We start from the raw sequence: 1153433 nt of genomic DNA, 5'->3' as shown, positions 1-1153433 counted from the left end.
CAAGTTTGATGGAGAGAGAGAGAAAATGGGGCAATCTACCTTGTTCAGGAAACAGAAAATCGTTGCTCCCCATCTCCAGGTGACAGTTATGATGGGCTGCAAAGGGTTGCTTGCCCTTTCCCTGTGAGTACTACTAGCATTCAGCCTGTCCTGGAGGAAACACACAGCACTGTATAATTAAATAAGTTCTAAGTCGCTGTATGTTATAAAGATGTTAACCATAACTGCAAATAATGATAATAATAATAATCTGAATTGTTTTTCTATTTAATCATTAGTGGTAGGATACATACAGCTGTAAGTTTAAACATGCATGATCAATTAAATATACATACATATGATTTATATGTGTATGTACATCAGAGTTGATATTTTAACATTTAGTGAATGTTAATGTTTAATGAGAAATTAAAATATACAAATTATATATTCATTGATGTTTATTCTTGAAGAAGATTACGGCAACAACATTTAATGGTTTTTCATTTAATTCAGTTTTTGTTCATCCTTTTATTGAGAACCATTTTGCCATGTTTATTTCATTGGATGACGTCATCCTGATTACAGTGGTACCTTAAGTACCTCATTTAAATTCAGTGTTTCCAATTTTGCCTTCCCACCAAAGTCAGCTTTAACTGTCAAATAAGACCAGACTCCTTGTACATGACACTTAGCCTTAGGTTACTACTGTTAGTCTAAGCATCTATCCCACTAACAGCTATAAAGCATGTATGGAACCTTGTTTCCTTGTCATGAAATATTTTGGCTAGAAGTTCCTGTGATTTTCTGGTTAATTCTAAAGTTAATGATCACCCAACAATTAACAACACATCTCAGCTGGTGTCAGTTACTGCTCACTCAATTTTGCTTTACAAAAGAATGAAAAGAAATAAATATGCAGAAATAGAAAATACGCCCCACGTTTCTTATTTCTCTCTTTTTTTAAGCAAACAATCAATATTCCTGCTGGGTCCCTACGAAGCGTATTTTCTTGTTCTGTTTTTGTGTGAGCTTCAAATAGTTATCATCTGCACTACATATCACTGTCAGTTTTAAGTAAATATGTCAATGTTGTTAATTTCAACATGTCATAATCTTTTAGAGACATATGTGGGAATATTAGCATGAACAGTATTGTATGATATTAATTATGTATAACTGATGTAAATGTAACCTTTTTTGTTCCAGGGCACTGTTCAAACAAGTCTATGCCAGTTTTAGGAAACCTTTGTCTTTTTTAGGACATGTTATTTTAATTATTCAAGACAATATTGTAATAGTACCAGTATAATGTTTCATTTATTTTTTTAGAGGAACTGTATCCTGCTGGTGGAAGTGAGTAAAATTCAGAGTAATCATAGGTGTATTGGGTTCCCTCAATTTGTGATTATATATTTCTAAAATTCCTAGAGCTAAGAGGAAATAAGAAGTTTGGCTCAAAAATAGCAATGCCAACATTCTGAAAGGTGGCATTGGGTAAGTAATAAAATTGCAGATGTGTGAATTGTAAATAGGTATTTCAAGCAGAATAAAATGAGTTTATTGCAGATTCTAAACTGAGATTTTTCATAGTGATCCAGGGACTGAAAACACACCTTAAACGTGTGTTTTCAATCCATTAGACACCAAAGAGCCTACATTTCTGTTGGAGTTCCCTGATTCTGATGTTTTAAAGAGGCTTTAATTTACCTGAAATCTTACATTACTGGAGACTTAGATGCAGGGATGGAAAGGAAGAAACAGCATCCCAATTAATCTATCTCTTTTTCAGTTCATATTCTTCTCCCATTCAGTTAATGAATTCTCCCAGCTCTTTTAATACTACTTTGAATCTCCGATTTGGCCTGGCTAGCCTGCAAGGTCACTCAAAAGAGATAACTGGACAGCAAATCTGTTACTACAAGCACAGGTAAAGATTAAAGTAGACATTTAAAACCTAAGGAATGGAAAACCAAAATGAGATTTTGCCTCACCTTCTATTTTTATTTATTTTATTTTTTTTTCTAATTAAGAACCACTTCTGCAACTTACTGGTAATGCCTCTCTGCAATTATTAAATGCTTTATTTTGTTGTAATTTTCAGCTTCATAAACCTATTCCTTTTGTAGTGTTTCCAATCTGTATAACTTGACCAGTCGGTTCCTGAGAAGTATGCACTGAGACATGACAGTTTTGTTGCTCTTGACCTATCAAACTTTGTTATTCTAGAGATCTCATACTTCTAGCCTTTTAAAGAAGCCATTACTGTACAACTATTCCATTGATCATGCATATTATTATTATTTCTCATATACAGTGGTATAGCTGAGCAAAATACATAGGTATTAGGAGCTGACACTGACAGTGACTATGTAAAAAAGTAAAAATTTCTAAAACTGAAAAGAAAGATCTTGTGGTCTTGCCTCTTAGTCCTGTTTTGTTTCTTCATCACTATGTAGAAAATGCACAATAGAAAAGGAAGCAAAACACACAATGTATGATGAATGTGAGTTATGCAGGCAAAATTGGCTCATTTGAATATAATTAATAAATAATATACTAACAAAATAATGCATTCATAAAATTTTATTTAAGTTGTTGTCATCAGTGTCACATGGCAAACAGGATACAATACAGGCAACCTCTCTCTTCACATAGAGAATCAGAGCACATAAAACATGTGCAAGTTAGGAAAAAATTCTACTTGTCACTTTGAAGTAGCCTGATAGATATGGTGTTCTGGAGACACGGTCACCTTACAGACAACTGTATTCAGGCATGACCAATACAGTCAACAAATGAAACATTAATACTGTTGAAAGGCCCTAAGTGTTTTCAAGTATCTATGCCTAAAAAATCATTTCCTCTGGAAACTGGAGTCACTAGGGAGTAATCAAATAACTCTTGCAAGTAGTAAATCTACGGAAGTATCGCCTCCGCTGAGATCCAGGGGATAACACATCACAGTCAGTTCTGGTTAAAAAGCAGAAAAACAGAATGGCTACTATGTATGATGAGATAGACCTGATCAGGAGGGAAAGACACTCTTATTTTGAACAAACAATGTAAAATTGTTTGTCCAATTGGATAGAAAGTACTGAGAATCTCTATAGCTGTAAAGTGCAACTTATAATCCTTATGTTTCCCTCTGTGATTTTTCTTCATAGATTTTAATTCTTACAATTTTTTTCCCTTCATAAAAGTTGGCTGATCAACTATTAACTGATATACTATCTGTGAGCAAAAACAAAACTGCTCTAGTCACTGAACTTAGACTCTAGTAAAACCTTGGCACCACAAAGCTTGAAAGCAAGCTGTTCTACATACAGTCCTGGGCAAAGTATTCTGGTTGCAGAAAGGATATTTAACAGACTTTCTACTAGAAAAGTCTCATCAGAAAATGTTCAGTCTAGTAAAGTGCTCTCCAAAAGTTCCACATCTTTCCTTGTTGTGGCACAGAACGTAGACATAGTACTCCAGATGGGGACTCAAGAGGGTAGAGAGGGATGATCACCTCCATGTTGGCCACCCCTCTTTTCATGGAACCCAGGATACCACTGGCCTTCTGGACTGCAAGAACAAGCTGCAAGCTCATGTCTCCCAGTCTGTATATGCATCTAAGATTACCCCAAGATCGTGGGACCCAAAGCCTTGATCATTATACCATCCTCACAGCAATTTAGGTGACCTATTCTCTTTCTTTCCAGATCCCAGCCACCAGCTGGGAAGACAGAGAACACTATGTATGCTGCCAATCACTTCAATGTCTTTCCAAAGGATTTAAAGTCTTTTCTAACATTCTGCAGTTTCCTTGTTGCAGCCTCCTGCACATCAGCTTGAATGAGAACAATTGAATAGCAGCCATTCTGTTTAATGAGATACAGCAGCCTCTTCCAAACATCTCTAACACACACCCCTGGCAGACAGCAAATCTCTCTGGAAAGAAGGCTGAGAGATGGAGGGGCTGCAGGCAGGCGTTGCCAGGATGGGAACTCACAAGGGGCTGGAACTTATTCCCCAAAGTTTGTGCAACATAAATGCTACTTGGATGAGCTGGAGCTGTGGTCTGTCCACAGCTTCTCCTCCAGCAGCATCAGCTCCTCCTTCAGGAAGGGACTGGAGCTAAGAACAGGACTCACAGTGATCAATAAGGGTACCAGGAGAGGCAGAGTGGGATTTTCTGGACATAGTTCCCCTTGATTTGTGTTAGCATGCCATTCAACTCCTAAAGAGACTGTGAGCTCTCTAATTACTCTATTTTTGTTAGCAGTACGCTGTATCAGACTGTGGAAGTAAACACGTATTGTCTGCTCCACACAAAGCAATACACTTTTTCAAACATCAAAATAATACAGAATCTAAACACCCCTTTAATACTTCCAGTCTGAAATCTTACTTATTTTCATCTCCAATATTTTGATTTATCTTATGTCCAGTCCTTTCTAACGTTGAAATTATTTGTATATATATATGTATATTTTATCGCATACTTGCACGTGTATATTTTAAAGTTCAGGGAAGTGCCTCATCCACAAATAACTCCTGAAAACCATAATTCTTTCTACTGTTAACTACAACAAAGTCTATCTGAACACAATTCAGTCTGATATTCACACGTCCACCCACTGTACACATTCGTTGAAAGCTGTAACAAATATTGTTGAGGCTGGGGCTGCCTCGCTCTCTCTGCTCTCTATGGCATTGTTTTGAAGTGTTCTAGTAACAGAACTTGCTTTGGAACTTGTTCACTGGAATCTCAGATAATTTGTATTCTTTACAGACAATTTTTTATGAAGCACTTTAATGTTAGAGGAGCAATTTCTGATTTTGAGCTTAAATACCCTGAATAAATTCAGAATAAGTTAACCGACTTTTGTCCTCACAAACAGAAATGATAGTAGCCATGGAAATAATAAAAAAGTTTTAAAAGTGGATTCGAGAAAAAGAAAAATAAAATAGATACAAATCGTGGAGTACCCATGTAACAGAAAATAGAATGGCTCTTCTTCCTGTTCTTGACTGTAGTGCCTTAGTGGAGATGTTACGGGTGTGAAATATGATATGTTAAAGGAAATGAAAGTATCCAAAGCCTGATAGGTGTAAATTTTGCTCCCCAGGGAAACAGGAAAGTTGCTAATTTAGAGACAAAAGTGAAAATGACAATACCAAAAGTGCTTCCAAATGTACAAAGTGAATAACCTGAAATTAGAAAAGAGATTTTTTTTTTTAAATTATCTTTTCAAGTATAGTAATTTCACAAATTATTACTGTTACTATTACTTGTAACAGCAGATGTCGCTGACACTCATCCATTTTCCCCTAGGGAAAAAGCAAAACAAAACAAAACAAAACAAAACCATACTGCTTTTGATATGTACATTACATGTTGCACCTGAAAGAACCTACTGCATGAACACTGTTGGTCCTTTTCTTTTCCATCCTTGTTTCTATCAGTTGATACCTGGATGGAACTCCACAGCTGATCAGACAAAGTTCTTCCTATTTCTCTATATACTAGGTGGGACTCAGTTTGGTCCATCTCATATTCCTGTAGCCTAAGTCAGTTTATGCTTTCTGTGTAAGACAGAGAAAGAGAGAAAGGTCAAGAAAGTGTGATGACAATGAAAAAATTAAATAAGAACTCTCTTAAACATCTGACATAGTATATGCTGAGGTGCTCTTTGAAGAAACTACTCTAGCAGTGATGACAGAGGGCAGTGAGTTGCCAGGAGATGAGCTGACTGAGGTAAGATGCTTTTACTGCTGTTCTGTATATGGGAAAAAATCCTGAATAAATAAGGGTGGGGTATTTTTATTTTTTTTTCTTATAAAGGCAGAAAGACTGTGCAGAAGTATGTACATTATTGTCTTAGGCAATAGCATAGAAAAGAGCTCTAAAGTCATCTAGTCCAACCATCATAGTACACAAGTATGTGACTGTTCTAGACAATATCACTCAGTGCTACATCTACCCTTTTATTGGAAACCTCCAGGGATGATGACTCCACAACTTCCCTTCCCCTTATATATTCTCCAGTGCCCCCTGTTACAATATGGAACTTGGGCATATTGGTAAATGATATTTGTGAGACTCCTGAACAGGTTTAATAGTTTGTTTGCTGTAATTCTTTATTGCAGCTTTAGAAGAAAATAGTTTTATGTATGTTTTGGCTAAAGATTAGCATTTAACATCAGCGTTCTGCGTGAAGTAAAGCTCACTTGTAAGTAGTGAATCACCGTTCTTAGTGCAGGAATAGACGTATTTAAATGAGATCATAACAATCTCAAGTTTAATAGTTACTCATTCGCTTTAAATGTAATGTTTGTATATACTTTGTTTTAGGTAAAAATAAATAAATCAAGTCATGCCTTGATGGCCTCTTTTTATGCAGTTACAGCACCAGTGGATGTAGGAAGAGCGACTGATAAAATCAACCTGGACATATGCAAATTGTTTGACACTGTCCTGGATGGCATTCTGGTCACCAAATTGGAGAAAATGAATTTGATGGATGGACCACTCACTGGATAAGGAGAAACTTCCTATGCTTCAGCTTATGTCCATTTCCCCTTGTCCTATCTCCACGATACGGTGTGGTGACAAGTGGCATTCCTCAGGGATCTGTGCAGGAATTGATGTTATTTTACGTATTTGTAGGCAGCATGGGCAGTGGGATTGAGTGCACCCTCAGCAAGTTTGCAGACAACACCAAATTGAGAGTTGCAGTTGACACCTATAGAGAGGAAAGAGATGCCATCCAGAGAGCTGGACAGGTTTGAGAATTGAGCCTCTCAAGAGGTGATTCTGCACCTCTACTCTGCTCTCATGAGACCATACCTGCAATATCATGTCCAGTTTTGGGGCTCTCAACAGAAGAAGGACGTGGAGATGTTAGAGTGGGTCCAAAGGAGGGCCATGAAGATGACCAGAAGTCTGGAGCACTTCCCTACAAGGACAGGCTGAGAGAGTTGGAACATTTCTTCCTGGAGAAGAGAAAGCTCTGGGACATCTTATAGCAGCCTTCCAGTACCTGAAGAGAATCTACAGGAAAGCTAGGACGGGATATTTTATAAGGGCATATAGTGACAGAATGAGGGGAAATGCCTTTATACTGGAAGAGGGTGGATTTAGTCTAGATATTAAGAAGAAATTCTTTACTATGAGGGTGGTGAGACTGGAACAAGTTGCACAGTGAGGCTGTGGATGCCCCCTCCCTGTTGGCATTCAAGGTCAGGCTGGCTGGGCTTTGAGTAACCTGGTCTAGAGGGAGGTGTCCCTGCTATAGGCAGGGGGGTTGGAACTAGATGATCTTTAAGGTCCCCCCCAACCCAAACCAGTCTATGATTCTATGACATAGCATTCCGCTTTTCTACCTTATTGAACATCCATAAAGTTATTTTAAGTTATTTTTTAGTTTTCTGCTACTACAGGTCTTTTAGGTCAATTTATTTTTTTTATTTTTATTTTACTGTCATTCATACATCATTATCCTCTTTTTTCTTTATGATAGTAACCACAGGACCCTCACTTAAAATAGAAAAAAAAAATAAAAAATGTTGTGCAAAAATAATGGGTTACAGAAGAAAAATATTTATTGCCAAAATTCTCTCTCAATTTTAAAGTTCTTTACATCTCTTATCTAGTCATTCTTCATGTCATGGTCCATTCAGTCAACTTTATCAACTTGCTGTTGCTGAGAGCAAGTGATAGCTTTTACATTTCACAAATGCTATGGCTTTAAAGATGAGCACAGCTGGAGTGGATATAATGAAACAGCGTTCTTCTGTGTCAAAGCAGTCTTGTTGCTGATGAGAAGGAAAAAAAAAACACCACACGCACAACAATATGGTTTATATTTATACCACTTTAATGAGGCTCTATTCAAAAATCCAGCTGTGAAAATATGATGTAGCTATATACATAGTCTTTGAGCACTAGAAAGTAATTTCTCCACAGTAAGGAGTGATTTTTGCACATTGTAGATTTTATCTTGTCATTTATCATTTCCTGCAAACCATTCACATGCATGTAAGTACACTTCGTTGTTTGAATAAGTTGCATGGGAAGCACAGCAGCTATTAATAAACAGCATTTCATCAGTAGAGGGCTGAGCATCCATTTAATTCTATTTACTTGAGTTCGTTGTGTTGTCACAAATTTTGTTTTGAATCCTCCTCATTTCTCTTCCATTATTACTTTCTTTTTTTCCACAGAAAATTAAAAAAATAAAGCTAATGCTGATTTACTTCTCTAGGTGGTGCCAGAGATGTTTTCACATTTTGGCTTGCTTAGATTTAGCTGTGTTCTTTTTATACGTGAAAGTTTGGCTTGATTTCATACACTGTGGTTAAGATTCTCTTATTGGAATCTCTGTGATTTTCTGTCAGAAGATTAAAAAAACAAACAAACTTATCCCATCTGGATATGATAGTGGGCTGTCATTCATGTCCTCTGCACTGCAGTTGGTATAGCTCACTTACAGATAAGATTTTATGAATCCTTAAGCAACTGTATGCCATCTTTTAAATAAGGTTCTAATATTCCATGCCATCAAATTCTGTGTGTTTTTTGTTGTTGTTTGGTTTTGTGGTGGTGTTTTGTTTGTTTTTATCAAAGTTAAATAAATACTTATAAATGTAGTAATAGCACTTAATCCAAAGCATTTTCTTGGTTAGAGGACAATACTGTGTTTTTCTCAAAATTCTATAATCAGACACTGAAGAATCTTAAGTACAAGACTAGATACTGACAGTAAATGTTACTGTTATTTATTTGTATTCTAACACAATTGCTTGGGGTACCAGACATTGAGATAAAAGGTAAACAAAGAACAAATTAGTGCCACTGCATTACTGATGGTCAGCATGAACCAGATTATGATGTAAGGAGAAGAGAGAAGGAAAACACTGGATCCAGCAAATTGAGGAGAAACAGGGTCATGTGCATTAAAAATGCCTCATCTAATGGATTGGTCCCATCTCAACCAAGCCTACCCTGAAGTTGGGTGCCTGAGCTCCATACTTAGCAAGGCTTATTCATTACACTCTTGAGCACAGAAACTCAGTTGTGCATTTCATGATCCTCTAGCAGTACTTTATAAACAGCTACATATCTTCCAGAGGAGATGTGAATTGTACCTGCATTTCTGTTTAGATCTCTATGGTATTAACTGTAATTTCTCAACTAAGGCTGTCCCTGGAAGAGTAGATGCTGATATCTCTTCATTGGCTTGCACATCTGACTTCCACCTCAGGCACCTTTCTTATTTGGGGGGATCTAAATCTCACTTCATAGAGTCAATGGCTTTTCTTGAAAGGAACCTTAAAGATCATTTATGTTCAGTCTCCCTGCCAGGGGCAGGGTTGCCAGCCACCAGATTTGTGCCTCATCCAGCCTGGACTTAAGCACCTCCAGAGATGGGGTTTTCATAGGTTTTCTGAGCAAACTGTTCCAGTGCCCCACTGAAGGAATTCCCTCCTTTGAGGGAATAATTTCTTCCTAAAAACTAATCTAACTTTCCCATCTTTTAGTTTAAAGCCATTTCCCCTTGTCCTATCACAGTCAGACCGTGTAATATAAGCTCTCTTTAAGTGCTAGAAAGCTGCAGAGAAGTCTCCCATACCCTTCCTATGCTGAACAAGCCCAGCTCCCTCAGCCATTAATTGCAGGAGAGGTTCATCAGCCTTATGATCATTTTAGTGGCCCTCCTCTAAACCCACTCCAACAGCTCCAGATTCCTTCTGTGCTGGGGGCCACAGGTCTGGATTTAGTACTTCAGATGGGGCCTCACAAGGGCAGAGTAGAGGGCCAGAAAAGTAAAATAGGAGAAGAGCAGAAAAGAAGAATAGATTATAGGAATCCTTTTCATCAAAGGGGGAAAATAAATAAATAAATAAATAAACAAACAAACAAATAGATAGATAGATAGATAGATAGATAGATAGATAGATAGATAGATAGATAGATAAATGAATAAATGAATAAATAAATAAAGGGTGAGTGGGGAATAATTCAGCAAATGAGGGGAACTTACATCACTTTCCATCCGTGGGAAAACCAGCTAATAATTTAAGAGTTTTGTTTTTCTTTTTGAGGTAGGAAATATGAAATGTTTAGATTATTGTTTCTTCCGCACATTTGAACTGAAACAACAAAGTCCTAAGATACTAGAAGGCCCTATGAATCTTTTTTATCTGGGGATGTCCTTTCCCTTTGAGTACAGGAATGAAGATTGAGGTAGCATTTAATATGGATGCTTGTTGTATATTTATTTTAATATTTTATAGTTCAACTAGTTATCTACTTGACTGAATTATCTTTGGGGACAGTCAAGCGGCACATCAATCTCAGCAATTTTATACACATATTGCCTGTGATTAGATGGAAATAAATAATAAATAACCACAGTAATGCTAAACACAGACTAGCAGATTGATTGTTCCACAATGAATCTTTATCACCCAGAGCATGTAAGTACACTAACAGTTTGTTCCAAGACACACCAGTGGAATAAGATACAAATGAAATGAAAGAATTACAGCAACAGCAGTTAAGCAAGAATAAGGAAATAGTCATCTGTACGTTTGTTCATTGTGTCATTGACATCAAACTTCGTGAATGTGACTGTTTAAAAATAAGGAATTCGGAGTCTTGAAGGAAGGTGAGAAGCTAGTTACACATCACTAGCGATTTGTCCCTTCTGTGACAGTGTTTAGAAGAAAATGGAAGCAGTTATGCTCATGAAATAGACTACAAAAATGTAGGTCGGATTAATTGCTGTGAACACAAAATTATTCAGGAATTAGTTACTTTAAATTCAAAGGTAAAATTTGCATTGCAAGACTTAGGAGCTGCAGCTTGGACTGTAACTCTGTCTTGCAGCAAAAAGCTATCACCTCATTAACCCCTCGTTTGACATATAAGCAAGGGCATATTGTTTTCATTCCTAACTGGTTCTGATTGTAAAAGTTAGGGCAATAGGCAGCAGTGTGTGACCTCAAAGTGCATAGAATCACTGAACCATTTGGAGAACTCCTGTGGTCATCCATGCTGTCCTAGTTAGAGAAAATCTGAACTGGAATTACTCAGGGTTTTGTCCATCAGGGTCTCAAAAGTCCCCCAGGATGGAGAATACAGCCTATTCCAGAGCTTCATTAGCACCTGGATGGCACTGGGTAATGATCTAGAATAACTAAAAAATAAAGAGGATTTTTGAACTGTATCTAATTAACTAACAATACTCATAGTTTTCTTTTCCCACTTCCTAATCACAGCGCACAGGATTTAACATATCACAGTTTGAGATTGTGTGAAGCTTGTTGGCAGGGCCATATCTGTTGCATGAATTTGTGTTAATCCTCTGTTCTGGTAGCTGTGATTTGAAATAAATAATCCTTATGAGTGTTTGACTGTAACTGTCAAAAAGAAGTTCCACTTCCTGCTAATTCAGAAACTGAGGGAATAGATGCTTCTGTGTACATTGGTACGCATTATTGTGCAATGTCTTGGTTTGTCATGCCATTATATGTTTGCATAGTATTTTGTAGGGCCACTAGAAATGACATCCTAGAATGTCATGAACTGATCCGTGGCTCCTTACTATGTCCTCCTATGACTGCACATCAAGAGGCTGTTTCCTTCTGAAAGATGCAAATGACAGCTGTTTCTTGTTCCACAGTCTCGTCATGGTTAGTAAAGTACGTGGATCTTCCTTTACTTTGGAGGGGTTGTTAGTTTTTATAATACATGGAAATTATATTTCTATTAAACTATAGGCATTCAATTTTAGTACAAATATTTACTACCTTTCTGTCCCTGATAAACAATACTGTACAGATATTTTTCATGCATATGTGAAGATTTTCCAAAAGAACAGTGCAAGACAAACATTTCCTTGGATAATACATATTTTGCATGTGATCCCAATAGTATCCCAAGGATTGCATATCATTAGGTTTTAAAATGTCCTCTAAGTCACATCTGTTTTGATCTAATGCTAATTGTTTTTGCATAAAATTATACTGAGTGTTAAAAAGTCTAGCAGCATTAATGATGGCATTACTATGGCTTTCCTATTAAAAGATACTGTGTAAAAATGAAATATTGCAGCTTTAGTTTATCCTTGAAAGAATATAAGTGTTAATCAGCCTCACTAGTTAGCTTTGCTTATGGCAGTAAATGGAGTTTGCAAATAGTATGTAAAACACAACAGTAAACTTTTGCTTTATTCTTTTGCTTTCTTATCTGGAGTATTTGTGATAAACTAGGTGACTGTAGTGACAACAGGAAAACAGGAATGTGCCTATTTATGACTTTTATTGTGTAATGCAGACTTTATATTCTGGGTGTCTGTAAGGCTGTGAAGCAATACCATTCACACAGTTCCCTAAATAATTCTCTGTTGTGATGAGCTGACAGACTTAGAAGAGTGCATTACTTGAAAGAGTAAACACCAAGTAGCCTCCAGGGGTTCTTTCACTTCATTCATTTTGCAGTATCCCATTTAGCAATTGTAGTTACATCCCTGCATCCCTAATAACTGTTCGAGTGAAGTAATGTTATAGTTCTAAAAGTTACAAACTCACTGGGCCAAACATAATCATAAGCAAGTTCCAGTGATGGACACGCAGAGTAAAATGTGTGTAATAGCAAGGGGATACGTGCTTGCCAAATAATCAAAGCAGAGTAAAACTGACTCACTTCCTGAAGCAAGCAGCTAAGACCTGCATTTTTTAAAAAGGCATTTTGTATGAAGATATAAATAATTACAAAGCATATTAATGAATCCCTGCCTCCACACCCTCCCTGCTCTTTCCCCCTCTGGCCCCCCCAAAAAAGACTCATGCACTACTTAGGAAAGTTTTCCTTTAAAACAACATATTCTTGTCTTTGTTGTTTTCTCACAATCTGAAAGTGCTATTTTTCATCTGGTGCCAGGAAAAGAAGAGCTGTGATGAATTCATGTTTGTCAGTAGAAGCTCAAGCACAAGCCACAAGCCTTTGCAAAGCGCACGAACAGGAACCAGAGTAATCCCATCCCTGTAACTCTGTGCCCACTCTGAACATTGCTGCTGTGCTCAAACAGAACAAGAGCTGCTACAGTAAGAGCAGGTTTGTGGGTTTTAAGTGTACATTTACAAAAAAAGCTCAAATCAAGGCTGGCACAAGATCAACTAATAAATCATAGAATCATAGAATCACAAGGTTAGAAAGGACCTATAAGATCATCTAGTCCAACCATCCTCCCTTTACCATACCTACAGGAAACCCCTAAACCATATCTCCTAGCTACCTATATAGGTGCTTCTTGAACACTGCCAGGGATGGCGACTCCACCACTACCCTGGGCAGGCTATTCCAGTGCCTGACCACTCTCTGAGGAAAAATAAAGAGTGCTGGGTGTGCTAACAGGAAGTTTACACGCGTAGAAATTCTTTCTATTTCAGGCATTGCTTCTTTGGCTGAATAAACTCTTCCTGTAGACTTTTTTTTAAAAAAATACACACTAACATTCCATAAGAACAGAGCAGTGAAATCTTTCCTTTGCTTCATTTGTGTTTAATCACGCTCAGACAATGCAATAAGAAAGGCTAAACAGTGGAACATGTGAAACTAAGTAACCCTAGCACAAAAGCAAAGCTTCCTATAGTGGAGAAAGAATTCAAGTGCCCTCTGAGGCGAGAGGAAGGAAAGAAGCACTGAGCCTGCAGAGATGTATAAATAAGTTTCTGTAAATGTTGGCACATTTAAATAGCACAAGAAAGATTTCGGTTCAGTTTGAACAACAGCTTACTCCATTTACTTCTCATCTCATGTTTGAAAATTTGTCATTCAGATCCTTTATGAGACTGTGTTAGCTATAGGATCTGGTCCCACCTACCCTACACATCAGTGCAGATAGACACTATGTGCCGTATGGTTCTTACAGATCTGGGCTAAAGCACTGTGGGTTGAATTTTGTACTCTTACTTGTTCTTTGCCTTCCTCATTGAGAATGATCACAATTGAAATTAATGGAGTGAAACTGCACAAGTCATGACAGTAATTTTAATGGATTGAAACTAATAAGTTCATTTAAATTCAATTTCTTATGGTGGGGTTTATTGGGACTATCTGCTGACGCACCAGTAGTATTTCATAATATAAAATAAAATGTATTTTTCTTTCTAAGGCCTTGCATGTGCCTTTAAGGCCAATTGTGTGTAAAGATGTTCTACTAAGAATAAAAACAAATCAAAAGGTAGGTTTCAGAAGCTTGCATTCAGATCAAAGCTACAGTGCTTCTCTGTGTCATTTATCACAGCTGTCACATGGCTAATCAGTAAGCATAGCGCTGAAGAAGTTTTACAAATTAATAAAACACCTGTCACACAGGAGAACACTACATTAGATAAAAGCTAGGAATTGTAGGACACATGTATGTGTAGTCTGCAGCTAAATGATCAAACCCCAGAAATGTCAGCTTTGTTTCAAGCAGTAACGTATGCATGCAGAAAGGATAAACTCAAGCTTTTTGACAAAGCTTCTAAGATGTACAGCTTCTGCATGAATAAATAAAGGTAAGCCAAATGCTTATTTAGAAGCTATGGACGTGGAATCCTGGGAAAAAAATATATTCAAATGAGTGAGAAATATGCAAATATTTGAGTCTAATCCGATAAACACTTTTCATTGACTGATATGATCTTTGCCATTCTTGTTTGGATGGAAATAGCTCATTGCAAATTTTGTTTCCTTTTAACTAATGGATGTACTTTTAGAGCATGTAAGATTTAATTAGTAAATAAATATCCATCTGATTACATGTACTTCAACTCGAAGGAAAATTGCTATATTAAAATACCTTCTTTTTCTTATGGCTGCTTATATTTTACTGATACAATAACGTGGAGTTACAAAACATGTTTTCTGAGCACTTTTACATCTTTTGGGAATATTGTAGTACAGGAAGATAAAGAAAATAGTCCCTCATGGACCTAAATTAGAAGATGAGTTTTTCTATCTCTCTTTTCTGACTCAGCTCTTTGACAGAGACAGTTTAGAAACAGCCTTCAACCCTAGAGACCTGTAACTAGTGGTGCTCCCCTGGGTCCAGTCTTGTTTAACATCTTCATCAGTGACCTTGACGAGGGGATAGTGGCCACCCTCAGCATGTTTGCTAGTGATACGAAGTTGGGAGGATTGGCTGACACACCCAAAGGCTGTGCTGCCATTCAATGAAACCTGGACAGGAGAGCTGTGCAGTAAGAAACCAATTGAGGTTTAACAAAAGCAAGTGTAGAGTCTTGCACCTGGGTAGAAATAATTGCATTCACCACTACAGGCTGGGGGAAGACCTGCTGGAGAGGGGCTCTGCTGAGAGGGACCTGGGCATCCTGGTGGACGACAGGTTGGCCATGAGCCAGCAGTGTGTCTTTGTAGCCAAAAAGGCCAATGGCATACTGGGGTGTATTAAAAGAAGCATGTCCAGCAGGTTGAGGGAGGTGATCCTCCCCTCTACTCTGCCCTGGTGAGGCCTCATCTGGAATATTGTGTCCAGTTCTGGGCTCCCCAGTACAAAAAAGACAGGGATCTCTTGGAAAGAGTCCAGTGGAGGGCCACTAAGATGGTGAAGGGCCTGGAGCATCTCCCCTATGAAGAAAGGCTGAGTGAACTTGGTCTGTTTAGCATCGAGAAAAGAAGACAGAAAGGGGACCTGATCCAGGTCTATAAATATCTGAGGGGTGGGGGGCAAAGTGGCAAGGCCAGGCTCTATTCAGCAGTATGTGGAGAAAGGACAAGGGGAAACAGCCAGAAACTGGAGCATAGGGAGTTCTGCAAGAATGTATGCAAGAACTTCTTTATGGTGAGGGTGATGGAGCACTGGAACAGGCTGCCCAGGGGGATTGTGGAGTCTCCTTCTCTGGAGATATTCAAGACCCGCCTGGACACCTACCTGTGTGACGTGGTGTAGGGAACCTGCTTTGGCAGGGGGGTTGGACTTGATGATCTCTAGAGGTCCCTTCCAACCCCTACAGTTCTGTGATTCTATGCAAGGTTTATGACCACAGTAAGTGATACCCCAGGATCGAAAGGCTAAATGAATGTTTGTAAAGTTTTTAAAGTACATTAATTCATTTTCAATTATTATAATAAAATGCACTGATAAATTGGTTGTAAAGTAATGAAAAAGAATAGTCCTGTAGGAGATTGCTGAGTTATATATTGCTTGTCAGGTTGACCACAGTGCAGGGTCCCATATGGTGGTCAGTTAGGGAAACATTTTACCTTTTACTAAATTGATAAAACAATATGATCAACAGAAGAATAATGCAAAGTGTAGATAAAGGTGATGTAAGGACTTCTATAGAATGGAATAGGATATAAAAGAACAGGGAATTCCTATTAAAAATGCACCAGCCGGGCTCTCTGCCTTATGTTCGTTTGCTCATATGCAGTTTCGTATACTCCATTTTTTAATGTCCTTTGGGTAATTACTTATTTATCTCATACAAATCATCTAAGTAAACACAGGTTTCATATAAGTAGTTACTGAAGTTTATATATCTCTTGGGCTTTTAGTGTTGTCTGATTAGATTAAGGAGAAAAAAAACATACTAAAAAATTGTAGTTTTCTCAAGTTTTGCCTAACTTCTATAACTAGTCAGTATTATACATATTTAATTACACTTTGATCTTGTCTGCATTTAACTATAGTTGAGCAGTATTACTGGATGTGTGTTTTCATTACACTAAAATCAGAGAAAATGTAGATGTACAGTGCATGTATTGAAATCATTCTGTGTAGACTGACATAAGAATGTCTGTTATGCAGTAAAGGATAAGTAAGTCTGGCTTTTTATAGTAACTCAGCTTTGAACATTTATCCCGTATACACAATTGAACTGAATTCCCTCTTTTGACCAGAACATCACAAATCATAGCTGAGGTTATTCTCTGAGGATATGTGTATCACCAGTGCTGTCTGTGTCATGGTGCACATGGAATAAACAGGTTGTCAGAAACATGAATCATGACAAACACATATAATCCATTATCCTCAGTCACGATGTACCGAAGCTTGCAGTCTTAGTCAGTAGACGAATGTACCTGATCTGATTTCTCACTCTTTTTGTCAATACCATATATATAAAAGGAATGTTCTCTTTATTTAAACAATGAGAACAATGTCATTTTCTGGATCAAGTGATTACTCAGAAGACTAAATGAACAATGTCATAATATTACAATGTTGGTGATATGGAAATAATAATAATGTAATATGGAAGCCTTTATATCACTTACGGATAGTAAGTAGCATCATAATAAATAATATTTATTTATTCACAGTTCTGTTGAACTTTGATTTCCAGTATAATTATTGGTAGTATTTCTGTGGTGAAGAAAGGAAAATATGTATATGGTTTTCTGTGCAATTTGATGGAAGAGAAGCGTAAGAACAAACTATACTTACACCCTTTTGTTTTTGGAAGAAGAATACTACCATAACTTTTAGGGACACTGTTTCAGTCTTCCACTTTTTCCCACCTGAACATCACAAAGAAAAATATCAAGGGAGTAAACTGCAAAAGAAAACCCTTTTTTTTCTTTTTTTTTTTTTTTTTTTTTTCCCCCATAAATATATGTAGCAACTTCATTTCAAGATGAAACAAAAAAACATTCATCAAATCCTCTTTCATTAAACTCTCAGCTCAAACTTAGAGCTGCTAAAACTTAATCTTTGAATCTGTGGGTGGGTGCATGATTCAAAGGATCAAGTGCTAGTAAATCAAGTGTTCTTTCCACACAGTTTGGGAACTTCTATTGCATCTCTTCTTACTTTGTGTGAAGTTCAATATCTCAGACTTTCTGAATGAGTGTTACAAACACATGAAAACAAAAAACATTTCCTTTCAAGGTTTAAATACTGCAGTGTAAAACTCACAACAGTTTTCAACATCAATTAGGCCTCTGATAAATGAGAAAAAATATTATTTTAACAGTATGTTTTATAAAACCACTTTAAAAGTTCATAGTGATATTGATATATGAACTGCCATTACGTGGAAAAAAATAAACACATGAGTTAAACACCTAACTGGAGGAAACTTGTATTTCTTGGACACAATATAAACCTTTTATTTTAACTGATAATTATACCATTGAGAATTTGTTCCAATAAGCAGACTTGCTCGCATCTTAGCTTCAGGCTGCTAAACACTTATTACCTCTTTGATTGAATTTTATTTTGTTTACTAGGTTAAGCTTTCTAATAAGAGTTAGCCGTGAAAGTGGACAAAAGTAAACAAATCATTATGCTCATGAGATTGTAAGAGACAAACATATTTGTCATTTAAAGGATACACAATGCTTCTGTGTACCGTGTGTTCCTCAGACACTATAGGAAACAGCTGCTGATAAAGTTCACAAACATATAGACTCCCAACTTCTTACCCAGCTCCTAGTTAGGATTTTGAAATTGTACTGCATTAATTTGCTGTTAATGCCTCTATTAAGGCACACTTTGCTGGTATCTGACAGTCAGTTAGAATCACCTCAACTCTTCACTTCTGCTACATTTCCTGGGGACTCACTCTGCTCCTTATACAGACATTAAGACATACAAATCTTATATTCAGCCACTAATGTACCTCTGTCTAATTGAAGTGATGGAACTGATGGAAAGAGTCAAATGAATAACTGCATGAAAACACAGGTTCATAGGAAACAGAGACTGGAAATGTCCTCAGGAAACCACTTATTCCACATTCCTGCTGTCAAAAAGCATTAACTCTATCTACACATGTTCCACGTGCACCCCACAAAATACTTCCATAGAGGTCTGGTTCCCTGTATTGCAAATATGGTCTTACTTTTCATAGTTTCTGTTTTATAGAGGCTCCATAAACACTTCACAACCCCAGAGAACCTAAATTATGTGTCATAAACCTATGACAGTAATCCATTCCTGACAGATGTATGCTCAAGCTGAAAATGCAATTCCAATCTTGATGTAATGGCACAGCACTATAAGCCACTAGTATTTCAGAGAAAAAACCTTGAAAAGCAAGGAAGCATTCAGCTTCCAGGTCTACTAAATCCACAGCCTCCCAGCATAGATATTGAGGAGGGATACATTGTTCTGTTGCGTTTCAGATTCAAACACACAGTAGCAGAAACTGTGTTTTCTCTGAAAGTAATGCCTCCTATTTATTTCCACGGAAACTAAATCTGACTTAACACTATATGACAGAGTAAATTGTCATCTACAAGACATTATTTTTCAGCATAGTCACCATAACAAGCTATGCATTTTCACCAGTGATGAACAAGAGCCTGCATACCATAGCTGTAAAATCTGTACCAGTGGAGGTAACCCACTGTCACCACTGCTGAAACACACCACCCACTGCCTCGCTGTGCTCACATTCATTATTTGATCTCCACAACATGCAGCAAGCATCGATGGATATCAAGGGATGCTGATTTTTCCACATGGAGGAATCCAACACCACACCTTTGCTTCATATGCACTTCTATGTCAGATGCCATTTTGTCAGACAATCACTCTGCTGCCATCTTTTGCATTGCAATAAAGTGTAATGGAATACTGGTTCAACATCTATCATCATCTGCCTCTCTCATCATGGGCCAATGTCATAAAACAGATGCATCATAGTATCTCAGAACTGGAAGAGACTCTAAAGACAGCCGAGTTCCAAGCCTCATGACATGTGCAGGATTGTCACCTACCAGATTAGGCTGCCCAGGTTCCCATCCAACCTGGTCTTGAGTACCTTCAGGGATGGGGCATCCACAACTTCCAGTGCCTCACCACCCTCTGAGGAAATGATTTCCTCCTAATATCCAACCTAAATCTCCTCTCTTTTACTTTAAAATCATTCTCCCTCATCCTATCACTGTCTATCCATGTAAAAACTTGGTCTCCCTCCTGTCTACAAGCTCCCTTTGAGTACTAAGAGGCCACAATGAGGTCTTCCTTGAGGCTCCTCTTCAAGCTAAGCAAGCCTAGCTCCTTCAGCCTGACTTCATAGGAGAGGTGCACCAGTCCTCTGATCATCTTTGTGGCCCTCCTCTGGACCCCCTGCAACAGCTCCAAATTCATCTCATTCGGGGGCTCAGCACTAATCCAGATGGGGCATATGAGGGCAGAGCAGAGGAGGACAATCACCTCCCTCCCTCAGCTGGCCACCCCTCATCTGATGCAGCTAAGGATACTATTGTTTACAGATATCGCCTGAAGTGAATAATTAGCTTTCAGACTGTTTATATTTGTCATTTTAAAATATGAGTACATACATTTCATGATTAAAATTCATACTGTAAATGGTTCAAGAAGTTTATAAGTTGCTTTTAAAGTACAGTGTATTGTGTTCAAGATCAGCAGTCACTTCAGGGTCACTGGTAATAATATTTGACCTCAATACTCTCACTAAACTGCTGATACTGATGGTCAGATCATAAGACCATACTCCCATGCTTAACTGGAATTCAGTATGGTATGGTTATTTGATATGAAAACCTCTTATTTTTGTTGCTGAAACAGTATAGATTACAATATAGGATTTAATGCTAGCCAGCAGCAATCACAGTTTTGACTCCATCCAAATAACTGGATAAACACTATTGGTTTTTGTGAGGGTTTTAGTGAGGGTTTTGGCATCATAGTAAAGGCATAGCCCTTTACTATGAGGGCTTTCATAGGAATTGAGAGCATCACTGTCAACACTTTTTTTCAACAGGGATGTTTCAGAGATGCCCAGAAAGGGGTACAGTAGAGGATTTATTGAAATTCAGTGGGAAATGGTGAAATTCTGAGAGGCTTCTTTGCAGATTCTTTTCTCTTTTAGGTAACTGAACTACTGAAGCAAACAGTTGCCTTTATCCATTCTTTCCTGCCCTAGCAGCATGTGACAATCCAAGATAGATGATTGACCTGGAGCAGTAGCAGCACACAAGTCTCTCATTCCTAAAGAAGGATTAAAATGATTCATCTTGGCTAAAAAACAGGGATTTTTTCATACAGATCAGTACATTTAAAACCCAAAGGTTCTGCTATTATTTTTCACTGAATGCTGGAGTGAAAGTTAAATTCCTCCAAAGGGAAAAAGGAGAGGCAGCTGCAGGCCAACATGGTAATGCATTCTCCTTTACTTCAAATATGACCACCACACTCAGGGGTACTGGGTTTTCTCTAGAGAGGTTTTCTTTATCTTCTTCCTTCTTACAAGCTGAATTTGAAAATTATCCAGGATGAAAGCTTTGCTGAGATGGACTTGTACTTTTAAAGCTGTATGAATTCAAGGAATTATCATTTTCCAATATGAAAATCACAGAATAATTTCCCTAAAGTCCCAAATAGCTTGAATTAGTCTGTCTGTCATATTAAGTGTTGTACATATGGGTTGCTTAGAGGTAGAAGATTTAAGAAGCTGGGTCTACTCACAGAATTTAAAGACTAATATAATTCTTTCCAATATATTACATATGTAAATAGACTCAGAAACAAAACATTTTTCACAAGTGCTCTTACAGCTATAGTTTCGTCATCTAGTTTTAAGTTTTCTTCAGACTGATTAAAACTGCTTCTCATAAAACTATACATCCCTTTTAGAAGGTATGCATCTCATGATTATGAACTCCTGGGAACAAGCTCTGACCATATGTACAGGAAGACGCAGTCTCTCCAGGCTGGATGCAGCCCCAGTGGTGATAGCAGATCTGCATATGATGCTGAGCATATGCCCTCTCTGTAGAAGGGACTGTTATTCCCTCCCTGTCCTGCTAACCCCATTGCTATGTTTAAGCCATTGTATTTCCTGAAGGTGGCCCACACTGCCCTCAGATGTTTCACAACAAGCACAAACAGTTTTTTGCTGCTGGAAAAGAAAATGAATGTTCAGGCATTTATGAGAACTCCATTTCCTGACATTTTAATCCTACATTTTCAGTGGCAACAGTTTGCTCAGACCTGACTGCAAAATTCAGTAGTTCTGCTGAATTATCTTTACAGAAATTGGCCTTATGTCTACCTCCACACTACTAGATAAAATGGGTCAAACTCTGATTCTGAGGACAAGTTGTGTGACTTGCATCTATGCAATTAAACTGCCTTCTTCTCCATACCTGGGCAGCACTGTGTGTACAGTCCAATGGAGCAGTCCCAGTCTATACTTGAGCTAAGCCCACCCGCTGTCTGGGAAAACTATCCCTATTATGAGCCAAAATGGTATTGAGTAGTTCACTAATAAGAAATCTATGTGTTTAGATACCCACAGGACCAGAAAATGAGCTTATAATCTGTCTCTGTCTAGTTCTCAAGCAGAGTCAAAGCCCAGGAAGACCCAAATGTTGGAAAATGTTGTCTGTGAAATCAAGTCTAAAGGAACTGCTCATATCAGTTTACTTTACACACCCATGCAGATTTGTTAGTAAGCTCCAGATGCATTCAGCTGAAGCTAAAAGCTAATTATGTGTGTGTTTATATAAAAGTTATATGTGACATTGAAGAAATTAAATATTCATAATGACAGTATGAACAAATTTCATTTATGCCTAAATGAAATGTTTAAAAATAAATGAACTATGTATTCTAAAAGTTAAATACCTGTTTTCTCCAACCATGCTCGATAGCTTAGTTAAACAATTGAGAATGCTTCATTTTAATTTTGTGCATTGATTTCAGATGGCATTAATAAAATATGTCCTTCTATTGTAAATTATTAATAGAATTTGTAAACAGTATAAAGCGTCTGAAACCTCACAACCATTCAATGTATCACCACATCAAGAAATGAGCAGGTTGACAGTCACTCCTGCTAAAATCTGCATTGTTACTTATACAACAGATTCTAAGTTCTTCCTGAACAGTCCTCTCTGCTCAGAACCAGCCCAGTCACATGTATTTCCTTGACAGATGAAGTTTCTGTGTTTCATCGTATTAAATAACGCTTGCAGGAAGGAACACCAACCTGAAGACAATAGCTGTGGCTGTTCTTTTATTTCACTTATCCTGCAATACTTTCATTCATAAGCGTTAAATTGGAATTGCCAATATTGACTTACTGAAGAGCTGGCGGAAATGCTTTATATTCTATTTATCCTCAAGGGTCTGATTCAATCACAACCCTGCAAAATGTCACTGACCCACTTCATCAATTACTGAGGGCAGGCGTGGGAGCTTTACAGTTCTTACTGTATCAGCCAAAGGTTTCTATTTTCTTTTCTTTTCTTTTCTTTTCTTTTCTTTTCTTTTCTTTTCTTTTCTTTTCTTTTCTTTTCTTTTCTTTTCTTTTCTTTTCTTTTCTTTTCTTTTCTTTTCTTTTCTTTTCTTTTCTTTTCTTTTCTTTTCTTTTCTTTTCTTTTTCTCTTTTCTTCTCTTTTCCTTTCTTTTTTCTTTTCTTTTTTTTCTTTTTTTATCTTTTTCTTTTCTTTTTCTTTTCTTTTTTTTTCTTGTATTTTCTTGTCTTTTTTTTTTTAATTTATGTGATAATCAGGCTTCTCAAAAAATTGTGCAAGCTCTTTTGCATTGTAACACTTAAAACTTCCTTTCAATTGCATTTAACTTCAGCCTTGTAGATCAATTATATTCTGATAAACTTGTTAATAGAAAAGCATATACGATGTTAGAAGAGTTTCAGCTACAGTTACAAAATACAGCTGAGTAGCTTCAGAAGAGTCATAGAAGTTTTTGTTTCAGATGATGTTGCAAGATATTTTAAGATGAAAGTTACATATATATTTTCTAGTCAGATAATCAGGCACTTCATAAAGCATAGATGCTTCTCAGATATTCTGTGAAGTATTTGTATTCCAGAAGTTAATGCTGTTTCATGGAGTTTTGTCATATATTATGGAGTAACATTATATCATATACTGATTTTTTGCTTCTTATTTTCAAAATGCATATAAAATCTGAAGGCAATGGATGCGTGTCAAATGCTGGTTACACTGAGTGAAAATTACAAAACTTGAGATATACTTTAGATAATTAAAAATTTCTTGGGTCTGCCTGGAGAATGTATTTTCTGAGGAAGCTACAGAAAACTAAAGAAACAATCTTCTGATCTTCTGTAGCTTAAAAAAAATAAAGAAAGAAAAAGAAAAAGAAAAAGAAAAAGAAAAAGAAAAAGAAAAAGAAAAAGAAAAAGAAAAAGAAAAAGAAAAAGAAAAAGAAAAAGAAAAAGAAAAAGAAAAAGAAAAAGAAAAAGAAAAAGAAAAAGAAAAAGAAAAAGAAAAAGAAAAAGAAAAAGAAAAACTATCTATCTTCTCTTGCCAGCCAGAAAGCAGGAGATATTTTCTTATATGTATTCTAACACTTTTCATTGAGAAGGTTTACAGTTAGATGGGATTCATCTTCTGTAATTTTCACAACTTATAGTAAGATGTTGATAGTTCATAGGACAAAGGGAAATGATTTAAAACAAAAAGATGGGAGATTTAGATTGGGTGTAAGGAAGAAGTAAGGAGGCACTGGAGCAGGCTGCCCAGAGAGGTGGTGGATGCCCCATCCCTGGAGACACACAAGGTCAGGCTGGATGGGGCTGTGAGCACCTGATCTGGGTGTCTGTTTGTGTTCATTGCAGAGGGGTGGATTGGTTGGCCTTTAAAGGTTCCTTCCAATTCAAATTCTATAATTCGTTGTGTACTTCAAGTTAATTACTGACACTCAAAAGAAAAATAAATAAATAAATAAAAAGCATCTCTATAAAGCAATTCATCCTATGATAGGTGTCATTTCTTCATTCAGTGTCTATTTTCTCATCTTGGTTATCTATTGCAGACATTACCTTGCAGACACGATGGATGCCATCTTCTCCGTGCTCAGGTTTTCCTTTCATATATGAGCTTCCCAAAGTGCATAAGTTTCTGAGCCTGCAGCCACCCACTTTCCTGCATCACACTGGGTGTCTAACAGGTGATTCAAACCAGCAGTTCAAAAGGTCTACTTCGTTTTAACCAGTAAGCAAAGTTGCCTGTAAGAAACAGAAACAAACTTCCTGGCATAGTGCAAAAAGGCAAGAAGTAGTACAGCTGATGGAGCTGTTCAGGGCAGGGTCAGGGCTCTGTGCTTTTGTTTCATGGGACCCAGATGAAAAGATAGTTTAGTCTAATGATGGTATAAGATGACAACTAAAATGACAAACCTGGAATAGGTTTATTTAATTAAAATATCATCTTCCGAAGGAAAGTAAATGCTGGGGGTGGGCGTTTAAAAGAAAAAAGAAAAAATAATTATTTGTAATGGACACTGATAAAATGGTAGGTTTTACTCATCAGATGTTATGTAGGATGTCCAAGAGCAAATACTACAGTAGAATTACTTTTCATTAGTGGGATGAATGTTTTCACTGATTTGTCTTTAAGTAATGATGTGTCATATTAATTAGTAAATAAGACTTGGACATGAAATCTGGCTGAAAGGACTGTAAGTCAAACAAAAATTATGATTTTCCTGCACATGTAAAGAGTACTGTGGCACATGTTTTAAATTTAAGTTGGATGAACAGATGTTAATGGATTTCTTTGGCCTTGCAGTAATATTTAACTTAGAAAATGTTTGTTGTATCTCCAAAATGTCCATATTTTATTGGCATAAATATTTCAATGCCTATTTGAGTTCCTGTAATTATCAAATCCCAACAAAAGTGCTTAGAATATGCTACATAATTTATTGATTCTTTGCAATTATCAAAAGCAAACTATGGTAGAAAAATAGATTTTTTTTCTCTATAATTAATTGTTAATATTTCTAATCACGTTTTAGATACTACCACAATTATGTGAATCGTAGTAACTGATACATTTTGAATGTTCCAAATCTTGGCATATAAAATAATTAGAATAAATCTTTTCTAAAGGTCACTGAAAACAAATCTGCTCGAGCTATAAAAAAGTATGTCTTCAGAAACCATGTAAAGAAGACCTATCTTGGAAGTGAGTGCTAATAACAACACTGAAAGAAACAGTGGGCCATTAAAGAGTAGGATCTATTCTGAATGATTCTGAGTAAATGCAAAAAGTATACTTAAGAATAAACTGGTGATTGGTAGCTGAAACAAAGACAAGTGACAAAATGCAGGTCTTATTTATCTTACTTCCTTCTAGAATGAAAAATGCATGGTAAGCAGGGATAGCTTACTTGCCTAAATGGGAAATCATCTTGGCCATTCAAGTGAACAGAAGGGTGGTAAATGGAACTCCATCTCCAATTACCTGTCCTTCAACTTCTTTTTTCATTCATCATTAACAAGAAGTACTGTTCTCAAAGCTGTTTCTGCTTTTGAATATCTTGTTTTTCTGCAAAGGGATCATGGTTATGAAACATCCACCTCATGTCAGAGACAAACTCTATCCTCACTACACTTTCAGGGACACCATTCCTCCATAATAAGTACAATGGTTTTATGGGCTCTTGCACCTGCTCAAGTTCAAGCCCACCAAGACACCATCTGGCTTGTGTCCCTTTGCCTGTGAATTGAGCCCTGGGCATAGAACTGTGAGGAGCTGTGAGGAGGTGTGAGCTATCCACAGAAAAGCTTGGAAAAAGAAGCAATAATTTGTAGGTGCTCAGCTAGCAGATATGCTCATTTCCCTTGTTAAACAAAGCTGCAATATATCCAAATTGCTTTATGTCCGCTGGTTCAGCACTCAGTTGAGTGGGCTTGTTAAGAAGGCAATGAAAATTCCAAACATGACAAAAAATTATTTTGTTCTGAACATCAGCTTGTATTTAAATAAGAATCAGTACTAGAAAGCAATACTTTTCAAAATTCTTCTGTTCATTGCTAAGATCCAAGATATATATATATATATGTATATATATATATATATATATATATAATGAATTCTGGCCTTGCTTTCACCAGATGTACTATACAGGCAATATAAATTGGCAGATTAAAAAAAAAAAAAAAAAGCAAACAAAACTACACTGAAAACTGAAGAGGACATTTCTCCAAGGAGAGATAAAAACTGACCAGTACAATTTTAAATGACATTACTGACATTATCTCTGATTTATGCAGATGGTTGGTACTCTGTAAGGGTAGGGAGGCAGTGGAACAGGTTGCCTAGAGAGGGTGAATGCCCTGGAGATATCCAAGGTGACGCACTAGTTCTCACAACTGAACTAGTTCTGAACTGCTTTTAGGCTGATTAGACCAACCTTTGAGATGATGAGTTTGGGTGTAAGATTATTCTGACACACTTCTACACCTTTTAGTATCAGTCCAAGCTTTTTCAGAACGAAGAAATGGACATCTGATTGATATACTAACGCATTTCAGTCTTCCATCATGAGCTCATTTTGAGTGGTATAGCTGAGACTGAACATCAATGGAATATGATATGGCATACTCCCTGCAGCATCATACCACTATCTGTTCCCATTTATTTTATATTTTTAATGCTGGAAACATATATCCACTAAATCTGAAGGATGGATTTTCTGACTTAAAACATTGTTTTATTTATTCTAATTCATGTTATGACATAAAAAGACTTGAGTAAAATGTATTACTGAGTAATGTAAATATGTAAACTGCATACTGTATTGAGGGCTCACAAGCTCTTTTCCAACTGATCTCAGGCCCTTAGGGTGCCCGAGTTCCTTACTGGAGTTTTCCATCAACTGGAATGTGAAACAAACATTTGCAATTTTTTTTGCGTGCTTAGCTCTGACTAAGCATTTGCTTTTATTGATCCCAAAGATCTAGCAGCAGGAAATCAACAAACAAATAAAAAGAAGAATCATTTCTGAGTGTGTTTCCAGACACCTGATGAATCAACATTGTTATATGTGCAGTGTCCTAGGAGTACACAGTGTTTTACCGTGCTAACAGCATTGGCTCTGACTTTGCCCACAGAATCTGCCTGATGGTGTAAAGTGATTTATAACCTATTGGCATCAGATAACCCACAGAAATGGAAGACACTTAATGTGCAAAAAATACAGTACAGCTACTTTACTAAAAGTTTATATCTCCTATTTGAATGCTTTTAAAATTATTTCAGTGAATTACATCAAGCATTTGAAATAGCATAGAATACAAATTAATGTAACAAAGGAAATTTAAAGAGAAAAAAACAACGTTTACCACTTATTCCTGACAGGCAATCATACAAGATTATAATTTATTTGCATTATTTGATTAAATGCATGAAACTGATCTTTGGAAGAATCCAGTGAGAAGCTGAGATTTTGTCCTATTCCATTTTATTAACCTATGACATCCAGTGTAAAACATCAGTTGGAACTTTCAGGATTCCCTGAATCCAAATACCAAATCCATTCATTCATTCAATTGATTCTAGGAATAATTCATTTCTTACATTTCAGACAGAACAGTTGAACAAACCAAAAGTCACTGTAGATAGCAGGAGGGAGGTGATTGTTCCCATCTACTTTGTCCTCATGAGGCCTCATCCAGATGGAGTACTGTGACCAGGCCTAGGGCCCCAGTATAGTAAAGATGAGGAACTGTTGGAGCAGATTCAGATGATGGCCATGGAGATGGTCAGAAGGCTGGAGCACCTCTCATAGGAAGAAAGGTTGAAGGAGATGGGCTCAGAGGAGACCTCATTGCAACCTTCCAGTACCTGAAGTATTAGATAGATGAAGCCTCTTTATCAAGGACTGTAGTGATGGGAAAAAGACTAACATTTTAAAAATAAAAATGTGTAGATCTAGATTAGATATGAGTAAGAAATACTTCCATATCAGAGCAGCGAGACCCAGGCACAGGGTGACCAGAGAAGCTGTGGATGCATTAAAGCCCTGGAGGCATTAAAACCAGGTTGGATGGGGCCCTGGACAGCCTCATCAAGTGCGTTACAACCCTGACCACGACAAGGGGATTGGAACTAGCTGATCTTTTGTGTCTCTTCCATCCCAAAGCATTCTATGATACTACGATAGCCTGTTTTCAAAAGAGACAGAGATGACAGCAGAGAGGTCTCACTCAGTACTTTGAAATGCTGTTCTTGTCAATGGAAGCTCACCACTTCCTCTGAGTACACTGCAGGCTTACAGCCACACTGGCACCTACAATCCTACTTTACATAATCAGGTGTTCAGGAGAATTCTTATTCCCTTCTTTCACCACCTCTTCTCAAAGGACAAAAACCATTTCCGTTCTCTGTCACAAGTTAGATATTTTCCTCCTGAGGTGCCTAATAAATATTCCGAAGTCCCACATACACTACACACTGAGACCTCCTTTTCTTCCTTGTTTAGAACAATTATTTTAACTTCTAGGTTTCTTGCACACAGTAAAAATTGCCAGCAGATCTTCCTGAAAATGAATATAGACAATATATGTTACTCAGAACTTAGTTACATATTCATTTGGATTAATTTCAACTTAGGAAGAGCAATCTGTTGTAAACCATTAACCACACATCATATTTTTCTCTGCTATTGGTCTAAATTGGAGGTGTCAACCTCCAACCAGTTCAATCTACTTTCAAAGCTGCAAGCAATTTTCATAATACATTTCCTACATTAATCCAACTCAGTATCAGACATGAATCATGGATGGATTAAACTAATCTGTCACAAGTTCTTAGTAATGACAGAGAAGGGAGGTTGAGGAGGGGGCTTGGGGGAAGGTGAGAAGTTCAGTGGTTGGATATATAGAAATACAAGGCTAAGAAGTTAGATGAAACTACTTGCATCAGAAATGACAGAAAAAGACAAAATAAATAAAAAATGAATACTGGGAAATAAAAGACAAAGAAACTCAGAACAGAAACTTATGGGAAACAGTGTTAAAAAGAGATATGGGGGAAAAAAAGAAAAAAGAGGAGTCTAAAAAGATTCTAGAGGAATAGTCAGAGTGTCAGGACAACGTCATGAAAAGAACAGAAGCTTAAAAAATGTGAGTAGAGAAGAGGAAGGAAGGGATGTAACCAAAAGAAGAAAAGAAGGTTAAAATGGAAAGCTCTGTCTTCTCTGGCATAATTTAAAACTATTGTCAAAATGATTAAATAAGAGCTTGGGGAACCTCCATCAATGCAGTGGAATAAATCTAGAAGTAAAAAGAAAGCAGCAAAAAAGAAAATCAAAGGTTCCAAAAAAGTATAAAAGGAGTAATATAGAGTAGTGTTAAGGAGGCACTGTGGGACTTTATATGCAGTAGTTACATCCAGCCCATGAAAGCAAGATTTAAAAACAACAACAAAAGAAACAAGAACAAAAATAAAACAAGAAAACAAACAAACAAACAAAAATAAGGAATTATGTTAAGAAACTCACTGTAGGCAATTCTCAGTACCTCTGTTTTCTTATCAATACTACTTGTCAACACTAAATTTGCTCTTTGACTTTGAAGCAGATTTCTCTGTGTTTTACTATAGTAAGAATATGGGATACTATAAGAATAATATAGTAAGAAATAATTCCATAATAATGAAAAATTTTCTGAAGTGATATTGGAAAAAATCTGAGAAGAACCAAAAGATTACCAACAGTTTCACAAAATATGTTTTCAACAATGAAAATGGAAATGGAAAATGGAAAATTGTTGATTTTGGCTTAGATTTCTTTTTGTAGACATTGTTTGCATTTGTATGCAAATGAACACAATATAATCTAGACCTTTCCATCTGTTAAGTCGTTCACAATATAAAAAATATTCTTAATAATATGATATAGCTTGATTAGCAAAACTAATACATTATTTGCCTTATACTGATCCCTGCCCCTCTCCCCCCCTCCAGCATCCCTTCCACATCTCAAACTAAGGTCTTTTAAAAGGTATTCACTACTGTTTTTAAATATACGTCTAACAATCAGTCTGTAGCTAGGACCACCAAGTATTCGAATACCCATAATCTTGAAAACGGTGATTGCATTACAGTATCTGGAATCTCTTTGTGATATTTTACATAGTTTTTATGCCACCTGGTGGTCAAATGTCTAATAGACTTAATGGTTGAAATTCACCTGCAGCAGTAACGAACTGTCTCGGATGTAAGACAGATACTTCAGTTGTGCCTTGCAAAAGATGGTTTTCCAGGACAGATCTTCCCAAGGGACAGATGGCATCTGCATAAACTCTCTCCAAATTATAGGAAAAAAGGTTGAGGAGAGTGTAACACAGCTGTGGGAGGATGGAATTCAAACTTCCTAGTCAAGGTATTAAATAGTCAATACAGTGTCTGCAATTACATTTGTGGTAAATTATTATTCATTCTGCTTTGCCTTTATTCTCATTTGTGACCAGAGCTTCATTTCTATGAGTTAACCATATGTCAACTTCATGCAGCTTCTTCTTGAAGTGAGTGAGAAGACTAAACAGTTGATGGTATCTTAGAGCGTAACAAGTACATAATAATTGCTGCATTGAGTCCAAACAAAAAGCTACTTGGTTTAATACCCAGATAGTGGTACAAGGTAGCACCATGAGTCATGCAGTTGAGTTTCTGTTCCTACATATTAGGAGCAAACACCAACTACCTAAATCCCTCCATTGACTATTCCGGATTCCTCATTTTATGCACAGGATTTGCTCTTGTTTTTTAAATTTGTTGTTTTCCAAATTTGTTTGGCTCACATATTTATTTCTGCTCTCAACTCTTGGAGATCTTTTAGCTTCAGCTAGCACAGCTTTTTAATATAGACCAACATGTGAAATGCTCAACAAAAAAAGCTTTGAAAGGAAACAGAGTAAGTATAGATTGATTTTTCATTGATATATCTCCTAGGTTTAGAAACTTCCCAACTGGGGAGGAATGTGTATATATCTAAATGACTACATCAAAAATAAATTATTAAAAACAGAATTTAATTTACTTTATATCAGTAGACTATCCAGGCTAGCAAGGTTATATTTTTTACTATTCCATGGAGCTCTAGGAGAAGGATTTTCCACAAATGTTCTTATGAGATCATAAAATTATTTCCAGTCTTTGCTCCTTGAGCTCACCTCGAGGAGTAGTGAAGGAGTATTCTTTAACACTGGAAATCTAACAATATCAGTAAGTATGGCTTGGCAGGATGCAAAAGAGTGGAGCATGCAAAAATACTTCATAGCTCTAATGATTTTCTGTTTGTGGAATTATAGTAATACACTACATTTAACTTTTGCAACTCAATCTTCTTTACCAATATTGGTTTAACCTCCTGTCAGTCCTGCTTGTATTAGAGTATTTTTTCTCATGTCATAAATGAGAAAACAAGCCCAAGGAGAGTATAAAGTCTCCCTTTAACTATTACGGTGAACATAAGAGAGGATGAAAATTAATCCATTGCCTCAGTCCCAGTTCTGTGCCTTATAGACAGAGCAATATTCCAGCCAAGGATAAAAATAAAATGAAATAAAATAAAAAATCCCATTTTGCCATTTTGAACTCTATTACAACTTGTAAATCTTGGTAACTGAAGCACTGGTGTCAGCTATGCAGGTCATTTTCTGGTGATGGCAAATTAATGTAGTATGTATTATATAATGTCTTCATACTGCGTTCTTTGCCACGTTGGTTGCTGCTAATACATCTCAAACACCATCTTCATCTTCTGTTTGAAAAGTTAATTAAGTCCTCAACATCAGCATTTTTCTTTCAAAAGATATCCTGTTATTTGGCTAAATGCTGGAAAATCGGCCAAAAAAACCAAACCAAACCAAACCAAACCAAAAAAAAAACCAACAGTAATTTAGAAGTGCCTTCAAATTTAACTAATCAGTATGAACAAGCAGATATTTCATTGATTGAGGATTCCATTCGTTTTTCTGCCTTGTGAGAAGGTTATGAACTTTAAAAATACAGTTTTGTCCCTGAGCTTTCTCAGTTAAGCATCTTTGACTTTTTGGTCTGTGTCACGGGTACATTCTTGACAATGTGATAGATGACAAACAATACGGTAACAGTTTATTGGGATCAGTTCCTTATGTACGCATTAAAATTAATAACAAATACCTATTTTAATATTTTAATTTTAGTACTGAAGTGTCATTATCAGATCCATCTTTGACCCTGCGCTCTAACTCTACAAACAAGACAGATGTCCAAGTGTCAGTTTACTCAACCATTTGGTATCCTTATGTCTGTAATAGGAGTCTATTTTGTCGTCTGTTGCAGTGAGTTCATTTTACCAACTATTCATAGAACTGCTGATAGATGTTTCCTCATAAACTTATGACTGTTTAAATATTATTGGAAAGTCAGGAAACTACTAAAATTTGTGATTTACATTATTTCTAATCTTTGCTTGGGAGACATGCAACACCAGCTACCTCTTCATCTTCATCAATGCTTGTGAACGTTTATGGAGTCCAAACAGTGGATGTGAGTACAGTGAGACAGTGGGTGGTGCATTTCAGCAGTGGTGACAGTAATGTGAATGACAAGCTACATTCTGGACAGCCATGCAGATTTTTACAAGCTAAAAATACAGACTTTTGTTCATGGCAGCCAAATATGTACAACTAATGGTGACTGTGTTGAAAAGTAGTGTGCTGCAGCTGAGAATTTGCTCTATCAAATAGTATTATTGTGCTCTTAGCATCTGTTGTAAATAAATATCTGTGTAAATAGGAGGCATTACTTTCCCGGTGGACCTACCTGCTGTGGATCTGACAACAAAGCCAATATACTGAGAAACTGAGGAAGCTGCATCAACTCATCTCTCATTATGTATCTCTCATTATGACTTATATCTATCTGTAACAGCAGTTACAAAACAAATCAGCGGATTTTAGAGAGGCTTCATTCATGCCTTCGGTTCTTCCTGCACAGTTTACTTTGCTTTGATTTTTCTAATAAATTGAAATAGGAATTCTGTTGCCATTTAATTTATTTGAAAGTTAGCTGCATAGACTGATCTGTTTGGATGGAAATGAATGTCATCCAGTATCAGTAAGGTAACATAAATCCTGGCAGTAGTTCTCTGGGATCAAAATTAAACTCCTGATTTTGTATTTCATTCCACCACTTGTACAATGAAGAATACCTGAGGCAAAGAAGTATTCTCTAGATTTTGCACACACATGTGGTATGTTCTTAATTACATCTTGGATCAGATGTTTCTTTCTCTCCATAATTTAGTGGAAGTCCCATAAGGGTTGGTGAGTAACATCTACAAGAGAACAGTTTAGCATTAGTGTCAGTTGAAAAACTGAAGCTTAATGTACTATTCTGTGCTTTGTTGAGAGTGATTATGGCATTTTGGTATAGTGCCTCCTTTGCTAAACAGGTAAGCAGCATTCTGTTACAGAAAAGGCTGGAACTCTGGAACTTAGTCTGAAATTTAGAAGATGTATCTGTTGCAGTGGCTAATCCAGGTAAAACTAGTATAAAATGACATAGATTTTTTCAAATATCTGAAGTGCCATTGAATTCTCTGTTGTAACAAATGAGACAGTTGCATGTCCAGTCATGCACTGCTCTCTTGCTGCACAAATTTATGATGAGCTTCTGCTTAGTCCAATTGAATGCAAATCAATCCCATGACCTTTAAATCCCTTGGTTTCAGTTTCCAATGTCTGCAGTGACATCTTTAATATATACTTGCAGGAGTTATCGAAGGGAGCAGAGAAATCAGTGAAAAATCTGTAAATGACTGATGTCCATGCCAAGCCCCTACAGAGTATCACTGTCTGTTCTCTTTTGACTTATGTGACTGTCAAGATGGACTTTAACTGTCTGTTGCAGAGCATTTTTATCAGATTAAGATGACAGTGGTAATTTGAGTCATTAGCACCTAGTGTAATAGACATCAAAGAGTTATCAGATGTAGCTGTTTCCTCAAAGTGCATCTTGAAAGCTACAAAAGGAAATTGGTGGGGATTGCTAGTTCATTTTAGACTTATTTTTCATCTTAAAAATAGCTATAATTTTCCAACATTTATAAAATGTCAAAAACATTTAGTACCAAAATCAAAAAATTAAGAGTAGATCAAAGGGCAAAGACAGGCTTGAAATGAAGCTTTTACAAGAAGATTCACAAGTATAAGAGATGACTGATCTCTGACTGGCACATTCCAGCCTGAAATTCCTCCCAATTCTCAATTCTCCGTTGTTTAGCTGAAGTTGAGGAGATCATATTGAATGATCCTTCCCAATATCCCTCCCAAAGTCCAGGATTTTGCATTTGTCTTTGCTGAACTTCACTGACTTATTTGTTTGTCCTGCCTAAGACCCTCTGAATGGAGGCACAAACCTCTGGTGTATCAGTCACCATCCAACTGGATTTCATGATCGTAATCACAGTTCAATGAGCTTCTAGTCTCACCTATTCATTTATTTTCCATGATGGTATTAAGAGAGACCATGACAAAAAGTGTTTGAAAGTTGTATGACTGCACTAAATATAAGAAGGAATCTCATTCATTCCAGCAGCTATGAAATCATAAGATCAATACTTAATCTAGCTGTAGTGAATAATTCATACTTTAGACCCCAAAAGAGAGATACTAGAGAAGTGCAAGTAATGCACTAAAGTTGTCTCAGGTGCCATAAAACTTCCTCCTATCTAAGGGAGTCCAATATTTGATCAGGTATTTCCCTCAGCTAGCAGCAGCCCTATGAGTCCACCTGACAGCAATTGCAGTTTTGTCTTGGGTGTCATGATCAGAACAAGTCTGGTTAATTGTCCTTGTCTAGACTGCAGTGAACAGTTGTTCACTTCCTGCCTGGAAGGTAATACTAAACAGAAACTATCACAAGATATATATGTTATCTCTCTTGTTTCTTGATCTCCCTTTTTGCCATTCTACCTTTGTTTCCTCTGTCCCAGTTTCCTCTCAAATACTATTTCTATTTTCTACTACTCACTAGTCCCAGTTTAGCTACATTCCTGATAAAATAATACTTTATATAGCTTAAGTGATGTGTATCAGGTACCTCTGGCCTTGCAAGAGTCTGCTCCTCTGAAGCTGACCAATACTTTCCCTCAATTGTTTGTGAGACTTTGCTTTTTTTTTTTTTTTTTTTTTTCACATAAACCCATTAATCCATGTGGAATCCTGCCACCATCATGGTGCTCTGTAAGGTCAGCATCCCACATTATTATCTTTCATGACAAAAGACATCTCATTTCATGGCTAGTAGATATCCACGTCCTTTTTATTTGGTTTAACATCAGTTGAGGAGCCTGTTGGAGGCCTCAGCATCTGCTGGCCCCTCTAAGATATTCCAGGGAGACATTTCTATTATTTTATAGTAAGAAATGCGAGCTGAATTTTGTAAGAGTGAGCAATGATCTTTCTGTGTCTGAAAGACACCACCTGAAAACTACACAAATCCAGCTCTTTAATTCAACTACATTCTACATTCCTCTTCTCAAGCCACAATTATGAGGAAAAGGTACCTTGTTTCAAAAAGCTCAGCTGAAAAGTATCAGGGAGTTCTACACTGCTCTGTTCTGTTAAAATCACAATGTGATGACACAGGGCTATAGGGATTTCTCTGCTTGGGAGATGTACTTTTATGTGCAACCTACTGAACTTGCATGCAGTCTCAAAGGGCACATCTTACTCCATATTTTCTGCTTCTGTGTTTCTGTGATTGTTCTTCTCATTTTGTCTGCTTGTTAATTAAATATAAGCATTTTTCTTAGCCGGATTGAAAACATTTCCAATAAAAAGACAGGATGAATAAGTTTTATTTACCAGAATTTGCTGAATAAGAAGGATGGAAGGAGGACTGAGAGACACAGGAAACATGATCATATCTGCCTTACTTTCTTACAAAATACAAACAAAAATGACAAAATATATTGCCATTGCAACTGCCTTTTCCCATTGTTCCTATATCACTATTATTTAAATCAAGTGCCCTGTTACCCAAACCACTCCTGACACTAAAATACATGCTATTCACATATTATCTTAGCCAGAAGTGGGACTGAATGAATCATTCCTGTGACTCATCATAGCTCTTCTTTGCACACCATGGTATAATACACTGAAGGATTTAACATAAAATTGGACTTCTGTTCTGACAAAATCTTTTTGCATAAGTTTCAAATTACTGTCTTTCAAATTATTTTAACTTACTCTCTTCCTTGGATTTGGCAGATTGCCCTGATGAAAAAGACAAATTTCCTATACACAGAATTATATTTTATTAAAAATTGTCAATAATTATCAGATTGTTCTTATATGGTTCTAGTATCCAAACTAATGCTTTTATTTCATACTGTCAATTGAGCAATGCTCCTTAACACAGTTCTCCAGGCACCAGGAACTGCTAGAAACACTACAATGCCACACATAAAGGTCATGAATATGCCATCTTATCCTGATGAAAGACTATGTTGTTTATCTGCCACCCTTAGTAGTGCAGAACTTGCATTCTGGTCTTTTGCAGATGCTCAGAAAAGTAAGAAAATAAATCTTTTCAATCACCTGAATAGCTGCAGAAGATCTACCCAAATCAGGTCTCAGATCTCTCATTTTCCCCACCATTTCATGTGGAATGTTATTACACCCAGTTACTTATTTGGATGGATATTTAACAGGAATTGCCCTGAGAGCAACTGTTCATGACAGGGTGTGAGACAGAAGATATCTGAAGACTGAAGCAGTTGTGATGGATGTACTGTATGAGAAAATGGAAGTGCTGGAAAGAAACTTAGGGAAATCGTAAAATCGTAGGAGGTGGTTAGACAAGTTCATTTCTTTCCTCAGTGCATGCATTTCTAAGGCCAGTCACAGGAAAAAGATTTGCTTAGGTAAGGGAACACTCAAGGTATTCAGAAGCTCAAGCTGTTCAAGAACAGTGGGTTGTAATGTTAAAATGGAACAATGAAAATAACCATGTTAAGAAAAATAATACCTCAATGTACTGTGTTGTTGCATTTTTTGACAACAGGTGTAAAATTCATTTTTCTGTCTTGATGTGAAGAACTAACCTGATAAGAGCTGAGTACTTTTAATATTAAGGAGATATTCAGTGTATTCTGTCCCATCAGCATAATCTTTCTGTAACATGCCTAACTGAATGCAAAAAGGTTATTAAGTGAGCTCACATAAATTGATCTAAAGAAATTCAGTTCTAAATAAAGTTCACATAAATAAATCTAAATAAACACAGCTGTAAAATTTCAGAGAGTAACGTCCTTCCTGTCCTTAATGTATAAGAATTAGACTTTAACCTTGTCCTGCTGGAAGACTGCAGTTAAACAAAAAGTCTGACAATTTTTTAAACAAATTTGCCAATCCCATAATGCCCCCTCTTCACTGATAGATCTACATATCTGCTATGAACACAAATTAATTTGTCCACTGACTGCTTCTAATAGGAACATTTCTACGGTGCAAGTTTCTGCTGTCAGTGCTCCAAGCCCAACTGTGACCACATTGCTGCAGCTGGTGCTGGGCTGGATGTGATCTTTCCAACGCTTCAGAGAAACAGAGTCCATTTAGAGGGGGCTTTCAGCTGCAGTTACAGTGCTGAGGAAATGCCTGCTTCTAAAGACATAAAGATATCTTTACAGTTTGATAATACCATTTATTGTGGCATTCTCATCTCTTCAGTTGCACTGTATAGTGGGCCACTGAACTTGGTGAAACAATTAACCATTGCAGTCACACCATCTGTAAATGTTTCTCTGGTGTAATTAATTTTATTATTGGAATGAAATGCTCCAAAATAATAATATTACTGATAGTTTTAAATGTCACCAGAATATCTATAACCTCTTGGAACTAGTGCTATTCAACATCTTTTCTTATTAAATAGACAGTGGCACGAGATGAAGAATTGGTTCGATGGTTACACTCAAAGGGTTGGTTTGATGTCCAAGTGCTAAGTAACATTCCTCAGGGGTCAGGATTGAGACTGGTGCTATTCAACATCTTTTTTCTACCTGCACTCTCAGCAAGTTTGCCAGCAACGCCAAACTACGTGGTGCAGCTAACATGATGGAAGGAAGGAAGGACATCCAGAGGAACCCTGACAGGATGGTTGACCCATGCAAAACTCATGAAATTCAGTGAGTCAGCGAGCAGTGAGCAGTGCAAGTTTCTGAAGCTGCGTTGGGTCAATAGCAAACAAATATACAGGCAAGGACTTGGAGGTGTAAGTGGATGAGAAATTCAGTATGAGCCCTCAGTGTGCACTTGCATTCCCAGAAAGCCAGCTGTCTCTTTGGTTGCATCAAAGGAAGTGTAGGTAGCAAGTTGAGGGAGGCGATTCTCCTCTTCTGCTCTGCTCTCATGAGACCTCACCTGGAGTACTGCACTCAGCTCTGGGATTACTAGCACAAAAAAGACATGGAGCTGTTAGAGCAGGTCAAGATGAGGGCCATGTGAATGATCAGAAGGCTGGAGCACCTCTTTTACAAATGAAGGCTGAGAGAGCTGGGGTTGTTCACTCCAGACAAGAAAAGGCTCTGGGGAGACCTTATATTGGTCTTTCAGTACCTAAAGGGGGATCTACATAAAAGTTGGAGAGGAACTCTTTATCAGGGATTGTAGTGATAGGATAACAAGAAAGCTATATCAAACTTCCTGTATAATGTTGATGTTCAGCAGAAGATTCACTGTATAGCTTAATGTTTCTCTCATATGTATAAAAAACAAACCAATAAACAAAAAATAAAGAATAATACAGAAATCTGCTTAGAAATACAGTCTGTTGTTGGAAAGATTTCTCCCTGGAACTATTTAATGGTGGATAATATTAATACAGTTGCGTCCTGCTCTGGGGACAGAATGGTCAGTTTTGAATGAAGTCTTTCTGTTTTCTCTCTAAGGTATTAATATAGTATTAATTTACATTAAAACACAGCTCCAGTGCAGTGAATGCACTGCAAATTTCCACAGACCAAAATAGCTGTGTGATTTCCTTTAATTCCCATAACTTTCAGAAAAGGTCATGGTTACTTGACACTGCAGCTCAGTTGAAAGTAGTAGTTCAAATAGGTCATCCAAGTAAGTATGTTAAAGGAAGAAAGTGCCCTGATCATTTATAAGAAACTTGCCAACACCGTTTCTATATATTTTTGTCAAGTATTCCAGTACACAGGCAGAATTAGCCATAACAATAACACACCACCATCTCTCTTAGATTATAGCCAAATGAGCTGAAAATGTGTGTTTGGTTTCAGTAACATGGATCTCTTTCCAATTAAAGAAATGAAAACATACTGACTTCAGAATAATTAAAATCATGTCATTTTAAAACCCACAATGCTTTCCAGAGACCTCTTGTTCTTTGGCACCCATCTTGCTTTAGTTGTTTCTCAAGCTCAGTAATGTACTTAGAGGTTTCTTACACAAACAGCTAAGAACATAAGATGCTGTGATGGAATTTCAGAGACGAGAATCATTTCTTTTGTGACTTATTATGGACACAAGAAAACTCCAGTGAGAGAAAAACAAATGATGTAGAGTTTGAAGATATCCTGAAGGCAGAGAGTATTTGCCCCACAATTTCATGATCTGTGAGTCCTGTGGGTAAAGTTTCCTAGATGCTTTTGCCTACTGGGTAACTAAATGTCATAAATTGCCATTATGGACAAAAGTACTATCTTCCACATCTGCAGCTCCTATGTACTGAAGTAAAAATGTGCCAGCAGAGGTGTAAGACTATTAGAATGTGAGATGTAATCAGTGCATTAGGGATGGGTCCCATGAAACCCACCATCCGCCAAGAATACCATGACCCAAACATTTGATATTCCCTTATCTCCTTATCCAGTTTTCCAGAGAGAGGATCATGTTGTGTGCTATATATTTAAATTTCATCTTTCAGTTATAAATTTCATATTTTCATGGAGTAGAAACAAGGACAAAAATTAAATTAGACAAGAGAAGGATATATGACATCTGAAGGGTAAATGCTTGAAGGAACTTAGCTGGTTTCCTTGATTTATTAGATAAATCAGCTGGTGTTCCTTATCTAAGCTCTAAGTTTGCTATGCTTCCTCTGTCTCATATACAGGGGTTCACTGATTATTCTTGAAATACCCCTCTGAAGGTTCAGGAAGACTACAGGGAAATAAATCAATGACAACATGCCAAAGTCCATCATAATGGGAATCACTTGACTCAGGTCAGCTCAAATGATGCAGTTCAAAAGTTGATTTAATTAGCTGCAGTACAGAATAATGATTTAAAAGGAGACATTCTTTCCATGTTTTACATATACATTCTGTGGCATATCCTAAATAAAACTTGCAGTTGGAGTATTGAAAGGGAATACTGCAAAAGTGGCTCACAATAAGAAGCACCTACTTGGTTAGTTTTATTCAAGAAAGAGAGGTAGAAAATCAGGCAGTAGTAGCGAAGTGACTGGGATTCATTTCAGACATAAAATGTGTAAAGTAGAATACCAAAGAGCTTAGCTTTGTGATGCTCATCTGGACTTGAAACACCCACATTCTTCACTTATTTTAACATTGCTCAGCTGATGGATAGGTAGGTTTGTATCCTCTACTTCTTACTAAGCAGTAAGAAGTAATCAAACATCAGGAGTGAAAACAGACCAAAGATTTGTGTTGAGGAGATTCTTCCCCTAACCTTCATTCTAGTCCTAGTATTCTTTACATGACACTGTGAGAATCTGAGGACTATTCTGATGGGGGATTCCCTTTTTGTTTGACAAAGTGAGTGAGCTAGCCTCAGGCTCAGATTTTTTCAACACCTGTAAAATATTTTCTTTCCTTGTTCTTCCTCTAAGCTAAAAATCAGGAATGTTATTCCCAGTGTCCCTTGGGCTCACTCACTATTAGGCAGGAAAACATCATGGACAATTACAGAGAAAAGACTTAAGAAGCACAGAATGTTTAGTCTTTTCCACAAAGATTGCTCTGAGATCAAATAATTTACAACCAAAAAGAAAAATAAAGCTTACAGTACTATTTTCACACCTAATGTCCTGAAGATACTTGCTTTTATTTATTTTTTTTTTTCATTTTCCTCTTGTGAGGCTTTGTAACCTTAAAATAAAGGAAGTACCCAAAGCAACATGTACAGCAGAAGGAAAAGAAATTCATGGCAAAAAAAGGTAAAAGCATGAAATCAAACTTAACCAAAAGAAGAAAGCAAATGACACACTACTTTTTTACTGGGGAAATATGAGGCAATTGTTTTTCAGTCACCTTCTTTTATCTGCATAAACACATGACACACACACTCTCATACAGAGAGTAGACCAGCATCTACTAAAAATATATATTGGCATAAGTTTTATTTTTTAAGTCAGCCTTAACGCAGTTTAACACTAATGAGATAGGAAACAAAGTAAACATTGGAAATGCTTAAAGTCTTCTTGAACTTGATTCTGGTCTCACACACACAACTTCAGGTCCAGACTTGTTGGTAGAGATTTATTCCAGAGTTATACCATTTAAATGGCTCTTTTAGGACTGATGATTACTGCAGCTAATTACACAGATTGGAGCAATCAGGATGCACTAAACTCAGCAGCGTGAAGCAGTCCAGTCTTGGCTCTGCTAGACACTGAGCTCAGGAGTGGAAGTAAAATAAACAAAAACCATTCTGATTTAAATTGTTTTTGTTATGTAACTTGTCCGTGTTCTCACTGAATAGAAGCCATTTGAAGTAAACGAGGAGGAATGAGTGACTGACTGAATTTTTGGGAGGAATAGCAGATATATACACAAAACAAAACAAAGAAAAAAGAAGTTTTGTCCAAATAATTACTTTGTTGTCAGTTTGGAACTACTATTATTGACTCTAGAAAATGTCTCAAGGTTCTTTTAAGCCAATACATAACAATCAGTACTTGGCAAAGATTTACAGACTGGCAGAACAATGAATCGGCTTCACGGAAGTTAAATTACAAAGGCTGTAAAATTAATGTGTTTGAGAAATACATGTTCAGGCTTCATGATATGAACGGAATAACTGAACCACTGCCTAAATGAACAGCATCAAATAGAGGTTTTTTTATCAGATTTATGATGTTTTGGAAGAAAAGGAGCTGAAAAACCACATGGTGGGGATTTCTTATTTCTTTGTTCTCATAATGCGAAGACATTAGAGAACAAAACAGAATCTCAAGCCAATCTGAATCTTTCTGGCTTTCTGAGGGCATTTAAAATAGAAGAAACACCTCCTGCTGGTACATGGGATGCAGTAGCAGCAGACAAGTTGCCAGAGAGCACAAACTCTTCCATTTTCTGTCTCTGGGTATAGGAGACCCTCCACAGTTTCTCTTTTTGATCTTTATCCAGGTAGATAGAGCCTCAGAAAAATCACAGAACCACAGAATCACAGAATTGCAGGGGTTGGAAGGCACCTCAAGAGATCATCAAGTCCAACACCCAACTCACAATGCTCAGATTATGAGACTGATGCAGTGACAAGAACCACAGTTTTAGGGACGTCGTTAGGGTTGTTTTCATTTTTGTTAATTATTTTTAATTAACAAATTAATTAATCTTATTTTGCAAATAAGAAGGGTATTTGAACATTTCTGTCCTATCCTTAATCATTCGGTGAAAAAATACTATATTTATTACACAGGATTTTGTTTCCAAAGCCCAGCTGAAAGTTTGCACAATCTCCGTACATAACAAAAAATAAATAAATAAAATAAAAGTAAAAACAACCAGAAAAAAGCGCAGTACAAGATACTTAACCAGTTTTGTCTGTTTGTTTGTTTCTCCTGTGTTCCTTAAGCCAAATCATTTATCCCTTTGCTTACTTTTCTGTGAATACAAAACCCTCTATTTGGAACTTAAGTAATCACATGGAACTGTCACTTGACCAGCCTAATATTAGGAAGAAGTTAGGTCTGAAGAGTTTTCAAGTAATTCAGTTCTTTACAAGAAAACATAAAAATGCTTTTGCCTATGGAAGTTAACCATGATTGCATTTTGTGAAAAAATGAAACAAGATATTAATCTTTTCATATTCAAAAATCAGGTGGTATATAGGATCACTGAACAATTCCTAGTTACTTTAATCAAAGTAACCTGTATCAGATTACCAACTAACTGAAGGTTTACATTTGTACTGGCACACTCCACCTATTGAGCAGTTTTACTAGCTCTTTGAGTCAAGGGAAGAAACAGCATTGTTATCTTCTTGATGTCTTCTTTCTTTGGTAAATTTTTTGATGGGTGTTACAAGAGATAAGAGATGCTCCTCCATCTGCACAGGGGTGGCAGTGGGAGAACTGCCCTCATTCATAGGCAGTGGTAGGAGGAATGCTGAACTAATGTGAGCAAGCAAGGCTAGTTCTTACCTCTGCTATAGCAGTGAACGTGCTGGCACTTGCACCCTCTTGCTAACATGGTGCAGAGAGAACACTGTGCAGCTAGTCTCTTCTACACAAGTCGTAGCTGCTTTTAATAGGAAAAGTTCTCTGACACAAACTGCTGCCTTTGTTGGCACAGTTCAGTGTACAGAAAGTGAACTGGAATGTATCTTGTAACATGGAATATGAAACTGCCTCTGGTAATTCCGAATCCTCTTACATTGTGGGAAAGTTCAAAGAGCATCTGCAACCACTATGAAGTCAAATTGCTAAGAAACCTATAACAGAATTAAGGGAAACAAATGTAAATGATGTTATTTAAAGGAAAAGAATAAGAGGAAAATATCCAAAGGGCTTTTTTAGGGCATTTGGATATAGGTGATCTGAGAAGATGATGATAAAAGAAGCAGCCACATTTGTAACTAAGGACAGAGTTTAAAAGTTCCTTTTAAAATATTGTCAAATTTCAGCTACAGTTTGAAAAAGGTGTAAGGATCTGAGTGAAATTGTTGAGCTCCAGCTGACTTTATAAGAACAGCTCAAGTGAGGAAAGTGATCAGGACTTGGCCATACAACAGAAAGGCCTCTGGCCTTGTTTTCATTGCCAAATATTTTGTAATTGATACTGCATGTAAACTCTGCTCTCTGCAAAAGTACTAAATAATCAATGCTATCCAAGCCCACATCTCCTTTACTGCCCAAGATATGATTCTGTTTGTATTTCTGCCAGTATAATGGTGAAGGGCCGAGCAAGGGTTGTGCAAACAAACTTCTCCTTTCTCAGGTAATGCTGCATTTGTATTATCTCTCTTGCTAATGGAGAGGTCACAGTCCTCCAAGCTGTAGTCCCCACCCATCTATAAGCCCCTGCACCTTGAAGACGGCATTCTTCTGCTTTCTCCAAATTCTCCATTATGTCCCTGCAGATACCAGCCAGCGTTAAAGTCAGATTGATTTTCCATATCCTTACAAACTGCATGCGAACTTTGGAAAGCTACCAAATCAGGGAGAACGTATTCCAGTGCTAGAAAATGCATAATGTCCTCAAAGAAATGAGGAATATTTGGGTCACCTCAGTTAATTTTTTGTCCTTCTCTGGACATGTTTCAGGGCTTTGATGTCTTTCATGTGGTGAGGGGCCCAAAACTAAACACAGTACTCAAGGTGCAGCCTCACCAGTGCTGAGTACTGGGGAATGATTACCTCTCTGTTCCTGATGGCCACATTATTTCTAGTGTAGGCCAGGATTGCATTGGCCTTCTTGGTCATCTGTGCATACTGTTGGCTCATGTTCAGCCCAGCATCAACCAACACCCCCAGATCCCTTTCATCTTCACAGTCATGCAGCCACTCAGCCCCAATCCTATAGTGCTGTATCACCCCCACCAACTCTCTCAGCACCCTAGGATGGAGCCCATCCGGTCCCATGGACTTGTAATAGTCCAGATGGGGGAGGAGCTCTTTAGCTGTCTCCACCATAATCACTGGGGGTGCATTCTGAATAGTATCTCAGACTTCCAGATCAGGGCATAAAGTGCCCTGAGGATAACTGATCTGTCTATTAAAGGCAGACATAAAGAAGGTGTTGAGGACCTGTCTTCTCCTAATCCTCTGTGGTCACATTTGCTGCTGCATCAACTAAAGGATGGAAATTCTCCTTGATTCTTTTCTTACCACTAATATATTTGTAAAAGGATGTCTTATTCTCTTTTACTGCAGTGGTGAATCTGAGATCAAGTTGAGCTGACGTGTCCGCCTATTAACTTATCCTGGGACCTCGACTGTCTGGGGGAGAGACACAAACATGGATGCCATCATGTCTTCTATCAATTTATTGCTGCATCACACTCCTTATATACCATCCTAAATCCCACGCAGACGCGTACACCCACTACGCAAAACCCAATGCATGCAAGAGAACATGTACACACACCTACCTAAACCCCCCGCCCACTAACTCTTAACCTACAGGCCTAGTTCAGCTATTCTAGAACACTCCATCTACTCAGAACTACTGTATGCACTCATAAATCCTTACAACGACAACTTAGTACCCCAACATTGGGCTTTTGTCTTCCTAACTTCCACCTTGCATACATTAGCAACTTCCCTGTAATCTCTACAAGTAGCCTATCCCTGCTTTCAGAGGAGATAGACTCTTTTTCTTCCAGAGTTTCAACAATAATTCCCAGTTCATCCAAACTAGTTTACTTCCCTTACGGCTGGCCTTACGGCATTCAGGGACAGCCTGTTCTCATGCCCTTAAGATTTCCATCTTGAAGAGATGATAAAGATAGCCTATTGCCTATAGTCTGACAGTATTCCTACTTGCTATGAAATGGATGTATGAAAAATGTACCCCTTTACACACACATCTCAGAAGCTGTCCAGTTCCTGGTGGTGGACCTTGGAGCTGACTCCATATTGAACATTTTGTGCTTAGAAATTAGCAATGGTACTGAAGATACTTACAGTAGCAGTTACTGATTGGACATATTGACTCATAGAAATAAAATACCTTTCTGCTAAGGCTTTCATCGCTAGTTTTCTGAAACTACTGCTTAATTTTGTAATGTTTACAATGGTTTCATAAATTTTCGTAAATGTTTACAATGGTTTCATAAATTGATTAAAAATTTAAGGAATTGTTTCAGAGTTACTTGTAAAGCTAACACAATATCCTAAACACCAGAACCAGTAGTATTCCTAAAATACTTTTGAATTAATTCTAGATTTAAGTGCGGAAGATCTTAAAACACTCCAAATCATGCAATATTGGTGACAAATAAGACCAACAGAAAAACAATCCCCCACCTTCCCTCACACAGAAAGCAAATACAGAGAATACTGATGCATTTTTCTAAGCAGTAAGTCATCCTTGTGTCTAAAAATACACCCCTCATCTTTTGAGACTTTCAGAAATTACAGTTCCATTACTTTTTATCTTGCTACATTAAAAACATTTTTTGCCCCCACCTTGTGTATCTCTATGATAATTGAAGCATTCTGAACACTTTGAGTGCCACACAATATCATCAGGTCTTTTGTTTCCTAATTTTACTTCCATGAACATTTTAAAGTGATAAATGGCATTTGAGGACCACACACTCCAAAGCAGGATGGAGTGAGTGGGATTCCTCTTACTTAAATTAGGACCCAGACTCTCCCTGCAAGGTAGTCACACTAAGCTCTCTTTACAGTAAATAAGAAGAAAGAGATTTTCCTCATGTGTGATTCACTGAGTACATTGTGTATTGAAGCTGAGCTGAGATGAATAATACCCTAGAAGTGTCTATTTGTAGATAACTGCATCATTTCAATGAATTGCAGAAGTGGCAGCAAAACCTCTGGAGCAGTAAAACTACATATGTAGTGTTCTTGGACCTACTCAGTTTTCCCATCTTATTTACTTAGAAGTTGTATGCGCCTAGAGTATGTGGACAGAATATCACCTCTGCATTCTTCTGCTCAATTTCCATAAACCAAAGTCAGGTTGCAATTCCTCATCCATATATATGTATTAAGAGTCTCCTATAACTCTTACTGTAATGTATGCATCTTCATAATACGCATATATGAAATGAAGTATATTTAATACGGTTTGCACGACTTAATGTATTTAAAATATTTTTAGCTTGTCTCAAGTAAATAAGTGAGCAAAGTAGTTCCATCCCAATGACTTCCACTTCACTGTTACAATTCTAATATGTACAATTCAAGGAGAGGATAGAAGTTGCACTGAGTGACATGATCTCGACATGGGCTGATGGTTGGGCTAGATCTATAATTTCTATATATTCTATAATCCTATGAATCCATCTGATAATTTTAGGGTTTTTTTTTTTGTGAGTCATTGATGAAAGCAATCCACATCTACAGATTAGTAGCTGAACAGAGACTCCACATGTAGCATAAAACAAGAGTTTGTCTGACAGATCTCAAAACATAATTCTATATAATATACTACACATATGTTACTTCTAGCTTGTGAATAGTAAATCCAGCATTTATACATTAATTAATAGATCAGTTGTAAAGATACTACAGCAATGGTACTACTATAAGAAAATCTACCAAGTTACAAATAAAATAAAATAAAATAAAATAAAAAAGGCAGCAGAAATATTGAATGAGAATGCTGTCTCTTAATGGCACGAATAGCATCACAGTAGCTCTGTGATTTTCATAAAATCATGGAAGGATTTGTGTTTTTTACTGTTAAAAAAATTGGAATGAGTGTAGGGTGTAACCAATATCCCTCAAGAAAGTTCTTCTGACTGGAAAGAGCCATTGCAGGATATAACTACTTGCCACAGTGAAATATTTTGTCACATATAATGCATAGACAAAATAATTGATACAGATAGACAAGCATACTGATGTTTCACATACATTCGCTTTCTTTAATATCTCATGAGAACCATTTAATAAACCTAGATTACCCTTTTCTTCCATAACATTATCTTGGTTTTTGAACTAATTTTTCAACGCTAACTATCTTCTACAACATGTTATACTAAAACACTTCAAACTGTAGCGACGTGTTTTCTTCCACCTTTCCACCTTCAAGCTTTATCCCATGCTCTCTGCTCTTCTTTTTGTTGAAGTAATGAACAATTGCCTATCTAGCTTCTTGGCAGCCCACATACATGTTTTTCTGAGTCTGAAAATCCCTTTAAAACCCTATTTATTGTTTCTCATATATAATCTGTTCCTTATCTTTTCATTTCATTACTTAATCACTTTTGACGGTCTAATTTTTCATCTTGGTTTACTCTGGGAAAAAAATGTTTGAAATCTAAAAAATTATTTGAGGATGGGAAAATCATTTTCTGTCCAGCTCTAACTTTCTGCATCTAACTTTCCATTCCCTTTTTCCTATCGAGAACAAAGAGTACAAAACCCACAAAAATGTATAACAGATCTGGAACCAGGTACTTCAACAAAAGCGAAGGGCTTGGACAAGGAAATAAATTTACTCTCTCTGACTTCCTTGGATGATTTGCTATCACATAAGCTTCTTCTATTTTATTATCATAAAATGCATTTCCCATTAATAATTATTCCCATCTGTTCATGTTGAGCTCTGATTTATAGCACTATAGATTAGAAATAGTTTTGCAGAAATCAATATCATTTTTTCTTTAGAAGAGAAACTTGGCGATATTCTGTTGTTCTCATTCATACTTCTTGGAATTTTACAAACAGTAAAGTCTGTAGAAAAAAAAAATGGGATAACCTCAGAAATGTAGTCACTAGCAGGAGTTACAGCTTCCAAAAGACATAAACATTTATGGATACCCAAATTAAAATCTGTTATTTTATAAAATATTTAGCACACCTTCAGAAAACGAGGTCATTTTCAAATGGTTTATCAAATAAAACAATAAACATTTCAAATAAAACCAATACGTTTTTCTGAAAATCAAATTTGATGTATTGATCTGGTAAGTTTACTGTTCTGGTTAGCAAAGCCTCTAATTCTAGCAACCAACATAATCCTGGATGTGCTATGCACCATCTGCTAAAAACACAAAGTAAAGTTTGTTTCCATGTAAGTACTCCTTAAAAGAGGAAGAATTTCACCTGCATGCTGTCAATTATAAGGAAATTTCTTCAGTGTCAGTAGAAGAAAAAGCATAATAGCCTATAGCTGAAGTAAAAACATTTTTAGAGTCATTTACTTATGGATGTAGTAAAATAAATTAGGTATCATGTGAAGCCAATGGTAGAGTAGGAAATGCATGAACAAAAATAACTATTAAAGAAGGCAGTGGGTTTGCTTTCTCCTGGTACCTACAAACGAAGGATATGTTCTTCTCCAGAAGCTGTGTTTCAGCAATGACAAATAATAAGAGATCGATATAGCAGTAAGTAGGTAATGCGTCATGATCTGTGATATATGACATTAAACAGGAAGAGACATGACCCCTTTTACCTTAGCTATTTTTGTAACTTTGAGGGCTTATCCACTGGATAAGTCATCATAAGTCAACATTAGTCTTCACAGAATATGATAGATTCAGGTGGCCAAATATGTAGCTCAGATACAGGGCAACAGAATAACTGATAAATAAACTAATAAATAATTAAAAATTGAATTAAATGCACAATAAAACTGGGAAATAACAGTTAATACATGGGAGTTAGTAACTACTTTTTAATTAAGTTCAAATTATCCATAGGTTACTTAAGAATATATTTATTCCTTTGTGCTGTTAATTTAGGTCTGCTAGATAATTATGATCTAATAGATGCTACCTAGAAAATTTAGTATTATGATACATTATCAGAGATGTTAGTGATGTTAGGTCAGCCTTGCTAGATTTTGTGTATCCAATATTCACGGCAAAGACCAGTGTTGTAGTTGTTAAGACTGCCCAGCATACTAGAAGACAAATTGTGCTAGTTTATATACTGACTTCCTTCTACAAGACAAAGAATTTTATTTTTGGTAGTCCCCTTAATCATCTGTCAAAAATCTTCCTATATACTCCAAAGGTAGTATATATAGCAGATAAATAAATATATACATATAATCAACTAGGCAGTTTAACACTGGGATTTTGCTGAATTATCTACCAAAAGAGCCCATTATTTTTATTTATTTTTTTTACTGTGAAGTTCCAGAGCAAACAGAAGAAATAGCTTGTCAAAATACCGGGGAAAAGTTTTGCTTAAAACTAATACATAAGGAAGTTTCTCAGTCTGTCTAGAATTTCCATCACTACTGCAATGTTCCATTTTCACTCAGCCATAGAATTTGTGTGTGTTTTTTTTTTTTTAAGTTAGTGGGAATCACACTTTCCCTTTGTAAAGCTTGGAATAATATAAAAATATCTAAATAATAATAAAAAGAGAGCCTAGAAAGACTGCCAGCTTTCCAAGCTGGGACTTATTTGATTGATATCAACCCTCTAGGATACTGCCTATCTTTTCTTTACTACATATTTCATGCTTTGGTTCAACTTCTCATGTTTTCCTGCCTCAGTTCCTGAAAGCTTCTTTCTGCTCTTGCCAAATTGATTAGTTTTGTATTTATTTCTGACCATGGAAGAAACATAAGAGAAAGCATCATGGTGCTAGTTAAGAGTCAAGAGAAGAGAAAACTGTGAAGTGCCATGAATGCAAAGAGAAATATCTTAGATATCTTATGTTCAGTAGACAGGAGGTATGAAGAAATGCATACTCAGAAACTGAACAGTGGCCTTGTCTTCCTGTCTAGAAGGGAAAAAAACCTTGCAGTGCTGCCTTGCTTGATCCATTGCTGTCTTTGATGTCTCCTGATTTTTCACACCTGAAAATCACTGGGATATTTAAAGAAAAAATGCAGATCATTCCCTGTTATGCAAAATGGCCAGATTTTATGATGATCCCTTTTTAGGTGTATACAACCAGGAAAAAAAGTTCATAGTTTGGGTTCCTTGGTACTACAGTTATGCAAATCATATTACTACGATTAATAATTATATTCGTGTTGTTGTTAATCTTAATAATAACAATATAAGTTGCAAATACCAGTATCATAAAATATGCTTTGGCACATTAAAATCTGTCAGTGCAAAATGTACATACCAAATAACATTCCTAGCGATCTCAGGACTTAAAGTTGCTACTAGAAACATATTTCAGGACTTCACACTTCCATTTTCTCATGCAGAAAAATTATTTATTATTTCATAAATTCAAGAAATGTTTGCTCTGATAGACATTTACATACATTCATTTCTACATCAGTCTTTGTTTGTATTAGCACATACATATTTATTTAAAAACTGTAATGCACTGAGTGCTAGCACATGGTCATGAAATACATTGCTTTTTTAGTATAAAATATCACCAAAATGTTCGATAGAATCCTAAAATTACTAAAAGGTCAACTGGAATGGATGTCTATCAGAGGCATTTCAGAGGAGTGGAGAACAAAATATTCAGATCCCTATTTTGAGTTAAACTCAAGTGATACTCTTACTCATTCTCAGATGTAGAAACCTTTTCCGCAGCCTGAGAAACTCAGGTTCTGCTCTCATTTGAAGTTGTTCACATTTCCAAAAGACACTCTTCTCTGGAGCAGTGAACCACACTAAAACTATGAAATCCTGAAGGCTTCCATAAAAGGGTTGCTTTTCTCTGGTTGGCTGCACCTGAAAAACATACATAGGAGAAAAATTCACAAAGGCACAAAAGAGAAAGGATACGTTATGCCACTGCAAGTCTTTCTACTAACTGTAAAACCATTTTGTGGTATTTTGCATTTGGGAAATTAAAATGTTTATAAGTCAATGGAATGAGAATTATTTTACTCTAGTTTTTAGAAGGTGGAACTTTTAGCAGTGGCGTAGTCTGGACAGCAAACCAGCAGCATGAAATGCATCTATATTTGAGAGTTTCCTTCTAGGTAAAAATAGGCCTACTTGTAAGACATCTCCCTTTTCTGAGCAGCTGTTATGTGTACCTATTTAGCACAGTGGTGCACGTCAATAGAGACTGATGAATTAATGCTGAGCAATCTAAAGCAACTATCTGTGTTGAGTGAAAAGCTCAGTTCCCATCAGCAGGTTACTGTGTCCCTCTTCTCACAGCAACACACTGGGGACTGCAACACAGCCATACCCCTCCCAGCAGCCGTGAGAAGCTCTGTCATGTGGGCTGGAGCCAAGCTTTGAAGGCAGCAAATTTCATTTCACACATTTCCTCTGCTCCTGTACAACAGCAATACTTTTTTTCTAAAAACTGGGTGAGGGTGACATCATTTGGTATTATTGATTAGTTAAATTCTTTAAAGGACTTCTCACACTTCTGTAACTTACTGAAAATTACTGAAGGGGTGAGGTGAGGACATTGGAGGAAGGGTAAGATGGGCAGATTCCTTAATTCAGTTTCATGTCAAAGTCTTTCTAAACAGCAGCAGTGGTTTACATAAGCCATTGCATAGACTGTGCAGCTGCTGCACTCATTCTACTTTTTGACTAGCTGTCTTAGCCCTCCTCTGACAAGGCTGCATTCAAGCATCTGCCTATTCTCAACTGCTCAAGAAATATAAGAACTTCAAAGAATTTCATCAGGATAATGTGCTGCATTGCTCCTCTGCATGTAATATCACTTAGTAGCCTGATAATAGTTTCATTAATAGACTTGTTTCTCGATTCTCTCGTACACTGATGAGAGAAAAATGGAGAGATATTTTAATAAATAAAAGAGGGAAAAAATGTGAAAGTCTGAGAGCAGAGTATAGTGCAAGAATGTATGAAGGACCAGGAGTTATTTTCTATCATCAAATTTATTTATTTGTTTTGTTTATTTATTTTTCTGGCAGTCACAGCCTGAGGGTATGCGGATCCATTTTGCTGAAGGAGTATGTGGTATATTAAGACACAAACTCAGTCTGAAGAATGAAGATATTTAATTTGACTAACATTTATGGGAAGTCAAATCTTTCCCAGAGCTGGATTCACTGCTACAATCCAGACTGTACTGCTGAATCTAGAAGTTTGGGTAACAGCCCACGCTGTTTAATTCTGAATGTTCCGGTCCATGAAAAGATATGCTGGAAGCAAACTCACAGAATCACAAAATCACAGAGGTTGGAAAGGACCTCAGGAGATCATCAAATCCAACCCCCCTGCTAAAGCAGGTTCTCTAAAATGACCAGAATCACTCTTAATTGCAGTCCATACCCTGGAACACAGGAGGTTTTCTAAGCACTTCATGTGTGTATGTGTGACATAAATGTACAATATTCCAAAACAGTACTAGATACCCAAATAACTGACAATCTGCTGCTGAAAATATGAAGTCTAGGCTTCTCCTCAGGGCAAGAGAGATATTATTCAATGAATGAATGAATAATGAAAATGAAAGCAGCATGTCAGAATGTGGAGGAGTAAAGCTTAATTCAAAATTCATAAGACTAACACTCTTAAAGCAATACCTTTTAACACTGTGTTTCTAAAGCGAAACAGCTATTTGCAAGGTCCCACCAAAATATTTTCTTCAGCAGCTGTTATGGAAGACTCCACAAGTGTACCACATACACCCCCACAGAGTCTGCAGCTATTTAAATAAATAAATAAGTCATAAAAGTCATAAATAACCGTGAAAACTAGAAAATCCCTGACAATAATATTTCCATTTAAAAATAATAAAAAAATAATTTTTAAAGAGCTGTTTATTAATCTTCCAATATACAGCCATTATGGCCAAAGAACCAAGGAGTATGGGCACAAGTCTGATGCATATCTCAGTATCCCAAGGAGTTACCTGTGGCCTCGCCTTGGCTGTTGTGTGCATTTCTGGTCTGGAGATCACCTTATAATCTTAGCAAAAGGAAACTATCTTATCTGCAATGAGTAAACTTCAAAAAGAACAGAGTGGAAACTGATGAATATCTAATCTGTTTAGTTTGTGATGTATATGTTTTTATTTGAGTTACAATGCCAAGTCAATGGGATTTGGACATCTAAAGCTTTCAAGGCCTCATGAAAATCCCATGTAGACAGTATACTACATTAGTAGTGGTCAACAAATAGTGTTTGAGGTGAAGTGCACAGACGTGCCCTCTGGAGATGTCCAAAGCCCTCCACCTTTGGCTGCAAGGGGATCACAAAACTATGTCCCTCATTACTTAGAGACATGCACAAACAAAATACTCAAATTAGATGGGTCGTGTCACACCTATAAATAGCATCATCATGGATGCCAGTTTTCAAAGTTATTCCATTGACTGTTCACACACAATAAATATCCAACAGAAAGTTGAGAAGAGTGTAATGAAAATATTTGAGAAGTCATTTGAAATGAAGAATCCCTATCTCATCACAAGTTCATCTGCCACAGGAAGGCTAACCTTTGAAGAAACATTTATAAGAGTGAGCTATTTGATCAGGTGTAGCTTGGAGGTGGATTTCCTTTCAGGTAACTGCCTCAAAGTGATGACAACGACCTGTGCCTTATTTGCCTGTCTAACCTTCTTCAGTCTGCAGACAATAAACCATCTTGAAAAGAGACGCTGACACACTTGCTGTACTTCCTGCACTTATCAGGGGTGATTCATGTTTTGAGCACACTTGTATGTTAGATCTACTTCCACTAAATCTATTCAGTCATTCAAATTTATATTTGTCTCTGTTACTCAGTGTGACAGGAATATGTATAACATGTAGTCCTGAAATACACTGCCTCATTTCCCTCTACATTTCTCCTTCAGCTTTTCCTTTTGCCCTTTCTACTTAATGGCCTTTTTCCCTTTGCTTTCTACTCTTATTTACAGTACTTGACACTTTGACTAATTTTTTTGCTTACGGTTCTTAGTGGAAACTTCTCTTCCTTGTCTTCTTTCCCAAACTTAGTAAGCTCACTCACTTACTGTGTATTCCTTTTTAAAATTAACTTTTATTTTGCCACAACACAGCTGCCTAACCATCTCTTTCCCCTTTCAGATTCCCTCCATGACATTTCCTTTCACATCATTCACCCTTCTGCTTCCTCTTGGACCTAATCCTACTTAAAACTACGTTATTGTTGTTTTCTCCTGATTATTTCAGCAAGTGAAGAAATAACATAATATTTGGGCAACATAGAAAATAAATGCCTTTCTCCTGTCTGTTCCATTATTTATAAAGGATATCACCCTTTGTGTTGGGAGATGAAACACAAAGCTGGGAATAATTTACAAAATATATTATTATTACCATGTTTTAATATTAGCATGTTTTTTATTATTACAATGTCTCAACCTACTAGAAGAAAGATAGTACTGTTTATCTGGTGGGAATTTTGTTGGGTAACATCTTCATACTGTGGGACTTTTTATTGGATAAGCTATATAGCCAGGTAGGAGAAAACCCTAACACAAGATGTCCTGCTGAATGTATTTTAGAGGAATCAGACTGTGAGGTAAGCAGTTGTATGATGAGGCTGAGAGAGAAAGGACAGTGATTAAGACTGATTGATAAATGGGTCTCGGCTGAGTAATTATACAGAAGAGTTGCTGGAGCTCCTTTATGTCATTCTTGCTGCTCAAGTCCTTGGTATGAATAGTTGGATGTCCTGATAGTCACTTATTTTACTTCCTGCTAACTTAGTGATCAAAATGAAAGAGATCTGAATTTTGAAGTGAAACTGAAACACCCAAATGCCCTGCAAATAATTGGCACTTTGGCACTCTGGCAGCATCTTTGTCACTTCATCTCCAGACAGGGAAGGCAGATCAGGAACTAGAACACGTTGATGTTCACATCAGCGTTGCATATGAGCCAGAAATTTATTTTTCTGTTCATTCATCTCTCCACTGAGGTTCAGGCAAAGTACAGTATAATGAAAAACTGGCTAGTAACAGCTGTAAAGTACAAAATCTTCTAAACAAAAAAAAGCATATATAAACACATGGCATATGTTGCCTTCTGTGCAGACTTTACTGAGACACAGGAGAACAAAATCTTCTTGGCCCTAAGACTAAGTGTTTTGTTTGTTTTAAACAAGTTAATTCTAGATTTTCAATCCATCAAATTTTAATAGTCACAACAGTGACAAGAGTTTGGTAGGGAATAAGACTCTCTTCAAGCACTCTGGTAATGTCCTTGTTGAAAAGTAGCTGTGCTTAGGGGTGAGGCCTAAACTTAGAAAAAGCAAGAACCTCACCCCTGGAAACAAACAAAAATGAAAGACATAGAAATAGAATAAAAGTATTTTTGCTATTTAACAAACTAATCCTTCAGAAAAGAAAAAAGTCTTGAAAGTTTACTCACTCTGTGTATAAAGGAAAATCAGGTTTACATATTACCAGAGAAAAGAAACTGGGATAATTCCTATCCAAACTATAAGTTTGATTGGTTGTTTGCACCGTAGGTTGTCACAGAGGTCAAGACTGAGGCCCTGGAGGGAGGAAAGGAAGACAAGGTGCTCTAATAACATGCAGACACCAAGGCACAATAGAAGTTTGAGTTGAACTGCTTCCTTGAAGAAAGTTGATAGACTTGTGCCATGACTGATTAACCAGCAGTTTCTCTAATAATTATCACAGTTATCCAGATAATCATTAAGCTTGATCTCAAACTATTTTGTGGTGACAGCTTTCAATTCTTTTTCCAGAAATTCACTACAGTACCTCCCTTGTAAGTTTAACTTTTGCTCCCCTGTATGTCCAAAAGCATTCAGTTACACATTGTCTTAACATAAAATTTAACAGTACTGGAAAGAACAGAAGTGAAAACGTTGCCCACAAAACTATCAAAACCACAGATTATGATCATTTTGCCATGGCCTTGAGAAACCTTTCACAGAGTGAAATCCTGATTTTTCTCTTTTGCTTTTCTATGCGAAAAGCATGCGCCTTCAATTCACAGAAAGGTAATTTCCATCTACTTTGTTTTTTGACTTTGTCTTTCTTCCACCAAAACAAATTTTATAGTTAGGATAGAGAAGCTGTGGCAATAATCAAAGTCCTTAATATGAGTATTGGTTCTTTGTTGTTCCTTTACTCTTTGTGGACATGTGCCTATTTGGAACTTTTAGGAAAAAGTTAGATGATACCAAACATTTTGACCATTTCACATGGTAGGGTATTTTAATGGATATTTACTGCCATAGCTACAAACTCAGCATCTTTAGTTCTAATCAGAAGTCTCATAATTTAGGGAGTCACCTTTGCTCCCTTTATCATTTCTTCATGTTGAACCAGAGTGCCTCCCATCATCACATTTCTGCTCAATGTTCAAACACGTATAAATTGAGGGCAAGCCATTCTGTATCATTTCCTTCAGCAAACTAAACAGGCTGAACTTTTGAATTCTTTTACTACAAGACACATTTTCCAATTGGTGGTCATTCTCATTACTTTCTTTAGAATACTCTTCTGTTGCCAAAATCTTATCCAAACACTCAGCTACAGAATGCTCCAAAGCCAATATGTTAGAGAAAGATTACCTTTATTCATACACATGTGGATTGTTTAGATAATGGGATACATGTTTTTTGCAGTATACCTCTGCAAAACTGTGCAGGGAATGAAGCCAATTAAACATTTTATTCTAAATACTAGAGTCACAGTGGAAGGAAGGAACATGGGTAGATTCCTTGGAAGCTTCTTGGAAACCGTGTACAAAAAGCAACAAGACAAACATGCTTATGTGGGAAAAATCCAAGAAGCTCTGACATGACTTTAAGGTAGTCGTTAAACTGAAACACTAAAACAGCATGATGGGGCACTAATTCCTACACTGTGTTGCCTCTGATTGATTCTGCCTGGTTAATTCTCCATAGTGCACAAAAAAACAAAAAAAAACCAAAAGACAGTACCCACATATGGAGATAACAGAATCTGCTCTAGGTTAGATGAAGTGTTGAGACTGACAGCTTTCACACTGCATTTTATAAAGTTAATTGGGAAGGTTCAGATTTTCCAACAGTTTTCTCTATCCTGGAGAATGATGATAGTCTGATTTTAAATCAACTACATTTTGAAAACCTTGAGGAGGTCACAAATCTATTAAAAAGGAGAAAGAAAAAATTCTGAGACATGAAAAGAGTCTATTGCTGAACAAGTATCTGACCGTGGGAGTCCTTAAAGAAAAGAAGTTTATGCCTACCATGACTGAGTTGCTAGGAAAGCTTTTAATGGCTTACAACCTAAAGGGTTTTAGCATAACAAATCAGAAGGATGGAACTTATTTACTGATTGAATTCTGTGGGAAAATACTGCAGAAATGTTATCCTTGGATGTGAAAGGTTACCATTTGTACAGGATACCCAGAAAACATGGAGGGAATTCCAGCAGAGGGAATACAAGCTATCTTACTGACAATTTGGACTGGAAAAGTGAAAGGGCACTTTTGCCTGTGCATCTAAACAGAGAAAAAAGAAAAAAGGAAAAAAAAAAAAAAAAAAAAAAGAAAGAAAGAAAGAAAGAAAGAAAGAAAGAAAGAAAGAAAGAAAGAAAGAAAGAAAGAAAGAAAGAAAGAAAGAAAGAAAGAAAGAAAGAAAGAAAGAAAGAAAGAAAGAAAGAAAGAAAGAAAGAAAGAAAGAAAGAAAGAAAGAAAGAAAAAAAGCTCAGCAGCACTGACACTAAATACATTCATTCAAGGTAGTGACACTTGTTGCCTTCCATCTAGCCATACTTCTCAGCTAGCCATTATATGCAAACCCCACAATGTTCCCAGTCTCAAAGCCTCAGTTCATTATGATTTGTTCATATTCATCAGTTTTTAAACAAGTCTAGTTCATGGATAGGGAGTGCAAGCTATCAAATTTGGTTCTGAAGTGAGTTTGTAAACAGATCAGATACTGGCTTACACCAGTTTTCAAGCAACTGTGTGTTTAGATGATCGAATGGTAGTTTTGTGTCTTCTCATGACTCTGAAATCAATATTTACACTTGCACTGAAACCTTTAGGTTTCAGAAAAATTTTGGGTGACTTTTGAAGACCATGAGCGGATCTGAGGTGCTGTCAAGGTCAGATTTCCAATAAAAAATAATTGATGATTTGTAGAAGTTATTTCTTATGGATTATTTTCTCCACAATATTTGACAGAAGTTATCTGTTCAGAAGTTAACTTCTCTTGAGATACGTTCAATGAGAGTGATAACACACCAAAACAACATTCAAGCCACACAGAATCATGTCGCTATCTTAACTGTAATGTATTAATTACTTCAAGCAAGAGATTTCTGTGCAAATTCAGAAGTCCGGTGAGAGACAACAGACAAACTACACCCCAGAGTGACCTAAAATGGAAAAAAAAATAATAAAAAAGCTCTACATCTCAGGTGAAGTTATACCCTATGCAATTTTATGTGTTTATCTTATGATAACAAGAATTGCTAGTGGAAGTGGGATATTTTGGAATACAAAAACTTAATTCCAAAAGGTGTTTTTAGGATTTAGATCAAAATCAATGTCTGAAATGCACATAGAAGTGGCTAACATCAAATTACTATGGAAACAAATCCAGAGGGAAATGACTGCATATTTCTTTTATGTATCAGTCATTTCTTAGATAACTTTAACTAGTCCTCAGTTAGCAAAACATTGCTTGCAATATTTTTAATCTGATGCCATGTTCAGAATGTCTGGCCATTTTATTCAAGGAAATGTCTGTATGTATACAGATACATATTCTAAATATAGCATGGATTATCCTTGTATCGACATGACTGATGATAAAACAGAAAAATACAAACACTGAGACAGAACTAAACACTTAATTTGGTATCATTTTATTATTCACCTTCTGTTAGTTCCTGATTTTTTGTGAAATAATTTAATAACAGTTGACTATATCTTTTCTTAAAGTGAATTTTTTATTTAACTACATAGACACTTGCTTCTATATACAAAAGACATACTACTCTTGAAAAGTGTTAAAATCTAGTAACAAATCTAACAGATTATTTTACCATACTTTCCCAACTCACTCCTATATTCTAATGAGTTTCCTATTTATTTTTCTTGTTGATCCTTTTAAATCTAGATCTTCGTCAATAGTTGGCAGTCTCATGGCAAATCACCAGTGAGCTGTATTCCCATTCTCAGTTTGTGAGAGATCAGTTTTTCTCTTTGATAAACAGAAGATAGAATTAGTATAAACTTTTGACTTCTTTCATAGATCTATGCTTTATATGTTTGCTTACAAATTCAGTGAAATAATACTGAAATAAGAAAGTTCAGATGGTTCATAATTTTCTCCTGGAAGGGAAGGGAAGGGAAGGGAAGGGAAGGGAAGGGAAGGGAAGGGAAGGGAAGGGAAGGGAAGGGAAGGGAAGGGAAGGGAAGGGAAGGGAAGGGAAGGGAAGGGAAGGGAAGGGAAGGGAAGGGAAGGGAAGGGAAGGGAAGGGAAGGGAAGGGAAGGGAAGGGAAGGGAAGTGCTAACAAAGATGCAAATTTATAATAGAAAAAGCTTGTTTAGTGATGAGAAAGAGAACATGACCAAATTGAATAAATTAGCAATAACACATAGCATGGTGGTAAATATTCACTAATATTTGTGGAAGAAATATTTAAATTCAGATGAAGCTATTGTTCTCAGAGGATAAACTCATTTTTAGAGCTTTTGTTTTAGTCAAAATAATAAACAATGGGTTATTATAAATCCACAGCATTACTTGCAAGGGTATTATATCAAAAACACCAAAGCAAAAAGAAAAAGCAGTTTGGACAGTTTTCCAAAGGAAGGTAGAATTGTAAGATATCTTTGTACTATATCAAAACATTGTACCTGGTAATTCATTAAAAAAATATTGCAGAACAGTCTATTCTTACTATATCCGGGAGTAGCTGCAGAGCATCTGTATCAGTGACGTCCATTTCAATAAGCATTTTCCTTGGGGAGAGCAGAGCACAGAAAAACAGTGCTGTGAAAGCTACAATATTTTCCCATTGCGCTGCTAAGGCTTGTTTGTCCTCTTGTATTTAATACAGTTGCAGTAATTTCTTCAATTTTGTGTGGAATCTCACAGACTGTTAGCAGCAGATATAATATTATCTCATAAGTAAGCCAGTCTTGTTCTTTAACTTTCATGGAAGAAATTCACAGAAATTTTGTGGTAAAAAATATATGCTCTTAAAAGAAAAGTTTGCTTAGAAGATAGTATTTGATTGAATTTAATTTCATCTGTAAAGACACATACCTTCACTGTGCAGAGTTTGGAGCATTGATTCACAACATACTTCAATAATCACCTGAATCTACTCAGATTTCACACTGTTCCCTTATGAGAAAGCATCTACTTGTGAAACCACTGCCTAAACTGTTTTTGTTTTTTTTTTTTAATGTAACTGAAGTGCTTTCATAATATACGCTTATAAATCTAAAAAGTCCGATTGGTTTTATAAAATAACTGCAAAGTGCTGGTAGACCTCCTTGCCAGAGGAAAAGGCAGATGTAAATTCTAAAAGTTCTGCCTCTATTAGAGGAAGCATCTAATTCATCAGAATATGTGTGGCTGCAGACAGGCCACAGAGTTATTGGATATAGTTTCCGAAAAGAGATGGCAAATATCAATCTGAAATTGCACTGACACAGCATGGAGTTGCTAGACTTGAGATACCCCGTAAGAGACCTCTCAGGCTAAATTTTCCTTTCCATTAGCAAGCACATGTTCGTGCCTAGGAAGCAGTCTTCTGAAATCAGGTAAGAATGTCACCTTTTATCTTCAGAGCAGATAAACGTTTCGACTAAAAAATTAAGTCAAGTTTAAATAGAAGTTGATGAACTTAGTGTTCATGAGAGCTGCCTGGGCTAGCTGCCAGACCCCCACCCAGCCACTATTTCATTCACTGTCCTCAGCAGGACAAGAGGAAGAAGTGTGATGGAAAAGCTTGTGGATCGAGATAGGTGGGGAAATTATCTACCAATTGCCTATATGAGCAAACTAGACTTGGGTGAAAATGAGTTTAAGTTATTGCCAATTAAAATAGATTCAGGTCAGGTGGTAGAAAGACAAAAGCTAAAATACCTTTCCCTACTACTCCCTTCTTCCCAGATTCAACTTCAAACCATGTTTCCTGACTTCTCTACTTCACAACCACGTTGAGAGCTGTGCAGGAGGATGGGGAATAGGGGTTCTGGTCAACCCACAACAGTTCCTCTCTGATGCTCCTTCCTCCTCATGTCTTTCTCCTGCCCCAGATCCTCTCAAGGAATTCAGCCCTTCTCCAGTGTGGACTCTCTCTATAGGCAACCGATCCTTGAAGAAATATTAATCTGTCCCAGTGTGAGGTCTTCCATATGATGCAGTGTGGACATTTGCTCCACTATGATTCCCTCTACAGATGTAGGGAAATACCTGCTTCACCATGGTCTTCTTCATGAGCTTCTGGGGAATCTCTGCTCCGGCATCTGCAGCTCCTTGTCACTGTCTTTTTCTGACCATGTTGCTAACAGAGTTGTTTCTCTAACCCTATTTCTTATTGTTGTGTAGAGATTTCAGCCCTTTCCTAAATGCATTCCCTAGAGGTACCACCATCTTGGTTGCTGTGCCCTACTGTGGGGCTAATGAAGTAGACTGGAGATGTCAGAGCAGAGCCCCAAATCCCTCCTCCCAGAGGAGCCTGCAGCCCCTACCACCAAACTCTGATCGCCTACAATGAATGCAGTATTATTTAGTATAGAAAACTGTACTTAATCCACACAATGTGTGGTCCATGATAGTCAGTCCGTGAAGCTGAGGGGCAATATTTTTCAACACAGTTTATTTAGCCTTTAACCTCTCACTTAATATGACCAACGGCGATGTCAAATGCTGTGTGGCTATTTCAGAAGAGTAATGCTGGGACATGACTGAATTTAAATGATCAGCTGCTTCCACAGAAGCCCACAGACATCCACAGGGGAGTAATGAGGTTCTCTTACTGCCATCCTGCACCATTTCAGTCACTGAGAGGCTGAAGTCTCCCTCTTCTGCATACCAATCCACTGAGTCATCCTGTGAGCCCAGTACTGCTATTTTAAGACTCCATTGAGCATACAGCATGGCCATAAATAGAAAGATGTCTGAAGACAAATAAATACAAAATAAATTGCTCATTTTAGCTCATCGAAAAAACTGTAGAAAATGTGTCCTTCCGACATGAAAGTCAAGGCAGTTTTTTCCATTTTTAGTTAGCAGTTCATCTATTTCCTTTGAATTCAGGAATATTTCTGTACTTCGAAAGCTCTGTAATCTGAATAAATTAGAATCTATTTAGGAACTTTCCAGTATCTTAACAACTTTCCTCTTCTTTATTGATTTCAAATCATTTCCATTTAGGTTCAAAACAAAAAGTGCTGTCCAGCTGATAACATTCAAGTTTTCAATTTCTGTAAAAATTATTCATCCTGTTTGGTTTCTGACATGAGGAACTGATGAAGTACACAACCAGAGCTTGTTTGCTTCAGGTTTCAGTCTCTGCTTTACTCCATTTCAAAGCTGTTTCTAATGCTATGTGAATACAGTTCTGGCAGGAGAAAGCTGAGGCACAATGACGTTCAAGACAGATATCTAGTCTGCTGAGGCCTACTTTCAGAAAATATCCATTGGTATAATTCAAAGATACCGCTTTATTTAAATGCAGGGATAATTTCAGGCCTTTAAGAACAAGGAAAGATTGTGTGAATGTACAGGAATAGATACTCAGATGCTGTAAGCATTTGCAGCTCCACTTTGTACGTACAGCAGTTTATGAGAGCTTAGGCTCTTTTCCACAAAGAAAAGCAAAAGGACCACACTGCGTGTTAAAAACAGTGAAAATTAAGTCAGGCAAAATACAAGATAGAAATAAAACATTGTAGGGAATGTGAAGGGCAATACTAAAGCTATACAAGCAGAATATTGAAAGAATAGCAGCAAAGGAGCAAGTTAAACCCTTCAGAAATCTATGTCAGAAATCTAATCATCCTTGCCTTGGTATCCCAATATGCTGGTTAACTAAACCTATTATCATCTTCAAGTCTTCCAGTTATTTTTGTGTCATTATGATGAAGAATCTATAGGAAAACACTTCTCTTAGTGTGCTTGCAGCAGATCTAATGAGTACTCTATATACATAGTTTGCTCCGAAAGTAATGACTCCTGTTTATTTCCATGGAAAAATGGTCAATTAAGCTCCATCCTTATATTATCAAAAATAAGTGTTTTTAACATCTAGAAGTCTAGAAGCACAGGCTCAGTCATCCTCCTTCCAAAAAGAAGAGCTCTTTTCCTTCTCAATAGGCTGATGACTTCTTTAAAGATGAATGAAGAACTATGTATTCCAGTAAGAAACTTTGTTTGCGGTCTGACCAGGAGATGATTCACTCTAACTCAGGGACACCAACATTGTCAGCATCAGGTAAGGGCCATCCTTCATCCTTTGGGAAAAGTATTAAACTTAGAAATGCAGAATTAATTTTTGAATTGCACAAAAACTTTAGGAAAATTGGGGTAGAGAGATGAACAACATGAAAAAGTAAAGAGCACAAAAGGGAATAATTTTTATTCTTTAATTGCATTTGTCTTAGTTGAAAGTGACACACAGAATGGATATCACATGGAGCTGAGGCATTGCTGTAAACGGAAACACTGAAAGAGACATTTGAGTAACTAAATGACAAATTAATATTGCAGCACACAGCATCATAGCATAACATGCCAGTTCACACCCGCAAGTTTTGAAAGAAGTCAACAGGGAAATAGTTGAGCTATGTACACCAGGTACAAAAATCAGCAACAAGTTGGAAACATTAGATCAGTGACAATCTTTAATGTGTCATCAGAAATGGACACAGGTAGCCCGAAAACAACTGGAATTAAAGTTATATATATATATTTAATATCGTGTAGCATTATAAAGAGCAATAAAGCTAATAGTGTTTCAGCTTATCAGCCAGTGAAGGATATGTGACTAATTCATTTGGACTTCAGAAAATGTTTCAAACAACTCCCTAATTAGGCACTTTGGGTCTAGAGACTCACAAGACAGAAGAAAATGAACCTCAAAGGTGAGAAAATGGCAAAATTCTAGAAACAAAGTATACTAGAACATGATCTGTTAGAGTGCGCTTCTTAAATAATGCCATGCTCTAACAAGAAAGTCTATCCTAGTCATTTTGAATAAATTAATGAGTAGTATTACAGTGAAGGTTTAAGTGGATGCACATGGTAAAAATAACAAATCATAGAAAACCCTCTAGTAGAGGAGAAACTGAAAAACTAGTATACATATATTAAAAAAATAAGATTAACAACATATTCCATTTTTACTTACCTCAGCACATGAGGAGGTGTAATTGCATGGGAAGGAACACAAAGAAGCATTTGTTTACTAACTGTGTAAATAACCTATGCGAGAAATTGCCACGTGATATGCAACAGGATAGCAGTATTAAAAGTGTGTTTATATAAAGTCACCATAGATAAAATCACTTACAAGGGGAACAGCTATTGTGCTTCAGGGCATAATCAAATAAGGAAACAATGGAAATAGAAGGAAAGTTGGTGTGGGGGAAATAATACTTACGTCTGCTAAGTATATCTGGGCTTCCTGCTTCACACATTTATAAGCTCTTGTGTTATAATGCTGCATGTCCTCTCACATCATAAGCCAAGAATCACTGTGCCTGGATAGGTTTACTGCCTGTTCTGCTCCCAAGTGAAACATTTCTTTTTGTAACTCTTTAGTTTCCTACATTATTTTAACAGCTAGAGTGGGCCCAGGAGATCTTACATCCTGCATCTGAGAACACCATGAGAGCTGTACAAAATTGGCCACCTTTTGTAGAAATTACCTGACTTCACAGGATTTCCTCCTTTTTATTTCTCTCTCTCTCTCTCTCTCTCTCTCTCTCTCTTTTTAAATTATTGCTTCATGTTTAGTATGTCATTGCTTTTATTTGTCACTGTAAATCTGTCAGTCGTAATCTCTAACTTGAAGTCATCTTATCTCATTATTCTCTTCATCGCTGCTATTAGAGATCTTGTTCTACAGGCAGTGACGAAAAAAGTGTCACTGATATGAAGAGTGGCATATATGCCAGAGGGCTACGCTGCCATCTGTAAGGACCTCACAAGGCTGGAGAAATGGGCTGAGAGAAACATCATGAAGTTCAGGACAAAGTAATAAGCCCTGCACTGGAGAGGAACAACCCCAGCTGCCCTGTTGCAGTTCTTCAGAAAAGGACCTGGGAGATCTGCTGGGCACCAAACTGTTTGTGAGCCAGCAGTGGTCTCTGGCTGATCTGAGTGTCTCTGCGTGAACCAGAGGGGCTGGACCAGATGACTGTCAGACTTCTCTGCTAACCCCAAGAACAGCTTTCTCAGTGTCAGTGCCACTGATGAACTGGTTGCTTGCCCAAGGTCAGCTACACAAGTATATGGAATCTGGGCAAGCAGTAATAAAGGGACTACAGAGACCATAAACAAACTGCTTTAAAGTTGTTCAGTCTTTTCTTGTGATTAGCTGAGAATGAGTTATCTGATAACTTGACACTTTATTTTGTAAGGTAATTTATACCAATGATTCTTTTTATTTGAGGATTTTAGCAAGCAAACGACACAGACTATAAAGAAAGACAACTGTTTTATTAATAGCCAAGGACAGATGATACTGAATTGAAAAATCTTGATTAGGTGCAGTACGGTACACTCCTTGAGGTCAAGTAATACATGCAAGTAAAGCACACACTTGCATCTACTGAGGTAAAGTGCTATGCGCATCATTTATTCCTCAGTGGGCAATGGTCTTCTTGAAAATCTATTATAGAATAGTCCTCATAGGAGCCAGGCATTTATTTATTTAGCTTCCTTTGTCAGAAAGAGGCTTTTTGTTGTTTTGTTTTGTTTTTTTCCTAAGTCTGAGGAGCAGATACATCTTTTGGCTTATTACACAGTCCTCATTGGACACCCCCCTTCCACAATTATACATACAGCTCTTCTGTAAACTCCTACCTATTGATAACTTCAGTAGTGATTGCTCTGTGATATTTGAACTTGTCCAACTGAAGTACCATGGCAATGAGTGCACACGTCTCTCTTGAGGTCCTCTTGACAGTTTTTCTAACCATACTGAAATGATGTAGGATGTGGAAAAGTGCAATGCAAACATGAATTTTTTCTTGAAATTCTCAGGCCAAAGCCTAAGTGTTGATCATGAACTGCTGACTAGTTTCAGTTTCATTAGAAAAAACAAATTCTGAACTTTCACCTGAACTATTTAGAAACTGAAAATATCTCTATAATGCCAGAGGTCTTTGGAGTTAGTTTTCTTTTGGATGTGAATATTGTTCACTATCTTTTTTCATCAAAGCAAATAACATGAAAAGGGAATGATAATGACCATTTTTACCTATATACACCCTGTCTTTTTATCTGTCACTGTACTAAACTAGCAATATTTTTTTTCTTAATTAGGACTGTAGGATCACAGGATAGCTAAGGGCGTAAGGGACCACAAGAGACTTCTATTCCAACCTCTTGCTTAAATTAAGGTCATCTGTGAGACTAGACTAGGCTGTTCAGACCTATATCCAGTCAGATCTTGCAAATCTCCAAGATGGAGACTGTACATCCTGTTCCACTGCTGGATTTTCTCATGAAGGAAATGCTCCTATTCAGTCTGATAGTGCAGATATCTCCCTGTCTCACATGCTGATGACGGCTGTCCCTGCTGCCAAGCCTCACTGCTGGCTGAGACCCAGTTTGCTGCCCACCAGGACCCCCGGGCAAGAGGGTCTTAAGCATGGATCACAGCATAGATCACAAGTGAATTCTTTTCATTTCTATTACTTATTGGAGGAGTTGTTCTTATTGTGAAAAAAGGATGTTAGCAATTTACTGACTCACCGTAACAGCATTATCCATGACACTGTAGCCCGCAGAGATTAATCCATCTTCCCACATTTCACTAGCCTGTGAATGCATATCTTAGTAGTTGCCTCAATGTATGTGGTGATAAATGGATTCGTGTTTCAGCTCAATCTTTTCCAAAAGGATTGCAGATCAATTTATTACTGCCTTCACTGTTACTTTAACAGCTAACATTCTGCAGTAAATCTTGTATCCAACTCTGACACACATTTTACCACTCACCAGCAGGTAAGACTTCTATATTTTGTAACATTATCACTGAGATGAATACACATTTTTTTTCTTTTTATTTTTTTTTCTTTCATTTGCCATGACAATTTCACATTCAGTCCACCTTTCTGTCAAATTCTATCACAAAGTACTGTTAGTGCTACTGCTACCATGAAGTCTTGCTTGTTGTAAATTAGTTATCTACTGGAAAACTTTAGTTACCTGTAGCTTTGACTTGTATCCAGAGCTGTATCTGAACATTCTCCCAGCTGGACATTTGCAAATGACGCTCTGGATGTTGTTTTGATTAACGTCTTTGCATATTTACCAGACCTGCTATAGCACTCTTGCTTTACCTGATCACAGTTCTCCCGTGTATTAGTAATGACTGCCCTTGCACCTAACCACTATGGATTACTGGCAGGCATGTTGCAGGGGTCAAATCCTTCAGCTCAATTCTCACTTGCAGCTTTTGAAGAAAATCTAGTAATTTCTTTACCATTCTTATCTACAGTTCATTATAATTTGGGAAATAAATATTCCCTGGACTTGCTATTTCTTCAAGAGCAGATCACTTCCATCCATGTTATCAATTTGCTTCTTTTTTTCCTTTCTTTTTTTCTTTTTTTATTTTTTCTTTTGGTCCATCAGAGGAGTTAATTATTTTGCTTTGGTAATTTATTTTACTTCATGGTGCTAATATTTAGTTTCTTTCTCTTTATAAACAGATTGTACCATGTTTACTAAAAGTGGCCTTAAGCACTTTTACATTTCCTAATTTTATTTATTTTATTTTTTTACCTCTTGCTACATATTTATGCCATAGGCAAAGTTCACTTTTTCCAAAAAACAAAGGCTCTTTTTATACACTTAAATCTTTTACAAATGGTTTTGTGTCAGCTATAATGTCCTCATGGTGCATATGAGAAAAGCAGAGAAGCAGAAAAGTATAACAGAAACAACTGACCCAGATATTTTGGATCAAAGTACAGGTTCCTTATTCTGTCATAGAAACCTAATCTTTTCTTGGAAGCCAGGGGTCATATCAGAAAATCTGGCGCAGTTCTTTTTTAAATGGAGTTGGATGACTTTTGTTCATAATAATACAAGCCCATGTTACTTGTTTTAGCAATGAGAGAACATGCCTCTACCCAGTTTAGATTTTCCGGTCTTGACTCTGAATCTTCACTAAACTGAATTGCCAGGTTCTAAATATTCTGAACCCCTGCCTAGCACTTCCATTTGCAGTGGGCTATACTAATTCACTGTCCATAAACTTTGTTCTGTACAGTTCTCCTGTCACTTACGATCATCCTATCACTCTTGTACTCTGCAAAATAGTAAAATTCTTCTCCTTACCAAGGCCCACACTTTATAAGATGCATTTTTTATATGAACTATGTCTGAGTATGATGATCTAGATTGAAAAGCCTGGATATTTTTTAACCTTCATAGCAACAGATTCAGACTGGGATGACACTGGTATTTCAGCTTTCTCAAATATTCCTTCTTTCTCAAATATTCCTTCTTTCTCTCATCATGCAGATGCATGTTCATCATGCATATACTGTAACTGTGATTTGCTTTTGTCATTCTCCAAAGCATGACTATAAATAGTTATTCAACAAAATTATTCCAGCCTTTCTCTGTTCTTGGTTTTAATGTACTTCTAACTCTAATCCCTCTGTCCCAATGAGCTGATTTTAGATTGTTCTATTTTCTCCTTACCTTCACTTTTTCCTTCCTCCACCCTTACTACGAATGTCTTTGCTTCTCTTTTTACCTGTTGAAGGCCCTGTGTTTCAAGCCCTAGGTTCTAGACACAAACTTATCCTGTTTTTTTGTTTAAAAATGAATTTGAGTTGGTTCTTGTTCCTTTGTAGACCTAATTTTGAAGATGAAATGAAAAGAAAGGAGCTCAGGGAAAGGAATTAGAGATACGTGAAAATCTTTTTTTATTATTATTTGCTATATTTCCCTGTAGAAATGAACCGGAAAATGGCAAAACATGGAAATACATTTTCTGAAGTGGAGGACAGCAAAACGCTATAAGAAATGTGCATGCTGTATACAGAACATTCTTCTATTTTGATCCTTCCTTGACATCTACTACATGAAAGAATAAAACAGGGAACTAGGCAGTTGGTATCATCAATTTATAGTTTACCATGGGATCAGAAAAACAAATAAACAAAAACATACAAACAAAAAACCAAATCAACCAATATAAAAACAATGCAAGTGTATAGAAACTATAAAAAAATCTTGGAAAAAAGACTGTATATCTAAATGCAAGGCTGAAAGGAAAGTGCTGGTTCTAAATAAAGGAATAGAAGCCCCTCACAAACTCAAAGCAGAGCAAAACCATTAGAAAGCCAGGGCAAAACTCGCATTACCTAACTGACTCTCAGTACCTAGAGCCCAGATCTTGCGTCCTGTTTAACATCAGCTGAGGAAAATAAGTTGTATGATCATTTCTAGCAGGCTAGAAATACTGTACATTAAGGACCTTGCACAACTCATTGGACCACACAGATTTGAAGTAGCTACCTGTATTGAAGGTTCTTTACACAATTGCCCTGAAGTTTGCTTACGATTGTCATGGATGGGGACAGTTGGCTGGCTTCCCTGGAGATTAGCTATGCACTGTGGCTCCTATCTAGTAAATACTTAAATTTCTTAGGTGGTATGTTCCTGCAATCAACCTGAAAATGCTTTTGTCATGTATTCATTCCCTTTCTGTTTTTCCCTTTTTTTTTTTCCTAGACATTTTGTGTTTTCCTGAGCATGAGACAGTAAAATTCTCAAGTTGATGGATCTGACATTATATTCTAGATTGTCTAAACTGAAAAAAAAAAAAAAAAAAAAAAAAAAGTAAAATTTTGATATATCAGAGTTAAATATATTGTGGCAAACTAATCAGAGTAGAGAGCTGGCTGGAGATCCCTGACTCCAGCCAAAGTAGAAGGATATTTAGTCATAGTAAGAACTCAGATCTGAGCTATTATACTAGTTTAAAACATCTATATTACTGGAACATACCTCAGGTCATTGATTCACACTGTTAAATGGAACAGAAGTCGCTTAATTTGGACAGGTGTGATAGAGCATTGCAGTGAAAAGAGTACAGGAGGAAATTAAAAAGTGTCAGGTTCCTTCTCCAGGTATATATGTTTAGCTCTTTTGTAGTCTTGAGCAAGTTTGCTAGCTTTTATCACTGTAAAAGAACGAGGAATAAGAATATGATTAATAAGGAGGAGAGTTGTGATATCAAGCATGTATAGGTGAAAGGAAGGGCCCCACAGGGAGCTACAAACACTCACTTTTACCAAACAGAGAGCTGATGAACAATTTTTATTTTGGAGATTGGTTTTTGGTGCTTTGCCAGTTCCCAACTGAAGGAGCAACAAATTTCAGTGTGATGGGAGGGAAAATTCTTCAATTAACTTCATCAATAAAATAACTCTTTCTAGTTAACAATGTCTTCATCTTAGTTTCTCAGTGTTGGATATTAGTGGCTAAGTCTTCTGAGAGATCAACTGTAAATTAATACCTGTGGTCTGCCACAGCAGTATTTCAGCTTTTGCAGAAATCTAGAAACAGTTGAAATGATTTTTCTCCATCATTTGCCCATAGCATGGGGCTAAAGAGCAGCTTACATTCCTGGTATACATATATACATATATAAACATATATATAGATTTTCTTTAAACAACAAAAGTTAAGTAAATGTCAAAATATTAGCATCTGTATAAATAATTGTCTTGGTAATGAATATGTTGCTTTATGTTTAGAAGATTTGCATGAGAACAGGAAAAGAAATTTTATTTTGTAGCACAACACACAGATGTTGACTGTTTTGTGTTTTTTTCTTTCAAAAAAAAATATAATGAGAAAGTAAAATAAGTATTTTATGAGAGTGATGATTTTTCTAAGGGCAAAAATCATAGAATCATAGAATCAGCAAGGTTGGAAAAGACCTACAAGATCATCCAGCCCAACTGTAAAATGTTCTCACTTTCTAATACACATTTTAAATAAAGAAAATCCTATGGTAAAGTTGTATATTACAGGAATTCTACTAGCAACTCCAAAGCAGGGGGTTGAACCTGATGACCATTAAGGGTCCCTCTCAACTCTATGATTCTATGAGATATGTCTTATCTCCTCTAGGCATTGAAAATGCATCTTTGTGCCTTAAAAAGTGGCAGTATTGATACTCATGTTCAATTTAATAAAAGCAGTACCATATTGGTATCCAGAACACATAAGGTTACAGTATTCTGGGACTCAGAAATCTCCTTTCACATAACTCAAGTGACAATCTAGGCTTCAGACCAATGATTCTCCAGATCTTATTATTTTTTCTGATTTGCATTAAAATGACACACCTTTGCAAGCCCCTTAGGGATGCAGAACACATACAGAGTGAAAATGCTAGGAGTTGCAAGGTATCCTCCTGGCAATAAGAGCTTTATTATAACACTTCATGCTCTTCCAGGTTATACACCAGTGTTATAAAATGTTTGTCCAGATAGAGTGTTTTTAGAGTAAATTGCTAATGAGAAATAATGAAATGCTAATACTTTTCCTTCCTTCCTCAATTTCTTATTTAAGACACCAAACTCCCAATATTAACTTATTCCCTTCAGAGTCATAGGACAGACTCTGGCTTACTAACTTCCTGCCTAATGGATCCTTCTGAACAAATTGGGCTTATAGGGTTTATTCTTCCCTGGAGAGAAGATAGCTGGATTATGATTTTTGTTGTTGTTGTTCTTTATCTATTATTTACATAGCAAAATCATTCCTGTTTTTTCTTGCTGAAAATGCACAGTTATTCCTGGCACCAGTGAAAGAGTTTTTGTTAGTGTAATAAATGACCTATTACTGTATTTTTTTTCTAATTATATATTACAGAAATACTTGTTCAGTGTATTGCACATCCAATTTGGACAGGTATAATTGATATACTCACTATGATTGAGACACTGCATTACAAAATATAAAATACTTTTACGCAGTTGCCCAAATGTTGGAGACAACACATATACACTTGCATCTGCAAAAACTCTTTGACTCTCCTTTCAAGTTTCCAACATCATGCTCAGCATTAAAATACAGGTATTTCTTAAAAGGAATTAATATATATTTACAAAAGAAAATGCATTTCAGTGCAGCTATAAGTATATTAATGTTACTTTGTTTAAGTATTAAAGGATGCCTTCATAGAGATTCCATATCATTACTAATCTGAAGAATTTTTAGATATTATTGTTTGAAAAGCAGGCTCCATTAGGCCCAAGGAATTTTCTCTGCTGACATTTAGCTGTTAGCAAGGGTGACCTCAGTCTCTGACTAATGTGAATATCATGATTAATGGAGGTATTCAGTCACGTGCCTGAGGAGATGACGTGCTTCAGGTAAGGCTGTGTCACAAGAAATCACTAGACACAGAAATCTGTCAGTCTAATAGCTAGCCACACACAGAATCCACAACTCTAAAGAGAGCTATTTAAAGGTAGCAGCTTTCTCTAGAGGAAGTGGAAACTTAATTGGGCATAGTAACAACTGTGTGAAAGAGGTAAGAATGTAGTAATCATTGAAAAAGCATACGGAATAAGGTATCAAGCTTTGTTATTCAGTAAGTATTACACAATGAGTGAAAGACTCTGGGATAAAGTCTGGTCCCACTAAAATAAAATGAAATATTCTATTAGACTCAAAGGAGTTAAAGTTTTACCTATATTAGTAGAAAATCGAGAGATCATTCCTTCTCTATAATGTCATTCTATTTCCACCTTAGTTAATGACACATACAGGAATATTTTATATATTTCTAAAAGTCATAGCATCTACATTTATATACAAATGAAAATAATTTAGACACAAAAGTAATACTGGGACACAAAAGTAGACATATTCAGTATGGTCTTTTCAAGTATAGGTTAAATGATCCAATCAGAGTATACTAAAATCCACTAGGTTTTATTACTATAGTTGCTGGTCCAGATTCCAACTTTCTGGAGTATTTGTATTAAGGATATACAATGAAAATCAAAGGTTTATCTATGGTTCATAACCAACATGCAGAACAGTGCTGGTTTATGTAGCTGGCAGGGAAACTTGTACCTTGGAAGTAGGAGAAGTGTGGAAATCATTAAAGACAGCTCATTTTTAATAGCTATTAATAGCCACTAATTGTTTGTACAAACACTTCTGTTTCTCCCCCTTTAGCATCTATATATATCAGTTAAAAACATAGCAGAACACATCCTTAATACTGCATCACAGTTGCTGACTTTGTAGTTGTAGAAGTGTCTTACAGAATATGATGTTGCATTTTTTGTAATATTTTCCCTAAATTTTTAAGAAAATATATCTTAAGACTTAATAACATGGAAGGGTTTGATTTTTGGATGCCAAATTAACATAGTTTTATACATATCTATTAGTTTGAACTTTTTTTTTTTTTTTTTTAAATATATGATTTCTTATGAAGTTTCCAAGAAGAGTTTTTCAGAAAAGAAATAGTGATTAAGTGATTTAGCATATCACGTTAATTCTTGAAAGTGGCAGTCGTTCCTTAAGGAAAGGCTGAATGTCTTGCAGCTTCATAACAAGGTTCTGACAGATGAAAATCACAAATATAATTTCTAAAAGGGTAATACACATTGCCAGTACCACAGTATGTATTGTTTCATTATATATTAACCATTTCTCTTACAGACAAATGCATGGTATACATTTATATTCTCTGTATTTTTCCCATGTTTACCAGTCTACCAGCAGGAGAGTTCTCCAGTTTCATGAAAGTTCAGGTAAATAAGTGACTAAATTTTGGTAAAATATTTGACAATGAAACTATCTACAGATAGCAAGTTAACTCTAATCATTAAAATTTCGTATAATCATTGGCTTTTGACATCATCAACACAGTAGTCATGTTGTTAAAGTTGTACCAAGAAAGGTCGAGACAGTCCATCAGTTACCATCCCAAAAAAGAAAATATTTGAATACTTTGGAGATATTTTGATTATTTTTAAGAGAAAATATTTTGATATTATTTTTAAATATTATTGCATCCTCTTAGATACTTTTTTGCTTCTCTGTTTTTTAATATTGGCCCTTAGTTGCTGTGGATAAACCTACAGTTGTGTGGTAAATAAGCAGGATTTAGACTCTTCCAGTAAACATAATTCTTCCAGAAGCAAAATAAACTCTTCCTATAATATAAACTCTATAAGAGACTAATTTGTCTCCGCTATTTAATAGCAGCTATTTAACCTGACCATAGTACACTAATTTTATCTTTACACGTGGCTGTGATGGTAAATGAGTACATGTTCTTTAAAATAATAATAATAATAATAATAATAATAATAATAATAATAATAATAATAATAATAATAATAATAATAATAATAATAATAATAATAAAATAAATAAAAATAAAATAAAATAAAATAGTACCTTTGCTTAGAACACATGAAATTTCAGAGGACCCTCCCAGACAGTAACTTGCAATGTCATAGATTGGTACCAATGAGGTCAGTGATTTTTCATCCACTACAAAATGTAACTAGAGAAAGCAAATCCTTACAAGTAGTACAGCAATCCACATCTATGGCATTTCTAAAGGAAAAAGGAAGTAAAAAACATGTTAGGGTTTTGAAATTACTGCATCAGGTATATATGGAGCATGTGCTATGATAAAAAGATCCTTGACTTTTAAGTTCTGAAAGTAGTGTAACTGGGACAATTCACATGCACTGAAAATTAAATAGCTTAAGATTTGCTTTGTTGAAGTGGGCAGAATTCTGATGGAGTTAAGCTAGCTGATGCAGTAAAGATCAAATCACACTCACTGTCAAAAACTTACACAGATCTTTCTAGTGGCAATCTCAAATCCTCAGAAACACTTTAAAATAAAAGGCACGCTCAGACAGGATTTGGGGACCTTAGCTTTAATCCCTTGTGATGTAATTCTTATTCTCTCACTGTAGATATTTCAGTGACAAGTAATATTATTAAATAAAACAATTTTCAATTGAAAAGATAAAAATGCAAGACTATTTAAAAAATAAAAAGGCATTCATTACTTTAAAAATATGAAAAAATTAAAAGCTTAATTGCATTTATACTAGTATTGGCTTCTTGACCAAATGCAACTTCTTAATGAAGTTTATGTTACTCTGAAATGTAATGCTTTTCAAGTGTTACCTGTTGTTGTCTAAAATGACTTGACATTGGCTTTCCTACTGTTTGTGTTTGCTTAATCATTTCTTACAGGAACCCACTGAATGATTTACGCTGCTGCCTTTCGAACTTGATAAAATTAATTCCAATCCTTGATGTGAATTACTACATATATGGATTATTCAAATTTTTCTGATATTCGACCATTTTTGAAGAATAGCTTTTGAACGTAGCAATTATCCTATGGCCTAGAGCTAGTTACTTGGGAACTAATAGAGCATCCTATGCTTTGGACCATAAAATGATGTTTTCCACAAAGTAAGTACCTAACATCCATCTGGATGTCCAGCCGGAAAATAAAAGGAAAGGACCATGTGGAATTCCCTCAGACTCATGAAGAAAGCTGGTAAAACAGCCCTTTATTTAGTGCTGGGCAGTATCCTTACAAAAGTATCTGCTGCTAGACCAAGAACACTCCCTGGAATTGTGTGCCAGTTGATTGCTATTTTGTTTATATTTTTCATTTCAATTTATTTATTTATTTATTTTCCCAAAAAGTAAATGACACAAAAAAGAAGGCATTTGGGGAAGCTTTCACAATGATTCCTGTTAAAAATTAATGACCATGACATTTTCCCACATGGAGTTTTTCTACTTTGCAAGAAAATTGCCTCCTTTTATTTACAGGAAGAAGTGTGGCCCTGGGTTCTGTTGCACTCCCAGTTCATATTAAAGAAATAGAAAATATTGTCATTTGGAAAAAAAAAACAAAAAAAAACCCTAATTTTCTAATTTTCCCTTTTTTCCCATAAGGAAAATATCTGTACGAACACCTGTTGAACTGTAACTAGTGAGATTCTTTGCCTGCCAAGGCAGTTCCTACCATAGCTAGCCCTGAAGTACATAGTTCCCTAACAACATAAGGTCCATTGGTGTTGAACTCCTAGTGACATTTCTCATTTAGAAGTATGTATATATTATTAAAACATATGGTTGTCACATTAAAAATGTCAAATATGACGTTATCTGATGAAGTGTATGTTTCTTTTCTTAAAAGCCTGAAGTAACTTTTCTTAAGAAATAATTTTAAATAATATGGCATGAGATAATGAATTTTTATTAATAAACACAGTCTTGACTTAGTACCAAGTGAACTAAATCCTAATTTTGTAATTGAAATTCTTTTTAAAGTATGTCTATAGCTGAAGAGATGGTTAAACTATCTGCAATTGTAATATTCTACTTTTATTAGAAGTTACAGTAAAAAATGTGTATCACAGAACCATATCATCAAAGAATGTTTTGGAATGGAAGGGATCATAAGGATCATCTTATTCCAACCCCCTGCCATGGGAAGAGACATCTTCCACTAGATCTGGTTGCTAAAATCCCCATCCAGCCTGGCCTTGAACACTTCCAGGAATGGGGCATCCACTAATTCCCTGGGCAGCCTGTTCTAGTGCCTCATCCCCCTCAGAGCAAAAAGCTTCCTCTTAATATCCAATTTAAGTCTCCCCTTTTTTAGTTTTAAACCATTCCCCTTTTTCCTGTCCCCAATAAAGTCTCTTGTGTTTGTATTTCAATCTTTTTCCTACAGGCATTTTTGACTTTTTGTTTTTTGATCAGTGGTAACAAAATTAATTCACTAATTACCAGGTCACTCCAAAAGTAAAATAAATGAATAAATAAAATTGGTACTGGTATTTAGCTCTATGTTATGGGAAAAGATACGGAAATTGCATAACTTTGGTATATTATCAATCCTCTATTAAAAAAGAATAAAATTGTTCTCTAATGCTTAGTAATGTGGAACCCCACTCTCTCCTCCTCCTCCTGCTCACTCACGCAGGCCACAACTTGTTCCCAACTTTGTGACTAAAACCGAGGAACTGTACTTATAAATGCATTCTGCCATTTCTATTCTCAGAATTTCCTTGCAGGAATATCATCCTTTCTGTCCAATTGAAACTGAGGCCTTACAAGCACTTTTTAATGTTTTCTATGCCGCTGTTTAATTTGATCTCAAGACTATCATTTCTGATAGAAGGAACTAATAGAACATTTCTAGTAGTTCAGTGAGGGGGAATGCTATCTTTCCTTTCTAAAGCTTTAGCCAAAAATCACCTCTAACTCCTGTTATGGTATTTATTTCTATTTTTTTGTTTGAAAAGCTTTTACAAGGTAAGAAAAATCTACACAATTCAGAAGTCCTTTACTTATTCCAGTTTGCTTACAGGTTAGAGCATTACACAGAAACCTCACCATCTGCACTTGATCTTTTTGAACGATACACTAAAACCGTCACCCAGTTTTATTAGGTAGTGCACCTGCTGAGTTCTTGACTCACCTACTATCTGTGGGAGCTGTTGCCCAGTGACTGCATTAGTTACTGGTAGAATAAAGACACCTGGGACAAAGGCACTTCCTTTTCCACTCTAAGGTTCCACACTGTGATGCCTTGGGAAGGCTAGTGCAAGGTTATTTTGATTCTGAATCTGGCAATTGCATTAGTCCCTACACAAAAGAGACAAGGAGCTGAGACCATAGTACATATGAGTGACAGCAAGTGTAATGTTCAGTGTAAAAGCTATTCTCCTTATTTCACTCTTAAAACTTCATCATTTGTCCATGGCTTTCTTAATAGTGTACGTTTTTTTGAGTAACTGACATACTGTTGGAAAGTTTTTCAAGACTGAGTGAACTAAACCAACTAAAATGAATCCTATCTTATGAAGGCTTCCCTAAGATTGTAAGAGTATTCATGTTCTGAAAATTATCAAAAGTTAAGAAGTAAACCAATTCTAGCTCATACAAATTAATGCCATGTTAAAGCCTATGTTCAACACTAAGGCCATACTGACAACAGATGGGTCAAATTTTCAGCTGATTTTAATCAGTGAAATTCTCTGGGTTCCAATAGAGTTTTTCTGATTAAAAGCAGCTGAAAATCTGGACCAATTATTTCCAAATAAATTATTCATGAAATAATGGGGAAAATTACAAACAAATAATTTTATTTATATGGCCTGTATATCTAATTTTACAAAAAACATTATTTGATAATTAATTGACGAAAAAAAAAAATCAGTTGTCATTACTCTTCATCCCATGTAAAAAGAACTCGGTGTACTGCAATAAAGTGATAACAGTGACTGTAGAATTGTTTATTGGATAATTGCAAGATATAGGAGGGGAAAGCTTGAGTATAGCTTACTCTGAGAAGCTCTTTTGTCAATTATATTGCTATTACAAGTCTACTAATCACGCTAATATGAAACAGATCAGTTTGACTCCAGATATCCAAATAAAGTATTTCACAGTAGATTACGGAATAAATCTTGACAGATCTTGCAAGTGGTGAAACCATGACCATACGTGCCTTTCAAAGACATCACTTGTTTATACCTCAGAATAGTGAGCGAAAACAGAGAGGAATCACAGTATTTGATACATAAGCTATTACTGGGCTCCAAAAACAACACAGTACACTATTCCTAACATCAGGCTGAGCATCAACAGAGGAAATAAGAAGAAAATTTGAAATTAATTAAACTTGCCATGATTCGACTGCATCCTGGATAAGTCCCAAGTAAGTATAAACAAATTTAAATACACTGAATAAACATCTGGACCATTAATATTGTCATATACAATCAAATGAGAAAACCATTGCTTAGACTCAGTCAGCTTTCCCAGGTACTAGGAACACTAGAAAAAACAGTCTTAGTTGTGCAAGGCAACATATGTCAAGCATTACCATATCGCCAAATTATTTAACATAGCAATTAAAAATTCTCCCAGAGAAAATCAGTATTAAAAACAAGGAGCTCAGTTTCCATAGCTATCTGTGCTTGGTATTTATTTTTAGCTTCTGAATACATCAACAACTTTACTACTATAAAAGTCTCACAGAGCATTATGCCCTGAAGTTTGTGTTCAGTTCAATATTCAGCCAAAATAGACAAGTTGAAGTCTCATATTTTCTGCTAATGTAGTAATAAGGGTAGCTGTGTCCCAGCATTAGCAGGATCCAACATTTTTAATACTTTCTTCATATCTGACAGTAGTGACTGTTTTCACTTGGTACATCACTGGGTACCCCTTCCCTCTTTCCTCTTTTACTCCATGTCTATTCTCTTCTTCTCATTGCATGCCATAGACCGGCACAAGTCAGACTGTAACAACCGGCTTGTGTTGCATGCCAACAAAGTTCTCATGTGCTTGTGAACCATAGTTCTAGGAGAAAACAGCCTGGGGAAAAAAAACCTTGCATTTTCCTTCCATTTCTGGCCTACATTTATAACATCCTTCTATCACTCTCTGTAAAACTGTCAACAAAACCAAACTGGAGGCATTATCTTTCCTGCTTAAGCTGATAAATTCTTTCCTGCTCTCAATAGTTTTCAAAAGTCTGCACCGACATAGTAAGATGTTAGTGCACATCTTGGGCTCAGGTCTCATGGACAAGTCTGAAAAAAGAGCAAGTAATTTTGTTTTAAATCATCGCCCTTATTTCTTCTGTTTGTATTACAATTTAGTATTGTATTGTATACAATTTTTGTTTTGTCTTTAAATTGCAAGAAGGATACTTGAAGACATTTTTTGTGAAAGGGAAACAATTCCTCTGCGAGTTCTGTCTTTCTCCTTCACTTCTATTATATATACGTGAGTGCAGAATTTAGTCAACTAACCCTGACTACAGAAATGGTGAAGTGTAACTACTGTTTCTTTTGTATCCTGTCAAATACTGAATGCTAAAACTGTGGCAGTCTGGGGACCACAACATCATCCTTTGTGTTATATGTCAACCCACATAATAAAAAATCTGAGCATAACTTCTTTCATTTCAGCAGAATTACGTTTTGTCTTCACTGGTGCAAATAGCATTGCAGTCCAGGGTAGGACTAGAAAGGTGCTTATCCACTGAATAAGCTTGCTGTCTCTTTGGCATTATCTAATTCTAAGTCTCTCAGAAATCACTTTCAGTTAAGTGGGGGGAAAACATGCATCACTGTATTTCAGCCCTTGCTCAAATTGGCTGCAGTGCAAATCAGAGGAACCAACTGCAGAGTAGTTACATGAAATGTAGAGACAATATGGAATCTTAAAAAAGAACACAAGCATAACTTGAAGACTGCTAGGTTAAAAATCAGAATGATAAAATCCTAACAAGCTCTCAGACACCTAATGGTCCACAGGGCTTGAGTTTTCCCCAGAAAACATGCTAAGGCTAATTTCTCTGCAGTTATGGAGCTGCCACCTTGAAGTAAAATCTGGTAAGCATATGATAACAGTGTCTATCGAATACATGCACTGTCAGTTTTATTTGCAAACATGCATGGAAGAGACAACAATGCCCACTTGTGGTATCTGAGTTCAGAGGGCTGACTGTCCTCAGTGGGGTCTACAGATCGTTGGGAGTCTATAGAGGTCAGGTAGAGAAAAAAGAGAAAAAAGTTTAAAAAATGAAAAAAGAGTTGTATACCACTTGCTGAATCTAGCATTTATGTATTAAAGGCTGACAAATTTCAAGGTAAAGGAGTGACAAGAACAAAGCTCTGCAAGTGTGCCTGGCTTCCTAACACAGTGATGTGTAGCTGCTTATCCAAGAAGGGGGATTTCAGGGCATCGCTCTCTGCAAACATGCTCATGCCTTTTATTTTGAGTGTAAAGGTAATTATATAAAATGTTGCTGAAATAAAACAATCCCAGTAAAGTCTTTTAAGTATGAGTGTGTGTGTTCACTCCACTGCCCATAGTTAAAGCTGACAAATCAGGGGCCTCTGTAAGGAAAAGCATTTCTCTGCCACATTCTGTATACGGACAGCAGCTCCTGAGCCGCAGTTTTTTCCTTCCAAACACCAACTATGATTTTACCAGGGAGACTGTTTTGTGTTTTCTCAGCTGCTTTGCTTATTTCACACTTTTCTTTTTTTCATAGCGAATTCTGCCCAACTGAGGGAGCAGAGTCTGGCTTGTGGCCTTTCTCAGTGCTCCAACAAATCAAACTGCTATGACCACTGCTAAGAATAGAGGTCTTAGGTAGTCAAGAAACTGTGATGACAGAGAACCAAACATAAGATTCATGTCCTTTTAGTTTGGACTGGAAGTGACATTAGAGAGCTGTTCCCAGGGCTTGCAAAGAAAGTTACTCACGCAGAAAGGCTGTGTTTATGTTCAGTGTGGTCAAAATCTTTAAGACAGCTAACTTTATACCTCCAAAAACTACAAAAACTAATCTGTATTCTTTTAGCATGACTTACACTTTAAAAATCTCTGCTGTGGTGTGTTTGTCCTCTTTTTCAAGACATGATATCATTCCATGTTTGTTGTCACTACAAAGTTTAGAACGGGATAGTGTTTGAGAGGAACCAACATAGTCTTGTGTTCAGAAAAAGAGAACTCTAAGGCTTATAAGATTTCTGATATCATACAGGGATGTATCTCCATTCTCTATATCGTCAATGCAAATTATATTCTTATTACTTTTTAATGGAAGTTAAGTTTTCCAATAAGCTTGATTATTTTTTGTTGTTGTTGTTTTAACTTACATTGTCATGCTCATTCACTGAATGGTATTTTTTCATTTATGAGCAATCCATACACAATATTCATCAGGTCTTTTTTTAGGTATCCAAATGAAGAAAAGCTGAGCCCCTCTGAGAGAAGTTCAAATGATACTCTCAAGGTCATTTTATCCAAATGACAATCTTCTTTTTACTCTCCTAATCTGGCTGCAAATGCATTACACATGTTAGTCATAAAGTCAAACCCACTGTTTACATGAGAAAGTAGAAGCTGGAGTAATGCTGTTTTGCACCTGTTGTTATTCTTGTCCAGTAAGAAAAAGTATGTGTGAAATACATTGCTGCGTTTTCCTAATGATTTGCAGGAGAGTAAGAACATTGCTTAACAATGGCCGTTTTTTTTCTTCTAAGCAAGGCTTCTGACATCATCCTAAGGCATCTACAGGCATAAATTTTTAAGAACATAAAAAGTTTATGAGGATGTAGAGTCATGGAGAAAGAATCCATGGATTTTTGTGAAAGTAGCAGAAAAAAAATGTAAAAAGCTAAGTTACAGCACATACCAGAGGCTGAAGGCTGACTAACATAAATCCCATACATATGTAGTAGGAAGTAATACCAAGAGGAAACTGGAAGGCCTAATTAAATGAAGTTCATACCTGATGAATGTTCCTGATGGTACTGGAACAATGCAGCAGAAAAGAACCAGTACACAACATGGATCTTGATTTTAAAAAGGCTTCCTATACTGAACAAACAAGTCAAATTCCATAATCTAGCTGCTGAGGTAATAGTGTGCAGCTGCCAACAGGAGACTGCTCATTTTTATTTTTAATTAATCTGATTGGAATAAGGTAAAAATCCAGACAGGTATAAAGATTCATCACTAAAATTTAGGTGAATCATTTCTATACAAATTTAAATTCAGAAGACTAAGAAATGTGCAATTAATTAGTTCTCTGGATATTGGTTTCTGGTTGAACCATACTTGGGGTAAAACTCAATACCTGGTAGCAGCAGCCCCTTGAACTTTTTCCACTGTTTCAGCCTTGCAAATCTGGATTACAGCTGTTTGATTTATAAGAAAACATTCTATTTGAACAGGATAATTTTCAAACAAAAGAAGAAAGTAGTAAGTTTCTCAGTAAAAAAAAATTCTGATAGGATCAATATAGCAAAGATGAAAGTAGCTTAGTTCACATTTAGGCATTTAGCTTAATCTGAAGAGTTTTTAATCTTAGTAAACCCATCTACTCACCTGTTCGCTTATCTAAAAGTCTGCTAGGGTGTCTGTGCATCTATTGGCATATTCATATAAGGGTAGCAAACATAATAGCAGAATCCTAGCACCCTACTCAAAAACAGGGTAAGAAAACTCTAAGAAAAGATAAAATCCTGCTGAAAACCAGCCATTGAGAAAACTCCATATATCACAGCCAATATTACACCCCTGACTACAAAATTCAGAGACCTATGCATTTTAACCTGTATGTAATCACAACCCTCAATCACAAGCCATCTCATGTTCTTTAAGATTCCTTTCAAGGCTCCTTGATGCTGTAAGAAACACCTGCAAGCAATCAGGTTGTGCAATGGAGAATGCTTTCAGTTTTAGGACAGAAAATGTAAAGAAACCTGAACACTACATGAAGAGCTTATGTGAATATTTTATATATTTGTAGTTATCTGCCTCTCCTCCCAACACCTTCAGAAGCTGTACTGCCTAGTGGAAGGGTAGTAGGGAAAGGCCCTGCAAACCATCATGTGTTTTTCACTTGCCAGCTGATTCACTCAGAAAGGAGACACCATCACTCAGAGCCTTCCTCAGTTTCCTCAATTTGTGAGTCACCCTCTCCTCTCCCACCAGGCAGCTGGGATCAGCAGACATTAGTTAATTAGCAATGTTGTCAGAAAACCTGCTGATGCTCGACCACCATGCTGTAGTTTCTCAGAGAAATAATTATTCCTTAACTCTGTAACAGGATGAAATGAAAATTCTCTGGAGAAGATACTGGGAGCAGCACTTGTCTTTTTGCATTAGGAAGCACTTGAACAAAATGTTGTGACAGCCAGGCCTAGTTCCTAAGATTTATTTTTTTTCTGAGAACTGCCTGTCTGCACTGGTTTCTGGAGAGGCTCATTTCATCGCCATCAGGGAGGATAGAAGAGTGCTCAAGTACTCCAGTCTGGCTCGATGCAACTAAGACTCCAAACTCACACTTGGGTTTCAGCCTCAGAGGTTGGAGCCAAAAACATCTGAGAATCCAGATCTTCAACTTCCCAACATAACAGCACATTTCTCCTCCCCAGGATGCTGGCTAATCTGTTTGTGATCATGGAGCTGGCAAGCCATCAGCATCAGTCAGCCTTATCAGCATCTTTTAGGCTACCCTGAGCACGTGAAGCAGTAAAGGGCCATTCAGGAAGAGCTGCAGAGATTTCTATGTTGTGACTCCTAAACTGCCCTGGTCTCCCAGCCCAGTCAAAATGGTGATGCACAGAATTTTAAATGCCAAATATACTGAGGAGCATAGGCATGAAGGACACACTTTGTTATTTTCTTAACAGTAAGTGTTTTAAGTATGCCTAAAGTAGTCCTAAGATGTTTGTGGTCTTGTATTGTTACTTCAAAATATAGTGAAAATAACAAGCAAAGAAATATACACCTGGGATTGATCAAACATTCCAGGTGAAATTCTGTGCTCTTGGTCAATTTACTAATAGTTCATATCTCTTGCAATTCTTTAATTTATCCCTTCATGATATATGTCAGCAGAACTATGTGGAGGTTTTGTTCTGCTCTTTATTACTCTAAGGTCAAAATCTATGAAGTAAGATAAATAATTTAGTAATCTTGCCCTTTATACTAGGAGATGTTAACAGGTCCAGTGCAGCCAGGAATTTCTTCAATTATTTAATTCACACAGTCAAATGAAAGGAACACTGATGAAACACTTGCCTAAATTATATCTTTTGCCATCAAGCAGCATTAAGAGCAGTATGAGTCTAATTAAAACAACTACTTTTATCTTGGCAGTCTTCCTTCCCTGCCAACACTCTTTAATCGTTTATTGAAGGGTTTCCCATATCAGATTAAAAAAAAATAAAAAAAAATATCCGGAAGTTACCCTTTTTGCTGTCCGTATTTTCATCATCCATATTAAATAATGCAATCACCACAAGCATCATGAATTGTAAGAATCAGTGCTGAGCAGAAATGGTAGTCCAGCCCTAAAGCCAAGGCTGTACTCCAACAGTTTCAGGATGACACTTCTGGCTTGGGCACAGATGTTCATTTTCATGCTGTGATCTTCATTCTCTTACTCCCCTTCACCCAGTGGTGGTTGGCACTGCATACACATTACTGTAACTTTGTACTTGTGTGGATTGCTTTAACAAGTATTGACAAGTTGAGTATAAGACAGTCATAAATACAGCAGTAAATAAAAGGCCTTATGTAACCCTTTCACTTTCTCTGGGGTTTATTATATATTGCTTTGATATAGGTAGGATTAATACCTATACCCGTATCATCTTTGTAACATGCTGCCACGAATATTTTAGGGACGATCATTTCATCTAGCTGAAATATCTGCAGACATTATGCCCCAGGGCAGTCATCACTACTACATACATACTATGAGCTGTTTGTCTGCTAGAGCTGTGTCTTGGTGCTCTCCATACAGATTCTGCAGTGCTGGGCCGCATATGACATCTGAGCACTCTGGTGGTGACAGAGGACAGGTCTACCAACTCTGTGCCTCCTGCTGAAATGGACACCCCAGAAAGAAAACTGCAAGATTCCAAAAGACAGAGAATTGAAGAAAGGAGAACCAACTCTAGAGCCAAATGAATAACACATCTCTCTAAAGGATGGGGAATGTGGGGACTGCTCCCTGCTACAGAAATGGCTCCAGATGAGTTATTGACCTGAATTACAAAAGCAGTCCTGGAAAGTGGACCCAAAACCTCAGTGTTCTGGGTGTTCTGGTAAGGTTTTCTGACCACCAAGGTACAAAGTCCACCTTTCTCATGTTTGCTGGCTCTAGGCCTTTGACTTAAAGAAACAGGAGCAACTTCTTCATCAGCTATAGATTAAAAGATGAAAGCTGTCCTAATCTCTGATTTCTTTGATCATTTATCTAACAAGAACCTGCCACCTGCAAGGATCTTTTAATGGCAGTGCAAACAGCTCCTAAAGCTGTTGAGGAATGCTGTGTTTGCTCCACACCTGTGGAAATGGAAAGAATTTGTCAGGAAAAAACACAAAGACAAGAAACTTTCTGCATTTCAAAGCTGCTTGAATTTTATACTGTTCTCTTTTTACTTTAAAAGAACCCTTTAGATATTTTTGTGGGATCTTTTGTTTTCTTTTAATAGAAGCAGTCTCCACACAATATTAATCATTGTATATTAATAAATAAATAAATAAATAGAAATCAATAAGCCAAAAACATCCAGCTCTGTAATATACGTGTTATCCCTTTCAGAATGAAGAAAGAAATGATACTGTTTCTGACACATTTTGACACAAATTGCCCAGTTTGGCATTTAGAAACTGAATGTTTGTATGGGTGCAAAAGGGAAACTATATTCTTCCTAATGTCCAGCTACTTTATCAGAAGAGCACTTTATATCTTTTAAGAAGCTAGCAGGCTATTACATATGACTAATATATCAAATTCCAATACAGCTTTTATTCAAAGTTTAATAGAGATAATTGTAATATAAAAGCTACCCTCTGGATCTTATAATTAAAAGGACAAGAGCCTTAGAGTCATAAGGAAGGTAAAGTTAATTACATACTTGTGTGCAGAATAAGTCCATAATCTTAAGTAGCAGCCAATTTATAGGTTTCAATTCCTGAATGCTAAGGTATTAGGAGAGTCATTTCAACTTCTTATGATAATTTCTTCATATGATTATGATTAGACCATTAGTTATCATTTAATTTACTATGCCACTTCCCAACACGGCCCTTTCTCCATGGTTTTATTTACCAGAGCAAAGATTTCAGGCACTAATATTGTCTGAAAGCTTACAGTAAATCTAAACAACAGAGATCTTTTACAGTCAGTGGTAGCAGAAAACAAAAAGTGCGAGTACTGAGATACTTTTTAGTAAATACAAAATTTGGCAAAGAATTTTTCTTTTATTCTGCAATATTAGCTTTATTCTGCATATACTTTATTGGTAAAGGTAGAATTGAAATTAAAAATAAATATGTGTGGTTTTGACAGAAACTGAATCACAAGCCAGATATGGAAAAACTACCTATCTGTAGCAGATTTCTTGAGCATGATAAAAATTGGTGTAATGCACCAAATCCAGAGGGTTAAAAATTTAATTGAAAATATATATTAGTAATACATCAACAGAACAAATTGATGGTACCACATGGTCAAACTGAGAAAGTAAATAAACTGTCTGAACAGTCATAATACAAGCAGACTGAGATGCTAACATTCACGCTGACCAAGTATTTGTCACTTTTGGTTAAGCCAACAGCAGCAGTACTTTCTGCATCTATGCGGAACACAAAGAGAAAGAGGACAGGAAAAAGATGACCTTAATGGATAGGCATCAGGCCTAAATAAACCTACCCCTAAATAAAGGGTAGGCCAGGCAGGATCAGAAAATGATTTTAATATTTTGTGCCTGTATTTCTATATTCAGAACGGATTTCATCTAATACATACTTACTTATCCATGATGGTTACTGATTTTAGTGACACTTACAAAATCAGCATATAAAGTATGAATGGTACCTTGAATTACTAGGAAATAGGACTTCATAATTTGTGAATCAGTTAATATGTCGGTTCCCTGTTTCAATTTAATCCACAGGAATTTAGGGTTTAAAATTAAATAATGAGTAATGTTTAAGATATTCCTCCATTTTCACACTATGTATTGTACTTTAAAAAAAAATAAATAAAAATAAATATGCATTATCTGATTATGTCTACTCATGTAATACATCTATTCAGCCACTTTCACTTTCATTGCCATTTATTTTGTATTCATAATACTAATTAGATTATTCTCTGTGCCTTCAAAAACAAAGTATTGCCAGAATATGTAGTTCAAGCTAAAACGCTAAAACAATTAAATCCGTATGATATCTTGGATGACAGTCAAATTAAATAAAATCTTTTCCCAGAAGTGATATAATGCTTTGATGGACTGGAACATGATTATGATTGCATGATGCATAACATGCAGAGAAGATCCACATGATGGTGTGAAAATCCCATTAATGAAATAATATTTTCTTTCTTTGAAAAATACTAAGTTGTTATATTTTAACATATACAAGTTCAAGTTATATTTTATTAAAAAATAAACAGGTTACTTTATTTTCAAATATGTCCAGAATTTATGTTATATTTATGCATGGATTTACCAACCATTACCCACTTATGCAAAATTAGGTATTTGCGTAAGTGCTTTCAAGGTTCACTTTGGATGAGGGAAGAGTACAGTGAATGCAATGAAGCAACTGAAGCCTTATTAATATATCCTGTTTAAAACAGTAAAACTTCCATGTCATGAAACAAAAAAGTTCTTGATCATGATTTTATTTTATAATATATATTAATAGTCTACATGAAACTATCAAATAATCTAAATAATTTTAACTAATGGCCGAAGAGTTAGAATTAAGACTAGAAGGAATGGCCTCAAATTGTGGCGGGGGCAGGGTATGTGGGGGGGGGGGGGGTTCAGGTTGGACATTAAGAAAAATTTATTCTCCAAAAGAGTAGTCAGGCACTGGAATGGGCACCATCCCATGAGGTGTTCAAGTAATGTATAAATGTTGCACTAAGGAACATGGTTTAGTAGGAAATATTGTTGGTAGGTATATGGTTGGACTGGATGATCTTAGAAGTCTTTTCCAGCCTCTGTCATTCTATGATTCAGTGTTTTTCATGTCAGTGTGGCTTAACCATGCAGAAAGGGAAATTTGTTCTTCTATTAATGATATACATTAGATATAAGTTTATAATAGAATTGTAATAATTACAAATATGTCAACTATGCTTTCATATTTCTGTTTAATACAGATCACAGCCAGGGGATAGGTTGTATTCTTTCAGCAAAATAACTGCATTTAATAGATAATTTTGTAAAAATTTATCCATTAGATTAACATTAGATATTTTCATGTAGAGTTTTTAAAGACACTAGATCAAAGAACATCAACAGTTCTTCTTGATTTATATCCCATTTTGGAATGCAAAATGGTATAATGCAGACATAACCGTCACATAGTAATTATTAACTTTCAGGTTAAAGGAAGGTTTTTCTTTGGAGAAACATGAACATAGAAACACTCTTTCCTATGCTCTATCATAAATAATAATAATAAATAAAGATTTTGTTCTTAAAATTGCATGTATAAAAACAAACAATTAAAATTCACATAAATGTGAATGATTACACTGTATTGCATCATCAAAAATATTTTAGAATGACTTGCAATGGGACGTTTTGGTAGCACTGCATCAAAAGATTACTCATACTAATTGTGTCTAAATGAAACTCTGTAGCACTTTATATGTTCAGCTATATGATGTTAACCTAACAAATATCCTTCTGCAGTGAGTTAACTGATTAGTAGACAAGGGGATAGCAGTGAAGGTTGTTCTCTTTAACTTTCAGAAAACTTTTCACATTCCCTTGTTTCACATGGACAAACTAACGAAGCCTGGACTAAATGAATGAATTGAGCTGACACTGCTGAGCTTACATTAGTAGGAAGTCTAGCTGTAGGCCATTCATTAGTAATGCGGCCCAAGAGTTGATAAAGATACCAACAGTGTTCAGTATGGTCACATTGCCTAGGGATACTGTAGAGTCTACATTGTTGGAAATGTTCAAAACTCAACTATGCACAGTCTTAGGCTTCCTGTTGTATCTGACTGACAATACTTGAGCAAGTGGGGTTGGATGTGATGGTTTTAAGAGAACCCTTTCCATGTAAATGGTCTTCCAATTCTCTGATTCCACCTTTCTATGACAATTCTATCACATCTTTTCACAGTTGGTTTAGTTTTTGTTGTTGTTGTTGTTGTTGTTGTTTGTTTTTTTTTTTGTTTTGGCTTGAAATTTTGACTTGGTTTATTGGCTTGAAAGTTTATTCACACAGACAGAATCATAGAATCATAGAATCACCAAGGTTGAAAAAGACCTAAAAGATCATCCAGTCCAACCGTTCACCTACCAATAGCTCCCACTAAAGATGTCCATTACAAGTAGATTCATTTTAGTACGTTGTCACTGTGCTCAGAAGCAGTTTAAGGAATTCTAGACTAAATCCAGTTCTGAAATTTAAATGCAAAATACATATGTTAGAAAGTGGCACATACACAGATGAGGGAATAAAGTGCCCCAAGAACTGTACATTATTTATGACTGAGTTCTACAGCTTTTTGTATTTCATTTCCACTTTTGTTGTTTAAACCAGGGTGCTACTACTTCAAACAAAGGAAAATGTATTCAGTATAAGATCAGGAAAGGGATTTTTTTTAGGCTCATGGAAGGAAAAAAAAAAATAAAAAAAAAATAGTTTTATGCTGTGGGAATTCATTTCCCATGTCCTTCAAAATATAGTACTGAGATGGGTTATAATGGATCTGGTTTATCTGGAGCAAATACCGTAAGATATGATTTCCCTTTCAGCTAACAAGAATTTGCTAATTATTAGCATGGAAGATTAAGTGTTTTGAAAGAACAGTGAGAAGGAAATTGCAGTGAAAAAAAATCGTATTACAAACTTGCAGCAACACTTATTATTCCCATTAAATATGAATCATTTATTAAGAAAAGTGACTGTAAGTGATACACATGCATTCACAGATAACTCAGTGTGAGGCTTATGAAATTAATGGGAAATAGAGCAATCTTTGTAATGTCTTGTTTAATGGTTTGTCCCTGCTAACATAGCATGAAGCATTTCTAAGGGTCACAGCCTTATATCCTTGCCTCACTTTTCGTTATTGTACTGCAAACCTGGTACCACGAGTTGGGCAGAAGAACTCAGGATGTGTGTCTTCTCCTTGATTAGGAGACTAGAAAAAGCACTGTCAGATCTGTTTAAGAATTAAAGGTGTTGGTATAAGTAAAAATTAAATCAGTAACTGCTAGAAACATTATAAATGTTAATGGCTAAAGTTCAGATCACATCAAACATTTGAGTCCACTACATTTTATTTAAGGAAATGGGTGTAAAGAACTTGACTGGGAAAAATTTATTCAAATTCTTTTTTACTACCATTATTTAGTGAGAAGCTGTGCAATGGTGATTGTACATATAGAGATTTTAAAAAGGAACTGGTGTCAAACTACTCTGCCTGCATCTCATTTAGGTTGGCAACACATCTACGATATTGAGGCTGTAAGTTTTAAGAGGATTATGTACTTTTTTGAAGAAATTATAAAGGAGATGTTTGCTTAAGTTTCCAACTTCAATTCTTTCTATTACTTGTTCAGAAAGAGTAGATGAACATTATGTTACCTGGTGATTCTTTGGAGGGAAACCCTCTATATGTTGAAAAAAATCAAATATGTTCTTGCCTTGAGACTTCTATTGTGTATTATTCTGGAGTAGACCCAAAGAACATAAACAGAACCTCATTTTCTCAAGAAGTATTTCTAGGTTTCTCTGTGGTACCTCTCAACCAAGATGGCGGCGCCTCTGGGAGGAGCAGCAGAGAGGAACCAGTATCATTCCCCACCTTTCAGCAGAGTGGTAGAGGTGTTGGGATAGAGAAGAGGAAGGATATTGGCATATATTTATTTCTCACTCACTACCTGAATCTATTTTGATTGGAAATAAATTAATTTTCCCCAAGCCAACTTTGTTTTCCCCATGGCAATCACTGGTAAGTTATCGAACAAAATAATTCTCTCATCCTATTTTCTCACTCTCCCACTGAGGATGGGGAATGACTGAGCAGCTGGATAGGAACCTTGCTGTTAGCCAAGGCATGGTATATGAGTTTTACATGTCTTAATACTTAGGTGATGTATTGGAAGTCTTATAATAAATAATATTCCCTTAAAATTTCTCTGAGAGATCATCAAAGTTCACAAATGCTTTTTTACACAAAACTTAGGCCATTTTCTGCAATACAATTTGTTTCAGATTTCATTAGCATATCTTAAAGTTTAATAAAAAATTGAGTTGAGGTTCTGGCCCTTCTATATTAAATAAGTAAAGTTTGGGTTGTGTATTAGCAAGAAGTTCTTGACTGAAAAGGTGGTCAAGCACTGGAACTGGCTCTCCAGGCCAGAGGTCAAAGCCACAGGCTTCCGGAATTCAAGAAATATTTGGGCAGTGCCCTCTGACATGGAGACTGAATTTTGAGTGGCCCTGTGCAGAGCCAGGAGTTGGACTTGATGATCCTTGTGGGTCCTTTCCAACTTGCAATATTCTGTGTTTCTAGGTCCAAGTTAACAGCTGGAAATTTCTCTATGATAATGTCAGGAAGAGACTTCTGTTTCCAGTAAACCAAAGACACTTTTTTATTTACTTAGGGGGAAAAAAGCGCACAGAAGTATAATGCAACTTGTTGGAGCTATAGGACTAAATGAAAAATGTTGAGGTATGTTCAGTTTTCCAGCTTCTAAAAGTCACTTGAAAATTGAATTGCTGTCCTGTATATTACATCAATTGGTTCTTCAAGACCCCACCGAGGCCTTCAGTAGACTTAATTGTAAAACTATTTTTTTAAAGAAGTTTATTGTAAACTGTGTTTCTTTAGGAAATGCAAATAGTATTGGATTGCCTTCTAAAAATGCTGGTAACAAATTACATTCCATAACAACTTTTTATGAAGTCCTTCCTCATTCATATTCTAAATCGTGCACATAATTTGCAACAAACAAAATAAAACAACTGGAGCTTCCTCACTGGATAAAGCAAAGCAAGAAGCATGATTTTTACTGCTCCTCCTGGATGCAAGAAGATCACCATACTCCCAGTAAAATGTTTGATTCTACCTTTCCTTCAGATAAAAACAGTACTGTTTTTCTTTAAGTCTGTGACAAATCTATATTATGAGTCACTCTCTGTAAGGTCAGTGTAGGTGCATTACATCACAGGGAGAGGCACAACTCAGCGTAGCATTTCTGTATTATATCACTAGTCCACTTCTGCCAAGTTATGTCAGCAGCAGAAAGGGTCAGATTCAAAATCTATGACTTCTTTGTAAAATTATAAAATAAAACCAGATGAGTATTTATTCAGGCACTGGGAAAACAAAACCTTTCCTCCAAAGGCCAAACATAGTCAATACTTTCCTGTCTCAAGGAGCACATAATCCTGTGCATATAATGAAACAACAAAAAACCTTATATTAAGGTGAAAGAACACAAACTTCAAGGAAGAAGGAAAATGTAAATAGCATATAAAACATATAGCCCAAAATTGATTTTGACAATTATATTTTTTTCTTTGTTTTCTTATGTGTTGATGCAAGTACTCATTGGAGAAACATTCCTTTGACATGCAAATTTTTTGCAACATTATTAAATTTTAGTGAGCTACATTTATTTTCTTTCTGTTAGAGAAGGTTCAGACTCAGGAGTCCACGTAGATGAATCCATTTCTAGCAGCCTGAGTAGGAATATTCAGTGACTTCCTTGGTCATTCACACACAGACTCTTCTGCTCCCATTAGCAATGGTTTAGTACTGAAGTACCTACTTTATTATCAGATCAGATCCATCTTGTACATGGCATGTTCAGAAAATAGACAAGTACTCACCATGTAAGCTGAGTATACCCATTAAATGACCTCTTGAAGGCAACTTCAAACATCTCTGCAACAGCCTTTGAGCTAGTGAGTCATGAATATTTGCCTTCATCTCTGCAGCTGCCATGAAGAAAAGTCTTTGTATTATTTCCCAGATCAGTTGTTGGAGAAAATAATCTGTATCATTCTACAACACAGAAGTGTTTTTAATGCCAGGCTCATCTGTTGCATTCTCCAAAGCTACTCTGATTTCAACTCTGTGGCTATGTGAGGGTGGACTATCACAGTATACACAATAATACAGCTCTTGACTGAACTTACAGCTTCAGTAGGAAGCTTCCATCATCTTTCAGGAAGACCTTGGGCTTTTGTCCTCACCAGTAATATGAACAGATCCAAAATCATTAAACACAACACAATTAGAATTAGAAACAGAGAAATCATCAGTTTAAGCTTCCACTGAGCCATAATTCACATAATGTGTGATACTAGAAATGTGTACTACAGCTTTCCATCAAAGAAGATTGTCCAACAAAACTCCTGTTGATTTCAGTGGTAGAAGACCAGACCATATACGTATAAATCTGAAGTTCTTCTCTTTCTGTTTGGCCTCCTAGGAGGCCTTAGTTTACAGATGATTTGAAACAGATGAAGGAGAAAGGAAAACAACTATACCACCTACAACTAAAGTTTGAGAAGGATATCAGTTTTTTGTCCATATGTTCTTCAGGACGTAAAGGCGAGTTTGCTGGACTGATGAATCAGCAAATTTGTCCTAACTGGTGGATAGCTTATTTCTCCACCATTACTTGCGTTCATTGCGTTCAATTTGGTGGCATTGTTTCTAGTGTATTTTTCTTTAATTTGTGTACGATAATGTATGATAGGGGGAAAAATAAATTAAGAGAACTATAATGAAATTATTTCTTTAAAAGTTTTTTGTGTTTTTTTGTGTGTGTGTTTTTGGTTTGTTGTTGTTGTTGTTTTGCCATTTTATAACTCAAGGTTGATCAAGAGAAGAGCAGGTGAGTGCCATCTTAGACAAGATCGTTCATAATGCTCTCATTCAAAAATCATATAAAGCTGACTCTTCTGTTTAGAACTAATAGGAAACATATTTCCAGTGGACAACAAATAGTATAAGTTCCCTCATTGCTGGTAATATCAAGGAGCCTGCCTGCTGTACTCTTGCTCTTTTTCTGCAGCGTACTATGTTGCATTATTTAGTAGGATTCCATTCTACTTCCCACCCTACTAAACAGAAAGATTATTAGTAATGTAGAAGGAGGAATTCAAAACATATTTGGCATATTTAGTTATATCTCTTCTGTCAGATCTATTCATAACTCTTGAGCAGGTCATTCAGAAGGTGGATGAGTGGAAATTTGTGATACCTATTTAACAAGGGATCATCTGTATGAAACACCAGAAAACTGAAACAACTGAAGCATTTTATCTTGTCACCTGAGTTATTTTGCTTGCAGGTTTTCTGATGCTCAAGCACACCATCGCTTCAGCTCCTGTTGGATGAGGTTTACTAACCAGGTGGACATAACCATGATTTTTTAATTGCATAAAGTGGCATGAGATTTTTTCTTTGCTTTGGTGGGGTTTTTTGTTTGTTTGCTGTTCTTGTTTTTTGGTTTTTTTTGCTTTGTTTTTAAACTTTAATCTACTTTTAAACATTTAAATTAAGTTTAATACTCATGGCTAATAAGATTTTCCATGGTTAGCTGATTTAATAGGATACTAATAATGGATTTAATATGTCTTACAATTTTAACCATCTTAAAGCTAGATACATAGTCTGATCAAGTTAGAAGGGACTGAGACATCTCCCACACGAGGAAAGGTTTAGACAGCTGGGATTATTCAGCCTAGAGATCATAAAATTGTAGAATCATAGAATACCAAAGCTGGAAGAGACCCACAAGGATTATCAAATCCGGTTCCTGGTTCCACACAGGACCACCCAAAATTCAAACCTCATATCTGAAAGCATTGTCTAAACTCTCCTTGAACTCCAGCAGCTTGGAGCCATGACCACTGCCCTGAGGAACTTGTTCCAGTGCCCATCCACCTTCTGGTGAAGAACCTGTTCCTAACACTCAACCAAACTCTCCCCTAACACAGCTCCATGTTGGTCCCTTGTGTCCTGCCACTGTCACCAGAGAGCAGAGATCATACAATCATAGAATGGTTTAGGTTGACAGGAATCTTAAAGGTGACACAGTTTCAAGCCCTCTGCCATGGGCAGGGCTGTCACCTACTAGATGAGGCTGGTACTTTTGGCTACCATGGCACACTATGACTCAGATTCACCTTGCAGTCAACCAGAACCCCCAGATCTCATTCCACAAGGCTCCTCTTTAGCCTCTCATCCCCCAGTCTGTACCCATAGCCAGGGTTACCCCATCCAAGGTACAGAATTTGGAACTTGCTCTTGTTAAGGAAACTTAATGTAGTTGGTGATTGCCCAGTCTTCCAGCTAGTTGAGATCCCTCTGCAAGGGCTCTCTACCCTCAAGATATGCTCAGAGGGCATATTACTTATCTGTACAGGTACCTGAAGCAAGATGAAAAGATGGAGTAGTTCTTCTCAGGGTGTCCAGGAACGTAAACACAGAATGTTCCTCCTGAACATCAGGAAACACTTTTTTACTCTATTGATGACTCAGCAATGACTCTGGTTGTCCAGAGAGGTTACTCAGTTCCCTACCTTGCTGATCTTCAGCAGTCATCTGGATATGATCCTGGACAAATTCCTCAAGTTAACCCGTGTACATTATGTAGAGAGATGGGTACATAGAGATAGTGATTCATCCAAGCCATGTTAGGCATCAGTCCCAGGAAATGGCCCTTGGAGGCACCGTTTTCTCCACATTAATTACACTGATCCTAGATGACCATTTTACCTCATTGCCTGACTAAGGGAAGGTGACAAAAACCTAATAAATCTGGTTGGTCTTTTCTGTAGATTTAAGCATCTAAAAACCCTTGAAAAACTTCAGCTACAAAAACCTGAAGGAACCTGTCCCGTACTGAACTGTGATAGCTAATTTTATTTAATAAATTGATTGCATATGAAAGCATTACACTGGTAAAATAAACTTAGTACTTTAGATAGTGGGACATGTATGATCAATTTTTCTAGAAGTTTCAAGACGCTGTGTTGGTATATGTTTTATTGCATTAGAGTTCCCATGCAAATACAGTGTAATCTAAAACTCAGATGGAAAATTATCATCAAGTATTCATCACAAGTGAATTTAAATTAAACAAGTTGCTGGGCAAAATAAGTGTTAGTAACCACACCAAAGGCCTCTTTGAATAAAACTATTCTATAAGAACACAGACGTGCAGTATTTAAAATCATTTTGAATGGGAGAGGACTGTTAAACCAAATAGGATGTCTCCTGCACTTTTCTACCTTCATATTTTCTTTACAGATGACAGAAGGCTAAATTTTAAAAGGTTTATTAGCTTTCTGCAGCAAGACTTCAAGAAATATTTCAAATTCCTAACTATTCTGTAAAGATTACTGAAAGACATGTACAAGCATTTCAATCAGTAATTTTTACTTCGAAGATTATTTTGACTTACTACATGAGTTAAAGCTGTAGTTTATATTACCTATCTATCTTGTATCTCACTATGTACTTTTATCCCTAGTTTCAGCTAATTAAACAGATATTCAGATCTTACATTTATTTTGGTTATCTGGCTGACAGCACAGTTCTCCAATAACATGTTACAGAACTAAAAATGTGGAAGTCTGGTCTAAATTTACAAGATTGGATATTGACTTAGGAATGTTAAACCAGCCAGGCATCAAGGATGTGACATTTTATGGAAACAAGAGCTAGCTTCCACTTAGTGAATTGGTGAAAGCTTTCTGGAAATGCTTTCTGAAAAGCAACACAGGAACTGAGTCATTCAAATGATGCATCATTCAAATGATGCACTAGTGAATTCTGAAATGCAACTGAACTAACCTTTTATGCTCTTTATTCTTATCCTGAATTGCTGTGCAGTTAAAATTTACCTTACTGATAGTACTAACAATATCTGGATATAAGTAGTACAACAGTGGGTTTCATATTTGTCTTGAAAGTACCAACAGTAAAAATTAGACATCTGTATAGTTAGTGGAAGGGAGCAAATTTGTAGCTGTTTGGTTTGAAACCCCTTCCAGATTTTAAATGTAAGCAAGTTAGATTATTATTATTGTTATTATTATTAAGCACAAAACAAAATAGGAAGTATAGGCTGGACATTAGGAAGTATTAGTTCTCAGAAAGGGTAGTCAGGCATTGGAATGCACTGCCCAGGGAGGTGGTGGAGTCACCAACCATGGGATTGTTCAAGAAACGTTTGGATGTTGTGTTGATGAATATGATTTAGCCAGGAAGTATTGGTAATGGTTGGACTAGATGATCTTCTAGGTCTTTTCCAACCTTGATAATTCTGTGATTTGGTGATTCTGTGAAAATGACCCATGAAAATCAGGAAAACAACATTTCAATTGACAAGGTACTGATTCTCCTTGGGTATATATTAAGTGAAAATTTGAGGATCTGTAATTTGTAAAAGAATTATTTCTATTTTCCCACCATGGAAAAAACAAACAAACAAACAAACAAACAAAAAAAAAAAAAAAAACCACAAAAAAGCAAAAACAAAAAATGCCTACCAACCTAGAAAAAAAAATAGTGGCATTTTATCAGTGCAGAAAAAGTCAAAGTGCTATATCTGTTCTTAGGGTCCATGGAGAAAGCACTGTATTTCTAGACACTAGATCAGGTATGCCCAGCCTGCAGCCCAAAGGCACCTGCACTTCACTATACAACCTATCTTGACTAAAACCAGGGCGCAATCAGGGCACAGTGCAGTGCTGACTTAAGTTATGGCAAATACGTCTATGGATTTTGACATACTGACTAAACACAGTCCTGTGAAGTCAGAGAAATATACAACTGTGCTTTCCATTGTGATAAACAAACAAACAAACAAAACCATTGAGAACAGGTTTCAAGATTTCAATAAAATAATCAATTAGTTGGTTTATTTGTGACTCCATTTTTAGTCAACATAAATACATCACTTGTGAATTTTCAAATGGAATGTAAAGAATTGCAGTTTAAAATAGGATTATGTCTCTTTACCCGACATTTACAAGCCCTCTCTTCCCAGTGGCAAATAACCCTTGCTTCACAATCATAGTTTATTCATGTCATCACTTTTTGAAAGAACATACATTTCTGAACAATTATTTTCAAGGATGAATTATAGCAAAGGTAAAATTTCATCAAAAGTCGCATAGCTAATGGTGATGACTGTTGAAAAAATAGTGTTTTTGGTCTGAGAATTTGCTCTACTAAATAGTTTTTATTGTTTTCTTTGAATTTGTTGTAGTTTCCATGGAAATAATTTGGAGGAATTACGTTCACAGCAACCTACGTAGATACAGCCTTAGATATTTCCTCTTCACTCACTAAAGCCCAGGTAAGCCAGAAGATTGGACACCCACACTCTACATGGAATTAAAACTGATCTACTGTTGGTAGATCTTTCCAGACACCTCTCTTAAACAAGTTTGGTGGAAGTAATGATTTAGAGGTGTGACTACGCCCCTTTTCTAGACCCACCGAAATATGCCTCTCAACGATGTGTGCATAACCCTGAACCTTCACTGATAGAATTTGAGGAACACTTTGTTAAAATTCAGGTCCACAACTAAGCCAAATACGTAAGTAAATATTTTATAATCAAATAATCAACTAAGATGCCTAAGTTATCTAATCAACCATCACTTTCCTTCTCAGTGACAAAGAACAACAGGTATCTTCAGTAATTCAAACCATCTTGGAACTTGAATAGAGGTGAATTACTTTTTGGAAATACATATACCATTTCCTCTCTTTATTAAAAAGCACAGCTTCTCATGTAAGCAACTAAAATTAAGAGACACAAATCTGGGACATCTCTCACTCCACAGTAGGATCACCCCACACCTTAAATACTGCTAAGGATATGCTTTAATGTCCTGCTGAAATCGTGTATGCTGCACTGCCGAACAAGTACCAGTTTTACTATTCTTTTTGAGCACATTTATATCACTTCTCTTCGTGCTTCTCTTTATGATAAATACTACTCTGGTCTGCCCTGATTTGGAACTATTTTTATCTAATCGTAGCAGCTTATGGATGGCAATAATTGAGTAAGTGGTGAGAATGCATTTAATTCACAGTATCAAAGAATCTCATAACAAAAAAGCCTTCATATGTGGGCAAGTGACATACTGTCTGTTGTTCAATCAAACTTTGTCAAATAATTCAAAGATGAAAAAAGAATTTTTTTCACTCAGACATCTGCAGCCTATTAAAAATGCAATCAATACAAATCTTTATCATTCTCAAAAAAAAAACTGTGCAGGTGACTTAAGGTTGTTAAAGCATTTTAACAATTTTACAGCTGAACTGAATAGAACCACAAAAGGGCTAAGGTTGAATAGCACTTCAGGAAGTAATCTAGTCCAAGTCTCTGCTCAGAGCAAGGTCAAAAAGAGCACTTTGCTCAGGACAGTTATTTGGTTTCAAAAAATTCCAAGGATGAATACTCCACAACACCTCTGGGCAACCTGTTCTTTTCTGTTGGTTGACCACCCTCTCAGTGAAAAGGTTATCCTCTTGTTTAAAAATTATTTGCTGTGTTTCAGTTTGTGCCCTTTGTCTCTTGACCTGGAGGGGGACATTACTGAGAAAAGTTTGTCTCTTTTCTTCATTACTGTCCCTCATCAAGTGTAAGTCTTGCTTGGCCTAGTCTTCCTGACTCCTCTCAGGGCCCTAAGGTTGCTGAAGATGAAAGACAAGAAGCACATCATTCACCTTCTTTTCCTTTCTCAGAATTCTGTTGTGTTGTTTTCTTTTTTCCCTGAGTTTATTGTCTAGGTTTGATCCAACATTTACCAAAATCACTTGAAAAATTACACTCATCTTACTGAGTTTTTTAGTCAAAAATAAGAGATAAAATATGTTAGTAACAATATGTCATTAAGTTGTAGTGCTGGCTGGGAGTACAGAAGCAATTAATTTAACCTAACTACGTCTAAAAAGTTAGGTGTCTAAGTCTGACCCACTCGCTCCTTTTACATGCAATGGATTATAAGAGGCATAATCATGAAATGATTCATAGCATCATGAAATAGGTGTCCAAGTTGAGTTAGTTAACTGAGTCACCATATGTAAGTATGTTCTTTCCACTGAATATAAAAATAATAATTACTCTAGATTTAGAAGGATAGATTTTAGATATATTACAAGTGATTCAAATGTCTATACAGAGAAGCATAAGAGTAGCGTAAGAGAGATGATCCAGCTGAAGACCAGGGCTCATACAATAGTTTTGAATGACACAGAAATTCAGCTCTCAACAGTTACTCTTGTTCCGGACTCGGTCCTGTTACTGAGTTAACTAAGCATTGAACTGGTTGCTGCCTTAGGCTTCCTAAAAAATATGAGCACATTTAGACATCTCACTAAGGAGCCCTTGGAAGAAGAATGTACCTGTGAGTCTAGTCAATCCCAAAGTTGGAATGCTGGGATGCTGTTAATAGCAGAACTTGGGATATCTAAGGCAATAAATTGTCAAAGCTTAATCCCGAAGAAGTCCTGAAGTGTTTTAGCAATAGGTGTTAGCTTTCTTACTTTACAAATCACTGGGCTAGACTTTGATGTCTGTATTCCCTTTGGAAATGTCTTTGACCAAATTCGTAACCTTCCTGTCTTCCACATCAATTTTTCAACTTGGCTTCTATCATAGAAACAGTAAGATGTGGGTCCAAAAATGATGATAAAACAAATGCTAAAGCAATAGCATAACCTGAAAGATGCTCATAGAGAAGAAATAATATCTATGAAAAATTGCACTTCATACAAAATTTCCCCTGAGCTGATAAGGAGAAAACTATGTGAAACACTATGAAACAGATGCAGTCACTGGACCAAATTTTGTAAAACCCAGAGGTGCTACTGAAGACAGTCTAGTTATCCATAGAGGTTATTCCTCTTTCTGGTCAGAATTAAAATTAATTTCTTGTCTTACTGATATGATAGATTAATATCCATTTATTGAACTCCTCTATTTTTTTTTTTTTCCTTTTCTTTGTATTTTTCTTTCTCTGTATTTTCCTGTATTTAAAGTACCCATACTTTCAAATAGCATGCTACATCTGACCTGTTACATCTATATATAATAACAAAAATTAAACATCAGAAAAAAATGTTGGAGTTCCTCAGAAGTGGGTGCAGAAAACCCTACTGGAAAATATTTCCAAGCACAGAGTGGACAAGAATGTGACTGGGAGTAGTCATCATGAATTTGCCAATGAGAAATAATATCTGTCCAAAGTCATAGCCATTCATATTTGTATAACTGACTCAGTAGATACAGGCAGGACACTGACAGTTTACTTTGACTCTGGGAAGGCTTACACTGTCCCAGTAACATCCTCATATGCAGACAGTTAAGACATTGTCTAGTTGGAGGCCAGACACTAGTAGTGTAAGCCTATGGTGTGATATTAGTTTCAGTAATTACATTCAGGTCATTAATGTTCTCAATGATGCGACAGTGCACCCTCAGGAAATCTGGAGCAAACGCAAATCTGGGAAGAGTTACTGGTGCACAAGGTAGTTGTGCTGCCCTTCATAAGAACATCAGCATGCCAGAAAATTCATCCTCCCAGAATATTATGATTGCTGGAGAAGAAATTGATCATAAGCCATTATCACAAAGGTCAAAAGAATGCTGTGCTGCATTGATAAAAGCATTACAAGCAGGTCAAGGGAGGTGGTCCTTCTCCACTCATTACTCATGAGAATACATCTGTAACACTCCCCAGTACAAGACACATGAATATACCGAAGTGAGTCCAGTGAAAAGCCTTGATGATTAAGGACTTGGAGCACCTGACATACAAAAAGGTGAGACTGAGAGAACTGTGACTCTTCAGAGGAGGTAAGAAAGCTCAGAGGCATCTTATAGATGTATAAATACCAAACGGGGGGGAACAAAGAGTAACACTGACTCTTTTCAGTTGTGCCCACTAGAATTACAAGAGGCAACGGGAAGATACTGAAACGCACACACACATGTTTAAAAGTAAGAAAAAAAATTACACTCAGCCAAGTTGATGGCTTCATTTTTGTGGGTATTTGAGACTGGACGCAGCTCTGATCTGTCTGCACTAGTTGTAGTTGATCCTACTTTGAGCTGAGAATTGGGCTACATATTCTCCACAGGTCCTTTCCAATGTCATCCTTTAATTCTGTGATTCTGATAATTATTTTTATCCTTTGTCAAATGATTAAAAACAAATTTAAGGTATGAGGTGTAAATGGGATGTCCTGCTGACAGAAGATGCTTGAGATAAAGGTTTGGTGCATACAGTGATACTCTATCTCAATATATCAAAGTGATTATACGCATAAAGATTTTATAGATTTATGAAATTTTGAGAAAATGAAATGCAGAATGTTGTTGTACATGTATAACATACTACATTCATAAAGTTAGCTACCCTTCATAGATCTTTATAGACTACTACTGAAATCTGAGAAGTAATTATAGAATTAATTATGTATGATTGCCCACATTTTTCTATTTTCACATATAGAAACTGATGCAAATGTGTTGTATGTGTATTCAGCTGCTTTTGACAGTGTGCCTGATTTTACTGGGGAAGTTTTGTTGGTAATAGATATCTTCACAGTCACTTACCTTAGTCAGATGACTTGTGGACAAAATTTTGAACATACCTCTTTCAAGCAGAACTTCTACAATAAAATAACTTTCCATAATTTCTTTGTTCCCTCCATGAGTAAGCAGTTCCCAATTTAATGTAATTAATGTTTACTGCATTGCATTTTGAAATCCTTTTCATTAAAGGCAAATGAATTTTGCCCTAATTGCCCTAGATAGGCAATTACGCATACCAGCTATGTTCTAGGTGCTTCTGCATAGTCCAGAAGAGTTTAGTGTTTTAACTTAGGACAAATCTTTCCCTGACTTTTTAAGATAGCATCAGATTCCAGAGAATGATTCTGATGCACAGTATTGATATTCATACAGCAAGAGCACTGTTAACTAATTACTAAAGAATAATATTTTGAAGATGAAAGACCATTTTGATGTCCACATAAATGGAAAGACATGGGTAGCCTGAAGGACAAAGTGTTAGGTGTACACCCTGGAAAGACAGTTCAACATCAACCATCAGATGGCAACTAAGGTTGGACTGAGACTAGATAGTATCAGAATGTCTGGATCCTGAAATACTGGCCTATATCTAGAGGTGGTTATGCCAGTAGGCAGATGCCATAATAATAACAATTATTTATATTTGTATTGTTGCTCAAATACATTTTGAAAGACAATAGGACCCATCACAGTGCTATAAATATAGAAACTCATATAGTTACATCAGTCCTAACTTCTGAGTTAGTTTTATTTATTGTCAGTCATGCAGTATCTCATACATGACCAGAAGTCTTCCTGGAAATACCTCATATATTCTTGACCTCTTCTACAAAGAAAACATTTTAGTTTTTCAGCCTCCTTAAATGGGAAGATATCTATGAAGATAACATTTGTGTCTTTAATAAATGTATTCATAAGATAAACATGTATTCTTACATACAGTTCTGGAACTTGATCATGATTCCTGTGGAGTTGTGGAAACGTCAGTCTCTAGTCACTTGTTGAATGAATTTAAATTGTATTTACTGTAATACCAAGAAAGACATTTCACATTCTATTCATGAAAGACTCAAGGTAATAAAGCTCTGTTAATATCTTGTAATAACACTATCTGTATCTACGTTCTCTGTATATTTAATTTATTGTAAGACTGCTCTATCAGGCTCTTTAACCAAACACTTAAAAAAAAAAATCCAACAATGAGCAAAAAGAACTGAGGAGTTTTTGCTTCTATCTAAAGAAATATGATCAAGTTTCTGGCTAACACAATAAGTTGAACTGAAATAATTGCTTAATCTTCCCAGCACCCTCTACAGCTGTCATTTTTTGGGTGGCTGAGTTCCATAGGGTTCTGTGTGACAGGAGTTGTGAATGTGGGCATGAAAATGCTTGACATGGTATGTATGTATTTGGATCTGTGGTAATTATTTGTGCTCTTTAATTTTTGGCTATGCCTCCACTTGCCCTATATTTAATCAGACCCTTTCCAACAGTGAAAACACAACCTCGTGTCATCTCAAAACAAAATGTGTTGATTCCAGGTCTGTCAAATTTTGAGAAAAGGATCAAGAGTTCATATTTTTCCCAACTCAGTATCTTAAGGCACATTTCTCAACAGAGCACTTTGGAAGGACTACATTTTGTATAACTTGCTATTTTAATTTAGAAAACAATGCAAAATAAAACAAGAGCTAATCTGAGGGTTGCGTGACATAAGGGCAGTTCTAAAAAAATCAGGGCCAATGTGCTGCAGTTTGCAGAAGAAAGTGGTGGGAGTTACAATGTAAGAAACCCAACAAAACAGGAGAAAGAAGCCTTATTTTTAGTTTTTGTTTCAGAGTTCTGAAAGTTAATCCTCATTCTTATTTGGAGGACATTCATACAATAACATAATGTCCCATAGTCGTTGGGGAAGTGCCACAGACAGTACTTCTTCCCATTACATCAGAGACTGAGATGTCTGTACACTGTAATCAATACAGCCAAGAGGATTATTTGGTACATTCCCTTTCTCGGCTGTGATTCATTATTACGAGTCATTTTGCTTTAAGATTTTTTTCCCAAGTCTTACTCTCCTGAGCAACCAAAAAAGGCAGTCTTTAGGGTAACTGCACTTCATCTAATTATTTTGCCATTGAGAAACCGAGGCCTGTTTACCTTTTACTTCCTGTAAAAAAAAATCTACAGAAAAATCAGAAAAACTTGATCAGAATAAGTCCCCATCTATTTTTTTTTTTCCAAATATTGTTAAAAATGTTAGCAGAGAATTCAAATGTACCAGGAAAATTTTCAGAAATAATGGCCACTGCATAAATATGTGAGGGAAAGAGAGATCAAAGCTTGTAGTAAAACTGGTTAGACTGATTTCACCTAATTCTAGATGCACAAAAATTACACTTCTGGGCTAATTTACTTGTCTAGGCTCTTTCTGGAGTCCAGAAAAAATAATGTTATGGAAATGGTTTATTTCATGATAATTAGTAAGGGCAATGTAGGGAACCTGCTTTAGCACTGGGGTTGGACTTGATCTCCTGAGGTCCCTTCCAACCCCTGCAATTCTGTTTTTCTATGATTCTGTGTATTCAATGACTTGTGATAGGACCAGATATTTATTTTATGGTGAACTCAATCACTTTTATTTTTTTTTAGCTACGCTGAACAGTAGTTTAATGATAATAAGGAAAGTTTAAAAAACAGCACAACTAGCGATACCGATCGGTTGACACCAGCATTTAAGATTGCGTATTAATATACAGTCTTAATTCAAAACTGAATCCCATTACAGTGGGGCACCAGGTGGACTGAATTGCTTACAGAGATCTCCACAGACAATTGAACTGCTGCGCCTTGCCACATCCATACTCTTAATCTTTCACAAATGCAAGACAATTGTATTCTCTGAAGTTTCAGAGAATGAAGTTTAATCTAATACACTCTAATCACATTTGAGACAGGCTAGTAACACAGAGCATTGTACACTGGGTGTACAACACAACAGATTTACTCTGATCCATGAACCCACATTAACTCTGCCTGACTGTGAACAACAATGATGACTTTGCGTTGTTTTTCATACATGAAAACTCATACTCATGAATTTACATACCTAAACCAGAGTAGAGCTTCCCTGAGAGTGGAGACAGCAACATGGCCATTTAAACACCTTCTCCTTGTTAAAAGGAATATTAATATTATCTACATTCAGTTTTCATGTTTGCTTTTGGACAAACATTTCCCTTCTACCTTTCTACTTCCTTAGCAGTAATGAAAAGAATTGTGTCAAAAGTGAGTTACATCACCAGCTTCATTTCTAAGCTAAACTGTTCTTCTGATGCACTAGAAATGTTAACCTCTGTGGATTCATACATTTCAAGAATTCAGGAAAGGTCTGAACTCTGACAGAAAACCAAGCGGAAAAAAGTATTTCATGAGTTCTAGGAGCATAGAAAAACCACAACAGACTAAATAAATAAATAAATAAATAAATAAATAAATAAATATACGAGGTCACAATATTGAAAGTATAATCAATTACTAATACCGCAGGTCAAGAAGTAGGTAGTAGCAGAAAATTACGTAATGCTGACATAATGGCTGACAGAGTGCATTTTGTGCAGCATCTCCTTTTCCAGAGAGAAACCTTCTCATCCTCAGTTTTGTCACTTTCAGCATCATACTTTTAATATAATTATAATATCGTTGTTTTTGTCACTTGAAAATTTAACTTGGGCAAGTAATGGGCATTACAATTTCATTCAGTAACTAGTGTTGAGTTCTTTAAATGTGCATTAGGTGCTTATTTGCAATGAAATATTTTGTTGGCTGCATAGATTTTGTTAGGTTGTGTTTGTGGCACAATTTTAATTGCCTAATTTCACAGGTCATAAAGAATTAAAGGAAATGGGGGAGGGGAGGAAATGCTTGAATATCAAAACTGTTAAAAACAAGATCTTCAGTTAATTTTAAACGGAAAGGTGCAAATGCAGGAAAGTTCACGGTAAAACTAAAATTCAAATTACCCATTGTTCATTCTTCTTTTTCCCCTAGTATTACCTGTTAAGTACATAAAAAGTACTCCGTATCAAGCACAAATCACACTCATCCTGAAGTCAGTAACATCTTCTTTTTTCGCTCAAAATAGGCTTTAATTTTCCTTCTCTTAAACCAAACTGATATCTGTTTTTACTCCTAATTCAGTTCAAATGGCCTTTCCCTGTTTCATTCCCTGCCCTCTAAGTATCATATGGCACCCTGCCATCAGCAGTGGATCTCAGTAACTACTTACTAGATGCCACATGCCATTACATCCCGGATATCTGACCTTTGCATTATTGTTGTTGTGTATAGTATCCTTTGACTGTTTCTGAAGATATCTTTAAGTATACACACATATATATATATATATTTAACCCTATGAGATGTTTGAACAGTCAGGATAACTAATCGCTATGTATCTCCATTACATTATTCCCCAGTTCTATTTTGCAGTCTATGGTAGAGGAGTCCATGTTCTGGCAAGGCTGGTCTCTTAACTCAGTTGTGATCACATCGTCACTACCTCTGTCTTTACTGCTGCACTTCTGCTTTGTTCACCTCTTGCAGCAAACTCAGCAAGGTTTCATTTCTTGCAGTAAAACCTGAGGGTCTTAACTTTATCCTTTTCTCTGATATGTCAGGGAAAAGAAACTTAATTGTAACCTTGCACAGATTTTAGCTGAGGTAAAATGAATCTTTTTATTTGTGGCTAAATCAGAGTTGATAACACGCCAGCATTCTGATTATTGCTTGCACAATATCAAGGCTTTCTGTTCACTTTCAAGTAGTCTGGAGGTTAAACAGGAAATCTGGGAGCAGTTGAACTAAACTGACCAAAAGCATATTCCATATCGTATGATATGGTCATGGCTCAGTAATAAAAGCTGGGGAGGGAGAACAGTTAGAATTACAGTGTTTATCTTCCCAAGTCACATTACACATGATGAAGCTTTCCTTTCCTGGAAATGGCTAAACATCTGCCTGCTGATGGTAAGTGGTGAAATAATTCATTATTTTGTTTTGATTGCACATGCAGCTTTTTCACTACCTATTAAACATCCTTTATCTCTGAACTGCTTTTATCTGCGCAGGTGACTGAGTACTGGGACAGGTTGCTCAGGGGGCTGTGGGGTCTCTTCCTTGGAGATCTCTAAAAGCCACCTGGATGTGGTCCTCAGAATTTTGCTCTGGGTGTGCCCTGATTGAGCCAGGGTTGGACCAGATGGACCCAGAGGTCCTTGTCAACTTCAGCCAGTCTGTGACTCTGTGATTCTGTCATTGAATCCATGAGTTTTCTCACTTTTGCCCTTCCAATTCTCTCCCCCATTCTAGCATCATGTGTTCTGTGTTGGACTCTGGGCTAGGGTTATATGTTAAACATGGAATTTTCCTACTGTGGAGATAAAGACAGCCGACCCTAACAGTTGGTTCAGTTCGGTCAAGATAGGACAAGTAAGAAAATTACTGGGAAACTATTCTTCCTTATACTTTTTACCTCCTTGCTACTTCCTCGTTTAGAGGCATTAAAGGATTATGAATTTCATGATGAACTCTTTCTTTTCCTTCCAGTGAAATATCAAGGAAAATTTACAGTTTTGGCATCAGCTATATTTATATGTATTTACTACAATATGAGCTGTGATCACTATTTCTGCATTTAAAACATTTTAGCTGACAGATAATACAACTGAACCAAGTGGAAAGACAGTGTGCCCTGCACTGAGATTTCTGCTATAAAATGATACATTAACCAAGCTAAACACTATTTTTTGACCTGATGTTTTTGCACAGTTTTATATTTTTCCCACTATTGTTAGCTAAGCAGCCTTCACAGTATATCATTACACTCATGCAATATCTTCGATAGTAGCACCAGAGAGCAGATGTCAGGCAGGATGAACCTTGCCTTGTAACAAAAGCCTCTAGTTTATTATACACATATAAAAAGAGATGTTCTTAAGAAGGCTGTCAGGTCCTTGCCCTTCTGGAGTCTGACAGCCATGTGGCACCCAGTGGAGACAATGGAAAGCTTTTCATTAACTCTAGTGAGCTTTAGTAGTTCTGATCAGCCACTGCACAAGTATTAATGAGATGAGCTGAACAGTGCCCTTAGAAGCTAAAAAGACAGAAGATATCCATTCATTTCTGAAAAGGGTGAAGGGCCATGATGGAAGGATGTAAAGAGATACCACACAGTGTCTCAAGATGGGAAATGAAAATGCTCGTTAAACTCTTTAAAAATCTAGAGGGATTTAGAGGGGTGAGTTTCTATTGGCTCCCTAATAATTCTTCTTATGGATTTGTCCTTAAGAGGAATTAGAAGGTAGATAATGGCTGAGGTTAATATACATTTGCTGAAACTCTTTTCCTGTCTGTCAGAACCATGCCTATAGGCTTTTAAGTATTTCACTGCCACTCCTTAAGTAGAAAACCACCAATGAATACTTAAAAGTACCTTGAATATTAATCACAGCTGATCTCTTTAAAGTCTAAAATATAACTATTTTTTCACAATGCTAACATGTTGCCACAGCAAGCAGGTAGCAAAGAAATAAAAATGGGTTCAAAAAGTAGTAATGCATATTTCTTGGAAGAAAGATACCTCCTTCCAAATTTGTAATACTGCCAGGCAATATTATAAACAATGGTAGGGATAAATCATGAAGTTTCTGTTGCGCATGTCCCTGGGACAAATTACTTGGAAAGCATCAGTCTGTACTTTTTCATTGTTAATGTCATTTTCTAAGCACCTACTGTTAGCCACTAGCATAGATAGTGTCTTAGGTAAGTTAGATGTATCGAGTTTAAGTGGGACACCCGTTCTTAGGCAGCTACTAGGCCAAGTAGCTCATTTGGATTCTGTCAAGCAGGCAGAGAGAAACCCTATTTTTCACTATAGTCACCACCATTTGTTATACATTTTCACCAGTAATGAAGGAGAATCTGCATGCCATACTCATAAAAATCTGTACCAGAAGAGGTGACCCACTGTCATGGTTGCTACTGCTGAAACATACCATCATGCCTCACTGTTGACACCCACTGTTTGGTCTCTATATATGTTCAGAAAGCATCAGTGAATGTCAGTGGATGCAGTTTTTTCCACATGAAAGAATTCAGTGCCACATCTTTGCTTCATCTGCACTCCCATGTCAAACTCCATACTGTCAGAATGAGCTTCTGCCGCCATTTGTCACATGGCAAAAGAATGGAGTGTTTACAGGAATGTTCAACCTCTACTGCCATATCACCATCATCCACCTCTGATGTCATGGGCCAACATAGTAAAATATGAGGAACTACTTTCAGAGCAGCTCTCATAGATTATATTTATCTTGGAAAGATTACAAAATACCATGTCTGCCCTCCCACTAGAAAAGCTCTCTGGTTAAAATTTTCTATCTAAAAGTATAAAAATGTTGTACTTACTAACTTCATGAACCTTTGAATCATTACTATAGAGAGAAAGAGATGAGAACTTTTGAGAAAACACAAAAACCTTCAGAATACAATTATTACATGAAGTACTGATGATACAGAAATCTTTCACGTTTGTTTATCTGGACACGCAAAAGTTGTTTTTTTCCCCCAATATGTTGTATATTTTATATTGTATATTATACAAACAGTAAGAAAATGGAACAATCTCTACTATAATTTTGAGCAGGTGAACTTCAATATTGTATTTTTGCACCAGATGTGATCAAGAAACCTTAATTTAACATAAGAATGACTGGATGAAATTCTGTCATCTTTATTACGTTTAATATCAGACTGGACTGATTCCAGAATCCGTTTATTTCTCTAAAATGTATTGCTTGATTAAATTTCATTCTTTAGTTTTAGATGGAATATGACAAATTTCACAGATGAAAATGAATTTGGAAATTTAAACATAGACTATTAAAAATCATTAAAGCTGTACGAAGGACTTAAGAGAGTTATTTTAGCTATAAACAGTCCCTTGATTCCTTGACAAGTTATAAGAAATGGAATTCCTACTAGGTGGAAAACTAACATTCTAGTGCAGCCTGAATCCCACTGTATTTGTTGGACTTAATTGTGAAATTATTTCCTTTTTTTATAAAACGGTCCTACTTCTGTTTTGTCTTTCCTCACCTTCTAATAGTTTGCACAGAAAGTTCAGTTGCATCTTTTAGGCCACTTCTTCCCTGAAAACACAAAGGACACTGTAAGCTTACAAATAAAATATTATCCCAAACTCCTGGTTAGTGTCAGCACTGAAAGACATGTAATCAAGAAACAGGAAATATTTTTCCCAAAAGCAATTTATTGTCCACCTTAATATATATTCAAAATTACAAACAAAACTCCTTAGGTGTTTCGCTCAATATTTATCTCTCTGTGCACCAATCTGTCTTCATTTTTGTGTCATATCATCAAGGTTTTTGCTATCATTCAAAATTAAATTATTTTCATAGCCATATGATTTATTCTTGATCTTCTAGTGCCCATGAAAATTTGCCTATAAGTCTCAAAATAAATTGTCCTTTACATTAATGGTAACCCAGTTGTTTGGGACGCTCCCTTTACAACCCCCTAATCAGAGCTTCTGGTGGTCATATGTTTACAAATTCCATTCAGAACAACAAGAACAAAATGATGTACTGGACACTGATGTTGGGGTAATGATGAAATGCATGGGGGCCTGTGGCTTTTTCTCTTTATTCTTTCTGACATGGGGAAGAGATCAAGGAAGTGTGGATGGATCCCATGGGTAAGCAGCTGTTTGCACAGATGGTATTGGCAAGACAGATTATGCTTTTACAATCATTTCTGAAGATTTGAGGATTGCTCGGAAGAGTCATGACCACCTCAGCAAGTAGAACTAAAGCATTCTTGCCAACCTGCTTAGGAAAACTTAAACTTAGGAAGTATGGAGGGGAGCGATTAAGATCAGCAATCAGAAGAGGTAGACAGGATGGCAAGAAGTGGATGCAGGGTGATATGGGCAGGATAGATATTGTAATTGTCAAAGTAGTGCTAAAGAGTCATTGAAGTATATGCACACAAATAAAGGAGTGATGAAAGGGCAGCTCTTTGGGAGAGTTTTTCACACTTCTGGGAAATCAGCACAACTAGGGACCTCCCTGAAGTGCCTGCACACTAATGTATGCAGAATGGGGAACAAACAGGAAGATTTAAAGGCCTGTATGTGGTCTCACTGGGATCAGGAAAATGTGGTGGAAGAAATCCCACAGGTAGAGTGCTGCCATGTGTGGATACTGGTGCTCTAGGAAAGACAAAGCAAGAAAAGTCACCCATTATGTAAGAGAGCAGCAGGAACGCTACAGAAAATATTATCTTCAGAAAACTGAAAGTAGTTTTACATTCACAGCCCAAGTTCTTCATGGAAGTCTATAATCTTCACTGTATCATCCTGAAATGGCAATACAATAATCCAGATTTCTGGAGAGCATTTTGACAGATTCCCTATGGTAGATTGCACAGGAAAGTGTCTAGGCAGGTCTTGAATATCTTCACAGAGAAGATTCCACAACCCCTTTGTCAGCCTGGTTCAGTACTATGTCACCCTCACAGTAAAGAAATTTTTCCTCATATATGGAACTATTCTGTGTTACTGCTTTTTTACCATTGCCCCTTGTTCTACTGCAGTACATCACTGAAAAGAGCCTAGCTCCATTCATTCAACTCCTACACTGTAGATATTTACAAATATTGATAAGCTCCCCTCTCAGTCTTCTCCAGACTGAACAGTCCCAGGGCTCTCAACCTTTCCTCATGTGGGAGATGCTCCAGACCTCTAACCATCTTTATATCCATCCACTGGACTCTCTAGAATTTCCCTGTATTTTTGGAACTGAGGAGCCCAGAATGGGACACAGATGTGGCCTCACTAGGGCAAGGTAGACAGGGAGAATCACTTCTTTTGACCTGCTGGTTAGGCTGTTTTTAATGTCCTTCTTGGCCACCAGGGCACACTGCTGGCTCTTGGCCAGCCTGTTATCCACCATGATCCCTAGGTCATTCTTTGCAGGGCTCCTTTCCAGCAGGTCATACCATAACCTCTACTAATGCATGCTGTTATTCCCAGTGTGGGAGAGATAAGGATAAAGTGGACCATCAATGCATGGAACATCACCACTATAAGTAGCCTTCTCATAAAAAAATGAAGTTCAAAATCTCTTTCCCTCTGTTACCTTACGTTTCCCTAACTAACTATACCCCATTGCAGTGCTGCTTGATGACTTCTCTCATGCTTTAGTTTTCTTTCTTAAACAAACTTTGTGACTATGGTTAATAAAGCTTTAATTAATTTTAATTTAAAATTAATTAATTGTAAAATTTAAAGCTCATGACTTTCAGTTAGCATATGCCTTCCTATTTAAACTGTCTGTTTCGTCCTTCATATATCAGACATCCAGACTGTTGACACGTTGGCCACATTTGACTCTGCTGACCACTAAAGATTCCTAACACTGACTTACAGTCTTCCACAAGTCATGCATCAGAAGAAAGCTTCGCATTTCATGAGTTGTGTCAATTCTCTAACCTTAGTTAGAGATACTTAGAAACTACATATGAGAGAATTCAACATGTATTAGTAAAGGACACATAGGCAGAGCAAGGTATCTTCCTCTGATCTGCTGCAAGGGTTTATGTTTCTATCTCCAGTTGTTACAAGGTTTTCTTTATTACACTACTGAAAGATTCAGATGACATGATTCAAATTTGGTATGGGCAAATCATGCCATTTAAAGCTTAATTAATCTTGTCTCAGATGTAATGGAAACAATAACAAACCTATAAATGGCAAATGTGTGATCTCGACAAACCCAGAGAAAGTGCTGAAATCTTTTACTCAGAAGACTCAGCTTTCAAGCAGCAGCCTTGAGAAAGACAAATTAATGAGTTTTAATTCTGATTCAATCCCATTATTTATCTCTACTTACATAAGTAAGTTCAGCCTTATGCCTTCTTTTCAGACCATTATAACTTGGCCTCTAAACCACCCATTAAAAGGAAACACTCAATCTGATGATTCAGATGTACTTTATAACTTTGTCTAACCTGTGATGGTGTTGCTTTAAAGAGACCTAAATGATAAAGTGGTGCTAAACTGAACAGTTGCAACTTCTCACACTGTGATCTAGTTTCTTTTGTTCTCTGGTTTTCTGAACTACTTGTCTGTGGCTACTGCAAAGGATGAGCTGTACAAGTGTTGTTAAGTACGGTGAAAAAAAAGATAATGGAAAAGAACAGATGTTCTTACAGCATCCATTCAAACTTAAGAGAACTACAACTGGTATAAATGAAAGCTTAAGTCACAAGAGCCTTCCTTCAAATTTAAATTAGAATCTTTAAGCAAAACATTCCATTTATACAGTGAAATACACCTAAAACTATCTTGTGACAAAGCTCATTTTCAAGACAGAGATCACATCTGTAAAAACTAGAGTTTTCACAGATTAGATCCATATTTTGAGGCAGGGCTTTTTAATGCAGTTCCTGCTTTACCAGACAGCTCTCAGATTCATTCTACACCTTTTATTATTATTATTACTTTAAATAAATGCAGCTTTGGATTCCATGCTTCAATCTAATGTTGCACACAAAGATATGATTTCTAGTTCTTCACTTCTGCATTCGTTTTCCAAAAGACAGCCTGAGGAAAAACACTGGAAGGCAGAAGTTTTAAAAGTTGCCCTTGGTTCTTTTAAATGCTGTGCTTCAAATTCTCTATTAATATCTCTGTTTCATAACTGAAGTTGTTTTTGGCTTTGACAACTATGTTTTCCATTGATTTTTCTGAATATGTAATTTAACAATAATTTTAAAAGTAAAGAATTGAGCAAATAGTATTATATTCTGGAAGGAAAAATGGTGATAAGAGTTGCTGAACTATTGTTTATCTCAGTTGAGTGTCATCTGCAGACCTGCAGAAGGTACAGCCTACCCCTTGATCCAGATCAGTATTGAGATGTTTAATGGCATTGGGCCCAGTATCGATCCCTGGAGTACACCACTATTTACTGGTCTCCATGTAGACTCTGTGCCACTGATAACCACCTCTAGGCCCAGCAATTCAGCCAGTTTTCATTCCACAAATCTGAGTGTTTTAGCACATGTTCTTATCATCTTTTTTTGAGTTGAGTAAGTATGTGGCCTCAGTAAGATAATTTGAACAAACTTCTTCCATGAGAACTACGATTGTTCAAATTAATTCTCATTACATATATAACAGATTATTTACAAAGTCTTACAAAGCTTAGCTAAGTCTTTAAGCCCTTACTTGTGACCTTTTATGATAAGACTTGCTTTCAAAAGTGTCGTGTAAACTTCAACGCCTCAAAAAGAACACAGTAGGGACCAGCCTCCTTCGGTGCACCATTAAAGCACACCAGACGTAGAAGAAAAGACAGCATTGGAGAGTTCTCATTGGTTCTGCTTGGTCTTCAGTATTTTGTGGGTGTTCCTTCTGCAGGCATTCAAGGCCAGTCTGGATGGGGCTGTGAGCAACCTGGTGTAGTCAGAGGTGTCCCTGCCTATAGCAGGGGGTTGGAACTAGAGGATCTTAAAAGTCCCTTCCACCCCAAAGCATTCTATGATCCAATGATATATGCCAATAATGTGAGATGGAAAATAAAAGACTTTTTCAAGTCTGGTCATCTGGTAACAAGGCAACTCTACTATTTCCACCTGTAACCCGAAACAGCGGAGATAATTGCATGGAATATTTTGGCAACATAGATAACAAAACTGCAGACCAAGAAATCTTGAGGTGCTAAATTATGTACAGTTCTCACATCTGTGTTTTGTCTTTTTTCTGCCAGTAAAAATTCTAAAGAGAAATAAAACAATTTAAATAAAAAGCAGCTAAAAACCTTTACTTCCTGAAGAAAATTAGATCACATACTGTGAGGAATTTAGAGAAAACAGTCCAGATATATTCTTGCATTTTCAATTGCCAAGGGGCTTTTGCCATACTTTTTTGTACTAAATAAAGAAGAAACTCCTGCTAGCCTCATGGAGTCCTGCTCCCCGTAACACATTCAACAGATGTCTTATATTAAGAAGAAAATGCCTGTAGGGTATAAGTTCTGTCCAGTCAGACTTCTTTAAACATTAACATATAAGGGATGCAGATATTTGCCAGGATTATCTTTCTTTATTATGGTGGAACTTCACGGAGAATTTACATATGAATAAGGGAAACAAATTCGCAAACATTTCTTTCAGAAGGAGTTAGATATGGAATATGATAAATATTTCCCTTTAGGGAACTTTCCCTTTGTGTCAGGTAACTTGATTAAATACATTAATTTAGTAAATTCTCAAAACAAAATTTCTGTTATAACACTTAGGCCCCTGAAACGTAAACTCATATCTAGCCTCCAAGTAGTAGCTGGGATCACCAGACACATCAGAACAGAACCCAAAACACACAACATGAAACAGCTCAAAGCAGCTATTAAAAAAAAAACAAACTATGAGGAGAAAAACATATGTTTGAACATCTCCATTGCCTAAATTGTCTCTGACATGATTATTTCCTTTCCATCAAAGGGCTAGGAGAGAGTTCATGTCTTCTTTCAGAGAATTAGTAAGAATGCAATCATTCCATCTTTTCCTGATTAATGCACACATGTGCGTATACACTCAGACACTCCCTGTGAAGTGCAGGTACGCCTCGCTGTTCTTCAGTCTGAAGGGGACTCAAATACACACAGACACACTCATTAGACTGACTTGGGTACTTCACTAGAGTTGTTATTCCTAGAACAGTGACAAAACTTCTGAAGTGATAAAGCTGCTCAAAACCACACAAAGCAGCCTGTAAAGTAACATTCTTGAGGGAATGTATTCACATGGAGTGCCTGATCACCCTCTGGGCTGCCTATTTCATACAACTAAGGTTCTCTGATATCTGGATGGATGCTCTATTTACACGCTGCTAAACAGACGGGAAGAGGGATTGGATTGAGCTTGAAATGAGCTCAGCATAAAACTGTACCACACTTGCAAAGGCTCAGTTTATAAAATGAGACCTTGTAATGGCTCAACACCAACCCCAGTTACACAGTAGAAGTAAAAGATTTGTGCTCAGAGTTCTCCACACTTTGTACGGATTTAGTAAGTAACAAATGGACAAAGTTTAGGCAAAAGGAGATTGCTTCTTAATTTAGCATTTAGGGAGGGAAATTCCGCCTTTCTTAAATGAAGAAAGACAATGATGTGGAAATATTTCATCTGTAAAAGCAATTTTATTGTCATGCTACAGACTGCAAAACTGAGGTCAAAACAAAAAATGTTGATGCACACAATGTGGGGAGCAACATTGGCAATATGGACATAGGAGAGTTGATAGAGACAGTACAATTATTTTACGAGGGAAGACAAAAATGATAGTTGTTACCATTCATAACAGAGGGCTCTTTACATGTAGGCTGCAGTAGCTTTAAGAACTCCCTCGCATTTGAATACAATTGAAAAAGCACATTTATTCAGTAAATTAAATGCATAAATTTGTATTTATATGTTTATATTTATACTTTTATTTATTAAAATGAATGTGGGATAAATATTCAGAAAATGCATTTCTATCTTCCTATTTCAAAAGATGAACTTGTAAATCTAAGGGATTTTGAAAGCTGAAAAGACATGTTATAATTGGTCTTGATAGGAAAAGTTATATATATTACACTGAGTGGGGCTACACGTTTTACTAAATGCTTTTGAAAGCAGAGGCAGTAGTAAGGGTTGAAAAGACTCCAACTGTAACCAAACAGCATTATGTTCAGAGGCAAAAGGACATAAAAAAGCACTCACTGTGTCTTAGGAGGGCTGAAGTAAACATCAGAACTGCACCTCCTGATGTACAAGAATTTGATTCTGCTTGAAGATTTCAGGAGATATTATAAAAAGAAATAATGTGCTCTCGGGGAAAAAAAATGAGATTTTCAGGTACGTAAAAAGAACTTCAGGGAAAAAAAAAAAAAACAACTTTACTTTGGTTTCAAATTCATACAACCAAAATGGGAAATATCAAAATGAAGGCTTCCTGTGTTATCCTAGTTTTACATCTTCATGTTTATTAAATGATCGTCCGCATTTTTCCTAAATTTATTCAGCTCTGAGCAGAGCATGCAAAGATACATTCAATTATTACTAAGTACAAAATCAATGCATATTGATACTAATCTTCTTTTATTTGTTTGTCAATGCTGAAATTGTGAATAGAATATCAATCTCAGGATGATTTTCTCTTCAGCGTATGTTAATAAGCTTCATCCATTTATAGTTAATATATGGAATAGATCATTCTTACAGCTACGTTCTGTGGTTTGGATTCTTTTTAAGGAAAATAGGGAAGCATTATAACTAAAATAATTGCAAAAAAAACAAACCAAAACAAAACAAAACAAAAAAAACAAACTAAGAATTAAATGCTAATAAAGAATTGTAATTATTCATGTGGTCTAGAATCAATAGTATTTCATTTTAAGTTCAACTCACCATGAAGTCGTCATTTTAAATGTTGGGTACACTGGTAACACAAGTCAGCATTTCAGAATCTAAAGCTTTATCTCTCAGTTATCCAAAAATCAATGTTTTTAACAGAGAGATAAGAAATGAGTATGTTACACCACTAAAGAACTCACTCATGAACAGAAAACACAACAAAGCATTTGTGAAAAGACACAAACATGATTCTGATATGGAAAACATAATCTGATTTGAAGTAAGCTTGGCAACTGAGTACTGAATTATTAGCAGTCCTGTTTATGTGCTGAACTGGGCACTGAATTTTATTGGGAATGCATTTGAGGAGTTTCAACTAAGTTTCTTTTGGACCACGGAATATTTTAAGACAATCCTCACAGTATAATAAAAAATCCAGACTCATGTACTGTGTCGGATTTGTATAAGGATGTCTATATAATATAAACCCCACTTCATACAGCTTTTTCTTTTATTTACAGGAGTGGGAGGAAACATCCCTCCCACTTCACAAGTAAACTTACCTTGGATCATATATCAAGCAAGTCATACAGCTGAGAAACAGAAACCTGGTTCAGAGCTGCATTCCTTGCAGCAATAGTGGCAAATTCCTACTGCAAGAAAGGCAGATCTGGAAATTAGGGAAAAACATTCTCTCATGGCTGATCCCCTGTCTTAAAAAAGAAAAAGAAAAAAAAAAAATCAAAACAAACTACTTGTAATATATAACCTGCTTTTACCAACAATCTGTGCCCACATTAGTATTAGATATTAGGCTTTCCAAAACTATCCTTCATCTCAGCTCAGAAGATAATGATGATGAGAGAACTGGAGCACATCTCCTATGAACAAAGTTTGAGGGAACTGGGCTTGTTTAGCTTGGAGAAGAGTAGGCTCCAGGGAGACCTCGTTGTGGCCTTCCAATACTTGAAGGAAGCATTTAAACAGGAGGGGGAATGGCTGTTCACAAGGGTGGACAGTGATAGAAGGGGAATTATTTTAAACTGAGACAGGGGTGGTTTAGGTTGGATATTAGAAGGAAGTTTTTCGCACAGAGGGTGGTGGTACACTGGAACAGGTTGCCCAAGGAGGTCGTGGATGCCCCATCCCTGGAGGCATTTAAGGCCAGGCTGGATGTGGCTCTGGGCAGCCTGGTCTGGTGGTTGGTGACCCTGCACATAGCAGGGGGTTTGAAACTAGATGATCAGTGTGGTTCTTTTCAATGCAGGCCATTCTGTGATTCTACGACAATCATATCCTGAATTATACTGTGACCAGTGAAGATCTAGAGGTCCTGCTTTACAGTGCCTAATCCATAACACAATCTTCAAGTACGGATCTGCAACCTAAATCTCCCTCAAATCAACTGAAAACCCATTCATATTTACTATTAAACTCATAGCTCTGTAATAATTGTGTTTTCGTTTCCGGTATTAACACAGATTTTTGGCATCATCTGTTTCAGCCTCTAACCAAAAGAACCAGCCATTACTCCTGTGTTTACCACAGTTTTTCTCTAAATGCCAGGCTATGTGTTAATCCAGGCAGGATGCAGCAGTTAAATTTTGCGAGTCACTTTTAAACTGTTACAGCCGTTTATAATCATTGTGGTATCGATCCTAGATTTACGTGAAGCATTTTCAAATGAAAAATACAACTAAGCTATGGGACACTCTAATTCTGCAGGCATTATGAAATGCAATATTCTTAAAACTTTTCAGCACCTCTTGTGTAGAAACCACATTGAATTGACTAGTTTCCTAGTCTCGTTTCTAATCTTTCCCTTGCATAGACTTTAAGGTCCTGTAAACTCATTCACATATCCTCCTGGCCCTGTATGTTCTTCTTAGTTTAAGAGTAAACCCAATTTCTTAATCTACTTCTATCACCTTAAGCTTCTTTTATGTGAACACCTCATTAGAACAGTAAATCTAAAAATGTTTAAAAGACTTGAGTCCTTGCTGTTTTTAATATTGGTCCATTCCATAAAATTAGCCGAGACATTTTCCATAGAACTTGTTTTGTGTAGAAATTAAATTTTAAACAGTAGTTTAATCCATATAAAGAAGTTTATAAGTGTAATCTAGGAAACATTTTATGGGCTATTCCAGCACAGTATTGTGCTCTTAAGGAAAAGGCTGAAGTTAAACCCAAATGACAACTTGCTGCACTATACTGTCAATGCACGCTACTTGGAAAACTGGGATTTGGGTTTGAGCTGGCAATGTCTAGAACCTTACAGTCAATTCCTGGGTTACTGTAGGCTGAGAATAAACCTGAGGGTAAAAACTGGGTTTGCTGTTGGTAATACCAGTGGGGAGAAGAAGTGATGGAAATGTAGGGTAATTGCTGTATTTTGCATTGTGTTCTTACCTCCTTTCCTACCCACCCCCACCCGTACATTTTGTGGTTCAGTTTAAGAATGGAAATCTTATTTCTTAATGTTACTGGTGGACATGCAGAAATTGGATGAAAGCTGGGTCTGGAATGCCTTTAATGTTTTTCTTCTTAACCCGAATCTGAAGTCAAAGTGCACATCTACATTTATACACAAACAAAAATGAAGCATTTGTCCTGAGGTTTCAATTCTCACTTTAGCTCTGTGTGGCTTGCAGGATGCCTGCAAATCAAGTTCTTCAGTGTCTATTCTGTCAGCATTAACTGCATCACTATTCCTAATCTTTACTCTCAATTTGCATCTACTAGTCATAACTGTCACAGAACACACCATGATTCCCCCACTCTTGTTAGCACCAGCTTTTATTCCAATACCATGAGATTTTTTTTCTAAGACTGTATTATTAGCTACTTGGTCTCACTTTATAATGCTATGAAACAGATGGGGAGTAATATCTAACCAAAGGATTCAGGGAAGTGAGAAATATCCTGGCCATAGCTAAGTACTTAGGCTTTTGAAACGATGAGAGGTAAGACACAGTAAAAACTTAATACTGAGTTCTAAAGGGTCAGCAAAAGCAATGTGTGAAGTGACAGAGGTAGATACATTTAATTTAGTTATTTCCAGTGTATAATTCTGATCTACTGAATTCTTGGGATCATTGATTTATTGACAATTATAAGCTTACTCTTTGAACAAAGGTTCCACTTACAGGCATAACAGACATAAATTCAATATCAGACAGGTGTGGAATCTGGTGCAAGTAAATGATTTACAGCTGTTCCTCTAGCCACTGCAGGTACCCTTCAACATGGTAGAGATGAGTTTGGGCTGAATGTTGGGGTTTGTCCAAAATCCACTGAATAAGAAAATTATTGGGAAGAAATAACAAAATCAAGTTAGCTTTGTGCTAAATATGGGTTAGCTGCTTATGCTTATTTATATATAAGCATTATATATATATATATATATATAAGCATTATATATATATAAATATATTAATCATAGCAGATAACAGCAAAGACTCAAGAACAGGTAACTGTCACATTCCAATAGCAGTTCAACAGAACAAATTATGTTTCTGCCACAGATCCCTGTAAAGAAGTCTACTGCTGGATGCTAGAAAAAACAAACATCTAAGCCAAGGTCTTTACTGAAGATGACCAAAAGTAGGCTACTGTGTTATTAGTGCAGAAAAACCAGGGCTGGATTCAAGGTATGCTTGTAAATCAAGACATATCGGTTATATTTATGGACCACAGCAACTTCTCAGGGTTTTCACAAACCATCTCAATGAATTGTTTACAAAGCAATACATTGGATGATATAAGATTAACATCTCTACAGACAAAAAGAAAAAAAAAAAAGTTCTGCTTAGGGGTACAGGGGAATTAGTTTTCTTGCAAGAACATGGAGCAGGAAAAGTGGGCTGCTCTGCAGAGGGTAAGCTAGAAGGAAAGCAAATGGAGCGGGAACTTAACTGAAAAGACTGAGAGTTCCACAGTACCCCAGAGCAGAAAAACAATCCAATGACAGTAACTAGAGTCAACCAGTGTCTATAAACTCGTCCTTAACACGAAAACAAACATCTGAAAATTTTCCAAACAGCTACATATATTCCTGTGATATTCTGAGAACAGTATCCCTGTTACCCTGTCTGAGCCCTGCAAATAAGGAATCATTTGAAATTATCAGGCTCTTGCTAAATACAATAGATCCAGGCAGTGTATATCACAGCCATTCCTCACAACATGTCACCGAATCCCATAAACACCATCACATCCCTTCAACAAATTCACTCATAACTTGCCTTCTCTTCATGAAGAAAAACTGGTTTAGAAATGCTCTAATAGGTCCTGAGAATCCTTTTCAAATCATGCACTCCTTAGCAATACCCAGTAACAATATCCATCCTTTCAGTTTTACTGCATTTTAGAACACATTTGGACTTATGATCTTCTTTTCCTACTCAAATTCCTACAACTGGTCAGACCTTTCTACTCTGTCTTCCATAAACTGGATGGTTTGTCCGCTGAATGGTGTCTGGGTCTTAGTCAGCCACCTGGAAACTCCAGCAACACTTCCAAGTTGCATTGCCAGGCTGACGTTTTGGGGAATCAAGGCTACTTAGTGAATTTCAAAAGCATTATTCTTTCCCAGTATGTTAATTTTTCTTTCTAACACAGTTTATTGAACACAACAACAGCTTTCAGTTGGTTCTGGATTCTCTTGCATTTAGTGTTATTCTTGTAGCTGCAACTCTTATTGTGCCACTCATCCAACTGTTCTCAAGTTGCTCTTGAAGCCTCCAGTAGTACTGCTGCTTCCATCTTTTTAACCATGGCTATAGGTGCATTTGTTGCTGATGGTTTGCAGCTAACCTTACATTGTCTTTTTTTCTCAGGAACTCGAAATCTGTATTTTCTTTTGTCATCATCCTTGTAGAACATTCTCCATCATGGGTGAACTGGCTTTGCCTGCAGCCATTACAGGACTTCTGGTTTCACTCCACTAGACAACTCTTGATCACAGTTTCAAAATTAAGCTAATGCAGCAGTTCTACCCAGGACAACAACAACTACAAAACCTTCTTATTCAGGTAAACAAGAAGTTTTTTTCAGTTATTGTAAAAAGAATCACAACACACACAATGACAGACCCAAATTTTCAAAATCCACATATACTTGAAAAATTTATATGCAAGCTTTTGTGCTCCTTCCAGTCTGGCCCTTAATTCACTGAGGTAGGAATTAGCCTCCTGGGCTTATTGCAAGCATGTATCATTTTATTACAGAGCAAAATCAGTCTATTTGCTAGATTCAAAAAAGACACATGAACCATATTTGAAGGAGCTAACAAAATTAGTTCTTGTGAGTCATCACTGCAATGCTGGTAAAGTGAAACTATTTGGAACAGGAAGAATAGATATTTTAGTTTTAAACTTGAAGCCTGCAAAGCTGACATGGCTAGGATAAAACAAGGAACAAGAAGGAACATAATGACTTCTTAAAATTATTTTCTGGCAAGTTTTGATAGATGGTTTATAAAGACAACAGAGTTAAGGATCATAACATACCACTCCATAGATTTATAATGAAGGTCAGAGATCACAATAGTCACAGCTCTTTGGCCTACATTAGAATTAATTCTCCAAATAAGTCTTCTCTACAGAAACTGATGAAAAAAAGAGCATGCATGTTTTTACTTCTCTTTAGATTTTGTAGGATCTGCAGGAATGGTTGGAGGTCTGGAGCTGTCACATTGACATTGATAGCAGAAGCAGGTAGGATCACATTGTATAAGAATTTAATTGGCTTTCAGCAAATGAGTTTATAAAGTATGTGATGGTAACCATTAAGCAAATGGTTTGGTCTGGAGATGGACAAGAGCTCAGGACATGCAAAGAACAAGGAAAGGTGCTGCATAATTCTAGAAAGAGCCCTTTGAAAGATAAACGTTAGAATATTAGTCAATGCAGCAAGAGCAGTCACTGAGGGTGAAGAAAAGGAAACATGAAAAAAAAAAAAAAAAAGGTGAAAATAACATATACATATATATTTTTGTAAGTGATGAACACTTTGAACTCAAAGCACCTGAATCTGCATGGACCTCCAAAACGATTAGACTGGATAATCTTTTAAGTCTTTTCCAACCTTGGTGTTTCTATGATTCTATGAAAACATTTTCATTTACCAAGGAGTGTCCTCAAATAGCTGGCCCATCAATCACAATCACATCTTGTCAATGGAGGCTAATTATTACTACAAGTATTTCTGCAGCAAATACATGTTGAAGAACAAATTATGTAACTTCCATTGCTGACCACTCAGCTGCCTTCTATTCACATCAAACACTCCCACAGATCTGTTGCTTTGTAGGCTTTTAACAAAGATTTACGTGAGAGGTGGAATTATGGTGACAGTTTAGAGCAGCATTAGTGAGTAGCCAAACCCCAGCATCCAGGAAGTGTGTTGGTGCTGGTAGGAGCGAACCTATTTTGACTGTATGTTCCCCTGTTATCACTAAAACGAGGGCTGTGTTACGGCTTGGTTGCACAGGTATTCCAGGTTATGTCAGGCACTCAAAGGTGTGCTGGGTTAGAGGGAGGACTGGGTGAGGGGAAACAGTAGAGAAAAGCTGGTTCACTCATTTTTTAAGATTTAACACACACACAGAATCACAGAATCACAGAATTACCCGGGTTGGAAGGGACCTCAAGGATCATGTAGTTCCAACCCCCCTGCCTGGCAGGGCCACCAAACATACACATTTACTAGATCAGGTTGCCCAGGGCCCTGTCCAACCTGGTCTTGAACACCTCCAAGGACGGGGCATCCACAACCTCATTGGGCAGCCTGTTCCAGGACCTAACCACCCTTCTAGTAAAGAACTTGACAACTTAACAATTAAACATGGCTGGGTTTTAGAGAACACTACAGTTGGGAAAAATAAGGACTGAAGATGTTTAAGGCTGCTTTACGGTATCCTCAGGGTTAGGAGAAAAGTTAGAGCCAGTGAAGCAGTTTGTAGTTGATTTTGAGGTAATTGAAGGTAAGCAGGCTCTATACAGGCTTAAAATGTAGCAGCAAGCTATCGTCAAATATGCAAAATACAATTTGGACTGCAGATCTGGACTGCAATGTGTCTTCTGTTTCAAATTAAATTCAACTGCTTTAAGTTTCTTATTACCATATGCCATATTATTCGCTATCCCCCGTAACACTCCTCAAGAATGGTCATACCTGTTGAAATCAACATTGCATCTAGACAAACATGAAGAGTCTGACAAGAAAACTCATAGGGAATAGCCTCATCGTTTTATAGGCCTCTGTCATGTCTAGATACACCCCTTTTGTCATATAATTTCACGTTGAAGATTCATAATCTACTTAGCTGTTCCCTGTAAAGAATCTATTTCAAGTGTGTGGTTACCTCTTTGCAACTCTTCTGAACCTTCTTCATATTTGCGATGAAGAGGGAGGATGCAACACGGCTGCAGGCAAATCAACACCTCCATGAAGACGGAAGGAATAGTTTCCATTTTGTTGTCTGCTCTTTTCTCAAACATTTCTTAATATTTTGATTTGGAGCACTGGGATGACATTTTTGACAGAACTATTACAATTCCAAGATGTTGTTCCATAATGGTGATCAGCTCAGAGATCAATCTACTCTCCATGTAAAATTTAGATCCATTTCCCCACATTTTTTACTTAACTCCGGATGTAACTGTACTGAAATTAATCTGCCATTATAGTGACCACACATTTGATCTCAAAGAGCTCCTTTCCTGATTTTTCATAGTCAGGGTTTCCTAAATAGCTTATTGTCAGTAAACACTGTCACATTTTCCAAAGAACATCTCATTAATGAATACCCTGGAAATAATCAGTCATAGCTCAGTTCCCTAAAGGGTTCTACTGATAAGCTACTTGCACCGCGAAAAATGACTCCTCACTTAAAATTAGTGGGTTTTTTTGTTTGTTTGTTTTTTGGTTTTTTGTTTGTTTGTTTGTTTTTTGTTTGTTTTTTTTTTTTTGTATTCTAGATAGTTATTTACCTATGCAAAGACGTTGATTCTTATTCCATGGACATTTTAACTATGTAGGAGCACTGTGAGAGGCGTTTTCGACAGTATCAGCCAGATTTCCCTAAAACTTGTTGATTCTTCCATAAAAAGCACAACAGATTTGTAAGGTGTGACTTTTCTTTAAGAAACTTGTGTAAATAATATTAAAACAAAATGGTAGGCAGCTAAAACCACCTGAATGACAGAAAAGCTGATAACAGTGGGAAAAAAAATCTATTTGTGGCACAGATAAAAATGAGGAATTCTAATGCACTGCAAAAGAAATGAATCATAGCAATGAAACGAGCCTTTTAACTAGACATGAATTGTTAAATTATTAATAGGGCAGAAAAGGAACATTTATTCAATTAATACTTCTGTCTTTAGAAGGAAGCTGGAAAAGCTACAGGGATCACACAGAAATAAAAGGAAAGATTCTTACTTCACTAGTAACTGAAAAAGATGTTAGACAACCTCAAAAACTGATAAACATCTTACAGGCTCATAAGATGTTTCCAGTAACACTTAATTGTTTGCTGAGGAAATATCTGGCCTCCTGATTTAATTTTATTTATTTGTTACAGTGGCAATGAAACTGTAGGAGACTGAAAATACCTTTCTTTTTTTTTTTTCTTTTTCTTTTGGTCACCATTCAGGATGAGGAAATGGAGTGATATGGATGATAATTGATTAGCATGATTCCAGTCAGAGGTAAATTAATAGAAAATTATTTAAAAGTCAATATATAAAGAATTAAAAGATGGAATTCTACTTAATTTCAGACAGTGTTTGCTTTATAAGAAAACAGATTTTATCAAACAAGATGAGATGGATTGCTGAGAAAAGCCACACAGATATCATACCATTTAACGTGCTAAATATGTGTTACTATGAGAACCTGTAGCAAAATGATAGAATGAGTTGGCACTTCAGTGTATGAGAAGGATATAAAGATACACTGTAAGTCTAGGCACAGTATCACTGTGACTGTTAGCGGCATGCTATGATCTCTCCAGATTTTGCCTATCCCAAAAGGATTTGGAAAAAATAAAGTGAAAGAACCACAGAAATGAATATAAAAATATTTTAAGGGCTGTATAAATCGTCAAAGGAAATAACTGAATATGAATTGAAGCAAGACTCGTAGTCAGATGTTCTTGCCTTGAATAACATGAAAATATGTTAAAATGGGCAAGTAAAAAAAATAATTTATCTATTTTATCTTCTGTTAAGCTATGATCAATTCGCTACTATCTGAGTAGTTAACTGGGACTGGCTTTAGTAAGACCCTTCTATGAAGTACATGGATATTTCATCAACAATGCACCCCAACAGCTGGTAAGCAAACACTCACATATGCTAGCACTTACTTGTTGAACATAGCGTGTTTTACCTTCTCTATCAGGAAAACAAAACAAAACACCAAAAAGTAGTAACAAAGACCAAAAAAGTAGTAACATGTTGCGTTTTTCTACTAAGAAATACCCAAGACAGGTTGCGCGCCTTTAATTTCTACTCCTTCATCCAGTTTCTCAGACTGAGAACTTCCTACTACACAAAGAAAACTAGTAAGACATTTTCTAATATGGCAATATTTCATTAGCATATCCTTCCTTTGTTAAAAACAAAGTTCTGCTAAAAGATTTTACTTTCTGTCAACTTCTGACAAATTGCAAACACGGCTTCCTAGTAGGTCACACCAAACAGATTGTTTCAGTCAGGCAACTGGGGATTTAACAGCCAATCTCAGGATCAAGTTTCTTGGCACAGTCAGGAGTTGTAGGACATCATGAAGCCAAGAACATAGTAGTAGCCTTGGGAAATCTAGTTAGACCCCAGCTTTAAAGACCCTGGAAGGCCTTTCAAGATTTGATTCATTAAACATCCTGTTCTACGTGTTCTTTGTGCTAGTCATCATTCCAGGGAACTCCCAAGAGAGCTCCCACTTCTTAATTAGCAGGGTGCCTCATTTAAATTTAGAAAAAATCATAGGATATGCTGTGATTTCTTGAAATTCTCTTAAGGACTGCTTTCCACCACTGATATTCTTGAAGGGTTTTGTTTATGAGACTGCCTTAAGAAGAAAGATATTTTGAAATGTTGAACTTTTCCAAACAATGGAAGTTCTAGGTTTCATTTAGCTTCTAAGCACAAAAACCACCATCAAAAGCTTTTTCTTTTGGATACTGTCCTCTTGCTCCTGTAACATACAGAGCAAGAAACCAACAAAGAAAAGGAGACAAATATCTCCATATGATTTTTGTTTTTGTTTTTTGTTTTTTTGTTGTTTTTTTTTTTACTTCAGGTCATGTGTTTTCAAAAGGAATAATTGCAAAGATCACAGCTGCAGTGGTCAAAGCTGACCAAGGAGCACTCTCATTATTTAACAGCTCCTAACAGTATGATAGCCCTAATAGAAACATCTGACTGCAACTTCTGACTTAACTGGAAATATCAAAGTGGTATTTCCACTAAATTTGCACTGCAAAACAAGTAAGAAGAAAGTGTAAACATATGTATATGTAATACCTGATGGCAGTGATAGGAGTCTATCTGCATTTCTTTCCTTACAGACCAAATTCTTTGGTATACCAGAATTTGCATACGTGAGAAATAACCTCTGCAATGTTTTAATTGGAAATTAACATTTTAAGACAAATGCCTTGCCCTCGAGGTACCTTTTTCTTCTAATTCATTACAAAAAATACATTACAAAATGCATAAAGACTTCCCCTGATAAGAGTGCCAACTGGAAAATGTGAAAATGGATGTTTTTATTATGTAGGCTGAGCCCCATGAAAAACCTGAATGAGTAACATCAACAGTGAATCGTCAATTAGATCTTTACCTTTGAGGGCAGCAAACAGGTGATAATTCAGCAATGAAGTCTTTTCATGGTTACATGGCTGTTTTTTCTTTCCTTCATCTATCTGTGTTTCCAAAATAGTGATAATTAAAATTACCATTAGATTCAAAATGTTAGAAAAGATCTTTATAACGTGATTTTTGGAACATAAGAAATTTACAGAAAAAAAGCAAACCAAACCAAAACAACAACAAAAACCAAACACATGTAAATAGATTTTCTCTACTTTGCTATGAATGTTAAATATAGACAACTGTCAGTTTTAGAACCATTTAGCGTGGTTCTAAGTTTTTGGAGGGAAATGAGATGAAAGAGTCAGAAGAGAGCAATTGCATTAGTAAAGAATTCAGTAAGTACAGTATAGATTGTTAAAAATAATGAAATGTGAGGCAAAGTCATTTTCTGTCTTAGTAGAAAGACCATCTTGCCAAGGTCTTACAATATTGCTTTTTAAACGCTTCTTTTCCCTCAGGCTAAAACTAAAAATATTGGCTGTTTTTTTTTTTTTTCATTGCAATATAGGATCTACTCAAAAGAAAATGTACACAAGAGGAAAAAAAAAAAAAGAAAAAAAAATTATATTTTTAGCCCCTTTTTATTCCATTTTGCTGCTAACATGATTTCACTGTGAATGTTCCTGATTTACATAGACCCTTTGCTGCCTCCGGTGGAGGATCTGTACAGTAAAAAGACACAAAACTATTTTCAAAGCTGCTTATGAATTCTCAGATTTTGATGTTAGTTTTACACCAGTTTAGGCCATGATGCAAAAATGCCCCTGTAAGTTCTTCCAACTGGTAGCAGTCCTCAAAGGATGGCCCGTGATCACTGAAATAAAGGCAGAAATCACAGGCTGCACCTACTAATGCTGCTAGGGAGGATTCCAGGCACTGGAATCCAGCCACGTACTCTGTTAAACTGCTAGAGCAAACCCTGACACGTGGTTGTGACAACTCTCCCCACTGATTCTGTGGTACTGTTGGGAAGGTAGGAAGCATAGGAAGTAATCAGTAGTTCGCGTAAGGCTGTCCTCTCACAGGGAATAAGGAGGATGGACAGAATGAATGTGGCCTATCCTGTGCCAGCTGGCTTAAGTAACTCAGTCTTTAGCAATGGTCTTGAGCACATTACATTTACTCCTAGAAACATAGCCTGTGTGTGCCAGGCCCTGGATTTCCCGCAGTTTGTCTGACTCAAGATGCTTTCTCTCCTCTAAAGAATGGCAGCCTTCCGTACAAGAAGAGACAGTAAGGCCTTTCAAACAGTATGCTTACTTACAAGCAGTCTCTGGACCATGATCTTTCTGCTTAAAGGTGTGCTCTACACTTGAACTGTTAAAAGTCAGCCCATTGTCCACCAGATAGTCACAGAGCCTGCTTAATAGATGAGCAGCCTATGGATCCATGTAAGGAAAGATGTATTACTTCTTTTCAAGTTCTAGCTGTTGGTGCTTACCATTCAGATGCTGTTAACAATCTGTATGTGAGATATCCCTATGTATGTTGCCTGAGGTGACTTTTGGTTTTTAGCATAAATCTTTAAAGAAATGGAGCAAACACACAGTGAGTTAACATTCTGAAACTTAGGCTGTACTATCAAAATACGTCATTTGTCAGCAATGGCTCTACAAAACACGTGTGACTTGTTCATCTCTTCAAGGTAAGAAGCACTGCTGGGAAGAGGAAGCTACTCTGCCTCTACTGAGTTCTTAGGTACACTGAAACTATCCTCTTTCCTTTTGCACAGAGATCAGAGCATTCCAGCAAACATAATGCATTCTATCAGCTAATGGGACATCAGCTTCTACTCACACTCTTACTTTGTTATGGTAAGGCAGTCTCTGCAGCTGTACAACGGTAAGTGAACAAATAAGAGTCAACAGAGAACACACATACAGTAGGCTTCCTGCTGTACAGTAGCTATAGATTTTCCTATGGCCTGAAAGCATCTTAAAATAGAATTAACCTCCTCAGCTGCTTAAATGTTAAGGTTCTGGTTTATGTTAGCATCCCCCTGAGGTCAACTGTCAAGAAAGGTTTGATTAGTTCTCAGGGGCATTTATCCTTACTCTGAAAAATAATATAGAGAATAATTCAGCGCGGTGGTCTCTGGACTTTGAGATTTCAGAGGATACTTTGAACACAACGCAACGAGGCTAAAAAAGGCGAGACAACTCTTGGAACACATAAATTTCCTTGCGGTGCTGGTTCAGGACAGCAGCTCTGCATGGATCCAGCACTGCAAAACTGATAGAGGATATTATTGAAGCTGCTCAATGACTGATGCGTTGGCCAATACAGAGCTACCTTTAGCCTTGAATTTACACATACAGGAAAACCGTAGCCAGAAATCTGTTTTGTGGTATTTTTTAAGCTTTCTACCAAACATCACGCTGGCCCTGACCATAATACCAATAAAATATTTAGGAACTGTATCAAAGTTCATCACTTTTGGTTTTAGGGATGATTGATGGGATTTTAATCTTGTTGGCATTTGCATCAGGTAGGAAGTTGGGGAAAGCCCTTAAAATGCTCAATTGGCTTTAATACCCCGAACATCTGTTGAAGTTTTTGTTCAAGTTATATATATTCTCTGGCTGATTTCAGTGCTGCAGGAATTCTTAATGCCTCATCATTACTCTCCCCAGCAGCTGTCACTGGGCATTGCCTCTGAGAGCTGGAGGCTCACAGAGATGACTGAGCCAGGTGCATAAATATTATTATACAGCAATGTACAATACATTATATTGAAAACATATTACTCATTTTCATAACTTGGAGGAGATATTTTGGAAAGCATTGTCTGTTGGATGCAATATGTATATCTTTTCTGCATAGATTGTTAACCTATATTTGTAATTCCAAAGTAATGCTTACCTATGTATTATATTGAATGAAAAGCAGTACAAAGACAATGGCCAGGTAAAAAAGCACCAGCTTGCCACCTGCCTGTGCAATTATTCTTTAAACATCAGGTGGGATAAAAGCTCCTCAGTAGAAATTCCTAACTTTTATTGGGATCAGAAGCTTAAATTATGAAACTATCTGTGGCTATTAAATCCTTATAACAGACTTTCAGTATTTTGGAAGTCCAGTTACCATGTTGACAAGCCAATATCCACTCAATTCAGAACTACCAGCCCCACCTTAATTCATCACATTTATCAGGAGGAATGAAAAGTTTCTTTTGACCAAATGGTGTAGCTTCTGTTTTAAGATTGCTGTAAGCAGTTGTGATGTTTAAGGGGGAAAAGATAATGTATGTTGAAATCCTGCTTTGAGGTTCTGAGGACAATAAAGAACAACGCAAGGAGCATTTTTATAGTCATGTCGTAAGAACATGCATCAGAATTTTCTCCTAAGCATGCACTGTATTGGACATGAGACTGATTTACACAATCAGCTCTGCTCTGCAATCACTTGAGAAAATGTTGCACTTACTTCTATTAAATATAGATAGGAACCTTTATGTCTGTTATAATCAGCCGAAACAAGAGCATGCTTGAAACCGTAGGGCTCTTAGCATGAAAATTTCACCACTCTTAGATGACAGAACCGAGGAGTACATATTTTCTTGTTTTCACATACACCACGTAAGTAAAAAAAGTCAAGACATCTTTCCTTTTTACTGTCTTTACATGGCATAATAGAGCAGAACTGGTAAAAAAAAAAATGTGAATAATGTGCGTTATTTAACAAAGCTAAAATTCTGCTTGGCTTTTGCTCCATGTTCCAAATGTAGTGCCCCTGTTTCATAACCCACCAAGGGAACGTGGGAAAAGTACAGTGGTTAAATCCATCCACCGAATACAGAGTGTGGTCCTTTAATGCAGACGTGCTCACTTCATAAGCTCCTTATTCCAAAGATCACAATGAGTATTTTAATGGCAAGTCATTCAATACTGCTGTAGGTAGATCTAATCATGGATTTTGATTGCAGACAAGTTCACTCGCTTTACATCCTGTAAAAATAAGCCAATAGAATCACACCAGGTATTTTAAAATGAAATCTACCATTGCAGGACAAGCCAAAATACTGCTTGAATAGCATTGCTTCTGTGATCTACTTACTCTTCCTGGTTCAGGTTGCACTTTCAGACTTGGGTTATTATCTCCACAACCTTCTTTCACAGGAAGAAAGCTGGTTTTTGTCCTGGCCGCGAAGCTGTGTTCATCTTTCATCTCTACCTGAAGAGATTAAGCTTACATGCTGTAAATCCTGGAAGAATGCTTTCTGCAGCAGCCTGGCTGCTTAGCGTTGACAAGAGTCAGGTGCTTCCTAATATCTAGGGATGAAATCCAAGATCTTTAATGGCAAACAGTGCATCTACTCACATCAGAAGCCTCAGGAGTCAGACTGAGGGTGGGTGGAAGTCCTGGGGGTCAGTTTTGGCAATGTATACGTTGAAGAGCAGTTGGCAGCACTTAACTGGTTAGCATTTAGGTAGCTGGCTTAGATCAAACCCTAAGAAAATGTAACCTGGTGGAACATTTTCATTCCAAATCAATCAGTGTAAATTTCACTTAACTGCACCAAAGCCAGGGGAGTTTTTTACACTAAGTGTGGTGAGGCACTGGAGAAGGTTGCTCAGAGAGGTGGTGGACACCCTGGCCCTGGAGACACTCACAGTTAGGCTGGATGGAGCTGTGAGCACCAGATCTGTCGGTGTCCCTGTTCACTGCAGGAGCATCGGACTGGATGGCTTTTAAGGGTCCCTTCCAAATCACAGAATCACACAGAATCACAGAATCACAGAATGACCCGGGTTGGAAGGGACCTCAAGGATCACGTAGTTCCAACCCCCCTGCCTGGCAGGGCCACCAAACATACACATTTACTAGATCAGGTTGCCCAGGGCCCCGTCCAACCTGGTCTTGAACACCTCCAAGGACAGGGCATCCACAACCTCCCTGGGCAGCCTGTTCCAGGGCCTAACCACTCTCCTAGTGAAGAACTTCCCCCTAATATCCAACCTAAAATTCCGTGATGCTAAGATTCTGTGAACACCAGGCTGTACCTGACTGGTTCTCCATCCTGCCCGCGTCTACCAGGTGACCCCAGCACATAACCAGAGCGTCAATATTTGGCATGACTAACTTGTAAATACACCACATCAAGTTATGTCATGCCAGGTGCCATGCTTTGTCGCTGCCGAGCTACTCTCCCAATTCATTCTTTTCCCAGAGCCTCGAGGTAAAGCCAAAGAGAAGGTGGGATTCTGGACTCGGTAAAGCCCTTCCTGCTCGGTCTTGTACCCGACTGTCCCTCTCACTCACGGTGCCGTCGGGGCACCTCTCCTCCCGGCGGCGGGCAGCGCCTGAGCGGCCACTGCGGGTCACTGTTGGCCGCCGTCTCACCTGCCCCACGGCCGCTGCGAGGCCGGTCCTTCCCCGCCCCCGTTTACATTGAGGCTTTGGAAAGCGCTACCGCCACGCGGTCCAACTTTGTATTTGCCTGTTGGGGTTTTATTTTGTTGTGTGGTTTTTTTTTTGTTTTTTTTTTTTTTTTATTTCCCCGTCTGCCAAGGGAGAGGTTAATACACACAATAAAAGTAAATAAAAAAGTTCAGTCGGATCGTGTTTCAGCCGCGCTTCCCTCCAGCTCCACGCGTTCCGAGGGGCTCAGCCGGGCGCTGCCCCCCAGCCCGTACCGAGCCCTCGTCCCGTCCCCGCCGTCCTCCCGCTCCCCGTGCGGAGCTTCCAGGCAGCGCTGACCCAGGAAGGAGCCCCGCCGGCCGGCACTGCCCGTGCCAAGGATACACCCGGACCCCGCTCCACCACCTCTGCTCGGGCTTCCCGGCCGGCGGGAGCACAAATAGGTTTCCTCTTCCCCGTAGGCGCCCCACCGCCTCCCCTTCCCCGGGCCGAAGTTCCTGGTAAACACGCGGCTTCTCCGCCCGCCCCCGACGGGCGGCCCCCGGAGGGTGACGGCGGGCAGCGGCCCCGTGCTCGGGGAGCGCCGGGCGGGAGCCGCGCCAGGGCCATGAATATTGCAGAGGCTGCTCCGCGCGTTTCTAATTAAAGGCCGGGGCGAGGCGCTCCCCCCCTCCCCAACTCCCCGCCGCCGCCCCCTCGCACCGCACACTCCCGCTGGGGACCGTCTCCTTACGTCGGAGAGCGGTGACTGAGCTCTGCCCGAGCGCGGAGCCGGGGGAGGGACGGGGGGACCGGGCGGGAGCGGAGAGGGCAGGGCTGGGGGGTGGGGGGGGGGGGGGAAGCAGTGCGGCGGCGACGCTCCCGAGGTTGCCAAGTGGACTTTTATTGTTTTCCACCCACTTCCAAGTCGATACTATCTGCCGTCTCATGGCCATCCTATAGCCTATATAAGCGGTGCGCCGGGGCTGGCGGCGATGGAGTAAGGTGTTGGATGCGGAGGGAGCAGAGGGCCGGCAGGGGGGCGGCGAGCCGCCGGCAAACAGGACTCCCCGCCGCTGCCCGGGTGCACGCAGCTCGAATCGGCGCGGACACGCAGGTAACGCAGTGCGGGGCAGCCGCTCTTCTTTCCCCGTCCTGCTGCCCAGCGGGCAGCGCACACGCAGCCGGAGCGAAGGGCGGCGGGGCGGCGGGCAGGGTCGGGCTGCGGGCAGGTGCTGCCAACTTGTGAAAGTTGGGCTCCCCGCGTTATGCGACCTGCGGAGCGACATCCCCGCTCCCCCCGGTTTCACAACCCCGTGTGCCGCCCGCCTCCGACCCGCTCCCGCTGTTGTTCTCTCGCAGTGAAACAGGGAAGCTCCCGTTCCGTTCCGCCGGCGCGCTCAGCCCGCAGGACAGCCGGCGATGAGCGGACTGAGGTCTCCTGGGCTGCTGGGGCTGGTGCTCTTGGTGCTCTCGGCAGGATACTGCAAAGAGAAAACCGACGGCGCGGATCTGAAGGACAGGCAAAGTCTCTTAAATCTCATCATGGAGATCATTCAGGAATTGAAGAGGTACCGCCTGGAGAAGGACAGTGGGGTGCAATACTTCTCCAAGCACGACTACAGCTTGGATCGGAGGGAAGTGGCTGACTACGGAGGATACCAGGATGAGCAGAGAGTTGGTAAGTCCCAACCCGTGGCTTAGATCTCTGTGGTTCCGCGGGGCGTCGGGGAATCAGACATCAGGTTACCAATTTTAGACCGAGGATTCACCACCCAAAATACCTGCAGCCTCGCTTTGGTATCAGAAACTGATGCAGGCAGCACATTTGGAATAGAAAAAAACTCCATTCGCATCTGAGTCTCATACCCTGTGGATAACGTACTCATCTGAGTCTGACTTCCTGTGTGTGGGCTTTGAACAAAACCTGCTAACGAGGGAAAAGACTGCAATGTGTGAGTGAGATCAAAGAAGCTACCAAAATGCTCTTTCTCTTCTTAGTTTACATTGTGTTTTAAGCGTGCCTGGTTTAAGTGATTCTTGGAAATCCCTCTAGTAGTGATTCCCCCTGCAGGATTCTATGCCCATGCAGTGATAGATACCAGGAACTCTGTCATTTCATTGAACTTTTTGCCCAGCTTTAATGAGTCCCGTTTGTACTCTGAAGGGAACACGTAAGCGGTAGGGAGCTGCAGCAGAGTACTCCTCTGCCACCACAAAAGCTCTGAATGCTTTGAGTCACTCCTTGGGTCTGTTCTGCTCAGCTGAGTGGCTCCTCTGTGACCTCCATGAGTTTCCATCTGTCCATAAGACACCCATCCAGGGCTGGATGTCCGGAGCAATCCGGAAGCAGTCATAGCAAACACAGAGGGGTGGGTGGAGGTCTACAGCTCAGATTCATGGTGTGCTTCCGTGCATCCAGCTGCAAGCTGATGTGACTTCTGCTGCCGTGTCCCATTTACTGTTCACTCCCAAACCCCTGGAGCACTGCTGCTTATCTTACCCCTCCTACTGAAAGTGACTTCCTGAATACTATCCAGCAGTTGTCTGCTCATTTTTTTCCCCAGTCTGTCTTTTACTTTGCTAGTATGTTATTGATTTTGCCTTTATTGATGACATAGAGCTCCTTTGTACCTTTTCTTTACTCACTCATATTCAAATATCCTCATGATTTGCATTTGTTGGTGACTGGCATGAAAATGTCACTTCCCTGTCTGGATGATTAACCAAGATGCAAAGGAAAAGGATTTTGTTCCATTTCAGATCAGCACAGTGAATAGATGAATGTCGAAAAGTTAGACCAGGCTGAGCAGTGAACCCCCACATGCACAACTCAACTCAGAACTCAACTCAGTTTTTGGCCATCCTACATCAGCATAAACATGTGGTGCTCAGGGATATGATTTAGTGTAGGGTTTTTAGAGTTAGGGTACTGGTTAGGCTGCGGTTGGACTTGATGATCTTCAAGGTCTTTTCCAACCTGGGTAATTCTATGATCTGGCTTGTACTGATCAGTTATCTGTGTAGATGTAAAACCAAAACAGAACAGAAATGTTGGTACTGGTGTTACTGACTCCTTCATCCTGTCATAACGGAGTTATTCCCAGCAAGTCAGAAAAGGAACTTCTGCTTAAGAGTTCTTCATTGCAGTTTTGGCATCACTTTCCCAGTGAGTCTGTCCCCCGGGAAATTTCTGAGTGAAGCATGTGTGGTTTTGATGCTTTTTGAGACATAATTAGGTCAAATATGATAAGGTCAATTTTACTTACACTGACTAAATTTAGAAGTAAATGAAGAATGACTTTCGAGAAGTGTCTAACCTCACAAGTGAATCAGATCTGGATGGAAGTGTTCTCTGCTTGATATCTGATAAGAGGTGGCAGGGGAATGAAAAAGGCTGCTCAAGCATTTATGGTCAAATAAATAAAGCACCACGTAGGGTATCATACACAAGCAGCACTCTGCTATCGGCACTGAGTTTGTAACGGAAAGCAATCAAAGATAGCTGTAAATCAGGAAGACACAGGGAAGCGTTAGGGCTAAAATGGATTTCAGTAAACCAGTTTCATTTTGCCATCTGCTGAACACAATATGCAAGGTGGTAAACCACAAGTACAGAGAGCCAGAAGAGAGCAATTTGCTTGGAATCATTTCCTGTGAATTTTATTTACAGCTTGAGGGGGAAGAAAAAAAAATTTCCTGTAAGTAGATCAATCCACTTTCATGATTACAGCAGGACGGTGCTCATACAAACACACCTCTAACAAAAGAAATGGTGTTTGCATAAGAAAACTGGAAGCCAAGGCATGGAACCAAACCTGAATTTACCTTTGGATCCTTACCAGTATTGGAATAAGCCATTTCTCAGTAACCGTGAATAAAAATTCTGTAGAGGTTTTAAAGCAGGTAAACAGGAAAATGCAATTTATGGAGAGCTGAACTCTGATTGTGAGTTATCTGTCAACACCAATGACTGCACATCTAACAGACATTACCTGTTTCATATCACAGCGTGTTTCACAGTGGCTTCAAAGGCAAAACAAGTGTTTGGCATTTGGCCTATTGTGTGCACATGAGACTGACTCCTGTACATCTGACAGGAGGTGGTGGTGGTGGCTGCTGGTCAGGATTTATTCCTTTTTCCCATGCTTGCCAAGAACCATCCCCCTACAGAAGTGACTGTGTTGTTTTCTTTCTCTCCATCAGAAATAGTTCCCAGAGATCTGAGGATGAAAGACAAGTTTTTAAAGCACTTAACAGGTATGTCTTAATTTTGCATTGGTATCCATTTATTCATTATTTTTGCATACGTCTCATAAGCTGTGCTGTTCCACCTGTGAGCTATGGTGAGTCTTAAGTTATCTTTTCCTTCTGTTTTAGGTCCACTCTACTTCAGCCCAAAATGCAGTAAACACTTTCATCGGCTCTACCACAATACAAGGGACTGCACCATCCCAGCCTGTAAGTGCTAAAAACAAAGGCTAATTTTCATAAAACAACAGAGGACTCTAAAGTAGAATAAGTCTATGGAACAGCAGTTGTGACAGTGTTAGAGTATATGTCTTGCAGCACTCTTCAGCATTAACATTACAGGGAGGGGAAATGGCAAGACAGCTTTTTAACTGTGAATAGATTGTGTAGAAGGACTGTAAGTACTGCTTCCTCAGCTATCTATGCACATACCTTTTTCATTTGAAATCAAAGGTGTTTGTCTTTCATAGGAACACATGACTCATATGTCATGATATATCATATATGATATATATGATCTCTAAGGTCCCTTCCAACCCACATGAGACTATGATACTATGATGATGATATATACATATATGTAACTTCTAGTGATGCAAATTCAAAATAGGAACAGGAATCCAGCTGGGGCTATTTCCTTTTCATTAATTATCTATGTAGAACATGTAATGTCAGCGCCACAGGTTGCCCAGAGGGTGCAGGATCTCCTCTATGGAGATCTTCAAAAGCCATTGGAATGTAGTCTCAGGGGCTGGGGTAGATGGACCCAGGGAGCCCTGCCAACCTCAGCTGCTATGTGATTCTATAACATGCTTTAAAGGCATTACATATTTTCAAAGTTCAGTCACAAGTCTATCAGTCATGTTGACTTTGCAGCCTTTCTCTTCAGTAAATTACAAAAACAAAAGTTCCTAAGCCTTAGTGAAAAGAAAACATTCAAAACAACCCAAAACAGCTGACGGGTGCAAAGAAGCAAATTCAATTTATGATTATCTCATCAGTGTTGGCAGCACAGAGAATTTAAAATAAATCAGAAATGAACATTTATCATTCAGTAGACATGACTCCAGATTCATACCAAGATGGACCTATTGAACAAGATGCTGTTTTAGCACAGCCTTTTCAGAATGGAAGCACACTTTATTTTACTTGTCTGAGGTCAACCAGTTGGGTCAGTTGCAGAGCTGGGAATAGAAACAGGAGTTCCTGAGTCCAAGTTTCAAGTATTAATAAATATTTCAGCTAAATATATTTTAAATAAATATTGGGTAGGACCTGTGGACTTTCTCCTTATTCATAAGGCCTTACACTAAGGAAGCCTTGGAAATACAGATATTTACAGATAATGCAATGGTTTATATCGACAGATGGAATTGTTCATAACTAGTGAGTTTTAAATACTACCTTTTTCATAAGGATCACATCTCAAATATCATTTGACTCTGTACTAACAAGTACTTCAAGCTGTGAAGCTAGAAACTAGTTGGCTTTTATGTCTGAATTAGCCTTTTCCTTCTGACAGGTGATATAACTACCAACATAGTGTCTGGATAATGGAGGATAATTTGTACAAATGGTAATTATAGCATATCTGCGCTGTGTGATAGAAGACTGTTAACATAGCATCTCTAGGAGTGTAGGATGTTAGTTACCCACTAATGAAAATAATGCTGAATGAAAATCAACATCAGTCACTGAACTGGACTGACCAGCATCTTCTTAAAGTAACTGTCTTCTACAAACCTGAAATAAACAACTTTAATGCTTCACACACAGTGTAATATTACTTTCTGATAATATCTAATAACTTCTGATTTCAGGTTAAGCTTACTGTTCGTTCTGTGTTGTTAATTTGGGTTTGAAAGACAACTTGAAAGAATCTGTGATGCTGCAACGATGTGGGAGCCAGCACAAAACTATTTTGTTGTCATAACTTTTAGTATTTTGGGTAGCTTAGTAGCATTAACAACTTAGAGTCATTTTATTCTGCTGTTGTGATCAACTTCCAGTTACAAAGTTTTTACACGCTAGCTTTTTAAGTCCAAGGAAAATATTTCTATACTGTTTCAAACTAAGTTGTTCATTAAACTTAATTACAACAGTAAGCTGCACACCTTTATTGACTTGGATTTTTAAAAGCAAAACCGGTTACTTTACTAATGACTGTATGTATGCTCTTTTTTTTCATGACAGACTATAAAAGATGTGCCAGGCTTCTTACTCGGTTGGCAGTAAGCCCAATGTGCATGGAGGGATAAGGTAAGCTTTTCTAAGAGCAGTAATGACATTCCACTGAACAGCAAAGCTGTGGATTCTGTTTCATACGTGAAAACTCATAATACCTTTCTTTGGATAAGATATTCCTCTTTCAGGATATCTGGAGTTACTAGCTTAATCTGGCAAACAGTGGCAATAAATAAAGGCTACCCCCTACTGGAAGTCATTATATAATAAGTCCACGTGCATCAGCTGTGAATTATTTATAGCATTATACAGTTAGCAAATACTAAGTTTGTTGTTATAGAACAAAAGACAGCTGTAGCTTATTTTTCAAGAGTTAATTCAGCATACAATCACTCATATTGGTAGCGGCAGCCCTTTTATGCGTGCAGCTGTAGATCTACGGGGCACATTTTAGCATAAGCTAATATATAAGTAGCTACACACAAGACAGCTTTATAAATGCAGATAAGTACCGTAAAAGCACCTGCAACCTGTAATGTATTAGTAGCATTGATGAACATTGATGCCCAGATTTCTTGGGATTTTCATGCCTATGGTTATTCTTTCCCTTTTTGCTTCGATGTATGACTAACTCCTAGGAGTACTTTGAGGGATCACAGCATGCTTCAGAAAACAGTTCTTCCAAATGATCTGTGACTTTTGACAAAGGAATAAGTAACAACCCATATGGATTTGTCAGTAACAAACATTATCAGGTGCTTTATGAGAAGATACATATCTTACAGTGTCACTGACAAAAGTATCTTAGTTTATTTCTTTGAAGCACAGAAACTGTTTTGCATGGCATTCTCAAAAGCAAGTAAAGGAGATGTTATTAAAAAAAAGAATATGGAAAATTGGTTGGAAAACCAATCACATTATTAGTGCTTCAGTGTCAAACTGGAAGACTATCGAACAGTTACACAGCTACATCATAGATATGTCAGTGGTCAGAAGAAGTTTATTGATGACAGTGGTGTAGCAGACACAACCAGCAGAAAATACTGAAATTGAAAATAATCTTCAAAGCGTGAGTCAACTGTGTCACGCTTGAAAAAAAGGCATAGGACAAGATGGAATTCATACATAGAAACACTGTTTGTAAAACACCTGAAATAATCACTGCATCTAATTGAGGACCCCACACTTGAAGACATACAGGTGCTTCTTGGTCAGTCTGAAAAAGAGCAACATGCATGACCAAAGAAAACATAATTTACAAGAACAGCTAAAAGGAATTGGGAAGAAAAGATGAGTATGAGAAAACATAATTGAGCTATTCAGTTTCATAAAAGGTTTCATAAGCCATTCTCTTTACCCAGTGTGGTTAAATAAGATGTAATTTGCTTACATTTGCAAGAAAGGATTCCAACTAGATTTTAAAAAATACTCTTTTAATGGCAAGTGCAGAGATAATATACTAAGTAATTAGATGTAATTCAGCATTCTGACTTTATGCTAACCTTAACATTCCTGTTAGTATTTTCTGCCTGACTTCCTAAAGCAGCCCAGCTTCAAAGCAGGTTTCTAAGTTCTAATGACTGTTATATGACTTGATGTCACTGTTTGTTAGTATCAATTCTAATTCTAAAGCTCAGACTAATTCCTAAGTAGTAGAGAACATTTTCTTCATCTCATTTATCCTACATATATGTTACTAGGCTTCCTTTCCTGTCTACTTTTTAGAGTATGCTCTCAAAGTCTGCTTGTTGCAAATATTTGAGCAACACAGGGCCCCAGTTAGATTCCTTTTACTTGTTTAGAGAGCATCAGTCAATCCAGAGCAGCACATCTACATTAACACATCATTCAGTAGTCCCATTTCTGATAAGTAACCCAGTCTGTACTCCTTGCTTGCCACTAGTTCCACCTCTGACTAGTTTTATTCTGCAACACCTTTCCCTTGTGCTCAGCAGAACTATGCTGGACTCCTGTACTCAATATTCCGCATTCTCTCCTTAAGCCTCATTCTTCTCTGACTTTGCTAACAGCTTCCGCATGTAATGTTTGCCCTACCATACAGGTATAACCAACTATTACATTGTCCATAATGAAAATTAGTGAGCATCAGGAACAAGATTCCTGAAGCATTCACTTGAAGTTCCCAATAAGGAACGTGTATATTTGTAGCAACAGACAAGGATGAGTCTGAAAATTTAGCCTACCTGGCAGCATTTGTCACAATCACTTTGGCTCAGTCACTCTTTTTTTTTCCCTTAAGTTTCTAGAGTTGCTTCTAGTGAGCAAGATAAAACTAGTTACACAGTTTTAAACTACTAAACACAAGACTGAAGGATGAGAAAGGAAACTGTAATACAAAAAGTACGTGAAAAATCTACTTGTTGTTTATTCCCCAGAAAAGCAGATAAAACAAGCAATATTTTAAAAAGCAACAGAGACAACGTTTCTTGCTTAATAATGTACATTACAGGGCAAGGATAAATATTACATGGGAAGGTCAAGTGTTTTTTAACCATGGGACAGTAGTCTCAGCTTTCTTACAGTTTTTTATTCAGACTAAGACCAAGTGCACTGCAGAAACATCACAGACACTTCCATTTCTTTAAGGAAGTGAAGCTGAAATTCAGATGTGAGTTTCGCATATTGTTCAGTGAAAACAAACCCTCTTTTCTTAGAAAGTGTATGTTGATCCACCATATGCAACTTCTTATGACATATTAAATCACTTCTGCTTGGTGGCAGGAAATAATTCTCAAGGAAACTAATATAAGACTTCATCAGAACCACTGCTTTAACTAAGTAGGTAGCCCGCACACCTGGTTACCACTGTGATATGCTACAAGTTTAGAAATGTACTGAGATTTACCTGAGCACTGAGAATCTAAGACCCACAGACTTTGATCAGGTATCTGTGCAAGAGCAAGTGTAGTTCAAATAAGTTAATCAGTTCTAGTCTTTCCAGTCTTGGTAAGCTGCATTTTCCCATTAGTAATGAACAGACTATTTATTAAATTCTGTGTTTAACTTGTCAGTTGTATCACACCCTAATCAGACTAAAAGCACATCAATTTGTTTTCAGACACCATTTCTCATTTTCAATAGAGCACGGTATGGACACACATGTGGAAAGCAGATCAAAATGCAAGACAAAATTTACATCACTTTCCCCTCCAAGGCAGGACATAAAATAAATATTTCTTCTATCCACAAAGCCAGAGGAAAACTAAATTGTATTAAGCTTGTCTGTAACATTATTACATTTCCTCACAGTTTCAAAAACACTGCAGAATTAAATACATGCTTAAATAATACTAACGAGTATTTCTGTATGCATCAATGGCTTGATTTTCAATGGGTTACATCAAGTCTGACTTTGCATTCAAATGATACCATTTCAGATTACACTTAAGCAGTAGAAACTGTAGACAAACTCGAAGTATCAGAGTTCACACTGATCGTGACAGAGATACGTATGTTCAGATACAAAATATGAACATTACAACTATAAAAAGTGGCATCAGCAGAACTCCAGTATCAGAGGACCCACTCCTGTTTTGTTCTTATTTTCCACATCTGACATCCATAAGACATATTTATACCTTTTTTCTTTAGCTAAGGTATTTTCCTTCAATAAGGGCATTAACTGGTGGTCTCAGAAACATGTGAAGTTGTGGAGACACTACTTGCAGCATTTTATGGTGGCATCACTAGAAAATACAGTTGTGGAAAACATCAGTATAGAAGTTAGAAGTTCCAGGAGCAATGGCTATATGATTGAATCTCAAGAAATTACTTGCAAGTAACAGGCCTTTACTAACAGGCCCAATGAACACTGAGGCCTTCCTAAATCCTTCAAACTTGACTTGTTTTACTAAAAATTGTACTAACAGCTTCATGATAGTAAGGCATTAGGAAGGAAATTTGCAATCTATTAATGCTATCCTTGTTTATTCACTTTTTGACCTCACTGCTGCAGATGTAGGTGGAGGCTAAACTTACCTATGAGCGCATTATCAGCTGGTAGAACTGTAGTGTTTTCCAGTCTCTTATGTCTACCTGAAATGAAACAGCACAAAAACAAGCATGATTTCCAGAACTCAGCCTTGACTAACAAAACAAAACAATATAGTACAGCTACACACATGATTAGATCTTTGTGAATATTTATTATTGAATCCTCCAGCATTATTTACTTATTACTTTAGCTATGCTAACAACATTCTTAAACACTTTTATTTAAATATAAAAATGATTACAGACATTTTTTTTTCTTTCTTTTTTTTTAATCCACCAGGTACCGTTACCATTAAAAGAAACATCAAGAACCAAGAGAAGTGCCTTGGAAACCAACAGGGAAATAGAACTTATTACCTTTATAACATATTCCATTGTGAACAAGAGATTTATTTTTGCAGATTGACAGACTACTTCCCATAATTCTTTTAACATGTATTTTGTATGTTGTCAAGTTTGCAGATTGACATTCTCTTTACAGTAGCATAACTGCCAGTAATACATAATGTTCCATACTTTAAAAACACACCACAACTGATGTGTAATGCTGCCAAAAATTACATAAACACAAATATTTCACCAAGAAAATTGATGTTCTACTGCTTAATTCTACAGTTTTAAGGAATGTTTGTTAGCACATCTAGAACTACTAAAGATCTTCTCCACAGTAGTTGTGGTCACTTAATATCCTTTATGCTTATGCAAATTTTTTAAAGTTTGGTTAAAACAAACTTGCATTGGGGTCACATTGTACCCTGGGAGTACTAACTGCATGACAACCAGAAATGTAATTCCAAGTAGAAATATTTTTGGGGACAGTGGAGCATGGATTTTGTACACAAACACAAGCTGCCATTAATTTACTTTCTATAATAAATGTATAAAACATTCCAGCTAATGTGCAATATGTAAATAATGTAAATAACAGGCGTAAGTAATAAAGTGTTTGGTATGAAGTTGTCCTCCCTTTTCCTTTCTGTTCACTGAATCTGATGATTAGATGCTATCTTCAGGCAGTTACATTTATCCACATGTAAGTCTCTTTCCAATGAGAATTTGCTTCATTAAGAAAGAAACACCCACCTTGGAGAAGTTCAGTACTTTGGACTGTGGACTTTTGAGGACTGCCAGATCTTTGCATTAAAATCTCACAAAAAGCTCAGACCATGAGGCTGCTCCAATTTCATACAGAATCCTGAGTTTCTTTTTCATGACAAATGGTTGTTTCAAACAAAATCCCTGCAATCAGACTGTTCACATAATGCTCATAATAGGAATTTTAAATTAGTATGATTATTTTGGTTTGTAGTAGGACTGAGATATGGTTAAATTAGAATTTTCTAGAAAAACAAAGTACCGTAAAAGAAAAATGGTAATTATTTAGTGGCTTAAATTAATATAAATAGGTAAATTCTGTGGAAGTTATTTTTTTTTCTAGATTTAGCAGAAATCATAGGCTCTAACAGAAGATAGAAACCATAGAGTAGCAGATTTTGCTTAGTCTTGGGCTCAGGTTTATTAAGCTCAATATAAGCTCAATAAGTCCAGGGGTCAGAGGAGGAGTCAGTTCTAGATTTCTTTTTCCACTCAGTATTAAAATATAACATAAAAAATGTAAATGTGTACAGTGATTAATACACAAATTGTATATCATATGTTTAGTGTTTCTCTTGGAAGCCAAATAATGGTACTGTGTGGAATGTCCTTCCTGAAGGCAATTCCTATCCCATGTTCTCACATTCTACAGACGCCTTTACCATACTATGCTCTCCTCCTCATCCTCCAAAAGAAACCAATGAGGACTAAAGAAATTAATGAATGAGCTTTTACGTTCTAGCATAACTGATGAATTATGTAGCCAATAATGTACTGGCTGGAAACACAACTTGGGTCAAACCTCTAACTGCTCTCTGAACCTGAATTTAACACAAATAGTTTTGATTTCTTATCACGTTAAAGAAAAGTCCCTAACCCTAGCAAAGACAAACAACCATATCTTTGCATCTCCTTTCTGTTACCCCAGCAGACCAAAGATACAGAGTTAAAAAACTTCTAAATCTTAACTTCAATATGTAGGAAACTGTTGGTTCTATTTCTACTCAGTCACAAATGGGAAAGCACAACCCATCAGGCTCTTAATTGTCTGAGGTATATTCCTGTCACTGGCATATTTTAAATGGTCTTTTTGGCAGAAAGTAACAGTAGTTGTGCCTAAATACTTCCACTTCTGAGGCTACTGCATAAAAAATTCATTTAGATGTTATGTCCCTAACTGCCCATCACTTCCCCATATTTAAGTACTCATAAAATAAATGGAAGGTGATCTTTTTCAGAGCCCACGTTTGACCTGTCCTGAAAGATTGCATATATTATCCTTCGTCCTGGAATGAAACAGCTATTAATGCACCAAGTCCTAACAAGTCTGTCAAAAAATCAAAATCACTGGTAATCCAGTAATACACACAGATCCTAGTTACTGTACCCAAGTGTTCCATCTACCACTTCCCTTAGCGTAAACAGGTTCTTAAGTTTTACGCCCTACTGAAAGCTTAGCAAAAATCAGAGCCTTCATTAACTTGTTTTCTAGCTGCTTTACAGCAAAAAATCCCAGAAAAGTTCCCAAGCAGACAGTAACAGGACAAGGGGCAACAGCTTCAATCTAGAAGAGGGGAGAAGTAGACTGGTTGTTAGGAGGATTTTTTTACTCAGGGTGGTGAGGCATTGGCACAGCTGCCCAGAGAGGCTGTGGATGCCCCATCCCTGGAGATGTTCAAAGCCAGGCTGGATGGGGCCCTGGGCCTGACCCAGTGGGTGGCAATCCTGCCATGGCACGGGGGGCTGAACTGAATCTTTGAGGTCTCTTCCAAGATAAGTCATTCTATGATTCTATGAAATATAATCCCAATTGTAAAGGCTGCCATTAAATGCATAGTGACATTAAGATTTCTTCATCCCTAAAGGTAACAGGCTTCTCTATCCAAGTGCATCTCTCTCCCAGAAGGAAAGCAGATGACATAAAGAGGCTGCTCCTATTGGTTTGGGAGACAAATAGAAGAATAAATGCAACACAGGTAAATAAAAAAGCAAATTTTACAGATCATGTGGTATTCCTTGTTCATATCAACATTACTATTATTCAGAATAAGAAAAGATGGTATCAGTTACATTATCGATCTAATTACATTTCACAGTCACCTTTCTGCCTAAGGCAGAAACTGAGGGTGATGTTCAGACAAATCAGAACAGATTTTCATAATACATTCTATTTCTTTTTGTGCAAGAGCAAAACTTCTTACTTACTGACCTTCATATAGCTTAAAATTATATTACATGTAGACTGTCTTCGAACTGAACTATATTCTTAAAGAACATTTTTGACATGCTATCCATTCTCCTAAGTAAATATAAAAATATCATCTGCCGCTCATATAGGAACTATGATTACAGCGTGTATTTGAATATTTTACTTCTAGATATAAAATATACACTTCACATTTACACTTTTAAACTGTTCTAATGTGAAAGCAAGTGCTATATTACTTGTATGTATATCAGTGTGCTACAAATTGGCACCAAGACCAAAGGAAGATGAACCAGAGAAGTCTTAGTGACCATCATCGATGACTACCTCTGAACTGACTTCATTTTAGCGAGTATAAAAATCTATCAGCACAAAATGTTTTCCTCTTTGCTAAATGAAGATTTAAACCTAAATAACAAACAATTTTCACAGAAACCTGATAACAGGTTCTGCTTTCTTGAACTCTGAAACAGGGCTAAGAACAATGCCAGGAAGGCACTGTTAGGAAGGCAGATTCCTTAGTTCACCAGACTCAGTATGAAAAAGTTTCATTCTGAAAGTTGTCTAATGATACTGGGATGACAAGCCTACATTAAAACACGTGAACTGTTATTTCACATACAGCCTTGGCAGCTTGGCTTCAACTAACAGCACAACTTCAGTTAACTCTGTATAGCGCATAAAGAAGCAAGACTTTTTTTTAAGTGCTTCTGAGAAAGCACTATAAGAGTTTACAGATTAAATTTATTCTCAACAAGTACTTTATTATTACATTGATACGTGAGAAAATGGTTGATCTACAACATCTGTTTTTCCAATGAGATGACAAAAACTACATTAAAAAACTGAAAAAGTTCTGAATCTTCTAAGGAAGCACAATTTTACAATTTAAATACATCAATCAAGGAAAGCTTACATATTTCAGGAGAAGCTAATTATTTGCTATTAGAAACAGAATTATTAAACATTAATGAGGCTTCTCCAAAAACGCTTTACAGCATCTAACACACTGCTCGTAAACAGTTTCAAAGTCCTTTTCACTCCCCTAGAAAAAAAAAAGAGGAAAAAGAAGGTAAGAATAGTAATAATGGCTCATTTTGCAAATGTGTTTTCTACTGTCAATAATGGCAAATAAAACAACAAAAATAGTACAAAGACATGGCGACAGTTTTTGCACATTTCCTCCCCAATTTGAAGTAGCAGATTTTGTACTCAGCAGTCCTGGGTGAACTTTGATTCATCATTAGTTTTGTTATTTGGTGTTGGTTTTCTTCATTCAGTTTACAAGGGGGGGAGTTTTCCACACTATTTTGTCATGTTGTTTCACTGTTTAACAAAGCACTGTGTGGAAACAAATATTCTGTTTTGAATCCACCCCTATAATCTATTTGATGCTCTCTATTTCTTATGTAATGTATAGCAATTCCTGATACTTCCCCATGATATTAACATCTTATAGAACCCCACGACATCCTCATCCACTTCTCTTTCCTAAACTGAAGAATCTTAATTTAACTGGTTGCTCTTAGCTGATTTTTTTATCTTTGGCCATTTCCTTGTCTTTGTCTCTATTTTTGCTACTACATTCTTTTTGCATGGAAACTGACTACAGAGGGCTTCACTGAACAGCCGAAATATAGGTGTATTATCAACTCAGATTACTTAAACAATAATAGATAGAATGAATAAAGACTTGTTTTCATTTCCTATTCCAATAGTTTATATTATATATCATCAGACAGACACAGGATATACATATATACATCTCATAAGTTATACCATTACTGTGGAATCTGGCAAGATTATATACTACACATACACAGCTTTTAATCAAGCTACCAAAATAATTTCTTACATAGTATGGATCTTCAATAATAAGTTGTTTCTGTGGATCATATGACCCAAGCAGTTCAATTTTGGCCTTGCAGTCTTTAACCTGGTTGCTTTTCCTTTTCAGATCTCTTAAGAAAAAGAAAAAAGAAAAATAAGAAGATTAAAAAAATACCAACAAACAACAACAGAACAAAGCAAACTCACATCAATTTCTCTTCAGAATTTTTTAACATCAGTATTAGATGCTCATGATAGTTTCTAGAGAACACAGAAAAACAGTAAGTTTCTGAACTCAGTCAATTCGGTGGACTCTGTGCTGCTCCTTCTCTTGTTTGTTGTTACCTGCTTTGTTTTTCAATTGAATATCAATGGCATACGTAAACTTACTGCTGACTAGTAAAAAAACCAGAACAGACACTTGACTTAAGGCTTAACAGAACTTTGCGATAGTGAGTTTACCTTCATCCCCAGATCATTCACTATTTTCAATGGCCATCTTTAACTTGGATTAAACAAAAATAACAACTACCTACTTTTTTATTCAGAATTATGTGCTCATGAGCTACAAAACAGTGTTTAAATGGGCATGTTGCAAGACCTCTCAATTACGCCTCTATCTCATATGAAGTGCTTCTTGTTGCAGTGAATAGTAGATTCTTAAGATCTGCCTTGATTTTGACATATTGCAATATTTTAGCAATCATCTTCTACCTCACCTCCCTCTGGTAAAGCACACTGGTTCTGAAACAGTATTTTCCTTGTCAACTTGCAGGTGGCCTCTATTATCCCAAATGCAGTCAAAATGCACCTTTCACTACCTTCAGATTAAATGCTCGTTACACAATGGAACATATTCCGTATTTTATAATATTAGATCTTCCCATACCAAATCAGAATTTAACTTGTCCAATGCGTAAAAAGCTTATAGTGGTTTGCAATTGGTCATAAGTAGCAGAGTATTCTTTCAAATAGTTGTTAAGTAGGGCCTTTGAAGGCACAGATTTGAAGGCACATTCAACAAATGATAGTTGCTTCAGATAAGAGGTGCTGGTCTGAAAGTAGTTATATGTTAATAATAACAGTAAATAAATAAAAACGTGTTATGCTACATGTTACTGTCTTTAAAAACATTCTGGCATTTCTGAGTTCTTAAAGCTAACCCTCGATCATATTTACATAATATTCAGAGATTTTTCTAAAGATATCCATACTATCATACTACGCGGTTATTTCAACAAGTCTTTCTTAAGCTCAAACCATCTCATAGACACACAATTAAAAACATAGGAAGCAGAAGCAAACAACAAACTTTCCCCAGCTAATGACTAAAATAATTTCTGTTTCTAAAAAAGAGGTGTGGGAAGCAACACATTTAATTCTTTCAAAGTTTTCAATGAATATTTCAGATCCTACATGATCAGAAAAACAGTTTGATCTTAAGGCAGTATTTCCTTATTTATAACTATACAGGCATCAGTCACACCTGTATAACACATACAAAGCTTCCTTTAATTCAGAGTAGCACATAGTATACAAATAAAACACGGAATTCTAACTCATTAAACATATAAGAAGTGCAAAATCCTTCTATCATTTACACATATACACACACAAACAAAAATACCAAGACAAGCTCAGCAATAAAATGTGACTTCTGTCTTCAAAGTGACTCACAAGCTAGCACTAGTGCAATCTACATGAACTTGTTCAGAATTTTTTCATCCATTACCTTAGATTGCTTTCATCCATACAAAGTATATAATCAAAGGTCTGGAAATCATCTTTAGTAACCTAGAATTAAAAACATGTACTTTAGCCAACAATCATTGCTTGATTACAAAGGAAAAAAAAAAGAGGGAAAAAGAAGAAAAAAAAAATAAGTGAAGCGAGGGGATTGTTTTCATGTTTTCTAGTTCTAATTTCTTTAAAAAAAAAAAAAACAGGTGGAAAGAAAAAAAAAACTGCTTATCTTCATCAACTCTTACAACTATTTAGGGGATTTTAAATATACTTTGCCATAATTATTTATCCACTTCTACAAAGTTCCCCATGTAAAAGTTAGCTTTTTTTATTATTAATACTTCCATAATGAAACTCTTTGAAAGTGTAGATAATGGCAGGACAAGGGGAAATGGTTAAGTTGCAGGAATGAAGATTTAGGTTGGGTATCAGGGGAAGTTCTTCAGTGGGAGCGATGAGGAGGTGGCAAAGACTGCCCAGAGAAGCTGTGGATGCCCCATCCCTAGAGGTGTTCAAGGTCAGGTTAGATGGGGCCCTGGGCAACCTGGTCTGTTATTAAACTGCTTGAGGTTGGGGCGGCTTGGAGATTCATGATCCATGAGGTCCCTTCCAACCTAAGCCATTCTATGATTCTTTGATAATCAGAAAGAATAAATCAAAAATTTATAGTGAGTTCACATTATTTATGAAAGATAAAATTGGTGGAACTAGATGATCTTTAAGGTCCCTTCCAACTTAAGGGATTCTATGATTAAATTTGAAAGGTTTCTTCTGTTTTGTCTAACAGGTGTCTTTAGGAATGATCTCCTAGAAAAAGGAGTAAGAGAACAGGTGCATCGCCCTGGAAACCAGAGTTCTAACCTCCAAAAAAAATATACAGCAGAAAAAAACCACAGGAAGTAACAAAAAACCTACAGGAATTATCACTAGATTAAGATCATAAAGGAAGCATTTCACTTGGGGTGGGGGGGTGCAAGAGGGGGAAACTTTTGAAAATAAAGAGTTAATGATGAAAACTAATGCAGACTTGTTTATTTTTACTGTAAAAATATTTGCTGTATTCATGCAGTGCCTTTGACCTACAAAAATATTTTTACAGTGGAAATAGCTCTGTTTTCCTGGCAACTCTACCAGATCCTCTACAAGCTTCTTCTGCTTGCTCCACAGAGCCAACATTGGCCCCTGTGAAAATAAGTAGGCATAGATTTCCTTATTGTGCAGACAGGGAAAACTTAAAAATCAAAGTGGAAACAAAAAAAACCCACACCTGCTACACTTCCCACGACCTCTCTGTGCTTTGACAAAGTGACAGTTATTACCATACGAACCAGCATCAACACAAATCCAAATGCACCCCTGAACACAGGATTACTGCTTAGATTGTGCTCGAGTAGATATCAGACTAAGAAAACTACTATTTCAGGAGAAGAATCTAAAGGATATAAAAATTACTGTGCATTCTGAGGAGTGATGAAGAGCTCAAGCAGTCAGCTATACAGAAGAATTTTACATTAAAAAGTATACAACCATTATTAAAGACTATCAATAGGGAAACACATCATCATTACGATTCCTGTTAAGCATTTGCCTTCACTTACAGCAGGGTAGTAATCTCCTTTACTCTATCTAAACCAGAGATGTAGCAGTCCTCAAATTTATCCTGTTGTGAAACAATGTTTAATGCAACTTTCCTCTAATCTCAATTTCACATTTAAGACAAACGCTCGATATGAGTCATACTGAAATCAATTTTGGCCTCAGCATGAACAGAAGTTAAACTGATTAATGCATTTCTGTTCTGTGCATGAAGGCTTAGAGAATTTCAATGGGTGCATAAACCTACAGCAAGCTATCTAAAAGTAAGACATTAGCAAACATTTTTAGCCGGACATATTTCTATGTATTTTAATGCATATATTTACCCTTCCATTTAAAATTCACTTGAACAGTCACTGTATATGATTGTAGGATGCATCCGAATTAACATTCAATCTTCTGAATTTAAATTCTTGTAGCACATATGTGAGTTTAGTATAGAAGAAGATAAAATCCTTGATTATCATAATTATGCACAGGAATTGCTTTCCACAGGCTATGAGTTTTCCAGAGGAATGAAGGAGATAACTCAATGAGGTCATCATCTTATGACAGTATTTATGAGACAACAAAAGAAAAATCCCTCCTTTCTATTTCTGCAGCTCCCTGATTAAATCTTTCTCAATCTGCTCTAAAGCTACGAAATCATACAGAACCTCTATTCTTGAGTTTGTTCCCACCAGAGAACAAATACACTTCTGCTTGTACTAGCCCAATCGCTCTGCAAAGTCATACTGCTTAGTCCCACTCTGGATGTACTATGAGACCATGTCAGGTCCACGTAGTTTGCAGTATCAGCAGAGACCATTTGACATGCAGTTTAAGAACTTCTTTCACTTAAAATAAAATCAAGTTGCTTGTGCTTGGATGATTTTGTTTTCATCCTGTTATTCTTTCAATTTATTGTCTCATTCTTTTTAATTCCCTCTCCCTATGCATTTTAACATTTTAGACTCTCCTACTTCAGAAATGTTTTCATTAGCCAGATATACGTATTATCAATTATCTTCACTAAGGTGCTTTCATTCTCTCTGCCAAAGAAGGGCATATAGAGTTGCTTCAAGGCAAATGATCAGATGCTTTGCTTAAGTATTCAATTCTCAAGTTTCCAAGGCTCATCTTTTAAGAAAACAAACAAGTTATGCTACAGTGACTGAAACAGTGATTAGCCTGAGTACCATTTAGCTTGCATAATGATAAATAATGCTATTTGTAAGCACTAATAAATAGCAAAGGCAGAACCACCAGAAGATCACAACAACAGACTTTTCCTAGTAATTTCTTTAATAATAAAGCCTTAAATATCTGGAGCTGGACTGTGCTCATTCCTGTTTGCATTGTTATGTAATAGAGATTAGCATCAGGAAAGGTCAGCAGAAAGCAATGGACTAATTGAGGGAATTTACTTTTAAAAAGTTAAAGAACGTGCAGTATTCACTTTGTTCATTTTCAAAACCTTACAAAGTCTGGTAAAATTCTTCAGGGATCAGAAACAAAAGACAATGACAAAATTATTTGATCTTTTCATCAGGAAAACAACCAGTCGCATAATCTCAAACTAACCAAAGGTCAGGCCCTAAAGGAATATCCCACGTCCAGAGAGCAGTTAACTGAACTAAGTTATGCGCATTTATTTTAGCACCTGAATGATTTACATACATGCAGCCACGTTTATTTCTGATCCCTCCAGAATCATAATGGAAATACGCTTTTTTGGTTTTTGCTAAGTGAAAACTGAGATGAGCTTTGGTAAGGTAGAGTATTTCACTAAGAAACTTGTCTCTGACTTCAGAATGTTTCAAGGGTATGTTTATCACTGGAGATATCGCCAACAGTATTATTTATTAATTTTGGGTCTGAGTGCCTTAGTCCCAATTTGGGACTCTACAGATTTTAATTCAAGAATAGAATCTTTTATTAATGGTAAACAGATATTCTACATCTTTTTGGACCTGCTAAATAAAAATGTAACTCCTTGCAAAATAAAGCATCACAGATTACTACATTAAATCCATTTAAAAAGACTATTGAACAAATGTTTCGAACAATGCCCCAAATACTAAACACCTGAAGGGAGGAATTTTAACAGAAGTGTTCCAGTGCTTCCCAGTTATACTTCCAATCAAACTTAATAAATTAACTAACCTCAACTGGAAGAGTTAGGCATTTTTAGAGTCCTTTGGAAAAACTGCATATAGCACTTATTATTTGATGCTTAGCTATGCACTAGTCAAATTACTTTTGTGAATATAACGGTAGGGCTAAACAAAACATGGGGATGAACAAGAAAGAAAATACACTCTCTTCTACCTGTCGTGCTTTATGTGCTGTCTCAATGCCATGATTTCTTAGACAGCTTAAAGCCCTTGTATCTGGGGAGCGCCCCACGTTCCAGTCTGAAACAGCAGCACTGTCTGTCATCCACTGTAAGAACAAAACAAATACATACACATATTTAAAGAAAATTAAAGTACAGTACCTGCCTGGCAATATGATTCATGGTAATGCCATGCTTCTTCATGCAAGTCTGTCCTCGATAGTCAGGAGGGTTTCCTATTTCATAGGCAGATGTCGCTGCACTGTCTATCCTCCACTACAGAAAAACAAATTTATGTTTTTATGTTTCCTTTCTCACTTCTTAGGTTTGTACTAACTAGATAGAATACTGTTGTTTCATAGGCAGGAAAGAAATAAACAGCTTACCTTATTTTCAAGTTTTTCATCAGTTACAAGTTTTCTAAAAACTGCCTCCGCTATTGGAGAGCGGCATATGTTTCCTATAGAAACAGGAGATCAAAGTTAACAACAATTTCAGTTCAAAAAAGAACAAAATACAATTGCATAGACTTGTCAGCACAGCTCAGACTTTTATTTATTTGGATAGAACGTGGATTGCTCACTGCAACCCAGAAGATTCTGCAGAATTGAAAACAATATCCATCTCTGTCCCAAAATACATATTATTAAATGAGAAGGTACAATTTGCTAAAGTAAGTAGGAAAGCAACTCCTCCCGTACAAAGTCTCTCTGATCAGAAAAGATAAATTACAAATGTTAAATGGCAGCAAATAATCTTCCTACATGCTAGTAAATTTCAACTAATGCTTTGCTATTGACTCTGAATATTTGCCTCAAGTATTTACATTATTACCCACCTATTAACAGAAAACTTCGGGACGATTCCAAAACACAAATGCCATTACTACAGAACTTAGAGAAAAGGCTGAACAACGTGCATCAGTACTTCTGATTGCTGAAGGGAGGTCACTCTATGTCAAACTCAACCCTTATCACGAGTACCTTCAAACAGCACACCCACTCCCCAGCCTCAAAGGAGAGCTCAATTACATAGGCTCTGAATCACAGAACTGTAGGGGTTGGAAGGGACCTCCAGAAATCGAGTCCAAACCTGCTGCCAAAGCAGGCCCCCCTGTAGAAGTCTGTACATGTAGGTTTTGAATGACTCCAAAGAAGGGGACTCCACAACCCCCCTGGGCAGCCCATTTCAGTGCTCCATCACCCTCACTGTGAAGAAGTTCCTTTGCATATTGGTGTGGAACTCTCTATGCTCCAGTTTATGGCCATTTCCCCCTGTTCTGTCCCCACAGACCACTGAAAAGAGGTTGGCCATGTCTCTTTGTGTCCCACACTTCAATTTACAAACATTAATAAGATCCCCATGTTTACAAACACTCAAGAAATTAATTACTTCAGATGTTTGTGGGTTTTTTGGCCCAAAATATGGAGGATTAGTAATGAAAAGTAACTGACAGCAAAGCTGAAGTGCTGTCATCAGCCAACAGTCAAGGTTGTTCACTGCATAAATACATAATGAGTTTTGCCTTCAAACGGCCTCAGATTGCGCTCGCCACTTGATCTGACCTTATTTTCAGCAAGATCTATTACGACAATGAAATAGTGCCCAATTAAAAACTAGAAATAATAGGTCTGTAGTATTTCTGCTCCACAGCTAAACCTGTATATAACTAGGTCAAGCACTTAAGGTAGATCTTCTGGTCCTGCACATAAAAACATATTCTCTATGGGAAAAAACACCAAAAAACAACAAAACCATATCTCAACAGCAAATACATAAATCTACTCAACTGTTATTCAAACTGTCAGCATCTTTTCATCCTGTATCTATTCTCCTTTAGTGTGAGAAATGAGACATTTATAGCTGGCACGTTACCTACATGCAGAATAAACCATACAAACCCCCACTTTCCATCAAACAGAATGTATGACTTTATTCACTTCTGATTTTTGAGTAGGTAAGCATAACATACCACAAATGGTATAAGTCAATTCCGCATATTTAAAAAACAAAAAAAAAAAAATAATAAAGATCACCATTCATGCTACAAATAAAATTCTTTCCAAATTTCAAACAATAATGAAATGCCCACAAATAGAAGTACATTGCTGGCAGCAAGACATTCACAGATCAAGTACTTAGCAAAATATCAAGGTGGATATTTCACCACTGAAGAGGAAGAAGCTGCTATGGTCTGAGCATTTAATAAGTTGCTGTCAATCATGCCAACTACTGAAAAAAACAAGTGGGAAACAAGCCACTTAGGTACAAATTTCAGAGATCAAATCACTCAATGGGCAAAAGCAACTGGGTAACCACTGGGAAAACAACTGTGCTGAATCATAAAATGAATTTTGATGGCAGCAGATCTTTTCCCAGGGAAAAACATTCAATTTCCTTTACTTGAAACAAGTTTACTCAAAGAAAGTAAAAATTAGGTCTTAGAAGAATAAATAAAAGAGGAAAAAGATTTTTATTCATAAGATATTCATATTTGTTACAAAAATTGTTAAAGAACATAGTAAGTTCTTTATTATGACTTCTTTAATTGAATGAATTAAACAGTATCATTTTAATGGGAAATAAATAGAACATGGTAATATACATCGTAAGACAGTAAAGAACCTCCAAAGCCAGTGAGCCCAGTTCTCTGATATCACAGGCATATACAGCATCACTTTTCTTATAAACACATCAGGCTCTCTTTTAAAAGCATCGTCTATCTTAAAGGATACTCCAGAAACTCATTTCCTGCAAGTAGCCAGAAATTCCCACTTAGTATTTTTTCATGGAAGCCAATGCTCATCTGATCTTGGTTACAATCACTCAGTAGCTTAAAAAACATCATTTTCTTCAACAGATACAGAACCCCTGTCAAGCACAGTTACACTAAACTAAACAAGCTTCTGGTTTCCTAATGAAATGAATTTAACTTTACCTAATCATCCCAGTTAAGCCAACTCAAATTCAATAAATTTGAATTCTGAATTCCTGAATTCTCAGAAATAAAACCAAAGAATATATTCCAGGAAAAAATTTCACACACACATAAAAAAAGTTCTAAAATATTTACACAGCTCTTCTGAAAATAACCTCAGTATTAAGTTTATGATTGCAATCTATACTTCTAATTTGCCCCTCTTATACCTCTTCCTTCAAACAGACTACCTTTATGTCTTCTTTCTAAACTTGAATTCTGTCTCCACTACACCAACTGTTGAGATCATTCACTTCTTGTACATTATTCTCTGTGTGAACAATACTACACAACTCTGAACGGTAAGCTTCATTATAACAATACTTCATTAATAATAATTGACATAACATTACTAGTCCTAATTAATTAATTAGATAACTAACTACAATTACATAATCAGTATCGGAACCTTTTGTTGAACAACTTTATAGAGTCATGCTTTCTCAATCACTGTCTAGAAAGAAGAGTTGTACTGATGGTTATCAAAGCCAATGTTGGGTATCTGAGTTCTTAATCCAAACCATGCATTTATATTTGATTTACTCCTGAACAGAAACCTAAGTGTCAGTTATCTCAACATGAAAGACAACTTGATTGCCTTTCAGGCTCAGGTCCACAGCTCATCTCTACATATTGCTGATCTTGTCATCCTCTCACACTTTCAATCTGTTTTGTATTTTCATTGTTCCTTATTCAGATCTCTAACTCTTTCACACCCTTTATCTTCCCAAATGACAACAGATGCTCCTCTCTTCTGTTGGAAACAGAAGAGGGAATAACAAAGGAGAAAGTTTTACTAGCTTTCACTCTCTCACATTTAAAAACACACTCCCTGCATGGTCAGTTCACATAAGTCACTATAATACTGCTTCCTACTGTAATTTGAATCATTCATTAACTTATCAGCAAGTATCTAAAACTGAACTACTCTATGCCATTAGATATTCAAATTCCTGTATGAATTTCACAGTTCCCAGCATTTTTTTTGTGCTCAAGTCTACCTGAAGACACTTCACATTCAATTGGATATGTAAATATGCAGCTACCCTGTCACGTTCCATCTATGGGGAGAGGAGAGTGACTAAGAACAGCAAAACCCCTCAGGATGGATTAAGGTGAAATAACAGTCAAGAACCATAGTCAGCTTTCATGGGAGATCTCTATCAATCAGTTACTCGGCAATGCTCACGATTATGTCTGACTAAGCTGTGCAGTGTTCTGGGAATGACTGCAAGGCCCACCATTAGAACCAAAAATCCATGCATTGTAAGACTGGTATTTATGAGACATCTTTCTCTCCCCATGAGTCCAAAAGATTTCAGCAGCAACACCACCCACAGTCTGGGGCTAAGTCCATCAAGTCAGACTTCTGGCTGAATGACCTGGAACAGCTCACCTGTCTGCGTGGTGATCTCCTTCATTTTCTGACAGGCCTCCGCTATGGCAGCAGTGGCACATGGTGATACAACATTCCCTGTCTGTTACATTCAACATTCCACATACCCCGTGCTCCTTTAATAATAACATGTCTAAGGCTAACTGGTTTTGCAAAGTCACCTTTGATGCTTGTTGAACCTGTAAATTAAGCTCTCCAGATGTGCATTCAGTCCAATTCCTCGGTGCATGAGCCTGCCAAGTGACATTCTCTGGAACATTCTGGTGCCATTTGATAACTCCACTTGGTACAAAGAATGCCTCTAGCTGTAGACTGACCCTTTGTCTTCATGTATAACAGCCAGGAACACAGACCCCTTTAATCCATTCCTGAGCATCTCTAGGACTGCTGTTATGACGAAACATATAACTAAACATTCTAGAAGGGCACATGGTTGTGTGGAATGACTTCACAGTATCCTGTCTTCCTTTCCCAAGAAGCAGGAATGGGGCATTAAGGCAGAACGCAGCAAGTCACAGACAGCCATTAACCCCACAAAGGCTGTTCACCTTTGTTACTGTGTTGATCACCTGTTGTACCCACCTAGGCTCAAGGGACCTCAGGAAGCCACTGGTACATTCAACAATACCGTTGTGTATGGCTGGGGATAGCATGGAGTACAGAAAATCCACTGGATCCCTTCATCCTGGCCCTGCTTTTGAACCACTGTAGCAGTAAAGATGCTTCTGTTATCCAACTGAATGGACTTGGGTTTAGGCAAATAGCTAAACCACAATTTCAGACTCTTGATAGTATTATCTCCTGGTGCCTGCCAGACTGCCTGAGCCTGGGATAGTTCTGAACTAACTGATTTTAACACCGTAGAAAGTCTTCTAAAAATGACTGGCAATACAATCTTCCCACTTTTGTGAGTTATTTGTGCAAGTTTTTGTGATAATGCATACTGAGCAATGGTTCACAAATGGCAATACCCCTGAAGGAGATGTAAATTGCCTTCCCAGGTGAAGGCAAGATGCTCTCTATCTGCTTCCCATAAGGAGAACAAAAAAACCATGTCTTTCATACCAATGGTTGCTAGAGGCTGATGAGCTTGCTCATGTATGGTTACAACCAGCTCGGCCATGCTAAGTACCATGGCAGCTAAGGGGCCTGTATTAGCATCCAGCCACCATTAATCAATGGCCAGTCACTATTTCCCATTACACTTAGGGACCAGCCATACCAGTGAACTGTAGGCAGTGTACACTGGTACAATTACTTCCTTTTCCCTTAATTCTGATGTCACTGAGGCAACTCCTCCTTGTGCTCTCAGAGGAAGGAGGTATGGCTGTACATTCACTATCTTAGAGGAGAGCAATTTAGGTGCAGTTTGGAGAAGTCGCACAGACGCTGTGGAGAGATCAAATATCTGCTGCTTTTCTCCCATTCTAACCACACAAGCCCCAGGATGTTTCTCAGCAAGGCTCCTAATATCATAATGGTGTCGGTTGCGGTTTCATCTCCAAGCAACCAACACTTAACCTGAGCAGTCAATTGAGGTTCAGAATTCACAAATACATCTGTAACTCAGATCTGTTTTTTATGAGCAACTATGCTGTTGCAGTTAACGACATCAATCCTAAATGCTAATACTTGATAATCCCTGCCTACTAGAAAAATTAACTGGGGATATGAGAGGACCAAGGGGGAAAGTAATTAGCAAGTCTCTCTCATCCCTTTCCATGAGGCTTCATAAGTGAATTCAGCAGCCATCCCCCAGTTCACTTATTGGAGACAGCAGTTTCCCATCCTAAAATCAAGTCCTTTTCCCATGCAGTAGGCATCTCAAAGGCAGTTACTGTCACATCATTTAGTCAGGGCTCCTTCCTTCTACCTTCCACATCGGTTTCTGCTCACTGCTAGGGTGCACAGTCATTTACCTTGCCATACTCAGATAAGGCTTTCTAATGCTGCTGTAGACAGACATCCATGAAATCTTGAGGGAGCCCTTTCTCCATTCTTTCAACTCAAGTTTTCAAAATTCCAGCCACTGTGAATGGCATCATTCAGGTAATAACTTGCAGAGGTCTCCTACTTTGGCCATTATCAGTAGTCTCCATTTTAACTAATGGCCTCATTACATGCCTGCTAACTTCCACATACTCCCCTCACTATCAAAACACAGTAGAATTCCTGTCAGAATTTGAATACCAGCATACAGCTGTACCAGTCTAAGTAGAACTCAATTTTAGCTTAGGATATCCAAAAGATGTTTATAGGAGAGTTAGGTCTCAAAGCCCATAGACAAAAATGGTTTAGGCAGTTTAACCAAGTTCAATAATGATAACACCTGCCTGGATTCGTGGTCATCAGGCCATCAGGTAACTAATTGAGTGTCCACATTTTAAACACCTTTACCAGTAGCAAGATTAATTATTCTCAGTTATCACCTACAGGGTCATTATGCCTTTCTCATCAAGCTTAAAACTTCCCATTCTCTTTTTCTCCAAAAATATCTTTAGTTCTTGTTGTCAGCTTGCCCCTGTTATTGTCAGAACCCCCATTACAGCAGCTGTTTATGATGAACACTTCAATGTCTTACCAAAGCTACTGCTTTCCTTTTGGCCACATTTAAAAGCAAATACTGTGGGTTGTGAAAACTGAACCAGAAAGCTTAAATCTCTCCAACTATAGCATAGTTTTCTCATAGCCAATAAATTTACTGTCATTTTAGAAAAGATTTTATGCAATCTCTGATGGCAACATTCACACTCAGTGATTCACAGCAAGCATAACTTCTTGAGGACACTGCCAAAATTGCTTTGCTTAGCTGTTTACACAGCAACTGTTCTTCCCCACATGGAGATCAGTAAGCCAGTTCCTCGTTTAAGATGCCCATACAGCTTTTTACATTACAGCAGGCAAGACATGAAAGAGGCTTACTTACATAACAAGGCATCATCCTGAGTTCATTTCTAGAGCTCGAGCATTAATTAGGTGAGTTGCATAAGTGTAAAAACAGAAAAGTGATTTCTGGTTCAACTCCAATTTGAATCATTTCTTGCTTTAAATGAATAAATAATATTTCCTGGTGTCTCTTCATATAATGTAATTCAACACACTCCTGGATGTTCGGCTTATTTCTTAGTGATAAGGGACTCTTATCATTCATCTAATTATCTACATTAAGTAGATTATATTTTAGCATGTAATGAATAACTACTTATATCACCACAAAGAAAAAAAAACAACCAACACGGTAAACAGATACTTCAGCAATCGGCTTCTTTAAAAATAATGGAGAAGGAAAATGTGTTTCTTCATGAAGGCTCAATGTTTTGGGGATCAGATCTCCCTGAACGTGGGAGAACACCTGAATTAAAACGCTTCATTAAAAAGCAAAGAACAGTACAGGTAAACGCAATCCCAGATATCTATTTCATAGTACTCTTTTCAGCAACAACAGCAGGTTATTCCAATCAAAAGTTGGAAGGGAAAAAAATATATTAAGATATATCAGTTTTCAATAATAATTAAAAAATATTAAGCAAACAAACAGTGGAAGAAGGTACAAATTACCTTCAGACATATACTTGACCAGAAAAAGGAAGTGCTTTTCATGTTTAGTAGCTCTTACATCATGTGCCACATACCATTAGGTTTTTTTTCTTTTAATAAGCTGGGAGATGGAAGAAGAAATTTCAAATATATGTATTTTAAAAAAATCAGCATCAGAAATATCAGTCCTTTGTGATTTGTTGATCCTTACTTCAAATTCAATACCACAGTTCAATCCACACCTAAACTACCTTTCACTAGTAATCCTCAGCTGGAGGAACTTGATACAGTGCAAATCACCATCGTGGATGTAAAGATTCATACACAGATACATGATGAACACCATTGCCTTCCTATTACAAGACAAAAACGTCCTATCAACCAGTGGTTTTGTAGCAAGACTATCAAAACGCCAAGGACTAACAGGGATCACCTCTCACCACGTCAGACTAAAACAACCAGCAAACAGACAAGGTTAAAACTGCATGAGATCAGTGAGGCATGCAGCTTGTCATCCCCACCAGGGAGTAGAAGCTTTGTGAATACACCAAACGGAGCACAGCCATACAGTCAGGTTAGCAATCGGCTGGCTGTGGGGGAGCAGAAATAACCACAGAATCACAGAATGACCCGGGTTGGAAGGATCATGCAGTTCCAACCCCCCTACCTGGCAGGGCCACCAAACATACACATTTACTAGATCAGGTTGCCCAGGGCCCCGTCCAACCTGGTCTTGAACACCTCCAAGGACGGGTCATCCACAACCTCCCTGGGCAGCCTGTTCCAGGGCCTAACCACTCTCCTAGTGAAGAACTTCCCCCTAACATCCAACCTAAATCTTCCCTCTTTTAACTTAAAACCATTTTCCCATGTCCTGCTGTTGTCAGCCCTTTCGAAGAGTTTACTCCCCTCCTGGGTGTAAGTTCCCTACAGATATTAAAACCTGGAAACCAACCAAACTCTTTCTAATCCTGATTTCTAAGTGAAAACGCTTCCGTTTTCCTAACTTCTCATGAGGTGTAATCCACAACTTAAAAGCACGTGTATTTATTCACTTTAAAAGCGTGCTGCCTTCAGTTCTCCATGTGGGCAGCTCTCCAGATGCCGGTCAGGCCCGCACCGCACAACCCCGGGCTGCTCTTCTTCCCCGATCTGCTCGCAGCACTGAGCACTCACACAGCTCAATTTCCACACCAACTTCACACTTACCGACACCGCGTTTCACCCCTTATTCCCTACCGATGGTCCCTACCTACAGAGGCAGCGGCGTGCCCGTGGCAAGGGGCGGATGGCACCCGCTCCCAGCCAGGTTCAGCGACCGCTGCAGAGCCACGGCCGGGCGGCACAGGGACGGCATACCCCGCTCTCTGCCTGCTCCCCGGGGCCACCCCACCGGGCTCCTGCTGCCCCTGGTGCTGCTCACCCAGGCACACGAAGAGCACGGACTTTGCTTCCCCCGCCGCCATCTTCGCTCAGCCACGATAGCGCGACGCGGGCCTAATGCGCAGCCGCGCCGCCTGGCTTTACGGCTATAGGCGACCACGGGTTTTGCCTGTTTTAAGAAAACACAGCTGAGGCGAATAAAAAAAAATATTAATAACAATAAAATAAATCAATGTTTATTGTTTTTTAAAGGTAAACCCTGAAAAACTACGCGGTGGTGATCACTGCGGGTAGGCAGGCGGTGGATGGCCGTCTCAGCCCCGCCCGCCTCACCTGGCGCAGGTGTGTGCCGCTCCGAGGGGCCGCCCCGGTGCTGGGCAGAGCGGGGCGAGGCCGGGCCGGCAGCAGTGAGTATCCGTGGGGTCGGTGCCCATAGAGAGCCCATGGGATGGGTGCGGGGTCGGGAGGTGCCGGGTGGCCCTCAGGGTTGTGGCCGTCGATTGGGTGTCGAGGAGTTGGTGGTGTTTTTTGTTACGATTAAAGTGGTGAGGGATTGGAGCTGGCTGTCCAGAGGTGTCATTGTAGGTCTTCTATGTCTGAACTGCTCCCAAAGGTTTGACCTATTAGAGAAGGTACTGGGGAATCAGAATCACGACCTTCCATTATATAAAGGAGGGCTGTAAGAAAGAGGGGGTGAGGCTCTTTAGCAGGCTCTGTTGGGGTAGGACAAGGGGAAATGGTCTCAAACTAAAAGAGAGCAGATTTAGACTGGATGTAAGGAAAAAGAGTTTTACTGTAAGTGGTGAAGCACTGGAGCAGGTTGCACAGAGAGGTGGTGGATGCCTTGTCTCTGGACACATCCACAATCAGGATGGACAGGGCTGTGAACAGCCTCACCTGGCTGTCGGTGTCCCCATTCACTGCAGGGGAGTTGGACTAGATTACTTTTATTGGGTCCCTTCTGATGTGAACTATGATTCTGTGCTTATAGGGAACAGAGATATATACAGAAAGGTGAAACAAGGGATAGGATGATCATAGGATGGCCTGGGTTGAAAAGGACCACAATGGTCATCTAGTTTCAACCCTCCTGCTATGTGCAGGGTCACCAGGCTGCCTAGGGCCAAATATAGATGCTGTCCAGTTTGACTGTCAGTAGTGCCTTCTGCAGGAAATATCTGGAATGTATATTTTGTTAAGGTACCCAAATATATATATATTTTTCTCCTGGATTGCTACTGTAGCACATGGGGCAGTTGTGCAGTGCACATCCTGGGGGAAGGTGAGGGGCAGCTGTAGGCTACCAGGTGTTTGTTCCCTCTGTTCTTCTGTCCCTGGTGAGAAGTTAAACAGGATGGGGCTTGGGATTTTGTTCTTAAAAGCAACACTTTGTTTTAGTTAAAACTTTGTTGTGTAAAAGTTAGTGTGCTTGCTTAGCACCTTAGATTGCCTTGAAGTTTATTCTTAATTATTTAAAATAGGATTTGCAAAACTAAACTGCTATTCAGTTTAGGCCTTTCCTTTCTAGCATAGTGTGCAAAGTCTTGTGTTTAACATGAAGAGAAAAATGGCAGAGCTGAATTCCTAGCTCTGCTTTAGCTTTGGTTATGCTACTTACCTTGCTTGGTGGGCAGTGCCCAACCCCTCTGGTACTGACTGTTGACACATCAAACGTATTACAATAAGCGTGTTTGAAAGACTTGCAAACAGGGTTTCTGCTAGGCAGTTTCCTAAGGCTTGGATGGCACGGTGGATAAGCGTGGTGACGTTCCGCACAAAAGCCTGTGATTCTTGTTGCATTAATTCTTGGAAGATTTCACTTTTTAGTCTCAGACAGCCCCCAAAGTAACTCTACCTTTGGCACTTGTTGTGTCAAATATATATATATATATATGTTGTGTCAATATAGCATTCCACTGTCTATATTCTTGAAAATGCAGATTTTTTACTGTCTTTGTATAAACTATCATTTCTTCATCACCTAAAAGGTGAATCTATTCATGTCTTGGGCTGCTTTAGCTTCATTTGAGGACAGTAGAATTGTTTTGTATATGTATGACTGGCCTTTAAGTTGGTGTTTAACACTTGGAACATAATTCTTTTTCTGGCCTTTTCCAGTGCCTGATTCTTCTGGATATTCTAAACTGAAAAGCTTGTTTTTGACTTGGTGTTGTAGTGCTCATGCAATGTCTCCAACTTTAGTGGCTAAAACTGATGATTTATTGATGCTAACTTTGCATGAGTACAACGTGTTCAGTGATGCTATGAAGGGTGGGTTTTCTACTGTTGACGGATAATTTATTAGCCTCACATCAATCCTAAACTATATTATTGAGACATACCACTATGTGCACAGGTGTTTTATAGAAGATGATAATTTATACAAACTTATTACTATCCACATACTGTGCATTTTCTTTCTATTCCAATGGTATATCTGTCTGGATGGCATTGCCTCATATTTCACATCTAAGCATTTACTCTGCTAAAACCACGTTATGAAACATAAACTCCCCTAGCAGCTTAGCTTTCTTCTGCTCCTGAGATGAGGAATAGATCTCATTCATTGTTGTTTTTAAACACCTTGACAGACCTGATGAGCAGTTGTCATGCTAATACATTTTGTTGCTTTTGCTTTCATTTTCCCTCTTGTATTTCTTGTCTGTTTGCCTTGAACGATTATTTGAAACATTAAATCTGTTTTGTTTTTAAAATGCTGGTCCAAGATCATCATGCATCTCAAATCTACAAACTTGAAGTAGCTTACTGTAACTGGTCACCCCATGCTGCGGGGTGACCTCATTGCAACCTTTCAATACCTGAAGGGAACTTACTCCCAGGAGGGGAGTAAACTCTTCGAAAGGGCTAATAATACCAGGACAAGGGGCAATGGATTTAAGTTGAAAGAGGGAAGATTTAGGTTGGATGTTAGGGGGAAGTTCTTTACTAGGAGAGTGGTTAGGCCCTGGAACAGGCTGCCCAGGGAGGTTGTGGATGCCCCGTCCTTGGAGGTGTTCAAGACCAGGTTGGACGGGGCCCTGGGCAACCTGATCTAGTAAATGTGTATGTTTGGTGGCCCTGCCAGGCAGGGGGGTTGGAACTACATGATCCTTGAGGTCCCTTCCAACCTGGGTCATTCTATGATTCTATGATCTTTGTTCCAATTACGCACTTTTAGGAACACACTGAATACCATCTAGCAAATTAGAAAGCTTTTGTATTGACTGTGTTTACTGTAAATAGCTTTTTCAAATGCAGCGAGACCTGTATTACTTGTGATATAATCATACATTGAGTTTATTGGTAGGTGTGTTGATTTCTTCCCCCTGCCCTTTGCAGTTATGCTTTCTCCTGGTGCCAAGATTACAACTCAGCTGAAGTTAGAGTTTTAGCGTCCTTGCCATTTCTAAGGGGGATTTTTGAAGGCTTTAGCTCCAGCTATTCCTTTGCTGTGCCTCCCATGCAGGTGACCAGATGTTTTGTATGCTTCTCAGAAGAGATCATCTGACTCACCTGTGCCTCTGGCAGTTGGTGACTGTATTCACATACCTCAGTTCCTTAAAGGAACCTTAATCTAAGTAAAACATCTTGTATACGCAGAGTAAACACATCTTTCTTTAAAGCGCCTTATTCAGCTATGTCGGTATCTTTGTATTAATCACATAAATCCCAGCATGCAGGAGAAAGTTCATCCCTGTGGAGATAAATTAGGAATACTCCGAAGTGTATTCAGTAAAAAGAAAATTCTGGGGACCAAACTCATCAAATGCTTTTGATAAATGCATGATGCTGCGTGTCTTTTTTTTCCCCCTAAGTTGTTCAACCTCATAGACTTTCTCAAGGAAATAGGTAATTTAAAATGAGGTTGAGGACTGAGAACCCATAAAATTACCAACTGTTACAGTTCCTGTTTGGATCAGTTAAGTCCTTTTTGCTTTGAGAGCAGTCATAAAAAATATGCACACTGTGAAAGTGAATCTTTCATTTATGTGTTCGCATTTTTCTAGCATTAACAAGGTGGAGATTCCATATGAAAAAACCATTGGTCTCCTGTGCTGTGGGAGTATGTACATAATTGATAGCAAAGTCAGAAAAGACAGACAAGATTGTCTGTGCTAGCAGGGATTTCTAACTGAAAACCTTGTATTTTGGGCTCCCTACATGACAGTCATCATACTGATGTAACTAACAGGTATAAATATTTCCAGCTATCCCATATGGGGAGGAAAGAAAGATTATTTACATTAAATTAGATAGTGCAAAACCTCTCACGGCTGTGAAGGTGCACATTAGAGTCCAGTTTTAGTGCAGCTCAGCTGCTGCTCTGCAAGGCCACCTAGTTCCTGCTGCTATACGGGTACCCTGCCAGAGTGCAAAGCGCTTGTACCAGGCTTGGTGAGGAACAGCACTGTATGAAACTTGGTAAAATTTCAGGAATCCAAATGGTAAAGTGATACAGTTGCATGGGATCAGTAGAAAGGCTTCATTGTGCAGACAACTTGTTTTCTCCTCTTCAACTTTGTTTTCATCACCATACATGATGTGTTTTCTGTTGTATTTTGTCTCCTTTACTGTTCTGTCAGAAGCTTCTGGAAAATCATGCAACATACTCAATTGGTATGGTCTTCACTGTTAATGATTGCTACTTTCTGGGACTGCTTCCTTAGAATCCTTCTGCCATACCAGCAGTGCTTTGCAATAGGATATGTAAGTTCTCTAGCATTCCTCTCTCATGAGCTTTGATGTCTTATGGAAGCAGTGACTGCCTGTCCTTGGCTCACAGAATCACAGAATGACCTGGGTTGGAAGGGACCTCAAGGATCATGTAGTTCCAACCCCCCTGCCTGGCAGGGCCACCAAACATACACATTTACTAGATCAGGTTGCCCAGGGCCCCGTCCAACCTGGTCTTGAACACCTCCAAGGACGGGGCATCCACAACCTCCCTGGGCAGCCTGTTCCAGGGCCTAACCACTCTCCTAGTGAAGAACTTCCCCCTAACATCCAACCTAAATCTACCCTCTTTCAACTTAAATCCATTGCCCCTTGTCCTGCTATTGTCAGCCCTTTCGAAGAGTTTACTCCCCTCCTGGATATAGGTTCCCTTCAGGTACTGAAAGGCTGCAATGAGGTCACCCCGCAATCTTCTCTTCTCTAGGCTGAGATATATACCTTTATTGTATTAAATCTTTTGCCTACAGGTTCTTTTTCAGCTTCTAGCAACACTTCCTTGGACTTCTCAGATATTTTTTTTGTCATCTATCTAATCTTTGCTGTCAATTGTTGGCTTTCAGTGCTGCAAGTATTAAATAGAGGGAGGTTGGACAGAGATGCACTTTATAGTCTGATGATTAAAACTTGCTGATTGGCTGCTGCTCTAAGTCTACCTCACTTCTTCTTGGGTTAGGCAAAATGCACACAGTGCATGTCTTGCACGTTGCTGAAGGATTTCCACTACCAGATGGATCCCACAAGCCTTGAGCAGGCTGCCACAGTAACATGATGTTTCGTGTTTATGAAACCAAAATTACATCTTTCTAATTGTAATGCTGAGTTGAAAGCTCTTGTTTAGGCTCTTCTCCAGCACTGGAGAAAGTCACTGGTCTTGCTTTTCAGGTTCTTCAATCCCATAAAGCGTTTGTCTTTAACCATTCTTGACTATGTTAACTCTCCTGTTTATGGATGCTTTTAATCATTCTTTGTTCATACTTGCTTTTGGAAGTTGATGCTACTGCTGTAACAGTGTTGTTTGCAAATTAGCTGTGCTTTAATGTTTTGCTGTTTCTGAACTTCTTAGTGAAGCAAAAGGAAAGACTGAATTGCTGCCCTAGACTTGTGCAAGGTGTTGCCATTATTTCTTCCTTGTTGTAACAAAAAATTAAAAACTACTTCTGTAAAAGTACTTCAAAGCTCATGTATACACGCACAATATATACATGAAATATGCATGCTAGTCATTGTCTCCATTTTGTCATCAGTCTTCTCTGAAACTGTATTTTTGATGTTCGGCTTCTTATAATGCCTCCAAGCTTTATTTCATCTTCATATTCAGCAGAATTTTCATTATACCAGAATTAGTTCCAGCTTTTAAGTAAAAAGACTTTATTTATTCTTTATTACACCTTGCTCAGATAATTTCACCAAACGTTCAGCCAACACATTTATTACTGTTAGTCAGAATGTAAATTAGAGGCTGACGCACTTGCCTCATCAGCTTACAAATTAAGCAGTTAATCAATTTTGGTGCGATATTCCCCCATGAGGTTTGTGTTGCTGACTCACATATGCTCAGTATCTTCTCCCCTCAACAACACGCAGCAGTGGAAATGAAGCTTGCTCCCAGCTGAACATTTGCTGGTCACGGCATTCCGAACCCATCAGTCAGTATATCCTCCTGATAGATATTACTGTCTTATTGCTTCTCGTTACCTCTTTCCTGAGCATTGGATGAATACAAAGCAGACAATTATATATGCATACTTAAAAGCTAATAGTTAAGACAGCGGTACAATATTATTCCTTACGTTACTGTGGGATGAACTGAGCATGGAGCTTCTGCTTGGTTCTAAATATTTCATACAGCACTTGTAATAAAGAGCAGATATTTCTATAACTTCTGTCTTCCAACAAAGTATTGCAGTGTATAGGCTTTTAGGAAATAATTGTACTATTCAAATCACAGTGTAAGCTTGAGAAAGAGGGCAACATGATAAGTGAAGAGGAATTTTAACTATTTTTGATGTCACAAAAATCCCAGTTATGGTTCTGACTGTTCACACAGCAATTAAAATCAGTGGAATGATGATTTTATTCCAAACTTTCACTGTAGTCTTTAGTCATTGTATTTCTATTATATTTGGGGGCAAACAAAGTATCCTGTAGTACAAACTGCCACAGACTTTTAGCTAGTGAAGAGCTATCTTTGGATCATCTATGTGTGATTTTCCCCCTTTTTTGTTGAAATGCTTAATGTTCTTTGGCCTTGGACAAATTGTAATGAAACTAATAGACTGTAAGAGTGAGGCCTCATCTACACTATATATTTACCCTACAAACACAATGTTTTGTAAGTTAATAGTTGTCCGTGCCTTTATTTTATCTTGTATCTGTCAACAAAATTTTGAGCATGGCATAGGCTAAGAGGAAGAGCCAGTTCTTCTTCTTCTCCCAGTGATAAGATACCAGATTTCTTTGGCTGTGGCACTGGCATCCAGCCACACTTCATCAGGCATCATATTATCCACAGTTGAGGTCAGGGTGTGGATTTATTGGTCGTCTTTTTAAGGAAGTCATCATTTCCTTACGACCCAGGAGTCACTCTGACTAACTCTCGGTTTTCAGCACTGAAAGTGTTTAATCAGTTGACTTATTGATTAAAACCTTTCTATGCTTTGCTTCCTTGCCAAAAGAAAACTCCTTTAAATTTTGCATCTCCTGTTGTCTAAATTGAAGTCTGGATATAAATCAATCTCATTTGTAGCCCTCCTCTGTAAGCACCAGCTCTTCAGCAGGCATATTCAGCCTTTTCCTTTCTTCCCCTCCCTGTTTCTAGTGTGATCTAGGAGTCTCAGCCCACTTCTAACAGTGCATTATTCCAGCTCCATGGGCACACTTCTGGCTGAACATTTTCAAACCCTCCTGATATTTTTATGTCCAGAAAAATAATCCTGTATTACTCCAGACTGTAGCAAGGCAGGGAAAAGCAAAGAACAATGCATGCTTGAATTCTTGTAGATACTCGGAGGATGCAGAAGCAATAGTGATGTATGCAACAAATGTACAGGGGGATAGTGGTGGTCATGGGTCATGGTCATGGGTTTTTGAGATTGGGAATAGCTTACTGTTATAGGATGTGACTGGATGAATTGAAGAGACTGTGAGGTAGTAGCAGTATTACTTTTGCTGGCTCATGAAGTTAAGCTTCAGATTGTCTTCAATTAAATAATAACTAATAGTAACTCCTATAGGAACATGATCATGCTCACTTTTTTTTTCTGGTAACCATATCTTTCTGAAGCAATTCTGAATCTGAAACATTGTGTGGAAAACTGGAAGTGATTTTTTTTTTCTTCTTTTTTAAACTTCTGTTTGCAGAATTTTAGATCTGAGAACACTATTTTTTGTCAGTGGAGATGCATGAGGGAGGATTAAAGAGAATTGTTTCTCTTCTAATATGCTTGAAATATGAGTGTGGTTGGTTTGTTTTTTTTTCCCTCTGTGGAAACAGACTGGGAATGTACCTACAAAATCTAAGTCAGAGAGAAACAAGGTGACAGAGGGAATGCTTATAAATATAAAGAACTGTAAAGGGAGCAAAGAAGTGACTTTTATTTCTCTATTATTTCACTACAGTCTAAAAGCTAGATATTGCTTGCTTTTGCTCCATTAGGTTTTTCTTTTCCAGTTGTCAGTACACATGTTAGTTTCATAAAAGCTTGATGACTTTGCTAAGAGTCCTTCAGGGCCAGACACGCGACTGTCCATTTTACCACTGTTAAAATGAACCATATCTTCCATTTAGTTCTTATTGTTGAATAAGATTAAAATACCATGGAATGTGCATCTTGTGAAGATTAAGTAAAATCACTTAAAAAATACACCACATGTAGAAGTATTCGCCTGATTATGCAAATAGATATGCATTGTATTGCAACATTACTCACAAATTATAACTTATACTATGTGAAAATTGTAATTTTTTATTTCATAGGAGGAATGGTGGTGTAATATGCTTTTCGTGACTGACTCAGTGTTTTCTCCCTACAAAATCAAAAATCCTGTTTTTCTTTTACAACATGCTTGTACTGTTTCCACCTCTGCCCTTGAAATGGTAATGTCAGGTGCAAACAGCAGAAGTAATGGAGACATTTGCTTTAATCTAGTTTGTTGATCTACCAAAAGCAATTATCCTTTTACGTTTTGCTGGGGCTGAGCTGCCCTCTCTTGCTGTGATTAGTGCAGCCTGTTCCAGCCAAGCAAGCCAGGGAAGACACAATTGTGCTCAACTCTTGCAAACTGGCATAGGATTTTAGTGCCATAGCATCCTGAGGGAGCTGCACGTGCCTATCACTTTTCTCTGAAAGGCTCTTAGAGTTTAGACCTTCACTTTGTGTGGAGACAAGTGAGGACTGCACCATTGTCCTAACTTTCTGAATGCAAACAAGGGATTTGAAGTCCAGATTTGCATGTCTTCCATCTGCCCTCTCAGTGCAGGTTAGTCTGTTGCATTCCACGCATCTGATTCCCTGTCTTTCCAGAGAGTGCTATTTTTTGCTCAACATTGTGGTGATTTCTGTCCATAAAACTCTCCTGCGTTGTACCTGCTGCATTTTTACAAAACCAGGTGCCACTACAAGGTTTTGCAGTGCAGGTTACTTCAGAATCTCAGCTGTCAAGCTCTTACTTTGAGAGTCTCTTTCCTTGCTTGGACAATGTACTGAAGCATGAGTTACCTGGGCTGCACTGAGTAAAGAGGAGTTACCTTGGGCCACATATAAAACATATATTTAACATGTGTAAGTAACAAACTTATTTTATGTGTAAATATTAAAATATTTCTAAAGAGAGTGCAACAAACCCATAAAACTGGTAGAATATTTGACCTTGGATTTGTGAAACTCATGCATCAGTCTGGTTCAGTGGAAATGGCTGCAATTCTTTGTGAGTTTCAAGGTGCTTGTCTGAGATTTTTCATGAAACTTTGCCCTCCCTGCACTTCATCCTTGAAAACAGTTGTTCACGTGTGAATTTATGTATTACCAAGACCCAATGACATGAATAACATGTGATTGTGAACCAAGAGATATTTTTCTGTGGTGAAAGAGGGCTTGTAAAAGTCTATTAAAGTGACATGATCCAGTTTTTGAGTTGAATGTCTGATTGCAGCTCTGCACATTCCATTTGAAAATTTGCAGGGGAACATATGAACTGAAAATGGAGCTACAGATATACACAAAAAATGGATGTATTTTTTTTGGCAGTCTCAAAGTTAGCACAGCGGAAGTGCTATTTAGAAACATATTGCAAAACTAAATCAAAACATATTGCAAATAATTATTATCATCATTATAGTACATCTGTAATTCCTGTACTAGTCAGGAAAGACTACCAACTTGCCATTGAGTGCTTCACTTATTAGGAGCAGACTTGTTCTCCAGGCTTCATTGACTGAATCTCAAAACGTATTTAGTCTTTTCACTTCTATAGCTTTGAGTGGGAATGTTGCCCAGAGTGTGGAGGTGAGTGAATGGTGGGGAATACCAACTGAAAAAAACCTAGGTCACTCTTGACTGCAGAATTCTCTACAGAATTTAGTTTTCTTTTTTATGCTTTTCTGAATTGAAGAACAGTGACATTTTGGACATTTTGTTGGACTGTTCTAGTGAGTTCTTTTCAGAGGTGAAACATGAGGATAGATGGATCTTTGGTCTGACACTAAATGCATATATTACTTGAAAACTTTGTTGCTGATAAGCTTGCAAACAGTGGGTGTTGATACCTCCAGACATGAAAACACTTTGACAGAAAGTAGATTGCTAAAGGAAGTCTTCTGGTCTGAAAAGGGCCAAATTTTCCATAGAGTCAAACTGGTTTATTTTTGCGCTGTCCTGAGCTGATAATAGTTCTTTCTTTTGTGTTTTACAGTGAATAACCCTATACCTTCCAACTTGAAGTCAGAAGCTAAAAAGGCAGCTAAAATATTACGAGAGTTTACAGAAATAACTTCCAGAAATGGACCTGATAAAATCATACCTCGTGAGTAAAGAAAATGTTATGATTCAACTCAAACCTCCACTTCTCCCCTCTGTTGAAATCCATCTCTTTATTGATGCCCTCTGTTTTCACTGAGCGTTAACTCAGAGAGTAAAGAACTGGACTGTTGTAACTTCTCTGAAAATATTTTGGAAGTGAAGGTGTTCAGTTTGCTGGGTTCTAGGCAGACATTGCTTACTGAGAGAAACCTTTTGCATGTTTATAGCCAGCCACAGGAAGTTGTCTGCACAGGAAGGCCTCTCTTTGGGCTGTCTCACGTTCACCATGTGAATGTCCATTATTAAGGAGAACCTTGAATAGTAGCTGTAGTTTTCCAACATCTGTGTTTATTTACTTGAAGGAAGGAGATCAGAGTACGTTTCTACTTTGATAATGGTTAAATACATTTATGTACTTCTGTCCTCCTTATTTTTGCAATTGTTATTCTCTGTTTTGCCTAGGTATTGCTAGTTGTGGCTTTGAATTTATATCTATTATGTTCCAGAAGGCCTGTAATAAGACTTTAAGAATGATGACATTTTACTTGACAAAAACACTGTCTAATGATGTAAACTGATTAGACTGATGTGTGTCACTGTGATTTAAATTCAGACTTCACTTCTCCAAAACTCAGTAGAGCCATGAATATCAACTATTTACTGCCTTATTGCCTTGCTAAGGGTCCTCACACATAGTGTTCATGGCAATAAGCATGCTAATTCTGTATGAGCTAATCAGCGCACCCAGTTTTGTAGTTGACTGTGGAATGGAGGTGTCGTGATTAGTTCAGTTTTCTTTAAGGTTTTGCTTTAATTATTTGACTTCTGTGTATTCAAAATTGTTAAATGTAGAATTTTATTTTCCCTTACCTTTGAATTGTGACAAGGTTTTGAATAAATAATTTTGCTATTTCAGCCCATGTGATAGCTAAAGCCAAAGGCCTTGCAGTCTTGTCTGTTATCAAAGCTGGATTTTTGGTGACTGCTCGAGGTGGAAGTGGAATTGTATTAGCTCGTCTTCCTAATGGCAGTAAGTGGATATTTTTCTTCTTGTACTTTGTGGGAGAATTAAAAGCTTTAAAATACACACACACACGTATACACACACATGTATGCATGTGAAAATGTCCGACTAGAAAGCTGTTTTTGGAATGTTATACCTGCTTTTGACTGAATGCATTCAGTATCTTTGTAGAAAAGGATGAAATATGAAAACATATAGTTTGAAACTCATTAGGAAAATGAATTATGCTTAGTAATGCACAGCTGTATGCCAAATAATTTGTAACATATATGTTTGTTTAAATGAGGATTTGTGCGTCTTGGATTCTTTTTACAGGGATAAACTAGTGTCTTATGTGATTGCATTCTAGTTGTTATGAACATGGTTTTAAGTAGTTGTTAGTGATTTTGAACTGTAATAATTAGATGAGCATTTCTTGTAATGTGTGGTAATGCTTCTGTAATTTTTGTTTTGTTTGACAGCCTGGTCTGCTCCTTCTGCAATAGGAATTGCTGGCCTTGGTGGTGGATTTGAAATTGGAATTGAGGTATAATTTTGCATTTGAAGTACTTGTTTGATGACTTTTTTTTTTATTTGAAAAAGATGTAAATGTTGGTGAGATAGTGAGATCTGTTTTTCTGAGAAGATGAAAAAAAAAATCAACACTTTTTTAAGGTCCGCATATACAATCCAAATTGAATGTGGGGTTTTAATTCTATGAATTTAGTTGTTTGGAGAGATTTTAATGAAAATAAGTGATTTAATAGCTGTTTCCTTGATTTGTTAGAGCAGACAGATCTTCTCTCGTGGAGAAAATTCGAGTCAGTTAGAATTAACTGAAAGTATACTGTATTTAGCAGCTTATCAAATGCTTTGCTAAGGAGCACAAGGACTCCATCTAGCAATAAACAGTGAAAGTAATTGAAGGTATAGAATGCCAATACACATCATGCATTCCTTACTCAAACCATGATTCTTGACTTCACTCTTCAGTGTTAAAGCACCAAAACTGATGGTACTTACTCTGGAAGCTTCCTACAGAAAATAAATGATTTTCCATCCCGCAGAAACAGTTAAATGAGGAACTTTCAGCACGTCCAAGGAGGAGTCCTGTTGATCTGAACTCTGATTATCTGCTGCTACTACTTTTGTCTTATTCATCACAGCTTCTTCACCATTAGTTGTTGATACGTCTTCCTCTTTCCTTCCCTGCTTTCCTTCTATTTTCTCTGTTTAGCTTCTCTTCCACTGATTCCTAAATAAAATCAAATTTAACAGTGTGCTGCCAACAAGATCTTTTGCCATGGGAATTTTGCTTTCCATTAGAAGAATCCATGCAAAACTTGTCTGGGTGTAGATATGAGCCCCCATTATGTGCCACACAAGTAGCCAGCTCCTGTCAACTGGTCAGCTGGTATTCACACAATGAGTAACGGATAAGTATTTTTTTAATATCCAGATAGTTCAGTATGTGATCTTGGGTATTATTACTGTGCACTTTTTAAAAGATGCTGTGAATAAAAAATTAATAATTTTTGCAAGGGTTTTTCTGACTACAAGATCTAAACACATTGCAAAATACTGTTTGATGTGCCCAAGGGGGTTTTATTTTGTGTTTTCTCCTTTAGTGAAAATGAAACAGACTCATTAGATGTCTTGATTAATCTGTGGAAGTTTTCCTGTAATCATCTCCATCTGATATATGAGATAATATAGCCATTTACTGCTGATATTTACTAAAATTATTTAAATATACAAGATATTTCCAAGAAGACTTTTTTTCTTTTTTTTTTTTTTCCCTGAGTATTATGTGCTTCATTTGAAATTGTAGTCACTCCATTTAAAAATAGTTTCCTTATTTCTATTATGTAAAGTTAGAGGAGAAATTTAGAAGATAAATAGCTGAGCTGCTTAGGAGCCCAGATTCCAATTTCAGCAATGTTTTAGCAGTTTGTTCTTAAACCTTGCAGAAATTATTTGCATTTTATTCATACATCGTCGCGTTTGTACTTATGGGTGGTTTTAAACAACAAGAAATCACAGATTTCTCTAGTTGTTACATTAGCATAATGGTTTTCCAGGTGAAAATATTTGGTACTTCAAATTGAAGATCTATTTTAAAATTCTTGAAATTCTTTCCTTAAAGGTCTTCTCACAATAAATTCATTTAGCTTTAGCTGAATTCATGCTCTTTGTGGGTAAAAAGTGATAGCATCCTGATTCATCTTCAGTCTACATCGCTGGATGATTAAGAAACTGTTAATGTCAGACCTTTTGGGGTGGAGGTTATGAGAGGCTAATAACAAAGGCCTCCCTTACACTGTGTGTAATACTCATGGCTAACACTGTTTTGTAAATAATCTGATATTTCCTCTTGTATTCCCTGCTGTCACTGTTTGGAATTTGGGGTAAGTTGAAAAAAGTAAACAGAGCAGTCTACTTTGTTGAAATCTGAAACAGTCTGCTGTACTGGCTTTAACATCAAATTCACCTCTTTTTTTTTCTCTTTTTGTTTTAATACATATGTGTTTGACAAGCTTTCAGTTATGATACCATGATCTTTGAAGGAAAAGACTTGAAAGACTTTTTTTTTTTTCCTCTTCTAAAAAAATTATAGGATTGTTGTATTGTAACTTACAAAGAGAGTTATAGTTTTATGGTACTGATGACGAAAGTCATTACTGGGTTGTAGTTGAAGTTCTTCTGTCTCTACATTCTGTATCATAATCCAGATGGTGTTTAAAAAACTCTCATATTTTTCTCTTATATTTTGCATTTGTGTCTTTCAAAAATACCTTCTCTCTCCAACTATTTCCCTCAATAGTTTCTTGAAGAAACTGGCTACATCTCATAAATTGAAGTCTTACAGAATCCTGATTTTCTGTCAAGAAAAAACAGTTTTGTCGATTATAGGAAAAGCAGTATCCTTTCTGTTGTTCTCTTGTTTTTTTGTTCTATATTTCGGCAGATAAATAAGTAATTTTTGTTTATTATTTTTTCTTGCTGTTACTCAGTTACGAATTTTCTTAATCTGAGGTCTCTTCAGTTCTGAAAATGCCTTCAAAGTTATTTGCAAAAGCTTTATAAAATTAAAAGTCGTTAATAAGGAAATTTTGAATCAAAATCATGTTTCTAGTATAACCGTGTTTATTGCATTGAGTAAAAAATTGTGTAACAGGATTTTTCGCTTCCAAATATCTTGTAGAAAAAGAATTAATTTCATTCAGAAAATAATTTCTAAAGGATTATTTGCAAGAACGCAAGTAATTATCTGAGATGATGACAGATTCTAGATTGAATTAAAACCTTGATACATTTGGAGGTAGCTTTTCATATGGGGTAATAAATATTTTCACTGCTACTATCTACTTTCCCACTGAACAGATTTTGCTCCCATGCAGTTCAGACTTTCTTCTTAAAAAGCATGGTACTTTTGTTTGATGTTTTTATAGGTTTCAGACTTAGTAATAATATTGAATCATGAGAGAGCAGTAGAAGCTTTTGCCAAAGGAGGGAATCTTACACTGGGAGGAAATCTTACTGTGGCAATTGGACCTCTGGGGAGGTGAGAGTAAAATCTTTTCATAATATGGATGGATTCTAAATAGGGAAGACATTCTTTTCTTAAGCTATAAAAACATTTGCTTGGGTTTCTCTAATATCTCAAAAACAGTCTTTGCAAACCTCAGTGTTGACAGGTCCTTATTGTTTCTATAGTGTTATATAGTGGTACACTGTTTTAGTTATTTATTGCTTTTTAATGGTTGGGTTTTGTTGGTTTTTTGGTTTTTTTTGTTGGTTTTTTTTTTTGGTTTGGTTGTTTTTTTTTTGGTTTTTTTTTTTTTTTTTTTGCCTTCCATGATAAAGGCATTTATTGGTGGGAGGAAGGTTTACTCTTACTTTATAAGACATTGCTTGACTAGGCTCAATAAGGAGCAGATGTACTATAGCAAACTATTATTTTCACTTATCTATGGGCCTGTGCTTTGTTACCAGAGATCTGCCTGGCAGTAAGTAAAAAAAAAAAAAATACACCAAGTAATTACTTTTAAAGCTTAAGTGATTAAGCTAGCCTACTATGAAGGATGAGTTGATATAATCACAGAATAATTTAATTTGGAAGGGACCTCCGGAGATCTCTAGTCCAGCCTCCTGCTCAAAGCAAGGTTTGTTATGACTGCAGATCAGGTTGCTCATGATCATGAAAACCTCTGCTTAGCCTCTCTGGGCCATATGTTCCACTACTCAGTGAAAAGTTATGTTATACATCCAGTCAAAGCATTTCTTGCTTCAGTTGACGACCATTACATCTTGTCCCTCCACCGTGCACCACTTGAAGAGCCTGGCATCATATTCATAATTGCCTTAATTGGAAGGGTGCTGATAGGTCCCCTTTTAAGATTTTTCATTCACTGTCTCACCAAGCCCAGTTGCCTCAGCTTCTTCTCTTGGAATATGTCCCTCCTTATACCTTTGTTTTTATGATAAAAGTTTTGCTGATGTTTTGTCATTTTGTCTAACAAAATAAACGGATGATGCTTGCTCCTCTGATGACCAAGGGAGGCCTGTGAATGTCATCTGTGTTGCCGGGTGTTTGGTATGCTGTCCTGCATACAAAGTGATGGACCTAGACTGTATAGAGAAAAGTTACATCATGAAACCTCATGAAATTAAACAAGGACAAGGGTTGAGTCCTGCACCTTGGGTAGGTGAGTCCTCAGCAATTGTATAGACGGGGCCTGCCAGACTGAGTAGCCAACCTACTGGAAAGGCGCTGGCATCCTGATGGACAGTAGGTTTAGTCAATAGTGCGTCATGACAGCAAAGATGTCTAACAGCGTGGGAGATGCATAAACTGAATTGTAATCAGAAGATGAGGAAAGTGATTATTTCCCTTTCAGTTGGTTGTTCATAGCTTGTGCCTAGAATATCATGTCTAATTTTGGCCCTACAGCACAAGAAAGATCTGTGTAACCTTGAGTGCTTCCAATGAAGAGATACTAAGATGGTAAGAGACGTGGAGCATGTGAACTGTGAGGCTAAGGAAGCTTGACATATTCAGCCTGGAGGAAAGAAGCCTTTGGGACACCTAGCTGCAGCCTTCCAATACTTCTGATGCTTTGTGCATCTTAAAATCAAGGAAGATAGATTTCCTGGTTACGACAAATGCAATCACGACTTTTTAAACATAATCTGTGTGCAATGATTAAAGTACTGACTAAAGAAGAAAACAGTGAGGTGATTCTGTCTCTGAATGCATAAATGGCCACAAGAAAAAGGGAAGGAATTAAAAAGTTCCTTCTGCAAGTTGTAGATGAGGCAAAAACTAGTTAGATTATTGTGATATAAAGGATTTCTTTAGAGCTAAGAAAAAAATTTAAGCAGTATCAAATCTGTCTATGGAAAATTTGGAATTTGCTATTGGAAGAATATTTCAGAAAAGCAACTAGCAGGAGTTTTGTATCTATATTATTGTTCTGGCTTGGAAATTTTGAATCATCTTCTGAAACCATTGTGTTTGGTTTAGTTAGTTTTTTCAGACTTCTGAATGCAAGAGGAGGTCTAATATAGAGTATTCATATGAGATGACATTATTCTGTGCTTCAGAGGAAACCTTATTACCAAAAATAATTACTTTGTCCTGGCTTCTGTCTGAAATGAAAACTGAAGGTGAATTTTAAGTTTGACTTAGTTAAGCATATTCAGTAGAGCATTTATGAACAGAAAAAAAAAAATAAAAAAAATGTGATACTTAAAGACCTTTACTGTTCATAGAATCATAGAATGGCCTGGGTTGAAAGGAACCACATCTAGTTTCAACCCCCTGCTGTGTGCAGGGTCATCAACCACCAGACCAGGCTGCCCAGAGCCACATCCAGCCCTGCCTTGAATGCCTCCAAGGATGGGGCATTCACAACCTCCTTGGGCAACCTGTTCCAGTGTGTCACCACCCTCTGGGTGAAAAACTTCCTCCTAATGTCTAACCTAAACCTCTGTCTTAATGTGAAACCATTTCCCCTTGTCCTGTCACACTCCACATATGCTAACAGTTGTTATGTTGTAAAGCCGAATTGAAGACTATGAAGTTTTTTTTTCTTTCCAGAAATTTAGAAGGGGATGTTGCACTGAGAAGCTCTGCTGCTGTGTATACGTATTGCAAATCTCGAGGACTGTTTGCAGGCGTATCTCTGGAAGGAACCTGTTTAATCGAAAGGAAAGAAACCAATCGCAAGTAAGTTCTCCCTGAATCTAGAGGATTCAATAAAGGAATAGTGATGTGATGAAATGGGATAATTTCAATTGTAGAAAAAGAGCTTGTTGTGGAGAACGTTCCATACTGAATTCAGGGTTTTTTCAATGGCAAGTGTTTCTTCAATTTAGATGACAGGTATTATCTAAGTACATATTTAGAAGCTAAGTGTTAAAAGACTTGGTGTTCTAGAATATAGTTATAGAGATATTTGCTATATAATAAGAAATATCCTTTAAGATCACTTGAAACAAACCAAGTAAACAACAAAAAAGTATGTTTTAGATATTACTGAACTTGAGAGAACAGTTTTTGAAGTGCTACTTTTGATGTGCAGCTTATTAAATTTAAAGTACTTAAGGTGCCTCTGAGTAGGAGGATATATTTGAAATGCTTTTACTATGCTACAGACCCTAACATGTCAACCAAATAATTCTAAGAATTAAAATACAGTAATTGTGAGATTTCTATTGCACTGTATATTCTATATTTATAAAAACTTCAATTCTGCTTATAGGAACAGAACTACTAAGATTTTTACTGACAGCAAATCAGTTACTTCCAGCTATCTCCTGTCATAAAATTGCCATTCCATTGCATCATTAAGGAATCTCTTAAAACATTTTTGTCACAGTTTTGTAATTTTTTAATTTTGCTATCAGTATTCCACATCATAACATCATACAAAACCATGACAATTTTGTAGAATTAATGTGTATTTCTTCAGTCTATTGTGTGATAGGCTTTCAAATGGTCTGGCTGATGCACACTATGTGACAAGTAACAAAATATAACTGGTGAAGAACATTTTGAAATGAAGTGGTGGTCGGCATCTAAGGTGGTTGCAGTTATTCACCATTCAAAATTTATCACTGGTTATGACACTTGAAAATTGCTGGTCAGTAGGAAAACTCTAGAGAGGAAACACTTTCACAAGCTGGACTTACCTAGACACTGAAATATAATGTTGATCAAATGCCTGACATCTTTTCTTTGATATCAGGTTTTATGGGCAAGATATACGTGCTAGTGCCATCTTGTTGGGTGATGTGCCTTTTCCTGCTCAAGCAGAAGATCTTTATGAAACTCTAGCATCCTTCACTGAAGTATATGAAAATGAAGAGCAAAGAAATAATCCAGGAAAAACTGTAAGGGGACAAGGAAGGTTTTGTGCAACTCTTTCTCACAGACTTTTTCCTCTTTGTAAACTGTTTACAGTCAAAGGTAATGGTAATCTTGGTGTTGTGGCATTCACAAGATCTCTGTTGGATGCTTATAAACGTAGCACATAGCTGATAACTCGCAGAATCATCACAGAACCATAGAACGGTTTGGGTAGAAAGGGGCTTTAAAGATCATCTTGTTCCAACTACCCTGCTATGGGCAGGAATGCCTTCCTGTGTTTGATGTATCCATTCAAACTTTTCTGTGTTCCACTGGTGAGATTTTCTGGACAAGAATGATGCAGGTTTGGCTTTGTATCATCTAGAAAAACAACACATGGCTGCCTTTATGAACAACACATAATCAGATCTGGAGATGATGTTGAAGTTTCTTCAAGCTATTCGTAATCAAGTAAATAATGGGCATATTAGATTTGATGTGAATTTTATTTATTTATTTATTTATTTTTACTTCCATTCAGTCACATTTAAAATAATATTGAGAACTATGGAAGATTTTTATTCAGCTGTTATATTTATATAATTTAGTTTCATCTTTTTAAAACCCACAGTGAATTTCTCTGTAGTCATGTGTATGTCACTAGTTCTTTAGTGTTCTTGTTGTGTTAATACAATTTCAGAGGAGATGATAATTTTCAGTGTAACTTGGCACACTTTTAGACTATGAAGTTAAAATCTATTTCCATTTTGATGAAACTTGTTTTAAAAATGTGTACATCTTAGGTAAATGACCCACCTGGTAGACCATCGAGACCCGAACCACATAAACCTTCTGTTAGGCCAACACCACCAGGTTAGAGAATATTTTGATAATGATTAATTTACTTCTATATAGAAGTAGAAAGTTAAGACTAATCAGCATTACGCAGTTATCATAATAGTAACTCTATATATAATAATGTGTTTTGTATTTGTTTCAATTGCCCTGAGCAATGAAGAGTAAAGGGGTTTTTATTTCTTTGTGTTATATTAACAAATTTTTCTCTGTGTCATATTTTCTGTAGAAGTTTGTTTAGTTACAAAAACAAATAGTTGTTCACAGAAAGCATACTTAATTATTAGATGTGTAGAGTGTCCGTGGCTCAATGGTGTTTCTTAAGTAAAAAGTCCTGGTTCTAACAGAAACAATTAGTCCTGCTTCTAGAAATTTCTGGCTTCTAAAATATTAGTTCTCCTTTATGTTGTCACGTCTTTAAGTAAGCAGTTCTTACAGTTGAATGGGGAAAGTTTTGACTCTATTAACAGTTTGTCTACCAATATATTCACATTGAATACAAGTCAGTATGCAGTTTTGTTGCTAACTTGATTTATTCCAGTGGATGTAAGACAGGATTTAAGACAAATTCCTCATTTCTTTGTCCTGTGTATAGATAGATCCTTAGATAACTGCAGTAATTTCTGAGCATGTCTTAGAGAACTTGTGTATGAAGTATAGCAATATATGTTGATGTATCATATAACTTGCTGCTTAAATTTCTCTTTCAGCTAAAAAGAACTCAAACAAGCTTTATCCTGAACTTCCAAGTGATTATGCCTCTCTGAGTAAGTACTGAGCTACACATTTTATTAGTGTGTATTGGCAGTATATATATATAGTCTATATTAGCAATATGAAGTCTGAAATGTCCTGAAAGTACTTTGGAAGACATCTATCAACGTTTGCCCATTTCTTTATTATCCATGAGTTAAAATGATATTTCGTTGCATATGGTCTAATGAAAATATTTCATTAACGTGTATCTTATTCCTTGGCTTTATATTCCAACAAAAATAAGTCTTACAGAAAAAGTTAGTTTGTTTTATTCAATGACACTGAAAAATACATTGAAAATAGCAAAGCTATTTTACACTGCCACCTAACTGAAGTGATAAAGAAAGCTGATATAACAAGTTTGTGCCTAAACTCTTATGCAAGGTAATATAACTCCTGTTTTAATTAAGATGCACTTCCACAGGTCATGTATGATTATGCTTGCATAAACATAATTTCTCTTGCAGTTATAGTCCTTGAGGTTTTGTGAGATATCTCTGTATTATACCAAAGAGCTATTACTTGTTCATTGTTGTGTTTTAGCTCTCTTAACTTTAAAGCAGGAACAGTCTGAGCTCTAACAGAGAATCTTACTCTGTAGTATTTGCGGTGTAACTCTTTTGGTGCCCATCAACTGGAAACTTGTGATTCATTAGGAAAAATGTTATGACTGAACTGGTTATGTTCATGTAGATGCCATAGTGGTCTCTCACATCAAAAATCCCATCTTGCTTGGAGAGAAGACTATTAACCATTTGAAAGTCCATGAGACAATTGCTTGATAGAATATATTGTCCTGTTAATAAATAAATGTTTTTGGTTTTGTGCTGGGATAAAAACCAAGGCTGAGACATTCAGTATTACAACTATGTGTGTGTGTGTGTGTATGTGGGTATGTACATGTTTTCACATATTTCATACACCAACAGAAAATAAAGTGAAACAATTTCCTTTTTACTTAATTAAACTGGATAATTGATCACAGAAGATTCTAAGTCAGGCAGTGTTGTCACTTAACACAGTGCTTATCCTTTCTTGTCTGAAGGCCAAAATCTAGATTGTATTATTTAATCCCTCAATTCATGTAATTACAGATCTTTCATTAAAAATGAGGTCAATTATGTGTTACTGTCTTCATAATCTTCCCTCCTATATATTCTCCATACATGCTATTGGAGTATGTATGTGTTGATGGGACTGACATAGCAGGAACTTAGGCTGAGCCATTGATTTATTTCTGCAAATCCTTAAAATCCTTCAGAGAACAAAAATTTTCTATCATGCTGTAAAACTTTTCCTAGGGAAAAAAAAAAAAAGATGTTTTTCCTAGGAAAAGAATACTCAGTTGCTGACATCCAGATGAAAAGAAAAAATGGTCTTCTGGCCAACAAAATGGAAGAGTTCATAGAACTAATCTTTAGGAAGCTTCACTGTAGGTATATTAGCTAGTTCAGGGTTAGGTTTTGATAATGAGCAACAGACTTCTCTGTGTTGTGATATAGTAAGGGAGGTGCCTTCTCATTTTTCCTTTTTGGGGTTAGGGAAGAGGGTGGCGATGTAGGGTGTGCTGGTGAGAAATTTTGTCTTTTCAACAGTTACGAAAGTGGAAGAAAGGCTGAAACATTCATCCATCTCATTAAATTTAAGAGGAGCTAGACTTTCAGCTCAGACATTTTTAATTATATTTTATGTAGTTCTGAATTATCTAAAAAGGTTGTATTACATTGCTTATTTCAAATGCAAGAAGAATGTTAGATGAAAAACATGTTTTTTCTAAACTGATAGTGTGATACTTGACTGAGATGCAAGTAGAATGTTTTCATGTAACTTAATAACACTTAAGTTAATGCATTTAGTTGGAAAATGAGATTCAGAAACTCTTTAAAATTTTCTGTGCACTTGGAAATATCATACATTTTATTTTAAAAGGAATAATAATTTGCAGAAACCTCTTGCAGTTCTGGAAAAAGCCACGGCTGAGATTGTGATTCAGTGGATTAAAGTTTTTACAGAAGTTGAAGAATAGAGACGTGGCTTTTATTTTGTTTTTATTGTTTGGGGTGTGTTTGGGTTTGTTGTTTTTCTTTTAAACTGTTCTACTAAATTAGATTTGGTCATGTCTATGAAAGAAAGTTCATTACTCCTACCCTTACAGCATAAGGAACTTCTAACTTAAGTTACTGCTTGTCCCACGTTTGTTACATACGAATAGTAAAAGGTCTGACTGGTCCATCCACCTTTTATAAGCATGATGTAGCTTAGGTTATCTGGTTATGAATGGATAGAAGATTTCTGTAGAGTTCTGTACCATGTCTGTAATCTAAGTGACTCATGGCACTTGTGTGTTGTAGAATCAGGATACAAATTATTTTACAATGACTTTATTTTTTATTTTTTTAAGAAACTTAAGGTTGTTAGCTTGTCACACTTGAATGATATCTAATACTAGATGTTAGATTCTTTTTATAGTGCATTGTTTGTTCATTATTTCTATTTGGCTTTATGCCACGTAACAGCAGGCAATCAAAACTGTAAATGGTTTCTTACTTTATCTGGCTGTCATCCAAAAGGGTTGCTGAATACTATACAATTCTGAAAACTTTGCAGCCATTTCCAACTGAACTGGTAGAAGCAGGAAATTTTGGCGAGAACTAAATAATTAACAGGCAATTTGTTCAGGATCAGAAGTCAGTATTTTTTGTCACTTTTTCTTCATCTCGGCTAATCTGAAACAAAGACTGATTCACATGTATGGAAGAAAATCACTTAAATTGGCCAAGATGCTGAAACAATCAGGAAACTATTGAGAAACTATAGGACTCAGAAATGAGAGCATTAGTTCATTTTCCTTAAGACAACAACAAAAACCTTCTAAACACCATTCCTTCACTGTTCTTTTGTAGTATATAAGTTAGTATGAAACAGTTCAGAGGGTGAATTCTCTGACCTTCAGAATGCATACTTGCTTAGCATTTTGTTCTGCCTGTTCTCAGTAACGTGTTCCCTTTCAGGAATGTTTATGAACAGTGGGTTTCTTGTTGCAGTGCTTTAAGAATATAGATTTTTTTTCTACTAACAAAAGTGCATCTATTTTTAACAGAATAATTATTTCACCATAATTAGGGAAAAGCAATTATACAGTTTACATCTTTCAAGTAGTCGTGATTTGCTTAAAAAAAAATCATGAAAGCTTGTGCTCATATATCCTAAGTGATTTGGTTCATTGGTGGTTTTGTTTGTTTTGTTTGGTTGATGGTACTTTTGTTGCTGTTCTTTAACATTTCTCTCAGACACACTGGCTTTCTTACCTGTCAAGTGAGAATTCTAAGAAAGACTTTTATGCTCCATTAAGCATATTTTGTCAGGGAAACTGCAAACATCAAGGAATTTACGAATTTATTTGTTTTATTTGCCTATTGTGGCCTTTTCTGTGGCCAGTTACACATATGGTCATTAAGCCAAATGAGTTCAGAGTTAACAGAATGCCTCTGAGATACAAAGCTTCGCAAAATCTGTTCTGCAGCTCTCTGAGCACAATATCATTTTTTTTCATGTGATCTCCTGTTTTACCTGCTGTACTTGGATGCATGCTCTACAGTTCAGTTTCTGTCTCACTTAAAATCTTGTCATTTTGTGTGCGTCCTGCTCTGTAGGATGATGTTAAAATGCAGGAAGGAGATAATACAGTGGAACTGTGACAACATTCTAGACGTGTCTACATTAGTACCTCTATTTATGTGTATTGCTGAGTTCTGTATAGTGTAGAGAAACAATTTAGAGCTTCTGAAAGAGAGCATCACTGTCACCATGTTTGCAACTTCAAAACAGGCTTACTTTGCTGATTGTGTATTGAAGCAATGTCTTTTTTTTATGTGATAGTCTTCTCTTTGAATTAACAAAACTAGCAGCAGCTCACATACAACTAGAAATCTGTCATGTAACTATTTATATCAGTTACAAACTTCCACACTTAAAAATCCACAGATTTAAAAACAAACAGACAAACAAAGAAAAAACCTGACAGCTACAACACAAGAAAAATGTGTGACCAAGTCCTTTGGCTTGGATGATTTTATTGTAAAACTAAATACCTCAAAGTGAAAGTGGTATCTCCAGTTTTGATGATAATAAAATTCAAGTATCTCTCTTGTCTCCAGTTCATTTTTCTATGTGTAATATCTGAATTTGTTATTTTCTTGTACTGCTGGAAGAGCTCAGAGTAACAGATATTTGTTTCAGACATTTTTTTGCATAGTGGAATATGTAATATCTGTCATAAGTTCATGTTTACTAGGTCAGTAGACAATGTCATGAAGGCCCAACCCACTGGAAATTATCTGTGGTAATCTTTTCTTTTTCTTTTTCACTCTTAAGACATTTAGCTAAACTTGGTCTATTTTTTTCTCTTTTCCTCATGGCAAGGCTTGTGACATGTTTATATTTAGTTACTGGAATAATAAAACATCCATCTGGTGGTCTCCACGGTATTAACTTCCTTGCTATTATGAGCTCTTTCTTAATACTAACCAAAAACCAGGAAATCCCAGGAAATTATTTTTTAGACTATTTTTATCTCTGAATCACTTTTCTAGGATCATACTATTGTGAATGTAATAAGTCAGATAATCAAGCTGCTTATGGCTTATGTTGTGGCAAGCTGAGAGGAAAACGCAGTGCACAGGAATTTTCTGGTTATACTGAAGTAAATAACTCACTGTGTATAATCAACTAACTCAAAATACAGCAGAGGACAAGAGATTGAGGTCTTAAGTGCTGGGATGAAATTGGTGTCTTCCTGATATGTGTGCATGCGTTGGTGGATAACTGCTAAATGTGACCGGAATGGGGAGCAGTATTTTTTTTCATGGCACTTATTTAATGAATAGAAATAAAAATCAGAGCAAAAATTACAGGAAAGTCTCAGTGCAGCTTATGCTTTATTTATTTTTATTTATTTATTTATTTATTTGTTTGTTTGTTTGTTTATTTTAATGCTGCCAGCAGCATTAGGGTCATCCTTTGGATGCAGTTAAAATGCGAAGTTGTTCATATGAACTTAAAGATACTAAATGGTATAGTTTGAAGCCTTTTGTCTGAAGCCCTACTGAACCAAGCAAGCTGATGTTTTAGCATGCTTGTGATATATATGCTTAATTTTTGTTCTGTTGTAGTAGTAGTATAAACAAATTTAAATTACTAATCTTTCTATTTATGTATAAAAACCCTCTGGGAGTATGGGAGCTTCTACTTCATTAATTCTAATGGAAGCCAAGCAGGATTTTTAAGTACCTCTAGGAACTGATAGCTACAGTCTTGAAAAACTACTACTACAAAAAAAATGTCTCTATGTCAGATTAGCAAAAAAGTCAGTGTTTTAGAGATAACTACCATAGAATCTGTGTAGAAACTGCACAGAATGAGATAGGGCTTGCTGTTGGTTTTGTTTTCAAGTTGTGAGTTGTTTTCCAGAGTAAGGTTGAAGATAATCTTTATATCAGGTGTGAACAAGTGCTAATGTTAATGTGTTAATAACTCAGTGGCGGAATTTTTGAATCTAACAGAGTAGATTTCATAAGCAAAATGAAGAGACACTGTATACAGATTGAGATATTAACACTCAGCATGTGTAGCAGAAATGTGGGAAATATTGTCAACAAAATAAAAGATGTGCATATCATTCCTTAACAGTCAAACTGACCTGAATAAAACATTCATCAGTTCTCTTTATATCTTTTCAGAATATGAATGTTATATCTAGCATTGCGTCTCATCACATAACTGTTGATAAATATCTAAGGTGCAGGAGTCAATTCAATGGGAGCAGACTCTTTTCAGAGGCAAACAACAACAGAACAAGGGTCAACGGGCAGAAACTGAAACTCAGGAAATTCCAGACTAATACAAAGAGGATCTTTACTGATCAGAGAGGTAGTGGAGTCTCTTTGGAGATATTCATGACCCATCTGCATGCTTTCCTGTATGACCTACTGTAGGGAACCTGCTTTAGCAAGGAGTTGAATTTGATGTTATCTAGAGGTCCCTTCCAACCACTACAGTTCTGTGATTCTGTGATCTTTTGCTGTATGATTTCAGCAAAGGTGTCATTTGCATTAATGTAATCTTGAACATAGTAAAAGCCCTTGACATTGATATCGTTTATTTTATCATTTTAGTTTGAATGAAAATTTGAATTTTTTTTGAAAAGGCAGAAAAAAATCTAAGAAGTAATCAGCAAAAATACTGTTATGGAATTGACTCTTATAAGCAGGAGATTTTTTTTTTATATCCTAAATATTAAATATATCCACAGATGCTTGACAAAAAAGGCACTTCTTTAATGCAAAAGCTGAGTGTGCTGAAACAAAGATAGAAACATTCCATCAGCAGAGGAAGATGATGAGCCAGCATGTTCCCTAGCAGGCCAGAAACTCAAAAACAGTGAACTGTGTTTCATATTGAATGAGCTTAATTTGCATAGTGACTTAAACTTTAAATATAGTCAGGTTTTCTTCAACTACCAATGAAACCATTGATTTTATTTGTTACGTGTGGCACAGACTGGTGTTATTACAGAAGCTGATGCTTTGAGATAGTCTGTTTCCAGCTGATGTGGAAGAGATCAAAGTGTTTGAGTGCTTTTTTTTTTTTTGGTGTTTGCTGGAATATAATACATCGATTCATTGTGCAGGTAGCCTGCTTCGGCATGGGGGTTGGACTCGATGATCTCTAGAGGTCCCTTCCAGCTCCTACAATTCTATGATCCTGTGATTCCATGTATACAGATTTTCATCTCTTGCTGAATTTCTATTCCTTGAGTCTCTGGAGCAAAACTGAGTATAGCGTATCTTGTAGGTTATGTCTATCTAGCTTTGCCTTGTGCTCTCTTTAACACATAATATTAAGCCTGGATGATTTTTTTCCAGTCATCATTTTGTTGTTGTTGTTGTGCTGATGGAGATCATACTTAAATTATTCCTTAAATCAACTAGACAGCTTTGTAACCAGAAAGAGTACCAGAAAGAAAAAGCCCAGTCAAAGTACCTACTTGATCATATAGGTAATGTCTGGCTCTGTAAGTAATTCGGAAAATAAGGTTTGCTCAGACAAGTTTTGTGAAAGTGGATGAGGGCTTCAGGCTTAGTTTTGCCATCCTTTCCAGGACTGAAGTGTACTTTTAGTCATGAGGGATACTAGAGAAATTCTCCTTGCTGTTATCTAAGCTACCTTGAACTTCTTGAAATTGCCTTAAATCTACAGCTGCTATAATAAAACAGATGTTGTATCTTCTAGATAGGAGTAATTTCTTTGTCTACAAGTACTAGAACAAGGCAGAGAAATGCCCGCCTTCCCTCTTCAGAAAGTATTTGTGTAACTGATGGCACAAATAAATGCTTGTGTGGCCATGAAAGGTTTTCAAATTTCAGCATTGAATTAAAATACTTTGAGAATCTTAAGTTTGTTTTTTTTTTTATTAAAGCATAGAGAAAGGTAACTATTCTTGTTTACGTAAAGGAGGGGTCACAGTTTGAGGTAAAACAACAGCTAAGACAAGAGAATATTTGTTCTGAGAGTGATTTGCTGAATATCATGTCTCCTGACCTTTCATCAGATGAGCGTTGTTGGAAATTAATTGGATCAATGGTGGCATATGACATACTTCAAGTATCTGTATGGGAAGACTTATGCTTATATCTGATTATAGCAGCTTAGTACCTGTAGATATAAAATGTCAGTTCTACTGCGCATATTTAGGCCTTCTCAAGCATCTGTTTAGTGAGATCTGAAGATCTGAGGTTCTTGTTTTGTGTGTGCTGAGGGTTTTTGTGGTGACTTTACATCTAAGAAAATTAAAACAAATAAAAAAATCCAAAACAAACAACTTTAATGTAGATTGGACACTTGAAATTTCATTTGTAAGATTCCCGACTTCCAGCATTTAGCTCCTATCTATGCCTGGAACAAATGCTCGATTATAATTTGTCAAGAAACATTTTTTTCTGTGTATGTTCTGCTCTAGAAGATCACCTGAAACCTTTTCTTCTCATGTTAAAGGCTTAGAGAGGTGGTCTAAATGCAGAAAATTGCAGTAAGTTGAAAAAGAAACTAATGTGTACTGGTATGTTTCAATAACTGAAATAATCATTTTCTTCATCTGTTGCATTTAAGATACAGTTGAGCTACAGTTTTGCTTTGCGAATGAGTGTTTCGCAGAGACACTCTTGTAAGTGGACATTGACACATGGAATGCTTTGGCACCAGACAGATTCTGAAAATTTAATTTCTTCAGAGAATCCTCATGTGCAACATACTACGGTATGTTTTTCACACAGAAGGCAGTGACATATTGGAACAGGTTGCCCAAAGAAGTTGTGGATGCCCCATCTCTGGAGGCATTCAAGGCCAGGCTGGATGTGGCTCTGGGTAGCCTGGTGTGGTGACTAGCGACCCTGCACATAGCAGGGGGGTTGAAACTAGAGGATTTTTGAGGTCCTTTTCAACACAGGCCAATCATGATCTTGTGATTCAATGCTTCTGCTTTACTCTCTTTTGCTGCCTCGCAATTTGATACTTCATTTTGTCTTGCAAGAAGAAAGCTGTGACATCTAGTTGTCATGGCTCAAAGTCAGGACAAAGGAGTCTCAAAGGTCCTCTTTAACGCTGTGCAGCAACTTGTATTGCACTTCGTTATATCTCCCCTTTCAGTATTTTTTACTTTGTTTCCATTTTGTCTTTAAGCATAGAGGAATTCTCACATTTCAAGATGCTTCTGCATTCAACCTATCACCTATCATTCACTGTGCTTTGTATTAAATCCAGAGAATGATCATTGTCTGATATAGTGAAACTTAAGATAAGTGCTTCCTTTCTTCTAACCGTGATATTCTAAGCTAGATACCTCAGGAAGCTGACTTAGCTTTTGTGCTACCTAGCCATGAACATAAACCAAACATCACTTATAGATTTGGGTGACATTACTTAAACAGTAGTTGTTATAAATAGCAAAACCTTGGAGTTCTATTATCAAAGGATGGACTGTTAGCTGCACCAAACTTCTACATCCATAAAACGTTATGAAGCATATACATCCAGTCAACTATACTTAAAAATTTCTTAATTCAAGATGACACTTTTCCAAAAGTCATGGGAAATAATATACTGTATCTGTCATGCTTTTATTATTGCGTGTGATTATAAAGTAAATATTATGACGCAGTGGTGCTTCAGTCTTCTGTAACCTCACTATGGCGATATTTTATTTCTCTTCATTTACATTCTAGCAACCAAATGAGCCAATCCTTCTCCTTTATTTCTCTCCTTTAAAAAAGGAATTATGAAAGATTATTTTTTTAAAAATATGAGGTAATACTCAAACTGTTAGACTGTAAACTATCCATTTTCTTTTTCCATAAAAGAATACTGTTTTCTGTTGCAGCTTTCATATTTTTGATTGTTTTGTAAACTCTGAGTGAAAAAAATGCACTGTAACAACAGACTGTTGTGTGCACAGTAATAAACATACAATTACATACTTCTGTAGCTTTGCTTCTTTGCATGCTAGAGTGTCTTCTGTGTTTTCAGACATATTCCATGCATTTTTTTATTATTTTCCTAGAATAAACAAGTTGTTTCCATTGTTTTGTTTCTAGGGGGACACGTAGCAGTATGCATGCATGCATTTTAGGCAATCAAATGGTATATAAGACTGTCTTTTTGAGTGCCATCAAAGTCTGTATTTAATTATTTCTTTCTTCTAATACTAATAAGCTGTCTTTGTTGCTAATGCTTCTCCCATTCTTGTCTCAGTGTCTCAGCTGTTTGTGGCTTCCAGTTCCTTCAGTTCTCTCTGCTGTCCATGCCTTTCCTCTTTTTGTTTTGCTGATTTCTTCATTCATAACTCTATCCCTTAATCAGAAGATCTGTTCTGACAGTCTTCTGTGCTGATTCATCTCTCTTTTTTTCTTTTTTTCTTTTTTTTTACTTTTACATTCAAAAATAAATCTGTGGTCTCCACAAAATCTTGATGTGTTCATTCAGTTCTGTCATTGCTGTGCTCGTAATGGTAGAACAGTCAGTTACCTACAGGCATCTTACTATGGAGGTAGGGAAATGACATTTACATTTGGAATTCACTTTATCTGGAATATTCTATTTACTCATTGTCTTGAAGCATTAAGGTAAATTGAACAGGTGCAGAGAAAAGTACAGTGACAGGAGCAAGAAGTCAGAGATATAAGGTTGCTAAATTATTTTTACTGTAACAGTTTGGAGATATGTAAAAAACAACAACAACAAAGCATTAAAAAATAATTTAAAAACAAATAAATTAAAGAAAAAAATAATTAAAAAAAAATAATTAAAAGAAAAAAGTTTTCTTTCTTTAACAAGAAAGAAAACTTTTAGCCAAAGTCTAATGTTGGCAAAAAAAGTATGTAACCAGTAGTGAATTATTTGAAGCTGAACATGAGGAAGTTCTTACCCACTGGGGGTAAGCAGGGCTCTGAAATAGCCTCTCTGAGGAGTTACTGGGGGCAAAAAGAGAGGCCAAAAGGAGATTTAACGTCTGGCAACACTAGCCTGAGCCTCAGAAACTGGGAGCATGCAGCTAAATTAATCTCATCCTTCTGGATCTCTAATAAGATGCATTACTGACTGTACTGTTGTTACCTAATCTTCTTTTATGTTTCTGTTTGGAATTCTTCAGTATTATGCTGGACTCTCTTTAAGAAAGTAGTTTCTCTTGCACCCAGCTGAAACTATTGACACCAGTTATGCTGCTAATTGAAAATGATAGTGAGTGTGCTTTTTGCACTGAAATCCAATCACTTATCCTGATGTTAGCAGGTACCCGGTATGATTTTGACCTGGGAAGGATAAGAGGTCCCAAGTGACTCCTTGGTATTTCAGAAGTGCTTGGTACCGTCTGTTCGCTGCTGTAAATATAACTGCTACTTACAAGTCTCCAGTGACCCCTTTATAAGCATGTATTAGAAATCGACATGATTGCATGTTTTCTTTGTAATGTCGGTGCTCTTTATATTCTGTTGTATGACTGTCACTGTACTTGCCTTTACATCGATAGTTCCAGTGTCTGAGAATTTCTGACAATTCTGAGAATTGTCTCCTTACAATTTCCCAACCAGTTACCTACTCTGTCCATTTTCAATTATTAGATACTGTTTTGTGCAAAAAGCCTTTTCCAGATCCCTTTCTTTTTGCCTTAATGTATCGTTTATTTGTTAACTAGTTACAAATTCAAGCTGAAAATTTTAATATAGAATTTGAAACCGTCTGTTGCTGGTTGCTACAGAGCATGTGATTGCCGAGCTGTTCTCACCCTCCTATAGGTTGTTCTCTGAATACCATTTCAAAGATGCAGCCTTTTCTTTCCATCTCCACTTTTCTCCATGCTTTTGTACTATTATGATTCAATTGTTGCAATATCCTTCTCTCTGACCTTTGCAAATTCAATATTCCTTTACTCTCATCTAGATTGAGTTCTTACTTCAAAGTTAATTTCCTTCCCTGTCACTTTTCCTGTATCATCCTCCTTTAAGTTAAGAATGTCTTTGAGCTCAAACAGCAGTGAAAGAACACCCCTGTCAGATCCAGCTTTGATCTTGTTCTTGTGTACACTACAGACTGAACTTAGTGGTTCACCTGCTAATTCAAACTTAAGTCATTTATCTGTCTGTCTTCACACCTCATCATAGCCCAGTGTTGCTGCATTTCTTAGGTCAAAATTTTAGGTCTTTAGTTTCTACTGACCTGAGCCCTAACTCTAATTTAAAAGTTATCCCTGTCATTAGCAGTGACTGTGTTGCCCTCAGAATTTACTATGGGATATTTCTTTTTCCACACCATGCTGTCTACATTCTAAAGGAATGTGCTGGATGCAACAGAAAATGTGTCTCTGATGCTTGTTGTTCCTAACTCCTATCCAAAATATTGCTTAGTATGTCTTAATTCTCAAAATATGAAGAAGGGGCAGCAATAATCACTGTAAGAATTAGTCCTATTAAGCCCTTATTAACAATTAATGTGAAAATATAATAACTGTTGATAACCAGGTCCTGTAACTGAATTCAAATTCCTCCTTTAAAGCTTTGACTATGATGCTGTAACATATTTAACTCAGATTAAAAAAAGCAATTAATTTGCTGCTCCTACTCTCTATTTATGTAAGGATCCAGATCTTGTTCTAAGTGTTATGAGCTCATCAAAACCAGACATATGACGCCTCATCTCATTCTTGATGTTGCTTATCCACTAGTGCACCCTTACTTTATTGGCTCTGACTTTATTCAATTCTGACCTAATCTTAGCTCTACCAGTAGCCTAGTCACCCTTTCAGTCCTAGGTAAATTGATTTATTTCTGCAGAAAGAATAACCATCCTGGCTTCTCACAGGACTTTTAGTGAGCTTAGCATTTTAATTAGAATTACACTCTCTACCTAGCTTTATTACCACAGTGCATACTTGTCCGCCTTACTAGGCCAGCAGTTAAATCAAGTTATTTAATTAAAGTTATTAGTTAAAGCTCAGCAATGGCCATGAGCCATTCAGTTTGAACATTAATCTTCATTGTGAGAACAGTCACATGCAAGAACTGTCACAGAGAAAGACTGCTCAGTTAATATAGCTCAAATCAAAACCACAATCAAAGAGGTCTATTAATTCATTAATGACAGATTGCTGGTAATACATGATCAGTGTTAGCTTTACAGCGGCATTGTAGCAAGTGAACTACAACATTATACAACCGCAGCGTATTAATGAACACCTCAAAGACCTAAATGCTCTTTTATGACTAACCCTCCAAATTCTTAATTGCACTTACAGGAGTGCATGCACATAAAGTACACAAGTGCATGTTTCCCTACACCTCCTGTTGGAGATGTGAGTATTCCAGTTGTGTGTTTGTGCAGGCCCCTACTACCTACTGATACGTAAGTCAGCAAGAAAGCCCCGCCACAAGGCCAAGTGTGCACAGAGTGATGCACCTTTACTAGTTGCAGCCTATGCTGTCACTCCCATGGATGAATGCAGGATAGTCACATTATCAATGACAAGGCTGCTTAATAATGGCCTGAATAGAGTTGATGCCAACAAGGTGGCTTCTACTGGAATCAAGTTGGATTTTGACTACTGCAGTTTCCAGTCCAAACTCTTTTCATATTATTGCAAATTTTCTTGTTGCTTTTATACTTCTCAGGGTGACTTCTTTGTTTTAAAAGTATTTGTGGAGATTTTCTGTTGCTGTTGAATCAAATTAATGATCATTTTACTCTTTAACATATCCATCTGGGGACTGTTGATGGTCTTCCTTTTTAATATGGTAGTTTGGGCAAGCATCATACAGGCAGTTTGGTGTGTTCACTCTATGTATACACACCCTGTCTACACTTAAAATTATATCTTAGCAGATGTTGTTCTCTAAGTCATTTGCTAAAGATGGCCACTAAAACCACTTAAATCTTCATTGCTGCTGGCACCAGTTTTGATTTTTTACTCAAACATTTGCAGGACCAAAAAATTAACCTGGTTCTTCAGCCTACTTTGTATTTTTTCATGAACTTTAATTATAAACTCAATAATAATCCTTTCTTATAAAATCCCAGTGTGTTCCATAATAGGTAGACCATTAAAATTTGCATCTGTTCACTGTTAAAGCTCTCATCCTAAATTCACGAGCAATAACTGAGGCTTTCAGTCCCTGTGAACACTGTATACTAGTGGTAACAAATATTTGTGAGTCTCAATATAGTTGGTTTTCAAAGCATAGCTGTTTGCATTTGCCTAGATCCTTTAATTGTTTTCTGTCATTTTGTCTGTCAGTTTTTGGTTGTTTGTTTTTAATTTCTACAGAACAAGCGGAGTTTGTGTGGTTGCTTAATTATCTAGGAGTCCATTTAACCAACAGGTTAAAGCTTGAGTTAAAGAAATTTGAGCTTCTCTGTAAGATGATTCTTTTTGGCAGAGCTTTAATGTCAGCAGCATACAACTTCTGTCATCTCTAATGCTGGAGACCCATCCAACCTCAGCATTCTGTGTGGCAGACCCAGTCACTCCTCCCTATTTCTTTACATAATGTAAAGGAAGTAGAAGTTAGTATGTTGAATGTGTTATTCATTCAGTTTGGTTTTTAAGTGACAGAAGCTTTAGCTTTGCATTATACTAGTTGTAAAAAATTCTGAGTGAAGTAAAAAGACTTTTCACTTTCAAGGGAAAATCATAGCATCATAGACTCATAGAATTCACTGGTTGGAAAATACCTTAAAGATCAAGTCCAACCACAACCTAACCATACAACCCTAACTCTTAACAACCCTCCACTAAATCATGTCACTGAGCACCACATCCAAATGGTTTTGAACACATTCAGGGATGGTGACTCAACCATCTCCCTGGGCAGTCTATTACAGTGCTTAACAACCCTTTCTGTAAAGAAGTTTTTTTCTGATATCCAACCTAAACTTACCCTGGTACAACTTGAGGCCTTTTCCTCTCATCCTATCACCAGTGAGAAGAGACCAATTCCACTCTCGCTGTAAGCACCTTTCAGATACTGGAAGAGAGCAATGAGGTCTCCCCTCAGCCTCCTTTTCCCCAGATTAATCAGCCCGAGTTAGTAGCAAGACTATCTCCAAGGTAGTAAAACTACCTAGGCTATTGCACGTTCATATGGTACGTTGTCTACCAATGAAAACAATTTTACCATTTTTCAGATTCAAAAAAACCAAAACAAACAGACCCACATTTCATTTATCAAATCATAGAATCTTACAGTGCCTTGGATTGGAAGGTACCTTAAAGATCATCTGCTTTCAGCTCCTAAAAGGAAAATGCATAACAGATGGACAATCCCTGATTACCCTCTCAGTCAGTACTCTCTCAGTCATCAGTATGCTTGATCAGTTGACTGGTCTGGAATTTTTAGTATAATTCTGCAAATTTTTCAGCATCAGACATTCAGACATGTAATAACATATAAATTATAATGTGAAATTAATATCTGTACCTAACAGTAAATTGAACAGTGCTGGTACAAGCACTATAACTCAATTACCAATACGGTTATGTTCTTTGAAAGTTCCTTCACATTATCCTCACCTAGCACTTTCCCAGAGAATTAATGGATGCCATTGAGGAGTTACGTTAGTCTAGAAGACTGTAGATTAGATGTGGCTCTAGCATTTACTGTTATGTGTGTGCCTGGTCTATGATAGCTGGCCTCGGTGTCAAATGCTCTTGCACTCTTTAGCTAATTAGTATAAACCTAGCCCATGTCCCGGTCCTATAAAAACAATAGATATCTGTGCTGGCTACTGCAGTAACAGATCTTCAACCAAAAATTCTGTAGTTCCATTTTGACCACTGTGCTTGTAGAAGGGTGCTGTGTGTACTCAGATACTGTTAATTAAGGAATTTCCACAATGTAATCCATTATGCGTACTCATAAATCTCGGTGATTTCAGGATCATACTCTGTGTGTAGCACTGTAGCACCATCTTGTGTGAGCTGCAAATGTGATTTCAGTATTTGTATCCTTCAAGTGTGTCTGTAACAATTTCATTTAAAACAATTCAGATTTTGACAGTATGCTCTAAAAATCAATTACAGTGGAGTCTGAAAAGGCCATACTTTCTCATCCATAGGATATAGCATCTATTATAATACGGTATACTAAATATCCACCAGAGATTATGTAAAACTTCAGTGTGGAGACAAGAACATGAAACAGCTCCCCCATATAACATGTGGTAAATTTCATAATACTGCATTAATTGAAGATATCCCTTTGTCAGAATGCCCCACATAAATATGAGGTACAAGATGCCACAATCCAAAGACAGTAAGTATGTATTATATGTGGTTTACACTACTGACATGCAGAAATAAAGCACAGAGATTAAAATCTTGGTGAGAAAAATGAGAAAGAGCTGGTAGGGAATATTATAAAAGAGCTGACAGTAATAAAGCTTAATAATGCTTTTAATGATAGTAGGTAGCAAATGGGGCAAGGACTTGAAAATCAATGTTCATAAAGAGTTGTGGTGCTTTCAGGTTTCTGCATGTATGAAAGGATACACATGTGGAGGCATTACTTTCAAAGCAGCTCTTGTATATCAGCAAAATGGAAAAAATAGCTATGCTCTTTGCACATACATTTGTTATCCTCATCTTCTCTTATTCTTTCTCACTTTTTTGAGTGAGGTTTGTGTTTGAAGTGGGGATTTTTCTGCTTCCTTTAGAATTGGTAAAAGCAACTAGAAAAACAGTTGTGGGTGTATTGATTGCTGAGGACAGACTGACAAAAAAGAAATTTAGTGGTACAGCTCTCATAGTCTCTTCCAACTCTATACTTGAAATGTGTAAACTAAGAGGAGCATGGGTTTCTGCTTTTGCAGTAGAGTTTTGTCAAGAAACATTACATGCAGAGACAGCTAATGATAAATACCTTTAATTTTGTGTTTGACCATTTCTACAGCCACCATGTCCATATAAGCAGTATGTCCTGCATTATTTTCACATGGCTGTATAGAGGTCTTCATTATTTCCTCTTAACTAGTCTTCCATTATACCCCTTGGGTACTTATTTTCACTTTGGGATATGATAAGGCCAGGGATTAAAGTAAGTTAATATTAAACCAATGTTACTGTCTCCTACAGTTCATGCAGGAATTGAGGAGCAAACAAATATTACCAAATTGTTCACTTTTACTACAGGTTCAATAGTATGAAATGATGAGAAATTGCCTAAAAATTTTAAACTGAATGGAGACTGGATAATGATAGATGACTTCCAAACTAGATCAAAAGTTTCATGACATGATTCCAACGCCAAGAACTGAAGGAGTTACAGGAAAATAAAAACCATGTGTATAATTGGTCTAAAATACCACTGTGAAAGCCAATTCACTTCCAGGACATCCATTCTTTCTGCTAGCATATTTTGTGGTTTTTTTTACAACATACTAGATATACTAAAATCCTAAATACTGTGTGGAAGGAGAAGAGATGTGCTGTGAATACTTTGAGTTTTACTGTTCTGTATCCTGAACATTGATTTAAAAAGTCCGTGCTTTAAGACTGCACTTTTTGTCAAGAAACTGTCACAGGGAACACATACTAAAACTAAACAAAAACCTGAAGTTGTTACCCTGAGCACATTTTCAGGAATTATTTGAACTTTTTCCAGCACACCACTTTTATTCCCACTGTCTCTTTTCTCTTTGTTTGAATCACGCAGAGAAAACTGCTAATTTTATTTAGTGCATAATGCTGTTTCATGAACTAAGTTGTGCTGATAGACTGGAATCCAATTTTCCCTTACTAAGAAGAGGGGTAACCAAGGGTTTTTTTCATGTGCAGCTTATACATTTTAGATAAATTATTCTGATATCTTTGTTACTGTTTTTTACTGCCTTTGAAGAATATTTTATTCAAGGATTTACTGTCTGTGCAATTTAGTAATTTTTCTTTGATTTTATTTCTTTCACTTCAGGTAACTCTACAAGCAATCCAGTAGAAGTAACAGCACTTTATTCATTTGAAGGACAACAGCCAGGTGACTTGACTTTCAAAGCTGGAGACAAAATCATAGTCACAACCAAAACAAGTTCACAGTTTGATTGGTGGGAAGGAAGAATAGGAGGACAAACAGGCATCTTTCCAGCCAATTATGTTGCCATAAGTAATGACTAAATCTACATAGAAGAAAGTGTTGAAGCAACAACAAATCTACACTGAAACATATGTTTTAACTTTTCAGATTTTAGATAAATGAGGTTCTTGATCAAGACTATTCCAGCATAACACTGAAATGCATTTAATGGCCTTAGCTTTCTTTTAAGCTTATTTCTTAAATAAACATTAGGTGATGGTCAATTTATGGTGAAGTTTCAATTTTGAGTCAAGTTGCTTTATAAAAAGTACTCCCATTTGTGTCTAGTTTCAATTCTGTTGTGCTATATACTTTTATTTTTCAAATGAGGGAAAAGTTATATTTTAAAAATGGATATGTATCTATGTATCTTTCTGTAATAAATATTCTGAAATCTGCATCAACTTGTCTTAGTTGGCATTCTTCACTTTTACTAAACATGCAGATCCTTTTTTGCAGGTAAAGCATAGGTTTACTTGATATTAAAAGTACTTCTAGCATTTCAGTTTTCCATAGTAACTACTTTAGCTCTGATTCCCGGTGTCTGCCATTTAATAAAATGCAGGAATAGTACCTGCCAGAAAAAGATGCAGCTTTATGATGTCTATTGATTCCTACAGGAACTTGTTTTGCAGATGGAAAACACAACAAAGAACACCCTTCTGGTTCAGAAATGAACTTATATAATTCTTCCTGCTTCTTCTTATTTAAGGTTGTTTTGTTTTGTTTTTTATATTTGATATTTGATCTTGTTTATCTTTCAGGAAGCAGTAACATAGGATAGATTATGAACAAATTACTGGTAAGAAGATATTTTCATAGAATGTATGTAGTATTTCTAATGTATGTAGCACTGTAGCTCTCAGATTTCAACTTCATTCTGAATACAGACCCCAAAACTAGATATTCCACATGGAAAAAATTACATTTCAATTATCCAGTGGAAGCCGAAGCATCCAGTAGCAGAATTGTGCTGTAGTACTTCAGTAGTTATTTCCAGAATGCTAGCTGTTTTTTCAGCCAGCGCAGTTGCCTTTGTATAGGATTGTTACAGGTTGTTAAATCGTCTGAAGTGTCTGCTCCCATGAAACTGTCAATGAACTTGCAAATAAAAAGATTTTATGTGTACATTTTATGTATAAAATCTTATTGTTTATGTAAATTCAGTTTCCTGGACTGACTTTGCTTCAGGAAAAATAAGGATAGTCTAATCTAAGTGCTCATGATAGTCTGTAGCCTCTGGAATATAGCACTGATTAATTACTGAATCCAGTGTGAAAGGGAAATATTAAATGGGAAGCGCATCTTATACTTCAAAAATTCTTTTATTCCTCTAAATCATAGAATCATAGAATTACCCAGGTTGGAAAAGACCTTGAAGATCATCAAGTCCAACCACAGCCTAACCATTGTACCCTAACTCTTAACAACCCTCTGCTAAATCATGTCCCTGAGCACCACATCCAAACGACTCTTAAACACATCCAGGGACAGTGATTCAACCACCTCCCTGGGAGCCTGTTCCAGTGTTTAACTACCCTTTCTGTAAAGAAGCGTTTCCTAATACAATATAGGAGAGAAAAAATAGTGATTAGTCTAATGCAAGGAATTGATTTGTTATCAAAAAAATAAAAAAAAAAAAAAATTTGATTTGTTATCAAAAAGAAAACTCGAAGCAATACAAAAGTATACTGCCTGATTCTATATGCATTTGACATAAACTAGATCAACCTGTGTCAGCAGACTAAGATTTAATCCCAAAAGTGGTTGGACTTACTTACCATCAGGAATCCTGAAGAAAATCATCAGTATTTAGTACTAAAATCTTGAAAAATGACTTACTTTATTTTAAAAGCTCTATAAATTTCACAGTGGCTCTAACCTTGCTTGTACCAGATTTTCACCAATTATATCAATCTTCATAGTCTTAAAACCATTCTACCTACATTTCTACCAATTCCATAACAGCTCATGTCTATGTGATCATCTGATCTAAAGGGAGCAGAAGTACATCTTCATACATTGATTTGCTGCAGACACATGGATCCACAGAACTTCTGAAATGTGGAACTGTAGAACTTCCTTCAGTGTTTTCTGATACAGACAAAGCATCCATTTCTAAAAAACTTTGTCACAACATTTTGAAGTCAATTTTTTTTTTCCAAGAATCTAAATTTATCCAAGTCTTCAGTCCAAAAGTTCATGGGAAACCATTTGTGAGGTTTTAATTGGTTCTTGCTCTCAATTGAGTTAGAAATATTGCAAATTAAAATTCTTGGGTTTTTCCCATGCCGTAAGAAATGTAAGAAAACAAAATAGAAAGCTGCAGTCTTCGGAAAGGGTTTTAGTTCATTTCATCCAAAATTAAGTGCAAATACTTGCCTAAATGTCAGGAGTGTATGAACTAGTGCATGCTAACTTTAATGCTAATTTTGTATCCAGGTGTTCTTTTATATCGGCAGTCCTTACTGTAATTCTTTCACTAGGTCTAACTTTTAAGAGCAGAAATAGTAATTCCTGTAGCTGTAGACTTCAGAGGAATTTTGCCGTCTGCCTCACTAAGATGGGTCTTGGAATCTACCTTGTAAAAACTTACTGACTTTGATTACTTGTCAGTGGTATTTGAACCTTGGCAAAATTCACCTTCCATTTAACCTTCTGGAAAAGCCAAATTCTCTTTGCATATTTCTAGCCTTCATCTTGAGAATTTGTTTTATCCAAAAACCTGCAAGAGCTTGAGAAAGAGTCCAGGCGCTGCATAGGTGAGATAAACACAGCTATCTACAACAGGGAAGATCTACCTGCCTGAAGAACCAGGAATTAAGCCCAACCTTCCTGTGACTTCCCTCTAAATGTTTGAGTAAATCTAAAAAGTTAATTAGGTGGAGAGGAGAATGAGAAAAGAAAGAAAGACATGCATAGCTGGATTTGGCAGCCTGTGTTCCCACATCATTCCTGAAAATGAATCTTGTTCTGTAACATCAGTCATAGGCTCCTGTAACAAAGACTATTAGAATTCTGAGTTTCTGAACATACGGATTTGACAATATTTGCAGTGATTTTTATGCCTTCAGTCATTTTTATTTTATTTTCCCAATGAAAATGGTAGTCAATTTCCCGCCAGAGTTTTAAATCATTTTAGACTCTATTTTTTTTTTCTTTTTTTTTTTTTCTGTTTAATGTGTTGTCATGGTTTAATAATTTTGTAATTTTTGCTATCTTAACTTAAGATAAGGACTTAACTATGGACGCTATTGCTCAAGTTATTCATGACTGTGAAACATGCGCCATAATTAAACAAGCCAAGAGGATGAAACCTTTTTGGGGGGAAGGGCGATGGCAAAAGTATAAATATGGAGAGGCATGGCAGGTTGATTATATCACCTTGCCACGATCTCGCAATGGTAAGCGTTATGTACTCACCATGGTGGAAGCAACCACTGGGTGGCTTGAAACATACGCAGTACCCCATGCTACCGCCCGAAGCACCATATTAGGGTTGGAAAAGCAAATCCTGTGGCGGCATGGCACTCCGGAAAGAATTGAATCAGATAATGGGACTCATTTCAAAAATTCTCTTGTAACCACTTGGGCCAAAAATCATGGCATTGAGTGGATTTACCATATTCCCTATCATGCACCAGCTTCTGGTAAGATTGAACGATTCAATGGGTTGTTGAAAACTATGTTGAAAGCAATGGGTGGTGGAACGTACAAAAACTGGGAGAACCATTTAGCAGAAGCCACCTGGTTGGTCAACACTCGAGGATCTAGTAATCGTAATGGTCCTAACCAATCCAGCTCCCTACGTACCGTGGAGGGAGATAAGGTTCCTGTAGTACACATAAAAAGTGTGTTGGGAAAAACAGTTTGGGTCCTTCCAGCGTCTGGAAAGGGCAAACCTCTCCGGGGTACTGTCTTTGCCCAGGGACCTGGGTGCACGTGGTGGGTGATGGACAAAAATGTGAATGTCCAATGTGTACCACAAGGGAATTTGATGTTGGGGGAGTGCAGCCAATGATTTTTTCCTGTAGATATATAGGTAGAGTCTCAGAAAATATTTCAATTAGTAGGTACAGAATAGTTCAATTAGGCATTCTGTAAGCAAGTTTTCCATCTGGACTCTATATCCTGCACTGGCCATGCATGTGTAGAGCACACATGGAAAGAAGTATAAGTCAAAAGGGAATCTGCTGTGGTGGCTGGGAAGGGATGAGTGCACCTTGATGTGGGGGACGCCCTACTAGCACTGCCTTTCCCCTCTACCGCTGATGTGTTTTCCTTTTCTGGCAGTTTTGCCATTTTCTCAAAATTAATAAATAGTAGGTTAGGTTATAGAGTTTTGTTCTCAACTTAGGGATTTGTATGGAATAAATATAAATTGTTGAGGAAAATAAGGTTGCTGATTATTCACAATTATACATATGAGTGTGTATGTATGTATAAACATAATGTAATGATGTAGAATAAGGGGTGGAATGTCATGGTTTAATAATTTTGTAATTTTTGCTATCAGTATTCCACATCATAACATCATTTAAAGCATGAATAATTTTACTGAATCTGCAACTTACAGAAGAAGACTACATCTCCCAGAGAGCAACACGATGGGTCACGGGACCTGGACTCTATATTAACTCTGTCGCAGAACAGACTGACGTCTTTCGAGTTCTGGCGTTCAGGGGAGTGTGTGGGAGCCTTCACCGTCTCGCCTAAATTTCACAGTAGGCCTCTCGGTTACGGGACTCATTCTCTCTCCTATTTTGCTTGATTCGTTAGCCCAATTTTCAATTTTCAATTATATTGTATTATATTGTGTTATCCGGTATTTCGATATAGTATTTAGTAAATAAGTGTGCCTCCTTAGATCGTTGCCGCTGTTTTCTTTTCCTAATTAACTTTTTCCTTTCGGCCCAGGGCCCCTCCGGGGCCCACGGCCCCTGTCACGGACGCAGGTGGATTTTTAGTTCAAACCGTGACATGTGTTATCTCTCCTAATAAATTGAGTCTATTGAGGGAAAGAAATAAAGCACCTGCATGCAAAGTTATCATCACAAGCTGACAGTTCCATCTGCTTCAGGACATCTTTGATGAATTAATTGCCAAATCTCTTCAGTAGACGCAATTCCTTAAAATTTTTATTTCATACAGATATTTTGGGGCAAAATGAACTTGTCTCAAGCAGAGATTATGGCTGTTAAAGTAGTGGTTTTAATTTGAGGTATACATTCTCTGGTGGTCGTTTTTGGAAACTAGATCTGCCCCATTACATTTTGAAACCTGTCTCAGGCTATTACTTCCTCTCAGCTTGGCATTCACTTTAATATGTCTCTTATATTTTCATGTTCTCAATTTGTTTCTTTCATATTTTATGTCAAAACTTATGGCACATCTAAGCCAGAAATTCAGAACACCTATTGTTATTTGTCAATCATTAGAGTGAACCAGGCCTTAAGATTTCTCAGCCTAAAATTGTATTTGTAGTGTCTTTTTGCATATCTGATTACATATTTATCAGGCTAAACCTTTGTCCTGCTATGGCAATGCTGAAACTACTTGGGCATGTCCCAGCTGATCCAAAATCATTTGGATTCTGATAGCTTGAACTAGTCTTTAAACATTAAACAGTGCTGCATCTACTGAAAATCTGATGTATTTATGTGCTTCTGAGTACCATCCAAACAATATTTTCTCTCTCCATCATGCACACAAGCCTGTGTCTTAATTCACTTTCCATTGACTAACACTAGCAGATGCAAACCTATTTTGCATCAGTCCATGCTAATTATTTTCATCTGTGTTATCATCTATGATATGGATTCAGCACCAACCAACAGGTCATCTAGAGAGTATTTTTATTTTGGGTTTGTGCCATCTAGTTTCAGGTACCTGTAGGCTTAGGAATGTTTCCTAGACAGATCTCTGTTTTTCCAAAGCAATCAGTCAATAGAGAGAACTCATGTGAAAAGCCGTCTAAAGTGCATTCTAGAGTCTACAGGAGAGAAGATTGACTTGTTCCTTGAAACTATTATCGTTATGTCATTTTCTTGCAAGTTTTCCAAATGATCACTATATATGAATGTTCTCATCTTGCATTTCAGTAGTTAGTGTGTGTTTTTTTTTCTCCATGCCCTACTAAATTGAGCAAGAAGACAAAATTTCAAATCCTATTAGTGAGAGTTTCTAAACTGGAACATAAACTGAAACCGTGGATCACTGCCACTATGAATTAAGAATGGAAAATCTAAGAAAGGGAAAGATCTGATTAAAAGCAACATCAGTTCATATCTACATCAAATACGGGAATTAACATGAGGGTACTATGGTTAGGCTGCGGTTGGATGTGATGATCTTCAAGGTCTTTTCCAACCTGGGTAATTCTATGATTTTATGATTCTATATTTGTTGCTGGTTTCAACAAATCCAATATATCATCTTTGCCTCTTTTGGTACTAATATAAGTTATAGATAAAATATATATATATATAATTGATGGCTCTCCATAGAGACAATTGTGTCCAAACCTTTCTTTTAGATTAAAAGACACCATTCAGGTTATTCTTTCAATCGGTTTAGAAATATTGTTGTCAAAACAAAGAGGTAGAAAATATTAAGCTGAAAAAAAGAACTGCCTGAAGAAAATAAGATCTCATGAAAAGTTGTTATTTCTTAAAACTGTTCAAATCATAGGCTGCTATATGGACTGTCTTAGTCTAGGGCCCTTAATTTAACACCTAACAACAGTGGTCATACTAAGACTGAAGAACTCAGTCTGGAATTTCTTTCTTTTACCTCTTATAATATTAAAAACTATATTTATATTCCTCTTCCGAGGGCGATGTCGGAATAAAAAGCCTAAACAGTATTCACTTACATTTTTAAAAAGCCAGTTTTTTAAACACAAAGAGGTTTCTGTTAACAGTTGGGACCTAAAATCCAAATGAACAAAATGTATAACATGAAACTCAGCAGTTTTGCATTAATGGATCCTGGCTGACAGTATGAAACTCGGACATTATTGATTACAGTTCCAGTGAGATGTACTAACTTTAATACAGCGTACAAGCAACACGTGCAAGCGAGCCAGATGCAAAACTGAAACATTATCTAAACAGAGTTGATTTCAAATGTTTCAAATGTAAATAACCCACTGGGTGGTCTTTGAGACTGTCAGCAGTCATTATTTTCTGTAGCGTAAACAGGGCTGTCAACTAGGATTTCTGTCACATAGATAAAGACTCATTCTTCCCCAGTGAAGCCCGGGCAGTTGTTCTTAAAGAAAGTCATGTACCTTCATTAGAGACACAGAGTTCCTTGCTGGATTATAATGAAAGGTCATCTAGTCCAACTCCTCCACAATATCCTGTCAAATCTACAGAACCATTGTCATGTGCTTCAATGGGAGCACAATTTTGCACAGTAGAACATCATGACTTATATCTTTATCTCTAAAGACTTCCAATTGATTTTCTGGAAGAAAATAAAATGTTCAGGTTCTCCTCAAGACACCTTTCAGATTTCTTTCTGGAAATGGATTTTCAGTTCTCTGCGTCTCTCTTCTACAACTGTCCTGTGCTTTAATGAATGACAAAGATGTGTTCTACCTATACAGATATTTTCCTTGTGCCTAAAGAACTGAATATAGATTGCAGATTCCATTACGAAGTAATCCTTTTTGATCTGTGTTCTTGTCTATTTGCATGGTGCAGTGAAAGACGAGTCTTACCAATGGAAAGCATTAATGATGTGATGAATTCCTCTTGGTGCCTTGGCTCGGGATTAGTATTACATCCCTTAGTAATTTTTTGAATGAGGAAGGAAAAGGGAATTCTTCTTCTGGAGTGTGACCTGAAACCTGAAAGTCTAAAGAAAGAATGTGCATTTCAGTGTGATAAATGAAAACAGTGGGAAGCATTTGTCGGTGCTCCAGAGTAAGCCTGCTCTCTCATCCTTCTGTAACTGAGGATATCATTACAGTTTGTTTAATCTTAAACTGCACTCATGGTTGCACTTCTTTATTTCCAGATGGAAAGACAATACAAACAAAGCTCAGTTTGACACAGTAGAAAATCTCTCTTCATCCAAGGACCTATGACCAGTGATGCAGAATTACTTTTCTTCAAAGCCTCCTGCTCATTTGGAGAAAGGTTAAAAAGACAAGAAATCTCTACTCATCTCTCTTCACCCTTTGCTTACATGTTCTGTATATTCAATGTAGCATTGTCTTTGTGATTGTCAGAGTGCCTGGCTACACTTTTTCCTTTTCCCCTCTCTTTCAATATCCTCTCCAGCAGCCACAAAGTATTCACTTCATTTTTCTTTCTCCAGGGAATTTTATGCCATCATTTCTACCCTTGCTTTTCTGTCCTGGAGAAACAGCTGTATAACACAGCTGGCATCCTGCAACAGCATCTTTCTATTTAAATCTAGCATTCGTGCTTTTGTCTGAGGTCGTTTATAGCAGGTTATCTTATTTTTATGCCTTTTTCTTTCTACAAAAAGTTTGGATTTGCATCACAGTATAAAATAATTCTGTGTGTAGCTCAGTACTTTACTTCTGAAAAGAACTCAATGGCCAACTCCTAAAAAGAGCAGTGAGTCAGAGATAGATAAAATACTACAGAAATATTACACGTTTCATTCCTGTCAAAATTAACTTGAGCAGTAATGACAGCGTATTTTAAACAGATCTTTAGTTCAGCAGATCAGGTCAGTACATACTCAGCAGACAAGGAAGCTGTGAGAGCCCCATGCATGTTTTGTAAGTTGGAAAGAAGACAGCCTGAAATGCGATGAGATGAAACCTTCCCAAGTTCCACTCAAATAAAAGCCAAACTCAACTACAAAGAATCTGTTGCAAAAAGTTGTGCTGGAACAAGGTGACCTCAAGTGATACGTTCCACACACTGCAGTAGACATTAAAGCACTCACATTAGCCATTCACAGATTTTTTTCCTGGCATCACATTTTCACTTGAGCCCTGTCCCAGACTTACAGCTATTTGCATACCATGGGCAGACCTAAATAACTGAAACAACAAGAGATGTGCCCTTGCATAAATATTAAGAAGATTATGGAGGCCAGCATCATGTGTATCAGGTGGTCGAACTCCTTGAGACTTCTACTGTTCAGCAACATTTTACAGCTTAACTTCTCACCTACGAAGTAGTTCTGTCATCCTGGTATTTCAATAATAGCAGCCTAATAATTGCTTATGGTCAAGAAAATGCAGACTTTCCCTATGCTCTACTGTTCTGATGTGTCAGGCTTGAACGTGAAGTCAGCTGAAACTGCTGGTGCTCAGAAGACTCTTTCAAATCCTGTTCTTTGGTATCTTTATTGTAAGTATTCATTGAGTTACTGAATTATTGCTAGGAGGCTTTATTGCATGTACTGCATATGCAGGCAATAAAGTGGAGGGACTGGACAGCTAAGGGTATATTCTATATAGCAGTTTTTATTAGTGCCTCTATATGTGTGTGTATTTATATGCAGTTGGTAACAAAGAGATAAAGCTCAACTGAACCTCTTTGAACTCTACTGAATCTTGCCCTTTCCATCATTATTACATTATTAGTTGATATTTATTTTTGTAACAGTGCTTTTGCTATATCTGTTAAAAAAAAAAAAAAAAAAAAAAAAGAAAGAGCCTGCTTTGAAGTTTGGGATTTTATTATGCTGAAAATATTGCTTAGAAATTGGCTGAAATATAGCAACAGAGGGAAGGGATTGAACATGGAAATTCAAAAGCCATAGGTACACTGAAGCCCTGGTCCCATGACCTGCGGTAACACAACTTCTTTTCCACTCCACGACCATGATTTACTTGCATGAATAAGATTTAAAGGATCAAAACTCTAACTTGATGCTGTCGGACGTACTGGCATAATTTGGTGTTGTCTGTTCTAATTTTGCTCTGATGTAAAAAAGAAAGATTATAAGACCAAACTCCTCACACAGTCACTGGAGAGAGGTAAGTGCTTCCAGGGGGGCCACTTAGGTAGTGTAAGTAAAATGGCTAAAGCAGACAGGGTAGATAATGTGCTTGTGAAATATAACCATGACATGAGGTTCTTGGAAACTTAACCAGAGACTTAGGTGCATGTTAAGATTACTCAAAGAAAGATAAACTCATGGTGGAGTTCTTGCTACTTTCATTTGGAATGTTAATAGCCCAAATTAAACAGTGTAGAGTACTCCAAATACCAGAGCAACGAAATAGTTTACAGCAGTGATATCAACATTTGGGATATCCATGTTTTTTCAAGGTCTGTTCATTTCCCGTGACTTTCAAAATACTTGATCGCTGCCAGATAAAACTCAGGGTGCAGATACGATGTGGGCCTGACTTTAATTTGAGTGCCTGGGTAATTCCTTCTAGGAATTATAAGACCTAAACAAAGTAGTTTTATATAAAAGAAGTAGACTTTTCTAGTCTTGTAGGTTTTTCAGCCTTTGAAAAGGCAAAGCAAAGTAACACGTGAGCTCCCTGTGGTCTCAGTATGATTGGCAAAAGTGAAAATAAATTTGTGTCTTCTAAGCTTTCCTCTTCAGTCAGCTCCTGGAAATAACTTTGACAGTGACATTAAAAACCACAGGGACATATACTGAATGTGGCGCAGGAGCACCACTCGTACTGCTGCAGAGCACATACTTGCAGACCAGAATTTCACAGGAAGTTAATGCTGAAGTTGGAAAAGATGTAACATTACTCTGCACCCACGGAATAACTGGAACTGTATCCTTGAGAATACTTGCCATCTTGGGGAAACCCCAGCTGCCCTGGGCATCCATTATTCCAAAAGCAACCCTTTGGCCCCTTTATATTTTTTATAATTAAATGAATGCTATCAGAAAGAAAAAAGAACATGGGAAAGAGGGGGGGAAATAGTTTAAAATAAGCATGAGAACTGTGGGAACATGGTGGGGGAAGAGTAGTGAAGGCAGTAGCTCTTCTCTCTAGCAGAATGAAGCCCTGTGCAAAGCTGTGCCATGTACATGATGATGTTCTTTGGAAAGTCATTACCCGGCTTGCCTGAAAGATGACAGGAGCTGTGAAAATATGTCATTGATACTCTAAAAATGACCAGAGTTTAGTGCTTACTGGGTCCAAGGACAGCAGGGCACAAGTTGAGCAAACACACCTCATAGTTGGCAAAGTTTGGGTGCTGGTTGTTTGCTAGAGGGAGCAATTTTATGGTGCACAGATGCTAAATGAAAGCATCCTATCTTTGGTCCTAGAGAGATCTAACCTGAAACATCTGTGGAAGTGGCTGCAGAACATGTATGTGCAACCTGGGTAGGGAGTTTTCATCACAAAAAGAAATAAAAAACTTTAAAAAATGCAGAAAATAAAATGATTATTTTTGCTCTCCTCCCATGGTGGCCCTTGGAAGTAAATGATGAAATACTTAAATGCAAGAGAAGTGGAAACTAAACTAGAATATCTCATATAATGAAAAGGTTTGACCCGATTGCTCTTGAAATCATTAAGAATTTGTTAACTTTATACTGAATGCCTAATGACATTCTTCTTTTAGTAAATGAGCTGCCTCATTGAGTGTATCTGAAGAGCTCGTGGTAAAAGTTATTTAATTTACTGAGCTATTGGCTGATGTGTCAACACCCATAGAGTAAGAACAATCACAGCTCCAGGCAAACCACAGATGAAGATACCATCAATGTCAGCAAGAACAACTGTGCATTCTGTTAAGTGAAGAATGTAGGTTTTGCCCTTGTTTACCATTCTCTTACATTCTGTTTTGTTTTGTTTTCTAATTCTTTAAATGTTCTGAATTACATTAATATCATTGGGGCAATATGAGAAGCCAAGCAAGACACTACTTCCCAGAATACCAGTTTCCTGATGTACATCAGGCAGGAGTCAAAGCCAAAATTGTGTGGTACAAAGGGAAAGGGATGAGGCATTACTGGAAGAAGATCTTGTGAATCCAGATAAATAGAGAAGACAAATAAGTCTGGGAGTAGCTAACATTAGCAGTCTTATTAGTCTGCTTCAGTAAAAAGGAGCAGCTCCGTCATTGTCAAGTAATGCTGGAATGTGTGAGAAAATATGGAGTTGGACCAGACAGGAAGGGATACATTTGGGAAGCAAACATAGAACAGAGATTGTGAAAAAGGATTGTATCAAAAGGCTTATACCAGAAATTAATTTCTTCCAGTGTTTGCATTGGGTGTATTAACCTCATTTTATTTTGAGTGTTATTTAGGAGAAGATAGATAGCAAAAGATCTGAAGAGTCCACCTGCTCCCATAAACTAAGAATAAACTGTAAGATAAATCTGTTGATCTATAGAGTTCCTAATGACATTAAACATTATCTTACTTCTCCTCATCCCTTTCCCTTGAAGACAGAAGGATAGATGCTAAAATTGGTGCAACCCGGAGATTAGCGAGGCCCCCACAAAAGGATTACATAGAAATCTGTGAAGTGTTCTGTGAAGCCAGAAATCCAGTCACAACTTGGAAGCTTCCTCAAGAAAAATGACACTTAAGTGAGAGTGTTTGTAATTTTTGATAGCAAAATTATCCCTCTTGTAGATTATTAGCGGGTGCTCAAATGGTGGTTAGAGTGAGGCTAAGGTGGAAATGGAACAAACTGCAAGTAGAAAGAATTCAGGTGTGAGAAAGCATGAGCAACAGACCATACAAATGTAAATGAGTCAATTCTCCTTTTGGCCTTTAAAATCTGCCCTTAGTGAGTGTGTTTTCCAGGCTCTGTCAGAACTAAATAAAAGACTGATGTCTTCACTGTTCACTGTCTTGGAATATTCTTTCCCTTGTTTTTGGTGCACTAGCTTTCTTCCTTGTATTATCAAAGCAAATGGGGCTTTTAAACTCATAGTGCATGAGAGAGAAAGAGACAGTTATTGCCACTTCTCTTGTGAGATTGTTCTGCAGCAAAAGACAACTTTGATTAGAAGAGCCATTGCTCACTAAGCAGGTATTTTTTGGAAGGAGAAGCACAAATAATCGTGACATTGCAGGTGATCTTTTTAGCCATGGAAAACTGACACAAATCATTTCAGTGCATGACCTGATTGTTCTTTTGGCAAATTTACGTGATGTCAAAATGGTGAGGTTAGTCTGAACTTCGTAGATTTTAATGTGTTTTTAAATTTTGATATTTACCTGGTCATCAACCGAATGTGGGCTTCATGTTATGGAATAAGATGTACAAAGGAAATAACATACCAAGGGAGCAGAGTCTCCATAAAAGAAGCAAATATCGAGAATAGTTCGGCTGCTGTTCAAAAACACAAAATTCTGATGGGCTGATTAATGTTAGTAGAAGTTTCATTCTCAGACAATCTAAACTTTGTGTTCAGTGGCAGACAGCAGAGCAATAGCTAACTTGTCTTTTGATAGATGGAGCTTCTCGTTAGCCAGCTGGGTTAATAAACAGTTTGGAATGGATTTTTTTTTTTTAATCCCCTGTTATATTGACAAAACTTGCAGTCATTGGAAAGTTTGAATTGAGAAGTAATTTTACATCTTTGTGACTGCTTTCATACACTGCATTTAGGACGGAGTATTTTGTTTTAGATTCCTTTCACTTTCTTTGAACAAACACTTATAACTTTATTTTTTCACATATCATTTATAAATGTTATTTTTAAGAAGGCGAATAATTGTTGAGCTGTTGCTTTTTGTCACAAAAGCAAATAGGTGCCAATTAGAAAGGTTTACAAGTCAACGACCTCTCCTGATCTTTGGATTATGTCCTGATTTCTAACAGCTAACACCTGGCACAGAGAAAAAGCTAAACAAGTGTCAAAAGAACTGAGTTGACAGTAGGAGAACCCAGACTGAATGCTGCTGAACGCTGACAGTGTCAATCAAAAACACACAGTCTGGTTATTTGTAGGTGAAAGATATGCAGATATGTGCCATTTCTCAGGAAAAAGTCTTCAGCCTTTATTTTAGACTCCTCTACTGCCATTGCAGTATGAACCTAAAGAAAGTACTGGTTTCCTTCACATTATGTTTTATAAATGTTTTTTTCTACAGGTGGAATAATTTCAGCTTGATCATACGTAGTGTTTATGTATGGAAATGTTTGCAAGGAGGAAAAACAACTTTAGCAGGCTACTTTTCATAGAGGTTTTTTTTCTGCAGATCTACTAGGAATTTGTAGGTGCTTGGCACCGCTGAGAGATTCTAGGGTGAAATTGTGGCCAATGGGAATTTTGCCATCAGCTTCAAAAGAGTAAGATTTCACCCTAGATCTTATTTGACTAGTTAGAAACAGCTTATTTTTCTGTTCTTTTTCTGTGCACAAACTGTCAGAATTGCATGAAACAAACCATCCTGATTTCCAGAGGGCCTTTCAAAAGCAGAGTGATTGCCAAAATTGCAAATCCAATTTGTTCACAGATTGACCAGTGTGTGATCATTCCAATTATATTTGGCACATGTCAAGAGGAAGAATCAAACCCCCCTCTTTTTGGAGCACTTATAAACACTTCAAAAAATAAACTCCCGATATAATTAGCTGCTGAAATGCTTGGCAGGTTGCCCTCAAAAAATTCCCCAACAGAAGAAAACACATCCCCTGGATTCTTCCCGGGCACGTTCATCAATAAGCTGCTCAGACCTTGTCCCCTGCACCTGCACTGATTAGCGTAAGCCTCCTGACTGCCTGTGGGTACCCCAAAAAAGCAGCTTTCCCACAAGTGAGGTACAGGAGCTGTTTCACAAGATCTGGACAATGTGGCAAAATCATTCCCCCTCCCCGGTCTCACTCTGCCCAAGCTGCTGCTGAAGCCCAGCTGAAAGCTGAAGGGATCCAACAGCTCCCATTGGCACCCTTATCTTTCAATAGCCCTTTAACTGAGGATGCTGAAGTTTTTGGACATAAGTAAAAGTGTGATCGACCTTATGCATCTGAAACCTTGCACAGGAGCTATCTTTTCTGACAAATGTCTGCCTTTTCCCTCTTAAAAAATCCTTCACTTCTGCCTTTTGCATACTCCTGCCAAAACAGAAACGTAAAGTTGATAAGTGGGCAGGTTATTCATTTCTGCTGCTATCTTACATGTTTTCAGTGTCCTTCCAAGTCATTGTAAAGACAATGTTAGAAGCTGAGAAACAGTAAAATACACTGCTGCAAATGGAAAGTAGGAGAGCTGGTAGATATGTGTCACGAAAAGCAGCTTATTCAGGAAAACCACATTTCTGAGAACAGTTTGGCAAGAAAGATGTGCCTATGGACTTTTTAAAGTTGTTTTTTATCTCATAGTTAGAACAGTGAAGACCTTCCAGTGCTTAAAAGAGATAAGTTCTGAAAGTAACTCACAGTCTCCTGGCTCTCCAGCTTCCACTCTGTGCTGTTTACTCTCTCTCTGTTTCTTTAAATCAGGTCTCAGAGTCACCCAAATCTTCACCCTGCTCCCACAGCACTTGTAATGCTTCTCAATGTTCTGCTTTATTAGCAAAGTTCATAAATACCTATTCTGCATGCCAAGACCATCAATAAAAATATTTAAGCAGACCTATCTCATGACCAGTCTGCCAAAAAAGCCCTTTTCAACTCCATAGATACCCTCTCAGAGAAGCAGAACACATTCCCCATTAGGTATTTTCTTCCTGATTATCGCTTTCCATTTCCTCATCTCCCCTGTCCCAGTTTAGTTTTTGTGTAGGAAATGATCAAAGGCTACAACAAGTGTTCTAGACAAGTCCAGATAGACTCCCTCTGCTTCATATCCTTCCCCAGAAATAGCTATCACAAAAGCAGACAGATAAGTCTCGTATAATCCTTATTTGGTAAATACTATTGCACTTCTTTCTACATCTTTGCTTATGTTTTTCTTCAGAACTGTTTTAAAATCATGAATACTGACAAATGGGCTGGCTGTTGCCAGGTTCCTGTTATTCTTTCATAAAATATAGTGCGTTAGTTTATTATTTTATTACTAGTTTATTATTCTCTGGTCAAAAGCTACCACAATCAGTGTGATGGATATATTTAAACATTTCAGCTTCATGTGCCAGTTTTCTAACTGTACTGGGATCATGTGATCCCTCCTTGTTTTCTCTACAGTCTTCCCATTGAAAACTGGTGAGCCACTTCATCTCAGAAGTATCTCAACAAAGAAAAAATAGACTTTCAGCTTAAGTTAATATCATTAAATTTTACACCTGTAAGGATATGAAAACTCTGCCACTGGTTTTATCGTTTAAAAGGGGTAGTCTTTGTACCTAGTAAGATAGGATCTCCCTCATTCCTGTTCATATAAACAACTGCTTTAAAGATAACAGACTGAAAACTGGTCAGGAATCTCCTCCAGAAGACTTAGATTTTTTTATATATGTTTCTGCTTTACAAGACAGAGCAGCAATCCCTACTTGTATGAATGGCACTGAGACACTGTTCCTCCTTTACAAACCTGTATTTCTGGATATCTGTACATCAGCCCCTCAAATTGTTCCAGGCAGAAACTTGGCTTCCATGCTCTCAGTGCAGATGGGAAGGGTTTTCTTCCTCCACCTGACAAAAGTAGATTTGATACCACACTGTTGGAATGCAGTAAATAAATAAGCATTTCAATGAGATATTAGCAGCCTCAGTTAGTTTGTTTACCTTGCTTTAACTCAAACGTTCTCAGCTTAAGGCGTAGTGCAGTTATTTTGCTGTGCTAGGTTCCTGTATTTGTTCTGTCACATAGGATAAGGAATGTGAACAAAGAGCTTTGTAACATTCAGGAGAAGGCAGGGACAACAGAGAAGCACCAAAACATCATAATCATGCATAAGAACTTATTGTAAGTGCACAGATCCCACATATTTCTGGGATTCTTTACCAATAGCTCCTGAAAGTGCTGGTACTTTAAGCACTGCTTACGCCTACACAAAGTGTGAGATTCTGGGCAAGAAGACACAAATCTCCCCATTCCAGAAGGTAAGCCACTGCTGTGCCATTTTCTGATCATTTCCATAAGTTGAGGGAAATGCAAGACACAGAAAAAAACAAATATTCCAGAATTTCCCAATCATTCACTCCTTTCAGTAGGTTATGGCATCAACACTGGATTTCTTGCCATAAAGTTCTCTGATTGCCATACCCCAGCTGCAGGGTGTATCTCCTGTCCAAGTCCCTCCTGGGGTCACTGCTATGAATATCCCCTCCAGCAGTGCAAGCTGAGGCAGGCAGAGCCACGTCTGGCATTTGACTTGGAGAACATCAGGTTACATGAACATCAGCTTTCACAATCTGATTCACAGCCTGAGAAAAGGCTGCAAGTTTTCAGGGTGATAAGCAAACAGATTCAATGGCAGATTGAGGCCTTAATAGTTTTATTTAATCGGAAAAGATTCAAGTTACAACGAACATAAAAAGCCTTAAGAATCCCTATTCCACTTAAATTTCATCCCTTCCTCCCTACTCACTGTTTTTTTCTCAGAAGGGACTCCAACTTTTAGAAAGATGGAGAAAGGAGAATCAATAGTTGCCAATCTGTTGTACATTTGTGGCCCCCTGAAATTAATTATTTTAATTATGGAAGGACAGTGCTGTCTGCTACAGACTACAGAGGTAATCAAGAGTCTCAAAGGACAAGTTTTGTTATAAAAGAAGTTAAAAAATATCCAACTTCTGTCCTTTCTCTCTCTCCAACTTTAATGGTAAGCCAGTGACATCCGGCTTTGCTTGGGCTTGTACTGAGACATCTACGTACTCTCTATGGCCACACAAGGAGATGGACATCTCTAGAGGGAAACCCTAGCAGCCTCACAGCATCTCAAAAACCATCATCTTTTTAGTTCCACTAGTGGTCTAGAATGAATTGAAAGCACAGTTTGAAGGAATTTAATCAAAAATCCACATAGTAAAGGCATAAGTAATTAAAAATAATGAAAGAAATTTGGTAGGCAAAACATCTGCTCTGATTTAGAATCATAGAATCACAAGGTTGGAAAGGACCTACAAGATCATCCAGTCCAACCATCCTCCTATTACCATTGCTACCACAAGCCACTAAACCAGATCTCGTAGCTCCTCATCCAGACGCCTCTTGAACACTGCCGGGGATGGCGACTCCACCACCTCCCTGGGCAGCCATTCCAGTGCATGACCACTCTGAGAGAAAAAGTTCCTTCTTATATCTAGTCTAAACTTCTTCTGGTACAACTTGCAGCCATTTCCTCAGGTCCTGTTTGTTACCTGGGAGAAGAGGCCAAGCCCCTCCTCATCACAAGCTCCCTTCAGGAAGTTGTAGAGTGCAATGAGGTCTCCCCCGAGCCTCCCCTTCTCCAGACTAAACAATCCCAGCTCCCTCAGCCATTCTTCATAAGACTTGTGCTCCAGACCCCTCACCAGTTTTGTTGTCCTTCTCTGGGCACCTTACAGAGAACAGCAAAGAGACTTCTCAGAAGGTCAGAAAGGAGAAATAAGCAGTTTTTCCCCACTGGATCACACCTAAAGCATTTTTCTGAGCTTTAATGACCACCAGCGTTGCAGCCTCTTTGAGCAATTTTCCAAGCTGCGCTGCTTCTATTGATAACAATGCTAATGCTGCATGGGGAGAAAGTCTGCAAGAGCATTTTAAGCTGAAAAGCAAACCAGAAAGCTCCCACAGTTCCATGCAACTATGGAGAAGGCTGACGAAGTCTGAATAAAAATGGAATCACAATTTGTTGTGCCTCTGCTAGGCAGAAGAACAGAAAGGTTGTGGCTTTATCTTCAAAACACAACACTAATATCTTCTTTTTTTTCCTTGTACTGTTACAGATGTAGCAGTCTGATGATACAGGAAATGCAAGATCTGTAGGAAAAGATGATAGATTTTTCAAACAACATCTGAAAGTGCTAAAAGCAGTCAGCACCACTCTGCAGCCATCACAGTCAGCATCCATTGCCAACAGAGCTGGATAACTCCATCTTCTTTTCAGTGGTGCTTTTCTGAATCCAGTGCACTTCATCCAGGTATCAAATGGTGGCTGTCACTATGAGGACAAAACTCAATGAGCTGTATGTACCAGGGTGAACACACCTTCACTAATGCACATAAGAATCAGGTTACCAGTAGGAGAATGCTTTTCATCAGACAATGTGACTATGAGCTCTCACTGCTGTTTCCTTTCAAAAGGTGACCTGAAATTAAAATTCATAGTTCTATCTGTTATAGACTATAGAAAACTTGTTCCTTATACGTTCTCTGTTCCACAAATGTTAAACTCTTGTCTCTCTCCTGCCATTCCACTGGGACTTAAGTCATTGCCATATTTCTTCTTTGAAATTCACCAGCTCTTCACTCTTTCTTTCTGTCTAATTTGTTAAAATAACAACTCCAACTTCTGCTCGCAGGACGTTTGGAGAAGTTGTTATCCTAGGACTTGAATGAATGTACTTCTATGCACATTCAGCCCCAAATCCTTAGTTCTTCTGTTGCTTATCTTCAGTACCTTTTACAAGATACAAAGAATAGAAGTTGTTTGATTAAAGCTTCATTAGCATAAGAGATTTTTAAGCTTGTTAATAAAGATATTTTCCCCCTTAGTTTTGTACTTGTCCTTTTTCATCATGTTTTTCTGTAATAACCATCTAGTTAAGACAGTTGTTTCTTATGATTTACTCTTCTTTTCCTAAAAACTTCATGATGAATCCCTCTTCATTTTTCTTTCTTTAAATTCTAATTACTTTGTCACTATTTTAGAATCCAAGAATTATGTCTATGTGCATAATTCATAACTTGGTTCAGTGGTTGACCTCGAAAATATGGGCTGGTGAAAGTTTATGGCCAGCCTAAAGGGATTATTGGAAATGCTGGCATGCTTCTTAAATAACGCTCTTGCTCAAACTAAGCATTAGTCCAACCCAAAGCAATTTAATTTGTTTCAAACTATCCAGGTTTTATCATAATCACTTTTCATTTGGAGTCAAATTTTAATTCATCAAAGTGCACCGAGCTCGTATTCTAGGTGTCATCTTACTGGAGCTATGCTGCAAAGATAGCATTTTTTTTAAAGGCATAGATTTGTGCTGCCATCTGAGCAGGATGTCATAAGACCAACACTGTTAGCTGAGAAGAAAGCCAAGGGCAGGAGTTATCTTCCATGTCCTGGGTCAACAGAAGCGTCTACTTCTGCAACATGGCATTTTCCATCTGATTTGTAGCTGAAGATTTTACCTAGGACTCAATTGGGTGGAATAGAGTCTGTAAGGATTGAGATCACTCACTTCCAGACTCCTGGAATCACTTTGATAGGGGCATATTTACAGGAGCTAAGAAGAAATACAGTGTCTTTACAGGACAGACTAAAACTCCAGTATGTGGTATTATAGCTCTGGGTTGTGTATGTCAAAGAGATTCATAGGTGTAATCAGGCATCCTGTGTTTTAGCAGGTCATGCTGTTCTGATATCAAAAATATATCCTTGAACACAAAGACTCTATCACAACTGTTAACATATCTGAAACAACGTGAACTGCAGGCAGGATTTTCAAAAGCATTCACTATTTGTTTAACCATGACTTGGGAAATTAAAATTATTCCCCACTACCAGCAGTGATTTCAGTGAATCTGTGTTTAAAAAACCCTTAATTTTTTTCAGGATACTGGCATTATTCCATGGACCTGAAGTTAAAATTATGCTCACATTATTCTACCAGACAGAAACCAGTCTAAGCATTTTTTGAAATCAATAATTTTCCTATCTTTTCCACATACGAAGTGGTTCTGTTTTCTCTTAACTTCTCCATAAATCTTTAGATACTGTCAGAATGCAACATGATTTATATTCATTGTGCTTCATAGATGTTTCCCAGAGGTGCCAAAACAATAAACCGTGGATAACAGATAAGTTATTGCTGATAACTCAACCAAGAAATATATGACAACTGTGATAGCATGATATGTTCACAGCAATTATTTGTATTCTCTTGGAGACAGAAACTATTCCAGAGCTTGGGAGCTCAAAGCTTCTAATCCAGCTGTTAGGAACAGAAGATACAGCCAGGCTGCAGAGATTGCTCATCTCCTTGTCATCACGTGGAAGAACAGGCAATAATTTCTGTTGAGCCTGGGCATGGGTTTCTCTCTGAAGGAACCTCAGACTGGTAGCACTTAATTTCTCCAGAGAGAAATATAATTTATCCTATTCATAAGCAAATAACTAGGTTAGCAATTAGCATGAGAATAGCCTGTATGAAGCAGATGGTGGAAGGCAGAAGAGCTGGAACCTCCAGTGGCTACCAAAAAACATGTCGAGGGCAGATGGGATGATGAGAGTGTTGTGTGCCCTCACTGCCTCTGTCCAAGGTCAACCAGGCAGAAGGGCTTTGCCAGGCAGGGGACAGGAGACGTGGGGAGCCCAGGCATTATTCAGCCATTCTTAGACAATGGTCCACAGTGCAACTGACCACTGGAATTTGGAGAAACCCTGTGGAGATCTGAGATATCATAGGATCATAGAATGGCTTTATTTGGAAGGGACCCCAAAGATCTTCCAGCTGCAGTCTCCCTGCTGTGGGCAGGGTTGCCAGCAACTAAATTACACACTGGATCAGGCTGCCCAAGGGCCCCATTAGACCTAGCCTTGAACACCTCCAATATGATATGAAATTAAAATGGAACACAAGCATCTTATCAGCAATATATTTGTAGCATGAGTGGATTTCATATCATAATCACATACAATAAATGCTCTCTGGAGACCAGCAAATAATCACGGACCTGAAAATCTCATGGAATGAAAGGCACTCTGTTCCCTCCCAGCAGCATAGCATTACAGGCAACATTCAGAAAGCACCAGTGAGTTTAAAAATAAAACAAATAAACAAGTAAGCACATCACCCTCCACCACTCCCCAGCACAGAATCTCTTCCTAAAAAATGAGCTGGCAGCAAAGCTGGTTCCTCTGACTTTCACACCTGAGATGTAGGGCAAAATTGATGCTTTTTTAATCTTTTTTCTTCTGTGTGTGTACATGGAGATTGAGATGCCAGAGCTACACTTCATCTCAAATGAGTTCCTTGGATACTCAGAAGCAAAGCTGGCCACCAAGCATCCAAACATCCAAATCATGTTCTGGAGGAGACTCTTCAACTGCTGAAGGAAAATCATTGAATCTTTTGAGAAGGGACCTTTTGAGGTCATCTGGTCCAGCTCCCCTACAATGAACAGGGATAACTACAGCTAGATCTGGGTACGCAGAGTCCCATCCAGCCTGACTTTGGATGTCTCAAAGACAAGGCCACCTCTCTGGGCAACTTGTTCCAGTGCTTCACCACCCTTATTGTAAAAAAATAATAATAATCTTTATATTCAGTCTATTCAGTCTCCCCTCTTTTAGCTTGAAGCCATTTCCTTTGTTCTATCACCACAGACCTTCTAAAGAGTCTCTCCCCTTCTTTCTCATAGCCCCCCTTTAGATACTGAAAAGCCACTATCTGTTCTCCCCAGAGCCTTCTCCAGAAGTAGTTAACAATCTCTGAAATGCTCTGAATTCACCAATAAATTTGGAAGGGGGATTGACACAAGCTCTACTGCTTATATTGTAAGGTTCTTTCATGCCTCTTGTCATCCTTTCTAACTAACTTGTAAACTTCCTAGCAGGAGCTGGCTCTTGCATGATTGCTGGGGATTGCAGATGCTGGCAATACAGTGGGCAATTACTCTGACAGTGCAAGATCCCACCATGCCAGCACAGTTTCTACTGATACTTAATCCCCCCTCATCTTCCTCCTTACAAGCAGGAGACAGGATCAGCCTCTGCATATGGGCACGTTTGCAGTTACCAGCTTCTTAGCCAGGTAATCCTGATTTTGAAGGAACATCATCAGTCTGCAGCCAGAGCTGCTGCGTGGGAGCAGCTGGAGGTTTTGTTCTTCTCTGTGCTTCACCCAGCTGGTGCTGGTTCATTCACACCGGGGTCAATATGAGCAGCATCAGGCAAAAACAGTTGATACGGACATACAGCAAAATCACTGATAGTGCCAAGGTTAGATCTGAGAGTTACTGACCTTTGTTTGGTCAGCAGAAACAGGCTGCTGCTTTTAAAAGCATTATGTTGTTTGACTTAAGAAATAAAACATATCAGCACTGTGTAGGTTTAATATGGATTGAATGATGAATCCTTGCAATCTTCTTCTACCAACAGTGTCTATAGAGCAAGGATTTCCCAATGTCTAACAAATCGTTTGTATTATTTGTAATTATTATTACTACAGGAGCCATTGGAAATGTAATTTCTGTATAAAAGCAAGGTGTTTGTGGTGTTGGCTATCTGAAATGTAATTTCTTTATAGAGGTGAGGTGTTTGTAGTGGTGGCTACCTGCCTGGAGGCACCATATGCAGACGCTGGGGTATTTGCAGCCCAGCAGCAGGCACACGCAGAGCCAAATCTTTCCTGTAGCTGGAAATAGGAAGTAAATCAATTAGTCACACAGTCGTGGCGTTTCCCGAGAAGCGCTTTAATTCTGTATTCCATGAAAACCACTTCCAGTGGTCCAGACTTTGTCAGAATGCCCTAAAACTATCAAGGCTCTTTTAGGAGAAGAAACCACCGATGGCGAGAGACAGGCGGTTCCACGGAAGGAAAGCAGTGTGAGCGGAGCCGTAAGAGCTGCAGCTCCCCAAGGCAGTCCCTAGGTGTCACTGAACACCGCGGCTGGCTGAGCGCGTTCTGTGCTTGTAGATCTGAAGATGTGATGTATAAGATCCTTCCCTTTCTATTTTACTTTACAGAATAGCTTTATCCCCATAGTCTGCCCACAGCTTGCACACAGTTCCTTTTTTCTGCCTGAGGCATCTGATACCGTCAGAGTCCCCAGTTCTCCATCACAGAATCATTAAGGTTGGAAAAGACCTCTGGGATCATCTAGTCCAACTGTTATCCCATCACCACTATGCCCATTGAACTATGTCACTCAGTTGTAGTAGGTGGCATTTGTCTGCCTTTACATTGCAATACAGTGAGCTGTGCAGTATAGGCATATGGTCTGCACTGAGGGACGTCCAGGATTTCCCTGGACTCCCAAAGCAGCCCAGAAAGGACCAGTGTTTTAGCACGAAACTTATCCCAAAGCAGCCCAGAAAGGAGTGATCTTACAGCATGAAAGTTGTTAGTCGAGTGGTACCGTTCCCTTACGAAAAGGAAAAATACTTGCTAACAGTAAAAACACTCTCAGCAGGAAAGGAGACTCTGCTAAAAGTGGGAAGAAAGTGGTTCTCTTTGAAACTGAAAAAGGTATTATATCTAAAGTGAGAAGGAAAGGTAACACATGGTTTGTGCTTGCAGAACTGAGGCTGTAAAGCAGAAACATGTCCCACCAGCAGGTCTAGACAGGTGTTGCTGCAAATAACACTAGACAAATAGCACTGCCTTGGACAGGAAAAACACCCAATTCTGAGGATTTATTCTCTTGGTCAGAACATCTGGCAACTTTCTGTATGGTGCATTAAATCGTACCCAAAGTTATGCTATCTTGAATTCTTAAGTGCTCTGTTCAGTGTAGTGGGATGGCACAAGCTCTACTTAGACTTTGCTTCTTTATCTTTTATCAGTATTTCAGTTCTCTTATTGTGCTTATTTGGCACAACTGAAGTAAAGCCTTTAGTTTTTCTGTTAAGTCTGGGTCCAGGTGGACAAAATTAGAGCAGTTTAATGTAGTTCTTCTATTATTTCTGTATCAAGTGGAAAGACAATAAAACAAATCACTGGAAGAAGCAGGTACCTGTTGTACCATAGGAACGCAATGCTACTAACATACATAGTTGTGGGCTTGTTGTAAACATCAATACTTTAATAGTATATGCAAGGCATGACCCTGCTGAACTGGTGTCAGGCCCTCACTCCTTGGCACACACTCTTATTAATAACACTATTTGTGATTTGTAATGTAGTGGTACCTAAGAACCAAGTCACAAAACTAAACTCAGCTACTCCATGCTCTGCAAAGACAGGACAAAAAGCCAGTCTGACCCAATTGAGCTTCAAGGTCTTCCCAGTGGGGAGGAGAAGGGTAGGTGAGCAGGCCAGGAGACACTGCTTAGCACCTTAGGTATCAACACTGCAGCTGCTATTAACATTAACAGTACACTGCTGTCACCTGCTTGGCCTTGGGACAGGGCTCATTAAGCATCATAGGAACAGCATCTGAAGACAAGTGTGAGGGTGCTCATAAAGAGACATGCTAAGGTGCGATGGTGAATTCACAAGAGACACTGAATTGGTGTTTGCTTTGAAAGTATTTAAATCAGGTGTAACTTTTGTCCGAGTAGAAAGACTTTGGAAGAGCCAGTGGATCAGAGATGAGGTTGTTGCAGTAACTGAGATACAGTAGGTGGGGATCTGAATGAAAATCTTACCTGAGTGCATGGGCAAAAAGCACATCTTATGGATGTGGAGTCAGAAAACTTCAGGGAGAAGCTCAGTATAAGCATATAGGTGTGAAGAGGAGAAAGAAAGCCACTGTCATGGGCATGAATAATCAGGAAGATGAGATGTTTCTAAGTGAGTGACGGGGAAGGCGGAAGGCATGCATAGGGGATCCTGTGGGATGAGACGCCCCAATTTTGACACCTATATGTTACCAGCAGAACTGAGAAGATCTGAGTTCTGAGTTTGAACAGCCAAGGGAACTTGCTCTTTCATTCTGTCTCTTTCTGTTATCATCTGCATGTAACTCAGGATGTTAAAAATCAATAAACATGTCCCAAAATGCATTTTTCTATGAGATAATACATAAAAATTATTGTATTTCATACTTAAAATATGTTACAGTGGCAAAATAAGCAGCAGTGCTTATTTTTAGCTATGGTATATTACATTCATAGAATATAGTTATAAAAATATGCAGTCGATTATGGTATTGGTATTTAATGAAAGGAAGTATAAGGGTAAGAAGAAAGATAATTTTTAAAAAGTTAAAGGTTATTTTAATGAAGTGCTATTAGGGCAGAAGATCTTACCTCACTTAGGTAACTTTATGGCTTTTAGCATCTACAGGTAGGAATAAGTGTATGAACAAAGTTGCAAAGTCAGCAATGGACCTTCTTTTTACTGTCTTATGGGGTAATATAAAATTATCTTAGTCTATGTAGTGTAAGTGGATTTGATAATGAAGTTGTGAATTAGTCCAAAGAAGGAGGAATTGCTTGGCTCTTCAACAGACAACTTGTTTTACTGACTTGCTCATGAAAGGCCTCATCTCATTTCTGCCTCTTACTTACAGAGAGTTCAAAGGGGCACCTCACTTCCTATCCACCCAACTAAAGCTGAGGTGGCACAATATCCTTAGAGTGGTTGCCATAGTACCTAAATTACTGCTCAAACTGTTACCTAATTTTAGCACTAACATGGTTTCCTCTGTTACCATAGACAAATCTGAAGATAAGGTCATGAGCTGATGCAGAAGTTACCAGCTCCACAAATACAGGTGTAGTAGCAAATTGCAATGTAGCAGTCATGCAACTGCAAAAACACTGCAGAGGTTCCAGCAGCTCATAGACCCAAGGCAGAGGTGCATTGCCATTGTAGGAAGAGCAAGCTCCCGCTTGGACAGAAGGTTTACCTCCAGAAGATTCCTCACTTGGAAAAAGGATGGGCTGTTTGGGATGAGAGAATGGAAAAAAAAACAATGAAAAAGTGAAGAATCTTCTCTTCACACTAGTAGTGAGCAGTGCACTACCACTGCCAGCATCTTACACCATTGTAGCTTTATTTAGTTAATAAGAAGTGAGATGCTATGAGAACTCTGTTCCAAAGTAGGGATCTGGGTCTTTCCATGAGCAAACATGCTAATAGTAGACTAATTGCAGCAAGAAATAATCAAGAATATCATTAGGATTTTTTTCCTCATTATCACAGTAACAAAGCACAGATCGCTGAGGAAATTTATGGAGCCTGCAGGTTAGAGATGAGTTGTTGCAGATGTCCATGAAGAGTCAAGGATAGACTACACTCCAGTCCCTTTCTGTGATTCCATGATTTAATGAATTATGTCAAAGAATTGGAAGTTTACAATGTGTAATACTGTAAATCTCTTAACAATCTCATCGCCACCTGCATATTCAAAAACTTCTATCCAAAGAAAATCCATCTTCACTAAAGTTTGCTTCCATTTAAAGTGGCTGTTTTTCATTTCAGATTGAAGTCTATAACACTAGAATATTATTAGTTCATCACTTTGAAGCACTGTTCAAAGAATTCAAAATAGAATCATAAAATCATTGAATGGTTTGGGTTGGAAGGGACCTTTAAGATCATCTAGTTCCAACTCCCTGCAGGGGCACCTCTCTCTAGACCGGGTTGCTCACAGCCCCATCCAGCCTGGCCTTGAATGCCATCAGGGAGGAGACACCCACAGCCTCTCAGGGGTCCTGTTCCAGTGTCTCACCACCCTCATAGTAAAGAATTTCTTCCTAATATCTAGTCTAAATCTGTCCTCTTCCAGTTTAAAGCCATTTCCCCTCATCCTGTTGTTACAAGCCCTTATAAGGGCTTATATTAAGGGCTTATATTATTTATAATTATATTAAGTCCTTCCCCATCTTTCTATGGACTTCCTATAGCCCCTTCATTAACAAAATAAAAATAAAAAAAAAAGACCCCCCCCAAACAACAACAAAAACTAGCAGAAAGTCTCCAACCCCACACCATACCCTTAACAAGTATTATCTTTCCTCTCTTTCTCCAACCTGCTACTATCTGTGCAATACCTTCTGTGCATATGCGGCAGTGCATTTAATGCTGGACTCCAAGCCCTCAAATCACAACTTTCTATGGGCAAGATCAACCGTGCCACTTTAAGCCTGCTGACTCTCTGGGATCAAAGGCACAGCAATGTGCTGCTTTTATACCTGATTGCTAGAGCGACAAATCAGATTTGCCTTTCAGTCCCAAATTCACCATGCAAAGAGCACCGACATAATAAAAAATTCATTAAGCAGCTTTATTTTTTCCACATAACAAACTTCAAAGGAAATGAGAACTTGGAGGAAATTTGTATGAAGTAGGGAAAAATACAACTCCAAATAAAGGATACTGTGGAGTATTGGGAGGTTCCTCTGCAGAAGTGTTAACTGTTTGCAGCTGAATATCACTCCACAGCATTGAAAATCAGGTTGGTGTTTTTTAAGCAAGCTGAGCCATTCCCCACATATTATTTATCAACACTAATCTGTGTGAACCTTACCAAACAGTAACTAAGTGCAGAGTTTGGCCTTAAATATTCCATTGAAAAAAAAAAGAAAAAAAAAAGTGTCTTCTTTTTTTTCTGTGGAGAGTGTGTGTTTTCCTTCATGATATAAATGTCAGGACACACTGAGTCCTAATTCCTAAAGAGACTGAATGATGGTGCAGATCAATTTAAATGGAGACCATCTCGGAGCACTGCCAAGAATGACTGAATTTTTCTGTTTTGCTTTGAGGACATGCTAGCACCCTTTGGTTTCCTGTTAGCATTTGGTGTAGAGCGGAGGCATCCTAAGAACCGCTCAGCTTTCATCAGGCCCTCCAGAGGAAAGCAGCTCAGTCCCTGTGGCCGTATAGGCAGAACATTTACACTGATATGTGCAATCCTCTTAACTCATGTAATGGAAGACTGATTGCAGCAAGTAATTAAGTATCAGCATATTCCAAAATGACAGAGGGCTCAAAATTGGAAATCCTGTTTAATTCCATAGCAATAGCACATACTCTGTGTTCTAGGGATTTTACTTTGCTTCATTTTATTTTGTTTTTTTCCCATATGCCAAGCTCAGTTATTTTTGATCACTGACACGCAAAGTAAATCATAGCTTGCATACTGTGCTATCTTTGGTTTAAGAGATGTTTGGTTTTTTTGTTTGGTTGGTTTTTTTTTGGTTTTTTTTTTTTTTGCATTTCAAGAACGTGCAATGGTTTGTTCTTTACATAATTTCCAGTGTATTTGTTCCACGCTATTTCATGCCTATTGAACAATGCAAAGCCCTCATTGTTAGTGGTAAAAAGAAGAAAACAAAACAAAGATGAAGAAAAAATACAAGGTCAGAAGGAAAACAAGAAACAAAACAAAACAAACTGAAGGCAATATTAATAAGCATCCTCTTAAAATACAGTGGCTAGTGAATATTGGAACATAAAATTACCTAAATCCCATGTTTTTTGTCAGAAATGGCTTCTATTAAAAGAAAATTCCATTAAGCTGTTTCACATTCTTATATTTTCAAATATAATAAATCAGTATAAATCAGTAATAAATCAGTAGAGAAAGTTTCATTTGCATGTTTGCACTTCACTACTATTGTCTATACTCTTTACAAGTCCACAGATTACCCATGTAAAGTTCATAACCACTGATCTTACACCAAACCCGTGGCATTTTGATTTCTGATTTCCATCTGCAAAAACATACACCTGATACCAAATAATAAATAAATAAATAAATAAAATATGACATAGAAAACCCTGTGATGCTTTGGCCTGAATCCAATCCATGCCTTCGGTTTACAATGCATGTGACTACACTCTTCTTTTGTATTCTTACTGGATAAACATTTGTGTTTAATGTTTGTCCTAAAAGCAAGTTTGAAAGGTCTAGTTAGTAATTGGCAAGGACAAGTTTTCCCAACCTGAATAGATTATTTTCTATGAATACCTTATCTTCTATTTTAGAAATCCCAGTAAAAATAAAATAAAATAAAATTAATAGAGCTTGTGTATCAAACAGAGGCTATCCAAAATACATCTGATCACAAGATGGAAGAGATAGAATCCTAGAGCCAAGGGTTGCATTATAGTCATATCTGTTTGCACTGCATCTTGAGACAGTATTCATATTGCCCTGGCCAGTGCAAGAGCTCTCTGCAGTGAAATCACCTCTCCCTCTTCACATTTAAAGTTGGCACTTTGGAGGTAAAGGTTCTTTTGTACTTATAAAATAGAAGGCATACACTGCATATAATACAGATGGATAGTAGTAGTTACGTTTTATTTCATTTAGTATTCCTGGTTAACCTAAATCACCAATATTGTGATTATATGGGTTTAAAGAATTCTGACCAAGGGTGAATATTTTTCATTCAACTTATTTTGAACATTGTAAACAGTAGCTTGTGCATTCTAATAGTATGGAGAGATTTGCACCACTTCAGCCAGGAGGTGGTGATACTTAAATTAAGTTTGGCCCAACTGCTATTAGGAAATCTGATGTTCATTCAGTAGCTTTTCCCTAGGCATTACTCTGACACATGTAATACATCTTCTGTCACACAGTTCATGCGTCCAGTACAAAATAAAGAATCAGTTACACACAAATTGGTTCAGTTTCTGCCAGTCAATCAGGTAAGCTTGTTTTTTGTTCAGATGTTATTCTCTTGACAACTGCCAGCCCCCAGAGCTTCAAATGTAAAGCCAGATACCAAAAATAATATGATCAATTCAACTAGAAGACTTTTGTCAAGCAAGGGGTTGTAGATTTGGGTTAGGGTTTTGTTGTTTTAATGCTATTTTTAGAGGTCGTTTTGGCCTTATTTTCTTGCTTTTCTTGTAAGGCATGTTGAACATTTCTGGGTTTAATGCATGTTGTTTTTTTCATACTAACTTCTGAAGTTCAGAGTTAAGAAAGCTATCATGTATCAGGAAACCCAAGATAAAATTACAAGAGTTGTTACCACTTAAACTGCATGTACAAAGGGGACGTGCTTACCTTAGATGACTGACTTCCCAGTCATTCTAAAAACATATTCCAGATTGACATTATGTTTTCCCCTTGAAACTTTTTCAAAGGAATTATTCAGTATGGTCAATTACCTGTAAGAACCATGCTTGTTATGAGAGCAATTAGTAGACTACTCGTGTTATCCTGAGATTGGTAAGAGGAAAGAGTAATTTGGAATTTCTCTTTTACGGATACTTTTATATTATTTCACCTGCAAACTACACAGTTCTATGTCTTCATATGGGCTTCTAGATTCAGGTTACCCATGCTTGTCATTATTTCATTTTAGATAGTTCATTTTTCTCTGTACAGTAAGTGCTGACCTTGTCATTTTCAATCTTAAATGTACATCTGACTTTCTGGAGTTGTTTTTTGTCTGTTTGGTTGGTTGATATTGACATTTATAATTGATTGTTTGATATTGTTTGTTTTTTTTTTAAAAAAAGACTTTGAAGTTCTTGAATATACTTTGCAGTTATTACTATCGCTTTACTGTATAGGCTGGGATTTACTTGACTTCAGTATCAGAATTGATATAACTACCAAAACTAGAATTAAGGAAGTAAAAGACTAGAAATTATATTGTCCCTTTTGTGTGGATTGCTTCTTTTACAGATATGCTTATATTAGTAATTCACTGTAGAGCAATCCCTGTACCCAGCAGAAATTGTCTCACTGCTTGGCTTTGAAGGGATTTATGGAGGAATAGTACCCTTCTCAGCTTCCTAGGAAGGAGAAATGTGCTGAGGCTGGGGAGAGGTCACTGGTGGTATGAGGAGGAGAGATCCCTTTTCGCTGAGAGGAGTATGGCCATCGGGATCTCAGTGCTGTGTTGTGCTGAAGTCATTTCAAAGGCATTCACATGCTGTCATTGCTGTGGCCAGCCTCAAGTCATTTGCATTCTTCAGAGAGAGATTTATGACTGCAAGACAGTTAAATTACCTCACTACTAAATGAGTGGCAAGGGGTGGCAAAGAAGAAAACAGAACAGATGCCTTTGGCTAGAGCAAGAATAAGACTCCTACATGACTATCCCTCGTCCTAACCAGCAGAGCAAACAATTCATTCAAGCAGTACAAACCTCACTGCTTACATTTAGTACTAGAAGCTCTGATACCTCATTACACGCTGAGGAAATCTCTTCTTGTTGTTAATACAACTTCCCAAACTCTGGGTGGACTTCCCTCTTCAAGCTTCCAATTTTACTACAGCTGAGAAACAAGGTGGAGTGGCTTCCTCTCCTCCAGTCCAGGCAGTGATGGAGGGACTAATATCTGTCTGCATCAGGGAAGAAGTAATTTCCCAAATATTGAGACACTTTTAATGTTCACAACAAATGAATGGTAAAGTGCACCTAGAGGGTAGACAAGTCTGATTCTGCCATATTCTTCCTGAAATGACATGATAAGAAATGTGTGAAAAATTCAAGATGGGAATTGACATGATTAAGTTTACTGTTATTTTTTTTCTAACAGTGTCTAATACGCAGTGTGCCCTTGCAATCACAGCTAAGCAGTGAGCCAAAGTCTCATGGGAAATAGCTCCAAAATTTCCTTTTCTGAGAAGTAGAAGCTTATTCAGAATCCATCACTATGCATGTCTATTTATTGATAGTATTCCCCATGTGAATTCTTTTGCATTTATTCATGTTTAATTTCATCTGTCATTTTGTCATGTAATATTGTGAGCTTCTTTGGTAGCATTCTGCATTCAGTTTTTATTTTGAGTCCTCTGAATAATTTTCTATCCATTGCAAACATTCACCTACCTAGGAATGTTTTTATTCCAGGCTGATTCTAAATGTGTTGAACAGTATAAAATCCAACAGTAATCCTCATAAAATTCTTCTCAGAGATGTGGTCGTGAACATTTATTCTTATCCTTAGTTAGTCCAAACCCTGATCTTCTCTCTAAGCCAGTAAGAGCCTGCTATTTCAAACAGCAAATTGAGAGAAATACCATCAGAAGGCTTTGAAAGTTAAATGACATCATAAAGATCAGTTTGTCCATTTCCTCAGGACATTTATCCATTTAAGCTTTTAAAAGTCGGACTTCCATATGCCAGACATCCAAAAAAAAAAAAAAAAAAAAAAAATCCCTAAAACAACAACAAAGGATGGGGATAGAAACAGGAGAGAGAAACATTTTGGTAGTTTTTATCTTTGTTCAGCACTGGTATTGCTGTATTGTACAGCATCCCTTGTTCCCTCCCCAGCTCTGCTAAGACCTTCTTACCTCATCCTAAATCCCAAGATCCTAGCCTAAAAGCACCCAGCTCCCCAGTCCCCTTGTCAGAATTTATCATCTCTTTGCTTCCCAGTCTCTCCCACCAAAGAGGATCCCTTCCATACTTAGAGGGCAGCTCCCTCACAACAGGTAGCTTATTTGAAGATGCCTGAGATCATTTGGTGTTGAAGAATGAAGTCTTATGGCTTGGGTGTGGTGACAAAAATCTTACTGTGCTTTGCCTCCATCAGCTCCTCCAGGCATAGCCGGAACTAGTTGGCTGCTGGTCCTCACCACCAGCAGCCTCCACTTCAGAACAGCTGAGCTTCAGTAAAGCCAGAATTACTTTCATTGCCCACCTTACTACCTGGGTACTTACCTTGGAGAAAATTTACTCTTCAGTGCTGTTGTAGTAGCAACAGCTGCAGTGCACAGATCTTGAGCTACATAGTAATGATCTTCAATGAGAAGTTAATTGATTAAGCCAGGAATCATTGTTTCATTTACAACATCTTGTGCCATTATTCTAGTACGCTCTACTTTACTAGCACATAGTGGAGTAACTATTCTGCTTCCTAAACATGCAGTTTCAATGCTTTCAATCCCAAACCTCAATGTAATTATTTCTTAGAAAACCATGATTTCTCTTCTGGGACAGGAAAATATTTTAAAAGAGCTGATTAAGTGCTATTAACAGTAATTAGCATAGGTTGGTAATTTGGAATTTTGTATAACTGAAGTGTTAGTCTCTCCATTTTTATTTTTATTTTCCACTACAACTGGATAGAGAATTGCCTGCTAATCTTTCCCTAAACACTGCACTTTTCAGAGGTCCTAGGGGCAAAAACAAACAGTTGATGCTTTCTCATGCCACTGGCCAGTTTTTCCAAAGCTTGTTGTTTTGGTCAGCCAGCAGAAACATCTCTCGCTTGATGTGATGAAGAGAGAAGACAAGTGGGGGGACTGTTTAAAGGATTTCAAATTACGATCTCAATCTACTGTTATTAGAAGAAAAATTACTACAATTCTGTGATTACAATTTCTAGGTGTATACTTCATAACATTTTTCATGAAAATCTCACCCAGACTACAAATAGATTATATAGGCTTGTGATTATCATCACTGATATATATATATTTAATTCCTGTGGTAGTTATAAGAAGAAGCCCACATATAAACAACCTAAACCTAATCTGAAGAGGCTGAAAAATGCTCTTGCAAAAGTCTGTCTTTTAGAAAGGCTGCTAAAGCTTCGGCAGTCCCCATGTAGGTCATGACCATCAAAGACAAGCTTTTAAAAGTACAGGCTTCTGATTTCGTTCTTCTTTCTGAATCTGGAAATAGACTAAAAGTCATATTTAGCTCAATGGCATAGTGTACTGAGTAAACATGAAGATGTTCTAAACATTTTCTGCTGGTTCCCATGTTAGGTATTTGTAGATGTCTTTGCTAGGTAGTTATGTTTTTCATGATTGCAGGAGAGCCTCCTTTGCAATGCTATTTATGAAATTCTTTTGCCTTAAATTTTGTCACTTCTCAAAAACCTTCATAAAAGTATCATTAAGAAAAAATAATTGTCCTTGGGTTGGGAAGTTGTGCATCAAGTTTGACCCCCTGGTATATTTTTGATGCTACATTTTAAAAAATAGACTAATGCTGGTGCTGATAGAACTTTCACTGTTGCAGCGGTAGAGAAGGCTGCTATGGGATAATACATGCACCATCTTCGTCAGATAAATAAAAGATTAACCTTTCTATGTGAGATCTGTAGAATACAGATAAATGAACTAATAAGGAAGAACTGAACCTGAAACACATTTTTATTCCTCCAACTTGTCTGATACAAGGAAAACACTAAGGATCAAAAGATCAGTGTGATTAGTTTCAAGAATTCTGCAGCGTGTTTTTGATAAACCTCCCATAGAAATTATTACTTTTTCACTCCTTTCCTACTAAACTTTTCCTCCCACTTGGTGCCATTTAGCTCTGCTGATCCAATACTGCTTGCCTTACTTGCAGGTGTACTCTAAACAGCCCTTTCAAATGATGCCCCAATGGATTATCTGAACAATTTCCCACTGAAGGCTGTGAGTAACCATTGAGTGAGGTAATGTAATTTCAATGAATCAGTTCTATCTGAAATGTCAGATAATGGCCAAAGTAGATAATGGAAAATGGAATCCAGCCATATCCCTTTGTGAAACACCAGTTTAATGGGAAATAAAAGCCATTCATCCTTCCCACTCCCTGAATCACATCAGTTGAAACAAAGCAGAAATTTGTCAATGCTGAAATTGAAGTGAAGGCATAGATTCAAGGAAGGACATGAGTAACAGCAGGTTGAGTGGTGTGATACCAGAAACCTGAAGGGAATACAGATTGCCTTTTTTCTAGACATAGCATGTGGGCACCGCTCAGTAGTCTGAAAGAAGTTGGCCACCCTGTTTAAGTATTGGTTTAATGGTTGAAACCATAACCAGTGAATTACCTCCCTTTTTTACTATGAGTGGAGGTCAAATAAATGAGGTCAAACTCTGAACTCCAAAGGGAGTACCATAAATATCCAGTTCCAGTGCAAGACAACTTCCTGACAACTGCTGTCACTTCCTAGTGAAGGGCACAAATTGCACGAGGTGTGGGAGAGAGTTAGAAGAAGACTCTTTAACACGGGGCTGTGATTAGGGTACAGCTCAGGAACTGATGGATGCTGAAATGAGCCATCTCAGGTGTTGGAAAAGAGTATGCATCCCCATCTGCTATCCAAGGCAAGAAACTGGGTCATAAACTGCAACTGAACATGAGTGAGTTTGTGGCAGAAAAGTTTGCTAAGAGGATACTAAGATGATGCTTCAATATGATAGATCCACTCTCCCCATCATCCAGTGTGTGACCCCCCTGCCAGTGAGGGATCTCCCAAAGAAATAATGTATGTCTACCTTGGAGGGTATGCTAAAGAGAGTTGAGAACCTGCTGAGATGGGACAATTCAGGGTCCCTGCAGAGCTTAAAAAGAATAAGTGCTATGAGTGCTGAGTGCTATGGTCATCTTAAATGTCTTCAGGAGTAGGGGTTTTGAGTAGAGGCAATGGATAGCTAGAAAAGGAGATTCATGGTTCATACTAGAGATCTGAAAACCACCCAAATGCTGGATCTGAAAGCTGCCTAAGTGCTGGTTTGTCTCCCAGTTCAAGCTATGATCTGAATAACAATCAGGTCAGAAAGCTTGACACAGAACATTGAGACCCGAGATGGCAAGAATTGAGCTCTGTGGAGGCTGGAAGCCAGAGCAGCATTTCAAGGCAAGAGTGTTAGAGGTGACAAGAATGAAGATTTTGATGGTACTCAGGAGGCAGGAACTATAAGGAAGAGTCTGTGTTGTGCAAGCTGAGAGCTCCATTTTGGCAGTAGGGATAAATGAAAAGAAACAATTTTCAAGCTGATGTTGGAAAAACATTAACAATGTTTTGTAAAAGCTTTACTCTGGTAGGGAAGAAGAGAGAACTGACTTGTAACAGCGATAACATCATTGCTAGCTAATATGATCTGTCTGCTATGAAAGCAGAATGCACTGAAAAGAACACAGACAAGAAATACAACCAGTGTTTCCTAAGAGCCATTAAAACCTACTCAGGTAAAAGAAAGAAAAATTATTTTAATTAGATTAAAACAAAAATATGCCTAACATTAAAATGAACATGCATTCAAATATCTTTGTATGTGTGTAAGATGAGGAAAGATTTGGTCTTGCAAGTTGATATTGCCTGGAAAACTGATGACTCAGATAATATTGTATATAATAGTACAGAGTGAGCAAGGGACCAGCAGGGGGTTAAGTGATAAATTCAAAGGCACTAACCCTCTGCCCTCAAAACATCTTTAAGCACACAGAAACCCCATTTGGCCAACTCACTGCATGATTACAGACCTTTGTACCATCTTACAGCCGACTGATTGAGCTGGGATGCTGCATGTCCACTGCAGCAGCATTAGCTGCAGGAGCTTAAGGGATTCAATCAGGGAGGACATTATTGATTTGAAGACAAACACGAATACATGGGTTAGACTGGAACAGTAAAACAGGAGTTTCAATATGCACAGAATGAAACTGCTCCCTCTGTAATAGCTCTGTGAGGAAGGCTTCAACAGAATAGAGGAAATTTCTGAAGCAGAAGAGCAAGTGGAAGGAAGGTTCCTACAGCAACATCCCAAATTTCCATTCCAATGCTTTTTCTTTGCACTGTGGTGCAGAGGCTAATTGCTGTGTCAGATTCTGCAGCTTGAGTCAAACAGGTACCTAACTAGAGCCAGAGTCTTGAAATGAGTATTAAAAAGATTGCAGAGTGTGATGAATGAGAGCAGAATTTGATTCTACATCAGAGCTTTGTGCACACTGTTCTTTAATTCTTGTTTATTCTTAGCAAACTAATTGTTATTAGCTGAGAAAGCAGGAAGTTCAGAAAATGAGAAAGCTAATCACAATACATTGATTTTAAAGCATCTAAAAATAAAGGGCATAGTAGTGCACTCAGACATAGCATCAGAGATGCTGATTCATTGCACTTAATGTAAAGTTAATATTCTGAATTAACTTTCAAGTGATGGAGATAGGGAGGGGCAGAATGAGCACAACCATCCCCACTTAAGGATGGCTGGGATAACTGGGCTCCTGCAGCACTGGAGTCCTGCAATGAGTTGTGCTCTGTGTGTTGCTGAAATATTTTGTTGAAATTTCTACCTTCGTGTTCCCCCAACACGGATAATTAATCAAGATATTTCCCTTTTCCTTTCTGATAAAAGAGACAAAAAAGAGGCATCAAGTTTATTGCATCCTTAACTTCTATGACATTCAATTACTTAATAATATTACTGCAAGATTCTCAGAAACCTTGCCAGCTCAAGGCACCAATGAAACAATAAAAAAAGGCTGATTAATTCAATGCTGTCTGATTTTGTTCTCCTACTTAAATCTCACATACCAGCACGTTAATTCTCATAAGTCACTCCGAACAGCCAAGAATGAGGTTTTGCAAAAGGTACATGAAAATCCTTAAGATGTCAAGTTAATCGCTCAATAATTAATAGATTCCAGATTTAAGATTATCTGAGTGACTTTATGCAATATGACACAGTGTTCAGTAATATGGCTATTTCCTTCCTTTCCCCTCTTTCAGAAGAATCCTACATTTGGACTATAAAATAAAAAACAGATTTATAGAAAAAAAAATTTGGAGTGGACCTCTGGATGTCATCTCCTCCCATCCTCCACTCAAGGCAGGTTTGAGTTCAAAGTTAAGTGAGGCTACTCAAGGACTTCATTGGAAATCAGTTGACCCTGTTTCTTCCCCTAGGCCTTCGGAATCGAAGGGGGATCTCTGAAGCACTGATGTCAGACTGGATAAAATCTGTAGAGATGTTCCAAAAGAATGGAAGACAACCAGTGCAGGTGAAGCCATAAGATAAGTCACTTTGGGGTCTATCAACAAATGATTATAACAACAAATACAATTCAGAATATTCAGAATGGCTTTGCAGAAGGTAAATCCAATGAAAGAGTCCTGCCTTTTATTGGTGCTGTAGGCTGCTAAGGAGGAGACAACTCGTTTTCACAACATAACACAGTATTTTAACCAAGAACTTGCATTATGTGTAATTCACAGCACACACATCACATAAATATGGAGTGTGCTTGGTGACAGACCTCAGAAAATAAACTGATGGAGATGTTAGCCAGATAGTTACTAACAGGATATCAATTCCCTATCTAAAGCTGTTTATGTGACTGAGATGATATAAAATCATTGCTGGTGTGCTTGCAAATGACACAAAAATTGGCAAGGTAGTAAATAATAAGAAAAAAATATATCTGTTATATAATGGTGAGAACTGTAGGGAAAAATATTTCAAATTCCACAAAATGCTTTTCAATTCAGTTATATGCAACATAATGTCAAGAACATCTACAATTTGGAAGATTGATTCGGAAAGTATTGTTTCAGAAAATGATTGGATGTCACCTCAGATAACTGATCAGGGACAGAAGCAATCTTACCTCACACGCAGTAAAGATATTCCTAGAATATTTCTTCCTCGTTTTCTGTCTGTGCTTTAAGGAGGAAGTGGAAATAATGGAAGGATTTCAAAGGAAACCTTTAAAATGATTCCGGGGTGCAAAAACTGAGGGGGAGAAAAACACACTACCTTTATCAGGAAAAAAAAAAAAAGAAAAAAAAAAAAAGATTTAATGGACAGTAATGCAGATACAAAATATCAGACTGAGCGAAAGAGCTTTTTAATCTGAAAAGCAGAGGCAGAGTGAAATTAATTTTTGGCTGTTGAAATTAAATTAATCCCCAGTGCTCCTAGCTCAGAAAGTCTTTAAGTACTGCAGTACCTTCGCTGGAGGTTTGGTTAGACTCTTTGGAGTTTGCAGAGGACCACAGCCACCTCTGTCCCCAGGGATGAATGACAGCCAGGAAGACTCAGATTTGTCCTTGCCACGCTGGCAAAACAGAAAGGTTTTCATTACGAGTTGTTGTTTCATTAGACGTTGGGGTTGTTGGAGCAGGTCCTGGAGTTGTTGGAGCAGGTCTACAGGGGGCCACAAAGATCATTGTAGGGCTGGAGCACCTCCCCTAGGAGGACAGTCTGAGAGGGCTGGGGCTCTTCAGCCTAGAGAAGAGAAGGCTACAAGGAGACCTTATAGACACCTTCCAGTACCTGAAGGGGGACCCTGCAGGGTACCCTACAGGAAAGCTGGGAAGGGACTTCATATAAGGGCAAGTAGAAACAGGATGAGGGGAAATGGCTTTAAACTGGAAGAGGGCAGATTTAGACTAGATAACAGGAAAAAATCTTTACTGTGAGGGTGGTGAGACACTGGAACAAGTTGCCCAGTGAGGCTGTGAATGATCCATCCCTGGAGGCATTCAAGGTCAGGTTGGATGGGGCTGTGAGCAACCAGGTCTAGACAGAGATGTCCCTGCCTATAGCAGGGGGTTGGAACTGGATGATCTTAAAGGTCCCTTCTGACTCAAACCATTCTGTGATCCAGTCCTATGGTTCCATATGTTAATGTGTTCTACTTACTAGGAATGTAGGGATGGTGCTCTGAAAATGCTCTGTATCTAGACAAAGTAAAAGTAACTTTCCCTTCTCCCTGAAGAAGGTCCAGCTCTTGCATGTGTCAGGGAGATAGATAACAGAGCAATCCTTTCCCTCTCCCCTGTAAGCTTGCTTCCTTGGTGCGCTAGCAGGAGAGCTGAATGTCATGATCCTGGTGGACATGCTGGTCTCCCCTGTCTTTTCTGTTTCTGTCATCCCCTTCTGCTACTGCTGCTTCCATCTTTTTTTCTTATAAGAGACTACTAGAGCACTGCTGTCTCTGGTTTCTTTCTGAAATCACAGGGTTTCTCACAATCCTTTCCCCAAGCATCTTCTGCTCTCTGTCCTTTGGGAGATCCTAGCATAAAGACAGGACAGTCTTTTGTAGAAGCATCAACTGAAGAAGCAATCCTGAAGTTCTCAAAACAGCTTTGAGCCTACTCTGATTCCTCCTGGTACGTGCTGTAGTTATATTTGCCCTTTGTGTTCTGTCTGTGACAGCCTCATAAAACTAACCGGGGTTTAATGCTGGCTTAAAAATGAGATCCCTTCTCTGCCTTACTGAACACTGAAATTGGGTATAGGACAATACCTGTAAATCTATGGACATTAAACAAATGCAGAAGTTATATAAGAACTCATAACTTAGAAGGATTCTGTTTCCTTAGAAAACTGCTACTTTACCATCATCTCTGGTAACTGACTGAAAGCATAAAAACATATGCCTGTGGTACATAAAGTGGTACAGAGGTAGGAGTTACTGCAGGTGAAATCCTGATAGCAATGAAGCCCTGATCACATTAGATGTGTTGATAAAAACAGATCAAAATGCAGCATCAAAATCCACATTTCTTTACTGTTCTGACCTTTGCAGTTTTTGTTTATTTGTGGAACGCATGGAATGCCATCATCTATTTCCCTTCCTTTTGACAATAACATTCTTCGGTATCTAAGAAAAGTAAATTAGAACAAATTGCAGTTTGAAGTGTCTTTCAATAACCATAACTTCACGATTTTTCAGTTAAAATCTATTATTTCCCATGGCCTTCCTCTGCTTCTTGTTGCTGCAAAAGAATATCAGATCTTCTTGTCTTTAAATGAAGTGGGATTTGGATAGCTCATATCCAAGTTTGTTGGTACTATATGGATGGTTATTTTATATTTTGGCCCCTTGCTCCAGAGCACTTATTCACATTCAGGGAAACATTTCAAACCAAGCAGCTGTTCATATTTGCCACATAGGAAACCCAATCCCTTCACTTTCTCTCACCATCCTGCTGGATAATGCTTTGCTAGTGATAGTAGTATGAGAAAATGCAGGTGTATTTTTTTAAGTTCAGTTTTATATACAGCAGGTTTAATGTCCTGTCCACAAATCAATTTTGATTTATTCTAAGCATCCATGGTATGAGATAAATGGCTTCCACCTCAGTACCACAAGTTTAAATAAGCCATAAATCACGTTTTGTTGGGGTTCGGATGCACAATAGGTCAAACTGTCTTAATGTTTGTGTCAGTCATAAAAGCACTTGCAGAAATCTGGAATACGCATTCTCCCCATCCAAAATCTATATTTACCCAACAATCTTTTGTTCTTCTATTTCTTACTGGTTCTTGAGACAAAACATCCACAACTTCTGTTTTTAGTTCAGCCTTTGACAGAGCACGATTTAAATCTGACATGTTTAAAGCGAGTCATGATGTCTGTAGAAAGACTTAAATGCAAAGTGAATCCAAGGGACTTTCAGTATTGAGTGAAAGAATTATTTGAACTTTTACAGTATCAGGCAGTGTGAAGCCATATTGGCTTAGTCCATTGAAATGCACATACACTTGTTCCAGAATTATGTTGCCTTATGATCTTTTGGAGATTAACTGGGTTGGGCGCCTGTGGAGTCAAAATAAATGCATGGAATCAGTGGTATTAATTTTGCTGTAAAACATTTTCAACTGTATTCAACTTTACTTTCAAAATACTTTTGGTTAAGAGTTTGGTAGTTGATCTTTCAAACAAAAAACCACAAACACAAGCATCCTGTGAAGGATCATTGTGCGGGGACGGACTGAACCCTCCAGGAGCTGGGGGAAAAACCTTGCATCTGCCCAGACCCCACCAGCTCATGAGTGCTCTGAATATGAACAGATACACGTAATAAGAAAGGGAGAAAGAAAAAGAGAGAATCTATGGGGAAAAAAAAAAGACATAAACTTCAGTAAACTTCCAATCAACAGATATATCCTTTCCATATAACTTGATGAACTTGCAGTAAGTGCTAAACCTAATAAGTCTACATGTTTGTGACCCTGTGAGGTACGGGGTTGTCTGAGTTCGTCTTTCAAAACAAGCGCCCAGCCCCTTGGACGGCTTTGAGGCATAATGAAAGAAGAAAAAAGAAAGAAAGATGAGTCAATTTTTCTCAAGCCAGTTTTCTCAGCAGGAAAATATTCCTCCAGGTGACCCGTCAGTGAGTACTTACTTGCCCAGTAAATGCTATGGCGGTAAGATTTATGACCATGTCGTTAATAACACTGATTGACCAAGAACTTCCTCGGAACTCTTTGATCTCCAGACAAACGTGATACCCATGTAACACAGTGCATTATAAGTTTAGAGCCAAACAAACATGTGCATTTGGGTCGGGGTTGTGTTTTGTTTTTTTTTTTATCCCTGTGATCAGTATTTGAGGCTGACCTATGGTTGCTTTGAGTGGTGGCTTACTTCCTGAGTGCCCTTTTTATCTCTTTCAGGATGGAATGGAAGGGGACCCCTCTTTGGAAAGCCAGGGTGACTCCCTAAGCTAGAATTTGCTGAAGGTAAATCCATTATTTTGTCTATACTGAACAAATTAGATCATAATTCTGACTGGCTTTGCTTAGGGACCATCATCATCATTTTCCCTGTTGTCTGAAGGCTTCACAACTGCCCTGCAGGAACTGTGAAGGAGAGAGGGTGGGAGGCCTCGATGGGCATAAACGCAGTGCTTCAATGTTCCCTTTTATTGAGGCTATTTTGTATCTCAGGACTCCTTGCTGTTTGTGCCCTGCAGCAGCTGCAGGAGTTTGTATTTATTGGAACCAACTACAATTAGTCTTCTTTTATTCCCAGTTAATTTGAGGGGGAAAAAAAACCTAAAGCAAAAAAATGGCCTATCAAACCTATCCCTTCCCTTTTGGTCATCTACCTTTATTTCTATTAATTTTCCATTATAAATAGGTTTCCCACACACTGTATTTCATGCAGCATCAGTATTTCATGTAATTTATTTCTGACATCAATGAAATATTAGCAGGCAAAATAATCCTGTCAATTGACAGATAACTTTCATTCTGAGAAGACATTTCTTCTAAGTTCTAAAAAACATGGTTTGTAGCATTTTATGGCTATCTCTCATCCCTGATTTTGTTACCATTGTCTGCAGCTGCTGCACCTAATAGATATTTGCAGAGAGAGAGGAAATCTCTCTTATGGGACCAACTCCAGAGGCATTCAGAAACACAGGCATTCCTCAATTGCTTACGCAGGGAACTTATTTTTTCCTGCAGAGGTGAATTGCTTCATTAAGCATGTACAGTTGAAGTACAAAATGAATTAAACAGCCAAGTCCCAGCCGGTGACTGCAGTGAAAACCTTGAAAGCACGTTCTGAACGTGCAGAAGAAAGAAAGAGAATAAGGCAGAATCGGTTTCAGGAACAAATCCCAGGGCTGCGCCAACTACGTGACTTGGAGGGTCTGGCTCCTGCTGTTTGAATGCACGCATTTGACGATGCAGCAATCAGCCCCATGTTTGCTTCTTGCAAGTTATCTGGATTTCCTTCAGCTTTGCTTTTAGCAAACCCTGACCTCCACAGCTGCAAATACGCTGGGGAAGCTCTTGACAAAGAACAACGTTCAGCACACTGCAGATCTTGCTGGTGTCCAATAGGAGAAGTCACATGCAGCTCTGCTTGGTGGATTGGGTGCCCATCCCATAGGTCAGTGGTGGGGCACAGTGGCACAAGGGGTTCACATGGGGACCGGTGCACTACAGGTGTGCTCCTCATCTGGAAGAACAATTTTTCACTCTGTGCTCATGCTGGAGGCTTTGCAGATGATTGGGGTGATGCCGGTGTATGGAAGGAGGCAACACAGTGATGTGAGAAGGGGAAATGGATCTCTACTAAAAGAGGGAAAATATAGACTGGATGTTAGGGAGAAATTTTTTTGCTCAGAGGGTTGTGAGGCATTGGCATAGAGACTGTGAGAGCCCCATCCTGAGGAAGCTCAGGATGAGGCTGGAAAGATCCCTGAGCATACTGGTCTGGTGGGTGACAAACCACCACGGGGGTTGGAACTGAATGTTCCCTTCTAACCTAAGCCATTTCTATGAAAACCAGCCCCGATAGCCCCGGAACTGTCAGACAGCGCCTGGAGAGGGGAGATGGACGAGGGAGGTGGGACGGGGAGCAGAAGTGCGAGGGAGGCGTGCGGCTGCAGTGCGGCTGTAGGACGCTATGGGGAGCTGCGGCGCCGGGCTGCGGGAGGAGCGGGGAGCCGGCATGTCCTCATGGCTCCGGGAGGGGGCAGTGCTGCTGAACGGGAGATAAAGCTCTTCGGAATCAGCCTGACCTTCGCATCGCGGCAATGACAGCGAGCAACGCGCTGGCTGGGGTCCTATAATAATGTGAGGTCACACTCATCGGCTCACCAGGGCTCGTAGTGCTGCAGGAGGCATCGCTGTGCTCCCAGGGGAGAGCGAAACACCAAGAAATAAACGATAGAAAAGCAATGTCTCCGTCCTAACGTAATGAGGCTTTTTCTGGATGCAGATGAGGAATTCATCTAAACGAGAAAGCTAATGTCAACTCCTGAATGTTTAAATCATCTCAATGGTTGCGTGAGAAGGGCTGCCCGGCTGCGTGCCGCCTCGGGCAATAGGTCAGAGCACAGCTAACATCCATCCACTGAGCGACAGCAGTGTGCACCCACTGCCACATGCACAGGGCTGCCCCATGGACAAAGCATTCTGCTTGCAGAGAGCTGGGGATGAGAAGTAAAGGGTATTGCCCGGGGCTTGTGGCAGCCTCTTGCACTCTGTAAAGGGAGGCACTCGCTATTCATATTCTCCATTTATTTTCCAGTGTGTTATGAAGTTAGTGGAGCAGGTTTACCCTGCAGCGCTCTCCCAGCATCTGAAAAGCAGCAGAAAAGAATGTCCAGAGGGGGATAAAAAAATAAAGTCATTGGCTGGCTGTAATGTCTTACAGATAAGAGAGGGAACAAAGAAGCGGGGCTGCCTGCAGGCTGTGGTGTGCTTGGGAGAAATGGAGTATTTGGAGAGGCAGAGAGTAAAGAAAATTGGTAATTTTCAAAGGAAGACAAATGTCAGATCCAACAGATAACAATGAAGCATCAAACTAAAATGCAATTCAAGTAGAACCTGATAAATAACTGCTGAAGGACACTGTGCAGTTTCCTTGTTCCTAGTAATACCCAAAGTGACATAAACATCTGCCAGCTGGACTCCGGCCAGAAGCAGGTCTGAGCACTGCCCACAGATCACCTGCAGCGTTTAACCCACTACCAGGCACAGCTTTGGCATGTACCAGATAAGCTCCCCAGTCCTGCCCAGGCCAGTTCCCAGCAGGCAGCATGGATGAGACTACATCGCTCTGGCACCCTGCACTCTATCTTCCAATTGGCGCTGGGGCTTTGCACCATAAACACCTCCACACCAGGCTGTGGGGCTTGCAAAACCTACCACCATCTTCTTACCGCCTTCATGGCAAGGATTGGTTTTCAAATCCATTTTAATTTTAATATGCACTGTAAGCAGAGCCTTAGATCCCCATGAAGGTATGTATTGCTGCTCTGTAAATGCTTTGAGGGAAATAAAACGGTGCATGTGACAAAACTGAGCATTGTGTCACAAAGCTTATGAGAGAGAGATTCAGTAGGAAACATCACTGTGTCTTGGGATGGAGTCAACAACACCAACAACAGCTGCCTGGCTGCAGTGTATTCATGGGGTGGAAACCCTTCCTGGAGCCTCTGCTGAAGCTCTGCATGAAGGGTGGTGGTTGGCTGGGAGGAATGAACAGCAAAAGTCAGTTGAGGCTTTTCCTCATTAGGTGATTTTGGCAAGAGTGACTTCTTCCACCAAACAAAACTCTTTCCAAGACAATAATAAGATTTTTCCTGTCTTGTGAAAGCACTGAAATGCTTGTTTTTTTCACCTAATAGTTTGCCACACCAGTACCAAAATAGGTACTAACATGCTTACATGCTGAATTCTCAGTCTCTGATAGATCGATGCGAAAGACATTAAGAAATACTATGACAACATCTTCCCAAAAAAGCCAAAAAGTAATAACTGTGATTAATGGCGAGTTAAGAGAAATCAGAGAACATAATTCATGTTGAAACGTTTGGAATTTTAACTTCTCAAACTTCAGCTCTGGTTTTTGACCAGCACTCAGAACCGCTCTCAGGAGTCATCCACGTGCTCAGTGGTTGCTGCTCTCTTCAGAGATTATAATCTCCTTCAAGCAGAGACTCATCTTCTTGCACAACTCTGAATGCCACTGAAGTCAGAAACTGCACAGCCATCAACACCGAGATAATGCAGAAGGTATGAAGGAAAAAGAATCTGTCTTTGGTCTGCATGTGAGTGAAAATACCTTTCCAAAATCTGAGATGACCCAGAGCCCTTGCTGTGGTGCTCACACTACTGGGGCTCTATAGTTCTAAGTCACAACGCTGCCTGTGGTTTATTCCCTGCAACAAAATAAAGGCTGTTGCCGCTGTGTTGCGCTTAGCAGGGTTTTGACCTGTGTGTGAACTGCATGAGGAGAGCAAGGGAAGGACATTCACAGGCACAAAACCTACATCTGTGACATTTCCAAGGTTGTCTGTGCCTTTCCCAGAATGTTGAAGGGGCCTAAGAGTAAGAAAGATGAGAATCACCCATAGCAGGATACATGTATATGGCTCAGTGCTGTATCAAGTCAAAGTGCCAAAGAACCAGCTGCTATGCACTGACACTGTGTTAATGTCACATTTGCACAAACTCACCCAGCACTGCATGGAGGCTGGAAGCCACTCCAGCATACTTTGTACTCTGCAATAACCCACCAGGTAGCCATATACATAGGGAAGGGCTGAAGGAAGGAAGAAGAGTGGTTTGTTTGGGTCTGGAAAAGGACCTGTGACACCACCAGTCTCCTAAATGTCATCCTGATGACCCATGCACATCCTGATGACCCAAACCTCTGTGCAGCATGCAGAAGAAGGATGGGTCAGCAAAGCACCCAGCAGAGGTGGAGGATATCTGCCCCAGGAATAGAAAAGTGGATACTAGAAAGCAGTATCCATACTTTGGTGATGGTCTGCTCACTGATCTGAACTTCTTCACAGACACTGTATTCAACGAGACCTCTTAAATATGGTGATGAACGTGTAGGACAACACAATTTATTACCTTTTGCTAATGTGATCCAGCACATGCAGATCTGGGGAAAACAAACAAACAAACAAACAAACAAACAGAAAAACCCTACGCTTCTAGATCATGTCAGATATTACAAAATCATAGAATGGTCTGAGTTGAAAGGGACCTTCAAAGGTCATCTCCTCCAACCTCTCTGCAAAGAACACGGACACCCAGCTTACATTGCTCATAGCTCTGTCCAGAGTGACCTTGAGTGTTTCTGAGGATGGGTCACTCTGGGCAACCTGCTCCAGTGCTTCATTACTTTTATGGCAAAAAACTTTTTCCTTATATCCAGTCTATATCTCCCCTCTTAGTTTGAAACCATTTCCCCTTGTCCTGTGTCTATACTGAGAGCAGAAAAAACATCAATGTAATAACAGGTTTCCTTACTGTCCAGGGACAGCCACCCACATGTTCTCACTGCTCACACTTTAGAGAAACACTTCCCAGTGTATTTCTTCCTCATGATGAATGCCACAGCCTTCTAACACCAGAAGCCTCGCTACAACACACAGTGTCACAGGAGCATTCACACTTCTGGGCTCAGGAAGCTGACAGGAACAACCTGTCTTTGGGCTGTTCTGGAAATTTCCCAGTGCTCCTCTGAGTGTGGCTGCTATTCAAATGCAGTAACGATAAAAGGACTGGATTATATCCACTGCATCCTGCCACTGCTAAATGCAATTGACCTCTTCCACTCACTCCAGCTCCAAAACACATGTCCTATTATTCGGTATTAAATATCTTTTGGCACGCAATGTTTAACAGAAATGGTGTATAGATTAAAAGTGCAGGCATTCAGCTTTTCCTGGAGATGTTTCACATGTGGTGAGGCTGCCACGTGTCAGTTATTTAAAACAAACCCAACCAACTAATGCTGAGGTAGAAGAAAAATGACTTGATACGATTCATGGCTGAAACCTGTAGCTCTTGCAGAGGTTCTAGCCTGGCTCTGGAGGAGATGCTGTTTCAACACACTTTCAGCTGACTGATACACAGGCAGATAGAGGCTCACAGCACCCAGCCCTCCCCAGGAGCACCTGGACCTTCCCTCACTACCTCTGTTGTTGTTGCCTTTCTTCTATCTTCCCTGATGTGGATCCATCCTCACTCTACATGCTTTCCTGCTTGATTTATCTATGCTCTCCTTTACGGTGTCTCCTTTCCCATTTCCTTCTGTATGTTGCTCAGAGAAGACAGATGGTGGGAAAACCCTAAAAGCAGAAGGAATGGCTATGGACTGGCAGCTACAGGAACCTGCTGAAGCTACCAACTTTCGCAAGCTGCCTCCCTAAGTCAGCCTTGGCCATTTAATGGGAACTTGGGGCCAAAACTGGACATTCCCAAATCACATTCTTTAGTGAGAGCCATAGTTTGTGTCCAAGATGGTGTTTTGCTGAGTCATCCGGCATCCTGAGCAAGGAAACACTCTACTGGAGGCACTGGGAACAGCATCCTGAGACCCACCACAGTTAGTCACCAACGTGGTAGGAACCACTAGGAACCACCATCACCACAAAATCCATTACCAGAACAAATAACCCCTTGAAATGTTGCTCATGTTGCTCAAGAGGACTGAGAACACACTTCTGGATGCGAAGAAAAAATAAACATTGTCATTCCTCTGCCAAAAACTCCAGCATGTACTGTTTAATGTGCGTGTATGTTTTCCTTTGGACAGACATGGACATAAGTTCCTTACAACATTCCTGCATAAAATGGAAGCATGATTTGCAATACAGCATGTGGCAGATGCACTGAAGGTATATTCAATGTTCTCCTTATTTAGACAGTGTTTGTTTAACCCATCATCACTCATGGCAATTAACTGTTGCTGTTATTTTTTTTAGCATCAATTAAAAGCTGTTCTGCACTTCTTTGCCCATAGAGCTTTGGCCAGCTCAGTGCTTAACACTAGGCTGTAACCTGCAGGCTCGAGCCCTGTGGAAGCTTGTGCACATGAATAATTTATAAACCAAAGAATGGCTGCCATTAACCTAAGTAAAACTACTGAAAAGAGCAAAGTAGCTCATGCTTGAGTTCTTGGAGGGAATTAACCTCAACTTGCTCTTCAGATCTAGGCTGCCCTATTAAAAAGCTTGCTTGTCTGGTTTTTATGTGTTTTGTACAAGCTGGAAACACAGATTAAAAAAATTGCCTCTAAACTTGAAGTTAGACTGAACTTCCATAAAGACTGTAATATTGCAGACAGCATCATGAACCAAAGGGTTCCTCTGTTCCCTGGGTAACTTGACTTGGCACTTGGTCTTGTGTCAATGGTTTATGTTGAACTTCATCCCATTGGCCACAGCCCAGTGATCCAGCCAGTACAGATCACTTCGAAGAGCCTTCTTACCCTCAGGCAGATCAACATTTCCTGCCAACTTGGTGCCATCTACAAACTCAGTGAAGGTGCACTCAATCCCTTTGTCCAGGTAATCAATAAAGATATTAAACAGGACAGGCCCCTGTACTGACCCCTGAGGAGCACCACTTGTGACCAGATGCCCTCTGGATTTAACTCCATTCACCACCACTCTCTAGGTGAGATTCAGCCAGTCATTTACCTGCTCTGTGTGAAATAAGCAGTATCTGTTACCTATGTTGAACTAACAGACCCAAATAACTTATTTTCTCTGTAGTCTCTGGGAACATTTGTAAACATTGCAGAAGACAGAAATGTAGCCTGACTTTCATCTGTACCTTGTTGAGGTGTCCTGGACACTAAACTGTTGTGATGGCTTCCCTGCTGTTTACTGTCTCACATTTCTGACTGCACAGTTGTCTCCACTCAACAGGACAGGTGAAGGCAGGATAATCTCACCCTCAGGCCAGCAGGCATTACATGAGTCTGTAGCCATGTCTCAGTTTTTCATAGAGATCTACACAACATATTTTCAGCTCTTCCAGTGTAGACCCAACCTCTTGAAGCTTCTCCCTCCCTTTGTGCTCACTTGTACTTCATTCTGCACTGCTGCAATGCAGGGAACAGGCAGGGAGGCCTTGTAAAGCAAAAAAGACTGGAGCATAGGTAACTTGAATAAATAAGCCACAAGGAGGGAAATGAATCTGGACTGACTTCTTGCATCCCTTGATGAAAGCAGTGTGCCCTGGCAGCCTGCCATACCACAGCTCCAAAGGGATTAGCATGATGTTTACCTGCTCTTTCCCAGGCTGGGTAAACTCTTGATCTTGCTCATGTGTACAAGAGCTTTTGACAGTTGCCCTGGCACAATGGGAACCTTCCCATCTCCGTCACCATTTGTAACCTTTCAGGATTAACCAGCAGAGCCTTCTTATGGCACACACACACACACACACACACACACACACACACACACACACACACAGAGTTTATTTTATATTAACTTCCAGGGCAGAAAGAGCTGCTTACAAATGCAGTTTGGTCAGCAGCTAATTGAGTCAGATGCTCTGTCAGCATGTTTCAGCCTTCTCCCAAAGGGAGGACAAGGCTATTTCTGTTCCCAGAGCACAGGGAGTGGGCTGGATCGTGGGTAGTTCCATGGAAGAGGAAGGAGCAGTGGCACACAGGTGCATGTGCCCACCCAGAAGGGCATGGTAAATACTTCCTTCTCATGTGGTTACCTGTTCGGGTACGAATTCACTATTGTTTTTTTTTGTGCATAATTCTTAATACTTGCCTCCTGGTACTGACTAATATCCCATTGTGCCCCTGGACACTTTGTATAACGCTAAACTTGACATGACCAGAAAAAAAAGAGAGATGCTGCCAAGAACTCTCAGAAGCAGTTTGTAGGGCACAATTACAGCACCAAGCAATGCATTGTGGCATGTTGCAACAAGGTCTACATTCTTCTACACATGTGCCCATGGCTTGCAAAATCATTATTTTTATTCTCCATTTTGTCTTCATCATAGCCACTTTCCTTCATATACATGAACAGGCATACATTAAATAGGATTTCTGTTGTTTGGGTAGGAGAACTGGTATCAGCAGTTGTGGTGGTTTGGCAGTGAGGTATGTATTGTTGCTGAGTGCCTTCCTGTAGTTCACACCACCAGCAGTGTCCCAAGCCTGCAGTGTATGGATAGAAAGTTCACCAAGTGACAGCAGGAAGCAGCCTGGGAAGTCCTCCAGGACTTTGTGGTGCTCCTCCTGTCATTGTGTTAAGGGACCTCTATAGTCACGAGCAGTAATAGTCCAAACTTTAAATGGCTCCACTTGCCCGTATCTTATTTTGACTTGGCCCTGTTGTTGTTGCTGTACTTCTCAAGCACTAGTATCAGTGCTTAAAGTTGTCAGGCTCCAAGGACTGTCTGTTGAGATAGACTCAAGCTTCCCAAAGCAGCAACATTAACAGCATGGATGGAGCCTTAAATAGAACTGGCAACTAAATAAAGTAACAAAAGATAATTCACACCATGTCTTGTCACTCCAAATGCAAACAAACCAAACTCTCATGCAGGCCCAAAAAGATTTGGTAAATGTAAATAGAAAAATCCATTCCTTTTCTGTCACAACTAACAGTGATGTCATGTCTTAATGAACACCACAATGTCACCATTCCCTTAAAAATTCTGGCATTCGTTTTCTTAATGTTGGAAGGAAAAAAATGAGAGGGAGCAGAGATAAGGATTGCTTCTGTTCTGCCTTTAATTTACTCAGTTTGTTTCTCCCTGAATTGGCAGAGTGAGATTAAATCCCTAAGTAAGAAGGAAATCAAATAGTTAATCTGCAGTTCATCCAGAGACACAAACTGAGATTAAGAGCATCCCAACTGCCTAAGCTGCCTAGTCATGTGCCATAGAAACATAGAAATATTTGAGTTGAAAGGGACCCATAGAATCATCTAGTCCAACTCCCCTGCAAGGAAAATATATGTCTGCAGCTAGATTAGGTTGTTCACAGCCCTTCCAGCCTGACTTTGAATGTCTGCAAGGATGGGGCATCCACCACCTCTCTGGGCAACCTGCTCCAGTGCCTCACTGCTCTTACTGTAAAGAACTTTCTCCTTATATCCAGTCTAAATCTCCACTCTTTTAGTTTGTAATCATTACCCCTAGTCCTATCACAACAATCCTTCCAAAGTTTGTCTCCTTTCTTTCCAGAGCATCTCCCACATGAGGAATGGCTAAGTAATCTGTCTGTTCAGTCTGGAGAAAAAAAACACCAAGAGGGGGTCTGATAAATGTTTATAAATATCTAATGGGAGGTGGGAGGCAAATGGATGAGGCCAGGCTCTTCTCAGTGGTGCATAGTGATAGGACAAAGAGTAATGGTTTAATACACGAACGCAGGAAGTTACATACAAACATGCAAAAGACTTCTTTACAGTAAGAGTGACAGAGCACTGGAACAGATTGCCTAGAGAGGTGGTGGAGTCTCCTTCTATGGAGATATTCAAGACCTGTCTGGATGCCTACCCTTGTGACCTACTGTAGAGTACCTGCTTGAGCAAGGGGGTTGTATGCAATGATTTTGAGGTCCCTCCCAAGCCCTGGAATTTTACGGTTCTTACAGCCCCCCTTTAGATACTAAAAGGCTGCTATCAGGTCTCCGTGGACCCTTCTCTTGTTCAGGATGAACAGCTCCAGCTCTCTCAACCTGTCCTTGTAGGACAGGTGTTCCATCCCTTGGACCATTTTTGTGTCCCTTCTCTGGACACACTCCAACAGGTCTAAGTTTGTCCTGTATTGAGGACTCCACATTTGGATGCAGTACTAAAGGTGAGGCCTCACCAGTGCAGCAGATGGGAAGGATCACCTCTCTTGACCTGCTGGCCATGCTTCTTTTGATGCAGCCCAGGTAACAGTTGGCTTTCTGGGCTGCAAAGGCACATTGCTGGCTCATGTCCAGCTTGCCATCTGCCAGTACTCCCAAGTCTTTTTGATAGCGCTGTACTCAATTCCCTTGTCTTCCAGATTGGACTGATAGTGGAGATTGCTGTAATCCAGGTGCAAGACATTCCACTTGAATTTCTTGAACCTCATGAGGTTCACGGGGCCCGCTAGGCTGTCTCAGTCTTTAGAAATAGCATTCCATTCCTTGGGCGTATCAACCATACCACACAGCTTGGTGTCATCCACAAACTTGCCGAGGGTGCGCTCAATCAATCTTGTCAATGATCTTAGCACGGCACTCAAGCTATCTTGGTATCAGCCTGTGGGCCTGATACTGAAACAAATGGATTAATGATTTAAACAGCACAAGGATTTTGCAAACGCTGACTAGCAAGTTGTTGCTATGTATTTGGATTCATATTCTTCAAGATGGTTCTGTATTTCTGCCCTGGCTTAAAACTGGAACTGATCATTTAATCTATTTTCTATAGCACTTGATTAAATTAGTCTCTTTTCTTGTTTGTGAGACATTCACAAAGGACTTGGTTTTCTCTCAGTCTGACTTTTGTCTAAGTGCCAGATAGCTTACACAAACTAACCTGTCCACGTACTGTTGATTTAGATTGGCAAACAAAGCCGCATGGCTGAGTTCCAAGCTGCTGATTGGAAACTTCTTATACAAGTCTTCTGTGGCAAACAATAAATAGCAAACTGCAGTTCATGTGCGTACTCACAGACAATGACCAACATCTCACTTCATGACTGCAGAATGAACCTGTCACTTGGCCCTTCCTACACTAGGCAGGCTGTGCCAGTGCGACCATTGTAGAAGTACAGCTTGTACTTTGCAATTGATTTTATAGCTGACTTCTACAGCTCGTTCTAAAATAAACTACAAGCATGAAACCTGAATGCTTTTTCTGACTTTTGCCTTTTTGTCTATCGCCAGCATAATTTTTTGGAACTAACAGATCATAATCTCTAAGAGACAGAAATGAATCACCACTTTTACTAGAGACAGAATTAGATACACATTTTTACCTTGACTAGCTTTAATTAAATGGCCTCCAAAGACAAGAAATATTAAAAGATAACAATATTGATGGTAGAAAAAAGTTTTTTTTTTTTCATAAGCAATCATTAGAAAGCATTCATAGAGAAGGGACTCTTCTTGAACTATCTAAAAGTGTGTGTATGTGGGGGTCTCTCTGCATGACTATGAATTTTAATTTCTTAACTAATGGGAAGAGATTGGCAGAACCTCTTTGAGATCCCTGTTATTCATCAGGAAGGCAGGAAAATAAAGACACTGTAGTAGTTAGTAAAACAGCAGAAAGAATGATTCTCGTAAAAGTAATCAGATAGAAAGTAGTACATTTAATAATGAGTTTCCACATGGGAGGCTAGAAGATACCAGTGAAAAGCAACTGAGAAATGAATCTGTTCAAGAACAAGTAGTCCAGGCAGCAAAATATAGGAATTTAAATTACAGAGCAGAATGTAAAAATAAATGTTGTAGGGAAAATGGAAACACAGTGGAACAGCAATCAAATTTTAGTTTCTGATAGTGAAGCTTTTATGCTGACAAGAAAAGAGAAATAAATAGGAGAGTGCTGTATCATCAGTCTCTTCAGTACTGATGACTGTGTATGTAAAGATTTCCTTAAAATTACTAGACAATGTATTAACAATGCAGGAAGATGCATACTATGAAAGACAATATTGTTAAGGGAGGCTTTCAGCTCCAAGATATCAATCAGAGATAAAATTCAACTATAATAGTCAGGCCCATATATCTGGTTTGATAGCCAAGACATTGACTCATCAGTTTCTGAACTGAAAGACAAACTCCTGGAGAAAGAAAGGATTTGTGTTTGGTTTTGTTAAAAAATGAGGCTATTGTAAAAGTGTTGGCCACAGAAGTCAACCTTGTTTCATGTGGATTTAAAATCACCTGGAGGGATTCACAAACAATGCTTGAACCAAAGATTTTCCACTTTCAGAAAAGGAGTCTTTCAAAATCAGGAAGACCTAATTAGCAGAATTAAAGGCACTATGCAGTTCAGAAAATAGAATTATTTGGATATCAAAGAGAAATTAAGGAATACGATGTAGAATTTTATACCATGTAAATGAGAAAATTTTGAAGAAAGGTTCTAAACTTGTTTAGGAAAATAGCTACCTGAAAACTACATTGGAAGTAAGTGAAAAAATAAAAACATGAGTAAAAAAGAGCTTCACCAAAATAAATGTTACTTATAAAGCAAATCTAAAATCATTACCTGTAGCTCTCTCCACGTAACTACTTTTTGCTGTGATCATGACATGACATCTAAAGGCACCTTATAATTTCATTGTGATCTTTAATTAATTTAATGGATTTTCTGTTGTTTTTTTTTGTTTGTTGTTTGTTTCCTTGAGTGACAGAAAATTTTACTGGCTAATTAATTACATTTCAGGCTAATTTTCCTCATAGAACTCTTATTCACAGTGTTTGAGATGTTTCTAGTATCTGTAATTTCACCTCTTTCATCCCATGGATCTTGGACAAAGCTCACATTCACAGCCAAATACAATGGCAGAGCAGGCTATTGATTACGGCTTGGCTCTGCCATCTTTAACAAGATATGTTGGCCTTCTCCACTCCAGCAAAACAGGAGGAAGGCAGACAGTTAAAAAGATGTAAGAACCAAGCCCAGAAACAAGCTCAGGTGGGACTAACTGGAACATTTCACATTCCCTTTAAGTCTTGTCTTTGATCTGTTGCCTTCTTCCGGCTTTACTATGTAATAAGAATCCTACTGTCTTTAGTATTATGGGTTTACGCTGCTCTTGTAAATAGCAATTTACACAGTCTGTGGATGTCCAAACTGCAGCCTCCATTTTCTTTCATTTTCATCCATTGTTCAATAATTCATCCATACTCAAGATTTCAAATTACTTTCAAGTTCTGTGACTAATAGGGTGTGGAGCTGTAATTTACTTTCATGAATGTTTCATAACTTCCTTTCCAGACAATTTGGAGAAGGTATCTCAAAACCTCAAGTCCTTATCATTTTGACAGGGATTCAGTAGTTTAGCTGAAATTTTATCCAAATTTAACACGTAAGTTCTGCCCATCTGCAAAGGTAAGGAGATTGTGTTGCCATTTCACTTATCATTACCTTCCACTTACAAGTAGTGCTTAAGATGCATTTGGATAGACTCCCAGTGCAGAAAAGGACAAAATATAAGATGTGAAACATCAATTATTTAAACCAATATTCATTACAATGGATATAGTCACTAAGAAAGGCTAATGTTCTCAGAGATACATATTGGTCTTGATTTATAGATATTAACTCATGTACTGATATTTAGACAGAATAAGTATTAGGTAGACAAGGAGGAGGATAAAAAAAGCCAGCACCAAGGCTTGATGAAAAAGAAAAAGAAAAAAAAAAAGGAAAAAAAGAGATTCTTAATATTTTATTTTCTTCCTCTTGAGCTGCATGGTTGAAAATCCACTACTTAGGATCCGTCAGAAAGTCTTAGCACTTTTGTCTATCTTTACCATCTTAAAAATGTGGATCCTTTCCAGTGTTTCTTTCCCTCCTTCTCTCTGGAGCTCCTAATACTCCCACAACACGTGCCTAGAGTGGCTCTCCCCTTCTCAGCAACACCCTTCTCTGATAATGTTGTGTTACCACTTCTCTGGCTTGTGCTTTCCCACAGCAACATCAGCCCTGCTCTCAAGGTGCAACAGAGACCTCACAACTCTTACCATAAGGTTACTGGGGCACATTGTGCATGTGCAACAACCTCATCATTCATGCACGCATCTCACACTCACCTTTCACCAGATGACATGAAACCCCCCTCATTGCTCTTACCCCAAAAACATAGAAGCACCGTGAAAGGAAGCAACACATGCAATGTGTTTGTGTAGCTTTCCCACAGTTAGGCATATGTCAACATGTGAATGGCATTTCCCCAGAGCTATAACAACATCAGGCATATGCAGCCCAGTTCTCAGAAGGATTGCCTAAGGAAGTGAGGGAATAGTCAGTATTGTTTTTGTAAGAACGGGTTGTCAGATGACTAACAGGAGTGGCAGGAGCAGAGACAAATAAACCTGCCTTTGGGCAGAGGGAGGGATTTGAAGACACAGTGCACTTCCTTTCTGCTCTGCTTTCTATCATTTGTCTAGATACACTGATTTGGGCACTTTTCCTAAGGCTTCTGTCCCTGCCCACTCTAATTTGGGTGATGGAACAAGCAGAGAGGTGCTGGGACAGGAATCGGGGTGTGTAGGGCTTGTTTTATCTTTCCGTATTGCCTTGTTCAGCGAGCTTCTCACATCTTCCTTTGATAGCCAAGACTCAGCATTTGTAAATAGATGCCATGGCAACTTATCTGCTTTGTTGTTTAGTTGGTTGGTCAGTTGGTTTGGTTGTTTTTTTGTTTGTTTGTTTGTTTTTGTTTGTTTGTTTGTTTTTTAGCATAATAAAAGTCAATATGCAAAAAAAAAAAACCCACAACTTTTTTTTCAAATGATTGATCACATAAAATAAGAGGAAAATAAATTCTAATTTTTGTGAATATTTACTACAGTAAAATGTGAAGAGCAACAATAGAAATGTATGATTAGACAGTTTAAAATTAGTCTGGGCTTGGCAGTGATTTTCATATTTTCTAACTGAGACACCAGCATTTTGCCCCATCTGTTTTACTGGTGTTGCTGTAATCCACTAAATTCCTTCTTGAATCTGTTGGAAGACTCAGAGTCATCATTTCCATGAAATCCTCCTCAAGTCACAGTTATCACATTTGAAAAGCAACCTCAAAAGAAAGCCTGGGTTAGTTAACAAATTAGAATGAGATAATAATTTCAGAAGTTTGAGCAAAGTTGATCCCACTCTCATGTTTTGTACTGTTTGTCATTCCCAGGTTGACCTGCAGAGACTGTGACATCTCCTCCTTTCACAAGTATTTCATTTAGTCTTAACTCCTGAGCATCAAGGCTATGTGAAATGGGGAATCTTGATAACACAGCGATTGACTTTTCCGCATTGACTTCTCAAGATAAAGACTAAAATATCTTTGAAGTTAATGTGCTTCCCAGAGAGGGAGAATTTCTTATTCTGCAAGATAAAATATTTGAAGAACTTGGAGGAGTGAAAAATAAATAAATAAATAAATAAAAAATCAACAAATAAAGAAAAACACATATAAATCACTCCTGGATGAAAATTCAGCTATTGGCAGCCCTGGTAAAAAGCAGGACTAGCAATCAGTAAGCAGAAATGTAAATTCAATAAACATGCCTTTGTGTACAAGCTGATAAAGAACTGCTGTAACTTGGCTGTAAACAACAAGATTGTGCTTCAGGCTGTGTTAAGGGCAGAAACAACTTATTTGCAGTACTTCCTTAATGTACAAGCACACATAACCTTTCCATGTTCAAAAAACTACAGCCTTACAGGCTGAAATATATGTACCAATTCCAAAAAACTGCAAGGAGAAAATGTTGGTATAGATTTGAGGAGAACAGAACTTACCTGAAGTAATTTTGTTTATCAATTCTCCCCTACACAGATGAATCCATCCAAGACACCCCCAACCTCCCTAGCACAGACCCAGTGTATTGCTGCCCATCGCTGGCCTCCAAACCCTTTGTCTCCCTCTCCTTCTTTTGTATTGGGAAGGATCTCACTCCATTGCAGAAATATTACAGTAAGAGTGTTTCCAAGGAGAAATCATGTGACCATAAGACCCATGAGGACTAGACCCATTTCTCTTCATTCATATCAGCTGTGGACCTCTTCACAGGGAAGCTCCTACCAAAGTCAGATTAGGAAGCATATTTCTATTGTAATGTCATATTCTAAGGGTGAAACTTGGCTTGATTTTTTTCTGGAGATCCAAATTATTTTGTGATAATTACTTCAGACTCACTATCATTTCCCAGCAGGGCCGAACAGAGGACAATAACATTTTCTGTGTCACATTAGTATCTTGGTGATATATTAAGTGGGAATGAAAATGATGATAAGCAGTGTGAACACCATTCACTCCAAAAGTCAGTATTTAAAGTAAGTACCTTCTGCTCTTGATCAGTAACTCAGACACCCATTACTAGCAAGGGTAAAAGTCAGATACAGAGTTTATTTACTTTATCAGCTGCGGTTGAGGCACATAGCTCCAACAGCATAAGAATTTATGAAGCCTGAAAAGTTTCCTTCTGAAATAGAATAAAGATACCAATTTAATTTGATTTGTCGAAGTTGTGGACTAGAAAGAGGCGCCACAAAATATCTGATTTACATATTTTCTCTTCCTGAGAAAATGTCCGTCTCATTTAAAACCTTTGCTTAAAGCAAAACCTTAATAGTCCTGACCATATTGCACACGGTATGCCCAACTGAAAGCGAACCACTTAAAAAAAAGATACAACAAAATCTTCTGCCAGAAAGCAAGATGTTGGATGTTGACATCTGTAGTTTTAATCCAGCAACACATTGCACTGTGGGCAGCTACTCCTCTTTAAGTGAGGCAACTCATAATAGAACGTATAATTATTAAATACACACAGGAACAAAGAAACATCCTGACTTTTTTTTCCAAGTGCTTGTATGTAGGTATAATCCTACTATTGATGTTTCTTTGCCCATGCACTAATAGGCGAAGAAAATTTCATATTTGCAAGAGCTGTTGGAGGACATCCAGTTCCTACTCCATTCACTTGGGTCGCCTAAAAGCATTAGAGAGATGTCTGGTCCTGGGATGGTTCTCAGACTGAAGCATGCCTGCTTATCTGTGGTAATGGCTTTCCCACTGATTGCGGGAGTTCTATTAAAAGACCATTGGGCAAATAGAACAAAGATTCAAATGGGTGTAAATCTAGTAAAAGCTTCTTTTAGAGCATCGTTGCCTCATCACAGGCATCGACCTACTTCTTACAGCTGAAGGAAACACCTATCTACACACTAAATGATTCTTTTTTTTCCCAGCATTCTCTCATCTTACTGTGCTGTGACTCAGCTCAAGAGAGTTTTCAGCTTTTCCCTTTCCATCTGGAAGCTGACTCCCTAGCAGGACTTAAGTTCACTGATCATACCTTTCATTTCCAAGGGTTTTGAATCTGCACATCCAGTTCTTTTCTTTAGTTACGACACAACAAAGCCTTTTTGATGGAGCAGTTTTCTGGGGAAGGAGCTAAGACTCACAGAGTGACCCACAGTGTGGATGTATGTGTAGATAGTCACATGAAAGAGAAAAGAGAGCTTGATTCCTGCAGCAGTTATCCTTGATGTGCTCATGCTTCTACTCCATTTTTTTTCAGATCCTAATGAATTTTGCAATTCTGTATCTGAAAGAACAGCTAGGACGGCCATGATCTGCCCCTTTGCCAGCCATGGGAGTTAAATATAGAGAAGACAACCTCGGGCATGGATCTGCAGTCACTGCCAGGTACAAAATTCTCCAATTCACAATGCCATGTGAAAGATCTCCTGCTGTTTGAGTGCACATGTGGCCAGCCCATCTCAGAGTAGATTAAGTAACCCTTCTTTGATGGACAATTTTGCTCAACTTTCTTCATCAAAGACTAAAGTATGTGAGAAGGTATTATCAGCATCTGTAAATAAACTTGCTTTAATGAGATTAATATGGTTGTTTGATTACATTCAGTCATCATTTTCTAACCTTGATTGTAATTTCTCTCCACGTTTTCAGTTCCTGCTATATAAAATCACATTTACTTTCTTATGCTCCTTACTACATTCAGTTTTCCAAGTTGCTTTCTAATTTGCTTTAATCTTCATGCTGGTGTCTCCTGCCAGAAATAACTTTTGGGTACTGGTGCATTTTATTGAATCATGTTCTTCATGACAGTTACTGATGACCCTAGTTAAGCTCAGAAGTGATTTACAATCAGGAGGGTGTTTTATGTGACAGAGAGATAGCTTTAAGCTCCATGACAGCTTTGGAAGGTTCTAGTGAATACAATTTAAGAACCAATCAACTTGGGAAAAAGCGTGTAATGAAAATATTATGAGGCTCTTCAATGTCACTTGTACTCACTGGGTATTTACGGGCTTGGTATCAGTCAATGGTGGCTTGTACTCCTATTCCAGTGGTGAGTACTGTGCCAGCTGATTCCAGCTGGGGCTAGTTCAAAAGCTATAGCTCCTGCCAAGTAGCTTGTGAATAAAAGGTTGGCTTGGATCAGTCCAAACATCACTGGAAAGTTCTGTGCAGGATGGACACTGGAGAAAATTGCAGGAATAACACAAGTAATAGTCTTTTTATGTTTTTACCCTTTTACTGTTGAACTCTTCTCTTCCAGTGATCATTTAAGTACACTATTCTCACACAGAAGAAGCAGCAGAGAGAAACAGATTGTGACTGGGCTTTTCTCAGAACCAGGTCTAATTCACACAGAAAGATCGTGTGGACCAGAACTACCCATGCTGGCCATGAAATTGATGTCCTTCAACTGATGCCCAAGCAGTCTTAAGTGATGTCAAGCTGCTTGAAGATTCCTCCTTGTGATCCTACACTCATGCAGCCTATTCTCTGGAGAAGAGTGCTCAGCTTGGGATGGTTTGGACAATAAACAAATTGAACCGATCAGTGGGTTTTTCTCCAGATGGGAGCAGATAAGGCATAATTCAGTGCTTTAGATGTGGGAGCATGGTTCTGCTGGGTGTAAGAGTTATTGGGCAAGCCTTCCTAGACTCACAGTGTGTAAGGGTACAGAGCAGGTTTTCTCAGTAGACATAAAATTCTTCGACACTATAGTTAATCTAAAGATCTCAGAATATGAAATTCCTCTTGCTCTTCCTGTTGGATCCATAGCAGTTCTTTAACTCATTCTAGATGGCTCTCATTACTATAAAATAGTCCTGAGAGAATGAAAAGCATGAAAACTTTTCCTTTTTCTCTGAAGTTCCCTTTAGACTATTATTCTACATTTGAGTGAGTTACAAATCACGTTTCTATTAATTTTACTCATTACCTCTGCCACTAGTAATTTAACTAGGCACTCATTGTAGTTACAAATTATGCATCCAAGATATGGTAAAAAGCCAGGTCCGTGTGAATCAGTGGGTCTGGACTAGTCCCCCTGTTCTGGAGAGCTCTCTATACACCGGACATTATTGCCCTCCAGTTCTCATGCTGACAGAAAGACTCAACCAGTCACCTCAGGTGCACCTGAAGCAGGAGCAGCATTTAAAAGTTTTCTTGGAACAACAGTGAATTATTTCATGTTATTGTGCTGTAAGCTGTAAAAAGCTTCTGTGCTTTTTTACAAATGTCAGAACACAAAGAGTAATGCAATAGTCTTCCTATAGAGAAGTGGGTTATAAATAAAGCTGTGAAAAAGTGTGGCTTCATACAGCTTTTACTTACCATCAGAAGATAATCTACAGAATGGATTGTGACAAGAATTTCTACAGTGTTGTAACTAGCAAAATCATTCCAAGGATCACACGCTTGAAACTTTATCAAGATAGGATGATCCTGTACCTGTTTCAGAAGCTTGCAGAGAAGAAAGAATGTAACAACACCATAAAGCTTTTTGGAAGTACTGGTGTATCTATAACATACAGTTATTATGGTATAAAATGCACAGTGTGCTACAATGAACAAGCTGTCTTGGTGTTTACCTCCCTTCGAGGCTCCCTGCAATAATTGCTTCTTGGTAAATTGCATCTCCATAATCCTTATTATTACTGTTATCGTATAAAGAATTCTCCTACCTTCCCCTCTTGGCTGTTCTAGGAAATTCCACTTTAGGAACGTGCATGTAATGTAATATAACAACTCTGCAAGAAGTTTTTGTAACTATGGAAATCACTGTGTTGCACCATGTCCTTCAGCTGACCAACTTTGGAGTTGATTCTTTGTTAAAAAACAGCTTCTTCCAGTACCAAACTTTTCATTTTTCCAGTAATGTTTTGCCACTACTTTTCAGGCATTTCATCCACATTTTTCACTCCTGCCTGTAAGTAGCATGACTTTCCAACCATACATGAGCAAAGAAAGAAGTAGTATGTTTCCTTTTGTTTCCTTACTTTGTTTTCTCTAACTTTCTTTAATAAATACACAGAACACTTTCAAAAGATGAGGCTAAGAACAGAAATTCATGAAGTCGTGCATCAACAGAGGGCTGTTTTTAACAGCACACTGTGATATCTCTCCTCTGGCTCCCATTAACCTTCCCCTCTTCCTTAGGCAATACATTAACTGTTGTCTTTTTCTTTCAGTGAGTGATAATCACCCTCTTATCTAACATCCTCCATGCTATTCCAGAGGTTCAAACTACTCAACTACTCTCAGCTGTCTGAAATGATTTACATATCTAATTAAATACAGAGAAGTTAGGATTTAGCTCTGAAGTTTGCTGCTCCTGTTTTATATCCAAAGGACTTGTTTGCCTGAAAGCTTATCTATCTCTTTAAAATACAGAAGTTGTTCTACTAAAAGATTACCAAACTTGTCATGTTAAATGTTTAGAGTTGTAGCAGGATGTAGAGGACAGAGATGGGAGCCAGAAGGAAGGTTCACAGAAAGCAAAAGGCAAATGTTGTTTCTGACATGATGGGATACTGCAGTGGCAGTGCTTTTGCTCACAATTTGTTTGATTATCTGGTTAGAATTAGCTCTGATAAAATTACTTGCCTAGTCTGTGTGGGATCATGAAGTGTCAACAGTGAAGAATAACAAACAAGAAGCTGAGCCCGGGATTATTCTCCTTACACATTTTTATCTGATGTTAGCAGCACTTTAAAAACTCCAAGTTTATGAACTTTCCTCAACAGAAAAGAGTATATTTTTATAATGTTGACATCAAAATTCCTTTTTTAAGTGACTTAATTCCTATGTCTGGAGTTTGAGTGAGATAAACAAAACCTTCCTGTGCAAATGGTGATTTGGTATGTTTAAAGGGCTTCTGTTTTCTTTACACTTTGGTAAGAAAATATTCATATTCCATGGTAGAATAAGATAAACATTTCAAAGTGAATATTATTAATAAACATGCATAAAACAATGATTGTAGGCAGAGATCCTTTAAAAAAAGTCACACTTTTCATCCAGTGTGCTCATGTAATAAATAATATGTGCTTTTCCTTTTAGAAGTTGAACATCTGTGGTAGTCATTGACTTTCTTTGGAATATGCAGCAAAAAGAATCAGATTTGCTTTTGCTGCATTAAATGGTGGGTTGACTGACCACGACTACTAAAAATCCCTGCAAACTCAAGGCCAAACACACACAAAAAGAGCTTTAAAAGCTTGTTCTGACAAACTAGCAATCAAAATGTCTATCTGAAGATGGCTTTTTTTTATGTTTCTATACTGTAAAAGTAATTGTGTGGGACCAATGTCTTTTCACAGAGAAGAAAATGGGCTGGAAGATACATGAAAACCTAATGATGTAATCAACAAATCTTTATCCATTAAACACACAGTCTTTCAGGTGCAGTAACATTTCAAGCACACCAGAGAGTGGCCATAGTGTGAGGGGCAAAAGGGACAAAAATATTTGCAATCCTGCAAACCAAAACATCTCTAGTTAAGAACAGATGATTACACATTTTATGGAAAGATTTTAAGATGATGGATGCAATAGGAAAAGAGTGCATACTCCCTTCCTTAGAGCTAATGGTGAAACTGACATGAGCAAATAAATAATTTGTTCCCTGAAACAGAGTGAATCAAGCCAGTGCTGGCTCTTACATTAAACCTCCACTGCTGCTCAGCACTCTGCATTCAGCAGGAGCTCCGTGATGTGTAAGCAAAGCATAACAGGGTAATTGAGAGTCTCTTTCCTCTGCCAGAAAATAAATAGCTCACTGCTCATGTTTAAAGCTTCATATTGCCTCCTTCCAGAAGCTGTGATATCTTCTTAAATGCCTTGGTACAGGTAAAATTAAAGCACCAGAGATTAAAATAATCATTAGCTCCATATTTATTTTCAGTGTTTGATTCACTGTATCCTGGGGCTGCTCACTCAGCTGTCAAAGAAAATTTGTGTGTGTCTATTCCCCTACCTCCTCTTCTCCCTTCCTTTGCAATACTTTGTTGCCTCTCTGATTCTTCTTATAACCAGTTCAAAAGACTTGTTCCTTTGTTCCTGGTTTTTAAGGTCAGTTGTTGGCTAGTATGCGAATATACCAACAGTGATATTTTTTCATGTATGATGTCCCAGAATTTTGCTTCCTGCTGCCAGAACTCCCTCTGAAGCAGGCTCTTGCATCTCACCTCCTTCCACTATAATCCCATCTCATCTATTTCCTCCTCACTTCTCTTTTTTTTCAGTCCCACACAATTCATCCTCTTCAACAAAGTGCTCAGCTCCCCAGACACCAGCATGGCAAAAGGCAGAGCTCATGTCATGCCTTGCTCTGAGCCCAGTGGGTGCACACTGGTTGATTGGTCCGTACATGGCAGTGGTGACCAGGGAGCAAACCACCAGCTCCCATTTCTCCCTCCTACATGGGGTACAGCTCAGCATCCCTCTGTTGTTCCAGGTCACTCACCCCTCAGTCATGCAGGGAAACAATATCTTGAGATTTCTCACCCTCTGCTTTAGTTTAGCGGACAGACAGCAGTAAAAATTGGCATTTTCTTTGATTTATTTTCCTTTAGAAATCAACCAAGAGGCAGGTTATGATTTAAGCAGACTCAAATAGAAATGTAAGAAAATAAGCTGTGCAGAAACTGTTCATAGTATTGAAATTAAAATGGCTGACATCAATTTCCAGGCACCACAATAGATGCTAGAGGTGCCATCTTGCAGTGACTGTTTATAGATTCTTTACATTTACATTCTGCAGCCTTCAGATGTCCTGCTCACTATCATGCATTTATCATGCTTTATATACTTCCTTACTGCAAAAAATGCTCGGAAAGATGAGGAACGGTTTTTCTTGATTATGAGCTCCATGCAAACATAAAAGGCTCCAGGAGAGCTGTCTGGGACACTGAACTTTGAATTTCAGGAAAAAATAAAATCAGCAAGCTGGGGACTGGTATTTTATCTCTTGGTGCAAAATAATTTCATGCAAAAGTAATTTTTGTATGCTCATAATTAGATGGAAATGTATTTCTGATGTAGAGCCATCTGAAAGATGAAGGTCTACACTGAATTAGAAAAATGTTCATTATTTTGGAATAAGAAAATCTGGAGGAAAAAAAACAGTAATGTGGCTGTATGTTTGTTTCTATATGATTCGTGTTTCTGCATTAAGCATTTGAAAGCCTCACTCAGTTTCTATCTTCCCTTGTCTAAATATTATGCAACCCCAACCCCCGGAAAATTCAAAGGCAAGAAGACTGATGATATAAGATGGTGAGCGCACATAATGCTGTGAATGTCTCTTTCATTTCCCAAATGAAATATCAGGTTTCACAGGTAAGTAAATTATTACTATGTTTTAATCCATCAAAGCAATGCTAGCTTGAAAGCTGCAGAAGAGCAGAAGAGCTGCAGGAACTGGGTGGTTGCAAGGCAGGACAACACCTTGTTCTTTTCCTAGGACCTGGCAATTGAATTACAACAAGGCTCTGACTGGCAAGCCTGGGGATTATCCAGGGGATATCCTGTGCTCTGGTGCCAAGAGGAGACTGAAGACAAGGCATGCTACTTCTGTGAATACTTTTCTCTATAATTCATGATGACTGTTTTGGCTTTACTGGCACAGGTGTGGATCGTGGGTGATATATCCCAGCATAGATCTAGATCTCTGTTTCTTTTAACCTCTGGCAGAAAATGGAAGAGGCATAGAGAGTGGCAGTCTCTTAGATCAGTGGTAGCTTGTAAATTTGATGCTGAAAAGGCAGTGAGATCTATGGAAGTCTTGTGCTATTTAACGTTTGATGATCCTGGGACCTTTCTTCTAGGTCCACCAGGGTCTGTTGCATCACTTGGAGTGAATTTCTTCTATTTCTCCTCCATTTACCTCATTTTATGAACTCTTCAGAGTGCTTATTGTCTGTCACTGAATAGAGCCAAAAACAGGTCCCCAAACATCCTCCTGTCCTGTCTCAGCCATCACCTGCAGGTACCAGCAGGACATCCACACAATTCCCCCACTGCCTTTACTTCTCCTCCAGTCCCACAATGGAGATTATACACTTGCGATCTGCTCAGGCAGAAAAGGATTCATTCATATATGAAAAAACTTTAATAGGCCTAAGTCCACACAAATGCAAAGCACACAAAAAACAACCCCTGCAAACACAAAGTCCTTTTGGATTCCATAACATGGAAATACAAACAATAGTTATGTTAGCATAAAATCTTTTTTCAACGTTTTCAGAAGTGAATCCTTCAACCGTGTGTGCCATGTACAGCCATTTATTAACATCTGCTGGAAATCTGTAGGGAAACATGAAATTAAAAGTCACTTGGACTGGTATGCACTGATGAGCAAAGAAGGTTTTGAATTTTGAATAAAGCTTGTAGGACTACAAAAGGCTCTCAGTAGTTCTATATTAGAGGGCATCTTCCGGGAAAGCAATTAACATTCTACCTCCTTTATCACCACCACTGGAGATTTTAGATGGTGACAACTGTTGATATCTGCCCACTTACTTCATTTCCCCCTTGCAAATTTGGCTCCCAAACATGAGAGCTGTTTTCTTAATTCCAACCCATTTATTAGTTATTATAACAGTGCTTCAGTAAGAGCAATTACAAAGGAACCCCTTGAGAGACTTGGCAGTCATTTCCCCTTATGCTAAATACATGGGGATCTGCGTCACTGGCAGTTTGACCAAAAAGTAGCCTAAAAACTTTCCCACTGAGATATATTGCTCCGTCTCTATCAATTACAAGTCATCAGGGCAGTGAAGATGCTGAACACTACCAGATTTTCTGCTGTAGGCCACCTAACTAAAACCACTGCTGTCCCTAACCACAACTCACATCACAAGCGTGACTCATTTTCCTACCTTCATTGAATGACACAGTTCTTGTCTAATGTGTAGGAAAACATCTACCTTCAGGAAAAAGGGAAGAGGGAAACTTCCAGAGTCCTCTTCCATGGGGAACTCTTATCCAACAGATCTCAAAATCATTTATATAAAGTTATTGAAAGACAGGAGAGGGTCATACATCATTGTATTATGGCACAGTGTTGGCTGGGGAAGGCTGTGGGGTGGCCCATGTTGGGCCAACTCCAATGGTCACACTCTACAGCATGGGTGGGCCCAGAAACCAAATAGCACCTGAAGGGAAACACACTTAAGAAAAAGTAGCTGTGAGAGAAAGGAGTGAGAAATGGGAGACAAGCAGCCATGCAGGCACAGAGGTCAGCGCATAAGGGGCACAAGGAGCTCCATGCACTGAGCAACAGTTCCCTGCAGCCCAGCAGAGGCCCATGGAGGAGCAGGCTGTTCTCCCGCAGCCCACAGGCACCACACAGAGCAGATCTCCCCGTGCAACCATGGAGGAGCCCACAGTGCAGCAGTGTGCAAGGCCTGAAGGCTGCAGCCCATGAATACCCCGCAGAAGCAGCTCAGGACAGTGGTGCAGCCCAAGGAGAGCAGCCTGCAGCAGGAGGGCTTGAGGGAGCTGCCAAATAAATCTTTCCAAATAAACAAACCCAATGACTATTGAAAAGTACAATTGTGGTTAGCTTAAGTGGAATCTTATACATTCTAGTTACGTTTTTGCTTTGCTAGATTCTTAAAAAGAGCTCTGGAAACACTCTCTCAATAATTTATTTCAGTAAGAAAAGGATTTAATTCTGAAATCCTAGGATATGTTGCAGATTTATGGGGATACTTGACCAAGACATAGCTATTATTTTGAGAACAAGATTCATCTTCTACAGTACTTACCCTTCATGTACTTGTCCTCTGCTTCCTTCTCTGTACACAGTTTCTTCCCTTAAAACATCACCAATCATTTTAATTAAGTTGCCAAGGTTTTTCCACTTCCTTTCTCTAAATTCTGCTAGGTTCTTGAGCTCACACAGGATTAGATTAAGCAGCAGAATATATTTTAGTAAACAGAATTTAATCTTGACCTTCAGCTCCACATCCACTGCTACAAACCAATTCTTCATTCCCTTAAGGCAGCATCTGAGGAAAAAGCCTCTGTACAAAAGGCTTTCAACTCACACACGCTCCAAGGGATAAGCTGTCAAAACAATGCATTGAAGGGGCTACATCCCATAATATTTGTGTCTATTCACAGCAAGGTTTGTATTATACACACTGCTCAAATGCCAGTTCTGAATCTTGGTGAGTTGTATTTTATTTCTTTTCTTTAAAATAATAAAATTTAGCTATTTTAACTCATTAGTTGTTAACTCATCAAGGTATAATTTTAGCTACCTGGAAAATAAAATGGTAGAATCACCCATAAATTTGAATCAGAGGTTTGGAGATGCCTGTGACAACCTTTATCCTTCTTAACTGATCAAACAGTTTCTTCTGCGCTGAACTCTGTCTGCTTTGCACTTCAAAGATCAAAAGGTCTGTCTAGCCTGTGTTGAACAAAAATTTTGTCTTGTTCTCTTATTATCACGACAATGCTTTGCATTACCTTGTATGTTCTATCATACTTAGGACAAATTGTCAAAAAATGGACCCAGGTTAACTGATAGTAATTTTGTAAGCTAGTGTAGCTGTGTTTTGCCCTGATTTCATATGTATCTATGGATTTCCATGAAGACAGAATGAGAAGTTATTCTTTTCTGTCCATATTTATTCCAGTACAATTTAATATATGAGATTATGTTATAACAGTTCAGTTCCTTTCTGCTCATTTGAACAATTCCAGTGTCTCTCTTCCAGGTAGAGGTTAGGTCATGTTCCTAGGAAGCTGCATGCTGAAAGCTTCTTAGCCTAAGCCAATAAAATATTCTGATGTGGGGTTAGTTACAGAATTATAGAAAAGCTTGAGTTGGAAGGGACCTTAAAGATCATAGAGTTGCAACCCCCTACCATCAGTAGGGATGTCAACCACTGGATGAGGCTGCCCAGAGCACCAGCCAACTTGGCTTTGAATACTTCCAGGGATGGGGCATCTGTAATCTCTTTGGGTAACCTGTTCCAGTGTCTCGTCACCCTTTGAGTGAAAAATTTCTCCCTGGCTCTCTTTGGTTATGAGTGTCCTACCCATCTGCTGAACTGCCTCATCACACTAAGCACTGTGACCAGAAACATGGGCTGTTCTTTGGAGGACCTGCTGAAACAGAGCTGGACTAGTAACTCCCTAGTACCCTCACTGCTCATTTTGCATGACATGGCATCCTCACTGGAACTGGCAAATCTGATTCCTGTCATGTCAATCTTCTTTCACAGCTCTTCAAAAACTTTTTTTTTTTAAAATTATTATTTTAATCATGAAGTTTCTATTTATTTATACAAAAGAAAGATGATCTCATTGAGCTGTAGTGTTCCTGAGGGCATATAATGACATACTGGTGACTGTTAAAAGTGCCTATTCTTGCTTAATTTTAACCACATGAATTGTCCTGCTGAAGCCAATGGGATGTCAGTGTAGGTAAATTTAAGTGCATCTGTTACTGTCTTCATATACTACCAAGATTTGGTACTCTATCCAAGGTCTTAGAAACACTGGAGTAAGATACAGTGGTACTTTCGTCATATACATTTGCTCACATCTACTGTGTGTCATGCAGATACAATTTGACTTATCCATTCCAGCTTTTCATCTAAATGGTGTAGAAATTGAATATTGTAGGCTTTTCATAAAGTGGCAAGAGTAAAATGACAGCATCTCTGCTAAACACTGTTATTGCTCCACTTACCATCCCCAAAATGATTTCCAGTCTTACAGAACCATTCAAGTTTTATGACCTTGCTGTCATTGTAAAAGTAACACACTGGTATTTTCTCTTATGTATTATTTCTAGCAATGTGAAATAAGCAGCAGTTAGGAGATCCTTTTACTGTGTTGCTCATCTCTTATAAATTGTTTTTAAGCTTCTACAGTAAAAAAAAAAAAACAAAAAAACATGTCAAATATTTAGTCACATCCCAGAAAATAGTTTTGTTCTAGTTAAGGGTTCTACAACCTCAGAAGTGTTAGTAATAGACAACAGTCAGTAAACACAGATGCTATTTTGCTGTAGGAATTTCATGCTCTACTAATACATATTTCATTAAAGCCCACAGCTAAACATTCATGACTTAAGTGCCAAATTATTGTGGAATTCTAAAGCAGTTTCAAATCCCTGCCATCCTGTGCTCTACAGCATGAAGACTTGCTTGCCTTCTGCAATCTTAATGTGTATTCTCTAAAACTTTCTTTTAAATCTGTATTTAAGAAGGCATTACAAACATTTCTCATTTGTACTTACAGTGGTTTGGTGGTTTATATATATATCTATACTAAAAAAATACATTATTTTCTCCTCTCTGATTAAAAATAGCAGTGCCCAGAAGAATTTCTGAAAGTTTCATTAAACACCAGATAAGCTGAAGAAAGCTTTATGGTCAACAAGGGTTGGACCAATTAAATAAAGTACAGTGTGGGCAATCTATAAGTTGATGAAAACAGGAGTGCTTATACCAAAGGGAGTCAGACACACTGCAGCATTCCTGCCAGGTTCCTGCATGTGCTTTCTAAGTATCCACCACTGGCCCCTGCCAGTAGAAGGACACTGGACTACCTGGAGCATTGGTCTCATCAAGTACTGTCCTTCATGTGATTTTATTACACCCATATCCAGATGCTGTTTCTCCTATACCCTATTCTTTTGCATTCATTAAATTCAGCCTAACATTTTAATGTAGACAATCACTTATGTGAAACTTATATACCATTATACAGTTGTATATGTTCCCCATAAACCTGGCTGAGAAAGGAGCCTTTTTTCCATCCTTCTTAATTATCGGATATATTACACCTTCATAAATATATGACAGCATGGTATGATTTATATGTGTCTGAACCCGATTTAAAGGTGTATTTTGACTGTGTATGCAAGCAAAGAATAAATGGATTCTTGGTGGTCATATCATCTAGTTAGGCTTCAGCTAAAGAGAAGCAAGAAATTAACTATCCAAAGAATGTAATTAATAATGCTGCTCAAATAAACCATGATTAGCAAACTGACAGCTCCTGGCATTCTTCTTTACCTTCTTGTAGTGTATATTCACTCAAAATGTCTTTAAAGATATTAATTGCCTGGGCCTCTTACCACTCAAATATAAATTCAAGGATTTACAAAGCAGATGTAAAGAAAAGGGCACCTCGCCAACAGCATTTTAGGATTGTCATTGCAAACCCAGCCAAACACTAATGATCAGATATACTGTTAAGAAATATAACTTCTCAGGAAAAGCAAAATATAGAGAAAAAAATGTGAAGATGATAAAACTGCATTTTACATAATGTACCACATATTGTAGTCTTCATAATGCAGGCTTCTGAACGAGTATTGCATTATGAGGAATTGAGGATCACATTAGCCTGGAGAGATGCAAAAGGCACAGTTCTCATCGACCATCCAAGCACTCAGTGTATCCAGGCAGCTATAATCTGTACTGCATTAAAGAGCAGAACTGCTTTAGATATACGAGCAAACTTAAAAGAATAAAAAAATTGCTTCAACAAGGGTAAATTGCAATACTCATTGCTCAGTAATGACAGCCGCAGTATTTTGCTTTCTTCTGATTCATTTACAATGTGCTATTAGCACTCACTGTTATGAATATCCTGTTTCTCAGCTAAGTTACTAATAATTAGTACAAGAGAAATCCAGTACTGTACTGCACTCCCGAACATCAGACCTTTAATAGCTAATGGTGAGTACTATCATCCACACAGAGAAGACAAAGAACCTGACTCTTGAAAACATAATTATCTCATGTGTGAAAGCCTGAGTTACAAAGCAGGCCAATCTACCCCTAAATTCCCAAACACAGGATTTTTTTCTCTGATTTGTTCTGCAGTAACGACTAAGCAGAATGATGAGTTATCTGCCAGAGACTCAAAGCCTGAAGATCTTCCCTTAAGATGTCCCTTTATGAGGAGGTGATCTAGAGTGCCATATTCGTGCAGATTCTCAGGCAGATGGTTTGCTTGAAAAGTCCTTTGACTCATTCAGCTTAGTGAGTTTTGGAAAAGAATGAATGTGTGCAAAGCTTGTAAGGCATTTCCACAAGACTGGCACCTTTGCTCAAACCCAGTACCTCAATAACAGGCTCACACAGCATCCAGAGTAGAGCTGGTAAATTTGTTAATTTTTTAGCATAATACTCATTGGTTTCAGACCAATGTTCTGAAGGCTGGCTGGAACACAATGGAGACAGAGACTAAATCATGTATTTTTCCCCTCAGTTTACATGAGATTTTGCAGATCTGTGGTCAAACATGCATCTGCTGTTCAGAAAGAGCTAGTTTACACATCTGGCTTGACAGCATAATGTATCTTAAGTTGGCCTCACACCAGTCCATCACTTATTATTTCTGCTGCTCTCATTCCAGGGGAGCAATTTATTATGAATAAATATCTCAAAGAAAGCACTTCACAATTTTCAGCACCTTCTATGATCTTTAACTACTTTGATACAGTTAAGTGATAAAAAGATTAAAGCCAATTGCAGTAGTTTAACATAAAAAAACAACACTAAGTGATGGCAGAGTTCTCCCTCTTCTACACTTAGTATTTTCCAACCCACACACTTGGGAGAACTCCCTGTACTTGTCAAAAATTCTTTTTTTCCTGCTGGCTTGTGAGTAAGCTGGGATCAGGACCTAATTAGCACTATCATATGCTATATAAATAGTGCATTAAAGGCCAAAGATGACCAACTTAAATATACTCAGCTCTCAAGAAAAACATAACTTCAGCAACTTCTTATAGTGAAGTTTAAATTTCCCACATCATGTTTTTAATGAAATCTATTCCCTGGAATGAACAATGCAACAGAAACACAGTAAGGAAACCATCCTAAGGATAAATTGCATTGCAGCTGTACAAGATATTCCTGGCAGCATCCTGCCTCCAGGAGCAGAGCTGGAGTGAAGCTGCTGTGGCCCCTGGGAAAGATGTGAAGATGTTCTCCCTTTGGCACAACATGTGCCTATCACACACTCTCACAAGCTCATATTTGGAGAAAGAAGGCCAGATCTGACAGGAGTCCTGAAATGAGAGGCTGAAGTTCAGTTTCTTGCTGCCATCTTGGGGGATGTCAGGCCAGAACCGACTGGTAAAGGTGCTCTGCACTCACTCAGCCTCACCTCGAGCACCACGTACAGTTTGGGCACTACAATATAAGAAGGAGCTTAAACTGTTAGAGTGTCGAAAGGAGGGCTACAAAGATGGGGAACGGTCTGGAGGGGAAGATGTATGAGGAGCAGCTGAAGTTCTTGGGTTTGTTCAGCTCAGAGTAGGGCAGGCTGAGGGAAGAGCAGGTGGTGGCTGCAGCTCCTCACGGGGAGTGGAGGAGCAGCGTTGAGCTCTTCTTGCTGTGACAGTGATGGGACCAGATGGAACAGCAATAGAATGGCAGGGGAGGACCAGGTTGGAGACTAGTAAAAGATTCTGCAGCAGAGGGTGTTTGGATACTGGCACAGGCTCCCAAGGTCATGGCCCCAAGCTGCCAGAGCTCAAGAAGTGTTTGGATAATGCTCTCAGACATAGGGTTTGAATTTGAGTGGCCCTGTGTGGAGCCAAGAACTGGACTCAATGTTCCTTGTAGGTTTCACAGGAAATATTCAGCTCAGGATATTCTATGATTTGATGATAAAAGGGCCTGCTATCCTTGCAGGACTGCATGCCATAAATTCCCCATTATACCTGGGACATACTGTGCTCAGGAATAGTTTTATCAAAAAAAAAGATACAGTTAGAAAACCTGAGATTACTCTAAGATTCAAATCAATGTGCAATAAAAGGAGAAGATCTGACTGAAGAAAAATCACACATGAACTCCATTAAAACTGATGTAGACAGAGCAGAGTTAGCACTATAACTGAGTTGCATGCACATGCAAGGACCTTTCTTGCACCTAGAAGGAGGATATGGCTCTTTTCAGTCTCCACATTACTACTTGAAAATGAGTCTTTGCACTATTCTGTGTGTATTTTTTCAATGTGACTATTATCTGTTCTTGGAGGGTTCCTGTTTTCTCTTTAAGAGATAAAGCGCTCATGTTCACTGCAGGATGAGTATTTCCCTATGGAGAAGAATCCAGGTCAAGGACTCTAAGCATCCCAGCTGGCTGGCATTGAGCACGGAGCGGGTCCATGACATGGCAGAGGGATCAGCCGGCCGTCTCCACAGGGAACAGAGTGAACATCTGCTCCGTTCCGGGAAAGAGCAGAGAGACATTGAGCTGGGGAGTGAGCCAGAGACCCAGCTGGGCAGCCACACGCTGCAGGAAACATGGAGGGGAAAGCAAATGCCTCTCATCAAGCCCCAATTAGCACGCGCATGATGAGGGAGGCTGCTGGCCTGCAGGCTGCTGAAGGTTTGGCAATAGCCAGCAGAGAGGCAGTGACAAGGTAAGGGTAATGGAAGTGGTAATAGAGAGCAGGAGTTGAAACAGGGAAGGGAGTGGGAAAGATGGACAGGGTTATATTCTTTGACAGAAATAACATCACAAACGGTGGTAAAAGCACTTCCGCCTTCCCTGGTGCAAAGCTGTCACCCAGTGACTGCCAGTGATCTAAAAGTACTTACCGCTGTCTCCAGCCACACAAGGCAAACTCAGGGATGAACAGCATTGTGCTCCTATATTTTAACTTGGCTGAAGCAGCAGTCTCAAAAAGGAAGAAGAAGAAAACCCGGAACATTTTGGTCTTGCAGACAACTTCAGTGTTCTCAACAAGTCTGTGCAAGTGTCAAGTGATTCACATATGGTTCAGCAAATGTTGGCTCTGCTGCAAGCAGATCAGAGGGCAGTTCCAAGCACCACAAGGAAGCACACAAAGTCAGTCTGGGGCTGCAGCTGAATCTGCAGAGTTCTTTCCTCCTCCTCTCTATGCCTTGCTGACACAGACCCCAAAAGTTGTCACTTTCCCCTCCTTGAGAGCTGGTCATCTCCAGGAAAACACATGCAAACTGTTGGACTTTGCTATTCCATCCTCAGAGGGAGTTAGCTCAAGAAAAGAGATTCTGTTAATCTGAGCACTGCACCCTACATCAGGAGCTACAGCAGGAGATGCAAGGGAACATACACATTTTGCATGATCAGTGGTGCTGGCACCCATCTATAAACCATCCTTTCCCTTTGGGAAAGTGCTTTAGTTCATGGGATGCTCACTGCTGTAAAATGCAAAGGATCCAATTTGCTCTGTGAGTTGAGGTCATTGCGAAAATCCCACACGAGGTACACAAAACTCTATTACTTACTAGTAGTCTTAAACCAAAGATTTTAGCTAACCTTGTTTTCTGTAACATACTGCATCAGTTGAGTTGTGCATTAATTTCTATTTTCTTCAGCTCCCAAAGAAGATGGACACAGATCCTAAACAAGTGACTGGAATAACTGAACTATTTTCTTACTATGTGAAAGAAAAAATACAATTAGATCATTAAAATATTTTTAGCATGAGGGGATTAGAAAATGTCATTACAGAAGCTATTTTTGTTGAATAAATTTAAAGTCATTTTGTAATTACTATCTGCAGTTTTAACTTTTAATAACAAGAAACGAGTCCTACTCAGCCTACATTACAATTCTCCTTCTTAAGTTCAGTCAGTACTAAAATAACTGAGATTTTCTATTGAAGCCCAAAGAACAACAAGCAGAGGCTATTTTTTCCCTCCAGTGAAGGTTGACTTTCATCATGGATGAATAATTACTTCAGATTACGAAAACAGCATATTGCATTTCTTTGTGAATCAATTGATATTAACACTGTAATCATTTCCTCATTTTATGCCCAAAGATATTTTAGGTACTTTACAAACCAATTTAATATGTGAAGCAGAAATTTAAAAATTAAGTACAGTAAAATCTAGGAAGAAAGGGACCTTAGTGAAAATGAAATAGGTATCTCATTTTATCAGGGTTTTTTGTTTGGTTGGTTTTGCTCTTTATTGAGCCTCAGCATGTTATAGGCTCTGCATATACCACCAAATCCCTCAGTCTGTGAGGTTATCTGCAGCTCCCAAGGCAGAGATGTGCACTGCCCAGTGCAAAGTAGATCTCCTGCCCCCACACTACTGCCCACACCATGTTCTCAGCTCCAGCTTCTCTTGCTGCCCCTGAGACAGAATTTGTGTGAGCAGAAGAGGGGTCATTTCGCCCAAAATACCTGAAAAGTGAGGGTTAACCTGTAGTCCTCCAGGGTGAACTACCCATGCTAGGGAGCACATCTCTGAGGGAGTGACATGTAGGTTACAGGTGACAAAGGTTAGGAGCCAGACGTGATGCCTGTGTACCCTCCAGAGAAGCTGTGGAATTAAATCTCCAACAGCACCCAGTAGAAATTCTGGTCCTGGATAAGAGCAACTGGAGGCCTCTAAGGTGAAGCCAATGTGGGATGAGGCTTGAGCCAGCAGGTCACAGCACATGCCTTGTTCTGTTTCACCACTGACAGCATCTAAAGCCAGCTCATCATGCTGTTAGGCACATGCATGCCTACAGCTCTTCCACCTCCACAGCAGCCTTCACAGAAATCACTCTCCAGATCTGAGGCTTGATGCAAATCCCAGAGAGTCCATCGGTAAAATTGTACCAATTCTCAGACAAAGAAACTGGACAGACTTCCCTTCACCCCGTTCCCTCTCTATCATGCAGCTCAGCCTCTAGGAAGACCCCAAAAGCCTTGGGCATCTACTTTAGAAAACCAGAAAGAATTTTCATTTCAATTCTTTTTTTAATAGTAATTTCTGTGAATGCCTTACACATCTAGTTTGTGTCATTGGGATGCTGTATGGCTCCCATTCCAATAAAACTTGCAAAGATAGAATAAAATACATAAATAAAAGTCTGACTGGTAAATTCCTGATTGGATACTGAATGGTCATATGGGATAAATGATTTAAATCTATAGTGTTTCTAGTTCTGTTCTTCCTGTTAAATCTTCTTTCTTGGGAAAGAGATAAGATCCGTGTATGAATGCCCACAGTTCAGCAGTTCCCAGCCTTGCAGGAACTGCACTTTGCATGAACTTTGGTCGCTGCCATTCATACTTACAAGGCACCATGAGAGCATTACAGGAGGAAGTAGCAGCAAGGTGTTTGCTTAACTTTCCCAGAGAATTGCTTTCCTTTTGTTCCTGTCATAAATCTGAAGTGGACATACCCCAGCTCAAGCCAGGGTTGAACATCTTAATACTACATGAGTTAATGTTTACAGGGCAGGGGTGGATCTGTTTGCTAAAGAAATTTGGACCAGTTTTTTCCCAGAAATACACTGCAGTGTGAATAACTGTGAGCCTGTCCAGAGCAGCTGCTTCAACACCAGCAGGATAAGATCTGACTGAATCTGTAATTTTGTTTAATGTAGCTGTTGCAACATAAACCTAACGAGGCTTGAATACTGGGGCTTATGTTTATTTGTTTTGTATAGCTTTGGAATTAATATAATTATACAGAACAGCTAAGCCATTTTACTCTCATTATCCAAGATGTTATTTAATCTTTAGAGTCAATCAGATTAGAAGAAATAGGTTACCACTTTCAAGATAAATCCTGTAAATCAAGATTCTGTAGTCAGGTCACCCTAAGAGTACTGGGAATGCTCTACTGTTACCATGCAGCACTCAGGAGATGCTGGAGTGTATTTAGGACTCTGAAATGCAAAGGGAAGGGCATTCATGAGCTTTGTTGCACATAACCTTATTTCACAATGTAAAAAACTGTGTCACTCAGTTACAACACAGACTATCTCAGGTTTTGTCAAAACAAAACTCCCCAATTCAAAATTGAAATTTATCAAATATTCTCAGTCAAACTTAGAATTAGTATATGTATACAATTGTTGCACATTATAGGGAATATCTAGAGAAGGTCAAGCATTCATAAATTCAGTTTATACTGACGGCTCACTCTATGGGCTCAGATTTACCCTCTGACCACAAGACTAAAGTAGACATGATTTGCCCACTGTTTAACTCTCTTGTTAGCCAAACAAGATAGCTGGGAATGGTAAATATCCTGTGTTAACTCCCAAAGTTAGGCAAAGGAAACAAAGCCTATATATCCCCTCTGTACATACATAGAGATCAGACTGCAGGCTCCCTTTTAAGCTTGGAAGATATTTGCCTTTTATGTCAGAACTGAACAAAAATCCTCAGGAAGTGAAAGGACAAACCAGCACACCTTCAGACATTGTGACTGATGGCCATTCAGTGTAAAAGTTTGTCCTTGCCTGGGGAACTCTCCTGATGATTTAGTTCATTTTTTCCCATCTAAACTCCAGAAGGAGCTCTTAAGTCAGAGAACTTGAGGAGCCCAGACAAATTGCAGAAATGCATACAAACACATTTATCTGCTCTCCTAGATTTGAATACTTCTCATTCCTACCACAGTAAAAAGCAGTTATCCACTGGAGCCTGTAGGTAGCCTGTACTTGAGCAGTCTCCTTTTAACCATAACACGTCCATCAAGAACTGAACTGCATACCTATATGTTAAGAAAGACTTCCAGCTCTTGAAAAACATAAAAATCACTAGGCATCATAGCAATGGGTGGTAACTCTGCTACAGAGATATTTAGATCTCTTCCAGATCTAAATTAATGCAGTGAAAGTACAGGCAAATGGTTCTTCATAGATTACACCTTTGCAACCAGACTGATCTTGAGAAACTGCCAAGCTCAAAGCACTGCTGGAGCTTATTAGACAATGAAAATGTGCTGTGTGTCTGCTGAATTCTCAGAGATCAGCGTGGTTACTCATGGGTCTCTCCCACTAGAGTAAGGAAGGGGACCTATACTCAACTGTGGTATGGAATGATGCAGTGCCAGAACTCCTATGACTACTTTCTTAAATATTGGCTTTGATGTATTTTTGCATTAGTGAGCCACCACTTACTATAAAACATTTAATATATCCTATGGAAAATGAATGAGAAAAATATGGCATGTAATGGGAGCGCCTTCAGTCAGTGTCTGAATGAATGTGTCAGAGGTGCAGTAATCATGCCATGTGCTTCCTAGTCTGATAGATACTGAGAGACAGTCATGTGAGACAATAAGCAGAGGAATCCATGAGATGCAAGTGTGTTCTATGTCTTTCAACTTCTTGGCCACAGTAAGAGATGTGTGATGGTGTGTGTGTCCACTGGTAGACACATGATGTCATGGCATGGTTACAACAAAAATTTTGCAAAGATTTTAGGCATCTACAAGGCAAGAAAATAACAGAGGTAGTTCTGAGTATCCAGTGATACGTAAATGATGGAAGTTCCCCACAACAACAGGGATCTGTACAGTGTTGAAACCTGTGTGGGGTTTAGCCTTAGGTTGCACAAAAGGGATTCTCCATGACCAGTCTAACAGTGCTTCCCTATGGGAAAACTGTATGGATAAATATGCTGATGGGTGAGAGAGACTGCAGGAATGCTGCCTGTAAATGTAAAGTCCTTAAAGAAGTGCCCAACCCCATCCCTGTGCTGGGTGAAGTAACTGTGTAGGAGCTTTGTTGGTTTGTGAAGTGTTTGTGACTGCTCAGGGGTGCAGTTTCAGAACTGCAAGCTATGGCTGTGGTTACAAAAGACTGTGAGAACATTTATCCAACTTACATGTGACAGAAGCAACAGTAGAGACTTCTACTGAGCACATTTTATTTTAATGCAAGCATTTCATAAAGGATTTCAACACTGTAGCTGTATTTTACTGCAGACATTCTGGCTCTACCTCATCCTTTTATAAGGCGTTCAGTGATTTTGATTCCTCAAAACAATATGTTGAATTGGTCAACATTTTAACACACACATAAATATGTTAGGTACCAAAATTGAGGTTGGACTTTTTGTCTTAGGCATGACAGATGTGTCTGAAAAAAAGGAGCTTGGGTACATCACAGAGTTAAAAGGGCAGGACTGGGGATGGGAGAGTGTCATGGCTTGCATCCTTCTCGTCAGTAGTGCCTGGTGTAATAATACATCTTGTAATACATGTTGCCTCTCATTCTGCTATTCCATCACTTTTCTTCTTGTTTTAATAAGCCCCTCTGTACAATGACATGAATCAATGTGGTATAAATTGAATCAGTGAAGATCTGTGACATTTCTTCAACCTGGAAAGTGTTACACATGGAGTTTCTGTAATAATTTTATATAAATATAGAAGCCACTAGTAACAGCAAACAAGCTTGATTGATTTTACGATGATGTTGTTTTCTGACTGGGGTGTTAAACTGTTTAATGATCCAAAGAACCTGGATTATGAGATTTGGAAAAGATTCTAAGTGAGTTGGCAGTGCTAAAACACAGAATGTAGGATTGATTCAGGGCTGCCTCTACCAAAATCTTTGCTGAACAAATGCCAAGTCCTGGTTCTCCAGTTTCCGACTGAAGATGTACAAACAAGCATCTCTCTTCCATTGTATGAAAACGAGGGTGAATTGTCACCCTCAGTGATTTAATCTTGAAAAAGTTGACATTTCCCCACTGGAGACAGATGAATTATACTATTAGTTTCTGCCTCTTGGCTGCTTTACTTTTCCCAAACACAGCAGACAGGACAATCAGTGACACCACATTCTGTGTCACACTGGGGAGCCACCACCCTGCTGGGCTGTCCTGCTCCTGACTTTCCAACCACTGTGTGCTCAGGGCACATCTCTTATTAATGCAAACAAATAAGTGGTTTACATTAACTTTCACAAAAAGACAAATTCAACTGCCTTGTGTTTAGCCATAACTTTAAATGCTGGCCAGTGTCACTTCCATTGAGTGGGAAAACTGCTGGCAGCTAAGGCTTAGGGAGTACATGATTCGCTTTGCTTATCTTTCTTAGTGCATCACTGCCAAAGAGAGATCGGGTGGAAGCTGCCAGGCTGAGGGGACAGTGCTGCTGTCACTATCTCCATTTTGGGGTCTGTATGACTCCACTGGACCAGGGTCAAAGCCAATTGGATTGAGGCTCTTATAACACTCGGTATCTCACCCTGCTCTCTAAAAAGAAGAACCACAATGGCTCTCTCTCCTGAGTGCTGTAAGAGTATATCCTTAAGTGTAAGAGTAATTCCAAGATTCCTAAATATAAATACACCAAATAATGCAAAATTTAAATATCATAAATACCTTGCCTAAACATATAAAATAAAACCAGTTGTCTAACTGCTATATTATTGTACCTTACCACAGGGCAGACAAGCCTGAACAGTTTTGTTGCTCAAAATACTTTCTGGCCATGGGAAGATTCTTCTCCCGTTTTAAATGTCATTGTCATCATAGCACGTGGAAAGAAGTATGTCACATAGGAAGAAAGTCGGGTGAAAAAAAGCAGAAGAAATCACAGTAATGTGCACTTTGTGGAGAATCAAAACTCACAGTTTCAATCATTTTCAGTGAGAAGGAGAGGAAATTTTTCTTAAAGCTCAGAGATAGAAGGTACAAGAAACTGGGGGAAAAAGTTGAGATTCATGTATAAATGTGAATAGATGCTGTCATAGAACTTCAAACTGTTGAAGGAAAAAACTGTCACTATGAGGTCAGGAATGAAACCTTAATGTCATTAATCTCGTTAATAAATTCATCACATCTATTGGCTTAGATTGCCAAGATTTATTGCAATTAATTGCAGATTTATTTGCTAAGATTCATTGTCAGAAGAAATTATCCTTCTCCATAAGCCCAGCCTTCCATGAAGCACTGAAACATGTAACAATATTAACTACACTTTCACATACTTGTGCATGATCTGCCTTAATAGTGAGGGACTCCTTAGGCATCAACTGCACTTATACGTTTATTACTGTCTCTGAGAACATTAATTTTTAGGTAAGCTGGTACGTGAGCCAGCTTTACCTTTTTGTGCTAATTCAATATGTACATAAGAACTGCAGTCAAAGGGAAGTCAAAGTACGACATGGGTTTCAGTCGTAGAATCATAGAATCATAGAATTACCCAGGTTGGAAAAGATCTTGAAGATCATCAAGTCCAACCACAACCAGAACCCTAACTCTAAAAACCCTCCACTAAATCATATCCCTGAGTATCGCATCCAAACGGCTCTTAAAAACACAACCAGGAATGGTGACTCAACCACCTCCCTGGGGAGCCTATTCCAGTACCTAACTACCCTTTCTGTAAAGAAGTTCTTCCTAATATCCAACCTAAACTTGCCCTGGCGCAACTTGAGGCCATGATTAAGGATAGCATGTCTTCTGGTATTGCTGCTAGGAATAGGCAGTAGTACGTGTTGTAGGGCTTCTTCAGTTCAGACCTACAAGCTGAGGGGCAAAAAGGATGTAAAATTAAGGATGAAGCTAGATGGTGAACCATGTTGGAAAGCAAATTTTCTGCCTATTGGTATTTCAAGTGGGTCTTCACTGAAGGGTTCACTTCTTAACCCTTCCCTTTACACAGTGAGAACACCTCACCCAAATCTGCTGGGCTCATCTAGAACAGTGGGCTAAAATATGATCTATACCTTCAGAATATTGGGAGACCCCTGGCTTTGCACTGAGGGCACTGGTGAAACCACCCCACTCATAACAGCCAAATATAACCACATATTTCCTGCACCATACTTCCTACCCTATGCTTAAGTGGTGCCCAGACTGCCACCATCCGCTCACATATGATGGGGGGTAGAATCCATACCCAGCACTTGACCTATGCTTTCTTGGCACAAATGATGCTTGATATATGTTTTTGTGTGTATTCCATCTTTCTCTTTGTAAACATGTTTGCCACAATTCAGTGTCTGTAAATATTGACTAAGTCGATCACCACAAAAGTATTCTATTATTACAACCCCACTGAAATTGCAGACATGTCGGAAAACAAACAGAATGAAAGAGCTAAGAGGGAAAAAAACCTCACAGATATAAGCTGGCTTTTGTTTTCTCCGTTCGGAATATAAAGCTCTTCACTTTGCTCTTAGTGACCACAAGGCAGATGCATCTCCCAAGAGATGACGTGAGTAAACGTTGGGTACAACACTGCGTGCCCGGACCTCCCCAGGTGTCGGCTGTGACTCAAGTGTTTAATGTTGGGCATTTGAATCACGGGAAGTGGCTGTTTGCAGGGCTGCTCACAACTCCAGCCCCACAGGAGCCCTGCCCCTTTGGAAGCGTGCCCTGCCACTCTGAAGGGCAAAGATTTACCCAGTGCAGCTCGATTTGAAGCCATTCTGTGATGTTTTGCAAGTGCACATCCACTGCACAGCTGTTGGCAATGAGCAGACACCTTGCTAGTGCTGTTGGTGCCTCAAGAAGGGCATGAAGGTCTCTCACGCTCTTTTTAAGCTAGATGGTGGTCGGGCTCGAGCACAGGCTCCGCAGGACAGTGACACGGCCCCAAGCTGCCGGAGTTCAAGCAGTTTGGACACGGCGTTCAGACATAGGGTTTGAATTGGGGTGGTCCGAAGCGGAGCGGTGTGATCGCTGTGGGCTCGGCTCAGGGCACGGGACCGCCCGGGGCCGTGACGGGTGCGGGGCGGGGCGGGCCGGGCTGCGGGGCCGGGCTCAGCGCGAGTGGGTGCGCGGCGGCGTGGGGCGGGCACGCAAGACACGGGCACAGACACGGGCACGGCTCCCCGCCGCCTTAGGATTGCGGGCTGCGTTTGGGGCTGTTTATTCGCTTTTTTGTTGTTTTTTTCTTTTTTTTTTTTTTTTTAATCGCCCAGGACTGGAAGCGGGAGCCGCGGAGCTGAAGCTGCTATGCCCACTGAAATCAGCCGGGCTGTGAAAATGCACGCGATCCCCGACCTGCACTCGTCTCTCAGCGTGCGGCTGCTCAACAAGGGGCCGGAGTACCTCCGACGGCAGCTGGGGGCCGGCAACCCCGGCCGGAGGAGCGCGGCGGAGCGGCTGGCGGCCGATAAGGCCAAGTATGTGAAAAGTCAGCAGGTAATCAGCACCAAGCAGGAGCCCGTCATCGTGCTCAGCTCGGCCTCGGAGTGCAGCAGCGAGAGCTGCTCTGTGGAGAGCACCAAAACCAGCAGGGACTTGGGCAGAGGGAAGGTTACGAAGCCGCTGGAGCGGGCGAAGGCGGGGTGCGCCTGGAGGGGCCCCCTGCAGCACGGCCCCCCCATCGCCCGGCGCAGCACCCCCAGGAGGCAGGGCCGGCCCGACTCCCTGGTGATCTACCGCCAGAAGTGCGAGCTGGGTAGAGGGCAGAGCCAGGACGGCTCGCGAGGCAGCTTGGTCAGGAGGTTCTTCCAAGGGCCTGCTGGCAAGGAGAAGCAGTTGGCTTCCCCTGGGGTGCCCAGAGTCATCATGGAGGACAGCACGGCCGCCGAGAGCAAAGAGCCTCACCCGGATGAACTCCCTGTCCGTGAGCCCGGCGGCTGTGAAGCTGAGCAAGCCATCACAGCGAGCACCAAAGAACTGGACGTTTGTACAACAGAGCCTGAGAAGCCCTCTACATTGCCTGCACCTCCTGAAGAGGTCAAGGAGGTGAAGAGGAGAGGTCTCCATCGCTCCCAGTCGGACATCAGCTCTCGCTACTCCAAGTCTTTCTCTGAGTTTGACACGTTCTTCAAGTTCTGTGGCCTGGAGCAGGACGTCATCGAGGACTTGGGGAGAGAGAACTTCTCGGTGGTATCCGACAACGTCTCCTTCAAGATCCGCAGCATCAGTGTGGCCACGTCCGAGAGCGATTTCACGCGGCACAGTGGGGACGAGGGGCTGCTGGAGGATGAGCTCTCAGAGCAGGTTCCCAGCAGCACCTCGGTGATCGAGCGCAACGCCCGCATCATCAAGTGGCTGTACACCTGTAAGAAAGCCAAGGAGAGCAGCAAGACGATCCAGGAACTGGCGTGAAGGCTTCCTGCAGTGTGTGCTGCAGCCTGGCAAATGCAAGGTGCGTGCAGAGACTCGCCCTGCTGATTTATGTATTTCTCTTTCCTCTTTAGCAAGCAGTAGACTTTGCGTAGTTTCTTTAAGTCTTTTAATGAAAGGTGACGGGAGCCTTTATTTTATATGGTGGTTGTCATAGCACTGCATTTTTCAAAGCAGAAATCTGGGCACTGCAAAGAACAAAGTGCAAACAAACAAATGAGTGCAGCTTGCCAGAGTGCCCCCTACAAGAAATCAAAGTGTTGGTGTCTACAGGGGATGTCTGCTCACTGCCCACTTTGTAAATAGCCTGATTTCTGCAGTTTCTGCTATACTAAGTGCTGAGAAAAAAACTTAGAAAAGTATTCAGTCCATAATTACAGTGGCTTAGATGACAGACTGAACTGAAACTTAATAATTAGGAGTACATGGTATTTATACAATACTTCCGCAGCTTTCTCCTTCCTTTCTCTCCTCCTCTCCCTGTTCCCTTCTGTTACTTAAATATGGGCACCCCCAGTTATCAAGTATCAAAGCTGAGCCATAAGCACTGCTACCAGCCTTGTTTCTCCCACCAGGGAAATAAGGGACCATAAAAGTTTGTTCCATGTGATCCCCTAGCATGTGTTACCTGTTCCTTTTTTCTGAACTGGGTTTTGCTATCCAGCGTGGTCCCAGTGGCTAGAAATTACTTGTGTGGTTTGCCTTGTACAGAGAGATAACTCACAGTGTTATACCGAGATAAATGATACAAATGTGCAGCATCTACTTACAAAATCAATCCCTTCACATGCAGGAGAAGAAATTTAGTACTGGTGAAATCTGATATTCTGCTTTAACAAAAGCTGCGCCTATTTTGTATCTGATCTCCTCAAAAGGACTATTCCTGAGGCCTTTGGTACTGATGGTTTCATAGATACAGTGTTTTGTTGAAGAGGTTAGTGTGTAAGTACCACAGCTCACAGTGAGGTCTTTAAAACTTGCATGAACGGTTCCTGATATGAAGGATTACGTATATATGTTCTGACAGTTTGGAATTGGTGCGTGAGAAGAACATCATTTGGTGTAGGTGCAGCGGTTGATAGCGGGCCCTGTGAATGTGGAGAAATGTAATACCCGAGCCTCCTTTTTATGTGGGTGTGGGGCTGTCGCTCCCGATACCTTTTATCTCTGTAATGCAAAAATCAATTCACTTGCTTAAAATTGTTTTAATTGTGTGAAATTTGGATAATTTTAAAAATGACTCTCCACAAGACATTTATGTCTTACAGGTAGAAGGAGGAGGAAGGGAAAGAGAAACATTTTCACACAAATATTTCAAGCCATTATAGATCATAGTGCTGTTATGTGACAGATCCATTCCCAAATTACACCAGAGAGAAAAGACTCAGCTGGCCATTTCTCCATATCCCTCTATAATAAAAGGCAAGGGAGATACACACCAAAAAAAATGATACAGGTGGCCAGATGAGAACTTTGCTGAGGATGGAAGACAGAGCTTGTTCCCTTCCACCGCAAGCAGGAACCTCATAAAAAACAAACAAACCAAAAAAAAACAACAAAAAACCAAAAAATACCAACCCATCCACATTTCACAGAATCACAGAATTGTAGGGGTTGGAAGGGACCTCTAGAGATCATCGAGTCCAACCCCCCTGCCAAAGCAGGCTCCCTACACCACATCGCACAGGTAGGCATCCAGGCAGGTCTTGAATATCTCCAGAGAAGGAGACTCCACCACCTCCCTGGGCAGCCTGTTCCAGTGCTCCATCACTCTCACTGTAAAGAAGTTCTTGCACACATTCGTGCAGAACTTCCTATGCTGTACTTTCATCCCATTACCCCTAGTCCTATCCCCACGCACTACTGAAAAGAGACCAGCCTCACCACTATGGCTCCCACACCTCAGGTATTTATAAACCTGGATCAAGTCCCCTCTCAGCCTTCTTTTCTCAAGGCTAAACAGACCCAGTTCCCTAAGTCTCTCCTCACAGGGGAGATGCTCCAGGCCCTTCATCATCTTAGTGGCCCTCCTCTGGACTCTTTCCAAGAGATCCCTGTCTTCTGTTCCATGAAGTGAAGCAAAATAGAAGCCAGTCAGTTCCTATGTGAGTTGGCCAGGGATAGGTTGCAGGGCCGAGGCAGCATTTGTCATGGCAGGACATGAGAGCCTGCTGAGGAAGGTGTAGTTGGGCCTTCTGCCATCCACATGCATGGTGCTGAGTGCGTTCAGTGCTGCTGACATGGTGATGCTGGGGACTGCTCCAAAGAACATGCAGACTGTGGAGGCCAAGGGCTTTAGTGGCAGGTGCTTCATGGGAGCTAAGGCAGGGCAAGGAGGGAAAAGCTCTTCTGCAGGAGTTCACACGGGCTCAGTCAGTGTGTTTCTGAACATCAAGGATAAAATGTCTATTCGGAAAGGATGCTACCTGTAGCCCATAGCCTAGAAATATGGTGAAAAGACTCCATGAAATTCATGTGGCATATGTGGTCATTCTACAGTAACTATTATCTAAAAACGACGTGTTAGGATTGTTTTTCCTTTAGCTCTTCTGTACCCATAGAAATAGTGCAGTCTCCCACTTAAATTGAAGAGTAGAGCACAAGGGAATGCTTTGCACTGGCAGCAATTTTCTTTGGCGTGAGAATTTGGCAGTCTAGGAAACACTTATTCACAATGTTCATATTATAAACTTGATTTCACACATACTCACTCTCAGCTGTTACACCTCAGTAGTGGGGTTATGATTGTTTCCAGGGTAATTTCTAAAAACAGAGAAAGTGATTCAATTTAGGTCACAGCGCAGAAGTTTAGAGAAGTCAGCTGAAAGTGCCAATGCACAACACCCAGAATAAAGGACAGAAGGCATCAAGTAAGTTAAATATTATGGTCACCCGGCAGAATTTAAGCTGAAAGTGGTTATCGCCACATGCTCTCATGTTCAATTCTGTAATTATGGTATATATGTTAATGTATACCCAAATGTTCATCTTTTCCATCAGCTCTACACTTTCTCTGGCAAAACAGCATCAAGTTGGACAGCTTAAATCTTTTCATTATGTTCATAATATTTGACTTTGTAGGACTGAGACACATTCTTGAAGGCACCTTGTTTTACACAGAGACTTGAAAATTGTTTCACCTTCTTTGGAAATGGAAGCAAAAGCCTCTTTTTATTACATGTAAAATACCTTCTGAGAAGAAGAACATAGCTTTTATGGGCTGGTGATCATCTCTTTCATATTTTACGTTCTTTTTAATTTTTCATGAGCTCTCTGGGGCCTGGTGGGGATGCTGTGTAAATAAAACAGCTACTTGAAGGATCAGGTTACCTGACACATCTCATCAGAGTGATGAGTGTGAAAACTAAGTGTGGGCTTCAAAACACAGAAGTCCTCTGTGAGATGGGCATTGCTATTTCATGGTAGAATGTCGCCTGAATTCACCTCTGCAGTTCAGTATTGCTGGCTCCTCTTGCTGTCATTCCTGCCCAACTCCAGGAAGGGGATTTACTTGTCATTCTCCTTCCTGGCTTCAATCAGGGTTATTTGTTCATGTGTTTCAGCAGTATTCTTATAAGAATGTTCATTGTTCAAGTGGAGATCCCATGGAAGCAGAACTTACTGCATTGGCAATAGATATAAGCAGCTGAGTCAAAGCCTTAAAATATCACCTAATACAATAAATACAGATATTATATATTATTATAGATACAATATATTATAGATACAATAAAAAATAAGTTACTCTTTTTTTTCCTCTTTCATCAGAATCCTTTGCTTGGAAATTGAACAAGACCAGACACAGAAAGAAACTCTTCCCTCATCTGGCTCGTGACTACTTCAAGTTCAGTATTCTTGCCTTTTTACCTTGTCCTCATCCCCTGGCAGCCTCACTCATGTCACAAGTACAGAGATATCCAAGAGAGTGATGACAATTGGAGATCGTGAACTGTACTGCATCAAGGCAGCAGAAAATGAAAAGTCCTGGACATGCAAAGCGTGCCATTACGGGGATATCCAGCATCAGGTCACTGCCCCAGGATGTCACTCCAGGCTGTGGCCGAAGGTCCATGTCATGCGCCCATCTCTTTCCAGTAATGTTTGTGAGTAAGGATGGGAAGAGAAAGTAGGAACGAAGTGGCAATGACCCCTGGACAAGGCATCACCCTGCAGGCAAGCTGGCTCCACCCAGCTTTTTAAAGGCCCAGTCCCATGAGGGCTGTTTGACAGAGGCTCATCATGGCACTGATAAATGTTTGCCTGGCTGGTGAGGACTGGCTGGAGAGGACCATTTGTGGAGGCTTTATCTGGGAGGTTATGTAAACACACTGTAAGCTAAATCTCTGTCAAGCCTCTCTTTCTCTAATGGTGTTCAAGCCACATTGTACTGTCTTGTGTCTGTCTAGCTTGCTCTGTCTTACACTGTGCTCTACCAGTGGGGAGGAATAGTTTTAAAAACACTGTCCAAAATCTTTTCAACAGCACAATTCCAAGGAACAGGTAATAAAAAAATAGGGTTGCCTTGCTGCAGGGTGCTCTAATTCACATTTATGCAGTCTCCTCCATTGTGCTTGCAACATCTCTGACTACCAGAGAGGATTTCATTACAGTGTTTTGCACTTCATGGCTCCACACCTTGCATTTTATGCACCATGAGCAGATGTTATTGGGAAATTGTATACCAGGCTATGCAAGATCAGACTTCCCTAGTGTGGGTCTGGAGAAATGTTATTGTTGGGATGGACAGGCTGGCATCCCTGCACCATGGGCCAAAGAACCTGTTAGGGGCTATGCCAGGTAGATATCTTAGTGGGATGAAATCCAGTGTACGCAGCACCTTGCTCAATATTATCAGTAGAATGCTTCATTTAAACTGGTTAAATGAAACATGCTTCAGAAGTACTTTGGATAACTAGTGTAGTGAGTGGGGCCTATACAATAACTTATGGGCCTAGCTGGCCATGCCCCAAGTACCTCAGTCTGTCATTACTTACTAGAAAGTGTCTGAGACCAAAGAATATCTTTGGATGTTAAAAAATACACACAAAGATGTGAAATAAAAACCAATCAAAGACATTCCCCCTTTGGCCATATTAAGGCCAATCAGTGACAGCTGTGCATCTAGGATTCCAGCTGGGCCTCCTGCAGAGGTTAGGCATGAGCTCTGTGTTGCCATGGGCTTGGCTTCATTTTCAGGGCCCTCAGACCTGGGGTGTGGGAAGTCCAGAAGAAGGAGCTTTAATTCTCCACTTTCATTCTCTGCTTGGTAGCGCAGGCCTCTTTGGGTCTCTTCTGGTTCAAAACAGCCTCCAGAGCAACCAGGTGGAAGCAGAGCTCCAATGAGCACTTGGGCTGCATTTTTAAAGTGTTTGTTGCTCTTGATAAATAAAAGCTGTTGGAGTGGAAAGGGCAAAAGAGAGTAGTGGCACTCCTAGAAAACACCTTTTCTAGGAAGGCTCAATTTCCCATTTGAACTTACACAAACAATGGGGAATGCTGACAGAGTTGCCCTTGAAGAACTATTGACTGCTGCAGTTGTCAGCTGTTAAACTCATGGCAAAATGGCCAGGTTGCATTTCCATATGTCTAAAATATGCTTGACAGTCACTTGGAGAATAGTTTGCAATTACAGCAACTGTTTGAGAATGCAGGGCATTTGCCTTCATTTTCTAGTGTCACATACTAAGGTCTACGTGTCTGAAATTGTCTAGGTAGATAACACTTCCTGATAAAGTAATTGTTGAACCTGCTTCCAAGTTAAGAGAAAACCAAATAGTTTGCATGAGTGAACCTCTGCCAATTTAAGAGGGAAGTTTGTATGTGGAGATATCTTTGTCAAATAATGAAAATTCCATGTGCATTTGTTACATTATTTCCATAGGATGGTTCTTAGAAAACTACAACTCAAGATGCTGCTAATATGATTTATGCAATTAAGGTGCAGTTTTTAAAGGTACAAAGACTTGATTTCTTAGTCAGGAACACAACCTACTGTATCTGTTGTTTTCATGCTCACTGTGTGAGGTAGTGTACTATACAAGTATTTAAGTGCTCTTGTCAGAGGCTGGTGACTACTTTTCTTTGCAAATATGAATTGCCTGCAGACAGTTCAGAGTCCAGGAGGAGTCGTTTGTGTTACCAGTCAGTGCCCCGCTATGATACCAGAGTTGCTTTGCATCTGGGGAAGATCTTTTGTTTCGTTTTCAAACTTCCATTTGTTTTGGCTTTTTAAGTTGAGCAGCTCTCAACTTTCAAGATAAGATGATAATGCTAGGGGGGGGGTGGGGGGGGGGGGGGGAAGGAAGATGTGTTGGCAGTGTGTTTTCAGTGGTTGGAAGGAATACGTTTAATTGACCTGAAGGTAATGAAAGCCAGCCTTTGATAAAAACAAAAAAGATTTTATGACAGAGATCACTGAAACCAGAACTGGAATATTTTTAATTCCCTCTTAGTATCTTTTTCAACAGTTTAACATGATTATGGTGACATTCTGCACTGATGTATAGCAAAATTTCCTTGGCTTTGTTCAAGTTTTGATAGGAGCCCTGAGTGCTCAAGGTATCACCAAGATGTGGACCTAAGATCATCCCCTGATGAGCTTTAAATTCATTTGTTCAAAAATACCTTCTGGGTAAGCTGATATATAATAATATACTACTACTACTACTACTACTAATACTTTTCCCAGTATGCCTGGAAAGGCAATAGATGGACAATCCTTTTTCTGTACCTCTAGAGGATGGATGATTTGGTGCTTAATCCAAAGCTCAGTACTTCACTCAGCTCCTGTTATTGTTACATGCTCTGGCTTTTCCTTTCTTCTGATGGGTGCTTCAGTCATATCTCAAAATCAGAAAAGTTTACTAGTGTTAGTCACTGCCTGTCTTTCCCCAAAAGGTGCTTTTACTACTTCATTATAAAAGACTTGGAAAGGTTGGTTTTACTCAGCTTTAGTGCTAAACTGAGGTAGAGCAGGCTGTTGAGGTAAAGCAGACACTTCAGCAATGGAAATGGATTGCTGTTCTTTTGGGAAACCTCAGACTGAGGCAGAGGGCAAAGAGAAGTCATAAATTGAATGGTTGTGTTGAACTGTGTAAACTAAGATAGTCGGACGGAGTTTTACACCCAAGTGTTTCAAAGTGCTTCAACACTGTGACAGGGGGCAATGTCTGTGGGTGTAACATAACATGTGAAAGGTACAAAGTCCAATTTTTATTGCCTAGAAGCTATTATTTGCAATAAAGACAAAGAGACTGTAACCCTTGCAACATATTGTAAATATTACTGTACAGAAATCTATAAGTTACAAATAAAGATTGTTCTATGATACATGTATTACTTTTCTAAAGGAGGTAAATCGTCATGTTTGGTGAAGTGGGACATACATCAATGGGCTTTAAGCCCACACTGAGAGTTAATGCTTTTTTTCTTGAAAAAGTACCCTTATACTTTTCTGTTTCCATTACTGTCATTTAAAGCTTGAACCCCACTGCCCAATTACTTTCTCTCAGTAAAGCTGCAATACACTGGCCTTACCCAGACCCCTGGATGAGAGGTTTTAGTGAATTGTCCCGTTTTGGAATGGTCTAACCTGCTCATAGGAAGAGTTACACACAGCTTGAAAGCCCAGGAGGGGATAGCAGTCATCTGGCTCTATCATATCTGATATCCTCTTCTTGATGTCCTGAATGCAGGCCCCAGTGCAGGCCCTGGGCAGCCTGATCTAGTAGAAGGTGTCTCTTCTACTAGATCTACCACTCAAGGTGTGGGGGTTGAATTGTCTTGAAGATCCCTTCCAACCCAATCTATTCTATGATTTCTGTGCTATTCATGGGCTATGACAGCTCCGTTCTCTCAAGGGCAGCAATACTGGTGAAAACTTGCTAATTACCTTCCTTGCCCTGCTGGCTTCCCCGCTTTTGTTGCAGTTCAGGATATGTTTTGTTTTTGAGGCTGCAAACAGATGCTGCTGGCTCATGTATCCACTTTTTTATCCACGAGAACTGGTATCCTTGTGATACAGACCAGATTAGCATTTAAGGTCATTACTACATTGAGACCCCTCCTACAGTTCGTTTTGTATATATTTTATGAAGCCCAGCAGATTTCTTCCAGAAACAAGGACATTCAAACTCTTCTTCTTGGTCTAGTTGGTATAAGCAGCCTTTTAAACTCCACAGTTCACTGACTCACTGCTTCTCATCTCTCAATAGTAATCAAGTGTTAGAAAGAAACTCTCAAAACAGACACACAGTGATTGCAAAAAGGCCTTTCTATGTGGTTTGTAGATATTTCTGCATTCAGACCAAAGAACTGTAGAAGTGTCAAAAAGCTTTTGGCAAAGACCTGTCAATGTCAGTGACAGCCAAGCAAGTAAATATAGTGCACAGCATTACTCTTAAAGAGACACCTCTAAATACTGGTGATTTTTGGTGACTGGGTCATATTTATTGTAGATTTTTCCTGATGGGCTAAAGGGGAATAGACCAACCGACCTAAGTAGAACATGGTAAAAAAGAATTAGGGCCATCCTGCTTGTTCACAGGCAACAGTATAACAGTGTAGTCCAGGGAGTTCTCTATGAAAAAGGATATTGTTGCCAGTAAAACTGGTGATATACCACAATAACAGCGTCAGAAACAAAATAGCCTCTGGATGAAAGTGACTCATAAATATCCATATCCAGAAATCAGTTCCTCAAGGAACATAAATTCCTGCGAAATTAGCTTGCACAATTGTGGAGGAGTTTGATTGCCTAAGCACTTCATTTGATTTGAAAACTAAGAGCTTTGATTGTTTGGATTTCACAGCTTGATCCCCAGTCAACAGCCCCACAGGAGTACCAGTTTCATCCTCCTTTTCATTGGCTGCAGTAAGAAGTGGAAGGCAGTAATCACTGACAGTTACCTATGAAAACATGGGATTATTCATTAGATGAACTGACCAGAGGCAAGACGTAGTCTCACATGTGAAGCAGCAGGCACAACTGAGCAAGCTGATGGGAATGTTTGCATTGCTCCTTTCTGTTAGCCCAGCCTCTTCTTGCATCACTATTTTTCTTACTGATGAGAAGGAGTCTGAGCCACTTCCACTGTTACTCATCAGTTTGAATTGCTCATCGTGTGTCCTCCGTGACAGTACTCTCCTGTGTTTACCTCTGTAGTGAGCTCATTTATGTGCTGATTAGGTTACACAAGGCACTGCTCATTCCTGTAGTCATTTTTTCCCCCCTGAATAATGTTTCCAAATACATCTTCCTGTTCAATCTTTACCTGCCTCCACCCCAAGGAAACTAAAAACTAAACATGCAAACAGACAGAAATGAAAGAGGTGCGCAGTTAAGCAGGAGCTTACTATATATATTAGAGACCAACCGTGCAGTTCATGTTCATGTACACAGCTGTTTCAGCATAACTTAGCATGTCCTTTTTCATTATTTGCTCTCTCACCATCTTTGATATCTATAACATCATCCTTGGTTTGTCTTCGGCTCACTTAAATTACAAGTTTCTCAGAGCTATTGTGCATCATTTTACTTCTCTGCAAAGAGCTCGGAGTGTAACTTGTGGAAAAGCAAATGGCAAATTACAGATCTTAAAATACAATTTAAACCTTCAAGGAACCTCAGTGTGGCCAAAGAAAAAGAACTTTAGTCCAGTTCTGTCTGACTGGGCAGGCACTGCAGGATCAGGACTGAAAAAATAAACACACTTGGAGTGGTTCAATGTGGGACCCAGCTGTAAGATACCTCCTGAGGTTGCTGGAAAGATGCAGCCTGCTGCTCATCTCTTTGGGACAAGTCCCCAATCAATATACAGTTTTTGCATGAAAATTTTAAGTATTGGAGATTTTATCACGCACATAGTCAGTAAACATTAAACAGTAACATTTGTCTCTTAGGTTCATCAGCAAACATGGACTGAAATGGCTTTCCAGGTACACACAGGTCTTCAGAGAGGCGATCTCACATGCAAGGAGCCTCATTTACCTGACTTTATTGCATTCTAGTTTTGTCTGCTTACCTATTAGGAATACTTGTTTTCTTTTACTTTCACATTTTGATGTACAATTCCTAAATTCCTACTTCCAGGTCAAAAACAACCAAATATTTAGGATTGATGGGGTACTGAATTTTGACATGAAACACAAGGACCCTATAAAGTCCTGCACTTCATATTTTCCTTCACGCATGTCCTTCATCCAAGCTCATGTTTCAGTAGAGGAGGCAGGAGTACTTCTATGGACTTGGGGTACACAATGTGCCTGGCCATGGGCAAGTGCTGTGTTTTGTTGTAGGTGTATACAGTACATAGTACGATAAGGTCCTGGGTATGACTGCAAGACATAAACATTGCCCAGTACAAGTATTTCTTATTACTAAGAATCTGTGATGTTTATTTCCTGAAGCCATCATGGCTTTCCCTTGTGCTTCTGCTTGTTGTGACTGAACTCAAAGACATAGCTGGTGACAAACTGATGGTGGATGAGCAATCAGGCTTACAACTTCACCTGTATGATCAGGAATGAAACATAAAGTGAAGAAAAATTTAATCACCAGAACAGGAAGTAAACACAGACAGTTCTGAGTGAAATCAAATGGAGAGGAAGAAGACAAACAGGAAGCAAAATATTTAATCAAATGGCTGCAATACATTGGGAGAAGAAGTGTTCTGCATAGGAATAAATCCATCAGAATCAAGAGATAAGCCATTGTAGCTGCACAAGGAAGTGAAAAAGAAAACAGTTCAAAAGCATTGTCAAACAATTAAAAACACAAAGAATGAGATGAACTAGAAAGCTCACAGACTGTAGAAAGAATAAGGTGTAGCTGTGGTGATGGGATTTTCACTTGTGTGGTGATACAAGAAAAATGCATCAGGGATAAAGTGAAAGATCACCTGGACTCCTTGAATTCATTATAGATAGTCAGAATGGGTCCAGTATTGTGTGTGCTGGGAAGATATTGCCTTTATATGTTTGGCTTTTCAGGCCACATGATACTGTGGCCAAGAGGAGGGCTGCTAAGATATTTGGTAATAACTCAAGCTATTTGAAATGGTGTAACATTTCAAAAGCATTCACAACCTTGCAGAGCCATAACTCTCTTTATCAGAAGTATCTCAAAGACAGTTTTACAAACAGATGCTGATTCTATGGGTTCAGCCGCATAATAAGGCTGTAGCAGTGCAACGTGCCAGCTCTTGTCCTTGAGCTGCTTTGTGACTATCCAGGTGCATGCTCTCACCCTGCTACCATTAAGAAGTGATGCAGCCCAGCCTTTAGGCAGTTTACAGCCAAGGCGTGTTGCTTTATTACCAGGACAGGTCATATCCATATCCAAACCATACACATACAGCACAACACATCTCACCTGACTTTAACCCCCATCCCGGGCTTGATGTCCCAGTCAATGACCTATGCAGTCTTTAGACAGATTTGGGTAAGAGGTATGAATTACTACTGGATCTAGATGTCTAGATTAAGCTGGACTACTAACCTCTGGCAAGTTAAAGGTAGGCAAGAGGAATCCTACCCTCCAGTGACATTCATGACACAATAAGTAATCATGAATTCAGTGTCTGAAGCCATAACACCATGAGTGTTTTTAGGAAGGGACTGTGATTTTTTTCAGTCCTTAATTGAGACTACTATTTCAAAAAATCCCCATTACTGCATTATTAGAAAGAGCTTTGGTTTGTTAAGACCAAAATATTTAAAATTCAGAGTTCCCCCAAGCAAACACCACAGAACAAATACAGTCATTGATGGAATATTCCTGTGTGGAGAAGAGTCTGAGTATCCCCAGGCTAGATGAAGCTAAGGAAATGTGGTGTAACAGTGGTACGCTGGCATAGAGACAAGGTGTGAAACACATACATTACACTTCTTTAGGAACAGACAGGTTAGTTAAAGATAAACTGAACATTTGACGTGTTAATTAACTTATGGTGAGAGTGGCTGACTAGAACAAGTTCTTCATTGTCTGCTGTTTTCATTCATCTTTCTTAAGGTTATTATAAAATCCCAACCTGCAGTCTGAAGCAGCACTAACTGAGCTGTGGTGACATGTGGTATATATCCCTTTGATAGGGTGCAACATAGGAGACAAATCTGAAAGATCAAAGAGTTTGCTACTATCTCAGAAAAGACTTGGGCCTTAAGCCAAAAAATAATAATAAAAAATGAAGCAATTGTTGGAAAGGCGAGGATTGATTACAACCACCTTTGTAGTTTTGAGACCGAAAAGGAAAGAGGTGTTTCTAAAAACAATAGTGAATGTGTTGAACGGGGAAGGACATGTGAGTCATTAGTGTACATAAACCCAGATAGCTAAACTGTAGAACTGGTCAAAGAAAATTCCAACCAATGTATCTCGCAGGAAAACACGGATTTCATTGACTTTGTGTTTTTACAAAAGTTCCAAATAAATTTTCTCACTACAGCTTTTGTCTCTGCACCCAATTCACAGATTATTTATGCAAATCAATGGATCTTTACTCCAGAGAACAACCACATGTCAAAGCAAAACATCACAGCACATGGCAGAGGAAGCCATACATCCAGAGCATGAGGCCCACAGACAAATAGGCTCAGTTTCAGTTTAAAGCAAACATATAAAAATTCCATGAAAAAGCTGAATATAATAATTACTTGTTGAAGCAAACAGTAAAGATGGAGAAATATTTTGAAAAGACATCCAGGGCACAGCAATTTTTTTCTTATGTGTACAGGCCAGAACTGCTGTGAGAAGGGTTTTGGAGAGCTCTCATTTTACCATTAGAGCACAGCATTCTGTACTACTGCGTGAAGGCACTGTATCCCCTTACTCTTAAAGCCTCAGCATATGAATATACTTTCTGTAGTCTAATCATATTAAAATTTAATATCTGTTAGCATTCCAGTCAAAGAAATACTTTATACGCTATTACAGTGCTATAAAAAGATTCATTGATTTTTCTCCTGGAAAGTTGTGTACTGGTAATTTCAGTGGAAATGCACTGAAAAGGAAGCTTTCATATTAAGTCTAAGATTGGATAATATCTTACTATGTGAATGTACAACTAGGCAGCTGTTAATGTGTGACTCAGTGAAAGACACTTTGGAACAACCATTTGTTTACAGTTTTCAAAATCATACTATGGTCAAAAAAAAAGGGGGGGGGGGGGGGGGGAGGAAAGGACAGGCCTTAGAATTTACACGTACCATGATAGAACACATTTAAAACAGTTTGCATCATACAAGGAAGTAAAGAGCATTACATCTATAGATATACATTTCTTTTAAACAGGTATACATTCTCTCCCCAGATACTGCTTTATTCCTGCTTTTCCAAAATACAAGTCTGTCTTGAGACACTATGAAGTAACCCAGGAACTTTTCACATCCCCCGCATTGCTAAGAAATGCTATCTTCATTTCCAAATAGAAAGATGAGACAAAAAGAATCTGAAACTACATCAAAATGGAGAGATCACATACTGATGCTAAAGGGCAAATCTTTGTCTCTTAAAGCAAACTGTAAGAAAGAAAACAGGTAGAAAGAAACAAACAAAAAAAAGGGGGGTGGGGGGAAAGTGGATCAATATAGAAATTCCATTCAATATCAGTCTGAAATAAAGTTGTATAGGAAATAAAAATCTGCAACGTACTTTAGGATCCTGAAGGAGTAGTTTGATGTGGTTTCCAGGCGCTTTCCATTGTATTTGAAAAGTTGTGGCCATCAGACACATTCTATGGTGACTGGAAAAAGGAAATATCATTCCCATTTTTAGGAATGGGAGAAAGAATATCCAGAGAACTACAGTCTAGTGAGCCTCACTTCTGTGCCTGGAAAGATCATGGAATGGATCCTCCTGGAGGAGATATTAAGGCACATGTGCAATGAGGAGGTGATCTGAGAAAACCAGCATGGCTTCACCAACAGCAGATGCTGCCTGACCAATCTGGTGGCCTTCTATGATGGAGTGATGACATCAGTGGACAAAGGGAAAGTAACTGATGTCATCTAGCTGGGAGTCTGCAAGGCCTTTGACATGGTTCCCCACCACTTCCTTATCTCTAAATTGGAAAGAGATGGATTTGAAGAGTGCACTATTTGATGGAAAAGGAATGGTTGGAAGATTACAACCAGGGGGTTGTAGTCAATGGCTCTATGTGCGAGTGGAGGCCAGTGATGAGTGATGTCCTCCAGGGGTCCATCTTGGGACTGGTGCTCTGCAACGTTTTTAACGATAACATGGACATTAGGACTGAGAGTGCTCTCTGCAAGCTAGCTGATGACACCAAGCTGAGCGGTGTAGTTGATATGACAAAAGGAAGAGATGCCATCCGGGGGGACTGAAACAGGCTTGAAAAATGGGCCCACACAAATCTACTGAGGTTCAACAGGTCAGAGTGCAAGATATTGCTCTTGGGTTGAGAAGGACCTGGGGACTTTGTGGATGAAAAGCTGAACATAAGCCAGCATTTGCAGCCCATGTCCAACTTAACTTAAGCAATTATTTGATTCTATGATTCTGTGGTCCTGATTTTACGATTCTGTGTTTCTGTGACTCAAAATAAAGCCCTTAACTTGTTGATTAATCAGGGTTACAGGGCTACTGAACTTTCTTGGCAGATAGTACCCCTCTGTTAAGGTTTCTTAGAGTCTTACTTACATGATTTTCATAAACTGCTCATGAATAAGTAATTTTATACTCTGCTCCTGAATTTGTCCTTCCCCAGCAATCTTCCCCCTTGGAGTTTTCACTGGGCTTATGAAAATAAAGCTGTTTGCATTATTATGCAATGCTCCCCATGGCATATGCTGGGCGCACCTGAAAGTCACGCACTGTATTTGCCTGAGGTATTAGCTGCTCCTCCCATAAAGGAAAAGAGATTGTATCTGTTTGCAGATGAAATCTGTATTATTGATTTCTAGCCATCAAGGTTTATGGAGAAGCTGTTTGTTGAAACCTCAAGGTAAAGTATAAATTGCAGCACCAGAGAGTCACCAGACAATTTTCCTTACTTCTGCCACTTCCTTGCACTAGCATATATATCATTTTATTTGACTTTCTGCTCTGGAGATACATCTATGTTGTACTTCAGATAAATATGTTTTGTATCCTGAGATTTCTCTTGCTCTTTTCCATGCACTAGCCCTCCTTACTGTAGCATTCTGTCAAAGATGATCAAAGACAGAGCTGAGAGGAGATATTTTAAAAGGGAATTGCTGATCAAAGGAGTAGAAAAAACATTTTGACCGAAGATATGTGATGTTATGCCATGTAAAAAATTATAGGGACAGAATAAGTCTATTTTTTTATAGAAACAAAGGTTTGTAATAATAAAGGTTATTTAAAAAGACTCTTATTAATGTCTAATAAAAATTAAGCAAAGTCCTTCTGAGAGTTGTTCAGCTCCTTTCTTCAGCTCTTTGACCCAAGAGCTCTTCTCTTTTTAGTATGAATTTAATTCTTTTTCTGAAGTCTCATGAACTGGTTACATTTGAAGATAAGATGCTGGGATAAATGGATCAGTAGTTTTATTTTATTGGCTTTAGAAAATCCACATGCTTTCTAAGGAAGAAAGATCAACAATTATTTAGTTGATTTTCTTTTCTCTAGGCAAAGACCTGAAGCTGTGAAGGGCATAACTTGTAACTGGAACAAATTTTAATCCTTGTGGGAATCAAGCAGGCAGCTGTTATGTTGTGCAGTAAACACATCCAGGAAGCTCAGATCCCACCCAAAGCTGTAGGACGGTGCTTTCCATACCCGTGGGCATCGTGTCCCAAGTGCCCACGCTGTCTGGCACCACATGAACATGAACCAAAAATACTTCCACAGTGAAAAAGCAGCTTGCATTCTACAAGATACAAAGAAATGACAGATAGCTGTGGAAAAGCCAAAAAGTGCAAACATTTAGAGGAAGTCAACATTCTCAAAATACTGCTAGATAACTTAATCTCTAATTGGGCAACATTATTACTCAACCACAGGCCTCATTAAAGACACGAGCAGTTGTGAAAGTTCTTCCAGTTCTGCAAAAAGGGAGGAGGAGCCACATTTCAGTGCCAACAAGAGTAGGAACAACATTTGCAAAAGCAAGAAAGTATTTAAATAGATGCAATAGGAAAGTTTTGGGTTTGGATTTCTGATTTTAAACACCATATTTGAAAATATAAGCTCAACATTCCTTCAGTATTTTATATTCTGAGCAGGCTTTCACTATTCTTTTAATGCTTCTGTATGAGCAGTGCTGGAGGGAAAGTACGTTAGATCACCAAATGATCGTCTGCATTTGAAGCTGGCTTTAAAAAAAAAAATCAATAGGAGCACAGTTCACAAAGACAAATATTTCCATTCTCCTTTTGGTAAGAGTCACTCTCTCCAAACATGCAGCAGGATTACAAAGTGCCGTGCATCAACATTGCTCCTTTTTTTATTACCTTTTGTTTATTTTTGTTATTTATGTATTATTAATCATTTTTTTTGCAAGCCCATATGAAAACACATATCCCTCATCCAGTTTGTGATCTAAGAACCAACAGAAAGTTCATGCAGTCTAAAAGTACCATTCATTAAGAGCCCTGAACACAAAGCACAGCCACATGCAAACTCTCTTCCCTTTTACAGCGTTAGAAAACCCTGGCACTTTTCTGCAAAACTATACAGACCTGTGAAAGAACATGTGGGTACACAGAGATGGAGACAGACATTACTAAAACTTGACACATCTTCTATATCATTAAATGATGATTTTATAATGACTTTACCATATCTCTATCCACTCTGTTGTATGTTTATCCCATCGGGAGCAATTTATCTTCAGAATTCCTCAGTAACTTTCCTAGGAGATTTTCACCACCATGGGAGAAAAGCAGACAGAGAGTTGCTGTATTGTGGACTTCCCTTCATTAACACTGCTAAGTTGGCAATTCAAATGAATACTGTGAACACAAATAGCTGTAGGGTTTGCAGAAATGAATGGTTTAATAACCACTGTGATATGTATAACCACTTCCACGTGTTTACATAACAGAAGCACCAAAGCCTGTTGATGTAGAAAAAGATCAGAAGCATGTTCCTAATTAGGCAATGAGCCAAAGAGAAAGGTCACACTGATAAACTCTTCACAGTATTTGGATTCCTCTTAAATAGTAAATAATCACAGAATTGCTAACTATTGACATGGAATACATCACACTGGCAAAACAGTCAAAACTTATTTCAGAACTATCAGAAAATGACACATTCATCTCAGGAAAACTTTCAGCATGGAAATTCAGGCAGTCCTGAATATAAACGGATTTCATTTTATTTATGTACAAAGTCGAAACTAGAAATGCTGAAATGCTCAGTGTCACTGAGTTTGGAAAATTTTACCACTATCTGCAGCTTGATTTTTTTTCCAAGAGGAATAGAAACAAGCGTAAAAACCATTCTTTCTAAGGGATAAGAACAACCACAGTTAGGAAACAGAATATTGGATCTGACATTGCAGGGACCCCTCATTGTTCCATGAATCCAAATGAATGTTACACATTCATAGAACATTTTCTGTGTCCTGATCCGAGCTCCCTAGTTCAAAGAAGACAGGGATCTCATAGAAGAAATCCAGTTCAGGGCCACAAACATGATAAAGGACCTGCAGCATCTCATGTATGAAGAAAGGATGAGTAACTGGGGTCTGCTCAGCCTGAGGAAAAGAAGACAGAGGGGTTCTAGTCAATGTTTATAAATATCTGAAGGGATGTGGGAGGCAAATGAATGAGGCCAGGCTCTTCTCTGTGGTGCATAGAGATAGGACAAGGAGTAATGGCCTAAAATGTGCAGAAGAACTTCTTTTTGGTGAAGGTGATGGAACACTGGAACAGACTTCTCAGAGAGGTAATGGAGTCCCCTTCTATGGAGATATTCAAGACCCATATGAATGCCTACCTGTGCTACCTACTGTAGGGTACCTTCTTTAGCAGGGCAGTTGGACTCAATGATCTCTTGAGGTCCCTTCCAACTCCTGCAGCCCTGTGATTCTGTGATAAGCCAAGGTGTAGGGAAAAAAAATGTTTGTAATTCTTCTCTTGAGTCACACACATCATTGGCCTGAGTGGACTGCTCTTCTGAGGACAACTGGTTTTGCTACAGTTGAACTTAGTTAGCAATACAAATGGATGCTGTCTCAAAAATAAATTAATTAAATTTGGTAAGAAATGAACCTTTTATTTCATCCCTCCATTAGCTCCATGATTCCCAAAATGAAGAGTTTATCCAGCCCTTAATCTTTGCTTAAGGCAGGAAATGTGAAATGGGGATACAGCCTATTAACTCCATGGTTATTCGGTTGACAACTTCCCTGATCACTGGAATATGATGGGCTCTGGGATTTGACATACCCTTATCATAGTAAAAAATGGTAATTCCCCAGCATAATAGGAAAAATTACTAAATATATCTGAGAATTTTGGTTTTACTTTCTCTGGTACATTCTAAAATCTCTTCTTCTCTCCCTTCAGTATCTCAAAATGATGCTTTGAAAGTTCCCTTTGCTCCCTGGTACTTTGCTTAACCAATTAAGGTCCTTGTATGTACATTACTGTGAAAAAGAAAAACAAGTGCTGTAAAAAACCTTGGTGCAAAGTTATGCAGAACTTGCTTAGTATGTTAGATGCAATCTTCTTTTTTATTTCTGAGGTATTATACACTGATCTTATTGGAAGTCACTAATTGGCATCCCTTGGGCACAGAAAATACTTCTAAAAATCTGAAATATGCTGATCCATCATATTGTCAGTAAAATTCAGGATGCCCAAAGCTTTTCTGGCTGTTCTTTCAGTGCAGCTGCTCTGCTCACAGCAGAACATCTGTGGCTGGTATACCTGGACTAGGTGGCAACAGTCATTGCAAGTCCTTCAGTATGAAACCATTGAGAAAATATCCATTGGCAGAGGGGAAACAAGACAAGGAAACATTTCCTTCAGCAGGATGATGGAGTTCTTGCACAATCCCAGTCCTCTTATTATTCAGTGAAGTAGCCATTCAGAGAAAGAAATCTATTTCCACTGCACAAATATGTAACTCACCACACCCCAGGTCAAACCTGGTGTCTGAATTGTTTGGCTAGAGCCATTTTTAGCTACCGTAAGGGAAAGCATGGTTGCATAATACCATCACTTATTCACTCTCTCTTAGCAGCCAAAGCTCATTGGATGATTTAGGTCACCCAGATAACTACACTCAGATCTCTCTACCAGCAGCAGCAGGGCTGGCTTTTGAGAACTGCTTGCTGTTAATTGTGCTACGATACTGGTATCTGTGTGTTACAGTGCAGTTAGTGCAGTAAACAAACATGTTCAAACTAACCATGGCAAATTAATCAGAGACAAGTGAAGTAGTTAAGCGATAAAATGCAAGGTATTCAAGGGAGATCAGTGACATTTTGGGGTGTTTTGTAGCATTTGGGAAATGAGCCTTGAATAAAACGTAGAGTGCAAAACTATGCACAGATTGCATAGATAAGTCACCTTCCATATCTTTGTCAGAAAAGGTTGGATATGTGTAAAAATCACTGCCATGGTAATACAGCTGTAGTGACCTTAGCTGAGCCCCCCCAAATCACCTGAGACACATAGGGACCCTGTGCTGCTGGGCCTGCAGGTAGCCCATGTGACATGAACATTGCACCAGGTCCCTAGGCAAGAAAACACACCTGCCCTAAGGACACCTCTGTGAGGCTACAAGGAGCACAATCCACCCAGCTCAGTGAGGATCTAAAGCTTTGTTCTCCACACAGTCCAAAGCCTGAGAACGGGGCAGAACATCTCATATTACCACCCCTGTGCCACACCAGTCTGCAGAAAGCACGTCACTTGGTGTGGTGGCACGCACACACAGATGAGGATGAATCACTTCATCCAGGGCTCAAAGGACATCCCCAAGACACATACGACTCAGCAGGGCATGCAGGCCTGTGAGAAGAAGGGCAAACTTGTGAGAACAAGCGCCCCTGTAAAAACCATGGTGCAGCAGCATTGGTTCACCAAGGACCTGGCACTTGAGCTCAGTTCTGGAATCCAGGCTAAGCAAACTACACAATCAGAAACTTGTTTCCACATAGGTAAAGGCTGAAAAATATGTCCAGTCAATGTTATGGCATTAGGTGAGGAAATCAACTGTTTTTGGATATGAAGAGAGGACAGAGAAGTTGAGAACTTCTGGACAGATAAGAAAAATGATTTGAAAGAAATTGGAAAAGGAAGGTAAGAAGGAAGTACTGAGTCTCGAGACCATCCAGCAATACTGGTGTTAACAGGTTGAACTCAGTGTCTTTTGTCTTGGATGTGAAGGAAGCAAGGTGACTTCTGTGATAAGTATAGCACTGGTTGTAACTCATAGTAGACCATTTTATGTCCATCTCTTGCAGCAGTCAGTTTGGAAAACCTCCCTGGTGTCCTGAGAGGGATTTCAATTGCAGAGCATGATTTACATGCTCTATGCTAGGCAGAAAACCTGCTGTACATCTGCATCTTCTTCCACAGACAATTCCAGCATCCAATATGAGCTTATATTTGGAAATTTGCCTTTTTTTAGGTTCTCATGCAGATCGCACACAGGGCTACATAGCATGATTAAGTTGATCCCACAAGGAAGAGCCTCCAGAATTTCCAATGTGCTTTCAGTGTACTGGTATTTGTCTCTGACATAAGGACTGTAATATTCCTGAGATAACAGATTTGTCTGTTCCTTACCTAAGGGTCTTCAGGACACCTGTGCCATGTCTCACCCTTTGCCAGCCTTGCCAAGTTCCTACCACGTAGGGCACTTTGTGAAGCAAACAGCTGGGGCAAAAGGCCAGTGCCAGAACTATCTGCTGGGAGTGCCACAGTGGCTTTGGGAGAAAGGTGGGGGAAAGTCCTGCCAGTCCTCAATAAACTCAAGTGTAACAAGAAAGTGAATAGGAGGTGGAAGAAGGGGCAGGTAGCTTAAAGATGCCTCTTGAGCATGCAGAGGTCTTAGGAAAGCCAAAGCCCACCGAGATCTGATCTTTTGGGTGATATACAAGGCAACAAAGTATCCTACAGGCAAATCAGCAGCAATGGTATGTAAAATTCGGGCTGCTTGCTGAATGGGGCAGAGAATCAAGTGAAGGGACAAGATAGTCAATAAGACGAGGTACTGAATCCAGTCTCTTTGGTCTTTACTGGTATTACCTTTAAGCAATCCCAGGGCCAGAGACTGGAGGGAAATACTAGAACAAGAAAGACTTTTCCTTGAAGGGAGAGGATCATTCAGGAAGCATGTAAACACACTAAATAGATACAACTCCATGGGCTCTGATAGGATGCACACATGAGGAAACTTGCCAGTGTCCATTTTCAAATCTTTCAAATGTCATGGCAGGACTGAAAGAGGACAAATGTCACTGCCTTCAAGAGGAATGATGTGGGGAACTACAGCCCAGTAAAGTCTGGATGGTGATGGAGTAAATAATCAATGAAAACATTTCCAAATACATGAAGACCATGAAAGTGACTGGGATAATCCACATGGATTTGCAAAGGGTTTGAGTGTTTGTCCTCAGATTCAGGCATAAAGCTCAGAAGAATGTGTTTGGATCACAGTTCTCAGCGAAGTAATGCCTATCACTTCAGCTTTCTCGGGTCTTCCATCTGCTGTAATGAGAATGACACCATGAAGTGGGTGTGGCTATAAAACATGATGTTGTGGTGTTCTGCATGGAAGAAAACAGAATTTTGAAATATAATCTTGCTGAAAAGGTGCTATAATAATTTTGAAGATCCTTTAATAAGAAAGATGTTTGTAGAGAATGCCAAAGAATAGCTAAAAATGCTCAAGTAGAGACACATTGTCCCACTCTGGTAGTTATCACCTTTGTCATCAGGTGCGTTATTTTACACTCTGAAGGTCAGACTTCAAAGTCTTGCTCTAAGTTCTTTCATTGGCTCGAAAGTGCCTGGTCTCTGTGTCCACTACAGATGTTTCATCAAGCATTCATGAAACAGATATTTGTACTGTGATGTTTCTTTTTAAAGCTGGAAGAGATATGAAACTTATCCAGTTTTAATTAGTACTTTAAAATGGGTCATATCTGAAATATCTGAATGAGGTTGTTGCAGCTGGCACATCTCAGAGGGTGGTGTATTCAGCCTTACATAACGTGGTTACAATGGTTGCAAGAGGTGCAGCACGGAATGCTGCTTTATATGAGAACTCCCTGGGAAGACCTTACAGAGAAAGTGCCTGTCACATCCACACATTACAAAATGCTTATGTTTCTTTGCTAAGTGTACAGGGTGTCAATGAACGGTAAATAAATATGTGGGCAGAGTCTTGGACTGGTGCCTCACAACAGAGGCTGGAATGGAGCTTCATTGCCCTCCTCTGCACCCAGTGGGCAAGGAGAAGCAGAGACTCCCCAACCTGATGGTGACACACACCCAAACCCCAGTCACCGCCTTGCAACTCACTGGCAGGCAGTAGCAGTCAGCTGTGAGGAAAGCCTAAAGCAAGCAGCCCTAACAGCCTTTTCATGTTCCTCCTGCACATCTACATGTGGTTTTCCTCTACTCCTTTTGGCCTTTTCACGGTGTTTGGTCTTTTTCTCCTTCCTGCTTTGTATAGAGGAGTAATGTTTGATGTCGGCCTTTGCTGAGAATTGGACTCTTTAATAACTCTTTAATAACACCAAAGATTAAACAAGCAGCATTAAGTCAGATGATTATGCTTTCCTGTCATATCCTGCACTGTCCTTTTTGAGAGCTAGATCCTGGCACTTTTATTTTTTCACCAACACAGGATCCCAGCTTTGCAGTCAAAAGGTTAAAAAGGAAGTGGAGTGCTCAGAAATGGAGCAGAAAATCTGCTGCTGCTTGACTTCTGCCAGGCCAATTGACTAAATGAACTGCATATGATCCCCTAATAGTCTTACAATATTCTTCAAAGAACAAATAATTTTTACCCATGAGAACTTATCTAATGTTTAGTTACTGGGTGGCCACCTCCAATATAATAAGTAAGTTGCCCCTGATAACACAGGCCAGCAAGGCTGCCTACAGACAAGAGTAAATAGCCTGCTTAGAACAGTCCCCTGCAGCTCTCTGATAAAAGGAAATGTGAGCAGAGCTGCACCTTGACCAGCTGGAAGCTCACAATGTGTTTACAGGAGCTCAGGTTGCAGCCAGTATAAAAGCTTTTCTTGTGTGGTAGTTAGATCAAGCACCACTGGCTGCTGTTCACTGGTGCATGGGAAATTAGAGCTAGTGACAGGTTAAAAAAAGAGAGAGAGAGAGAGAGGGAAGAAGAGAAAACACATGGGACAGAGCAAGGAACAAGGGGTCTGTTGATGTTATCACTCAGCTGGCAAATAGCAGGACTGGGAGGGGAGGTGCTTGTCCTGGTTGATTCAAAGAGTCTGCTTTCATTTTAACTCCAGTTCCCAGAACAGAGAAACAAGGAAGAAAAACAAGTGGAAGAAAATTAGAGGTGAGCAAGACAAATAAAACACAGCAATGGCAGAGCGCACTAAGTGAGCAAGGAGAACCAGAAAAGCTGTTTTTACTCAAAACAGATGGTTCGTTTTCTGTCCTGAACACCAATTATGTGTTTCTTTCAAAGCAAGTTTAGTAGCATTCATGTTAGGGTTGGTATTACCTTTAGCTTTTGCTATATTTACCTGCTTTAGAACATAAAAAACTAAGTAGTAATTAAGATTTCTGTCCTGAATAGAGCAAAACACTGAAAGACAGTGTGAAGCTGAGGTGTGTGTTAGTCCCATGGCAACCTACAAGCAATTGATTTGATTAAAATTTAACAGGTATGTGAATGCACTGGACTGAGACCTCCCAGACACTTTTATTTACTAATTCCCCAAAGTGCTTAACAACGCCTGCACCGTGTCTTCCTCCCAGGCAATGTCTGCCTGCTGATCCGTGTCCGGGCTCACATAACCTGCACACGTCATCACTGAAACACGTCTTCACCTGTGGGCTATTGCCCTCTCCCATCATGCTCATGAGAGCTCTTCTCTACCTATCACAGCTAAAATGAGCCAGGGTTGAGCCAAATGGCTTAAACACAGCAGAGACTTTGCTAAACCAGCGCATTTTGACTGATGGAGGTCGAGGAGTCTGCACTACTGGGGAGGATGTCAGCTTCTGTCTTGGCAAAGGTGCTTGAAGTGGCAGCATCCTCATCGCATGGGGCTGAGCCAGCAGAGAGGAGCCCCAGGGAGGGGCATGTGAGCTGCCAAACTGAAACATCTCCAGAAAGCTTTAACGCATGTTTGATCTGAAGGTCATGGGAATAAAACACAGATCATTCTTTCTCGAGGGCTGAGAGTGCTTTCACTCCACTCTATAATTTGCTTTGTGTCAAAAATTGGCAGTAGCTCCTAAAAGGCAGAGAGAGGATGTGGGCACCCGCATCTGCAGGTATAAATGCAGGGAAAGATCTTCCCTGTCAGAAGCCTCCCCTTTGGAACTGAGCCATGAAACTGAGCCATTCTTCCTCTCTTTCTGAGGTATTTCAATGCTCACATGTACTCCAAAAAAGGAATATTTCTCAACCACAAGAAAACTGTTGTAGGTGTGGACAGAGCCCATAAGCCCCATTAATTCCCAAGACTGATTATATAAAACTAATAAAGTTGTACAATCCCCTTAAGCTATGGGTGTCCTGAGCTTCAAAGCACATACAAGATGCACACCTACAAAAAAAAGCACACGGATTTCTGAAGCCTCAGGTTAAATATGTATTACATGGCTTATTGACTTGGCTTATTATGCTCAGTCTAGTAATTCTGCACCATGCTGTGCAATTAAAAATGTCAAGCTGATGGGGGAAGTTTCAACTATCCTCAAAGAAGTACTCACACTGTGACTCAGAATTGGCTTTGGGCACTGGTAAAGTAGGAGAGAAAATTGCTGGGGAGGCAGATTAGTCGTAGTTTAGCTGTGTCTATACCATAGCCTTGAAAAATCCTTAAACAAGGGCCGACTTTAAATTGTTTGGCTAGGATGGATGAATCCCATCTCACAGCAGATGTTGTAATTACACGTCTCCAGGGACTGTAATGGAGCTGGAGTCTGGCACTCCGGGCAAATCTCTCAGTCTCTGCAGAACTCAGGCACTACAAATTGCACTGCCCAAGCCTGTCTTGTAGACTGTGAAAATGGCTGTTGTGAGTGTGAGGCTGCGGTAAGTCATTTTAGTAACTCTTTTTACAAGCTAGCAATCAAATGGGGAAAAAAAATCTGTGGTTTGCTAGAGAACTGTTGAGAAAAGCTGAATTGTTTCTTTTTTTAGCCATTAAACTTGAGTAGTATGGTTAAGCAGAAGGAAATACAGCAGTAAAGTGTTTAAAAAGTACTGTTCTTCTCTGTAATTTTCCAAATTGCTTTCTTCCTTTCTGACTGTACCACTCTTTAGACTGTGTTTCAGAGACCACCAATCAGTCTAAGTGCCTGCGGTTTGCCAGGAGGGGAGCAGTTCAGGGAGCACACATTGCACGGTCCCATGTTAACAATGAGATGAGGGATGTTCCAGGTGGGAGCACCTCCAGAGCTCCCTGATGGAAAAGTGCACACATTTCTTGACACACTCATTTCAGTGCACTCACACCAGGCTCTCTGGTAGGCAGGAAAGGCAGCCCTGGAGCTGCATTTCATCTCTCATGGCTGTTACATCATAAATCAGGCATGGCTAGGATTAGAGGTGGAATTAAGGAAAGAAAAAAAGGGAAGCATCTTTGCCCACCAACCCCCTGTCTTCTAACCTCCCTGTTGCTGTCATACCGTAGTAGAGATGGATCAAAGCTGTACAGAAGTGCAAATAATGACAGCTTCTTTAGTTTTATCTTGCAAGTCACATCATGATCCAAATTATTTCAAAGCAAACGTACATAGAAAGAAGGGTGACCTTCAGCCAGATGCTGCTTAGCCCTGTGTTTGCAGAAACAAATGCAATGAGGGCTGGCTCGATGCTAGTCGAGGAGCTATACAGGAGCTGTCAAGAACTGTTTGGATTGCCCTGTCCTATTGAAGTAGCCGTGTGCCCTGCGGGGTGAAATAATATTAATCTTCAGCACTTCTTGGGTGTTTAACGTTTTACTGGGGCTTCACAAATTTGAACTGAGCTGCCGTCATAACACTGAGATGTGAAGCAGTGAGGTAAGATAGCCAGTGCTGCCTTCCCCTTTATACAGATTGATAGCACACACTCCCTCAGAAACGACAGTGTCAGAACAAGTCTCCCTGATCGTAAATCTTCACAGTGGTCTGAATGGAGTGCAGCGATGCTTTTCCATTGGTAAAAGTCCCTTGGGAAGAACAACAGAAACGTGACTTTCTGTGGGTAAGATGACCTTGAAAAACAGAAGACCAATGGATGCAGAGGAATATATCTCTCAAAGTGCTTGCAGGAACAAATCAGCCACAGAGCGGCAACAAATGAAAGAGAATGGAACAGCAGAGAGGGTCGTAATGGTAGAGTTACACTGAGAGGTTCAGTTCTGCAAAGATATACAGGTGCAAAACTCTGCAAAGGGGGCTACAGATGGCATTTACCAGCCCCTGTATGCCCTGTGTGGCAGTCCGCCTATTGGGTACAGCTGTCAAAGCAGGCACAGAGGTGGATCTGAATAGGAAGCTGGACATGTACATGGCAAAGGTTGAAAGATTAGGTGAAAGAAACTCCCTTCTGGAGGGGTTAATTGGGACAGACAGTGTAAGCTGGGTCCTTCAGCCCTCTCTCTGTACTTTCACACCTACAGAAAAAGCATGTCCCAACATTCACACTGGTGATAATTGTTGGTTAAGTGTATTGGTAAAATGTCTCAAAACCTGTAGAAAACAGTGATAACTCTCTGGGGTGAGAGAGTTTCTGCTTTTCTGATCTAGTCCATAGTAGTTATGCCCAGGAGCAACCTATCGGATGTAAAGGCACAGACAAATAAAGTTTGATTACAAATATAGCTATTCAATCATTGCCATAAAATTGAATTCTCATTCTTACAATCCTTGTCCTAATTTTAAGGGTCTACAGTCTTCAAAGCATTGCTGTGAGATCATCTGAATAAGGTATTTCCAGCAGCTCTGAAGAACCCACAGTAGATGTGTGAATGTTACTGAAGCACATAGTTAAAATCATCCTTTCCATAGCTGTGATAGTGAACATTGCTTCAAGAACATAGTATTTAACTGTTGCTGAGCATAAGAAAAGTGATGCTGGTCAGTAACACAGGCTGCCTATCCATCAGCGATTGGAAAGGGAGCATTTACATTTTGCTAGAATGGAAGTTCGATCTCGCTTCTCTCAGAACATCCAACTCAGATCCTTTTAACTTGTTTGCACTGAAAATGGAATATTCCTGTTTCTATTCAATTAATCCTTCTATAAGTAAATTTAGGATTCAACAAGAATTCACCAGGATCTGGGAGCCATCAGGTCCCATATCAGGCTCCTTAGGAAATTAATCCCTGGTTCCTGAGGAGTTTCCAGTCAGGAGTTTGCTTCTGTTTTCTTTCACAGCAAAGCTGGGCTGATAGGGAGCAGACAGACACGAGTTCTTTATCTAAATCACATTACTGCTGCACAAGCATGCAAGGGACCACCATTTGCTCCCATCAGACAAGTGGACCAATTAAACTGGCAGATTTTCCTGTTTGGAAAAAGTTGTTACCAAAATTGTTTCTCTAAGGCTATGTGCTAAATGAGATAAGTCCATAAAGGCAGTGGGACTGGTGCCTTGTTGAGATATCGATACGTTGCTGCTGTGAGACCATGGGACCCTTTTTAGCTCATTTGTCCCCTTTCTAGTCCCCTTGCACATAAGGCCACTTCACTTTGCTTGCTGGAGCATGCACTAGCTCTCTTGTGAAGGAGACAGCGTTATCAGATAGCATAAGCTGTACCATTATATTTAATGCTGTGCTTAAAAACCTGATTCTCAAGTTAAGTGACTGTGTGGAAATCTCAGCCCACTTATAACTATTAGCTTTATCAGCCTTCACTGTTGTGAAGAAAGGCTCAAAAAAGCCCCAAAACTCACAAACCAAGAAAGAAGCCAAAATAACTCCATCTGCTCCTGTTTGTGTTTTCTGAAAGAATCCAAAACAATATCCAAATGTCCATAATGAAGTGGCATGCTCTAATTTTGTTTGTGCTTCCTTTCATTTTTGAATGAATTTTTGAGGTGACTGAAATCTGTGCCTGAAAAGTGGTAGCACTCTTCTCTTTTAATTGCAAACTAGTAAGATTGTCATGTTTTCTTACACTAATAATGCTACTCTTTATGAAGGGATGAAGTGTTGCACCTAGTAAAAACAAATATCCATCAACACTTTGAACATTTTATTTTTCATTTTCAGACTTTAAAAAATCAGTTTTATTTCTGCATATCTATAGCTTTTGTTTTTACAATATTCAGTAAATTATCTCTTTTTATTCTGTAAAGGCATTTTGCTATTTAGGACTATTTTAAGATAATCAGAGGTCTGGAGCACCTCCCCTAGGAGGACAGGATGAGAGAGCTGGGGCTCTTCAGCCTAGGGAAGAGAAGGCTCTGGGAAACCTTGTAGCAGCAATCCAGTACCTGAAGGCAGGGAGGGATTTTTTGCAAGGACATGTAGCAACAGCATAAGAGGAAATGGTTTTAAAATGGTAGAGAGTAGATTTAGACTAGATGCTAAGAAGAAATTCTTTATTGTGAGGGCGTGGGACACTGGAACAGGTTGCCCAATGAGGCTGTGGATGGGCCCACATTGCAGGCCTTCAACACCAGGCTGTATGGGGCTTTGAGCAATCTGGTCTAGAGGGAGGGAGGTGTACCTGCCTATAGCAGGGGGTTAGATCTAGGTGATCTTCAGTGTTCCTTCCAATGCAAACCATTCTATGAATCTATGATTCTTTTTGCTGTGCTACATTTTTCTCCAGTCTCTACCTGACTTAACTCTGTAAACCTTCACATTTGTTTCCCTTTGTGTCTTCCAGCTCACTCACCCAGCACTTTTCACGTTTGCATCTCCCAGCCACAGCTATCATCTCAGTTCATTGGGCCCATTATGAGACGTTAATTTACCATGGCCAAACTAGCTTCTTTGTGACTTACTGTAGCCTGAGGAGCTCTCATTTGCTGGTGCCTGGGACATGTGGAGAAGGAAGCAGCAATCTTCTACTTGTGTTAAACCCTTGATTAGCAACTTAGCCAGTTATTTGTGTGTAAAGAGCCTGGGATGTATCTTGCCATCAGTCTTCCACAGCTACTTCTCAGATGAATCAAGCCCATTTGGTATATGCTGTACTGAAACCTGCAGATATTTCTATCAAGAAATCCATATGTTACAGCAGGCCCTGAAATGACCTTTCCCAAAAGACAGTGTCTAAAAACAGATGAATTTTTTGCTACCTTCCTAAGAGTATGTATGAAGAGACATAAGGTATGAATAATAGAATCATAGAATGGCCTGGGTTGAGAAGGACCACAGTGACCATCTAGTTTCAACCCCCCTGCTATGTGCAGGGTCACCAACCACCAGACCAGGCTGCCCAGAGCCACATCCAGCCTGGCCTTGAATGCCTCCAGGGATGGGGCATCCACAGCCTCCATGGGCAACCTGTTCCAGTGCGTCACCACCCTCTGCATGAAAAACTTCCTCCTGATAGCTAACCTAGACCTCCCCTGTCTTGGTTTAAAACCATTCCCCCTTGTCCTATCACTACCCACCTTTGTAAACATCTGTAATCCCTCCTGTTTATATGCTCCTTTCAAGTACTGAATGGCCACAATGAGAGCCTTAAATGAAGCTCAATTGAATCCCAAATGCATCATCATCTGCACCTGCTAATTTTCCTCCATCTCAGATCTGGTTAGAGAAATTAACTGCTGGAGAATTAAGCTTGCTTTCTTCATCCTCTCTCCCCTGTGCTCCCTGTTTGCCCTGCCATACAGTGAGCATATTGCCACAGCAGAGCAATGTGTGAAACTGGTTCCTTTCTTTTTCAAGAACAGTCCTGCTTGACATGAGATAGTATTTCTTGCCTTTATCATTAGAAATTACACAGTACACATTATCACCAATCAGATTTTTGCTAGCAGGTGGCCAACCGTTTCTAATTTGCAAAGTATCCAAGAATGTTTTGACTACAAAATCTATTTCAAGTTTTCATACTCAAACTCCATCACTTCTAGAGATTTTAAGGGCAGAGAAAACATCTGGCAGGCTCAGGGCTGAATAAAGACTTTGCCACATCCTGATTCATTCCTGTGTGCTTTCCCCAAGGGTGGGAAGGATTATCATGATAGAGTTGTCTGTTTTCACTCCATTTGACTCCCAGTGGTCCCAATAAACCTCATAAGCTGGGCTCATTTCCTTGTCACCATTTCACAGAGACAAGGCTAAAGATCTGTAACACCATGGCCCTTCTCCCTCTCCTGGTCCATGTGCTCAGTAGAGGTGGACACCAGTGAACAAACAGCTTCATGGGGTTACACAGGGTAGGTACCACATTCAAGCTACTCCAACCAGAAGACATGTTTCCAAGCCTTGCATCACAACACTTTCCCTGGCACAGCACACTTTCTCACCTGAGGTCTCACCTGAAGTCAGAAGAAAAGTCACCTGAGAAAGCTGCCTATGTGGGAAGAGATGCTCCAGGATTCATCATGAAGCTTAATACCAGTACACACTGAGAGGTGAGCAGTTCTCCATAGGTCACATTGTCCCAGCAGCATTCAGCAAACATGCACAGTTGGACAAAGGAAAAAAAGCAGTTTTATTCAGATACCCTCCTGAACAGCTTCATGAGATGCTGTGTCATTTTTTCATCCAAGGGCTGGAACACCTCTCCATGAGGACAGGCTGAGAGAGCTGGAGCTGTACAGCCTGGAGAAGAGAAGGATTCAGGAAGACCTGAGAGTGGACTTTCAGTATCTAAAGGGGAGCTGTAAGAAAGAAGAAGACAGACTATTTAGCAGGATGTGTTGTGATAGAACAAAGGGAAATGGTGTCAAACAAAAATAAGGGTGATTTAAACTGGATGTAAGAAAGAAGTTTTTTACGATAAGGATAGTGACACACTGTCACAAGTCACCCAGGGAGGTGGTGGATGTCCCATCCCTGGAGACATTCAAAAACAGGCTAGATGGGGTCTCTGAGCACCTGATCTGGCTGTAGGTGTCCCTGTTTGTTGCAGGGAGGCTGTATTGGGTGGCCTTTGAGAGTCCCTTCTCAACTGTATGATTCTATGATTCTGTGATTTTTAGCTGCCAAAGCAAACCCAGCTAACCACAGTGAGGTCTCTGTAAAGATAAAAAAAGAAGAGCAGACAAACACCCTTGGTCCTGGAGAGGTGATTAAATTGCATGCACTGTAAGCTCATATTGTTATAAGAACTTTTGATGTTCTGTGAAGCACTTATATGCCTTTCATCCCTACCTCTGTCTGTTATTCGTAGTTGAAGAGCAAGTGACATTTATTGTAGGCTAAAAGACAGCTTTGTTCCAGACCAGGTGTCTCATTCACTGTCCACATGTCATCCTCCAGGTGCTACAGTAGACTCAAGAAACATCAAGTTCTGTGGCAGTTTTCAAATAACAAGTTAATGCCAAGACATTACGTAGACAAAACACTTTCTGTACTTCAATCATAGCATTTCTTTTTTTTTTTCCCAGACACTGGGTTAGATTGTATTTTGTCTCGCGTTGCTATAACTGAGAACAGCTCCCCTGACTTCCAAAGACAGTTTCCTGTCCACGGTAGTACGAGCGAAATTTCAAACCAGTATATAGATATGCTGTGTGTCTGCAGGGCTTGGCTGGTTTAACGCTTTGATTCCACAGCCACTTGGCTTCAGACTTGCCTATCTCTGTTATAGTGAAAACAAACCCAGGCTTTCAGTGAATAATTTATTGATTTCAGTATCTAGAGGACAAAGTTTACTCCAAGGCTTCATTTAAACACTATATTAGCTAGATGTAAGCAGCAGAAAGTGTCCTTCCATGGTTAATCCAGTTATTAAACCTCATTAAAAAGTTGCATCTCCTAAATATCTGTAACAGAACCAAAAGATAAAAGAAATTCTCAGACAACACCACACACCCTTAAAATTATAAAAGCTCAAAAACAAAACTAAACAAAAAAACCAACCGTGTAGAAGATAAAATATATATATATAGTATTATCCTTTCTAAGAGGTCCTCTGCTTGGTACAGAAGAGTAAACTTCTAGTACTGGGTAATAAATCCCGCTCACAAACAACTTTTATGAGTTTTTCTTTGGTTTCCAATGTTTCCACAGTACATATGTGAAAGAAGCAGATAAAACATTTTTAAGAAAGCACAAAAAATATTGCCTCTGTTCTTTAAGCCTTTAAGAAACAAATGGACCTCATGTTTTGCTTCTGTGTGTGCTTATGTTTCATTTCTTTTATTTCACTCTGCTTTATCTTTGCCAAACAGTTTCAGTGTTTGAAATGTTAAGCCAAAAGAAATTCATGATGTGATGCCCAGCACGCAAATTCATGAACCCAAGAAGAGTCTACAGACCAGGCTGAAGGAGAGTTCATTTTTGATTTTGTACAAATAGGTTTACTTCATACATTAAAATGAGCAGAAAAGTTGAAGTTTGAGTACAAGCATGTAATTTGTAAGTGGTTCGCTTTCCCAAAATACACGTGTTGAGCTGGGATCTGCTGCCAGAGTGTGGCAGATCTTTCTGCCTCTGGTTTCCACTGGAAAGAAAGAACATGTTCAGCTATACAACTTTGTCCATAACTTTGAGCTTTGACACATGAAAGAGAAGCTATTTGCCACAGTGCAGACATACTTGTGTTTCCTTTATGCTAGATAACAGAGGAAGACAGCAATACAGCCATCAAAAGAATTAAGGATCAAAGTATGTCATGTTCAGTGCCCGTGGATGGCTTACAATCTGCTTGCTAATCCGTATCACGTTTTTACAGGTATCTTTTTTTCTGCTAGTGGGATAACTTCGGTGTAGATTCTTGTAATCTTGACTGTCACTTTCATGTGCTATCTGATAGCTATAGCATATAAAGGCACGTGCAGAATTAAGTCTTTGCTGAATTAACACATCTTGCCATGCATCCACTGGTCTGAGTGGATGACACTAACTGAGTGTCTGTCTATTCTTGCTGTATGCTACATGTTGGCATTTTTGTCTTAAAACTCTGACTTTAAATTTATAAGGTTTTGGTGTTGTTTTTTGTTTTTAAGACAGGAACAATTTGAGAAGCTTGTGACTGCTATTTAGAGAAAAGCAGCAAAGGCTTTGAGTTACCTCTAGGTAGTGTAAAGGAGACTTTCTATGCACCACTGTGGGTTAATAGATTACATAATTCAAGAAATAAATACACACAGTTTGAGGTATTCTAGTCATTCCCCATATTCTCAGTATTATGCACAGTCTGATAATCAGACTATTTCTTATTTCCAGGATTCTGTTTACAGTGACACTTGCTCAAAAATGGATGTAAGATAGTTCATAAAGGATAACAGCCTTATATTTTGGAGACCAAATGCTTTTCAGTAAATTTCTTCCTGCTTTTAGGTACTTTATTTTCTTTTTCTCGGGAAACCAATAGAAAATTGCAAAGATTCAGAATGGATGGGTAAGCATTCAAAATGATGCAGGAATGTTAAGAAAACATGACCTTCTATTAACAATCTAGGATACCCAACTCTCTGTTGTCCACGCACTGGTATAGATGAGCATCAGTTGGACTACTGGTCTCATCCCCAACCTTGTCATGCTATCCTTTGGTGCATCTCTAGAGAGCCTGGTTTTTACCCCTAACTCCTTCAAACCTAGTTTAAAGCCCTCTCAATGAACCCTGCCAATTACTGGACTAGAATCATTTTCCTCCTTTGAGATAGGTGAATCTGTCACCAGCAAGCCTGGCGCCATACAAACTGCTCTGTGACTTAAAAAAAAAATTAGTTCCACTGATGGTTCCAGTCTCTTAGCCATGTGCTGATCAGGTGAGTTTTCCTGTTCCTTTCAGTATTTTTACCTGCTACTCAAGGGATTGAGGAGCTCTTTGCTCCTTCAACAAATGGATCCAAATAATTAGTGGGACTTTACTAGGAGAGAAAGTGAGCATTGGAGTACACTGATGAAAACTGACATACAGTTTTTTATCTTTTCAACTTGGTAATGCACATAGTGGGTTTACACCCACAGAGTATCAGCAATAATACTGTAAGTGAATAGAACACAACTGAGACTGTGTCAGAATCACATCTGGAGCATCTTCCACTTTGAACTGGAGGTTGGACTCAATGATCCCTAGAGGTCCCTTCCAACCCCTACAATTCTGTGATTCTGTGAATTTCACTACTGAATTCCCTCATTCACCTGTGCCTGAGTTTGCTGCTCTCTTCTGTACTCTCTGGCTTCTGGACCACAAATCATGAAACCAGGATGAAAATGGACTCAAGTTTCTTCACATATAACCAAAGAATCCCTTCAGGATCATTTAACATTTAACAGAATGCGTTTTACAGAAAATTAATTAACTTCTGCGAGGACTGCTTTCATCAGCTGTGTTACTAATAATCACCTGGAGTACTGAGATGCAAAGAAGTTATTTTGATTTCTCCTTTATGAAGAAGATACTTCAGGGGTTGTTTCACCACGCTTTGCTTTCATCTCCTCTGGATCTTTTCAAAAGTTGCAACCATAGCTGATTTGAAAATGCTTAAGTGTAAAGACTTCTAATTGTTGTTCTGACCACAGAATAATTTCATCCATTCTGAGTTAGACACTACCTCGTTGCTGGTTATTACTCATCATCATGAAACAATATTAACATTTCAAAACCAGGGCTCAATATAACGTTGGTTAGGTGGCAGTTATACTATGCTCTAATGTTCCTGTCAGAATAATTCTGGAGAGATGAAGAAAAAAGATTAGAATATAAGAGAAACTCCTTAATCTTTGGAGAGCAAGCTGGAAAAACAGGTGCAGGAAGGCTTTGAAAGCATTTCAAGTGCTGGAGAGCTTTAATGATGCCAGTATTTCTAAAACCATGGTACGGCATGGCACCGTTTCATTTGGATGCAGCATAAATATTTGAGAGTGCTTATGTTCTTGGAAAAGGAATAAGATGTACTGCACCCATTTTATTAACACAATCCCACCAGTGTCTGAATAGGGTTTTTTAGACATCTAACCAGGCAACTATCTCGGTCAGCTGAGGTACCTCTTGACTCTTAGAGAAATAAAGTCTTGCAGTGGTGGAAGGAGACAAGTACTCATCCACCACCAATGCTAGGTAAGATGAGATCACCGTTGTCTGAAGATTCTTATTCTTCCTTGCTCACTTTAAGGAGCGCTTGATTTTCCAGAGTACATAATTCTCTCCAATGACTGTAAATGGAGCTTAGCTGGCCAGCCAAGGTAGAGAATGGTTGCATGGTGTGAAGTTTCATCTTTTTGTTCAAATCCAGACTTCTGCACCCCATAGAGCTACATGACTGAGCTATCTGATCATGACCTGATGATATTCTTCACCTACTGCCCAATCCATTTCCTGAGAAGTGTTGCTGTACCATAGAAATTCTTACCAGTATTGGCCCAAGTCATTCTTTCTGCTGTAATTTTCAGTGCTGATTCCCAAATACTATTTCTGCTGCAATATCTAGCCCTAGGGAAAATTTTCCTGTGACTGTCTCATCTGTACCACATCCAGGCTTGCAGCCATTATAAGAGCAACAGTCCAAGTCTTGCCAGAATTGTTCAAGGAGAGTGAGAGTTTGTGAAAAATTTCAGAGAGTTCATCAAAGAGTTTACAGTCAAATATTTGATTGTGTTTAAATGCTTTAAAACAACCAGCTTTGTATTTTTTCTTCTGCATTACCAGATCCAAAGTATTTTCTCAATGCACTCTTTCCAGAGGTCTCTCATTAGATCATTTGGATAAGTTTCATTCTGTATGTTCAACTTTGAGCAGGCAACAGCTGTTCTTTTGTTTAATTTTCATCAAACTTGGCTTTTTATCTGTATGAGAAGGACAGATTGACTGTATCATAAAATATTATTGTGATCACAAATTTCATTATTTCAATCTGTGCATATATTGCTGAATTTATAGTTAAATGTCCTTGACAAACAATTAATTACCATATATCCAACTGCAAAAATCAAGCCATCAACGTAAAACAATCTGTACTATTACAGTTAAATTGTGCAGCAGCTGGAAATGAAGGCAATTTAGGTCGCTTAACAAATGGGCAAATGTAATTAGTGCAATCGCAGTAGAGTAGGTCTTCAAAAAAAAAACAAAGGCAACAACTGCAACAACAAAGCAGTTGTAACTCTTTCCATAAACAATTCACAATAAAGACAGTCTACTCAGAAGTTTAGCTTTTCTTTTATAGCCTTTTGTTCATTGCAGGTGGACAGTGCCGGCTATAAGGTTTAGATTTGTGAAGCACCAAGCTTCCCCAGATTTCAGTGAAGCCTGTACAGGGCTCATGAAGTAGGGCAGCTTAAATTTCCTCTTAACTGCAACACACACAGGCACTTGGTCTGCTGTGGAGAAGAGGCAGAACATATTTCACTCTCCAGTAACCAAGAAGAACAGAATAATATCTGCTGGGTTGTGCATTCACAGTCTGGGGGAGAAACCACAGCAGGACAAATTGCAAAACATTTCAGTGCACAGACAGGACGTAGCAATGGCAGCATGAAATGCAGCATGTGGAGACGTAGCTGAAAGCCAGCCAGGCTGATTTATATAGCACGACAAATCAGCACCATTCAAATCTACAAGTGAAGGGACAGGGGGCAAAAGAAAGACTAAAACCAGTTTACCCTTTTGCTTAAAAGATCAAACACAAGAATCAGTTCTCTAATTTGTACACAGAGCAAAGTCAGGCCGTGGGCTTTTGGTTTTTTCTGACCTTGTTCTGCTGATGTCAGTGGTTACTGAAGGGATTGATTCATGAAGAGGCTTTAGCTAAGTTTGGACCCCTTGAAAGCAGCTCATTAGCTGTGCTCATCCCTCACTGTGAATTCCCAAGGCACAAAGAAAACCATTCTGCTAAATTTCAAAGGAGTTAAGGATAATCCAGCCAGCCTAAGAGGTATTTTCTTTCCAATGGATAAAACAGTGCCATATAGCTTTTGTTGCTGTGTAATTTATGGCAAAGCTACAGACTGACTCTGACTGCAAGGGAGGTCCTGTTGTGGTACTTTTTTGTAGCCATTATTGCTTTACCCAGGAAGTGCTGTACCTGCAGCACTCAAAGCAAGATAGCAGTTCCTTAGAAAGGGTGTTGGCTTTCCACAGAGCTTCTGGAAGAGAAGGCAGCACCCAGTTCCAGAGTAAAACAGCACATAGCCCAAGCATTTGTTACAAGAGGGACCTCTAAAATCTGAAGCTACAAAATCTCTTGGGCAGCAATGTTGCTGGAGTACCAAGGCTAAGGAATCATACCAATGCATTTACTTCTCAGGCTGTATGAAGGGATCATATATTCAGCTTATCCAGCATCAGAGAGTGAGTTAGATGGGCCCTGAGGCTAACTGGCAGGGTGCACCCTGCATCCTTCACTCATACTGTTTTTAGGAGCAGTCCTTGGCAGATGCTGTCCTTCAGACGGTGCCTTGGCATTCCCTGGGGGAGTGCTAGTTGTTACATGCCAAAGCCATGCCATGAATTATGCAAACAGCAAGTTTGGGCAGCCTTATGCCACTGCTGGAACCTATGCCCTGGCCCTGTTTAATTTACTGTTAAAATCTTCTTCTGTGTTTCTCACTGCCAACTCTGTAACTGTCAGTGCCCTTCCCCCCTCTAAAAGGGATGAACACTTCAGCAGATGGAAGACAGAGGTTGTAGGGTACTATGCCAGTCCTGTGACTAAATAAAACTAATAGCAGATCTCACATAAGTGCCAGGGAAGAGAGGGCATGATCTCCAAATGCAGAAGGAGGCCTCTGTGTCCTTGGCTATAACACAAGCATGGAAGGGCCAAGCTTAAGCTTAGCTGTCTACTTCCAAGTCTGCTCTTCAGAAAGGGCCAGTCATAACTTTCTAGAAGCAATTGCAAAGCTCTCTCCCTATCAGAGGTTTAATTTCTGCAGACACTTAGGCAGAGGAGTGACAGTGAAGGAGTCAGGGCAGTGGGACTCTGTGGGGCTGGTAGCTGCCAGGGCAATGCAAACAAAAGGCAACTGTTGTACCACTGAATTGTCACTTCTCCAAATCAGATCTTTCAGTGGAAAAAAACCCTTTCTTTGAAATCAGAATAGCACCTCTCAAACAAGTCCCCGGCTACCGACACTTGAATACTCTTTTGTGAATAAGAAATCTCTTTATTGTCCAAATAAAACCACGGCTCAGTTGTTCCTTTTTGAACATCCAAGAACATAAGCTGAAGCAAGTTAGAACAGCTCACTGACTGAGGTTTAATCACTTTAGTCTGCAATTACTTAAATGAGGGGATCACACCGCTCTCCTCCTCACAGCAGCATGTCACAGCAATTAGTTCAGAGCTCAGAAAGGCTGGGACTGCTGTTACTGTTACCCCAGGGTTCTCAGCATTTTACAGTGCTGCCATCTGAGGGCCAGATCCCACATAGAACCCCAAGTCTAGTTTATTGCAGGCCGGAATGGATTCAGCCATACCCTGCTTGGCAGATTTCATCCCATTCACTGACAAAGAGGATAATTCTGAGGTCTTCAGGTCTAATGATGTTTAATCCTGCAGGCTGCCTCATTCTGCTAAATAGAAGACCTAGCCTGAGGGCAGCAACCATGCAGATGTTAGGAGCAGAGCTCAGATACTCCTTCCCCATCAGCAGAGCATTGAGGACCCACAGAGAGAAATTGTTTGCCACGTGATCAACATCTTGGAGCATATTATCCTTCACTAGGAAACTTCACCACTCTGTCATTCAAAGGCTTGACCTTCAGGGCTGTGCAGTGGCCACATGTGCTATCCAAAGCCAGAGTTCATCTTCCCAGCTGAAAATCTCCCATTGCAACATCTTGAACCTCTGATTTTCTTAGCATCTACCTGTATGTTACTGCTGTGTCAGCCCTGTCCTGCAGCTGAGCCATTTCATAATCATAGAATCATAAAATCATTAAAGTTGGAAAAGACTCTAAGACCATCTAGTCCAACCATTGACCCATCAGTACCATGGCTCTAAGTACCACATCTCCTCTTTGCTTGAAAACCTCCAGAAATGGTGACTCCTCCACCTTGCTGGGCAGCCTGCTCCAATGCTTCACCACGAAAGCAGTTCTGTCCATTTGGCTTGTGAAGTATTACCTTTGCATCCTTTCTGGCACAATACAAGCATTTGGAGCATGCTCTAGTAACAAAGCAGCAATCAATCTTCAGAAAATCCCATTGCTAATATTTCTGTATGCCTGATTTAAGTTGCTGCAAACATATATAGGCAATAAAAAGAAATAGCCTGCTTTTCAGGGTTGCTCAGTTCAATTATGGAAGTGCCTTTGCAAGATATGATTTACAAGGCTGTGCTGTAAAGCTTGTTAGCTGATGGCTCTGAAGTCTAGAAGAATGATCTAACCTTACAGGAATAGAAGTTTTGCAGAAACACCACCTCAGAGGAGAAATATTTTATATGAGCATACACTGAAATTATATAGAGAAATGTAATTGGACTATGAGCCATGGTTTGGAGTCCTATATAATGTTTCTACTGACCAGACAGATTGATAAAGATGTCAGGCACTTGTATGTGGTCCCATTTGTTCTCAACAACAACAAAAATGCAGGCAGCCTTCACAACCCTGGAACTAGAAGAGAAACTGACAGACATGTAGTTCTGTTTCCAGCAGCCCCTTATAGTAAAACATGACCTCTCCCCCTGAGCTTTTCATCTACCTTGGAGCCCCATGTGTGAGGACAGAAAAGCTTCTTTCTCCTGGGCACCAACCCCTTTTCCTGCCCTCTTCATGCAACCCCTTTTTTCTTAGCACCCTGCAGCATATGCCTATTTCTTGCCTTTTCTCTTTTTGCTGGATCTCCCGCTTTTGTCTCATGCAAATATGCCCTGGCATGTACCTTTTTTTTTTCTTCTTTTTCTGGAGACCAGTTGTTTCCACTCACTCTGCCCTTAGTGCAGAATTATTTGCTGTCTGAAATGAGTGGTGCCTGTTCTGTCTTTAATTGTGCCCTCAGAAATAAATTGAAAGGTTCTCATAGGCTTCACTGTGACCTCTACCCAGATTCTTCTTTTTGAGATGCTCTTCTCCTATAGAATTGGGAAAAATAGAGAAATCATTCATAACTTCCACTTTGGGCCAACTCTCTAAAAGAGTAGGTTACAAAAATTATGTCTTGAGTTGGACATTTATTTCTTCTTAATAACAAGGTGCAGAGACTGATGCTTGTTTTTTGATAAGGGAAGCTCAACAAAATAACAAAGTGATGAATAATTGTTCACTACTGTATTTGCACGCATTTCAAATTCTTGTTTATTCCAGTGAGTAGGTAGAATATAATTTACTCTTCCCATGAGATGGAAGATGAGCAAAGACAGCCAGCAAGCTCTGTTCTTTTAATTCATTAATCTAGTAATCTATATTCCATGTTTTTGCAAATCAAATTTATCCTGCATAGTAAATACATCCTGGCAAGACTTCACTTGAGTGTATGTGCTTTTACTAATCCCCTTTCAGAAATCCTTGACCACTGTGCTTTTTTGCAGACATCAAAGCAGAGCTCATGGAAATTGTCTTTTTTCTTTTATTAGGTTGGAACCGAAACCTCTCGTGAGTATAAACTCTGAAATAGAGATACCGATTTTACAGATTCTGAGATCTTGTAGCCAATGGAAATCTGGCAGCTCATGCTGGATCGGTACTTCAGATCTCTCTCAAAGCCTCCTTTTTGGGTGTAAAATGAGCAAATGCTCTGTACATATCCTGTATTAATTTGGTCTTTTTAAAACTATCTTTACTTCCTTCAAGTCCCCTCTATGGTCATGCCACATAAAAGTGCTTCTATTTCAGGTGAAAACTCCACTTTTCTGGGTGCGCACTGAAAGTGCTGCATGTTTTCATATGTAGTCACTTATCTTCGTGTAGATCGGTAGATGATTATAATTAACTAGCTATTTCTAATATGTTGCACTCAGTTCTTTCATCTTACATATTGCACCTATGTTCAGATTAGTAGCAAACATAGAGAATAACTTATTTTGTAAGCCAAGATGACTTCTCAATCAATTAAGGCATTTCACAGAGTTCACTCATACAGTCAGAAGAAGCTGTTCACAATGTCAAAAGCTGAAATCAACATGGGCTGTGACACTTGTCTACAGTCAATAATTAATTCAAACTTCAGGGAGAAGAACTCCTTGAGAGTAGCCCTGCTAAAGACTGAAGGGTTCTGGATGATGAAAAACTGAACATGAGCCAGCAGTGTGCACTTGCAGCCCTGAAGGCCAGTGGTATCCTGGGTTCCATCAGAAGAGGGGTGGTCAGCAGGGACAGGGAGGTGATTGTCCCCTCTATTCTGTGCAAATGTCGTGTCTTTTTATTTCAGATCCTGATCTGCATTCAGCTTATTCCTAATCATATGTATAGAAATTTAAAGGCTTTCAAGGACTGGCCTTTTTCAGACCTTACAGCAGATTGATGAAGGCAGTGCATGCATGTAAATAGATAAAGAGTAACTCAAAATACCTGGGCTGGAACATGTTGTCTTTACTGTGTCCCACACTGAGGCGCCACAGAAGCAGGCTCTTCCTGTAGGTCAAACTGGATAACAAACTGGGATAGAATACATTCAAAAGATTAAGGAAGAACTGGATGAAAGAAAGGAAAAATTAAAAAGCCTAAAAAAGAAACCATGGTAACTTGGGCAAGGCAGGTACCTGAGGTATTTCTGGCTTTTTTCATATGGATGTGGAGATCAAAATAAGTCTCAGTTGATAGATTATTCCAGATGATTTTGTGAAGTAGTCAGAACACTTCAAATCTTGCAGAGAAGCTGAACTTCTTAAAGGTCCTCCTGTCTTTCCCTCTTTTATATCTGTTATTCCTTTTCTTTCTCATTCCACATCATATTCAGCTTGAGGTATAGATTAAGGCCCCAGTTAACTTCTGTTCATCAAATAAAGAAAATGAGCAAATGTGTGCCCATTATTAGTCCCCATTTGTATGAGGATACCTGCCTGATTTAGGAGTGCAAATCCCTTGTGGAAAGAGCTATGCTCATGAAAAGCCACCTCAGGAAGAATTAGCATTAGCTACATTGGTATAAGCAGTTTTAAATGAGGTCGGTCTTTATTTGGACAAAATTACTGCAGTGGTACAGAACTAAGGTGAGGAAGTCTATTTATTTCAATGGTATCATTTACGCAAATAAGCTGCTAAATGTGAAAACAGTTGAGCTATCTGTTGTTCCAAGTTGAACTTCTTCCTTTTGCATAAAAAGAGATGGCTGTGAGTAACAGAGTAATTGTATTCTCAAGCTGTCCTAATTTTTAAGATCTCATCAAAGAGTCTTTAAAAATAATATAGTGTTTCAAAGAAAATCTGCCAGTGCTCCTTCTTCACAACTGGACAAACATCTGGTTCTCTGTCGTGCTCTTACCACTCGTAGTTCTAAATTAATACAGTAATAGCCTACACAACAGCTATGTTTTCTGTGTTCCTAGAAGTCAGCACAATTTGCTCAGAAACTGTGTGACTGAAGAGAGTAAGAATATTTATGGAGGGGGGGATCGAATTTAACTGTACTTCCAATGTTCTAAGAAATATTTGTATTTCCAGAAGTATTGTAAGTGGTAGCTTATAACAAAAAAAAACCCACAATAGCTGTATGATGGACAATGCCACTGTGTATAAAACAGGCCAAAGAGGAGGTACTGGCAGATTTCATGCCACTAATGAAAGAAATTTCTAGTTTATCTTCTGCTAATTTGGGATGTAAGATATTTTGATCTAGTGAATACAAAACTGTGTAATGTTACACACAAGCAGATACAGAGCTATATATCAAGTTTCAGTATGCAAAGCTCGTTAAAATCATAGAACAATTTGGGCTGGAAGAGACCTTGAACATCATCTAGCTCCAACACATGTCCCTTGAGGACATTTATCATACAGAGTGCCCATCCTGTTTAGGTTAGGAATCTGGTGTTTGATTTTTGAAAGATAATTTCAACAGAGTCGTAAAAGCTCCCTACCATTTGTTTTCATAACATTTTGCTTCTTGCCCGCAAATCCTGGGATCTTTCTTTATAGGTAAGAGGACTCTGGATTATTGCACAGGAAAGAGAGAGTTCTTCATCTGTGCATAATTTATTCTAGTCCCACTGCTAGCTTTGGCAGTTCAGCTGTTAGACACAGTCAGGCAATAAAAGCTCACAGCACGGTGCGTATCTGTAGAGTTTTGCTCTGTTTTTGCAATCTAGGCAACAATATTTTTTGTTAAGTAGGGGCAAAATTCTGCTCACCGTGAAACATTGTTTTAAATCAGCTATGTGCATCACTCACTGTGGAGACAAATGTAAGCCATATATAAGCAATGACAATCTGTTTTACCTCCAAAGATATTCATTCTTACTTGTCTTCAGAATGCTGTTCAGATAATAAGCAAAACAAAATGCAGATTTTAGAGGATGAAAGATCTTCTCCTATATTTTATCCCTTTATCCTTGTAATTGTAGCTACAAGCCCAGAAAAAAATAACTTTGTTAACAGGCACACTGACTAGAAGTTGACAGAGGTTATTGGTTAACAGACATTAGCACATCTGCACAGAGGTTAATATCACTCTGTGGTTGTGTATTCTCTGCTTCTCTGGTTCCTTTTATAGCAGATAATTTACTGGAAAGTTTTAACAGTTTGACCACATATGCTCTTCTGCGTAGGCAGCTTTCCCAGTTCCTTCACTGACAAACACTGTATGTGACTCCTGGAACCACCCAGCCTGACATGACCACGAGACTTTGGAGACCTTGATACATCCATCTCATTGATGGATGACAATATTTATCATATTTATCATATATCTCATTGATGACAAGATTTGTTCTGGGTGTGTGCAGCCTTGTGTCTGGGGACTACCCATTATCCTTGAAAGATACAAAGCGCTTTAAACAATAAATGGGAAACATAACTTCTCTTCAGTTTTTGGACATAAATAAAAGTGCTCTAGAAATGCAGAATGCACAGACAAGCTTGCAAAATGCACTGGACACTCATATGTTACTTTTCCCAAAGGGAAAGAGTTATCATTTTTGTTGGGATTTCTGTTAAGCAAGGTTAATCCCGCTGTGATGAACTGAAATATCAGGGAGAAAAAATCAATTTAGGCATTAGAGAAAACTCATTAATGGCAGGTGTATTGAAGCACTGGTTGTATTGTCCAGAGACATTGCCTATCCATGCCTGGGAACCTCTGAAAAACAAATAAAGCTATTTCTAAGGCTAATGATTCCTTGGGGCAGGCAACTATCATAGGCAATCTTTTAAGGTTTTTGAGATCTTCTGTCTCTCAGCTTACTATGAGGACTATCAGTAGAACAGGTTTTCTCAACCTGGCTTAAGCACATCTGTTACATCTGACAATGTGCAGTGGGCAGCAGCACAAAACAGACTGTAGTGGCAATTGAGGTGACCCACAGGACCCTGAAATTGTGATGCAGAAGGAGCTGCACCCAAATGAGCATGAGGCACAAAGTAGAGGGACGCACACAGTTAAAAGTAGGATAATTATGGGACAGTCTTTCTCCTTTCTCAGTATCAAAAGAGGAATGATAGACTGTAGGTTTTGTAGGAAAGCCACTTACATATTGTTATTAAACATACTTGTCCTGCATGTTCTTCAAAACGGTGTTCAGAAAATGCTTATTACATTCAAATATGAGAGTGAGGTTTTTAATTCAACAACTTTAGATAAACTACAGGTGACAAGTGGCCATTCTCAACTAGTTGAGAATATTTGGTCCTCTTTATGAATTGAAAAACTGTGCACAGTTCTTGCTATCTATGTATTCACAGCCTGAATAGATACATTCCTTACCAGTCCAATTGGTAATCTCAGCCAGAAGGGAAAGATATGAAAGAACTGTGAAAAATGAAATACTATGCCAAGTGAATACTACTGGAGGTTTTTTTTCATTTCTGCTCTAAGTATAATAATATGGGATGAAAAAGCTGGAGTATATATCAAAGGGAATGAAAAAGAGAGAAAAAGCAATAATGTCTTTTCCACTTACTGCTGCAAAAGAGAAACAGACAGGGAGAAATAGCAAATTTACATCAGAATCATAGAATTAAAGAATCAGAGAATTTCTCGTGTTGGACAAGGCCTTCAAGATCAAGTCCAACCTCAACCTAATCATACCACCCTGACTCTAAAAACACACTGAGAAATCATGTCTCTGAGCACCACATCCATCATTATAAAGACAAATAAATACTTTAGCAAACCATGTGATGCAGAACTCAAAATGTTCTAATCCCATTTAGGCATCTAGTGTCTAAAAGGATTACATATAAACACATTCAGTTTTGAATAGTGTTTGGTTCAGTGTATGTCAGGCACAGAAAGGATTTTCCAATTTCTTTTCCAAGGCAGGATTTCTGACCTGTCCAATGGCTGATCCCAGGATAAAGGACTAGTGGAAGGAGGATCAGAGTTACATTCCATGAAAGGTGAGGGAATTCTCAACACCAACATCTTTAGTGACCAGAGCAGCAATACAGATGCCCATTGAAAGGCTCAATAGTGTATAAATAGCCAAGAAATGTGTCTTTTCCTTTTGCTACTTGTACCAGTAATTGAGCTTTAAAAATGCAGAAAATAAACATCTTTCAGTGTAATATATTCACCTTGGGAGGCCGGTAACCTTCCTATCTTCAAGGTCAGCAGTCTCATTAGCTTTGCAGTGGCTGAGCTGTAGTGAATAGTTGATTTCACAAAGCCCTCTGAAACAGGAGCTGGTTGCAGTACTTCAACACCCCCCCAAAAAAAAAGAAAGAAGAAAAAAAACACGTTGATAGAAGTTGATCAATAATGACTCCTCCCACAGTAAGAGTGCTGAAGTAAAGAGTTATTTTAGATTGGAGTACACTCAAAAGAAACACTTAGTTTTCCTGTGCTCCTTCTGAAGTTCCTATATCTTGGGTACCTCTTTTGCTATAATTTGATCTTGCAATCTGTATGGGTGTGAATTTCACGACTGCACATCTATGAAATTCTTACTAGAATACTTTTTTTTACATCACAATTTTCTGTCATCATTTTCATCTTGTTTTGGTTTTTTGTTTTGTTTTGTATTTTTAATGTTCATTATTAATAACCATAGCCAGATAACTTTCTGAACTTACACTCCAAACTTATTATTCACATAAATTTTTATGTCCCTCTACTAATATTCAAGCAAAAAAAAGGCAGCTTTAGCCACCTTATCTTATGCTTTCTCCTTTTTCTCCCATCCCGGTTAGGTCTGCCTCCAAGATTTCTCTTTGCCTGCATCAGGGCTGAGCATGAACTCCAACTCCATGGCAGAGTGAGTTGGAAGAGCGCTTGCTTTTCTCTGCAGGCCCTCTGCACTGCACTTGCACTTATGCTGATTCAGCAGAGATTTCTGCATGGCTAGGCTACAAGAATTAAAATTCAAAAAGAATATATTAATTCACAACAACATTTAATGAGTTTTAGAACTAGGCTAATAAACCAAGCTCCTAATAAAATGGATAGAGATGAGAGGACAAAACTACAATAATCAGAAGTTATATTTAAAGTCACCATTTAAATCCGTGATCATTTATCTGATGTGATAATATATTAGATCTTTCCTGTTCTTATTTCGTGTATTTTCTCCATGGCAGTGATTATTGTCTGTCAATTTATGTGTACATAGAAATGAACAGAGAAGTAGGCATTTTCTCCTTTTTTCATTTTGAGTCTTACAGATTGCAGAGCCCACAGTATTCCCAAGACAATTTTTGCCACCTCTAACAGTAAGCATTCCTATCAGAAAAATCTCAGAAATTGGGGGATGGAGTTACCTCTTAAAGTCAGACCAACTTTTACAGGTAGAACCCATTAGTCTGGGACATTAGAATTGCTATTTAACACTCACAGACGGGAATGCAGGTCAAATTTTTAAACACAATTCCATCAAGAAGTGGAGGAGGAGGAGGAAGAATGGCTTAGAAGACAAGGAGCAGTTCTACGGAAGACACCTGAGTGTGCCTCCCAGAAGCTAGCTGCATGTTGTCAGACTGTATCTCCATATCAGCCAGGAAGAGTTGCAATATCCTGCTAGAACTGAAGAGAGATTCTCTGAGAGTCAGGAATTTCCTCCTTGCTGAGTCCCACGGGTTTAGTGGAAAGGTCAGCTGTGGGCACTAAAAGTGGTGCAAGAGCATTACATTCTTAAAGTATCATAGAGAATTTGTTCGAGCTTCTACCAAGAAAAAATTTCCCTTCTTTCCATTCTCCACCCTCAGCATGAGATCATTGGATGCATGGCACAGAATCCTGATAAAATCTCATTGATTTCTTGTGTGCTAAGTTTTGCCAAACACTAACCTGCAAATGTGGGACAGATTTCATTACTTCTGCCAAAACACTGAGTCTAAGTGCTGTTATAATTTAAAGAAGAAAATGTGAATTTGAATGTTGCCTAGAAAAAGGATACCTATAAATATTTATTCCATTAATCAGAGAGATAACAATATGACAAAATTATTCCAATAAAAACCTGCCAGTTGTGCAACCATATTTTCCTGTCATGGAATAAGAAGAAAAATCCTCCCAGCAGAAAGTGGAACATCGTGTTAGAAAATATGAAATATTTAATTATGAAATTCCTCCTCTAGTGGTTGGCTGAAATTATTTAGGGACTTTTTTGAACTTCAGTTGTTTTCTTTGGCATGTAACCTGGATCTGGAGGTTTTATACTCCCTGATAAAAGTCGCTGTTGAAAACAGGGCAGAAGTAATGAGGACTCAAGCACACGAGCTGTGGCAGGCTTTTTATTATTCTAGTGAAAACTGAAAGGGAGAGGAAGGGAATATTTTATGAGTAATCTGCTTCTCACGTTTTGGAATTTAAAAAACACTAGAAATGTGGTAGAAAACACTATGAAGGATCACATCAGAACTGTGAAAGTTACACAGTGTTCTGTGCTGCCACACAAATGAAAAAATTCAACTCGAAAGAAAGAAAACACTGAAAAATTTGGGTCCAAAAACACAACACAGAATGTCTGCTTGTAGTAGCAGACAATACCTGGTTTCTGAAGCCTGAGGGGCGCATGCAGCTCCCCAGGGCTATGCACACTTTTTCAGTGCCACTCAGTGTTCCATGAGCATTTTCAGAAGCTGTGAGATAAATGCATCTCTACTCCTGCAAGGACTCTGGATTTGCCCTGGTCACAGTGTTTCTGATTCCTGCTTTATTTCTGATGTACTGACTGTGATCCTGCCCATACTCTGCCTCCGTCATAAGGATGGAAGATACTCACCCTCTCCTTTTGCTTGGCCAAGTTCACATGCCCTTGTTTGAGAATAAGGAAATCATTAACTGAGTGCACACCCTGACAGCGCTTGTAAGGAACAGAAATATCACCCAGAGATGGATGGGGAGTCTAGCCCACACACCCAACTATAGCCAGGGAAGGAGACGCTCAGTGGTCCATGCCTTCTGCAAAGCATCTCTTCACAGTCATGGAGATGAGCACGTGGAAAGAGAATAAGAAATAGGGGGAGAATGGAGCACTAGCAGGTCCTGGTACCCTGTGAGGACATCCAGTGTTATTTTCACACTGCCTGTACTGGCTGCCACAAGAATCCCTCAGAAACACAAGTTTAGCAATCTCCACCAAGACTAAGTACAATAAAGAGACTTTCTGCTGTTTTCCACTCTGTTAACCAATCCTGTACAAAATAAAGCTGTAAACAAATAGCTGTGTATTCTCCTCCTTGAACGTCAGCTTCTACCATAATTGCTCTTGCTACAAAGTCTGCAATTTTAAGAGTCTCTATTCACTGTGCAGTGTAGAGGTCAAGTCTGACCCCAAATGATTTTCTTACCACTTTGTCAAAACCACTACTCTTCAATTCCCTTTACAGACTTGTGCTTTTATTGAAGACAAAGAAAACTCTCATTTTTAGAGTGACAACAGAACAATTTTTCACCCATTTTTTGTAGTACTAACCTGGAGAAACTATTGACATCAATAATACTGAACATCAAAACAGTAGAAAATCAAGCCCCAGTGGTTCGCAAAGGGTTTAAAAGGATCACTGGTTCAGAAAATGAACAACGCAGCTTTCTTCATGCCAGCAAGGCAAGATTCTTTTTCAAGTCTGTTTTTCAAAACGTCTATAAAAGGTCAGTATGCTCAATGCTCAGCCATCTCCTAGTGAGGGCAAGCTAGCACGTAGTGTGGGTCAATCAAACGATGCAAGAGGAATTATTTTGTCTTCTTATCTTCAACGCGAAGAAAGGCCATCCAATTAAAATCCAACATGTGAGGTTCTGAGCAATCTGTGGACCACCAAACATGCAATTCTTTAGTCTCATTTTTTTGTGAGAAATCCTAGCAATGGATTTCTCGTACTTAAGCCAAACCAGTTTGCTGGAATGTTGTTTTAACTACTGTTCACACATAGAGGTATTTTAAGAGAAATAAAAGTGAGTTTTCTGGTTCACAGAGTGCATTTGAACTCTGTACTGAACTGCAGATTTCTCAATAAAAACTGCCCAGAAACAGAAAAAAATCCCAACAGGTCCAGTGTGAGCAAGAGGATGAAACAAAACCAGAATTTCAAGAGCTGACTTTACTTGTGTGTACTGTGAAAGAACTGTCAGATGAATCATTCCAAATCTTTGGTCTTTAATCCCACATTTTGTTCCTTTCCAGTTAATACTTCTGTCCACTGTTTAAATTCCCTATAATTAAATCATACAAACACATCTTCTGCGTTGTCAAAGCCAGTAAATTTCATGGCCTCTTGCTTCACATCTCAGTTGCCATGTCAGCACTTCATTTAACTTGTTTCATCCAATATTATTCTGCATAAGAAATTTATGACTGTTAAAGTTGTCTTAAGTTTTCTGTTGGAAGTGATACATTAACTATGCGCCAAAAAAATCTTATCACAATTTTTTACCAATTAAAAAAACACACATTTATTTTTTGTAAGGAAGTCTGCAGTAAGGCTTCCACAACAGTCATTAAGGCCAGTGGACTCCAGCAAGCACTCCAAACTGGGCAGCCTCTAAGACTGTATTTGTAATACCCTACAGCATCGCAGATCCGCACATATGGTGGACATGACACAGGTTTTGCATATGATCTGTGCATCTCTGGGGCAATAACGAATGCTCAGCCAGGACACAACATAACTTTTAAGATAAGACCAATTGCACTTCCACAAAATTCATACAAAATTCTGCATGAACTGTTTTGAGGTTAGACAAGCCATCCATTGGGCTCTGTTGACTGCATTAACTTGATCTGTGCAGCCTATACTGTAAATGATAGAGACTTTGTGATTTTGTGCATATCTACAGATAGATAGATTCTTTTATGCATATGCCGTACAATCTGAACCAAATCCCAGTGTGAAATCCTAGGTATAAAGTTCTGAGGCAAAGTAACCCCTTTATTAATTCAATTTATACCAACGAGTCCACTGGCAGAATTAGAACTTACCTTAAATTACTTTGAAAGTGTATAAAGAAATGCAGAACACTTCTTGCTTTAATTGTTGGAGAAAAAAAAGATACAAACCTAAGGAAAGAAATGAAGATCCATGTCAAAAGTAAAGAATTCACCCCACCTTTCTAAGGCATCCGTGTTAAGATAATAAACCATGGTGTGTTTTTTGTTCAAGAACAGTTATTAGAAAATGGACAGACTTCCTATCTTCTGTGTCTGTGCTGTAAGAAGTTACCTGTGTATACTGAGCTCATTCCCTGAAACAGAGGGGCTGTTGTTTGTCATTGCTCCAACTGCTTGAGGACTGTAACCTCTCTTGTCCCTCCCTTCCAAATGGTGCCTGAGATGGTGATGACAAGTCAGGCTGCATCTTGCATACTCTCTGCCTTACACCTTTCCTGACAAATCCAATTAAAGACCAAGCCCCAGCTTGTCTGTGAAACTCAAAATGAAAAGCTTCACTCTATTTGGGCAGGAACTGCAGCTGCTGTTTATTAGGGAGCAAATCAGCCAAGGGAGATAGCTTTTAGACCTGGTGCTGTTTGTGTTTACATGTGAAGTCTAGTGGGTGACACCAGTGAAGCCAGTCCTTGCCTGCTGCATATATATGCCTAGTGAGAGCCCAGGCATTCAGATCTGATCCATCTGGCAGAAAGCATCCCATAAGAGGATCATTTTCTTCTGGGAATTTGCATTTCCTTTCCTTACACAAGTTGATCAAAGGAAACATGATCCACATAAGATTTGTTCCACTGTAAATAGAACCAAAGTCACAAACACATTTGCTGTTTAGCAGAATGTAACTTATAAACCTGCTTTTCCTGCTTAATGTATCATTGGAATAATGTATATTTTCATTGCCACAAGGTTTATGAAAATACAAGTGCTGGAACATGACCTGCATGGTACACAAGGTTTTCTGGTTGTCTTACAAGATGTCAAAGGATCAGCTTACATTTGTAGAAGATGTAGGCCTAATAAGCGGAAATACAATTGTATAAGTGTTGGTGGCTGGTGTTGGCATGCTCTCATTTCATTACAAGCACTTCTTGTACTTCCATCTCATGAAAGTAAACATTTCCCCTCTTCTGTTTGAAGGACAGCTTTAAGCAGCGAAGTATCTAAGCAAAAAAGAAACAAAGAAAGTTGTTACCACATCAGCATTCCATAAATCAGACTGATTTATAAGCAGGCCTTACATTTCAATCACAGAACACAAGCTGCGAAGTGGAAAATACTGCCAGGCAGAGGCTCCAGCTCTATGCCTACAGCCATGGCTACTACTGCTGCCACTTTCTTATGTGATATAGGAGCAGCAGGGAAGCACTTGTTGACCATACGGAGAAGATAATGTCCATGGCCATGTCCATAGCCATGTCCATGGCCCTGTAGAAATCCATTGGTTGAAGTGGTAATTGAGTTGTAGGGAGGACATCTTGATTTTGGAAGTTATTCCAACCAGGCATCAAGTAATACAGCTTCCATTCTCTTTTTTTACTTAGATCTAATCATTATTAATTCTTTAGAAAAAAAGGAATGCCACGATTAATCAGTATGCTAATTAACTGAAAAGACACAATTAAGCAAAGCCTTTAGAGTATCAACAAGAAATGCAGGAAAGTATCTCAGTGAGTTTTAGACAAAATAAAGGCTATGGTAAAGTCTTCTAAAGTGTGCAAGCCTAACAGATATGTACAGGAGATATAGGGGCATACAGCAATTGTAAGTGCAGTTCCTAAAGTTATAAATGGCATCTTCCCATCCTCAAAGAGATATGATGCAACATCAAGTCACTATGCTGGTCTTTAGCAAAGGACAAATGAAAATAGGTTAGAATTCAGCACTTCAGGGATCATTTCAACAAGTACTGTAATTTATTGCTTCGCTGTAGGAAACCACAATTTATGAAATTATGATCTATAAAAAACTAAGAATTGATTCAAAAAGAATGTCTTAAAATAAAATCTTGAGTTATTTCAAAAGCAATCTGAATGGATGCAATTGGAAAGAGGCAGAATGGTATACATGTGAAGAACCGGAGTACTTTCTCCACTTTTTGTTACCAAGAGTGTCTATGAGGGACAAACACTAAAATCATCAGACTTCATCAGTCTATCCATCTAGAATATCATCATCTTCTTATCTGCAATGATTAAAAAGAAAGTCAACAAGACAAACTTTGCAAACATAGGTTTGGTGTTGACAATGATGAAGACAGATCAATTTAGGCAGCTACCTGGGGCAGCATTTAATTAATTCACTCTGCAAGGGGGAAAAATGATCTGTCTGAATCTCATCACACATATGTAAGTTTGTCATGGTGCTTCTACTCCCTGAAAACCAAATCTGAGAGAGGGATCTCATCCCAAACATACAATCAGTCCTAACCTGCTTGGTTGTCATCACTTTCAGACTCTGTCAATAGCTAGTAATAAGAAGATTTCATAATTCTTCTTTCCATGTTTATACAAAACATATTTCTGATGTACATTATATAAAGGTTTATGCACTGAGGTTTATACCACAGTCTGCAAAGAACATTTAATTATCAACAGGTAAATGATGTGTTTATTGTCAATTATCAAGCTACTGATTAGATGTTGCCTCTAACAAATGTTTTGTCTGGCTAAATGCTTCCTCTGTCTGATATGCCCTTGGGAAATCAACATTTCTAACTTGCCCTGAAATCTACAGCTTTGTGGAAGGTGGCTTAGAACTGTTGATCTGCTTGTTAGAAGACAGCGGTGGGAATACATTCAGTTTTGAATGGGTTCCCAAGAGAAAAGTGTGAAAACAAAAAGGAATGATATCAGACAGCATTCTGATACAGCAAATGTGATCACAATGCTAGATGATGAAAAATGTCTGTGCCCCGATGGCAGAGCTGTGTGACCATCAGTTGCTTTCTGTCTAATGGACTAGAGAATACCTTCAAGTTGCTAATCAATGCATCAGTAGTTGGAAACACACCAGGTGGTCTTCTGTACTCCTAATTCAAATACAGTAGGCACTTTAAGAAATGATATATTTTAGCATGATAATCAGTACATTTTGCTCTTTCTTAAGTTTCAATACATTATCTATAGGGCACCTGATAGGTCACAAAGATTGTACTTGCAGTAGAGACTGAGAAATGGGAATGGCCTTTCCCATGTAACAGTTCTTACTCATACTCTCTGCGTGTTGGTAACAACTTGATGACAGAAAAAAAAAATGTTGATATCCTTTAAATTCCAACAGGCAAAAAAAATCTGATGTTTGGACATTTATCCCCAGCTATTCAGAGTCATAAGAACTATGATGCAGTACTTGGGTGAGGAACTTAAATGTGACATTTTCTAAATAGTAGTTTGTTTCTCATTTTGTTGCATTTGCTGTCTGCATTTTGAAACGTGAGACAAGTAATTCAAGCATTTGAAACATTTTCCCTGCAAAACCTAGAAACGTGCTCCCTTCGGTGTCACGTAATCATGTAAATACAAGTTGTGAGCTGATGATTTAAAGGACAAACGATAAAACAGAAATAGCAAGGTCTGGGTTTTCTTTGTTTTTGGTTGATTTTTTGGTTCTGTTTTTGAAAGCTTCCAGCAGATTCTCTATGAAAAACCTTCTCCCTGCTCCAAATCTTCTCACTGAATGGACGTCTGCCTAAAATTAGTATTGTTCAGTGGTGCCATAAAATATTTGGAGTATTGTTCAGTGGTGCCATAAAATATTTGGAGTGTTCTGAGAACTTTCAACCCTTCCTTTTTTCGAAGTTTTTATGTATAGCATAAATATAAGAAAAGCTTAACACATCTTTTCCACCTCCAAAGTGCTGTTTCTTCCTTTGTACCAAGCTTTGTTTTCTGCTGCATGTAATAAAAGAGATGTTCTTGCTACAGTCTTTGGTAGAGCTTTTGTTTTCTTTCTTGTTTCTTTTCTTAATTGAAATTAAAGAAGACGTAACCTGCAAGAGGATGATTTGTTCTTGGTGCAACAAAACATCATGCCCTTCTAGATTATCTCAGTGGGGAGCACTATGACTGCAATGCACCAAAAACATTCTGAAAGTAAAAGTAAATAAACCAGCTGGTTTCATGTTAAACAAAACAATGGAAAATTCCCATTAATGTAAAATAGAGAGCTTGTAGAAAATGTATGTTCTTTGTTCTTTGCCAGACTCCCCACTTGGTTTTCTGCTGCTGGGCAAGAAAAGTAGTACTGTGCTCCTTTTTCCTAATCAGTTACCATGTTATCAAAATGATCCTTTCCTACCATCAAAAAATGTTACAAACAAACAACTTAGAAAATTGGTAATATTACAGCTGCTCCTTGCCATTGCCTTCATATCAGAGCACATCTCCATTAACCACATAAGAGCCTCATTGCTACAGAATACATTGCACTAGCCTGAAATTATTACAATTTGTTCCCTGCTAAAAGAGATAATTTCATCTCCCACATCTGAAATCATTGTGATCACTGACTGTGGCCATTGAAATGATCATCAATCATTTCAAATTCAGCTATAAACCTTTGGTAACATTAATAAGCTGGTATATTCTATTTGCCTTCCAAGTGCCCACATGGACATCACAAACATAATTCAGGATATTTTTTACAGAAATGATTATCTCTATCTCTTCCTCTAAATTCCCGTTTTGAGTATAGATAATACTTAGTCACAACTAATTACTGGATGTCTATCTGTGCACTGCATTTGACTCTCTCTATATTGTGTAATTATACAACTGTGGCAGCAAGCTACACCCGTCTGGAAGAGGAAGCACGTAAGGTAGAAGTTTAAAGGTTTCAAGATTTTATTTGAATTCCTACCATTCGACTGCTGGTTGCTTAGTATCATAGAGCCATAAAATCATAGAATATCCCAAGTCGGAAGAGACCCATATGGACAATCAAGTCCAACTCTACACAGAGCTACCTATAAATCAGAACATATGTCTGAGAGTGCTGTCCAGATGCTTCTTTAACTCTGTCAGCTTGGGGCAGAGACCATTCCCCGGGGGAACCTGTTCCATTGACTGACCATGCTCTGGTGGAGAACATTTTCCTGATATCCAATCTGAACCTGCCCTGTCACAGTTTCATGTCACTCCCTCAGGTTCTATTACTGGTCATCAGAGAGAGCACTTCCTTTTGTTAGTGCAAGAAATAGTGCAAACATGCACTGTTCCTGGAAGCATTAGAGGTCAGCTTGGATGGAGCCCTGGGCTGGAAATGTGTGAGAGCTTTGAGGTTCTTTGCAATTGAAACCATTCTATGATTCTACATGAAGCTTGTTCACTAAGAACCTGGTCTTGAATTGTCCAGCCTATGCACTGTCTTCAACAGGATAAGACTAGAGATTATAGTAAAGCAGACTGCAAAATTGTTTTCTCTAGCTCAGAAATCTCAAATTCTCAAGAAACATCCATTAGAACAATCAATATTAACTCATTTTACATTGTACATTACATTGTACTCAGCTGAACTGAATGTCCACCTTAATTTTTTATGTTCCACTGGTAGTCATATTAAAAACAGCAATAAATAAATAAATAATGAAGTTCCTTTGAATTCTATTTCTGACACGAAGCAGCTTTCTTTATCATTCTGCTTCCTGAATGAGCAGACTTCTGACGGCTTTTCTTTGTTCTGGACTTTGAATCACCCTTGATACCTGGGACAGGGATAAGAGGCTCCACGTTATTACCTTTTGTTGTGTGGACCTTTGGCAGCTTACAGAGAGAATTAGCAACAAAGAAGTGTCAGAGCACTGATTGTCTCTCTCCACTGTACCGTCTTGAGCAAGCCCATTCACTTCTCCATGCTGCAATGTACAGATTTGAACAAAGAAGAGAACCATACCATATTGTTACATGAGTGCACATATCACTGGCTTCAAATCTTCAGTAATGTCATAGATTTAATTCAGCAGCCAGCTAGTTCAGTACAGGCCAACTTAGCTACTAAAAAGGAAACACATCTACAGTGTGTTTGAGATGGAAATGCAGAGAGGTATCAAGCTCTTTTCATGTGAAGAGGAATTGCCTGTGCTGCTTTCTCTTTGTTGGGAGTTTATGGATGCTCAGCATTTTCCATTTTTTCCTTCATTAATATCATGAAATGTATAAGTACATTTCAGCATCATGCACATATCTTCTATGCTTTGAGGCTGAACACTGCATGCAATGAAACCAGTGAACCCTCTGAATAAAGTATGGTGCCATATATACTCATTTTTCCTTTTCCTCTTCTTTGATATTTAAATTGGCATAATAAAAGGGCAGGTTCTCCCTGTGCACTGTTACTTTTGTTAAAACATTAGTAGTTACAGACTCAGAATAGTTGTTCTTTTATCTCCATACATTTTTACAGGAAAATGATTATTTTTTTTTAAAGAAAAAAATTCTGCCCTAAAATTCTCCAAAGCCACTCTGTTCCTATCTGTCTTTTTAAAAAGATGCACTTGGCACTATGCTCTGGAGGCCAAAACTCTTGGGTACTTTGGACCAAGAAGCTTTTCTGTTCGCAAGATCCTGATGTATCTGGTAGTGCAATGACCTGAATGTTCCTACTGATGTTGGCCAGACCCTCACCACTGTCTTATATAAATTGTGCCCACCTGAGTTAGAGGAATCAGTTACTAAACAATAGTTATTTTAAACCCCTAGCAAAGAAGGGTATTTAACAGAAAGATTATAATCCTTTAAGCTTGCAAGTACATGATGGCCATCATTTGTTTTTTCTTTGGAATGATGAATGTGAAGGTAACGGTTTCAAAGTAGTAAGCAGAAAGGCTCATACCCTCCCTATTTCTTAATGTATCTGTATACGTGTATTGGCAGATAAATGGATATGCTGCAAAGCTGCAGCCTTGCCCACACACAAATTAGATACCTTATTGCCTGCTCAGTGAATCCCCATGCTCAGTCACACAAGGGAATTACTAGAATGCCTTTCAGAATGCCTGAGCTTAATTGTGTCCACATTCAGCCTTGAATTATTTCCACTCCTGCATACATAAATCAAATTCAGCCACATACTGGACTATATTAGCAGGAGTATGGTCAGCAGGTCAAGGGAAGTGGTTATTCTCTTACACTCAGCACATGTGCAGCTGCCTCTGGAGTACTGTGTTTTTTGCTTTGGTCCCCAACAGCAATAAGGACAACTTGAAGTTCACCAGCAGTCTACTAAAAGGTTAAAGATCTAGAACATGTGATGTGCAGGGGTATGCTGAAGGAACGGCATTTATTTTGCTTGGAGAGAAGGCTTCAGGGTGACAGGTAGTAACAGTCCTCCATTTCTTCCACGTCTGAAAGGGAGTTTTCAGAGAAAATGGAACTAGACTCTTCTCAGAGATGCAGAGTGGAAGGACAAGAAGAGGTGTAAACTGAAGTAAGGGAAATTCATATTAGATATGGAACAAAGAATGCATACAGTGTCCACTAAACCATGTCACTAAGTACTACCTCCATCCTTTCCTTAAACACCTCCAGGGACAGTGACTTCACCTCTATCCAGGGCAGTCTGTTCCAATCTGTTAGTATCATGTCTTCTGTGTCAGTAGAGACATCTCACAAGTCAAACATTCTCACTATAATATTAGAAACTGTTTGACATCCTGACTTTATTTTTTTCCATTCCAGTTTGTACATTGCAGTCACATCTGGATAGAAGCTGTAAATTCTGTCTGAGCAAGATTGATTTCAGGGAAGTACAGATAGGATAAATCTGACCAGAATTTTCAACTTATTTTAGAATAACATCAATAATATTAAATAAGCTCCCTCAGAAATCGGAAGCCAATTTTTATAGTTAATAGCAACAGACTAAATGCTGAACACCAGCCTTGGAACTGCTTGGAAATATGACTCTTAGTGTATTCCCTACAAATGCCAGGAGAAATGTCACCTATATTAAAGGCATCATTCCTAGTTGTACAGATTTCCTCCTGCCCCTCCATACAATACATAGATTTTCATAATAACTGGGTACTTGAATCCAATCTTCCAATGTGCAAAGCACTCCTCACTTTTCATTGACACCCCTGAAGTTTGTGCATGCTACGAATTTCCATCAAATAGGCCTAAACTTCTATCTTTATGGATGCTTCCTTGGATCATCTTCGCATGATGTCCTGAAAAAAAATGAAAATGTGTTTGAGACTATGCAGAACTCTTGCCATGAAAATAAAGAAATGCTCCCCATCATAAGATCAAGTTATTGCCAATACAGATGAACATATGGGTAACAAGCTCAGAGCTGCTTGAAGTCTCTGCTTGCATTTTAGCAACAGCTTTTGTATCATTTTCTTTTAGCAAAGCTCACAAGGTGAGCCGAGTCTTCCACGATCTCAACAAATAGGAAAACCAGTTTGTCTCTTCCGACCTCCTCAGAGCTCCACTCCGCTGACTGCCGTTATTGTTGTTATTAGCGCCCCGCGGAGCTGCATGACACACCGCTGTTTTCCATCTCAAAGGCAGTTATAGTGCTGCTCTAGGGAGAGGAGAAGCCTACATTCACAGTGCGAGCCGGTGTTCCTGCTGGGATTCCTCAGGTACTGCAGAGTGCAGCGGTTCCAGAGCCCGTGTGTCACCACTGCATGAGATCATTCATCAGCTGTCCGAAGTGCTGTGCCTCCATGCAGGGCAGGAGATTGCTGATGGCGATGCAGAGCTTCCAGCCCCATGGATCTCAGCATCTGGCTGCAGTTGTGGCAGAAGCTCTGCCTCCATACAGAGTACTGTGTGCTGGTGCCCCTGCTGCTTTTCCTTCTGGGCTTCCAGTACATCGATGTGATATTTGTTCACTAAAACACAGACAGCTGGCAGCAGTGCTGCACAAGTCAAGCCAGCCTTTAATCTTTACATTTCTTGTGGACTGAAATCATCATCTTTTATCACTCATGCTCCCTTCAGGGCATATACCAGCGTCTGGCTGTTTTAAGGTACTGATATCCTCAATTATTGATACGTATACGTACTTGCAAGAACCCTTACAATTTCCTAAATTTCCTAATTTACAATTTCAGAATCCAAAGATAAATTACCAGTGAGTGAATCACTGTCCTCTGTAACCTGGTTTAAACAAGACAGCTCTTTCCAAATGGAGATTTGTCCCTCTGTGGAGGTGCTGTATTCCTGTGTTCAGGCCTTTTACCCTACATTCAAAGGTAGGAGCTACTATTTGATTTAATTCCATACAAAATACACAGTTATCTCAGTGTTATACAATCTTCTGAGTTTCTGTCCTGGTTCCTTAGAAACAGCTTTGTGAAATGTAAGTATTTTTGCCATAACCTTAAAAGTTTTTGCATATCCCTTAAGAATTTTCTGTTGTTAGTATCAGGAACTGCCTGAAAAACACAGTTAAAATCCATAAAAATCAAATTAAAGCATTATTATTTTTACTGTTCTCATAGTTTCACAGAAACTACAGAAGATCCTAAGTTCATTTTTTCCATCATCCCAAACCATAGCACATCTACCTGTATTGTTCATAATAGGCAACTCTTTAACCTGTTCTTGAAGTTCTTTCATAGCTTCATATCATAGATAATCTTGGAATCATAGAATCATAGAATCCTTACAGTTGGAAGGGACCTCTAAAGGTTGTCTAGTCCAGCTCCCTTGCATTAACAGGGATACCTACAGCCAGATCAGGGTACTGAGAACCCCACCCTGTCTGACCCATCCAGGGATGGAGCTTCCACCACATCTCTTGGAAACATGTTCTAGTACCTCACCACTCTTACTGTAAAAAATTTATTCCTTATATCCAACCTAAATCTCCCCACTTCAAATTTGAAACAACTTCCCTTTGTTAAAGAGCAAATAATGAGATATCAAAACACTCCAATGGTTTTCTTTAATTAGTTCTTTCTTAGTCACAGGTTTTTCCAACATTCCTTTGTTTGAATTATGAAAGAAAAACAGAGTGATGCCTTGGACAAATTCCAGTAAATATAAGACAAATTGTAGCAGTTGTTGTTAATATAGTTGTCAACAATTATTCTAAAGCCAATGTTAAGGAGATATGAAGAAGTCTGAGTTACAAAGATACATCCATAACTACAGTTTTTGGTTTGAAAATGTATGAAATTAAAGTTTCAATGGTACCTGTTTTCTTTGGTGCCTCTTCTCTTCTGGCTCTGTGAGAGCTGCATGCATGCAGATCTGTTGGGAAGGTACTGAATCACTGCAGCTCCAAACAAAATTTAGTGGACTCTGCACCTGGCCTAGGCCCTTCATTGCAGTTCATAAGAAGAGTTACCTGAACACATCACTCTCATGTGACTAGAAAAATAACACTTAGGACCAGAAGAAATATTACTAATGGGACTAAATAACCAACAGTAATGACAAGAATTTTGGCAGTAGTTGAATGCAATTTGCAAAATGAATGTTACAGAAAGACATGTCCTCTTCTACTTTTGCCAACTTTTTAATTAAAAATATGAGTAATACTTCATGTAAACATACATTCTAGTTTTACTGACTGATTGGATTCAGTGTGAAAGAAAAGAAACCCGTTATCTTAAAGGCTCACAGACTTTCACTCACTGAACTAAGGGCTATGGGCAAGACTTGACAATGGATACTCCAACAATACACAACAATATGTATTGTTTGTCAGTGTCAATTTACAATCATTAATTTAATGTAGCTCAGGCCCTGTTTGTCTGAACACAAACTGGTCCAACAATTAATCTAAGAGATTAAGATTAATCTAAGAAATTGTTGTGATTTAGATTATAAATCGCTTTGACTTTTCATCAAAGGTGAAGGACATGTACTTTGTGTTCTGGAATCAAAGAGATTTACCATGACATAGGCAGCTACATGATATCTTTCTACTGCTCTGAAAAACTTCCAGCTAATTGTCATCCATAAATGCTGCTCCATCTTTCAAGTTATTTGTTAGAGGATTTTAAATGCCAAACCTAAAACAGAATTCAAGGAACTTTGATTTAGACTTAAATCTGAGTACTGGGGGTAGTCCTCAGTTATCCTATGCAGGAAAAGGGAACTGGTGCTTTTCTCAGCATACAGAATCAAAAGTGGCACTGAGAGATGCTTTTACAGAGACCTTCCAATGAAAAGGTAAAGATTTTTTCCTGGGATACTGAAGCATGATAATCATCTGATGTTATTGCATCTGTCTCCTTCCTAAGTGCAAAAATGTCAGTAAAGGTTATAATTTTTTTAGAATAAGAAACTAAAATATTACATTCATGGCTGGAATGCAAAATGTGTTCTGGTAAACGTGTGTTTGCCCCCACATATTTCCAAAAGAAAATAATCTCAGGTAAAAATAACAAATATATCTATTACAGTATTAGTTCTGATTTTAACTGTGATCTCCTTTTATGAAGATCACTGTCTTTTTATGGTGGAAAAATAGATTATAAACCAATATGCAATCACCAGAAATACAGCTTAAATAATTGGCTAAAATACTGAAATTGTGAGAAAATGTTATAGTACAGAGGAAGCAAAACTGGCTACGGGATGGCAAATATGGTGATAACGAACTGCATAGAGACTCTAGAAATTAATATTTTGAAGTTAGCTTTGTTATTGCCTTGGTGTAACTTTCAGCAAGTCATTTAATTTTTCTGGTAATATTACATTGTTAAAAAATGATAATAAAGTTTCCTTACTTCATAGGAGTATTAGTGAGGATTGCATGCTGGTGAATAAGGCTATTATATTAAAGAGAGATATGGAAAATTCTTGAGGTAATTAAAAGAGAATTTGCATTTATTTTCTTCCTTTCAACTAATACTTAATAGTTCAGTTGTCAGCAACTGAATATTTATCAACACAGGAGATAAGGAACTAAGAACCAGACAAGAGAAAAAGCTTTTGCATACTTTAAACTCTATAGTGTCTTGGCCAAGTAAACATGGCCAAGTAAATTTATGATTGGCAACTGATACATTATGTAGCCAGTGATATTTTATTGAATGTCTAAATTAAAAGCTGACAGGCATTCACTGTGACTCCTAGGAATGAACTCACCAGAAACTTGGATGCTGGACCACCACATTCTCTAAGAAGTACCACTTGGTTTTTGCTTTGCCCATCTTTATTAGTAATGGCAGGAAGCCCTCAGCAAACAGGAAGATCTTTCAGCCTGCTTTAGAGGCAGTCACACAGCCTAATCTCTTTTTCCTTCCTTGACTGATAGAATCAAAGTGCAAGGAGATTTAGAAAGATGCACAGAAAACATTCTACCACGTGTTGACAGTTACAGCAAGAAAAAGCTCAGCAGTGCAAACAGCCTGAAGAAAATGAGTTGAAGGAAGGGAGTAAAGCCTCTTTTGAAGTTGTCGGATTTTTCCACAATGGAACAGCTTGTGTGCACCAAGATGAAACTGCCCTAAACATCAGAGTAAGTCTGTTCATCAGAATTAAAAACCTTGCAGTAATCCAACTGTTTCAGCACTAGGGCTTGATTTCATAGAATACAGTATTGGTCACAGCAAATTTTACCAGGGGTAACAAAACCAGTACTAACAGACTGAGATATCTGCTTCCATACCAGATGGATAAGGTTATCAAGCTCCTTTTCACCATACACAGCTCTTTCCAAGCTGTGCTGCAGACCAAAATCAGGGCAGAATGCTGGAGTAGGCTCTTATCTGAAGCAGCCTCATTTACTGAATGATCAGGTCTCTAGTGAATGAGGCAGAGTACTGGAACAAAAATCTGGTCTTTTGTTTTCTCTTTTTGCTTCCAGCCTCCCCTCAGTTGTTTTCTCTCTCTGTTTTTTTCTGCAGAGCTCCAGTGTGATGCCAGACTCCTTTCAGGTAAGTATTTTTCAGATGATCACTATGTTCTTATTTTCTGACTATCTTTTTTGAGTGCTGGAGGCCTGACAAAAGTGCTAAGTGCTTCTTTCTAATGTCCCTGCCAGCCAATTCAGAAGATCTGCCTCGAAGACATGATAACTTTATACTTTTCAGACAAAGGAAAACGGTTGTCAGTGTCATTTACCTGGGGAGGAGGACTGTACTTCTCTTTTATCACATTCTTTGTAAAACGTCTCTTTGTTTCCACTGAAAATTTCCAAACAAACACAAAACAGCAGGAAGCCAACACCTTATGCTTAGGCTATGACCATCTCTGGAAATGAAAAACTGATTGAACATTGATTATCCTGATCTAACTTCCTTATTTGTTGGGGGACTTTTTCAGATGGCATTTTGGTGAAAGAGTTTTGTATCTTTTTGATCAAAGCACTCTGGCATCAGGTCACTCATTTCTATTTCCTTTGCATATTTAAGAAGTGAAACATATGAATTTGTGTAAGTAAAGTAGTTGGAAGTCTGCCTTCTTACAACCATATCGTCTGAAGTGCTGTGGACGATTTACATTGATTCCAAATATATAGTTCTATACTAATGTTATTAGAAGGATTTAATCCACAAAATGACAGTAAAGCCATATATATTTGTATTAAAACCTTTCTTAAATCTCTTTCTGAAACATCTGCTGTTTAGAAATGGTGATAACAGGATAGCAGATCTAACAGTGTTTAAGCATTGTAATTCCTGTGTTGCTGTTCATAATGCATGAACTCTATTGAGCTATCACAATAAAAATACCACACACCTAAACAGCACCTTTCTCTGTAGAAGACGGCTGAACACTTTACAAACTATTGATCACTCTTCACTATGGACAGAAAGGCTTTCTGGAATTGCCTCCAGCATTTGCTCAATGGTAACAGCTCAAATCAGTCTGAGTCAGAAAATAAAGAGTATCATACTACTCTAAAAAGGCAACGTGTTCAGGATGAAGTCAATGGAGTCAAGACCCCAAGCCAGTCCTTGCAACTACTATTTCAGTAGTAGACTATTTCATGTGTGAAATTATTTAGGATCACACTTTTTATCTGCTGTTCACTTTCACTGGCACAACAGCCTTCCTCTCATTTTGGAGTTCTCATCCCTTGCTAATTCCTGGGCTACATTATCACTCCTGGGCTGGAGAATACTCAAAACTAATACCTGTATAAATAGCTGGTGGAGTTGCACTATTGCCTATTTCATGGGGTGGACAGCAGGATCAGACTTGCACAATCATCAGTACAATACACAAGACTCTGGTTTCTTCTCAGTGTTTTGGATGGATGTAAACAAACCACTTGCTTGTTGGGATATGTTAAGAACACAGAAAGAAGTAACTTGTAGAAGCAACAAAGTTACTGATAATGATAGCTTACATTATTTTTAAATTAAAGTCTAAGCCTCTTAATGATAACTCCTGAAGAGTCTAAAATACTAGGCAGATTCCATTACTTTAATATGTTTATGGGCAGATTTTATAATGTGTGCAAGAAGTGACACTGCCAAGAATGCAGATATGTGAGTTATTCCAGAGAAAAGGTAGCATTAAAGCTGAATGTCTGTGCAAGACCAACCCATGCGGTGGTGACCTGCAGAATCTCAACTAATTTAGCCAAGAAAAATCAGAGAAATAATGGCAAAATAAAGAAGAAATCGCGGCGTTATGTGCATTGTATATACAATTACTTTGAACAGTGATAGTTTCAAGGAAGTTAGTTAAGGAGTCAACTAAACACAAGCACTTGATTAAGGAAAATTGGTATGCTAGTGAAAGTGGACCTGGGATATGGCAGGCAATTTTAATGAAAGGTCTATGAATTAATTTATGATTTATTTATTTATTTATTTATTTATTTATTAAGAAATGCATTTCATTAAAAATGGTTTTCTGAGGACACTAAGCTAAAGAGCCATGGCATTTATTTGCACACAAACAAGCCTCTCAGATTTTTTTGTTAAATACCTGCATGAGCTCATGTCTGAAAGTCAAATGAAAAGCCACTAGCAACACCAAAATACCTTTTTATTTTCCAGATGAGAGAACATGATGGGATTTTTGTCTGAGCCATCAGTCACCACATCAAATAATGGCGTCATTTCAGAGATTATCGAATCTGGATGACATTTTATTAGATTTCTTTCATGTTTGGTGCTTGTTGGTGAATGAGGATCTGTGCAACTTTTTATACTGTTTCTTTCTTAAGGTAAATTTAGTTTATTTCCCATTCGAAGAAGTGGATGTCCTCCATAACCTATAAAACTTCAGCCCTGATTCCGCAAGACCTGAATCTTTATAGCAACAATCCACATCGTGGCTGATAGAAAGCAAAAAACAACATTACAGTCTCGTAAACTTTCCAGTTCCAGATCAGACTTTGATATGTCTCTGAGCCAATTCGTGCTATCTGATTTTGACTTCTGGGGACTATTTTTGACTTGAGAGTTACCAGAATGCAAAGGGCCCCCATCACATCTCATAAACATTGGAAACTTGTGCTTTAATTTAGCATTGCCAAGAAGTTTATGGTATTCAGAGGGAGTGGGAGGCCCCAGTTATTTAGCAGACTAGAAGAAAAGAATATTCTCTGAAACTCAACTGAAATCATCAGCTCAGCCAGGTGAGCTCAATTGCCAAGCTGGAGAGCAGATGCTGCATTTTGTTCCCCCTGCACAGGCTGGCCCTCTAAACAGCAAACCCTCTACTCTGAGACAGTTGAATCCGTGCATGGAAGCAGTCTTTGAAGGGCATCAGTAGAATTTTCACAACAGAAATGCTCTTTATCTCAGACCTCCTCAGTTTGGAATTTAACACCCATTATTGGTTTCTTGGCATGATGTGATGTATTTGATTCCATTATGTATTTAATTAGATAATTTGACATTAAGATGGTACTTTATCTTCTTGCTTCTCGACATAGCTCATTAGGTAAAGTATGATGTGTTTGCCTCTGCCTCTATTTTACTTCCAAATCAACCTATTTTAAGCTTTAATCAAATGTGTTAAAAAATACTTGTTACAGTGCCAAAATATTTTCCTCTTGTTTCACCATAAATACTATAGTCCAAGTCCTCAGGTCCCGGTACACAGCCTCGGGAAGACAGTTATGTCCTGCATGTTCTGGGAACTGGAATATTCTCTGCAAGTTGCAGAGCAGCTTTAAAATAATCACACTACTACTTAACTAAAGGCTTCAAATAGGGCAGCTATATAAGTTAGCATTTGCTAAAAGCCCACTGGCGTCTGACGGATTTGCATGTGTTTTATGCTTTGCATGTGTTTTGTTGAGTCATTGACCTCTGAGATACACTAACCTAAGAGTTAATGTGCCGCCTACACCAAGGAAGAGAGTAGCTCATGTAGACATGTATTCAACATGCCTGCCCTTGCTCAACCTGAAAATCCCTTCTGTAGAGACACAGAAATTGGTCCTGGAATATAACTTTCCAGTGCTTAGGAGAGTCTTTCTACTCTTCCCAAATATCCTAGATTTTCTACCTTTCCTAGGGAAGGGATCATTTGAGCTTTACTACAAGTCTTCTGATCTAACTGACTGTTTCAGGAGAGGCGACTGGGCAGAATCTCTCTCACGTACCTGTTATTCTACAAGAAAATTGCTCATATCTGAAAGAAGACAGAAAATAAGCAGATGTTATTGTTCAGAATGAAATGGAGACATATCTTGAAATACACATGTTCAAGTTAGGATGTTTTCTCTCTTTTTGTGCGCTGTTACTATCAAGAAACTTACAATGTCTTATAAATACCTCTTAAGGATAGAAAAAAAGAGTCAGTCTAAGGAACCTGATATGACTGCAAGATAATTTTCACAGTCTTTGGAAAGTACATTTTACAAAATAATAATAATAATAGGATCATTTTTTTTCTTTAGATAAGAGCATATCCAAGGACACTCCTGGGGAGGCAGGGTCAGCACAATACAGTTTTACTGGATTTAGATTTTAAGTGCTTTGAACATGAATAAATGCTTAGAAGAGTTAAGGATGATTATTACTGCACATTCATAAAAAAAAGTCCCTTCTTTCTCAACAATACTAATAGCATCTGCAGTGCTGAGACTCATAAAGCATTACTGTTGGCTTTTAGGATGATTTATAGGACTATTGTAACAGAGAGAGGTATCTTAGCATAGCTCTGGGAGTCAGCAATTCCTCTCTTCTGATCTAGGCTCTGATACAAAATTTTCTTTATAGCCTTGAGCTGTTCACTTAATCTTTCTGCCTTGCATCCCACATCCATGAATTATGAAGTTACCATATTCACCTAACAGTAAGGAAAGGTCATTGTTTCTCTCCTCCAAAAATATTTCCCTTAGGACAAACCTCACCTCACAGTCACACAAGAACTGGAATTTGTTCTGTGGACTTCAAACCTTTGGCTTAGAAGTTTGCCTGTTCTCAGTGATAAAGAGTTTCTCTCCTCAGAAATATCCACTGACAAGCCCCAAACCTGAATCCTGGGTACACATACTATCTGACCATAGCATAGACTTGAACAGAGATAAGGTAGATTCCTAGTGAGCTCTTGCTTGAGAGTAGATGGAAGAATACATTTGAAAGACAATACAGATGTGGCTCTTGTTGTTTCAGAGACACCCTCACTGCCTAAATTCTAGATCTCTACTCTGCTGCATAGTTTTATAACAAAATATGTAAGTAGCTCACACACACGTAAGAAGGATAGATATGTACACATATTTAAGGATCTTAAAAGACTCAAATGCCAGTGTAGCTGAGATGGAGAACTTCATAATAGAAGTCATCACAATGAGAAAGACAGATAAATTATCCTTAAACCAATGAGCAGTGAGGGACAGGGAAGTCTCCCTGAGCAGCTGTGAATTCCCATACAGACACAGCTATGCTACCTGCTCTGTGTACAAGCCATGCTACTTACCCTCAAGTGCATCAGGACAGAAAAAGATGCCGCCAGTACCAAGAAATCATGCATGCACTTAATTAATTGAGCATTGACATTAGCATTCAGACCCTCTTTACTTATCCAGTCAGGAAAAGTTACCTGTAACTTTTGAGTAGACTGGTGAATCTCTGAGAAATGTTTCTTTATCGGAAGGCACATTCTAACTGAATGTAACAATAAGGTTTCAAAAATAGATTCAGATCAGAGTTTCTTAAGGTTCTGTATCTTGCTAGAGGAAATGTAGGTTATTCTACATATGGTTTGATTTTTTTTCAATTCCATGTAAAATATTCTCTGTTATTCTCTTTACTGTACTCATTTTGATCATTCCTTAAGTTATGCTTATTTTTGCACTTTGAGAAATATTTATTTCTAATGTGTACTGTTGCCATCTAGTGTCAAAAACCAGCAGTGTATTTAAAGTTCCATTTTCCTTTTACATGTGGTTAGGTAGGGCATATATCTTTAAATGTTTCTACTAATATTGTTTTTTTGAAGATCAGCTAGGAAACAATATTTGTGATTGGCCACTTAGTCATGGTACACCATTTGGGAGGTACGTTGAGGACAGAAATTGTTCCTCAGGAGCTGGGGTGAATAAAGGATCTCCTGTAGATGATCATAGAGGGATTAAACACCACCTAACCATGTATATTTACTACACAGACATTTACCTCTTAGGTTCCTTTGCTAGCTATTGGAAAGAGGTTGAGTACTTTCACTTGATCTCATCCTGAAGTAAAGATGTAAAACAGGTCAAATATTGATATGCCTTTAAATTATCTATTTCCCCCCACTGAGTACATAAACAGCAATAGGCAGTAACCTCATACAAGCAGAAACATCACCCATAAGCACGCCTGAATCCAATGTCTGGCTCCACACAGGACCACCCAAGGTTCAAATCCTATGTCTAAGAGCATTGTCCAATGGTTTGTTGAACTCCAGCAGCTTGAGGCCTATTCTAGTGCTTAGGACAGGGTGAAAATATTTACAATAGAAATAGCTAAATGAAATGAGACAAATCCTACCTTAACTCACTCTCATGGTGTCTGGAAAAAAATTACTAACGGTCTAAACTGGGACTTGGACCTCTTGTTGAACTAGACTTGTCCTGAATATTCCTCATAAATGGTAATGAGACTTGGAGTTATATGCTCACTGAGGGCACGTAGTCTCTTCTAAATCTTTTCTAATCACTCCAAGAGAGATCTACAGAACACTGGAGGAGCAAGGACAATTTGATTACATAATTGATTAAAGTGAAGATACAGCAAAGCTGCCAAGACAATCCCATTAGGTCTGGAACCCTGGAGCACAATCTAACCCAACAATTAATTATAACAGCAAATGGCTAGAGAAAAGGGATACTGTTGTGGTATTTTCCTGTAATATTAAGAAAAAGAACAGGCAGAGGTTTTTTTTTTTGTGTGTGTGTGTGTGTGTGTTTTAACCCAGCATTTTCATAGAACCAAATCCACATTAAAAGAAATTTTTTGGCATGCCATATTCCACTGGCATCTTGCCATTGATTTCAGTGAGTTCAGAACTGCATTACCCAGGTTACTGCTTCTTACTCTATCAAGTAGTTAAAACTTATGGAACACAATGATACATGAAGGAGCATATGAGGTGAAAGCTTAAGCCAAAAAAGAAAGTGCCTTGGAAAAAGTAAGATTCAAGGAATGTGCAACTTCTTCTTCTTTTCATGAAGTGTTCCTCTCTGGCTATTAACTCTACACTCCCAGGTCTCAGGATTCCTGTGCCTCTATTGTATGCATGTAAACTTCTGTACCACAGTTATTGTGCTTACATATGGAACAGCATGGCACTTAGTTGCTGTGATTAACTATAAGGATTTGCTGAGAAGATAAATGGAAAAGCATGCTTTCTGCTGAAGCAATTTGTTTGTGAAATAGTGCAAGCCATATGTACCTCTGTCCTCTTCCAAATATTTGTGCTGATGTTGCTAAAAGGCAATTTCATCCAAGGAAAAGAAGATGCATGATAGATTATGCTGTGAAAGTATACAGCACTTGAATAATGTGTTTCCATTCTCTGAACTCTGTGCTTTAGTCACTGAAGTACTGCTGCCACTAGAATTCATCAGTCTAACCTTTCCTTCCATTTCCAGCACAGCCAGTACTTGCCTCTTTCTTTCTTTGCTGGAAGCTGTGCAGGTTGTGTTATCATCTCTTGTGATGCTCAAAGTACATGCGTGTTAAAGATAAATACATAAAAATTGAAAATCAGATCAAAATAAAACAAAAAAAGCAAGCAATTCAGTTCTGCTACTACATTAAGTTACACTGATAGAATCAAGTAAGGTTCAAACTGATTGTGGTTCATTAACTTTTCTGATGCAAAAATAAAACAAGTTCTCCAACCTGGTACAGACACACTTGAAAAACCCTCTCTTTATCTCTTTATAATGAACCTGCTTGCTCACTTACTACTACAGTTATATTGGCTACGATACAGTGAAAAGGAGGTAAGCATTCAGCGGTTTTAAGTGGCAAGAATAACAACAGTAGAGTTTGCTTTACCCTGTCTCATTCCTTTTTCACCCAGAGAAAAATTCCACTAACTTCTAGATCTGTGCCATAAGCAAATATGCAAGTAGTTCAACTCTTTCACCGTTCAAGAAAGTTGTTAGACCAGAACATGATAAGCACCTGGTTTTGCACCATGATAATCATACCATTTTGCTAGTCATGTTGATTACACAGGGTAAAACTATGGGTTGAAACATTCTCATAGGAAAGGCAGTGGACTTCAGGCTGTTTTGTCAATGCTAGTTTACCTTCTATGATCCTTTAAACAGCACCTAGAAACAGTTGTTGTTTTGGCAAACACCTTTTCCTGTGTGATAGAACCACAGTGTTTGGAATAACAGCCTGTATCCAAGAGATGATGCAGATCTCACTTATTATCTTGCAGAGATAGTCTTTACCCTGACAAATTCTGATCAAAGTTACTGAGGCCAGTTCACCTCAGTGATATCACTTTTTTCCAGTTAGGACTTACACTTACACTCTCTGACACAGGTAGTGCAAATGACTTGTTCCTTTGCTTTATCTATTTATTTATGTATTTAATAAAATACATAAAATATAAATCTGTGCTGAAAAAATAATCACACAGTAACAGTATTAATTTGCATTTTAGAACTGTCAGTAAGTTTAATCAGGAAACGATCTCTTTAATATAGATGAATGCAGGAAAGTGATTAACTTTTTAAATTTAGCAACAACAAATTTTAATATCTTCCAGACATGTAAATCAGAATGATGTGATAACTCTGTTGATCAATAGACAACCTCTGCATCCTCTCAAAGCTGAAGAAATAATGTAAGAGTAGAGGTTAACAGCAGTAATTAATTACCAGTGCAATCACAATGCATAGCACAAACGTATGTATGTACAGGTGATGAAGATCACCTGAAACAGAATCCTAACATGTGCCATCCTTTTGCATGTAGTATAAGATCCACACAACAGGTGATGGGCTCCACAGAATGCTTTAAGCATTGTATGCTCCCAAAGCTTCTGCTTCTACTGAGCAGATACTAAGCAGATTCTACTGACATATACTGGAGAAGACCTGAGATACTTGTTACATTATTCTGATTTAAAATTAAGCCATTTTGTCCTGAAATTAATTTTCCAGGATGCTGCAGATAAAAAAGTGAAGGAAGTCAATCTGTACAATTTTATTATTGTTGTTAATAATATGAGGGAGGTTGTGAAGTCACTGTAGGTAGAGGTTTTCAAGAAATGGGTAAGTGTGAAACTTAGGAACAGGGTTAGGTGGGCATGGTGCTGATGGGTGACAGTTGGACTAGATGATCTGAGTCTTTTCCAGCCATAATGATTCTTTGATTCTATGATTCTATTTGTATTTTCAAAGGATCCATGGGATGATTCAGGTGCTAAATACCTTATTTTCAAAAAGAAAAGTAGTGTGGTAGGTACAGTGTCTGAAACCTAGAACCTCAGGATAGGAAGAAAGAAGCAGAAGCAAAGGAAAAGAAAGAGAATCAAGGGACCATGGCTTCTACTGCTTTCTTGGAACTTTAAAATCATTTATCTATCCTTTGTGTACAAACAGCTGATCAGTAAATATTACACTCATATAACTTGGGTGCTTGCATGGGAAAAATACGTAAGCGATTCTTGGCTTTAGATGATAGGTTAAGTATACACCTATCTATACAAAGTTAGTCTAAATAGCATGCCTGGTGCTATCAGCAGGATTATTCACTTTGTTTATTGGTACTTGCTAGCATAAATTTCCAGCTAGAAAGGTACATTGCTCACTTCCTGCTGCTTCTCTAGTCTAGTATGGGTGTTCATGAATCCATTTATCTTAATAGTCTAGTGAAATGATTTAATTATTTCAATATTGCTTATGTTTCAAATAACAAATGAAATTTGACATGTCTTCCAGCCCTATGTTCTCTAAAAAGAATTTTGCTATGCACAAGACTTTTGACATTCTTATGCCTTTCCATAGATTCTACATCTAATATGCCATAATAACATAATCAAAATCTCCAATAAGCAAATGAAGAAATGTATACTCAGAATCGATAGCTCTGAACCTTGCTGACAACTGGATAAAATGACAGCCAGGGAGTCCTGCACCGTGTAGCAGAATAGTTCCAAGGGCTATGCAGAAATCTATTTGTGACTCCAAACAAAATGTTGGCTTTACTTCTTCATTCTTGCAAGGCAAAAGAAGACATAAACTAACCTGAGATTTGGCTAGATCTTTCACGACTGTTTCTAGTGCTAGACTGGCTCTGAATTCAGCTATAAATTTACAGCTGCACTGGCATACATCTCATTCCTTTTCTCCTGTATAAACAAGCCTGATTCATTTCCTGTGAAATAAAGATCAAAATTCTCCTTGACTCCCCTGAGGTTTGGATGGGACTTAAGAAAGGTTGTCATACAAAGTGGTGTTCACATTAATATAGTAAACAAAGAACAAATAACCAAATGCAGTAAGTTAAACCCATAAAGCCTTACTGGGCAAACTCACAATAACACTAAAAAACTAGCATTTCAGATTCTTCAGTGGGCAATTTGAATTTAGGGACTATAATTAACTGGTGAACAAGGCTGTGAATAAGGACCGTAAATGTATATTGTGCTCCAATTTCACAAGATATATTACTTTATAAGGCTTTCTCTGTTTAGCGCTGCTAAAGGAATCTCTTTACAACCACAGATTATTAGGACTACTAGTCATGAGGACTGCTAGTGATGAGGTTTAAAATTACTGGTCATATACCAATCTCTGCTAGACTAAAGAAAAGCTGAATTACCTGCATTTGCAGCAAACTATAGCAATCAACCTTCAGGTTTTACTTTTATTCACTAGAATCATTCATCTTCACATCTTTCCAGGAAGGGCTAAAATTACTCTGAAATCCATCACTGTAATACGCTACCAGCTATGGATTTTGTCAGCTTGTTTGCTGCTTCATCTCTGGCTTGGGCTGGTAGTCCTTTGGTGCCACACTCTTTTAGAAAAACTGCAAATCACTCTTAACAGAAACAAGTGACAATATGTAAATTATAACCATCATTTATTTCTCATAAAAGTCTAATAGGAGGGCTTACATGTGCACAAGGACTTGGGAAAAAAAAGAACCACAAAACCAACTAATTGACAGCTGCTGTGAGGAGGTGATGAACTTTAAACTTGACAGTGACTCCCTCTAGCTACATCCAGAAATGGCCTTGAGCTCAAGAATGAACAGCGTTTTTGAAGATAAAGCCATCATAACTCAAAGGAGAGAATGAATAATGGGAGGTTTCAGAGGCATAACAGGACACCTGAAAGGGATGAAAGCATAAACTGTATCCATCTATCTGTCACCGTTAATGGCAGCAATAACACATCTGAAAGGAAGAAGCCATTAAAAACCAATTTGATACACAAAGAGTCTCTGATGACTCAGTGCCCCAAAGCCACCAAAACATCATTTCTTGTCAAAAAGTCACATAATTTTGTTCTTGTTTTAAATCCTAGAATGAGGTAATAAACATAACTCAGGGCACTAACTACCTTTGTAGTAAAAAATGAGCATCAGGACAAAGCACGTGTTCCACAGACATTCTCACCAGCAGAATTTACAGTGCTCCAATGTTCAACACCTGATTATCCCCAAACCCTAATTCTCTTGTCTACCTCTATAGAAATAACTGTTTTTATATTGGAAACTCTGTTTTTCCTTTTGTCCCCATATTTTTCTAGGCTCCTCCCCTCATTTACCTTGTCAAAATTACAAGAACAAAATGGGCTTGGAGAATGTGCCCTACAAGGACTGACTGAAGGAACTGGGGCTGTTTAGACTGGAGAGAATGAAGCTGAGGGGCTGATTGCTCTCTTCCAATATCTGAAAGGTAACTGCAGTGAGAGCAGGGCTGGTCTCTTCTCACTGGTGACAGGTGACAGGACGAGGGGAAATGGCCTCAAGTTGCATTAAGGTAAGTTTAGGTTGGATATTAGGAAACACCTCTTTACAGAAAGGATTATTAAGTACTGGAATAGGCTCCCCAGGGAGGAGGTTGAGTCACCATCCCTGGATGTGTTTAAAATCTGCTTGGATGTGGTGCTCAGTGACATGATTTAGTGGAGTGGAGTAGTTGTTAGAATTAGGGTAGCATGATTAGGTTGTGGTTGGACTCAATGATATTTGTCTTCTCCAACTTGAATGATTCTATGATTCTATGATAGAAATGGAAAACTACTAAGAAGTCAAGAAATTAAGTCCTGTTCAACATGCAAAACTTCCCAGAGAACATCTCCATTAAGGACGGAAGAATCTCCAGTTCTGAAAAATAACATAGGTATAGAATCAAAGTAATTGTAGTAAGAAATTGTTTAGCTCACTTCTGAAGTAAATCTGGAATCTATTCGTGTCCATGGAAAGACACAATTTATAAGTTTTCAAGCACAGTTTTTATTGTACAATACATTATCTTTACCATGCACGTGCAGTTCAGTAAACTTGAAGCAGGACTTTTATGAAGCTAGAACCTCATTTCATTGACACCTGTATGCTAAAACACAATAAGTGAGTAGATGTGTAAATGAAGAATGCATTTAGTTCTACCTTTGGTTGCTCAAAGTTTGAATTTTGCATCTTATGTAGATTAAATACTTAGTTTAAAATGTTTGTGGGCTTTCATTACATATTTTTTATAAACCAGTCAGCCTGATTCTGTTCTCATGCTACCATGATTAAGGCAATCTAAGTTGACTACCACAATTATTACACCTGTTGTGTAGCCAGGCCAATTGGTTTTATCAGTTTAGCATTTCCCCTCTTACTATATTTCCCCAATCCTCCTCATTTTCTGCTTGCTAGTGTGAGCAATGTTATGATTCTGTTTGAGACTGCTTATTGTGTGTGAACCTATTTATCAGGTTCAGTCAAACTGATAAGAATCTAATTTCTCTACAAACTCTCTAGCTATCTTTTTCCCTTTCCTTTTTTTCTCTTTTTTCTCTCTTCCTATGCAAATATACCCTTAGCAGCTAGCAGTTCTGTTAGCCATCTCCTTTAATTGAACAGTGAAACACCAGTACGTATCACTTTGTAGAATCATAAAGCACAATTTTTCTTAGCCCGTCTCTTATCTCTACTAGTTTTCACTCACTTCCCTGCAGTCAGATTCAACTATATCACAAAGCCTCTCCAATACACTGATTAAGCTTCTCTTTAAAATTAATTAGATATCAGATCGTTTCAATCCTTCCTATGGGAAAACCTGAAAGAGAGAGGAAAAGAAGGAAGAACATCTCCTCTATACAGATTAGATATCTTCACATTTCTAGATTATTTTTATGCCTATTTTAATTATTCTAGCATTGGCTTTAGTTTTGATTTGCAGCTATACATACCCCTAGTTTTTGCAGTAGTCACTTTCACTTATGGACACACTCAAAATCACTAATTTAAGAGAAACCACTGGTTCTCTGGATGCATACAAATACAGAAAAAACAGCTGGTAACATACCAGTACAGTAAGTCTCCTCCTAAAACTTCATTTAGCTCTGTTTGATTTGGATTTCTGAAAAAAGGCTTCATGTAGAAGGTTAGAAAATCCCTCACCAATCTTCTTGAGCACAAAAGCAACGATCTTCAATTTAGAAGTCATTTCTTACCAACCCCTATAGTCTGAACAACTACAAAATTCTTACCCATGCAGCAATTTCCTAACCTACTTTATTTCCGCTCTTACTTATCTCACTTATACAGAGCTCATATCTGAAAAATGAAAATTTCCTCTCTGAATCTTAGTCTTGATCTCAGATTTCGCCCACTGCAAATGACTTAGCTGCAGTATTCAACCTATCATTGATCAAACGGGGTAATTTCTGTTGGTGTCCCAGTGTTTTCAATTAAAGATTTGTCTCAAGATACGGTACATGCTGTTTTTCAGATTGTTTCTCTGCAGTTTAACTAAAATCTTGCTCTTCATTGTGACACTGAAACTTTTATTTCTCCCTGAGTGTTATTTCCTAGTAAACTGCTACCATTTTTTATCCTTGGAATAATTGTTAGTTTTCAAAATGCTTTGCCCTATATCAAATACTGTTCCTTCCAATCAGCATACTTTTACAATTAGCTGTGAATTACTATACAATAAACATCCTTTATGTTACTATTTGACATTCGACATTGATTGGTGAATCTCTGCTAAAAAAAATAATCAACATTTGAATGTAATTATTAACCTAGAGAAAAAAAAAATAAAAAATAAAAAATCCATATATGTGAATTCACTTGCTCACCAAACTTGCATGAGACGTTTCTTACTTCCCTGCAGCCTGGGCAGGCTGGAACTTAGGGGGAGGCCAGAGACAAGACAGCAGGCTCACAAGCAGCGTGGCCAAGTCCAACCAGACCATCAGGTCCATGGTCAGGCCAGGCAGCCTGCAGGCTGATGTCAGGTCCTGGCCTCAGCAAGGTATGAGGCAGGCCAGGCTGCTTCCCACAGCACTGACCCCTGCTTCCAGAGGGAAAGGGGACTGCCCAGGGCTACATCACCCAGAGCTGGATCCGAGACCCTGCAGCCAAACATATAGAGGAGGATGCTGTCTTACACACCTACACTCATCCTTATATATTCATTTTCCTGTAGTCTAAGGAGAATAATGAAGACAATTACCTCTTCTTTTGGCAATGCTGGTGACAAATATTTGGAAAAAAACTGATGCCAGCTGCAAAAGAAGCTCAGGAGAACTTTGTAATACACTGGAAATCACACATTAAATAACAGTCAGGACAAAGAGGTTTTTGTCCAAGCTTTGCTATTTTTTTACCAGTTGGAAGCTTTCCTGAAAAATGAAATTATAAGCAACTGACTGCTTGGAAAAATTGTAACTGCTTGGATTATGTGTTCTTTTCCAGTTTGGGTTTACCTATAAAATGCTCTGACTTCTGCTTTCCTTACCGTTTTAAGCTCCCTTCTGCTGTCTGATGACATTCTGGCATTCACAACACTTTCCCCTTTCTTTTCTTTTTAGCATTAAATGCTCCTAACTAAATCAGGCTCTGGTATTATTTGCCACAACTATTCTGTTCTTTGAAATATGGATAGTGATTACTCAGCAAATTGAAAATGCTTCTCCCAAAGGCAGGAAAGCCATTTGCATCCACAACAACCCTCATCCTCAGATGATTTCTCAGAAATATCGGAATCCATTAGACGTGATGCATATTTGCAAACCATATGTTTCAAGTAACAAGAATACAGATGAAAAACTGCTTCACCTTCTCCAGGAGGTTATTCTAAGCCACTCAACATAACACAATTTCTTTTACTTTTAATCGTATCTCAGTTCTTACAAGCAAAACAACTTAGTATCAAAACACCTTGGCTTTCTATCTGTACAAGCTATTAGAGAATTAGCTTATTTAGAGAATTCAACTTCACTGTGGCTTATTAGATAGAAATCATAATTTAAGTAGCTGAGCAGGAAATAAATGAAAGAGATGGAATTTGCCATTTTATTTAGTTATCCTAAATTCACTTTAAAGTGAAGAGAATCCAGAGGGTATCATCTATACTATTCATATGGACCTGCTACCAAAAACCACTGTAACTACTCTAATTGTAAAGCCAGAGACCATCTGGAATTAATGCAATCTTCACTTTTATTCTTCCAAAGTAATCAAAATTACAGTCAAACTGCAGACCAGTTTGCCCGACTTCCAGAACAAAAGATTCAAACTGCTTTGCTATTAGTAAATCACAGAATCACAGAATTATCAAGGTTGGAAAAGACCAAGAAGATCATCCAGTCCAACCATGACCAATACTTCCCAGCTAAATCATATCACAGAATCACAGAATGACCCGGGTTGGAAGGGACCTCAAGGATCATGTAGTTCCAACCCCCCTGCCTGGCAGGGCCACCAAACATACACCTTTACTAGATCAGGTTGCTCAGGGCCCCGTCCAACCTGGTCTTGAACACCTCCAAGGACGGGGCATCCACAACCTCCCTGGGCAGCCTGTTCCAGGGCCTAACCACTCTCCTAGTGAAGAACTTCCCCCTACATCCAACCTAAATCTTCCCTCTTTTAACTTAAAACCATTTCCCCATGTCCTGCTATCCCTCAACACAACATCCAAACGTTTCTTGAACACAAGAAGGCCCAGATGAGGGCTGTGACACTAGAAAGGAAAAATTCACATGGAATTCTATGAATAATGCCTGAGGCACGAGCATCAAATATCACTGAGTTACTCAAGAATCAATTGCTCATCACTGATTGGATTTGTCTTCAGTGTCACCAAGTTTCATTGTTATTTAAATGTTTGAAATCCCCCTAAAACTGTATTTTGTGTTGAGGAGTAAAGGAGAGCTAAAATGACATTTCCACCCATCCCTAAGTTCCTTCAGCCCTGTACAGTAACACAGTTCACTGCTTGGGCAATATTTAAGGCAATCCTTCTCCACGTTGAAGTGCAAAGGGTGTTGGAAGGGGCCAGGTTTCTACACAGCAAAGTTTGCTTGCTTGGTGTCACAACAGTCGGGTAGCAACAAGCGCCTCAGCCGGCGGCCAATGAGCGCGGCGCGGGGGTGGGGTCAGCGCGGCCCCATGTTACTTCCGTCAATAGAGCCGCGGCCTGCGTGCAGTGAGCTGCGGGGAGACGGGTGCTGTTGGTAGGTATTTGTTATAGGGGGGGATAGTGTGTGGTGTAGGAGGCGGCTGGGGCTGCTTGAGAGTGTATCGCCAACTCGGTGGTGGCTGGGTGTGGGCAGACGTGGCGTGAGGGGGTTGAGAGCGGAGCTGATCAGCTGAGGGTGGGAAATAGGATGGTGTTGGGGATGAGGGTGCTTGGGAGCCTGTGTGGGGGACTGCAGGAGGGTGAGAGAGCTGAGGTGAGCAAAGGGTGGCAGCAGGGAAGGGGGGAGAAGCTTCACCTAATGAAAAGGAGGAGCATTTATCTGTGCTGTTTAGAAAATGGGTCTTATACAGTCTGTGTGTGTTTAAATGGTTGTGGGGAAATAAGGGATGCAGTTTGGGGTGGGTGAGAGGAGAAGCTGAGTGGCTGAGTCAGTGTTTTGCACTTCAGGGTTTGATTTGAGGCAACCGCTTGACATGAAGAAGTGTGGGCTGGGCATGAAGTCAAAGCAGACTCTGACCTCTGAGTCATAGAGGCTGATAGGGCTGGAAGAACATCACCTGCCTGTAGTGTGAGTGTGAAGGTCCTGTTCCTACTGAAGACTGAGCTCCTGAAAAGGTAATGTTAGTGATACAAGGAAGGGTGTGCTGTTGGACTGCTGGGAAACGTGAGAGCATTGACTTGTCCCAATGCCTTGGGTAGAAGGGGACTTTAAGATCATGTGGTCTTGCTATGAAATAACAAGAATGGTTTGAGTCATAATTATATGTTCTAAGTATAGGAATATATACACAGAAGAGACTTTCTCTAGTAAAATGTCATTGTAATAGGATGTATTGCCATAATCATGAATATCTTTGTAGTAGCGTTCACTTTTGTGTCACCAACCTCATATTAAACAGAGCTCCCTTACAAGTGGATAGGTGTCTAGGGCAGTTAATCTCACGCTGCATGCAGGTTTCTGTGCTATTCTTTCCATGCTACTTTAGTGTGGCTCTTGTCTCCACTGTCCTTGCCACCTACATGGAGAGAGGTTGTATGTTGCAAAATGAAGAATTCTTGCTCCTCTTTGGCTTTAGGTGCAAGTTAAATACAAGTAGTGTGTTCTATTAAGCCCCTGTTGTTGAATAATGACAGTAGAATCATCTAGGTTAGAAAAGATCTTCAGGATCATCAAGTCCAATTGTCAGCCTGACCTACAGAGTCCTGTCACTAAACCATGTTTAGGTCAATAAGACCAGGTTATGCTCCATTAACTCTTTATGCAGTCTCAGATTATTTTTTTTCTCCACACTAGTTGCTTGGGGAAGTTGAACAAACAGCTTAGTATCAGGAACAGAGTCCTTTTAAGTGTTAAAGAACCCCAAATCCTTATCCATACAAGCACCATTTGGGAACTGCTCCTCAAGGGATACACTCTTGGTTTGTGTGACAGTGAGGCTGGGTCTCGGGCTAAGAACATTTGTGTTTTGGGGGGGGGACATAAATAGGTCAGTGTGTATGAGCCTCACAGATACTGTCATCTTCCACAAAGTTCTTAAGTATAATCTGATCTTTTCAATGGCTTTTTACTTTTGACTCTTAAAAAGATAATATACTCAACATACTAGATGTTACTAGGTACTAGGTAACAACCTTGACTTGTGTTGGGGAGGTTCAAGGTGGATATTGGGGGGGAAAAAGTTTAGAAATAGTGGTAGTGCATTGGAACAGGCTGGGAATGGAAGTGGTGGAGCCACCATCACTAGAGCTTTTTGAGAGGTGTTTATAGGTGTTGCACTGAATGGTGTGATTTAGTGGCATCATCACGGTGGGTGGATGGTTAGACTAGATCACAGAATCACAGAATGACCCGGGTTGGAAGGGACCTCAAGGATCATGTAGTTCCAACCCCCCTGCCTGGCAGGGCCACCAAACATACACCTTTACTAGATCAGGTTGCCCAGGGCCCCGTCCAACCTGGTCTTGAACACCTCCAAGGACGGGGCATCCACAACCTCCCTGGGCAGCCTGTTCCAGGGCCTAACCACTCTCCTAGTGAAGAACTTCCCCCTAACATCCAACCTAAATCTTTCCTCTTTCAACTTAAAGCCATTTCTATCTATTACTAGATGATCTTAGTGTTGTTTGTTTTTTTTTTCAACTGTTAATGATTTTTTTGTGTGGAAGAGTTACATGTATCTCCTTGAAATCTATCTTAAGTACAGCTTTCCAAGACTTCTGGAGCACGCGTTGGTGGTCTTTGTGGGTGTTCTTGTGGCTACCACTCCTTTGAAAGTGCTTAATATCATTATTTGAAACACAGATGATAATGAAATTTTATTGCATTGAAACCTTCCAAAGGAAGACCATCCGGTTTCCAAATCATCCAAAAGGTCTGGAAAGTAGCATGTGTGTGCTGAAGCTTGTCATTTTAAATGCCTGCATGGCTCCACAGGAGGGAGTTGTACGCAGCACCCTTAAAACTTCCTTTTTCCAAACTTCAAGACTTTTATAAACCTACTAACAAGTCTGTTCTGGAAATTGTGATTGGCTTTGGATTCCTGCTGCTGCCATCCACCTCTTTTTTTCTTCAACCTGTTATCTCTATAGTTCTGAGTTCATTCTAGTTTTTAACTTTCTGGGGGTGATGAGGTATACCTATAATAGCATTTAATATTTCACAGAATCACAGCATTGTAGGGGTTGGAAGGGACCTTAGAGATCATTGAGTCCAACCCCCTGCCAAAGCAGGTTCCCTACACCACATCACACAGGTAGGCGTCCAGGCGGGTCTTGAATATCTCCAGAGAAGGAGACTCCACCACCTCCCTGGGCAGCCTGTTCCAGTGCTTGATTTAGATGATTTAGATCAGAACTGCTGACTAGAAGTAGTGCATAGACTGTATCTCTAGACATAGTTCAAAATTCTGTTTGTTCTTTTGTTTTTTTAGCATCTTTCTGTTAGTTTTCTCTATTTTCATTTAAAAAACCATTTGCTAATGTTGCTGGGTGTTGAAGTGCCTTAAACTATCTTATTGTGCTATGTACTCATGAACGCCTGCTATTCAAACAGTCACTGTAGAGACAAAAAGGTCTTAATTTCAGTCTAAAAGCAAGGTGTTCTAAACTTGTGGAAGAAAAACAAGTTTTTGATGCCTGTCGTGATTTCTAAATCACTAACAAGGTAGGGAAACAAATGCAGGTATGAATAGAGTTTGTGGTGGTTGGAGGGAAGGATCTGGTAGGCTTTGGAAATGATTCCTGTCAGGTTCAGAGGAAGGCTGAGATACAAATAGCAAGAGGACTCTGTCAGTGTCAGCAGTGACAGCACACTTCATCTTCTGTATTATGTTGTGGGATGTATCTTTTTCTTTAATTAAAGAAAAAGGTCTCTCAGCTTGTAACTGAATAACTGATATTATTCTGCAGTCTCCATTAGTCCTTTGTATGCAGGTAATAGCCTGGCTAGGGAGATGACCCTCAAAAATATATGTATATTTTGGAAAACGGATATTTATGTACTGAAACATCACAGTATACAGTGTAGTGCATCTTGGTGTTTAGAAGGCTTACCAGAGAAAAAAGAACAAGTGGAGAAACATTGGTTTGAGCTCATGAAAAACCATTTGAGTTATACCTCAAAAATCAGTGGAGCCTCCTGTAATCTGCTCTGCTATGGTTAATCTTGCTTGGTTATCACCCCTTTTTGTGGACTACAGAAACTATTGTCCTTAAAGAGGCTATGAACCCTACTTCAGTCTGAGAAAAGCTGAAGTATAAGAGGAATGAGGTTAGGGAATCAAAAATGTACTTGAAATGTTGAATCTGTTTAACAGCATGTTCTATAGAGAACTTTATTTCCACAATGTGACCACTGCAGGTTTTTCAAAGTTAGAGAACTGACATAACGAACTTTGCAGGTTTTGTTAATAGTTAAATGCTATACCATCTTCTTGTTCCTCATAGAGAAACCATGCCATTTTTGGGCCAGGACTGGAGATCCCCTGGATGGAGGTGGGTTAAAACAGAAGACGGATGGAAACGATTTGAACCTTTTGGAGCTGCACTTCAAGGTGGAAACAGTCAGCTTAATGACATCAGTCACGCTGTGTAAGTTATTGACTAATAATTCATGCAGAACATTATTTTTACTTAATAGCTGGTGGGAAGGCAGCGATTGACTGAACTTATGGTAGGTGATTTCTTCATGTGCGTGAAGCTTACAGATGCAGCTGTGTGCTTTATCATAGAATCATAGAATTGCCCAAGTTGGAAAAGACCTTGAAGATCATCAAGTCCAACCTCAGCCTACAATACCGTAACTCTAAAAACCCTACACTAAATCATATCCCTGAGTACCACATCCAAACGACTCTTAAACACAACCAGGGATGGCGATTCAACCACCTCCCTGGGGAGCCTATTCCAGTACTTAACTACCCTTTCTGTAAAGAAGTTCTTCCTAATATCCAACCTAAACTTGCCCTGGTGCAACTTGAGGCCATTTCCCCTCGTCCCGTCACTTGTCACTAGTGAGAAGAGACCTGCCCCACTCTCACTGTAAGAACCTTTCAGGTACTGGAAGAGGGCAATAAGGTCTCCCCTCAGCCTCCTTTTCCCCAGACTAAACAGCCCCAGCTTTGTTCATTTCTTCTCTGGAGACTGTCTATCTTTCTGTTGCTTCTTCATGAGTTGCTTACTTTAGGCAGCTGAATCTTAATGTTAAGGAAAAAAAGAACTACATAACGTAGAATAAAGTGATATCTGTAAGCTGAAAATGCAGCAAGTGTGTTGAAATGTTACCTTGAAACGAACAAAGCAATTCTGTTGATTGTGTACTGGATCGGACCCATTTATGGTAGTCATATACTGCCTTTGTTCTAAAAGCATGACTCATGTTGTTTTTATGGCAGTTACCTAGTACTGTATTTGTCCGTATATGCCTCTGCAGAATGAGTGGTAACCATATTAGGTTGATTTAGAGGGAAATAAAGTAATATTGGTGGCAGATGCCCACACACTGGTGTGATAGGAATGGCTTTATCCAAACAGATTCCTGCTTTGTTTCTTTGCCAAGAAGTATTTTTTAGGGATAACGTTCTTGGTTATAAATTCCAGCTTAATGTGATCATAATGAGAAAAGCGAACATTCTGTGTTTTACTGTTAGTCCAGTAAATGATAGAGTAAGTAATCTGATCTAGTGGGAATTTACTGGCAAGCTACAACTTGCTCTACTCATACTCCTGTGTTTTCTAAATTTGTGAAATGAACCTCAAGTGTAATCAAGCAGTGAAGAATTGCTATTGAGTTTGTCTCACAGAATCATGGAGATGAGATTGAGGAGACCACCTGGTATCATCTAATCCAGCCCTGCGTGCTTCAGGCAAGGTCACTGAGAGCGCATTGCCCAGGATCACATCCAGGTGGCTTTTGGATATTGCCAGAGCAGGAGATGAGACCACAGCCTCTCTGGGCAGTCTCTCAAGATTTCTTTCTGCCTTTTCTTCTTGTGTTCATCTGTTACTGATGCCATTTGGGCTTTTTCCCCCACACAGTCTGGCTGCTGTGGATATGAAAAACATTGGAAGAACTTTTAGTGTATCTCTGAAGAAAAAGTTGCCTTAAATACACTTGGAATTTTTTTTCTTCTTTCGCATTATTGGCAGATGAAATCTAGTTTTGATGTTTACTTGTACAGCTAATAAAGCCTTGTATTTAGTAGGTTGCTTTAATGAGTATTTGGCAAGTATGACAGCAGTGATAATCATTTCTGTGAATATCATAGTAAATGACTTTTTGCTTTTCTGATCCTAATAGTATGTTGATTTTTACTTTTTCTGGTCAATGTGTGCCAGTATATTTAGTGTGTGTATATATACATACATATGTAGAATCTTTCCTCTGAAGAACAAAATTAGACTGCTTTCACTGTTTCTTCAAGCAGAAGTATTCAGTTTTTTCCTTAGTTTTGAGGGATCTTACTGTTGAACTCTCTGGGAATTGTATTGCTAGGAATGGATTTAAATCAAGTGCTTGAGAAGAGACCAGGTTATTGAAGTTAAGAATTAGAAAAAGAACGTACATTTGGAAGGAATGGTCGTGAAATGCTCTGGATAAAAAAGTGTGCTATTGGGGATGTTGCGTAATTGGATTTTCTTAGGCTTGCTTGCCATCTTGTCAGAATCCTGAACTTGAGAATCACCCTATTCTGCAACAGATGGTCTTGTCTGTATTAATTCCCCAGTTTTCCATCTTCTATGTCTTCTACCTAGCAAAGAAAACCACACCGTATTTCCTAGTTCTATTTCTTTGTTGCTTCAGTATGTGCAGCTTTAAGTGTATATTGCGTAAAACTAAACCGTGGTGTTCAAGTTGGACATGACTTTGGAGTAATTTCACTACAGCTTGAGAACTCTGGATCTGCAAGTTAACTTCTGTTGCTAAACACTCATTGATGTCTATGCAAAATACAGGATGATTTAGGTAGGAAAGGACTTCTGGAAGCCATCTTGTCCGAAGACCCAACCCAAAGCAGGGGTGGCTGAGATTGGATTGGGCTGGTGGGGTAGGCTGGCAGGTCCTGGAACAGGCTGCCCAGGGAGGCTGTGGATACCCCATCCTTGGAGGTGTTCAAGACCAGGTTGGAAGGGGCCCTGGGCAACCTGATCTAGTGAATGTGGAGGTTTGGTGGCCCTGCCAAGCAGGGGGGCTGGAACTTCATGATCCTTGAGGACCCTTCCAACCCAGGTCATTATGTGATTCTGTGGTAGTCATTTGTGCCTTTGTCTTTCATCTGATTATCGAAGTGAACTGTGGTGTTATCCAATGCTCACAGAACTTTTGTTGGAATCCTTGGATCTCAGTCAGTCTCAGGTGAGTTTAGCATTTGACCAATATAATGTAACTTTGTTTGGACAGGCACTAAACTCAGGAGTTTTCTATATCTAGATAGAGTACAGCTCCATAGATAAATGCATGCATCCTTCATCCGTGAGGAAAGAAGCAAGTGGATGAAGATGAGTAGCTGCAGTTAAGTTAGGCCTGCAAAGGCTTCTAGCCCAGAAGGTTGTTAAAATAATGTCATGTAACTACATTTTTGAAAGAGTTGAAATTCTGGCATATTTTTTTTAATTTAATGTGGAATATTGTAGTTTAAGCTGTATGTAGGACATATGTGGGACACAAGATCTTCTGTTTTTAGAAGCTACAGAGAAATTTCTATGAAAAAGCTCTTCTAGACTTGAACATAAGAACAGCTACACACTGGCGGTATTAAATATGTGTTAAAACCTTTCAGGTGCAGTTAGATGTTAGATATGGTGGTATGGTAACAACTAAAGTTATCATATGTGTAATGGCATATGTAGCATTTAGTATCCTTGACTTTATTTAGCTGTAACTTGGTCGTTGGAGAGGCAGGAGTTGGTATTGGGAGTGGTGGCTTTGTTGCTGAACAGCCAGAAGGGAAAAAGAAAGGCAAATATTTTCTGGAGACCCTCCTGTAGTGCTGTCCTGTTCTTTCTGATAGCTGTGAGACCCTTATATATGAACCCCTCACATTTTGCCCAAGAATAGCGATAATAATTGATGCATAGGGAAGGACTCCACACAAAGTGAACAATGAATTCCTCCTTCACAAGGAGATGAAGCCTCACATGAGAAAATACTCAAAGGCAGTCAAAGTTTTGTCTCTGAAGTGATGTGAATTCCTGGAATGTCATGGCTGAATTTGGATATCAGACAAACTTACTTGAAATAGCCCTCTTTGCACTTCTTCATGTTAATTACTGTTCGTATTAGGCTGCCTTGCTTGTTTGTCTGATACTAGAGGAAGTGTCTGGGAATGAGAGAGGCTTTAAATAACTTCAGATAGGTTACTGCTCTAAATTGCTTTCCAGGGGCTCTTTCTCTCCAGGAACTAAAGTAGGAATTGTGCCAGATAAACCTTCCTGTTCTAAAGATGGCCTTTCTCAATGCTTCCTGCCCTGCCTTGCCTCATTGCTCTGGGTTTGTGTGTTTCTGTTCTGCCTGAACTGTATGGCAGAACATCAGCCTGGATCTCAGTGACTTGTATCTGACCTTATGGTGATAAAGCTGGAATCTTTGTAAATCTGGAGGCTTTGCCACGAGTGCTGGGCTCTATTTCTAATTCTGCAACAACTTTTCATGTGATGTGGTGATATAGTCAATGTTAAAATGTAATTATTTGAGTGAATTTAAAGATTTCTGTTATGAAGGCTTCTTTGGGGGGGAGAAAAAACCCACCACAGAGCACTGAAAACAAATAAACTGGAAGGTTAGAATGCAGCATAATCCAAATAAGTTGTCAATGTTCTACTTCCATTGGTTGCCAGTTTCTTTTCTCTGGAGTCTTTTGCTGTCTGACTAGATGTGATATGTGGCAGTGCTGCATAAAATATGGAAGTACTGGTGTCTATGCTTTAAATACATTCTGTCATAAACTAAGCCTTCAGCTTGAAATTAAGCTTTACCTTAATTAGAGTTGTGTTGCTTTCTTGTTTTTTGTTTTTTATTTTTCAGGGTTTAACCTTCAGATGAAGATTCCTATTTCTGAGTCTTCTAAACTCACGTGTCGTTAAGCTGAGTTGATTAGAGCAATTAAACTTTTTGTGCAGTATTTAATCATTCTTCTTAAAAGATGGTTCAGATCTGAGAATTGCAACTTTGTAAGCTAGTAGCAGTAGACCAACATGGTTTTTGCCATTTAATGACTTAATACAGGTTACTTTCGCATAAACCAATGACCTTCAGTTTTAGCATTAGGGTTTTGCTGGTACAATTTGAACCTCAAACTGATGTTGCTAAGTAGATTCAACAGGCAAATTCAGATCTTAAGAAAAGTAATGAATGGGAAAAGTGTTGTATACTGCTTTCTTGTTAAAAATGATGATGTAGAAATAAGTCTTATATTAGTTAAATTTCACTATGCTATTCCCTGAGTTACTCTAGTTATCAACATGAGGCTATTGCTTCTGTGTAAAATGTATGCTCATTATCTGGATTGCTGCTCCTTATAGTTTTCTCTGAAAATGGAAAGTGAAACCTTATCTGTATGTAGCACAAGTAGAGTTTTTACATTCTAGTGTTCATATACATTAAGATTATATGAAAAATATCACTGAGACAGTCAATCCTCAGTGTCAGGTTACGTAACTCTCTCAGAAGTGACAAAGGTAAAGCTGGTTGTCCCCTGGCAGAGCTAGGGATCGCTGCATGGTTCTTGATGCCCTGTGACATCTGCTAATACAGTATGGTAATGCCTAGATCATGGACAATGATGTGATTGATGCATTTAAGAGATTTTCCTTATTTTTTTTCTCACTAGAATTGTTACTGGTCAGAAGAAAGAGGCCTTTTTGCTGTTTCGTTTTCTTTTTATTTCCCACCCTTGTGTGGCTGTGCAGTAATTTTGTGCTGATTTTCACCTGCGTGCTGCAGTTTCATGTCCATTTTAAACTGTGACTTTTGTATCGTGGAACTTAGCAGATAGCCAGTCATTCAGCTACTACTGTCTCCTCCATAGTCTGTCTTAAATATCGCTAATGACTTAGGTCATTAGCTACTAAGAAAATACATGTATCAAAGTGATTAAATGCATATGAAATTCAACACTCTGTGGAGAAAAGAACATAGCAGCATATATCATGAGAGAGGCTGCTTTCTACCTTCAGGTAGTCAAACATTTTAAAAACACTTTTTCCTTCTACCAGGCTTTTTAATGTGGCGAGTTATAAGCTCTGTGTGGCTAAGGTGTTTAATTACTGCTGTTCTAATTATGTCTTTATTTTAGTATCTTAACTGGTGATGATGATGATGAAATGTACGCTTCTGAGGATTGTGAATCTGCAGCCAAGAAGAGGAAGAAAGATCATTGTAGGAACAACACGGATTCACAATGTAAGGCTGAGTTGTTTCCCTTTAGACTGTTGTAGGTTCAAAGAAAAATAGCCATTCATATATATTCATATATAGGATAGTCTTCTAAATTATGTCCATCTCTGTACTGGCATCAACTTCTAATGTCAGGAGTGATGTACCTTTATTGAACTGTAGCATTGGTTATCTACTGTGAGATTTACAAAGATTCAAAGGTAATTCATTTAAGAATAGCAATTCCCAATTAATAAGTATTGAATGCAAACTGCTGTTCTGCTTTGTGGTCTAGTTTTAGATGAAATTCCTCTGTCTGCTTAGGGAAGTCATTGCTTACTGAATCAGCAGTTTTATTTTCAATTGTTTCTATGTCTGCTTACAGAAATAGCCCTAGAATTAGTTCAGGAGTAAAAATATTTTGTCATAATGCTTTTAAAAAAGACTTTGTATTGAATTTCCTGAAAAATATCTTTATTGAAATATCAAATATATTCCTGTTGATTGCTGTTTATAAAAGAGGACCTGTGTTTTAGATTGCAAGTGTGTGTCAGCAAGTACTTGAAATAAAGAGGTTGGTAAAGTGAGTAGAAGGAAAAAAAGTTGATAGCAAACCATGGGGGCTCCTAGTGCATTGATCTCAAAATGATTTTTGTTATTTGTACCTTCTGAAATTAACAGATTGTCATAGAGAAAGCTTAAAGCATCCTCCAGCTTGTCTGGGTTTAGAAAGTATTTCAGTATACTGAAGCGGTTGTATGTAAGAGAACTTTCACTTGACAATGTATTGAGACTGCTGAAAGCTCAACGTAGAAATTGCCATTATGGGTCTTGCATGGTTGGCTTTCCTGCAGGAATCTAAAAAACCAAAAGGTTAGAGAATTAGAGCCTTCAGTGATAAGAGGCTGTGCATTTCTATTCCCTCCTGTGCTAAGAAGCCTCATGGACTGAAAGGTACTGGGGCTGGTAAGAGAAACTGACTGGTTTTTGGTACACAGTTAAAATAAATAAAGAAAAAAGCTGTGCTATGTCTGCTAGTGGTCCCAATTCCTGTTTGATGTGTAATGTGTAATGTGTTTAACTTGAGTGTTTTAAAGTATGTCACTTCTGAACATTTAAAGCTGCTCTTTTCAGCTTTGAAAAACTTCCCTCACCGAAATTGTTTTATCTCCACTCTTATTAAGCATTTTATTGAGGATGGTCTGTTTTCTTCCAAGTCTTCCTGGAATGTACTATGTCAAATGGAAGTCTAAAAGTGCTTATGTTTCTATTTCAGGTTTTTATCGTGAAAATTGGATTTATGTTCATAAGGAAAGCACCAGAGAAGTAAGTCCTGCATGCTCTGGGTCATCAATTTGTATAGTCTTTGTGCTTCAATGGCAACTCTCAGATTAAAAAATATATATGTGTCTATATACATACATACATATATATGCACCAGGGGAAGTTTAGGTTGGATATTAGGAAACATTTCTTTACAGAAAGGGTAGTTAGGTACTGGAATAGGCTCCCCGGGGAGGTGGTTGAATCGCCATCCCTGGTTGTGTTAAGAGCCGTTTGGATGTGGTGCTCAGGGATATGATTTAGCAGAGGGTTGTTAGAGTTAGGGTACTATGGTTAGGCTGTGGTTGGACTTGATGATCTTCAAGGTCTTTTCCAATCTGGGTAATTCTGTGATTCTGTGTGTTCTGCATCTTCAGTTGTACTTAATACTTTCTTCATTGGTAGCTGAAGTGAGACAAGGAGGCAGGTAGCAAAGTCACTTTTGTGTATGCAGGTTTTTCTGGTAAAGAAGTGGGAACTTGGGTGTAGGTTTAGGGTCACTCATGCCAAAGCACATTGCCTAAAACCACTCATTGCTATCCCTCATAATTGGGACAGTTTTTCCTCCCCTCCCCACTTGTACAGAAGTTAGTTGTACTGGTGACATGTGACTATTTGCTTGTGTTTCTTGCCAGTTCCCAGAGTAGACAAAATATTTTGTTGTTTGAATTAACTTGTCCTTGTCTTCTGATAATTGACTATCCTCTTCACCTGTTTTCCTTTGGTTCTTTTAAAAGGGATGATTTCTTATAGTCATTCTTGAATCTCATGCACAAAAAATTAGTGGCATAGTAGCCCTAGACCGTATCAGCTTTGTGACCAAGCAGGAACATAATAGATTCTCATAACACTTTGTACCAGGGTGGGCAATGGTTATGAATTTATGGTCTTGCTATCAAGCACTATTACCAAGGTACTTGATAGATTCAAATAACCCATCTGTTTTCATATACCATGTGGTATAGGTATGCTTATGTTGTGTGACAGTGTTTTTTTTCATAGATCATGTTGTTTGATGGAGGGAGAGGTGCGGGGGGACAGGTTGTTCTGTTGTTTGCTTTTCTCTACTTCCAGTGTTTATTCCTTTTCTCAGAGACATGGCTATTGCACTTTGGGAGAAGCTTTTAATCGCCTAGATTTTTCAAGTGCTATTAAGGACATCAGAAGGTTCAATTACGTGGTCAAAGTAAGCTCTTCTATTTTGTATACTTTTGTTTATAAATGTTTGTTGATATGCCCATGTGTACAAAAAACTTGCACTGACAGGTGTGTGTAAAATATCCTGTGTATATATGTAACTTATACTGCATAAAGCAGCTGGACTTATACTTTAAACGGAGTAATTTTTCTGTTTTGGAAGCTGGTTATATTCTTCTGTGGAAGCCTTTAGCTTGGGAAGGATGGTAATAGCCAATGTTCTGCTGTATATTTATAGTGAAACACTGGTAGATTCAGTTGTTGCTCTGTCTTGGTAGTGAAATCTTGTTAAAGGAAAATAATTCCCCTACAAATGAAAATAGGAAAGTATGGTAACTCTTAAGTACATGGACTACATTAAAAATAGTAATTGTCAAAACAATGTTTGATGTGCAAGTATTCTGCATTTTATTTTTCTACAGCTTCTTAACAGTGTGATTCACTTTACTCCTGTGTTTTTTGAGTGTTAGACAATTTACCTTTGTTCAAGTCCCGTGTAACCTAAATGTATTCCAGCAGTTTTACTGGAAGTTGCCTTTTATGAATAATTTAGTGGGTTGAAGTCTATAGGAACACTTACATTGTGTTAATGCCGTGATTCTTTCCCCTTGCAGAGGCCTTTTCTCTGTTTTAACTGTTTTTTGTAGGGATAGATCTAGAGTTTGCTCTACTAGGAAGTTGAATGTGGGAGGGATACAGCAGCTTCACCTTTCCCTTTAGGTGAGATAGCACACTTCCCTCCATGAGCAGGAAGTAGCATATTAGGTAACCATGCCTGAGTTTAACCAGTGTGATGGTTGACTCAAACTGGAAGTCTGGTACCTGAAATCAGTTCAGAGTAATGTTCCTGACCACTGAATCTGTAAGGAGAATCAGTATTCAACTGCATTGTTTTGCAAGTTCACAAATAAAAATTTTCTCCACTGTTTCATTACAGTTTACAAAGGTCAGATCTCATGTGCTCTATGATAGAGACGTATGCTTGTATTTGTATAGTGTTTTGAAAATACATCTCTCAGTGAGTTGGTCATGGAATGCAAGTAGTAATGCCTAAAGCTTCCTGCATTTGTCCTACTTTGCTTTCTCAATTTTGTAGCTCTGTTTTTGTGAAATACAGTTGCAGTGCTCAAGGTTGTTATAAGCAAATGCATGTACTGGATGTGCCTGATCTTTTATACTAAAGTCTGCTGTCTTTTAATTCTTTGTCACAGCTTTTGCAGCTAATTGCGAAATCCCAGTTAACATCACTGAGCGGTGCAGCACAGAAGAACTACTTCAGCATTTTAGACAAAATTGTGCGGAAAGGTAAAGTGATATTCTGTTTGTTCAGATGCCATATAAGTACCAGCCATCCAGTTTGAATGGCGTGGTTTCTCTGTTATTGAACGATGTGTTGAAACAGATGAGTGAAGTAAAATGCCAACTAAATTCTGTTCAGAAACAAACTATTGTCTGCTCTTAAATTATAGTCTTTATGAAATGTGTAATTTGTTAGATGAAACAGCTGTCATAAGTTTGAAAGCCAATCATGTTGCTAATGTGCCTGACATACTAAGGTCTAAAGTACATAGCTGCTTTTATGTATAATTTATCTTAAAAAGTTATCCCATAATACTTAGCAGGTTTTTGTGGTAACTACATGAACCGAAGATATCGTACTGTCAGAAGGGATTTGAATCTATAAGTTATTTGGTGTTGAATTTACTGAATGCATAGTGTGAAGTTTGAATCAAGTTTGCTTGTGATTTTTTGTCATTATTTACCTTGCTCTTATGGAACAGCAGTAATGAATGCCAGAGGATGAGGGCAGCTGTTTTCACACAAACAGTTATCTTGAGTTAGCTTAAGCTAATGATATTGGCTTGGTAACTGAGATAACAAAAAATTGTACTTTGTTTTTCTAGTCATGGAAGACCATCATAATCCACGATTAATCAAAGATCTTCTACAAGATTTGAGTTCCACTCTCTGTATATTGATCAGGGGAGTAGGAAAATCTGTGCTGGTAGGGAACATTAATATTTGGATGTGCCGATTGGAAACTATCCGCTTGTGGCAACAGCAGCTGAAAAACCTTCAGATGAACAAGGTATGTTGTTAAATTATGCCTGGAGAGGAGAGGGGAGATGAGGGGAGAGAGTACATTAAACATGGGTTTATGAACTTAGGTGAACAATCCTTCAAACACATCATAAATAGATGAGCTCAGCAGAAAGCAGAAATTTCTCTAGCAAACAGCTTAAAGTGATGAGGTAAAATGAGTCACTAACACTTTGAGATACAGAAGACCCACTTCACATCGCTGTTATTTTTTCCTTGGTTATGGAGAAGTAATGAGATTACTGAAATGGAAAGAGTTCCTAATATTTTAATAGATTTTCTCTGATGAGGGCTGGTATAATGGCTATACTGCTGTTTTCTGGTTGATGTATAGCTGTAATTCTTTTCCTCATCCAGAGAACTTTAAACATGTCAGCTCTACCTGAATATCTAGAGAAACAAAATCTAAGTTTCTGATTCCTAAGTAAATGTTCTAGTACTAAAAATTCAAACCTAAAGTGAATTTTTGATATGGACCAGGAAGAGACAAAGCGGAACATAGAAGTAACAGTTCTATGGCTTATTTGTTAGCACAGTTCCTTTTTGTGAAAGAGGATAATGATTTTAGCATCTGGACTGTGATCATGCAGCTTTTGAATCAAGTATGTGGTATAAACTCTTCTAAGTTTGTGTTGTTGTTTTTTAAAGTGGAAACTTCTGAAGATAAGCAGGAGACTTGTGTTTTCAGGCTTGACCTTCACTTCCATGAGAAGTGCTCCAAGATGTTGCATGTAGCAGCTTTCATCTTTGAAACTGCTGCATGTGCTGGGCGTCTGAATAAGTCAGCAGCTTTAGAGCAGGAAGAAAAGAAATGAGGAACCTGATCTCAGCAGTTCTCTTATGCCAAGCAACCAAATCAGAGTTTGAGATGCTACAGTCATGTTGCTACTTTCCAGCATGCCACTTCCATCTGAGCTGTACTACAGTGGTTGAAATAACCGTTAAGAGATCTTGCATTTGTAGTGCTCACATACTCCTGAGCATAACGGTAGTCCCAGGGATGTTTATAGTAGATGACAGTGTGGAAAACTCCGTCTGTAAGTGAGATGAATGGTTGTGAAGTAACCAGATGTAAACTAGAGGTTGCTGGAGTTCAGTTGCAGTGGGGCCAGCACTCCTTGGCAGGGCAGCTCCACCAGGTGGGGCCAGCAGCCTCCATCCTTTGCAGGGCCTCCAGTGCACCTCCAGCAGTGTAGGTTCCAGGGAAAACAGTCTTCTGTCATTTTTTGTCAGCAAGCTCATCCCTTAGATTCAATCATGCATGAATTATACTTACCCTGTAGAAGAAAACTTTTAGCAGAGGTGTAGGCTATTATGGAGAACATTCTCAGTGCTCTGATCTGTCTCTCCTTACAGAACTGCTTGTTTGTGTTATCAAGGGAGCTATCTCCAGTCTTGAGAAATGAACTTACATTATGAAGATAGATGCAGAAGAAAGCTTTCTTTTTTTTTCTATTCTTCAGTCCTATATTTTGTATAGTGTTCTGTTTTCCTTTTAAGGGAAATTGACATGCTGTTTCCTAGTAAAAATGGAGAAACTTATTGTTCTATAATCACTTCAGACCTTTTTAATCTAGTAACCTAGTTAACACATGACTTACCATAGATGATGCTCAGTGGTATTGTACAAGTAAGAGCTGAGGTATCTCAAAGGATTTTATTTGTACCTTTTGTTGTCAAGTTTTTTTTAGCTAAGTTTTCAACTCTTAATTCTAGCAAGTCAACGATGGTCTTACACTCAGTGATCTTCCTCTGCATATGCTGAGTAACATCTTACACAGATTTTCTGATGGCTGGGACATTATTACATTGGGTCAAGTCACCCCAACTTTATACATGCTAAGCGAAGACAGACAGTTGTGGAAGAAACTTTGCCAGTACCATTTTGCAGAAAAGCAGGTAATAATCGTCTGCACTTTTGCTGTATGATATACATACAAAGTGTGAACTTAGAAGTATGAGAGCGTGTGAGAATAGTGCTTGTTTTCTGTTTGGTTTTTTTATGTGATTGGTCTGAACATTTGTTCTCAACATGTCTGAATTTAGGGTAGCTATTAACTCTAAGTCTTTCTTTTTTTCTATACAGTCCCAACAAATGTGTTAGAGGTGTTGCCCTGCTATTTTCAGTATGTAGAGTAGAATTTGTTTTACTTAATCAAGGTAGGCAGACAGAATTGATTGTTTGGACGTGAAAATATTCTGTCTTGCGTGTAATAGAATGAAGTGTTACCATGTGGTCAGTGACTGGCAAATTAATTACAAGTATAGTAGGAAAGGTAGCGATACAAACTCTCCTACAGTTCACCCTAGTAAGAGTTTTAGTAAGAAGAGAAGCTTTAGGGTGAGCATAATGGAAAATGTGATCAAAGGCAAACTGAGGGGGTGGGGGGTGAGTTCAGGCTGAATGTAACAGTTTGATTTATTTTGAGGTTAGGTGAAGTAAGGTGGTTTGAACAGTGACAATAGTAGTTGGAGAGGAACCTGTCACACTAAGGTAACACTGGGAAAACAATCATATAAGCATGTCAGCATAATGAACGCTTCTGTACAGTGTTGTCATTGCATTCCTAAATATTAACTTTTATGTTACTAATACTATGGTGAGGAAAAAAAAACAACTTTAAATCAAATGCTGCTTTCTCTGAGGAGTGCGGTACCTTAATAGCTGCAGGGTAGTGTTAGATTGTGTAGGAGAGGAGAAATGGTGTGTATGGTGAACTATTGAAACAGCTACAATAACTTGTTTGATCTGAAGAGCACTTTCAGAAGAAAATAAGAATTCCATGCAGGGAAGCTATTAGGAAACAGGGTATAACTGAAATCACAAAGGTAGTGCTGTTGCCTTCCATATGGCACTGTTCTTGTGGATGAAAGAAGCCCACAATGTATTAGCAATAGTCCAGACTGTGTTGAATGCAAAGTCTTTCACAGATACTGTTATGCATTACTCACTTTTCACACACAGGTATGCCTTCGGGTAATGCATCAGTCACTTTGATTATTGCTGTGCTTCTAGAAATTTCATAAAATACGAGAATACTCATGTCCTTTTAAAGAGGAATGAATTGTTGAAATTAATATTTACCATCTTAATAAAAATGAATTGTAATCCACAATCACTGATAGGACAGGAGGGAATGGCCTCAAACTGTGCCAGGGCAGGTTCAGATTGGACACTAGGCAGAATTTCTTCTCAGGGTGATGGAGCATTGGAGCAGGCTGCTCAGGGAGGTGGTTGTTGTTGCTGTCCCTGGGGATGTTTAGGTACATCTGCCCTTTCCTTAAGGACAGTTGGTGTGGTGGCCTTTATTGGTGTATGTGGACAGTTGAACTAGATGATCCTAGGTGTCTCTTTTAACCTTCATGCTTGATTCTCATTCCTGAGGTGTTTTTTACAATAGTATGAGATGAATTTATGCCTCTAAATACTGTTTTTATTATGCACTTATTGACAATTAGAATCATTACCGAGTTAGATCAGCTGTGTATGACCTACTTTTTCTTTGCAAATGTCTATTCCTATTTTTAGATTCAACTTCTTTGTGGCTGGGCATCTTGCTACTTTTCAGAGATGTATGATGTCAGATTATTGACTTCAAAGAATTCCAATTATAACACTTCAGCTTCTTTTCTTAGTCCTTTACCTGATGTGACTGTTCTTTAACTATTTTAAAGGAATGTATTAATTTCATGTTCAGTTTTGTAGGCATTTGATTCTGTCAGAGAAGGGTCACATTGACTGGAAGCTGATGTACTTTGCACTACAGAAATACTACCCAAAAAAGGAACAGTATGGAGACACCTTGCATTTCTGTCGGCACTGTAGTATTCTGTTTTGGAAGGTAAGATCAATGGAAGTGTGTAATAAATTAGTCCCATAGCATTCTTGCCACATTGGTATAAAGCTGAGTATCTTTGTAGTCTTGCTTCTGTCCCATATGTAGCCCTGAGGAATGTTTGAAATTTAAGTGCATTTTAAGATGACCTTGGTGATGACTGTGAAGCACATTCTGTCTTGCAGGGTAATTTTTGTGTTGTAGGGCACTTTCCTATTTTGCTCTTGTGTGAACTGATAGTTCTGCTTTTACTGTCTGTATATGTACCATTATTTAGCTTCTTAGTCAGGTGTCTTTAATTTTGCAGCTCAAAGGCCACGTACAAATAGTGCAAATGGGTGGAAAAAAGAGTAAGAAACAGTTCAGTCTTGAAATATTCATCTTCTGATTCACAGAAATTAGTTACTCTTGTCTTCTTTCTATAATTTTGTTGCATATCAGTGTTAAGCTTTATTTTCTCTATAAATAATGAGGCTGCTGAACAGGATAAGCTACATAGTAATAGCATGGAACTGAGTATGCTACTTTATAGTTGAGTGCTCTTGATATCATGGGAGCCCTCCCAGTAGGTCTTAACGTACTCAATATGTAGGGCATGAGTGTCCAATCTTTCGGCTTGCCTAGGCTGCACTAACATCAGAGACCTCATAATAGAAAGAAGCAGCAAATCTCTGCAGACAGACCTGTTTACCTTTACTGTTCCAGTTCATTGCTGCCATAGCAGCATTTTCTCTGTGGGTTTATATTTTTAATGAAACAACGGAATGAGCTGTTCAAGGTACTTTGGTTTGAGGAGTACCTGATTATTGACTGCCTTTGCAATACTGACTTGGAGACAAGTCCTGGAAGTCTGGATAAGTCTTAGGTACTGTGTGGCTACAGATTGATTTTTGGATGGTTCTGGAACAGATGGTTTGGGACTGAATTATTACACTAAATATGGAAAGCAAATAGCTTTCTTTGTGAGATTCATTGATCTGATTCATCAGCCTCTTAGAGGAGGCACTGAAGAGGGGTGGGACAAATGGTTTGGGTGGCTTAAGGATGTGCCATGTGAGTGAGGAGAGGGTGGAGCTGTGCTAGCTGACAATATTTCTTAATCATTTCTGGCTTTACCAATTCATTCAAGCTTCAGTATTGTGCTTTGTTAATCAGATTATAAAATGAACTACATCAGCTGCTCATATGCGCTGCTGTAATGTACACACTTGTTTTCAGCTGAAGCTTTTATTTTTAAATACTACTGGATGCAGTGAGCTTATTCTTGAGACAAGGTTGTGAGATAGCCATAGGTAGGCTTGTGCTTTGTTGCTGAGAAGAATTATTCATCAGTTTACGAAATTGATAATATAATACAGATTCAGACAAGAGAAGGCTAATTAAGTTCAACCCAGGATATTCTTCCTATCCTTCATTTTGTGTCCTTTGAAAGAAAGCCTTGTGGGGAAAAGGGACTGAAGACTAGTGAACTGAATTGGCAAGCAGTTGGAGTAGGGAAGTAATCTTTCATGTTTCAGTATGTTACAGTCATCTTCTAGAATGTTCAAGAAGGTTCTATGATTCTATAGTTCTATGTTCAAGAAGCAGGATTTGAGGCATTTGAATTGCTGTATTTGTTTCAAACTTCTGACCATAGTAATGCTTAAACCTGTAAGGAGACTCCTAAATTCATCGTACAAAATGTTCTCTTGTAATGGAGGGCATGACTGTAAGAAGCTCTGAGAAGTGAGGATTTGTCCACACTCTAAGTGAACAAAATCTGCAGGTTCAGTACTGTAGAACTATGTACAAACTAATTATGACTGATACTGCCTCTGTGAGTGCTTTTTATGTATAGTATTTATATGGATGCTATTATATATACTATTGTGCTATTTCTTCAGTTTCACCAGGTAATGTTGCCATTGTGAGGAATCTTCTTAGCCAACCCAGTTCATTATAGCCATCTCTGGGGTCGCTGTAGAAGTCGAAATACCTTTTGTTTTTTAAATACTTCCAGCTTTGCATAACACTGTAATTGTTTTCTGTAAGTGATGTTTCATGCTCGGTTTTAGTCTTCCTTAGGGTTTGTGCTGATTTTTTTTGCTTCCTTAACTGCTTGTGATTTGCCACAAGACAAATTTTAAGTGGTACATAAACCTCAGCTTTGGTAAACCTTAACTCTGCTTCTTTTACTTTATGGCTCTCCTTCCTGCTTCCTTGTTCACGATCTCAAAGGACTACCATCTTGCTTTGTTACTCAAGGTATTTCTTTCATGTCTCATCCATTTTCAGTGCTCACTGGTCTGTAATGCGAATACCATGTTCATTTCTATTTGTTTGATATTTATTTCTGTTTACTGGGAATGTTTTCTTCATGTCCCTATTAGATAAGGCAGTGCTGACTTTCATTCTGTTTCTTTGTAATATCTATTTTTTATTACTGCCATATTTGCAGCTATTGCCATTAAAACTGAGGGCTGTTACTCAACATCTAACAGAAGTGCAATGTGTTACTGAAATCCACTAAGAAATCATCTCTCACTGTTGATTTTTGTGTTCCCTTATGCATTTAATTCAGTATTGAAACCTGAAAGCAGTAACACAAACCTCAGAAGGTTCCTTTAAACAAAGGTACTAACATAGAATAGAATCCACGTGGAATGCTGTAGTTACACATACTCTTATGAAAGAGTCTCCCTGAAAAGAAATTCCCAAGACAGGACACACAGGACTGAGGAAGGTGAGGGAAGCAATTAATGCTGTTTTCTCAATGAAGAGATGGTGGAAATAATTACTCAGACAAGGAGCAGCTTTGAAGTTGTCATGGGAGCTTCATAATTTGCAGTTGTGATTAAAATCAGAGGAAGAAAACGATTAGACTTGTCAGTAAACATCCTTCCTGGTGAATTCTTCTGTTAAAGCTAAAACTGAATTCTAAACTAAGCAGATGTATTGAAAGTCAATCTGACTTCAATGCTGATAACAATAATTAGTAAACATAATTTCAAAGGTAAGAGTTCTTTGGAGAGAGAAATGCATGTGAAGACGAAATGCTTATGATTCCTCTTTTCCATCCACATTGCTTTGCTTCTGTGGAGTTGTGGTTTCCATTTTTAATAACCTACTTCTGTTCTTTGCTTTTTTTTAATGGTGATTGTTGTTGGATCTATATAGAAGTATAAATAAGCTCTAAAGAAGGATGAATCCTAATATCTTTCCCAGAAACCTAATTCTTATGGTGGAAACCAGAAGATTCTAGTCCTACCCATGACAAGATACCAGATCTCATTGTTAGAGGAGACATTAGCAACTACCTTTGGGAATCTTTCTGCCACAGCATCTCCCTTCTGTGCAGATCTTATGTCAAGATGAGCAAAATTAGTGCTGCCTTTCTCATCACTATCTTCCCTACGTAGATCAGACTCCAACTGGGTCTGCCCATTTGTTTGCTTTTTCTTTCTTCTTTCCTCCATCAAGTGAGCAGCTGGCTCTTAAGTGATACTAAAGCAAGTATTAAGAGAAGTGGAAGGATGAGGAGATACTGCATGGTATTTTCACATAGTCAGCTATGCTTTTAATGAAAAAGCACAGATAATAACTGGATGTATGGAGTAACCATCTCCATTGGAAAAGCGGAGGGCTATTTTGAACATATACTTGGCCTACTGCACTGCAGTGCTGCAAAGCCTGTGGAAGGGAGTATGGCATCTCTAACAGAAACTTACATGAGGAAAATACTACACAAATGTTCCATTTCCAGGTTCTTTCCTTCTGTTAGCAAAATTGTATGTAATTTCATTTCCCATGGAACTGTGTGGGAGCATCTCATTACAACTCAACTTCATTTCTGTGGAGGGGTCCATCTACTGAATGTTCCATTATGAATTATGATGGGGAAAAATAGACAATTGTGTTGGGTTTAAGTTTCCTAAGTATTAAAGGAAACGCAAGGTTTGGTGAATTTGTATTGAGAAAGCCTTCCCATTTGAAATTGCCAGCTCAAAAACTACTGAAGAGGAAAAACTGCCCTTTCAGTGTGCTACAGAACACAATCTCAAGCCTTAAACTAATGGCTGTACCTTTCCTAGGCTGCTTTAGAAAGCTGTAGTTTAAATCATCATACCATGGGTTGAAGCTGACCCAACTGCTGGTGAACTCTGCCTTCCATAGGGCAGCTCCCTTCTTTTTTTATTGTATGAGATTCCACATCTTTCCTTTACTCTTCTTTAAGGGGGGCTGTTGCCCTTCGCTTAGAAATCAAGGAGTGATTTCCCTTGAAGTAGTGGCTGATTTCAGATTAGAGTCAGATTAGGTTCACAGAAGCGACCAGGTCTCTAAATAGCATTTAATAAAGTGTATTTTCCTGCTCCAAGAGCTGTGACTCAAGCTCTGTTTTTGAAGGGAGGAGAGTGGGATTTTTTTTCTTCCTGAAACCTGAATCTGTCTCACAATCCCACAGTCAAATGGGAAAGGCCTGTTTTCATAAGAGTTGAGTGTAAAAGTTGTGTGCATGTGTGTATGTATCTTTCTAAAGAGCAAGTTACTGAAAAAGCAAGCCCCTATCGCTTTGTGTACAGTGTGAATAGCTGCACGTTGCTAAATGTGAGTTTTTACTTTCCTTTTTATAATATAAAAGAATGGAGGGATCATGGATATGAAGAGAGCTCATGTATTCTCCTTTGTTTCTGCAGGATTCGGGACACCCCTGCACAGCCAGTGACCCAAACACCTGCCTCATGCCGGTGTCTCCTCAGCATTTCATTGACCTCTTCAAGTTTTGAGATGCTCAGTAACTGCTCTCCTGTGTTGTGGTCTTTTTTTTGGGTTCTGTTTCCTTTTAGTGAGGAGCTGGGCAGGACGTGTTGCGCTCTTTATGCAATGTGTTTGTTTTGTTGTGGCTCTGATAGAGGCAGGGAGCTTATCAGGCAGGTGTGCTTAGAGTGTGGTTCTGCAGCAGGAAAGAGCTGAGGGGACGACATGGGGAAAAATATCTTTGAGAAAATCTATTGGTGGTTCTAATCTTGATTTTTAAATCCATTTTGATGCCTTAATAATTGGTTTAAACGATGTGAGGGAATTGTGAAGATCTCATGGAGTTAAACTATACTTACAGGACCAAATGACTTCTGTTGTTGCTAATTCTTCCTTTAAGCCACATGTTTTCAAAGCACTTCCATATAATTTGCACCATTATAAAAAGTAGGCTAATAATTCTCTTGGACTCGAACCAGTTACCAACAAGGCATTAATCATTGTGAGCTAGTGAATAAAATGTAGCTGTTGTTGGACGTATAAATAGAGGGAATTGACCAATTTTTATATATACGTTATGCAAAAAATATTTATTTTTCTTAAGAGGACTTTATTAAATATGTAACCTATCTCAGCATACTCCATAATTGAAAACACAGATGGGGCTACTGGAAAATGACTTCTGCGCTTGTTGCTACAGCCTTCCTTTATACTGCTCAGTACGTCTACAAACGCAACCGCATCATTCATCTTCTAAGAAGAAGGCAGCATTACTGGAATCTAATGAGAATGGGGTTGCCTGTTCATAGACTGCGGCAGGACATGATGTGATAAACTGAGGCTTTAACCTGACATTGCAAGCTGTGGGAAGTCCTGGAAGCCAGTTGGAGCACAGGAGCACCTTCTGCTGGGTTAATCAGGGAAGAAATTCCCCAGGAAGCATCTTGTTCTAGTCTGTAGTGCAGAAGTTATTGCTGAGCTCAGAGAGGGATGGGAAAAAGAATTGCAGGAGTTTTGGTTTTCTTGATGAAATTTAACCAATAAAAGGTAACGTACAGGAAAATAAAATGTATTCTATTCTGCAGTTGCTTGTTCTGAATCCAGTTTTGTACGGTGTAATAAATCATGGCTTTTTATTACTTCAGATCTGTCTTGCATAGAGATGAACCCATTTGAATTTTATAGTAAGACTTTGCTATATTCTGTTCCTGGTAGTAATTGGTAATGGAATGAGAATGAAATGCAAGTAGTTCAAGTACTGCTGCTTTCCAGTGATGATTGTATCAGCATTTGTTTGGCTAATGGGACAAACAGGTTGTTATTAGGCTGAGCAAGGAGAATATTTATATTCATGGGAGATAGTTTTATTCCCTAAAATTCCAGTCATCGACCACTCCTATCTACTGAGTTTGTTGATATGTGAAATATTTGACACAGGGATTTGTAGTTTATTTTCTTCCTATTGGGCTGTTTGCTGTGGTTACTGTAACTTTAAATTGTGCCATCACAGAATTGTAGGGGTTGGAAGGGGACCTCTAGAGATCATCGAGTCCAACCCCCGTTGGGTTGCTGTCCATTCATAGAAGTGCTGCAGGCCTTGGAGCTGTTCAACCTGCTAAGGAAGCTGCAGCTCCTATTTGCTCTTACAAACAGCTTTCCTTCCTATGGGAGTATTTGCACCCTTACAGTGGTTGGTGACTGCTATTCTGCCTCAGCTCCAGAAGCCAGTAAGATGGATCTTCAAACCTTCTCTTTTGTAAATAAATTCTTATGTTAAACTCAGAAAATGGAGCTGTGCAGACATCCCAGGATGGTCATTAAAAAGATAGGGCTATTACTTTTCGTTTTCAAGTCTTATACAAAGAAGACTCTGAGGGCAGAATCACGTGGTCAGCAGCAGCATTAAAAGCTTTTAACACAGCAAAAGCGAGCTCTGGATGTAGTTCCACAATCTAATTAAATACTTAGTGAGTTGTTTCTTAGACTGGGTGAGTTATCGTGGAGCTTGGTTAAAAGTACACGGTGTGAATTCATTAGCTGCAGGAAAAGATACATTTTCATGGTGCCACTTAAGTAGAAGTCTATGGCAGTGATTTTGATCAATAAAGTGCTTTACAAGGAGCTTTATCTAAAGCTCTTCATGAGATGATAGGACTTCACCTTCAGGATAATGATCTTGTTAATCCCTCACCTGTAGTAAAGAATATATTTTGACAACCTGAGTTCATCTCATTGTCCTTCCCACCACCACTTAATCATGTAACCTTAAGCACTGTAGCCCAGGAGAAGCATTATGCTTTAAAATAAAACCTTAACTACTCTTGTTCCTCATTACCTGCTGGAGCTCAGCTCTGCAGTGAAGGATCTGGGTGTCCTGGTGGGCAGCAGGTTGGCCATGAGCCAGCAGTGTGTCCTTGTGGCCATGAAGGCCAATAATGTCTTGGGGTGCATTAAAAAGAGCGTGGCCAGCTCCTTTCCCCCCTGCCCTGGTGAGGTCACATTTAGAATACAGTGTCCAGTTCTGGGTTCCCCAGGTCAAAAAAGACAGGGATCTCTTGGGAGGAGTCCAGGGTAGGGCCACGAAGACGATAAAGGGCCTGGATGTTGACAGCTTAGCACTGTACCTGAGGACAGGAAGGGTTCAGAACGTACCACTGAGCTGGGGCTGCCTTTGATTCTCGTGGCCCTTTGCCTTCCTGGCACTAAGCTGACAATGCTTCCTGCAGGTTTATGTGCCCATTCTTCCGCAAGTATGAATAAAACATGTTCAGCTTTTCACTTGTTGTACTTGATGGGTGCTCATTGTACCTTCAGCTCAATACAATTTCCAGGGCATACACAAAGAGCTGCTACTTAATTCTAAGTTTACTTCTTAAATACTTCCTCAGCTTCAATTTTCAGATGTGCTTTCCACCTGAAGGCTGTTTTTCTATAGTTTATAACAAAGTAATAAAGGAAGAATAATTCACTCGCTAAAGCTTGAGGCACTTCCCTCCCTCCAGTGTCAGACCCCATTTGTTCTCAGACAAGGCTCAGTTCTCCTTAGACCATTTACAACCAGAGACTTTTCAAGCTGTAAACCTGTACTCCATTTCTTAACTTGACAGTATTCCTTTAAAACTTGCCTAATTTATCATAGTAATATTTTGGCAAAGGTCCCTAAAAATAGATGTGCTTCAATATAATAACAAGGCCCCAAAGCTGTATGTAGCTGCTTATCAATACTTACAAAATAACTGAAGGGTAAGAGCCAAATGCATGAGGCCAGACCCATACAGATAGTGCCCACTGCCTCTCATCCTTGACACTGGGCATAAGCAAAAAGAACCTGGTTCCATCCTCTTTGCACTCTCCCCTATGGGCACTGATGGGATCCCCGGAGCCTCTTCTCCAGGCTGAACAGTCCCAGCTCTCCCAGCCTCTCCCCATAGCACTCCAGTTCCCTGATCATCTTGTTAGTGTTAGTTGGACATAGTAAGTATCATCTATACACATGGTAATGCAGATTGAACCTGGAGAAGTTCTTGCTATGGGTTATTCAGCATTAATCTTCAAGGCCTGCACTGTGACTTCTGGCAGGTTCGGAGATCTTGTGCTTCATCCTATCAAACAATAGTTTACTTCCTAATGGGAAGTGATGCTTGATTTGTTTTCCTTTGTTTGTCCTGTCAAACGTTGGCTGCCAAGTTTCTGCCCAAATGTTCAAAAGATAAACTGTTTACAGGCATTCAGCTGGAGTGCAACTCTGCTACAAATGGGTATCCGTCAGGAGAGAAGCAGCAGTGATCAGCTCTACGCAATCACAGCGGTCTTGGCATGTGTGACAAAGAAAGCCTTAGTTGCCAGTAAAGGACAAAAGTACAAAAACAAAGCAAGGAAGGGTTAATATTATCCTGCGCGTATGTTTGAACTCAGCATAAACAAGACTCCCTTCCTTTCTCCAGAAAAGACATTTTCCTCTGTCTTTCCAATAGCAGGAGCATTTGGCACTGTGAGGTACTGATGGCTACTGGTGGTGATGCACTGGAACAGGTTGCCCAAGGAGGCTGTGGATGCCCCATCCCTGGAGGCATTCAAGGCCAGGCTGGATGTGGCTCTGGGCAGCCTGGTCTGGTGGTTGGTGACCCTGCACATAGCAGGAGGAGGTCTTTTCCACCCTTAATGATTCTATGACTCTATAAGCACTTTGCCTCAACAATCCCTGCTAGGTCTGATTAGATGACGCTAAGTTTGTAAACTGGACTGGAAGAACGAGAAGCTGACAACAGGCTTTCTGTACCTACCTACTGGTAGCAGCAGCTATACTTAATTCTTGTCACAGTGCAGGATGTCTGGGTCTCACCTCGTCATGGAGCCAGCACACGCACAAGAAATCTGGATCCTCCAGTTTACAAGTGGATAGTGAAATATTTAGGAAAAATCCTGCTCTGCCCAAGCTTTCATGGCAGCCAATAAGCTAAAAACAAGTAAATAAACAAACTCTATTAAAACCAATAAACACAGTTAAGCAAAATATTTTCTTTTCTTTTTGTCAAAACTACTGAATTCTTCCTGGTGTGAAACCAACGGGTGATGCTTTAAATGCGGGATGTTGTCTCTTTTTAAATGGTATGACTCACTGCTTTACACAAAGGTGGCTGTTCCTTCCTTGGCCACAACCTACAGCAACGTAACTCACATCCACGCAGATGGCAACAAGTCCGTTTGGCAGAATGGAACAGAAGATGAAAGCGTAAGGCATTTCAGTTCAAACTAAATCTTTATTCATATGGAAAATACTATTTTTCTTTCTGCAAATGATGCTAATAAATAAAAATACTCCGAAAACTCTGCTTAGAGTTAAGTGACTACTTACAGCCACACAAAGCTTTTAATTCCCGTTAAAACCACGCCAACGATCATGCAGATTGGCTACGAGAAAGCAATATAAACTATACTTTATTTTGTGCAATCTTATTATACAATCTCAATGCTATCTTCTTCTAAACCATTTCACATAGATTGAAACGCCATTTCAAAACAGGTGTGAAGGGACGTATCCTACACTTATTCCACATATGGAGCCGTGTATAGTTTAAGCCCATTAATGTAAATGTAGTTAAGCATCTAAAGAAGGTAAAAGAAAAGACGACCCCATTCTGAGAATTCAGACAAGTTTAAAAACACAAGAAAAGCTCACACCAGTGAGTTCTCAAGACAAATAACATTATCAAATCATAACAATAAATTATATTAAATTTAATAACGTTCATCTTTAAGACGCTTCTTTGTTTATTGTTGTTGTTTTCTGAGGAAATATCCGTTAGAAAGCACACCAAACCTTCCATCAGTAAGTCATACCTGAAGTTTACATATCTCGATTTCCCCGCTCAGATACAGTTTTGTTTTCTACCAGACTTCAGCTTCACAGGCAAAGTCTTTATCATTACTTTAAAAACAAATCAATATATTCTGCAGTTAAGCTGTGCATCAAACACATCATCGAGGTGAGAAACAGGCACTTGACAGTATAATGTGCAAGGCAAAATCTTGACTGGTCACAGTATAAATAGTTTCTTCAGGAGGGAAATTAAAAGCTCTCAGCCCACCTTGGAGCGTAAAATACCCAGGGCTGCCAGCGGATCTCCTTCTGGTCTTTTAGGTCAGCACCAACAACCAAACTAAACACCAGCTCATGCCTTTGGCTTAGAGGGTATTCCATTAACTATAAAATGCAGCATACTTTACCCCAGAACCCTAATGCTTTCCTATAATTAACCTCAGCATATGCACTTGCCAAAGGCAAACACTGAGTTTATTCACAGACTAAATAACTCAATATAAATGCTAACTCTTTCTCCTCTGTATTTTTTTAACACATAATGCCAATTGATAATACATCTGCCAATTACAAGATCCTGTTTTGTAGCACAAAACACTGATGTTTTTCTATACAAAATGAAGAACAATATCTTTTAACATCCTATTAAACTCAACCAAAACAAAAGACAAAAATCCATTTTGCTACGTCTCCCAAGGCGCACCTCAACAGGAAACTCCAAATAATACCTACGCAGGAGCCATAAGCCAGAAAACTGTTATATGAATTGGAAGAGAGAGGAGAAAGGGAGCACTAAGAAAGGAATAATGTGGCAGCAAGAGAAACGAGGTACAAGCTTAGAAGAAAATTGCATGCATCCCTTTTCATAAGCATAAGCTTCTTGCAAAAATATGTTTACAGGATATCTATTAAATATAAAGGTATACATTTCCTTGTAAAAATGCTGATTTTCTCTCAAATACCAATCTGATCTTCCTATTATACTGGCAACATTGCTAGGCAGTCGACACAGGTTTTCAGTTCAGTTATACCAGTTTTACAGACAGGAGAGAAAAGGCTTCTGTTCATGTCTGCCACAAAACTTTTGGTTTGATCTGTTTTCCATGGATGTTAAAAGTAGTGTTTATTTAGGTCATAGCAATGAAATGGAAACCAACTTTGGATCTGACATTGGCTGCGCTGCTGATGAGACAATATGCTAGAAAGAGGCACTTTAAGTATTCTATGTACATTTCAAATCTCCAGTTTAACACGTCGCCCTCTTTTACCAACGCTGAAAGTATCAGTAGCAAGTAAGACAGAGCTTTGTAACAAACATGCTTCAGAAACTGTGTGTGAACAACCTTGTAATGCTCAGTTATCTTAAAAATGCCAGTCTACTTCAATCACTGCTTATGGAGGGAAGGGTGAGGAGCGATCAACGAATTGTACAAAACAAGAAGTTGCCTGTTCGACAGGGACCAGCTATTGTAAAAAGGAAACCGTTGATCCTTCCATAAGAAGAGACTTCTCCATAGGTTGAGGGCTACACATACTGAATACTGAGATCTTACACTGCCCAATGCCGCATTCCAAATTTACAATCATTTCTACCTTTGGCATGACCAGCATCTTAAAAACTGACAAGTTCAGCTTTGTCCAACAGCATTCAGTACGAAAAGCTCTGGATGACCCATTTGACCTGACTACTGGTGAAGTTCCCGTGATGGAAGGAATTACACTGGAGTCGTATTTTCCCATTTCACACACAGTAGGTTGTGACAGTTGAGCATCTTGTGTGCACAAGCTGAAGCATATGCTGAGGCTGAAGATTTGGAAAACAGTCTACTAAGTATAAGCATTCTTCCTGCAAGCTACATGTCAGTATTCTTATTTTAACAGAGACAGCATCAAAACTAAAATCTTGAGTGACCCTCAAATACCAGGAAAAAAAAAAAAGCCAGGACCTCAAGCTAATGGAAGTTCCTACATAAGGCAGTCAAATGTACAACCAGTGCATACATTCACTAAGGAATTACTCTTTTGTTGTGTTTTTTTTTTTTTTTTTGTAAAACCAACAATCAAACAAACCTCAAGAGTCTGAATGTGAAATATAGGCACAAAATAGATTCTCTACTTCTTTGTCTTTTTTTTTATAGTGTGGAAAATGTAGCTATTTAACAATGCTATAAGAAAATTTACTATCAGGTGAGCAAAAATCTGTAACAATCGGAATAAAACAAAGTACTGTATAAAGGTGCAATATTGAGCAGATTTGATTTTGGTTTAAACATACAAGTAAATCATGGAACCTTTCTCTTCTTACCTACAAAGCATTTCACATCACCAGCATCATTCCAGTTCTTCCCAGTTGTCAGTAAGGTTACCTTTGCTCTGACGTCTAATACTAACCAGCTTTCCAGCTGATTTGATACTCCACCTGGAACTGTTTCCTGAGCTGGTCAGGTTTGTGTATTTTGTGGAGCCTTTGGTTTCATCTTCCCAGCCTGACCAGGCTGAATAGTCACTTAAAGCAGTTGCTGCATCACTGGCAGAGTCAGCAGCAGTAATCTGTGGTGGTTCCCAGCCCTCAATCTCATCTGGTTTCCTAGACTGGACGTTCTGCTTTATCACCAAACTGTCCCAAAAACCTGGCTTCTTTTCTGACTTCATCTCTTCCTTTAATTTCAGGTTTGTTCTAAAAAATAACAGTGATTAGGTGATTAATTTCTTCATTTAACAATGCACATAACAGTTATTAATAACATTCAATTCAATAATTATGTTTTATAGGACTTAATGCTTTTATTCAACAGAAGTGAAGCATCTTGAATTTTACCCAAAGCCAGCTCCGCATCTTCACTAAGAAGTCGGTTGTTCTATGACAGCACATCCATAATGGTTATCTTCAGGACAAACACCCTCCTATAGGTACAAGGCTAAGCATAGTAGACTCTTGCAGTGGGAAAACAGAACTGGATTGAGTATCACAATTTATTATAATAGAACTCCCCACCCCTAACACAGGAGCATGGGCCTTATGGGTGCACGAGCACAGGGAACTGGGATTGTTCAGTGTGGAGAAGGCTCATGGGAGACCTCATCACTCTCCAGAACTACCTAAAAGGAGGCTGAGGTGAAGCAGGGATCGGCCTCTTCTCCCATGGCCTCAAGTTGTGCCAGGGCAATTTAGGTTGGATATTAGGAAGCACTTATTTACAGAAAGGGTAGTTAAGTACTGGAATAGGCTCCCCAGGGAGGTGGTTGAATTGCCATCCCTGGTTGTGTTTAAGAGCCATTTGGATGTGGTGCTCAGGGATATGATTTAGTGGAGGGTTGTTAGAGCTAGGGTTCTGGTTAGGCTGCAGTTGGACTTGATGATCTTCGAGGTCTTTTCCAACCTGGGTAATTCTATGATTCTATATGTACAATATTAGGACTTTATTATAGAGACCAGTACTTTTTATTTCCCCCTCAAAGATATGCACAGTGCTTTGAAAACAGTTGTTTCATTTTTCTGAGAAGAAATTCCAAAGTTCCCCTCACAAAAAATGAGAAAAAACAACCTTTGTGAGTAATACATACAAATAATCTCTCTTTCAGAGACATTTAAAAGGCTACTTATGCTAATAAATTTCTTATATCCTATTAAGAAGAATTATTTTGTATATGCAGTGAGTCAAATGTTCATGAGTAAGTTTATGTACAGGGTTATAGGTGTAACCAAAGAGCAGAACAAAAAAGGCTGAATACCAGTGGTAAAACACAGAATTCTCCATGGTTCAATGAGCTAAGAAGAAAACTGAAAGCATTATCTACTACCAGCATACAAATCAGCCACAAATAAAACACCCACTGAAATACTATGAATATTTCTATTAAATGAATTCTTTCCCATGAACAAAAGCTTAGCATCAGGAGCTCGATGCTATCGTATTTTAGAGGAAGTAACAGAACCGATACCTTTAAAAGAGCTTTTCCTTCAGTGAACTTAGCACTTGCGGAAATGCCATCTTAAGGCCAGGCTCAGACCCCAACCACTACTCTTCCATTTTGTGCCTACAGCACTTGAATATTTACTGTAACTCATTCTTCATACTGTCTCCACTCTCTTCGCTGGTTTGTTTCATTCCTTCTTTTTGCATACCTTGCACAGGATCCTTTAAGCAACCTTAGCATCTTAATACCAAGAAAACTGTACAGATTGCACAGCTAGGAACGTTTATCAAACAGTCTCAAAATGACATGGAAATATGTGTATTTTAAATATGTGTATATATATTCACACACGTATGCATTTAGAGGAACATAAATAAACAAACATACTGAGAGGCATCTATTTAAATGCCAACTGGAAACGAAACATACAATGGTAAGTCTTAGCAAAACTTTTACATGGCTGGAACCAAAGAGTAGCACACTTCTTCCTGTTTGTGACCAACGTAAGTAGGCGATGTATGGAGGCAAACCATGTGCTGTAAGAGTGAAACAGTCAGCCCTGGGAAGAGGTCTGTCTGTTCAGACAAGGGCCGCAGCCACAACACAGTACAGATCTGCCCTGTGAGCATTTCAGCTCTAAAAGGGAAGATCTGCAAAACCTGACACAGCTAAATCGCTTGGCCTTTCCAGGTGTAGGCAAGACTTCAAAAAAGGAATTAAAGCATGTTAAAGAAGGCATTCCTGAGCTCAACTGCAAATTAATCAGTAAGAGGAAAGAGGGTCACGATGACTCTTTTACTCAGAAAACTTTACACAGCTGAATTCCCTCTTCTTCCTGACATGCCTAAATAGGTTATCAACAATACCATCCTTTCCTAGCACAGCATGCTTTACGAGTGTTTAACTTACAATGAATAGTTCTGAAATGCACATAAACCTTTCTCTGTGATTTAACTTCCAGGAGCTGCTTTTCAGCTTCTTCCTTCAGTGTTTTGCAGAGCTATTTTCTGTTCCAGTTTGTGTATTTTTACAGCAGACAGAACAATCAGATTAACTCACCCTTTGGATTTTGGAGACTTGCATCCGGCCAGCAATTGCTGCTCATCATCTTTATTGAACATAGACGTCACTTCCTTCCAACCCCGGAAACTTGCGCCTTGAACCTATGCAGAGAAGTAAACATACTCATAAACATGCATTAAAGTATTTAAGCAGAGAGTGCGTGCCAGCACTGACTGCATGGGTGGCTGATGGGCAGCCACAGTCCCACTTGTCTCATGCCGTGCAGCTGGGAGTATGGAGGCTCTCTCCTTTTGAAAAGGACTAGATGGGGTGACTGCAGAAAGAGCTGTTTCCTGCTGAGTAAAGAGTACAAAACCGTGCTGGTTTGCAGAAGCTGACAAGTGATGTTGCAGAGTGCAGCTGGGCTCCTGGATGCTGTCCTGCAGCCAAGAGCTGCTGGCTGCATGTTCATCTATTACACATAAAAAGGGTGACACAGGGAATCCAGGCAGGGAGATGCAGGGAATCTAGGTCTATTAAGAATGGCATTCTATTATTGATAACCTGATTACATTAAAAAATACAACAATACATCATGAAATACATAAACAATCAAAAGAAAACTGTAGTTGTCAACACAAGTGAAGGCTAATTCATCACCTATTATTACGCTTTGTTCTTTCTGAAGAACTCACTGGTACAAACCAGTATAAATTTGACATTTTAAGCAATTACAGATGATAGCTGGTATGCCCACATAGGTGTTAAAAGATGCATGAGAATATTACCTATGAACTGAGTGCAAACCAGGTAGGAAAACACAGATAGTACCAATTCCTCTGCCTGCAGAAACCCACAACTTCCACAGTTCAGGAGAGTAAATCAGTGCCCTCCCTGCTGTATGGCAGCCAAAGAGCATTTCCAGTTCTGGCTCTCCTGTCCATCTGTGCTTCTTACCCAGCTCCATACTCACTCCTGAACAATCTCAGATAGTAAGGGCCAGCAGACAGAGCAGGCCCACTTGAGGTTTAGCAGGAAGGTCTCGTCTAGACTTTCCCACCACTCCATTTCATCTTGCTGGGATCCAAACAAGGATCCAGATTTAAGTACAGCTCAGGGGACCTCTGAAGACAGAAGACTGAACAAGAAGGGGACAGACTCTTCATCAGGGTCTGTGAAGTCAGAATAAGGGGAAATGGTTTCAAGCTTAAAGATAGCAGATTTAGGTTACATGTAGAGGAAAAAATCTTTTACAGTGAGGGTGGTGAAGCACTGAAACACGTTGCCAAGAGATGTGGTTGGTGCCCAATCCCTGAAGACTTTCAAGGCGAGGCTGGATCAGGCCCTGAGCAACCTGATCTACCTGTGGTGTCCCCATTCACTGCAGAGCAGTTGGACTTGTTGGCCTTTCAGAGGTCCCTTCCAACTCTAAGGATTCTATGATTCCTAGCTCTCACTCATGGGATATGGACACACCAGGCACAGGAAGACTGTGTTCACCATAATCCAGTACTCTGCTATTGCTCTGCCCACCTCTTCCCAAACCCACACATGATCTTACAGAAAACCACAGCCTTCCTCACGGCCCCATAAGGAAAGCAACTGCTTCTATATATGTATTTTTTTCCACTATTAGAGCAAAGTGAGTACAGGTTATAAGAAAACCCTCATAGACAAACACGTGCTATTTTGAATTATGTTAAAAATACACAGACAGCTAACTTCAGCTTTCTATCCCTGTGATAGACTGGCTCTATGTATGCTGCCAACAACTGGCACTGGCAATAGCATCAGGCAAAACCAGGCAAGCAGCGGATGGTGCCTTCAGATACCTTACCTCCATGCCAAGTCCTTGCGCTGAATCTAGGAGCCTCTCCAAGCAATATTCAATGCTTGGAAATGCCACGGTATAAATAGAGGTATAATATTCAGTCCTAGCCTTTACAGACCCAGCCCTGTCGATTTCTGTCGTTCTGTTAAACACATTAACAAGTTTTTAATGAGGATTTTGTTACTGTGTTTTGGATTCCTGTCACTGCAACGCTGCTCATCTACAATAAATACACAGAAAATGGGAATCTCCAAGATGTTAGATCTTGAAGTGGCCTTCATCTTCTGCTACCTTACTCAGGCTCTCCCATTTCAAGCCTCAGCAGGCAGGAGCCTTTGCTAACAACTCTTACTGCCTTAATCCTTAAGGTGTGATAAAATACCCAATAGCTCTTAGTGGTCTAACTGAGCTTATCTACCTTCAAAAATAACGGACTTCATGATCTTTCAGGTCTTTCCCAACCTTGGTGATTCAATGATTCTATGTTCCCCTTCCATCACTTGGCCCTGCTTTCACCTCCCATATGTTTCTATTGCATGCTTTTTTTCTGTTTTTCTTTTCAGAAGCACCTTGCTCATCCACACAGGCCTCCCGTCACCTCTGCCTGCTTCCCTGGTTGGCAGGACAGACTATTCTTGAGCTTGGAGGAGGAGATCACTGAAAATCAAAGCTGACAACGCTAGAAAAAAACTGGGTATACCGACAAAACTCCAGGTTTAAAACCGAATAAGAACTTAAAAACAAAAGTCAAGTGAAGCGCCCAAGAGGGGAGTGCTAAGAAAACAGATTACAAATAAAGACTAGTATTGTAACTTCTGATGTTAGAAAGACTAAGCCTTTAGAAGACCAAGCTGGATGTCACAGTTCATTGTTTTTCAAAAATGCCCACAAGAAGCTAAGTAGAAACCTCTCAAGAGCTCATTTCAGCACTGTGTGAAAAAGGATCATGGGCTGCTCTCATCCTCTCTTGACTGTAGAGTATGGAGTACTCCTATCATAACAGCCATAATAAACTTTCCCCCTAGCATCCATTTTAGGCCTTGAAAATCTGCATCACAATGCTCTGTGCAATCACCTAAAAGGATCAGTAGAAGTGAAAAGTAGACGTGAATTAATCCATCAACAGGCAGACTACTGAAAAACCATCATTTTTTCCCCCTGCATTCAACAGTGTTAATTCCACCTCATGAAGGACTCTCACTACGCTGAAAAAGCTGCCATTTAATGAGTGTATCTTCTGACGCTGGGAGTGCAAGCAGCCACTTCCAGAACATCATGTAAAGGATGCAGTCTGTCCATCCCTAGTCCAACTGTCTGCAATTTTCTCCTCCTCACTGCTATTCCTTCCGCTTTGCCAAACCTTTCGCATTGGTGCCCATCTGTCAGACAGATTCCTGGAGATAACTTTCACAAGATGGCAGATCTGGTTTATCAGACACTGCTGCTGAAAAGGGCAGACCCAATTCATTACCTACTGGCATTTACACCACCTTCCATATGGCATGGTTTTGTACCTCTGTCATACTGTGGAAGATCAGATGAAATTACTAAGTAAGCAGAACTCTAAGCCATTTGTTTTTTGCATTCTTTTGGTTAACCATAAGAATCAGCTCAACAGAAGATGTCAGAGTCAGATAGTCACTAAACAACATGGAGGTTAGGGGCAACAGAACATTTTTTGTAGCAGAAGTTACTATATGAATTCTAGCAGTTAACCTGATAGTAAAGTACACCAGAAAGGGTCAGGTCTTCTTAGCTGGAAGTCTCCTATAAACTTGAGAAGTATCACTACAAATAAAACACTTTAAATATACCAGTTTTCACCACACCAACAAATTCAGATGATTGACGTGACCCTCAGCTTCCCATACTAAGTAGAAGGGCAATGAGTAATAAATGAACCATCGGAATCTACTGGGAAACAGTAAAGCATCACTCAGATGACTTTTCAGTTAATTTTACTGTCACAGGTACAAAATTCATAATTAGAGCTCCACAGAATGTTAAAAAGGTTCATGAAAAATTAGGGTAAAAGGTGACAAATGAGGAACACTGGCAGTTATATACTAAAGAAGTAGAACACTCCTAAAAGTAAACAGTATGTTGCAGAAATATATAAATGCACATCTAGATGAACACATACTAAAGAAGATGACTACACTTAAGTGAAAATAGTTAATTGTACATGAATGCTGCACTACGGTGGGGAGGGGATAAGCACAGACTGTCCTGGTTTAATAATTTTGTAATTTTGCTATCAGTATTCCACATCATAACATCATATAAAGCATGAATAATTTTACCGAATGTGCAGCTTACAGAAGAAGACTACATATCCCAGAGAACATCACGGTCAGAGATAAGTCATGGGACCTGGACACTATATTATCTCATTCCCAGGCTGGACTGACGTCTTTTGAGTCCTGGCATCCAGGAAAGTGTGTGGGAACCTTCCAGCCGTTTCGCCTAGAGTTACAGTAGGCCTCTCGGTTTTGGGACTTGTTCTCTCTCCTATTTTGCTTGATTTGTTAGCCTAATTTCAATTATATTGTATTATATTGTGTTATCATGTATTTCGATATAGTATTTGGTAAATAGGTGTGCCTCCTTAGATCGTTGCCACTGTTTCTTTTCCTAATTAACTTTTCCTTTCGGGTTAGGGCCCCTGCAGGGCCCACTTTGGGGCTGGACTCACCCCCCCTGTCACGGATGCAGGTAGATTTTTCAGTTAATCTGTGACAACAGACTCAATCAATTCTAAGAACAATAGTAAGGATTTGGGACAAACATTAGAGGAATATTATAAATAGGTAATATTTCAAAGTTTATGATTCAAGTATGTTTGAACATCACTCTGACTAAGACAGTACTGCTTCATGAATGGGTAGTAGTACTTGCAATATATTCTCGTTAAGACTTTTCTACTTCTTGACTGCTAACCAGCAGGGCTCCGGGGAACAGAAGTCACTCTCTGTGGGCTACAAGAAACCACATAACAAGAGTCTTAGCAACCAAAAAGAGCAATTTTGTTCTCTGTGTACCTGCAGTGAGAATCAGCATGTTCAGTGCTGTTGTGTAGTTAAGCAGCTAATCCCTAAAAAGCCTCAACTCAGCATGTATGAAATGAGATTTCTAGAAATGTACGTTTTGGCCAAGTTTGAGCAGACCATCACAAGTGTTCTCATACCAGACTGACAACTGGTGAATCAAAATCCTCCAGCAACGTAGAAGCGCTCCATGAAAAACGTGCACAATTTGCTTTTTTAAATGGGAAAACAAAAAAGGATTTTCCCCTCAAACCTGACTGAGAAGAAACAACTGTTTGTTCTGCAGCTTTCCTCCCTCCTCTGCCACCCTGGCAAAATGAGGCCAAAATAAAAAGCCAGGGAGGAATTTTTCCATATAAGTACTTTACAGGTCAATAAAGTTACAACTAAGTGTTTTATAATAAAAAATGTCAATCAGCTTTAACTAAAGAAGTGCTGTTCCCACATTATAGGAAGCCTATTCACAACATGCAAGAATCCAAACAGCAAAGAATTGAAAATGAAAAAAACAATCCCCTTCCAAATTTGTTTCCCAAAGCATTTCTGGGGAGAAATTTCTCAACTTTCTCGGTGTGCAGACCAACAATTACTCTGTCTGTGAGTGAAAGTCCAGAATTTGGCCCTACTGGATTTCCCAGCATCGCCAGTACCATTATTCAGATAATATATCATCTTGTTTCTCCAAACCATTTGTCTCTTTTCAAAAGCTGGCCTGGTAACAATTGCAGGTGATGCCTCTGCTGTGCTTCTAACACTGAAGTCAAGTGCTAGGGTCAGACCATTGAAATGAGCTTAGCTGAGGCCAAAGAGGGATGTGCAGTGGTCTCCAGCTTCTGCCTTTTCCACTGTACCACTAGGAATTTCACATGGCTTTCTAACCAGCTGTACCTGCCTTCTAGGAAGAGGAAGAGAAGGGAAGAGGGAACCAGAAAACTCTAGCACTGAATCCAGCATGCCCTCACTGCAGGGTGGGCAGCTTGTTGCATGAGCACAGTGTAAGCTCATTTTGCAGCCTATGGCTCCAGCCACTGGGACCAGCTCCTGCTTATGCACCTTCAAATCCAGGTCAAAGGCTTTTCTGTCAGACTGGGAATGAGGACTGGCCTAAAACCTGGACTTTAAGGGCTATCTATAAAGGCTATCTCCCTCAAGGGCACGCATACCAAATCTGGATCCCTTTTCTTCAAGAACATCATTGTTCTTATTATACTGTTTCTACACGAAGACTCATTCATGAAATGCACCCACTGAAAAGGCCACACATATAAAAAGCCTTCTATATTAAGGACTTTGGAACTCATGGGATACCACTTTACTGACAGCTTCTAAGACAGAAGAACCAAATAAAACTCAGAAGTGCTTTCAGAAACAACAATAAAGAAAAATAAGATGAGAAGGATAAGGAGTGGTTTTAGTGAATACATTTTTAAGACAAGGGGATTTTACTTTACAACAGAAAAATACCACATCTCTGTGGTTTGCCCTGGGGCCTTTTTTTCCCCTGAAACCAAAACACACACTTAGCAAGTCTTCCTGAATGACTAAGAAATGGATAAAAAAGCTTCAGTATAAAAGAAATTGATGTCAAGGTTCTTTTCCTAAACATTTATCATCTGACGTAAAAAAACACAGCAGTTTATATCTCCAGAAGGAGGAATATGTTTTTTGCTTCTAAAAAGCAGAGAGATATAGCACAATTGCACTTCTATTTTCAGTGAAAATCGTGCTGCATCTCAAGTAGAACAAAAAAGAGTAACAGAGGCAGATGTTCAGTTTATACATGTTAATGTGAAGTATTCTATTACGCTAATGACACCGTTTTTAAATGCTTTTCTCTATACCTATGGAATTTCAAAACAAGCTCCAGCATATCATAGCCACTTCCAGTTCTTTCATCTTCTATCAGTGTAGTTTAAGAACGTTAACAAAAAAAATTCTTGGACACATATCAAGGTAAAAAAATATATAACTCAAATGCCGACTTTCCTGAAAGAGATGTAAGATAAAGTCCTTGAGGTCACAGAGCCTGCTGAGTTACATATATATATACATAATGTATATGCATAATACAACATCTCCTACTGATCGTATTGTCAGTACAGGTAATATCTAGTTCTTCTATACTTTAGATTTCACTTCAGTTAACTCCTGTGGATTCTTATTTTCATCTTAACATATACATGTTTTAATGAAATAATAAAAATAAAGGAACTTTTCTTTCAAAAGATAATTTGAATGCTGCCTTATTTCCTTGCAACTACTACACTGCTTATATTACTTCAATGAAAAATCCATGACAGTATGAGGATGGACCATAAGTAACTATAAAACCAACAATAAACTACATAAATATCCTCCTTAATTCAGGCTGCACATGATAAACAGCAAAGTTCCTAACACACACCAAGTGAAGTGTATATATAAGATATAAAACATGCTACACTTCCAAAGAGCAGGTATTTACCTTTGTTGCAAGTTGAGACACTGAAGATGGAACTTCATCATGAAGAGACTGGTCTTTATTCTCCAAAAAGAAAAGAATAAAGATAGAAAAAGGCTCATGGTCAGTTCAGTTTGACAGTCAGCAGCAACATTTTAGATTACTCAGAAATGCTTTATTCTACTCAAAACATCACGACAGACAATGGACAAAATGTAGTCACACTGCAGAACTGAGCAAACATCACAGCTAATGCTGCACCAGAAGCAAAAACACAAAATCAAATCCCTACAAAACCAAAAGCCCTACACCAACCAAAAAGAGCCCAAGAACTCCTGTGCCAGAAGGGTTTCCACACAACTAAAATCTATAATTCTAACTTCAATCTTAAATTGACAGTTATGTCTGCAGTTGTTTCTTGTAGATGTTACTCTATGCGGTGTCCATAGCCTGGAGTAGGCGATGCCCAAAGATTCCCTCTTCTTTCACATCAAAAAGCACTACACTTCCCCTTCATTGCAGACTTTAGCCTGCATTCCTTTCTCTTCTATTTTCAAGATCTCTGATGAAAACCAGAGTACTGAGGATGCCAGAAGTATCAGCCTCCTCTTGGAGTGGCCACCTTCTCATCCCATGCATCCTTTCTTAATGATATTTATTGTAATTTCCTAGTAATGTTTCCATGTATAGGCAATCCTTCATACTGTACAAGGGATGAGGAGCATTTCTAGAACCAGTATGAAGAACATCCCAATGTACTTCAGCAATAACTGTACGTTGGAAACAGCAATTTGCAGATAGAGAGGAGTACTTGCTGGGGCAGAATACAAAGCCAGGAACTCCTATCAGCGCCAAAAATGAGACTATTGCTTCCTGCAGATCTCAATGAGTTACTGAACTTCTGCATTTGGGTCAACTGCCTTAACACAGGGTATCATTGCAGCTAGGGAAATCCTATCCATTTGTCCAATTTTTTTACCCAAAAGAAAAAAATATATATATCCAAATACTAGAAAAGCCGCCAGGAAAAACACGGTAAGAGGAAAAGTAATTTCAGCCATCCAGAGCTGTCAGAGCCACCAGGTACAACAAGCACAACGCTATCTCCAGAACAAACAAGGCACTACTGGTACCTCCCAGAGGAACAACACCTCTCACTTTCATTCTTTCAGCTTTCCAAACACATTAGGAGGGACTATAAAAATACGACAATGAATAAAGGAAAGATGGAAGGAAGGAGGCACACAGCCTCCATCAAGCCAGAGCATACAGAAACAAAAGTGCAAAACAACTTTCACGGTGCAAAGTTTTAGGGAAAAGCTGAGAGCTGCAGTGAGCATCTCACAGGGCTGAGAAGCCAGATTACAGGCAGAGGAAAACTGGAACCATCTTTGATGAAAGATGTCATTCACAATGAACATTTAAAAAGAAATAATAAAACCCAACCTTTTTGACAGATTGTGACAAGCAGGGTTGTGTTGTTGTTAATGTATCCACATGGTACTACTTGCAAACACACAAAGTGATCTCTGTAACAAATGGGCAGTAGCTCCCGAAAGCATGATCACACAGAGCAGGACTGACAGTTCAAAGGCAACACAAAGTGAGAAGATACAAAGTACAACCACAAAAAGATATTAATCCCTCAGAAAAGTAACTAGGGAGAATCCATTGCTCCAAACACATTTTTTTACAGGAGTGGAAGACTTATCAAGAGGTCAAAAGCCCCTGTGCAGGATAGGGCTCTCTGGAGAACTCATAGTGATAGGACAAGGGGGAACAGTTTTAAACTACCAGAGGGGACATTTAGGTTAGATGTTAGAGGGAAATTATCTACTCAGAGGGTGGTGAGGCACTGGCACAGTTGCCCAGAGAAGCTGTGAATGTCCCACCCCTGGAGGTGCTCAAGGCCAGGATGGATGGGGTCCTGAGCAGCCTGAGCTGGTGGATGGGAGCCCAGCCCATGACAGGGGGATTGGAACTGTATGGTCTTTAAGGCCTCTTCCAATCCAAGACATTCTATGATTCTAAGAGATCTAAGAGAAGAGTTATGTGTGTCTGACATGCATCCATACATCCTACGTGCTTTCAGTAACATGTGACTGACACCAAGGAGCTTTCAACCAACCGACACCAGTAGGTTTAAACCTATCAGTTTCAGGCAGACATGATTTCTACATATTTGCTGGAAAACCATAGAGGAAAGCAAGGCAGGAAGAAAGCATGCTCCACAGCAGCCCCAGCATTACATGGCCCAGGGAGGGACCTGCCTGCTGGGCGACAAGGAAAGCGACAGGAACTGGAGCACTAAGAGGAAGGTCCAAAAAGAGACAGGAAGGCACATTCAGCCCATCTTCACCTGTTACCTGGGGAATCACTTTTTTCCCTTCTTCTCATAGATACAGTCTACTTTCATCACTGATCAGGGACCAAGGAACCTACAACTTCATTTTTCTTCTTTTATTCTCCTCTAAGCGGACAAACTACGACACAGTTATTTGTGAAGATACGCTCGCTTTATCACACTGCACAAGAAACACCAACATTTACACATTATCCCAGTTTCCTTTAGTCTAAGTGGTTTACGGTTACTTTAACTTAAAAGAAAAACGTGGAGCACGTTATAGCATTTAGTAATGAAACAGGCAAATAAATGCTAAGGCAAGTGGGAAATGCTGATCAACATGAATAGCCTTTCAGTTCTGGCATGGGAATGTTGGTATGCACAGTGTGTTTTCGTAAGGAAACAAGTGCCCTTTTGTTGGACGCACTGCAAACCATAGGGTACTCAAGGGATTAATTCAACTAGCACATAAAACTTTTTGTACAGAGATCAAAACTGTAATCTACTTCCCTCAGCTTCCTTTGTGGTAAAGTAATTAATTAGTCCCTTTAGATCATTCACTCCGTGATGAGAAACACTGGACACCAAAGAGTTAAGACAAATACTAGCATCACCTCGCCCTGCATGTCTTTCTCCTGCTCTAGTACATTAAATGGTATATTATTGATTTCCTCTACTCGGTTATGGAGCCTTCCCATCACGCACACACTGGTTGTCAAAGTAGAACGTACGTAAGAAAAAGTGGTTGTTTTAGGAATAGGTCTTCTTGGTACAAATTACTGCACTTCCACTGACCTGTTACATCTCCTCTGCCTGCCTCATCAAGGACTAAGTGGAATTTAACGTCTAGGTCATCATGACTGGAAGTGCAAATTAGTTTATGAACCACATACGAATAACTCAAGTGGAACAAAAAACAACCACCACCACCTGAGGAGACATTTGCTGTGCAGAAATTGAAGACAACTCCCAGTCCTCCACAAAGCCCCGAAGTAACCCAGAGATAGGAGATGGAGAAGAAAAAAATAAAAATCACTCAGAAGATTGTAGAGCTCAAAGTTAACCTCTGAAGCTGGAAAGATTCCCAAAGCACTGATTACAAACCAAACAGGAGAACGACTCTATATACACAGCCTGACCGGAGACGGCCAGCTCACGCTCAGACGAGATCCCGCTGTCAGATCATTATCTTCAACCAGCGCTAACAAAAGAACCTGCTTCCTTCGGTTTGAGCAGGACTTTGCTATAACATCAAATGAAAGAAATAAAGACTACAACAGATTAATAAAGCAAAAGTCACTCTGCTTATCTGGTTTTTGATCTGAAACAAGACCAGAGCGAAACACACTCCTCACTGGATTAAGGAGAAAGTTAGCAGCAGGTAGCTTTGGTCTTAGGCCTTGCATTCTTGATCACACACACATACTGTTGGAAAATTCCATATGTGGATAGAAATATGCTTTCCAAATCATCAGCTTGAAGCAACTGTGATCAAACGTAGATGGACACAGCTGGAAATAAAACAGAACTGTACCTAATGCTGATGCAAAATGGAACGTGCCCTTCGAGGACACAAGGCCTGCAGGCTGAACAGACGAGGGGTGCATTGCTCACTCACACAGCTTGCTTTCATGCAAGGCCAGGTGTCCAACAGATGCAACTCCATGTTGAACTGCACATCTCCCTTCTCCTTGATAGCAGAGAAGGTCTAGATTAAGTCCAAGACCATTTCTAGTCTTGTCCATACTTCATCTACTGCTAGATCTCAGTCTTTCAGTGCTGTTTCCATGTCCCTAAAACAACTGAACAAACCAAACTAACCATCAGAACAGCTGATGCACACTGAAAACTTATTAATATCACCAATGAAAAATATTAAACTAGGTACTTCCAAAGTCTTTTCATGCTCAAGAGTTGTTTGGCATTTTAAACTGGTTTGTCAAAAACTATATAAAGAACATTCTAGTACTCTAAATTGCTCACTAACGTTACAAAAGCATTTCCATTATAACAATAACCCAGTTCAGATGGCACTGTGACTGAACAGTGACAGTGACTGCCACTCTGGCAGCCTCCTCTGCCACTCTGCTGCAAAATGGAAAATAATCTGTTCACAAAGAAAAGCTTAAATATGAATTTTGTTAAAGAATGTGCTTTCCTCTTTTAACCTTATTCTTTCATCTTACAATTCACCAGACCATGTGCAGGAGAGCTTGCTGTGCCCTGCTGCCTTTGAGAAGCCCAGGTGACTGTTTCAGATACAGCCGACAGCCCACCCAATACATTTAAAACTGCTTTCATCTTCTAGGTCCCCATCTTCTGCAATTAACCATTATTCTCCATATTGACCTGATGATGAAAAACAGTTTTCCTATCTTTTCACCCTTTAGAATATTACTAAGGCTGAATAAATCAAAACAAAGATGATATTCGTTTTCTCCCATCAGCATTCACAGCTGTCAAAAACTTGTTTAGCATTTTGACAAACTGTTTCATTCAACTGTTTCTCCTTCAGTTATTGCTTTGCGTTCTGTTACACTTTAAAACAGAATATCTAAATTATTTCCATATTTTTACTGTCAATCGATACAAATGGCAACAGTTACCGGAGAAGATTAATTTCCAAATGTAAGCATTTACACAAGAATACTTTTGTAGTTCTGCGTTTTATTGGCACTACAAAAAGAAATATCAGAGCAGCAGATCCCGACGCTGTGTTCCCTCATCACTAGAGCAGGTTATTTTATTAATATGCCTGCCTGTAATAAGTAATTATAATGTATCTTACTCAGATTTGGCCTCACATAATATTTTTGGAAGAATTTTACTTAACACCTTAAAAATGTTTAAAACTGAGCACATTAAGAATATGCTTTTTGCCTGATTTTTACTATCTAAAGTATACTCCAACAACTGAAAACAACTACATGGAGAGAGAAATAACATCAACGCTGAGAATATGGTCAAGTAACCAATTTGACTTGTATTGCTGCAATAATGTAAATACTCCAAGGAAGTTTTTTCATTCTGATGAAGTTTTTTCATTCTGATGATGTTCCTGATTGAAAATGTCTCCGATGTAATGAAAAACGATGATAGTTCAAAAGACAGTATCTGACTCGATTCTTTTATTCAGTCACGCACAGCATTTCAAATTAAATTCCACATCCCCCAGAAAAAAAAACCTCTTGCATGAGTAATGGTAATATTTTTGTAGAATAGCTTCTGCAAAACAGGTTGAATGCTTTATTTTTGGTTACGGCGTTCAACAGCAAACACACCACTTCCTTTTGAGGTGCTGCTTTCATCTCCACGTGCAATGTTACTCTCACAGCCCAGCTTGGACCCTTGCAATGAGTTGGAAGAATCAGAGCATTGCTCGGGTTGGAAAAGACCTTCAAGATCATCATAGAATCACAGAATCACGGAATCACAGAATGACCCGGGTTGGAAGGGACCTCAAGGATCATGTAGTTCCAACCCCCCTGCCTGGCAGGGCCACCAAACATACACCTTTACTAGATCAGGTTGCCCAGGGTCCCGTCCAACCTGGTCTTGAACACCTCCAAGGACGGGGCATCCACAACCTCCCTGGGCAGCCTGTTCCAGGGCCTAACCTCTCTCCTAGTGAAGAACTTCCCCCTAACATCCAGCCTAAATCTTCCCTCTTTTAACTTAAAACCATTTCCCCGTGTCCTGCTATTATCAGCCTTTTCGAAGAGTTTACTCCCCTCCTGGGAGTAAATTCCCGTCAGGTATTGAAAGGCTGCAATGAGGTCAATCCACAACCTTCTCTTCTCTAGGCTGAACAAACCCAGCTCCCTCAGCCTGTCCTCATAGGGGAGGTGCTCCAGCCCCCTGATCATCTTCGTGGCCCTCCTCTGGACCCTTTCCAAAATCTCTATGTCTTTATCAACCTAATCACACTACCCTAACTAACAACCCTGCACTAAATCATGTCCCTGATGATGCCAGGACTGAAAACTGCTCTACCTGGCAAGGGATCCATCTAACTGCTAATAACTCTGCACATGTTATGGCTGCATTTATGGAATCAGACAAGAAGTTTCAGTAGTAAAGAATTAAGCACATAAAAAACATTAATTCTTTCTCAAAAAGTACTATGCACTAGTTTGTTCATATATTAATGGCATGAAATCTCTACGTTGCTAGGAAAGTATGCTTCTATTAACTTGGAAAAGCACATCACAGAATGGTAGAATGGCTCAGACTAGAAGACCATCCAGTTCCAACCCTTTTACCGTGGTCAGGTCTGCCACCCACAAGACCAGGCTGTCCAGGGCTCCATCTAACCAAGCCCTGAGCACCTCCAGGGATGGAGCACCCACAGCTTATCAGGGCAGCTTGTGCCAGTGCCCCACCACCCTCTGAGTAAGAACTTCCTTCCGCTTAAAATTTAACCTCAGTCATCTCCCCCCTTTTAGTTTAAAACCATTCCTTCTTATCTTATCACTATATGCCTGTGTAAACATGCAGTCTACCTCTACAAAGATACAGCAAAGAGATTAGGGATGATGGATCTCCAGAAACGATTTGGAGAAGAATGGGATTTAGAACAGGATTTTGGATCAGCCAAAGGGAATAATTCCGTATGGCACTTTCAGGGATGCAGACAGACAGGGCAGAGGACAGAGGCTGTCACAGCTAGTAAAGCAGAACTGGCACCAGAAAAGATACAAGTGTTAGAAGTGACAAATGGGCAAGAGGAAGGGGATGTACTGAGAAAAACCTTGAAAGCAAGGCTAGAAATTGGAATGTAAATGTCCTGAAACAAAGGGAAGCCGGCTAAAGAAACTGAACCGGGAAGATAAGGACAACTTAAGCTTTATGCCATAAACAACAACAGTAATATCAGCGAAAAGACACCTCAAGACACCATCAATCAGCTCTCTGCAGGGCTCCATGAAGGCTGAGAAAGAAAAAGGATCCACTCATGAAGCTGCTGCAGGATGCATGTGATGAGAAACAAAAAACAGGAAAGGCAAGACAGTGGAAGCTTCAGGAGATGTTTTGCTGTCAGTCCTCCCAGTCTGATGTTCAGGAACGACGACAGAATACAGGTGATGGATGTTAGCCAGGAAAATGTCACAAAATGTCACCAGAACTACTTTGATGAAAAAACAGGCTAGAACAGAGGGGTATGTATAAAGGAATTATAAAGGTACCGCATGCAAAGCTTTAGACACATTTAAATGGTTAGAAAGTGAAGGAGAGACATTACCCGGATTAACATTTACTACTTCTTTTTAATTAAAAAATAATCTTATTCGGTATATTAGCAGAGCATACAAAATGCTGCACAGCTCCCACCCATTCCTTCAGGGCCCGTCTGAGTTCAGCTCAGCTGAAGATGAAAGCTAGTCCCAAAATTGTACCGGAGATTTAAACATCTTAATTAAAACAGATAACTAAAAATCTGTCTGCCCAACTTTAAACACATTCAGTGTGCGAGTCTAAACAAAACTCAGCATTAAACATGTTTTTGCACATATTCCCCATGAATATAACCAAAAACACCATCAGAGGGGAGCGGGTCAAACAACAGGAGGGATCTGGAGCATTTTACATGAAAGGCAAAGTTGCAAAATATAATACAATTTAGCTGGATACTCATCAGCTGCCCTGATATATGGGCGGATTCCAAAGCTGAGCACCATTTTACGTAAGAGTTGCATGAAATATTGACACATCATTGACATCTCCGAGGCCTGATTAGATTACAGCAGACTTTAATCAAGGAGAATACAGAGTGACTGCCAAAACACTGCCCTGCCGAAGTCAAAACCAAACATTTTTCCCATTCCAAAAATATAACTCGGGTTTGAAACATAATGAGTATATTACAGACTGAATGCAGGTTTGGCAAGCAACACTGTGTGTTTCAAGCATATTTTGAGAGAGAAACACAAGAAGACATTAATTTCATGTTCAAGTGCATTTTCACACTTGCACTATTCACACGTATTAAGTTGCCTTCACGCATTAATTGCAACTCCAGCCAATAAAGAGCCTTCACTGCATAAACGTAAAATATTTATGCTTTGAGGAGTAAACTAAAACTAACCTTTATGATTCGGCCTAAAACTGTCTGATCTAAAAAAATAACAACACACAACAATTGTGCACACATACACAAATTGTTTCAGCATTTACTTGTCCGTCTTATCTCAGGAAACAGCTTCCTATTTTAAATAAGTGTTAACAATTCAATACGCTTCAACGTATGCAGAAACTTTGGCTAAAGAGTGGCTAGAGGTTGTCAGTTCCCTCCCACTGCCATTCCCATGCTTTGAAATGTGCTTTTTTTTTCTGCCTGGGAAAAAAAAAACCAACAACAATAACAAACAACTCTCCACAAAAACAGAACCATCGCAATTCTGGGTTTAGATAAAACTAAGCTTTTCTATTTAAGCAAGTGAGACCATGAACCTTTGCAAACCCAAACGTCGGCTTGTGCAAGCCCAGATCAGCCTTCCATATCTAAATAGGATGATTAACATTTCTGTAGAGCCACAAAGGTTTTTTTCTTCTTTAATTCCAGCAGCCTAATTCTTTGTTGCTGTCTGCTCCTGAATGTCCTAATTACCAGGTTCTACAGCGAGAACTCCTTCACTCTTTCCCAGCTTTGAAGAAACCACATACAGCGGCATAAATCAAACGCGATGATGACAGTGAATCTTCCATTTTAGCAACTGGTGCATCAGGAAAGAACCTAGAGGAAACGAAATCTAACAGCCAACTTCTGCCCCAAATCCAATGATGGGCTTTTTTAATCTACTAAAGATCATTACCATCAATTATTTAGAGCTTAGTCCTTGAGACAGAAAATGAGGGGAGCTCTGGATTCTTTTCTTCTTGCTAAGAACATTCTTCATCCACAGTTCGGACATTCTGCCCGTGACAACTCCAACACAGCAGAGGCAAACTGAGTTTCTCCAGCTCAGCTACCATACAGGAAACACATCTCCAATCTATGGCCCTCCTGCAGCTTGGGACTCAGCTACATAGCACAGCTCCCTGCTGAACCCCCCTGCACACTGCTGCACTCCACTACCTCGTGACCCTACTGTTAGGAGCAAATGCGGGTTCTGACGAAATGTCATAAATCACAAAGGCCCTTGAGCCTTATCAGATCTAACAAGCTGAACAAGTGCATTACGTTACCTCCCACTTTCTCCTTGAGGCCCACCTGAATCACGTCTCAGAAACACTTGTACCTACAGCTGATGTAGGTGCATCTTTGATGGATCGCAAGAAAACAATCAGATGATCATGGTTCTCCAGTAGTCTGTCATTCCTTAAAGCTTAAATAAAATCTAAAATAACCACTTTAAAAACAGCTTTTCTCAAATTTAAAAATCAAGAAGACTTGACCAAACAACAGTAACTGCCTCCACACCAGTTTCTGGGCTAACCTACATTAGAGCCCTGTGTGGAGAGAAGAAGAGCAGGGAATGGTCCCTGCAAAGTGTGTGGTGATTTTGGATGTTCATGGTGGGTTTCAGGAGGTAAGTAAACCTACGAGGGCTGTGGACAGCTTAGTGAAAACAACACAAGTTTCCAAGCATCTGAGGACAGAAACCATGGAAGTAGATGCTACATGTGGTATGAGAAGCTGCAGGAGACATTTGGGGCTTCCTCCAACTCCACAATCCCCTTCATCCCTTGAAAGACTCTTCAAAATAAGTATCCGTTCCTCCTCTTAAAGAAGATGCCTTTTATCCGCAGGCATTTTCACATCTGGGGACAGGGCTCTTGTGGTCACAGGGCAGAAGAAAAGCCAAGGCAAGGCTGTGCTGGAGCCCAGAGCAGTGATTTTGGCTACCGGGAGAGGGAGGGAATATCTGCTGTGCCTAGGGAAGCTGCTCGTCAGCAGCAGCCACATGTTGACAATCCATCGCAGCTACCAACCAGAAACTTAAGCAGAGACAGGCTGTCCAGATTCACGCCAGCTCTTCCAGTAAGGCAGGTAGGAGGCACAGGGCAAGCAGTGGGGTGGGTGTTTGTACCTGAACTCAAATACAAATCCCACCAGCCCACAGTTCTGGGCAGCTGCCTGCTTGGGCTATGCCTAATCCCAGCTCGGTGGCAATGGAAGATCAGATATGCAAGAAAGCTGAACAGGCTGCTGAGCTGGGCTGATGCCGAATCCCTATCAAGTTCTTGAAAGCAGTCGGCAAACATTCTTGTAGTTGTTTTGCCTGGAGCTCAACCGATGCCCTTCCTTTCCAATTGTGTTTGTTTGACGACAGCTCATCGGGAAGGTCGCTGCTGGCATGCGACTTACCATTTAATAGCGACAGCCTTCGCTAAGATCGCAGCTATTTACACGTAACCAACCACTACGGCCAGAAACTCCAGCAGAAGCCACCCTGACAGAACTTAGCACCGCGCACGAACGCACACAGCCATCCGCAGCCGCAGGATGGCCGCGTAATTCATCGCGCCGGGCGCCGCGCTGCCCAGGGCCGGGGCTGAGACACGGGAAGGAAGGCAGAGCCGGGCAGGAAGGAGAGGAGAAGAGACACGGTGAACGGGGACCCCGACCCGCTGACAGCCGCACGCTCGGCACCGACACCTTCGCCCATCGCGGCGCGCATCCCGGCGTGGAAAAACTGATTACTCATGTCGCCGGCAGGAGAGGAGGGGAGCGAGCCCCGCGGCCCCCGGCCCCGCTCTTACCTGGGGGGCCGCGAAGGCGGCGGCGGGCGGCAGCGGGCCGCGGGGCCGCGTCTCCTCCTCCTCGGGGGAGTCGTCCAGGAGAACTTTGCTGCTCTTGTTGAGCTTCCACATGGCGGGCGCGGGGAAGCGGCTGTCGCCTCGCTGGCGGCGAGCGGGCCGAGGCCGGGCAGGGCGGCTGGGCTGGGCTCGGCTGGGCTGTCACCCCGCCGGGGGCTCCCGGGGCGGGAGGGAGGAGCGCTGCCTGCCGGGGCCGCGAGCCCGCCCCCCGCGCCCGCCTCGCCTCTCCTCGCCTCTCCCGCCGGCCTGCGGCGGCCCCAGCCCGCGGGGCCCGAGCCGAGCCGCCGCCCCGGCCCCTCCGCCGCCACGCCTGAGCGGAGCCGGGTGCCGAGCGCAGCGCAACGCCCGCCCGGCACGGCTGAGCTGCGGCCGGGGCCGGGGCGACACCTCCCCGCCGCCCCTCCTCACCTGCCGCCGCTCCCCGCCGGAGCCGAACGCGCCGCCGCTGCCATGTTTGCGGGGGCGGGGGCGCGGGCTTTCCCGTCACCGCGGCAACCGGCGAGGCGCCGGCCGGGCCCTGACAGCGCCCGCAGCCCGGGGCAGCGCAGGGACCCGGCGGGGCCCGCTGCCACACAGCCCCTCTCGCTGCTCCGCGGCTGTGTCACCGAGACAAGAAAGCCTCGTGTGCCCGGGGAATGCCGCTGCCCTCAGCACGAGGCCGCTGTGTCCGGCTGAGCAGCCCCTGCCCCAGCAGCTTTGCTTGGTGCCCGCGTGGCCCTCTGCCTGTAACACTGTTGGTTACTCTCTGCTCTGCTCTTGTGAGGCCCCATCTGTTGTACTGTGTCCAGGTGTGGAGCCCTCAGTACAAAAAAGACATGGAGATATTGGAGAGGATCCAGAGGAGGGCCACGAAGATGATCAGGGGGCTGGAGCACCTCCCCTATGAGGACAGGCTGAGGGAGTTGGGTTTGTTCAGCCTGGAGAAGAGAAGGTTGCGGGGTGACCTCATTACAGCCTTTCAATACCTGAAGGGAACTTACTCCCAGGAGGGGAGTAAACTCTTCGAAAGGGCTGACAATAGCAGGACACGGGGAAATGGTTTTAAGTTAAAAGAGGGAAGATTTAGGTTGGATGTTAGGGGGAAGTTCTTCACTAGGAGAGTGGTTAGGTCCTGGAACAGGCTGCCCAGGGAGGTTGTGGATGCCCCGTCCTTGGAGGTGTTCAAGGCCAGGTTGGACGGGGCCCTGGGCAACCTGATCTAGTAAATGTGTATGTTTGGTGGCCCTGCCAGGCAGGGGGGTTGAAACTACATGATCCTTGAGGTCCCTTCCAACCTGGGTCATTCTGTGATTCTGTGATGTTGCCTACAGTCCTCATTTTATTTTTACATAGACATGCCTGTCTGTTACAATCCCTGCCCAAGCGCTCGTTTTTCCATCATTCTGATCTATGAGCTGTGGTCAGGGGTCCAAAGAACCGTGAATGTGGTTGAAAACGCCACTTTTTTTTTTTCTCTTCTGTTGCTCCTCCAGCAGAAGTCTGTAATGCTGATGGATTCCTCATGCATCACAGAAAAACCTGCAAGTCTGCCTGTGGCTGCCTGAGCTTTTCATAGTACCATATAATTAATCATCGGAGTCACAAAGATCACTTAAGATGACCTAGTCCAACCATCAGCCCATGCCTGCGAACACCATAGAACATGCCCCACAGTGGGGCGAAGTGGCAACAACTGAGCAGTAGCAGTGTGTTTCAGGCTGCAATGCACTCATACCTGCTGGGCTGGAACAGGGCTGGCCCCAGGGTGCACTGGCTGTTCGGGGCTGGTTGCTCCACATGCTCTGCATGCTAAGGGAACGCATCTCTACTTCATCCAGGTGCTGTGCCCACACCTGTAGAGCCAAAGTTCATAAAGCATTGAAATAACGTTGCTTCTTCCACCACAGGCATTCATCCTTACCAGTGCCGTAACTTCAGAAGCGTCATCTTTGATCAGTGCACAAGTGAGCTTACAGTGCTGACAAAGGATTCCTGTAATGACTTAGGAATGCTGTAATGCAAACTCAGATTTATTACTTAACCACACAAAAGACACATTCGCTTCCCTTGAACCTGAAGCCGTAGAACTGCTCAAGCCCTCCCTACTGAAAATGAACTTAGCAAAGCACTATTTGCATTTGTAAAGCAAGTGCACAAATCTTGGAAGGGCTGGGAAAGCTGGGAAGTTTTACAGTGAATTTCTAAACAAAATCTTTATCTCATTTTCAGTCCCTAATTTTGCAAGATGAAAAGTTCTTAAAAGCAAAACCCTGAAATTCCATTGCCCATCTTGCGTTAATATTAACCAAATCTCAAGGGGGTAGGAGACAAAACACATTCCCAGTTATTAAAGACAGATCAGGTTTAGCATGAGTTTCCTCTAGAAGGCCAGTTCTTTATCTGCTCACTCCTTGTTCATAAACAAAAATACCAAGAAGGCAGAGTGCAGTATTTCTAATTTACATTGACTCATATTTGGGCAAGCTTAAGCAGTAAAAAAGCAATTCCTTTTATTTGAGTTCTGCATTTAGACTCTTAAAAGATCACATAAGTTATCAGTCACCACATGACCCTAATATTTTAATCCATTGCCTTCCATATGCTGTTTTTCTTATCCTTATCTGAAACATCAGCTCTACCATTAAGCTTAAATCCTCCAAATACTTATGACTGTGCTCAGTTTTGGGCTCATGAAGAAATCCATGGGCAGCCTGGTTTAGTATTAGATATGGAGGTTGGCAGCCCTGCCTACGGAAGGGGTCTTGGAGCTTGATGAACCTTAAGGTCCCTTCCAACCCAAGCCATTCTATGGTTCTGTGTTTCTATGATTCTTTTAAGCTCTCAGACATCAATGTGAAATTGCGGCTTTAATTGGGTCACTGAAAATAGGCCCAGTTGACTTTGAGAGAGCACTAGTGCAGATTTTCCTATTTGTCTTTGAGACACCAAGACAGAGTTGAGCACTAAAATGATCTTCCCTCTTTTCTTCTGCTAATCTGTTCTACAGACGTCATGCTCACAAATTTATTATTTCCTTCTAAAGTAATTACATACATCTGATCAAATTTTCCGGACTAAAAAGTTGACATCCACAAAACTGCCCAGGACTAAAAAACACCCTCAAAAAACAACAAAACAAACAAACAACAAACCAAGCCACTCAAATAGGAAGTTTCTTCCTCTAAGCAGCTGCTTTGCCATGTTTTCTCAAGCTGTATGGAGGGGAGGGCTGTGAAATCCTGTTTGAGGATCCTTCTTGGATGGTATTTAACATGCTATAAACATCGTTATTGATGCAATTATGAGGAATATTTGATTATTTTGCTTCTGAGATCTTCCCATCTTCCTTGAGGGAAACAAATAAAACAGGAAAGAAAACCACAACAACAACAACAAAAAAACAATACAAGAGAAGTAATAGAAAATTCAGCCTTTGACTCTAGTAGAAGCCAGAGCTGTTTTGAAAGCAAAAGCTAGACAACATGGCTTTAGCAGCTATGTCATCAGCTGGCAAAATATTATGCCACTGGAAATGTCATTTCTCCTATGCTCTTTTCATCCAGGCTCACACCCGGTGAAGGACTGGGTGGAGTTGCCAACTGAACCAGACTCTCAGGAGACAGAAAGGTAAGAAATAGGGAGGTGACCTGCCATGTCATACTATGGTAACTGTTGGAGACTATTGCCACCGAGGTAGGTTTCACCATTGCCCAGGAATGTTAGGCATGCATCATGAGTCTAAGAAACATCCTTCTCCTTCAGTCATACTTGGCCATTTCATGATGTATGCTGTCTTCCCGGCTCTCTGCCAGTGCATAGCACAGACTCTAGACTATCCATATAACCTTTCCTGGGTTCTTGTTCCACTTTAGCAGCAAGTGTTTTTTTGCTTTCTGGAAGGTGGTTGCGCCAGAGTCCTAGGCTGGAGTTCATCTCATGAAATTTTGAATATCCAGATGTGTAATCTGATATGCTCCGTTTCCAATCAGTGTGGAGAAATCCTGCTTATTTTTGCCGTTCTCACCCTACTTTTCTTAGCTGCTTACTGTAGGCATCGAGCTATAACCACAGCAAAGCTCATAAAAGTGAGCATTACCAGTGTTACGTGCACAGAACAGTAGGGGAGGTAAGTCCAGCAACTAGTGGGAACAGCTCAGGGATGGCAAGACTTACTTCATGTTTTCCCCATACACTTTCTAGTGGTTCCCTAGCAATATTTTAAGCTAAAACATATGTAATATGTATGAGAGAATACATACTGTGGTACAATACAGTTTTCTGGATGAATACAGTACTTGAGTTCTGCAAGTCATCACAGTGTCCAATCTTATTGAAATAAAATATTTATGTTGCACTCTCCTGTACACACATATTAGTCACATCTATCATGCAAAAACTGTTCCAAAACAGATTGCCAATGACTGCATCTTTAATTTTTTGGAACTGAAGTGCAATTCCTAATTAAAGCAACTTGTAAAATACGTGCCAGAAAACCACCTAAAATGGTCTAGCTTTATTTTTTACACTCTTACATGTCTATTTTAAGCCTTTTCATTTTGCAAGTGAGGTCCAGCTCTACAAGGGGCAAGAAGAAATCTTCAGTTTCTATCCAGACTCAGTTCTTATTGATAGAAATAAGGCTTGGGAAGAAAACCAATTCAATTTAAAATACCGACATGTAAAGGAAAGCTGTTTGTGGCTTGGCACATTACTTATTCAGTCTGGCCCTTTGTCCAAAGAAAATGTGTGAGGGAAAAAAGCAAATGCTTCTGAAATATCCACTTATTAAGAAAAAAACACAACACTGACAGTTAGTTGAAGTACCAAAAGTTTTACAGGAAGCAGATTCAGCGCATGGAAATGCATACTAAATTAATTTATGCTCTTTCATTGCAATTTATTATAGAGATTTTGTGTCCCCAGGGGTGGCAAAGCAAAACCAGAAGACTAGAATTGATGACAAAGACTGTTTGACATGGAAATGCGCTCTTATGAAGATAGATCAATACTATACTTTAAAATGGAAATAAATAAGAGGAAATTGAATAAATGCATGCAGAAAAATACTGAAAAGGTACTGAAATAGAATTGCCTTTTCTCACAACAAGTAAACATTCATCTAATCAAAAGATAACACATTTATAACTCACAAGAGGAAACAGGTATTTTTCAGCTGTGTAAATGCACACTGTGTGAACTCACTTCCAAAGAACGTCATTCCTTCCAGAAACAGGAAGTTTGTGAGGGTAACAAGAACATCAGGTAACACAAGTAGAAACCAAAAGATCAAACATGATGCATAAACTTCATATGTCGGGGAATGTGCTGCTTTTAAAAAGCTGTATGGCAATAAGAGTGTTTTCATATGAGTATACTCCATTATTTTCTACTGCAGGATTTCCTGCTGTAATGTAAATCAAATTGACATTAACCTCTATTGGAAATAAGATATTAAGGTATAGACTGATTAAGTGTATGACTGCCTGACCTCACTGTTACTCTTTCCAAAAGGTTTTCCTAAGCACAGAAGAGACAGCATATAATAACCTGAAATAGTTCTGTTCTCTGCAGTATGTGCAGTGGGTAGAAAGTACACTCAGAGGACTGCAAATGCTAAAATTTCATTGTCTACAGGAAACAAAAGTCATAGCCTTAAAAGGACACACTTCATCATTTGTGAGGTATTGTATTCTTGTATCGTTTCATTCAGAAAGAGCTTTCCATAAAATCTAGTTCCTTTGCAATTTTGAATTATCAAAAGCTGTTGAGGAGGGAAAATTGTAAGACTACCTCTCAAATACTGAAGCCATGGAGTACAGTACTTATAAGACATAATATCCAGACTCACACCACAATTGCAAAAATCATCAGACATGCATTATCCTCTGAATGTCTCAGTAAGTCTGCAACAGAATTAGTAGATTTAAAGAAACTTCCCCAGCCCATTTTTTAGTTGACAGTATGACTTTGGTTGTAGAGCCAGGCCTGCTGATTTTCATTGATATCATAGAATCATAGATATACCAGCAGTCCAAACAGGCAAGGCACTCTCTGACTATGAGCTTCCCATCGTTATGTGACAAAACATGGCATACTATGGTAAAAAGGGGCTCCAATTTCCCTACACACAACTGTTTACCAACACAGCTGCTTTGTCCAGAATTGACATCTCCACATTATGGGGCTATGCTAAGATACAGAGTCATGGAATTATAGAATCATTTAGGTTGGAATGATTACCTTAAGGTCATGGCATTGAACCACTGACCTGACACTACCATTACTGAACCATGTCACTTAGCATCACATCCACATGTTTCTTATATATTTCCATACATAATGATTCTACCACCTCCCTGGGCAACACTTTTTGGCCACATACAAAGGGATGATCCCTTCACTGATTCTGCTGGCCACACCACTTCAGATGCAGGCCAGTATTCCATTGGCCTCCTTGGCCACCACTTGCTTGCTGGCTCATGTTCAGCCAGCTGTCAGCGGATACCCCCAGGTCCTTTTCTACCAGGCATCTTTCCATCACTCTTCCCCAAGCCTATAGGGCTGCTTGTGATCCATATGGCATTGGTGACCTCTGCTTCCTTTGGAGAACAAAATTTTTGCTACACAGTTGGTCCAAATCAGAGGCAGGAGGCCTCTGACGAATATAGAGTTCACCTCCTCTTTCTCTCCTTGTTTGGCATATTGTGAGGCCAGTTCTCAAAAAATATCTGAAAAGACAGACAGAACAAAAGCGATTGGCAAAGAATAATACTCCAGAAATATTGCAGTTCAACATTTCTTGTGCCAACTGACTTCAGCAAGGATAACAAAGAAAGCTACTCTTTGTAGAGGGAGAATCTCAAGGCACCTACATACGACTCTCCTGGGGCCAATTATTCTGCAAGTATTTCTCAGTGATGCAGTGAGCATAAAAGTTCTCACTAGACCATGCAGGAAGGATCTAAATTTTTTTAATTAAGTCCTGCTTAAACTCTGGTAGCTGTCATTCTGCCTTTTAGAGCCAGGGGCTAACCCAACCGTAACCAAACCTTGAAGCTCTAAGCAGAGAAAAGGCTAGGGGAAACAAACAAACAAGCCAACAAAAAGAAGTGTGAGAATAAAAAGCAATTGCAGGGGACAAGAAAGACTCAAAAAGAAACAGGGCAGCAGAGCAGAGCACCTCTCATCATCCATCATTCCTGAAATGTGCTTGGGCAAGCAATGGGTACTGCTCACAGGATCTTTTCCCTGTTGACATAAGAAGATGGGGGACTGGAAGCAGATGATAGAGTTGCCAGGGTTCCCTCGACTGTGCTTGTTTTTCCTGGTGTCTTGAATGGCCACTTTGCAGAGGAGACTGGTGAATAGTCCTGTGCTTACTGCTGTCCCTTGTATGACAAATATCTCAGCTAATCATTAATGAAAATGTGGTTGAAGAGTACATATTCTATTATCTAGGAGGGACTGAAATGCGGTTGTGCATCAAGAAGGCCTGCTTTTTTTTTCTATCAAATGTGATTTAATGCAAAACTTTGTTTGCTTTTAACTTCTGTCTTTTTCCTGACATTTAAAATGTTCCTTATTCACTGCAGTAATAATGGGCTTCTGATGTGAGAAAACAAATTACATGCTTCCTTTGTAGAGCAGCTTCAGTGCAATGATCTGAAAGTACTCATGTATATTAGTGAATTAATCCTGACAATGTATTTCTCAAACGACATCTTCATAACTGGAAACTGCATCTTATCTTTTTTGCTTCTTTTGCAAACTTTACTATTACTGGAGTCAAACAACAAATCATGATTAGTAATAGAATTCTATATATGCTGGAAGGCAAAATACACAGATTTTTTTCCCAGTAAGCTTTGTCAAATCATTTACAAAACAAACAGAAACTTCCTGACTTTACGTTCTTGCTGTTTATTTACTAACCTACTTTCTTTTTCAATACTGCATCTACACTTGCAAGTATTGTTTCCAAACTGTCACTAAGTAGTCATGGATTGTATATCCAATCTGGAAATGCATTTATTTCAGTGACTGAAAACACAAATTATTCCCACAATGCAACCTCCCACAGTCATCGAAGCTTTTACGCAACCTATAGCAGAGGAGGAGCGTGACATTGTCTCATTTATGTTCATCCTAACAGCCGTCCTGTTCCACAATGTCCTGTTCCTTTGAAGCAATTGTCCCCTTGGATCAATGTGATACAAAACCTTCATATTGGAGAAATCCTTACTTTCTCCAGCCCTAGCCCAGATTGCAGGCAGGCTGACATTATGGGCATTGCCTCTCATAAATTGAGAAGACACTTAAATACTGTGCTTCTGTCTGGAAGGAAAGATAGAGCATGAATCTCCTCACCCTGGAGAGCAGGAATGTGTAATGCTGTTTATGGTGCATCTGTAGGAATAACCACATTTATGAGCAAAAGAGAATAGATGCAAACCCAGGGAATTAGAAGCAATATTGCTGAAAGACAAACATCTTTCTTGAACTGTTTAGGGATACTTACATTATGAGGACTGAGTCAGGACAAAAGTCCGTTTGTCCCAGCATCCTGTCTCTGACAATTGTGTTTACGAAAAGAAACAAGGCACAGAGCAAGTTCAAGGTGATACTTCCCCTGGCATATCCTGCCAGCATCAACTTCCTATGCTGGTGGCCATACCAGCATCTTTAGTTTTAATAAAATCTGATTTTTTTTTTCTTTTATTGTTGTATTTAACTTCATACAGCAATGTATAAGGAATTGGGTTATTTTGTAGTTATTTATTTATTTTCTATATAATGTTTTATTTATTTTCTAAAATAGGGGTATGTAATCCCTTTTCCTTCAAGCACTCAGTAGTCTGTGAGTATAAGAATGCCAGAGGAATATCAAGTCCAGAATCAAAGATTCTGGCAGGGGAGATTCAAGCTGGACATTAGGAGGTATTACTTCTCAGAAAGGGTGGTCAGGCACTGGAATGGACTGCCCAGGGAGGTGGTGGAGTCACCGACCCTGGGGGTGTTCAAGGAAAGACTGGATGTTGTGTTGAGGGACATGGTTTAGTGGAATCTGTTGGTAATAGGTGAACGGTTGGACTGGATGATCTTTTAGGTCTTTTCCAACCTCGGTGATTCTATGATTCTATAAATACTCAGTTTCTAATTTATGCCAGTATAGAATTATGCACAGTATAGCGGCATATATGGAGGTATAGAAGTTTTGTTAAATAAAACAATGTAATAAAAAATGATTGAGAAAAAAAATACATTGGAAAAAGGCACAAAATACTAGCTAAGCAACAACACTCAGGCAGTTGCGTGACAGATGGAGTTACAGATATGGCTTATAAAACTATACCCATATAATTTTCACTTCATTCTGTAACATAAGACTTGTCACTCATAACAGTTCAAAATTCAAAATCATTTTAAAGCAAGTTATTAGAACCTCAGTAAAACCACACGTGAATCTCCTATTCTGAATCAGGCACTGAAATTAGTTTTGCTTACTATACTTTGAAAGTCTTTGAAAAGTAGATTAAATTATATTTGCCCTCAGATGGATAGGCTTACTATTAATTTGACTTTATTTACTTCTCTCTGTTTCCAAAGAAAACTATGCAAAATTAGATTAAAGAGTACTTGAAAAGTAAGAGCACAGGAGTAAGGGGAGTTTTATTAATGCACTTAAGACACACATGTAGTTACTCCAGATCACTTTCCTCAATGCTTCTACATAACCATGGCTGGACTGACACCCAAATGTGGGAAACTGCTGTAGCCTTAGATAAGGAAGAGTTATAAATATTTCTGTATAAGTTATTTCTCCATTTTATTACTAGTTATTAATTAGTTTTCTAATAAAGTATGTAGGAACTGATGGCGTTTTCCTGTATTTTCCTTGAGTGAGTGCCATTCCTATTTTCTTCTCTTTGTAGTGGATTAGCATGAAAACGTATGTTACCATGCACAGATAGGGATTATTTTGATTTCTGTGCTTAGACCGAACTATTGAAATCTTGGCCTCATTGAAATGGTTGATAAAAGTTTTCACTGACTGTAGCAGAGGTGTATTTCAGTTCATAATAACACAATACAGAAGGGATACTTAAAAAGCCCTACACATCTACAGTCTGGGAACGTCAACTTAATCTAAACAGATATTTTAGCAGATTAGCTCCTGGTAAAAACTTTCACTGTGGATAGATAAAATTGTGTTTAATTTGAGGTTTTCTAATCTGTTAATAAAAATACTGATGATGGATCCAAGTATTTTTATTGTCCTTTATATTTTTGAGATCAACATTAAAAATGAGTTTTTGTTATTCAGAGTTCACAATGGGAAGATTCACTTCATCTGCTTCAAAAACTACTTAAAAGGAGTAGATATACATAAAATGGAAGATACATAATATGAAAGAAGCCCTGGCTTTTGTCCCATTTCTTCTGGCAGCCTTACCTAAGTGGTTCTGAATGAATAATTGAAATGAAGGACATTGAATTCAACAGGTGTCAGGCCAGGTGCCTACATTTTATGATTGTAAAATCCAGATTATTTGGGCTTATGTCCACTTGAACAACTGAAAAGACTCTCCAATGGGAGAGGAGGGGTACTGAAAAAAAGCATGTCCAAGCTCTGAGGCGCCCCTTACTTGATCACAAATTGAGTCCCAAAGCTGGAGCTCCAGTCCTCTGAAAAGTCCTGGTCCAGTCTGCCTGGCGGATTTGGGTTTTCTGCATGGTGCCATAGACGTGAAAAGCAGTCAGGCATAGAGTTTGAAGCAGAACATTCTAGCCACAACATTTTCATTAAAGTTAGTCCTTGGAGACCAGCTTATATGAGGAATTCAATCGATTTTTTGCATACTTAATCCAACTGGGAAGATAATCTACACTTAGGAAATTAGATGGCAGTTTATGTGGCTTAATCCGGGCAGATTTACTTGCCTCTAACTTGATCATCATTGAAAATAGTTTTCTTATAGTTTAATTTTTCCAAAGCCAGGACTCAAATTCAAGGTGCTTCCAAAACTTCGTTTTTCAGCAGTTTCAATCCATCACTGTTCTCAATGCACCAGCATGTAAATCAAGTGCAGATCACCAAGGAAACTGGAAGGCTGATTCCTTACACCTTTCTTAGTATATCTCCAGCGAGACACAGACCTACAAAAATCTTGAGTTTCCACTTTTTTATGTCACCAAAAATATTATCTCCAAATAAATTTTCCCCCAAGTGCTGTCACAGTTAAAATAAAGGTCTGCTCTAAGGCTGGTGCATACAGGTGAGCTGTAGTTACATTCCAAAGGGCTACAGTGGTTTGTGTGACTGCCTTATTCTGAATGTAGGTCAGGCAAAACAGGCAGCTTTCCTTATGTTTAGAGGTAAGGGAATATAAAGCTTGCTTCAGACACAGGGGTTTATTCCAGTCTATGAATTCAGTTTGGCTAAAGCTGGAGTGATCCATGCCGGCTGAGAATTTGCTTATGCATAAGAAGCCTATTTTGATTTAGAGAGCTCAGAGACTTTAGTGAATGTTTCAATTAGAAGAGTTTATCTTCTGTGGAGAAATTTACATACTAGTACTTTCTTCTCATAAGGATTTTAAAACATAAATTTGCATACTTTTCATTAAACTTCAAATCATGCAACTCTTTAGTGGATTTCCCATTCTTCCCAATGTTGATGAATCTATGTATTCACATTACAAAAAAACCTGTCAGTTACTTGGGACTGAGACATTCAAATGCTTCAGAGTACTGTAGATCGATATAAAAACTAGTAAGCTTACATTTCCTATGAGGACAAATGTTTCAGTGTACAAATGCAGTTGTAGATAATTCCCCATTGTCTGTGGTGCTACTGCACAGTGCCATAATCTCATAATCCTGCTTCTGCAAGTATGTTTTTAAATCTTCACACTAGATTTGGTGATTGGTCTGTTGGTCTTGAGGGTAAGCAACATGGTCAGTCATTCTGCATTTTACTCTTAAGAAAAACCCAGTAAGTAAAGTTTCCTTTGAATTTCAAACCAAATAACATCTGGTTTAGTCATCCTGTGTAAGGATGAGTTCAGCAGCACAGGAGCCTGCACTTGATCAATTCTGCCATTGCCTTTAAAAGCAAATATTGAACTGTTTCAGATGGTGTAGGATAACTCAGATATCAAGTCACCAAATTAATCAATTTATACATAATAGATCATAACACTCTTCTTTGGCTTTATTCTTAAAGAAGGGCTTGGCACTTTAATGTAATACTGCACCACATCCTTCATGTGTAAGCTGATGAAGCCCAGCAGTGAGGTCATTTCAGTGAGATCGAGCACATCTCAATGACTTACATTGCAAGCTGCATACCTGTTGCACAGCTGAAACCTAGTGTACGATCCAGAAGATCACATACTTTAAGCACTGAACCCCACATGCATAGGACCTGGAAGTTCCCTGTGCTGCAGGCATCCCACTTCCCCGGATCTGACAGCTGCCGGATGAGGGGAGGTGCAGCAGCCAGGCGCTGTGAGGGAAATAATCTTATTTATTTCTGCTAAGCTTCCTCAAAAAAAGCTTTGGCTGTCTGGCCCACAGTAGGCTTTTGCAGGCTGCAAAAGATAGCAATGGGGAGATAATTTACCCATGCACTTGCTGGTAAAAAAAAATGCTTTGCTCAAATTGTCTACCAAAATACTCCTCCAAGAAGTCTGCTGTGACATGTGCAGACATGGGATAAGTGACTCAGTGCAGAGACCCGGTGGTGGTACACTGATCCCATTTTGTTTGATAACCATTTAACGCACTGCCATGTTCCTCATGCTGCTGATGAAAGCCCCCCAGCAGCAGCCTACCAAAGTGAGGGATTCCTTCCTCGACTCTTTCAGCTCTGTCTGATGCTCAGCAGAAGCAATGCAGCCTCTGTTTTAGCCATAGCTGCAGGAAAGAAAAAAGAAAGATTAAGGGGCATGTACCTGGATATCTATTGCTGCGTATTTGTCTTTAATTACTTGAGTCTTGTGTTCTGCAGAGAGATGCATAACTTTACTGTGAAATGTTTGAAAACTTCACCATCACACTAACTACGGCAATCAGTAGAACAGTAACTAGGCAAACAAAACTGACCTTTTTAACCTAATTACAAAGAAGTGCAAAGAAACTCAGCTATTCATACGTATATGCAGACATTTTCTCCATTAAGCAAGCCCATGGGGGAATGACTGAGTAAACAACTGAAGTCTGCTAGCATGTAAATCAATAGACCGACTCAATATAAACAGCCATCCCAGTGCTGACCCCCCTCTACGAGAAAAAGTCACTGGTGTTTCTCCTGCGGGTCTGTGGAAAAATTAATATAACATTAGTAAAACGTAGGTTTTGTCTTTCAGTGCAGCCCAGGCAGAGTCTATGAAGCATGATGGCATGAGACAGGGAGTAGATAACAGAGACCTCATGCTTAAAAGTTATTATTTTTGGTTGATTGGTTTTATTTTTTATTCCAATTTAATTAATTAATTAATTTGTTTATTTACTTTCAGAAGGCAGGATCAGTTCATAGTGTTCCGCAGCCTTAGCATCATGTCTAAATTGTGCTAATGCAGCTGGAGGGTGACTCACTACTCACTACTGCTCCTTACCCGCCCATGTTGGCAGGGTAGTGACATTTCTAATGGGTTATTGCTGAACATGACTACTAGGGATGTAAATTATGTGCTGAAGTACATTCTAGAAAGTCAGTATGGTCTAAACGAATGTCAGCTCCTCATGGTCCCAGGGCCTGTGTGATGTCTGTATGGAGCTGTTTCTTGCTCTTCCAGTGGAATTATATCACAGTAAGAACAAGTTTCTTGGCTTGAAGTCATTTGCCCTTGAAGCAACACTAGTGCAATCAGCAATGAAAAGATCTTTATTGTAGGATAAGTGCAATAGGAAAAGAAAAGCAGTTGCTTTGCCACTGAATGTGCTTACATTGTTAAAGCAGCACATGGCAGCGTTGCCTTGTGCAAAGATGAGACACTCCAGTTTTGTTTGCTAGTCCATTTCTGCAACTGCAGGATAGTGAAGGAGAGCCATTGTGGCAACCACCTATAATTTCAGTCTCAGAATGAACAAAACTACTCTCCACAGTAAAAAGAATGCACATTTTATGTCTAATGGAACATTATAGCTTAGGTTAGGACCTTAAAGAACCCAAACCCTCTGCCACTGGAGAGGGAGGAGGGGGAAAGATTGTTTGTGTGCTGTTGTACAATACATTTGTAGATTGTCTAAACTTGACTGAACTGTACAAAATCTGTCACGTTTCATAGTATCTATCACTCCTTCTGTTATCTGCTCTCTTATAATTCCCATCTGTGAGTGATTAGACATCTCTGAGTAGGTAATGTTATAAGATGCAGAAATATTCCAAGAAAATGTGGATTATTTGTATTGTGGCATACTGTCATATTTGTCTCCTATAAAATCAAAGTGAGAGATTTAACTTTGGTCTGGAATAATGGACTGCAGCGCTGCAAAAAATGCAGATCCTTACAGAATGGAGATGCTCTTCACCAGAAATCAAGCACGTTATTACACATGTTTTGATTTTTATGAGGTCGGTAATGCCTCTGTATTGGTTCAAATGTAAAAAAGAACACTGTAATGTAACACTGCACAAAGAGACAGATCGCAGTGCATATGCTATGCCATCAGAAACAGCAGAATCCCTTAGAATCTAGCACAAGCAGAAAACAAGCTCTTCAGTACCATTTGCTCTTCAGTTAATCAATATCTTGTGTGGTTGGAGGTGCCCCATGACCCTACAGTAAAATTTATTCCTCTTGCTTGTAACAGTGGTCAGTAGCTATTTCATTTTAAGCTATTGTATAGAAATCTAAAGCATGCGACTTAGCACTACCAGTGCCTGTGGGGATGTTATGAGGCTGCTGCAAACATAACATTTGAGTCCTTTAGGGACAAGATGTGTCTTGAAGCTATTAAGCTGTGAATGAAAACTGCAGCGAAGCTTTGTGTGTTCTGATTGAACTGGCATTGCTGAAGAGATGTTGGCTGATAATAATTTAACCTATGGTATATTAACACAAAAAAATAGGTGCAAGTGCTATTCAGGTTACAGCATAAGTCGCAGAAAGCAAGAAAAAAGAAGTGGAAAGGTACATTTTATATTCAGTCCAAAACTGCTGTGTGTGATGTACAGTGTGACATCCGAAGTTGCTTAACATAACTCAGTATTTGTCATATCCCAGTTTAATGCAGCAGAGCAAAGCAGAAATGTTGAATGTGTAGACTGCAGATTTGTGTGGCCCTATATTTAGCGGAACATGGATCTGGGTATGGACTAGATGCAGTTATAGGGACACAAAGAAACATTAAAAAAACCACCACCCAGATTAGCCAGTCTTCTATGTATTTTTAAAAGGATTGCTCTATTAGTATAAATACATTTTCCAGTGGTAAAAAACTGATGAACTGGTCTGATTGTTGCCTTCCTCTTAAGAAATACTTGGAGAACAGAAAATCTGGCTTCTCCAAAAGTCCACTGGGCTACATCTATAAAGCAGAGCTGCCACCCACAATGTCATAGAGGTCCTGAGCCAAGCCCCAAGCTGCAAGCCAGCAACCTCTTTGACACAGGGGTAATCTGCTCCCTGGGATGTGCACTGAGGGCACTGCCAGTGTGTGGCAGCTTGGCCTTCCAGAGAAGCAAAAGTGTAACACAAGTTGGGGGGAAAAAAGGGAAAAAAAAGGTGCTGAAAAGACTGAATAATTAATATCAAAGGCAGGGAAAAGCAGCATGAGAAAAAAGCTGGGTATTACACAGCACCTCCTTCTGGTCTCTACAAATGTACCTGACAAAGCCAGTACAACCAGTTTTCTCAGTATGTGAGAATCGTTGCCTTAGGCAGACAGAAGAAAGCAGATCAAATAAACACGCGAGAGAATGAAGAGTTCAGATGACAAAGACAGGGTGGCAAACATCTACTTGTTCGTTGTCACTGCAGCCAGTTTATCTCCAGTTTAAATTCTGTTTCTGTTCTGTGCCTCTTGGCTCATTCACTTGACACACCGGTTTCCCGTTTACCTGGCAGGAGCTCCATGACTATCACTAACTGGGTTCTATCACCTCTGACCATCACCTCTGGTTTTGCTTGGCTCAGTGTTTCCGAAGGGTTTTCTGAGATTCCTGAGGAAGAGGCACAGGAGAACTATGAAATGTTGATATTACTCTGGGCTTTAGTGAGGTCATGTATTAAGGACCTGATGTAATGGAAATAATGACAGTGACTCGCTCCTATCACATTCAGTGTTTCTGATGTGGGAAGAGTTTTGACTGAAACCTTGCAGTGCTCTACCATAAGTGTAAGCATAAGGGAAGAATGTGTTAGCACATTTAAGGTGGGAAAGAAAGCATTAAAAGTATCTTAAAATCTGAATGCTTGAATATTTCTTTTAAATCTACGTTTAGGCACTTAGAGATGGAATTTAAAGCTGGTGAGCAATTCCAGATGTAACCACCTTCAAAAGGCGCTGGAAATACTGCAGCCCCCTCAAGCCCCAGCGGAGAATGGGCCTGATATTTAGCTATGCATTCAAGTAACCTCAGACATCCAGCTCAGAAGATGCTGCCTGAAAACCGAATATTTGAAAAACCAACTAAAAAAAATTCCAGATCCTCTGTTAACAGCATTTAGCCTTTTCCAAACATTGGGAGATCTATGGGACAGCTTGCCATAAATACTAGAGAAAACACGAGGAAACCAGTTTCTTCTTTCTGATGAAATAACTCCCTAAATCTTATCCCTTAGACCAATAGTTGGCAATGCTCTCTCAGAGTTACTGCTCACTGCCAGCATAAAAATGCTGGGGCTGATTCAGCAGCCATAGCACACTGTAAATATTGAAGCTCGTGGAAAGGAGTGCAGCGTGGGAGTAACCTTTTCCTCCCTTCTGCATACTTCCAGCCGCTTTATGCCCTTTTGCACAGTTGTGAGCTCTCAGACTTGAAGCAGAGAGCTGCTGGAGGCTCTGGAGGAGTGTTGGAGGGGGAAGCCGGGCAGGTGCTGTTGTTTGCTGTGCTGCCAAGAGGTTCAAAGGTGCTTTCCTTCAGCTGCAGTGTGTGGAGTGGCGCCTGGTGAGACCCTTGCTTGTGCTGCCCAGGGCTGAGCGTGAAGCTCATTAAGTGATGGGAGGCGGAGATTTTTCCACTCTGAAGAAATCCTACAGCCCAGGGACAGTGAAGGCTCAGGGAAGCATCCCTGCTGGGACAGGCAAAAGCACTCGAGCTACTTGGCAGCGAATCTTTTGTGCAGGTGCAGAGAGCAAAACAGATTTTCCTTGAGATTTATACATCAATGAGCATAAAATATCCTCCTGCCTTGCATGAGTGTCTGAGCTTTGGGCCTTCCTTTCAAGGCTTAATATTCACTGGAGAACAAGGGAGTCGGTGAAATGTTTCCTCTGTAGCGCCTGCTGGCTGGTGTCTGAAGTAGAAAATACCACCCAAATGAGTGTGTTCTATCCCTGCTCATAGACCACTGAATTAGCAGCAGAGATAATACATTACAGGCACTCATTTCCTGTCTGCACAATGAGGAAATTATATGCGTTCGATGTAGATTGAAATACCACAGCAAGAAGTAAGCCACGGCAAACGCACCACTAAATTCACTTGAACACCTCTAAAATGTACTCGTGTGACATCAGGTCCCCCTGGTTTTAGCCTGGCCCTGGTCTTGCGGGTTTTGTTGATAGAACTCATGCCATTTTCCACAGCTGTGAAATGGTGAAAACAGGCAGAATTGTCATGTTTTGTGTCAATATAATTTGGTGCTATATCTGTGCAGATCTTAAAACCGGTCAACAATTCTATAGTACTGCATTTTCCAGGCCCAGGTTTAGTATTCTGGAATGCTAAACTGATAAATGACAATGGCTTTAAGAACGCTGGCATTTCAGCTGCTCCACCTGAGGTTTTCCTGCATCTTTCCCATCACAGGACCAAGCACCAGAACAGTTCTGGTGAATTTCAAGATGCATGGACAGGGGATACAAATTCCAAAGTGAACATGTTTGGTGACACGAACCGATCAGGTACAGCCACTGCTGCAGGACAGGAACTGACTAGAAAAAAAGGAGAGGAATGTTAGCAATTTGTATCTGAATTGCATTAAAGCCTGAAAGAGCACCCTGCTTCAGCATGAAGGGTTTGGTTACATTCAGGAATAAAGAAAGCACTTCTACTTTTTTTTTACAAGTTAAAGTGTTTTTCTTGTGTTTTGTTGTTGTTATTTGTTTGGCTTTGGTTTTGGGTGGTTTTTGTTTTTGGTAAAGGTCCACCTGATATTCTCCAGTGAAAATAAAAGGCAGAGTATGCAGAGCCTGCGTGTGCTTTTAGAACCAGAAACGTTCAGAGCATGCTAATCATTAGTGCTCAACAGGAGAGAGCAGAAGTAGATTTATTTATGCAGTACAAAACGCAATCTGTGTTTGTGTTGTTGTAGCAGAGCTTGCTCAGCCTCCCTCCATCACCAGAGCCCGTCCCTGTCCCAAAGAAACAGACACCTTGTCCAATGGAGAGGAGCTTACAGCACAGAGCCTCCACCATGCTAAGACAGACACAGGGTTCTGCAGTCTCAGCTTTGAGCAGACAAGACCAAGGACCAAAGGCACAGCTGCCCCATGTCCAAGGGCACCCCCGACCGGGAAGGTGTGGCTGTCTGCCCATGGGGCGGTTGCATGTGGTTTGAGTAACCAAAGTCACTGAGTTGGACCCATGCCCCAGTGATTGCAGTCCTCTCTCTGCTCTGAAAGGAAGCAGCAGCCATCCCAAGCACTTAAAGGACTCTTTTCTCTCTCACTCCTCCACCATATATTAAAAACATGCTTTTGTGGCCAGGTAAACACCTTCTGTTCTGGAAAAATAAAAAATAAAAATAATGATAATAAAAAAAGATTAAAAAAACCAAACATGCATACAGCCTTTCATATCCATTATCTCCAAGGCAGACTGCATGAAGCACCATGCTGGCTCTCATCACAGTTTCAAGTAGTAATTGAGTCATATTTCATCACGTAAATGCACACTTAAAGGCACTTTATCAAACTTCTTATTGTTTCTGCTCAGTTTTATCTCTGTGCTATCACTGTATTGCTTTGGTGGGTGCATTTAATGCGAGGGAATCCCCACCTCTGTGACTGTGCTATCATCTTCTGTTTTCAAAACAGTGCTTAGTTATGCCTCACGTGAAATATAGTGTGAAATCCCCATGAAAAGAGCTATTTGCAAGAGCAACAGAATGTGGAGGAGAAAACAGAAAGGGGAGGAGAGCCACGGTTTGCTGATGTGAGATTGTTGGGTGCTTTGAGGGCTTACATCTTTTTGCTAGCCAGTGTATCCTTTCTTCATGCTGTATACACTGTCTGCAACCCTCAGGATCAGGTGGAGGCCTGGAAAACTTGGCCATGTAAGCATAAACTCCGAAGAATAATTCTAATACTTTTTGTATTAAACACTTCTTTATTAAACTTGAAATGTATGAAACTTGTAACAAAACTTGGATGATTGTACCACATGCTCTGGGATTCTCTTTTTACAGATATTACAATTTGTACAATATCAGCAGCAGGGCAAATGGCACTCCATAGTGTTACCTGGAGCCCCTCTGCCTAAAGGAAAAAGAATGTATTTGTTTCCACTGTAGTTATTATGCTTTAACTTTTGGTTAGCCCTGAAGAGCTCAGGCAGCTGGACTAGATATCAACTGGTCCCTTCCAATTGAGCCATTCCATTCCATTTTGTTCCATTCTATCATTTGATTAGACTCTACTCTACTCTACTGTCTGAGCTTTCTATGCATTCCTCAAGTTATTATTTACAATTATTCTGAGTATATTTCTCTTTAGTGATCCTGGGTTACAGAATACAACAAAAAATCTTTAAAATGTTTCTCTGGGAGATTTACATGGATGCCATTGAAAAGCAGGTTGTTGGGGTTTTTTTTGTCTATAGTGGTAGCTGCGGTGATTCAGACAAGAGGTCTGACCTTGTGCTGTCTCAGAGCAGACGCTGGCTGCTCCTCAGGGGAAAAGGGTTACAGGAGAGAGCGGTATTTCTCTAAAAGCACTTTCCTTTAGCTTTCAGCAATCTCCAATGTAGGGAAAATAATAACCCTTGAAGAAATATCTTCCTGCAAATGTGTCCAATAACTCCTTGAAGTTATGTGGATAACACCACAACCACCTGTTTTAATGTCCCGTTTTCCAAATTATTTCTCTAGTCTGATTTATGACAGGTATCTGTAGGTGCTGTAAGAGTTACTGAGTATTTGAAAATACTTGAAGTAGCTACAAGCTGACCAAAACCACACTGTTAATATAAACATCTTTATACACTGTTAATAGATATATCATACGTTGTATAATTGTGTTAGCAAATAAAAAAGACTTCTACACATCCTTAGGAAATATGTACATTTTTATTTTGGACTATGACAAATACACTTTGTACTGCATTTGTAGTTACGAGGCATGTGAAGTTACATATGCGCTGTACTTGGTAACATAAGTCTGCAATAGGAAATAATGGGAGCAATATAAACAATGCATGGCTATTATTGACTCACTGGCAAAAGTCATGATTGCGTATGTAAATAGATAGCATTTCAATTGAGGAAAAAAAGTGTATTTCTTTAGAAGAAACCAGGAAAATGAATACGCAAATGTTTTGCATCTTCATGTATAAATTCATTATGCAGTTCAAATGTTTCACCGTTCAAGTCTTAGCAAATTGTTTCACAGGGAAGTTTTGTTTCAGTTTTTCTTCAGATCTTGGGGGCAGGTGAGGAAAGATAATGGGAAAAGATTACCACATTTCCTCTGAGATCTGACTTCATTTTACAGGTCTGTGTGAGTTCCCCCTATTACTGACATTTCAGAAGAATAATCTAAAACACGAGAAGACTCTGGAGTGTATTGCACTGATATGAGGACCTTCCCCACCCTTCCTGCTGCCACCTCCATGAGGTCACACAGCCAAGAGTGCCTTCAGGGTTCCTCTTCTCCTCCCTGGGCTTTCAGCACCACGATGCAAACTTGGCCACCCCAGTGCTGCTGGAAGACCTCGGACTGCCTGCCCCAAGGCACTTGGAGAGCCTCTGAAATAGCTATTTGCAGAGTGCTCTTTGGGCAGGCATCCTCTCTGGATGCTGCTGTTTCAGAACAGGAGGGCTGTAATCCATCTTCAGAGGTAATTCAGTAACGGTGCGGCTGCACAGAGACTTAAACCAAAATAGCGATTCAAAAATAATTGTTCTGGAATAATAATTAGAACGCTCATTTCTGCATCAGACATCCAGGAATACCTCTTCCATTGTATTTCCACATGGAGACGAGCCCTGAGCATTCTGCCATCTGTGTTTTCCTCAGTCGAGTGAGGAAAAATTCTTTAGCCAAAGCCTTGGGAAATAAACTGAAAACCACTGAAAAATAAAAAGCTGCTCTTGACTGCAGCTGTTTTGACAACAAATCAGTCAAAGGTATCACACTTTATTTTTGGTGCCTGAAGAGATGAATACAGAAGCTGTAGCTCCTGTTGCGTCACTGAGTTACTCATTGCTTTAAGATTAAATAAAGATGATTCATGGGCAAATTAATTGCAAGGAAGAGAAATGTCATTTAGGATTCTGAAGTAATAGAATTGTTTATTTTTTTGGCATTGTATTTCAGGCTGGGCTTTACAGATATTGATTTGTTCTAGAGGGGTCAAACCAAAAAGTCCTGGCTCTTCAGACTCTGGTCAGCCTGCACCTTACTGCAAGCTGAGTGGAGAGACAGGCAGCAGGCAAGGCCTGGTTCAAACCTGGGCTCCCCAGCAGGCAGGATGGGCACAACCAACTTAAAGCACATGGTTCATGCTGAAGCAGAGCTTGCTGAGCATCTACAAGGGGTGGGCAGGGTGGGCAGAGTAAACCCTGTGCCCTCATCCTGGGGGATGCTGGTGGTACGCGTGGATGACATTCTGCACTGGTGCAGCCCAGGGAGGTGCCAGCTGGAGCAGAAATGGCTGAAGGAGCTGAAGGAGCCAGTGAGTTGTTGCCTTACTCTCACAGTCTGTGGTGCTGAAGGCTCTCCTGACTTCACAGAATCACTGAAACATGGTATGGTTTGGGCTAGAAAGGACCATAAAGATTATCCAATTTCAACATTCCTGCCATGAGCAAAGTTCTCACCCACAGTCTACCCAAGGCCCCATCCAGCCTGGCCTTGAGAACCTCCAAGGGCTGGGCACCCACAACTTCTCTGGGCAGCCTATGCCAGTGCCTCACCATCCTCTGAGTACTGAATCCTAACATCCAACCTACATTTCCCCTCTTCTAGTTTAAAGCCATTCCTTGTTGTTCTATCACTATCAGACTGTGTACAAAGTCAGTCACACTCCTGCTTATAAGCTCCCTTCAATAGCTGAAGGTCACAATGTGGTCTCTCCAGAGCCTTCTCCAATCTAAACAAGACTTCCCTGACTGTGATAAAGAACACTATACAGCAAAGCCAAGAAGACCTTTGTGTCTGGACTGAAAGGGAAGGAGCTGTGACCATCAGAAGGCTGATGCCAGACTGCTGTGTCCAGTAGTCACTGCTACAAGACCAAAGCATAACAGACAAACACTGAAGCATTCTGTTAATTCTTTTACTAGTGCTGGCTAAAAATAGGCCTCTGCTATTTGCAGCAAAGAGATAAATACGGGTTGAGTACCAACGCATAAATTACTGTTATGAATTATAAGTTAATGGGTGTTGAAAATGAATAAATTATAGATATTAAATAATTATGCAAATTATATTCTTTCATCTCATCATTCATTTTGTGGAAACACACACAGTATCTTTGCAGACGGACACGGTGGCAGGAACTGTCCTATTGATGTACAACCTGTAAGCACTAGAAGTAAACAAACTTCTGTTATAAATGACATGGCCTTCTTGCAGGAACCTCAGAGCTTTTCCTACTGTTAGAATAACTTCTTAAGGTGGCCCCACAGGAATATCAGAGCCACAGAATGGCTGAAGTTGGAAGGAATCTCTGGAGAACCCCTCCATCCATATATGAAGGCAGCTCCAAAAGTATAGAATCGTAGAATCAGAATGGCCTGGGTTGAAAAGGACCACAATGATCATCTGGGTTCAACCCCCCTGCTTTGTGCAGGGTCGCCAACCAACAGACCAGGCTGCCCAGAGCCACATCCAGCCTGGCCTTGAATGCCTCCAGGGATGGGGCATCCACATCCTCCTTGGGCAACCTGTTCCAGTGCATCACCACCCTCTGCATGAGTAATACCTTCTGTTTTCTTATGTTGGCCCATGATGTCAGAAGTGAATGTTGGAATGGAAGTAGAGGTTGAACCTTCCTGACAATATTCCATTACATTTTATTGCCATGCAACAGATGGTAGAAGAGGAGCAGTCTGACAAAACAGCATCTCTTGTGGAAGTGTGTATAAAGTTATGGCACTGAAATCCTCCATGTGGAAAAAACTGCACCTGTTGACATTCACTGAAGCTTGCTGAACATTTATGGAGACCAAACAGTGGATGTGAGCACACTGAAGTAATGGGTGGTGCATTTCAGCAGTGGTGATGCTGAGAAAGACGAGCCATGTTCTGAACAGCCGTGCAGAATTTTACAAGCACAGCATGCAAGCTCTTGTTCATTACCAGCAAAAATTTGTAGCTAATGGTGGTGATTATGTTGAAACATAGTACTTTATAAATGAGAATTTGCTCTATCAAACAGTGTCATTGTGCTCTTTATACCTGTTGTTGCTTCCGTGGAATTAAATAGGAGGCATTACTTTCAATGCAAGCTACAGGTATAGCCACACAGTATGAGGCAAAGAACTGACAATGCAAATATGAGATTCAAGGCCTCCCTCAAGTTTCATGTGCCAGTTTTGCTGGTGGTAGCAATGCATGGCTTCATGCATTCTCATGCTCGGCTGAAAAAATAGCTTACTTTTTTGTTATTACACAATTAGGGGCATCTTGTTCCCTCCAGCTGCTGTAGGCTCTGTGTTGCAGAGGACCTTTGGTCTCTGCATGGGAGACTCCTTGAGTCTTGCTGTGGTAAAGGGAGACAGTAATCCTGTTTCCAATACTCTGCTGAAGCACTGCTTTGTGGGTGCAATCCAGCACATCTATCTTTGTTTTTCAAGCTGGTCACATACAATTGTCACTGGGTTTTATGGTTGTTCTGGCTGCTTTTTATTCAGATTAAATGAGCAAACAATTAAATATCCTGCTGTTCAGTCAGACCTAAAACAATGGTGGTGGCTGCCAAAGGCTAGACTGAATGTAAACACTAACACTGGGAATTAATTAGTTCAGGGGTTGTGTATGTGTGTGTCTGTGTTATAGGAAGCAAGAGCAGGCAGAATTTCAGCAGAAAGATGCACAGACAGGAAAAGTTGCATTTGTTAAGTCAGAAAGAAAAACAGGAGACCACTTTTTGAACAGAATGCTAGTTGAAGGACAGGTTTGGAAGTATGAAAAGGCAAATGGTAATTGTGATCTTTGTGCTCATGAGGGTGTTATTTACCAATAAACACGATTGCATCCATGGAATAGCAGACTATCATATTTTTTTCCTATTGACAAGAATAAACAAGTCATAGAATCATAGAATGATTTATGTTGGAAGGGACTTAAGATCATCCCATTCCAACCCTCTGCTATGGGCAGGGTTGCCACCTTCCCAGTCAGGCTACCCAGGGCCCCATTGAACCTGGCCTTGAGCACCTCTAGGGATGGGGCATTCACAGCTTCTCCAGACAGCTTGTGCCAGTGCCTCACTGCTCTCTGAGGAAAGAATTTCTTCATAGCACCTAAACTAAATCACCCCTCATTTAGTTTAAAGCCATTCCTCATTCCATCACTTTTAGACTGTGTAAAAAGACAGTAATCCCCCTGTTTACAAGCTCCCTTCAAGCAGTGTACGAGCATCTTCCATTCTCCAAGCTAAACAAGCCCGGTTCCTTCAACTGACCTTCATAATAGATGTGCTCCAGCCCTCTAGTCACCTTTGCGGCCCTCCTCTGGATCCACTTCAACAGCTTTGCATTCTTCCTGTGCTGGGGGCTCCTGATCTGGACACAGCACTACAGATGGAGCCTCACAAGGGTAAAGCAGAGGGGGACAATCACCTTCCTCTCTCTGATGGCCACCCTTCTTCTGATGCAGCCCAGAATACAGTTGGCTTCCCAGGCTGCAAGAGCACACTGCTGGTTCACATCCAGCTTTTTGTCCATCCTCAAGGCTGCTCTTAATGAGTTCTTCTCTCAGTCTGTACAAGTACCTGGGATTGTCCTGATTCAAGCACAACATCTTGCAGTTAGTCTCACTGAATCTCATTAGGTTTATGTATGGCCACTGTTCAACCCAGCCTTGGTCCCTTTGGATGGCATTTCTTCCTTCTGTTGTATCAACTGCACCACTCATCTTGTTGTCATCAGCAAACTTGCTGAGGGTGCACTCAATTCCACTGTGTCACTGAAAAAGATGTTGAAGAGGACTGGCCCCAAGATGGACCCCTGAGTCCAGCACATGTGACTGGCCTCCACCTGGACATAGATCCATTGACCACAGGTTGCTATAAACTGATGCTCTTGATAAAAATAATTATGCTGTCTGTTAATTAGAAATAAGAAATGTATTGATATCCCTTCTATGAGGACTGCTTAAGACTCCTCTTTGCACTGCTGGAGCCTTGCACAGACACAGCACTGACTGTAGCACAGCTCAGTGCACCAATTTATTAATCACTCAGCTGTGCACAGCAGAAACTTTTAAACTCTTCTTTTGCTGATAGCGGTGATGGTGAAGAATCTTCTGCTGATATCTGAGATTTTTAGCAGTATTGCTTGCTTGTTGAAATGAAACTGCTGCTGATACAAAAACCTTTCAACTGAGGCAACTTGAAAATAGGATGATTTCCCCATCTTGTCAGGTGTCCCACCTATACCTGTAAAATACTAGTCATGTGCAGCTAATGGGACTTAAAACGTAGATAGCAGGAGCCAACCCCACCTCCTGAAGGAAAGCTGAAGAACCATCCATCCAGACACTGCCTCCTCACCGAGAAGAGCAATGACCAGCCCATGATTGTTTGATTCAGGAGCAGATGTGTTAATCATCACTGTGAGATGTCAAATCACCAGTTACTATATTTTGGTTACTATATTTTGTTATGCAAGTGTGCAAATCATGCTCATTATCAGAGACTTTGAGCATCCTGGCCTCTATCATCCACAGCCATCTTTACTTCATAAAATGGCGGCCCTCCTGGCAGCAACTTCTTCTCTGCAGGGCCAAGCTGAGGTTAATTACTAGTTGTAAGCTTATTGAGTTTCAGTGGGTTAAATAGCTTCTGGTAGTTACTGTTTTTCAGCTTCAAAATGGATCAGCTGTTTGAGCGTACTCCAAAACAAGGGACCACTCACTATTATGAATACATAACTGTAACTTCAAGTAGTAATGATGGCTGGATTGTTATTACTGAAATGTAATGAAAAACAGAGGATGAGTTTCAATAGGAGACAATACGCAGTAAATCCTAAAGTAATCACTGGAACAACAATTACCGTATAGAACCTTTCATTTTCTATTCCATATTCCCAAATCTAATTACACTTTGCTAATTCCTCTCATTTTCCACATTCCTGCTCTGTTTTCTTTCCTTCTCATTTCTGCTCAAAACTTTCTGCATCCGTGCACATCTCTTTCTAATAAACAGGAAGGAAATACCTTGGCCCTCCATTTTACTGCATTTAGTTATTTATTGCATTTTACTTCATGGTGAAATAAGGAGAAAATACAGAAGAGAGGAAATAAGGAGACACGCTTCAATTTTTGCTAACTTACTGCATGTCTTAGGTTCTATTTTGGCTGATGTTCAGAATTACTCTGTGTTCACACTACTGAATGTCTGACTTTTATGTTTCTGTTTGATTCACGCACATTCCAATTAATATAAATAATAAAGGAGAGAACTCAGGCGTGAAGCTACAAGAGTTTACAAGTTACTTTCAAATGTTTATTACTTTACTAAAACCTGGATGCTGTAATCAGCTTCACAGATCATTCCTTGCATTCATAATGCTCCACTGACAATAAAACGTGAAAGAACTGCCAGAATGGAAGAGGTATTGTCTATGGAGAAGATCCCAATGTTAACATATGCCTGTGTTCCTGTTGTTGGTGAAGATAAAGAAGCAATACTGCAAGCCTCAAATGAGCAGTTTTTCTGCAAGCTGGAAACATCTTGCTGATCAAAAATTGTATGGGGCTGTATCTAAGGAGCACATTGTCCCACAGTAACTAATTGTTGCATTCAGTACCCAGCATTATCAACCACTGAAGTGATTTAATCTAGCAATCACTCAACTTCTAAAAAATAAAAGTGTGTAGTTAGTCATAAAAATAACTAGCAGCTTTATATGAGGAAAAGCAAACAAACACTGTATGCAGTATTACAGTATGAAACGACAGTGAAGAAGAGCTTTCCTGCTGCCCACAACATGGCACAGGATCTGTAAGGAGGATCCACTTGAAACATAAGTAAGAGGAAACTTCACTGCCTGATATTTCCTTTCTTCAATTGAAAAAATTATTTTGTCTCTTACTGTAGTGTAAATTGGATTCAGAAGGCCTGTTTATTAGTCTGTAGCTTTTGATCCGTAAGTTTGTTTTTTTCTCACTTCCATATTACCCAGCAGATGGCCAAGGCAAGACTCTACTGGTTGTAGCATGCTCACAGTACTTTCATGTCTCTGCTCAACACACTGGATCTCCAGAGAGTGACAAGCAGGCATCCCCAAGGACAAGAACTCTACTATTCCTAGATCAAGGATAGATCTTGCCCCTGAGTGTACCCTACATGCCCTTCCTGAGCCAGCCCTCAATTAAACACATAAAAAACACGTGTCCTGTATCAGTCCCATGCAGGTCATCAAACTTTTTTCTGTCTTTACCAGTTCATACCATGATCAGAATTTCTGGAATAAGTAAACACTCCTCAATCATTTCCAGCTGTAAAAAAATTGGGCTCAGAAGGATATGATCATTTATTCCAAGTTCTCGAGCCCTGAGTTTAATTTGTTTTGTGTTACACTAGATTGCAAAGCAACCTACGCTTTTATACAGAATTCCATAGTAAGAAGAATTTATATGTATTCAAATCAAAACATCTTCAGCCTGCCATTCAGTCAGGGAAGGCAATACCTATTTTTCATATTCTCCTGATATCAGTTCAAAAGGCCATTGCATAATGGACAGAAATACAGATAGAATCTGCTTTCCTATCATAAGTCATCAGTGATGACGAGTCCGTCAACAGACAATTCAAGTATTCTCTTAAGTCTTCCATCCTCAGGCCAATAATTCATTGCTTCAGTGTACCTACTTCATTGGTAGCATGAAATATCCAAGGACACTTTACAATTTTGTTCAAAAAGTGGTCCCAGCATAGACTTAAAGCAACTTTCCCATACAGTTGGGTCAGCATCTCAAGACTATGTCTCTTCACTAACCTTCATTCTTCCCAAAGCCAATCTTATCCTTACAGCTCCTTGGTGGTAGGGGTGACACCAGGTAACGTAGCTTCTCTAATCCAACTTGCATGCTGCTTCAGCACTGCAGAACTGTGCTTCTAATGAAATACCAGGTCTTCTTGCAGAGCTGGTGGTCTTCTCATAGTCAGCCTAGTGCTGGCTCGGGGGAAAGCTCCATCAGAAATCATCCCCCAGAAATTCCATTGCAAGGTGAAACTTCTGACTTCTTCCTCTAACTGGAAGAGGATTTCAGCCTTGGCCTTTCAGAACAGATTTTACCTGGGTAATTTTCATGTCAAATATGCCATGTTGTGTTCCAATCTTAGAATTTTCTTGGGTTTTATGCAGGTCTGTGGTTGCAGGTATTTTAACAAATTACCCTCCAGAGGAGACTTCCTTACAGAGTGCCACAATCAAAACATCAGAGTGCAGGCCAAAGGAAGACTTAAGCAGGAATTAATTTAGGTAGAACAGTATTTGGAGCTAATCCCAAATGCAGGAACTTGGTTATTTAATTGTAGCACAGCTGTTCAAATCAATGTGCCAGAAAGAGGAAACATCAAGGAGTCTGGAAGAGCAAGAGAGTGTGGTCTCAAGGGGCAGCATAAGGAAAAGATATATTTGGAAATAGCCTATAAGAGTTCGTAATAGTCACAGCATTTAATCAATCCAAAATATACTCAGTTTTTAAGAAGGAGAAGTCTCCAAAAGTCACATGGGTGGTATGTATCCCTCATCCTATATGTTCTCATTGGAAACCCTCCTCAAAATTTTCAGAGTTCCAGTTCACACCCCAACAGCAACAAGGCCTGCCCTGAGACAACAACAATTTTCTTTAATGCAATAAGATACAAGCACCTCACTTCTAGTCAAAGCACACTGCCAAAAGACAGATATCACCTGCTACCCTCAAGGGAACTAGCCCTTATAAACACTAACTAAATGAGGGCATCAACACATCAGTGATTAACATGCTACTTTCATTCAGCTGCTTAACAGTAATTGCCCAATGACATTTCTCGAACCCAAAGGGAAATACAGGATAATTCTAGATTGTTTGTTTGCTTTCCCCTTAAAGCTTGAACAACGTTGTATTTGTCATGGAGTAAAACTGTCCAGATTAGCAGCTGCTGTGCCATAACTAACACATGGTAAGTTTACAGGACACTGTACTTCCAGTTCCATAATCCTGAGAGCATCATCATCATCACGATGAAACAATAGGAACAGGTTATTCAACAGCTGAATTTAATTAAGATTCCAATCAGAGTGGAACAAGGGAAATAAGCAACTAATAATCTTATGCTAAGTAATCAGGATAATTAAGTTAACATTTATATTTATATTTATAAACTATGTGCAGCTGTGTCAGATGATGAGGTTATTTCTTTCCTGCTAGCTATCTTCTCCATTCTGCTTTTTGAACTTACTCTGTGGTCCAAGAGCTGTTGGATGGCCTCCTCCTGGGACTGGTATCTTCATCACAATGAATAGGAGTCAGCCAGGCCACTTGGAATAATATCCTTGCTAACGTGCTCCCCTGACTGAGAGGGGCTGGGGGCAGGGAGTTAGCAGAGGGGACTTGTCTTGGGAGTGGTAGATGGGGAGTGTCTCACCTTCTGTCTAACCACAGGAATAGCACACTTCTCAAATATCCTGGAGTAGAAATCTCAAGAAGAGAGGGGATGTTCTTTAGGGCTGTTTTAGGAAGGTCATGTGTTTGGATAGAGAATGTTGGAAGTAGCTCTTGTTTTTCCTTGTTCTCCTTCTTTCTTGCTCCCTTGTTCCTCTTTTTCTGCTTGGTAGTGGAAAATCTCCTGTATTTGGTAGAAATCATGATGTGAGGTGGTAATGTGTGCTTGCAGCTCAGAAAGCCAGCTGTATCCCAGGATGCATTATAAGAAATATAGCCAGCAGGTTGAGGAAGCAATTGTTCCCCTGTACTCAGCTCTTGTGAGACACCACCTGGAGTACTGCATTCTGCTCTTGGGGCCCCAGCAAAATAAGGTGGCTTAGATTAGGCACAGGGAACAAATGGTGAGACAGTGGTGAGGCACTGGAACGGATTGCTCAGAAAGGGTAAGGATTCTCCATCCCTTGGGGGTGTTCAAAGCAAAGTTGGGTGGGGCTTTGGTGACCTCATCTAGTGGAATGATTCTGTTATTTGTTTTGTCACTGTGTCCTGGTGCTGGCACGTTACTGTATTTCTTCTCCTGCTCTGAAGCCAGACCCTGTGGTCTCTGGGCCACTACACAGGTGGCGGAGAGAGGCTGGGCTGACATGAAGAGATGCGTGCTGGAGCAGCAGGTAGTTTCCTTGTCTTTAGTTTCAGGCTTCAAGTGCTGTGATCAGAATCCGTGGTATAAGTATATATGCTTTTTAGTTTTATCTTTCTTCTCCTTCCTTCCTCTTGAGTCTTCTAACATCTAAGCGGAAACCATGTAATTGCTCTCTTTCAAGTTTTCCCTTGTTTTTTATCTTCTTGGTGTTGTAGTGTTGGGTTTTTTTCCTCTTTCCTCCACATTGCCTTCTTCCAGACCTACTGAAAATGCATTTCATCCAGGAGCTGAGTACAACAGATCATACTCTACATGGGGTCCTCCCAATGCTATCCTCTCTTTCCTGAACAGGTTAATCCAAGAAAATTCATATTTTGGAAGATTATTTATTTATTTACTGCATAGCTGGTGAGGAGGTTACACAAGAACCTTTTCTTATTGTTAGTTGGATTTGAAGATAGCGACAGGCCTCTTCTCATTGGCTTATAACAACTGTATGTCTAGAGGTAGGTACTGAATATCCAGATTAACCTGAGACAAAAAAGATGGAAAACAACAAATATCACAGAGTAGTGAAAGACTATTTCCAAAACTTTAAAGAGCAACTTATAAAGTCTTGATTCTTCTAGCACTGTGATGAGAGCTCAAAGACTCCGATTTTAATGCAGTGGTTCCCCAGTGTCCCCTTATAAAGCTCTTAGGAAACTTCAAATTGGAAAATGAGATTATGGTATCCAGCCCTTGCTTTTCTTCATCATAATACTGTTTTTCACCAATAACATCTAATTTGGTTGTGATAAGAGCTCCATGTAGGATTTCTTTTAATGTAACCCTAGCAGAGAGGGATATCCCTGCCTCAACGCTTTTGTCCAGACACTTCTTATTTTGTTTTTAGGGATCACATTTGATTCCCAGGAAATAACTTGGACAAAAATATTGTATGAAGATGGGCTCCTTCAGTGGGAACAATGACTGGGCAGAAGTTTTCATGGGAGTGATGAGATTTATGTCCTGGGGAGGTTATCGTGCACTCGCTCCAGAACTATGAAACTGCCTCAGAAAAAACATTTGGAGAGCTATTTACCTAAAGAGCTTGCAAAGTATTTCCTGAGCAGAAAGTGCTTTTTCTGCACCTTCAAAGCAATGCTTATCACTGCATTCGCTTCTTATTGAAGCAAAATACTCAGAGTTCTCTAGAATAAAAAAGAAAAAGGAGCTAATAATTATTACACAAAAAGTAATGCAGTGGTTGTGGAGACTTGAGATTGGAATTTTGAGAAATAGCTTTGGGTGACTCAGCTCAGGCAAAAAATGTGTGCAGACAGCCAACAGCGGTGATTGATTTCCCATTTTCCAGCCATGCTGACACTTATCTGATCAGACCAGTCATACGTAAATATATATTTTTAAGTTTTCCTCTCTGGCCTTCCACGGAGCTGCTTTCAGTTAACTTTTATGACGGAACTTCTGGTTCATTCATTCAAGTTGACAGGCATCCTTAGGTTTTTGTCAGGAATTACTTTGAAAATTTGTAATCTGACAAGGGAAAGGCATTAACTATGTACAAAATGTTACTACACAACATACCTAATTCTTATTCTTTATTGATCTTCCAGAAACAACTCTTCAATACCATAGTAATAATAAAGTCAGTCTGGAGAATTCAAGGGTTAAGCACCATTTTTTTTTTGGTGATATTTATTGGACAGCAGTTTTGCATGAGTTTAGATCTGAATCCATACCCAACAAAGTTAACACAAGTACCATCTGCAGCAGCAGACCTTCCCTGCTCTCTGTGGAGTGTTGTCTCAGTGGCCAATGTGTTACAACCAGTGGGAAATGGCTCCCTTTTCTTATCATATCTAAGCACAGCCGTAACACTTAGTAGTCAGAAGCCGTTCTGTTGGTAGACCAAGTCAGATAGTAACAGAAAACAGGAAAACAGCTTTTCCCCTCTCAGTCCAGCTCTCGCAAAGTCAGGTGAGTGGAAGCTGTTGTTCTCTGCCTGAGCCCAAGGTGAAATTCAAAGAGTAAAATGATTTATAATTAGGAATACATCTCATAACACCAACCCCTCTTGCTATTAGGAATCAAGTGCAGTGCTGTGAGCTGTTGCACCAGCATGACTGAGGAGGCAGGCAAACGAAGTGCAAAGGCAAGGCTGAGCAGATAGGATGGAGTGCAAGAAAAGGGAAAAAATTAATTCAATTTTGGCTTTAAAGGATTGCCTTGTCACATCATTTCCTCTGGAAACAGTGCTGAGTGCTACTGAATGTGGCAGAGTTGGATCCATGTGAGCAAAATCTGAGATTTTGCAGAGTGGAGGAGCAATGCTGGAGCTGTTTAAGACCAGGATGTTTTGAGATACCTGGTAGCATTTGTTCTGAACTGAGCTGCCTCCCACTTCAGAGTTTGCAGTGTCAGTCAGCTCTGTCTCCATCAGAGAGATGTTTTAGCACCCTAAAAACTTATCACATTTCATGGAGCCACAATTCACTTGAGTGGCACTTTGCCAGAACCACATCCTAAAGAGCGAGTTCTCATCTGATGGTAGATTAATTACAGAGAGCCCCCCATTCCCCAAGGTATACCATTAAGTAGTGGATGATATACATAACTATAGACTCAGCATAGCCTACATAGTCTACATACTGAGGAGTGTGCAGCTGTCCCAGTAGCAGGATCTGCTGAGCAGCTCAGTGGGTTGCACCAGTGTGCGTGCGGGGCCAGTGCAGCCAGTCTACTGCTGGTGTCCTTGATCAGGACTGAGATAAATATACCAAATACATATGTCCAGAATCGAACTGAGGGCTCAGAATTAAGGAAAAAGGAAAACCAACTCACCCCTCTTTGTATATTGAAGAGCTTCAGGTGAATATCCACCCCAGAAATCCCCTCTCACAATCATTATGTGAAGTACAGTGGTTGGACTTGATGATCCTCAGGTTGTTTTCCAGCCTAAACAATTCTATGATTGTAAATAGTCTTTCATCTACAGTATTTGTATATGGGTGGTATTTTAAACGTTGCCTGCCACACCTCTGGCCTTGTCGTTTCTGTTTCAAGGTATTGCATTTAGTCCCAGGGCATTTCCTACTGCGGTAATAACCCTGTACATTTAATTGCATGCTCTTTGCAGATGTGTTAGCAGGCAGGAGGAACCGCTGTGAATTAAACCAGAGTGAGTGACCACAGCACAACAGAAAGAACCTCACCCAGCTGCTTTTGCATCCAGTTGACATCTTCTGGCTACTTTGCAGATAGGTGGAGCTCTTTGGAAGTGACAGAGCACCTTATTCCCAGCACGGTGTTCCATGGGGTTAGGTGGTCTTTTGGCAGTGACGGCAAGGATGATTTAGTTGTTTAAACCACTCAACCTGGTTATACACTCAGAGAAGTCACACCAAGGTCTATGCTCAGACTCCCAAAGAAGAAAATATCACTTGCAAGAAGGAGGAAAAATTAAACTTGCTAACATGACAATTTTCATGGTACTTAAAATAATCAGCAGCTGGGGTTAGGGATTGATTTGTTTTCCTTTTCAAAACTCCGTTCCCTTCTGCTTCTTTATCTTTTAAGCACAGATGTAGAGGGTTGGCTGAATCGTTACTTGTTCCTGCTTTGTGAAAGTTTCCTGCTTTGGCAAAAATAATTGGGTATCCAAAACCCAAACAAAAGCAAAAAAAACAAAACAAATTTTCTTACATTTGCACATGCAAGAGTTTGCATGGTTTGGTTTATGGACATGTCCATGTTACAGGCATGTTTAAGGATCTCATCTGGAAATTTGCCCAGGTACCTTGCAGTAATAGATATTCAGAGACAGTTATTTCAAAGAGCAGGTCTACGAGGCATCAGAGATTACTTAAAATGAAACATGTACATCGTTTTTATGGAGCAGCATCAGCAGGCACAGAAAAATGAATCAAACCAGATCTGTTTGCTACGAGTCCTAAAGGTGTGCAAGCCCTGGACACACTAAATGCCTGACATGTGGGGTTGCTGCAGGGTGGGAAAATCCCACTTTAACCAACAGCTCAGAGGGGACTTATGTGGGTGTCTTCATCTCCAGCAGGGAAAGGCTGTTGCTTGATACAGCTGCAATGAAATTATGCCTGTTTTGAGACTGAATGTTCACATTTAAACTCCTCCACCTGCAAAAGGTGGCCAACATTTCAGGCCATTGCTAAAAGCAGTTTGAGTCTGGTGTTGGCCCAACTTCACAGCATCTCAGAATTGTAGAGGGTTTGGAGGCCATCAGGTCCAATGGCCTGCTAAAGAAGGTGCTCTACAGTAGGTCACACAGGTAGGCGTCCAGATGGGTCCTGAATATCTCCAGAGAAGGAGACTCCACAACCTCTCTGGGCAGTTTGTTGCAGTGCTCTGTCATCCTCACAGTAGAGTTCTTCCTTTCTATTCTTTGAGTTGTCTTCAAGCTGGTTGAACAAAGAGATAGATTTTAGAGGTTACCAGAGAGGTGTAATCTTTCACTGAGTATTTTCATACTACATTTCTTAAAGAAATATCTTTCCTCTTCTCTCTTGGTCTTCATGCTTCACCCACAGTAGTGCTATGTGAGCAGATCAGAGCTAGAAAAGATGCCCACAGTGACATTTTGCATCTCAATCAGTAGCATGTGAAATAAAAGCTGTTATTAAAAATTAACATAAATGTCTACAGTCACATTAACTTGACTTTACCTTAGGCATACAAGCTGCTATTTGGGTGACATAATATTGATATTAAAAAACCACCAGCAAAATAGCAGTGGAGTAATGAATTGGGCCATGTGCAGCAATGACAGTAACAAGAATGGTTGTGTGTATTGAAAAAGTCAAAAGTTAGAAACAGGGCATAAGGTGGATAAAATGCTAAATCTGCACAGAGTCTCCAAAACTGGGAACTGAAACTGGGCTTCTGCACTAAGGCTGGTCCTAAAATACGTCTAATGATCATGAGTGCAGAAGTGGAGGCTCACAGAGAGCCTCAGGAGGGCTCTGCACTGTGGATATGCAGTTGTGGCTGGTGAGGCCAGATGTCCAACCTGAGATGTCCAACCATTGTGATCCAGTGGCCCCATACTGGAGAGGGAAGGTGAGGATAGAAATGATTAACCCACCTCTGTTTGTCTTCAAGTAAAGAGGCCACCTGACCTATTGTATTCTTGATGGGATTCACTTGAGACTGTTTTTTTTTCCTCTGGAGATGGCTATGGTTGTTTACTATTTGCAAAGAGAACAGACAGGACCGTGGTTCTGTCTAGGTTTATAATGGGAGGAAGAACTAGTGAAACAGAGTGCGTTACTTATATGGAAGTTCACCCAGTCTTGTTTTGTTTTTAATCACATTTGTTCTGGAAATAAGCAGAGCACTAGGAGAGCTGTGGCATGAGAGTTTCATACTGTGGCTGTTGGACTACTGTTCTGATGCTACTCACCTCTACCCCTCTCTCCTGCAGCAGGAACTGGTCTCCTCCCCATCCCTACTAAAGAGGGCACATCATGAGGCTGCCAGCAGAGCTCCTGGTACCGCTTTGAACACCCACCCTCGAACAGGAGCTTTGACCGCTGGCCTGCCAGGGCATATAGCACTGAAGATGGTTCTGATTTCAGACTGGTATTTTGGAGTAGCTACCCTTTGATGCCATGTGCATCAAACTGCTACAAGAAAAGCTCTGAGACTGCTCAGACCCTGCTTGGACGTTAGGTGGCACCTTCCCTTTGGTGACACTCCAGAATGAAGTGTTGGTTGTTGTGTTGGCCACTTCCAGGTTTGTTGAACCTCGTATCCAAACCAGATTTATACAGGTATAGGACAGCATAAGGAACTCTTTTATGTGTCAACTAAAACATCATAAAGAAGGGCAGCATTAGCTTTGCCAGGGTGCTGTAACACATTGTATAGGGCAGGTGAATGAACAAGACACAGCTTGGTGTGAGCCCTGCTCAGGATGTCCCTCGGATGCCTCCCACCCCCACCACACAGCAGGGTGACTTGTGCTGTGATTCACCCCATCGATCTTGTGTTCCTCCTCATCCTGTGTTTGTACAGCTGATGCTTTCACCCAGGCCTCGGGCTTTTTGCACTTTTTCTTGAACCGCACTTCCAGTTTGAGATCACTTTCCAGATTTTAGATCATTGTGAATTCTGCTTCAGCCTTCAGGCACTTGCAGTCCTTCCCGGGTTGATGTTTTATGCATACCCACTTTCGTAATATGAGTCATTAGTAAAAATATCAGCCAGCCCCCGTTCATAGCAGCGTGCAGCAACCCATTCTGTACTTTTCTTCCCAGACACTCAAAGCAAACCGTTCATTCCTTGTACTTCTTAGACAAGATCTCATTACAGAAGCTCATTTAAGAGTGCATTTCCCCAGCTTGCTTATGAGAATCTTTTGTGACCATCTTACTCATACTAATATGCCATATAGCACGGTGCTTGCCCACTTGCTTGTTAGCTTGTCTAAGGAAATGGGGTTGGTTCCACATGATTTATTCCTGGTAAACATGTTCGCTGCTTTTGATCACCTTAATTTTCTGTAGGTTTGCAGATAGCTCTGATTATTTGTCGAGCACTGTTGAGTGTTTGTGGAGTGCTGTCGAGTTGCAGACTGACCCTGGGCTTTTTGGGATATTTACCCTATTTCAGTCTTCTGGGAACTCACCCATCCTTCATGCACTTCAGATGCAACCACTAATCACTAACCGCTCCGAGTTCTTCAGCCAGATCCCAGAGTACTCCAGTCTGAATTTTCTCAGGTCCACCTGGCAATAGTATAATTCTTATTAAGTGAATAATAATAATAATAATGATGCTCTCCGGCTGCAGCACCTCTCAGGTAATAAAAGCAAATGGATCCTGAGTCTAAAATATTTCTTACACACATACTGATCATAATAAACAGGTATCACAACTAAGAGTACAGCTTCAGATTTGGTATGTACAGAGCATCTGAGACATTGGAATATCTCCCTTTTGGCATCATCTGGTATGGCACAGACATTTTCAGCAAGGTTGATGCTCTGAGTGATTCAGTTATTGCCTTGTTCTCACTGTGCAAGGAAATTGACGTTCTTCCCACACCTTATTAGGAGCTAGTGGCAAATAACAGAGGAAAAACTCCATTGCTCCCCTCTGCATTTTTACAACCACTAACAGGTTGTCAGGGCGACCTGTCAAACTTTGCATCTTGCTCATTTGCATGGAAAGCCATTGAGGATAATATGTTTAGCTCATTTGTACATGCCTAACACAATGGGGATATCCTGGGGGCCTCCAGGAGCAATTGAAACAGCAGTAGTAAACATCCATTCATTAAGGACTGATATCATCCCTGGCTTTAAGATACTTAACAAGCTACTTATGCAGCTGGAGGAATGGAAGACCGCTGAGTCAGTTGCAGATGGATGCGGAGCCAGATGACTTAAGATCTTGGCAGGCTTGGAACTTCTCTCAGGAGGACCCCAAGCACCCAGGAGGCCTTTGTTTCTATCCAAGATTTTTTAATTTATTTTAAGTTTTTTTTAAGACAGAGTCCATTAATTTCACTGCTGTATCTCTACCTATGGCAGCAGCTCATATCTCCCCCAGCAAATCACAGAATCATTGAATAGCTTATGTTGAAAGGGATCTTAAACACCATCCAATTCCAGTCCCTCTGCCACGGGCAGTGTTTCCATCCACCCAATCAGGCTGCCCAGGGCCTCATCTATCCTGGCCTTGAATGCTTCTAGGATTGGAGCACCTACAGCTTCCCTGGACAGCTCGTGCCAGTGCCTCACTGCCCTCTGAGGAAAGAATTGCTTCCTAGCATCTAACCTAAATTTCTCCTCTTACAGTTGAAAACCACTCCCCCTTATCCTATCATTATCAGACTGTGTAAAAAGTCAGACACCATCCTGCTTATAAGCTCCCTTCAAGTACCAGAAGGCTAAAATGGGGTCTCCCCGAAGCCTTCTTTGCTCCGGACTGAACAAGCCCAACTCCCTCAGCCTGTCTTTGTAGGATAGGTGTCCCAGAGACAGAGGCTCTGTGGTGCTCTGCCTGGAGGTGCTGGGAAGCAGCTGCCATTGGTGGGGCAGAGGCGTGAGGGCAGAGCAGGACAGGGCAGCTGCTGCCCCACGCAGACGTGCAGAGCTCCACAGCTCTCTCTGCTCTCTCCTGCAGCAAAGTGGATGATTTCAGGTTCTTGGCACCACCTCTGCTCATGCAGCACGGAGCACACACAGCACTTTATTTACAGTGCAGTGTGGGTCTGCAGATAATTCACCCTCGGCAATATTACACAATTACTTATGGGTGTCTATGTTGAAAGTAAATGAAAATTATTATTTATTGAGAACTTCTCAGTAGTCCCTGAGAGTAAAGAATATAATAACCGGTAACATTTTATACCAAACATTGTGTTAACAGGAAGAATACTATTGTATAGGTATCGACACAGTAATATTTCTTTTCTGCTGGACTACAGAAGTATACGCAGCCCTGCTTTCAGCCCTGCTTTGGGTGCATTGTGTGGTGCATCAGGATGATGATCATTATTTCTCACCAAAAAGGCATCTCTGACTCGGGCAAAAGGAGTGCCCAGAGCCTCACCCTGCCCTCCTGGTGGTGTAGGACAGATGGCACAGCACAAAACATCTGCTGTAGCACAGGGCCTGGCTCTGCTGCAGCCTGTGCCTCATGCCCCAGGCCTGGCCTGGGCTGCAGTAGCACTGGGCTGCACCCAGAACTTCAGGCACCTGCAGCCTCACAACCCTCAGCAGCAGCAGTGCCGTAAGCCCACTGTGATGGGGGCTCTTTCCCTGCTCTTCACACTCACAGACTTGTTAAAACCCTGTGCTCCTTCCAGTTTCTGCAGGAGAAAGGAGGGAAAACAGCATGAGGGCACTGCGTTTACATCATTGCTTCATCATTGCTGCACTCTGCTGCAGCCAGGTGCTGGCTTTGGATAGAAAGAGCTTGCTCAGTATCCATTGGTATCTCCAGTGTAAGCTTACTCTTATTCAGCACTGCTCCAGGTGCGTCTGGTCTGCACCCAGCTTCTGCTTTCTGCAGCTCAGCTGCTGTCTCTTTGAAAGTCCTACACAGGTCCTGGCAACCATGCCTTCAAATCTGCTGATTGTCTCCGTATCTCTGTGTCTGCGATGTGAAATGGCTCTTATTGGCAGCTATTTTGTAGAGATAGGGACAATTCATCTCAGCTCCCATGGGCTTTCTAAAAGCGAGGTGCCAGGTCCGAGTGAAATCTCCATGTCAGCAAGGAGTGAGGCACGTGCCTGGTGGGGGGGGGAGGACATGGCCTTCCTCTTCTGGGCACCCAAAGGGGATGAGCTGCTCTGCAGAGTGCTGATTTGTGGTGCTGGCTGTGTAGAAAACCTATGGAAATGCTTAGGAATCCTACTTCAGTGTCAATATCCTTAGGAATACGCTGGGTTTTTTAATGTGCTACGCAGTGAAGAAACAGTTTTGATTTAGTGTGGGAGGGCAGTTATAAAGCATAAGTCAGCCTGTATGATTCAAAAGAAAAGGACAAAAAACCCAGCAACTTGTTTATGAACCAGTATAAGCTGGTTGGTTTACATTCATCCCCCTTGTCCTTTTGATGCAAACTTGTACTGAGATAGTTGCAGAGTTAAACCACAGCTAAAGGTACACAGAGCTTAAATGAGCCCCAGCTTTGCTAAATGGCTGCAGAGCACTGGCTCACTGAAGCTGCCCCAGGCTCTGATGGATTCCGGGCTGACTGCATAGCCTGGGGGATCAGATTTTCACCTCCTCTCCTCTGGCTGGAGGGTGTTCTGCTCCTCTTGCTCTTGTGAAATTATGCCCATCCTTCCTTTGCACACTGTTCTGCAGGATGAGGTCATCTGAGGCCGCACTGCCTTCCTGCCTGGCAAAGAAAAGACAAGAGAGGTGCAGGGACATGAATACAAAGAGTAGAACTGTTTTTTTATTGAAGGGAAAAAAAAAATGACCACAGAGAGGAAAAAAACATTGCAGGTATCTTTTCACAGCCAATACCACCAGTGTTTTTATAGTTCCTCCACTTAATATTACAAATAACCCCTTAGGTGAACTCAAGGGCTAATGAATAGGGTATAACCCAGCAAGTGGATGAGAGAGGGACTCTGGAGTTACCCATTAAAAGAAACCTTAGCAGAGCTGTGTGACAAAGACCAAGACTCAGTGGGAGATTGCATTGAACTCAGTGATGAGGCAGGGCTGGGGCAATGGCATCCCTCCTTATACCTCATCACTCACCTCCCTCTGTAGCCTGAAGGTAAACCAAGGCTTCTGCACCGTCCCTACACCCTTTCTTTCCCCATCTACAGTGAGGATCTACCACAGTGCTGTTGAGCACAGAGCACGGTCCTACACATATATACATATATTTTCTTTTTTCCTTGGGACATAGCTTGCTTTTATAAAAGAAATATGACTCAGTTATGACAGGAGAGCCACACATTGCTTGAGTTATTCCCAGGCAGTGATGATTCCGTTCAAGCTTTTATGCATTCTGACTTCATGTGCCACCATCCCTTTTGGGCTGAGAGTTTCAAGTTCCTGTAATTCATTACTGAAGAACACACAGTGAAGGACAAACCAGTTTGTTATCTGCAATGTTTTTTTAAAGATTCAAGATATTTATCAGCAGCAGGGTCACTTTCCATTGGTATTTCTTCCATACTCTGGTTTAAATCACAGCAACGAGATACACCCCTTTTCCCCACTCAGGAGAATCACAGAAAACAGCCCCCTCACAGGAAGTACCTGCATGAGTAAAGAAACCACCCACATACCTTCATCTCCTCCTGAAGTCCTTCCAGGCAGCTGCCATGCCACAGGGTGGAGGTCGCTCCCAGCCCTGTCTTCACTGTCTGCAGAGGGAGCTAATTGGATTCCACTTGTAAATGGAGATAAATCCCACACGCAGTTTCTGAATGGAAACGTACCGAAGCAACTACTGGGAATTAATTCTCCCCCCCTTCTCAGTTTGCCATCCTTTAACCAACCTGCTGCAGACTTTTTACTTGCATGTTATCAGCGGGGTGCTGTGGGTTATATGAAATCCCTACAAGCTTTGGAAAAGGTGTGGAGCACTTGAAATGGTCATTCACAGAAATGTTACTACAGAGGTGGAGAAGCATCCGTTTCTGGGCCTTTTTGGATGTCATTTATATGTACAAACTCTTGCTGCAAAGACAGAGGGACTCTGATTAAAAGTCAGTGCCATGCTGCAGCTCATGATTACATGCTCAGTTAAAACCTGAAGTGAACATAGCTCCAGGAGTCATATTAATCTACCGTTTGATTAAACGACATAAGCTACCTTATTAAATTGCTATCTTTGTAGAACAGTAACAAGAAAGTCAAATGAAAGACAAGACAGATCTATTTTATGTACGTTGTCACTGGCTACTTATAACTAAGGGGAAAAGGCAAAGATAAGCATTAGTATCCTTCTTCTTTGGTTGATTTATGATTGGTGGGAAGTATAATTAGTAATTGAAAAGGTGATGTGGGCACAGAACATACTTAAAATGATGCCATTTAAAAGGATTACCATCACAGTTGTGCCAAAAATCCGTATGTCTGGCACAAGTATCATCACAGGGTACAAAATGAAGCATTTATCAGTAAGGTGCCACTCACCATCCTGTGCCACATCCCTGCTGGCACGGGGGGATGCTGCCAGAACAGCAGTGAGCTGCCAGCAGCTACAACGAGGGCTGGGGTTGAGGCTCTTCATCTGGGAGCCCATTCTGCCCCATAGCAAACTTCAGGGTGGCTGTAGGGTAGGAAACAGCCCAAACCAGAGACCGGCTGCTATAGACTGTGGCACAGCTTCTGTATAAACAGATGTGTACATAATTCAGGGATAGAAGAACTCTGGGTTTGGTTTCATTCTTTCTTTGATATGCGGATTAAAGGCTCAGAGTCACAATCACATAATCACGGTGGAATAAGTGACCAAGTGACTGCTGGTTGGTAAATACTCAATTTCTTGGTCTGTGGCGTCTCTGGAAATGCACAGCCTGCAGCTCCACAAAGCCAGAGATTAGCTTTATAGATAGAAACGCTTCAGAGTGGGAACTTTGATGCAGAAACACAATTTCCAGAAGATCTGTGAAAAGACATCAGAGACGTTGCATGCATTTTATACTCTTCTCAGTAGAGCGTAACCTTGAGTAGCTGTCTTGGGCTGCGGGTCCTGGTGTGAAGAAGACAGAAATTCTGCTTTGGACAACTGAGTATCCATGTGTGAAAGTTTTTCATAAAACATACAATTTCAAGAGACTTTAATGGACTTTATTAGCACAAAAGGTCAAGCTTGAATCATCTGCATCAGCAATGCCATTTCTCTCATAAACCCTTCCAGTCTACGCTACGTCTACTTGAAAAGAATACCAGAGATGTTTGATTTTCTGATACTTTCATTTCACCTGACTTCGGGAGGTGGACACACAAACCCAGCAGTTACAAAATCCCCTAGGACTCCTTCTCAAGGAACAAAGTAATTAGCTCAATGTATCAAGACATAATTCAAAGTAGAGGGGCTACTGCTGAGAGAAATGGATTAGTTTAGTTAAAACTTTTGGCATCAGGAGATATTAACAGATATCTGTCCAATTTTTGAGGTAAAACTAGTAAAGTACCTTTTATGAAATTACTTATAAAGTGTATTTATGAAGAAGGTCTAATATTTATTTGCTTAAACAGTACTTCTGTTAAAATATTTTTACAAGCTAGCAAAAGTAAAAACTATTTCCTGGAGCATAATCTCACAAACATAACAACTTATGTGCCAAAGGAAATCCACTGCTGGTGTTTCTTAAAAGCTTCACAAAACTGAGTAAGCAGCATCATCCTCCCCAAGCTCACCAGGCTCCCAACCTTCATCAGCCTTCAGTCGCTGAGGACTTGCCAATGGTTTTTGAAGTAAAATGCATATAAACAAAAGTACAAATATGTTTAAAATGTAAATGCTTTTTGGGGTAGATAAAGGAAGAGATTAAATACCACAGTTTGGCAAAGGATAGAAGGATGCCCCTTGAACGCCCCATTGACTTCAATATAATGTAAACATATGTGTGAAGTTTGGTATGCTCAGATCTGGAAGGACTAAGTTTGCTGCCAGGTTTGGGAGCTGCAATATGGAGCAGTGTCCTGCCCAGCTTTTAGGAGCTGTGCCTCATATGAGAATCCATAGGCTGTAATCGGGTGCCTGTAAGAGTGGCAGACTAAGGTATGGTCCAAGAACAGAATGTGGTATACTGGGAAAGGAGGAGTTCTTAGTGAATATGCAAATAGAAGGAAAACAGCTTTAGTTTGTCAAAGTTCTGAGTTTAGACCCCTTCCTGTAGATGCACAGCTCTGATATTCATATTTTGAGCCTCCTGTAGGACCAGGAATCCACAGGACCGTGCCAGTTCTGCAAAGAAAAACATCTCAAGAAGAAAGTATCACTGGATGGAGTCTGAGTTTTTCACCTAAAGATAATTTTTAGTCCAGATCTAAATCACCATCATCAAGCATAAACACATTCATTTTATAACTAATTCCTGTAACAACTTCCTGCGTGTTCCTGAGGCTTCTGAATCCCACACCTCTTCTGACTTCTCCATGGTCCAATTCACCTATTGCCAGGGATATTCTTCTGTCTGTCATTTTCATCGGTCTCAAAATCTCCCAAACTATTCAAAGCAGTTCTCATGGTAAAAGAAATACGTGGTCCTCATCAGTTCCATTTTCATGACACAGTAAAATGAGAATGTGTCTCTGGTCAAGTTATCAACTCTTTTATTTTGGTCTAGTATAACCAGAATATATATTTAAAGATTGCATCATGTTATTTTATACTTAACTTTTACCTAACAGAACAGTTCATAGTGCTCAGAGATATGATTTAGCAGAGGGTTGTTAGGGTACTATGGTTAGGCTGCAGTTGGACTTGATCTTTGAGGTCTTTTCCAACCTGAGTTATTCTATGATTCTATATTAGCATAGTAAAGGAACTGATTAAATATAAATAGAAGGCTATAGAAGATGGAGACATTTTGTGTCCCAGTAAATTGTAGAAAATTATCCATTTTCTAATCTTCTTCACTGTAACCACAGTGGCAGGAGAAAGACAGACAGATATCTCTTGGAGGCGGTGACAATAGGAAGCAGGAGCCAGAACAATTATGAAGAGGACAGGTAAGAACTTCAACCTGATTCCATTTGTGGTTTAATGTTGCACTGAACAATCTGAAGACTTCAGAACATTCAGCTGTGAAGGATGCCCCTTAGTGGCTGAATATAAATACTGTTGACAGAAGAAACAAATTTAATCACTGAAAAAATACATTTGCATTTATTAAGTGAGAACAAAGGATTTCAAACAGTAACATATGCATGGAAGAGTCTACAAAGCCATATTTACATGGAGCATTGGAAACAGTTGGAAAAATGCTAACTGACAGTAACAGAACATTCCTGAATAAGCTATTATATTGAGTAATAAGAACAAGAAAACGGGAAAAGGAAGGAAGGTTAATCTCTATTTTAAACAGCATGTATATTTTGAGATGAGGGGTTTCTGCAGAGGAATACAATCAGATGTTGAACTCCACAACAAAACTCAACCCAAACTTTTTACTGATCCTTTCTAGAGTAGAGGGTTTCTGTACAGGACTACAAAGTCATCCGGACTGCTGTCATGGTTCCTTTCCAGCAGTGTACTGATGGCAGAGCCTTCAGCTGTCTCTGCTGTCGCACAAAGAAATCAGCATGTGCTACAACACACACAGATTTCTATACAAAAGGCTTTTAAAAAGTTGAAGATCCAATACTAATGACTACAGTACATTAATCCTGTAACTTACATCGATGTGTATTTCTAGTTCGATATAAAAGTACAAACAGCCTGTGAAAGATTCCCTTCATCTGGTCTGACTCTTATCATGAGGAATGTATTGTTTCCGACTTTCCATTTCAAAACCAGTCTTTGTACTGCAAAAGCCGTATCAAGCAGATACTATATAAGCACGGCACCCTCATCCACCTGTTTACATCTACTCCGATTTAAACATATTATATACATTTGGATGTCTCTTTATGTACACGCTGGATAAGAAACAAAACCACAGAGCCACGGAACTGCAAAGATTTCGGAGGGACCTCATGAGACCACCGAGATGCACTGTATTTACAAGTGCTTGGAAATCTGATTCCCATTAATCACGATCCTTTCTTCTTCCCTGAAGAAGTCTTCAGCCTTTCATCTTTTTAACTCTGCGTGTAGAAGCTGAGGCTGTAACGTGTCTCATTACCTCCACGCCAGCAATGGAGACAGAAAAGCTACTCGTCAGCATTACTGACACAAGCATTTACTTCTCAGGTCACATCCCAGCACAGCTTAAAGGGTCACGGAAAGTCTCTTCTGTTGAGCCAGCTGGTGTGTGCTGTAGCTGGAGAGACTGATCCCAAACACGCCCAGGAGCAAGGCTGCCCGTTGCAGCATTACGTCCGATGAGTTGATGACTATTTTTCCTGCAGCTTGAGTCTATAGGGAAAACAGGGCAAGTTATTGTGCTGATTCTACTGATTTCAACAGAAAGGTTCCTACTTCAATCATGTTCCCTAGAATGTTAGATATAAATACAGGAAAGTAAAGCTAAGGGATCAGTAACATCTTTCATTAGCTCCATAGGTAGCACTGGACCAAACAGACAAGCTTTAACACAAACTCCTCATCTATAAAGCACCAGGAAATGCCAATCAAAGTAAAGACAAAAAAAGTTCACTATTTACCAATTCTCGGAATAACAATAAGAAATTAACTGCCCAATGGAAGTATAGGATACACCAACCAAGAAGATGAAATATAATTGCATGGATTCTCTATAAAACAAAACAATTTCTTACACATATTGACACTGTGAATTAAAACATTCTGCGCATCTTTCTAGTTGTGGCATTTCTTACACAAAGCCTTCATTCTTTAAGCTTCCCTTTGCACTCAGCAGATGGAAACCACTGATGACACCACTGAAATGATTCACATTTCAAGGAACCTAAGATTCACTTCCAGATTCTGTGATGTTTTCTGTGTGAGATTAAATAACCAGAGTTCAGTGCTCAACTGTGCTTAACAGTGTGGCTACTTTAGCAAGGGCATAAGTACAAACAAAAGGAATTCCAGATAACACCGCTGTGTAAGTTGGTATCAAAAGATACATAGAGAGGAGTGAAAGCTGATTGCTAGGACTGAAACACCGTATCTTCAGCTCAGCTATATCATCTCCCAACCACTACAGACACGATTTTGAATACAGATTACAATGCTCAACAGCTGTGAGACTACCCCACAAAAGAATACAAACACCGTAAATGTAACAATGTGGCATACAATAAGGAAGACACCGTACTTTATAATATCTTTTCTATGAGTATTTTAATTATTTAGTTGATTTCAAGTGTTTTCTGTCTTATTTTTTCTTCCTTTAGTAATGAATACTCATGTCCCTCAGCATTTCAGAGGTCACAGAATCACCAATATTGGAAAGATCTCCAAGATTATCCAGCACAACCGTTCACATACCATCGATATTTCCCCACTAAGCCATGTCCCTTAGTACAACATCTAAACATTGCTTGAACATTTCCAGGTATGGAGAGCCCACCACCGCCCTGGGCAGATCAATACTGTTGGAGGTTTCTTTATCATCCTTATGTCCTTATACATAAGGAAGGAATTTTTCACTCTGAGTAGTGAAACAGTGGCACAGGCTGCTCAGAGAAGCCGTGTATACTCTATTATTGGAGGTGTTCAGGGCTAGGTTGGATGGGGTTTTGGGCAATCTGATCTAATGGAAGGTGTCACTGCCCATGGTAGGGAGGGACTGGAACTAAATGGTCTTAAAAATCCATTCCAAGCCAAACCATTTTATGATTCTGTGACCATAATCATAGGAGTTTGTTGAACTGATTTACTGAGAACTTACTACAAGTTCTTCAGAACCCCACCATTCTCACTCCTAATAACGTTTCCCTGCTGCCCCAAACACACTATCAAAAATGACAGAGAAGTAGTTTTAGTTTAAACACTGCAGAAACACAAACTCCTTCCAAGTACCCTGCACTTGGTATTCCAGCATGATACCAATTATCAAGAATTACCATAATTCATTTACTTTCCAGCAGAGGCTTAATTAAGACCTCTTTGAGTTTTTATGAATGTTAACCCAATAGAAGCCAGGGTTCCCTCGGGCTGGTCAGGCAATAATTTGAAACAAAATCCACCTGAGCAAGAAACATACTGGTGTTTCAAAAATCTAATTAACAGTAGAAAAAAAGGTTGGAATTTTCATACCTGCAGCAACCTTATATACCCAGGTGTCATTCTCCGCAGAGGGATAACCATTATTTCTAAGTCTTTGTTGAATTTCAGTCCCTGTAATTTTAGAACACAGAAAGCATTACTAAGTCACAAGGATTTTTTACATTGACCTCCAAATGAAACAGAAGATTAAATGGAATATGCTTTACTTAGAGTACTCCAAGAAGCAACATATGCAAACATCTTCCCCTTACCTGGAGCTCTTTTCCCTGTAAGTTCCTTAAATGCCAACATCAAACTCGTATATAAAGCCCAGCTGAGTTGCATAACCTGTCACATGTGATCCGTCTGCAAAGCTTAGGTGCTGGCAGAGGCTGCAAGTGTCTTGCCTGAGGCTAGGTATATCTGCAATATTAGAAAGCTCTCTGGGAATGTCTGAAGCTCATTAAGGAAGCAAAGCAACGGCTGACCTCTTTAAGAACAAAAAGGCCTAAGCCTGTTTTATAGATAGCACTGGACTTAAAAAAAGAGGTCGTTACAGCATTTTGTATCACAGACTGACAATGCAAATAGGATTGGATTGCTTTTATGTGACTTAAGAGTATACGTTTATAGCTATAGGACAACCTGTGTAGGAAGCTTAATTCAGCCACGACCCAAGTTAAAAGGATGTGTTAATAATATAACAGGGCTATTTGGAGGTACATTTAAAAATAAGCTCCTTCTTTTCTGGGCAGTGATCTCCTTTACCTGGTATTATGTATGTATTTGCCTCCCTTTTCAACTGCTGAAGCTTTACCTCTAGAAAATATCTAATCTAATATTTATTTTTACTATAAGTACTAATTTCCCTTAACTGTGATTCCTTTGCAGTGAGCCTGGACTTGGTTCAGCTCCTTGGGTGGTAAAATCTGATCTACAAAATCAATTTCTCTTTAGTTAAGAAGCTTCCATGGATAGACTGTAATGAGAAAACTCTTCTTACTCGCCATCAATATATGCAACCTTGAGTAAGGATAGAAAGGCACAATTCAGCTCCAGTTACAGTCACACTTCTAAATATGCGGGGTAAATCTTCAGCAGATGTCAACCAGCACAGAACCAGTGTGCTCTGTGAGTCCACATCAGCACTCATCAGAAGTGCTTGGCAGAACAGCACTGATTTACACCCCTCCAGGCTCTTTACTTGGCATTCCAAAGCTCTAGGAGTAATGTTCCTGCTGTAAACCAGCAGAAAATAGAAGGTTTCCACTTGAAGAAATATTCTACATTAGGCATTCCGCAATGATACCAGTTATCAAGAATTATCCTAACTCATTTACTTTTCAGCAGGTGCTTAATTAACATTACAGAAAGGAATGATGCTACTTTATTCTGATGCTCTGGCTTGTGGGTAGATTTCACCTTTTTCTTGCCACTCCACATTTATACCATATGAACTCTGTTAGCATCAGTGAAGTTATATCTTATCTCTGAAAAGCTAAGGTAAGCTGCTCTAGTTCTATGGCATAAATCTAAAAATTAAGCAGGAGGCTGGGAAATTGCTAATCTGGGCCTTTTAATATATGCACTTGAACAGTGCCCCCGTGCTAAATGTTAACTGTTGCATATCTCAGCTATAGGAAATACTGCATTAATGAAAAATGATCAGCATAAAATGGGAGCTCACTGAAGTTCATGGAAAGACTTCTTCCTGATTTGGGTTCACACTATCATAACAGGAGACACCACTGAAACACACTGCATTGGTGATTGTAAGTCATTGCGTCTGCATAAACAAGTTCGAGATTAAAATCTACACTGGAAAAAGGCAAAGCCTTTTCTTCTTGTTTCTATTTCTTGCAGTATGCCAAATGTTATCCTTTCTGTACAAAAAAAGCACCCAGGACTGCTGCCCAGAGCAGGTTCCTAAAGCCTCAGGGTCTACATTTGCATGGAAATGCGAAGAACGCAGATTTTTTCCTTTAAATTTCCCATCTTGCTCATATTAAAGCAGTATCACAGTTTCGGTAGAGTTCAAAATGCATTACTAATCATGCTTGTGCCTGTGTGTGTGATTTGTTTTCAGTTCAGAGAATGGCAGTGGAGAGGAGGGCTTCCTGGGGCGCCATGTTCAGACAGGGAGAACCTCCCATCCAGCATCTCTCTGCTAAAAACAAAAGAGAAGCAGGATGCCTTGAATGCCACAGGTCTTTTAAAAGTTATTTCTTGGCTGTGCTCAATGTAATTAAACAGAAGAATGTTTTCTGTAATTGAAGGTGTTACCAAAATCTGTATGACTTTCCCAAGGTCTCTAAAAGAACCACATGCCTGGCTTCTCTGTTGTTTCAGTTCTTTGAACAAACAGAAGTCTGCTTCAGTTCCTTTGGAAGTTCACATCCCAGAAAGGAACCACGATTGCCACATCAGCCAGAAGTTCTGCAGAGCTGCACATCCCCTCCACAGTCATTTCTGGGTTGGGCTGGGGGAACAAGAGAACCACATGCAGCTCTCCTGTTACAAGAGAGATTTGTTTTCTTGGCAAATACATGAGGCTCCTGCTAGCAGAGCAGACTGTTCACCTCACTCATCTACTGGCACCTTTGCTGCTTGACAGACAGTTTTCTAATAGGCAACAAGCAGGCACAAATGCAAATTAAATGCTGACATCCTTCCTTCCCTCTCCATCCCAGAGTTAAAGGTGAAGAATTCTTTGATCCAACCCACCTGTATCTACAATCTTGCGTTCTATTTCCATTAAGAGGAGAAATCAATAATGAAATTAAATGTTTCTTGCTGTAAACCCACACCTTCAAGATGAGCATGTGCTGCTTGCCCAAATGCAATAGGAATCAACCAAGGCGAACAACTTATTTGAACATACTTGAAGACTGGAAGGAACCTCAAAGGCCAAGTAGTTCCAACCCCCCTAGTGTGGGTAGAGATGACACAGGTTTAACTGGGACCTGCTGAAGCTCCTACTGGTGGTTTTTGCTCATGCTGCTGCTGCTGAGTGCTGTGTGCTGTTGAGTCTGGTGCTGCATCCTCACCTGTCACTACACCCTCTGAAGACAAACTATTAGGGCTCCAGACAATTGCAACAAAAGGGGGTGAAGACATGTGATGGCAGCAGTCACCCCCCACAAGAACCCATCATTGCCATTCTGAAAGTAACTACTTTTCAAAATTCATCATCCTTACATAGGCCTGGATGGAGGAATATGGCTAGAATTCTGAACTCACAGATGGCTTCTACTTCACTTCTATGTATAGGATGGGAGTAAATACAAAATACTGTCTCTGTGTACAAATGAATTACATGAAGAAAACAACTCAATAAAGTTGCCCCTATATGCAACCATATGACTATGTGGGGGCCTTTTTTTTTTTTTTTATTTTTATTTAACCAGGTATTAGATCTGAGAGTACTTCCTCACAAATCATTCTACATGTTGTTTAAAAATTAAGGCTAAGCTCAAAGCAATTTTACCTTAAACAAATGTAACTAAAAGCACCATCTCTTCAATGGCAAAGGGATTAGGCCCCACTAGCTCATTGAAGAAGGTCATGGTCCTGCCCCAAAGTGCTTATAATCCATTTAGAAACAGGTGGGTGCCAACAGATGGAGGAGCACTGTGAAACAAAGAGAATACAGTGCTTGGCATGCGAGGCAATGTTCTCAGCTCACTCACAGTCAGACTGTTTCCAAATTTTTGTGGGTGTTGCAGCAAAGCACGGTGGTAAGGAGGGATCTGAAGGTGGTTAATGAATTTTAAGATGATGAGACAGGAAAGGAACAGGAACAACGTTAGTCATAGTGTTGCATTACACAGTACTATCTTTGTGGAGCACAAAATGAGGGAGCTGCAATGGAATACGTTGCTGGTGGAAGTAGGAAATGCTGTCAATAAGAGTGGAATACTATGTGGATGAACTGAGGCTTATATCAGCAACTGTAAACAGTTCGGTCCTCAAAGTCATCTAAGGTTATGGATAGACAGTAGCAAGAGACTGCTGCTGAGGCTTATGGAGTTACCAATGAAACAGCATAAACTACTCATTTATTTCATGCTGTGAATTGACTAGTTCACTTCCCACAGCTCCAGTGCCAAGTGGTTACTTCTGTATTTGCAGCCTGCCTACCCACACTGCTTTGATGACATCAAAGGACAGAATAATAGAAACAGACAGAAATTTACCAGCAAAAATCCCCTACATAATAGCAGAAAATCACACTAATTTCTGCTATGGAGAAAGGAGAACTTCTGCTGCGAAAGAAAATTGTACGTTAGAAATTACTGCAGACTGTACCTGATAGAAATTGCATTAAAAAAAACCCAGAAAACAAACAACAAACAACAAAAAAAGGTGAAGAATTGTCTCAAAGGACTTCTAAGAGACCTTACGAGGATGCCATTGTTGAAACATGGCTGTCACTGGCAGTAGCACAGACATAGCACAAACACATAAACCCTCTGGCATGTGTTTCTGCGCTGGATTCTCTAACTCTGACTCTGATAACTCAGACCTGTATAGCATAGATGGAGGGTGGCATATTACCTGAAGAAATTATACAAGATTACCTTGTTCAGCCTTGCAAAAGGAAGACTGGGAGGCATCCGATGACTTCCTATAAACACAAAGGGAACAAGCACCAGAGATAGTGGAATGATGCTTAGGCCAAAGGGTAATACAGCACTAACATACAAATACAGCCATGAGGAGATTCAGTACAGAAAGAAGGCAGATAAAATAGTTTTAACACGTAATTTGGCTTTTCTTCTGTACCCCAAGAGCCTATGGTATAACTTGGAAAGCTCATGTACTGTAACAAAGCAGGCGCATAAATCTGTAGCAGATACCTGATTCATTATTAGCTGCGTTAAATCACAGACACTGGGGACCATATGACAAAAGCAGATTCTTTGGAACACTGTTACTCCTACTGAAGCGCCTAGCAGTAAAAAGCCAACAGTTTTATGGCAGTGTAAAAGCATTCAGAAAAATTACTCTTAGATTCATAATAATACAAGACGTAGTAACAAAATGACTCATCCTCATTCTTCTTTATATCACACTGAACTTCTACAGCACAGCATTCAATTGAGATAGTCCAGGAAGGGTTACATGCACACTGTAGTTAGCTGCCTTAATACAAAGTTTTCCTTAGGGCACAAGAACTCTCCAACCCCAGGTGTAGGAAGTAAGGAAAGGAAGGCAAGAGACAAGCATGGCTGAATGGGGATCTGCTGGTCAAACTGGAGAGTAAGAAGAAAATGCACAGGCGGTGTAAGCTGGGACAGGTAAGCTGGGAGGAGTATAGGGATGCTGCTAGGCTGTGTAAAGGTGGAGTCAGGAAGGTCAAGGCCCAGCTGGAACTGAACATGGCCAGTTCTGTATAATGTTTGAGTGAATAAACTTATTGCCTGTTTTTCTGTAGCTAACATGTACAGTAGTACAGAAATATTTACTCATTTTACAACTGAAGATCAAAAGAACTTAGCCAAAATGAAGGAAAAAAAAACAACCAGAAAACCCAAAACCAATAAAATAAACAAAAGGCAGAGAGAAGACTTGGAATCTTGCAGCTCTGAAGTCCTTAACGTAAATTAGCACATATCAAAAAGGTGTTGCAGTGCTCACAGCACTGGTAACTCTGATGTTTGTCTCTACTGTAACCATTCATACAACTCTGCAGAAACTGGGGGTTGGACTGCAACAGAAAACTGAACTAGCAGATAGAGACACAATGATGAAAGAGGGTAGAAGCTTGTCCACATCTGCTGTACAAGTGATATTGCAGCACAAGCACTTCCCTGTTGTGTTTTCTGCTTTAAAACCACTCCTTAAAACCCATGGTGGAATAATGGCTATCTTTTTAAACAAGAGCTTTATGGCTTGCTGCTTTTAAATTACCAGAGATGCTGGGCTGTTCTCACTGGACTGGGAACTACATGGGTGTTAAGATTTATCTACATCCATTATTTTGGGAAGGTTCTTATCTGGAATAAGTCAACAAACTTCCAAGGGAAGTCCCAGAGGTCCCAGATAACCCTGGAATGAGAACTGTAATGCACTGTCTTGCAGCAGTCCTACTACTTAGAGCATGTGCAAATACTTCAGCAAGGCAGTGTAATGGAAGCACATACAACGCAATGCTGACAGTTTGTGAACAAGGTGGGTACATTCATATGCTGTAATGCCATTCTTCAACTTCTGTCTCACTGCTGATCTGGCCAGAGAAACTTAAGGCAGACCTATGGATCTATCTGGAAGAGCTCACAAGACATTTCATTACTCAAGAACACAGCTAGGAACAAGGCACTAGGCTCTTTCCTGTGAAGTGCCTGAAACATCCACTTAGAAAAGATGGTGCAAAGAGGGGGGAATAAGGCATGGCCCCTAACTCTGTTCTCCTTCCCAAAGTTCACTAGACTCCATCTACCTCAAGCCACCCACCACATATTGGCTCATGTACCAGGCTAAACAGGTGCTCCTGGCTAGTCAATGCTCAGTGGGTGTTTGTCACTGTGAGAACAATATGAGAAAATTTATTACAATCTGTGATGAGAACTCTTCATGTTGCTTTGTTCTCTCTGCAGCTGATGCAATAGAAAGCTTGACTGACAGATTCCACGGTCTCACAGACCTCCCTCGCTCCATCTGCAGAGGGTCTCAGATTATGAGTGGCTCCATCACATAGTTTTCCAGATCTCTTATGCAGCTTGATAAACAGCAAACAGCTATACTGACCTGCTGGGTTATTACTTATCCAACGCGTGTGTACACAAAGCCTAGAGCCACTGAAATTCGAACCACTTGTAAGAAACTGGACAGATCATTCCTACCAGTTCTATATTGCTGCTGAGACCTTTTCTCATCAGTAAATCTGCACATATGAGCAGATGCATGTGCAGCTACTGAGCAGGGCTCTTTTTCCTCCTCCTCTGCATCCCACACTGACATCCTATTACACATATGTCGAGTTTTAAAGTGAATCACATAAATGATAAATCTTAAGAAATAGCCTTCTGGCATGTAATTCCAGAAGTGCAGGTATCTGGGTGTGTTAGCTGAGGTTTAGAAGGCCATGAGATCATCTGTGATGCCTGCAAATGGAGGCTTGTGAAGAACTATCATATTTTACATATGAGAAAGACCCCTTATAGACACTAAGTCCTGTACTTAGTCCATACTCTGCCATCTGTAACTTGCTTTTCTGTAGCTAGGAACAGTATCTACAGTAAGGATGTTTGGGGTACTAGGACTCTTAAGTGGAAAAGGATTTCGTTTCAAGATAATATGGATGCATTCAAATCATGACCATAATTTTAGTTCTGCTTCTAAAGCACTGATTTACAACAGAAGTACACAACTCCAGCCAACCATTACACTGGTACATCTCTGTTCTTTTCAAACACTATTTTCAGATACCCTAAACGTGTGGGGTTATTGCATTCCATATGGTTTTATAAATTGAGTCATAAATCTGAAAAAGACTGTGTTTTTTTTCATTTTTCTTTGGTTTTCTTCAAACTCAAACTCCAAAGCACCTGACCTACCTGCTAGAACCTGAAGAATATCCTTCTGAAAGGCACGTTCTATCACAGTAACACTGAATCTTGAGCTATTCTAAAATGCAGAAGTTTACAGAAATTTACCATTACTACATAAAGAAATGCATGAGAACATCAGTAAGTTCTAAATCATACATGCCCATTCCACTAGTTTTATGATTTTCTTGCCCTCTTTTTCAAATGTTTTAAGAAAAATTAAAAAATTTTAAAAAGACATTTTGTTACTTAGATAAACTACACTATATTTCATATGCAGCTCAAGACAATTCCTTACTCAGTGTGACCTAGGCAAGCAAAAAGGTTGGACACACACAGACCCATGTATCTAAACTATTTGTCTAGCATTTTCCTTAGTGGCCTGATAGGAACGTCCTTTACATTTGGTAATAATGGATATCCAGATCTGTATCACTCATATAGTTTCTAATTTGGAAAATGTAAATACTTTGATTCATTCTGGTAGATATAAAAGCCTGGATGCTGTATATTTCCATGCTGCATATTTCCAATGCAACAGAATAATGAATTAGTCTACATAAAATATAAAAAGGCTGTAAATTGTCCTGTAAAACTTAAAACTGCATTATAGTAAGATAAAAATTACTGTAGCGTTCCAGGAGTGACAGAAAATGCTTCAAAGTTGTAATTACATGGATTTAGTGGAAACTTTCTGAGTTGAATTTATGTTCTCACACACTTCCACTTGTTTTGTTTCCTTGTAATTGTCCTCACATTGCCAATTACATACAGTTTCCATCCATGACTATCTGTATTCCTATTTAAATGCACTAATCCCTTAATAGGACTTCTATTATTTCTGGAATGGCATTGTGCCTGCACAATCGTGACTACTTAGCATGATCAGCAATCTATTTGCAGGTATAATCCTGAGTAAAGGTACATTCCTTGTGGTATGAACTCTCTAGATGAACACTGGAAGATTCTTTCATCAGCATCAGTAGAGTGTAAAACAATCTGTGCAGGAGGTAAAGCATGAAAAATTCATTAATCAAAGGAGTAGCATTTCTATAATGTTTATTTTTTTCACTATGCAGACTTTATTCCGATTAAGTGTTGTGGCTGTCTGTCTGTAAGGCCAAACAGAAATGATTAAAAGAGAATCTAAATTACCTAGAGGTGGAAAGCAAAACAAGAGGGGAACAGCAGTGAACGCCTGCATTTAAACACGACGCAATGGACTTAGGACTGACTGCTCTCTTCAGAGACTGTATCTCCCATGACACGATGCTAAGGATCTCTAGGACCAGAAAGCATTCACCTAACAGCTCTAAACTAACTGAAGGATGAAATAACACAACTGTGAAACCTCTGGGAATTGCGTCAGTATCAGAGGCCTTCATGGTGCTAACATGGATCATTTTAACAAAGGGATCCAGAGGTGGTCTGAGGAACTATGGGCACAGCATGCCAACGGGTCCAGGGAAGGGTCTTTCCCTTTTGTGGTCCTATCTGGAACTAGGAATTGGACATGATGACCTTTGTGGGTCCCTTCCAACTTGTGATTCCATGGTTCTGAGACCAGTACACCTGATGTCTTTGTTCAGCAAATCAGCAGTAACCAATGCAAGGAAAAGAATGAGCAGACACATGCAAAAATATACTGAGCAACAGTCCATAAAACTTCTGCAAAGGGAAGATATATTTCACAAGCCTTTATAATAAGGGGTTAAGCTGTGCACTAAGCTGGATTTTTTTTAAATTGAAACAAAGAAACAAACAAAAAAAACAAGTTGTAAAAGGAGGTCACGTGGGCTAAGAGGATCCTCATTTGTATGAATAAGCAATTAAAAGACACAAAAGCAAAAGCAGGAATGCAAGAGTCCCACCAGAAGGAAATCACCAATGCAATCCTATGGGACTTTGTGCCAAGATCTGTGCAGCTCAGCAAAGTCCCAAATGACCCGAAAAAAGGTGATGAATAATGGGAGAACCAAGACTGCTGATTCCACTATGTATATTACAGTGACTACAACTGAAAGCTGACTGTGCAGAGCTGCAGAAGCACAGCTTGACCATGAACAACTTGTGACAAAATGGTAGACAAAATTCTATGTAAGGCATAACAAAGCTGTGCACGCAGTTACATAGGCTAATTAAGAACATTAGGAAATGAAATAGCGTTTCTATGAAAATGTCAGCTCAGTAAGAGGTCAAGAAAGCAACCAAATCATTTGAATAGGACTGCAGAACAAATATGGAACCTGTTCGAACATAAATGGTGAATCTGTGTTTTTAATAACATGCACCAACCAGTACATCAAGCTGTTCAGGACTCTACCCAACACCTCCAGGGCTGGGGCATCCACAGCTTCCCTGGGCAACGTAAGCCAATGCCACACCATCCTCTAAGAGTTGCTCTGAGATATCCCCTCTTCTAGTTTAAAAACATTCCTCCTTGTCCTGTCACTATCAGACTGTAAAAAGTCAGCCTCTCTCCTGCTTGTAAGCTCTGCTCAGGTACTGGAAAGCTGCAATAAGATCTCCCAAGAGTCTTCCCTTCTCCAAGCTAAACAAGAGCAGTTCCCTCAACTTTTCATCAGAGAAGTGCTCCAACCCTCTGATCATCTTTGTGGTCCTCCAAGAGCTCTTCATATTTCTTGTATGACATGCTTGTATTCTTCCCAAGCCACTCATTCCTGCTTCCACTGCCCGTACTTTTCCTTCTTTTCCCTCAATTGCTCAGCCATGCCAGTTTCCTGCCTCTTCTCCTTGATTTCTTATGCTGGGGGATGGAGAGCTCTTGTGCTCTCAGAAAGGTATCCTTAAAGATCTGCCAGCTCTGTTCCATTCTGACATCCCCAAGGACAACCTCCCTGGGGATCTCATGCAATAATTCCTTATACAGCTGGAATTTCACTCTCCTGAACTTCTGAGTCCTGATTCTGCTTTTTGCCAGGCTCATATTCTTCAAGACCATGAACTCAATCAGAATATGGCCACTGCAACCTTGGCTTCCTCCAGCCTTAACCTCTTTAACAATCTCCTCCACGCTCATGAGCACTGGGTCCAGTAAGACTTCACCTCTGCTTGGTCTGACCAATACCAGGACCAGGAAGTTGAATCCTCAACTTTTATACAAAAGTCCTTTGATAGAAGAAACTACTTTTTACACTGGCCTATAAGAAGTGTTCTATTTATACTGCTTTGTAGAATCCTTCTGTGCTTGGTTTCCTACAGTTTGAAGAATGGATCTTGGATCTTAGTGTCCTGTGTTTTTGTGAGCATTAAAAGCTCAGTGGAAGCTTACTTACTCACAGTGTAGTATTGGGGGGAAAAAAACTATCACCATAAAAAAGCAATGCAAGCAAGAAAGGATGCATTAATTTCAGATAGACAGCTGTAAAATTGCTTAGTAGAGACAGTTAGAACTTTTAGTTTGTATTTCTTTCCAATTGCAATACAGAGTTGAATGACTATGGACTGACAGCCATCTGTCTTGTGGGTGCCTGGAGGAAGCTTCTACACCAAAGCAACACTGACAGTTATACAGTAATATCGTGCTGCACAATGCTCTTGAACTGAGTTGGCATGCTGTTATCTCCGCCGTGTGAGGGCACTGCACAGAACAGAATGCTCAGCTGCAATGACTCTTGCTTACTCACAAATACACACTGCCAGACTGGGAATGAAAGTAAACATTCCTGCAGGGCATAATGGACGGCAATGCAAGCACATTATTCCATGCACTGAGATAACACCCAGGTCCACAGATTTAGATTTAATACCACAGAAGCAGCAGAAACTGTATGTAGAATGCCTTTATTGGGTAGGTTTTCAGATGACTTATCCCGTATACTCACAACAACAAACTGAGGGACTCAGAAAAAAAGAAGGTAACAAGGACTTCTTGACTTCAAACAGAAAAATTCCTATTTGAAAGTCTGAAGTTCAAAGCATCGAAAATTTGTGGATAACTAAATCCTATGCTTTGGATCAGCATTGGACAAATGGCTCTGCGTTAAGGTTGATGAAGGACCCTTAGTTGTTATCCAAAAGACTGTCCTCTTAGAGATACTTGCTCAATGCCATCTCAACTTTGTGACTTTCACCTTCCAAGTTTCTTGCCACTCTCATCTAAAAGTACAGGTCTTAGGTAGTTCACAAGAACGTTGCTAAACAGAACAAAATAGATCTGGGAATCACTGCTTACAGGGAAACAGCAGACTCAAACATGCATAGCTCCATTTCTGCTTCCATCCCATCCACCGCACCTTGGTAAGTCACTGTTTCCAGCTGCTTCCCAGGATGAGGCCACACTCAGACTTCCATCATACAGTACATGCCAAGTAGTTTGAAACTACTTTTCACTCTGCTGAGCTACCTCACACATCCAGTAGAGGAGAAGCCTTGCAAATTATTGAGAAAGTGGACTGGACACCTAGAAACACAGCAGCAGTCAGCTAAGTGTTTGTGTCCCAGGTGCCCTGATGGGGACACTTGAAATATTCTTGGCTTGGCATTTAACTTTGATGGCTTTTGCTTATGCATGAGGGAACTGGATTGAAAGAATGGATGTTTCCAGGGCATTCTGACAGAAACACTGCTTTTTTTCTTTCTTTTCTTTTTTTCCTCCTTTTATTCTATTCTCCCTAAAAAGCATAGGGGAGAATTAAAGGACCTCTTGGAACCCTAAAAGCCAAGTTCTGTGTTAGCACAGAGTCATAATTTGGGAGCAGAAGGCTACACTCTACCTGCTTGTTCCTGAGGGGTTTCTACAGCCACAGGTCATATTCTGCTTGGAGCAATTAGATTTTACTCAAATAAAGCTGTAGCAGCTTGATTCACATAATTAAAATAAGCCAATGGATAGCTCTGAATGTTTCTTTTCTTTGGCTGCTTTTCGTTGTTGTTTTTCTTTTTTCCAGTTTCAGTTACAAAACATTTCAGTTCTCTCTTCTGTGTTCTAACTGCAGGCTCCTGCAGCTGGTGTAGGAGTGGTACTTCTAGTTACAAGTTGTTTTAAAATCCTTTTCCTTTCACGCTTAGTTCCTACGCTAATTGGATGTACTGTGACTTTGCTGGTTGCTGCGTTGTTATCCTGTTATTACTCCTTTGTGTTTCCATTGTGCAGCTTTGGGGCCAGGCTGTGATACAGCCTTGACTAAAAGGAGCTGTGAGAGCGTTGAACCACTGCACACAAGTGGGAATCCCACAGGCAGCTTGGTCTCATATAAAGATCCTCCTGAGAATCTGCTCCTGCTTACTTCTGGACTGTGACAGCTCTGGGCAGAGTAAATGGGGCTTCTCTATAACATTTCTAGCTCCAGCAGAAAACGTTAGCACAGCTTGCTTTTTGGTTCTTCATACCACCTGCCTCTCCTCTGCAGCTTGGCACTCCATGAGCAGCAGAAGCTGGGAGAACAAGTTGAAGTTAGATGAATATCTCTGACAAATCCTCACACTTGCATCCAACAATGGATCAGGGTGTAGATGTTTAGGTAGTTAATGCTCATACTCAGAGTTAACAGGTCAATGCTATATCAATGTTATACAGAACTGCTTCTGTAAAAACTCTGCACACCCCTCCAGAAAACTGTGGGCGTGACTTCCTACGCAAATTTCTAAGTCTCAAAACTGTATTTCATCAGTAGTTAATGTGCTTATTGCAAGGATCTCTAATAACCAGCTGGAAGAAATGCAGCACAACTGATAACGCACACATTAGACAGCACCACGAGACTGTCTTGTTGAACATAGAGAATACTGGAAACGTGGTGACAGAACTCAAGCTACAGATCACATTTTGCATGAAAAGAAACAACTCTGAATTTCCCTTTGATGTTTTTTTTTATAAAAGGGAATCTTTCAGAATAAACATTCTTAACCAACACAAATGATTCCCCGCAGAGCAACCAATTCAAAATAAATATACAAGACAAAGCTGAAAGGGTATTTACTGTGACTGCTTTTCAGCTTTTCTGCTTCCCCTTAAACATACTTTAATAACAGTTTTATAGTTTTGTTGTTGTTTTTTGCTTTATCTTTTTTTGTGTGTCTTTTGATTGGCCTCCTATCTAAAACAATGCTTGTTCTTGCAGAAAGCTGAAGAAGTGCAGTCATTATTACACTTTGCGCTATTTAGGTTCCTTGGAAGTCACCCAGTGCCATGTGACTTTCTGATCAAAGGGAGAAAAAGCATAAAAAGACAATAAAGTGCAGATTAAATACATCCGAAATCATCTAGATGATCTCAGCGCTCCATCTTCAAAAAGGAGGTAGAAACAGGTAGTCATTATATTGTTTCTCTTTGGATCCCATGAAGACTAGATTCAATAGCGTTCAGCATTTTTATTAGCGAACTATAGGAAAATGTACAATCATTGCTGTTAAGATTTGCAGATGACAGCAGGGTTAGCAGATAGCAAGCAGTTATTAATGAAAGCAGTATAGGCATGTGAAACAATCCATCATTTACTGACCCCGGCACAGTAAAAGAACATCAGTATTAATACTGTCAAACAAAAGCTCAGACACTTAAGAACTAGAAGGACAGAATCAGGGACTACACACAGGAAAGCTATAAATGTCAAGATTAACTACAGGTAACTGTATTGCATATAATTCAACATGGCGTCTCTATACAATCCTATGGCAAAAAGTGGATATGAACAATGGTGTGAGAATGAAAGTGCTGCGATTTTAAAATGAAGTTTGTGTGCAGTTTGTGGGCTCCTGTTCTCCAAAGGTGTAAAAAAACAAAACTAAAATACCAAAAGATAGAAAATAGAAGAGAGTCATAAAAACAGTTTGAAGACTGTAGAAAATGCCTTAAAGCAAATAATTTAGAGAGAATTCTTAGGATTCCAAGTAGGAGGGTGCACTTTAGCTTAATTGTGGTGTTCAAATGCTTTCACAGACAGAAAATATTGGCCAGTGAGGGACTTGTATCATCTAGTGAAGAAAAGAATACTAAAAATGAATGGTTTTAAGATAATCCTAGTCAAACCAAAATTAAAAATAATGCAAGTTTCTAACAGTGAAAGTGACTGAGTACTGAAATGAATGAGCAGAGAAGGGGCTAAGTCCTCATTTCTTGATGTCTTTAAATCAAGCTTGCCTGTCTCCAAAGACTTCAGCAAAAAACCCCAAACCAACAAATTGCACTTTTGTCAGTTTCAAGTCACCGATCCTCACCCTGAAGTACAAGGGAAATTTATGACCTGATATTTAGATGGGGTTGTAGAAGATAATCCTATGTCCTTTCCAGCCTTAACCTCCATGAATCTATCAATTTACGGAGAAAAAAAAAGCTTGAGTGACTTTTGCCATCTGTAGAACAATGTGATTCACAGCAGATTGCAAATCACCCAGTAATAAGTATATGTCAGGAACTATCAAGATGAATATATCCTTGCATTGCCTTCTAATTTAAAAGTTCAGAGTTATTTAATATTTTACAGATTAATTTTATACTGGGTAATTGAATTAATGTGAAAGGGTTAAGCAGACAGGCTAATGAAACACAGTGCCATGTACTTTGCTTAATGCGGCTGGAAAAATCAATGCACTTTGGTCTGTCAGTTAGCAGTGAAAGATTTAATTGAATAACATGTCAAGTATTTTAACTGTTTATCAATGTAAATAGAATCCAGCACTATAGTAATGGTAATAGGCAAAGATGCTTTCCATGAATTCAAATAAGATTTGAACATGACCTTCATTTTAAGTCCCTAACATGCCAGATTTAGATCAAACCTGCTATCGTTACATCTACAGAACTTGGTGACCACTACTGTGAATCAACTCTATATTCAACATTGGTTCATTCTCTAAAACATAGGCAATGGGTAATCGGTTTGCTATAATTAGCAATGGTTATTTTGTTGTGCTTTTATGTTCACTTCCACTTTACTGCTGTTACTGGAGGAGGGAGGAGAACTAAATTACAGTCCCATCTTTTACTGAGCCTACATGGTAAGTGGTGAAGACCACCTTGTGCATGAGTACATAAAGGGAAAATGGGAATGAGAGGAAAAGCAGAAGCCTCTCCACAGCACGTTCCAAGAACAGCTGTATATAACTCTTTACTCTTCTCCCTTTTAACATTCCTGGGCACTGGTTTCCCTGCAGAAGAAGCAAGAAAGAGATATGGCTCTGTCCAAGCTGAAGGAGCTTGTCTCTACCAGACTAGCACCTTGAGCAGTGATGGTCTGTTAATGCAATGTGTACCTTCCTGTTTTTTTGGTTTCTTTTTTTTTTAACTGCAACAAATTGCATTTGTTTTCAGTAAGATCCAGATGTCTGCAATGCAGACGTTTCCTGCCTGTTCATGCTCTCATAGCAGCCAATCTGAAGACATAAATTCTCTTTGTACTCCTGTTATCATCCTAAAAGTGGTATCTAGAAACAATCAGAAATACAGGGCTGTACAGGGATCTATTTCATCTGAGCAATTATAAAGGTTCTCAGATGGTAATACTGACACTACTGACATCAGAAGTTAGGAGAAATTAATCCCACCTCCAAACTTTCCTTAGCAAACTACAGATGGATACTACCCTAAAGGGTACTATTTTTTAGCAGACAGATCATGTGTGCAATTGACAATTATTATTCGATTTTTTAACTTTGCTTACAAAATCTTCTAGCACTTTCTTGATAACACTTTAGCCTGTTACATTACCCTAACACGCTGCTACCTCAGATGTAATAGAAATTCATTGTGCTGATGCTTTGCAAACCCATAGTCACAGAACCAACTATGAGACCAGGCTGCCCAGAGCCACATCCAGCCTGGCCTTGAATGCCTCCAGGGATGGGGCATCCACAACCTCCCTGGGCAACCTGTTCCAGTGTGTCACCACCCTCTGTGTAAAAAACTTCCTCCTAATATCTAACCTAAACCTACCCTGTGTCATTTAAAAACTATTCCCCCCTTGTCCTATCACTATCTACCCTCGTAAACAGCTGTTCCCCCTCCTGTTTATACACTCCCTTCAAGTACTGGAAGGCCACAATGAGGTCTCCCTGGAGCCTTCTCTTCTCCAAGCTAAACAAGACCAGTTCCCTCAACCCTTCCCCACAAGAGACCTGCTCCAGCCCTCTGATCATCTTAGTGGTCCTCCTCTGGACCGCTCCAAGAGCTCTGCATCCTTCCTGTGCTGGGGGCCCCATACCTGGATACCATACTGCAGATGAGGTCTGAATCCCTGTATCAAACTGCTGCTCTTCTAAGAAAGAGTAATCAGATGAGAATATAGGCAGGTTGATGTGAGAGTACACAGTCACATTAGTCAGCACAGTAGGCAGTTGTCTTAGCACACCACTGACCTATCTATTGCCGAGCTTTTGGGCCACATTGTGGCAAAGGATAAGTAATGGAAGATAGAAAAACTTCTTCGAAGAGATCTGTGGAGGGCACTGTGGGAAAAAGCACAAACATGCTGATCTGAAAATGTAGCAAATGGGTGATGGAAGCTAAGTACCAGAGGCTGAGAGGATGGAGGTACCATCTGTGCACTGAGGACTGAGAAGACTGGCAAGATCTTGAAACAGAAAAGCAGCCTTTAGTTGAGGCAACCTAAAGCAGCCTACAGTTGATGCAACGGAAAAAGAATTGAACCACAGATTCATTCCTTCTCTATTTCTGTGTGGTTCTTTTCAATCTTAGATAACACTTTTTTTTTTTTTTTTTTTTTCCCATTATATATCCTAGATTGAGATATTACAATGTAAAAGAGAACTGCAGCTTGCTTATCTATTTTACAAATACATACAGTTCATTAAAATGAACACACACTATTAATTCTACAAACCTAAGCACTCAATTTGGAGCATGTCCTTATTAAAGCTCTACGTTTGGCCTTGGCTGACTGTGGAGCATTTATATTGTTTTCAAATAATACATATAATATACAGCTTTTCCTATCATCTTTAAATGTAGAAAACATACATAATACTTTTTAATCTCTACTTTTTCTTGATATTTATGTAGTATGTTTTCTCCCACTGCTTAGTTCATTAGATTTGGCAGTTTAAAAGGAGAAATCTTTTTCATCAAAGGAAAACACGTTTTAAAAATTGTGAAATACCCAGACATTATAATTACCCCATTAAAAAATTACTTAGATACAACGCACAAGATCAAGTAGTTAACAGTGAAGATAAATGAGCTACACAAACACATGCAATGCAGCCCTCTTTAGGTGCAATCTAAGGCTTATGCAATTAACCACAAAATCCACTTACGCTGAGGTTGGCCTAAATATCAGCATTTTTTTTCCAGTCTCAGTTTGTTGTTTTTTTGATAGTACTTTTTGTTGATACGCTTCATGCGTAGCATGCTGTACAAACATAACACACCACTCTACTTCTGTAGGCTGCTTTTATGATATACCAGATATTTTATGATACACTGAAGTGAAAGATGTTTCCTTTGGTCAAAGACAGCTTAACAATTCTCTGCTTTCACGCAGCCTCTCACAACTTTTTTCCCATCCTTCTCTTTTTTGCAAGCCTTTCTTTTCGACATGTCACTTCAGAGTTTCAGCCCACAGAGCAGAACCCCCCTGTACTGGTGCAGAGGAGAAAATCCAGCTGCCATAGAAAAGACATGAGGGAATTTATAACCCTGCAGTTTTGCTAAGTATTATAAAAATACTGCACCACTTATGAAGCAGTAACAATCTACAGCATTAGAGACTGCTCCCCATATTACATATCCACAGAATAAAAGAATTAAGGCTATACAGGCAATTTTGAGAATAGAATAGGTACTTATATACAGCAATAATGGCTTTAGACTCATATCCCTGCAGACAAGCACAGTCTCTGCTGCAGAGGCTCAAAACTACTTCAGCCTCTCGTCTCCCTTGTATGTGGAGCCTAGGGATGGGATTAGCACCTACTTAGAGCCCATCTTCTCTTCCATCATGCCACTGATCCTCCCTTGCTAAGTAATGTTTAATTAGGTGAACAAGAAATTTAACTGTTGAATCCACAAGCAGACTGCTTTCTAGTTGACCTCTAAACTTTTCATATTCCTGGAGTCTATATTAGTTCTAAATGTAAAATGTAAATGTATGTAAACTTTTTGTCTTCCCAGAAGTTTGAAATATGCTTATAATACTGTATGTACAGTTCAGTCAGAAATTCTCTGATGCAAAATTTGCTATAAAAATGCCTCAAAAATCATACCATATTGCACATTCAACAGACTGAACAACATTCAGGAGGTAAAACTGTCTCCTGTGTCATTGATAGCTTTAGCATGAGAACACAAAGCCATAAATGCTTCATCACTATGCTGAAGGAGCCATGAAATGTAAAAAACACAGTGCTCACTGATGGATATTCATTTAATTTTTTCAGTTTTCGTGTTCCAGACAAATAGGTAATAACCCTGTTCAATTAAACAATAAAAAGCATAGGGAGAATCAATATCACTTCTTCTAGAGAAGAAACAAAGAAAAGTGAGCAGGCATTAAAATTGTGGTGTGTGAAAATAGGGTGGTAAACACAGAACCAAAATTCCTCTGCAATTTTTAGCACATTGCCTAACAGACATTATTATAGGATAAGTAATGTTTGTTTCACTTTTAAACTACATATTTCTGCTGGATACTTTCACAAACTGCTCCAAAGTCCTTCTGCATCTTATGGTTTATCATAGCATTGTTTGGTGTGCTTGTTCCAGAAACAAGTACACTCCTGTGTGATAGGGTTTATCTACAATGACAATCTACAACCCATCTACTCAAATTCGGTCCAATTTTCCAAACCTTCACACATCTCAGATTTTACTTTACCCTCTACTTTTTCTAATCTCTTCTACTATAATAGCGGTAGGCTTGATAAATATAAGATTCAGCTCATATTTCAGGTCATTTACAAAGACATCAGATATCACTGTCTCTAACCCGCTATGCTCTGAAGCATTTCCCAGGCTTGCTTTGTTAGGACCAGTTGAAGTCTGCACAAAATATAATGATATATTTAATATGTAATTATTATAACTATATAATAAAATATAATGATATATATAATGATGTAATAATAAAAATACATAATATGTTCTTCCTAATTACCAATAACCTGTTTTTTTGTTTTTCAAATCTTAGCTTCTCCCAGTCCATGACTAACCAGTAACCCTTAGCACTGTTCGTAATTAATTCCAGAAAGGCCATAAATACATAGGAAACAAATGAAGCATAGGCCCATCTAAAATCAGTGTGTTCAGGAGCTTGTATGCATTGACTAGTTCTTCCAGTATTCTCTGCTGTAAGGAAGAACCAAGCAACTTTCTGCAGTCTCTCTTCTGGTTGGCTAGGGCAGTAGCAGCCCTTTTCTTGACATACATGTGTTAAAATGAAGATAATAAAACAACAGATCCATGACCATACGTTAATGTCATTACTAAGGTTACATGGCCTATCTGTAAGGGTATGTGGAATGTGAGAGTATTTGCTTCATTCGCCTTATCAGATCGAGGACCTTTTCACTTCAAAGAGAATCACAAGTAAAGAAGAAAACAATAAACAAAACCCACAGCAAGCAATAACAGAGATTATAGCAAGGACTAAAGCTCCCCAGTCACTAATTGATGGTCCATTAAGAAACTTCAGGCACAGCTTTGGATATCACCATTCTGGACTTTGTAACTAATAAGAAGAGAGAAACAAGTTCAACTGGATCATGGATACTTGAAGGCACCTGTGGGACTATGCATAATTTATTAAGAAATACTTACGAGAAAGGCTGAAAGACAGAAAAAGGGTGAACTGGGGAAGAACAAGGGGCACAAGGAGGAAGAACAAAGGGGATCAGACACGTGTAAGCAGGCACAAGTCAATTCAATTACCTAACTTCACTGAGCCTGATCATCACAGTCAATCCCATTTTATAATTAAATTCTTTTTTATCTTTCCATGTAGACCTCATTCTTGACACCCTGTGAGTGCTGCAAATCCTAGACAACCTCCACTGCATAGAGTAGAGCAAGTGAATCACCAGCTGGTGACAGACTTGGGGTGACATCAGTCTTCACATCTGTGCTGAGAGCAAGTGGACCGAGTGAGGGTTTCAGCATCAGCAACTTCGAGACCAGTACATTTTTATTTTCTGCTAGTCTGATTTTTGTGCCTATGTGAGTGCTCAGTGCTTAAGAGATGGGAAAATGCACCTGTTTGGATTTTGTGAGGCAGGGCTAGCTGGGAAGCAGAAGACCCACAGGGCAAGTAAGAAGGCCCAGTATCCAAGCAGGGGTATCTGACAGGCTGAGTGTCTGTGCTGATATTCAATGCAGCTGACAATGTGTGCAAGCTTTTGTGTCTAGGAAGTAAAGGCATGTGTGAGCTGCAGTGACATCCAACCAGAAGAGATGACTGGGTTAGTCATTGGTGTTGTTAAAGACAGTGTCCAGTCTGTGGCAATTTCTACTTTCACTGTACAGGATAGATGATGCTTGCCTAATGGGATGCTACATATCTTTTTTGTGTTGTTACTAGGCTCTATTTACTGCACAACATTCACATCTCAATCTGAGAATGAAGTGATGAATTTCCTGTGAGATCCTTCAATGTAGTATCTAGTTCAATTCTAGTATCTACATTCAAGTAGTATTTTCTTCATCCTTCAGCTGTGGGACTGAGACACACACGACACCAGAGAAAAATGACCGCAACAATTCAAGTTAGGAACTTTAAAACAGGAAATACACTGTATGAGATCTGGTTTATGTATCCTTCCTAGTAGACACAGACCAAACTCACACTCTCCATGCCTGTGTACACCTGCCTTAGCCATAACACGACTTTGTTTCTGCACCTGCTGTTCTTTAGCATGATAGCACTCCTATTTTATTTATTTATTTATTTCAGTTAATGAGAAAGAGGTATGAAAGAAATATATACTTGCCTATCACTAAAACAATGCCTCACAGTAGGGTATACCCAACAAAATAACACAAAGTAAGAACAGATGTAATATGTACACCTGCCAGCAATGTATCTTCAAGAATATGCTGGAAGAGATAAACATGTTGTCTCCATCATGGGGAAACTAAAATAGTATGATATGAAATAGCTTCATTTGTATTATCTATCAGGTGGATCACTCAACTGAGAGATGAGTTCCTCACTTACAAAGCACTGCTTTCTTCAGAATTTGAAAATATTTTACAACTATGCCATGGATATTGTTTATTGTACATCTACCCAAAGATAAATGCAGGTGCAGAAGGACTGCACAGTAACTACATCGGGAACCCTGTCCCATAGTTCTGTGGTCAGTGATGCCCACCAAACTAACACATTGGGCAAGAGTCATTCTGAAACTGCAGTCAAAATTCCTGTATAATTTCAAAGAGTACCTACATGATGTAGACATAGAAATTTATCTATTTCCATAATGTATCAGTTTATTCAGCAAAAACACAGTCCTCAGGTGCATTTTCCCTTAAATTTATAAACAAAAATACATTTCTGTTCTTTAAGTGCTTCCAGAAAGAAACTATCCATTTATAAACATAAAAATTACTATATTTGTTGAATAAAATACTTGATACAAGCTGAAACCATTTTAGATAAGGCCCTTATCCCAAAATGAAATACATATAGTCAACCAGCTGAAGATTCAGGCCACACAGCTTATGCATAGTCTTGGTCAACAACACAGATTACATCTATCTGTACTCTGCTTATTAGTCTTTTGGAGTTTGTAAAAATAAAAAATAATTAATTTACCTGAAGATGTAGAATGTATATCGACACTGCTCTTTCTGAATAATTACTACTTGACTAAGTGCTTGTATATTAAATTTTAACTCTGCACATATGGACATGAGCAAGGCTTTACTTCCTGTTCCCTGCAGGAAGGATATCTGTAATCCAGTAGTGAAACAGAGTAACGATGAGCTTGGTATGATCTGAAACAAAGAAAAAATATTTCTCTTGATACATCTTTATGAGATATCTGAACATTAAAGAAAAAGAGTTGTGTGAACATCTATTTTCATCTCTCACTATTATTTCTGTAAATCCACAGGCATTTGAGAATGAAGGCTAATACATATGAATTCCTATACAAACAGGAGTATTTTCTTACAGGATGTCAGTTATTTGTATGAGATACAATTTTGGGTTATATATTTGAAAGCTTTTTTATTATGGTTCATTATTCCAGAAGAAATGAGATTTAAATGACATGATCATCTGGGTAAGGCTAAAAGAGTGCAATCGTCTCCATTTCTTTCTGCAGAATAACTTCAAAAAGTTCGAGCTGAAAATCAGAATTCTTGTATTAAATCATGTAAAGACTGCTCTATTAAAGCCCTGAAATTTCTGTCTTAATTCAAGGATCTTCTATTTAACTTTATTTCTTTTTTTATGATAGGGATTCCTATGTTGCTTATCGCATAACATCACACTTAAGATGATTTTATAATGTTATGTTAATACAGCTTTCACATTTAATTTCCTTCTCTTTGAATGCACATTACAAAAAAAGAAGTTTAATTTAGATATTGCAGGGCCTCTGTGTATCCAGCCTGCTTATTGTTGGCACACAGTAACTCCATTACTTCTGATGTGCAAAATGTACCTCTCACACAAAGGAGACGTACATATAAAGGACAACTCTCCAAAGACAGACAGTTAAAAGAAGCTTCTGGCTCATCTCTGAGTGATAATTTCCCAGGCAACAAGGGAAGAATAATTTGAAACTTGATACAAACCAGCAAAGGGAAAATGTTAATAGATAATGGAATGAAGCTGATGAGTAAAAGCTGAATAAGTTTGTAAATTAGGAGATGATTACATTTTTTTTTTAATTAGGTGATCACCTACACTGTAATAATTGATGTGAAATGAGAATTAAGCAGCTCTCATTTCAACCAGTCTCTAACCAGCAAATGAAGCATCACTTCCAGTTGCATCTCATTGCTTTTGCTCACTGTATTGTGAAGGATCTTGAAGACAACTGGCTGCCTTCTACAAATGGCTACCGGCTTTCTGATTTAGGCTTGCAAAGCTCTCACTGGTAGAAATGTCTGCCTATTTGAATTCGAAACATTCTCTTCCCTAAGTTTATAGAAGACTGCAGAGTATTTTTTGTTAAAGACTACAAAATGGAAATACCAGTAGGACTTTTTTGATTTAAAATTCAAGATTCAAGAGCTTATCCAATGGAACCAGCAGAAGAATAATTTAAAAATATATAAAAATTATATCATAATATGTTTATTTTGTAAAATTTAGGAAAGGAGAATGTACATGTATATGAAAAAGATGGAATTAAAGGCAAAACTGAACCAAACATAGCACCTGCTACTACTGCTTCAGTGCTGGCACACTAAGTAGTAGTCAAAGGAAAAAGGGTTACCATATTGTTTTGTGAACTACAGGAAATAAAACGGATTAATTTTGTAAAAATAAGGCACTCTACTAAAATTAAGAAAAAATGCTTTATTTTCACCATGTTAAGAAGGAATAACCTTTCCTTCTAGAACACCACATCCCAGTAAAGTTAAAGTCAGAAAACAAAGGCAAAAAATAATTGAGACTTCTAATATGTAGAAGAGTCCTATGCTGCATCTCCATAACAAATACTTGAATCTACTGAGACAACAAATCTTTATAACCATGACTTTTATCACTTGCTCATTGGGAAAGAAATCTAAAATGTTAAAAACTGCACAAAACAGCCTATTACTGAGTCAAAGATAGGGAAAATAAATGTGTTGTTAAATGCCTAATTCAATGAAAAAATCCAGAGCATTATATTTTCATTCACTGAAATTCCTCAATTACTAATTGAATGTACTGCTAAACTTGGCTGAGCCAAATTAATATTTAGCAGGTGTTTAATTATCCTTTAATAATTCATAACAATATCACAGAATTGTGCAATCACAGAATGGTTTGGGTTGGAAGGGACCTTTAAGATCACGCAGTTCCAACCCCCTGCTATAGGCATGAACACTTCTCTCTAGACCAGGCTGCTCAAAGCCCATGGCTTTGAATGCTTCCAGCCTCTCTGGACAACCTGTTCCAGTGTCTCACCACCCTCATAGTAAAGAATTTCTTCCTAATATCTAGTCTAAATCTACCCTCTTACATTATAAAGTCATATCCCTGCCATTCTGTCCTCATAAAAACTCCTTCCCCAGCTTTCCTGTAGGCCCCTTTCTGATACTGGAAGGCTTGTATCTATAACAATAAAAAATAATTAAAAAGAAAACGACAACAACAAAAGAACACATACACAAAAAAAACCAAAACACTTCAGCAAATTGTTTTCTGTTTTTTTAAGTGACAAATACACACACCTGAAAACTACCATAATTGTATAGATTTGATTCTTACTTGCTTATATTTTCTCTTTTCTCTTCAATTTGATATTTTTGCTATAGAAAAGGAAAAAAGGGCAGATTGCCTAGAGACTGCAAAACTAGCAGAATTCCTGCTATCTTCCACAGAATTTGGGTTAGGCCCATAAGGAATATCCTGACTGTGGTCACTTCAACAGTTCCACTTGGATTTAATCAATAGAAGCTTATTCAGGTCATTTAATAAGGGGAGAATTACCATTACCACTACTCCTGTTGAGTCTTGCTAAGTTTGCAATGTGTATTACATCTGTCAAGACTATCTGACAAGAATTAAGATCATAAAATCTAGACTTGTGATTAATTCTTGAACTGAATCCTTGAATGCAGGAAGGATTTTGTTCCATGCATACCTGGACATTTTGTAGCTATCAGAACCTTCAGGGCTTCTATAATCTATTTTTTGTATCTTAAAGAATCTGTATTTGAGGTAAATAAAGTGTTTTAAGAACTGTAATCATCTTGCACTCTCCAAATACTGAAGAATATGGAATGTTTTATAACTAAATAAGAAATAGGGGGAATTGTTCCATTTTCTGTGGAAATGATGCTTTCAAATCTCATCTAAGCATAGGTTTACTAGTATACAATTATTTACAGCTTCCCAACACAAAAAATCTGGATTTTAGTCCACACAAAAAAAGACCATCAGTGAACGATCATGTGTCAATTGTACATACCAGGAGGCATCATGGAATGTTCTTGGAATTGTTTCAAAGCATCCTTCAGTCTGTCAATATCTCGTAGCAATACAAGGGATTTCATCTGATGTAAAAGAGTTACATCTGAAGAAGACACATTGCAAGATTCAAGACACTGTAAAAGCTCCTGAGCAGCTGAATTTACAGTGGAATCGGAGCATTTTGATTTATCTGGAAAAACAGTGGGAAAAACAATAAGAATATTCAACATGCACAGAGAAGTTTTACAGATGGCAACTTCCTTTATACAACAACTTACAAGCAAATATCACATACTGAACAGCTCTATTTTTAATTAATTATTTGACCTATTATAAAAGGGGAAATTGTAAAAAGGACAATAGAATTCATCGTGACACAAAAACTAGATAAGGCAAAGAGCATAAGGACAGAACAACATATATACTAAGACTCATTTAGCAAGAAAGTCAGTCACACTGGCTCACAGATGTGATGTCTTACCTGCACATGTTTTGTCAAAAGTATTGCATTGACACAGCTGTGCAAAACTGACCAGTTTTCTGTTCTCGGACATGTATTAACAACAGAATAGTTAACTGAGTTTGCAGTTTTAGTCAGTCAGTCTGGAATTACACTACTGCACATGCAAACAGTGTAGGCTACATTTACTTAGCCATACAACAAAGTAGTAAAATTCTTATATCTGATGATGGAGGTACATTAGCCAGCAAGTACGATGTCTTTCAAATACTTGACAGCACATGAAGACTTGACACAGCAGAAATATTTTAACAGTAAGCAAAGAAAATTCTATGCATAAATCTTGAGGAAAACAAATTAGCATGAAATCCCTCGTGTCATCCTAACAGGGCTTTCAAAGTAATTCAGTAGTCAGAAGATGAATTCTATGGGAGTGGGGCTGACAGCTCTAACTTAAGGTGGGTCATACAGGTAGGTAAGCTGTTTAATATTCTTCATGTAGCTCCATAAAGACAGCCAAGGCCATGCACTTGGAAAATATTTCCACTGTTTTTGTTGTTTTTTTTTCAGCTTTACAAGACAATTATCATTTTAAAGCTATGTTCTGAGCCGAGCAGCTAAAGAACACAATATCTTACCTATGAGAAAACACATTGAGTCTAGAAGATACCAACAGAATCCGGTGTAAGTACATATAATTATGATACTTATCATTAAAACATCATTATTTCTGGAAGGCGTTTATGACATCATACAAAGCATCATACAGAAAGCTCTTTTCAGAGGACAAGGGAAGAAACACATTTATCTACAACAGTGAGAACTTCCCTGTGTTTAGTGGCCAAAGAGGAAGTACAATAGGCTATTAGGGATCATAACCACGTAATCCTATCTAAAGTGCTGCAGAAAGTGCATTAAACATCAGTTGACATTCATCTTTTTCACAACTACTTTATGAAAACACACTTTCCCAATGCCAACGGTATCCTCCTCTTTCATCTTGAATGCAATCTGTCTAGATTTCATTACACATTACAAATAATGTATAAAAAGCTTTTTGAAAAGTAGGTTGGATTGGAGACAGTAAACATGAAAGCAGTTTAGAACAGTAATTATTGCCTTCATCTGAGCATTTCCAAAAGCAAGTAATACTTCTGGATGTTTGCTTTCAGAGAAAAGAATTTAGTCCATGGAGAAACAAAGCAATTAGGACTACAAGTTTTACGTTGATATGGATGTTTTCTTGTACACACCAGAAAATGGGATAAATTCTCATTATCTGCATGAGTTCAAAAGATAGACTTCTCTAGTAGACTTAGCCCATTCTACGGAAATAAGAAGTGCATATCTATTTTCCTCAGCGTGGTAGTATTCACAGAAGAAAAAGTAGAAAGTAATACATACTGTCAGCAAAATAAATTTGCTGTGTTGCCTGCAAGAAATCCAGAATGCTATCTGCCTTTTCATCTGTGTCTTTTAAGTCTGATGCTCCTTCTCTGTTGTTTTTGTCAGGCTGATATGTAAAATCCACGCTAGTAGTTTTTGTTAGCAAGCCAGCTGCTCTCATTTTTTCTTTCTGTCGCTTCTTTTTCATTTTTCTCCTTTTGTTTTTGCTGATTTTGGAGCTGTCTATCTGCTGCAGCTGTAAATTATCTTCAACAAGAGTCTCCTGCATTCCAGATTCTACTTGTTCTCCATGTAAAATATTAGAGTCTTGTAAACTGTTTTTCAGTTTCTTTCTTCGAATGCGTTTTCTCTTGGTCTGTACTTCATGTTCCTCATCTGTAGATTCAAAAACAATAGTTGTAAATAAGATCTGTAATAAGCACTTTAGAACTGCATAAAATGATACATTACTCCTTTCAAGTTCTGGGACATCTGAGTTGCTCTAACTTTATTTTTATGATTAGAATGCCTTTGAGTTCTACAATGTCAAAGCCAACTTCTGTGAATGCATTAAGAAAAGCTCTTCTCCCTTTTACTTTCAATAAAGACTGTATTCTCCTTCGTGCTACATGCTTTATATTATATTACACATAATATGGTTCTATGCAGAGAGTAAAGCCAAATGAACCATCAGGGCCAAAACCAATGTGTGCAGGCTGGAGAGTATGAGATGAGGAGCTCTTGTAAGAGGTCCATACTACCAGATGGTAGACTTGACGAAGAATCCAAGAAGGCACATAATTCACAACGAAGGACTGATGCATCCCTCTATGACAGTACTGTGCCTTAAAAACATCAGGCACCTGTTTCTGATTCTTCTTCTTTCTTCTCCTCAAACATCATTTTTGTTTGTGGTATCATACTGCTCTAGGGAAAGCATGCAGAGCATCAGTGACCTTGGCAAGCAATCTGTGTTCCTTTAACAGCCTGCCTTGGTTCTGCCATTCCCTTGCTACACTGTAATTTTCTTACAAGCTAATTCTTCAAAAGGTTCAAATGTCCAGGGAAAGAAGTCCCTCCTGCTCCCCAAGAAAGCTTTCATATTTCTTTATTCATATCTTATCACTGTTCACAAAACTAGACCTTCCAAAGTCATTTCTGACCCTGAACTGATTTGTTCCCACACACTCCACTCACTTCTGAATTCAAGCCTTCCTGGCACTAGCAAAGGAAGACTGCCAGAATCCATCCTCCTTTTGACTGCACTGCTGCTGAAATCTGTATTCATGCCTATAATAATTTCCCATCTAATTAACTAAAATTCCCTCTTCCGTAGTCTAACAAAATGCTCACACATTTAATCACGAAGCCCTGAATACCAGTGTTCCTCTAATGCTTTGCCATTATAAGTTAAGCCATTTATCCTTCCCTCAGCCTCTACCTGCACGTTTCTAAATTCCTCCCATTACACCGAGCCCAATTACCTGATTTTATGCAATTCTCTCTAGATTCTTTGCTTGTCTAATGCCAGAGTGATCCAGCAGAGACATCTGGAGCCCAAACTATGTTTCCAACTGATCTGCGTGGTATCCTGAGCTGCCTCTGACATCCCCAGTGCATTTGGCTTTCTCATCACTCCTCCCCCTCCAGTCTTTGCCTCTATTTTCTCCACAGATAGAGGCCTTCTCTTTCATTCCTGTTTCTTTTTCTGTCTTGAACTCTGTCAGCTCTGAGCCACTCTCTCTCTTTAAATATCACCACAAGACTTTTAGTTCTTTAGCTGACAGATGACTCACCACAAAGCAATTTTCTATACTTTCTACGAAGAAGGCTGTGTAAAAATAAATTTGCTGTATTGTAATTGAACGGCACAGCATGGTAAAGACACACCAAACGTCACCTCATACCCACAGCGTGGAATGTTTTGCATGCATGGTATTTGAGTTAAATATCTTTATACACGATTTGAGCATATGGGATGTGGGAAAAATAATGTCTGTGTGGTCCTGTAGGAATAAAATAGCAGAACTGAAGGCAGATATGAATGGTGAAAGATAATATAAACAAAACACCAGTGTTTCATCTCAAGATCTTAATTTGGAATTTCATGGGAGTATTTGTGCTATAATAGGTGAATTCCACTATAAACACAGATATATTGTTCCTTAAAAATTCTCGACCCTCTGTTAACCTGAACACACTGTTTGCTAATACAGCTACTCTAATTTGAGCTCTCAGCAAAGTGGTACAACATGTTTTTAAGCATCCAAGAATCACAGCAAAACTATGGCATGTTGTCTAGTTAAGCACCCTCAATTGATTTTAAGCCACCTGAAAGAAAAGTGGTGCACAAGGGAAAACAGGGCTTAAGATAATTAAGTTTTGAGCCAAATCCAGAAGTTTCCTTATCTGTGTTACATCAGGACAGCACAAGGTCTGAAGAGAGCACATGAAAGTGTCAAAATGCAGATTTACTTTAGCATTCCCATACAGCAGTGTTATTAAGATTTCCTGATTAAATGGAAATTAGAACTGTACTGAGCTTCCTCCAACACAAGAAACAAATATTATTAAGGTAAGACATTACCGAGTTCTCTTATCCTTTTTATCATTCTTTCCCACATATTATAACAACTTACCATTAAGTCTGAAATTTTGCTCTTATTATTCCAGTTTTCTCCCCCTCGACAACTACTGCTCTATGTATGGAACTAGTCATGATTTGACACCAGGAAGAGATGAGATTAGATGTTGGGAAATGCAAAGCAATGTACACAGACTGACACATCTAGACAACTCACTCCTATGGTCAGAGTGAACTGTTCTCAATCTGGGAAAAGCAAAACAAAAACTAGACCTATGGGAAGCTCAAAGAGAACATACGTTCAGTGGGTATCGGTGATCAAATCAGCAAACATCTTGTATGCGTACCAAAGAAACAGGATGGAAAATAACAGCAACAACATTACAAAGCTATTACATAAACCTGCTGTACTCCTCAAGCTTGACAAGTTTTATTTCTTAGCACAGTCCCAGCACAAGATGTTGTCAGAAAAGAACACGACTCTCATAGAAGTTATCAGAGACATGCCAAAAAGATAGGTATTACTTGACTGAAACAAAGATTAATAAAATGGGCTCCATTTCTGCCTCCTCATGCAAGAACAAGGTGACATCTAATTAATCTGAGCAGTTTCGCAAGCAAATAGAAAAAAGTAAACACCTATTTTCTGAACAATACAGTTAACTTATTAAATTGACAAGTGTGCAGTAAGCACAGAAGCCAAGAGATTAAAGGGATTCAAGAAGTCGTTTATACAGGCAGCAAGGCTACCTGATTACAACAGTTATGCTAATACATAAATAGGAGTTGTAGAAGAAATATAAACCATAATGCTTAAGTCACAGCCCACAGAGTGATATTAAATAAAATGTTCTGTGGGAGTCATCTTCTATAACTTGAGCTGTCTAAAAAAGTATGTACTCAGTGCACACTTAGATCTGTGCTCCCTCTAATAAATCCAGAGGCCAAAATTATCATAAAGCAATTTGCTTCATCCTAAACCACCTGCAATGAAAAAGCACTCCAGCAGTCTTCACCATCTTTCTCTCTCCCCCTCTCTTAGCTACAGAGGAAATGCAGACAATGAATTTGTATGAGATACTTCCAGCAATTGAGAAGAATTAAGTCTATTTTACAAAAATTGGTAATATGGAAAAAGATGCTTCTTTATGAGAACCTTGAAGTCTGGCTCTGATTTTTTATTAACAAAATCCACTGTCCTGTGCACACAAACCTTTGACTGATTCTTAATGTTTCAAACCAGTAGGAATTTCAAAAATTTCAGTAGATATCAACTTGGTTGCAATAATTTTTCACAGGGGCTGAAGAGGCTTATTATGTCACAGCGACACTGTAACAAAAATGTGTCATGTATACTACATAATGATTAAATGACATGCTAGATAACAGAATCATAGAATGATAGAATGGCTTGGGTTGAAAGGGACCTCAAGGATCATGAATCTCCAACCCCTCCGCCACAGGCAGGGCCGCCAACCTCCACATTTAATACTAGACCAGGCTGCCCAGGGCGCCATCCAACCTGGCCCTGAACACCTCCAGATGAATAAACACTTAACTAACACACAATCATCAGCTTTTGATCATACAAACTATACTCACAACTGGACCTCTGGCTTGTCCCAAATCTACAAGATTCTTTCTTCTCTCTCTGTCCCTAACAGCTGACACCTCTCTCCCCTCTGTGACCCCTCTCTGCTCCACATGCAGCTTAGTTTATCACATAATCTAATTATACAGAAGCAATTGTCTTCAACCTGTTCAGACTGGACTTGGTGACCTCTGTCAGACTAAGCAAAGTAGCTTCCAGATAGAACGTTCATGAGCATTTTTCAGCCATGGTAATTTCTTTTAGCCTTAAATAAGCCTTAATAAGAACACTCTTCAGGATCTGCTAGGAATGTAATTTCTTTTTCTCCTGACTGGATTATTTTTAGCCTTTCTTGATGTAGTTTACCATGCAGATGCAGTCACACTAATCTGACTGACAGAGTGATGTAAAAGTGGTAATGAATAGCCCGAAAAAAAGGCAAAAGTTAAATAATTTATTAACAACTCATTTTGTCTGGTCTGAAATGTAAAAAAAAAAAAAGCTTCTCCATGCAAATCTCATGTCTCCTTAACAGAACAGGGGCACAGCTCCATCGATGAAGACCTGAAGATGGTTTATAAAAACAGCTTACTGAATTTTGATAACACAAAGTTCGCATCCAGTTTGTATCTTCGAGTAAAAAAAAAAAAAAGCACATAACATAAATAACAGTTTACATTAGAGCTTTGAATTTGCTGACTTTATTTATTAACCTCTATTATACTAAGGAGTTATTTTATGTAATTCATCAGCAGCTGGAGACACAAATTGATTAAATTCCATAAGGTAAAAGCAAACTGCTTCTGCTGACTGTGTTTCCCGCTTACATTAACCAAGAGTATGAAGACATTGCTGGCAACTACGTGATTGGAAAGATCTTCTTCAAGTTCAGTTGTATTCTTTAAGTGCCTTCATGCAACAACAGAGGAAAACATCCAGGGAAAGCATCATGTAAGACAATGAAAGCAGGGAGACTACTTTCTCAAGTGTCCACAAGTCTAAGAATGGTATGCAAAGTTACGTAGCATGCCATACTGAAATGTTAGGCTCCAGGTACCCAAAAGCAAACTGATGATGGCAAAAATTTCTAACGATCCCTAAAGATTCCTTTAGAACAGCACAGCCCAAAAGAGAAAACAAAACAAAACGAAGAAAACAGAAGAAGGTGGCAAAGCAGTGTGAGGGAAAAGACAGTCAACGAACATCCTCTGAGCTCCTCTACCACGCACTCATCATAACTCAAGTACAGCAGCTGGCTCTCCTGCTCAAGGACTCACTCCCACAGTATGCTTTCAGGACCTCATTTATGTTAATTCTGTTCTGCTGAGATTAAACAGGACATGTACCTCTCTCTCTCCTGGTATTTCATCTAATTTAAACTTTCTTTTTCTCTCTGTTATAGCAGATGAATTTTCCACGTACCAATAATTTGACTAAGATGGAAAAACTGTGGTTAACAATTGCAACAAAATGTAATGGTTCACTACGAAAAGAAAAATACTGAAAAGATCTCAGGAGCATGAGACTGCACACAAACATTTCAGTCTCTTTTTGGGGAGCGCAGTATTTTCATCTGATAATCTGAATCAGAAAAAAAACCCTTCTCATGCTCCTAGTGATCTTCAGCACTTGTGATGTTGGTGAACTGCTAAATGCTGCACTTATCTAGTAGACATAGCAGGGGGGTTGAAACTAGATGATGACGGTGCTTTTCAACCCAGGCCCCTCTATATGCTGCTTACCACTGGCACTACTTACAACTGGGCACTACCTGCCTGATTTAAGGCAAATTCAATTGACAGTGATGACAGTAGTACATAAAGGCATATACCACACAGTGCATTTCTACCATAAATGTTTACCTGGTTTTAAACACAGACAACTTATTCACAAACAGCAGAAAACTCCTGCTTTTTATACTAATAATTCCCATCATTTTGGGTGTTTTTTTTTTCCACTGCAGACAAGTACTGATATGTTTTCACAGTTTTTCTTTACACTGCAAAATCTGACTCCTGCTTGGTACAGCCAACTCAGTGACAGGTGAACTCGATTGCTTTTTTGACAACTGACTGGGTTTCACCTGCTATTTTTGACAAGCCACTATTTGGGATGACACTGTAACCAGCTCTTGTCATTACTACAGTTAACATCTGTGTATCACCAAGAAGCCTAACCTCCCCACTCACTCTTTTTACCTGACCAGCTATTGAACAAGCCTTGACCTCCCTCTATTTTGACAAGTGCTGCTTTCTATTTGTCCAGTTACCGATTCTGAGACTTTCCCTTTTATACTGTCTCAAAAACCTTTGGTAAATGCTTTTATCAAAAAACCTGTGGAAATTTATGTAAAGCACATCAGCTGTACCACCCATAAACACATATTTACTTCCCAGCTCTTCAAAGGATTCCAGGACGTTTGCAATTTCCTTTTTGCAAAATTCATGTTATGTTTCCCACATAGATCACAGCTCTCCAAGTCACCATGAATCTTATATCGCATTATAATTTGTACTAAGCTGCCTAAGGCCAGCACCAGAATATCAAGCTTGCAGTTCCCCGGATGGTTTAAGAACTGTTCTTAAAAAGAGGCATCACAGTATCCATCCTCAAAGTCTTTGATAACAAGGCAATTTTGAGTAAGGGGTTATGCATCAGTGCCAACTATCTGGTCTTTTATTTTCTTGAATTCTTTTAGATTTTTTAGGTGAATCAAATCTGATACAGGTGATCTTATTATACCATTATTTTTGTTCCATGATCACCAAATCACTTTCACATACGCTTTGAGAAATCCCAGTACAGAATCTCCCTTTGCCTGCCTTGCTGAGTTTTGACATTTAAATATCTAAAACATCATTTGAGCACGAATTCAGCTTTTTAAACAGATACCCAATTGTTTCTATCAACTTCCTTCATTCTGTTTAGCTGTGTTGCCTTCCTTTCACTTTTTCTCAAGGCTTTCAAGACAGGTGGTGGGTGCTGGACTTGTATTTCACATATGGTGTCCTTAAGTAGCTCCCACGCCACCTGGTGTAGCTTTTTTCTCATAGCTGTTGTCTTCTTTGTTCTTCCTGGTAAGAATCTTTACTTTGTGCAGTGTCTTTTTCTAAGTGGATCAAAACTGTTGTGAATTTTGTTGTTGTTTTGGTAGGTTATTGAGCCTACCTGCAACACAGTCACTGTTGCAATGTGCTTCTGAGCCACAGAACACAACTTTACACAGGACAAGGTGCAGGGTCACATTTCCTCCTTCAGTTCTTAGTTCTAGACCAGTGTCTTAGATATTGACTGTGTCTAAAATCAGGCTTTGCACAACACTCTCACAGTTTACATACAACAGTCACATAATCTGTACAGGGAGAAACTGAAGACCCCGTTACTACTCTGTATCTGCTGCTTCTCTGATCTTACAGTACACAGCAGCAACGTGTATTCATGATCCCAGCTGGATACATGATGAAACAGAATCTGAGCTTGCTTTGCTTTGCTCTCTGATACGTACAGCCAGTACACAAACACATTGATCTAAGGCATCCAGGAGACATTTGAAATTATTCCAATGAATAAATTAATACCAACAATATGTTTTAGGCCTTCTGCCCCATCATGCAAAACGTGCTTTATGAAGCCCCTTTTGTAAATAACAACTTTGCTGTTACAAATTCAGCACAGTTCAGTGACTTAATTTTTTTAAAAAAGGGAATATTTTGACCTTTTAATGATCTTTCTCAATAATGCTTTTAATTTCAAGCTTCTTGTCTTTATTTTTGCTTTCTTGGGGTGATGTGCAAACAACCTTCGTATGGAGGCATCACAGAGCATTTCCTAACTGGCCTCAACGGTGAGCCCCAAAACCACTGAAAATGATTGCATCGATTCAATGAAAAAAACAGGGAGCCGAGCAGATTTCACAGCCACGAAAACAGAACAGAGATTCAATGACAACCATTAACTCTTCTGAAGGCTCCCAAATCAGAAATGTTCAAGGATCCTAAAACTGCCTATGGAGTTTTTATAGTTTAGCAGCTGCAAAGACTAATTGCTTCTAAATACAGAACTCTTCTTAGTGTCTGGCTAATAAGATCATATTCTTGTATTTGAACAGACAGTATCACCATGAATTGGAGGGGGAGATTTGGAACATTTATTTAAAATCAATAGGAGATATTTTAAACATTTGATGACATATCTACACTTAGAAAACTTATTCTTTCCTCTACCCTTGTATGCAATGACTTTATATTCAGAGTTTACTTTAAAATCCTTTTTTCAGATCTAGATTTCATTTAATGCTTATAGAATCCAAACTTCGCCCTTTGCTCAGAAATAATGTGAAAAAAATGCAGGCTTAAAATCCTTATCAGCTTTTAAAATGTTATTTCTGAATACACCAGCTGACATGTGTAAGAAGGTATTGAGACTAAAAGACCACAGAATATTAAATGATAAGCAATCTAATGGAAAAATGGTATTTAGTTTTCCCTTGTGATAATCGGTAGCAAAGAGCAGACGTAAGCTGCAATCTAACAGTACACAGATGCAGAAATAGCAAAATTATGATACTTGGCAATAAAATCCAATCTCAACTTATCAACATTATAATCAAAATAATGTAATAGTTAATGTGGTAATTACTCAATTCAATTACGGTAATATTTTACAACATTTCTTAATTCTTTACATCATTTGCAATAACCAATCACATTCAACATCACATGTGACAGAGCTGCCACAACTACAATTTATTACACGGTTCTCTCAGTGAATCATAATTCAGAAGAAAAACAACAGCAACAAAAACAACAAACAACAGTGCCATCCATTCCAGACTGCTGTGCAAAATGTTGCTGGGATAACATGAATCACTCAGTCTATCACTTCTAGAATTCCTTACGCTTCTACCTAGAAGTGAAGCACTCACAATGGCAATGTGAGCGCAGTAACCTATCTGTTCAGCTTAGTAACATGTCATGCTCTTCTTATATCCCAATCAGTTTGGTGAAAAACAGGAGCCTTTGTTTGAAAATGAGACTTTGTGACTGCTTCAGTTCCATGACATGATCTGTGAAACAACCCCGTTCATTTGTCTAAATATGACACTGCACTTCATACAAATCTTTAAATGTCATCTACCTGCAGAACACAGTTTTTTCCATCATACATTTCACCCTCAATCCAGACTAGACACTGCTGCTTTTTTTGCTTTATTTTACACTACCTGGCACATTTACAAACTGACAATTATTTTTTTTTCTTTTCCATTTCATAGAACTTCAGGTATTAAACAGTGATAAGTCACGGACTACATAACACAGACATGCATAATATTTCTTTCCCTTTGATATACCTGCACATACACTTCATTCTAACACAAGCACTTAACTTTAGCACACACTGACTTTTAGAAAGGAGGTTCTCCCTAAACAGAACTCCCAGCACCAGGTTAAGAAATCTGTGATAGAACAAGATGGGACTAAATCCCACCCTAGGCCTTAATGATTTTTCCTTTTTACATTTCTCCATTATGCAATTTGCATCACAGTCTTTTTGGACTTAGGGAGGACAAAATTTCAAAAGAAAACACATCTCCCTGGCTTAATTTTAAACCAGTCGCCTCCCATCTGAGACAGGGAAACTGAGGTGGAACCGAATGATGCTTTGACCCTGATGAAACTGCACAGTACAGTACTGTTTCTTCTAAAGATGGCAGTAATTACTTCCTCCAATACTTAGGGTAGCAAGGTCATAATTGATTCTTCTCAAGTACTACATCATAGAAAGCTTTCTGACACTAAGGAACTGTACAAAGGCCCAAAGTAATGTCTCCTATTTTATTATGTTGGCCTACGACACCAGAGACAAATACTGGTGATATGGCAGCAAAAGTTGAATCCTCCCACCAATATTCTGTTACATTTTGTTGCCACGTGACAGAGGGCAGCAGAGGGGCAGTCTGACACAATGGCGTGTAAAGCGTGCTGCTCATGGAAGTGTGGAGAAAGCAAAGATATGGAATCGCATTCCTCCGTGGAGAAAAAAACTGCATCCAATGACATTCATCAACACTTGCTGTATTTCTGGAGACCAAACAGCGGATGTGAACACAGCAAGATGGTGGAGGTTTCAGTAGAGGCAACACTGACAGTGGATGCAGCGCTGGATTGAGACGCGAGGAAAGCAGCTTTGAGGATACTTTCTTAGTTTGCTGCAGTAGTAACAGCTTCCTGAGCGTTAATTAAGAAGTGCAAATCAGGCAGAAAAAGAATAATCTCACTGTAAATGCAAATGTTTTCCTGGGCTCAGAGTACAGAGTACAGCTTCATTTGGCCCTTTCCCTCAAACCTGCAGAACACACATATTTTTTACAGCTGATTAGACAATGCCAGCTGACTAAATTGGTATCATGAATTTAAAATGGTTTCTGTGTCTCTGGAATAATTTTATATCTTACATGGTTGCTACTGTTTCTATCTGTACAAGAAGGAAGTTGTTAACACTCTGCTACTGTTACTCTTTTGGATACATTACAGGAAACAAGACTAAAATGGCTTTCTCTGTATTTGTTTTATTTTTGGCATGAAATGTCTAGATGTCTGTATACTTTTTTACTTCTTTTTTATTTTTTTAATGAATGGGTTATGTCCTACAAAAGTCCTAAAGATTCATGTTTTTATGCACAACTCAGTTCACTTTCAATTATTCCCAAAGAACAGATCAACAACTTGGAAAATGAAACCATCAGGTCAAAGGAGGTGTTCCTCCCCTCTGCTCAGCCCTGGTTAGGCCTTACCTGTAGTACTGCGTACAGATCTGGGCTCCCTGGTATAAGAAAGACAGCGATCTCTTCATAAAAGCTATCTTAGAAAAGAGACAACCCACTACAGGTTTCTGCCCTCTCAAAGAATCAGGAGGTTGACTTTGGTAGTCAGATCCTGCATTCATCCTGGACTTATTTCATCCTGGAATGCTAAAGAGTTCAGGAAAAAATCTCACTGCAGTGACACCACCAGCAAACTGCACCACTGGTTTGGTGCAGTTCTCTTCTCTGGAGATTGGGGCCAGTGCATTGATGAACTCTGTGAAAGCAGGGCTCGGAATGATGGGCACCTGATGGAGACAGCAAGGGTTTGCTTGTGGCTTTGGCTACTTTTTTGTGTGAGAGAAGGTAAAGGGAGACTGCAGTCCTAATTTTTACTACTCGCTCTTTCACTGAAGAGTGAAAGTGATAAGAAGAGTGAAAGAGATATGCTAAAAAGGACATTACAGAAGTTCACTTCTTCTGCTATTACTTTATATGCAGCAGAGTAAGTATAAATAAGTACTGTGACCCAAAGCCTGGGAGAAATTCACCAGAAAACAATTTCAAATAGCTCAAAATAATTCAGAGCCTTCAATTTATTACATACGTATTTAACCAAGCACGCATTCTGAACAAAACAGAAAGGAGACAGAGTGAAAAGGAAAAGCACTGTGACAACTGGAGAGTAGCGTCACAGTATCACAGAAAGGCCTGGGTTGGAAGGGACATCAAGGATCATGAACCTTCAACCCCCCTGCCACAGAAAGGGCCACCAACTTCCACATTTAGCCCTACAGATGTTGTAAGAGTTGTTGAGTGTAAGTAAAGATGCAAAGGCTAAGTTAATTAACTCTAGTATTAAATGTGGAAGTTGGTGGCCCTTCCTGTGGCAGGGGAATTACAGATAAATGTGAGATTTCTATTAGCAAGTGCTACGAAGGAGATGGCAATAAACCATGACTTTTTTAGAAGGAGAAAAGCTGGACAGAATGAAAGACAAGATTTAACCCCAATACTGAGATAAAAACAAAAGAGCTGTATCACTGCTTTATTAATTTAGCTCTTACAAATGAGCCTATCACTAGTATTGCCGATTATTAAGGAACTGTAAGAAGCATAAATTAATATTTCTCTCCTCATAAATTAAAAATTTCTCTCCTTTACTGTGTTCAACTATGTACCAAGTAAAGAAGTACTTGAAAACAGAATCAATTTATTTATTCTCTTCTCTTGCAGAAGAAGGGGAAGGATGGACATTAGGTTCTTCTCAGTAGAAATGCTTCTTATTGTGCATTTGAGTCCATTTTATGAAAATTTTGAAGAAAACTGGTCCTAAAATGGAGCCCTGTGGAATCCCACTAGTGAGTGTGTGGCCTCAGCGGGATGAAAAATACCACATGACATAAAATCATCACTACCAACAAATTCTGCCCATTCAATTTTCTTCAGTACAGAAGTCTTAGTGGATGTTGTGATAGTACAATTTGCAGTCAGAACCAAAGTGTGAGTGGAACACTGCACTGAATATCCGTGTTCTGGAAATGAAATTAGTGGTACGTGGATGTAACAAAGGAGTACACGATTTTGGTAGCAGTAAGAAAAACTGCAGTAGCTTTGGTCAGCTAGTTCATACTGCTCAAATCAACTGAGTATCTCAAGAATGCACTCAGATTGCTTGCAATGCGTTTTGGCTAGATTACAGCAATAAATTTTGTGTGCTGGTATTCCTGTCTTTTGCTGTATCAACATTACTTTTATTTTTTCAGCTCTCCACAGATCCCCAGGAAGTAAGAGGGTGAGCGAGACTGATACATGCCACACATAATGCATCTCCTACAATACTGAGCAATTGAGATTCTGCAGTGAAGCAAGGGACCTTCATTCCATTAGTCTCCTACATTTCCACAGAAGGCTGTTACGGAGCATATTCCAATTATGATCCTATTTCCATTTGTAGAGCTAAAATAGAAGGAAGATAGCATGACACTAGCAAACAAAATTATTTAACAAAAGTACTAGGAAAGGGAGATGGATGAAGGGCAATTTTCAAAGGTTCCTTGGCACAAGATACTATTTACGAGGCGCTGTTCAGTACTCTAAAAAGACTGAAACATGTACTTTTGTACAAAGAAATAACCAAAGGCAAAGGATCTCAGATCAGGAAATTTCCCAAGTGGAAGCTGAATGGAGACACGCTGCTGAAAGCTCTATCAATGCAAGGCTGTAAGCCTACAAACTGTCATAAATTACAACAGCTGCTATAACAGAACAGTGATAAAATGAAACCGTTGGGAAGGCTTGATTCTGGCTTCCAACATGAGGCAGCAGCACTTCCACAAGGACTGGATCAGCAGCATGTTCTGTATGTTATGCAAAACACTTACAAAAACTGCTACATATTAGAAGAGACATGGTTACAACTATGCACGCATTCTTTTTCCTGCTGTCTTCATTTTCCTTATCCACTCAGCCATACTGATTGTAAATCTATTCATGTTAAAAACTTAAGCTTTCTACTCTGTTTTTACAGTGTCTAGAGTGTTTAAACAGCATTGCAATACAGAATAATAGAAAATCTGCATCCAAACTGCTTTCCTTTTGCACCTGTTCTTAAAATGAGAGAACTGAAAATGCTGCTTTGAAACAAGTCAGGTTAGACAGAAAAAGCAACACGAGCACTAACAGTGAGAGGATAAGCCAGGGTCACATCTTCTGCTTGGTATTCACAAACCTGTCAGGGCACAGTTTTGACATGTATGATACCAATGTTCTGTTTTTGTTCAGTACAAACAGATACACGTGCTATAGCAAAGCACGAAACAAGTATATGGCAGTTAATATGAAAATGCCATGTATATTAATAGCGACAGAAGCCTTTCCAATATTTGCTAAACATTTTTATCTCCTGCTTTTGCAGATGATGAACTGAGATACAGAACGATGAAGCACTTAAACAGCCAGAGATGCAGAGACAGAACAGTAAATTTACTGAGTTGCCTTTCTACTTAATTCAGTACCCTATTGACTTTATTCAGCTGCATCACAACAATTTAAGTACAAAAGCTTAGGTCTTGATCATATTCATTATGATATCAGGAGTTGAAAGCAGTCAAGCAGCATCGGATTTCCAAACTGTTGGGAGTCTGCTTGAGTGAGGCAGCAATTACACCAGCACCGATTTTTTGCTTGAATCTAAGAAGGTTTGTGGCATTGGCTGCCTGTTCACACTAGTTCTTCTTCTTTCTTATCAGTTGCCTACTGTCACTATGACAACAGGAAGCCTGCAACACAGCTGCAAGGAGGGAAAAAGGGGAGTGCACTCCAGCTGAGAGGGGAGAAGGGTCTGAGTGGGTGGGGGTAAGAAGTGGTATTGCAAGTTAAAGGAGTGCATTCAGAAAGAAAATTAAAGGCCACAGTACTTGTGATGCTGACCTATCAGAGGAGAGGATGCTTATCAAACATGTTTGAAATCACTATAATTGTGCCCCACCACACCAAAAAAGAAAAGCAAGAAAAAACTGCCACAAAGATAAGAGCCCTAATTTTCTCTTCTGCTTCATTCATTCATCACCACCTGATTAGTTGAACCTACTCTAATCAAATTACAGATGTATAAAGATTCAGTTTACGATGCTGATTGTATCATGGAGGGTGGAGTGAGAAACAAAGGAATGAAGGGCAAGTATACCACAGAAAGGAAAGGTAATGAGCAGAGTAAAAATGCCTCAGTAAAATGCACTTGGTTATCAGTTCTTCTCCTGTTTGTGCACACATTTGCCTTATGGGTTCCATCAAGTGTCCTAAATAATTAACATGCAGCCAATGCTGCAGTAAGCCTTTACCTGTATGTCACATTAGTATACTATCTGTTATTTCTCAACATATTTTTAGCATTTACTGCCTTTCCTAACATCAAATACAAATATGGACTAAAACTCTGGGACAGAATTCTTTGCTATTACACTCCTAAAGATGCTTTCCAGAGTGGATTTATTTTTCATGGGGTGTCTTAACAGTATCTTGATGTTGCAAACTATCACACAGGAAAAACTAGAAGATGCTGGATGTGGCTGTGGGCATCCTGGCCTAGTGGTGGGTGACCCTTCCCATGACAGGGGGGTTGAAACTAGATGATCACTGTGGTCCTTTTCAACCCAGGCCATTCTGTGATTCTATGGACTACTGAAAACTTCAGAGGCATTAAATAACTTGTATCCATGCCATAATACGTGAGTTCTGTAATAAACCCATATGTTTGTGGATATATTGGCATTTAGAAGATGTAAATAGTTATAGGCAGTGAAAGTTAGAAGTGAGTGGTTTGTGCGTTATATATAAACCTTAATTTCATGATTCATCCTTAAGAGTTTAGAATGATAGCCCAATCCTGTTTTTAAAGATTGTAGGCAGAAGTGAATGTCTTGATGTATTTAATGCTCACCTGCAGGACACAGCTTGTTTGTTGCTTGTAATACTACTGCAAGATACTGGTAGTCTGGGGAGCCTTCATAAAGGAAACTGCCCAAGCAAACATCTACTTCAAACACATAAATAATCTGCATCACATGTAGTGCACTATGAGAATTACATCCCCCCGCCCTGTCACACAAGTCAGCTAGCTTTGGCACCATGGTACAAAAACAAGCATCTATGAGGGCTGCTCTGAAAGTAACGCCTCTTATTTTATTGCCCTGGCCCATGATGTAAGGTGCAGATGTAGATGGTATGGCAGTAGAGGCTGAACTTTCCCACCTACTGATCGGAACAATTATGAGTTCTTGTCCTGTGACAGATGGCAGAAGAGGCATAGGCTGACTAAACGGTGTCTGGCATGGAACAGTGTATGATGGAAAGGTTTATCAATGAATTCCTTAGTGTAGAAAAAATTACACCCATTGACATTCATTGACACTCGTTGAGCATTTCTGGAGACCAAACAGTGGAGTAAGAGCACAGTGAGGCAGTGGGTGGTGTGTTTTAGAAGTGACAACAGCTACTGGTGATCACAGTGGATCACCTTTGCTGGTGTAGATTTTCACAAGCACAGTATGCAGGCTCTTGTTTATCCCTGGTGAAAAGGCACAGAAAATGGTGGTGACTGTTGGAAAACAGTGCATTGTAGCTGAGAATTTGCTCAATTCTACTGGTAACAGTGTAAGACTGTAAATACAAGCACCACTGGATCTAGATTTGTTTTTGTTTTTAAATAAGCCAAAGAGAACAAGAGATTAAATAATGCATCTGAATTCTAATCTGAGGTAATTTTACCTATTAGACATGTCACTGCATCTATCAACAAATGTAAGAACAGAAAAGAGGACTTCTTTTAAGGGGGGAAACATCTGAAGCACAGAATTGTTCAGATATACCTATGCAACATCTTTACCTGTTTGTAGCTGTAACTAGCTCCAAAATGTCAATAGCAGTTAAGCTGCAGACAAAATTGGCTGCAGCAAAAGAAGTTGCTTAACCTCAATAGACAACTCTCCTATCAAGTTGATAAGGGATTGATTTATCTATGAACATCAAGAACATTATGGAAAGGCTTATATTAACAGCCCTAACAGAGGTGTCAAAGTTGCAATGAGCTTGCTTTCCAAGGCTGACAACTGCTTGGAGCACTGGACAGCTCAGGAAAAGGCAGCATTCAAAGATAGGAGCCATGCATTCATTTACTTAAGGGCAGTGTGAACTTACAGAACTCTTATCACGAATAATTACACCATGCATTAACGGCAACAGTGTAAACAGTGACAACCAAACTGACAGCAAATCAAAACTAGAACAACCAAAAGAAATTAGGGGAATTGGAACATCAAACATCAATACAGTTTTGTGGCTTTTTTTAAAGTTACCTGCTTACTAGGAGTACAGAAACAAAATCACTGCTTCCTCTTGATTTACTGAAAAGCAAATTTTCAAAGTAACAAAACTTCAACAGTAAGTTTTCAACCTGCAAACCCTTTATCTTTCCTTTCCAGAAGGAGAAAGATCCATTTCAACTAGGAAGCGAGAATAACAAACATCACAGCAAAACAGTTTTAGAAGAAGCCAAATTCGGGGACAGGAAACTTCTTCCAGCAAACTGTAGAAAAATAGGGATATATGCTTATAAATCACATTAATGCTATCATTAGATATATGATTTGATCGATTCGTTGCAAAGCACTGATTATAACACTAAATTAAGAGTAGCGCTTCAGCATTTCAGTTACTAATGTTATTTGGACATAATGAGGTTCTAAATTAGAATATATGTATATTTTATCCGTAAGCAACCCTTAATAGGTTTGTTGCTCGATTTATTAACCAATGGAATAAATCTGGATGGAAAGAACTTAATTAATTTTTGTTTGTAAGTGCAATACACTCATATCCAAATCTCCACAGCTTCCTCAGATTGTTTTCTTAAATAGTCTGAATACTCCGAACACAGAGTTGCCACAAGAAGCAGGAGAGTCAACCTAGGAGTTGACCACTAAGCCAGATAATCCAGTTACAGATACTAATATACTAGATGCAGAAAAGCAACTGTTAATGTGCTTAAATTCCTTAAATTTCAACATAATTGACTTTATTTATAGTTAAGTTATTTCCTGAACTGAAATCTCTCATTAAAGATCAGTTACAGTCACAGCTGAGTACTGTTATTTTAGACCTACAGGAAAGACAATATATATTCTAATACCACTGAGATAAGTGTAAGCATGATGATCAGCAATTAAAATTGCAGGGATCTTTAATATAAATCTCTTATGTCTTCTACTGTTATTTCTTTAAATTAAATAAAAACAAATAACCAAACAAAAACTTTGATCCAGTATTAGTTTCTGCAGTGACATAACTTTGGGAAATCTGCCATAATTGGGATATTGAAACTGGGATGCTGGGACAAGTTAAAATGTTAAGACTCCTAGAATGATAACTTTAAGATACAAGTTATTAATATATATGGAAAATACAAATATTTACAGTTTCGGATCCTTTTTCCTTGCCTGTGATTTCACAGCATTGAAATATAGTTATACTGCTTATAAAAAATAGCTGTCAATGTAAAATTGTAACCTAAGCAGGGTTCTGCAGGGACTGGTAGGAAACCTGGCATTTTCATCACTAAAATTAGTGTAGAAGCAAGCAAGCAAACAAACAAAATGTGAATAGGCAAATCATACAAAAACCCTACTTGGTAATGTGGTCCTTAAAAAACAAATGCTGGAACAGGCTCCCCAGGGAGGTGGTTGAGTCATCATCCCTGGATGTGTTTAAAAACAGTTTGGATGTGGTGCTCAGGGACACGATTTAGCGGAGGGCTGTTAGTTATGGTAGTTTTGTTAGGTTGTGGTTGGACTCAGTGATCTTAAAGGTCTTTTCCAACCTGAGCAATTCTCTGATTCTATGTACAGTCTATTTTCCAAAGTCCCCGTGTAAAGTATTTGCTGTGCTATGAATCTCAGAAGCATCAAATACCACTTTGGGAATTTGCATAGAAGCATAAATGTAATATTAAAGCATTTCATGGAGAAATTATATTCCAGTCCAGCTTCTGCATAAATCATTATTTTGTATGTTATATCTTATTATGTTTGTGTGTACTACTAAGCATGAAATGTTGCTGGAGAAACCAATTGTCTTTCAGATGGAATATGGCTACATGTTTAGCATTTAAATTTAATTGAAAATATAGCCTTTTACCTGTCTTCAAATAAGCAGCAAGAGCTCCATAGGTTAGCTTTATCTTATAAACTAAACTAAACTAAACAAAAACTAAGCCATTTTTTATAGTAAGTTAATGAATATGCAATTAAACTTCCCTAAATTCTCCTTTAATTGAGAACATCTTTTGATAAGTGATAGTGGATGTGTTAAGGAACTACTCCTAAAGACATATTTCTCAACAAACAAATAATAAAAATAAATGAATTGAATCAGAGATCAAATTAGAGAGTTTTAATCTAGGAAGGTATTGACTTTGATACTCATCTATAGCTTGACATCACACATTTTTATGCCTTCATCTAAAGTATAAAATCTATAGCTAGAAGAGAGTTAGCAATTTATTAATACATACCACAGCAATTATATTAAAAAAAAAAAAATCTCTTTTTTATATTTTCTCTTCAAAATCCCATTCAATTCCATCAATAAAACATTGATCTGAGCACACCGTTATAGTGACACAATTCCTACAGAACATTCAAATCAAGGAAGATCGTAAAAATACACAAGTCTAATTTATTGTTCTAAGAAAAAACCTTCATGGAAGACAAAGATCTCATTACTAAAGATTCATTAACCACCTGCTTACATAAAACAAACCTGAAAGAGAAACTTTATTTAACTCCATTTCCATTCATGCATACACCACCAGTTAAACACACCCTTGACCTTACGCAATTCACTTCTTTGACACAAGAGGAAAAAATATTTGGAAAAGTATCTGAAATGTTAAAAGCAGCATACAGTGATAGATAGAGAAAAAGCCATCCTGAAATCCTGCAAATCTACTTTTTCTGTACTCTTGGCATGATTCATTTAATTATGACATGACCATCCATTAGCTACAAGTTCAGAGAAAAATCAAATGTTTGACATATCGGTGTTTGCTAACAAGAAGTTAATGCATGACTGTAATTAACTTCTACTTTTAAATAACTTCATAAAAAGGGTTATCTATAAATTCATATTCTAGTGGCTGAATATTTCCCCTTTTCACAGATGAATATAATGCAGTGAAGTATCAGCCATGATGCATTTCTCCTCCTGATAAACTTGTTATATTAATTTAGATAGACACAGACTTGGTTTTCTTAATTTATGGTACATGTAAGAAATCTGTGATGATATGTAATTAAGTTCACAGAATGGCTAAGGACCTCTGGGTCCATCTGGTCCAAGCCCTGCTCCAGCAGGGACACCCAGAGCAGGGTGCCCAGCGCCGCATCCAGGCAGCTTCTGGAAATCTCCAAACTATGCAATCTGTGCCAGGGTTCCACCACCCACAGCATACGGAAATGCTTCCTCGTGTTCAGACAGATCCTTGTGTGTTCTGGTTTGTGCCCATTGTGCCTTGTCCTCTAAAATCTGCAACTGAAGAATTTTAATCTTAAAATAGAGTAGGATAGTTTTAATTAGATAAGCTCAATAGACAACAAAGTTATTTTCTGTTTATTAGAATTTCAGCAGAATTCATTTCCCTTTCTTCTGGGTATGAAAGCTGAAAATGGCTATCAAGGTGCTGGATGCAGAATGGAATCTGTAGTAAACGGATGTGGACTTGAACAAATCAAATTGGAAAAAAAAAAAAAAAAAAAAAAAAAAAAAAGCAGAGCCTCTCAGAGGTTTTACCTCATCTGATTTAAATGGACATAAACTGAAGATGTACTCCTGCCATTTATCACTGTCAGATTTTCACTAACTCACTTTGGTGTCTGAGGGGTTTGGTTGTATTTCTGAAAGCCACACAGATTCTGACCTCAGAGTTCACGCCCAGACATTGGCTCAACTACATATCTAGTCTCAATAAATGCAAATCTGATTATTTTTGCTTTACTTCTCTAAAATTATTCCACAGAAAATCTGGGAATTCAATGGGACACTTAATGAAACAACATCTTTGAGAAAGGAGACAATGCCTGTGTGGTAAGATCTCTGAGCTTTCATTCCTACAAACACATGAAAGAGTCTAAACAACATATGTTGTTGGTTTATTTTTTGCTTTCCTGTGTGCATCGCATCACATAGATGATGTTTTTAGTCTGTCTTGTTACACACCCAAATCTAGACCAGAAAATGAAATAATCCACGGTGTGACTACTGAAATTTTCATGTTTTATGAGCATTGCCTGAAATTACAGTCTTCACCCCAATTTTTGTATATATACTTAAAGTAAAATTAACCACTATCCCACAGCCTTGCAAAATTAGCCCTGATGTCTAGTTCTGAAACTCATGTTGAGATGGAACCAGCAAGAGCCTTCAGCTGCAGCAAGATCTAGTATACATAAAAGGACAGTGAAACACAAGCACAAATGTAAAACGGGTGGTAAGAAAATCTCTTCACATGGAGATTTTCTTTCCTGGCAAGAATACAGACAATTTTATCTTGCAAAGAGCAAATAGCCCTAAACATTACTTCAAACATTATTTATTTATTTATTTGATTTTGTGATAATGTGTTAAGTCAAAGAGCAAACTGGTAAAAAAATAAAAGTCTCTCAAAACTCCAGATATATTTGTTAACTCTAAGACAGTGGCTAAAGCTGAAAATCTACTCTTATTAAGCACTGAGACTGGGATCAGATGGAAGAGATCACCATCAAACAGTCGATACTGTCACTAAGCAACCCCAGAACACTACTTACTGCTGTCATGGTTGGAAAGTTTTGTTGTTTGTTTTTTTTCCCCCCAGAAATAAGAGAGGGAAAAAAAGACAAAATGTAAAACAAATGAGCAAGTGACATCACTGCTCAATAATCTACCCATTGTAAATCTAGACAAATACTTATGTGACCCTAAGAAGGCATGATATTATGCAATCCTAAATTCTAGTCTGTTCTACTGCTATGCAGTATAGCAATGCATAGTATGCACCACCATGTATTCATTTATGTGTAGATTTTAAACTGTAGCTGACTAACTAGCACAAAGTTCTGTATCAATATCAAGAATGCACAGTCACCAATGCACCGAGAAGCTATGCTTTCAGCTTTTACTTAGAAACAGCCTAAGTCCCTGCCTAAAAGTTAATGTTACAGGATTATTTACCTGCAAGGTATTGTGTGACTTAATTTATCATCTGCAAAATAAAGAATAGGAATGCCTTTCTGATGACTGAAAGGAGATCACATCAAAGAATAAGAGAAGATAATAAAGTACTTCTAGAAAGTGCTTCTGTATCAGAATAAACAGTTTAAATCTGAAGTGCTGTAGGACAGAAACCCAAAGTACTGTCCAAAGAGAACAATGTAATTTAAATGTGAGGAAAGTTTAAGAACAGACTCAGGACTGAATATCAATCCCATCTGACAAGGGGAAATGCACAAGATACAAGTTGGACATTAGAATCCCTTAATTCCAATAACAGTAAGATGTACTACCATTTTACGTTGATAAAGGCATTTCTTCCCCAATCCAATACAAAGATCACTTACTTTCACAGTGAGAAAGAACATTACTGAAGTGCCATCACAGTATTTTGGCAGTTTTACTCATATTCTGATTCAAGTATGTATCACAGCTTCTTCATGGCACATTTCCTCACACAAAGGTGAGATACATGTTAGAACCAGGATACCAGCCACAGGTTATGTCATGAATGGAGCTCAGAATAGGGTACAGACCCAGGTTGCAAGCTGAAAATTCACCCCTGTAAGTACTGTTTTCAAAAGGCAAGGCACAGTTGCCTTTCTACTGAATCACAGGTTTTCCTTAAATTTATACAGTTTCTAGGTTGAAACAGTAGTTTAATAAATACCACTTATTTAATGTTTTACTTCAGGAGGCCCGCCTGGATATTTCCTTTGCTGTAGACTGCTGTTAATAATATAGTAGCAAATGACAGCAACAGACAATTTAGAAAAAACATATCCACAGGAACACAGAAATTGAGAAAAACAACAAAAAACCCTAAATTAATTTGTTTTATTGAATCTTAGCACTTATTTCTAAGACAGATGGAATCAATTTAATTCTAGCAACTTCATTCAGATTGCAGCATTTCTTAAAGTTCACTCAGAAGCCAATCTAGAGATCATGCCCCACTTCTCTTATAGCAGACAAGTTCTAAAGTGACCAGGTCACAGTTTCTCATCAGAAAGCCTCTCAAAATCTATGGAATTGTATCTACTTCCATAACAGTCAATCAGGTGAATTTCTGCTGTAATTGAGAGAGGTCACTTTGAAAGACTGTTAAGCCTCTGCCCAATTCCATACAACTTCAGTAGTAAGAGTTACCAGTAGAGCTGTATCTAACGTTACTTTTAAAAACATGATTGTAAGTGGGCATAACACACATGTGGTACTCAAATGGGAGGAGCTAAAGACTTCCTAGTTTCAATAAGGTCTACAGTGTTGTACAGCTATAACCAAATGCTGAATCTGGTCTGCAAGCTAACAAAGGAAATGAATCCAGAAAAATGAACCCATCTCATTTTGCTTATACTGCAAAACAGTGACACCCACTGGCAGCAACAGTTTAAATACATAATTGTTGCAATTTAAATCTACTTGGTAAGGCTTGCTAGAATGTTTCTCTCAGAAAAATTAATCACATAACAAGCACATAAACTTACCTGAAGAGTCAGCACTACCCTCAGAGTTTTCAGAAACTGTAATGTTATCGGTATCTGCAACAGCTGCAACGTAGCCCTCAGGAGGAGGACTCACAGTGTACACTCTCCTGGGAGGCGGAATTGTGGAGTCACTACCTACAAGACAGAAGAACAAGGTGTCCAGCTATTGATCTCAGTAAAGATTTTCTCACTTTCACAATCATAGCAATGATAACAAGTGGTTCCTTAAGGATGAAAAATATATATAGGTGGGAATTGTTCTGTAGAAGATGGAGGGATTACAAAGTGACACAAGTAATAGAAAAACAATCACAGAACTGTGGTTTGTCCACATGCAGACTTATTAGATTTAGATAAAGTCTAGCTGCTGTTACAAAAGGCAGGTAAGTAAAGTGGGCTTGAAAACCACACAGGACTAAGTATGCAGTTCCCACCCAAACGAGTTCATCTCCCCACCTCTTTTTGGTTCAAGTCTGGGGGAAATGTGCCAAGCGCCAGCCTTCCAACTACTTCATTGCATGGGAAACATCATTGGTGATGATAGCAGTAAATTGTTTCCATAGGACCTCTTTCCCCTTTAAAAAGTTACTCAGAAATAAGTACAAGATTAACAGTGTACACTTTGAATGAACGAAATGTGTCACAGTTAAATGAAACCAGCCCAAATACCACTTTTTGTTTTGTTTTGTTTTTTTCATAGTAGTGATGACAGGAGAGCTCAACCACTTGGAGACACAAGATTTTCCAGAAGATGAGATGATCAGGCTCTCTCCTACTATTTATTTTAGATAATTTTACATGGTTTGGCACGTCCTTTCTACATTAGCCAGCACTGACACACCACAAAGCTCTTCTCCTTGAAGGTAATTTGGAAATTTTACTCCTTTAAAACATATTGATGAAACTTGTAGCACTAGTTTGAAAAACCTTCATTGGCAGGCACACATGTTTAGCCTCCTCATTTCACAAAGACCTGAGATGATTCAAGCCATCACCAAGCTGTAGCAATAGTTAGATTACTACCTCAATATTCAGAATGCAGTTGTGGTCTGGTAGAAATAATTCTTGTTGGTAATCAATCATTCTACAATCAAATAGCTTTGTTTCACCAAGTCCTCTCTCTATCCAAGTATGTAACTTAATCAGTGTTGAAATTTCTCAGATAAAACACTAAAAATTTTTGGCTTGTCTGATTATCTCCAGATTTCTGTGCTGATTACACTCAGAACACTTCTGAAAAGCTCCATCATGGTTATTTTTATCATCAGGATGCAACCCTTTTAGTTTGAAAATACATTAGAAAATGATTGTTTTTCTTGAACAAGAAAGAAAATTTCAAACCGATGTTGATGATGCTTATCTTACAGAATAATAAAGGACACTAAATAATTAATACAATATTATGAAGAGCAGCGATGTGATTTTGAAAAAGACCCACTAAAACTAATGTTGACTAATTCTCTTACAAGCCCCTTTAGCTAAGCTGACGTGACATGATGGAACTGGTAGCACTTGCTTTGATTTTTTCTCTACCTTCCTATATAGATGAATGATGAAGTGTTAATTGGTGATAATTTTAAATTACAAGTATGCATAAATATATCTTTCATTATCCTCTTCTGAATAATTTCAACATTTTTCCCCCTGTGTTTCACCTTTTTTCATCTTATATTCGAGTTCTATAAGAACAAAGACAACCATAAAGACCATTAAACTCAATTTGCAGTAGACTAATTTAAACCTTTTAATCGCCCAAGAACTGGTTTTCCTGGGACATACTAACTTGCTAAGAAAAAATAGTTTAACACAAGAGAATTTGGGGACAAATCTGTAACATCTAATGTCAAGAAGAACAGTAACAATTTTTATTATGTAAAAGAGTGAGGATTCAAATTTAAGCTGATCTGTTTAAACGGGAGTCTCTAAATGACTTGTATTTACCCGGTGTACATCTTGAAGCCATAAATAAAGCATTAGTCTTTGCTAATCCAGTAAAACTAGGCAAAGCCAAACTGCTACCATATCATAAAAACTGTATGCACTCAACTAACTAACATCAGCATGTCAACCATCTCCCACTCGCAAGCCATTAAGTTTGAACTTTTTCCACACAATGGCCCATCTCTCAGGGCTAAGAAGAGATGGATTGGTTATAAAATCCTAAACACTGTTGTAAAGCATAAATACATGTCACTATTCCAACAGATAAATATATATTTTTCCCACTAATAAAAGTAATCAAATACTGGAAGTACTCTAGAATACCCTCCTTTCTAACAGTTATGTCATGAATTCACCAAATCACTGAAGAGACAAGACCAAACTGGCCAAACTGGTTCCCAGTCAATCCTTAAATGATTTGTTGGAGCATCATTAAAAAAAAAAAAACAAAAAAAAACAAAAACAGAAACAAAACAACATAAATAGAGTGTGACACTTTTTTGTAACCTTATCATATGAAATTGAACAAATGCACTCATGTAAGAGGTGGAGTGGATGTCTTTTCCTTACCTAATGTGTGACAAAAAAAAACCCTCAAATGTCTTACTGTATCTGCATACATTAAATGATAGAAATGATAGATACTCATTCACAGCTTGCCCACAGGGCAACTGTTAAATGGTTAACAGTTCACGATGTCTTACTTTGATCAGAAAAAAAACCAAAACAACCATATATTAAAGAATGTGTACAAAAAAGAAACAAACAAATTAAAAAACCCCAAACAAGTATTGTTCTTAAAGGTAAACCAAAAACACAGAATAATCGCCTCCTATGCATATAGTTTTCTACAACGTTCCCCACACAAAGATCCTCTGCATGTAAATCAACATTTTGCATGGAGTAGGGATATGTAACTAAACATCCTGTTATCAAAGTTATACCCACAAGGAAACAAGCAGCATGGCTCACTGCAGTAGAGAGCTTCGGTGGAATCCAGAGAGCCTCAAAATGAAGCACTTTGTTTCCACACAGTGAAACAAGTAGAACAAACAGAGGACAGATGATTAGTGGTACGCTAGAACCCCTCGCCATCTTTCCAAACAGTGGTCAAGAGGCATGTTAGCTGCACTTGACTACAGAAAATAACTCCTTGAAAACCCCCAACTATCACTTCTCCAAGCGGAGAGAAGAGCTTGTTTTTTAAAGAGATCTTTAAAGAAAACAACAAGAAGACAGCGATGGATGCTGGATCAAATCCAAGGTCTCATTAGCCCAGCGTTATGACTTCTATAGAAGAAGTAACTTTCAGATGAGCATTTACCATTTTACACCATCACAGTAGATACAATCTTGACAAAGATAAGACTTGAAGGTCTCCTAGATCCTTTAAAATATTTTCATGAATGTATTTCCAAAGTGTAATTAAGGTGAATTGGTGATCCCAAACACTCCCCTGTAAAGCATATACAGGTTCAGGTGATAACCACGTTCCCAAAGATCAGCCTATAGTTCTTTTAATAAGAATGGCATCATGGACTCAAAATATTGCATATCAATTGCTGTTCATGTGGCTGACTGTCACAGGATTGTTTTTCAGTCTTACATCAAAAACATTACAGCACTGTCTGCTAAGGCAGAACCTTTCACTTCAAGTTGTCTATAAAACCAGAAAGTACAATTCTTTTCCGCAGAGCACTGCATAATTCCTGCAGCTTGACCTAGGTCTTCAGTAGGATTCTCTCTTTCATATGCCATAGCAGGGAGACAGAAAAGCAATGATGATAATAAGCAGCCTTGTAAAGTATAGATGTTCACTTACCGTTTTACAAATGACAACTGTCACACACTAATGGAAGCTTCGTGCTATTTTGCTAGGTAAGAAGTCTCTGCTTCAGATGGGAACTTGGCTTTCAGTTATGGAACTCTTCTATGGAGAGCTAATTAACATCATTTACCATCACAATCTAATTGCTTTAGCCTGCCTAACATTTCTTAAGTGTCCAATCTTTCTAACTTAACTAACCACAAAATAATTTTTCTCATCTGAAAATACTAGTATCCACTCCTCTCATTATCTCTATTTTAGTGAATTGCAAGAGAGTGACTCAAGCCAATTTTTGGGTTACACTCCTTCCAGAGGTCCTCCACTATTTCCTACATAAAACATAACTGAATGGCTTTTAAATATCTCATTAGTTCATTATGCTATTTGCTACTGTAACATATTTTATTAGCACCAATACCTGGAAGACAATACTGAAAAATGATTTTCTTCCCCACTTTGCTTCAGCTTTACAGTTTTGAAGATGTCTACTATTCAGTTTTGAATGATGTTCCCTTGCTTAACAGGTAAGATTTCAAAGTGTATTATTTTATTCAAAATATCACAATTTACATGGATGTAAACAAAACAATGAAAGAAAAGAAGTAATTAAAGATGATACCCTCCACCTCAGAAAATCCCCAGGTTGTAAACCATTGAAGAATACTATCGGGCAGCTGTACAGTATGCTTCCTTTATTGCAGTACTGTTTTCAACAGTATCAGTTTAGATGGTAGTCAGAGAATTGCAGTGGTTGGAAGGGACCTAAAGAGATCATTGAGTCTAACTCTCCTGCTTAAGCAGGTATCCTACAGTAGATCACATAGATAGGTGCCCAGACAGGTCTTGAGTATCTTCATACAAGGAGACTCCACAACCAATTTGGGCAAAATCCTTAGTCCTTAATTTCTAGATTAACATTACTTTTTGTTACTGGGTACACAGTTGTCTTCAAACAGAAAAGGTTCACTATCCTCCATTGCTCAAAAAATGATGCCTTTCATGACGATCCCAGGTTTTTGGTAGAAGTTGCACGATACAGGACTGCTCCCTATTCTTAGGTTGCATACCATTTGCCTCTGGCAGCACATTGTCACTCAAGTCAGTTCTTTCCAACCTCCATTCTGACACTTCATGTCACCAGACATGTCATCATGTTGTCTTCATTAAATAGAGAAGAAGAATCTAAGGCTAGGAGACAGCTTTCTCTTCTTGAGTAATGGAAATGTCTATAAAGAAAACTGAGTAATTACTTACTAAAGTCTTTCCCAAGCATTCACTTTTCTATCTTTATGATTTAATACCTTAAATAAACAAAATTAATCTTCAAGATTTGTTTTTGAAACTCATTTTTCCACCCACATCTACGTCTTCTAAGCCCAGAGCAGGTTGCACAAGTTAGCATACTACCAGAAAGCTAACAAGATGAACAACCAGAAGCAGTTTTCTCTTTCATCCTGCCTCAGTTCCTTTGAGAAGTTAAGACTAATATATGACAATCTGAACCTGGCTCTCATGACCACCAATTTATCAGGAGACTGGCAGAGCACAAGGTTTCCCTAGGCAGTTCACTATAGAGATGGTACTTGCTTACAGCTTAGCACAGATGGAAGGTATGGAACCAGTTCCTGCAACAGCTCTTTCCCACATGAGGATCAAATAAGCTGAACAGACTGGAAAAGGAAGAAGGCAAATGCTGGCCAGCATTATAATTTCTCCTTCCCAGTGTACGACGATAACTACTACAGGCACACTTATTCAGTGGCAGACACAAGTTTGGTGGGACAATCTCTCAAGCCTTTTCATCCGGTAGTATTTTTTTGAAAGATGCGTCTATCTGAAGAATTCCGTCAACCCCAAAATAAAGTTGTTCTTTCTCATGCTTAGATAGAACTTCCTGTGGTACTCCTGTTCGTGTCCTGCTGCTGGACACTACCGATAAGAGGTTGGCCCGATCCACTTGACAGCTGCCATTAAGATAGTTACAAGTACTGATAATATCTCCTTCCAGTCTTCTAACACTTCTACTGCATTCAGGTTCATCAACCAAGAAGCATGTAACTATAACATTATTTTTCCTCTGCGCTAACATCTCCAACTCCTGAAATCATGAAGCACACCTTCTAGGAGGCTTTAGAATAGGGCAGAGGTCTTTGTAGCAGCAATTCATCACCTGTAATTATTTTTCAAAGACATCTCTTTATTCACCCTGCAGGCTCCAACTTATTACCATTTGCCTTGTAATTTCTCTCATTCTAAATGCTGGTCTCTTATTTCTACTAACATATTTGCATTTCTTACACTTCTTAGGGCTATGTATTTATATCACTGTGGATTGCAGCTTCTTTAGTATAAAATTAACATTTGCTTCCACTGAATACTAGGCCTTATTATATTCTCATTTGTATTAAAAGCAGGAATCCAATTTCCTTCTTAAAAGCTGACATAGGTGAAGGATGACAAAAACTTCATTATAGTTTCCTCCCTAAAAAGCAGCAGGTCATTATATATAATATATATATATACTTACATATATACATATAAGGGTGAAAAAGGAACAACAAAAAATACCAAGAAAATGGTGTTTTTTTGGTTTTTTTTTGTGGTTAGCATAAATGACATCACCATTTGTAAATTTGGTTTTAAACCCATTTCTCAATTACTTTCTTTCCTGTTAGTATCTCCAATGGAATAACTGCAATAGTTATCAAAGAAAATGACATGGCTGAACTTTGACTTCACATACTTTACTGAAATCTGCAGGTTGAAAAAGTTTGAAACAAGTATTATGCTCAGAGGACTAGGACATTAAAAGAAAAAAGTACTTGGAAATGAAAAAGTAAGCACTTCCTCATCACTGTTTTTTTCCTTCATCTTGATGGAAACTAAGATCTTCAGGAAGAACTTTAGGTCAATAGAGATATAACCATTTTACATATCCCAGAGCTGGGATGGAAAACTCATAAAAAGCAAGGCACAAGAGAGCTCCAATTTATTTGTCTCAGCACTTCCCATGTGTGCTCTTCTTACATTTTTCTTCTTATTTTCTTTTTCTTAAACAAACAAACAAAAAACCCACATGTAGAAAGGCTAAAAAGACACCTTGTAGCTCATTTTATTGAAGATAGGACTTACTGTTATGACTCAGTCTCAGTTTCATTACAATATAAGTAGTAGGCATTCTTTGTCACATAAAAAAAAAGATGAAAGAAGTAGGAATGCTTCCTTTCTTTTGGAACTGTTGTACGATCTATATTCTTTTGGGAAAAAGCAGTGAAAACAAAGCACAATAAAAAGTGAGAAGGAAGTAAGGAAAAACCTTGATCTAGGAAACCGAGAAAAAAAATACTTTCCAAACCAGAATCTGATGGGTAAATGGCAGTTTTAGAATTGAGACAAAAGCACAATCTGCCCAGGGAGGTTGTGGAGTCTCCTTCTCCAGAGATATTCAAGACCCGACTGGACGCCTACCTGTGCAACGTGGTGTAGGGAACCTGCTTTGGCAGGGGGGCTGGACTCAATGATCTCTAGAGGTCCCTTCCAACCCCCACAATTCTGTGATTCCGTGAATCACTGTGTGTCAGTGAAATATATATTTTAAGAAGTTTAGAATTTTATGAAAGCTGAAGGTTTGAGGTAACAATGAAACACTAAATACTGAATATGTTAAGCTTCAATGTCTTGTATACATCTTCGTTCATGACAAGAGATAACATTTTGGAAAGATGTCTAAGAGTTCATGTTGTATAAACAGGAGAATAAAGCTATACAAAACATTAAGCTAGTACTTGCTCAATTATTTCTCCTAGTGCTGCAAATGTCATGTGAACACACCTTTCAAATGCAAATTCATTCCTATCAATCAATATAATTAAAAAAAATGCAGCAGCGCTAAATCAAAAAGGCCATGTCTATGATGCAATCAGTTAATTACACTCACTGATTAAGCGATTATGTTATTATTGGGACTAATCTGAAACTAGTCCAGGAAACAAATGTATATTCTCCCATCAGAAAAAAGTAAACAATTTAAGGTTTTAACAAGGCCTTCTTAATTCAGCTACAAGAGGTGTTAGGCTTATGGGCTCTCATACTGGTAAGACATTTCATCATTTCAGATGAGGTTCCCAAACCACTCTCCATCATATCTGAAAAGTCATGGCTATCAGGCAAAGTATCCAGTGTCTGCAAAAAGGGAAATAAAACTTCCATTTCCTTGAAAAGGAGAAAGAAAAACCTGGGAACCATAAGCCAGTGAGCTTCATCACTTGCCTGGAAAGACTGTGGTGCAGATCCTCCTGGAAGATATGTTAAGGTACACAAAAAGATGATATTGTTGAAAACAGTCGACACAGCTTCATGAAGGGCAAATAGTGCCTGACCAACCCAATGGCCTTCTACAGTAGAGTGACAGCACTGGTGGGCAAAGGAAGGAGAAATGACCTCATCTATCTGGATTTGTGCAGGGCTTTTAACATGGTCCTGCACCGCATACTTCTCTCCAAACCAGAGAGAGATGGATTTAAAGGTAAGAATATTTGGTGAATAAATAATTAGCTGGACAGTCACAGCCAGAGGGTTGTGGTCAGTGGCTCTATGTACAGGCAGAATTTAGTCACAGACCCCCCAGTGGTCTGTCTTGGGACTGGTACTCTTCAACACCTTTATCAATGACACAGACACGGGGATTGAGGGCATGCTCACCAACTTTGCTAATGATAACAAGCTCAGAGGTACAGTTGACAAAATAGATGGAAAGAATTGCAGAAGGACCTGGATAGGTTTGAAAACCTTAATGAGGTTCAATAAGGTCTACTGCAAAACACTGCACTTGGGTTAGGGCAATTCCAGGTATGTGCACACACTCTGAGAAGAACTCAAAGAGCAGCCCTGCAGAGAAGGACTTGAGGATCCTGACAGACAAAAGGATGGTATTTTGGTTGTGAAGAAGCAAAATCGTGGTGTAGGGAGCCTGCTTTTGCAGTAGGGTTGGACTTGATGATCTCTAGAGGTCCCTTCCAACCCCTACAATTCTGTGATTCTGTGAAAATTGCTTCTGAGAGGTTCTTGGCAATACCAGATAAAGTATTCATAGACAGGCCAACAGTCATATACAGAAAGAGGAGTTAAACTCACCTGACTGGTGAAGGAGATCTCTGGCTATGCAGCACTCCTTCTCAGGAAGCAGTGCTGGTCCCAGAGATGTTCTCCTTTCAGTGGCTGGACCTTATATGAGCCCAGGGTGGATCCAACCTGGATCCACCCATTCTGGTTATGCGGAGAGCACAGGTACAGTTTGCCTGCAGCCAGCCAATGTCATTCACAAGGTGTTTAATTGCCAGTTCAAGCCATGACCATGAAGGTAATGAAGCTGGACATGTGCCAGCAGCATGGTTTCAAAGCACAGAAGGCCAACTGTATCCTGGGTGGTATCAAAATAAAGTGGACAGCAGAACAAGGGAGGAGACTGTCCCTTTTACTTCACCCTCAAGAGGCCCCACCTGGAATACTGCATCCAGTCAGGAGGCTCCCAGAACAAGAAAAATGCAGAGCTGTTGGAGTAGGTCCAAAAGAGGGCCACAAAGATGACTTGAAGGGCTGGAGCATGTCATTTATGGAGAGAGCTGGACTTGTTCAGCTTCGAGAAGAGAATGCTCAAGGGAGACCACACAGCAGCATTATAAGTATGAGGCAGACCAATTACTTTTACACAAGCAGGGAGTAATAAGATAAGGGAAAATGGCTTTAAACTAAAAGAGGGGAGATGCAGGTTAGGTGCTAGGAAGAAATTCTTTATTCAGAGGGTAGTGAGGCACGGGCTGCACAGAGAAGCTGTGGTTTCCCATCCCTGGAGGTGCTCAGGGCCAGACTGGTTGGGGCTCTAGGCAGCCTGAGCTGGTGGGTGGAAACCTTGCTCATAGCAGGGAGGTTGGAACTAATGATCTTTAAAGACTCTTCCAGTATAAGTCACTCTGCGATTCTAACCCACAAGTTTTATTTCACAGTTACCAGCAAGAGTCCACTTCTCTTCACATTCAAAAATAATGAGCAGTATAGAAAAAAAAGCTGAGGAAAATTCTTTACCCCAAACTTAATCAGTAACAAGTTTGTATTATAAGCATGTCTACTCATTTCAAGTTATCGTTAGAAGTTATAGTTGGTAGTAAGGAAGTAGCATGCAAGAATGCACAAAATTAGAAAACAAAGTCTGACTCAATACCATCATTTTGACAGTGGCAGCTTAAGTACTACACTCCTCATTGTACATGGGAGCATGACACAACCTGTATTGTCATCAATGCATTAAAATTAATTTCAAGTGGCTGGACAGTGCAAACGCTAACAGACAACTGTTATGCTACAACTCATCTTACCTCAGGATTGTCCCTCAGCCCTCTTTTCTAGAGGAAAAGTCCATTTCATGGAGCTGTTCTTCCAGAATGCATTTTTCTGTTTCCCTTTTCAAGATATTTGGTTTCCCTGTAGTTGACTACATTCAGGTTTAGAGCATGTTTACATATACAGCTAAAGCTGGCGTTTTCCACTCCAATTAGACCACTAGTACATACAAATAAATAAGCTATTTGTTAAATTGTTTTCAGTTGTCACAGAAGCAGCAGATTTCTTTATGACAGCTAAACTGTTTGGAGTGAAGATTTAGAAGAGTAAGTAAACGTACATATGCAAGAACACTGGAAAAAGAAGGAACTGGTCAATAAGCAGCAAAAAAACCCCAAAACAGTCAAACACTGCTAGAGGAACTGGAGACTACACTGCAAGTCTGCTTTCATCACAACTGGAATTACAGATATTAGGTAGGTAGCCCACTCAATCTGAACATAGATGGGGTATATTCATATTCTTTCCTCCCTCAAGCCCCACATCTTTACATTCTCCCTCAAACATATAACTGCCAGCTTGGAAATCTGGTTGAGCACTATTTCTACTATGGATATGAGGGGTCAGTGCCTTCTGTCAAGCATTCACCTCTGGATGCATTTGCCACATCTGCACAGCACAATAATACCACTGGAATAAAACAGGTAATGAGAGGAATTCTAGACTCTTGAGATAAAACTGTGTGACAACACTTCATTTTATAATGACTGTATTTCCATTGCTCTACATCTTATTCACAACAGACAGCTTTTCATAACAGTTAACAGCCGAAGAGATGCTGAACTGCAGAACCAGTTTCTAACTCTGCTTAATCCACTGTGTACTACTGGAGTTTGATCTCATACGTAGATACACTTTATCAGATCGATCAACCAAAGGACAGTACTGATTGCACACCTTTTTTCAAAAACCTCTCTTCCAGGTGCTTCTGTCACAAAGTCTAGACTTTCCAGAACATAATGGCTCTGGGAAGGGAGGATTAGGAATAGTAGGGACACAGACCAAGCAGCCAAACTTTGATGATTTCTGAAACAGTGGTTGGAATTAACAACTTCAGTGGGAAAAGTAAGATGAACAACAACAAAAAACCTTACACAGTTGTACTGAATTTAACAGAAAATTCACACGTGGGATAAAAGTACTGGGATATTTCACAGGTACATTCCACATTCACGTTTTTAGTCCAACCATACAGATTAAACTGTATTTTTGCCTGCTCTGGTAAAATGATATAAAATGCCTTTCTGCCCCTAATTAAAACCTAGGAGCAATCATTTTTCCTCGTTAACATTTGAAGAGAAGGAAACAAACATCAGGTAGGACGTCCCCACAAGATTTCATACCGTCTAAACTCAGCATTTTTCATTTGAAGGGGGAAAAAATTGAAACAACATGCTTTGTAGGAAATATATATATATATATATATATAAAACATTCGTAATGTATATATATACACATGTATATATATACACAAATGTAATATATACATATATATTACATTTCAGATGTATACAATTATTCTTCAGTAACTTTTGAAATTCAGTTTTTATAAAGATACTAAACAGCAAGCAGTAAATCCCGAGTCCTTTAAATGTAGCTATAATTCTGACCAAGAAAAAGAGCAAAGATGTAAAAGGCTATTAAAAATCCAAATTGGCAGGTAACAAGACTCTAGCCAGAAGCGTGTGTATTGATTTTGAATATACACTATAAAAGTTATTGCAAGTAATTACCAAGATTTTAAAGTATAAAAGAAAAGTAAAGAAAGGAAAGAGCCGTATAACTCAAGAGAAGTATCCTCTATGAAGTTAATCACTGTTGCAGGTAGATAGTGCCCTAACAAGGGTCAGAAATGGACAAAACCCATTAAAGTACCACATTTAGATAAAGGCCATATTTAAATAACTCATTCTCAGAAACACTCTCAGTCATTTGAGAGACACTTCTTTCCGGTAAAGCAAGTTTTTAAGCATTTTAAAATATTTATTACATTACTTGGAAACATATTCACAAGGTCAAGGAAAGGAAAATTAAGTCCTCTTATTTGCATGAACTCTCCTTTTTCCATTTGCATTCTCTAATACTTTGTCACTTAAAAAGGCTCAGGTTAATTACATGCATGCCTTGATTTTAAAGGGTTTAGCGTAACAAAGCTGGCTCTATAAAGCCTCCTTAACAACATATTGAAGCAGGACAAAACTTATTTTCTTGAATCTTCTAAAACTGAGGTATAGCTCTAGAAATAAAAGAATCAGGTTCACAGTATCACAGTCTCATACGGGTTGGAAGGGACCTTAGAGATCATTGAGTCCAACCCCCGGGATTCGAGCCTCCTGTGTAGCAGAGCGGCACTTCTACCACTTGTGCCACAGGGGGGATTCGAACCCGGGCCTCTGGTGTTGCAAGGAAAAAATGTTTAGGAAGTCTTAATTAGTAGTTCTATGGCTAAACAAACTCCTACTTCAGTTAAATTCATCTGCTCACTGAGTACTGTAATAGAATTGAGGAAAAAAACAAAAAACTAAAAAACAAAAAAAAAAAAACAACAAAAAACTGAGTTAGGAAACCAGAAATCCAAAGGAAAAATACTGGACACTGGTGGGTTTTTTTGTTTGTTTGTTTTTGAGACGAGAGAAAGTAATTAACCTCCCTCCCTGCAGCTGAGAAGAATAGAAGTCCTCACGTTTTGTCCACACGACAGAGCTACCATTTTTCACAAGACGTGAAACTTGTTCAGATGATCAACATGTAGATACAAAGGACAGTGTCCCTCAGAATCTTCATTTCACCTCCAACTATGCCACATCTCACTGTAAGCTTCAGTTCCTGAACTGCCTGAAAATTTATGGTACAATCATTTCTGATACTAAACTTAATTATTGAAGCCTCCTTCAAGATTAAATGAGAACGAGTCATAAACACAGTTCCCAATGTTCTGAATACTTGAGCACCTTTAACTTGAGCTCAAAAGAGGCAAATAAATGCAAATATTTGCAGGATCAAGATCCCAAAGTATAATCCTAGAGCTTTATGAGTTAATAAATCCAAGAATCTGGGGAGAAGGGTTAGCTTGTGCATATTAGGAATAGTATTTTCACCATTTGAAAATAGCTGTTAGAAACAAATTGAACATTGTGATTCACAGGAAAAGCTTTTACTTACTGATAGAAAATACCTGGATCTTAAGTTCGTTCTATGAAAATCCTCGGTTTCTTACTGATGCCACATTTAATTTTTGAGTACATTTTTGTAGGCACAACAATAACTTTCAAAGCTAGGAAGAAGACGATAGCCATACAGAAAAATATTCTCATTTTCCATTAGCCATCTTAGACTACAGCTACTTAAACTGATGAGCTTTTTCATAGGTAGCCCATAACCTTTGGGCTACATGAAGTTACTTACAATAGAATCACAGAATCACTCAGGCTGGAAAAGACCTTAAAGATCATCAAGTCCAACCACAGCCTAACCATACTACCCTAACTAACAGCCCTCTGCTAAAGCATGTCCCTGAACACCTCATCCAAACGGTTTTAAAACACAATAGGTGACCCAACCACCTATTCCAGTGCAGAACTGGAATACTTTCTGTAAAGAAGAGTTTCCTAATATCCAACCTAAACTTACCCCGGCACAACTTGAGGCCACTTCCTCTTGTCCTATCACCTGTCACCAGTGAGAAGAGACCAACCCTGCTCTCACTGTAAGCACCTTTCAGATACTGGAAGAGAGCAATAAAGTCTCCTCTCAGGCTCTTCTTCCCCAGACTAAACAGCCCCAGCTCCCTCAACCTCTCCTCATAGGGCATAGTAGTATAACACCCCAAAATTTGATCAACATACTTATATTTTTTTTCCAGGCTACACAGTCCATGGCTCCAAATCCTACAGCCCATCACTAAACATACACTTTCAGTGTTCAATGCCATAAAAAATAAAATAAAAAAATCACAACATGCAGATGATTATTTATGCAAGGGTTTTTGTTAAATTTGAATTAAACCACAGCCAGAAAAGACTGGCTAACAGCATTTGCTTGCCTCCAACAGAAAATAAGCCCTGTTAATTTACTGTTAATTTAAGGGACAGCCTTGTTGCTTTGCTGTGAAAATCCTAAACAAGGAAGTGTTTCTTCTGCTCTATGTTCTCTTCCCCACAAGTTGTATTGTACCTGTACTGGGATTTTGGATAAAGAGCCTGTGTTTATATCTAGTGCCTAGAACTACTTTCTTACAGTTAATGAAACAGAGGGGTTATACATCACAAGGTCATCTAAGTTCTCCTTCTCACCTCCCACTTCAGCTGGAGTCTGGGCAGAACATGATTTATAAGAACATACTTAACACAAATGAAAGCATTTTTGGCATAAGAAATCACACCACAGTTACATTTACTCAGTGTTCTCATCATAGATAACAGCCTATTTATTACCTGCTTCTAAAGTACAATTATTTCCAAATGCTATTAAATATCGTTTTACAGCATAAACTTAATGCTTTGTCAGCCTCTGAAACAGTGCCTCATTATCAACTACAGAAAAGAAGTACTTAAAGTACTGATTTAAAAACAAACAAAATGGGAATTCAATAATGTGAGATTCTAAGGTAATCTCCTGTCACCTTAACCAGATGCAATATGGGACAACAGCCACACAACCCTCCAAAGACAAATTCCACCATAGACGTCCTATAGCCAAGCTATTACAAGCCACCCTCATTACAGATCAGGTGGGGGTCAAACAAAAACAAACAAGAAAAGGGAACAGACACACAGAATATCTGCTGTCAGAAAGAACAGCTTAAGAAGGTCATCAGCCCGATTTCCCATTAAAAACTGTTCCAATTAGACTCGTTTTTCCAGTACAACGTTTTTAGCACCTCCAAGGATGGGGATATCACAGCCCTCTCCAGGCAGCCCATTCTGATGCTTCATCAGTCTCAAGACAGAATTACATTCCCTGTTTACCACAGTATCTATCTGGAATTACACTTGCCACAACATGTTTGTTCTGTTGCTAGACATCTGAAAGAAATGTTCCTTATGATAACTACTAAACAAGCAGAGGGAAAGTAATGAGATTTCCTCTTAACGATTTTAAAACTAAACAAGCTCAATTTTTTGTCTCCCTATATTTGTGATTCAGCACTCTGTGTCATAGTGTCCTCCACTGGATTCACTCTAGTTTGTAACTACCTTTCTTTTACAGAGGAGCCAACAGGTCACAGTACTTTCAGTATGGCCTCACTCCAATATGGTCTCACCAAAGTGAGGTGCTATCCAGTATGGTCTCACAAAAAGAAATGACTGCTTCCTACAACCTGCTGGCTATACTGCTAATAAAACACAACACATAGTCAGGCCCCTTTTGTCAGGATGTGCTGCTGATATGCTGTTCATCAGTGATGTAAGTTCTCTTCTGTAGTGCTGCTTCAAGCTGTTTGACCCCTCACCTGTATCAAAACTTGTTCCATGCCTCACATAGGTCTTCACAGGCCAGCGTTAATCCTCAAGGTACACCACTAGCACGTGGCCACCTACTGAACTTTGTATTGCTCATCACTATTCTTTAAACCTGTCAGTCTATCCATCTATCTGATCATTTACTTGCCTAGCTGGCATCTTCCCATTTTGGCAATAAAAATACTACAGTAGATTGAGTAGAACATCCTGCTAAAAATAAACAACATTCACTGTGTTCTCCTTATCTTCAAACCAATCACACCATCACAGAAGGCAACCGAGTCAATCAGGCACAATCTGCCTTTGTTAAAAGCTTACTGCTTCCTATCAGCTTTTAGCTCTTCCTATGCTTGGAAATAGCTTCCAGAAGCACTTAGTTCATAATATATTTGCAGCTTCCCAGATAATTCTACTTGCCCTTCTTGAAAAGTACGTAAAATACTTACCTTTTCTAACCTCTGTGAGCTTTCAGTGATGACAGAAAGCAGCCACAGCATCAGCCAGTTCTGGATGAGTACCATCTCATTCCACTGGCATGCAACTGTGCAGCTCCCTAGCCATTATCTAGCATTAGGATTCACTTCCAAAGGCTCCAACATTAGCCTTCAGGTCCTGTTAGGCCAGAGGACAAATTTTGTCAGTAAAAACAGAGGCAAAAAAGGCACTATGCACCTCAGCCTTTTCTCTGTCCTCTATTACTAAGTCCCTTGCCTGTTGAGCAGTAGATCCACACTTTCTTTAGCCTTTAAGTTGTTGCCCCCATTCTTCTTGTCAACCTTAGCTGAATTTTGGGTGGACTCTTCTCAACTCCATCCCAGAATACTCAGGAAACACCTCTATGTTTCTTCTGAGAAGTTGATGTCAGCTTTCATCTTCTCTATATTTTACATTTATATCGTGAGCTTCCCTTCATGAGGTTAGCAGTCTGTAAGTGCAAGCAGCTAATCTCTCACAGTTGTTTATCCTGATTGTTATGAACAAAGAGCTGGCTATGAAGACCTGTGAAGGTGAGCCTTGCCTCATCTTCCCTTTGCTGTTTCTTGATGCTTTTGAACTCAGTCATGTATCCTGCCAAAACTGCTCAGCTTTCTGCATGTCAAAATAGGCCAACCCTGTGCTTTGGGAAAGTTATTCTTGAAGATTAACCAGCTCTCTTGAGCTCCTCTGCATATCCAGATCACTCTTCCACTGGATCCTACCAATGAGATCTGCAAACAACAGAGAAGTCTGTTCTCATGAAGGCCAGGTTTCTAATTCCACTGGCCAATTCAGTCACGTCTTTCAAGACTTCAATCTCCAGTCTCTGACTGCATCTGTGATCATCACTTCTTGATTTGCAAGTAACAAGTCTAAGCACCATCCCTAAAGATACTCTCTGGAAACATGCCTTTTTATTTCAAGTCAAGCAGTTTAACTGCCTCCTTCAGTTATAGGAAAACTTTATTCTAGATGAACTACAACACAAAGCAATTCACACTTTTTCTACACTTAAGCACAGAGCCTTTAACCTGCAAGTAACATCACAGCTACTTTATTTCACAACTCCATCATCTTTTGGCATTGCATCCACATTTTACAACCCATTTGCAAGAGTCGTCTTACCTACCTGTCAAAATATCTGCGTCACTTCTACTGCACACACACACACACACACACACACTGAAAATAATACTCTTCAGTGGGATATGAAAACACTGACTGAATTAGCATTTGCCTTCCATTGTGCTTACAGGCACCTGGGGTTTCTGCTGCAACATAAGGTAGGAATTAATGCTGGATCATTTCACACCCACAATCTTTGGGTGTATCTCTAATAGTTGAGAGGATTCGTAACAATCAGAAAATTATATTGATAAACAGATTACAGAAACAATCATAGAATATCCTGAGATGAAAGGGTCCCACAAGGTTCATCAAGCCCAACTCTTGAATCCACAAGTTTCATATTAGTTACTGCTAAAGTTACATACACACATATATACGAGGATAATTTCAGAAGGCTTATGCACTGACAACAGGCATGCTAAGTACCAATAGCCTTTTTATTCAGATTTGTCTGCCAGCATCAACTGGATGAAAAGAAGTAGATACTACACTGTATTAAAATAACTATATTTAAGAGCATATTATCCGAAAAAAGAGCGTGCAGTCTCACCTTGAGATGATTTGCTGAGTGTCCCACTTGATGTACCAGCATCTGCTGACAAAACCTGAACATTTTCCAAATCATTCTTTTTGGATTTTGAGCCCAGATTTATGAGAACCGCCTCCTCTTTTCCACTCAAAACATGCACAGGAGAAGGTGAAGTCTCAGGATAGAGGCGTTTCAGTACATTCTTGATGAACACTGTGGAGTAATAGAACATTTTTAAATAGGGAAAAATATAATCAGTGATCTAAAAAGTGGCTTAAGACATTAAAAATATACAAAACCAAACTCTAATTGACACAAGAGTTTCCTTTATATCCAGTGCAAATCTATCTTCAGTAGTCCCTACCTCTCACATGTAATAAAGTTCAAGATTTAATATATTAAATTCCTAAACTGCGTCAGAATAGACCAGCTTTGAAATCCCAGAGGCCACTAGCAAGGTGACTTACAAAGTGCTCTATTTGACTAGATTTTGGTAATAAATTAATGCAGTACATTTCCAGACTAAACACACATTTGTTTTTAATTTTCTTTTAAAACAGACACTTTTAAAGATTTCTTACAGAAGTGTTACAAAGTTGCATGAAGCACAGGTCTCTCCTGGCATAATAGCACTGCAATTGAATCACTCATTAAAAATCAGTAAGCTAAAACTGCTTAATCAAATAGAAAAGCTAGTAAACAGCAGAGAAACACATGGTAACCCAACTACTTCTACTCTTCTACTGAAGTAGAACTACTAACTCCTATGGTCCAACTTCTCATCTCACCTGAAATCACCTGGAGCAAGAAGCAGGGAAAAGAAATTCAGAGGAAAATACGTGACTTTAATTCCAATTTTAACAGAAATTATATGGATGCTATACAAGTGACTTGGTGCAGATTCTTAAAGTAATTCTGCCTAATGAAGTTTATAGAAGCACACAGTAGCAGTTCAAAGATCTCTTCAATAAATGGATTTAATTTACAGCTAAGGAATCAGATTTACTGAGTTGGGAAATCCTTGAATTCCCAGTTCCGGAGAGACAAGCTCCATTTTCCCATCATCTCCCCACACTGCCTTGGTGATGGGTTTTGATTCTCATGTCATAGCTGCAGGGAAGAATGTCCTGGACTTTATTTGAGCTCCTATTAGTTTATGCAAAATCACTTTTTGCTTAGATCAAATTTCTTGAATAATCACTGACCTTATTAAAAAGAAAAAAAAAAAGAAAAAAAAAGAAATCAAGAAAAGAGCTAAGCCTGAAGAGTCCGTTGAGCAGATATCTTTGTCTGTGGAGCCTGAATTTTTTCTACACATATTCATCATAAAATGATATCAAATATCCTGAGACAAGCTACAAGAGATACCCACTTCAAGAAAACAAAACCCATTTTGCTGGTTAAATATTGCAGGTTAACTTGTTCCCAGAAAGGCACCAACAAATCAATATGTACCGAACGCACCTTTTTCTTTTACTGAAGTTTCCTTGCCCAGATACTCCACCACTATAAAGACAAAACCCACAATTACTGATCTCAGAGGAAAGTAGAGAAATAACCAGAACAGTAAGACAAATGTAATTGCTTTGTGAAGATTTCTGACTATAAAGTAAGGTATCTACGAGGTTAACCCTGGATCCTCTCTCCCTGCACACAGCTACTTCAACCAACTCCTTCAACACTTCAATCAACTCCAGGCTCGGGCACTTGTACTGTACTGTACCCAAAGCAAGTCTTTCCTTGAGATAATGGTAAATCTTAACAAGGAGGTGAGTGTTCTCCAAATCTGCTGCAGATACCCTCCTTAATAACTACAGCAGATGTTCCACTCCTCACCTAAAGCCTGACTCCCCAAGTCATCTCTTCAGATATACCCCACATTGCTTTTCTCCTCCCCAAAAATGACTACTTTCTTTCATTTAAAAAAATACCTGAACTATACTCATACACACATTGGCATTGCTTCAGAAAGCAACATGAGATCAGTTTTTAATACATGCTTATTCTTATGGACTCTTTTCATTGGTAGCACCTGCGTCTGAGAAAGCAACCTGAAACACTTTACTTTGAAGGTACAAATAGTTAGGAAGGCATACTTTCAACAACAATCTCTCTTGCTTAGAACTAAGTATCTAGATCAGTAGCAGCAAAGTATTTACTTCAGGAAAGATGTAGTTCAGCTGCCAACATAAAAGCCTACTGGTTTTCAATATGAACAAGGGGAGAAGAAGTTGGGTGCTCTTTACTGCCTACAGCATTTCTACATCTGACAGAGCTTCTCAGTACAAGACATCTCCTCAGGGAAGCAGTAAGCCCAAGAGCCACAACAGAATGGAAAGAGGCAGCAGTGACATCTAGGGCATAACAATTTGCCTGTTTGGAACCAGGTGTACTTCAAGCCTTCTGAGTACAGCAGGAATTAATGAACCCCAGCAGTAAACCTTCCTTGGGAAAGTTTTGAAAAGTGACATTCCTAAATAGTTAGGAAAAAAACCCACAAAACCAAAATTGGTTAATTTAGCCTGAGATACTTAGAATTCTAAGCATGTTGCAGCCTGCAATAAATAAATAAATGAAATCTGCCCATAGTCCAACACTGTTCCAACAAGTTTTCCTGCATATCAACAAACAAAAATCCTGCTACCCACAGCAGCTCTATAAGCACTCTGCTTTGCATGTAAGAGTCTCTTGGAGCCAAGCTACCAAAACCTTTTTCAGATGATAGAAAATACTGTATCCTCAGGTTTCTATTACCGCAATTACCTAAAGAAACTACTACTGCTAAAAAATAATCCTGTTACGTCAACAAGTGTTGGCTTAACCATGGAGTCTGGTCACAATTCTGAGATATGCTTCTGAATGATCTAGTGAATTCTTTATAAAGAACAGGAAAATGAAGGATATGGTATTTAGAATCAGAACCAAAAAAGTCACAGCATTTATGTACAATGTTCATATGTAAGACATAAAGGATTCAGTATTTCCCACTAAGTTTTGGAAGACACATCTGAAAATTGTATTCACAAAATGCAGTGTTTCAGTCTAGGAGAAAGGAGGAATTAAGGGGAATTAGCTCTAGAACTGAGCTAATTGAACTTGAACAAGAAAGAAATATGAACAGCATTAAGAAGCCAATTACAAAGAAAAAGGAGAGCCCTGCTGCAAGAAATACAGCAAACATATCACTGCTCTTAGTTCTGGAGTTTACTTTGTTCTAACAGATGAGACTCCAAGTGTCAGAAGGAAGCAAAGAATTTTAGGGGCCAAGAAAGGCAGTGGTGCAGGTGCTACTGGCTGAATGGCCAAGCCCAAAGAGTGGTGGTGAATGGAGTTAAATCTAGAAAGCAAACAGTGGTATGTCCCAGGAGTGAGTGTGGGGACCAGCCCTGTTTGATATCTTTGTTGGTTATTTTGACAAGGGGACAGAGTGCACCCTCAGCAAATTCACAGATGACAAGCTGGGAGGAAGTGCTGATCTGCCTTTTGGTAGGAAAGGCCTACAGAGGGATCTGATAGACTGGACCAAAGGACTGAGGCCAACAGAATGAGCTTCAGAAAGACCAACTGCTAAGTTGTGTGATAGAAAAGTACCAGGAGGTGCTGGCTAAACAGCCAGCAGTGTGCCCAGGTGGGCATTAGGTTCACATGGGCCCACTTCTCCAGCCTGTCCAGGTCCCTCTGGATGGCTTCCCTTTCTTCTTCAAGAAGTATCAACTTCACCGATCAGCTTGGTGTCACCTGCAAACTTGCAGAGGGTGCACTCGTTGCCATCATCTGTATCACTGATGAAGATGTTGAAGAGCACTGAAGACTGACCCCTGAGGAACACAGCTTGTGACTGGCCTCCATCCTGACACAGAACCATTAACCACAACCCTTTGGCTGCATCCAGCCAATCAGTTCTTAATCCATCAAACAGTCCACCTTTCAAATCCATACCTCTCCATGATCTTAGAGACCTTTCCCAACCTTAACAATCCTATGATTTTAATTACTCGTCATTTTAGTTCAGTGCCACGTGTGGGAAGATTTATCCATTGCCAGTGTCTCCAGAATACAAACATGAGTGCACACAACTGTGGAGAACTGCTTGTCACATCTTACGTCCTCTTTCTTTTTTAGGAAGGTGACAGGACTTTAATACTGCAGTGAATAAGTTTCATTTGTATCACTGATATATGTTGCTGAAATCAAGATACCAAAGGGGATAAAAGCATCACTCTTTCTGTAATCATCAACTAAAAATGACTCTGCATTCTGACTGTACTTGAATTTGCCAGACCTCACACCAGGCTTGAGGTCCACGTGGTAGTGAAGTAGCAGAGGGTCACAGCTGTGCATGCTGCACCAATATAGTTCAAAACTGCACAAGGGAAATTTTATTACAGATATGGCAGGAAAAAAAAAAAAAAAAGAAAGAAAAAGAAGCAGTGCACAGTAGTATCATTAACAGGAACACCTGGCACAACTTCTAAGAGAATCTTTGCTCCTCTGCTGTGGGGAAAGACCAAGCCAAACTGACACTGCCTCTGTTAGCAAGGTTATAAAGATTAAAGAGAAAAATGGAGCCTTAAGAACTACATTTTTCTTGGGTAGCCTCTATTCTTATGAGGACAAGCAAAAATTCCTAAGTGGAGATTAATAAACCAGAGGTGACTATAGGAGAAAACCTGTGTGTATTATCAATCATGACAGAGACTGAGCCACCAGCGTGATTAAAGTCATGTATAATGACAGTGTGATCCAGATCCTACTGAGCCAAACATTTTTTTAATCTGAGACAGGAAAACGTACTGCATTAAAATACAACTCTAGAAAGACCTCACTGGAAACACTGTGCAAATTTAAGTCTGCTGTACATAAACCAGCTGAACTCAAATCAGAGCAGAGAAGTTTCTACAATACTAGCAAGACATAGAAGAACACAGATCTGGAGCTGTTTAGCATAAGCAAAGAAATGTCAGAAGAATTTTAAGTATGAAACAGTAGGAAGTGTCCTGTAGCTCAAGACTAAGGCTGCATAAGACCAGGTCACAAAAATACTAATGAAGAATTAGAACTGCCAAGCTAAATGCATTGGTAAACACATAGAAGGCTCTCAACATTCATCTCATAAACAAAACAAGGCATTAGGAAAGCGTCTTTCATTGAACTCCAAGCTTCTATAAAAGCTACAGGGTTGTTTCCAACAAAAAGGACTAGAAACAACCCCAAAGGTTGCTTTCAATCTTGTGTTCTTCACCAAATACTCCAGAGAGCCTTACAGCAGTTACTGACATGCTAAAAACTAAGCCCAAAGATTAGGTATATACGATCCCTCCAGGTCCCATATGTGTTAAAAACAACTCGGAAAAAAATTTCTAAGTTATCACAAAGCTCACCAAGGGAAACAAAGCTTTCCAAACACCACAGGAGATGTATTATATAGAACAGAATTTGGATTCATTACATACATATAGGTCAAGAATCTGAGGCGAGCCCCTGAAGCTAAAGCCAGCAGAAAGGAGACACGACACAAACAATACTGGTTAAATTTGACTGTCATATTTATATTTATTTGACTGTCATTTATTGATGGTTCACAAGACAGGCATCCTCTACAAAAAATAATAATAATAATAAGCTGAGTTACACTGAATGCTAGTGAAATAACCAAGACCCTTAACTTTGCTTACATGCTACCTCTGAATTTGTTTTTCTATTTAGATTTCAGAAGTGAAACAAGTTTATTTACTTTCCAGATGATGATACACAATTCTACAGAAGCAAACAGCCTGTAGCTGATACACAGCGGATTTTCCTACTTCATGACTAAGCTGAAGCAACTCTCAAAGCGTCATATTTCCAGGAACTACCCAGGAACAAAAAGAAGTCAATGTGTTCAGGAAGGAAAACAACTTGTAACAGGTACTAAGCTGCTAAGTGGCTAATACTTGACAACTTGCCTGTATAAACAGTGAAATACAAATACATCAGAAATCTGAAAAAGCACTACATGTCTGCAGCTTGACAGAACAGAAGGAAAACAAACTCCAAGAGAAAGTACAGAGCATACACCAGGTAGAGGTACTAGTGAATGCTCAGGATCTTTCTACCACAGTATTCCAAGAATAAAAAGCCATTTAACATGCAGTTAAATGTACTGTTTGGTATCTCAGTGTTAAGCTGACACCATTAAGTTTCTTGTCATATATACATATGCAACCTACCCACAGTTTCACATGTGCCAACATAGGAATAGCACTGCAGATCTACAGAGATTCTCCTGGGGTTGAGAGCACAACCGAAAACTCAGTTAGCACTACAGATCATAGCAAAAACACATTCAATAAGTGAAGAAGTAACAACCTGATCAGCACAAGAAGCCTTCCTGTCCAGCTGAGTGTAGGAGGCAGCTGTGCCCTCAAGAAACATCTCTGTGGTGAATGCTTGCCATGTACTTTTGGCTACGTGCCACATATAATGTAAGCACCCCCGTGGAGTTTCTCAATTGGTTGCCTGCTGCCTACTCAAATGTAAGTTGGGCAGCGAGAATAAAACAAATGGCATCAGAAGCAACGAACAGAGCTCTGAGAGGCTGGTGACTTGCCCTACTTGACCTCTCTTCTACTAAGAGTAGTGCTGTGCAACCTGGGAAGTCAGGGATTTCTTCTGAAACCATCTCATGTGTAACATATTTTAACAGGTTATTTTGGCTAATGCAGAGAAGAAAGGAGTACAGCAGAACAGAAGACAATGGGAAGAACAGAATGTTTGGACAAGGCTTCATTAAAATGTTCAGTTCATCTCTGTTAGCACACAATTATTCTCCAGTATTTAACAGAATATAATCCTTGAAGGATGTGTTGTTCTGCAAGTATCAAACCACCTACAAAGGCTATTTTGGGATGGTTATTTTACAGAACTGTCTCCAAATCACAGACTGGTTAAGGCAAAAAAAGGACCCCCAGACATTGTTTAGTGCTCAAATAAGGGTCAGCTAGAGTAGCTTGCTTAGGGCCATCACAGAATGGCTTGGGTTGAAAGGGACCTCAAGGATCATGAATCTCCACCGCCACAGGCAGGGCCACCAACCTCTACATTTAATACTAGACCAGGCTGCCCAGGGCCCCATCCAACCTGGCCTTGAACACCTCCAGGGATGGGGCATCCACAACCTCTCCGGGCAGCCTGTTCCAGCACCTCACCACTCTCTTGGTAAAGAACTTCCCCTTGATACCTCAATTCCCAACACCTAAAACACCATGGCTTCTCTAATCATAGGTACACAGTTATCTCTCATCCGGGACACTCAATGGGACTACCTGCAGAAGGAAAAATAAAAGTCAAGATACGTGGATTTCACTAAGACCTGCATAGACAGGATATAGAAGCATTTTAAGAGATCACTACATACAGAAGGCATCAGCCAGATTGCCATTTTTACCAGCTAGCAGGTGGAAAACTGCTAAGGATTTCTGGCTAGGAGGTGTCTTCCATTCTCTTAAACCATTTTCTACAATGCTTACCTCCTCTTTTATCATACACAGACATTCATGTTTTAGGTCTTCTGCACTTCTGAAGGAGCTGCTCAACTGGCCAAGCTGCTCAACCTTTTATTTATTTGGCCTAGCATACTGAGCTCCGGCTAAGAATCAGAGCAAGTTTCAAAATGACAAAAGACAGCTCACTTATACTGCACAGTACAAACAACATCCAGTTTGCAGCTACAACACCTCAGGACAGACACGTGTTAGACATCACACTGTTAACACATTGGTCACCAATCCAAGAAGGCTGGAGAGTATTCAGCTGCCCAGCCACTCAACATCTAAAATGCTTTCACTAGAGATGGAACCGTACTGAGTCCAAGGCCCCATTATAGTCAATGGAAATCAATACACAGCACATCTGATAAGAAATAAATTCATCTTGATCCCAGTTTCATAATACAAGAAGAGCCACATATACATTGCTTCCAGACAAAAGCAAAGCCACAAATCATCAGTTCAAAAACAATCTTCCAGTCAAGTTCACTTTCATGTAACTACCAAAAGATAAGGATTTATGCAATTTACCCATTTTTGAAAGCATTCAAGTTGCTTGGACATATGAGGAAGAGAGGAAAAAGTACACTACGAATACAGTTCCACACCATGCAGCCTAAGCGTTCACACCATAAGGATCACAGAATCACAGAATTATCAAGGTTGGAAAAGACCTAGAAGATCATCTAGTCCAACCATTACCAATACTTCCCATCTAAATCATATTCATCTACACAACATCCAAATGTTTCTTGAACACACCCATGGTCGGTGACTCCACCACCTCCCCGGGCAGTGCATTCCAATGCCTGACTACCCTTTCCGAGAAGTAATACTTCCAAATGTCCAGCCTGAATCTCCCCTGGCGCAGCTTAAAACCATTCCCTCTAGTTCTATCATCAGGATGTATCAGGATGTATGTCATATTTATAAAAGGGGCACTCTTGTCCAAGTCAGAAGAAAAAGGTTATCATTTTCTTGCTAGCAATGACTTCAGCTTTGTTAAGACTGACATCCATTCTACCACAAATGGTATGGATGTAAACCAAAGCAAAACACTAACATGGGGGGAAACCAAACTGATCTTCCCAAAAGAAAAAAAAACAACCAAAAACAAAGAACCTGATACTAAACATACAAAATCTGAGATGTATTCGAAGTACAGTTTTATGCACATGAGAATGGGAAGTCTCCAGTTTCACAGTATTTTGCTTTCTATTCACAGTCTATAAACAGCCCCCATCCTGCAGGTGAAGCTATGGCAACATGTTCTTATGAGGACATCTAAACAGCAATACATGGCAAAAGCAGGAACTGAAGGAGCTGTTGCAGAAAACGCAGGCTAAAGCAAACCATCTACCTCTTGAAAGATGCCACTGTGGATAAACACAGACGTATTGGTCAAAGAGCACAACCTTCTGCAGATCAGCTACAACATCTTGTTTCCACCTAGTAGTGTTTATCTATAGATTAATACTTGTACATACTATGACTCTCTCTTCTTTAATTCCAGAAAGCCCTTGCTTTTCAAAGGCACTACCATTCTCCAAAATTACTTCCTGGGGACTTTCCCAAGTAATTCTCCAGCTTATCATTTCAGGGTGGAATTCACTTGAAAAGGAAAAAAACATCCCATTTTGAAATCAAACAGAAGGATATACTTGCACTCGAGGTCACTCTGTGTTTGAGCTGCCTGCACGTGAGCACAGCTGTTAACCTTTATATCATAGGGAGCTGGTACAAGAAGCTGAGATGCTGTCATTGTCAATCTGTGTAACACTAACTTCACAGTCTTAAGGCTCGTGTCAAGACCTCATACATCATGGCCTCAAGTTGCAGCAGGACAAGTTTAGGTTGGATATTAGGAAGAACTTTACATAAAGGGTGGTTAGGTACTGGAATAGGCTCCCCAGGGAGGTTGTTGAATCACCATCCCTGGTTGTGTTTAAGAGCCGTTTGGATGTGGTGCTCAGGGATATGATTTAGTGTAGGATTTTTAGAGTTAGGGTTCTGGTTAGGCTGCTGTTGGACTTGATGATCTTCAAGGTCTTTTCCAACCTGGGTAATTCTATGATTTTCTCCAAAACTTGTATTAGCATTCCATGTCCCATTAGACATTAAAATCATATACTAATTGCCTAGATTTTACTCATCTTACGCTTAAAGTATTTACTGAATTGCAATAAAGAGCTTCCAGCCATGCGCTGTAATAACAGTCCATATTAACTCACTTCCATTTATCTTTTCACCTAGAACTATGCTTTTTAGTATAAGGAAAACCATTTTGCTACCCAAAACTTCAGGAATACATCATTCTCACTTCTTTGAGACAACTTTTGAACAAGAGCAACTTATTTATGTATATACCTTAAGACATCAGTAGAGAAGAAAGGAAAAAGTGACTGCATAACCCACAGCTGTGCATTCACCTAAATTAACTAGTAAGTCCCAACCGGCATCGCTGTACCACTCAGACTGACCTGTGGGCCCCAGGCCAACGTGACTCATGGCAACTACAGATACAAAACTAAGATAGGCACGATAGACAGCAGACATTCGTTTTCTCTTCTTAGCTAAGATGAAACTGATTTAGCTTCAGTAAGCATGATCTCTGTGTCACCCTGCAGCTTCAAATCAGTACGAGCGGTGTTACATCTGTCAGCAAGTTCTGCATGACTGTGTAGTTCAATAAGAATCTGACTAATAGATCGTGCCATCCTGTCTCAACAGAGGCTTTAGAGATCTCTCAGTAGGCTGCTTTAATTGTGACTGCGAGCTCCTAGACATCTAATAAACCTGACATGACACAGATAACAAGAAGTTACGCAGCCAATACAATGAGAACAGCAGGATTTTGTTCCAGCTGTTCATGAGAACCCTGCCTGCCTCACAGCAAAACCTTGTTAACTGCGTGCTCTCGCTATTGCCCTGGGAAAATAAAGTATCTTCACTATCACATCACTACGTGCATGCTACCCATGTTTTTAGGTGTGTCAGAACACATTTCTCATACTGTGTGATCAAACAGATCTCCCTCAAAACATCTAAAAGATCTCACACCTGTCCTTAATAAAGGAGAACAAGTTTGTTAATTCAAAATAATAAAATTAATCATACTTGCTACTTTGAGTTGAAGAGGTTGTGAAGAAGGACAACGAGGATTTTGAAGGGCTTGGAGAATCAGCCCTACAAGGAGAGGCTGAGGAAGCTGAGGCTGTTTAGTCTGGGGAAGAGGAGGCTGAGGGGAGACCTTATTGCCCTCTTCCAGTACCTGAAAGGTGCTTACAGTGAGAGTGGGACAAGTCTCTTCTCACTGGTGACAAGTGACAGGACGAGAGGAAATGGCCTCAAGTTGCATCAGGGCAAGTTTAGGTTGGATATTAGGAAGAACTTCTTTACAGAAAGGGTAGTTAAGCACTGGAATAGGCTCCCCAGGGAAGTGGTTGAATCGCCATCCCTGGTTGTGTTTAAGAGCTGTTTGGATGTGGTGCTCAGGGATATGATTTAGTGGAGGGTTTTTAGAGTTAGGGTTCTGGTTAGGCTGTGGTTGGATTTGATGATCTTCAAGGTCTTTTCCAACCTGGGTAATTCTATGATTCTATGAAAGGCCTTTTTCCATTCTAACTTAGAAACTCTGCTGCATTGGGTAATCCTCTGCTACGCGCTGTGGGTAACATAGAAAACAATCTGTAACTCAGCTGCTCGAAGCACTGCTCTAAGAACAGTTAAACAAGCAATTCAGAGTTCAGGTTACTGAAGAAAAAACCTGATAATTTTAAAGAGAACTTGCTCCCTCCACTTGAAATGAATTTCAAAACACAAGAATTAACAAATCAAGCCTCGAAACTGCACGACGTAGTATCACTGAGCACATATAATATAGAGAATGTAAACAACTGCACGCCCATCCTGCCTTCCTCAGGGAGTAAACACATCACACTCAGCTGTGACTTGAGGATTTGATTGCTGCATAATATCCAGCAATTGCTACAAATGTTCCCATGTGCATCTAACAAAATCAATATTATGTCAAAGAGCCCATCATTATGAAGCATGGAAGCTTCAATGACAGCGATTTTCCTTTCTTTCAAGTAGTTATAAGGGCATTTTATTATAAATCATTAGACAAGCCCTAGAAGCACAAGTTTCTAGACACCTGTTTGCTGTTTTGTTTTAAAGCCTTTTGAACTAGAAGCAACCAAACGCATAATGGAGCTGGATGGGGCTGTGAGCAACCTGGTCTAGAGTGAGGTGTCCCTGCCCGCAGCAGGGGCTTGGAACTGGATGATCTTAAAGGTCCCTTTCAACCCAAACCATTCTATGATTCTCTAAGAAACCAAATACTGCCTACTGGAAATGACAGCCTGGTAGGTCTTCAAGGATTGTTCCACGAAAGAAAACCCAACAACCCTTATCTCACTAAACCCAACAACACCGCTTCCACTCCCACAATATCACAAAATGACCCGGGTTGGAAGGGACCTCAAGGATCATGTAGTTCCAACCCCCCTGCCTAGCAGGGCCACCAAACATACGCCTTTACTAGATCAGGTTGCCCAGGGTCCCGTCCAACCTGGTCTTGAACACCTCTAAGGACGGGGCATCCACAACCTCCCTGGGCAGCCTGATCCAGGGCCTAACCACTCTCCTAGTAAAGAACTTCCCCCTAACATCCAACCTAAATCTTCCCTCTTTTAACTTAAAACCATTTCCCCGTGTCCTCCCAAGAACTCTAAAGGCCGCACTGGGTCAGAATCAGCATATTCAGTTATCTGCTACCTTCACAGACACCCCAAATACAAAGCTGGTGGATCTACCACATCTGCTTGCTCGTTCCTACCACGTCAGCCTCCCTCTCTGGCTACATTACTCAGACCAAAGCTGAACTCAGCAACAGCAGCCTACGATTTATTTCCTCCATCCACTAATAAGTTTTAATGGCAGAATTCCTGCCCCAAACCTAAGTTTCATCACAAAAACACTGAAATAACACTCTGCAGTGCAATACTCTCTGTTCAAAATGGTTTTGTTAATGGAGGTGTTGACTACCAGTCACCATATTTACAGTATAACCTCCCAGACAGGAAGCTCGCAGTATCACTGGGTCATCCTTCATGTGACACATTAACTTTGGTAGCACTTACTAGCAGAGAATGTCAGTGATGTGCAAGGCACCAATATCAGCACCTCAGTGCTGCCCCTTGGCAGCCAGGCCTGCTGCCTGTCAGCCCGTATGGCAGTTTGATCCTAGAAGCACACAAGCCTTTGAGAATGATTAATATAGCTTTGAAGAAGCAACAATGTTTAACAGTGATGAAATATACTGCCCACTGTGGATAGTCATCCTGTCAATAACACACTGAATGAGAACTGCTCAGTCAGCCTAGCTCAGCTATGTATTGATGTATCATGTGACTGAAAACAAGAAGAACTACACTTGGAAACACTGCAATACTCAGAACTGTACTTTCCCAACCCACTCCTGAGTAGATCTGCCTTGCCTGTATTTAGTGGTTTACTACCTTTAAGTTACTTTGATCCATTCCAGTGGCAATTCATCCCAAAGGGCTACTGACCACCCCCTTTATTCTATCGTATGGTATACAAAGTAAAATTAAAACTACCACGCTCAGCACACCAACAGCGACCTCCCCATCCAGGCACTCGCACTCAATGAGGAAAGACTCAGGTCTGGGACTGCGTGAAAACTTACCGCTCACACAGCCACCACAGACGGTCCGAATTCAGCACCCAGCCCCGCTGAGATCCTCTGGTAGAACAGCACAGCGCTTTACCGCACACCGACAACGTTACAATCAGCGTTATTCCCTCACAGAACTACAGAACTCGAACAAGCTCCAACACTGAGCGCTGTCGCTCCCCCCAGCCCGACTCTACGGGTAACCGCGGCGAGCGGCAGGACGAGCCAGGGCACGAGGGCGGCCGAGCCCCGCCGCCAGGAGGGGGACGACGATAGACCGCTGCCCCGCACACTGCCCTCACCCCCCGCAGAGCCCCACCGCCCCATCTCCTCACCTTCCTTCCTGCTGCCCGCCATGGCCCAGCACGGCCCGATCGCACCGCGCAGCCACTCGACCCACACCCGTCCTCCTTCCCGTTCCCCGCCGCACCTGCCCGTCAATAGCTCGTAGTCCGTCCATTGGCTGACACGGCGGCGGGGGCGTCTCCTCCGAGCTCGGTCCGTCCCTCCCTGGTCCCTGTGCCTCCTGCCGGCTCCAGTAGGGGGCGCGCGGCGGCGCGATGCGGGGCGTAGGGCGCTGCTGCCGCTGCCGCCGCTGCCGGCCGCGCTCTGCCCGACCCTGAGCCGGCGGCGCCGCGCCCAGCCCGCACCTGCCCGGTGAATAATGCACTAGAATGTCAGCGCTGAGAAAGGTAGGAGGGCGGCGAAGGGGGCGGCTGCACCGCGGGGTGCGGGGGGTATCGGGTGGAAGGAGCGCGGGGTCGGGTGTTGGGCAGCCGTCGGTAGGAGCGGGCTGAGGGCAGCGCGCAGCCCGTCGGGTCGTGCCGGGGCGCTCCGTCCCGCCCGCAGCCCGGTTCGAGCGGCCGTGCCCCACTTCTGGCAGAGCTATCGAAGTGCTACGGCCTCAACTTGCCGAACTTCCATCTGCTCGGTGTCCTCGGGCAGCCAGCCCGACGTGCCCCGTTTGTGCCGTCGGAGCTGCGGGTAGCGGCGTTGATGGGCAGCGGAGCAGCAGAGCAGCAGAGCCGCGCCGTGCGCTCGGCTGGGGGCTGAGTGCGGGTTGGAACGGCTGGAGCGAGGCTCTAGTGTGCGAAAGTGGCTCTAGTGCCGAGCAGGTGACGGGGATGTTCTGTAACGCGAACGGACCCGGCGTGCTGCATCTGCACCCGCGCTCTGCTCCGGTTCTGTCTCCGTGCGGTGTCAGGAGAAATATGTAAAAGAGGAAGAGTGAAACTTTTGTGCCGCTGTGCTTTCGGCTCTGCAGCAATCCCGTTTCCAAAGGTTTCTAAACGAACCTCGCAAAGCGTTTTCTTTCAACGCTGCACGCTTTAATATCACCGCGTGCAGCTTTCCTTACAAGGCTGGCCAGGTGTCAGCGTTTGTATTTAACAGGCTGCCGTCCTGCCCTCCTCTCCCCGACCTCCCTCCCTCCCCCCGACTCATTTCATGTCTTTTCAAGACGTCCGCTGTGTGGTTACAATGAATTTCGAGCGTGTTGGGTAGTTTTATGAATTACAGTGTTTTATTAAGCATTGGAGATTGAATTCTGAGTGCTGCAGTCAGACCCTGTGTGATCCAACATAATATTCCCAAGTTCAATAATGCACTTATTATGCTGCCGTTCACTTAAATATGAAGTAAAAACTGGGGCTGTCAAAGAAATTCGTTGGTTCTGCTTTAGATTATTTTTAGCTTTTCGTTTTAGTGCTATTAATGGTATTAGTACCTGGCTATACACTTAGCGACGTGCCCTGAAAGCGGTGCTGGGCATAGATAGCTCTGTGTTAACTTCTTACAATGTAAAGTTCCTGTGCAGTTTTTAAATACCCCTGGTTCAAACTGAAGATGTGCTTAGAGCAAAGCCCGCAAGGGCTGCAGATGAGCCCTCAGTAGGCAGCCTGCCCAGCTGAGGTGCTGGGAGAACGTGGTGCAATCTGTGCAACAGACCGAGCTGCACAGTTGAGCTCAAGGCTCCCACTTTGGTGCTGGTGTTTCCCATTGGAGCAGGAGTTTGTGTTAGTGTGGGGGAAAGGCTCATCAGTGATGCTGTGGGCTGTTCATCAGTATCAGCAGTGATGCTGTGGGCTACTCTGGGCTGTTAGCAGCTGCTAAGTCAAGACAAAAATCATGTGTGTGGAAGTCCATTGTGACCACCTAATAATTATTTCTAGTCAGTTCAAGTATATGAAGTAAGTTATCGCTGAACAAGTGTGCTGGCTCTAAGGAGCAATGCATTCCTACATGGGGCAGGTGGTCACACCTGAGCCTGAGAGCAGCAGGAGACTTCCATCCCCTCTGAGTGCAGTCCCTGGTCAAGGGTATAGCTGTGTTCTGACAGCAGGTGTCCTGATAGGGAATTTTCTTGGACTAATGACTGATTTCAGCCTGACTCCTTCTCGGAAAGGGTAGTCAGGCATTGGAATGCACTGCCCAGGGAGGTGGTGGAGTCACAGACCATGGGAGTGTTCAAGAAACGTTTGGATGTGGTGTTGAGGAATATGATTTAGCCAGGAAGTATTGGTAATGGTTAGACTAGACGATCTTCTAGGTCTTTTCCAACCTTGATAATTCTGTGATTCTGTGATATGGTCTGGCTAAATTGTGAACATAGGAATAGTCAATGGCATAGTTTCTGTGGGCTTTGACTAAGGTGGTGAAGCAATATTTTACACCTGCCTCTAATAGGCAGGAACTTTTTTTCCGTTTGCTATTACATGCAGTCAAAGCAATTTTCCTGCATGGCTACGATAGTTCTATGAGTAGTTTTGATAATAAAAAGAACATGGAAATAAAGCATTGTTTTTTCTGAAGTGCACCATCAGGGGGCTCTTTCAAACTGTATCAGTCAAACAAAAACAGCTGTTTCAGTTCTACTGTGAGAAGAAGGCAATTGTTGTTATTAGCTGCTGAAGCTTATCACCAAGCGAACCAGTTGATCTAAGCATGCATTGGAAACAGGGCAGCCAATAGTGTTGCAAGTTCATGTTATCACATCGGTGATGATGGAATTGGAGAGAGACCTGCACTTAGAAATCTGTTGTATGGGCCAGAATGTCCCACCTGAGGCCGAACTATTCTGTTTGTGAAACGGGTAGTTTTGTTTGGATAACTGGGGAAAGAAATTAAATGTAGTTTAGTTTGCCTTATGAAAATTCATAGTCATCCACGAACCATATGGCTGTCCTACCCCTAGTAGGGAAATGTATCTATGCATGGCAGAAAGAGTGTGTCAACAGCTATGATCAAATATAAGTAGAAGTGGGCAGGAATGATTCAGAATCTCTTTTAAAGCAGACCTGAGACTACAACTTCTCATATTTCAGCCCATATATATCTCCATTATAGAATTATACTTCCCGAAACAGATTATAGTTCATCACAGCTACTTTCTGCTGCAGAGGCCAAAATGATTCATTAGAGTAAAGTAAGTACTGTTCCTTTTACTTTTTTCTTTCTTTTTTTTTTTTTTTTTAATTAAAAAAAAAGAAAAAGAAGGAAATGTCAAGTGGCAGTTTATTCATTTGGTGCACGCTCAGTTGTGATGAGAGGAAAGGAATCACTGCAGTCAGATTTCTCAGTCAGTGCTTCTACATATTTGGTCTCACATTTAGTTCTTTCCTGTTCATCATTTTGATTTCTCCTGTGCTCAAAGCAAGGGCGTTTATCTGCTGTACATTTTCCTTGCATGCTTTCCCTATTTCTCCATCCTTGCCGGTTCTGAAAATTGAGCAGATAGCTCCCAGTATGGCATTGACCCATAGCCCTCGGATTTGTATATTTATTGGTTTTATAACCATATATTCTTATAATCTTGAAAACTTTCCCTTCCTTATGGCGTATTTGGTAGTATGTTTGAGGTATAACATAGAAGAGGGCTTTTTTTTATATCACAAGTGCCTGTTGTCTTCAGCAGATGTTCTTAGTGCTGTGTGTAGATGAATTGATGGTGATATAACAGGACAAACATACAGTCGAAGACGCACATAAATCCAAGAAGGCAATATCAGTAATTTAGAGACCCAGATTTAATATGATGCACAGAGTGGTATGCAGCAGAGCTTTTTATCTTTACCTCTCCGTTGTCCTTCAGAGCTGCTCCTTTTCCACCCAAAGTCCTCCCTCTTAATCTTGTATCCCCCATCTTGAACATTCTCTTGAAAATTCAATTTGCTTTGTCAAAGAAAAGCATCCCAGGTTTGTCTCATCCACTGAGCTCTGTCTTGTAACGACAAGTTGTACTCTGGCAAATGGAAAGGTTAAGTCTTGATAATAAAATCACAAACTGAGATAGAAAAGGAAAGCGGAAGATTGAGGAGCAGAGGGTTAGGATTGGACACCAGGTGCTGGTGTGGTTGTCATTGAAGGTGTCTGTGATCCATAGCTCATCCTGGAGGCGAGAGGCTGGTCCAGCTGCCCTTCTGAAGGAATAACTGTGCTGTGTTGCCCTGGAGAGGAAATGGGTCAGTACTGAGAGCAGCAACTCAAAACATTTCTTTTTGTGCTGCCTCCTAATTTTCCTTCTTCTGAACTCGTAATTTAGGCAACATTGTGTTTTTAATAATCTCTAAGATGTGGGTGAGAATACAAAGTAATTGTTTAAGCTTGCCTGGAATCTAATTGCCCTCAGCATTCATGGGGTTTTTTAATATGTCGACTTCTGATGAGACTTATTTTTTTTTGTGGTGGAGGTCACCTGAATTAGTTTTCTCTGATTCTTTACTTCTCAACAGCACGGCATATAACGCCTTCAGGATAATATAAGAATGGTGTCTAATAAAATAACAGTAAAGTCTCCGGTAGATCTGACAGTCTTGCAGTTGGACAGGGAGGTGATTATATGCAGCCTTATTAACAGTGTAGCGAATCAATGTAGCCTTTAAGGAAACTGCCCAAATATTTTCCCTGCCGTTTTGAGAGCTCATGCAGCTGTGTGGTGCAGGAGAGCGTTACGGTGCTGCTGGGTGTTTTGCTGGCAGCGAGGAGTAGGAAGAACTTCCCCGCTTTCACACCTTCCTTCTAGTTTCACATGTAGCCCATAAAAATAACACAGAGCAAATGGCTTCAATAGCCACAAGTGGGAGGTTATTTTTAAGCTTTTTTTTCCTCCCGAATGGCAAACAGTAGGGAGGGAGTCTCATGATATTACTATTCATTTTATTTTTCTAGTGTAATCTATAAAAGTGGGGGGAAGGACAAAAAACCCAGAGGATCTTTTACTCTCACATTCCTATTGATTTATGGCTTCATGAGACATTGGAATACAAAGCTACAGAGAATAAACACTCTTACTCAATTGAATTTGTCTAAACTGAGCCCAGGTAAGATAAAGATGGCGCTTTGGCTTCATTCATGCTGAGTGAGATTCTCTCCATAGAGAACCAGCACCAGGCTCCCCTTGCATCTTCTGCATCACTGCACATTTCACTCCAAATGAACACAGAAATTCAGTGATGGGTAGCAGTCATCCTCCCTGATGAGAAGAAAGGAGGATGTAGCTTGCCTTTCTTCCTTTGATTTTTCTTCCTTGAGCTTGCAGCCTTTCAAATCCCATATGGTTGAAGCTACAGGAAGAACCTTTGCCTTTTTTTTTTTTTTTTTTTACACTGGAAAAGCGCAACTGAGGTTATTGAAAAGTCTGCACGTCTGTTTGAATTCTTCAGGATTCCTTCAAACAGGCTTCCTGTGGCCTGATGTAGATGAGCGGACTCTAGAATGCTTATTTATCTTCTGAATTTGGGGTGTGAATGTATCACGTAGAACAAAGAGGTTGCATAAGGAAGAAGTGTGGATGTCCTCTGGCTGGGAGGGCTTTGGGCTCCTGTTGGCAAGGATGACCTGGGTTCACTTTTCCTCTGATACCAAATTCAGCCTCTCTGATGTCCCCAGCTGTGTCTTGCTGTGGGACGTGAAACAGCCTTTCTCTGTGCATGGATAGCGACTTGTGGCTTTATTATCCAGCACTGGCCTGGTTTTGTGGCTGTTTCAGGATTATCTTAGCCACAGCATTTTGGTGGAATTTAAGTCATTTTTAACATGTAAGCATGCTGAGAGCTTCTGTTAATTAACTGATGCTTCATATCCATTAGATTATTTCAATCCAAGATTTTGATCTTGCACTTTTAAGAGTCTGTTGACAAAATATGTTACCTAGAAATAGTTAAAGTCACCTTCATTCATACCTCAAATGTTCAAAATTAGTTTTCAAATACAGATAATTGCTGAATTTGAGAGAAAAAACTGATATTAAGGGTTTTATTGATTGATGCTTTCTCAGTGCCATAATGGAAACTTAAGCTGGATATTCTCTTTGGGCATTCAGATAGGTAAATGGGACCGATGCTTTTGGCCTGTTAGTTTTAGTTGGCCAGGAAATGAAAACATTTCACACAGACTAGGCATGGTTCCTTCATAGCATTTAGCTCAAAAAACCCACTGTGATTTGTGGACTGGTGTGTCTTATCACGAGTATCTGCAGAAAGCAGGGTAGAACATTATATGCAGATAATGCAGCAGTGCCTCTGAAAATGCACCATTACTTTTCTGTCAGTCCTGAAATGCATTGCCCTCTGTAGCATATCCCATCTTCGTGCACGAGTCCTCATTCAGTATGCAAGAGATGAGCATAAAACATGAGCTGTTTCAAAATAAACTGTTTTGATAAAGTTGAAGAGTGATGCTATTAGTTATGATATCCTGCTCTTTTATAATAATGTGAATTGCAAGTACTTTGATAGCAGTTTTCTTAAATGGTGAATTAGAATTTACTACTCCAAAATCTTAACACATACGATGCTTCCAAAAGCTTGTATTGATAATATTTTTCAGCCTCATTTCTCCTTTTGGAAAGTAATATAACACCAACTTTCTTAGGAAAACTTGAACTATCTACGCTTCAAGATGTGAACTGCAAGAAGATTTAGGAAGTTATATGTTGCTTCGGGAATTCAAAGGCACATACACTGCCCTTTTAATAATAATGAAATGGATGACTAAAGCACTATCGTAGATCTAAATAGTTAATAGTTCAATAGTTTGAAGGTCTGTTACATTTCTAATTCAAATTAAGAAGTGCTATAGTGATTTTGGATGCTTCCCAAAGTTTTTCTCTTTTTCCTGCCTAAAAAATATTTCTCTACATCTAAAATAAATTGCTACAGGTTACATAAATCAGTGGAAATGTTCTTATGCCCACCGGTAAAAGGTCCTCTGCAGTGCTGTGTGCTCAGTCTTGAGGTCATTTATAGAGCAGTTAATGCTATTTGCTATTACTTGGTTTTGAGTTTTCTTTTTGACATTCATTTCATTCTTCTCTATTTCTTAACTATTGCATTTCCAAATAGCATTTTCATTCTATGGTGCTTTAGGAGACTGTAAATTCCTTATAAATGTCTAATCCGATACATTAATATTGCTAACTTGAAATGTGCTTATGATTTAGAGCAGGCAGATCCTTTCAGGGTGGAAGTCACTCTCAAATAATTCTTGTCATGGATGAATTGTGAAATGCACTTTCTTTGCTAACTGGTGTCAGATCTTCCATCAATTTTCGATGAATTTCTATTTCTTTTTACTTTCTGAAGTTGTCGTGAATTGCTGTCCTAAAAATGATGCAGAAGGGGGAAAAATATAAAGCTGAGAGCTGCAGTGTGTGCCAGGCTGTAGAGTGCTGCTTTGATCAGTAAAAATGAAAAGTTTCCCCCATATAAATGTATCACATTCAGGCTGTGGTCTTTTTTTGGGAGCTTTCTTAGGCTCTGCTTGTAGATAACTGCCAGCTTAGTTGCATACCCAAGTCATGTAAAGTATTTGATTTCTCTTCTTTGTCAGAGAACAAATGCCTTCTTTTAATGGAACCTTTTTTTGTGTGTGTGTGTATGTGTTTATTAATTAAGTTTCATGTTGCTATTAAAATAAAACACACACAACTATTTGGTGCCTGGTTTGATAGAATTTCATTTAAGATGTTCTGACAAATTTCCATCTGTTACTTCCTAGCTCATACATGGACACTGAAACACAGCACACTAAATGTGATGCCCAAGAACCAGAAGGATGTGTGAAGATTTATATTCTGATTATAGTGTCAGAATGAAGGATAAAAAATGTACTGAACTGCTTGTAAGATCAGTGCTATAAGCAAAGCATATCATGGTAACATTTGTGCTTTCCTGCACTTCTCAATATTGCAATGTATCAGCTGCAAAGGTCAGATGTTAGAGCAAGCCAGATTAATGTTGGTAAGACGGCCAAAAGGGAAGGTGCCGTGGAGGGGCTTAGGGAAACGTGATATGAATTATGACCAGAAGAAAAGGAGACGTGATCAAAAATGTTGTTGGAGTAACAGAAAAACTAGCAGAGAGACCCTCATAGAGCAGTACAGAGCAGGATTATCTTAGTTGTTTATTTTCTGGTTAAATGTAGTGGGCTAAGAATAGGGGAGGAAAGAAAGGAGCTGCATAATACCTCTCTCTTTTTTTTTTTTTTTTTATCTATCATACACTTTTCACAAACCTCATCGTGAAAGACTTCAATATTGCCATGTTGTACATAAAGCTGCAGAGATTATAGAAACCTTCATCAGCATAATATAATGCATCTTGATATGAAAGGAGCTGAGCTGATTGCACCGTAGCTGGTGCTTTTTCTACTTTTGATTTTCATGGAAAACATGACCTGTACAATAGAGTAATTGGTTTAAAAAACAAAAAGAAAACAACCCAGGAACTAATTTAACACAAGAATGTGTTATACCACTCTTAATTTCAGTTGCATAAGTTCCCAAAACGCTTAATAAAATTTGCCTGTTTTATTCAACACCTGTCACAAAGCTGGCTCACGTCCTGGAGAAACATCTTAACCATCTTTATCATGATGTACCACACAAACTTCATTCCCCCTGACCAATGGAACAACGTTTTCCAGTGTTTCTGATTTTGGAGCACAAGGAACAAAGTATTCTTGGCAGCCAGGCTGTTCCTTTGTGAATTCCCTTCTGAAAAGTATCAATGTGATCATTAGTTTTCTTTCTCCTAGCTTTTTTTTTCTTCTTCTTTTTTAAGCACAAAACATAAAAAATGGCTTCTCCAGCTTTCCTCCCCCCCCTCCCCCCCCCAATTTGTAAATAAGTTCAGCTCTTGTAATTGCTGCCACTAGCGAGATTTCCAAGAAGTACAAATAAAGAAAACGCCAGCAATGTACATGCATGCAAGGTGTTCTGGTTTTGAAAGAAGGATGAATACACTGAAATATTACCCAGTAAGACCTTTTTTTCTACGTTTCCTTAGAATTTGTATCTGCAAAAATTTACACTGTCATAACATTGGCCATACTGTGCGGTTTGATCTAGAGGATTTTATGGTATTCTTATAAATTCCATGATTTTTCATATGCTGTTGTAACACAAATCTGTGTGAGCCTATATACCATAAACCTACTAGAAAAATAGACTGTTTATGTAAGCAACAGATTGTGACTATACTTAAGCATTTATATACTTTCCACATGGAAGAGCAGGGAAAGAATTAAGACAACAGCTCTAACAGTAACTTTTCTTACATCTTTAGTATGTTTAGACTTTAAAGAAATTTTAACTATTCACTTCCCCCCTGAAAAAAAAAGATAAATAAGAAAAATGACTGAAGTATATTAAAAATAAAAAAACAACAGCAATTTTACTTTTTTTCATATGAAGGCATTTAATTGCTTCTGAGTATGTGGAAAAAAAACAAAGAGTAAAAGTTATTGAAGTTGATTCCTGTAAAATTTGATGTATGAAGTAATATCATCTAATGGCTACCGGTAGATTTGTTTATTTCTCATATGTAACTTATTTAAAAGAATTTCCTGGACCGCTGCCTGTGTCAGCAACGAATAGCTCTATCTCTGTGAATTTTCTTCTACAAGATGGTCTTGATCATGTAGAAATACACTGAAATGTGAAGGCATAGACCTGGGCCTTCACTTAGATCCTGTCATTGCAACAAGAAACTGACTGAAATCTCCCTTTGCATTTGTGGCTTGGCCTCCATGAAGTCTGTAGGCTTCCTGTTGCACTTCAGCCATTCATTTCCTTTGCCAGTGTTTGTGTTTGGATGATTTGGGGGTGAAGGAGAAAGCATAATCATCTTTATTTTTGACAGGAGGCAATGTTTTGCTACTGCTAGCTTGTGCTAGCAACTGGATAGAGTAGAGCTCCCATTGAGGCATAGCATCTAGCTTGGCCTACTCCAAGGTGCCTTAGCATCCCCAGGGTGCCCATGCAGGTGTGGCTAGTATAACATAGTCTGGGTCTGGGCCACTTTCATGTTGGTCTAGAAAAGCAACAGCTGCCCAGGACAGGCTAGTGAGAGCAGGGTGGGCTTCACCATGGAGGCAGGAGAACTTCTGGGCTGCGTTAGGTGCTCCTGGGTCACCTCCCTGCCCTTTGGCCATCACCTCACAGGGATTCCATGTAATCTGTGTGCCATATCGAGGCTTTCCAGCTAATGCCGGGTACTGATTTGCCAGCAACCAAATCCAGTTCTAGGCACGTATTTCCATCATAACTCAGGGAGCTGTGCCTAACAGTATACACTGAGTACAATGTAAAAACAAATGGATTCTAGAGATTTATATGTGTTTGTATTTGTTATTTGATATAATGAATGAGCCTACATAAAAGTGTTTTCCCAATGTGCCCAGAGAACGTTCTTCTATCTCTGCAAATTTAAGCTGTCAGTTGTTCAGATTTCAATTTATTTGTATTTAGTTTTCACAAATAAGCCTGGTTCCCTGTGAAATCCAGCCATGCCAAATGTTTGAAATATTTCACCTCAGCCATTTGAAGTACATGTGCACAAGGAAATTTTTGCGTGCAAAATTTCCTTACTGTGAACGGGCTTTTGGTTTTAGCATCATATTTGGGCTGTGTTGTACGTCAGTAATATTCATTGCAGCCTTATCCGGAAACAGTGGTTGAATGTATCAACTTGAATATATTTTGATCTAAATGTGCTTCCTCTGCCTAAATTTGATGACTGTTTTTAAACTCATAAGAGTGCCTACAAGAAAAGCTGCATTTTTTCATATCATATACCAACAAATAATCCATTTCTTTTGTAATGGAAACAAGATCCAGTTATTTTCCTGGGAAACAGTATATTCCTTATGTTTTTTGTGCATGTCAGAAAAACAGCATGACACCCTGAAACTACAGGCTGGGATAACAACTTTGTGGTAACTGAGGACAGAATGTCATCAAGTTATTCTCCTCCAGCTTTGTAGTGTCCTTTTCTTATAGCCTCGCCAGCTGTTACTAACACTGGAGGTGTACCAGGTGTCCAAGATCAAGACTTCACTGCATTTGATGCCCAGCCTCTGTACTGACAGTGAATCAGTACAGAGTATCAGTACCACTGGCTTGGTAGTAAACTGGAAATTGTCTGCCAAGTGGGTAAGCCTACATTTCTGTGATATCATTGAGTTTTCCATCTCACTGAATTTGCTGTGAGCTGCTTTACTCACCAGCGTGATGAGAATCACTGACGTATTTTGGGCCATTTTTCTGGAGTCAGAGAAACCTAAAGAAGGAGGCCCTGGTTTTGGAAGTGCCTGGGAGGTAGCACCCCTAAGATGTTGTCTTCAGGCTGTGCCAACACTGTCATATTTCACTCTAAATCACAATTACAAGCTCTGCAGCTTGTCCCATCACATGGACACTGACCTTCCTTCAGGCTAGTGTGTTTAGGGAACACCACAGTCAGCACTCTTCACTGCTGATCTCAAGTAATGACTGAAAATGAAAAGGGGACAGGTTTAGTGCTTACCCTGTACAGAGCTGTGTGTGCTTTTCCATCATTTTTAGAAATTTCCTTTGAAAGAGCTGAGAATGCGTGATCTATTTTAAATACTGCTTCAGAAGATGAAATTATTTTAGTCTAAATGAAATCAATAAGCAGTATTAAATCTAGAATAAGGTTTAAGTGAGCAAAAAAAAAAAAAAAAAAAAATCAGTGACCCTCCGTCATGCCATATGTATCAGGACTGATATGACACCCCTTATTATCTAGCTAATATCTGCTTTCCATAAAGCAAACAGCTTAGTAAAGTCAATAAAACCTCAATCCGAAGGCCTTCAAAGGCATGAGTAATAACAAGTACATATTTAGCATCTTCTTCTTTATTCCATTTTTTTGGTGTCCTGATCCTCAAAAACCTTATCTTTTTTGGCTTCTTGCCTATCAGATCTTCCCAAGCTTTATCTGTGTAGCCCATGGCAAAGTCAGGTAGTTGGTAGCATCCTGCTTTATGTCTTCATCCCCTGTTCTGCTCTGCTACAATCTGGTATGGCGTGGCCAAGCTCTCCCGGCTCCTTGTGTTACAGCAGCACAGCCACCTTGCAGGCATCACCTTTCTGCTGCCCCTGCTCTCATAGTCAAACACTGCATTTTTGATTGGGTTTTTCCAACAGACAGGTGTCTTCAAATTCTTTATAAAATATAAGGTGGCTATCCCTTGATAACTTTTTTCCCCTGACACTCATCTCTTTGCTGTTTTCTTGCCTCACAATTGGAATTCTGATGTTGTTGGTTCCCTCATTTGCTGTACTGAAAATGGTATGAAATAAATAAGAACATTGCTTACATCTGTGAGAGTGTCGCCTAGCAAAGTCTGAATCTTGATGAAATGTTAATTCATTTTCATAACGTACATCTGTTATTTCTCACAGTATCTGGTATATTTTACATGCTTTTGTGATCCTAATTTTAAAGGAAATTGTGTTTGAAAGGAATCATAGATTCTATCTTTTTTTTGAGACTCCTGTTGCAAGATGTGAGATTCATCTGATTAAATATGTGCTATAGCTCCCTCCACCTGAGTTATAGTCGCATTTACTGGTCGTTCTTGATATGTGTGAGGTGAAATAGGTAGTCCCAAGGCATTCAGTGTCACCCTCAAGCAGTTGAGCTGCATCACCTCTATCTACCTCAACACTGGATCCTGGGCTGACTCATTCAGAGGAGGTTTCTGTCATGTGGGATGTCCATATTGGTATTGTGAATTCCAGCTGAGGAATGTAGAGATCATCTCTTCTTGAATATATTCCAGTAGAACTTTGGTCATACAGTTAAACAGCTCTTGAAGTAAAAATCTTTTCATATTAGCTTCTTACTGTTGTTGAAGATGTTTTTAAAGTCAACACCTTTGCATAAAGACATCATAAGTATCTACTTCATCAGCATAAGACTGCAGCTGAACCCTCTGAAAACTGTGTCACAACACTGTATTACCTTTGAGTTAAGTGTCCTGCATGTGCACCCACTTTTCATTGCAGAGCAGGTCTGACCTATAATAGTTTTGAAAATAAAAAAATAAAAATAAAAGAGTGAATACACTTCTGCTTCATCTCCTGAGATGCTTAGTAACTCTCTTCCTTGCAGAGCAACAGGAGGTTAAGATGAAAAAAGCTTCTTTGGAGCTTATTTGGAACATGCCAATAATAGCAGTTGTTGGTAATGGTTCTGTTCCGTATGAGTACATGACATGCTCCTTCTCTCTTGTGATAAAAGCTTTAAATGTGAGTGCCCAGGAAGTGCCAGCATTCTAATTGCTCCCTGTAGTTAAGTACATAAAAATATTGAATGCATAAAATATTTTGGTATAAAAAGGAGCAGATGCATAAAGAAATAGGGTACACTTAAAAATCCAGGAATATGCGTGGAGGCAAAAGTATCTTATAATGCCTGACATTGGCTTTTCTTCAAGCTTCAAATACTGGTAAGGGAATTTAGCTGTCACGTAATAAATGTGTTTGTGTCTCTCATCAAACACATTTGGACTGGAAGCCTTTGATCTCCAAGCTGATTCTTCTAACTTGACAGTTCTTCATTTCTTGTTTGTTGTAGTGCTCATTTAGGAATGCTAAAAAGTGGCAAGATCCACAGTGAGCTGGAAGCGTTAACTCCGTCCACACTGCTCATGAGATGTGTGCTTATTGTACTTGACTGATGTGCTATCAGTGCAAAGAGAACTTAACCCACAATTAAAATAACGAAACACAAGGTGAAAAAAGATAATAAAACCATAAGTGGTACTGAAAGACCTTTTAGTAAAAGAATTCCTGTTCATTTTATTTCCAGATGAACTTATTGTGGCATTTTATGAATTAAAACTGCTGCTAGCTGTTGGAATGTTAAAGACAAAATTGCCATGAAAACTGTATGTTAAGTCAAAAAAATCTTACTTATGCGATCCAGCAAATCTAAAAGTGCTAAATTGCTGGTATACATTATACACTTCATTATCCATCTACCCATTATAGCAGCAGGTATATCTGGCGATTTTCAAGGTGCGTTAAAATATTTTACTTAAATGAGATTCTTATTGTTGGGATTTAAAAGCATGTAATGTTCTATTTTACAAATCTACAAATGCAGCTATTTTTAGAATTGACAGAAAGTTCTTCTGCAACTGAGTCATGTTAGAAGGCTTAATCTGGGAACGCATGGGATGATTCAGTAAGGCTGAATGGCTGGAATGATTGAGTAAGACAACATTCTTTTTAATAAGCAAAAGTCGGGGGGGAAAAAGCTCTAAACACTTGCTGTGTTTGGATGCTTGGAATGCCTAAAGAAGTCCTGATAGCTACTGGTACTGGCTCCATAGGGAGTATCTGTAAGTCATCCCTTTCCTACTGAGTTTTGCATTCTCAATAGGAACACGTTCATTCATAAATACAGACCTTTCTCAGTTATTCTGTAAGTGTGGTATCAAATCACTTTTTGTGGTTGTGAATTAAAAAGGTTTTATAACAGAACTCTAAATATTTTTATTCCTGGAAATTCAGCTGTTTTGTTCCTCCCAAGGGCTTGTTTGCTTTGTGTTTCAGCTGCATGAGTGGCTTACTTTTTTGTGTCTAGCTGATTTCTAAGCTGTTTTCTGTTGCTTGTGATTACTGAGTGTTTGGTTTAGTCTAGTTCTGTAGGAAAAAGAAGATAACTGTGTATTACAAATATGACTGATCTCCATGCAATCCTTAAGAACACAGTCTGTATCAGTTGTATAGTAGTACTGTAGAATATTTAAGTAAAATGTTATAAGTTCTGCAATGAGTGGTTTGTCAATATACATATCCTTACTATATATCCTTACTATATACAAAGATGTGCTGCAATCAAGGCTTACATGTAATTTATAGATAAATTATACTTTATAGGGAGAATGGCTATAAGCTGCTTCTTCTGCCTACCTATAGCAGTATAGGCTATCCTTAGGTTACATTATTTTTGTTTTCCTGATGAAGGAACTTTCATTCCATTCTACAGAATTTTATTGAAGGAAAGTGATTAAAGTGTTTTAAAAGGAAGGAAAGGCTAAAATGTTTTAACAGAACAAACAAAATGGTTTGGGTTGGAAGGGACCTTAAGGGCCATTTAGTGCCAACCCCACTGCCATAGGCGGGACACTTTCAATGTGATCAGGATGCTCAAAGCCGCGGTTAAACCAGCTCTGAACACCTGTAGTGATGGGACATTCACAGCTCTCCAAGCAGCCTGGTTCAGTGTCTCACCATCTTCATCACAAAGAGAAGGGAGGTAAGGTTCTGTGTTTTCTATGAAGTTAGTAGGAAAGGAACGTGGATGTTTTCTACTATTTTCTAAATCTACTGAATATCCATTTTATATGCACCACTGTCCTTCCTAATATCAGACCCCTTTTCACTTCTCTGAGTATAATGGTTACATTTGAAAATTACATTCTGTATGTCCCATTGCTCAAATCAGCTCTACCATCTAGTTACAAATTCTTGAGGTACCATTTATGTTAGAGCCTAAGCATGATATTCAATCAGGGAGCAAGATACACAAATGTAGTTTTCAGCAGTGTAAATTCAGAAATCTAGTGACCATCCGAAAGCCCTAAATTACTCCATGTGACTCTCAGCTTCTAGGCTAAAGGACTATGGTCCTCCATAGATCTTGTGTAATTTTTCCTACCTTAGCAGAGCTCCTGAATAAACAGGCAGCCTCAAAAGTTGTTAGATACCTGCTTTGATTAACTGAATTAATGATTAATTGAATTAGTGATGGGATGAAATTACAGCATAGGAAGTTCCGCACGAATGTGTGGAAGAACAACTTTATGGTGAGGGTGACGGAGCACTGGAACAGGCTGCCCAGGGAGGTGGTGGAGTCTCCGTTTCTGGAGATATTCAAGACCTGACTGGATGCCTACCTGCGTAACATGGTGTAGGGAGCCTGCTTTGGCAGGGGGGTTGGACTCGATGATCTCTAAAGGTCCCTTCCAACCCCTACAATTCTGTGATTCTGTGAATGACGAACCTGGTTCCTATGTGCCTAAGGTCCCACTATAGTGCAGAGACATCTGGTCAGGAGAGAAATTGAGTTTACTGGCCACCATGTGTGTAGTAAACTTTGGCATCCTGTGCTATTTCAGATGCTTTAGATTATCTGTGACATCTCTGTATGCTAGGTATTACGTTGTAGGACCTTCACTGACCTTTTGCTACTGGGAGATTGCTTCAGTTTTATGAAGTACAACTGTGTGAAGTGTGGGAATCTGAGGTTTACGGTAACCTTCTCGTCAGAATACAGCTAGGACTAAAATCAGGGCTAACGTCAAACTGCAGAACAATGCAGTAACAGTACCTCATATTTCTGGATTATTTAAGGATTTCAAAGTGTCTTTGCAAACAATGATTAACACCACAACAGAGTGAAATGTGTATTGTTAGCTTGCGCTCATGTCTTTGGGAATGAGTGGTGAATGAATAAGAAGCTCATTCTGAGAGTTTGGGAAAATCATTCATACTGTTACCTTGCACTTCATCTGGATAGTAGTGCTTTTTCCATATTCAGCGAAGAGCTGGGAGTGTATGCCAGTCCATATAAATGGCAAGTGCAGGGGTGTTGTTGCAGCCAAAAATATTAGAAGCAGGGACTCAGCACACACTTCTTATTTGCATTTATCACAGTGTGTGGAATTCGTGTAGTGCAGATGTCTCCATCTGAGCTTGTTACCCTTGGATTTCTTTACAGTCAAGGTTTAGTCAATGTAAAGTGCAATTAATATCATTCCAAAGTAGGTGTCTGAATAGATCAGTCTGACTCTAAAGGAAGCCCAGGCTGAGTAGTTCAGATGTTGAACTGAACCTAATGCTATCTGTTCTGTGGGCAAAACTGCTACGATTTTGTCTTTGCAAATACAAATTTAATTTTACCAAGCCACAGTTAGCACACCAGATGTAAAAGTGTCTCAGAATAATTCTGTTCTAAGTGTTTGCAACAGATTGTTGTATCAAAATTTTCATTGAAGTAAAAATACAAAATAATTGCTTCATAATTTTATACAGACGCAAGGCCAATACCTGTTACGTCCTCTTGGGTCTTCTAGGGCAGTGAGAAAGGAAAGGGACAAGGTTTACCCATGTGGAAATGAAGAATATTTCTAGGACTTATGTTCCCTTCCTTAATGTGGTCTCTGAGCTTTGCTCAGTATCCTTACACATCTTACAAAATGGTAGATAACCTCAGGTGTCCAAGCTGGCACTTTAAGAGGGCATATTCTTCTATGGGGCCTATATCATAACTATGACTGTGCAGGCAACTTAAGTACTGGTATCTAAATGTCTGAGTTGCACTGAACATCCGCAGATGGAGACCTGATAAGATTTTCATCATGATCAAGTTAGCTTTGTCTCCATAAATATTTCAAACAACACTGGAGAGCTGCGTTTAAACATCTGTATTAATTCCTGGATCTTGCCTTCTATCTAGCATGTCTCTTTAACACTAAGTTATTCTCATTTGAAGGAAAAAGAAAAAGCCCTGTTCTTTACAGTTTGCAGCAGAGCAAGCACAGGTCATCCGCATTGGAACAGCTGAAATTTACTAATTTGCTCTCTCATTCTCATTCTGATATCTGTTTTTTCCATCAGCCATCCCTTCACAATCACACCTGATGTTTCTTTTATGGAAAGCAGGCAGTCTTTTAAAAGTATATGAGTAGGATTTACAGTGTTGTTATTCTCCATCACCTAATGTTTCTACTACCTCCATATCTGGATATTAACATTGTACTTCCTGTAAGCACCCAAGAGTCATATTAATGGATTTGGATGACTTTTGATACACTCAGAGATTTCTTCATATTTGAAGAAAGCATATCTCTATGGGATCTTAGGAATGATAACATTTTTCTGCCAGCTTTTACTGAGAACAGATGTCTCAGTAATCAGAAATACAGCAGCCCCCCATCACTCATGAACAAACAAAAATACCTTATTTTCCAAAAAAATCATGAAGCAACATGAAACGCTAAGAAAGCCTCTGTAAGATTGTGGTAAATTTGTATATCCAGGACCTGCATCAGTGTGTTACTGAAACCAATAAATAGGTTGATGCTGAATATCTTAGGGTTTTGTTTTTTGGCTAATGCTATTCACACGCTGATCATTTAATTGCTTAGGCAATTCTTTGAAATTCCTTTCTGTATTCAAAGGCTAAAAAAAATGATTTAAATAAGAAGAAGACACAGCATGTTGCTAATTCACATTAAAGTGGATGAATATTTAAGCTTTACATTTGCTATGAAAACACAAGTGATGCATTGTGGGATATCTATAGCACTTGCAAAAGTATGTTCAGTGATTCACACAGTGTTTTTCCAAAGGAATAAATAACCTAAGTAAGGTCAGTGTAGCTGGAGAAGATGGATCTACTGAAACCTACTCATTTTCTGTAGCTGCAGACACATATTAAATAGCTTTAAATTTATTTATTTATTTATTTATTTTTAATATATTTAAACTCAGAAAAGTTCAAATGTATGCTACTTAAATTGGGAAGGGCAGGTCCATGTGTTCCAATCTGGATGCAGTGCCAACTCCAAAGCCTTTTCCTAGTGAAAATGCGAGATAAGAAGAAAGGCCAGCAATCTTAGCAGTCTGCAAGTGAGGGACTTCAGATGAAAGGGAAATGATAAACTGTGGGTGTTACAGGGAGAACATGAGTCATGCTACAAACACAAGTGTATCTCAGTATTTGCTTTATCTGCGCCTACTACATGAAATGAAGCAGTGGTAAGGCAAACTGCACAGGAATTTCTCCTGTAGTTCAAATGCTGTGTGGCTGTACGAGGGCAATGCTCTGCACAGTGTAATAAACCCTGCTGTATCTGTGAATGAATGTGTTAATTCTTTTATTTAACGATTTTCTTGTCGCTTTGGCTGATGAGCATAACGGTTTGTCCCTGATGTATCTTGGGAAAATAACAAGTCATCATACTTATTTGGAAATGAAATGACTGGTATTTAAGTTGAGAGATAAATATTACAAATTAACAAATATTTCAAATTGACCATATGGAAAGGAAGCTGCGTATTACATTTAGCATCGCTCCGAAGTTTGTTTTAAAACTTAATTGTCCGTAAACTCATCAAGGTTTATAGGATGTCATATACAACAATGATTTTTTCTCAGAGAGTGGTCAGGCACTGGAATAGCCTGCCCATGGAGGTGGTGGAGTTGCCATCATTGGCGGTGTTCAAGAAGCATCTTGTTAGGGAGCTAGGAGATCTGGTTTAGGGGTTTTCTGTAGGTATGGTAAAGGGAGGACGGTTGGACTAGATGATCTTATAGGTCCTTTCCAACCTTCTGATTCTGTGATTCTATAAGGACATGCCAAGCTGCCTGCTTGCTGTGGCAGGTTGGTAGTTCCTTGAGCCATTGGTGTGGTATCAGAAAGACAATGTTGTGATAACTGTGCTGGTAGATGTGAAGCAGGGCTGTTATCTGGAGGCTCTTAATTGGGAACTGACACATTAGTAAAGCTGCAGTCCTGACACTACTTTCGGTGGGAGCCTTATTAGTGTACACATGAATGTGCATTATTTCATCTCTTAAAACTTCTGTCTAGCACTGTCATCTTTCTCTAAGAAAAGTTTTAGATTGCTCCTATGTAATGTTGTGGTGTGTCTTTACATGACTGCATTTCAGTCAAGGTGTTCCTGTCCTAAATGAGAAGTGAAAAGCAGACTAGCAGCACAACCTTTTCACTTTCTATTCAGATTTTCTCTCTAAATTTACCTTTGGATAATAAGAACATAATATGCAGCTTTCAAAATCCAGAACGAATATGAATGTAGTAAAAAAAATTATTCTGGTAGTGTTGATAGCTATTGTAAAAACTGTGAGTTGACAAAGAAGCTGGCATTATATGAAAGATATGGAAGCTGCTCAGAATATGATTGGGTTAATAAAAGAGCTTAATGCAACACTAAGCTTCATCAAATGAGAGCTTACGTTGTCTACAAAACCTTTTATGGCTTTTGGCACTGTTCATCCCTCCACTGTTTTCCATCTTTGTTTTATTTTCTCATATTCCAGTCACACTCTCAATCATCCAGTTGCATTCCACTCACTGAATAGAATAGAGTAAAATAAATGCAGTACAGTAGTTCAACTGGAAGGGACCTACAATGACCAACAAGTTCAAATGACTGACCATATCAGGGTTTACCAAAAGTTACAGCACATTACTGAGGGCCTCGTCCAAATGTCTCTCGAGCACTGACAGGTTTAGGGCATCAACTCCCCCTGTAGGAATCCTGTTCTAGTGTTTGAGCACCCTCATGCTAAAGAAATTCCCCCTGATGCTCAGCCTGTACTTTCCCTGGTGCAGCTTCGTGTGGTTCCCATCCTGTCATCAGTTCCCAGGAGTCGAGCTCTCTGTATCTCCCTCAGCTTCCCCTCCTCAGGGAGCTGCAGAGAGCCCTGGGCCTCTTCTTCTCCAGACTGAACTGTTGAATACCAGGAGTATATATCCAGAGAAGGAGAATTCTTTACTTTCCTTAAGAGGCTCTTGCTAACCACTGGTGAAAGCAGGACACTGGTGTATGTGGGCTGCTGGCCTGAGCTGGTGAATTTTCCTGAGGATGTGGACGTTGGCCAAATCCTGAGTTAGTAAAAATTTTTATATTGGTATTAAAGAAATTAAAGCACTTTACATAAATTGAGTTTCTGCCTTAGCATCTTGTATTTCTTTGAAAGTATCAAGCGTATACAGAAACTTATAGCATTTAATTCTAGTCTTTAGGAATGACTTGCATAAAAGAGTATTGGCTTCTCAGTCAATAGCTTTGAAAACTACTGATCAGCAAGGGAAGTGAATTATCAAAACTGTTTCAATTGCTGTATCTAATATAAGCCTGTGGCTTTCTAAATCTGTAATTACATGTTTTTACCCCTTTACCAATGAAAAATTTTTCTCTTGGAGCTTTTCTGTTTGTGTTATTTGAGCATAGATTTCAGTTGATTTCCCTGCTAAACTTCAGAGATTTTGCAGTTGGGTTCTTGGTGAATCACTTTCTGAGCAATTCTGTATTTGGTCTAAGTGTTGGATGTGCTTGTGTTGTTTCATTTGTCTTGTTCTTTGGAGTAATGTACTCTCCCCTTACATTTATTCTTAGTGAAGTGTGGATGTTACTATCCTTAGCAACATCAAAGTTTCCTTAATCATTAGCATGCCTTTCTGTAGAGTGACATTTAATTTGTGCGTTGAATAAATGAAATGGGAATCCAACTGGTCATCAGACAAGACACCATATAAGTGAAATTTGCAACCTAACATGTATTCAGAAGAGCCTAAATAAAGGCATTTAATATTCCCTGACTTTCAAGTTCCTTTAACTCCAGATATTTTATTTTACTTTTCTAGATCCTTCTGGCTTCTGGATATGTATTAGATGATTTTTGCATCGTTAGCACATATATTCACTACCACACACCTTTGTCATTCATGCTTAAGAACTGAATTCATCCAACAGGAGAAGGAGGCATTTGTTCCAGTTAGACCAGTCATGGGGAGAAGATGGCTGATAATGGGAATCATGGGAAATGGATTCCACAGTAGCCACACACAAGTACTTGATGACACTGGGGGTCACTAGCTACATGATGCAGTTATGCTGCATTTCTTTATTCTATTTGCTTTGCAGTAGTGCATATGTCTAAAGGTCCTGGCTGCATTTATTTCTTTCAATATGTATGAGTAACACTGTCTAGGAGACAAGCGGTGAGAAGACAAACCGTGTCAGAGAGAAGTGTGTTTTCTTGTCAAAGGCTTCAAAACAAGTGCCTTTTCCTCGAGAATGTGCCATGTCAGACAAGGCTGGAGATGTGTCATCAGGCTGTGCAGCCCTGCTCCACAGGACAGCAGAGGTGATGCTGGGACTGATGGGGCTCTGCTTCCCAGAGCCATGCGTCTGCTGTGCTGTCAGAGGAGCAGCCAATTAGCAACTAAACAGGAATAAAAGATGCAGCAGAAGCATTTGATGATTTTTAATATTTTTCTTTCCTTTTTTTCTTTTCTTTCCTTTTCTTTTTTGCCTGACACGTCTATTTCAGTTTGTCACAGTGAGATGCTGGGATCAGCCCTCACCAAAACCAAGAATTTCATTAGAAGTGACACTTTTAGGGATGCAGTACCTATGATTGAAAACAATCACTTGGATCACTGACATAGCATCATCATTTACCACAACAAGGCTGATGTAAGCCCCATTATTTTATTTTATTTTATTTTATTTTATTTTATTTTATTTTATTTTATTTTATTTTATTTTATTTTATTTTATTTTATTTTATTTATCTTATTTTATTGTTGGTATTCTTCTTTGTCCTTGTTTCACATTTCAGAAATCTGCTCTATATCCTTGCTAATTTAAGTGTTTAAAACAAACTAAAGTCATAGCCGTGTCAGACAGCATTCCCATTCCCTTTTACTGCCAGTTCAGTGCTGGCAAGATGCCTCAGGTGTTTCTGTAGGAAGAGAAAGGGCAGTATTCGGTTCTTACTGTGCATAGATTTAATGGCTTGACTTAATTTACCTTTTCCACGTCACAGGTCAGTGCCGAAGATATGAGACCATTAGTTATTTTTCCCAGTTTCACTAGCATATCTCTCTTAAGAATTGCTTTCAGGAACTGAATGCTGCTCTGAGTAAAACATGTGTGTTATCTAATTATTCTTAACCAACATTGATTCTAAAGCAATGTATGCATAATAGAAGTAAAATATTGAGAATTTGTACCACTTAGACAGCAGTTCCCATTACTGTCTGAAATGCGGATGAGAAATCCTGTGCTAGGTGATCTACTCCAAATAAAAATGGATTTTTTTCCAGGCCAGGGCATGAAGCACCTCCTTGATTTATGTGCCTGCAAAATTTTGAAGTCTGCTGAAAATTGCAAAGAGAACATTTCAAAGAAAAGGGCTGATATAATGCAGTGGAAATTAATATGTAATTGAATTGCAAGTATTGCTGCTTCTTCCCGTCTTCTCTGTATCTAAGTCTGCAGGAAGTTTGCAACCAATACAGTCAATACTTGTCTTTGTGGAATTATCCACTGAAATGAATTAACTCTCATGGTTTATGTTTGGAACCACTCTCTCTAAACACTATTTCTGTATCCTCAATTTAACAGTCGTTTTTTCATAGTTCCCAGAAGGCTTTTCTTGCATCAGAATTCCTCTCCTGGACCTCATGGCTTATACCTTACAGTTCTCTGTTGCTTTTCATCTTTTCAAGCAGTTTTGCTGATATCTTGACAAGTCTAATTGACATCCTTGGTTCCCTTGGGCGGGATGGATCTCTGAGAGGAAATTCATTCCTCGTACTCAGAGTAGTGCCATGGGAACTTCATGTTTTCATTGCTTCTCCTTCCCTTTATTCTCTTAGTAGGAATTATCCGACCTTGTCTATAAATGGCCCGTATCAAATGGTGCTTCTGCTGCATAACCACCACCTGAAGAAAGTGTGGGGATAGCTTAGACACCTACTGCTGTCTCTCTGCTTGGGGAATTGCTGTGGGGCAGCTGTAGTGCCAATTGTGCTTGTAGGGCATAGTCTGGAAAGCAGATGACATAGTAGTGTAGGGAGTAGAGCTTTACTGAATCAGAGATTTAAGGGCTAGTAAAAGTACTCCTTTGAATATGTAAACTTGCCTCCTGGCTGTTGCTGGTGAGGTACCAGTGGTCCTCAGTCTCTGCTCCTCCCAAGGCTGCCTCTTGTTGCTCGTGGAAACTTGTACTTATCAAGTTTAAAACTGTGATTGCCAGAGCGTATCATGGCATTTCTGGAATTGGTTACCAATTATCCATCAGGCAGCAAAGAACAGGAGATTCCTTCCCTAAAACTTAATCCAGGAATTCATGCCTGAAGTGATCAACTTTTTGGAAAGAAAAAAAGAAATTATTATTCTACAGAGAAAAAGAACAGAGCAGCCAGATATAAAATGAGAGAAAATAGAGACGGGGGATGAAGTAGGTGATTTCCTTTTCCAAACAGAAGAAATTAAAGCAGAGAGTAGTAATGAAGCAGTAATAGAGAGAAGACAGTCCTGTTCTGAGCAGAATACTCAAATGGGCTTCTGATTCTAAGTTAACCACATGGCCACTACTGGTGATATGGTTCTCACAACTCACCGGTTGGAGCTTTTCCTTCCCATGTCCTACATGTCCCTCTTCTTTTGGTATGTAAGCTATAATTACAGGAAGTACAATGCAACAAGTACAGTTGTGTTCTGTGTACTGTTGTTGTACTTCATGCAGTAGCATACATTAAGTAGTACAAGAGAACTGCTCATGATTATGAGCAGTTCTGCTCATTTTAGCATGTCCTTGTGCCATAGCCTATGAAAAGAGAGGAGTTTTATAGCACATAGATTAATAGACCTGAGCTTTTAGAAACTTTTGGGTAAATGAATTCCAAACTGAGACCCCATCACAAAAAAATAAAGTCCTTTTCACTTGTATCATACACACACAGTTGAGCATTGCTGTGGGTCTTGGCTGAGTTAGATTTCACAGGGACAGAAACAATTTCTTAAGTCATTTGATTCCAAATCACACAAGGCATTGGTTACAGCCAGCATTTGGTTCCCATCTTGAGATGTATTGCGTTTTCACTACAGTATAGAAAATATTCAGGGACTTCCTTTCTCTTTATAAGAAGTTTCAAATTTAGGCCACAGGACTCTTGCTTTGACCTTTTAAATGTGCCTGTTCACTTGTGACAGAAGGTATTTGTATGAATTTCTTCTGCTGGGGTAGCAGGAAAGCAGGGTATTGAGATGGCATAAAACACTGCCAGGTGTTCATCAGCCTTTTTATTCTGGGCTGCCATTTCATGTTATGATTTATAGCCCCACTTCAAAATTCTGCCTTTCCTCTTTTATCACATTGATTTGGCTGTGGCTGTTGAAGGGGTCAGCTGTTGAACCTCTCCTGCTATGTGGCTGTTTGGTTAGGCAAAGGGGATCTCAATTTAATTCAATACCTGCAGCTCTGTGACCAAGATACTGAACAGAGCATTTTCTGTTGAATTTGAAGTTGAATGTAGCGTATCTTGAGCACAAGATAAGGCACTCTGACGTCACTGAGAAGTCTACCACTGATTAGGATGGCCTTTGGATGTGGCCCAAAGCCATCAACTAAAGTGGATGTAGTTGTGTTTTAATAAGCAGATGATTACAGGTAAATACCGGCAATTAAATGATAACTAAATAGACTAAATTATTCTCAGAGGTAATTCTGTTGTTTTCGATGAATTTATACCAATGACTGATTCCACCCATTATTTTATTTATAGCAGAGCTCATGAAATGCTAAATATATTGGTCACATTAGTGAAAAACAAACAGGCTTCAGATTTGTTTGTATGGTCAAACAGAGTAATTATGAATGCTGGAACTGACAGCTAAGCTTAATGTGGAATACTGAGCACTAACTAAAAATGCATAAGTGAAACACTTTGTTGAGAGTACATACTGTACGGAAACTGGAACATATTTTTGGACAGCATCCCTGGCTTTGCAAATCAGATGCTAAGATTCAGCAAAGATGAGCCTTGAAGGTAAGGAACACTCCAGCAGAAAAAAAGTGTAATAGGAGCATTAGTCATGGATTACATTGCGCTGTGAATGAAGAGTCAGCTGAAAGAATTCGGGATTAACAAAGGTATTTAAATAATCTCTAACTCAGGATATTAAAGCAATCTACGGGCCGTTTAATTTACTGTATGAGTGACATTAATCTGAATAAAAGTGCCCATAGTAATTGTGGAGCTGTGGCTGTAATTGTATTGACCAGCTTGGCCAAAACCAAATCCTGACAGTGTCCTAACAGGAATCTATGGAAGAGGAGATTTCACACAGAAACAGATTTAAGTGTCTTACATAACCAGACCTTATTACTGAAGGTTGTATCTCCTTTAGATCTGTTTTGTCAGGACTCAGTAGAGAGTTTGATATATAACACACACACATGTGCAAGCCTTATACTATAAATTAACAAAATATGTGAAAATAAATTGCTATGTGCATTTGAAAAGGTTTCTCTTAATAGAGCAAAGAGTATTTTTTGAACAGTCAGTCCTTGATTGCAGGTTTACACTATTAGGAAGTTGTTAGAAAATAATGAGAAGATAGTAATGAGAAGATAGAAAGTAATAATAAGAATAGTAAGATAGTAAGTAATAAGAATAGTAGATAGTAAGTAATAATAAGAAATAATAATGAGAAGATAGTAAGATAGTCAGCTATGTAAGGATCTGGATGAGAAATGTGAAGTGGAACACACACACAAAAAGAACATTTTTACTGTTTCAGTTCTTCTGTTCTTATGAAAATTTGAACAATGGGATTTACAGGGAGCAGAGGTGCTGCACCAGCTTTTGCCATCCAACTGAATAATTGTATTGAATGCTGATGTATGGCTTTGCTTTAAAGAAAAACCACCAAGCTCACCAGAATTGCTATCAAAGATGAATTATGTGACTGATATTCTGGTTAATGTCCATTAAATGGGGGCAGCCACACATTTCTCTTTATAGATTCTAATACATCTCTCCTAGGTAAGCAGCTATTATATTCACCCACCAAGCCTCCTACTCTCTTATAGCACACCTTTAGCTCAATGTCAAAAATATCTCTGGAGTTCAAATGATTTATTTTTGCACAGAAGGCATTCAGAAACAATTGGGATTTCTTTGTTTTCTTTTCACACCATTTTTTTCTCATTAACCACTATGGGAAGGATTAAAATATTAAACCTTAGTGTCTTATATGAATGATTTATGGGTTTTAGAACCTCTCTTTCCATTAAGAACCATTATTATTATTGTTGTTGTTGTTATACCAATTATCGTTGTTATTATACCATTCCAAAGACTGTGTTAGAAAAGAAAAAAAAATGGCCAGGTCTTTAAATAAATAGACAATCATATATATCATGTAGATAGAGTACCACAAGAAACAGATGGGTCTGTACATTTCTATGAAGCTTCTGGCCATGAGTCCTTGCTTAAGACTGATGACACAGTTATGGAATTAATAGTATCTCTGTCCCATTTCTAGTCCCTCTGGAGCCAGTCCTCCAAATGTCAGGTCGTATGCCTGTTCTGTGTCAGGATGTAAACTCAGCCTTTAACCTACATTACTACCAAAATCTAGGTGCTATTCAAGCTCTTTTCCTTTTATTCAAGTCTGAGTGCTTCTGCATCTTCATTTTGCCACTCTGCAGCTACCACTTAGGAAGCATTCAGCCAGTGAGATGAAACATTAGAAAAAAGTTATTTCAAGATGTAGCAATTTTGCTTGCTCATCTCAGTGTACGTTATCTTATCCTGGGTGGCACAGACATGTTAGAATGAGTTCTTTTCTCAATGGAGAAATCTAACTCATTATTTCAAGGTTAGATATTTTTGTGTTGTATTTCATAGCATTTCTAGGCTCTTCTCAGTGATTTTACTTACTCTTTTCCCCTTAAAACCTTGTCTGCTCCTTCCTACCCATCATGGATTGATTCCCTTGGAGCAGCCAGACCACGATCATCATTTGGGTTAGTACAGTTCCCAGCCCTGTGCCTTCCCCTGCACTTTTTGTCCCCTTCCCGGACCTCTGCAGAGGAACATAGACTGGGAAGCTCGTCACTGATCTGATTTTTGCTTCTTCAGAATGGCTTTTCCCAGAGTCTCACCTTCTCTTTGTGTCTGAGCTCAGTTTGAAAAAGAAAACAAACAACATTTTCAAGTAAAATCTCTTATTTTCACAGAATGACAGAATAGCTGAGTTGGGCAGGGACCTTTGGGTCCATCTGGCCCAAGCCCTGCACCAGCAGGGTCACCCAGAACAGGGTGTCCAGAACCACATCCAGATGGTTTTTGAAGATCTCCAAGGAGATTCCTGTGAGGAGACAACCTGTGTCATTGTTCCCTTATCACACTATACAGAAATACTAATCCCAGCACTGGACACTGCCAAAAAGAACCTGACTCCATCCTCTTTGCACCCTTCCCTCAAGTATTTATACACATCGATGAATCTCTCAAATCTCCTCCAGTCTGAACAGCCCCAGCTCTCCTGCCTTTCCTTGTAGGAGAGGTGCTACAGTCTTTTCACCTTCTTCATGTTGCACTCTTTCCGATACATCCATGTCTCTCCTGTTCTGGGAGACAGAACACTCCATCTCTCATGGAAGACTCAGCACTCCATCTCCATATGTCACCTTACCACTGCTTAGTAAAACGGAAATTTAGCATTGAACTTCTTTGCTTCTTGGCTGACAACTTAATCTAAGAATGACAGCTTGCCTGTTGTGCCCATTTAACCTTAAAGGCCTTTATTTGCTACTTGTGTCTATGGGAAAATGAATTGGAAGTGCTTACTACTCCCTGATGTTCCAACTCATCAATTTATAGCTACATTTTGGACTGAGGTCCACATCCGCTGTGGAATGTGGTCACACTGCTAACACAGCATACGTTTGGAAGTTTCAATGCTATTTCTTTTCTGTGGGCCAAGTGGTTACAATAAGGTGACAACTAGTAGTAATTCTGAAAGAATCCCTTTCCAATTATTCTGAGTCATAAATTCATTGATTTTTAAAATGCCGCTAGAACTGCTGTGTCATTCCTCCAGCCTAGAGAGCCTTGATACAGTATTTTAGTTTTGGTTTTTTTTTTTTTGTTTTTTTTTTTTTGTTTTTTCTCTTAGACTGTATCTTTAAGAGAATGGAAATTGAAGCTTGGCTGATGCAAATGGCAGCCCTTCAGTGAGATAAAGGAGTACAAGCTTCAACCAAGATAGGCAATAGTGCAGTTTCCATGTGATCTCACTCAGCTGTACATTGCTTTAAATCCTTTTCAGCAATTGTATTAAGGTTTCTGAGTGCCACCTCAGCGCCAAAATACTGGTAGGAGAATAACATTACTTGGTATCTTTTTCTCTGTCTGTTCCCCAAGGCTCCTGTTAGTTTGTGGAAATTAATAGGCTGGAATGGAAAATGTTTCTCTTTATTCTCCCTGTTCAGAGAGATTCATGTTCTTTCTTTTCCATGCAGAAAAATAAAAGGAAGAAAAATACCCCACACTTCAGTGGGCTGGCTGGATTGAAATACCAGCCACTGTTGCCCTTTCATTGGTGTTCAGCAGTCTTTGTGAGATTGTTTTGGGAGCCTCTCCAGCACATGAATCTGCAATCTGCTGGTACATATGCTGCAGAATTGAAAGTGTTTTTCATTTGTGAGGAACCTCTCAGAGCATCTTCCTGTGCTGATTCAGGACCCTACCAGTGTTGCCCCTTACATTTCATCCATCTTCAGTAGCTGAGGTGGGGCATCATTGCTGCTAGGTAACAAACTCATCCTGCAGATGAAATTGCTATGTCTGTAACGTAAAACATTTTACTACTTTCATAATTATAGCATCAAGCAGTTAAAACATAAAAGCTTGTTTTTGCATCCAAACCAGTTCTGAAGGTACTACCCATATACTCACACTTCAGCGTCGATAAAACATGCTCTTAAATGAAGCATTTCCAAATCAAACCAACATCTCCTTGGGGTCCTGAGGATAAATATTCCAAACTGTTCATTAAAAAAACACAACAGTTTCATTAAGGATTTTGTGACTCCTAAAAGTTGGTTTCTATTAAGATGATGATAAATTGATGAAAATGAGTTTGTATTTCAAAGTCAGTATTTTGAAAACACCTCCCTCGATCTCTCTTTATGACAAATGGAGAGCATCTTGGTATTTTTTTATATGGCATTTTAAAAAAATAATGAATGTGGAGATCATAGCCATAGCAGCCTGAAATCTGCATGAGAAAAGCACTCTCTTTTAGCCTCTCTTTCTCTGTTTTCTTAAAAAACTTATTTGATTTGCTTGCCTGAATAAGCTGTCCCGTGATATGACTTAACAATTGTACTGTACTTAACAGCTGTATTGGGTAATAGATAAAGGTTTTTATGAAATATTTTACATATGCCCTAAACAGCACTGAACAATTCTTACAAACTGCTGCAAAGTTAATACAAAGTTAAAAATTTAGAGTTTTGTTCCAGACCTCAGACACGCATGCAGAAACAATACAGCTTTTACAGATTTATAATTACAAAGATGATCCCCTTCCTTGATGTGAGGGGGTCTCCCATTATGAAAGAAACATAGTTGCCATGATTATCTTGAATATTTGACAATATTAGACAAGGAAAACTTAAGCTTGTAAGTTCTTATATTCTTCAAACATCTCTTCTATGGAAATAATTTCGAGGATATTTGGATAGGGAGCTAGGAGATATGGCTTAGGGGCTTTCTGTAGGTATGGTAAAGGGAGGACAGTTGGACTAGATGATCTTTTAGGTCCTTTCCAACCTTGTGATTCTATGATTCTATGAGTGAAAAGATTAGCTTTATTAATGGAGAGATAAGAGTGTAATAGCCTGATTTTGAAGAATGACATAGAGCCACACTGTATTTATTTTATTAGTGTTCATCTTTACATTGTGAGAGAAATTCCATTCTACATAAATAGGCTTGATGTTGAGGAAAAAAAAAAAATGTACACACACACACACACACACAAAAGAAGTTTGTCACTCAGTTTATTAGTCTGAGGCAGTGTTGCAAACTCAAGGGACTTCGCTTCTGAGCAATAAAAGGGTACCTCAAAGTTGCCAAGACACTTGCTAGCTCTTTTTCTAAGTTCTTCATCAATAAATCCATTGAAGTGCAACATGGTTACTTGAGCAAATGAGAAGTTAATAACACAGTTCCACTGTGTTCCAAAGAAAATGATTCCTCCTCCCTTTCCCCAACAATTAGCAGTTAATAGCTGATTTGTTTCTCACTCCTTCTGTTCACTTTGGGTAACATTTAATACCCTATACTTCCTTAGCCTGCAGTAGATTAATGTGGCTGAAAGGACAGTTGAACTGCTCTTTGGATAGAGTTGAAAAAATCTTGTCTTCCCTATTAGCACTGAAAGCATGCATTTCTTTGTCTACGTTCTCACAAGTTATTAAGTAGAAGACAAATCCTTGATGCACAAGCTAAACATTACTGTTACCTATTGGTGCTTGTCCTTTCTGATGCGTGTTTAGAGTCGTAGAATCATTAAAGTTGGAAAAGACCTCTGAAATCACCTAGTCCAACCATCGACCCATCCACACCATGCCCACTAAACTGTGTCCCTCAGTGCCACATCTACTCTTCTCTTGAGCACCTCCAGGGACTGCCAGTCCACCACCTCCTTGTGCAGCCTGTGCCAATGCTTCATCACTCCTTCTGAGGAGAATTTTTTTCTAACATTCAACCTGAACCTGCCCTGGTGCAACTGAAGGCTTTTACCTCTGTAGTAATGTGTACCTCGCTAGTAACCAGGTACATAGGAGAAGCACCCAACCTCTACCTCACTATAATCTTCTTTCAGGGAGTTGTTAAAAGTGATAAGGTCTCTCCCAAGACTCCTCCAAATTAAACAGTATCAACCCTCAGCCGCTCCTCATAAGACTTATATTACAGACCCTTCCTTAGCTTTGTTGCCCTTCTTTGGACATGCTCCAGGGCCTCAATGTCTTTCTTGTAGTGAGAGGCCAAAAACTAAACATAGTTCTCAAGATATGGCCTCACAAATGCTGAGTACAGGGGGCCAATTACCTCCCTGCTCCTGCTGACTGCGTTGTTTCTAATAGAAGCCAGGATGCTGTTGACCTTCTTGGCCACCTGGGCACACTGCTGGCTCACATTAGACAACTGTTGACTAAAACACAGAAATAGTCTTTGATTTGTAATTGCACTTATGCTTAAACCAAAGTCCGAAATAATGCCCAAATGCACTATCAGCTTTGGAAATAAACCTGCAGACTGCAGTGTTAAAAAATGAGGCTATTCATGTCAGTTTTTGCTCTACATGCTATAGTTGTACAACCCCATGCATACTTTCCTTTTCGTTTCATCTTTTGCATTTCCGACCTCATAATTCCCTGTTTTGTGTTAGTTCAAAGAATAATAAACAATTAGATAATGTATTTGCTTAGAATAACAGGAAAATGTTGACATGCTTCAGTGTACAATTCTTAGATGCACTGGCTGTATTAGTCTCAGTTATTATGTCCTTTAGTCTTCATATTTCAAAGGAAACTTTAACCTAATGGCCCCCCAAAATTGCATCAGAGTTCTCCTGAACCATCAGGGGGTATAAGATCAAGCAAAGAACATATACTGGACTGAAAGAGTACTTTGATTCTTATGCTGATGCAAAAGCTTTGATATAAGGACTTTGGAGGAATTCAGTCTTGGCAGTTTGGAAGCATACTAATTAAAGAGGATTCAGGATTAAGAACTGGCTGTGCATATGCCTATGAGAAATTGTTCCTATCATTCTGAATAACTCTGGTTTTCCTAATTCATGACCCAAATATTAGTACGTTAATGGTTAAGATACAATACGTTGTATTCTTCTCGGCACAAAGGCATAGTATGCAATTCAGATAACTTAAAGTAGCACACTCGCTTTTAGGCACCTTTGCCATTGAAGCACTTTGAGAGATCTCAGGGATGTCACTGTAAAAGCCTCTCATCCTCAACACTGCAGTTCCTTATTTCTAGTCCCATCTTCTGAGAGCAGAGACCTCAGTCCCGAGATAAAACCCATGGAAACTTTATACGGCACCTGGAGAGAGAAGAGCATTTCAGAACTAGATGTGAAAGGCTATAGCATGTTGAGCAAGACAGCTCAAGTAGCTCAGCGTGAAGCCATGTTGAACTTGCCAAAAGGGATGCTCAGTGTCCTAAATAGATGTGACCTAAATTTTAGACTTTTGCAAGATTTAGATGCATATGGCAGAGACCTCCCTCTGCTCAGGATTTGAAAATATTAACTTCTTATAAGCATGTATGGTTAAAGCCTTTCTATCATTCTTTCTTTTTTATTTTTCTTCTTTTATTTATTGTTTCAATATGAATTTTATTTTGAGGTTTTGTTTTGAAACAAAGCCAATGCCCTGCTGTGTTTTTGGTCCTGCTTTGAATTCTGGAGCATTCTCAAGGGGTATCTTCTTGTCTATAATTTCTCCTTTTTCATGAGAGAATTGGCCTCACCTCCAAGAAGGATGCTTGAGGCTAAAGAAACATTTTATGGGCCTCTTGCAGGTGTTGCATCTGTTTGCTTGGGAGTCTGCATCCCCATATTGATGTAGCAGAGGTGACAGTAAAAGCCTATAATGCTCAGAGTTCTCTTTCTTAAATAGTTCTGTAATTCTGTGAGGTCCTTATTGCAAAAAGAGACTTCTGAAATATTTTGATGTATATACTGCAGTTTGTATAGGGTATAATTGTTAACAGAAGTGGTCCAGGTAAAACCTTAGTCTTAGGAAACATGGATTGGGGTTTCAGTGGTATTCTCAGCAAGAAGAATGTAAACTATGATTTATGATACTTTTAATCTATTTTATGTACATCATATAATGACATGTAAAATAGCCATGGTAACAGGCAGTTTCAGTGTGCTTCAAAGGCAGCTGAGTTCCAAGATGATCCAGATTTTCTTGTGGGTTTGCTCCCCTGCTTTTTGTAGGTCTGGGTCTGTGGGCAGCACAACATTCTGAGTCTGGGATAAAATACTGAGAATGCCACATTGTCACTTTATCCTGTAATGCTGAAATCTGTTTCCCGTATAAACCAGCCTGTCTTTTTCTCTGTGAACCAACGCACAACAAAGCAGTGGGGAAGTAAGCATTAAGCAGGAATGCACACCACACTGTATAGACTAAAACTAGTGGGGTGCGCGGATGAATTCTCCATCATTGTACAGGCTGACTCGATATGTACAAATAGTACATGTTAGACTGAGAGAAGATGAGCTGTAATTCAGCATTCAGTGCTGACAGGCAAGTCAAACTAACATTTCATTTCTAAAGACTATGGAAAAAATATTTTACTGATTTCTGAGTAGGAATTAACTTGATTTGATTTGATTGTGCTGAGATTAAAAAAATGCCCAATTTCTGCTGTAAATCAAACCAAAGAGCTTAGCTCAGATTTAAATTGTAATGTACATAACATAACTGCTTTTGACTGTGTCTGTCTGTACTGTTGCATGCAGCCTCAGGATGAGGTCAGGACTATTGCTACAAACCCACACGGCGTGACTATAGGAGCATCCCCTGAAATCAACCCTGTGCAGCCCTGTGTTTTGGGAGGAGGAAAACTAGGTGATACTGTTATTAAAAGGTCACCATGTCCCTAAGGGTGCCTTTACCTCAGGAATGAGTGGCTCCAGGTCTTTAGCTTTTGCATTTGTCTTCAAGGTGGTGTAACTGAGAAAGTGGCTCGGTGTACTTTCTTGCAAGAGTTTCTGGTGATATCTGAGCATCATCCAGACTCCATGGTATTTGTCTTTACGGCAGCACTGTGAGCAGGGAGAAATCTATCACATGGAAATTGAGGCACAGAAGTACAGGAAGGGCTTTGAGTTTACTGGAGGCAGTTAAATATTGGTCCATGCTATGTTAGCTCTGTAGTGAATAAAATGGGACATTGAGTTTTGGATGCTGTTGATTCTAGACGTCTGGACATCTGCAGAGATACTGCACTACTCATTATTAAGGAGGAAAGGCAAAGCTTTCATTCCTTGAATGCTTTGCAAATAATGGTAGCTTATTTCTCAGCTAACTTTCCATGCTTTGTAAGGAATTGCCTGGGTCCTTTTGGGTCCAAACTGTTAACATTTTCCTCCTGTCTCCTTACTTTTTAGCTACTTTAAACAGAAACTTGGACAAATAGCTGCCAATATGTCAATATTCTATTCATTGCACCTGCCATCAGCTTCCAGGGAACCCCCTCAGGCCAGCTCTGTCAAGCTTCTGCTGGGGATAATCAAATCTTCCCATGAAATTCAGCTTCTGTTGTTTCATCAGTTAGTAAACCAAGGACAGGGTGTGAGTATATAATTCAATGAGCCTGAATTATGGCAGATTAATAAGCTTCTGCTTGTCAGTTAAGTTGCTGTGGTGTTCAGAGTGTTCCTTAGGTACTGCTAGAGCTTTGACACATATTGATTTAACAACAGCACTATCATCCAGGCATGATCCCACCTCATGTAAAAGCCAGCAGTATGGGGCACATGTAATAGGTCTGTTGAATTTCAGGTACATTGGGTTCACAGTCAATGTATTGCAGTTTTTTTCATGCATGTTTCCATTTGCAAATTTCTAGTCAACAGTAAACCTTCCCAAAAACTCACCCTTACTTATTTGTTTGCTTTTCTACCCATTTATTTATTCATTTATATGTCAATGCAAAACTTATCTGTCTGTGCCATTGATTTTACTGATATGATCCAGGAGGTACTGGTTGTTAGTTAGAATCATTATCTTAACTAATTGTTGTTAATGGTATGACGTTCCCTTTTCCCATTGAGGTACCACATTTCTTGGCTTGTGTATAAGAGTGTTAAGTATAGTAATAACTGCATTTGCCATTCATTGGGTATTTGATCACCTGCACTGTAGTGCTGATTGTCCTAAATAAGCTCATTTCTTTCTTTAGGTCTGATCTTTTGCATGGGTTTCTAGTAGGTGATGTCCATTGTAGTTGCTGAATGAATAACGAGATGATAATTTCAGATTTTTTTCTTTATTCCTGTACCTTCCATGTAAAGAGTAAAAGATCATTACAAACCTTCACAAAATAGGATAGTGAAAGTAAATGTATCAGAAAGGTTTCATCGTAGTATGACTGTTAGGTATTTCTGAACTTGTTTCATTCTACATTTCTGTGCTTAACTAAGTTTAAAAGGGTCATGTTTTTGTTTTTGCTGTACATGCATGCTACATGACCTTAAACCCTTCCCTTTTCTTTCTTTTTTAAAATCCTTCCCTTTTCTTTCTTTTTTATGGGGTGGGGTGTTCTGCATTTTTATTGCATTTTCCCCATTCCTATTCATTCCTTATCTTAGGATTTCTCATCTCCTGAAGCACGAGAGTAGCTACCACGAGCTCACCTACTGCTACTACATGGGACTGCCTGCAGCGGGCACGAGGCTTAGACATTATGGGGACAATTCAGGTACTGCTTAAGTGCAAAAGCCTTTATTTCTGACAAAGACAGAGGCCCCGGAATAGTGTGAGCTTTGGGCTGTGGCATGATGGTGGGATGCAGTACTGCCTCTAGGGTAGTGAGACCTAGAAGTCATTGCTTCAGAGTAGTGCTTGTCACTCCCCTTGTGGCATTCGCAAACCTCCCCAAAGCCTCCTTCCTCTGCCATGGAGGAACACACCAAGCACTCCATTAAAACAACCCAAATTAAAGATATTGTGGCTATCCAAGGAGTGTGGCAGGGTCTCTGATGGGTCTGTAAGCCCTGGTGACTACTGGGCACCCGTGGTGACAACTTACCCCCCACCCCAGGATGTGCCTCTGAGCCAGTGCCACCCTTGGATTACTTCCAGCACGGGTCCAGCTCTGCAGAAGAGGCAGACTGGGGCCTAAACAGGCCTTACATGTGGCTGATAGTGTGCCTTGACTGCCAGCAGCCAGCCCTGCGCATTACAGTGTTTTCCAGAAAGCTCCTTGGCTGCTTCACTGCAATGAAGTTTTTATGGCTAACACTTCAGTATGGCAACAAGCTAACAAACAGAACAATTCTGTTAAAAGTGGAGGCAATTAACATTCATGGAAAGAAATGCATTGAAGTTGTCAGCTTTCAGGCAAAGAATATTACAGCAATGCCCTCTAGTGTTGCTTTCGTTAAAGTGTGAGTGAATGCTCGCTGGGAAAGATCACGCCGTACAGAAGGCTGCATCCTTCCTTCTCTGCTTGCAAGAGTAAGCCCTTGACAGAGAGCGCACAAGAGAAAGGTCGAATTCGTGGTACTTGACCTTTTCCAAGCTGGATATTTTTTGCCTGAAAATAAAAAGAAGTATGAGTTGATGATGTGTGTGTTACTTATCTGTACTACATTTTCTTTAAAGTTGACTGAATACTTGTATGAAATACTAATAATTTTCTAGTGCAAGATTATGTGGTTTCTTTTCCTTCTGCTTACAGCTAAGGAAATAACAAGAATCTTTAAGCCTTAAGTCCATTTTAAATGTTCATGTACTGCTGGGATTAGATTTAGCTCTATTAAATTGAATGAATCAATATGTTCCTGTAATTCTGAAAATGCTCAGACTAAGTGTAGGCTTTTTTTTTATTATTATTATTATTTCTTAATACTTAATTAAGCAGCAGTGCTGTAAGTAGAAGAGCAGGACTTGAAATTGAATTTGGTGTTATGATATCTGATGGAGTGGATTATAAACTATATGAAGTATAAATAACATCAGGTATTGCACAGTATACACGCAGTAGATTTTATACAGCTGTATAGGTTCCATTTTATTGGCGTGGTCATCATTTGTTGGTTAATATTTCCACAGTCTCCATGTACTATCAAAAGGATATCTAAAAATACGGATGAAGGCTTCATCCCCAAACTCCAAACACAGAACAGTTGTTAAGCGACATTTACAAAGCCTGTTTAAGCCGTCTGTTTTCTAGGCTTTGACTTCATTTTCTAATTAAACATTGTGAAAATACAACACTGAGAAATGAATAGCAAAAGTGAAGAGGTGACGGATACAGCACAAAATGCAGTTTAAGCTCTTTACCTCCTATACATTAAGAACATATTTCAACACCAGAAGTGTTTCTGGGGGAATTAAAGTGGCAATGCAGGAATTCTGTAAAAAGAAATCTGAGTATGCAAAAGGAAATAGATTCAAACCCATCTTTTCTGATTTCACTTTATAGTATGCATTTAGTAACTTGAACATACTGAAGGGTATTGGTTTCAACAGCTCTCAATCAGTTTTGCAAGTAAACTGTTCGTATTATGAAGAGGGTCCTTGAAATGTAAACATGTGTCCCTATAAGGAGGTAGTTATATGCCACTGTATGTAAAGTAACCCACTAAGAGATATATTGAATCATAAAGACCATGACCTTTTCCAAAGCTAGCAATTTAAAAACACTTGTTTGACTATAAGGTAGTTATAATTTTGAAAGCAATCTTCTTTATTCTATTGCCTTATTTTCTCATATTTTCATTATAGCTATTCTTGCTTACCTAAATGAAAATCTTAATATCCTCAATGGTTGTTTTTTTGTTGTTTTTTTTTTTTTGTTTTTGTTGTTGTAGTTGTTTTTTAAGATGCTCTTCTACTTAACTACCAAATGTAATGGGTTCTCGAGAATATACAACCTACAATATATGATGATCTCTAAAATCATGCTTTCGGTGTACAGTAGCCTTGGAACTGCATTTTGTTTAGTTTTGTTCTTCAGTGTAATTTTGTTCAACACCAAATGCTTGGTAAGTACAGCTCTAGCAACTTATTTGACAAAATATAGGTGCTTATCCTGGAGGAGTGCCCAGCACCCATTGCTAACCACAGCAGCAGGAAACCTGTGTTTTCGTAAAAAGACTGAGGATCAGACCTGTGTTCTCTGTTTGTTTAAGTTGAGTGTAAATAACTCACAGATCTACCATTGTTTGTAAGCCATTTTGTACCAAAGCCACTTATTCTGAGGCTGAGTCACTGCACTTGACTGCATTAAATAACAGAACAAACTTTAGGGAATCTCCCTGTAAATATTCTCTTTGCTAGTCTTTTCCAAAGGAAAAAGGAAGAATTGCTCCCATCTGAATTCTATTTGATGTTTTCTTGTGGTGGAAGGACATGGAGGAAGAGAGGTATAAATCTCTGCAGGAATAATTCCAGCCTCAGAGTTATCAAAAAATAGTGATTGAAAACAGGACAATGGTATAACACTGTGTTCTTTAAAAAGAAAAGCACCAGCTACAATTAGGGACAGGAAAAATGTATTATATTTGCTTTTGATGAGTATAGAACTGAACATTAATTTTGCGAGAAAATGAATGTATTTTGTAATTTTTATTTTATTTTTCAGAGAAAGTGTATGCAAATATAAGATTGAATGGACTCTCTATTTAAATATATGAATTAAGACTGTGTGCAAAGTGCTGTTTGCACATCAATAATTGCATTGTGCCCAACTGCCAGCCAGGCCAAACAGCTTAACAAACACCAAAAAGGGGCTTAGTCGCTTTCTTCACCTCTGCTCTTACTCCTTGACTACAGCATGTAGTTTTTGCTTTAAAATGTATTTTTGCTTCAGGGTAACTAATTGACACAAGCCAACCAGAGATAAAGTCACTGTAGGAAAACCCAGGGGGTTTTTCTTGAAGGGTAAAACATCATGAAGATTGGTTGATGACTGTGCCTGTGGCTGACTTGGCCCAGTTTACCTTACAGTGCAGCTGAAGAGCTTTTTCTTCAGTGTAGCTTTATGGTTCATTTTATAGTTACACTCCAAAGTCAAATTATACCTTTTTGGACTGAGGAAGTAAATGTTTACGGAAACTTTTCTATAAGAGCTGATGGCACCATTGCCATTGAAAGTGGAACATTAAGATGTGCCTCCTTTAGGTTAGACTGTTGAACTATGATGTTTTAAATTTCTGCAGAAGTAACTGATTTCTAGGATGAGGGATGGGGGTGTTACTTATCCCCCAGGGCTGGTAGAAAGCACTTTTCCCCTCAGGTGTGCGTATTGCAAATTTCAGTGACAGATTTGTTTATTTACTTCTGTTGCGTTCAAATCTGGTCACACAAATGAAGCACAAATCCAAATTACAGAGAAAACTGAGCCCATTAGTCACCGGTTCCTTTTAAAAATGAAAATAAATGGTAAAGAAACAAGGCTACAGCTCATACAGCACTGATAAACAGCAAGCAGTCAATTCACTTTTACCCAAGATAGCTGGTTATCTGATTTTACAGAAGAACACACAAGAGAGTAAAAGGGGGAAGAAAGATATGGAAAAAGCTCCGGAATAACCACAAATTACGTAGTCAAACAGACTGGAATGCTTCAGGCTAGGAAAGAAGCACCTGAAAAAGGTCTGAAAGTTGCAAGTGGTAGGAAGAAAGTGAACAAGGAGAGCCTCTCTTCCTTCCCACTTGAAAAAAGTGGACATCAGCTACAACGTGCAGGTGGTAGGTTCACAACATATGAAAGCAGAAGGGTATGCGTATAGCATGTTCTTGAAACACCTTGTGTTGGGATCTTTTGGGTGTCAGTAGTTTCAGATCTTTCAAATCAGACTAATTCAGGGGAAGATCATATTTGAAGGGCTGTTAAACACAGTGTGGTTAATTAAGGTGTCAGCACCCATGTCTTGATGTCTTTGAAATAGTTGAGGGTGTCCATGACGTCTTGCAGAGCTAGCTCTGTGGCTTCTGCAGAGGGAGCTGGAGGTCAGTTCTGCTATCTGTGTATTGGGCCTCCTTACAGCTTTCAGTGCTTGTGAGGTACTACTCAAATGGTCCTGTAATGCTTCCTCTGGCTGAGCCTGTGGTTGCTGGAGGTGAGGAAAGTGTCACTGAATTTTCATCCTCTTTTGGCCATGGCCTCATTAGACAGTAGGAAAGGTGACTCCAGTTTTCTGAGTAGACAATTCATACAGTGACAAACACTCTGTCAGTGACCTCCTGTAGCAGTACAGCACTGCTGACTCCTCGTGCACTGCAGAGCTGCACTGGGCTGGTAAGCCAGTGTCACTTTGTGTCCAGGCAACACAGGTACCCTCATGGCAAAAGGAGAGCCATATACCCAGCTTTGAGTGGTTCTGATGAGATTTGGCAGGTCAGCTTAGCTGACACCTTGTTCTCTGTGAAGTGATACGGCTGTTTTGCTGGTGAACAGATAGCAAGTAAAGAAGGACAATTTAGTCTTAAAATGAAGCAAGAGATGTCTTGTGACACGTACAGAAGAAAAGCTATTGAGTTTTGTGTCTGAGTAGTGAAATAAGGAGAAACACAGAAACCATAGATTTTCATTTCCCAAATATCTGTTGGTTTGTCAGGAGATGTCAAAGCTCTGAAATGTTTTCCATAGGATTAGTTAGTTTTGTTGATTTGGATCAGTTTTTTTGTGTTTTTTTTTTTTAATTTTTTTTTTTTCATAAGAATTTCAATATAGAAGAGCAGATCAATTGTTCTGCAACATATTGAACAGTCAAACAGAAGCCTTGATTGCATTTTCTGTTAGTGCAGATGTTAGCATAGTTGAGCCATTTGGTCACTCCATCAGTCACTAAGTCACAGAATCTTAGAACATGAATTTGGAAGGGACGACTACATCCATCTAGTCCAAACCCTGCTCAAGGAGGGACACTCAGAGCAGGGTGCCCAGGACCTTCAGAGGGAACCTCTTGTGTTTCTCAGCTTGTATCTATACCTCTTGTCCTGACATTGGGCGCTACTGAGAAGAGCATGGCTCTGTCCTCTTTGCAGACTCCCTTCAGGTATTTGTACACATTGATGAGTTCCATCCTGATCCTCTTCTTTTCCATGCTGAACAGTGCCAGTTCTCAGCCTTTACCCATAAGAAAGATGTACCGGACTCAGCACTCCAGTGGTGTCTTCACCGGCACCGAGAGGAAGTATCACTTCCCTCAGCCTGCTGGCAGTACTTTGCTTAACACAGCTTACAACACTGTTAGTCTCCCTAGCAGCAAGGGTGAATTGCTGACTCTTGTTGAATTTTGTGTTCATCAAGACCCCCCAGTCCTTTTCTGCAGAGCAGCTTTCCAGCCGGCTGCTCTCAGCACGTCCTGGTGCCTGGAGCTGTTCCTCCCCAGGTGCTGAACTCTGCTCTTCTGGTTGAACTCCATGAAAATCCCGTTAGTTCATTTCTGTCGTCTGTCGAGGTCCATCTGGGTGGCAGCATGGCCCCATTTCCCAGTTCTGAGTCATCTGCAAACTTTCTGACGGTTCACAGAAGCCAAATCTGCTCTCTAAGCACCATCCTTTCCCCACAAACAGTGGAGCTCAGACGCAGAGAACCAGGCCCTAATTTCCTTTTTAGATCTTAATATACTATGGTATTTGGCTTACACAAATATTCCTGAGGCTATTTTAGGGTTTTCCTGTTTTCCTTGCTATTTATTCACCTGCTTTCACCATTCAGCTGTAAGTGCAGAGGAGGGTTGGTAGCTTGTAAATGATCACTCTGCATCAGTCTTAGCCATGCTGCTCTGAAAGAATAAAATGTATGTATTGTTGTCACCTAAAAGCAAAAACAAATAGCACTTCGGTTTGCATTTCTGTTACTTCCTTGTTGCAGATAGCTTGCATTCTGTTTCTGGTGGCTGAACTGGAACGTGCCATCACAATGCAAGCAAACACATCTATCATTAATGATTGACTATAGCCAGTCTCAGTCCTTCTAGTCCCAAATCCTCTATTACTGCTATTGTTTTTGCATTCACTATGGAATTCATAAAATGCTTTCTGAGAGCTGTACACACTGTGAATTACCTTTGAAAGATGCGAGGTTTGACTCCTGCAACCTTTTCTGAAATAAAGCTCAGCATAGCCTGTAGCCAGCGCACATTATTTAAATGCAGTTAAACTAGATTGAAATTAATGAGTCCAACTATGTGGGAGTTTTGCTGACTCTCTGTTAACTCTGTCTGATGTTTTACAAAACATATTTCATAACAAATATACATTGACCCAGCTTTGCAGTCAGAGTCGTACTCCTATGTTTTGATAAACTTTCTTGTTGGTATTTTACATTTCCTCTCACAACTAACTAGTTCCATTAGCTCCACTAGTACTGGCATGCTACAAATGTTTTTTATGAATTGCTATGCTACAAGCATTTTATTCTAAATGGTTATGAAAAACATGGTCCTAAGCAAACACTGAAGACAAAAAGTTCACAGAAAGCTATAGTTTTCTGAAACTGGAAGTTCATCTTTAAACATGTGAGTGAAGTGTGGCTTTTTTTCCTTATGTTTTTGGTAAATGTTAAGCAAGTTTATTAGAAAAGTGACTTGCTGAGGTTGTTGCATACAGTCAATGATGCACCATTCATGTAAATAATGTAAGCTAATAAATATTGTGTTTCTTGGATATTTAGCTGACAGAATTTGATTATATATTTGCAAAGCCAGAGGTTAGTTTTGACCAGTTACACATTAGATAGCTGGCCAAGAGCTGTTTGCAAGATAACTTAGCTCAGCCAGCTACAGCTGCTAGACTGTAAGTATGCATATATATGTGTAAATATACATGGAGCATGCAAAGGCATCTGTCACAGAGTTTATTCCTAGTTCTCATTTATTTCTCTATGAGCTATCTTCCTTCCAAGTATTATCTAGTCAACGAATGTAATATGTGATGTGGATTGCATGATATTTTCTTAAGCTTCAGATAAGGAAATTAGTTCTGAGTGGGATTTACCATTGTGGATCAGCAGATTTAGCCTATAGCCTAGAGTATGCGTAAATATATTTCTTAGTCTTTTTTTTTTTTTTTTTTTTTTTTTTTTCTTCTGAGATATGTGCACTATATACGCTGGAAGATTTGTTAAGTACAGTTCAATTGCCATCTGTAAAAAGCGCTACCTTTTCTTATTTTATAGAGTGCTGCATTATGCCATGCTAGAAATGCTAGCTAGTTCTTCTGTGGACAAACACACAAAGATAATGAGACCTGGTTATTTCAAAACAGTCTTAATGAAATTAAGCTAAAAGCGTACATAGAATCACACGGAATTATCAAGGTTGGAAAAGACCTAGAATATCATCCAGTCCAATCCAAATCAAATCTCAACTAATTCAAATCTCAACTACTTGTTAAACAAAAAAACAAAAACAAACAAACAAACGAACAACAACACAAAACAAAACACCATTAGGGATATTGTAAAAACCAATCGAAAACAACACAAGCAACAAACAAAGGAAAACAATCCCCCCAAAGTCCCACTGAGCCTGTCTAATGGGAATCAGAAAGTCTGGGCTCCTTTCAGTCATTTGCTGAATGGACTATCAGTCCTGCTGCTTGAGGAAGGCTCTCAGGAGAACAGAGAACAACTGCTGCACCATTTGTAGGCTGCTGTGCTTGATTTCTGTGCAGCCATCTTCCTTCCCATGTTCATATTGTGAGCAGCCGTCCCCACTCAACTGCACTCCAGCTGTGCTCTTCAAACACATTTCCTTTCCATCAGAGCCCAAATTGCTTTGTACATCAAGGAGGTGTGATGGAAATGGGGAATTATTTTGCAGCAGCTGAGGTCTCCTGCCTAAATCCTAGAATTTGTAAAACACTCATTCATTTGCCTGTGGGATTCATTCTGAGAAACTGCCTTCTTGTTAGCACACTGCACAAAAACAACCTGCCAGAGAGCAGAGCCCTTCTCTAGCAGTAAAACTACTGCAGTGTTGCTAGCTAGATGGAGAGATGCTCAGTTCCATCAGGCTCCATCCCTCTGTCAACAGGTAATAGGTCTGACTTTCTTAGTTCTTTCTCTTGGAGGAAGTCCTTTGGAATTTCTTCCTTTGTGAGAGTAAAGAAATCTTAATGGGACAAGAGAAAAAAATAGATGCCATAGCTTGTAGTTGAAGGTACTTGTGTAGGCAAAGGAAAGTGTTTGTTGACTCTGTGAATGCTTACTTCTTTGTACCCAGTTGGCTCTGCTCATTAGAGGAACAATTCATTTGCAGCTCTTCCATTCTGCATACTTATTCCTCTTAAGTCCAAAAAAAAAAGATGTTTTGATGCACCTCTCATTGCTGACTGAGATGTGAAATTTCTTCCCTATGCTCATGATGTTCTTCGATGAGACTGAGGGATTCTGCTTTTTTTGTGATAGTCCCTATTAAAATTTTATCCAGATTAGGAACTTTGCACTTTGAAAATTTCTTTCTCCTTGGTTCACTGAGGCTCACTTTCCCAGCGTCTTGCAGCTTTATTCCCATTCCTTCCATCTCCAAATTGTGTAAGAGTTGGCAAAAGAATGAATAGGTCTGCTCAGCCTCGATGCATGAAATGTTTCTTAGGCTGCCCATTGTCCTGCTGGTGAGAACACATTTGAAATATAGCATGATCACAACTAGAATACTCAAGGAAAGGCTCGAATACGACTGTCTGAAATGCTTCATGATAGGAAAAAAAGCTGTGTTTCTTAAAGAGTATTCTTGGAAATGGAAATGAACTGAGTAAGGATCATATTTTCCTATGAAAATGAGCTAATCATTATAAACTGTGTAAATTTTCCAGCAAATTCTACCATATCTTTGTGAGTTGTTCCAAAAATTGGCAAATATTATTCAAACTGTAATGTTATTTTTAGCTTTTACAAAAATAAGTTGCTTAAAACTTGATAACAAAATAGTCTAACTTACGCACTGTCATTCTAATGGGATACAGAATAAAGAATTATTTCCCTATTTTATTTCATAATGGAAATAAATTAAGAAACTAATTAAAGTGCAGCTAAATTGGCCACAGTTCAGGCGTTTTTGAGGAACAAAACCTTTTTTCACTCATTTAAAAAACTGACATAAAATATGGAAGGGTATTTTAAGCAAAAGTTCTCTGAGGTAATGAATTGAATCCAATGAGTCTCTTAATTTGCTACTTAATTTTTGTTATATTTCAAAATCCGTATCCTGGTTCAAGCAGAAATGGCCTTTGCAATCTCATGCTTTAAGAGCATATTGGAAAAAACTGACTGACTGTAAATTGGAATTTGTACAATGAATTGTCAGTGAAATTTAGCTTTGTTCAGAGATCTGGAATAAGAATTATGTTACATGTAAGTTGTATTAAGGCCTCTGTGAGAATCACACTGTACAACTGTAAGATAATGCATAATTGATTTTATCTTGGAAATGTATACTATTACTCTTCTTTGTATGAGATGAATGAGTCTGACAGACAAAATACTGCATTTAAAAGACAAAAGATGAATCATTGTCCTTTGATTTCCTCCCTGTCCTTATGATAAAATCTGAATTATTTCTCCATATGTTTTTTCTTCCAGAACCTCGGTTAGATTTGCTCATTTTCTTCCACTGAACTTATGCTTGTTTAGTAGTGAAGTATAAGTTGTGTAGGACTTCACCTTGAGAAATCAGTTGGAAATAGTGCACAATTTGCTGGAACTGCTCAGAGAGTTATAAATGAAGTAGTGGGAAGGTCTTGATCTCCTTGATTTATAACTACACTAATGACAATTTTGTTAAGAATTAAATGCCAAAATGGTAACAAATGGATGAATAAACTGTTATGGTATATACATTGCTATACCTGAGAAAATTGGTTATTGCAAGTATAATTTTCAAACTGTGGAGGAAGAATAAAGATGATTGAAAATGCCAGTGAACTTCAGTAACCAATTTGCTAATAAGAGCACTTTTTGATTTTATATAGGGAGCATTAAGATCATTGGGTCATACATGTTCATAGTGGAAAAAAGCAAGACTCAACTTGGGTCAACTCTAGATAGAGGCATTACAGATGGTTTAAGGCAGAAGGCTGTGCAGTGCCACCAAAGTCATGGCCTTTAAGCTTTAGGCATAGAAAAGCCCAGGAAAGGCAGACAGGCTGCTGGTGGCACTGTGAAGTGAATGGGTGCTCTCTGAGCCAGTGATGGCTATGTGCACTCATCCTGTTGATGACAGGTGCATAAGAACCTGAGCAATGAGACCATGACTCTTCAGGGTGTTCCCTGTTTCTGTCCCCAGTTCTGCCTTTTTCCCTTTGGTTACAATTTCAGAAGAGGCCAAGCTCTCTTGTTGTCCCAGCAGAATGCAGACAGCTCTCTGTGAGAGCTGTGAGCCTGCCTTGGATGATGGAAAGCTTCCAAGATTTTCCAGGTTGGCAGTTCTTGCTAATTTGCTCCTGGGAGTTATGGAGGAATTAGCTAAGGCAACTTTTGAACCAACAGTGTGAATCCTAGAGAGCTAAGAAAATTTCAGGGAATTAGAAAAGTGCTAATGCAGTTCAAATCTTTAAAAAAGAGTAGAAAATGGGACCTATAGATGCACCCTTTGCATGACTTCAGAATCCAGTAAAATACTGGAATGGTTAGTTTGGAGCAGTCAGCAGAAAGGTTAGGTTAAAAAATACAAATAATTCCAGTCAATAGGATTTGATGGACAGGGACCTCGTCAAATAAATCTCTGTCAGGATCTTAGATTGGCTGATGGAAACATCAGTGTAGATACAGAAACGATTCCACTTCTCCAAAATATTTGGCTCAGTATTACAGGGTATTTTGATTAAAACCTGGAGGCGTGTAAGAGGAATAAATTACTTTCTCATTTATAGTTTTAACTGTGACCTTTCCTGGACAGAACATATAGAGACTGGTTAATGGCTGAAAGCTATTCTGCACTTTCAGCAATGCTCTGTGCGAAAACATAGTTGTTAATGTTTAAGGAAGGCACATAGATATTAGAAATGCTAGGAAATAATGTGGATTCTTCTCTAAATAGTTTTTATTCATAAACTAATTTAAAGGAATTGAGGAGTGAAGGCTATTTTTTATATATATATACATATATACATATATACATATATACATATATACATATATACATATATACATATATACACACACACACACACACACACACACACACATATATATATATAATATAGGTATATTATATATACCTTCCAAGAGGTGGTGTGGTCAGCGTGGACAGCTTCTGGACACGAGCTCAAATGGGTGGTCTATCTTCAGAACTAATGCTTAGTTAAACATATAAAGTAAGCTGATCAAGAACAAGCTGAAACAAAATTTTGTCCTAAACTGGTAGGGCTGCCATCAGAGCACTGTGGTCTTTGGATGGCACTTTATAGCTGGCATGGAGGTCCTCAAGAGATGCCCCAGCGGGACTCAGACTAAGTGCTTTGTGAGGGCAGGGCCAGAAGCTCTACCCATTCAGATTGAAGGGAATGGAGGGTCATCCAGTGACTGAATGAGTCCTCAAACAGCACAAAGGTGTCTGACAGGAACATGCTTTTCTGCCTTGTATTGAAAGGCACAAGAACCTGTGACTGGAAATTAATGGAACTGTGGTTAGGGACTTAGGGATTTGCCCAGAACTTTATGTGGAGCTTTCAATGTGCGTATCAGCCTGGGCATACAGGATGAAGCAGATGAAGTAGCTGAAACTAGCAGCTTCACTGACTACTCCAGCCTCTTAGTTGAGGCTACAACAACACTACAACAGAGTCTTCCTACCAAATATACCTGTTAGTTTCTAACCATGCCTGTCCAAGAAATGTAACTTGCCTCACAGGTGAAGTGTATGACATTTCTCAGAGTTACAGTATAGCTATGGTAGTTCTCAACACAAGTTAAATTAGAAAACAGAAGTGAGCCTGCCTACCTGTGCTAACAGAAGAAGTCCAAGTCTAATCCAAAACCCATTGACCTCACTGCAACTTAATTGCTGTGTCAAAGGCTACAAAAGAGTCCAGAAAAATATAAAATGGATGATGCCAGCCTGTTGAAAAACAGAACAAACGAAAAACCAAACACAGCTACCAATAATGAGACATATACAATTATATGAATTTGAGATACGGTGTATTTAAAAGCATGCTGTAAATCTCTGGTAACGCTCTTTCAAATGTAAATATTCATGTAAGCTTTTTTGACAAAAACATTCTTGATAGTAAAGACTTGTAATGGAATTTAAGAAACCAATTTGCATATATATGTAGGCTAAACATATATATTTGCAAATATATTTATAATTACAAATATTATAATAAAAAATCTTGCATACCTTTCATCATATAATATAAAAGAGGCAAAATATGAAACTGACTGGCAAGTGACTGTGCTAAACTAGTGGGGAGAAGCAATTTGTTTTCAAAATTCAGGAGCTGTAAAAATTCAGCATGATGTGTGGAGTGATTTAAAAAAATATATAGCTAATCTAATTTTAAGGAAATCATTTCACTTTATTTTGAGCAGCAGAGTACACTGCTGCAGATTCTGTGTAGTCAGCAGTCAATGGAGGGAACAGACTTTTCGAGACGGCTCATCTCTCTGCTATAGAAACCCATCTGGATCACTCTCTTAAGGTGCCTGCTTCTTTCTGTTGCCTATGGAGAGTATCCAGGGTGACAAACCAAGAATTAGCCACACTACTTTCTGTCAGCTGAGTAGAATATATATTCTAACCAAGCAGTTATGAATCCCATCTAGTATTGCTACAGCAGCTATGCAGATGTGGTTTGTTGGTTTTTTACTACTCCCAGTCTCTTTGGCAGCTCTTTGTACCTGTCTGTGGCCTGTTTGACTGGTGGGCTCTCAATCATGGTCTCCCACCTCACCCCCAAACTTACCATGGCTCGATGAGCTTCCCTGACACACTCTGGCCTAAAGCTTTTGCACTGTGGAAGTGCTGGTTGTCTGCTTCTATGTTTCCTTTCAGGTCATGGTCATTTAATTTTAACAGTAAAATGTGCAGTAGTGTTATCGTGTGATGACTGTAATTTAAGAGGCTGCAGAGCATGCAGTCCCATGAGGCATGGGGAATAAACCAAAGAGGAGGTCATGGTGGATACCAGGTGTTGTGGAGGCTGAGGTACAAGAATTCATATTCATGGGTAAAGCTCTGCCAATTGTTTTTATTTTCATTTGAAGTCTATGTTTTGTAGAAGAAAGAAATTGGTCAGGTAAAGGTCTGATGAGCTTATTAATCATAGGAACAGAGCATTTCCTGCAATAGAGGAGGTTTGGTTAGGTTCAGATCACTAGTGGGAGCTTCTCCTCTGCAGAATAACACCAGAGCTGGATGATGGAGCACTGGAACAGGTTGCCCAGAAAAGCTGTGGAGTCTCCTATAGAGATATTCAACACTTGTCTGGATACCTACCTGTGAGACCTATTGTAGAGTACCTGCTTTAGCAGGGTGATTGGGTTTGATGATTTCTTCTTCTTCAAGATTCCTTCCAAGCAATGCTACTGTCCCTCTGTTCCCCTCATGTACGCCAAAATGAGGCCTCCCCTCAGTCTCCTCTGCTGTGATCTGAACGAACCAAGGGACCTCAGCCACTGCTCATACACTTTACCCTCTAGACACTTCTTCCTCTTTGTATCCCTCCTTTGGATTCTTTCTAATAGTTTTGTCTTTACTGATAATAAACCTGATCTTCCAGGACTCCTCAAGCTCTGTCCAAACCCTTGGGTGCCCTTACCTGCTCCTTGGTAGCATTCTAAATCTCCTGGGATGCAAACCTTAAGGCCGTTGTCTCGTCTGGAGAACTGTGCCCGGTGGTGCAGTTCCTCTTGCTCTCCAGAGCCGTGCTTCAGATTTTTTTCTCCCAACAGCTAGTGCACAATTTCTTCTTTTTCCTCCATGTCCATATTCTGAACTGCTATTGCATTCATTAGGGACAGTGAAAGTTTAAATTAGGGACAAGCAAGCTCCTGGCAAAGTTACTATTACTTTATTCTTTAATTCTTAGGCAAAACACAAGAAGGAAGAACGTGCAAACCATCCCTTGTATATCAGTATCTCCTTTCCTTAAAATAAAACAAATGGTGCAATAAAAAATACAAACAAGTCTACAAGCTTGCAAAATGTTCATGAAATAAAATAGAAATGTATGAGTTCTCCTAGGCAGATCCCCAGGCTATCATATTTAATTTCTGCCATTAGATCAGTACATTTGCTTACAGGCACCTAGGGACAAGTGAGCTTGGTGGGAACAGTGTTAAGCAGTATCATGTGAACACATATTAAACAGTTCTGAATAGTAAAAGGAGGTAGGATATGCAGTGTGTGCAGTTCAAAGTCTTTTGCCAAGGCAGAATAGATTTCACTTTAATTTTTATATGTTTTTGTATCAATATAATAAAATGTTTCAGTAAAATGAATGCATCGGAGTGTTCTGGATGATAAAAGCACTCTTGAAAACACACAGGACTGTGTTGTCAGTGTGCTAGCAGTATATTGCAGGGTAAGTTGCTCTCTCCTCGTGTTTACAGCAACTTCTGTCCACTTATGTGCACTCTGTTTTTTCTGCCTGACACATTGTTAGACCTCCCAGTAATTGTCTCTTCTGTTCCCTCAAACATACTCATTTAAATGTTTCTTTCCTTTGTATGCCTTCATGCCTTTCTAAACTAATATTTATATTTGTGAGTAAACCTCCCACTTGCAGGTAATTAAGAGATGTCAGCAGAAGGTTGTCACCGGAGGATGGTCTCCTTCAGCTGGAGTGCCATATTTAGTGTTTGGGCATTTATTGAAAAGAAATGTCAAAACAAGATTCTCAGGCTCTGAGAAGCATTCTGTGAAAGTGCTCAGTTTCAGTGACCGTACTCCTCCTACACCAAAGGGTTAAAGCTGCTGAAACCTCTGTCCCCTTCTACTTATGCTACTACAGCATTTTCAGAAAGCTGCATTGTGAGAGCAGTTCATGAATGAATCTTGGCATCTCAGTCACCCCCAAACTGCTTGAAAATGTGAGCTGATCTCCATCTGGAGTAAGAAATGGAACATCTTTCCTGTATGGCTGACAGCTGTGCAATACATCCCTCTGTCTTTCCCACTTAGTCTGTAATTTCCCCTCACATTTTAGTATCTGCTTCAGTTACGCAGCACCTTACACCTTATGGTAATGGCTGATGTGTGACAGCCTTCATAGAAAGCCCTTACACGTAGCAATCCTTCAGTCTCCACTTTCTTGCTTTTTCTTGCTTTGATTTGACCTGTGTTTTCAAATGGTGTGGTGTTTTCCTTTTTTTTTTTTTTTTTTTTAATTCCTTTTTCTAGGAATATAGAATCTTCCATACAGGATAGAACTAAAGATCCTGCTGGTGTAGGTCCTGTCTGTGCCTGGTTCTTCAAAAGAAAGTAGAACTCCCATCTGGTAGACTTGCAATTAAATATGCTTTTGCAGGAGAATTTTCTGAAGCGAACAGTTCTATTTAATTTTAGATAAAGAGAGTATAAATTTTAGACAAAGAAAAAGTAGTTATAAACTTGTAGGCTACTGCTGTAATAAAGTAGCTACAAAAATACTTTACCAAAGAAATGCATAGTGCTTCTTCTCAAAATTCTTTTGTTTTCTGCCTTCCTTAGTCACCAAACTTTTCAAGTACTGCCACATTCACTCTATTTCTTTTACTTTTGAAAATCGGACATTGTCCTTTCTCCATTTTTGTTTTGAGGGACTTTGGCTGTTTGAGCATCACCAGTACCTGCAGGCAGTTTAACTTCTATGACAATCATTCTGCTATGAGGAATGTTTTAGAAAAGACACTGACACTAAGTTGATATGGAGCATGCACTAAATGCACTTCCATCTGCTGCTTAATACCATATAAGAAACCATCTGAGAATTGCTGCATGCTAACAAGCAATCTAATCAGAAAACCCCCAGAGAAGCCAGGATTCAGCCCTGTTGCTTTCACCTGCCTTCAAATGACATTTACTCTGTTATTTTAATTATTTATCTTTGTTTCATGCCATAGTCATTCTTTATGGGCCTCATGCTGTGCAGGGTGTTAGTCCTTTGCAGCCAGCTGACCACTTGTCTCCTGAACTCTTTTCATAGCATCATAGAATCATAGAATGGCCTGGGTTGGAAAGGACCACAGTGACCATCTAGTTTCAACCCCCCCCTGCTATGTGCACAGTTGCCAACCACCAGACCAGGCTGTCCAGAGCTGCATCCAGCCTGGCTTTGAATGCCTCCATGATCCACGGCCTCCTTGGGCAACTTGTTCCAGTGCGTCACTACCTTCTGAGTGAAAAATGTCCTCCTAATATCTAAGCTAAACCTCCCCTGTCTCAGTTTAAAACCATTCCCCCTTGTCCTATCACTACCCAACCTTGTAAACAGCCATTTCCCTTCCTTTCTATGCTCTCCTTTCAAATACATGAAAACCACAGTGAGGTCTCGATAGAGGCTTCTATTCTCCAAGCTAAACAAGCCCAGTTCCCTCAATCTTTCTTCATAGGAGAGGTGCTTCAGCCCTCTGATCATCTTAGTGGTCCTCCACTTTGTTTGTACCTTCTTCTGTCCTTCCCCCTGGTATTTTCCTCCCTGATGTATATATATCACTGTAGCCTTCATTCAGTCAGTTTTTACACTTGAATTTTGCTTACTGAACTCTGCACATCCTTCCCTGTTCAGCATCAATGCATCACTTGAGTGCTACCCTCTTATTTGCTCTATTCCGTATTCTTTCCTGTTCACACTCACTGCTGCAGCTGGTAGCATTATGTGATACAAATAAAATAACTGATTAACTGATTAGCTCTTTTCTTTCTTTGTGAAGCAGTTATATAAACTGATTCTATTTGTTGTCAATTTATGCATAAGCCTTTGCTGAGTAGTTGAGATACATATTTTCCAGTCTGTGGGTACTTCACAAACTGCTTACTTTGATTATTAGCCTTTCACTGTGTGATTAGTCATCTAAATCACAGGGTATCAGTATTGCCAACTTTAAACATCACAAAATCATGAGTCAGTCTCAAAAAATCATGGGATTGCTTAAAAACGATGTCTTTTTTTTTTTTTTTTCCTTTTAAAAATAATTCTGCAGTTTTTGTTCTTTGTTTTATTTTGTTTACTTGGCTTCTGAGCCATTAGGTTTCATTTGCTTTATTTATTTATTTTTTTTTAAGTGCAGATGAGAAAATGTTTGAATTAAGACAGTTATGCGCTGTGCAATCCAGTTTGATGGTGTGGTTTTTCAAGAAAAACCATTGGGAAAGTAAAATCTGTCTGTGCTATATTTCATTAACTTACTGAATGACTGAAAATTTCAGCACAAGAAATAATGGGGAAAAAGATGAATAGAGATTGCAGTTTTCTACATTTATTTGAATTCAAATACTGTAAAGACTTCACATTAAAATGTGTCAGTCTCCAGTTTCATAAATGTAGTCCCTGCAGCTCTTAGAGAAAAAAAATAGGCAAAAAGATGTGCTTGCACGAGGCTAACTAACTCATATGGGCAATGAATCAAGCCATAGAAAAATGTGTGCCACTCTTAAAGATGTTGCCATCATCCTTTTATATCAATGAAGCACATATGTGCACAAATATAACTTTTGTACTGATACGCTGCCATCCTTCAAGAGTGAATTCACTCAAGCATATCTCTGTTCTAATGTACACAAAGAAGTCTCCTGGGTTAGACATGATTGACCCATGAGCTGTGCATTACCTGCAAGGGCAGCTCACACCACCCACTCTGCATGGCTTTTCTTTGAAGTCAGTGAGATTCATCATCATACCAGAAATTCATCTTGTTCCTGTCCACTTTTGCTATCATCTGTAACCCTTCACTAAATCCAGAAGGAGCTGTTAGGGTTGTGCCCCCACTTGGTTTGAAGGCACCAGACACTGGGGTTTTGAGTTGCTGGTTCTGAAGATACCACAATAAGGGTTTGGGGATCTGTAGCCTCTCTTTGCCTTCCTTGGATTCCCCACTATGTCTTCAAGCTGCTGATGCTGCTTCTGTTAACCACCACCACAGCTGGGCAACAGTGGAAGAGCACAAAAGGCAAATTTCACCTTGAGCAAACCTTTCAAAATTATCTGTGAGGCAGCTATCAGTTCTGAATTCTTTTAACCTTTTGGCATTGCTCATTACAAATCTTAACACTCTCTTTTCTAGAAGAAAGCACGTCTACACAAAGCCACCCTTGCAGCAAATAATCTAAATAAAAATGATAGAAATTTGCATGAAAGCAAAGTAAATGTCACGATTAGCTTACATTCCTCAGAGGTAATACCAGGTGCAGCTCAGCTAAAGGCACAAAACACAGAAGGAAGGGATGAAAGCCTGTAGAAGACTCCATGTCCCTTAATACTGGCCACCTGACCTCCATTCAGACATGGAGCTGTTGACCACCACTCTCTGGATGTGATCCTACAGACAGTTCTTCCCTCAGACAGTGTACCCATCAAATACATACCTTTCTAATTTGAAGAGAAAGATGTTCTGAGGTACTGTGTCAAAAGCCTTACTGAAGTGCAGATAGATGACATCAGTGGCTCTTCCCTTTTTCATTGATGCCCTGACACTATCACAGGAGGCCACCAGATTGGTCAGGCAGGATTTGCCCTTGCAAATACATGCTGATTCTCCCATATCCCCTCCCTGTCTTTCATGTACCTTAGCATGGCTTCCAGGAGGATCTGCTCCATGATCTTTCCCAGCACAGAGGTGAACTGACCTGTTGGTAGTTCCCAGGGTCATCCTTTTCACCTTCTTAAAAATGGGTGTGAGGTTGCTTTTTTTCCAGTTACCAGGTACTTTGCCCGACTGCCATGACTTTTCAAATATTGAGAGTGGTTTGGTGACTGCATCAGCCAATTCCCTCAGGACTATGGGATGCATCTCATCAAGACCCATAGACTTGTGGATATTCAGGTTCCTCAGGTGACCACAAACCTGATCTCAGACTAGGAGAAGAACACCTTGAGAATGGCCCTGTGAGGAGGACTGTGGGATTCTGAGTGATGAAAAACTTAACATAAGCCAGCAGTGTGTTTGCAGCTCGGAAGGCCAATGGTATCCAGCATTCCATCAGGTGGCCAGCAGAGTGAGGGAGGTGAGTGTCCCCCTCTATTCTGATCTCATGAGTTCCCACCTGGAGTACTGTGTCCAAGTCTGGGGTACCCAACACAGGATTGATGTGGAGCTTTTGGAGAGGGTTCAGGATGGCCTTGAAGGTGATCCAAGGGCTGGATCACCTCTCCTGTCGGGATAGGCTGAAGGAACTGGGCTTGCTCAGTCTGGAAAGGGGAAGGCTACAGGGAGACCTCATTGCTACCTTCCTGTATTTAAAGGGAGTTTATAAACATGAGGGAAATAAACTTTTTACGCAGATAAATAATGAGAGGATAAGAGGGAATGGTTTTAAACTCAAGGAAGGGAGATTTAGATTGGATGTCCAGGGAAGTTTTTTACTGAGAGTGGTGAGGCATTGGAACAGGTTGCCCAGAGAGGTTGTGGATGCGCTGTCCCTGGAGGTGTTTAAGGGCAGGCTGGATAGGGCTCTGGGCAAATCTGATCTATCACTCAAATCTAGTGGTTGGCAACCCTGCTTGTGGTAGGGTAGTTTGAACCTGATAATCCTTGAAGTCCCTTCCAACCCAAGCCATTCTGTGATTCAATTATTCACTTACACTGGGAGGGATGTTGCTTCCCCAATCTCTTTGCAAACCAGACATTTGAGAGCTGTGTGACGAGCAGTTATCAGAAAAACTGAGGCAAGTCTCCAGCCCTGATGTCACCAATCAGTTTATTTGCATTGGTGAGCAACAGCTCCAGTACTGCTTGCCCTCTGGTGGGGCCATCTTATTGCCTGACTCAAGAAGTTATCCTCAGTTCATTACAGGAGCCTCCTGAATTGCCTACAGCTTGTCATGCTACTTTCCCATCAACTAGCCCAGTGGAAACATCCATGCTACAATTGCACCAACCTCTGATGCACTCCTGATAACCCTGCTGGAGTGCAGTGCCTCCTGGCACAGCTTCCCTACTTGCTGCCTGATGTGTAAGTCATGGGATTCCCCATGCTGCAACTTTCACCATTTCACAGGTAGCGCATTACAGGGAAATGAGGCTATCACTGTACTCCCCCAAAGCTACACCTGGAGTAGCAGTTATATCCCAGCGTTGATGGAGCTCTGTATACTGCCTGCCACTATCACCTGAGCTAGCTCCAAGTGAGCAACACGTACTGTAGGTACCATTGAGGTTGTTTCTCACCTGATCCCTCTTGTCAGCTTTGTTGTCTACTCTGCCTCACAATGTTTTGCCCTGTTGCACTGCACAAACCAAATAGATTGTCTAGGCTCCATGCTGCTGGTTGCAAATTCTGTTACAGCCTCCTATCCACACCATTCATTTATTCTCAGTGTTTTATCTCAGCAGCATTTCTATATAGCTTCCCTGAGCAGTTCATTTAGTAGAGCTCATGCTAATTTTGTAGTGTTAAAGCAGCAGCCACCACCACAGAGTAGCTGAAGTACCTGTCTCTGGCTCTTCTGGCAGGGCTAAGCACACAGATTTATAAAAGCATAAGGTCAGCGTGATGCAATTGTCAGTTTTGTTCTGTTAGTTCATACAATTTCCCTTTGAATTCAGCATGCAGTGTGCTTCAGTAGGGACTGCAGGAAATGCTGCAAGTTACAAATATAGCTGGAAGAGCTTCTTTGGGCAAATCTGAGCTTGGAGTATTTCCCAGCCCCTTTAACTGAGTACTCAGGCCAGACCATCACTGCTTGTTGGAGAGAAAGCCAAACACATAAGTAGAGAGTGAGCCATCATGCGTTCCTCTGTGCTTTCCCATCTGGAGTGCAGCTTCAGGATTTCTGTAATAGCTCCAGAGCATCTCTGACAAGGAATAAAAGAAAAGAGTAGTGAAGGATAAGTCTGCTAAAGTATTTTCTCTAGATAGTATGCATTAACAGTTCAGCTGCCAGCGGTGCTTTGGACATGAACTACAAAAAACTATTAAACATGCTTTAAAGAACTGTTTTTCATTTCCTCTTCCAGTCAATTATCTGACTAATAAAAGAAGAACATTTTAAAAGTCAGTCTGTGTATCTCTGATTTTAATAATGCGTTACTGCTGTCCTTTACATGGAATGTTGTAGAGAAATAGGCACCGATTTACATTATGTTTTTGCAACTACAGCCCTAGGTTTTTGGAAAACAAAAAAAGCCTCAGGAAAGAACAGAGAATGTAGCATTGCAAGATTAGATGGAGAATGGAGAGATATAATACTTTTATTGCATACTTTAAGACTTGTTTCAAGCCGTGAGGGAGCCTTGTAAATCACTGGACATGTGGAAGATGGCACATTAGTGTAAGGTCGTAATGATCATCTATAATGACAGAACGAAAGAACAAGCATATTCGTTTTAATATTATAATACTTATACTTAGAGAACAAGATTTCTTGAGGCCAAAGCACAGGAAGCAGAATGTTATTCCATTGCCAGAATTTTGTAAGATATTGTGAATTTATCTGCAAATGTGTCCATATGCTACAACATCTAACATTAAATTTAAGAGCAATCTGCCTAAAGAAAAATGATCGTTGTGTGCAGTATGAGAACAAAACCTGCTTTGGAGCAGCTGACTAATGACAAATGTTAGATAAGTACAGTCAGGGAAATGCAGTTAAGTCTCTTGGATCCAGATCTGAAAAGATCTTAAGTCAGGTGCCTGTCTCCGGGAGCTGAATTCACAGGGTATATCTAAGCCCTCGATTATTACAGAGTAGTTTCCTTTTTTGGCAGCTGAGGAAGTCTTATTTTCAGCCCTCAGAGGTTTAAACCTAAGTCATAATATGTCATGTAACTGCTATGGGTCATTTTAGAGAAGAAAAGTTCCACGCTGCTTTCCTTTTGAAATGTAGCTACTCTCTAGGAAGAGATAAGGAAGCTGCAACTGTCTGGGCTCTCCTCAGGCAATCGATGGCTTGTGGTTCTGATCCCTGCGTCCTGGGCTCTGGTGTGTTTGTATTTAGATAGTCACTGAACAACATCCAGAAGCCATCCAGTGAAATTGCCCTGCCTTACATGTTCTTTCTGAAGAAAAACAGCGAACTGTTCAGTACAGCAGTGCCTTGTTCTTTACCTGCATTTTGCTTTATCATTATTTTACCCATATGGATGTCTTCTGGGTGCAATAGTCTTTCACAGACCTGGGAAATGCATAACAGAAATTTAGTCAGAAGTAGCAGATTTCACATACATAAACGTTTTCAGTGACAGGGCAATTTTATAACCTTACCTACATTTCATAAACTGGCAATCTCAAAAGAGATACCTACATATTTTTTGAGCTCGTTTTATGCTTGGAGGGCACAGGATAGTTTTTCACATACAGGAATCATGCATATGTAGCATTTTCAATGTCCTGGTAGACTGAAAAAAAAATCAACTACGTTTAAGAGAAAAAAGAGGCAAAAGTGACAGCATCAGTGTTGGGAAAAGATAATTCAATGGAAACTAGATTTTTAGTTTTTAAATGATTTTGTGTTTTTAAAAATATATTGTAATTTTCTGTATCAGCACTGAGAAATGAACTCTTTTCTCACCACAGTGCAGCTGGAGCTGTGAGAGCCCCAGCATGGGTTTCTCCCATACAATCAGGCCCAGTTCCTGCTTGCCATGGTGCTGAGCAGATTTCAGCTGAAAACTCTTCCATATTCAATTTTTGCAAAGTAGCTATTTTCCTTTTCTGTGAAGTTTTGACTTTTTCAGTTCAAGCTCTGAGGTTTCTGTGGAAAGAAGAAAGGTTGTGACCCGCCTCAGCTAAGTGGGGGTGGGCGAGGGCCCTGGGCTGCTTCCATGTTCTTGTTGCCATCCCTCCTCCCTGCGAGGTCATTGCCCCTCAGATCTAGGGCTTCCTCATCTAAAGGACATGATTTTACTTTTCAACACCTAACAAAAGGATTTGCTGTGGAAATCAGAGCTCAAAGTGAGGTCAGAGAATAAACATGGAGCTTATCTCTCTCATGCTGCTGCCCTGCTGACATCAAACAAAGTGGTTCTGCTCCACCTCATCTCCCCTCAGCTATGGCACCTGCCCTCTCCCCGAAGCTCACTGAGAGAGCAGAAATTAGCTTCCTTGTCTGTTCATTAAATTCTGGATCTGTTTTCTGCCAGTCCAGAGAAGCTGGTGGGCTCAGCACAGGGCTGACAAGCGGCCAAAGGAGTGCAAAAGAAGGTGACTGAGCAGTGGATGGGAAGAGCAGGACAGTATTGGCATTATCGGCTCCTCTCATTCTTTGTAATCACCTTCAAGTACTCTGGGCAGCAAACAGGGACAGCTCAGCAATACTGCTTGATAGTGTGATGGCTGAGCTTACTCCTGTGTGGATGTAGATCTGTGCCAAGGATGGTAACAAGGGGCACAAACCTCAGCAGCTCTCCTGAGGCAGACCATCCCCAGTTCTCCCTGTGAGCCCATCTTCTGTTTTCTTTTATCCCATACAGCTAACTCTCAGGGATGAACAGATTTTTTATGGACTTTCCAAAAACAGCAGTCACGATAAAGCCAGCACTGTAATCATGCATCCCAGATGCTACTTCAGACAAAACCAGATATAGAAAGATAATTTTGGAGAAAAAAAAAAAAGGAAAAAAAAATGGGCAGGTGACGATAGTGAAGTTGTAATGCAATTGATAGACTTAATTACAGTATTTGCTGCTGTGCAATCTGTAATACTATCTAATAATTTAAAAGGTAGGAAGACTATGGGATTACTGTTCTGTCTATTTACTCTGCTATTTTTAGTATTTATTGAATTACATACCTAGGATACCATGTAGGATGTGAAGGTGTGTGTGCTGATATATAAACTAATTGCATATTTGGCTAAACCAAAAAAATGAATAATGCTTTTCTGAAGAAAATAGCAACAAAATTTCGGATAGTTTACAATTGCATTCACATTTCCTGGGTTCTCGTTTCCCTGATCATCCCTCCTGAAGAAAACACTGCTAGTTTGTTCTAGTATCCTTTACTGTAGTATATCAGATTTTCTCTGTGTCAACTAGAAGAACTAAAGGTTATTATTCCTTGCTTTTAGTGTAACAAACACCATTAGTAATGTATTGATACTGTGAAAAACTACTGGGTTAGTTTAAACCACAGCCAGATTCATTTTTTTAGTTATATAACACTTTAGTAATGACATCACTTGGTAGAGCTGAGTTTGACCACTGAGCTATTTGAACCTCATGGGTTTTGCTTCTTTGCACTTGTGCCAGGTAAAGAAGCTGTGAGCAAAGCAATATGTCCCAAATCCCAAGCAGAGTTCTGCACGCTTTCTCTTTCTGCATTTCCTGTGTCTTCTGAGAGTAGGGCTTATTTCATTCCTATTAGTGGGCATGAAAAAAATAGCCAGCATTAGTTTAAAAATGATAAATAGGCTTCTTCCAAAACATAACAAAACAAAAACCAAATAAAAATAAACAGAGTACCACAAATGCATTCAATGAAAATGCAAATGCCTTCATTTTACTAAGCTTTTATGGAATAAAAACTTCAAGCTTGTGAGCACAGGAATGTGAGCTATATGTTCCACTTTTCCTAATATCTACAGTAATGACTATCCTTTTCTTCCAAGCCCACCTACTCCAGTATGACTGGATCAACAGAAGTGTTTTTGTGGGTACTGTTCTGTTCTCATGGGGCTGCCTGCAGTGAAATTTATCATCATCCTCTTCTCAAAGCAGTGACCAAATTTTACTCTAGATAATAAAACAGAAAGATACTGACCTTCAGAACTTAGACTTCTGAGCAAAGTTCTCTTTAAAGAAATGGTAACCATCTGCTGTATAATGCATATAATGTATATATTTTGTATAGACATAGGGCACTAATATTTGAAGATGAGCTGGATATTCATAAAGCCACCAGCTGTGTGTTGTCAAAGCAATCCCAGGTATAAGCACAGACTGGCAGAATTACTCATTGAGAGCAGCTCTGCGGAGAAGGACTTTGGGATCTTAATGGATGAAAAGCTGGACATAAGCTAGTAGTGTGCTCATACAGCCCACAAGACCAATAGCATCCTGCCCTGCATGAAAAGAAACCCAGCAGGGTAAGGGAGGGGATTCTCCCCCTTGTGAGATGTGGACCTGAAGTACTACATCCAGGCCTGGGGACCGCAGTACAGGAGGAATGTGAAACTGTTGGAGTGGGTCCAGAGGAGGGTCACTAAGATGATCAGAGGGCTGGAGCACCTCTCCTATAAAGACAGGTTGGGGGAGGTGGGCTTGTTTACCTTGGAGAAGTGTAGGCTCAAATGAGACCCCACTGCAGTCTTGCAGTACTCGAAGGCAGTTTACGAGCAAGAGAGGGGACAGACTTTTACATGGTCTGATAGTGAGAGGACAAAGGAAAATGGGTTCAAACTAAAAGAGGGGAGATTTAGGATAGATATTCGGAAGAAATTTTTTGCTCGGGTTGTTTAGGCATTGGAACAAGTTGACCAGAAGAGCTGTGAATGCCCCGTCCCTCGTGGGGCACAAGACCAGGTTGGATGGGGCCCTGGGCAGCTTGATCTGGTGGATGACAACCCTGCCCATGGCAGAGGAGATTGAGCTAGATGATCTTTTAGGTCTCTTCCATGGAAGCCATGCCATGATGCAATTCTATGTTCCTCCTCATTTGCTTCTGCAAATTCTGAGTATCATAGGTATATTAGCCAGGAAATTGTGACAAATGAGAACAGTTGTTTACCTTTGTCATTATATTATTGCGTGTTATATTTCTCAGTTGAATACTCATCCATATTCGCTTTAAAGGTATAAATCAAATGTGTATGTGGTGAATGCTACTAGATTCACTACTTTATTTCTTAATTTGTTAATAGATCTGTTACTAATAACATCTATGCTGTGACTCAACAAAACGCTAAAGCACAAACTTATATGTTATGCATGTGATTAAATATGGAGAAGATGCTGAATTGTGTCTCTACTCAGTGACTCATGAGTGCGTATTAATCACTAAAATATAATAAACTGCAGTGAGTGCCCATGCTCCCACAGGACATCCCTGCACAGAGTCAGAGAGCAAATACACACTCCTCCCGATACACATCAATTTTTGTGAGTCTTATTCTACGTTGACATTATTGTGCAAACACCTTAAAGAAAGTTGTTCACCTCTGATGCCAGTCGTTAAACCTGCAACTGCAGTCTGATTTTGATTTTCCATACTTTTAAGGGTCAGATTTCCTGCCAAGGATGTCAAGTGTTTGTTTCTCAGTGCAACTTAATCTATGTTACGCAGGATGAAAAGTGCACAATACACGTGACTGAAAATTCTGGCACTGACAAGTACACCAGCATTCATGCTATTTTCTTTTGTCTTCATCACATCTATGAACTTCAATAAGCAGGAGTAAGATTTTTTTCTATTGTTTTGTTTAGGTGAATAGGAGGGAGCTCTGCAAACATTTTTCATCAGTAACTCAGTGTAGGGGAAAAAAACACACCTACATTTCCCCATAAGGTCATGGACATCATTTTTCTTCTTCTGCTTTTATTTCATTTCATTACAACCTTGGAGTGCAGCAAAGATTTTTTAGAATCATAGAATCATAGAATCACCAAGGTTGGAAGAAACTTAGAAGATCATCCAGTTCAACCGTTCACCTATTACCAATAGCTCCCACTAAATCATTTAATGCTAGTTATGCATTTAGAAGCCACACAAATACTTCAGTTGTACACTATGATTTACTGAAATGTCTTTCAGAATTACTTGTGCAAGTAAACAGACCGTTTATACTTAGAAACATTGACTGGTATGGATACAGTGTTTGGGGTAACTCAATGGCATTTTGGCTAGAATAAACAATAAGAGAAGTGAGTGGCAGAGCTCCGTTTTCTTTCTATCAGGACGGTTGTTGGAACAGGCTCAAGCAACTTCATTGCTAATTCTAGATTCTGATTTGAAGAAGCAGAATTCAGTTCTTGAAAATAACGAATGCTGGTGTTTACCAGGGATGAGGTGATGTCAGTGCTAAAGTATCTGAAGGCTGGATGACCCATGAGAATAATTAAAATGCTAAAACAGGAGCATATGCCAGTGGAGATGGTTTGCCTGGTAATCAGTTGCTCATTCTTTAATGTTTTTAGCAGACCAGGCTTGTCAAGCGGGCTGATTATATAGCTCAGCATTACTTGTTTTAACCTTTTGTTCCTGTGAGATGATATTTCCTTGAAAGCAACATGAAAGGAAGAATTAAAAATAAACAGGCTGAAAACAACCTATTTTCCATTGGATAGCCAAGTCAGCAGGAAAAATAACTCCTTTAAAACTACGTTTATTTTAGCTTACACTTCATAAAGCATACATATGAAAGCTCTGTTCCTTCACTTACCTACTGAAAAAGTGTTGCCCTATCATTCCACCAGTTCTTCTCTTTATTTCTCATGGAAAATAAGGCTCTCAAGGCATAAAAAAATAGCTTTTTTTTTTTTTTTTTTAAATTGTTTAGCTGTGAAAACTTAGTAAACTCAGTGCAGTGGTAGTACCCATTGCAAGCCTTATAAAACCCACAAAACATACAGAGTTGAAGGAATGAGTAATGGCTCATTTTTATGGAAGTACTTGACATGCTCTTCTGGTACGTAGCTAAGAGAGGTCCAAATTCTCCCCTGCTCAGTTCAGAGCCAGGTGTCCTTGTACTGGGAGAGTGCTCTCTGCCACTCCAGTACTGGATCACTGGGGACATTTCACTGGGATCTGTGAACGTAATTCTGCATTGTACAAAACACTTAATTGACTCATAGCAAAGAGGCAGGAAATTACTTTTTTTAGCAAGTCCTCTGACTGCTAAATTGCAGAGCTCTTTGTGATCTGAGTAGCATTTTGTTAATTGTGCGAAATGGAGAAAATGTTCATCACAGAAGCTGAATCTGTGAAGGAATAACTCACCATGACAGCCTTTGAAAATGTAGGGGCCTAGCATCTCTGTGTGGCAGCTGTTCAACTTGCAGCTCTGTCTCTCAGACGCTAGATACATTGTGCCTCCATCTCTCTTCCTCCAAGTGAAGCAGGTTGAGGCTGTCTCTAAGATCCTGTTAGATCTTTGATGACTGCCAGCTCTGTTGACGCTCTTGGGGATTCCCTAGGTTCCATCAGCTCATTCCAGTGGTGGAGGAGCATTGCCTGCTGAGGACCAAATATCATTAGGACCAGGTGAGACTGTTGTATGGGTTTTTTATCTCTCTTTTTACCTTTATAAACATCAAAAATACCCTTTCTGTGGAGACATCTGTGGAGACTTCCTTGCTAGTTCATGATCTGCCACATCTGAGACACAGGGTATCTAATTCACACTGAAAGGTCTTTGGTATGAGGGTCATAAATGCAGATAAACACTTTACATGTTTCTTTTTCTTTTCTGTTTTAAGAGAGAGGTAACTTTAATACTTCAAACATCCTCTCGTTTCATTCGTAATTCTTGAACTAAATTTCTTTGTATGTGTGACTCCTACACAGCAGGACAAAGCAAGCCATTGGAAGTTCTGTTGCTCAGTCCTAGTACAAAAACTTCCTAGTACATAAACTTTCATTTTTTTATGAAGTTATTTTTCTTCTAGCAAAGATGCAGGGAAGGATGTGTATAATGGATGGGCTTCTCCAGTGGAAATACAGATATCAAAGCCTTCAGGATCTCAGGGCTTCACATGTGAACTTTAAATACAGTTTAAGTGTGGCAAAGAGAAATAACACTCAGGATTCACTGGCATTTGTCTTGTATGGATTATTATTATTACATGAATAATATTAATTAAAACGTGTCCATGTGGGAAGCCACAGTATAAACGTATTACTTTTGTCCCAGACAAAAAACCTGAGGGACCAGGTTATGGCTGGCTTCACGGTGTGTGGTTGAGGTGAAAACCAGGAGAGCATCTCATCTTTCCTCTCACAAAACCTGAGGGGACCAAGACATGGCTGGCTTTGTTCGGGAGCATGTGAGTAAGATGAAAGTGTGGAGAGCATCCCACCTCTCTTCTGACAGAACTTTTCAGGGCTTCACCACTGCCCAGTGAGACACAATAAGCACCATCCACATTGGTACCACCAGATCCAGCCCTCTTCTCAATTACCAGTCACTTCTACATTCTACAGCACTATTTTCAGGGTATTCTTGAATCAGAAAGTTTTTTTTTCCCTTCCTACTTCTCTAGCAGACTGTTGCAACTTGGCACTATCTTGTCAGATGGGGATTCTGCTCCAGCTCCTGTGAACAGGGCAGGTTGGTGTTTAGGGTCCAAGGTGACCTGTGATGAGGGCTGTGAACTTCTGCTCAGGAAAAATAACTGGGGAGACCAGAAATCTCTGTGGCAGGGACTGCAGCAGCGCTCTCTGTAGCACATGTGCATGCTGTGTGCATGCTGGCAGCCCGTCAGCTGAATTCATTATGAGAGGAGTGCGGGCAGGTAGCCAGGGCCTCTCTGTAAAGTGTTTAAAATTCTCCAGGCAGACATCATTTTTTGTGTAGCCTTGCTCTGTGCTCACTTTTATCTGCACGAGTTATGCTGCCTTTTCAGTCTGGGGAGCCTCATGACACCACCACCACAAGAATAATGCTGGGGAAAGCTTTTCCCTCAGAGCATCACTTCTTCACACACTGTATTATTGCTTATCTATGCCCCTGCACCACAGTCTCTTAACTAGGAGACCACACAGTCTAGGCATTGCAAAGTACTTGCACTCATTATATCTAAATAGATTAAAATGGGGAGAAAGGTGATTATTATCACTATTTTTGCATTTTGGAGAATGAAAATGTGGATATTTTCCTGGTCAAATAAACATACATTGAAAGCATCAGAATGTTTTATTTGCTCAAAACATGGTAGAATGCTTAAAGATAAATAAATATAATAATAACATTATATAATATTATATTAATATTATATATTATTTTATTTATAATTATATTTTTAAAATTATATATTATAATAATTATATATTATATTATATTATATTATTAATATAATATTAACAATAATAATATAATAATAACTGAGTCAAGATTTCTTTTGAAATGTGGCTTCTTGCACCAAATCACTCTCCATGGCTTACTCTTAAATAAATTAAGCAATTGCAGCCACGAGTGACTACTTTGTAACTTCTGAGAGAATAACTGTCTTGTGCTGATTCCTGGAACTGCTACACTTCCATAAAGCTTTTGGGTTTTGTTTTTTGCATGTAGACATGAATGTGGTCATTATTCAAATGTAAGATTCATTAATAGAAATAGAGGCTGCATTTGTCTATTAAAAATAAATTTGAGGGAGGGTGGTGGGACTGTTGCATTTCTCAGTGTGTAATATTTGACTCCATAAGTACAGTAAGTGTAATGTATTTAAACAGTGGATTAATTTATGTTGGGGGAGACATCGAGAGGCCATCTACTCCAACCCTCTGCTCTATGCAGGTCTACTTTGAAAGTTAGGGCAGGTTTCTCAACCCCATCTCAGATATGAAAATCTTCAAGTATGAATTTTCCACAGCCTCTCTGCAATTTTCTTAGTCACAGTATCTGGACAGTTTTCTTGCAAGAATTGCTTTGTATCCCTTCACTGTGTGCCTGTGAGGACTGTCTGGTTCTGACCTCACATATTTTCACTGCAATTAGATCCCTCTTTGGCTTTCTCTAGTCTTCCTGCGGATGTTACCATGAGAATACTGCCACCTTCCAGAGATAGTAGAAGATAGTAGAAGGACTCACAGTCACTGTCCTTGGATTTAACCCACCCATCTCTACAAGCCTACCATATTCAGGTGATTTAAGTGATGCCTTCCTCATTCTACCTGGATGTGCAGCTTAAAGATGCAGCTGAGGGACTTGGGTGAATATCTACAGTTGCTGTAAGGCACCCAGGATCTGGGCTCCAGGCAAGCAGCAAACTTCTGAGACAGCAGAGAAGTGTCTTTGTCTCCACAAAAGGGAATATCCAACTGTTACTACCTATTCCTTACTTTCTGTTACCTGTGAGTCTAGCTCAGGCACCTTACAGCCCTTGTGAGTGACTAGATGCTGCCCTCCATCCATGTGGGGGCTTCTGTCCATCTCTTAACAGGGGTGGTCTCTGTCCCTTTCTCCTTCAGCACAGGATGAGACTTGCAGAGTCTCGGTGGAGAACCATGACCAACCTTTGGAGCATTACTTGTCTGCTACAGTTATTTCTGACCTGCAAACTGCAGGAGACACCAGAGAGTAAGGTTTTTCACATGTAGGTATTGCCATTAGGTAGGAGGAGCTCCTGCTGCTTATGTAGCAACAGACAGAAGAAGTATTTGTGATTTCTAGTTTACACGCAGATCCATTTCTCATGTCCAGTGGCAAGTGAACTTTTTTGTGTAGTGCAATGACTGTGCATCTGATACATCAATGAGTTCCTTAGAAATACATCATTTGAAGGAAAGTTGAAATGTCATTGGTTCTGTCCTGGTCTTTTGCTTCCAGCAGTTTTGTGGTGTTTATTTGGAGACATCATCATCTCGTAGATTCAGAACACTTTGACATCATTTCTTCTAGACTTTTTTATTTTAGTTATTTCAAAACTAAACTGATATGTTTCCAGTGAACCTGTGTTTATAATGCTGAATTTAGTTTGAGGCATCGTAAGTATCTGTTATTTTTTATTAAGTACAATCAATTACAATAGTTGGACCTAGATATCACAAGTGCATGGGTCACCACAGCAGGGTCTTGTTCAGTCAGTAAATAGTATATTCTTCTGACAAGTCAAAGGTGTAAAGGAGGTTTTGTTGTTGCTGATGTAATGTTCTCAAAGAGTCTAAATACCGAAGACGAAGTCAGAAAGAAATAGGGTTTGTGACTGTTATTTTCCTATGGCATCTCATATGGAAAAGCCATTCTTAAAGTACTACATTGGACCACTTCAGAGCAAGATGATCAGACCAGTGTTTCTGTTCACTTCCCATGGTGACTTCAGAAAAGGGATAAAAAAGGGAAAAAGGAGTTGAACTGTTCTGTCTGAAGTCCTCATAAAAGTATAACTTTCCTTGTAGGGTTGCCTTCCCTTATTCAGTTTTGACTCAGATGTACAAAATAGATGATGCATTCAGTGGGTTCCACATTACTTAAATGCCTGTCGCTTTTAGTTGCAAATTTTGCTGCAGTAACATTGCTTCATTTGTTGATGCCAATACTTCCTTTAACTATGGAAATTCTTCTTTTTATTTTTTTGGAGATGCAATGCAGTCTGAAAGAAAACTCATTATTATGGCTATTGTAATGTTTTCAGAATCATTCTGAGATGTATCTTCCTTTATTTAATGTTTCCTTGTATTCAGAATTGAAATGAGGCAATATTCATTTGATATGGTATGATAAATAAATTTATACAATATGAAAGTATTTCATAAGCGGTGAACACAATTTATCTTTATTTCATTAAAGCTCGTCCTTTCAACAAACATGTTTTATTTATGTTCATGTTGTCTCAATGGGAATGGTGACTGAAGGTACAGGGTAGTAAGAGAATACTCTTACTAAAAAAAAAACCTCACAAAGCAGATGAATCATTAGCAACTCCTGTTTTGACATTAAATTAGTGTGAAAGTTCAGCTGTGAATATGTGAAATTGGATATCGGACAATAGCAGTCTAATGAAGTCTTGAAGAAACATAATTGGACAGGCCTGGGACAGCTCATCAGAATCCAATGAAATGAACTGACAAGTCAGCCTTCCTGCTGGGTGCTGCTCGTTTGAAGCCATGGCAAAAGGTTGTTCAGGGGGGTTGGGGGTGGCAGAGGGGCTGACAGCCTGCAAGCAATGATTGAAAGGCATTACAAAGCTCCTCTGCTTTCAGCAGTGCTGGAGACAGTGAGAACTGATAAGTATTGATATTTGTTATGTGAACAGCGAGCTCTTGAATGGACTTTGCTGTTATGAATGAGTCTGGTGTTGCTCTGGCACAGCACGTGTAGGGTTGGACAGGAGCTGGAAGGGCTGGCGGTCCCTCTGGTCCTGCTGCTCTCTTCAATGTTCAGATGTTTCAGGGCTGGTTTGATGAGTAACTTCCTACTGTTGATGCAATTGAGCCTCATGTGAGACTCAGAAAGTAGCCAGAGGTAATCTTGCTTCTGAGTACTTCTAGGAGCTGAAAGTATATCAGATATTTGTCAATACAATCACTAGATATCCTTTAAAAAGTAAAACAAAATACAGTGATGCTGGTGAGAATGATGTGCAGATTTAACTTCTTGTAGGTTGAAATTAATGCAAACTGTACCTGACTGCTGTGAATGAAGAAACAGGGTAATGCTGTAGTGATAAACCTTTCACTTATGATGATCTGTACCACACAGCAGCCTAAAATAAAAACGCTGAGACGAATATAAGGGAAAGTAAATACAGATATATAATGAACAGAATTGTTAAAGTGAAAGCCATCAAAATTCCTTCTGCACAATTTTTGTGGTCTGTGGAAAGCAGCAGTGCTTAGCATGGAGCAGTGCAGACAGCAGTGCCTGGGAGGTGCCTGCCTTTTGAACAGAAGTGGCAGAGCATTCAGAAGACAAAAAGCCAGGAACTCACCTACTGATTCACATCAAGATATCTAACCTCTTTTCTCTTCACTGCCGTATTTCTTTCACAGCAGATGCAAGGTGCACTTTATGGGATGACTCTGCCTAAGGACGATTTCTTTTCATCAGTGAATGAGTAAAGGTCAAAGAAAAAAGCTTTCTCAATAATTCTGTAACCTTATATGTATCTGCCCCAGACATATTTGACACATATTTTGAATACTGCAAAATTCTTGCAACCAAAATGTTTCATTTCTTTTCTGGGGCAGGAAGGCTTTGGAAGACAGGGATTTATCTCAGAGACAATTATTGGCAGGGGTTGCATGTGAACACCAGGGTTCGTGGTTGGCACAGCCAAAAGGTGATATTCTGCGCATGCAATATTTTGGATCATTGGATTTCTAGGAGGTAGAAAGCAGATGAGAAGCAGAGACAAAATCCCAACACAGGCTGGAACTGTAAAATCAAGCTGAAGTTCTTCCTTTCTGACAACTTTAAAGCACAGTAGAAATCCTTGTTAAATTCTGCCTTGAATTTTACTCTGACTCCTGATTTGGGTATTCAGTAATTCTGGGCCTGGGAATTATTTGACTTCAATTGCCTTACTTTTCAGCAGTGGACTTAGGTTGAGTAAACAAACGTGAATAGACAGGAGAAAATGGTATCCAGCTCACTTTCCTATCACTATTTTAACAGTATAATTGTAAGTAGAGTAGAAAGCAATCAGAGCATCTTTATCATTCAAAACCACAGAGGTCTGAACAGTCATTCAGCAGATCCTTTTAAGTCAGTAGGTATCAATTTCACAGGTGCATTTTTTCCATAGTAGAATTATTTTACTTGACTTCTTTTGGCTTCCCTGTAAGTTTTTGAAATTGTGTTAGAGGTTAGCACTTTCTAAACTTGAAAAGATTTTATGAGAATTAATTCTAGTCCTTGTTAAACCACTCTAACAGATATTACATGCTGAACATGCAGAGAATTCAAATGTCTTTTTTTGTGTGTGTGAAATGGAATAGGCGTTTATATAAAAATGTGATGTAAAGATATGTTATTACCCTCTGCTGCTCTGAGCTTTCTGTATATCTGTAGTATATATTTAGAGCAACTAAAAATTTAAACATTAATTATGATAAAAATCATAGAATCATAGAATGGCCTGGATTGGAAAGGACCACGGTGACCATCTAGTTTCAACCCCCCCTGCTATGTGCAGGGACACCAACCACCAGACCAGGCTGCCCAGAGCCACATCCAGCCTGGCCTTGAATGCCTCCAGGGATGGAGCATCCACAACATCCTTGGGCAACCTGTTCTAGTGCGTCACCACCCTCTGAGTGAAAAACTTCTTCTAAGCTAAACCTCCCCTGTCTCAGTTTAAAACCATTCCCCCTTGTCCTATCACTGTCCATTCTTGTAAACAGTCGTTCCCCCTCCTGTTTATATGCTCCAGGTTCTGGAAGGCCTCAATGAGGTCTCTCTGGAGTCTTCTTTCCTCCAAGCTAAACAAACCCAGTTCCATCAACCTTTTTTCATAGGATAGGTGCTCCAGCCCTCTGATCATCTTAGTGGTTCTCCTCTGGACCCACTCTAAGTTCACATATGTTCACATGTATATGTGTATATATGTTTATAAATACATATAAGCACAACAAGCTTTAGTGAAACAAAGGTGAAACAATTGTGTCCTGACTGATATCAGTTAGAAGTTTTCTTTGAATTCTGAGGAAACATTGCACTGACACTGTGTTCTGAGTTTGTGCTCTGGCCACATGTGGTCACGTAACAGTGCTCCATGGACTGGATCAGAGCTAATTTGGCTAATGCTGGGGAAGTGCCTTGACTTTAAGGACCTACTTCCTGCTGTGTTACTTATTCTATTTCTGTTCCAGCTTTAATTTAGTGTTTCAGTGCCTTAGCGCCCAGCTGGGAGCTTAAAAAAAAACCAAAAAACGAAGGTTAAATCTTTGGCTTAATGTAATGGATACCTCTCACTTCCTCAAGAGAAAACAAAAACAAAACAAAACAAAACGTTCAAGTCTTTTATTCCCTATATTGTTTTGGTTTGGTGTTGATTTTTTGCATGTGAGGATCTCCTGTTGCTCTCATATTTTGACTACTTTAGCAGAAATCACAGAATCACACAGAATCACAGAATGACCTGAGTTGGAAGGGACCTCAAGAATCATGAAGTTCCAACCCCCTGCCTGGCAGGGCCACCAAACTTCCATGTTTACTAGATCAGGTTGCCCCATCCAACCTGGCCTTGAACACCTCCAAGGACGGGGCATCCACAACCTCCCTGGGCAGCCTGTTCCAGGGCCTAACCACTCTATTAGTAAAGAACTTCCCCGTAACATCCAACCTAAATCTGCCCTCTTTCAACTTAAATCCTTTTAGGGATCATGAAGCACTAGATCAGTCAATCAATCAATATAGTGTTTTACTGTGAAATTAAAGGAAAAAAAAAAAAAAAAGAAAAAAGAAACTCTGAGACATAAAGATATTTTAAGGCATAAGAAAGAAATCATAACTTTCCAGTGAATGATAGGCAAGCAGCAGGGGAAAGGAAAGATGTAGAGAGGGAAAGGTGACAATTTTGCTGAGGAATGCTTGTGTCATTTTCCTTAGGGAGGAGAGGAACAGAGTGGGGAGATGTGGGAGGAGAGCGGTGTGAAGAGGCTCTTTGGGTACCATGGAGATGGGTACAGTGTAAAAATCTGTATACTGTAGATAAGTATGTGGGAGGTTGATATCAAACTCCTACCAGTCAGAAACTGTCTTTGTACAGGGTAAACATGCTAAGGGCTGGAGAGAAAGAAGGCAGCACTTGTTTTAGCCTCTTCCACGCCAGCTGCCTACTTCACATTTAAGAGAGCAGAGGAAAGGGACAAGCAAATATTTTTCCAGCTTGTGCCTTTCAGTGTGACTGTTCTCTTATCTGTATCAGGTCTACCAGGAATGTAAAAATTGTGTTCCAGGGTGTTTCTTTTCCCAAGGAAATTGCCTTGCTACTCCAGACCTGCTTTTTTTAGTTTTTCTTTTCTGTCTCTTCTGTACAGTTTCAGCCTTAATTTGATTAACTGGGTGCTCATAATAAATTCATAATGATTTTCCATGGTTCATGAACGTGTGGAAGAAAATGTGACAAATTCACTAGTAACTAAGTGTTATTTTATGTCTGAGTAAGACAGGGTGTTTTCAAGATTCAGTCTTTGTGTTACACTGCTTTGAAAGACTGTCTCTGCTCATTTTCAGATTTCTTTGTTCTCTGCTTCTAATTTTTATGCTTTCAGTGCTTGTAAGGCCATACTGTTATTTATATCCATGGCCAAAATGAAAATGCTATAGTTTGGAAGTATTACGATACACTCCTAAGTACCACTGGAGTTTTTCTTTTTAAAATTCGAGAAACACCAGAAAATGATGAATGTAGTTTTCAGGATGTTGTTTTTCATGTGACTGATTCTTCTTAAAAGACATGCTTCCTGCTGTCTAAATGTGAGTAAGAGAAGCTAATACTTTGGTTCAAGTCATACTATATTCCCTTAAGTAGAATCATAGAATCGCTCAGGTTGGAAAAGACCTTAAAGATCATTGAGTCCAACCACAATCTAATCATACTACCCTACCTCTAACAGCCCTTCTGCTAAATCATGTCCCTGAGCACCTCATCCAAAAGGTTTTTAAACACATCCAGGGACGGTGACTCAGCCACCTCCCTGGGGAGCCTATTCCAGTGCTTAAGCATCCTTTCAGTAAAGAAATGTTTCCTGATATCCAAGCTAAAATTACTCTGACACAGCTTGAGGTCATTTACCCTTGTTCTGTCACCTGCCACCAGTGAGAAGAGACCAACCCCACTCTCACTGTAAGCACCTTTCAGATGTGCTTGTTTCAGTAGAGTGCTGCATCCTTGTGTTCCCAGGTGAGAAGAAAGTGGTCTGCCTTGTGCCCTCCCTGCATGCACCACCACAATAAAGTGAGGACTGGTGGCTCCAGGCAGTGCTCTTGCTCTGGCTTCTCCTGGGTGTTTGAACTGCTTCTCACAGAGCAATCTCCACTGCAGAACATGGCTTCAGTGGTGCTTCATGATGAATAAAAATATCTCTAGGTTATAAAGTGCTCTCCTTCCTGAATTTCTGAAACTTAACCTGAGCTGTAATGGTACTTAAGTTGTTTGCATTGGTTAGAGGGCTGGCATTTTGACACTGAGGTTGTTTGGTCTCCTATTTGTAGAAACTAATTTGTCTTTTGAGATTTTCAGACTTGAAAGGGCACGTGTTGACCCGCAAGGGAAAATTTATAGAGGACATCTTAGAGCATAGATTTTAATTGGATTTGTCTCTGAAATAGCAAAGGAAAAGACATTAAGGTTTAAGCTATAGTTTTACAGATGCTGTTAACATTGTAGAAGGTGTTAATTACAGATTTAAAAGTCAGATTGAAATTAGGTCTTGTATGCTTCAAGCTTGCTGCTGGCAGGAGCCCCAAAGCTGCATCACAACAGGTGACTTCAGTGTGTAAATCTGTGAAGATGGATGGATCTGCTCCACCCAAAGAAAGGATCTGTGGTGGCTGGAAGCTCCTGTAGGCTTTCTCATAGGCATCTCAGTATGGTGGTCATGATGAACTACAAGCATAGCGCCTTGTCTGTCTCCATTCAGTGGAGCTTCCTATTCAAGCTTCAAGAGCTTGCTGTTACTTGCTGGAAATAGGCATCTGAGAAGTGAAGCACTGTGCTCTGGAGTTTGGTATTCAGTGTTTTATAACAAACTGGACCTCCCAGCCCCAGGGGCTAAAATCAGTATAAAGTCAATTATAGGAGTGGCACTGGCTGATAACGTTGTCTTTCTAAGTTGAGCACATTTACTTATGTGTTTGTATTATTTTACTCAATTTTTCAATATTGCAGTCTCTGGGAGAGGGTAACACTACCTTTATGGGCAGTAGTAAGCAGCTTATCATATAAGATTCTTCTCAGTGTGTGATTCCTAATGAGAGGGGCTCAGGTTTGCACTGTGCAATAGTTAATCTGCATTCAGAATGAAAGCACAGAGCTCGATAACATATGGACTCCAACAATCACTAGCTCTTCTTCATGCAATGTTACAAATATACATATATTGATGTCTGTTTCTTTTTTTGCCACAGGTTCTGCCTGGCATACTGCAGAAGCATTGCTGTATTTTACCTGACCGGAACACAGGTAAACTTTTTCCATGATGACTTAATATTGGATTATGGTTTGGAGAAATACAAACACACATTGGATAAGTCTCGTTTGCTAAATACAATCACCAAAGTCTACTCTAGGAGGTGATGGCTTGGATTCTTTGTTTAAATTATCTGGCTTCATTTGAAGATTTTGTTTTCTGTTAGCTTTCTGGAGCTACTGCTTTTTTAGAGATCGCTATCAGGTCTCTCTTATAAAGGTATTTGTGTGGATTTCTGAGTTGTCTGTTGTTAATTATGAAATTGCCATTCTGTTGAGATAAGAGGTTTAATACTGGAATCTGAAATCTGGTCCTCTTGATTCACAAAGGCATAAAGCTGTAAATTGTATGTGTAGCAGGGTTAGAATATAAGACAACTCAAGCGGACTTGGGTATGAAAACAGATGTCACTTCTATTGCTTCTTTGTGACTGCTGAATTTGGTTGATGGAGTTGATTAAACATAGATAAACCATTTTCTTGTTTGATTATGTTGGAATCCATAAATGCACATTAAGAAGGCAATCATTAAATTTGTGTAAATTTGGAGTGTACTATTTGAATTCAGACTTTTACATTGTATATAATCCTGCACAACTCTTCTCTCATTAATTGAGGCAGGAGAAATGGCCTGACTACATGCTTCAGATCTCTGTGTTCAGTTGCTACTGTTCAGAAGAATTGAGGAGCATGCAGACTAGAGTGTTGTGCCTAATAAAATGGAGACAGGGCAAAAGATGTGAAGTGTACGATGGCTGTAGGAGAGGAACTAAAACCTCTGAGGGCTACTCAAATGTTGTGGGAAATGGGATGGGTAAAAGACAGCAGCATTAGTAGTTTTTCCACTTGTTCACATCCACTCCAGCTTAGGAGTCTTAATTTAGGACTTGAAGACTCCCACTACAACCAAGCTCTTTCCCAGTCTTAACACAGAAGCTATTGGGGAGCTACAATACAGAGAAAGAAGTAGCCAGCAACAACTCGGGTATATTAGCAGGTATAAAGTTAATTGGAAGAAAGCAGTTACATTCTCTGTACAAGTGTTACTAACAAGATCATAAGGAGAAAAAGTGTGAAGATACTAATGACTGGGCAGGGAGCAGCATCATTCGCTTGGGAATGATGGGGCCTGTGACACAGCCTTGCTCACCTAGCTGCTGTTCCCAGCTTACCCAGCCTTGAGTCTTGGGAATACCTTTTAACCAGTCTTTGAATTAGAGGCCTTGAATAACCCATACCTTGGAAAATTTCATACTTTTATGACTCTTCCTGCACTGCTGAAGTGCCAACACTTACTCTCTCAGTGTCAGTACTGTGTATTTGTAAACTGGAGAGTAGAGCTGTACACATAAAGTACATTTGAACATGCATCACATTCTGCTAGTGTGATAATACTTCTGCTGCAGACTTTTATTTTCTGTTCTTACAACTTAGCTATGAAAACATTCCTTGCAGAACCTTTCAAAAAGGAAGATATAGAACTAATTCAGCTGCTAAGAAGCAATGCCATTTTGGAAAAAGACATGATATTTAACAGGTTTAGGTGTTTCAAGCATGGAAGGTTTAGGTTTTCAAATAGCTAAAGTAGCTACAAAATCTCAGACTCTGAGTTAGGTGCTTGCATTAAGGTTTTCTAATAGGTAATGATGTTTAATTTCTGAAGTGTTAATTTATATGTGGCTTTCTCTTACTCATATTTTTATTACTAAGCTAAAAATTTATATAGCATGCATTGGCATAATGTATGTTTATTATCGTGTTAGCTGGAATCCAGAACCTGTATTTGCCACATACTCCATGCACCAAGAGGCAAAAGATCCCAGATCAGATACCTTCGTTCTGTACATCTTTCTTGATTGCGATAAGCATCCTGAAGACTTTACTGATGTCCCTTCTTGGTTTCTTTCCATCTCCCATAAGTTAATGAGCCAGCAACAACTGGGGTACATTAGCAGGTATAAAGTTAATTGGAAGAGAGCAGTTACATGCTCTGTACAGGTGTTACTAACAAGATCATAAGGAGAAATAGTGTGAAGATACTAATGACTGGGCAGGGAGCAGCTTCCTCATTTCCTTGAATTATTTCCCCCTCTATTTCAAGCTCCAGCTGGGAAAAATAAGCCACCCTTTTTGATGTATGCCCACCAGCCTTTGTGCATGTATGCAGGCAGATGTAATTCCCTTTATAAATATTTCCATCCCCAGCCTACTGGAACTCCTCAGCTAAGTCAGTGATTTCTCTTGTAACTGCACGGTCACTTCTGTAAATCTCAAACAGATGCTAAGGATGCTCCTCCTTCCTCCTTAGTGAGGTTTTCACTTATAGTGATGGCTTAGAGAGATGTTCACACCATGTGAATGTTACACATTATAACCCTGAAATAACAATAGAAAGGTAGCCTTTAAGTATGAAAAATCTTGGCATTCCAAAACAAGCAAATAAACAGAAACAAACAAACAAAAGATGAGGGATGGAACTTCTATGAAATAGAGGATTCAGTAGGTGTTTGCTGATGGGGATTTTTAAATAAAATTTGTGCTTTTTAGTTTTGTTTTTTATTTCTAGTCCTTGAAATATAGACCTTTGTACAATACACGTGGGCTGTTTAGCTATAGATGCTTTCACATAATAAAAAGGGGAAATGAATGTGAAAGCTTTTGCTTTTGTGTATGCTGTGTTTAAGCAGTCTCAGACTAGATCACTGAGTTTGGAGTTCAGTTTCTTCTTGTGCCAGGTCTACCAGCATTGCGATCTAGCACTGTAAATCATCTTTGAGATGGGTACAAGTATACTTGGTGTAGAACAACAGATGAGTTAACAGTGGGAATCATTAACAGAGTTGCTCTGTGCACTTTTTACTATTGCGGTAGATGCTAAATGGACATTCTCATTCTGCAGAGATGCTGATGAGTGTTTGCATTGTCTACCACAGTTTTGCTCTTGATACACAATCATTAGTTTCCTATGATGAAAGAAAATTTCACAAGAAGCTTCTGTACTATTCTTTTTCATCAGAGCTGTGAGTTTAATATATTGTGGACTCTAAGTTTGGGCTCAGTTTTGCAGTGAAGATCCCAGAGAAAGCAACGAATCAATAGCCACTAACAGCTTCTGGTGTTGATTTGTTCTCTGATGCTTTAAGCTTGCATTTCCTTTCTGATGGTGAAGGAGAACATAGGCACAATAAAGCAGATTCACACACCTATCAGGCTTACTTGATTCTGATAAATAGCTCTGTTAGCCTTTAAATAACACCCTTAAAAAAAAAAAAAAGAAAAAAAAAGAAAGAAAGAAAAAAAAAAAAGAGAGAGATTTATACTGTCTCAAGTTTCTTCATCATCCATTTTCAGGTCAGCTCTTGTGTGCTGATATTGAACTTGCGCGAGACATTACATCCTTTATTATAATCATTTTGTTTTGTCCATTGCATTGGCTGAAATTACATTGACACAAAGTGGGACCAGTGTTCTGTTCTCTGCAAGGAATGAATAATATCTGCTTGAGAAACTGGTAATTGCTTTAGATACAAAGGCAGGAGTTTAATAATAACCAATCTGTTGTTTGGGTAAAGTATAGTGCAAGACAGTAATGTTTCATCCTTCCTTTGTTTGCTTTTCTTTCTGTTGCTTGAAAAACAAATATTGAACAGGAGAAAAATCTACGATGGTATTAAAAAGAAATATTGCATGAAACTTTACTAAATTGCATGAGGAAGTTAACATTGTTTTTTTAATTTTCCTTAATGATGTCTACACCTGGGTTGCCTTAGTAGATTTTAAAAGGCAAGTTTTGGTGATTTATATGACTTACAGCTTGCAAATGTATTGCTAACTTCTAGGGTTGGTGAGGTTTTATTTGTTGGTTTGTTTGCTTTTAATATATAAAATGCATCTATATGGACCGGCATCGGCTGGTTTGATTTCATGGGAGTAATTACAGAACAGTGTCTGACAGTCTGGCAGTTCCGTTACAAAAATAAGTTATTGTTTTTTGCTAATATGTCATTCCACCTGAACATTTTAAAATACATTTAATTGTGATGGATTTTTGCCTGGTGTGGTTAAGATGAAGAAGTCTTATCCCTGCCTTTTTCAGAAGATGAAATAAGATTATCAGCTGTTGCAATGAGAGAATATTTGCTAGGGTTGTATGTAATCCTTCTTAGAAGTCCTTTCCTAACTTGAGGTCATCCTTTTACTTTGAAAATGTGGCTATAGATTTTTAGGCAGCTCCTGCAGGTTTCACCTGCTGTCTGCTTGCTGAGTTCAACACAAGCGCTCTCATTCAGATGTTCAGCTGCAGGCTGCCTGCTGGTACTTTCCAGCCCTGTTTCCATGGAAATAGGAATTAGAGGGGTGAAAATAAAGCAAGAATAAGTATTTTCCTAATCTTCTACTTAATCCGGAATATCTCATACCTTGCCATCAAGGTTGTTTTGCCTTTAGTTGGACAGTCATGTGATGGTAACTTTTGCAAAAGAATAAATAAATGAATTGCTGTCACTTAGAGCTGTGGTGAGCAATACCTATTGCCATAACTCTGAAGAGGTATATGGGATCACCAGCATAGGATGAAGAAGGGAGAAATGAATTGGACTGCAAGGATAAACGGATGAAAGGATGTGAAGTGATATCCAGTGGCAGGGGTGATAAACTGTGACAGAAGTTCTTGTCAATTGTGGCTCATGTGATGACAGTGCTGACAGTAATTAATTAGAGAATGAACCTAAGGGAAGAAAACATCCTGGCCAGAGAAAATCTAATTTAAATGCTCCACTCCGAGTGTGAAACGAGGATATCCTCAGATGTATTCAGAACATAATTTGGAGTTCTCAAATCTCCTGAGAGATGCCTGCCCTCCAGTCTCTGTCCCCCTAGGCTACTTACTACTCAACAGAGTCAGGGCTGCAGAACAGAAGCTGTGTAGGTGGCTGTGTGGTGAGGTGAGCACCCCAGTAATTGTGTGCAGCCCTTATATCCACTCTTCTGCCCTTGCCCTCTGGGCTGAACTATTGCCCCTGTTCTGTGTTGGCCATTCCTTGGGAAGAATAGGTCTGGGGTCCTTGGGCTGTGTTTCTTATTCTGCCATCAGCAGTCTGTCATGCCAGCAGAGAAGTAGGAACGGGAGGTACTTAGCCTCTGCTGTGCCGAGGGAGGATCTGCTTTATGCACATCTGATCTGCTTTATGCACATTAGTCTGTATAGCCTGACCAGACTCTTTATTCAGCTTCTCTGGTCCTACCAATGAAAACTTTTCCTTATTCACATTTGATTCACCTGAATCTTCCTTGCTGCAGCTTGAGTTTATTAACTTGTTTGTATGATGGGTGCCTTCAGTTTCTCAGCTCCTTCCAGATACCCTTTCTATATCTGAAGATTGTTTATCCTGTCTTATCTCCCTTTAGATTCTATTGTCTAGGTTAACAAATTCCACTCTTCTTCTCTTCCATATGTATTACATTACCATACATCTGAAACTGACATGTTTTAAATGTAACGTTTATTTCAGTGAGTGCTTTCATCCCCACCTGGATTTGTTTAGGAAAGTTAACAGAGTGTAGCAGTTCTCTAAATATGATGTGATCACTTATTAGCTAATGTAATCCCCCCTGTGGCTCAAGTGGTAGAAGTGCCGCTCTGCTACACAGAAGCTCGAATCCCGGGGGTTGGACTCGATGATCTCCAAGGTCCCTTCCAACCCGCACGAAACTATGAAACTATGAAACTATGAAACTATGTATAATATTCAATTTTTACACTGAATAAACTTTCATATTACATTCTGTCTCTGTCCTTTCTTCTTCCAGAAGACCTGATTGACTTGTCTGAGCAGAAGGTTTGAGTAAAGATACTAAACATTTTTATTGTAATATTCCTGAGCGGGCTGGGTTTCACCTGTGTCTTTATGGATTCTTTCTTTAATTTATTTAATCTGAGAGTGGTGAGATGCTGGAACAGGCTGTCCAGAGAGGTTGTGGATTCCCCATCCCTGGAATTGTTGAAGGCCAGGTTGGATGGGGCCCTGGGCAGCCTGGTCTAGGATTAAGTGTGGAGGCTGGTGGCCCTGCCTGTGCTGGGGGAGTTGGAGATCCGTGATCCTTGAGGTCCCTTTCAACCCGAGCCATTCTGTGCTTCTCTTCCTGTCAGCCACCCAACAAGATCAATATGAGTCTATTACCTGGACTTTGGTCCCGAGTCAGTGTTTTCTTCTAGCTTTTCTGATATGTACAGATCAGCAGCACATGAAACGTGGCCATAAGGGGCCACTGTGTTTTTTTTTCAATTTCTCTCAGCGATTCAGAATCCAGATGACAAGGAACTGACCAAAGCTGTCAGCTTTTCAATAGAGATAATTTGCAGTGAAGTAAAGATAGAACCAGAGAGCTGTGTAAGAAATCATCTTTTAATTTTAGTTTCTATCCTGTGGGTTGGTTTGGATTTCTTAGTATTGTTAGATGTCTAGCCAGAATACAGAATGACACACTTGTAGTCTCAAGCCAGCCAGGAGTCTGCCTTGTCTTATTTGATTTGGCTCTACTTAGGACTATCTAGTTTAATCCACTAAAATCTAGTCTCTGTGCCATTGCAGAATTACATGCAGTTTGGGGTAGATGCAAATTTCAAAGGTGGACAGAACTATTATCTCAAGGTCAGTAGGAAGTCCACCTTCAACATCTTCAGTACTTCAAATTCTTTAATATCTTCAGTACTTCAATATTTTCAGTACCTCTTGGTGTAGAGTTAATTAGGATTTGCTGTTCCATAAACAATAATTGATTAGGTAAGGATGTTCTGGATATATGTGAGGGTGGAACTGTTTGAAGACTCCAGCTGGTGCAGATCTCTATACCATTTTGCTAATGAAACCGATTGCGTAGCTTTAGCACATGGCTCCCGTACTTCAGTCTTTGCTCTGTATCCTAGTTGGTTGCGAGTTGTTTTTGGATTTCAGCATTCTCCACTATGCCCAGTTCCTCCTTCCATCCCTCTCCTGATGGGAAGTTGTGGTTGTGTTTCACCCAGAACTGTGTCATCTCTAAACCAAAACTGAGCAAGAGAGTTCACTGATGTTTGGCTACTGTATGAAATATTCCAAGATTAGTTAAATGAGCTTCCTCAACAGGCAAGACTCACTAACCCTTCTGCTCTGGGGACTAAATTTAAACCACGAGCTCTTGAATACCAATTTGACAACGATCTCAGCCTCATGTGCCTTGACAGGGATGTGTGTGGGCGAGCAGGGGCTGAAGAAGGGACTCTAAGTCAGTAAAGCATACTTCTAGAGACAGAAATGTGAGTGGGCATATGTGTTTGCAATGTCTTTGTCTAGCATCAGAAGAGCTTTGCTGGCTGAAGGTGTGTAGGAAGGAAATTCTCTCCAGAAAACAGCATCTCTTACAAGAAAGCTTACTTGACCATTATTTTTGAGATGTTTTGTAAAGCACTCTCAATGTGTACAGCTCAGTTACCAAAGGAAGAGATAATAAACATACAGCATGAGCAGCAGAATCTGCATGCAGCCCTGATAACCAGTCATGTTAGTAATGCGGCTTAGCATTGCTAAATGAAGGCAGTATGTGGAATGACTGATATCTGTATGCCAGGAGTTGAGATTTTTATTTTTAAGTGCTTCCATCTATTTGTGAAATGGTTGCCCAGGCAGTATATAAATCACGTGGACTGAGGGGGTGTGTATGTGAGTGTACAATGCACGGGCATTCTCCTGCAGAGGAATAAAGTTTTGAAGTCCACTGCCAAAATGTATGACTTTACCAACACAGTGCGCAGTGTGTGGGTAGAGGTAAAGAGCATGTAATTCAGCAGAGAAATCAAAAGACAGAAATTTTTACTCATTCTGTAAGGCAAAATGTGTCTCTGAAGAAGCTAAAATGTTAGTACTGTTTTGTAGAACAACTACCAATTAATGGTGAGGAGCACAGGGAATTCATAAAGGTCTCAGAAGAATCTGGCTGTAATACCGGAGGAGTCTTGGATTCATTGCTTTCATATATATGCAGTAGACCACACTGGGATTTCATTCCCATTAGAGGATCTGGCTTTGATTGCAGGCCATAAGAAACCACCCCCTCACCTTTTGAAGGGCCTCAGTGCCTACACAGAGTTATCTCTGTTATTCAGTACTGTCTTGTCTCATTCCAGCCATGGTGAGACAACTCTGCAAGAAGAAGAGACCTCATGACTGGTTCATGTAAATCATTTTTATTTGCTGACAGCTTCTTATCATGTTGATTATATTCCTTTTTTCTCCCTTTGAATTACAATTCAGTCATATAAGTATTTAGGAGTTAAAATGCTTCCTTTTGTTACCTGGGAAGTGTCCCGGTTCTGAGTGGAGGAAATGTGATGGAAGCAGCACTGCAAGTGACTGTCACAGTCTTTGTCCGCAGTCACTTCATTTCTATCATAATCTCCATTATTTGTGTAATAAAATCTTCATGATTCTGAAGTTAAAGAGTTGTTTTTTGTTTGCTTGTTTGTTTCTTTTTCCAAGAGACATGAGAATAATAGATATTGACATAGATTTTTTCTTGCAAAATAAACAACAACAAAAAAAGTTGTAAAAAAATGAGAGATTGAGCTCACAACTACCTCCAAAAATCACCAAGAAACTCATGTTTGCTTTTTTGTCCTGTCTTCTACCCCCATTTTTACTAGAAGATGGGGAGGATATGGGGAATTGAATCCGCTGAGATGCTCAGTGTTAGGTAACTTTTATTTTCACAAGACGCCTGAGCGATCCTTGTGTTCTCTAAGGCATGCTGCTCTATTTGGAGCAGTCTGCCACATGCTTAGGACTTGTATTTAACTCCCCAGGATTAAATAACAGGCTTAAAAAGCTGTAGCATATAAGCCTCTCCACGACAAAAACATGAGAGCTGTCTTATCTTCCAGTTATGTGCTTTCCAGAAAAAGACACCCTGCATGCACTGATGCACTTCCTCCAGATCTCTTACTTTATTAATGCACAATTTTTCTCGTCCTCCTTACTTCTTCTTGTATTATCCGATGGGGTGGGAGTACTAAAACATACATTTTGTTTTGAAAACATCTGAGCCATTCATGCTTTCCATTTAAAGATAAACTACAGTGATATTCTCTGTGCTTAAAAAGGTTATTCTAAGCTAGAATGGTTTTATTTGTAGTAATGCTGCATGACGTGGTTCTCCTGTCTTTTGAGATAGTATAACATAATAGGCACTATAAATAACAGCTGCTAATGTCTACAATTGTGTACAACAGGCAGTAATTTAACCACTTGTCTCCTTTCTGTCATGATGGGAAATATCAAATGTTTCTGCACCAGTAATGCCTATGATCCCTAAAGCTGTTAGTGGTGGTTATTGTAGAAGTATATCACCGGTGGCAGCACTGCAGCCTCTGCCCTTGAGATTAAAACATGGAGAATGTTTCAACGTGCATATTTTAGGCGTCTTGATGTGACTCTGCATTGGATCAGACACTGGCCATACCTCCTGAGGATCTCTCCCAAACTGCCAGCCAAGGGGAGGAATGCTTCTGAGCTGAAGGGAAAAGCAGGTGAAGTGCTCAGGAACAGGCAAAAGCATTCTGTTAAGCTTATCTTCCATGTGGCAAGGGTCACTGGGGCAGAGAAGTGGCAGAGGAGGAGAAGGTGAAGGCATTTCACCATAGAGGAAAGTGGCATCTCAGTATACCTCTGTGAAAGTAATTCTTCAAGTCTGGGTACACATTGACACTTGTAGGTGATGTTGACTATATTTATATATATTAGTTTGCTAGACTTCAGCAGATAACTGCTTAAGTGAGGAAATGTGAATTTGTAGTTGATGAAGCTGCTGTGAACAAGCAAAGAACAAGAGTCCCCCAGGTGTCCCCCACGTGTTACTTGTACGTGGCTTCAAATCAAGGAAGAAGCAATAGGGAAGAGGGCAGCAGGGAGAAAAGATGAGAAGTGTGGCTCATAATTGTTCGCATCTGACAGCAAACCCTGGGGATGAATCACTGAAGATTTTCAGTGGTATATTTAGGAAGTTTAAACTTACCAAGGAGTAATGATGGCATGACAAAAAGCCATGGGGGCATTTGCAGGCTGTGTTACATTATACAATGGCTTCTCGAGTGTCCTTTGTAAACTGAGGACTGATCCTCTGTACTGTGCTATTAAAACTTCTTGGGAGCCAGGAGCCTCCATACTGAACATAGGCAGAACAATGCTGGAGGCTTCAGCTGACAGAACTTCAATTCATGAACCACCTTCACAAATATATTTGGAAATTGTGAGTCACAGGAATCAGCCCACAAGGCATAAGAAATTACATCATGGTTAAACTGTAGGTGATTATAAATGTAAGGGGTAAGATATCATATAAGCTGAAGGGAAAGGAAAGCATATTTGAAAATGCTTCAGTACTGATTGCTACTGCACTTGTTTGTAGGGCAATTGGAGACTACAATAGGAAATTGAAAAACCTAAAGAGGTAGAACAAGCATGATGTGGACTGTTATTAATGTATGTTAAATGATCTTTCTCTTATTGCTATAAAGACTTAGAAATCCTGTACAGTCATGAGCTCCTCTGCATTAGGACTACTGATCCATGCTTCATACACCTGAATATAAATCTTACTGATGCCTTCTGTGTACACTAAATATATGTTAAAATGATTCTTTTAAAAAGATCGTTAGAATTCATTGCCCAGTGCTGAAATTTCCTAACTCTTTTCAGTTTCTATGGAAACTGGAATAATAAGAAGACACAATAAACAGATGCACTCACATAAGCCTCCACTTCTGTAGGACATCCATTTTATTAATATGTGTCCAAATTATTCTAGTGACAGGTATTATGCATTTGATCATGCATACAGTAATGTATCTATTTCCTTTTGACTGAAGACTTATCTTCTAGCTTTGAGGGCTGTTACTTTGGTCTTCAGTCATTTTTCTGAACCATGGGTGGGGTGGTATGTGCCAGCACTTAGTGCACTGCTGCTCATAACACTTAGCTCATAAGGGAGTAGTAGGTGCTTAATAATGTTTAAAATGCTTCAGATGTGCGAAAATCTTAAAATGCAGAAGTAGACTAATTATTAGCTAATACAGAAAATCAGAATTTCCTTTGGATGGGATTCTTTTGAACTTGCTTGTACGGCATGGTTTTCTATGGGCCTAGCTGGCAAAGAGTAGCCTGCTGCTTCTAAGGGTAACCAACATGCCTTTTGTGGAATAAATTACATTTCAAAAAGTGGAGTGTTATCAGATGGAACCATGCTCAGTTTCAGTCCTTGACAGTTTTTTTGTGCAGCACTGAGAGCTCTCCTTTGCAGAACCAGCAGGCTGCAGGAGCACAGAGCATATCCCTGACACACTGAGGACCGTGCTTCTTGCAAGCACAGCTTCTGAACCAGGGAGTTCAGGCTGAGGAGGCAAATTTTTGTACTGTAAGAGGCCATGCTTTTTACATATTGCCTCAAAAGTTTGCTGAAATGGACAAGTTCAGGCAAGTCCTGACCACGGTTCCAGTACTTCCTTTGTCTGAGACACTCAGAAGGACAAGCCCTGGGCAGGGGATGAGAAATCCTTTGTCTGAGGGTAAGAGATGGACAAGTCCAGGGGCAACAAGAGAGAGATAAAATGCAGATGAACGGCCCTAAAGTGGTCTTTTGTGTGGGCTTATCTCAAGGAAGATGGCAATCACTGAGGTACTCACATGACTCAGACCGAAGCTTCCAGGAATATCTCAATGGCTGGAAAGAAGTAGGATAAAAAGGGCACAGACAAACCACAAAATTAGGTTTTCTGATATCAAATGCCTCACTATGGAAACAAGGATGTTTTCTGACATTGGATGCCTCACTACGTGAACACCTGCATGCTGAAGAAGATGCCTGCATGCTGAAGAACTTCTAGGTTTCTGGCCTCAGATTCCTCAATTGTCGTCCTGCTGTTGCCAACGGACTCTCCTGGGCTTGCTGGTCAAAACACTGCTTGAGGCTCTGCTTCATGAGACCTCGCTACTCCATGAGACTCCGCTGCTCCTTTCCACTGATCTGCTGCTTTTGGCCTGCCACTCTACTGCTGCTCTCCCCTACGCCTCTTTCGCCTCAGACCAACGAAATAACATGCAACGGGATGCTGCTGCATCCAGGTGGTTACTATTCCCTGCTTTCACGCAATTCTTGCCCCTTTTTCCTACCTTTTCTATTGCCCACTTTCCCATCCCCATCACCCTAATTTTGGTATTCGCTGCTCTCCCTTCCCCATCCACTCAGCTATTATTTCTAATAAAATGGTCGGATCAACATTTGAATGTTTTTCTTCTTAATCTCACGCCAGGAATAACATTCCAAAAGAACCTTGCCTCACTCCTAAATTGGAGCGAGACATGTACTCACTGTTGATGCCGTGAACTCCTCACAAGATCACTGATCTCACCTTAGGTTTTCGAAATGAGCCTTTCTACTGCGTAACAAGATTTACTACTGCTGAAATAGGTATTCAGATTTAAAAAAAACGATGGTAAAAGAATTCAATTGACTTAGCGAAATATAGTAAGAGATGGGGTTAGACTGGATGGACAATACTATATAAAAAAGAATGAAATTAAAATATGCTATGGCCAATGTATAGTGCTTAATTCACTGGAGATCTGCTGTACTAAATGTTTGCCAGAGTCAATTGCTGATTTTATTTAGCGATAGTTGCTTTTAAAAATGTAAGAGTTAAATTGACAGGGATGCTGGGGCTAAGGAAGGAAAATGCTCAAATAATCCTTTCCTAAGGATCATCAAATCACATCTTGAATTCCTTGCTGTTCTCCTGGTGGTGGTGGGGAAACACCAAAAGCCGAACTTGTAAGTTTCTCTTTTTAGATGCTTTAGCACTGTTCTGCTTATTACTGTTGGTGCAAGGCATGAGATAACCTGATTCAGCAACCTTTGGGATTTTGGATACAGTGGTGTCAAATGGTGATCCTCAAAGGCACAGAATGCTTTGATATCCAAAAAAAGGCTAAGCCGTTGGATGGGATTATAAATAGGTATTTGTATTAGCCCTTGCAAAAACATCTGTCTTATCTGTCTTGATATCATCCAAGTGAGCAAGTGCTGACATGTTCTACCAGCACCAGTTCGGGGAGAGCAGTGCTGTGAGGGAGTCCCCGTGCTTAGACAAACTTCTTCATAACTGCTGGACTCAAGGTGCTAATAAAGGCACACAGTCAGTAGAGGCAGAGAAGATGGATTAGAAGGAGGTAATATTATTTTTATTATTATTTTCCATGCAGTGTAGACTGTAAGCCTTTGATATGATTGTCTTTCCATTTCTTGTGTTTACTTGAAACAAAAGAGATTGCATCATCCTCTTTTTTTTTTTTTTTTTTTTGGTCTTGATTGAACTTCTTGTCTTTGGAATTCAAGTTCAAGAAGAGATAAAACTTAAATAGATTGGGTCGCCAGTCTTTTGCATAAGATTTGCCATCATTGTAGAAGGCAGATTTTGTCCTTAACATGGACTTCATCAAAACCTCAACCTTGTAACCATGAAGGCAGAGTTCTGTTGAGAACTATTAGTAGTAATCTTTGCTGGGCTGTATTCACTGAGTTCTGCTAGAGCTATTCTCTGACTTGTTTGCTCATGTAATTTAAGTGAGGGGAGGATGTAGTCATCTTTCTTCTTTTGCAAGACTTATCATATAAGTTCTTGTGGAAAACATCCTATGTTACTTCATTATTTTTGTTGAGTTGTAGCTCAAAAGCATCACAGATCACAGATGTATTCTCTGATGTTTTTGTCTTTTTTTTTGCCTTAGGGCCTTTCACAGCTCAGCATAGTCAATAACCCCAGTTTTCTCCCTTGTTGGTAGTTCTTCTAATCTCTATTTATTTATTTATCTATTATTATCATTATTATTATTTTTCCATCAGCTTTATCACTTCATTGGATGTTTTTCTGATTTCTATGTCTTATGTTTTGTGGCTCCCTGTGGAACTTTTTCTCTCTAGTTTAGTGCCCTTCCTTTCTATGTTCTGATTTTATTCTTTGTAACTTACCTGATTATTTATTTATGTAATATAATGTAAGAGACACATCCTATGTTGATATTCAGTATATTTAAAAGTAAGTAATTTACTGTTTGAGCTAGTGTATCCATAACTATTCAACATCTGATTTAACTGAAAATGCCTTTCAGCATATAGTAACGCAAGTTATTGACAGATTATTCTCAACTGTAAACAGCACAGCATCTTTAACTCGCACTGGAATCTCTGCTTGGCATTTTATAAGACTTATGGCTTCCTGAACCTTGACTTTGTTTATCTTCAATATTATTTCCTTGCTATTGGATCTTTTGAATAAGACACAAAAGCTTCACCATAAATAATTCTTTTTCCCATTTAAAGTGTTTGATGGTAGCCAAGTCTTGCTAGAACTTGGGAGGTTTAACTTGCAGTACACATCTTCTGCTGTTTCGTTGTTACCAGCTTCCTTCTGGCAGTCACGCCATGATGTTTTTGCTCCTTAAATTATTTCCCAACTCCCACAAGCAGCCCCTCTTCACTAACATAATAACTTCCTATTGCATTTGTTTTATTTTTTTTTCAGAAATATTCTTCCTTTCCAAGTCTCCTGCACTGTATTTTCTAAATTCTTAGATTATAAAGCTTTTCCACAATTCAGGTTCTGTTTCTTTAGGAACATGTTCTCTACTTTCACATATGATATTTTCTTATGAGTGGGAACTATGAATTTACAGCACAGTCTACCTATAAGCATAACATAATGTGGAATTGTTGGCTAATTCTGTAGGGAAACATAAAGTGATAGAATGATTTGGGTTGGAAAGGACCTTAAAGATAATCCTTTCCCAACTCCTCTACCATGGACAGAGACACCTTCCACTAGATCAGGTTGCTCAAGGTCCAACCAACCTGGGCACTGGAAGGATGGTAGCTTAATTGCAAATATATAGATATAATTGATACTTATATAATTTAATAGAATAATCTGAAAGACAATTTCACCTCATGGAATTTCTGAAGAATATGAAATGTGCAAGAATTCTGCCTAATATCATGTTTAATCCAGTATAAGACTGCCTATAATAGAAGAAACCAGCTGTCTTCTCATTTTTTCATTGTAATTGATTTGGTTCTTTTCATACTTTTTCATGTACTTTCCATTGTAATTGATTCATATAACAGATTGTAGATTTTTATCTTCCCTTTGGCTCATGCAAACTGTGTTCATGCCTGCCAGGAGGTCACTTGATGTCTGTGTAGCCTGTGATAGTCTCCACAATGTTCTAAAGCAGTATATGTCCGTGTTTGATTAGCCTTACTGCTACATGTTGTGCAAAATACTTCAAATTGAATGTATACTGTTGCAGCTTTAAATCTACTGCTATTCATTCAGTCCATCAGGGACAGAGAATAGATGATTGTTATCTCGTTTTTTGCTATGGCATTTTATGTGCCTGGAAACTTTTGTCCTTGATTTCAGATTTTTCTTTTCCAGTACAAAAAAAAAAAAATAAATACTGAAAGAGTTTCTTGGCACTTGACTGTGTTTTCTAAACCTCCTGGGGAAAGGTAAATCTTTCCTTCATAAAATCTTTTTCTCAACTGTGATATGAGTGCACTGAAATGTGCTCTTTCAGAGGGAAGAAAATGTGACCAGAGTTCATCAAACGCAAGACTGTCCTGTGGTTAAATTTGGTTGGTTGGTTGATTTTTATTGTTTTGTTCTTTTGCCCAAATGCAAGCTCTTTAAACATGTATTAAACATTTGCCTCTGTTTGGGTACTAATTGAAAAGCAAATGATATAGGAAACACAGCAGCCCAGCAGAATTAATGTTTCTTAAATTATGTGAACTGGAAACATTAAAAAAAAAAAAAAAAAAAAAAAAAAAAAAAAAGGACTAGCTTAAAAGCTCAGTTTTAGAAAGGCATTTATATATTTGATTATAGATTGCTTCTTAAGTATTGAATACATTTTTTCTCTCTTCTTTCCTTCCTGAAATCCTCCATCTGTGGTGGAGCTTGCATTTCTTAAAGAAATCTTGTTTCCGTGTATCTCTTTATCCACAGTGATGCATTCACTCCATTATTTAATGCAGAAGTGATCTTTGCAAAAGGCCAACAAAACATTCAGTACACTGTCATTAATGTCAACCTTGGAAAAAAAGTTTAATTTGTGCAATAACTACTGAACTGACATAGGAATGCACAGATAATATTGCATGTTTACCACTCAGTGAGTAAATCATGGCCAAATATCAGCAGGCTGACTACAGTGACATATTTTTGCATTCCATTTTGGCATACTTTTGTAATAACAACTACCATCCTCGAGCTATTCTGTATTTTCTTTACTTAAGTGTTTTTAATTAAATATGTTTCCATTCAAATGAGACAATAATAAGTAAATCTGTAGAAGTTTAATGACTTTTTTGTTCAAGTTACAGAAAATAGGCGTATTGCTGCAATGATGATTTTGAACGTTAAGTATTTTATGGAAGTGTATTAAAGGTCATATGTATTTGTAGTGAAAGCTTCATAGTTGTCTTCCATGTAGGTTTTTTTAATTCTGCAGATTTCTTAACACTAAAACCTGATCAACATTTTACTACCTCAAGTTTACCAATTATATTTCTCAGATGGAGAAGTATGAAGAAGCTGTAGCTCAGTTGTAGCTTCTCTGAGGTTTCTGAAAGCATTTTCTTCAAATTTCTTAAATTTCTTTTATTTATTCCACAGTAAATTTTAGCTCCAACTCTCAATGTGTGAGTCAAAAAGTTGTAGTATATTCTGTCTAGGATGCTCACAGACCATAGAATCACAGAATCATTAAGATTGGAGAAGGCCTCTAAGGACATCTGTTTCAACCATCAGCATACCACGAATGCTTCTGGGAAAGTAATGCTTTGGAGTCTGATGAGCTTGTAAAGACAAAGACTCACATCAGCTTGGTTTACAAATGCAAAGGTTATTTCTAAATAACCTTTTGTGCAGTTTAAGAAATGCAGAACTGGCTTCTGAGTTTTTTGACATCACAAGGAGGAATGTTTCCATAGGTCTGATTCCTTCCTTGATTAGGACCTGATACAGCAAAGCACTTGAAAGCATTCAACATTGTCAGTGACCTCAAGGGCATCAGTGAAAAAATACGTTCTCAATAGAGAAAAGTCTAATGAAAGATTTCATTAGAAAAAAAAAAAGGGGGGGGGGGGGGGGGGAAGTTTTAGCAGAGAAATAAGTCCATTGTAGTTCTGTTATAGTTTTTGTAGCAAAGATGAAGTTAGAAGGTTCCAGAAAGTATTTCTGTTTGGCGTATGACTTTACAGGTTGTAGACCTTGTATTTTGCATGTCATTCAGACATTTTGCATGCCAGAGGTATTTAAGAAAAAAGCATCTGTAAAATCAGCTCATATACACTCAAGTATCAGAATAGATTCATTTGAGAAAGTTTTCTGGTTTATTAATCCAAGGCTGCATGTGGCTCTGGGAAACCTGGTCTGGTGGTTGGTGACCCTGTCCATGGCAGGGGGGCTGAAACTGGATGATCATTGTGGCCCTTTTCAACCCAGGCCATTCTATGATTCTGTGATAATATTGGAATAATTCAGAAAGAACCAAGAAATCTCTATAAACACACTGATATTAAACCAATATTCACAGTAACAATTGGAATATCACCAGAAACGATTTAGTTTTGTTTGATACAAAACCTGAATCCTTTTTCATCTGTTACTTTTTTTTAATGTTGTTTTGTTAGTAAACAGAAATGCTTTTAGATTCTGTAACAGTTTTCACATTTCTTTTACAGTAGAACCTGTCAAGAGATATTTTTTTCAAAGTCTTAGCTCATTTCAGCCAAGTGTGTATAGAGTGCTGTAAGCACTTTGACTCTGTGCGGATGATTTAAAAACCATTGTTTTATTTTGACAGAATACAGACTGAATGGGCTGGATGCCGGTTAAAGGACAGATCTCAAAAGGTTGTCCTGACTGCAGTGAAAGAGGATTGTTTTTAGAGTAGCTGTACAACAAATGGCATCAGGTTTAACTCTATTAACACTAACCTGAGGGTAAAGATGAAAAAAATCTTTTGGATGGTGTATCTGAAATGAACAATTGCAACGCCATGAATAGCTATTAAAGTGACCAGGGATATAAATCAATCTTATTTGTGCCTGGTAAGCTGGGAACGTTCAAAAAAAAAATTGCTTTGCTTTAGAGGAACATGAAATGGTCTATTAGAACCAAGCCAGGAAGGTCACGCATTCTAGTATTGACTACAGTAGTATAACTAAATATTCTTGGAAATTTCAACTTTTTCTGTTCTGTGATAACAGACTCAATATGTTGTTTTAAGACCATGTTGGGAGTCAAAGGGCTGGTTAGTGATACAGTATTTAAATAGAGGACAAGTGAATAGAATTGGAGGAATGATTTCATAATCTCAAATGGTGACCTTGAAATTGATTTTGAATCATTGAACATTTCATTCATTACATTACAATTTATGGACCTGCAGAAAAGAAAATAAAGGCACCAAAAAAAAAAAAAAGAAAAAAAAAAACAACACCTGAAAACAAACAACCAAAAATTCCAGCACCTTAAGGCCTGGGTAAAAGACCTCATGGTCTGACTTAGAGTTTGATCTTTGGGTTTTCAGAGATTAAGGTGTATTTGGGTTTAACTAGATAAGCATTATTCCAGAGTGATAGCATTATGTATTATAAATTCTTCAAATTATCTGGGAAAAGTAAAATAAGAATATGCAGACAGACTGCATATAATGTCAACTTTTTGTAGTGATGAGAACAGTTAGCCAATGAAATGGCCATTTCTGTAGCAAATTCTACATTTCTCCTATTCAGGTCTGATTTCTATCACATCTATCGTAGAAAAGGAACTTGGGTTTGACCCTTCCAGCTCAGGGAGACCAGGCCTGTCAGTCAGAGATATATTTATGGAATATGCATGAGGCTTACACTATAACTCCTACCAAACAACAACCCCTCTGAACACCACACTCCTTAGCCTTTCTCACCTTGTTGTATTGAAAATTACAGGGTTCCTATTGTTCAAATACTTTGCTGGTGCACTTCAGGTAAATCTAAAGATCATAAATCTGTTCTACTCATTTACTTGCATAGCATGTATGCACTGATTGCCTTATAAGAATGTAATTGCTGTTTACCAATTCGGCTAAATATAAAATTTGATATTAGCTGCTGTGAGGTAAGCACTAAACATTTAAAATATCTCTATATATATTTTAAAATTCCTCTAAGTTCTCTAAGTTATTCTATGTAGATTTTTTTTCCTCATTTTTTTTGCATGTCATTTTTCTGAAAATGCTTTAAGTATTGGAATTTAAGTGACCATGATAGCAACCTGCTGTTGCTACTAAGACCACTGCATGGGCCCACTGAGCACTAAGAGGTTACATCTTACACAACCAAGCTGACTGGAGTTTTTGAGTAAAAGGTGGATGTCATTGGAGCAATGGAGGCTAAGCATGATGATTTAGTGATCCTTCTGTTTGTGAATAATGGACTGTGTGTGAGCAGCTTTTCTGGTAAAAAAGGACTTCAGGAGCAGGCTCAAGTTTTAGTTCCATCAGAGCCCGCTACTTGTACAATGCATCCTGCATATTCTGCAACTTGCACTTAAATTACTATCTTGTTCCCAGCTATCTGTAACTTCACAATTTTTAACTTTCATCTTTATGTTATCATGGATGGAGCTTTCTGTTTTTAAAGTGATCATTAAAGTGTAGATGAACAACCTGAAGAACAGTTTTCTCTCAGTGCTTTTGAGTGTATTTGCATGGCGTAATATGGAATAGCAGGATGTCAGGCTGCGATTTGCTGGATCCAAGCTTGGAGAAGAGAAGGCTGTGGGAAGACCTCATTTCCACCCTTCCAGTACTCGAAGAGATCTTGTCATTAGGGCAGAGGCTGACTTTTTACATGGGCAGATAGTGATAAGGGGGAAAGGCTTTAAACTAAAAGAGGGGAGATTTAGGTTAGATGTTAGAAAGAAATTCTTTACTTAGGGTGTGGTGAGGCACTGGCACAGCTGCCCAGAGAAGCTGTGGGTGCCCCATCCCTGGAGGTGCTTAAGGCCAGGTTGGATGGGGCCCTGAACATCCTGGTCTGTTGGTTGGCAACTCCGCCCATGGCACAGGGTTTCGTACTAGATGTTCTTTAAGCTCCCTTCCAACCTAAGCCATTTTATGAGTTCAAAGTGAATTTTTAAAAGTATTAAACTATGAATATTTAAAAGTAAATATTTCACACTTTTGATGTGTGTAGATGGCATCTATAAGACATGTTTCCCTAAACATTGGAAAGTATTGAAGAGATTAGCACAATATTTTTCTTGTTGCATGTGAGAATTGTGTGTTCACTGCAGAGGGACTTGTGCGTGTCTTTAGATAATTCTACTTGATAAAGGAAGGCTCGAGCCATTGCTGAGATGCTGATGAATGCAGGTCCAAAATTACTTTCAGAAAGAAAAGCCCAAACTTTTAGTAGTATTTTGCTAAGTGCCAAGAGAGTAATTAAGGAATTTCACGCTGAAAAAAAACCCTACAACACAGCAAAACAACTATGTTTAAATATGAATGTATTTTTGTTGCATTTACTTAAATTTCTAGGAAAACATCCATCCTGGTATATCAGAAGCATGTAAATGAATTCAATCATATGTGATTGCAGAGGTGCTGATGTTAAATGAGGATATCATTGAATTTTATAACAGTTGTTCTGCGAACATTTTTCAAGGACAAGCCATGGGTTCCTAACTATTTACACTACTCCTGCCATGCAGGAAAACATTTCAGAATTAATTTTTGGATCTTATTTACTACATCTTGGTTTTTTGGGGGGGATGCACTTAATCTCACATTTGAGAAAAATAATAGGGAAATGAGTAAGTTACCTTATTTATCTGACAGAGGGGAGTTACGTTAGTGCACTTTATTGATATGATTATGTTTTGTAAACTTGATGGCTTCTGAGTCATGAAAGTTCAGTCTTGTCTTAAAATTACAGTATCGCTGAGCACACCCACAGTAGAAAATTAGTAATTCCCACAATTGGACGAATATATAATGGTTCTGGGTTTTAAGCATATCATAACGTATTTGTCTTTCCTGCAAATATGAAGATAAGTTTTGTTATGAGTTCCTGTAAGTTGATGAGCCTGTTATTTAATAGTGAATCTACTTTTGTAGGCTGGAGCCATTGGCAAGGCAGGCTCCATGTATCATGCATTGCAAAAAGATCAATCCAAGAGTAGTTCAATCCAAGACTGTTGACAACCTCTTAACTGAATTTTATAATGGGAATGATAATGCTTGCTTCAGAGAGTGGAAATTTTAAACATTATTAAAAACTAAAAGCAATTACAGTGACTCAGAAAAAAAAATACAATAATTGAAACTAGAGAAGACTGTAATGAGTTTATAATGGTACAATAATAATAAAAACAAATAATAAGCAAAGGAAGATTACACTCTCAAATATGTAAAGCTCCTGACAATTGCTAGTGAGCAGAATGGGTAAGATGGATGGGGAACATTTTGGAAAGTTGATGAGGTGGTAATTATCTATGAGCTGTGCTACAACAGTGCGGAAGGTGGCAAGAGATTGTCCTCTTGGCAGACATGTGGGCTTGCCAGACCTGAGCAGTCTCTGGATTGATGCCAGGAGCATGACAAGGGTCAGGCAACAGAGACATGCAATCCACATCTTCCTTTAAAGTTGAATGCAGGACATGTTTTGAATTTTCACTCATAAATTAATTTCCCACAGTACCAATTCTGTGCTGAGATACTATCCTATTTCAGCAGTGCTATTAAAATTCAACAGTGAGAAATTAGGTAAGAGATCTGAATGTTGTTTCTCTCTGTACTACGGTAGCTCCCACAGGTCTTCTGGAACCTCTGATTACCCTTATTAATATTTCTACAGACTTAGTGGTGATGATACTGTGAACTGGAACACGTTACTGGAGTTGTATGTGCACTGGCTTCCAGCAGGGCACTGCAGTGGGTCTGGATGCCCTGTGTTGCAATCCCAAGAACAATTTAGGCTGGTGCCAACATGAGAAAAGCCAGTCCTGAGCTTGTCTGGCCAACCCTGTACCCCCCTTGGTGTTAAGGGTGGAAACGTCCATGAGAACATGAACATGTTGATCATTTCAAATGGTTGCTTTGAGCTCTATTTTCTTCTTATTTTAGATTAAAAATGATGGCTATGACTTCATCTGGATTGTCAATAAAGACCAAGGTTACATCTGTATTAATAAATAAAACCGTGCAGTTCACAGATCTTATTGTTCCGTGCAAAACCTTGTTAGGTTTTTTGGCAGATGTTTGGTTTTTTTTCTCCCCAACTATCCCTTTTTAAGACAGTGCCTATAAATGTATGAGTGGTGGCTGAGACTAAGAGCAAAACCCAATGGGCAGCTACTTGGATGAAGGCATTCTGCTTTGGGGCATAAAACAGTATGGAGAGGTTGTGCGTGTTGACTTTATAGTAAGACAGTTTTCCAAGTGAATGTTATTTCCTGATGTTGACTGGCAAAAGCCTCTGTGAGATTGTGGGGGTAGTTTCTAGTCTGTGTCCCAGGAATATGTGGAATGGGTCTGACTGCAAGTGGGATTCACAGGTTTTTGCTGTGATCCTAAGAACAGTTTTGAGTATCACAGATTCTTGACTGGTGAGAATTATTCCTTATGTTCTTATTTCGCTCTTAGAGGTGAACACTCGGCAGTGGCATCTTGAGGCATCTGTAGTGCCTCTGCTGGAAGTGAAGAAGATTCTCACCTGGAATGGGTGCTGAATGACCAGCTTGAAATGTGGTAAAAAACAGTTACAATGGCGTACAGCTTGCTCTCACCTAGAAGATGTGCTTAAATGTTTGAATAACAGCAGTAACACACTGGCAGCTCATGTGGGAGCATCCAGGGCTGTTCTATGCCCCAGTGATCTATGTCCTCCAGAGGGTCTCAATTCTGTCAGCTTGTTCCTCAGCCTCTGTGTATTAAGCTTGATTAACCAGAAATACACATTGTGCAGTGGGGATGCGCATAGCAAGCTCTGTTATTCTAAGGAAAATTATGAAATTAGACAAACTGTTGGAAGGAACAGGGGAGGTAGTAATTTTTCCACTAGATTTGTTGCTGCAAGGGGGAAGATGATCAGCTCCAAAAGAGTGGTTGCTAGCCAAGAGATGGATGGGATTGTCTCCCTCTACTCATCCATCTTGAGGCCCCTCCTGGAGTACTGCATCCAGGTCTGGGGCTTTCAGTGCAGGAAAGATTCAGACATGTTGGATTGAGGAAGACTGCAAAGATGGTCAGAGGGCTGGAGCACCTCTCCTATGAAGACAGGCTGAGGGAGTTGGGCTTGTTTAGCTTGGAGGAGAGAAGGCTGTGGGGAGACCTCATTGCCACCCTTCCAGTACTTGAAGAGAGCTTGTCATTAGGGCAGAGGCTGACTTTTTACACTGGCAGATAGTGATAAGGAGGAAAGGCTTTAAACTACAAAGATTTAGCTTAGATGTTAGGAAGAAATTCTTAGGGTGTGTAGGGGCACTGGCGCAGCATGCCCAGAGAAGTTGTGGTTGCAACATCCGTGGAAGCACTCGAGGCCAGCATCATGGGTTCCTGAGTAGTCTGACTTAGTGGCTGGCAGCCCAACCCATGGCATGGGGCTTGGAACAAGGTGATTTTCCCGTGTGACCTAATTCTTGCTCCTGCAGGGGGATTGGACTAGATGGTCTTACAAGGTACTTTGCAATCACTGACATTCTATGATTTTTGAGGTCCTTTTCAAAGTAAAACATTCTGTGGCACTATAACCATGTCACCTACACTGCTGACACCCAAGCAAGTTACAGTGTGGTCACCGAGCAGCTCAGTGCCAAGCTTCTTGGTATGGAGGAGGTTGTAGCACACCTCCAAAATCACCTATTACCAATAATTGTGATCTGAAATGCCAAACTATAGTGGTATGATATGAGACCTTTTGTGTGAATAAGGGATTTACATAGAGCACTGTAATGTTTTTCTTTTGATTATAATTTGCAGTAGCATAGGATACAATTTACAGACATTTAATTAGGTCATTAGCTTGGAATATGGTACAAAATGGATAATTTATTTTTTCAAATTTGTTGAATGCACAAAATCTTTCAATGAAATGTTAACATACAAACATTGTTCCTCCTATCTCTAGTATGATTTCTTTGCTGCTTGGCAATTGAAAGAGAAGGAATTGTAGATGTTATTCCTTGTTAGGTTAAGCACATTTTATTTTGAATATTACAAGGTGTATTGAATGGAAATAATTAGCTCTTAATTGGTCCTGTTGGGTCTATGCCTAAGCCCAGTACATGCAAAGAAAATACCAATTATAGTTTTCTTTCAGTTAAATCTTTAGGTCTGAATAGGAACGGATTTTTCTATTCCAATTTAGTCAATTGGTATAAATATTTCTCATCATTGTAACTGTTGAAGATGTCTCAATATTACCTCAGCATAATTCTAAGGGGAAAAAAAGAAGCACAGGAAGAAAGTATTATGAATTCCACTGTTCATAACAATTAGAAAGTTAAAGTAAAAAATGGAGGCAGCCTGTGAGCAAGAGAGGCTGAAGTTTTATTGTCAGTCACATTAGGGTTGCGGATACCGTACCACTTTGCACCCATTCATTATATATGTAAACAGCTGGACCAGAGGAAACCTCTGCATGGAGTTCTGCATGGGCATCACAGGCACAGAAGAAAACATTCTCTTTAATTAAAATGTGGCCCTTTTCAAAGTAGGAGCTCCGCTGAGAGAATGGGTACAGTGAAGTTATAATTATAGAGATGTACTCTGTTAAAGTGAACATCAAGTGCAGAGAAATTACACATAACTGACTGAAATTGTCATCCTGAAAATAAGGTTTTTAAATCAACTTTAGTATTAGGGAAGCTGATGTTAAGCTATAGTTAGTTTCTCCCCGCCATCCCCACTAGAGGCCAATAGTTTATATTTTTTTGCCTAAAATATCTGTTCTGTTTACTGTTCATGAGAGAGAAGAAGTGTACTTTTATGATATTTGATGGTCATATTTGCAAACTTAATACTGAAACGTGGTGAAATTCTCATCTGTGTGCAATAGTTTAGTGCTTCATTTATAGTATAGGGAGAGTCTGAGGTGAAAACCCTCCGGAGTAACACTTGTGCCAAATTTCCTTTGCAAATTTCAAATGAATGAATATCTCTAACAGGCTGATTCCTTTCTCTGTCTTGCATTATGCAAAGTCCTTTATCTGTTTTCTCATCGATAATAGGAGCGTCCTTGTGTTTGTCTTAGAATAGTATAGACAGAAAATTATCTTGGATCTAGGGCTTCAGCACAATGCAGTTTTGTTCAAGTTTTTTAATGCAGCTGCCTTGTGCTTCGGTAAGGATTTGGCTTCTTTGGGTATCTGCAGGAAGCTGGTATTAGCACTAAATGGGTGGACAGTATGATCACACTCAGGATACTGCACAACAAGCAGGCAAATTAGCTGAGATGAGGCCCAGTGTACAATTTACATGTAGCTGTTAATCATCAAGAATACTGTATTAACAAAAATAGGCCAGGCTTGAGAGAATACCACCTGGTCACCATGCATGAGCTTCCTACACTATAGATGAAAACAAGTGTTCATTCTGCACACTTAGTCACTGCATGTCCTTCCAGCCTGGAAGCTATTCAGTACATTGCTGAACAGCTGCAGACTTTACTGGATGAGAATTCTTTCCTGAAATAAATCTTCACAGAACAACCCATCGGGGCACTCAAACTATGCTGATTTGGCTAATGCCATTATGCACAAACACAGTGCAGGCTGAAATGAATCTAGACATTAGCACGAGCTTGTGAAAGTAACACATCCACACAACAGGTATTCATCGTTCAAATTCTGTCAGTAACAGAACCAGCAAAAGTCTTGCATATAGCAGGGTGTAACCAGCTTTATTTAGTGTACTGGTAAGCTTGAAGATAAATACTGTGAACTATTGCTTTTGATCCGTGTGCCTACCTTGAAGTTTGCTATTCCTGTTTAGGACCCAATGGGTGCTTCTCAACACATTTCTGCTTCCTCTGCATATTTGAATAGTTGATTAATGACAGATTCTTCTGTCTGTCCATAGTGTTTAATTTCCTAGTAAGAGCTCATTCATTGCCTCTTTCCAGTTCACCAATAGATGGTGTAGAAAGTCATGATAATTCCTTAAAGATTCATTCAGATCATAGCTTTATTGTAGATTAATTCCAGCTTGCAATAAGTTATGCAACACACTAACAGCTTTATAATGGGTAAACAAAATAAAAATACATTCAAGTGCCTTCACTAAACAAGGCATTTGACAAAGAGACTTCCTTTTACATCAGCCATTCTTCAGTATTCTAGCGTTAAGTAAATTTTTTTGGAATATACTGTTTTACGCAGCTGTTTGGTAGGAGGAAGTGGGGGTGTCTTCAGTGAAACACAGAAGTTTTGCATGCAAAGACTACTATTTTTGTTGTGCATTAATATTCAGATTTGTTCAAGTTAAAGTGAATCAAGAAGAAACAAGTGTTGTGATGAACAAATTCTTGACAGTTACCAGTTCTCTGACAGTGATTTCATGACTAAGTGTCCTTATCTTAGTGTATAGCCTGCAAAATTAATGGCAATGTGTACCTCTCAGAGAATGAAGTGAAACCCATTATGATGTGGGGATTTATTGATTTTCCTTTTTTTTTTTTTTTTTTTTTTTTTTTTTGCTATTATAACTTTATGCCTTATTATTCCTGAATCTCTTTGTCATGATGTAAATTAACTTTACCCCACAGATTTCAGATGGAAAGAATAATAAAACGTGGTTTCTCTTCTTTCTCTTTGATTCTGTGATTCTCTTAGAGGTGAGACAAATAGCCAGTGAGGAGTTTAGTAATCAGAATTGTCTTGCTCTTATCTTGCTTTTCTCCTCTCTGTTCTCTTCTGCCATAGACTGTCTTTCTCTAAGGCAGTGGTTTGGACACTAGAGAACTGACCAGTTTTCTTAAAATTCTGCTAAAATCTGGGCAATTTGGAAACCAGTTCTGAAGAAAACATGGCTCAAAATGTAAGCTAGCATTTATACTCTCTCTTATTTCTGTCTTTGTCTTCTTTTTTTCCTTCTTTTTCTTTCACTGGTTGCAAACCATTTGGTAAACATTGGCTTGAAAGTTCACTTAGAGCAGAAACATTGTTAGATTTTCTTTTTGTTTCAAACATCAGAATGAGTCCCAGGTTTGTGTCTTCCCTTGTTGAATAATCATGAGCTTGTGATGTTGACAAGGGAACAAATGCTGCGTAACCTGTAATCAGAAGAGCTGAAGGACTGATTTGTGTTGCTGATGGAATAAGGTTCCTGGGGAGCTTATGCCAGCAATATGAGGCTGTCACCTGTGCACGCTTTCTTGTTCTGCTATGTTCTTCTTACCTTTTGCAGGAAAGGAAGTTTTGGGTTGTGATGTGACAGCTGGTACAAGGCTAACCTTCATGTGAGCAGAGGGTTCTGCAAAAAGTTCTTTCTTTTCATTTGCAATTAAAAGTCCCACAGAATGATCTGTTGGAGGGCATTACCAGAGACTAGAGCACCTGCTACTGCTTGCAGAGGTAGATCAGTACATAATTTGGCCTACAGAAAGTAATACTGACTGATGGTATTAGCAAAAGTATTTCAGTCTTCTTAGGCAAAGTTAAGCAATAAGCTTTTTAAAAGAACATATTTCTTATCCTGAAGCCTTTTAGAAGGCAAGCTGAGAATATTATTGTCCCAGACATTTTTCTTTTTGATATTGTTCAGTTCTTTATGATAACTTACAATGTGGTAGCATTGGTAAGCCATTATTAGCCAAGTCCCTTTTTGTTGCACACAAGAACTCTGCTGGTAGTTGCTGTTCTCACCACCCCTCCATTCTTCTTGAACATCAGGCCAAGAGTGATATCTGTATCCATTGTAAATAATAATAGACCTGGAGGGAATTCCTTGTGCCTGAATTTGCTTTCTCTTAAAACAAAAGAAACATAACATTTTACTGATGCCCGTTTCTACTGCCTGCTTGGAACATGTGGCTCATGCCTGTGGCTGCTCACGCTTCAGTCTCTTCTGCTGCTTACAGCTTGGTGTTGCTCTTTGTTTTGCACACTTTACCACTCTCCTACTTGTTAAACATCTTATAACAGACCAATGAATAAGAGTTGAGGTCTGTCCTTTTCACCCAAACAGATATGACTGTAAATAAAATAACTGCTCTGAAAGAAAAGAAAATTGGTAACTAGAAAATAAGTCACTCTTTAAATGAGCAATAAACCATGGTCATATGCTTGAGGACAGATTTTAACCCCAGACTCGCACCACAATTCATCTTTATTTTGACATGCTCCTGGCACAGAATAGACAAGGGTCATCAGATACTGTTTCTGAAAGAGCTTATTTACTGCTGGGACGCCTGCAGAGTTCTTGTAGCAGTGACCTGAAGACCCCAACTCATTGCAGCTTCCAATTGCTTGGCCAGTTATTTTAGAGAGCCAGGGCAGAGTTATGGATTTTCCATGTACTATTTTCTCTCTAATTTAGAACCATTGCTTTCTCAATGATATTTATAAAGGAGTCTTAAGTGCTTGCAATTTTATTGAATAAACCAAAATTTTGCTTTTATGTTACGTATTAACTTGCAAATTAGTCTGTCTAGATTTCTGATACACGTTTTGCAGTCAGGGTAAAATATGGATATCAAGATGGAGTTGCAGGCTTTAGGAAATCATAGTATCAGTAATTCTGTAGGTTATGAACCAAGAAGGTCTATTGCAATTGCTTTGCCTAATCTTCTATACAATTGAGTTCATAGGAGTTCCTTTCAATAACATTTACATAAAGTAGGCTGTATCTTTCAGTGGATGAAATTCTGATTATGATCTAAAAAATGCAGACATTTTAATAAGAATTGCCCTTTTATCATTATCTTCATAAGGCACATCTGAGCCACATACTTGACAGAGGTTTTCTTCAGTGCCATTTCAATCCCCATTAATACTTTTTCAATATATCTTACTGCGAGAGCATAAATAATGCTTATTGCCTTTCCAGGACTTCATGTTAATAAAGCTGAAAATGCTTTTTATTTCCTAATGTAGACATGGTGTAGCGTATAATTAGGTAGTCATCGCTGTCTTTGTATCTCCGTGTGTGTTTGGATTTCCTGAGAAAGGCTTTGTTTTGAGTAATAGACTTTTTATTTTAAAGAAATACACTGCAAGAAACAAAACAGTTAGAGAGTTGATAACAGTATTCACAAATGTTTCATTCTGAAAAATGCGAAACCATTCAGTTTACCATAGAAACTGCGAATGGAGGCAAGAACGAGGATGCTGGCTTGATAACTATCTCCAGGACTCCAGTGGAGTAGCACAAATAAAAAGTCAATGTTTTCCAAATAAAATAGTCTTTAATTGTTTTTCTCAGGAAAGGCTTCTTGCACATCCACGCTTATAAGCATTATTCTGTGCTTCAGTTAGCTGCCCACTCACTTTCTCTCTCTTTAAAGACATCGTCTGTTCCAATTACCATTGAGAATTTTCAGTCTCTCATTAAATTTGGAGCAGTAGGCAATTTAATAAGGTGGTGATCGCTGTAACATTACAGAAAATGACCTTCAGAAAATCATCTTAAAAATTTGGATACTCTTTTATGAAACACAATCTTGATGTTTTGTTAGTTTACAGTTTTCTGTGTGGAAAAAAAGGTGACTTGTAGACTGAACTGAAATGTGTTATAAAGTAGGAATAATGTATTTCTCTATACATCACTGTCTTTAAGGCCAATATCCTTCATATCAAGCAGATATTAACTTTTGTCTTCCCTCCCTAAGTCCTGTTTGTATACATATTAGGCAAATAGGAAAACTGCCAGTTCCAAATGAGTGTTTAGTTTGGCACGGCGTAGTTCTGACGAAGCACACTAAGCCATTCCATGCAGTTGCTACCTATGTTCATTAGGAGCTGGCAAATTATAACTACCCTGATACAAATAAACCTTTTGCAAATTTGATTTTTAAGTAAGCAAATTTAGTGTGTATTACAACCCTGATCCAAAGTGACCACATTTCTCTTATTGCATTCAGGTCACAAATTTATATTTTATTCTCCCAGTTCATGAAGCATGTGTAGTCCTTACAGAATCTGGAATTTGAGATTAAGCTTGACCCTTTGTCTCAAGTCTACACCATCTCCAATGTGAAGCTTTTTATGTGTGATCCGAGCTAGTTAAAACTGGGCAGGTTCTCTCTGTAATGCTGGAATCACAAAAGGTGAATAACAAGTTAAACATATAAGAATTGACTTTTGGCACTCTTTTAGCACTAGTGTAAGCTGGGTGTTTGATTTGAGGTAGTACATCCAGTGTATTTTCTATTTCTTACCCACTAGCTTTGTCTGAAAATTTAAATGTCTTTTTCATATTGTATTATATTGAATTAGGTTACATAACATTATGTAGCTTGGCCAGCCATAAGGGAAGATACAACATCCTCTCACACATCTATATCGAAAATACAGAAGTATTTGTGTCAAGGAACTCATTTTACCCCTGCTTCTTAACAGAGGTAATGTAAAGGTGTTGTTGTCATAGCAGTTCTGCTTCTGTTCTTTGAAACCCAAATCAGTTCTAGCAAGAAAATAATACCAGTTTCATGAGATCATAATTAACGAAGAGGCACCAATGATTTCTACTCTTGGTGGATTAGAGAAATAACAAAAAACCAGCATGCCAAAATTGAGCATCCCACTTCTACCTTTATATATTGCCTGAGTGCATATCCAGGAAGAAAATTCATCAGTGAAGCAGTATTTAATACTCTTTCTTTCACAGTTGGTGAGTAACAAAAATATTCAGCAAAATGAACCTCAGGAGGGAGGCCAAACTCAAGAGCAACTAAGTGGAAATTAAAAACCAAAAGTGAACTTTCAGTGACTCCTTATCTAAAGAGAAATGGGTTCCCTCTGTTTTCTTCTGGAAAAAAAAAAAAAAAAAAAAAAAAAAAAATTGCTTTTACCAAATAGGAAAACAGAGCATTAAAATACTGTCCAGTGATACTGTAATTCGCTGAATATTTTCAGATTCTGCTTTGAGCAGTTGTCTCTAAGCAACACATCGGGCAGTGTTGCAGTATTACATATCGTTATAAAATGTATGCATTTTTTGCATCTAAATAGCAAGATTGTTCAAACCTTTGAGGACAACTGTGTCAAAGGGTGGATTAGTTGATAAAAGCCAGAAGATCGATATTAAATTGCTTTGACTCCTCATTATGAGAATCAGCTGGGGAAGCTGCTCATCAAAAACATATTGAAATGGAGACAAAAAGGTAAGATTAAGAAACAGAATGCTTCTAATATAATTTAACATCTAAAATTATCAGTGAGTTAAAAAACATTTTGTTTGGTAGAGCACGGTCCTTAGGGCATACCTCTGTCTTTATTCAGAGATATGAATAACTGGGTGTGCAACCAAATTAATTGAAGAAAAGTCTGGGGGGAATTTTACAGATGTCCAAGTCATGAGAAACTTTGCAAAAAGCTTGAGAAACTGCCCACAGATTTTGAAGCTGTGAGAAATCTGAAATGCCATGGATGACTACGGTGCTATTTAAAATTGCTGAGGTTAATGGATGGCATGGTAGATATTATGAATGTCACTTCACTGCACTGCTTTCCGATAACAGAGTTTTGCTCTTCAAATAATATTATGAAGCACACACAACCTGAGACAATGTAATGGATGCTGTTCCTTGTGTGAAAACACTTGTTTATCAGTGCTGTACTTAATTTCATATTGTACATAAGATGCTACTGCAAATACACTTTTGTATATGACAATAGAACACCACAGTTTTCATCTTTGCAATACAGCATACAATACAAAGCTGTTCCCACTTTCACTACAGTCAAGAATGCAAAGTGTACCTCATCCAGTACCTTCTTTATTTTAGAAAGCGAGCGAAGGTTTTCTTCAGCCCAGTGAGTCTTCAGTTCCTGAAAGTTTCTAATTAATAATTTTTTCCCCAACAGATCTCCTGTTATATCTACTGCTGAACTGTTTTGGTCTGAATCAAGGCATAGGAAAAATTACCAAATCTCATTAAACTGGTGCCATAGGCATAAAGGTTGGCAGATGGCAACAGCTACAGAAGGGAGTCCAGTCATAAAGCCCGGCCTATTTTGAACTTAAGTTCCTTCCATTCCCTTTACTTTGGGAAGTGTGGATAACAGCATTTCAGTTTTATCCTCAATATGCAAATATGTATGTCTTAATAACGTCCAATTAAAATTTATATGGGTATTGAAGTGTTATGTTCTTGTTATGAACAAATGTGGCCAGAGGACAAAGACCTCTTTCAACTCTTTCAAATGTCACAAATCACTTTCTACAGTGATAGACTTCATCTAGTATTTATTGCCTCTATGAGGAGAGATATTACTCCTCAACTTGAAATATTTCTAGAGTTCCAGTAGTGCCCTCTCACTTGCATTTGTTTGATGCTCTTTGTGTGAGATATGTCGTGTCCCATCTCCCACCTGCCCCGTGATCTACTTTCAACTAAAGGAAATGTTGGGGATTGGGAAGGGATTTTCATTTACTATTTTGATAGCAACATTTAAAACACAGCTGAGATAGACTGTCTATGCTCCAGTATTCCAGGAGCTCAGGAGCTCATTTTCTGTTAAACTGTAGCAGGTCCAAAACTTCAGTATTTTACAAACTCTAAAATTATTGCTCACTGAGATGCATTTAGCCATTGCTGAGATACTGTGAATAAAACATTCCCTGCCTCTGCATTAAAAGCAAGGAAGCACTGATTTGATGATTTGAGGGAAATTTATTGAAGATACACACTACTGTTCATTGCATTGAGGTACTAAATTGCAGAAATTTCCATTATGCTCCACTCCCTCACACCCATTCCTTGGAAACTATTTCATTGAAAGCTTAAATTAATATTACAACAGTAGAATTCACAGCTATTGTTCAGCCCTTGATTCAGTTGCTGACTGACCTGTGAGTACTTCCAGACTCAATAAAGGATAAAATTGTCTCCACATACCAGTGTGGCAACAAAAGGGTACTCTGATCTCTTTGCTAACAGATTTTTGTGAGGTGTCTCTAAAGTAATAGTAGATATGGAAAAAGTGAAAAGAAAAAAAAAAAAAAAAATTCAGTAAAATAAAAAGAACACCAAAAATCTGGAAATTGTTGATATGAGGAAAGAAAAAGAAAGAAAGAATACCAGTGTTGCTCCATATACTTGCTTTGAATTACCTGTCTATCAAGGAAAAAAACAACCAGATTACAAATTTTATTTGATGAACTCAGAAATAACTTTTTACAGTTATTTTTTTACACATGCACATTCTGAAAATGTCTTTTTAATCCACAGTTCCAATTTGGTTTGGACTCAGTCTTTGATGACATGTTTTGAGTTGGAAATATGTATTTTCAGCTCTATACTGGCTGAAAATTATCTTGCTGCTAGTGATCTGTCAAATGGATCCAGTCCCTGAATAATGCCATTGTAATGAGCAGAAATCTATTCAGTTTTATTATATTTTCTCTGAAGGATCGTTTTCTGAGCCCAGTAAGTCCTTGTCCAGCAACCTCATTTAGAAAGGTGGCCCCATTAACACTCATGAGTGTTTGCTCATGTATGAGCAAAGCCTACTGCTGCTGCCAGCACTCTGTCAGATAAAAGATGATTAACCACTGAGAGTCCCAGTCTGAAAAGTGCAGTCTTAACATCCATTTCCCTTTCATTATTATTTTAAGCAGGCACATTCTGTAATGATCCTCTATAGGGAATAAAAATGCCTTCCCAAATCCCATTAACTCTGCTCAGAGCTCCTGGATTGCTGATACACATGCACAGCCCATGGGTTTGCACTGGGTCATCACCCTATAGTCTGTAACCAGTTCTTAACCCGCATGATTTCCCGTTTAGCTCCTAGAAGCCAAAACACATTATGGCTAACACTCTCTGAAGAAATGGAAGAGGAATTAAAAAAACGATGGAACAACAAGAAATAGTGACATGTAACCTTTATTTTTAGTGTTTATTGGCTATATTGTTTGGGATAGTCTAGAAGAAGAGGTTCAGGGAATACATACAATTACCTAAAAAGAGGTTGTGATGAGGTGGGGATGAGCCTCTTCTCCCACATAACTAGCAGTAGGACTAGAGAAAATGGCCTCAAGTTGTGCCAGGGAGGTTTGTTTTGGATATTAGGGAAAGAGTTCTTCTCTGAATGAGTGTTAAGGTGCTGGAATGGGCTGCTTGGGGTGGTGGTGGAGTCACCATCCCTGCAGGTGTTTAAGAAATATTAAGATGTTGTTCTAAGCAACATGGTTCAGTGATGTAATATTGGTGGTAGATGGATGGCTGAACTAGATGGAGGTCTTTTCCAACCTTGGTGATTCTGTGATTCTATTATTCTATTTTATTGTTCATAGAATCATAGAATTGTTTGAGTTGGAAGGGATCTTTAAGGGTTATCCAGCCTAACACTCCTACAGTAAACAGGGACATCTGCATCTAGATCAAATTGCTCAGCGCCCCATTCAGCCTGATCTTGAATGCCTCCAGAAATGGAGGATACACGACCTATAGAGGTAACCTGTTCCAGTGCTTTTCCAATTATAAAAAACCTCTTCCTTATACCTAATCTAAATCTCCCATTGTTTAGTTTGAAACCATTTATCCTTCTTCTATCACAACAGATATTGCTAAAGAGTCTGTCCTCTTCCTTCTTGTCCCTTCTATGCTGTTGGTGTAACCTAAATTCAGAGAATACATAGTGCACTGGATACTCTGTAGTTATATTGCAGTCATCACTAAAAGTCAGTCCTAGAAGGTTATAAGATTAAGATTATCTGTGTCACTGAATCAGTGAAGGCTCTGCTGGGTCCTGGTTTGTCTGATGTTTAAGTCATTGGAATGCTCAGAGATGAAATGGTGGGGAAAAGGATAAAATCACAGAACCACAGAATGACCTGGGTTGAAAGGGACCACAAGGTTCATTAATCTCCAACCCATTCACCACAGGCAGGGCTACCAACATCCACATTTAATCCTAGACTGGGCTGCCCAGGGCCCCACCCAATGTGGCCTTGAACACCTCTAGGAATGGGGCATCCACAATTTCTCTGGGCAGCCTGTTCCAACGCCTCACCACTGTCACAGTAAAGAACTTCTCCTGGAAATCCAGCTTCCCTCCTTCAACTTAAAACCATTTCCCCTCGTCCTGCTGTTGTCTTCCCTTTCAATTAGTTGACTCCCCTCTTGTTTATAGGCTCCCTTTAGGTACTGAAAGATTGCAATTAGGTCACTCCGCAGCCTTCTTGATTCCAGGCTGAAAAAGCCCAGCTCCCTCAGCCTGTCTTCACGGGAGAGGTGTTCCAGCCCTCTTTGAGGTCCTTTGGACCTTCTCCAACAGCTCTCTGTCTTTCTTGTACTGAGGTCTCCAGACCTGAACACCTGAATTTAATAGGTTGAGAGATTTTTCAGAATTTCTATTCTAAAGGACAACTACAGTGTACTCCACCTGAGCACATACTGGACTTCTGTTGCCCTGTATATAGAAATCAACCAAAGTCACCCAGGAGGCAAGAACCATGTCTCTCACATGGCATCTGGCTTGGGTCAAGAGGATATAGAATTTAACTGAGGGTCTTGGTAACAGATGGCCTCTCTGAGCATCCATCTCCACTCTTATGAAATAAGAATAAAATAAGAATACAAAAAATATCTTCACACATATGCTTTAGGGGCTAAATAATTAATGTTTTGAGTAGCTTAATGCAACAACAACAACAACAGCAACGAACAACAACCAAACCAAACAACAAAAACAATCACTTTGTATGATTAAGTACTGTTTTAATTTATTACATTAGGAGCTTGATAATATGATAATATTCTTTGTATGCTCCTGCTGTTTTTAATTTAGAAGAATACTGTTCAGTCTTCCCGTGGGATTATGCTGGTCAGTGCACTCAAAACATATCCACAGCTCTAATCTCTGTCCTTCTAAACGAGACAGGACTCACTGTCAATTGGGAAAGTTCAGTTTCTTTCTGTCTTCTCCTCCTTCACATAACTCCTTATTGAGTTTGATTTACTATGCTGGGATGGCCAAAAATGCTAATTTTTCTACAAAAGTATTAATTGGAGGAGCTTACCTAAAAATGTAGGACCCCAAAGGAAATATTAGTGCTGTTTGACAGCACTGCGCACAGAATCATGGAATAGTTTGGGTTGGAAGGGACTTGAAAGATCATCCTAGGAGCAGACACCTTCTGCTAAACCACGTTGTCCAAAGCCCCATCCAACCTAGCCTTGAGTGCTTCCAGACTTTCTGTTTAAAATTGTTATCCCTTGTTCTTTCACTGTCAGCAATGATAATAGTCTTTCTCCATCTTCTTTATAAGAGCTTTTTATATATTGAAAGGCAATGATTTGACATCACTGTCTATTTTCGTAACACTGTTATTGATTCTTGGGATCTAATGTCCTAAATTACACCTGCTATATTATTTAATATTTGGTATCCTGAAATAGAGATTGGGGGGACTCTACTATGTCTTCTCAACTGGTTCATCGTGGCCAATTTCATCTCTTTTATTCTATATGGGAGATACCAAAGGGATACAGTGCAAGTCAGGTCCAATGCCTAAATTCCTATCTCGTTGCAGAAATAAAAATAGTTACATATGGTTGTGCAAGTTTGTACACCCAAACAGTAATGGCTTTGTTTTCCAAGCTGTCCTTCCCACTGAATATTGCAGATAAAGCACTCTCTATTTAGAAATGCAGTGTTGACTTTGATGGGTATAATGACTGGTAATAATGCCAACAGCAAGTACGGATCGCTGTCCTTTTACATTTCAAGAGAAAACAGAATTCTTCTGTAAACATATCTGTTCTTCAATAAATGTGAGATAGATAGAATTGCAGTCTTCTTTTTATGATAAGCAGGTTCACACTACGCATAGATTTCTGAAATGGCATCCTTCAATTTTAGGCACAAATGTGTATTTGAATAGGAAAAATAGTCAGTGGAGTACAGTTTCTTTATGAGGAAAGAAATAGTGCCTGTTCTATTTTTCTTCTACATGTTGAAGTGAGAAGGGAGAAGAGATTATTTCATGATTCAGTGCAAATATGTGTCTTCTTCCAAATTGATAAGCTTTCACAACGTTATCGATTTGCACATTGAGAACACTGTGCTTACAAATGTTGCAAATATTTGAAGAATTTAACCAGAGGGATATTCCCCCTATGCTTGAAAATATCTGCTGTCTGGTGTAGGTGTGCAGTTGCCCCTGAGCCTTTTAGCCTATTTGTCTATGCTAATGCTGAAACTGAGCTCTACTTTTTTACTTTCCTCCACTTCACACCCTTTCCTTTACTCTTGTCTTTGGGTGCCAGCTCTCAGCCAAGAGACTGAGCTCATGGTGGAGCCTGATTCCTGATTGTGGCTTCTAGATGCTATGGAAACAGAAATAAATATTTTAACTGGCTTTTTTTTTTTTTTTTTTTTTTTTTTTTTTGGTATTTCATGTTATGTAAGGGCACCAGGAACAATGCATGGCACAGGGAATGCAGTAATTGAATGTTCTGTGCAGAGCTTACTCCTTGTTGCTTAGCAATTAAATGTATGCACGTAGCACCAGCGCTGACAAAAAATGCTAATAAAAGGTGACAAGTTATATCTTCAGAAAAAATTACACAATTAAGATAAAAAATCTCTGACAAGATACAGGAGCAGTAGCAAATGGTACATACTGATAGATCTTGTCCCTCCTGAAGGCAAGATCTGCAGGTACTGGCCACTAGAGGGGCTGAGATGATGGGAATAGAAGGTATCCACATTTATAGCATGGGCTACAGACACACAGTTGTGCAAACATCATGGTAAGGCTTTTTGTTGTTGTTGTGGTTGTCCCTTTATTATCTGTACATAATTTTTCTCTGTAAAACGTCTGGAAATATGTTCTGTTTTCTCTGTTCCATTTTTTTTTTCTCCCTAGTGTTCAGATTTGCAGCTTTCTCAGAGCATCTCTTTCTGACTCTCCTAGCACATCCTTGTGTCACAGTATGAGATCTGATTTATATAACAACGTGCAACCTGTCATTTTAATGTAAAAAATAATTGTCTATAAAATCGTTTCTTTGATAGCACCAAACTGCTTCATTTGTTCTCTCAATTCAGAGCAAACATGAAGCAGAGGAACTGCATTGTAGGCTGCATTTACCAAAAAATCCCAGCAGTTAAGGACGCCTTTGTTTCCGGGGTTTGTATGTTTAACCTTTCCCTCCTCTCTCATCTTTAGTCTTCTTCAAAAATCTCTGTTGCTTGGGCTGTGCTCAGGAAGTGCATTGGTGCCTGGACTGGTTAATACTTACTAAAGCACTTGCTTTGCTGTGGGTATACATAGTGCTCAGGTTATTTTAGACCTTTATCCAAACCAGCTTGACACAGTGTTGTGTAGAATTCTTTTTAGTACATATGTGAAGAAATTGTTTACGAGCCAGAAATAATTGCTCTTAAAGAGTTTGTCTGTGTCCGTGATATTTATCAAATATTAGTTAGATGCAGGATTTCAGTAGTTTTACTTCTAGCAATTCTGATTTTTATTTTTTATTTTTTATTTTTATTTTTATTTTTAGAGCTGTCCCTCATTAGCTTTCAGCCCACCAAAGTGCTGATTCTGCCTTTGACAATCTGCCTGCATAGTGAATTGCAGGATCCGGGCCCAATTTTGATGTATTTATATTATAGTCCATTTCATTTCAACTGAATGCAAGTACTAATTTGGCCGTATTTGCTTTCAGTGTTATCTCAGTTTGTGCCAAATCATCAGACAGTCCATTTGGAGTTTGGCGGGCTGTGCTGAAACTCCTGCATTGTTGGTCAGATGCTACTGAAGATACTTTTATTTGTGAAACAAAAGTAACCTACCTCTTGGCTTGGTTCTGCAATCCCAATTTCCTATCTTATGCCTTAGAAAATAAGATAATTCTGGACCTTGAACTTATATAGAACAGGTTGTATTCTGTGTAAATAAAATGAGTTAACATAGTTTTAATTCATGCGCTATACCTTTTAAGAAACAAAAGGAAACACACAGTAAAAATAATGACAACATTAGTTGTCTTCTTTTCTCTGGCTTCTTTATGAGTATATTGGTAGAAGAATAATCGAGATAACTCTGAACATAGAACAGAACTGTTATATGATGCTAGCAGCGAAAAATGATTCACAGAGATTTTTCTATCTAGTTCAGTTTGTATGCACTTCACTCCTTACATTTTTTTCCAAAGAGGAGTCATTGTACTTGTATTATGTAGGTAGGAATCATCCCATACAGATGAAGCCGGACATAGACTCCAAGCCATCAAAGTGAATGAAATCAGAGTGCAAGGTAGAAAGACAATGGAGGAACAGCAGATCATTGTGCTAAAATATTTTGAGTGCATTTGGTTGATGAGATGGTTTACAACTTGTTCAGGACATTGAATCAACCATTCAGAAAAGGAAAGATATGACTCCACTGGGTTGATATAAAACCAAATTTCTCTCATTTCTTCCTTCCCCTTACTCCAGTAAATGTCATCCTGGCAAAATAAGCTCTGAGTGAATCAGTTGGATTTGTGAAATACTCTCTTCTGAAGGCTGCATTTTGAAAACCACTTTCAAATAAATGTATGCAATCCAAAAGAAATATTTCATGTCTTAGAAATACTTTGAAAAGCATTTTTACGTATTTCTTTCTTCCTATATTACCTGCAATAACATGTAAATCTGGTCTGTGCATGTGTGTATATGCATATATGTGTGTATTTATATGATGGAATATGAAAAAAAGAAATACTTCATAGAAGCATCTATTTAAATGTCTGCCTGGAAATGCATGCAGTATGTTCTTTTTAAAGTAGCCTCCTCCTGGTGGTACCTTCAGTAAGATTCTCACCAGCTCCCATGGAGTGTTCTGTAAATACCCTGTGAGAATGACTAGCAGGGAGGATGATCTTGCATAACAGGCAGCTGACTAATTTAGACCAGGAACATTGATCTACAATGACTGAAATAGCCTTAGTCTTGTTCTGTTTTTGACATTTGAAGTTTGGGGATTACACTTTTTACCTCTGTGATTCAGCCTCCGGAAGTCACTGCTCATGTAGTCTACCATTTTCAGGTGGAGAAAGGAAGGGATAAAATGGTCCAAATACCAAAGGAAAGGGAGGATTTTGTGCATCGTGCAGGTTCCTAACATGTAGAGTGGGCTAAATTATGTTTATGTAAATTACCTCTACCCCATACCACTTTTTTCAGGTAAATACCATAGTAGGGCAACTTATCTCTCTGAGCTGGAAAGCTGGATCTCTGTATTTTAGTCACCTCTCACTGCACTTTCTCCTAATTTGTTCTTAATCTAACTGGATTAATTCAGGTTTTAACAAAGAAACAGCCTCCAGAAACTTAGTGAAATAATGCAGGTCTGTGGTCCACCTCTCACCCACATAATCTTCAGGTTTGGACCATCCTTATAAAGATGGAGAGTGTGATGTGTTACTGAGGTGCAGTGGTGTTTCCACCTCTATGGCCACTAGTTACTGAGATACTGATCTCAGTGCAGCACTAATGGAGGCTGCAAAGAATCAGGACTTGCCCAGGGATTGCTCTGGTTGCTTGGCTGAAGCCAAGGGATGAAGCTGAGCTCTCAAGGTGTGCATGTCATTGAGCATTAATGACTGCTGATCAGTAGAGCTGCTTGGAGGTCTTCTCTGGGTTTTCATTTGATTGATGCTCAGCTCTTGCCACAGGTGTTTATACAGATTCAGAGCCACAGAATAATAAGTGCTGTTTACATAAACACCTGAGAGACCTCTAGGTGGCTGCAGTTTCTTTGCCATCACTGAGTTTACTTTTTCTATGACCTTGCACTTTAGTTAGAAGAAACCTTAAAAAACTTTGATGCACTGTTCTACATTTGATACACAAAGAGCCATACATCTTGTATTCCTTGCTACCATAAAAGTGTGACTCATACTGCAACTAATTTTGTTTTGAATAACAGCAAATTGCATCTGAATTCCTGAGGTAGGAAGAAGTCAGGGAAGAAATTATGTTGTAGTTTGCTAGTTTTGTTTTAATCTGAATCCCTTAGGAAGACCAATGCTTTATGGAATGTATGCCCATTTAAAACAAACAAATAAACAAATAACAAACAATAATAACAAACTCCCAAATCCCTAGAGCTTAGTTTACAAGGGTAGATAGTAGTAGGAAAAGGGGGAATGGTTTTAAACTGAGACAGGGGAGGTTTAGGTTGGATATTAGGAGGAATTTCACACGAAGGGTGGTGACGCACTGGAACAGGTTGCCCAAGGAGGCTGTGGATGCCCCATCCCTGGAGGCATTCAAGGCCAGGCTGGATGTGGCTCTGGGCAGCCTGGTCTGATGGTTGGTGGCCCTGCACATAGCAGCGGTTGAAACTAGATGATCAGTGTGGTCCTTTCCAACCCAGGCCATTCTATGAAGCTATGTTTTTTTGCCTCTGACTGTTCATTTAGCTTTGTATTCTTATTATTTAAAAAATGCATACTAATTGAGAAAAATGAAAAGTAACAATAGATTAAAAAAAGAGTAGCCAGTGGTGTAAATAAGCTTTATAGCAAAAGGAACATTCTTCTGTTCTTTTTTTTTCTCCCAAGCATGTCTTGCTTACAGTCCTGAGCTCAGCAGTTTTTTAAATTGGTTTGCATTAACTGCTTGTACCCAACTTGCAGAATATGTCATATGAAAAAGCAAAACTTGTTTGAGTTGAAACTTTCTTCCTCAATAACAAACACAAGAAGGAAGTGATGGGTAAAATTTAGAACACTATTGTGTAATAAATGAGTAATCAGAGGAAATATAATGCATGGACAACAATCTCTGCTTACTGTTGCTCAGATACACAGCTTGCCTAAATCTAAATATATTGATTTATAAAGGGTGCATTTTTGGTGATACATATCCTGTAAGCCTGGAAAACAGTTAAGAAAAAAATATTGATGTAACTGGTTACGTATTTGAATAAGCCCATATAGGAGTACAGTATGCTACAGGGAAGTGAAGCTTTTAAACTTTCATTGTGATACAGGTTTTGGACTGTGGCAGTAAGAAAGGGGAGCTCAGAGCCATCTTCTCAAAGGCTTTTTTGTTCCTGGTAGGTACAGAAGTTCCACTGTGAGAATAGCCCAGCAGACATCCCACCTCATGGCAATGGAGTAGATGACGTCAAACTCGCAATTAGCATTTTTAAAGTATGGGACTTGATGCTGTTAGGATTGTCAGACTCCTTGACAGTCTTAGCATGGTGCTGCAGATACTTGTTAATTCATTGATAGAAAGAAGAGCTTGTTCTTTGTTAGAAAGTCTTTGCAACAGAAAGGACTATAGCCACCCTCTCTTATAATCTCTGCATTTTAAACATTTCTTCATATTAAACACTGATGCTCTGTTTGCTACTGACTGTAGATGCCTTCGTGAAGATATGAGTGGAAAACACACTGGCTGCTATTTGCTAAGGAACACAGGTGGTGAGGAGTTTGTGGGCTGTCTGCCCGTGGGCTCCATTCCCTTCCCCAGGACAAGAGTAGGCTTCAATCTGCGGCACTGTAGAGATGCTGCATAAACTGCTGTAATGGGCTCGGTGTTGGAGACCATTCAGATGAAGAGGTAGGTTTGGGGAAAGGCTGGGGTTTGTTTTGGGCTGCATAGGCTTTCCAGAAGTTGGGTGGCTGAGACATGAGATTGGCCTGAGTGTTCCCGGTAGAAATCATTGCCAGGGGGCAGCTTGGATGCTGTTGGGAGTGTGTGTTGACCGGAGAATGAACAAAAGGCATCAGAGATGCAATTACACCATCGTAACAGCTAAAGGATTTGTTGCCCTCTAGATGGAGCTGTGCACTTGTGTTATAATGGATTGACTCCAAGCTTGAGGATTAAAGAGGAAATCTCTCGTACAGGATTGGGTGAAAGAGCCCTGCTGCAGCAGACCCTCTGCTCAGGCACAGCAGGGGACAGCAGGCTTTCCACTGCCGCTCCTACATGTGTGGGTACGGCAGAGCAGGCTGTAGGGAAGATTTCTGTTTACAGCAAAGACTTATATCCCTGCTCCCATCCCTGGCTATTTTCTCTCAGGCTTCTGGTCCTCTCTCTCCCTGTTCACTTCTTGCAGCTCAGTTTGTTTCCTAGCATCTTCCAGGTCCACAAAAGCTGCCATTTTCCCAGCATCCAATTTGTCTCCTTAAATCTACCTGCCTGCTGTTGTATATGATAATGACTTTGTAATTGGTGTATTTTCTTTATGCTCAATTGCTACGATTGTGGATCAGTGCTATGTTTGCCTATGCTTTAGCTAAAGTGTGGGCATATCTTTGATGTACTTGTAACTTCACTTAGAATGCTTTCTAAAGCTTTGTTCATAGCTTTATGGGAGATTTTGTTGCTAAATTGGGTTGAATTAATGTAAACGACATTTCTTCTTGTCTTAAATTTTGTGCCAATATAGATTAGGTTGTTTATGGAGTGGGATATTCTGTCATTTCTGATCTCTTCTCTTGTTATGTTGCAGCTGAACCCCTGTATTAAGCCACTTAGTGCTGACCAATTAGGTTCCCCTAACAGCTGGATCTGTGTGTTCTCATTGTGCCTTCTGTGTGTATTCCTGAGCAGAAAAAAAATGTGCTAATGTGCCATCCAGGCTCTAACATATTTTAAGTAGCATGATGTGGCATACTTAATAGTCAGAATACAGAGGTCACTTTATTTTTTTGGCGTTATTCCCAGGAAATAAGACAGAAGCACAAGTAAGCGAGCAAGAGTAACAGAAAACAGCTTAAAAGACCAATAAATACCAGCTTTTGGTGTACTCTGCTTCCGCAATTACCCAGCTTTTGTAAACTCCCACTAAACTGCTATTTTTGCTGAAGCATGGAAACAAATGCATTTGTTAAGGCTTCAAGAAGAAGGAAAATCCTTTTCACATTCTCATTTATATTGAAAAATATGAAGTATTGTTCAGTAGTGTTGAAACCAGTTTCTATTACTTGCGTAGATACTGAAGTCATAAAGTCGTTGCCTTCTGACGTGTTTGTCCTTGAAGACTGGAGATTTCAGACAGTGGATTAAACTACTTTAAATGAGCAGCCAAGCACACTGGCTTTCTAGGAAGTATCTTCTTTAATGTATGTCTTAATGTATGCCATACACGGAAGTTGTGAAAGAAAAAGTGACCATGTTGTTTCTTGTGACCCCTCACATGTTTCATAAAGATCTAGATTTTTTGACAGTGAAGGATAATGGGAAAAGTCTTCTTTGTCCATTGGGGAAAGAAAGTAATAGTGTGACAGACAGTGTTCTTAATTCTTAGAGATTGTAAATCTGATTGAAATATATCCTAACTGCTCAAAACTCATCACGAAGGGAGATTTGCTTGTGACTTTTGGAAAGCTCAATTTGTGGCTTTTTGGATGATATTGTCTCAGTATTTGGGGCTGGCAGTGCTAGAAGAGATTATGTGTAATTGAGTGTCGAGAGGTTTACAGTTTCTGTACAAACTGTAGCTCTACTCCAGAGCAATTGCTGCTGATGCTTTCAAGTATTCCGCCTGTGTTTTCCATAGACACTGAGCACTCTGCTCCTCCTGAAAAAGAGGGAAAAGGTTCCTGATGATAGCTTTACAAAGGACCTCTCTGAGGATACAAAGAGTAATATTAAGATCTTTCACCTACAATCATCAGCAGCAAATTCAGATAGAGGGAAAATGAAGGGAAAGGGCTGAGCTGATAATGAGTGCGTTGATTGGCTCTGTGAGATGGGTAACCTGGCTGCTAAAGGCAGCGAGCTGTGAGGAGGTGGTAAGTGAGAGAGGAGAGGAATGGGCTGCTTGGGTGTAGCAGGGTTGTTGGTGGTGGGTTTGCAGAATAACAGGCAAAGCTGTGAGCAGACTCACCCGGCGCACTGCTACGAACCTTAGCAGAGAGCCACCTGCGGTAATAGAAGTAAGAAACAGGTTTTAGTGGCTTAATGGTATATCAAATGACAGTGAATCTGGGAAATGGAAGGTTCAGCCAGTTTGATATTTATGTAAGAGTACCAGTAGGAAGAATCACGCCTATTACTGTAAAATAAAGGAACTCCCGCAAACATTAGTTTTACGTATAGCTATTTCTTACTCCAATGGACAGGGAATCTAATCAGGGAAGACCAACTTTTAATTTTCTTAGAAACAGAAAGATTCACAGTGATGCTAAATGTATTCCTCTGAATTTGGCTGGCTCAGTCCCCAGCTGATGCTCCTCATCTGGCACCCGCTATAGCGTTTGCTGGTTTTCAGTTCTGTGCTGGCCAAGAGCAGAGTGCTGCTCCTCACATGCTGCTGAAGCTGCTGCCTAATGAGGCATTCCCACCGCAAGGCTTCTGCTGCAATAACCATCCCCATGCCCAGATGGGTGATAACATGCCTCAGCTAACGGTCAAAACTTGAAAAGGTAAAAGCAACACAGATAAAAGGCTGATAAACCAAAGAGACACCCCCCCCCCCCCTGTCTGAATAATTTTGGTGCATTTGGTGAATTTTAATGCTTATGAAAATGAAAGATTGTATTGGAGGCAAAGCAAGTGTAGGCAGTAACCATAGTGACTTCTACACATATAAGCTTTGCCAGTGTGTTTCAGTTCCAGTCTGCAGAATTCTAGTGATAGACGTTTGGAGGGTCCTGTTGGGCAGTTACAGTGAAGGGTCAATGCAGGGGGGTCCCTGTCCTTTTCATATAGTCATGTGATTATAGAAACACAGTGCTCTTCTGCTAAGTTTCTCACAGAGGTCAAATCTGAGTTACAAATGCATCAAAGGTTGCCACTGTGAATATAAATATGCCACTGCTGATGCTTTTCCATTGAGGGCTGCTGGGGGTAAATAATCTCATGGTGATACCTGCATTTTTGGCCCACTGTTCTCTGGCCCTCAGCCACAGTTAAAGAAGAGCTGGTGGGCAGTTCGGCAGGACTGTGTATTTCTGAGCTACTGCTGGAGGATTTTAGTTCCTGTTCCTTACCACTGTTACTAAGCAGTCCTGAATCCATTGTCTTCCTGCAAGAAACGTGAAACTTAATTGAAATAATCTACCAAAAGCCTAATTATTCTGTTTCATTTGCTATGCAAGAAATAACTTTGCTATTTTTAGTAGCCCTGCTAAACAGTCCTTTCACTGCACCTTTTAACAGCCACAGCTTATGGTAGAAGCCTCTGTGTTTATTCAAGATTAAAAACTGCTAAAGGGTGTCGTTTGGGTCATCTTGAGAACTTTGTTTTGGGCTGGAAGCAAGGCTCCTTAAAAAGAAAGGGTGGGCTGGCTGATGAGGTGGATGATCTGTCTGCTGTTACATGAAGTTATTGTGTATACTGTACAGTATACAGTACTGAACATTGTATGGTATATAATTTAGTTTAGTTTCTGAAACAAAAGCCAGGGTCATTGATTAAATAGACCTCTTAAATATAGTAGGAAATTAACATATGCTATTGATAATTTTTATCTTTTTTTTATTGCACAGCTTTTTGCCTTTATTCTTTAAGTTAATGCCTAAGATTGAAGAGAGTTTGTATCAGAATGTATTTTTAATGCATATTGTGGGACCCACTGCGCTACGTTTCTTCTTATAACCACTGTACCTTGTTTTTATATCTGCTCAGGTTTGCCAATGAGGGGAGCTATTTTGAGCGCTGTAGGTTTTTCTGCTTTTGAAATGTTTGTGGGTGATACTCAGGTACTTCAGTTTGACCTCCCAAATTTATTGGGGTTGGAAACAGCATATTAAGCTGGTGCGTACATTTGGTATGAAGTAGTGTCTCAGAAGAGCAGCCATTCAGTAGGGCTTTGTAAAACAGTCAGAAGCAGCCCTTGCTTTGAGCACCTCTCAATTTGTTTAAACAAAAACAAAAAGTATTTCTTTCCCTCATTTGATTTCAAGTGGATGTGCCCAGGCATTGTTGTGGAAACTGTTTTCTTGAGGTTTAAATGCTCATCTGAGATGCTCAGAAACAGCAACAAAAGTACTAAGCCCTATATCTTTTTCCCTAAGAGCTAAATCATTCCATCTCACTTAACTAATGTATTGATTGCCTTTATTGAGTGCATAATAGTTCTGAGTTTATGAGCTGTGATGCCTGGAAATGGAGTAGTGCCAGTGGCTGGGATAAGATATGGCCAGGAGACAACTATTTTTTCAAATGGCAATTTTTGCGGTTACAGAACTTGACTTTACTTCACCTTCAGAACAAAGTTTGTCATCTTGGATCACTGTGTATCAACCTGAGCAAGAACTACAATGAGCTTCCAGTTACAAAGCCCTGAACTCCGGCGCTCCAGCACACATCAGTATTGGGCTTACTTAGCAACCGTATGTGCATCCTGGAGGTAAAGGTCATGTGAAGAAGAGCCTTGTTTACATATCAAGATTATGTTATTACCCCCATGATGCTATTACTAGCAAGTAGCCGTGAAATATTAATGAGAACCTGTGAGCTTTGTAACTGCCCTGACCATGCCTGAAGCAGTGATTCCACACAGGAGCACAGGTGTGAGGTTTCTCCATTGGACACAGGGCCCTTGCAGAAGCCTTTCAGTACGCTGCAGCTGTTGAAATATGTTCCTCAAAATGTTGCTCATCTGCTTTTGCTTCTCACTTCTCCTGATTCTTTCTGCTTGGTTTCTCATACAAAGCCTAGTCTCAAAGTCATGCTTTTCTTATTTCTTGGGCTAAAACCCTACTTTTGCAACAAGTTTGGCTTGTGATACAAGTGTGTCTTTCTTTCCAACTGTTTGATTGTTTGTTTTTAAGTCATAAAATGCACAAGTAGGTAGCAGAAATTATAATGACCATTATTTTCAGGAATTCAGACTTAACAATGCATGTGGGGACTTTATGGCTTTAAACTGTTTGACTGGGTGGGAGCACAAGCAGAAGTTTGGTCCTGGTGGCATCACTGCTTACCAATATTTTATTGATTCTAGTGCCTGGACAGAGCCTCTGTGGCTGAGCTGCAACATAGCAAGCTATTTTTCAGTACAGGTCTCTCACATGTCTAAAATAATTCTTGCCTTTGTTTGAAATCCCTAAAGCTTTGAAGCAAGCTGTTCTTGGATATTTTCAGTGCTTTTTTGCTCACCGCTGCAAACTTGCAAGCATTTAAATCATATGTTTAAGACCTAACTCTAGTCTTTGCTTTTGCTATCTTCACACTTCACTATTGTCATTTCTGGTAATTGAAATTAAATGTGAAGATGGAAGTTCCAGCGTCAGAGAAAATATCTGTTTTCCCACTTGCATACAGCTGACATGAGCGTGCTGTAATCTAGAAGTCCCATTCCAATGTTTTTCTAATGATCACATTTGCAAACTGTCCACACTGCTGTACTGCTTCAAGATATAGCAAGTTCTGCTTCTAGTCAGGGGAGAACATAAACTTTGATGTGATCTTTGCCCAGAATCTGTTCGTCCTTCAGCCATCTTCCAGTCCTTCTTGGCAATATTTTTTCAATAGTTTTCAGAATAATTTCTTAGGGTGCCAGCTTTAATCCTGTCATCAAGTCTATTGCTCACCTTTCAAAGAAACTAGGAATGTGTAAAATGCAAAAACTGGTATGAAATTATTGTGCTACTCTGTAGCCTACTTCAGCTTAGAAAATCTGAAAGGAGTAAGGGGAAGGATATGGGGGAGGATGGCAAAAGGGGAAGAAGAGAAAGGAGAAAGGGAAGAAGACAAGGAAGGAAAGTCAAGGAACACAGGAGCATGAGGGGAAGAACTGTGTTTGTAAAGTGACATAGGTAAGGAAGAAAAAAGGTTAAAAAGATAAAAGCCTGTCATTTGCCAGAAATCATCTGGAGCTGTTTTCACTCAAAACCAGAAGGGCTCAGAAAGTTCAGTGATGACACTGACAGGCTCAGACCAGTGGGTTTGGAAGCTATGTTAGCTGAGAAAAACATTTGTAGATTTTGGTAAAAATCACACCTCAGTTAGAAGGTTTGTTAAGAGTTAGCAGTGCAAAGTTGAGACAATCCTCAGCTGCTGTGAGCTTACGTTTCTCCATAGGTAGAGCAAGTGTTTACTGTTCATTTCTCTTTTCCAAGGATCACATTGAGATACCAAGTTCTTGGGTACATTCTGAAAACACTTCTGCAATGCAAAGGGCTGGAAATTCTGGGAGGAAAAAACAAATTCTAAAGAATTGTTTCTCAATGCTTGTATTGCAGGGTAGGTAAAAGTTTTGATTGTATGACCTCTGCATCTTCCTAATAGGCTTCCTATGGAATTGAGGTCTATGGTAGAATCAGGTACAGCATTTTGCACCCCTGATTATGCTATACATGTTTCAACATAGCTCCCATCAAGAGTGGGGAGTTCCACTGAGGGGACAGTGACTTAGAAAGGTGGATGGTTTCAAAAGGAAACTGACATCAGACAGAACTTTTTATCCCTTTCTCCCTGTCTTCCAAATGATGGTGATTTATTTAAGAGGGTTACTAGATGCAATGTATAGTAGTTACCCCAAAATAGGCTAACTGGGCTTTGAAAAATGAAGCTCCTCTCTTAAGTATTTTAAATGTTTCTGATCTCAGTTATTTTATTATTGATATGGAAATGAAAATTACCTATTCTCCCATCAGAGCAAGTCACTTTTTACTTGCTTGATATTTTTTACACCTGTATTTCTAGTGTAGTTTGAAATTAAAACTACCATTCATGTTTTCTTTGGTAAATCAGCATTTAAGCTGGTGAGCTTAAGGTGGTATAGAAATGAGCTTATGAACTGAACATTTGCTGATTATTTTGTCCATTAAGTAAAAATATATTGGGATTTTTATTCCTGAGAATATTTTTAGGTCTTATATTAGCCATAGGTATTTCTTGGGTTGTTTTTTTTATTTTTGTTGTTGTTGTGTGTTAGGATTTTGACAAATAATTAGAAGCCATAGAGTGTTCTTTGGCATCCTTATTGCATTCTGACAATTTGAATTAGGCCTTAAGAGGTCAAACTCCCCCTTTGTAGTTTTTTGTGGTCTTGGTGAAAAGCAATAGTGATGTATCTCAGGAGGATTTAAGGAAGAATCTTTGCTTAAGTACAGAAACACAATGAGTCTGGTACTAATGTTTGTCCAGTGTGCCCTGTAAGTTAGTCTTAAGTCCTCCAGAGCTTTCAGACACGACTAGACCTGGCTAAAAGAAATAGATGTGCACATTTTTAGGATGCATATTTTAATTCTAACAGTAATTATTCTCCTATTCTGTGTCCGGAAATGGGTGACAAAATCCACTTTTCATTGGTACTTAATGTTGACTATTAGCAGTTTAAAGAGGTAAGCATTGCAATTCCTTTATAATATAATTTTTGGTTGGTTTTATTTTTTTCCACTGGTTAATATAAGTTACGGTGACACTTACTGGACAAGGCGGGCTTTCGTTCAACTCAAATTAGCAGGCAAAGTTTATTAACTGAGAAAGTTTCTTCTATCTCTGAAGATACAATCCACTCAAATGTCAGCGGGTGTATTAGAAGCACTGTGCTGGTAGAGATAATGCTGGAAGGTAACATTTTAATGCCTCCTCCCTTTCAGAATGTAGTTTCCAAACCCCAGTGGTGATTCCAACTCTGTTTTATGACTTGGGTCTCAATTCTAATTAGTAGAAGTTCTACATGTCTTACAGAACATCCTATCTATCTGCTTATTCTCTGCCCAAGAATGTGTAGATTTATAGACTGGACAGAATGTCTGGAGAGATTTAGTTTCCAAGTGTGCTGGAAAAGAATAATTATGCCCCATAAAAGGAAGATGGTAGAATTGAGAAGGTGGTCTGAGGATATTATAACTTCTTTTTTAGGATATTGGTGCTTTTATTACAGTCTCAAGTATAAAGCAAAGACCTTAAGAGGGGTAGAATATTGTCTTGTGTGGTTTGCAGTTTCTCGCATGCCCATTGGTTGCTTGCTTAATGTTGGTTGTTGTTGCTTAGGACAGTCTCACCTGCACAACAGTTTTTCTTCATTAGTCACTAGACAGGAACAGTCACTAGTCACAACATAATCCTTCAGCCCACTTCTGAGACGGGAATGTCTTTGGGGTATTTTCTCACAGTATCTCCCAGCACAAGTGGAAACTGCTTGGAAACGACTTCCACTCCATCTCTTATGAATTTCAGGCATCTTTAACCAAAGATCAGAACCATCAAGGCATCTTCCACTGGGCCATGTTTAACATCCTCCTCTGCATAGGAAAGCTCTGCTTGCTCATTACTGCATGCCTGGTATGATCAAAACTAGGTTAAGGAAGAGTGGTGTCGTCCCTAGGCTCAGATGCTGAAAGAGATACTGTTGTAAGAAAATGCATACCTTCCTGCCATGGCCTGAAAGAGCCTTAGAAGTCTTTCATTGTACCAAGACAATCTGACATTTGGCTTTTCCCAAGGCAGGACTGAGTTTGATGGAACAATGATGAATATTCTTTTAAGCTATTTTCTGCCTTTTTTTCTCCCTCACTCCCATTTCATCATTTTTTATCTAGACAAGAGAGACACTTTTGGACCATCAATCTCTGTTACACTCACACATGCTTCCACTTTCCAACCATTTCTTGTGTTACAGAAACACATGGAGAATATTTATGCCATCTGGACATGTAGAATATATGTTGTTCTACTTCCATTCAGTACCAAAATGAAAGGGTTATGATCCCCAGACTCAAAGTAGCATTTATGTCCTTGCCTAGATGGCATATCTGGGGAGACTGGCTACCTTGACAATGAATACGTTCAGGTCAGAGGGAGAAAGAAAGCACCTGCTCATGTCTCAGCTGCTATTCAGTGCTCTGAAATGGTTTTCCTCATTGATTTCTATCTCTGAGGAAAGAGTTCATCTCTTTAGGATGTTTTCAGAAAATCCATTGGCTTTTCTGCTTTGACAGCACAGCTTTGTCTTGGAGACATGGGTGCTGTGCTCAGATTTTGCTTTTACCCCACCTAGACTTGATGTAAGTCACTGTAGTAGTACAGCTTTTATTGTTAACACTTACACCACTTGCATTTGGGTTCTTCTCTGTTTATAGTATAGAAATTTAGCAGAGGACGGCCTCTACCTCAAAGGTGTTACAGAGTAAATGAAAGGTACTGCAAGCATCATATGCCATGGAGGAGGTGCATATTGGAAAGTGGATTCTGCTGCAGTGGGACTACACCAGTAGAAACACACGGGCAGGAACTACAGCTGTGCTTTTAAGCTTTAAAGTTTTCTACCCCAAACCTCCATCATGATATGAGTTCTAGTGAGTATTGCCTGAGTAGCAACACGGATGGATCCTAACACTGTGCCCACTGTTAAGAAAGAGGTGGTGAGATGCTGTTATTTCTGCTCAAAGTGGGATTTTGTAAACCAAGATCTTTGGAGATAACACTGAATAATGGTCTCAGATTGTGGGGTTATTTTTGGATTTTGTTTTTAAACTGATGTCCTTCTTTTGATGGTTTTTCTGAACATCATTCAGAAAAGAAAAAAATAAATAAAAAAAAATAAATACAAAGCTCTTCAGCACTTTGCTCCCACCACTGGGAGCAGCCAAGTCCCTTAGGGAAGGGATGGGGAAGCAAGTGAGCCTTGTCTCACCTTTAATGCTCCTCAAATTGTCATATGCTAAGGCAGGCAGATGGAAACTCAGTTTCGTTAACTGTGAGCATCATAACATTTCCCAAGTATGTATATATAATTCCTACAAGAAACACTGACCTGACAAAATAAGTCCCTGCATGGTGCACCAGTCAGTGCATGAACGAGCTGGTGTAGCTGACTGGATTTCAAACAGTCAGAGGATATTTTGTTACAGAGCTCATATTCTAAGCTACTGGGACAGGCAGTTGAAGCAGTTGCTAATTCTAAAAATACTCCCTCAGAGTGGGTTAATTTGTGCTTCACCGAAGTATCAGCCCTTTTTGCTGTCAAGGTATATTTTGCAATTGCAAGGAAAAAATATGTACAGTCTTCAGCGTTTGCTAAAAGCAAATTGGCAGCTACACTTCTTAACTGAGAGTGATATCACTCGTATCTATCGGTATCCTCGTGAGTGCATGAGGCTTTTGAAAAGGTGCCACCTCTGTCTGGTTATGCTTTATTTGCCTTTACTACTTTTCTAGTTTTTTAAATGAATTACCATTTATTTAAATGAGCTCCACCAGACAGGTTTAATTTTCCTTTTCGTTTTCAGCTTTTCAGATGATTCTGCAGGTTTCCTGATATCACATCAGCAGAAGCTGCTGTAGATTGATGGGACCCCATCAACCACCCTGCCCACTCAATATTATAAAGATTTGTGTCGTCAGTGGTTGTGACGTTTGGTAGGAAGTTGCCCATTTATGGATACTAGAGCAAATGATATCATCACAATAGGTGGCTCCTGTCTAAATAGGATCATTTGTGAAATGAGATTACAGGCATTTATCTGGGAAACAGGAGACAGAGGCACCTGCTTTATGTAATTGATATCCTGGGGACTCACAGTGTACAATAATCAAGAAAAATCTTCCTTTCTAATTCTATTATGTGGGAAAAAAACCCTCTTTTTTTCTGCCTGCATAAAACAAACCCCACTTCCACATGGAATAAGCTCCAGACCATGTTTTCTATTATGCTTGAATATATGGGACATGCATTGCAATCCTATGCTTGCCACACTGCTGCAGTATACTTGTTTTGCAGAGCTCTGTAGCAGGCTAGTCAAAGCTGTGACTAACCAGACTCTTGGATACATACTTTAATCTCTGTCCTTTATTTTTACAATGAATTTGATTCATTCTTTGATTGCATATTTTTTCTGATTTGCGAGAAGCTTCATGCTCTGTGTTTGGATGCTGACTGCAATACAGCAATAGTCTTTGATACGGTAAGTCAAAGATGACTCATTTCTTACTCTCGTGCCTTCAATTTATACTTTCTACAACACTATCTCATCAGGTAGAAAATGATGCGTTAATTAATGTTGAAGGAGTTAATTTTCAACAGATGCTTTTCCCTTCCCTCCCCCCAGTACTTTGCACCATGCTTTTTATTTTTTTTTTCCTTCTCGTGAAAGCAGTAGGTTTGAACTGACTTTAAGTAAAATGCTTTTGCTCTATTATTTTTAATAATATTGCCAGTATTTTGTCCTATTCTGTAATTTCAACGATGAAGTAGAAAATATATCACACACACAGATCTGAGACTTAACATGTGATGCTAGAATACGATAAGTTCAGTCCAATACTAACCTTTATTACAGCAAGCATGATTTGAAAGGCAAGAATCTTTGGGGAATTTATACTTCAGATAAAGTAGGAAGGTTTCAGTTTTCACTTGAGAATTCATGTAGCCACGTCCATACAGTTATAAGAGCCCTTATTTTACGTGCAGGCAGCGGAGAGAAAATGCCTTACAAAAAGACAGTTCCCTTTGTGTGCAGCGTGCAGGAGAAGATTCAGTAGTACCCCTTATCAAGTGCACTGTGTGAGATAAGAGCAAAAAAAACCCACATATTTGCTGCACAGTGATAGGAGCCTCTACAATGCAGAAACAGGGCTGAGAAAAATGCTACCTGGCAGAAATATTCTTTGAAAAGCTTTAAAACAGTGCTGTGATCACACACGCAACATGCCTTCTTTCAGACAGCTAAGATTAAATGTACAGGAAAGGTAAAATTTGACATAGGAATGTTTTGTAGAGAAGCAGCAGTCTGCAGCGGAGGTCTGGAAGCACACTGGGTTACTGGGTCTCCTCTGGTGATATTTGTTCAGTCCTGGTTTTAGAGCTGGGCAACTTTGCTGCAAGTGAGCAGTGCTCAGATGGCTTGGAATGAGTGCCTTTGGGAAGTGTTCTCTCTTTTTCTTTCTCCCCCCCCCCCCCCCCTCCTCCCCCCCCCTTTTTTTTTTTCCTTCTTTTCATATGTTATACTTTTTCAAGAGCAGAGAGATTTCTCATCACCCCTCTGGGTTTGGATGTGCCTATTAAAAAGTAATAATTAGCAAAATATCAATACATTTGTATTTGTCAGCATAGGCTTCCAAGGTGCAAGTGAAATAGCTCACTTTTCCAAAGTTCATTCACAAACAGAGCCAACAGAGGGGAAAAAGAAGCAAGGTCTGTGTGAAATCAGAACAAAGCTGTAGGCTGGCTGTCATCAGGCTGTAATTACTGTGGCTTTTCCACTTCTGCTGAGAAGTTTTCAGGTTTGATTTCTGCATTGCCAATGTGATAATTTTACAGGCATGCGTTAGCGTCAGCTCTCACACTTGCTGATAATTAGTTCATGGATCCATATCTGTCATGTTTTCCTGTCATTTGAGACAGCCTACATCCTTTGAATTTAGCAACAAGTGATCAACGTGATCATGTACTGCCCAGCATCGTGCACTCTGAAATGGATCTTTGGAAATGTAAAAGCGGTTGAATAATATTTACTAGGTGCATAAAGGATGTATCTTTAGTGCAATTTGTGACCACTGGCATTGCTTTTTGAATGAAGCATGCTCTTGTAAAATGCTTGAAGGCAGGAGGAGGCACGTCAGCATAGGAGCCTGTTTAACACTAGCACTCTGCCTGACAGCATCCTTTGCTTTTGCAAAGAAAAAAAAAGCACAAAACCAAATAAAAAACCAACAAAGCGAACACAGAATAAAGGCTATCTCATCCTCAGAAATGTGTAATTAGATCTGCTTAATGTGCTCCGCAGGCGTTGTTTCACTGTAAACGTCTCGTACGGCGATTTAGAAAAGTGAAGACATTTCCACAGATTTCATTTCTGCATGTTAAGCAGAAGCTGCAGGAAAGTGGCATGTTCTGCATGTAGAGGCCACATTACATGCTCTGTAGTTCAGGCATTCAACCGCTCGTAGCTCCGCTGATCCAATTCCAAATACCAAGTGTTGCGCGGGGTGCATTGCTTAGAGAGCAGACGCAAAGCAGTGACTGCGCGGTCGGTGCCTTTTGTACGACACCTGTAATTATATATTTTTTTAATTGCATTAGTAATTTTCTGCCGGTTCTGCCTCTGCCGTCTAATTTCCCACTAAAGGAAAGCATATTTGGCAGCAGTGTCTCGAAAATAACCAAATAACTTAAAAACAACAGGACAGATAATCAGTCAGAATCAGAAGCGTACTGAAGGATGTCTAAATAAAAGCATTCTACCCTTGTGCTTAAAACAGCCTATACAGCAATTAGCTGAATTTAGCAAATATAGAGGAGGAATGACTGTAGCATAGGGCACACAGTGTTCCACTTTTGCTTTATCTGGTAACTTTGTAACTGATATATCCAAAAGTGCTAGGACAGTGTATTTTATTGAACATTATTAATGATGTTCCTTACTATTATTTATTGCCTTCTTTTATTACCGATATGTCAGAAATCTCAGACACAATTTTCTGGAAACTTTACCTTTCTACTTTCATTTCTGTTCTTACATACAGGGCGTCGTGCTCTTAGCTTTATCATTGCAGTAAGTTCACACAGTTAACAATTTTATTTATTTATTTATTTATTTATTTATTGAGGAGAAAGGCTTGAATTTGAGCTGCAGCATACCAAGGAAAAAGTCAAGAATAACGGCACTTATGTACCTCTGTTTTTATGAGCATAGTATAAATGAGATCAAATGAATGTCTCTGATGTGAACTTAAAGGGTGTTGAGTGTGCACACAAAGTACAGCATATGTGGCCTACATCCCTGCCTGTCCTAGCTGCTATCAAATATAAAAGCCTGGGAAAGCCTTCTAAAGTAGGAAGGAAAAGCAGCTGGCTTTTTATACTCACTTTAAAAGGAAGTTGTGCTCACTGACAGGAGATGAGAATGGCGCAAGGTCTGTCAGTGCCAGCTTCACTTTCTCTGAATACCACAGGCATATTTTTTTTATAATAGATATATGCTTCAGAAATCCTGCCCAAGGTCAGTGCGGAGGGCTGGATTATGTGTGAAACCACACATCCTCAACTGGAGACCCCACGGCTAAATCAAATTGAAATGCTTTTAGTTCCTTATTGTGTAATATAAAATATTCATACCTGCAACAACAAAAGATTTGCATGGATTGGTCCAATACAAATTCTGGCTGTCATCTAATTTAATTGTCTTTGACAGATACGCTTGAAAAATTGATATTAAAACCTGATCATACAGGACAGCGTGAATGCCAGTAAAGTATGCAGAAAGCAGCAAAGAAGTTCTGCTTAGCAAGCTATTAATTCCTCTTAGCAGCACGTTACCAAGGTACAAATAGGGTAACAAGTCTGTTACTGTCAAACAGCCTGCATAGGAAAGCAGTCAGATAGATTAAACTGCACAGTAATTCAGAGATTACTTTCCTTTTGGTGAAGGAAAGTGTAGCTGCCTCAATCACTATTAACATCTTAAGAGATACTTTTTGCAATTAATAAACCCCATCACAACAATTGTGCTAGAAATAGTTATTTGCTGTATTGAATACTTAAAGGTGATCATTGCCCATTAAAAGAAAGAGATTCAAAGCAGAAAATCATACAAGGATTTTACATTTCCATGCAATTTCTGAGAAAGTTTCAAGTTTGAGCTGATCTCTACAGTAACGTGTTGTGAATACAGTCATGTTTTCCTCTTAGTTCCTAATACCCCCTGTGTGTCTCTCTTGATACAAGGGCAACAACACACTTCATGAATTTCAGTTCCTTTTCTAGGTGACCTGACATCATCAAATCCTTGTACCTAGTGCTTGAACACGCTTCTGCTGCAGTTGCTGGCAAAACACTTACTGGCTTAACTGGGATCATGATAAGGGCAAGTCACCATTTAATAATCCAGGCCTGAAGATATCAGGCTGCTTTTTCACTTGTTAGATACAGGCTCTTTTCCTGCAAGCAGCAACCTCACACCAGCTTATCAGGAGGACAAAGTCCTTCAGACCTCATGTGCTTTATCCAGAGGAAGCAAGGACAAGCCTGGCACAGTGGGATCATAGAGTCACAGAATATCCCAAGTCAGAAAGCATCAGTAAGGATCATCAAGCACAACTGCTGATGAACTTTCCTGTCAGGCAGGGCAGAGCATGTGACAGCCCTTGGTGTTCCCAGAGATGCAACTGGGGAGCAATATGCATCTCCCCAACAATCAAGACCCAGCTGAGGCTTCTACTTCGAAAGCAAAAGGTAGAAAACCACACAGGTGGTTGTGATCAGATGTTAATTCAGTATAAAGCCACAGTAACTGCCCTGCCAGGGCTTCTCTTGTAAGCAATATGCAAATCTGTGTAGAGGGAGCTCACTTGTTGGTGGACTGAAGGAAGTAGTGAGCTCTGTATTGCTTTGAAGAGTGGGCCTTGTTGAGGTCTTGGTTTTGAGGAAATTGGATATTTTCTGGGTGGAGCTTTTTCTTAGAAAGTCCTTCAATACCAAGACAAGGTGGGGGATGAAAGGATTGAGTGCAGCCTTGCCAAAAAAAAACCCCCTTGGGGTTCTGGTGGACATGAGCCAGCTGTGTGCTATCACAGCCCAGCTCTGGTGAGACCTCATGTGGAGTACTGAGTCCAGATGTAGAGTCTTCAGTACAGGAGAGACATGGACCAGTTGGAGTGTGTCCAGAGGAGGGCCACAAAAATGATCCAAGGGATGTAACACCTCTCCTATGAGGACAGGCTGAGAGTGCTGGGGCTATTCAGTCTGGAGAAGGCTGTGGGGAGATCTGATAGCGGCCTTTCGATATTGAAAGGGGAGCTACAGGAAAGAAGGGGAACAGAGTCTTTAGCAGGGTTTGTGGTGATAGAACAAGGAGGAACGGTTTCAAGCTTACAGACAGTCGATTTAGGTTAGATATAAGGAAAAAAGTCCTTTATAGTGAGTATGGTGAGGGTCTGGAACAGGTTGCCCAGAGATGTGGTTGATGCCCCGTCCATGAGACTTTCAAGGTGAGGCTGGATCAGGCCCTGGGCAACCTGATTGAACTGTGAATGTCCTTGTTTATTGCAGGGGAGCTGGGTTAGATGACCTTTGAAGGTCCCTTCCAGTTCTAAGGATCCTATGATATGCTGTGCTGGCTCTCTGCTGCTAGATGCAAGGACTGTGTTAAACTCCTGGAGGACCCACATCCCTCCGTGCTCACATCAGCTGGGAGAGTGCATGGGCATGGGGGCTGCCTTGCTTGTCTCTGGTTTTAGTTCTAGTTTTCTTCATGCATTTTTAATTCTTTAAATGTTATCAATATCTCTTTAAGTATGTATAGCGTTGTCCTCTTAAACATTGTTCTCACATCTGATTTATTTTCCTCCTACCCCTGCCCAACCACTGATAGAAGTAATAGGCAAGAACTAAAAGAAATTAAAGGCGTATTTTTCTGTTCATTCAGTGTATTTGACAGCGTTTTGTATCTATTCAGCCTGCTTCTTCAGTGGAATTATTTCGCTTCTTGTGCAGGCTTAGTAGCAGCTGTAAGGAGAAAGCATCTTAAACCAAGAGGAATAATACTGTAACATCAAAAAGACTGGCAGACAAAGTAGCTAAATCTCATAGGGACTCTCCATTTTATTGATTATATGGAGTTGATAATATTTTTTCTCATAACTATGTAATCTGTATACATCTCAAAAGATGTCATAAAAGCCTAAATTAGGTCATCCAATTAGACAATTAATTTGTACTATAGCTCTGAACTAGCCTTACAGCATTTATCTCCCCGTTTTCAGCTCAAGTGATGGTGATGCTTTGTTATTCCTCTAGCACAACCATCTGAAGGGGCTCCCATCCTGCCCACAGACACTTGTTCTTTCCCATTCCCTGCCTGAAGTGCCCCAGATGTGCTGACTCTGCTCTTTCTGTGGCTATGCTCTGAGTGCAGCAGGTAACTTGTTGATCAGAGTGATGTGGTGCCTTTTGAGGCTGATGCAGGAAAAGATCTGGAATGAGCTCCGAGGCCAACTTCCCGTGTAAGCCTCTCCAGTCAGATGAGTAAAAAGCTTGTTAAGTTTACCTGAACTTGATGATCTTCAAGGTCTTTTCCAACCTGAGTAATTCTATGATTCTATGATAACTAAATGTTGGATTCCTAAAACAAACGGAATGAGTAACCAATTAATACTAACCTCTTGTGAGATTATCTTGGGAGATAGTTGCAAGCAGTTTTGATACAGTGTTTTTCTTTCATATTCCTACAAAACAGTGTTTCTCTGTTACAATTCCCATTCTTATAGCAACTGTAATTCACATGAGTGACAAAGGCTTCCTGGAATAGAACGCTATATACATACAACCTTGTTTTAGAATGAGGAAACCAAAACAAGCACAGTTCCTCAACACTGGCACTGCAGCTGTCAAAATGGTTTCATCAGGATGATGGAACAGACAAAACCACGTTTGGGATGTTGAGCTAATAACACCAGCAAACCCGATTCATTGTAAAGACTTATTTAGTGAGAGAAGTTGGATGGTACAAGGCAATTCTCAGGAGTTGTCTGCAGTAGCATTGTCCCATCTTCTGGGGGCTCTTCTGGCTTGCCATGTTGGTTCATGGCCATGCTCTGGTAAGAGGTTCTGGCTTACATCCCACAGTGCACTGCATTCCTGCAGTGAGGAATTGCTTGTAGCTTTACTGCTGTCAGTTTGCATGGCTCTTACACTATTCAAGTAGGTATTTGCACTGCATCCTGCAATGAAGCACTGCCTTACAAAAGAAAGCAGTAGTACTTACTAACAGTGTGAGTGAACTGAAGGTAAAACTGAGTAGGACCTTCCCCTTGGTTTTTGCAGGCTCTGGGATAAGGTGCTGTGGAAAAAGGGAAAAGCTTCTGACACAGGAAAGCCCTGTTCCTGGGACTGTGCACATCACATCAGCCTTTGCAATCGGTCTCCTTTGAAGCTAGTTGCAGTGCTGCTTTGGATCTCTCCTGTGCCATTTGTGCTGGGACTTCTTGTCATGCTCTTGATTCCCAGATAGGACAAAGCTGTCTAGACAAGAACCGCTATGTATTAAACCCCTCAGTGTACAATTTAAGCTTGAGGATTTATGGATACATCCATGCAAGGGCAGACATTGTTTTAATTTATTATAATGTAATATTGAGATTCACTTCTGATTTCTCTGGTTCTCCTAGGATCTTGTGTTCATATGTACATACATGCATTCTCAGTTAGAGGAGCAGGCACAGCATTCTGTATATCCTCCAAGGTGTTGCCAGGTAATGTGGACCACAGCAGCCAGAGTGGATGCCAGGCACGTCCTGGTTCCTCCTCTTGTCAGCCCCTGCCCTGCTCCATGGCTGCACATGCAATGCACTGTCCCTGGCCCTACAGCTCCAACCCTGGATTCAGCTTCTGCCCCTCACTGCTTTAAACACTGGTGTGTGTTTCACAGATAAACCCTTTCAGCAACTGCTTAAGTTTTCAGTAACCAAAAGAGTAGAAGATAGATTTTGAACTAAAAGTCATTGTATAGTGATGGGATTCTGAGGTGAACGCAACTGTTGATAAATAAATTTAAGATTTCTGCTCCTAATTTCAATATGAATAATTAATGGCCTCCCTCAGACTTGGGGCTGCAAATTAACCAGTTCATAAATACTTCAGTTGTCGCTGTTTCATACAGTGACACTGCTTATTCTGATCTTTGCCGGCTGTGCCCCTGGGGGACCAGTACATGATGGTTGTTTTTTCTTTTCTTAATTCTTTATTCAGCAATGTAACAAGTAGTCATACTGGCTTTTTACGAGATTAATCCCTCTCAGGTATTTTTCATTCACTTCCACGCTCATGTGATTAATGGAGATAATGCGGGAAATTAACACTTGAATATCTGGGGAAGAAACCTGTGGGATATAGACATTTTTCCTGGTTTAAAAAATAGAATAAAAGCAGGAGGAGCCTACCAGGCACTGTGGTAGAGGGTGGAGATGTAACTGGGATAAAACCATTTTTGGTCGCGAACAAGCTATGCAGTTGCTTTGCAAGCTATTCCTCTGTAAAGCAGGGATGATAATTCTTCAGTGGGCAGCACAAAGCTGTCTTCTTTGAGATAAATGTGCTGGAGTTGGCCACTTGATATATTTGGGAAGTGCTACCGATATAAATTGATGGAAATTACATCTGATGGTGACCATAAATGTTTCTGCCTATACTGAAGAAGGGGGAATTATCCTTACTAAAGAGCATGCTTTTCCATTGATTCTCTTCTGACAGTTTGCTGGGAGGTTGGCTGAAGACATCCAGGAAAAGAGACTCAGATTCTGAAAATAAGTGAAATCACCTGGGGAATCTGGTCACTACGGCACTCACTTTCCAATCTCTTCTTCAACCTTAGGAACAGTTAAGCAAGGACAGTCTTACAGAGCTAAAAATAATCTAGTTTTGCTATATCTTTAAAAAATGATGGCTTGGAAACTGAAAATCATTGAAATCATATGACAGATGCTGCCAGTGGTCTGACTTGTTTGATGGCTACTGTAAGGAAGTTCTCCAAAGTGCAACTTTTCAACGCCTTCTTTGCTTTTGTATTTGAGTGTTTATGCACAGAGACAAGCAGATGACTCAAAAGAAACTGTGTGTGTCTTCCTGTACTAGGCATGAGAATGAAAGAGGAGAGTGGATATCCATTAGCAACATACAGCTCTGGAAACCACGTCAGATATTTAACATTATGTTTCAAGAGTACTGCTGTAATGTTAATTTAATGGCACAATTCCTCTTCTGCTGATTTCAGTTTCTGGTGCCATTAACAGTTAGTTACTGCAAGATCAACTATTATCTTTTTCCTTTTTTCTTTTCCCTTTTTGCACTGCACATTTTCAGAACACAACAGAACTTTCCCCCCTACTCCTCAAGGGTGAAACAATACTTTTTTTTTTTTTTTTTTTTTTTCTGCTTTCTAGAATTTTTACACATCTGAAATGACCATTAAGTTTAACTGTCTGCTTTCAGATGGATTACTTTCAAAATAAAAGAAGCTTCCCTTGAGTTTCCAGGTAGTCTACCACCAAAATAGGATTGAATATTGGGTAATAGAGATTCCTTCAAACAAACCATTTTACATTAATGTTTGAGGGCTTAGATTAAAGTGGCCTTTTTCACACAACTGAGTTGTGTCATGAGCAGAAAAATAATTGAGATTAGGATTCCTAGATGCTGTTTTAGGCACAGGTTACCATGCTAGCAGCTGTTTCTCCTCAAATGAAGGACGCTTATGGAGAATTTGTATAGCGTACGAGAGGACTCAAGTATGTGCCTAGGTAAAGGGAAATAGGAATCTACTGAAGCTTCCCTAGCCCTGCAAAATCAGTAGGTTTGGGCATGTGACTGAGTATTGTATAGGCTGGTTTCAAAATTCTTTGTAATTTTTCATTTACTTTTTAGCCAAGTGTTACAGATCCTCTCAGTCAAATCACTGGGGTATTTACTAGTAGGCAAAATTGGATGTAATAATACCCTGTTATCTAGCCAGAATGTATAAATTCACATCTTTCTGCTCAACACATTCCCATGTTCATGTTGAAAAACATCTTTTAACAGTCATATTCATGAGGTTAGGAAGTAAACTAAGAAGCTGTGGGAATCCGTTAGCTACTTTTCATATATTCAATACTATTTAGACATAATATTTGTGAGTATGCTCATGAGAAGTCTTAAAACTCACTTAGTTTCTCTCATGTACCTTATTAATGTATGCATCTAAGGAGGCCTGGTGAATCAGAATTACAACAATCTTGCATCTGCTGGAGAGATTCTACAGACTTTTGTATACGTTTCTTTTTTTTGTTTTTTTTTTTTCTTTCTACTAAAACAGGAGTAAAACAAAAAAGGTGATGCACTGGTAATCAGAGTGGCAACACTAAATGGAAAGAAAGAACTCAGCTAGGTATAGGGCAAAGATAAACTGTTGGGCAGCAGTATTGCAGTAATATATAAGCAAAAGTCATGCTGTTGAGAACTAAGACTAAGCTTTTTGCTCAAGAAGTAAGTGAAAATCCGAACTGGGCATAGAATGATCCTTATTTTCAGCAAGACAATGTTTACTCATGAAGATCAATAAGAACACATTTAAAAATCATCTTGTAAAACCTGAGATCTGTTTTGGTGGAGGGGTTAGTGATTTAGCGCTTTATGAAGCAGATTATCTTTTGAATCATTATTGCATTAGTTTAAATTATTCCAGCTTTACGTGATTGTAAGTAAGCTTTAGTTTGGGGAGTTGATTTGCTTTTCCTATGCCTTCCTATTCCAGCTTTTCCTGGCTTGGACTTGATTCCCTTATAATGGCCCACTTCCTCCTCACCTCCTCTGCTTGTGGATCTTTCACATACCTGTGAGGTTCTACAAGGGTTAAACGTGCTGCTTCCAATACCAGGATTGGCAGTCTAGGAAGAACATTGGAATTGCATTCCCTGTGCTATCAGTACTTGCCAGATGATAATCTGAGGAAGAGGAAAGCTTCCTCAGTTTTCAGTCAGCAGAAGTCAGCAAGGAGCAGTGCATTGTCCACCAACCTGTTTAACAGCTTTATGAAATTTACTTGTAAACATACAAACATCAGTTAACCTGATCTGTGGTTCTTTGCTATAGTAGCAAAAGTCAAAAAATCAACACAAAAATACTTCAGAAAACTTGGTGTCTTGTGTAATTAACAGATTTGCTGTGATGAAGTACTGAATTGCTAGAACAGTGTATATTCCTGATCTCAATGCTTGTGTAGGGCTGACCTGGACCAGCTGCCGGGCACTTGCCCAGCCACTCTCCTTTTCCCCATCCTTGGGAGATACAGGGTGGAAAATGAAGTGAAAAAGCTCATGGGTGGACATAAAGAGGAGATCAGTTACCAATTGCTATTGTGGGCAAAGCAGGTTTGACTTGGGGAAAATTAATGAATTGCAAAATAAGAGTAGGTCTGGAAAGCAAGGAACAAAGACAAGTTAATCTTTTCCCAGACTCAAATTCACAACTTTGTTCTTCTCCCCAAACAGCACAGGGGGAATGGGTGTGGAGGTCCATGTTAGCTCCCATAAGCTGCTCCTTTCTCCTCCAGCATAGGTCTTTTCCACAGGCTGTAGATGTACTCCACTGTGGGCTCCTCTCCACTTCCAGCACAGGGCCTAGTCCTGTAGGTGCTCTCCGTGGGCTGTTGGAAATACCTACTTTACTATGGCCTCCTCACTGGCTGCAGTATTTTTGCTTTTTTCTTAGTACCCTTCCACTGATGTAGCACCGGCATGGCTGACAGGCCCAGCTGTGTCCTCCAGTAGGTCTGTTCTGCAGTTCTTCTCACAGAGGCCCCTGCAGCCTCCCTGCTGCCAACACCTTCCTACCTACACCCACACAGTACAGTGCTTTTTTGAAAATGTTTAAAACGTATCGTTCTTAATATATGTGGTTATCACTCCATAGGGCTACAATTTAAAGAGTCTTAGGTAATGTGTAGGTAATGATGTGTAGGCAAACCAAATAATAGAAAATTCAGTATTATAACCTTTCTCTGCTGTTGCATCCTGCCTTTTTCTCATGAGGGAGAATGAAGGTAGGAGAGACATGGATGAAAAAAATGAAACCCTGATCTGAAATTTCAAAGTTGTCCTGAATTTCCTCTGTTTAACAGTTAATCTTCTTTATTCTGATGTCTTTGGAGATTTTGTTGCACTGGTTTTAAAAAGTGTCATAGAACATTTTCAGGTGAGGAAACCCAGTTTTTAGTGAAGTGAAATATTGCATAACTACTTGGGTAAATTTTGTGGTGTTTCTGCTTGTAAAAATAATCTCAGGTACTTTTTATGGAAAAAAAAGCACTCGAGTTTCCAAGCATGAATCAACTATTTGCAAAGGTTTTCAATATGAAGAAGAATATATCTGTAGAAGCAATAAGATTCACATTGCTTTTTTTTTTTTTCTCCAACGTGATCCAGACCCTGAGAGATAATATTACATCAAACACTGTGCAAGACAAAGAAGTGTACATGGCTCTGTGTCCTAACCTCAGCCCACAAAGGCGTGAGCATCTAAGTGCTAGAGAAGGCCCAACCCTGGTTAATCACAGGGAATGTCCTCCAGATAGAGAAGAAATGTTTCACCAGCAGGCAGCCAGTCCAAATGCTTTCAGTGCATTTCACAGCACCTTGACCTCCAGTAGCTTCCCGCTGAAGCGAGCAGCAGGTAGCATATCTCCTCCTTCATAAGGGGAGGCTTCACATTGTCCCTGGATGTGAGTTGCTCCCTGCATTGCAGTGGTACATTATCTTCTGGATCACTTGACTGAAACTTCGTAGTTAAACTGAGATTCTTACTATACAGAAGTTCTTCATTTGTTCAAGGAGGTCCCACAGCAATGGCAGAACCCCACATCTGTGGGGAGTGATTTTTAGATATCTGCTGACAGTGACTGCTGTATAAGTCCACAGGAGCCTACTTGAGCCTCATGTAGCCTCCAGATACATGAGAATGAGCACTGCGCCCATTTAAATTGATTTCTATGAAAACAAGTCCAAAGTAATTATCAAGAAAACTATACTATTCCAAAAGGAAAATTAGAAGCAGGTTGATTGACTTTGACCATAAGGTATTGATGTACAAATGAAATGGATAGTCCATATGATTATCCTTAAATTGTGCAGTTAATCTGGATAGATTCACGCTGAAGGAATATGAGAATGAGGTCTGTGCTATGGTGCACTGATATCAGGAGATGAACACCTCAGCTTTGGAAAGCTGTGGTCCACACTAAAAGTGATTAAGAACCTCTGCTTTCAAAAATTCAGTACTGGTTTGGAGACTTTTTTTTTTTTTTTTGGTATATTTTTCAGTCTTACTCATCATCTCTGGCTTCAGGCTTGGTTACAGATCTCAACATACTATGAATTGGCTTTAATTTTCTGAATAGTTGTATTCATTTAGCCACAACGCTGCAAAATAAGGAGAAGAATGTCAAGAAAAGTAATTCCTGAAGGTAAACTAATGGCTTGTATACAGACAATTAAACTTACAAGGAGATGCACATGGTGCAGGCTTATTCTTGCCAAAGTTTCACAGGCAGGATCTTGCAGATTCTGGACAAGAAGAGTTGCACCGTGCTGTGTCAATCTGTCTGTGTCTGAGACTGACTGTCTCTTGGATGTGTGGTTATTCTTCAATATCAGGAGCTTTACTCAGGCAGAAGTACTATGCAACATATTGTGCGTTGCTGTGCCTTGCTTAGGGTGCTTAGGGCTAAACGCAGCTCTGGCAGGAAAATTAATGTGTCCCTTTTCTGCTTTATTTTATTTTAATTAAGAGAAGTAGTAAAGTTGTTCGGAGAGACTTGCATTAAAAACAGAAAATGCAAAAATCCAAATGAACCCACTTCTATATGCTCACAGTCAATTTGTTATATGCCAAAGTGATAAAATACCTAAAGGAAAAATGTTGCACTGTGCTGTCCTGGGTGAACTGGAGAAGGATGTTGTGAAGATATTTGTATTTACAAAATCATCTCTCCTTCCAAATAAGATCTGCTGCCTTCAGATTTTAGGAAAGCACATGAACTTGGGGAGTTTATCTAGGCTCGCTTTGTCAGGTCTTTCACATTGGTCCATTACTGAGAATATACAGACCTATGCATATGTGGATCCTGTGGTTTAGTGATTGGAAACCCTGCCCACAGCAGGTAGGGTTGAAAATAGATGATCTTTAAGGCTCCTTTCAACCCAGGCCATTCTATAATTCAATGAATGTGTATGTGCATGTGTGTGTATGCTTATGAACAAAGTAATGTAAACGAGTTTCACACTGTCACAACCTGCCTCAGGCTTCACCTAAGTACACATCTGAAGTGGGGAAAAAACATTATCCCATCTTTACATATTAAATAGAGGCTCAGTAATATCTCTCATGTCTCTTAAGAAAACCTTTGGCAAAGAAATTAGACCTGCTTTTCACCAGTTTCAGGCTACAGCTGTAGCTGTAACTGCTGACCTGAATGATGGACACGGTGCAGCAGTCTTCAGTTTTTCTTAAATGTATCCATCATTTTCTTCCCATTTCTGATTGCTGTGTGTGACGAAATTCCATGATAACCAATAGGGTAGGTGTTTTTTCTCCAGTACTGCTATAGTTTTACATATCCTGACTCATACAGCCTTAGCTGCTCGAGCAGGTGAGATCTCTGGAAAATTTACACTCATGTGCATGTGGTATCTGACCACAGTAGGGACAGAAGCTCTGGTATGTATCTTTTACCTTGTTCCTAGAAGAGAGAGTAGTAAAATTCAGCTCTGTTCCCTCAGCAGTATGTCTAAAACAGTCTTGGGACCAAACACCGCATTAGGATCACTGATGTCTGCTACTTAGACTTGAACTGTTTAGGGATAGGTTTGCCTCTGAGCTGATCTAGTGAGAGTGTAACAGATGGTCTTTTCTAGCTTGTCCAGTGTGCAAGTCATCTTCACACATGCATGTCAACCCGACAAGACTAAACAAATCAAGTCATTACTTGGAATTCAATGTGTATTCCTAATGACAGAATCACGCTTAAATTCCATTAATGCAATAAATCTAATACCAAGTAAAGTAGCTACGAACGGTGATAGATAAAGCATTTAGTCAGATTGTTTGGATAGGCTACTAGGAAGTATCATACATAGTAAAAATAAATGTCAAGTATGCTTCACAGATAATAAAGACTTTATTGGATAAGCTATAGCTAATTTTCTCATGAGATATGTCATCACCATTCTATCTAATTTAATCTAGAGTTGCTGTAATGCATGATCACATTGTAGACATTAGAAACTCTGTATCAGGTGTTATGGCACTGTAAGTCTTCCTTTCTGTGTGCCATTTCTTAGTCTTAATTCAACCTGAATTTAAAGCATGACTTGAGAAATTATGGTTTCCCCTTTTAACTGCCTTGTTTGGAGAGTGAGTAGTGGGTACAGATAAGGGAAAGCAAACTTCGTATTACTGCAACCTTTCGTCATTTTATATCTTTCTCTATGAGGAGGCATAAAGCTGTGACCACTGTGATGGACATGAATCTAGAATATTTGAGATCACACAGCTCTGTTTTCTGTTCATCTAGATACAAAAAAGAAGAGTTGAAGATATTCCTTAAAGATGCAGCCTAGCACTGAGTCCTTCAGAACAACGTGTTTTTGTCAATATTTCTTATTCTTTCTGTACATTCTACCTGCATGAGAAGTAGCCCAAACATCAGTAAGACTGATTATGCAGGAAAGAACAGCATTTGTAAGCAAAGGTGTAGGATGATATCAGTGATGATCAGTATTTATCCAAAGCCCAGAAAGGCAATGACGGGGTGCTTGCATTGGTCCTCATAAGAGCAAAAATAAATCCCGGTAATTTGTATCCTTAGAAAACAATAGGGAATGTTAACTATTTCTTGACATATTCCACATTTTTTAAAGTATTTTTCTCTTGCATGTGTACCTATCAACTTTAACTTTTTCAGAGGTATGTAGCTGGAAGTAGATCCTACACAGGCAGTAGTGTATTTGTGATCCTGTCTGTGACAGATAAGTGACTGTAAGCAAGTGAAGTACTTTTGGCACTGGTGCGTAGATTACATGCAGAATATGTGCACATCCTAGAAGTGTAAATGGATGTCTTTCCCCTCACTTTTGTGTCAAGTAACAGCAAGAATACTGAAAAGCACAGCTGAACACAAACAGTCAGTTCCTCATCCCATTTTTGTTTTGAATCAAGTCTGGCAATTGTCTGGCATATGCCACATTTTATTAATTACAGGCATGTGTCTGTTCTTTGGTGCATCCTGATGCAAGTCATTAGAGGGCTGGAAAATCACTGCATCATCTGACAGAACTTTAATGCCTGGATATTTATGATAGAAACCAGAACTGATAAAAAAAAAGGTGTTATGTTTAGTCTTCCGTTTGTCCTTCAAATGTTCTTACTAACATGGGTACTCTGTACAGAACACCATGAAACAGCCAAAAACCCCTTTTCTTTTCAGATTAAACCTTCTCTTTACTTTCCATTGACTGATACATCTTTTTAGAACCCTTAATTCTTGTTTGCAGATGGGGTGTCTCATACTTCCATGTTTCCTTAGTCCTTCTGTTTGTGACCAAAGTGCCTTAAAGCAGCTAGTTGTCAGGGAGGAGCTGGGCATCCCCATGGCATGGAGACACACAATATTATTAGGACAAAGCCTGGTTATTCAGAAGAACCATTTCTCTTTTGCTGTCTGACATGCCCTCTTATAATGCTGCCGTCAGCAAGGCTCCTAAACCTGCAATTGTATCCAGCCAAAAGTGAATGGCTGTAGTCAGCTTCATTTGGGGTACATGGCATGAACAGGAGTGCTTCTACCTTAACTGTGGTCCAGGGCAATGGAATCTTCTGCCCTGCTTTTATGGGAATGGGGTAGGAACCACTCAAGGGGTTAACAGCTGCCTGATTTTTCTGGCATTTCTTTCAGTAGAGTTATCTCCAGCACTGGGTTACTCTGTGGGTAGGAAGTGTCTTTAGGAGAGGAGGCCAAGGGTACTGAGGCCGGTTCAGCTGGCAGACTGTCCCTGAGGCTGCCACAGCCAGCTCTGGGCGGGAAATCAGGGAAGAGGATGCAACTTGTGAAGCTACCAGCTGGCTCAGGTCTCTTGGTCACATATGAAAAAAAAAAACAAACCCATGGCTTCAGTTCTGGCATAAGGAGATGTGCCTTTTTTAACCCACTCTGTGTGGGGGTTCAGCATCTTAAAAATAGTCCCTGCAGCTGCGTGCCACAAACCTGGAAGCAGGATGAATGCAGAGTATACTGGGAGTGCTGTCTTACTGAGGCAGTATCTCCCTTTATGCCTTTCACCATCCTGGGGATGCCTTCTGCAGAGGCCACAACAGGGTCCTTAAGGTGGGCCGAGGTTCAGGGGAGTGCAGGAGCAATGTGAGACAAGTGTGGAAATGGTACCGAGAATTAACAGCATATTGAATGCAGCTTTCAATTATTTATTGAGAGACTTCTATTCCTTTTTGGCTTTATACTTAGAAGTGTAACCATGCGTTTGCTACAGATTTTATGGATTAGAAAATCATAGGATTAGCCAGTCCATAAGTTTATCCTGTTGTATATTAACTCATCGGAAATAAAAAAGGATGCTTCATATATAGGAAATGAATAATTAATTTTGTTTTCCTGCTTAAAAAAAATATAATCCCTTAGGTGCTTTTCTGTTTTCTGCTGAAGCTGAATTTTTTTAGTCCTCTGACAATGTCTTACACCCTCCAATATGTCTTGTTTCTATGGAGACACCAATGAACTGCTGCTCGCGTTCTTTTGCATATCACAATAAGAGATTGCTTCAGAATTTTCCCAACGCTTCACTCACTTCCCTTTTAATTAGAAATTAATCAATAGGTTCAGTGCTCTTATATCATGCACTCACATATACACGCACGGACACATATGAAGCCTGCGAGCCTGCCTGCAAATGCAGTGTGTGCTTTCAAAGTTTTATTTTACGGAGCAGCATGTTTTGTCTTGGGGCTCATAAGGCTGTTATATGAGCTGTGCTGGATAGCAAGGGTGAGAAGATAGATATCTTGTATGCAGTGGACTAGATGGGAGCAGGCTGGGACACTCCAAGCTTTTTAAGACCAGGAAAGAATTCTGTGGAATTCTGGCATGGCCTTAAAGGAAATTATTGGGATCTTTGACTTGTATGCTCTTAATATTATGTAAGCTGTTTAGCCCCATTGAGCTCTTGATTTTTATGTGAAATTTGCCCCCATGCCTCATTTTCCAAATGGAGAATTACTGCATGCTGGTCCTTTACATTTACTTCTCCAAGCCCTGTTCTTCCTCCCCAGCATGCACATGGCTCCTCTTCAGGAGAGCGGCCAGTAAGCACATGTGGGGCAGAACACAGTGCAGGGTTTAAGAAAAAAAAAACCAACAACCAACAACAAACCAAATTACGTTGTTTCTTATTGAACATTTTCTACAAAGTAGACAGTGTTTTTAATTATGAAGAATGAGTGAGACTGAAATGACACCAGACTGGAAGTTGCACGCTACTGTTAGCGAGCTCTTTGAAGTCACTGACAGTCCTCTTCCTACTGCATTGTAAGAAGAGGGGATTACTTTTCCCCCCAGTTAAACACCACAGGTGAAGCAGCACCATGTTACCATGAGCCGTTTGTTATTGGTTCATATCATAGTGAAATAAATTTCTAGCAGTTATTCAGAATAGCATTAGCAGAGGCCTCACTGATAAATGCATGCCACCTCATGATAGCAACAGATGATGCCTCATGCTCAGCTTATATACACTTGTGCTGAGATATAGGTTGAGAATCTTTATTCATGGTTTCTTTGTGCTACACAGCTGTCCGTCTCCTCCTGCTGTCTTGGACTTCGTGATCTCCTCTAGACAAAGAAGATAATGGTTTCCCATTTTGTTGCAGTATCTTAGGATGACTTATGTTGAAGGGTAGTTCTTAAATTCTACACCAGTCAGTAGCCCAGTGAAAAAGAGAGTTTTGATGGTAAACTGGCTGTTGTTTCCAACCAACGTGTTCACATGTATTTATACACATACACGTGTATATGTATGTGTGTATACATAAATGTGTAGATGTTTGCCTTTTGTTACACTTTTTGCTGTCATACTGAGAAGCAAAAAACAACAAAAAAACAACCTTTTTTTAATGAGATTTCATAAAGAATGCTTGAACTCCATGAACATATATTGTATTCTTGATTTACCTATTCAGTGTTTTTGTTAAATATACGGAGAGCAAGGTTTAACCTCCAAATGGACCAAAGAACAGTCCTGCTTTCTCAAGAATAATTATTGTAGCTATGCAAGCTAGCACATAACAGTTAAATATATCCTTGCTTTTGACAGAAGCTAGTGGAGCTGGAACAGAGATGAACACAGCTTATTAAATATAGCTCTTATGAAGCCTGCTCTATAATTACTGTGATTTTTCTTTGTATCATTATGATCATAGGCTGATCGAAAACAATGAATCCTGTGCTTTCAAGAGGCTAAGAACTATTCAACCATATACAGAGATCATACCTAGAGTAACAGCCCTGTTAGTTTGCTTTGAGTAGTCTATGTAAATAATGCACTATAAAGGTTAAATGGGTCCTTCCCCCAGTGGCCCCTCTCCCACTGACGAGTTTCAGACTGAGAGGAGAATGCTCTGAGCAGGACCAGGAACACTTTGTTCCAAAAATCTCATACATATCCATGAGCAAATATTTTGTGACTCTCTTTAACTGAGACCAGCATTCAATGTATAAAAAGGGATCTGCTGATTTTTTTGCATGTCTGGAACTGGTTTCTGAGCTGAAATTTTCTGAATGTAGTGACCTATATACCCAAAATGTTATGAGAATAAAAATGCCCAGTTGTCCTTTGTTATCACCTCCAACACTCCAACACATCCAAAATAGATCCAGGGACCTGGATTCAAATATTTTCCATCTTTTCTAACCCTTGAAAGACTTCCATGCTTTCTGGGTTTGAATGGGGAGCAAATGGCAAGGACGTGTTTCTGTGGTCTAGATCATTTCTTGTTTCCTCAGGTCTCTGTTGATGGGACTGGGGAGGCAGCCGACCCCAGTCCTGCTGTGGGCAGGAGAGGGAAATGTGAGCTTTTCATCCAAGACATTGCCCAGTGCAAGGGTCCATTGTTTTCAGGGCTGTCTTTGCCTGTGAGGCTTTTCCCTTTGTGCATTTACTGATAATTAACATTTGAGGTGCCAGAATTCTGGCACTTAAAATTTTAACCTCTAGCTTCTACACAGTAATAAAAAGTAATGATTTTGTTTTCCTATTTTAGATTTCAGGTAATAAGAAAAAAAAATAAATAAATAAAAAAGGCTTGAGAACAATCAATAATTCCAAAGACAAAGTTTGAGTTTAAGATGTGCTGTTATTTACTGCTGTGCTCTTAGAGCTGACATGAAGACAAGGATGGGCATATGTGAGATCAAGGCTGGGTATGCTGCCTTTTCGTGCAACCACTCAGCAATTCCTTCCCTGAACCAATCCAGCTTTGTATTAAAGACATTAGTTCCGTTGCCTTGGCTACATGTACTGGAAGGCTTATCTGGAGCCTCATGTTCCTGATGGTTGTTATATACCTTCTCATTTCTAGCCTAATTTATTCTCAGTTAGTCTGTTTGCAGACCACCAGTGTTAGGTAAAGTCAGTCTTTTCTTCTCTGTGTTTATCTGTTTTTAATGTTTAACAGAGAGACACTGCTCATGCTTCCCTTAATTACACTGCAAATGTACTTGGAAGTGTTTGTCTGCTGTATATTCATATATATTCACACTATCTGTGTCTATTAAGAAATGTAATAATATCTTCTATTTAATATTGTTTGTTAGCACATGTCTTTCTGCACAGTTTTTGAGCAAGTTGAATTGTTTCATCAATTGCGTGGAGTTAATTCAAATATTTCAAATGTGTTAGGGTAACTGTGGTAAGAAGCAGTGAGCGTGACGAGATTAAATAGAAAGGAGAACTGAAGTAAGCAGCCTAAATCCCATTCTGAACCCAATCCAAACATTCCTGTAGGTTTGGTTTAAACAAGAGCACTTACATAAACAGTCAGCTTTTCCATGCCAAGGTTTCCCAAACAGCTTCTTGGTAAAGCCACAATTAAATAACAGTTAATTCTACAAGTAATACCTTATTGAAAGTAATTAAAAGGAATGATTTTGAGAAACAGCCTTGCTGCAGAAAACCTGGCTGATGGCGCATCCCAATTGTCCGATGCAGTACCATAACAATTGGCCTCTGTCTCAATCTTATTTAACAAATTCATTAATAGTATTAAAGAAAGCAAGTGAACAGCATGTTAATGAAGTCAGCAGATGATGTAAACAGCAGGAAACAGAAATTAGAAGATACTTAGAGATTAGAAACATGAGCAAGAGGCGTTATCAATGCATCATAATCAGATTGAGAAGGAGTAGTAGCTAATGCATCTGGGATAAATTAATTCAGCACTGATTTTACATAACCAATACATATTAAGTGCACAGAAATATGCATGCTAGATTATGCTAAAGCTAAAGAAAGCACTAGTTTCTGATCAGTGTAAAACCTGAAAAGGCAATGCTGTCTTTGGAAGAATGTGTAGTGTCAAAGAGCAGACAAGTGATTGCTGAATTACAGACAACAGAAAATAAGAATGGGTGGTAAAAGAGACTGATTTAAGAGGAAGAAGTGAAATGTAATGACTTTGACTAAGCAAGGTATGGAGATGAAGGCTAAAATAATCTGCAGCCCTTAAATATGAGTAACATTTAAGCAAAATGTGACTTTTTTTTATAGCATTACCAATAATTTGATATCATTTCAGTAAAATATTTTTTATTAGGTGAAAGCAACCTGTTACCATGTTAGGGCAAGAATTAAAAAAACAAACACATTGAGGCTGCAAAGGCGACGTAGTGCCAGTAAATGGAAACCTAAAGTAGGCTGCAGGTTGCTGCTCCCTTCAGCATGCCTGTGTGAACATGCGTAGCAGAGGCCATAGACAGTTATACTTGTTATTTTCTTTTTTTTCCTTCTTCCCCATCAATACCCAGTTCATAGGAGAGGAGACTTCCCAAGTGCTCCATTCAGCGAGCCCAGTCCCACACAAGCTCTAAAATACTTCCCCTTCCCCGTAGTGGTGACGCGCACACTACAGTCAGGCTGACAGCCACCTCCTCCAGTTAGGACATGAAACCATCAATACCCCTTTGAGCTCATTGAAAATATGACTAACCCAATTCTCATCTCATATGCTGTCAAATGCCACTTGGTGAGTCTTGCTCCTGTTCCAGCTGGAGATGGGCCCACACTGGAATTTGGGAATCTGATTTTCATGTTTCAAACCTGAATAAAGAATCTCATTTCTAGCCTCAGTCTCCTAAACTGCAGTCATGTCTGTGAGTAAAATGCTGAAACACTACTTGTCTGGGAAAAATAAATGAGTGATGATTTTAAGAGAGATGCTGTGGCTACTCAGTGCAGTAGCTGCAAGTTTTTTGGTGCTGTTCCCAGAAATGCTTCAACCACGGTGAGGAGCTCAATTCTCTAATTTAAAAAAAAAATTGTATCAAATATTTTTCAGCTTTACACTCTCAAATTAAAGCTTAAAAACCTCCAAGGAAGGAAAGGAGGCCAGATTGGAGGGGGAGGAGGTGAGAGGAAGGAAGCGGGTGGAGAAAACCACTATAATCCCAAGATGCAAGGAAAGTTGAAAAGTAGAAGAAAAAATATATTAAATCAGTGTAAACTAAGAGGTAAGTTTAAGGCTTTTTTTTTTTTTTTTTTTTTTTTTTTTTTCATCAAATGTATGCTTTGTTGGTGTATTTTTAGCAGTAAAATGCTGTGTACTTTAAAAACATATTAAATACACTAAAGTGAGGTAATTGCTTTTTCTTCATTCTGTGTGCTATAACATTGATCTGTATTTTTATTAAAACCCATCAAAGAATGTGTTGTGCTGGGAGTTTGGTACATTTTTGCTGTTGCTGGTTAGAACTGTTGATTACCTCACCAATGACCTACATGAAGTGAAGTGACATCCCATGGCAGCAGGCAGGGTGTTTTGTTGTAGAGCTCAGCTGCAAAAGTTAATTGTTTATGGAGATTTAATGGGCATCATGCTCCTACTTACCTACATCCCTGTAATTCAGCGGTGTATCGGTATAGCTTAGCAAAAGAGGCTCTAAAGTAATAGATTTTGGTATAGTTAGGAAGAGAGTTGACCTGCATTCTTTGAACTGAGATCAGATCAGTGCCCTACATTGCCTATTAGTGCTGTTGCTATTACTGCTACTTGGTGTGCTGCCTATACAGGGGTTGTATAAGTTAAGTTTTGATCAGAGACCACATGCCAACAGCTGAATAGTAAAGTCTGGTGCACTTAAAAGCTCATTTATTACTGGAATGTTTGTTGCTGTGCTGCCAGGAGCCTGCCAGAGAAGCAGCGGAATAAAAATATTGCTGATTAATACGACTGTGCTTGTGTTGTAACGCCATGTGATACTAAACGCTTTGTCACGGATGAGTTTATAGAGGAAAGGAATAGAAGTCTGTGAGGAGTGGATGCAGATGTAATGAGGTTTCTCGTGGTTGTGTCAAACAGCTGGGCTGAGTGGGAAGGCGGGAATGTTCCTGCAGCCTCCAGTACTTACTTATTGCATATCTAGACCAAGCTATGTGCGTTATTTTTATCTTTGGAGCTTGGGAACTGGGTGGAGCAAGTGTGGGACGTCAGCTGTAATGAAGAGGCCCACAGTCTTGGGAGCTGATGGTTATGGTGAACACAGGAGAGGGAATGCAGAGAAATTGCTGCCACCTTCCTCTCTGCTCTTCGTGAAGCTTCTCCTGAGTCTGATCTTCCTGGGCTGGAGGTTGTTCTGTGTTTCAAAGCTTACAGTGTCTGTTGTTCTCAAATATATCCAGTCTTGTTTTTCCACTTGTTTGCATTATTGGTCTCAGTGACATGTTCTGGAAATGGGTTCTGTAAATTAAGTGCGTTGTCTTTGTTTTGAGCCTGCTGTTTGAGAGTTGTATTGATTGCTTCAAGTATATTTAACGTGAAAAGTGAATAATATTTCTCACAGAGATGCTTATCGTTGCCACCTTAAGCCATCTAATTATAGGCTGAAAAGCTGCAGTCTGCTTATATTTCCCTCCTTTTCCATATGTCTGATTATCTTTTTACATTTTCTAGCCCTTCTGTATTTATTCAGTGATTTAGATGAAAATGTTAGAGGTTTACTGCTTTCTGAAGACGTGTTTGTCTAATGGCCATCTCCTCTTCCTTTCTGTCACCATTTAGCCTTCCTTAACTTTTCTAAATATTTTTTTTTTTTTCAGAGTTGAACTGAATGTTTAAATATTTCTACAGATAGCAGTTACATAAATATATGCATGGCAGCTGTGCACTTCAAGATGAATATATTATGGATGAAGAGCTTGAATTCCACAGTATTTGTACTATTTTTATTCAGGCACATCCTGAGAATTTAGTATCAAATGGCCTAATTCTGCTCTAACTGACACTAAAGACAGTGAATTAAACCAGAAACTCCTACACGATTCAGTAGGATCAGGACTTGTCCTGCCTGCTGGAGAACAAAGCTCAACACCACTTTTAGAGCTGATCTGAATTGTGTATGAATCTGGAAGTTCAGAGAAGGAAGCTTGGGAGAGAAGTAATGATTCTTGGGTAGATGTGAGTATAGGATTGGGGACAGTTGAAAGATATCAATGGATGAGCAACAGGAGCTGTGAGGAGTGAGCAGCAGAGGCAACTGCAGACTCCTGAGAGTGGCAAGCTGTCAGGATGTGATCAGGTACACTGACACGCATCCTGAAGGCCATCAGCACCTAAATTCTACAAAGGTGAATGGGAATGTGGCATCCTGATTCAGCTCTGTGAATTTCAGCCATAAGGAAAATCAAAAAAATGGGGGGAGGGTATGATCAGACTAGATATCTGATAGCTGTAGTGGTCTCTATTTTGTTCTGTATAGATTAATGGAGAGTATTTTCCTCTGACATTTAGAAATCATGTCCTATATTTTAAACAGTTGTAAATAATTAATATGGCAATTTTACCACAACTCCATCATTACACAGAACTATCAGACCAAAGAATGAATCATGTTCTTCTCAATACCTGGCATCTTTTCTCCCTTCTGTGAAATTTTTGAAGACTAAAGGTCCCTTTTACATTCATACAGCTTACTGGACAAGAAGAAAACAGAAATGTTTAAAAGAGGTTCTGTGTAGAAGAGATTTTTTGTTTAATCAGACACTTTTGCTCATTGCTAATAGAAGTAGCAGAAAGACAGGCTCAAAGAGGCAGCCCAGGTTGTTAAAAATTCCATAAATAAAAATGAACCCATTCCTTGGAATTTAATAGCAGCCTCTCCACATCGTTGCATTGGTATTAATGTATCATTCACCAGTTGTGTTACTTCAGCTTTACTCCACCATGAACATTAAGGTATAGAATGCTTTGAAGAAATATGGGCTAGCATTAATAAAGCTATGCATGGCAGCATCCAGGAAGAAAACATGCCTTTTATGCAGCTTATTTGAGAGATTATCCAAAAGTGTAGAGTGAATCTAGCCAACTAATAGCAAACTGGAACAACAAATAACAAATGCTTTCTTCTACAACTTGCCTTCGTGTGCTTTGGTTTATCTTCTGACAGCCCAATTTAGACAGGTGGTACCTCTCTGACTTTATGTGGGGGCAAGTTTTAGTAATGTTTCAGCCCTTTATTCACTGCAGCATTCAGCTATCTGCAGCTGGATCAGGCCCTGGAAATGAAATGCATATATTAATTTAAGGACTCTTTAACATGAGTCCTGCCAACAGTTCTGCTGGTAACTGGAAATGCTGGAAGTTTTGTTACTGTACACTGTCTCTCTTTGCCAAATTCTGTCCTTTTTCTCCCCCACAAGTCTAACAGTGCACCTTCTCCTTTTTGCCATGTGTGACTTTTCCATTCCATCCCTGGAAACCAGATGTTCTCTGTTTCCTCCCCAAATCTGTTTTACTCCATCATCAATGGGGTGAAGTAATAAATATGCATGATGGTAGAGGAAAGGACTGAGGCAAAGCCTTTTCTTTTTACCAAGTGATCCAGACTATCAGTTTGACTTGAATGTATGTGTCCCTCCCTGTGCTACACATAAAGCATAGCAGATAAAACTGCATCCGTGGTAGAAAGGGAGAATGCTGAGTAGATTGAAGAAAGCAAGGTATCATCTTCTTCTTTATGAAGTGTTCCAGACATAAGTCAAAATTCTTTATCCTCCTTTATATCGAATCATGGAATATCCTAAGTTTATGCAAAAGGTGTTAAATGCTTAGGTTTGCAATGACTTCCAGATTTTGGGGGATTGTACTTCATGTTTCAGACACTAGAAGTGCGTATCAGCATTAACTGACTAATGATGAGCATCTTTTCTAAATTTTATGGCCTTTTGGGAGGTAAGGAAATGGAATCTTCCTCATGCCCAGCATTCTCACAAGTTGTTGTGTGCTGTACATGAGCAGAAGGATGACTGGTGCTGAAAACTGAAAGGCAAGTAAGGGATGGATCTGATAGACATTCTGTGTCTTGACTCTCTTGACAACAGTGCCAAGATATAGGTAGTAGAAGGGAATTGGTCTTGCTTTAAGGCGTGGAAGAAGTGTTGAATCATAGAATCACAGAATGAGCCGGGTTGGAAGGGACCTCAAGGATCATGTAGTTCCAACCCCCCTGCCTAGCAGGGCCACCAAACATATACCTTTACTAGATCAGGTTGCCCAGGGCCCCGTCCAACCTGGTCTTGAACACCTCCAAGGATGGGGCACCCACAACCTCCCTGGGCAGCCTGTTCCAGGGCCTAACCACTCTCCTAGTGAAGAACTTCCCCCTAACATCCAACCTAAATCTTCCCTCTTTTAACTTAAAACCATTTCCCCATGTCCTGCTATTGTCAGCCCTTTTGAAGAGTTTACTCCCCTCCTGGGAATAAGTTCCCTTCAGGTATTGAAAGGCTGCAATGAGGTCACCCCGCAACCTTCTCTTCTCTAAGCTGAACAAACCCAACTCCCTCAGCCTGTCCTCATAGGGGAGGTCCTCCAGCCCCCTGATCATCTTCGTGGCCCTCCTCTGGACCCTTTCCAAAATCTCCATGTCTTTTTTGTACTGAGGGCTCCACACCTGGACACAGTACTCCAGATGGGGCCTCACAAGAGCAGAGTAGAGAGGGACGATCACCTCCCTATCCCTGCTGACCACCCCTCTCCTGATGGAACCCAGGATCCCATTTGCTTTCCAGGCTGTCAGAGCGCACTGCTGGCTCATGTTGAGTCTTTCGTCCATCAGGACCCCCAGGTCCTTCTATGCCGAGTTGCTCTCAAGGACCACTCCTCCCAGCCTGTACAGGTGCCTGGGGTTCTTCTGGCCCAAGTGCAAAACCTTGCACTTTGCCATGTTGAACCTCATTTGGTTCACCCGAGCCCAGCTTTCCAGCCTGTCAAGGTCCCTCTGAATGGCATCCGTTCCCTCCACCGTGTTGACTGCACCACTCAGCTTGGTGCCATCAGCAAATTTGCTGAGGGTGCACTCAATTCCCTTATCAATGTCAATAATAAAGATGTTAAAGAGCATGTTAACCGCTCGTTACCGGCCTCCACCTGGACATAGAGCCATTGACCACCACCCTCTGTCTGCGGCCTTTCAACCAATTGCTTATCCATCTAGCTGTCCACCCATCAAATCCACTTCCCTCCAGTTTGGAGATGAGGATGTGATGGGGGACCATGTCAAAGGCCTTGCTCAGGTCCAGGTAAATGACATCGGTCGCCTTCCCTTCGTCCACCAACGCCGTCACTCCATCATAGAAGGTCACAAGATTAGTTAAGCATGACCTTCCCCTGGTGAAGCTGTGCTGGCTGTCTCGGATCACATGCTTGTTCTTTATGTGATCAAGCATGTTGTCCAGGAGGATCTGTTCCATAATCTTCCCAGGCACAGAGGTGAGACTCACCGGCCTGTAGTTCCCCGGGTCCTCCCTGCTCCCCTTCTTGTAAATGGGAGTGACGTGACCCTTCCTCCAGTCATCCGGGACCTCACCTGACAGCCACGACTTCTCAAATGTGATGGAGAGCGGCTCGGCAACCACCTCAGCCAGCTCCTTCAGGACCCTGGGATGCACGCCATCTGGCCCCATAGACTTCTACTCATTCAGTCTAAGGAGGTACTCTCGGACTTGCTCTACTCTTACAGTGGGGAGGGATTTACCTCCTTGGTCCCCACAAAAAGGTATGGGGGTGCAGGGCTTAGGGATGTGAAAAAGACTAGAATCCCGGCCACTAGTGAAGACCAAGGTGAAGAACTTATTCAGCATCTCAGCTTTCTCTAGAAAGTGTTGGTTCTCTAGAATACAGGCAGAATTGAATTTTGGAATAGTTCCTGTCCCCGGCAGCATGACTAACCATGTTCCCTACAGGTAGACCTGAGGAAACAACATATTGCTTCTGAAGGAAAAACAGCTTAGGTACTACTATTTCATACTTTCACAAACAGAATAATAAAGCAATTCTGAAATGACTTTCTGACCATGCAGTGACCTCTAAATTATATGTACAGAACTGAGTAATTTCAAACATTGTCCAATTATCTCATTCCAGTATGGCATTCAGTAAAATGAGGATTAGCCAAGAAAGCAAGGTGGACTAAATCTTCAATTAAGAACAGTGAACAGAATCTTACTATATTATTACAATCATTATTTAAAGAAATTGCTTATACTGGCAAAGTTTTGTTTCATGCGAATGTTTGCCTCCCAAAGCTCCCTTGCAAAAGTGAGAATACTAACAATTTTTGCTTAGAGAAAACTTTAGATTTTCATGCAAGAAATGTTACATTCACCTCCATTGTCAAAGGTGCCTTTAAGTTCACAGCTGTACAGTTCTCTTCTGGGAATGCAATTATGATTACAGCCTTCATGCTGGTAGTGCATTTTCAGCAGGTGGTTACAGTTGAGTTATTTCATAGAATCACAGGAAGTTTTGAGGTTGGAAGGGATCCCTGGAGACTGTCTAGTCAAACCCCACCTGCTCTAAGCAGGATCCTGACTGAGCTGGCCATGACACTGCTCATCTCAGTCAGTCTTCAGATGTCTCCAAGGATGGAGACTCCACAGCTTCTCTGGGCAGCCTGTGCCAGTGAATTCCCTTATGGAGAATGAAAGTTGCGATCAGCCTGTAATGCTTTGTCTTTGCCATTCCTTCACGGCTACTCTCTGCCCCTGCTTCATATGGGATCCTTCCCACAGGATGCCGTTGTTCCCCAGCTGATTGCACACAGGCTTTCCACAGGCTGCAGCTCCCTCAGCCCTCCTGTAACACTGCAGGTCACTCTTCTTGGGCTGCAGCTCTGGGTTGCTCCTGCATGGGAATCCATGGGCTGTGGCCTTCAGGCCTCACACACTGCTGGACTGCAGTCTCCTCTGTGTCTGCACATGGAGATCTGCTCTGCATAGTGCCCATGGGCTGCAGGGGACAGCCTGCTCCTCTATGGGCCTCTGCTGGGATGTTGTTCTCTTTGCTGAGGCTGCTCCTGCAGTTCCCTGCTTGGTTTTGTAAAGAGAGGTCGAATCAATCCTTCACTTTCAACAAACTCTCTGAACATGTTCAGTGGATCCCAATACCTCAGATGAATCCCAGGCTGCTCTAGACCAGCTAACTCACTGAAAGACTGAAAATCAGATACTCTGTGATTTCAGACTGTTGCAATACTTCTCCCTCTTTTCAGAATAATTTAGGACCTGGATTATCCTAGTAGTTTTGTTAGAGAAGTAGCAATTCCCCATATCACTGTGCTTCGGTCAGTAATATGTTCAGTGCAAGAGGGTTGCGTGCTTTTTTTCGCTTTAAAGTAAGCATAGAATAATAAGATTGAGGGGAAAAGCCTTCAGCCGTGGTTTGTGACCCAAGAAGCCACCCCCAACATGATTCAGGAAGATATGTACAGCAAAACATGGAGGCTACTACAGTGCATTATTTTATTTACAGAATATTAATGCCTATATTTAAGTGAAGATTTTTCATTATCCCCTGTTAACTCATAATAAATGTTTTACTGAGGAAATTATTTAGAATCAAATTTATTCTTCTCCACAATAACCTCTTTCTCCACCTTCTATTATGAAAAGCAGCAAACAGTTTTTGATACTGTAATTTGCAAGCTTAGGTCAATCTACAAGGCTACATGTGGTGCAAAGGATAAATATCCAGCATGGTTTCTGTGAGCATTTTAGCAGCTGCCTGTTTTCATCAGAGTAGAGCTGAATAATACATATTTCCGTTACATGGATGGCCTAAAGACATTACATCATAGTCCTGTTACGTGTGAGTATGAAACTGCATATATCAGTGGGTGTGATTGCTGACTTTAAGAAAATCTTTCATGTACCAGATTAATAATTTCTTACTCTTTGAAAAAGAATTAGAGATTAGTCCATGCTCACACAATGGGATAAAGGTAAAGAAAAGCCAGTATGTATTCCAGGTAACTTTTTCTGCTCTGCTTATTGTGGCAGAAATAATGGCTAGTTACTTGTCTACTGTGGACGTATTGACACAGAATATGTCTAGCCTCCACGTCACAGAAATGCTCAAAGTTAGATGGAAAGAAAGGTTGGATGGAAACTGTACAAAAAACAATATCACTTCTGCAGCAGTTATCAAGAATAGTTATGCCACTCTATGAAACTTTCTAAATAGGAAGATAAGGTTGAGTTGTACAATTTTAACAACAAAAACTGTGTTCACATGTTTACAATTCCCAATCTTAGGTATAAGGAAAGGTAGCATTCTGTTCTGTTCAATAGCAATGACTTTACTGTGATCTTGAATTTATGTGTTTCACTATGCTGCACATAACAGCATATATATTCACAAGGTACCATGAATATATTCACAAAAATATAAATTCCTACTATGCCTTTGTATGATAATATGTTTTTTGTGAGTTTGTCCATCATGTGGAGTCACTGAGCAACAAATCTGTGGTAGCTGTATCCTATAAGCTACTACATACTCATAAGGAAGCACCACTTCTGGTTCTGGATGCAAAGAAATACAGAAGGCCTAGGTGTTGAATGTTCTGTTACAAAAATAAATACTAAACTATATACTTCTGGCTCAAGGGTGTGATGGACTGACATATCACACTAAGGCTCATTTCTGCTGCCCATAATTCATCTGATAAATTCTAGTGTAACTTGCATCTAACTGAAAGTATTGTACCTTGATTAAATTAGGTGGATCAAAAGAATTAACTGAAAAAGAATTAACTGAAAAAGAAAAAAATTCCTTATTTTGTGAGCAGTATCCTTACATGATTTTTTAGTTAAAATTGTCACAAGAAAGTCTTTTTTTTTTTTTTTTTTGTATAGTTTCTCAAACAGAACACTTAAAGACTGCAATAGTAATCAACATTTTGCTGTTTGTCCATTAATACCTTCCAATTATTTTCCCAAACTGCAAAGCTAATTTTCTCCCAGGTGTATAGTTACCACCGAGTCCTTTACAGGTGAACTTTTGCAGGATAAAAGTGTTAGTGAAAACTAAAGCAGGGCTTGTTCTAACTGTAAAGGAAAGGAATTATCTGTGAGTATGGAAAGCTTGCACATTTTTGTTGTTTTTTTGTCCAGTGCTTTTTAGCATATTTTGCTAAAAAAAACAACAACACAGATGCTTCAGATGTGTGAGGCTGAAAACACTGTTGTGTGACATAAACTTGAAAGAACGCTAAAAGCTGCCAAAGGCTGCAAAAATGGATGAAGAGTAGTTCTAAGCATAAGATGAGGAGTTCATTCTTTTAATGATCTCTCTGTAGTTTAGATAAGTCCCTAATGGTCTACCCTTTATAATTTTTATTCTCTCTTGGTGCAACAGGGACAGCAAAAGACCACTGGGAAATAATGGTTAGTAAACAGCTTTTAATCCTGACTGACATTCGTCATCTTTCTTTCCAATCTTATCAGTATTTGTCTGAAACAATTGGCACAACCAGGATAAAGCTTTAAAATAGCAATGCTGTGAAATATTCTTTAAAACAACTCAAAATAAAGAAAGATGTTTATCCTAGAAGTAAAACCACTGTATGCAAGAGGGATTGCAGGAATTTAGTAGAAGGCTGATTAATAGGAGCACTAGATAAAATAAGCACTTATGTTCAGTGCTGCTGTATTTCTTATATTATAGGAAAATGGAAAGTAAGCTGAAGAGTTCAGTATAAGATTGAAAATAAAATCAAGCCAATGATGAATTACTTCGTATGCTGTATAAGCACAGATGCTCTTGGGAAAACAATTGCCTCAGCATCATGGGTTCAGTCAGTCCCTGGATAGACAGTAATTCAGTGGAGTCTGTCATTACTGAGAGTTCTTATGAAACAGTTTCAGAGGTTAGATGTAAAAACTTTTTATGGGTTTAACTGAAGAGTATCTATTAACTCTTCAGTATTCATCAAAAGCACAAGACTGTGTTTTAATTAGTTATCATACCTAAGCAGCAATGTAAATATTCTGGTAATAATTACCAGTTGTTGACACTTCCTCAATACTGATCTGGTGCTGCACGATTGCATTGACTCAGGAAGAACAGTAGATTCACACATCTCAAAGGAATATGATGGGAGTGTGAAAATATGAGCTGACCAGTGGTTGACCTTCAGAGACTTTGGAGACTTCATTTCAAAGGAGACAGAGTAGTAGAGAACCTGGTCATTCACTGTTCAGAGAACACTTAAATCATCTAACCTTTCCTACTGCAGTACTAGAATTCTTCAGCCTGGTCTGCTTTCCTAATGCTTTATCTAGTTCACACTTTCAAAGACTTCTGTACTTTTGCATAGAGATTATTTTGTAGTTCATTAAATTACAGTGCTGGGTGGTTAATTTAATTTTAGCATAGCTTCTTGAAAAGGGAGCAAATAGCAAGAATGGGGTCTTCAAATAAAAATAGCAGTTTTGACTTCTTGCCTCCAGTAAAAAAAATGGAGGCCAACTTCCATGCTACACCTCCATGTACATTATCCTCTGTAGAAGCACTGGTAAAAAATTGAAAAGGTCAGTGATCCATGATCTAATCACACCAATGGTCCAGAATGAGGATACCTGTCTTAATAACTGAAATATTGGGAAGTATGTACCTGTATCTCTCAGTGCAGCAGGATGTCTGCTGTACCACCTTCCAGATGTTTATGTTTCTCATGCATCTAGTGTTGTCTGTGCCACTTATGTGTCATAAGTTTGTGTATCTTAAGTTTGTCTTATAGTTTATGGCTGCTAAGGGCAATATTTTTGTATATTTAGGACATTATGCACTTTCCAGTTCTCTAACATTTGTTGTACTCTCAACCAGGTTTCCTTATGATAACCAGTCATCTTTGACATGTCGCCTTATCAAATGCTTCTTGAAAAATGCATGCTGTCTGCATCACTTTCTTATCTATCACAGCAGTATTATCTTCAAAGAGTTCTATCAGCTTAGTTATACAGCACACTGCTATTATATGTTCATATTGGCTGACTCAAATGGAATTAAGCTTTTCTCAGTACTCCCTTGCCAGTTGCAACAAAATTGTTTTCAATGTGTATGAAAAATACCCTGTCTCGTGACTTCTTTGAATAGTGGGCTCCTGTCTCAATTTTTAAGTCCTTCAGGAGCTTGCTTTACTATCACAAAATATTGACTTGTGAAAGCTCAGTAAATGCTTTGCTAATTGGAAATCATTATTAGGCAAATCACACTCATATACTTCAATGACAGAAATAAATTTCTATAGAAAAGTGCAAAGTTCAGATTGAAAACAAACAAACAAGCAAAAACCAAACAGCAAATTTCAGACAGTGCAAGAGAAGAGTCTAAAATTCAAAAGAAAATTTCCATTGTTAATAATCAGAAAACCAGAAGAATGTTAAAGAAAATTAACATCACCTTTAAAAATAAGGTCCTCGAGGCTTGGAGGACTTAAAAGACAAAAACATAACCCACCCAGTTGGGGAAAAAAAGCTTTTTTATTATATTCTTCATTGTTGTGTCATAGACATAATTGCATTTTCATTATTGAATTGCAGTTTTTAATAGATTATCAACTTATTTATTTTTGAAAGTCATACAATATCTAGATATAAACCCAGATATATTAGCTGTTTGTTAATTGAACGTAATCAAGACAATTATAATACTAAATATTAGGGTAGAAGGAAAAGATAATATAAAATAATGGAGTACTGTGTCCAGTTCTGTGAACCTTAGCACAAGAAGGACATGGAGAAGTTGAAGTGGATCCAGGGGAGGGCCATGAAGATGATAAGAGGGCTGGAGCACCTCTCCTATGAGAACAGGCTGAGAGCTGGATCTCTTCAGCCTGGAGAAGACTCCAGGGGGACCTTATAATGAATCGCCTTCCAGTACCTGAAGAGGTCTACAGGAAAGCCGGGGAGGGACTTTTTATAAGGGCATGCAGTGACAGGATGAGAAGAAATGGCTTTAAACTGGAAGAGGGTAGATTTAGACTAGATATTAGGAAGAAATTCTTTACTGTGAGGGTGGTGAGACACTAGAACAGGTTGGCCAGTGAGGTTGTGGATGCCCCCTCCCTGGAAGCATTTAAGGCCAGGATGGATGGGGCTTGGAGCAACCTGGTCTAGAGGGAGGTGTCCCCGCCTATAGCAGGGGATGGAAAGTAGAGGGTCTTAAAGGTCCCTTCCAACTCCAATCATTCATTGATTCTATGACTAAGTGAGAAGAGACTTAGAGATATAGTAAAATAGTAACATTTTTTCATACATATCAGGAGACAGCTTACAGTCAATACAGGCGTTATATGGCAGCGTGAAAATAAATGGTAGAGTTACGGCATACAGTTTAGAAGTGATACTTCACTTTTCCACTTATTTTTGTCTTGGAAGGAAGGAATAGGTCTAAATGGAATATTGTTCTATCTTCTCCCCAAAAATCTGAACAGTCTGAAAAAAAAGCACTAAACCAGAACATTTCTTTGGAGAGCTTGAAATTCCTGATTTTTAAATATTGGAGATAAGTTTTCCTTCCTACCAGTAACTGAATTGGTCATTATATGTGTGAATTTAATCTCAAAGTAAAGTAAGCAAGTTTCTAGCTCACTGTAAATCACTCACACTATGAAACACTGGGAAATAATCCATTTATTTTGAAGTAGGTGTGTTATTAAGTACTGTAAACTTAAGTGATATTTTGGTGAAAAGTGGACAATATTGTTTTGCAAGTTTTCTCCTAACTGAGAACAAAACCATTATCAGTGAGTTGAGTCCTGGAACTTGAGCAAACTGTGGATCATTTCTTCCTTCTTTCTACTTAAATTCATGAGAATTCTGTTCTGCTGAAGTAGTTACTGTAGCATATGGAAACAAGTTCTACTTGGTAAGGTAGGAACCACAACTAAGACGAACGTACATTAGCTACACATTCCATTTTCTTACTTCTTTAGAAAAACAGACATACTCTGACTTATTTAAAACATAGATAAATTATTTCCAGTTGAAGAGCTAACTAACATAATGGAACTTGACTCTTTGTTAGCTATTTTTCCTTTGTGAAAGAAGGTATATTTCAACCCATTTAGGAGATAAATGATTTTAGTAGAAATCTCATTAGTTGCTTAGAAGTGGCAAGCCATCTGAAGGTTTTATTCTCACCTCTTTTCTTCTTTCTTGCAGTGAGTTGGCCTCATCCCGTCTTTAAGAAAGAGGCTGGGAAAGAAAGTACAAAGAAAGATGTAATAAAAAATGCTTTATTGAATATTGAACACATTTTATAATAGTACAATATGAGCATGTACAAGTAGAAATTCTAAGTGAGTCAGGAATATGCTTTCAGGTCCATGTCATGAATCACCCAGGCAGTGGAAAACTGTTAAAACTTTGTAGATCTGATTTTTTCTGAGAGATATTGAGAAGCAACTTCAGAGCACTGCAGCATCTGTTAGAGGTGCTCAGATGGCCTCTTTTTATTTAAATTTAATTTTTTTTTAACTAGATAGATGCATTCCACGTGAACACCCACACCATTATGTTGATGATGACTTAAAAGTCCAGATGATGTGAGGAACATTGAAGCAGCTTTCATCCTTTTATTCCAGCAGGTTTGGCTTAAGCTAGACATATATATTCATGCATGCCTAACATTGCCAGAATACTTTTCAGTGAGATATTTCATTTACTGTAAAAATCTATGTTTTGCTTCTTGTTACAACCTGTAAGAAGAATGGAGAAGATCCGTTGATAATGGTACTGTTAGATCTTACACTGGAAGGAAAAAATTGATTGTTGCTGGCACATTATTTATTTTTAGGAGTCATCATCTGTATAAATGAATGTATTGCCCCTGAAGGAAGCCAGACTGACAGAGCTCTTTACTCAAGTCTCTTACTCGGGCTATGCAAAGCATAGTGAGCACCCTTGCATCTGCCCTTCCTTTGTCCTGCCCTGAAGCAATGACAGGCAAATCTCCATGTTCGTGTTGCCTTTCTTCTCCCTGGATTTTTTTTTTTTTTTCCAGGGAAATTTATGATTAGAGGCCATTTGTTAAATTACAGCTCTTTGAAACAGGAGGGAAGCTAACCCATTATTTTTCTTCTGAGAGCTTATTCCTTCCAGCCTCTTTTTCTACTGGTTTATTCTGTTAAGGTTAAGGTGTAACGTAGCAGGAAATTTCATCTTTCAAAATAGACAAAGAAAAACACTAGTGATTTTGACCAGCTATTAGGGAAATTCGTACTTCACAGATTTGCTTTGTTCTGGGCATTGATTTTCCAAAGCCTGAACATTTTGAAGAGAGAGATCTTGATTTTGATTTATGTGCACACCATACATTGAGGAAAACCAAACTTGAGCTTCACGGTAGAATTATTGGTGAAAGTTTAGCAACTTGTTATCAAATGTTCTTTTCCTAATAACTTTATAGAGTTCCCTTCTGTATTGTTATTCTTATTACATACACACTTAGGCAGACAGAATGATTTTGCCTACCTACTGAGTTAATTTTGGAATATGAATGGGCCTCCAGCACCTACCTGGATAGGAACAATAATTATACTGTTTTAATGCTATGAAAAGCATGTATTTCTAGAGTCTGATAAAACATCAGTATGAACCACCTAAAAATTGGAGCGGTGATGCAGCCTTCAGCCATATTTTAATTCAGTAATTTGTTATTACAGTAATAGTTATTACAGAAGATTTGTTTACATTATCACAATTTATTTATACATTAAGATTCAAATCATTGTTCTGCTTAGTAAGTAAAAGCAAAAGTTTACTTATTTACCACTCTTTCATTATTTATTTTTGAGAGAAAGGCAGAAGAACAATGAAAGCATTTGTACCAATACTTCATTCATTCATTTCTCTCTCTTTTTATGAACAGAGAGTACACCTCCAGCTGATGACAAGCTCTTCAGATACCTATTTCTTAGTGTTTGGATAAAATTACTTAGTATTTCAGTAGCTACTTAGCTATTAACATAGGGGAAGCCTTTCAGTTAAAACCTTCATCTTAGCAGTGGTTCAGATTGTTTTATCTTTCCTTATGAAACATAAAAGAATGGGTTAAAAGGCAGCCTGCACCCTCATGTGCTCAGAACGTGCCCTCTGCTCCCTTACTTGACTTTGAAGCAAGTGTACAATAAAAAAATCCAAGCTCCTCAGAAAGATTACACTTTTCATTATTTTCTTTTTTATTTACACGTTGTTAATCTATTTCAGCTCTTTGATCTCTTTGAACCTTATTTTAGAGGAATGACAGTTACTTCTAAGAGTTACGTCCTCTTCTAGCTGTGGTTTTCACCTAGGTCATCAAGAACACTGTACTGGCCAATGTCATAGACATGAATGATGACAAAAACTCAGAGGTTCCAATGAAGAGATATTAAGTCAGTGGGGAAGAAAATTTTACAGTGAAAACTGTAAAATTGAAGATCTGATTAATTTGAGTTTTGCATGCCTGGAGTCTTAGAGACCTCTTAGCAGTGCTTATTTTCCTTCAGAACTGTCACATGTATAAATAACATAGTTGTTCGTTGGTTTTTTTGTTTTTTTTTTTTTTGTTTTTTTTTGTGCTGGGCAATGCTACTGTATGGATGGCATCATAACTAACAAGAAGCTGACTGTGGAAATTAGTAGTTACAGCCTTGGTGTCATTGGAGTGTTGCAAGAAGTTTTCATTTTTAGGATTAAGTTGATTTTAGAAGTAAGAAATGCATGTAATGTTGAGAAATGATGGGATAACCATGATTTATAACATGAACCATACAGAAAGGATATTTTTGCCAACAAGACTTCTATCAAAGTAGATGTGTTAATGTTGCCTGCATAGCATTTTACATATGGAAATCACAGTGTATAGCTAGAATTCTGCTTCAAAAATAATGCATAGTTTTAGATATGTGAAATTTTCCTATGTTTTTGAAGCAAAAGCCCTTCAGTATTAATCTGTAGATGTATTATTCCTACTTGTCTTCAAATGTATTGAAGGATCTCTGTTTCCACAGGATTTCTGTAGCTAACACTCCTCCCTATTACTCTTTTAAATTGTCCACATCCTTGAGGTATATAATGTTATCAGTAGGAGATAACAACAGCACTGTCCATTTAAATAGCTTTATGTTTGTGCTCTCCACGATTCTCCCAAAAACTTCTTCCAGCCTGTAGGGCTCTGTGCAGAAGTACTAGCTGATCATCAGACAGCCATTTGCAGGATTAAGACCAGAAAATGAAGGTGATTTCATCTCAATGGAAGGACCCTTGTGAGGTTCATCACCTTATGGTCAAGATGCTGGTCTCCTAAGTAGGGCCATGTGACACTAAGCTCAACCTCTGTACTTTTCTCTGTAAGCCCTCCACAAATGGGGCTGAAAAGAGCCCAGATAACATAACTGCAGGTGCTGAGTAAGTATTTGAAATGAAAGCAAGCAAGCATGGTGATGTCAAGAAGTGTATTATTTTTGAATCTGCCACTCTGCATCACAGATTTTCAATGAAGAGTTAAGAAATTCAATACCCATCTGAAAATAATCTCCCTTCAGTACAGCACCATTTAATTTTGTCTTGCTTGTTATGCTGGAAGGATTTGTAATTGTTTTAAATTACATTGTACATTATTCTGACATATTTACCTTTTAATAGAGCTTTGTAGAATCTGTACGGTATTACAGCACATTAGCAATCAATAACCACACTGCTGCTTGAGGACATTGCATTTCTCAAAAAGACACTCCTGAAATATTCATAATTACCTCAGTTTTTCCATTCAGAATTTTATTAAGCAAATGCATCCGTATCTTTAGAAGAACAATACATCCACAATTCTGTGTACGTGGTGCACATCAGTGGTATCAAAACTTTGAAAGTTTGTAATGAAAAATTAGTGTGCTTTCTGTTTATAAGGGTTTGGACAAACAAAATATTAACACCTTATACCCTCTAAACTTTTGGCTTGCCTGTGATTCATTGTGTAAAGAGGTGTTTTCTTGGGCACTGTATACATAGATCGTGCTGAATGTAATGCCTCCTGTTTATTTCCATTGAAACTACAACAGACAGATACAAAGAGTACAATAAACACTATTTGGTAGAGCAAAATCCTACCTGCAAAACACTGTATTTCAACATTGTCTTCAGTATTAGCTATGCATTTTTGCCAGCAAAGAACATGAGTCTGCATGCCACACTCATAAAAATCTGCACCAGAGGAGGTGACCCACTGTCACCACTGCTGAAATGCAAAACCCACTGCCTCACTGTGCTCACATCCACTGTTTGTTGTCCATAAACCTTCAACAGGTGTAGATTAATGCCAGTGGGCACCATTTTTTCTAGATATAGGAATTCAGTTTCACATCTTAGCTTCATATGCACTTCCATGTCAGATGTACTGTGTCAGACTGCCCGTCTGCTGCCATATGTTGCACAGCAACAACACTTAATGAAATGTAGGTGGGAAGGTTTAACCTCTACTACCATGTTACCAACATCCACCTCTAATGTTGTGGACCAATAGCACAAAATAGCACTGCTTTTCAGAGCAGCCCTTCTATAAATAATAACTCTGTATAAGATAGATTTTGTGTATGTTCATCAGTCTCTCAGTAAAGTAACCATTTTCCTGAATGATGTTCATGAAATTTATTTGTGATATGTGATACATTTCATCATTTGGGAATAGAAAGGTGTGGTGTAGGGGCAAAGCATTATTAATGTGGTGTATATAGTCTGGTATGAGGCGATCTAGACAGATTATTATTAAAAAAAAAAGTGGAAATAAAAATAAATTAAGAATTAAACCTGAACATTTTGGGAAGCAAATCCTCCTTAGCTTTGAACTTGCATGAGAAGTTTCCTATTGGTAACATCAGGGTACTGATTAATCCAGCCTGATACCTTATTTGTTCTACTAATACGTTAGTAGCCAATTCGTAGTATGCTCTACAGTTTGACCACTTTATAATATTTGTTAATTCAAATATCCTATTTAGTTTTCATAGAGAATCTTAATTGTCTGTTTAGGTTTTTGTTTGTTTTTGAGCGGAGGGACTTATCTGTACATCTTCCTTTACAACACAGGTATAAGTACATCAAGTTTCCCATGCCAATGTTAGGAAATTGATTTATTTCCTTTGAAAATAATAATAACCTTTAAAACATCGGGCCAGATTTTCTGTTTTCCACAGCACTAATCTGACAAGCAGCTTACATGATTGGGATCAAGAGAATTTGTCTCTATGAGGATATCTTACCTGTTTTATTTGCTTTTACCTCTGCTAGTATGTTACTGTTGAACTGACAGCTTCCTATATTATACAACTGGATATATATAGCATTCTTCTCAAACTGTTTTATATTCGCATGATATTTTACACTGGCACAGAGTAAGAAGGCACGTAAAGTCAGCATTATAGTAATTTGATTCTCTAAGACTTACTGCAGCATTCTGGAGCTGGTGAGGAATCTGAACCCTTTGATCACAGCAGTGCTCTTTAGACAATTTTATTTTATTCTTAATTATTTTTAAGAAGGTGTTTGGAAATTATGCTAATTATGACAGCTTTTATCGAGTATACTTCAAATATTTTCAGACTGACATGCCTCCAAATGCAAAGTGCATGTGTTGTAGACCAAACACTGTAAATGACAGCTCATACCAGGAAGCTGCATCTAAGCACTAAGCTCTGTTCTAGCCATGCACGGATTGGTGGCACAATTACAGCTGTGCATTTAAAGTACTGTTAACCCAGTTTGGACTCCAGCTTCAATGCTGTGCAGTCACTTCACTGCTGACACTAGTGCTTTGCTTTCACTGCCTGGACATTCAGAATCAGAGATACTACTTTATCTGTTTCCTTTTTGAGCGCGGCAGCATGAATGATGAACCACATGGCTGAATAAGTCAAATCTGTAGGAGGTATGGGACATACTCAAGTGAGCCCTTTATGTTGTCAATGGTTCAGTTCTCTAGTTCATAATAGACATTATGTTCCTTATGGTAAAGTGTACTTTCTGTTAAGCTTTCATTGAGGACTGAGAACCGTGAGAGCCTAAAACTGTCAGAGCTTTGTGGTAGTACAACCTAAACTTTTTCCTCATAAAGAGCTTTCCTAAGAGGATCCAAATGACTTTGAAATTAAAAAAAGGCAGATTCTCTTAGACTATGAACTGGAATAGTTAATAAAAGCTATAGAGATTTCAAAGTGGACTGATAAAGCAGAATGGAGATACTAGGTTTAAAATCCAGTGACTCTCTTCTCCCTGTGACCTCACAGGACAATCTTTGCTTTCTTTCAGCTATTCACTTTTGAGCTGTCACAAACTATGAATGTGCTTCCTGGTTCTTGGTAGTATCTCCACCCAGTCTCCTTGTAGCCCTTTGTTGCTCTTAGCAATCATTTGGGCTCTCTTTGATCTGAAGGATCTGGGCATGCTTTTCTCTCACTCTGTATTTTCAGCCTCTGTCCTGCAGTAACTAAGGCTGCTGCATTTCCCCCAAAAATGAGCCACCTTCTAGGGGTGCCACCAGCTTGTCACTGCTTTTAAAGGAATAAGAACAGAAAAATGGAAGGAAAGAAACACATCTGTGTGTCAAACATTATACGTGTACTTTGTCAGAGTAATGATTCTGATTCCCTTTGTGTGATCATTCAATATAGCAAATGTGTTACATGTATGTATGCACAAATAGCACATTAGGTTTAACATATATGATTATGAGTACACAGAAGTGACAGTAGTCTATGAGCATATGTATTTTATACTGACATGGCACAGTTTATTCTGTTAGGAGTTACTGTGAATCACTTCATATGCATAGGTTGCTCCCAAGTAATGCTTCCTCCTTATTTCCATGGAAACTACAGATACAGATACAAAGAGCACAATGAACACTATTTGATAGAGAGAGTTCTCACTTACAAAACACTACTTCTCAAAGTAGTCACCACCATTAGCTATGCATATTTGTTAGTGACGAACAAATCTCGCGTGCCATGCTCATAAATATCTGCACCAGTGGAAGTGACCCACTGTTTCATAGATTCTTTGACAGAATCATTGCTAGGAAAATGTTGCCCACATAGTCCATCTTTCATTGGCCCAAGCAGCTTGATTGGCATTGTTCTCCATGGTCTTCAAACTGGTATGGGGTCTGGCATTATTGTGTTTCAAGAGAAAGGTTGTCTTCTTCTCTGGCCTGACTCTTGAAGTTCAAGCTCTCAACTTAGTCAGCACTGCAGCATCTCAGAGTTGATGCTTTGCCTGGGTTTGAGGAGATCCAGGAAGATCACCCTTTTCCTATCCCTAAAGACAGTGCACATCATTTAACCCACAAAAGGCTGCATCTTGAACATTTGCTTCCATGGATAAATCATGTCTTGCTACTCCATGGTCTGCCACTTTGACTCTGGCTCATAGTGGTGACAATGCATCTCATCACTGAAATGATATCACCTTCAGGCTCAATTTGGTTCAATAGGACCTGACAAGCTTGCTTATGGTGTTCTTTGTCTCTGTGTGAGTATTCATAGGACCCACCTGGTACAAACTTTGTGATATTCCAATGTTGTCACCATCATTTCCAGTGCATTGAAGCCAATGTTCAGCTCTACATACAGTTCCCCGATCATAATCTGCTGATTCACATGGATGAGCTGATCAAGACTCTCTTCATTTTGTGTGTGGCAGCCGTGTGTGGCTGTCAGGAATGTGGCTTGTCTTTCACACCACTGTTGCCACTGCTGAAATGCACCCCCCACTGCCTCACTGTTCTCACATCCACTGTTTGCTCTCCTCAAACAGTCAAGTGTCGATGAATGTCAATGGTTACCATTTTTTTTCCACATGGAGGGATTCAGTTACACTCCTTTGCTTCATCCATGCTTCCAAGTAAGATGCCATTTTTTCAGACTGCCCCTCTGCTGCCATCTGTCCCACAGCTACAAAATGTGGTGGAATACTGGTGGGAAGGTTCAGCCTCTACTTCCAGGCCACCAATATCTGCCTATGACGCTGTGGGCCAACATACTAAAATAGGAGACATTACTTTCAGAGCAGCCTTCATACATAAAAAGGTTTGGGTTTTTTTTTGTTTGTTTTTTTTGTTTGTTTGTTGTTTGTTTGTTGTTGTTGTTGTTGTTTTTTAAGGATATCAGCAGTTCAGAAGATACACCACATCCTAACACATAAAATATTAGTCCTTTAAAATGATGGTGTGTCCTAACAAAACATTCCTAGCTTAAGGAGTTCTCCTTAATGCCTATTAAAGTAGTTATTGATTTGGGCACCGAGAAATGAAGACAATTAAATATTCAAGGCACCCCTCCTTGTCTTTCCTCAGGCCCAGACATAGGTCCAATACCTCTTCTTCCTGGCCTCCACTGCCCTTCTTACTACCACAAACCTTTTAAGTAGTGCAGGAGGGTGAACTTAACTTAGGATGGTTTCTTTCACCAGCATCTTCCTCCTTGCTTGTTTCTTCTCCTCTAGTGATGTTCCTCCACAGGCTGCCTCATAGGCATGAAGTGCCTCTCCAGCCATGACCATTCTACATGCTTCCTCCTGCATCTCCTGAAGTCCTGCTCCTCTTGGTTGACATCTCTTCTTCACAAAGCTCTGAGGAGGTGCCATAACCTCCATAACCATAAGGAAACTTTCAAGGACTGAATGCTTTTAAAGATATTTTCCTTTTTTTATCCTAACAAATTGTTCTGTCTTGCTCACCCAAGAAATTTATTAAAAAAATACTGAAGGCAACACGACCTGTAAAATATTCTCAGAAATAATTACAAGCAAGCTGGCAATGAGCCACTAGTTACTGCACAGGAAATTCATGTCTCCTTGTTTTTCACTGGAACTAAAATACAAGATTGCTGTTAGAGTAAGGGCTCATTCCAATAACATAAATGCACAATACAAATGGTTCTCATCAGTGACTATTCGTTTCTATGTTGTTCTCCCAGAATGCCCCTGGGACAGTAGTTTTGAAAGTAAAAAGTGTAGTAAAAATAGAATAGGTATAAAATGATTTGAAATGTTTTCTTAGACAGTTCCAGGTGGCATTAGTGCTTTGCTCTGTAGATGGAGTTCGAAGGTTGTCCATGTCTTCCAGGACAGTTGCTTTCTGCTTCTTCAGCAATGTTGCTGTCTTCATTTCTCCTACCGACACTTGAAGGGTTAAGCAAATAGGCTTTTCATACTCAGTACCTTCTATCCCAAAAGGGTGAAGAACACTGTTCAGCCGTATAAAGGAAACACTTTTTGGCTTCAGGTTGTTAGGATGGCTAAGAAGTGACTCATGAGATGTCATATAGCATTTTCAAGTCTTAAAACTGGGAGACTTTTGAAGAAGACGTGTGTAAAAAACATCTAATCTGGAATATTTTTTCTTCTTTTATGGCTACAGTTTCAACTGTGTGTATGAATGAAGGAAGATGCTTGATGAATTTTAATTACAATTCTTTGAATATCTGAATTCCACAATCCATATAGTCAATCAATAAGGTATGATGCAGAAGCATAACAGGGTATTTGTTCTCACTATAGTAATCAAGTCAGATATCCACCCAGTTTGCCAGGTTTGCCATTTGTGTAGCTCAGCAGAAGTCTACTGAAATTTATGAATAAAATGAATAATAATAGCTCGGAATTGCCACAATTTTTCAATCATTATAGAACATTTTTAAATCCTCAAGTGCTGTATTTCGTTTTCTCAGTTAAATATATCAATTAAAAAACACATATAGTAGGTGTTGCTTTATTTGAGTTATAGCTCTACTTTCCTGGTTCACTGTAAGGTCTAATTGTCCAAGTGCTTTATAGTCAAATACTGGGGTTTTTTTTGTAGGCCTCATATATTCGTTTATGTAAACATGTTCTGTGGCAAATTTCTTACTTCTAGAATCATAATTTCTCTTTGGAATCTCTGTTTTCAGATTTGAATTCTCAGGTGCATGCGAGTTGTCCCATTAAATCCACTTGAACCACTTAAGGCACATCCTAATGTTTTTTGTTCATTGATATGCACAAGCTTGTTCATGGTGATTGAGTGCAGTTGCTCTGTGTGCTTAAAGCCTTCTGTTCACATCAAAATGGATATAAGTGTGAAAGGACACATTACATTGTAAGGCTACAAACTTGAGCCACAGTGCACACAACCAGATTTCCTGTTTCTTGTTCAGTATTAACTGAGAGAGTAATTTCAGCATTTTCCTGACTATTTTTCCAACAGTAATGCACACACAAAGAGTTCTCTCCTGTGTTCTCTGCCCTTTGGTAATACCATGGCAACGTTAGTAGCTACTGCAAATTTTGTCACTTCATTGCATTATATATATACTGTGCAAAACACTGCAAATATGTTAGCGATATAAGATGCTAAAAACATTTGTATGTTGCCTATAGTTATCAGTACTAGTAGACTGGCTGTTCACACGTCAAATCTTGCAGTTGTTTGTAGTTTAGTCAATATTTAACGTTATCTCTGTGCTTAATCCTTTTGTACAGCAAGTATATTTAGCTTCTTCTAGGAACAAGTCTCAAGATCAGACCTAGAATGTTTTCATCCTTAGTTCTATTTTGCAATATCTGTACAAAGATTTCATAAATCTCTTCATGAATTTAAATTAGGGAAAAAAAACAAACAAACAAACAAAAAAACCCAAAAAAACAAAAACAAAGGAAAAGCAAGATAACTTTCCAATGCATGCTCCAACCTTGAGTGGTTACTTCTGCTCTCTTACTACCATATGTGTTAGCTACTGCCAATCTGCTATGCTTGGTAGAAATTGTTCTGGGAATCTCTGTGTAGGGCCTGACTTTTCCCAGCCTTTTGCAGAACACTGAGTATACATTTCTTAGCACCATATGTGTATATGATGTATATGATACAGAATCACAGAATTGCAAGGGTTGGAGGGGACCTCAAGTCAAACCTTCCTGCTTAAGTAGGTATGCTGCAATATGTAGTACGAATCTGTATCTAGATGGGCATTAAATACCTCCTGTGGAATGAGACTCCACAACCTCTCTGGGCAGCCTGTTCCAGTGCTCTTTACCCTTACTGTAAAGAAGTTCTTCTGCATGTTAGTCCAGAACTTCCCATGTTCAAGTTTTAGGCCATTACTCCTTGTCCTATCACTACACACCAACAAGAAGAGCCTGGCCTCATCCATTTGCCTCCCACCTCCCATTAGATATTTATAAACATTAATCAGATTCCCTCTCAGTCTTCTCCAGGCTAAACAGACCCAGGTTACGCAGCCTTTCCTCATATAGGAGGTGCACCAGGCATATATGATGATGAATTGCTCATTGTTTCAAAGAGCACCAAAATAATGTTCTTAGACTGTAAAGATTTAGATTGATTAATTCAGAAAATGTGAGTATTCTCTGTAAGCCACAAAACTATTTATTGAATGATAAGGATTTAATAATTAGCTAATTGGAAGCAGAGATAAGAGACAACGTAGAAGAGATAAAGCTCAATAAAAAAGTGGTTGGTGTGACTGGATGCACCAGCAGAGAGGAAGCACACAGACAAAATCTAGATTGAATAATATTTGTTAAATAGTCAGTTGTGGCCAACTGTACTTGGCTTTGGGCATGATGCACTCTTACCAAGTGCAGTTCATGTGAAAGATTTAGCAATAGCTTTGAAACATTCTGGGATACAGCTTGTTAGGCTATACATGGGTGAAGAGCATAGGACTTGTCACTAGAGATCAAAGTTCAGCTTCTTAGTTCCACTCCTAAACAATATAAAATAATCTCATTTAAGTTATATTTATTCTTATTTTAAAGCTTCAGCGCTGCCAGAGGGGTACAGCGTACTCCAGTGAATTTGGAAGTTAAGGAGTGAGCTTATGAGCACTGTGAACTTAGACATTCTGAGCTGGAAACCGAACCTGGAAGCATACAGACTAAAAGAAAAGTCTTGCTATCTTGTTGTCAAGCAAATAAAATCCTTTGTTTGCTTTCTAGGCCACCGTATGTTAGTCATCTATTGTACAAAGGTGTAGTATAAGTTCAGAAGTACCCTCTTTCATCAAAAGTATAAATCAGATTTTAGAGTAAGGTGTCTCCCAAGAAAGACAGTGTGCCTGCTACCACTTTTTCTGTTCTTTGAAGAATTAATTTGTATGATTTAAAAAGAAAAAGATTTAGTGTAAACTCAATATTTTGAACCAGAGAAAACAGACATTAAGAGAGGACACATTTGAGAGAAGTGTCCTCAGGAGAAAGCATACTAATAGATGTTCCAATAAGAAAGGAAAGTTGGCCATCCATGAAAGGACCATAAATAACACAATATTTCTTTTTGGTCTTCCACACAACCTTCTGCTATATTACTTCAATATCTATATTGCAAATCCAAAACGTATTTTCTCTGTTGGTTGTTCATGATCAGCGAAAAGAAGTTTATGTTATGAGAGAACATAAATATCACAAGATCATCAGGGCTAAAAGTGTACAAAAGTGTTTTATGAATTCAGCTAACCCCACGAGGGTGAGATTGCATTCTTGCAAATATCTTTGATACAATAGAGACTAGTAATTTTGCTCTGTGTTTACCTATCAGTTCCCTGTGGTTTTTAAAGCTTATATTTCATGTTGTAAGCATGAAAAAGGCAATGAATTAACAGTGTAAGATGCTTTAAAATAGAAAGTGCCTGCCAGGCACATAGCACAGGTTCTTTGGGTGTCTCTTAAAACCTTGGCTCTAATTAACATGAGGAAAAGAGTTGTTTCCAGATGCATAGGGAGCGTTGTCTCTTTCATAATGGCTTGTTTGGATGAAAGAGCAGTGGGAGCATTATCTGAATATATTTACTAGCAATCTTACCTAGGAAATTTTTAGCTATTACTAAAAATTTTAGTTATATTAAAGGTTTTAGTTTTTAGCAATTGATCTGTATTTCTTTCTCTGACATCTCTCCTGTTTATAATTACAGAAAGAGTCAGAAAGATGTTTTAAAGTTAGTTTTGAATAGCTTGTAAAATAATACGCTTTTGCCAGTAGGAGTATTGTCAACCATTTTAGAAGTTTCTGCTGTGAACTGATATCCCAAAAAGTTAGGAAGAGACCCTAAGTTATGGCATTCCGATGGATCTCCTTGGGATGAGCTTGTGGCACTGGATCATGCTGATCTCAGAGAGGACTCAAAATTTAATTGTTACTTTTTAGCTAAAACAACTCACAAGTAATGTAAAATTTCCCACATATATGTTTCTACAGTCCTCAGGCAAGGCTATGTAATTTGCTGTACAGCTGTGCCAAAAGGATGGTATCCTAAATTCTTTCTGTACTATGTTCTGTATTGAGAACATTACATTCAAATCTCTTGATTTGAACTCAGTTCTATTTATGAGGAGGTGATAAAATATGAGAAGATAAAGGTTTCTGCCTTTTCTTTGAAGTGTTCTTATTATTCTGGTCACTTGTTCCCTAGTATAACTGTGTGAAAAAAAGCTTCTTTGATAACAGACCAAAGTTTATGTCTTTAAGAGGCATGCACTGGTATGAATATATAGAAATTAACTGAACAGTTCATAGTGTATACAGGACAGAATCACGGAAGTGCAGGGGTTGGAAGGGACCTCAGGAGATCAATGAATTCAACCTTCCTGCTAAAGCAGGTACCCTGCAGTAGGTCTTACAGGTAGGTGTCCAGGCATGTCTTGAATATCACCATAGAAGGAGACTCCACAGCCTCTCTCAGCAGTCTGTTCCAGTGCACTGTCACCCTTACTGTAAAGAAAGTCTTCTGCATGTTAGTCCAGAACTTCCCATATTCAAGTTTTCGGCCATTACTCCTTGTCCTATCACTATACATCGCTGAGAAGAACCTGGCCTCATCTATTTGCTTCCCATCTCCCATTAGATAAATATTTATAAATATTTATCAGATCCCATCTCAGTCTTCAGAAAGAAAGAATAAAATATCTACAATAGTAGCAACAAAAATAGTAATTTTCACTTCAAAACATAATTATAGTTTTTAGACATTTTGGTAATTCTGGGACTAAAGGTGATCTCCAAAGACAAGTAGTATGTGTGAGTAGGTCTTACCTAGGTGAGAGCATAGATACAAGCAGAACATTTCTCATTTACTTTGTCCACACCAGGAATCATCTAGATATGTGAGATGGTTCTGATCTCGATTTGGTGGATGTGTGCAGCCTGGTAATCCACAGTGTGCAGAAGGATTTGTACATTGGGTTACAGCTCTGTTTCTTGCCCCTGTAAACATGTCTGCCTTTGTCTGTTACTCCAGCACTGTAACTGCCTGTATCAGATTGCAGAGATTAATATAAGTGGCTTATTTCAACTCAAGATGTAGAACGGCTGGGACAGTGGAAACAGAAAAAAAGCTACACCATAGAAAATACAAAATAGAAACATGAGTATGAAAGCTAGCTGGTCTGATCCAGTCAGGAACATGGCAATTTAGTCATGTTCTCCAATCCATCATAAAATAACTATGCAAAGAAGCAAGAACATGCATGAGGTGAAGCCTGCCTCTCCTTGAAGTAGCAGCCTAAGTGAGTCACAAGCACAGCTGAGCTAGATCAGGTGGGAGGAATCACTGCAAACTGCTAAATGCTCTGAACCAGCTTGCAAATGGGACTGCATGGACTCCTGACTCACAGTGTTTGCTGAAGCACTTGGAACAGAAAGGTAGTGCAGGTCCTGCAACTGCTTGGAGGTAAGAAGTCTGGGACTGTTCTTGTTTGCTGAAGGTTCTGGACAGTCTGTCATCCTCCATTAACGCCTCCCATTAACATATTTCAAGTCAACTCTGTCCTGATCAGTTGCCTTCTAAAGGGTTTTTATGCTGTGAGCAGTTTCAGCTCTTGCATTCCTACTCCTGGGTGATACGAGTCATGGTTCTGTTGAGCTGTGTTCTACCTGTCCTTGGCAGGCACTGATAATGAGGATGGCTTAATGACATCGCCCTTTGATACAGTCACAGTGTGCTCCGTGTAATAGAAGCTAGCTGTGAATCTGTCTTCAGAGTAAATTTATATTGATGATGCAAACGCCTTAAATTATGTTCCTGAGCTTTATGTGTTCTGTTTGTCCTCACCTTTTTATTTTGTAGCCTTGTTTTTGTGCCCTTGTTTTGTTAGCAGGCCAGGTTTACGTGACTACACTGTCTAGTGATTCCTTCCCTAATTGACAGAGGAGTGCCGCACTCATCAAGGCAGGAGGAAGTGAAGGGAATGGAAGAAGGGAGGCAGGGGTGTCGCAGGTAGAATCATTTCTACATGATAGCCTTAGCTGAGTAACCAACACGTGTATTAGCTGGCAGAGTGTGTAGACTATCCTGACTCAATAACAGCACTGCAAATATTGATGGGAAGGCTTGAGAGCACTGTGTGAGCTCTGTTATGGGGGGCATACAGACTGCAGAAATCAAGTGGAGAGTGTGCCCAGTGAAATTTGAAACTGGAGCAGTTGTAAGGAGTATGTTGTAACAAGTGCTGAGAGAGGGAGGTACAAGCAGGGAGGCACAGAAGCATGATGTGCAACCTAAGAGCTCTGTGGGGAAAAGCAGGCTGTGAGGATGATGGTGCGTCAAACCTCAGAACAACGCGAGGGAATTGTTTGGGCTTTGGATTAGAAAACAATAACAACAACAAAACACTTGGTTTTTGATCTTGTAGCAAGATCTTTCATCATGCAGCTACAACTGAAAGACAGTAACAAATTCAAGAGATGAGTAAATAAAGCGCACAGAGTGCTTGAATTTTGTGACCAAATGAAATCTTGTTTTGCATCCCTCAGTCTTAACTTCTCAGCATTAAACACAGAACTGCCACTGATAAACAAATACTGAATTTAATAAGATTAATGCTATACTGTGTGTCATCTTGTAAAATAAATAGGATTAGGATTATGACTACTTCTAGGAAATCTTAGTTTTAATTTGTAATCAGAGATGCATTATTGCACACCTTTTGAACGTGCAGAACATACAGATTCTCATTTGTTCTGGTTGCTGTTTTGATTGTGCCAATTAAATTTTAGAGCTCTTTTAAGCTTTTTACACAGATCGTGCTCAGAGTTTACAGTATTCCCTTTACTCTTCCCTGTAGTCATTCCTGACAATCAACTCATGATTTATTTTATGATGACAGCATGCGTGGCCATCTGCATTATTTCCCGATCCTTGCTGCCATCGGTAGCAGTCCAATTCACTGATGTGGAAATCTTCAGTCAGCGTTTTCACTGACCAAGGCCTCTCTCCCCTTTCTTCTCCCTGAGAAGGAGGATGTGCATCTCAGATAATCTTTGAAATTCCTGTATTCTTTCCTGGTCCTGCCATCCCACACCAGCAGCTCATGTGGAAAAGGGAGGAATCAATACCTATTGAACCTGACTGACATAAGTGCTGAAAAATCAGAATTTGAGTTCATTTATGTCAATTTATTTTGCCTTGAGAGAGAAGTTAAAGTGAAAAGTAACTAAGAAAGTGCACCAAAGTGATTGGATTAACTGCAAAGAATAGCTGAGTCAGGTTGGATGATTGTTTTTCTGGGAACAGTCTCTTTGCTGGAAAAAAAGCCATTTCACAGAGTTCAAAACAAGCCACTCATCTGAGTAGGATGTATTTGGTGGCAGATCTCTTTGCTTTGCCTGGTCACCCAGACCAGTGGTGCAGCTACCGAGCTGTGAAGATTCTCCAGCCCTGCTGTGCTAAATGCAGTGATTTTCTTGAGGACAGGGAAATCTGACTTCATTTAACCTCAGCATCTCCTCTTCAGGCCTGCAAAAAGGCATCCTTCAGCTTTCTGTAGCTCTGAGCCTTGAGGTGCAACAGGAGTTTACTCATTTCTTCTTGTGATTGCTCATTTATTTAGCAGCTGGTGTGCCACTAGCATTTGAGCTTCATCCTTCCCCTCCAGATCAGACAGCTAGCTGGAGTTTAAAGCATTGTTTCATTGTGAGATGTGTGTGTCTGTGTGGAGAGTGGCATCAAGGAGTTATTCCTCCAGCTAATGCTGTACATTATTGATTGAGAACGTGAAAGAGGAAAATCACACCTTTTCATTTGTTTTTTTTTCTGTTATCTTTCATCTGAGCTAAAAGGAAGGTTACAAGGATTTGTCTTGCTCTCACTAAAGTCAGGGTTAATTAGTAAATACTTTTTTGAGCTCTATTAAAATCCTTAGATTAAAGGCTCCAAATACTGTTATTATAAGGCATTCTTATTTATTATTCATTTGTTTTCATCTACTTCAAGACATACGTTAAACTCATTTCTAATTTAAAAACAGTTAGATGCAATTTGGGACTTCTTTTTTTCAGTGGGGAGTGAGAGTCATCTTTGGATTAATATCCATCCAAAAAATTGCAATGGGAAGGATTGAGTTTTGTTTTGTTTTATTCAGGTTCCCATATTCTACAGGACAAAGCAAAATACGAGCATTAAAAGCAAGGCTGTCTTCTAAAAATAAGTGCATCCTCCAATTATATTCCGTGTTTTTAATTCATCCTCTTTGTCTGGCACCTGTAGCCTTTGCTCTGGTTGAGCAGATCTTTGCCAGAAGCTAAGCAGAAAAGGGGTAGCAATGCATTGAGTTTACTTCATTGGGAACTATGAAGAGCAGGGAGAGCATTTCCAGTGGTGGTGTGGTCTGAGCTATGCAGAGGCCTTGCTCGGTGAGGAACTGCTCTGTTGTCCTTTTTCGTGTAGGGTATCTCCTCTGTGATCAGGAGAATCCCAGAGCTGAATCCTTTGTCTTGAGAGGCTGCTTTGTGTTGAGAAATAGCTGCAGGGGACAAGTTCTGGACCATGCTATTATGAGTTAGGGAAGTTTTGTAATGAGGTTTATGGCCCTAATATTTATTTTATTAAAATTTTACAGCTCATTCTTAAGCATCATTATAGAATGTCAGTGTTTATTAGAGATCTGTGTGTGTTTCCAGAGTGCTGATGGCTGTGCTTTCTGAGTACTTGAGGTGTCGAAGTTATCAATTTGACTGTGAAGCTAAATTAGGCTGTAATGCCCTTGAGTATGTTTCCTCCAGATCAGGCAATAATCTCCATGATTATGGGCTCTGTTGTGTATTAATTGACCATGACTTGTTATGCATCCTAAACTGAAGATGCATAACCTATTTCAAGGTCGGTTATCTCCTAGGCAAATGTCTCAAAAGGGTGAATATTGATGAATTTCGGTGTTAGTCATCTTTCCCCTTAAAAATGTAATGCAGATCATTTGGTGCGTGCTTTTATGTAACACATCCAAAGCTTGTCTTCCTTAGATCTTAACACAGACACTTGTAGCAAAATTTTCAGCTTTTTATAATTAATGAAGAGAGACAATAAATTATTAACTTTAGAAGTATGACTAAATGCTTTTGCAAATGGTTGTTTGCTGGAAATGTGCAATGTTAATTGTGGTGAAGTTACCAGGGAAGCTGTGGAATGCTACAGTTGTAGTGCTTGTATGGAGAGAAAATAACTGTACAGGGATAGCCAGAAGGAAATCCTGTGTGTATCCGAGGATTTGAATTAGTGTGCATGGGAAATTGAGCAAGCCATTTGCATTACAGTCTGGTGTTTTAAGCCATGTTGAGGACTTGAACGTTGTAGGTAGGCTTCCCTATACTATGACTTGCATGGGGAGACTGTAACAGAAGGAGAGAGGGCTGGACTCAACTTCATATGTGTTGTGTATCTCAAAAGGAAAAGAAAAAAAATAAAGAAGAGTTTGTGTGGAAGATATGCAAATTGACAGAATAAGGAGAGTTTGCTTTATTGAATGTCACTGAGGTAGATGTAGCTTTTGAAGGCATTTTCAAAATGTTCCTGGGGCTAGACTTTATAGGAGCAAATATCTTTTTATGTTCTACTGAAATATGTTATAGAAATTTAATTTTTCTACCATCATATTACTTAGGAGATTCAGATATGAAGCTTATGCTATTCTAGATGTATACATCTGATTCTTATGTTACAAGATGACCTGCATTTCCCTAAAGCTTGCAGTCTGCATATCTCAGTGGTCATTAAGGTGACATGATGACCAAATCTATATTATCTCAAAGTCTTCAGAACAGAAAACTTGAGGTAGAAATATCAACTTGAAAGAGACTGAAGTGGAAATTGGTGCTACTGGTGGAGTCAGAACCCAGCAGTCCTGCCCTCACCCTGCTTTCTCTTCTATACAGCCATGTCTTGGCGATAACTGGAAGCATGTGCAGTGCTTTATTACCAGCTCTCAGCACTGACTCAGACATTTTGTAGCCCTTTACTACTGGTGTAACTATTAGCAAGAGAATAATCACTGAAACTTAGCCTACTACCCCCCAAAATATCACTAAATAAAAATACATGTTTCTTGGATGGGACAAGCTTAATTAAAGTAATTATGAATAGAACATAAGGAAGTACACCAAAATATTCCCATTTTTCATTTACAGAACATTAGTTTTCAATCATAAATAATCAAAGCCTTTTTTGCCTTTGTAGTTGAACTGAAACCAATACTGGATTACACCTTGTGGGGTAACATAGCGCTTCTTTCTAGGAAGAAAAGGACATATAATGGTAGGGTTTTCTAAAGATTTTGGCAAGTGAATAATGTCTTACATTCTGAAAGCTTCATTTTTCAGTTTCATGATTCATTTGGTATTTTCTCTTGAAAAATATGACCCACGTCTTTTTAAGTCAGTACGTAGTAAGAACACACACCCCAAAAAAAATCCCCACAGCATCTCAGCTGGATACCTGTGTTTTCTGACTGTAGTCAGCTGTGCCAAATCTCACTGCTGTCTACAGCACGGAACTCAGTGAGAATTGCTAAAAAATGTTGGGTATATTTAGAGATGAGCCACCCACTTCCTAAGTCATACAGACCTGATGCCAGGACTGTGCTTGCTCCCTTAGACACACCTTTGTTGCCAGCACAAGTAAATTTAGCTGGATGCTAAACGAGACTGCAGTTGATAATAAGGCTATAAGACAGGAGGTGGGAAATGTAGTGATCTCTATTATTATTATTATATTTTCTTGAAAGGAAAATTTGTTAGGTTATATAGCTTCATATATTAGTTATTCTTGAATTCTAATTGAGGCTACCTTCTAAGATGAATAAAAATGCTTTTTGTGATTAATAAATAAATAAATAATCCAAAAGTGAAGAGGTACCTAAGAGGAACTGTTTCCCTTGCATGATTCAGTAGTCTGCTCGTTTTGAGGTGTATTGCAACTGGAAGACAAACTGTGTATTTTTAGAGAAGGAGGTAGGAGGTAAGCCTCGTTATTATATCTGGTATGTTCCTCACCCCCAGCTCTAAAATTAAATCCCTTGTTGGAGTTTAAGCTGGATGCCTGAAGCTGGCCATAAAGACCCGAACTTCTTAGTCTGTCTGGATGGATTTTATTTCATCTAATACTGGTATAATAGAGATGTCTGTGTATTGAACTGATCACCTCTTCCTTCTCCTGTAATGGCTGTTGAGTAATAGGTGTCTTTAACTCTGCCTTCTTTCAGGTCTTTTAGATGAGATGAATTGTGTCCTTAAAGTGACCATTTCTCTCTGTTCAGGAGAGGCAGCTGCCTTATAAGCGACTCAGTGGAGTCATCTACATTTGATTATATGAATTCCATTCTATCGTATTTGTTGCATAATCAAAATGGACACTATCCCCAAAAAATAAATAAAAAAAAATTTAAATCAGGTAGACTAGCTTAGGAAAGCTGTTCAGTCCAAGGTCATTGCTGCCTGAATTAACTTCTCCTATGCATTGCCTGTCTGATCTAATGTATTAGGTTTAGCTGTCCATTAGTCTTGCAGAATACATTGTTCCTCTTTTTCTCCCCCTTTCTCTCCATACTAAACATCACAATAAAAATATCCACAAAACTATATAGCCATAGAAAAATGTTTTATCCTTAATGTGGTCAGATATTTCGAAGCTAAATTTTCACAGCAGGATTTCAAGATGGATGTGATTTCTTTTCATCAAGAAGTCAGATAAATGCAGTCATCTGTGGAAGGGGAACTTTCATCTCTCATCTCGCTGTGTCATTTATATAGAAACATGAGGAAGACTGTGCATGTAAGGATGTGCCTCATCCTGGTAAATCTTACATGTGATTGTTTATAGAGGGTAGAGAAGCAATTTTATTTTGTACTGTAAATGAAGAATTTTAAATGAATTCTGTGATAATTGCAATGCTTTTAAAGCATTCAGTTCTATGAAGGGATGCTGCTAGTTTTGTGGAGAACTGAGTGATTGGGCTCATTTTTCTGCGGGATGAGAGCTAACCGGCTGGCCTCATGATTTCTTAGGGGGTACATGCGGCAAGAAGCACTTTTCTTGTTTGTTCTGCAGTTTCTCAACAAGCAACTTAAGAGCTTTTGGGCAAAGGCCTTGCATCCAGTGCCTTGTTCCATTTCCTGAGTGAATTCTTTTTTTCAGATTGAGCGATGGACTGTTGGCTTCCCACATCATTGCTGTAATGTAAAATTGTTCTGGTAAGGATAAAATGAAAGAGGCCTCAGGAGCAAAGGGAGCCCATGAGAAAACTGAAGTAGGGTCTATCAATAAGAAGGACACTGGACACCAGGCCTACTCACAGAATGAAACTCATGGGTGGCCAGATTAGAAAGTCAAAATGTTCATGGTGTTAGTTTTTTCATGGAACAAGATTAAAGTGGACATTTCCTGTTGTGACTGTGGGCATACACTGGGATATTCCATGAAGCAGATATTAAAGCAGCAAGTGCCATGTTTCTATAGCAACTGAACTGTGTAACAAAAGCGAGGGTACTTGTTTTTGTCTGCATTCTCGATAGGAGAGACCTATGATATCCTCACTACTTTTCTTTTTTTTACTTTTTTTTTTTTTCTTTTTTTTTTCTCTGTAATGTACTGTAGTAGGATGAAATCTCCAAAGTCCTACAACATTCTCATTTGTTAGAAGATAGTGCATGTGTATATATATATATACACATGCATATACATACATACATACATAAATGTATGCATGTATGCATGTATATAAGGTTGACTGCAGAGACAGGGAAGTACATATTTTTATTCCCAAGAGGATGTCCTTCTAGCAGGTACAGAATCACACTTTTGTCCTGTTTTAGCTATTCACCCCCATTAATTTTCCACTACTTACTGTCCAGTACAACAATTGCAATGGGAACGTTACTCCCACTCCAGCCTTGCCTCCAGCCTGATAATTGGGTCACTTTCCTGGGAGAAAGGAAAGAGAGTTGTGATGGCAAAGTCCTTCCTACTGAAAAAGTCTTTGGAAGAGACCCATTTTCCTGCTTCTTAGATAAGAATCTCACCATTCTTGTACTTTATCAATGTCAGTTGTGACTGATGCTGAGATCTTACTGCTGAATTATAAGCTGTTAGTGTCTAAGATGGGCGTGTGGTCTGTCGACCTCAGAATGCCTACCTCTGAGCTTTTGATGGAAACATAGTTGAAGAGGTACCATTGCAGGCGCTCAAAGTTGAAACAGTTTTAAGAATGTGCACATCTTATTTAGTTTGCCAACTCTTCACCTGATAGTTTTACAGTGTTGCTATTAGAATGGTGAGCTGTGTGCATTGCCAGATATTTTGCTTTTCTTCTGCTGGTTGCGTTTCCTGTGCTAATTCCATTTTCATAACAGAAAATCTGATGAAGTAGCACCACTTCTGTTTTCTCAGCTTTGGCAAGAGAATCTGTGTACTTACAAATCATTTTCTTTGTGTATAATGTGTTTATCATTAAAAGCTAAACAGATGTTGTTCACAACTAGTTAATAAGAATAATACTTTCTTTCTTTCATTTCTCATAACATGAATACCTGAATAAAGTAAGTCACGTTTAGACAGTGGATATTAATATTTCAGTCACAAGTAGTCTAAATTGGCCTTGTTTTCATCCAGTGGTTGGACCACGTGACACCAGAGATCCATGAAGCATAAATGATGATAGCTTGTTACCATTATAGAGTATTTTGACAAAACTTCTAAATCATTTTTCTGGAATGTTGTGTCTCTTCCTCATTGAATACATGTATTCCATCTCTTTCCTATAAAGCGGCTCTTTAAACTTGGTAGATGATTACTTTATTTCCAAGGCAAATCGCTGGCAGCTGTTCCAGAGTGATTCATGGAGTCTACATTTAAATAGTGATGCCTAATCATTATCAAATGATCCATCTGGGTTTTTATTCTACAGAGGGGACTTTCTGTGCTATGAAAAGACACAAAGCATGTGACATAGGGATATTTTAGTATGAGAACATAACAAATGCTCTGTCTTATAGCATTCTAAATTCTTGTTCTTCCCTGAAACCTTAAAAACAGCAGCATATAAAGCTTACATTTGGAAACTGTAAGTTGCTGACACAACTGTCCTGTTCTTTATTTAGGGTAAGACTGTGCCTATTGGCATGGCCCTGAGCGAGAGGTGATGTGTGAACTGCAGCAGTGTAATGCTAGCCTGGGGAAGTGTGGTGACTCAGATATTCCTCTGAATCACCTTTTCTCTTCAGCTTCTTCCTTGCTCAGAGGGAATAGTAATTTACTTCTGGAAATTAGTATCTCTCTGCAGTGGTGCAGCTGTTCTGGCCAAGTCTGGAAAAAAGACTTTGAACTCCACCCAGTCCCCATCCCTTCCTATCTTCCCTCTGCCCATTTGTTTCAAAGAAGATAAAACTAGGTAAATATTCTGGGTTACTCCTACACACCAAGGCCTTAAAATTTGGGTAGTTTGCATTGGGTTCTGATTGCAGGGTTCTTGTTCTTCCATTCTCTCTTGCAGACTAAATCTTTACAGAGATGACTCCAGATGTGATACAGCAGCCTAAACAAAATAAGCAGCATTTTATTTTGGCTCAGTCACTTATGTAAATCACAACTGATAATTTGGAGTTGTTGCACTGATACATGAATTCTTCTTTATCAAGAAGCTTATAGTTTTGAGCAGTAAATAGGTTCAGTTCTAATGCAGTCTGAAACGCAGCCTGCCAGTGTCTAGAGCCGCATCCGCTCCCTGACTCTCTCCAGGGTGAGTGGAAGTTTCTTTACATTTTACTCAATGACAGCAACCCACAGAGGTTTATTCTACCATTTCCAAATGCAGCTAGCACATCAACATGTGGAACTGAATGGGCATTTATAGCTGACAGAAATGTAGGAGGGATGATTGGATACCAGTTATCAGTGCTGATAAGGTTTAGCTGAACTGAGCAGGGGCAAAGAGTGACTATGAAGAAGTAGCAGAGATGAAGTGTTATGCACTGACCACAGTTTCTGTTCTCCATTCCCTTGCACTGCACAGAGAAGGGGGTGTAGGAGGGTGGTGGGGAAAACATGGTTGCTTTTGGTTCTTCTTTCCATTAATAATTATAGGCAATTAATTATATTAATGTCCCTACATTGATTGCTCTTTCCCTGACAGTGGCTGGTAAGCAATTTCCCTGTCCTTATCTCAACCCTTTAACTCTTTTCTATCATATTTTCTCCCGTTGTCCTTCTGAAGAGAGGGAGTGAGTGAGAAGTAGAGGTGGAATTTAGCTGCCCATTGGTGTGATACCACCACTAGTTAACACAATTATGCTGTAACCAATAACACTTGGTATGCAATTACTGAACTAGAAAAGCAAAATCTGAAGAGCAAACAAGAAAGCACTTCTTTTCTGTCTTTGGGGGATGCACAGGTCATTGATTGCATGCAGCATCCTTAACCAGGTAAGACAGTGCTGCAGCAATGCTCTGTTCTTCCTCTATTTTCACTCTTGTATGATCTATGATCTTCTATCTCTTCCTGTTTTCTCCTTTCACTATAAATAGCAACTTCTATGTGTGACGTATGGCTTTTTATTTTCTCTATTATACTCTAAAAGCAATTCTGCTGAGCTCTCCAAGATGCATTCTTTTAGCAGCTAGGAACTGACCATTGGCAGTATGTGCTCACTCCCCTGGGGCTCCTTGTGTTATCATGAGCCTCTTCTCTCAAGACCTCTGTTATCATCCTGTGCTTTCACTCTCAAGGACCCCTACTGTCATGCTGACATTATTATAACTATACTGAGCAGTTACTCTAACAAAACGCTGCAAGGTTGTCATTGACCACAGCTGGTATTGTCATTGCCAAGATTGAGCTTGTACCCTTAACAAAGCAGGGCAGTCTACTGCATTTGCACCTATGTTGGTCTAGACCTCACTGATGTCCTACCATGAATAGTGATGTAAAAGTTTGCATTTTTCATGGATGAACAAAGATAATATTTGTTTTACTACAGTAAGAGGAAGAAGCCTTTTGTTAAGAGCTACTGAAGGCCTGGATTAAAAGCTCCACAATACAAATGCTTAGTGTCTCCAGTAAATCTAAACCTTGATAACCATTTGAAGGATAAACTGAACTCTACAGTAAATTCTAATGCACTTTCTACTTCACCAAGAAGACCTGATTTAATCATTATTTCAGCAGTGCTATGTTTTTCTTTTTAACTATCTTATGTATCTTTTTTCAGTTTGAGGTCATTACCGTGTGGGAATCAGAAGGAACAGAGAATGTTCTGTATCGTATTGAGAGAGCTGTTAAGAAAAAGTATGTGCTGATGACAGGTGTTGATTATGGAGTATGCTGTGGTTCAGTTACCCATAAGAGGTTTACATGTAACACATGTAATACATATAATGTATAATGTAAATAAATAATGTAAATAACACATGTAAAACATATAATACAAGTGCAGTAATACCAGGGTGGCTCCTTCAATCTTGCATCCTGGTTGTGACACTTCAAGTGCACTGGTCTTGTTTTCATCTTAACTGGCCATAGATTATAGCTGTCCTAAAAGGAACTGCCTTTTAAAGTATAGTGACCATTAGAGGGGTTTACCTGTTCAGAAAGTCAAATGATCAGCATCCTGTCTTAAGGCATCACTTATAATAAACCTAGAAAGAAGTATGTCCTTTTTGTGAAATGGCATTGTTACTTCTATTTTGGTGTTCATTGGTAACACCTAGATTTCTATCAGCCAATTCTTACCTGGTCAGATATTCTCATTCCTCACAGTACTATGCATGATTACTCTGCTCTAATATCAATACTTTTCCTCTGTTTAATTGTGTCTTATGAATATTGAGCTCACTCCACTTCATCAAGATCATTTTGGATTCTGATCTTGTTCAGCAAAATATTTTTGATCCAAGAGTGTTACAAATGTTTTTCTTCTGCAATTATGTAAATCATTGAAAATATATGTTAGGCCCAGGTTTGGGTCTGCACTGAAGATGTCTTCCCAGTTTGGCAACTCCAGATTTGATCTCCAGCAACTGATAATAGCAGGAATGTTTTGTGTTGTTTTTTTTCTCCCACAGTGTTAATTCTTTATGGTAGTGATTATATTCAAATTAAAATTACGAAGACCTTTTTTATACATATGCAGTAGTGTTACAACATTATCTGAGCCATTGTTATATCATATCTGCTGATCAGTGGGCAGTTTCATTGGCTGTGCTGTGATTGGCACATTCTTTCTGAATGAAGACTGTTTTCTGTTCTTATATCTTGTTTATCTGATAGCTTGTTTTGCAGTAACATGACTTTCAAATGTAGGTTAACATGAGTCTAATTTCCTCAGTGTTTCTTTATCCCAGGAGGGACAGGTTACTCTTGCTGCTTTCTCCACACATTCTTCAAGGTGAAGTTTCTGTTGAGAGATTACTTTGTCTAATTGGAAGATCTCCTTACAGTAATTCACTCTCTAAAACACGATATGTCTGCCTTTTCTCCATGTTCATCAGCCTATTTGTTTTGTTTGGTTTGTCTGGTCTGCTATATGATAGATGATTATAATTTTCTATATATGAAAACTGAACCTAAGTGTTGAATGTGTTAGCTTTCTCCATGTATCATCCATATTTTCTCCAATTAAATAACAGTCTCTTCCTTTCTTTTGTCTTCCTGTTACTGCTTAATGTAACCTTTTAATAGACCTTTTCCTCATAGCTTTTTATATCTCTAGCTAATTGAAACACATTTTGCACCCCAGCCTTTTGATTGTTATTCTTTTTATCCATATGGATCATGTGAGCTACCCGTTATGCTTACCATTAATCATGTGCACTTGTTTCCACCTTTACAATGATTTGGGTTTTTTCATATTTTTTGATCATTAGAAACTAATGCAGTTAGAATAATCTCTGCATATTTTTTTTCCTTTTTACACTTCAAAAGAAGTCTACTTTTGTGTGTTCAGTTTAGTTTCTCTCAGTAGTAGTGGCTTCCATGTACTCATACGTCTGTTAGGTCATCTGCTTGAGATATCATACTATGGCTTTTTTCTTTTTTAATATAGTTTTGTTTGTTTATTTGTTTTATAGTCAACTTCACTATTATATAATGACCTAATTTTTAGCTCTGGTTTGCCAATTGAATCACCTGAGTGAATCAATTTGGATTTGGCTAAAACCAAATCTAAAATACTTCCTCCCCAGAAGCTGTTATCAGTTTTGCATCAAATGCTTGTTGAATTATGAGCCTTAAAAAAAAATAAAATAAAAATAAAATGAAAGTAAAAGTCTATCAAGCTTCTGCCCCTGGACAATAACTTAGTTTGCTCTTACTAGATTAGCCCAGAGATATTAAGTAGGATTTTAATTATTTCTGAATTTCAGACTAAGTGTTACTGATGTGTAGTTCAACAACTCCTTTCCCATGCTTGTCAAAAGATGAACTTATTTCTCTATATCTTCATGATACATATGATTGTGGTCAATTTTATATTTTCCTTACTATTACCCTAATATTGCACATTCATAGTAATAGTCAGATGATATCCAACTGTTCTCGCTCCTGTTTATATTTCAGCCTTATTGTACTCATTTCTAGATTTATATTTTTTTGAGTAATCACAGAATTATCAAGGTTGGAAAAGACCTAGAAGATCATCTAGTCCAACCATTATGAATACTTCCCAGCTAAATCATATTCATCAACACAACATCCAAACATTTATTGAACACTCCCATGGTTGGTGACTCCACCACCTCCCTGGGCAGCGCATTCCAATGCCTGACTACCCTTTCCGAGAAGTAATACTTCCTAATGTCCAGCCTGAATCTCCCCTGGTGCAGCTTAAAACCATTCCCTCTAGTTTTATCACTGATTACATGAGAGAAGATGCCAACCCCCAGCTCACTACAACCTCCCTTCATGAAGTTATAGAGAGCAGTAAGGTCTCCCCTGAGCCTCCTCTTCTCCAGGCTGAACAATCCCAGCTCTCTTAGCCGCTCCTCATAAGTCCTGTTCTCCAGACCCCTCACCAGCTTCGTAGCCTTCCTCTGAGTAAATCTCTATTCTCCTTCCCTTACCCAGCAGCAGTGCTGGGCCTGGGGCACCCCAGGGTGCAGTTGGCCCTTGGGGCTTCCAGGATTCACTGCTGGCTCAGATCTGACATGCAGGTGGCCCAGCCTATCCTTTGGTGATGTTCATGAGACAGTCACACAAGGAGCTATGGGACACAGTAGATAGAGAACTGGTGGTTGAACACAGCTGTTGACCAAGACAGGAAGTACCTGGGCAACCACATCCTAATCACCAAATAATTGTATAATGGCAGCAAATCCTTAGTCCAAAAAGGAAAAATAAAGTGGACTATTCATTTGGAAATGGATAAGGGTGGTGAAACAGAAGAGCTTGGGAGGAGGAAAGAGGGAGTAGAAGGTGAAGCAACCCATCTGCCTGGGGCTGACTGCAGGTACCCACTGAGCAACCTGTATCTGATCAGAGCAGCCTGTGGCAGGACAGCCCACCTGTTGTGTCTGTGAGCCTGCTGTTGTCTGACTTGCTTAGTGAGTGGCGGAACCAGGATGCTCTCCCTAATGGCAGGGAAGATCACCTCAGCAGGGTGTGCAGGGCTTCCTAACAAAATACTAGTGAGCTTTCGAGAGCTGCGAAAGTTTGCAGGTTTTGTGACAACTACTAGGTGAGAATGGCAGGAAGGGAGAGAGACCCACATAATGTCAGATTGCCATAAAGACTTTGGTCTGAGTTCAGAAGTCTGCAGCCACAGCAATGGGTCCCTACCTACAGGCCTAGAGCTGTCATGCAGCTGGGCAACAGCTGTTGATAAGACTGGGTCTGGGTTAAGGAAGAAAAAGTGGAAGAGACTACGATGAAACCTGGGAGCACAGGAAGAATCTAGAATAAAGAGTTTGGTGGGTAAGGAGTTAGGACAAAGAAACTGACCAAAGAAAAGTGCTTTTTAGCCCCTTCTTGTAGAACAGCGTATTTCACATCTGCATGGATTTCCTCTAACACGTTTTTAGGTGAAGGGGAATTATTTATTTAGCTTCCTTTTTCCACAGTGAATCATCCTAATCTTTCAGCAAAGCAATCATCACAAACTTTAGACTTTAACTGTGATAGAAATACCATTTTTTCCCTTGCTTTTCTTTCAAACTTTATCTGCAAATTATTTCTATTGTTCTGACTCGGCACTGATAAAATATCACTCTTCTTCTCACAGAACTAACATCATCTGCAAATTATCTCCTTTGTTCTGATGTCTTTTACATATAATGTTCACTGACTTCACTTATGACAAGCAATCTTTGTGTCATTCATTTGGGTGAAGAAAGCCGTATGTGTATATCACAGCTCCAGAGCTGCTGTTGTGTGGGTCCAGATGAAATTTTCTACTGTCCTCTAGTGTGCTGTGTTCACAGAAAAATAAAAACAATTAGCTAAATAAAATTTTCTTGTCTAATTAAGCACATTTTGACTTAAAATTCAGCTCATCTAATAAATGTTGATAATTTTGGCAAAATTCTGGCTTCCCAAGTCACAGGAAACCTGGTTTTAGTCTTCATCTTATGTCACTGCAAGGTACTTATGATCCTATCTAAAATAGACACATAGGGAGGTGGGAGTGAATGGCTTTGTTTTATAAAGCTTTGATGCTGCCATGTTCATGATAGCACCTTTGTCCTTGCCATCTGCACCTCTGCTCTGTAGTGGCTTGCGAAGCTTCTGTGTTTTTGACTTATGCATCTGCTGGTTCAGAAGAATGAAGACCTAGAGGTACCATCCAAGCAGCTTGCCACACAGTTGGGGACATCAATCTGACTTCAAAATCATTCTCTCTTAGCTCTCAGAATAAGGAATAATACATTTGGCATCTTTAAACATAAACCACTACAGTTGCTTTTCTCTTAACTCTTTATAGATTGTTTTGTCTCTAAACAAGAACCAGAATGGTGAAATACCTGAGATGCTGTAGGTGTTCAGGTAATTCTCCCTGATTTGCTTACAGACTGGTAGGACAAATTTCTCTGTTACATGTAAGAATTGCTTGAATTTATTATTGAAGTAGAAAAAGCATTAAAGGTAGGGCATGTATTTTTTTCCTAAATAATTTTGCTTTATAGCATTTAAGTCTGTACAGTAGTCATGTTTTCCTTTTTCTTTGCTATCTCAGAGTGTTTCAGTTGAGCACTACAGCTCTATATACTATTGATTTTTCAACAAACAGAAATGGTTTTGATATCTGTACAAATGCAGTTTCTCCCATTCATATTATCACCATGTTTTTTGCCTGATGTCCTCCAATGATATATAGTAAAAGCTATAGGAAAAACATGGGTGATATATTGTGAATAAAATACCTGAATGTTTTTGTCAGCTTTTGTGTTGAAGATTTAAGATGTATTTACATTGAACACTTGTACCACCAGCATCATGTTACGTCCCCCTGGAGATTCTGTATTAGAAAAACTACACGCAACATCAAAATCTCTGTAATAGATTGATTATCTTTACAACTGAAATTGCTGAGAACTTACTGGAAATGACCCAAGCTAGCTGTCTGTGCAGCAGCAATGAAAAAGGCTCAGTTTTTAAGTGTGGTTTGTGATACATACGTTGGGATCTTCTGAGGAATGTTCACTTCCCAGTAACATGAAGTGCCATTTGCTATCTCGGTGGAGACTGCCAGATACTGAATGTCAAACCTGTCACCAGTTCATTTGTACATTTTGGGCCTAAGGATCATGTCATGTGGAGGAGGAAGGAAAGTGAAAGAATGGCAGGAAAAATGCACTCTCAGGAGGTAGAACACATTTCTCTTGAAAAACTGCTGTATATTTAATTGCCACTGGTATAAAAGCACTTGTGGGTTGGTGTGCTGTTGTACACTGAAGAAGGCTGATTCTCCTCTTCAGCTCAGGTGCTGACAGTGGCTGCTGTCACCATCTGCATGCCTGGTGTCCTCTCAGCTGGTGACTCAGTGGTGCAGCTCCATGCTACCTCTTGCATGTGGGCACTGTAACTATGCCTGGGGGATGCTGTCACCCATGAGCACTGGCAGCTACCTTCCTGCTCTGAACAGCAAGGGAAGTGAGGACCCAGTTGTACATACATGTACTGTTTCTGATAAAGGGGAAGAGAGGTGGCAGCTCTTTAAGGACACCCTTTTGAGAGCGCAATGGGTCTCCATCCCCCAGCAGAAGTTGAGCAGGTGCCCATCATGGATGTGCAAGGACCTGCAGCTTAAACTGAGGGAAATGTACAGGAAGTGGAAGCAGAGTTGCATAGCCTGGGAGGAATACAGGACTGTTGTCTGTGTGTGTAGAGATAGGATTAGCCAAGGTGCAGGTGGAACTAAACTTGGCGAGGGATGTGAGAAGAGAAGGGGTTCTACACAGGCAGGAAGAGGAAGGCCAAGGAGAGGAGAGTGTTCGTTCCCCCTCTGATAAAAGGTGACGGAGAGCTGGCTTCCTCAGACATAGGAAAAGCTGAGGTACTCAGTGAGTGCTTTGCCTCAGTCTTCATGGGTAGTCAGGCTTTCTATATCTGCCAGGACTGTGAGCCTCTATGTGAGGGTGTGAGGAGTGGTTTCTGTCCCACTGTAGCAGTAGAAGAAGTCAGAGTCCTCCTCATGAAATTGAATGTGTGTAAGCCCATGGGACTGGATGATATCCATCCTAGGGTTCTGAAAGAGACAGCTAATGTGGTTGCTGAGCTGCTTTCCATCGTATTTGAAAAGTCATGGCTGTCCGGTGAAGTCCCCAGGGACTGGAAAAAGGGAAACGTTTAGCTTGGAAAAGAGAAGGCTCTGGGGAGACCTCACTGTGGCCTTCCAGTGCTTGAAGAGAGCATGTAAACTGGAGGGGGAATGGCTGTTTACAAGGGGGGATAGTCATAGGACAAAAAGGAATGGTTTTAAACTGAGACAGGGTAGGTTTAGATTAGGTATCAGGAGGAAATTTTTCACTCAGAGGGTGGTGACGCACTGGAACAGGTTGCCCAAGGATGGCATTCAAGGCCAGGCTGGATGTGGCTCTGGGCAACCTGGTCTGGTGGTTGGTGAGCCTGCACATAGCAGAGGGCTTGAAACTCTGGGATGATCAGTGTGGTCCTTTTCAACCCAGGCCATTCTATGATATTGGAGTGGAAATATTTTAAATGGATGTAATTGTTTGTCCAACATGTTAACTAGAGGACCCTGAGCCAGTTGTTATGAAATTTAAGCAAGAGTGCCTATCAATTTTCTTACAAGCCTAATATAATTTAATGACCTTTGTCTATGCTATTTCTACAAAACTTGAGTATCAGAATTCCTATTTTATAAACGCCTATTGTATTCCTCAGCTACCGCAACCTAATATATTAATATGTTCTCATTTACTTTGTAACTGTATTGTTTTAGCTTTGTAATGACAGATTAAGCAAATACATTTAGTAAGATTACTCTTTTGGTGCAGTTTTCCAGCAAATAGGATTGCGAAGCTAATTTTCTAAAAATGCATGTGCAGCTAACCAGCACATCACTTTTCTTCATGCCCCTTCATAAAAGGAAAAATGACACTAGAGGGACAAGCAAGGCAGCTAGGGAAAGATTTAATCTGTACTCAAGGAGCTAGAAGTCCTTGTGCAAATTTATTAATTATAATTAAAATAATTATTAATCATTATTATTTTCCTTCCCTGGGCAAAAATAAGTACAGGAAGTGTTTATTTCTTACACCCGTGACTGTGCTTTTGAAATTAGAAATGAGTGAATAGATCACAGATCACAGAATCACAGATCACAGAATGACTGGGGTTGGAAGGGACCTCAAGGATCATGTAGTTCCAACCCCCCTGCCTAGCAGGGCCACCAAACATATGCCCAGGGCCCTGTCCAACCTGGTCTTGAACACCTCCAAGGACGGGGCATCCACAACCTCCCTGGGCAGCCTGTTCCAGGGCCTAACCACTCTCCTAGTGAAGAACTTCCCCCTAACATCCAATCTAAATCTAACCTCTTTCAACTTGAAACCATTTCCCCGTGTCCCGCTATCGTCAGCCCTTTCGAAGAGTTTACTCCTCTCCTGGGAGTAAGTTCCCTTCAGGTATTGAAAGGCTGCAATGAGGTCACCCCGCAACCTTCTCTTCTCTAAGCTGAACAAACCCAACTCCCTCAGCCTGTCCTCATAGGTCCTCCAGCCCCCTGATCATCTTCGTGGCCCTCCTCTGGACCCTTTCCAAAATCTCCATTTCTTGTACTGAGGGCTCCACACTTGGACACAGTACAACAGATGGGGCCTCACAAGAGCCGAGTAAAGAGGGACAATCACCTCCCTATCCCTGCTGACCACTCCTCTCCTGATGGAGCCCAGGATCCCATTTGCTTTCATGGCTGCCAGAGCGCACTGCTGGCTCATGTTGAGTCTTCCGTCCATCAGGACCCCCAAGTCCTTCTCTGGACTGAATACCAGGGATCTGAAGAGGAACTGTACTTTCTGGTATTCCCCTTTAGCCATTGTCATGCCTTAGGTCCAGTACAGGGTCAGGCTTTTTTAGTTCCCTATAAGAATGTCTGTCAGAGCATTCTGACCCATACAAGTGTGTTCATCACACTTGTATCCCCCAATGGCCACCTGTTCACATTCAGAAAATTCACAGTGATCTTCCTAACTACTTGTTGAGCAGTAAACTGCCAACATAAAGAAAGCAAAATCACTTGATAGTACCCACTGGGGACAAAGCAATGGAAACACTTTCAAGAACCCTTGAGCACAAGGCATTAATGTATGACTAGATTATAAATTAAGCTGTATTTTGTAAAATGTACCTGACTGTTTCAGGCATAGTTCTCTTTTTTCTTTTTCTCTTTGAGCACTGGAACAGGCTGCCCAGGGGGGTTGTGGATTCTCCTCTGGAGATATTCAAGTCCCGCTTGGATGTCTACCTGTGTGACCTGGTGTAGGGAACCTGCTTTGGCAGGTGGGTTGGACTTGATGATCTCTAGAGGTCCCTTCCAACCCCTACAATTCTGTGATTCTGTGATTCTCAGACTTCACCCAGAAAGGGAAATGCACTTTGGGGGAACCGGCTGTATTAGTCTGCTCTGACTGGCTGCTGTGTTGGCACCAGAATGGCAGCTTCGATGGAACAGCAGAAGCACAGACTAAGGGCCAAGGTGAGAGACATTACAGATTGCAGTAGCTTTTTGTGGTTCAGTTTGTTGTTGTTAAAATGACATATCTATTTCATTCTTATTTTCAACCTGGAGAAAATAAAATAGAACAGGGATGCAACAAAACAGTAATAGAAATATCGATACCATTTTGGAATCTTGTTTGGACTGTAAAAACATGAACTTGCCTTAATAATGTTTAAAAATAGTGCAGGTTTTGGCATGCCTTTATGGCCTTCTTTTTTAAAAGTTAATATCTGTTAAGACCTGCCGTTTTTATTCCATAATCCGTGATGGAGGAAAATACAAGATTGCCAAGTTTTGGATCTGTTGAGTGCTACATATTGGACAGGAATAATATCTGTATCAAAGTGAGTCGGCCACATTACAGGGCTGTGATATGTTGAAATGCTTCTTTCTGTGATATATAAGGAACTACTTCAACGTGTGCAATTTTAACTTCATTGAGGCAGTTCTTCCTTGTGTCTGTGCCCTTCTAATGCATCATGTTTCCAGGACTAATCTTTATCCCATGTTCTACATCATTGTGTGTTTTCATAGGAGCTAGAGGACATCACAGAGTTGCCCAATTCTATGAAGCTGCTTGTAGAGATAAGGGATGCAGTTAAGGGAAACCCTTATAATATAACCTAATGTTAGGTTCTGTGACCAGACTGTAATTAACTGCACTACTTCAGTCACAATATTAAATTTCTTCTGCTAAATACATTGAACCTAACATCTAGTAATTCACTAGTTCAAAGTGAGGTTTATGCTGAACACTCCAGTTCCACATTGAATAGCGTTACTGTATTTGGAAAGCAAGCAAGTTGTTTGATTAATGCTGGAAGTAATGAAAGTATCTATAGATTGGTGATCTAAGTTCCTGCGTGATGGCTTCACACTCCTTTCTCCTCCCATTCCTTATAAATAACTTTCCCCTCATCCCAAGTAATATCTTCACTTCCTCTGAAACATCTGCTAAGCCTCCCTGCTCTTGATACACTTGGCTCTCTCTCACGTCCCCTAAATCATCCCAGCTGCTGGGGAAGAAGCAGCTTGTATAATAGTTGATTTCAACACAATACTTGTGCTGATTGGGGGCCAGAACAAAGCTGATTGTTGCTGAGCTTGTGTGACTGCTTTTACAATGGGGGTTGGGGGTGGGAGGTGAACTGTATTGGGTCACTGTTTCCTCTGCTCAGATGCCAGTATTCTGAGATCTTTTAGCAACTTGTTTTCAAGGCATTGGGCTCCCTGTAGAAATGCAGGGCAGTGGGCAAAGGTGAGGGGAACATTGCAGGTGAGCCAGAGAGCTGCCAGATGGTGAGGTGCTTGGGTCAAATTTAATCTCCTTATCAAAGGAAAATTAAAAGTAGAATGAAGTGGGAGAAAGGGAGTTGTTTGTGTGTGTGTGTCCCTGTTCACAAAGGGACTCTAGATTAGTGGCACCCACCCATGCAACTCCAAGCCTCCCAGCTCACCTCTCTCTGACCCTGCAAATGGCTCCACTGCTCATGCCCACAGCCCCATCTCCCATCAATATCCTCTTCTTGAAACCCAACTGCAAGCTCCAGACCCCTCATCCAACCCACAGCCTCCCACTCCTGTGGTCTCTCTCTTTCACTGCGGCTTCTTCCACATGATGCTCCCAAGCCCAGCTCTCCATACCCATCTGCTTATTACCCCAGTGAAGTCCATTCACTGGGGCTTCCTCCAGTGTGTCTAAGCAAACCCATTGCCACCAATTTGTCACTTCACAACAGCTACGCTCATGGACTTGTTGGCTGCAATGACACCTGAGTGTATCCCCTTCCTGTGGCTCCTTTCTTGCCTTTCTTGCTACAGGTATCAATGTTGTAAGGTGTTCTTGCATGTGTAAGACCTATTCACAGAGCAGGAATCCCGCACTGGAGTGGAAGTGTGCACTTGAACTTACACAGTTACTGTGGTGATCAAGAAAGCAGAGAGCTTTCTTTACAATAACAAATATAATGTGTTAAGTTTTGCACAGAGAAAGGAAGGCCAAGAAGGGATACAATTACTCTTCAAAGGTACTTCAATGAGGTAAACCGCAGAAGAAAGAAAGTGATACAGTCGAAATAAAATAAACTGGCCATAAATAAATATAGTTCCATGGCTTTAGCCACCTAAGACTGAAACTGCATTCTAGGAGCAGTGGGAACAAAAATATCCTAAGATGGAGTTTGTCAAGTCCCAAGTGAGGCTGAGTGAGGCTGACCATCCCTAGCCCTGGGAGCACAGCGTCTTTCCACCTGTATCTCACTGTTGCACCATGCCTGTTGGTACCAGGTGGAGCATTTTCCATGCTTCTTAATAGGTTCCTTGAACACTAATAATATTGCTTTGCTTTCTGGTATAGCTGTGTTATTAATGTAATCTGCTATCATCTTTGCCTTCCTTTTTTTCCAGCAGCTCTGAAATGATTTGATGGTTTTAATTATTTCTCATAATAACCCCCAAATTCCTCTCTTGATTAGCTTGCTAGATGAGATTTCCATTCAGTACGTATCCTCTAACTTGGTGTTTGGTTTCCCTGCTAATTATCTCACATTTTCCTCTGTGTTAAGCTGCATTTGCCATCTGCTCATCCAGTGACAAAAAAATAATGGAGAACCTTTTGAATCCAATTGCAGTCTCCTAATTACTGGCTCTGTCTCCAGTTGCGTTATTACCACAGCTTGGCAGATCTTGGGCCAAATAATTGATAAAAAACAGTGAGATTCCTTTGATTTTTGGCTGAGCCATGGTGACACATACCGAGATCCTGATCTTTCACTTCCTACTGTTGTATATTTTAAGTTCCCTGTCTTTCATAAAAAAAATAAAAAACTAAAAAAATAAAAATAAAAAATCTGACTCATGCTTCTCTCAATTTTCCTGTATGGTATTGGTGTTGTTTCCCACGCTTAGACCAAGCTCCTGCTGTGAATGAGTATTTCATTTATCTATGCTCTGAGTGTACGCTCTCCAGGGAATTCATAGGAAGTTAGTAGCACTTCCAAAGAGCCTCATTGTGTCAGTAAGCATGAACACTTTAATGCAAAGCATTCATTTGTGGTTACGCATGTATGAACTTCTGCAGATGATTTACAACGGCAATGCTTGCAGCATTAAAAAAACAAAAAGGCAATATAGCAAAGAAACCACCTTTATAATTTCATATATATCTGTTCCTCTCTCTCCACATCTGTTGGTTTTGGTTTTTTCAGCTTCTCACTGTATATGATCTTGTGTAATTATTTTAAGCCTTCCCTTTGGTTCTGCAGTGCTTGTTACCACTTGATACTGCCTATCTTACTCAGTAACAATTATGTTCATCCAGCAAGTTGGCTTCTTCCATCCTAGATTGTTGTTACCAAGCTTTTTATCACTAAGCTCATTCTTCTTGTCTGTATATCTGCTGATCTAGATTTTAAAGGGCAGAATCTGTTTGGTTTTTTTCATAGCAGACTCTTTTATTTCCAAATCAGCTGATCTAGAGTTTTGGAGTTATTACAGTAAAGAGACATACTATGCAAACTATATAGAACAGTTTCTTTCCAGAGAGGAAAAAGTTTCATGTGAGTATAATTCTTGCAAGCCATTATTTTAAGCAGCATGACTGAAATGTCGTGACAAGGACATGAAATCATAGCAAACGCGGATTTTTTGCAAAGTTTGATCATGTAAAACAGGGTTAATATGCTTTTCTAAAGTCTTCAAAGCAGAGTCTGGGATTCTGGTAAGCTAGAAGTGAGCCAGAGAACTGTTTAAAAAACACCTGGATTTCCTCAGAGGTGTTGGTTCTTTTGTATTCCTAATTATTGCTTCGACAGCAAAATGCCACTGATCTCGATGCTCCCATTTAACAAAAAAGAAATAACAGTTAAATGGTAATTATAAGCATCATATTCAGAGTCTGAAATCTGAGGCAATGCTAATTTGGGAACTGACCTGAAGCTTCATGTGAGAGATGATTTCCTCTCTCCTTTCAAATGCAATTTAACTTTTTCACACGTATATTTCTCTGGTCCAATTATTGATATATTTATAGCACAACTTACTGTTTGATTTGCATAATCAGACTGTGTTTTCTTAATTGATAAAGTAGCGTAAGGAAAAGTGAATGGATATTCTTTAATTTCCTTTATAATATTATACATTTATATACTGAGTGGGCATTTAAGCATCTCGTATTCTGGGTGCATTTCAAAGTAGACACATTTTAAAAAGTGTATTATAGAGTACTTAGTTCTGATGAAAACAGTGTTAAAAATCACTTGTTTAATATCTAATGTATTTAGCTGTTGTTTTTTTTTGTTTAAATTTGGTATCCCCTGTGTTTATGTGAAAGCATTCAGCGTCACATCCAGAACTGTACTTTGTAGTTACAAAAAGATGCTTAATTAATTAATTTCTTGTTATGGGACCAAGTAGAACCAAACCCACAAACATAGTGAAAATCTTGTGAACATTCAGAGCATGGAGAGATCAAATGTGTGTGAAGATATGTTTTATGAATGCTCTCACAGGGCACATTCAGATTCCTCCAGGTGGTTTAGATGCTAAGTAAATTTTTGTTAGATTGTTATTTATGTCATTAAACTGGGTTAAAGACTTTATACCACAGTACTTCACTTAGGCCCAAACATTTCTCAGTCTAATGGATGAATTCATGTTGTCACTGGTGCATCGTACCATTAGATTATGAAGACTGTACATTTATTAAGGGGGCTTGAGATATGAAGAATTATATATATTGGGAAACCTGTTTACATTGGGACTCCGTCTTAAGTAATGTTATGCTTTAGTGTTTTTCAATCAAATTTGAGGCTCAGCTGTTTCTTGAGGGCAAATGGTACTTACCTGACTGCACCACTCAATGACTGGATTATTTTAAATAAGAATACTTAAATAAATAGTGCTGAAAAATAGATGTGGTAAGTCATACTTTTTTTTTTTTTTTTTCAAGGATGAAGTATTAAATCTGGCAATTAGCTGATTTCACAGCTGTGCGTGCCTATTTTCTGTCTTCTAGTAGTTCAGTGGTGTTTCTGTGATTAAGAGAACTTAACATTACCAAGTAGTAGTTTGTGACATTTATTTATGTGTAACTTTTGTATAACTGTTTTTCATTTTACTGTGGAAAGGTGGATTTTAACTTCTTCGTTGTCTCTTGCAAGTAATTCAGTATGATACCAGCGGTGATAAGAATGCCCTTAGTTTCAAATTTTCAGTCATTTGCCCCTTAGTTCCATTTTGTATATAACTTAATGGAGGCGACTAACACTGTGGAAATCACAGAATTTGTGTGACTATCATCTCCTAATTCATCCCAGTCCTGCAGGTAGCCTCACTAAGAGGCTGTTTGAGGGGTCAGTACATGGAGTACAGTGCAGTTATGGAAAAGAAAACTGCAATGAGCTTTTTGTGACTGAAACAGATTTTCTCCCACTTAAATATTTGGGCAGAAAAGCAAATAGGGTGGCAGTTTCTTGGCATTGTCTCTGAACACAGAATGATATAACTTATAAGAGAAACTGCTCAGTTAACCTGTGATTTTTCTTCTGTGCATTTGATTCCACTTTCTTGTTAGGAAGTAAAGAAAACGTTTTGTTATTCTGAGATTGAAAGAGATGTTCTCAGTTACAACAGAAATTTTACTTAATGATTTTAGAAAACAAAACAACACGAAACTGATAGTGACAAACTGATTTTGCTGTGAACTCGGTTGACTAATCTGAGAATTTTCAGGCACTTAATAGGAACTAGTGTCTTTTAATAGCCTCGAAAGTGATGTGTAATTATCTTGATCTTGTGTTTGACACAACAAAGCATTTTGTTTCCAAAATGCAATAACATTCAGATGGAGCTAGCAGCAGTATCCTGCCCTTAGGCTGGGCTTGTCCATGAATGTTTGTTCCAATTATGATAATATCAATGATTTTTACTTAATTAGTAGGGTATATTATGCATTAATTCCAGCCTGAGAGTTTTATGAGTATATTAATAACAGTGTCTTAAATACTTGTGTGGTTATTATGTGGTTTATATCATTATTTCAATGATTTCTAAGAACTGGACAAAAACATCTTGTAGGAATTTTAAGTATTTACACTTCATGTTCCCCAAAGATTCTAATTAGTGTATCTTGATGTATGGTGCTTAACATTTACAACCATGACATAGTGCAGGTGGACAATTCACATACTTTTTATTTAAACCTTGGGGTTCCTTTTGATAATTTTGCTGTGTATATAGACTCCCTATACTGCAGATCTGGACTTTCTTGTAGCTGACTATTGAAGAAATCACCAGACCGTGGCAAAAGGGTTAAGGAAGAGAAGGTCAGATCACTGAGAGGAAATATTGGCTGTAATATAAAAGGTGGTCAGCTGCAAACAAGTATTCATAGCTGTGTACGTGACAGATTCATATAAATAAAAAGATGACTACTCATATAGTTAAAGAGAAATAACTGGAATCTTTTGTTTCAGCTTTGCTTTTCTCTTAAGGCTAAATTTTTGAGTGTTTCTGAAAAAATCACGACATTTTTTAGTTGCTGAATTCTATAGTGTTTCAGTTTTAGCTTCATACAATAGTTTTGGACTCTCAGCTCCTCAATTTTACAACCTTGTCAAAAGATCTCCAGTTCTTATTAATGTTCGTTTTGTTGCAACTGGAATTTGGGATTGTTTCTGCATTTGAATATTTGCCATTCAGTAAAATAATTCCAGATGTGCCCAATTTCAGTTGTTCCAGTATAGGGAACCTGGACAGGTGTGAAGTCTCACTGCATCAGAACAAGTGATGGGCTTGGAGCTGAAGTTAGCAGCTGTTTTACAGAAAATTCTGTTAAACCAACTGGAGAGTTTCTGTTACCCTGAATAAATCTTTATTTTCTATCAGAAAAGCTAAAATAAAATACCGCTTTCATTTTGAGTTCAGCTCTGAGTCCCACAGTGACCCCTCTGTGCCTTTGGAATAGTCACAGCAGTGGTTTTGTTTATGAATCCAGTAAGATGTAAATGTTTCAACTCATCCAGGGATTCCTGAGAGTGTTCAAGCACAATTTAGTCTATTCACTCTTAAAGAGTTTTCATACCTTATTTATTAGCACTTGTTTGGTGACAAAGGCTATACAGATTATATATTTTTTTAATTGCCTGGTGTTTCACATGATATTTCTATGTCTTGTGTATTTGCTCATTCCCTGATCACATCCTTTAATGGAGAGCTGAGGTTACATGGTAGCTGTTTTCATAAGGTATGCAGATATACTTAGCAATGTCATTAGGTCTCAAAAGTCATAGTAGACTGGTCAGTACAGAAACCCTTAGAGAGGATAAATCAGGGCTCGTATAAGCAAGTTTGTTCCCTCCAGCATGTACTGACAAAGGAATCCATAGCGGCTTCCTTCTCTGTACAACAGAAATGGCTTGTATGGCATGTCAGGCCTTGAACTATGGTCTATACCTGTTGGGAGACATTACACATTAGAGTTTAGTGCTATAACCTCCTCAAGTAATCACTTAGCATGTGAGATCACTGCACATTTGGGACTGGACCAGTTCAAAGCTTTAGTTATATGTCAGTCCTTTCATGTTTGAGGGCCCTTGTATTGGGATTTCAGCAGTGAGTCTTTGCAGCAATGAATGCTAGCTGCGTACTGAACTGCATTAATACAACCAGCAGGTTTTGAAGGAGATAATTATTCCCCTTTTTTGAGCACTTGAGAAGTTGTGGTTGTGCCCAGTTCTAGCCCCTGCTCCACTGTAAGACACAGACAAATTAGAGTGTGTCACCAGTACAGCCACAGTAAGGTTATGGTACTGGAGCACATAGTGCACAAGCTGGCACTGAGGAGACCTGGGTTTGTTCAGCTTGAAAAAGAGAAAGCTAAGAGAAGAGCAGTGCTGAATGCCATTCTCAGCTGCTTTATGGTCATTGTAGAGAAGATGGAGCTAGATATCTGATGAAGCCAGACAACATGCAGAGTGAAAGGACAATAGGAAATTTAGGGATGTTGCAGCAAGGAAAACTGCAATTAGACAAAGGGTAAAACTTATTCATATTGAAGGTGATCAAATACCACAACAGTTGGCCAGATTGATTCTTGTTCTCCTTCCTGGTTGGTTTTCAAAACTGGAGTGGACAAAGCCCTAAGCAACCAAATGCCACTTTGCAATTGACAGTACTCTGTCTTCAGGGCTAAAATCAAGACATCTATTCCAACCTGTATTGTTCTAAGTCAGTATGTGTTACTGAGTTTACATGAACGACATCATTCAGTGGTCTTGGCCAGCAAGCTGTCTCTTAACCTGACATGATGACTTTATCTCTTTTCTTATTAAACTCAGTTTTACCCCTTCTAATGGTTGCATCATGGTCTTTCACACCTTCTGTACACCCTTGGTATTTCAAATGACCTCCTTAAATCAGTTTGCCAGCTACTCACCCCCTTCAAATCTTTTTGAAATCTGATTTCAATATGAGATATAAGAATGAGAAAGGTGAGAAAAAATCAATTTAACCTTCACAGTATTAGACTATGTGATCTAGTCTATAACTGTGCTGTCCCATCCTGTATTTTTTGCTATCTTTCTGTCAGGTTCTTTGTTATATCACATTCAGCTTGGATTTGTACCATTTTTACTTATTCTTAGGAGACACTGAAATTTTTTGCAAGATCTCATAAAGTGAGGAAAGTAAAAGAAGAGGGGAGGAAAAGACAGAAAAGGAAGAATGGTGATATATAGTGTGGTAATTTTTTACATTTAGTATGCTGTTGATGTTTGCTCTCATGTCCACCATAATCTGCTGAGACTTGCGTTGATTCCAGAGGGGTTATGAAGCAAACCTGAGGTGCAGAATGTCTTCAGCTTTGTGTTTCACAGAACTCTCGTGGGTCCACACTCACAGTTTTTTGGTTTCCTCTTTTTGGTGCTTTTCATAAAGATACAATGTGATCAGCAAGTTGGTGGGTTTTTTTTCCTCAGTTTTGAGAAAGATGACTGACTTTAAACACAGAATGTCAAATACTAGAAAATGAGTATAAAAATGAGAAAAGCATGGAGATTTGCCTTTTTTAAGCACATCTCAGGGTTTTTTGTTGTTTTTGTTTTTGTTGTTGTTGTTTTTTTTGGGGTTTGGGGGAGATTTGTTTAGAATATCTGAACTATTCAATACTGTGCATTTGAAAAGTGTCAGCAGTGTGCTAAAGCACGTACATTTTATTACTGTGTTTATAGCAGCTGCTCTAAAAACAAAGTATTTGTCTTTAGTTCACCAAAAGAAACACTAGCATGTGTATTTATTTATTTATTTATTTGTTTTCCTGGAGTGGTTTATATTTTATTTGCTTTTTTGTGAAAATATGTGCGTGCCTGGTCTCATCCTTCTTTTCTGAAATCTCTTCTGGCTTGGTTAATGCACACGCAATGTACAAATTCCACATGGAGTAGGATCTGATATGCAAGTACTGTGAATAGGTTCTGGCATTGCTTTGAGCATAAACTTTATATTTTTTTATTTGGGGAAAATAATGGGCTTTTGGTGCTTGCTATATACGTTTGGTTGCATGTCAATTCATTTGCTCAAAATGATACAAAATCAGCTGCCAGGTTGGTTGCTTCTTCTTTTGCTTTCAGCCCATTCTATTTTAATAATGGCTATTCTATACTCTATTTTTATAATTTAAACTTCTTTCAGTCTCTTCCCAGGGCAACTCATTTCCCTTGCTCTATCTTTCCCAATATAGCCCAGCTGCTGTTCTCTCATAGGCAGCTATTTTTCTGTTTCTTCAAAACTAGAGTGCATATTTGTTTCCCTCTCCTCACTCCCAAGACCTGATCATGAGCAGTAAAAGGCCCTTTTTTTCTTGTGAATACTCCATTAAAAGAAAAGGTTCAAGAAAGCCATTCCCTATAGCAGAAGTTGCAAACTTGGGGAAATCTCCTCTGGGAAGTAGTCAGCAGTGAGAAGCAGGCAGGTGCTCAGGAAAGCAGGCTTTTACACTCAATAAGAACTGCTTGTAGAAATGGTTCCAGAGGGATTAAATGCATTTCTTGGCCACAGCTGTTATGAACTGTTGCTGTTATGGCCTTTTTCAAAATGTTCTACATGATGAATTGACTCCTGGTAGTTACTGTTACATTTAAACACAAGGGGTTTTTTTTGCAAATAAAAAAAGGAGATCGAGAGATATGTATGTGTATGCATGTAAATATGTATAATTCCATACATTTATTTTGGTTATGTAACTCACTTGAAACTTTTTAATTATTCTGTGACCATTTAGGGACAAGGGGCCATAATAGTATTTGAGTCCAAACATATGTAGATTCTGTTCTTTTAGCGCTATTTACCAGCACTCCAAATACTGTAAGAAATAAATTGGTTATAGCATCGTTTTGATTATTTTTGCCTCTCTGTAGTTTCAAACAAAAAAGTCTGAAGGAGAGTCTGGATCACTTTGTGGATTTCACTTGGTTTACATGGATTACATGGATTGCATGAGTAGGGCCTTTACTGCAAAGTTAGACCAATAGAGAAGCCTTTAGTGTTATTGAAGGTGCCTCTATCACATCCATGTCTGTAAGGATAAATTGAGATCTCTTTTCATGCTAGAAAATAGTGATGCCCGAAGTTAGGCCAATGTCACTCTTACAAGTATAAAAGTTTTCAGGAGTGTAACAGTGGAAGGGTTCAGGTGATTTACCGTGTTCAGCATGGAACACTTTAAAACACGGCTAAATTGCAGAGTCCAGAGGAGGACAGCAAGCATGAGATGGCTATTAGAAACCACAGCTGGAGAAAGTGAATCAACAAGGCTTAGAATAGTGAAACTATACCGGAAGAAAACAATGAAAATCTGAAATAGAATCTTTTTTTTCTATGTACGTTAGAGATTTTATGTACATAGTGAAAACCAATGCCTGTTGGTAGTATTCAAGAAGAAATCTATCCAACTGCAAAGATAATTTAGCAACAGAGATAATTTACCTGAAGGCAGTTGCATTCCCTGTCATCAGAGGCTTGGAGGGAGCATTTTAGAAAAAATAAAGGGAAAAAATATAGGGAATGCCTGGTGTACTTTGTAGAAGGTTAGACTAGATGGGTTTTGTAGGTGTCTCTCAATCACTTACCTACATGCATGATGGAACACAGAGTGGGAAATGTCAAGAGGATTTGCTCTGGCTTCATTGTGAAACAAAGAGAATGATTGCAAAGGTGAGATTCCTGGCAGACATGAGAAAAAAAATGCAGTGTATCCTATAGATTTATTGCATCAATGTTTCACATGATGGTATTGTGCAACAATGAGATATTAACAGGAGGAAAAGACAGAGATAAGGTCAAAATATGTAGGAGGAAAAAAAAAAAAAGCATGAAAATAGAGAATAAAGAACAGTTCACAGTACAGTTGGCTTTTATTTCCATTATGATAGCCATGTTTAGATACAAATATTAGACTAAAATCCTGGAAATGATTAGAAGTCTTACAACTGGCCTTAAATTAGGTCTTGCTTTTCAGCTGCCCGAATTCTCAATATCCTGCATATCTACTCTGTGTTTCCTTAATTGTGGCAGAGTTCCATTTCACCCTCAGCAGTAAAAGGTTATGAAAAGACACTGAGGAAACAGTGAGAAAAGCTGTTGTATTTCTTGCCACTGGAACCAGTGAAATAATTTTTTTTCTAACTATTATCTGATAGATTACCTTACTGGAATTGATCTATTTTTTTCACTGCATTTTAAACATATTTAATTATTTTTTATTATTTTGCTAATATGAAAGGGGTAAAAAAGAAATATGAGAATTGTTTTCAATGAGGCCAACAATACTGTGCTTGAAAATGCTATAGAGAAGGGTTGCAGATGGCCTCTGGTACTATCGGGCAGAAAGAGAGACAGAAAAGGCTTATAGATCTGAAGCATGGATATAACTCTGGATGTGTGCTGTTATTCAAGGGGCAATCATAAGGACTGAGAGCTTCTATTTTCTGAACATGATGCTGAGGGGACAGATTATCCCCAGTACTGCTTCTGACCTTTGCTTGAGTTCTTGTCATACTTTCACTTGTATATATCTAGGTCAAAACTCATCCAGGTCAGACTCCATAATCTAGGTAAGCCCCATTGAGAGTATAGTGTACTTCAAAGCGTAGTTAACTGGGAACAATATTTCCTTTAAACATATTTCAAACACTATTGATATTGTTTTGGTTTAGTCTTGCTACGTTACATAATTTGCATGAGCACATTAAATAGTAATTTATTCATAATATCTATTTTATGTCTTTCTTTTGGCTCATATATTGTTTTCTTTATCATAGCCCTTTATAGCGGATTTTACTGCATTTACACCAGCTGTACCTACAAAGAGAATCACAAAGCAGGGGAAGATGAAAATGTTTAGTGGAATAATTTATCTTCACTTTAATTTAAAATTGAATCTTGAACTCAGCTGTTTTGAAAACAACTGTTGTCTTTTGCATGGCTGGGTTTATTAATTTTAGTTTTACTTATTACTTATGTTAGACATAAAAACTGTTCAGACAAAATAAAATTCATATTATTTGGGGAAAAGAAAGAGCCCGTGCCTCTATGATAAATTTGTTCCTTCTTTGTTTCTTCAAATGATCTTCCTTGTGACCCATTTTGTCAGCAAGTTCTTGTATCTGGGAAGATTGTTTCTGTTGGCTAGACTATTTCAAAATGATAGAGTGAGATTAATAATATGAATATATTTCCTTGTTCTGTTGATTTATGGGCTCCCGAATCTCCAAACACTCACCTATCTTAGTCATTTTACTTCCAAGAACAGTGAGAAAAGCTTCTCACGTTTGAGTGTTTGCAAGAATGAGCATCTTTAAGTGAAGCTGATTAAGAGTGTGTTAAAAAGAAAGAATATCTCATGTGAACACATCATTGGAATACTTTAGATGAATCAGAAATCTGGAGGCATGATCCAGTAATAGGGAATAGTAGAAAGAGAGGCTTGAGAAATATTCTCTTCTGAAATGTAGTAACGGATAGCTCTTTTCTATTACAATGTGCAGTAGCTTAAGCATGTTCACTTTAGACTTTGTTTCACCCACTGTGGGCATACAGAAGTTGCCTGCGGCTGAGATTTCATGACTCCCTTGAGCTGATCCACGGTCTGATGGTGGCTGGAAGCCTTGGTCTGCCTTATTGTGCCAAGATTCCTCCCTTGTGCCATACATTAGCAGCAGGATGATTGCCAGGTGACTCGAGGCAGAGGACTGGTCTTATTAATACTTCATTTTATTCTTTAGCTTCTTTATGAAGTATGTAGGGTGTGTACAGGCCAACAGCATTCTCCCACTGCAAATGCTAATGCTACATGGTGGGCTACTACACAAGGGAGTCTGGTCAGCAGACAGAGGCATTGTTCTTTCCCTCTGGTGAGAGTACACCTGAATATACTGCATTTAATGTCTGGGGGTCCCTGCTTAAGGAAACACAGTGATACATTGGAGTGTCCTATAAGAGGGCTCTCAGGTCAGATGGACTTGACCTACAAAGAAAATACTTGAAGAAGCTGGGCTGATTTATTCCAGTAAAGTGGAGATCCAGTAGCAGCCTACATATGTCTGGAGAATTACTGAAATGATGGAGCCACAGTCTTCTTGGCAGTCACATAAAAAGGAGGAGAGGCGACAAACAGCAGGTTGAGTTAGGTTAGGACTGTAGAAGGCTGAAGCAGCACTGAAGTAGGTTGCCTGCTTCATCCCCTGTGATTGCTAGGAGGTGGCTCTCTGAGCCCCATCTGAGCTGAACCTGGGTGGGAATAGCCTTATTTCAGCAGAAGGCTGAGCTAGGAGATCTCAAGAGCGTACTTCAGTGACCACTTCTACTTTGCCATGAATGTTACTGTGAAGACAGAGCCTGTGCCTAAGATCTGTCACAATGCACACAGAGAAAAGTGTGCACTTACAAGAAGTGATTTACCTTATTCTAATATAGATTTCCACCAATTAATAAATCTTTAGATATTAATTTATATTTGAAACATGAATGAGAGCATGATGGGTGATCTTCCCAATCTTAGGTCACACGCATCTCAGCCTCAATATTGGCATTTCACCTGATGGTGTAGTAAGTTTTTATACTGTTGTTTTGTCCTTGGTTGTTGCCATCTAAGAGCTGAAATTTGAATTAGATAGAAAGGAAAAATTCCAGATTAGTTCAGGCATTGAGTACTTTGCTATCTTTCTGAGAGATTTTCTACCAAGATGCAGGAATTTCCTTCCAGAAGAAAAAAAAAAAAAAAAAAAAAAAAAAAAAGTTGAAATGAGCTTCAATACCCAGCTTTTTTTTTTTTTTTTTAACAAGATTTTAAGATGTCTGTATGCTTGAGAAATATAAATGTAGAAATATCTAAGTGCGATATTCAGATAGGCTTGCAAATGTAAGGCATGCAGTCTTTCAACAATTACCAGAGGACTTGTGGATCTAAATAGACTTAACCATTTCCCACATCATATGGAAAGGGAAGAGACATGTAGCCTTCCCATAAGCTCAAGACCTTAAGCAAACACCTGGAAGAAAGCCAGAATGAGTGGTTGTCCATCAGCGGTTGCGTGGAGAGCTGGCAATCTTCTGGGCGACTTCCTGGCACCAGTCTTATCAGTAAGCCTTATTTTGAGTTATGCTATTGTGCTGCAGATTTACAACAGTGCTATGGTGTATTAAGGTCGTTGAAAGCCTCTAGAGGAGGGCACCAAAGCTGATAGAAGGTCTGGGGCAAGTTGAGGATGGGGGGGTTCTCTAAGAGAAGGGCAGGCCAAGGAGTGACTTCATTGCTCTCTGCAGCTCCTAAGGAAGGGAAGCAGAGGGAGGTGCAGAGGCCTCTGGTCCTGGGAACTGATGGCAGGGTGGGAATGGCACAGGGGAGGGTCAGAGTGGGCACGGGGAAACCTTTCTGTATTGTCAGACATTGGAACAGGATTCTTAGAGAGGTATTTGATGCTCTATGCCTGTTGGTATGCAAGAGGCATATGCATAATGCTGTTAATGCACTTCAACTTTTGCTTAACCCTGAACAGGTCAGACAGTTGGAATAGATGATATATGATAGCTGAAACAGATGACCTTTCCAACTGAACTGTTCTGTTTGGGTACTGACACTGAGGTACACTGATGGGGAGAAGAGGGAAGCTATTAATTTGTGCTGTTGAGTGGGGACCTTTGGAAAATGGTGTTGAGGGCTGCAAAAAATGTCAGGCAGTCTCCTTGGGCTGTAGCAAAGCAGTGAAGCAGTTGTTAGCAGGACGTAGAAGATCAGCAAAAAGCCACGGGTTCGGAAACTGAGTTCCTGCTTATTCTTCCTTATCAATCAGGACAATAAAGTGCAGACAGACAGGCAGCCCCTCTCAGTCCAACCTTAGAAAGTCTTTGAATTAAAAGTGAAAAAAATATCTGCGCTGTTTCCTCTGCATCACTCCAGATTGCGACAAGTGCATTTTTCATCCAGCGTTGGAAAAAAGAGCCCTGTGCTATCTGCCACTAAACTTCTTATGCTTTTTGCCAGTGGGTTTTCCCAAGACAGCCACTGGGGTGCTGTTTGCAGTTTGTCACTGCTGCTGGATCTGTCAGAAGCCCAGTCAACAGCGTGTTTCACAGTGCCAGCCTGAATCAAAATTAATTCTTCCTTTCTTTCATGCAACTTTATGGTGTTTTAAAAACTGTGCTCTGCCTGTAGTAGAATTGCCTGAATAAACATTACTTTTCTCATTCCTTTCCATCACGTACACTACAACCTCTGACAGTATTAAAAAGCAACTATAATTTTTTAAGGATGTGAAAGATGTAGGGTCAAGTACCTTTACAGCATTGCAGGGTTTTTTGTTATAGACTCTGTATGGAGAAAGAACTTCTAAATAACTGGAAGTGTCACAGGGACTCTATAAAGGTCAAGTCATCTCAGTGTGCATTTCATATTCTATGTTTTTGTTATTTGTTTTTCTTTCCTTAAAATCAAAATCACATTTAATGTATGGTCTCTCATTTGTCATTCAAGAACAAAAAACATCAGCAGGCTTTTGAGTTAAGGGACTTGCATACAAGCAGAAGCACTGAATTGTAGGGTTGTATTTTTTTGTTCTTAGTTTATATTAAAGTGTGCACGTACTTGTGTGTGTGCCTGTGTGCATGTATATTTGCTTCAGAATACTTTTTGCTGTTGGAGTTATCACTTTCCATCTGAGTGTTTAGGAGATTCCAGGTAGTTGTGACTGTCAAATATACTGCACTACTGCTTTCAATTAAGACTTTTTCCAGCTTTATCAGAATTGTCTACCAACTTGATTGCAGTCCCTTTGATTTCATACGATTCTGTTGTTTCGGTTCTAAATAACAGCTTTGTTCTGCAGCTTGATGCCAGCACCTGACAAAACTCAATTTTAAGCAAAGAATGCTTGAAGTGTTTCCTTTGTGTGTGCACATAGTTGTACATTATGCAATGTAATTTTTAAGACAGACAGCTTCCAAATAGTTATGTGTAAAGAAAATAATAACTACACATTTAGAGACTCAGTGCTTAATATAATAAAGCTGCACTTCCTCTTTTCTATACCTGAACATTTTGTGTAATATCACAGCACTTTTACGTTGACTATTTGACTTATTCATTTGCCTGTAAGGACTTGGAAGTCTTTTATGAGAAAGGAATATAATAACTTCATTGCTTTTGCTGTTTACTTCCTTCACTGCTAAAATATTGAGAGGCTTACACTCTATTTGAGTGGCTGCTGTCACTGATCTACAGCTACAAATACAAAAATGTTTCTCTGAACCCTGAAGTCCCCCTACCTGCGTTTGAGAGGAATACGTGGAGGTGCTGGTTACATAAATAACACTGGGGACTTACAGATCTGCTTATAAAATGTTTCTTACAAAAACTCTCTTCTAAAAGTTATGTTGCAACTGTTAAAGAAATAGACGCTGAAAATGGAATTGTGTTTTCCATGCTAAATCTGAGTTCCATAAGGTTTGTTTTGTTTGGATATAGTTGTGACTTCATAACTCTGCACCACACAGATCTTACAAACAAGAAATCATAATTTTTCTCTTCTTCTTTACAGAGTCACAGTGTACACTCTGTGGGGAGCCTGAAGGTGAGCATATTTTCCTCTTCATATTTTTCAAAGCAGCTAGTGGTGAATGCTAGATTCAAATGACATAAGTGCGAGAGGTTGGAAATGGTATCTGAGTGATGAGAACGAATGAAAGACATTCTTACCTATGCTAGATGGCAAAAATGAGTTGAATTAAGCTGAGTAAAGCACGGTATGTGCTTCAGGCAGGAAATATCTTAAAGGAGAAATATTCCATTAGAGCAAAAATGGAAATATTTATATCTTATTCTTTTGTGTGTTTGTCAAACTGATTTGGGGTAAGAGACAGTGTGAAGAGACATCTAAGGACATCACTTTGCAGATGGAAAAGTATTGGACATAAAAGGGAAATGAGAAAATGTTTTTATATTTGGTGTGATTTACAGAGAACAGAGGCTAATACATTTTAGCAGGTGAAGCGAATAAATATTGCTTTTGAAATAAGGATAATTAAGCAATAACTGTTATGCAGTGCAAATATATGCCAAAGTGAGGATGTTTGGTGGTGGTTGTTGTTTTTTTTTTCCCAAGTGATTAACTAAATGCTACAGTGAGACCCACAATTTACCTAAATATACACTGCAGTAATGAGACCGTGATTTTTGAGGTGGGTCATTACTTTAGAAAATGCTTCTCTCCCTTTCTCTTTCTTTTCTCTTTCTCCTTTACACACACGATTGGGGCTTTTTTAAGAAAATGTCAAAAAAGTTAACCTTCGTTTCAGATCAGCCATCTGGAACCTTTCTAAGAAAAGCAGTCCAAAATAGCAAATGTAACAGCTGAGGCGAAATACGTTCTTCCAAAAAAAATTATAGATTATGTGTACTTCTCAAAGAGGTTCAGCTTTATATCTTCAAAAGTTTCTGAAAAACAATTCAAGCTTTTAAATTCCATAAATTTAGGAGGGAGAAGTTAACAAGACGAAGTCTGAAAGTGAGTGACTTTGACACCTTGCAGGCAGTGATATAACTCAGTAAATTTATCATAAATAATCTGCTGGGGAAAAATAAACTCAAAGTTAGATTTTCTTGGGACTTTGCATTCCTTTTATAAATAGCCATTTCTTGTTTAGTTAGTTTGTTTTTTTTTTTTGTTTTGTTTTTGTTTTTTTTAATTTTGTTTTTTTGTGTTGTGTTTGATAAATTCACAGAGCAACAGCTACATACATGGGAAGGAAAAATAAGGCAGATGTTTATTTGCCTTTTATGAGATATACCTTTCATAATAGGGTTGTCCAACTCAGAAGTTATATAGTAGATTAGTTCTCTTTTATTGCATACTATGCCTGCTGTTTCATTCTCCTTTCTGTTACTGTTCTCTCATACTACTTCTGCATTTCAAACTTTATGTATAAGGATGGTATAGAAAAGGAATTAAAATAAAATAAAATAAAGCAGTAGTAAAAATATTTATTGTGTATGCAGCTAAAACCATATAATCAAAAGACAATGATATGAATTGCTGTAGGAATGGACCTCGGGAACATAATGTTGTTTTCAGTTGTGTAGAAATTAACTTTCCCAAGAATTATGTGTCTTGGATCACCAAATTCCCAACTCAAATACAGCATTACTGTAATGTTACTTATTAATTCTATTAATTCTCCCCTCTTCATGGGGAGCCCTTCTCAAAGATTTAGCAGTTCTGTAGTTCAGGAAGCAAGTTTATCTTCACACATTGCCACACATCTGCGGGACAATTTAGATGCATTTCTTACAGAATTAAAAAGATCTGCTGTGGGAAGGAGATGTTTATTAGTGATAATTTAAATTTCACATCTCAGTCATTCAAAGGTGTTGCATGTGGAACTTGTAGATCCCTAAATACACACGTGTGCTGTGTCTGCCTGTGCAACCAATCAAAAGAGAAAGAGCTGGTCAACACTGAAGTCTCTGTTTGAGTAAGCCTTTGGTAAGAACTACAAAGGCTTACGTGTTCTGCTTCAGAAATCATGGGTTTGATCTGTGCTTTCTGACAAGGATGTCAGATGCCACACCTGTCAGTGTGAGTTGTTTGAAAACCAAGGAGCCTGTCTTGTGCTGAGAGGAAACAAAATTTGCTGAAGGTAGAGGTGGTGTTCTTAATAAATTCTGTTAGTGCAGCTACTTTGGGTTGTTCCATCTTCTGGAAGCTCATAGCCAGGATGTGTTTTCAGGCAGATGACGGGTGGCAGGTTACACTGTCATGGTAAACACTTCATTTTTCTCCTGCTCAACTTTGAAGTGAAAATAGCGTGTTGTAGACACCTGTGTGACTTGAGTCTTTGTTACCAGCACACCCTGTTAGAGGGATGGCATAGTCCTGAGATGTTTCAACACAGTGACTTCCATGAAGCAGACATTTTCTTCAAACTTATGTCAGTTACTCATGGAAATTCATGAAAGGATGGTATTAATAAACATAATTTGCTATATTAACAAAATAACAGACAAGTTAATTTTGTGGCTGTTAAGATATCAGTAGATCACTCTTATCTTACTTTAGCCATCAGAAGCTAGAAGCTATAGTTTATTGGATTCAGGTAAAGCTTCATAGTGAGCTCTGCTTCTACTTAGACATTGCTGTCCTATAGGTTAGATATTAGGAGGAAGTTTTTCACACAGAGGGTGGTGACACACTGGAACAGGTTGCCCAAGGAGGCTGTGGATGCCCCATTCCTGGAGGCATTCAAGGCCAGGCTGGATGTGGCTCTGGGCAGCCTGGTCTGGTGGTTGGTGACCCTGCACATAGCAGCGGGTGTTGAAACTGGATGAACAGTGTGGTTTTTTTCAACCTAGGCCATTCTACGATTCTATGATTCTAAGACTAAGAGAAAATGGAAACATGGTTTTCTCCAAGTAGCTGCTGCTGGCAGTCATGGGAGATGGAACACTGAGAACTGGCCTTTGATCTGACCCTCTGTTGATGTTCTTAGGGGCTTGTGTTCTTCTCAGTTTGAGATTAAATTTTAGTGGTTCCGTGTGGATTTTTTCTTTATATCCATTGAAGAAAGAGAGCCTGTGTTAACTTTGCTGTAAGTATTAAGCTTTCTCTACTGTGAGTGCGATGCTGATAACAGTTTCCAATTTATTTAGAAATATTCTATGATGTAAATGAACATCTCCATGTAGAAGTCCTGATGCATTATGAGAGTAATAGAATGCTCACAGCAATTAGGAAAAGACCATAGAGTAGATAGCAGACCTATTCTTCACCCTGTTATCTGGTACCTCTTGATCTTTCAGTGTATATACAGACTGTAATATGCACTTTTCATTCTACTGCAGATATGATGTGGCAAATGTCCTTTCAATTACATAGCATTTAGTAGTCAAGTCTGACACTCCAGAAAGATACTGCTGTTCAGAAAGGCTATGAGAGACAGTACTTCTGTACTTTACTGTGATAAGTACATTAACAGCATGAAAGAAGCCTCAACTTTCATTATGAACAGTACAGTCAAGACCTCTAATTAAGATGACAGTTAAGTAAAAACAAAATATGAATATTTGCAAGGAATGAGATGGAGGTTACAATGCAGTACATTAAAGCACCACCTTTGCATATTAGAAGTACCCCAGTATGAAACAGCAAGTTGAATCTTTACGGCCCCACCATTGGGAAAGAACATAGCAGAGAGAATAGTTGTGTAGACCTGTAGTAAACTTGATGAAAACATGTGAGGAGAGGTCCTATGTGAATGAATGTCAAGATGGTTTGCCTGGCCTGTTGAATGAAATCCTCATGTCCCTCCTATTTAGGCCTAGTTTACTTTTTCAAACTAAGATGCCAACATTATTTTGTCTATCTCTGAGGAGAAATGAGTTTGTGCAAAATTTGTACCAATGTTACAAGAATGCCCGAGAGTATTTCACTCTTTTACCCATGCACAATTTTATGTCAATTAAATATGGAAGGATTTTTAATATAATTAAATGTTAAGGGTGCAATTAAGTAATTTTTTTGAAGTAAAAGAATTTTTGGATGTTTCAAAATCAAAACAAATGGTACTGTTGAATTGTGTGCATTCACTCAGAAGATGCATGAAATATTCAGTAGAATTTGGGAAATACAAGTACTTTAACTTTTGAATGTAAATAATTAACAGGAACAACAAAAACCTTTCTCTGGAGGAAAATATGACTTTTTAGGATATGAGAATGTAAATGTCAGTATCAGAGTGGTTGATTTGCTTTGGTACTGCCAGCTTTGGTGCCACCTGTACTCTTGGTAATTCCTGTATGTTGGAGTTTGGATGGAAATAAGTCTTTTTTCTTCCTTTAATTAAAACAAAGAATTCTTGATATTAGTAGTTCAGATAAGTATCTTAAAATCTGTGATATATTTTTCTGTTGACAGTGCCACATCTGTGCGATTCTGGCTCCAATAGAAGCGTTTCACTTGGTATCTAGTGGAAAACTATTACAGGCCTGTTAATAACCCCAGAGAATTTTGCTAATCTTCATTTCACTAATCTCAGCATTCAGTAATTGGCACTGACTTAATGACTGTTACCCATGACTTTCAAGAGCCCTTAACTCTTAACTTTTTTATATTTATTCTGTATTTACTACAACAACAATTATCAGTAAGAAAACCTGAATTTTTCTATGGAAGGAAAGTGCATTTCACAACACATAATTCTGACATTTTCAGGGAAACAGTAACACATAATAAAATCTACTTTCTCTAATTTTAATATTGCTTATTTTCCTATGAGTTATGAAAATAATTCACATTACTTTATCAAATTAGAAAGATTTCTTGTTCTGTGCATGTACTACTAAAATAGTTATATAGATTACTGTTCCTTCTATTGCCCTAATGACAACTTGTAATTATTACTTGAGGTGATTGACATATTTCCACCTTTATTCTGTCCACTGTGAAATATTTTTTTGGAAATGCAGAGCCAAGGACTCAAAGGGAATTTTGCTTTGATCTATTTGCATGCCAGCTCCTTGGTCTGCAGGAGCAGTCACATTCATATGCCAGTGTGAACTTCTTTGCTAACGTTTTAATAACAGGTTCTGACAAAATCCCTATTGGTACAAAATTTTCTCCTGATCAAAGTATGGCTAGTATGTCCGTTCTCTCTTTTTGCTTTCTGGCACTACTCTCAAAGCAAAGTGCTTTGATTTTTCCGCTTCAAGGAAACCTTTTCAAATTGCATAAGAATATATTTGTCTCTCAGAGAGTGGTCAGGTACTGGAATGTCTGACCAGGGAGGTGTTGGAGTCACCATCCCTGGCAGTGTTCAAGAGGTGTCTGGATGAGTAGCTATGAGATCTGGTTTAGTGGCTTATGGTAGCAACATTAATGGGAGGACGGTTGGACTGGATGGTCTTGTAGGTCTTTTCCAACCTTGTGATTCTATGATTCTATGATATTGCTACCATTCTCTATTGTACAGTGCAAAGATATTGAATATTTTTTTCCATTTAGATCATAAAGAAATATGCAAGTTACACTAGACATACTTAGAATGAAATAATCTACAAAATTTGGAGAACGCATGAATGTAAATATTTTTAAGTCTCTCAATAGGGTAATGTGTCAGATTTTAGTGATTAGTTTGCTTAGGATAACAAGGTGTAATATATTCACAGCATTATTCTGGTGTGTCATGATTGCTAGGAAGTAGGTACGGTATGGTTTTATTCAAACAATATTGAATAACACTATTGAGAAACACAACGCTATTGTATTTTCATATCTGCACTTGAACAGACAGCAAAAGTTGTTTATAGTGCATCTGCTACAGAGTTAGTTGCAAAGAAAGCACACGGTGATTGATTACATTTGAAGTATTTGAAGATTTCAGTGTGAACATTTCTAAATTGTATAGTTTAAATTCATATAGTTTGCAGACTTGTAAGGTTATATATTGCAGTAGTAATACAAATACTTGTCAACAACAAGGAATAAATTTACACATCTTATTTGCTTGCTCAGAAGTCAGGAATAAGATATTTAAAGGTATAGAGCCTACATAAGCCAGGTGTAAGATAGGTCTTTCTTATCTGTTTTCTTGATGGAACACCTTGTGGTAACTGAAGAGCAAAGTCTTAAAACAAAAAGGGTTGTTAAAAAAGAAAAATACCAATAAAAAGTTTTCTGGGCCTTTATTTGTCATTTATATTTAGGATAAATTAAACTAATTTCTCAGTTTCTCCTTCTCATGTGTATGTGAAACAGCTGCACTCTCAACGTCATTGTTGTCCTTGTTTTTTTTCATCTAGTTTTTCACTCTCTTGGGTTGTGCAAACTAAGAAAAGCTGATTTAATTTGGACAAATACGATGTAATCCCAAATGCAGACGGTTTTATTTCTACATTCATTTTACACTGTTGTGATTAAGAACCTCAACAAAAACAAACACGAGAATCATCTCATCTTTCCTGCTTCAGTGTGAATGAGTAAATGGAAAGCTCATTTCACGTATGTGTGGGAAGAGCTGGTCTCGAAGCTCATAGTCACTGCACACTTTAGGTTGCATGCAGCTTTAGTAATGTGAATATTCTCTCTGACAACAGCTGTGAGTTATTCAATTTTCTAGAGGACAGGATTTAGGCATTTGCTGGAGCAGGAACTGATATAAGCAAGGCTAGTGCAGCCTTAAAGATGCTGATGTTTTAAATTAACTTTGGAATGAATTCTATATATTTATGAATACATACTTCTTTTCATTGCTCCTATTTTGCTAGCTGGGTGTTTTCGTATTGAATGGCATGACTTGTTTTGAGTGGCCATTGGTATTTGTCAGGTGTGCTTGCTATATGTTAATTTCTGCAGAAGCACGTTTCTCTAAAGATGCTGTTTGGAGTGACGATGTATCGTAAATCAGAATGTTTATCTTTAGTCCCAAACTCAGAGAGTGCTCAGATAGGTTATTTTCAGATAGCTGTTTGGTAAGAACAGCTAGTCCTGCCTTAGCCTGTAGCTCAGTATGTAGGAGCTTTTGCTGCAGAGGTATTGTCAATATATGTGCTGTCTTCTAGTAAAAGGTGAAGCAATTGAACACCAGAGAGGTGCAAAAAAGGCTGTATAGAATCATGGGATCTTCTATATGCAAAAGAAGTTATGGTTAGGAGTAAAAATATTAAACAATCAGTTGCCATAAGGCTTGAAGAGTATGACAGTAACAGAAAATAAGAAATATTTTCTTCCTACCACCAGGCACTGTGACCTTCAAGACCATATTTTCAGTCCATCTTCTGAACCCATACCCAAATAAATTATATGGTTTTTATTGCACCCATGTATGCATTTCATTCTGACAGAGCAGATCATGAATGATGTTTTACTTTGATTCTGGGTCATCAATCTGCAAAGTTAAGAAACAGTGTGCTAGAAGGAATTCTTTCCCTAAGCCAAAAACTGCATTAATTTAAATGAGACTTCCATGCAGAAGGAATGCTGACTTGTAGAGTGTGTTTGCATAAATCTTAGATAACTTCTGGCAATGTTCACCTCAATGATGTATGAAAATCCTGAGCTCTTATCCTGTGCAGAGCTACTACTGATATTAGTGGAAGTATTATGTAGAAAAAGAGCAAGGGCTTTCACAGCAAAGAGCTTTAAGAAAGCTGACTTCCGTACTTGCTGATTATTTTCCATCAGCTTTCATCATATGTTTCAGTCACTGGAATGGTCATGCACCCTATAAAATATTAAAACCGACATTTGTCTGTAATAATATGTGACAAAAAATAGCTTTGGTTATGTAGTTGGAATTCCTTTTTTATATCTGCTGATGGAGTCTCCATGAAAACGATGAATGGTGTGGTGGCAGCAGCTGTGTTAATAACAATTAGCTTGTGCAGTTAAATGTTAGGCAGTCTGTTCAGTATTTGTCTCCAAGGGTGGATGTGGCTTGGGGCAGCCTGGACTGGTGGTTGTCCACCCTATCCATGGCAGGGGAGTCGAAACTAGATGATCATTGTAATTCTTTTCAACCCACCCATTCTGTGATTCTATGATTATTCTAAAATAAAAAATATTTCTGTAAAGTTTAGATGTGGTATTGTTCCATTTTCTTAAAAACTTCATTTCTAGTTGCATCAAGAGGCATCTCCTCAAGGAGTTTGTGCTGGCTTTTCCCCCTCATGCTTGTTTTTCAGCTGTAACTTTACACAACGAACTGAAACTTGTGTGGATTCTTTTCTGTCACTGGTAAAACTTAAGAATCATTTCTTTCACTTCTTAGAATGGACTCAGTTTTTAATTAGAAACTTCAAGTACTGCACTCAGTTTCACTGATGTCCATTGTCATCTTCCTTTATGAGCTAGACTAATTATTAAAACTTGGAAATCATTTCTCCTTCAGAATACGTAGGGACATTAAGCTCTTGAGGTGCTTTTTTCAAGTGCTACATTTTTATTATCCCATTGCATTTTTTTATCTGTCAGGCATAACATGTCATTTTCCTTTCCGAGAACAGAACACGTCTGTTTGCAAATCAGATTTCATTCTGTAAAAAACTTCTTAAAGTGCTTCTCAACTAACATAAGAGTTAGTGTTGAGGTAGTTCCATCTCAGCAGTCTTTGATGTGCTTTAGCAAAGGAATACGAAAACCGCAGCAGAACCATGTTCTTGAGGTAGATTATTGCAAATCATGGATTTCGTGAGCTGAAATAAGGCTCTAAATTGTTGTCTTCAGATTTGCTGCGTGGTCATGAACTACAATGTAGAGATATTATTTTTACCTTTTCCTCAGTAATCTTCAGCTCATCACATTGATATAGAAGAAAGTGAATTTCCCTTAACACACACACACACACACAAAAAAAAAAAAAACACAACATACAAGGGTTTTCTTTCTCCTTTAGATTTCCTTTGTCTTTATTGCTTTAAAAACAGCTTTGTGCTAGAGATGCAGATTTTCACTTTCCTGGCTTGTTGAAGCAGCTGATTAAGTAATTGTTTAAGCACTTCAGTATTTGCCTTGTATCACACAAGCAGCCTGGAGAAGCTGGGGGATATTCTTGAAGCTAAGCCAAAATATTCTGCTTTTTTGGCCTATGCTAACATGCTAGGCACTTTAAGATCAAGGAAAGCCCATGCAGTTCAAATTCTGCCCTTTTCTTCTGTTTACCTAAATCTTATTCTTGCTACCATAAGGTTTATGTGTCTGTTATGATTCCTAGCTAGCCAGCTGCTGAGAGTTTAAATCCAGCCTGGGAGAGGATTTCTTGGAATGATTTATTTCATGTTGTAAAAACACTCATAGAAAGAACATGTTACGACTATTCCTTCCATCAGAATTTCTTTAAGGGAACCTATTTGTAACTTCAGAATTCTGTATCTGCTTGATACCGGTGGTACTCTGATCTGAAAGCAAACTCTGCTTTAAACATGAGACTTGCTTATACTTGGTATTTCTGAGCATCTCCATATTGATCTAAAACCTGAAAAATGTAATGAAAAAAATTATTTCTTTATACACTAACAAACTAAAAATGGAGGGTTGCTTAGCTTCAGCAGTCTTTACTGTAACAGCTCCAGACCAGGAGACACTGCCCAAGGTAAACTCAGTTTTCAAGTCTGCATTACTAAATAAGCAACAGCAAAACTGACTGAAGGAGGACTTCAGGTAATGGAGGGGTAAAATTCAGTTTAACAAAGGAGATGCCATTGCCGTGGAATAGAAGTGAGGTTTCAGATGATAAGACTTACAGCAGAGCAGAATCATGGAAAACATAAAGTTCCTCTGAAGTGTCCCCAAAGAATATTCAGTAGCAGGAAAGAATTGAAAAAAGGAAAAAGTCTACCTGTGTTTTATTTAATATGACACTATATAAGATATTTTCCTTACACTGGATGGTGACTTATGTCACCATAAGCTAAAATTGATTTATATGCAGCCTGTGAATCTTTGTAGCCCTTACATACCTGCTAGCATTCAATGCCTTTGACCTGAAAAGGTGAACAGTAAACTCAGATTTCCCATAATCTGAGGGAAAAGAGCATGATCTCCAGAAACAACACAGCTGAGATTCAACTTCTCATTTTGTGAGGTAGTGATTAAATAAAACACACACCTTGGGCAGAGATTAAGCACATCCATTTCTCTTACTGCAGAAGTCTAATACAGGAGCAGTACCTAGCAGAAAAACTCAGCTGTCAATTTGGTGAAGGAGGGAACAGGAGAGGGGCCAAGGCTGATTTCATCATTAGAATTCTTGCTCTATTCTGTTGATGAATTTTTTCCAGCCCTCCAATGGGTGGCACATTAAGCACTCACAGTGAACTTGCCCCATGTTAGCTTTTTAATATGGCCATAGAAAATCACACGCGATCTGCTCAGCTACAGAAATGCCTTTCTGCCACAATTGCTTCACAGTAGCAAGCTTGGGATTTGATGTGGGGTGAATGACAAGGCATCCCAAACTAACATGATGGATGTGCTTGAAACAGGAACTTTGCGCTGAGTTTATTCTGCAGGACAAGTGAGGCTGTAAGCTTTGTGTCTGCATCTGTGCTGTATTTCCAACATTATCCTTTAGAAAGATCAGGCTTTGAAGACATATTATGACTTTTCAAGATCTTGGTTTCTTTGTAGTAGGCTTTAACTAGACGTCGACAAATTAATCATTCTGACTCCCAGGGGAAGGAGGAAGGCAATTTGTTACTGCCTCCAAGAATGATGGAGATTACAGGCAGAATTGGAGGACAGTATGAAGTGGGACACTAACAAAAGCTGAAACAAAATGCTAACTGTTAATTAGCTGCTATCCCAGCTGGCAGATCACAAAGTCTTGTGATCAAAGTACACTCACTATTTGGGTAGTAGTAACTAGAATTTTGTAGAAAACATAAACTATATCTGTAACAAAAGATGAGATTATCCATTAACACATGAAGAGTTGTATCTTCTATTTAGTATTCAAAAAGTGCAAGCTCTGGAGATATATATTGATTATTTACAATTAAAGGAGACAGATATAAAGTTTCATTTTGTGTTTTTGGACATCGCTGATACATTATTAAGTATGATATAATATTGTATCTGAAGAAAGTAAGATTATGGTCACTCCTATAAGATATTCAGAATTTCTGTTTTGTTAGTACAAAATAAATCTTTTTCTTGAGAATTAAGTAGTTTCAATGGAGAAATAAAAAATCACATAGAAATCAGCACTTGGAAGACTTAAAATTTAAAAGCTATGTTAGTAAACAGTGCAATGAATTGCAACTTATTACTGAAAAATATGTAGCAATCCCCAAAATAGGGTAGGTTGTGTTTTCATAGCCTGATTTATTAACAAGGGATCTTTCAGAAAATGTTTGGGTTTCTTGCTTGTTTGTTTGATTGGTTGGTTTTTGATGTTTCTGAGTTGTTTTGTTGTTTTTGTTTTGTTTTGTTTTGTTTTAAACAAATTTAATAAAAAGTCAGTGTGCCATTTCAAGCTCTTATTAATTGACAGTGGGAGCATCACACAGGGCCATGCCAGTCAGTGGGCTAAGAACATGGCAATACAAAACTGAGAGTGAACACATGTAGCTAGTTTAGAATACCTTACAAATATGCTCTGGTCAGAATGCTTCATCTGATTCTGCAGTGGTTGGTTGGTTGGTTACGAAACTATACATTTCAAATAATATCTGGAATATTTTGATTGAGTTCACGGAGATCTGCTTAATCAACTGTATGATCTAAAATTTGATCAAATGTACAGAGAAGTGAAAGTGACACTATTTAGTAGAAGCAACACTTCAACATAATTTGAAGAAATGAATGATAATTGTTTTCTCACCAAAATGTGAAACTCAGCAGGGTAGTTCCAAGAAGTGCCAGGATCTTCCACTATTACTGGCTTAGAAACAGATAAATGCATTGTAATATTCACAGCTCTGATGTTCTCTTCAACTCACCGTCTCCTCATGGAATATTCTTCACTCTGTGGTAAACATCTCTCCTGTTTCACTGTGAATTTAGAGCCCTAAATTGCAACACCATTCTTTTTTCTGTTTCTTTGCAGCATAATGTATCACAGTCTATCTACTGTTAATATATGCACAATAGATGATTTTGTTTCTTGTTTGAGCAGGCAATACATTTATTAATGAATGCAGCATAAATACACAGAGATAAGTTAAGCTTCCTAGCAGTACTGAGGTTTTGCCAAACTTCATCTACTGGACAATGTTACCAGTGAAATAAAATTGATAATGGCATCCCTCCCCACTCACTGGAAGTAACTATAAATAATCCTAATTTCAAATTGGTGAACTAATGTTTTAGGTTGGAGTTCATTTTGAAAGAAAAGGTCGGTCTTGTGGAAAAGAAAACTTCTCATGGAAATGTAAGAGTGCAGGTGACTGCGTGCTTACTGGTGTGTGGTGAAATAAGCATTCTCAATAGCTGACTGACAGACTTACTCTCAGAAGCGAGAGACCCTGCAGGCCCTATTCTGCTTAGTTCAGAAGAGGGACTCTGAAGCTGAGAGCCCATCTTCCAGATGAATACCCTGCTCTGGATTATTGCCTCCTGTAGAAAAGGTCTCTTCTGTGACTGCCCTAACCAGTGTCGTGTATAATAATTCTTTCTTTGGGACAGAAAATGGTTCATTATCCACAACTATTAAAGAAAAATAGGTAAACTTGTTAACTCAAAATGATTTAAAAAAAGAACAGCAACAACAAAAAACCAACCCTACAACTCATTGAACATCTGGTGATTCCATTTGTAAGGAATGAAAATGAAACAAAGGAATTGCGTGGAGACAGGTACTCTGTGTTGGTGAATAATGATTTGAATCTATTACTTACACATTTTTTCCAATTAAAGAAATGTTAACATGGATGATCAGATCTAAAGCGTGACATCTTGGTGTCTATCCCAACACATTTAGGAGGCATTTGGAGAAAGATCTCATTTTGGAGATACCATGGGATTACTAAAGGTAGTGCCTTAGTATTTATAAAGGCAATTCTACTGCGCAATAGTTGAAATGTATAAAGGAAAAGCTTATTATATGAGGTATTGGTAGATTTCTGAAGTCTTTAATACTGAATTCTGCCTGTATGTTTTGGCTTCTCCTTATTGACAGGCAGCTTCCTTTTGTGTGTGATGCTGAAGCCACTGTGCATATTGAGGGCTTGAATCTGCAGCCCTGGATAACGGAATGGCTTCTGAATGCTCACCACACCAGCCTTGCCCTGTCCTGTCTTCCTCAGCTCCAGGGAGTAACTTCAGACTGATGCTAGAACAAGCAGCATCCTACAGTGACTGACTACTCACAATTCTCACTACTTAACATGTGATTCAGTGTTTTCAGTGTGTGTGTGAAAATGAAAGAGAAAATAACAGGGTGCTCTTCAGCATGTTTTCTTTACTCTTAAGTCACTTTGTGCCTCTTGCCATCTTATTGCACTGAATGGGGAAACAGCCTTGATCCTCAGAACACTCCTGGATGTTTACATCAGGTAACAAAGGTAAATGTAAAAGTAAAACAAAGGTAAATGTAAAAGTAAAAGGGCTGCTGTGTGAGTGCAGATCAAAGCTTCAGAGAATAGGGTGCTCTTCAGTTTTGTTTTCTATCAGTTAAAAAAAAAAAAAAAAAAAGTGTTAATGCAAAGAAGACAATTTCATAATTAAACATATGGAAGGATTTAAACTTATTCCTGAAACAAAACAACTCTGTTTCTAGGTAAGCTCAATATCCAAATCAGTTTCTGTATTTTATCCCTTTTTTCAAACTAATGTACAAGACAAGGCTGATAAACCTGAAGCCTCTACATATCACAGAATCACAGAATGACCCGGGTTGGAAGGGGCCTCAAGGTTCATGCAGTTCCAACCCCCCTGCCTGGCAGGGCCACCAAACATAGACATTTACTAGATCAGGTTGCCCAGGGCCCCATCCAACCTGGCCTTGAACACCTCCAAGGACGAGGCATCCACAACCTCCTTGGGCAGCCTGTTTCAGGGCCTAACCACTCTCCTAGTAAAGAAACCACTCTCCTAGTAAAGGAAGATGCTTTCTTCTCTTCCCTCAGTACTTTCTGCTTATCTTATTTCTACCAAATGATCATCGTAAAAATTTAAATCAGAGGATAGAATGTTAACTCTTACTGATTTATGTTTTTTAAATTATTTTTAGCAAAGATAGCTGGATAGGTGTACAGAGAGGAAGCTTACCACAGAAGAAACAGTAAATTAAGACCAATATATGGTTCCTATCTCTTGTGCAGAAAACGGTTAAATACTTTGAAAACTAATTCAAAAATCACTCTCTCCTCCTGCTGCCTCCTCTCCCTAAATGTCCACGAACTGCAGTCATAACAACACCACCAGTGTCATATGCTTGTAAGTGCGACACTTGACAGAATTGCCCTGGAGGTTCAATTACTTGGGTGTGTGATGATGAATGAAAACTGCTGCGGTTCTCAAAAGATCTGCAACAGCCTGGAAATTGTTTGATCAACTGTGGCATCCCTATACAAGCTCTGGTGGGACTGGAGTGTTTCAGTAGTTACAGAATATAGGCATGTCAGAGTTTTCGTTGTTCCCAAAGCACAGCACTGCTGTGAAGGAGGCAAAAAATACCAAAAAAAAAAAAAACAAAAAACAAAAAACAAAAAAACACAACTCACTTGAAGAATTACAGCTGATGAGGTCTGTGTCTAGAATGCATATATAACCCTAGGATAAATATTTCAGTAGCTGAGGATGAGCAGTCTGCCTACTGACACCTCTGCTAGAAGAAGGTGAAGTTATCTATTCTTGGAGAAAATCCAGAAGTAAAAATAATGATAACAACAACAGAAAAAAACAAACCCAAAAGCAAGACAGAGGAAAAAAGTGTCATGGGATCAGGAAAGATATTGCTGATGTAGCATTATGCAGCAGCTGAGCTTGGAAGTTAGTGAAAAGATTATTATAACCAGGCACTTGTGCATTCTGGCTGTTGACCTACTGACCACCGAGAACTGAAAGCAGTTCCCAGCAGGGTCTCAGGAGATGCTTCCCAGCACATGGTTGTCAGGCCTTGGACTGAAAACAGTATATGCAATTTTAGATTTAAGATTCAACTATGAAATTGCTGGTTAGTGTCATAGAGGAAAGATTAGTACATTCTTTATTTAGGCATCTACCCAGTAATGCAATTGAGCACATGCTGTTTATCCAGCGGTCAAGTTTAAACATTTCATTATACTTCAGTAATAAGCAATTTAAGCCTATGCTGATAAGTTTTTTGTTGAATTAGGGATATTTGTTTGACAGCTGTGATCAAAGAAAGGTTATTTGTTTTGCAGATCAATAGGACTGCTTCACCTGCCATTGGATTCCCACTGAAAAGTCAGCATTGTCTGGGCTCATAATCATTAAGTCAGCCTTAATGGTCAAGAACTTAAGACTGATGGCTGCATTAAAGCAAAGAGAAATTGAATGGAAAAGTGGGGGTTCTGGGCTACAAGTTGTGAAATTCAAGGATGTGTGTATGCATCTCATCTGTGCTATATTTGCATAATCATGTTAATTTTAATGAATCAGAGCCAAAGTGAAGGATAAAAAAAAAAAAAAAAAAAAAAAAAGACCTTGAAAATATATATATATGAATCAGAGCCTGCTTTCTGGACCTGGAGATTGTCCCTCTCGGCTCGGACTCTCTCCTGGAAACTCTCCTTTTCTGCTTGGAGATGCTATCTTTCAATTTCAGAAATTCCCTTTCTGGGATAGTATTGAATGAGGCCTGATAAGCATTAGCCAGGCCCCATATCATTTGTATCTCCTCAGATCTGCCTGATCTGCAACCTTCCTGTCTCAAATAATTGTTTAAGCTCTCAGGGTCTTTCAGGTGTTCAGGAGTAAAGCTCCATGACACCAAGGATGTCCATCTCTCTAAAGCCTCTCCACATTCCCTGCCACTCATTATTCTATGGTTTGGGGGAAGAGTTCTTCAAAAGATGATAAATACAAATACTGAGTTAGATGACGAGTAGTGCATTCAGGGAAATTAACAACCTGATCAGATAAGCATTCAAAAAAATGCATAAAGGATTCAAAGCAGAGCCTGCTTAAAAATCCGAAGTTCTGTAAAATTAGCAGCTCCCTCTGCAAACAGGTGTAGAAGAGAAAATTGAATTATTTCTTTCTCTTTACAGAAGCAAGATTGCAGTGCTCAAAGTTTACAAATATCACAGATTATTGGCAGTCCACGTGGACTTTCAAGGTCAAGTTTTCAGTGAGCACCCGTGAAAGAGATAAACTTTCCCAAGGAAGCTAATGAAGCTCTATGAGAGCAGAGAGAGAGATTCATTCTAAAAAGCAGCTTTCTTGCCTGCATTCTCCGCCAAGAATGTCAGTGGTTTATGGGCTGGTTCAGTCCAGTTCTGTGACCACTGGGGTGGAGGGATTTTGCAAAATCCACCCCTCTGGAAAAGGGAAATAGGGGACCCCAAAATAATTAAAAACAGCAGCAACGGATAGGTACCCAGAACTGGAGCATTAGCACTTTAACTCCCAGTGCGCTACATGATAATAAGTCCAACTGCAGCCTAACCATAGTACCCTAACTCTAAAAACCCTCTGCTAAATCATATCCCTGAGTACCACATCCAAACGGCTCTTAAACACATCCAGGGATGGCGATTCAACCACCTCCCTGGGGAGCCTATTCCAGTACTTAACTACCCTTTCTGTAAAGCAGTACTTCCTAATATCCAATCTAAACTTGCCCTGGTGCAACTTGAGGCCATTTCCCCTTGTCCTGTCACTTGTCACCAGTGAGAAGAGACCTGCCCCACTCTCACTGTAAGCACCTTTCAGGTACTGGAAGAGGGCGATATGGTCTCCCCTCAACCTCCTTTTCTGATGTTATGATATGGAATACCAATAACCAAAAATCAAAAAAACCATGACAGTGCAAAAGCTGATATTCTAATTTTAGATAAAGCCATGTAACAGGTTCAGCTATTAGTTTACATGAGCATTGCAGTTATGCAAACATTTACTTTTTCTTGTAATATGATGGTAAAAATCTGTCAGGCCTGTTGGTCTTGATGATTTTTGAGGTCTTTTCCAACCTGAGTAATTCTATGATTCTATGATTCTATGACTGTTTTGTCTTTGGTCTGTCTTCACTCACATCAGACAGCTCCTAAAGAAGGTGTTGCCTCTAATGGATGAGATAAATGCTTCCTTTTTTGAAAAAATTATATCCCAAATCTCAACCTGTAGAATTCCCGGGTAGTAGAATGGAGAAACTTCTTTTATTTCACCTCTACAGACATTCCTAAACTTGTTTCCCAAAGGTAGAGTATCTGTTCATTGCTCAGCTGTTGTATGGGTCCCCACTGAGAGAATGAAGGAATGGACCAGCTTGGTTTAAAATGCCAAGAATGGCCAGTGACCCATCTATAATCCTTAAAATATAATTCCAAATAATATTTTGTTGTTGATGTCTGGAGTAAAGACTGGATAAACATGCAAACCATGAACACCTCTGATAATGAGTCCTGGGTGGGCTATATATATCAGCCACACACTGACAGGAAATACTACCTCTCCTCCTGCCTTTGCACCCATCCTCTCTCACTGCTGTGGGCTATTCATCACTTAGCAGATACATTTACAGTCCTTCTTTCTCCCCCAGGCACTTACCCAGCTCTTCTCTCACTCTCCGTTAATCCTCAGCAACTTCTGATTTCCTCAGACTCACCTTCAAACCTCTTCTGTCAAGCCTGCCTACAGCTTGGCTCATGCTTGGCCCCACTGTGACTTGTTTACTTTGATTTAATTAAAATGCACCCATCCAGAACCCTGGGCACATTACTGACTGCCCGCCTCAAAGAGACTTTAATTTCTGCAGTATTTTCACACTCCCTGGAACAGCCTCAGCCTCCTTCTTCAATTACAACAAGGGACCAAATATTTCTCCTTCAAAACCACCTTTTGAGTCTTTGTTAGGACTTAAGTACCAAACCCTTATTTTTACCTTCTTCAGCTGGGCAGGATTTTGTTTATTTCAATCAATGAAGGAAGTGCTGCAGTTAGGAAGGTGTAATCCCAGCTCAGCCTTTCAGTCACTGTTTATCTGTGGATTCTTTTTTCTTCCTGGTGATGTTAAGACTTTTATGTAGCAGGAGAGCAGCCCCGTCCTATGAACACTAATTCCTGCGCTGTGGCTGAACAAACGCAGCGTGCTGTCCCCTATTATCTAAGCACTTCCCTGACTGACAGATTTTGCAAGGTGGAAAGCTGCATCATCCCTTTATAAGTGAGCCAGTGGTTGATTGTGTTCACCCATGAAAAAAACAACCAAAAATGCTGTGACTTTCTCATACACAGAGGTTCAGCTTTATTCTTAAGTGCCAAGAACATCAATAGCACACTGTAAAAAATGAATAATTCAAGCAATTAGCAAGCAGAATAAAAAGAATTTATTAACCTTTCTCATGTGTTTGTTTTTTAAGTAAAGGAGCTGTGCCTTCTTTTCTTTGATTCTTTCCTTATTCCTCTCTCTGTTTCCAGATCTATCTACTTCTGTACTCTTTCTCATTCTCTCTTTCCCCTCCATTCTTGCACTACTCCTTCTTTCTGCATGTTGCTAATGAATTCTGGGGTTCATTCAGTTTTACTTTCTGTCATACTCCCCTTAGCCTTAATATTCTTCCCCTTCTCCCCTTTTCCCCCCACATACTCTTTGTCCAGCAGCAAAGGTCTGCTCTTCTGATCTTCTAGATGTTTTAGGACATCTAGAAGATGGGATGAATCTTCATCATTATAAAAGCAATGACAGAAGCAGGTGTTACAGAACACTGCAGAACAGTGTCAGCTCTTGGTCAGAAAGCATTCAGAAAAGTTACAAGAATCTTGAGACAACTGAATTCCTGATCTGGATTTTCAAATCATAAGTGTATTTTGGTTGAATATCTTTATAGCTGTCATTAATCTAACTGATTTAAGGCTTCTATTTTGAATTTTTTCAAATGATGTCTGCAAAAGTCAACTCTAAAATACTTCATTTTCTTCTGCATTCGTGGTTTGAATTCAGTGTTTTGCTGCTATTATACAAAGTATTATTCTGTCAATTTAACATTACAGTTCCATGTTTTTCCCTCTGCTTTGATGCTAATTTCAACCCCAGAAAATGAAGCCTAGCATAACATAATTCCAACTCTACAGGTGGCTATAAATGCTATAGTACCCAGAGGAGGAGAGAAAGATACTGCTAAACAAATACACATTTTTACTAACGTTTCTTCTGTCATGAAAGACTTTGTAGCATTCTTTTGGGCTTTCTAGGCAGGAATGCTAAAATGTATTTAGTTGTTTTCATTTTGCTTTCTAAATTTAGAAATACTTTAATTCATGACCAAAATATTTTGTTATCTCCAGCATGCAATGTTCAATATTGTTTTCCAGTGGGAGTCACGTTTCTTCTGTTTAGTCAATGATGGTTTTATATTTTGTTTCTGAAATTTGTTGGTTTTTTAAAATTATTATTTGTATAAAAGCTTTTATGGTATTTGAAGCTGATGTCACTGAAAAAAAAAAAAAAAAAAAAGTTGTTTTATTTTCTAATAGGTTGAGTGTACTTTGTATCTCATTCTTGGGGAAAAAAACAAAAAACAACAACAACAAAAAACCTAATGTGAAGCATTAGCTTTCTTAAGACAGATAACCAATGTGATCTTAATCTGCAGATTAAGATGAAAGGAAAGCATACTTCTAGCTGTAGAGGTTGTGTTCTTACAAAAGCTCTGTTTTTCAGAGCATCCATTCTAATGTACTTAGATCGGTCTTTTTCTTGTTTCATTCAAAATGCATCTGTCTATTCTAGTACAAATGTTTTCTTTTTGAAAGGGAGAGATTCTAAAATTTTGAATTGATTTTTTTTCTTAACCTCCAAGAAATTAACATTTTTTCTTACGCATTCTCCAATTATTTTGGCACATGCATAGAAGAGCTAATTCTATCAATTCCAAAGAAGTTGAAAGAGTTTATTTCAGAAGCAAAAGATTCTTGTTGCAAAAACTGTCCTGTCCATTTCAGTCTTTGACTTGAGCTGGCTGTTCCCTAATATGCAACCCTTGCTGCTTTGGCTTCTGCTGCAGCAGCAGATTCTAACATTCCTAAGTGCAGGAGCAAATTCAGTGTTTGATTGAGATTGCACAGTATTTCAGATTCTTCTATAAATGCTGCCTAATCTTAGATTATATTTATCTTTATCACGTGAATACAGTATTTCGTTCCATTCTTACTCTTCTCCATTATCTTTTTATTTACAAAGTCAGCTAAAAGTTTAACTGAAGTAACAGAGTGAAAATTTGCCATTTGAGTATATTAAGATTTTAAAATGTGGAGCAGTTTCATTGTGCATTTAGTTGCTTTTAGCTCTGTGAGATTAGCTGAAGTTTTAATGGCTTCTTCCTGGTGGATATAAAGCATATACAGTGATGTATGTAATATTCAGAATCTTCTGCACTGATCAATACTTTTTCCTTGACATTGTACAAGAGTGCTAACTCAGAGTTGTGGAAAAATAGAACATGTGTTGGAGTGTAGTCAATTAATTGTGAAAACCTGCTATGATTTACAACATTGGCATCCAGGATTATCTTAATTTTATGTTCAATTTTGTGATTATTTTTTATTTACCTATTACCTGTTATCAGGAATAGTAGGAACTGGAGTAAATCTACATGAACATTCATTTCAAATGTAGCCAAATTCTTGTTTGAATTTTATCGGACAGTGACATAATGACAAAAGTGACTTCCTTGTGTCATGTTAATAGCTGTCTTATTTACTTGTTTGTTTGTTTGTTTATTAAAAAGGTTGATTAGCCTGTTGCAAAATTTATACTTGAAATCCACAGGGGGACTGGGAAGCAGTGTTTTAATGTGAGAGGCTAGATAGAGACTTCTTACATGTTTATAAGCAAGAGCCTTATAAAAAGTAAGAATATTCAGTCAATCAGAAATGAACAGTATTGTATTTATTGCCTAGAAGAATCTGCCATTTCAAGAGAAACAATCATGTCTCCAAGTAAAATAAATTATTTATTTCATATGGCATTTAGGCATTTCATTACACATTCATATGAGAAATTATTGTTGTCCCTCTAAGAAATGTTCTGGTGGTGTAGCTGTACCCAGATGAATGTCTTGGGATTTTGGTTATCAGTTGTGTTGCTGAAGAGTCAGTTCCCAAAGGCTGTCTAATAATGTCTGTTCCCAAATCCCAAGTAAGCTCACTGAGGATGCATATAGTAGCATATGGAGAAACTTAGTTTTTTTTCAACTAAAAAACATTATTTCACACTAAGAGAACAATAAAGACAGATGATGAATCCTAATTTTCATTTTGTCTGCTTGAGAAAGCCGTGTTAGGAATAACAAAGCTCCTTTATATTTTTCTCACCTGAGCACAGTAACAGCTTAACTCAGCTCTGCCTCTGAAAACTCAAGATGTTCTTCAGGACTTCGAGGTGCACAAGTTGTTTATCTCTTCAAATGCAGAGCTGTGATTGTGGTAACGATGCAGATTCTGAACCGAGGTAATACTCTTTAAGTAGCACTCCCCTAAGAGCAGCAATATATCTTCAGAAGGACGTAATTTAAAAATGAAATCCCACTTTATTTATATTAGAAGAAATGTCTCTGGTGATTTCTCCGCGAACAATGATGACCTTTTGGTTGTAGCTGCACTAAATCTACTTTACATAAATTGAAGTGCTTTGAGGATTTTTAAGATTTTATAACTTTTGATTATTTTTGAGAGGTTTTTTTTCTTTTCATGTTGCATTATATTGTTTAGCTACCAGCATGCCTGATTTTGTCTAAAAATCATTACTTTCTGGTGAATTAAACTGTATTTCTTCTTATTGTAGAATCATAGAATATCCCAAGTTGGAAGGGATCCATAAGGATCATAACATCCAGCTCCTGGCTTAAGACAAGGCTACCCAAAAATCAGACCGTATGTCTGAGAACTTTGTCCAGACACTTCTAGAACTTTATCAAGCTCAGTGCCATGACCACTTCCCTAGGGAGGCTGTTCCATGGCCCTACCACCTTCTTGGTGCAGAATATTTTCCTGATACTCAACCTGACTCTCCGCTCTTGCAGCTTCATGCCATTTCCCCAGGTTCTGTCACTGGTAACCAGAGAGAGGAGGTCAGACTTCTTGCAGAAATGTTGCAGATAAGGACTGGGTATCCACATAACAACTTTTGGTAATTAGAATCATTTAAAAAGTCCAAGCCTGCCCCACCTGCCTGGACCTCAGAGCCAAACTGTTGTCATTCAGAAGGGATGTAGAAGCATATGGACATTAGTAACATACCTCCTTTGTGAGAAAATTGTCCCAATAATTGTCTCAAGAACTTAGGCAGTGTCAAAGAATAAATCCACAACATTTCCATAGTTTAAAGTGATGGATTTCACAGCCCATTCAATATTGCGAAGGTTCATCTAGTAGATGAACTAGTAGTCTTCCCAGCAGAGGTTTTCAAAGACACGGTTGCTGTTAAACTCCTCCCAGCAATTAATTGTGCATTTGTTTAAATGCTTACTTTTTGTTGAAGCAGTTGAAAGTCTGGAGCTATGGTTGACATTTCCAATAAAATGAGTGCATCCCAACTATTCAAATAAATTAAAAGTTCAAGGAAACTTCATCAGGAGTTTAGATGTTCATTTAGTTTATTTAGTTCATTTAGTTCATTTAGTTTAGAAATCTTTAATATTGCTAGTGACATATATTACTTCCATATATTTGGTTCACCTCTACAGGTCACTATCAAATGACAGATTCAACTAAATGAAATCAAGAGAAATAGCTGAGGAGTAATTTAGTCTAGTCTCGGAGTTCTGGAAGGATCAACCACGCCTAAACAAGCTGGCATGGGAATATATTTTGTCATGAAAACTACCTAAGAAATAATTATATGGTATTCCTTGCTTCTTCTGTCCTCACAAATGAAATTCTTCTGACCACATAGCTTAGAGACTGGGTTGTTGTTGTTTTGCAATCTGTACAGCTTCTGTGTAAAACGGATAATCTTTTTGTTCATAACGCACTACTCAAACTAAGCCTTTATAAACCAAAAATGCTCTGGCTTTATAAACCAAAAATGGCTCTGGCTATGGCTTAAGCCTTTTCTCACAGGTTATACTTTCTTACTCTTTTTCTAATCACTTTTATTGTTCCCTGCAATTTTATCTCCATCTTTCTTAAACTGTGGTTGTGAAAAGAGGACACTGCATTACTTGGATCCCACTGGTGCTTCACTGAGCACAATTACTGCATCTTTATTTGCTGGTCTGCTGCTTACCCTGTTATTTTGTGTGTTATGGCTGTACGTTTGATTACTGTTTCCCAGGTGTGACAATTTGTTCTCCCCTCTACTGAATTTCAACAAGCTGCTGAAATTTTCACCCTTAGTCTAAAAATAATTTTTATACCAGCCTCCCGTGTTCTGAGAACCTCTCCCCACTTCATCTAATGATCAAATTTGCTCTTGTCTATGCTGGTACTCATGAAACCAATGAAAATGCTTGGTAGATCTCAGCCCTCACTGTCCCCGCTCTTGTCCCACTTGAACCTCTCTTCCAGTTTGACAGCAAATCATTGATAATTGTTCACTGAGAGCAATTTCTCTACTGGTTGTCCACCCACCCAATGGTGATTACATCTCCTGCCTTATCTTATTTGTGAGAATATTATATGGAATAGTGTCACAAGCCTTAATTAAAAGTCTGGGTATATCATATATGCAACTTCTACTTTGTCTCGTCAGCTTGTCACAGAAGGAAAATAGGCTGGCTTGACGTGATTTTTTTTTCTCCATGTGTATATGTTATTTTACTCTCTTATTATCTGGAAGCTCACATGTATGATTTTTAAAAGTTATACACTGAATTTATTAAATTGGTGATTTTCTGTTAGCCCTGAAAAGTTGTAGGGGTTTTTGGTGATGGTGGTTGGTTGTTCTTCTCCTACAGGTCTACGATATTTACTTACTAGTAGTCAGGATTCCAATGGCTGATCTACTAAAAATTCTGAAGTAAATATTTTCAGTCTCTGCTCCAGTACTCACATCTGACTGCTCTTTCTTCTCTCACCATGTGTTCTCCATCACTGCTTTTTTTTGTGTGTGTGTGTGTTTGTTTTTAATGTTTCTTTTAATTCTAATAAGCAGTTTTTTCACAACTTTCCTGTCAAGATTTAGGAAAAAGATAGTTAACAGATTATCCTATTTATAACCTGTAATTCAGTTGCCATTCTTTTTTATATTCTTTTGTTTTCACCATTCAAGTAGTGTTATGGATCCTTTATATTGACTTCTTCTAATGAGAACTTTTTATGTCCCTTTTGCACATCAGCTTTTTTGATCTCTTTTCATATGAACATAAACTACTCCATTATCCTTAGTGATGAATGGTCATTATTGTACATTTCTATGAATTCTCTTCTGCTTTTAGATCATCAAAGAGATCCCGGCTCAGCCAGAAATATCCCTTAACTTTTCTTTCTCTCTTTCCTTCAGATACACACAATTTGCCTTCTTGTATAAACTTGATAACAAAAGTAAAAACTTGCTAATTTTGGAACTATATGGCTCTCAGATTAGTGAAAACACGTCTCACATTTTCTGTTCTTACTAGGAGATATCTTTGAATAAGTATACTAAGTATATTGCTAGGTGTTTTCAGAGTAAAATGAATAAGGCAGAGCCTTTGAAGTGCACATACAAAAATGTACAAGGTCTAATCTCAGTGATGGTAGCAGAAGCAGCAAAGGATCCAGCTTTCAGAAAACCAAGTCATTTCTATTAGCAGTTGCTTACAGCTGTTCACAAGGACAGCTCTTCTGTACTCGATGGTTTGTTCAAGACTATTTCAGGAGCAACATAGCCAATTACATGCATGTTTTTCCAAAAATGTTAAGGGTAGGTCTCAGCAGGAACTGAAAGATACTACTTCTCAAAAAACAGATATTGTCAATCACGTTATCACTTGCAACCTTCTTTGTGCAAGATAGCAGCTTTTGGTAGTTGCAGAGCCTTGGATTCAGCAGGAACCAGCAGCTAGATTGCCTTTCCCAAATCCTCTGCTTGTGCTGTCACTCCTAGTTCTTGGTGTCGTGTCAACCCTGTTTCATAGCACTACCTATCTATGTCTGTTGCCTTCAGCATCTCTGTCTTAGCTTGCTTATGCTAACTTCGATTTTCTTTTCAAGAGACACTCAAGGTTTTTGAAGTCCATTATCCCTATTTATTTTATTGAGGCTTCCAATTAATTCAAGTAGTAACTGTAATAGCTGTTTTTCCAATTAATTTTCTCCCTCTAGATTCTCAGTCAATTCCTCACTATTAATCAAACTTAAATCTAACATAGCTGGATCTAGCATTACTGGATCAATGAAAGAAAAGGCTTGTCTGTCTTCATTTCTTTCTTAGACCTCCTATTATGGCACTGAATAAATATGGCTTCTTCCCTCCTTCTGACTTCAGGGGAAGCATACTTGTAATGTGGCATAACTCTTCTGCCTGCCCTTACAGAACTAATCATAACTTTCAGGACAATATTTCCATTCTGTGATTTGCCTCAACAAGAAATTATGACAACAATTTTTCTGCAACTTTGGCTGTGTAGTAGGAAAGATGGAATGTTCTGTCTTAAGAGAAAATGATTTCACAAATAATTCCAGAGTGCAAGTATGTAGTCAGCTGCAGTAAAACTGTAAAATACAAGCAGCAACTTGCTTGAGTCAGGAAATAATTTGAAAGCTACAGAGTGTGAGCACCAGTTATTTTTTGAGCAGCTGAAGCAGTTTCTTCTCCATAGGAAAAATGTTATCATACAGCAGCAGACACCCATACACTTTACTTGAGAATTTTTGTCAGGCAGTGTTATGTGGATTTCCAGTGCTTTATATAATATCTCAGTGTTTGCTGTGGAGCTGTATGCAAATACAGTGAATTCAGAAAGCAACAACAGAGTCTTTTGTGAGAACTTTTTCTTTTTTTTTTTTCTTTTTCTTTTTCTTTCTTTTTTTTTTTTTTTTTGAGAGAGAGCTAATCTGAAAAATGAGTGACTGTCACTCCTGTGATCAGGGATCAGGGAGCTTTGTTCCAATTGTCTGCACTTTATTCCACAAGCAACGTTGTTTGCAATGAATTTGGGAGACAACACAGATATCACAGAATCACAGAATTGCAGAATTGTAGGGGTTGGAAGGGACCTTCAGAGATCATCGCGTCCAGCCCCCCTGCCAAAGCAGGTTCCCTACACCAGGTCACACAAGTAGGTTTCCAGGCGGGTCTTGAATACCTCCAGAGATGAAGACTCCACAACCTCCCTGGGCAGCCTGTTCCAGTGCTCTGTCACCTTCACTGTAAAGAAGTTCTTGTGCACATTTGTGTGGAACTTCCTATGCTCCAGTTTCTGTCCGTTTCCCCTTGCCCTGTCTCCACATATGTTTCTTTGTAAGAAGGTCTCAATCAGTTGTGATTCTGATAGCCTTTAACCTTTATGTACATATTTGCTTGTAGAAGGCTCTTGGAATCTTCTCATGTGAATGACAGAAGTATACACTAGATTATTACATGTAACCTTACAAGTAGCTGGGCAATGCTTAATCCAAAGAATATTGAAAGATGAGGGAATAATAATAGTGGTTGGCAACACTGCTTGTGCCAAGGGGGTTGGAACTAGATGATCGTTAAGATTCCTTCCAACCTAGGCCATTCTATAATTCTGTGATCTCAGTGCCTGAAGAAAAGCTGTTTTAACCATTAGAGATCTGCTAAACTACTCTGGGGAACAAACATCAGGAAAACCTCAAACTCTGTCCAAACTTCCTGCACCCTGCAGACTGTAGAAGATACTTTTACCATGCTTTCTACAATGCATCACAAATGCCATGTTTCTTTTTTCTGATATCTACTATGAAGTGATGGGGCTACTGGAACACTGAGCCCCTTCAGCCAGGGCAGAGGCAACTGGAAGGCTGCTGTGAGTAACAGACAAGCTATATAAAAGAGAATTTTTTGCAAGATCAACACTTAGGCCATGTAGAATAGTTATTCAATACTAGTTGAAGCTTCTGACTTTTTTTCTCAGTTCTTTGTACATCAAATGTGACATGTAAGAAAAATCCACTGGTGAAGTACTTTTGAACTCTGGAGTTGAATACTCTCTAATAATAACTACAGGTATTGTTTGATTGTGAGACAATGTTAAGTGAGCACCCAGCATCAGGAGTTCTGAGTGAAGCCAGAATCCTGTAGGAAAAAGAATCTGATCTCAAAATTAATGCTAGCAAAGCTAGGGTAGCAAATGGAAGTACCCTGGGAGACTTGTTCTTGTGCTTCTTAACCACTGAAAGGCTCATTTTGAAAATGATGCTCTTTAATGCATTGTGTGTGTGTATGTGTGTGTAATGAATATTTGCCGTTGGATGGTTATTGTTTGTGATTTGAAGTCTAATTAACTGCTATGTTGCCCACCACTTTTCAATGGAAATAGTTCTTTTACTTGTGTTTGTTATGTGATATGGTATCTTTTATGACCTTTCCAGAATATCAAACAACAGATATTACAGTAAAAGATTCAAGCAATAGATGTAGGCAATGGACATATATTGAACCTAAATTCTTCAATTTATGAATCTAGGAATACACATAAACTTTCCTCCAAAGAAAATGTTGGATACAGAAAGGCAGTTCTTTCTTCACTGTCCTCTCCAAAAGGAGCTGCTAACAGTATTTTTCCCAGATTAGGAACTTTGCTGGTTGTGTGACAGCATACAGTTGCCTGGACCACAGGGCTGTGTAGGAGATGAGATTCTTTCTGCTGCTTCTGTTAGGAACATAGTCTGTTTCCTTGGCATCTATTTACTCTGCTGGAGAACTGTACACACTATAATCAGAAAGAGAGAAAGCTGTGAGAGCTGTGGCTATGGGAAACATGCCAAGATTAAATAGTAGGACCAAGAAATAGCAACCTCGGTGTGATATGCAGTAAAAAACCGAAACTCAGGTATGTAGCTGTGTGTAAAACAGCAAAAAAGCTCAAAACAGAGAATGTGGGAAAGGATTGAGGGTATGCTTCAGAGAGCACAGATCATTGTATCTCCTGCCTCTGACAGACATTCCTCTTTTTAATAGCCATGTCTGAAATACTCTGCAGGGCTGAAACAGAACAGAAGTCAGGTCTAGTGAAACTATCATCTGCTGCTGCAACAAAGCAGTGCCATATAACCAACAAGTTCTTATGAAACTTGCTAGAATCATTTCTCAGACTCCTCTTGAAATGAAAGCATACAAAGAAATTCCTTCTGGACGGTGTGGGAAGGATGTATGATAGAATCTCATTGCATTTCCCTTGTACATTGCTTTCCCCCAGAATGGATGTATGGTAATTCTCTGGAAGCTCAGCATTAGTTCACTTTCCTTGTACTTCATCAATATTTTTCTTTCGTTTAGATAAGTGTTAGCTTTTTCTTTTTTTTTCTTTTTTTTTTTTTTTTAATGGTACATCAGATTTGAAATGTGGCCACATCTGTGCTTAAATATTCACTAGAATTTTCATATATGTTTAAAAATGTTTAAGATCTATTAGTTGTGGAGAGCTGTAAGTACTAGCTTCAGAACACTGTGTACTAAGTTGGAAAATTGTAATTTAGTAATACCTTTGGTGCAAAGTAGGTAAAGTGTTACTTGTAGTTCATTTCACGTCAGGGTTCTAGCATTAAGCCTCTGTGAATCCGATCCGACCTGGTCCAGTCGGGGCCCATTTAACTACACATTCACACCAATATGGTGAATAGCTAAATGGTGTTTTATTATGCGTGTTAGCGGTTTAAATAAGTTGCTATCTACTTCATCTACGCCCCTTCTACATATGCATAAGCCCTTCTACATATGCATAACCGAGCAGGGGAGGGCCTATCGCGTTACATCCCGAGTGTTCGTGCACGCCTAATACAACAGTAAGGTGCTGAGATTATCTGTCATTGTTATTTTACCTCTGATCATTCGAAACACAATGTGAAGAAATGCTGAAAAAAGGACCCATGTAGTTATAATCTCTCTGAAAAGAATTATCTATGAATGTCACGTTCCCTGAGGGAGTCCCATTTCATTCTCGTGACTGATGGTTTCCCCTTTCAGATATTTTTTGCCTTCTTCTATCTCATCATAAAAGACAATTTCACACTGTTCTCACCATGCCTAATTATTTCCACCTTTCTTGTTGACTTTTCTAGGCATGTAGATGTTCTCTCTCCCATATACTGTCTTTTTACCTTTCTTTACTCCCAGATCTATCACAGAAACCTTTATTTGTTAGATGCTTCTCATTCTTTTTCTCCTTCAGTCCTTTCCAATTTCTGCTTCTATCTCTTTCAGTTTTTTTCCCTTGCCACATTTTCCTTCAGTAAACCCTAATCACTGTCTAGCAGGCTCCTTTTATTATTTTCTTTTTGAGTTTTCTCAGTATAGCTTTCTGACCTCTACAGTTAATAGAATGGTTCCTTTGTCAGTGTCATCCACATTTGATTATCTTTAATGTTTTCCAGCTAAGAAACTGAATATGCATATGCCTATGATATGCCTAATATGCATATGTCTGTGATTGTAAACATTCTTAGATTCAGAACCTTTGGTTATTTCTTTTTGATGCTGTGTAAAGTTGTGTAATCTGTTATAACAAGGGAGTTAATTTCAGTGTGTCACACTGGGAGGGTTCAGCTTTGGAACCATGACCTGACTGGTTGTAGTGGATGAACCCAGCAGATAGCACCACACAGTTGTTTGCTCACTCCCCCCACTTCCCAGTAATACTGGGGAGAGAATTGTAAAAAACAAAGTAGAACTGTGCTTCATATGCACTTGCATGTCAGACTCCATTTTTTTAGGCTTCCCCTCTGCTGCCATCTGTCACGCAGAAACAAAATATAAGGGAATATTGGTGGGAAGGTTCAACCTCTACTGCCAAACCACAATCTGCATATGACCTCATGGCCTAACATAGTAAAATAGGAAGCATTACTTTCAGAGCAGCCCTCCTATTTTTGCATCCTTTGAAAAATGTAAGAATGCTCCTGGGTTGGGTTTGTAACTAAATCTCATACTGAAGAGTAGCCTCCTAGCACAGAGTGCATTGTTCAGAAGTGTTTTAGCAATCTGGAAATGATCAGAAGGATTGACACTTGCTATCTAAGTTGTATCTAAGTTACACAACTTTTAGCCAGGGAAATGGCATAAATTGTGAGGAAGAAAAAAAGAAGAAAAAAAAAAGGAAGAGACAAAATAGCTTTGAATTATGTGCTATATCACCTTATCACACAATGACATTTCAAGGCTCTTTCACAAGGTGTTCATTCATTTAGTAGTGTGGTCTCCAGTGCCGATCAAAGTGACTGAAAGCACAAAGGGGAAATAAGTGAGCTTTCAGTTCTGATTTAGGGCAAAGCAGAATTAACGTTCCAGGATGGTATCTCACAACCATGTAGAAATTAATTGTGTCTGCTGTGATCAAATTCTAAACCTAATGTCTCTATTAGAAACAAGGTAATTTTAGTTTTGGTGGATTTGGAGGTGCTTTTTGGGGAGGATGCATGGATGTTTTTTGGTTCTTTGCTTGTTTGGTTGGCTTTTTATTTTGTCAGTCTGCAGATTAATGTCAATCAAATGCAATAGTGCTTACTGCACTTTTGCACTTATTCCTACATATTCAGCACTCCTGCTTGACTTGTGAAATAATTTGGAATAAAATAATTTTAAAAACTACATCCCTGTAGTTTATAAGAGAGGAATATCTACTCTAGGAAATATCACTTACTTTACAAACTATCTTTCACAGGATACTCAACACAGAGGCTCATAAACTGAGGCACATGAAGACAACTTTTACTCTGATTTATAGATATATGTGAACATATATTTTTTAAACTATATTATTATATTTAATATTATTATAATTACAGGATGAGGCAAACATAAATTTGCAATGGAGAAAAAAGAATGGGAAAGAGGCAAAGCATAGGAAAGAGACAGGATATAATTATGAGGTAGACTTGAAGTCAGTGAAGTTGGAGGAGATCAGCTTCAGCTTTTAGGAATAGGCAATTTCTGTGTATTCAGGAACTTGGGAAAGGTGGAGGAATTCTGGAAAACTGGGATAGATGTTCAGTTACAGAGATAAACAAATAAGTTAAAGATGACTTCTGTGATGCTTTGAGCTATTTAGTAGTTTTAGAAGATATTTAAAAGGAAAAAAAAATCAAATTCTAAGAATCTCAAAAATTTCTGGTACGAAACAATGTGTCTGTATGTGTACACGTGTTCAGTGGGGAAGCAGATGGATAAAATTTGTCTCATGTAGCATGAGGTATTGCAGTTTGGATTTCTGTATGAGGATCAGTTGCACAAGTCAATCTTCATAACCAAAAGGGAAGCAAGCAATTGCACTGTAGCTCATCTGACCTCAGCTTCAAGATAAGCTACAGTTGTGTCGTAGAATGGACAGTCTGTCATCTCTGACTTCAAAGGGAACCTAGATGACCAGAGCAAGATATCGGTATTGATTATCTACATTTGATCGGTGAAACACTTTACTCCTCCCCACACTGTCCTTCCGTCCTTCCTACACTAATTTGAGTTTGTTGTGCATTGTTTTGCATCCTAAGGATAAAAAAGTACATGAGGCTAAAGGTGTGGATGCTGAAATCTTTATGTCATTTCAGTACTTTAATGAGAACATCTCTATCAAATCCAAATCATACATGGCAGTGTTCAAAATTCATATATTTAGATAAAAAATCAAATAAAACAAGCTCCTAAAACAAACAAAACAACTCCACAAGTAAGAATGTAATCTACTCTTACATCTGTTGCCCCGATCTCATATGGGAAGGGAGCCCCTACACTAAACCAGCATTGCAGCCATCTCCCATTTGCCTCCAGAGAGCCATTTATGGGAATACCTTGGGATCTTGCTGGCTATGTCAGTTGATTCTGGGGAGGCCAGGGCTAGGGCTAAGCCAAAGAAATCAAGAAACTAGATATGGATTGTCCTTCCTTCAGCAAAAAATCTGTCTTTGCTAAACTAGAGTGGTGTGCAGTGTGTTTGGATGAATACACATACATGTACAGTCATATGCCAAGTAGCCTTTACGTGTAGTGTTCAGATGCAGTTTTCTATGCAATTGCAAAACATAAGTGTTGTGACAGACTGACATTTGGAATGGGCTGTTAAGAAGTTGATAGTAGTTATGATATATAGTAGTTTTACTTATCTTTCATTCTGGAATGGATGTCAGGGCCCTCAAGCAGAAGACTCCCAGCACCTTCCTTTCCCAAGTGTTCTGTTTTCCCTGTCTGTCATGTCTGCCTCCTGCTGTTCTCTCCTATCATTTCTTTTCTCTCACATTAACTTAAGAGTATGACACCACTGTCAGTGAAACGTGTGGAGAATTAGGAGTGGCTGTGCTTGATAAGCCCAGTTGCTAAAAATATTACCCACTTATGCACTCACACTGCTACTTTTTCTTATTAGTTTAAGGATATATGTCTCTGCTGTCACTGTGGTGCAGTGTAATGGAGACAAAAGCTGGTCCTCCTGCCTCAGTGATGTTAAAAAAAGTTGCTGATAGTCACTTTTGCTTGTTGTTACTGAGATGGTCAGTTTGGGATTCTGCAGTGATGTTGGGGACACTGTGGGAGAAAATGTCAGGGCAGGGCCTTGGAACAGGCAGGGATGTCTCCAGCTGCCAACCTTCTGCTCTCCACCGCATAGTATAGGACCAGACTGGATATAACCTCCTGATCATGGAGCCCAGAAGCCATATGAAGAAGAGGGAATGAGGAGCTCTGTGACAGCTTGGTGCATGGTCTGTTCAGTGCCACCTTTGGTCTGCTCAGGTGTTGACCAGAATGATCATGCGTGAATGGCCTATTTTGTTCCCAGAGTAAGAAGGAGTGGGAAAGTAGGAGGCTGAGGTGGAGGGAATCTGTTGTTTATGGGCAGCGAGGAAAGCACCAGAGCACTGATCATTGAGCCTTGGTGGAGAGCCAGCAGGCTGAACGTGTGCATAAACCTTAAAAGCCATGAGCAGATTCACCTTCAATCACACTTGCAAACCAAATGTTTGTAAATATTTAAAGTCACTGACTGCTTATATATGCTTATTCACCACTTGGAGTGGTTTTGGAAATGGCAGCAAATTTACCAAATCTTTTTTACCCTGGAGTCACAATGATAGCTCTATATCAGTAGGAAGATTTTAGCAACATGATGTCTGAAGACGGTGTTTAGGGACAAATTTGTTCCTTTTCATCATTTTTCATCATTAAGCTCAGTTGTATCAAAACCTCCACAAAATCTAGAGCTCAACAGAACAGACAGAAACAAAATTTCTTCTATTCCAGCATCTCACCTAGAGTATTATCTTCAGTGAAGTGCTTCACAGAGAGATAAACTTTCCATATATCATGTCCATAAACAATCACAGAATCACAGAATTGTAGGGGTTGGAAGGGTCCTCTAGAGATCATCGAGTCCAACCCCCCTGCCAAAGCAGGCTCCCAACACCACATCACACAGGTAGGCATCCAATAATATTGACTAATTAACTGAAATGTTATTAACTAATTAGGTCATTAACTAATGACCTAATTTTAGCTGTATTGTTTCAAGAGTAGTATTGCTGATTTCTCAGATATCTTTTAAAAATATTTAGTAAGCTATCACATTTTTTCAGCACCTTAAACTCTTAATTGCTCACAAATTCCAGGTAAGAAGAGAGCTTGCAACTTTATCATATGAACGTTTTTAAGATGTAATCAGTGAAAATATGCTTTCATCCACACTCAATGACTAAGTTTTTTGAGAGTTAATGCAAAAAAGAAACAAAATGGAGAAGAAAAAAAAAGGAAGTTTCTCGGTACAACATTGATTTTTTTTCTTGAATGACCTTTCTTAGTTAGTAATGCATTTTTGCTATTGAACTTGTACAATTTGATTCCCATTGATCATGAACCTAGGGAGTGCTTAAATAGATGCTATGGGAAAATAGCCAAAACTGGGCTTATGCGTGGTTCAGTGTAATTGTACAGCCCTGTGCCCGTGTTCTGCCTAGTTCACAAATGTTAAGCTCACTTGAAACCATCTTTGAACCATCTGTTCAGTCTTTCAGCTGTAAAACCAATGCACAGTTGCATTTTATCATTCTCTTAAAATTGATACCACCTGTGTCTTCCTTTAAAAAAAAAAATAAATGACTTTCTGTGTAAATAAATAGATATTTTTTCCCCCTATTTCTTTCTCTTGTTTTGCAAAGAGGATTGAAATGTAGCAGTGCTTCTGCAGCAGTATTTTTAAAAATGCCAGCATGAGCCTGTTGGGAATAACTAGGTATAAATATCACTAATGAGTAAACAAATGTTTAATCCTGTTTGGGACACATCAGTGTAGGAAATGTCTAAATCCTTTAAAAAAAAATAATCCAACAAACCAAATATGAAGTGTGATACTACAAATATGTTATTTTTCTTATGCGAGCTATTTATTTCGAAATTGTTTGTCACTAATCTCATTAAGGATTTGTCTTTTTCAAAATATGCCAGAGTGTTGAAAGTGTAATGAAGGTGAAAAAGTGGGAGAAAACACTTGAGATCAAGGAGGCCATGGTGTTCCTAACAGCTCTCCTTTGTTTACAGTGTAAGCATATGAGTTCGGACTCCGTTTATCTATTTGTACAACTGCTGCTTAAATCACAGGAGAAGATCAATAGCATTTAGAGGCAAAACAAGATTGTCAAATAGAAAATACGGTGTGAGGTACAGATCTGGGCTGTGTTCCTGCTTGTGGGCGATCTTATCCAAATTTTGTGCTGTGTGCATTTCTTAGTCTCTCTGTCTTCTCAATAACAGCAGTTGTGCACAGCCGCGTACACCATGAGACATTGATCTTCATTCCCTGTGGCCTGCAAGCCCCACACCCAGAAGCTGAGCTGCAGTAGCTGTTGTAGGCTTGAGTAGTCTCTTCCTGTCCCCTCACACCTCAGCCTCTTCTTCAGTGCTTCAGGTCACTGTGGGCTTTGAAAAAAGGCAAAAGCTTGAAACAGTCTCATGGTTCTGGGGTCTTGACTTCTAATTATTCCGTACCCCAGTCATTTGTTGTTTTTTTTCCCCCAAAGTGATGTGCAGTGATTCCTACAAGGCCTCGTAACTTGCACAAAGAGCACAGCAGTCAGCTGCTAGGCTACGTGCTATAGTCACAGGGAAAATGCAAATTTCCACTTCAGTTTTAAACTTTCACAAACATTTCAACAGGAGAATTGCACTTTTTCATGTACTTTTCCAAAAAGCCATGATTAGAAACAAAAGTAATCTTGGAAAATAATCGAGGCATGGAAATATTCTGTGCAAATGAGGCTGTGGGCTGTGAACCACGGATGCATTTTTTAGCTGCTGCAAGCATTTACCTTGCTGATGGAAATGACCTCAATTTGACCTACTGTCATAGATACACATAGTTTCCTCAAGAGAATTTTTCCTCAGTTTCCAAAGGGAAAATCTAAGCACAGTAAGAACAGTTCTCCCTTAGCTCCCTCTGATGTGCTCTCAGGTCCAGAAAAATGTTTTCATCTCAAAATTTGAATGCATTCATGCCCTTTTCTCCCTTTTATTCCTAGACCTTTGTTTTCAGGACATGTCTCTGTACTGGATGACTTTAGAAACTGGGAGCTTAGAGGATATTATGTAGTGTGGTCTTGATTAAGTTTACATGCACTCAAAGACACTTTCTCATATATTTATTAATATAACATCATAGCAGATGAATGTTATGGGGACCAGGACCTGTTCATGTGCTCTGCCTAAGCCTTTCTTACCTTTTCTTTGGCATATACCTTGTGTGTGCTCAACACAGCACTACCAGCATTTGTTAAAATACTTCTGCTCCAGGCATAATGGAGGATTTACTCTAAAGATCACCCACTTACTGCTCTTTAAGTTTCTGAAGTTTGAGTGAAGTTCTGGCCCTTTTGCAGGCAGTGGTTCAAATGCCTACTTGGAAAAATTCTTACTTTTTCACATAGTTGATCAAAGTTAGGTCTTGAGCAACAGTGAGACTGAGGTGATAGTATTACCAAGCACTTGTGCTGTAGCCTTTTTGAAGAACAATGACTTTAAATTGTTTATTTTAGAATTCAAAACAGAAGAAAGTGTATTTGCAATTATATAATATCAACAAATGTGTTTTTCACTGAAGAAGCCTGGAAAATGTCAAGCCCAGAGGGTGAATATTTTAAAATGAGTATATGAGAATGGGAACTAGATTGTACTTTGCAACCTCAATTACAGCAGGCTCTGCCACTGCACTACAATAACATGCATGTACCTCATTCTATTACTTCCTGTTCTGAAGGGATTTCAACAACATCTGTTGAGGTTTTTTTTCTCCTGCAGCACAGGAGTGCTTCACTAAATGAGTCCCTAATCACTGAATTGGCTGTTCCTTGAGAGCTTGGCTAAGTCATGTGGCAATTCAGGTGTCTCTGTAGTTTATGGTGCAGCAGAAATTGCTCTTGCAATTGACAGCTCCTACTTGCCAGGATGGACTGGAGAGGTTGTGAGATAGAGTGCAAAAAGAAAATAAGATAAAGAATACATTTATGTAACTAATGATCCATTAGCAATTTGTTAAAATATTCTGCATGCAGAGGGATTGTAGCAGTTGTGAAAACTTTTTCACATATCCTACTTAACACAATCTCTGCAGGATCAAAATTGGAAGAGGCGGTGCCTATATTCTTCAATGACACTTGTGACCACCTTTCTCATATCTTTTCTTATTTTTTAACAATAACAATTTCAATCCAGCCACCAGGGGGTTATTAATTCCCCAAGGATAAGTTGTCTGTTTGTGCAGCCCCCAACATCAACTAAAGAAAAATGAATAATTGATGTTAATAAAGACTGGTCAGACATCCCAGTGTAACATCTGCAACATCCTGCACTGGCAGATATTTTCAAACTTTTCTTTTGTGTTCCTTTTTTCACTTATAAAGAAAAAGATAAAAGGTGTGATAGTGGAATATGGCAGGCCCTTGGAAACTGCTGGAAAAAAAATATTGCTTATTTCTAAAATGAAATGTGAAAGCTATAATAAACAGGAAATGGTATGGCGAGGTGCATTCCAAGAAATGGAGAATTGCTGACAAACATTGAGTATTTGAGAGAGAGACTGAAAGGAAAACGAATGCCTTTGAATCATTTCACAATAGGTTTGTGAGGCACTATGTGTATGCTGATCAGCTGAGAACTATTATTTGTTGACTAAGGTCACCTTGCTGTACTTTGAATTGCATTCAGATGTGTTTGGGGAATATACTATATTATATTAACTGAAGCATAAACTTTTGCTTTCTCTATCATTTATCATTCTGCTCGTGATATCACCATAGTAAAACTCTGATTTAACTGACAGTGTAAGGAAGTTTAAAGGTAAAGCTGGAAGTCTATTCTGTTGTACAGATGGTATGAACTAAGGTGTAAAGTTTTGGCTGCACTGCTATTGTTACACATTTTGTCATGGACTTAAGTGGATGCAGATTTGTTACCAAGTTTCACCTGTCATTCTAATTGCTTTTAGTTTGGGGGCAGAAATAGGAGGGGGTTTTACAGATGTATCCTGAGTGCCACTAGTTGCTTTTCTTTCCTATATAAAGGCTGTTCCAAAGGTAATGCTTCCTATTTTATTATTTTGGCCCTTCACAGCAGAGGAAGATGTTGTGTTGATTCAGTAGAGGCTAAACTTTCCCACCAGTATTCCTTTACATTTTGTTGCTGTGTGACAGACAGCAGCAGAAAGGCAATCTGACAGAATAACGTCTGACATGGAAATGCTTATGAAGCAAAGGTGTGTCATTGCATTTCTCCATGCAGAAAAAAATGTCACCTGTTGACATCTATCAGCTCTTGCTGAACACTTATGGAGACCAAACAGTGGATGTGAGCAAAACAAAGCACTGAGTGGTGCATTTTATCAGTGGAGACAGCAATGTGAAAGACAAGCCATATTCTGAACAGATATTTGCAGCTGTTACACCAAAAAATGAAGAACTCTCAATAAGCTCATATGTGTAAGTTGGCTAATGGTGGTGAATTTGATGAAAATTAGTGCTTTGTAGGTGAGAATTTGGAACAGGCTGCCCAGGGAGGCTATGGATCTCCTTCTTTGGAGATACTCAAGACCAGTCTGAATGCCTACCTGTGGAGCCTGATGTAGGGAGCCTGCTTTACAGGGTGTGGACTGGAAGTCTTTTCCAACCCCTACAATTCTGTGATTCTGTGATGACTGTTGTAGTTTTTACAGAAATAAATAGGAGGCATTACTTTTGGAGCAACATATGTAGATTGGAAGTATATCTCGTATGATAAATAGAAGTTTGGGTTTTTTTTGTTTGCTTTTAAAGACTTAAGCAAAATTCTGCACATCAGATCAAGTCTAGATTATATCTTTGAGTATTCAAAACCTTTTTTCTTTCCCAGGTTGCAGGAAATAATCCCCACTACACGCTGCTTAAATTTGATATAATTAAATATGATTAAAAATTCGGTAACGTCATTGAATTAAATTTACATGTATTCATTAGTACCACTTTTCAACAGCCATTTTGCAAAGTATTCTATGTAGCTCAGAAGCCTGAATCATAGCTCTCCTACCAGCTCTTTCTAGTTTGCTGGAAGAAGTAGCAGGTTACCATCAGGATTTAAGCCCAGTTCTGAACTGTATTGATTTGTGAATTGTCTTGTGAGGAGACACAAACACTAATGCTGCTGTTAGCACTGACATCTAGATGTGGAGGAATTCCCTGGGTCGTTGTTCTGACAGCATTTCTCTGTACACCTGTGCTCACTCCCCAGTGAGTTTCTAAACGGCGCAGCTGCTCCTGTGTGCTATTAACAAGTCTCTCACAGCTTTCTGTTGTGCAGAGGACTGCTGGGTTTCATCAGTGATTTTTTCTCATCTCACTGTCGTGTACTAATTGGCTATTATGTTGCTAGATATGTGCAGCCCAAAGTCCAAAATACAGTGGATTTGCTTGAGCTTGGGTTTTTCTGTGTGGTTTTTTTTTTTTTAGGCTTTTATTTGCTTGTTTTTCTTTGCTTAGTAATTTATAAGAGGTCATGGTTATTATTGTTCCAATAGTAATTTTTGTTAATAATAGCCTCATGCTTACAAATAAGTTTCTTCATTGTTGTTGCTCAGTCCTTGTTCTGTGGCAGATGATGTTCCAGACCCGGCATGTGCCCTGTGTCCTGTGTCAGCTGCAGCACAATTTTTTCCTATTTTATTTAAACAATTTTGATCTTCCCCAGTGATTAATTTTGCAACAAATGCATGGCATTATGCCAGGTTGTTGTAGCCCAGCATATTTCATGATTCATGGCTAGAGCAGAGAACTCCATGCCTTTCTGCTGTTAGCACAGCCACTCTTTTGTGCAGTTGTATGGCATGGACTCTTCATAGTAATGTATGAGATCTTGAAGAAAGAGGCACAATATCAACAATATCAGAACTGGAAATGGAAAAGAAGAAAAAAAAAGGCAGTCACGGTGCTTGACTGTAAGCAGAACAAAGAGAACAATCTGGCATTTTTTTATCAGTTAACATCAACCCCTGGGAAAAAATTCTAGAGCAAGAAGTCAAGTAGCGTAGAGGAGCAGAGCACTAACTGTCATGTGTCCTATATTTGATGCAATACGTTGTCTAGCATCCTTTCATTAGCAACCTCAATGATAGAGTAGAGAGTGAGTTTATTGTATCTTCCTGTGATCCAAAACCAAAAGAGATTGCTTGTATACTGGAGGATGGGATTAGAATTCAAAGAAGTGATTTTGTCAAAGTGACAAAGTATGTGAAGTTATAAAGGAGGCATTATTTACTGCAGTGATAAAAAACGAAGACAGCTGCTCTGGTAGCAGTTTTTTCAGAAAAAGCTGGGTTTGAGCCCACAGTGCTTTGAAAAAGTAAGCACAAAACAAAAGTACGGCCAGCACAATGTGTGAGGAAATCCTGTACTCAGGAATAAGTGAGGCTTCTTGTAAACTAGTCAGTTACACAACTACAGTTCGGGGCACTGTACTACTAGAAGTCCATCATTCAATGGAGACAGTCCAGAAGAAATGGATGAGATAGGTTGTGGTTCTGGAAAATTTGTTCTATTTCATGATTTACATTCTTTTAAATGGCTACATCAATGAAACACTGACATAAATTTCTTGGTAAGTGATGGAACCTCAACCACTAAACATTTTTAAGAACTGCTCATATAAGCATCTCTTGGAAATGATGTAGGCATAATTTATCCTACCTGGGATCTAAATAAATAATAGTAGATGATATCCTATGGTTCCTCAAAAACTCATTTTTCCATTATTCTGTGACAAGTAATGCCTAACTTCAGTTTTGAACATAGCTGAATTAGACACCAAATAAGAGGTTAACACATTTTTATGGATTATTGCATTTGTAGAAGTTAATACAGTTGTGACAGCGAGAAGGGGCAGGCTGGCTACTTCCTCCAGGCCAGGGAGATGCAACATAGGCTGTCCCTTTATCTGTGAGATAAGATGGCCAGGGTCAGAGGTGGAGTGAGGACACAGGGGATGTTGACAGCTCATAAACAGCTACAAGTACCTCCAGGAGTCTGACAAAATGGTCTTAGAGGAATGCCTGTGATTTCATTCTCATTGACAAATCCAGGTTTGATAGACATGGAGGTGCATTATAATTATCCACTCTTGTCTTCAGTAGCTGGGGGTTTGCCTTCCAACCACACAGCTGTACATTGTGCTCCTAAGAAACTTTAATTCTGTAAATTCAATTACGATGTTAGGAAAATTTTACTAAAAATAAGAACTTTTGTTTGACTTAATTTTGGCAGGCCCAGTGTAGTTTTCTAGATGGAGTTTTGTTGATGATATTGGAATATTAGCAATTATATGTGATAGACACTTGTGGAGAAATTAAAATTATTCTGTTGTCTTCTAAGTAATTCACTCCTACAGCCTCCTTCGATCACCTGTCCTTGCTTATGCTCAGATCTCTATCAAGGAAAATTCTCCCATGTCCTGCTGTTGTTGTACCATTTTCCCTGTAGTAACATATAAGTTTGATGAATAAAGGAAAGACTAATATATTAGTAGCAGAGGACCTTGGAATAACCCGAGTGACAGAAAATCAGCTCAGTTGGAATGGAATCTATTCTTGAATATGCTCACGTTTTTGAACTCTTAAAAACAAGATACTGTGGTATTTTTCTTGCTCCTGAATCCATACCTTCCATGCATGGCAGTGGTGTAAATTCCCATGTCGTTTTTGCATCTTCTTCTATGAAATCTTGACTACATATTTAAGCAGACTATTCAAATTTTCTATTGCATGATTTGTATTCAACTTGAACTGCTTCCTAAGTGTCACCTTAACAATAAAGCTGGGGTAGTGTAACAGGTGCTTATTGTCTTGTTCCTCATTGTTTTTCAGATGTTATGTTTTGGCATATGTTAGCGACTGTCAAGGGGACGTTACTGATCTACTGAGACATCTGTTCTACTCACATTAATTTGGCTGTTCTTTAGTGAAAGATGAGTTCCTTATGACTTCCCATTCCTAGCACTGTAAAACTGACCATGTCTTTGCAGCTGGAATGTAACATTTTTTTAAACTCCCACTCTAAATTGCATACTTTTTGCTTTTTGGTTACTTCTAAATGAGTGCTGTTGTGTTTTTGTTTTGTTTTGTTTTCTTTCTTTGTGTTATCTCATATTGTGTTATTAAATTCTATTAGCTACCTAACAAATGAAAACCTAAAGTAAAACTTTTTTCTGCCTTTAGAATATTTTAGGGAATAACCATAAACCAGAAATGAGCCAACTGAAAAACTGAAAAAGAGAAAATGAATGAGTAGATACAGGCAATTATATATGTACAGATATAATACTAGAACAAAAATCATAGATTTTCATTAAGTTAAGGAGGAGAGGGAGCAAACCTTGATAGAGAAGTGGCATGCCATAAGTAAGAACAGAAAAACTGGCAGACGTCAGTTAAACCAGTATACATAAGAGTGCTTCCAGATTCCTTCCTTTAATTTAATTTGTAATTCAAAAAAAGCCTTTAATTTCATCAGACTTGAAAAATGCACTTTTATCTTGAATTAATTTAATTGAAATATTACAGATTTTAAAACTCCTGAATACACAAGTAACCTAACTTCCCTCTTGCTCAAGCTAGCAACTGCTATGGTTGATTTAACTGAAGTATTAAAGTCTTTTCATTTGTGTCTACAAATACATTTTACTTTAAGAAATGAATGAAACTCTGCTTTGAATATCAGTTCTGCATCTCTGTGTAGTTATACTTATTCATACTCCTGTGTATCTTTGAAGTAGTAAGCTGATCAGTGAATAATCTGGTTTGCTAGCTATGTTCTCATCTATGTGGGACTTGGTGCAACTTTCCACTCATTCAGTTTATCTCACCTACCTTATGAGGTGGCTTGTGACCATCTTATTGCTCACCTGTTATGGAGAAGAAAGACTTTTCTCCTAGAATCTAGCTCCACTCTGGTGAATACCTAGTAGCAATTAGATATTGTATTGTCCCACACACAGGGCCTAAAGCATATCCAAAAACTTTAGATGCCCTCTGGATTCAAAGTAATAACTGAGTATGAGACATGAATGAAAAAGGATCAGGGTGCAAATGGAGGGATGAGGCAAAAGAGATTGTGAGGTTAGCTATGGTAGTATTTGGATAGTATTAAAAATAAAAAATAAAAAAGAGACTGATGAATGAGAAAGGAAGCAGAGAAACAGTGGCTGTAGGTGCACAACTGAGTGAGCACTATAATTGTTTGTCTAAGCTGTAGTAACGTAAATCTACATCTTTGTGACCATTAGAACTTACTATGTTTATTGCATACAATATAATTTTTTTTTAGTTCTTATACAGACAATACAGTACCTTGGAAAGCCAGCCAGCCAATTCTTAACTTTGCTTTTAATCCTTAAGAGGAAGCAAAGTCAGACCTTTTATGGACAGAGAACTGAATTCCGGAAGGGAAAAAAGGGCATTATATGATAAGTTAAAATTTCAAATGTTCATGAGGGCAATTTAGTGTTGCATCTTAGATGATAACATTCTGGGAAAAAAAAAAAAAAAAAGAAAAAAAAAAAGGAAACCTCTGGAATGGAATAAATAAATTCTATTAAGAATACATATTTTTACATGTGTATTTAGTTATATAGGTATGGATATATTTCATTAGAAGTTCTAGGAGCTCAGGAGAAGGGATATCATTTTCCTGTCAATGCTAAACCAATTTAACTGTGCTATTTGATATCACTGAAATTTCAAATTATATTAGCATAATTATGAAGGCACTGTATAGGATCTGGTCTTGCTTTTATTGAACTCAATGGCAAAATTCCCATTAATTCAAATGGCAGCAAGAATGATACCCAAATGTTCCTATTGAGCTGCTCACAAGCTGTGCCTTCTTCATGTTAACCAGCAATGAATTTTGTTTGTCAGTGCAGCTGATAGTTTCACATTAAAATAATAATAAACAGATGTGATAACAGCCTGCCATTTTTCATTCCTTCAGTCAAATGCTTGATGTGATGGACTGTGTGATTTCCTCACTTAATGAACTGCCAGCTGAGGATGCAAAAGCTGTAACTGACACAAATCAAGAATATTGTCGAGAAAATCTTTAATATAATTTCAGAAATGGTTTTAATGGATGGTTATTTATTCATTAACTTCCTTGTTCAGGCAAATAGCTTCTTGAATTCTGTACGTTTAAATTTAACCCTTTGTCTTTGGGAGAAAGGAATGGAAGGAGGAGGGACAACACATTGGGTGGTTTTGTTGGGCAGTGCAACCACAGAGGCTAAATAAGAAAATCAGTACAAGAATTCAAATTAATAGAGAAGTAGGTTTCCTTTCAAATCTGTTAAACACAAAATCACAGGTATCATTCTGCTCTCCTCTCTAATTTTCATGTATTCAATAGGCAGTTTTGCATCTGTAGAATATGATTTTCGTTATGTCCAAATAACTCTCTTCTCACCTGTGTAACTGTAACCTGTGGAACCTGCTTCTTATTTGGACAAGGAAAAAAACAAATCTTCCTTTTTCTCTTCAGTGAATGCTCCCTTAGGCTTATTTCCTCCTTATCTTTTGACCTCTTTTTTTCACCTTGTTGCTCCTGAAGTTGCTTAGCAAGCTTTATTCATTTCCATTAACCAGCTGTTCAGAAGCAAATGACAAGGAAAAAGGCAGTATTAATGTGACATGACAGGAATTTGATTTTTTTTTTTTTTCAATGGTTTTACTGTCAACTGGCACATTTTTCAAACATACAACCTTGTACACTGTCATTTTATTTTAATGTTTTTCAGCGTTAAATTCTGTTGACTCAGTGTATAACTACATAATGTTTTGCATGGATTCTTCCTTGTAATGCAGTTTCTTGGAGTAAAGCTATTCCCGTTAGTGCAGAATACACTGAGAAGTGTAACATGGGAGACTATCTTGAAAACAACAACTTACTGAAAAAAGCAGTCCCTGGAAGCAGCCACTTCTGTGCCCTTTGCCAGTAGAGCCAACATACAGTTTTGGACACCATGGAATTTGATGCATCAATGTGACAGAAAAACAAATGAACAATGTGATGTCTTTCCCAAAGACAGATGCACTATGCAGATCTCTTAAGTCCTACCAGTTTAATCTAAGGCCCTCAAGTCTTGAGGAAAATTCTGACATTCAAGAACTGGGAGAAAAGTCTGTTCTGCACCAGTGCCCTGGATGAGAACGGAGGGAACTCGAACACAAATGCTGTGTGCCATTTACTTTCCTTTCCAACAGAGTTGTTTCACGGAGAAACATAAGTGCAAAAGGAGGCTTGCCACTGTTGGCTGATACAGTATCTCAGAGGAGCTGTACTGAATTGCTTCTAAAGGGAAATATGATAAAGTTTGTTTTTGTACAGATATGAGACCAGGTTAAATGCTTGTACATTGCTGTACAAACTAAAGAAATATCCTCACTGAAAACTAAAAGGTTATGATTATAACTAAAAATCTGGAGTTGGTAACAGAGCCCACTTATTTTTCACTGTCACATCTCATAATTGCAGCATTTTTTCTGAGATTAGGTGTTGTTATAATAGCTCTTAATTATTATAAATATATACCGAGGCCACTTCTTGAACTACAAAAATGATGCCTGTAGTTTTTGCAGGAACTCATGTAGCTGAGCTGTGACTTACAGCAATGTACTTTTGAGGATAATTTTTAGCACCACTTTTCAATGCAGTGTGCTTCATTGTTTAGACACCCATTTTTTTAACAAAAGAGATTTCAATACAAATATGGTTTTGTTTTTTTTTTTTTCTAGTAAGTAGCAATTATTTTCTTATTAATTCCCTAAATGTTCTCAGTATAAATTAGAACAAAAAGCTCTCCAAGGAATACCCATTAAACTTTGGTCCTTAAAAACCTTCCTTAGTTGAAACCCCGATATATTGCTGTTCAACACTCAGCAAGATGAGCCAGAAACCTCATTTGCTCAGGTAACAAAAAGTGACCCTGGAACAGTGTGTTATAATTGAAGTATAGAATGTCACGCTCTCTTTTGCTGCTATAATACGGATAGATTTATTTTTTCAGGAATAAATACATACTAAGATGCCATCTTTGGTGTTGTGACTTGACCTGCTTACTTTTCTGAAGAAGGCAGGAGAAATCTGCTCATTAAAATTGCTTTTCATTTTCTAGTCACGTTTTTCCTCAGTGTGTTTTCAGAAAAGCCAGAAACATTGATCCGCAGCTGTTTGACAACACGGATCGACACCAGAGAATACTGCAGATATACTACAGCAGATAGTACGATACTGTATACATTGAAATAATAATAACTGTAGCCTGAAAACATTCAGCAGCATTCCCAGGACCTAACATTAGTGCCTAGGCTAACTCTTTTCGATGTGCTTCAACATCATCAAGAAATCACAGAGTCACAGGATTGTGGGGGTTGGAGGGGATCTCAAGAGATCATTGAGTCCAACCCCCTGCTGAAGCAGGCTCCCCACAGTAGGTGCTACAGGTCTCAGCTGCTCTCAAGGAGGCAAGCTGGAGAACCCTAATTGAGGAACTTTTTTTTTCCTGCTGAATAATTTAAGAAGTCTGGGTACATGAAGACACACACTGTGAATACTCCACAAAAGCCCAGTTGCAAGCTTGACTTTTGACAGAAACAAGTGAATTCATTGTCCTGCTTGAAGGGTAAAATGGTCTCCATATTGATATGGTTTCTGAGGAGCTTTGAAAAAGGAGCACTTTGGCTTAGGTATGGTGCTACCTCACGGTAACACCTCTGTACTTTTTGACGGAGCATCTAGGTGCTATTCAGGCACGTTTTAACAGTCATGCTGCAGACATCATGATTCAGAGTAGTACGAAGTCCATGGATACAGTCTGCAAAGAACACAATAATGTTGTTCACCTGCTGCAGGTGAACCAGGGCTGGCACTGTTGGAGCTGTTTCTCCTTCTTCCTCTCCTGTACCCAGTTTTGCATGGGCTGTTATTCCCAAGCATCCTTGTTATCTCCTTGTATTTTCTCAAAGATTGTGTTGTTTCTGTACTGGATGTGTATTCCCTGTCTTCTGCCATTACCTAAAATTGGTTCATCCCAGTTCACAGAGCTGAATTCCTTCAGTGATTGCTAGTTGATTATTTATGCTCAGTGTTCATACCTTTGCCTTTGTAATCCCACACTATTCTTGTCTTCTAAGGCTTTGCTTTCATCCTGTGCTGTAACCCTGACAAGCACTTGATGTAGTCACACAATTACCCAGTCAGGAAGAGACCCCCAAGAGGTATAACTGTATTGGAAAAAAATACATTGTCATACTTTCCTCTCTCTCTGGCACAACTCAGCAAATTTACAATACAGCTAACATTAAGGTGATGCAGAGTGATTTCTAAAGACAAACTCTAAGTACCAGTTGATACTTTTTTTCCTGACAGTTTCCTAATCTCCTTCAGTTACTCATGAGAATTTATATACCCACAGTAACATCGATCTTAAGAAACACCACAAACAGGGCATTGCCTTTGGCTGTCACATTCAATCATCCTAATTTTCTGCATTTAAAATTCAATAGACCTCAATAATTCTATCAGTGATCCAGGGGATGATTTTTTGGAAGTGGATATATAAAATACCACAGAGACCTTCAAATCCTTTGAAATCTCCACATTCTCACATTTTTCTTTCTTTTTGTTTTTAGATATTCTTGCTTTGATTGTTGTTCAGTTAGTCTCTTTCTAGGCATCTTTCATTTTTCACTCAGGGGGTGGTGATGCACTGGAACAAGCAGCCTAACGAGGTTGTGGATGCCCCATCCCTGGAGGCATTCAAGGCCAGGCTGGATGTGGCTCTGGGCAGCTTGGTCTGGTGTTTGGTCATCTTGCACATAGCAGGAGAGCTTAAACTAGATGATCACTGTGGCCCTTTTCAATCCAGGCCATTCTATGATTCTATGACTCACAAAGAATCTTAGGAATCTGCTTTCACAGGTTACAGCAGAGTAATGTTACACACATGTCTAGTTACGTTTTCCTCTGGTACAGTATATACTGGATTAAAAGTATTCAGATTTTAAATACCTCTATCATTTGTATGTTCTCAGTGTCCATAAAAATATTTGAAGAGTTCCATTATCTGAAATGTTACTGTTTTGAAACATAAAATGCTCATACATATTGGGTTTTCTTCCTTCAACATTTCTTCTTTCATCTTCACCAAAAAAAATAGTAGAATGTATTGGGAAGACAGAAATTAGTGAGATTAGTCTGATATTATGTTCAAATTATTGATAAGAGCCCAGTATTCTGTTTTGTAATTTCCAGTGTTCTTTTGTCCAGCCAATTGTGAAAGACAATTATAATCTGGGAGCTTGTCTGTACTGCCTTATCCTGTGGCTTTATTTTCATGGTTTCATACTCCTCGAACAGTGATGCTTGGGTTCAGTTGCTTTTCTGTGTTCTGAAGGCTGTGAGACCATACAAAATATTTTATCTTGGTGGACTGATTATTACATGATAAGAATCCTCATCTCACCCCAGGGAAAATGAACATTATCATCAACTGAGGTCCAGCTCACAGTATTTAAATATGGAAGATTTTGTTGCCCACTTGTAAATTTTATGGGCCATGTGAAACAGTGGATTTATAACTGTATAGCAGCTTGGTGTGCAACACATTGGACTTCAGAAATTTTGATGGGGGAAGGAATTTATTTTGCCACAAATTAAAAAATATTCTGTGAAACACTAAAGAAAAACCCTAAGAACAATTAAGTGTATTAGTTAGTAAATCAACACTGCCAAAACTGAAATATCATGGTTTTGTTTTCTACTTCAGTTTTTAATGAGAGTTCAAATTTTCACAATAATACAGTTTATTATATATATGGTAAATAGATACACAGTGCCAAAGCTAAAATGCTTTAGCTTTTGTTTTCCACTTCATTTTCAGGAGAGCAGATTTGTTTGCAATAATAAACCTCTGATTAATAGCATAGTGTGAAATAGCAAGCTAGTAGGTATTATTGCTCCTCAGTGTTCAGCCTCACACAAAACCTAAATTCTTCTGTGTCCAAAAAATACTGACTCGTATAAGACTGAAATATTCTTTCATACCCAGGAAGGAGAGTGAATTAAAACAAGGAAGCTACACTGATTATTTTAAGGTTTTATCTTCTGCTGGTATCCATGAAGAGTTCCTGAGAACCAAACTGTCACTGGTAGTAGCTCTCCCAGCATAGTTAGTCAGCTGTTTCATTCTCCTGATTCTTCTCCTTTCCATAAAGTATATTTTGCGCACATGTGGGGGAGTTGAAAGGACCACCGCATGTGGAGCTTGTTTACAAGATGTGAAACTCCCACATCAGTTTCATTTTGGGCTTCTTCAGGCTTTCAGGCTGAGGGAGGAAAAATAAAAAAAAAAAAAGCACTAAGAAGATTTTTTCAAAGATATATAAAGCAAAAGGGCACAAACCAAAAATGTGTGCCTTACGCAAATCCATTTCTAGGTATGATAAAAGAGAAGGATGCAGCAAGAGAAAGGTTATATTACTTTGTGACTTTTATGATCAAATGCATGTGAATGCAGGAGCTGTACACCTTCAGCACAAATGAATGCCATGCCCACGGTTCCAGCAACCTTTATGCTTCTGAATTGCTCCTCAAAGCTTCCATCTTTCTCTTTTCATGAAGTCTTGCTGATTTGTTGTTGTTTGTTTGTTTGTTTGTTTGTTTTTCCAAGAGAAAATAAATAGCAGATGACATAACCTTTCTTTCTTTGGCTGGCACATTCTTCTCTCCACCTTTTTATCATATTCAGAGATGCTTCTTCTTTTCTTCTCACCTGCCCACTGCCTGAACTCCTTTCTCATTCTTGTCTCCCCTGAAAGCTGGTACCATGTTGCACCTAAGTTTTCTTTACCTTATGAAAGGTCATAAGAGACCAGGTTTAGTTTAGATAATAAAGACCTTAGCTAAGGTCTAAGGTCTAAGACCTTAGCTTGTTGCTAATGTTTCTTGATTCAGCCAATCTAAGGTGTATGTACATCTCAGAATCTGCTGTTTTGTCTTAGCTATAGTTCCTCCACTAGGAAGCTATTTATTTAGAGGCAGTTAATAGGAAAGAGAAACATCAGAGCATTGATTGACTTCAGGCTGTGTGGAGCAATGAGTGTAAATAGGATGTATTTATTATTGTCCTCTGCTGATATTTTAAGACTAATGCGTCTTTACTTCTACAAAGATACAGTCCCTTTTAGAAATCTGATGAGCTTTTTCTACTGCAGCGTGTGATTCACATACAAACTGTGTCTTTCATGTGGGCGTTTAAACCAGGCAGTCTGCATGCAAAACATCTCTGAGCCACCAGACATCTCTAAAAGCATATAAAAGACACTGCTGTAGTCTGAGCATCTCATTTCTTCTGATGAGTTACTACTGCAGCTGTTGGTAAAGAAAATACACGTGCAGTCTATCTTTAAGATGTAAAGAGTGCGCTGCCATAGGAGACTGTTGTGCCATTTCTTGAATGAAGAGTAGAGAACATTCTAGGTGACTGTGGTCTGTGGGTTATCCAGTTCAACCAAGGGAAATGTAGCTGTGGTAGCCAGGTTTGCACTCTCATAACCCACATAAAGCACTCCTGCTGCCACAGGAGCTGTGAGAGTGGTATTATTAGATTTGTTCTGAGCTAAACCAGAAAATAACAGAGCTCCTCTTGTTCCCTGCTTGAAGATCAGCCTGTGACAAACAGGGTGAGAAATGAATGCTCTCCTTTCCGTTGCATCAGGTTTCAGTGCTGTAGATACATAAATATGTGCTGAAGACTGACTGCAGTCCAATCCTGCAGTTTCATTTATCAGTGGGGTATTTTTTTCACAGTTTTTCAAAGAAAATTAAAGTGCTTTCCTTCGATTCTATGAGTTATTATTGACATTAAGATGGCTACATAGGAAGTAAAATAGAATAAGCAGATGTATTACTGGAACTAAAAGTGAATATTTAGGATTCCACTGGAAGGAATGATACCTGGCTTAAAAGTGAATGTAATGGGAAAAAAAAAAAAAAAAAAAAAAAAAAAAAAGAATCCGAAAGAAATAAATCCCTCATTGCTTTGGTAAGATTCCTTCCTCTTTCTCTCCCTTCTTTCCTGCTACAAAAACTATGCGGTAGCCCTGCTATTGCACTCAGTTTAGGTTCTGACTGCCTCCTTGTTCTTGCCCCTCGACATTTGATCTCTGCTATCAAAAGCTTTTCCAGTTGTTCTGGTCTTTGCCATTAATCTTCTGTGGGGAATAAATTAGCATAGGTGAACTTGTAGCATTGATTTTCATGATTAATTTCTGAGGATATTTGAGTAGAGAGTGAGTTGTACCTCATCCTGACTGCTCATTTCCCCTTTATGTCAGTTTTATCAGTAGTTCTTACCTAAGTGGGTAGTAAAAATTCACAGATTGGTGGCTTGGAAAGATTCATGAAGTAGCTGCAGGCAAACGTGTACCAGATGTGAAATCAAGATAGGCTCATACACACAACACAGTTAACAAAAGGAAGATAACCTATACACTGTAGATGCAAGTGAAATCCAAAATGTGGCTTGAGAAGAAAATTGTGCTCTGGTATATTGTTTAAAAAAAAAAAAAAAAAAAAAAAAAAGAATTTCTTTGCTAAAAATATTTTTCTAGCGGCAGGGGCCGGGGGGGGGGGGGAGAGGAGGTTGTTTTTGTTTTCTTGCTCATCATGAATTTTATTAGGGAATTTGTGTACTCATAACAAGGTTTGTACAGATTTCAAGGTTTCATTATTTTTTTCCCCCAGTTCTTATCTCCAGCTGTAACAGCTAATCCTTTACTTTGACATCAGTGCTTCAGTTGTAAGAAGCTCACATGTGGTGGTACAGGATGCAAACTAGGTCACAATGAGAAGATAACGTTTTGTTCCAGGGTTCACAAGTCTGTCCTACCCCCTCTGGGTACAGATTATGTTTCGGGACATTTGAATAACAACATAGAAAAAAAAATCAGCTCCCTTTATAGCTAAATGAACTATGAATTAAATTTGTTATCAGATGACCAGTAGCTGCTAAGCATTTTCCAGCTGAGTAAGCTAATAAACCTATTTACTCTTGCTGCACGAGTAAGCACAGGCCCATTAGCCGCAGATGCCGTTAGCAATATTCTGTGACATATAGAAGGTCATTCTCCTTGCATTGTCTTCATATCTTTATAGTTTAATGGTTAGCAAAAAGAACAGCTGCAATAGTTCTATTGAGTAGCTAATTAGTAATTTAAAACTGCAGTTGTAGGATTTTTATCCCCTTTAACCTCATTCTGATGGATTAATGCTTTATATGCATTTACTTTGAAAACTCCAGATTTAAACTTCAATCACCTGTAGTAATTTAAATTATCAGAGGCTTTATTAAAATGTGGTGGAAAAATACCTTGCATATCAAAAAGCCTCATCTTGCACTTGCTTGTTATTCAACAATGGAGTGTTTTCTGGCAAGAAATCTCAAGCAATGGATGGGCCAGAAGCTCCTGGGTGATTTAGTTTGCCATGGGCTCTGACAGATGCTGAGTGCTTTCCCCTTTTGTGACATGACTGCAGGACAGGATCATTTTTCTAATAGACTTTTCAGGAACTGTTGCACCTTTTCAAGCTTCTGCAGTAGGATTACCAAAATGAAAAGCATGATTACCTTTATTATCAGTATGGCCATGTTTTCTTTAGTGATTATAGTGATGACTACTATGCTTGCTTTCTGCACTCACTCTCCAATATTTCCCACGAGGACCTGGACTGTTCAAAGTATGAGTTCACATCACAGGAAGCATGAATGGCAGACAAAAGAACCAATTTCATTTTTGTTTTTCAGGAGAGAGAAACTTTTTAATGTTTCTCGTTGAAGCTACAGAGCATTGCTTCTGGTCCATAAGCTGTTCTGCTTGATCAGAGCAACAGCCCTTTGAAATTTATCATACAGAGAATTACACAGAATGACCCGGGTTGGAAGGGACCTCAAGGATCATGAAGTTCCAGCCCCCCTTCCTGGCAGGGCCAACTGCAGAGAGTAAGAGGAACCTGAAAGAAAGCAATGCATCCCAACCCATTCCATCCAGAAAAAAGCCTATTGTGTGTTCTTTTCTCTTCTAGAGAACTGACATCCAGTAATATTCGATTGCTCCTATCACTGCCTCAATTTGTAATTTTTTATTATTATTATTGCACTATGTAAGCTCCTCAAAGTTACACGAGGTATTTAAATTCCTGCTTACATTTACCTGGGATTCTAGGTTTTCATTTCGCGTTTCAATTTGCTTGGAATTATTTCCAAGTTCCTACAGTTCTGCTACAGCCTGGTAGAATCCTTCTGTAGTTGGACATAAATATTAATATTTTTTTTTTCTTTGATTAACAGGATAGGAATATTAATTTTATTAGAAAATTCTGATACTTTTAGCTTCTTTTTGATAAGACATACTAGAAACGCCCATAATTAAAATATCAATATATCCCTACTTAAAATTATTTTTCAGTTTTCTTAAGAGATACCCAACTGTTCAGAGTTTAGCTGGGAACAAAACAAGACAATAATGTGAAGTTACTGAAGTATTAAATGTAAATTAGTACCAGCAGGAGCCTTTGGCACTGACTGTGGGAAGCTTTATGTCATCACGTGAAGCTTTCTGCCTTAGGGTGACCTATTCTTGGAAAAATACAACTGGTTATATTCTTCTTACTGGATCAGTGCTGGGTCTTGTGTATGTCAGGAACTCTTCACCTTACTTAGCCTCTGTGTCTGTGTGCTCATTGGGCTCTGTTTGTGTTGACTTTTTGCAGTGGAAGGGCTCTCCTATATATATATATATATATATATAGTTTCCATTTGCAGCAGCAGTAGAAGTCTAACAATTATGAGTAGTATCTGAGTTCTTAGCTCAGTGGGTTTTACTGAGGTAAGAACAGAACAGAATATAGTCCTAGGGAGCAAGTTATCCTCTGACTTATTTTCATAATACCTATCATAATTTTAATAAATAAATAAATAAATAAATGTTAAGCTTGTTAGCATCCCTGAATGAAAGAGATCATATTGTGGGCAGCATTGGAGATAGCTGAGTTGGATGGTTGCATTAGATGATCTTAGAGATCTTTCACAACTTTAATGATTTCTTAATATATAAGGGTATGTCCCACTTCTGCCCCACCCCCTTTGTTTCAGATACCCAACAGTTTGGAGGTTTTTTTTAGTTGTTCACCATAGATGAAGGCCATGTGTGGGCCATTCCTAAGCCTCGCTAAGACATGAGATTTCTGAGGCGTCAGATATGTTCCTTGGGAACAATAAACCTTTCTAAGTAAAAATAACAGTAGTGGCGTGCTTAGAAATAACAGCAGTGATGTGCTTAGAAACAAAATGATTGGGTTACGAGATGCTTATCAGTTAAGGCCATTGATAGAGCAAACCAGGGCTTTATTTCTGCAGCCTGTCTGTAAGCAAAGGATAAACTGTTGTGTTTTTTTAATATCATCATCTTCTAACATAGTTATAAACTTATAAACTAAAATACAGAATTGCACTTTCAAAAGTCCCTTTTTATATCCATTCCTTTTGCTGTCATGTTATTTTCTGTCCAGCATTGCTCTTCTTGGACTCAAATTGCTTTGACTTTACTAGGGATTTTCAAATCAGCACCACATTAGTCTGTAAAAGAATTTTTATTTTTATTTTCTTTTTAAAGTTAAATATTTTATTTGTATTTTAGTGTTTTCCAGTGCTCACTGAAATTCTTTATTCCTTTTTATGTAATTATGGTGTTCCATTTTCCTTTTTACTCATTTGACATAATCTGAATCTGCTCGGGAGCTGTGCGAATATGTACTGCAGAAAGCATCCTGAAGAATTCTGAGTGCCTTTGCAGACCTTTTAAACTTACATTTCTGTTGCATTGAGATTTCTCTTATGCTGGTAGATTAGAAAATACATAGAACTTACTGGTTAACAAGGACCGATCTAATATCCGTTCACCATATAACTTTTCAATCCGTATAATAAAAGGAAAATACACTTTCAGAAAACTAGGCAAGAAAAGAACTGCACAGAACCCCTGCCCCTATAAGGTCAGCGATCCTTAGCTGATGTTTGGACTAACCTGATTTTCAGTTCTTGAATAGGAAAGATCACAATATCCTCTGCAAATTTGTACCTATGTTTCATGATCCTTGCTGTTAGAAAGTTCAGTTAATGTTTGACCTGAGTCTTCTCTGTTTCAGAATAAGCTCATTATTATTTTTTCTTTTTTTTGCATATGAAAGTTTAAATAGATTTTTCCTTCCCTTTAGCATCAACCTTTCATGTACTCTGTTAGTTTTCTCTCTTTTAGACCTAAAGGAAAATACTGTTTCAGTCTTTTCTAATAAGTCATGTTTGGAAAAGCACTGCATTCTTCTTCTCCCCTATCAGATCTGCATGTAGCTGTAGCCCTAACCTACACTGGATGTAAGAAGAGGTCTTTCCATGAGGTTATACCTCACGCTCTTGTTTATGCTCCTGCTACAGTAATTATTTTTTTCCATAGATAGCATGATATTGTCTACTCATATTTAACTTTAGGTTGACTATAGTAACAGACCACTTTTCTGTTGAACAGTCTCACGAACACTTCACCTCTTGCAATTAATTAGTCTCTGACCAGGCCAGTAACTGACATATAACTAGGCCAACACTTGTGAATTCCTTGATTTGGCCATTCTGTATCTTATATTCCCCTTCTACATTGTACGATAAAGGAGAAATTTAACCTGCTGCTGAAATCTTGAAAGACTGACTTTGCTATATCTTTACATAGAAAATGCTTATTTCTGTCTTTTCCCTCAAGGCTAAGAACTCTCAGAAAATAAAGGTACTGCTGAATGCAATACACCAATTTTATTTTAAAGTTATTTTTAATTTGAGCATCGACTTTAAGTAAAGTACCATGTATCAAGTTACCAGATATTTTGAAAATTGTTCTCACAGTTAGACTTTAAGTCAGTATATATTAATTATACTAATTGACATAGATGTGATTCCACCTTTTGGAAGTGTTCTGTATGTTAGTGATTATACAGTTTTTTCCTTTGGCCAATGTGGAACAAGGCTATTGGAGAGGAAATTTAAAGATGGAGTATATCATTCTCTCATTCTTGTTTGTTTGTTTGTTTCATTTTGTTTCTTGGGTTTAATTTTGGAGGTTATTTGGAGTAGAATATTTGCACAACCTGTCAGCATTCCCAAGTTTTTGATGTGATTTTTTTAGATTTTGTGTCTAAAGCAAACTATAATCAAATAACTGCTTAAATGAGGCAAATCTCCTAAAATAATACTAAAGATACAGTGAAAAATTAGAAATCCTCATGAAGAAAATGATCAGGGCTAGTACATATCCTATAGTTGTACCTAGTGACAGAAGGGAGCTGAGTTACAACTGGAACCCGAGAATGGCTGAGTTTGGCTGGGACCTCTGGGTCCATCTGGCCCATCCCTGCTCCAGTAGGGACACCCAGAGCAGTGTGCCCAGTACTGCATGCTTGCAGCTTTTGGAGGTATCTAAGCAGGAGATTCCACTGCCTTTGGGCAACCTATGCCAGCACTCTAATACATTCTAGGCTTATTTTATTCTGGGTAAACAGTCTAAGTTGTCCATAGGAAGCTGTTTCTACAACAGTTTAGCTCTGCTGCTGCTCACATTATCATAACGTTGTTCTCCTTCCAGCTCCCTTAAGACCTGTCCACAGCAGAGAATTGAAGAGAGAACTGATGATTTGACAATGTCTTAAATATCTGATGAGAAGTGTATTTTGGAAGTATAATATGTGAGAAGAAGAGACCAGGGACTAGGTATGACCGTACAGGGAAGAACTTCACTTTGAGAACTGACTGACAGGAGATGCCCATACTGAAAACCTCTGAAGACAGGAAGGAGTAAACAGTTCTTTATTGTTCGGCTTAATGTCCATTTTGGTTGCTTTCGTATAGAGCTGAATCTAGGGAAGAAACTTAAGATATTATAGGGTTATCTTCAATCACAGTTTTAAAAAAAAGAACAACTAACCAGTCTTAGAAAATTTTTGACATGATCTATGTAGTTGGATGAAATGCTGCTTGAATTTATTTAAAATCCATTCAAACACTGGAAAGCTGGAAGCTTTATTCGTTGTATAGAAGGGTTTGTAAAACAGGTCTTGTAGTGCTGCTTCAGAAAAGAAAAGAAGGAAAGGCTTTAAAAAAATTGAAATCATTTAAGGTTAATCATGTCTCTGAGATTATAAAGCCAGTTTTGAGAAACCATCTCGCCTGAGGCTGCTGACTTTAGATTTCTCTCATCATTAATCTTTCGTACATTGCGTGTCATATTCAGCTGCAGTAAGACAATTAAACTAAGAAATGTTAAAGATGGATATTATCCTTTCCACTTTACATCAGTGCAATAGTTTATCTAGCAACTAAATCACTCCAAAATCAAAATTTTGGGGACACGTAAAACATAACTTCTCTTCCTCAAAATAATTACACTGATAAGTGCCTAAAAAAGCTGAGTCCTTCTGAGCAAGGGTAGGGAAAACTGTTTTTCTGTACCAACAATCAACCTTCTCACAGAGCTTGATTGTGTCATGTTAAATACAAAGTTTAACACAGAGACATGAATCAGAAGTTGTTTTGACTGCCTTTTTCCTTCCTGTTATTACTTTTATTTGTTTTTACATCTCTGACAATGCATTTTTTACTACTTTTACGTTTCCTGACATGCAAGGAGATGAAATTACAAAGCCAGGCTGCTGAAGTCAATCAGCATTGCCAACAGAAGCAGTTGTTGACATCCTTATCAATGGACTGTCACAGACTTGTGAGTTTTGGAAACTTCAAAATTTCATTTATTTTGTTTATGGCAGATTTCCAGACTTGTATTGTATACAGTATATGCAAAGTACATAGTATAGTGCAGACTATAAGTGTAGTTATGCTGAACTTGAGTGTAGCTATTGTTCATCATTTATAAAAGGTGATTTACACATTTGTCTTCAAATGCATTTATTTAATAGCATTCTGATAAGTCTGTTGCTTCCATTTGAAACTTCTGATTTGCTAAGGCTGCCCAGAGAACCAAGCAGTTTCTGTGTCATTTTCCTTGGAAAAGCTTTTCAAGGCCAAAATGGAATTAATCAGAATGGAAGGAACCCATGAGAATTTGGCTGCTCGCATACTTGCATGTTGTTGCCCAGAATTACCTTTCAGCTCACAGATATATATCAGATACATATCCTGGGTGTAGATGTGGAAACCTCTTTGCACTGTTTTACTTATGAGTCCATGCATTGTGTAACAACATTCAAAACAGGCATACTCAGCATTAAAGGGTAGATATTTCATTTAATATTTGAATATTTAAGGCCAGTCAAATCAAGCACATTTGATGGTGAACCATATTCTGTACTGGAACAATTCCACTGACTTCACTGTGTTATACATCCAGAAATAATTTTTCTCCTCTGGTTATATTCCATGTGAAAACACACTTGCACAAAACTCAGCTGAAGGAATGTTAAATCAACCGACGGAAGCAATCAAAAGTGGAACTGCCTATGGGCAAAAGCCAGTTCAGCTTTAACTTCATTCCCTTGTGCACAGAGATTTTAATTACATTATTGCAAACTTTTTCCCATGAAATCTAATTTCCTATTTCATGTGTTGTTCTCCCTTTCCCTCCCCTCCCCTTCCCTTCCTCTCTTCTTTTTCTTTTTCTCTTCCTTTTTCCTTCCCTCCTTCCCTCCCTCCCTCTGTCCCTCCCCCCCCTCTCTCCCTCCCCCAGCTTCTTTTCCTCCCCCTCCCTTCCCCTTCCCCTTCCTTTTCCTTCCCTCCCTTCTGCCTCCCTCCCCTTTCTTTTCCTTCCATCCTTCCTTCCCTTTCACAATTCAGTGCAATTCTTGCCCCTGTGAAATCCAAGAAAATCTTGCAGTCATTTCTAATCCACCACTGGCATCTATCACTGAAAGCACTGACAGCTTTCTTAACTCAGCACTTCAGAAGCAGAGAATTGTTCAGGAGACATGAACACCACATTGTCAAGGACATTGTTATTGCATGCTGCTTTGTGTTACAGGTTGTTGACCCATTCCCGTGGTCTTTTTAATAACGGTCACAGTCCTTTTCTCCCTCCATTCTGGCCATAGAAAGAGGCCAGTTAGTTAGAAAAGCAAGTTCTCTGAATTTTAATTTTTTAGTTCTTTATTTCAATAAAGACTTCCTTTCAGGTAAAGATGTGCAATGAAGGCAACAGCTTGGCAAGATATGGACTTGTCAGCTTGGGCCCTGAAGCATTGTAGATATGTTCAGATGACATTGGACTACAGCTGAGTTTATTAGCTCAGATACAGCGTGTCATGAGCTTACTATTTCGTGACCATGGTCACTATGTGTGGAACCAGCACGGACCTCTGCAGTGTGCTCACCTTTGCTTCTGTTTCCAACATTAATAAGCCAAGGCATTTGTGCTTCTTGTTCAGCGCCCCATAAGTTGCTTGGAATTCAGAAATTCTCCTAATTTCCACTGCATCCTTTGGAAACTTGGCTAGTTTCTACATTTCTTTGTTGTGGGGAGTGTGTGAAATTAAATAGCTTATTTCAAGTTCTGAACTTCAATGGTGTGTTGATTTGGCATGGCTCTTATTTCCTTCTAGGTCCTTAATGCTCACAGAAACAAATTGTGACTTTCTGTCTTTATTTTTACTTCTGCTATTGAAATCATATCAGTTTTACCATTAAAAGTCGTTGTAACATTTTCACCCAAGAAGTTGTCTTTCACAAGCCTACCCCAGAATCCATCTATATCTTGAATACTGTAATGTGACAGGGCAGAAGGAAAGATTGCACCTGGTGCTCATCTCATTGACGTCACTCTTGAGAAGACTTGTTAAAAGCAGGCCTGTGCCGAAACGTTTTCAAAGATCTAATTAATTTTAACACCATCTCCTCAGACATTGCCACAGGCTTGGGAAGGTTTAACTGAACATAAAGTCTGAAGAAGCAGTGAGTCTGACGAGAAAATAAAAACAAAGCAGCAGTTACATTTTTTCTGCAGCATAATTTTTTAACATCTGTATCAAACTGATTGCCTTCAAAATATTAAGGAAATTTTTTCTTCATTTCCAGAGTCCAAAGAGAGCTTTTCAAGTCACCCTAGTTTTCTAAACTAAGACACAGGTGAAAACTAAGGAAACACTTTGCAAGGAGAGCTGATTTCATCCATGTGCACATCTTACAGCTGAATGCCATAAGGATATTTTTCTCAAAGAAGTCCAAGTATTTCTTGACCTGATGTAAACTTTAAATGTCCTTCGGTGTACTCATGTTCCATGACAAAATAATCTGTTTTAGCTTCAATGATTTACAAGCCCTGAGAGCTCTGTCCAATTATTCTTTGAAATAATGTGAAGCAGCATTCATACCAGACAGCATTACTTATGTGTGTAGTTTCACTAGTTTTAGAATTATCAGTTTCAAGTCCAGTACCATTTACAACAGATTTCTCTTGCTTTCAGTTTCAGCCATATAATCTTCTAGTCCTTATGCTTGTGATATGCTTTTCATCTAGAAAATCAGGTTTTAGCTTTTTTGTTTTTTTTTTAAATTAACATTTTAAAACCTTTTTCTTTCCTCTTACCCTCTCCCCTCCCCCCTTTTCCTCCCTTCCTCCCTCTTTTTTTCTTTGCCTATCTTCTTGTATGTAGAAGCATTTCTCCATCACTAAGCAGTCTCTCTCCTATACCGGTTTTGGAGATTTCAAAACGTATGCAGTTCCTGTGCCAAATTGCTAACTTTTCCTTCTGAAAAGGCATTATCTGTTGGCAAACGCCTGAGCGTGCCTTGTGGAAATGCTTCACTGCCTGCACTTTTAATGATTATTTTTTTATTAAAGTACTTAAGTCACTACAGGGTTTTGCAATTCTAATGTACTTTGAAGGCTCAGCTTGATTAGTGCAGCAGGAATTGTCCTAATATTTAGTAAGTCACTGAGTCAGCTGTGTAATATAAGGCTCAACGCTGTGCTCTTACATGTCAATTTATAAAATAGTTATTTGATATCTCTGAAGCCAAACAAGGCATCTAAGTCTTGAAAGATTGTTTAATAACCACTGCCCAATTTTATTTGACAAAAAGAAAAAGACAGAAGAATGAATACAAAAAGATATTCTTGGCTTGGCCAGCGGAAGATAATGAATGATATATGATAGAGCAGGGCAAGCTGAGCACAAACTTGAAAGCAATTTGAGATGAGTTAGGGGAAGGGAAGTAGATGCTGAGGTGAAAATGAGAGAGAATTGTTTGGTTTTTTTTGTTAGAAGCAGTTGCCAATTGGAGAGCTTACATTTATATAAATTTCAGTGCAAAAATCCAAAGTCACAAAAATTGGGAAAGTGTAAGAAAAGAGGCAATTCCAAGAAAAAAAAAAAAAAAAAGAGAGAGAGAGAGAGAGAGAGAGAGAGAATGAGATAAACTGAAAGAAGTTGACAACACGAGGAAGCACCTTCCGGAAGACATGTCATAGTGTTTGACATGAATAGCAGTGTGAAGTGGAACAGTTGCATTTCACAGGATTTCTTGCCTTTCTCATGCAGAAAGCAGATTTAGAAAGAGTCTGAAATAAAACTGAGCAGATTTATTATTTTCCAGTTTAGTACTCAGAAACCCCAATTTTTTTTATTATTATTGTAGACTAATAGCTCTGTCTAAGACTCCTGGATCTTCCCAGTGCCTGCTTCCAGGACATTAGGAAATATTACTTCTCAGAAAGGGTGGTCAGGCACTGGAATGGACTGCCCAGGGAGGTGGTGGAGTCACTGACCCTGGGGGTGTTCAAGGAACGACTGGATGTTGTGTTGAGGGACGTAGTTTAGTGGGAGCTATTGGTAGTAGGTGAACAGTCGGACTGGATGATCTTTTAGGTCTTTTCCAACCTTGGTGATTCTATGATTCTAATTGCATCAGGAGATTTCACAAACCCCTCAGCTTTTACACGAACAGCTGGGTTGATTTTTTACTTCCTCTATATTTTTTTAATTTAGCATATTTTTTAGTTCAGCTGTTCTGTGGTTCTCTGGTGTGGAAAATTTGACAGCTTGTTATTTTTGAGAGACATGGTGAACCCATATTGTGATATGTGTAATCCCATTGCTACTCCAGAATTGTGGAATTCATATGATCCAAATTAATGCAAAATCCAAATTAATGCAAAAACAAACACACACATACATAAAATATACTATAAATATAATATATAAATAATGTATTATTTATAAATATATGCATAATTATATATTTTTTATTTTTTTATTTTTTTATTTATTTTAATTATCTTTTTTTACTTGTAAGAATGGTGTATTTTAACATGTAGGTCAAACTCAACTGGACCCAGCCTCTACCAGCTTTTTTGTATTCCCCAGCAAATAACAGAATCTCAGAGTTTATGCAAGTATAAGCCTGTGGCTGTCTGTTTTAGCAGCCTTCTTGACTGGGAAGTTGTGTTGTGGGATATGTCTGAGTCATCTTCTCTAGACAGAGAGGAAAGAGTTATTCTTCTCAGCAAGAGATCCTATACACTTTTAGCTTTGGGTCTAAGCTGACTTCTTAGGTGTCGGTCATTAGCTCAGGAATAGTGCTGTACTGAGAGCAGTGCCACAGATTCTAGATTTGTGCATATTTTAGACCTGACACCACTATGCCAAGTTTACAGATGTATTTAAGAGAAATCAGTTAGAATTAAGCCTTTCTTGCAGGTCAGTTGTTAATTTTTCAACCAGCTGTACATCATTTCATAAGTCTTTCTCAGATTAAAAATGTTTGTCGGCACAGTAAGAAGTTAATATAGCTTAATGAAATAATTATTATCTCTCTTCCATGCCTAAACCAGCTGAAGAAGTGGAAGGGAAAAGTGTGAATATTCTTTTGGTTTATGTTTCATAGGAAAATTTCTTTGAACTTTGTGGTTGTTTCATATATGTACATGGTAGACTGGAGCCAGATTTAGGAGCTGTAGCACTGCCCACGGTAGCATACCTTCCTCAAGGCATTGTAATAGGCTGCTCAGAGTGGTTGTGGATTCCCCATCCCTGGAGGCATTCAAAGCAAGGCTGGATGTAGCTCTGGGCATCCTGGTCAGGTGGTTGGTGACCCTGCATATAGCAGGAGAGTTGAGACTAGATGATCAGTGTGGTCCTTTTCAAACCAGGCCATGCTGTGATTCTGTGATTGGGTTCACTACAAGCAGTGAGAACAGCATGCTTGTTGTAGTCCTCAGTACATTGAGGACATGGCATTGAGGGCACTGAGGCTGTGGTGAACTGAAGGGGGTTCTGAATCACACCTACAGGGCTGACAGCATCCTTTATCACCAGTATCCAAGAACTGCTGAGTGATGCCTAAATAAATCTGTGCAGTGGAATGGAGTGGGTGCAGCTCCCCAGCTGAGCAGAGAACCAGAGCTGGGATTTCTGCCTGAGTGTGCCATGAGGTTCCTGGTGAAAGCTGCTTTGGAAAGCGTTAGTGTTCTGATCTAGAGATGGCTGTCTGCAGCTATACAATCTACAATGTATTTTAAGGTGTTATTTTAAAACCCTGTATTGAGTTTGGATAAAGCAGTCCTGAGGCCATTATTATACTTGGAAACATGAAGCAGGCAGCTTGTTTAAGATGAGGAGAAAATGCATTAACGATGGCTTTCAGAATGTAAGGAAGCTGGCTTTGATATTGATGGTTGTTTTTCTTTACTTTTTGAAAGTGAGACAAAGAAATTAAGAAAAGCAAAGTATTGTGAGGAGCAGACCATGATTTAGTTCAGCTGGCTTAAGCCAGGTATTTTATTTTTTTTTTTGCTCTGGATCATGTTACCCACTATCGTCCTACTGAAGGAGCATGAAATTAGACTGGAGGATATGTCTACAAACAATCCTTGCCACTATCCCAAATATTTTTGGATACTTATATATATTTGTTTTTCCTGAATGTAATGTGAACTTTTGTTCCTTACACAGAGTGGTGGTATTTTAACACAAGATAGTAAATACAGTCCCAACAGCACAGAAATGAGGTTTCTCTAAGGAAACCTGGAACGTTTGTAATTAATACTTGCAATGCAAAGGAAGAGAATGCAAAATAATTTAAAAAGAAAAACACCTACATTTTAAGAGCTTTTTTGTTTTAGTAGGATGCTTTAGGAAATCTGGAAGCATATTCTCCACTTTTATCGTATTATTTTGAATGGAATGTTTTAAGAGCATTTTGCTGTTGGTAGTATTACCAGCTCCTATCCATGGATATCTGGAATAATAGGATTTTTGCTCTGCCACTAGCTGCTTCTGCTAAACCATACTGCACAGGGAGGCAGAGGCTGCACTGCCGTACAAGTGCCTTCTGAGTGAGCTTATGTGAGTGATTTCTGTAGGTGCTGAGGACACAAGCTGTGCCAGTCACCTGCACAGTGGAAGTTTCCTTGTATTTAGACAGAACCCTCCTGTGCTTCAGTTTGTATCCATTAGATAAGAAGGCACATTAAACCAGACATTGTGTTACATTAAACCAGAAGGCAAAGCTTAAGCCTGCAAGCATCATACTATATAACTATCGCGTGACTTTAAGAACCTGTAGAAAATGACTAATGCTCTGGAGGCTGACAGCACAAAGTTTGCTTTTGTTTGGAAATGATCCTCAGAGATCTGAGGATTTCAGATTTACCAACATCAAAAAAGCTATAATTTCATTCCTAAATCATTGCATCAATCTCAGATTAGAAATCCATCCCTGAAGATATTCTCAGGGTTATATACAGCTCCAAATGCTTATAGTATAGGTTATGTGAACAGCTGTCTAAGCTCCCACTACTTACAGATCTTGTCAATAGATACAGCTGTTCTAATGCAACTGACTATGTATGATCTTTAGTTTTCAGTGTGGCGGTTTGGTTGCATTTCAGCTACTTCTTCACCAAAGCTAATGGAATTTCAGGTACTGAACTGACATGTAGACAACTCTACTGAGGAAATGCAAATTTGAACATCACTCTTAATGATATCAAATAAAAGAAATGAAGCCAGATTACACCCTGGTTATCACTTTAGATGAGGTTGACCTGTCTCAATATGACACATTGTAGTCAATATATCAATGGTCTTAAGATGAATCAGAGTAATAAATAGGTTTTGTAATGCCATATTGTTAGGTTTTCATAACTATCTGTTCATCTATTTGTTTTTTTTTTCTTTGATTTATCTTCTAGAGTGAAAAATCTGTTCCAACAACCAGTACAACAATTAGGCAGTGGGACTATAAGGTGGTGACTCTACAGTTATGAATTCCTAAGTGCAATCTTTAAGGTCATTCCTTTTCTTCTTTATTGTCAGGGGAATAAACTCATAAAGGATTTACATTCACATAAAAAATGATACTTTGGCTGTTAACAGGATTAGTGGCAAATTAATGCAATATCATAAATCAGTGAAAATAAGCAATAGGCTAAAAATGGTTTTATTGCAGTAGGCTGGGGGCACAGTGGCCCTAAAATGGTAGGCAGTGGAGTGGGACTGTATAAGAACTCCCTTAATTGCAAGAACTTTTTAGTGAGCAGCACACATAATTTCTGAAGCTGAAGGAAAATTTCCCCCTCTAGAGGCTAATGAAAAGAACTGCTTATCTACTTCTAGTTAGGTATTGGCTTTAGCCTTGGGTAGTGACTAACTGAACCTGGATGCTTCCAAACACACGGTCCAGTTCAATATTAGGAATTATATGCCAATGTTTTTCAATGAGCTTATTGTAAAAGCTGTCTCCCATCTTTACCCACTGCAGCTGTGTGTCAACTCCACTTTCTCCTTTATGAGCAGCCTTTTTACTTCTTTCATATTCCCCTTTTATGAGGGGCCAGTCTTCACCTTGCTTGTGGTTCATAGAAAATGTACGGTTTGTTGAATACATAGTCCATGTGCTCTGCACCTCCACAATGGCTCCAGAGCTCTGTGGTCCAGTTATGGGATTCTAGTGAAACAAGATTGAGTCCAACTGGGGAAGCTTAGCAAAGACAGGTTCAGCTTCCATTGGCAATATATCTGAATCACTGAGAAGCAGGAAGAAAACTTTCATTTTTTTGAAAGAGCGTAATTTAGAACCCATTTAACTTCTCCTAACCTTTATGAGCCGGTACCAGTTCTCAGAGGTGGTTTCATCATCTCACTGACAGTTGCATGGAGAGCCTTTAATGCTAAATGACTTAAATGTGTTCCTCACCTTAAATGTTTTCTCTTGTACCTAAAAATTGTCCCTTCCACTTCTTTGGTGTTGGCACTCTGCCGACGCCTGTCAGCGGTGTCACTGAAGAAAGCAGCTGTGCTGTGCTTTGGCATTTTGCTGTAAGCACAGTGCTAAGGGTACCGTGCGGGTGGAAGTCAAAGGTTGTGTGCTGGATTATTGTGCAGTGTACTTTCTTTTCTTTTTTTTTTTAAATAGGAAGAACAGGGCCCTGGAGGCAAGGCATAGACAGGACTTCATCTTTGCTAATCAGCTCTAAGAAAAAACAATTAGCTTATTGGCATAAAAAGCTTGTGCCATCTCCAATGTCTGTTGCCCTAAGCTAATGAAATCACTGCGGCATACCAGAGATGCAGCTTGCCGAGAAGTACATCCTCTTTCCTTTTTAAAAATCATACCATATAGTATAAATGGAAGTCAACTTTGTCTTTAAATCACTGCTAATTTCTACTTAGATAAATTAATTATAGTATGGATCAGATATAGACTACATGAATGTAATTCATTGCTAATTGCTCCTGTGGACATGGCAGCTATTTTTCCCTTGAAATGGGCTAGAAATGTGTTTTGTTTGCATGTACTTCCTCTCATATTCCTGCTCTTTGATTAGAAAGTCTTGTTTATGAAAATTAAAGTGAATGCTACAATACTAGGGCATTCATGGGATAAACAGAATGGAGGAAAATTGGATTCCACCTGACCAAACTTACTTAATTGAAAATCAGTCCAAAAACCTGAGAACAGTAACAGAAAATGTTGAGTTTTCTCCTGCTTTTTGAATCTAAAGAATAGTAGAAGCAGTCCTATGGCAGAGCCTGAATAGCCCAGTTGTTTCTGCCACCTCAAAGGTTTAATTCCAGTGCAACTACAGCAACTGCACATACTGAAGTCTAGCAGGAAAGTGCTGCACACTCTTTATCGTTCTGTGGGAAATTCTGCATGGCCTTCCTTTGCTCTGTCTGCTCATATCACTCTTAGTGAAATGCAATGATGGAGTTGGGCCATGAGGATCATGATTTCTGAGTCCAAAACCCCGTGAACTTCTTTTGTTTCAGCTAGTAAAGTAGGTCTGATTTTATTTGAAAGTTCACACAGGATGTGTGCTTGGGTGACAAATTGTCTTTTCACCTAGTGTATGTTGACCTGTAAGAAAACAAACACATCCACCACTCACATCTTCAGCTTAACCTGTAGTGTCACACAGTAGTTCTGCCATATGCTGAGACAAGAGCCTGACCAATTTATCTGCATTGTTTTCAGAACAGCACTTTTAGTCATTTCAGCTGCAAGTCTCAAGCTGTGCATGCACACTTGAGAAATAAATCCCACTTTTTTGTTGTTTTTCCTTTAAATCTAAAGCCTTCTAAAGATGACATTTTTTTTTCTTCTCATGTTCTTTTCCTTGAATTTGCATAAGGACACTTGCATCGGTAAAATGACACAGAGCAGATGTTCTCAAACACATTAGTGTAGTGGCAGGATGTGCAGCCGCAGCATGTGCACAGTGACAGCAGTTTGGGCAATTCAAGTATTACGAGGTTGTTTGGGATGATTCAGATTTGTGTGGTGGATGCATCCAGTCTCAGTGCTTGCAGAGAGCAGTCCCTGCACAGCTAGATACTGCCTTTATGCATAATGTGCTTTTGAGGGGGGGTTTATGAGGCCACAGCATGATTTTATCTCAGGCTCTAGAAGTAAAAATGCTGAGATTTGCTTTTCTTTCTGCTGTCGCTTGGGATAACGTTTGATGTGATAAAGCTCTTGACCCCACATATTTGAGTGTTAAATAATGTGATGTGTTATAGAATCATAGAATCTCAAGCTTCACACTGAACCAACCCAAAATCAGATCCTACAACTGAGTGCACTGTCCAAATGCTTTTTGAACTCCGGCAGTTCGGTGTCATGACCACTGCCCTGGGCAGCTTGTGCCACTGCCCAAACACCCTGCCAGTGAAGAGCCTTTTCCTGGCATCCCACCTGTGTTCACTATCTTGGATTTTGGAAAGCCATTCTCTCTACCACATTTGACACATCTTAGGTTGTTCTTCCCAATGTTCTCTTATAATATTGAGCATATTCTTAGTCATTAGGACATTTTTCTGCTTTGAACAGAAATAAATTTCCTCCTGCCTTTCAGTACAAGAAGAATTTGTTGGTAGACACTTCCCCACTGATACTGACAGTCAGTAATTGTATTACACTAAATTTAGAATTTCTGTGGCATCAGTCAGTAACTAAGAACTTGTATCTGTTGATGGTTGCAGGAAAAAGCTTTTTTTTAAGACAAATGAATTTCACAGTGCTTCTATAAGATGCCTAGATTGTAAGCTACTGTTTTTCTAGGTAGTGTTAACATATATTTATGGTACTCAGTGTCAGCAGGAGTACCCTCAGTTCTCTTTTCCTTTGCACTCATATTTTTAAAACAGGTAATTTTTTAAAAGTCTATAAGAATGAGCACTGGAATAGTCAAAGGGAAGTCATATTTTTGGCAGTCAAGATAGAAAGTCTTCCATTTAAATTGCTATGATTTAAAAAGTGTTCTGCAGATTTCTTGTTATTGATCATATATCTGAAATGAAAACAAGTACTTATACTCAAAGTATGAGCTTCTGAAAGATGTCTATTTAAAAAAGTGTAAAAATGTAAAAAAATAGCTGTTTGTCTTATAATAATAAAAGAAATTTCTTGCAATATTCAAGACTTTCATCTTTAGCTCTGTACAAAATGATGGAGTAGGAAAACTATATAATGCAATGCTGAGTGTAATATCTTTGTTCTTCATATCTTTGATTCAAAATTGCTATTAGTAATAATGTCATATTTGGTGCCAGGTTTGTTTTTTGTTTGTTTTTTAATGTCAAATTAAAGATGATTTTTTCACTGTTTTAATTTCAGATTTGGATTCTCTAACAGGGCATGCATTTCCAGGTAAAGTTGACAGTTAGATTAGATTTCATTTGTGTGTCTTAAGTCACTTTTTTTCAGTTTATCGGGAGGGAGGGGTGGGATTAAAATTTAATCTGTGTGGTTCTTACAGCATTTTGTTACCTGTCAAAATGGTGTTGTTATTTGAAGCTATAGATAATTGAAGAAGAAAGAGCTATTACGTGCACTAGTTGAGAAAAAATAGAATTAAAAGCCTGCTTTAAATATTAACTACAGTATCTTTGATATTAAACTAACCAAGGGAGTAAAAGCATTGATCCAAAATATCAAATCCTAATGAAAATATTTTTTTATTCAAACTGACACATGATTCTGAGAAGCAAAATAAAAGCACCCTATATTGGCTAAGGAAAGCTAAGTTTCAAGAATTATGATAGTTATCTGTTCTCCTATTACAAATGTATGGGAAATGGGTTTTGAACAATAAGAGAATCATTTTCAGAGGAGAATTAAGAATGAGAGAGAACACAATTATGTTAATTATGTTATTTTTTATGCTGCATGGAAATTAACTTTAAAAGCAGGCCACTTGATTAATTAAAAGCTGTCAATTCTTGCAGCCATAGTAATGTAACAATTCAAAACTTTTGAGTTGGGGAGTTACTCAGAAGAAATATAAGAGAGGATAATTTGGTGCTCAGTAACTGCATGAATTTCTGTATCTCCCAAGTAAAAATTTTGTCTCAGTAAGAACATAAATGAGAAATCTGTGATAATACAAATCTTACGTTTCGCAAACGTGCAGATGCTTCCTCTGATCAAAATCCTCTCTTGAATTTCTTCCAATTAACAGGTTGTATAAACTAAGGCATAATTTTATTTTCCCAAAGATGTTTTTAACACAATTTGTGATGGCATTTGTTATTATAAATGTACTGATCTTTGTTATGTAATTGGCTTCTAATTTATCTACTGCATAATATGATATTCCTCCTTCAATTGTCCTTTAAAGAGTATTCTTTAAAATTCTTGTGACAGTAGCTTCACTTCAGGTTTTCCAAGTGTTTTGTGCATTGCCAGCTTTGGGTATGCTGTAGGAATCTCAGTAGAAGAAATAATATTAAATAAATAAATAAAGGTTATAAGTTCATCATGGAATTTGTTTGCAGTGCTGAGCAGATCTGACTACAGTCTGTCAGGGCTATTTATACTCAAGTACAACAACAGTCCAAGTGATGCCTGTTCAAAAAGTCAAACACTCCAAGTGCAGATTTTGCCATGTTTATCCTAGATGAGGAGAGAGACTCTGGGTAGTGTGGATTGATGTGAGTCATAATTTTCTTGGGATAATGTACTGCCTTAGACAGACATTGTGTGTATCTGATTTTCATGATTGCTATCAGATATATGCGTGCATCACTGAGAGGAACATGGAGAGGAGCAGCAGCAATGTATCTTTTTTTCCCTCTTTTTTTTTAAAATTGATTCTGCTTTCTTTTTTTTTTTTTTCTTTTTTCTTTCTTTTTTTTTCTTTTTTCTTTCTTTTTTTTTCTTTCTCTCTCTCTCTTTTTTTTTTTCTTTAAATATAAGTACTTTATGGTACCAGATAGTGCTATTGTGGTATGTCTGATTCTTATTTTGAACTATGGCGATCCTAACATAGCAAATATGACCAATTCTGACAACAGAGCCTTACACTAATATGAATGCTATAGAATTATGGGAAAGAGAAATCATCTTTATTCTATGTGGAAGATGTCCTGAATTACAGGACAGGTGAATTATACTGCTGTATTGTATTCCAGGCTTAGCTGTGCATAGCTCCATCAAATGGCCCATTGGTTAGCACAGACAGAAAAATCTTTGAATCATACTCATTGTCAAAGGGATGTAGAAAAATAGTACAGGTAGCTGTGAAGAACAAAAGCCTGGAAACATGGGGTTTGGCTTAAATAGATTCTCATTTGGAGACTCACAGAGAGAAGATGCCGCTGTGCAACTCTTGGAAATCACTAGAAGAATCATTTCTCATTTTTTGCTTTTTTTTACAGACTTACTCTTTTCACACAGAGCTGTGATGACAGCAGAATGTCCTGTCTTGTCTTCTACTTTACTAGCATTTAATAATTAAGTCAGTATTCTGGTATATCCCAAGTCATGACAGTATTCTGCTATTATATTGAAGGTTTTATAGTTACAGTTGTAACTAAATTAAATGCTAAAAGGTATGCTTAGGTGTCTAGTTGTAATGGAAATCAGACAACTAAATCCATCCTGGCATTCATGCATGGATATTATAACTCGTTAGACATGTTAGTTTTCAGGAGACAGAAAGAATGAAGGAGCTACTTACACTTCTTTGATATCAATGAGTTAATTAGATGATATGTGCCCAGATGATCCTAGTGTATTAATGTATGATGTGAATCTCACCCTGAACAAGCAAAACAAATCCATAGAGTTTTCTGTTTATCTCATCTTTTCTCCCTTTGAGCCCATCCAGCAAGATTGATTAACAAAACCCAATAGTTTTCCATCTGACCCTGTGCCAGTGCTCTGCAGGGGCCAAGAATGTGAAGGCTCCTTTCCAGAAATCATGTAGCTGCAGTAGTGCAGTGCTGAGGGAAATGAGCGCTAGTCCCTTTTCTGGGCATGTAAATCAAACCTGGTTCAGCAGTGACCTATCACATAGTTTGCACTACAGAAGGGGTTTGCATCCAGGTGGCTTCAAACTCAAAGAAAGCAAACTCACATTAGGATATGACTGCTTGGACTAAGGAAAGGTACTTTCTCTATCACCTCTGTCCTCAGTATCAACTTTCTCTGTGTTTTATGTAGATGTGGGAAATCTCTGCTACTTCAGGGACAGACCAGAACATAAATCAAACCAAAATGTATGTTTTTATGTCAAAGGAAAAATAAATTCTTTATAACCCTTGCAGTTGATCAGCTGAAACCCTAAAGTACGAGATTTGATTATAGTCATTGTCTTAATGCAGAGCTGCAAGTGTTATGGGCATGTTGAGAACTTCCAGAAGCTGGATTAAAGCATCTCTTTTACAATGATATCTATTCTCGTCCTAAAGCTCCAAGCAATGGCGAGTCCACCAGCTCCCCTGGTAAGCCATTCCAATCTTTAATTACCCTTAGTGCTAGGAGATTGAAATGTTGTGAAAAGGTTGCGTTTGTCTAATTTCAGTTGTCAGTCTTCCTACTGCTATACTTTTGTCCATAAGACTGAAAAGTCTGCTTTTCCCAGATATGTTTTCTGTCTATGAAAAACCGATTATTTGCAGTGACCTGTCGAAAAGACTCTGTGCACAGAAGCTTGTGCACCTTTTATGGCTGTGCCACTTGGCCTGATGAAGTTTCTGACCTGCAATATTTGCTTCATCCCTATCTTTAACCCAGCACAATTTCAGCACCCCTACTACAACTAAAAATGTATATGTAGCAATCAAGGCACCTTTCAACTCTTGTTTTGGTAAGTCGGATATGTTGTCCTCTTCAACTCTCACACTGTAAGACTGTTTTTCTGATAGCTCTCATAGGAACTTAATATTTTTTTAAACCTATGAAAACTATAGAGAGTCTGTTCACGTAAAAATTTTGGAAATGCTGTGTATAGAAGCAAAGTCATTTATTTTTTAATGTAGCACCTCCTTCCACTCTGCCCTTTGTAAGCACTTATGTACAGTTTTGAGCTGCCAGATCTGATTGCAATGGTTGTCTGTGTCAAGAAATCCAAGCAGTGATCCCAAAATCTAGCTGATTGACTAGGAATGAGTGATTTTCCCATGTTAGATGGAGGAATGTGTCTGACAGCTGAGCTCCAATGTGCATGGGAATGCCTAATGCCTATTGTTGCAATACATGAAATCAAACTTTTTCCAGTCTGCTGATACCTGTGGGACCACCACATTGATCACTGTCCCAAAGAGAAAGGAGGAAATGCCAGCATGTGTATCTTGGGAGCAGGATGAAATAAATGGCTGAGACTTCATAGCATGTCATACAAAATCTTACCCTAATTTTCATGATCATGCTAAAGAGAAAATATGGTGCTGTTTACTGTGACCAAAGGCACAGTAGTACCTTTCCTGATTGTTCTTACCAAACTACTCAGGTAATTACATTCTTTCTTAATCCCATCTGTGCTCTCATAGCATAACCATGAGAGATCTGACCCTCAGGGTTACGTATCTGGATGATAAACGTGCCACAAAAACAGCCAATTGAAGCAGAATCTCCCATGCTGTGGGTCTAACCAAAGTCCTTTGTCACCACATTTTCCATGTCTTTGTTTGCCTGCTCTAAAACACATTTTGGTGGTGACAGCTTGTCCAGACTGTGTCTGTAGTGTGCCCAAAGCAATCATTTGCTTTCTTTAAAACAATTTTTTTTTTCATGAGTATTGAGGAAGAGAAGAGACAAAGTTTAGGGACCCAGTTCTTACTTGAAGAATAAGTTATGTAGTTTGTATCAAAGTCTTTGGATAAGGGCAGAAAGTGCAGTGACTATCAAGGTCAAACTGAGGGAACCTTGACTTGCAGCAGATCCTTGGAAGTGGGCTGATCACTCAGGGTATGTTTGTGGAAGTACAGTTCTTGTGCTCCTTTTCTGGGCAGTAGGGTAGTTTCTTAGGTGAGATGGAGAGTGGATCTGTCCCTTTGTAGACAGAGGCAGCAATAGCTATTATTAAATGAATAAAGTTTGGGTTTCAGTTCTGTTGTTTTTTACTCACACTCAGATGTGAACTCAGGCCCTTGGAACTGCAAATGCTCTGAGGTACTAATTACTTCACTGAGTTATGCTCCAGTTCATAAACATCCTGATACCTGACATCTTGTATTAACTCAGTAGGTTAAGAATATGACTCTTAATAGGTTAAGAACAGGCACTCTGTGGAAAGCAACATTAATAGTGTTTGTCTGAATTGCTTTACACTGGTTTTGAATTAAACCCATGGATTCATATTTTGAATCACCTATGTATTAATTGGTGTCAGCTGAGTTAGGAATCTGCAGTAAGTAGTCAAAACATGCCTTCTGCCTCTGTTTTATTTTATTCTAATTCTGCTTTAACATGTCTAACTGAAGTATCCAAATTCTTCAGTACGATGCATAGACTTTGGTTTACATTGTGTGTGTTAATGATGAATACTGTTTTGTTGCAATTCACCTGAATAGGCTTCAAGTTTTGTGATATACCTCAGGACCAAAACTGTAGCTGATTATTTATTCTACCAGTTCATCATTGCAAACAATGTAATGCAAGATCTCAACTTCAAAATGTTTTTATTGGTTCGTTGGTTGTTTTTTGTTGTTTTTTTTTTTTTAATTTCTGAAAGTAATTTAGTATTCTGGGGAAAAGAATGTTGTCTCCAATACTGTTGGTAGACGAAGTGTAGAGCCGAACAGAATTAGCATTCTCAGATCTTTGCATAGCAGCGAGAGCTACGGAAGGAATTTGGCGCATGTAGTCATGTAGAAAGTGTTTACAAAAAGAGGGTCTCAAATGCTAATCGAGTGTGAACCATTCTAAACCCTGAGCGTATCTGATCAAGAAAGTTGGTTGGCGACCTGCTTATTTTCCACAGGTAACACTTTGACCACATAATGAGCATCATTTCACAGGTTAGTTAATTGCCTACTGAACTGTGCACTTTCCTATTCACAGATTTGCCAGGTCTAAAAGTTAAATGGACATCTCATTCATTATACCAGTTCTGGGGCTTTGTGGCTGAAATCAAAGTTAATCCAGAAGTGTCTGTTTAGCCATATTATTTACTGTAGCATTCAGTTGCAAGTGAAGAATGTCCTCAGCTTGTTTATCTGTTTTTTCTGCCTTTGCCCAAAGCATGTTTAAGGTTGAGCAGAATATTAATAAAGAATGGGTGTTTTAGAACAAATAACACTGAACAGAATTTAGTCCAAGAGTATCAAAAACAGAATATCAAGGTTCAATGTTATTTGATTAGAGGTGGCAGATATTTAAAGAACAAATTTGGAAAAATCATTTCAGAGATGCTTTAGGCCAGTCGTCTTCTTGGTTTTGCCCAGTGACTTGTCTGCCCATGGAACTGAAGGCTGGCTGAATGATTTTTTTTCCTAGACTTTCCACTGAACTTTGTTGCCACTAGTTTTGATATGCATCAAGTTCAAAAACAGTGAAATCTTTCAGCTTGAATACATACATACACACACACATTTATATATATAAATATAAATATGAATATGAATATAAATAAATATATATGTTTATATATATATATAATATTTATGTATATAAATATATTACATATATATGTGTGTGTATATATATATATATGTAATATATATATATATTCATGATGAATGCAATCTTGATTAAAAAGAAAATAAATGAAAGCTAGTAAGCCATACGGAGGTGGAGTATGAGGAGCTAGTAAATAAGAAAAAATAATCCACATTTGAGTTCCCTCTGATCTTTTTTTCTCAGAATCAGGGGATGGTTTCACAAACAATAAATAAGCCTTTTTTCATCTGTTACATTACATCTCCTAGAGCTCTTATTTGGCTTCATTAACAGAGCTAAAGAACAGAACTAAACACTTACACCCCTTGACTTTCTATTCTCAAGTAAAAATGGTGAGGAGAAGGCTCATATGTGCCCTGTCCCTCAGTTGCCTTCAGCCCAGAGTAGGATTTAGCAGTGCATGGTCCAGCAGGCTGCCAGATGAACCTGCTGTAGGAAAGCAGGCATTCCCTAACAGAAAGAAAACTGAATTTGTGCAGGGGAGGAAAATATAAAAGTATATTTCAAATTGATTTAAATTTTCTTGGAGATTTTTTTCTATTTCCAAGCCCCCCTCATTCTTCTAGTCCAGACAAGCTGATGATTCCCTTCTGGGTAGCTCTGGATTTGGCCCCTTAATGGTTGGTGGGCAGAGGCTTACAGGTCACAGAGCAAACCTTTCCTGAGGTTGGTGTGGCTGGGCTGTGCACAGCACAATGTCATGTTATGCTCCAGATTGCAGGCTCCTATCCAGAGATTAAAAAACAAAAACAAAACAAAAATGGTAAAAAGTGCAGGAATTTGAGAGTTGCATAGATTTCATTTCATTACTTAAAGATTGACTTCTGTGTCCTTAGTTTCCCTCTTCAATATATATAAAAAGGCATGTGAAAAGCACACTAACTATTCTTAAAGACGAGGTAGTTTCAGAATTAGTAGGAGTTATGTACACAGCCTTGAAAATGGGGAGTTTCACAGAGGCATACGTCACAGGTACTTTGCCACATGCACTTATTTTACTCTGTAGGTTTACTTGAACTCATTTATTTGATTCTTCACCTTTTTTTTTTTTTTTTTACAAGAACTGTACGAGTAACCATAGGTGTAGATGTACAGGTAACTACATACATTTCATTAGTTAGCCATTTCCATAACGTTCTTCTTTATGAGATCTATACAGTTCTTTATTATGTTTAATATCAAGTTATGGGTTTGATTTTTAGTTGTGTTTTTAATTTATTATTTTTTTTTTAAATATTAACAATTGCTTGAAGTGCTCTGAGGTGCTTTGTGTTAAGGGTAAAAGATGAATCAGAGTAATTATCTACCTTATTCACTACCACCAAACAGAATTAGAAGGAAATAAAATGAAGGAAAAAAGGAAGAAAAAATAAATGTGGACTCTGGCTACTAGTTATTGCAGAGTTACATGATGCATCTCTGATTTACAAATACATGAATTCATGACTTGATTCTTTTTTAATTAAACATTTCTTTTTAGATTAAAAAAAAATAAATTAACTGAAACATAATTACTTGAGAGCTGCAAGGGGAACAGAAATTATGATATTGGGCTTGTCACATTGTCCTGAAGAGTCCATTAAGGCAGCGATTTTTCTAATCTGTCATTCAAGTATTCTTGCTGTGTGTTTAGCCTGTGATGCTGCTGGAAATTGTTGTGAACCTATTGTGCCGCAGAACATTTTAAATAGCTCCAGAACTCCATAATGTTAAGAGAAACAGGTCAAATGAAGGCTGAAATGTTCAAGTCACCAAAAAGAAATATATTTGGCGTTTAAAACTAATTCTATCGTCTACGAGAAATCGCATGAAGAAAGTTATTAAATTGGAATTATAGCCATAGGCAAATCCTTAAGGAGGATAATTTAGATTTTGAATTGAAAAGAGGACAACCATGTTGGCTCAAGGCATAAATTTGACATTAATCTGCCAAAATGTGGAGTTTTTATAGATTTTGACAGATCTATGAAGTACTGTGCCTTGCTATTGAGCTTTCCATTGTAGTTACTATTAAAAGATGTCTTGTTCCAATTCTGCACTAGGCTCTGCATTCCTGAGAAAAGCAGTTGGCTTTTTTCTCTATCATGCCCAGGAAGTAAAAAGAATTGTCTTAAGGCTGAGACAATCACAAGTTAAGGCTCGACTTCATGTGAACCTCGCTTAAAGCTTTCTCCTTTAATTTTCCTATTTTCATTAGGTGGAGAAAACGTAGCCTTTTTTTTCACAGCTAAAATGAAAGTAGTTTAGCTTGTAGTTTCTAAACAGCTTGGAAAGTTTCAGGTGGTAGCTGCTGAAAATAGTCAAGTATGAAAAACTGCAATGACGATGGTTCTAATTAACTTCAATTGCAAACTTCCCAGTCCTCCTCCCTAGTTCCATGTTCAGGCCATCCTGAAGCAGCTGAAGGTTATATCCTTTACAAGCTAAGCAGTTTGTGTCAGTATATTTTTTCTATGATGTGCATCTGTTTTCTTAGGATACCATATGAATCATGGCCATTACGGTCCTCAGTTACCAATTAGTTCTGAAGCAGAAGCATCTTTATGAATCTTAGTTGTTAGTGTACTCAAAAAGGTAGATTTTAAAATGATAGTTCTACATTGTAGTTCTAAAATGATTGTATAAATTGCAGTGGCTTTACCCAGTTAAATATTAACTCTGTATATATTTTTTAAATTGTTAATTACATTTTTGACATTTATTTAAGACCGTGAGTTTTTAATTTCTTTTGTAATTAAAACTCAGCTGTGAACTACCAAAGCTTTGCCAAGGAAAATAAACAGTGATTCACAGCATACCAACAAAATTGGAATACATTTAATGTATTGCATAGATTCCCAATCAGGTATTTCACTTCCGTTGCAAGATTTTTAGCAAGAATAAGCCATAATAGTATATAAACATCTTCTGAAAGGACTAAATGGTGCTCAAATGTCATCTACTGTCACAGATAAACACAATGTTGAATTTAAATTTTACTTTTGACATTTTTTCTGTTTCAGTTATTATTTTTCCATATATTTCTCAAACTAACGTGGTCACGATTCTTAAAACCAGAAATGTTAAATGTGATAGTGTGAGTCTTATCTATCAAGATCCAGGACTTATATGTGCCTGATTTAAATGCAAGACTAAGTGCTGACAGTTAATATGGAGATGGTGTTTTTACAGTCCTGGTCGTTACCACTTGATCAATTTTTTCAGAAGTGGGATATTTACTGTTTTTTTTCTAGTTTGACAGGCACAGTCAACCTGCCTGGCAGCTTAAGAACATGAAATTGCTGGCATGAAATCTGTGACAGGAGATTGCAGAACCTGTGTGTAGGACATTAAATGCTGATGCACTATTCAAGTAGCATAACCTGGTGCTTACTTATTTTATATGTTCAGCTGCAGGATAAGAATACTATTGTAATAATTACTGTGGTAAGTGTAGTGCTTTTTAATTCCTTGATATCAATCAAACACGGCATCATCAGAGTGCTGGATCATACACTCTTGGTATTAAAGAATTAATAAGCAGGTTCTGTACATTTGTTTGATGGCTGTGGAAGTAAGTAGAGAATTATTCCTCTGTGTCATAACACCTTTGGAACTGTGGTAAGTGTAGTGCATTTTATTTATTTTGTATCAGTCAAACTCGGCAAAACAAACAATATGAATGAAAAACAGACAAACAGGAAAAAAAGCACCTGGCTGCCATGGCTACTTTGTAAATTTTTTTTTAAGGTGAAGCTCCTGTGTAGTGTTCATTGCATCTCCCACACAGGAAAGACATTGAGGCCCTGGAACATGTCCAGATAAGGGCAGCAAAACTGGTGAGGGGTCTGGAGCACAAGTCTTATGAGGAGCAGCTCAGGGAGCTGGGATTGTTTAGCCTGGAGAAGAGGAGGCTCAGGGGAGACCTCATTGCACCCTACAACTTCCTGAAGGGAGGTTGTGATGAGGAGGGGCTTGGCCTCTTCTTCCAGGCAACAAACAGGTCCCGAGGAAATGGCCACAAGTTGTACCAGAAGAGGTTTGGATTAGATATAAGGAAAAACTATTTATCACAGAGAGTGGTCAGGCACTGGAATGGCTGCCCAGGGAGGTGGTGGATTTGCCATCCCTGTCAGTTTTCAAGGGGCATCTGAGGAGCTACAAGATCTGATTTAGTGGCTTGTGGTAGCAATGTTAATGGGTGGACAGTTGGACTCGATGGTCTTGTAGGTCCTTTCCAACCTTGTGATACTATGAGTCTATAAAAATGAGAAAATAACATAAATCACATAAATGATCTGCATCCTCGTATCATGCATAATTAATTCTCACTTGTGAAGTTAACTTAGTGCGTTTATCTTCCATATATTTGTTGAAGAAGAAAGATATTTGAAGAGGTAAGTGCCTTAGGGCCCCTGTATGTGGCTCAGAACTGTAGAACTTCATTATAAAGTCTATCAAATGCAGTGGCCAGTATAACTTGCTTTTGAAAGCATCAGTTACATGTGGACAGGTGGTGATCCACTTGCTGACATCAATTAGATCTCTATTCCAGAAGGAATTCTTTCAGCTTTGGTGAGAAAATAATGTGAGACATTATTATTTGCAGTATAAGGATTGCAGGCTGGCAATGCTGACCTTCCAGTAGATACAAATTGATGGTGCCTAATTTTTCCATTTAAACTGAAGTTATTCAAGTGTGAAATTTCAGGACACCTTCAATGAAAACATAAGTTCTGGTGTCTCTTTTAAGTTATTTAATTGAAAACTGTAGAGTTAGATGTTTTAAAAAACACTTTGAAAAAAACACTTTATTCAGATTATTAGTGAGATTCAGAGAACCACCGGGGAAGCAAAAGACTTGCGGCTATGGGAGTGTGTCAGCAGCATATTAAATTAGTAACTGTGTGTAGGCTCAATGCAAGGCTTAACAGGTGCCCCAGATATGTTGTGCTGACTCCATGCATTGAAGTGAGTCTTTTTCTGGTACATAAGAGGAGGAAGGAGAGAAAGAGGGAATCTGCCACTGAAAAAGCTTCAGCTCATTCTAGAAAGAAGCAGACTAACCAAGAGGAAGGCCAGTGTCTGATGCCTTTCACTGGATATCCTGTACCATAAAGAGAACTTAATAGTTAATACATGGTGGTTTGAGGGTGGTAGAAAATGCTGTGAAATTCAGGTGAGAATAGAAGAAAGCATTTTATTAGAGTGCATGTGAAATGAAAGCTATACCTTCCACAACAGGTTTCCAATGTTTTGTCTGTATACCATGTCAGAGTCTTAGAAGAATTACTTTTGTATTTTGTAAACAGCTATGACAATGAAGTCCTTAGAATGGGAAGCAGCTATGTTAGCTAAAATATGTTGCCTGTTGCTATGGGAACAGTAGCTCACAATTTTTTATATAACCACTTCAGCTACAGTTTTTGTGACATCTTATTCTAGCAGAGAAACGTCTATATTACATCCCACATCAGTTTTTGTTGTTGTTGTTGTTTTATAAACAGTATTGGGCAGTAATCCCCAGAATCAAATCCTGAAATAATATGCCACCATAGAAATGTATTTAATAATCATTAACTGATCAACTTTTCAATTACAACATAATTAGGAAGATACCAACCTTGAAACTGGTTTGTCTTTCTGTTACTGATAGTTTAAGCACATGGAGCTGCTGAAAAACAGTTTATTCTGAATGTTGTAATTAATACCCTTTCCATCGTTTTTGTTACAAATAAAGATGTACTAAGCAATAATCAATATTAAAATAGGCTTCAGATGTGTAGCTCATTCCCTTCTGAGTTTTAACCAAAATGTAATTTCATATTACTTTGCAGAACATTCTCACTGGATCCAGCCAAACACTATTTTTCCCTGCAGAGAATTACCTACATTCTTGTAACACACTTTCCACACTATGCAAGATACATGGTTGCTGTTCATTTCTTATTCAATAAAAAAGTGTTATATTTGTCTTGATATCAGAAAATGGAATTTGGAGCTCATATTTTCCCCATGACATTATTTTATTAAATTATGTAGTTGCTAAATAAACAGAGGATTATGTATCTGCAAGAGACATGAAACAAGCCAAGCAAAACATATTTTGCCTGTATTTGTTAAGCACTGTGATCCAAGAAAAATAGATCATTATTATGAGAAGAAGGCAAATTTTTTATGAATATGGAGATGCATTCATTACCTCATTTAAGATAAAAATCCAGGAAGCATTTTCTGCTTAAAAAGTATGCTATATTTCTGTCATCTTATTATGTGGGATAACCCCATTAAATAAAGCTTTTATCTTTTTTAAACTATTCATCTTCCACTTGCCTTGATAATTTTTCTTGTTGCTTCAGTTGTGTTGCCTTCAAGTCAAAGAAGCTCCAAAAACAAATGCATTTCTTGAGCAAGTGAGTGGATAGCACTGACTCAGGAGCTGTGCAGTGTACCATCAAGCATTTTGCAGGTCGTTGCTAGGATCTTCCTTAATAAATCAATAGGAAGAATTAGTAATAAAAACTGTTCTTCTCACCTATCCTGGACCAAATCTTCCTTTTCTCCATGTAAGTCATCCAACTTCTCCTAGTGTAGGACTAGGTCATCCCTTCTGTCCACATTTGATCTGAATTCCACATATACTTGTTGAGGGGCCATGCAATTCAGTACCTGTGAGGCCTCTGCAGTGGGCCACAGTCCCGGTGCCACATGGTCATCCACACAGTTACATTACAGATGTCTCGGCATATTTCAGTAATAAAAGTACAGCAGGCATTTTCCCCAAAAAGCAGTTTTATTGCAGGCATGTTAAGTGTGGAAGATGAAGACAAAGGTGAGGTGATTTCAACAGCACAACACAAGCAAGATCAGTGTTGTGTCAGCCTTTCTCATGGCCAGCATGATATCCCTGGCCCATTTCATTTACAAACGTGAATAGAGCCTGTACTGATATTTTAGGGGGAAGTTCTTTACTAGAAGAGTGGTGAAGTCCTGGAACAGGCTGCCCAGGGAGGTTGTGGATGCCCCGTCCTTGGAGGTGTTCAAGACCAGGTTGGGTGGGGCCCTGGGCAACCTGATCTAGTAAATGTGGAAGTTTGGTGGCCCTGCCAGGCAGGGGGGTTGGAGCTTCATGATCCTTGAGGACCCTTCCAACCCAGGTCATTCTGTGATTCTGTGATTCCTGAGCAACAATATATACTTGGATTGTCATATTCTCTCATTCTGACAAATGCAGTCATTTCTTATGTGGCCACCAGATAGCTGGGATTTCCTTCTTTGGGACTGCACAAAACTGAGGGGTAATTCTTCTTCCAATATATGATATTGATTTGCATCAAGCTATGACACTTGACAGCAACTCAGAAACTTTCAGCTATTTCTCTCCCACACGCACTGGGATGATATACCTATTCATCCTTCTGTGAAGCTTTCTGGAGAAGGAAAATGTTCTAGCTCAAAATTGGATTGAGGATAGCTCAGAATAACCTGATGTTTTTTTTTAACATTAGAGTTTTAAAGCTTTTCCTGTACTGTCTTGTAAACAACTTTTCTTGCATATTCCATCTGATTTTTCTCAATTATCTGATGGTATCATTCAAGATGAGGAATAACTTTAATTCTTTTAAATGAAACTGGGTTATTGTTCCATTTAAGAAACTGGCAGAAGTCCTGGGTCAGGATCTGTACTTCTGCCAAGGTGAATCATGATTGTGTTTGCTGATTGTCACAGCTTTTTAATGATAGTATTGAACTTTGTGATTTGAATAGGTGCTATTTTATTCGCTCCTTATAAACTCGGAAAAGTTACAGAACGCATGTTCTTATTTTACTGTTTAAGATCATAGCTTATCTATGCTTTCTTGACCTCTTATTCTGTATTTTAGTCTTTAAAATATTGCACAGTGTTTGCACAACCTTTTGCAAACCTTTCCAATAGTATGCGATAGGAAGTAGCTCTGCAAAAAAAAAAGTTATGGAGATGATAAAGTGTATATTTTAATCTTGTTTATGTCTTTAAAGGCTTTTTTTTATTATTATTTATTTATTGAGAAGAAAGTACATTTTATAAAAAGGAACTTTCTCAAATGTATAACAAAATCTTACTTTATTTCCATAATATAGCAAATCATTTTTTCTTGAAAGAGAGATGTGGTAAAAGCTTGTAGGTATTTTTATAGCTTTGTGGCTGATGTTAAATCTATTTTTTCATCATTTCTGGATATGTAGAGTGCTAGATAAGGTTTTGTGTATGCTTGGACAAGATATAAATTTAAGCTATTGCCATCTGAAACTGTTCTCATGGTAACACATATATTCAAAACCTTACTTTCAAATATGAAAAATAGAAGTTCTACGAATCTACAAAGTCTTCTGACTAGCCTTCATACAACTTCCTTCCAGATTGCTAAGGCAACTGTTACTATTCTCAAGCCCTGATATAAAGTTTGCAAGTTTGTGAATTTTTTTCGCCATACCTTGGCATGGAAATGAGTCTGAGCATAGCTGGGGCAATCCACAGGATCTACCTTGAAGCAAGTAGTTCAGCTCTGCTGATTTCCTTACATTAGACAGTGGAGAATTATGGCCTGCAGCAGTGCTATGATTGCCAGAACCTCTCACTTCTGAGTTTGCAGATCTGAGTGTGAGCCCCACAACAACCTACCCAAGTGTAGGTATGAGGGCGGGCAGTGGCCTTCCCTCTTTTCACATGCTACCCTCCAAGCTTTGAGTCATGTGGAAATGTGGGATGCTTGGTTTGCTCTGAGCACCTACCATCCTTGATGACCTGTGGGTGAGTACCATCCCAGAGGAGCTTGGGGTGAGGAATGTTCATCTTCTTAGCTTTGGGCAGAATGTATTAGGCTAACTCAGTTGGGCTAAAACCTGTAAGGTTAAGGTGCAGGAAGTACAAAGGACAGCTCACGGCCAGGGCAATGGTTTCTTCTTGCCGCTGTGCCATGACCAGTGTGGAAATTTGCATTGTAAGTTGCCAAATCTGTGGCTCAATGAAGAACTCAGTTTGGAAGAGTAGGTAGCAGAGAATGCTTCTGGTTCCAAGTAGTGGTGACAAGTATATCTGCTGCAAGCATCTCATGTCAGCCTAGTTGCTCAAAGGTTGTTCTGTATTGCACAAGCAGTATAAAATGTACTGGAAATCTGTTTTTGCCTTCATTTCGAGGGAAATAATAATAATAATAATAATAAAACTTTTGGGATTTAATGAAGTGTGCCTTTTTTCATGTCAAATAATTATTTATTGGGACCTTGACATGATTGTGTGTTAAGTATCTGGTTCTATGTTTGAATTTTAAAGGTGACATTCATTTCACCTAAGTATTTATGCTGGAGGTGCCCATGTTAAAGGTAGTTACCCCAGCCTTACTTTACATTGAATGGAGAAAAGCACTTTCAGGATATGATTCACCTGACCTATTTAAGATTTCTGTTTTAGGTTTAGATGAATAGCAAACTAAAATTACTTTATCACCATATTGACTATATATGGACTCAAAACTCTACAGAAATTCATTTAGGCAGTTGGGTCTTGTTCCTGTTGACTCAAATACATGTGCAAGAAAAGTTCAGGAAGTAAGGCTTCTAAAAACTTTAAATCGTGTTGGCGTTTTGGTATAACTCATGTCAAGGAATATGCATCTACCATGGGGGGTTTTTTGGATGATTTTTCCACTGATCACTCATTGTGAGAATTGTTAATGTATTAGGTGTATAGGCAAGTCTAAATTAATTAGAATAATTGCTTAACACATGAAACTTCATTACATGAATTCCTATTTGAAAGAATAGAAATACTGAAGTCTTAATTTCCTATGAATTTGTGTTCTCTGTCTGAATTTCCATCTCTTCCTTCGCTTTATTTCCCCATATAGCATCCCATACGGAAGCAATGTTAAAGCTAACTCAGAGCTGACTGAGCATTATCTAATAGCCATATGCCAGCTGGACACCAGGCTTCAGTCAGCTCTGGTATCATGGTTTACTTCCACCTCAGTGGTGACACTAACTTGCACTTTTCTCCTTTGCTCATTTTATGACATTCACAAATCATCTGTGAATTCTGTTTCTCTTCTCGCTGAGTCTCTGAATTCCTTGAGTTAGTGGAAGACTGCAGGCTACCAGACAAATGGACCACCTGTCTGCACAAGCTAGATCCTCTTATTATTCAATGCTAGAAGTGCAAATAAGACATATAAATAATACTACAAGAATAGGGCAGTTGAAGGCTACAAATATCAAGAATGCTATGGAATATGAAGTACAAATACCCCTAAACTACTATTTACTTGAGTCATGACTCTTTATAACACAGCACCATAGGTGTACATCTATGCTGTTTACAGACTGGGACCAGTCAGCAGTCTTTTGTTCAGTGATCACTCCACCTGGCCTTACTCTGCTATGTTGTGCTTTTTTTGATCTTTGTGCCTAGCAAATTTTAGCTGGCCAGATGCGCGGTCTTTTCCCACATGACACATTTGGCAGATCCATAGATGGATTAGTAGGCTTGACAGTATGGAAATGAAGTACTTTAGGTCTACTTAAAGTGACTGAGACTGGCTCTTGCACCATGTTTCATATTTCTTCTGTATGTCTGTAATTTTAGTTATGCATGAATTCAAATCCTTTCTGCTCAGGCTCAGAGTTGATCACTCATGAACAAATTGCAGGCCGTGTAGCTGTAATTACTGCACTACAGTATGGAGTTAATAAAGCTCTGCTGAAAACTGAGCTATAGCTTAGTGCTGTGCTAATGACGGCTTGTATGGCTCTTCCACAGAAGTTGGCTTACATGAAATCATCAGAGCCTGTCTTTTTGCAGAAAGCTTTTAGAGACCCACGGTACTGGTAATCTCATGTTGTATTTTACCTGCAGCTTGTGTGAAGGAAGAGCTGAGTGAGACATTAGTCTAACTAATAAGCCTTGCAGAAGCACAGGGTTCAGATAACACTGTTAAAGCTGATGATAATTGTGAACAGCACCTCTCAAATATGATCTTTAGGACTGACTAGAGTGCCACTTAAAATGCACTTTTAAAAAGAGGGTTCTGTATCCAGCTGCCTGAGAGAAGTCTCACAAACACTTCTATAGCTCTAATCATGATGCTGTGCTTTTCATGCCTCTTTTTTTTTCTGCTGATTCTGGCTTAAAAGGTCAGATAGTTCATGTATCATTCATTACTTTGACCTAGCAGCATCAAGCATCTGTAGCAGTTAACTCTGCAGCTATTATTCTCTAACCCCTTGGAGTGAAGGCTAGAAGCCTCGAAGTCCTGAGCTTTGAATTCTTTCGTGTTTCAACAAAAGGATTTTGCTATTGAAAATGACACAAACCATACCTCAAGTATATCAATAAGGCTGTAATGTGGGGTGGGAGTAGCAGAACAGGAACTGACTGCCAGCAGTAATTCTCACATAACTGTAATACATGGTGAATATTAGAAACACAAATATGGGATTTGGGGTGGTTCTTCTGTTTGTTTGCTTTTTATTTATTTATGGAATAATATCTGTGCCTAAGACTTTGTGAAGTATTTCGAATCTGTAAGGTATCAGGCTGAATAAGAACTCACATTAGACATTTTACTTCTATTTGTCTCCATAGAAACTGAATGTTCAAATGTGTTAAGTTATTTTTGTCTGGAGTTCTAACGTGCCTCAGAATTTGGACATGTGCTCAGAGGGAAAAGCTGTGAGATCTCAATTAAATTGTATTGCTTTACATATCATCAGCAGGTGAAGGAGATGTTTTTGAATGACTAGTGTCACAAAAATAAATTCTGGAAACAGAAAAAATCAGAACTCTGTATTGCAAATAAATAACATTTCATTAATTTGCAAAATCCGTGCAGTAAATTACATTCTGCTTAAAATATCTGGAGCCAGCAATCTTTTGCTGTTGCCCCCTTTGAAATCCAATTGGAATAGGTAAGACTGCTGAAGGGTGGTTAGCAATGTGAAAAAGTGTCTGGGTGAAATTTAATCTCTGTTGGAACTTTGTTTCTCAGTAGAGACATAGTAATTCTTCAAAAGAGCGGGGAAACTGCACTGCAGCTGAATTAAATCTCAATTTATCTGGCTTCTTAACAGAGTTTTATAGAAACTGGTTTTATAGAACTGGTCCAAAGCCTACAGTTCAGTGTAGGAAGAGCTTCACGGAGAATGACTTCTTTCAATCCCATTACTTAACAGAAAAAGTGGTAGTTATTTTCACTGATTTTATTTCAAACATATTGATGTCTGAAATAAAATTGATGGGTGGTGGGAAAGTTGAATTTTGTTAGGGCTGAACTGGTAGATATCAGTATTAAAGGTTCAGCTCAAATGTAAAAAATAAATATAGTATGAAGTCACATTTGCAGTCATATATAATATTAGACATTCATTTGCTGCTTTGTGTTACAATACAAAAAGACCAAAGGAGACAAAGTAAAGAGAAACCATAGGAAGTGCAGGAAAGATGTTACCTAGAACATAGTGTCAGACAGGAGGAATACCATGCAGAGCCAGAAAATTGTCAACACACAGCAGAGAACAAGCTTGATATTCATACAGATGCTGTGACAAGAACACAAGTACATATTATATCTCCATAGCAAAGAACTTTGCTGCCTCCAAGCTACCACACAGCAGCGTATCTAATTTGTCTTCAAAACTTCATGTTAACTACAGGACAGCCACAAATTTAGTCTGCAAGTCCATGGGATGCTAAAAAGCAATTCTAAGAAAAACGAGGTAAGTAGAGTTGAAAATATTTCAGGTAGCAGAGGAAGCAAGTACAGCAAGTACATTAAGTTTGTCTTCTGGGTAACTAGCTGTGCACTCAAATATGTGCATGTATGATGATTTCAAATCTTGTTATTTTTTGTAGACTAAATCCAATCCCTCGAGCTTTTTTTTTTTTTTTTAATACAATATCATTTTTTAAATTTGTCTTAATAAATGAACATAAGGTAATCTATGTACTAAACATACTGGGCAAAGAGCATATGCTACGAATGGTGTGCCATCTCTATGTAGTGGGTAGTCACTAGATCATACAAAACAGGCACTAGCAAATCCCTTGTTAGCTAGAAAATATCTGTACTTATGCTGCGCTTTCATTGTGATAGTGTAAAATTATTTCTTGCTTTAAGAATTACAAATACAGCAAATGATAAATGCCTTGTTTTAAAAGCATTGTTTAAAAGTGAATATTGAGGTGGACATCAAGCTACCCAAGAATACTCAAGCACAACTCTATTCTATCATAAATGACGGAAAAAGAATGATGCAGTACACAGCAGATGACCTTTGTAATCTTCAGTATTATCATGTTATATTTCATATTTCATATGACTAGGCGGCTAAAATGAAGAATCATAAAATTGCCAGAGATCTGCCTAAATCATCCAGTCAGACTCCCACTCACAGCAGGGACAACCTTCATTGGTTGCTCAGGGTCTTGCCAAGGCAAATTTGGAATCTCTCCAAGGTTGGAGACTTCTCTAGCCTTTCTGGAAAACCTGCTGCCGTGTCTGACGTCACTCAAAGGTGAAGTGTTGAATCATATCCATCTGATTGTACACCAGGAACTCCAATTCCTTTTTTGCAAAGACTTGTAACCAGCTGAACATTAACTTCAGTTGTGGCAGGAGATTATTACAAGGAGCAGGACTTGGCACTGGTCTTGAATGTCATGAGTTTTGTATCATAGTACTTTCATAGCCTGCGAGGGTGCTTCCAATCAGATGTGATATTCTCCAGCATATTGACCTTTCTCCTTAAACTGATACTATTGCTCATAGTGGACCACCAGCAGTAGAGAAGAGAAAGCTCCGAGGAGACCTTTTTTGTGGCTTATCAGTACTTGAAGGGGACAAGTAGTGACAGGACAATGGGAAATGGCTTTAAACTGGAAAATGGTAGATTTAGACTAGATATTAGGAAGAAATTCTTTACTGTGAGGTTGGTGAGACTCTGGAACAGGTTGTCCAGTGAGGTCATGAAAGCCCCCTGCCTGCAAGCATTCAAGGCCAGGCTGGATGGGGTTTTGAGCAAATTGTTCTAGAGAGAGGTGTCCATCCATGCCTATAGCAGGGGGTTCGAGCTGGATGATCTTAAAAGTCCCTTACAACCCAAACTATTCTATGATTCTATGACCCTGTTCCCTTATCCAGGCATTGGTGAAGATGATGAAAAGCACCCATCCTTGTTTTAACCCTTGGAGTTGCCACTAGTGGTCAGTTATCAGGGATTTTTTATTAGTCATCACAGCACTGCAGACTCCTGCTGGCTTTCCGTCCACCACAAAGACAGGTAGCCCATCTATCTGTAGCCATGGTTTGGGGTATTTTTATAGGGTTACTGACACTCATAATACATGCAATATTCATAAATATTAATACATTGCATTTGTGTTGTTCTCACTGAAAACATGACTAATATTCAGTCAGTATATTAAGATGTTTCTAGATATGCAGCTGTTTCCACTTCAGCTCGAAGTGTCTTTGGAATTGGATATTTCGGATGCAGATATTATCTTATTCTGTGCTTGAGTACTGTTCCAGATGGACTGATAAAAGACTATTTCTAAAGGCAGTTTTATGTGGCTAAATCTCTACAGATCTGATCCCAAGAATGCTGAAATCACTGAAATAAATAAATAAATAAATAAATAAAAAATAAAAATAAAAATAAAAAATCCAAGTTTGTGGGTTTAAATGAGATCCACTGAATTCCCAAGTTCAACAAATGCATTTAAATTATGGAAGAACTAGCAAGAAGAGCAGCAAAGAATAGTAAAATGAAGCATCTTGAGTATGAATAATTGTAGAATAAAACTTAATCTATAAGATTCTGTTAAATTTACTAGATTTCACTACAGTTGTTCTCCTCACGTACAGAATTTGATGGGAGTGGACAAAGTAATGCTTTGGCCAGGATTCCATCAAGATGTTCAAAAGAATTTTGGAAACATTTGAGATCTTTTAAAATATACATTATTTAAAGTATAAAGTTAGATTTGGTCCTTGTCTTGTAATGTCTACACATTTCTTAGTACAGAATAAATGGTGTATTAGCATTGAGATATTACAGGGAAAGGTACCAAAGAAATATAAATACATGCACAGAAAGATAAGCTGTAGTGCTTTGAGGAATGTTCAAGAGCAACAGTTTTGTCCTGTGGTTACACCAGAAAGCAAACTGAACAACAACGATCTGTTTCACGTTATTTGTCTACCTTCAGTATTTTGTACAAGTTACTTGTTTATATACTTTGATATTCTTATCTTAAAATATCAAATACACTCCCAGAAAGACCAAGCCGACAACCCACTTCCTACTTTGTTTCTAGTGTTTCAGTATAATCTGGATTTTTCAAATATTAGAGTTGTTCTTTCTTCACTGTTGAAATTGTTCCTACTAAGAAACACTGCTTCCACTGAAGGATGACGGAAGGTGCTGCTTTCCAGGAGAAGTTCTGAATGTAGGTCAGTGTGACTACACTGAATGGAGGGAATTTATGGCAACGTGTGTGCACTTCTTGGCGCACAGTCAGCACTGTCACCAACTGGTGCTGAGGGTACTGTGTGGTAATGGGAATTCCTAGGATGTTCCTTTTCACTGCTGGTCAGGAAAGGCAAGCTCAGTAATGGTGGTAGAGGAATACATCCAGGACTGCTACGTGGCACACACTGCCAGTTTTACTGTGAGAGAGTCCTCACAACTATGCCAGATGTGCTATAGGAGATTTATCGCTGTTACGGTTCTGATTTTAGAGAGGAGTAGCCTTTGTGTTGTTGCTGGTAATGTTTGCTTAGATTGCAGTAGTTCCACATGGCCCTGATAGAGAATTCCTCCCGTTCAGTGAGAAAAAAAGTAAGGGAGGAAAAGCAATTGTGCTTGCAATCTAATAACATTTGTCTACTGATCTGCACCAAGTTTAGAATGTTCTGTGTCATCAACATGAAATACATCTACCAACTTTTCAGCTGTACAGAAGATGCACTGACGGATTACACTGTGCATGGGTTTTTTAGGGTATTGATCAGATTTTTGTGTTTAAGTAATACCTCTGTAACTATGTCATCCTGAGGAGAGATTAAAGCTCTTATTATTACTGAGATAGTGGGAAGGGTATCCTCACACAGCTTTTGAAGCTGTTATTCATGAGCAATCAGCTACATCAAACACTGCAATAGGGAAAGAAGTGAGACATGTTGGTATTTTGTAGTTTTTAATATGCTTTATACATGTATTATTGATAATAAAATAGGAAAAAGTGGAGATATTTGTTCTGAGCAAGTGAACTTCTTTGCTTTTGACTGTCACAATTGCTTTAATCTTTTTAGATTTCTTATTTTCTTGAAGTCTTAAACGTAAACTGCAGATGTTATTAAAAAACTGGCAGGTCATACAAGCCCTGATTCTGGTTTATAAATATCTCTTATAAACTGAAAAGCTGCTATTCCACAGCATTACACAGGGACTCATACAAAAAGGGAAGGAAGTAAAAGAGGTCTGATAGAAGCAAGTCCTTTAATTGGAATCTGAGCAGATTCTCATTCTTCTTCATTTAATATCTTTCTGTTTCAAGTTGGAACAAATCCAAAGTTTGTCCTGACTTTTTTCTGGCCTCAAAGTGCACTTCAGATTTCATCTTGCTCTCCAGATGTTCTAGAGTTCCCCCACTGTTAGTACTTTAGCTTAGGAGGTCTTTGAGAAGGAAGCAGGAGTGAAATCTTTTTGTGTGTGTTTTCTTAAAGTGAGTGTGTGAGGTTTCCATTTATTTCAGTAAAACAGCTTGTTGTTTGTCCTCCTGCTTTATGCAACATATACTGCACGGCCCTGATCCTAAATAATAAAACTAATTGTCTAGAACCTGCTTTTTGATTTCTGCTGAATTCAAAAGATAGATTTTTCACTTCTCTAGTGTCTTTAAATAGTCTTTAAAAAGACATTATTCCTGCAGCGTGAGAAAGAATAAGACTATTGAATAGAAATATGAGGAGAAAAATACATGGGTGGAATCTAAACAGTGGTCTTAATTTAGTAGAACTCAGTGGAGCCACAGTTCTTCTTTCTAATGTTTCACTTCAACTGTTTTTATATTTGCTTGAAATAATTCCTAAGAAATCACATGTGAAATATAAAAGAAACTCAGGATGAACCCAGATATTAAGGCATGCTGATGTCTCCACCTCATAACTAGTTACCTTAAGCATTTAGCACTGCTTTGAGCTGACTGCCAGTTGTTAATCAATGATGTCAATACAGTACTTGCTCCTGTCTTGTCATTTCCCCACCAATTTCTGATGTGACAGCTTATCAAATGCCTGGGTGAAATACAGACAGATTGCTTTCATCACCTTTCTATCATCAATTTCCTTGGTCACCCTGTCACGGAACTCACTTGGATTTGTTTGGCAAATAAATAGAAGTTGGAGTTTGGGAAATTTTTTTCTGTCTGTCATCCTTAAAGAAGTAAACTATCTTTTCCCTAATGACTGATATGAGCGTTCTGCCTGGGGGATAGGTTGAAGTGAAATGCATTTCTCAGGCTTGTTCCTTTCCTGAATTCAGTGTCTAATGTATTTAACCCTTTTCAAGTCACTAGTCTGCACAGCCTTCATCAAGACAGCTCACCTCCAAGGGGCTGGGTTGATATCACTGTTATACTGAGGGAAAGAAAAATGATGTGTTTTTTTCGTTTGTTTGTTTGTTTTTTTTTAAATCTGCTCAAGTCTACTGATGTTCTTTAAAGCTGACATATCACCTGCTGTAGCAACTTGTCCAGCAAGAGCCTAGAGACCTCCTGTTTGCAATTTCAACCAGTTAACTGTGTTTTGCAGCTGGCTGCACACTGCTGGGCTTTGTAAGCGTAGCCCAGAGAAATCAAATGTTAGGCTCTATTTCTGAAAGGTTAAAGCAAATAATGGAAACTGAAGGTAGGGCTGTTTCATGGAGTGATGATTTTTATTGTTGATATCCTCTGTGTCACTAAGTGTAGGGACAGATTCCCAAATAGCAGGCCCCAGTGGGAGGCTGGCCAGCTCAGCATCATAGGTTGTGGGTGTCACTTTCCCTTCCTCTGCACTTGCCAGCAGTGGGTCAGAGGGGTGGGAGGGGTGCAGGATGCTGCCAGCCTCTCCTTTCATATGCATTAACCACTTTTCTCTCCATTCACTGTCTCCAGTATCATTACAACTGAAAGCTTTGAGGGACTTTTCTCTGATAAATATTTGCTTCAGTACTGCAACACTGCGATGGAAATTTCTGGAAAGTTCAGCGCTAACTTTGTGCAGAATAGGGCAGAAATCTCTAGCGCTGAAATATTGGCCTGCTCTCTCATGCAAGGACAACAGGCCGTCTGGCTTCCTTAGGTATGGATCTCATAACAATGAAGGCCTGATTGTACTTCTTTGACATTATGCTAATGAAATGCATTGCTTTAAAATTAATTCTATAATACAGTGCAAGAGTGTGGATCATTGAATAATTCCAACAGGACAAAATCACCTATCAGAGCCAATCTATTAATTTCCATCTCTTTATAACTAAGAATAAGATCTTTTTCTATTATTTTATTCTTTGATTACACCTCCATTTCATCTTGTAGGGAAGGACAAAATTTTATATTGCTCCTTAGATTTGAATTTAAATACAGATATGAGCTGGCTAAATTATTCATCAGTGCATATGACTAAACTGTAATAATACCTACCAAACCAATTAAAAGATAGCTAGCACTGTCAAAGCAACTTGGCAAAGTATAATGGGTGGAAAATTAGAATAAAGACGTTGTGGTTGGCCCATAGAGCTTCTCTTGCTCTTTTGCATGCCCATTTCCACAGGCAGCAGGGAGTGCAGAAAATACCAGATGATGCAATGTATGCAGGAAAGACACTGTCCCATCCAAGGATCATGTTGATAGCAGCTGAGTTTTCCCAATGAGATTATGTGAGTCTTAAGGTGTCTTCACTCACATTACAACATTACAATCATAAATTTTTAATTCCTCTTTGTTTTTGTTGGTGGTGGTGGTTTTTGTTTTGATTTGTTCTTGTTAATGAAGGAATAAGAACAGAAAAGCTATGTATGTTTTTTTGGGAAAGGATAAAAGCTGTAATATTGAGACAGATCAGAGTTTGCCTTCTGTGTCCACAACCTCAGCTGGCGCACAATCTATATAATCCCCCCAAATTACTTTGTCTATCTACCTGGCTTGACAGTGACACAAATAAACACTCACTATTTGGTTCTGAACAATGACCATTCTAAAAGCTGCAAAAAGTAGTGGGGAGGGAGTGAAAGAAAGATAAAGAGATTCATTATCTCATACATCCCAGCAATTGCACAATGCTTTGGTGTCAGTGGATTCAGCGATTCTAAGGAGAAAGTGACCTTCATGTATTTGCACATGTTTCTCTGGTGTCTCTTCAGCATGACAAGATTTACTGTAATGCTGAAGGATGAAATTCAGAAGAATCTTTTGTTGCTAATTAATTGCAAATGTTTCTCTGCAAATTCTGTCTTTTCTTTGGGTGCAGGAAGGATTCTACCTGATTTTTGTTGCTATGCAAACAAATAAAACAAGATTGAAAAGGCCCTGAAAGCCCCATAGAAACTGGATGGTTAGAGCACTGACACAAGGTGTCTTTGTACCAGGTAAAAAAAAAAACGTGATTTAATTGAAGTAACAGTTAATTCTGCTTCAGTGGATATTTCAGCCATGAATCTCTGGGGAAATTCAGTCCACAAAAGAGGCAGAATCAGCTGTAAATGAGGTTTGGCTTTTTACTGTGCTTTTCAAAAGACTGAAATGCAGCCTCATGTTGGTGGCAGCCGGTGTGCTCTCCAGTCACATGGATTTTACATACTGCAGCACGCTGCCATTCAGAAACAAATTAAATAAATAAAGTGAGAACCCCAGCTTCTCTCCATGGCAACTGCTGCATCGCTCGAGCCTCGTGCCACCTCCTCAACAACTGCACATGGGGAAATAAGCCAGCGCCAGCACAGAGGAAAAATAATAAGAGGTTTACAGAACCTGTCCAGGCTGTTTGTCATGGGCTTTCTGTAGACTTCTAGGGATGTATTTTTAAAGTCTTCTTCAGTATGTTTTGTAGGGTTGTTCTAGCTCTTCCTCGCTGCTGAGTGGGAACTGAGTGAGTGGCCAATGAGAGGAGAGGAGCTGTGTGCCACAGCCTCACCCATCTCATGGGCAAGGAGGAAGAGCTGACTGTTCTGGGTCTTCCTGGGGCACAAGCACCAGGTACGTCCAGCTGTTCTTCCCAAGGGAAGACTTGCATGCTGCTCTTCAGACCAAGCTACAGACACCAAATGATAAAGGAGGCTGTTGGCAGCAGGTAACACAAATCCTTCAGCTGTATTCAGTTGCCATCTGGGCCTATTTGTCTTTCGCTCCATCCATTTTAGCATGTAAAATGAGCCAGAGTAACTGTCTGAACTCCCCCTGCTCCAGGCAGGGTCATTACATCCAATCTGCCCCAAAGGAGGGTACACAGAATAAGGCCAGGTTCTGCCTGGTGAGGTGCTGGTAGGGAATCATTCAGCCCATGCTGGAAACAAGTATATAGCATAATGTCCACGCAGCATATATATGGGCTATGATTTTTCATTAAACAGCACTGCACTTTCAGCAGAGAAACTGAAGAGATGATGTTGCCAAAGTGAGGCATTTTGTGCACTGATTTGGGTAGAAGCATGCTGTTGCCATGTGACAGTTCTCTATCAAACTTTTGGTTTTACCTCAGAATGTGAGTCTTAGAGTGTTTCTGATATTTTCATGTTTTAATCAGAAAGGGACTAAATATCATGGTACCTCCTGCACAAGCAGAGACCCAATTTCATGACCTGCAACTCTACCGCCCTTCAGATCTAATGGGTTACTCTGTGAAAACATTCTAAGTATTCCTCATGAGTGGTCTGTAGAGTTCCAGTACTGTGTCAGAGATGGGAACTCTGTATTGTAGACATGGTACAATATTAATATACAGATGCTGTAAGTGTCTACTGAATAAGCATGCATAAGTGTATGAAGTACACACATCTATTTACTTTTCTATAGCCCATAACAAGAATTTCCATGTCCATTTTGTATTTTCAGAAGTATTATTCTGGTACCTTCTACTTTCTTTCCCAGCACACATTTTGTTTCATTTTGCCAGTGTGATGCTTAGAGACTTGCTGACTTACCAGCATTGTGGCAGCCAGCAATAGGTTATAAAGAGAACTAATGGAAGGGCATGGAAAAAGCACAACTTTCTCCTTTTGTTATAAGTGAGTTGGTTGTAGATGTCTTTGTGGAATGCTTTCTTATCATATCAACAGGTCAATTTGCCAGGAGAATGCCCTAGTCACTGGATTAGAGAGACATACTTCATGGGTCAGTGCATTCTTAATTATTTAAACAAGATGGAACAGCTCCAGCTGGAAAGAAAATAACATTAGCCTGGTGGTTTGGGCACTCAGCTGTCACTGAGAGATGCATAGTCAAATCCCCACATCAGGGCAAGCGGCGTATAGGCACTATGCTGGGCATCTGAGCATTTGCCTTTTGGCTGTTCTCTAATAGCAGTGTTTGCATTTCATGTTCCTCATGACAAATTCTGAAATGTTTTGATTTTTCTCCGATGAAGATTAAAATTAAGACCCAAACCTCATTTCAGAAACACTGTTTATGGGGAAGAAGAAGCTGCCTGGCTAAACTTCCTGACCTGCTGTTCAGAAACAGTTTTAGGTGATTTATTATTATTATTATTATTATTATTATTATTATTATTATTATTATTATTATTATTATTATTATTTTTTAAATGATCACATAAATCTGGTGGATTTAGTTGGTTGAACTTACTAAAGGAGTGCAAGTGTGTGCATGCATGGTTGAAGGAAAACATCACGGAGGAGAATGGGCAGAAATACCACTTTACTGATGTTGTCTAACAGCTTTTTTGGAATCTGTCTCAATTTAGAGGAATGCCCTCAGAGCTGAAAGTTCTCTGTAGACCATTTTCTATTGCCAAACTTTGAGTATCCTAGTTGTTCTACCATTCCTTGTGTTGGAGATGCTCTGACACTCTTAGGGTCAGCCAGCTGTGCTATTTCAGACTTCTTTTAGGCTGTGTATTTTTCAAGCTGGCTGTGGCAGCTCTGCGCTACAGCAAAACTCTTGGAAGTTTTCCTAAAAGAATTTCTTGTGGAATCAGAAAGTATCAAAATAACACACAATCAGGAAGATGCTTTAGAGATGTGTGTAATACCAGACTCAAGATGTGAACTTCTTTCCTTTGATTAGAATGAGGACCATATATACACGACTCATAGACTTCAGCAAGAGTTGTATTTTTATGCTGAAAAGTGGATTTGAGCCTTCAAAATGCAGTTTATGTGCGTATCCTCAGATGGTTCCTGGAAATGGCTGTAATGGGTGTATTACAGAGATGTGTGTAAAAAGCTCCAAACCACTTCAAAGAGTAGTACTCTTTGAAGTAGTCAGCCAGGGCTAATCACCTTATCAAAATTTGAGGTGACATATTAAAGTAGTCATTTGGATGCTACATCCAGATAATAAATGTTCAGAATAAGACTTACTCCATGTGTCTATCCTACTGTGATATTTCTGCCAATCATGTACACCTCCTGAGCCCCTGGTACCGTGAAACTGGTTATATTGTAAGTGCTGGATGCAGAGCAGCCATTTCAAGCTACGACCTTGTGTGGTTTACTTGGTACACCTGCAGCAATACAGAAATGTTGTGTGAAGCTGACAGAGTCAGTTGTTGGCTCTGGGTCTAAGAGGCTGCATTCCAGATAGGCACAATCTTTCTGTGTTCTGCTCCAGGACAAATGAAAGCTGCCTGAAGGTGGCTAGTGGTCACCATGCTGATCCTCAGCTAATTCAGCTTGCAACCACCATATTAGCTCAGATTGATCACCACGCTAATTGCTTTTTGTATCTAACAGTCATAAGCTATGCAGGATGGAGAACTGGACACATCTGCTTGTAAATAACTATTCAGACACTGAACTTTTCTGAAGGTAATGTGACTGAGACACAACTGCTTTGGAAGCCCAATTGTCGTCTTTCATTTTTCTATTAAAGTCTGAATACTGTGCATCTCAGATGGGATGTAGAAGGGATACAGAATTATCTTGAGTTTCCCTCTGCCACTTTTAAATCTCAGTGGAAAATATTCCAACTTTCAGTTTTCCATTTGGCATTAAATCATTTTGTGTGTTTTGCCTATTGAAAATAAGTATGGACTGCCCATTAGTCTATGAAGATCAACTGGCTCGTTGCTTTAATAGTTCTTTTGAGTTCGCAACTTGTCTGAATAGTGTCCTAACCGGCAACTTAGGAGACTGGTTTCTTAAAGCATGTTGCATGACTTAAGCAAAAAATGACTTTCTCTACTGTTTCCCAGATGAAGAAGTATGAATAATGACCCCAGCTACCCCATAAAGCATTCTGACAAGCACTGATGCACTGATGAAGAGAGGTACATACTGAGAGAAGTGTTATTATAACCATTATTACAACCATTTATTGATACACTGAACAATAATTGTTGGGTAATATTAGTGCATCTTAAGTGTTAAGATAGGAAACTTTATAGATGTGTATAGCAGCCTCACAGTGCACTGGGAATAAAATCTGAGGAAGTAGATTGAATAGGTGAACAAATGTGTCTCTTTGCATCTCCTGAGGAGGTCTGACTACTTCCCACTCACTGCTTTGTACGGTATGTTCAAGATGAACAAAAGTAATGAGAAGATGTGAGGACACGTTAGAGATAGCAACATAGATGATGGATGAGAGAGGAATATGATACTTAAATCTTTGGACTCTTGCCTAGATAGACATGCATATCAGACAAAATTTGAGATCCTCTTGTAAATCTAGCCCTGAAAGTGACACCTCTGAGTATGAAATAGATCTTTGTCAAAATGATTACATGAATTCTCTCATCTGTATGAGTGCCATAACAAGGATCTGAACCAAATTTCTTTTCAGAAATGGCTAAGTATGAGCAAACACATGAACTTCATGTGCATAATACAAATACATAGAGTTGTGCGCGGAGAAGAAGCAGGCAATAATGCCTGTAGAAATGGATACTGTCACACATAAAGTTTCTGAGACCCCTTTCTCATCTCTTATTTTCAGTTTTGTATTTTTGTTAGAGCAGGAAAGGCAACAAGGAAAAACAGAGCATCAGAGGGTGCATATTGGAACAGCGTGTAATTTAGCACAGCTTAGCTTTATCTCCACATTCATAATGTTTTTTATGTGCTAAAACATTATTTTTCAGTGAAAAGTAAGAAAGAAAATCTAGTAAATGAAGGTCATGAGGAGAAGTGGAAAGGGAGAACTGCCTGATTTCTTCAGCAATAGTTTGGTAACAGCTGTAGCACAGCTGAGTTCTCCTAAGTGTAGTGGGGAAAGGCTACACTATTAATGTGGAGTATTTATCTTATGTTGTTCTGCAGGCTATGAATATTATCTAAGTGCTTTGTTCCAAATGTAATAAAATGACCAGGATTCTCATTATAGAAAACATGAATTGCTGAAGGCAAATATATTATGAGGGAAACTGTCAATATGATATTCGTGCACTACTGTCACTAAATAGCATAAAATATATGTATTTATGAGTATGATAACTCTGTAGTCCATTTGCTGATAGAATAATTGGGAGAGTGTCCATTGGGAATATTTTATTCTTTTTGTCATTTTTTTATTATTTTTTTTTATTGCTACATAGCCTATGGAGATCAGACATTACACTGTATTTGAAAAGTATTATAAATAGGTCAGGATGCCACTATTTGCCCAGTCACAGTCAGACACTTGTAATAATATAATCTTAGGAATTACAAAGTCATTTAAGCAATAAATTAACTTGCGGTTCAAGGGAAATGAAAATCAGTCAGTGTAAGCCAGGCTTTTGTTAAAAATATTAAGTCATCTGGTTTTACTAATGAAATGCACGCGTCTCATATATAAATCTTTTAAATCAGTTGGGTGATAGTCATCAAAGAAATACTGGCAAAAATCATTTTAGCAGTTTAATAGTAACAAGTAGTTAGCTTGCACACATCTGCATTTCAGAAGTAATTTATTATGAAAATCATTACAGTAAGATATTTAAAAAACAGCACTTGTGTGCTGTGAATAACTTGTGCCTCGGTATCTCCAGCAGAAATACTTACTAGCTAAAAGGATTAAGACGCATTTAAGCAATCTACCATTTCTTAATTTCAGTATTGCTTGCAAAGAATATGGTGCATTTATCATGTATCAAATAAAATGAGTCAGAAATAAATTTCCCCATATAGAAAGACTGGGGAAGAAGGATGGGAGTAGAAGGTGGGAGAAAAAAAACAGAACAGGAAAGGTAAGAACTCCAAGTTCTTCTTGGCTATTGTAAACAAGTGAGTTCTGTTATTCAAGTTATATTCCTAGCAACCAGGAAGGAATCTGCAATAAAAATATTGGAAAAAAAAATAATAATAACAAATATCTATCTATCTATCTATCTATCTATCTATCTATCTATCTATCTATCTATCTATCTATCCATCCATATATCAGACTTTCTGTTCTGACCAAAAGAGAAAGAGGAGAGGAAGTTACATTAAGAATCCTGCTTCCTCCATACCTTTGTTCCTAGGCATTGATAGGAACTGGAATATGATTCAGTCCAAGTTTTAAATGAGATACTCACCTTAGTTGATCTACGCTTGCTAAGCTACCTGTCTTTAACATTAGCCAAGGTGTTGAAGCAGTGGAGAAGGAAGGAGATTTCAGGTGTAAATTTAAATAATGCTTTGCTAACCTGTCTTTATAGTTTTCAACTTCATTTATGATATTGAAATCAAGAACATTATTCTGCTTTTCTAGTGCCTATATGTTTAGAATGACCTTAGGTAATGATGGCAGACAGGGAAGTCTTGAGCAGAACTCATTTCAGAACTAAAATGTCAATGCGAGATGTCCATGCTCCCACTATAATCTGTGAAGGTCACACTAACAGCCTCAGCTTACACTGAAGATTCTGTTGACCATATTGAATAAATCTCTTGTGTATATGGCAGCTCAGATGCCTAGCACACGTGTGGACACCTGCATCAAATACTGTTAGAAATTAGGTTACACCCATAATGTCTTCCATAAAAAATGAAATGTGACAGCCAGGTGTTTAGAAGTTGAATGCCTTGATAGAACAGGGTCATAGGGTTGTCACAGCCATTTATTGCCCTTTAATATTCAGGCAAGTAGTGGATACTGTGGCTACATCCATACAAGGAGACTGTATTTCCTCAGGAATAGTTCTGAGCAGTGCTAAGTAGCAAAAGCAAAAACCATGTGGTGGATCAGTGTGAAAATGTATCCCTATAACTACCTAGACACAATAGCCTGGGAATGTCCCTTGTAATTGTTTAATTTATTACTGTAGTTACAGCTTGATAGCACTTCTTAGCTGCATAACTGGCAGGCTATTCCCCTCCATCCATTGTGATACAGTCCAGCCTGGAAGAGTTCTGTGAATGAAATGTAGTGATTTGATTATTGTTGGAGGTAAATAAATAACCAGACACAGATCCAAGAAAACAGGGAATAAGGTTCATCTTCCCACAGCTTGTGACGGTGACTCAGTATTGGTACAATGACGCAACGCTTCTCAGGATTTTCTAGTAATGCACACAGAACAAGTAGTATGGGAAGATGAATGGTGCCATGGAAACAGAATTTAGATATTGCCTTAAGCAGGATGGTAGGGTACTGTAGGACTAACAAAAGCATGTATAATAATTATGTTAAATACAATCTGAATGTGAATGATTCTTACATGAAAACTGAAGTTAATACCTTACTGCTAGTTCATTTTCTAAATAAAAACAACAAAAATCAACCCCCAAAAAGATGTAGCACACAGAACGCTGAAATATGAGATTGTTACTTCACAGTGATACATATCCTGGCTTTCAGAGGTAACTCGTGTTTTTTTAACTGTATTTGATTATGTGCTCCAGTCTGCTTTCTTCCCATTACTTTCACTGTAGGAATAAAACAGTCAGCTTTGAGGATCCTGAAAATTTCTCTCATTGCTGACTTCAGCACAAATAAATAAATACAAATGATTCTATGTCAGCTAGTCAAAGGTGAACAGCTAGCTTTTATAGTAGCATATGGATTTGGTGAATAGCAACAATTCTTTTAGGGCACAGAAATGGAAATGCAGTACATCATTTTCTTTGGATTATATTTAATAAATATTACATTTGCAACCATTATATTTATGAGTTTGTGAACTGGAGAGGGGCAGGCAGAGCTGAGCAATGTGCAAGGGCAGGAGCTGTCTGGGGCTGTCAGCACAGTCCAAGGACGGGTGGACATATCACCATTCCATGACTGTCACTTGACTTCATATCCTCAGCGTTGCTTTCGTTGGGCACATTGAAGCCACTTGGGTGAGGAAGGCCTGAATACAGTAAAAAATAGAAACTCAGGAGCCATCTTTGAGGAGTACAGCTGTATTTAATGTTACAGAGATTGAGTAGCTGAGGCAGAAAGACTTGCCCAAGGTTTAAAATCAAACCAGCAGCAAAAGCAGTAATTAAGATCCACAAACTCCTGAGTCACAGTTTTCAATTATTTTCCCAAGTACTGCCTCTTCTCCATTCCTTTTTCTTTTTTTTCTTTTTTTCCTTTTCTCCTTTTCAAGTAAGATCACTGCAATTACAAATTTTAATTCATCTCCCTTTGACTGACTAAGGTACAAGAGCCTCAACATGCACTGGAAAGCGTGGCCAGTGGTACTAGCCTGTCTCTTGAAAACTGAGAACAGGATAGTGAGAATAGGATACATACAGTTTTACATATTAAAATGAAATATTAATCACAGGAAATTTGGGGGAAAAGAGTCTGAAAGGTCAGTTTTTCCATTACGGTCTAGCAGCAGAAAAGACAGCACGGATCTTCAGAGGACAGCTGAGGCAAAAATACTGCTGCATATCTGACAGTCATGCAGGCTCTTCATTTATTCCATCAAATGATGTCCTATTGCTATTCAGCCCCTTTGCTCCACTGACATTCTACTCCAAGCGCCATGCTTCACATTTTCTACTTACTGTTTTTCCATTCATTAATTCTTCATGCTTGCAGGTGTGCCATTCTTTTTTTCATGCCCAACAGGGTACTCGGGAAGTAAACTCTTTGCGTGGTGAATTATTATGTAGCTTTTTCAGCTCTTCAATTCACTGTCCATGGGTGATCCCCGTTTAAGAAAATGTTGTGGGAATACTCTACCCATTCCTCTCTGATAGAACATTCAGGCTGGATGTTAGGAAATACTACCTCTCTGAAAGAGTGATCAGGCACTAGAATGGGCTGCCAAGGGAGATGGTGGAGTCACTGACTCTGGAGGCATTCAGGGAATGTTTGGATGTTGTGCTGAAGGACTTGCTATAGTGACAACTACTGGTGATGGGTGGGTGGTTGGACTGGATGATCTTGTAGGTTTTTTCCAATGCTGGCGATTCTGTGATTCTGTGATTCTGTAATGAAAAAGATACATTGTTGGTGTGGTGCATTATTTATAATGCAGTGTTATCCCTGAAGTTTATTTTCCCATTCATGTAGTTACTCAGAGAACAATTTAAGCAAAGTTTTTAAGCTTTGAAAAGTTGTTTCCTGTTTTTGCTTTGTTTCGCTTTGTTTTTCTTACAAGGTTGGCATTTCCTAAAGAAATAAGCAAGCTGGCATATCTGCTCAGAAGTTTCTGGACTCCAGACATCTAGTAACTAAGTTCTATTTTTATTGCCAAGAAGAAAATCAAAAAGCAGATGATAACACCACCTACTACAACTTTGTAACCCACACAGAGCCACCAAAATGCAAACCAATTCACATTAATTCAGCAAACAGAAGTCACTGCCAGCTGAAAACAATCACAGGTTCTGTTTGGCCAAAAACATTATTTTGTTTACTTGGTAGAATATTGAAACTAAAACAGACTTGAAACTTTAAAAACAAATTTAAAAGCTTTTCAATTAGTTTTTAAAAAGTTACCTTTTTACTTTAAAGTGTTCAACCAGTAATTGAGTTGAGGAGTCTTTGCTACTGTCTTCAGTAAGGCTTTTAATAATTTTGAGGGAGACTTTAACTAGTCATCAGGAGATGTGAACTGAGGTGTAAATAAGACACTGTGCTCCTGGTACTGGGGTGGATTAGTTACCTATGTGTCCTAGAAGCTGACTGTCTTCATGCATTTACTTCTTGACTTTGTGAAAAGAGATAGAGAGCACTGCATTATTCTGTGGTACAGGGTTATTATTATGTGGATTGAAGAGGTAAACTAATGTCTCAATTAAGCACTAAGTTACCAGTCTTATTCTGCTCGAAGAACAATCATTTCAGAGTTCTTTGACTAGACTCATACCAGCTCCTTTTCGAACTCATCTTTATTTGAATTCTGCATTACTCAGCCTCCTTTTTCTAGGTGTATTTTTTGGCAAAAACATGGCAAAAATTTGTCATTTTTCAGATGCCAGTTTTACCATTTTACCAGTGAGCCCATGGTGAGCATGTCTCAGAGCTGCAAATGCCACCTCGTGGCTCTCTGGGCAGCAGAGGGAGAGATCCAGGAGTAAACTTCTTTCCTCTGCTGAGTTCTGTGTATCTCCCCAGAATATATGGACTCCAGTGAACAGGAGCTGGGAAGTACCAGTGTTAGCCAGCTTCCATTTTTCATCTTGCCGCAACAGCTTGGCCTTATCCAAGTTCTTGATCTGTATGAACTTTTTAATTTTTTTCATCTGCTCATGAACTACATTTCAACATGTATTCTATACTTTTCTAAGACCCCCCATACAAATGTTGGCCTTTCACCCATTCCAATTAAACCAGACAAAAAAAAATACTCCATTTATTTCACAGGTATTATTTTCTCACCAGTGGCGGGTGCATAGACAATGGTTGTAATAAACATACCAACTTTTTGGGTATATTGACACTTCATTTCACAGGAGACTCAGAATGATGAAATGCTTCTGAGATTAATGGGGAGAAACAAACTACAGTGTTGATAGCTTATGAGAAAATCTTGAGCATCTTTAGATAAATAAACACTGATATAAAAAATTAAAAAAAAAAAAGCATTTTAAATGCCAGAGAATGTTAATTACTTACAGTTTAATGAGGAAATTAATTAAGCCACAGCATAAGTACAAAGTAAGAATGACTGTTGTTTTTCTCAGCAGATAATTGATAGCTTTGAAATACTGAGAAAAGTCTAGCTAGCAACACAAGGCCTATGATTTCATATAGAAGTGAGTTGTGGGCATGTATTGAGGAGAAAGTTAATTTCAGAAAGAAATCACCAAGAAGAATTTGGAGCCAAGAGAAATGATACATGCTTAAACATATCTAAGCAGGAAGTCAGTGAATTATGTGGTACATTCAGTGAAATCCCAGCAATGAAAGTAGGCTGAGTGATCCAGATGATGAAAGACCCTTCCAAAATCTTCCCAAAGTTTGGCTTCCTATTTTTTGACCTTGTTGCCAAGGAAAGTGGAAAAGTTTGAGCACAATATATGACATGAATTATCACCAACAGGAAAAATGCATCCTTGGCTAAAAATAAAAATAAAGAAGGGAGAGTTGTGGGGAAACCTTATGATCAGGGAATCTGTAGCAGTATTATGCATATTCTAAAGAGTGAGATGTCTTAAATATTTCAGATGGGAAGCGATTTCAGTGTGGTGATCCTGCTCTGTACGACACGTAGAGATTTTTACTCTTTGCATTTGGCAAGCATTGGGGTTGGAGCTTCATGATCCTTGAGGTTCCTTCCAACCTGGGTCATTCTGTGATTCTGTGATTCAGTAGATTTCTTCTGCTGTATGTAGAAAGTGTATGTCTCATAAACTTTGGATTGTGATGTAAGAAAGTTTTGTTTTCAGTCAGATGTTTTCCATTCCACGTATGTTATTTCTCGTGATTATGGCCAAACAGACAGAAGAAAAGGAAAGGGAAACATCTAAGGAGAACATCAGAGACTACTTGTGAAAGAGTCTCAGAGATAGTTTATAACAAAATGATAAAAACAATAATACAGAAAATGCAATATTTTTCATGAATTATAGATTGAGATGTGGGGAAAATATATATGTATATTTTATTCATGCTTTTACATATTCTGCCAATGTATTCTGGTGCATCTCTAGGGGAGTCCAAATTCATGTAAATGTATTCACGTGTAACAATTAATCGTGGCCATTGTATTCAATACAAATTGACAGTGCAGCCCTACTTTGCTGTTCCATTTACATGTGCATTTATTTATTATAAATGGCATGTCAGTGAGCTAGTTTCCACAGTCTTATGTGGAGATCATCACAATGTCCACTTGCCAGTCACACAAATCATTATCTATGCAACAGTTTCTGTGTCTTCCTCTTTATTGCACACAAATGTTTGATTCTTTGTTGTATGCATTGATTTCTCCAATGTTAATGCTCAGGTCTGAAATTACTAGATTTCACTGAAAAACAGTTTGAGGCCATACTGTCCCAAATCGTGCACTTACTTACTATCTTCATTCACTATTTTCAGTACTCTTAGTGTACTACTAAGAGGTACTAGCAGAATATCTAGTGCTAAATACTTATTTCATTACTTATGTATTGCTGATCACTGTAACATCAGGAAACTGAGGCACAGATACAGAAATGCTGCAGATTTGGACGACCAGTAATTCATAGACCAAAGACAAGCAAGTAGCAGAAGAAATGTAGACTGAGCTCCAACTTGAAAACACTGTGTCAGTTCTATGCTTGCAAGTTCTTTTACTGGAGTTTTGCATGTTATTGATACATTCTAGTTGGCATTTGGGGAATGAGAGACATATTGATAAGTGAGAAAACAAACAAATGAAAACTGTTGGTAAAGTTTGAGAATCCTCTGGGTCTTCTCCACGTGTTCAGAACATCAGTACCATAACTTAGCAAATGGCAAAGCAAGTTCTGTCATCCTGTTGAGAAAGTGACTACTTTCCTGGATATTATTATCCCTGGGCATATTTATACTGCAATCAGATGTGATTTATATTGATTAGTTTTGCAGATTAGTTGATGTAGTGAGCTCCAGTACTGATGGCAACAAAGCTGTAATTATTTAGGGTTCACTTAAGGTTTTACCAGAGACTCTGTAAGTTCTTGGTCACTAAAGCCAGTTATTAATGATTAGCAACTGTTGACTTCTAAGCCCATTAAAGTTACATGTTCTGTAGTTATTCTTAGTGAAAATACGTATGATATTGGGCAAGTGTGTGCACGTGTGTCCGGGCAGAGGGCTGAAGAAGGTAGATGTAAGCAGTATGGAGATAGATAGAAAACTACAGAGATGAGTTTGTGAGCTGGGGAGGCCTTGCCTTCACTGTCTGAGAGTAACATTTAGTGTAATTTTATACCAGTGTAAGTATTTCATCAAGGTATGTTCATTGTTTTTCCATTAATGAGAAAACATCTTGTGTTCTCCATGTCCTTGGAAAAAAGGCCCTTTCTCCCTATGTTTTCTAGAGTGAACTATAAAATAATATCCTTTTATCTACACGTTTTGGTGATGTGAATAGTGCAGAGGATATGCAAACAGCTGCTGGTCTTATTTGGAGGACTGAACATTTGCTTTGCACTGTATTGAACAGAAAGCAGTTTTCCACTGGAACAGAACTTGTCGTGATTGCATGATTTTCAGCATTGCAACAACACTGTGGTGGGCTGATCCCAACCAGCAGCCAAACACCCACACAGCTGCTTTCTCATCTCCTTTCCCACAGGACTGTGAGAAAATGGAAGGATGGTAGGGTTCAAGATAACATCAGTTTCATAGACAAAGCAAAAGCTGTGTCTTCAGACAAAGCAGGAATATAAATTCATTCATTTCCCCTTGGCAAGCTGGTGTCCAGCCACAACCTGGAAAGCAGAGTCTGAACCCCCCTAGTGGTTGCTTAGGAAGAGAAACACCATAACTATGATTCTTCCCCTTCCTTTAATTGCTGAGTGTGATGTCATATTGTGTAGAAGACATCTTTGCTGAGTTCGGGTCCTGGCTGTGTCCCTTTCCATAAAAGGAAAAAGAGAAAGCCTTGGCAGAGTTCAAGCACCATTTAGCAACAGGCAAAACACTTCTGCTTTATAAGAAACTGTCAGAGAGAATCCAAAGGAGGACTTCAAGATATGGCTGATGTCAATGGGCATTTTCAGTTCAGGACAGAAGATGGTGAGAAGAGACCTCATGGCAGCCTATAGTTCCTCACGAGGGGAATGGATGGGCAGCACTGATCTCTGTTTTCTGGTGACAGTGACATGACCAGAGGGACCAGCATGGAGCTACATCAGAGTAGGGTCAGGTTGGGTGATAGAAAGGGTTCTGCACCAGAGGGTGGTTGGACACTGGAACAGGCTTCCCAGGGTAATACGGGAAGTGTTCTGTTGATACAATAGAAGGAAAGGATGTCATCCAAAGAGACCCGAATAGGCCTGAAAAGTGGGTCCATATGAACTTAATGAGGTTCAGCAAGGCCAAGAGAAAGTGTTGCACTTGGGTCAAGGTAATTCCAGATATCTGTACAGACTGGGAGAACTCACTTAGAACAGCTCTGCAGAGAGGACTTGAGTGTGCTGGTGGATAAAAATCTGGGCATGAGCCAACACTGTCTGCTTGAAGCCCAGAAAGCCAACAGTATCCTGGTGTGCAACAAAAAAGAGGTGGCCAACAAAGTGAGGAAGGAGATTGTTCACCCCTGCTTTGCTGTCATGTGGCCCCACCTGGAGTACTGCATCCAGGCCTGGGACTCTTAACACAAGAAAGAGGCAGAGCTGTTGAAGCAGGTCCAGAGGAGGTCCACAAAGATAATCAGAGGGTTGGAGTACCTCTCCTATGAAACAATGCAGCTGGGCTTGTTTAGCTTGAAGAAGATAATATTCCAGGGAGACCTCCTGTACTTGAAAGAAAGTACTTCCAAGTGGCCTTTCAGGACTTGGCAGAAATTCTTTACTGTGAGGGTGGTGAGATTCTAGAACAGGCTGCCCAGTGAGTTTGTGGATGCCCCTTCCCTGGAAGCATTCAAGGCCAGGCTGGATGGGGCTTTGAGTAGCCTGGTCTAGAGGGAGGTGTCCTTGCAGGGGGATTGTAACTGAATGATCTTAAAAGTCCCTTACAACCTAAACCATTCTATGATTCTATGATTATAAACAGAAGGGAATCCGAATTTTTATACAGCTTGATAGTGATAGGACAAAGGGAAATGGTTTGAAACTAAAAGAGGTTTAGGTTGAGTATTATGAGGAAACTCTTTACTCAGAGGGTGGTGAGACACTGTCATTGGCTGCACAGAGAAACTATGGATGCCCCATCCTTGGGGGTACTCAAGTCCAGATTAGATGGGGCCCTGGGCAGTCTGATCCGATGGGTGGAAGCACTGCCCATGGCAGAGAGGGGTGGAATTAGATGATCTCTTTAAGTTCCCTTCTAACCTAAACCATTCTATGATTCTGTAATTCCCCAGGGAAATGGTCATGGCATCAAGCCTTCCAGAATTCAAAGTGCATTTGAACAATGCTCAGATGTAAGGTTTAAATTTTGGGTAGTCCTATGTGGAGCCAGGACTGGGAGCCAGTGATCCTTGTGAGTCCCTTCAAACTCAGAATATTCTGTTGTTCTGTGATTCTGGTCTATGATTTTATTTTCTTGACTTTCTTTCTGTTTTAATATTTACACATTTAACAGAGTTGGAATAGCACCAACTGAAGAAACTAAGGAAAGATCAAGGCTGGAGCATCAGGATACTTTAAACACTTGATCAGAGTGTGAGGAGCTTGCTGTCTCACAGCAGACCTGACCCAGATAAAGTAACAGCTGACGGCTCCTTTTGTGAGACTAAGCCAATGTCAAAATTAGCAAGCTCTTCCAAGGCAGATTTCCTTCTGTCTTTGGATGGAGAGGAAGCACTCATCAGAGCTGATACATTCTCACAAAAAAATGTAGGCATCAAACAGTTGTTATTTTCTAATAGCAAGAAGAAAATTATTCCCTTGAGGAAGAAGTCTTCTAAAATTTCCTCAGGAAATCCAAGAAGATGGGATGTATACAATAAGGCATATTCAGAAGTTATGTTTTGAATAAGAAACTGCAACTGTGAATTGTACAGTGCAGGGAATAGCTTTGATCACATGCGCTCATGTCCTGTGGGAGGTGATTCCATATTTAAGAACAGTGAATTCAAGTTTACTCGCTACTCAAGTTTAACTTGCTAAACACTTTCAGTGTTAGAAACTGATGGCTGGCAAGTCATTGATACATGCTGTTTATCAGTGTGATTTAGTATTAGCTAAACACAGTCATGTCCTTCCTATTATATGTAAATACATAGTGGGTTTTCAGCAGCTTTGGCATTTTGCTTTGGTCTGACTCAAAATAAAGTTTAACCAACTGAAGATCTTGTATGAAAAGACTGCATAATTCAACTCAAATTAGCTTTTTCCTTAGAGTCCAGAGAATGAATACAAAAAGTTGTATTACTTTCAAAATAAAGTCATTAGTAGTCATTAAAGCAGCAGTCAAATTCAGATGGCATTACAGCTGCATAAAAAAATAATAATAGTAAAAAAAAAAAAGGAACTGGAAATCAAACATTACTACTAATCACTGCCATTGTCCTGAAAGAGCAGAAAAAGAGCAGAAATTAAGCATAGATTTAAACCCATTTGAAATCCCATTACTGGGAGACCACATTGCTAGAAATCTGAAGGTCTTATTCATGGAATTCTATAGAACAAAAACAGCTTTGCATTCTGAAACACTCACAAATGTCCTTAAGAGATACCAGAATGACAGCCTAGGAACCACATCCAATTACATGAGTGAATAATGGATATGTGGAGGCAAAATTCCCAGTACCATCTTGCTGATGTGACTTGACTCTGATGGAGTGTCACATGGAGAGCTGACAGGTTATTTTATTCCCCTTACCCTTTCATTGTGAGACAACAAAGAATAGGTGAATTTTTTTTTTAGTGATGGACACTTCTCCTGTGGGAATTGACAGAGTTCTCTAATTCATTTTCAACCAATGAGTTTGCCACTACCAGCCTGAGCTTGATTTGAGCAATGCACCAGAAATGAAAATCTCAATTTTCAATTTGCAGCTCCCTGACCTTTCTGGTGGCCCTATTTATGGCTTTGAATAAACAAAGATAGGGAGAACTAAAATGGGCCCAAAAGCAATCACTTGTTTTCCTTTTGTAATGTGAGTTTGAAGACTCCCACAAGCCTTTATTCTTCCTCCCCTAAAAGGAGTCTCTTTAATGCAGCCATGGCTCAAATGCTGCTCATATACTGTTACTGTATGTAACATAACAGCAAAAAGAAATTATTTATGGATGTCCTAAACAGTTATTAAAGATTGCAATGCAAATACAATGTGAAGGTAACAATACTGTCCAAAATGCAGCCATAAATTCAGTGATGGTGTAATTTCCTGCATATTTTGTCTGTGACTACCAGATTGAAGTGATGGCTCTGCAACACCATTGGATTACTATAGCTTAGTGAGGGGTCACGTGTCTGCTGAGCCTTGGTAGCTGAACTTTTTTACACTGTTATACTATTATTAAAAATTAGCAAATTCTAGGTACTTTTACCTACATGTTACAGCTTAACTAACTTGGCTTTACAGGCAGATGGATAGGTTCACTAGCAGAGCTGAAATGATCAGGTGTGTTAAACCACCAGAATTTGATCAGATGTTTAAGCCAATATGTTCGAACATAGCTTATCTTGAGTTTGTCAGCTGTGTGAGCTTCTCCAAAGAGCACGATGAGTATATTCCTGACCATGAGTTGTTCCCAGGTCTGGAAAGGTCAATACTGATATCTGGCAAAAGTACTTTTGGTCTATTACATGCATAGGGAGTAAAAATTAGTTCAGAAAATGTGCATAACATCAATGACTTTGAATCCATGAGGGTTCCCTGATATCGATCAGAAATTCTAGTGAGCAAGTTTTGGAAGCTATTTGGCATGTGTAACTCAGGTAGGACTAACAGTATCTAAATGCAGAAGGAATTTTGCTCTTCCTTTTCAGTGCAGCAGCTACAAACATAAATGCAGATAGGGAAGAAACCTGGATAAGTAGCATCTTTGCTGAGAGAGAAAATGTTTGCACACAGATTCTCAGTTCTTTTTCAACTAATCATGATAGTCTGGCCTCACGTCACTTTGAATCATAAAATCGTAGAATCACAAGGTTGGAAAGAACCTACAAGATCATCCATTCTAACTGTCCTCCCATTACTGTTAATACCGCAGACCACTAAAACAGATCTCGTTACTCCTCATCCAGACACCTCTTGAACACTGCCAGGGATGGCGACTCCACCACCTCCCTGGGCAGCCATTCCACCACTCTCTGAGAGAAAAAGTTTTTCCTTATATCTAATCCAAATCTGCTGGGGTACAACTTGCAGCCATTTCCTCGGGTTCTGATTGTTGCATGGCAGAAGAGGCCAAGCTCCTCCTCATCACAACCTCCCTTCAGGAGGTTGTAGAGTGCAATGAGGTCTCCCCTGTGCCTTCTCTTCCCCAGGCTAAACAATCCCAGCTCCCTGAGCTGCTCCTCATAAGACTTGTGCTCCAGACACCTCACCAATTTTGTTGCCCTTCTCTAGACACACACACAAAGCCTTGATGTCTTTCTTGTAGTGAGGATCCTAAAACTGAACACAATATTCAAGATGCAGCCTCACCAGCATTGAGTACAGGGTTCTTTCAGCTCTCAGATGAGGAGGGAAGGTGAAGAGTCCAGAAACCCAACATGCCTGTTAGTTCTGACCATGACTTGATTCTCCCTCATCTTCATTTCTGCTTCCATAATTTAAAAAGTCCAAATAACCCAGGAGCAGCAGAGGTTGTGGCCAGATGTCACCAGAAAGGTGACAGAAAGGCCAAAAACGTCCACCTCGGCCCTAGTATAATTGGTTGTAAAACGTAGTGTGTCAGCATGTCTGTGTATGCTAAGTGATCACAGAAATACTTCCTATATATTGCATGGTTTCTAGAGCAACCAGAGAGGACCTGAGGAGGCATGCACCCACTGTGTGGAGTGCTAAACAAATGCGTTAGTGAGAAAGCTCACCCTGTGGAAGCTGGCAGAAGCCTATTCTTTGTAAAGCACAACCTTCCTGAAGCTGGAACATTTAGGATCAGTTTAAAACAAATCCCATCTATAAGAAAAAATGAGGGGGAAAAATATATACATATATCCAATTGTTGAACGCTGTTAATGGTGTTTTTAAAGTATCATTTTTTCAGCTTAAATGTGTGTTGCTTCTGGTTTCCTTCAACTTGTGAAAAATGTTTAGACTGTAAGGGAATATTTTAAAAATACTGAAGTTTCTTTCATTTGAGTCTTTAACTTGAAAAATTTATTAATTTTGAATTGATCCTAAGCTGGGATTTTTTAATTTGCATTTGAAAATTGCTGTGGGAAGAAGAAACAGTTTCTTTCTAATTACTTGCAGTTCTTCATTAAAGACTTTGCAATATAAACAACCAGAACAGAGCCTGTAGTTGAGAGCACACACACATGCACAACGTATTCAGGTGAGCCTTAACCAGTGATGTGTTACTTGCACTTAAGTAGTATTGCAGCTGAAGTGACAAGTAAATTAAAAAGATCAGAAGAAAAATAGTGAGCCGGTTAATGATGAGAAAGATGAGAGAAAGCAGATAAGAAAGCAGTGCTTCCATCACATGACCACTGCAGGAGTGAAGGGTAAAAATAATGACCAAGCACTTGGAAAAGACTGTAAGTTTCAGGGATGTACTTGAGCAGCTGATCATAACTTCAGCAATATCCATGGGAAAGTGAGAACACAAGACAAAGAAATGAGGCATCCTGATCTTTCAGTATTTGCCTGCCGGTTGCTTCAGATCTGTTGTTCTTTCTAGGAAGAAATCTTGTTTTGGTTACAGCTATTTTAAGATGAAAAAAATCCTCATTTAAAAGATGCTGGTATTCTGTATCTGCTTAAATTGCCAAAAAAAAAAAAAAAGCCGTGTATTATAGTTTATGTAATCATATTTACTAAGTAAAAAACCATAAGCTGTCAATCATACCACCCCAGCACTTATGCATTCACAGAAGTCCTCACCAAAATTGGCTTGTGTAGGAATGAATACATTTCAGCCCTCCCTCTGCTCTCCTTTCAACCCTTTGCATAGAGGAAAACCCATACTACCATCTATGGTAATACAGAGCTTCATCATCTAATGTCAAAAAGCCTTATTGAGGGTTTTCACAGCTGAAGATACTGATAGCTAATTTCTGTTTTCAGTGGAAGTGCTGAATTTGCCCTCACATCCCACCAGTCAAAGGTTTTTCTTTCTAAATGTCTCCCACATTGGTAAACAGCGATGGTTCCACCCTGATGGGCAGCTGAACTCCGTCACACTGTGCTCGCACTCCCTCTCCTCAAAGGATGAGTGGGAAAAAAAATGTGATGAAGAGCTGAAGGGTTGAGATAAGGACCCTATCTGCATTGGAAAAACAGTCAACATAGGGAGATTAGTGTTATTTATTACCTTTTACTGACAGACTGGAGAACTGAATGCAAACCTAAATCACCTTCTCACCATCCATTCTCTTCTACCTCCTCTCATAGTGGTGCAGGGAACAGAGAGTTAGGGCTGCAGACAGCCAATAATGCTTCATTTCTGCGGCTCCTTCATGGCCACTCTCTGCCCCTACTCCATGTGGCATTCCTCCCACTGGATGCCATCATTCCCCAGCTGATTGCATCTGGGCTTCCCACAGGCTTCAGCTTTCCCAGCCCTCCTGCCCCACTACAGGCCACTCTCCTCTGGCTGCAGCTCCTGGGCTGTGGTCTTAAGGCCTCATCCACTGCTGCACTGCAGGCTCCTGCAGGCTGCACAGGGAGATCTGCTCTGCATGGTGTCCATGGGTTGCAGGGGACAGCCTGCTCCTCCATGGGCCTCTGCTGTGCTGCATGAAAATCCTCCTCTTCCTGGAGTTCTTCCTGCCCCTTAGCACTGACCTTGGTGCCTTCAGAGCTACTTCTCTCCCTCAACTGCTGTTGCACAGCGGTTTTCCCTTCCTTAAATCCGCTTTCTCAGAGCACACAGCATCACTTGTGGCTCAGCAAGAGTAGTTCTTATATCTGCAGTGATTTCTCTCTGAATGTCCATTGTATTTTCTTATGCATGTGCAGAAGTTAAAACAAGTTCATTAAATACTGACATCCATCCATTGCATCAAAGATACAGTATTTTCACATCACAGACCAGGAAAATGCAGGGACTTTTTTTTTTTGCTAAGAGAGTTATAAGCCAAGTGTTGTGACTTGTACATTCCTCTCTCACTTCTGGACCTTGTCCTACACTTTGTCCTAGCATTCTTCCGCACTTTGGTCTCTTTAAAGTACGTCTTCTTTTCAATTTCTGTTCAATTTCTTGAGGCTTTTTAATAAACTCAATAAGCCCTTCACCTGTCTGACACAGCAGTGAAGCCTTAGCAGCTGTGCCAAATCATCCAAACAGTGGTCCTGACCTCCATCTTCTATTTACTCTCTGCAAATGCTCAAGAAACGCTTCTTGGACTTACTTGGGTGCCCACAGTGGAGGCAGCTGCAAGTCTTTCCAAGAGCTCTCATAACAGGTGAAAGACATGTGCATGCATAAGGCAGTAGCTGCATTTAACTAGGGGTAAGAAAAAAAGGATGGATTTTCAAGAACCATATCAGGAAGAGCTGCGGGTTTTATGGAGGTATTCAGAAGACTTGGGCTCAGAGAATAAGGGTCTTTATTCACAGCTACCAACTTGTACGTTGTTGAAGTTTCTTACTTTTTTTTTACATATAAGATTTGGCATTTATCTCACAGTTCCTGAAAAGCGGTAAAGGGAAATGGCTCATTCAGGAGCTTGACACAGCCTTCCAGCTGTGAAAAATCAGATAAGAAAGGGCTTTTAGGAATTTTCTAGGCTGTTTGAAGTGTATGATCACACAGAGCTGTGTCTGAACAAAGGGTGTTAGCCCTGGCTCCCTCTCTTTGCTTGCAGACATTTGTTAATTTTGATAAAGAGAGATACAGTTATTTAACTGAGTTAGTCATTTAAACTCCAAAATGACTGAATAACGAACCTGCTGTAATGCTCCACAGCACCATCCCATACCTTTTTGCATCTATTGGTTGAAGCTGGGCAGAGGAGACAGAAAGGAATTTGCAGATCTCTGGGATAAAAGGGATAGGGCGGCTCAGAAGGCATCTTGCAAGGAGCAAAATGAGTCTGGCTGACTCAGAAAAGGCTTTAGTGGGGAACCAAAGACTTTCAGGGTGACCACCATGATATTGCTAAGACAACACAGGTTTTGTGGATGATTTTCAGCTGCCAAAAGCCAGGAGGAGGGAATTGGTGCTGCCAAGACTAAGATGACCCCTGACAGTTTCTGTGATTCCCTGCAATATATTTCATTTTACGCTTTTTCAGAGATAAGACCGCAGGGATGCTGCCAGCTTTCTCTCCTTGATTTAATAGGCTGTGTGCCTGGCTAGTTTCTCTGACAGCTGAAGTCTAGTTTCAAAGTCCTGCTCTCTGGCACTGTGTTACATGAAAGAAGGTAGATTTGATGAAAGCAACAGACAGGGAATTCCTCAGTCCTGTTCTTCTGGGGGTGGTGGGGGAAGACGGATTGTTTGGTTTGAGCAGTCTTGTTAGTAGCCTGAGCTAACTAAAATGCCAGGGTTCTTCAATATTTATTAGAGTAATATGTAAGAGAAATGTGTTTGTGTTTCAGAAGTCAAACTAGTTGTGTCTCTTGGGCACAACTTAATATGAATAATGAATTCTCCAAGTTTTGAAATGGGCAGATGAAAATATTAAGGAAAAATAGAAATAAAAAGAATCCAAAGCAGAGAACTACATCATGCCTCTAGAAAAACCCATCCCATAAAGCCATTTACATTTCTGGCATCTGTGTCTGAAAATGACATAGCTGAGCAACAAAAATATGCAGGGAATAGTGAAAAGGATGATGAAAGATTTAGAATGGATTCACAATGATAAAATACTAAACAGATTGATTCCTCAGTTTGAAAAAGAGATGGCTGAAGCAGGGATATGACAGATGTCTACGCAATTATAAATGATATAGACAAAGTGAATAGGGATCAACGATGCATTATTCTCCACCACAGAAGAATGAGGGGTGCATAATTAAGTTATTGGGCATCCTGATAAACAAACAAAAAGGAAATTCTTTTTCAAATTGCACATAATTAAATTGTGAGGTGCACTGGCACAGGATGCAGTGCAGGCTATCAGTATAAATGGGCTCAGAGAAGATTAGATGAATCCCATAGAGGATAAATCCACTGGTGGCTATTAAAAACACTGGTCTAGAATGTACTTCCATCTCAGGACGTCCTCTAAGTGCTGATTACAGGAAGTTGGAAGGGGTTTCTAGGCAATCTGTCTATGTGCACTGTTTTATGCTGTTTTCTGCAGCGTCCACTTTGGGCTACTGCTGGAGCCAGCTGCTGGGATCAATGGGTCATTGCTGGATCCACCAGGAACACTTTTGTGTGTAAAAAAAAAAATAGGAACAACAGAAAAAAAAAAAAAAATGAGGCAGTGATGAGAAAAATGGAAGAATTTAAATAATGAATTCTTCTTACTGTTCCTCTTCACACAGGTCTCTTCCAAAGGAAACCTCAATAACTTTAAGAAGCCTGAGATAATCTTTATTCTTTACTTCAATCAGAAGTGTTCCTGTGTATTTCCTGCTTACCAGCATGCTATCAAATTAATCCACGAGAGAATTCTACTGTATGACAGTACATGCATGGACTGCATCTGTAGCAGTCAATAAAATGGCTGCAAGACAGAGGCCCAGGAAATAGGAAGTTAACTATTTATAATGTTTATTAGAACTTGTGTTAGTTTTGACCTTGGACAATTAATGTACAGTCTCCCAAATAATTCCCATGCTTGACTGGGGAGTTAGCATGGGAAGGGACCGTATGTGATAAGACCATGCCAGCTGGCCTCATGGCCAGAGAATGGGCCTTCCCCATGCCTAATTTACTACATAGATGTTGTAGTATTGATTAGATGTGAACTCTTAGAGACTGGCCAGGAACAGGTTTGTCACAAGTGAGTATGGCCACCCAGAGATGGTCCAAGCTAGTCCAATTAGTCATCTTCCAGCAGATAACATAACAAAGGAAAAATCCATGGAGGCATTTCCCCAAGGTTATTAGCATAATGACAGTTCTTAGTGATACATACCCCTCCAGCTGAGAGGAAATGTCATTTGTTAGGATCAAAGGACACCTGTAAGAAACGCTTTAATTGGATAGCAGACAAGTGGATTTTGAGTTACAGCAGGTATCTTTTGTAGGTATCTAGGTATCTGTAGTCTAACACAGGTGATTTTTTTTTTTGTGATTGTGGAGTGTTGTGGTGCAAGTCCTCTATTCGTACTCTAGATGCATTTTATGCTTGGTTATTATGTGATCAAATGAAGTTGCACCTGCTGTTTAATCCAGACATTTTAGTGCCTCTGTTTTCTGTCATGCATTGTCACAGTTAATATGCCAGGTGCTGCTTTAAAACAGAAATAAAAGAACAGTTACAATAGGGAGCTTACTGGCTGAAAGAAAAGCACACAGAAAAAAAAGATCAGTGGGAGGTCCAGGGAAGGCCAATAACAAATTAAAATCCAATAAATTGAGAAGTTCAATATGGGTTGTAGTTGTAGTTCTGCCTTACTCTCATATAGGGATGGAGAAGGCAGTTAATTGACTATGAGTCTTGCTGATATGATCCTTTTAAAGTAGGTGAGCAGCCAACTTATTGAGACTGATACCTCTTCTGGGGATGGAAGGGTTATGGAAGAAGAATATTTTGGAGATGAAAACAGCATGCCAGTTTGCTGAGGGCAGAATGAATGCATAAGAAATGAGAGCCAACATAGAGACGCGTCTTGGTGCAAGACTTGGGAGTTGAAGAAAAATAATTTAAACTAATACTAAACTGCTTAGAGAGCAGACTGAAAGGTTAAAACTGAGATGATAAAATTTGATGGATGGATAAGGCTGAAGAAAAGAAGTGATAGCAGATGGCTTATGTGCAATGCCTGTCAAAATACTCACTTAGAACACAGGAAAATGGAAGGGAGCAGGAAAGAAGAGACAATACCTTTATTAGCTTGTACAGAAATTTCACTTTCCTGACCCAAAACTCCAAGTAATATCCTACTGACCTACTGTCATGTAACAAGCACAGCTCAGGCACAATGAAAAATTGACCCCAAGAGATCAACTGCATCTCCTTTACCCATATCTAACATTAATGTAATTCTGTGGCCTTCAGCAGTTTTATTATGGTCTTACATTGTACTTCAGCCTATTCTCCAGACCCCAAAAAACCCCAACAAACAAATAGAAGAACCTAAATCTAACTCTGTGCTTGATAACTCCTCAGAAACACTCTGCACTGCGATGGAACACAATCATTCCCACCACACACCCTTGCTCCTTCAGTCTATGCCAGCAAGCACTTCCCCAGGCCATGTCTCTTCAGTGGGGTGAAGAAAAGCTGGAGCCACTGCACATTCCTAATGCACATTCAGCCTGTTCTGAGGATAAAAGCTGATCTCAGGCACTGACCCATTTCATTTCTCACTGTAGTTGTAGCAGCCTCAGGGTTGAATAAGCAGTCTGGATCTGTCAGGCTTCCAGCTCTGTCATGTCTGCTGATATTCTGAAGCTTAAGTCAAGAGCTGCAGCTGTGAAAGCTTCCTATCACAGTCTCAAGTGTTGTCTGCAGTGTTGCACTGGAATGCAAGACAAATCCATCAGGGTTTTCAGAAAGAAAAGGAGATATTAGATGCAAATGACAGTTTGTGCTCTCTTTATGCAGATCACAGCATCATTTGACTATACATTCAGCTTTCACAGAAGCAAATGTCTCTGCATTTTTAAAGCCTATCATTTTTAGTCACTCTTGTGAGCTCTATTCAGAGTGAAGACATTTTTTACTATTTTTTCAGTTTCAGAGAGTTTTTTGATGCAGATGGTATACATGTAGAAGGGATTTTAGCTAGTGATTGTGTTCCTGGTCTGGGCTGTGAGCTCTTTACATTGCCTGAAACTGTAAATTGTAAATCAGTCTAATTCTGTAATATCATTGTTCTTTGCAATATATTGTCAGTCAAAACACTCCATAATATGACTACCATTTTCTTTTACATCCAGTGGTGTAAAACTTTCTATCAGCAGGGCCACCTTGAGCAAAAGGCAAGCTGAAATACTACTGATCTATGACATAGAAGGGGTGAATGAAATAAAATGAATGCATACATTTTATGATACATGAATTCTAGCATGCAGGAGAATTTTGTAATAACCTGCCTGGATTCACTGCCATGAGATGTGAAGGTTACTGTGATGCTGTTACACTTTTCATTTCCATAGTCTGCAGTAAAAATTGTATTTCCTAGGGAAAACAGTAAGCTGAACAAACAAAGACCATGTAAGTCTATTGCTGAAGGACTAATATGACTTTGAAGTACAGTTCAGCTTCACACAAAGATTGTCTTTGAAATCGTGAAAAAGCCACTGAGAATTTAGATTAATTTAAGCTTCATAAGAGCAGAATACAAAAATTCACTCTCTTTGTGGGCTGCAGGTACCGACAGTAGCCTTTTGAGAAGATAGTCTAAACATCAAATTAGTAATGTGAATAGATATAGTCATAAAGTATAAAGAAGTAAGAAGTCTTCAGTTTAAAACTTACTTCCCATTTAGGAAGCAAGTTAATCACTGAGAGCTACTCAAATCCATCATGCAGATTCATAAATCTTAGTGTATGGCAAGGAAATTGTAAGTTCCTTTGAGACATTCAAGACTGACCTTCTTCAAAAAAAGAATACAACTTTTTTGCTGGATGTAAATTCTAACTTTTTTTGCCCTCTACAGGTTTTCTTAGAGAACAAGCTCACCAACATTCACAAATATGCTCAGAGAGGATAGCTATGAAAAGAGACAAATTAGGATTGTAGTTCTACTGGATAATTGAAGTGGAAAGAAAATAACTTAATTCTCCAAATTTACTTAGAAATGTTATTGCTAAGACATAATCTGAGTTATAGATCTAGTTGCACGGCCTTTCATTTTGCAAAGGAAATTTCCTCTTTTTTTTTTTTTCTTTTTTTTTTCTCAAACACATAAAAACCATAAATGTCTATTCTACTTTATCCTATCCCTAAATCTTTAGTCTAGACTTCTTAGAATCATGAAATGGCCTAAGTTGGAAGAGAATTTAAAATAATCTAGATCCAGCCTTCTGCCATGGGCAGAGTTGCCACCCACCAGCTCAGGCTGCCCAGCGCCCCATCCAGCCTGGTCTTGAGCACCTCCAGGGATGGGACATCCATAATTTCTCTGCACACCCTGTTCCACTACCTCACCACCCTCTGAGTAAAGAATTTCTCCCTGACATCTCACATTGACCTATCCCTATATGCCCAGTTAAAATGTTGGTCTGCTCACTGTAGACTTCAAACATATTTGTGAGGTTAATGCTGACATCTTACATGGGAGAGATAATGTTATGTATTTTATTTTCTTCAGATCATTCTATAGGTGTTTCTCAATGCATGTACATGATGAAACTTGGGAATGAATCAAAAACTATTCTTTTTCAAGAAATACAAAACTACTCTTTTAACATGGAGCTTCTTTATTGTGAAGCTATAAGTGAAATCAAGTTATTTACATGAATTTAAGGAAACCTTCAGAATATTTTTTTGTTTTAACTTTCATTTCCTTTGTTAACCCCGTGCAGCCAAATTAGAGGATACGCAAATGAGTTATACAATGTAGCCAGATCATGTGAGCAAAGTCTCCATGGAAACTGCCTAATTTGTGCTTTTATTTAATTAGTGTTGTCCATTACCTCTCCAAATAAAGTTTAATATGAATTCATATGCCAGTCATTTTAAAATTAGGTATGACTTTTTATCCATCATTTAACAAGATCTCTAGCAGGCGGCATTTAGCCGAGTGAGTTTATTTAACATGTGAGTCTATAAACAAGATGTTTATTTGACAAATCAGCTTCTTCTACTTTCTTAACATCATCAGGACTTCTTTTCAATGCAATATCTATACATCCTATTGGTATCTATTGTATATTCTTAATTTTGGGAATTGTCTAAAGCAGGAACAATATTTTTAGTATCTGCATGAACGTATTTAGTCATTTTGCTTTCTGTGACATAATTGGTAAGAAAACTTAGTATAAATAAAAGTTCACAACCAAGAAATAGACAAAATGCATTTATTTGTTAAATGGAGCAATAAAACAAGCAAAATGCCTTATCTTATAAGCTGAACCGCAAAAACTAATGTGCCTGATATGGGGACTGAGGAACCTTTTAGTAAAGTTGGTTCCAGCTTGCTAGGTTGTTTGCCTGAAAGTTAGGAATGATCAGTCCTCAGTCATGCACAACCAAAACAAGGTCTGCAGTACCTGATTTTGCCTTTCTCTGAAGAACTGCTGTTGAACACATAGCGATGGACTATGAAGTACTCCATTCTCTCACTCTTTTGAAGTTGTGCTTGTAACACAGGAAGTTACAGTACAGTGGAAGGCTGCTTGTACATTTTAACTGGGCATATAGGGATAGGTCAAGGTGAGATGTCAGGGAGAAATTCTTTACTCAGAGGGTGGTGAGGGTGTGGAACAGGTTGTGCAGATGTCTCATAGGAAATATGAATAGTGAGGCAAAACCAATAAAAGCAGAGCTCCAAATTACAGAACTGAACTGGCAGTGAATGAAAGGTAGAAAAAGTGACCAGAAAATCATGAGTGGCATTAATTACTGTCATCAGAGCTGGGAGATACAAATGGTTTAGCTGGAGGACTGACAACAGTCATCCCTCCTGAAATAAATATTTAAAAGACCAAAAATAATAATAATAATACTAATAATTAAAAAAAATCCAACACCAAAAACCACCAACAAAAGCAACCAAACAGAAACAGAAAGGCGAAAGAATTCAGCATGACTATGTAAAGATGAAAGGAACAATGGAAGAGATGTTGAAAAGGTACTTATGAATATTATGACCACGGTGATGTGAAAAAGTCTGGCAATCATCTTTTATTTTTCTCTTAAAGTTTAAAAAACATTAGAACTAATGGCAAAACAAACAAAAAAAGAGTAAATACTGCAGGTAACAGCACATGAAGAGATACTGCGTGGTAAGAGGTATCACTGGGTTGTGAAAACCAGCAGAGAGTGTATGTCTGGGTATGTAGAAATATCAGCACTGTTAAATAGCTACTTTGTTTCTGTCTTTTCAGAAGACGAGGGTGGCGATCTGCTCAAGTCGAGCTTCAGTTTTCCAGGGACGCCAGAGGAGGAGATAGGTACAGATGTCATCTCTCAGATAACTTGCTCTGTTTGCGCACCCTGAGGTTGGGTGCAGCCATGGGGGTAGGCAGGAGGCTGCTCTGCGGCACAGCTTTCCCCTGCAGCAAAGCCCACAATGAGCACAGCACCATTCGTGTTCATGAGAGTGGCCTCAGACCTCTCAGCCCAGTCCTTCCAGGGATTTCTCACCTGCTACATCAGGTTAGAGAATCTAAAGCAGAAAAACGGCAGATCTGGGTAGCATCTGGCAGCCAGCAATTCAAAAGAAGGCGCTCAAGGAAGTTATCAGCTTTCCTTCTTTTGTCGTTTTCTTTTTATCTCTACCCTCCAGACAACAGAATAATTACAGAAAGAGTTTTTAATGTCACCTCTTCAGTTTAAAAAAACAAAACAAAACACAGCAGCAGAAAGAAATCAGAAGCCCATAGAGCTCATGAATGAAATCATGATGCATCCCAGAGCTATTAGTAAAACACCCCACTGGCTTCAGTGCATCCAGATAAATACTTCATATGTTGTGAATAATTGAGGTTTTTGTTCCCACAATTTCATTCAGATTGTTGCTGTTTTATGTGAAATCCATCAAGATTTTGTTTTATGTGCAACTACTTTATGTGGTTAATTTTGGAATAGAAGTATGGAAAGTGGGTTTTTTTGTGTGTATTTTCTTGTTAGAGCTCCCTTTATTCAAAATGAACACACATTTTAGAACATAGTAGCTTTTCTCGTGTTATGCATATGTTTGTTTTAATATATCACAACAGCGTATTTTATGTATTTTGATATTTTTGTATTTGAAAGCAGTTGTATAAGCCTTAATGCTGCATGCTGATAGGAAAATAAGTCGTAGTTGCTATGTTAAGGGGGGTTTGAAACTGTTTGAACAAAGAGCAGGAAGCCATTCAGGGGAAACCATTATGTTTAAATAAACTCTTAGAAGAGGATTTTCTGAAAAGCTATGACTCAGTTACACTCAAGTCAGGGTCTTCTGTAAGCCTTCAGTGTAAAGATGTTCCTATTGGTCTTGTTTATTCAATTAATACTGAAAACTCAGAGACAAAAAGTGTTTGGATTATGTTCCAAAGATTGGACTGATGGATACATTAAGAAACTGGGGATTGTTTAGTTTAGCTTCTCAGTTTCTGCCTAAATTATAATTGTATAAGAGGGGAGGTATAATTAAATGTGAGGCTCTATAAGAATCTCGCAGGTGAATCCTATCAATAAATCATGGAAAGGACATCTCTTGGTGTTTATTTATTTTTGCCCTGCTACCTCATTTCACAGGACATAGAAAGGAGGTCAGATAACTTGGGTCAGAATTCATTGCATCTAAGAGCTAGAAAGTAAGCTCAGATGTAGATGTCTAAATTAGATATCTGGATTTGATCTATTTTAGAAGTTTAACTTAGGATGAGATGAATCATGCCCTAGAAGTATGTCAAAACTGTTCTCCTTTCCATTTGGTTGAGAAAGAAATGAATAATTTCTTTAAAGTCAGAGCAAATGACATATAAGTTAGTAATATTAAACGTCAGATGTCTACAGGAGTAAGGAGCTTCATATGAAATAGATTATCAAAGATTAACACAAAGAGGTATACTAAACTGAACAATCAACTAGAACCCTGTAGCAGAAATGCTAAATCAGAAATGGAGCACCTGGTGGGAAGGCAGGGCCAACCCAGAGGAGCTCAGGTGCACCTGAGTGAGTGGAAGGTGCAGAGCCAGGATCCAACCCTTCCCAGATCTCATTTGAGGGTTGGCAGTAGATGTAAGGGGGTTTCTTGTTGGAGCTCTCTGTCTACCTGAGACCTTCTGAAGGTAAGCAGCTTTTTTTCCTTTGTTTTTGTGTCTGCAGCTGCTGTGTTTGGGCTTGTTCTCATTTGCTGCAGCCAAGGACTTTGTCACCTCCACTGTTATTGCCGTACTGTCCATCCCATTATGGCATTACGTTCCCCAACTATGAAGAATGTGGGGAGGAATCAATACAAATGAGGAAAAGGAAAGTAAAAAACAAGAATAAATTCTCAACTGTTCTACCAAAAGAAACTAAAGTGCTGTAGGAAACTTCAGCTATTTTTGTTTGGAGGACAGAAAAAGAATACTAAAATCAAGGGAAGATTTATTTTTGCTCCTAAATTTTGAGCCCCTTTTGGAGCCCTCTGTTAAGTACCAGAATCTCCTAGATAACGAATGGAAAGAGGTGCATGCCCATAGTATTTCTATAACGAAATCCTGCTCTCCTCACTCAACTGTGAAACTGCAAATGTCCAAAGAGGTTTCTCAAGTCACTGTGCTATGGGTCTGGTCCTTCTCTTTTTATTCCATTGGCTATTTAACCTTTTTGTATAAACATCCTCTATCCAAAGGACTGCTTGAGGCACCCATTCCTCAAAAAACAAAACACAAAAAGAGCTTCCCTCGAGAAGTACAGTAATTGTCCTGAGTCAAGGCAGAAGAGAGGCAATGTTAGTTTAGTTATGGTAGACCTCACTGCAGGAGCATTCATTATTTTAGACTCTTATACCTGCTCACTGTCCTAAGGAGCTTCAAGTTACTATCTCACTGGTATTGAAAGATCTCTGGCTTCAGGCCCTTATTTGTAAAATGGATTTTATGTTTCCTACTGAGGTTTCTGGGCTTTGGTGGGAATTAATACGTGTTTGCATAGTATTTCACCAGAGTGAAAGTGCTGAATAATCACTAAATAATATTAATACAATGATCCCCTGCCTTAATTGGGAAAAGGTATCAAGGGATAGGGCTGATCTCAATTGTTACATTATTGATTCTGTAAAAGAGCTCATTAGTTAATGCAGGCAGAAGTGTGATGGATTCTTTTAAAAGGGCTTGCCCAGGCATTCATAGTCTTTTCTCAAGCAACATTTCAGAGCTTTTGCATTACTATTTCTTTAACAGAGATCAGGGTAAGTATGTGTGTGGCTGCAAGTTCACATATGCACCAAAAATTATGGGAGAAGCAATCTGATAAAGGTAGCAGGACATAATAAAAGGAGCAAAAGATCTGGCATGCATGATCTCAAGCTGCTTGCTCTGAGTTACTGAGCATACAAACTGGATTTCTTCCAGTTCCAAGCTTTATTCTATCCAGCAGTTATGCGATCTGAACATTATGTATAGAATTACTCTTCTGTACAACTCAAAGCGTTCACAATAATTCCCTTCAGGCATGTGCAGAGTAAAGCAACAGTTCACTTTGGGTGTGTAAAAAAAAACAAATAGCACAGTTTAAGCAAGAAGCATATGGAAAATGAGCCGTGTTTAAATGGCATTCAGATGAGAGTGGGGGGGATGGGGAGGGGGAAACACTTGAAAGTAGAAGATAGGATGAATTTTTCTTCAAATACAGATCTTAATAGATGGATGCAGCAAAGGGGGAAAAGAGATTACTGAAAAAAATGTTTTGACTCCTTTTTATGGGCAAGAATGTCACTTATTTTACCATAGTTAAACACTTAGCAGCTCCCTATGTTTTACACAGTAAGAAAATTGGCATTTAAAATTTTCTGTTTCAGTGAATTTCTATTATGTTTTCAAGTACAGATAGGGTATCAAGTTGATGTTAAGGAAAAGGTTAAAACTTCTATCGGTGGTTTGTAATTGCTAATTATGCTCTTAATCTACCCCAAATGCGAAGTAAAATACAAGGGAGTTTAAGGGCAGGTTAGAAGACTATATTTTTATTCCACAATAGTTGCAGTCATGCTTTTGATTAATTTGTGTGGTTCAAGTGTGAGACAGTAACTCATAGTTATTCAGTCACTTTTGATTGCATGATCATGCCTTCATGACCTTATATGTTGAAAGGAGAATAAGGATATAGCTGTTTATGAAGCAAACAAAAAAAAAGCCTGACTTTCCAGTATGTCTGTTTTTCCACCTAATTATCCAGCCCTTTCTCAGTACTGTCAGTGTCTCAGTGTCTGTTGTGTTTAAGTCTCCATCATACTTATAAATAATCCCATTTCAGATCCTTGCTGTTCCTGCACCTAGAAGTTATAGTGCACTGCAGAGCTTTGTAGATATGATGAAATTTGTCAGAAAACAAATTTTGAACTTTAAATACCTCATAGTTATGTTTGAGGGCTGATTTCTGTGAATCACTTTAGTTCATAGAACAAAATTATATCCTATTTTCTGAGCATCCTATAAAATCATACTAAGTATTCTGCATTTTAACTGTAGGCTGTTGGCAACAAATGCTTGCAAACAACTGACAGAGCAGAGGCTGTCTGTAAAAGCTAAACACCTCATAATGTTAGCTAACTCTGCAAAAATCCCATTAGGCCCAAGGTCGATTCACAAACACGAAAAGAACTTTGTAAGGATGTAAGATTAATCAAATGGGTTATTTGCTATGAATTATTCATCTGTTTCTACTACTGAATACAAAGGCGGTTTCACATTTGTTACTTTGTCAAAAAGGACAATATTTTTTGTCTAAATGAGTCATGTATTCAGACAGGGCTGGCCGGATGAGATGGCTGTAAAGTTCAGTAGCCAAGTAAATATATTTTTCCGTACAGAAACTTCGTGCTGTTGTTAGACCACATCTGAAATACTAATTCCAGTGTCTGTTCTGGAACAGGGGAAAGAGAGAGGATGCGGAAAGAAGGTGAAGCAGGTTTAGCTGTGGGATGTTAGAAAAAGGTTCCTACTTTGCTCTTCTGCATGCACACCCTGGTCACTTCTGTAACACCTGGATAAATAGCTGATCCTTAGTTCACACCTTCACACGGGCAGAGGATTGACTCCAATGGAGATGACAGACTGACTCATTTCAATGCCTTGCTGTGCTTACCTTCTCCACTACAGGTCTTCTTCATACCATCTCCTCTTAACAGGATCAAACATACAGCCCTTGAAATATATTCCTATGATGGGCAGCTTCAAATATGTAAAAGTCATCATGTTTTGCCTCCATGCTCATTGTAGGCTGCTCAGACTCTGTCTGGAGGACAGTTCAGACTGGCAAAGCATGGATGTTCATGGCCATGGCAGTCTCACTGTTCCAGCCACCAATTCAGTCTGTCTCTATTCATAATGAGCATGGCTGTAGCAGGATCAACACCTCCAGATGTTTTTGATGCAGCCCAGACTTTCAGTAGTGAGCTCAGTTTTCACTTCTTAGCACAACTTTCTTCTAAAATTCTATTTCACCATTGCACGTTTCTACAAAGTCATTTTTCTCATAAGAGAATGTGTCAGGTTTGTCTGGGGTGTGTGGTATTTACACCAATACCTGGTCCCAGGAGCAGGGTTCACCTTTTGTCCCATCATCTGGTGGCAGGAAAAGACACTGAATGTTTTCATTGCTTCTCACAGACCTCAGGTAGAGCTCAGCCAGATAGAAAAAGAGGCTGCACCCTGATTTGAAAAATTCCCAGTCTGAAGGTTATGGAAAGAGGGAGATTGTCTGCCTGTTACTATGGCAACACATTTAAAAGGGAACATGTCACCAGGCTGCTGTTTTTTCCTGTACCCCATAGGTAAATAAGGATGAGACCTCCTCCACCTCAGCGGGTTCAGCAGAGCAGAAAAGTTCACAATAGAATGGCAAACCAGCAAGAGGCAGCACCAAGGGGGTGCAGCAAGGAAGATAATGATGAACTCCTGAAAATAAAAGGAATAATTGTTTTGGGTCAGACCAAGAATGAAATGTTGAATTTTTTTTGGTGAATCAAAAGGCTGCAAAGAACTGATGCTGAAACAAACGACAAAATCAAATCATTTTCTTCAGTACTGACAATGTAAAGATTTTATTGAATGCTTTAAAAAAAATTAAAAGGTATTTTGAAGTAGAAGTGCATTTTAAATTGAACAGTCGTATGTTCTCTGGCAATAATCGATGCTTCCAAGAATTAATGCTTAGGTTATTTCTTTCTCAAAAGCACACTCAACAAAGCAAGTCTTGAATACATACCCATTTTTATAGAGTAACAGATATTTCTATGTGGATATAGAAACTTAAGTTCATGCAGTTTGCTTGGTATTACAGAGACTGGTAAATGTCCTCTGTCATGAATAGTCAGAAATAAAGTGCAAATTAAGAGGAATTTCAGAAACTAAAAGGAGGGGGAAAAAAAAAAGGCAGAACCTCTTAAATGCCAACATTCTTTCTGATGTTTTTCATCTGTTAATCAATGAAAAATACGTCTTACTAGAAAGGAAGCCTCAGAGATTTGGTAGTTCAGTTCAGCTGAATAGTTGGTTCAACTTGTTTGGATCCTTGGGATTAAATCTTGGTCCCACTGACATCCATGGTAGGATTCCAGCAGAGCACGTTTCACTTCTCCATTCCATTCTCTTCCCAAATGGGGATGCTTCTGGGCTTCTTGTAAAATTATTTTGTTCCAGCATGAGGTGGAACTTCTGTGATACATGGTCTCAATTAGACGTGATCCTCTTCAAGTAACAAGGTTCACTGGTAAATTAAACAAAACCTTTTCCTAGCAAACATTCAGGATTAATTCCAGCCCTTGTGGAGTTAATGGGAGATCTATCCTTACTATCAGTGGGACAAGGATTTCTCAATTTTGTGTGTAGACTCTTCTATAAATCTTTGAAATCTACTACCCAATTACTTTAGTTGTCTTTAATTGCTGACATGCAGCAAAACGATTGTTAGAGTCTGATGAGAAAAATGGCTGCACTTTTAGTGATAGCAAGGGAATCTGATTGTCTCCTGTATTTGACCTGTTAGCTACAAGCAGCAACACTTTCTCTTTTTGGGAAAAAACAAAACAAAACAAACCCTATGAAGCCAGGTAGAAGAAGGATCAAAAGAAGTTTAGTAGTGTTAGGCTGGCTTTTCTGGTCTGTATTTGAAATCATTTATACTAGTTTTCTTAGAGATGATTTTTAAATAATACTTATAATAAAGCCAGATTGACTACATATCGCTGCATTTTTCCACACTACAGGATAATACACACATTTTGGGTTAGTTTAGGTCAATTAAGTTCTGATATTTTATATTTTTTGTCAACAGCTTCACTAATCAGGCAGAGTCTGTGAGAAAATGTCAGCAATAATTCATTTTGTGGACTTAATTCTGTCACAGTGCTGTTGTCAATGTGGAAAGCAGTGCTGTACTTTGAACCTAAAAAACCTGGTGCAGAGCTGTATGTTACACATATATTTGTGCTACGACATCATACACTTCAAAGCAATGGAGATGGTCTGGGAGAAATACTTTGCCTCATTTCCACCATACAAGTGAAGGTGCCCATTCTTCCACCTATAAGATGTGGGGATGGTGTCACCCTGTGCTTTCTTTCTTTCCACGTTTTTCCTTTTTCACAGATGTTCTCTGTGTTAAGAAGTCTGTTTTAACCTTGTTTCAGCATGTCTCTGATCACAGCCTTCCCCAGTGATTGGTATGTTTTCTCCATGTCTAATATTAGACCAGGCTGCCAGGACCCCATTCAACCTGGCCTCGAGTATTGAGCATCTCCCCCTCAATTCTTCCACCTCCATCATATTTAAGATCTCATTTTCACTCATGGGCAGATAACTGCATGCATTTCCTATACACCTTTATTTATCTCAGAAATAAATCTTTTGTGATGCTAAATTGCTAATCTACTAATCTCTGTTTGAAAGATGGATGGAGCCAAAGTAAAAGAATTGTTCTACTTAAAGATATAATTGGGTACCATCAAATATTTGTTCCACCTGCAGATATCTGCGTCAGCGTTCAAAACTCCAAATGCACTAAATAAATGGCATCACTCCATATGCTCCTTATTCTCCCATTGGGTTTTCTGACTTTGCTCCAAATTAGTATGTTCTGGTCACTGATGCTGTTTTAGGAATAGAATTTGCATGTCCATTTTTATCTAACACAGGAGTTATAAAAAACATCCTTGGACGTTATTCATCATGTGGTTACACTGAATTAGCTTGGGCTGTCAAATCATTTTCCATTTTTTATCATTAAACATGTGCTTCAGATCACCTACCTTTAGATATTTATGATGTAGTTTTCTGCATCAGAATCTGTCACCTACAGCTTTCCCTGTAGTTGGCAAAGATAAATATGTATTTGAAGGGTGGCATTCATCCGACATTTTTGAGACATATACTTCAGACTGAGTTGAATCGTGCTGGTTTCTCACATTCCAAAATAAAACCACATCCAGATGGCATATTTGCTGTAACCCTTGGCCCCTGTTATTTCTGAGATCATATCTGTATTTTGGTTGGAATAGTCTGATTTACATTGTCCGAAACTACAATAGCAACAGTTTTACTTTGGACTGATAACCTCCTTGACTTCTTTTTAGTTTACTGGTATAAGCACTTCCATGTGTGCCTATCATAAGGAGTGCCTGGGATACTGAATAGATAGGCATTTATTTTTCAGGCTTGTGTCAGGTGCTTAAGTGTCAGAACAAGACAGGAATTCAAATGGATCCCGTGACTGTGTTTGTTTGATAGCCTCAGGCATTTCGGTGCTTGGCTTTATGTCCTCAGAACTGCCTGATTTTCTCCTTTGAGTGTACGGAGAGATTGGCTGCATAGACGACCTTGTTGTGGTAGGCTTGATAGAGCTGATTATCTGTTTTGAGGAAATGCTACCCCTCAAACTTCAATATTTCAAGTTAGAAGCCTGAGGTGTTAGATGGGAATTTTTAGATAAGTAGTGCTGCATGTGGTGCAAATCCATCAAGTCAGTGTAACAGAAAATACAAGCCTTCTTCAAAAGCTGGAGGTTAAAGTCAGGTAATAACCCAATCTTTCCATTTTAATGTAAATTTTGTATAAGGTATTGTGTTACACAGGATAGAAATATCTTGAGAGCAGAATAGCAGGTTAAGGTGCTTCAGAATTTCTTGCACTTGACAGGTTAGTCAGTCTACTCAATCTCTGAAGATGTTCCTCTTCAAGGTTAGAATAAAGCCAATAGAAATGTCAAGTTAATGAGGATACAGTCCTTGGACAGACAAATCTCCAGCAAAAACATTTCATATATTCATTTGTAATATCTAAAATATATTTAATTGATTAATATACTTGCAGTCGTTACTTTCAATATTTCTATTTGCTATAGGCTAGGCTGTGAAGGTTTGTTTTTCTTAATACACTGAAGTACTAATTAAACTGCACAGTGCAGCAGTCTGGTTTTCCATGCCACATCTTTTCCAGAGCTGGATTAGGTATTCCTTTTTACACTGCATTGTATTGGATACACCATCCAAATGAGCTGCTTCTACTCCAATGAAAACGGCAAAAATGTTTCAGATGGGTAAGCAGCTTACCAAGAGGCTTAGAAGCTTAAAGCAATTTAAACTAATTTTGGAATAAAAAGAAGTATTTTGCAGAAAAATGAATCAAAAAGAGCAAAAATCAGGCACCGGTTAGTATTTCCAGGTATTAACATCCTGCTCCTGAAACTTTCTTTCAGTGTTTAACAGATAAAAAGATTTATACAAAAATAATTTGTGCAAAAATGCACTTGTTTTGATTGTCAGAGATTTCCAATGCTTTTCCATTGATTCCCTTTAGCAAAGAGCAGTGTTCCAGGAACTCAGAGTTGCACAACCTAGATTTTTCATTATTTAAAGGATTTTGACCCTTTTATCACAGCACGTTCATATTCGTTCATATTCAGTCTAATTCATCATTTCAAACAATATTCTTGGTCATTGCACTGCGCTTTTTCCCCTTGATGCTGACTGACATAAGGAAGAATCTTGAATGCTTTAAAAACTGTGACCAGTCCCTGAAGACAGGGAAACTAACATCTGCTTGGAATGTGAGAGCAGCTGTTTTAGCATCAGAAAGTAGAGAAGAATAACCAGGAAAAAGGGGGGGAAAAGGCAGAAAACTACAGAGTGTACCAGAGAGAGAATTACAGTAGATGAGAAAGGATGCAGGGGTCCTTGCACCTGTCGGTTAAATGTTGACTTATATCTATGCAGTAGTTCCTGGAAATAAGGACTTTAAGAGACTTTCAGTATTTTGGAATTACCAGATTCTCCCTGATTTACCAGCATGTGCCTTGGTCTAGGTCCCACGTAGTCTTTATGTGTTAGCCAAATATCCATTAAAGACAATAAAAGAACCTAAAAAGAAAACGCATTACTCTACCCACCTATAGTTTCTTTCTGATTCCATTCATCTGACCACATGGGGTTATATTTGCTTGTTCTTCTGTCTCTCTTCAGTAACTTGGTCCTGACAGTGGCACTTTCTCTGAGGGACTAGACATTAGTATTCTCAATTACTTTGATATTTTTAGAGTATTAGTTATTTTTTATACAAAATTGTATTAACTTTCTCCTTAAACATTTCAAGAGATAAAAAAAAAAACAGCACACATGAATGTCATGGTGTTGTAAGCTTTTGTGAATCAGCCGAGCTGTGGGCATTGACTGTAGGCACATTTCTAGCCCCTTCCAAATGCTTGAAAAGCATGTTAGCTTAATCAAATTTCAAGCTAGCACATTTTTCTTTGTATTTCTGGCAGGCTAAGAGCTAGCGCATGGCAATTACACTGATATGCTATCATACAGTAATTCAATCAGCCATAGCTTAACTGTTTCATTGAGCCCTGAAACAGACATCCCAGAGTCTTGAATGAGTGGTGCAGAGCACAGGTGACTTGACAAATATGTCTATAACGAGCCAAAATGTTGAAAGTTTTATGATAGCTCGTAAGAAAAAGAAAGTGGTGCCTTTGACATTGAACTGGTTTGATATCCTGAGCAGAGCCCAAACTTAAAAGATACACATGTAAAGTAATTTGGAACTTTATTCAATATCAGTTACTTCATCACCAACATCGATGACTCACTGGTGATGTTGATGCTCGAGTGAACCCTCAACAAGTTTGCTGAGAACAGCAAGTTGAGTGGTGCAGTTGATCCATTAGAAGGAAAATTACTTTTAGAAAATGCCCCTTTTATTTCAGTTTTTAATTACTTTGATTATGCTTACTAAATGCCTACAGCAGTTTCTAGCTACTGTATTTAAAAAAAGAAAACAAAACAACAACCAAGTTGTACGAGGCATATACAATGACATGTCTGTGGAAGCAACATACAGAAAACATATTTTTTTCAATAGTTATACTGAGTTTGAATCACAGGGAGCCATGAAGGATGGAAAAGCTGTTGTTACATTACCCATTGCAGGCTAGCAAATCAGGCTATCTAACATTCCTAGGGATGTATCAGGGTGAAAATGTTTTGAAGCTTTCTGAGCTTTGTCAGATGGTATATGAGGCCAAAAGAAGTCACCAAGAACTGAGAGTTTTGGTCTATGGAACATGTTTAAATTAGATCCTTTTTGGCTCTTTCTTTTGAATGTCTTTCTTTTTTTGTTGTTGTTTTTCTTTGGTTTTTTTTTGGTATTTGTTTGGTTTTGGTTTTTTGGTGGTTTTGTTGTTTTGTTTTTTTTTTTGGGGGGGGGGAGGGTTGTATTTCTTTTGTTTTGAAATTCATTGGCAATTCATAGTTCAGGATTTACCTTCTTTCACAGATGTTCAAGGTATTAATGAAATGGCTTGGGGAGGGCTCTTGCTGTTGTGTCTCAGTTTGATGAAGGAGTTTCCTTCCGTCTCCCTTTGACACATAGAACTATGAAATGAAAACTAGCAGATCCACGGCCATTTTGGAACACACTGCTGCTGTTCCAGTTCCCCTTCCTGCAAAAGAGAACAGTGAGAACAGTGCCTCATGAGATTGTACAAGCTAATGCAGTAATTTCTGTCAGGTGCTTTAGAACCCTTTTACGAGAAGCACAGTCTAAGTTCAACATGTGAACTGTTATTACTCCCCTGATAATGTTTGGTAATATGCTGGGTTAAGTGCCATTAATTACAATGCTACTTATGTGGCTTAATCTCAATACGCTGTTATAATTTACTGCTTTGTCTATGTATGGTTTAACTTTTAATTGGATAATCAAAAATTATGTTATTTCCTTTTTGTAACTTCATTTGTGAGGGGTATTATAAGCTAAATAGTACAACAGATTGAGTAATGAACAGTAACAAATTTTTATTTTAAAGTGAAAAGCCAAAAAACTAAATTAAAAATACAAGGTTATAAACACAAGATAGAAGCAGAAAATTATATATACACACAGGTATCAGTTTCATGCCATGATAAAATCTAGAGGTAACTTTTGGACATAAGACCTGCTCTGATTTTAGTGCAGCAGCATTGCACCCAGGATGAATACTTTATTGTATTCATCTACTACTATAAGAAATTTGGAGCACTGGGTTATAAGATCACTGCTGCTAAAGACTTACAAGTTGCTTTCTCTATTGAAGGTAATATAACATTTATTAATTGGAAAAAGGTACATATTAATTGATTTCAGGACAATGTGCAGGTACCAATTTTTCACCAGTGGTGGGAATATAATTTTGACATAGATGCCTCTTGAAGTGCTCTTGCTTACTGTGTTACCTCTAGAGGCTGATGTTCAGTGTCTGGTTATGTTGCTATACGTAACAAGTGTTAGAGTTAGGGTGGTATGGTTAGATCATGATTGGACTCGATCTTTAAGGTCTTTTCCAACCTGAGCAATTCACAGAATCACAGAATCACAGAATTGTAGGGGTTGAAAGGGATCTCTAGAGATCATCGAGTCCAACCCCCCTGCCAAAGCAGGCTCCCTACACCATGTCACACAGGTAGGCGTCCAGGCGGGTCTTAAATATCTCCAGAGAAGGAGACTCCACCACCTCCCTGGGCAGCCTGTTCCAGTGCTCCATCACCCTCACTGTAAAGAAGTTCTTCTGCACATTCGTGCGGAACTTCCTATGCTGTACTTTCATCCCATTACCCCTAGTCCTATCCCCACTCACTACTGAAAAGAGACCAGACTCACCACTATGGCTCCCACACCTCAGGTATTTATAAACCTGGATCAAGTCCCCTCTCAGCCTTCTTTTCTCAAGGCTAAACAGACCCAGTTCCCTAAGTCTCTCCTCATAGGGGAGATGCTCCAGGCCCTTCACCATCTTAGTGGCCCTCCGCTGGACTTTTTCCAAGAGATCCCTGTCTTTTTTGTACAGGGGAGCCCAGAACTGGACACAATATTCCAGATGAGGCCTCACCAGGGCAGAGTAGAGGGGGAGGAATTCTATGATTCCTGGTCCATTTTGGACCAGGCTTTCAGTTGCTTAGTATCAGGCACTTGTGCAAGTTGAATTAGAATTTTTAGAACATATTTGCAGAAAGACTGCGCTAAATGGGTTGTAAGCATAAACACATACATATCTGTCTGATCCTGTAGAGAACTGTCATGCATCCTATATCTTTGTGTGATCTTTGAATTATTGTTTAAATAAGCTGAAATTGAAGAAGAAAACTGTTTGTTTTTTTGTCATTAGTATTTGACATCTGCTAGAAATTGCATGAAAGAAAAGAAATATCAAAGGCTTGAGTATCAAAATCTTTACTTACAAGCTATATTTACTGAGTAATCATGTTTGTTTAATAACCACAGCTGAAAGCACATGACCCATAGGAACAAATAATTGCGTATAATAACCGGTAGCTTCTACATAAAAATATTTGTTCTATTTGGAATAAGGTAGAGTTTTAGAATAAATATTTTGTAATTTGGATACCAGATGCAATAAACAAACAAACAAACAAACAAACAAATAAATAAATAAATAAAATGATGGCCTAATAGAGAGGATAGTATGTATTCATGCGGAAACAATGATAACAGATCTGGACCAGCGATAACAGATGTTCAAATAGTATGAAATGCTTATTCGTAAAACATTTAGTGATACAGAAATTAAGCTTGATTTCAGCATGTTCGTATTCTGTTTCTTTGTGCTTCTTCTTTGTGTTTATGAAGAGTGAAATTGAGATCCTGAAGATGAGATTCATTTAAGAAAATGAAGTTGAGTGTAATAAGAAAATGACTTTATCTTTAGATTGAGCTATCCAACTGAGAAACCCCAGAAATAGAAACGGGACCCATGTAGTTTAAATGACTAGCCACAAAGCGTGACATATGAATTCCAGATATCAAATAATAATCTCAATACTTGAATGTATCTGTTAAATGTATTTGAGGAAATTTGCATAATGAATAACTTTATAAAATTGTAGAGCTGTTGGCAGACAATTTTGCAAACAGGAAGGAAGCTGCATTCACCTCATAAATTGCTTGCAGTGAATAATGTTAATGTTTTAAAATGGTGAATGAAATCCCATGAACAATGAGACTTTCCATCTAGTTTATAGAGAAAAAATAGTTTAGTTTTTCAGTATGTTTGGATTTTTCAATTTAAACCTTTAATCCAACGGATAACATGGGTTCTATGTGTTTTCCTGACAGACCAGCAGTACTCATGGTCGCCTTCTCACCACTTCAATGAAGAAAGATATTCTCCTGCTTCGAGGAATATGAAAGGATTATCTGGCAGTCGCAACCAACCACAGTTATGTTCAGCTCATACTTGTGGCTTAGCATCCCCTGAAGATTGTGAACATACCCACGACCATATCCACCATGGGCAGGAACCGAGGCAATCATATCTTCTCAGCCCCACGGAGAGTTGCCCGATGGACCACCATCGTTGCTCACCGCGCAGCTCCATTCATTCTGAATGCATGATGATGCCCATGGTAATGGGCGATCACATGTCAAGTAGCACTTTCCCCAGAATGCACTACAGCTCACATTACGACACAAGAGACGACTGCGCCATGTCTCACGGTAACCCTAAGATTAACCGCATTCCTGCAAACCTTTTGGACCAGTTTGAAAAACAACTTCCTCTTCACCGGGATGGGTTTCACACTTTACAGTACCAGAGGACCTCAACAGCTGCAGAACAACGCAGTGAGAGCCCAGGAAGAATACGCCATCTCGTTCATTCAGTCCAGAAACTTTTTACTAAATCTCATTCTCTGGAAGGATCATCCAAGGGCAATGTCAATGGAACAAAGGGAGACAGTCGAGGGGATGACCATCATCATGGACACCATTCCAAGCATAGCAAAAGGAGTAAAAGTAAGGAGCGAAAACCAGAAACCAAGCATAAATCTGGAATGAGCAGTTGGTGGAGCTCTGATGACAATTTGGACAGTGATAGCACTTATCGAACCCCTAGTGTGGTAAATAGGCATCATGCAGATCATATATCCCATTGCTACCCTGAGGCACTCCAGGGACATTTTGGGGATCTGTCATTGAAGACTTCCAAAAGTAACAATGACGTGAAATGTTCAGCTTGTGAAGGGCTAGCAATGACCCCTGATAGTAAATATATGAAAAGGAGTTCTTGGTCCACACTTACAGTAAGTCAGGCTAAAGAAGCTTATCGCAAATCATCACTGAACTTAGATAAGCCTCTGGTTCATCAGGAAATCAAACCTCCCTTGAGGCCATGCCATTATCTTCAGGTAAGAAGATTTTCTTAACATTTGTAATGGGAAAAGCAACGCATTTGATGCATAGTCATTTTGAAAATGTGGAAGTCATGTGCATATCTCTCTGGAGATCATCCGTGTCTCACCTAGTGCAAACGTTTCATTATACTGAGCAAACGCTTGCTTTAGTCTTTGTTTATAGGGCACAGACTAAAAAATAAATACAGGAAATGTGATGTAAATTAGTTCAAGATCAGGGAGTTTGTTGTCATCTCCAGAGTTCACGCTGCATGTCCCAGTTAAAATCCAGACTGAAAAAGAAGCCGTTCTCCCAGCAGTCTGGGGCTAGAAATAATGTGTCAAGTACAACTGTAAATGAGTGATTTTAAAAGCAGGTGGTGTGGAATCCTATTTTTGAGTTAATTTATTCCTTTCTCCAGGTTGTTTAAGTAACAAGAGAATACATTTACTGGCATACTCAATTGCTTTGTCTTGATGATGATTACTCACAAAGTTCCTTTTAGTGACTGGGTCAATCAAAATCATACTGAGCTGAGCTTCATTTGAAATCATACTATAAGCTATCCTTGTTAAAAATTACAGGAATACTTTGAGAAGATAGGTATTTCAGTCCTAGTACTCAGACTATTTGCGATGCTCTCCACTATTGTTTTCTCTAGCAGCTCTCACTTTCTCCTAGATTTAAACTCTTAACACACTGCTTGCTGCCATTTGCCACATCAGAGTCATGCAGGTGTAGCTGTTTATGATGCTGCACAATGATCTGGATCCTGAAGATATGAGTTGAGAAAATAGTTCCAAAATACTCCTTCTTGGATGTTTACACCACTCACATGGTGTAGGTACAGCACAGTGACAAGAAAGTATGATTAGCACCTCAGGGCATACAGAGAACTGCACTGGGAGCAGTGTAGAAAGAAGGAGCAGCTGGGAGGGGAACTTCTTTAGCTGTCATTGCCACTGGAAAAGGCATATGATACAAATATTCCCCGTGGTAATTTTACCAAGTACAGCCTGCAAAGCCAAAGTTGTTCTGAGTACCTTCTTTTTAATTTCTTTTTAATGAACTTTCTCCAGAATTTAACTGGTTTTCACATTAACGCGGGCAAATCTCTACTCCAGATTTATGTATTTAGAGGTCTCCAGTTCCTATGGGCTCTGCAGAAGCCAACAGACACAGACTGCTGCCTACTTCTGTGTGGAACTCTCTTCCCTCTGAGCAATAGGGGACCAATAGTAATGAGTCACACTTGAAGGGACAGATCTTTTCAAATATGTATGCAGCCATCCAGGATCAATCTTCCTACTGAAAGAGGGAAAGTTCCTCACTGAAGTGAAAGGAAAATAAATAAGTTGTAACCCTCATAGCATTTCGATGCAAATTGGTTCCCATTAAGGCTGACGAGTGTAATACTGTTTCATATCCAAGTACAGTTCTCTTGCATGGAAAATGACCTGCCCTTCCCTGGAAGTTTTAATCTAGTTCAATGAGCCAGAACTGGAAGTGTATCTTGTACAGAGACCTCCTCATCTGTGTTATAAAATCAAGTATGTGGATCTTACGTTAAGAAGAACAGGTTTTGCTGGCTTTTTCCTTAGCGTGATATCCTTTTACTTCCACTAGAGAACTCGACGTCTTCTCTGTCTTTGGGTTTCTTGATTTTCATCTCGTCTTGTTTCAACTCAAAGGATTATCTGATTTGTTTCCTTGTTTGTTTTCTTATTATTTCACTCTTACACTTCCTCCTTGCAGAAGCACTGTTTTTTACTTTTCATGAACTCTGCCCTTATTTCCATTCTCTATGAGCATCCTCAAGTGATGTGAAACACAGAGTTCATACATTAACTACATTACTGCTAAGTTTTGAGTCAAGCCCAGTGGCAGGCCTAGGTAACAGGAAAACATTTATTTATTGATTTTCCAGAAGTCTTTGTTTTATGCATTTGGTGAATTAGGGATAACTGCTGGGAAAAAAAAAAAAAAAAGTTTCATCCAGCAATTAGAAAGGTTCATCAACTGGTAGGTCCATCCAGTTTAAAATCTGGGAGATATGAATTTAGTTATTAGAGACTTCCTCTGTGATCTTTGGCTTTAAGCTCCTTTCAAAACGGGGTAGTAACCATTCTCTAATTCACAGAGATGCTATAATGGCAATCTGTCTAGACTTAAGAGCTCAGTTACTACAATAAAAAATTTATAGCTGTGTCCAAAGCTATAATGCAGGGAATTATATGTCGTGAATATTTTCACTGCAGAAATTTCAAATTAAATATATGTTCTGTAGAATCTGCATTCAGAGCTTGGATATCTTTCAGATTGATTGGCTTGCTTATTCACTAGTCCAAGGTCAGCAAACAAATGAATGGACCCCATTCTATCAACGTCGTAGCTAAATGCAAGGGTTTGAAACTTCTCCTTTGAGGGATGCTGCACTGTCACAATGTAATCATTAAGACCAGGGATATAAATCCCATTATTAGCTCTGCCATGAACTTTCTCTCTGACCCAGGAAATGTAATTTGTTAATCAGTACAGATTTCAATGAATCTGTCTGCAAAAGCAGGGAAGGATATTTAACTTTTCTTACAGCAGTGAAGGAAGCATCAGTAAATAATGACTGGATGAGAATAATCACCATGTTGAGAAACTGAGGAAGATAGAGAAATGTCTCAGGCTCCCTCACTAGGAGAGTTTTCTGTATTGCTCCACAGTATATGGAAATGAAAACGTTCAAGGGATTATGAAGTTTATTATGCAGCAGTGGTTTCCCTGAGGTTCTTTAAGTGAGCAGATAAGCATGAAACCCCCAGGTCTTTGTTGGGGGTTTACTTGTGTTTATAGAATTAAAGCACATGTCATTAAAAGACATTTCTCCTTAGTGATGTCAACTGGATCTGAGTCACTTTTCTACCCAGTGGTCTTAGTTTTTCTTTTAACACCCCTGTGAAATATTACTACTTTTGTTTTCCATTGGGGAGAGTTTTGGCAAACACTGTCTCTAGTTGGAAGTGCATGCCTTTGTCTTAGACCTGTGCTTGAAACCACCTTCTGTCTGTCCTGCTCTGAGCTTCCATTTTCTCTTCCATAGTAATTACTGAGCTGTAATTTCCTTAAAACCAAACTTTTAAAGGATTAACAAAGGAAATTGCTTTCTAAGAAGTGAGCTTGTCGGATTCACAGATGATTGAAAACAGGAGAAAGGAGGTGATAAAAGCTTCTGTGTATTATATGCTTGAGTCATGTCCTAGACTAGAAAGCAGGCATTTCTTTAACCTGTTAAAGCTCCAAGCTTAGCCTCTGGCTCTCTCTTAGGGTTTCTCACATTCCTGCTCCCCAGCAGACCTTGTAGCTGGAGGGCTTCTGCTCAGGCAGTGTGCCGGTTCAAGTCAGGGGTGGTTCATATGATCATTTATATGGTCATACTGCTCTCCATGCCACCTTGACCATTTGCCTTATTTCAGCATGGCTGGAGTAGTCCTAAGGTGGCCAGTTAAAGAGAATGAAATTAGCAGGCATGAAACTGCATTGTTGTGATCTAAAAGCACTCTACCAGACCAGATTTGTGTCACTCCTGCTACAGAGCAGTCTGGAGAAGGGAGCAGGGATGAGTGGGAGTACCTTTGAGCTGTTAAACCACCTTAGCTGTAATGTGAATCCAGACCAGCTGGCTAGCACAGCAGTCAGTTCAAGAGCAGAGAGCAGTCATATTGTAACTGAATACCAATAGCGTTTATTCAATTCTTGTGAATGATTAGCAAGTTTTACCCATGGGCATTCAGTTTCAGCTTTGAATGCAGACAAACTGAGCTACAAATGCATTTTTGGGCACCAAATGTTTCTGTCATCTCTCTCCATTGGCAGAATAATCCACGGAGATCACACATATTTTAAGTGTACTTTTGTGTAGCTTTAACTGTAGTGGCTGTTACTGCTGTCCATGTCATTTAAATTTTAATGTAAAATATGTAAGGAAAAAGATAAATGAATTTTAAGAGCTCTTTTATCTTCATTGGTTGTTTTGGCTAATTAAGTTCGACACATACATAGTGCAATGACGGATTAATTTTAACTTGACATGAGCAAGAAGCAAAGATTTTCAACAGGGAAAAAATAAGTTTATGAACTAGATAGTTGTACAAAACTTATGAATACAGAAGTGTGCTGTATAGTTTCCAGGGCTGAAATACCTGTGAGCGTTAGTTAAAGAAAACTAATTCCTACAGTAAAGCCAAAACACAGCCAGGAGCATAGTAGTTACCATCTCTGAAGTTCTGGAGCACAGTGCTGAGTGTCCCTGATTAATATTCCTCCCTCAGCCATTCAACAGCCTGTGAAGCAGCAAGCAATCAAGGTAAACATACCACAAGGTACAGTGAGTGAGTCAGCAGTGAAAAAGAAAATAGCATGTTGTTCTAAAAATGGCTTCAGCCCACTCCTGTATTCCTACTGCATTTAAGTACAAGCGTCATCCATTACAGCACTGGCACTGCTAAGCATGTGGGTAATAATGTCAGTTGTGTACTCCACAGAATGAGAGAGAAGCTCAAGAGTTGGTCTCTTAGATAAGAAAAAGAAAAAAGAAAAACCAACAGCAGTTTCAACAAGGCTCTTTGCTGGTTTAAGCTGTACCTGTATGGAGAAGAGTTTTGAGGACAAGCTAATGGAGTAATAGGCATTAAGCTCTCAGTTGTATTTTTCCAGGAACTCCTCTGGGGGAAAAGGCACAGTCCCATGAACTTGATTGCTGCCCTGGAGAGGTACTTGCTGCTCTGCACTTCTCCTCTGGTGTGTGGGGATGGGTTTGAACCCAAAGCACCTTTTTCAGCACTTCATCTTTGGGAAATGAGATTGTCTGTTGGTCCAATATAACACCCATATATGAACTACAAAAATGACATCCAGTACTTCACCAGCCAAAGCTAACAGTTTTGGTACTAATGTCTGAGCCAGCATCACCCACACTGCCTTCACTATGATTTATGACAAAATTATCTGGGCTGTTTCCACAGCAGAAAAGGCTTGTGTGGATTGCAGGGAAATCTGCATCCTCAGCCAGCATGGACATGTGCTCAGCTGTTTGCCTCTCTACAGCCCAGTACAGGCCCACAGGGACATCTCATCTAGCCCAGTGCCTTCCCAAAGCAGGAATGGAGTGGGCTGCTTTACCCTCTCCCTCAGCAGGCAAAAAAAAAAAAACAAATAAAACCCAACCAACAATATTATTCTATCAATGATGGCGTAAAGCTGTGACTAAGCCATTGTCTTAGTCTGTTGGTGTCTTAAATTACCATAGCAATCAGTGATACAACAGTGCACTTGCCTTCATGGCTGCGTGCTAGGAAGCTCATATTGACTTCAGTGGACTGCTGCAGCTTCTTTTTCTGAGCAGGAATAGATCTCAGAATTAGTATTTGTTAGCAGCCAAAACAAAGCCCTTCTACTGCAGAAGCATCAAGGCTGGGAGCAGAAAAGGGAGGCCATGATCCCACTGCCCTTTAATCAGGCAGAATTGTCCTCCTTTAAAATGTTAGTACCGTGTGCTGCCAAATTGTTTTTTGACATTAACCTTAGCAAAGCTGAAGGCTGACCTTTGCAGTTGTTACCCAAAGGTGTCGCTGGAGAAATTTCCAGCCAGCAGTTAATATTTTACACACCTGGGCCAGTCACATCTGTCAAATGAGAGCGCAGGCTCAGGGCTATGCTGACTGAACACCCTCCTGTGCTACTGTCAGCTGCCTTTTGCACACCTGGCTCCACCCCTGAGCAGCCAGGATGAGTTTTCTTGCAAGAAGGTGAGTGTACAAACACAGTGAAGCATTCATAAATAATGCTTTGATTTATTTATTTTTTTTCCCACCTGGTCATATGTTTAAATGGCTGAAGGTGCATGTAGACAACATCCCTGCTAGGAGAAGTGATCTTTTTTGGAAGTATGCAGTTAACTAAGCATCACCTAGTAGCTAGACAGGATGAAGCCACTCATTTCACTCTGTACTTTAAATAATGGCAGTCACTTGGAGTTAACTGTACAAAATACTTATTAGTTTAATGAGGAAAAACAGATGAAAGGCTTGTTTTATGTAGTCTTTAAAATTATGTATGTTTTAAAGACATTTAAAGATGCTTTTTTTCCACCAGCACCATTGTAACTAATAGGAAAAAGAAGAACTATCCTTTTCTGCTTAGACTAACAAAATGCACTGTTTAATACAGATCTTTTAGGTCAGGCCTGAGGATGCTGCCTTTTAGATTCTTCTTGCATGTCTAGCTGTGTAGTTACCCTGCAATATCTGCAATCTGTAATTTTGGAGATGCTGAGTGTTTTAAGTATATGGGGAGCCCCTCTTTTCCTTTACGGGCCTTTTTTTTCTCACTTTATACTTCAATGACAGCAAGTGGTGTATGGGTTTTGCTTAAAGGTAACAATAAAGTAACAGCTCAACTCTGAATTTCTCTTTGATTCTGCAGTGGTAAAGGCGAAGACATTTGCAGAGGGATCTGTAGGTGATTTTTACTGATTGATCGGTCCTGCAGTGTAGAGATGCTGCACTGAATGGACTGATGATACTTTCTACTTCTCACTGTGGCTGGAAGAAGACGTAGTAGGAGCATGGACATCACACTGTGGTAGTCTTGCCTGTCACACCTTCATTGGTCATAAAAACACAGGTTACATGCTGCAAATATCAGTGTTTGTGTCACTAAGTCTAACATGTAGGTTTCCAAGGCAGCAGAAAATCAAGTTTCTTTTCCCTGAGCCCTTTAGTTGCAGTGGATGTACTTTATGGCTCCACCTGAAGGCCCTTCCAGGCCTCTTCTGCTTTAAGCAGTAGCTAAGAAGTAGCTTCCCAACAGGGGACTTCTGTGTTTCTCACTTCTGCCTCACTTTAATAGGGATGATGCAGCAGGAATCCCACAAATTAGGCATTCCCACAAATTAGGCATTACCATATATTTTTTTGCACCTGCATACAGGTTTTCTACATGCACATCAATGTTGATTGGACTTCTCAGTCTAGATAAAAGGAGAAGACAGAATTTACCCAGGACAGAAGAAATGTCCACATGCAGTCCTGCAGCTCTCAGGGGAGGTTAGCTCCCAGACAGTTTTTTCCTCAGCTCTGCTTAATGTCTGACAAAATTGAAACAACAAAATAGAAGACCTTTTAATTTTTCTTCCTGGCACCTCTGATCTTTGAAGCACACAGAAAAGAAATAATATGTAACCAGCCCATAATTCTACAGTGCTGTAGTTTTGTATATTACTCATCTGAAACACTCTATCATTCCTTTACCTCCCAAATACTCTCAACTGTTATTTACAATTTTCTGTATTAATTGTCATAAATTCAACTAAGATTTTTTTCCTTTTTCTGTAATTTTTCTTCGCTGTGCTGTGCAGGTAGCTGGGCTCCATCCACTCTGCAGATATATTTCAGTTAACTCAGTCTACTCTCCCCAAAATCATCTATCTGTAAAATTTGTAGTTAGCTTCAGTTGCTGTGGTTCTCTGGACTGTCTCTGCTGCCCTGTTTGTAGGTGTATTCCTGACTCCCTTTCATCTGCAGTGAATGATGAGCTGCAGTTCAGTGTTGGTCTTTCAGCAATGTGGTGCTTAGTTTTATTGGATTGAGCAGAATTTGCATTGTAGTTCAATTAATTCAGTTCAAGGAGAAAGATGTAAAGGAAAAGGCAGTGATAAGCTGGCCCAACAAGGCAAGGAGAAAAAAAAGCACGCTTGGGGTTGAGACTACAGTAAATTAACTGGCAGAAATGCTGCATTTTTTTTCAGAAGCATGAGAAGTTCCAAGTTTCTGTCTTTGGTGCTTCTGTGGCTTGTACATTATTGAAACGCTTGTTCCTTTAGACTGCATCTGTACTAACAAAATCACCATCAGCAATTCGGCTGGTAACACCAAGCTATGTAGTGCAGTCAACACCCTGGAGGGACAGGATGCCTTCCAGAGGCGGTGAGGCACTGGAGCAGGTTGCCTAGAGAGGTGGTGGATGCCCCTTCCCTGGAGACACTCGAGGCCAGTGTAGATGGGGCTCTGAGCTCCCTTATCTGGCTGTAGGTGTCCCTGTTCACTGGAGAGGGGTTGACCAGATGACCTTTAATGCTTCCAACTCAGACAGTCTATGATACTAAACTGAGTAGTGTTAGGAAAAGTTCCTTGGCACTGCATCCTGATTCTTTATATGGTTGTGTTATTCAGCCTCTCAGGCAGTTTTGATCCCAGCCAGCTAGAATTTCCCTATACAGCTCCTGGGTACAGATCAGGACATACTGCAGATCAGAGACCATTCTCAGAAGACACACTGCTTTGGAGGCAATGATTGCAAAGCAGTACAGATGTGGGGTGCTGTAGGCTAGTTTGGCCTCCAGTCAAGACAGTGGGTCTTTACCCTAAAGCAGTCATCATACAGCTTTATCTTCTCTCTAGTACTGATGACTGTGCAGCAGCACAGCAAGTTCGTAGCCCCTCACCAGTTCAGATAAAAAATATATATATTCTTGTCAGGGTTATTTTCTATCCAGTGCTCTAAGTCACTTTGCCGTTACTGGGTTTGCTGGAAAAGGTAAATATTGGTTAAGGAAAACCTATCCAGTTTACACTGATGGTAGGTTTGAGTGCAGCCCTGCCAAAAAAGACCTAGGGGTTCTGGTGGATGACAAGATGAACATGAGTCAGCAGTGTGCCCTTGCAGCCCAGAAAGCCAACCATATCCTGGGTTGCATCTGAAGAAGTGTGGCCAGCAGGGCAAGGGAGGTGATTCTGCCCCTCTACTCTGCACTGATAAGGCTTCATGTGGTATACTGCATCCAGATGTGCAGTCCTCAGTACAGGAGAGACATAGCCCTGTTGGAATGCTTCCAGAGGAAGGCCACAAAAGTGATCCAAGGGATGGAATGCCACTCCTATGAGGACAGGCTGAAAGAGCTGGGGCTGTTCATCCTGAAGAAGACTCCCAGGTGACCTGGTAGTGGCCTTTCAGTATCTAAAGGGGAGCTACAGGAAATAAGGCTCTTTATGAGGGTCTGTTGTGATAGAACAAGGAATGGTTTCAAGCTTAAGGACAGTAGATTTAGGTTGGACATAAAGAAAAAGTCTTTCACAGAGAGGGTGGTGAGGCACTGGATCATGTTGCCCAAAGATGTGGTTGATGCTCTGTCCCTAGAGACTTTCAAGGTGAGCCTGGACCAGGCCCTGGGCAACCTGATCTAACTATGGTATCCCTGTTACTGCAGGGGAGTTGGACTTGATGACCTTTGAAGGTCCCTTCCAACACTAAGGATTCTATGATTTAACCATCTTTGGGTTATGAATTACATAGTTGTGGGAAAACCAGTCAGGAAAACTGTTGCTGGTTCTCTGATTTGTTTGTTTGCTTGCTTGTTATAAGTATTATTTTTATGAAAGGAACACTGTTCTCTAGAAAGTAAAAAAAGTGGTGAACAAACAATCCTGATTATACTGGATGTAAATCTTCTCATCAAGGAGAGGAACTTTGAGTGGGATTGCCCATGAAAAACTAAAATCAGACAGTAAAGAGCACTGGCACCATTGTTTCTATTTGAACACTTCCCAGCTAGATTGTGAATGTTCAGAGTCTGTCGATTCCCAAATTCCTGATTTCAAGTTTTGTTGTTTTCAAGCCGTTGTAATGCCTGCATTGCTTAGTATCTATGTGATATTCTCTGTCTTCCTGTCATACTATGGTTATTCATATATTCATATTAAAGCCTAGAGAAGACTGCAGGCAAGACAAAGACATCTTATGTTCTCAGATTAGGTCCTGCCTTGATCCTGATGTTGACTGACTTGTGGAGAATGCTGAAAGAACTCTCTGTACTTCTGAGTTGTCAAGACGTTCAGGGAGTAGGGGGTGGCATGTGAAAATTAAAGCTAATTAAGAGGATTGGCATTGTTAGTGGTGAGGAGGAGCCCCTGACATATTTTGTAGAGATTTTTGAATGGCTTCATTGTACAGTTCATATTCTTTGAAAAATGAATCAGCACATTAAAAAAACAAAATACAGGAAATGTAGATTAAAATGTGTACTGAGAATGGCGTTGAGACGCAAGCACAAGGTTACCTACTCAGAAAACAAAGCTTTATTTTTAGATAATGTGCTCTTACATCCTGTAAAAACCAGTAGGGTTTAGCATCCACAGTCAGTAGAATGTCATTAATTTCAGAAGAAAATTCTAGTAATTAGTCAGCCTTTCTTCTTGTGTTAAGTTTTTGAAAATATATATCCAACTCCCAACTCTCATTATAATATCAAGAAAATTCTTACCATGCTAAGAACATTTCAATCTGCCTTGCACTGTTTTCACCTATTTACAGCTGTGCACAGAGATTGTTCTTCTAGGGCTCCTAGAAGAAGGTTTCACTTGAGAGAAAATCCCCTACCTACATTTCAGATTTTGTCCTTTTTTTTTTTTTTTTTTTTTTTTGGATCATCTTGACCAGATTGAGAAAGTATAAAATCACAATTATGTCTCAATTACGTAGTGTTTCCTATCTTACCCTTCTTTCTATCATCTCTAGTCTAATTTCATGCACAGACAGCTTCTAGTAAAATGTGAAATGTATATTACTAAAATAAGATTTAGGTCAAAATGAATATTTCAGTGCATTTTACATCTGCATGCTAATTAAATTTCACAGGACTCCTCTGAGGTAGGTAATTCTCATTTTAACCTTTCAGTATGAGAAAGAAGTGATAGTCAGCTCCCTCAGCTGAAGCCATATATTTAGAAGTGTTTCATTTTAGATAATAAAACGGTATGCCAGATTTTTAGCAGATCAGCAGTTCAGTGGTGGAACACCTTTAAAACTCTTGGCACTGGGAGCAAATGCCACAGAAGTGGGTGTAACAACAGGGGCAGATCTATTTTGACAGGCGAGTGGCAGTTGCTGGTTTGACTTCTTTAGCTAAATTCTAAACTGAGATCACGACACTTGAATTAACAGTAGTTGGATTCCAGAAGAATGAATAATTCATTGATTCTTCCAGTTTTGACATCAGTATTTTTTAAATTCAAGGTTGAGTATTCTGACTGCCAACACTAGTACCTGAATGGGAGCCTAGATTTCCCATCTCTGTTTAGAGATAATGAAACATTTTTCAACCGTAAGCATGGTTATACATGAAAACAAGTTTCCTGGAGAGATTTTGGAGTCTTCATTCTTAGCAAAACCCATTTGGACTATCTGCTCTACATTATCCTGCCTTGACAAGGAGGCTAGATTGGAGACCTCTGAGGACCCTTCCAACCTCAGCAATTCCACGATTCCAGAAGTGTGGTGAATTCATTCTTGTTTACTGCATAAATGTACTTCTGTTTACATATGAAGAATGCGTGCAGTTTGAGAATTAGGGCAGACCTACTGCAGAAGCCCAGTCAGGGGACTGAAGGCAAGCCTTCTTCAGCCCTTTTCTTCTGATAGATATAATCTAAGCAAAAGTAAGATGCACTGACACAAAGGACTTCAGGCATAATGCAAGGGTAATGGCTTTTCTTCTGGAACAGGGAAACGTGAAAAACTAGAATACTCAAATTCAGACTGTTAAGACCTGAGTTCCCTTTCTACCTGAGCGTGCCATGCAACAAGAACTCCCAGTTCCGCAGTGAGTGATAAGGCAGCTTAGAGTTAGGGTATTTGTTTTTTTTCTTCAAATTCTCCACAATTTTAATGCAAAAACTCTTGTTCATAAAATTCATGTGAGTGTTTAGCTCAGGACTGAGGTCCCTTTTTACAAGGTAATTGCCTGGGTCATGATTGCTGCAGCACATCCTTTCTTATACATGAAGTCCTCTTCTACCCAGCCCTTCCTAGGAATTCTAAGCATTTCATGGGGAAAAGAAAAAAGAAGTCTGAATTTGATTTTCAGAAGGTGTGTTCTAAATGGGAAACAACAGAAGGACCATTCTGCTGCCTGTAGAATAAACACTATAAAGAAGAAAGAGTTTAGATTTTTCTTGATAGTTGGAATTGTGATTGACTAACTAAAGGGACCTTTTGATTCCTTTTGGATGCTATTATAAAGGAGCTAATTCTCAAAGATACTTTTTCTGGCAAATTCAGGCTCCCATGTAAGGTTCTGGAGTTCGTTTCTAGGATCTGCTGCATAAAATGTTATAAGGTAAGTTTTAGGTACAAGGTGCTGGACCTCAATAACAAACCTAACACAGTGAATCAGAATCAGAAAAATTAAATCCATTTCCTGTACATCCTTTTGCTCCTTGTATCAACAGTGCATTAGATTTGTGAAAGAAGTTCATGCCTTTCTGTGGTATTTATAATGAAATCAGCAGCCAGTGACAAAAATAAAGGAAAAAATCTGGACCTTGTCAACTTGTTGTTCTTACAAAAGGAAGTTCACAAGGTAATATGCAGTGTAACTCCTCTGTGGATAAAAATTGCATACACAAGAATTCATGCTAACGTCTAGAACAGGATGAAGACTTTTTTTTCAACATTATAAATATCAGCACTTATCGCTATATGCAAGTAGATAATTAGGATAATTATTCCCAATTAGCAGCTGCAAACCCTGCAGATGGGAATTTCAGGGGCTGGTAACCATTGTAAGAAAGTATTTCTGCATGCTGTAAAGCACTTTCATATTTTGGGAAATACACATACGGTGACCCTCACACTTGCTGCAAAATGTTGTTAATGTATAATGAAAACTCTTTCCTGTACTATATTCCTGTACTATTGTAGTACTACTTTTCTTTGAAGCTACAGTGCAGCATGAGACTGCCTGGATTTTTCTGAATATTTAACCCACCAGTTAAAGTCATCAGTGAACCACTGCTGGCCAAACTGGGACTCAGATTTTGCTTCTTTTCTTGCACGGTGAGGACAAACAATGTCAGTGGCCCCTAATGGTTTCTGAAGGCAGCAGATGGACTCCAGCTGTTTTCATAGGCTGTGTATGAAACCTGAGAGAACATGCAGTGAAACTTCACAAAACATACCTTTTTTAATTGTATATAATGCTTCTATTTCAATGATGTCAGGTTCCTATGATAGTCATCTGGTTATTATGGTTTTAACAGGATTCTTGGTATGCAGTATGTCACGAGCACAAATGGAATGGGGATTCTTCAGTTCTTATCTTTCTTCTGGATTCATTTAAGTTTCGAACTCAGGAAGTATAAGAAATGTAATTAGCAAAAGCAGCAAGGCACAGAACTCTAAGATTTGGGTTCTTTATTGAAGCTTTTTAATGTGAAAAATCAGTCATTCTTTTAAAATAAGCTTTCACTTTCAAGCACAACTAAGCCTCTGTTTATTGCTTTATCTGTATCCTATCCTTATCTACTCCTTATCAAGTTATTTGAACATGGAATTTCAGTCAGAAGTGTCATCAAACTAATCATTTTTGTATGAGTAACTAAAAAATTCCTGATCACTGTCTTCCTAAACATTCAATTTAGTTGCATTTGGGCTAAAATAGGGAAAAAATGATCAAGCCAAAATAATTGTTCCATTAAAAACATTCCTTTTTTCTTTTCTTTTTTTTTCTTTTTTTTTTTTTTTAATAAGAGCATTAAGACAAAATGTATTAATTCAGCTTCAATGCAGAAAATTGCCCAGTGTACCTTGTTCATCTCGATGTCCTTTTTGTTTTTTTGGATGTCAGCTTTGCAATGATGACAGGAGGATCATGTAAGTTCTTTAAATCAGAACTCCAATCCTACCAAAATTAATGGGAGCATTTACTGCAGCTCCACAGTAAACTCTGTCTTTAGATCTGAAAAATATTTGACTTGAAAGTCCTCATTTGGCATCTTTCTTTGTAGGAACTCCTTAATATATGTTTAACTTGAAGTTCTGATTTATGGTGTATTGGTAAATAATGCCATTGTACTGTAATATATAGGAAGTCATTATGCTCCTGAAGGATTTGATGCTGCCAAGTGCATCAGCCCTAGTCTACCAAAGTGTTCTGTCACATCTTTCTTTTTAACTATAAATCATTATAATGGATTTCAGTGTGTTGCTTTATCATTTAAGTCAAACACTAACATTGAGATCATTGAGTCCAGACCCCCAGCTAAAACATGATGCCCATAGTAGGTTGCACAGGAAGGTGCCAAGGTGGGTTTTGAACATCTCCAAAAGAGACCTTCTTTGAGGTCACCTCTGTGACCTTCAAAGTAAAGAAGTTATTTCTCATGTACTTATAGACATTCTTCTGTTCCAAATTGTGCCTATTGCTCCTGGTCACTGTTCTGGGCACTGCTGAAAAGAGCCTGGTCCCATTCACTTACCTTTAGATATTTATGAGCATTGACAAGATCCTCTCTCATCCTTCTTATCTCCTGGCTGAACAGTTCCAGATCTCTCAGCCTTTTCTCATATGAAAGATGCTCCAGGCCCTTCATCATCTTTCTGGCCCTCTTGAAAAACCACCCCAACTGTATTAAAGCAGCATCCAGCTTTGAAGTATTATTAATAACTGGCTGCATTCCTGATATATTACGGCCTCTATGAAGTATTTAGCAGTTGCAACATTAAAATAATAATAATAATAATAATAATAATAATAATAATAATAATAATAATAATAATAATAATAATAAATCCTTTGTCACATTTGCTTTTTTCTTCTTTTTTAGTATGTCCTTAATCAGAATAGTATCCATTTATACATAAATCATGGCTTAGCTTAATTTAAAGACTCAATGAGTTTTCTGTCTGAGACATGGTCAGCCTACTGTTTATCAGCTGAAAATCTGCATGTAAGCTTTTAAGAGGTTAAGATGTCCTGTAATTTAGAGCATATGTACTTGTAGACTTTGCAGCAAAGCTCACACACAGTGAATTGATTGTTTCTGAAGTTCTAACATTTATAAAATTAAAATTTACCATTCTGGTATTGAAAGTAAGTTCCCAAATCATTTGTGACTCTTAGAAATTTCTTTTTAAGAGATTTTTTCTGAAGAAAAAAAAAAGTTCACAACTTCTCTGTATAAAATGGAAAAATGGAAAGTATTTAAATATATGAAAACAATGTATGTTTTCCGTTTGTGTTTTATGGTCTCTATTAGGTACCTCAGGATGAATGGGGAGGATACCCCGCCGGTGGGAAAGATGAAGAGATTCCCTGCAGGAGAATGAGAAGTGGGAGCTATATTAAGGCAATGGGAGACGAAGAGAGTGGAGACTCTGATACAAGCCCCAAGACATCACCAAAATTAGCAGTTCGACCCGAGTCATTATTAAAATCCATTGGACAAAGACCACTGGGAGATCATCAAAAGTAAGTTTTACTACACCATGTTATAACCCTGAAGTTTTTCATGAGTAGATCATTTTTCTTTGTGTCTTACTGGTAGTGATCAGTCTTCATAAGAAAAGATTATACTGTAGGTAAAGCAAACTTTGTCTTACTTAGTTTTAAATTAGCTACAGTTTCTCTTGATTAGTGGATGAAAAACTGCTGTCTTCCTCCATTTGTATAATGAAGAGTTTACTATATTTACGGAAGGAAATATATCCATCTTCATATGAGATCTTTAAAAATCTGAATCTTTCTTTTTAGGAGGATAATTTTATAATTCTTTGTGATTTTCTGTTTTTTTGCTTGTTGGGCTTTTTTTCTTCAGAAATAGAAAATACACTATTCTATAGGAGCTATAATAACAAGCAATGGATTGTGCATAAATTCGGCACTTCACATCTTATCAGTACAGTGCTTTCTTTATGTATCAGATCTATTGTATCATACTAATTTAACACTGTGTGGATGCTTTGGTTCAACTGGTTTTTGTTATTAATTGCTTTATTGTTGGTATTGTGTTTTGCATTGTTTTGTGCTTTTTCTTCATTCATTGTATCTTTAATACGACCTATTAAATAACTAACATATTCTTAAGAACTATAGGAAAATATGCAGTTGTATGTTTAAGTTTATATTCTCTTCAAAATTTCAATTTATTATTTTAAGTAAACTAATTCTTCTTTAACAGACAACTATAAAGTGGTAGCCACATTTGCAGTGTGCTTCTATTAATGTGATTGGGTGTTTCTCACAGCTCAGAAAGTTGATCTTTTTGCCTGGAAGAAATACATAAAAAGAAGAAATGAGGAGTAAAACCTTTGATTGTTGTTTATTGTTCTCTTGATAATACCATGTACAGTATAGCATAATGACTCATCCTGTCATAAAATAAAATGAAACAAAACAGAAACCTTAGGCAAAAAATACTTTTGGCTTAATTAGATTGAATTATTTAGCTTGCAATCTAGAAGAAAAGCACCAGCCTCCTCTGCTACTGAAAAGAACAGTGGTGTTGTACAGTTTCTTATGCAATTCTTTAGCTTCTATTCAAATGCATACAGAACAGTGTTTGTACTATATGCTGTAAGATTTCTGAGATACTTCAAAGCAAGACTGCTCTGATAAAATTCATTCAGAGCACCTTATGGCATGACAAAGAATGTAAAAGGCCTGTGTTTAGGCAACTGAGCCAAATTCTGAATATGAATCTGAAAGATTTGCTAACATAGTAGCTCCAGTGCTGAGACCATGGCCTATTATCTAAATACTGCTGTCAGACATGTACCTGGTTGATTTCCAAAGAACAAAACATAAGAGCTTAAAGGTGGCAGTGGTTGGAATCAACATTCCAGTCTGTTATACCCTTACTCGTTGTATCTGGGCTGCATTTTGAGACTGAGGCACACTAGCTATAGTGACTAGTTTAGTCAGGGTTTCTCTAGGTCTCTAGAAAACAAAGAGGGTGGTCAGTGAGTCAGAGGGTGAGTAGAGGTTGTTCAGGGTAAGGAGCCCAGAATTTCTCAGCAAGGTCAGAGACTTATTTTGTGATTCCTCTGTCTTGGATTTTCTTGTAAATGACTGTGAAAGCTGTTGGTCCTGCAAATGGTCAGATACCCTAGAGGGATAAACTGTACTAAGGGAGATCTCAAGTGCAGGGCTTGCCAGGAGTGATCCTCCTGAAGGCAATGGGCAAAGGGGAGATAGTCAGCTTTCACACACTGACAAGCCGTACTTTTGCTAGTAAATTAAAAAGTGCCAGAGCAGAGGCCTGAGCACTGAAACCTGAACACATGGGCTTTTAGAGTTTTAGAGTTTTAGAGTTTTAGAGTGGTCTCCCTCAGACTTGTCATTTGGACCTATGAATTCTGCCTCAACTACTGCTGGGACTTGGTCTGGGTGGTAGTGTAGGCCCAGGATCGCTCCCAGAAGGTGGTTTGGATGCAGCCATCATATTCTGAAGGGTTAAAGAGTATAACAAAGTGGTTACGGTCAGACAGTGCCGGTTGGCTTCAAGGCCAGAATGCAGGCATAGAAAATTGTTAATGCATTTGTACAGACATGGCAACTGAGTCTGAGGAGAGCAGCAAGGACTATACCAGTTAGATCCCAAGGTGTCAGGGAGCACCACTGTTATCCAGTGACTAAAGGGGAAAGCCAAGTATCTATCAGAGCTTAACTCTGCTTTCTTGACTCTGCCTTATCATGTGCTTGCCAACTATTGACAAAATAATCCCCATGCTGCTTTAAAATTGGCCCTCTTGTAAGAGAGATACTGCATTGTTATACAGGTTGTCCTGTCAGATTTAACTTTCTGAGGTGACAGGGACAAAGGATCTTCTAAATCAGTGGGTAATTTGTCAGTGAGTAGGTGGATTATGGGATCCAGCTCCAGATGAACTGTAGATGTAGGCATGCTGTCATGGATGGAGGTACCTGGAAAACTGCTGAAAACACTGTTGATTAAAAGCCCAGTGCAATGCAGATGCAGCGTAGTAGGGTTGACAGCAGTGCATGTTCCTGGCCCCAAAAGATTTAATATCAAATAAACCACTGACTGCAGTAGGAAAAGGATAGTTTTTGTGATACTGTGAAATATTACTCGGGATCTGTTGACAATTTGTCATAAATGCTGTACTAGAAATAACTGAGAATCCGACCTGTTGCTAGTGTATCTTTAAATCCATTTTTGCTTTAAACTGAGCATCTTGAATCTGCCAGCCTGCCATGTACAGTTTTTCCTGTGACCTTCAGACAGAAATGTCACAACTATCCTCATTCTTGAATGTCTGTCTTGCAAAAACCTGCAAATTCCAGCAGTCCTTGACATTATGCAGTACTTAGAGCAAGCAGGCAGACAGAAAATTTCTTGCTTCACAGAAATACCAATGAAATAATGATCCAAAACCTGGGATTCCACCAAAAGCCATCTCCTTTCCAAACCTTCCCTGTCACTCTGTCAGTGCGGATCCCTGTAAAGTCAGTCGGATCGCTATGAAGGGTATAGCAAGTGGTGGTGGTCATGGAGCCTTCCTCCCTCCTCCCACATGGTTCAGTAATCGCCCTTGCATGCTGAGTGCCCTTTGTACTGCTGATCTCACTACTGAACCAGAAATGAAGGTTTTGAACAGCATTCTTGCATGTATAGCTGGACTGAATAACATTTCTGGCATGACTTACAAGAAATTACATAATTTGAGATGTCAGATGTGTTAGCTTGCTTTGTAGCTTGTTTATAGGGTGGAGGGAGCTAATGCACGGAAATATATTGGGGCTTTTAGTCTCTTAGTCCTTTGATTGAATGGGTAGGATAGCTCAGATCTGAAATCTGGGAGAGCATCAGTAAGCCTGCAATATGAATACTGATAGTTTCAGTGGTATAAAAACATGCATTTGCTTCAGTGGGTGGGTTCCATAAAAATGCACCTAGTTTTTTATCACTATCTCGAATAGGATAAAATGGTAACCAGACAAGTTTTCACTTAAATAAAATGTTGCTGTGTGTGCTTGTTTCTCCTCTGAGTTTTATCAGCCATCTTTGAAAGGAATTCTTTCCAACTTAAATTCCATAAGCCCCTGTTTTGTTGGTTCACGTTACTCAAAGATTCAGAAAATAAAATATTAAAATGCATGAATGATAAAAACGCATGTTTGTGTTTGAGTAAATCATTTTATGTAACAACGTAACAAGTAGGTAAACTCAAGGGATTTAACAGGGCCATTAACATTCTGAGATAGTTTCTTTTAAGTAGCTGGAAAGAAGCATGTTTTAGTCCAAGTGGAAATGAAAAAGAAGTTGAGGGTCTGCCCTCCGCTGTTCCACACAGATGGTAGTCGCAGGGCTTGCACCCAAACACTGCCATCTGATCACCACCACTATCAAACCATTGGCGCAGCCAGTGTGATCCCAGCCCGCCTGCAGCCCAGCACCTGGCTGGCTGCTAGGCAGCACTCAGGCATGTTGCATGGACCTGCTGGATGCAGTCACCCTCAGTACAGGATAAGAAAGTTTAATCATGTGGATCAGCTGGCCAAAGGGTCAGATAACAGACCTGACTTATTTCTGATGTAGTCCAAGTGATTCAAATTTTGCTGGATTTTTCAAAAATTAAATGCATCCAGATATCTATAGACTACCCACTGAGGATAAATGCAGTTCAACTCTTTCTTCCTGAATGCTGTTTCAAAAGAATAAGTAGCATGTCATGCTATTCGCTTCTATAATATAAAGTCGAAGGCCAATGTAATTTATTGTTATTATTTTGAAATTGCATTTGAGTGAAATATAATACAATAAAGCTTGCTGTGCTGGAGACAGGACACATATTTGAATCTGCTTTCTTTGAACTTTTTGCTTTCTTGAAATTGTGCCAGAAGTGCCGTTTATTGTGGAAATTACTGAGAGTCACAGGGGAAACATGCTTAAGTTTTTTTGTTGTTGTTGTTCTTTTTTAGTATTTTGTTACCTTGCTTTATGATTAAGCATAGAAAATCTTCTAGATGTCAGATTCAGTATTTTTTGAGCACATATGTGCGTGTTGGAGGTGAAGCAAGCCTTTTCAATTCAGTCCATTGTTTTTTGCTTTGCTTTGAAGTCACTGGGGATGGAGTTCAACTCTGATGGAAGGCAGTTTGCAGAATATAGAATGTAGAAGGTGTGTACTGTGCTGCCAGGTATTTTCATTTACAGTTGTGGTGCAGGGGGCTGAACAACTAATAGAATTATTAGCTGGAACAAAGGGAATGTCAATCCTGAACAAGTTTCATGGAACCTTGTAGGAGAGACTGCCCCACATGATTTGTAACCTAGTCAATGTCATTTTTCTGTATTTGTGACAAAAGCAAAGTTGAGAGATGGAAGCATCAGAAACACTGGGATCCAGAAAGGAGAGCTGAAAACAAAAGTTTTGGGCTATGTGATGGAAAATTCTGTGACTGAGGACAACATTTTAGTCATTTGATGCTTCTCACATATACAGGAAAAGATGACTTAATACACCAATTATGTAAATGAACAAGGTAGCCCTCTAGAAGTAGTTAGTTCTGTTTTCAGTATCTCCTTTTCGATGTGCTGTGAAAGACTGAAAGCTGCCTAACCATTTAGTCAAAAGGGATAGCAATAGCACTCAGCCCAAAGTTAACGTGCTCCATTTGAAGATCATACTGGTATCACTTACACAAATGAATAATCCTGCTGTGCTGAAGCTTTCCATTATGCTCTGACTCATGGGAAACTAGAAACCGCATGCATAAAGATAAAATAGATTAAGCTGCAGTGAAATAAAAACAATAACAGCAATGTGTACTTTTGTTTCTTGATCCTCTATTGACATACTTTACCATGGTAGCTGGTAGTCCAGATAGATTAAGTCAATGGGTGAGCAGACAGAGAGGTATGTAAATAGGTGCTACAAATACCCCCATGTATAGGTACTACACAATTGTAGTGTTTTGGTGAGAAAGGAAATCTGCCATGGCACTAATTATTTGGTAGATTGACACGGTAGATTAGCAATGCTTTTTTTTCTCTTGGCTATGTTCTCCCTCTATTCTCTGCAATATTGTGGCCCCTTATTGAAGAACTTCATGAAGTACTTGTTTATTGTGAAATCTTGTTTATGGAGAAAAGCAGCATTGTTGGGTCTTATTAAATCCCACGTCACACTTGAGGAACACTGTGCGTGTCTACATTTCAGCTGCTTTCTTTGCAGTCTGATTCCTCAATATAAAACTATTTTATTTAGCAGTTTCAGCTGATGTGCCTGAATTAGACCTGCAATTGTTGACCCACAAATGTTTTCTAGACTTAAGGTTACACTAAATTAAAGCAATGATTTGTGTTAACAATATTTTTTCACTGCCCTTACGCTTTTTTGGATGGAGAGATTTCATCTCTTCATGCTCATACTGATTTATGTTGACTCAAATACCTGAACTATGACTCAAGGCATGTGCACATGTTCTGTTCTACAGACTCCATTTTGGCACCATTTTTCTTGCTCAAGTACACATAAAGGGGGGTTGAACCAGAACGAGATGTGATAACACTAATCTGCCAGAGCACTTGGCTCAGCAGGAAGCATGGAATACCAAAAGATCCTCTAAGAGAATGGGCAATGTCCATTTAAAAACAGTCTTTCCATCTCTAATTATTTATGGTAACCATAGAATGCCTATAGCATGAGGAACTGAAAACAAAAGAAGAGGAATAGGGATTCTGCAAAGAACTTCACGTTTGAGAATTTAAACACAGCTTCCTTGCTAGAGAAATACGTTGTATTTGTATGCTATTTACTATGACAAACTACTGAGGCAAGCCTTTCTTGTTTTAATTTTTAAGAGTAAACTTCAATTTACTCTTAAATTTTACATGTTTTAAAGTAGGAATGGTTTAGAAACTGTTCCTGATAAATGTTTTGAATAAAAGAGGTGGAAAAAGTTGCAGAACAAGTAATCCTCACCTTTTATATGCTTTTTATTTACCTTTATTTTCCTCAATCTTCTGTTTTCCCTCAGTCTTCTTGCGCTTTTTCTTCTTGTGTTTTTCCTCAGTCTTCTGACTCCAAAAAGCCTCATTACACACTTCATTAGCAGCTTTCTGAGGCCCTGTAGTGTGCTAGCATCTACTCAGAGTCTCTGAGGGGTGAAATTGGAGATTTACTGAGGAGGGTTTGAGGCCTAATTACAAAGCCTTATCAACTAATAATGCAATCAGTGGGCCACTGGCACAGTGATAGTGTTCTCTGCTACAGTCAATAAGATCTGGGTTAGATTGGTCCACAGGGTTAAGAAGGAATGCTGATGAAGGGCAACTAGTCATCTGTCTACCTAGGAGGCATCTTTTATGGGGTCAGAAGAAGGTCCCCATCCTTTCTTCCTCAGCAGAATAATAGGAAATTCTGTTAAGCAGTGTAAGACTCCTTGCTCTCTTAGAAGTAGCAAAGCTGCCTTTCAGAAGTGTCTTTCTGAAATCCTGGGAGTAATTGAACCAGATCACTTGCCTTATTGTATTATATACAAGCTTATATGTTGTAGGGCTGAAACCTATTACCCTGGGTTAGGGACAGAAAGGGAATTCTGAAGGTCTGAACAAAGTGCAGAGTCTTCACAGGAATAAATGAGGCTTTTGTCATAAAGATGTAATTACATGTTGGATTGTGATGAAACTACGGTGAGGTTTAGGGCAGTCTTACAAGCAAATACTTAGACCCAAGAGAAAATTTATTTCAGTTTTGATTTTGTTTGTTTGTGGGTTTTGGTTTTTGTGGTTTTTTTTTGTTTTGTTTTGTTTTGTTTTTCTTTATAATTCCTGATTTCAATGAATATGTTGCTTCTATATTTAATTTGAAAAACTGAATCAAGAGCACTTTTTTCTCATTTGTTTAGCTTAAAAAAGAAAGAAACTCTAAAGTATATGTATAGAAACACTCCTATACCTCAGGTATAAAGTGGTTTTGGTTCACATAGGTTGCATGTATTTTTATTTCTTCCAGTTCTACTGCATGGTTTGTGTAGATTTTATTTTTTTTTTTTCTTCATAGAAATTGCATAGTCTCACAATGTCAGCAAATTCAGTATGAGAAAGTCACTTCTTTGCTTAATACCTGTTGGCTTCAATGGACTTTAATGCATGTTTAAATCAAGCTGCTGATAGTGGTACTGTAAATGCCTCTAAGTTTTTGCTGTAATATCTGTCTGAGTTTGTTTGGTTTTGACCAGTTTGCTGTGTAATCTCTGGGGTAAGTTCAGTGTAGGATGCTGGAACAAGACTTTTATGATTAAGTATTTGTGCACATCTGTCACCTCTTACAAACAATAGCTTTCAGTTCAGATTTCCCATGTGAGACCCTTTTTATTATACCCACATTCTGCAAGTTTTAGAGAACAGGCTTGTTTGAGCCTGCATCTCCTGTACTTTTGCAGAGAGTGATCAAACTGTCAGACTGTTTAACTGTTCTAGATTATTTTCTCTTGTGTTCTGGTTTGTATGTTATTAAATCCGTAACTCCTTACTGGCAGGAAAGGTTTTCTCCTTCCAGTGATTCATCAGGGCAGTCCCCAACTCTTTCCTAACGTACTCTTGTAATAAATTAAATCACAGAATCATAGAATGTCCTGGGTTGAAAAGGACCACACTGATCATCCAGTTTCAACCCCCCTGCTATGTGCAGGATCTCCAACCACCAGATCAGGCTGCCCAGAGCCACATCCAACCTGGCCTTGAATACCTCCAGGGATGGGGCATCCACAGCCTCCTTGGGCAACCTGTTCCAATGTGTCACCACCCTCTGTGTGAAAAACTTCCTCCTAATATCTAACCTAAACCTCCCCTGTCTCCTTGATATCTTTCAGACACCTTTTTTAAGACAGGCTATATGTCAATGATGAAATAAGTAGGCCTCTTAAAATTTTATTTTGGCCCAAATACTAATGTCTATCACTGATCAAAGAGAAAATCCAGTCTGACAAATATTAGAAAAATTCTACACTGCAAATAAATTCTCCAAATTTATGTGTACTTTCAGTTTTTCAAAGAACTGGAATAAGTGCATTATTCCAAAGGGAGAATCAGACTTAATGTCTATGCTCAGAGTTCTCCGTTGCACTGCAGGCAGGCACATCTGTGCCCCTATGCAGAGCTCTATTGATTTCAGCAGGGATCCACAGAGACGCAGTGTGACTCGCAGCTGCTGTACAATGGTACTGCTAGCTAAGCTTAATCATTAGATTCTGTTCGATGAGTTATTTCACGTACCTACTGAGACATAGTTAAGATAGATACAGATAGAGGAATGAATATCCATTGAAATGCAAATCTCTCAATAAAATAGCTTTTGATAACTTACGCTACTTTGCTAACCCTAATGTACCTGCCTTGTAGGTGCCTGAGATGAATTCTGCAAATTCTATCTTTTTGTCCCAGAATGATACTTCTGAATTGCATGTGCTGATTTAAACAGAGGTGATTGTACCTTCGTTAATGTTCTCATTCATTCTTAGATTTTCTGACAAATGCAGGCATGATCATGCAAATAAAAACGTGAGGGTTGAGAATATTACAATTCCAAAAGTTAATTTGATGGAAAATGGACTTTCTTTATATCCAATGCTCTCTTAATAAACTTGATAGGCCCTTTCAGAATCAGAAGGTGACTTTGTTACTGCAACTTTTAAGGGCCAGTGAAGACATTAATTCACTTTTGATATCTCCTTGACCCAGGGTGCACTGGAAGGTGAACATTCTGGGGGATGGTCACTATCTGGAGAGTGTGCGAGTAGATCAAGGAATAAACTTGACAGATTTATCACATTTGCTGTGTTGATGGCATCATGTTCATGTTTTTTAAACTAAGATAGTGGTTTTGAGACAAAGTACATGATATAAATCACTCATTACTAAATAATATACAAGTAAATAAGCACAAGAAAAAAATATGACCAAGAACCTTTTCCCAGGTTGCATATATTGTGTTTTTTTCACTGTCAAGTACTGCTGCCAGCAATATGAATTTGCTGGGAGACATTAGAGGACTTGTTTGTTTTACTTGGACTATGACATAGCTATAAACACTAAGGCCAAGTTAGTTACTCAATCTGGAATTTCAGGGTGTCCTAAAAGGAAAATGATGCTGTCACTGTAGGGTACTGCATGCTATAAGTACAGTTTGCAGAAGTGCTAGTTGTAGAGCAGTGACACAGGCTATGGGGAAAAAAAAAAAAAAGAAAAAAAAAAGAAAAAAAAAAGAGTCACATCAGCATCTGAGCTCAGTGATGACAAAGCATTAATTTAGTGCTGCACGAAGTGACAGACCAAGTGAGTGGTGCAAAGGACTGTAGTAAAGACCACAGCAAGAACACCACAAATCAACCAGCACATCATGCTGAAGTTTTTGGCTGCTTCAGGCACCGTGCAGTCATTTGAACTTCTTTGCAAAATCTAGGCAAAACGGTGGAATTCAGGAAAAAGAACAAAGGAAGTTATTTAGTGTTAAAGTAACTTGAACATTTTACTCCTCTTAAAAATGCTGTTTACAGAGGAAATAAATGGCTAAATAATAGATGGCTAAGGATGAGGAAATAAGATTCCTCCCCTTACCGTTAGTTAATGCTTTACTGCAGTTATTGCATTAGTTTATATGAATGTTCCATTTATTAAAGCATGTTCTGAATAACTCTTTAGTTTTTCAAGTCTTAGTTACAGTAGGATAAGTGGGTAAAAAAGATAAAGGGATGTAGATCTACTCTTCCATCTAATCTGAATATCATCTAGTGCTTTTTGATCACAATAAGTAGACTTAAATGTCTTCCTACATCTTTACTTTTCATAGTCGTTTTAAAGATGGCTACAAGAGTTGGGAAAACAGAAGAAAATGTGTTTTCTGAAAGTCAAAAAAGTCTTTCTTTTTTCTTTTTCAGTGTACCTTGTTGCTTTTAGATCTGAAGTAACAGAGATTACTGGCTTCTGTGGTGATGTTTTGAAAGCTCTTCAACAAAACTGTGAGCTGGGAATTGAGAGGGGTCTAGGGAGCAGGAAGGAATAGGATTTGGGTTGGCCAAGAAGAAAGGAAAGCTGGATGTGTAGTTTTTTGTATATGTGAACTCAGGGGCTGGAGGAAAATACAGCTTTCAGGTACTCAAGAGCTGCAGGGCATCATGGAGGCCTGAGACTTTGCATGCTCGAGAAAAGCAAGAAAAGGGTGGCAGTAATGCAAGACTTCTAGAAACTTCTAACTACTCTTTTTTGGACTATTGTCTCTTCCCTTATTCTTCATCCACTCTTTTTTTCTATATATTTTTTTTTTCTATTTTTTTTTTTTTTTTGCTGTTGGAATATGCAATCTAACTTTTTCCTCATTCACTCTATGTCAGGGTGATACATATGAGATGTATTATCAGATATGCTATCAGGTATACTATCTCAGATAAGCATGCCGTGCTATAGTTGACTTTATGTGTTTACAATACAGTATTTTCTCTTCCCTGAAAACACTCATACAATCTGCCTAGTACTGAAAGACTTGTTGCAAATTTGGCTGTCTTCATTGGGACTCCTAAAGCTTTCCTTTTGTCAGGAGCTGCAGCATCAGTACAGTGCCTTATACCCAAAAGTTTGTTGAGGCTTTAAACCTCGCTTTCAGCTAAGAGATGTCTCAAAAAAGATTTCCTCCTTGCTTCTGGGGTCTTTCTCTGAAGCCAATGGAAGAGGGAAGGCGACCCTTGAGGGCAAAGGAAAAAAAAAAGCAAGCTTTTAAAGGGGAATCCATTCCTAAGAACTTGTCTGTTTCGAAAAGCAAGTGGGAAGTGGACTGACATACCAATTTAATTTTTGCTTTTAGTCTCTTCCTCTCTTCCCATAGCACCAAACTTTGCAGTCACCTATTTGATATTATTGTGTGCATTTGTTCTGTGGTCCTGGAGATGAGCTGTCAAACCATTTCATGTGTCTGTGCTTGTCTTCATCAGCAAGTAGCTGATAACACCATCTACTGCAGAGCATAAAGGAAAATCATTTTCTTTTATCAAAGTTGATTGAGCCGTGGTATTTGGGAAATGAAGGTCAAGAAATACGTTGCTGAGTTCATAAACAGAGTGGCTGCCATTAAAAAGCCAGCTTTTACCAGTGTCACATGTGGCATTCTTTTATAGCATTATTGGCAAGCATAAAAGTTTCTTAAGCACTAGATAATGATATTTGAAAGAAATATATCTATGTAACTTTTGAGTTTAAAGCATTTTGGTTCTGGATCATGTTTATAACACAACTGTCATTTTTACTATGCATTGAGACATTTATCCTAAAGGATTAATTTGAATGTATATCTTAAAAATGAAAATTAATCATTTCTTTTTATCATAAAGGAGTTCAAAGTATTAATTGAAGGAACGTGAAATTTCTTTTACAGCCTAATGTATGTAACACTTATTTTATTTTTGTTACATAAATTGCTCTCCTCTGATAAAAGAAAATTATTTAACTACCGTGTAACGTCCAAACTCATAAATCAAAACTCAGCTGCTTAGCAGTACTATGGCATATGCGGCTTATTTGTCTCACAAATTATTGTTGTAAACATTGTCAATTGTATTTAATGATAGTAATACTTCACGAGGAACCTGTATCTCCACAATGAAATAATGTGTTTCATCTACCTCACTTAGCAAAGAAGACAGTTATTAGGAGCCAGTTTAATTCATGTTTTTAAAATAATTATTCATTCACAATTTTTTTGCCTCTTTCTTTTCTTTATTTTGCCCTTGTTTTAACAAAGAAACCTCAAATACCCCTTTCGTTCACAAACTGCTTCTGAACATGGAATCCAAGATTTTACCACCTGATGACAAGCAGATGGTCCAGAAGTGACTTGTCAAACTGTTCTGAGAAATACTAAATTAAAAGGTTTTGTTACATCCAACAATTCAATATAGATAGGTAGGCTCTATATCACTTTGCCTAATCTGTTGCAGCCTTCTGTTACAGTCTTCACACCTATGGGAAAAAAGAAAGTGATTACAGTTCCTGTAATACTGTAATACCTAAAACTAAATCAGACCCTTTATCAGTGACCTATGTTAATCTGCACATCATTTTGACAGCAATGATTTAATTAGCTGATGTTCAGGTGCCTGCATCAGTCTCATACATTCTCATTTTGATTCAACAGATATAGCGTAGTTTCTACATGGTTTACCTCTGTCTTGTGGTTATATATTCTATGAAAGGCAGCACACAGAAGCAGGAAGTAAAAAACTGTATAGCTTCCAAGGAAAGGTCTTAAGGGTTCAGAAAATAAAGCCTGCCTCTCCTGAAGATTTAAGTAAATAAATAAAATGACATTTTCTCTTTCTTTGAAGAAGGAATAGGCAGCTCATCTTAGAGAAGCAGATAGCTGTGCTGAGGAAGCAAAGATTTCTGTGCTGAGCCTGAGATGAACAAGGCTGGAATAATGCATGGAAGTGCTTGAGAATAGATTTCCCAAGTGTAAGGTCAGGAGGTCTGTAAATCCCATCTGCTCTTGCAGCTGGTGATGTGCGGGACGTTGAGTCATCTCACATGTCTGACATCAAAGGAAATGGCCACACAGGGAGCTGGGGCTCAGCACTACTTGCTGCTTTAGTCAAAGTCATGACTAAGGGCCTGAGTTTCCCCCCTGACTGTTGTTCATGGATTACTCAAGTCTGAGCCCACTCCTCAAGGAAGTCTGATGAGTCCTTCCTCAAGCACTGGCCTATGGTCATGCTTGAAGTTTCATAAGCATAAGAAGCCAAGTCATGGTTTATACCTTACTTTGCACCTGGAGTGGAACCTGTGACTTTCTCGTTTGTCCTTCCAGAGCAGAATCTTCCCCTTCCATGAGGAAATTCCCAACAGCCCTGGCACATATCACAGCCACTGCTATACTGAGTGATTCAAAGTGCATTGCCAGTACTGGTAGATGTTTCAATGGCACAGATCCATTTTATCTTTCACAGAAACTGTGTTTTTATTAAAACTACCTTTAAGGAATAGCTACAAGTGCTGCATATTTACTACATGAAAACACAGATTTTCTGAAATATTCTTTAATTTGTGCACTGCTGTTTAGGGAGAAGTGACATATGACTTAAAATATGGCTTTTTAGGGGTTCTGATAACTCTGATAAACAATGATCTTAACATTCAGGGTTTGTTTGTTTGTTTGTTTGTTTAATTCTCTATTCAAAGCAAAGTACAGTTCTTCTCTTCAGCTTCTTTTATGTTCATGGAATGATAGCTAATCAATATATCTGATGTATAACATGAAGACTGACATAGCCTTGTAGTGAAAGCGTATTGAAGGTGTTCAGTATGGTGTTAGGGTCCCGGTCCTCTAAACGGGGAGATGTGTTGCAAAAACAGCATTTCAAGAGCTTTATGCACGTGCACCATGTACCTTACTAATCTTTTACTGAACACAAGATATTTTGATCTTCAGTAAAGCACTTAAAGGTCTCTTGATGCCTAACACTTGAGAAGAACAGATTACAAATAACAGATTTTGTTATCTATGAGGAGATGGTTTTGTGTTACTTTGGTTTATGCTTTAGCTCTGTTTCTTGCTTTGATGACCTGCACACTCTCTTTGAGTAAAGTTCAGTGTTAATAGTCAGGAGGATTGATGATGTTTAAATACAGCAAAGATACTTAAAATTTCAGGTAGCAGAACTGCAGACAGATTCTCTGCTTGTGTTAAAGCATTTCACTACAGCAGATCTATGGTGCTTTACAGAAGGAGATTTTTGACCCTGGGGAATGGATTTGTGAGTCACATACAAAATACTGTCTTTAGTGTCCTAATTGATTCCATCTGTAGTTTTACATCCTTTCCTTTTTTTTCTTCCTCTTTCCTTTGTAGTCAGAGCTACCTTCAAACTGCAAGTGACGTGCCTGGGGGTCACAACCTGGATCCCTCTGCAAACTACAATTCCCCAAAGTTTCGCTCAAGGAATCAGAGCTATATGAGAGCAGTGAGCACGCTCAGTCAGGCCAGCTGTGTTAGTCAGGTGGGAAACTCTTGTTGTAACTTCTCTTTTAGGTTAATCACAGACTTAAGAGTTGTTGCTAGTGGATGGTTGTAGTTGTCTTTTGTTTGTTTGTTTGTTGGACCTAATATCAAAATGAGGATATGTATTGTCAAAGTAATTTGATTCTAAAGAATGTTACCCTTGTTCATCATTTCAACAAAAATATTCAGTGCTAGAAGCAAAGGGACGCCATAACACACAACAATATTTTCCATTTATTTTTTCAGAAGAAATAACCCAAGTTCTGGTATTTTCAGTTTCAGTGTCTATTAAATACTTAAGAAGATGCAGACAAAATAAAAGGCACACTCCTACAAAACACATCCTCTGAAAATACCACCCTGATTTCAGTAAATGTAGGTTGCCAGATTAAAATATTGATTAAAATAATTATGCTCCAAAGGAGCAGTGATTCACCTTTTAATTCAATCCCTTCATTCTTCTTGGGTCAAAGAATAAGTCCCATCAATTATTCTACGTGCAGGAACTTCTGAAAGATGACATTTTTTCATCCTGCTGGTTTTAGATTTGTTATTTAGTACTAACTTATGATGAAGTGAGATCTGAATCAGGCCTGAAGTACAAACAGCCTCATAAAGTATGTGCGTATTCTGTTTAACAGAGTACTTTACATACAATTTCTGATGTTCCTCATGTTCTTTGGCTGTGAAATTTTCCTGTGCTGCTTTGTGAGAGTAAGACCCTGCCCTCCTCTCAAATACATACTTTACTTTTCTTTAAGCGTTTCATGGTGCACCTAAGGGTATAGTAGCTAATTATGTATAATGCTTGTGTTAAGAAAATATATATCTTTTAAAGCAATTTTTGAATTCATTCACATTCAATATGTATTGCATGACTATTCAGGCCTGGATTCAGCTCATCTTACTTGAGGCTTTTTTACTGAGGCAACAGCTAGATCTTCCTCTGAAGTTAATGGAGTGAAAGAGTTTCTTCCAGGACAATGCACATCCTAAGTGGGCTGAGAGCCCTCTGGAAGTGCTTGTCAGTCTCTGCTGACTGTAGGGCGCTGGGAGGTAGCTGCCTGACTAATGCCCTTCAGTCATGTTCCTTAATTTATGTGAGATAAATCTAGCTATAATCTTGTAGAGCACACATCAGCATTAGAAACTGTCAGTCAGTCATTCATTCTCGAAACCCTTTTCTTTTTTTCATAGCTCCCTTGTGGGACCTGTCCCCATCTTTTTATTTTATTTTTTTTTTTAATTTTTTTTTTTTGGGGGGGGGGGGGGGGGAAGAAAGAAAAAGAAAAAATAAAAAAATAAATTGCATTCAAAGCAAAGTGCTGTTGTCTGTCATGAAGATAATGCTATAATATAGAACTACATTAACATCTTCTGCCTTTTTGACCATTTCTGCGTATAGAGATGTTCACTGAGCTGTCTGTAACAACTAGCTGGTTTCAGTAGAGGTTCAGTTCCTTTGTTCCAATCCAATACACATCACCCGGCAAGATGTCCACAACAGATTTAATTTGCAGTTAGACTGCTCAGTTGGACAAATTAACCAAGTCCTGCTGGATACAATTCTTTTTCAGTTTCAATAACTCACTTATTTTTGTGCCAAAAACATACTTTCTACCTTGCTCTCTGTTTCCAGATTAGTAATAAGAGCATTTAGTAAGTACTACATGAAGTAAATGTGTTAAAATAACAAGTATTGAACCTTTGCCTCCTTCTGTTCCTTTTCTATGACACCACCTTGTTGTCCTATCTACATAATAGCAGTTTGTGTGATTTGTGATATTTCTAATGTGCTTTTTCATGAGATCATTTTTCTTTTTTGTTCTTTTTTTTTTTTTTGGTCACTCTTGACCAAGGTTACAGTCAAATAAGATGCCAGATTCCATAGCTTACATTTGTAATTTAAGTTTTAAAACTTTTAATTTTTCCACTGTCAGTGACCTTAGTGTGAAGAAAGTGATTAGGACTTACTGAGCTTATGGGCCACATTACCATAAATATCCTGATCAATGATGTATGCAAAATATTTCAGTGTAAGATTTTTTTCAATCTTTTTGAGATTGCATTAGACCACTTAACTTTATTAGAAACAAATTTTACGAAGGGTAATGTAATTCCTTTCAGAGAAGATTTAGTAGCCAAAATGTCTTACATGAAATTAAAATATCAGCGATTCATTATCATCAAAAGTTCTGTATGAAATTTCCATTTACTTAATCAAAATCCTAAAACATTTGAAACATTTGCACTCACTCTGTTTCCATAATGAATACTGTGCTGGGAACAGTAATAATGAAAAATACACTTGTCACCCATATAGAAAAAGTAATATGAACTAGATGTGCTGTTTAGTGACACCACTGATTTCACCTTGTGTTCATACTGATTCTGATTCACTCCCTTTCAAAAGATTTATTTTCAGGAAGACACATCAGGAGGCATGTCTGGTTAGGGTGTAGCTTCATCTGGTTTTGAAACAAATGTGGAATTATTCACATACAGTTAGAGGTGGTCTGGACTGACTTTACAGAACTTGTTTAAAATTTTCTGTGTAATATTTTGGGACTCATCTCCATGACTCAATACACAGTTTACTACACAGAGCTTCTCACATCCAGGGCAGCCTTCCTAAACCCTGTTAATCATGAAAGCTACCTAAAAATGTTCAATTTTGTATCACGCCCAACCTGCTGGGTCATGCTGGCTCCTATCCAAGCCCTACGAGGATCTGGAGGGTGAGGTGGAGACCTTCCCAAGAGCCAGGTTGATAGGTGGTGTCCATGGCACTTCTGGTGTGCTCTGATATACAGGGCTCCTCCACAATCATTCTGATGGAAGTGTCAGAATTAAAATAATGATTCTGATGGAAAGATGGCTGCATCTCATTTTTACACAGTGATCAAATGGCTAGCAAGTAACTAAGAAATGAGAGTTTATTTTAGGACCCTTCTAACATGAGGCTGGTCCAAGCATTACTTTCTTATCAGGCCACTTTTCATGCTGTTTTGAAGAATAGATATTATTTCACATGCTTTGGGCACAAGTAGATGCAATATTTCTCTGAACTTGTAGAACTTCAAGTATGAGATACGTCCATTCATAATGAGAGGAAGAAAACAACCTGTGCAGCAGGTCCACATGATGCCTAACTTTGCTGATAAGGCAATCCACCCTCACTTTTTGAGAACTAATATTACTGTAGCTAATTTCTGTTCCCCGGTGCTGACAGAATCACAGAACTGTAAAGGTTGGATGGGACCTCTAGAGATCATCTAGTCCAGTGCCCACAAACATGGATTTCTGTCAGTCCACTATGATCTTAGATTTGTTGGTTTCCATTAAAACATGTATTATAATTTTCTGAATAACCAAAAGATACTAAATGTAAAATTAATTGTATGGCATGTGTGATGTGCTTACTATATACATATATAAACAGCTGGTATAAGTTATAAAAAATGTAAATGTGATCAGAAGGGATTACTAAATTTTAACTATTTGCTAAAACAGTTCTTCATCAATGTACAGGTGTCCATTTGAGATGTTGAGGCCGTGATGATCACAAAAAAGCAAGTCAAAAATCAAATGCATTGTTGTTGTTTATTCAGATGAGTGAAGCAGAGGTTAATGGGCAATTTGAATCGGTGTGTGAATCAGTGTTTAGTGAAGTTGAAGCTCAGGCAATGGATGCCCTTGACCTCCCTGGATGTTTCCGAACAAGAAGCCACAGTTACTTGCGTGCAATTCAGGCAGGCTATTCCCAAGATGATGAGTGTATACCTGCGATGGCATCTTCCAACATCACCTCAACTATCAGGTCAACCACAGGTAAGCAAATCTACTCTGACCCTTCCACTCTCCTGCATGTAAAAATATGTAGTTTTGTTCTGTAAGAGGATATTTGATGCTGGAAATAACTTACATGTGTAGTGATGTCTGATACCTGTATTCTTAGTTTTTTAACATTGTGCTATTGTGACTGAATAAGCTCCCTCTGGGCAGGTTCCTGTGTGCATTATTCAATGGAGATGAATTTCAGCGCAGACATAATTTCACCTATATTTCATTTATTTTCCAAGTACAGATATAGAATAGTACGTACAAAAACATCATTTGTTTATTGTTATATATCAACAAATATAAGTGAGATCAATAATTAGGACCTTAACTTAGGTCCTTATAATACCGAAAGAAAAGTAGTACCAAAAGAAAAATAGATACAAGATTTTGAATATTTGGTCTAACTGACTTAGAGGGAATTACCATACTTTACAAAAGGCATGACTAGTTGTATGAATACAATGAATCATAAACACAGTGTCTTCATTAACTTTAGCATTTGTTGTTTTGTCGTTCAATTTAGAAACTCTGATATTTTTGTAGCAACTTTATTTCATCTTATTCATTACTTAGTAAAAACAGATAGCTGTATTCATTTTAGAATAGCAGTATTTGGTACTAGTAGAGAAATGTTTGCACAGAAAGAAGGAAAATGATGAGAATATCTGTAACAAATACTTGAATATTCTTTGCTAAGGGATTCAAACTCACTTATGTCTTTCCAAATATGTTAGTGGCAGTTCCTAAACATGATATTGGTCTTGCAACACGCTGTTAAATCTGCTTATCTGTGGTAGGTGAGAACATAGCTCAAAAAAGAAATACTTGGGGAATTATTTGCTTGACACACATGTTGCATAACAGATCATTTAGGAAGAAGTAAATTAAGGTTGAATAGCAGGAATTTGTATTCCAGAAGTAGTATAAAATGTTATTTTATCTTCAACATAGCCTTTTTATTTTTTTTATATATCTTTGCATAAAATCAGGGACTGGCTTACAGTGATACCTCTAGGGATGTTTCTGTCCCTTGTTTAATAGAGATGCTATCATGATATAAAAGGAGACTTTACAGCTACCCCAGAGACTAATGTTTCATCTCTGTCTTATAGTAATATGTGCTGATTTTGTGAAGAGACCTTCCATGGCAAAGGATAGTACTAAATACTTATGTTGGTATCTGAGTGCAGTTACTGAGTCAGAATATGTTTAGAATTGTTTTGGTTACCAAGATAATTGGTTTTCACCTGAGCTCTCTTGAATATATATGCCAGATAAGCCTAAAATTCTCAGCTGAAAAGAAATTATTCTCTCAGGAGTAACAAAGCTGAATAATAGAATATGTTTGGGAAAATAACTAGATTAGGCAATAAACATGTTTTCATCCTGAAGTTTTCATACTTATAAAAAATGTTTAGCATTGATTAGCAGTCTACTGGCTAAATAATGAGGTACTGAAATCTATAACCTTCATTTCACTCATAGCTTTGTCTCATTTTGGGAATGTCTTATCAGATGGATTTTCTTGCCCAAATATTTAATCTTTTTCTTCTTTGTTGTGGTGAAGTGATATTGACACTGAAAAGAAAAAAAAAGATCCCCAAAACAAAGATGATTTGAGATGCATTCTCATGCCAAAATTCTTTTGAAGACTATGAACTGTATACAGTTCTGAGTGTCGCTCTGTATTCAAATTGTTATTTCTACGCCACTGTCCTCAGCTTCTACGGTGAATAAATATTTGAATTAGAAATATTTATCTTACCTAAAAGAAGAGTAAGGATTATGTGACTCACTATTAATTGGATTTTTTTTTATTTTTTTATTTTTTTTCCAAATGTGTTCTTGTTTATAAAACCCGAGGGGTAAACTCTTCCATATTTCTCTCTTCAGTCCTCTCCACATCAGAGGAAGGTGCTTCATTTCCTGCTATTACTATAGTTCAAAAAATCTCTTACTTCACCCCTTTCTGAAAACTGTAAAAGAAGCAGTTGCCTGAAAAATGAAAATGGCATTGGCAGATATTTAATGTTTATAGGAGCTTCATTCAAATAAATGTCAAAAGGGTCAAAGTTTTGCATCGGTTTTCAATTCCAATTCAGCTTTTGAATTCTTAGGAAAATTACATTGCATTAATTCCCTTTTAGCTTCTGATGTTACAGACTCGTCTTGGAGAAGAAACTAAAGCAATTTCTCAGCAAATTGTCAGGCAGTGCAATTTAATTATTCCTTGAAATTTTAGTGATATAGGTCATGGCTGCCTCTTATCAATGTTGTAAAGCAATCAAATCATAATGCCCAGGCATAGCGAAAAATTAATTCATGTAACTAAAAACGTAAATCTAAAATAAAAATAATAAGATTTGATCTATGAGTTCAGTTATAAACCTATGGAATCTATATTTACAGCATGCATTTTTTTAACATTGTCCTAGATGTATGAACAGATTCCAGAAGGTGGAAGGGTTGCAAGTGCGTTGAATATTATGTGGGATGTTATTAGTGGGCTCTGTTAAGAAAGGTTGCTAATAGATGGGAAAAGAATTACCAGTAGCTCTTCTTAGGTGCATACAACTTTCCAGAGAAAACCAGATGGTTCGTTGGTAGAATCAAGTGATGAGTATGTAACCCTTGTGCAGACACACATAGTTTAGCTGTGTATGCATCTCCAAAGGAGAGTGTGTGACAACGCATAGGGCTCTCACTACCTGCTGCACCAGGGTAAATGAACCAGACAAGTTACAGTGCAGTGGGGCAGCCAGTGCTGGAAGCATGCTGGAAGCTCGAAATGTGCTCCACATGATCCCTGAAGAGGCTCATCAAATTTCTCTGTGATTAGAGCATTTCTGTCCATCCTGTCTCATTTTGTAAAGAGATAATGAACTCGGTAAAAAATACTTCATGTTAAAAGCCCCGAATGACAGAGTATCTTTTCAGTCTCTGAACTGAATCCAGTCGCAGCTGTCAGATGTACAGCTGAGAAAATACAGCTCCAGCTGCCGCTGCCTGCCGCCTCATCCCTCCGTCTCAGACAACATCTAATTTCCTGAATGGGAGGCCACAAAGTGCAGGAGTCATCCTGGCTACTACTGCCTTACATAGTGTTCTTGCAAGATATGCTGCACTTTTCAGGAGTGCAGAAAATCTGAATCGCTTTTCCAGGTAGTACCAGCTCACTTCCCTGTTTTGTGGGTATATTTGGATGGACATATATTTACACAGCGCTGTCATCTTTAAGGCTTCTTACTGGCAATGCCTGGCTGGTGTAGTAGAGTACTGTAGGGAGATACACAGATGACCTGTAGGACCATGGGACATGTTTTAAGGGTCATGGTGTAGTGGGGAAATATTGGGGTTGGGTGGATGGCTGAATGGTTGTGGAAGTCATTTCCAGTCTTGTTGATTCTATGACCAGAGCCATAGTCCTGTTGAGAATCAGAGCCTGCTAGCTGGGAGCAGTGCCATAAGGCACTTTTATCCCACTTAGCAGTACCCATTGCACTGAAAAGTAATTCTCATATCCTTGTAGAATGCTGGATTGTTGTAGGAAATCATGACTAGCAAGGAGATGTGGAAAATCCTAACTACTCTGTTTCCACTTCATCTGAGAAAGTCGCCGTATTTATGTTACATGTCCTAAATATGGAAATAGTCCTGCATATGACATACTCTGTATGTTATGGAATATTTCTGAATGTTTGCTCCATTTTTCCAGTTGATATTGTTTGGTTTTGCCGTGAAATGCTGAGTTGGAATAACACTTGAGCTACCAGTTTGCACCTTCTGTAGTGAAACAGCACATGTTGAAATTCCAGTCAGAAGAGCAGTTTCAGAGAGTAAGTTGGAATACACAACTCTGGCCATTCAGATGGACATCCTAGCACCAGATTACTGGATATCCAAATGTGGAGGACATATTAAGTTTCTCCTGGTGGTGGTATTGTATATAGTATAAAGGACATTCATCTTAATTGAGAGAGGCACTACGTCTCTAGCTCACTTCTCATGAAAGTGCGTCTCCCAGGTGGGACATCTGTTCAGTGAATATTGCTTTTATAGACAACAGGAAATAGCTTCAAAAGAAGACTCTATACATATAGTATATGCAGGAATTGAAGTACTAGAGTCAGCTGGGAAGTCTCACCCTATGTGACCGGCACACTCCATTTCAATGACTTATCTCATTTTTCTCAAAAAAACAACATTATAAAAACCTTTCTGACCGGTTGTATATGAACCCCCTCTCAGCTAATTCATGCTATTAAACCAGGGCTTACTGATGAGATGGCACTTTCATGCATTTCACTGTTCTCAGCCAGTAGGACTCTGCCTGGCAATGAGTAAATGTAAGAGAATTCCACATTTACTGAACTATTGAGCAGTAATTCCAAAACCCAATTAATTCAAACAAGGTCATATTTCATGAGGGAGTTTTCAATTACAACTCATACCATTGCTCAGAATGCCTGAGGAATTGCAGGTTTCTTTTCTCCTGGCTTAAAGCTATTTTTGGCTTCCCATTTTTGTAATAAGGGACTTCGCAGGGTGAATTTTTATAGTGGCTGTTTGATATTGAGCCACAAAATGCTCATTGTTGCTAAAGTGATTGCATAGTCACGTACCTACAAGCATACAGGCATGAGAATGTGATAATTCATTTAGAGGTTATATTGTTTCATAGCACTGTTGCTCCTACGGACCCCAAAAGGATGATTCTCTGGTTGCTATCTTAACACTAATGGCAGTACTTACAGTTGTTTGGTTTTATTTCTCAAAGACATGAAGATACTAAGCGCAGGCAAAAGCTCAAGCTACTGTATATGGAGCTACTGCAGAGAGTCTAGCAAAGGGTTGGATTCTTCTCCTGTGAGGAAAACCTGAGAAAGCTGGGACTGTTCAGCCTGGAGGAGAAGAGGTTTAGAGGGGATTTTAAAAACATTAATAAGTGTCTGAAGGTAGAGTGTAAAGAGGATGCAGCCAGTCTCATTTCAGTGGTGCCCAGTGGCATTTCACTGGTGCCCAGTGATGGGGTAAGAAACAGTGGACATACAAACATACAGGAAGCTCCATTTGACTGTCAGAAAAGACTTCTCTGAGAATGACCAATCGCTGGAACAGGTCGCCCCATAGACTGTGATGTCTCCCTTCCTAGAGATCTTCAAAAGCTGCCTGGATGTGGTTTTCGGCATCCTGCTCTGGGAATCTTTGCTTGAGCAGACATTGGGCCAGATGGCCCCAAAGATCTCAGCCAGCCTCAGCCAGTCTGTGATTCTATGGCACACTGCGTTTGACGGGGCAGTGATAAATTATTGCAGTGCTGCTGCAGACATCATACTCTATCCTCAAGTAGTATCCACATATATTCAATTGCACTCTTCTGTTCCTACAAGAAAAGTTTGTAAAAGTTTGTTAAAATCAATAAATTCATGTAGGTTTTTGTTGGTTTGTTTGTTTTGTTGTTGTTTTTGGTTTTGTTTTGGTTTTTTTTTAAAAATTTTCTCAAGAATTAGATACTTAATTCAGGTGACTGCTTAAGAAGATCTAACCTAATGCACTGTCTAGGAAAACCTAGCCAAATGGGTAAAAACGTGCACAAGTTATCGTCCACAATTTCTGTTTTCTCTATATTGAGAATAGAAATAAATGCTGAGAGTTAGGGATTGCAAAGGCATCCTTTGCTAAGTGATAGTTTGCAGTGTTGTCCACAAAAGGTTTATCTAAAACCACACAAAACTGTAATTCCAGAAAAGATATAGAAGGCTGTTTTCTCAATTATCATTTGCCTGTTGACTTTGTTTAATTACTGCTGGGACCCGATGGAATTATTTGGCACTCAAATTCTCTGCAGGAAATATACCATATATCTGTGGGAGCACTTGAGGATCCTGAGTTAATGCTTTGAAGCTGTGCCAACTTGTGTGCCTATACTGTGAGAATAAATCTTATACTAACAAAGAATGAGCCCAGTTGTACACTTGCATATGCACACATCATTTTCATTGCTCTGGGTGTATCTAGGAGAATCATTAGTCTTTAATACTCTTAAATATATTGGAGTTCTGATGCTATGCTGGCACTGCTGTTTAATAGCCTCACTACACTGTGAACATGGCCTAGGGAGTCGCTGAGATGAAGGTGATACAAGGTCTTCAGTTTGAAAAGTTCAACAGTGGATGGCCAAGAGGCCACTGCAACTCTTCCTATCTGTGGGATTTCCTGAGACTGGAGAAAGGCTGTGCTACTCAGGGCTGCCTGGCCTCTTCAAGCTGGTGGGGCATGAAAACAATTGGAGAAGTAGCCAACAGCTTTTTATAACCCTTGTTCTCCTTGGTACAGATGATTTGCAGAGGCAAAGGTAAAAAATAAGGTCTCGGTCTTGCATTTATGGTTAGTTTAAAAAATGTGAAATGACAGTCTTTCCCTTGCTCCTGCTCTTCTGTGCTTGACATAATTCCTCCATAACCTATTAGATTTGCCAGACAGCTGGTTCTTCTTATTAAAAAGGAAACCCATGTCCCCTTTCTTGGCAGAATTTGGCTTCAAAGCTGTTCTATGGGATGAGTTTTAAAAGAGTTTTTTCAGCCTGCTTTTTTGAACGAGATTACAAGAGGAGGAAAAAAAAAACAACAACAGAGGAGTGGAAAAGAAACAAAAATATATCATGCAAGGAAGGTGATTCACCACGCACGTTTTCGAAGCCTTTCTAATGTAATAGAAGCTAACAGTGGCAGAGGTAAATCTCAGCCCATATATTTAGCTTGATGCTGGCAGGAGGTTTGGTCCTGTGTGCTTGTGCTGCTGGGTGAAGCCTGCAGGATGGGTGAGCCTTCACCAGCTGAAATATTCATAGTGCTTCCTTTGACTTGCATTAAAATGGAAGGCAGAACCCTCCTCCTGGCAGCAATTCTCCTGTATACCTCAGTGAATGAAAAAAGACACCTCTAAGGAGTCTTCTCAGAAGCTTGACATATGTTCAGTCCTGGGTTTTATTAGAGGACTGTATGTCAGGAGCCATAATTTTGATGTGCACTGGAAATACACTGTTTTCTGTGCTGGCTATAGAGAGGTCATTTTCAGTTCTGACATCTGAATTTTTACTAGCTGCATGTAATATTTCATCCATCAGAGGTTTCGGTCCATTAGTTAATTTAATTAAGCATAACTTTCTGGAATTTGACCAGACTGCTTGCTGACAAAATGGCGCTCAGTTTTGGTATGTTTTCAGTACAGCAGGGATGCGAGCTGTGTTCTGGCTTCCTCACAGTACATACAGTCTTTCAACATTGTCCAGCCACCAGATAATTCCTCTCCTGTTGGTCCTAGTGAAGATACAAGGACCTTTAAAGGCTGTGTTGAAAGTAAAAGAAGAATCCCTTTATGGCAGAGCAGGTCTTGTTCCTACAAGGTACCACTTCTGGTATGTCCACTCACTAGTAATGCTATTTCCAAAACTGTAATTTCAGACCTTTAGGGAAGCAAGTTTGGTTGCTTTCTCTACTCTTCTGTCTCATGGTGAGGGTGTTCTGATTAATTCTCACTGTTTACAAATGTTCTTCTCCTGAGGGATATTAATACCTAACTTGCAAAATTGCATTTTCCAGGAAAATAGAATCCTAACAAGCAGGAGTCACACAGATTCTTCTTAGGAAAAGACAGTCATGATAATAGAAGCCAAGCAAGTTATTTGCTATTTGAATGTTATATCTATATTTGAGTGAAGTGACACAGAATTAAAAGAGAAAAATTCTGTGGTACTCTCTGGTTTTACTTCCAACAAAATCTCTATTTCATTCCTACGAAAAACCTCTCCAGATGCTTGCACACCTCTGTTAGCCCTTCAGAAACTCCCATCCTCTATTTTCATCTCCCTGAAATGGAGTTTGACCAAAGCTTGTATAGAGTTCTCCATTTCTGTGCACGGAATTTTGTTAAGGCTTGGATCTACCCTGGAAGAGTGATTTGTAAACTTGATATTTGATAACATTACTTAAGGATCACTGAAAATAAAGTTGCTAAAACTGGTGATGTTCCTAGCACATAAGCAGAGGAACTTGCCTTTGATCAGACAATTTAGCTGAATGATGGAGGATTTGGCTCGAGATCAAGTAATTTAAATATAGATGCTTTAATGCAAATTTGTTGTCTGAGTCCTCATGACAATAAATTCAGTTACATTTCAAAGATAAATGGGTGGTACCATTTGAGATACCCATATAGGACCTACGAGAGAATTGCTTCCTCCTGGACAAGCCTAGGACATCTAAAAAAAGAATCAGATGCCTATGTTTAGGTGAATTTGACTGAAAAGGAATACAGTCAAAGTACCCCTACCTACACAGAGGTGTCTTACACTTACCTAATACCATAGGGATACTTACCAAAAAGCTCTGTACTTCTGTACACTATAAATGAAGCATATGGAAGGGGCAAAGTTTAGCGTCAGTATATAGCCCAATAAAATACATGCACTAGAAGGTACAGGTTAGACAAACTCCGGAGTACTCTGAGAAGCTCACTGCAGATTCTTAAAGGCAACTAGAGGACAAAAAGGTCTTGGGAAGAGATTGAGTTTGAAGTGAGTAACCTATCATTTGGCTTTTTAAGTCTGTGAATGCAATATCAAGGGCATATCAATGAGTCATCACTTTTTATATGCAATTCTTTTTTCTTATATTAAATACAAATGAACCTTTTGGGATTGTTCTGTGTCCAGAAAAACACATATATTTCCACTCTTAGTCTCTTTCCTTCAATAGAAAAACATAAAATTTTAGTTATAAAAATTCATCCCAGCTAATACATATATCTAAAATGTAGCTGTCAAAGGCAATCGCATTAATGTCCTATTATAGTCAATGAAATGTGATTTATCCCCTTGAAGATCGGTATCTCTTATGAGATAAGTTGTCCTCTGGATGTTCCTGTTTCTCCCTGTCACCTATAAAAATAGTCTGCAATGATGGCATAGTATGGCTAGCTAACTTTAAGACACCTGAAGTAAAATTAAAACCTATTTACATTGCCTCACTGGGTAAAACTAAAGATTAAATCCTGATCCCACTGAAAACAGGAATAACTGACTTATGGAGAGCTGCACTCTGACTTGCAGAGTTGAGAGCTCAAAATCCAACAGCATCATTTGCTGCACCTAAATACAGAACCAGGAGCCTGCAAGTAGCTTTATGAGTATTTTTTTCCATACTGGTACCAACACCATCTGTAATCGGGTAAAATTATCTCTTGATTTGACAGTTGCCTGTATTGTTGCCAGTCTCAAAAGTGAGCTGTGGGACTGTGTCCAGACTTGCAGATCTCTGTGGATTAAAATAATCATTTAAAGTCATTCATTTACCCTTAATTAAAATATGATGTAATCATTTAAATTCTTTAACGCGGGAACATTATCATAACACACAGTTATAATTATTCTACAATGCAACACTTCCTTAAGGTTAACTGAGCAAATTGTTTTTCTCATATTACTCAGTTTGGAATTCCTTACTGAAAGCTAATGAAAATCACAAGCACAGAGCTACTGTAAGAATGGGAATAGGAATATACAAAGAATATACAAACAAAACCAATCATAAGCCTGCCTAATACATCTGTGAGTGCATTTCAAGAGGCCTCTGGAAATTATTTTACTTGAGTGGTAAGGATCCAAGGGAGGTCAAGTAAAGAGACTTATTTAAAGTATAGAATGGCAGAAATAGTGGTTTGATTCTGTTCTACTGAGAAACATTTACAAAATGTTTGTTGCCTTCAATGTGAAAACAGTAACCCAGTAACAGCAGCTTTTCATTTTTGGAGCTCTTTCCTCTCTTTGCTTCTCACTGTTTTCATGAAGTGACATGCAGCCAGTATTTCTGAAAAGCCTTACATGCATTCTGTAAAATAAATAGATTATAGTTCAAGTGTATTTTTCCTTCCTGCAACTGAAAATCTGAGATTATGCTTTTTAGTGCAACTTCAGTATTTCAGAGGCAGGTAAGAACTGTTTAGAAGGGCAAAACAGCTGTCAGCACTTTGCTTTTACATCTACAGGATGCTGGTTAGGCTATAATTCCTCACTAATTAACTGATCTAAAATAGAACCCTTTTTAACTAGTCCATCAGCAGTCCATGAGGTTTGTGTTGCCCACATCTCTTTTGATGCTGGCAAAGTCTTACAGTTTCTGACCTTGATGTCTTGTTTGATTTGCATTTCTGTTTTGAAACTAACATTAATTACACTGTCAAAACAGATTTTATCGTTTATGTAACATGGGCTTCCTACAGACTTAAGTTTCCTCAATATGGAGATAATGACTTATGCACTGAATGGCTTGATTACAGTAATTCCTTTTATATTGTTCTCTGCCAAGTTCTAACTGGGAGATTGCAGATTGTTTTCAGACTCCAGCTTTATTCCAAATTTAGTGGTCACATTTCCACTTAATTGCTGCTTTCCTGTGCAGAATCAGATAGATGTACAGAAGTTAAGCCTAAAAGGATCTACTGTGATTATTGAGTCTAACCTAATGTACATACAGATTTATAAAGATATCTCATCCAGAATTTTTGCCTTACCCTCGTAAACTCCGATTGGGGTTTTGTGTCATACAAATAATTGCATTATTTTGCAGTGCTGTATAGCTTTTATTTTGCAGAGGCAGTTCAGAAACAGATTCTGCTTAAGAACGGCATTTTGTATGAGATTGGTATGATATCAGTGTCTTCATGGTGTGTCATCTTGCAAAGAACATTAAAAAAAAAAAAACAAACCTCATATCTTAGAAGCACAAATCTTGCCTCATCAATAATACGTTATCATCAAGGACCAGATCCCAAGTTTGTGTGAATTGGTCTGATTCCACTGACTTAAGTAACAGCTTCAACAGGGCTAAACAGCATGGTCTAGTTCAGTGTCTAAAACTGCAGTCAATTTAAAAACCGCGGAAATACAGAGGGTTAGTTTTTAATACCTTTTAAAACCTTTTTTAAAATACCTTTTAAAGGGACCTTTGGCCAAACTACTACTAGCTGCTGTGCAGTAGCAAGGAGCAAGGAAGTCAGACTTGGCCAAGACCCTTGGTATAGGCAAGTTCCACACAATCTTGCTTCAGCAGCTCACAAGGGAGCAGGTGAGATGAAGTTCCCATCTTTCCAAAGAATGCAGGTACAACAAGAGAAGAGACATTATGTCCCAGTGTGTACCAGAGTCCTGCCAGCACTTTGATGGGTACAGAACAGTTGGCTGGAGTTTGTCTCACCCAGTTAGGCATTTCAGAATTAGAGTCCTGATCTGAGCTGGTTGTCCTTGATTCCTTTATGACTGATGGGGAAAAAAAAAAATAAAGAAAAAATAAATAAGAAAGTGGGCATGGGGTGATTCATTTCCAGGATAAAAATAATAGTAAAACATCAGGGATGCAAGTAGAATTGTCCCCAGAACAGAGATCAGACAACTTGCTCTGTCTTTTAAATGGATAATGTGAGCTGACATGGATTCCACTCAGTAGTTCTCAAATACTGACTGTGTCTTGAAGGTATATGATAAAAGCAATTGCTACTATAAAATCCCACTGAAAAAAATTGGCACAGGATAAATGCAGTGCTTTGCTCCCATCATATATTGATGGGAGACATTGAGACATGATAGTAAGAGACCATGATCTCTTTACATCTGAATTTAGTGTCTGAAAAATATCCAGATTTACCTAAACATAATACATATTAAATGACCCATCAGAGATAAGGTTAGGTAGTTAGCACCTAGAGAACGCTTTGGGTTATGTATCTTAAATAAAATTCAGACTATCATATAAAATGTGCTGATAAAATTCACCTGGGTGGAAGCAGACTGTCCAAGAAAACATCTCATAAAAATAACACTGTAGATACCTCAGCTGTTTCTCACTGTTTAATCTGAAAAGCAAGAAACAGAATTCTTTACAGGTATCCAGGTATACAGATATTTTCTCTGTATTTTGAAGTGGAGATACTTGGCTCCTATATTGACCAGGATTTACTGTGGAGAGCAGAACAGGAAAAGAGGTGAAGTGGGAAGATACAGTAACAACTAAATTATCCATCTGATTTTGTTTGAGAAACATTAACCACAGACTAGACTGAAATTATCAGTTTATTTAAAAACAAAATTATCTCTTGAATTTCAATCACAGTGAGACAGTGGTAAGTTTAATTTTCACAAAGCTTGAATCTCCTTACAGTTCAAAAAACTACTCTCATAACCTTGCAAATGGAGAGACACTTGAGCATGAAAAGCCCTCAGAAGTGCCATGATCATTCACTAGCAAAGAAAAAAGCAGAAGTGTGCATCTTCCCAGGGAGCAGCAAAGAGGAGAGCTGGACGGCCCTATGCTCACATGCAGCCATTGTTTCAATTTAAGTATTAAGTGGTTGTTTGAGTACTGTTTTGGAGAACTGGTATTTATGTTCAGATAGCACTGCATAGTTTCAACTAATGGAGCAAAACATTTATTTATGTAAAGCCTTCAAGAGCCTGAGCACATCTTGCTCTGGCACTGAAGAAACAAAGCAGGTCCAAATCAAAGATGTGTGTCTTTTAAGTGACCAATGATGGCACGTATTTAAAATAGCTGACTGAATCCAAACAGACTAATTTAACCTTTGCCCTTTATTCCAGCTTGTCACTTAAAATAAAGGAGCCAGAAGCCACACATGACAAAACTCAGCATTTCTAAATCATCTCATTTTGAGTGAACTTTAAAGGTATAACTAATCAAGGAGGAAACCTCCTTCTAGCACTTCAGAATTTTATTTTAGGAAAAGCCAGATTTGCTTTGTAAAAATTATACTGACCTGCTTGTCACCACATTCTTTTAATCATTTTTCTCATTGGAGAACAGTGTATAATGTGAGTTGACCATAGTCACATATAAAGGTGTAACACAACCACCTCTCTTTTCAGTCTGGACCCGTGTTCTTAATCTTGGCTTGCATAGTTCAGTAGTAAAAACATCAAAGAGTTTATTCTCTTAGTGAGAAATAAATTTGTTGTCCCTGTGGATAAGGAGACGTCTTCACTCAAAAGTCCTTTTTTATTTCGGAATGGTCTTGAAACATTCATCATTCTTGGAGAAGTAACTGTTACACAACCACAAGTATCTTTATATTTTAGAAGTGTATCAGAGGTCTTGTTGACCATGAGGGCACATAATGAACAGACTTAAAGGCAGCTCAAGAAAAGCCATGATAGCTGGGATTGTAAAAACCTTTTGCGAGAGCAGTGTTCAGAGTAGTCAAAAGGCTATCTGACAGCTGAGTAATCTTTTTGAACATGGTCACATTTAGTTGCAGGCTTTCAGTACAAGAAGGACTCTTTTTTTTTTTTTTTTTTCTCTTCTGAAATGATTTCAGGGCTAGCATTCACCTTCTCTGTGTGAAGGAGGAGACCTAGCATCAGCTCAGTGTGCCCCTCAAAGAGACCCAGGCTGCCTGCAGCAGTGTGCCCTGGGGAGCTCTGCCTCCAAGGCAGCACCATGCTCCCTGCAGAGCAATTATCCTCCTTCTGAATAAACCTCCTTACAAAACAGAAAATCCAGTTTACTCCTGCCCTGTGTCATAAGGGACAACTGTTCCCTTTAATTGATGGCACTTTCATGTAAATTCATCATCCAGTTAACTTTGTGATCTCAGCCTAAATAATGTTATTTTGACTAAGTGCTTAGTGGTTATATTGATTTGTGAAAACCCCTCAGGTGATTGTATTTGGTAAATGGACCAACAGTGGTGATTTATTAAAAGGCTGCCTTTTGAAAGGTGTTCTGAATGTCACCTACAGCCACTGATATTTCATCAGACATGTCAAGTCTCTCCTTCTGCCTTTTGTCTCAGAATCACTACAGATAACCTGAAGTTATATTTGAACTGAACTATTTTAGTAATTTTATTTCTAATACAAGCTGTGTTTGCACTGAAACATGGAACAAGAAACTGACTTATTTCTATGGCTGTAGAAACAGCAACCTAACACGGGTTTAGTCAAATGCAGTGCAGATTCAGAAGGATGTTCCACTTCCAGGTGTATCAGCTAAGTGAAAACTTCGAGTTAATTAAGAATGATCAGGAAATTGGTTTTCATCTTGATTTTTTCTGGCCCACTATGCAACAACACAGAAGCACTTTGTTTTCTCTCCATTGTCTATCAGTGTACATAAAGGAATATCCAGTGGGGCTGACTGCACGTGTTTATAGTGAGGTCAAGCAAGTGCCTGAACAGTTACTACTTTGGTTCAAATGGAAATCTGAAATATCCTTACAGTTAGAAAAATGTTTTGGGACATTTTTGTCATTTTTGTTGACAATTATTAGCTAACAGATGGAGACAGACTGTATCCTCCGATCTCCAAAAATAATTTTTCCTGCTTTATTAAACAAGGCAAAAAAATAAATTCCACTCGCTATATTAAGACATCCTTTGGATACAACAGGAAGAAAAATTCAATTTCTTTCTCACAGCTCCCCTTATGTTTAGTTTAAATGTTCAAATGATGTGTTTTGTGCTCTCTGCTCTTTTTATCTTTGCATTTCAGAGCAGCTGCAGATTTTCAAATTGATCAACAGTGTGGTAGAATGGTGCTGCTTTCCTTAGCTTGAGCCTCATTCCCCCCAGCAGCAGGATTGGTGAAATTTCAGCAAGGCCCACAAAGCCTACTCAGAAAATTGTGATGAAAAGTAATAAAATCAGCAATCTCAGATCACATTCTGTGAGACACAGAAACAACAGATTATCCAGGATTTATGTTTTCCAGGACTGACGTATGTCAAAGTACAAAACCCTGCTTATGCTGTTGTCCACAACTGAAATAAGTCTGAAGTCATACAGAGGCGGTTCTGCCCTCCTGTTTCCACATCTTCATGACGTATTTCCCCCCAAGCTGTTGTGCTGGCCCTGACTCCCAGCTTGTCCCTCTATGTCTGACAACAAGCATCCTTATCCTTCATCCCCATCTGCATTATTCCACTTTGGTTTTCTGTCTCAGTTCCCCAGGAAGACTTAGGTACTACTCTCAGTACTGGGACAGATGCTGTGGTGTTTGTAGGCTGGTGGACCAAAACATCAAGCAGGCTTCATGTGCTTACTTCCAACTAATAAGCACTAAGGCCAGTAAAATTTGCACAGTAGCAAATCATGCAAAGCTGACAGGAGCTCCTCTCCCTCAGCATAAGGAAAGGTTGAGGAACAAAAAGGAATTTCATTTCCTATTAGGAAAAATATATATTTTTTAATGTATAGTATATGGTGCTTATGACTGCCAGAAGCAGATCCAAAAAGACAGTACAGGATAACAGGGACACTCACTGGCGTAGTAATTAATTGTAAAATAACAATAATAATAATAATAAAATTGAAAGTGACATTAAATTTATTGTTTCCAACCATTAGACAACAATTATTTATTAGAAGCATAAGAACAAACATGACCAGTAACCTGTGGAATAGTAGGCCAGTTACTCCTGTAGGACTCTCCAAATTTATTAGTTACCCTTAAGCCAGTAACATACACTTCCAGTTTATCTAAGACCAGTCTTGGTCACATTATCCATCTAAGTTATCTCATTTGCCTCTCTGGGATCACTTGGGTGATTGAAACAGATTGAATTTGGTGTTAAGATTTGCCTTGCAAATTCATGCCTCCATCCCATTACCTGTTTTTGTTAGTCTCAGATTAGTCCCAGATTTCTGTGACTCTGAAACTGTTGTTCCAAGTATGAACTCGTTAACTGTGCTGAGATGGATTTTTTATTTCCTCCTCAATATTTGATCCCAATGAAAAAATTAAAATTAGAAATTAATCAGATTTCTCTCTGCCATATTTAACAGCTAATATGTACGCAGTTTCTTCAAAGACTTTCAGACTTCCACAGTTTTCTTCTCCATGTTGAATATCTGGGTTTACCTGTGTGACGTTTTTTGTTGGTTGTGGGGTTTTTTCCTAATTCTTCCTTAATGTTCATGATCAAATCCTTACCAGAATGCCACAGTGGCTGTGAGACTTGGTGGAACTGAGATGTATTACTCCACTGAAAGAATGAAAAACGTCCAAAATCAGACTCAATCCATAGAGGGGGAGGAGGGGAGACAGGAGTAGAAACAAAAAAGAAAGAAAAGAGACAGATGCTGAGCGTGTGACTCTTTTGACTTTGCCACAAGGAGAATCTTTCTTTTCTAAAAAATGGAAATAGAAATTAAGTAGGTATAAAGGGTTGCTGTGCAATTTGAACATTTTTCACAATGATGCTAATTAGACAGAAGAGTGATATGCAACAGGGATGCATTTCCTTGTGATGTTTCAGTATCACATTCACCATATGTTTCATTATTCTGCTATTCTTTTGGATGAAGACAGTTGGTATAAAACAGTAAGCTGTTTATAACACTGGCAATTTGTCTTATGCTATAGATAAAATTAGATTCCATATCTGGATTTCCCTGAACCCATTTCATCCCATTTTCTCTATTTCTAACAGTTCACAGCATTCTGAATAGTTGCGTCTACATTTGCAGGGGGAACTGAGGGCACAGCATTATGGCAGCTCACTTAGTGGAAACATTACTTAGAGGCATTGTTTATGCTCATAAGACACTGTTTTAATTTCTCAGCTTTACAGACTTTCCCTTCTTTCATGAGCTTTCCGTATTCCCTGAAGTGGCTGAAAAATATTGGTTTTTTCTTACTTCTTAACTGCTGGTTACAAAACTGACAGGAGATAAGATTTGCGATAGGACAATAAAACTGCACTTCAAAAACACACACCATCCCTGAAACTGAAGAGCTTTGTCTCACTGGTAGAGCAATTTAGCTCAGAGCAAGACTCTTTAAATCTCTACCAGAATTGAGCTGCATCAGTAGAAATTCAATCCGTGCTTCAAATGAAGGTTTTCACTTCTTAGTTCTGCCTCACTCTCTTTTATTTATGATCACTATTTTATTATTATTATCAAGAATCAAAATTTCAGAACGGCTTTCTCTAGACTCAGTTTTCCATGTGCTTGTTTCATGATTCAGGCTCTGCAGTCCCAGGTACTAGCAAATTCCTAAAGCTTCCTCTTCCCCCAAGAGTGCTGCAGTGTAGCCTCCTCTTCCAGCACAACTGGAAAGGTGCTGCTCCTGACTTCACTGCTCATCAGCTCATGTCTGTATAGCAGGAAGATTTTTAGGATCCCTGTTGGACTCAATTAACCCCGATTCCAAGGTTAACCAAGTAACCCTTGCAATGTCCAATGCTTTTAATGACACCTGAAAAAGGCAAACCATTTTGTGAAATTGTTCTTTATCTTGATCTCTGTGTGTGTGCTACTTCAGATTTGTTTTTATATAGGGAATGGTAATCATTTTCTTTATGTTCCTATAATTATATAGGATGCGAATTAGGAATTAGGCTTGATTTTTCTGCTCAGGAATGTGTGTGTGTGGGGGGGGGGGGAGGGCGGGAAGGGGGGGGGGGGGTGTTAGTATATCACAATGCAATTTTGTGTCAGTCACTAATTTTATGAATTTTATGACTGTATGTGCTTTGGGATAAAAATGCTTTCATACCAGAAATGCTTATAGTACAAAAACGGTATAGTGGGCTTAGGCAATAAGATACCATAGGGCTTCAAGCATCCTGGCCTAGTGGGAGGTGTCCCTGCCTATATCAGGGGGGTTGAAACTAGTTGGTCTTAAAGGACCCATCCCACCCAAACCATTCTATGAATCTATGATAAGATAATATGTGATATTAATCACTAAACATCTATGTATGAAATTTCAAACATTTTGTAAGTAGGCAATGTTGGCTGAATTTTGTATAGCTCCGTTGGATACCTTAGGGGCCCTTCTACTTCTAGACAGGATCAACACCAAAACAGTTTCAGACTTCCTGTGCTTATTATGCTAAAATTCTTAGTTCTGCTCTTCTGCATCCAGTTCTCTCCACATTTCAGTCCAATTTTTATATCTGCATTTCCATATTCTCTGCATTTAAATCTATCTTTCTTCAGTGTACATTCTAAGGATTTAAGGCATGCTGCAGGATAACAAATAGAATGTCACTGCTTTGGGTATAATTTATATTTCTTGGTTGTTGTACAAGTATCTAGTTGCTTTTCAGCTATTATGAAAATGTTTGCATGCCTAAATTTTCTTCAAATCATGAATATTTTTAAAACACAGGCTTCTTGTCCAACTAGCCAGTTCTACTGGAAGTACTTATAGATGATTAAGTGTGGCACGAAGTAGAAGTTTCTGTTCTGTTCCACTATCTTGACATTACTTTCTTAATGCACCATATCAATAACAGGGACACAGTTCAGATTGAAAGTAGGAAAAAACCTCTCCCTTTATTTCTTTCATCAGTTTTATCCGATGGGGGAGCCACCTCAGCAGCACTACACGTCCCTACCCAACCCAGCCTTGAGGCTCAGACAGATACACATATCCTCACTAACTCCCTTTCATCTTCGCTGTAATGGGAGTCTCATTGCCACCTGGTTGAAATGAAATGTTGCTATGGATACGTTTCTGACTAACAGTGAGGTTCACAAGGAGCACTGTGTTGCACTGTCTTCAATAGCATAACCTTAGAGTTATAGAGAAAATGCTGTGAATTTTCCATCTGGTTAATAATGATTTCTCCTTTCCCCTTTCTCCCCCCCCCCCCCTTATTTTCTCCTTTTGTTCTATCCATAGCTGTAACTTACACAAGTTACAAAAAAACCCCACCACCGGTACCCCCACGTACCACATCCAAGCCACTGATCTCAGTGACAGCACAGAGCAGCACAGAGTCCACCCAGGATGCGTACCATGACAGCCGGGCCCAGCGGATGTCCCCGTGGCCCCAGGATGGGCGAGGGATGTACAACTCCACAGACAGCTTGGACAGCAACAAGGCCATGAACCTAGCCTTGGAGACTGCAGCTGCCCAGCGCCATGTGTCGGAGAGTGCCTCCATCCGAACCAGCGACAAGGCCATCCTGGTGACTAAAGCAGAGGAGTTCCTTAAGAGCCGGCGTTCCTCCATAGGGATCCAGGTAGCCTATCATTAATATCTGTTCAGTGATGAATTGCTTGCCTTCTTCTTCTAAGTAGCATAGAATGAGTCATTCAGCTTCACCGGCTCTAATAATCTAACAAACAACCCCTGGCTGCTCGGCATTAATTGTAATTCACATCATGGCGAAGTGGCTGTGCAGGGAAGTCTTCAGCTGATATGCTGTACCTGGAAGAAAATGAATGAATAAATCTCTAGGGAGGTTACCTGTCATTAGCACTTGATATGAAAATTATACTGCAGAGCTACAGGTGAACAGCATGTTCATCTCCTTCCCTCTATGAATTCAGTCCTTTTTATAGAATTATGCCCGCTTTAAAATGCTTCACTGTATTTTTTCCGTTATCTTTCACTCTTGACCTTGGAAAATGCGTGATGCTGCTGGATCCTAATTCTACCTAAAAGGAACACCACCACTCTCCTTTTAATAACAGTTGCTCTTCTGGGAAGAAGGTATCAAGGAAAAACAGGAAACTTGCTGGTGTAGTTAGAGCATAGGCCTGGGTGCCCTGTGAAGAAATCACGTCAGTAAGGGCAGCCTCTCAGTATTCCTCCATTTGTCCATCACATAACCACACCTTGCAAAAATATCTGTCAGGCTATGGAAAGGTCAGCCATGCGGTGCTGTGTCCAGTGAATGAAATGGTTCCCAGTGCAGATGTTGCGTGGTCTTCCTTGTGTTAAACAGAGAGCACCAGGTGGATTGTAGTGGTAATTTATTAAAACATCTAGGAATTATTAAGTAGCAATTAAAACCAGAAAGTTGAACTTGACAAAAAAAATCACTGGAGACAGGAGTGGATGGAAATCTGGGCTTCTACTCTGCTTTTAATTTTGAGAACACCCCCTTTTAAATCATAGGGTTCACTTTTGCCTTAAGACTTTCTACTTTTGTGAGATGAACTGCAGCAGAAATGCCATGTGTTTTGGCATAGTTGCAGACATTGCCTAGATCTGGAGAGGGTGATAGTCCATGTAATTAAGCCCAGTGAGCGACTGTTCCTCTACAAAGAAGTGAATAAGAAATAATTATTATTTTCTTAAAAAGCGGGGATTCCATTTCCATTAATTTTGAGATGAAATCAGAGAAAAATATTTGGCTTAAGTAATCCACAGCTACTGACTGAACTTTAATGTCACAATGCAGTTTAATTTCACTGCCCCAGAACATATTAGACAGGCAGGAATACCTAGGCTTTGTCAGCAAGCTGCTTGCCAGTTTCTCAGCATAAAAGTGTTGGCTTTCATGCAGAATTCAATTTAAAAGTGATGGTAAAATATGCAGATGACTACTTTTTAAAGGTTTTACAAAGTAATTAGTGTATACTAAATTGTTTGGAGAAGGGGCTTAGAAGATAATGGCAAAAAGATGAAAAAAGCAGCGAGTCCTTTTTAGTAACTTTTACCCCCTGACCTGAAGCTTACTCTTCAGAAGGGAACTGTATCTACTGTTCTTCTTATCTCTTTTTTACAGCAGCTGTGTGCAGCAGCGATACTTAACAATATTGTGCCTTGCTTCAGTCAGTCCTGTTATTTCAACAATTAATTCTAAAACTTTGATCACATCCCTTCATCCTGTTTCTTACTGCAGGCGATGTCCAATAATTTTCACCTGGCTCCAGCTCTCCTTGTTTTTTGGTGTGTTTAATAATAAGTGCATGTAGTCTGGAAAAATATCTGTGCAATAATCTACATGGAGGCAGCGGATCTTCTGTATCGATGGTCATCTGGGGCCTAGCCCATAATGCTGGCCCTCAGATGTGCACACCTAAACAGTCAAGCATCTTAGAAGGATGAGCTGTTATCTTGTGAGAAGTACAGATTACTTGGCTGCTGTGTTAGATAAGGTTAAAATTGTGAAGTTAGTCTTAACACAGCATCCTGGTAGAGTGTTTTAATTTAGGGTTGCTTGGTTTTTGTTGGTTTTTTGTTTGGTTGGTTGGTTTTTTCAGGGGGCAGTAAGTTTCAAACTTCACATTAGTGTGAAAAATACCTTTCTGCAGCATTTCTAAGCTGAAAATATATCTTGTCATATTATCGTTGCTTAGTGTTAACAAAATAAAACACAGGGTAATGTACCTGAATCACAAGCTACATAAATAGTAATTTATGTCCCCAAAATACAGCCAAACTGTTTCTTCTAGACTTCTGCATCAAAGAACCTCAGAAAAGGATGTATTTTATTTGCATATTTCCTTGATTGACTAAATGACTTGTTTTCTCATTTAGCATGCCATGCCAGGGTAATGCATTTGATTTGCATTTATTTGCATTAATTATTTTGCTATCAGGATGGTTAATTTGTGGATTTTTTTGATGTTTCATTCCTTTAACGCATTAATGTTAGAATGCTTGCCAACAGAACTTCACACAGCAAAAGCAAGGCACAAAGAATGACCAGCGCTGCACATGACATTGCTGCAGACCCAGCCTAGGGCTGCTTTGTCCTTGGGATATGTGGTCTGCATAGCGTGCGTGTCACTAACAGAAGTCCTTTTATAAAGTCCCAGTATGGGTGCCATAGGATTGGTATATACATGCGCAGAGAGCCCAACTCACTAGGAAAGCATTGAACTTACTATAAGTTGACAGTCACATCCAATTTACAAGGACAAAGGACAACTCAGCCATGGTAACCCATCTCATGGAATGCTAGCCCTATCCCACATGAGAATTTTGCACAACAAAAAGCTTCAGAAACAAAGCTGTTCCAAAAAGAATAATAGCTGTTGGTTTGGATTTTCGTATTGTTTTCTTAACTACCATGTTTAAACAAAGAGGAATATTCTCAGATACATCAGAGAAAAACTGCTGATTCTCAGAATCAAGCAGATTGCAAATTACAGATTAAAAGTATAGTCAACATTCTGAAGAGTATGTGTACAATAAAGAATTAAACTCCAGTAATGCTAGTAACTGTAATCTTCATATCTGTCTTCTGTCAGGAAAGATGAAGACTTATCACAGTATTTGAATTAAAATGCAGGGTAGAGATTGCCCAGAGTAACCAGCAAGTGAAGAGCGAGGTTATTATTAATACATACTTGTAGGATTATTCTTTGCTCTTTAGCATACCCTTGTGTTTATGCTAATGATTCATACTCAAAAAATGCTCTAGCTATAGACCATTTCAAATTAAAAGCATTAGGGCTGTACATGGGCTGCTCCAAAAGTAATGTCTGCAGTTTTATTGTGTTGCCCATGGCATTAGAGGTGGATGCTGGTGTTAAGGAAGTAGGGGATAAATCTTTCCACCAGTATTCCATTACATTTTGTTGCCATGTGACAGATGGCAGCAGAGGAGAAGTCTGGCAAAATGGCATCTAAACAAAAGTGTGTAGAAAACAAAAGTGTGAGATTCAATTCAGATGGACATGCAAATTTTAATGAGAATGACATGCAAGCTCTTGTTCAGTGCTGAAGATAAAGCATAAAATGCATAGCCAATGGTGGTGATAATGTTGAAGAATAGTGTTTTGTAGTTGAGAATTTGCTTTATCAAATAGTGTTATACTGTTCTTGGTATCTCTTGTAATTTCAGTGGAAATAAACAGAAGTCATTGCTTTCAGAGCCACTTAAGTGAAATAAATGAAAAAACACCAGGAAATTAATTTCTATTTCCAATATTTCAAAATATGCCTACCTTTGTTTCTTCTCTATTTAAAAGATGTCAGGGCTTTTCCAAATAATCAGAAACCATGCAAGTAGACAATATGGGAATAAATCTTGTAAGTGTGGAGACAAGTTCATGATGGTATTTGTGAAGATGAGCTCTAATTGTAGAGAATGGACTCCATTATCTTCATTTATCACTGTTCAAAGTGTCTACGGCTGAGTGTTGGGTTTTCTTCCCTCAGTTTTCTTTAATAACAAGTTCTCATAAATCAAAAGCTTAATTCCGTAGAATTAGTGCAACAATTAGCCATCTAAATTTGTTGCATCATCTTCTGCATTATTAATATATCCATTAGACAATTTTATATATAAATAGAAATTTAGATATAGATAAATAAATTATGACATTACTATCTTCTATTAAAATTTTTTTCAAGAAGTACCAAAGCCCCAGACTAAAATTTCCCCATAAGGCATAACATTCTACATAGAATTATCATAGAATCATAGAATTACCCAGGTTGGAAAAAACCTCTAAGATCATCAAGTCCAACCACAAATGTACATGTACATGGAATTCTTACTGAGAAGAGCATTTACATTTTCTCTGTACTGTTTTGGTTATCAAATTCTTGCTAGTGCTCTTCTGCAGTGTACACATATCAATCAGAAGAAATATTCCATTTATTTCACTGGTATTTGAATCATAAATGATCCGAAGGTTTAGAGGTTATCCTAAAATCATTGAGATCCTCATAGGATACTTGCCAGACTTTTGTGGAAGATGAGTGCGTGAAGTCCTGTGCTTGCAGAAGGTGATGAAAGTTTTGATAGCACGTCCATGGTGAGAGGCCATAACTTGACATTTGAAGTTAAAGACTTTGGTCTTAAGTTTAAAGACCCATATATGTATGAGGCTTATTCCATTTGTGGATTTCCTAGCCAGTGGTTGCATTTTGTCTCGCTCCAATTTAGGAGTGAGGCAAAGGTTCTTTTAATAATGTTATGCCCGGCGTGAGATTAAGAAGAAGAGCATTCAAATGTTGATCGGACCAGTTTATTGGAAATAATAGACAATTGAGGGGATGGGGAAGGGAGAGTGACGAATGCCAAAATTAGGGTGATGGGGAAGGGAAAGTAGGCGATAGAAAAAGGTAGAAAAGAGCAAGAATTACGTTAAAGCGGGGAATAGTCACCTCCTGGATGCAGCAGCGTCCCGTAGCACGTTGTTAACGTTGGTCCGGGGCAAAATAAGCGTAGGGGAGAGCAGCAACGGAGTAGCAGGCTGCAAACAGCAGATCGGTGAATCGCAGAGAAGATGGTCAGAGTACCGTGGTCTCTAGAAGCAGAGTCTCGGGCAGCGAGGTCCCTCGGAGCAGAGTCTCGAGCAGCAATCCCAGAAAAGAGAATAGGCAGCAGTAGGACAACGGTGGAGGAATCTGAGGTCGGATACCTAGATACCCACAAAACCGTGGTTTGTCCGTGCCCTTTTTATCCTTCTTTCCAGCCTTCCAGAGATTTCGGGACGGCTCGGGTCAGAGTCTTGTGACTTCCTCAGAGATGTCAATCTTCCTTGAGATGGGCCAACAGGAAAGACCACTTAAGGGCCATTGATCAGTATCTTATCTCCCTTTCGTAGCTCCCGGACTTGTCCATCTCCTGTGTGTCTCAGACAAAGGCAGTCCTGGAACCTTGGCTAGGACTTGCCTGAACTTGTCCATTTCAGCAAACTTTGAGACAGTAATGTAAAAAGCATGGCTTCTTACACATTTTAACATCCTCATTTGTTAAAAAGCTTAGCAGTTCAAGTTGTAGTTAAAAAACAGCTATGGTTATTTTAAAGGCATCTTTATGTTTACTCTTTTCACAGATTATTGTAGCTCATTTTTTTAACTGCCACTTAACACAATGAGACATTCTAATTGGGGAAGGCCTCCTTCCAGAACATTTGTTGGTTCAGAACAATTTGCCAGAAAGTATTAAATGCACCAAGAAAGTTATGAGTAATCACTGTTGTGTGCATTACTCTGTTGTTACTACCTCATCTTGGCTTGACATGAATCCCATTTCTAAACTCTGGCATGCATTTTTAGCATGAAGTGCTTTCTTAAAAGAGCTGTGGAAGTTTTCAGCCTGTTGTACAATATTATTGTGTAGTTAGTGCTCACGTATTTTGTGCAAGGTATTTGACTTGCCCAGGTGTTCTGCTGGGAAATGCTGGACTAGCAGAACGGGTATTTGTAGTAAGACCAAAAATCACACAAGTGTGTAAACATAGGTATATTTTGGTATATTTCTGAAAATATACTTTTAATAGTATGTACTTTTTTCTTCTGATGAAAGTATTCCCTCAGTTAATGGAAGCAGTAGTTGTTAGTACTGCAGTTTATTTTAAGTATTTTTCTGTCTTTGAAGTCACTACGTACAAATGAGATCTTTTTACCGAAGTGGTTTTCTACATTCACAACTGGGTTTACTTGATCTGTTATCAAATGTAATATTTTCTTTCTCTTTTCACTCGTTATCACTGAGAAGCCTATACAAGACTGAGAAGAATTATTATTGTCATTCCTGTGCAGAGAGATTGTTTATTAAATTCTAATTATAGTACGTGTAGACTACAGCAGTGAAAACCCATTGTTTTCCCAATGCAACCCAAATTGCATGGGGAGAGATAATGTGGCCTGAAGGACTCTTATTACTGATGCTTATGAGAGAGAAGCAAAAAATACCAGGATAAAATCTCTTTTCTTAAATATTGAATATATTAACTTTGAACTTCCCTCACAGACAGTACGTATTGAAGCTTAGGCTGTAATTTTTAGGACACCACAATGTTATTTTGAAGTCCTTATGTTTAAGAGCAGAATAATACTTTCACAAAAAAGTAAGAATTACTCTAAAGATTATCAGCTAGGAAAGCTTACCAAATGCTTGCAGGAATAATTTAGTCAGTGCAGACATCCTTTCATAGAAGGAGTGCCTATAAACAAACCAAGATTGATTGTAACAAACAAGTTATTTGCAACACTAATTTTCATTTATTTGAGTAATTTTGTGTAAGTATAGTTTGTTTGTGGATCATTTGTTACAAAGTCAGTGCCAGTATCCAGTACTTAATTTTCACATTTTGAGTTGGATTAGTCAGTAGTGACTGATCACAGAGATTTCATATAATTGTCTATTCCCTGTGTTGGCAGCAAAAACAGTGGAGTTTCATTGTCTTTGGGAAAGATAATTAATACCACAGTTATCCTAAATGCACCAATGTACCTACTGTAAATGTCATAGTATTAGCCCATAAAACATTTTTCAGATAATAAAGAGCCATATTTTTGAGATCTTAATTCCTTGTTTGCAAGGAGAGGAAGGATAACCTGATAGTTTAGAGCTACTATCATTCTTCTGCTTTTGGTCATTTTCTGGTAATTTCTTTTATTTCCCTTTCTTTGTGAGATTCCCTCATGACCAGATAGACAAACCATTTGTCACGTTTTGCTGAGATTGTAGCTCAGTTTTCAAATATTAAGGCTTTTAGAGTCAATGTGAGTACTAAGATTATAATGAATTGCAGATAATAACAGATCTAGTACAATATTTTTAAGTTTCTGGATCCACACAATAAAACCAAACACAAGTCTTTTCCTCCTCTGCTCACTTGAATCTAGCCTGGTTGTTACAATATTTGCAGTCCTAGATTGCACAGAAAGATAATATTTGGCATTCTCTTGCTGCTACAAAGAGCAGTAAGGACAGGAAAGCATTAAAATATGAAAGCAGTTGTGAGGTCGTTTAGTTAGTGTCACTTTTGGCAAGCTGTAGGTAAGGATAATTTGTCACAAGTTTATATTTAGAAGTACCTAATAATGTCCTTTCTATTTTGATACCCGGGACATCATTTTCCTGATAATTTTGTTTTGAATCAATTTTTAGGGTAGATTACTTCCTTTGTGTTTCTAATTCTAAGTGTCAATTACATTTTTAGCAGATTATTCAGGATATACTTCTAAGTGAAATACCTGTAAGAAAGCACTTGAAAATAGGCAAATGAAAAGAACTGCTCCTGGACGTGTTACATCAATAAAGTGAAGAAAGAAAGTGAAATTAGCCTCCACACCTCAGAAGCAGAGCTCAAAGGAAGATATGCTGTCTGTTATTAAACCAAACAATGTAGCTGGCAAAAGCAGACATGCATTTGATATACAAAACAGAGGAAAAGTGTGTGTTGCCGGTTTTCCTGCTTCATTCCAACAATATCAAATGGCCAAATTGATCTTCTCCATATGGACCTTTTCTTGTTTATGGAATCCAACATGGTCATAACTGCAGCTCAAAGCAGTCCAGGTGTAGTGACGGCACTGGATCTGACTTGGACAGAGGTACCTTTCCCAACAGTAGCCCATATACTTTGCCGGGGCAGCTGACCTAAACCAACCATAGGGATATTCCATACTGTATGATGTTACACTTAGCAATAATATCTGGGAAAGTGAAGGGAGAGCTTTCATTATGAAAATATCTTTCCTCCTTTATATGCTATGAGACTTGCCAATCATGATCAGTTCCGCTATGACTCTCCTTAAGACTGCCATTTGACCTTGTTGGGAGTAATGCCATTTGAGGCTGTGCAAAAATACCCAGTCTCTTCTTCAGTCTTTGCCTAACTGTTCATGTTTGATGTCTAGTTTCACCTTCCAAACTGCCCGGTTCTGTCTGTGTAATAGTAGAAATTACAGATTCTTTTGTTCCACTTTTCTCTTTGAGGGATGAGGGGATGCCTGGTTGTGTCTCATTCTTTTCCCCATTCAATTCACCTCATTTTCTGATTAGCATTCTTTATGAAGAAGATAATTTATACCCAGCTTACCTCAAAACCCTGAAAGAGCTTGGTGAGTTCCTAGACTTCTTCTTGAATCTGAGATTCTCTTGGGGCTTTTTACAATTTAAATAAGTATATATTTTCTGATAGCTATCCTTTGATCAAAGAAAATGGACTGTATGGCTGTTCTGCCTGTAGCAACGTTCCTTCAGGAGATGGTAACCCTCCAAGCGCAGCTCAAACTTCTCACCCACATGGTGGCCAAACCCACCTTGACTAGTAAACTAACTTGCCTGTTTGACATCTTGTTTGTTTCTTGTTTTTTTTTCCCCAAATCACCTACCTCTGTAGTTGAGGCTCTTTTTCACTGCTGATGATGGGAGGGATCTTTCTTTTTATGCAGACAACACCAAATCTTGGAGACTGCTACCAAATCTCTGATATCTTAGAAAAAAAATAGTTGTCTCAGTGTGCTGCCTGTCCAAGTGAATGTTGCTATCTTCCATGCAGTTCCTGTGGTGGGTGGGAACAGTGTGAATTCATGCTGAATAGATAGAACTGCTGGGAGATGGTATTTTCCCCTAACAGCTACTCCACTGGTAACCAGAGCTTTCTGCAAGCCTATGTGTGATGCTACACTGAATAGTTCTAGCCTTGAAAAAGAGTTTCTGCATTTCATAAAAATTACTAATACCCATACCCAGGTAAATACCCATACACACTGATTACTGGCTGGAATTCCCTTTGGCATAAATATATATGGAACTGCTGCTTTAAAATTGAATGAGACGTTACCAGCATTTAGCTTCTTCCAGATACAGAGTCCGTATGCACATTCACATCTCACCCACTGTCCACATTTTCTCTGCATCCTTCCAAAATGCTGCTGAGATGGGAACCATGCAGCTGAGAGACAGCTGGGCCATTGGGCTCCTCATCTTCATCATCAGATATACTCTTTGACTGCACCCATAGATTGTGCATGTAGAAAAACTGCTTGCTGATCATTTCTTTCTAATTTAACAGTGAACATTTAATTCAAAAAATAATTAATTCTACACTTGCTGCTTCCTAGCTCTCCTTTCTTCCAAGAATACAGTCTGCATAGCACAGCACTCACTGTGTCTGTGTCAGAGACATGGGGGTGGTGTGGTGGTGGGGACTGTTATATAAAATCCCACTGAAACTTACAGTAGCAATGTGGTCTCACTTATGAAGAAAACTGCACTGTGAATGTATTTTGGAGAGCGTATTTCAGATGGGAATACCATGAAAATGCATAGTTTACTTGCTTGATGTAGGATTTTTGGAACCATGTCATTAAAAAAGGTTGCATAGGGCATTCTGCTGTATCCTTCATGTCATTTAAATGGCTTTATATTTGTCAACGCAGCTGTCGATAAAATTTCATTGCAGCATTTCTTTTTATCACTTGCAGGTTTATGGGGCTACTTGAGATTTTATTTTATTTTGTAAATCATTAACTATAATGGGAGACTATTTTACTCTAATATAAAAAGGTACTGTCCTGTGGATTCTTCATTCTAAGAACAGCTTTGCCAGGCTAAACCTACTCCCTGCTTCCACTGGACTGAATAATTGCATCTGCTTAGGTTTGAAATAAAGAATTGCACAGTGAAACAAAAGTAATTGTGCAGAGATTTATAAAACATGGCACCAAAGCAATGGTACCAGGCTGAACACTGATTTCATAGAATCACAGAATCAGAAATGACGTTTTAAAGCCATCCTGTCCAACCCCCTGCAATGAACAGGGACACAAACACCCAGATCAGGTGCTCACAGCCCCATCCAGCCTGACCTTGGGTGTCTCCAGGGATGGGGCATCCACCACCTCTCTGGGCAGTCTTCTCTGCCTCACCACTTCTATTGTTAAAAACTTTTTCCTTATATTCAATCTTATGTTCCCTCCTTTAGTTTGAAATCATTTCCCCTTGCTCTATCAAATTTTACTACATTTATTTATTATTGGATATTTCACAGCAGTAAGAGAGGGAACTTATTTTAAATAAGTGCAGGTATTGTTTGTTGCCTTTTTGGTGTTCACTCTGCAGATGTATCTTTTCTCTTGAATTAGGTGGAAACAGCAACTGATTCAGATACTGAGAGCAGAGGCCTGAGGGAATACCACTCTGTTGGAATACAAGTGGAAGATGAAAAACGGTAATTCAAGTGCCTACAAAAATCTGTAATCTTTCATAAAAGTACATTTGTAAACAGTGTTAATAACAAACATCTGGCAAACGCTGCCTCTAAATAATTCAGAAAGCCAAGTTTCTTATTTGCATGCTGGTTGTTTGGCAAAATTTGTAGAGAAAAAGTAGCAGTTGTTTAATATTGCATTAATTTTACTGTTTTTAATTGTAGTGAAGGAAGTGAAAGTTTCAGATTAAAGTGGTGGATTAATAAATACCCTTTCGTATTTTCAAAAAATAAAAATACATATAGATGTATATTGGGATCTTTTACTGATTTAGGCTTTCCCAATCCTTCTAGCAATGGTTAGGATGTATCGTTAACTGGAATCAGCTTTCCACTTGTTCAGACCTGATCTGGCTCTGTAGCACTGTCAGGCAACGTACCAGCCCACCAGTTATCCCTAGCAGGCACTGCCTGTTAAGCACCAGCCTGGGACCATTATCTCATTTCACGGCAGCTGTCAGATAGTATTTGACTGCTAATTGCCTTTTACCATCATTGACTAGAAGTAATTTGAAACAATAGGTCTAGATGTGAAAAGATTTCACAAATAATCTTTCTTTGTCAATCTAACTTTTTCAAACAAATCTTCTCTCAAATGATTTTTGTGGTACACCGCCATAAAAAATGTAACATTTAATGGTCGTCTTAGGAGGTAAGTAAAATAAAACAAAGCAACTCTTAAACCTGCCATTAATATTTTTCATTTCTTTTTAAAGAATTCTCAAAATTCTCTAATTTAGCAGATTTTCAGATTTTATCGAATTATGGTCATTAATATTTGAGGGTTTTTATAAATTTATTTAACAGGCTTCTACCAGGAGATGCAACCCTGCAGTTCTGCTGGTTATTTCCAGTTCACTTAGTAATGATGCGTGTTATTTTGTTGTATGAGAATAATGTGGGATGAGAATAAATCAATATTTGCTTCCAGAGATAATTTGAATGATTTTCTTTTGTATCTTTGCTGAGATCAATGATGGCACAATGCATTTTGTTTTTCCTCTTTGTTGTTAACCTTTGTCTTATTTTAGGGAGATGCACACAAAGAAAATAATATTTAGCATAGGATAGAAGGATAGAAGTAGGTCCCATTCTCTGAGGCATTATTCTGCACCCCTGTATCATCATATATTCGTTTGTATTATTTGACCTCTTTTCTTTCTTCCCTCTTCATCAAGACATGGACGATTTAAGCGCTCAAACAGTGTGACAGCAGCTGTCCAGGCTGACCTGGAGCTGGAGGGCTTCCCAGGACACATCACCATGGAGGACAAGGGACTTCAGTTTGGCTCATCCTTCCAGCAGCACTCAGAGCCCAGCACCCCCACGCAATACAGCGCAGTGAGAACTGTACGGACACAGGGACTGTTCAGTTACAGAGAAGATTACAGGACCCCAGTTGACACCTCAAACCTTCCACCACCAGAGCCCTGGCTGGAGCCAGCCATTGAAACAGTAGAGACTGGTCGGATGTCTCCTTGTCGACGGGATGGTTCTTGGTTTATGAAGTTGCTACATACTGAAACAAAGAGAATGGAGGGATGGTGTAAGGAAATGGAAAGAGAGGCAGAAGAAAATGATCTTTCTGAGGAAAGTAAGAACATTTTGCTAGATCTTCTTACTGATGTTTGCTAATACCTGCTTCCTAGCAGGCTGATGATGTGTGGTTTTTCCTTGCTCTTTTTGCAGTACCAAAACATTCTATAGAACCATTAGATGTAGACACCCTTACTGCTGATTTTGCAAACTGGCCTTTGACAGACTGGGCCTTTAGGGTTGTAGATGAGGAGCCAGCTGCATCAAGTACAGGATCAAAGCCTGATATGGCTCAAGTGGGACAAGGTCTCCTTCCATAGCTCTGGCTCTGGCTCATTCTTACCACTAACTTCTATATTTCCAGTGCTCAAACCTTTGCCAGAACACTGAAGTTTCTCTTGTGTTAACCTTTTGTTGTTGTTGTTATTGTTCCATTTTCCTGAATCCTAAGAATCTGCCTCTTCTTTTGAAACCATTTTAAATACATTTTAATTCCTTTATGGGCACCTTAGCAGAACAAATCATAAAGGGACAGTTAGAAGAAGAGAGAGAGGGAGGCAAGAGCTATAGTTAAAGCACTTCTACAATCTCAGATAGTTCAATAGCATTTTCTTATTATAATTTTGTCAAGAATCATTATTATTCTCTCATTTCTTGTGGACACCTTGAAAGAAGTGATGGGGAAAAATGAAAAATAATGTAGACTATTTTGGAACAAGATCCAAGCCAGCACTAATGATGGTAATATATCAAAGTGGTCCTAGCACTCAGTAGCCAGCTCCCCATGATTCCCTCTGAGGTCAATTATCCTTGTTCTCCAGTCTTAGTTTTATAAATATTTCAATCCCTGCCAATCTGAATTATTGTCCCAGCTCAGCTTTTCTCAAATCACAAATTAGTTCACATACAATTTTTGTACCAGCATATTTTCCTACACTCACAAATCTCACACATAATCTCTGAATATACTTTCCTGATTGTCTTTTTTCCCCCTCGGTGAGCTCTTGCCTGTGATCTACCCTCAAGTCTTGGGCCAGACCTGCATGGTCACTAAAAGGCCAGTTGCTATTTCTTTCACTGACCTTTTAAGAGGAGATAACACCTGCATTTTTATGTCATCATTTTCATTTGCAATCATATTTCTGCACTGATTTTTGTGCAAGTGTGCTGTGTAACAATTTAGCTTTCAGTGTGGCAGAGATCATACGGCTGTTTTCTTCTTTAAGCCTCCAGTGTTTTCTTGACTTTAGGTTTTTGTCATTATTTTCACTATTGCATGAGCTGAGAATTTTCGCTTTGTGTTGATAACGTGAAGACTTTAATACCCTCTTAGGTGCTGTTTAAGTACTAACAATAAAATATTTTGCTTTGCTTAGCATGTGTTAGGGTTTCCAAAACTACTTTCATTGCAGTTATTTTTTAATGCTTAGTTTTACCATATACATCTTATTTTTCTACCACCTAAATCTTTGCACTGCTAAATGCTCTGCCATCAGTTAGTGTCCCAAAGCACTAGCTTTCAGTGTTGGGAACATCAGTGCTGGTTAATGGAAGCAGAAGTTTGAAGAGCAAGACTTTAATTTCCTCTGGAAAAGTAAGATTATTAGGGAGCAAAGGGGAGAATCGCAGTTAACCTATCTCTTTCCCTAGGAGGCCAGCCAGCTGCTTTCAGGTAAGGCTGGATTTTTGCTACCTTCTTTCTTTCAAGCTCTTCATCGTGCACAGCCACAGTCAAATCTGCAATCACATGAAGCAAGTAGTGGAAATACTCTCACGTCAGTATTTCTTTCTCATACAGACGGAGGCTGGGAGCTGTCTGTGTATTATGTCAGGAAAAGCTGGAGGAGTTGATTTTAGCTGAGTATCAATTCCCAGGTCCAGACCCACACTTCCTTACACCACATGAAACTATCAATGCTCTTGCACTCTGCCAACACCCTAAAATACCTTGCAACAGTTAGGAAGATCTTTTTTGTTTTCAGGAAATGGTTCAGAAGGACACAAAGGACACGAAGACAAATTGAGCCTCAGTAATTTTTTATTAATATTTGCAGCTATCCTTTTAACCAAGAGTAATTTCAGAGAAAACAAAACAGAGTATTAGGATTTTATGTTTCCTTACTTGCAGAGTGACTCTCTGAGGGCCATTCCTTGATATGGAGATATTGAAATGGAATCTTGCAAATCCCATTTTAAACTAACCAAGACAAGTTAATTATCCATGTTTGGGAGAACACTCTGACCTCCCTTATAAGTTAAAGAAATTACTACAGAAGAGGTCTGTACAATATAAGTGAGGCCAGATGCTTATCTTTGGCCAGATGTCAAATGTGACAGACTCCTGCTTTTCCATCAGATGTACTCATTTCAAGAGATCTTACTCAAATCATTTCCAGTTCTTTGGAACAGTATCCCTTCATTTCATCTAACTAACATAAACTAAATGGAAATTATCGAAGAATTATTTTCACCGAGGGAATGAGCTTCACAGCATTTTAAAGGTTTTGCATGAATAACCATTTTCCTGTTGAGCCTCTGACACATTTTGTATACCCAGTTTGAGCTATGGAAGTTGAGAGGTATGTATCTACAAGAACTAAAGTTTAATGATATCCCAGCATGAAATGTATCTTGACATATTTAAGCATTTCACAGTTCTCTGAAGAAAATGCTCGCAGAAGCGGGAGCCAGAAGCAACTAAATATGTTTTTCCATCTTCCAGCAGCAGCTACTATTCCCATAACACTTGACAGCAAAGTTTGAACATTCAAACTCTCGCTGTTAATGCTGAATTGTTCTTTTTGTTGGCTAGGGTATACTAATTGTACCTGAAGAAGAAAGGTGGCCTTGCGTCTCCTATGAGAAGGCTGTCTTTATGCTACTGCTTCAATTTTGTTTTAATCAAGGGAAGAGTTAAGATCGAACTGTATTTTAGAAAACAATTTCATTTTCTGTGTTAGCACAATAGCCCTGAGATCACAGAAAGCTGTCTGATTGCTCTATTGATTTTTTTTTCTTTCACTGTAGCTTTTCTCCCGTAATGTTGTTCTAAGATCTTCACTCATCAGGTCTAGGAAAGGGAGAAGATAATCACTGCAACAAAAAATAATCCAACCTCTCAAGCTTTCTTTTTGCAGCCATTATTTATTTTTTTTTTTTGGTTGGTCAGTTGCCATGAATCATATTTCAGAGTTTCCGTGAAGTTCATTTATTGTCTGTGTGAGCAGTTATTTGTGTTCTCAGCCTTTATGAGAATACATATAGACATCTAATATATACATGGCTGGAAGTGTTCCCAGGGTGAGCATGTGATCATTTGCACCGGCAGGGTGCCTTCCAGCAAAAATATGTGTTTCTCTGGGGTCCTGACTGGAGTTGCAGTTTTACACCCTGAAAATTGTATTTGGCTACTGCTGGTGCGTAGGTGATGACAAGAAAAACACTCCCAGTTATCACAGAGCTGTTGAAGACGCAGAGGGCCAGGACTGTGCAGCCTGAGCCCAGCTTTTCTGAGCTGTGTGGTAGGAACAGAGGACTTTGCACAGGAAGGCAGAGAGCCCATGAGCACACAGGGGGACCATGAGGTCAAATGTGATGTGGCACAGGGAAGCGAAGGGCATCCCAGGCTCCCAAATGCCAAATATTTGTCTACTGGAATATTACAGTACTGTGTCAAATGGAGCAATGGAGCACCCCCCAGATTTTATTCCCATGTCAAAATCCTAAGATAACACAGTGTAAAAATTTTTCCTTTGTTAGAACAGAGCCTTTAAGCCTGGTGTTAATTGTGACAGCAGAGTCTTTTTCTAACATTTTCTGCATCACTGTTAGGAGCTTTGCTGACACAGCCATGCCCTACTGAAGTAAAGAGATCTCTGGTGTATCAGGCATTAGGGAGAGCTCAAAATACCTCTTTTCTCTCCCCTTAACCCTTCATTCCAGGTGTGCTGGATTTTTCCTTTCTAATCTTCCAGCCAATATTTCCAAAGTTCTGCAAGGGCTTTAGTGACACAGAAGACTTGTAACAGAAACAGTGAAGTTCAATCTCCCATATTTTGGAGAAAAGAGATCTCATAACCAATTTACTTTAGTGCATTCTTCCCTGGGCAACCTGATCTAGTAAATGTGGAAGTTCGGTGGCCCTGTCAGGCAGGGGGGTTGGAGCTTCATGATCCCTGAGGTCCCTTCCAACCCAGGTAATTCTGTGATTCTGTGATTCTGTGATTCTTCAGTTAATCATTCAAAAAGCTTTTTTAGGTGTTTGACCAAATATAGGTTATCTACCCTTCAGGAACTACTGAAATTGACATCTGGAGTGTTGGAAATGACTACAGAATGTCTTGATTTCCCTGAAATGGTAGTTAAAGACAATAAAGGAGAGTCCCATAGTGAGGAATCCAAGAATTCCTCCTAGCATGTATATTATGCTCCAGTTTTCCCCAGTCTGAACTCCATTTTGGTTAAAAAGTGAACATGCACAGTCTCACGGTTCACAGGGATCCCATTGCCCTTCCTCCTCTCTGTAACAATGCTGATTGATAGCTGTGCTGTCCTAAAATGTCGTCTGACTCTAAACATAGCCTATCTGTTATGTTGATAGAGAAAAAGACATATGTTTAAGACAGATTTAGATTTAGGTTTAGACAAATATAGATTTACAGATTGAACAAACATTCTGGTTTTCATGTTCTGCTTTGAATGATGGTGATGACCTAAATGACATTTCAAATACATTTCCAGACATATTTCCTCAGATTGTGTATGGGACACACACAAGCATAGGAAAAAAATAAATAAATAAATAAAAGCAATGAAATGACATGAAAATGTAAAACTAATTACATCATTTAAATAACACTAATGAATGCCAGGAGCAGATTGATTGTCAGTAGTTTCCCCATTGCTTGCACAAGTGAACAAAGCTTTTAACCTATCAAAAAATAGAGTTATAGCATCACACTGTGATCTTGGTTTCATCAGCTTAGGTCTAACTTTTCTCCTCCTGCATTTGTGATGTGAAACAGTATTCAGTTTTAAGCTCTTGAAGTGTATAAAAAAATAATACTTGTAACACTTCCTGTTATGTGCATATTGCTGGAGACAATATGCCATTGTGTGAATCATTCATGCTGTTTACAGGGAACTCCCACAATCTTTATCGAGAGTATAAATACCTTTGTTTGTATCTCCTGCAGCCACAGTCATGGTTTTGTATGTCTTCGGAATAAAAGCCATACATACAGGACCACACAACAAAAACAGAATGTTTCATATGCATCAGGGAGCAGAATTAAGGTTATGTTAGTTTTTCCTGAATTTGAAGTAAATATACCAGTGTCTTAATGGTGGGGAGGTATATGAATTATATTGAAATTATGTATATTTATGATTAGTGATTGATTTTATCATCATTTATTTACAAGCAGAATCTTCTAAGCATCACCAAACATCTCAGTCTCTCCAGCCTGTAACATTCATCATTCTTTCATGGATATAATCAATCTGCACTCATCAGAATAATTCCCCAATGCATGAAATTAATGACAAGGCTTTGGCTGTCTATTAATATTGTGCTAAAGATTATGAATTGAAGTGTTTTAATACTTTAATTTAATTACAGCAAAGCAGAGTAGCATGAATATGAGAGATTCTAACTTCTATGTTTTATTAAGTCTGATTTACTTATTGAAATGGAAATAGAGTTAGATCTTTAGTAAATGGCAGGCCTGTAATACATGTGTATTCACTGCTATTAGAGCCTTGTTGAAAGGCTGCTCACCAGCGCTGTAGGCACGTTCATAGCAAACCTTATTCCTGGCAGCAGGGCCCTGGTTCTGCAAGTTAGTTAAACTCGTAGCTCTGGCAGTCCTCTCCTAAAGCATGGTGGGGAACCTCTGTGCTTTTGGAGAGACAGGCATCACACAGACCAAGATTACTTCCTATGAGTCCTCAGAATCATAAAATGGCTTGGGTTGGAAAGGACCCCAAGAATCATCAAGCTGCAGGGCCACCAGCCTACACATTTAATATTAGACCAGGCTGCCTGGGGCCCCATCCAACCTGGCCTTGAACACTTCCAGGGACGGGGCACCCACAGTCTCTCTGGGTAAGTTTCTGTGGTAGGGCCAAAACCAATGCCTTTTTTGTCACACTTTGTACTTGAGCTGTGAGCTGCAAATTCAATGGAGGAAGCTAAAACTGAGCTGTATTCCCTGTGAGATAAGCACTACAACTCTCAGCCTACAAAATTGTTCTGTGGGCAGTTGAATAGTGTGGAGTGTTCAGCAAGGCAGTGCTAGGGAACTGCTATGACAAAATTCCTCACCTCAGGAAAGAAAGGATCCTGACCCCCACCCTGATAGTTTGTCCTACATCCTGCATTACAGAGCTTCCAGGGACAAGGAAGATACTAGCCTGGGTGACACATCTTTACCTTTGTTAAAAGTTCTGACATACAATGAAAGCAGTTTGTTTCAGAACAAATGAAATAGTTCTTCTTCAGATTTCTGTGTAGTTGCTTAGGTTTTAAACACCCAGAATATTGCTTTTCCTAAGCCAGTGACTCCATAGAGGAAAGTGAGGGGTTTGGTGATCAAAAACCCCAAACCAATTAAAATGTTTTATTTCATTTGGCCAACCAAACATAAATAAAGCCTCAGTGCATTCCTCATGCAGCCTTGAAACACTTAACCCCTTCAGAAATGGGTAGCACAAGGGACAGATGAATTATGCATATTACTGTTTAGTTTAGTATTGTGGCACAGCTGTAAACTGTTTGTCTAACAGAAAGCAAAATAGAGTTTAAGAGCCACAGCTCTACAAATTTATCTATGCTTTTAAAGTTATGAAATATGTATGCATTTAGAGAAACTGAGCCTTAAACATTCAGATTCCCTCAGCAAGCATTGAACAGTTTCTATACTAGATGTTGCAGTCCAGTCCTGTGTTGCTATTGTAGTTTTATTCAACCCTAGGCTCAGGCTCTCATTTTAGTTATCAAGTTGGTTCCACAAAAATGTTTTAAACTGAGACAGAGGAGATTTAAGTTAGGTATCAGGAGGAAGATTTTCACACAGAGGGTGGTGACGCACTGGAACAGGCTGCCCAAGGAGGTTGTGGATGCCCCATCCCTGCAGGCATTCAAGGACAGGCTGGATGTGGCTCTGCTGGTTGATGATACTGTACATAGCATGGGGCTTGAAACTAGATGATCAGTGTGATCCTTTTCAACCCAGGCCATTCTATGATTCTATCATTCTATGCTAAAAGATGTAAAAGATGTATGAGCGTTTACTAGGTCACGGCTATACCTACCTTTCTCTACCTTTCCCCTAAATATTATATAAAGATCTGGACATTTTATGAAAATCTTAATCTTCCACTGAGACCTCAGTTTATCATGCTTTTTAAAAATGTTGCTTTTGAAGCATAGAGAAGGAAGTGCAGTTTGGTGAGGAAAGCATACTGCTACCAACTGAAGTATGGTATTTATCCCATAAAATTGTGGGAGTCCAAGGGGAGCTGGTATTCTCAGGATAAACCAGTCCCCTCAGGCATTCCAGTCAGTAGAAATAGGCATCTTTAGGAAGAGATCCGTCTAATCTAAAAATAAGTCCCTAACATGAGCAAGCCGATGAGCTGACTCTTTCCTTTCTTAGTGCATAGAGAAATTTTTATTTAGACAGCTGATTCTTGGAAGCAAAGTCAAGTAAAATCTCAATGCTTCTGTACACTGTAAATGGACAGTACACTGGCAGCAGGGAAAGTCCAACAAACCATGAGGGTTTCAACAGTTTAACAAAGTCCTAGAGCACGTGCTTGTGTCCACCTCTTGTCTGAAGCTCCCATGCTTCAGTCTTCATGTATTTCCCAGGGTACGCAACCTGCAGCTTGTAATGCCTGCTACCACAGAATGTCTTAGAGACATGATTCCTCTAAAGATCTCATCCTTATGGTAGAACCATTTACATTATATTTTAGCGTGTTAACCTTGCTCCACAGTACAGGTATATTAAGGAGGCTTCATCCAGGGATCATCCACAATGATAGAAGCCATTTGTGATTGCAGAATCAGAAGGTGTAACCTAAGGTACATTTAAAGCTCCCTTTGACATCAGAGGAATCAGGCACACACCTGCTTCTTGAGGCGAGGTTATTTCAACAGCTCTCACTTTACAAAAGCAAGTCTAGTTCCAGCTTCCATTGGGCTTTTATTCTGTATCCATAACGCATGAGGAAAATGTCTTCATGGGTTCAGATAAATAAAGCATTATTTGTGTTCTTAACAGAATATTATGCAATGACAATAAGGTTAGTTTCAGCATCTAAGTAAGGAAAATTTCTATATTAATTCATTAATCATACCTGAAAAATAAAATGACAATGTGCTCTTTAACATCTTTATTAATGACATCGATGAGGGAATGGAGTGCACCCTCAGCAAGTTTGCTGATGACACCAAGCTGAGTGGTGCAGTCGATACGGTGGAGGGAACGGATGCCATTCAGAGGGACCTTGACAGGCTGGAAAGCTGGGCTCGGGTGAACCTAATGAGGTTCAACACGGCAAAGTGCAAGGTTTTGCACTTGGGCCGGAAGAACCCCAGGCACCTGTACAACCTGGGAGGAGTTGTCCTTGAGAGCAGCTTGGCAGAAAAAGACCTAGGGGTCCTGATAGATGAGAAACTTAACATGAGCCAGCAGTGCGCTCTGGCAGCCCGGAAAGCAAATGGGATCCTGGGCTCCATCAGGAGAGGGGTGGTCAGCAGGGATAGGGAGGTGATCGTCCCTCTCTACTCTGCTCTTGTGAGGCCCCATCTGGAGTACTGTGTCCAGGTGTGGAGCCCTCAGTTCAAAAAAGATATGGAGATTTTGGAAAGGATCCAGAGGAGGGCCACAAAGATGATCAGGGGGCTGGAGCACCTCCCCTATGAGGACAGGCTGAGGGAGTTGGGTTTGTTCAGCTTGGAGAAGAGAAGGTTGCGGGGTGACCTCATTGCAGCCTTTCAGTACCTGAAGGGAACTTACTCCCAGGAAGGGAGTACACTCTTCGAAAGGGCTGATAATAGCAGGACACGGGGAAATGGTTTTAAGTTGAAGGAGGGAAGATTTAGGTTGGATGTTAGGGGAAAGTTCTTTACTAGAAGAGTGGTTAGGTCCTGGAACAGGCTGCCCAGTGAGGTTGTGGATGCCCCGTCCTTGGAGGTGTTCAAGGCCAGGTTGGACGGGGCCCTGGGCAACCTGATCTAGTAAAGGTGTATGTTTGGTGGCCCTGCTAGGCAGGGGGGTTGGAGCTACATGATCCTTGAGGTCCCTTCCAACCCGGGTAATTCTGTGATTCTGTGATTCTGTAATATTGAAGGAACAAAATAAGTGATGTTCCTGGATCAAGTCTGTAACATTACTTTTGTTAATTGTGCCCAGTGGTACATAAAAGATAAATCTAGAAAAACTGATAGGACTGTTAAGTTTGGTGTTAACTTGCTAGGCTCAGCATCAATAGTCCTATTGTATTACTTGCAGTTAAGTGCTTCGTCAGGTCAGAATTAATGCATTTTTTAATAAATAAATAGCTGAAAATCAGAGTTATAATGCTCAAAACCTTATGATGTCCACGTGCCTACATTAGGAAGCTGTCTGTGTTCCTTTGATTTTTCTTCTCTACTTTCTTAAGCAAACACAGTCTTGGTAGTTTTATGTTAGTATTGTATCATTTTCTGTTTATAAAAGGTAAGATGCCATGGAGCTTCCCTGTATCTCTATCTCTTAAAACATATTTTGTGTATAATCAGAAGCAGCAAAATATTTACTTCCATTACAAACTAAGCTGTAATTTCAGCTACATATTCTTTGAGATGGCATTTCCATTTGCTATTAAACATCTATTGGTAATAACCTCTCTGTATTCTTAGTCCTAGGCAAGATCCGAAGTGCTGTTGGAAGTGCTCAGCTCCTCATGTCTCAGAAATTCCAGCAGTTCTATTGGCTCTGTCAGCAAAATCTGGTAAGTCGCCATATTGCACAGAATTTAACTGTAAACTATAGAACTCATTGTTTATAATTCAACAGCAACAATGACAAAAAATGTAGTGTTCCCACAGGGTAGTGTTTAAGATAACCGCTAAGCACAGTGTTTTTAGCAAAGTGAATGTAGTTCCAGCAATTTTAGACTATCTGGGTTTTGTCTTTTCTTTTTTTGCTGTCCTTATTAAAGAGAAAAAAAAATAAAAATTAAAAATTAAAAATTAAAAAAAAAAAAAGAGAGAAGGGAACAAATGCAAGTTTTCTTAGACATAATATTATGGCTTATTTTTGTAATACCCTAAAATAGTAACTGTATTTCTGGTAAGAAAAGAGGTATTTTCTAAATTACAGTAAGCAGACAATAGTAGGAGACATGATGCAGCTCTCTGCCTACCTGAAAATGGGACTGATCTTGGAAATGAGAACATACATAGTGTTCATAAAACTGGGTTTCATAATTTGCATTGCCAATTATATATAAGATGTCCTAGGGCAAAAGGAACAGATGCAGTATATTACATGTAGGAGTTACTGCTATTGTTCTGGAAGTTCATTAGACACTAATTTGATTCGAAATGTTATCTTCGTTAATATGACAGCAGCCATCAGTGATATAAACGTCGTGGCAAGATGATACTAAGCAGTAGAAGAACATAATGCTTCTAGCTAAGTCTAATGGTAGAACACCTACAATCTCTGGCTCACTTGAAAATCAAGTGTAACTTTTGACTGTCCCTACCTCATGCATTAAAAGCTCTGAATTTTGCTGTGTACATTACAGCAGATGTAAGCTATTTGTCTGATTAGACACGTTTCCTTATTTGCTAGTATTTACTGCACAGGTTTTTAAGGCAAAAGTCATTCTGCAGAGACCTACGTGCTGCTTTCCAGTCATAACATTACATATCTAGAATTCCTGAAATGGTAATCAAGCACTGAGAAAGTCATGCCAAGCGTGTCCTATCTTCTGATAGAAAAGGATAAGATATATGGTCCTCATTAGGAAAGAATCCAATTATCCACTTCAAAGAGTCTGTCAAAACAAGAATTTTAATAGCTCTTACAGAGTGACAGAGGAAATATGCAAAGTCAGGCAAGCAGGAGATGACCAAGTTTGTAATATCAAATGTATCACGTGTGCTACTGCTTGTTCATTTGTTTGATAGTGGAAGAAGGAAATCTTCATCAAAATCTTAACGTTTCATATTGTAAATCTCAGGCTGCCCTCCATTACCTGATTGATTCAGCTGTGCAAAATAAGATGTGGAGAGCTCAACCTCTCCTTCACTTCACTTTTTCCTCAAGTGGGTCCAGGAATTGTGCTTGAGAGCATTACTGTAATAACAAGAGCAGCTCCTACTCTGTGCAGCCGTTGGCTGTTTGGAAGCGCTATAGCATGCCATTACTGCAAAAGCAATAGGAGAAAATATAGCTTTGCAGACAGAATTATAAATAAATAAATAAATAAATAGCCAAGATTTTGTTTCTCTCTTTCTGATATGGATAATAAACCTTTGAACTCCATTCCAGCAGTTTTATTCAGTTCTGGAGATTTCAGCATGAATATTCTTCAGCTTCATTGAATCACCAATGGACTTTGCAGAAAGGAACAAGTGCAGAACTGAACTTTTAGGTCATTCATGTTTTAAGCTTTTCTTCTTATGCTTAGTAGTGGTGTTTGTTCTTAAATAGTCACTTAGCCCACGTCTACAGCAGGCATTCCATTTTCTTTGGCAGCAACATCTTGGTCCTCCATGGGAATGCTGACAAATAGCAGCTACTGGAGTACATCTGGCACTTACAAGGCTCCAACACGTTGGTTTCTCTAACAGTATCCAACAACGATAACCATAAATGTAGGACAGAGAACAGCAGCAGCTACTTTTGCCAATTCAAAAATGCAGCAAGGTTTTAGGAAGAGGAACGCACTCACTCAAAATGAAATTTCTCCTTGGCTTATGGATTTTTCTATAGAATCTTAACAGTTTCTGGATCACATTTGATGATGCCGTTGGTTGAGATGTCTCATTCAGGATAAATTCATGAAACCAACAGCTTCAGTGAAATTATTTTATAAGAATTGAGCTCACTGTCTCTTACAGTATACGGTTCTCACTAACTACTCGAAAAAAAAGGCATCCCTGATTAATGACTGCTTCCTGGTGAATTATTCACATTATCTTTTATAATACCCTCCTTCTTCTTTGAAGTGTCCTCCTTCATACTCCAGTCAGCAGACGTTCTGCTCAGCTCTTGAGATCATCGCTAAATATGTCATGGTTGCAGTCAAAACCAGAGCAACGCCAGCATCGGCTGCGTACTTTTTGTTTGCTTCAGGCTTCCTTTTGAAAGAGAACTGCAAAGCTGGGTTCCAAACACAATGAAAACAAAGAAGCCACAGCTGATAAAAAAAACAAAAAATAAATAAATAAAATAAAAAATAAAAAAAAATAAAAGAGAGCAGCTTTAAGCCAATCTTCTCAAAACTCAGTTAACAGTAGTAGCAATCATTTTTACTAGCACTCATCCATGAGCTGCGGATCCGTAAGCTATAGCAGCAGGAGGCAGCCCTCTTGTGTCCATACAATGCACTGCATGCTCCTCTTCCAGCCGCGCTGGAAGCTGTGCTCTTCTGCAGCAGGGATGAGTGGAGCACAAAGGTACAGAAGAGCAATTACCCTCAATTCAGAAGTCAATGGCATTTCCACGAGTGGCATCACTTTCTGGCTGTTCAGAGGAAACTGGGGAGAGAGACTGAGGAAACCAGAATGGAGAGAACAGATTGCAATGGAATATAAGTTGTTGACATTTCACGCTGGGAGTCAGTTCTTGAAGCCTGTAATATTGACCTCTCTAGAGTAATTAACATCATTGACACATGTTGTTAGTGCTTTTGAAGTAAATAGGGATCGGTATAATCATTTTCAGTGAATACTAATATAGAGTTGTGTCATGTTTTCCAGAAATCTGTTATAACCTGTGTAGTAACTTCTAGTCCTCAAATTCCCCATGAAACGGAAACTTTCTTCTAGCAAAGATTTCTGCATAGCCCCATTTTAGGGCCAGTTCTCTCTAATGTTTTCATCAGTGATTTGGATACAGGACTTGAAGTTACATTATGTTTGCAGACAATACTAAATTGTCAGGAACTGATGATTCCCTTAAGGGTAGAGGGGCCTTGTTGAGAGAAAGAGAGATCTTGACAATCTTGACAAACTGAAGGGATGGACAATCACCAGCTGCTTCAAGCTTTACAATATTAAGTGCCAGATTCTGCACCTGGGATGGGGCAAGCCTGGCTATATGTATGGACTGGGGGATGAGAGGCTGAAGAGCAGCCCCATAGAAAGGGATCTGGGGATTCTGGATGACAGCAAGTTGAATCTCAGCCAGCAGTGTGCCCTGGCAGCCCCAGAGGGTCAACTGTACCCTGGGGTGCCCCAGACCCAGCACTACAGTTTGATGAGGGGTTGTTGCCCTCTGCTCTGCAGTGCATAGCCTAAACTTGAGCACTGAGTGCAGGTCTGCACACTGCAATAGAAGAAGTACATAAAACTATTAGAGAGCATCCAAAGGAGGGCTATGAAAATGAGGAAGGGTCAGGAGAGAAATGTGTGTGAGGAGTAACTGAGTTCCCAGGGTCTGTTCAGCTCAACTCTATCCACTCAGCTCCCACAGTAAGGAAATCCACATTTAAGTAGCAGTCCCTACTGTAAGACCCCTAGGAACATGCAAATCAATGGAGGAGGGGAAATTAAATGCTGATTTATCTCTTTCCCAGGTTTTAGGTGACTATGTGAGGCTGTGCTCACTACCTAGAATCCTTTAGATTCTGAGTATGTGGGACACAGAGCCTTGCTTAATGGGTAACACCACTGTTAATTTGTTACTCATTAAACTGTTCATTACAGCTTTGGCCTGGGAAGGGGGGAGATCATGAGCATCTTTGAGTTGATTTCAACTACGTTACTCCCAGTTCTGTTGTGTAGATCTTCTTTACTACAAGGGCTGTTCCAAATGTAATTCCTGCTTATTTGTTATATTGGCATGTGATGTCAGCAGCATCCGTTCCACCAATATTCCATTACATTTTGTTGTCACGTGACAGATGGCAGCAGGGGGGAAGTCCGACAACATGGTGTCTGGTGGAAGTGCATAGATAGCAAAGGTGTGTTACTGGATTTCCCCATGCAGAAAGGATTGCACCCATTGACATTCATCGATGCTTTTCGAACATTTATGAAGACCAAACAGTACATGTGAGCACAGTGAAGTAGTGGGTGGTGCAGTTCAGCAGTGGACAGTGGATAACTTCCACTGGTGCAGATTGTTACGAGTGTGCAGTATGCAGGCTCTTGTTCATCATTGGTGAAAGTGGTGGCTATATTGAAAAATACTGTTTTGTAGGTGAGAATTTGCTCTGTCTAATAGTATTACTGTGTTTTTTTAACTGTTGTAGTTTCCATGGAAATACATATGAGGTATTACTTTCAGAGCTCCCAGCTGCAGAGCATGTGTATCCTCTGCCCTGAGCTTCACTGTAGCAAAATGATCTGGGGTGGTTCCCTTCCTACTTGAAATCACTTTGTTTGAAGCCTCCTGCTCTATTCATGTTTTCTCCTTCGTGCTTGACAGGACCCGAGTGCCATGCCAAGACCAACTTCCCAGGACCTGGCAGGTTTCTGGGACTTATTGCAGCTCTCAATTGAAGATGTCAGCATGAAGTTTGATGAACTGCACCAGCTGAAACTCAATGAATGGAAAATAATAGAATCACCTGAAAGGAAGGTAAGCAGACCATGGGCAATACCATTTCCTTCCCATTTATAGTACTGCAGTTTCCATGTTATAAATTCAGTAGAGAAGCGTGGTAGGTTTCTAACCCAAAGATGGAAAACATCTAATTGTCATGGCCCAAACTGTACATGGAAACCTCCATCACACAGAAAATTGTGGTTGGTTTGTTCTTCTTTTTTCCTTTTATCAATGTTGAATTGAATTATGTTACAAACAAAACAGATTTTGCAAAATCTTGTCCCCCCTGTTACATAAAACTTCTTTTGAATTTATCTGGCTTCATATTAGAAAAAAAAAAAACAAACCTAGAACTGAAACATGTTCTGACTAATTCAGACTGAGAACAGTAGCCCAAGAATTCAATCAAGGTACACTGCAGCATGTTGTTCCTTTTGGGCCAGCTCAAACCTGAGCTACAGTGGTCTGTCCTGCTCACATAAATGATTGATGCGGGCACAAGTGACAAAACATTGTGTTGGTCATGCTAAAGATTGGCCTATGTAAATTTTGGGGGGGGGAAAGAGTACTTTTGGCAGACTGCCTACACTTCTCCGTTGCAGCACCGCTGCCTGGGGAGGTACCCTTGGCCACTAGGCTTCCAAAGTAGATGGCACAATTCCTACAAGCATTTGATTCCCAAATTGCCTTTCCCCTTCCCAGAGTTCACTCCCACACCTGAATTATCCCACAACCCTTGCTGATTATTTTATCAGTCAGATGACGGCAGCATTTGGTTTGAGTCAGAACTGTTGGCCTCAGGTGAATACTTGCTTGGTTCGGGAGGAATTAGGAGGCATTTTGACAACTCTTTCATTTCTTCATGCTCCTCTTGGATTTTAATTTTCAGCCAACTGGTTGGTGGATGGTGAGTTTGCAACTCTTGCTTACTAGTGACAACTGGAAGTAAGACATTATTATAGTGACAGCAACAGTGATGTTCCTAAGAAGAAAATAAGTAAAAGTGAAAAAATAATAAGATGGGACAGCAGGAATGGAGCCCTTAAATCCCTGTCTAAAAACAGGAAAAAGAGAAAATAAAGACAGGGAGAGCTGTCTATCATGGAGGATAGCATCTTAGGCTGCTTCACTGTTTTGCTGAGTTGAGAATGCTGAAGTCAATAAATTTAACTCTAGTCTTGGCTGATGCATTTTGGTAGTAAATTCAGAATTTTCAGAATTTAGAAAAAAAAAAGAAGAAAAAAAAAAAAAACAACAAGATGATTCTGCAAATCATAGGTCTGTCAGTTCACTTTTTTTGTATTTACTTGAATCCTGCTGTGCCTCAAATTAACTGTGTTCTCCGTAAGGAACAGCCCATACTTTGGACTATTACAATTACTATAAGAAGTGATTCGGCAGAAAGATCTATCGTAATAACCACACCATACATATGAAATTGTGCACTCTCCATCTGAGGAGATATTTGGCCAATATTTAACATGATGTTGAAAAACCTGTTATAACTTCAACCTTAGATCTAATTTCAAGTGGCTTTTGAAGGAATGTTATACTCAATTGCTTCCAGAGGTCCCTTCCAACCTAAACTATTATATGATTCTGTGATTCTACAATATCTTTTTAAGGCCCTTATATTATATTCCACAATCTATAAATGAAGTACAATATCAATTTCATATCTCAAAATAGTTCTTGATATAAAACCCATATAAGTCACTGACAGCTACTTTGGTAGCACTTCTATTGACTCGTGCTTTATAATTTGCCAATTCTTCAATATAATTTTCTTTAAAACAGTCCAGGCTGGCAAGGAGAACATTTAGCTTATGTTCTCTCTCTGGCTGGTATTTGCATGTTTCCATTTAGCAATTCATAGAGGAGACTAAACTAATAGATATGTATACACAGCTGCTATTTCATATCCAGCTGAGGCTAAACTCAGTATGATTAATTTAATTAAAAATTCTGTCCTGCTAATCTTAGACAGTCTTTTCACTTGATCAGACCACACAGATGCGCTGAATTCTTATCGGAGAGCCAGTGTGTGTTTCTGTTTATAATGAGTGTAATATTGTGTCAGATAAAACTGAGCAAATTCATGTGAAAGTGAGGTATGTAGACTGCATGTGCAGCATATCTGCAAGGACAGTGAAAGGAAGTGATGACTTTTTTAAGGCACAGGACTACAGAATTCGTGCTGAAATAAATAACAGGTTTTTGTCAGTGTTTCTGGAATGGATAGCCAATCATGCAATCCATTAATCAGCTGATTTTAGAGCAGAAACCAAGCATGCTTGATGTATGTAATGAGTATTTGGCACTGTATGTCTTCAATTTGCATGTTCTGCTGAGGGTATCTTCCGCACACCATTTACCTTCAATTTTAATACCCTATTTTAGGAAGAAAGAAAGGTTCCTCCTCCTGTACCAAAGAAGCCCCCAAAAGGAAAATTCCCCATCACAAGAGAAAAATCTCTGGACCTACCCGACAGGCAGCGACAAGAAGCCAGAAGGCGGCTCATGGCTGCCAAGAGAGCGGCCTCTTTCCGGCAGAATTCAGCCACAGAGCGTGCAGACAGCATCGAGATATACATCCCAGAGGCTCAAACCCGGCTTTAAAGACAGAATGCTGCAGAGTACCTTTTTTAGACAAAATGCTTGTACAGTTTGTCACTTACCTGGTAATTTTTGTCTCATTCTCTCCATAAATATGCCCTTGCTGTTGTGTTCTTTGTGCCATAAGCACAGTGGAATGCTTTTGATTTCCTCAGAATTTGCTGAGCTCACCGCAAGAACGACTTCTTTTGTATTTATTGTCTGACTTACAATCAGCTACAATGGATAGGGCTTGTTGAGACCTGACTTATCCAGTATATTCTCAGAGGACAACAAGAAACACCTCTTGAGATGGAACCCAGCTTACTTTTTTGTTATTTATATTTTTATAAAATGTGTGATAATTAGGGATAAGAATAACAAACTATCAATGGGTGCATCTCACCATTCACTAGAGGCATTAGCTAATCCAAGTAGAAGGTGCTACAAATGTAAAGAGCAGGAAGGAAAGAACCCATTTATCTCTCTGACCTCCAGTTTCTTTTCCCAGAACCCAGCTAAAATATTTACCCATGTGCTCTGCCACTCTTCTCATCTTTGTTACCGCAGAATAATATTAGGCCTCTCATGTCATGTCACGATTCTGGAGATGAACAGGGATATCCAGCCACTAAAACTCCAAAGTTCATCAGAAACCAAGAAGCGTACAAGTCTGGTGATGTTGGGAATGCCCACTGAGAAACGTTTGCTGTTAGCAGTATAACAACACACTGAAACCTAAGCAAAATTATAATGCAAGAGGACTTGAGTGATGGGTGAAAGGAAAACGGAAGCCTTAAGTTAGATCTTCTGTAGCAAGATGTGTAAAGAAAAAGTTATACTTACTCCTTTGGAACACTCATCGCATTTTTAACAGTTCTTTAGTGTGTTAACGTTTCTTTTACGATCCTCTCCTTTATTTCAAGAGCTGCGCTACTTCAAACTCTCAGAATGTTCGATCAATTGAGTTTCCAGGGTATCCTTGAGGAAAAAAAAAACAAAAAAAAAATCTTGCTTGTTTAAAATGCCAATTGTGATGTTGTAAACAGTTTAAGAAATATGAATGTGAGTGGTGAGTAAATCTAAGTTTAAATGGTTATGTTAAGGTAAAGGTGAACTGTGGTTTACAGTTGTATTTTTTTTAGAACTATTTTTCTATGCAGTATCGGTTACAGCAAGAAAAAAGCTTCTTGCTTGCTTCACATGTAAAAAACACGACTCAAGAGGTAATTGATTTCCAGCCATGGAATATAAGGAAAATAATATATTTTCAAGCCTCTCGCTATTATTAGAGAAGTAGTGACTATCACAACCCCGAGGCTTTGGTTTAAAATAAACTAAGATAGAAATATCCCACTTCACCTACCTTCCAGAGCCACCCGAGCTGCCCAGCACTTAGAAGTCTTCAGGTGAAGACGCAATAAGATTAGTAACCTGCAGACTCCGACTCCAAGGTTTGAAAGCTCCTCTGTACTACTTTAGGTCAAAATATTGTTAACACACCAAGACAAACAGCCGCATCCACCACATTTCCTGTTTACCTGCTTTAATGAATGCAATGTATTTAATGTATTTAGCCATAGGCGGAACAGCTATTAAATTATACTCTAGCACTTTGGTTCTTCACCTGATGAGCACTTTAAATCCGCGTCCCACACACCCTGCAGCCTGACAGATGACTGAAAACGTGAACTATCGTAGGTTATGCAGATCTGACATTGCTTCTAATCTGTCTTGCTTTGGTTCTATTTATTTATTTTCCTTTTCCTTCTTTTCTTTTCCTACAGCGTGTAGTACAAAGCATGAGTTCTGTCTTTGGAGCACAGCTGATACAGCGTGTTTAGCTTCAAGATGGGAATCTTTAGAGATGAGGTTTTGAGATGTTTCTGTGAGGAGAAAGACCTGTAAATTGAGCCTGATATCTGGTATATACTTTACCAAATAGCCTTAAACTACGTTTGGAAGCAAAAACCAAGACGAATGTATATCCCTCAAAAGAGAAAAAAGAAAAAGAAAAAAAAAAAAAAAAAGAAAAAAAAAAGAAAAAAATCCCTGAAATATTCTTCTATAGATAAGAACATTATCTTTCCCATCCTTCATGTCTTCAAGGCATTTTCTATTAAGGAAAGAGCTGAATTCTGGGTAGGGTACAATATCGATGCTAATTCCTGTATTTGTACTACTATTTTAAATACAAATGTACGTGCAGACTTTGGCATCTTTACTGTTGAAAACTAATGTATTATTTAATGTGGAGCTGCTAATTAGAAATATCCACATAAAACTAGAGCCTTTCCTAGATTAAGGAAATTAAAAATAGGCACACACTCCTATATATATATGTACATATATAGCTGCTATATGCATATATGGCAGCTGATACATTTTCTCTAATTTCCCTTATGCTTCACACATGACTTATTTGCTTGAAAACTACCACCTGCAGAGGCAGCTCATACTATTAAGACAAGTTAAATCTGACCCTGCTGGTAACTAGACCTATTGGAGACAAATGGTGATGAAAAACACAACCCACAAAGATTATAGATTTATTTAGATTCCAGTTGACTTAATAATTCTGACTTGGAGTAGTACATATAAGTTTTTAATTGAGAATCATATTTTGATAAATTTTTATATGTTACCATGGTATTAGATGTTCTCAGACTAAAATAGGCCTGCAGAAATGATGCCAACCCTGTATTTTACCATATTTCCCAAGCCATTATGAGAAAATGTTCAATATAAGTTTTGGATACGTGTGATTTCTTTTTGTTCCACCTTTGTTCTAAAAAAAAAGAAGATAGGAAGAAAAAAAAAAAAAGAAAAGGAATCAAAATTAAATTTGATGCTTACTGAAAGATTTGATAATATGTTATCTGTGCTTGTTATATTTCAAAGTGCAATATATTAAATTCTTGTACAGGTAACATTCTATCATTGCAGGCAGATACGCCAGTTATATCTACATACTGTACATCTGGTTAATTTAGGAAAATAACATTATGCTTATCATACTTGTGTTGCAGATGAATCAAATTGCTTCAGTCCCCAGCATGGGAAACACAGCACATGGTACCTCAACATGATCTTAACAGATCAACCATAATCTGACTCCTCAGCATCAAAATAAGATTTAGTTACAAAAGCAGCGTAGGAGGAACGTAACTAAAAACCAAGGGAGAAAGTAGAATGCTTTTTGCCAATGGACACAGAATGTCCTGGGTTGAAAAGGACCACAGTGACCACCTAGTTTCAACTGCCCTGCTATGTGCAGGATCACCAACCACCAGACCAGGCTGCCCAGAGCCACATCCAGCCTGGCCTTGAATGCCTCCTTGGGCAACCAGTTCCAGTGCATCACCACCCTCTGAGTGAAAAATTTCCTCCTGATACCTAACCTAAACTTCCTTGACTCATTTTGAAATCATTCCCCCCTTGTCCTATCACTGTCCACCCTCATAAACAACCATTCTCCCTCCTGTTTATATGCTCCCTTTGAGTACTGGAAGGCCACAATGAGGTCTCCCTGGAGGCTTCTCTTCTCCAAACTAAACAAGCCCAGTTCCCTCAACCTTTCCTCATAGAAGAGGTGCTCCAGCCCTCTGATCATCTTAGTGGCCCTCCTATGGACCTGCTCTAAGAGCTCCATGTCCTTCCTGGGGTACTTTCAGGAGTCCTTCATGGAGTACACAGAACAGCTGAAAATAGCAAAATAGCATTTAATTGAACACTAATAGGACTAATACTTATTTTCACTGATTAAAATTATAGGAAGTCTCCATTCATTTCTTCGTTGCCTGTAAAACACAAGTATAATAAACAGAATTGTGAAGATTTAAATAAAGAAAAACCTGACTGGTGAATCTGTTGATATCTGCCATACTTATTTTTGCTTTGTATATTTTTTTCAGATTTTAAATTCTTTGTAAATTGGTGAAGTCTATTATGGAGTGTTTCATTATTTCTTGTCGACCTGATTGGAATGGCCTTTGGCAGCGTGCAAAGACTAATCATCTTGTATAGTTTAATACCAAAAAATTACATTTTAATTCATGCTTATACCTTGTCATTATGTTAGACTTGAGATAACCAGGAAGGAATTAAAGCGTGCATAGGAAGTTGTGTGGATTTCCTGTCCATATAGTACATTTCATATAATAGAAATTATTTGTTTTAAAATAAGCCCATGTTTCCTGCTGTATCAGTAAATTAATAACCTAGTTTCTACTCCTTTGGCACTGAGTCTAGAATAAAGCAAGGGAATTTGGGGTCATTTGGTGGTTTTGCAAGAAGAATGCTTTCTCCCTGAGTAAGTGTTCATGTGCCATACGTGACCTGCGGTCTCTCCAGGCCCTGCTGCAATCCATGGGGTGCATCCCCCCATATCCACTCGCCTCAGCCATTGCATCCAATCCCTGGAGCTTGCCCAGGCCAGTCTGTGGGTTTGGTGTCCTCGCTGGCATTATGGCACCAGTGCTGGGGACGCATCAGATGTTGACCCATCAGGGGATGGTTCATGCATGGTCACGCAAGATCTGAGTTTGGGCTGGTTATTCCAGGTGCCGAGGAGTGTGTGCTGAAAAGCAGTGATATGCTGTGGAGCAGGAGCCTTTGTATGAGGCAGTGTTGGAATGAGGTGTGAAGCAGTGTAACTCCCACTGCTGTTCCCAGACCAATTGCTTTGCAGTGATAGCACTGGTGAGTTACATTCCAGGTGAGGAATATCAGAAAACCCTTCAGTGTTTAGAGAGGTGCTTCCTGGTGGCCAGCAGGTTGATGCTTACATTTACACAGTGCCTTTCATCCAGAAGGATCTCCAAGCACTTTATTAGAGGACATGCACACTTCAGGCTGATCTCCAGCAGGCAGTTCCCCTGCCCACAGCTGGATGCTGGCCTGGAAACCTGCGGGGATGAGGGCCCTCCTGCCTGTCCCCACACTGCCAGGGAGTTTCCTTCCACACCTCCCTCCTAGAACCTAGAGGAGATTCTCCTGGTCCACACCTTTGCCAAATGGGTAGTGGAGACTCAATGAACTGGGAGGAAAGCCTGAGCAGAGCAGAGGAAAGGAGAGAGCAATGCTGATCTCGTAGGCAGGGACAGTATTTAATCAAATTATGTTTCCAGAAACAACCTTTGCCTTTTCTATTTGTGATGGCATGAGGTCATGGTGATGAAAGAGCTCTACCGGGAGGGTGCCATCTATATGTAGGTGCAGGAGCTGAGGCCTTGATCTGAAATCTTAGTAAGCCTCTCCTTCACAAATGCATCCCCCCAGCACCTTTTTTGTCCAGAGAGATGGACCTGGGGCATGCGATGCAAAAGCAGCCTTTGTGTATTTCACAACTGCCAAGTGCCCAATTCTCTCCCCTTCTTCCCTCTAGCCAAGCTAGCACAAGGGATAACATGGAGCACAAAAAGGAATTAGGCATAAGGACTATGCTTTGGTTCAGGCAGTTGATCTGAAGCAATGCTGAGCTCTAACTCTAAGGGTTCTTTCTGCAACAGAGCAATGGTGACATCTCTTAGCACTGTGAGGAGGGGCAGATTAAAGGCAGCTCTTTCACACTGCAGAGAACTGAAGGATATATACGTATATATATACATATTGTATAATTTTTCAGTGTTCCAATTCCCATATATTTGGACATACGAACCAAGGTCAATAATCACATTCTTGCAGACTGCGTCTCCTCCTTGCAGCTTGGCTACGGCACTGCCAGTGTGCCACATCCCATGGCCCATCTGCACCATGTTCACCTTCAGGGAGCATCTTTTGGGAACAGCTGTTTTATGGCATACTCATATGCATACACAGGCTCCTGGCAAGAATTCAGCCCTCTGTACACAGAGAAATTGCTTAATTTTTCTTTGTAATGCAGCTACCTCTGTGGTGTAATGCTGCAGCTGTTTAACTACATAATAGGCTGTTCAGGACAGCAACTATAAAACTGAAATTGAAATGGAAACTTGCCCAAAAGAGAATTTGGACAGAATATTAAGGTTGATTCAACTCCCCTTAACAAAATAAAATTCTAATAGCTGCAAGAGGCCATGACATTCATTATATCTAAAACCATATTCCAGATTCCTTCTTATTAAGTGTATATTGCATTTCATAAATGATGATCACAGTCAAAGATTGCTTGTTCACAGCTTTTCCTTTCCACACGTGGATGTTCCTACCATTACCATTCATTGATGAAACAGAACGGGGCTTATGAATTCAGATCATAGATAACATTAATTGGTGTGTCTGCTGAGTTTGTACCTGAACTGAGCAAACCCAGAACAGTTTTCATCAGCTGGCAATTTAATTCTCTCTTCTATTAAGGCCAAACTGTTACTTTTCTAAATTGGTGTTGCTGGAAAGGATTTTTTATGTCTCTAATATAAAATACAAATATAATACAAATACTAATACGAAAACATGAATATTTTCACTGACATTAAATGAGGGGGAAATTTGTTTGAATGTATGGCCATTATTCACCAACACAGCCCGTTAGTGAGGATTTTACTTCTCCTTTCCCTGTTCTTCTCTCATTCAGCACAGCGTTCTCCATTATTAAAGCTAAACTATTAAAGTTGTTTATTTGTGAGATGAATTATTGCAGAGCTTTGGCCTACATTCTAATCTCGGTTACACTAGAACATCAAAAAATCTAACACAGTGAAATTGGAGGGAAATGTCAGATGGGTCCACTGTAATTCAGGTCAACATGCGGCTTGGTAAGACCTGCTGAGGTAGGAAGGACTTACTGTGAGAGTTGGCTACTGCATCATTGTTCTGTAGGATGTTGTGTTTCCCTTCATGTTGGTCACAGTAAAGCAGAGGGCTTGGCAATAGGTCCAGGTCTCTGACTGTAGGCTTCACAAAGAAATATCAGCATTATTTATAATTACCAGTGGAATCCACATGTTCATATCCATGCTTTGATTTACCCTTTGGAGGTTTAAGAGTATGGTCAGCTCATTTTAAAAGGGCTCCACAAGTATGTATTCTTCAGACCACTCTAGAAGTTAATTTACTGAATTAACAAGGTTTCCCTTTCAAGAAGCCTGGCTTACACTGCTCTAGAACTGTTCTTTCCCGAAGAAAAGCCACTACGAGTGTGCAGGATTTTCTGCACAGAGTCAAATCTCATTCGTTCATTCACCATTGACATGCCAAAATAAACAAATGTGTGGCCTAAGGACTAAATTAAATGCCTCCTATAGAATTTCAAGGAATGTTAGAACCAGGAAACTAGCTGTTTAGTTATCATTAAAAGTATATATAAATAAATATAAATAAATATATACATAAGAAATCATATCAACGAGGATGAACTGAGTGCCAAATATTCACCATCTGTAAAAAGCTACACTTCACAAGAATTAAACTATTTTATGTAATTCTCTTTCTCATGCTTTTATGGTTCTTTTGATAAATTCTATTTAGTAGCATGCAGGATACCTAAATTGAATGTACAGTATGTTGTTTCATTGCTACAATAATTTCTCGCTTCTCAGTAATATCTTCTTTATCAGGATGTTATTTGTTATTTTGGAGACATATTTGAGAATTGTTTTATTATTGAGTTATTCTTTTTCATGGTTCTTTACTCACCTCCAGCTGATTGTAAGAAAATGTGCTTCACTGTTTTGCCCCATGGCTCTTTTATGAAGCTGCCTCTTTCAATTGATTTATGTATTCTTTATGTTCATCTCCTGTAAATAATTCTGCAATTAAATTTTTTGAGAAAAATAGAGTATACTCTTTATTATGCTTAAAATTTTGCATTAGTTAAAGTATACCATTTCCAGTCAGACAATCCGCAGACTGCACCAAGTTATTACTTCAGTCATGTAGATTTTTTGAGTATATGCAGATTCATTTTTAATAAGATATTTTTGATTGGGCTTCACCTAAATTAGAAGGAAGGCGCTTAAAGTCTGAAAAAATTTGGCAAAGGATGGAGTCAGCAATGCAACAGAATTGCCATGTTTTGATTGATATTTATTATTAGTATAGGTGGAGAATATCACATGCTTGTTTTCAATCAGACCATTGTGTGTCATTAACATAAAGAATAATAGGCTCTTTTGTGTCTAAAAGGCATTTGTTCTTAGGCAGAAGTAACTAGAAGAGTTTGCTTTGGAAAGATGAATCCTGGAGGGTCTGTGAATGTGTTTTGCTGCTGAACAGCCAAAGGAGCTTTTTGTCCACTTTATGCTTTTCGGCTCCCTCAGGGGCAGACAAGGGACCTTTGGGGCATGGCTTGAACACCTCAGCAGAAAATATGACAAATACTTTGCCTTGGCTATACTTTTTTATATGACTGATGCCACGGTAGGCAATAAGTGAAAATGTGTGGAGTCTCTGGGTCTAAATAAAGGAGGCACAGGAAATACCACGTCAAAGTGCTTACTCCCTTGAATTATCGTATTTTTATTGCTCATTTATTTTACATATTATGATAACTCTTAGCATCCTTAGCTATGGACAATTACAGCATTATATACTTGAAAAATAAGATTTCACTTGGCAGAAAGAGTTTAAAACCCAGCTATTGGGCGAGCAACAGCAGATGGAGAGACATAGGAGAGAAATTGAGAGAAACAGTGAGATGCTATTCATTAAAATGAGAAGCGGTGGTTGCAGCACTCCAGCAGCCTATCAGTTGTCAATTGTTTCATAGCTTTCAGGAAAAAAAAGAGAGCGGAGGATAATGAAGTGGGTTGGAAGATACCCTCGGGGATGAATTCCCCAGATGGAAGCGAGTCCAAGAAAGATGTTTGTTTTAAAATTTAACATGTAGATGATGAATCTGGGCATGAGTCAACTGGAGGTAGGAGCTGACATCTCAGTAGTTAATAAGTGATGCTGGGTACACCATGGATGAACAGCATGTGGGGAAACTGTGAACATTTTTGGCAGGAAGGGCCAATAAAATTAAAGGTTCTGTACTCTGCTGGCTCATTACTTGTATAAAAGAATTTTTCATCATTAATACCTGTCGTGGAAGGCCCAAGATTTTCCTGCTGTATGTCAGCAATTCTAATGAAAATGACACATAAAGAGAGAGGTCATTAGATCAGTTTAGCTCTTCTTGTTGTTTGTCTCTTAGCAGTGCATACTGTGACCTGGAACATCATTCACTGCAGACCTGTAGTGGCATTTCACAACTAAGAAAATCTTTGATCACTTCTAGCTGAAATTCCAACTATGGTTTAGCTTGTCCTAGCCTTAACAAGTTCCCTAAAATAGGATGATCCTTTCTGCAAACTGGAGAGGATCTCATGACTAACAAGCAAACTATTTCTTGTATGATGGTTACAATGGTATTAAGATGGTTCTGTGTCAGCCTTAGTATCACAAGCATTCCCATCTAAACGAGAACGATTATTGCTGATGAACTAGCAAGGTCAGTAAAGCTGGAGTGTAGATGTGGCATATTTTATTTCAGTTGCTGAACCAAATAATCAGGTGCAGAATACATGCTCTGGAATTAGCATATTTATTCCAGCTGAACTGCATTGACAGTGGCAGTGGGCTTGTGAAAGGCTGTTATTGTTTTAATCGTAGCAGAACAGCTGAAGTGTGAAAATTCTGAAATGTAGACAAGTGCCTTTACATAACCTATTGCAGCTCTAACATAATCCCTAGACACATTCTGCAGTGAATTTTTAAACAAACAGCTTACAAGTAGCTAAAGGATAATGCAATGATAAAAAATAGGCAACGCTGATTTGCCAACATCCAGTCACAACAGCCAATTAATTTTTTTTCTTCATCAGGATGAATGGCCGAATGGATTAGGAAAAAAGTAGGCTGTGATAGAGCTTCATTAAGATTTTTGATATGGGTCCAGTGCAATATTTTAATACAAAGCCAGAAAGAAATATCTAAATAAGATGGTAAAGTAAAATCTGATGCAGCTGATACATATATACACACTCACATATATGTATATACATATATATTCATCCTTGATGCATTTTAAAGTCAGGCAGGCTTTGGAAGAGGGACCAAAATCCAGAATCCTACATAAATCCAATCCAGTCTCAGTGCTAGTCAGTAATTTCATTGACTAATTCAGTAAGTGACTTAAACATACAACATTCTTTGATCAAGATACCGGCCTGGGAGAGGTTGTAGCTGATGTAGTGGATGCAATCAGTATTCAAGGTGATCCCCAAAAAATGGACGCCTTTTCTAAATCTCTGTACTGAGGAAACTGTGATGGAGCTCAGAGGTGACAACATCTGCTCTAGAAAAAGCAAAAAGAAGAGGTGCCATGTTGGATCACAAGCAAAATAAGAGTTATCATGATGCTAAATCTAAGCAAGCTGTATCTTATGCTCTTAAGGAAAAGGGGAATCTAATAATGAATGAATTTGCATATCATTAAATTAGTGTGGCTTAACAAATTACTGAACTGTGTAATCATCCTTGTACACAAAATCTTAAATTGTGCCACACACGTTATTGGACTTAACGCTGCAGACTAAGCGAAAACAAACTACCCATAGAAGGAATAATTCTTCATTCATAAATGTCAAAGCTGGGTTGCTGAGGCCTGGCTCTTCCTCCATTTGGGCTGCTCAGTTATAAACTCCATGGCCACTGTGTTTTGCTGAATGTCAGGTGTTTGAGGACTTCTAACAGGCTGATCCCTTTAGGACTCAGGCAAACACTTTGCATGTCTCTGTCCCAAGCTTGGAGCACAGTAGGTCTGGGCAGAGGGCAGGATGAGTTCTGTGTGCCCACATGTATTAACCAGACTGCGTGTGTGAGCAGTGGCATGATGCAGGCTCTCAGCCTCAGTGCCTTCAGCTTAGACACTTCCACCCAACTGCCCTCTGAGGACTGAGATACCAGAAATTATCAACAGATCTCTGGCAAATGCTCACATGCAAAATGTGAACTAATGAGATAGGCAGAGGCACATTAGAACATCTAAAAGTGACACTAATCAGTTGAGCCATCAGTCATGCCACTGAGAAAGGGCCAAGTTGGGCTCTGGGGATGGGGTGCACATCCTCTGTGTGCTACAGAGACAGAAGTGGGGTGAGCAGCTGGGCTGATGTCACTGCCAGCACCGGGAACGCATTGCTGCCAGGTGCCGGAGATGCCCCAGCACAGAGGGTCACACTGTTCCTCACACCGGGCAGTGTGAGGCTGCCAGGTCATAAAGGAATGAGCACAGCAGCTCTCGAATAAAAGATCTTAATGCAAAGTAAAGGAATTATTGGAAAATGGTGATGGTGGCTGACTCAACAATGTTCTTTCCTCAGTTGTTGTTGTTGTTTTATTAGCTGGCACTGGGCCACATGAGATGTTTTAATTATGGGGAATATCGAAACGAGGTTTCTGCTTCCCATGGGGATTAATATCACCATTCACTGCTGAAGGGAAGTTCAGATCCTGATGGAGCTACAAACTAATGAACATGCTCAGCCAAAATGCCATAAGAAGTCCTTCTGGCTGCTCTGTGGTTGCTGCATTCTCCCCAGCTCACACTTACTCCTCTGAATAGGCCTGAGCTATTCAGACAACACAGGAATATTTGGGGAGTCTCATTTTTCTCTGTCAACTGGAAGAAGGACTTGTTGCAATGAAATCTCATCGTGCTCCCTGCAGAACGTGGCAATGAAATGTTTGATGAGGATGGGACTCATGTCAATGGCATGGAAAATAATGACATATTAATTTAAATGCAGATCCTGGAGGAGTATGTGATAATAGACTGCTTCAAACACATTTAAAAAGGAAATTGGCTTTGGTAAAAAACAGGGATTCTAAATATTAAGAAGTGACATAAAACCAATCATAATAGAAATGATAAATCAGTTTTGCCAGATAGGAAATAAATCACGAGTGAGTAGTGAGGGACGCAGATGAGTGCTATGCTTCGGCATTTGAATACATCAAAGTAAGTTTGGTAAAAAAATATATGAAACATTGACAACATCTTAGGAAAAAATGGCATTTTGAATTTTATGGATGCTTATATTTATATATTTTTATGAGGCTATGTGGCTTTCTCTGTGTGTATGTATATATATGCATACTTTTGTGTATATATATATGTACAACATATATATTTTTCCATACAGAAATAAAACTAGATAAACTGTAAATCTTATTTATATTTACTTTCTTAAAATGACAGAACTGTATTTTTGGTGTGGTCTGTGTGTCAGCTATCTGTATATAGGAAACAAGCCATTGGTTGTCTAACTTATAGGAAGAGGAAGATGAAAAGAAGGTTGAGGAGAATAAAGCTGGAAAAAGGGAAAACCTATAAAACAAAACAAATTTGATATATTCTTTATTCTTTGTTTTATGGGAACACAAACGTAATTTCACTGACATGAAACAAGATCTTCCCATAAATCTGCTTTTCAGGGTTAATTCACGTGAATTCACATATCTCTACAGACAGATCTCAAGTCAAATATACATGCACATATTGGACCAGAGGTTTGTGTATGAGATGATCTAATATGTGCCCACTGCCATCTTCCAGCCTGAGTTAGAACAGGTAGATGTATCATTTTGAGACAAACTGCTGTGTAATCAATGCACGATCTTGTATTCCTGCTCCAGGCTCTTTCTCCTGTCCCAAGATAATCTTTCCAAAATACATTTGATCAGTTAACTTATTTAACGTGACATGGAATAAGATTTTGCAAGAACCTCCTTATTGGTAACAATGAGGAAAGCTGCAATTGTTCATTGGATTTTACTCTCTGAATGCATTAAGCTAAATAAGAAAAAAACCAAACATTTACCTTGAATAAACAATTTTGGAAGGGCTGATATGAGAAGATGTAGCATGAGCAAGGGAAATGTAGTGCCAGACAGCAGTGATTGATGGGAACACATCAGCCCCTTGAAAGACAAGGGACAAAACTTCCTGCAACAAGTAGGAAGATTCTGGGACAGACTTACCTTATGTGATGAGAGTTTCACTTCTGGGGTGCATTAAAAAAGGGGTGGCCAGCAGGGAGAGGGAGGTGATTGTCCCCCTCTACTCAGCTCTTGTGAGGCCCCATCTGCAGTACTGTGTCCAGGCCTAGGGTCTCAGTAAAGGAAGGATGTGGAGCTCTTGGAAAGGGTCCATAGGAGGGCCGCTAAGATAACGAGAAGGCTGGAGCACCTCTCCTGTGAGGAAAGGTTGAGGGAACTGGGCTTGTTGAGCTTGGAGAAGGCTCCAGGGAGACCTCATTGCGGCCTTCCAATATTCAAAGGGAGCATATAAACAGGAGGGAGAATAGTTGTTTACAAGGGTGGACAGTGATAGGACAAGGGGAGAATGGTTTTAAACTGAGACAGGGGAGGTTTAGGTTAGATATCAGGAGGAAGTTTTTCACTCAAAGGGTGGTGATGAACAGGTTGCCCAAGGAGGCTGTGGATGCTCCATTCCTGGAGACATTCAAGGCCAGGCTGGATGTGGCTCTGGGCAGCCTGGTCTGGTGGTTGGTGATCTTGCACACAACAGGGGGCTTGAAACTAGATGATCATTTTGGTCCTTTTCAACCCAGGCCATTCTATGATTCTATGACGATTCAATGACATTTCCATTGTGAAATACAATCGAATTTGGCCCTTTCTTTCTTTCTGGGACCAAGCTTGTATCTTCTGGAAAGAAAGTAGAGTTGCTGACCTATGAACTGCTTAATAGTTCTCTTTGTTATCACAGATGAAGTTTCTGTAAACATCCTCTGCAATTATGTGTTTTGCAGCATGATGGCACACAGGGACCTGACTTTTTTAAGGGAAGATGTGGTGCTTCTGTTGAAGTTTTTCAGCTGTCAGGAAAGGCCAGGTAAGGTTGGGGACAGGATGAGTGATTACTCTGAGTCAACTTATGCAAGGGTGTCATTTGCGGGGTAAAATATATGGGGGAAATAACTTCTGGAGAAGTAGGTGGGACACGACACAAATGGATGACAAGGAACAATAGCTGCTTTTCAGTCACAAGTTGATTTCCAAAAGCTAAAAATGAACAACTCTAATAACCAAAATAGGATATAATTTGCAGTAGTTCTTTTCCTTGCACTAACTGGCACTTCTCCAGGGAGATCTGGATTTCAGAAAGCACTGGAGGAGCTGACAGATTTTCCACCCATCACACCATAGAACCGTAGAATCATAGAATGGCTCGGGTTGAAAGTGACCCCAGGGATCAAGTTCTAACCCCCTGCCACAGCCAGCCACTAAATCAGGTGCTAGATCAGATTGCCCAGGGTCCCATCCAACCTGGCTTTAAACACCTCTAGGGACAGGGCAGCTATAGCCTCTCTGGGTAACATATTCCAGCATCTCACCACTCTCCATAAAAAAAACTTTCCCCTGACATCTAACCTAAATATCCCTTCCTTTAGATAAAAACCATTCCCCACTGTCTTATCACTATCTATCTGTGAAAAAGTTGATTTTTCTCATGTTTACAAACTCCTTTTAAATACTGGAAGGCCACAGTGAGGTCACCCTGCTGCCTCCTTTTCAGACTGAAGCAGCCCAGCTCCCTCAGCCTATCCTCATAGGATAGGTGCTCCAGCCCTTGGATCATCACCATGGCCCTTCTCTTGACCCTCTCTTACAGCTCCACATCTTCCCTGTGTCACAGGTTACAGACTTGGATGCAGTATCCAGCTGGGGCTTCACTCCTTTTGCCCCAAGCAAACAGATGCTACCAGGGTCTTGGGGGCTTCCTTCATGTACAGCTGCAGTTAAAAGAAAAGTCTAATTCTAATCCTTATCTTGTTGCAGTTTATACTGCCACCCACCCATTGCTGCTGCCAAGCACTTTCCCCCTCAACTGCTGAGCAGAGCTCATTCTCAGCATCATGTTTCCCTTCCTGGAGCCACCCTTCCTTCACACTGATCTCTCCAGGAACTGCAGGGACCCTGAAGTGTGCTGATGTGAGTTCAGGTAGAAACAGTTTTCATAGGCAAAGAAGCCATTCTCTGAAGCCATTATATCTATTTTCTGCACTGCTTCTTCTCAGCCAAGAATACTTTGGCCCCAGCTCTGTCCTTTTGCCACAGGCTTTTTGTTCCAGATGTTGTCAGCATGTTGCAGTAGTTCTGAAAAGAAAAATTCAGGACTGTGTAATATCTGAGGCTGAGCATCCACTGCCTGACAACAAAATACATTTCACTGCATTATTGGAAGCAACAGCACCTGCAGGGCCAGTGCACAGGCAGCCTTGGAAAACAAGGCTAGAAGCAAAAAACTGGCACTGTGTTGGTGCATCTGGACCATCATTGCATGGTGCTGTGATAAAGTAACCCATGATTCTCTGCAGACAGAACTTGCAAAAAAGGCATCAATACAATCCAGCAGCAGTTGGTGCAATACAGAGCATTTTCTTGAATGACATTGATTTGACTGTTTTTCAGAGATTCTGAGGGATTTCAGGTTGTCTTATAGTTTTTCAAATACTTCCTTGTACCAGGCCTTGCCATTGAAAGAAGCATATCTGTCTCAACTTAATGCCATTACCTCTTTTTCTATCTATCTCTGGTTATTTGGGAGAAGAGACTAACCTCCTCCTGGCTACAACTTCTCTCATCCAATGACAATTTAATACAGCTCCTCCTTAGACTAAAAGGAAGGCAGGACAAGCAAGCTCAGCACCCTCCCTACATTTTCCCACTGTCAGTGCGAAGTGAGTGTGAGAAGCTACAAGTAATCATAGGAATTTATAATGCTGCATGAAATGAAATTAAATGAGGCTCCTATCTGAGAATGGAGGAGCATCAGCAATTATAATTAATGGCCAATAGACACATTGCAAATTACCAGACAAGTGCAAAGACAAAAGCAAATAAATAAAAACATCAAGAATGCTGAATCATAGAACATCTTTTCTCATTTCATTTATTTGCTGGGTTGAGGGTTTTTGGTGGTGGTGTTTTTTTTCCATTCACATTACAAAGAAATACCCCCCTGAGAGTTCTAAGTTATGTGCAGCTCTTGTCACTGCTTGTTAAAAATAAATAAATAAATAAATAAATAAATAAATAAATAAAATTAACAGATCAAAACCACCACAAAATATCACAGAAGTAATTTAATCTTGGTAATGCATAATAAGTCACAGTATGGCAGTGAGCGTCAGCAGTATATGCTTCAAACGTAATGGAGTCTCAGGTACACTAGATCTTATGAAAATATATGGTCATTCAGACTGCCATGGAGAACAAACTGCCATTTGTTTGACTGCAAGAGGATTTGTGGCTTAAGCATCCTTTCTGAATACTGGGAAAAGAAACGATAGCTTAGCGTGGGAAGAAAATAGTGAATTTTGGCAATGAAAATTTGTGGTAAAAGCAAGATAAACCATTACAAGATAAAGACTGGCATGAGAAAGAATCTTGCCCAGAGATGGGCCATCCTTGCAGACAACCAAGATCAGTCTGGGTAGGGCTGTGAACACCTGATGGAGCTGTAGATGTCCCTGTTCATTGCAGGGGGTTGGACTGGATGGCCTTTAAGGGTCCCACAAATGATTCAATAATTCTGTGACCTAGTAAATTCGGGGTTGGGAAAATTTTCTGTCCCTTTTTCTGAAATATTATTTGCTGTGTCTATCCACCTAGAGAAAAGACATGGAGCACTTCCAGTTTTACTGTAATGGACTGTAATTGAATGTTCAGAGCACTAATAAAGGATGATTTGGTAGAGCCTAATGCTACCTGGCAGGGGACACCTGGAGTTGGAAAATCAAAATGGAGCAAGCAAGGTATTAGGGGACAGCTAGCTGTGAGCAGACAGTACAGGGCGTAGACTTTGTCTTCCACGCAATCTTGACAGCAGTTTCCTTCCAGAAATAGGTTTCTCTTGCCCTGCCTTGGATTAAGGTATAAGTATGTATGGATATTACTACTGCTTTCTTTGAATAAATGCTGTCTGCAAAACAAATCATCAAAAAAACAAAAACAAAATAGTCATTTCACGGTGAAATGTCCAATTCATTACTAATTTCTTCCTAAAACTGCCCAGTTTTGTAAATCATCTCAGCATGAACACATCACAATACTCTGAAGGAAGGAAAAGAGTGATGAAAAAGCATTTCAAAATAAGCATCTACATATAAAACAGCTAGGAAACTAGCTGAAACTAGACATAAAAAAAACCTGTTGTCTGATATATTTGATAAATTATTTACAGGTCATCTATAGTTTTTAAAACACACTGGAAAATTTAGAAGTCATGTATTTAAGGCTGAGATTGGTTGCCAGAACAAGGTGCTAAGAAAAGCAGCACATTCTTCTTTTTATTTATTTTTTTGGTCTTCAAAAGCACAACAAGTGACATTCTGAAAGAAGCATTAGTCAAACTCTAGTGATGAAGCCTGATAAAGGAGCGGCTTTGTGAATGTGAACGGCCTGTGATGTGCAGGAGGCTGGATTACATGCTCTAGTGATATCACTTGTCCTTCAGCACTCTGAGTAAGCACAGTGTTATACTGGTTTCCAGCATCATGATCAGAATTCAACAAATCCATTTCTTTCTTCTTCTCCATTTTATGTGTTTTTCTTCAGAAAACAGGGAGATAATTACCACGTGTGCCTCCATGATTACTCTGCAATTTTATACACTCCTAAACCTTGATGAGAAACAGAAATTGTTTTATGACCCCTTGACACTGACGTGGCATTAAGACAAACCAGAGCTAGGGTCATTATATTTATCACAGCAAAAACCAAAACAATATCCACGGCGCATACTGTAGCCTCAGGTATGTGGGATAAATGGCAGGATTTGGGGGTGTAACAGAAATGCTAAGTCACAGCTTGAACCAGTGATTGAGCACCTGGTGGGAAGGCAGGGCTAACCCAGGGGTGCTCAGGTGCACACAGTGTAGTTGAGTGACTGGAAAGGGTGGAGTTGGGATTGGGATCCAACCCATCTCAGACCTCATTTAAGGGTTGGTAGCAGAGGCAAGGGTGTTTTGTTGGAGATTTCTGTCTACCTGAGGCATTCTAAGGGTAAGATGCTTTTTTTTAAAAAAAATTATTTATTTATTTATTTTTATTATTTTTTTTTCCTTTGGGGCTGCTGTATTTGGGCTTATTCATATTTACTTTGACCTAGGACTTTGCTACTCTACTACTAATGCTGTACTTTCCATTGTATTATTGTGTTACAGGGGGACTCCTTGGGAGTGTTGACTCTCATTTCATTTCTACCAACAGATGAAATACTGCTGATGTTGAAGTGACTCTTGGCTTAAATTCATACATTTTTAATTGCATCCGTAAGGGAATTTAAATTCAATGGATGTGTGCTGTGCACGTTCCCAAGCCAGTTTTCTGTCTGCAACATCTGTCCAAGTGGTACTGCCAGACCTGTTAGATAACGCTACCCACACACAACTTCCAGACCTGCTATAACGTGGAGCTGAGTTTATATTGGAAAACAGATTTATTAACAGAGATGTGCCAGATGCAAGGAACAAAATTGTGGGGGTAGATTTAACTGTGAGCAAGTCACCAAAGAGCTTATCAGAGTCTTTGGTTGACCTTATCAATGCAAAACCCTGGAAGACCAGAGTGTGAGACAAAAGCAACCATTCATCCCCTATCACTTTTATTTGGTAGAAGCTGTGACCAATTAACTGATTAGAAAACTGCTAGAGAAACAGGAATGTCTTGTTTGTATGTAAATGGTATATAAGATGGTTGCTGAACACAATAAAGCAGACTACACTGATGCTACAAGAAACAGAGAGCTCTCTGACTCGACTGAGCACCAACACAAAATGATCAAAAAGTGCCCCTGCTGTCACTTAGTGCAAGGATCCTTCCTGCATGGGTGTCCCTTTCAGACAGGCTGTCAGTTTAAACACAGAGTTGTTTGATTTGGGAGGAGCCCTTAATGGCTTTCTAGACCAGCTCCCCTGCAATGAACAGGAACACCTACAGCTGCATTAGGTGCACAGAGCCTCATCCAGCCTGATCCTGCTCCCGTGTTTCACTGTCCTTATTGTAGCAAATATCTATCTTATATCCAATCTGCATGCACGTGTTCAGCATGCTACTTTGTAGTCCAGATCTTAGCCAAGCAGTACTGTTGTTCAGTCACTGGAAAAGCCCTCTTTGTATTTCTGGTAGTGTAGTTTGGCTGCGCTGGGTGCACTGGGTCTGCTCTGTTGTACCAGAGTACCAGCAGAGAGCGGGGCTCTGGGCAGCAGCAGCCACAGCTGGGCTTGAGGGAAGGGTTGTGCAGGAGAGGGAGGGTGTAGAGAGACACAGCGAAGAGGATGGTGCGGAGCTTTGATTTAAGCACTTAAAGGCTGCCCTGCTCTGGAAGCCAGCGGAGAAGCAGCTTCCACACATGTCGGAGCCCGAGGCTTCTGCGCCAGGGGGCAGCAGAGGAGCGGCGGCGGCACTGCTGGATCTAGAAGCACCGTCCCAAGACTAAACCAGCCCGGGGAAGGCTGAGGTTTTGGGCTTTCTTCATGGGCTCATTGTATCTTCGGGAGATACAGTGGGAAGCGTCCTGTACACAAAATGCTTGATAAACACTACCCAAACAACCCAGCAACGAGTTTTTGAGCCCTGAGACCCGGGGAGAGCTGTAGTCTTAAAATGTTGGCTTTCATAAGGTAGATACAGCACTTACACTATGGAGTTTTTGAAGGGTGTTGCTATGATATATATTTTTTTTAATAGAGCTCACTACTGTCCTATTCTTTACCTCTCTCGTCACAATGCTAAAGGATGTAACTTAATGTGACAGCAGATAGTAGGGCAACAATTATATTCTCATTGTTACATTTCTTATTGGCTATGTTGTTACCAGGATGTGAAATTGACTTCTCTAGAAATATGGCGAGAAATTGCAGAGTTCTATACAGGGATTTAATCCACCTTTCCTATGTAATGACATTGCATTACCTTTATAAACCACAAAATGTGCTGCTTGTCCCCCACACCCATCCAGAGCCCCACAGACCCTGTCCCATTTACCAGGTGTGCTCCTCAACCAAATGGCAGGCAAAGCTGCATCCTGCACACCTGTGGACCACGCAGTCCTATCCCTCTGCTCTGAGAATGGCTGCCTCCTATCAGATCAGGCTGCCCAGGGCTGATCCAACCTGGCCTTGAGCACCTCCAGGGATGGAACACAGCAAGCCTGAACTCAACATAAAGAGCAAAATATTTCTTGCTTGAGCACTGAAGCTGAAGAAGAGACTTCAGGCTTATGAGCCCTGACCTGCTCCAGTGATTCTCAAGTCATGCCCCAGATGGGCAATGTCTGAAGGGCTTTGGCCATACAGCTTCTGAGAATGGCTCATGAATCTCCTGCGGTAGGTCCTTGGCTGGGCCCAGCTGCTCAGGAAGAGTCTTTAAAGCAAAATGCAGCCGCAGTCTGGAGGAAGAACTGTGTAATAAACCTGTATCCTTGGACCTAGCCTGGCAGGACCTTCCCTGGAGACAATAGTCCCGTTAGTTCTCCAGCAGCACTGCCTCCAGGAGTGGTTGCTACTCGCACAATGATTTGTTAAAGCTTTTAGAGGAATACTGGCTACATTCCTAAACTGAATTCATCCCTGGATGTAAGATGAGTTGGATCTATTTTGCTGAATTAGCTTTTGTGAGTAATCTATTTTAATCAAAGAAAGCAAACAAAAATGTAGAAAACAAATGTTAACTGGAGTTGTTTCCTTTCCAGTGGAGCCTGAATTCCAAAGCAAAATCTGTTTCCATATGGTGCCTCGGGGTGTATAAACACATCAATATGGGAAGTTAAAACCTCCTGACATTACAAAGCCAGTTGATCAGAAGACATGCTGACTGATTGCTGATGCTGGGCCATGATGTTCTGTTGGGCACAAGTGCTTGGACTGTAGAGGCACCTGTGTGCACTGATGCCATGTCTATGTCAGAATTGCATCTAAGCATGGTCATTCAGGAAGATGGGCTGACAGAGCCAGATGTAGTAAGCCCTTGTCTAGTGACGATCTCAGGGCTGGTGAAAGCACATGAGAGGAAAGCAGATCACATCAACCATGATTTCTCTGGGTTTGCAGCACTGAAAGGAGGTGTGGAGTTTAGTAGGTTGTCTCTACACATGTTACTGTACTTCTCAAGTAATGGCCTGGTTTCCTTTGCAAACTGATGTGCCTGCTATTTGGTGACTTGTGTTGCGCCCTTCTGCCGAAACCACGTTTATTTTGTGTCAGCAGAATAAACTTCTTGGACTGCTTTCTGAGGGACGAGGGAAACTATCTGCTTGAAAACCCAGGAAGAAATAACACAGAGTACTCAGCTGCCATAAGAGCAAGGCACTGAGGAAGACCTTGGTCCCTGGCCTGTCTTCAAAGCCCATCGGCACCACCTTGCCTTCAGTCTTGTGTAGCTTAGTGTACAATTGCCAAGAACTTCAATTGTTCCAGAAACATACTTGATTTTAATAGAGATGCACTTACCCTCAACCTCCAGTTAGCACTTCTTGCTGTCCTGTGTGATGTTAGTTTATGCTGATTGCAGAAGTACCCTCATATTGAGTCTCCATGTTTCCAACAGCCAAGCCATCAGGAAAAGTATGATCCTAGATAACAGTGATCAAGGTTTTGATGGCTTTAGGGTCCCAGATTGTGCCAAGAAACATTCAGCTGCTGAGAAACATTCCCTGGAGAAGACTATTTCTCTGTATTAACTAAAGAGGGAAGACTGATCAGACAGGCACCTTGAATACCCTTTGTACTGCCTCTTACTCCTAAGAACCAGCTCCTTTCTGCAGACCACTGAAATTACACCTTTTTTCTTTCACTCACTGACTTAGTAAAGATCAAGCCAAAATGTGAGCATTTGTGACCCCTTTTCCTCTAATTTCTCCTTCCTAAATAAAGCAAATATCCAAACTGCATTTTGTTCTATTTTATTCATAAGATGCCTGAGGAGATTTAGCACTGGAGAGCTAAATCCCAAACATACCAACTTGTTTTTCCCATGTGCTGAGTGTACACCTGCAGCCTACCTTTAGCAAAATTTCATAATGTCAATTGATAAATGCATGTACATGAGATAAATTGCAACAGAGTTCAAAAGAACTGAGATATTCTTTACATTTACCTTGTGTAAGCTGTGCCTTTTTATTGAAGCAACCCCCTCAAGCATCATCAATGCTTAGTTCAGAATATATTTATCTACATATAAAAGAAACAGCTGAGAGATACTAGGAAAACCTATGGTAGAAAAACAAGTGGGTGGCAATGCTGTCATAGAATTTAAGTAGACTTAAATCCTTCAGAAATAAGTGCTTTGTACAATTGTTTTATTTTGCACGTTTACTAAATTGCAACAGCGGAACTTAAAAGCAAAACTTCTTTAGACACATCAATAAATGTAATCTAAATTGTAACTATAGTATGAAAATTAGATTGAGTAATAAGGCATCAAAATGCAATACTGACAAGGGTGTGAAAATCATTTTGCATTTGATTCCTACCAGCTGCCAGATTTAGTTTAGACAAGATTCATATAGAAAGTCCTCCCGTGTTCAGAAATAAAACTCTTCCACTTGTTTTTTCCAGTGTTTTCTAGAATGGATCCTCACCACCAGGAACAGAAACATTAAATACCACAAATTCATGCAATGAGATAGTCCACTATAAATGGAGTTCACATATTTTAAGTTGATAACTGATTTTTTTATACCCCAAATGAATTTCTTGGGGTTTTTTTCTCCAGAATCAGCTTTATCCCTTGTCAATTTTCCCCCTTTTCTCCTCAGCGGAGGTTTTCAATGTACTGAAAAGAGATGTTCAATGTTACACATTAAACATTTGCCTGATGGTCTGATGACTCTGCCACATTATCTGGGCTCTTTGTCCTCTTAGATGTAGTCTCTTCAAACATTGACACTACTCTTCATACACCGAAATATTCACATTTAAAATACTCTCCATGCAAAATGTCCCTGTATTTTACAGAGCTTATTTTCTGACCTCTACTTCAGGCAATTGTGAAAAGTGTGACATAAATCTTCATAGCCTTCACAGTCCTCAGATGGTGCTTAATGATTGTATCGCATGGCAGCTCATAAAGCTGGGCATATATGTTTTTATGGACTTGTATGGGCTCACTTTCATATTTCTTCCCAAATTTAGAACATTTCTGCTGAATTAGCTCCTGTTCTCCTTTGACATCTTACTGAACATCTTGAAAGAGGTTTGGGCTAAAAGCAGACAAGGTGCTAAGCCATTTTTTCCCTTAGGGATGTCAGCCCCAGAAGAAACATCACTCAGCTGCTGATATATGTGAGGCCTCATTTGTAGCCTATCTTAAATTTGGTTTGTATGAAGAATGAGCTCTTTAAAGTATTAATTGTAGGATACTGAAGATTTAGTTTCAGAGGTTCCCTTCAGACCACCACGAGTTGTTATCCCGTAAACACAAAAGCAAACATTTTACCAGCAGAGCTGACACAGCCTTGTTCTAAGAAGCAAATCTCTAAGCCATGCTTTCTCATTCTTTCAAAGCAGCTCTTGTCCTGGTGGGGGACTTCAACCATCCGGACATCTGTTGGGAAAACCACACGGCGAGCTGCAAGAGCTCCAGAAGGCTCTTGGAATCCATTGATGATAGCTTTCTGGTTCAGGTATTGGACAGACCGACCAGAGGTCAAGCGTTGCTGGACCTGCTGCTCACCAACGCTGAGGAGATCATCAAAGGCGTCAAGGTTGGAGGATGCCTGGGCTCCAGCGATCATGCCCTGGTTGAGTTTGTGATCTCAAGCGATGTGGGCCTGGCAAAGAGCAGGACCAGGATGCTGAACTTTAGAAGAGCTGACTTCAAGCTTCTCAATGGAATGCTGGCCAAGATCCCCTGGCGCGCTGCCCTCAAAGATAAGGACGTTGAGGAGAGCTGGCTACTGTTCAAGGAAGCCCTCCTGGCAGCACAAGAGGTCTCCATTCCCCTGATTAAGAAAGTGGGCAGGAGAGGTAGAAAACCGGCATGGCTCAGCAAGGACCTGCTAAGAGAACTGAGGGTGAAGAAAGGGGTGTACAAGCTCTGGAATCAAGGCTGTGTCACCCGGGAAGAATACAGGGATGCCGTCCGAACTTGCAGACGTGGGATCAGGAAAGCCAAGGCGCAGGCAGAACTGAACTTGGCGAGGGACGTGAAAAACAATAAGAAAACCTTCTACAGGTACATTGGCCAGAAGAGACAGGCCAAAATGGGCGTACCTACTCTGGTAAATTTAAAAGGAGAAATGGCTTCAACAGATGAAGAGAAAGCTGAGGTGCTGAATGAGTTCTTCACCTCGGTCTTCACTGGTGGCCAGGATTCTAGTCTTTTTCACGTCCCTAAGTCTTGCACCCCCATACCTCTATGTGGGGACCAAGGAGGTAAATCCCTCCCCACTGTAAGGGTAGAGCAAGTCCGAGAGTGCCTCCTTAGACTGAATGAGTATAAGTCTATGGAGCCGGATGGCGTGCATCCCAGGGTCCTGAAGGAGCTGGCTGAGGTGGTTGCTGAGCCGCTCTCCATCATATTTGAGAAGTCATGGCTGTCAGGTGAGGTCCCGGATGATTGGAGGAAGGGTCACGTCACTCCCATTTACAAGAAGGGGAGCAGGGAGGACCCGGGTAACTACAGGCCGGTGAGTCTCACCTCTGTGCCTGGGAAGATTATGGAACAGATCCTCCTGGACAACATGCTTGATCACATAAAGAATGAGCATGTGATCCGAGACAGCCAGCATGGCTTCACCAGGGGAAGGTCATGCTTAACTAATCTTGTGGCCTTCTATGATGGAGTGACGGCGTTGGTGGATGAAGGGAAGGCGACCGATGTCATTTACCTGGACCTGAGCAAGGCCTTTGACATGGTCCCCCATCACATCCTCATCTCCAAATTGGAGGGAGGTGGATTTGATGGGTGGACAACTAGATGGATAAGCAATTGGTTGAAAGGCCGCAGACAGAGGGTGGTGGTCAATGGCTCTATGTCCAGGTGGAGGCCGGAAACGAGCGGTGTCCCTCAAGGGTCTGTCTTGGGACCGGTGCTCTTTAACATCTTTATTAATGACATCGATGAGGGAATGGAGTGCACCCTCAGCAAGTTTGCTGATGATACCAAGCTGAGTGGTGCAGTCGATACGGTGGAGGGAACAGATGCCATTCAGAGGGACCTTGACAGGCTGGAAAGCTGGGCTCGGGTGAACCTAATGAGGTTCAACACGGCAAAGTGCAAGGTTTTGCACTTGGGCCGGAAGAACCCCAGGCACCTGTGCAGGCTGGGAGGAGTTGTCCTTGAGAGCAGCTCGGCTGAAAAAGACCTAGGGGTCCTGATAGATGAGAAACTTAACATGAGCCAGCAGTGCGCTCTGGCAGCCCGGAAAGCAAATGGGATCCTGGGCTCCATCAGGAGAGGGGTGGTCAGCAGGGATAGGGAGGTGATCGTCCCTCTCTACTCTGCTCTTGTGAGGCCCCATCTGGAGTACTGTGTCCAGGTGTGGAGCCCTCAGTTCAAAAAAGATATGGAGATTTTGGAAAGGGTCCAGAGGAGGGCCACAAAGATGATCAGGGGGCTGGAGCACCTCCCCTATGAGGACAGGCTGAGGGAGTTGGGTTTGTTCAGCCTGGAGAAGAGATGGTTGCGGGGTGACCTCATTGCAGCCTTTCAGTACCTGAAGGGAACTTACTCCGAGGAGGGGAGTAAACTCTTCGAAAGGGCTGATAATAGCAGGACTAGGGGAAATGGTTTTAAGCTGAAGGAGGGAAGATTTAGGTTGGATGTTAGGGGGAAGTTCTTTACTAGAAGAGTGGTTAGGTCCTGGAACAGGCTGCCCAGTGAGGTTGTGGATGCCCCGTCCTTGGAGGTGTTCAAGGCCAGGTTGGACGGGGCCCTGGGCAACCTGATCTAGTAAAGGTGTATGTTTGGTGGCCCTGCTAGGCAGGGGGGTTGGAACTACATGATCCTTGAGGTCCCTTCCAACCCGGGTAATTCTGTGATTCTGTGATTCTGTGATTCTGTGATTCAGTCTTTAACAACATGACCTGCCAAGTGCAAGCAGACCAAAATACAGAAAAAGAATACTGTAGGTGGGTCTAAAGAAGGACTCTGGCATGGAGATGCTTGTAGAGAACTGAGGAGCACTCATAGGGCTTTGGATAAAGAGAAAGGTTTGGCAGTTTGGCAGCTTCGACAGTAGGACAGGACACAATGAAAGGAAGCGGTACAGGCTGGGGGAATGTTTTGGCAACAAAAGAGAAAGATGACAAGTACTTGTACCTTTGCAGTAGCAGAAAAGAGCAGAGGTGGACAGTAAAATGAGGTGAGAGGGATTTGAGAAAGGGGCCTTAGGGTACTGCAAAATGAAAGAAGAGATTGGACGTGACAGGAATATTTACTAGACAAGCCTGATGACACTGATCATTGTCAGTGCCCTTCCTATGAAGACATAGGAACAACACCAATGCTTTCTGGGCAGACAGTTACCAACAGGGAGGTGGTGCACATTAATACCTGTTTGCAAGAGGAGGTTAGCTGTCCTTCTTGTGGAGTAGTCACTGCTTAGCAACAGCTAGAACTGTTTTATAGCAGGATTAATGTTTTCTGTTGACTGGCTCCTGCGCTGTAGATAGCTAAGTGTCTGCAAGAGCTCGATGGTAGCATAAGACCCCAGTGATCACCTGTTTTCACCTGTTTTTAAAATAATCTTACTGAATACTTAGTTGTGATTCCTACTGTCTGTAGTCATCTGGGTGAGATTCATACCAAACTTGGAACATCATTCTGTTTCCCTTTTTTTTTGCCCTCCCCAGGTGATCATGTATCACATCCCAGCTCTTTTGATATGAATCTGGAACACTGGCTTCATTTGTCTAATATCTGTTTTTGAGCTGTTTTCCTGAAAACAAAGGAGTTTTAGTTAATATTACCTTAAGAGAAAAAGCTTTTTAAACATAAATTCTTCTTCTTAATAAAACAGGTATGCTACATTTTCTTGTCTAAAGGAGAGTTGATAGTACTTGTAATTTAGTTTAGTGACTTAATTTAAGAATATGTCAAAATAAAGAGACACTTCTGTCTAAAAATACATATCTTCAAGTGCCTACTTGGGTGTAGATGAGTAAGAACATATGTATATTGTGTCAGACCAAAGGTCTCTTAATAACAGTTTAAGTTCACTATCCTGTCTTCGGAAAATAGACTGACAGAACTCACTCAGCTACATCTCAGAACTCAGGTGAAGAGGCTTAACACCTATTAATGTGTCCAACAGGAATATAAATTTGACACATGAGCAGGAACGCAGTGAATTAATGGGAGATCAGCATCTTGACCACACAAGGAATGTCTGCACAGCTGTCTTAGTCAAGCTGTCCCAGAAGCAAGATCGTGTAATGATACACACCATTATGGTAGTGTTCAGAAAATAGAAATGTGGAAAGAAATTTGGAGGTCATTCTGATAATCCTTATGGGCAAAGAGGGGATCAGCAAAGAGAAATAACGTTTTCTCATTATATGCCTATACGCTGCCAGTGAAACAATACTAGAATACTGTGTTCAAAGGAATATTAAAACAAAATCTAGAGGAAAACTACAAAACTTGATACAGATTGCTTAATCATCCTAAGAGCTTGATCTATGTAAATGTTCAAAGATTAAAAGCCCCTTGATCACAATTTATAAATGCCAAATATAGCTGTTGAAGCTATAATGAAATACAGTGCCTGAGAGATGAAGCTAAACTAATTCAGACCATAAATAATGCTCTCATTAGTTATCTGTGTGCATATTAACTGCTGAAAAAATCTATCAGAGATTGTCCATCACTAAAAAGAATTCAATTAATATTGGATTTTTATTTGATAGACATGCTTTAATTCAACAACATCTACTGGGCTTGAAGCAAAGTAATTAATGGATGTCCAGTGACCTATGTTACAGAAAAGGCTGGAGTAAATAATTGTAAAGCCAATATTAATCAGTGAGTTCTGTAATTTATCCACCGCAAATAACAACCTCATAGCTTGGTTATGTGCTGTAGGGTTTATGTCTTGATTTGTTTAGCCTAATCACAATATTAAGATATCCTTTGCAGAAGATATCTCTTTTCTCCTGCAGCCAAGAACAGTCATAAAACTGACCAATAGAACATATCCTGCCCACTAAATCAAATTGCCACCTCATCAACAAGCCTTTGCAGAGGTCACTCTTGGATCAGGTAAGGACATTTTCAACAGCACTTTTGCCCAAAATTATTTTGGAGAGGTGACCTTGTTTGGAACTGTACACATATTCTACCAAGAGATGTCCTGTGACATTTTGATTAGTTTTGCATCTTTTAAAATGCATTGCAGCACAGCTATGAACAACAGGCTCATTTGTCAAGATAATATATATCTAAGCATGCCTTGGTTAAGCTCACACTCAGCCATTTCTGAAGCCTAATCGTTACTCCGCCATTTTTTGGTTGGATGTGATTGACTTTACCTCACTGTGACTGTGTCAAATGACAATAATAATCTGCTTTCAGGGGACGTGGGAGCGTTAGGTATTGCTTCGCAGTGCTCTGTAATCTGAAGTTATGTGACTGGTTCCCCATCTCAACATTTCACACAGAACAGCTCAGTGGTTTGTCTTTCACTTGTATCATTGATGACTGACCTAGATGATGTGTGTCAAGAACCATCTAAGGCAACTCGGTCTTAATCTGAGAAACAGATTTCTTAGCAGTAAAGATACATCCTGTTCCTATACACCAAATGAAAAAATGAAGCTCTGGGAACTGGGCACAAGTATTGGCATGGCTCACCACACACATCATCATTCCACAATGTTTTTATGAACTACTCTCAGCAGTAAAAATTCACACATCTTTATTATAGTTTGCCATATCTCTGTCATTACTTGTTTGCTAGCAGTTACTGTCTTCACACTGGGCACATAGAAGTAAAAATAACTGTATTTCTAAGGAGAAGATTGTTTCAAACATTGTTAGTTTTAACCAAATTACTCCAAATGCAAAGTGCTTTTGGTGCAATGTATCCGTTCCTTCTATCATTTATAGGCACATCACAAAATGGGGCTTACTTACAGTCCACAGCATACAGGTTAGCTCTAGGATTTCTGTGTCATAAAGCACACTCTTTTTTTCTATAATTAAGGGCTGATGTTTTATGACTTTTTACAGATGAAGTTGTCCCAGTTTTTTAATGCTGATTTTTTATTTGCCCAGTGCCCATTGCCACTCTGAAAGCTCCTTTCCTTATTCAGCTCTAACACTCTTCTAAAGACACCGGTCTTGATCTTTCTGTAACTTCTATTACTCAGCAGTACCACTCCAATTAGTTCTTGGGCTTATTCCTGACTGTTACTCTTGTTGACATGGGAGGTATTTTCTCATTTCTGTTGCTCAGGTCTGTTAAAGAAAAATCTGCCTTCTATGATAGACTGTGAGTTTACAGGTCATAGTAACTCAAGTTACAAATATATATACATATTATATATATATATTTAATAGACTGCATTTAATAAGTGATTTGTTGCTTATGGACAAAGTACTCCTTTTCTAATTCTTCTAGCTACCATTACCATATCTGTAGTAAATAGCGTGTGGAGATCTGGATCCTTATGGTTGGGCTGCTGGCAAAGTTGGTATTTTATTTCTTATTGCTTGTGCAAAAAGTTGCCGAGGATCAGATTTCCTTAGAAATCTGTCATTCTTGCATATTCACAATATCATTTTTGCTTTGAGTTTATCCTCTTCCACAGTAGTAATGATTAATCTGATTCTCTTGGCAAGCAGTTTTAAATCCAGTGACTTCATCAGAATGAAACTATAACCTTAGCAAATGGGAATCTATTGCCTTGTCAGTGCAGAGTCTCTTTATATGTGCTGAGGGCTTGAATGCTCAGAAAACTCTCCTAAAATGATTTCATGAGCACACCTGCTACTTACTTGGTAGTCAGTTTGATTTCTGGTGGCATAGGTAGAAGCAGAAATTTAGGTTTCAGCTTATAGTGGAAAGTGGGTTCACTCCTGATGAAAGACCTTAAGGGAGCTTTCATTTCCCACAGTCATTTCAACCCTTTCTGTTCCTGAACTGGAATTACATTTTCTGAGGGATCTTTTATTTGTTCCATAGGAAAAAATGGAATTGCCTCAGATCAAATCAAAATGAGAATTAGTTGCTACCTAAAAATCTAGTTTCTTCCAGTAGCCTATCAGCTGGAACAGCAGAGATCTTGTACCTTGCCACTACAAAATCTGTTTCTCTAATACACAGATTTTAGCTCATTAATTGTATTCTGATGACAGTGTGTTCTTTTTTTTTTTTTCAAACATGTTTCCTTGGGATTCCTTGATATATACGATAAGCTTGATGTATGTGGGTTTAGCGTTTCTTTCTCAAATAACCCATGTATAATTACATAGAACCACAGAATGGCTGAGGTGAGAAGGGTCCTCTGGAGGTCAGCTCGTTCATCTCTCCTGCTCAGGTGGGTTGCCAACTGGAGCAGATTGCTGTTGATTAGGACCACTGATTTCTGTAGAAATCTTTATACTTAGTAAAGCTGTGCAAATGAAAAGACAGTGTCCTATAATAAGTTAATCACTACCTTAGGGCCTGCTTTATCTCTCTTTTTGTCTCTATCAGTTTAGAATTGCAAAATGACACAAAATATATTTTAATTCTCCTTGTGCTCTATTTGCAAATGCCTTAGACTTCTGAAATAAAAGGATGCAACAAGGAGTAATGAACACCCATCTCAGGTGCTGTAACATCAACATCTTTCAATAAAGGAGAGTAGGCATGTAATTGCAGCACCTCCTAGACTGACCAAGAACTGGGTCCTTCCATAGCCTGCCAGTCACCAGTGGGGCTGTGTATGCTTCATGTGCATGTTCTTTTGAGTAGAAGGAAACATGCATGGTTACAGCCTCAGTCCACCAAAGAATTACTCCTGCTTTTCACTGTGAGGAACCCCACTAAAATCTTTAAAGAGTCAGTTGTGATTGTTTTTTTAGTAAAAGCCCATTAGTGTTTCTGATTTTCTGAACAAAATCAAATTGTTCTGAGAAGCAAAGCGAAGGAAACTTATTTGTTTGGTTTTTTCTTTATTATTCTGCCACACATATTATCTTAATATTTTATCCCTTTCTGTCTTCCATGCTGTATTAACAATTGTAAGACAGCTTTATTGCTGTTTGGGTTTGTAGAGCTTATTTTTAGGAAATAGTTAAAATATTCTAAATAGTAGTTAAAATATTCTAAAGAAATTTAAATATACTACATATAAAAGGATCTCCACCTTTTGCTACTGTAGAATAACCTGCCATGAAAGTTTATACTCACTTATCTTCTCACATGTCTCACATTCCTCTCAACCATTTCTAGCAAAATCTTTTATAATAATTTTTTCAATAAATTTCCTTTTTTCTTTGAATTTGTTCTCCATTTTGAATTAATTGTTGCTCTACTAAATTTGCATATCTGTTGTACTGTCAGTGATAGAGACTTGATACTGTTGTCATCATTGCACAGTGCTGCAAATTGTGAAATACCTGAGTGTCTCTCTACTTTGATGAAGTTGAAAATAAGAAAACAGCTTGTCATCTTACATCCTCCTTATATCTTATGGACTGCTTATTCAAAGAAGTCACCTTAACTGTTGATAACCTCATCAATGTGATTGATTTGGTGTGTCATTCTACTGAGAATCCCAAGAGTAAATTTATTAGGTTACTGACTGAGGCTACAGAAATGTCTGTGGTTTCCACCCATCACTGACAAGCAGTGACTGTAAGGTCCTTGACTTCATCTCAGATAGTTTCCATAGGAACTCTCTGATGCTGTCACACACATACAACCAAAAGATGGTCCAAGGTGGTAATCTTGGATCAAACCCTTGGCAGGAACCCACATCTAAGCCAGCCACCCTCCGCTTTGTTTTTAACCTGTCAAAGATCATTTTGCCTCCTAGTGAAGCACCTCATTTCTGTCAAATGAAATTATTTGGAACTAAACAAAACTCCAGAATAAGTGTTTAGTCCATAAGGCAGACACAGGATTTTACTTTCCTTCCTGAAGAGGCACTGGGCAGGGAGGGGGGATATCTGCATGAGAAATGGGAAAGAAGACCTAGAGATTCTGGATAAACCTGAAACACCAGTCATACCAGACTTGATGACTACAGCTGTGAAGCAAGAACCTAAATACTAATGCAGAATAACTTGTTCCAGTTAACATTGTTAAGGCATGTGGATTAGAGAGAGAGAGGAAAGAAAAGGTTCAGCTGGGAGCTCAGGCTTGTACTATCACACTTGTTACCTGAAGCCAACCAGAAGCAATCAAGGAACTGGACACAGACGGTATTATTCTTGTCTATTATTTCAGGGGGGGAAATAAGCTGTTTTAATGATGCCAGTAATGCTGGAAACTTACAGGTGAAAATCCTCAGAGTGGAGCATAAACAGTTACTGGTTCTAACAGGGCTGGGAGAAGAGGGAAGAAAAGAACTGTATGATGAAATATATTTAAGTAGGGATTAAAGAGACATGTTTATAGTCAACACTGTGTGAAGGAAAGCTTGTAAAACAGAAATAGATAAGAATGCTTGGGAGTGATGTGTGAACTTAAGCAGATAAAGAGCAAATGAAGCAGGAATGCATCTTATATATTGCAGGTTAACCACAGGACTAAAGATGGAAGAGAAGTTGAGATTCAGAGAAACACTCGAGAGAAAAGTTTGGACTAAACAGGAGAGAGCTTGAGAGCATCTTTTATCAGAATTGGACTAGATGAGGATTAGAACAAAAACAACAACAACAAGAAGTTAGGGTATATTCCCTTGCATGGAAGTAAAAGAATGAGAAGGGAGGAAAGGCTGAAGGAACAACTGCCCAAAGGCTGTACTTGGTGAGGTTCAATTAAGCAGTGGACAAGGAATTGCCAGATGTCATAGGGTCAGTATAAGTAAGATCCTGAACCCTGTTGACTCACAGTTGAACATTTCAGTGAGACAGGGATATGTACAACTGCTCCATAGTCACTGTATACCTTCAGCAATGTCATAGAATATTTATAAGTAACAAGCACAATGAGTAGCTCTCAAGAGGGATTTGAGAAAAGGGTAGGTGACAAACTGAATAACATCGTTAATGGACATAGTGGTGATGGACTGATGGTTGGACTTGATGATCTTGGAGGTCTTCTCCATCTTAAATGTTTCTATGATTCTATGATGGTGAAAAAAATATCCAGTATCTTCTGTACTGTCTGAATTATCTGGCAAAGCCTAGGCAAGCAGAAGCAGCCTTTTCATTGCTACTATTTTTCCCATAACTGATAGTTCAAAATCTGGATGCTCAGCGAATTTGATTTTTTAACATTTCTAGACTATCAAGTGCTTCAAAAAGACAACTACTATTATTATTATCTGTTCTGGATCATATGGAGATAATGTTGATTAACTCGTATAAAAATGACCATAAGCAAAATAGAAAAAGAGTTTGCAGAAACGCCTGCTGATCTACATGTACTGATGAAAGCAGATCAGCGTGGGCAGACGAATATGTTATGCAATGTAAAGCCTTTCTGAATCCTTTTCACACATGAAAGCCTTGTAGCACAGGTTTTTTGAAAGAAGCTGTATGGTTCCTGTTAGCCAAGAGGCAAAATGCCTTAAACAAGCATACTCAAAGTGGTCCTTGGAATAACCGTAGTTTGCATGTAGGAATACTGCATAAGTGCTTGTTATACAAGAATCAGGAGAACTTTGAGGGTATGTGTAAAATATTAACAAAGTGAGATAACACATTTGGTATTGCCACAGAGTTCCTTTAGATAGGGTTTATGAAGTACAGCTCCCACAGATTTGAATGCAGACTGCAGATCACTGTGTGGTAAAACAACAACTTTCGATTTTAAAAAAGAAATCAAGATGCACTCTATTGAAAATATACAATTATGTGACAGATCAGCACAAGCTGGTTGTGTACGCACAGATCTATGTCTGCTAACACGCAGGCTTTTTGAGGGAGTGGGAGAGAGGGCTAAAACCTGTCAGTAGGGTCTTGACTTTTCAAGTATTATCGACTTTCCATCCTTGGTTGAGAAGATTGTCAGCTGATGTTTTATTTATACTGACACACTGTAGCACTGGCTGTAGGTTTTGGCATTCAGGAATTAAAAAAGAAGAGAACTTAAGGCATAACTTCAGTTCCTTGAAATGCTACTCAGAGAGATTGTCTTTTTCTCTCTGTTCAATTATTAATTCCTCTCTCAGAGAGCCAGGCTTGAGATTCTGAGGCACCACTAAAAACAGTATATAAAGAAAAAAGAGACTTTGTCTAGGACTCTTCTATACTGATCGACAGCACAGCTCTTGAGTGCTGTGCCAGATAGACTGGCATATTTTCAAACATTTTCTTCATATTCATGCTGCAGACTTAAATGTGACTGTCAGAGGAGGGCACAAGTCATGATGAGAGTGCAGCAGACATAGTAATCTCTCCCCCACAGATCTAAGAACAAATTTTTGCATCCTCATCAGGCAGGTTTTTTGTGGATCTCCTCAAAGAAAGGTCTCATTTGTACGATGTGTGAAGTCAATTCTGCTTCTTAGTCTTGCCATATTGATAATATTTCTGTGATATTTTTAATGGGTCACTATCTAAAATATCCTGCACAACATTCCTGCAGCAAGGGATACCTTACCGTGAGCAAAACAAACTTGTTCCCTAATGCTCCTTTAATATGGCTATTAAACAGATTTTATTTTCCCCGCATTTCAAGGCCTCACTGTTCACAGTGCACATTAACAGTAGCCACACAGCAGTGTGAAAAAAAACCTGCCTTTTGGACTCCAGAACTGTTGCAGTGAGTGGTCTGGGACAACTTTCTTGTCCCATGAAAAAACTGAGACTTCTGGTACAGGAACGATCTTGTCTTCTCTGGTATTGTTCCAGTAGAACTGAAGGTAGGGATGCAAGATGTTGATGTGGTTTACCTGGACCTCGGTAAAGCCTTTGACACTGTCCCCCAACACAGTGGAGAAGCTGGCTGCCCATGGTCTGGATGGGTGTATGCTCTGCTGAGTGCAACACTGTCTGTATGGCTGGGCCCAAAGAGTTGTGGTCAATGGAATTAAATCCAGCAGGTCACAAGTGGTGCCTTCCAGGGGCTGCTCCTATTCAACATATTATTTAATGATCTTGAAGAGGGGAGATTGAGTGCACCCTCAGTAAGTTTGCAGATAACACCAAGTTGGGAGGGAGTGCTGACCTGCCTGAAGGGAGAAAAGCACTACAGAGGGATCTGGATAGACTGGATCAATGGGCCAAGGCAAAATGTATGGGTTTCATTAGGGACAAGTGTTGGGTCCTGCATTTTGGTCATAACAACCCCAGGCAACCCTACAAGCTTGGGGAGGAGTGACTGGAAAGCTGTCTGATGGAAAGGGACCTTGGTGTGCTGATGGACAGTCGGCTGAATATGAGCCAGCAGTGTGCTCAGGAGGCCAAGAAGGCCAATGGCATCCTGGCTTGTATCAGGAATGGTGTGGTGGGCAGGACTAGGGAAGTCATCCTACCCCTGTACTTGGCACTGGTGAGGCTCCACCTCAAGTACTGTGCTCAGTTTTGAGCACATCATTACAAAAAGGACATTGAGGTGCTGGAGCAGGTCTAAAGAAGGGCAACGAGGCTGGTAAAGGGCTTGGAGAGTATCCCCTATGAGGAGCGACTGAAGGAACTGGGGTTGTTTAGTTTGGGGATGAGGAGGCTGAGGGGAGACCTTATTGCTCTCTTCAAATACCTGAAAGGTGACTGCAGTGAGTGGGGCCGGTATCACCGGTGACAGGTGACAGGACGAGGGGAAATGGCCTCAAGTTGTGTCAGGGGAGATTTAGGTGGGATATCAGGAAAAACTTCTTTACAGAAAAGGTGGTTAAGCACTGGAATAAGCTTAAGTCACCATCCCTGGATGTGTTTAAAAACCATTTGGATATGGGGCTCAGGGACATGATTTAGCAGAGAGTTGTTAGTGTAGTATGGTTAGGTTGTGGTTCAACTCGATGATCTATAAGACCTTTTCCAACCTGAGCAATTCTATAATTTTATGATTCCTTACCCCTACAACTGGACCTATAGGGAGCTCATACTCTCACCTCCTGCTTAACGTTACATCCTCAACATGCATCTTCTAAGCTTCTGAATTTAAAGCATTCTAATAACAGTGAGAGGGCTCCATCTGCCTCTGAAAGTTCAAGGGATTAGGAAAATGACACAGAATTGTAGGGAATGAAGAAGAAAAACTGATAAAACTAAAGATTTATTAACTACCGCTGCCTGTCTGTATATAAATAGATACAACAAAGAAGCTATAAATACATTACTGAACACAGTATTTAATTATTAGCATGTCTCCTGGAAGAAGTCACTACTCAATTAGTATAAAGAAGCTCTTAAATACAACGAGCAGTTCACCCAAAGTGTAGGCACAGGGCTCCATAGCTGGACATGCTCTTTGCTCTTCCAGTGGTGGCATTCAGGAGATCTCTAAAAAGTTGCTGAAAACCAAGATAGCTTAGTTGGGAAACTGAGTTTCGAACAGAGCATGATGTAGAATACAACTCAATTGGCTGTGACAGGAAAAACTGAACATGATGTACAATGGAAGATGAGCCTCACTGCAGGAAGAATCATTTTGAAATGCTTGACGTTATTGTAATTACCATAATTAGACAGCTATTAAAAAGTTGTCATTAAGTATGGTTGTAGCATCAGTAGATTCAGAAAGTAACACTAAGCTATTACATCACGTCTATGGCTGATTGATAGTAATTAAAAAATTAGATTATGCTTGAGAAGGCAAGAAAGGCGGATGAGAAGAAGAAAACCTAGAAAGGCAATATACTATCCGTGATCTTGTTTTTACAGTATGATCACAGTGCCTTCTGTGCCTTCTGCTACAAATTAAAATAATTCCTTAAAGAGAGCTCTGGGAAAAATAAAATCTGGGGAAGCTGGAACACCTGCCCTCAGTGCATCAGCTCCAGCAACACATCTAGTTGACCAAGGGGAAGTGGTTAATGTAGTCTTTTCAGATTTCAGCAAAGCTTTCGGTACTGTTTCTTACAGTATTCTTTTTGATAAAATATCTAGCATAAAGCTAGACAAGTACAGGTTACGATCCACAAGACACAAGTAGGGTCCCCAAGGGCTCAATTTTAGGAACAATTGTCAACAATGCTTTTATAAATGACTGGGATCCAGGAGTCAGGTGCACACTAAATTTGCAGACATGCTAGACTGGGAGGAGCTTTTGACTCCCTTGAGGATAGAGTGGCCTTACAGAGAGAACCTGATAATTTAGAGGTCTGGGCAATCACCAACTGCATGAAGTTTAATAAGAGCAAGTGCTAGATTCTGCAACTAGGATGGTACATTCCTGGATACATGTACAGAATGGGGAATGAAAGGCTGGAGAGCAGCCCCATTGAAAAGGATCTGAGGATTCTGGATGACAGCCAGTTGAATCTCAGTCAGCAGTGTGCCCTGGCAGCCCCAAAGGACCAACTGTATCCTGGGGAGCTCCAGGCCCAGCACTGCAGCCAGGTGAGTCAGAAGGATCATGAGGCCCCACTTTCATAAGTTCTGCATCAGAAGGTGGTCAGGGTTAGTAAATAGCTCTGACCGTATCCCAAAGTTTTACAACAAATTTGCTCTTCTTGCTGCACAGAACAGAATGGTTCTGTGTATGTCAGCACATCTCTGTCACTTGATCATGAGCATCTGTAAAAAGAATGGTTTTGGCCAAAATCCCTTGTCCTTCACTTACTGCTGCCTCTTGAACAGAGACTAGGTTACTTTGAGAAATGTGACAGGTATGCCCCAACATGTGACTCACCCAAATGAGGTAGTGTCTGGGTGGGTGGACAAAGCTTCCTGAGACTTCAGTCATACTGTGGAATCCCTTGGGGCTGTCTATAGAGGAACTCAGGGAAGCCCCACTGGAAGCCTGTAGTGCTTCACATCGAGAATAAAAATCACTTAGGATGGCTGACCGTGTCTAAACTCTTTACGTAATTTCACTTTTCGTGTGCCCAGGTTTCTACCCACAAGGTCAGCACTCACCTCTAAGGCTGGAAGCTGAACATAGGTTACACCTTGAGGACGTTCACGTCTCAAGCCTGGTCTTTCAGCACAAGCAGGCCTGAGTTTGGGTTTCAGCTGTTCTATACCCAGTGCTCTGTGTAAGGGAAGTTGTGGCTTGTTTATTTTACTTTCCATCAATTTTCAGTGGAATCACGTGGTCAGCTGTAAGATCAAGCTTTTCCTGGGCAAAACCATCATCCAACTCACTCACCTGCATAGGCACCCAACTAAAACCCAGCCATGAGTTCAGAGCACTGCTGAGGAAACCTCCCAGCGTGGTTTCCCCGAGCCCTGCCCAGTGTCCAGCCAGCCTGAATCACTGGGTGACACAACTGCTCTTCATGACCACGGAGAGAATCATGTAGCAGCACTCCGTGACATGCATTTTGTAACCTGCTGTCTTTATTAAGCACGGTGTAATTACAGGTAAGCGCAGTTGCTGTGACATCACTGCTACCTTTTTTCTTTTTTTTTTTTTTCCAACAGGCACCTATTAAAAGTCAGTAACATTTCAGTGGAACTGATAGGGTGAAAAAGACCCCGCCAATCTCGTAAACAAGGCTCTTTTCCAACTGAAATCAGAAATACAGATACAACAGATCCTCCTGGATTTCTGCTATGGAAAAACCTGTGAGGATGGCTGCTGTTCTAGAGACCTTTCCGTATTCTGCATAAGTTTAAAGAGGGAAGATTTAGGCTGGATGTTAGGGGGAAGTTCTTCACTAGGAGAGTGGTTAGGCCCTGGAACAGGCTGCCCAGGGAGGTTGTGGATGCCCCGTCCTTGGAGGTGTTCAAGACCAGGTTGGACGGAGCCCTGGGCAACCTGATCTAGTAAATGTGTATGTTTGGTGGCCCTGCCAGGCAGGGGGGTTGGAACTACATGATCCTTGAGGTCCCTTCCAACCCGGGTCATTCTGTGATTCTGTGACTCCAACCCGAGCAGCCTAACACCCCTTCCCGATGCCTATCCTCTCCCCTCAGGAGCCCCCTTCCTCCCGCTGCGATGGGCACGGCCGTTCCCCCCTCCGCGCTGCAGTGGTATGGCCGCGCCATATTCCAGCTGCGCAATGCCAGGCGGTTCGTACCATTGGGTCAGCACGCGGAGGGGGAAGAGGGTGTGCCGTGCGCATGCGCGCTGGGTGCATGGCGCCGGTGTTGCTGGGGGTGGTTGTTGCGAGAGTCTTAGCGGGCCGGGCCGGACTGGGCGCTCCCGGGAGGCCTGTGGGGGCGGCTCGCCGCCCGAGCAGCCCCGGAGCCGGGGAGGGCCGGGCTGCCATCGCAAGGAGCGGCGGGGCTGAGCCAGGTCTGTGCGCCGGGGCTGCGTTAGGGGCTCGGCGGGGCGGCTGTCGGTACCGGTTCTTGCGTGGGGCCGGGGCTCTCGGGGCCTGCCCTGACTTGGCCTTGCCCTTCCCGTGTCCTCGGGTCGCTGCCCTTTATCGCATGGGGGGAGGCCCTGCGGCTTTACTTTTGGGTGCGTTGTGTCAGGTGTAGGAGTGTCAGGTGTTGTCGGCAGCCCTTCTGTGGGGTCTTAGAGGGCACTGAGGAACAAGGGCCAGGGCGAGCAGGGGATGGGACAGAATGGCTGAGGTTGGAATAGATCTCTGGACTCTGGTCTGACTGCCCTGCTCACCACTGTCACCCAGAGTGCATTGCCTAGGGTTGTGTCCAGGCAGCTTCTGAAGATCTCTAAGAAAAGATGCTCCTCTGCCTCTCTGAGTAGCCTGTAACCAGTGCTCAGTCACCCTCACAGTAAATCAGTTTTTCCTCGTGTTCAGATGGAACAGATCCCTACAGTGCCCTGGTTTCAAGACCAGGTTGGACAGGGCCCTGGGCAACCTGATCTAGTAAATGTGTATGTTTGGTGGCCCTGCTAGGCAGGGGGGTTGGAACTACATGATCCTTGAGGTCCCTTCCAACCCGGGTCATTCTGTGATTCTGTGGTGCCAAAGGTCGGGGTGGCATTTGTTGCATGGTGAAGGCAAGCAGGAGCATCACTGGGTTTCTGTATTCCCTTGTTACAGTGGCTCTATTACCCAGCTCCTGCCTGTGGTTCGTGTATTTTACAGATAATAGTGAGTTTGGTGGCTGATAAATCTTAAATCATGCATAAAATGAACCGGTATACAAATATTTAAATATTATCCAGCTCTTTCCACGCCACAAATTCATGATCTATAGCTGCTGTGTGTTCAGGAAGTTTCAGCTAACTTGAGGCACTGACTGCCGGACTGTTCAGTTAATTATGCTGATGTTGTTAATCATACATATTAATGCTGCTCGTCTGCATTCCATACTCCTGTTGCACTTTTGGAATTGGTTTTTCTGTTGGAAAGTCATGTAATGTTTGGAAACCGATTGCTGTCTTGTTTTGCTGTGTGATCCTGAAAACACATTTGTGTCAGTGGACCCATGTACTAGGATAAGCTTTTCTGTTTTCATGTTCCAAGTGTGTCTGTGAGGTTCCAATTTGCACCCAAAGACACAAGTAGTGGTGGAAAAATCAGTGAGTATAAAGTAAAAAAGTAAAAGAATAATGGTTAGTGACAGCACACTGCTGCTGAAATGTGAGCTTTGTAAGAAAACAGGATTTGCTTCTTGTGTTTTCCCTTCCTCTTTCTTGCTTTTCCTCTTTCTTCTACTTTTGCTTTAGTAGTTTATGTTGTGCTAGGAAAGAATTAGCAGACTGATTGCTAATCCTAAACACATTGCTTAAATCAGGCTCATCTATACCTGTCTTTGGAATGACTGTGCCCAATTGCAGCAGAGCTGAAGTTGTAACTGGAATGAAAGTGAGTTCTGTATAGTTTAGGAGACATGTATACAGGTGACTTTTTAATAAGACTCACTTTATCTTTTTCTTTTTGTTCCAGATGGAAAAAAAAGAGTTCATGGTTGCTGGTCCGCATAATAGCGGAGGCTGAGTAGGTGTGTGAAGGAGACTGTACAGTGTGAGTGAGAAGTACCAAACCCCCTGCAAGGCCTGGTTCTATTAAAAGGGGAAAAAAATATAAAGGAAGAAAACATGAATCCTGCAAACAGCGATCAAGTGTTTGGGACCATTTTTGACTGGGACTATCTCTTATGGGAAGTTCGTTTGACATTTTTAGCTGCTGGTTTTTTAGTCTACCTGGGTGTATTTCTTATGTCTCACTGGTTATCTTCCCGGATGAGTACCACTTACCGTGCCTTGCATGCAAAGGAGAAGGTGTTTTGGAATATGGCAGTCACACGTGGTGCGTTTGGACTTCAGAGCTGTGTTGCTGGGTTGTGGGCTTTGCTCATAGATCCCGTTTTTCACGCTGACAAGGTGTATTCACAGCAAAAGTGGAGCTGGTTTAACTGTTTAATAGCTGCTGGATTTTTCTTGCTTGAAAATGTAGCCGTTCATATGTCCAACATCATTTTTAGAACTTTTGATGTGTTCCTGGTGGTTCATCACTTACTTGCTTTTGGTGGCTTGGCTGGTCTAGTAATCAATGTAAAATCTGGCCATTACCTACCTTTGATGGGAATGTTGCTGGAGATGAGTACTCCCTCAACCTGCATTTCCTGGATGCTTCTAAAGGTAAGAAGTTGAGACTTTACAAATGTCATCTGTAACAGTTTTCATGCATCTCACTTCTCTGTAAATAATGTGAACAGTTTGCCTAGATAGTTTTGGAGCAAGGCTGTGCTTGTCTAGCTGACATTCACAGAATCACAGAATGACCCGGGTTGGAAGGGACCTCAAGGATCATGTAGTTTCAACCCCCCTGCCTGGCAGGGCCACCAAACATACACATTTACTAGATCAGGTTGCCCAGGGCCCCGTCCAACCTGGTCTTGAACACCTCCAAGGACGGGGCATCCACAACCTCCCTGGGCAGCCTGTTCCAGGGCCTAACCACTCTCCTAGTGAAGAACTTCCCCCTAACATCCAACCTAAATCTTCCCTCTTTTAACTTAAAACCATTTCCCCTAGTCCTGCTATTATCAGCCCTTTCGAAGAGTTTACTCCCCTCCTGGGAGTAAGTTCCCTTCAGGTATTGAAAGGCTGCAATGAGGTCACCCCACAACCTTCTCTTCTCCAGGCTGAACAAACCCAACTCCCTCAGCCTGTCCTCATAGGGGAGGTGCTCCAGCCCCCTGATCATCTTTGTGGCCCTCCTCTGGATCCTTTCCAAAATCTCCATGTCTTTCTTGTACTGAGGGCTCCACACCTGGACACAGTACAACAGATGGGGCCTCACAAGAGCAGAATAGAGAGGGACAATCACCTCCCTATCCCTGCTGACCACCCCTCTCCTGATGGAGCCCAGGATCCCATTTGCTTTCCAGGCTGCCAGAGCGCACTGCTGGCTCATGTTGAGTCTTTCAATTCATGTTACTGTGTTACCTACTTGTACAGAAACACGACCCTGACAGTTCTGCACGTAGTCTTCTGTGTGGTGCTTGTGTGCATATGGCTTGAGACAGCCTATAGCTAGCCTGAGTTTGGAGTGATGTATGTGTGTGCTTTATCATAGCTCTACATGAAAAAATGCCCGAGGGGATGTGTATGCAAAGGTTGGGGAATTACTTTAGTTCTGGGGATTCTTTACTTATCTTGAATTAATAATCACACTTCTGCATGCTTTCTGTTCTTGTTTTTCTAGGCTGGCTGCGCAAATACCTTTTTCTGGAAGGCAAATCAGTGGGTAATGATCCACCTGTTCCACTGCCGCATGATTCTCACTTACCACATGTGGTGGGTGTGTATTTTCAACTGGAATTCTGTGGTAGAAAATCTGGGACTTCTCCATTTTATCGTTTTATTCTCTGGATTATTTGCCGTCACATTAATACTTAATCCATACTGGACATACAAAAAAACTCTGCAGCTCCTCAGCCCAACTGACTGGAACTTTGAAAATAAAGCGACAGAAAATGGAAAGTTGAATGGTGAAACATCTCAAAAGAAGAGGATGTAACACCAGAACATCTGTTTCCTAGTAGGATATTGGACTGCAGCAGAAGAAAACACTGCAAACTAATTGGCTTGTGAAATTGAAGCTTTTGCAAGAAACTCATTCATACAGACATTCCTTGCTGTTAGTATTCACTATGCATCAGAAGTATTTAAAAACGTTGTCTGTATTTCGTATGTACATATACATAAATCTTTAGCATCTTAGCAAAGAATTACAGCAATGGTTTTGCCTGTACTTAGACAGTATTTCATGGTTTAGCAATGACATGCTCTAATGGTATCCTTTGTCCTAATGCTTCAGAGTGGCTTTATAGCTATTTTGTCCACTAATCTTAGCTTGAATTTAATTTAGCTTTATTCTCATTTCACATATGTTGGAGATACTGCTACTGAAGATTTTGTTTAGAAGATTAAGATCAATTCTGACACCAAACAGGGTATGTTGTGGATCCCTGTATGCCATTAAATATTTCCCACTGGATCAATTGGTCAAGTGGCAGAATGCAGTTGTGGACAAGTTTATGGGTCTTTCTTTAAGTGCACTTGATGAAAAGAAAGAGGCAGTTAAGTGTTTGCTGTCAAAAGGAATTCTAGTTCCCAGGTTGCCTTCAGTATGAGACCAACATAAACAGGCTGGGGAAGACCTGCTGGAGGGGAGCTCTGCAGAGAGGGACTTGGGCGTCCTGGTGGACGACAGATTGACCATGAGCCAGCAGTGTGCACTTGTAGCCAAAAAAGCCAATGGCATACTGGGGTGTATTAAAGTGAGCGTGTCCAGCAGGTCGAAGGAGGTGATCCTCCCCCTCTACTCTGCCCTGGTGAGGCCTCATCTGGAATATTGTGTCCAGTTCTGGGCTCCCCAGTACAAAAAAGACAGGGATCTCTTGGAAAGAGTCCAGCGGAGGACCACTAAGATGTTGAAGGGCCTGGAGCATCTCCCCTATGAGGAGAGACTTAGGGAACTGGGTCTGTTTAGCCTTGAGAAAAGAAGGCTGAGAGGGGACTTGATCCAGGTTTATAAATACCTGAGGTGTGGGAGCCATAGTGGTGAGTCTGGTCTCTTTTCAGTAGTGCGTTGGGATAGGACTAGGGGTAATGGGATGGAAGTACAGCATAGGAAGTTCCGCACAAATGTGCGGAAGAACTTCTTTACAGTGAGGGTGACGGAGCACTGGAACAGGCTGCCCAGGGAGGTGGTGGAGTCTCCTTCTCTGGAGATATTCAAGACCCACCTGGACGCCTACCTGTGTGACGTGGTGTAGGGAGCCTGCTTTGGCAGGGGGGTTGGACTTGATGATCTCTAGAGGTCCCTTCCAACTCCTACAATTCTGTGATTCTGTGAACATGCATGTGGTGAGGAGTGCGAACACCTGTTCATTGTGCTGGTGGTCATGCTAGGTAATTCTGGTGGTCCTTTCTGGACCTGAAATCTATGAAAGACAAGAGTCAACGGCTGCTTAATCCTTGAGAAGTTTGTTGGCTGATGGGTAAGATTATCTTTGTAGGTCACAAATGAATAAACGTGCACTTAATTCCAGTAGTGCTCCTATTATACTTCCTCTTATTTTTGGTAAACCTCTTAGTTAGAGAGTTTTTGAATCTGAGGTGACTCAGAGTCATAAAATCATAGAATGGCCTGGATTGAAAATGACCGTAATTAACATCTAGATTCAACCCCTTGCTATATGCAGGGTCGCCAACCACTGGACCAGTCTGCCCAGAGCCACATCCAACCTGGCCTTGATTGCCTGCAGGGATGGGGCACTCATCTTTGTAGAAAAGCCTGTGTCACCTCTTTTAGAAGTTCTTTAATTCTTGTAGTGTTTTATTCTACTTTTAAGAACACAGAAGGTAAGCTTAGCAGTTCTTTGCACTTTATCTGCCGTATTTTTAAGTTTTTAATTGACCTCGGGAACAGAGAGCTTTTGGGTAGTGGTATGGCAAGTTGTGGAGGTTGTTCTCTCACTTGTAATCATAGTTATTCCTGGATACAGTTTTGGACAGCAGAGTATAAAGATCGTGATAGAATAGAGTGACATCTATTGGCAGGAGAGTGACAAGGATACATAATTAATGTTGATGTACTGTTGAGATTAAAAAAACACACGGCTTTTGAAACTTCTTCATATGCTGTGATATGACAGAGGTTTATTTACTGAAGTAATAAAACCAGACAAGCTGAAGCTGTGAAGAACTTTAGATTGAGACATAAGTATGAAGCTTTGTGTCCTGCTCTGTGTGGGAGCACTGTGTTTAAAATGGCAGAGGGGAGGTTGGGGGAGGAGGAGAGTACTACCTTGGTGTAAACAAGCCTATTTCATTACATTTGGTGGGAACATCTTTTATGTTGTGTGGGTGAGGAGGTTACTGTATTCCCTAATTCCCTATGCATATATATGTATATATATATATACACACACACATATATATATGTATGCAGGTATATATGCACCTGTTAGCCTCAATGCTGCTAGACCTGCTAGAGCAGGAGCTCTATGCAATAATACAAATAATAGCATTCACTTTATATTCCTTTTGGTTTGAAGGGTGAGAGGGTTTTACCATCCATATAGAAATAGAACAGAACACGAAAGCAGACGACATTGAGTTCTGTTACACAGAGCATCTATTTTCTTCACTGTGGGTTCTAGTGTCTAATTACTCTTACAGTGCCGCATTTCCCCCCACATAAAGACTAGCTACAGTTAGCTTAGAAATTTGTTATTGTGAAACTAATCCCAGGCTTTTGGGGCTTCTTTAAGGCGTCATCTGCAATATGATATAGAAAGAAATTTGCTATCAACACCAGTGGGGGTCGGATCAGGTCACAGGTTGTGCTGCTGCCATGATTTGGTAAACTTTTGCATAGCATTTTAGGGTGATTTTTGCTAGCCTAGGTGACTGTGCAATACTTTATCCTGCTTTCTTGTTGAGCAGGTGTATTTGAGGAGCGCTGCTTGTGTCTTCTCAAGGGTTGGAGGGTTTTTTTGTGCTAAAGATAACTGGTTTGGGGTATGGTTTTTGTGTGTGTGTGTGTGTGTGTGTTTCTGCTGTTCTGTGAAGAAGCAACAAAATGTCTGATCTAAGGATTGGACTCTATCCAAGCATCCAATTCTGTCTTCATACATTCCTAAATCAGAGCTTATTTTCCTCTGTTTGTGTTGTGTTTTTTTCCAAAACTTGTCTGTGGTATTTATTCCTGTCTGCAGTGCTGGTCACAGTCCAGCAGCAGTCTCAGTACTCCAGCAATTACTTCAACTAACAGTTTCTATCATTTACTGTTGAGCTCTTCTTTTGTTAAATGCCCATGTCCAGTTTTTTTTTCCCCCCAGTAGCACTGGTCAGCTATTGATGTTGTACAGTTATAAAAGATGCTTTCCTTAACCTCAGGGAGATTCCACTTAAAGTGAGTTTAGAAGTATTAATGAATCAATAAATTCAAGTCTGTTCCTCATACGACGTAGTATTTGTTGAATGCATCTTTACACCGAGTACGTGAATAAAAGTATTTCACTGAGCAGTTGTATACCATGAGTTTCATTTGCTGATTAAAATAAGGCCTTTGATTTTCTTTTGTTGTTGTTGTTTTTACTTGCTGTTTGTAGCCGACTGTTTTTATAGTGCGTGTATTGAAAGATGACTTATTTTGCAGTCTTCTCCCAAACTGAGCAGGGATGATGTTGTGTCCATGGAAGAAGCTCTACAACCTTGTAAATTATTATACCCTCATCATCATTTAACATCAGCAAGTTCAGTTATGTGGTTAAACGGTAGAAGCTGCACTACATATGTGAGTGCGTACTAAAAAGTATCACTTGAAATGACTGGCTTGTGCATTTGAAGTGTGATCTCTTCATTAGGCTGTAACTATGAAGACACTTCAGTTGGTGTCAAGAGATGCTTCATGGTTTAGTATGAGCCACTGTCTTTTTTTTTTTTTCCTTTGAAGAAGCTGTTCAGTTGCTAAACAGCAAAACAGACATTGAATGTGCCCGTCTTCAGTGGTGCTCCGCAGGACTTATTTCCTGATCCTTTCAGCATTAGTGAGTTAAAGGAAAACAGCATCACTGCTGGCATTTCAACTATTCTGATAAGAATGCACTGTGCAAGCAACCAGCTGGCATGGTTTTTGGTAGCTGCCTCTGGAGTCAAGTCCGTAAGATTAATTGAAGCAGAAGTAGAGATGTTCATGTGTAAAGCTCCGCTGGCTGTGGAATGTGTGTGGGTACAGACTGGGAGCAGAACAATACGTAACAGTACTTGTGTGAATAAAGTCCTTTTTGTAAATAATCTGTGAAAGGAACTTTTTGCTATTCAGATGTTTTCAATTAATAGATAAATATATTTTACTTTATAGCTCTTGCCATAAACCCAGAAATAAATTAGTGTGTGCTGACTTTGACGGTGTTATTCAGCAATTACAATCTTTTGATCCTGTGTCAGGGCACTGGTTGATAAGTGAAAGTCTTTAATTAAGCAAATTATGCCTGTTGCTCCAGTTCACAGCCCCCAGATGGGTTTCCAGTATTGGAAGAGACATTGCAGACTCTGATGGACTAATTAGTGTGTTCTGCTAGTGGTGGTGGCACAGAAGGAAGTGTTCTCGCAGTATGTCGTGCCTTTTTGTCCTCCCTAAGCAAAACAGTACTGAGTGAGGAGGAATGGCAAAGATAATGACACAGTGAGCATAGCAACATTCGAGGTGACGGAGACAAACCTAACATGAAATGAGTGGGACCTGCTCACAGGTGCATAAAGAAGCAAGCAAACAAACAGAGAGTGCAGTCACCTGCTGCTGTTATTGTGCATGTTCCGAGTCCATACAGGTATAACTTGAGCAGAGAGAGCTGAGTTTAATGTGAGGTTCATCTGATACTGTACACATTACCTCTGAGCTGAAATGTTTGTTTCTTAATATCATTCTCTTTCTAGCTTCTTCTGCTGCTTTGGTTATTTAGTTCATGTTAAATTGATAGCGCTTTCACCAGAAAAGTGACATTTACAGACTTACAAGTGTGTGTGTGATTTTAACACTGGTAATTGATTGTAGCTGCTCCAGATGCTCATCGGGGCCTATGTTGTTGTTAATAGTCTTAATGCAGACCCACAAAGCTCTGACAAAAACACTTCGCTTTGTGAACACCCTGTCACCAAAACTGTGTTCACTGAAGTTGAAACATGGGTCTTGTACTAAATGAGGGCAAAAAAAAGCCAGATAAAGCCCTTGTAATTGCATATTAATTCTTGTTTCTTATGTATAAGGTAGAGAATTGACTTTCCTGCATTTCTGGACTGTGCAGTTCTGCTGGCAGAGTCTTTTAAGAGTAAATCAAGGTGATAACTGCAATGTCATGAGGAGTGAAGCCACACAGGCAGTCTGTAGAAGTATTGGTGAAGTGGTTTGTATAACGTAGACAAGGAACATCTAACGAGCTCGGTCAGCTTGTGTAAAAGTTGCATTTACAAGGCAAAAGGGTATGTTTGAAAGCAGCAGCTTTGCCCAGGAATCCTAGGAAATGTGAAAAAAAATTAAGATGTTCTAGGATGAGATTGCTGCTGGGCAAATGGGTAAATTGCCCAGTGTTTTAACTCTTCTTTTTGCCTCAGCAGCATATTGCGTTAAGTATTGTTGTTAAGGATGGCTGAGATGGAGTCTGAGATCCCTTTTTAGGACATCAAACCTCCCAAGGCCAAAAACATCTGTAGTCTGTTCTAATTCATAATGATTTATTCTTGTACTGTTGGTCGCTTTTTTCTCTTTTTCCTTTCTCCATCCCTGGAGGCCATTTCTTTCCTTCCTTGCTGCTTTATCTACAAAGGATATTCCCACTCTAATAGAACCTTTGTTTGTTTGCGGGTCCCTAGATATGAGATTATTCTGCATTTCTGAAAATTCTATCAGATGGGTGATGTCAGATTACCCAAATGACCCATCCTTGATATATCCAGGGAGGGTTTTGTTGTTGTTTTTCCTGTAGTAGGACTTCAGGAAAGACATCATAGAGAAAATTGTTCATAATCTTAACTTCCTATTGAGAGAATCCCTTTTCAGACTGCAATTTGGGAAATGCCATACTGGTAAACTATACTTTTAATACTGATCAAAGTACCAACTACATAAGCCTTAGCACCTAATGAATCCTATTTAAGTTAAAAATAAATAAACGTGCTATGGAATATTGTTTGCTGAGGTTTATGTATATAGACAGTGCTTCAATCTAGATTAAAAAGAATCAGATTTAGAACCAAGAGTCCTTGAAAGCCTTCATGAAGGAAGTGCTATTGCAGGTAGAGCATGGCAGTATTATAGCTCTTAGCTGTCCGGGTAAGTACTGGTGCACTCGGAACTACCTGTTCCTGCAGTCCTAGTGCTGGCACTTCAGGGAGATGTGGAAGACTGGGCAGCAGTGGGCATCATATCAGAAAATGAATGAGCAACGCTGTTATTAAACCAAATGCTTTTTTGATGTAATACTTTGCATTTAAGAAATATATATATATTTTCTAATATTATAGAATATCCCAAGTAGGGAAAGACCAGTGAGGATCATCTGACTTCTGGATCCACACAGCACCACCCAAGTGTTTGTTACCTTCTATATAACACCTTTACATATTTAAAGGGTATTATCATGCATCTCTTTCACTCTATCTATGCTAAACCAAGCCTTTCCCCCTCCCCCCCCCCCCCCCCCCCATTCTTCCTGTCAGGATTAATTTCCTGTACCTCTCTTGTTTCTTTCTATACTCCTCTGGACTTCCAGTTCCACAGCCAGCAGTTCTGGCAAACAAGAGAAGTGAAGGAGGAAAAAGGGTTCTGCAGATACGTTAGGTTCTCAAAGCAATTGTATATACTGGAATGCATAACAGGGAGCTGCTCTTTTACAAACACAGTGTCTGCAGGAGGCTTTATTTTGCTGACAGCTGAGCTATTCCCATATTCTGACTCATCTATGTGGGTGAAAGCAGCTGAACTGTGCAGCACCACTCTAACCCTCATAGGTGCAAACAACCATGAGGCAAGTGTCAACCTACAAGTTGCATCAGTCCTGTAAAGTTCTGTGCCTTGTGAGCATTGCCTATGTGTATTGTGAGTCATCATTATGTTTGATAAGGGAGATGGAGAAGACATATCATTCTACAAGGCTCCAACATCAGTTCTGCAGGAGCTCAAAATGAGCAGGACTGTTGTGTGTCCTGGTTCTGATGTGTTTCTGGAGGATTACAACATGTTCTTTGTGGAGGACTCATGAGCATCGGAGAAACAAGTGGACATAAACTCCCCCAGAGAAGTTGCCTACTGTATCAGCAGATAAACAGAAGAAAGAAACCAAGGAAACCAGGCATCAACTTGAGAATCTGGTAATGTATCTTGATCAGGTTTCATGCAAGCTTTTGGAAAGCAAACCATATGAATAATATTGTATGTCCTTAGGATTCACGCTATTTGAGTCTGTATTCAAGCACCTCAATTTCCAACAGTGCATCACATGGGCCAGAACGCTGCTCTGTGCCCACAGTGTCCTTAAGATGCCCAGCATCTGTGCTGGAGTGGATGTCTGTCCTTTGGTTGCTTAGAGATGAGAGAGACTTTTGCTGGAGTTCCTGTAAGCAGTAAGGAGAGAATGAGAGTAGGTAAATGGTGGTGAGGTCTCACTGTACATGTTGCCTGAGCTCTACCAAAAGAAACATGGCCAGCAGGAGGTTGAAGGAGGCGATCCTGTCCATCTGCTCTGTGCTGGTAAGGCCTCACCTGCAGTACTGCATCCAGATGTGAAATCCTCAGTACCAGAGGGACATGGACCTGTTGGAGTATGTCCAGAGGAGGGCAGCAAAAAGGCTCTGAAGGATGGAACACCTCTCCCATGGCCTGGATGGACTTTAAATGTCTTTTCCAACTCAAACGATTCTATGATACTGTATCAGGAGCCGAAGAATTACAATGTATTCAAGACTCTTGCTGCGAGGAAACAAGGAGAACAGTTGGCAGCAATGACCTGTGTCAGGGATGTGACCTGCGTGTTCAGGATGAGATGCCGACATCTTTGAGAACCCTTTATTTTGCTATATCAAAACAAGTTTGATTTTTAGCAAACTAACAGAGGGCTTCATTTCCAGTCATAAATGACATTAAGTTCTAAACCAGCCACAGTGGCTCAGCTAATGGACCAGTCATGAGGATGTGGCAGGGATAAAATCAAATCAAAAAGTTGAAGTATATTCCGCACTTGCCCAACTTTTCCATCCCGGCAGCGAGAGCCGCGCATCCCCCTCCCCGTGCGGCATCCCCGCAGCAGGTGCCCTGTCCCCGCTCTCAGGGCCCCGCTCGGTGCCTCGGGGGGCGGAGGGGCCGGAGGGGCCGGTCCCGCCCCGCCTCGAGCGGCGTTCCGCTGCGCCAACCGCGCGTCCGCGGAGCTGCGCGCTGCCCCAATGGCGGCGGGCCCTGCCGCAAGGCCCGGCAGCGGGCGGGGCGCGGCGGGCTGGATCTGGGGCTGGGGGTGAGGCGAGCGGCGAGCGGCGCCCCGCCGGGACACAGCGGCTCGGCCCGGCCTGGCGGTGAGTGCGCGGCCGGGGCAGCGCGGAGCGGCGGGAGCTCCGGCACAGCGCGGCGGGGGGAGCGGAGCGGGGAGGGCCCGCCGGCATCGGGGCTCTGGGCGCGGCCGCCGCCCTCGGTTGAGGACGTGGATGGTTTGGCCGGGGCCGCGCGGGTGGAAGCGGGCGGCTGCCGTGTAGCCGGTGAGTCCCGAGGGTAACGGGACAGCTCCGCCCGGCTCGGGGGAGCGCGTTCGGCCCGCGGGACGTGGATGCTGGGCGCGGGGCTCGCTGCCGAACGCCGCCTGTCCGTTCCTGAAGTTTCTGCTGCGAGCTTTTCCAGCGAGCTCTCCTCGTACGGGCAGCATCCAGACGCGGTGGGCGCCCGGTGCGGGGCGGAGGCGGCTGGACTCGGCCCTTCGGCCCGGGGCTCGGCGGTACCCGGCTGTTTTACCATCCGGAATGCTGTTTGATAAACTAAGCCCGTGTATGCAGCAAAGACTTTGTAATTAGGGTTTGTAGTTGGGTTGTCTTCCTCGAGACAAGGGAAAACACTTTGGTGCTGTAGTAACGACTTGTTTGTTTGTTTGTTTTTCCGAAGGAAGTATTAGAACTGTCTCTCGTTTGTTAGTTATAAGGTATCCGAACAGCTACACAGTCGTTTGTGGAGACCACAGAGCATGTAGTTACTTGAGTAGCATGCGGGAGCTGCTCTGAGGGCACTCATTGGCCTGGTGGGCTTTGCCAGCAGACAGGAGTGGGTGCTTGGGGGACAGGTATTAAGAATCTGCCCATTGCAGAGGTGTCATTTTGACCAGAAGGATTTTATCTGTCTTAAGTTCTAAACTTGAATTTTCATGTTTGTTCAACCCAGACCTACTGAGCATGCTTCCAACCCTCTGCAGGAGGTCAGGCTGCAGGCTCTCCTCCGCTCCTGTCACCTGGGTGCTCTGATCTTGATAATCTGTCTGACTTGCTTTGTTTAATCCATCTTGTCTTTTTCCTTCCGCGGGCTCAGCAGCCCATGAACCAGTTACATGTGTTTATCTGGCTACAAACAGTAGCTTTTTAGGCACTGTCTTGAAATTGGATATTTCTGAAGGCTCTGTGGTGAGATTCGAGGGTAATCTGTGGACAGCTCAATTTACTTGTGCACAAAACACTGGATGTTACATGGGCATGGATGGGGCTTCCAGCACATGGGGCTTCTGTGGCTGACACCCACAGGTGGATGTGGAGGAGAAGGGGGCTGTGGAAGGAGGCTAGTGCTGGGAAAAATGTGTTTATATTGGATATAAGAAAAAAGGTTTTTTTATGATAAGGGTAGTGAAGAGCAAATAAGTTGCCCAGGGAGGCTGTGGATTTCCTGTCCCTGGAGACACCCAAGGCCAGGCTGGACGGGGCTGGAAGCAACCTGCTCTAACTGTAGGTGTCCCTGTCCATTGCAGGGGGGTTGGACTGGATGGCCCTTAAGGTTCCCTTCTAACTCATGTGATTCTAAAACTTTGTGAACATGCTGTCCGACAGTTCCTCCTAAGCACTTGCCAAAGCAGGATCGCCTAGGTCTTACAGTCTGTTTGCAGCAGGACATAGAGAGGAGCCGTAGCACTGTACAGTGGCCATCACTGTGACACCGACATCAGCTGTGTGGGTTGTGGGCAGCTGGATTTGACAGGTCAGTGGTTAGTGTACCACAGCATGGGAAGATCTCTGTCCTGTGAATAGATGCCTGTCTCCATGCCCCCTTCTGGCTGGGAACCGCTGTTCCTTTCTGCAGAGAGGGCATGGATCTGCCCGCAGCAGCTGTGGAGGTCCTTTCTCAGAGCAGTGTGCTATGAAACAGACTTGACGCTTCTTGAAATTGCAGTAATACATCAAATATTGCCCTATGTTTAGTAGTTCTGTAGCATATCTTAACTAAAGATTTCCAAGATTTGAACTCTATGAGGCACGTAGCCTTAGTTTTTAGTAGGCTGAATTTTTAATGCCAAGTCACAACTTTTAAAGAATGCTTCAAGTGACTCTTAGCATCTATATCTCAGCTGCTGATGATTCTTAGCATCCCTATGTTGGTACATGTACGTAAATCACTCCTCTCAACAGTACTTTTCGTGTATTTGGTTAGTGGTTGTTGTTTTATGATTATAAAAGCTTGCACTGATTTTATTATTATTTTCTTTGCTAGAATACACTGATACTTACTCCTTACTGTGGGATGGTTTTCTTCTCCTTCCCTTCCTTCCCTCCCTTCTCTTCCTTCCTCCATCATTTGTTTCTGAGCTGTTCAGGGTTCCTTGTGTAGTTTATAGACGTATGAAGGGAGACAACGAAGTTCTCTAAACCTTAAAAAACTATTGTCAGACTTCATAATTGTTAATGGAATTTATTTCAACTGGGAATAGTACATTACTCATTTGTGTAACAGGAAGTATTTTAATTGCTTCTATAAAAATAGAAATTATTTTTAGTCTCTGTTGTAGAAAAATTCATCAACTTCAGTCTGGTTCTGAACAAGCTGGGAAGCAAATTCTGCAGTCTGTGGGGAAGAGGTATTTTTGACTAGATATTTTGGATTAAAATGTATACACTGTACAGAGCTATGGCTGTTACATTCTTCACGCATTTTTAATACCACGCTGCCCTCAGTTTTGTGGGCCATGGAGAAAATAGCAATCTGCAATACTCACTTTTCTTTCTGCATGTGGGACAGTTTTCATTCTGGTTCTGTCAGGTGACTTCTTTCTTTCACCAGGTTTGTCCATTTTAGTTCTAGTTTAGAACTGTGTAAGGGATATTGTGGGAAATCATCTTATGGCCTCTAATTTGGAAGGCACTTCTGAAACAGTGTTAATAAGTTCAGCCTCTTGGCAGCTTTTTAATCTGCAACTGCATTTCCATACTGTGCTTGGATGCTTCTTGTAGAATATATATTGCAGCAATTGTCCATTATGGAGAGTTAATTTGGAATGTTTTCTATGTTCCAGTGGGCAAGACGCGAGGCTTTGCTGATAGGGTCATAAGTTACTCTTTCACTTTGTGTGCATTCTACAGAGTGGGAGTGAGGCATCTTTCTCACATCCAAGACCTCCTTTTGTTATAATAGCTACTCACTATGGATGTTTTTTCACCCTTGTTCATGCTTGTATGAAATCTTGTTACTTTGCTGGTGGGAAATTCACACTGAAAAGTTGTATTCTGACTCCAAGAGTGCAGGAGAGCCATAGCCCCCCCCCCCAACTTACTGATCTACTGGGGGTTCATAACCAAGCCTGGGAATTAGGGAGGGAGGCCACAGGAGTGCTCTGAGGGGAGAGGTGCTCTTGGTGATGGGAAAGGATATGGTGATGGGAAAATAGAAATTCTTTCTATGGTCTGTTATAGAATTATGATTTAATTTTCTGTTTCCATATCTTTCTTAGTAAGGTCACTGCGTGTGTATGTAGATGGAAGAGAACAGAGCCTGAGCAGTCATGATCAGTTGCACCCATAGAAGGAAACTGCTGCATTCTGAGCTTCTTTCAAGATTTAAATCACTTGGGTGTTTTCTTATAATCAGAAATCTGACTTTTACTCTCATCAAAATACTGAAGTTGATTTTGAGGTCAGGGACAAGTGAAAGTACAAGTTGCTTTCAAGGGGAACAATAATAAGTCGTGCTAAGCAAAATCTGAAACATGTTTTTGCAAACCTGCGTCTTTCGATCAAAAACTGGATTCATGTTTTTATTCTGAACCACCCAAATCAGCAAGACTGTGGGAAGCGATGCATAACTGGACAACATTGATTCGTGTCCTACACGTTAGCTGCTCAGGAAGCCTGAAGCTTAATGTCAAATGTGTGGGTGAAGCAGTTAACCAGAGCAAAATAAATTGTTCTACTTAAACAGTGGTGAATAGGGGCATTATCTTGGGGAATGTCTGTTTCGGTGACTTACTGTTCTATACAGCACTTGTTACTTGGGACTGAACCATGAATCTGAGCCATTAGGATCTTAGATCAAGGTCAAACATTCGCTCTCATTTCTGTTCTCTAGTCTGTTTCTTAGAAATACTTTCATATTATTTTTGCAATCATTTTGAATGTTTCCAGTCATAAAGTTGGTAAAATATGAGCATCTTATAAGATTGCAGAGCTGTTTCTTGTGATCATCTCATTATACATACATAACAAGTATACAGTTTCAAGGGGATAAATGTTATTTTCTTATCTGTGAGATGAGATTAAGTTATGAAAAAGAGCAAATGTGTAAATCACCTGCTAGGACCAAAGTCTTGGGCATAAAGCTTTGTATTTTACACCATTTTAAAGCAAATGGTTTAGTTGAACACTTTTAAATGGTCAGATATAATTAATTATCTGCAGTGGTTTGTTTGTTTGTTTTTTCCAGGTATAAGTAGTAACAACAAAAGTAATGATTGCTGCTTTTCCAAGGACAGAAGTAACCAAAGAACTGGAAATTGTTAGGGAAAGTGGCTCTGTCAGAACTGGGTTTGCAGTAAAGCAGTGGGAACTGAATCTTTAGCGCGGTGTATCATTTCACTTGAGTCATTGGAAAGAGCTTCTGATACATCTCCTGATACAGTTGTCATCAGCACCTTGCGTGACAACCTGTGATTGTGAAACCAGCATGCTTGCATTTAATGCAGGTTTGACCTTTGTTTTTGAGTGGAAGGATGCTCTATCTATAGAAGATATCCTCTGTAGTCCCCTCTTTTTTTTCCCCTGACAAGAAGTCAGGATCCTTGGGTAGTGAGAACCAAATTTGCTGGGAAATCAGAATAGTTTTTAGGAGGTTGAAACTTCTCCTGTGACAGAACTACTGTATTCCACACATGAGGCTTATCAGAAGTACTAGAGCAAATTCATGTTTGTGAATAGCATTTAAGAAATCTCTGCATAATAATTCAGTGTATTATTGTAGCATGTATACATATAAATCATACATAAATTTGCATCATAATTGAAGTTTTCCACAGCATGTGAGGGTCTTCTCTGACTCAGAAACCTTCATGAGAGTGTTTCTAACGAATGTAGTACTTAATCTCCAATGCTGGTGGACAGTAATTTGAATGAAGTTTGAAAGATAAAATTTAGGAAACTAGATTGCTTTTCCAGATGATGTTAGTTACAATTTGGAACATCATTTTTTAAGTGCTCCTAGTATTCATATTCCTATTTGGGTGTGTGATGCAGAAGGTCACGGTTGTGAGCTGGCAACATGATGCTCTAGTTTGTGTCATAGAACAAAGGCATCACTCCTTACTAAAAGGTGTGTGACTCTGGCATTACTTGTAGTTCCTCCAGTGCCTTTGATTGTTTTGGTACAGCTGGTCCTTAGGACGGAAACCAGAACCCAGGGTGACGTTCCTGTTTTACCTGTGTGTATTCAAGCTGTTCCCATCACAAGAGACAGAAGAGGCAAAGGCTGTTTCAGCAAAAGTCATTTCCCCAAGGGCACACTGCTCCATTCCGTGGTTTCAATTACTTATAATCCATATTTCCCCTCATTTCATAAATATTTGTAGGTTTCAGCTTCCCCATCTATAAACAGCTTAGTGCTACAGAGCTTAACATTTGTTAATGTCTGGGTTAATGTTTGGTTTGAATTCAGCAGGTTCGCTGATGCAGAATGCCATTATGATCTATGTGGATGTACTACCAGAGGGGTGAAAAAAGGAGTAGCTAAGTGGGCTAAGTGTGTTGTAACCAGCCTGGAGGCTGGTAGCAAAAGGTCTGCACCAGCCATCTGCTGTACAGTCTTTTAACTATTTTACATGACTTGAAAATGTGACCAGTCCTCACTTCCAAAGTTTGCCAGTGACAGCAAATCAGGTGAAGAGGAGAGCAGTGGATGACATGAGCAGGAGGTGGGCAGGTAGGAGGAACAGACTGACAAGAGCTTTGGGAAATCCGGGAGGGACAAGTGCAAGGTTATGCTTGTGGGAAAGAATTGCTCTTTCAAGTGGAAGGATTTCCCTTCACTCTGTGCTTGTCAAACCACACCTAGAATACTACACCCAGTGTTCTGTCCCCAGCTCACCCTGCCCTGATACAAGAAAGATCTGGATAAAATGGAGCAAGCCGAGCACAAGGCTGCAGCATTGGTGGTGGGCTGCGGTGCTGATCTTCATGGCAGCTCACCCCCACCTGCAGCTTCAGAGCAGGATTACAGACAGTATTTCAGACATTCAGAAACTTTGTCTTCACGGATTTGTTGTTGTTTTGTTTTAGTTGAATTATTAGGCTTGCAGGCTTTCTCAGAGAAGTTACTTTGCAGTCTTTACTGTTCTTAGGTTTTAGAGTTGGAATCTTGGCAGTGTGCATCACTGTCAGGTTCAGTGGATAGATCTATGCCATTAGCTCTGACCACTGAGCTGCCTCATAGTTTTGGAGATGTTTGCTTTGGTCCTTCTGACTATTGTGTAAGTAATGACTTTTAGAATCTAGTTTGTATGAAGCAGAAATGCAGATGGCGATTGTTATTTGTGTCCTGGTAGCTGAAAACTGGTTGTCTATTGTTTGTTGTATAATTAGAGGAAATAATCAATTTTTGGTATTCTCATAGTTAAGTTTCCTAAATGATCTTGTGTTAAACTGAGTGAAGTCTGCTCAGCACTTGTGGTATTCTATCTGGTATATACTGTGCAGTTTGGGGTCCAGTATGAGTGAGAGACTGGCAAACGAGCTAGGCCAGTGAAGGCTGCCATGGCTGGGGCACTAGAAAAGATCAGGAGATGCAGCAGCAGCAGAATTTGGTTAGTTCTAAGAAGAAAGGACTAAGGCAGTTGAATTGCAGTCCTCTGCTCTCTCAGGAGGTATTGTAAAGAAGACAGAGTCAGAGTTCAGGGGTGCACAGCAAGAGAATGAGAGGTGATGGTCACAGGCTGCTGTAAGTTTCAGAATTTGTGTAGAGATGAAAGCAACCTGATCTAATGTTATAATTACACCTGTCTTGAGTATAGGGGAGAAGTTTCAGTGGTCCCTTTCAACTTAATTTGATACTTGATTTCTGTGATTTTCACTTATATAAACTTGTATATCTGCACAGTTTGAGACTTCTGTTAGTGGTCACGACTTCTGGGATCAAGAGGGAAAAACTACTGCAACTACACATGCCACATGAGTTGTGTACTCCTGGCTGAACTGAATTGCCTGGCCTTAAATCCCTTTGATTTCAGTTAGCTCCCCGATTTCCCAACAGAAGATTAAAAGGTTTTTATGTATGGTGCTGTTGGAAAATGCTCCATGAACACTGGTGTAGCTATATCTGGTACATAAAATGGGGTTTGTTTCATCTTTATGAAGAGTATTACCAAAATGCACAGTACACAAGCTCTCTTTGCACTGGAACATTTATCTCAGTAGCTGAAATGTAGAGAACAATCTGTGGAACTTGAACTAATGCAATGTATAAGTCAACTCATAAGGCATTCTTAAATAAGAAAGTATATCTTTCTTCTTGTGAATAACCACACTGTTCCTATCAGAGAAAGCAGGTCAGTGGTTAGGGCTCTAACACTGGGTCTGTGTCCTTCCTCTGCACAATTCCTGTGTAATTTAAAGCATGTCGCTGAGTTAGATCAAAACAGAAAACAAGTTGAAAGCTTCCACAGCACAGTTCTGTATATGCTTATTGTAAGGATGGCTTGTCAGGAAGAGGAGTATTTTTAAAATTACTGTTGAAGCAAGTTCCACATGTGTTTAAAAACTGACATCCTGTTTAAAAATAAAATAAAGAAAAGCAGGGGGCCTTTATGCTGCCTTCCTAAAGATGCATTTGGCAGAGGTGCTGAGATTAACTTCCAGAGCTTTGCCAGCTATTGCATGTTTCAGGTTGGAAATTGTTTGTTCCAGTGATGGTTGTAAAGAACGATCTATTCTTTAAAAGAATAAAGAAATAAAAAGAATTAAGAAAAATACCCTTCTCTTCAAACCATATTTTTCCCATATTTTGCCTGACAGTTTTGGTTTGTCAAAATGTGTTCTAGACCTTTGTAAGGAGGAACAACCTTTGTAGATACAACCTGTAATGAGAGCGGCTTTTGGAAGGACTCTGTGTAGTAAGAGCACTCAGTAGAACGTTCTATATGTGACTGATAGATGCTGTATATGTGCATGAATCCCTTCCTGGTTCCAAAGTTACTTCTTTTCATAGAATCAAAGAATGCCTGTGTTGAAAAGGACCACACTGATCATCTAGTTTCAACCCCCCTGCTATGTTCAGGGTCACCAGCCACCAGACTAGGCTGCCCAGTCCTTTCATCAATAACTCAATTACAGTCTAAGGCTGGCTCGCATTTTAAGACACTTTTTTCAGAAACCACCACCTTTTCTGTACATGGCAATTCATTTGGCCCCATACTGTAATTCATTTAGCTTATTATTTCTCTACCATTCCTGAATTTCACTGTCTCCTTCAGCTTAACCTTTCCATACTTTGGCTACAGAGACTTTCCAAGCACTTGATCTATTTTGTGTTCAGAAATGCTGACTCCTTGAGATAAACATCAATTGATGACTCGGGAGTAGGACAAAAACTTATGCTACCCTTATATGCTACCTTTCCAATTAGAGCAAAAATGGTTTTGGGGCAGCATGTGCCAGTTTGTCCTTCTGGATTACATTGGAATATTGCTTTTAAATACCACTGGGAGGAAGGAAGGAGAATGTATACTCCCTCTCAGTGTGTATTCAGGAGCAAAATATGGGAGTGTTTTGTAGGTTTAAGAGCCATACTCCACTGGAGAAAAGAGAAGGTGTGCATGGGGGGTGCTCACCATTGTTTCAGCTTTCTTCAGAAGAGGTGGGATTAGGATGGCTCAAGCAGAAGTTTTAAGATTAAAGCCCCTTCTCCCAACCCAAACTTAACAGCTGTAATTTCTGATTCCCAAATGGAGAAAAGCATCATCAAAACTTCTGATCTTCCTAGGATTTTTCTCCCATTATCCATCGGGATGATTTTGAAGCAGGACATGTACACCAAACCAACATCAACATAGCATGTTTTAATAATCTGCTTGTAATTGTCACAGTGGGAGCTGCAGAGTACCAAATAGTTTAAAGATTTCAGCTTTATTCCTCTGTCTTATTGAGGTCACTGCACTTACTGGCTCAAGTACTGAGAACTGTGTACATAAAAATTTGGACTAGATTAGTTGTGAAGCAAGGAGCCAGGAACATCTCCTCTCTTCTATCATGTTATTAGCTATGAGCCTGGCCAAACTGAAAAGGAGTGTCTGTATAGTTGGAAATGATATTCATGTAAAAAAATGTTCTCTTCATTTTTGCAGGGTTTTTCAGTCAGCTGAAGGCGTGGTGGATACACTAGGATGGACACAGAGGAATTCCCTCCCCCACCCCCAGAAGGTAACTCAGTTTTTGTTTTGCGAATGATTTCTGTTGTAACAATGCAGCTTTATTTTCAAATATATATTTTGAAAGGGTTTTTTTGCTCTTTTCCTCTATATGAACTTGAAACTTTCTCCTGGAACTACTGAACTGTGCCCCACTGAAGCATGAACTTCCACAGTCTGCCCTGTTTTGTTCTTGAATATTGCTTGCTGGTGTTGTGACAGCATGGCGGGAAGTAGCTGGGGGACTGATTAGTCTTTACAGTCCCTATCTGCAAGTAAACATTTTTCAAAGGCAACTTAGTGTGGATCATATCATCGCACCTTTGTCCTGTACTTCCTTGACCCAAAGTCCTCCTGAATGTGCTGCCCTCTAGAAAGCAAATGAACAAAGCTTGTGGCATGGACAGGGTATTCAGGCCAATGTCTCAAACATCTGGATGAGATTGGAGTCTGAGTTGAGAGAGGAGTGAGCTGTTGGTGCATGTGCTGCTTCCACAGGGCGTGTTAAGCCACAACAATATCTCCTGAGGGCTGTAGCTGAAGGACCACCGGATCCTGCAGTTCTCTAGCTCCAGCTCCTCAGCATGGTGCTCAGCCAGTATGTGTCCTCATGAGAAGCAGAGGGGAAACATACATGGCTAAACTTCTCTGTGGTCAGAGCCTAGAAATTTATGGAAGATTATTGTGTATTCTGTGCAATGGAGCCAGTTCAATAAAGTGTTCCTCTTGGTGCCCTCTGGCAGCTGTATGCCAGCATCTGTATGGCTGCTGGTACGTACAGCTCAGGTTTTAAGTGGCACAAAGGCAGAATTTACAAAGACACTTTATCACTGTCTTCACCATTCTTGCTTGCTGAAAGAGAATATTGTCTATAGCTATTTCTTCTCATTTGACTTCTTGTAAATGCATCTTTGAATAGTGTTTGATATTTGTGCATTTTAGATCTTGAAAAGATTAGGCTTCTGATAGTTGGGTGCTAGGAGATTTCTTAGGAGTAGTATCATGTATGTTTGTCCTGATCTTGCTCTTCCCAATGCGTTTATTTGTTGAGAGATGATTATATAGACCTGTTGTTGAACTCAGTGTAGCTGTTCTTATTTTGGTAAAGTTACTAATACAGACTGCATAGAAAGTGAGTTTTGTAGTCTTCTCATCATTTCTGATCTGTTTCTCATGAATGTATTAATGTACATATAAATATATATATATGCATCTATATATATTAAAAAGCATATATTAGCATGTGTGTCTTACTAATAAATGTTATTCCTTAGAGGACATTTTACTCCTTGTTTAAATAGCTTATGAAAACTTCGAACTGTGAAAGAGAGTTTGTCTTATTGTTGTTCAACCATAAATCTTCAAGAATTTAGGAATCATCATCCTAGATAAAAATTGCTTTCTCTCTAGCTTAGGCACTGCCACAGACAGAGGTCTATTACTAGATACTACCTAGGAAATAGGGAGTGTGAGAGAAGCAGGGAGTTGTGAAATCAGCTTTTAATGGGTTAGTTTTTAGACAGCATTGTTAACAGTTTTATTTATGCTCGAGATGTTGCTGAGGTTATTGCTGGCATAATGCTTTTCCTGTGCTTGTCCCAATCTGTGCGGCCAGGACTCTGAGTTTAACTCTGTTTTGTTTAGTGACGGTTACTGTGAAACTGTCTTTATCAGTTAGTCCATCTCCAAAGAAATGTAGTGTTGCGGAGGAAGAGTCATCCATAAGGAATCGATATTTCCACTTGAGCAGGAGCTGCCAGTGTTTAAAGCAGTAATTGTGGCAGTGGCTTCATGCATTGTATCTGCAAGTGGGGCACTCTGACAAAAAATCAGGGTTACGTAGTTCAGTATGATTCCAGAATTCAAAGCTCTTAATGACATGTAGAACTACGTGTATCACATGCTTATGTTGCTCCTTAATATGCTGGCACGAGACCTATTAACTTAAGTTGATTCTCTGTTCAAGTTGCTGCTCTGAGTGATCTTGTGTCACTGTATGCTTTCCTTGTCATTGTAAAAGCTTTGTCAGAAATGATCAGAATTACACTATTATCTCTACATTGTTTGAGAAATGTGAAGTGCTGTTAGGATCAATAATAGAACTTCCTCTGCCACTTTTTGATTAAAAAAAATCTACATCTGATAGAAAAAAGGGATTTAACCTTTATTTATTTCATTTATTATACTTATGCAACACTTTTCCTTATAGCTGTTTGGACATTCCACTCGTGCACTGTTAATGAGGCAGTGACAGGTTTGTACTAGTTAATCCCCTTACCTCAGAGCAAACTCAAGTACTAAGGTACTATTTTAAATAGTCAAAAACACACCACATATTCTTTCTTTCAGAATATATTACTTTCAAAAGATTATTTTTTTTCTAAGCTTGATTTAAAAACTCCCTAATATTTTTCTTTGAGTACATTTTTATTGAATATATATGTTAGCATATCATATATTGGATATCAGGGAGAGGGGGATGGCTACAAAGGCTTCCTTGGTTGCAAGAGTTATCTGAAGAGTGCTTCAAAACTGATGCTTAACATAAAGAAATTTGCTTATGACCGTAAGTTACAATTATATTTTTTAATTTACTGCTGTAATGGAGTGTAGTTAACCAAACCTATCTAGACAGAAAGGATATGATGTGGACTGCAGACTCTGCAGATAAGAATTTAAATCTTGTAATTCCTAGAATCAGGAATTGCATTGCGCTGTAGGCTAGTGCTCTTCATGCTGACCAATGACTTGAGTTGTGTATTTAATGCTTGAATGGTGTTTGCTTATCTCAGACCATTGAGTCCAACCCCCCTGCTACAGCAGATACCCTACAATAGATCACACAGATTGGAGTCCAGGTAGGTCCTGAATATCTCCATAGCAGATTCAGCCTCACTGGGCAACCTGTTCTAGGGCTCCGTTATTGTACTCAGTGCTTATGCTATTACCTTATTAGGAGGTAACGTCTCTGGCTGTTCATTTATTTACTCGAAAAACATCTTGTGATCTTGCAAATAAAACCTTACTCTTTAGTAAGGACTTGATAGGCTTTGATCAGGGCTGTTCCTCAAAAGGAGGCATGTGTGTGTGCTGCAGGGGCTGGGTACCTGAGCAGCCTCTTGCCTAAGGGAGGTGGGGTGGGGTGCTAGGTGTCCAACAGGCTTCTGAGTCTGCTCTTGCTTGTCTGAACATGCTGCTTCTTTGCCCTTCTTATACGTGGCAGTATCCCTCAAATGATTTCTATTTGGAAACTATTAGAAAACATAGGGTGTATTTCCTCATGCTGAGTATGCTTGTCAGTGATTCATTCCACTCATCCTAAGTAACCTTTTACAACAGCTCTGAGACCTAAACTCTGTTCTGTAATGAACTGAGTCTGCCAAGGTAGGTTTATGTACAGTGATAAGACTTGGAGCATGGCTCTATTGCTGTACAGTTCTGGAGTCAGAAAGAGACTTCCCATTTTGCTTCCTACTTATAGGATATTAAAACTATTTTTATTAGAATGAAATAGTGAAAATTCAGTATTCAATAAGAGGATGTAATGAGAATGAATTTGACTTCATTGTCTCCATATTCATGCCAAATACTCTTTACTTGAGTGACAGTCATCCATAACTGTCATCTGGGAAGGATTAGGAGCTGCTAAAGCTGGGTGTGGTGATGGGTTGTTCTCACCTCTTGCTGACTTATGCCACTGTTCCCAATACTATGAGTGAAACCAGGTGGGAAGCTTTTTTTCTCTTCAACTGAAGGTTGGAAACTCAAGATGTTCTTCAGTGGGATGAAATAAAGACATTTCCTGATGTTCTTTCAGCTGAAAACAGAATGATGGTATCTACTAGATTCCAGATGTAAAAGCATTTTATACAGTTTTTTATGTAAATGGTCAGCTCTGTAGAACTGCAAGTGGGATATTTCTTTATTCCCATTATGTCCAGACATAAAGCAGGGAGGCCAAGGACTTAAATCGGGATATCCTGTATATGACTGAGTGCTGTGATTGTGTCTTCCTGCTTTTTGTGTGTGTGTGTGTGTTTGTTTGTCTGCCAGTGCCGGATCACTAAAATAGTCATAGTTCCTCTGTGCATAACTAGGAAGTCTGTCTTGAATCTGAGAGCACTCCCCAGTAAGACAGGAGTAGAAACATCCATACTTTCATAAAAGTTCCCATTGGGGTGACTGCATTTTCCAGTAAAACAAAAACAGAGGAAAAACCCTTTATTAGCTGTAGCAGGGAGTTGCTGAGCGACTGCCATGTTTTGCTGTGGAAATAACTGTATTTCTCTGCTAGAGGAACTACTTCTTTTTTCCCTGTATACTTCTTTTATACGCACACACACACACACACACACACACACATATATGTGAGATTATTCAATTAACATTTTCCTGTTAATGATGTTGAAATTTATTTAGATCTTAGCTGTTTTAACAAGCTGATTTTGTGACTGAGAAGGAAATCATGTAGTTAAATTAGAGCTTTTGTCAAGAAAACCGCTTATATATTTTACAGCGTAGCTTATGGAAGCAAAGAACAGGCTGGGAAATGTGCTTGTTTTCAGGCTAGAGTAGGATGAAAGACGTTAGTTTGCATGATAGGGGGATTGAAATAAGAACACTGCTTAAATTAAATAGAATCTACACAGGGAGTTGGTCTTAGGCTAAATGGCATTGTTTGTTAGATATCTATTTTCAACATACAGACAGTTACAAATGATGGTAAAAGGGGAGCCAAGATTTCAGAAGAATGAGAACAGAATATGAATTGTAGTTATGAATGGTCCCTTGTTTTTGAAGCTGGCAGTAGCTTGCTGGTGTGTGACATCTCATTTGTAATAGAACAATTTATTTATTACTGAAGATCACGTTGCTCTCAGTAAATAAAGGAAAATGCACTGGTTAAGGTAAGCATCAATTATTTCATGTGACAATTAAGACAAGCTGTGCAACAAAGAGCAACGAGAGTGTTCCCATTGCTAAAATGCAGTTACAGTGTCACATGTCACTCTTAATTGTGTTTTTCTTCAAGCCAAGCATATTTGAGAGTTGGAGGAAAAACAGAAAGAGATTAAACTTGTTACTGTTTTTAGCATCTACGAAGAAAACATCATTCATTGGGATGCAATTCTGGTTGTTTGTTTTTTTAGTAATGTTGTAAGATATTTGCTAGATGTCTGTGCTTTGTTGTTCTTCACTATGATTGAATTGAGTGGTTAACTTTGACATTTTGATGACATCTGTTGTTTTTTTCTGAATAATAATATACAGGAATTGTTGCTGTTTTTCTTCCGTTCTCTCAGCTAGTTTCCAGTGTGACTTTACTGCTTGACTTAACTTGCTCAGCCATGTGTAGGACAAGGCCCAGATAGACTGACTGGAAAGAGCAACTGAGGAAGAGATAAAGAGATTCAAAGGGATGTCAATGAAACTTAATCTTTGTTCTGGGGCAATTGATATTTTTCCCTAAGAGAGAAATGAACAAAATGTAAAGGAATTGATACTGATATTTTGAGTATTCTTGCAAGGAATATTTATATAAGTTATAAATTTTTAAAAATTTCTAATGGTGAGCCAAAATGCAAATAGTGGGTTATTATTATTGCCTCTTTTGCCTGTTTGTGGTTTGCATCTTGTACTAACTGGCCTAGATAAATTGCTGCCAAATAACTGAGGGATTTTTGTTTATTCTCATATCACCAATCCTTGTGGATATTCACTAACCGTGCCTAAAACCTCTCTGTACAGACTCAATTTGTAGAGTTTACATAGACAGAGTAACTTTTTGATACATCATTGAAAATATTTTATCTTGTGTGTAAGAGACAGTAAAAGCTTGTTTGCATTACAATTTCTTAGATAAAGCATCTGATTTGCTGAATGGAACATTTGTCAGGTGCTGCTTACTTACTCTGTAGAGAGCACATGAACAATCAGTTCCTAGCCATCTGAGGAAGACGTGCTTAACAAGTATCTGAGGAAAGATGCCATACAGCCCTCTACATAGAGTTTCTTTATCCCATCTCATTCAAATAAGCTTTCCAGTAAAAGGCAACCTTGTCATAGTTTCATGGAATACAGTATGAATAAAGGTAGAAAACCTAGGATGATCACTGTACAGGGGGGCTGTACGGGGGAGTGGGGGAGTGTGTACATGTACGAGGGGGGTCCCTTGCTTGAATTCCATAGAAATTAATTACTTCAGACTTGGGAGGAGTTTGGTAGAATGAGGGCAAGGTTTTTGCTTATCTATAGCACATTGCAAAGGAAGAAGCTCCTGGAATTCCAGACCTGAAACCTTCAGATAAGAAACTGGACCAGTCACTGTTATGGTTTTGCGATTTGGTTGGTGTTGGTATTCCACATCAGAACACCACTCCATGACAGTCACCACAAAAGAAAACTTATTACAACGCACATGTCCAAGAAGGAGTGAAAAACAAGAAAACATTCAAGGAATTTGTTAGCATAGGACAACCCACTGTCTAGAGTGAGTTAGCAGTACTTGCTTTGCAGAATCATGAGTGATGGTGATTGTGCATTTTATGTGGTACAAATATGACTGCTTGAGAGACACTAGTTGTACAATTGGTGCAGTGCAAACTCCCCATTGCACCAGTGTATACCCCTTAAATAAACTACCTTACATTCTGACTCTTGTGAGTCTGAGTGCTTACCACAGGTCAAGAAGATGTTTTAGTTTGCTAAAGAAATGCCCTTGTGTTGTGTTGTTAAATAGGCTGGGTTTCAGCTCAGTGACTTTAGTGACCTGAAAAATCTTCTTTGAAGCTGGTACAGGTTTCCCTGGGGTCTGGAAGGTCACTACCTTTGTGCTTCATGGAGATGCACACGCTGATAGGTGACATTTCTGGAATCTGTGTGCCTGTCACAGGGAGAGACAAAGGGAAATCTGGATGCTGACACACAACGTTGTCCTGTGAGCACTGAATTGGTTTGGGGAAAGCATCCAGAGGGTCTTTGGAGTCTCTTGTATTGCAAAGTAAAGTGGAAGGAAAATTAACTTTGGCTGGGAGTACTTTTACATATCAAATTATCTGTTTTGGTGACTCCTCTTGTGTTTCCACATGAAGAACATTTGCCAGCTAATTGCTGAAGATGTCTCTTCAGCTTGGAAAAAATCCCTTCCTGATGTCCTGTGTGAACTGGCTGCAGCTTTGAAGCCCGTGCGTCTTGGTTATGGCAGCTGTTTTTGGCAAGTAGCGGGGTGAAGGCAGAACTTCCTTTCCATGACCAACAGAAGGAGGCGATGAGAAAGGATCTGATGCTAATGGACTGTAAGCTCCTAAAGAAACGTTATCATTGTTTGAATTCCGTGCATGTACCTTTTTGACCTGTAGCTGAACCTCAGTGTGTTTGTGCAAAGAAGACCTCCAAAGACTCATTAAAACAATAATTAAAACAACTGCTAAGAAAGGGAATATTATACAACTTGAACTTGACAGACTGTACTGGTGACCTATTCTCTCTTCAATGAGCTGCATTAGCCAAAACATGGGAATGGCTGGGCTCCTGCTGTCCTGTGTCTGGGGAGTTGCCCTGCGGAGCCTGTAAACCAAAGCCAGATGATTCATACCAGCTTCAGGCTGCCCGTAGATGTAGGCAGACAATGTTGCTGATCTTTATTGTTAAAATAACAAGGTAGAAATGGACTTTGTAAACAGAGGATTAATGTCTACATTAATGTTGACTTCTTCCTCCCCATTATTTTTCTGTGATAATACATTTGTCAGACTTGGTGTGTATGTTAAACTTTGCTTCCAATGTCAGCCTATCTGTTTAATATTCTGTCCAAGGCATAGCATATTTCAGATTTTACTTTGGGTGGCCTCCATCTCTTCTTAGTAGGATATACATTTTTTATACTTGAACTGTATGTGTTTTTTCTGTGGAAGTGGGATTTCATGGTTCACCTGTTTCAGCCCCCTATTATAAACTGACACTTTTTGCCTCACTAGACAACAAAGTCATTTCAGTCTAAGGTATTATCAGATGATGCAGCAGTTTCATGTTGCTAACTAATTAAACAGGCTGTATTAGAGAAATGCATATTCCTCAAGTAATTAATGAAGAACTGCTTTGATGTGAAAAGTAATCATTTGGAAAAAAAAAGATGTAATAGATTAAAAATGCTGAGAAATAAAGGCTGAGCTGGATTATGTTCTCTTGTGGAGATTTCTTTAACAAATGGTTGTTTTCCCACAAATATATCCACTATGTGGTCAAAAACAGTTTTCCTAGAAAATCTTTATTTTTGTATTTGGTTTTCTTTTTTTCACATGGCACGTGTATCCTGTGCTTAGCCAATATGCTTCTTCCTTCATCTTCCAAAGATGAATGCTTCATTTTTTCCAATGACTTGCTCTTCTGCTGTTTGACTTCCATTTTATTGAAGCTCACTTCTTTTTTTCCATATGTGTACTGTCCTTTTGGCAGCATATTGCAGGATGACTTCAGCAATTCATACACACGGCAGCCCTGGCTGAGCTCTGCTACACATATTGCTGTCATCTGCCATGTCATGTCACCTTATTTTGAGGACTTAGCTTGCAGTGCATCCACGGTGTTTCCTGGTGAAATTCTAGTGGCAGAATCGACAAATATGGTTTTGAGGTGGAAAAAGTCAGGTCATCCAGGGACCAGGCTGGGCTATTTCTGGTCATAGCAGTGCCAGAGCACTGAGTGTGAAGGCACCAAATTGGCTGGGAGTGTGGATCTGCCTGGGGGTAGCGAGGCCCTGCAGAGGACAGGCTGGAGAGCTGGGCTGAAGCCAATGGGATGAGGTTCAACAAGACCAAATGCTGCATCCTGTACTTTGGCTACAGCAACCCCAGGCAACACTACAGGCTTGGGACAGAGTGGCTGGAAAACTGTGTAGAGGAAATGGACCTGGGGGTACTGAATGATGCTTGGCTGAACATGAGCCCAGGTGGCCAAGAAGGCCAATGGCATCCTGGCTTGCATCAAAAACAGTGCTGCCAGCAGGAGCTGAGAGGTGATTGTTCCCCTATACTCAGCACTGGTGAGTCTGCACCTCAAGTACTGTTTCCAGTTTTGGGCCACTCACTGCAAGAAAGACATTGAGGCCCTGGAACATGTTCAATGAAGGGCTACAAAGCTGGTGAGGGGTCTGGAGCACAGGCCTTATGAGGAGAGGCTGAAGGAACTGGGAATGTTCAGCCTGGAGATGAGGAGGCTGCTCTCAACTTCCTGAAGGAAGGTTGTAGTGAGCTGGGGGTCAGCCTCTTGTGTCATTAGTGACAGGACTAGAAGAAATGGTTTCAAGCTGCGGCAAGGGAGATTCAGGCTGGGCATTAGGAAATATTACTTCTCAGAAAGGGTGGTCAGGCACTGGAATAGACTGCTCAGGGAGGTGGTGGAGTCACCGACCCTGGGGGTGTTCAAGGAGTGATTGGATGTTGTATTGAGGGACATGGTTTAGTGAGGGCTATTGGTAATAGGTGAATGGTCAGACTGGATGATCTTTTAGGTCTTTTAGGTCTTTTGTTTATGATTCTATAAGGCAGTTCATGTAATGGTCACAAAATGCCAATATTTACCTAGCAGGTTGTGTAGATATAGTGTAGTCAGCACTAAAAAGCATCCTGTAGGATTACAGAGGTGGGCTGTTTACATTGCTGAACAGCTTAATTTGTATCAAACGTTTTTGTTTTAGCCTGTTGGATGATGCTTTGAGTTGTTAACTAACTTAAAGCTTAATTTATAGCACAGAGAGCAGTATGTAAGACTTTTTGGTGTTTGTAAATCTTTCCCGTAGTCTTTTTCCTGGAGTCTTTTCCTTCGACCTGAACAGACAGATTCATCATTCATTTGACTTCAGTTTGGAGTTTGTTTTCTGTACAGAAGAGTAATGTCTGTTACACGTGATTGACAACAGTATCAATATGTAATACATACATTCATGACATATGAGAGAGAAGGTTTTGCTTAATTCTTTGTTGTTTATTTGGAGAGAGAGCCTATTAATTTGTGTGGTTTTGCTTTAGTTTCCATCACTGGAAATACTCCTTGTGTGCCTATGTACTATTTTGTTTTTTAGTGTGATTACTTTCCATAGAGACCTGTATTGCTCATATTGTGGTCATACTTTGGGTGTGTGTATGAGCTTTGAGTAATTAGCAACGTGCTCATGCCCCTGGGACCTCTGTTTCCTGTAATGCCAGCTTAGCACAACTGCACGTGACTGGGGAATGATAGCCTCTGGCTCCCATCTGCTTTCCAGGGAAGGAAATGGAAGAGAGCCCACGTGTGGTTTTGAATGCACTGTTTTGATTTAGACATTTTTTTTCCAGCAAAGCAGAGACTTTCTATCTGTGAGAATGTACAAGGAGCTAATCTGTGGGTACTGGTGGTGTGCTGTAACAGTGTGTGTAGCACTGCAGAGGCACTTGCTCCTGCTGTGGAGGAATGCTCTCCATAGGCACTGTTATGCCTCGCTTTCCAGGGGTGCAGTGTTAGGTTGGTGTAACTGAGGGTGTGGATCTGCACTTTTGTTTGCTGAGTCATAGAATCATAGAAGGGCTTGGGTTGGAAGGGATCTCAGGGATCATCAAACTACAACCCGCCTGCAGCTGTCAGCCTCTGCATTTGAAACTGGACCAGGCTGCTCAGGGCCTCATCCAATCTGGGCTTGAGTGCCTCCAGGGACGGGGCATCCACAACTTATCTGGGCAGCTTGTTCCAGCTTTGCACCACTCTGTGTGTAAAGAATGTGTAAAAGTGTTTCATGAGTGTTTCTGCAGTCTGGCTTTGTCCTTAGCAGTTGGAAGTGACTGTGTGGGCCTTGAGGAATGTGGAGATCTGTGCTTAAGAATGTGCTGAGAAAAACTGCACGTGCATGCTCTGAAGGACATAAAGGTATTTATTAGTGAAAAACAGAAGTTAGAAAATCCTAGTGTGCAAGTTCCTTGGATGATACAATCCTGTGGAAATATGCAATCAAGAAGTTAAATTCTATTACTTTAAAGCAATGGTGTTTCTGGTCAAGTTCTCTCTCCCTCTACTTGGCCTGGCTTTGCCCTCCAGGCTCCTCCTTTCCAGCCCTGGGATTCCCTGACACTTGCCCTCCTCAGCCACACAGTAAGCGATCCTTACATCACCTTCCTTCTCTGTCATTCCCTGTCTATCTATTCAGCACGTTTCATGTGAACTAGCTGGCTTACTTCTGCCCCTTTCTCCCTGTGTGGGTGCTAAGTGGACTAACACAGAGAATAGAGATGCAAACTAAAAACTAGAGCAAAAGAATGCTTGAGTTCAGTTTTCTTTTCTGATACTGAAGAAATCACAGTCTCAAGTGCAAGATATGATTAGGTAGAAAGTACTTTGTTGCTTGGTGGCTGTAGGAATGGCGTCTAATTCATGCTGAATAGCTGTCAGATTATCCAATGATGACCTGTTAGCACACTTTAAAACTTTCAGCTGAGTATGAATCATCTGCAGCTTTTGAAAGATTTACAGGTTGGCCAAATTAGAACTTTTTACAGGAGCAATCAAGGCTGTTCTTAGCATTTCTCAGAACAGACAAGCATCAAGCTTCTGTTACAAAACTTCACCTGAGATAAAAACCGAACTCAGCTTTGGGAGTTGTCTGCATGGTGTGTCTGGACGCAAATAATTAGTTTTGCTGAAGGGTTATTTTAAAATGTGCCGTAATGGTTTTCTGTCATGAGACTCTGAAAAGGAATGGAATTCCCAGCTCTTCCTTCGATAAGATGAGAATATTTGTATGATTATGTGCATTTTCCTCTCTTGCTGCTGCATTAATAGCAGTTGTGGCTTGAGGCTGGCTTTGAAAGAGCTGCTTACTTTACTCATGTGAGGGCTACAGCTTCTGGGAAGGTTTTCAGGTGGGACAGAGTAATTCTTTTTCCTTCAGGAATCAAGGCTTTTCAATATATATATTTAGGAATTGAGTTTTCCTTTCTTTGATATTCCTACTGAATGATAATTTTTGAGACTTTTCATCGCTTTAATGAGGATATTTTTACTTCTGTTTATTCTAATGAAGAGCAGTCTCTCAGTTTGAAGATAGCAATCTGTGCAGTTCTATTTCTTGTTGCTATATGGTGTCTTATGCTTATATAAGGAGCAGAGCAGACTGACTGTTCAGAAATAAGAGTCTGAAAAGGTGAACGTATCGTTAGTTTTATGTGAGGGCTAAAGAGGATATCTCTGGAATGCGTCAAGGTGAAATAGTATGTACTGGAGTTGTTATGCCTGTTTGTTTTGCTTTGTAAGTTATCCCTTTTTTTTAATATACAGATAAGTGTTACTATGGCTGCACTCTTAATTATATAGGAGTCATCTTTCAATCTCTCAAGGCACTTTTAAAACCTTATAACAAGTGTGTTCATGAACAAGTCAGTATTAAATAGTAGCATGTCTATTTCCCAGGGTTCCAGTTTGTTGTTACAGTGTCCCACACTGCCAAATCGTTCCTTCTTATGATCCTTGTATCCTGGTTTTCCATGGAAGAAGCTCAATTAACGTCTTAAGGACCATTTCCAATTTACATGGTTTCAAGGCAGGACAGAATTCTGCTTCTTTTTCTCCCTTTTGCACTGTATTCAAAGTGTATACACTTGATGGCAAGTGCTGTACTATTTTGTCATAAATCTATTTTATTTATAAACGAAAATTGTTGGTGAAGCTTCACTAGCCTCATCTCAGCTTTAAAATTAAGGTCACTCTCAAACTTGTAACTATTAAGCTTTATTACATTCAACTGTAAATAGTTTAGGGAAAATGAGTGGAAGAGCAGGTGGTGCCAAGAACGTTTTGGAGTTGGCTGAACAACCAAACATTGTTTAAATTTGCTTATGACTCCACAGGTCTCTGTAAACACAGCTTGTTTTTAAAGTAAGCTTAAGAAAAAGTAGCTTTGCTGGGTAAGAAAGAAGAAGTCATAATTCTGTTTGCTTTTTTAAAAACAATTACAATAGCATTTATTCCTTTTTCTAATTCAAAATTCACATTTTTCACACTTAAATTGAAAGAATTTTTTCTATGTCAGATTTCTACCTTTTCTCACCCCATGTTTTAAAACTCCAAGTGTAGGTTTTTAAGAAGGAGAAGTATTTCTCTGTAGCATTAGCAAGCAATTGCAGGAGAATGAAATTGGCATATGCTAAAAAAGTTTAATCAATTACTGTATTCTCATTGCTCTGGCTGGAGCTTATAAAGTTAAGAATGTGAGCAGCAGTGAAAGGGCAAATTGAATTCCTGCTAAATAATTAAGTTATTTGAAGTAATTTCAGATGGATTTTGTGATGTTGACATATCACCCTCTCCTTCCTTCTCTCCCCACCCCATCTCCACCCTCCCATGTTTTTCTGCAGTCACAGTTGCCTGGAAATCCCTTTTTAAAATTATTTATTTTATTTTACTTTTTGATCATGTTGATTAACAACTAAATGACTGGAAGAAGTGGAACATCCTTCACAAGCATTAAGTTTTAAATGATATATATTTTTTTAGTAGTCAGATTCAGCTCAAGTTTAAGTGTTCCTCGTGTCATCCTAATTTATTGTAGAACTCCCCAAGAGCTGAAATATGTTTTTGTGTGTGTACTTTTTTATTTAAGACAAACAACTGTAGAATCAGTACATAGCTTCATAACTGTAGTTATACAAAATATTCTCTTTTTTTTTTCTATGACATGATCTGTGTTTATCTGCAGTGCTGAACAGTTCTTCATTTGGAGTGCAAGGGGCAGTCACAGAATCACATAGTTACTTGGGTTGGAAGGGAGCTCAAGGATCATGAATCTCCAACCCTCCTGCCCCAGGCAGAGCCACCAGCCACCATATTTAATACTAGACCAGGCTGCCCAGGGCATCCACAACCTCTCTGGGCAGCCTGTTCCAGCACCCTACCACCTCACCACTCCCCCTGACATCCAACCTAAATCTTCCCTCCTTCAACTTAAAACCACTTCCCCGTGTCCTTCTGTTATCTACCCTTTCGAAGAGTTGACTCCCTCCTGTTTATACCCTTTAGGCACTGAAAGGTTGCAGTTAGGTCACCCTTCAGCCTTCTTTTCTCTAGGCTGAACAAGCCCAGCTCCCTCATCTTGTCGTTGTAGGAGAGGTGCTCCAGTCCCCTGATCATCTTAGTGGCCCTCCTCTGGACCCTCTCCAGCAGCTCTATGTCTTTCTTGTACTGGGGGCACCAGACCTGGACTCAGTACTCCAGATGGGGCCTCACAAGAGCCGAGTAGAGAGGGACAATCACCTCCCTGTCCTTACTTGCCACCCCTCTCCTGATGGAGCCCAGGATACCATTTGCTTTCCGGGCTGCAAGAGCACACTGCTGGCTCATGTTAAGTTTTTCATCCACCAGGACCCCCACGTCCTTCTCTGCAGGGCTACTCTCAAGGATTGTTCCTCACAGTCTGTATGTATGTCTGGAATTCCTCCAGCCCAAGTGCAAAACCTTGCACTTCTCTGTGTTGAACCATATTAGGTTCACCCTGGCCCACCTTTCAGGTCTACACCTTTTTTATTTCCTGTGCAAAGTAAGTATTTGTATACAAGCAGTTCAGCATTAGCAACCATAACAGAAAAAAATAGGTAAGACCTTTTGAAAATATTTTTTATCTGAGACACTTGATTCTTATGTTAGATTTTCTTTCTTCCACATAAAATATGAGTTAGTTGGTTTTTGTGGGAATTGGATAGAAAGGTTGAAAGGAAGCTGCACATTAGTTGATAAGTATTTGCTCCTGGGTCCTGAGTCGTTCCTTTTGCTTTTAGTGTCTCAAATTACCTTTTTTTGCTGGTGGCAATTCTTGTCTCTCACTGACAAATGACACTGTGCTGCACTTGTGCGCCTGGGGAATTGCATCGGTGTGAAAGTGCTGGAGCAGAGAATTTGCCTGGTATCAGATACCTAAGTTACCTTCATCTGCCCTAAGGAAAAGAATGGGTTCAGAAGGCTCTATAACCAGCATATATATATGCTGCTATAAATTTCATGTTGCTCCCTAGATGTTTGCTTGTATGACATGGATATTTCTTATATCTATGCTCTTTTGTTGATTTCTAGGACTGACCTCCAGTGAGCAGGTAGATTCAGTGTCCTTACTAGAGCCCTCCTCAAGCAATGCCCAAGTTTCCACAGTGGCCAAATCCTGTAGAAATGATCAGAGCACATTCAGCTAATTCCAGTAACCCTGTCGTCCTTTTCCCAGTATACAAAATAAAGAAGATCTCTCTTACATGCTTGTAGCACTTGCTGCTGATCTTCTGTAGTTCAGCAAGAGGGGTGGCAGGTGGCAGTGTATGCAGCTAAGAGTTGTGGTGTTCTGTGCTTTTCTTGTATCTGCTTACTTATCGGGCTAATCTGGATGTCTAACCAATACTTCGCATGCTGATCATTAAAAAGAAAAGAAAAAAAAACAAAACCAAAACATTCCACTTGGAAACCCCTACCTTACTAAGTTCGAACTGTAGAGATATACTGAAACCAAGACGACAGCAACAAAACCTCTTCCCTTCATTTTTCCTCTGACCGTTGAGCAGCAGGCAGAACAAAGTCAGGTCAGGTGGGTGCTGAATCAGGAGGAGTTCTGTTGTTGTCTCAGGTCACTTGGAAAAGATCTGTAGAATTTTTTCATCTTTCAAGAGAATGGACAAAGGCAAATATGAAAAGCCTTAATCTAAAGGCTGACTGTGTACAAAAGAATTTTAAAAAGCATCAGAATTAAATTAAATGTCCTGCTGCCTCAGCCATAAACGATGACAATAAATGCAGGATAACCCCTTTCTTGTTCCTTAATATTTTTGCAATTAGTTCACTTTCTGTCCTACAGAGAGACTGCGTGAAATATCTTGTTATTTGTTGCTGTGATAAAATATGCTGGCTCAGCCTGACTGAAGAAACAGAAGCCTTGGCAAGAATGCTGATTACCATGACAATCTAAACAGTCTAGAGTTGCGGATTGTGTGGGTTTTATTGTAAAGATATAAAACAAGTCCTGGATGGTAGAAGAGCTGATAATATCATCCTGATTCAGGAGTTCCAAACACCCTTGCGAGACTTTGTTTTTAACAGTGTGTTACCTGAAGGAGGGAGAGAAACCTACAAACTTCATTTATATGTTTATAAAGTATTTGTGTATTTACGTAGTCAAATATTTATTTTTGTTTTGTAGTTATGTGTTGTTATAACATTTTTAATACAGGGCTGAACTCCTGTATAACAGTGGTTTTGAGGAGGAGCTTCTGGGAAAGGTTGGCTGGGCCAAAGACTTTCTACAGTTGCTGTTTCTGTATGGAGACTTCCAATAAAGAGTTTTCCCTCCAAGTGGTAGGAAAGGAGCTATGGTAGGTTTAGGCAGGGGATGAGGCCCTTATGTTGGAACAGAGAGAGGCCTGGAAAGTTTTGTCTTCCCTACCTGCAGCATGGGATCTCCAGCATGAGATTTGGGTGTTTGTACAGGTTTCCCATGATGCAAACACACAGTAAAAATAGCAGTTGATAATGCAGGGGAAAGGTTTTAAATGCTCATGTTTTTTCCATGCTCATACGGATAAGAACAATAGCACCAAGCTGTTGTTCAGCTTTTCTTCCCACTCTCCATGCTTGAATGGAGTGGCAAGTCTGTGCTACAGGGTCTTCCTAAGAAAAGACAAAAATATTCCCAATGCTGCCATGTTAGGATGTAATGGTTTCAGCCATTAACATTTTCAAAGGTGAAAGCTGAAATGTCAACCCTCCCTTCACCAAAATGCACCTTGATGACTGAAATGAGTGGTAATGAGGTTAACAGGTTTAAACCAATGACTTTATTTAATACATTGTCCCAGACTGGAGTAGGAACAACACTCTGCTGTTCTTCATTGATGTGCATGAAGAAAGTTGTGAACACTGGCATTCTGATTTAGAAATTTGAATCAGAAAGGAGAAATGACTTGGTGTCCAGATGTCCCGGCACAACTGTGTTTATTTTCTATTGCTTTCCTAATAATTTTATTGTTTATATTAGCAAATTTGTTGAAAAGTGATGAGGTTATCAGTATGTCAAGAGCTTTGTTTTGTTTCAGCATTAACAGTCTAAGGCATTGCTGTATGAGTTCCATTTGTAGCATAAAGCACCTGCTGGTCATGTAAAGTCATTATTAAGAGTAAAAACAGTTTAAACTAAAGACTGTCTTTTTGCACAGCTCTAGAGCATGAGCCCAAAGCTGCGGGTACAAATGATGAAGAGGAGGATGAGGGAGAGCAATTTGACTTTGACAGTGGGGATGAGATACCAGAAGCAGACAGGCAAGCCCTCGTGCCACCTCCTCCTGATCCTGGAAGTAACACAGAGCACCAAGAGACCAATATCACAGGTGAGTCAGCTCGATGGGTTCTGCCTCCATTAGGCTAAGAGTCAGGATTGATCATAGAATTAAATAAATGTGTAAAAAGTCTACCTTGACTTGTGCAAGGCCTTTGATGTGGTCCTACAACACATCCTTATCTCTAAATTGAGTTTAAAGGCGGTGGTGAGTAAAGGGTTGGGTGCTCACAGCCAGAAGGTTGTTGTAAACAACTCTATGTCCATATGGAGTCTGGTGACGAGTGGTGTCCACCAGGGGCCCATCTTGGAATTGGTGCTCTTCAGCATCTTTATCTCTAATGTAGACAATGAGATTGAGTATACCCTCAGCAAGTTTTGAGATGGCACCAAGATTAGTGGTGCACAGTAGAAGGGATGCCATCCAGAGGGTCCTGGAGAGGATTGAGAGGTGGGCCCACATGAACCTAATGAAATTCAGCAAGGCCAAAGGCAATGTGTTGCACTTGGATCAGTGCAGTCCCAGGTTATGTGTACAGACTGGGAGAAGTACTCATTGGGAGCAGCCCTGTGGAGAAGGACTTGGGAATTCTGATGGATGAATAGCTGGACACAGCCATCAGGCCTCTTGCAGTCTGGAACACCAATGGTATCTTTGACTGCATCAAAAAGAACATGGCACACAGGGCAAGGGAAGTGATTGTCTTTCCCTGCTCTGCCCTTGTGAGGACCCACCTGGAGTACTGTGTCCAGGCCTGGGGCCCACAGCACAAGAATGATGGGGAACTGTTGTAGTGGGTCCAGAGGAAGGCCACAGAGATGTTCAAAGGCTTCTCCTTTGAAGAAAGGTTGAGGGAGCTGGGCTTGTTTAGCTTGGAGAAGAGAAGGCTTTGGAGAGACTTCATTGTGGCCATCCACTACTTGAGGGGAGCTTGTGAGCTGGAGAGAGACTGACTTTAACACAGGCAAATAGTGATAAGGGGACAGGCAGGAGGTGATAAGACAAGGGGGAGTGGTTTTAAGCTAGGAAGGGAGAGATTTAGGTTAGGTGTTTACTCAGGGGGTAGTGAGGCACTAGATCAGGTTGCCCATAAAAGCTGTGGTTGCACCATTCCTGGAGGCGCCCAAGGCCAGTTTGGATGGGCAGCCTGATCTAGTGGTTGTCATCTCTGCCCATGACAGTGGAGTTGGAACAAGATGATTTTTATAACCCTTTCCAACTTAGCCTGTGATATAATTCTATGATATGAAGAGAGATCTGTGGAACAACCATGCATGTGTTTTGCTTATTTGTGCTAGCTATACTTGTGGTAGTTTTGATAAGGCCAACAATGAACATGTGCAGTTTGTGTGGTGTTTCCCACCCATGTCCAGTACAAAGCAATGTATTGGTGCCATGCTACAATAAAACTTTGCCCTTGCAACTGCAATAGGTGCAGATGAATCCAGATGTGCTGCTTTTGCAGCTAAGCTTTCTGGTTGCTGATCTTAAGCTGATATGCATTGAAGAACAGAGTCAGAGTGTCAGAATTTTGTTCATAACAGGAGTCTTATTTTATTGAAGATTAAAACATCTTTTTACAACACTTGCAGATGTTTTCAATCCTGAGTTATGTTCTGGAAATTACTGTATTCTGCTGAAATTGACAACATCTGATTTTGCTGATTTTGATCCAGTTTTCTTTTGTCAACAGACACTGTGGTCATGGCAATGAGAGATAAATAACTGATCAGTTGACTGTGCAGTTTGACAGTCTGGAACTTAAATACAATCTTTCCTTGAAAAATTGTTGCTCGCTTGCAAAGTCATGCTTCCAGCTCAAAAACTTCTGATTACTTGGGATCCAGTTCTGTATCTTGCTTTGAAATAGCCTTCAGTTCCACTGCATTTTAGTTCTCTAGAGATACCAGAAAGAAGAGAGTTTATTTTCAAAGAGGAAAAAAGTATTTTCTTTTTTTCTGTTTTCTTAGAAGAGCATTTTCAGCTCCCTGAAGAGTGTCCCTCCAGTGAGCATTTTCTTTGCTCATGGCTATTTCTGAAATATTTCTTATGATTGTATATATAAGATACAAATTCCACTAGAGACTGACCTCAAACTTCAGGGTATAAGGCTATTTGCAGGTGTGTTTGTATGGGAAGGAAGAATGTATCCTGGTAACCTGTTAGAAATCTCCTTATCTAGTATTTAGGATCAAGTTATTGTTTTTCCATAGGCATCCTTGTAACTTAGTTGTTTTGCTCCTGTTGCATTCCTCATCTGTAAAATGGGGAGGAGATCGCCACAGTGAGGGAATTTTGAGCCACAGATTTTAAGTAAGATGTATGTAAAGTCATATAAATGTTTGAGATATTTGTAAATACTAATGTTAAACAGCTTGGACAGGTACAAAAAAATCCACTTTGTTTAATTTTTCAGCTAAAGGAGCTGATAACGTAGAAAAAAGTGAGAAGCTACAAGCATCAGAACCTACTGCAGAAGATACTCCAAGGAAAGTAAATCCCTACTCAGTCATAAATATTTCCCCAATGCAAGAAAAGGATCCATCCTCCTCACCAGATCCAAGTCCTCAAGATGAACCTGCCAGTCCAAACATGTCCAGCGGATATTCTGTCCCTGTTCCCTGTGGCTATGCAGTGCCATCCAATTTACCTTTGATACTGCCAGCATACTCCAGTCCTGTCATAATACGTAGCGTTTCTGTAGATGAGGAAGGTACAGTATTTTTGCAACTTACTTTATTCGAAGGGGGAATCCTTATTTAACTTGAGATCCTTGTGTTGTTTTGTAAATGCCTACGTAGCATTCAGACTTGCTGTCTAGGGTATTGTATGTCAAAATAGAATAATAATTTAATCATAGAGTAGGAGCTAAATTTTAGCTGGACTTAGACAATCTGTGTCAGCTTGTTTGAAAAACACACACAAATTTTGAGTAACAGCAATAATGGGGAAAAAAAATTAATAAGACTATGCTTTCCTCATTAGGATTGAGATAGCTAAGTTAAGATGCATAAGAAAAAAATGTATAAACACTAAGTCAGTTATATCCCAACATTTTACATCTGCGATATTTGGCCTTTGTTTTTGCTGGCACATAAAGCGAAAGTTAGGACTCCCGTCTTCACTTACCATTAAAAATGATTAATGCTAATTCCCTTCTAATGTCACAAAATAATTTCCAGTGTCATGATTCAAGCCAGATGATTTCTTTTCAAGCCCTCGGAATACTTGAATTGGGTTCTAGCAGAGTTCTTGTCTCTTTTACCTTTTCTGTATCCAATTCTGTTTACTTGTCTTTCTAGGTCTCGTGGATATAGATTCGCTGTGAGAATTTTTTTTTTCTAGATGATTTGGTGAATTCTGCTTGTTCTTTAGTACAATATTAAGACAAAAGGGGAAATAACTATGGATTATTACAAAAGCAGGAATGATCCCCCTATTTTGTAACCAGAATTTGTAACCAGAAGTTGACAGCTTAATGCCAAGAGAGCAGGAGGAATAGAAGGCTTTCCATATCCTGTTTATTTTCATTTTGAATATATTATTGTTTATCTAGGTTGCAATTCTACTGTAATTCTGTGTACTATGACACTTTTTTGCAGCCTTTGCTATTTACTGCCACTAGGCATATCAGAGAATATATGCAAATATGTGTGTGGTTTTTAGTGCCTGTAGAGGAATATGTGTTTGAGAGAGAAGAATTAAATGTGCCAGCCACTGTAATTTTCTCTGACTAACTCTTATAACAAATTGCTCTGTCCATGTGAATTATCTGAGTTGCAAAAATAGGTATGATAGTGTGAAGAAGCACTTACTTTTTTTAGATATGTTCAAGAATAAAAATGTTGCGTAGATTATTCATTGGCAGTGCTTAAAAAAACCCAGCAGTTTCTGAAACTAATTTGTGCCATTTGAACCACAGTAATATTTTATTCTAAGCATTTTGGTGATTGTATGTGTTTTTTTTCTATTTAGCAGGTATGCAGTCAGCAACTGAAGAATGTCATTGTAATTCCTTAAACTCAGAGGAGCCCCAGAACAGGTGACTGACAATTCAGCATGTTTTAATGATCTGTAAAACTTTAATTGCTGAGAAACCTTGGATTCAATAAATCAAATACTTTATTTTTCATTTTTCATGTCTGTTACTTTCAAGTTTTTTTTATCTTTTTTGACTCCTTAAATTTGCTTGTGCACCAAAATTTGCACAGATTAAGGACCAGTATATGTCATTGTCCATGAAAATATACAGTTTTTATAGAGTCATCAGCTGCAGCAGGACCACTGCCAACATGCAGTCGGACCAGCAGTGGCTGATGGAATTCCATCACTTTTGTAGCTCTCTTTCGGATAGTTACAGCTGTTACTGGATCACCCTTCTTATCAGGCTAAATAAGTTCCTTGTGTTCAACCCTTTTCTTGTAGGCTGTGTTCCTACCATATCCCTAACAATCTCAGTAGCCCTTGGCTAAATTCCCATCAATTTCTGCACATCTCTGTAGAAAAGCAGTGTTGGGAGCCAAAACCAGATGGGCTACTGAAGGTTGAGCCCCATTGATGGCAGCTAGAGAAGGAAAATAGCCTCCTCCAGACCATTAAGAGGCTGTGCACCTGTTGCTGTAACTTTGAATGTCTTTATTTTCATTTATAGTTAAAACACTTTCAAAGAGATAGTTTTGTGCTCTGGTAAAAAATAATTTAGAAATAAATATTTCTTGAGGTTGGAAGGGAAGTGTTTTCAATTTATTGACTGAAGTCGTCAGACTATTAAATGGATTAGATTATTAAAATCCTAATTACTTGCTGAATCAGAGTTTTTAAGTAATCATCAGCCTCAGAGTGAGAACTGGAAATCAGTGAGATGTTTTTATTTATTGACTTGTTTTCTTGGATGTGTAAATGTATTGTTGTGTAGGTTTTAATGCTTATATTTTATGCCTTTTTTTTTCTTTTCTTCCCTTCAAGTGAAGATAACCAGGTCAAGAGAGAGGATGATGCTCTGGCCAAGTGGGTTGCAGATCCTGCAAATACAGCGTGGATGGAAAGTAAGTATCAGTGAGCTCCGAATGCAGCCATAGAAGGCCAGTTTTAAGTTGTGATAAACAGTATGTGTAATGTACATTGTTATATAAAACACGTTTTACAGGGGTGTCCATGCTCACTTGTATTTTTTTATAGGGGTATTGTGGAGTCCAACTGTACCCAGATAGAAATATCCAGTGGTGTAATAAAATTATGTGTTTTAAAACAAAGTTAACATTCACTTTTCCATTCCGCTTTCTGGTGTCTACAGAGTAATTATTCACTGTCTAAAGGACATGTGGCTCTATCGTGTATATGGTGGAATTTGCTTAAGACTGTGTGTGAATCTCTTCTCCTACAGTAACTGGCAAACAGGTTTGTAGAGAAGGTGGAAAGGAAGGAATTGACATAATTTCTTAATGGAATCATAGAATTGCTCAGGTTGGAAAAGACCTTAAAGATCATGAAGTCCAAATATATCCATTTGAAAGCCACACATAGACAGTGTGGTTTGCTGATGGGTTATCCTAGCTGTTCTCAGATACGACAATACGAAGGATCTCACTGGGCTGGAGGTTTATCTTAATGTCACTTGAAACAGATGAAGAATTTACATTCCTGGCTTACCTCTTGACTTCCTAAGTTGATCATTATGTTACTTATGGTTTTGATTCTTTTTCTGAAAATGTCAATTGCAGCTTTTTACAGCTAACTGGTAAAGGTGTTGAGCAGCACTTTATAAGTAAGTGCTGTGATGTGAAAAAGAGAGAGCTGTCTGTGGAAGCAGATTTCTGTTTTCAAGCTACTGAAGGTCATAATAAACAGTGTAGATAAAAGCACTTGGAATGTCACACATACTGTGTAATTACAGTTCCTGTGCATTATTGTGTTGTTCGAATAACCATGATTAGATGTACTAGTAAAATGCTGAGGGAAAGTGAATTGTATCTCCACTGTATTATAGAATTATATAATGGCTTGTTTTGGAAGGGACCTTTAAAGATCATCTAGTTCCAGCCCTCCTGCTGTGGGCAATTTAACCTTCCATCACATTACTCAAGGCCCATCCTTGAGCAGTTTCAGGGAGGGACAGTCCACAACTTCTCTAGACAAGCTCTTCCAGTATCTACCACTACAGCCGAAATTCTTTCTTGGTCTCATCTAGTAGATTTTAAGGGTTTTATCATTCCTTTTTGTTTCCTTTTTTTTTGCTTTTAGACCCAGATGAAGTAATTTATGATGACGTGCCGAGAGAAAATTCAGACTCTGAACCAGGTTTGAAGGCTTTGTAATATGGACCGTATAGATGCTACTTTAAGTTAAAATCAGTGCAATGCAACCTATGTGCATGTATACCCAACAGATGCATTAACTAAGTTCAGTATAAGCAGAATTAGCCCTGGCAATCATCATTACATCTTACAACAGCAAGATGTTTTACAAAATTTATTATTAAAATTTGATTCATTTAGAATTTGAATTTATTAAGTTGCATTTATGGGTAATGCTTTTATTAGTGTGAAGTCCCTTAGTGAAGGTGAAGACATCTTTGCACTGTGGTTTCTCAGCCAGGATGTAATTGCAGTTTGAGTAGCAGCCATGAATTCTTTCTAATATGTTGTGGGATTTGGACATAGCAATACTGTTTGAATAGGGCATGTTTCCAGTGGTATTGTGGTGTGTAACAAGAACACTGGCCATATGTTCTGGTACTGTCTCAACAGACGCATTCACTTTTTAAAATAATGGAATTAATTAATATTATGCAAAAGTATGCATATGAAAGTCTGCGATGTTCTTTATGGTGCATCCTGAACAAGGTTTTTGTTGTTTAAATAGACAGGTATTTCGGTGTAGCTTTCTTTTGTTTTGCTTTAATTCTTGCAGAGGAAATGATTTATGATGATGTTGAAAATGGTGATGATGGTGGTAACAGCTCACTGGAGTATGGATGGAGTTCAAGTGAGTTTGAAAGCTATGAAGAACAAAGTGATTCTGAGTGTAAAAATGGAATTCCCAGCTCCTTTTTGCGAGGCAACCACAAGAGACACGTATGTATCCTGCAGTGCTGCTCAGTCATTGAGGTTATTCTGATTTTCAACACTTGCCTTTCTCTCCTGTATTTCCTGTCTCCTTAATCCAGCTTCAAATGCCATCATCTTTATAAAGGAGGTATAAATCTGTGGGAGTAGCAGTCCAGAACAAAATGCAAGAGGGAAAAGATGAAAGTATTAAACAGGAACTCCTTAAAAGAGAAAACCTCAAACTGATTAAAAGTGGAAGTAAAAATGGGATTATTTTTCCATTTAGGCAATTCTTCACATTTTGTTTCTTGCAGCTGCTGGATTAGTAAGTGATAAGTGAGTACGGAAAATGTGAGGAATGATTGGGGTAAGCCTGATGAAGCTTGAAGTTTTGGGATCCTTCAGGCACCCAAAAGTCACGAAACTGCCAGTGTTCCATACCTGCTTGCCTTAGATCTGTTTCACTTTGGTCATTTGATGGTTAATGAGCTTAAAGAAATAAAAATATATTAGTTTTTATGTGGTCAAAGAGAAGTCTGTAACATTTATTGCAGACAGAAGAAAGATGGTGTGATTGAAATGCTATATTGGTGACATCTATTCTCTGTGCCAGGAAGCCACTAGCAACATGGGTATGTGCTCTTCCTGCATCTTTTCGACTGCATTTCAGGAGGAGGTCTGCACTACTCTCTCTACTTCATTTCTTCTCTTTTTACTCTTATGCCCTTATTGTGAGGGGAAAAAAAAATAATAGTCCTGCGTGTGATCTGGGGAAGCAGTCAGTTCCCTGCTCTGAGTGCAGGGAGGATGCCCGTACCCAGGTGCAGTGCAGAGCCTGGCCAGAGTACAGGTCCTCTGAGAGGAGGAGGTTTTGGTGCTTGAAGATCCTGCAGAAAACTTGGAGTTTCTCTGATGTGTGCTAACCAGTTATAGATGCCTATGAGCTGCTTTGTATTTGAGTATAGTCTGAGAACAAAATGCTTCAGCACTCAGAAGTCTATAAGGGTAATATAGCGGCAGGAAGGGAAAATACCAAAACTGAGGGCCAAACTTGTGCATTCGGCTTATTTTTTCATTAATCTGGGTATGTTTGCTTTAGCTGCTTTCTGATTCTCCGGCTCTAGATACTTTTTATCCTGTTTTAAATACTGCTGCTCTTGCTACCACATTTATCGTGCCTTTATTCCAGGAAATACAATCCCTGTACGTGTGCACTTTCAAAAAGAGAATGTGTGAGAATGTTAGCTGGGAACACTGAAGCACTTGCTCTTCTATAGCACCTTTATTTTGCATTTTACAGGCTTCTTATCTTAATGAAAACAGGAGCCTCGTTTCTTTGTTTCCCTCCAGTACCCATTATCTGCTTTCCCTTGACCTCCATCCTTGCTGCCTGTGCTTTGGAAATCAGGGAGTGAGCAATTAGCTGGAAAACTTGATTCCACTCAAATCAGCACTTTGTAAGCTGGGTGCTGATGTTGTGGTTTTGTTGTTGTTACTGGTTTGTTGTTGTTGTTTGTTTGTTTTTTGACCTGACTAGAACAAGCTGTTGCAGCAGTTTCTTTCTGGGGAGGAAGTTTTTCAACTAACCTGAAGAAAACTGAGTTTGGTTGTTGAATATCTTTGGAGGAGACTGGAAAGTACTTTGCACTTCAGCATGTAAGTCTTAATGTGGCTGCTTGTTTGTTCTTCTGAGGATAGCGATGAGGAGGTTAGGAGTTTGTTAGCTGGTGGATGAAGAAGTTCAAGAGACTGCTGCCCCTCTATGGGTCAGTGGGATCTGGAGAAGTTGGGAAACTAGAAAGGAGGTTTGGAGAAGGATGAGGAAAGATCAAAACTTTAGAACTTTTAAGATAAAACAAACAAGCTCTTGCTTCAGCATTTCAGTATCAACAGAAGCAGCTCCCCTTTTTACCTACTCCCTGTATCCATTCCTTTGACTAACTCTCACTTCTCCTCAGGTCTTACGATGGATGTTAACTATTTTCCCAGCGTGTTTCCTTTATAGTCTTTCAGAGCCTATGAGGGACTTACCTATTATTTTTTCAGTTGATTGAAAAGTATGGGAAGGTTGGAGGCGTGATTTTAATTGTAAGTGGTAGTATGACTTCCCTCAAAGTCACTTTTTCTTTATTACTTTTGAAATGATATTTTAAATTTTATTTTTAAGAATTGAAAGTGTTTATACTATCAAATATTCCTAGGCTGTGAACCAGATGCTGTTCTTAATTATACTGCTGTAATACCAGAGTCATCATGTTGGAGGTAATTGCATCCTAACCTATCCTAGTAGAGCTCAGTGCGGGACCTGCCCCTTTGTTTTCAGCTCAATAAACCTTCTCTTTCCTGATGCTTTGATCATTTGCCAAATAACTCTGTTGGCATCAAGCAGAGGGTTTTTCCATTGGGCTTCTTTTCTATTTTAAGGCATGCCAAATATCTATTTTTTTCCTATTGAAATGTTGACTGCTTTCATTTGGCTTCCTCAGAATGTTTGGCGATGATTAATTAGTACTCCATTAATTATTTCTCCATGATAACTTACCTTGCAAATGAATATATTCATGCATGAGGTTGTTATGCAGTCATGCAATGAGGCTGTGATAGAGCAGAGGAAAGACACATACTTCCCAATTCCCACACGCTGGGAACAAGACTCTGTGCTCCTTTCCCAACACATTAGTACTGTAGATCTCCATTTTCTCAGGTGTCAGCAACTTCTGCAGCTTCATCAGCCTTTGAGAATTCATCTGATTCACCATTTTGAAGGAGAGTCAGAAATGCACTGGGTAGGGTTTGCGATCCACTGAATGATGCTCATGTTAAAACTGATGTGTTTCCAAATGGTTTGTAAGAGATGTGCATAATATAATTAATATGCAGTTAGCTTAGACTAAGTGACTTTATCTCTCTTTTTACATAGTTGCCAGCATAGTGCAAAGATGCCTGGCTGACTTTCGGCAAGTCCAGTGAACTGCAGGGGTAACGGTCCATTCGCCAGGCTGGAGCTTCCCTGCGTGAATATTCTCTCCTTCAGTTGTCTGTGTTTCAGTAGGCAGACTGAGCAACGTGCATGATATACTCGAGTACTTTAGCATGAAGTTTGCACTGCAGGCTGTTTGAAAAGATTGTGTCTTTTTGTACACTGTAGCTTTCTCATGACCTTACGCGTTTAAAGGAGCATTATGAAAAAAAGATGAAAGATTTGATGGCAAACACTGTGGGAGCAGTAGAGATTCAGCAACTAAAGCAAAAACATGAGCTGAAGGTAGCGTAGTTAATTTCTGTAATTAGCTATGTTTAAATTATTGCTTTTCCAACACAGGCCATGTTGTCTGATGCTGATTTCTTCAATTAAGTAAATCATTATTTTTAACATTTTCTGCAAAACACAGTGGTTATGTAACAATGTAGTCAATACAAAACTGCATCTTTAAGTCAGAAATATTCTGGTAGAGCTAGTGGCAGATGAATGAGAAGCCTTGCCATGTATGATCTTTCTTAGATTTTTTTTTATGTATAATATATAGCTGAGCTTTTGAGATTATTGTGATTTCAGATGTTTTGTAGCAGAAAGGTTCTTAAACCATTTCTGCTGTTTTGAACGTACTTGCAAAGTTGTCATAAAGTGAGACCCTTTCTCCAGGTTTGATTTTATTAGGAAGAAGTACTCGATGGTTGTGTGTACTTCCAGTAAATTTATTTGACTTTAGGCTATATTTATAGCCCCCACTTGATAGTATTTCTAAAAAGATATTAAAAGTACTCTGCATGGTATGCTGAAGTGGATTCCCATTATTCACTGAACATGTAGACTATATTTTTTATCTTACAGATGCAAAAGCTCATGAGAGCTGCTAGAGAAGGTACCAAAGACGGACTTGAAAAGACAAAAGCAGCCGTGAAGAAGGGCCGTTCCTTCATTAGAACTAAGTCTTTTATTTCTCAAGGTATGTATCTGTTATTTTACTCTGTTAATGTTGTTTCTTCTAGTTATTTCTGAGGAAGTGTGTGAATAATTTAGTAGGATTTTTATTTGCACTAGGAGCCAAATACTGGATGCACAGAATTATAGAATGGTTATAGAATGGTTTGGGTTGGAAGGACCTTACAGTTCACCTAATTCCACCCCCTTGTCATTGGCAGGAACACCACTCACTAGATCAGAATGTCAAATCAGCTCTATGTCAGCTAATAATAGTTTAGCATTCAGTTCAGATCACTGTACAGTCACTGCATCTTGAGTAGTGTTAGATTTAGGGTGCAGTGACCTCAGAATTCAAAAGCAAGACAGAATATTCCACTTAAAAAATATGAGTGTAATAGATGCTAGCTAGAAATTGGTATGTGGCGATCAGATAAGTTTGATTAGGGTTCTCAGTCTGTCTGCTTCCCTCCCTTGAATAACTCTGCCTGATAGTGGAAGCTTTATTATGCTTTAGTGATTTGGGGCTTAAAAAAACAGAAGTGTGGGAGGAGGATCTTGAATTAGGAGCTGTCACAACAGAAGGAGTTCAAAATTCAAACAAGCATCAGTCCTCTGATATGATCCTCAGAGACCACAGTCCACAGGATTTTGGTGTTTTTCATGGGACAGGGAGTACTAAGAAAACGGAAACTTCTTTCTTCTCCGTGGTAAGTCTGAGGGACAGTCTATTTTTCTGCTCAGGTTTCTGCTCAGTTAACTAAATGGTTGTAACTTGAGAGCTTTTAGAGCTGTGGCTTTAAGAAGGCAAAACCACAAGACTTGGCATAAGATGATTTTTAGCAAGTAAGCTAACTTAAAGCTGTGTTGTACCTAAGGCCTATTGCACATATCACATCCCTTTCATTGCTTAAATTTAGGAGATTCACAACCATAGAAAAGAAATTAAATTGTGGATTTAGTGGTAAAAAATGTATTTTCACTTTCTTGCTGTTACACAGGAGGAAATGACCTTCATCAGCCCAGCAATGTTACAATGGACCCAGCTTTCTGCTTTATTTATCTTGAGGTTAGGTAGCAGATGTAGGATATCTGTGGATGGTTTGATACTTTAGCCACTTACCAAATCAACAGGGAGTGTGTGATAAATTTGTTGATTAAGCTCATAAATTCCTCTAGCCAACAGAACTGCTTCTGTTAATTCCCTTTTTGTTTTCAGCTGTAGTTTCTCACACAGTCCCTTCTTTCTCCTCTGCTGGTGTCTGGCTGTTTGACTGGCTGTGTGCTGCCACCTATCACTGCACTTCAGTCATGCTTCTTATGTAAAATTAGTGGCAATAAGAAATGCATAGGGGGCAATGTGGAATCCCTTATTCTTGCTTCTTGCAGTGCCAGCATTTGAGTGTGTTTGGTTATTGATTTTAGTTCAGTTTATGGACAGTTATAATGTAATTTCTTGCACTGAATTACATTAATGATGTGTTTAATTTCTTCCCAAAAATCATTTATTTCAAAAGTTCAGGCTCTTGAGCCACAGAGCTTTAATCTTAGTTGTCACACTGGACAGCCCTGTGCTTGTATCTGTGAAGAGGAAGGAAAGGTCAAGCAGAAAATGCATAGGTTATCTGCTTTTGTGCAGATTTTAGGACTTTGAACTATCTTTTGAAAATAGCTCTGTGTTAAGAGTGCTTCACAGATGCTATAGAAATGCTGAGAAATTTAATTTGCATGGTAAGTTAAGATAAGGCTGCTCTGTATGTACTGTTCTTGGACAGTTGGATCTTTGACTTGCTCCTTTTTTTCTTTTTAATGTACACATTCTAAAAGTTGATGTTTTGGTTATTCAATTATTTTTAGATCATAGATCAACATGCCTGGAAGAAGAGGAGCTAAATTTATTTATTGATGTGGACTGTGTGCATACAGAAGCCATTATGACCCCTATGCCTGAAGGTTTATCACAACAGCAGGTAGCAGGATTTTGGAAATCTCATCTTTTGCCTCTTTTTTTTGTCATCTGCCCTCACGCTCCACCACTCACTTTCATTCTGCTCCGCATCAGTGGCTTCCAGGTTTCTTGCTTTCCAAACATGTTTACATTAAAATGAATGTTAAAATAAATGTTTAAATAAAATGTTAAAACTTGGCAAATTTTAAATGAATATATCCTCTTCGGGAAAGAGAGAGAGCGCTCTTAATTTGGTATAAACTACTATTCTTGGTTATCTACCCAGGAGGAGCTGCCCAACTTAACAAGGATGGAGTTAGGAAAGCCAGAGCTCAGCAGGAGCTAGTGAGGTGTGGTGGATGTAAAGAAAGGTTCCTTATAGATAGATAGATGTATCTTGATGTACATGTAAGAAAAAGGAAAGTTAAGAAAAATATTGTCTGACAAAAGACACTGAGGGGACTGAGGAAGTCAGCTTTTACTAACTGTCCTTAGACCTTCAGAAGACCTTAGACCTTCCAACCCTACAAGACAGGTCCTGTGAGTTATTACCTGCAGTGGAAGAGGATACAGCTAAGGGATATCAATGCTGTAGCCAGTTGGAATTACACATGTCCTTAAAACTAGGTGGCATGTGTTCAGTGGTCCTGAAGGGAAGGCCTTTATTGTCAGTGCCTTAGGAAAAATTAGACTTCACATTCAACCTCAACAAGGGTCTGATTAACCTGACTTCAGTCCTTGGGAAGGTTATGGAGCAGATTCTCTTGGTAGCTGTTTTCACATTTTGGGAAGGACAGGAGGGTGATTGGGAACAGACTTCAGGAAGTCCATTTGTGCCTTAGTGCCGTTGAGATGACTGGCTTGTGGATAGAGAGAACAGAGGATGTCATTCATTTTAGCTTTAGCAAGGCTTTCATCACAGTCTCCAGAAGTATCCTAGTAGTGTCCTATAAGAGAAATATAATTTGCACAGGTAGACTATAAAGTGGAAAACAGTTTGAAACACCTTACTCAGAGAGTTGTCATCAGTGGAACAGAGTCTGGTAGGTGACCAGTGTTAGTGGTGTCCTCAGGAGCTGATGCAGGGCCAGTGCTGTTTAATGTCATTGTTAACAGCCTGGATGCCAGCTTCAGTGCACCTCTCAGCATGTTTGCAGACAACAGTGAATTGGGATAGGCTGCAGGTAACATGCTGGAAAGCAAGGCTGCCGTTCAAGCTGACTTTGAGCTGAAGAGCTGGGCTAACAGAAAATCCAGGTGGTTTAGCAGATTCAAACAGGACTCCTGGCTCAGGGACAGCATAACCCTGTGAGTGATGCAGTCTGGAGGACAGCAGAGTACATGGCAGCTCTGGGTGTCCCAGGTGTAGTGGGACTGGTGACATGCTCTGGTGTACACCAGAAACTCCTTGCAACCTGAATTACTCTGGGATGAGTAAGCTGACTTTATGAATGTGCTTGCTTTTAACAGCAGGTGGCAGAATAGCTTTTGTTTAAAATCAGGGTCCTGTTGGTCTATTATGTCTGCTTTCTGTTCCTATCATATTAGCTTTTGCATCATTCTATGACTGTGACATGAAATCTTGTTATACGTTGTTTATGTTTGTATGATACTTCTACTAGCAAAAGTGCTAATACTTGCATGTAGCCCTCATGTAAGCTATGAATATCATGACAAACTTGTAGCAATTGAAACTATTTAATCTGTGTATTGTAGAGCCTGAAAAAAATATTTTGCAAATTTATTTATTCTTTTCAGAAGAATGAAGTGTGACAAATAGCGGAGATACTATCTCCTACTGGAGCCGCCAATATATTATACCCAATAAAAAACTGTTAAATCCAGGCTAAATCAGACACAATGAATTTTACCATATATATCTTTAAGCAAGGGCTCACATAATTTTTAAATCTTCTTTTGAAATGCCAGCGCTTGAAAGAAAATCCTTACATGACCTGCATATAACTTAATAATATGAAATACAAGTGTGGAGAATTAAAGGCGGCTGCAGAGAATAAAGCACAAGGCCACAGGGAAGAGAAGCAAGTCTGAGATTTGAGTTTCATGGTAATTTATGATAGCTTAAAATAGGAATGCTGTATTTCTGCCCTTGTGTTGCCTTCTCTCTCAAACAGGACACCGCTTTTGAAAGCCTTGAGATGAGTTGGATTTGAAAGTTGTTTTGTGTGAAAACAAATCCCTAAAAATCAAGAAATATAATGCTTATCAGTTAAAAGTTTTGCTTTTGAAACATATCAATTTCTGCATCCTTTTGCGCATGCAGTATGCATTTCAGCTGAGGGAATGAAGGAGGATATGTGATGAACAGCCTACAGTCTGTAAACATAAGATATGATAGTATTTCCTGAAACTCTTCTAATTGTTTCAATTGGTATGAGTATAGATAAGGTTTTCACTTAGGTGTGTATCATGGAGTTATCTATATATCTGTCTGTGTCTGTGACAGGGGGACAGCAGGCCCACAGGTACACTGGCCTGAAAAGCTGGGGGGGAGAGGGAGAAAAAAAAGGGAAATGAGTAATAATAATAATAAATAGGGAAAACAAAAAACAAAAAAACAGTGGTAACGATATGAGGAGGAAAGTTAATTTACTAATTCTCATAACAGAAATACAAGTTAATTGGGATTGAAGCTAATAAAACAAATAAATGAGAGAGTGTCCCAAACCGAAGGCCTTACTCTAAAGCTGAAGGTGAGATGGCTAGGAAGCAAGCACCTCTGAGATGAGCAGCAAAAAAGAGAGCAGTCTTATGACTCGCGAGCAGTCTTTATATAATCTGTTCTATAAAGTTTATGTAATATTAAAAAAAAAATTAAAGTAGAAAGAAGGAAGTCTGCTTGAAGAGTGATTTTTAACACCATTACCTTGTTTTATTGTGGCTATTTACTGAAATAGCCAATATCATCTGTACCTATTGTTATCAATATCAATGTCTAAATTCATATATCTACAATTAGATCATATCGGAATTGAAGTTTGAGATTGGAACAGGCAGCAAAGAGTACATGGGCTTACACTAGCTGTCCTTGTCCTAATAATAATTTTAGAGTAATGATGAATTTAATGGCTCCTTAAGAGGCAGAGTATTCATTTTATGGCTCTGTCAGTACGGCTTTGTGGATTTTTACTTGTTATTAATGTGAAAATTTGTTCATGAGTATTCCTAGTTATGATGAAGATGTTTATGTGATTGGAGTATCTGAGAAAATTGTTTTTCCTCAACAGGTTGTGAGAAGATATATTTTGGGCTCTGTAGTTGATAGTGAAAAGAATTATGTAGATGCTCTGAAAAGAATATTGGAGGTATGTTGTTAACTTTGGCATTTTACGATTTGGAAATTTGAAATTAATCCTTAAAGAATCCGTAGTGTGACTCACAGACTTTCCTACAGATACTCTATGCCAAAAATTAAGTGAGATTTTATATGTATATACTGTTACATAAATTGTTATTGTTTCTTCTGTGTATAGGAGACCCCATTTTTAAGTGGTTTTAATTTATTTATATGTCTTTTCTTCCACAGCAATATGAGAAGCCCCTTTCAGAAATGGAACCAAAGTTACTGAGTGAAAGAAAACTCAAAATGGTCTTCTATAGAATTAAAGAAATTCTTCAGTGCCATTCATTGTTTCAAATAGCACTGGCCAGTCGTGTGTCTGAGTGGGATTCTGTTGAAATGATTGGCGATGTCTTTGTTGCTTCAGTAAGCAAATACATCTGAACAGATAATCTATCTTTATTTTAGAATTCAGTATTCAATGGTGTCTTTCTGTCTAGTTTGACCATTTTATTCCTATGATCTTCAGTGCCTGTGGTAACTGTCAGAATGTGTATGTACCATTCTGCTAAAGAACACTTATCTTCAGCTAGCTTAGTAGATGACAAGATTGTGGCTAAAATTTTCAGGCTTTGCTGAATCTCTGAGATGCTTAACTAGTTTCTTTTTCAGAGGAGAGTGATTCAAAAACCCACCAAAATTAGGGTGAGATTGAAGCTCCGTATCCCTTAAAAAGCAGGTAGCATAAGTATATGGATGAAAAAGGCTACTTACCTTGCTGATTTGAGTATTTTCTTTCGTTGCCTCCCAGATGCTGGGTGTTACAGCCTTTTCCTTTCATCCAAAAGAGAGCTGGGATCTGTGTGTTTTAGTGCTTAGACCCCACTTTAATGAAAAAGGAATATTTACTAAAGATATTCTCTTTAAATCTGATCTATTTTGTTTTGTCTGGAGCAAGTTGGGGTGTATTAATTAGACCAGCTCTGCAGAAGAGAGGGATAATCTTTACTAAGAAAGCAATGGGCAGTGATCTTTCCGTTTGTGCGGCAGTTTGCAAGCCGCAACATCTGCTTTCTTGATAAATGCCCGCTGAAGATGGGGCATGAGTAGGATTGGTATTTCACTTGTTCATCAAATCTGGAATGTAGGCAGCAGTGCGTTATTGCTGTTGATCATGGGATCTCACCAGCTGCTTTGACTCTCACTTGGAGGCCTCTTGATTACTCAGTCCTCATGCTCTAGTATTGCAGCCAAGATGATGCTACTTCTGTAAATTTACATTTCTGTAATTCACAGCTGCTACATCTTTAGATCTCCAGCCTGTGTTTTGCAGAAAAGTTATTTTAGGCATCATGAGTATTTCTGTAGATCCAGCACTAAGCGAAGCAAAAGCCTTTAGCACCTAACAAAATGAGTCCTTAATCTGTCAGGGTTCTGAATAATGCTTCAGATGTATTTTGGACTTAGGCATAAGGTTTACCCGTTTATGTCTTTAGTTTTCGAAGTCGATGGTATTGGATGCATACAGTGAATATGTCAACAACTTCAGTACAGCAGTGGGGATTCTTAAGAAAACGTGTGCCACCAAACCTGCCTTTTTGGATTTCTTAAAGGTGAGTTATTGTTTCACTGCTGTATTTTCAGAATAACGTAATTTTAGATCTTGCATGTATTTTGGGGTGCAAAGTATTTTTGGTTTTGTTCAGATCAGTTTACTGACTGGTGTTTGCATGGCTGTACTTGACAAAAGATTGGAGTTCTTTCTTCCTTGGTGACCTTCAAAGGAATAGTTCGCCATTTGAATCTTCTTGTTTGGGATTTGTTTCATGTCTGACCTCCTTATTATCTTGTGCAGAGTCATACAGCCATAATTCTGTTCCACATTAAATTTCTATTATTTTTAAAATATATATTTTTTGCAATCTGGTGTGTGTGGGGAGGGGGGGAACTGAAATATTTGTACAGAATGCTTCTTACCCTGATGAATGTGATGCTTCCAGTATCGTTTATTGAAAGCCTGGCACATGCAACAGAAATGCAGGGAAGTCTTAAGGATGATACCCTACAGAGCATAGGCAAAATTCACTGCTAGGCATTTAGGCTGTCAGTTACTCTGCTGAGAGCCTAGAAGCTGTGTTTGTTCCCTTTCCCTGAGAGTTCTGGATTGAGCTGTGCCTTTCAGAGTTGTTACCCTGCCTGTTCTGTGGAGGTGGTCAGTCAAACACTAAAGTTGGGTGCCCTGGGAAAACTAAGATGTAAGCTCATAGGTTACTTGGAAATTTTAGGTGGTGCGGTTGGGGGAGCTGATTCTTAATCTGTCGTGACATTTTAAGATTAATTAAAGGCACTTGGGGAATATGGCAGCAGCAGCAGCACACAGGATTATATTTTGAAAGCTTTTGGCACAGTCAAACTCTCTACTAAGTTATATATATAAATATAAATATAAATATAAATATAAATATAAATATAAATATAAATATAAATATAAATATAAATATAAATATAAATATAAATATAAATATAAATATAAATATAAATATATATATATATGCCTTGGAGATAAATAGGGAAACAAATTGTTGTGAGGCTGATAATAAAAATAGAAAATAAATAGGAATTGGAGCATTATACCCATTTAATGTTGTTTGTTTCTGTACAGTAATGTTTCTTCTACTCATCTTGGGTTGGGTCATCTGTGATTCTGATCAGCATATTTACAGATGTTGGAGTGAGTTATACATACAGGGCTTCTGCATGTGTCAGTGATATTCTTTTCTGTTCTTATCTGCTAGTCTTGATAACCAAAATGACAAAATCGTATAGATTTCTTTCCAAACAGAAATCAGTGCTTTTTTCCATCATTTCTTTTAATAAAGAAATTTGAAGTCTCTTTTTGTTTCTGTAGTACTGAGGTGATTGTTTTCCTTAGATTTTCTCTTAAAAACACATTGGCTGTTACACCTCTCTGGTCTCAGTCCCAAGAAACAGTGCAACAGCAGTAAATTAGACTATAAATCAACAAATCACTAAGGAATTTTAGATTTAAGACCCTGAGCAAGTACATTTGCTTTGTTGTCGTTGATGTTAAGCAGACATTTCATGGCTGGTTATATGAAAAGCATGAAGGTGCTATAACAGTGTATACATACGTGCTGCCTTGCTGGTGAGGCTCCTTCCCAGTTGTACTTTTTTAGGGAGGAGATTTCAGTTGAGTGGCCATGCCATCGTCTTAATAATGATTTATTTATTATTGTTATTAATGAAAATGAGAATCTTCGCAATGCTGCTGTAATGAATGGTTATGATGTTGAAGAACTTTCATAAAATATTTTCCTTTCATTCTGTGCCTGATACGCTTACGGAAGTAAAATGGTGTGACATTCTTGCATTGCAGCAGTGCCAGGAGTCGAGCCCTGATCGAATTACGCTGTATGGTTTAATGATGAAACCTATCCAGCGCTTCCCACAGTTCATTCTGCTGTTGCAGGTAAAGAATATTTACCAAATAGACTTACCCAATAATAATGGTGAAATTCAAAGGTAATTGTGAGAGCATGAAGCTGGTAGCTGTGGCAAGTGTTTTTAAGGTAGCAGAAGACACGGAGTTTACTGTGGTATGTGTACTGAATATGTGGTGGCTTTTAAGTGCTGTGTGAAAGGAGCATTGTTCCAATGTATGCCTACAGCAGGGAAGGATTCTTTGGAAGCTGTTGTGACCTCCATGAAGTAAGTATGGTCTGCTACTTCGGGACATGCAAGCTGTCAATGTACTAGTGAGGAATAATGTCAGTAATAAAGGGAATATAGTAGATATAGAGTGTGTGTGTGTATATATATTTATATTTATATATATACTTTAAATTCTATAATATCTATTACTATAAATTTCTATAAAGATATTATAGTAGAAAGTAACCAAAAAGTTTAATTTTAAATAACTGCTTGTACACCTACATATTATAATAGAAATTTATTATTAAATATTATTAAATATTTAATAAAAATATTAAATATTATGTGCAGCTTGTGCTGTTGATTTACTTACTTTTGCATTTGAGGCTTTTACATTTATTTTTCAGGTTTCTTCTCTGTACTTTCCATAGATGAGCTATATTCAATTCCATTCAGTATCTTTTAAAAACTACTAAGATATTCTGGAAAATAACTAGAGCACTGTCTGAATATTCATTAGATGTTTATTGGTATTATTCTTTAAAGTAGGTGGTATTAACATGTAATTCCATTGGAAATCCTCTAGCCTTTCAGGCTTGAGTTAGAAGTTGAACCTGATTTTTTTTGTTTGTTTTGTTTTGTCATTACTCCTCAGGATATGTTGAAGAACACAAGTAAAGGACATCCTGACAGATTACCCCTGCAGATGGCTCTTACAGAGCTTGAAACTCTAGCAGAGAAGCTGAATGAAAGAAAAAGGGACGCAGATCAGCGCTGTGAAATAAAACAAATAGCAAAAGCAATGAATGAACGTTACCTGAACAAGGTTAGGAAATGCATTTGAAATGTGTGGTGAAGCACTTAATGTTGTTATTAGTTTCTGCCCTTGAACGGTCTTTAGAATGGACACTGAAGGGACACCTGTGGGCTTTTCTGTGGTGCTTAATACCGTGGAGTTCTAGTGGTAGATGTGAGATGTGGGTCATTTCCAGGACTGAATGGGTTTGCTGGTTCTAACCAGCTGGATGAGATAGATGCTGAAATAACAGCAGTATACGTGTTTTGTGGCGGTGTAGAACATAATGCAGTTTCCTATTTCTGTAGTAAGTTTTCATGCATATCTCCTGCATGAGAAAATTCAACTTTGAGTTTAACTTAAAACCCAGAGGTTACTCCAGTATGAGGGAAGAATCCAGTTCCTCGTACAGCAGTGTGAGCAGTTAAGTTCCTAATACAATTGTGGAGCAGTTCAGAGTGTTCAGTGGAATGTGTTCAGTACCTTCCTTGTTTTAAGGAATATCATGATCTGTTTCATTCTCACACCTGGATCATACAATAGAAAAGTCTTTAAAGAACTATAAAAAGTATTTGGTGGGAGGGGAGGAACAATTTTATGTGACTTTGTTAGTAGATATCTTTACTGTGAAAATATGTATGCTTATTTGCACCATAGCTGCTTCTGTCTTTCCTAGCGCTTCATTTATTGCTTTAACGAGGTTACGTATGCTGTGGGCTTACACTAGGATGGAGTAATGAGGATGTGCCAGAAGAGTGCAAGGAGTGTTTTTGTTTGTGATTCTTAAATAGTCTTGTAGTTTTAAGGAGAGAAGGCAATCAACCACAATACACTTGTCTTAACCTATTTATCAAAAATGAGAGACTGAATGTATTGTCATATTGGAATAGTATTTGTTGCAGGATGTATTTTGTGATTTTACTTTCGTTTCTAAATCATATGCTCCTGCTTTTTGAATTTGCTACTGATGATCATGTACAAATGACTGAAGGATTTAAAGACATAGAATATGCCCTTTAAGATGTTGACCAGATTTATTTTATCCATTGATTTAAACTGTACAGTGTTAAATTCTGTACTGAGAGGACACTGTGAGATATGCCTTGTGACCTAATATTTGCTAATACAAATTTGGAACAGTGCAAAATGGTGAAACAGGCGGGGAAGGATGTGGAGAGATAGGAAGCAAGTGAGTTACGGACTGTTTTGTTCTTTTGGCTGCTACAGAGATGTCTTTGACCTGTGAGGAACTGGCTTGTTCTTGCACACGTTGTGGAGCATCAGCACTTGAAAGAAAATTGCAGGAACAATTTACATGTCATACGTCTTTTGTACATGTCATAGTCTTGGCAGTCTGTGGAAATATGTCAGCTGCACTCCCTGGCTGACTTTGAGAGCCAGTGGAGACAGAGAAGGCAAAAGCACTCTTTCTCCACCCGCTCCTATGGGACACATCCCTTTGGGAAGCCTGGAACTGTGCACAGCATTTAAATGCACTGTGAAAGAAGAAACGAGAGATGGAAACAACAGAAACTGTGGAAGTTGTAATTTTTTCTCACTAGGAATCATTCAGTGGTATGAAGTCTTTCAAAGGGAACTGAAGGTTCCTTATTAAGACTGCAGACCCCTGCAAACCATGCTTCTAGGGCATATGTTACTGCTGCTGTAAACTTTTCGGCAAAAGAAAATAAGTATAAATGCTTAATTTATTTGGCAAACCCACCCGTAATCATTTATATTATTATGGCGAATGATTGTGTTTTATCTTTTTTGCACTGAATGTCAGGTATACTGTATAACATATATAATACGGAACATTGATTGTTTTTAAAACCTAGCTACTCAGCAGTGGAAACAGGTACCTCATACGGACTGATGATATGGTTGAAACAGTTTACAATGACAAGGGAGAAATTATCAAAACCAAAGAGCGACGGCTTTTCATGTTAAACGATGTGCTGATGTGCGCAACAGTAAACGTGCGGTAAGGCTTCATTCATGTGTTTTAAATCAAAGCTTAAGCTGCAAAAAAATGACAATGAAAAAACTTTTTGTTTTTGCTGTGGCTAATGATTTTTCTTAGTTATCATGATGAATAGACAGCTACATTTCATACCTAGCTCAATAATAAATTAATGCTTATATATATATATATATATATATATATATATATATATATATATATAAAATAAGTTGGAAATACAGGTAAAAATGTCCTATGCTGTTTAATCACTCATGTGCATTAGCATTGAGTGGAATGGAGGCATGCTGCAGTAGGCTTTTTTTTTCTCTCTTCTTCCTTAAATTCACGCTGTCACACATCTGTAACTTGACAGAGTTTCCAAATTAAAACAAAACAAGAACCAAAGCTAATGCATGTAGCCAGAAAAAAGCTGGAACTTACTAAAGAAATTCCAGCTGGGGAAAGGTTTTTATCTCTGAGACCAAACACTGAAGGTTGAAAGCTGAGGTACTTTGAAGAAGGCATTTTTCCATCATGCTTTCTGTTTTAGTTGGCAGTAGCTATTAGTGTTCATATACCACCGTGTATGTCAAGGTCATGCTCACATTCCAGTCTTGCTTGTATCATAAAAACCTTTATGTGTTGGTACATTCTGACAGAGAAATTGTAGACTGAATCTTACAGATTTTCTTAAGGATATTATGAGTTGATATGTTAGTTCATGAGTGAAGTGTAAATACAGTACAGATTTTTTTTCATTTCTGCGTATGCTTGGTCTCATGTCAGTGAGTAAAAAGTGCCATGTAGTGACTGTACTTCAGAAAATACACAAGCATTTTAGGGACTGAAAGAGATCATCTACCAAATTTCATGTGTTACACCAGTATCCAGTCCAGAATTTTTGGTCCAAAGAGATGAACATTATCGAATGCACCTCTTGATTTGTTGAGCATCAGCCGTTTTCAAACTCCCTGATATACGCATACCTACAAATCAACCCCTGGAGATTGAGGCTTCTTTAGAAACTTTACATGTGCAGGTGGAATCAGCTCAGTTTTCTTAACCACTTTTTGTCAGTCTTCACAGAAATAGTCAAGTATCCCAGGAGGCTGGGGACCATTAGTTCCAAACTAATTTTCTATAGCTGGCAAGAGACATACTTCTACAGAGTTCACCACCCTCTGTAGGTCCTTCATATGTAGTCTAGATGGCTGGCCTGAACTGGAGACCTAACTTTTAAGAAGCACGAGTTGGATGAGGTGGATACTATTCCTAGCAGCTAAACAGCTGTGTCCTGCTGTTGTTTTCTTTCTTTTGAACTGGATCTGTAGTTCGTAAATATTGATTTAATTTCTGGCACTTGTGTTATTTCTGTTCATATGAGCCTCTTCATTGAAACAAAAGCTTGACTGTGTTGTGAATAGGTAGCTGACTAGCTGAACCTTGGGATTCAGATACTGTTCCAAGTAAATACACCAGACTGATTTATCTCAAGCTTTTAACTTGTAGATTTTAGCCATCTCAGCCAACATTTTTTCTTCCTTTAGCCTCTTTTGTACTTAGTAATAGATGTTTGCTACACGTGATTGAATGTGTGAATAAAGAATGAAAGGAATAAAAGAAACAAATGAAAAGTAGCATTAATACCATTTCTATTTCAAGTGAACTTCCAAAACATGCTGTTTCTTCTGAGATTCCTGTTGTGATATACATTTCTGTTAGCAGCAGCTCCCATATAAATGGCTCTGAGAAATCACAGTGATTACAAAAGGTCTGCTACAAAGAACATCTTGGGCTGTAAGGCACAGCTGAAATGTTAGCTAGGCAGCCTTTGGGAGGTTGCCTTAACCTTCCTCCTCCTGGTGGTGGTCACTCGAAGGTCCCACCATCCAGACTTTTCTATATGTAGCAGTTACTACTATTTGACACTGTTGCAGGTATTGTCCTAAAAGACAAAAGAATCAGGGAAAGGTGAAATGGCAGTATTGCCTGAGCACTTAAGGTGTTCAAATGCATGTTGACCTTAATAGATGGTAACTGATGCTTTGTTATAAAAGTAACAAAATAGAGGGTCTGATGTTGGTAGTCCTGTGCTGTATGAAATAAGTTTATATGCACCTGCACAGCTAATCTTTGTGCTCACAGCATAAGTTAGTCACAAAAGTCATCCTGATGCGTGTGTTTGTTTAAAGTTGTGCATAGAACTCGTGCTGATAAACAGCAGATTTTAAAGGTTAATAAATAGGATGCCATAAAACACAGTGACCTGTCGCTGCAATGATTTGTGTATCTTTCAGCACTTCCTATGAAAGCAGTGGCACTATGACAACTGGCCAGAGGTATTTATTAAAATGGAGCGTACCACTGGGACAAGTGGAAGTCATAGAGTATGGGAGCAGTGAAGGCCAAGGAGAAAACTGCAGGTTTCCACCCCAGCACTCTGCTGAAAACGTTATTGTTAACTCTAAGCCAAGTAAGTATCATCATAGTCTCATAGTCTCGTGCAGGTTGGAAGGGACCTTAGAGATCATCGAGTCCAACCCCTGGGATTTGAGCCTCTGTGTAGCAGAGCGGCACTTCTACCACTTGCGCCACAGGGGGACTTGAACCCGGGCCCCAGTGTTGCAAAGCGACATTCCTACCACTGTGCCACCGGGGCACACAAAGTGACACAAGTGACAGCTGTTCTACACTTATAAATTTATAAATCTTATAAATCTAAATTTTAGTTGCAATGAACTACAATGTGGAATACAAAACATGTGGTGCATGAAGAGTTCTGTAACATGACAATAATGCAGCCTCTTTCTTTGTAAACCAGGAGTCCACAAAGTGATAGACAATCTCTCACCTTGCAGAATGAATTTCTTGTATTTGTCCTATTTCAGGGTTTTATGCATGAATGCATAAATGGTTTTAGAGTTTTAAGGCATGGATGTGTATGTACATGCAAAAAAGTTTGCTTTGGTGTGGTATGCTGTCCCGTGGCTGTGCAAATGTTCTCATTCCATAGTTAAAGCGAGGAGTTTCTCTTCTGTGAAGATGGCAAGCCATCCTGCTGCTGTGGAAAAAGAGGTTGGATACAATTGTTACTGGAGGGTAGAAGTTATTTCTGTGAAGTGGGTAGTATCCTCCAAACACAATATCAAGTTCAGGAAAAAATAAAAGAACACTTAACATTAACTTCAATGAATGTTTTTGAAACTATATGCCAATAGGTAACTTTCTCCCAGCCTCTCTCCAAAACTGACTTCTGGCTCTGAAGTTTGCAAACTCTTTCTGCTCATTAATCCCTTCTGTAAGCTTGCCAACTACCCTCAAGAGATATATGAGTTTCAGAAGTTTACGCAGTAGCGTGCCTTTTATGTGTAAGGAGTTATTTTCATGTATTTTGTCTAAATATTGTATTTTTAAGCATATGTAGTGTATCTAGATTGTGATTCCTGTTAATGGATTGTAATTTAGATTGCTTTCAGTGCGGGCTTGGACAATTTTCACACTACATTTATTTATATTGCTCTCTTTGCCTCATGAATTTTCTGTTATGTTTTAGAACTGTCTTAGGTACAGCTGCAGCATTTAATACCCTCCTTGTTTTTAGTGACAGTTAGTGTTGAGCCTTCTTCCTCCTCCCTTTGCGAACAGCCTCACACTTTTATGAGTACTTGCGTCTCATTTTCAAGGATGTCTTTATTCTTGTAACTTCTTTAAAACATTAAGGGGCTGCTTAAACAATGATATGAGAGCTCTATTTTATCTCCTGCTCTAAGCATGACACCAAGAATAAAGTGCGTAAGGGGAGCGTATTAATTAGAATCAGAGTTTCTCTTGTAGGAGCATGTGGGTGGAACAGTTGTGCAGATTTGTGCAGCAGCTTCATGGCTGAAAATACCAAGTCTTTCCAAGTCAGCAATATCAGACGGGGAAGTGGGAGATGAGGGGGGGGAAAGGAAAACCTTTATCCAAACCATCCTGTAGAACTTGCTTGAATTTTACGGTATGTGGTGACTTCACAGATAAAATGACTTAGCACTTAGCACATCATTTGTTGTCTCAAACATTAGCTTAAATAGTGCTCCATAGATAAAAAGCAAACAGAACTGACTGTTCTCTTACTAAGCTCTGATCACAGAATTAATTCAGTTTTCTAATGGAAAAGATCAAAAGGTAATAATTAAAAAATCATATGAAGGATACTAATTATAGAAATGAATAAATCTTCCCTCAGTTTTAATCAAGCATTTATCCCAGATGATCCAACTAAATAAAAGGTAATTGTTTATGAAAGGGAAGGAGTGTAGTTTTGCTGTTCACCTGTGGTGCTGTCAAGACAGGCTATTACAGCAAATGCAGATTTGCTTGAACTGGCCTCTGTAGGCAAGTTTGAAAAGACACTTAATTACATTAGTTTTTCTGTAGAGGTGTCCCCTTAGTTCTAGTTTTCGTGGCTGCTGAAGATTAAAGAAGCTGAGAAAATAGTCTTCTTGTAGAGAGGAAGAGATGTTAAGACTGTGTAATTGCTCTCTGTTGCTTATTTTTGGCAAGAATTTCACCAAAAATTTCACTGACAGTGCAGCACTACGGTGATAAAGATTATGTCATCATCACATTAAAAAAAATAATTGCATTGACCACAAATGATAAAGCATTAAATATGACCTAATCACCATAAAATTATGTTCCCTTCTGATTTAGAAGTATACCAAAATACTGCTGTGGCCTCATAGAATGTGGTTGTAATCTGTCCAGGATCAAAACAGCTTGTTCAGTAGCATTTTGGGATGCTACAGGCAAAATCCTGAATTCCCATAAGTTATAATCTTATAGAGCTTTGATTTTAGCTCTTGTTTCCAGTTAATGTGAACTGGAGGGATGCAGAGCAGTGATGATTCTGTGTAAAAGCATTAAATAGTGGGAGTCACCTCTTCTACTTCTGGAGAACTGAGAAAGGAACATTTTTATCTGCAGCGCTCTAGGTTAAATACCGTTAAGGCTGAGACTCTCACATTACTGCTGTGATCAGCAAGGATTCCTGATAGCTTCTGTTTATGTGCTTGTGATGATTACTGGTTGTTAATTAATTTTCTCTTATTGTGGCATGTTTGTCTCCACCAAAATCCTTGGTCTGAGAAACCAACTGCCATAAGATTATCTCTTCTTGGTTAAATGTAATTGGCACCTTAAATTATCTACCATGCTGCATGAAAGGATGGGATAGTTTAAAGATAGAGACTTTACTGTGGGTGCTATAGGGAAAGTAATAGCTGAATTGTAATTTATTTTGTGTATGTTGTAGTATGCAACTGGTGAAAGGTTGAAAACTTTTATTAGTACCTATAAATCAAGGCATGCTTCAGTACTGTTATAAGCAGAAAAAAAGGGGTTGTGTGATCATCTTTTTTATATACATTTCCAGCTTTTTACTCAGTTCTGCTTTGTGCAAGACTTTTTTGTCTCAGAATACTGGAGGAGAACCCATTTAGGTTGTTCAGTTCATCTCTTTTTAAGCTTTCTTGTCATTTTTCAGGAGATGCTGTGTGGCCTAAGGGTGTGTGTCAGGAAAGCAAAAAATTTTTCTTAGCTTGATCTGTTATGCTCTTTCTGTCTTTGTGCTTTTGCCTTATTCCTTTTATTCTCCCCTAGCACCAAAACCAAATTCTTTTAGATACAAACACAGAGAAAGACTGAAGTCTCAGCTGTTTTGCTGAGTTCTTGTATTTGTATGGAACTTAATATGCTGTGTAGTGGAGTAAAATTATTACTTGTCTTTGCTCCCTGTAACAATATTTAAAGCATAAAACATTTCACATTTCTTTTTTTTTTTCTTTTTTTTTTTCTTTTTTTTTTTTTTTTTTCCTGTACAAACAGAAAAAACTGTGTTTATGTAATCTCTTTTCTTTGAGCAGATCAGGCCGAGTCTTGTTCCCTGTACTGGAGTTAGTCTTATTTGAAAGTCTGTGAGGATGAGCCTCTGGTATCCCAGGCAGAACCATTGTGATGTATTTCAGTAATTGGTATTTGAAGTGTATTTTAGGTGGTTTTGAGAACATTTGATTTGTTTTTGTGGCAAAATATAATAAATACCCCGTCCAACCTGGCCTTGAACACCTCCAAGGACAGGGCATCCACAACCTCCCTGGGCAGCCTGTTCCAGGGCCTAACCACTCTCCTAGTGAAGAACTTCCCTCTAACATCCAACCTAAATCTTCCCTCTTTTAACTTAAAACCATTTCCCCGTGTCCTGCTATTGTCAGCCCTTTGGAAGAGTTTACTCCCCTCCTGGGTGTAAGTTCCCTTCAGGAGTTGAAAGGCTGCAATGAGGTCACCCCGCAGCCTTCTCTTCTCCAAGCTGGATAAGAAGAATCAGCAGGTGACCTGCACTTGTAGATCATCCTTCTACAAACATAGTCACTGAAAATATGTCTGTTTCACTACTTTTTGAAGAGGAATATAGGAACAACTGTCCAGAGTTTGTTTCTTAGACCCCAGTGGGTATTGTTTTGAGTTCACAAGTTCTGCAAACTGTTGACAGGCATTCAGATGTGGATTCGGTGCTGAGATGAATGCCTGCTTGGTGTTGCAGTAGTGGTGACCACACTGAGTTTTCTGTTTTCTCATCCTCAATGCACTCAAAAACAAAAAGTGAGCCATGGAAGTTTTTCACACTGTTAGACTTCAGACCAGGCAGTACAGACTCCAAAGAAACAGAGAGGCTTAAACATATTGCAGCGTGTGAGAAGACAGCGCATGTCATCAGCATCTTGGCTTTCTGTTGCTAATCATGTTCATTAAGAGTTATATGCAGCATAGGCTATTGCATAAGGAAAAAAGTATTTTAATTAAAAAGATGAAAGAGAAAATGAGCAAGATCCATCTGTACAGCATATACTGTGCAATGGTGAGTGCAGAAGGTGGCAGTAAAATGATAAAAATAATTAGCACATTTTCATTCATGACAGAATTTTGTTTTTTGTTTTACAGACTTGCAGTTCATAAAGAAAATCGAACCTCAGCTCTGCTAAATTATGACTTCTATACTTTCCTGATCAGACTTGAAAGGATAAATCTGTACCCTGTTCCCACTTGCTTGTGGTTTAGATCTCTGCTGTTTCTGTTTGTTGTCAAAAGTAGTTGTAACACAACACTGACGACGCAATGCTTCTGAGTTTCCTTCTGCTTACCAGTGCTTGTAGATCTCAGTGTTACCAGAGAAACAGGTGGGGTGTCTGATGGGCCACAGTGTGCACTTGTGCTGTTGTCATTCACTCACTCAATGGAAGGGCAGAATTGCTGCACTCAGCTTTCGCCTTTGAAGCTGACTTTTGCAGGTTTGTCTAATAAGAACTGTAGGGTTAAGGAAGGAAAATAATAGGAAGGAAATAGTAAGTTTTGTCATCACTTTAAGGATGGATTATTATAATTGAATGTCCAGAGTAAGCAAGACTTATGTATTAAGTGACATATCAAATCCGGCATTGGTGATAAGGCTTTGAATTGATGATAATGGCATGAATTGCTAGTCAAACCAGCTTTCATCTCTTGACATATATTTGTAGACTCATAATGTAAATCTTTGTTTCAAAGCTAGTCTGTATGCTAAAGCAGATGTAACACATTCATAATTGTAAACTGTAGTTGATATATGTGAACTTAAGGCCAGAGATTTTAAATAAATCTCACTTCAAACACAGCACACTGGTGACATGAAATAGTTCACTGGTTCAGAATATAAGTTTTTAGCTGGTGGATTATGCATAGAATAAATCTGGTGCTACATTTTTTGTCTCACCTACTTAGGAACAGACTCTTCTCTTTGCTGTTCAAATGATTTTTAGCAAGCTTCACATTCATGTTCACTTCTTTGCATCCTTTTCCTGGCTTGCCAGGAGTCTCATTCACATCTTGACACAGATTAGTGAAATGAGCCGAAATCTAGCTATGCTCAAGGGAATATGGAAGAGGGAGGTAAAGCTCCTCACAGTGTGATTTCCACATGAGTTACAGATAATTTAGTCTGAACTCCAGTGGAAACCTCTGGCAGCTTGGCAATTTGCAGGCCTGTCTCAGGATTACTGCAGTACTTTCTTTGTGTAAGCATGTTCATACATGTACTGTCTTTGCCTGTTTATGTTGGTGTTCATCTTCTCACATCCCATGCAGCTGCACCATGGAGGCTGCATGCAGCTTCTCTCTCTTTTCATGGGGCAGAGGTTTCCAGCTCCTTTTCACCCTCCACTGGCAGCCCCTCTGGGACCCTGAAAGAGGAAGGGGTGTGAAAGAACTGTGGTACCTCTTTACTTTCACTCCACTGTCCCTTTGTTTCCAGGATGTTCCATCCTTATGATGGAACAGAGCCAGGAACGGGAAGAGCTTTGACCTGTAACTACAATCAGGACACAGCCCAGGAAAACACAGCTGTCCTGCTGGTGTACTGCAGAACAACTGCCTGCATGCTCCGTGCCTGTCACTGTGTTGGACGTCCTGTTTTCCTCCCTTCTGACATAACTGTTCCTGTCACCAGGAAAAAGTATTTATTGTGCTTTACCTCTACAATTTCTTGCACTGTCAGAATTATCTAGAGTTTAATATAATCCCTGAGCCATGCTGACAATGTGTGAGTTCTCATCCTCTTAAAAAGTTTTGCTTGGTGTTCTTGCATAATTTTACTTGTGAGTTGTATAGCACTGTGAATTGCTTGCATTTGATACTTTGCACAATCTTTCCAGTTGCAAGCTGTTGATATCTGTGCTGATATTATACTCAAGCTGTGTGAATAAACAGTTTTGTGGTTGGACAGTAATTTTTGTGCAACCTGTTTCTTCAGTGCTCGGATCTGACACAATGTTGAGGTAGGTTTCAGCATTCATGTCATTACCCATTAAGAGATGTCATGAAGGCAAAGCGTGTTAAAAAGACTTGCCAGAGTTAAGATTTAGGAGATTTGTTTCCCAGATCTGTTTTATGTATGATTGGTGGCTTCTGAGACTCAGTTCTTTATCTGTGATTAGTGGCCTGAAAAACTTATATCTTGCATGGCTGTGAGAATAAATACATTAAAGAATTTTATAAGCTCAGATTATCAGATTCAATAATAAAGTTCCTAGAAATTACTTGTAAATGTTTACATGACTGCAGAGTGATTAGAATTTATTCCCTTGCAAGGGTTAGGCTCAATATTGTCTCCTTGTGTTTATGATAATGCTTCTCATGTCGGATAATGATGATATGTCCAGACTGTATTGGTAATTAGGCCTGCTTAGCCCAAGTCTGAATTCATTAGTTTATGTTGTTCTGATCTCAGGATTTTGTTGCTTGTCACTTAATAGTGTGTGTGCTGCTTCTTCCTGTACTGTGTTGTTCATAACATTGGTAAACCTAATTTAGGGTCATGCTGTAAGGTTACATGTGAGTACAGCTACTCATCTTTTAACTGATGGCTGCCAACTAATCTTTTGTTTTCTGTTATTATTCCTGGTTTCCCGTTTGCTTCAGTTTCCAAACCTAGAGACCAATACAGCCCTGTAAATGTTTATGGAGTTTGAATCTGATAGTTTTACGAAACCAGAAGTGAACTAGATTTGAACTACAGCTCACACTTTTCAGGGTATGCAACCATTGAGATAATGAGTTTGATCAGGCATAAAAGAACAAAATGGGGTTAAGGCAAGAAGTCTGCTTTTCTTTTTTCATTCATCTGTGCGCTTGTTTGCCTTCAGGTTCCCTCCCCGAAGGTGGGATTTTGGGTTCCCAAGACTACTTTATTGGTACCTTCCTGGAATTTCAGCTGGCTATTGAAGCAGTGTTGTAAAAGAAAAACAGAAAACAAAAGCTGCATGCATGCTTTCTTGAGGTGCCTATGGAAACAGGACCAGTGTGTGTAAGCAAGGCGAAAGGCACAAATAGGAGTGATGTCGTGGGAGGAGCTGTCAAGTGCTTGGCTTACATAACTGTGTGTGCAGGAAGCTCATTCAGCATCTAAAAATAAAATCATTTTTTCTTTGTCACTGGGTGCAAGATTTGTAAAGATTTGTAAAGAATTTTGAGACAGAAGGTCTTGGAAAGTATAAGGAGAGCCTTCCACTGCATACTGCTACTGATGGGTACAGCAGGGCAGTTTTCACCACCCACTTTCCAGTGAAAGTGGAATGTTTTGTTACAAAGGTTTTTTGTTTTCTTTTTTCAAAGAGAAAGGATGTAGTATTTAGAAATGAGCACCGGTATCAATTGTTAAATAAATAACAATATCCCCAGTGTTCCCAATAGTCACAATCTTTTTCCCAGCTGGGTTGATCAGTTGCGGAGATAGATGGCTTGAGTTTCATAATATCATGTAACTCGTCTTTTCTATTTGCATCAATAAAATTAATTCCACTAGACCATCTGAACGAGAATATTTTTCTTAATCTGTTGTTACCCATAGCAGCTAGAAGGAGTTTGTCCTTTCTATTTTGCATTCCAGTGTATTCAAAGGTGCAGGATCCCATACCAAGTTGTATAGGAAGAATTCCTCAATTGCAGTAATCGAAACTTGGACCTTATTAGGGCTTTCTGTTTTTTTTCTTCTGTGAATTAATTCTCAAGTTCTTTGGAGAACTAGAAACTATTTTCTTTAGGGCGTAAGGCTGCCTCTGGCTCCAACCTCATCCTTCCTGAAGAATGAACATTATAAACTGAACAGTGAGATGCTCTCTCTCTGCTGTTCCTTTAAAGAAAATTACTGAAAAACTTCCAGGAAAATCCCACATCTAAAACAAAGCAATGGAGCAGTTCTGATTGCAGGGAAATATTTTTAAATATCTTACTGCCACGTCATCATTTTTAATACATTTAGGCTAAACTGTCTCATGACATCTTTCCAGTTTATTGTGCAGTGATCAAGAACTCATCTGGTATCATGATGATTTCCTTTCCAGCACACTGCACAAATGTATTCAGTTAAGATGTGGGATTAAGCACTGTGGAAGGGACTAGTTTTTTAATTATTTGTTCTGAGTGCACGATTCTGTTGAAGTAGCAATGCATTATGCTTTTCTCAACAACAGCTTTTCAAGTTACCTCCTACATACATGACTTCTGAGATCCCGGATGATTTTTATGCTCAAAACGAGGGTTGAGTCTTTTCCAAATTTCCTTCCTTCGTAACTCTTGATGTTTCACTATGTTGCCTGGCTACGCACAGATGGCTCAGTGGGAGGAAGCAACGTAAGTGTGCTCAGCTTCAAAGATCACATCACAAATGGCAAATCAAATTTGAGATCTATCAGCCTTTCAGCATAGTCTTCAAATCTGGCATGTTCTTCAAGCAGGCCATTAACTTTGTGTTGCCCTTCAATGATGCTGCAGCTTTAGCCAGGAACATCGCCTTTCTCAGTTTGGCTAAAGCTTTTACGTGTGAATTGTGGAATCACAGAATCTTTATAGATCAGGTTGCCCAGGGCCTGATCCAGTTTTGCCTTGAAAGTCTCCAGGGATGGGGCATCAACCACATATCAGGGCATCCTGTTCCAATGCCTCACCACCCACACTGTAAAAGACTTTTTCCTTATGTCTAATATAATCTACCCTCTTTAAGCTTGGAACCATTTCCTCTTGTTCTATCACTGTATTCATGAACTTTCATTTAGTATTATGCATTGCCTGATTTCAGGGCTCTGCATCTCTCAGTCAAAGTAATTTGAATCTTCAAAATCTTCAAAAAGACTTTGAATTTATCTGATGCATTGGTTCTCAGATCACATCAATAAGTTGTTTTCAAAGCAATTTGTATTGATTATTTTTGAACCATGTGGGGTAAAGGTCATTACTATAACTATGCTCAAAGCAGATCTTGTCAAGATTAGTTACTTTGCAGTGTATGAGATACCCAGGAGGGTATTTGTTAACCATCTTAACCGTCTTTTGCTTTAGTATGACACATAATACAGAAATACTTGCAAGAGTACTTGCACTATTGAGACTAATACTGTCTTCTGTTTTAGATTCTTGCCATTTGGATTTATGTAATACTTCAAAAAATTCTCCTGATCAGGAATTAAATAGAAGTTTTGAATTGGAAGGGACCACCTGAGCCATTATTTCTGCTTATCTAGTAACAGACCTTTAGTTCATAGGTGTCTGCATCTACTCTAGGCATGGCAACACTCTTTTCTTTCCCTTTAGCTGCATAAATTTATCATAAATTAGTAACTCAGTTGAGAAACAGAACACAGCAGAAGCTTGTAGAAAATGTGTACAAGTAACAAAACATCACAGTAAATAAATCAGTCCCATGGTAATTCTTTGAGATCAAGAACAGGGCATGTTCAGTTCAGGACTGCAATATTCAATCTGCCAGTAGTACCCATGAGAATTTAAAATTGCGAGAAGCCACATAGATGGCAATCCCAAGGGAGTGGTGCTCTGCCAGCACCCATTAAAGCAGCTGCTGCTGTGCTGGCTGTGCAGTGAGAGCTTGTTGGAAATATCCTCAATAAATTTTGGTCAGGACGGTATCTCTAATAAAAAGCAGCTTTTATTCGCGATTGCAATGGCGGGCGCCCTGATGGCAGAAGCGCACTTATGGACATGATGTTACAGTTTTTATACCTTTTCTCCCAGATGTTTTCCCCTCCCATCTCCCCTTTGGTTGGGTATTACAATTTTACCCGAGGTTTGCATTTGTTAAATTTGTTAGTTCACTTGCTATCTTGTCAGTCGCCGTCCTGCTGTTTCTGTCTCCAAGATGTCTCGGTACTCTTATCGTATTGATATGTTGATTGCCTTCAAAGCTTCTTCCATTCTGTCCTAGAGGCCTTTGTTAAACAAAGAGCCCGGGGAGGGGGTGATTCCAGTCCTTCCCGATATCTCTTCAGGCACATCCTAAGGTATGTCAGGACTTGCATATTTTTACAATGCGTACAACAAAACACTAAAACATACATTGTTGCTAGTTTATACAGGCATATTGTTAGTTCTATTTCAGACAGCTGGACAGACAGGAGCTGCAGTCTTTGTACGTAATAACTTCTACCTAATAACTACAAACTGCTTCACTTACATAATGAGACCTTGAAATAAAATATTCTTATCTTATTCTAAATGCAGAAACAACATTTGATTCCCACAATCCCCCCTTTTCTTCTTTATACACTGTTGATTTCTGCAAGCTTTGCTTTTTCTTTAAGGTATTATCTTATAGAACTCTTCACCACTTCCTTCATTCTCCATCTCCTCTAATATCATTATTTTCATTACCCATCTCCTTTAATATTATCATTTTATCTGAGTATGGTGGTCGTTTCACTGGTGTTTGTTTTAATTATGCTGTCTCAATTGATCTCTGTACCAGGCCCCTTACACAGGGGATAATACAGCATCCTATGGCCACCAGGACTCCTGTTGCTATAATCAAAGAATATAAAAACAATCATCCCTTTCCATTTACCAAACCACAAGTCCATCCATCTAGTGATAGAGGTATCTGTTCCTGAATTTTCTGCCAATCCATTCGCAAGGGTAGTAAGTCCCTGCAATGCATGAATTATTGTGCCGTCTGGATCTGTGTTATTGGGGATGAAGGTACAACAGTGGGTTCCCAACATTGCACACACACACACAACTTTTCAGCTAGCATCATATCTAGAGCAATCCAATTTTCCCAGGCCATCCTACTCGTGGCATCTAGCTGTTCTGCAATTCCCTTAATTGCACCTTTTGTATCATTTATAAATCGCGGTTAATTATAATAGATGTAGTTAATCCAGTCTACATTCTTGTTGATAGTCACCCACCAAAACAGTGACTCAAATCCTGCAGCATTTTGATTTCTTGCCTTAAGTTTATCAGGGACACCTCTAGGTACCTCAATTGAATCTATATATATATTGCATCATCAAATTATACCCCTAAACTCCTTTTGGTTCTTCCAGAATTTTTCATATTCCTTTTTCAAATGCCAGGGTGAATGCTATAACTAATTGAACAAGTGCACAGGTGCCTCCCCAGTTAGATGGTAGGGTGGACCATAAAACCTTTCCCCCACAGTACCACCAGAGATCTGCCCTGGAGATTCCCAGTCTTGAATAATTTCCTGCTGAATCCTCCATAACATTCAAGACCTCACTGCACAAGGAAAAGTTTCCCATAGGCCTGGTAGCCTTCACACCCTACCGTGAGAGGCAAGCTGTATGGTTACCTACCGCTGTAGAGATTGCAGGAGGGATCTTGACATCTGTATCAGGCATTGGAGGAGACAAGAGGGAGAGAGATCTGCAGTCTCTGTTTCCCCAGGCAGTTTTCTCTTGGTACAAGGCAATCATGCATGTATTCCCTTTGGTTCCTTGGTCCATCCCAGCAGAATGGGTACCACCTGAGCTATGAGCCATCCGGATGCACAAGCACAGCAATTGCTACGGTTGAGACTCTGGACAGTATACTTAATCCATTCTACCCAGGCATTACTGTCCCCATATCCTGTTTTGATTTCAAATGTTTATCTAAGATCTTTTATCTCCTTAGCTGTCACAATTGCAGGGTTTTTAGGAAGATTTTCTAACCCCCTTTTTAAGCTCTTCCCTATCCTGGACAATTTGGATATTTTCACAATGTATCCCACACAGCTATCTGGAATCTCGCTGTTGAATCCTTTCCATGCATATCTACCCCAAGACCAAAAGTGGTATTAATAATGCTATCAGTCTTGTTAATTGTTATTTTTACCGGGTTACACTACAACGGTTTGCAATCTCACTGGACAACTCCCTTACATGCTCATGAAGTATCAAATATTCCAGGTGTATATGTCCAGCCTCAATAGGTAGTTGCCCACCATACATTATTCCATACACTACAAGAGAGTCCCTTATTCATATCAAAAACTACCAGTTGGTCCCTCCCCTGCATTATTGCCAAATTTTACATTTTCCAGAACAGGATAACGAATATATATCAGGATAACGAATGGGATACACTCTGTTACAGCAGTAAAAACTTTTTGTTACAACATGGAAAACTTTTTCTGAGCATTAGTTCTATATAGGTTATAATATTCTCCCACTTACGTATATAATTTATTCACCTATTTGAGGAAAAGTTAAAGGTTAGTTAAAATAATAATTAAAAATATATGCATATAAAAAAAACTTTTCATGATTTCCTTCTAATTCTTATCTTTTAAAGGTTTTTCTGTGGCAACAGTTCCCACACCTCAGGGCTAGTGGATGCCTTTACCAGTGTGTAGTGAGTCCATCCTTTCTCGTCTGTCCTCACAGCTGTTTCAGTCATTAGAAGTACTTGGAGTGGTCCTTCCCAGTCAGGCTGCAGCTTTGTCTCCTTCTCCATCTGGATCAGGATCCAGTCCCCGGCTTGGAATGGGTGAACTGGAAAAATAGTCCCTGGGTCCTGGTCAGTAGCAGTTATTGCATAACCTGCCTTACAGTCCCCTTGTAGCTGTTGGTAAAGCAGGCATCTTTTGCATCTTCTAAGGGCTTGTTCTTCAGGTCCAACTGACCAGCTGCAATGTGCAGCTTCAGTTGTTTCAAAGCAGTCAGGAGATACTGGTTCTCAGGAGTTCCGCTAAGGAAAGATACTGGGTTGACAATATTAGTTACAATCATTTCTACATCATCCTGCTCTATCAGGATGGCCTGGTATTTTTGGGAATCTTTGGGGTGAGATCCAATGTCCCCCTTTTGCCTCCAATACAATAAACACTGCATGAGATATTAAAAGTGATATATTTTGGCCCAATGTAGATTTACAGGCTTCTAGAATATTGAGCACCAGTGCAGCCACCGCCCTCAGGCACCCTGGCCATCCCTTACTCACTTTATCAAGTTGTTTGGAACTTTACGATCAGTCCATAGCTGTGTATCCACAGTCAGCATCATCCTGTCATTCCTGGGAACGTATGGAGCTCCTTGGCAGTTTGTGGCTCAGGGGTTTGGCAGATGGCTTCTTTCCTGGCAGTCCTTAAGGTCCAAAGTCCAGCTGTAATCTCCCAAATATGTCACTTGCTGTTAGAGTTATTTGTGCTTTTCTGTAAACCAAGAAACTCAGCAAACTCACAGTCCATTATACAGTTCTCTTTTGTTGCCGTGGCATCCACGTGCTGCAGTAAAGTTCCACCCTGGGATGGAGGATCCCAGATCTCAGGCTCAGAGCTGACCAGTTCTCAAAAATCATTAAGCTGTTCTCACAACCCTGGGTAACACTGTCCTGGTTAACTGAGTCTCTTCTCCCCGTATTGGCCAAAGCAGGCAGAAGAAACATCCTTCAAATCCAGAAAGTAAACACCACCTATTTATTCCTTAACTGGGTTAATAAAGTGCATGGATTTGCCACCACTGAGTGTATGCATTCAACAATTCTATTACTTGCCCTCAAGTCTTGTACCAAACAATTGTACTTTCTATCAGAAAATTTTGCAAAATTGGAGTCCAAACTCCAAAAAGTTATCTATTATTTCTTCTATCCTTCTACAGTTACATATCCTTATAGGGCACCGCTTTACCCTGACTGGGCAATCTCTTGCTTTTAACTTCTATTCAGGGCTTCATGTGTGGCCCTGATGCCCACACCCCTAAGTGCATCATATTTGATATTGCTGTGACTCCTGGGGTACAACATTGTTTTTCCCCATTTGTGCTAAAGTCAGACTTACAGTTTTTAATCAGTCAATATTGTTGGACCCTTAGCTCCAGTTTTATTAAATTTCTTGCCAGAGCAACCTGGCAAGGTTGCTTGTTACCTGGCAGGTACAAGAATTTCTGTATTCCTACTTAGTTTATATTTAATTAATCCAAAAAAAACCGTAAACCTTTTCTTGTTGGGCAGTAGCTTCTATTACTGTTACAAAACCATCTATGAGTAGTAAGAAGCACCCATATCCACCAGAAAATAAATCTCTTTATCCTGCTTCCCTAGGTGCAACTTCCCGTTGCAGTTTGCACACTGCTTTCCTTCCAGTGGGGCGGAGCCCTCCCTGGGCACTTCAAGCCCCCACTCCCCCCACCTCTCTCTGAGGGGATCTCTGGGTCCTACGGCCCTATTCCGGCACCACAACAGTAACAGCTGTTATTATCACCAATTCCCTTACTATCTGTTTGTCAATCAGTTTTGTTCTGTTTTCATATCGTCAACCTCTTTTCAGTCTTGACATCCCTGTTATACCTTGCCAGTCCTTCCTCCTCCAGCCTGTGTCTGTCCCAAACTCTCACTTTCCAAACTCTCATCATTACATAAACTACTAACATCCTACTTCAGTTTCATCTCCTTCTCTCCAGAGGTGTCCAGTGCTAACACTGGGATTTCAGGTTTCCTACATCTCTGCACATGAAGGCTATTCTCACTTCCATTGCCCCCTCCTCCCCACCTCCCCCTCTCCCCCTTTTGCTGCTTACAGCAACAGTTTCTGTACCCTGCTCTCTCTCACTCCAGGAGTTCTTGCAAAGGGGGGGGGAAACAATACAGGGGGTCGCTCTCATACCAGCACAGATAAACTCACTTTCTCTTTAACCCTTTTTCCTTTGTACACGATTTCGCTATTTGTACCTTCAGTTACACTTTGACACACCCTCAATTATACTTCTGTATACCAATAGCAATTACACTTCCTTATACCATCAAAGCAGTTTGTCCCATTCCCTTCAAAACCCACATATCAAACAGTACAATTTTTCAGTTTCCACAAACATCCTTAATACCATTTAACTTTCCCTTAGCAATCCATATCATTCAATTCCTTGGGCTGTTCCACCCTTATCTTTATGGCCACATTTCATTTTTTTTTTTTTTTTTTTTTTTCTTGATTCCCAATTTCATCTTTATCCCTATCCTTTTTCCCGGTCTTGGAATCATTTTAACCCGTCCCCCAACTTAGACACTAACCACCAATTATTACATTATTTGATGAGGGTGTTCTTGCTTAGAGTCCCTCCCGGTTCCCCAGCAATATCCCTCCAACATGCCAATATACATCCTAAGAGATTTTCTAAGGTATCTCTTTCCCTTATGTTCATACACACACGAGGAGGGGGAACAATGGTTCAAAAACAAATTTCGTAAAGTTAACATGTTAAAGCGGAGGTAACACAACCCTATTGTTTCTCTAATCTGGATCATTATCACATTTAAACCGCGGTATTTTCTACAACAAAAGCAACAGGTTCTCGATACTAATTGTGGTTTGCCTTTTGTGGGCTTTTTCCCCCACCCGACTCCATATGCACTTCACTAATATGTGTGTTACAATTGCCACAATACTAACAACAATTAATAAGACAAAAACAACGTAACAAATACAAAAACATCGTAACATGTAGAACATAGAGGCCTTTCGCATCGTCCGTCCCCGGCCGTACCGCGGGTCGGGACTCCGCACTCGCCCCGCAGGCAGCATATTCTGATTCTTTCTTTGAAAAGGGGTTTTGTTCTTTACACATAAATTCAAGATCTGACAGACCCAACCTTTATCAGATCCATATTTTGGCCAAAATATTGATTTTCCCTGTAGTGGCTCTCTAGGCCACATCTGTGCACAATATTTTAAACATCTTTTCCCTATCCTTGTCCATGGTTTTGGGATCATTTTTTTTCAATTCTGTAGTATCTTTCCCAAGGGGCTATCTTTGGGCACAGTGTTAGGGACCCTTTTACCCTGTTATACGGAGCTCCTATTACCCATCCCTCCGGAGTGCTACTGTGAACTACCCAGCTCACATGTCACTCCGATTCTCGGATTTTTGGGCCCAATCCCTCGGGAGCACCCGCTCCGTCTCTGGGATTAAATAGGGGTGTACTGCTGGCACTTCGTCAAGTGCGCAGGGTACCGTACACCAACAGCTCCCTCCCGAGACTCTCGCTTTCAGCACCGCAGCCGCTTCGTCCGTCTCCGGCCGTGCCCCTCGCGGGACAACGGAACCGCGGATTGGGACTCCGCACTCACTTCGCACTAGAAGTGCGTCTCAGCCACACACACTCAAGAGTCTCAACCCAAGATAAGAATTAAATTCCCTTACCTTGATCCGTGCACGAATTTTTCCGGGTCTGCAAGGGTTAACACCTGTGCCAGCCTAGCCCCTTGGCTTTCACAGAGTCCGTCCTTTATGTAACAATCTCGGTTTCCCATCGGCTGTCCTGAGAAGTCACCTCACCACCCAGACAGGACCGCTAAAATCAGCGGAGTGCACTTATCCTGTCCAGTGCAGTGGGGGACACCCCAAGAAGCGATAATGAATCCCGGACGAGCCCCCAAATTGTTGGAAATATCCTCAATAAATTTTGGTCAGGACGGTATCTCTAATAAAAAGCAGTTTTTATTCGCGATTGCAATGGCGGGCGCCCTGATGGCAGAAGCGCACTTATGGACATGATGTTACAGTTTTTATACCTTTTCTCCCAGATGTTTTCCCCTCCCATCTCCCCTTTGGTTGGGTATTACAATTTTACCCGAGGTTTGCATTTGTTAAATTTGTTAGTTCACTTGCTATCTTGTCAGTCGCCGTCCTGCTGTTTCTGTCTCCAAGATGTCTCGGTACTCTTATCGTATTGATATGTTGATTGCCTTCAAAGCTTCTTCCATTCTGTCCTAGAGGCCTTTGTTAAACAAAGAGCCCGGGGAGGGGGTGATTCCAGTCCTTCCCGATATCTCTTCAGGCACATCCTAAGGTATGTCAGGACTTGCATATTTTTACAATGCGTACAACAAAACACTAAAACATACATTGTTGCTAGTTTATACAGGCATATTGTTAGTTCTATTTCAGACAGCTGGACAGACAGGAGCTGCAGTCTTTGTACGTAATAACTTCTACCTAATAACTACAAACTGCTTCACTTACATAATGAGACCTTGAAATAAAATATTCTTATCTTATTCTAAATGCAGAAACAACATTTGATTCCCACAAGCTGCAGCTGCTGGCCTTATTCCATGGCAGAACAAGGGTATGCCAGTGCAGTGCAGAGTGGGTCAGCTAGGGGTGCTCACAGAAAGGCCAGCTACTAGGAAGAGAAAAACACCAGTGCAGTGACTCTTCAGTTCAGGTACTGGTTTGGGTTGATCCTAGAGCATGACAGAGCTCCTCTAGTTAAAGATGGTAAGGAGTCATTTTCCCCTCTGACCACATCCAAGTCATTTTTTATATACGTATATTTATGCACAAATACTAATTTTGCCTGAACTAAGTTAAGCAGAATTTAACCACACCCAGGGAGTTTCCTGCAGGCTTTATGAGTGGATTGATGTTAATGGGCTGAAATTGCTTCTGCTTCAATTATAATTACTTCAAATTGGGTAAAGCTGGTAAATTTACCATGATGGTCCAGAGCTGGGAAATGAGCAGGTATAAGTTTTAGTCTTACGCTCACATAAATTCAACCGTGGAGCAGTTTAACTTAGCAGCAAAAATTGAACTTTTCTTTCTTCCCTTTAAAGTAATGGATAGATTTTTTATTTTTTATTTTTTTTTCATGGATCTGTCTTGAATACTTCTGAAAATAATGCTGAGTAAGAGGTTAGGCATTTCGCATGAATTTTTGGTTGCTGGCACTAAACTTGCCTGTTACAAGGAGGCACAAATTCTTCTGGTGATATCTTAGCAACAAAGGGTTTGATGAAAAGATTCCTCTACTAACTTGGATGTGGCCAAGATTTTACCCTTGATCTGTAGGCGGAATGCAAAACTTTGCATCGTAAGTGGGGTTCGTGGTTATTGCTTGCAGCATTTTCCTTCTACCCCAGCACACTGTTCTTTGCAGCATGTAGGATGTGTGGAGATGGGAAGCACTATCCCTAAATTCCTGTGTTGCTTTTTTATTTCCCCCAGATTGGAAAATAAAATTGTTTTGCAGCTTGGTAGCAGGAGTGGCTTAGAAATGGGAAGGAAATGACTTTGTCATTTCTAAAACTTTTCAAAGTACAAAAAAAACCCAAAAAGCTACCATATCATCTGCATTGGAATGAAGTCAAGTGTTTATCAGTGCTTTCTATGGTGAAAAAGAGAGAACACGCATCTGAGCTAACCAACATTGTACTGATCAGGGAACATTTTAAGTGGGCAGAACTTAAAACTTATATACTTAAACTTATAAAACTTAGAACTTAGCTCTGCACTGAGAAACACATCTGATAAACAGACTGCATTACCTGCTTCACCCAGGAAAAGTCATCCATCAGGCAATTCTGAGCTAAGTCAACAGGTAGTTAACACATTGTTAGCCACCAAGGATCCTACAAGCTAATCCTGTTTTAAAAGATGTTATGAGTAACCCTTTCAGAACCCAATTCAGTGGCGAAGTTGCTGTAACTTTTAATCCATTATCCTGACTGAAATCAAGTGGTGAAATCTGAGAGGATTCTCCTCTGATGAGGATGTTGTTATGATCTCAGTTATTTTTCTGCTTCATTTTCTGCCTGCTTAGGACCTCCAGGGCAGAAGGGCGATAGCTAGATAGAGAGATTCAAGGAGAGATTTTCACATGTTTTTTCAAGTATTTGGATTGGAGAAAGTGAAAATGCAGCTTAATGAAAGTTCATGGTCTGCAAATACAGAAGTGTGAAAATTTTGTATAGGAAAAGAAATTCTGAACAGCATCTAAAGGCTCTTCCTTCTAGGTCTGTCTACTTTGGATTTATTTCCATTGTATATAGTAAATATAACGATCTTTTGCTAAAGACTGATTTGTTTGTGAGGATAAGAAAGGCTCCATTGTGCTTTTAATTAACATTCAGAACAGGCAAAGGAGAGTGGATGAAAGTTGCATCTTTTCTCTGCTTGGGTAAATGGTGTAAGTGCAGTTGTTCCTGCTCAGTGCTCAAGGGCAATACTCAGAAATCCTTTCATTCCATTTACCAGAGCATCTAAAAGCATGAGAATAATTTTCAGTTTTCTGGGCAAGTGCAATGGCTCCAGTTTACATGGTGTTTTCCTACAGTAAAGTGGAGAATTTGTAAATAAAGTAACCCATAGCATTTCCCTTAGGGATTGTGATATTTCAGCCTTCAAGGTTTTGGACAGATTCTTGCCTTAATGTAGTGTAGATTATGAAAATGTCCAGTGATGGCCTTGATCAGTATGATAGACAACTTTGTGTTTGGTTTGTTGCATTTGTTGGGCCTCTGGTTGGGTTTTTATTCCATTCTGGTCCCAGCCACATAGTGCTGACACCTGGCTTCACTGCCCATCACAGGTAGTACAACATGGCCATCCCTGGGATGCTGCCAGCCTGCAGGCCAGGACCCTCCATGCTCCTGCAGCATAGTGTGGAGGTACCTGGGGGGAGGAGGATGTCAAGGATCAGCAGCATGCCAGTGAGTGCTACTGGTCTTCCACCAGCTGCAGTCCTTGGATTAATAACAGAATCACAGAATATCCTGTGTCAAAAGGGACCCACAAAAGAGCCACTGAGTCCACTCAGGAGTGCTCAGAATTCAAATCATGTTTTTAGAGCATCCTCCTTGTATGGCTGTAGGGCTTGTCAAATAGACATGGTATACATAGCTAGAAACAGATCTACTTCGTATTCTTGCCAGCACAGTCTTGAAAACCTCCTGGTCAGGGTGATTTGCTGTCCACAGACTGTCTTCCAAAACTGTGGCTTGGAGCTGCAGCTTGAACACTGCACTGCATGAGATTAATAATCTGCAGGGGTTTCCTGGAAAAATAATATAGCCTGTATCCTGTCATTCCAAAGGGAAACATGCTGACTCTGTGTGAGTCAATGTGGGGCTTGGAGGGGAGGGTGTTGTTTCCACAAGAGTTTTGTAGCCCTCTCTCTGCTAGTATCATGTCTGGGAACTGAGGTGCAAGCAGGGATTCGAAAACTCGGTAGTTTATATTAAAGCCACAGATGATGCTGTCCTTCATAATAGATGAACAAACTGAAAAAGGCAATATAAAGTAAACTAAAAGGAAATGAGTATGGTAACACCCATATATGCAATGCTAGTATACAATAATATATACTGCTACTGCTTTCCATGATGCGTTTCATAAGTATCTGTCTATAGGAGCACTGAAAACACCTGGAGCAGTGAAGTGAACACTGGTTTTTGGATGTAAAGAAGACTCTCTCTGCATATTGATGTGTTGGTTGTTTTTGTGCTCTAGAAAGAGCAAAGCCTATTTTCATAAACCTAATTATCATAGTGTTAAGAAGTAGCAATATTTGTTAATAATATTATCTTTGTCATGCTTTCCTCCTTTAACTGAGAATTACATACTTTTATTATATATAACATTATGTTCTTGTTCATTTTAGACAAGCTGTATATGGGACCAGGGCAACTATACCATGATCTGCAGAACCTTTTACATGATTTGAATGTAGTTGGTCAAATTAGTCAATTAATAGGCAGCCTTAAAGGAAATTATCAGGTAATAAACAAAGCTGGATTTGTTTTTAAAATGTATTCTTGTTGTAAAATATCCCAGTTGTTTTTCCCTAGGATCTATGGAAGATGTTCTCTCTGTAAAGAAATCATTTTTATCTCTGGTAATTCAATTGCTTTTAAATGTTTACTGCTGTAAGTAGATTACGGCTGTCTTTTAATCTTGTTTTGCTTCATTGTTTTTAAGTGTAGGCAGAAACTATAAGAGTCTACATTTCCTCAGCAGCTGATGAGCTTATATGGAAACAGAATTATGTTTTGATCTTAGGAAATTAGATTCTTACAGTTAGACAAGGGTAGTAGGAGGGTGGTTGTTTGGAGGAAGCTCTTGATGCTCGTATGAGCCTATAATTCTAGCTTTTAGGGAGAAATTGTACTTAAGTGCAAATCACAAAAACATTAATGGATGTTGTGATGAATTTTGAAAGCAATTTGCTTTGGTTTTTTTCACGCCCCTCTCATTTAGCCTTTGTCCTAACAAACAGATATAGAACACTGGCACAGTATTTCAGAATGAATTATCTGTTCTCCTCATTCATAAGACTTAAAAATAGATCAGTAATATATTTTCAGTTGCTTTCTCCTTTACCTTTTGTTTTTTTAATGTTTTATGTATGCTTGAGTACATTTTAAAGTTCCTACCTGCCACCATAGACTGTAAGTTAATATTTGTATATATGAAAGCTGAGTTTCTCCTGGAATATCCTGCCTTCAGAGTCAAGGGCATTAAATAGAACATAAAACTTGATGAAAAGGAAGGAAGCAGTGTGTTTGGACAACATTTCACCAGGATATGAAGGTGAATTTCAGCTGCATTATTGGAATTAGGTGTACAATAGATACTGTAATAGATACTGTAGTACTTTCATCCACTAAAATCATAGAATCAAAATATACAAAGCCTTTCCACTTTTGCTGCCAGTGAGAGCCAACTACATTTAAAAACTGTAATGTTTCCTCAAGGTTTCCAGACAGAGATGTTTAAAATAATTAGAGTAATTTAGATGAGGAATGAGGTCAGTTTGATTTTGAGAAATACTTTAATACTTGTAACATTTTGTCAATTGGTAATTCATGTGCTCTTGCATGTGAATAAATTTACATTTAGGTTACAGAGAATGAATGTTTTGGCATCTCACTTAAGCGGGTTGCAACTACACAGAGCTTCCACGATGGCTACATAAACATTTTGGCCACAAAGATTTGAACAGACACATTGGCTGAGGGATTTATAGAGGCTTCCTTGAGATTTCCTTTAGAAATAGAATTTGTAGATTCTTGGTAGCTGTTAATTGTAATGAAGAAAAAGGATTGTATGAGCAACTTATGCAAATTTGCATTTCTTAGTTTGACAAATCCTTGGGAGTGTTAATCATGTATCATCAAAATCTGAGCAGTGCGCAAGTAAATCATCAGCTGAGATACATTAACAATCTTTACAGACATTTTTCAAGTGTGTTTACAAATGTAACTAAATTATCCATGATTAAAATGAGAACTAAATGAGAGCCAAGTATTTGGGACTCTTTGTACATAAAGGTGACGTTAATTAACTCGCTGGAAATAGGTCGGTAGATGAATGTTGATCCTTAGCATTGTTTTTTAAATTTTTCAGAACTTAAACCAATCGGTAGCACATGACTGGACCTCAGGTTTACAAAAATTGATCTTGAAAAAAGAAGATGAAATCAGAGCAGCAGATCGCTGTAGAATTCAGCTGCAGCTTCCAGGAAAACAGGACAAGTCAGTAGTAATTATTGATCATGAAACTTTCTGAATGGGTTTGTGTGTCAGGTAGAGATGTACCAGGGAGGATTTGGGATCTTTAGGTCTTCCTGTTCTCCCCTCTCAACACTTAGCCTCTGAATTGCTTTCTCATGCTGAAGCATTTGCAACTTCCATGTTTCAGAACAGCCATGTAGTTTTTCTCCTGTTCCTCAACCTTAAGTTTCTGATGCAGGATTAGAGAGGAACTGTGGTGATGGCACTTGACAAGGAGTAGCCACTATGATATTGATTTTCCAAGGAGGATTATTCTTCTTATACCTTTTCATGTAAACTATGAGAAGAGGGACGGATGTGTAGCTTATCATAGCCTGCAAGTTTCTATCTGAGCTCTCCTTTATCTTTGTGTTGGAAGATGGTGGAATTTTGTCTTGCTTGACTTTTCTAGCCCTGTCTGAATCTCACACGTAATACATTTAGAATCGCTGCCTTTTGTGTATTTGTTTTTCATTTATTTTTTTTGTCTTGCAGGTCTGGGCGGCCTACTTTCTTTACAGCTGTATTCAATACATTTACCCCTGCCATCAAACAGTCTTGGATCAACAATCTGCAAATGGCTAAACTAGCCCTTGGTAATTCTCGGTTTTTTACGCCTTACGTTTCCTATCAAGTTACAATACAGTGTTTAAGATGTACAGTGTTACATTGCCAGCACTTTCTCAAAAAATGGCATTTTAGTGGCATCTCAGAGAAGACAGATAAAACAAAAAAGGAAAGAAAACTGGACGTCTTCATCATTGCAGGAGATGGATCCTTGTGATGATGATAAATAGCAGATGGTAGTGATGCTAATTTTCTGGCAGAGAAATAGTCATATTCGCAGATGGTAGGTTTGATAAGATTGAGGAAAGGCTTGATATCATTTAAGGAGTTAAAAGAGGAAGAGAAAGGTGTTTTTTACCTTTACCTCTTTTAAATAACTACTGACAAGATCATTAACATTTAGCAAGTATTAAGTGTTGTTTTTGGCATTAACAGTGGTTACATAATCTGCCATATTGAATTTCTGCTCATGCTTTTGTTGTTTATTCCAATGAATGTATATATGACATGAGAAGAGCCTGATCATTACTAACCAATTGTGAGATAATTATTTCCTATTTCTGTAGAGAGATTTAAGCAGTTATTCAATGAAAGTGTTGTGGGATGTTTGTTGTTTGTTCTTTCCATTACAGCGGAGGATAACCTGTTAGGTTGGTTCTGTGTAGAAGATGATGGGAATCAAATCAAAAAGGAGAAACATCCTCTGCTTGTTAGACACATGCCAGTGATGATGGCCAAGCAGCAGGAGTTTAAGGTAAATAGAGCTGATTGTGCAAAATTACAATTTGTTTTCTTTAGTGATGTTACTTCTAAGGAAAACTGTACTGTAAAAACATCTATTAGTTCTCATCTGTTAGTTCTCTTTAATTACTGCTAATGCATACTTTGGTTTTAGACCAGCAGCAATAGAAAGTCCAAGAGGGTTGCAGGAACACAGTATTTGAGACCTCAGAGAACAACGTATGTAGTTTTATATGATACAGCATTTATTTTTGGGTGTAAGCTCATCACTCAAGGAAAACAATGCATTGGAAATGTGTAACAGTTTTAAATGGAGCCAGAGTGGAGCTGCGGCTTACAGCAGCTGAGATCTGCTGAGAGTTTCCTCTCTCTTTTATACCTTTAGTCATTCATATCTTAATAGACACTTGGATCTGTGTTTATTGAATGCTTTCTATGTCACCACTGGATAAATAACTAAACTGATTATTCTAAAGGGAATTTTAAATACTCACATTTCCATAGAGCCTATGTATTTGTAAGTTCTATAGGTCTGTGCCAAGTGCCTTAAAGGCTCAGGTTCATCCCCTGTAATCAAGTTTCAAAATGATCTGTTTGTTTTGAAAGGATGGGGAGGTCACACGCCCATACAGTTACGTAATGGTCTTTGCTGTGATCACCTCAACAGAGGACGTGTCTATGGCAGAGTCTGCCTGAGCTCCAAGACAGCTCTGCTAGTTTCACAGATCCAAAGGAGAACATAGAAGCCCAGCTGTCACTCCTGATGTTCTTGAGGCAGTGATATTCCTGGATGAAGTCACCTAAATATTTCTCCTGCTTTTCTACAGCTTCAGCTGTGGTTTCAGTGTAGAGGTACAGGTTGGGGTGGGAAGAGCTCTTTGCTTGGCTGATCCTGCTATCTCCTAGCACACTGCTCAGACTGCCTGATAGTACAGGGAGTCAGTAACAGCCATCAGAACAAATTCACATCATTGTGTAAAAGGCTTATTGAGATGGAGAGCTAAACTGCCAAGATTTGACTGAAAAATGTCATCAGTTTTTGAGTAAGACACAAAGTGACACAGAGATGTAAGAAACAGCCTGAGAAATACCTAGCCAGCTGGTTAACTTTTTCTTTCTTTAGTGATGTACTTAGTTGTCGCAGTTACTGTACATCACCACTATGAGTAGATAGTGCCAGCATTTGTTAAATGAGACACGCTAAGACTGGCAAAAATAGCTCTTTTATTTTTTTGATGTGTCTTTTGTCCTTGTTTGTCACTGTAGTGAGATGATGTTGCAAAACTCTGTTGAAGCGTGCAAGTTAATACTAACCAACTTGTCTCCAGAATCTCAAGCAGTATTATGTCATTGATGTCTGAGGCAAGCACGTGAGTGTGAATCGTACAGGATGTTGTCTAAAAGCATAATGTCGCACCTCATCAGGAACCTTTTTACTCTGTTGAAGATATATTCAAGAAGTTCATAATAGTGAAGAGCTTATGTGGACTTCTTATTAGAGAAAATAGAAATAAATCATAAAAAGGCATTTTTTAGAGCTTGTATACTCGCATTTCATTTTCTGAGCAAGGATAGACTTGCACTTATCTTGAGTCTGGTGTAACTCTTTAAGAGGTGGTTGAGTTTATTGTTTTTATTTCTTTTTCCTTAAATGGCCTGGATAATAGAATCATAAGTTTAGTTTTTAGTTTACTGACAGTGATGTAATAACAAGAACTGAGAGGGGATTTAAAGTATTTTGAAGCATAGCGTTGACATTCAAAATGAGTAGAACACCTGAAGAAATAATCTGAAGAAATAAAGAGGGTGATAGTAATTAGGACAGGCACACAGTATTCTCTGGCAGAATTAAGTACCTTTGCAAGTACAGACTGAGGAGGTGATTGCTCAGGAAGTCCATAAAAGCAATTTTTAAGATACTAACAAGGTAAGAACTGGTTAAAAAAATGTGATATTGTTACAAAGAGCAAATAACCAATGGAATACATACTAACAAAGTTCAGAGGAGGTAAGCATGTAGTGTTTTACATAGTAAGTATTTTACAGATCATCTGGAACAGGGTGTTCAGTTTACAAAGTTCTGCACTTTCAAATGTATGGAGTTCATAGAGAGATGCCAGTTGTAAAACAGAGGTCATAAGCAAAGATTTGAAACACTAACTTAAAAAGTTTAAAACAAGATTTAGCAAAATAGTTAAATGAATTAGTAATTGTGCTCACTGAGCCTAACAAAGAGGAGACTCAAAGAGGGTTGTGACGTATAGTAGCCTTATATGTGAAAGAACACTATAGAAGGGAAGGTAATTTCTGATTGCTAGGATGAGGAGGTTAGTATTTACATCGGGGGGACTTTAGGTTGGATGCCTGGAAAAAAAGTAACACAGTTTGAAGCTCTTTGAAGCCTTTGGACAGATCAGGTGGATAATTTGTAGTCTTTATCTTTTAATGTCTTTAAGAGTAGGCAAAGAATGTGCTAGGAATGATACACGTGCAGTTGACCCTGCCCACTGGAAGCTGGATGGGCTAGATTGACTTCTTTTCTGACATTGTGGTATCCTTAAATGATTTCTTTAGTTAATTACAGATTAAATAACACTGAATCAGGCATGTCCTTTTAACCTTTACTGTCTGCTTCTTTTTTGTTTGTTTGAAGATTGAATGTGCTGCTTACAATCCTGAGCTGTACCTCCCTGGAGAAACAGAGTCAGATTCCTGTTCCATGGAACATGGTTTTCTTTGGGTAAGTTCAGTCTTTGACAGAGGTTTGTTTTATGGAGATGTTTTTTTGTCACAGTAGCTTATGGATCTGACATTATTTTTTTATTATTACTATTAAAGATGGACTTATATAGGTGGTAACTTGTAAATTTGTTTGATCTCACTGTACTCTATTTATGTGTGATTGTTATTCTTGCACAGAATGAAATCAGGTGAGCACTGCTAGATGTGAGTTATGTGCTATTTCAAACCATTTGAGCTCACACTGTCCTTTTGTCTGTATCCATATTTGAAAAATGTTTTAGCTATAAGCAGTCTGTTTAAGTGTGCACACAGGAAGGTAATATACCAGCACATTATTATAATGACCTAAATGTGCTGATATTCTACCAAAGTGACACCGCCTATTTTTATTTTGCTTTTTAAATGCTAAATATTTCAGCAGATTTTCTCATTACTGCAAAACTGAGATTTTAAGGGACAATGTTCTGGAACCCCTGAGAGTTAAAAATAGTTTTTGTCAGTGGTCTTTTTCAGGATGACTTGTGTAATTTCTTTTTGTCTTTGTTGTTTGCAGTCATCACAAATACACGCCAATGAAGTATTTCTGCTACTGCATAATTTTCTTTTTTCTCCTTTGCTGTGTTTTTTTATTTCATACACACACAGGGGAGTCGCTGTATAAACACGCGTTGGTGTTCGGGTGCACAATTTATTATTCTACTCTTCTCAGTTTCCTAAAATATTTGTGAACATATTGACGATAATTAGATTTGGATCAAGGAGAAATTGAAGGATATGTATCTTCAAGTTTACAAATGGATGATATTGAAAATCTCCCGTTCTGTTGCAGTAGAACATTTATGTGTAGACCTGACCTGTTACTCTTCAAAGGACAAAATTCAACTATATTATCAGTTTCGAGAGCAGCTGAGATAACGAAGAATGCTGGTTTTTAAAATAATATATTGCACAGCTGCTTACTCTAATTGCAATGCATTCTGTATGTACATTTCAGAATAGGCCAGAAGTTTCTGTGAGCATACAGGGGAATTCTGCGTTCTTATATAATGTCTTAAAACATATTATGAGTTGAATTATTTTCTTGTTCAACTTGAGATGCCCTCTTTAACTTTCCAATATTCCTCCTTGTTAATGCTGCTCCTGCTGGAGACAGTTATCAGTCTTTGTCTATTTTTATTACTATTATTTTTTCTCTTTCCAATTCAGATTGGCAGTTGTACTAATCAGATGGGCCAGATTGCAATAGTCTCATTTCAAAGCTCTGGCCCTAAGGTTATTGAATGCTTCAATGTGGAATCACGGATACTCTGCATGGTCTACATACCAGAAGAAGAGAAAATAAAAGAGATAAATACGTCTCTCAACTCTGAAAATGTTCCTACAAAAGCTTCTAATGTGCCTACTATTTGCCTTGGCATGGAAGAAGGAAGGTGATTCTCATTTTTAGCATACTGTGTATGATTTATTCATTAGCTTTATTACTCTGTCACAAAAAATTGAGCTACTTCCTAGAAAATGTTTGTTTCTCTACAATGACCTCAACTTATCATTGTCGTCTAAATCCACCTAAAGAAAAAATATGCTCTGCGTGGTTTTAAAATATACTGTGTATTATTTAAAATAAAAATAAAACCTTTACTTAATGAAAGAGGCTTAATTAATCATATGTAGTGTCTGAACAATATAAATATTATTTTTCAATGTTACAGCATAATTTTTAAGTGTCGGAAAGTGTTTAAAATGGGAGAAGTGTTAAATGAGGAACCCATTAGCCTCCTACAGTGTGATATGGTGCAGGATTTGCCATGCAAATAAATACCATTGCTGTTTACTGTTGACATGAATTATTTTGCTTTGGTTGAACTGATGACCTCACTGAGTCATGACTCAATTGAAAAAAGCTGTGCCTTCTTAAATTGTAACTCAGTAAGTGAACAAATCTTGCTTTGACTCGTGAGGACATAAGCATGCAACTATGTGCAATTTCTTCTCAGCTTTCTAACTGGTATAAATGAAGGAGAAAAAAAAAATCTGTGTAAGGAAAATGCAATATTTATAACAATTGCAAAATCTGATTGTACTAATTGCCTTTCTGTGTGAAATGCAATTCATTCTAGATTTAATTATTCAATATTACTAATGTACCTATGGTGACAATGTTTAAGAACTATTAGAATTTTAAGTACAATTGATGTCTGATAGCGACAGTTTCTTCTCTTTCCCCTAATTATACAGATAGTACTTAATCCTTTCTTTCCTTTCTAACCAATGGGAAGTTTTGGACAGACCTGTAAGAGGAATTTACAGCATAATTCTTCCTATATTTCATTGTTGAAGAAATACTTCTCCATTTTTTCCCCTGTATTTCCAGTTTCTTTGTTAAGCAACTACAAATTATCTACATAGATATTTTGAAGGGTCAAGATAGTTCTTTCCATATTTCCATATTTGTCTTCCTATGTAAGGAAGAAGATATTTTTTCCCCAGTATTTTATCACAAACCTCTTTAGTGAATATTCTATTAAGTATTTTGCAGACTTATCTTTTTCTTATTTCTTTTTGTAGCATTTCTATTTATAAAAGCTGCCAAGGCTCAAAGAAAATTCGACTTCAGCACTTCTTCACTCCTGAAAAATCAACTGTCATGAGCTTGACATATATGTCACAATACTTGTTTGCTGGCTTGGTAAATGGAAACATTGCAATCTACACAAAAGCAGAAGGTAACGTAGTGATATGATTTGATAACATCCTGAGGAACTTGCATGTCAGTATATTTTGACTGAAATACTTTTCCATGACGATGTTTTCCCCCTCTTTTCAAGTTCTGTAGTAAGGTTAATTACAATTACAGGGGGGCAAATGAATGCTGAGTTATTTTAGTTTAACACTTTCATTTCTCATTTTGAAAGATACTAAATAATTTGATTGTGTTCTATTTTGTTTTATTCGCTACTGCAAGATACATTATATCAGAACTGATTTGTGCACCAGTTTAAACCCCTCTCTTTAATATCACACAAGTCCATGGAAATGTGTGTGATAACACATAGTTTACTGTATTTTACATAAAGCTGTGCTAATTCCACTCACTTCCTAATAGCTATGTTTATGAAATGTAAATTTCCTATAGATTTCTGTATATCTCATTTGAAACTATGACTCAATTTTTGTTTAGCAGATATAAATGTTTCCTGTGAGTGTATCTCGTGTCCTTCATAGTAGAAATCCTTTTTCATAGCTAGACAGAAAATAACTGGCAAAATAATTGGCTAAAATAATCTAAGTAAAGGAAAATCCCAGGTAGTGCTTCTAAACCAGAATCAGCTTCTTCAGAGCTGGTGTGTGTGTTTGTCTGTGCCTTTCCTGATGTCTCGTGAACTTTTGCGCAATACTGCATACATCTACAGATCAGCTCCAAAGCAGTGGGGTTTTGCTCAGTCTGAAACATGGTTTTCTAGGTAGCTCTAAGTGAAGTGTTTGCAGAGAGACAACTTGCACAGTACAAAGCTGGTACTGCTGTCCGGTTAGTCTGTGCCAGCCTCCAACTGGAGAGACAGGTTTGGTGTCTGGAATGTGTGGAAGAAACGATATGTCACTTGTATTGTCTACTGTCATGAACACTCAGATTGGGAAGGGACATGGTTTGTGGGTTTTTTTTTTCTGTTTTTGTTTTTTTCCCAAGCTACAGAGAATATGAAAGATGTGTTGGGAAGGAGATTTTCCTTCACCAGTTGCCATCTTCAATACAGTGGGTTTCCTCTTGAGCTGTCTGAAATCAGACATTACATTTTAGACTGTTATTTTTTTTTTTCTCACTAAATAGCAAATCTCTCCATGTTCTGGAGGTACAGAAGAAGACACTGACCCCACAATCACAGCATCATTTTTGATGTTTCGTTTTCTGTGTGTAACTGTCTGGGGTGGAAAGTTGAACTGCCATCTTCTCTGAAAGGAATGAGTGCAATTGCTGTCATTCAACTTTGTCTGAAAAGGACCACCTGAAAAACGAGTGGCATCCTTAGTAGTGTAGGTAAGAAAGGATGCATGAGCTTGTGTTAAGAGTGGAGCAGAGCTGTTAATCAGACAGGATTATATTGCGAACTGCAGGTTGTGTTGTATTCACGAGGGGCAAAATGTCCTCCTCCTCTAAGGCACTGTTCTGTGCAGCTGAATATTGTAGGAACTCATCATATTCTGTTTCAGGATAGCTGAAGCCCTGAGACAGGAAATGTATATTCTTTTTTTTCCTTATTTTTTTTTTCCTTTTTTTTTTTTTTTTCTTTTTTTTTTCTGACTCGTCATGTAATGTTTCCCTTTGCCATTTGGACTGTGTTTGTTGTATTTCAGTCTTCCATGCCTCATGAACGTAGTGCAAATCAACCGCTCCCATATTAGCATTCGTATTCCTTATGGCTTGCTGTGGTCACGTGATTCTTCTGCCCTGAAGGGGTGATTTTATGAGCACTGACCTATTTTACCAAACAAAGGAATCTGGGCAGTGAAATAGGATGGGCAGAGAGTGCTGCCTAATAGGAGCTTTGTGTAATTCATCAGTGTTGTCTTCTTTTCTACAGAGAGGGTTACATTGCAATCATATACAAACCAACTTGTTTCTTGGCCTATCTGTGTAAGGGAGATTAAGGAAAGATTTCAAAGTGAGAGTGCAATATAGCCAAATGCATTGCAAGACATCCTGATGTGAAGGCTACATTCAGAGAAGGACAAACACTAATGCTGTGTGATGCACAGGAAAATTAGTTGTGCAGCCTATTAAATTAGGCTCCCATTAAAAGGGAGTAATTTTCCAGGGTGAAAATCCACCTGACAGTTTCTGTTAGAATTGTAAGCTGTGTTTTTTCCTGTATAGATAAAATGTGTAGGGATCCGTTCATCTGCTGAAATTCAGTGCTCATATGTACAAAGATCCATGACATCTGTTATACAGTGCTCAGTAAACAAATTACTCTACTTGCTCTTGGCTTTTTTAGATGGCTTATCACATGTAAGCTTCCAGCTTATTTAGAAATAGCAAGTGTTCTCTTCTGACTTTCTTCACAAGAGAGCTTTTTCTAGTTGATGTCACCCACAGTGCTTTCTGGCTATAGAGAAGCTTTGTCTTGAAGTAATTTAAAGCGAGTACTAAAAACATGTATGGTAAACTGAGGAATACCTGCTGTGTTAGTGGGAGAGATGAAGGTTCACACTGTGACTTCTTCCGCTATGAAGGGTAGTCATGTTTACTCAGACTAGTCTGTATTGCTGTGCTTGTACTTATGAGTTAAAAAGGTATTGAACCTGAATGTACTCAAACAAATTAGGAGGCAAAGTTAATGGGCACTGATATCTTAAAATCTACTCGGTTCCTAAATATGAGCTAACACTGATGATCTGTGAAAATGTCATGGGAAATTGAATGTAGGGATCAACTTGTATGTTGATCCTAGAAATAGGAGCCTTAATAATTATCCCAGTAATCCTTAATCTTTTATGAGTGAGAAAACTAATGAGGGGAACCAGAAAATTGCTAGTGCATTAAATGTTTATATAATGGTGGTGATGTGGGCTGTAAAGTTTATCCGACACTTCACAGTTGAGAGCCTGTTTAAAGGGCTAGTAACTGTGTGGCTGTCATTCTGAAATACTGTGTATCCAGTATTTGCTTCGGGCCAAATTATTAGGAATATGTCCAGGAAAAACAATTCTGAATGAGGTTAAGGAGAAAGTGTGCTGTATTGTCTCTGTTTGGGAAAAAAAAAAGAAAAGAAAAAGTAACAAAAAGCCCTTTGTGATGGTTGCAGACAGCCCGGCAGATGTGTTTTCTGAGTGACATAATAGCTAAAAAGGTCAGCACATGTTTGACTTCCATTCACAAGAGTGTTTTAGGAAAAGGAAATCACAATCTTTATGAAATGTGCATATATTGTTCCTGATATACTGCTGTCAGTTCCAGGTACTTCCTTTCTTTGTGACGGTGATATACATTTCCTTCCCATAAAGTTCCCATAACGAATATGAAGAGAAACAGGAAAAAGAAATAAAAACTCAGAATGATTATGACAAAGACTTTAATGTATTACTCATAACAGTACTGGTAACATATCAGTCATTTCAGAAGGATTTGGTTAAGATGACTCTCATCATTAACTCTCCCTACTTCATGTGCAATAGGAAGGCTTGCTGCTTTAATTACAGTGCCTGATTTCTAGGCACATAATTGCAGTCGTAGTGTCTCACTTGCATATGCTATGCTTGCAGCAAGCTGTTGTGCACTCGACCCCAAAAACGTGATTCACAACACTTGGCATGCTCAGGGATACTTATTCTCTGCTCAGCACTGATGAAATCATAATTGGAATAGTGAGTCTTGTTCTGGAACCTCAGTGAAAGACAGATATGGATCTGCAGGAAAGAGTCCAGTAAAGGGTAGGGAGATGATGAGAGATGAGAAACTTCAGCCTGGAGAATAGAAGGTTCAGAGGGGATGTTGTCAGTTTATATAAATACCTGAAGGAACTGTGCAAAGTGGATGCAGCCAGGCTCCTTTCAATGATGCCCAGGGACAGGACGAGAGGCAAGAGGTAATTGAATGCCTGAAGATCAGTAAGTTCATTTTTTGTGTGTGTGAAGCACTGGCCTGGGTTGCCCAGGGGGGCTGTGGAGTCTCTTCCCTGGAGATCTTCTGAAGCCACCTGGACATGGTCCTGGGCACGCTCTTGGACTTCAGCCTCATTCTCTGAGTAATGTCCTCATGAGCCAATGAGGAATTGAAACATGATGTTTCTTAATGTCATCCTTCTTCTGGGTGCTGCTGAGATAGTGAAGTGCCAATCTCCACTTGTGATTCACAGTGCAGAGTTTGCATCTATAATCAGTTTCTTAACCTGAGGATGAATCAAAAAGGGTAGGAGAAAGAGGATGTGTAGTCTCTCATGTCGTATCCTAGTGGCTAAGGCACTGGACCCCCAGCTGAAGAAATCTCTATTTTATCAAATGATTTTTTAATACATAAACTTTTGTCCTCTTGCCCTGTCACCTGGTCTTTAAATATGTTCTTTGAAAAGCTGCTCAGCCTTGACATGAAGAAGTGACTGGGGGTATTGCCAATTCCATTTTGAGTAGCCCTCACCCAGGGTAACTAGAGATCTCAACTGGAAGTCAGAAGGTGCTTGATTTGAGTCATCTTTTGCCATAGAGAGAACTGAGTTCACACATCCATAAGAGGAAGCATCTTATGTATTTTAATGAAAGCAGTGTTTTGCCAGTAGATTTTTCAGACCTTGTTCCTGTATGTATATTCTGCTAGGCTCTGGTCCTGAGGTTTAAGAAGTGAGTGAAAGCTCAGCTTTGAGAATCGTGATTGAATTTAAATGCTCCATGAGAACAAAAACTGAGGTAGTTCTGGCTGTGTGTGGGGCAGAATTTTACATTATTTAGGTAGAATTTACTGGCAACAAACGAAGGCAGCTCTGAAACTGAGAGCTTTGGTAACTTAGTTGTCTATGGAGGCCTCAGGACACTCATCAGTGATGCAAGGAAAAGGAACAAAATTAAAAGGAAGCATCAAGCATTTAAGAGAGATCAGAACATTTCATTAGCAAGATGGATGTCTTCCGAAACTGAAAAATGTATGTGTACTTTGACAAATGCAAGAGAGGGTGAATATGAGGAAAGATATCAGACTTCAAGGCTTGGATGGGTCTGTGTGCTGTTGTGATGTGTCTGGAGTGTGCAGTTCTGGCATGTGATGATCAACACCTGATGTAGAACTGATGTTCTGGTATTGCTATGAAAAGTAAGAAGTTATACTAAGCTGTTAGAGGGAAGCAGTGATACCAAGAAAGAAACTAATGCTATTGTGTTGAGTATGTTACTGCTGTTGGCTACATTATTGCTGTTACCATTGTGATACTTGACATCAGAAATATGCTGACATTGTTTGTCTTGTTTGCATTTCTCATGCTGGAGCTTCCAGTGACACTCCTGTTATTTTAGGTAGGGTGCTGTTATCTACATAGCACAAAGAATTTGTTACACGTCTAGATAAGTCAACTGCTTCATGTGTAGCACAGGACATTCCTATTTACACCTTGTTTATAAGGGCAGACCTGGATCCTTCAGCTTATTTCCATGCAATAAGAAATGTACTAAACTTCTTTTTAGTTCTGTAGCTACTGTTGTACTCCTCAGTAGTGCTGGTTTATGTACCATGTGATGGAAAAAATGTTTGTGCTCCACTGCACAAATTAACCAACAACCGCTGTTCCCAGGGCTGTGTTGGCAGCTCTGTTGAAATCATCAATAGTGCTGCTAAACAAGAGAGGAAGTTACCAAAAAAATGCATATACAGTTCATCTCTACTGAAAGCATAGAAGAAGGGAAAGCTACTAGAAACTCTGAAAAAGGCTTTCTGAGGAGTTAAATTGTATTTTGTCAGGTAATCTTGTGTAGACTTGAGAGCACCAAGAAATTACAGAAATACTACATAATTCTAGAGATACGTGATGATCATAAGATATCTTAAATTGATGCAGCTGAGCAGCCTGATATGGGCATTGCAGGGATGTAAACTATAAACAGTGACATAACATTCATTGGTGTGTAGATACAAAGATGCTTAAAACTGTCCTCATGTATTGCATATTCATACAAGATGTAAATACCAGAAATTATAATGCTATCTATAGAGGCCCCTATATTTGCTTTCTTTTTTTTTTTTTTGTTTGTTTTATTCTTTTTAAATTTTCCTTGCAATGAAATCAATATATGAACTGAGTGATTAGCCAAGTATTTATAACTTCAGATGAAGCCTTTTCATATCTTTTGCAAGGGCTGCGCCCAGTATCAAGTAGATAAGTAGTGCCACTTAAGTTGCCGCACTGCATACTGAACCTGCAGCTATTTACACAAGTAGAGATATCTTTTTTTTTTTTTTTTTCACTTAGATTTTTGAAGCACTGAAACTGGATCAAAAGATAACATTAAAAAGTCATCATTAAACGTGAAATCTGTGCAGGCAGGTACTGAGTAGGGTCCGGTGAGATCTGGAGGCAGTGTGTGATTCTGACAGTCTTGAAACAATTTGTGAACTAGATTCAGAATTGTTAAGTAATTTTGGCTATGGAGGGGAATAAAAAAACCATCTTGGTCAGCAAAATAAAGTCCTGACCTTGCTTTTAGCTGAGAGCTTGTGGTTACAGCATTCACCGAAGCATGTTGGATTACCGGACTTAATCCCTTGACTTGCTTGAGAGGATTAGTACCCATGCTTCCAGTTCTCAAGAGATTTCCCTGACCACCACGAAATAAGGGCAGAGAAGCACTGCTTGATTTCTCCTTCTGGTGTCATCCCCACTTTGTATGATTAATTAAGCATTAATTGTGGCAGAGACAAGAACACACAGCTCATTTAAATACTGCCCTCATTACCAGACTAAAGAGCCTTCCCTGTGCCCTCTTTTTTCCCTCGTCTGTCTCAGATGCTGTCTGATCAGAAGGACAGCAATGGCTGCAGGAAGAAATAAAAGCAAACAGAATATCCTTATCACATGGTGAGGGTTTGTGGGTAACATGATACTAGCTCCAGATTTTTCCTAGCATGATATCAAGTGGGATTGCTTTTCTTTTGCATAAAGTCATGGTAATACAAAAGACTTCTGGTCTCTATCTCACCTTTTTCCTTTCTTTTTCCATTCTGAAATCTTAATACTGGGTTGGCAACTGTTGTACTGAAATTATGTTTTTTAAAAGTGAGTTTTGATACGTGTTCATCAAATCAAAATTCTACATGTTGGTATTTGTCAGTGACATTGAGCTCCATTTTCTTACCTTGTAGGAAATTGTTTTAGGAATTTAACTTCAAAATTGACATCCACCCAACACCGGCACTGATTATCCTTTTCATTCAGCCCGCTGTGAATGCTAAATAATGGTTTTAAAAAAGACTACATCAAAATTAATAAAGTGGCTTAGCGTTCAGCTGAGGAGTCACACAGAATTTGAGGGTGTTAAGATGCAACATCAAAAAATGCCTTAGGTGAATGAAATGAAATTTCAAGTTGAAGTCTCAGAGTCAGGTTGAGATCCTGAGAATCCCAGCTCACTTGTTCCTTGAGAATCAACTCTTCATTAGGTGTAGATTAATGACTGGATGTGTTTAAGAGCTGTTGATTTCAATCAACAGTTTCGTCTGTACTGTGATGTGGTGTTGAGTGTGTAAAGTGTAACTACAGGAGAAAAAGATAACTTTGTCCTTAGCATATTTGCTCTCTTCTCAAATTCATGGTCTTTATCCTTCAGAAGAGACGGTATGAGTATATGGGAATTACGCCGGTTTCATCCCTAAAAAAAGAAATCTGGGGGTGCTATGTACTAGATGTTGCTGCGGGTTCTTTACTCATTATAACTTAGGCAATGAGAACCAGGATAAACACTCGTGTGCAGCTTTATTCTTGGAAGGCTTTGCAATTAAACAGCATTCACAGGGTGTGGGCAGCCTGCAGTTAACAATTCAATTTGAGAGTAATGTGGTTGCTATCAAATGCAAACTTTTCCAGAAGTTACTTTATTACTAATGGTACACATGAGTCATGAAGCTTGAGCGACTGACATTGCTGGGAGTGCTCATAGGGTAATGATTAGAAACATGCTTCTCTCTTGCAAACTGAAATCGTGAAAATGATTTTGACAGTCTGAAACTGAATGCTGTTTATCACTAAGATGCTTTGAGAACACAGCCACATTCTGAGTATGACTCTGCAAAGACTGTATAACAGAATCACAGAATTGTAGGAGTTGGAAGGGACCTCCAGAGATCATCGAGTCCAACCCCCCTGCCAAAGCAGGCTCCCTACACCAGGTTGCACAGGTAGGCGTCCAGGAGGGTCTGGAATATCTCCAGAGAAGGAGACTCCACACCCCCCTGGGCAGCCTGTTCCAGTGCTCCGTCACGCTCACTGTAAAGTTCTTGTGCACATTCATGCAGAACTTCCTATGCTCATAACGCAGATGGCAGAAGCAATCACAAGTATTCCAAAGCAGAGACATCATTATTGCTGTTACCACTGTTATTGTGAAGCAGTAATGTAAGTGATGTAATGTAAACAACATTTCTTCAGTTTATGTAGAAAAAGGGCTTTCAAGTGAGGAACTGGGACCATTTAGTCTCAACGTAACTGACTGCATTTTCTCTGGGAAGAAAAGCAGTTATATGAGAACAGCAATGTGGGTTTACTTGTTTATTGATTAATCCTGATAAAAATGGTTCGGTTAACAAATACATAAGCATCTTTTTTTTTCCCTTTAGTGTTGTATTATCTTTACAAGCTATCTGTATAAGCTAAAATTAAACAGATGTAAATCAGAGTGCAGCTTGAAGTGGCCACTCATGAAGATCTGTATAGTAGGTTCTATGATATCACTACAGCCATTCTTTGTAGAACTCTTTGTGCAGTGGCTTTTCTAGGTGCTCCTTGATCAGCGCTGTCAGGAGTATTTTCAACACGGATTGCAATTTTCTTTATTGTGTACAATCTTTCTCACTATTTTTTCTTAAAGATGGAACATGGAACACGGAACCTCAGAAGACAGTTAAGCTGGGGGTTCTGCCTGTTAGAAGTCTGCTTGTGATGGAAGACACCATTTGGGCTGCATGTGGTGGACAAATTTTTATCATCAGCACAGTGACTCATTTTATAGAGGTAATGTGTTTAAAATTAATTATTATGCACATGCTATGCTGCAGGGTAAAAGTGGTAAAATCCAGACTTTAAAATCTCTTCTAAGAGGTTTCAAGATATAGGAAGCTTTTCATGAACTATGGTTTCAATTCTTTTAAATCCCACTCTCTGTACTCTGAAATTCTACTGTGATGTTCTTTGCTGTTGCCTGACTACGTGTAGATTTGCTTCTGTTTCCCCACCATGTTTCCACAAAGTACTTGGCGAGTATTTGGGAGGTTTGCTTAAAAATGAGGTTGAAGGGAAGGGCAGCAAAGAAGTAGCCTATAGGAATTGCCTATTAATTACAGAAAACTTTAATTAAAAGAGTCTGCCTCTGCACAGTTAGATTCGACTTCTACTTTCTTAATATAATTTGGATCAGTTTTGGTTCTTGCTGGCCCACAGAAATGTTCTTCATGTTCAAGAACAGAATAATGTTAAGAATTCAAACTCCTGTTTACAAGTGTGTTTTCCAAGAAGAGTAAGACCTCAGTTTCCATTAAGACTGCAGAACAGCATCAACAGAACATTGTAGTGGCCTAAAGTTAATTTTAGAAAACACGGGGAATTAAAAACCTCTCATTCAATCTGAGATAGAATTATAGTGAGTGCCACGATGTTTACAGCCACAGAATTCTTTCAAACGGGAATCTGTGTGAGATCACGGCCTCCTTCATTGTGTGCTTTGTTTTGTTTCATTGATGATCGTGTTTTCTCCCACCAGTTGTCTGTTTAGTACAATTGATTCTGTGAGTCATTGTCATGGGTTTGCAGGGAAATAGTGAATGTTCTAACTTCTTGTTTTTTTATCTCAGCTTTCTGGGTAACTCGTTTCATCTAAGTAAAAGTTTGAATCTTATGCTTTCTTCCTTTGTATTTTCTGTATTTCCTTGTGTTGTTTCTAGTCTGCGTATTATGATAAGGGAAAGGTTTTGAAAGAGTGATTTGGATGGGTACTTGTCATGAACTTCCAGCTACCTTAACTGGGAGAGTGGATTAGCCTCTTGGACACTTAGAATTACTGTCCTAAGCACTTCTGTAATGACTCCTTTAACCAGGCTGGATGTGTCTCTGGGCAGCCTGGTCTGGTGGTTGGTGACCCTGCACATATCAGGGGGTTGAAACGAGAGGATCATTGTGGTCCTTTTCAACCCAGGCCATTCTATGACTCTTGCTGATTCTCACTGAAAAATACATAGCAACAGTAGTAGCACACAGTCAGATTGTTTCTGAATTTGGTTATACAAGGCCAAATCACTGTGAATAAATTATGTAGTGCTCACCTAATTCAATAATAAAATTCTTCATAGATGTTTTTGGGTAAAGTTTGGATTATGCTGTGCAGTTTTGGCACAGCAGAACAAAAGCAATATTAGACAGACTTTGAGGACTAAAGAATATATAAAGCTTAATGAAATACAGCATGGCATAGTGAATTATAGTAGAGAAAGCAGAAGTTCAGAGAGGTAAAATAAATATTCTGTCACTCTCAGACCTGGCAATTTCATTTCTCAGATCGTGGGAGCTTTCTTTCCATTTCCAAAGTGCTTTTTAAACCAATCCACTCATAGTTTATAGAGCTCAGATGCACTCAGTTTTATAGCTATATAGTTATATGTGAAATAGTGCAACTGAAAATGGTGTGTCTGTGTTGAATAATGCTTTTCATAACATAATTTTAATTAAAAATGTGATTAATTTTTCCATGATGGGCTGGTAGTCATGCTTACTTCAGACAAATAGGCATGCTATGACGTATGGTCTTCCTCATAGAGCTGTAAATAAGTGATAATTTTCTGATGCCTCTTTACTGATTCTAAGATACAGGTACCAGTCTTGTTTTCATCATCTCACCAATCTAAATAGCTCACTCATCTAAGGGTCTGGAGCACAAGTCTTCTAAGGACCGGCTGAGGGAACTGGGATTGTTTAGTCTGGAGAAAACTCAGGGGAGACCTTATCAATCTCAACAACTCTCTGAAAGAAGATTGTGGCAAGGTGGGGGTCAGCCTCTTCTCCCACATAACCAGTGAGAGGGCTAGAGGAAATGACCTCAAGTTGTGCCAGTGGAGGTTCAGCTTGGATATTAGGAAGAATTTCATCCCGAATTCTGTCAGGTACTGGGACAGGCTGCTCAGAGAGATGGTTGAGTCAGTGTCCCTAGAGCAGTTCAAGAAATGCATGGATGTTGTATTAGGGGACATGGTTTAGTGAGGAAATATTGGTGGTAGGTAGACAGTTGGACTGGATGTTCTTGGAGGTCTTTTATAACCTCGGTGATTCTGTGATTCATTGAAATTTAGACTCTGCTTCAAAGGTGCATATTGTAACATCATGGGAACCAAAATATATTCAAGATGCGTCTTTCTTACCATGCAGAATGTAAGTTTTCCTGCTGGGAGCTAAATAGCAGCAAAGAAATGTTTATTCTCTCTCTCAGCTCTCCTATTAACTGTACAGTTTGTAGTAAAGATTTGGTTTCAGAATCTCTGCTTTGTCAACTAGAATCTAGATGTTGCACTGTGTTCAACTGTTAGTCTTCCCTTTATGCAACTCTTTAATTTCTGCATATTCAAGTTACAGCTGCTTGTTTCTTATTTTCCATTACTGTGCATGTATTTTATATGTTCTGTCTCATATAAACAATTTTAAAGGTACCAGACTAGTTTTGAAGATCTTATTTATGCATCCCCTTTAATATATATAAGTCCATTTCATAAATGCTACCTTGCAAAGCATCCCCTACTGCATTTAACTGCTCATGCATTTGCTAAATGCAGAGTATGTTATCTTTTGAAAACAATCTCATTCCACACATCCTTGTTTTTCTGAGTCTCTGGTTTAAAGTAAAAACAAAGGGAAAAGAAAATCTATTGCCTAATGAGCAGATTTGGCATCTGATGTATTGGTTTTGAGGCACAGTGCCTCAAGCCCCTTGGGGTAGGACATGTGTGAAATGCAACAACTGTTGTTAAATATTAATGATATTTTCTGATACTCTTTCTAAGAAGAAGAAACTTGTTGTTAGTCTTGATCCTAGATCTGTGAGTTGTGTTGCTGCTGAGTATTAACCTTGATCCTGGAGTGTTCTCTGTGCTTGTAGACCCTTCGGCTCTGCAAAGGCAGGCTGTGCTTGTTTAAAAACAACAGTAAAAAGAGCCAGATAATTTTATTTCCCACTGAATAAACTAAAGAAATGAAAATCCTGTGAGTGTATTTTGCCCAAGTATTGTACTTCTTTAAAGCAGTCGGTCATTTGTTCTACCTTGTGAGTGCTGACACCCATGATGCATCTCTTATTAAGCTTGAAAAACCGCAGTTCAGTTCTTGGCACAGCTGTTTGGTGCGAGTGGGCAACCCCTCAAAAGAAAGATTTCAGCAATGCCACACGCTGTTGAAACAATAGTTAGTTATGTGTAACTCTACTGCGAGACAGGCTCGCTGTGGCATCCAGAAAGTGTTCTGCCGCTGTGATGTTGCCATAGAATTAGAACAAGACCGTCTGAGAAAAACAAAACCAAACAGCAACAAAATAAAAGGATCTGAATAGAAGGCAGAAAGGAATGAAGTTATAAAAAGTAAAATGAAATGAAGCTCAGTTCTTTTATTAAAAAAGAGAATAAGCCATTTTTGTCCTTATTAATTGGATTTCACGTGAAGAAACAGTCTTGGAAGAAAAACTGTGTTTCAGATAAATGTGTAATTGAAACAGATGTCAGAGCCTCTATACAAAAACATAAGCAATTGCAAAAGAATGCTCAGGTTTGGGTATGTTCCTGATCGGTCTTAGAAGTCCCTTTGAAAGAGAAGAATAGTTCTTTTTATATGCTTTTTGTGGTGTTGACAGTATTACAGTTTTTCTTCAAATGCTTCAACAGCTGGACCAACTGCAGGGTAGACAGAGTGGGAGTATAACGAGTTAGCTGGTAAAAATGGAATGTGACAAAAATGCCTGTGGAAGTTGTTTACAGTTGCACTCACAGAATTGTTGTCCGTGGTCAGAAAACCAGAGAAAATTAATGTTTTATGATCGGCTTCATTTTTCTTCTTGCCCCAAACAGCGTGGATTGCAGGATTCACTTCAGTGGCCTGAGAAGTTTTTATAACTGAACATTAGAGGGAAAATGTAAACAATTCTTTTTTTTTTTTAATTTTTTTTTTTTTTAGTAGTAGCTTCCTTTATTTTTAAGAAGCCAATTTTTTAGAGGAAAGTAGTAGTTTATGGACTGTCTGTTGTGAATTTTCTTTTCATACTTTGTTAATTAAGGACCTCTAAGTGAGAGGTATCAGAAGTTCTGTTGAATTTAGTTGAAGAAATTGAACTGCATGACCCAAATATGTTCAAAACATACTTGTCTTAGGCTAAGAGCTTATCCTGAGAATTGTGTTATTGAAATTGAGATGCAGAGTAACTAAAATGTAGCTCTTAATTCTAATGCATAGAAAAATTAAGTGTGCTTTATACAGTGAGGAATGAGATACTCTTGCACTTTGTCTACAAATATAGATGAGTATGTAATAAGAACTGTGAATATTAGTGCAGATATTCACTTCTGTATCCCTCTGGGAGGGTTTTGTATCCAAGGAACAGTTTGCCTTTTATTTAGCTGGGGAAATGTTATGTTTATCAGATTAGCCCTCTGTATTCGATAATAGCTGGCACAACATTAAAAGGCTGTGTTTAACTTCATAGACTGCTTACTTACAAGACAAAAATGAAACCAGAATATCACTACTTCTTGTTAATGATTAAAGACCTTTACTGCAGTTTTATTTCACACGTTAACACAAACATGTGGAGAGGTTTCAGCCTTTTTTAGAGCCATTTAGAAATTGTAACTGTGAAGCCATTAGATCAAGGAAGAAAATTCAGGCACTAGATCCTGAAAGTCTGGCATTATTATTTGTTTTCAGAAGGGGCGTTTTGATCTTTTGTTTTAGCTTCAGCTAGGTTGGAATTGCTTTCTTTACAGTGTCTGGTATGATGCAGAAAAGGACCCAAGGAACTGGGAGGGAACAGGATTAAGACAGTTGGCTTAAGCTGGCCAACACCTTTAGGAATACACAATAGCTAGTTCTTAAGAAATCCAGAAATGTCTGAGTAGAAAAAGTGCTGTCTTTGACACAATAATCATAAGATGATAGTTGTCAATCCTTGGGAAAGCAAGGAAGGTGGTCAGGAAGGGTGGAATTGCTACTTTGGTTTTAGGGGTTTTTTTTGGTTTTTTTTGACCTATTTGGGGAACTAATTGACTGGGTTTGTTGGGAGGCAGTTCTAAAAGGACAGAGGAGTCTAAGAAGGTTGAACATTGTGCAGGAATGAAGTCTTGAAGGCAAAAGAGTAGGCCATCCCTGTATGATGAAAGACAAGCTGGATGACAGACAGGGAACAGAATGATATTGTAATCCAAGGGGAAATGGTTTGCAATCTACTATACTCCACTTGAACACCCTCAGATCTATGGGACCGGATAGAAGCTACCTGAGGGTGCTGAAGGAGTTGGTAGGTCCAGGTTGTCTGGAGTTTGGTGAATGTGATGCCCATCTACAGAAGAGTGGACTGGAAGATTTAAGGAACTCTAGTCCTGTCAGTCAGGGGATTTCTGATGTAGGTATAAGTAACCTATTAGAAAAAAAAATCTGGCTACTCCCAGGTACCTCATTAGTGTTACTTTTTCCAAAGGAATATCAATAAAGAAGCATAAAATATCTCAAGTCTCAGCTATTACAGGGTTGCTGATTCCCATCATGCAAAATTTGTGATAAATACATTATTTAAGTTACTGTTTGATTTACAAGCTGAGAATTTTTGCATACTGATAATATGATGTTTCAAAAAAAAGAAGGGTACCATAAAGAATAGCAAATCTCATGCAGCAGTTGGGACATATCCTGAGCAAAGCAAAGAAAATGAGCTTTGTTCTTGGCATGGAGGATGTAGTCACGGGGCCTGTATTGAGAAGCTGATAATGAAGGTTGAATGATGTAACATTTCCTCAGAGATTATTTGTTTTTCTTACAGAGCCATTTTGAAGCTCATCAAGAGGAAGGTATGGTAATCTCTCACATGGCTGTTGCTGGAGTGGGAGTCTGGATTGCCTTCACATCTGGATCTACACTTCGCCTGTTCCACACTGAGACATTGAAACACCTCCAGGATATTAACATTGCCACTCCTGTACACAATATGTTGCCAGGTAGCTGAATCACATCATATGACAGAAAAAACAACTCTTTTGTTTTGTCTCTATCACTGTTATTTTCCAGACTGTTGTAGATAAGGCCAGAATCAGAACATCTGTGTCAGCCTTTGATAGCTATCTCGTGACTGTTTACTTTAGTAAATCACAGTTCCTTGTCTGCCCAAAAGAACGATGTGTGCAGTGAGCTTGTTGAGTAGCAGTTCTCCTCAGTGGTTTTAAATGTATACTATATGGATAAGCGTGTGGATTCTTTATTTCTGTGTGTGTGTGTGACTATATAACAGGAGAGTGATGCAGTCTACCATGAAAACATGTTTCCTTTGCAAAGTTTAGTATTTTCTTCTGGAAGTTGGTATTAAAGTATGTGGTGGAGTCAGTCAGCCTAGGACCTGAACCAACCAACAAGGCACTTGCTTCGTGTCAGTTACATCACTGCTCATAGTGAAGCCAGCAGAACTACTCACATCTCTATTTAGGAGTGTGTTCTTTTCTTGTTTAGAGCTTTAGTTTGCTGAATTAAAAACGTTGTAAGCAAAGATGAAACCTCTTGTTGTTAGGGTGATGTTTAACAAGTCTTTAAGTGTTTTAAGACAAAAGCCATTCAACCATTCTAAAATCATCAGTGTCACAGACAGTAGTACTGGTCTGTATCAGATTTGTGAGTGACTCTTTGGCAGTTAGACACGTGCCTAATTGAGATAAACTTATTTCTGGCACTTATTTTCAAATGCCACACACAGATGTTATTACAGACTGATGTAGGCCAGTATGATTCTTAGACCTACATAGTACTAATGGGCACAGGTTTGAGGATGTCTTTGCCATGAGCTGTAATGAGTATGTGAGCATCAGGTAGGAGAAGTGAGAGGGACCATGTTAGTCTTGCAGTAAAAATCTGTTTTAGGTCATGTCCATCCATGGTATTCTAGACAGGATGCTCTTAACACGTTGTTCGATTGTAGCACCGTTACTAACCAGCAGCAAATGCCCTGTCTTTAAATAGATAGTATGGTTTAATTAATTGTGGTTATGAAAAGAAATCAAGAGCAGTTTTTAAAAAGATTAACTTTCAAGATGTTCTACTGTCTGTGGGGGGAAGCAGGGCCTCCCTTATGCATATTTGATGCACAATTTCAAACAAATTTAGCTTCAGTATTCGTAGCCATGATAATAAAACTGATGATGTAACACATGAATTTTTTTAGAAGACTTTTAGCTAATGATATCTCCTTGGTGTCATTCTTACCCATTTTAGTTTCTTTTCTCTTTTTTTTCCCTCTGTGTCATCCCAAAATGCACTTCAGTGAATGAAAATGAGAATGTATTTTAGGAGTAGAACAGCATATTTTATTACAGCAAATGTTCCAAGGGAGAGGAATCCATTCTAAAAATGAAATGAATTTCAATTATTTAGCAGCAGCTCTTGGGCATGCTTATGTTATCCCAGTAATGCTACACCAGCAAAGGCTAAAAGACAGAGTAGTAGGAGGTTTACATAATAAGCAGCACTAAGAGCTTTTGGAACAAAGAATAAATAAAACTCTGTGTAGTGTACACTCAGATTAAAAAGGAAGAAAAATCTGACACAGGAGGAAGAATGAAGTGGCTTTATAGTTACAAAATGCACATTTTTTAATATTTTCTGTGGATTCTAATGGGTCGATTGCTGTTTCGAAGTGTGATGTACAACAGGGCATCTTTTAGCTTTTAAATGAAACAACTCTTTAGTTTTCTGAAATCCAATGGGAATTCTTTCATATGCAAAAAGAACACGTAAGTAAAAATTCAGCATGTATTGAAATGAGTCAGAAGAAATTGATGTAAAAATATTGCTAAAGATTTTAGGAAGAGAGATTAGAAAGAAGAGTGTGTGATTATCATGATCTAATTTATGAAGCTGGACTCCTTTTGTCAAGCTCTAAGTTGGAACAGTAATGTGTGATATTGGCCTCATAGGCTGCGTGCAGAGGTCATCTGCATCTTCACTTAAAGCAATGGACATAACTTGTCTATTATCATTATTTTGTTGATATGCAATAGAAATAAAAGACAAATTGACTGTCACTGTGTCAGAAAGGCTACTTGAATTACAAAGCTATATTTAGAGGGTACTTGTATTAATCAGTTAAGACAAAGCAGGAGGTTTTCAAACCCTTGGTAATCAGTTCACATGACGTTAGATTTTTCCTATTTGGGGAAGAGGACAGCTTTAAATATCACTGCCTACTTTCTTTGTTCTAAAGGATGTGCTTCCATTACTTCGAGATAATTCAGCAGCCCACCAAGTAAAAGGGAATCCAAGAATAATGAAATATAAAGGAAATGGCACAGGAAATTACTGTCATTATGACTCAGTGGGATTTAATAATGTAAGAAAGGAGACAGAAGCACAGACCGCAAGCCAAAAGTAATTTTTTGGGGTTTTTTGTTTTTTTGGTTTTTTTTTCTTTTAAATCAAGATTGATTTGTGGAAATGTTTTATATGTTAGATTCACAGAAGTCTGGCTAAGGAAAGAGCTTGACTGGAAGGGTACCATTGAGATATAGGTTAGATTTGGGTTATTTTCATGTCAAGTATGTCAGCTAAATGGCTTAAAAAGACTGGTGAATCTATTGAGACATCTGGGTGGGTTCTGAATAACTGCTGTATCCCAAAACACCTTCTATCATCTGTGTCCCTCCAAGCTGTTGTTCCGTTGTGCCCATTCACTGGGTAGTCCACATACAACAAGGGATGTAACTGATGCTCCTGGTGACTCTGTTCTGTGCTCATGCTGATGATCTTCTGGAGTTGTGAGAAGTTTGTACACAGGGACATGGGTCTGAAAAGTGAACCTGAGCTTACTTTCCACGGGATTTCTGTGTAGTACAGGGTGCTCCACAGAAGCATCACTTGATATATCATCAAATCCACAAGACACAAAGTATTTCCTAATGTCATGTATCATACTTATGTTCTCTTTAAAAATAACTAAATAGATAAATCCTAAATAACTAACTAGACCTTGGTTCACTGTATTTATTTGCTCACATGAATGATGAAAGGTTACCTGCTGAACAGAGAGGCAATTTCTGTTGATGTTACTGTACTCTGATTGTATCTTTGTATCCTCTAATGGCATATATATACTTCCTGGACACAGATGGGAAAGGCAAAGAAAAATGGTATCGTTTCCTCTCTGTAGAAAACAAACTATACATTGAGACTTAGAGCTTCCTTTTGTCCCCACCCCACCAGGTGCCACAGCATAAAACGTAGCTGTTTTATTATTTTACTGCTGAGAAATGATTAAAAGATGCATGAAAATCTGAGGTCAGCCCATTTGATTTGCTTTTTTAGACAGTTCTTTTATATAGCAGGAAGAGCAAGGTCATGTAAGAGGATATGCACCAGTTTGTCCTTGCACGTACCTAGGGAGCACATAGTTGTTGAGTCTGAGTCAGAATTTGAGACCTGAGAAAGGCTGAGCACAGAGCAGAAACATATTAAAACTATTTGTCCTCATGTAAACCTAATTGGTGGCTTCAGTTCTTGGTAAATTCAGGATCTTTTCATGACATAAACAATTCCATCCTTGCACTGGATGGAACAGCGTGCTCTAGCAGTTTTCCTATTTAAAGTAATTTTTGTTTGGTTTTGGCATTTGTTTTTCTCACTCTTGTTAGCTGGTTGATTTCTGTGCTTACTGCTCAACAAGTTCTAGAGAACAGGTTTTACATTTATTTTTCTCACTTGGTTTGAAATCTGTACAAATAAAAAGTCACAGAATAACAAAGAAAAGCATGATTTCAAGCCCTGAGTAGCAGGTAAATAAACATTTAAAATCACTATCTATTTGAATAGTATTTTCTCTCTCTCTCTCTTTTTTTTTTTTTTTTTTTTTTTTTTAGTTATTATATGCTATTTCAAAGTATCTTTTCAGATGCAGATGTTTCCTGCTTTTCAAAGATTTCAAAGCAAACGTTCCTTTTGACCTCACTGTAGATGTTTCATGCTTAAGGCTGTGTTCCATGTTTAAGATTGTAAGTTGCTGGTTGGTAATTTGCTGTTTTCGCCTGCGGAAACAGTGAGGAGCATTACTGGTTTTCACTGGTAACAATTAGTAGTTGTATGTTGTTTCAGGGTTGGTGTATAGAATCATGCATATTATTTTCACATTTTAAACAGTTGAAAAGGCATTAAAGATCTGTTGTTAGAAATGCGAGCATCTTCTTCACTTTGACAAACATAAGTAAAACTGGTGTTTTTAGCAATTAAAAAACAAACTTGAGAATTGCACTGTAATATTTCTGTTTGCAATTTGTACTTTAAGTGAACTGGAGTGAGATTAGGCTGTTCTGCAGTTACCGTGTGTCTGCTGTGACACAGGTTGTGGGAGATCTTAAGTATCCTATGCAGCCTGAGCAAATCTGAACTCTACATCACAAAGTTCAAATCTTGATTTTTGACAATTTAAAATCAGTCTCACTGTACTGGAAAGCATCCACAGAAGACTGTCCATCTAAATAGTGTTGAAGGAGTGTTTCTGTGTGTTTTGCTTTGGAGACTAAATTCATCTCATAAAATAAATAAAGCCTTCAAAAGGCTTCTAATTTGTCTAGGGACGTAAACCATCTATGCTTATCTACCTGAAGAGGGATAATGCCATTATACCGACATAAATAATGACAGCTTATGGAAAAAACATAGGTGTCTCTCTTCTTGTCTGTTATCAGTAGGCAAAAATTAAATGAATTTCTCTTATGCTGATTATTCCTTACGTGGCCATGACTGTAATTGGTGAGTGATCTCCCTGTCCTTACCTCAGCCCACAAGCATTTTTCATCACATTTTCTCTCTGTTCTTTTGAGGAGTTGGAGTGGTAGATCTTAGCTACTGCCAGTGTGGAACCACCGTGCTCTCTGAAACCCTCCATGAGTAGATGGAGCCTCTTCAGCTTATTCGTGCTAATTGCAACTACTGAGAGTGACCTAATTGCCTTTAAGGCATTTTAGAATGTGTTTTAGGGCAGTCAAACCAGAGATTCCATATCTGGCCCTGCAGGTGATGTGTGCCTTTTACAACACACCATTACTGGATAAATGTTTTGGTTTTGTAAAGTTCTGTGAGGAAGGACTTGGGCTTCAGTCCTCCTGCTGTTTTCCAGTGCAGCGCTTTAACCTTCAAGCTTCAGTCAGATTGCTCCTTCCCTGCTTTACTGCTGAGTCTGTGATTCATGCATTCTTAGCTGTAAATTGGCCCAGCTTCAAAGGAAGAGATGAAAATTCATTCACTTGTGATGTACCATAATTAAGGTATTTTTCCAAGGTGTGGAACATGCAAGTTCATCTAAGTTATATCAGAAGTGGAACCCGAATTCCCTACTTATTAGTGAGGTGATTAACAACTTGAGAGCTATGATAAAGGTGGGAATGACTTCTCTCTTAGCATGTAAAGTTAATTGTAAATCCAAGAACAGGTAAGCCATGAACCTGGGTGACTTCAACACAGTTTAAATGTTTCTCTGTGTAAATGTGGGTCATGGCAGAAGTTTGGGTGAGAATTATTTTCATCATTTTCCATTTCTGCGACCTGTCAAGGGCATTTTGAAAGTCAGTCCAACTACCCAGAATTAAATCTTTAGCAAGTATTGTAAGCAGAAATGACTGTTCTCATGAGAAAAAAGCTCGTCAGTAGAAGAGGTTTGTATAAGGTCATAGAATAGACTTCTGAGTTCATTTTGTCTTCTTGAAACAAGCCAAATTACATCTGGTTGCTTAAGAACTTGTCCAGCCAAATGTGAGTATGTTCAGTTATGGAGCAACTGGTGTTAGGCTGTCTTCCTGGTGGAGGGTTTTTCCTACATTTAAAGCAAAGTTGTTACATTCCAAATTTGTCCTGTGGTGTCTTACCCTGTCTCTGAGCACGTCTGAGTAAAGTCTGACTCTCTTCTATGTATGCTCCCATTAGATAAGTGCAGGCAACTGGTATTTTTCTGTCTCTCTTTGTACATTGTTTACTCCAGTGTCTTGATCATCTTAATAGGCTTTCTCTGGGATTTATCCCAGTATGCCGATGTCACTATTGTACAGGGGAACCCCAGTGTGGATGTGGTGCTTCTGATACTATTTCACAAAAATAAAACTGCAAGGAAATAAAAGCAGGAACAAGTTTGAGTCTCAAGTACAGCGCGTTGTCGTAATACGTTATTGAGCGCTGGGAAGTGGGACGCCTTTCAGTTTTATTGTTAAGAGTGTTCACAGTCACATTTGCAAAAGCATATTTGTAAAGGTAATGTGTGTCTATTTTTAGATGCTGTGGTTTAGAGATGTAGGGCAGATGAATATGAGTTCAGCTGTATTTAAATGATGACGTATGTAAAGTTTAATTCAATCCTGCGATGTATTTGCCTTTCTGATGAGTGCTTTGCTGAATGCAGCAGTGCAGCTGATTGTGTGTTGGAGGTTACTCTGACCTTGGCAAAGATCATTACTTAAATAATACAGCACTTCCTGCACTTCACAGGGCAGCAGCGTGTTTCTGTGACCAGTCTTCTGGTGTGCCACGGCTTATTACTGGTTGGAACAAATCTGGGGATAATAGTAGCATTGCCAGTGCCACGCTTGCAGGGAATTCCCAAAGTAACTGGTGAGTAACGTTTCTCAAATGGATTCGGTACAATGTTGTTTACTGAAGATTTTTTTTCCTGTTAGTAGTTCAAATGACTGTCGAACTACGTGTGCTGTGGAAGTACTCATCAGAGCTTTGTGATTAAATTCTATCTGTTCTTCTTCCTTATCATTAAGGTATTTCCACATGCCTGCCTGGATTTGCCTCGGTTGTTTGAGTTGGGATGGCATTTTTTCTTTATGGAATAAGAATATGATAGGCATTAATCCTCTCAGAGCACAGTAAAAAATACACGCATGAGATGAGAGGGCACTGCAAAGAATCATTCTCCCATACCTGGGAAAGATAGATGCATTCGGTACAGAGACATGGGTACTGCCAATGTACTGCAGTACATTCTCTGACTGGTTACTTGGTATGTTGTTTCTGTGACCTTTCTTACCAGACTAGAGACTGGGTCGTATAGTTCATTTTTTTAATAACAACCGGTATGTTTGCATTTTGGTGCACTGGTAAGTTAATTTCACGTTGCCTTGTTTGAAACGAATGAATGCTGCTGAATCATTTTGTAAGTGTTTAAGCTGCTAGCAGAAGTGAGATTGTTTTTTTCTTTAAGATATGTGTAATTCCAATTACGTATCTCTTTGCTGTGCTACAGTTTAGTTTCACGATTCTACTAGAGCTTCTGAGCTGTGAAAGGAAGCTGGCAGATTCTATGATGCAAGTCATTCGTAACCTCCTTCAGGGGAAAGGATTGTATATGTAACTTTTCAGAATGCAAATGAATTGGGGACAGGACTAGGGGTAATGGGATGAAACTACAGCATAGGAAGTTCCGCACAAATGTGCGGAAGAACTTCTTTACAGTGAGGGTGACGGAGCACTGGAACAGGCTGCCCAGGGAGGTGGTGGAGTCTCCTTCTCTGGAGGTATTCAAGAACCGACTGGACATCTACCTGTGTGATGTGGTGTAGGGAGCCTGCTTTGGCAGGGGGGTTGGACTCAATGATCTCTAGAGGTCCCTTCCAACCCCTACAATTCTGTGATTCTGTGAATTGTGTTCAGCAAAATATGCAGAAGTAATCAGGGAATCACTGAATGGTTTCGGTTGGAAGGGACCTTTAAGATCATCCAGTTCCAACCCCCTGCTATAGGCACAGACACCTCCCTCTAAACCAGGTTGCTCAAAGCCCCATCCAGTCTGGCCTTGAATGCTTCTAGGGAGGGGGTATCCACAGCCTCACTGGGCAACCTGTTCTAGAGTCTCACCACCCTCACAGTAAAGAACTCCTTCCTGCTATCTAGTCTAAATCTACCCTCTTCCAGTTTAAAGCCATTTCCCCTCATCCTGTCTCTGCATGTTTTTATAAAAAGTCCCTCCCCATCTTCCCTGTAGGCTCTTTCAGGTACTGGAAACATGACAAATGTTTCTTAGAAGTTATGGAAGCAATATTAGGTAAAAATAAATGCAATACATGAAAATGCATTGTTGCAGAATGAAGTAGTCTCTCAGTTTGTTCTTCTACTTTCAGTTTTGATTGTTATGGTTTACATCATCTGTATATTGCATTTACTTGGGGTCAGATCTTCACTGGTTTGGCAACATTGCATTGAGATTTATAGTCTTCAGACACAGTATTTGGAATTTGAACAACAAAAAATATGCACTTTTCCCAGTTGTGCTTCCAGTATTGATAGTTCATCTTCACATCATTGAACTGTTTGCAAAAGCATATTTATTTATTGTTTATCATAACCTGGAATGTATTAGGGATTTAGGGATGGATGGGGCGACTTGTGGGGTGGTGGTTTCTTTTCCTTGATAGCCTAACTTCATCTTATAGGTGATTTTGTATAATGCTAAGCTTTTTTTTTTCTTACTGTAAGAGCCCCATACATTGATGTTGTTAGAGCTTCTGAATTTGGTATTATGCAATTTATTTTTCCTGTATTCTTATGATTTTCATGTGTGAATTTTCACTGTACTGCTAGCAGCAACTGCAGTGAAAAAGATGTTCATATGCTTTTCTAGGAAGGTACAGGAGTACAGTAGGATTAACTGAAAACCGCGTATTTTCTTTGTGGATTACTGTGGAAAACTCAGAATGTTATTTTTGTGTCAATGCCAAAAGAAGTTAGTAGAAAATGCCTGTATTCATGGTGCCGTGAACACAGCACAAGTCAACTTGGATTCATTCTGTCATGTTCCAGCTGGTTTATTAACACAGTCTGTCAGTGCTTTACGGGCTGGTTCGGCCCAGTTCCGCAACTACTGGGGCAGAGGGATTAAAACATCCTTATGGCACACTAGATTTTTCTTTCTACACTTTAAGTTTACGTACAAGGAAGCAGACATTCTGTAGATGGACTGAATGTATATAGCAGGATTTTAAGAGTTGTGCATTCCTAAACAAATTTAACAAAGTAAGTATTGTGGAGTTTTATAGTTAAGAGAAAAGTCTTTAATTGTCTTTTTTTTCTTTTCCTTTTGGCTGCAGGAAGAGGAATGGTGTCATATCACGCACACAATGGGCCAGTCAAGTTTCTTGTAATGGCTACATCTATAAATAAGAAAAACAAAAACAAGCTAAGGAACAGCCTGCCTCGTGGCTCAGAATCTAAAGACAAAGACCAGAGGAATGTTGTGCACAATGACAGACCAGGCTCTTCCAATGGCAGCAACCCTGATACTTCAGTTTGGTTGGGAGGTTCGGCAGGATCCATTGCACAAAAAAGTGACTTGTCTTCATCTTCTGGATCCCTTACATCAAGTTCCCTAGAACACAGGCCAGAGGACAGTAACATTTATGAGCTTTTGAAGGATCAAAACATCTCTTTTAAAAATAAAAGACAGAGATCCAAAAAAATGAAAGCAAGTTCAGTATTAGTCATTTCTGGTGGCCAAGGACACAGAAGAGTGAACAAGAAGACCAAGCAGCAACGACAAGATGAATTGGTGTCTTCGGTGATGGTCTGGCAAATCCCACTATTAAATATATGAGCAAACAGTATTCAAGATACTTTCTGCTATTAAAAAGTGTGACATCTTTATACAGCAAATGCCAGCTTAGGACCCAGACCAGTAGACTTTATACCATGGGAGCAATTTCAGATCACAGAATTAAAGGATACAAAGCAGAGTCTTCACATATTTAGAACATTCTGTGGTGTCGGGGTATTGGAAAATGCCTAGCTATTAATGCTATCTATGATACTTAGAACAGAAAGGATTTGTCGGACATTTAAAAAGATTTTAGAAGTTTTGTCTTATTTATATTCACATCTATAAATATCTTCATCATGTTCTATAGCACTTAGGGAGGGCAAGGAACATGTACTATGTCACATGCTGGTTTTTGCTCATGTGAATCAGCTGTTTTTTCCTTTTCCAAAATGACCTATTGCACGGGCTGTAGGTTTTAACAAATTAGCACAGACAGTTTTTAAACGAGAAAAATTCTAATGTGAAAGCTAATATTAGTAATTACTATAGCGGTTAGTAACATCACTCCATACACCAGAGTTTGGTCTGAGCAAACACAGTTATATTAATCGATATTTGTTTGGTTTTTTTTCAACATAGAAAATAGATGTATATTTTTAATTTTTTAATGCTCAGTATTATGAAACAAGTTGCAGTATAAAAAGTCCATTATTTTTTTTCGGTAGGTATAATGTGTCTGTTATTCATCTTTGTCACACAGGGAAAGTTGTAGGAATCTTGTGGCACACATAGTAGAAAATACAGATAAAGAACAGCTGTGCATTGTAGTGCTGGTAATGCATTCCCCTCCTGGCAATTTAGTGTCAAAGCTAGATATGGGCCGTGCCATCATTAATGAGGTTTGCATGTCCCGTATGTAAATAACGAGCTCAGAAATGTACTGAAATAATCTGTGGGAAGCGCAAGTAATCGTTGTGGATATTCGTCCTACATCAGTAGATCTGTGCTGTGTCCTCAGGCAAATACCTATCAGATAATGTCAGTCCACAAGTGCAGACAGCAGGGTTATGGTCCAATCTGCTCACACAGAGATTCAGCCAAGCATGGTCTGATAAACAGATATTGTAAAAGTAGGGTGCACAATTTCTTTGCATTTAATCACTTGGTGGGACAAGGTGTTGCTTTGGTACTGCTATAAAGGGCTGAATTCTAAACAGGGAGCTGGTTAATCATTTTTTTTTCCCTAATGAACGGATGTATTTCCAAAAGGAATTTTGAACTTGGGGATACTATTGACATTGCTTTTTGCACTATAGTCTCTGCACGTGAAATACATGACAAAGCCTTCAGCTCAGAAAGATATTACAAAAGATAGTGACGAGGCACCTCATTCAGTCACAACGGACTTAGTATGTGTGAAATGAGGGCACTGAAAATGCCTTCTTCGCTTATCAATAAACTGAGAGATGAAGACTCTTAGGTTTAATTTGGACATATTAAAAGCTCTAATACTGTCCATCAGTTCAGTAAAATATAAATTAAATACATCCAAAGCAAAAGTCTACCAGATGTTTGCATTGACTAAAATCAGGTGCAAGTTTTGGCTTCTTTGGTGCTCATCTTGTCCCGGTCAGTTATAAATGTAATCTAAATTTTAAGTCTGCTCTGAAAAGCAAACTTGTATCAAGACAACATCAAAGTCGGTGGATGGGCTGACTCACCAAGGTTGATGGAGCACTGCAGTAAGATGGTATCTTGCCTTGGCTGCCACATGGCACACAACCCAGGACAGAGGGAATGCTACTGCAGCAAACCTTCTCCTGCTGCCACCAAAACAGACAATTCAATGGTCAGATACACACCTAAATTTCTTTCCAGGGGCTCAGCTCACATCCTACATCCTGCTGGGAACTTGAGCCATAATAGCACAAACTTCAGTAAGTCACAAAGAACTCTTGTTAGAGGTTGGATCATAGGTCTAGAGTTTTCCATACTGCTTTGTAGTTTAGTTCAGAGTCTTTCACCATGATTCTTACCGTGTCAGCTGGATGCTCCCGGCATTGATGTGGGCTTAGTGTCGGCATCAGCCCCTGTGAAATAAAAAGCAGAGTGTCTGTAAGGCAGGCTGCCAGCAACATTTCCCCCAAATCTGTCCTCTTCTTGTGCCTGGTTTACTTCGCCTGAGGGCTCAAGGCCAGCTGCGTTTTCTATATTCTTCCATAGGCCCTGGGAGTTTCTCTTTGCCCACTGTGTGGAAATACTGAATTGTACAGTGTAATGTGTGTGTACTGAAAAACACATTATAAGATTCTCCTGTGTTTAAAGCCTATACAACCTGTTGTCTCTTTGCTGCACTAGAGCAGAAAGGCCACCGGTGTGATTCTGCATGCTCCTCGAGTGTGGGCTTCCATGTCCATGCTTCTGGGACTGGAAGATTAGGCTCACTTTTTCACGGGTCTTTATAATTAAGAATGGTAAGCCAAGGCCCCGTGTATTAAGCTGGAAACCCACGTGTGGAGTTATTACAGGAGATGCTAGCAATGAGGCATGAGAGTTTTAAAATTCTAAGTGATATTCATCCTACCTGCCAGCTGAAATGTAGCTTTCTTCAATTTAGTCAAGAAAACAAGAGAAACTAAATACAGATCTGCTCTTCGGGAAGCCCATTGAGGTTTTACCGTGGACTTCAGTAAGAACAGAAATAGGTCCCTCATTTACACTATACTGCTTTGAAAATAAGCATATATATTTGTCTTACCAAGTGGAAAAGACAAAGATAAGCTGTACGCCTTTGGAAATGCAAATTGAAGTTGATCTTCAGTGATGGAGCATGACGTGCAGTGCTTGTTTTCTGATACACAGCTTACATAATAAGGTATTGCCTTGCAATGAAAGCAGACAGGAACCAAAGTTTCTCTTACAGGAAGCAAGTGAACTTTATAGCTGTTTCCGACTGCTGCTGGGTGGGTTGGATTTTGCTTTCTGGTACTGCTTTGCTAGATTTATAGAATTTATGGAAGATTTTAGGGAAAAGGGAGAGAAAGCGTAACCACTATGATATATTCTGTATATGTTTTCTAACACATAGTAGGGTCTTTTGTAACATGAGCCATAAAAGTCTGTATTTATGTTCAAAGTATAAGCTGAGAAAATGTTTAATAAAAAAACGTGCTACAACTTAATTTTGGAAGTACATTTATTGGGTTGCTATATTAATGAGGGAGCTAGAATTTGGGGCTTGCATTACTGAATAATGAAATAATATCTGATTAGAACAGCAAACGTTGTTATGCTTTCTAGGATTTAATTGCATGTGCAGTTACTACAAATGATGCAGACTCACAATGAGTTTGACCTCACTATCAATGGACACGAATGGTATCTGAGCAGGAACGTTTTCACTGTGCTGCCTGCAGGGAATACACATCATTTGAGTAGCACATAAAAATGACATGCGATGTTCCAAGTGAGTGTTGCAGAACACAGCGTGAACAGAGGAAATTAATTTTCATTTAGTAATTCATGCTAATTAACGTGCCCTAAAGGATGTATAGAGAATCCCATGATTGTGCTTAAATTCTGAGACTTGTATTCATCAGGCTCAGGAATGGCCTTTCGTGTGTACCTGCACTATGACAAATAAAGAGCTATTGAAAAGAGGTAAAATGAACAACTATTAAAGCCTGCCCTTTTTTCTTGTTTTTAACACCGTGTCTATTTTATGTGTTGTTTTAAAAGACACTGACCTTTTTCTCCCTCTCATGATGTGCACTGATATTTCCTTTCCTTGCCATCCTTATTGCTGAAGTAGCAGACACAAAACAAAGTCATATTCCGTGACTGTGGGATGTTGTGAACTCACGCACCTCAAGATGGGTTCAGTCCCAGTGGGAATTCACAACTGCTGTATGGGTGGGATGCTGAGTGTTACGGGTTGAGCACTGCCCCTTTGAGATGTGACAGAATGCTGGGAAAGATCTGAGTTGTGGTTTAGTGCTTAAACCTCATGGTTCCTCTCTCTAAGTCCAATCTGATTCTTAAAGTGCATAAAGAAGGGTGGGAAAAACTTGCAGTTTGAAAGATGTGATTAATGGAGGGCTCTGTAAGAGTTAATCTGTATTTCAAGGTCAGTTCAGTAGTTTTGACTGCTTTATTACATCTTCGTAGTGATAATGCTTCCTGCACTAACAGTCCTATTAAGAAGGCAGATTAATATTATCCGTAGCTCAGAACAAACTGAGTTGAAAAGTGACTTGAAGCCATGTGATGACTTTGTAAAAGAAAACAGATTAAAGACATTATATCTTGCTAAGTCCATGATGAGCCCCTTAAGCCATGCTTCTCATGGCAAGCATTCCATGCGTGTGGCTATTGCACTGCCCACACTGCATGCTGGGCAGGAGCAGGGTGGTCTCTTACAGTGAGAGAATAGAAACAGGTGCAAACAGAGGCAGATGCTTAAACATTTTGTGCTATTATTGAGAGCAGAGCCACCAGCACAGACTTTACCATGGAGATACCAGTGACTGGTGCAAGGAGTGCCAGCCTGTGGTGGACAGTAGGCTGCCTGTATAGTGCTAGAGCTCAGCATTCTAGTTGACTTCCATCACTGTTCAATCTTGGCATCTTTATAGCTGTGTGTGGGATATACAGTCTTACCTTTCTCACATCTGCTGTATGTGCTTTTGCTGGATCTGTCTGCTGTCTGGTTTGAGAAATCTGGCTTGAGGTCTGCAGAATCAGTTGGTTTGCTGCTGCCTTGTGCTTACTTGATCCCGTTGCTGTACTTAAAGGCGTGCTGTTACCAAACTGCCAGGAACACTCTTTGCCTTTAGGACAAGACATGAAAATAGCAACATTGAAATGGCGCAGAAAGGATCTCAACATTTCCCAGGCAAATGAAGGTCTCCTGTGAGTCTATTTAAAATGCAAGTGTGGACATATGACCAAAAGCACCTGAAGTGCTTTGGCCAAGCTCCATTAACTGCACAATAAAAGGCAGTTAGTCATTCACAGCAGGGATTTTTTTTGTCCTGCAGCAAAACATGCCTTGACAGCAGAACTGCACGCTCTGCTGATGTGCGTATTGTTACACTCCAGGGATAATCGCAGGTATCACTTATGTG

The 1153433-nt window shown here is 39.1% G+C and overlaps 10 protein-coding genes and 4 long non-coding RNA genes across 90 annotated transcripts; 7 read left to right on the top strand and 7 right to left on the bottom strand.

Annotated features, from left to right (window-relative positions):
* The first annotated feature begins 137626 nt into the window (after positions 1 to 137626).
* ALKAL2 (ALK and LTK ligand 2) lies at positions 137627 to 148037 on the top strand. The gene is made up of 6 exons (XM_015859309.3): positions 137627 to 137749; positions 137995 to 138313; positions 140839 to 140892; positions 141013 to 141093; positions 143077 to 143142; positions 147362 to 148037. Exons 2-5 carry the CDS (start codon positions 138055 to 138057, stop codon positions 143139 to 143141), a joined length of 459 nt encoding a protein of 152 aa, XP_015714795.1. The 5' UTR covers positions 137627 to 137749; positions 137995 to 138054; the 3' UTR covers position 143142; positions 147362 to 148037.
* Positions 144050 to 148785, bottom strand: LOC146761547 (uncharacterized). 2 transcript variants are annotated; one of them, XR_014944233.1, is made up of 3 exons: positions 148165 to 148785; positions 147067 to 147123; positions 144050 to 146774 (listed from the first exon to the last, which is right to left on the bottom strand). It is a non-coding gene; the product is annotated as an uncharacterized LOC146761547 (long non-coding RNA). The 2 variants fall into 2 exon arrangements; XR_014944232.1 differs by lacking the exon at positions 148165 to 148785 and having other exon boundaries at positions 147067 to 147404.
* A 1368-nt stretch (positions 148786 to 150153) lies between these two features.
* Positions 150154 to 167261, bottom strand: ACP1 (acid phosphatase 1). 5 transcript variants are annotated; one of them, XM_085542145.1, is made up of 6 exons: positions 167031 to 167261; positions 158255 to 158328; positions 158031 to 158144; positions 153945 to 154006; positions 152238 to 152343; positions 150154 to 151427 (listed from the first exon to the last, which is right to left on the bottom strand). In XM_085542145.1, the coding sequence occupies exons 1-6, from the start codon at positions 167242 to 167244 to the stop codon at positions 151350 to 151352; spliced, it is 648 nt and encodes a 215-aa protein (XP_085398271.1). In that variant the 5' UTR covers positions 167245 to 167261; the 3' UTR covers positions 150154 to 151349. The 5 variants fall into 5 exon arrangements, with proteins under 5 accessions (XP_085398271.1, XP_085398272.1, XP_085398273.1 ...); XM_085542146.1 differs by lacking the exon at positions 158031 to 158144 and adding an exon at positions 157862 to 157975; XM_085542147.1 differs by having other exon boundaries at positions 157862 to 158144; positions 167202 to 167261.
* A 279-nt stretch (positions 167262 to 167540) lies between these two features.
* Positions 167541 to 205946, top strand: SH3YL1 (SH3 and SYLF domain containing 1). The gene is made up of 10 exons (XM_015859304.3): positions 167541 to 167568; positions 177806 to 177916; positions 178829 to 178942; positions 179398 to 179462; positions 182368 to 182480; positions 185019 to 185147; positions 186169 to 186313; positions 187073 to 187142; positions 187835 to 187891; positions 205388 to 205946. Coding segments are annotated over exons 1-10 (1005 nt in total). The 5' UTR covers positions 167541 to 167567; the 3' UTR covers positions 205588 to 205946.
* An 84414-nt stretch (positions 205947 to 290360) lies between these two features.
* FAM110C (family with sequence similarity 110 member C) lies at positions 290361 to 299052 on the top strand. The gene is made up of 2 exons (XM_015859341.3): positions 290361 to 291739; positions 295486 to 299052. The coding sequence occupies exon 1, from the start codon at positions 290596 to 290598 to the stop codon at positions 291697 to 291699; it is 1104 nt and encodes a 367-aa protein (XP_015714827.2). The 5' UTR covers positions 290361 to 290595; the 3' UTR covers positions 291700 to 291739; positions 295486 to 299052.
* A 23415-nt stretch (positions 299053 to 322467) lies between these two features.
* On the bottom strand, positions 322468 to 341848 carry LOC146761546 (uncharacterized). 2 transcript variants are annotated; one of them, XR_014944230.1, is made up of 3 exons: positions 338137 to 341848; positions 337562 to 337681; positions 322468 to 333487 (listed from the first exon to the last, which is right to left on the bottom strand). It is a non-coding gene; the product is annotated as an uncharacterized LOC146761546 (long non-coding RNA). The 2 variants fall into 2 exon arrangements; XR_014944231.1 differs by having other exon boundaries at positions 322468 to 322655.
* Positions 341849 to 371315: 29467 nt separating this feature from the next.
* On the top strand, positions 371316 to 395559 carry FBXO25 (F-box protein 25). Of its 8 annotated transcripts, XM_015859310.3 has the most exons (12): positions 371316 to 371388; positions 371802 to 371969; positions 375300 to 375443; positions 381146 to 381252; positions 382502 to 382551; positions 383642 to 383734; positions 384957 to 385050; positions 385650 to 385834; positions 387562 to 387744; positions 389544 to 389687; positions 391899 to 391925; positions 394355 to 395559. In XM_015859310.3, exons 3-12 carry the CDS (start codon positions 375307 to 375309, stop codon positions 394442 to 394444), a joined length of 1110 nt encoding a protein of 369 aa, XP_015714796.1. In that variant the 5' UTR covers positions 371316 to 371388; positions 371802 to 371969; positions 375300 to 375306; the 3' UTR covers positions 394445 to 395559. The 8 variants fall into 8 exon arrangements, with proteins under 8 accessions (XP_015714796.1, XP_015714797.1, XP_015714799.1 ...); XM_015859311.2 differs by lacking the exon at positions 371802 to 371969; XM_015859313.3 differs by lacking the exon at positions 383642 to 383734 and having other exon boundaries at positions 394355 to 395499.
* Positions 395560 to 399155: 3596 nt separating this feature from the next.
* On the bottom strand, positions 399156 to 423547 carry TDRP (testis development related protein). 2 transcript variants are annotated; one of them, XM_015859314.3, is made up of 4 exons: positions 423021 to 423547; positions 411998 to 412057; positions 404713 to 404816; positions 399156 to 402412 (listed from the first exon to the last, which is right to left on the bottom strand). In XM_015859314.3, exons 1-4 carry the CDS (start codon positions 423129 to 423131, stop codon positions 402067 to 402069), a joined length of 621 nt encoding a protein of 206 aa, XP_015714800.1. In that variant the 5' UTR covers positions 423132 to 423547; the 3' UTR covers positions 399156 to 402066. The 2 variants fall into 2 exon arrangements, with proteins under 2 accessions (XP_015714800.1, XP_015714801.1); XM_015859315.3 differs by lacking the exon at positions 411998 to 412057.
* Positions 423548 to 452966: 29419 nt separating this feature from the next.
* On the bottom strand, positions 452967 to 453342 carry LOC107312143 (uncharacterized). The gene is made up of 2 exons (XR_001554408.3): positions 453256 to 453342; positions 452967 to 453115 (listed from the first exon to the last, which is right to left on the bottom strand). It is a non-coding gene; the product is annotated as an uncharacterized LOC107312143 (long non-coding RNA).
* Positions 453343 to 468249: 14907 nt separating this feature from the next.
* ERICH1 (glutamate rich 1) lies at positions 468250 to 553363 on the bottom strand. 7 transcript variants are annotated; one of them, XR_014944228.1, is made up of 9 exons: positions 553263 to 553363; positions 541165 to 541206; positions 539722 to 539913; positions 521940 to 522074; positions 498691 to 499068; positions 496825 to 497016; positions 493503 to 493684; positions 471278 to 471358; positions 468250 to 469468 (listed from the first exon to the last, which is right to left on the bottom strand). XR_014944228.1 is itself a non-coding variant. In XM_015859339.3 (8 exons), the coding sequence occupies exons 1-8, from the start codon at positions 553282 to 553284 to the stop codon at positions 469305 to 469307; spliced, it is 1206 nt and encodes a 401-aa protein (XP_015714825.2). In that variant the 5' UTR covers positions 553285 to 553363; the 3' UTR covers positions 468250 to 469304. The 7 variants fall into 7 exon arrangements, 4 of the variants coding, with proteins under 4 accessions (XP_015714825.2, XP_015714826.2, XP_085398263.1 ...); XR_001554412.2 differs by lacking the exon at positions 541165 to 541206; XM_015859339.3 differs by lacking the exon at positions 493503 to 493684.
* A 117-nt stretch (positions 553364 to 553480) lies between these two features.
* Positions 553481 to 993536, top strand: DLGAP2 (DLG associated protein 2). Of its 39 annotated transcripts, XM_015859326.2 has the most exons (17): positions 553481 to 553619; positions 589223 to 589332; positions 628401 to 628455; positions 769305 to 769337; positions 838186 to 838218; positions 892931 to 892996; positions 907346 to 908415; positions 923482 to 923693; positions 938084 to 938231; positions 941845 to 942064; positions 960778 to 961121; positions 971675 to 971760; positions 972978 to 973393; positions 983246 to 983337; positions 987993 to 988145; positions 989002 to 989019; positions 990513 to 991818. In XM_015859326.2, exons 2-17 carry the CDS (start codon positions 589318 to 589320, stop codon positions 990729 to 990731), a joined length of 3180 nt encoding a protein of 1059 aa, XP_015714812.2. In that variant the 5' UTR covers positions 553481 to 553619; positions 589223 to 589317; the 3' UTR covers positions 990732 to 991818. The 39 variants fall into 39 exon arrangements, with proteins under 39 accessions (XP_015714812.2, XP_085398240.1, XP_015714810.2 ...); XM_085542114.1 differs by lacking the exon at positions 892931 to 892996; XM_015859324.3 differs by lacking the exon at positions 589223 to 589332 and having other exon boundaries at positions 553492 to 553619.
* A 36394-nt stretch (positions 993537 to 1029930) lies between these two features.
* Positions 1029931 to 1037362, top strand: CLN8 (CLN8 transmembrane ER and ERGIC protein). 2 transcript variants are annotated; one of them, XM_032443751.2, is made up of 3 exons: positions 1029931 to 1030146; positions 1031562 to 1031632; positions 1031714 to 1031787. In XM_032443751.2, the coding sequence occupies exons 1-3, from the start codon at positions 1029972 to 1029974 to the stop codon at positions 1031762 to 1031764; spliced, it is 297 nt and encodes a 98-aa protein (XP_032299642.2). In that variant the 5' UTR covers positions 1029931 to 1029971; the 3' UTR covers positions 1031765 to 1031787. The 2 variants fall into 2 exon arrangements, with proteins under 2 accessions (XP_032299642.2, XP_015714831.2); XM_015859345.2 differs by lacking the exon at positions 1031562 to 1031632 and adding an exon at positions 1033478 to 1037362 and having other exon boundaries at positions 1029957 to 1030146; positions 1031714 to 1032408.
* Positions 1037363 to 1042273: 4911 nt separating this feature from the next.
* On the top strand, positions 1042274 to 1151977 carry ARHGEF10 (Rho guanine nucleotide exchange factor 10). Of its 18 annotated transcripts, none has more exons than XM_015859320.3 (29): positions 1042274 to 1042347; positions 1051614 to 1051689; positions 1068881 to 1069051; positions 1071417 to 1071713; positions 1072979 to 1073042; positions 1073966 to 1074045; positions 1075241 to 1075297; positions 1075910 to 1076073; positions 1079195 to 1079311; positions 1079879 to 1079993; positions 1081826 to 1081938; positions 1085165 to 1085242; positions 1085464 to 1085643; positions 1086714 to 1086830; positions 1088615 to 1088707; positions 1089548 to 1089718; positions 1091527 to 1091672; positions 1093949 to 1094124; positions 1114890 to 1115005; positions 1116635 to 1116762; positions 1117276 to 1117376; positions 1117980 to 1118101; positions 1120742 to 1120828; positions 1122037 to 1122260; positions 1123396 to 1123553; positions 1132387 to 1132529; positions 1138573 to 1138747; positions 1145259 to 1145381; positions 1147862 to 1151977. In XM_015859320.3, the coding sequence occupies exons 2-29, from the start codon at positions 1051653 to 1051655 to the stop codon at positions 1148362 to 1148364; spliced, it is 4056 nt and encodes a 1351-aa protein (XP_015714806.2). In that variant the 5' UTR covers positions 1042274 to 1042347; positions 1051614 to 1051652; the 3' UTR covers positions 1148365 to 1151977. The 18 variants fall into 18 exon arrangements, 15 of the variants coding, with proteins under 15 accessions (XP_015714806.2, XP_015714807.2, XP_015714803.2 ...); XM_015859321.3 differs by having other exon boundaries at positions 1072976 to 1073042; positions 1088618 to 1088707; XM_015859317.3 differs by having other exon boundaries at positions 1072976 to 1073042.
* On the bottom strand, positions 1094549 to 1098919 carry LOC146761545 (uncharacterized). The gene is made up of 2 exons (XR_014944227.1): positions 1098833 to 1098919; positions 1094549 to 1094712 (listed from the first exon to the last, which is right to left on the bottom strand). It is a non-coding gene; the product is annotated as an uncharacterized LOC146761545 (long non-coding RNA).
* Positions 1151978 to 1153433: the final 1456 nt, after the last annotated feature.

The sequence above is a fragment of the Coturnix japonica genome, chromosome 3 (assembly GCF_054131305.1).
Source record: "Coturnix japonica strain WE chromosome 3, WE-NBRP24, whole genome shotgun sequence".
Classification (NCBI taxonomy): Eukaryota; Metazoa; Chordata; class Aves; order Galliformes; family Phasianidae; genus Coturnix; species Coturnix japonica.
This window is presented reverse-complemented; position numbering and strand designations above follow the sequence as displayed.

Coding starts and splice junctions, on each gene's coding strand:
- ALKAL2 (XM_015859309.3), top strand. CDS start 138,055: ATGAGCGGACTGAGGTCTCCTGGGCTGCTGGGGCTGGTGCTCTTGGTG. Junction 138,314..140,838: donor CCAGGATGAGCAGAGAGTTG/GTAAGTCCCAAC, acceptor TCTCTCCATCAG/AAATAGTTCCCAGAGATCTG. Junction 140,893..141,012: donor GTTTTTAAAGCACTTAACAG/GTATGTCTTAAT, acceptor CTTCTGTTTTAG/GTCCACTCTACTTCAGCCCA.
- ACP1 (XM_085542145.1), bottom strand. CDS start 167,244: ATGGCGGCGGGGGAAGCAAAGTCCGTGCTCTTCGTGTGCCTGGGTGAG. Junction 152,344..153,944: donor ATGGATGAAAGCAATCTAAG/GTAATGGATGAA, acceptor CTTTTTCTTAAG/AGATCTGAAAAGGAAAAGCA. Junction 151,428..152,237: donor TTATTGAAGATCCATACTAT/GTAAGAAATTAT, acceptor TTTTTTTTCTAG/GGGAGTGAAAAGGACTTTGA.
- SH3YL1 (XM_015859304.3), top strand. Junction 177,917..178,828: donor ACCTGATAAAATCATACCTC/GTGAGTAAAGAA, acceptor TTGCTATTTCAG/CCCATGTGATAGCTAAAGCC. Junction 185,148..186,168: donor AGGAAAGAAACCAATCGCAA/GTAAGTTCTCCC, acceptor CTTTGATATCAG/GTTTTATGGGCAAGATATAC.
- FAM110C (XM_015859341.3), top strand. CDS start 290,596: ATGCCCACTGAAATCAGCCGGGCTGTGAAAATGCACGCGATCCCCGAC.
- FBXO25 (XM_015859311.2), top strand. CDS start 375,307: ATGCCATTTTTGGGCCAGGACTGGAGATCCCCTGGATGGAGGTGGGTT. Junction 382,552..383,641: donor ATAAGGAAAGCACCAGAGAA/GTAAGTCCTGCA, acceptor TCCTTTTCTCAG/AGACATGGCTATTGCACTTT. Junction 383,735..384,956: donor GGTTCAATTACGTGGTCAAA/GTAAGCTCTTCT, acceptor TCTTTGTCACAG/CTTTTGCAGCTAATTGCGAA.
- TDRP (XM_015859314.3), bottom strand. CDS start 423,131: ATGTGGAAGCTCAACAAGAGCAGCAAAGTTCTCCTGGACGACTCCCCC. Junction 404,817..411,997: donor TGTCTCAACTTGCAACAAAG/GTAAATACCTGC, acceptor TTCTCTGCATAG/GTTCAAGGCGCAAGTTTCCG. Junction 402,413..404,712: donor AAGTCTCCAAAATCCAAAGG/GTGAGTTAATCT, acceptor GTTATTTTTTAG/AACAAACCTGAAATTAAAGG.
- ERICH1 (XM_015859339.3), bottom strand. CDS start 553,284: ATGGCGGGCAGCAGGAAGGAAG. Junction 539,914..541,164: donor AACTTCAGTAAAAGAAAAAG/GTGCGTTCGGTA, acceptor ATTACTCCACAG/TGTTCATCAAGAATGTACTG. Junction 499,069..521,939: donor GGGTAGTGCTGACTCTTCAG/GTAAGTTTATGT, acceptor TTGAATCTACAG/ATGAGGAACATGAAGTACAG.
- DLGAP2 (XM_032443246.2), top strand. Junction 704,933..769,304: donor AAATCAGTGTAAACTAAGAG/GTAAGTTTAAGG, acceptor TCTTCTTTACAG/AGTCACAGTGTACACTCTGT. Junction 838,219..892,930: donor AACAGGGCATGCATTTCCAG/GTAAAGTTGACA, acceptor CTGTCTTTTCAG/AAGACGAGGGTGGCGATCTG.
- CLN8 (XM_015859345.2), top strand. CDS start 1,031,866: ATGAATCCTGCAAACAGCGATCAAGTGTTTGGGACCATTTTTGACTGG. Junction 1,032,409..1,033,477: donor TTTCCTGGATGCTTCTAAAG/GTAAGAAGTTGA, acceptor TTGTTTTTCTAG/GCTGGCTGCGCAAATACCTT.
- ARHGEF10 (XM_015859317.3), top strand. CDS start 1,051,653: ATGGACACAGAGGAATTCCCTCCCCCACCCCCAGAAG. Junction 1,115,006..1,116,634: donor GCCTTAAAGGAAATTATCAG/GTAATAAACAAA, acceptor TAAATTTTTCAG/AACTTAAACCAATCGGTAGC. Junction 1,138,748..1,145,258: donor TGTACACAATATGTTGCCAG/GTAGCTGAATCA, acceptor TGCACTTCACAG/GGCAGCAGCGTGTTTCTGTG.